We start from the raw sequence: 1,137,327 nt of genomic DNA, 5'->3' as shown, positions 1-1,137,327 counted from the left end.
AAAAATTTGCATCAGTAGAATACAAATGGGGTGGAATTACAGTAGGGAGGAGCGGGGACAAACGTAACGGCGTCATGAAAGTAACACGCCTTCTGCCCCCTTCCACAAACATTTCCAAAAGTTTGCTTTACACAGTTACATGTGTATAGTGTCTCTTTTATTGTACTGAGTGAGCAGTAACACGAATCGTATACCCTGGGCAAGCTAAACTTGTTATTTAGATCATTCAGATAAGTTTCTCCTATTTTGTTTGTTTTTTGTTAATATTTAGAGTTAAACTACAGATATTAAACCAATTATTTGCTACAGCGTTCTTAGATAATGTCTTTGTAAGTTCCTGCATTTGATTTTAACAAGTCTTGTACAGTTTGTATGTTATAATAGTTCTATTCTGAAAACCATGGCTGGGGACAAAAGTAACAGGACCACGAAACATAGTATCTTAAGGCACAATTTTCATTTTTATATCTGTAAAAGATAATTGTAGGCTAGGCCAAATGTAAAAAGTGTTACTTTTGTTCCCGCTCTCCCCTAGGTATCGTACCAGCGACGAATCCTCCCAATATCAGGCAAAAACCGCAATGGACGGTGGTCGTAATGAAGTGCATCCAGTGCAGGAAAGAATTACGCAGAATCGATAGCGGCGATGTGTGCCAGCGGCAAAGTATTGCGATAGCTTACTTCCTGGCTCTCAACCGCGACGGGAATTTGCCATTCCGTTAGCGACGATGTCATGCAAACCGCGTTACATTATCCGCGACAGGAAATGTGTCAGCAAGTTTTCTTGGTCCCTGGCCAAGATGTTTGTCTTCGTGCAGAAGGAAGACGTCGAGGAGTCGTGACAACCGCGTAGAATCCGCGGCAATTGATCCCCCCCCCTCAAAAAGGAAGAAATATTTAATCGATATTGGACGACCCTAAGAACAGCCTGCTGCAATTTTCCTCCACGAGGAATATTTTGTTACAAATCTGCCTGCCTTCGAATCGACGACTAAGCCTTTCGAAAAAATTCCATTTCCAGTTTCGTTACTGAACAAAAAAAAAAATGCGCACACGAGCAGGCAACTTGTGAAATTGAACAATAGAAAAGGACGGGGAATTTGACACCGAAAATCTGCGGGGATTTTGTTTCAGAATCTAGTTTGCTGTGTTTCGAGATGGAAGGATCGAGCCGGCAAAACTCGTGGCCATCGGAAGGCCGTTAAAGGATATTCGTAAGCTCCTTTCATGGAAGATGAAACGAAATAGACTGGCCATCGACTGCCCAGCCTGGTCAGGCTTTTCAATTCGTTTGGAGGCCACTGGAAAAGCTGAGCCAGTCGGCGCACACTGGGATCGTTGATCTTTGTTTCTTCGCGACTCCACGAATCCCATGCCGCGGTGACAAATGCATCGTGGCAGATTTGTCTTTGTCCCTGTAACTTCTGGGAGGGAACCAGCCATTCAGCGATCTGTCATCCAGTCAGGAATTTCGAAATCGCCAAGGGACCGGCTCGGAAATGTCAACGGAGGTTTAAAAACTGAAAATGGATGTGGTGGGGATGAAATAGTTGCGCGACGAAGTCGTGACGGCAAATCGCCCTGGCGAATGGAACGCACCGACAGCTTAGCGTGAATTTTTCAGCATAGGATAACTGCATCGAGGGAGGATTCGTATATACATATAAAGAGTCTCTCTGTGATCCATCGCGGGTTACAAAATTTCAAAGTTACCAGGAACAAGAAGGACTCGACGATCGTAAAGAAAGCAACTCCCTGAAGAGGTTGGAAGCTCGTTCAAGGGAAACTCGGCGGTGGGAGCCAGCCCGAGAAAAAGCAGAGCGCTCGAAGCGGCGGAATCCTCTCCAATTCAAGTGCAATCTCCATCTTGTTTTCATCGCGAGTGCCCGACAAAAAGGAGCTACACTCAATTTAATTAATGCCGGCCACCATTCACGGTGCCCGATCAGGCGGCAGAAGAAAAACCCGACGGCAGAGCCTCGTACCTAGCGCTTCCGCGAGCAAAAAGTTAATCAGTCGGGCGGATTCGGCCCGATTTTCGGCAGGCAGCGAGGGAAACTTTATCGCCGCGGAAGTTATTCGCGGAAGTTCCGCCGCGATAGCCAGGAGGAGAGATATTCCCGGGGTCCAGCCGTGACGTATTAAAAATGAAGCTAGCAGGTAGGTCCTGGCTGCTCGCTCCGCCACCGAGGCGTTACGTAAGAGCGGAACGCTTGATAAATGCGAGTTTATTTCAATCCTCTTTGCGTAGGAAGTGGTCAGGGTCGACGTCCACTAACCCAGATAAAGCGACTTTGGTTCTCTGTATGGTATCCTCGGTTCTCCAGGGAGTGTCGGAAAGAGGCGACGACTCGTGCTCGCGTTCTCTCTTCCTCATCGAGCATCCCCCTATATCCATCCTCCCCTCTCGCCTTCTCGTTTTCTTGCTCTGCTGGCTGGACGCCCTACTCGTCTCTTTTGCCTGGCTTCGCGGCTCCGCTCCGATCGAACTCTCCACCGTTCTTGTGTTGCTCGTTGCTCTTTCATTAATTCCGCGGGTTCCTTTGACTGTAAAATGTTTGCGTGGCGTATAATGTCTATATTGTGACTTTTGGTTACACGTGAGAAATACACGACAACATGTCAAATTTAATTTAAAGATTAGCAGGATTTGAGGGGGCTGTATTTTGTTAAAGTAATCCAGCTTTTATGATACTTCTTTGAGGAACTGACAGGAATAGACGCGCAGAAGTGAAACGTTGGTCAGGGCCGAGGAAAGTACTTTGCTTTCTTGATAAGATGTCCCGTCCCGAGTGAAAGATTGGCTTAATGCCTTTAGATTACCGTTAGTTTACCTTTGCTTCCATCAACCTTTGAGCACTGTCGACTGTGTCGTGGCAAAGGACGCCCAGAAGAGAGTAAATCCCGTTTTTACAAGCGCGACTTTCATTGGGAAGCGAAGTCGTGACATGGTCGAGTAAGCCGAGTAATTTGGATGAAACGCGACTTCGGCGGCTCAATAAGGCGTCTAATGTATTTTCAATGTAAGAAGTTATTGAATGCCTTACCAGCGCTGGAAAGACCCTCTTTTTCTGCTGCTGGACAGTTCCCTTCTTTGCAGAGTGTTCGCTGTGTGCTCGCGAAACTGTTCAGGATAAAACGCAGTCTGTTTTCGTCGCAATCTTTACCTCGACTCTTTAAAATGTTCTGAATATAAGAAGTAATTCACTTAAGGTCCTTAAACCCCCTGGACACGACATACATTTAGTCGACTCGGATGAATGAGTAGCTCAAAAAAGGATTCTGCTATAACGTAGCCAAACATTTGCCTTGTATAGGCACTGGTAGATGGAGTAATTAATTTATTACTAGCAATTCTGTTCTACAGTTTTCGCTTTTACACACCGCGTAAATCGTGTTGACAAGTCTCCTTACATGGAATGCTATAAAAATGATACATTCCCCGTTGCAGTTCTCAACTGAGCTATGTAGTAAAGAAGAAAAAGATGGAACAGAGAATAGAACATGGAAAAAAGAAAACTCTCCTGTTCTACCCCCAACTGTTCCCCCTCAAAAGGAAACTGCAACTACACCAGAATATGTCAGCAAGCATACCCTTCTATTGACAAAATATGGGAAACTGCAACTAATGCTGGCACTCCTGATTTAAAAGCTAAATATTAAGAAGTACAAGCGTAGAAAATACTTTTGTACAATTTCTTATTTTTCTTTCACTATTACACTGCAAAGCCCAGTAGTTGAACTACACATTTTACACCAGGCAATACCACAAAGTGCGACAAAGGGCTGAGATTTAGGCGTTTTTCTAAGATTTTGATAAGGGGTAGGCAAATATATTTTGTCGCTTTATAATTAAGAAATGGATTGAAATACAGATTTACTAAGCGTTGTGAGTATTTAATAGTGAATGAAATAGTCTGTTTAAAACTTAGTTTTTAGCTACATACGTTTTTCTATATAACCTAAAATTTTAGGGTGCCAATGATTGTACTTTTATGCCTATTTTTGTTTTATTTTCATGAGAAATCTATAATCATTTATAATAACTAAAAATTAAGACCATATAAAAACTTCACACAAAAATATAGACATTCCAATTGCGATTTCCGCTTAGGGTGCCAATCATTGCACAGTTTACCCTATGTTACACTACTTCCTAGCGCTAAACCTGCCATCTGAATTGTCTGTTTACGTCCACGAGTATATTTACCCGCCTGTACCATCTCACCCATTCATCCCGTGGTCTCAGACGATACCTACAACTGCAGCAATCGAGCTGCCCTCTCCACGATCAGTTAGTCTCGCAATCGAATTCCATCTGACCAGTCTGCCGTTAAAATACACCGAGGCATGACGGGGTTTAATTTGCGGCGTGGTCAGGGTCGACAGAGGGAGAGTCCAGTAACCCAGATACCGGTCGACTTGGGGCTGTTCGTCGGTGGTGTCTTTCCCAAAAAGGGAGACACCGTTCGGAGATTCCATGCGTGGCGTGCGCGCCAGTCGAACCCATTCCCTCCACCTCGCGTATCCACCCCCGTAGTCTCTCTTTCTTGCGCCTGCCACCCCTCGAAAGCCATCCGCCGCCACCCCCTCGGCGGCACCGGTCCGCGCACTCGTCCGGGGGTGGCAGATCGTCCTGGCGCAGCCAGTGCCCGCGCGTCTTTCGCGATCGTCGGACCGCGCGTACGAAAAACGGGAAGGTGCTCTTCGTCGCGTGCCCGCTGGCCCTCGCGGACCGGAAGCCCTGACCCAACGAACCCGCTCCTTCGCGAGAAAAGCAACCGATCCATGTCGCCCCACAACATCAAGTGATTGCGAAGTGTCCACTGCCAGGGTTAATGGTGTGTGAGGGTTGAACCGGCTCCAAGACACCCCAACCATATCTCAGCTGCACTGTACCACCGTGTTGTCCCCGGTACTCGAGGGATGTTCACGCGGAAGGGATTAACGAAATTCGCTACCCGATTCGCGGAGAGGAAGCAACGACAGGATCGGATTATTAGGACGGTTGTAAATTGTTATTATTGATGCATGGAGGATAGTGAACGGTGATCATGCGGACCCAGTGATGTTTGATGAACGACGAGCTTGGGTGCGGGGATAATAGTTCACGTTGTAGTTAAACAGAATTTTCCAGTTGCACGACGCTGTGCATGGGTCCCACGTGTACACGAAAGGCTCCAGTGTTCTCCATGAAAGTCTGCATACCGTTGGACCGTTAATGAAAGTTCGGTGATCGGGCGCGAGAGAGTTTCCGCCAGTGCTGCACCAGGATGTCTGGGGTAACGAGAACTTGGCCGAGATAATGCGGTGTAATGGTTATGGGGATGAATATTCGCAGTGATTATATTCGACTAGGGCGATAACCAGTGGCGTTAGTAGCCCGTTCGAGTGGATTGACGGGATTCGATGGGAACGAGCCGTGGTTCGATTACTTCCCTCCCCCCCGGTTCAGGTGAAAGAACTGGCAAGGTATAACGCGTAAGGATCCTAGCGGTGAAACTTGGCTCGGCCGAACGGGTACCATCATGAACGACCGTCGTTCGAGGGGAAGCGTTTCGCTGAAACCCGCTCGATCTCGTCGGCAAGCATGCCACGCAGGGCAAAGCTCGTGAACGTGGTGGTCGGTGTCGAATGAGACGCGAGTGTCTGGTGTTCTCGTCGACGACAGGGTGGTTCCATCGAGGGAGACGGACGCAAGTGCATCAGGAGTGACTTGTCCCTTTGATAGAACCCGTTTTTATCGCCCGGCCCATGGATGTTCGACGGTATCCCCCGGATACACGAAGAAATGTGAGTACCCGCGCGCACGTAGCTGCTCGAAGAGGACAGCCTCGCTACATGGGAGACTCTTGGTGGTTTTCGAGTGCCCTACGAGAATCTACGATGCTCCGTCTGGCCTGCTTCCAAAAACGGTTCGTTAGACCAGAGTGCCCGGTGTTCTTTCGTGCCGCGCGTAATTTCTAACACAGGCGCCCGAACGACCGATCCGGGGGCAACGTGGTGCGCTTCCATCGAGATCATCGATAGATCTCGACGCCGTGATTCGAGGTATCGGCGGTTCGCGTGTAGTCCAGGCCTGAAGCGCCGAGATACGCGTGAATCCCGAACCGTTTCCAATCGGCTGACGATTAATGGCCATCGAACCATACCGCGGCCCCCGCCTCGCCCTTCCCGCCGTTCCACTGTCGTTTTCATACGCGCACACGCCGAGCTCAATGCAGCCCCTGAACATTCGCGAGCAATAAGTTTCTTGGGAAACGAGTTCGGGAGAGAATCGAATGGAAGTTTGAGAAAGCTCAGTCGCAAGAGACATTAATATTGATTGCTCTCTGGTAAACATTTTACGCATTCCTGTGCAGCCTGAGTCACCCAGCGCAGAAGCTGAAATTACCGTCGTCGCGTTCGATGGCACGAGTAGATCTCTGCGGGAAACTGGGCTTTGTTTCGATGGGGTGAATGATACAAAAGAGCATGCTGAAGAAGGGTACCGAAGAGGAATATTGTGAACTATTCTCTGCCTTGTCATTTCCCATTCCGCTTCTACATTCGACAGAGAATCAAATCCCCGAGCGAAAGCCGCAATTACAATTCCACCTCCGTACAATCCACTTGCGTTCAAATCGATAACACAGAAATCACCGGCTCAAGCAAATATCCACTTAACTCCGTAATGGCTAGCCTTTTATCCGCGAAACTTTGGTATGAATCGCGCAACTTTCAGCGCTCGGCAGCCGGGAAACTATAATTCGGGAATAATACGAATAAACGTGACTAGGCTTCTCGAACCCCGCGCGTATCAGCCCAGTCCTGTCCCCCGAGTGACGCGGAACTCTGTCCGTGAGCAATCACTGTCAATCGATTTAATTAAACGCAAATTTGGGGGGAAATTCCTGCGCCTCGAACCCGAAACCGCAGACAGGAGGAGGCGCGAGGATTCTATTTTGCTCGACGCGTCGACTCGCATGCACGGGGAACGAGCCTGACCCAGCCACGCGATGAAGACGTGGCCTTTTCAGCGTGCCTGACTACGCGCGGGCAGGCTCGTCGACGATTTCTCGGGCTTCCACGCGAGCGAAGTGGGTTTCGTCTGTGAAGCAGGCACCCAGGGGAATAACTACGATCACGATGCAACGATAATGACGTTTCCAACTTCCCTGTCACTCGCGAACGCTTTCGACCTTTCGGGCTGCCTCCGCGCTACAACTCTTATACGTAATTACCGCGGCGATACCGTAAACGTTTCCAGCGGCAGCTTTCCTAGCAGAGAGCACCGAGACATCCCCCGCTACTTCTTCTTGCCGCCAAGTACTTAAACGTTTCGCCCCGCTCGGCCCAATGCTCCTTTCACCGCCGACGAAAGCTCATTTTTTCGCTTGTAAATAAGAAGGAAGGGGCGGCAGGAGGATGCGAGAGAATAATGGACGGACCACTGGTGAAAAATTATTATTCTTAAGCACACCAATTCCGCGGTGAGCTTCTCCTCAAATTCTCCCTCGCTGCGTGTATAATGAAACAGTTAATTAATGGCGTTGAAATATCGGGCATGGAGAGAGGCTGGCTTTGCGTTCCATTTTTAACTTCACGGGGAATGAATTATGGCCCTCCCATCTACCTCCTCTATCAGCTTTTTTAGATCCCTGGGTCCTGCATCTTCGAGTGACACGCGGTATACAATAGTTGAAATTTATTCCGGGCTGATTAGAGACAGAATAATGTATCGGGATCGCGACTCGACGAGACGCGAGGCCGCTGAGATGAGAACATAAAGGTTTGGGTAACTTTGTTACGCTGACATGCCCTTGTACGTGCTAATTAACTGAAGTCCTTTTTAGCCGGCTGAACTTCACATTTTGAAGCTTGCATTTTCTGCCCTCCTTTGACTGAACGTAATAACTGTCAGAATGGTGTGCCTACCGCGTATATTTCCAAGCGCGCGGCGCAGACTCGCGAGCCGAAAATTCGAAAATTCTTCGGCTGAAATGTGCCCCGGGGTCGTCGCACTCATGAAATAATGATTCCTCGTTAACGTTCAGTGATTGCATTCGATCATTACACCGACCAGCGTGAATTTCCCGAAGAAGGGAGAAACTTGGGGCCAACGAGGGAGCGGCGAAACGAAAACAGTAATCGTCGGGTTGAATGATGATTAATCACGATTGGCCGGGTCATGTGTTTATGTTGACACGTGCTACTGTTTATATTGTAAGTTTACGCCGGATGCATCGCAAGCTCGCGCTGATAATCCTACTTCTCCATCCCCGTCCGATCTAGCCGTTCGATCTGAATTTGATGAGACCTTTGGCATTCTCCGCTTGGTCACGTTAAAACGAATCGATGGGCAATTATTATCCGAGAAACAGCGGTCGTCCCTCGACCACCGCTTTAATTAACTGAAAATTAATTCTCCCCGTAACAAGTCCACTCGTTGTACACACGGAAGCCCGCCATCCCCCCGGGGAAGTAGATTCTTTATTTCACCATCGAGAATACCACAAGCCGGAGGCTGCTAATAAAATACGGAACAGTGAGATTCATTAAGCCACTCCATCCTTCACTGGGATACATTTAATAACCTCCGGTGCGCTTGGTCCTCTCGTTTGTGCCCCCTTTCTTTACTGTTTTTAATTTTACGCGCCACGCGAGACAGAAAGGGGATTAACTATCAGGACGCAACGTCCGAGTTCGCTGTCCGACTTTCGTTTTACGACTCACGAGCCGCTCCACCGGCTTAATTCTATTCGGAGCTGTAAAACCTTCCCTAAGGGGTGACGTAGCGCAACTCCCTCCCCTTCTATCATCGATAAACCTGCCTCTCGCCGTTGTTTTTATTCATCATCGCGAGCAATGAATTCGGAGCACGGCGGAACTGTTATCCGGATCCTAAACGAAAGAATGCCCGCCCCCTGCATGGGCACACTTTACGATCTTCAGCTTGATGTCTCGTTAGCGTTGTTTGACTTTAAGGCAGATTAGAAAAAAAGTTTCCCTGTAAACAGAACTGCGCTTTGCGTCGGCAACGTTCTCTCCCAGCAACAGAGTCGCCAGGTACCTGGCAATGAATTAAAAGATAGACTTCCGTCGTGGGGTATCAGCGTCGTCGTGGAAGTTGCAAAATTTTAACGAACCGTAAGCCTGCACACGGAGAAACAACCCCCGGTTACGTAACTCTGCGGGGAACGTAATATGTTTCCATTTCGCCGAGATTGTGTACTTGAAATTGCGCGGAAAAGTGTCCCGCTGAAGTGGAACAGCGACAAGGGGACAGCGGGGCTGAAATATCCACATGAATTTCGGGGGAATTCAATCTCCAGCTCCCCTGTTTAGCCCTCGTTTCCGACTATTCTCTGTAACGAGGCTTGAAAGGGCGGAGATTTTGTAAATCACGTTCAACAATGCTTACCAATAATGCTTGAAATATGGAAGCGACAGATTCCTAGATGTAACAAAGGGACCAACAGATGACCAACAGGCTTATTCCTTTATTTGCCGTGGAAAGAAGCCGGAGGAAATGAAACGGACCGGCTGCTGGACATTGAAACCAACCAGACAGGAACGAAAGTGCAGTAAATAATCTATTGCCTCGTTCACGTCGACCATCAACGTCGTTCAACTTCCTCGACGGTCTTATATCGTCTTAGGGAACGATATTCGCCGGAACACGCTATGAAAGATCACCGAGAAGGGAGGAATCGGTCGGATCGATTTTGGCTGTGGATTGCGTAGCCCGTGACAGTTCGTGGCGGCCAGGAACGACCGAGGGGAACGAAAGGAATCGAATGGTCGGAAGCGAAGGTCGGAGGGAGCAGATGGGAAAAGAAGGACGATTCGGACAGCATTGGTACGCCTACGTAATCAAGCTGGCCGCTTAAGGCCGGCCGTGAAGAAACGGCAAACAAACACGGCTGGGGGGCGGTGGCTAAGTTACCCCTCGGTAAATTGGGTTAGCTTAAATCCGTTTACGTTAACTCTAATAGCGGAAGCGTGAGCTGCATGTGGCATCGACACCGAACTCGTACGTTGCTTGAGAACCCCCGCTTTATACTAGCACGGGGTTCGCTATTGATCAACGGGGATCGTGACGACGCCGAGCGCTCGAAAGATTTCATCGGTGGATAGTGCGCGTAAAATATACATCGCTACTTTGTAATTGGAAACACGCGGGAAACGATGGACCTCCCAGAACTCGTTGTTGACGGAACTTTAACCTTTCTGGAGTAATCGATTTTGATTTGGGGAGGGGGTCTCATTCACGTTGGTAAAATCAGCTATCAGGATGAGGTATATGTGAAATTAGGAATTGTCTTAGTTGGTTATTTGGTATATGGAGGAGCTCTGGAGCTCCCTGTGAGGGAGTGTTACGCTATTGGGGCATTGTTCTTAATTTCCTTAGTTGAATTACATTGATCAAGCGTTCACATTGTTAAATGGTTCTTTGGGATGTGGTTTATACTTCTTCGAAACGTTTCTCGCATTCATCGCGCGTTAGGAATCACAGTTCATAGAGCGTGCGACGTGGTCTGACTATATACGGTCCTCTATCACTTGCGCGCTCCGCTTCTCGACTTCTACGCCGTTATCCTTCTATCTCTTTATCTCCTTTTGCTCGTGTGTCATTTAAAACGATATTTCGGATATAAATTTCCTAATTTAGCGGGGATTTTGCAATCGGGACAAGCCCACCAACAAGTGGACTGAATATTAACCCTGAAAGATACTCTGCTCGTTAAAATCTTGTCTCCCCATGAAAATTTAACAAAAGCATTCGCTGTAAATCCACGAATGTATGTCAGCGAAGCAACCTAGATCGCCCAAGTCACACATTCGCCACAAATAATCGATGGAGGAGGGACACATAGCGACAAACAGACGTGTAGGCGAGAAACCCTGAAACAGCCACCACGTTCGATCAGCTTCGAATCGTATGGCTACTCTCCATCGACCCTTTACAGCTCCCAGGGGGCGAGAAAGACTGCACCCCCGGCGCAGGTACCTCGTGACTCAACCGAAACAGTCGGATGGAACGATAAGGGGATGAAGCGTCGGTGGCTCGCCGAAAATAAAGAGGCGACACTCCCGCACCTTTCAGGAAATAAACTGGGAGGGTTGGACAAAGGCTAGGGGCTCCTACTTCGTATATTTTTCTTCTCCCTTGTTTAACCCCGAGAAATGCACCCACGGGGAATGGGGTTGAAAGCTCACTCGACTTGCCTCGAAAGGGGCTTACTTCTTTCTCGAGATTTTAACGACGAATTAGCCTAACGTTAATTCATGTCTCGAGCTGGCTCATAGTGTTATTGTTCCTGGAGCGCCCGATTCAGCGTTTTGTTTATGGAAACAAGTAACTATTAACATTAATGTAGCTGAGCGTCTCTTTACTCCCGATCATTGCATTTCACTGCTACAGTCGCGAAAGCGTTTGTAAGCGGATAATGAATCCTATAAGTACTCCAGCAACGATATAATGACGAGTATTCGTTGTAGTTGCGTTAAAACGGCTTTAATTACTTGAGACAGGCACTTTCCATAATTACAGGGCAGTCGATATTAAGTGAATTATACTGCTCTTGTTTTTTTTTTTATTATTTCGAGCAGCTGCTCTATAGAAATGTAATTATACGTCCATTGATGTGTCAGCACGGGTTTCATTTCGCTGGAACGTTATTTTCATCAATAACAGTACCTATCCTGTGCCGGCAAATTGCGCGCGTAATCGTATCGACGTTTCTGTTGGCCGCGTGTAAATGGGACACCGAGCCATCGCCAGACTTTTACATCGTGCGCTCGGCGAGAGGTTTTACAGCGAGCTCTACAGCTGCGATCCCAGCCGACAATTAAACGAATTAAGTCACGTACGGAAAAAGTGGGAACTCGTTGAACGTGTTGTTTCGTTCGAGGGTGATATACGGATTATGGGAGCTGCATCTCTGAGAGGGAAGGATTCAATTGTAAATTAATTATACTTTTTAGAAGCCCCGAAGCACTTTTGTTGGATATGCAATTCATGATACGTAATCCCTCTGTTACAGACTAGGCAATTTTCAAATCAGATCATTTCCTCGATAAAACAGAGTAATCACTGTCAGAAATTAATCCTATTTCCTTCGCAATAGCATCCAGATACCTCTTCCGTCTAATCTGAGAACGGCCCTATAAATCACGTCGCTCCCCATCCACAGAAGTCGATGCAGATCGATGATCGAAGACGGTTTCGGGATTCATGCTGCGCAAGCAACCGTACGTGCAGGCTTTCCATTAAACTGATGGCGTCCATTAGGTATCATAGGGAACTTGTGCATACGCGGAAGATAGACGTAAAGTCCGTACACGATGTCCACGAAATTATAGCCGACAGGCGATGATATCCATTCGCTCTGGCTACCGCTCATCCGTCTGTGTAACCAGCCAACGTAATGGCGATTCGTGTGTACCCACGAGTGTATGCCCCATTGACCATAACGTGTCTGCTCGTCGATTCCAAAGAGCCCCTCCCGCATGTTCCCAGGAATTGCAATTTAATAAGAATGACGGACGTCTGGGCCTGCCTTTCGCCTTTCATATTTCGCGAAATTCCACGCGCCGCCCTTCGTCGCGAAAATGTACCAAGTACGTCCCAAGTTGCAGTGCCTTACAGCGTCACCACTTCTCTTTTATCCTTCTCCCCAGTGTCTAACATGGTCGTCGTAATTCTTCCAGGTGTGGACGATGACGGTGCCCCCGAGGATCCTCGCCGACGTGCCCCTGAAAATGTGCTGTTCTGTGTTAAAGTGTCGGTGAACGAGATCCAGTATCGCGTTTATGTATCCGTTGTTCACGAGCACCGTGGTTCGCTCGCGACGAAACACGCGGGAACGATGTCATAGTCAGGTGTGAATCGAAGTCACGTCGGACACAATGGCACTGTTGTTCGCCATCATCGTCATCCTGGTCACCACCGCCATGTCGCTGCCGCCGGTCATCAGGATCGGTGAGTAAACGCTGCCCGGCCACCTCCCCTCACTTTCAGTTTTCCCATTCCTCCAGCGCAAGTGGATATGAAAAAGTTGGGGATTATACTCGCACGCGAACACCGGAATCACCGTAGTCTTGTTGCGCTCCAAACGCGTTAACGTTCCGTTAAAATTAAATTCGGGGAAATCCCCCGGTGAACGTGAAATAATTTCCCCCGGTTATGATATATATGTACGCGACCGGCAGAAACACGTCCCCGACGGTTAATCGCGAAATTAGGACGAATTTTATACGATTTACCCGACGCATTGCGCGCATTTGTGCGACCGGGGATGCTTAAGCGCGTAATTAAATTTATCTACGCGGCAGCTGCGAAGCTTTTTCACCCCGGCTTCTCGCTCGCAGGGGGAAGGGAAGTGCCCAGGCGAAATAAATGTCGGCCCCCAGCCCGCGGGGCACTTATCGAATGTAGCCAAGTTAATCTTTGACAGGTGGGTCGGGAGTAACCGAGTTTTAATTACTTGAACGACTAATTAACGCCGACGGAATTCTTTTACCGCGTTCGCCACGATATATATAAGACACCTCCCCTGCGGGAAGTAGTTACCGCGCGAACTTCTGCAGCTGATAAATTGAATTTAACAGTCCGTCTAATTAAACGTCGCGCGACTTAATTTGTCGTCCCTCGACTGATTGCCACGTTCACGTGTGGCAGTGGAGGTTCGTCGTTCCGAGGGTTGTTTGATGGGCAAATAGGTTTTCGAACGTGTCTTGCAAGCAGCAACGAATCGGCAATTGTTCAGTGGTGAACGTAAAGCTCGAAGATGCTGATGAGGCGAGTTAAAATTACCATTAGTTTTGAAGTTTCCGAGCACACACGAATCGAGTCAGCGTCCAGCTGGCTCTAACATTTCACGCTCCAGATACTGTATATCGGTAACACAGGTTGGTTGGTCAGAAGCAGGCCCGCTTGGAAAGTTAGATAATCTTCACATTCATTTCTTAGGATACCCTATAGTCCACATTGAGTCAACTCGCGAAAACCCATCGATCTTCTTCACAACCGCCACTGTACTAAGAAACTGTCACAAAAATACATCTCTCCGTCGCGATATGACTGGTCTACGAGTTTGTCGTTCGTGATCCAGGGCCACGGACCGATTACCGTTCACCACTTAAGCCACTTCGGCGAGATCTCCGACGTAAGACCTCGTACACGACGGTGGGCGTAATTCCCTCGAAACAGGACACTGAAAAATTGAACTTCCCTCCCACGGTAGCCAGTACGTGACCGCACTCGGAAGTCGCGACGCGAAAGGGACACCATGGAAGCCCGCAAAGTGGCTACGTCGGATCGAATCTTCACCTGTTAGCGGGCGACTTCATCAGCCAGGCCTCTTTGCTATTCCGTTCGCGTGTCCACGAGGAGACGCGACCTGCGCATCCACAATCCTCTCGCGTCTGTACGCGCGTACGTACGCCGCGAACACGCGCGAGGGTGGCCTCTGATCGCCTCGCGGTCGAACCGCGAGGCTGGAAACTTTCGTCGACGTAATTGCTCGAATTTCAACGCGGCGAACCCCTGCGGGCGGAATTTAACCGCAATGGGAATCTCGTTGTTGGCCAAGGGGGTAGAGAACGGTGGGGTGTAGGCTGAGGGAGTCGGGTGACTATAATTGCTGGAGAAATGGAGCAATGGGTGTCGAGCCATTGAAGAGGGATAGGTACATTGTTGTTTAGGGGGTTAAATTAGGAATAAAAGAAGGCGATTACAGAAGTGAGATCAGTGGTGTTCACTGGGCACTTGTCATTTCTCTTACTCCTATTTAATGTCCTCTGATTATAGATAAATCAGGATATTTGATTGGTGTGATAACACTTTCGATGCACGACCTCTTGGAGACTGTTCTCTCTATAACGCTGGAGGCGACATCAATCTTCGGGTGCATTGTCATTCCCCTACCGACCACGGGAATCGTATTTGCCCCCGTTCGGTGGCAGGGGGAGTAGATCTTATTCAGGATCTCATCGAAGAACTGCGTGATGCTGTCGTATCGATGTCACGAGAGCCTGTCTCCGAGTAGAATCCGCGTGAAAACCTCATCGCGATTCAGCGCTCGGAGACTAGTCGGGGTCGAACTCGATTCCTGTGATAGCCGGCGAACTATTCGATTCGTTGGCGGCATGCGGATATCTGGGGAATCTTTGATACGTCCATTCATTACTTGACAATGCAGCGGCGCTTCCAGTGGATTTCAGACGTTGGTTGGTAATAAACACGTTCGTTCACCGAGAGGGCAGCCATTCCCCATTGATAGCAATATGCCGAGGCAGCCTGGATTGCTAAGTAGCCAAAAATGAAAAAGAAATAGTTCCTTCATATATGAAATTACCCTGAGAAATAAGATTTTAGAATTCAGAGGAACATAGGTTTCAGTGAGAGGGATCAGTGTAGCGTAGTGTTTTCTGGGGGACGCCACGTTTTTTTTTTTGGTATTAGTAGGTTAGAATTATATTCTGAAATACCTATTTTTAACGTGTTTTCTTTACCTTACTAAATTTACCTTGCCTTATATAGTGTCGCAGGTTATTTGAACATTATAAAAGGGGATTTCAAAAAAGATTGAAAAACACTCAGATAGATCCCTTCCTGTAAACCTTTCAGTAGAATGCTCCTTCTTTAGACAGCCCAATAGTACACGAATTCAAATACTCGAGACAACTCGTTAGTGCCTTAGTCTAAGTATGATAAATAATCCGATAGCACTCCACGACTGAATAACTGAATGTTGGGGTTCATAAACCTCCAGCTAATCACTGTAATAACGGGCTATGTAATAAGCACGATGCACATGTTTGTAAATCTACTACGCGATAGCTGATAAATCACCCTACAGTATACCCTACAGTATTATTTAGTATTATGATCGTTGACAGTTTGTAGCATTAACATCGTGACGCGAGGCTATCAAAGTTACCAATAACGTAGTAAAATGTTTCGAGGCAATGTGGAAATTACCATGAATCTGTGGAACCGTGTCACTCCACATTCCTCCGTTCACCATTCGTTAAAAATCAGCTTCAATGAACTCGGAACGGAAGGGAATCGCCATGGTGCTAACAGTATTAAAGAATTATAACTCGACCACCGGCTACCCGAGATGTCTAATATGCTTAGAAGCTCTAGGAAGGTGTGGTTGGTCAGTGTTAGACCGGGAACCGACGTTCCAGAGATCTTCGCCATGTTTCATGTGAAACGGGATTAAGTATTTCATGGGGCAATGAGCTCTCGATTAACAGTTCCGCAATTCAAGCTCTTCTGACGTTTAGAATCCGATGCTGAGGGTAACGATACGTTTAGTGCTATGGAAGATGATAAAACTCTTCATCGTCTCCTGCGTGAAAGTGAACCAATTGAATACTAAGTAGTTATCTCAGCTCCCCGGAAACTGTGAATTGCTTAGCCATTTTAAAGGAGGATCTGTTTCGTCCGCTGTTTCGTATCTGTTTTTAATTCGCGCGAAGAGCAAAGCGATTACGCGAGCGCTCGATTAATCATCGTTATCTCCGGCAGACTCTTCTATTAAGATCTCGCGAGAATTACACGGAGCGAGTTTAGTCGGATTTCATTGGCCAGTTAAACAGTTTTCTCATACCTTTGAAACTTTGTTCCCCTTTCCACCGTTGTTCCCCTCGATTTCTCTTTCACTGGCTCTCGCGGCCACTCGATAATTCCTGTAATCCTCGACGATGATATCGAACGATTATTCACGAGTGTTTGCTCCGTTTTTACGACCCCACCAAACGGAAATCGAGGGAGTAGAGAATGATTCCCTGGGCACCGTGGATGCTGGAAAATAATCCATCCCTCTTTTCAAGCTTCAGACAAAGCTTGACCCTTCGGTACGTTTTTCTTTCGAATATTCACAGTCTACCTAGAGGAACAGAAGCTTCAAGGTACAGACAGTTGTGAAATGATCTAGAGTTTACTCCACTCGGAGCGTTCCATTTGCCACTTCTGAGCGCGCATACGCGATGTCCAACGTTATCGTGTTACTTATCCCAGTTGGACGTTAATTGGGCGTCCATTACACCGCTGGACTTTTGCGGCATTACAAGGAACAGATAAAATCGATTTGTTATACGCGCCCGACTGCGAAACGCGTTGCGTGTACCTCGCAAGCGATGGAAATTATTCGTAATAACACCTTTCACCGGCACTTGCCAAGCAACGCTCGAGCGCCATTCCTGTGCGCCTGAAGGATATCTTATTTTCTTGACGGTCGCTGGAATACCACCAGCGCCGAGGGAAATAATAATAAATGTCACGGGAAAAGTCTCAGGCCTGGAAAACGATCGGGCTGATTACACCGCTCCTCGTGATGTTTATCGCGTTTAGAAACGCTGATCCGTTTCTTCCGCTGTATTACGAGTGCTGGTCGTAACTCGAAGAATAATCAACGAGTGGATTGAAGTTTACAACGGGCGTATAGAGTGCAGCGAAAATGTGAAGGAAATTTTTGCAAGATTCTCTTGAGATCTTAATCCACAAAATTATATCCATATATTCTACTATACACTCTATAGACTCTGCTAACACTCGAAGTAGTTAAGGTCTATCAATAATGAAAAGTGAAAGGAGTTCGGTATATCTGATACTGCGGAATTTCGAGAAGAATGGCTAGCTTCCAGAGTTCAACCTCTTCGTAATTCTTAAAGTACTCCTGCAACTGAGATGCTCGGGAAACCATCGATTAACGAGGTATAAAAATTATTTACTCCCTCTATCAAGAAGCTCCCCCTGTTCCTGCCCTCGCACGACACCGTGGAGAAGCCAACTGCGCGATAAGCAGTCACTTGCACTTCCACGAAGCCACTTAATTCGCTTCAAGAGCTCGAGACAATGCGACGCCACTCCCCAGGCATTCGCAGCTTCAAAGACCCGCTGTTCGTTTCGCGGCGAACGAGATAATTCATCTTACGAGATTACGATCATCGTTCGAACGCCGGTCCCTTCTAGAAGTGCCCGTGATTGCAACTGCAGTCGCGGTTCTGCTCGATTTATGCGACCCGTTGGGATGCCCATTGCAGGGGCACGAGCGACGACGTTTCATTCCGTACGTTTACCGCGCGACGATGGGCCACGACGTCGATTTCAAAATGGCGTGGCGGGGCTGCCAAGATAATACAGGCGTCCCGGTTTCTGGGCTTCTTCGCCGACTTTTTGCCCAAAGGGGTTGCGTCGCATATTGAGAGACTGGCGTCGGAGAAACGAGCCGGATGTTTCGAGGACGCGTTCTTGGGAGGCTGAACGCCCTATTTTCCGTCCTTGAAGACAAATCGCGAAAGAACCGAGCTTTATCTCCGGAGGAAACTGGGAGTCGATGATGCTGTCGCTTCTGTGTGGATGTTTTTATGAAAGAAACGCCTAGATTGGATTTACGCCTTGTTTTGATGGATTGCTCAATTTTATTTCTTACCACTCGAAGAACACGTTTGGGGAGAAGGTAATTGAAGCTTTCAGCGATAGACGAATCATCGAAAGCGGTTCACGATCCACGCTCATTTCTAAGCTTAAATGAAGCCATCAACCTTAGAACTCTCGAATCGCCCCATTTACCCCCTTGTGCCCCAGAACCAATTAATATCCAGCGAACACCAAGTACTTACACGAAACTAATCACGGCAGCGATAGCATCAACGTTCATTCGTTTTTAGAATCGTGGCTCAAAAGATAACAACCCTGCCAGCGCAGCAGTGCTGTTCGGGGTGGAACGCCTTTAGGCACCATGCCAGATGGTGGTCGGAGAATAAAGGGTGAACCGTTCTTTCGAATCATTCACCGACGTTGTCTTCAGATGATTCGGATCGGAATTTTCTCCGACTAGGTATCAGCTATCCACCGCTCTCCGCCGCTCTCCCAGCCGATTCGACGAGGCTAAACACCGACATTAGCTTTCGGCATGAATAATTCAGTTTTTAACCCAGAATCGGCTAATCGAGCGCGATGCTTTTCATGCAAATGCCTCGCCTCCCGTTCGCCGCGTCTCCTCGATCTTTCGCCAGCGGGTCTGTCAAACTTGCTGGCGACAAGCTCGCTCCCCGCCGGGCGCTCGCGCGCTCGAGGGCACGTGCACCGATGAGGCCGGTGGGGCGCGCGTGCAACCGCGCGCAGTGCATAGGTGCAAACGTTCACCAACACACCGTCCACGGTTAGGTCAGAGGCGCGAAACGCTGAGTTGCAATATCGGAATTCCTAGTAGGTAAGCATCGACGCGGGCCTTGATCCAGATTGCGCGCACACAGGCGCGTTCTCGTATCGGTGCCCGCCGGCACTGGCGACTACGAAGAGAGATCGTGTCGAGCCTGCTTTTCGAACGGCCGCCCGTATTTTTCGAGAGCTTTCCGATTCGACGTGCAGAAGCTTCGCACGAGACCCGAAGCTCGTCGCGCTCCTGTCGAATGCCGTCGATCGACGGTTTTGCGGCTGCCTCCTACACCCTTTGTCTTCCGGAATCAACGTGCTTTGCTTTGGACGTACGAAAGCGCGCTATGAAACATAGAATATCGATGGACGCTGGACTTGTCCGCTTTGATTTTAGAGGGAGCGCGGTGAGAATATCGATTACTATCGTATTGGGTCGACAGTGGAGTCCCATGGAGAGAAAGACACGGAAACATTCCGTTCTAGACGGATTTCACAATTTCTCATAGCAAATTCGCGAGAAGCGTGCTCCCATCCTGTTTATTCAGCATATTAATTCTTGAAAACAGCACTGCGGGCGTTTTCCACGTCCTTAACGTCAAAGCTCGCTGGCATAAATCGAGCGCCGATGGTAGGGCGGAAAAAGCACGGTTCCAACGCGACGACGTGTCCGTTTATCAACGAACAGGGTGCTCGTGTGTAAAAGCTCACCGCTGCGGCACCGTGACGATTTATTTGTTTCAAAAAAATATTCGGCCGCGGTCCACGGCGTATATTTGACCGCGTAAATAACGCATGTTGCGCTCTGTGTAACGTATAGAGAACACAGCGATTTATTTACGCCCCGATTCTCCTATTTACGTGGAAAATCGCTCGGGCCGTAACACGCCCTGGTTAGATAGCGTTTATCGTAATAAATACCGCGACACGCGCGCCCCAACGAAAGCTCCTAGCGCCGTGAGCCAACGATCCCACGATCCAGTCGTCGACAACTGTTCGCTCGATAGCGCGGGCTCCTCCTGACTCGAATCCTCCGAGGAACTCGAGATTACTCGCGCCAAGTCGTATGTAAGAACAGAGGGGGAGAATGGCCGGAGGAACTCGACGAAGAATTCTCATATCGACAAAAAGACGGGACGAGGGAATTTTTCGAATTGATGGTCGCGCGACCAGGAATCCTGGGAACCTCGAGTTATTCGTCTGGCTCGGTTCGTTAGGCGGGGTAATAAGGACGAAGATAATCAAGCTGTGTCTCCTTTGAAAATTTCTGCGTGAACAGAATCCAGTATTACTTGGGGCAAAGGGGAGGGGCCATGTCTGCTAGGACTCCATTTCAGGGAATCCTTCATGTACCTTTAAACAGGATTTTATTTCGAAAAATGTGATGGTTTTAGAGAAAACCCGAATTTTAGGCGTTAAATGTGCTTCGCTTATCTATACACCTAAATGGAAAGCACCATCGCAGATTTGTCATTTCCCTGGAGCTAAGTGTAACTGCGAAAAGATGATAATGTAATATGACAGGCCCATCAGGAGCTCCTCAACGCTAGGAGACTTTAATTGCAGCAAACAGGAGCAGGAACGGAGGCCCGGCTGAGATTACATTATTTACAGTTCACTCCCAGCATTGTTCAAAGCGGGGCGTTAATTAAATTTATTTAAACGAGCCAGGAGGGGTCCCTAGCCCTCCTCTACAGAATAAATTTGAAATTACGCCGCATCTACATGAAGCTCAGCTTGGACATGGCGCAGGAGACGGCGGGTGAGCAAATATTTGCAGGGAAATGTGTAATACAGAGGGGAAGGCGATATTTTTGCCCGTATAAATGGCGATAATTTATATTCTCACGAAATTTCCACGTGTGTACGTGCAGCACATACCTGGGACGCGTTATGACAAGGAGGGATGCCGTATTTTCATATACCGCGGTAAACAGGAAAGCAGTTTATTCGAGACCCCCGCGGAGCTGCGCCGCCGCGAAATTTCGATGACTTTTATTTCGCATGGAAATCCGATAAGGGGAGCTTTCGTGTATCCGAGGGGTCTAGAAACGGTTACATGATCCATTTAAAGGGTATCTACCCTGAATCTCGTTCGATTCACCGCCGACTGAGACGTTTTTCCCCATGCCCCGTCGCCATTGAATAAAACTTCCAGTGCTATTCGGGATCGACATTACGCACCCTATTTACCGAAATATACATAAGACATAATTATGTAAACTACGGTTACTTAAAAACCACCAAATTTCATATATGTAAATTCGACTATTTTTTAGCGAATTTAGCATTTCATTATGCTAACAAATTTTTCCCTTTATTTCGTTAGTTATAGCTTGAGTTATGCTAAATTCTTTCTCCAAGCTAGAGCGTTGTACCTTTGACTGCTCAAAGGTACAATGGTTACTGGTGGTCAAAGGTGCAACACATTGACTTGTTTACGCACACGGCAATGTATAATTTTTAGGTCAGACCGACCGACTTCAAACTTTGCATGCTTCTTTGTCACAGGGTTTTCTACAGCTTAGTAAAACAAAACTAAAAAAATATAAACTTGCTAAAATTTTATGAGGTTGCGTAGAAATGAAAGAATACTTACTTTTTACTTATGAAATTGAATAATATTTTTCAGTGACCACATGAACTGCGATGTCCTTACAGTACGTCATTAAATTACAAATCTGATGGCTAATAAATACACTCAAATTTTTATTTTCACATACATTTAACAGATGGCTCCGTAACACATGGTGGTCGAAGGTACAGCGGGTCAAAGGAACAACACCTTTCTAAGCATAGAAGGAAAATACAATCGCATATTTGTGTAAGAGTGAAGCGCCACTTTCATCGATGTACATTCCCTGTTGCCTCTATTTACAGTTTCAAGAGTCTTCGAGCCTATGTTTCCTACAGAATGTTTGCTATAACCCCATCGTCGCATCGCAAATAGAATCCCTGTTTCTGTAGAGTGTAGACAAATCCCGTAGCCTATGCTCCAGAGGAACATAGATACGTTTGTTCGCAAAAAAGCTTTGGCAACGTTCGAACAAAAAAAAAAGAATCCCCGAGCCACCAAATATTTGCCCGCGTTATCGAGCAATATTTTCTCACGGTAAACCTGAGAATCTCGGCTGATCGATCGGCCACCCCTATTTCGAGCGCGCGTGAACGTTCCTCCGTTTGACACGCGTGTCTGCTCGGAATTGATCGAACGGCGAAGCCCATTAGCGGGAGAGGAGCGATGAAAACGGCGCGGCGATAAAATATCAGCGAGAAAATGTGGAAGGGTGGCGGGGATCCTGGCTAACGTGCTTATCCAGATGCGGGTGAACATAATCCGCCCGCGAGACAGGCGAGATCCTGCTGGGGGAGATTTTCGCAAGCCTGGCACTCCAAAAGCGGAGTTCCATATCTTCGTTTCAGGGATATTATTTGGGAGCGGTAATCGTTCACACACGGGGATCGATCTTGCGGCAATTTAAGGGTCGTGGACCTGCGGTAATATCCCATTCTCCAGATCCAATGGAACAGCCGGTAGAATCCCAAGTACACGTTCTTCTATTTGCAAATACCCGGCGAGTGGAATCACAGCCTGTCGCTACAAGCTCTATTCTCATTGTCGTGTGAAAAGCAACACGCGCCCCCGGAATCTGCAAATCTCTCGTCTCCCTAATTGATTCGTTCCTGTTGATTCATTCTACGCAGAGAGTGCAAATAAATTTGCAGGCTAAAGAGAATGCGCCCTTAAAAGGGGGCTAGGGTTAGAGCGCGAGCGGTGGAAATGCCTTAATTGGGTTATTTTTCCGAATTAACTGCGGGCTTTCGGGAATTATTCCCGACGGCGGTGGGCCCACGGTAACTCCGAGCCGGCCAAGTTTATCTATTGTCCGTGTAATTGACGTACTTCGCGCGCAATTAGAGGTGGCTATAGTTTGCATTTCGGTGCGCGAACGCCCGGCCGGGGAGGAACTCCTCGAAACGACCAAGTTGCTCCGAGTTCTCCGCTCGAGGAGCGGCCTGATAAAGAAAACAGAACGTCGTCGAGGCTTTTCTTTGGAATCTGCAATTCCTCCAGACGTTCACCGGCCCTTGTCGCTTGAATTCAGTAACTTCTTTGTTATAAAAATGGCGGCTGCGTAAAAGTTTGATCCGAGGATGCCGAGACAATGGAGGAATTTGAATGTCGAGCCTGGCCAATCGAGAGTGAAGTAATATCATACTCTGTAGAAAGAAACGTTGTCGACAATTGGAATATAATTATTCAGCATCCCTGTTACACGGGACTCCGACGTTGAATCGATAGCCGGTCCCCTCGAATCATCCCCGTTTCCCGGAATGCAAGCGAAAGGCTGGACAACGGGATATCGCGTTTCATCGGAAGCGAATGGGACCAGCAATGCGCTCGGGAAGAACGGAAGCTGGGATTTCGCCGAAAAGGGTAGGGTTAGCAGGCTGATATTGTCGGGCGGGGTGTGGAAAGAGTAGTCATTTCGGCGATGAGATCAGCCTGTCGAACCCTGCACCGTATTTTATTTGCTCGATCGCTCGAGTGTCCTGCGAGGGAATCCTTTCCCCCTGTGTTCCATTCAACTGCGGGAGATCCTGCTACCCAAAGGACCAAATATTACGATGCTGCTAAATCCTGAATAGTGGCAGTGTAACTCGGCCATTAAGCAATCGCATTAAATATCATTACAAGCGAGGCTTTTCACGAGCTTCGATTCCTCTATCACTTGGTGATCAAACCTGCAAGGCTCACATTCGCTGAATTCAGCCTCTTCGAGCAGAGCATCATTCTCTGCACCCTCCACTGTCAGACAATGTTCCATTCCACTCGCAAGTACAAAGAAGCCATTCAGGGCCATTCATGGGCGGACGATAACTCGGCTTGCGAATTCTTCAATCATACATGCACCGATAAAAATCCTTTCAAAGGGAACGCAACGCGCTAACGGCATTCCGCTGCGTGCCTTATGGATTTCGCTCAAGTGTACGAAGGAGTCGCGAGTACGGGTGAGTACCATTCCCTTCGGTATCCTCAGCCGGAGATGCGTTCCTCCGCGTTCCGAGCGATTAACCCTGCTTCCACCCCCAGCTATTTCCGTTCCCTGAGTTAACGTCTCCGCGGATTCACCGTGATTTTCTTCCGTGATCGCAAAACCGGCTGAACATCGCGATTGCGAAACTAAACGGGGCACGGGCCCGCGTTATCTCGCCACCCCCCGCGGTCGCTCCAAGACGATTCACCGTTGTTTGGCGTTGTTGTGGCAAGAAGTTTCTCTAGAACGTCGTCGTGGCCGCGTGGGGAGGCAAGCCGGGGGGTTCGCTGTCGTCATTATGCGAGATTAGAAGTCAATTGCAGAGTTGGTGGCTGCCCGTTCGACCAGCAAGAACCACGGCAAACGTTCCGTGCGAGCGATAAGCGTTTCGCCTCGCGTTTCGGATGCTACGCTGTCAGCTGCAAACTTCGAAGGTAGCGAGTTCTCGCGAGAGCCTTGTATCCTCTCCTTCGGATTATCGAGCTATCTTCTCCCCAAATTACTTGTATCTTTATAATTTGTCGATCGATCGAGGGTTCGAGGTTACTTTCGTCGTGCCAGCAGCGAGGAGTTTGAAGTATCTTCGGAAACTCTTCAGTGTAAGGTTCCACGCTTTAGTTACCAGGTATTCGATACCTTCTAATAGTGCTTCGTTATCTTGAACTTCTTTCGTCTCAATTTTCCGACAAATCCCAGATCTACGCATCATCAAAATCCAACACGCGAAGCAAACATTCGGGCGACTAGCAGCTTCGGAGCGTCGCGAACGGGAAAGTGAACGCATTTAGCGTTACCCTGTCCCCAAAACAGATACAACAGGGGACGACGATAAAGGAGACGCGGTATCTCAGTCGTGCCATTATGCACCGTTTCAGCTGTCACCGTGAAACTTCTTGTTTAATCCATTAATTAGTGCCTTCGGCGAACACCTCGCGGCACTCGTGAACGCAACGCCGATTGAGGATTAACCTTTGAGTCGATTCTGCTTGAGCGAATTATGTCTAGCGCTCGAATGACGGGGAACAACAGGGGGCGGGGCGTGGAAAGGTTCAAGGAATCGATTAGGGGCAATCGATAACATCGTGACACGAATTAGAAGATCAATTAAGTTAGTCGAGCTTGTCATCTGCTGGTGCCTCGGGGAAATAACGATGAGCTCAGAGAATGCAACTTTGTTGCCTCGTCTTCCTCTTCTTTCCCTTCTCCTTCCTTTCTTCGCTATGGAATCTCCTCTGTTTGTTTTCCCGAACTGCAAATCACTCGGGCCTCGTAATCGATACCTCGTCGAAGTTGCGTCCGATACTTTTTAATTGGAAACACCGCTGCTATTTAAATTGTGAGTATCGATGCTCGGAGGGTGGACGTAATGAAAGTGGAGAGGCACGCCCACCCTCGCCCCAGTCCGCCACCGTGAAATTAATTGACGCTTAATTGCTGCTTTTCTAAGCAATCCGACCAAGTGTCCTCTTCGATCCACTGATTTGTCGTCGCGATTTCACGATTGAAGACACTCGACACGTGGATGCAAACAGGGTAAAAACAATGGGCACGTTAATTATGGACGTCCACGAGGGACGACTCGGTAATTACGCATGGTTAATTACAATTTGCCATGGGTCGGGGATGGAAGTACCAGTTACATATTTCCTACACTTCAGTAATGCATACTGACATATCGCGGGCATTGCTGATTTTACATACCGAGAATGTACACCCCATGCCATTATCAAGTTTTCACCGTACAAAAGTTTATTAATTACCGTCAACGATTGTAACATCAACAAAGTTACGAGCGGCTAATAATCGACCCTGATAAATTTCTGTGGTTAATAATTCAAACGTAAAGTTAATTAATGGCAGCACGCATACAATTATCGTATTGTTATGTGAACGGAAGCCGATATTTAAAACAGCACAGTATTTGAAGTGTCCGTGACGCATGCAACAGGGAGGTGCTCATGTCGAAAAGCTTGTATGGGAATGCGGCATACAAATGATTGTTAAAATGCTACATTGTGGAAGGAAAACTTGTAACGCCTGTGAATAAGGGAAACGTTTCCGTAATGTTTCACCTGCGTCAGAATAAACTCTGAGTCGTACTACTAGCAACTAGTACCTACTGTACTACGCAGTAATACACAGTATAATTATACCACGCCGTTTTCACCGGGAAGGAAATTTTCCCAGTAAGAAAAGCGATCATATTTCTTGGCAGGGAACAGCGTGCATCTGTCTTAATAGGTGGAGCGATAATTGAACGTTCTCATTATGAAATCAAACTTCTTTAGCAGTGACTAAATCGAGGAAGTAATTCTCTCAGAACTTTGACTAATCCTCGCAAACGATTAACCCATTTCCCAAAATGGCGCAGTCTCACGTTTCCACTGGAATTTTAGCCAATTAACTTTTGTACAACCCTCGCTTAATTTTAATATCCCCAACAGAGCTTGCTGAAATCTGTCGAAACGTCTGCGGAATTTCGAGGCTCCGTGACTTTTCGTATGCACTAACAGCACTACCGATAGTGCTTAAAGTATGGAGGCATCTGAGACTGGGAAAGTTGACGAACACCACTGAGAAACGATTGTTTCCCAACACGAGGAACACTTCGTTCATACAGTGATTTGCCTGCAGCGAGAAAACGGAGAGGGCGAAGCAACGCGTTGAATATTTTATGCAGCCCCTGCACTGTTCGCCGTTGAAGGCATAATAAAGCGCTACATCGTGGAAGTAATAGCATTTTATATATTTGAAGCTGAGAGAACGGAGAGAATGTCAGAGAATCGCGAGGTAACGAAATTCTGCGAGCAAGATTAGACGTTGCAGTGAAATTTCAAATATTTCATATTCAGCGAACTTCGCGATTGCCAATGGGGGATAGTCGAAAAATTTCTTAGACGTCTCGAGTTTCAACGCTCGAAATATGTAGAGCCCGTGAAAGAAGGCGAGATGTGCGACATTTCTCATCACTATATTCTAGGGCGGAGCGATACCATAATAGGGGAAAATTTAAATTTGAATTTTCAGTTGGCCCGGGTGCGGGACAGTTGTCTTTCGATTCGAATTCGAGTTTAAATTTTTGCTAATTTTGTGTAAAAATTCACAACGTGAATCTTATTTTTTTATATTTTTAAGAGGAAAAGGAACTTGCAGAAATGAATATTTTTCCAAATTTTTTTTTACAGTTGCGTTTGGTTAATCGAAATACAACTATCCCGCACCCCGGGATGTACCTTTCTCTCTGCACCGTCCCCCATACACGTCCCAAGGAACTTTTCATCCACCCCCGGCAACTTTTTCCCTCTGTCCTGGGTATTGTCAAAATGCGCACGTCTTTCCTCCCCCTCGGTCCCGCGGTACGTAAAGTAATTACGCGGAACAAGGGCAGATTGGTCGGAAAGCAACGAATAGTCTTCCAGCGAGACTTGTCCAGAGAAAAAGTCCAACTGGCCGGCACCCCTGAGACCCTCAAGTGAACGAGGATTGCAGCAGGGAAGACGGAACCCAAGAGTTCAACAGGCTTTTTCTTCCTGTTAATTGGATCGAAACTACAATTTCATTAATTTTCCTTGCCTTTGCAATTCTTCTTTCTGCGGCTCGCCACCAAACCTTTCCTCCTTGCTCTCCGCTGGCAGATTGTAATTACTTCTCCAAGCCTGTGCTATGATTACATATTCTCAGATATGAGTGTCTCTGTTTTTATTTCCCCTTGACTCGGCTAGATTGAACAAGCATCTCCGCGAACGTTAGTTATTATTTCTCTGAAAATTATGTTTGGAGGATCTCTGGGAAGGAACCGTGGAATGAAAATGCAATTGCTATTCGGCCATTTTAGACTCGCCCTCCATCAACCCTTGGCTTTTCATCTTCATTTGCGAAAGGACTAATTTGCTCCAGTCTCTATAATCATCCTACAGCTCCCTCCTCCTTTCATAAGTGCTTCAACTGCGCGCTTAGGGTCCGGGGGTTCCCCAGCTGGAACACGAGAAATTACCTGAAGCGAGGAACACGGGGGGAACTTTTGTCTCGGCCTGATACATGCGCGTAACAAGCCGCTTTTCAAGAATTCTCATCGGGCGTGCAAACGACGCTCTCCAGGGCGGCCCAAGGTAAACGGCTGACGTTAATGAAGGCGGCAAAGATCCACGACAGTGAGTGTACCTTGAAAACCCCGCTTCTGCCTCCACGTGCGCGTCCAAGGGCTTTCTAATTAGTCAGCGGGTAATCCTCACCGCCGAGCGTTTTTCGGCCCCGGCGGTTCGTCGCGCGCTGGGTCCGTTCAATTACGGGGCAATTTCATGGACGTCCCGGACGATGGCCTACACATGGCGCTTAAATTGAAGGAGAGGATCGGCTTGAAACGTCGCGAGCGCTCGCCCGCGAGATCTCGGGGATCGATCGAAAGGGAGGCTCGAGACTCGACGAAAAGTTCAGCGGAATCTATTGTGCGGTCGGTGGAACGAACGGATCGAACCCAGTTTCGTGTTCAAGTGTCTAACGATGGAGGGACGAGTCCTCGAAGGTCGAGAGATTGGTCTCGAAACAGGCTGAAGCGACTTCGGACCCGACAAGAGGTCCTTCCAAGCTGGCAGAAGAAGGTTGCGCTGTTACAAACGCGGCAACGGCCACTTTGTTCCGCTACCGAATACGCTTTCGCTGTACGCTGGCGGTTTTCAGCTATTTGGGAGAGAGAATTATAATCCCAATAGTTCTCTGCATCGTTTCAATTATGCGAGATTAATGTGGGATCGTTTTTATAAACGTCGCTCTATAACTGAAGAAAAAGGTCGCGCGAAATTTGTCGATAAAGCAAATTAAATTTCAACTTCTCGCCCTTTCCTTGACCGTCCTCCCACGTCCACACCCAGAAGATCCAATCAGTCTCGTTTTTACGCCGGCTACGAAGTTAAACCGAAAAGTTTCCCGATTCGAGGCAAGAGATCGTGAAGAGAATCTGGGACAGTCCTTTGTGTGAAGCGGTGCATTCTTCTTCGGACGGATTACGACGGGAAGAATCCTCGCCCCAGCGCCGAAATCGTCGATAGAGATAGCGAGAAGCGAAATGTACGGGTTCTAAGCCCTCGAATATCCCGGGGATATCGCGCGAATCGGAGTCATTTAGATAAGGGCTGGCGGGCTTTATTAAATTTACACCGGTCAGCTGTGAGCGAGGGGGCGAAGATCGTGGAGAACGACGAGGGAATGGGGCTCGGCGAAATTATCGACGAAGTTGGAGGAGATCCGCGCTTTTCCCTTCGCGTTGCCAGCTCTCGATAATGAACCGTGTCGAAATTCATCGAAGTAAGGGGCGAAGAGACTGTTTGAACAACGATTGCGAGTGGAACCTTGATTCCAAGGAAAATACGAGACGAATTCCACGAACTCTCCCTGATTGTTTCCAGTCCTTTAAGAAACGATTTGCTGCTCGCGGAAACTTCAGAATTTATTCAGCAATGTGTGCCATGGGACTTCGGAATCTTCAAGAATCTACAAACCGGCAGAAATTCTATTTTTTATTTTCTCTTTATTCCATTCTTCTATAAGAGAGGCTTGCAGAAGACGACTAGCGTGAACGGCGCGTGAAAACATCGAAACTGCAAAAGGTTTAGCCCAGCGCGTTGATCTAAATGTCTCGGATTAATGTTGCGGGCGATTTAAATCGAGGGCTGCTAGAGTGGCCGTCGCAATTGCAGGATTGCATGCGTTTAAAGTATATTCACGTTGCGACCGCGACACGTTCGCTGCGAATGGCAACAACGGCGTATTAATTCCGGCAATAAACGTAACATATTCCTACAAAGCAGCAGACCGCGCTCTAATACCGTTCCTCGTGCAAGCGGAATAATCAGAGGAGCAGATTTCGGCCGATGCCAAGTGGATTTACGACGGTCCACTCGAACGGAAGAACGACGGCCATCGTGAAAAACCGGCGGGGTCCTCGGCTATTTTTTAACCGGCACTCGTGCTCGTCGACGCTCCACGGGTACGTTGAAACGGAAACAAGCCTTATAATTTGAATTGTGCTCCATAAAGTTTCGACGAAACAAAAGGGGAACGTTTATACCTCGGGCTGCGATGTCGGTGAAAAAATCCGCGTACACGAGGCCACTGGGGAAAAATTGTCTGTGAAAAGATTTTTAGAATTATGCGCTGAAGTTATTACCTCATTTAGAGGACTTTAAGCCTATTTCACTGCCCTGCGCTAGAACGCAAGGATCGCGGTAATTGAAAGAACTGAAATGTTCCAGGCGCTAATTTGAAAGATAACGACATCGGTCGCGTGATGCTTGCACAGCTTTCGGATGTTCCTTGATCCTCCGCGCAACAGTGCCCCGCGCGAAAGTGTTGTAAACATCACGAAAGCCCGATAATGAACGAATACCGTTAATGACAGCCCTATCTGCGCCCCCGCCCGGGCGAACGCTGTACAGGTGGCTTCATAATTCACCCGTTATCTGCGAGCGTTCGACGCGCTCCCTTTTCACTCAGGTGATTCCCAGCGATCCCCCTGTCTGCTCGTAAAACAGCTTCGTCCGTTCCCTCGGCGGTGCTGGCGGAGCGTGGCAGTGATTGGCCCCGTGAAAAGTTACACACGCTGCCCGTGGGAAAGGGTGAAACGGGACTGTTCTCCTGGAATCGACGTATCGGCGAGCACCTGTGTCGATGCGAACACGCGACGAGTTGCAACGGATTCCGTGATTTGTCTGCTCCCCCGGATGCTTCCTCGGCACGGGGAGAATGGAAACGCGGGTAATCCTTCGTAGCGAGGGGATGAAACGTATACGCGTAGAAAAATGGAATCTTCTTAGGCTTTCGAGTATTCGATTCCATTCGAAGTGAGGGGGCAGTGAACTCGAGTCGCCATCTGCCAATGGAAGACTTGGATCGTGCACAGGTAGCACATTGATTAAAACCTTCACGAAATTGCCAAGTTCGTGTGCTGCAGTTATTATGAGAGAAAAGTGCCGCGGATGAAGGAGTGGCGGGAATTGCACGTGAAACAGAACTAGCACTGGATAACACGGGGCTGAGGATGAACGAGGACGATACAGCGAAATATAGTTGAACTCTGGACGAGAACGAAATTGGTAAATTATCCCCAGAGACTGATTTGCATCCGAAGAGGCCGTGGAATGGGGATGAGAGGGAATGGACTAATCCGGCCGCTGGCAGAGAGGCGAAAACATTACGTATGAATGAAACGGCGAATTTGCATAAGTTTCGCTAGCCTTTGCCTGCCGTTTTTCAGTAGCGCAGCCCTGCTCCGTCAGGCCTTCGTTTCAGGGCAGAGAAAAAAAAGGGAAACTTACGTCTGCCTCTCGGCTGATTTTATCCTGTAAAGATGGCAGGCAACTAATGGACCATCCTGGTCTCCGTCTCGCTCCTCGAAACTTTCAGACACCGGTTGTTTGCCAGTAACGCGCGGCTTTTATTTACCCCCGCGAACCATGCTATCTGAAATCTTAATCTCACGGGATCCAGTAATTTTCGTCAGTGTCTTTCGCTATAGCGATACGAAACGAATATTTGAAGTTTCAGCGAGGCCGCTCCTTTCTGTTGCCTTCCGAGTTTTATCTTAATACTCGAACTGTAGAAAACTGAAATGGGCAACACTCCGAAGGGATGGATTTCTTGTTCTCGTTACAAAACCAATTCCACTCTGCTCGTTGGAATTAAATTCCAGGTTACTGTAGCCCCGCCAACGACACGCTGGGGACTGGGGAAATTTTCGCTGCGAATCAATGAGCGAGTTGCGCAGGTGATTTCCATTAATGATGAGAAGAATAATCGGGAAGCGCGATGTGCGCGGACCCCCTCACGCGGATTATCGTCCCTGTGCTCGTTCTGCTCGTAACAAGCGCGCCAGGGGTCTCAAACGCGGGAGCCCATTAAAAATGCGATTAATCACGCAACTACACGAATCGATGACAAATACATGTCGTATTTATGTAAGCTCTCTGAATCGCGAGCTGCAGCATAACTTTCATGCTGCGCAGCGCGAAATGAAAGCAGATTACCGGGACGCAGACGGGGAACAGGATAAAAACCAGGGTCCAGCACCTAATTCAAATTATCTAGAGGACGTTCACCCTGGGACGCGGGAGGGGTGGAAGAGGGAATCACGTTGCTGCAGCGGTGTACGCGCAACAGCGAAAAGAGCTATGGGGTCGTGTTGAATATTCCGGGAACGCTACAAAGGGTGTCATCCCTCACGCGGCCAAACGAAGCGCGGATTCTTACGTTTGGCAGAGTTCCATTTCTGAGCGTCGCCTGAGATGAAAGGGCCGGGAGGAACAGAAACGTCTGACGAAAAAATGGCCCTGTCTGTCTTCTCCTCTCGTAACGCAGCCGCCACCCAACCATTCCCCGAGCTCGACCCCGATGATCGTGCTTGCAATTAATTATCGACGAAAGTTCAATCGCCTCATTTCGTGGTCCCGCAGAATCAGCGATTACTCGGTTCGTTTCATGCGGATTGATTCGCCCGATTGAGTAGGAAACCGAGGGGGTGACAGCTTATCGTGGGGCTGTAAAAACTCCCTCCCCCGTGGGAATTCTTGGAGACTAAAAGTTTGTAGAAAGAAGTCTTTGCATGTCGGGTCCCTCTGGGAGGAGCTGTGTACTGAAATGGTTCCTTGGAAGTTTCTTGGGCGATTTGGGGTGGAAATGCGAACGCAAAGTGGAGAGTCATTAAATATGTAGTGCCTGTGAAGTTTCCTGGACGGTCTGGTACAAAGATCCCGAGGGAAAGAATTACGAACGTCATATTTTAGCTTGAAGTAGTCGAATTTCTAACCATCCAGTTTCGGGAGCACTCGTCTGGATGTGAAGAGATTTATACCCATGCAGACACGATGATTAGGAGTGCACGTTCGAGGAAAGGGTGGTCGAGGGTGGATCTCGTAGAGGACAGCTTGGAAAGCTTGCAATAAATCGACGCGCAACTGCTCTGTACCAGAACTCTGCATCCAAAGATACCTCAATCGCAAGAATGTTGTCTGCTACATTTTCATATAAATCGGCGCCTTTGAAACAAACGAACCCTTTGCAATCAAATATAGGTACGAAGTGCATGCTCTCGCGACGTGATTGCAACGATTTATAAACCCAATTACAAAGTATACACGCTCGTGGCTTAATTGCACGCTACATCGGCACGGCGGGTCAGCTCGTCGTGTCGTGCAATCAAAGTAGCAATAAAATCCAGTGGTAACCTGGAAGTTCCTTCGTAAACAGAAATTTATATGAACCTGTAGGAGGAAGGAATGCACGAGGTAGCGAAAATAATTCGAACCAAGTAGGGGTGGTTCGATAACGGCGGGCCTGCTCGATTTAATTAAGAATTTAGTCGGTGTCGGAATGACACGAAAATGAATGTTCATAGACCCGATTTAGCTCAGTCGGGATTTACAATCGGTTTGATTAAACTTCATACTAACCCCCCGTTGGGAACGGGTACAACGTGAAAGGAATTATTTGCAATTCCCAAGGAGATCCTCTCCAGGCCTCGATTTAATCTCATCACCAGCCGCAGCGGGGGACACCCAGAAACTGATCGATTTAAATTATGCACCAGGCTACAGTAATCGACCGAAATATTGTTTAACCTGCAATATTAACACCATCGATGGTGAATACCCGCGAAATGACTGTAGCCCTATCTTTCCCTGGCTTTCCCAACTACTTTGCTGCGTCAATTTCGTATTTCCTTGCCATGCAATCAATGACCCCCTTCTGCATCGTGTAATCACTATCCTTGACACTTCCAGCCGTCTATTATAATCGATGAGTTACGGAAAGCTGGTAATTATCGCGAACCGGGGTCAATCAATGATTGACCGTGGCCGATACGTCGCATTAGTGGGGTTCTCGATAACAGACAACGCAAATCGGATCATGGAAATCGAGACAACGATTCCAAGTTAAGCGCTGCGATTCTGCGAGAAATTATAGCGAATCGATGGTGTGGGCTACTTTCCCGCGGGTGGAAGAAATGCTTGATATAGAACGCGCTAGCAGGAATAGGTCATCCTCTTAATTAATCTTAATCGAGGATTAACAAAGTCCCTTGGAGCAACTGTGCGGGGCACGCCTTTCCCTATTAAATCGGAATTAATGCCAGTGTTCCTCTAAACCACATGCACCAGTAACTTCAAATTAGATGTGAGATCGCCTAATTCCAATAAGAAAGTCAATCATCTGTAGGGATTAGCGAAGTGTATGGAATCCCGGAAGGCCTGTTTCCTGAAGCGATGTTCCATGTCCTTGGGAATATTCCACGTTATCTTGCTCCATCTAAATTTGCGCCGTTACCTGGCTGCTCTGCTAAATCAATCTTGATTAATCCTCTCACGGCAATTCCGCCGGGTCATTAAAGCGTTCTGAAAGGCGGGGAACGATGGTTAAGGGTCGGGCCCGTTAAAGGGATTTTCACTCGGGGGGATTGCTGGCGGACGTTAATGGGACTGTGGGCGAGTGTGCCTGATATTTCATTTGCATACGACGGACGACTGGTATTAGCCGGTTACAAGGACCTAGGGAGCGTTCATCGTCGTCTGCGTTGCACTCGAGCTCCCAGCGTCAAGTAGTCGCGGTCTGCGCCAGGTCAGACGCAGTCTCGGCGCGCTCCTCCCGCAGCAAGTTTCGAATATGTAGTTTCCTGGCCGCTGGTCCACAGGAAGATTCGCGACTGTTGTAGCGGAGACTGGGCCACCAGATTCGTATATAAAAACAAGACAAGCTTCATTAATGGCGTTTCCGCGAGACACGATTATTCATTCCATTTTCAGCTGCAGCTCGCATTTTAAGTAGGAAGCGTTAAAACTTCTCGAGAGGATGATTCATGAGACGTTTTTACCCCCATGGACAAAGTAAATCCAGAGGTAGGTTGAGTTACGAAATCGCATTCGAGGGATAACAGAGCACCGCGTCGCATTGGAAATAGGAGTTCCGTCGTGTAACTGAATTTTTTTTCACAGCGGATTATGTAAATACTAGGTAACTCAGGGCGGTGAACGTGGAATATAGTTTGCCGCTGTAATTCACCGTCGTAATTAAAACGCGTAACCTTATCTAACTGCGTGTAACGCGGAAATTACGGGGACCACCGCGAGCGTATGATAATTATACACTTTAACTTTGCGGTGTCATTCGTCGAGACCATGCACTCATCCTAGCGCGACGATCTCGCCTGGCTTCGCCGACAAACGGGTCCTCGCGTGGAGCCAAGATAAACTCGGCCCCATTAAAGCTGTAGAAACACTATTAATGTTAATGAAGGATGCTAATCGGCTGGGTGGTGGAGGTTTCTAAGCACGCCAAAAATTGGTTGGAAAGTGAAGCATAGTTTAAGCCGAATTAGCATAGATCAACGCTTCGTTCCTGTCCTTTGTTTCACCAGCACAACCTCTCCCAGTCTGAAGTTAATTAAAACTCGGTGGTGTGTTTGTCGAACGAGTAGTTGACTGGCAACAGTGAATGCCAGGTGCATACAGATTCGACTAGTTGATGGAATGAGCTCGATGAATTATTGCACATGTACGCGGCGCTGTAACATAACTCCCTATCTTCATTAATTCCGCGCAATTCATTAGTTCATTATTTGTATAATCTATGCTATCGAATTTTCGATTTCATACACTGGTCCCGATGAGATTCCTTTGGCATCCACTGGGCGTTAAATACAGGGCACTGCTTTTCAAATTACTTATTAATTGGGCGAACTCTTTGCGCCGAACGCAGTTATCGCCTCACTGCAGTTCCAGGCGAACGAACGCGGAGATAATGCGACACGATACGCGGAATGAACGCGCGAGGAGTGGAGACGAAACCTGCAGCGCGTAAATCACGATCCTCGTTAGCCCGATTCGAGCCGATTACCGTTAGCCACGAGAGATTTAACGCTAGTGCCGTTATAATCCGCTGCGATGTAACTGCGACTGATCAAGACTTATACGATTCCGTTGCACTTGATTTATATAGGAGCTCTCAGGAGGAACGTGGAAAACATTAGATACCTGTAGTTTCACTCGCGGATCTAGAGTATATCGTTCGAATTGGAATCCATCAAATTAATCAGTTTTACACAATTATCCAGTCTTTATTGTGGCAATAATTACCACGCTACCTATTCGTACTACGCTATTGGAAATTCGATTAGGTCTTGCACGATGTATTCTGCCGCGAGCCCCTACTTTTCGCTGGAAGCAAGCTTCTCCGTTAACACGAGTCCTCCCATTGTTCGCCAAGTGCGAAATAAATCCCGAGTTTCAACAGTAATCGAGATTCGTCGGGCGCTGAATCGCCTGGGTTGAATTATCGTTTAATTAAATCGCCGTATTAAATTAGCTTCTACTGTCTGGAGCGGCGGATTACGTCTAGTTTACGTGTCGCTTCATTGTTAAGCAGAAATTTCATTGTCGTTCATTTAAATTGCCCAAAGGCGCGTTATTCTCTCGTTATCTGCGCGCTGTTTAAAGCAAGCACGCCTCTTAATGAATTTACGCCGGCTATGAGTCGGATCCGCGGAAGAATCAGGCCTGCCTGCGGTGGCAAATCTCTTCGCGGCGTTCCTCGGGCTCTCGACATCCGGAAGCTGTGCTGGCTGATATACTTCCGACTGCCACAGGTGTGTAGTCGCCGCAGAGCGCAGGGTAAACGGTGTCTCCGGTTGCTGGAGCGCCTCAAGCATTCTCAGCGACGAGCTCTCGCCGTATTTATTATTTAAACACCACTAGGAGCACACTGGGAGCTCGCTGGCTTCCCATGGCAAATCTGCCGGGCCGATGATCCACTCGGTGCACAAATTTAATTTGGATTAATTTAATTTGAATTTGGATTGAATTTGGAACAATGGAAAATTTCAGTGCACAGTATGCCTTAGAGTCAACACTGCACGGCGCGCGACTCGGAATCAATTTCCAAGCTGCTGGAATCATATGAATGGCCACCGACGCGATTTAATTCATCACCGCGAATTTATGGAAATTCCCGTTGTCATCCCTGCGTGAATTCGCGAGGGATTTACAATGATATTGTAGTCGAGGGAGTACGAAGCATTCCTTGCTTTGGATCCTATGGAAATCCAACTTGTCGCGCTGATGCTGTGGGAAGGAAGGATTTCCCGAGACGATTAACAGCACGGGTTTTTGTCACGGTTTGCCACTCAGTTTCGGTAGGATGTACCGGAAGATGTTGGTACGTTGCGCGCAGGCGAAGGGTTGCGAGCAGATCGCGGACTCGTTTCAGCGAGCGATTATCGACGAACACGCGGCGTATCGGGTCGCGGAGGCGTCAGCTGGCTGGAACCTGCCGATTCGACCGCGCATTAACCGTGAAATATAGTCGCGCCGCGACAAGCACGTATTTAGACCATTACCAGGGTTATTATTTTCATAAATAATGATACAGCGCTCGGTGGGCGTGATTACCCCGACGCCATGCCGGATGTACCCGCGACGAGACGCGTCGCGAGGCGACCGAATAACTGAACCGAGATATACATAGATCTTCAATTAAACAGGCGCAACTCGGTTCTGTAGCGCGGCGGATTATTCCGCACGCGTCGCGATCGAAAGAAGATATTGGAATCGATCGAGCGGGACGGCGAGAGTGATCAGCCATCAGAATGCATCGCTGCTCCTCACTTGCATAGAAATCTACCGCAATTTAAATGCGACCAGGAACGCCAGGCAATTCTTCAGTTACGCGCGGAGGAAGCGGAGGAAATGGAAAATTCAGAGGGTCAGTCGCAGGTTCCTGTGTCGTTTTATAACAGCAGCGGAGAGGACAAGAAGCCAGCTGCCATTAACGAGAACTGAACGCGTGGATCTCGTGTCTGCCAAAAAGCAAGGTACGCCGCAGCGCGCGAAACAGAAACGCGATTTCTCCAGCCTAACGAGCCGCCAGGCGAAAAACCATGGTCTACACGGAACCGTATGTACATCCGCGAATAGGACAAGAAATATGAGGATCCGGACAGAAAACACGCGTGATTACTGGCCACCGTAATAGATCAGTGTCTGGCAACAATAATTACAGACCTGCAAGAACACTCTCACCTGCTCGTTACCCTGAGCTTCCAGACACGGCACAGATTCCCGTGGCACGAAGTCCAGCGGAATAATTGTCGACTAATGGAGAACTCACTCCAGGGGGTGTAGACTCCGGTTAAGTAAACGATAAGTGGAGTGTTTATCTTGGCGCGTTGCAGACAGTCTCGCCGTGGATTTAGGCGAGGTAATGCTCAATTTGGAGGAAAGGTGCCTTTTATAAATCACGTAGCCTTGAAGTTCAGCGGAGATATGTGCGAGTGTGTATAATGTTGCAGCGCGAGATGCTGGAGAGGAAAGGGTCCAATAGACGCGGAAATGCAGTGGCTGCGTTGATTGTAAATTGAAGAAAGTAATTAGAGTTGCGGAAGGAACGAAAGCAGGAATATCGAAGTATTAATTGGCAAGAGTCTTTAGTGAAGGATTAAGCGAGAAAGTTTGAGAATCTTAATGAAGGAATAAGGCAGAATATTAATTTCCATCGTAACTTCATTACTCATTGGCGGAATGCTTCGCTCCATCTTCGTTCTGATCTTCCTTATTACGAAATAAACGAAGCCAGATTAATTCTGAGGATCGATACCATTCGCAATATGCAGAATACATAGTCTTCCAAAAAACTGGCTTAAACCGTCAGAAGAAACGCGAAATAGTGGTTCAGCGGGGGACGAACATGCGTTCGTGGAGGAAACGAGGTGAAACTCGATGTAACGAGAGAAACAGTACCCTGCCGGGCGAATTTCGAGGTGGAACCTGTAAAAGGCCAAGCTCGTATTGTCCACCAGCTAAATTAAGGGACGCAGGCGCACGTCAAGGTGTATCAACGCTTGGGACAACAGTAATTACACGACTGAAAGAGCAGGGACGAGATTGTTCACGCATGTAGCTGACCTTATGGTTACGAAGACGCGTGCTCCGCCCCGACAGCTTTCAAATTTCCGTCCACGCATCCAATCCAGTTAAAGCCCCGTGGAATTTTATGGCGAGCAGGATGTAAAGCAGCCGCCAGCAAGAAGCGGCGTCGAGGAAACAACGCCCTGCTCGATTATGCTCCTTCTCTTATTATATACTTTCACCGGTTACGTCAGCGCGAAGCGAAATATACGTAGAAACGAGGAAAGCGCCGGCACGGTACGTAATGCGAGAAGCATTACGCGATAGCCAGGCAAAAATGAAACGACTGCGCTCGGGGAAACGTGAGTTACTTAATGTCACGCGTGCCTGACCACGTTGAACAGCACCGTTTAATCACCGCGCGTCGAATATGCTGCAAAATACTGGTCTATTACTGTCTCTGCGCACCGGGCTCGCGTTTCCTGCGATTACCGAAGCTGTGCGAACGTAGCCGAGTGCCTCGCAATTTCTGGAGGAGACGGGGCCATAGAGGATGGTAAGAGGAAAAGGAACGATCGACCTTGGCCTTCCTTGGAAGGCGACCTCGGAGCAGCGATTTCTGAAGAGCTTGGCGCAGAGGCTTGCCCAAGATCATGGTAGACGTGTAACAAGAAAAGCGACGGTTGACCTTGGCTCTCTTAAAACAGGCCCGCGAGTATCGTGCCCAGGGGGGTGATCTTTAATTTACAACCTCCTCACCGTCCCGGCCAATAAGCGTTATCACGCCGAGCGTCGAACGAAGATAGCATCGCGTCTGGGAAGCAACGGAGACCTTGAAATCTCCGGCAGCCAGAGGGAGCCTATTTCCACCCGCGTATAATATCTACCTCGGGAACACGCTCCCCTCGGCGGGTAATCCCATTTTCTTCGTTCTCATTTAGAGAGACGCCTCCTTCAACGCCCTCGGTCGAGTCGAGAGAGATCAGCGGTCGACAAAAGCGGGGCGATACGCTGCGCAGACAAAAGAACTGCCACTAGGTACTTGGCATTCACTCGATTCGAGCGGGCACACCGGGATCGAATAAGCGATTGCTGCCGGTGGGACGATGCCTCGTTTCGGGGCAACGTGCGTTTTCAAACCGAAGTATACAGGGAAGGTGTACAAAGCGTTCCCTTGGTCACGGGACCCGTTGTTTCGAGCGGAGACACTCCGGCAGGAACGATTCATTAGTCACCCTTGCTCCTCAGAGGAGGCCGCCCTCGAAAGTGCTTTGTGTCCGAGGCGTGAATCGTGGCTCGAGATGTTACGGCCGGCGCGGTAATCAGGCCAATCGAATCCCCACAGGCGCAGCCGGTTTCTGCAATTAGATCAACGTACCGTGAACAGATACCGATCCATTTGCCAGGTGGATCGATGCGAACGCCTGGCTTGCCGCCTGATAAGCGGAGCTTCGAGAACCCGAGCAGCGAGCGGGTGCTATCCACCCGTTTCGGGTGACTAGGTGAAACAGTGTCGCGAATATTTCCGATCGGTTATGAACATTTAAGCCGATAACTACGCGGCTGATAGTCAATTTTCTCGACGCTCAAACGAATCCAATGCACCGAAACCAATGACGCAGGCCGTCGCAGGCAGACGCAGAAGCCTTTGCTCGATCGCACGTTGCATTATATTCCACGAAATTAAAGCGCCGCGGGATATCGAGGCCCGTATTGCCAGCAGTTGTATCGGAGACGTTTGTGAAACCTGGAGCTGTCTGTGCTTCCCAAAAGGGCTTCCAACCATCGCCGCGTTTCGATAACTAAATTCGCTGACAGGTATTGTACCAAGTACAACGTGATATTAATACCACTTAGCGGTCCCTCGTATTTAGCTGCCCGTGATGGATGTTTCATTCAGTCCGTTCCGCAGTCAACTTGCCATGCGACGCGCGTGAAACTGGCGAGCTCGCGAAAGCTCTCAAAACTCGTCAAGGCTTCCGGCGTCTTTGGTGTTCGAGTAATTTTCGAAGTACACAGGTACCTACCGTGGAACGTTGCGTGGCACGTTCGAAGTGGCGCGATGCACCTCGAGGCCCGTCGCTAATTAGCCGTGTTCCACGAATACGCCAGCAATTTTCCGGGGGAGGGACAATGCGGCCCCGGATATTAAGCACGGTGTCAAGTAAGTTTAATCCGACCCGTCTCTTGACTCTGTTTCCGATGGCAGCGCGTGAAAGGGCCCCGTTTCGACCGAGCTCACGTGAATCCCTTTCATCATCCTAATGCTCGGCCGTCTTTTTTTTCTTCTTTCCTTTCCCTGTTTCGTCGCGAGCACGCCTTTGTGCGTCGCGTCACCCGGCGCGGTCGTACAAAAGGATAGCTCGAGGCGAGCTGCCTGGTTCCTTCGTCTTGGGTTAAATGCACGAATGGGCGAGCTTGATGAAACTACGAGGGCGCGCGAAGCGCGGCAACACAATTACGGAGGCACACCTCTCGTTCTCCCCCGTTCACCCTGCTTAGCCGCGTAATTAATCCGAAGATCGGTCTGATCGGGAGGGGATCCGTCCTCCAGGAAATAAAAGTCTATGGATCGTCATTTCGAGGATGCCGGCGTAACTGGAACGAACATTCGGGTCTCGGGAAAGTTCTCCAAGCGTGCAACTGCTGCCGGTGGCTCTGTGACATCCCTGTGTGAGAATTTTTAATTAAAAGGAGACACCTGGGAGAGGATTATTCTTCTAACGACTCTGGTATGCCTTTACTGGCTATTGTATTTAAAGAAGAGGTCTCCGTTAGTTGTTCAACATGTTCTTTTGTGCCAAGAACTTTCTTTTCCAGATCGCTGTTCAATCAGTGTTCGACAGGAAACTTTCATAACCTCTTTGAAGAATAGGTCAGTAAATCGTTACTATTCCCTAGAGAGCAATCCAGCTGCGTTGCGAACAGCCGTGCTGAGTCTGACCGGGCACGTTCATAATCTAGAAGCTTCTCGAGTAGAGTATCCACATCAGGCCGAGAAAGCATTGATCAACGTCACTGACAGAAACCCTCTCCCAACGGTTCACTGAACCCCCCACTGTTCCCAGGGACAACATCGTCCTCCAAGAGACGCTCGAAACTTCGAAACACCCTTTTCTCTGGAAGCTCACCCGCAACCCTCGCGACAAGACAATAATTCGCGCTGGGTCCGACCATGAGCGAATCGAAACAGAAGTTTCCAGACCGTGAAAGATCGAAAGGCGCGTTTTCGAGGGGGGTAATGGGGGTGTCGTTTTCCGAACACGTTGCCAACGATTGTGTCGCTTCTCCACTCAACGATTCCGCTTCATCGAGCTCGCTCGAAGAGTGGCTTTCTTTCATGCTCCTTTTTGTCGAAATAGATATGTGCCCTTTTGTGATTAACTTGGGGCGAACTACACTTTCGAAGCCGAATAGAAGACACAGCTATTTGTCTCTCGCGCGTAAACAGAATTCCATTATATTTTATGAAGCAAATAAACTACTAGGCTGGATGTGTGCAGCTTTGTTACGCACAGAGGCAAAGTGCAAGCGAGGTGACAGTTCCAACTGCTGGACTTTCTTTATCTGAGGGATGAAAGAGCAATGTGGAGTCTCGTTCTTTGTTAATCCCATTTACATTCGCGCGTTACAAAGGCCACGACCTTCTTCTCCCACGTATTTGTGGAAATTTAGCGTGGCCACAAGTACTGCTTTCAGGGACGCTGAAGCAGAACCTGTCGTTGACAGAGTATATCAAGCTACGCAAAGGTCTCCAGACCTCTTTGTGACATAATGCATGAAACTGCCCTGTATTAAATTAGATTTTTCAGACACTGTCTGATATTACAGAAAGAAAGCTGCGCTACGAAATGTGTGAAAAGTACCCTTTCCAAGAAAAAAGCCATTCCCCGCGATAGAACTGCGCTCTACTCTCCCATCAATACCAAATTCGGCACACAGGCGGCTACAATCTCCCAATATCCCTCAAGCAAGAAAGCATACCTCCTCTTCTTGACCACAATCTTCACCGTTGCATTTTTCCCTCTGCGCGACCCCGATGGGAAACTGAACATTGGAGGGTGACGGTGTATGTATCTCGAGCTCGCGCGAGCTATCGCGAGCTGGGGATCTCTCGATCCAGTCCAGTTCCGTGCAGGAGCCAGGATCGTAAGTCATTTAGAGGCGATAACCGTCGTGTTCCACGGGAGCGCGGTTACACGGAGCGTGCAACGGCAGTTGGTAGCGAGCCAGTATCGCGCGGAACGCGAAAATAGAGGGACAAAACGGGGATAGCTGGACAAGCTGGTCGGGTGAAAAGGGGACAAAGCCAGGGATCGACGGAATGGATTGCAGGGGGAGAATTGTCTCTGTCCAGTGGGGAGGAAGCTGGAGCCACTCTCTCTCCCCTGGGGCGAGCTTTCCACTAATGGCTCTATTGGTACCTTCCACGCTTTCTTCCGCGCGATCGAGCCGGCCTCGGGATTCATAACAAGAATTGACCACGCGTCGTGGCTCGTTTCATCCTTAATTGTCGACGCGGCGGCTCTTTTCGTGGCAGAAAGGAGGCAATTCGCGTGAATTTCGACGATTGCGTCAGAATTCGTGGTAGGGTGTAAACGGGGTGCATTCTGAGTACTAACCAGGATGCTTGGGTTGTCGAGGATATTCAACGACGCACAGTTCGGGACGAAAATCTTAACTTCTGAACTAATCAGTTTTCGACGTATATATACCATAATACTTTTTTTTAATGAGAATATAAAGTTGCATCGACTGGTGTAGAAAAAAATATACAGCTGCATTAAAAAAAAATCGAGGTGATCTCGATTTTTTATTGAATTTAACGTTTTTATCAATATTTACTTTTGTAATTTGTTGTCAGCTGAATACTGACTAACTTTTGATCGAAACATTTTTTTATCAAATTATTTTTATCACGTCAATTGCGTTTGACAGTTATTTTAAAACTGAAAAAGCAGACCGAAACATATAATTCAGCAATTTATGGGATCTGTAACTTTGAGACAATAAAACTGAATTTAATTCTAATGATCTAATGAAAGTTATTTTTATTTATGCGTAAAGTTGGTAATTTTTAGGTGGCCCTGAGGTATAACACAGAACTGAATACATCAAAGAAAAGCGTTAAATAGATTCTCCCAATACTAACGTGCTTTCTGAGTGTTGGGGAGCTTTCATTTTGTTCCCTTTCGAGTGTGCATATACAAATAAAGAGTCTGGATTACGGTGATGTTAAAAGTCATCGCAAAAAAATATTGATTTTTGTCCATTGAGCAACGCACTATGGGGCGCGGGAACTCAAATCTGTGAGACGCGTATTTGTTAAGATTTGAGTTACGCGAGTTGGGAGAGTCGTGAGGTGTTCGTAAAGATAAAGGAGGCTGCTTTCGGAGCGAGTGGAAATTATTCTTCCTTGCACGCGCGTTTTCCAACCGCTCAGTGATAAATCTGTCCGCGGGGGTGTAGAATGAACCGCGGTGAACATACGCGACATAACAAGCGCGGATGGAACTACGTGTTCCAGGGAAGAGGTATTCATTCCCTCGCACAAACTCCCGAAGCAGCCGTGGACGAGTCTGAATTAACAGCTTCTCAGCTTGAAACTTCCCTGGCATTCGAAGCGTTCCGCCGTTTGCGCGTCACAGTGCGCGCGGAGCTCGGCGATCGTGATTATGAAACGCGCAAGCTAAAATCGACGACGTACAGCGAGGGAAGGAAAACTGTGACGCCGACGCTCAGAGGGGGCTGAAAGAGAGCACTGGACAAAAGAGAGTATCTTCCGCGCGGGACAATTAAAAACAATTAATTGGTGTGAAATGGATTTCACGGAAGACAATGAGCGGGCGAGGTGACGTGACAATGGAAAAAGAAATTAAGGAACAAAGCAGCGACGAGGCTGCGCTACTGGAGGATTCCCAAAGAAAGGAGCTTTGGGGTTGGCGAAATAGACGAAGTTCAGGGGAAAGTTGCTTGGTAACGGGCGACTACGACAACGTAGACACTCGGTTAACACGTACACAGATGCAGATGATCGTGTTGAACGTGTTTGCTTTAGTCCCGAATCCGCTTGCCGCGGACGAAACGGGACAAAAGGACGGGGTTGTCTCTCCGCCGGAAGCGCGTTAAAGAAGACTAAAGGGATAGAAGCTACCAACTGCATCGCGCAGTAATTCGTTACGTCAATGAAGTCGTGCCCCTTTATACTACCGTGTAGCATAAACGATGGCTTGGCCGTGAGACAAATACGCGGACCGTGCGCGTCAGCCAGGCGGACCAGCTTCGAATCCCACTGTGAGGACATTATTCTTCTCGAGAAAATACAGTCTTCATTTGGTCGATGGATTCCCAGTGCTCCTCGCGTGACGACGCATCGCATCGCGTGAAACACTTAACATCCGCGCGGCAAAGTACTCGCGATTAATCGACGCATCCATGATCCACGATCCAACGAACGTTCCAGGCACGCAACGAAATCTCCGACAATTATTCATCGCGCTGGCGATTGCGATTGCCGTGGGCGCGTGGTTACATTAATCACCGTGTCACCAATGAACTACGCACAAACTACGCAATTATAGCAGGGCACTGGACCCTGAGGAGGCGGAGAGGTGCGCGCAGCCGTGTCCTTGTTGCGTTAGCCGTTGTTTAGTGGCCGTAGTTAGTTCATTATTGTGCTCCCGGGAGAGCAGAGGGCAGGTAGCCGTGGGAAGGGACGTCGGCAGGGCGTCTGCGAGGGCGGGCGCCCTCCGAGGAGAATGCAGATCACGTAGCTAATTGGTCGGACGACCGAAGTGGCGAACAGCCGTCGGTGACGCCGCTGGGCACGCTCTGCTTGGGACGCTCCCCGAATTTGTCCTCCGCCAAAATTGCATCGTTCCTTTAATTAAATTGCGTGACCGGTCGACCGTGCACCCTTAAAATATCACGAACGGGAGATCGCCCCGAGGACACCTGTAGCCGGAAGTTGGAGCACGATTGCGCCATCCAGGGCGCCCCGCAGTGGCCTCTGTTTCTAAAACTCGCGGCACGTCGGATCCCCCGATTCCAATGATTAATCGTCCCGGGTGTAACTTCATCCAGCCAGCCCGTGGATAACGAATCCTATCTTTCCCGGGGAAAGAAGATATATACCATGGAATTAATCGCAGCAGATTCTGCGAGAAAGTTTCCCAGCTTCGCGAGATTAATCAGATTAATCGGGCCCGGGAGCTCGGTGGAGGAACGCGGCTGGCCGTTGCAACGTTTGGTCGACTCGCGTTTAGACACACTGTACCTGAGTTCCAGCCGGCAGTCGTGGATATTCCGAATGTGTGTCGGGGTGGGCGTCCGAAGTTGCGGGGATCAGGGCGATCGTCGGAGGGCGGCGAGGAACTCGGGGACGGCGGCTAGCTTAGACAAGCACTTTGGTCGCGTCAACAGAAATACTCTTAACTAGCGGCGCGCAGTCGAATCGCGTCTTGTTCGAATCTTGGATCCACGCCCACGACCCGGTTCCGAGCTTTTCAACAAATTGAAAGGTGTCTTCCGCGGAGCTACCCGTCACTTCCATTAGACCGAGTCGCGAGCCGGGAAGCTTTTACGCCGTATTAACGCGAGACTCGATGCTGCTCGCTATACATCGAAGTCTCATGGCGCACTCCTCTCACCTGCTAGGGCGAGTCGAACCGAGCCCAACACCCTGCTCAGAAAGAGGACTTTGTAATTTCGCTAGACGTGTCTGGTGGGAAGAAGATTCTTACCCATTTGTCAGTACTCTGGATTGTTCTCCTGTAATTAAGCTGATCTCGCCGTGATTTCAGGTATGGCATCGATGGGAAGATTCTTCAACGATAGAAATGCCCAATGACGAGTGATCGCAACGCGAAAGTCTTGGTTAAACACGAAAAGGTTGTAATCGAGGCAACCGATTCACAGCGCGAAACATGCAAATAATAAATAGACTCGTTTGATTATTAATACCTTCAGATAACCGGATAACCTTCGAGATTTTACCCTACGTTTATAATAAAATTTAATTCCTAGCCCCAGGAATCGATTCCCTCAGATTAATTCCAGGGAATTTACCGTAGCAAGTTGAAGCAACTTCGAGCGAAACTTCAAAGTGAAATTGAAGTTTGCTTCGCGGTAGACAAGTATTTACCGAGGAAACGATTGAACTACTGTGCAGTCGTCTGAGCAAGACCTAAACGAATTTAAGAAGGCGCAAGGAAAACGTCATTTACACAAAGCTCTCTTAAAGACACTACCCTCGGTTCCGAAGATTTCCCGATCGAATAGATTCCCAGTTACGAGGCATTCGGATAAAATAAATCTTCACTCCTTTAATTAAACACAAACTCTCCAACCCCTCGCTACGCACACTTTCGGACGAGATAAAAAACAGCTGAACCATCGGAAAACACGATCTGCCCAATAATCGTTCAACCCACCGTCGAAACGCTCCCCGCGGCTTGTCGCGGCTGCAACAGTCACGAACAAAGCCGGCGGAGTTCGCCTCGCGGCGGAAAATCCCTAGACTGGGTTCGTTCGGTGTCCTGGAAGCTGTGACGGCGGAACTTGCAAGTTGGATGGCGAACAGTTCTTAAATAACTGATGCGAGCACCGAATCGCGTCAGATGTCGAGCTCTGGTGGATTTTATCCGCCGACCCTGTACCCTCGAGCAACTTCCAGTTTCGATGTATATAAGATCGACCGACTACTTTTGGCGCCGAACTATCGCTACACCTTACAGCCTCTCCCTCGTGTGCACACCTACCGCCAACTGGCCTCCATGCATGCATTATTCATCGCAGCTCGTGACTGATACGGGCGACGTGGCATTTTTATCGCGGTTTCGCTTGCGTCTCACGACTCGCCGATCCTCGATTTAGGAATGGTCAGCTTCCTTAGAGCCCACCGTCCTTTAGCGTTCCGTGCGAGCATTCACGACCGTTTCTGTGTGATTCGAGGAAGATAAATGACAGAGTAGTACAGATTACGAGGCACAGTTTGAAAGGTTTTGTTATTGCGTGTGTGTGTTGCTATGCATTCTGTTGCAAATGTTACAATATCGCTCTGTCCATATTTAGTGGAAAGGAAGCGTATGTAGAGTGGGACGACAAAACCTTGATTATCAGGTCGGATAGATGCATTGTATTATAGGAACACGTAGCTATCAAACATAATTCGAGGACAGACTGAAACAGGCGTGATACCAGCGAGCAGCAGTGAATAGTTTACACCCATGCCTGGAAGTCGAGCTTGAGGAACGTCAGTTGAATAGTATTTCGTTCTACTGAAACGATAAGCCAGTCTGGTTTCCGTTTTCGAGGTGGCTGCATGCGAGGCAGGTAATCCCACGTCGCGGAAACCGACACGGTGAAATCAGACGCCATTGAAAGTTGATCCTGGTGCCGCGCTGTTTCCCATAAGTAGAATTTCAATGCGATTTGCCAGTGGTAGACAGGTCGCAATAAATCAATCCGCTGAATAAGGAAATTCCTCTAAATTGAATTCAAACGGATTAGCGTGCCGAAAGAATCGAGCGGGCGAGTTATGGGCGAATGTATCGCAGGCACGAAAGGAAATCGCATCAGACTCTGCTCGAGCGTGCTGGAATCCTTTCTAGGAAATATCCTGCCCGTTGTGGCCGCGGAGAACGCGATACCACAATGCAATTCCCCGTTGATGGACTGCCTGTCGAATGATTCGTCATTATGGGGCGTCGAGTACTCGTTACAGAGTTACATTTTATTTCCTCGTCTCCGGCCTGCACCTGCTCCACTTCTGAGCGCCTTGTACTTGTTATTCCAATATTCTGCTAATGTTGTCTTACGACTTAACAGCTGCTTTCACGATGCAAGATTGAAGATAACAGAGGAAGTGTTGCTTTTAAATCTCTGAAAGACGGTCGCGTGCCCATTTTTCTGCTATAGGCGAAACACAGTCAGCTGTTAAATTTGAGAGACCCCTCGGTGTTGGAAATTCGAGACTAACAAGTGCTCGGGTGAGCAACGCGAGGAAGTCTAGCTTCCCTGGAGCGCGTAAAAAGATTCGATTACCCCAATTAGCGTGCGAAGTGTACGAACATGCCACTCGAGCGACGATGAGCCGCGGAAAAACCTTGAACCAATGCCTTTCAGGTGAAGTGTTAATTAAAACAGCGGGCTAAATATAGGGCTATTAGCGCCTGAGTGATCGTTTTAAGCGCATCAAGTTCAAACCGAAATCCCTGTACACTCTTACTCGTGTCGTACAATAAAGTTCCCAAACCTAACTCAAACCTAATGAATTAACTTGTACACTCAATTGCTTCTGCCCTCAGGCGTTCATCACCCCTCGTTTACTCCCCATGATCACTTCATCTCTCACAATCTGCTCCTCCATTCCCACCAACGATTCTCCCACCGTCCCTCCATGAAGATAGAAACCCTCGGTGGAACACAATCCATGATTGTTCGATAAAATGGATGGTATAGCGAGCAAGACGCTGTTTCGGATAAAAAGCTGACGCGCCGGCGAACGGCTCACTCTGACGTGGGACTCTAAGTGATTATGAGAGATCGGGGAATAAACGCGAAGCTGCCCAGCCACGGGGAGATAAACGACCGCCTGCGCCTCAGGATCCGCGCGATAAAAAGCTGATTTATGGGAGACGCGACGGGAAGGGACGGGACGAAATCAGTTTCGCAGTCGGTTCGAGCGGTCGCATAATCGGAGGGGGTTCCAGAGGGCTACGTGACCTATCCAGACACGTCCCATTCGTGGCGCGTCCGTATTGTACCTCCGCGGCATTTCGATTTACCAGGCGAAGGCTCTAGTACCCGTGGAACCGCAAATTTACAAGTACTCGTGGGCTGCCAGCCGCCTCCTCAGCCACCTCTGTTTGCGTCCGTCCGAATGCCTCGCGAACTGCGAGTGACGGTTATCTGGGTTACGATTACCGATGGTGTTTCCGCTAAACTTGTCGGACATGCACTTCTCCGCGCTGTCTTTGGAGTTTCGAGTCTGGAGAGCCTGGCCCTTATTCGATTTAATAGAGCTTCACGCCGTGGATGTCTTCCTCGAGGATCTTGACGTCGCGGAATGTGATCAAATAGTAAATTGGAATCCTTGGGCAACCGGGGAAGGAGAATTGTACTTGTCAATGTTACCAAACGTTTGCATCCTCTCGTTACTCCATCCCTGGTGGTGAGCTTCTTTCGAAGGCAAACGTACGGGTACTCGCGAACTCTCTGAATTATTGACGCGTGCAGTTCCACTCGTCTGTGCCGAGTAAGCAAACGAGACTTGCGGGGGATATATTGGACAAGTTGTAATTGCGTCTGTTGGCCGAAGGGGTGAACTTCAAATTCGACAGGGATTAAGTTGTAATCGCGATATCCGTCGAGCTCGCATTACAAAATACCGAACCCTCGATCCCGGTAGCGAATGGTATCGTTGCCAACGATATTTCTACGATGATGTCGCGGCGGAGTACACGGAGCGTTTCCTTTTCATTTCTCCCTGTCTCGTGCCACGTCGTTTACTTCACCAAGAAGACAAATTAGCGATCGCGAGGACGGGATAAGATATCCCTGCGACAAATCTCTCAGAGGATCCCAGTGACGTGGCACGGAACCACGTAAATAACCGCCGGAGCGACTCGGGAGCGGCGTCTAGCCGCGTCTGACTAGAGACTGCGAGCATTTTCCACTGCGAGAATCCCTCCCGGTGCCCCGTGACGGCGATAACCGTCGAGCAGCGGTTTCCGGCTCATGAATTATTCCACGCATACGTGGCGTTTGCTTCATAAACCTTCGGCCGGCGATCCCGATCCAGCGCGATGCGTTTGATTCTCTGCGATCGCAGAGTCTCACGGGGAACGCTTATGCGTATTCCGTTCACGATATTCATCTGTTTGCCTCGCTTCTTTGGATGGCCGGGCGAGATCCTTGTTGCCGCAAGGATTTCTGCCTTGGACGTCGCTTAGGAGTCCTGAATATCGAATGTTTCTAAAAAGGAATTCAATTCCAAGCCTCAGATTTCCTGTCCGATTCAATTGAGATGTACGCGTCTGGCCAATAGCCGGCTCATTCTACTTGCCAGTAGCAAACGCCGCATACCTACGCGAATTCGTATTTCGAAGGTAATCTGCGGTAACTCGAGCACGGTTTCAAGTGGTCAGCAAAGAGTAACGAGGACAAGATGGAGAATTCCGCGGTAAAGGCAGGCAGAAGTGGGCTACGGATAAAACGACGATAAAGTGGAGTTTCCTTTATGGGTTACTGGTGGAGTCGTTCGTGGCAGTGCGCTTTTTTTTATTATTTTCAAGTGCCCCCGGGGGTCCCGGGTTCTCAGAAATATCGGGATCCCTGTAGGAATCGTAAAATGCTCAGTTATTCCACTCAGTATTTCGTAAAACCTCGTCCTGTGATTACTCCTTTCCGCGAGCATTCATATAAACCGCGCGGCGGTATGCAAAGGCCCTCGCGGGCGTCTTGAAAGTTTCCCAATACTTCGCTTTTCGGGAACGGCCAGCGAGTGGCTTGAAAAATGTCGAGTGGCGAGGCGCCGAGCTATCCAGCCGTCCGCTCAATAAAATCCAATACTTTCCGGACGGGGTCGTCAATTTAGAGGGCTTCGATTAGCAATCGCAGAGGGTCGACGCACTCCAGCGGGGGAAAAGTCGGACAGTTATAAATATGGTGGACCATTCCCGTCGATTGCAAGTCTTTTTTGACCGTCAACGCTCAGGAGATATCCCAAGAACCCACTGGCCTTAAATCGCTATCCGACCGTAACTTGAGGGACTCGACTCGAGAGGGTGCTTACGTCATCAACAGCGCGGTTCCAGCGCGCATCCATAGATTTTACGGAAAGGTGGACCGCCTTTTCGGGGGCTATAAACCCTCGCGCTGGGTGTTCACTCGATTCGTAAACAATTATAGTGGTAGAATAATTAAAGTGGTAACTTGCGCAATCGCGAGATCGTCCATGGATCTGTATTTCATTCTAAACGTAAGGTGAAACAGCAGTTTCTGAAATGTACTGTAAAGAGAGAGGCTGCCTTAGTGAATTCTGCTGTTGAAAGCAAAAGTGGCATCTCCATCTATCGATCCCAACATCTTCGGTAACCTTCCCTTCGTCTCGGCGAGAAGTTTGACACACCAACGCATCGTGTTTAAAAGGGACACCTTGTATAATGGTTCATATAGCCGGCCGTCGACTTAAGTAATCGCGCCGGAGAAGGGCTTCCCCGGCTTCGCTCGCGTCTGACCCCACGTTGGCTCGTACTCGCGCCTGCAAGGTGCACGCCATTCCATCTAACCACGTCGTATTTATTAACACTCGCCGACAGGTTTGCGCCTCGTGCTCCCACGTGCCGCTCTTAATGGCACCGACAGAGGAAAGCGTAATTTCCTGGTCGAAACGAGGACACGTGGACTCGAGCTTACCTCGCCCACCGATGGCCCTCTGACGAAACTAAGGCTGCATGTTCTTTCGGCCACGACACGTGGAAATTACGAATTTCTCTGCTGCAAGCAACCCCGGCGGCTTCAGTTCCATTCGTTTTGACGGCAGAACAAAAGCGAGGCGGAAGTGGCGTGGTAATAGAGTCCGAGCCACGGAAAGGCACAAACGAGATTAATCTCGCCGAATGGATAGGGAGGGAAGGAGATATTAATGAAGCTGCAATCGTTACTGTTTGGAGATTCTTTATCGATCGTTTATAGTGGTCGCTGGATTCTTAAAGCTTCATCCATGAAATAAATGCTCCGTACCCTGAAAAGCGACTCAGCTAAACTCAGCTAATGGGGCGAGCTATTAAATTCCCCCGAATCGATTCGATAGAATTGGCCGTTTCAGGCGCGATCGCGCGGAGACAACAGGCGGGAACCGTGTCACCGTCGGGCTTCGTAACTTCGTTGGGCGGACGCAATATTTTTGTGGCTGCGTGGCTGCAACGGGTGAACACCGAACGAAATTGCGATGACAATAACCGAGTCGACCCGAATTACCGGCATAATCGAATGACAAATCGGCGCACGGCCGTGCCTTCGAATTCCTGCCGAGAATACCAGTTTCAGTCGATAACTGCATTATTTCCGGCCACCCAGCGCCCTCCACCAACCTGCGGCACAATGAAATCAGTTTTTCCGTCGACGTGCTCGAATTACTTTCGACGACGATAACAAAAGAACGCCCCTCCCATTGACCGCGCGAAGTCAGATCAGTTATTTCGGCTTACCGCGGGGTAATACTGAAATAATCAGCTTAACGAATTCGGCTGCCCATACAAAATGTAGAACACGCCAGCGGAGATGAAATTTCCCCGACGTATTCTCGATATACATGTCTATATCCGATCATTCTTAATAGATCAATTATCAGAATAGAAACTCTTTGCTAACTTCCTCCACCAAAGACGCTGGTAAAGCTCCCATTCCCAGCCGAAAAGTTTCCTCAAATATTCAGGAATATCGACGTCCTTCCAATGAATTTGCAATATTACTTGGAACACCCTCAAAGCTCAGCTGTTCTGCACACCTTAGTGGCTACCTCTGCGAGCAGTCCCCTCTGATCGCGTCAGATTACGTATCCGTGACTGGAAGCTTCGTTGCTGTTAGTATTCCGTGCTAAAGACCTGTATGAATGGCAGAGTCCTTGCAATCAAGAGGTCATCCCACGGGGTCGTCGTCAAAGGGCGGAAAGATGGAGGAAACAGACCTGAGGGACGTTTGGATTCTGGTCAGAGAGGCCAGTCACGTAAGCAACGTTACCGAAAGCGTCAAGAGGTCCTTCTAACCGGAAAGTTGCGCCCCGAGTGGCTCCTCGCCATATCTCAGGACGTAATTCCACGGGCGACGACGCGACAGACGGAGCGGACGAAAGTGTCGGGGAAAAAAGAGTGCGAGGGTGCGCGAGTCGGCGTTTCCACGATTATGCTGAGCCCTAGATCCCCGTGGCTCGTATTTTTCGTCCTTTAAAGCCAGCACGAGGACACCAACGGGTCCCGTAACGCGCGGAACGAACGGGCGGAACGCTCCCGTTTCGTCGGAGGCCGTGGCCCTTGCGCCCTCGCGAAATGCGACATCCTAACTTACTTTAGGTGAAATCTCCTCTCCTGCTCGCGTGCCACAGGTTAAAGAGAAGCTACAGCGGCTCCGCGGGGCTGGGGGCTGGATCAAGTCTCGGATTTCCTTCGCACTGTGTTGAAGAAGTGTTCTAAATTCGACGGATTTAGAACACTGCTGCAGCACGGAAGCTGTGGTATTCTGGGCTGTCTGTTTATAATTTGTAAACTCAGTATAGGCAAGATCGAACACGCAAACTGAAGTGTTATGAATTGGAAGCTTTGCAATAGCGATCGCAGAGGGAGTGCCTATCTGGAGTCTGGAGAATATCATCGAGTAAAATATCTGAAAATAAACGATTTTCATAAAAATTAACTTGAAAACAACGTTTATACCAGTGATATTAGATCCGCCATTTGGTTTTTTGCAATTTTAACTTCAGATTCGTAATCAGTGACCTCGAATACTGTAGAATACAATTGTTTTAAACTTTTTCAATTTCAGATTCGTAATCAGCGACCCCAAAATCCCCCGAGCACCGATTTCTGACAAAATTGAAGTACGTTTTGAGGGGTTCGCCGCTTTTTAGCGCTTTGGAACCAGTGTGCATCATCTGCTCGTACCACTGTTTCGACGAGTTCTAGTCGTCCCGGCGCGTTTTTCTATCGGCCACTGTGCCAGGTAGCATCATCTGTTACCATCCATCATCTCACTAAAAAGTGGTTTTGACAACGTGGCTACCTAATAAACGTGGCGATAATTCAATTAAACTGACGCCGCTAATGGCTACTTCGTTGATTATGCGTAATTACGAGGCGCGTCGATCTACAGAGCCGCCATTACGGCCGACGAGAGTGTTTGCGTTAAAGTAGCAACCTCTGGTTCTCAAACTCGAACAGACGGGCCTGCATCTCCGTAAATGCGGCTCCAGCCTCTCTGGCTTTCCTCTTTCTCTTTCTCTTGCTCTCATTACGGATGCGCCGCGGCGCGAGCACACTTGCCAGGCCACGGTGCCTCCTTTCATGGCTGTAATTTAGAGATTCAATAACGGCACGGCTTTAGAAGCACATGTTACGATCGCTCGCGAATGGCCCCCGGGAAAACGACACGCGAGAATGTAACGCGTCGGCGTGTGCATCACATCGGACCCGGGCCTTAACGTGCAATTGGCGCCGGCAAAGTGGCAACGTTAGTGGATTGATCGCTGCGAATGTGGGCCAAACGGGAATCCCCTGTCTACGGTTGGAAACGATCTAATTAGCTGTTCGAGGCAGTTAATGGGTGCTTAGAGCTGCTAAGGGACATTTGGAAGAGTGTCATCCTATCAATTCACATCCGCCGTCGCGTTAAACCGAAATCGGGTTGCGCAGTCAAGAGCGTCGCGCGCTGACAACTTTAACTCTCGGGGCGATAATAATACACCTGTTCCCTAAGATTACAAGAAACGCTTTGATAATCGCTTGGAATTAGCAATTCCGAGCCGCGCAATTCTCCCCCGACAAATATCGTCGCGCTGGTGGCGGCAGAGCTGCAATACTGAACCCTGGAAATTTTCCCATGCAAAAATCGGTACGTTTAATCTTGCCTCGCAAGAACCATCCTGGTCCACGGTCGAGGCATCGATTCCGTCGGTGCCCCACATCCGAGTACACAGGCCCCTCCCTCTCGCTCGCGACTCGCAGACAGCGGGGTGCGTCATTCCGCGACGGTATTAAGAGATTCCCGTCGCGAGCAGATCATAAAAGTCCCCAGGGGCGCATAACGCGTCCACCCGTGGACGTTTCTCATCCGATAGACTGGCTTTAACGTGCACTACTTTCCGCGCCATTTCTTGGCAACGATCCCTGCCAAGCGCCCTCGAGACTAAACCGCGCGTCGTTCGACGTACCCCCATCGTCCTCACTCCCCTCGATGCGAGTTCCTAGGCGGAGACGACGGCGACTTGTCTCGAAATCGTCTGCTGGGATAACAAGGTATTTATTGAGAGGGGCCAACAGCGAGGTACCAGGGAACTTTCCAGCTTGCTGTGTACGTGGAACTACACCTAGGACCCGGGGATCGTCCTCGGGAATAGCGGAACCTGGATGCTTCGAGCAATCCCGTGAGTTGTCTGTTACCGTGGACTGTACTGAGGACACTCAGCGTTGGGGTTGATAGGGGCGTTCCTAGTTTCTTGTAGGGGGTTGAATGCATTTGAAATTCTGTTCTTTATGAAAGAGGAGAGAGCTGTCTCTCAGGCAACAGTCTCGTCTGGAGGAACGGAAGTATCGCAGGTTCTTCTCTGTTTCGCTGTTCATCGAGCTCGAGGCGGGGCCTCTTCAACCCCCCGGAGCTGACTCTGCTACCTGTACTGAAAACCACGCGGAATAAGCCTCGGTCTCTCGGCCAGGGTTGAGGCAATCAGCCAATTAGCAACGTCTCGTTCCTCTACGATTTGTTCTTCTTTCGTAAGAGGCTATAGAGCAACAGAGTGTATGGAAGAATGGGTAGCTCTTCTGCCCCAACTAATTCAGATTATTCAGATCCTCTGCCAAGCAAGACTATGTTCAATCTATTCCACAGCGTCGTGGCTTCCTAGCTGCAATTCGTACTCATGTTCCTTACTTGTCCACATTCAGAAAGCAGCTGAAATCCAGCGTAAGGGCGTCAGGCTACCAGGAACCTACAATTTCCAAAGATCGAAACGCTTCTGCCCCATTTCTCTCTGCAGCCCCCACGTACGTCTCGGGCAGTCCGATCGCTCTTAAATTTCTATTCGAGCACTTTATTTCCCCGCACGAATTGGGAGAAGGGCTTAAAACGACGCACCGGCGACCAGAGCGAACGATCCACGCACGATTTCACGGAGAAGAACGATCCCGGTGCCCCATGACTCCTCCCAGCCGCGTGGTTTACGGCGATGCAGCAGCGTTCGCTGGCACGGACGCGACCCGTGCCGAGAGACGAAGCTGCTCAGCCTCTACTTCTTCGTTAAGTTGCGACTGGCCTCGGGCATTTTATCTTCCGCCTCTGCGCTGGACTTTACCAGCCCGTTGGTGTAATTTACCGTGACGTAAAAAGGTCTTACGTCTGAGACCGTGCCACGATACCGCTGGCAGGGCACGCGAAATGGCCAGTAGAGTCGTGTTAACGGGGCGGAGGGATGAAGGACGGGGCGAGCGTATCGATAAATGGAGGTGCGGTCTGCAAACTCCGAAGTCTGCGTGCAGAAACTGCCAGGGATCCTCGCGGTGGGATGCAGCGTGCCCCCTAAGACGTGTGACAAAACGTGGGATCATCTCCAATCGGGGCCAGCTTGCGCGAAGTTCCGAAGAATCTCTCGTGCAGTACGTCAGCCCCCCCTTGGAGCGAGGGCTGCAGATGCAGTTTTAGCGACTGGCCGGAGTTCGAGAAAGTTTTAGAACAGAAGCGGGCGAGGGAACTGAGGAGATAGAGAGAAGTGCAACCTCTTGGATCTAGTGGACACGTCAGTTACAGTTTCGCGTGGTAGATTTTGTGGTAGGTGCAGAGACATCCGACGTTAGGTTACAGGATTAAAGGCTAGAAGTTTCTTTGATTCTTGAAAGAATTGCGCAGGTTCCAGTTAGGTGGAAGAGTTAACCTCGCAGTCAACTGAATCGCGAGGTGTCGAGAATAACGGCGCGCTTTGGCCACCATGGTTTTTCTTGATTTAATGCCAGCGCATGGTTCGTGCCGCCGAAACTGTCGATGGTAAAACTTCCTCGCCGTTACGGCAGACTTTAAAGGGAGAGGAATGCAGAGGGGAGTGCTCTGAAAGTGGGACTTGCAGCTGGTTTCGGCTTTAGTTCAGGGAAACGGATTACCGCGGTGTTTCGAAACGTTGTTGCACGATGAAGCTGTTGGAAAGTTTCGCAGGAAGTCTGATGCTATGACCTCCATAAATCGGGACAAGTGTTTAGGAAAGATTTAAAAGAATCTGTGCTCCAAGTCCGAGTCGAATTGTCTGTTGCACCGTCTTCCTTAAAGTAAGTGCAGGGATTCCAAGTGTTTAGAGGAAACGTGGAAGCAGGCAAATTAATTAACGCTCTTCGCCTGTCCCACGAATGTGAAGCTCCTTTCGAACCAATTCGGAGGGCCAATAAACTCTCGTCGGTGGTAGTTTCCCCTCGAGGGAGGAGTGGATGCTCGGGGCGGAAATTCGAGTTTCGCAGTGTGGCGAATGCGGAAGGAAGCGTAAAAAGCCTGGGCTGCGTCTGAGGTATGAATTCCAAAGAGGGTTGCGGCACGATGAAGCCCGATAAAGCGTTGGTTCGCGCTACTTGCGCGCGATATTATCTTATTCCCCCGGCTGTGCCGAGCTACTTTGAAGGTTGAAGATGCGTTTTCGCGTGCACGCGCCTTTTCCGCCGCTCCTCGCCCCGGTTTATCTCGTTTCCTTGCCGCAGCCGCGTCGTTTGAAGGGTTAAAGCCGCGTCCGCGGGGACCTCTTTGCGCTGTTTCGCCGGCTTCGAGCGAGAAACGCCGTCGACGAATCGATACGCCCCGCGTCGCGAGTACGGGGATCGTGTTATCTCGACATCGAAACCAAATAAATAATCAAAATTAATGAAACTCGTCGGTGGAACGTAATCCAGGCACAATGGAGGTTTCGTTGTATTCACGCGATATTATTCATAATCGCGTGAAAATCCGCTGCAGGGAGCGTTAGCGTTTCATCGCGCTGCAAAGTAGTATTTATTCTGGTTAGTCAGAATACAGGGAGTGGTAAAATCAAATTAGCCTAAGCACATCCGCTTTCATTTATTTCAGGAGCCCCAGAATTAATTATACCATCACGGTATACTTCGTTTCTGACTACTTTTACCCAGTGGCCCATGCTTTACCAGGCTCGTCCAATATGTCGGGGCTCCTTGAATAAAGCGAATCCTTGCGGAATACCGCGTTAATTACGCATCGGGGAGAAAAACGAGGGAATGCTCATTGAAGATTCATTGGTCCACGTATAATATCCGGCACGCTACCGGCGAAACGTGTATTTATATACGGATCTTTCTACGGACGTACGAAGAGCAGGAGGATAATAATCAGGCGGGTGCTGAAACGGGCTAAACAGGTGGAGGGAGAAATAAAACGATACACCGATGTTCCAAGAACGATGTTATAGACGAAATAACATCGGAACGAAATGGTCCCTATGACAACGTCCGTTCTAGCGCGCAGATATCCGCCGAGTGCACAGCGTCGCGCATAAACCCACCCACATAATTGCTTTTCGGGGCACCCACGGGGAAACTGTTAAGGAAGCTCTGAGCTCTCTCGATACCAGTAGCCGTGCAATCCAACAGAGGATCTCTGGGATCCACCGAGGGCGTCCTGTTTCATTGCAATGCTCTTTTTCGAATATGACGCGCAGGCGGGTGGGTGTTTGATGTACCAAATCGAAAACGCCTGTGAAACACGTTCGCTGATATTACTTCTGGTATAAGTAAACAGGATCCAGCCTCTGAAGTCGTCGATAGCTACGGAATCTACAGCAGAGGGGTCCCTGGCGATTTGGGGTGATTTGAGTGACGAAGTAGGTAATAAATTAAAGTGCATCGGGGGCTGCGCTCATTATGCATTAGCGAAGGCTGAACGGCGAGGGCGAAAAGTGCCCGTCCCGAATACTTTTTGGAGCGCGTGCGCCCTGAACAGCTGTACATCTCTGTCTGGCACGGGGCGAAAGAACGTACGATGATGAATACACCCCGTTAGCCACTCGCACGTATCGACTAGAAGAAGAATTCTGGTGCGCGCGTGTAGCCAGGGCTACATTGGCTGCCCGCCGTCCGCTGCCCTACAGGAAACTGCCAGCCATCGCAATATCGGGGCAGCAGTTACGCGAAAAGCCGGTCAGCGAGATCGAGATTTATTCGTGAAATTGAGAATTCGGTTGTGCAGCAACGCCCGGCCTGCCAGGAGTGCATATTTCACCGGCGTTTCGACTTTCCCAACCAGCCTCTGCTCATCTCTCCCTCATAAAGGACTCGTGCTTTTTTCCAGCGTCTCCCAATTTGTTCCGCTCACGGAGAAAGCGGATTGTATCGGGAAGGATGGACGAACCGTCCGGCAAAGTTCCGTCGAATTTCCTCGGCGATCTGCCCTGAAATTGTTCCGTTGAAAGGGGGAAATAGCAATAGAAAGTAATAGAAAGCGAGCTCACCTTCGCGCAGAGTATTAACAGACGTCGCGTCTCCATTCTGTTCCAATTTCCCCTTAGCTCTAGTGGATCGGGGAGGATCGTGGTATCGCTTAGAAAGAACGAATTCCGCGATTCTAATGAATAACCTGAGCTACCGGCGGAACACGATTCCGCGTTCCCAGAAGGACGTCGGCGGAACTTTAGTGATTTATGCCATTGAATTATTTCGCGCATGCATTAATCCAACGCCCCGCCGGAACTTCCGGCTAATCCCTGCTCCTGGACATGGCCAGTGCATCGGCCAACTTTTTCCGCGAGTTTTCGTTTGCTCGCTGGAAAATGCCGCGCCGTCTACATCGAAGCTGCTTCCTGTTTTTCAAATAAATAAATCGAAGTGGGGGGATGGGGCGATGCCTCGCCGAGAAGAATGGCCATTGCTATCGAAACAGTTTTGGCTGTGGCCGAACCATATCGATCTCGGTGGACAAGAACAGCAGGCGAAGTTTGAGGAAAAGTTTCGCGGATAGAATTCTAGCGGCGTGGCGCCTTAAGAACGGGGCAAGCTACGGCTGGGAATAAAGGCGGGGACGAGAATTAAGGACAATGACTATTTGAACTCGTAATTAGCGAAGTTGCAGGTTCACAGCGGTTCCGGAGGATCTTCGAGGGCCCTCCTTTTGTCTGTTGACAGGCGAGGCTGGACCTGAAGGAACCGCGGCAATTCGAGCACTTCTTCTATCCGCAAATATTTTACCTTCGATTAGCCAGTTGTCCTTGCTCGCGGTGCGTGTTTTCGTTGCAGAACGATTGGGCCAAGTGTTCTTTTGCTGAAGGGCTTGTAAGGACGATGAAACAAGAGAGACGGTAAGAGATCGATGGAAATTTCCACGGCACACGGGCTGGACGTTAATTGCATTTCATCGAAATTGGCCAGGGATACCGTCGAAGCTTGACAAGATTGAAATTGACAAGTTCGCGCGAGGTCGCAGCGGTCGAGTTTGTCAGAGGTATATCCAGTTTAATTTGTCAAAAGCAAAGTTCCCCTGGGGCTGGAGCACGCCAAAACCAAATGGCATGTCACCCTGCCAGGTGTAATTCGTCATTACTCGTTGAAGTTTAACTGGTTTAATTCCGCGTTATTGCTGATCCCCGATCCGCGCTCAGGTTTGCTGGGGGGTCGCAGCAAGCCTGAACAATCGGGGAACAATTTGTGGGATGGAAACGTTTCCTGTAGCTTCTAAGAATGTCTGGCGAAATTGAATCTCCCTCTGAAGTCCGTCGAACATCCTGCCCCGTCCATTGTCTTAGATAAGAAGCAGACAACCACGATTTACATGACAAGAGCCAGCGGAGCTCAGACATCGATTTCACCAGCTCGTAACGAGCACGCAGTCAAAAGAAACGACCAGAGTCCCAGGCAGCCGACATCGCAAGTACGGATGACGTTGCGGAAGAAAAAGTTTCGGTGTGTGCGGCACGGGCGTAATCAAGGATGAGAAAGTTACGCGACACAGGCTCGGGCCTGAAGAAGCGAGGTAGGTGGGCTGGATTACGGACAATGATAAGTCGAACTCGTAATTAGCGGAGTTGCTGAAGTTGCGCGGCTGTCTGAAGGAAACCAGGAGCATGTTAGAGTTTCTTCTTCTTTTTGAGGACGTCCGCCGCGACATCCCACTGCAGAGGTGCAGAAAATTCACGAATTTTTTAAAGTTCTGTAACTTTGCGATGCGTTAATACATTGTTCGAAGTAACAAGACGCGGCTGTCCCTTCCTTTCTCCAGCTCTCGAAATACAAAACACCGTAGCCGTAGAATTGTTGACGTGTCACTTTGAAGTATGCGGCCACTTCATAAATATGGATGCATTCTACGGACTAACATCCGGAAGAACGTCGACGCGGTTCTATTAAAAAGTGTCGGCTGAGCAACTAATTAGCCTCTAAAGAGTCTGGACGAGGTCGGGGATGAATTATCCGCCACCAAGGGGTGGAATAGTTAAAGCGATAAGAAGTTCCTCGCGGAGATCTCGAAACGTGTTATTATGGTTTCGCGGCGAACCGTGTAATTACGGCCCCCGCTCGTTGCGATTATCGCGTCGGTGTACCTGGATTTTAAGCTAATTATCCCCTCTCGCGATACTTTATTAACGCTTCCCTATGATAACGTCCGCTGCAGTTGGTTCACACGCGGTTTTCTGCTTTTGTTTCGTTCGGGTATCGCGATATCAGAGATCCAGCCGCTCATTAACTCTTAATACGTCCCATTATCTCCGTGGCGACGCAAGACTTGAAATACACCTGAAAATAGGGCAGAATCTTATCGCGTTTCAATTGATAAATTACAGAAGAATATCCATCCGAACAAAATTCACTTCGGAATGCTTCGGTGCCAGTGATTCACAAGAGATGTCATATAATCAATCTATGAACACATCTGCAACGATGGCTAAACGCGGAGGACATTTGACTGGACCTACGAGCGCCAGTAAATAATTGAAATCATCAATTTACCTGGCCCGCCGTGTCCACCACCGGTTATTATTCCATCGATGAGTGTCGTTCCTAGCAAAACAGCACCTCGCTGGCCCATAGAATTAGCATTGGCCAGTATGACGTTATAACGCAATTAGTTATTTATCCCTCGCACAATACAGCGACGGCTGATGAATCCGCCAGATTGCCCATTCCCCCTCATTTACAGTATACCGCATTATCGGGCCTGGTCGTATTCAGTGTTCGTATTTCCCTCGAGTGTTGCCCCGTGATCGCGATAACTCGAGCACCAGCACTTTCATCGTCGCGCAACTGCATCCATCGACGCGTCGACGTCGATTTTCGACGCTTACGGCGTCGTCCCGGCAGATTATAGGTTGCGAGGACAGGGGTAAGTGGCTCTCGGTGTAGAACTCGGTCAAGAAGCAGGAAATCGATCGATTCAGGTGAATGCCTATTGAAACGAATTTCGCATTAGAGGGAAAGAACATCGTGAAACCTTGGACAAGTCGATTGATTAGAGTAATCTCTCGGGAAATGAACTCTTCACCTGAACATCCACATTATCCTCCTTGCAATAGCCCCGCGACATCGTCAGAACATACATTGATAAATATAATTTTCTTTCAGCTTTTCTCGACAGCTGAATTTGGAATAATGCTCATATCTTAAGGGAACAATATTCGATCTCCTTGAAAAGAAAAACAACTGTCAACTGAACACAATTTTCACTTTCATTTATCTCGACTCCCCTGTTCAACTAAAAGCACGATAGACGCCGCAGAAGCGAAATTGAATACCTAACTCTATGTACACCAACCAATGGCAAAAGCAATTTCGTATCCTCTTGCACGGGAACATATTGTAATTCCATCCACTGCGAGAGCATTGTTGAAGGAGCGGTGGAGTTCGCGTTGCCTTTTTGTCCCAGCGTCCATTCTTCACGGAATCCATCTATATGCGCATTCTCGTAACCGAGACGTTCTCGCGACTTCTCGAGCAACGATGGGAGCCGCGAAGGCGGTCTTTGCTCGCGGAAATCCCGGACTCGCTAATGGCGAGGCCGCGATCGCGCTGGAAAGCCGGGCGGCCGGCGATTAAGGGCTGAATTCTTCGCCAGCCCTCCAGACGATATTCTTAGGGCGAAGCGACTTCGTCGGTGGCCCCGACCGGAACGAATTTAATACAAATTCAATGGGACGTCTCGGGTCGTTTATGAATTTTATACGTTCCACGCCTCGGCGAAGAAAATGGACGCTTCCACGTTCATTCTTCCCCCGGAATAAAGGACTCCTCCGTCCTTGTTTAAAGATTCGAAGGGGTTCCCCGTCGTCGGCGCGCGTTGCACGCTATCGGAGGAATCACGGTTTGAACTCGCGGGGCTCGGTCGAAGGGTGGTGGCTCGAAGGAAATTTGAATAATACGAGGAATAAGGAGCTTTATTACCGGCCAAGGCTCCTTTCTTCCCCTCGGCTTCTTTCTTTTCCACGGCCAGGCCGGGGCCGCATTCAAACCGACGCGAGAGGGATATTCCAAGAAAGTGTTTAATGGAAAATTCAATGGGACGGCTGGGGAAATGCTTATACATTTTACATGCCGAGGAATGGCCAAGAGAACGCCACGGCTTGGGTGGGAAAAGAAAGACGTTCGGATCGAAGAGTTTTCTTTGCGGGGACTGGGCGAACTCTTTCGATCTTCGCCATTCGCCGCGGCTAACGACGGATAAATCGACAATGGCCGCACCTTTCAGCCGTGTTTCAATGCCCGAACGAGGCACTAAACGATTGTTTCAGCCTCGAAGCGTTTTAACCCAGATTCCAGGGGAAACGGGCGGCGCAGTTAAGACGTCCGAGCGGAGACTTGTTGGATAATTGCGGAACTTCTTAATCCGATTAAAAAACGGAATACGCTCCCCTACTCGGGCCCATGAAAGTTGTTCCGGTCGTCTTGAAACTCCCGGCTTGTATAATTTCTCTTAATCCGCAGGAGTTTGAGTCCTGACCGAGGAAATACGATACTTGGCACTCTTCCGTAGAGAGAAAACGAATCGAGCTTTTATACGGAGCACCTTCTTTAAAACCCTATCTTCTTTACTGAATCGCTTTTGTGGGGACAGGGATAATCCGCTATTGACCGGATGCTCGGGCCATCTTTCAGAAGTTGGCCCACATTCCCATCGGGAAAGTCGGACGCGAAACAACAGCGATGCATTTTCGTCGAATGCATTCGATAAGTAAAGCTCTTCCACCTTCTTTAGCAAGTTTCCGCGTAGAAGGGTCGACGAGAGTCGCGTGGAGCGTGGCAGAGGGTAAGCGGACGCAGAGGCTGCGAATTTAATCAAATTATTTGGCAGCGATCGCGTTAAGCGGATGCGTGAGCCCCTTTGTCGGCTTCCGGAGTTCGATTCGCGATCGCCTTTCGCCGGAAGCGATGGCGAGACTGAGGACACTCTCGAGCGCCAACGATCCCACGTGAACAAGTTGCCAGAGTCGGTAAAGTTTATTGGTCCGAATGATCGAGTTATCAGTGGCGAGACATAATGGCGCGATTTCGCGGTAGCCTTTGCCCTCTGCTCGGATCCGGCCGAGAATTGTAGATTCGAAAAGTGCGATTGCGAGATCATTGTGTGCTCCAATGTTTTATTATTAAACGCCAGAAGTAATGCATCGTGAATTTTTAGCAGAATATATCCACTCAAAGTATTTCTAGCAAATTCAGTCCCCCTTTGCAGTGACAAAATATAAATATTCCGGGGGAATCGCAAAGTATTTCCCTCGCCCATTGTGCTCGTTCATTGCGGTGGCCACTGTATCCGTTTCCGTGCGATACATTGGCTGGGCGTAACGGATATCCGCGTTTGTTTGCGCGACCATGAATCGGGACGCGTGCATCCAGGATCACAGATTCTCACGATAATGTGTCATCGGTAGCCCGTTCGTTCAACAAATTACTCATGAAAAATAGGGACGAAATGGTGGAATGACAGCGGGCCGAGATATATCTGCATACGGGCGCATTTGGTTAACTTTCCACATTTATACAGTATCAGTTTTTCAGTTGATTACCCCTGTGAAATTCACAGTTCACATTCGTCATTGGCTTTGGTCATATCGATTGCGAATAATAATTTTGTCAGCGCTGCTGCTAAATTAATTTCTGTTTCGCCTTGATTGAGCAAAACTTTCTGGGGTTCTGCACTTGAATCTTTACTTACCGAAGCCCGTTATCTTCCTTTCCATGCCGTAAAGGCGACGCCAAAGGGTAATCGTGGTATTCTCCACCTCCGCGAATCGCGACACTCAATTTCAATAAAACTTCTTTCTTACGTGCCTTCGAGGGAATATCTCATAGCTTGCACCGCAAAACGATTTAGAAAGCATGCAAGTAGGTGGCTTTAGGTAACACGTGCCTTCTTTCGACGGTTCCCTGAGGGATAGACCCGAGGCGCGATTCACACCGAGGAAGTGGAACGATGCCGTATTAGTCAGACGCGGGATATGAACCTGTGACACGGCGTCGAAGGAAATCCCTGTAACTTTTATCTCTGAACAATGATCCTCCCTACAGACTGGCACGTCAATACTGAAGCCAGGAGCCATCAATCAAGCAAATGATAAATAAAAAGTAGCGGCAAACCTTCAGAAAAAAAGGAACAATAGTTCATTCGACCAGAATCATCGAAAAACTCCATGTACTCGAATGTCCCGTGGAGAAACGATTATTTAAAGATCCTTCGTGACTCAAAGCGTCATGCAAAGCGGAGAACCATGTCAGATGATTCGGAAGCTCGATGTGGACAGGGCTTTACGCGAAAAACACAGAATGCACAGACGTTTGCTAGGCACGTGCAAGAAGGAGGGCGCGCGAGGTCTCTGGGACCTTTATCGAGTCGTCGGAATCCCGATATACCCGATGCCAGCATTCTCGGCATCCTCGACGACTCCCTAATGCGACTTTGAACGGCAACCGCCACGGAACACAGAAGGAAAACGTGGACCCGGGGACAAGAGTGCCTCCCGATGGCTGTCGCTATCGTTAACGATAGTTACTGCGTCATCGAGGGGAACGATCTTCCAGGACAAAGTTTGAGCTCTATAAAAGGAAATTGACTCGTTCCCCATCCCTTTGGGAACGATGCACTCCATTCATGTCTAATTTTTACCACCCCGAAGCAGGATATTTCACCACCTGCCTAGAAACCATTCGCAACGTTTCGATAGCTCTCGTTCTCCTTTTGCTATTGCTGAAAGGCAACGAATGCATCGCGGGAATGTATTAATCATTTCAACACCGATAATTAGACGAGAAAAGGGTGTACAGTGGCCCAAGGATCATTTGGGAACAATTAATTCGGTTTAGCCAATTATCGTTGGCGTCGTTTTGGCAGAGTGATGGAGATTGATTCGTCCCAGAAAGAACTTTCCTTCTGTGGGGTGGCGGAACGAACTTTCAGCCGTGACGTGGATAAATTTGCCTTTCCCCGACCACGTTTCGGCGGACAATTTTATCGTGTAAATTAATATTCGGCTGGGCTTTCCTCGAGTTTACGTGCACCGTGGAATATTTCGTCGTGCAATGTATCATCAGTCAGCAGAGGGCGAACGGAGGAAACAAAAGCAAGAGGAATCGGGGGAGGGTAGTTTCTTTCGAGTTGCACGGAAACTCGCGGGAACGATGAAACTTCATGAGACGCGACTAGCCGGAATCGAGGAAAAAGGATTAAATCGCCCTGGCTCCGGGATTGACCGTTCCAAGATGGATTACTCTTAATAAACTCCCCGACACGCGCCGCGCGACAGATTAAAAAATGAAAGCAGAAGAAAGAAGGAGGGAAATGAATGGCAGACTGAGGCACCCGCGACTAGATATAATAACGAATCCTGCGGAATAAAATTGATTATTAAAGTTACGAAAGTTATGAGTTGGGCGCAGCTGAATGCATAAAAATACGAGAGAATGACGACTGCATTGCTAGACGTTCAATTGACTTCGTCCTTTCTCCTCCCCTTTGCCGATTTTAATCTCCTGGAAATCTTTTTCTCCCTTGTATTCCAGGATTAATAATCTTCCGTAATTTAATAATGAAAGGCTAACGAGGAAAACTTGGTAGCTGGCCTCGTGACTTTATAAGTTGCATGATGAGCTCTTTCATGAGGATGTTTCCACTCGCAGTTGATATTAACGCCTTTTTATTAAACTCGGAGAACACAAGTCCTCGGACGGTTGAGTTTCTTAACTTTTCCTTCCACTAAAGACGGCTCGATGTTCCTATTTGCAGCCACTGTCGATGATTTAAAATTAACGCAAATTAATCGACTTCACTCCATAGACATCTTCTTTCCGTTTCTTCTTCACGCTTAAAAAAAAAAACCGCCGGGCGTTCATCGCCCAGATTTTAAAGTCTATGCAAATGACTAGCCCTTCGAGGGAGACGTTCCCATTCACGGTCGACTTTAATCCCAAAGAGATCTACGACCAATCTTTCTGCCTTATTCCAAAGGAAATTTATAATTACCCTTTGGCGAGGCATCAAGAGTTGCATAAATCGAATGGATCACGCGAGAACGTTTCCATTCACGTTCGCTCTATTATGCTCTTCCGTTACGCTCTCAGTAGCCGATCCACTCGGATTAGGGAAGGGGATTATAAGCGCCCGTCCGTTGCAGAACGGCATCGACGGCCTGTAATTACATTCGCCCAAGTTGTCAGTCGCCTAATTAGTGCCGCGCAATTAAAAGGACGAGGGCGAGGCGACGGTAGCCAGAGGAACGTTCGAACTGTGCAACGGTCGCGATCAAATCAGTCGTGGCACTCTGTTTTCTTGAGAGAGGTGACAACGTTTCGAATTGCACGAGTGCCTCTGTCGAGCCGCGTTCTTACGAGCTGCCATTTTTCGTGCGACGACCTTGGTACCAGCAATCATTTCGATTTAATTAAAAGCCATTCGCGCTGGCTGCAGTGTCGAGTGCTCGTCACGTTCACATAAAACCGGGGGCTAATGGGAAAATCGTCGCGTGCGTGAATGCGCGCGGGTGTGTGGCGGTTGCCGCTCAAGTTGAAAGGTATAAAAATAATCCTGAGGGCCAGCACGTTTAATATTACCGAGGATGTTGACTGCATTCAACGTACACAGAAGTCGAGGGTTGTAAACTCGTTAGTAGCAGGGCCATCGAGTTTCCCCAGCACCGGCTTCGATGGTTTATTAAAATTTCGATTTTCGGTGGTGTTACAGGTGCCATCTTCACGGAGGATCAGAAAGACAGTCCTTCGGAGCTCGCGTTCAAATATGCCATCTACAAGATCAACAAGGACAAGACTCTTCTGGCGAACACCACGCTGGTCTACGATATACAGTACGTGCCTAAGGACGACTCTTTCAGGACATCCAAGAAAGGTGAATCGCGAAACGTCCCTCTGCCATTCAACACGCTGAACGCGAGCTTAATACAAATTGAACAAGTATGAACGAGCTTCGGGGTGAATTAGAGGAAAGATTATCACGCTCGTTCGTTCAGATTACTCTCGGCGTAATTATTCGGATTATATTCATGAGAATGACGCGTTCAGTCCGTTGCGAATGTAGAGAATGAGGCGAATATGGCCGGAGAGCAGCTTTCACAATGACTTATTCGTCTAAATTTGTCAGCGTTCCGGCGCACAACGAAAATTACACTCGTCGCGGCACATGTAACAGAATTTTATAGTTCCTGGACCACGTTGACCCACATCGCATCCGAAACAGCGTCAAAAAGCTCGCTGGGAAATTGCAGCGAGAGCAACTGCGCTTTCCCTGCACGACTTCTTCTTCTATTACATCTTCTCCCGCCAACAAGCGCCTCGTTTTTCTCTCACTCTCCCGAGGCAACCCCTGCAGATTCCCCCGTCTTCAACCCCCGGCGCCAACGCAGGAGCGAAACGTATTTAAACGCCTCGAAACATCCAGAATCTAGAGCGAGCATCTCGACACAGGAACGTTACGGCGCCGATAAGGCACGAATTCCCGTATCTGATAAGACCAAGGCGCGCTCGAGCCCCGACACTTTCTATTACCAAGCTTAATAAACGCCAAAGTCGGAGCAATCGGTCAGACTCGCTCCCTTACATCTCCTGTTGCCACTCTCGAATATTATTCCTACGTCGCGCAACGGATTCCCGTTCTTGCTACGCCTCGATGATAAAACTTACGCGCCTCGGGTGCTCGTAGCTTTCAGCGCTCGCAATGGATCCATTATTCCTCCTGCCAGCGCTACTTTGAAAGTTGCAACGTAAAACCGCGTCCCTGCTTCTTCTCGTGACAATAATATCGATCGAGGAAATGTTGTCAGCTCGTCGAGATGTGCTTTCAAAGTGATGTGAACTGTTGTGGGTTCGACGAACCTTTTCCGAGGCTTCCCGTGGGAAAAGGGAGTAAGATGTCCTTTCAATTATGTTTCCTGATGGTTTAATTATGATACACGGTGTCATGCAGGCGTGAGATTTATCAGTGCTCGTTTTGAGAAACAGAAGGCGATACTTGTAGATTTCAAGTTTATTCAGTATTCTGTTCGAGTACATCAATGTTAAATAATCCACGTGGTGTGCTGTTTACTGAATCCTTTATAACACTTTGGGGAATGCTTTTCCGCGGCGCTATGTTTCTTTACCACAATTCTTGCCGATTCCCAACTTTTGCTTCGCCCTTTTCACATTACTATTACAATCTTCGAGTTCCCCCAATGGGTTTCCGCGTGCCTGAGATCAGTGCTTCGCGATAGTCACCTGAAAACCATTCCGTGAATGTTGCAAAATGACCACCTCGTTCTCCATTAACGTAACGAATGGCCACCGATATCCTCTCGCAATACGTTCTACTTACGCGAATTCTATTTGCGCGCCGCGTAAATCTCGGGGCTCGCAGGGTGCCTGGAGGCATCCCCTTTAAAGGCCTCCACCCCTTTCGAAACGTTCGCCCCGCGGCTGAAATCATGTTACACATTGGAACGAGGAATCGTGAATTAGCGAGGCAGGGGTTCCACGCTCCACTAGTGGAATTAAATCGTCGCATTAGCGAGCAAGTCGACAAGTGGAGTGACGACAATTCAATCCTCTTTATTCAATTCTGCAGGGGGATTCAGGGAGAACCTATCCTCTCTTGATCTTCTACCCAATCCTCATCCGACAATTACAGCCTCCTTGAGGATTCGTCTTCCGGGGCGTTGCGGCGCCGCAGCGTTGCGTCGCTAGAAAGCTCGAGCCCGTTTGCCGTCGATGAAGAGTGGAAAAGTGTGCTGGAAGGTGGACGCGGCGAGCCGCAGGCCAGAATTTATGCAAAACAATTCCACGGCCGAGTCAGCCACCGCGATACCATTGCAATGTTTCTTGCCATTCGATCGTGTACGGCGAGCGCGAATTGCGAGCCGTAAATCCGAACGGGCGTCGATAAATTTACAACAAAGTTCCAGCCTGCCGCGGATATCTGTTCCGTCCTGAACGCCGAATGAAATTATTGGTGCCCGAAGACACTTAATTTCCCGGCGTCGCGTGTTCCCCGTAGGCGTATACTACTCGGGATGGTGCAGCTGCATTTCCCAAACTGCGGAACGTTGCGCCTTCGATCAACTTAGATAAGCGCAACTTCGTGTGCCCGAGCTGCTTCGCAAGTAAAATAGGGATTTACCATAACCGTTGCGCGTACCGAAGGTGGCAAATTTTTCAAATCGCCACCTATTTTAAAGAGAATATCCGAGCCATCCAAGATCCGTCCGAACAATCTACTCGAAAACGCGAAGACCGCGGAGTAAAGAGTAGTTTTACTGCAGAAACCATCCGTCGACAATACTGAAGCGGCGATCTTGCATTTTATAATCCACTTAGGTTAATCCAGAGGAATTAGACCCGCAAACCTGGCCAGCTAGACGAGCGGGTTCCAAAATAGCAGACCGCAGTGTGGTCACCAACGTCCCCCAGGATCTCCATTTCACGAAGACGATTCCCCTCGCGGCATAAATATGCTCCGGGCGTCCTCCCAATGGCTGACATACCGCATCCACCTAGACCTCCCGCGTTTAAAGATATTCGAGGCTCGCCTGAAAGGATTTCCCATTTCCAGAGGCTTCGACTCTTCTTCCTCCTCTGGAGAAGGAAGCCGCGGGACCTCCTTCACGGCTCTTCTCGCCCACTTTTCCTGCTTTCCCTTCCCACCTCGCTTCCCGGGGTCTTCCATCGCAATAAATCTTACAGGGACCGCGAGTCTGTACACATTTTTTCTTCTTTCCTGTCGGGATCCCCGCGACGCGAACTTAATGTCGCGTGCCGGCACGTCCAACCCCCTCGTGGAACCTAATGTTCCGTTGTAGATTTAAAGGGGACAGGCCCTGGATTCGGCAAGCGTGACGTCTCACTCGGACTAAGATGCCAGCTGATGTTTTCCTCGTTGTCACTGAACAGGTGCACTCGTTCGTAGGATCCTTCTTTGGTTAACTATTGTACGGTCACTTCTTGAACATCCAACCTCCTCGTTTTCGTGGATTTTATTTCCTTTGGTGCTGAGGTGGCCTTCGCCTATCGAGGATTGATTCTGAAGTTTACTGGATGATTAGACTCTTAGTCGAGGCATTAGTCAGCGCAAAACGCCAAATCGTCGCCGTTTTCAATGCACATTAATTTCCACATGATTTTTGGCACACCGCAGCGAGCCTTTTGTTGTGCTCGATAGTAGCCTCGCCACAATGATGTCACCACGCCGTGGAAAATATAATTTCCATGAAATTACGAGCATTGATATTCTCAGCGGCGCATGGCAGTGTAACAACGCAGGCCGCAGCGCGAAATTTCTGCCACGTTTGTTCGGATTTATTCACCGTTAAACGTCGACTCCTGATCGTCACTTCGACGAGCGTGCTCGGCGTGGCAGCGACAGCATGAGAGAAATACGCTGACACGACATTTTTGAAACATTTTCCCATGGAAAAATTCCTATTTACGCGCGATGCTTCTTTGCTCCTCGGACCCTTTCGTTTTTTTTTCAGTTTCGCGCAGCTGGCAGAGGTTGGGGATAAAGTAACCGCGGAAATTTGAATTCGAGCGGAGGATATCCACTCGGGAAAGGGTGCTCGATGAATTTCTGAGGGCTCCCGGTAGGATTACACACCGCTGAAACAGGAAAATTAAATTTAGGAACGCGATTCAGCATGATTGTAAATCAACCTTCAATTGGATACAAGTTGCATAATACGATATCGTAGTAGAAAGTTTTCTTACAACCGTCGAAGATTTCAGGTATCGATTGTCGACAATAGACCCTACTATTCTACAGATTCCCCATTAATAAGGCTTCTCTCGGTGCTTTTATTAATGTCTAGAGGGTTCCGCCAACTTCAATTCGAGGGGCTCGACTCCCGCTCGAATTGCCACCGCAAGCAGAACCAGAGGACACAGGGAGCGAAGGGATGGAAAGGAATTCTCAAAATTCATCGACCTACCAGCAGAGTTACTTTGATCTATCGAGGCGGAACATTATAATGGAAGTTGTCGTTTATTACTGGCAAAGTTTCCGTAATCACTTCTTTGAGTCCAAACTCTTGCTTACCAGGATCTCCAATTTGTTAGAAAATCTCATTCCCCCCCAGGGGTTCAACTTTTTGCTCGATTTTCCGCGAGATTTCTGGATCGCCGAGGACGAATTAATTTCCGATCGCCAAGATTGGATATACAAGAAGAGGAGAAGGCTGAAGCCGATTGAAAAGTTTCAAGGGGCTGGAAATATCAGGACGGATAGCTCGATGGAGCGTAGAAGTCGCGAAACGAGGAAGGAACATCGCGATTAGCCTGCAGCCGGCGATAATTTCGACGCGGAGAAGCGGAGAGGAAGACGCAGCCGCTGAAACCGTGTAATTTAGTTAAATGGAGGTCGAGGTAAAGCGCTGATGGAGAAATTTTTTCCCACGTAGCCCGGACGGCGAGGTCTAAAATCCGACACAGCGATTTCCTCTTGTCGGGCTCTTGATATATTTTTAATTCACTCCACTCTGGCGAACACCTCTGCCCGTTTCCTGTAGCGTATCAAAGCTAAAGAACAAAACTTTCACACCCTTATTCTAACTTTCGCGCCGCGGCAAACGCTGGGTTATCTTTGTGAAGAATTTAGGTCGACTGTAGTCTAAGAATTTCAACAGTTCACACGGTTCCCCTCGTTCTTTCTTCCCTTAAATCAGTAGGGAAGCTAGGAAAAATCCCACTATTTATTTATGTCGCAAGGAAAGTAGTAACCCGACAATTTTAAAAGACTGTTTGCTGTAGGTTCCAAAGGGCCTTCGTTAACATTTCAGTACTCCATCGATTCTCCATTAAAACTATCCACCCCGACGGCTTCTAACCACGCGAGGAATGAGAAAATCGTAGTTTGAAGGGCTTTCGAATGAAAAATATCCTGCAGGGTTATTTCGCAAGCGTTCCGCGCAGCGACGATGAACGGCTGCACGGTTTTCGCGTGAATTCGCGCACAGTTCAGTGTACGAAGGACGGCTGGAATGTAGACCTGCCGCGGAAATTAGTGACGAAGCCATTTCTCGATGTCATCGTACTCGGTGACGAGCCCGGGCACGCGTAACGATGTCTCGATCGTTGAACGAGATCTCGATAGACGCTTGCACCTCTCTGCGAAGTAGAATTTCGTAAAAACAAATGTTCGTCACTTCGTAAGCTGGGTCGAGATTAATTCCCAGTGTTTAATATAACTTAATTTATAGTAGAAAGGTGGAGGACCTTTAAACCACTTATAGTCTTCATTAATATCCGATACGAAGTGCCCACTTTTAATTTGAATTTTACATTTAGAAATATTTAAAAGTGAAAAATAGTGTGCCGAGTGGAAACGTGGACCTGTACCGCTTGAGTTGCTATTTCAGTTTCGTCGTGACGTGAGAAATGAATAAATTCCTCGGGGTGAAGGCTCGACCTCTTTCTCTCGACCCAGGGCCACTCTTTAATTCAAATAAAACACAGACAAGGATAAGATTAGGTAATGCTGAAGACAAATACGTTCTCTTATAACGATGATAGGAATAATAAAGAGAAATGTACGCGCACTCTCCACTTCGTACAAGATCGTGACAGACTACACAATCCGTCGCAAAATTTATTACAGCTCTTTATATCCATTTAAAGCCATTTTTAGTATTCCCGCGAGAGTTCGAGGAGACGCGAGAGACACGTGAGAACCCCGCGGGGGCGAGTATAAATGATAGCGCGCGAAATTCAGCAGGTGCTCGCACGAACGCCGTGGCAGTCGTTTGATCTACGGCGAGGAGGAGTGTCATCGGTTCGTTAAACGCCGCAGCAGTGTGCATCCCGGCGAAGTAACGAAGCTTATTTACCCTGAGCAGCGAGTAAAACGTTCGATTTAATCGCGAGGGGAGTTAGGAGAAATCTCGACGCGATACTCTGCAGTTTGAACGTCGCGATGGAAGCAGTGGAAGGCTGACTGGCTCGAGCATGCTTGGCGACGGTCGTCTTTATGAGCCGATTCTCGGAATTTTCATCGTGCACCCGGCGGTGTGGAAAGGAACGACTTTAAACGGGATTACGATCGCTCGGCGGGTCTAGAATTCAGTGCCGAGGATCTTTCTTCGTAGAATCGGCGAAATATCGGGTCACCTCGTCCTTGAACGCAACGAACCATATACCTGCGCTTGAGTTTCTTGCGTGAAAAATAAGTGGAGGCCGATTGGATTAGCGAATTAAAGTATAAGGGACGTTTAAGAACATAGGTGGGGTTAGAGAACAGCGAATCCAGTATAATAGTGGATACTTATAACTCAGCTAATCCATCGAGTATCGCGTGCAAAGCACGAAACTGTAGCAAAGTCGTAAACGCACGAGACCTCCCATCCCTGGTAACCGTAGAAAGAGAAAGGAGCAGTCGAGGCCCGTTTGGTAGACATTCTGATTCCTTCTTTATCGGATAACTGCCCTATTGAACTGTCGAGCCATTCAGATTCCTCCCCACGAGTCTAATGTTCCAGATGCCTACCACTCCGAATCGATTGAATCTTACAACCCCCATTGCGAGGAACAGGCGCAGAATTCTTAACGAAAGTTCCAGCCAGCTTTAAGTGAAACCGGCAACGTAAATGCAGAAACGATGAGTCAGACGATCTGCCCCGGCGATCGTAAGGCAAAGAAGGTCTCGTGAATAATTCAACGCCCGCGGACAAAGTGTAGAATACTTAGATACCCCGAAATCCCACTTACGAAATCGAACCCATCCATTCTCGTCCCGAGCAGGGCCTTTGCACGCGTGCCAGGAATCATTCCCGGCGGCTGGAGAAGGATTCTGGGCGTGTGCTGATCCTATGGTGTATCGTGGCTGAAAGGATAATGGATCAGGAAGCCTGGACGCTTTCGATAACGTATCAATTTCCTGTCCGTCTTCCGCGGTGTTCACGGCGGACGCGCTCGCGGGCGCACTGCACTCGTAAATCATACGTTACCACAGGTTTTTCATTGCCGTCGAATGCTCCATTAGCACGCTGCTCCGCGAGGCCATGTGTCGGGCGTTTAGGCAGCAGGAAAGCGTTTAGAAACTGAGGACAGACACGTGCGAATTCCCCCGTGCAGTTGAGTATCCCTCGGGAAATGGAAGAGGGAAGTATATGTCGGCGGAGAGAGTCATAAAGGATAAACTCAGCGTGGAATAGGCCTGTAAACGAAGGGAATGTGTCTTTAGGAAGTACCTAACGACTTGTTTACGGGCGATAAGGTAAAAAGGAGGGACGTCGAAAAGTTTCACGTCAATCTCCCTCGGATTCGCCGTGCACGCCGGAAGTTTATGAGAAGATTACTGAGGGATGGCATAGCGAGGTTGACACGGGGTGAAATCTTCTGCAAAAATGTCTGATATAGTTTCTGCCGATAGCGGGGGTATCCGTGCGTTTCATCTGAAAATGAAACAGATATGAAAATAAAATTGGCCTGTCAGAGGTAGCGATCCTCGTATCTCCATTTCCACTTATGCATGCCTCTTACTTCACGATTTTCGCTCCTAATTTTTGTTTCTACTCCCTCTCTGCTTCAAAGCCCAAAGGAGTTAAAGGCTTCTTCTTCCTCCTTTCATCGCAAATCGCGACCATGTGAATATTGAGAGGCTTCGAGCGATTTCCACGCGAGTCTGACGCGAATTTTTAACCGATCGAATTGATGCTCCTTTTACAGCCTGCAAGCAGCTGTCCAGGTCAGTCCAAGGGATCTTCGGTCCGTCTGATCCTCTTCTGGGCGCCCATATACAGAGCATATGCGAGGCTCTGGACGTACCGCATTTAGAAGCTAGAGTCGACTTCGAACCGACGTTCAAGGAGTTCAGCATAAACCTCTATCCCTCGCAGGACCACTTGAACAAGGCGTTCAAGGATCTCATGTCCTTCTTGAACTGGACCAGAGTGGCCATCATCTACGAAGAGGACTACGGTGAGTGACGAGTATTTCTTTCGCGCCCCGGCTTATTCGGCAAACAGAATTGTTGACACCCACAGCGTCCCCAGTGCTTTTATACACACGCGACGCTTTTAACATTTATATTCGAGCCACCGCCGCTACAAAAAATGTCATCAGGCCTGTGCGCAACACCCCCGAATTCGCGCCGAGCGTGTCGCTTCAGATAAAAGCACACGGCGGTGACGAGCGCGACGCGAACAACAAAGCCGACTTCCCGGGCGCAGCCAGATTTGCAAGTATATGAGTAGCGGTCTCCAAGGAGTCACGGAACACCGTTCTCGGATGGTGTAGCGTGTCATACAGGCTAGTCATTACACGCTTTTTTTTCCCCCCTTTTTCGACGGCGAACTCTGCGTCCCTATGCAAATAGTACGTCGGAATCAGACGGCGGAAGTGGATGCTGGCGTTGAAATGTCGACCTGTCAGCCGCACGCAAACGAAACTGAGCTATCCCCGCGTAAAATCGCGCAAGATTTGATAATACAGTCGCTGATCCTCTTTTTTTTTCATACAAAGAAGTTTGCATCCCGAACGGAGCTTAAGATCCGGGTATTTGTGCTCTGAGCTTTTAAGGGTTGAGCTCTTTCGCTCCCTACTCTGACGATCAGAATTTTATATTGCGAAACAGACATTTCATTACTTTCCTTGAATTTTATTGCTTTACAAATAACTTGTTCGCCAGGCAGATGGAACGATCTTGCTTTGGAATTACTTTCCCTGATTAGACGATTCTATTCTGACAAAAATACCAGTGGAGAGCGTGACCTTTTCCGCAGGAACGACGGAAGCAACTCCGAAGAATGCCCCTTTTATATTTCCTTGATGGTTATGGCGATCATAAACTCTCCACCAAAGGGGAGACATTTCGAAATTTTTCCCTTACTCCGCTCTCCCTTGAAATCACGAATCCTAAAGTCAGTAATTCAATTTCCAGTGGCATCATTTATAATGATGGTCATCAGAGCAGATTTAGACAGATGTTCACTGTCCTCGCAATTAAGAATCTCAAAAAATTAAAAGCCCGAAGCGCTAGACAGCGTCTATGGAGCCGTACTACGCAACAAGCTCAGCAAACTTGTCGCTGAAAGCTGCCCCAGATAGCGCAGCGAGATTAAAAGGGCAAGAACGAGGGTGAATCTTTCCCTAGATTCTTCCTCATCTCGTGTACTCTCTGTATCGTGCGAAACAGTCGTAAATTTTCAGCCACAACAACCCCCACCGCCCGAGAGGGCGAACCAGACTCCCCCCCTCCGATACGTTGTACCTCGTTTCCTTCCTCCCCCCTGCCAACCACCTTGCTGCTGCTCCAAATATATGTATATACGAGCACAAAGGGCCACTTGATATATACCCGCGTTTGCAGAAAGCTGGCGCGATAATTGGAAACCGCGTCTAAGAGGCGGTTTGTTATCTTTCAATTTCGGGTTTTTGGCGCAAACAGCCCGTTTGAATTATTCCACGAGGAAAACCATTACTTCCCGCCTGATCCTCTCCTGCTCTTTCTACGCTTCGGCCCTTATTAACCGCGACATTTTTCATCGACGCCATGGAGTTTAGAAACCCGCAAACTGACCCCCTTGAAATTCCACGAAGGTGAAGTCGCTTGACAGTTTGATGAATATTTTGGACAGTGTATCGGTTTTGAAAAAAAAAACTGTTTGATCGAGGTCAGCTTTTGTTAAAATTCCATTTCGTGCCATTTGAAATATTCGAAACGCACGGGGAACTCCGATGAGAGAACAATATTCTGAAAAAAATTCCAACCGAGTGGGAAGCTGAGAATAATTGAAATTGTGACAGTTCCGTTTGAACTTCAGGTATTTTCGCGCACTCGCATCCGAATGGAAAGCACTTTCTTCCCCATTTTTGCAACTCATGACCGTTTTACAAACGCTGTTAAGACAGATTACCAAGTTCCCATACAATTTTGATTGATGCCCGGCATCCTGTCGGGCGCTATAAATCTGCGACATACCATGGCGCTTTTCTAAATGAAAATCACTTCAAGCGTATATCCACCTCGCCGGATGTTAACAGGGCCCGAGCCGGGCGAATTCCATGAGCGAACCAGAATTACTTCACCAGAGATCGCAAGTTTATTGCTTTTCGATCGAAACACTTTGCATTCTCGTTCCTGTGGTTTGCTGTTCAGCAGCGATGCGATCGAGACGGTGAGACGGTGGAAGAGGAAAGGAGAACCGGAACGGAATGAAGCCCGACACGCAATAAAACTGCTGTACCCGATTAAATAAAGTTTCGTGCTCGGCGCCACGGGAGCTAGCGCGATTTTTAGCGAATTTCGTTTCGGGCTATGGTCCGGCGTGACAATTACGAGGACTGGCTATAGAATTCCCGGGATCCCACGGAATTCGATCCCTCTCGAATGTAAAATAAATATGGGATGATTGGATGTCCACCGACCAAGGCTCTGCACGTGTAGCAGAAACGCAATGAAATTCTGAAAATTAGAAAATTTTCATGTTCCCTGGTGGGAAGCATGGATTAACTGAGTCTCTCGTGGTTCACAGGTCTCTTCAAACTACAGGACCTCGTTAAATCGCCACCTTCCGCGAGAACGGAGATGTACATCCGCCAGGCGGGGCCTGGATCCTACAGGCAGGTCCTTCGAGAGGTGAGACACAAGGAGATCTACAAGCTGATCGTGGACACCGATCCTGCGCACATGCAGCAATTTTTTCGGGCGGTGAGTTTGATCATTACACTAGGAACCGGGGGACAAGAATCGGCAAGAAGCTTCTAAAGGAGAATGAGGAGTTCGATGTCAGACACAACTCTAAATCAGATCTCACTAGTCCCATAAATTCCCTGTACAGGAACGTGCAAGGGAATCGGGGAAGGTTAATAAAACGCAGACGTGTCGTTCGTTCGGCTAGTTAGCAACAACTAGTTTATTCGGCGAGTCGGCTGCGGACTTTACAAATATGTAATTCTGTTCTTACAAACGTTTATTATATTTTACTATAAATAAATAGTATCTTTTGTAAATTCTTTTTTTTTTAATTTTCCTGCATTCTGCAGTAAAAGCCATTGAATTTTCCTACTTCCTACCTCCTTGTCGTTTAAACGACTCTCATGGAAAACAGCGCGGAACTTATACTGCAATTAAGGCCAGAACACTTGCCGAACGAACGCTGTGCAATCGCTTAAAGTATCCCCTTTGATACATCGATCCGAAACTGGGCGAAGCTAGCGAGAAGAATTCGAAAGTTCGAATTCCCGTGCCGGATACTTCCTTTATCGTAGCTGGAGGCTTTCCCCTGTAGCATCGGTTGAAATATTATACGGTTACGTGCTGCATCGGAGAGCTCGTCTGCAGATCTCGTACGCGCTGCGAACCCATAGAAGCTTACATCCTCATTCAGAGGACCGGAAAAAGGGAACGCCAGGAGGGTGGGGGAGGGTGTTCTGTGGATCGATACCGCGAGTACAATATGTATAGCTTCGGGATAGACACAGACCGAAGACCCATAATACTTGCTCGTGCGGCATTTAATCTCCAAAGTCTCCGTAATGCTATCGGTAGGGAGATACATTGGGGAAAGACGATCTATAACTCCCGTACGGAGGAAAAAAATACCGTGGAACTACAAACCATCCGGCGCAATGATGGTCTCTAATTCTTCGAAAAGATAGCTTGAAGATTTCTAATCTGCATAAGTATTCGTTGGATCGCACACTCCACTGATAGAGGCGTAATCCTTCGGCACAGAGGCGTGAGTTTTAGGTCCATGCAATTTCGAAAGTTCTAGATAAACTTCACGACAGATTAGCCAGGATTTTAACAGGGGAGACAACCGGCCCGCGAAAGTGAATTTGCCTTGCTACCCGCGGCGTTGTCCAATCCGAATCTTCTTTGCGTTACTCATTCCGTTCGCAATTTCCGCGGGAAATAATAAGATAACAGAGCTCAGAAGGGGTATCGGAGGTGGAGAGGCGAGGAAGAGAAGCGTAATTCGCCGGGAGTGTTGTTGCAATTAGATTCAGCGATAGCAGCAGCGTGTTTCTCGCGGAACTTTGAATTTCAGCCGGCTCCGGCGAGCGCCAGTAGTACAGGTCAACCATTCGCGGCCCATCTTCGCCTTTTCGCTTACGCGAAGCAACAGGAACTCCCTTTGGTACTAAAATAGACTTATCAAATTGTCGTAACAGTTTCTCGCGTATTCTAGTGTGTTCAGCTAAGAATATGTATTAAAATTCAGTCTCAGTTTAGACTTCAGAAAGTGTAAGAAATTAATCACAGTGTCACTGAAGTTAGGGTAATACTCCATTGACCTTTTGTGAATTGGTAAACTGCTGAACCCATCTAGGAGCCTGGCAAAGTTAAGAAGACGATTTCTCAAAGAACGAATCCTCGCTTTTTTCGAGAATTCAAGTTTTTGCGGTTCTGACAGTCTTGAAGAACCGCGGACGAAGTATACGAAGTTTGAAGCAGAGGAACTGCGATAATCGATCACGTAACTCGCGTTCGAGAAGTGTACGCCACTTTGAGCGCAGGGCACAAGTTTACTGTTGATATTGTAGGTGTGTGAGAGAGTTTGTGGAGTGTCAAGTGGGACTAAGACATTTGGAGGCAAGTATTCGAGGAATGCGCGGGGGTTCCATACTGGCCGAATGGCGACAATGGTGTGAGTTTACGCGTGTGTAGGGCGAGGGTTTCTGAAAGATGTCAGGACGTTGGTGGAGCGTAGTTTGGAGACAGCAGAGACCCATGCTTCTATCCAAAGTGTCTGCATCAAGCACTCACAGAGAGCTTTTAGCCAGAGAGTCTACAGAGAAACTGTTGCACTTATTTCACGGAATTAACCATTAAAATTTTCAATTACCTACTTCGACACCCTTAACGGGGGGGATTACTGCAGTACCTTCTGCAATATTTCACTGTAATAACCCCCTACTTCACCAAAGTATCTTCCACTATACGCAGAGCATAGCGTAAGGGATGTAACCTTAAATCTTCGTCTAAACTTTAGCCCCGGGGCACAAGATGCAGTAAAATATTTGCTTACTAAAGCATGGGCGGATAAAACCTCAAAATCCTCGATAAAATCGATTCAGGGGCTCCCCAAAGGCCAAAGCTGCTTAAGGATAATAGATAGAAACGGTAGATGAATAGTCAAAGCTCTGCCCCGCAACCTTTTCAGGCCGTGTGATGCCTGTTCGACGCAGCCTGGACGAGTTTCGTTTGTGCGAGTGGCTCGCAAGCCAGGAGGAAAACGTGAAAGTATAAACGGCCATCTACACGTTGTAAAATCGTCGCTCGTTGATAAAATCGTTGACAACTTTCAGCCCGAAGAAAACAAAAGGGCGCTCGAATAAAGAGCGTTATTTATTCGAAATAACGCTCGGTTTGAGCGCGACACGCGCTCAGATTCTGGCGACGGATTCCGCTGTCGCTGGAGGAGCGGCGGCACCGTGCAAACACGGGAAATTAGATAGAAATTGGCCCAAGCCGCGGCCGATAAATCGAGTTGACACTGTAATGGCGGCTTGGTCGCTTTAAACTTTCAAACGCGACACGACGCGCCGAAAAAAGTGACGTGAAAAGTGTCACGCGCCACTTCCCAAGCGTCGTTCGCGCTTAAATATTCCACACCGTCCAGCGAGTTTAACGCTGCGATTTTTCCGAGGGAAACGCGAGCAGGGTGCAGGCGAGAGCGAAAAATTGGACGGAACTGCAACGTTTGCAAAGAGAAATTCGTCTTTCCTGAAATTTATTATCGTGTTTAATGCACCTGCATTCAACGGCGGGACGTTCTCTTCCGTTCTCTTTGTTTCTGCCCACCCCCCCCCCTTTTTTGGTCTTTTTCTGACGCACCTGACGATAATTCGTTAGCACAGTTCTTTTGCGTGGGAACGTTTAGTTGTTTCAGAGTTGATGGAATTTTTTATCGCCACGGAAAGGCTGGGACTGCCGGAAGGCTTCCGTCGGGATCTTCAATTTTTCAACGAATACGGTAGAGCAATTTAGCAGGAAGGGATACCTTCCTCCCGTGGAATTCCGTTTACCCGGTTTTAAAAAGCTATTATTCCCCAGGTAACTTACTGCACAGCCTCGCACCAGCCAGGCGAAAGAAATTCGTCGGGGCATTGTTTTTTTTTTTTAATAGTGGGCGAAGAATTTCTTGTTAGAAAAGCACCGTAGGAATTTTAATTCGCACGATTCATTCGCAGTTATTATCGTATTTCCTGCGGAAAAAGAAGACCGCCGTTTTCGTTCCATTCACGCGGAGGCTTAAAGATTACAAGATTGTGTTAATATAACGAAATTAGCACGGTACTGTTTGTTCTCAACTTAGAATAATCCGTTGCCAAGGTATAGAAATGGCTAGGGACACGTTCACTTTTCCCTCTTATCAAATTTTTATATTTTTCTGATCTTTCACTTCCTCAACTCCACTTCTGGCCACTAATATACAATATTTCCTTGAAACTATCCAGCAAACACGAGAGAGATTGACATGCACGTGTATTTCCCAGCGCACCAAAGCCTCGACGAAATTGAATGCGTTCAACAATACCGCTAACAAAAACTGAAATAAAAAGATTTTTAAAGAACGCAGTTGATCGATCAAAGCAACAACGGCACACGTGTTTAACAAGCGACCAACCGTCGGAAACACTGAAATTCCCGTTCGATTCCATAGCCGTGCAATGAAAATCCTATAAACCGAAATCGTCGGCGTTAACAGCCAACGGCAAAACCCTATTAATCGCTTGTTTCTGCTTTCTCGTTTTACCGTTTCGACGCGATGACGAATATCGGTCGTTTCGCCTTTGATTTCGAGACACGGGGGTGGCCGCAACGCGAAATCACTCGAATCTGTCGTGGAAATTTTAGAAAACAGTCGACTGAACGATGAGATTCCCGCGGAACTCCCATTGGTTCCAGTGCCAGGATCGAGTAGACGGTGTTTTCCGCGATTTCCGACCCTTTTATCCGAGGACCCGCGCGTGTTCAGCGCACAGAGGAATTTGCATAATTCGGCGAGCCATCGCCGCGGCGGAAATTGCACCGCACCGCCGACCGATCTCCGTTGAAACGGCCGTTAAGCCGACGTTTTTCGGATCTCCATCGGAGCCGCTGGAGAATATCCCGCGATCGCGCGCGAAATTGGCACAAATCCACGGTGTCATCGGCAGAATTAATCGGTTCGCGGTCCGCGAACGCAAATACTTAGGCACCCTTTAACGAGTAGTAACGCAGAGTTTCTGCGAAATGCAGGCGGCAGGGCTTGGAAAATCATTTGCCATTAAAACGCTTGGGAACGTCTGTATGGCTGTTCGATTTTTCGGACCTGTGGAGCACAAGGGATTGAGTTGGTGTGCAACGAACCTTCAGAGGAATTGAGAGGATTATTAAAATCTGCCCTTCTATATTCGATACTTTTTAGAGAGTTCGTAATAAAATCGAATGCAATACGTTAGAGATATCGTGAACAATGGACTGGAGATATTTACAAATATGTTACAGGAAATGAGATAGAGTGAGGAATTTAAAATCGCAGTTCGTTAAAATAATTGGCAGGCTAGAAGGTGCAACAGATTGAAAATAACGAGACTCCGATATGATCTCAACGATACAAAAGGGAGATACATCCAATAGGGTAAAACTATCACAGTTCATCTCGCATCCATAACTAATTAAATTTCTAGTTCTAATTTTGGTTCGCGTGCTCGGTTATCGTAATCGATAAATGATGGAAACGAGAAAGCTAGATCGCCAGGTAGCTTCTCGAGGGAAAAAGTGCCTCTTTCTCGAGGACTCATTCAGCTCCGCTGTTGCAAATATTAAATTCGTGGATTATTCGGCTAAAGAGAACCCTTTTGCGTCTCTACTTCACGGATAAATGAAAATGAAAAGGAATCGAACTCGATACCGGAGGGACAGGATAAAGAGCCCTCGGATCGTTTCATATCCGCCGTCGGATTATCGGAGCTTCTCTTCGGAGCATGAAAGTTTTTTCAATTTTAATTGCACCCCCTCCCAAGGCCTTTATTACAGAGGATGTCGCGGGATATGGAGGGTGAGACGTTTCAGGGTTGAATTCCCTGCTCGATTCTTCAGATCGGCCTTCTTGCCCGCGCGAGTGGCAATCTTGCTTCAGACGTGGTAGAAGGAAACCCGTTATTTGCATGCCCTGTCTCTGGAGGATTCCCGAGGACATCCCTTCGTTGCTCGAGTAATCAAAAAACTTCCTCCGAGTTTCTTTGCGCCTCGGATACTCGAACCTCCTCGTTCTACTTCCTCATGCCTGATTCTTTACTCTGCCCGCCAAGAAATCCATGCGCTTTCCCCTTCTGTCCTCGAAACACATTGCGGTCGATCAATGAGTAGAACGAACTGTGGTACAACCATCCAGAACCTGAAACATGTAGCTGTAGATGAGGCTGGAGGGAAGAAAAAGGCTGAAGTTCCATCGAGGGAATAGAGAACATGCAACTGCGTTTTAATGACTCCGTGAGGCGGAGGTTTAAGAATGATTGGCACTTACAATGGGCGGAGAGCGTAGAGGACAGTGATTTACCAAATGGAATTGCTCAGGCGAGTACTCTAACAGATTGAGCTATTTAGGGTGTCGAAGGTTTTCTCCTCTTTTAGTCTAATACCCAAATGGTCTCGCTCTACAAATGCAGTTTCATGTTAGATTACGTAGTCGAACGTGTTGCGGGGCCTTATAAACCCTATTACGAAAGTAGGCGTAGGCAAGGAATAAATAAAGGGATAATTCAGATTTATACCCAATTTGCGTCAAACGTAGAGTGGATTCGCCGATTCAGTGACAAATTCAGGATACACGAGTAATAAAAATCCCAGGGGGATTAAATTTGACATGCCTCCGACATTTTCTCGGAAGCACCCACATAAACACTTGTCCTGAACTCTCAGATTATTTCGAGAGGAATAAATAGGCCTGCTTTCATGAACGCCCCGCGTAAAATCATCGACCTAAAATTTCAGCAGCCTGAAAACATCAATTTCCCATAGGTGCGTCCATTTAATCCTCTAGCCATACTATCCTGATTCGTCGCACAAACGAGAGGATCTTCTTTGGCTGCGGCCGCATTACGCGAGGCAGTGAGATTTGCGCCGACATTCATCCAACACGTAATCTGTTCTTTCCTCTGTGTTACAGATACTGCAGCTGCAGATGAACGATTACAGATACCACTACATGTTCACCACATTCGTAAGTACACGTTCAGTCGATTTGTTATCGCGTGTCCGCGGGCGCGGAAGGAATTGTGACGGAAATTAGAGTTGAGAAAGGGATGTGGGGGATGAAGGACCCAGGCTTTAATGAAGCTCGCTTTAATATAGCCCCGCGAAAGTTGGCCGACTCGTGGAAAACGCATGGCCCTTTGACGCCCGCGTTACCTTTTGAGCCACTGGCGAATTTCAATTTCTACTTCCGATGCTTTCGTGCCCGCTCTGTGAATGAAACGTTCGGCGATCAAAGGAAAATCCGCCAGTAAAACCCTGCTTTACGATCAATATATAATGTTGCGTTGACAGACGTGGCCAGAAACGCTTGGCATTGCTAAACATCCTTTGAAAGCTCCTTTCATTATTGAACAATTATTAATTGGTAATGGACAGGAGATCCTGACTTATTCATGATATCGATTCGATCTGCCGAATAAGACGCGTTACGATCGCAGCCTTTGCGACTCGTATAGGTCGCGGTGGAAATGAATCGTTGGTAGTTTCGCATTTTATTGGCAGAGTGATGCGATCCAACCAAGTGAAACTGGCATTAAAGGTACACACCGGAGATAATTATGGTGGCGAAATGTACCCAATAATGTTTATTATAATGCAAATAAAGGCCGCGGAAATTATTCGCGATCAAATATGGTCGCGTTTGCATTGCATCGAGTAACACAGACGCGGTGACATTTAAAGCCACTTGTGAAGCAGTAATTCCTCTCTTTCCTGTCCCCCACCGAGCGGGGCAGAGCAAAAATAATTCGCGAATTCACGATCGACCTGGCTGGGTTGCAGGATGCACCCTTTGATCCTCAATTGTTAATATGCTGCAGTATTCTCAGAGTACGATACCTCTGGTGAAAAATTTGAGGCATGATAAGCTATTCAATGCTCTCTGAAACCTCGACACCACTCTCCTAGAGCCTTCGAACCTTGTACAACGATAATGCCTGAGACTGGCTGAACTACTACATAGACAATTCCTATCCAGATTCCCTCGAGGGAAAGAAACTTTCTGAGAAGTAAGATGCAGTCCATTGCGTTCCGAAGAAAATTCAGCCTCGTGCATCCTCCTCGCATTCGTCCAAGTCTCATAGACGATTTGATCGCATGCTACATAAACATAACCTCCAGGCCGCGAATAAATCACTTCTTCCGGAACAGGATGCGACTTCCTGCCAGGTTCGCCCCGACGATACCGCGATTCGAGTGGGAAATAACACCGAGAGAGGAAAAGGCCGTGGAAGAGAGCGCAGGGGCGAGTGGGGGTTGATGTGGCGAGGCAGGGGATAGCTCCTCCGAAGCGGAAGTCAGCTTTATCTGTCGCCCTGACTTCGCGACGCAGTGCAACGGGTCGACGACCCCGCTGAAATTCACATTATTTAGCTTAACGATCCCGCCCAGGCGATGCATCACCCTGCAATAATTCTAAATCATATCTGACTCGACTCTAGGAACCCGGGGTGTCATTCGGAGGGTTGGAAAAGGGGTGGGCCACCTCGGTCAAACGGAAATTGCGTCGGTGGCAGCGAATCTACCGAGTTCTTTAAATTAAAGGGCCTTCTTTCCGGTCCGTGTTCGGACACTAGTAGATCGCGAATTTTTTAACAGGAGAATATCCGTACTGATATCGGCGCAATAGTTCGCAGAACATTTTTCCTGGGAAATTGACAGGATTTCGCTGAAACATCCCGCGCAGACTGAACCACCCTCTATTTCACGCAATGTGCCATCGATTTTCACGATTTTTACCAAAACTCAGTTAAAATACCGAATAATACAGTAGGCTGAATAGCAGCCCTTCGACAGAGTGTACTTTACGCGAATTTAAGCCGTGCGAATATCGTAGGACAATATTCTGGTAACGATACGCTCCGATGGAGTAACAGGCTATCGGTACTGAATTGAGTGTCGGTTCGATACCTGGAGCACAATGCCGTGCCATCAAATGGAATGTTAACGCGTGAAAAATCGCGCAAAACAGAATTTTCATTCGCCCGGCAAATGGAACGGTGTGGATTTCGTCAGACGTGAATTGGTCGGTGGCTGCGCGGGATTTTTATTCAGCCCTGCTTCACGCGCGATACATTGGGCGGGAAATTCTGCTTCCAGGACATCGAGACGTTCGATCTCGAGGACTTCAAGTACAACAGCGTGAACATGACTGCGTTCCGTCTGGTGGACCTCGAGGAGCCAAAGGTGGCCGAAGTTCTCCGGCAGATGGAGCGCTTCCAGCCGATTGGCCACGCGATCCTCAACAAAACCGGGGTTATACAGGTTGGTGGGAAGTTCGAGTAACTTCTTAGGTATGTCCAGGCACCGGAAGTCGAGGTTATCGGGCGACGTGAAACGACCCTGCTCCTTCCACTCCTTCCCACCCGCTTGTCGCAACGGAAAAGGGTTTTCACTGTGCTTCCATGAACGATTGCGCGGAGTTTCCAGTCGCGAAAACGATCCGCGCTCGATGCACTTTCCCAGATCCGCTCCACGGAAACCGCGTGTGATCTTGAAACCCTGTGGCCCAGCTGAACTTCGAATCGGCGCTCCCAGGTTGCATAGAATGTAGCATAATTCTGGATGTAATCGAGATCGTAGTATCTCTCGAATATATTTTCAATGCCGGAGAATCTCGTTACCAGCTGAATTGATTAGGATTCGTTAAAGTATCTTCAAGGAGTGCCAGTGTAACGTTTACTTTGAGTGAAGAATGCGTGTGGAAAAGCGGGGATTTTTTAATGAAAGGCGAAAAGCATGGAAAATGAACTTTCTTTCATATCGATATGCTTAATGGTTGCTCAGATATAGGGCTCGAACGTAGAGCGTTCTAAATGCATGTGGATGGCCTAAAACTGGCCCACTGACCTACATTCCCACCAGGAAATGCAAACGCTGTGTTTACTAATCGTAAAAAACCGCTGACTTAGCAGCCTTGTCTAGGTCACTGGCGCGACGTTAAATGTAGGTCAGTGGGACAAGGGAGAGAAAGAGAAAGAGCGCGAGAGAGAGAGAGAGAGAGAGAGAGAGAGAGAGAGAGGTCCAACTGTGCGTGCAAGACGGACATAGTAAAATGTTAAAAGTTAAAGTTCTCTTTGGACGACGATATCTCAAGAGCGGACTGTTGTATCGACGTGAAACAAAGACAATTTTAACTAATACACCCTCCCGTTCTTTTCTGTGCAAACAGCGACCTCTGGAGCTAGGCGCAGACATGTTATACTATGTCAAAGTTAATGTACTGTAAAAGACTTCTTTCCCATTCAAATAGTTGGTAAAGCGAATGGAAAGCATCGATGGCATTCGTAATTGAATTACGATATGTGTAATTCTGTTAAATTTTGAATATTTCGAGAGAAAAAAAGCGAAGATGTTGATGTTACCGGAAGTTGAAGATTTCCAGAAAAAGATCTCGTGCGAGTTGATTGAAATTCCGTGGCGATTTGCGATCTTTCTGACTTCTGGGAATTAGTGACAATCCGTGCAGCATTGTACCAGAGGCCCTGTCTAAATCGTTTGTCACACGAATGCAACGGTATGTTTCAGGCAGAACCAGCTCTGGTGTATGACAGCGTGCAGGTTTTTGCACACGGTTTGGCAGCCCTGGATCGTAGCCACGACCTAAGACCTGCTAATTTGTCCTGCGAAAAGGAGGAGCCCTGGGATGACGGTCTCTCCCTCTACAACTACATTAACGCCGTACGTACGTTCTATAACTTCTCATTATGAACAGGAGCCTCTTAAACGGGAGCACGCGGTGCATTGAAAGTGCACATCGAAGAAGAGCCCGGGCTGGAAGAGATATTAACGAAAATATGAATCACTAAATGTCTGAAAATATCGAAAAAATATAAGGGATGTGGAGAATATAGAAAATGGGCATCTGTGGCGAAGATTTTCCATCGTTCAATCCTCTGCGCATTCGGAATCGTCAGAGCAATTTCTCGAAGGCAGAATAAAATCGACTGAAAGCCTTTCGCCGCGAGATAATAAAAATTAAGTGCCTGCGAGGCTTTCAGAACGAGATGCTAGGGTAATACTTGCGCGACCGCGAGTTGACTTTGAAAAAGATGCGCGCAAGAAGCCCGATGAAAAGATGCAGGGGAAACTTTTATTCCTGGAACTTTCCGCGGGTAATTAAAAGAAAACACCCGCGGCCCCGATACTTTTCCGAATTATTTGCCTTCCGCGAAACTTTCAATTCGCTTCTCCGCGAGCGATCCTTCTTGGTCGAACGACGTTTTCAATTTTGCTTCAATTAACAGATTGAAAAGCGACGGACCAGCCTGAGAGTGCTGATTTCCTTTTGCCCTCTCCTTCGATCATCGCAGTAAAACGGAAGTTAAAAGCATAAATCGAGTCGCGATGCAAATGGCGCTTGAAACTGACTATCGATCCGTTGCTACTTTTATTCCTTCATTATACTTGCTCTTTTATCTGCCAGGACTCTTGTTCAGCATCCATTAATCAACTGCCTCGCAATTTCTGCGTATCGATTGTTAGACAAGGATACTTTAAACGTTGCATCGAATCGGATCTGACAGAAAAATTGTCACACATTCATTAACCAGCCTCAGGACTGGTGAATTAACTCGGGTGCCCCGGTATCGCCAGTTCCCGCGCTGGGCCAAGCTTCTGGGTATAACCACCTGTGAAACAAGCCCAAGACCCGAGGGACTTACCTAAATTCTTCTACAAATCTACAGAAATCGTTGTCGCAAACGTCCAATCGATTTCTGCGAGCTTTCATCCAACGCTCGTCGCACGTATCCGAAAACAATTCGTTCGCCGTCGAAACAAACTCGAAATATAATTCTCTTCCGCCCGGAAAAGCGACGATGCGTCCAGGCACGTTCCGCACGGACCCTGTTATTGGCAATTTTCGCTATTTCCCGATCGCAGTGATTCGACTGTCAAAGCAATAGCAATGAAACAGAGTGCATGCCGTAAATTCTTCAATTAAGGAGAAGAAATGAGTAAATTCCACTAAATTCTCTGAAAACTCTGAACGGTGTAACCCGTGGCATTTCGTACTTCATTGCACGTAGGTACTACACGATAATGATAATCGAAATTCGAGCCAAATCGCAAGTCCAAATCTCGCGCAATCCTCTCGTGCGTCGTTGCACTCGAAAAGCTGATTTTACGATTCAGTTATTAGTGGTGGAGCCACCCAAGAAGAAGATTAAACCGCCACTTCAAGCCGAATTATTCATCGCGGGGTATTTTTCGACCGAAGTAGATTACCCTGGAATGATTTACGATCTTCTTGCGTCCCTCAACCAGAACTGGAAGCAGACTCGATCCCAGTCGCCTCGTTTCTTTAACAGTCCCAATCTTCTTAATTGCGTTCTACTGCATAAACAAGAAACAGATATAAGATCGTGGTTTCGTGGGAAAAAAACAGCGAGACGGTGAAGAAGCCTGAAACTCCGCGGCACTTCTGTAGGGAAGCTCGGTTCGGGGCGTTGCGCAAAAAGCGCGGAGCGCAATCGGCGAATAAATATCGCCTGCTACTTGCACTCGGTGCACGGCACGAAGAAGCTGGTGCATCAACCAAGGAAGTTAAGAGCCCGTATCCGTCTCTTGTTTACCAGATTGCCGAGTGAACGTGATGTTTACCGCTTTCCCAGACAGATAGAACTGCCCCTCAACTGGGATTTGATCGATACGAGCGTCACGAGCACGTTTTCCAGCGTGGAAAAAATAATCGCATCTGTCAGCGGACGTCCAAACACACAGTGGATATACGTAGGCATCGAGCACTTGGACGTTACTTCCGTTTTATATCTTCCACATTGATCGAACGTTCCGGACGAGTTGTCTTTTAAAACTTGACGATTATTGCCACAGTTGCCTGCGTCATCAGCGCTTGATTTCTTGAGAAGGAGCTTGACAGGATACAGCTCCCTCTTTCTCGACCCGCAACTAGCCTTTCATAACATCCGTGCAAAAATTTCCAATTTCAAGCAAGGCGAACTGAAGGAGTCAACGTTTCCAGACCTCGAGATTACGCGCAATCAACGTTTGATCTATTCTTCAGCATCGCATGGAGATCCAACAGAAAATAAGCGGTTAATGCAAATGCTGCGTTACTTCGAAAGATAACGCAGAAAGGCGGAGGATTTCCTTGTTGCGGAAAGGGGGAAGAGGGTGCGCCGGCGTGCCTGAGGGTTATAGAGGAAGAAAATCGTGAATATCCCTGAAAGCAGCCACGGGTATTTTACCTGGAAGCAGTCAGATCGGTAGGCATCCAGCGATCAGTCGCGAACACGAACATAAAACACCGGAGAGGCTCAGGACAGTTGATACATGAATAATTGAACCAGAGTATTTAGAAAATAGCCACGGAGAATGGACCGTCCCCGTCCGCCACGGCTCCTGTCCGTCTTCCCTTCGTAGTTTCACCGCTTTTCCGCTTCTCAGGGCTATCATATACATACTGTAGGAATAGATGTAGTAATTAATTGCTACGTGTTCGGGAACCACGGAAAAAGAGAGTCACAGGGCGTCGGGGATCGAACCCGAGCCGCCCGCGTGCAGCTCAGTCGCGTTTGCCACCACGGCTACGCCGACTCTCCCTGGTGTCTTCGTCCGGGCTCCCTTTTATTCTATGGGGGTTCCTGATCTCACAATTCCTACATACATTTCCATTCGTCCCTTTCCTATCTGAATTTTGTTGCGCGGATAGCCCACCCACGGCTTCCACTATTCTTCTTCTGGCTGTTGGCATTCTTACTTTTCGTCGAACTGTATTCCTGGCAGTAAAGCGTAAACGTTACGTAGTATGCTGCGGAGAAATCTGGAATAAAAGGGAAGATATTTTTGGCTACGTTCCGTGAGTAACTACAGTCCTATGCACCCTTTTTGCTTGGCAAATCCTTGCACAATTGAAAGTAATTCTTTTTAGATACCCCTACAATCTTTAGAGATTCTTTCTTGAATGCTCCGTGACAGATTACCTCGCTTGTCGATATATTCGCTTGACCATGTTCTCTGAATGCCTATTTTTCCATTTCCCGCCTCTTTCGGGGGAAATTCGACCTGCCCGCTACCCCGTCACCTTCTTCGCCTCCTTTTCCGAGAATTCTATATTCCCGCCCCCCTCGGCACGTCCCCGAACTCGCGACGAGCTCGGACGCACGTTCTGCTCGTGCACAAGGTCCGTAGACAGCATTATTAACTGAATATTACAGTGACAGTCAAACTTTCCGGGCGGTTCTACTTGCTCGTAACTCGCGAACTTCCGGTTAGAAGACTGGAATTCGGGCTGGTGACTTGAATCACTGATGTCGAGGCTGAATTGGATTAGAAACTTAGGGTTACCCTATAAACAAATGCTGCAAACCTCGGTGGACGCCTATTGATTGCATTTATATCGTACAAGCAATTGTATTATGAAATTGGATATTACGACCTTTCTGGTTGGAAAACGGGACGAGAATTTACTCCCTCCATTCTTACGGCCACCCTCGCCTAAAGTTGCATTTTAAAGTTGCTAAAGATTCTGTCCCCAGAACCGTAGGACTCGAAATGCCCCGATGTGTTCCGGAACTCTGGGACGCTATCGGGAGTCCCACGTCCAACGATCTATGGAGAGTACATTATGTTTCCCTGGCATCTGTGTTCTGAAAAGCGCTACGTAAATGCGCGACAAGGACCAGAGCTGCAGACACGACGCATGATGTATCGGCAGGATTACAAAACGAGAGACATTTCACTATGAAGCACCTATTATCGATCAATGAACTGCGACACAAATATGCCACGTGTATTAAACAGTTTCCTCGATAAATGGACAGGGAGTACACAGTACTTGCGGACACACGGAAATAACTTGCGTCCTGCAGGTGTAGTTCGTGCATTGCTGAAACTTTGTGAAGGGAAAGGTCGATTGTCTCCGTAACCATACGACAAATAATGTTTAACGTTTAACGATGTATAATTACTTATAACGACGTGAGTTCACCATCGTGCAGTGCTTGCTTGGGGCAAATATTAAACATCTCGAGTAAAAGATTTAATGAATCATCCTCCGAGCGTTCCATTTTCCATCCTCGCGAGTTTCTTACCAATATGGGCCGAGTAAAATTTCCAAGGAATTAAAACAGAAGCGACACAGATGCAATCAAAGACGCAACAATCTCCGAAACAACTCGAATGCATTAACGGAGGAGATGTCGTGAAAACTTCCCAGGCGATGCAATGGTGGTTTCCTGTGAATTATTCCAGAGTCTATCACTTACTTCGTCCAACCATTATAAAGTTTCCCCTTTTCCGACTTCAGATGGAACAGAGAATTGGACGCGAGCTCAGAGACAACTTTGCTCGTGTTCCTGGAATAACCGAACACACCCTGGCTCGTGTGGGGGGGGGCGGCACAATTTTGTACAATTTATCGTTTATAGGAAGACATTTTCGAACGATGTATTACATTGTGTGGCGATGCACCAGCTTGATTCTCCATTGCCAGCAGTGTTGTGCACGTAAATGCTCATACGTAATTGCAGAACCGTTGACGTACAGATATAAATGAATGGATTCACGTTCATGCGGAATGGTAACGAAATAAATGACTCAGAAGAAGAACACTAAATACAACTAACTATATTACGAAGTGTAACTTGTACAATGAGAGTTTGACTGTTGTTGTCTCTTGGAGAGATCGTTCGGAAGTGCCATAGCGTCATCCGTTTATCCGCACGAAGCGCCGAAAAACGGACGCTTGAACTGGCCATCTGCTTGGTCCTTTAGACTTGCCGAAAAATCGCGCGGGAGAAGCAGCCGAGAACGGGCGCTTAGGTTTCCCCAAAGTCGCGGCCTAGCCGCCCGCCACGTACCCCTCTCGACGTGCTTTATAGCCCTTTACCAGGCCTGCGAAGCGGTCATCTGGTCGATAATCGACCAGTGCCGTTACAGAAAAAATCTATCCCTGAGCATCTACACGGTGTACAAGAATCTCATACATTTCCGTCACTCACTCTTCACTCATGCTTCAACAAACAGAAAGCAGAGTCAAATTTCAAATATGGTTCTGATAGATCAAATGATACCCGTGTACCACAGTCACAGTGCACTTTCATGTTAAACAATACGCGACAGAAGAACTGTATACGATAGGACGTGCAAAAGGATCGCGTGCGAACGTCACCGCTGCCGACAACATCAAAATACGAGATACCAATAAGTACTCCACCACGTTTCAATATCATTGATGATTTACTGCGACTAAGACTAATGCGTTCGTAGTTCTGTGCGCAGTAAGAGGACAACAGGATGCATCCATCCCTATCGATCTGTTATAATGCTCGAGCAGTGGTTCAGGAATCATGAAGGCTTGAATTCAGGAGTATATAAACACCTACCCACGTAATCAGCAGTGAAATCAGCTTTGAAATTGACGAGGAAATTTGGTGCATCGGACCTGTTACAAAGTTAAATAGCTACTCAGTAAAATTGGATCCGCTTCGCATAATCTATAAATTACCTCAAATCGCTAAATTCGTGGTTTCTAGCGCCATATCAAAGAAACGATGTCAAGCATCACCTCGCGTTTGTCATTGCAAGCAAGCCCCATGTGTCACGGTTCAGAGACGACTACGTGATTCCATCGTTTCTCGGTGTTTTAACATTTCCCGAGGTTACTGTCACGATCGACTATTTTTCAGGCAACTTCGAATTCAGCGGAAGGTACGCTTCTGTTCGCAGGCAGGCTTACACGGCTTGACCGGACATATCGAATTCAATGAAGGGAAGCGGAACAACTTTAAGCTGGACCTCCTCAAGCTGAAGAAGGAGGAGCTGGTGAAGGTCGGTGAGTGGAAACCCGGGTCTGGCGTTAACGTGACCGACGTGGGAGCTTTTTACGAGACATCAGCCACCAATATCACTTTGGTCGTCATGACGAGAGAGGTAATTCTCGATTTCAATCTACGTTACATTTATATAGCGAACCATTGGCTATGCAACATTCAGTGTGTGAATAATAACTCGCCGGTTTTGTGGAGCCAAAATTGAGGCACGTGTAAAGTTTCATGCCCCGAATTTCTGTGCTCATTAAACCATGTCGTCCATGAATGGGGGTTTTACCTTTCCTAGGAGAAGCCGTACGTCATGGTGAAGGAAGACAAGAATCTGACGGGGAACGCCAGGTTCGAGGGGTTCTGCATCGATCTGCTGAAGTGGATCGCCGGCCAGGTTGGCTTCCAATACGCCATCAGATTGGTGCCCGATCACATGTACGGCGTTTACGATCCGGAGACTAAGGAATGGAACGGCATCGTGCGGGAGCTCATGGAGAAGGTATGCTTTCAATCGTTGTGATCTGCTTTCGTGGAAAGCTTCCATGACATTCCTGCCAATCGAAAATTGCGTTCTTGTCGTAGGCCGATTGTTCTTTTCGATAGTTAAAATATCACAATTCAGCTGCGTATAGGATTGTCGACTGCAGACCAAATGTATATTGACGAGAGACCGTTGGATTACAAAGTCGGGCAGGGAAATTGCATATTTCCGACGGAGTAAATAATAAACTCGGGAATAAGTGGCACCGAAGGGACAGGAGGGTGGATAATTTTATATGCAAAGCAGTCCCCCGACGAGGCTGTCGCAATAAATCCATCCCCGGCAGAATTTCATTATGCATGCCCTGGTCTGCGACGAGCATCTAATTTAACGTTTTCTAACGGAGTTACAACGTATCGGATATTCTGATTCATAGACCCCGTCACGCAGATGTTGCCAGGTGACATCTGCATTGTAAAAACACGCCCACGTTATTAAATCAGGCCACGATGCGTTGGGGCAGTGACGGCTAATTTATGAGCGTCCCTTTCCTCAGCCGCGTCACTCGATCCTTGAACGATTTCGTGAATTTATGTTAACGATTGCAGGAAATGCAAAGGGTATGAAATGCATGCGATTCTACGAGTAATTTTGAGGGGCAGTTGTTGCAATCTCAAAAGCAAGCAGGGAAATTGAAAGCTAAAGATCATTCTGGTAATGGTCAATTGGAAGAAGCATTTATTTTCAAGTTTTAGTTGGAAATAACAAAGAAAAATGCTGAAATACCCTTATTAGCCATTCTATGTCATCTACCTAGACTCAGAGCTCGGTAGAAACACTGTGCAGAGAAGAGTGGTACTTCCCTCGGGAGACAAGATTAGTTTTACGATCAGGACTAGGTTAAGTGATCATTACCGGTTCGTATTGTCTAGAAAATCGAACGAGACAAGACTTTGCGAGTGGAGGAAGTTCGTTGGGTCCCTCGGATCTTCATCACAATTCCAACGGTACCCGCGCGCTGACAAAGGAGGGTAAATGTTGTCTTTCCCCCGCTGACGGAGTAATTCTCCGTTCGCGCTACGTTTCCACCCGGAAATGTAACTGTATTCGGAATGCAGATACCAAACATAACAGGTGCATTTGGAATTTTCCACGTGAGAACACCCTAACGTGATGCACCCGCCAGAGAAATTAATACGCCTGCATAATGAATAAATAAACCGGGGTAAACAAATATCAGAGGAGGAGTAATGAAAACACAGATGTATAAAGGAACCACGGCATCGGTGAAATAAATGCGAAGCGGGGAAACAGAAAAGGGGATGTTGGTGAAAAAATTGATGAAAGTAATATCATCCGTGGGGCGGCGCGGAAAATCGCAAAGGAGTGTGCGTGGATAAAATAATGAATACGAAAATAAATCCCCCACGTTTCGCCCAGTCGACACTTTTCCCCTTGTCTCATTAAATATTCTCCGTTATTTCACCCTCGTGCAGTTCGTCCTATCCTACCACCATTAGTGGAGCATCTATATATTTATGAAGCATGAGCAAACAGATGAAGTGATAATTTCCCAAGTTACAACCAACACACTTTGTCAGGACTCGTTTCCGGAGCTCGTCACTTCTGAGTGGAATGAGGACACAGTGTGCGCAAACGTGCCGCAACTGGAATGCAACGTAGAGAGAATGAAAATGGACGAAGTGCAAAATTTCTGCAAATATTCTCGCAGCCCAGCTGATACACATTCGCGGGTGAATCAATGATATTGCAGTATTATTTATGTAGGCAAAATATAAATCGAGGCTATCAATTTATATGAATAAATACGCGCGGCAGACACGGACAAAGTGGAGAGAGCGCGTATCTCTTTGCTTTGAAACTAAGTAGACGTTCGGGTAATGTAGCCGAATATGACGACCTCTCCTAATACGAGACCCCAGCTTATCTCCGCCACAGAACTCTTGAATATCATAGCGATACTATTTCTTTACTAAGAATGGTGAAAGTGATTAAGAAAGAAAATTACGATACAGAATGCTTGTTTTGCACAGGTCTTTATTCTTCAGATGTGCTACATGAACAATGGTTAATTGTCTTAGTAATCAAAATTATGATGGGCATGAGGGGTCCATGAAGACTTCGTTGGTGGGCCCACGAAGACTGCAGTAGTGAAGAAATAGATTTCACATGCCGACTTTATGAAAAAAGAAAGAAAAACTAAGTTTCAGGAAAAAACAAACTGTGTCTCATATTAGGAACCCATTTTTTTTATCTGCTTATTTGAATGACTTTTTTTTATTTTATTATAAAGAAACCGAATCTTTGTTACAGTACTTTTGAGTAGGTTGCTAAAGAATACATATTCTACTTTTAAAACGTGTATCGAATTTTAATAAAACTGTTCTTAGTCAGGGGGTTGTAATGTTTTTAAGAAAGGGGTCTCATATTCGGCTACTTTACCCTAATACAGAATGCTGGAGATGCGAAAATCTTCGACGAATCAAGGGGCAGAAACGAAATTTCATGGGAAAAGAGGGCACATCGGAGCACTCGGGGTGCAAAGTACACAGCTGGCCTCCTGCTCGCTCGCGTTTCGCGCGACTAACCGTAACGTCGACATAGATACCAGCAGTGTTCCGAAGATCAGCGGTTTATAAAAGATGCAAAGCAATCTGTCCTCCGTGAAAGGGTGGGCTGCCTTAACCCAGAAACCGGCAAAACCGTAAGCGGATCGTCCCGAAGGGGAGACGTCATTGGGGTGACCTACCGTTACGCCCTAGGTCCGCTTATAAAAAATGCATTCGCTATTTTGCAAGGCAAACATTTTCCCCGAGTCTCGCAGTGAACGCTTAGACGACCAGCCCGCCCGTTTCGATAATGATTTTCATAACACGACAAACGCCGTTGCCCCTGTCACACTTCTTGTTGCAATTATAATAGAAGAAACAGTCAAGCACGGGAAAGCTTGTCGGCGAAAGGCTGTTGGATTCGAAATTTTCGTCCAATTGCGTTCAGCAAAATAAACACGCAACGCTGATATCTTCAGATTGCCAACTGTAAACCTCCTTTTTCTTCCCACAGAGAGCAGACTTAGCTGTCGCGTCTATGACGATAAACTACGCTCGGGAGAGCGTGATAGATTTCACGAAACCGTTCATGAATCTCGGCATCGGCATTCTGTTTAAGGTAAGTTGTTGCTGTCGTTCGAGGTCTTCTTTCTCATTATTCATTAAAGATCTACGCACGATCTATTTCTTCCCCACGATCTTGCTACGGAGCCGGAGAACGCAACGATTTCGCAAGGGAACCCGTGCCCATAACGAAAACTTTCGTATATTCATCGGGAATCTCGTACCAGACTCTCCTGAACAATTCTTCCTCGCAGATTCAGTCTTCAACTGATCCACGTTTCTCTCCGAGTTGACAGAAACTCATCCATTCGGTTCGTCCAATCGAAGACCTCCGTATGCGACAATAGGACACTGAGAAGGTGAAGTGGTGAGGGATAAGTTGGATGGTACGTGGTTCTCGATGGAACCGATCTAGCGGCGTTAGAACGGCTCACGCGAAGGTACCCGGCCGATGGCAGGCGAGCGGTACGGGATCCGTTTTAATTAAAATCGTAGCGTAACGTAATTTAGGTGCCATCCAGCCAGCCAACGCGGTTGTTCTCCTTCATGAACCCACTGGCCGTGGAGATCTGGCTGTACGTGCTGGCCGCGTACATGCTGGTGAGCTTCACCCTGTTCGTAATGGCCCGGTTCAGCCCGTACGAGTGGAACAACCCTCACCCATGCCTCGCGGAGAGCGACGTCGTCGAGAACCAATTCAGCGTCAGCAACAGCTTCTGGTTCATCACTGGAACGTTCCTCAGGCAGGGCAGCGGGCTGAACCCGAAGGTACACTCACCCGGCTATACAGAGCCATCAGGATGAAAAGTCCACTCGCTCGGATCGTTCGCTACAGCCGAGAAGCTAGTAAACTCCACCGTTCCTCCAAGAATCTTTGAAATGGATAAATGGAGAGGCCCAGTGCTGGGAGAAAGAGAAATCAGAAGCTGTGACGTCTGGAAGCACCGATTATAGTCGCCGTTGTTCAAACCACTTCGTATATTCGGAACAGCCCGCGCGAAACGAAACCCGCCCCAGATCTGTTTACACCTCTAACCCAAATCGCGACGAGTCGCGCCCCGCTTTCGGCGCAGGCCCGACCAAGGGGGAAAAAATAGGGAGAAACTAAAGGATAAAGGAACTGGTATAACGGTTGAACTCGCGCCGCGTTCTGGCTCCCTATTGTGCCGCGTCTGACGGGCCGAAGAATAGCGCGGAGCCGTGATTTCAGGGGGATAAAAGATCGTCTTGCGCGGCATTCAGAGACGGCAGGAGAGCGACGCGGGCCACGGTGATACCGCTGGCTTCTGAATTATTTTGCGCGAGAAAACGGTGAATGAACAATACGGGGGAGGCAAGGAGGATCGCCCGGAGATAGCGTAACGATGCGAGAATCGATTCGCGGGCTGGGAGGGTACCGTGGATTAGACCGTAAACTGGGCTCGACGGAAAGTAGCAGATATTTGGGGGATCAGTAACGCGGAAATACGTATAATTGCTTCAGGTTTCCGGGCGAATACCGTCAAGGTTGTTCTCGTTCATGAATCCCCTGGCCGTGGAGATCTGGTTATCCATGCTGGGCGCTTACGTGATGGTCTCCGTGGCGATCTGGATAGTGGCGAGGTTCTCCCCTTACGAGTGGGTGGAGCCCACCCCATGCCCCAGCTGCAAATGTCCTCTGCAGGTAGGCTCCCGTCGAGTGGCGCGTACGGTGCTTCGTAATTGCTTCCATACGAAGATTCCGCGCCAACTAAGGGTTGTGGGGAAACTGAGGAATTACCCTTTAGTTACCCGTAACTAAACTTAACCTTACCTCATGCTGGGTCTCGACAATGTTGCTCGCGGTAATTACTAACATAATAATACAGTATCATGTTCGATACCTTGGTACCTTAATTCCAAGCCCGTAGTACACTGAATCCTCACGACTCTTGGAGGGCAGCACAGAACAGAAGGTATCGGAGAATATCTCGTGTAATTGTCCTTGAAATTTCGCACCACTTGGCGGGGGCCACGATGCAATCAGGGTGGTCACGTGAGCGCCTTGGACCCCGACAGCGACGACATCCCCCTGCCGAGAACCGTCAACGAGTTCACCCTGGCCAACAGCTTCTGGTTTACGGTCGGCACGCTTATGCAACAGGGCAGCGACCTCAACCCCAAGGTAAACGTGCCACCACAGAGTCGGCAATACAGGGCAATCGCGCGTAACTTCGCACGCGTGGAGGCTTGTTGGATTGCGGGGCAATATGTCGTGAGCATCGATTCGATCGATCCCAATGATTTCGAGCTTTCGGTCGCGACCACCTAAAAGTCAGGCGGGCCAGTTAATAAAAAACAATCCCCTGCACGCGGGACAGCCGCAGGATTATCGAGGATGAATCTCGTGTCCGACACGCAGTTCGCCGAGTACACATAAATCAGGCTCGCTGAAAGGGCGCGGTGATTGATATAAATCTCGATTAACAGCCCGGGGTTGCATGATTTAATGTCGAATGAAACGTCACGCCAGGATCGCGGAGGGAAGGAGGGGCTGGTCAACAACGGCGAGCGCCAAACTGTAAAGTAACTTATACCTACCTTGTAACGATATTATCTGCCGTAATGGGGGCTGTTTAAAACGAGCTTGCGGAATTTCTGTGCACTCGAAAAGCTCTATATACCTGCATTCTCGTTAACTGCGTGCTTAGACCGGGCTCGGGCCGGCTACGAAAAGCCTGGCTCGTTCTATTCGCCAAACAATTACCGGGACAACAGTCTTCCTCTTTGCCCCTTTTGCCCCCATCGCCGTTTTTTCCTCCCGTTGCTTTCGCGCTGGTCCTTCTTTCCGTCCGCCATTCGGTGTTTCCTTCTGCGTGTTCGAGGGAACGAGCTTTAATTGCTTTTAATCATTTGGAGGGTCACGTGCAGGAACTTGCCCTCTTTGTCTGTGATCTACGCGTAAGGTGGTGGAAATAAAGGGTAGAAAAGTCACATCTACTGATACAAGAGGTTGTCGTAGTTCTGGACACTCTGCGACGCCAGTTTCAACTATTGATCTTTACCGCATAATGTTTCTCCTTATCGAAAATTGAAAATCGTGACTGTAAAAGGCAGGGAGACGACATCCAACAAGCTTCCTTGTTTCATGAAGAAAAAGACGAAGTATGAACGGAGGAAATGTTTCAAGCACCATATGAGTACATCGTGGCACTCCTACGACAAAGACGATAGCATGATGCGTGTTAAAATTCGTATGTTAGCCAGTGGAAAATTTAGTTTGCTGGCGAAACTTTCCAATTTCGTTGCACCAGTTAACGCGATAGACATCCTCGAGAGAAACGGTACAATTAACGCATTGAGAGGACGCATGTCACCCCTGCATGCACATAGCAGCCAAGCACCTTATATTTAGTTAACCGCATTTTCATTGCGTCGGTTCGTCTACCGTTTTTCTTCCGCCACGTCATTCAAACTTGTACCGCGTTTCAATTAGAACTATACCCAAATTTTCATTTCCCTTCGTTACGTCACTTCGTTATTCGATAAAGAATATTGGTAGTTCCTAACGTTTCATGCATGAAGACTGTTTTCTGTCGATCGAGAGTTACATAATGTTCACACCGCAAAGCAAGAGAACGCGCACAGAACCCGTGGATAATCGCGTGAGCAAAGAACGTCCACTTTCGACTACCTTCAGACAAGGTGCTTCGTGTAATTGAGTGCTCTATGATGTTTAAAGTGAAAACGAAGTACTCCGCCGGAGTACTTCGTTTCCTAGTTACTGTTCCTTCCAACTGGCTGCTACACACAACCTACTCGCCTCAGCGAACACAATTATTCTCCTCGTGCAATTACCAAGTTGCTAATGTGACGCGACATGAGAAAGAACTAACGATACTTCTGATCACTGATTTGCTAATTCGTGACTCCAGCATCCGAAGCCTTGACTTTTCATTGACTAAGTGGCTGCCCCGACTATCTGATCTATGCATGCCGCAGACAAATTCCATTCCCCGAGTTTAATATTCAAAGTAGCTGGAGACGACGTTCAATATAGCTTAAATTGGTTTACAACGAGACAAGGGAGCACCTGTACAACATATGGTGCTAGCCGGCTCTGGTGGCATGTATGTACATGCGGGGTTGTCGTTGCGACTCTGCGAAAATCGCGAGAAGTCTACGTGATCTCGGAGCCTCGTGGTTCCGCGTAGCAACGAGCTCGCGAAGATACCAAAGCTCTCCGCTAAAATCTTGGACGAACGAATGTATATGCAATTATATGTCTTGCAGCGTAGGAATCCTGTGTATCACGTGCGCGCAGAATTCACCCCGAAACTTCATTATCTCATATCGCCAGCAGTGCACGCGACGGAGCCGGAAAGAATGAATGATCTAGCAAGGACTTACGCGCAGAGGATACTCGGTGACACTGCTGGTGATATGAATAAATATCAGCCCCCGTCCAGGAGGCAAGCAATTCCTTTCTCTGCCACGGTTGATGGAGTGAAACGAGCTCTTCCCATTCTATTTCCGACATTTTTCTAAAAACGACCCGGCCACCTCTGTCTTCCGCGCCTTCTGCTCACGATTTCGCGCCACCTGTACCGAGGGAGCGCGTTCTTAGCTCTCGTGTCCGATTTGGAGGACGATCGAACGTAATTTCTCAGCGAGGTACTCGATTGGCGTTTCGCGCGGCGTCCTTTGTGCGACCAAGAGACTGGCGGAGAACAGGCACGGATGGACTTATGCGGAATTGTCTTGCGCTCTGTAATCGCTTCCGCGATCGACGAGCCGCCGTTAATGGCCCGAAGTATGCCATTAGCGGCCTCCCCGGGCATAAATGAGACCGCATATTGCATTCCTTCGATGATAGAACGGAATGTAGCGTCGACGAGTGCCTCAAGGTCTTAAATCTCCTCGGCATCGGCGCTCCCTCGGCGCGGTTTCGATTGATCGTTGGAGGCTCTTTAAGGGCTTCCGGCTGTGCGGGGTGGAGCGGGGGAGGGGGCGAAATTGAAGCAATACTTGGGTTAGATTGCCTGGCGAGCGCCGTGCCAACTGTTTACGGGGCTCCGGCAAGTCAAAGGAGCTGAAGTCATCCAAACGCGTCGGCCTGTCATAAAAATTCATCAAAGTGAACGTCTAGTTTTTCCCTGTTTCGTTTCCGCGCCGTTCGAATGCACGGTGTACAATGGTACCGCCAAAGGATTGCAATGCCGGTGGAATGGAGAGAGCCTCGTAGAGCCAGCAGAAAGGAATTGCCAGCAGGCTTGCCTTCTTGTAAGTAAGGAGAGTATCGATCGTCGTTATCAGGCAACTAGCACCAGAATAGTGGGCGGGATCTGGTGGTTCTTCACGTTGATCATCATCTCCTCTTATACCGCCAACCTGGCCGCCTTCTTGACAGTGGAGAGAATGATAACGCCAATCGAGAACGCTGCCGACCTTGCGGAACAAACGGAGATCTCCTACGGCACCCTGGAGGGAGGAAGCACGATGACGTTTTTCAGAGTGAGTACTAGAAATTAACGTGGCGACTGCGGGGATGGTACTGGTAGTTGTACCTGCAGTCCTATCGCGTAAACATAAGACACGGCCCGATAGTACTGGGTATCAAGCCTCCAAGAGTAATAGCAACAATCAAGTACCAACTCGAAACGAAAATTGCATAGTACGAGAGGTGATAATATCAAATGGAACGAAAGCTGCCTGGCAATTTGCATCCTTTATCTGTGATCGCCAGGAATGAATCGCGTTACCCAAACCACGGCGGAAAAGCACCGCCAATTACGCGACGTCGCGTCGCTTGTAACGCGACGTTTAATATTTCACAGGTCGTTGAAAGCGCCGACGGTAGGGACGCTTCCCTAGCGATATTTTTCCCTCGAATGAACCGCGCGATAATGTTTATGCCAAATTGCCGCGCTTTTCATAAATATTCGCCGCGAGTGTCTTAGCGAACATTTTAGCGAGAGCGACGGGAATGGCTCGCGACTCATCCCCCGGGGATATTGAAACCATAAACTTACCGGTTGTAATCGCTCGGTGAACTAATTTGACTAATTATTCGGCGGGACGCGGGCAGCAATTCTGGCGTGACGCACGGCGGGAAATCAGGAGATGCATTCGGAGAGCGCGTTGCTAAATTTCCGCCTTTTAGCTGGGGAACTCTTAACGTTATTAAATTCGAAACGCCATTTCGCCGAGCGCACCTACCGCTAATTACGTTATATAGGCTGGTCTGTCACGTGATTCGTGTTTAGCGCAAGTATTATGTTTGGAACGAGTATTGAATTGTCACTAGATTATATTTAGAAGAAGGAAAAAGGATCGTCGGAAGATTCTCTAAAATAGGCGCATATCGAGGAAGGAATTTACTCACCCTAGGAATTAGTCTTATGAAATGATGACGAAACATCTCGCTGTCCTCTACCAGGGACAGAGGGTTCCCAGGAATCATTCAGCGGTCAATATTCGATTGATCGGTCGATTATTCCGTCGGTTTGTTCTCTGTTGAAATAATAGGATTCGAAAATCGGTATCTACCAGAAGATGTGGCGGTTCATGGAGTCCAAGTCACCGGCGGTGTTCGTCAAGAGCTACGAGGATGGGGTGAAGAGGGTGCTGGAGGGTGATTATGCCTTCTTGATGGAATCTACTATGCTCGATTATGCGGTGCAACGGGATTGCAATCTCACGCAAATCGGCGGTCTGTTGGACAGCAAAGGCTACGGAATTGCCACACCAAAAGGTAATACTGTACAATAATCGATGGAGAGCTGACTGACGGTCCGCGATGAATAATGGATGTACATCGAATTAATCGCATTGGAATTAACTGAATGCTCAAAGTTGGCTCGCAAGGCCATACACGCTAGCTGGTATTAAAAAAAAACACTGAAACAGTTTCCAACTGCACAGATACATATGCGTAACTGTTAGGACGAGTGTTTGCGTCTGACCACCGCTTGCTAATGTTTACTGTTCGGTGCCTGCGCGCGTTTACTTATCATCCCAAGCTGTTTGGAGAACAGTTTATTGTTATTAACGTCCACTTTCAAGTCCAATAAAAGTATATTTGAACGCGCAGAGTTGAGTCGTTTCTATACAGAAAAGTGCGGCGCAAAGTAAAAGTGTAAACACCGTTTGTTTTCAATTTTCCTGGAAAGTTGCACGGTGAAATACGTTTCTGCAATGTGGTACTGAGCTGCTCAACAACTGTTCGCGGAAAACATCGTAAAGTAGCCAGATTTGTGGCCCGTGCACTCGTGCCGCGCGTGTCGCTCGCCCCCAGGACGGAAAGAAGCGTAAAACGCCGGCGGTTTTAACATAAATTCGGCGAACTTCAGCTGTTCGCTCGGCGGGGCGAGGTAGGGACGCCTTAATTAACGACTTGAAACACACCGCGGGATGCTTCAGATCCGTGCAACTTCGCTTTCGCGATGGAAAAAGCGCGAAGTGTCGTGTGTAACGTCCTCCTGCTCGCAAAGACCCGACAGTTTCCTTAATTGGGGCAAGTTTTCCACATTTTTGATCATTTTTGTCAGCGTCGTCTTGCTCCAGCTTAATAACGAATCGCTGGCAGTGTGCTACAATTACGTTTAGGCGCGTTAAGAATTCACGGGAGCTCCTCGCCGACTTTCTCGAAGGAAACGCGGCACTCACTGAGACGCTTACAGCCCTTAGGGAAAGATTCGAAAGACCGAGTCCTCGTTTTTTTTTCTCTCAACGGTCTATCTTTCCCGTTTCTTTGTTGCCGCGAAAAGGGAACGAGGGGGCGAGCAATCTCGGCCCCGTATCAAAGCGAAATCACGGGAGATCCTTGACCGACCAGCCTAACGAAGCCGTTTTATATGCAGGCTCGCCCTGGAGGGACAAAATATCTCTGGCGATTCTCGAGCTGCAGGAGAAGGGAGTGATACAGATCCTGTATGATAAATGGTGGAAGAACACCGGTGACGTGTGCAACAGGGACGAGAAGAGCAAGGAGAGCAAAGCCAACGCTCTCGGAGTCGAAAATATCGGTGAGCTCGCGAAATTAAATTTCTCCACAGGGTTGGGTCAACGGCAGGTTAAGGGGCGGAAACGAAACGCTGGGGCGAATTTACCGCCGGCGAGGAAAAGGGGTAACTTTATCCGACGTCGCTTAGAGCCGCTACTCGCGCGAAGGGTTGAATTTTTTATTCGAACTTATCAGCGGTTTCGCTTGAGGAACAGCCCAGAGGTTCCTTCCACGTTTTTTTTTTCTTTCTCTAATTCAGGAGCTGGTGAGAGCACGTAATCGTGAGAGATACTGCGGGCTGGTCGGGAAAATTCATTAGTGTAGCGCATAGTCAAGCCGGCTTGGAATTTTAACGGCTGACGCTGGAAACATAATATTTTATCCTGCCCCCAGGAACAAAGTGTTTATTGAACAATCTGGAAATAATGAGATCCAAGCGTGATATTTAGCTGGAATTTTTGGTGAGCAAAGCTGAGTGTATCAGGTAATTCTCGCGAGCACAGAGATGCTTATGATGTCATAACGGCATTTGATCGTAATTAAAGCAATAATTAGGATAACGTGGATTTAATTGAAAACGTCTATCAAGGTGATTGAGTATCTTTTATCTGACCCCTCATAATTAAGCTACCCTAGAATTTTCGTAGTATAATGAATTCAGCGTGGATACCGAATACGCTCGTGGAACGTAGGCAATGAAATCCCGTGCAACGTGTAACGAAATCCATTTGGGAGCTTTGGAGCAGTGTCGAGTTACATAATCAACCACAGATGAATTTCACTTTGTTACAGGGTTGCGCAACAAACCGTCCCCTCCAAGGGTGAAAGGTTCGAACGAGATTAATGGAAATTCATTAAATTATCACGATACCCTTACGTACTTGTAAAGGAACCCGAAACTGTGCGCACGAATATAGTTCATTACCCTAACATCTCACTCAATAAGCGTTCGTTGCAAAGAGAAGGGTCGGGAATGGTGTGAAAGAGAAACGGGGAAGCTTTCAGGCGCAGAGAAATCTCGCGGAAAGTCCTCGAGAAATTTTTCTTCCGAGTCTTCGGGACTCGGCCCGGATTTTATGGAAGTCACAACAAGTTCTCCCTTTCTGTCTTCCCCCACCCTGCGACTTGTATCCCCCGGTTCCTCTTTCTCCGCGCGGAGAATCCCTGGCAATTCTTTCTCCCTTTTTTTTTCTCGCCCTCCATCCCACTGGCTAGCCTGTAACTTAGGTAAGTGCCCACTTTGCCGGCAGCGCGAATGTACTCGGCCGAGACAGGAAGAAGGACGAACGGCCCTCGGGTGGCTCGTGAAATTTCAGTTCGGCTCGCTAATCGCCTTTTCACCGTCGACGTGTCGATTATTTGCGAGGAGGGAGAAAGGAACGTGCTCCCACTCGACGCTTCTCCCCGGCAAGTCGGAATAAATCGAACACTCCCTGCAATTTCGTGCCCCGAAAGGCTCCACAAATTTCGCCCCAACTTTCTTGCGTTTCCGTTCGATTCGAACACTTCTGGTCCCTTGTTTCTTTCGCGGACAGGGAGATTTAAAGGGCAGCGAGGATACTTACCGCGTTGACTCGATGCCAAACGGATGGCCGTCTTGAATTCGGGGAAAGAGCACGCTGTCGCGTCAAATTGGGGGTGTCGTTTTGCTTCGGGCTCCTCTGTTGCCGCGTGGAAACCGTGGTACCCGCGACAGCATCTCGCGGAAGTTGTCTTTCAAGCCGAAACTCAAGGATGTCGCGGCACAGAAACAAAGTCAGAACTTTCCCGCCGTGAAACGCGAATCGTCCCCATAGGCGCGCGGTAGTTGCACGCCGCGCGACGTTCTTCCTCGCCTTGCCGCGGAATTAGCGTGGACTAGGGGTGAAATAGACCGGCGTCCATGCGAGAAACTTTGTTCCTTCCGGAGACACGCCTTGGACGTCGCTTAAATCACGACGTCAGCGCAGTTATGCAAATCCGGCCGGTGCAATGAGCCCTGTTCCGCGCCTCACCTGGCCCTTGCGAAGGATCCTGGCCGGAGCACGCGTTCCGTTTAGCATACAGATGAAGTTACACCATCGGCATTGGGTAGAATTATTTTAAAACGCCGCCGTTTCCGTGCACCGGACGGTCTGTGACGTTTGTCATGGTCTCGGTGCCATTTCTGGCGAGCTAGCTACCCCCTCGGAGCTGGGGAATCTTCTGGGGATAGCCAGAGGTATTCTTCGTGACGGATGAAGGAAAATATCCACGAATGCTGATGCAGGCAGTAGGGAAAGATGTATATACAAGGTCTTAAGTCTTGAGGTGAATATTGCCGTCGCGGGAAACTCGGACGGAGTAATTTCTCGCGAATAAGTCAGTAGGGGATAATAGAAAACATGTTTTCGTGTAGAGCTACTCTTTGATGCAATGCCAGTAGCGGTAGCTAAGTCAAACAGCAACATTTCAGTGTATACACCAGTTGAACTGCACTCGACAAAGCGGAACGAAAAAATCCGCTATTCGGGGCCGAAGCAAACACGAAGTTAGCTCTACTGAAAGGTAAGCAGACGTGTAAGGGGGGTAGAGCTCGAGGCGTATACGGAGCTCGGAAAAAGTTTTAGCGAAGCGTCGAGCCTACAAACGATGCCGAACTTCGCTGATCACGTTTCGCGAGCGGGGAAATGAGAACTGGGGCGGACCCAAGCTGCAGGTTTCGGCTGCGCGAATATCGAGAGCCTTTGGGGAAAGGAAGCTCGCCGGCGATTCGATGAAATTATCATCGGCGCGATACTATTAGGAAGATGGAGAACTGGGGCTGGCCTTCGATTCACTTCTTCGCGAGCAATTATTCTCGTCTATCCCGTTTCAAGCCACGAGCGAACTCGTAATAATCGAAAAACTTCCCTGTTGCCTCATCCCCCCGTTTAATTGAAGGCCGATGAATCCTCGAGGCCTTTGATCGAGTGACTTCCTCCGAGCATCGCGAGCTCTTCGCGCTGATTTTGCGCGATCTATCTCGCGGTAGAGAAGTTTCTTTCCTCGACGCCCGTCAATCCTCTTCTTCGGGGCGAACTTTCCAGCTGGAGGAGAACGAAACGACAGACTCCGGACGGGGTAGGGAAAGGCTCCGAGGCGGATAGACGCAAACAAGCGTAAACGGCGACGGAAGAGTATAGGCGAGAAGCTAGACGGATGGATAGATATAAATGGACAAACAGACGGACGGAGAAGAGAGGACAGGGGCGGGGAAAGGGTTAGACGGTGGAAGGACAGATTCAGGGAACAGTCCTTGGTGGCAGCTACATTAACTCCGGAGCGGCGCGACATCAGAAAAGAAAACGGAGACAGCCTGGGGCTGTAAAATAATGAGCTTCCGGTTTTCTCGTTGCAGGTGGTGTCTTTGTCGTGCTGCTCTGCGGCCTGGCGCTAGCGATCCTGGTGGCGATCCTCGAGTTCTGTTGGAACTCCAAGAAGAACACCCAATCGGAGAGGGTAAGCGGGCGAAGCACCGAGATAATTCCGTACAATTTCGTGCTTCGCGTGTCACGTGCTGCATGAGTGTACTCTTTCTCCTCCGTAGCGTGAGGGGCCGTTTCTCCCGCGGGCTCGTTCGCATCTTTTTATCAATATTTCTTCCGGCAACACTTTCAGAATCCAATTTCCGAATTTATTAACAGTTTCAAACAAAATTTAATTACCACTTTTCTCAGACAGAAGAGCAAAGTTGGAAAACGCTCCATCTCTGCCCGATTCCGTTTTCCCGACTAATCGTTGACCTATACTACTTGTCTGACCAGACCTCGGCACAGTCTGACCACGCACGCCTTCCTTCCACTTGCCGGACCGCGCACTGGCCATTCCTACTACATACTGCAATTAAATGCAGCCCTACCCCACTTGTTAATAATATCATCTTCAAACTAATGGCACGAGAGTGCAGCCGATGCCCGCGAACGAAATGGCCGTGCACGCTGGAGGGTATCGCATGGTATCGAGCTCGTACCGCGATCGTCTTGTGTATGTATCATTTATTGGTATTGTTGTGCCTGCTGTGCCTGGTCTCCGTCCACGCCTCGATGGGACGATGCGAAACGCCACACACTTGGATCGGCTGTGCGCGGTGTTCGGCAGTCCTTATGCGCCGAGATGGCCTCGGAATTGCGGTTCGCGGTTCGCTGTGGCTCGCGACAAAGGCCAGCGGCAAAAGCGCGCAATTCCGACGCCGCGGTGCCCTGCGGCCGTTGCAGCCCGCGAGCCAGCAGAAGGAGAAGGCGGTATTGTTCTACTGGCCACGAGGAGACTACCTACATACCGAGCATCGAGATACCGCGGTTAAATGGTGTAAGTCCTGTCCCTCACGACGGGCTCGCGACCACTCTCGATGGCGCCTCTTCTGGGACCTACGGGTGCGCGCGGCTTCTTTCTTACTTCGGGAGACAGTGGCGGTACCGCGATTGCCCTGCTATCTTGGGCCAACTACGTCTGAACACACCCTCGAGAGCACTATGGAAATTCCCACTTTTGGAATCGCGAGCACTTTCGCGAACGGCAAACTCTTTCTTCTTCCTTTGTCTCGCGCTGCAGCCTGACTCTTAGTCGGTAGACTCGATGGATCCTATCTTTATTATCTTGAAGATAGAAAATGAATCAAGCAAGGTCCTGCAAGAAAAGCCATCGTTGGTCGCGGAGCTGTGCCGACTTCACGTTAATGGAATCTCTAGAAAGTTAATGTTCGAGTGAATTCGCGGAAGTTACTCTTTGCGAACGGCCTCTCTACGAAGTCGATGTAGCAGCGTTAATGTTGGAACGTTCAATTATCGTGATCGAGGCACAGGCTCCACGCAGCCCAACAACAATCTGCGCGTTTCCTTCATCAGCACCGAAACGCGAGTACGGAAGGGAAGAGAATAGGAACCACCGTCGAATGACGAGAGGAAAGGGAGTATCGCAAATTGGAGATGCCTTGCGCGCAAAAATTATCTCTTCACTGTCTTTATTTGTACTTTGTATCTCAGTCTCTTCGTGTGTCTCTGATACCATTTCGTTCCTAACTAGATTGGACGCTGTTGCTACGTTACACGTTGATAAAAACTTTCCTTTTTTTTTTTTACTTTCTGTTCGTATTGTACAAAGAAACGAACACGTATACGTATGTGTGTCCTGCATTTTGGCACGGTCCAGTATCTTGCTACTAGCGAATCGACCGCTCTGTGCGTTTAATCACGATTGGCGCAGAGTGCAGTCACACACGCTTACATTCGCAGTACCCGACACAAACACGCAGACACAGCAGTCAGTATATTATACACGGACGTATTCGATTGCATGCCTCGAATTGTTGTTGAACAATCGTAATACGATTCCTCCCACGACGTCGCAGCAAATTCGTCGTCGCCGTGACGGACACCTCGGGTGGTGTTCATTGCTGGCCTCGTTGGGATCGATCGTACTCGAAGGAGCCCACCTAAACTAGCACCAGGACTCAGAAAAATATACACAGTCTTTCTAAGCTCGAAATAAAAAGCAAACGGGCGTACTTTAGAGCGCGAACTTAGTCGAGCAAGTTCCAATAAAAATATATCGGCAAACTTCTCATTTCTCAGATTCAGATCAAGTTTTCATGCTCTTTACATAATTCCCTAGCCTTGCAGCTCTGAAATAAGCCTGTTGGAGTACATTTCGCGCATATAGGGTCCTCCAAGGGACAGGCCAACCGAAAAGGACTTCTACTTTCGATATTCTCTTACGACTCCGACACGATATCGCGGCGTAAAGTAACCCATAACATTTGATTCTATCGGGTCGTAGGGGTGGCTACTTGTCGTTACACCCCCCGCAAATATCGGCTCTGTCGGTTACGTAGCGAGAGAATAGAGTGTTCGTTAAACAAGGCTGGAAAAGCAAGCGCTGTCGACCCGAAACGACTCGCCTATCGTCGAAACTCGCGTGAATGGTGCTTCTGATTGTGGCGGAAGTGATTCTTCCAGGCTGCGTCACATTTCCGTGCCGTGTTCCCCTATAGCGATCCTCCAGATCCTGGAAAATTCCTAGCTGCATGGTCAGGATTGTGAAAGAAAAGGATCGGCTCGCTTCGATACCCTTTCTGAGCCAGATCCTCATCCATATTCAATCGCCGCGCAATATCATCTCTTGGATAGAGAAAATTAAATGGAAATTTTGATACCCATCTCGTCTTAACAATGCCGTTACCGTTTAATAGAAAAATATCCATCGTTTCGCTTTTCTAATTACTTCGTGAACGAGACGAGGAATTCCCGAATACGGCGATATTTAATTAAGCCCAACTCTAATTAAACTCCATCGTGATACATGAATCGACGATTTCGCGGAATCCTTACCTGGGAAATGAAGTTTTTCGTTATTACGTACCGCTTCAATCTAATAATGTAGGTACATTCATTTTTTAACTCGCAGCGCGGCTAACCTGCCTTGATTACATCCACCAAAACAGAGCCACGGAATTCCGCGAATTTTGTAGCTTCGAAAATATAAAGCAACGCGGACTCGAATTCCCGTGGAGAGAGGCGGTAACGCGAGCCTCCCTTCATCCCTCTGTATCCTCCCATCCGGAGCCAAGCGAGTAGCTCTCACTTTAGCCGGTGAAAGTTAAATTACTCTTCTACCGAGCCAGATTTCGTAACCGAATCCAGTTTTATCGGCAAGTCCACTCGCAAAACTATACCCGAATCTCCGATCGTCGCGCCTAGTTTATTGAAAACCAAAGGGGAAGAAACGGGAGGAACGTATTCACCACTGTAAAACCTGTTTACCAACCCTTTTGTTGCCATGGCCCCAATGCCAAACGGTTGTACACCGTTACACCCCCTTCATCTCGATACATATATTCTTTTTTCTCTACAAATAATAGATCCGATTACACATCGCGACTCCCGGAAAGCCTCTTTCGTTTTCCCAAGCATTTTTCGATACTTTATCGAAATTCAATCCCCTCGCGCGTATACGGACATATTTTCATCGCAAATAAGTTTCCTTTTTTGTCAAGTGGCGCAGCTGGACGGACGTAAATCGATATACCGGATTTCCTAAATCCCGAGCGAAAAAAAAAGCCGCGAATATACCCGTAGATCCTCGCGCGAATAGAAGAAAAACGCGCAGGTGTGCGCGCACAGATGACAAATCGGCGGCACTCCATTCTGGAAATTCCGTCGGGTGAGATAACGATCCCTATTTCCGAAACTCCTCGCCGCCTAGATACGGATCCGCTCCCGTCCTCGAAATTCCTTGGGGCCAATCAATGGCCGGGAAGCAACGGGTTCGATACATAGGGGCTACGTGACCCGGTGTAAACTCCTTTACGAGCTTTTATAAAGTTTCGACAAGTTTTAACGACCGCCTCGCAACTTTTAATAACTCGCTCGCCCGCGGCTACGTCGCGTCGCGACGACGGGCCCCGGCGAGTCGTTCGCCGCAGACGGCCGCCCCGATATAGCTAACACCAGCGGTTTGCTTCCATCAGCAGGAGGGTGGTGCGTTGTCGATGACGGAGATGAAGAAATCATTGAGCTTCGATCAAGTGGCAGCGGCCCGTGGCGGGAGCACCTAGCACAGGCCTCATCCTCATCTTCATCATCAGCCGCAGCAGCAGCAACAACAGCAACCGCCACAGTGCAAAGCCACACCCACGCGCACACGTCACATACACTGCCACTCACATTCACACAGCCACAGTCACAGTCATACGCACAAGCACCAACCACCCCCACCGAGGCAGAGACGGGGCTCATCAAGCATCGTGTTGGGTCAAGGTTAGCCAATTTATAACGCAATGTCTCGTTTCATTGCCATTTCTATATACAGCAATATTAATACAATGCAGCAGAGTAATTCATAATGATGCCTACTTAAGGGGTCTCCCTATCTTGACGGCCCGAAAAGAATCCAATACGCGGGATTTTTTTTTTAGAAATCCTCGAATTATATTAATTAAAAACTTTATATTTGCACATATTTAGACAACATTTTAAAAAAATCAATTAAAAGAATTGATTAGCATGATATCTCAAAAACCAAATACCCAATTTACTTCATTCTTGGCATATATCTTCAGCAGATGTCCCATTCTCACCGGTATTAAAACTAAATCGGTTTCTGCAAAAATAGACTTTTACGACTTAAAAAAACAGCGAATTTTTTGCAGAAATCGATGTCGATTTTAGACGCTGCCATTTTTTTTAGTTTTCGGTATTTCTCATTTAATCTAGTTGAAGCGCTAGCCACATTCATACAGATTACATAAATTTTTAAATTTTCTATTTCAGACAATTACAAAGGCTGATTTTCTGCTAACAAAGCGCATATGATTTTTGTAAGGCCCTCTATTTGAAGCACTATAACTCCGGATATAACCCCTATTTTTGCATACCATTTTTTTTCATATTCTCTAAAGATTCACAAATGAAGCCACAAAGCAATTTCCGAAAGGATTAGCGCATTGGTATCTTTGCAAAAAATTCCTAAAAATTGATACAGAAATAAGCCGTTTAATCGGTCTTCTCCCATTAAATTGGTTGTATTACGAAAACGAAAGGTTTGCAGATCCATTATCCGAGTGTACAAGTAACACGTGTAAAGCATATATTCCTTTGATGTCCAGGAGGTGACCACCCTGAGAGTATTCTCTGGAGATTCGACTGCGACCTGGCGGGTGAGCCAGACGTGGTGATATCACCTCCGCCGCCACCACCCCCGCCCTCGGCGGCCGTGTCGAGGACCACGACCCTTTGACCCATACTGGAGGAGGTGCCGACAGGTGTGCCTGTCCAGAAGGAGCTGCCCACCCAAGCGTCCGTGGTCGTGAACGTGGTCGACCAGAAGGAGACCTGCTTATAGCATATGTAGTCGCCGAGGCGGGTGGGTGGACCGCAACGCGGCCTGGCTGGCGCCATCGGCGACCTCGGATCATCGATCGAACCGTCGTCCACGTGACCAAGTCGATCGAGTGGCATTCATTTAGAGGGGTACAGCGGTGAATGAGCTCCGCGCTGCAGCGTGTGCCAAAAAACGGGGGTCCCATCGGACTATCAGGAGTCGCGCGAGTGGGATCGAGGACCGCGTTACAATCGAACGAGACGACCGTCGACCCGGAGATCGCGGAAAGGAGCCGGGAGCCGTGAAGCCTGACAAGCGATACTCAGGCCGGCGTCGCGAACGAAATCTGATCACGATAGAATCGATCGTAGAACGTGACGCTTCTGCTGCAAAGAAGCTTTCTACTTTCTACCCAGAGAGCAGCGGCGGGACGCTCGTTGCCGATGCTGATCGAATAATGAAACGGGATCGATCGCGACCGAAAGGCGTCACGGTGAAAAGGGCCGAGCTCCATGTGGTCGAGCGGTAAATGGAATGCCGTGGGCGATTTCGATCGATCAGGGGCAGGTTTCGTGCCCCAGCATTTCCCGGGGCAAGAACTTTCGGGGCAATCGAGGGTTCGACCAATGGCTAAACGTTCAATTGAATTGCGCCTACACAGCCCAGCGCGATGAACCATGCCCCTGCGAGCCGCGGGACACGCGGGGCCGCAGTTCAAGTTAAACATATCGAAACAGGCTTAAAGTGGGGCTCGAATGGTGCGTGTCTGACGGGGAATGGTCATCGAAGACAATAACCTCCATCCATCACCACGAAGGAAGATTTCTAGCGCGAGGTACTGATGGTGCCGTGTCCCTGGATTCTGATCGAATACTCGGTTCTCCGCGAACAGGAGGCGAAATCCAAGGTATAAACTGTGAATGTCGACGAGATTAGATGAAGCGGAAGAGTCGAGGACGATGCTGGATCGATCGACGACCATTAACACGGTGTGATTAGCCTCGGACCAAACTTATAGTGATCACTGCCAAGAGCTAGCCTAAAACATAGTCAAACGGTCTAGTACATACGACATCGACCAAGTAGAGAATCATCCTGCAACCGGTCGGTCCTCAGAATTTTCGAGGTCGAAGGCTTTTCAAGTGAAAATTCAAGCTCGATCAGGAACGTTGCACGGAACATGCACAACGAAGTAAATAAAGGACGTAGAGAGGAGCGAAGGCCTGGAAGTGGTGCGTATCGCGTCGAAGAAAGGGGCGAAAACGCAAAGGCACAAAGGATCGTCTCACGTGCACCGTCATCGACCGTAAAGCGTGAACTGCAGCCGTATAACGATCGCGGGAAACGCACCAATCTAACCGAAAACACAGAACGCTGAGCGAAAGGCAAGCCTGTGCGCGGCGCGATATCACGGAGCAGATTAACCAAGCGAAATTTGTATCGTCCCAAGCGTGCGTGGGCCCAGAACGATGAAGTTACTTGGAGAAAGTAGAGTCGACCGCGTTAGATCGACTTCTTGGATACCGAGTTCATCGTCGAGCGGGAAACGAGATCTCACGAGCCTCCCGGGGCAAGTTTCAACTGTTTTCAGAGGGTGACAAGACGTGGGGACCGTTCAGCTCGTTCAGCTTTCGATTGGGTAAAGTACAAAATTCCTGGATGTCACGATTTCGCGCCCTTACCTTCACTTCCACGTCGCTTCTCGCTGACGATCACGGTGGAAGATGAATACGAGTCTCGCTGCACCGCGGACCACGATCTTTCAAGCATTTTATACGAAGGACGGAGGGGCACGCTCATAGTAGAGGAAATCGAGGCCTCGGGAGATCGATCACACCAGAACACCGTCACTTGGATCAGAAGAGGAGCGAAAGCAAGAGGATCCCGCGACTTATTTTAAGGGATAGCGTGCCGAGTCGACGGAGTGGTGTACCGCAGACACGGTCGTACACGATAATCGAACTGTTGGACGATTGGTGATCGACAGACACAATTCACCGGGAGATCGTGCTAGATACGTGCACGGTGCGCGTACAGGAACACACGTTAGTTGAGACTTAATGCTATAGAGGAGTGCGTAGCCGCGTAAGAGACCCAGTCGTATTTTGACACGATCGACAAATTTATTATTACTAACGGTAACGTTGTACAGCGAGTGTTTTTCACGAATTTCGAGGCGGTGGTCGCGTGCTGCGCGACTACCCTGCAAAGCGTCGTATTGATATGCATATACACATGTATGTACACGTAAAGGAGGGACGATTGTCGGAGGCGTCATTCCGTTGCGACGGGTATTTGTTGAGGCGTTGTTTAGCGAGTCTGCGGTGGGAGAATGATGATGCGGGTGATCCGTGAGTGATTGAGCGTGTATGATGAGAAAAAGGGAGAACGAATCGTGCCAAAGGAACGAGTAATCTGTGCTGCCGTCAGAGAACTGACAAGCAGTCACGACGCTTTTGATGTTCGACGCGTTTATCTGCCAACGTCGACCGCGCCTCGTATGACAGCGACGCCTCCGGAAGGAGGTCGAAACGAAGTTGTGCACGGTATGCGTGAAGTATTGACACGTGACGAGGTGTCAGCTACAACAAAACGTTGAACGCGATTGCCTAGCAAGATCGATAGAGATTCCCAGGCTTTATTTATCTCGGTTGGCGCATTGGATCCAGCAGAAGGTAATTTAAATGACCCGGGGAAACAATTTATTTCACTGCCCGGGGATGAGAACCCCCTTGTCACGAGAGTGGCGGAGAAAGGCATTAGGAGAAATTGACAGCTCCCGTGGCAATCGAGAGCTAACGTAATTACACCGGGGAGATCGATACTTCCACCTGTAACAAATGAATTCTTCATCCTTCCTGGATTAATTGATTGTCTTTTTTCCCGCGTCGCGATCGAGCCACGATTCATTTTTCTCCCCGCCTACTTTCGCGGTATTAATCAGAACTGTATCCTCGTTCGGCCTGGGAACGCATAAATCGTAACGACGGTGGCACGATTCGTTTCTACGGGCGGCTCCGCGTCGCCGCGGCCGCATATTTCCTTGAAATGCATTCGAGGGATGAGGCAGGCGGGCATCGACGATAATAGGATTGCCTGCGAATAGAAAGAAATGATGGCGTTTGAACGCGGAGTGCTGGTCAACAGCGTTCAAAGGTTCATGACTACTTGTCGCGTCATCACTGGTGTGCCACTATTCAATAAATAAATTTTATTTACTTAATCGACCTAGACATTTCTACACTTGGCGTAGCAGTCGGACACACGTTGACTTCCTTTTGCGATCGGGGGGCCTGGGAACTCGCGGGAACAGAGCCGCTCCACGGGATCCGCTGCCCGGCATCCCGTCAGAGCCTCGGTTCGAAGCGTCGCGGTAACCAGCTTCCGATTCTCGGCCCTCCGATCGAGTGATTGTGATACGCAGTGAAATCGTCAACTTGAACATATCTCTCCGAAATAACAGACAATTAAATGTTGTTATATACATGTTTTACTGAATCTCTTCGAGACACTTTTTCTACTCCATGCGAAAATCATCCAGAAAGATAAGTCGCGCCAGAACAATCCCATTCCACCCCTCCTCGCCAGCGAAGAATGGAATTCAATGCGACGAACTCATAGAACGCTAAACCATTTGTCCTCCCTCCGCAAGCTTCTCCTTTTGCAGCGATTCGACGAGCACAATAAATGGTTCTAGCAATTCACGGTGATTTTGTTTCTGTGCGGAGCGAATTCGTCGTCGTTATGGATCGGTCCAGGTAGGACGCTGTAGAGACGACACGGACCCCATTGTGGACAGGACGACGACTCAATGCGTCGCTTCATCAATCACATCCGTGATCCCTCGATACATATTCAGGGCCAGCGGCTTCCCTTCCTCTACGTCGACGTGATTTCGTTTACCACGGCCGTTACATCATTTATGCAAACCTCATTTCCTAGCCGGACCTATCGGCCCGCTGTCCCTCTTTCCGAGTCGATTTCAGTTTCCTCTGTTACGTCCTGACTATCGACAAGTAGAAATTGACGACGTACTCCAACCGGGCTCGAGCAAAACGTCGATAATTCCTCTGGATATTGTACTCTTTCGTTCTTTTTTTATTCACAGTACACGCTGGACGTACGCGAACGTTGAAAAAGCGGCTGAAAGTTACTGCCCCCCGGCGCATTCAGCGTTAATGGTATCGACAGAGCATGTCGCAGCATACACTAGTCGCGGGAAGTTAGAAATCGAAATTTCGCGTTGATTTTCGTTCTTGGGGCAGCTTCTGGGGGCGAGAACAGTGGAGAAGTACTTGAAAACGAACGCATTGTTTCTTAGATTCCTCTGGCGCCGCTGCTGCGAAGTGGCCGTTATTGACGAAGGGAACAAAACTTTCTCCCCTGGAAGCGCGCCTGGCCGATACGTACAGCAATTACGCGAAACGATCGGAAACACGTCGATGGCGGACGCCTAGTTTCCGCTCCTATATTACGATGATGAAGTGCCACTTCCAGTAAGCGAAGGGGAATAATTTTTGCAGGATAATGCGCCACGTCCCTGGAATCGGGGAGTGAAATTGCTCGTCGACGGTATCGCGTCTCTATTTATAGGGGTTTCACGCGTCGCTCGGGCATTTCCTTCCGACTGGCTCGAGTGGACTGGATTGTCAGCCAAGTGGCTGAGCTTCCACATTGAAAATTGCATTCATTTGACGGCGCCGCGTCAAAGGGAGCCCGTTAAAATCTGGGCCAGTCGTCGTCATCGTAGCTCGCTGAAGACGAAAAGATGAAAGGGAGGTCGGTAATGGGGAGGGTTGAGCAGAGCTGGCGCGGAATAAGAATCCCCCTCGGTTATTCGAAGCTTTACTGGCTTCCGATCGTGTCGCACTCGTTAATTCTTGCGACATCGCCGGGCGATTCAATGAATTCTCCGTCGTTAATGGGGATTCGAGCGGGGCCTCCGAGTGCCGCACTCGTTCGCAGGGGGGAAGCCTTGGAAACGTTTTCGTCGGCCACGGCGGCGGAGGAGGACTTCATTCGGACATTCTTCTGCGCAAAGTTATGCAGCCTTCTTTGTATTTTTAATAAAAGCAAATTTTCGCAAAGTGGCGGGAAGTTAGGGTGTCGGAGTTTGGAAAGAAACTGGAACAGGATCCTTCGTTTCCTTTTTAAAGGATCGCCATTTCCCTTTGACCTGCCTCGAGCACGTTCGGAGGCGCCCAGACAAATTGCGAGCTTCGCAATACCTCGATACTTCAAAGCAGATGTCACCCACCTCCTCTCTGTTGGAACGAACCCCTCGTTTCCGACGTTTAGGCCGTTCGTTAGCGAATTACAGAGGTATACGCGTGATTTGGCCTCGTGAATCTATCGCCATCCTGTCCACGGACGATAAAATCGGCATCTGATCAAAGAGGAAAGATTCTTCATCAAGAAAGAAGTTCCGTAATTGCGCAGTTAATAGATCGAAACGAAATGTGTCAAGTGCAGGGCCGGTGCGAGGATGGTTGGCGCCCTTATGCAAGAAAATTTTTGGCGCTCCTAAATTTTTGCACCTGTTTTCTATTTAATATGTTTTGCCTTTACGAGGTACAATAAGAAAGAATTACATTTACATTTTGTTTATATGGGATTCCTTTATTATTAAGTCCTCGATATAGTTTTTAGCACCCCCTTCGGCTGGCGCCGTTATGCGGCGCATTACTTTGCATAATGGGTTCCGCCGGCCCTGGTCAAGTGTATTTCTTTTGTCTGTGCAGAGTATATATCTCCAGGTGGCTAAATAATTAATTTTAAATAATTGATCTTCGTAACGCATGGTAATTTAATATAGCCCTGCGTTCGACGAACGAACGGCGGATAGGAAGAGCAGAAGAATAACGGCAAAGAGGAAGATACTGGAAAATGGTAAGAAGCGAACGATCCACCCCCGTCAAGTTCGGGCCATTCCTTCTCCTCAGTCTTCCCTGTCCATCATTTTTTACAATTAGATACCGACTGATGATTTATCGCCGAACGACGCGAGTGTATTCGTTGGTGCACGCTGGTGGGTACGAGTGTGCCGAGGCTTCGAGTTGGATATCCTTCATACCTGTCCAATCTTCGTAAGTTGGACAGGATTACGTCATGTTGTACCGAAATCCGCCACCTATTTTCTCATTTTGCCAGATTATGGAAGAAGAACGAATACGGTGCTGTACGAGAATCGTGGCGGTGGATCTTCTTGCGTAGAAGTTCTATCCGAGTACAGCTAGGGAAAACTTAAAATCTCACTTGAAATCTCATCGTGGATTCGCACCTTTACACTTCAGTAACTTTACCGTGCTTGGCGTCTTCGTAATCATTAAAATACGAAAGTAACGTGTGTGGGATCTGAAACAGAGTAGGCAACACTGGATGCCCCGAATCATCAGCGTTTTAATTAACCAATTAAATACGCCCACTGTCGGCGAAGCGGCGGCTTGTAAGCTCGTGAAACGCGGAGAGGGATTTCTGTTGCTCGCGTCGGATCGGGAAGCTTCCGTTGACAGTTCAATCGGTGCGATTCGCGGGATGAATGCGAAAAAATGCGGGAACAGATCGCTGATTGATAGAACAATCGAGAAAAGTGACAGGGGTTCAGAAGGGGCGACGCTACCATCTACCATTGCCTTTTGTCTGGGAAATCAATGAGCACTAGAAGCTAGAATCCGTTCCCGATATTCCACATTTCAGCCGAGCGTTCTTGCGATGCTAAAAGCACAGTAACTACGAAAATCCCCCTACGATATAATAGCAAAGAGTGTAACGATTTAACTTTCTGCGCTTAAAACGGAAATTTCTTTTAATGAAATTTTAATTACACCCGGTTCGCTAACTTCCCTTGTCGAATCATTGCCCTGCTCCATTAGCTCGGCCCTCACTCCTAATTGCTTCTAAATTGCTCGAACTTCGTTACCGCTTCGCCGAGGAACACTCCGTAATGCAAAGAAAAACTGCATTTGACAGCCAGGCCAGCCCGAAACAAAACGATAATGAGCCTCGGAACGGGAAATGATGATTTTCAAGGTAACGCTGCACCCAGCCCCAATCATCATTCATCCCCGCTTTCGCAGATAGTCCCGCTACTACCACCCTTATCTCTGCTGGCGGTGGTTCCGCGTGAACTGTAAAAAGCACCCGGGTCTCTCTGGAACCCGGTCTGCCTACCGTAGATCAAATAAATCGAGCGTAACGTATCGCCCGGACTTTTTACGCGGTCAGTTATCTGGCTGACATTTACCCGGTGGGTACATCTACCTTTTTTTAAGGACAGCAGAAAGGAAAGCATTCGTAAAGAAGCCCCAATCGTACGAAACGAGAGGCACGTGTAGGTGTAGAGGTGGAACGAGGCTTTCCACTATCTGCACCACCTTGGATCGTCGTGTTTCGAGACGCTTTCGCGGCTTTAATCTTTCCGAGGGATAAGTGGTAGCCAACGAAATTCGTCGTAATGCCCTCGGTGGGGGAGTAATAGCGGTTTTCTGGGAGACTAGCGTTATCTCACGATGAAATACGAGCAACGGCGGGGACGACTGCTCTGAAATGGCGCGCGCTCGTTGGAGGTGTATTCTTTGCGAATCCTTGATGAAGACTGGAGGTGGACTTGAAGTTAATCCAGTCCGGAGTCAAGTGTATGCTTCCCGAATTGTGTGCCGGAGATATGAAGATCGAAGGAAGTGGCGGTGGCTCTAATCAGATAAGTTAAATCCCAATTCCGATAAGTTTTATTATTAGAAATTTTATTAAATTCTCGTAATCAGAGGAGCCCTTTCGGCAACTCTACGTTTGCTTTTGAAAAATGCTTCTCCGCTTCGTCGCGGGCGAATTTCTTCCCGTCTCTGAGCGACGATGATTTCGCCGAAACATTTCGTCACGCCGGGGACGCAATCCGCTCGGCGGGTAACGAGTGGAAATCCTCTTCGGCGACAAATGCATAGAAGAGTTTCCTAAGCGACTACTGAATATTCCATTATCGGCACGTAGGATTCGAGGCAGAGCTCGAGCGTTGTATTCGAGTCGCGGAATCGCGACGGGAACCATCGATATTTCTCGGGATTCGAAGTTCTCCTGTCGGAAGCCAGTAATGAGACATCAACGTCACGAACAGTCGGCGCTTCCTTAAAAGTTCCTGCAGCAACTCTCGCTGCAGTCCAGTTTCTTTTATATTCATGAATTCTGCAGCATCCAGGTGTAGCTGAGATTTGCAACAAAATTTCAACGAGATTCTATGAGTACACTCCTCAAGGCACAAACTTTCATAATCGTCGATGGGCACCCATCCATCTGGCCATCTTTTAAAGTGGAGGCTTGAATCCGTCCGATAGATAATCAGAGATAAGGAACGCCGGTTTCATTACTACGATGAGATTTACCGAGCGTCTTGGAGACGAGCGTATGTACTCAAGTGCATGACCAACAAGGTGGGACATAAATCAATGTGCCCCCAAGGTACGGAATGGAGGATATCCTGGGGTTAATTACAAGGATGGTCATTGGGCTCTGTTTGCAGCTATGTATATACGACGTTGCTCTCGGACGTTACATATTAATAGAACAAACGTTAATAACAAAGGAGGGTATATCGACCAGGCGCTGTGTATCCAATAATGGTAAAATAACTTCTGAGGAATCCTCGTATCTACCTTTGAAGAACAAGGTCCCGCGGTTATACTTACCGTTCGACGATATTAAATAATGAATTTTGAAAATATCATTTCGATCAATAACTCGATATATTTCCCACAAACGCCTGGTGTGTGAAATCTCTGTACAACAGTATGTACACAAAGATACTTTGAAAATTATCGCGATTAAAAGTTCTATAATTAATATCCTTCAATCGTTCACCAAATGCAGAACGCTGTCCCTGGTGATGCCGATATCTCTTAGGCTCGTTCCTAGTTGCTCCAGTCTCCTCGGTGAATAACTGAAGTAACAAGAAAGTGGATGCTTCTGGGTTAGTTTGAACGACGTAAGAAAATGTAGGACTGTCAGGGTAAAACTGCGAGCTTACCCACTGAGGACCACTTTGTACCCCCGAGGAACAGTCCTCGCCATAGAATTGTCTAACAATTGGTAGAGCCGAGCGATTGGTTCGTCAGCGGATACGTGAACCAAGTATATAGTACCACCGTTCAATGATCTGACTTTCAATCGGAGTTCACCCGGCTTTCCCGTCGGTTCGTTAATTTGGTGCAGAATCGGGGGCTGTAACGACGAAGAAACTTAGAAATGACGTTCCATTTCTCCATCCGAAAGCAGTCTAGTCTTCTTACTGCGCTCTTTCTGACTGGTATCACTGATTTGGTGGCCCGTTGATTCTTCTTCGTCGCACTATAATTACACGGAGCGTTAGGAAATTGAGAAACATCGGCGTTAGTGAAGTCCGCGGGTGTTTTCGTCCTCGTCGCAGACTTTCCCTGAATGGACATGCGAGAGTTTGGCAAGCTGGCGGATCTGGATCGATGTCGAAGGCGGTATTCGGCGCTCTCCAATCGACTGAAGGCAGAATTACTTTGAAATTCTACGTAAACATTGCCGAAGCTCAACAAAGAATAGAAATTCGAGGAACGTGTTACCTGGGGGATAGCCTGGATGATCTATCGGTCGAACTATGGTAACACCTACCAGAACTTGGGAACCTGAACGTACCTCTGGACTTGAGGCTTCCTTCTCGCACAGAAACGTCGTATTCTGCAGGTTTTGCGGCCAAATCTCGCTTGCAAAAGGCAATTCAAAGCGAGCATTATATCGTGCTTGGAATAAATTCACTTGGTTCCAGAAACGGTGCATTATCGATATCTACCTTCTCTTTCCGGCTACTCAAACCCAGCTCAGCGTTAATGTGCGACTGCAAGTGCGTGTCAGAACAGATGTTATTGTGCGATGCCAGTATTTGTGAGCGCAGGACGTACATTTCGATGGGAGGAGGCTCAGAAACAGTTTTCTGTTTCAACGATCTGTCGGCAAGCGTCAGATCCATAAAGCTCGTAACAAAGTGAACATTCAAGATAACAAAAGCTAAGTGAAGGGTAACAGGGAAAGTCATGGAACAGCTTTATCGAGAAACTTAAGGGGTCATGCCTAGTTGGCAGACGAAAAAGGACGTCATTTTCGGGAATTTTTTGTGAAAAATGTGATGTATGTTTCTTATAACTATTTCCCTATTTTAAAAGTACATATATTCAGCAACCCTCAGTAATTTTGTTATAGGAAAATATTAAATAATGAAGGAATAACAGCCAATCTCGCGGAAGCTGTTTTTATAATGGCGCTGCGCGGTGAGCACGATTTCTCCGAGCTGGATCATCTGAAATCAGAAAGTCAAGAAGATTCTGTTAATATGTGAGTTTATCTGGTTCGTGAACGAAGGATTTTTCAGAAAAATGATTTCAGACAAAATGGCGGACGTTTAACGCAAAGTCATGATTTTTCGATGTCTGGATTGTTCGTTTTTAGTGAATTAAAAATAGAGTTTTCATCAAAAACAAAAATCCTTCCTTCACGAACCAGATAAATTCATATTTTAACAGAATCTTCTTCACTTTTCGGTTTGAGATGATCCAGCTCGGAGAAATCGTGCTCACCGCTAAAAAAAAATAGCTTCCGGGGGAGTGGCTGTAATTCGATAATTTCTTAATATTTTCCTATAACAAAATTACTGAGTGTTGCTAAGTATGTGTACTTCTAAAATAAGGAAATAGTTGCAAGAAAGATGCATCACATTTTTCACAAAAAATTCCCGAAAATGACGTTCTTTTTGGCCTGCCAACTAGGCATGACCCCTTAAGTTTCTCTATAAAGCTGTTTTATGACTTTTCCTTTTACCCTTCACTTAGTTTTTGTTATCTTACGGGGGCATTTGAAATTTATAACCCTTTGGGATTCGACAGTTCTGTAGTCCCAGTTGTCACCAAGAAAATCTTTAATATATAAAGCAGAAAGTTCTTGCGTGTTTGTCTATCGCCTAAAAACTTTCGAGCGGTAAACTGTGGCGTGACGAAATGTGTCCCAGTTCATTATGCCTAGCTAATCCAGACGAATGTGACTATTTTCGCAAAAAAAGAAAATAAATAAAAACCATTTATTTTCATAAAATCAGAATCTAAATTCCGCGCGAAGCCGAGTGGTGAAGCTAGTATGCCATAAATCGCAAAATCACGAAAAATGGACATTCCTCGGTTTTTCCCCTTATCCTTCGAGCGTTCTACTTATAATAACTAAGTTTTCGATGCTTGTACCTGGATGTCACAGGAACCAAGCTCGCAGAAAAATCGCTGCTAGATAGATTATCTTTCGGTTGCGAGCTACGACGAGTTGACTTTTGGGAGGTGGTGCTAGGCCTGTGGCCTTTGATCGATGAGAGTGTGTTATCAGCGGGAGATTGCTTTCCCAGCCGATAACCCTGGCCGGGAAACTCGGCCGTGTTGCGCAAGTACATTTGGTGTCTGTGATCCACCACCTAATAGAAGACGGTGTGAGATAACGATCCGTTGTTTCCTCCGGATCAAGAACTAAAAGGTCGCTTGAGCCCAGGGTGGACGGCCTGGACTCGGACTCGAAGCTTCACCTTGAAAGGCACTCCGTTCGGATAAGCCTGTTGCAACTCAGATGGGAAATAACCGTCCAGAATGTCGCGGAGGAACGACACCGTCGCTGGATGGTCGAAAGGGCGCAACGGGCCGTCTTGAACTGTCATTCCGTTTTTGTAGAATTTTAGAGACATGCAAGAAGGGGTCTTCAAACGATCGTTAAATAACACTCAATTAATCGTAGTAACGCTCAATTACTCATCGGCGAGCGGCCGTGTTACATCAACGTTAGGGAAATAAAGAAACGAATACGGACGTTAAAAAGCGCGATGCAAAGTGACGTTGCCGGTGCATGCCCGTGAATCATGCACGTCCTTCCTATTCGCTTGTAACCGGCGGCAGGCGATTAACGTCAGCATTCTGCGTTTCATTAGAATGCACCGAGGCCGAAGGATTGGCGTCGAAAATCGACACCGGTGTCGCGCGACGATCGGCGCCGTATAAAATTAAACGGGGGAAAAAGAGGAGCGGAAGAAACGTGCACGCGAGAACGCGTAACGATGATTAACGCGCGGATCGATCGGATTGTACGTGCGATATTTTGAGTATGCTATTTCTTTCGCGGCTGTTACAAGAACACGTATCAGGAAGCATTGAACGCCAACGCTCTGTGGGTATTTAACTGAGCACTTTACTTTGAACGTGGCCCCGTTCCCTTTCTCGTTGTGCTGCACGTGAACTTCGCCCTTCCCCGCGGCCAGGTTCAGCTGGTCGATGTTCGCGATTATCTGCTTGTAACAAGTCTCGATGTAATTACTGAAAGACATCAGAGGTAACTGACAGTTAATTCGATCGTGCGTCAGGCGTGTGCGGATAGTAGAGTATACTCGATTTACTTGGGGACCATCTCTGGGCACTTGGGGCTGCTCGTATCGCCGACCCAGATCAGACCGTAATCGGCCAAGAACTTCTGCAACAACAGGAACACGGTAATTTCGCCGGCGCGATATCACAGTTACAAGACGCGAGTATCGTAATCCGATTAAATATCTCGCTTTCCACCGTATGATACTACGAATACGTCAAAGCTGGGGAAACGTTCAACCTCCATCTCGACGATTCTGTTCTCGAGCATCAGGCATCTCTTGTAAAGGCACTCGGATTGATCCGCCTGGAGTCGCCGCCGCTGCTGCTCCTCCTTTCGCAGGCTCTCCTGATTCTTGCTCTTGGTCTCCCATTCCTTCACCTGCGACCATTCGAAAGCCGAGCGATTATAAATGATGGAGAACGGGGGTGGCCGATCGACGAATGATAACCGGCCCCGAACCTTCCGCTTCAGGCGATTGATCTCCTGATTCTTCGACGCCAACTGCTCCTCGTTTCTCTTCAAATCGGTCTGCACCTTTTGCATCTGAGACTCGACCTGGTGCAGCTGCTTCGTCAACGCGCTGATCAGCTCGCTCTCTGCCACAGATTTCGGGTTTCAGAAAGGAGGGGAACGATGGTTAGTACAGCTTCGCATTCGAGGTAGAGACTACTTCTCCGATCTACGAAGCTAACAACTTTCGTCGCGAGTCTCTGTCTGACGGACACTGGCACGCGCAACAGGTTACGTCGTTGCCGAGTAAGATTAACGCGCCCGGTACCTTCTTCGATCACAGCGTTGTTTGGCAGGTAGATGCTGGATGGCTTCGTGTTGCAGTGGTTCCAAAACTTTCTACCGCTGTTGTACATCGTGGAGCAAGTCTGAGGAAAAAGCTGGCGACATATTCTTCCTCATGGCGGTCGCACGACGATGGACGTTAACGTAAATGAATTATTATGCAACTACCGTTTTATCAACCCTCTTGATAACGCGGTTGATGTCGTTCTTCAGATCGGAAACCACACTCGGGATATCTAATGTCGGATTTTTGGCGCGCTCACGACCATCGTCGCTGTCCACTATATAAGTCGACGTAGAGGAGATTCTTTTCAGTCTACGAGTGCACGAAACATGTGAAATTATAACCTACGGGGTCGTAAATTCACGGCACGGGCTATTGCTACATTTATTCACAATCTTCTTGAAATGGTCAGTAAAATGTTCGTGCAATTCGGTCGATTCGACGGGGGTATGGGAAAACTTTGAGATACTTGTGATTGCTATTTCGAGTCGAAGTCGAAGCCGAAGAGCACTTTGCAAGTTTCTTCCGCGGTTGGGAGGGGTTGCTCGGCTGACTCATCGTGCATATGATAGCATTGATCAGCAAATGTGACAGCATTTACGTTGGGAATTTTTGCTGGATTTTCCGAAAGTGTTCCCGAGTAACGACGTTGTGTTCGAAGCACACGAGTCGAACGGAAGGATTGATCGTGAACTCCGCAGTTAGTGAGAGTATACGTGGTCGAACGAACGATCGACGCGAAGTAGGTGTCGATTATATTATTAGAAATATTACAACTGGATTGCTTTCTGCCGCAAATATCGCGGCACTAGATGGCCTCGACGAAGGAATCTTAATAAACGCAAATGGCATTGCTCCTTGCCGCGCGATATCCCAAGAATCTCCTGCCAGAGAAATATCCTATTAAGAAAAAAGAAAGAAAACCGCAGAACCGGCGACAAACCTCAAATAGTTCGAAGCAGTGAAAGTACGAGACCTTCGTGTCGACCAGGTTTTGACCTATTTCAAGTGAATGCGCGAGTGAATTATGCATCCGCCTAACAGAATCAAATTAACATATGTATCTACCATGGGTTACCCCAACATTGTAAAACAATTTAATCTCACCGTTTGTAAACAATCTACTGCTTAACCAGAACGCTAAAAGATTAACATTAACGCTAAAAGATTAACACAGCTTAATCAAAATCGTTAAATAAATCTCCAAGCTACAACCGTTGGTATTTCGAAAAAAAGAACATAGCATAAAGTTACTTAAACCTCGTGTAAGTATAATTCAGTAGAAACTATATCAAACGTAACTCCTGACAAAAACTAGCAGACTTAAAAATCTGTTGCAAGTCAGACCTGTGAATCCACTCTCTGTCTCCATACTTTTAGAATCTTCTAAAACCCTAAAGCGTGTATTTGAACACACATCGCTAAACAAAACGCTAAGGAATTAGGCTAAGAATGTATTGGAATATCGGCCCTATCCGCTAATGACGGCGCGTGACATCGTCACGCATTTCAATCGATCGGTGGTTTCGCGCGTGCTCGTTCGCGCGTCACGTGACCAGAACGCCTCGTCGCGCCGCGAGGCGCCCTTGCGCCGTTGAATCGCGGTGGTACTGTGCGCTCGCGTTTTCGTGTTTGACGTGCCTGGTCTCGCGTCGTGTGTTTACGCGTGTGACAAGCGAATCTCTGCTCCCCGGGATACTGCTCTGTCGTGGAAGGATGTCTGCGTCCGATTGAAGCCGTCGTTGGACGCCAGTCCCTTGGAAAGATGCTAGCGGAAAGGCGACGCAGCGTGCTTAAGGTCGCCGTAGGAAGTAAAGACAGACCGAACGTGAGTCCACTATCACGATCGATCGCTTCTACCTCCCCTGTTCTCCCTAGTTCGAAACCAAGGCCACGACCAGCTGTTATTCACTGTTGAAAAGCACCTTCTCCAGCGGACATAACCTCAAAGTTTAAGCGAAGCGTCCCGCGATTGAGGTTAGGATTCGCAGACCCCGTGGGCATTATCGTTATATTAGGCGCATATCTTCTGTCGCGACATACGAAGGGGAAGTCGTGTCTGTACATCGATTAAATTCATTCGCGATGATGTAACGACTGGCAGCCTCGTGATCGACGAATTAAGTGGTGTCAAGTCGTCAGTATCGCCGCGTTGGTTATCTCGATCGCCGGCGTACGTGCGGTTCGAACGGTCGAACCGTCTCCGCGAGCACTTCGCTGCTTCCGCTGCGTTTATCATTATTCGTATCCGAAACAGGATACTCGTTGCTCGATCTTAACGCAGCGCCGGTTTCATGTCGGCAACCATGTAGATTGCAGATAGAATTATCATGATCGTTTTGTTCTGATTTATTCCTTGCAGCGTCGAGACAGATTCCAGTTATTAGAGGAGGGAAGTGGATGTCCAGAAGGATCTCTGAAACTGTTTAGCTATTCCGAGAGGCTCGGCAGACGTATCGTTCTAGTGGGCAGAGTCAACACGATGGAAGTGGATAGGATGGAGAGGAGTTGTCAATTATTTATCTCGAGGTTCACGCTTCCGAGGTTCACGCTTCCGAGGTTTAGGCAGGACCCTGGGGGGGGATAGATTTGTTTCACCGGAAGCCGAAGAATCGAGGACAGACTATAGCGTCACGAGGGCCTGGCCACGTTGCCAATCGAGCGAATCGCCTAACTCGATTCGCGTTTTCAGCTCAATAGGGTCAACTACGAAATAATTAAGATTAATGCAACTCATGGAAAAAATTCAAGGGACAAGCATTTCTTCCGCGTGACCGCGACTCGTCTCTCGAGCCGGGAGATGAGTCAATTGCTCGCTCGTGTGCTATCGACTGGCGTCAAGCCTTCTTTCCTTTCGTTGCAGAATAAAGAAGATAGGCGACGAAGAAACCATACATTCAGTGTAGAAAATAAGCAAGACTTCCCATACAATTGTACGCGGACCTTTCCCTAAATATCGAAGATGGAGCAAAGGTGCTTTTCAGTACCAGAAACACCGAAAATGGAGGGTCGGATGACTAAGCCTATAACATATAGCGAACATGAATTCAGCGTAGGAAAATGTGCGAGGGGAACTTGAGCTGGTGGCAACGTTAATCGATCAGCGGAAATTGACCCGTCGCGCTTCGTCGCCATGACCTTGCGATTTCACGGCTAACGATATTCGTTGGAGGCGTTAAACGATGAAGGAAGAACAACGAAATTGCCGGAGAAGTTACTGGAAGGGCCTTACGATCGTCTTGATCGTTCTAAATTATTCTACATTCCCTAATAGTTGGATAGTCCACCCCTTTCACCACGCATTTGCGTTCGTCGACGAGTCTTGTCCAATGCTACACGTGTAAGTTTCGGTATACCCGGGAATTTCTTTTGCCCTTGGCGTTCGGCTCGCTCGCCGCAAACTATTTAATTGCCCCGTGCAGTTTACAAGAATCCATAGAAAAACGTTAAACTTACAAGCACAAGAGTACTTAGCGTCATAAGTTTTTCATGGATCGAAAGAGTCATGCGCGCCAACCGAATTCGATCGGAATCAGAGGTACCTATGAGCTGGCCCGTTCCAGTCTTCGCGTGTCGCCATAACGGGGGCAGAATTTCAATTTCAAGTCACTCGAAGCTCTTCGTTCAGCTGTGCCGATCGTCCGAGATCGTTGTCTATACCTGCGGACCCTTTCGAACTCGACGAACCGAGTGGAAACTTTTAACGAACGCCGCGAAGTAAAAGCTTAAGCAGATTCAAACGAGGACCGCGCGACCAACCGGCGCGTTTGTTTTAAAACTCAATTGGCGGAACGTGACCTATCACGATGTCGGTACCAGCCGAAGACTTCGCTGCACAGTGTTTGAAATGAGAAGTACTAAGCAGAATCGATCCGCTGGGCGGCATCAGACTCCAATCAGCACCCATTATCCGGTGTCATTCTTTCTGCCACTGTTTACCCGGTCACGAGGCACGCCGGCCACGTTAACGCATTCAACATTCCTCGAGAAGAACGACCGGCATCGACGCCTATCTACACGTCGCAGCTACGTAACGCGCCGGGGGACCGTGGACGCGTGTACAGCACCGTCATCGTTACGTTTCCTCGTTTCATCGTTTCCACGCGACCGTGCCCGCGATCCTTGGGCGGATTTCCTACGCGCCAAACGGACGATTGAAAAGCTGCGGTGGTGGGGCCTGCAAGATAGTCAATGCCTCGTGGTCCGGTCGCCTTTCAGTGTCGCCTGTTCTCCTCATTCGGGATGATGTTTCGTCCCCTCTTCACCTGCTGCTGTCTTCCGTTCATCGCTGGAACGTCCGCGCGAGCCGAGCACTGATCGACCAGGATTTCGGCGAAGAGGCTTCTCTGTGTCTCGACGAGGGACCACGTTTACTTCCACCACCGACAACTTGATGCTTTTGGTCCCCCCGCGCTTATGTTTCGCTGTGCGAAGCTTGGATGACACCGGGCGCCAGGCAGCTGTACTGATAAACGAAGAGCACGGAGGCATCGGATCTGATACTCCCCGCGGAAGCTTATCTATTTCGTAACGCCGCCGTGCGATATAAATATTGTGAATTGGAAACTAACTAGGAAGAATTCGATTGGAAACGGTGAGTCAATGGCGTTGGTCACGTGCTTCGCCGCCTATATCTCATTCTTCGTTACTTTCATTTATTGAGAGCTGCGAGTGTGGAGGCAAAGTGTTGGGTAACGTGCCATGTGGTATTTGCAATTAATGGTCAAAGTATCCGATGATAACGCGGCTGCATATGTTCCTCTCTGTCTGTTCGTTTTCGACGATACGATACAAAGATGAAGTAAAAGTCGAGCGCAAAAAATATATCGCTGAGACCACTGCGATACGAATACCGAGCAGAGATACCCCGCGGCCAACATTTTCATCCTGTGTTTGTAAACGTCGCGGTTTACTGCTTACCATAATATGTATACACGTTTTTTTTGCACCATCATCGTTTCGCTCTGTGCGGTGTGTGTGCACAAGTGGCCTCAGTTTTTTACGTTCAGAATGAGTTAGGCACACGTAATGGTCAATTTCTTCTGATAACATTCGTGCGAGCAGCTATGGGGGCGGCGTTTTGTAGATTTCAATTTTGCCCAAGTCGCGAGACGTTGCAGCAGTGGTAACGCGCTGTTCGCTCGTCGAGGATCGTGCTTATGGAACAGATGTGCAGTGAGAGATCGCTTTACCCTATCGAGGAAGGGAGAATTCAGGGGTCGAAGCTACCCTCGAACGATTCATTTGCCCGATACAACTGAAACATCCAAGGTCTGCATTCCCTCGAAGTTCTGTGCGAATTACCGTAGGCTCTTCTAGGGAATTTGAAACATGACTCGCATAAGATCGAAATATCGATCATCGATCCATTATAAAGTCTGACGGCAGAGACGTTCGTCAAACTCAACAACTCGCACTCGAGTTACACCGCGAAGCTCCCATTGTTCCAGCTTTAAACGTAATGTATAACTGAGATTGCGACCAACACTGTTCGATTACACAATATCGATGCAAATGGCGGGAAAGAGGCGGCTAGGCGATAGAACTGTGTCATTCGAGCACGTGCCGATTGAAAGAGGAAACGAAGCGCCGTGAAAACTCATAGCAATCTCCTAATCACTAACGACACCGCACAGTTGTTACATACGAGTAATTGCAGAAAAGGACAAGTTACAACGGCTGCGTTATAAATTATTAGTTACACGGAACAACAGCCGCGAGAATTTCTTATAGCAACTCCAATACACACGAACTCGTGCAACGAGCGTTTACTTTGCGAAGGATTTTGCATTATTCAATCGCCTTTAAGTAGATAAATCGTTACTTCAGTCCCTAATCACTAGAGATACTGTACAATATTGCAATATAAGTTACCAGGAAATAAATTACGAGTTATATAGAAGAATAATCGCGAGAATTTCGCTAACGTTAAACGCGATCGATCGTCTTGGAAATATTGGAAGCGTTTAACGTGGGCGATTCTAATTTTAGCGTTGTCCTTTTTCAACGCGGTTCTCGTACACGTGAGTAAATAAAAAAATACATAATCATGCGTTTTAATGCCTGTACACGCGGAACAAATGTCGAATACTCATTACGCTTTGTCCAATGCCTAGAACAATATTCACATTAGTGTAATATACCTGCCTATCATTTCGTAATTAAATTAGTGTCGCGTTTCCTCTGAAGTAATGCAGCTAATGAGATTATTCTTCATTTTTATATGCAAAGGTACGTCGTAACGTAAATAAAAGGTAGATAGAAAGTATGTATCCGAATGGAGGAAAGTGAAGCCGCGTGACTTCCGCGAAAGAAGGTGATTCTTTTGTGGAAGCGTCTCCCTGGCCTCCCACGCAATTATGGTCGCAACCTTTGAGACCCGATGAATTTTCAACGACGCTGGTCGAATGCCGCGTATATGAGCTCCGTGTCGGAATTTCATCGCGCCCCCGCGATTCGTTCACACGCTATTAAATTCTAGATATTTCATTCCCCCGACCTTATCGACTCCAGGGCACTAATAAAGACGCATTGCTAACATTGCTCGCACCATTATGCTGTGAGAGAGTTCACGCGAAATCAATGCATTCTGTCCTTGGAGCCTTTTCAAGTTGTACAATTCGTGTCGTCATCAGCCCCTATTCATAGTGTCTGCTTTTTCAATAGAACAGCGTTGAAGACTGACGAGGCTACTCTCAATAGCAACATTGTACACTTTTTCTGACCGTTGAAATAGGAAATATGCCTTTAATTAGGGCAATTAACGGCCGGTATACCTCGCGGCAGTGAGCACACGTAAGTGTCTAATGACCGTCGATAAGACAAAAGCAGCTCGCGATCGCGTCGCCTCGAGGAAGTTACATAAAAGTGTAATGAATCTGTACCCGTAATTCGTTGCGTGAAATTGCGCCACCGCGTCGCGATCAGTTTACGACTTGCTTGTGAAAAAAAAATACGGGGAACTTGAGTTACCTTGGATCTGGAGATCCTCGGTTGTGTTTTTCATGCGAATCGATTTCGCGCGGTAACCGATGCACCGGCGCTCCCCTGTGGCGATAATGATGCAGATAGGATGCGGTTAATAATTAAATCATCGAAGCAATTTAAGTGTCGCTTACCCGCTATCATCATCCATTGATTCTTATTACCATCGCGACGAGGCACGGCAGTTGCGCTGTCGGTGTGCGATTCAATTAAAAGACGATTCGTCATCGTCTAGGTAAATGAATGAGGCGCGATTAGAGTTTGTGACTCGTAGAAGAGTAAAAGCACTTCTCTTTAATGAATCGGGGATTCTTTGTGTTGCAGAATCCCAGGTGATCCTCGATCACTCCCTCTTACCGTTCGGGCAGCGAGGAATCAGCGGGAAAATGGAAGACACACAGAGGTGAGAAAGTCGATCTAAGATCGCCGATACTACGTTAAGCTCAGCCGCGAGACCATCGCCAGGATGCGTGCAACACTGTAATTACGTGAATTGTTAATCAAATCCGTGATAATTTAACCCGCCAATGGCGTTTCGCGACTTATCTTTCCGTATCATTGAAAATTATCGACCAGCAACGGCGAGGATAAGAAGAAACTAATCGCGAGTGTGCCGCTAACCACCATGTGACTCGGTGTCTCTACTTTTTCTCCTTTCCATCTTTCTATAACCACTGATACCTTGGTTTATGTAAAAACACCAATTGTATCTATTACGCAGATACGAAGAGCATACCATATATAAGACACGATCGCCCTGCAGCCTGCGCAAACTGAGAGGTAAAGGAGTTCTCTTCAAGCTATAAATCGTAAAATAAGCAGAACGGTAAAGACATAAATAAAGTGCAGTTGCAAGAGCGAGCGTCGGGAATGTTGAATAGCTTTTTGATTCCGACTCGTTGGACCGATGAGCCTTATGGATCACAGAACGCCTTCGCGTTTCCAGACATGGTGCCAGCTCGGGTGGTTCTGTACATGCTGTCGTTCTCGGGCTTCACCGTCTCCTTCATGATGAGGAACGACATCAACATCGCCATGGTGGCGATGGTGAAACCATCTCCGAACTCGTCCAACGACGACGCGATAACATCTCAGCATTGTTACGCAACGCCGAACTCGTCCTACTATAACAACAATACGGTGGCGAGGAATGAGGTAGAGTGGCCACGGATTCACGATAAATTGCCTATAATGTGAAGTCCCATCTTGCTTGAACGTCCCGGCGAACGCCGAAACCGCAAACTCGCGATGTACCTTTCCTGGAACGCGCACTGTTCCCTATGCTGTCTGGTTGAAACAGAGATTCTTCCATAAAACAGTCAAGCCGCTTATTATTTAGTGGAAGGATTTGAAAAGAACGTAAAAGACAAAGGAAGCTTCTACGAAGGTTGGAACCTTGAATGCCGGAAGCCGCAACGTTCTATCATCTCGAATTTTAAATGTCTGAATACCTAAGTCGGGGGATCTTGCGAAAAGAGGCTGGCGATTTACAGAGTTCCCTGTTCAACTGTTCACGTGTATATTTCCCTTTGTACTTTGTACCAATGCTAAAGTGTCTTGCAACCTGTCTTTCTTTATTTCCCTGTCGACGAAGTCAATTTCGGAGACGTTGCTACGCTCGTATGTAAGTACTCAGTGTCTATTCAATCGCAGAGATCGCTCCGATTGCGACCCAACCTAGCCGGACAGGAGTTAGGAAATGCGTCCACGTAACATCACGTGCATGGTCGTTGCAGTATTGGCATGAAAATCGTATTACAGAATCTTAATAATTATCACCGCCCCGGCGGTTAGATAATTGACCGCGCCGAGGAAATTGATAGAACGATTAACGTTACGATCGCGTTACGTTCCCCTTCGCGATAATCGGGGACGAAGACGAGAATCGCGTTCGGCAGACTCTTACGCAACGCGGCTTTGCTTAGCAAAAATTAGTCACCAAAATCCCCATTCGCGATAGAGCACCGGGAAACTTTAATCAACCCCACGAGGACCGCGATTAATTGCCACTCGATTTTAATTCTCAACCTTTGCACATGGTGTTTCGTAACTGTCGTTCCTGATAAGCGTTTGGATCGATATCGCGTTCCCACGTGTTTCTTTCAACGAAAACAGGGGACACGGAAAAAGGCAAGTGCGATTTGCTTTCTATGCAGGATCAAGGGGAGTTCGATTGGAGTCCGACCGTCCAGTCTGCCATCAGCAGCTCGTTCTACTGGTCCTACATACTGTCGCAAGTGGTCGGCGGCGTTCTCACGCAGTACTTCGGGACTAAAACGGTTTTCGGTGGCTCGCAGCTCGTCACGGCGATCTGCAGCTTACTGATGCCGTCCGCTGCTGGGATTCATTATGGCGCGATGATCGCTCTGCGCAGTATACAGGGCATTGCCAGTGTAAGTTTCTTCGGGGAATCGGTCCCTAAGGGGAGCCTCGAAGACGTTACATTATCCATTTCGAGATTCAAGAAATTATGGACAAAAGAAATCGTTATTGCAATCACAGTTTCTGTGGGGTTTCAAAGTTGGAACTCTTGAATTCCTTGGATTTCAGTTAGAGTATTGAAAAATTAGTGAATTGATTAAACAAAAATGGTCTTTGCTCAGGGACTCACGTGGCCCGCAATGTACGCCATCGTCGGCCACTGGATTCCACCCGTGGAACGTTCGCGCTTCATGTCTTCCTTCCAAGGTAAGTCCCACCAGGAGCAAACGTCGGATGCTTTCTCTTCTGCGATATAGAGAAACTTGGATATGTACGGCGCCGCATTATCCGACAATGTCCTCTCTCGCAATTCTCTCTATCGCTCCTTTTTTTTTTTCTTTCGAATTCCGTTCAGAGTACAGCGATCCTGTTGATACTAACGCACGCTTCTTTCAGACACGAGAATGAGGGAAGTTTAAAATGAGAAGCTTCTCGACTCTGCTTCGAACAGTTTTGCTTTTTGCCGTCAAAATTCTCGGTTCCAGATCTGGAGAAACACGTACTGTCAGTCGATCGGCGAAAAATTACGGTTTCACTTTTCTTTCGATTGGTTCAAGCTCCACGTGGCTGCATTCGACGGGCCGAGGGGGTATACTCAAACAGCGACCGCTCAACAGCATGAGAACGGCCGAGTATACTTCCAGCTGATAGAATCAGCCGTGCTCGAGGAACACCTTCTCCTTCGTCGTTCTCTATATGTGTCTGCCTCTACGGAAAATAACCTAACATCCCTTCCGTTCACGCTCTCCCTCAGGCGGACCACGATCGATAACACTTTTGGAGAGAAGCATCACGATGCATAATTATCCTCTCCCCATTTTCTTCCGTTTCGATGCGTAGAATTCACGTCGGCTAGCCTTGGTGCGTGTAAAGTCCCTCTGCCGCCGTCGGGAGCGCTGAAGATTGGTAGACGGCGTCCTTTAGCCGATACAGGGCTTTCGAATCAGTTGATCCTTCCGCGCTACTAGATGCAGCGGCAAAGGGACCAAATTCTCATATCGACTCGCCATGAAACGCTGTACCATGTTAATAGTCAAGGCTGGATCGTGTCGGTGTCTAATCGCCTCGACGGTTAGAATCTTTCTTCCCCGCTCTTGATATATTTTCAGGTATAGAAGTTTCACTGTCACCCGCCGCTAGGCAGCATCGCCCGCGCGTACATCTCTCACCCCCCCTCGTACTAAGTCTCTACTTGAATCGCTTTACAGGGTGAATTATAGCTCCACTGCTGAAGAGCGATCGTCGCCACGCATGAATCGTACACGAGCCAAGGCGAAGCCATTCGACAAGCATCATGTTTCACCTTCCTTCCGGGTCGTGGGGTGCGCCACTCCTAACATCTAGATTATCTATATTCAGGGTTCAGCTTCGGCATCGGGATCACCTATCCACTGTGCGGCTTTATAATCGCCCACTTCGGATGGAGGGTGGTATTCTACACCACAGGCAGCATCGGTATCCTGTGGTGCCTGTTCTGGTATATCTACGCCTTCGATACACCGGCGGCGCACCCGAGGATATCACAGCAGGAGCTCCGGTACATTCAAGGAAGCGTTGGCAACCAAGTGCACGGGACTAACGAGGTACCGCGGGCAAAGGCCGCTACTGTCTCTTGAATATCGGTTCACCACCTTCTCGGACTGACTTTCCAATCGGGTTCCATCTTTCGTTTTAATCCATCGGGCTATTCTTTGCCACCAAGTCTGAGCACTCGAAAAGAGTTACAGTAAAGACACTCTTTTTAGTCCCTCCATCCATTCCCATCCTGGGCATGCTGTTCTTTATCGGCAATCGTTTGCATTACCTTCACGCTGCCAATCTCAGTAACAAGTACCGTGCATTGCGAGTCGCGGGTGATGATTGTGTTCTCTTTGCTGTCACGAAGAGCATGCCAGTTCCGTGGAGGTCCATTCTCACGTCGTGGCCAGCCTGGTCGATCGGACTCACCACCTTCGGAAGGATATGGGTGCACTACATCTTCATCATTTCCGGGCCGATGTACATGAAGAAGGTGCTGGGATTCAGTATTCAAGCGGTACGTACTTCGCGTGTCCTTTCCTCCTCTCTAGCGTTCCTGTGAAAACCGGTTGATGTCTTTGCAGAACGGAGTTCTCTCAGGATTGCCGTTCATCTGCAGTTACTTCAGCTCTGTTGCGTTTTGCTACATGGCCGACGTCCTCGTCACACGGCAGATCATGTCCCTGACAAATGTTCGCAAGGTGTTTACTGCCTCCTGTAAGTTTCTGCAATTGAAATCATTGAATTCAAAGCATCCCTGCTTCTGTAGAAACGCGCGCGGCAGCTGAAACATGTGATTCCTTCTTGCAGCACAAGTAGTTCCTGGTTTAATGTTAGTGCTGATCGGCTATTTGGGCTGCAACATCATTCTGGTTTTAGTCGTGTGGTTCACAGCCGTCACCCTTATTACCGCTGCCTATGCCGGAGCAATGGCAAACATCGTTGACATCGCGCCAAATTTCGCTGGTAAGCTAGAGGCGAGACGTCGATCTCGCCAGCGATCCATCTTGGCACGCAAATCTCTCAATCGATCACTTTTTCGCAGGTCCGATATTGGCGTTTGCGCAGACAATTCACATGTCCGCGAGTTTCCTGTCTCCGATCGTGGCTGGTTTGCTCACCCAGAAGAGTGTGAGTGAAGGATATTATTCAATTTTAATCCGATTAGAATATTATTAGAAAGCCAGATGAATGTGTTCACGATAAGTCTCACTTGTGTTAGAGAATCTAAGATTTCTGCGGCTGCGGTGCTGTGGGCTTGAATTTTAGTTCTATTTAGAGTACATTCGATCCTCAGATTTACAAATAATAGGATCTACTCACCCAACCTGCCGATTTGAACATTTTGAAGCACTCGTTTCTCTGATCTCTAAATGTCTATCTTCGGCGTGATTTGGTTCAGGCATCAAAAATTCAATAGCTTACGGCCTCCGCGGCGAAAAATAACGTATAATTCATTTCACAGCAAGCCCTCGATGCCTGGAGGCAAGTGTTTGGAGTCACTGCATGCGTGGCATGCGGCACCTACGTGATCTTCCAAATTTTCGGCACCGCTGACATCCAAGCGTGGAACTATCCCGATCAAAAGTATCCGCAGTCGGTGCAGGAGGACTCGCAGCCCTTGAACGAATCACCTCAGAAGAACGGGAAGATCGTTAAGAACCGATTGACCGTTCACGAGGAAGCGTAACACGTACGAATTACAATGTGGTACATTTGTAATTCGTATCATACAACACATTGCAAACGCTTCTCGTTTAGTCTCGCTAAGGGACGAGCGAACGAAACGTCTATATTTTCGTAACGTCCTTGTATCCGTGTAAATAGCACCCGTAGATCATGTGGGAGGAACGATGTACACGTCAGAGTAATTTACACTGTAACGTTCAAAGAATAGTTTCGTCAAGGTGTCTCGAATAACGCTTTTCGGTTTCTCCCTTCTTGTGTCACTTCTCAAAACAGCCCTATCGAGGCGAAAGCACAAAAGCTCGCAGCGTTCATCAACGGTTGCCTAACATTTCAGCACCTGAAGCGACCACCTGCGTATATTCTCTGTGATCTATACTGAATTTTCGTATCGAGACCTTCATCGTTGCCAGACCTGTAGAGAGTTAGCAAGCTAGTAGTTTCTTTGTCTAAAACGGTTTTTTTGCTTACAAGATGTCATATTACCAGGAATCAGAAATGTATGACGTTTTTCGAACGGAAGACGCTGATTTCTTTTTTAGCGGGAAATAAGCTTGTGGGGAGATTTGAGAATCGATGCTCTTAATTAGTATTCTCTTTGCTTGAGAGGCAAAAAGGCGGCTTAACTAGGGATTTTGTCTTTATTAACTACGGAATTACACAATCTAGGGAGTTTATTTAGGAGATTGTTATATATTTTTTTAAATTAAAGTACCACGGTAGCAATATCCCTCCAGATTATTGTCGTTGATATTCGTCATGCGAGAAAGGAGATTTGTGAACATTTCCCGCGATCTTTATATGCTTAGGTCTATTTGCAAAAACACACGGTCCCATGACCGTCGAATACGCAATAGAATGGACAGTACAATATACAGAAAAGATAGAGATCCTATACTATATATACTGATCAGTGTCTTGGATCGAACACCATTCTCAGTTTCTTTTTTTTTTTCCAAAAGAGGTCTGATATGAAGATTTCGAAACACCCCTAGCTTACTTATTTAGTACTTACGTTTTCATTACGGTCATTCTTAGTTTGATTTTGATACTTACTAGTCACTATTCATCAAATAGAACGATTAAAATAGGAAAATTCATTCATTTCTCTTCGGGAATTTTTCGTTTTAGCTTGATACTTAATGATTCCATTTGTAAGGTACACAATACACATAGTTAGGAGAATGAAACTTACAAGTATTGTAACTTTAATTATTTTTATATTGGCCCCGTTTAAATACTATAACAATAAGTCACGCGGTTCTGTTCGTTATTTATAAGCGAGTACTTCACAGTACACTGGAATACTTAATAGCCTGTAATGAACGAACGGAAGCAACTTGAATGGAAACAGCCCCTCGTATTAACACGGGTACAAAATGCACACGAATTGTACACGTAGAGAAGATCCAGTTTCCTTCGACAATTTTCATTCAGGACCTGCGTGGTTGGCCGTACAATTAATTTTAGTTGGCGCGATAAGCGTCTACGTGTACAGTTCTGTGCCTTTCGTGTGTCATGTGAAACCACACACGTGTCTTTTGGTCATTGGTATCGTTTGAAATTGTAATTCGGAACCATTTTCTGTAACCGAGGATTCGGTTCACAGGCTCCGGTCAGATTAATGCAGATCGAATAAGCTCATGTCTGGGTAATCATTTTTTATGGATAACTTGGAATAATATCGATGGACCACGAGTGTCGCTCAAAAGAAGAACTGCACCCACTTTGTAACGAAATCGATTTAACGCCGAGAAATCCGTGGCACTGACTGTGATGTCCGGATGGATTGGTACAGTTATACTTTATATATATATACACATATATATGTGCGATTATATATATATATGTATATATAAGTAAATAAAAAATATATAATTTCGCTCAACACTGCGTTCTCACTTGTCAATATATTTCTTCATCTCTTCCAACAAATGAATCCTCTGGACTTCGTTGAAGGAGCACCATTTTCAAGAGAAGCAAAGGATTGACGACGTGGCTTTCAATTCTTTGTACGTTCTTTATGCGAAATTCTTTCGATAAATCAATCTATACGAACGATTGCATCATGCAATCTTATTCAGTTTTTGATTACACGATAACTGAGTCGACGCGGTGGGACACGTGTTAAAATATTACAGGTGAACGAATTCCCTCGGACTCGCGGAACAATCGGAAGATAAACCGTGGGAATGACCTGGCGTTTGCGAGATAAAGAATTCCGAAGAAAACAATCAGTTTGCGCATTCGATTTATCTTCTCAAGGTGTCACCGTGATATTTGTTGCGAGTTTCCGCCAAGGATAGATATCGGATCGCGAGATAACAGATGCACCGAACGTTCACGAAATTCATAATGCGCAATTAAAGGAATGCGATGATTAAATCCCCCAAACGTTAAAAAAAACCAAGCCTGCGATTTCTGTATAAGATGTATTTTAAAAATCGCTATCAACTTTGATAATGTCCACGTCAGTCGATAAAAATAAGACATTCCACTTTACTGTGACAGAAAAAATCGTCCAAGCGTCCGACTTCCAGCGCCTGTCCTTCGGATTCTCAAAAATAACACGTTACAAGGCGAGGAGACCGCCGGAGAAGCACCCACGCATACGAATTCGTGAGAAATTCACCAAGAATAGCGTTCTTCAGTGCGGTGCACAACGATTTCCGGAATCGAGACTCTCCTGAGTATTCTCAGCGGCCGCGGTTCAATCAATTCCCCGCGAATTTGTTTGCGGTGCCGGCCGCGAAAACAATCACGCGATCAAACCGACGGACGGCGAGACGCAAGAGTCCCCCGTTCCGAAACGACGTCGCTCGGCAACCCTTTCTACAAAAATGCCGTCCGATCCGCGTGTCGGATCAAGGGTAACGATCGGCGGCGCGATACAGCGCCGTAATCTCGATCGTTCCCCGTGGGAAAGACGTCAATGGGACACGTTTTCGCGCAAGTATTCTGGAAATTACCTGCGGGCTGATCGTTTGTTTGTTACACTATAATACTCAATTGAGTGGCTGTTGACGTCAAAGGCAGCAAGTACGCAGATTAGATATGAGCCGACCTAAATATCTCGCCTCGAAGTTAGTCGAATGATGGAACTCGCAGACGGAAACGACGGAACAGAAGGGAAAACCAAAAATAAAGGAGATGAGAAGAAATGTCGAAGGAAGCCTCGCGAGGAGGTGGGTGGAGCGGGGATGGTTTGCTATTTGCGGAGCGGATTCGACGGCGTTGTAGGTCAAGTACGAGAGCGGAGAAAAAGGACCGATCGCATGCTCGAACTTCGTACTTTGCGCGTTGCGAAGTCGGATCGCTAGCTCGGCTGCGTATTGCCGGTCGATCCCGAGGCGATATCGGGTGCCGATATCGCGGGAACCCGCTGGCGAGGTGACGTGTACGCTGAAACGGAAGGCAGGCGTGTTTATCGCAATATCAACGGGAGACACGTATAAGATATAAGGAGGGCAGCGAACGGAGCTCAGTGTTGTGCTGGATCTTCGTTTCGATCGTACCTATCTCGAGGTGTGATAATATATCCATCGACAAGTGAATTAGAAGCGAGACGATATGCGGTGAGGAAAATATTACGGTTTCCGTCGTTCGTTGCGGCGCTCTGGTTTCCCTATCGCCAGCCGCGGCTACTTAATCTTTCGTGTTATTCCCAGGATCTGGGTGCTGTTTACCATCCTCCTGTTCGTCACGGTGCTGGCGTCCGAGGGGTTCGCGAAGAAGCCTGGCAAGGATGTCGAGTCCAAAGGCGGCCACGAGAAGAAGAAGAGAGACGTGGCGTATTCAAAGTAAGTCCCGCGATTCTGAATTATCCGAGTGCATCGGATAGCTGAATGGGGCGACAGTTGCGCAACTGTTTTGCAGTCGGTCGAGTCTTATCTCAGAGCGTGTCGATGGACTTTGCTTTCGAATCGATTTCCTACTGTAGATAGCAGGGATTAATCGCGCTTGATTTGGACATTTTAGGGAAGGGAAGCTGAAGGAAAGTGAGAGTAAGAAAGTCCAATCGAAGAAGAGGAAGAGCAGCGCGTCCGAGGAGAAGAATGTCGAGGCTCCAGCTGAGGGGGACGTGCAAAGCGAAGAATCTGGGAAGGCGAACAAGTCGAAGAACAAGAAACTGAAGGGCAAGGAGAATGCCGACCCCGAAGGCAAGAACAACAACGCGCTGAAGGACAAGTCGAAGAAGAAGCAATCGAAATATTCGGGGGATGCGCAAGAGGGTTCGCAGAAAAATTCCAAGAAGTCGGGGAAGGACAAGAAGGTGAAGAGGAATGCGAAATTGGAAGAGCAGGGCAACTTGGAGAAGAATAAGAAGTCGAAGCAGAAAGTGGAAGGCAAGACGGCCGAGAAGACCGGAAAAGTGACGAAGGAGAACAAGAAGAAGAAGGTTCAGGAGGAAAAGGAGACTGTGCCCGAAGTGGAGGAGGAACCGGTGGAAGCGGAGGAGGTGAAGAAGCCGCAAACGAAGAAGGACAAGAAGAAGAAGGTTCAGGAGGAAAAGGAGACTGTGCCCGAAGTGGAGGAGGAACCGGTGGAAGCGGAGGAGGCGAAGAAGCCGCAAACGAAGAAGGACAAGAAGAAGGCTGAGAAGAGTCAGCCGCAGAAAGGTAAAAAGAAACGATCGGTCGTGCAGGAGGAAGAGGCAGTAGAAGAGGAAACCGCCGCAGAAGAACAGGAAGCTGAAGTTGCGGAAGATGTTCAAGCGGAGGAGCAAAAGGAAGGAGCAGCATGCTCTCAGCAGTCGGACGAAGTTGACAGCAATGAAGAATTGAGCGAAGAAAGCGCAGAGGGGTGCAACAGCGCGTGATGTTTGAATATTTTTTGAACGTCATGTTTCGTCATTCATGCATCATCGATAGGAAGACATCGAGTTCACGATTTCCCATTTTCGTAATTTTAAGTTCTTTCTGATGAGTCAGGGATGAGATGTGGATTCAAGGATGTAGTAGTCAATCAGAGCATCACGCGTTTTATTAAATCTCATTTATTTAATCTCTATCTACATCGACTCGTAAACACAGACGTAACATTGCTACATTACTTATTTACAAATAATAATTTTCTAACGATTAATCGTCCGGGTTTTTAACATTACCAGCCTTTCGCACCTCTGCGGGGTGTACTGTAAAAAAAGAAGAAGCAACATAAAAAATCCACGAAATGTATATATACTTTGAAAAATAAATGTTTATATAAATCTACGTTCAGATACCTTGGAGACTCTGTTAAGGAGTTTGTGCCTTAAACGTCGCAAGCCAACCGGTCCCAACGTTATTCATCGACGAAGTGTAGGTGACGATAATTCGGCGATTAGTCGATTGAAATGGTGCCGGTTCGTCCTGAATAGAAAAGAATCTCGTGATTAATTCCCATTCACGACAAGAGAAAGAGTTGGGAGAAATTTCAGCGTGGAGGAAAAGCCTTTAAAAATAGAACCTTACGAATTCCCCATATAGAAATGTCGCTCACTTGCTTACTGTTTAAGTTGCACGGCTTCGATTTATTTTTAACATTATATGAAATTACCCCTCTGCAATAAGTGTTGCTTATAATCTGGTCTCCGGTAGACGTCACTTCGAAAATCTTTACGGTGTTGGACTCGCAGTGGTTACTGGCACCAATGTCGAACACAGTGAACTCCAGGGAGATTACCAAGCCATTCGGCACGCTGATATCCCACGAGCAAACCGTATCGTTGCGATATTCGTTCGGGTAAAGGGGTGACGAGAACGATCCGCCATAATTGTACAATCGACCTCCGCAGCCGCGACCTGCGAAATCCCAAACATGAACACCTCATGAACTCGCAACACACCGACACCAAACAGACTATTTTTTCTCGTTTCCCGTACCTTCATCCGTGGTCGTATACGTGATGTCGTAGTAATCGAAGACACTGTGCCACTCGGACCAGGAACGTAAGCTCAGCTTGTTGCCGGTACTGAAAATAGGATTCGGTGTCGCCGTGCCGCACAAAGTTGCCAGAAGCTTGGTGTTGAAGTCACCTTCATAAACCTTAATGAAAGTGTCGATGTAAAGCAGAGAAGTTTGAATGGGAACTGCACAGGGGTAGGGTCGAGACACTTGCCTGCAAGGAGGACTTCGTGCACTCGCTGGGGTCGTAGAGCATGAACCTGTTGAAGTACAAAGAAATGGTGTGATTCTTCGGCGCTGTGATCGTGACCCAGCAATTCTCGATGCTTTCGTGCACGATTTGACCCTGCTCCGCGGTATAATTTCGATCGCAGGACGCGCTGGTATATTCGAGCTTGAAGCCCTTCTTTCCGGCACTATTCCCTTGGAACGTCAACTCGATTTCGGTACTGTAACTGTATGAAAAGAAGGAAATGAGCACTCCGTAGTTGCCATCGAAATTGATGGGGAATCGATATAGCCTACCTGTAGAAATCGTGAGGCAGTTCGTGGCCACAGTACGTGTAAGTCGTCATGAGTGCCGAGCTGTCCTACAGGAGATTCATTGGAAATTATTTAATTGTTTGAAATATTAAGTAGAAAGAATTTCAATCACTAGAATTATAAAATATTCACGATTTAATTACCATGTACTGCATATTCTGATCGCTGCCACCCCAAACGAAGCTCTGACCAAAGCCCTGGTCGATGTACTTCCGGTTCTAGGGGAGAAACATCGTGCGAACATTAGAAAGCTACTTTCTTGAACTTAACTTCTAGGGGCTCGCTGGTTTACCTGTGTATCTGTAATTTGGAGATAGTCCTTGTTGCACCTCTCTGACTCGGCCAAGTCGAAGTCCACGAACTGTATCCTCAGTCTCCCGATGTGGGACGCGTTCGATTGTAATAACCATCGGCACCTCGTGCCCGGTCCGAAAGGGTTGGGGTAATTCGGGGAAGTGAGTACGTGCTTCGTGTTGTTCGTTATTCCGGGAGCAATACCGCATAATCCTGCAACCATAGAAACGTCCCCTTGGGCGAGTGCTGCATATCGAATCGAATGGAGTAATTACTCTGCAGGAATGTCAGTATTTTACCATCCACGGTTTCCAACGTTCCACTGACTCCAGCACCTTCCACTGTGCCGTCGCTGAAGAATCGTATCCACAGTGTGTTCGTAGAAGACATTATAGAGGGTGGTGTTTGCATACCGCAATATCTGCCAAGAAGTTCAGTGAAGGGGCCAGCACCGTCGCGAACCTGACAATAAATGAAGGAAATTAGGCGATTCTTAGATTTTAAATGAAAAACTATTCAAGTAACGGATGAAATAAAAGTTACTTTAACTTTAGATTATGTTAACTTTATTAATAAAATAAATTGATTCGCACGAATGTTTTGAGCCCAGAGATAGCGAGAATAAGGAATGGATATGGAAGGCGGAGTTAATATTGGAATGATTGATTTATTAAGATAAGGACTTACCTCTAGATAATCACCGGTACACTTATCATCGCTGCCTGTCTTATTAGTAGCATTCCTAATGTCCATGCTGTTGATAGTGAACTTGATGTTCTTCCCTGGCGATCCCAGTACGGTCCAGTGGCAGTCCTCCAGGCTGTCGTAAGTGGAGCCTATCTGTGTCCTGAATGGTTGAGGCATGGCTGAGGACAATTTAATGTCGCCCCCGCAACCTGCCTCGACGCTCTTTACGAACAGTACCTACGATATTTTTGAACGCTTGAGAATAATCAATGCACGATACAATTCTGTCAATTTCGTGCTTCGACTTTGACCACGGGTTTCACCTTCGCTTTAAAGCCGTCATAGTGGCGACTGTCGTCCGCGTGAAAGTGAAGCACCATGGAATTGTTCCGGGACTTGAAGACAGGCAAGTGCTCCGTCAGGTTTCCACACAACATGGCCAGCCTATTTTCATCTTGGATGCTTCCACCATCGTAAACCTCGACGTTATCGAACATGCAGCTGTAAACAAACACACGATGCGTGTAATTGTTGAATATCGCTCGGTTTCGGATTCGTTCTAGTCGGCAACGCTGATCCGGTTACCTGGAGCTGTACTCCAGTACGAAATAGTCGAAACGAATGACGACGGTTTTATCCGAAGGTGCTCGGAGGATCCAAGTGCAGGTCATGCCTCCGAAATACTTGTCTTCGCTCATCGGTGGCTGGATCTCTCCGGGGGATGTAATCGTTCCACCGCAGTCTATCGAACAGGGAACAAGTTTAGAAACGAACTGTTCACTTTCTATGGTGACAATTAGAAGGGACGTACTGGTAAGATGGTATTTGAACACGAAGCCGCTTCGCTGGATGTACTTGTCGGTTTTGAAGATTATCTCCACCTTGCTCAATGACTTCAGCATGGGCGGCTTGTTTTCACCGCAATACGTGTTCTCTTCTGTTCCGTATATGTTTCCCGCCACGATCGTTAGGTTGTCGAAGCTGCAGTCTCTGCGACCTGAGAACACCGTAAACGCACCGATCACATTCTTTTCCCCCATCACTAACACCGCGACCGAACGGTGAAAGTTCTCCCTTACTTCGTTCAAGCTGGAACGTCATGAACTCAACGATAATGTCCTGCTCGGGGGCGATTATGGTGTAGTTGCAGAATAAGTTGGCTCGATACAGATTCGGGTACGACGGTGACTGTATGACCTTCTGGTTTTTGGTTGCCTCGAAGATGCCGCCACAGTTCTCGTTCCACAGGGCCTTGAAACCCTCCGCCTGGATCGCCTCGTTAGAGCGGAAGATTACCTTCATGCGATTGCTGGTCGAATTAAACGGTTTCGGCGTAATCCTACCGCAGACCTTGCCGAGACTCTGCCACCTATAACCTTCCGTTTCGTTCATCCAATCGAACACCTATTTCGAAACATCACTCTCAGCTTCAAGATGACTTTACACCCCCACTTCGAACGCGCTGCGTAAATATCACTACAACGAAAGCTTATGGCCGTACCTGCACGTAATCGTTCTTACACTCCGCGCTAGTTTCCAAGTTGAAACGATCAACGAAGATCAGCCCCACGTGAAAACCGTTGTCCGCAGTTATTTCCCAGGAGCATTCCGAGTTGTTGGGATACATGCCGGGGAACCTGTTAATGCCAGCGAATTACTTTCAATTCTACAAATGTCTACCCTGTATGATTTATATAGCCTCTTTTTCTGGCAATTTCAATTACTGGGGCGAGGAGATCTCCCTGCTGTTTCCGCGCAGAGCGCCCCCGCAGCCGTGGTTCGCAGGCTCTATGACGAACTCGAAATCGTTCGGATCTTCGGCGAAGTACTCGACCCATAGTACATTCGAGAAGGTGGTGATGTTGGAGGGCTTCGAGCTTTCACAAAATTTGTGTAACTGCAGCTGCATTAGACTGCCACGTCTAAAGAAAATGAGAAACTTTACTGCACACCTTTTGCTCCTCCTGTTACGACAAACGCCTCGTGCACCGATGGAAAACGTAAAAGGTATTAGGAAAAAATAGGTGAGCAAGTACTTGATGGTGATGTAGTTCCTGTCGCAGCTGCTCATATTCATCTTGGTGAAGTACAATGTTATCTCCTCAGTGTCTGGGTAATTGATACGCCAGATGCAGTTCATCGGGTAGGATATGTTCTTCGGCGCACTTATGACGTGCGACAATCCTTCGAGGATACCTCCGCAGGGTTGCCATTGGTACTCGATTTTGAAGTTCATCAATTTCCCGTATGTGCCGTTCACAACCTGCGAATGTTCAATAGCGATGGAACATCGTTCATCCCGATCGCCTGCAATCACTTACCGTTAATTCGTTGACGGGTTTCGAACTCCTCAGGTACGTCGGCTCCGTGAAGTTTCCGCAGAGCGGTGTAGTGTCTACGAATTAAAATACCCCGTATAAGCATCGCTGATTGGCGTCTAAGAGACTTGTGTGCCATACCCTTACCTGTCAGGGAAATGTATTGGTAACTGTAGCAGAACCTGGAGAAAGAGTACTTCGCTGTTCCACCCACGTTACCAATCACCCTTATCGACAACGTCACTCCGGTGCTGTTCTCATTGTTCGTCATACTTTCGGGCGCTTCCATGCTCCACGAGCAGAAGTAGGACGACTCGTTGAAAGGTCGGGCTGTTGGTGCCGACAGGTTACCCCTAACTTCCCTTATGATCCCTCCGCAAGCTAGAATATTCAAAACGATCAGGAAACTGCGATTCAGGCTTTCTAGTATTATATCCTGTGTCTATATCAGAAGATTGTAGGAACGTACGAGCTGGTGCAACAGCGCTGTAGCGCAGTTTGAAGCCATGGAACCCAGGTGCCGACGAGTAGCCGATCATCATGGTGTTACTGGAGCTTCTAACTTGCTGTATGGTGTCGTTGTGCCGTATCAGTTTTATTCTCGATTTGAAACGGAAATCGTTATAGAACTGAATGAAAAAGAAAGTTAGCGGAGGGCGCAGATAGCCGGGAAAGAAGGTAACATTTAGGAAGATCGAGTTTCACCAACCGATAGAGAGTAGCTCAATCGCGTGGGTTCCGCGTAGGATGCGATATCCAAGTCTAATATATCCACGACCACCTGGAAGCCCCTGGGCAATTTGATTCTCCAATCGCAATATCTACAAGATTACACGTGTGTAGAGCATGATATATTATGCCTAATCATATGATATATGGTCATTAACGCGAGTTCGTCTACCTAGCACGTGTCGCGATGTTCGGATATCCGTTTGACTTGATTGTACCGTACAACGCAGTCAGTTCACCTCCACAAACTGCAACAGACACGTTCATTTATCTATAAGCCCCTCCCTCGAGAGGAAATCAAATTTCCATCTAGGAATTCGCAGCTTCACCTTCTATGCTAGACGTGTAGTTCAAACTGAATCCCCTGTAGGTGGTGTAGTCGAAGTTGTCGCTCTTGAACGTCACTACAGCCTCATTGGACAATGTCTCGATGATTTCGGGTTTCATTAGCCCACAGTAGACCCCAATATCGATACCTGTAGGGCGAAATACAGTTTTAGAAGCTGAGATGCTCACTTGCACGAGTATGAGACCGTGTCTTGGTTTACGTGTGTCGTTCTCTGGAGTCTTCTCGCTGATTTGCACATGATCTGTGTTCCTGCAGACCCTGAAGCCAGGCAGGTGTATGTCGCGGAACTCGATCTTCAACGTGTGATCCGTCGGCGCAATTATCCACCAGACGCAGGTCTGATTCTTCGGGTAAAAGAACGGGTAATTTGGCGAACTTATAACTCCGCTGTAGCCTCTTAGGATTCCACCGCAGACTTCTGTGAACGAGACAAGACACTTCTAGTTATCCGCAGGCAATCGGGGGCGAAGTCTTTTGAAATCTTATCGAAACGAACCTCCGACAGTCAGCTTAGCTTTGAAGCCATTTTGCGGCTCGGAAAGGTCTGTGTAGAAGTTGACGTACATCATGCTCCCAGTACTCGCCATGCTGCTGGGTGCGACGTCCCTGCAGAATCTTCCCAGCAGCTTCGAGCTGGACGTTCCGCCGTCCCTTACTTCCACATATTCCCTTTCGCAACTGAAATTCATATTACCCTTTTACCGATCACGCAACTATCAACTGGAAAATATCAATCGAGGGCTCGCAAGGTACCGACTTGACAGAGGAACTCAGGTCGAATCTCTCGACGAAGTGGATGGATATCCTCTCCTTGCTCGCGGCCATTATTTTCCACGTGCACTCGGTGAAAGGTGGTGGTATGTTCGGATAATTTGGCGAGCTTATCTCCAGTTCCTTGCCTGTCAGCACGTAGTCGCCCCCGCACTTCATGCTCACCTCCCTGAAATGAATTTAGCAGAAACTTCATTCGACCCGCTGGTCCCATAGAAATACGCGACGCGCTGGAACCCGCCGTCACCTGTATTCCAATTTTATATCGATGCTGGGTTTAACACCAGACAGCTTCACGTAAAGACGATTTCCAGTGGTTTTTAAGGGCGCGGGCAGCTCTTGCCCGCAGTACTTTCCATTGCCGAGTAAAGGAGATTCCACGTCACCACCATTCTTCAGCTATAAGAGATTTCCACGTGGGATCAAGTGGTTGTCGCAAATTGCTCTGGTAAAATAGTTACTCCATGACGAGGTTTACCATCAAGTAGTTCTTAGTGCACGTTCCAAGCGGACCCTGCTGTATCGATAGTTGCAAGAACGTCACCTCTATCGTTCGTCCAGGCTTTACCTCGATGGTCCATTCGCAAGAATACTGCCAGGAGGGTACAGCTCTGATCGTGGTCGAGTTGTTGATCTCGATCACACCGTTCGGACCTCCCAGCTTACCGCCGCAATCTATATTGACAGGGAATGGTCAATGGACAAATTTTCCATCGATCTTATTCTCTACTATGTACGAAACGCATTCGTGGCGACTGTTGTCGAAGGCAAACTGTTACCTCGAAAGACATAAGCGCTGAAGCCGGTCTTGTTCAGATAGCTGTCCGTTTCGAACTTCACCGTCATCACGTTGCTAGCCTTCACCCAAGTCGACGTGCTGTTCGCTAAACACAGCTTCTCCAGCAGTTTGGCGTTGTTGGTGGACTGGAGAGCGTTGCCATCGTAGACGGTAAGAGAATCCGCGAAGCAGCCAGTGGTCTCTTCCAAATCCATGACGAGTATTCGCAGGACCAGGTGAGTTCCTGGCGTGGAGGTGAAAACCCAGGTGCACTTAAGATTGTCCCCGTAACCGTGTGGCCAGCCAGGTGAAGTGAAGTCGTGCGTGTACTGGCGACCGCTCGTCAGGCTCACTTCTTCAACGCAGTCCGACACTGGGACATTTGAAAGTTCGACGTATGAAGAATTTCACGCTTCGTGGGAACGTGGAGAATAATTACACCCAACAGCAGAACCTACATTTCTCGTCGACATCAATGCCCCCCACGTCCCTGGGTACTTGAAGCCACGTGAGGTCGAACCAGCTACCCTGTCGGAGGATCTCATTCGCGAATTCGATGTAAGCCACGTTGCCGGTGGTTGTAACGGGCTCAGGATTATCCAGGTTGCAGGCCTCTAGTAAACGCGGACCCTCGTTGTTGTAACCATCGTATATCTAATGAAAATGGCGCGGGGATTAATTGATCGTAGCTTCGATATCAACGGACAGGCATAGATCTTAATTGTTCCGCTTAAAGCGCGATACGCTGAATCGAATCGATAGCGTTACTCACACTCAAGCTGGAGAAACACACTGGGCTGGAATTCTCTACAAACATGTCCGTAATATCGATTCGAATCAGCCATCGGAAGTCCACGGTGATACGCCACGAGGTGGTGTCCCTTCGCCTGTAGGGCAGTGGATAAAGGGGGGAAGTGATTCGCCCGGTGGGCCCGGTAAGCTCGTTCCCACCCTCGAAGGTGTACTGGCCGACGAAGCCTTTCGCCACCCCGTGACCGTCGCTCTTGAACTTGATCCACAATTTCGACGAGGATCTGACGGGCTCGACGCTGGTCCCGCAAGAGACGCTGATCAATTTCCCGATCCCGCTGTCCTCGCGTATCTCCAGGTAATCGAGATCGCAGTTATCGCTCTGCTGGATGTCGAACTCGGAGAATGTCAGCCGCAGCTTGTTCCCCGGCGAGTTGTTCAATATCCAAACGCACTCGGCGTTTAACGGGTAACTGTTCGGGTAGCCCGGGGAGGCGATCTTCCCCTGATACGACGTGTAGGTCCCTCCGCACGCTGAAACACAGCCCATCGTTTTCAGAGGAGCAGCCTTCGGAGGGGGGCCGAACATTTAGATAGTGTCTGGCGCGAATGGTTTATCAAGTTGCCAGGAATATGTGGAGCATTGAGGTGCTCGTCAGATTGCCGCAAATGGAGGACGATAAAAAGGAACGAGTGGGTCGTTTACCTGAATTTAGGACGGAATATGTGATGGCGAAGTGCCCTTGGAAGTCCCACTGTGCGTACAAATGCACCGTGAGTGCATTTCCGGTACTCGTTACCGGCAGCGGTACAACGTTATCGCACCATTTCCCAAGAGAGGGGCCATCCAAGCTCTGCCCTTCGTGCACCTCTAAATAGCTCCAACTGCAGTCATCTTCGTCGAAACTGTTATACTCGTCAACGTTCACTTCCATGTGAGTGAAAGTCGCGGTAATGTGATCCGCTGTAACGACAGAGAGGGAATATACGTCGATCAATATCTCGCAGTCCTTGTTGCTCCTTTTAACGAGCCTTCTCAGCCGAAATCTTCCTGATTAGCTTAGCCTGTATTATCAGTCGACACTGTCAGACGTCGAGATAGCCGTGGGGACACCTACCTGGATCCTCCGCGATCAATATCCACGTGCAGTTCACATCGTCGTCCATCGAGTCCGAAGTGTAGCTCGTGACTGGGGTCACGTACCCTTGATCCTTCACGATTATACGAGCGCCACAGCTTTTATAGTACCTTGCCTTGAATCCTTTCGCTGACAGTATACCGTCGGTCCTCATCACGATCAGCATCTGGTTGCCGGTGGAAAGGTAGGAAGGTGGCAACACGTTTCCACAACGTGTCGCTATCAATGGCGAGTCCGTCGTTGGTCCATCGTATATCTGTGGAATCGTTCAATTTAAGGCTGCGCCCGATTTCGATGTAAAGCTTTGCACTTACGAGGACACGATCGTCGGTGCAATTTTCGGTGTTCTCCACGTCGAAGTCCAAGAAGGTGATGTTCACGACGAAGTTCTTGTCCACCTGCAGCAGCCACTCGCAGGCCTGCTTGTGCGGATAATTCTGAGGATAGTTGGGCGAATGGATGATCCCGCTGTCGGACGTGAATAGACCGCCGCAAGTGATAGGGACGCTTCTGTAGCTGATGTTGAAGCCGCGCGCCGCGTACGATAAGTCCGAATGGAATTTCAGGAACATCTTGTTCCCGAAGCTGGTGTACACCACTGGCCTCTCCGAGTAGCAAATGTCCACCAATTTCAACGCGTCCTCGTCCTCGCCGTTGAAGATTTGTAGCTTGTCGAAGTAGCAGCCCTTCTGCTTCTCCGTATTGATCTGAAAACAGAATTGCCAGTCTCTCTCACGGAGCAAATTAATCTCGTACGATTAATTGGTAACAGGTTGGCACGCGAAACATCCCTCTCTTCGGAATTACTAACGTCGTGAATGGTCAGCTCGATGCTGTGCGTGTAATCGATCTCGATCAGCCATTCGCACTCGATGTCCGTTGGATACGCGGACGGATATCCGGGCGACGTGAACGAGTCGAAGGGCCTCGTCAGGTGGCCGCCGCAACCGTCGACCAGCCACTCCAACCGGAAGCCAGTGGAAGCGACCATAGTGTCCGTGACGAATTTCACGAACACTTGGTGCTGCGAGGAATGAATCTTGGGCGGAAGCGTGTCAGAGCTGCAAAGCCTCGCGAGCTCCGTGTTCGAAGCGTCGTCCTCGCCCTCCTTCACCTCCAGGTAATCGTACACGCATCTGTTTTGCGAGTTGGTCCCCTCCATATCGAAGTGCGAGAACGTCAAGTTGATCTTGTTACCGAGGGGCGCTTCGATTTTCCAGCTGCAGTTCAGATTGTGCTCGTACTTATTAGGGAAATTCGGCGACTCGAGCACCCCGTAGAAACCGTGGAGAGTGTTCTGGCATACTGCGAAAAGAGAATTGTAGCTCTCGAGTCGGGATCTATAGTCGGAGATGAAGTTCTAACGTTGTTGCATGCCCCGATAGGAAGTGTGCTCGGTTGGGTGAGTTGATGGCGCACCGGTAGCACGATGCAAATGGGTCAATATCGGATTCATTTGAGGGCCAAAGTTTAATGTAGCCCCGCTAGGGAAATCGACTCACGTGTTTCATACTTGAGATGGAAGCCGCGCCCGGAATTCGTAAAGTCGCTGCGGAACTGAACAGTCACCATATTAGCCTTCGCCTCGATGACTTTAGGGTAAGGGCTGCTGCAGTATCTGTTTCTGTTCCTGCGATGGATCCCCTCGGATATCTCGATGTAGTCGAACCTGCACGTGGAGTGTTGCTCGAGATCGAGGTCGACTATTAGCAATCGTATCAAGCTACCCTCCGCTACCGTGATCTTCCAATAACAGTCCGATTGATGCATGTACGGCTGCGGGTAATTCGGCGACATTATATCGCCATTAACACCGTTCAGAATTCCGCCGCAGCCTAAAGGAGATTAATCTCTTAAACGGATTCTACTTAGCGCGTACTAATTGTAAATACACTTCAACGCTACCTGACGTCGTGCTGTCCCAATCTATGTCGAACCCAGTATACGATCTCGTGTGATCAGAGACGAACTTCACGTAGAGCATATTGGTCTCGCTTATAATTTCAGTAGGGATTTCCGTTCCGCAGAACTTGCCGATCAAGGGGGATATCTCGTAGCCACCGTTTCTGCGTAGAAAGCAGATAATCAAGTCATTCGCGATTTCTCTGAAAGAATCGGCCAGGTTTGCGTCCTTATATTACCTAATCTCCAAGTAGTCGAATGTGCAAGAATGGTGGGACTCCATTTCGAAATGCTTCACGTTGAGGACGACCCTCTGTCTATTGGGCGCCTCGATCACCCACACGCACTCCCTTCTACCTGGGTAACGAGCTGGATAACCAGGCGACCTGATAACTCCGTTTAATTTCACGAAATGGCCACCGCACACCTTCGAGGCGTCGATGAACAGATAGGAAGCGATGAATCCAGCACGGACTATCGACGAGTCCGTGTGGAAAGCGATGGACATCGTACGCCCTTCTGTCATTAATATCGGCGGAAGCTTCGTGCCGCAGAAGCTGCAAGTTTCGCGTGAACCAATTCAAGGTGCATCAGATATTTCCAATCGGTTGAGTATGTTGTAAAGCAAACGTTTCGCACGTACCTGCCTAGCAGGTCCGAACTGGACGACGTGTAGTTCTCGTAGACTTTGAGCTGGTCGTGGCGACAATTAGTGCTATGCTCCAAGTCGAACGTCATGAAGGCGAGTTGCACCACGTATCCTGGTTGCGCCTGTATCGTCCACAGACAGTTCAGGTCGTTGTCGTAGGTTCCATCTACGCTGGGAGATTGAATCGTCCCAGTGGGCGTCTTGTACAGGCCACCGCACTCTGAAACGAAGGCAAATCACCCTTATTTCCTTAGCTTAAAGCTGCACAAGTGTTCCCGTCAATATTCTTACATCCGCCGTGATCTAAATCTCGTAACAAGGTAGTACGCACTGTTCTGCATCGTCGTGTAGTTCGCCTTGAAGCCCCTGCCCTGGAAGGACATGTCTGACGTGAATTTCAGGAACATGTAATTGTAGGTCGAGTAGAATGGCTCTATGGGCATGAAGGAGACGTCGCCGCAAAGTGTCGCGAGTTTGGTTGCATTCTCGCTGTCCCCGTCGAAGATCTCTAGGTGGTCGAAGAAGCAATTAGATATGTCCAGTCCCTCGATATCCATGTCCATCATGTTCAACACGATCCTTTTTCCTACAGGTTGCGCTATCTCGTATATGCACGTTCTGTAGTTCTGGTACAGGTTCGGGTACATCGGCGAATGGAAAATAGCCGAATCCTCGGTGAATGTACCACCACAGAGAATGTTGTAACGGAGGGTGAAACCGTCCAACTGGACTGTGAAGTCGGTCTTGAAGATCACCAGCAACACGTTCGTATTCGATTTGATCGTGGGTGGGATCGTTGAGCCGCAGTACCTTCCCAGCAGTGGGGAGTCCATGGTACCGCCGTCGTAAATCTGTGGAAAAGCACAGCGTTCGGATACAGATTTCGCATGGGATTAGAGGGTGATATGTTTATCAGTCGGCGAGCCAGGCATAGGAAGTACCGCGACGAAATCGCGTCGACAGTTAGAAGCTTCCTCGAGCTCGAACTGCGACCAGCTTATCTGTATCCGTTCCCCTATGGGCATTTGTATCCTCCATTCGCACTCCATGTTTGGGCGATACGAAGTCGACTGCATCGGTGGCCTGATTGTACCAGAAGAAGCGGTGAACACTCCGCTGCAGCCCGGTGTCCCTGGAGGAACAATTCCTTGCTCAAGACTGTTCCTTTCCACGCAATTAAGTGACCGGAGACGCTTACCCTCGATCACAGAATAGTGAATATTGAAGCCAGCATCCTGGCCAGCGCTGTCGGAATGGAAATGGAGCACCGCTCCTGAGCCTGGGACGATGAGAGGTGCTGGGCGTGTGTGATTGCAGTAGAGGCCCAATCTTTCGTGGTCTTCGCCAGTGATCTGCAGAAAATTGTGATAAATACCCATCAGTTTCCTGGGACAAGTCCCTTAAGGGGAGGTTCCGGTCTAAAAATCGATTTTTTTTATTTCATTTTTCGAATGTTCGACCTTTTAGGAATACGTGTTTAAAAGGATTTGTGGAAATTCGTAAAATTCCTGCAGTTATAGACATTTGAGTAGCGGCAAATGCATGCGTAACAACCGGCCACTCGGCGCTCAAGTAAAACTTTAAATGCGTTTTTCTCGAAATCACGTTTTCCGAAGCGATGCACGCTGTAATTTGAGTAAAACTCTATAGATTTTTATACAGTTTTGCACAGATGTTCTTAAATGTATTCTCTACCGTCCAACCGTGAATTTTTTCGATTGGTAGAAAATTAACAAAATAGCTACACTTTGAAGCTAAAAGCTCATTTTCGTGTGTAAGAAAATGGACTTTATTTACGCATAAGTCAGGTAAAAATTAAAATACAAACAAAATTGACGGTCGGACGCTAGAGAATACATTTAAGAACATCTGTGTAAAATTGTATAAAAATCCACAGAGTTTTATTCAAATTACAGCGTTTTTGTCACTTAGAAATAAATTCCCGAAGATGCGATATTTCTTGACCTGGCGAACTCCTGGTGGTTTAACCCCTTAAACCTTATCTACGATAAATATCGCAAGTTTCATTGGACTGGTATTGAACTTCCCGGGACGATTACCTCGAGGTAGTCGCTCTCGCACGTGGGATGCTCCTCGATCATCAGCTGGCCAAAGTGGAACTGTATTCTTTTCGTGCGTCGAACCGTGATCGTCCAATAGCAATCTCTGTTGGGTGGATATCGCCCGGGCGATCCGGGGGAGCTGATCGTGCCGTAATCGTCCGTCAGGGTACCTCCGCAGATGGGTTCCACGCTTTCCCACTGGAAAGCGAACCCGTCGTGGGATATGCTGCTATCCGAATGGAACCACAAGTACAGAGCATTATGTGAGGATACGATGCTTCCGTTCTGGGGCAGAGTGTTGCCACAGAATCTGCCTAGCATTTGGCTACCAGCGTTCCTGCCATCGTGTATCTGAAACGTAGCGAATCGTGTGAGCTTTCGTTTAATATTCAAAGGACACCGTGCCCCTTATTTGCTCTCGTACCTGCAGGAAATCGTATTTACAATCGGTCGACTGTTCGAGATTGAAACGAGTGAAGTTGACGTGCAAGACGAGCGAGCTGTTTGTAATCAGAAGCCACGCGCAGGAGAGCCCGTGTTGATAGACGTTCCCGCCGATGGGGAACTCGAGATGTCCCACGGCATTTCGGGACACACCGCCGCAAACTTGTCGGGGTGTCTCACATCTGCTACCGGTGAACGTCGGCCGGCAATCGCAAGTCGCGGCTCCGTTTGAGACCACACAGAAACCGTTGTTCCTGCACGGATTCGGATAGCACGGATCGATCGGAACGTTGCACGTAGGCCCTAGAACAATTTCCGACACGCGCGTAGCGGGGTTGTGCGAAGAGAAATTATATCGGAAGTCACGATAGTGAATCGTTGCGTCCAGCAGGACCTCTACCTGTGTATCCTGGAAAGCATTCGCAAGTGTAGCCCTGCGTGGTTGTTCCGGGGACACAGGTACCCTGGACACAGGGATTGCGGGTGCAAGGAGAGCTAACGGACACATCGGTGATCCGCTGACAACCATTTGGACCAATTCCATTGCCCGTGAAGCCAGCTGGGCAACGGCACAGCGTGTAGGCGCTCGTAAGTGCCGCATTCTCGATGCAGGTCGCCATCGTGTGGCAACCGCCGTTGTTGATCGCGCAACTGCCAACATAGCTGCAGGTAACGCCGTCACCGCTGTACCCCGTGGGACAGGACCCGCAGGTTCTCGAACCCTGTTCATCATTCGCGTGTAATGCAATCGAAAAGTTCATCACTTGGCAGCGGAGTGTGAATCGGTTACCATGGTGTTGATACAGGAGACTTTGGGCGATGTGCTGCAGCCTCCATTGTCCATCAGACACTCGTCGATGTCCTTGCAATAGTGGCCATTCCCGACGTAACCAGCGGGGCACGAGTCACAGAAGAACGTGCCAGGGGCATTGCGACAGTCGACCCAGGGGTTCACGGAGCAGGGTCGTTGGCTTCCCCGGCACTCGTTCACGTCTTTCACGCAGGCTGGATTGCTGCCATCGGCCTCCCAACCCTGGGGGAATAGGGACTCTTAGTTAGAAACGGGGATTGATCGAAAGGGGCAGTTGCTGCCGTTCATTGCCGCGTACCTGGTTGCAAAGGCAGGTATAACCGAGAGGTGAGCTGGCTTTGTTTATGCAGATCCCGTGACCGCACAGCTCGTCGGAGTTCTGGGCGCTGCAGGCAAGAGATTTGGTCATGCAGTGGAGGCCGTGCCAGCCTGGAGCACAGTCGCACCTATAAAGCACGGAACGAAGTCAGTAAAAGTAGTGTATCAGTGGTAACGCTTCGCGAAACAGGGAGGAACCTGTATGATCCTGGAAGGTTGATACACGTGGCCCCGTTTTGGCATCCAAGATCCGTCCCTAACAATCGCACGCACTCGTTCACGTCAGCCATACAATTCGGACCCTGCAATTATAGAGCGCGATCGAAACGGCCATAAAAGATTGCTATCGCGTCCCAGATGTCATTATTCACCTCCCAGTTGGACGGACAATGGCACTGGTACCCTTCGTAAAGGTCCTGACACGTGCCACCGTTTTGGCAAGGATTGCTGCTGCACTCGTTCTCTTTCAACTTCTTCTCCATCGATCTCACTTTGTCCTCCAGCCGTCGTATCTAAGAAAAATGTCATAAATATCCGTGAATCCCGTCACGGGGGATTGCAGGGACTTCTTTATCATTATTTCCATACGTACTCGTTGGGCGAACAGTCGTAGCTTCGTGTTAACAGCCGTGGAGGACTGAAAATAGTAAAACACTCAATATTTTGGCAATCCCTTTAAATGATTCATTAGGCACACAATTTCTTTCGAGGTTTACTTGATTCTGCACTGCCATCCCGGGTTGAGAAGTGCTGTCGTCCCCAATTCCTCTCAACATAGCCATTCTCTTCTCCAAACCTTCAGGTCCCTCGACGACCTGCGTGAGCCGTTGCAAATTCGACTCCACCTCGGCCAGATATCCCGTTTTCCATCTTTCGATCAAGCGCGTGGCGTTTTGTGCCTAAAACGGGGTCGATTATTCCACTTCGATCCTTTAGCGTTGCACATTCGTGCGCTTGAAAATTTTATCCCATACCGCGGACGCGACATGAAGCAAATTAATCTCGTTGACGTTCACGTAGCCGTCTCCCAGAATCTTCAGGGTGATGTTCCTGTCCCTCGCGGCGGAAATGAAGAGGTTTCCGTCTCGGGACTCCAGCACGGGCCTGCGAGTTAATGTATATTCAAGTTACTTTATAAAACATTTCGAACTTTCCTTCGTTTTTTTTTGCGTCGTAAGATGGGATCAACGGAAATGGCGTTCCCTCCAAAGTGTCGCACCTTTCGTCCATCCATGCGACGCAGAATCCCAGGTAAATCAGTAACAACCATTGTGATCTCGCAGCCATCGCAACGGCAGTTTGAAAACTCAAAGAGCTTTATTGTAACATCTCTTGTTGAAGAAGCTGCAGGGGAACCTTTCGTGCACAGTGTTCGTCGTGGACTACATCAAATGATCAGAAACGCAGCGTATCTCCGTTTGAAAGTGGGCGTATTTGGGGACTTATCGAGGTACACCCAATATCAATTACACCCGTTACGTCGCACGCAACACGGCGCCTTTAATAATAATATCGTTGGTTTCATTTTGATTTAAACGTAGAACAATTTTCCCTTTATCTGCGCCTTTCCATCCACTCTTCTTTTCCCGGGGGTTTACTTTCCTTCGATATCTCTCCTGTCTTGAAAAATTGGGATAGCTACATTCCAAACCAGCGAATAATCTATCAAAATCATTACACCCACAAAAGGAATCCCACAGAAGATATTTCCACGGTTCCCATCACTCATTTGCGAATATTCCCCCATCGCTAATAATTCTATTCTCCCCTGCTGCTTCTTTTCCACCTGTGCGAATACGTTCCCGCAGAAATTAAAATCTCCTCTAAAATTCCCAACTTAGTATTCACGAACAGTTCCTGATTACATTCTCGTGCGTCTGAAACGTGAAAGGAGAAGGGTGGAAGATAGGGGCATCCGTCGCTTTGAGCCTGCCCAAACGGATCCGAACGTGAAGGATACGTTTCATCCTGTTATCTTGCCTGTTATCCATATGTTCCAAGTGCCAGATGCAGTTGGAGCGCGTTAAATCGATACGAAAAGCCGCGCGTGCCGTCGAGCCGTTTCGAAATTCGGCGCCAGTCCGGCCAATGGGCGTCGCAGGTAGCGCGCGCAGCGCCTCCCGGCGGCGGGGTTCGAAAGCGGTGGCGCGTCAGCGTAGCCGCCGTTCCCCCCGAGGCTGAGCAGTATGGCTTCGGCTGCCGGTACGCTCGCGTTGGTGGTGTCGTGTCACGGTGTTGCAGTGCGCTGTAGACCGCGGGTGTGCGTGCTCCGTTTTCTGGGAACGAGGAGCAGCTCGTGGGGCAGGATCCTGACAGAGGGAGAGGAGCTGGCGTTTACGATCAGTCGAGGGGGCGAGGGTGGCGAGTAGCACCGGCCGAGATGCGACGAAATGTGAAAATTGTGCTGCTCCTGTCATGCGCGTGGATGTTCGCCTTTGTTTACTACTACCACACGTCGCGGGACAACAAGGTGAGTAAATCACGCGACAGTCGGAGGGTCGCATGGCGATCAGCCAGGCTGAAAAAAAGTAGAATCGACCGTACATCCCTTTGAGGAATCATCCTTTTGGAACATCGTCGAAATCGATCGACCTTGACACGCACGGCTCCAGTGCCCCTCGTGATTTTACTCGTGGTCGTCTCGCTCGGCAATTTTTAACCGTAGACGTCGCGACAAACTTCGCCCCGATTCACCACGCGTTCTGCTTTCTACTTTTTGGCGGGCAGCCGCCATGTTGATTATTGAGAGGGGCTCGATCCGTCCTATATGTCACTGTCAGGGCAATTACTTTCTCGCGCGGATGTTCCTTTTTGATCGACGCGAGCAGCGTACTCTCGCCGCGTCGGGAGCCCGCATCGGCGTGGTTCGAGCTAGATGCTCAGTGACGGGTGGAACCAATTCCGTTTTCTCGGTCGTGCCGCGTTTGAATCTGGAACGGGCGATCACGTGACTGGTTCACGTGTCCCGCGGAGGCAGGAACGAACAGGTTCACGGTAAATGTAACGCGAGGCATATAATATGGTAAACGGTTTTCGCGACGCGAATAACGGCGGATGAATTCCGGTTCGAGCGTTTCTGCCCTTATTAGCGGCATGTAGAACGTCGATGATAGCGATCCTTTCTTCTTTCCATTCTTTTTTTCACGCCCGGACCGTTAACCGTTAGATCGTCTCGCCGAACCGGATGTCCGCGAGTTGATCTGTTAACTGGGTCAGTTTTCAACCACAGAGCTCCTCTAAAATTCTTCGACCTTTTTCGCATTATCGGATATTTATGGGGTATACGTAGGCTTGTGCCATTTCCTACTTAGCTCCATTTTACCACATTTCGAATGCGTTTTCAATTAACTCGAGATGAATTATTGCATCCTGCCTGGCTTCTTTGATCTCGCGTTTTCCTCCGTGATTGCGTTAAGCGCAGACGAAAATTAACTTCCCTCCCTGCCTTTTCAATTATTTCCCTCTGCACGTGCATCGAGCCGCCCTCCCCTCGCAAGTAAACCGTGCCCACGGTTTACCTAGTTTTCATAGCTCGGTTGCAACGTTTTTATTAAACCTTCGCGCAGGCCTGATAATTAAAGGGGGTAATGTAGCGAGCCGCGCGAAGAATGTGAAAGTGATTGAAGAATGTTATATAAATCGCGCAAAATTAACCGTCACGATCTGCTGGCGCTCCGAGAGCCATTGGGGGTCCGGTGCGCGCATAAATCTGCAGCAAATTATCAGTGGAATCCTGGCAATGGGGTAACAGTTTACGGCGCGAAAATCTTGCAGGACATTTGTTGCAGCGTGCCAGCATATTTACGAGCGTTACGCTTGTCGATATTCGCACACGTGCTCGTAATCGATTCGACGTATTCGCGAGAGCACAACTGTATCGAACTTGAATTATTTAGAGGAACGTCGCGTTTCCCGGGCGTTTTAAAGGGAGGCCGAGTTCTTTGAGCGGCCCTCGTGCAAAAATCAGCGCCCCGAAGTGGAATGGGAAATTGATCGGGTATAGAATTCTCCGGGAAATTTCGTTATGACAGACTTTGTACCGTAAATCGGACCGAGTTCGATATGCGTCCCATTACGGGGATTATTACTTAGCGCAGTTCCATCGTTCCTACGTATTTCAAGAGAAAGCCGGGCCCTTTGCCGCGACAAATTGATATTTGAAGTAATCGAGCACCACCGAGGGTTCGAACCGATTGGAAACGGATTGCGAACGGGATTCGCAAAGAAAGCTCGCGGTGGACGAACGTTGCGTCGTAAACTGCAGGGAATTCAATATCCCTGTGTTCCTTTCGAAATTTCCATGTGACGAATTCGTGGACAACGGCTCTCCGTTTAGTCGCGCGGATAGGCAGCATATCCGTGAATATTTGGGCAGCAGAAATGCGAAACTACTGTTCTTAGCGTAATCGTTACGTGTATATACCGCTGGTTCAGTAACAACGCTTGGTTTTGACCAATAATATTTATTATAAATGACCGTTACTATGGTCGAAAGATATGTGAAATGTATTAAAGAATATGTATTACAAATGTTTATTACAAAACGTGTATGGCCGTTTCCAAGGCCGACAAGAGCCGAGAACCTTTTTTGATTTTGCTGGTCTGAGTTCTGCTCTTCCTTCGCCGCGTACCCTCTAACGAAACCTCGGTTTTCCCCACCACCTGGTCTGCTACGGAGGTCCGTTCAGGGTGGAAATATTCGCTTTCCAATCAGTGTCCTTAAGGGGGTATACCCGTTTGAACCCTCGGAAAATGTATACATTTTGTGGATTTTTTTACAAGTCAACGGTTTGATGCAGATTTCCCGTTTTTTAACTATGTTTACATAGTATTATGAACTACTTATAAAAAAAGTTTCAGTTAAAAAACTATTGTTTTTCGGAAGTTACGGATACATGTCCGAAATTCTCTCGATTTTAGACGGCTAAACGGTGGCCCTAAAAACTCGCGCTACGTTCAACCAATTTACTTCAAATTTTGCATGCAGAATCATAATAAGATTCCACATCGTCCAACGAAGGCGATTTTGAAAATTTTGAAAAATAAAGAAATGGTGAGAGATCAAAGGTAAAGTTAAATTTTTCTAAGAGAAAAATCCACCTTTTTCCTTTATAAATAATAAACGGGGAATCGAAATAAAAAAAGCCTTCGTTGGACGATGTGGAATCTTATTATGATTCTGCATGCAAAATTTGAAGTAAATTGGTTGAACGTAGCGCGAGTTTTTAGGGCCACCGTTTAGCCGTCTAAAATCGAGAGACTTTCGGACATGTATCCGTAACTTCCGAAAAACAATAGTTTTTTAACTGAAACTTTTTTTATAAGTAGTTCATAATACTATGTAAACATAGTTAAAAAACGGGAAATCTGCATCAAACCGTTGACTTGTAAAAAAATCCACAGAATGTATACATTTTCCGAGGGTTCAAACGGGTATACCCCCTTAAGGTGACACGTTGGGCGTTTTCCTGGATTTTACCAATACTCCGCCCACCTTTCCAAATGAACAAAATGCAGTGGGAGACACCGTACCGAGACCCTGAGACAGGGCCCAAGGTCCCGCGGCAGAAACGACCCTCACGTGCGCGACCTGTCCAGGGGGTTTATGATGCGGCAATCGCTATTGAGTGCCAGGAGAAACTCCAAGACCCGGCATACCTGTGATTTGGAGCTTTCCCCTGTTTATGATGCCAGATGTTTAACAACTGCAAAAGTCGCGCTGTTGAAAATTTAAGTTAAAAAATAGCGAAGAGAGCACGTCCGCGTCATAAACCCCGTCGCCTTTCGAATCCTTAACAACTACAATTGGAAAAAGTGGCTCTCCTCGAAGTTTACTTGTTCCATTTATTTCGGCCGCCGCTTCAAGTTTTTAATACTCGAAGCCGCGCGGTATTACATTCACCACCGATGAATAAACCATGGAAATCTCGCGCGAACTTATATCTGACGCGTCTGGACGCCACGTGGGGCCGCTGCAATTTGCTGCAGTTGACTCCCCGAGTTCTCGTTGCGTGATTTGCTACTTGTGTGTGTAACTTTAGGTGTAGATTGCTCGTTTGATGCGACTTCTCTGGCTAGATTCATTTCGTTTAGGAGCTCGCGGTTTAATGGCAGGGAAAGAGTAGACTTACACGAACAGTTTCATTCATTTATGCCTCTGAATAATTGAGGAGGCTTAGCCGAGGCTTAGATTCAGTTCAAAGTAACATTTACCTCGGGAATCTTTAAAGAAATTCGAACTTTTATTCTGTCGGTTTTTTCTTGGGCGTGTTCGCACGATGGACGCTCTCGCTACAAGATTTTTTTGTATTTTGTGGTTCGACCATTCTCGTCAAATTATTTGAAGAAGATCGACAGGCTATCGAGTGACCAGTGTTTTTTTTACAGAAAAAGTTGATGCTCGTATTTTTGCAGGTATATTAAAACTGCTCTTTGCGCATCGACGATTGGCGGTTTTTTCAATTTTTTCTGATTTACAACCCCGTGGTTTTCCCGTTTCCTTTGATGTGGGACGTGGACCGTTACGATTGTATAAATACGAATGTTTTTCGCTGAATAAAATACCCAGACGTTATTGTGCTGTGTTTCGTAAACATCCGAACACGTGCGCCTACGTAGATTCATCTGGATACCAAGAAACCATTATATTTCTCCCAACTCCTATCGATCAATGCCGCGCTCTTGATCATCGACAACTTAATTTGACCTCCCATTACCATAGGATGATCGATCAGAGTCCAGAATGATTTGCATCGATCGCTGTGAAAAAAATCGAGCCTGATCGCTCGACCGTTACATCTTGGGCAGCAAAGTGAAAGCTATTCCTGCGGTAAGAGCTCCGGAAGAGCAGGAAATTAGAGTGATCGTTATCGAAACTGTCTCTCGATTCACGGGTCGCCGAGAGCGCCGTTTGTTTTCGCCATAACGAGTGTCGTTAGTGGGCAACATGTAACGGAACAACAATTTGTTACACTCCTGTCATGTTGCATTTTCAATTTCCTGTGTCGTCGAGATATCATCCACCAACTCGTCAGTCTAGAGTCTCCGCGAATGATATTCAACTGTAATTTCGGATAAACACGCCAAAATGTTCATTCATTCACGTTTTAAATGAAACCAAAGGGCGATTGTTATTATTCTGCTCCGAAAACAAAAGTTCCTCGCAGGCTGTTTGCTTGCCTGAAATCAAAATGAATATTATTGAAATAATATCTCTTATTCGACTTTGAATTGGCTCATTACCTTGTAAATACCAGTTTAATTTCAACTCTCCCTTCACATTTGCATTCGAACCGAAATTTACGTTGTTAAATCCAACTGGTGGTAGGAACACATACTTTAAAATTCATATCGAAATTAAAGTATATAGAACACGGATGGTATCGAAGCCCTTTCCTATTCTGCTCTCTGTTTAACCGTTTGTGGTTACACCTTGTTCTAATCACAAATTGGTCGCATGGGGTTCGCTGCACCCCAGCGTCAATTTTTAGTTACCATTTTCATATTTTTATCATACAATCATGCTCTAAGCTCTAATAGTTATTTCCCAGAAATGACAATTTTGATATGATGAAATTTGTAGTTTAAAAAATAGTTATGGAAAAAACGGTTTTTGGTTAATGTTCACGAAATTTTTAAATTCTAATATCAAGGTCTAAAAATTTATAGAAATATTGGCAAAGGCATACTTCTGGAAAAAAAATTACCTGGGGTGCGATACATCCCGCGTGGCCACGAAGGGTTAATATTGAATTGCTTATTATTGAATCGATAAAAGTACCAATACATCTCGACGCAGCTAGCTCCCGAATAACGACATTTTTTCCTTCTCGAGCTGAAAACCGCCCCTACTCGATCCGCCTCTGGAACTCCCGCGATAGAGAAACAATCCCTAGGTTCGGCCGCGATTTTCCATCGCCGCTGACGCGAAGTTAATCGCTGACTCTCTAATGGAGCGAACTAATCGCGCTCCTGCAGGAAACGATTCGCCCATTAAATTCGAGAGCCGCGATCGGGGCGTTTCCGGGCGTCGTTGTCTAGTTACGGCGATCGTTGCGTCATCGAGCGATAAATTTGCAAAATCCTCGTCCGATTTACCCTTTCAGAAGTCGTCTTCCTTGGACGTCGAAAACGATCGGACTGGCGGCTCGTTGAATGTCTGCTTCTTCTTAACGTTGCGGTAGCGGGAGGGCAGCATTTTATCAGAAAATGTCAAGTAGAATGCAAATCATTTCTTCATTAATGTCGCAACCCAGGTGAATAATGATTTGACGGGTGTTTAGCGCGATACCTATTCCACTTTCGTCGAAACGAAGCTGAAGTAGAAAGGGGGCGGAATTTGCATGGTAACGAGAATACCGTTGCAACGACGGACCCGAGGAACGTGTCCGAAATGTGAATTTTTCGATTCGTCCGGACGCGACGAGGAATCCGCACGAGAGCAACCGATATCGTTTCGTTAGACGTGGAAATAAACGGCGAACTGGGATCGACCCAATTACGATACACTTTCGCGTTTAACATGGAGATACCGAGGGAACAAACTCCATTCTCGATAAGTGTTGCGTGCGAATATTCGAGCAACCGATCGCAACGATCGCACGATCATTAGCGCGACGGTGGAGCGGAACGTAACAATTAGGCGCGAGGCTTTTACCACATTCGCGTTATTTTCTTCTTGCTTTTACTGCTGGATTTAAATCACGCATTCGCTTATTAGGCCACCCGAAATTTCTCCCCGCCAATCTCTAATTCGAACTCCTTCGAGCTCCACACTGCACTTTACAAAATGCACCCGAGTGCAACGTGCACGTGTAAACCAGGCGCCCCGCGTGCAGCATGCTGTAAAATATTAAGCACGGGTCGCCGATATCCTACCGAATATTGCACGATCCGAAGGAAGGCGGCCGCCAGTAAACATTTTTACGGCAAAGTAATGCCGTTACACGCGGACGCTCGTAAAACGGCCGACAAGTTGATGGGTACACGCAATGTCGATACACCCTGGGCGTGGAGGGTCCAATTCTGAAGGGCTTTCCCTCCGCCGTGGGACAAAATCGCCGATAAAAATGGGAGGCCCTGGTAGCCCCGTGTTGCCGCGTGACGGGCGTAAAATACGCGATGTTAACAAATGGCAGCGCGATATTTTCGCGCGCTTCCCCGCAAGCTTAACGACCACTGCCGCCCCCGTTTATTCGGTTACACCTGCAAATCTCGCGGTTGAATTTTAAAACCCCGCTGCATTCCCCCAGATTTTCTTCGCCTCCTGTTACGCATAGTTCGTTCTTATCGTCCTGCACCCTCATTTCCATGTTGATCCTGTTCTCCGCGAGAGAAAATTGTGAAAGTTTTACACGAGTTTTGCTGCCAAGGCTGCGTGGATAGTCGGTAACCCCGATCGAGTTGTTTGAAGCTTTTATAATCGATTTAATAGACAACGGCAGCGAAAACACGGCTGTGCAGATAGAATCTGTTGGAGAAATGGTTGAATAATGTTTGTCCTGCTCCGTTTCTCGTGTATCGTTTTTTATCCCCTCGTCCTGGGCAGACTTTAATTTCCGTTCATCGTTTCCATCTATCCCGCGTTTTCGGGCGATAGTGGCTATATCTTTTTTAAAGCGTAGCCCTTATTGGAGGCACAGCCGACGATTGGCTTCTGATACTATCTGTCTGGCGGGAGCGAAATATGCGGCCGAGCGAACTCTCGAACGGAACTCCGGTATTCTTTTAATCGTGCTGGATAGTTTCGTCTAATCGGCAGTTTTGCTCCATCTGCTAGTAAAAACTTCGCATTCGGTATGCGCCGACAGATTCTGGAAAACAGGAGCAGCTCCCGTTTCAGAGTTCCACACGCGTGCCACGCGAGTACGGCGTGCACGCATACCATCCCATTGTCAGGCACGTCAGCTATTCGCGTTCCGCGGAATGACAATCGCGTTTCTCGATGAAAAAATAGACGACCCTCCCGATTGTGTATCCGTTAGCTCGTTAAAAAACATGGGGATGCTTTTAATTATTCAACTGGATTATTGCGGGGGGACACCTGTCGCTTTGTCGGGAACTGATCCTCCTCGTGGCCTCTATTTCTGTCCAGCGAATATCCTTGCGCGTATGGAAACAGAATGGTTACAGCGAGCATTCCGATTCTGTCCTGTTATCAGCTTAAAAGATTTCTATTTCAGGGATGCTTTATCCCCAGAAATTGCAACCCGAAGATCGTGGTGAATGATTGTTTGTTTGTGAAACAGGGGCCATGGAAACTTCATCTCGCGCCGTTGATAGCCTTTCGATTAGGTTGCCTTAACGAATCGCCAAGTTGCGATAAACACTCGATCGGTGTGTTTGTTCGTTTGTATCGGCTCCGTTAAACCGACCGCAGCTTCATCTCGATCATGCTTCGGGGTAGTTGCTGGTCGGCGGTTCGGTGTAAATATTTAGTTGCTATCTATAGTCGAGTCGATGCCCCGATGGGGGTAGCGCAAGACGTTTGTCCTCGACGTCGCGTAAATTTGCATATGCATGCAACCGTGGCCCTGTAACTTTCACCCAGACATCCTTCTATGGAAACGAAGCTTGCCCTTTCGTTTCAGCGTCGGAATCACGCCGCGCGTGATGATTCCACACGTTCGAGCTTGAAAATGATTTTTAAACTCTCACATTTTTAAAAACTTTAAAAAACACGCTCGTATATTTTTTATCGGTCGAGAATGAAAATGTGCACTATCTGGTGTGGATTTTGTTATATTTTTTTCAATGACAATTAAATTCCAATCGTTCCGCTTTTTTTTTTAAAGGTACTGCATCGGAGCGAATTGGCTTGAAAACGGTGTCGATGAATTATCGCGCGGCTCCGTTCATCCCACGCATGCAGATTTTTCGAAATGTTCCGGCGTGCGCGCGTCGAGCGCAATTTACTAGATAATAACCGCGCGGAGAGTGGAAAATCCTTTTTGGGCCTCGAATAATCTCGCAACTTCGCCGTAATCGCGATGCGAATTGCGAGAATTACGACGCGGTTACAAGACAATGGTGTCGCGCTCGCAAATTCATCTCTGCGTGGCTACGAATGAACCGTGATTCGCTTTTTCAACCTCTCGACGTGCGCAGGTGGACGTGCTTTTATGTGCTATAATTCTGGTGCGCTGGTAAGAACAAGTATGACGCGAATGAACAGAAGCATAACATTGTCCTCGATGAGTACTGTCCTCCTCTTACACTCTCCGTTGTAAATACACCAAATATTAGACTCGCGATTAGTGATTTTTGCTAGGAATAAACACAAGGGACTATTTCTCGCTCCTACGTCCTTCCAAAGTTGGTGTCTAAACGTCTCCAAAAATTGGAGCAGAACCGCGTGACAATGCTCTCAAGAGTAGTTGTAAATCTCTGAATTTTGGCAAAGCGGACGTCCGTCCCGTGGTTTGCATATATCCCTTACTTCGCTCTCCACTGTGCCCTCCTTCGTGTAAAGCCGGCGGATTCAAAGCTCTGCGCAAGAATAACCGTGATTAATATCTCGAGGCCCGCTGGTAACAAGTAATAGCACGCTCGTAGTCCTGCGCGCGTACAGTCGTGCTCGTACGCGTGTTTACATAAAGCTGTGCATTTCGGTCGGAACATCCAGCCCCAGCTACGGGTTAGGTCCCCTGTGGAACATATTCGCGTTCCTGTGCGCCAGACTAGACTCGTCCGTGATGAAATTGCGTGTGCCCGTTCATCGGGAATCGGCACTACAGCGAAACGGGATTTCGCGAGAGAGCTGAGTCTGCATTGGTACGCGGGTGATTTCGCTGGCCGTGCCAGAGATTGCACAGCGGTTCATTAAAACAGTTCCGTCAATGTCCGAGGCAACCTGGTGATTAATTCGACTTTGCACCGTAGCGGCCGGGGTAATTAGAAAATCTCCCCGCCGATGGTAGTAAGACTTCCCTATTTCGCAGCTCCGATGGTCACAATTTGTACTCCCTTTTGATCAGTTCCCTGCACGTGCCTCCGCAGTAAGCTCTGTAATACTGCCTGTGAAAGGAGATCTAACTCACGGCCTCGTCGATCTTTAATCACCGGTGTTATCCAAGACCTCGGTGGATCCTTGATTTCCAAGTTTAATTCCTCACAGAGAATCGCCTCCTCTGCCTCATCTGCAAGACGATACATTTCACTGAGAAACTTTCTGTGAAGTAAGATTACGCGAGTAGAACAGCCGCGGCTCATTGGAAGCTACCGCGAGGCTGGACTCGCAGTTACCTTTCAACGCGTTTGCAAACGACGTTGCGGAAATTGGGTTCGAGACTATTCCATTCGCGCCTTAGCTCTTTATTCGGCCCAGGTCTCCATCCGCAAAGGATTACATCGCGGCAAAGGGTCGCGCCGGGGACAAAGGGGGTCGGATAAAAGAAAAGGAAATATCAGCTCGCTGGTTCTTTCCTCTCGCGCCGCGCGTTCTGAATATGTCCCCGCGAATTAAATGATTTCACGCCCGATAGGTGGGTGGCTCTCTCCCGCGAGCCTTTACCTTCGTGGATAGCCAGTGTCGGCTGATTATAAAACGCCGGATACCGTTTCGCGGGCGTTCACCCGCTTCCAAGTACATACTCCTGATTGTAGATCAGGTCGTTAGACCTCCTAGTGACTTGCACGCCCGCGGAATCACCGCCAATTATCAGTCCCGTGCTTTTTTACCGTGACGCAGCGCCCGGGGAGAACCGGGACACCGAGGTGCTTGACCTTTGTTCCGTTCGTGTACTCTTTAATGGGTTCGTTCGTCCGGAACGACACGGTACGGAAGGTAGGAGAAGTGGAGGAGAAATGGTCTAGTTGTTTCACTGTTTTCGGAGTGACTTCCTTCGATACCGCCACTGGTACACCCTCTTGAAAATCTACCCGGGCATTCAGATGAGTAGAATTCTAAAAATCAACGTCGGTGGAAAATTCAGACGACGTTAGCAAAGATCCCGCGCCACCTTTTAACCAGACAGATCAGCGTTTCGTTCCTGGAGGTCCCACCCTGCCCGAGATGGAGGCTGATTCCTGAGGAGGGCGGGAACTCCGGGGAAAGGATGGACGTGCCGAGGACTTTATTAGGTCGACAGACAGGCGGCCGGGGTTCAGGCAAGTTCGGTATTCTTCGTAGTCCAAGAGGAATCTGGACTAATTAAGGCGCGGCGTGCACGGCAGCGCGCAGTTTAATCGTACTTTTCTCTCGCCGCCTCGCCATCTGCCGTAGGTACTCCCGGCTCCTCACTCGCTGTTAATGGCGTTAATTCTTCCCGGGGGTACATATGAATCAGGTGCCACCCATTAATCCCCGTCCCGGAATTGTCTGGCACCGTGGAGTCCGCGGGGACTGCCGAACTTGCGCTGCGAAAAAGAAACAGGGGTTACGGGAAGGTGCTCGCGCCTGACCCGGGGTTTCATCGCGAACGGACAGCTTTTAATTAAACGTAATTAACTTGGGACATTCGCGAGCAGTCCTTCGAGCACAGGGAAACGGAGCGAGGGAAGACTTGGGGGATAAGAAGCGCAGAAGAACGGTGACAGTGGAAGAAATATGATTTCGTGTTTCTCTTCGTGTCTCCGCTTGGCCTGGATTCGCGTGGGCAAGCTTCTGGATCTTCGTTAATCAGCCTGCCTCGCTCCGCGAATCATTACTTCGAATCACGCTTTGAAGACGCGTCTTTTTCTCATCTTATCTCCCGGCCGACCCTCGCAGACCTTCGACCGACTGAAACCTTCCTTTACACCGGCTCTCTCGTTTTCTCTTCGCTCGCATTGGCTCGCGGATCTTTTAGTTCGCCGCTGTATTTGTGCAGGCGTTGCAGGCGCGTCTAGGAAATCGAGAAGGCGAGTCTGAACCTCGCGAGCTTCAATATTCACTGTCGTAATTAATGAGTACGGATACTGGGTTCTTGGTGAGGCGGGTTTGGGCCCTGTTAAGGCCTTCGATTTCCTCTGAACGACTGAGTGCATTTTCAATTAGTGAAATAGATCGATGTTCACGGGAACGCAGAATATTGCATTTGAAAGCATCTACTGAAGCGGCTAATGTCAATTTCTTTCCCGAGAAGTGGTGTTCCATTGTTTTCGCGTATATACGTTTCGAGGATTTGGAAAGGTCTAGGAAGATTTCCTTCGTTAAATTCTCTTCATTGGCTCTCTATGATCCCTCCCACTGCATCGTCGACACTCAGAACCACTTCGAGTTCCTCAGAGCCGGCTTAAATGGTTTATTACATCGGGCAAATATCATCGGGGAATGCTTGCGGTGATACGGAACGGAGATGCCTCAGGAAGACGATTACTATTTTAAGCTACCTCCGCAAAGCCGATTCGCATCCATTTTTCTACAAATTGAAGTTTTCGAACGGATATTCGAGGCATGGAGTTTCCAGGAAGCGAATATATCCTTTTTACGTCGTATCTGTTTTGTTGGAACATTTTGAATCTTGAAAGTCCGCGATGGATGTGGGTGTAGAAAGGAATGGAAACTAACGACCACGTATTTATCTTTTATATTCTTCGAGAATACAGACCCTTATTTCCATGAAGCACACTGTGTCAGAGAACAATCAGGCGTATTATTTTCACTGCCAATTAAACGGGGCTCACTATAAAGTTTCATTCAGTTGCATGGTAATTCTACGCTTCGTTCACCCACGCTAAAATGGCCTCATACTGTATCCGATACCCGTTATAATTTGGCCCATGGTGTTCGAGGTTACATGCTTCCTAGCGTAGAATTATGCGGTAACGTTCCGGCGTAATTGACTCTGCAATAAGAGAGAGTATCGTTCGCGATACTCCCTCGATCACCCCACAGGGCAAAGGAGCAAGTTCATCGTTTATTCGCGAACCCCTGACTCTCCCACGTTTTTTCTTCTGCCGTCTACCGTCGTTCGAGGCTTAGCCGTGCCTCGAACACTGAGGCTGAACGTGGTAAAACGGTGTTAAAAATCTCAAACGATCCTGCCGTGATTCGCGCACGCGACGTTCCCTTCCGCCTTCTTGATAGCTTCGCCGAAGTGTTCGCCTTTGTTCTACGGTGAAAACGGAGCTGGTTCCCAAGAACCCTTGAGCTATCGATCGACTTTGACTCGATCGGCGGAGGAACTTGTAACTGTTCTGGCTCTTGTGCAGAGTAACTTCCGAGCTACTAAAATTTAATAAAATTGATGAGCGAGCATGGAAGCTGCTCTCAGAATTCATCGAGTTAGTATGCACCCTTTAGCGTGCCTCGGAGGTAGGTACAAAAGAAATTAAATTCTTCTCCTTAAAACGATTAATCTCAGTAGCACCAATAGTCATCGTCTACCAAGAAACTTAGAGCGAGGGAACCTCATCCTCTGAATTTCCTTAAGCCTCGATGTAGCGTCGATGTACTACGAGTGGTATCAGCTTGGAGGGGTGGCAGCGACATTTAACTACTGCGTAGCCAGCTTGTTGCTCCGGCGTTCGGGGCATTCGTAGCATTAGCGGGGTCCTCGTAGGGAAATATTTTGCTCGCTCGATATCCCCGCGGCCGTCAACCGCGACGACGAGGGGTGCGTTCGTCATACGAAAATGTGCGGAAGAGCTTCCCGTCATTGTACAGGGGCTCGAACGCACGGCGGAATGTCCCGAGGAGGACGAGCCTGGGCTAGAAAGAGATAGGGGGACGGAAGGGGTGGTTTCGCGGCGCGCGAAGTGGCTTGAAGAGGGGTGCACGGTGACGGCGTGTGTGCAACCACCTCTGGGAACGTGGCGAATACCGCACTGCGCACTATTTATCCGTTTTAATTTTATTTCGTCGGGCTGTAGCTCCTCCATGCGCGTTAATCACGATTAAATAGGGTCCTCCGTCCTGCGTCTGAGGAGAAGCAAAACGGGTGAACTTTTGCGCGCCGCTTTCCTGGTATTTGCGTTAGCCGCCGGAACTTTCCTAGAGAAATATTCGCCGGGACTTAACCGTCCTCAATCTGAATCCTGAAAGGCCAAAGTGTAACTTTCTCCCACCCCCGTTGTACGTTTATTAGACGATACGCGAAGCGCAGCTGTCGGCGGGATATGAAAACTAACGCATTCGCGAGAAACCCTCCGACTGTATCCCGCGATCTACATCCCGCGTTCCATTAAAATGCGAATTTTCAAATGAATTTAAAATTGCCAACGGCGATCGCTTCCTGGATTTCGCGCACAGGCTCTGCCCTCCCCCTCCCTTTCTCGAGCTTCGAGACCGATAACGAAATACAGCGAGTGAGAAATTTGTCCGCGACGAACTATCAGCTTGCTGTACCGGCGCGCCTCCTGCAGGAAACATTTTTTTTTTTCGAACACCGAAAGTGCAGGATATATTTCAAACGATAAAGTTAGCGGGGGCACCCCGTGTATCGGTGCGAGAGCCACCCTTTAAAACACGTCGATGCCCGCGCACCGGCCAGCTCGATAAATAAATGTTTTTTTTTTTCTCATCGAGGCGTGATATTTTCACGACGCTTTCGTCCAGCGGCACGTGTTCCCCTTCACCCCGTTAGGGTGGAATTTTCTTCACGGGGAAATTCCCTTCGAACAATAAAGCGTAGATCATGATAAATAACCAAGGCTACAGGGGCGAAGGGGCGAGAAGGGTGGCAGAGGGTCGGGGAAGCATCACCCGGGTTAATTTTTAACCCCCTCGCAGGCCAAGAGATTTATCGCGGCGCCCTTTTGTTAAGCCGACGCGGCGTGTACGTGTGCACGCGTGCACGGCGTGCACGCTCGGATATACGCGCCTGCATCCGCGGCAAAAAATGGCTATATTTCCATGGAAAGCCCCTTTATCTGCCCGTTCTAGCTCCCGCCGTCGTTCGATCTCGCAAATTGAACGATTGTTATCTTGCTGCCGTTTCCGCGTATTCTTTCGGCGCTGCGCCATCGAGCAACGTTTATCGCATATTATTCGTGCTCGCCTCGCGTTACGATACACCTTTGGCGATTCTGCCTCGAGATTATCTCCCTCCGCGGGAGTTTCCTTGGCCAGCGAATGTTTAATTTGAACGGAAGGAATCGCTCCAAGTCCACCCTGTAGTGAATTAATAAACCGTTGAACAAAGAGATCCTTTTCACGAGTCGTTCGTTGGAACTGTACGGTTTCGTTGACAATCGATGTTTTAAAGATGAACGGAGTACGCGTGGCATCCCGGCGAAAGTGTTGATATCGCGCGTATCATTTTCCAAACCCGCAGGACTCGTGATAATGGGATTTTCTATAGCCATCCCAGCGAAGTCGCGGGGGAAGGGAAACACACGGTCGCTGGTGAATTTCGCGGGGAATTTAAAAACGAGAACGAACGACGAACGGCCGGGAGTTGGCCTCCTCCCGTCGAGTTTTGTTTAATTAAAGCCGAGACCGGTTGGACGTGGACTGCCGGCTCTCCGCTAATTTTTCTGCTCCCGCGTTGCTCGTATTTCGCTGCTATGAGACAGTCGCGTTTACCTCCGTATCAGGGAATCGACGTTATTCAAATTTATGCTAATCGTTCCTTCGGTTCCGTCTCTCTGTCCACTGGAATTAAACCGATGGAGCTTTGCGATGGCTATGGGATAATAATGACCGTCGATGCTGTTTTATGCACCTAGTGATACTTCGATCCAGCCGTGCAACATAGAATGTACCGTTAAGCAGAATATTAGCTGACTGCTTTAGATCAGGCCTGCGAAATGTTTCACTAATTCTAGCGCGATAGCTGTTTAGTATAATGCAGGGATAATAAGAGAATGTCTGTATTAGCACTCAGCATGCCGCATTCTCTCATTGCTTTCTCTGTAAATGCTTGCTTGAAAGCTCCGACTATGCTAGTTGAATTTTGAATATTTACTACATACAGGTATACTCTGCTCTGAGAATACACTGATCGCGCTTCACAGTGCGTAATAATGATGCCAGTATCTGTGTATTCTCAGAGCCCTATTGACGCTGTCTGTGTGTTTATTGTGTGAAAATATATATTTCAACTAGTGTTCTCTTTTCAATGTCACGATTAGCGGGGCATTTTAAAAACTGGATGCACCCCACGCGCTCGGACAGTCGCGCTTGTCCAGCACCCACTGCTAGGAGGGTCGAACAATGGGCGACAAGTGTCATCTGGGTCCTCTAAATCATAACACTACGTGGGGTGTCTTTTTACGCTCGGTTTACAGGGGTCGGCTTTTTAGCAGGGGTGGAAACGTTTGGCGGACTGGCTGCACAGGAGGTGACCCCAATTTTGGATCGATCGAATTTCAAGTTCAGCATTCTGTTTATGCGTTGTTGAGGGTAATTAAATAGGTGTCGCTCGTGTCAGATAAGTGGCAAGAAAAACAGAATTTACTCGTACGCCGGGCAGTTTTGCATTCACAAGCTAATTTGACCGAAGTCGTTTGCTGCTTCAACATTTTCTACCCTCTTCGAAATGCTCCGCGCAAGAAATTTCATCGAGGACTAATTACGGCGGGCGCCGCTTTTTTCCCGCGCTTGTTCCGCAGCTCGCGAGACAGGGACACAGCCGACTCGGCTTTTACTCGCACGAATAGTCCTCGTTAATTAGAACAAAATTACTAATTACGCTGCAGTCACGCCACAATTAATTTTCGGCCTATACCGCGGAGAGCTCGCGGCGATTTCCCCGCTGTTCCTTTCCCTCCTCGCTGGCCGTATTGTCGAGCGAAGCGACTAGGGCCAATCTCTGTCAGCTTTTTCTCCTTGCTTCTTCGAGCAATTTGTACAGGACTTGTTTCATTGAGCCCCGTTTTCTTTCCTCGGTGTCTCGTTGCCTCGTTGCGTGTACTCGCGGTTTTTAAATGCATCGGTCGGACATTACCGGGTAAATTGCATTCCTGCTGCGAGAAGAGCGTGCTCGTAATTGCTTGACATCGTGAGAGCCGCGAAGAAGGGGATAAGAGTGTAGCACTCTTGAGGGATTGTACAGTAGAAGTCTCTGCACTTAATATAAAGCCTTTGCTAATCACTATAATATTTCTCCAGGGCGTAGGGATTGGTGTAACAATTTACTTGAGCTGGTACACTTCTCTTGAACTCCCTTCGATCTCCCATTAGATAGAAGATCGTGAGCCGAAGTTCGACGCAAATTCACGGAGCCACCGCTCGGGTCATCGCGCCCAATTCACTCGTAGAAACAGTTAAGTACTTGCTCCACTCGACACTTTCGCGAGTATCCTCTCGTTTAATCGCCCGATATCCATAACGCGCTACAAACACCCAGCCACCACGCGGCACCTGATACTCGAAGCGATGAAAGTTCGCTCGATCGCCAGAAGTGCTTTCGACCTCCATCGTCCTGGCAGCAACAATGGCCGAGAACAGTTTTATATCCACCTCTATAGCGACTGTTGGTGATGTCCTCATAACGTGGCCCGGCGTTATCGTCGAGTTTGCACTCAACGAAATGACAGATCGTAGCGATTTCCTGCGTGCGGCAGGCTGGCCAGCGGAAAACGCGGCCAAAAGTTGCTCGACGCTCCCCACACGCAGACCTTAACTCGCTCCTCGACCTGCCGGCTGGAATAGCCGCCTCTCCCTCGCGCCACCCCCTTGTCTTCCTCGGCTTTCTTTCCGCCAGTCGACGCCACTTTATTCACCGTGAAATTCATCGCGACGCGCCGGAACAGCCGCGTAGTTTCGTGTTTCACGCGACGACGATTTACTCTTCTTCTGGCTTCGCGAGGAGCACCATGTCGCGGGGAGCCGGCAGAGACCGCCGCTTGAAACCGATCTCTTTCTCTTCGCGGACTTTTTGCGGCTCTTGCCAGTCGCGGCTCGTAGGACGGCGGCGGGCGACGGTGCAATTTTTCTGGTAATCACCGGGTACCTCCCGAGGAGCGTGGAGCACGCTAATTGCCCTCCGGTTTCGCCGCTGCCCGCGGATTTCAACCGTCCGCGACGAATTCCGCCGAGATGAAGAGTCACAATTGCACTTTGCAAACTCCAGCGTTGCTGGGAGCAACGTCAATTTACTCCGCCGCGAAGTACAGCGAGTTGGCGTCATCCAAGATCCTTATTGTAGAAGCTGTTGCGTGGCCGGCTGATTAAAACACCCTTTTTTTCCTCTGGCGATTGCGTAGTGGCTTAGGAGAACAGGTGGAGTGACCTGTGATCGAGACTTAACGAGCGGCAACTACTCAGTCCGACGTCGCCGAGACTACTTGCAAATACAGGAATAATGTGCCGGGCTTTGAGAGGTTGTCGATTTAGAGTGGAAGCTGGCTAGAAAGGCAGAATCGTTGGCGCGAAATCGTCCCAGCTGTGTCACAACAGGCACAGCATCTTCGCGGCAGTCGCGTAAGTCCGTCGAGTTAATTAAAAGCAGCGGACATCTCTCACGGTTTCTACTCCCCCGCTGTTAATGACACTTTGTTCGCTCGCGGAATTTCGTCACGATGTGACGTCGGAACGGGAATACCGATTTACTTCCCTCGCCTCCGGTGGCACGTGTGAGAACGTAAGACATTAAAACGCTAAACAATCAAGCCACGAAGCGATTTCTACTCTTTCTCTTATTCCCCATTCGTCGCGGCGCTTTCATTATAATCTACATGCGACCCTGGCATCGGAGATCCTCGCCGCGTTCTCGAAAAGCGAAATTGTACGCCTGCGGAATGCAATTACTCAGACGTTTCCTTATTTCTGAATTCGAAAGGTATTCGAAATTAGTCGTGTTGGCGACATTGTGGGCGCAGCGCGAGGCAGACGTTAACGTGCCGTAATAAAATACAATCGAAAATGAGGAAACCGTACGCCGGCTTCGCTCGACACCTACCTTTCTTCATCCACCTTCGAAGGTGCTCGCAGGAATTCCCCCTCTCTCCGAGCTAAGCCATGAATATTCTATTCGCGTGCCTTGGCAGGCACGATTGCGCAACGGAGACCGTCGGCGGCAGCACGAAGCCGAGTTAAACGTTGCAAACGTCCGAATCACTTTCGTTCTCGGTTCCCATTCGGGGTCGTGGTCGAGTCGTGTCAGGGTCACGAGCCTTCGAGACGCGCCGTCCATGAACCTCCGTTTCCACGTTTCTTTTTAACGACGTTGATATCGCTATCCACTGTACCCATCTCCATTCTCTCTGCCACCATTCACCTGCCAAATGCTCACAAGAAGCTTGGCCTCCTCCTCGCTTCGGCCTGGAACTCTTCGTCACTGCTGCTCTCCTCTTTCGATCATCACGATATTCCACACGATACACGTCTGTCTTCTCGCCCAGCCTCATTAGCAACGCAACAACCTGTCACTTCGCGTTACGCTCGCCTCGATAAACTTGCTCATCGGCTATGTACTCGCCGATCGACTCCAACTTGCGCGGGCATTCGAGTTTTTCCTATTGCGGCGCGATCGATGAAGTCACCGAGTTGCACGGGAAAAGCAAAGTCCAGTTAGACTTCTTGCGACGATTTCACTTGGCCCCAGGCCGGTTTAATTAAACGCGCTGCCTATCGATCCGCTCGTATACGGGATCGCGCGAGTGGAAACGACAGAGTTAACCGGAATGCGAACACGGTGAAACCGCAGGCTACTCGGCTTAAGTTGCCCGCGGCTGATGCACGGGTACGCGGCGGGGTGGTCAACCCAATGCGTCATTGCGCGTTCAAGTTTCTAACGTGCACGGATACGCGGCAGGAGCAAGGGAAAACCAGGAGACCGTTCGCGAAGAGCATCTATCCGGTCGCTTGCCCGTCACGGAGTATCGCGCCACGGTTTTTTCGACGCGGTTTACCGGCTATCGCTCAACCGCGACGCCCGGCGCATCGTCTTAATCGTCGAGTTAATGTTGTTAAGCCGCCGCGAACGATGCGACTTAATAGCGGGAACGAGCGAGGATTTAATGCCGCGGTAATACGGCCGCGTGAAACTCAATCGAAAACAATCGGTGCCGAGTGGAACGGGAACGCGAAGAAACGAGATCCCCGCCGTTCCGTGATTGCTGGCTGAAGATAGAGGCTCGAGGAGATGCTTACCTCCTCTAAACGGAAGCGCATCGGGCGCTATTTTCGATTCGATCTCGTCGAGCAACTGTACGTGCCGCTTTTAACGCCTCGGATTTAGGGAATCGAGTAATTGGAGAAGTTCGCACTAATTTCGAGGTATTCTTGTCTCTGTCTCGGAGCCCGGAGATATCGATTGGTCCGAGAGAGCAAAGGGGACTGAAGATTCTGAAAAATGGATGCGGAATCCTTCGACGCAGCTCGATATGAATCCACTAAGGAACTCGCCACTTGAGCGTCCGAGATGAATGGATTGGATCGACTTTCATCGATTCTGTCCGCGGAGGAGAGTCGTCACGTGCAGACGTTGAGGGATAATGCCGTTCTCTGTATGCGGAATCTATACCAGCGGGTCCGGTACTCGTGGGTTCGAGCGTCGGTGCTCGAATTTGCTCGAGATTCTTTGATTTCAGGAAATTGAAGTCGAGTCACCTCGCTCGGGTTGCACGAGACTTTGTGCGGGCGGGATGGGAGAGATTGGTTGTAAGAAGAAAGTTGGACTGGATCAGCCTTTAGATCGTAAAGAAACGGGGGTCGCTGCGTTTGATCGATTCTGTTCGTGAAAGCATTCCGGATCAAGCATGACCCTCCAGTCAAGATGATAAAAGGATCTTGTAACGACCATTACATCGCGCTATAGATTACCGTGGAGGAGTGTGGAAAGACAACCACCCTCTGGCTTCGATCTGATCGTTTCTTTTGTATCCTTACTACGAACTGCAGGGAAATTAATAGACTCGCACGATACGTGGTTACGGCAGTTTATTGCGAGCAATTGCGAGTGAGTTTTCAGGAACGCACACAAGATGAAACACTGCGTGCTCCATAGGCGACTCCTACCGGCACACCGCGAAATCTCGAAAACAGTGCTGCCACTAGTACGTTAAGAACATACACAACAGTTTCGTTAGATTATTTCTCTCTGTAATATTTACGATTCTTTGTTTAAAAAACCAGATGCCAATGAATCCCTTGGGAGGAAGTAGATTGTGATTTAAGTGCTGGAAATTAAAGTAGGGTTTTGAGTGGCTCCCTTTGGAAAAGTGCCCTGCTTTCCGTCCGAGTTCGTTCACATTCGGCGAGCTCCTCGATACCGTTTTACCCCAGGGTGACTTAGCGAGAAATTATGTGCGATTTTATGAAACGATCATAGAGCATGCTCGCGCTAACTTTATGCCCGGCATAAAGAAGACCGAGGCGAGCTTATTAAACCGTTATTCGGTACCGTAAAGTGAAATGTCACGTTGGGTGGAGAGAAAAGGCCGGGAGGGCGGAAGCTATTATATATCGCGGTGATCTCGTGCAAATGTCAAGAACCCTGTGATTTACCCTTTCGTCAATGCATAGCGACGTCTCCCCGCGTCACGAAATCGATAGAACGTGCTTCCAAGGAAACACAGCTGATTTCCTTCGATCTGGATCCCGCCGGAGACGCAGCAGTTTCAACTGCACGGCGATAAGAAGTTGCAAGAAGGCAAGAGCGCTTCGATGAAGTCGCCGGAATATAAATTGAAGCACCATTAGCATATTTAGAGACAGTTTAAGCTCCGTTGAAGGCTGACTGGGGAAAAAGGCAGGGGGGGTGGTTATTTCGCGAGCAAAGTTAGCGCACGAAAGATAGACAGACAGTGAATTATCCAGGCGTGTGCTCGCTTTTGACTGGCATTTTAAGGGGAGAAATTCCAGCCCCCTTTCGCTGCTGGTCGGTTGCGCACGTTTCACTCTCGAGACTACCCCAAATAAACGTCTCAGATTCTGAAGCTCCTGAAGTCTCGTTTGAGAATTACGGTCGCTACTCGCTCCGGGATCGCGCCGAAGCGAGATCGTGGAAGTACTTTTTCCTGTATCCTCCGCTGAAAGGAAGATGATCTTCCTTTTGAGGCTTCTTGTAACGTTTGCTGCTGGCTTTCGTCGCGTGCTTCCGACCACGGGCGAGCGCCGCAAAACGAGAACTTAATAATACACCGGCCGTGTGCGCGGAGTCGAATATTCCTGTGGCGATAATTCCTATTCTTGCCCGTCCATCGTGGAAACCGAAATTTCACGAAATTATCGCCTAAAATTAGCCGCAACGTACCGGCCGCGCTACACGCCACGGTTTTCTAATCGCCTACCATGGCACGGGACCTAATTCCAGCGTTGGTTTTAACAAAGCTCGCGGTCCCGGGGAAGTCCGTAATTCACGGCCGGCCGCGAAGGGCTTTAATCGTCCCGCCACGAGTCATTAATTACGCGATCGCGACACGCGGTATATAATCGATCTCCACGCTGTCCGCGCGGATCGATGCCGCCGCGACGCGCCGGTTAATTGATTTTGTCGGGCGCGTCGAACGGGCCAACGGCGATAATTATCGAGTCCGCCCTGTCGTAGCACGGGAGCGGACATCGCCGAGGAAACAGGGCTCGGGCGGATTTTTCCCCGGCGGTGATACGCGTCCGTTTCCGGCCCCGCTGAAAAATGATTGATCCCTCGCCGTCCGCGCGATCGCGACTCGCGTTTAATCGCGCGCGATCGATTTCGCCCACCGCTTTAATTGAATATTCCCAGCGAAACCGCCGAGTAAGCGGATTTCATAATTCTCCGTAGCGAGTCATTTCCAATTTTCCCTGCAGCCTGGCCGGGGGGGATTGATTTTTTATCGGGTTTTCGCGGGCCACCTAGTCGAATAGCCAATAGGGCGATCGCACTTGATATTTCTTTTGATAGCTCCCAGTCTAGCTTGCTTTCGCTTCCGATCTGGGATCAGTCAGCGGCGGGAGTTCAATCTGATGCTATCGTAGTATTCATTCGAACCGCACGTTCGGAAACCAGTTTCTATTTCGTGGCAACGTTTTACGATTCCGCGACTATTTAGAGTTCCGGCTCACGCCGGTGTCGGTGCGCTGTGGCTCGTCGTTCCGCAACGGAAACCGACGCGCGGAAAATGGATTCGCCGACTCGAACTTAATGCGTTTTCACAGTCAGCCGACCGGCCCTTACAGTCGACTAACTTGAATTAACGGAGCAACGATTACCCAGCGACCCCGTGTGTGCGCGCGCTCGTCGAATGTACACACGTATCTGTCCGCGAAATTCATCGCGTCCGCCTCTAAACTGACCGCAGCGTATCATATGCAGCCTCTTAATGAATTTCCGTCCCGTGGTCGTGCTAAACGGGCCGAGTCGAGCATTGGAATTGCCACGGGAGAAGATGCGCGTGTAAACGAGGGGCAGAGGAAAGCGGCTGTGTTTCATTTGGAATGGAGAAATTTATTTCTACAGCGACTCGCATATATGTTTACAAAGCGGAAGGAATTAACACTGGCTTCCTGTTTCCAAAGACTCCATAATTTTATCCGTCGTAAGATTTCAAGTCTTCTTCGCCTCAGCTTTGTAAAGTATTTTAAGTACCAACTGTCCCACGTGCTCCAGCAGCCAACGATAAAAGATTGCCAATATGGACGGAAGGGCCAAGGAGCTGCCCGTTTCCTCCGCCGTCAGTCAGCTCCAGAGATCCGTTGCGCGGAACGAGCCGCAGCATCTGCAGCGCGTCGTTTCGACAGCTTCTCCTGGCACGACCCTCCGCGCTGAGGAAGGCGCCCAGCGATCGCTGATGCCTAAATAAAGAGAAATCTCGAGCGATACTCGAGGGGATCCTTTTATTGGTAGCCGCGGCCCTGAGAGCTCTGGCCGTTCCCCGATGTCGGGATACGGCCGCATTGCCGTGCGGGCGTCGAATGCATAGTGATCGCCTTATTTCGGCACATCTAGCCGAACCTTGTCCATTACTGTCCCGTTTTCCCCGTCCGCGGACCCGTATACCCGGGCAAAAATGGGAATACCCGGTGCCCGAAGAAGCCGTGCCCGCGGACAACGAGCGCCGCCATATGGCGGATCACGTATGCTCGGTCTGCTCCTGAAAATACAAACGTTTCGCATTTTTACTGTCCTCCTTTTCGGAGATTGCTACCAGAAACGAGATCGCATGGTGGAAGCATAAATGTGTCATGCCGGGCGATGCTTTCCACTTTGGGGTGGCCAAATCTGCGAGCTACTGGACGTGGGACGTTTCCGCTGACAGATTCGCCGATGGGCGTCTTGTTGAAGGCTCGAGGATTCGAGAGAAAGGGACGAGGGCCAGGGATATTAGTTCTAAATATTTCTGTGCGTAGTGGACGGTGAAGCTTTCACCTGCAATTCTGAAACACCCGGTGAATCTTCTAAAGATACACGCTTTTTTCGCGGCCGTACGTCTTCCGTACACAAAATGAAACGTCACCACGGATTTATGTCCTCCCTCCCGCGGAGCCCTAATTTTCCATCGCGATTTTTCGCGACTCCGCGCCGTGCACGACACACAAAAGCTCCTTTGTGCTCCTCCCACGCGTCGTGAAACTTTATTCTACATTTTTTGCCCTCTATGCCCTTGATATCGGGCGCGGGCGAGGGTCGCGTGAAATACGACAGAAGCGAGCTTCTTCATTCGTGGCCGGCGAAGCGGGAAGAACGACGCGGGGGAATCGAATCGATTTCATTGACGCGGCAGAACGTTCTGTACCGAATAACCAGAGGCGTCGCGAACCTGTTCGCGTTCCGGGATCACGATCGGGAGGAAACGTCCCGTAACGCGGTTATAGTCGATCACAGGAATCCCAGAGTACAGTTACGCGTGTTTAGACACGCAACCACGACCGTGGTAGACGCTTGCTTCTGAAAAATACAGGCATTACACCGCGTATACCGTTGCACCGGTCCGCGAAGGTAGGCGTGCTGTTCCTCTATGCGTCGCTGAACAAATCGGTGTCACGCAACCTGTAATTTCGAAGATTGCAGAGCGCTTAAGTCTCCAAGCAACGTGTAACGAAGTGCGGAAGCTTTGCAGTGTACGCCAGATATTCCCCAATGTAATTTAATCGCCTGCTTAGAGGCAATCGGTGACGCGAGTTTCACTTACGTAAGATGGAAGTCAAATTCTTCAATTGTTCGACTTGGAAAGAGTTAAGGGATTGATAAATGCAGCGAGAACGAGGCCAGCGTCGAGCGCAGTAGAAATGCCCCGTCGCTGGTCAGACACTGTTGAGCTCTCGTTTCCTATCATTCTTCGTAAACTAGGCTCTGAAATTTCGCCCACGAGCATACGCGGGCCAGCACACAGCGCGCGTTCGATTTACGACCGATTGATCACGCCAGCGATAAATTTACGCGCGGATTCGCAAATTGCCTAATCGTTGTAGCATACTTTTGACATCACCGGTACCCGCGTGGCCAAATTATCGTGCGGCAGTGAATTAATCCGCCGCTATCGGGAGAGTTCGATAAACCGCTGTAAATTCATTGTGCAGTTATTTCGTTCGTATTTTTTCCCATCTCGCTCAGCCTGTCTCTCTCTTTTACCTGCAGTCCCGACGGAAATCGCTTTCAATAAATTCCTGGCGGCCTCGTATATGAAATTATTCGCCCCTCGACGCTCGACAGAGCGTTTCCGGCGGGAATTGTTTGCAAATTTTCCGAAATATTATGCTACCCGTGTTTTCAATTCTTCATTATCGCTTCGTGTCGCGCATATTGAAAAATCGCTGCGCCGAGCTGCCCAAAGGAAGTTTCATCAGAAGCGAAAGGGTTGGTAGCAATAAATCACGCGCGTTTGACACATCTGATCGCTCAGGGTGTAATACACTTGTTACAGAATAATAACAAAAACTTCTTCCAGCCTGCAATCTCCAGTGTCTCGAAGGCTCTCCCACATCGTCGTCGAAGGTTTCTTCGCGAATGCCTCTGGAACGCGCGCAATATAATCGAAACGGGTTTTCATCAGGGCTGCAGGATAGAATCGTCGATCGAAGGAATGGCGCTCGACGGATGCGAGTCAATAAAGAGGAGAAAAAATCTTGGGGCGTCGAGGGTTGGATAGTCATCAAGTACCGGGGGTTGGCGGAGATGCTAGTGGGTTCACCGCGAAACCGAAGCTTCCGGGGAGGTTGACGGGAAGGGTAGAATCTCTCGAGCGGAGCACAGCTTATTGAATACGATATTGGATTTTTGCCGACATTATGACCCTCCATCTGATACCCAACCGCGAAACGACAAGGGAAATTTAAAACTCGTCGTGTCACGGTCAACCTTCTTCTCCCCTGCTCGTTTCTTCTCGCTGCTCGACTCGAAACCCTTGCTCGAACGTTGCGTACAAGCCTTCCGATGGATCCTTCGTCTGGGATTGGACTTTTACGACGATACACCCAGCGTTCTCGTCTCATTTTCATCCACCATCCCCGATGTAATCCGCGACTTTATTCACTTGTATTCGCCGACTGCCAGGTGGATTGGGTTTACGATTATCTCCGCGCAGCCAATCGCAGGATTCGTCTTGGCGCTTTCGGTTCAGTTTCGTCTGCAAATCAATCGGGATGCCGCCTCTGCCCGGCACGGACAGGTTTTTATTAAAACCTACGAATTACGGTGGGAAAGCTTATCCCAGTAGTGGTGAGATAACAGGTTTGCAGAACGATATTCCCTCGCACCCTCGCGCCGGATTGTATTTAAATGCCCCGCCACGTTTACCCCGATATGATTAATAACGGACCATTCACGTGCACGAGGTGACTTCTCCCGCCCCCTTGTCTGCATATAAATGATTATACAGGCGCGTTGAAGCCTGCATACGCACGCAGACGGACGTACGGAAAGGGAGATCGAACACTGTCAGATTGGCTGCCATTGACGAGACGGTGAATGCATTATCGAGTGACAGTAGTGGCAGATCGTCAACTCTGGAGAAAGGGCAGGACGCGGGTAACGTTGGGTGGCAGATTCTGCGAAGTCAGCCGATGAGTTATGCTCCAGCGTTGATGCAGACACATAGGCAAACAGGGAGATCAGCATTTAGTACTTAACCCAGCAGTGCGCACGTGGGGGTCTACTAGAAAATCTTATCGCCGACTGTTGTTCCTTTAGCACTAGGGTTGACGTTCTAGTCCAGCTTCCAGATACATTGTTAGAATTCAGTATACATATACAATTGTTTATTAATATCTCTCGTCGCATCCTGCGGAGTACTGTTAATGTTCGTTTAGTTCTATATTGTTTGAGTTTTAATGAAGAGTCGTAAACACACAGAGTTTTCTATATCGTGGTCAATCAACGTTACTTTTTACTGGGGGTTCATGAGCACCCCAGGTGGATATATACGTACTTGTGTTTCAAAAGTTAAACAGTGAGGAGTGGGTTAAGCAAATACTATTTTAACTGTCCATAAAGAGAGGTTGAATAAGCATATGAGTGCCAAGGGGTACTCAATATTCCAATGTGTCATCAAGCTACGGTGCTCATTAAGCGACGTCAAAATTAATCATAGGAACCGTTGCCCAAATCGAAATCATGACGTACCCTATTAACGTTAATACACGTTCGATTAATCCCGCCGTATTTGCCTAGCAAATCACGATGGAGCGCGATACGAAGCAGCGGGGGGCAATAGTTGCAGTTCCGCGCGAGCTATCTCCAGCGGATCGGACGCCAAAATCCACCGGAGGACCATCGCTGATGACTCCGCGGAATTTAGAATCGCGCCGGGTCCAGTGCATCCGAGCGGGGCTATGATAATTCGAACTGGCCCGATAAGCCTGCCGCATACATCTCGCCGCGGGCCATTTAGATAACACGAAAGCGTCGAAGTTCTCCAAGGTAACGTCCGCGCAGGCCTGTTTCGGGCTCACCGGAGCGAACCGTGACCAGCTGAAGTTCTTGGACGCTTTCGCCAAACGTGCGCTTCCTTCTAACCACGTTCCGTCAAAATCAACTTATTAATCGATCCAAGATACGTAAATCTCGTTGCTCGAAATGAAGTGTCGGGAGAGATAGCTCGCGAGAGGCGCGTGAACTCGATGGGCATCGGGGGGTGGATTTGTGGGCGTTTGGAAATTGCCGGATGAAAACGGGAACACTGCCGCAATATTGCCCCCGGATCACGTTTTCTACTCGGGACGAGTGGGCGATTGATCATGTCGAGCATTGACGCCGGCACCGTATTACGGGGACGTGTGCCATCTTTCTTCGCCCCCTCAGCTATCTGTCTGTCTGTCCGTCCGTCTGCTCCAGTCGCTATCTTCGCGCCACCCCCGACCGTGCACGTCGACTCGCGTGTTTGGTTTTGTCAACGAGCGTTCCCCGCGTTATATATCGCCCACGCTTATCTATGCGGGACGCGAATTTTTAGAGGGCGGGCCCTCGCGGCGGGAATACAAATGCGAGCAACGTGGCCGATTAGAGCGACGGGGTGACTCTGAGAAATTGACCGAGTCGGTTCGATCGAAGAACAGCGCGGAGGACAGTCCTCGAGGAAATGGGTGTTAGCAGACGGGAGCGTGGCTGCGAAATCTCCGGCAGCGTTTAAGTTTGGAGTTGCTGTTAGGTAGTTCTTTATGAAGATCGCGGAGGTAGTAAAGGAGACTGCCATCAGCTTCTGCACACTGCTCAGAGACTCCTGTTTCGTGAGTTACGCGGGGGAGAAGCTGCAGCTTTACGACACCTACAGCTATATCTCCAGCGCGCGCTTGCAGTGTCCACAGAGAGCGGCGCGGTGACGAGGGTGCCGTTGTGTTACGAACAGTGAATAAAAAACGTGGTCTGGTTTGTTAACGCGGGTCGAGGTGCTGGAAACTGAGGGACTACGGGGTAGAAGTTCCACTCGTGCCTCGCTAGATTTCTTGAAGATGAGTTAAAAGACATCGGGTTGCGTTAAAGTTTATCGAATCTTAGGAAATTCGAAGAATAAGTATCCCCGCGAGAGAAAGGCTAGTATTCTTGCGGGGGCTGGGCGAAAAATTTATCGCGTTCATCCCCGCCGCGAAAACCCGATTAGGGAGCCGCTTCCGGTCGACTTTAAGTTTTAACTAGATCAGAGGTAAACGCTGCGTGACGAACACCATAAACGGCGATGAAGAGAGCGTGTCGGGTACAGTTTGGCGCCCCCTCGTTCCTTTTCCTCTTTTGAAAGATTCCATGGGCCTCGAGAGAACGCTTCAGGCCAGTGGTGCTCACAGTATACCGCTCCTCTTTGAATGCTCGTGTAACTTCCGTGTGGGAGCGTTGAAATTTTGTAGCATCGCCGGAGAAAATTGAAAACTTTATTCGTCCGTAGGAGGAATTCCGTTCTTTGTAGTCGCTTTAGACGGTTGCCCCGTTTCCGTGAAATTTCTTCGCGTTCAAAGGTGTTCCCACTGTCCGTTTGAGGAGAACTGTCTCAGGCAGACGTGCACGCGTGGATAATTTTCCCCGTCCTGTTCTGCATCGTGAGAAAAACGTGGCACGCCTGCCCTCGTTTTCACCTTCGCGCTGTTTGCTTTTAACGGCACCATTGTAACGGAGACACACACGGGCGGCAACGTTATCGTGGAACAAAAGTAGCGGGGCTTTCGTGCAACCTGAAGAGTAAAATCAAAGGCCGCCTGGAAAAGGTAAACATGAATCGCGTCGTTCTTCGCGTAAACTTTAATGGCTCGTCAGAATCATTTCTGTTCGAAGCGTGCGTGATATCGAGCTGGGTAATGTTGAGGAACATGGAACGTGATGCCACCGGTGGTCGCGATTGATTTTCTCGTTCCTACTGAAATGTCCACGCAAACCATGGTAAACTGTGCATTGAATTTCTCTCGACTGATTAACGTCGTATTACAGTTGTCAGAGAGTACTACTAACAACGAAACATATCCAAACAGCACACGTAGAATTTCACGAGACTCTGCAGATTTGCAGGATAGCGACATATATTTCACACGTATTTTTTCTTATCGGCAATCGTCCATGTTGACGGGGTGAAAACAGCCCCTGAAGTTGGGGTCGATAACATATTTTCTAGAAAATCTCGAGAACTATTAGGCGTAGGACAACACTTTTCTTTTAAGGTGTGAGTTTTTTTAAAAACGAAACCCCCTGCTCAGTTTTTAGAAAATTTCAGAAAAAAACTTCCAAAATTCAAATAATAGACCAGTTTAGAATTAGATATCCCAGTGACGAACCCAGTCTTCGCATCCTTATCTGAGCCCCGATTATCTTTTCATCCCGTTTTCGCGAGAGCTTGAAGTTGCGCGAACTCCAGGACAGTCGTTAGAATTGTGTGGATAAAATTGCCTCGACGAACAGCCGTCGAAAAGTGGGAAGAAGCGAAGGAAATGCGCGATTAGCGCGCAACGTTGACTGCCCCATCAGCTCGTTACGATACGCTGATAAAGCAGCGTGTAACGTTGTGGTTGGTGTCGCGTGACTATCCGGTCCCGAGGAGGATAAATTTACACGCGGCTTCTCGTGTCCATTCATAAAGCGGCCTCCAGGTGCGCGCGTTACTACCACCGTCGCCAGCGTTACTACTGCCGTCGGAGCGGCGGAAGCGGCGCTAATAGTAGTAAAACGAAACGCCTTTGGCAGCGTGAATGAAAGACGTGTGTTTAACTCTAATCACTCTTGGCAAACTCTGCCCAGCTAATCCGCTGTGTACACAGGCTGCTGATGTTCGTGTCGTTGGGCGATTGTTCGAGCGTTTCGATTCCCCCCACCGGCGTGTGCACGCGCGTTCCAAACATGTGTGTGAACGTTAATGGCGACATTGTTCGGAGATTGATGGCAGCGAAACGTCGGGGCAGGCGAATTGATTGCTGTTATCTTAACAGGAACGGAGCCGCCCCGTTCAATTCCTATTGCTTTCCAATTTTCTCGAAGATAAACGTTCTAATCTACGGCGCCCGCAGAGAAATCGCATAAGTTTTTTGGTATTCGATGAGCGATAAGCTGGTAAGGCTCTCGATATCTTCGCGAACGTTTGAAGAGCTTCACCATTCAATTACACTCGCCGTGCCGCCTTATCAACCGATTTTACGGGCCTGCCAGTTTTTACGGACGGGGAGCACGATACCCTCGACCCGTTTTCCATCTTTCCCAACGATCGGCTGCTGATGAGATGCCGTAAACGACGGAAATGGGACTTTGTCGCGGAGAGCATTGTAACATTGGCGTTAGCTTTACGGCCGAGATGATGTCGCTTCTCGCGCGATGGAGTTTTATAGATTCGACGTCCGTCTGCGGATTGGAGCGTGTCATCGACGCTGTTTCCTCCGCTGAGGATGATCGCAGAGAAAAATCGATTCCGAGTACCCCGACTGCGCCGTGTCAGCTTGCATATCTTCATCCGCCAATCGCCGATTCTAGGAACTGCCTGGATATGTTGGCCCAATGGTCGTAATGGGATGAAGCTTGTACGTTTTCCCGTCGGTTCTGATCTGTTGCTGATTCCTGGATATTCCACCAGCACGAAGCCCTGCTAATCTATCGACGGGGATTTCGAGTTCTAGAGAAGACGGTTTTTCGGTGGATCTGCGTGTGGCTCGAGACAGTAGTTCAGTCACCTTTCAACTAGATGTTCGTTTCTCCTATTACGCTTCCTCGATTCATTGCGCGTCAACAGAATTCTTTGAGGCTGAAGGCGAACGAAAGATTCTCTAAGCTTCTCCGGCGCACCAGACGTCGTTTCGCCTTTGGAAACTGTAACAACTAAGTAGGAATCCGGATTTTAAATCAACGTTGGCCAAGGGGAACTTGTATCCCAGACTCCGTCGAATATGCGCATGATAAAAGATTAATGTATACACCATACGGATGCGGGGAAAACTCTGTCGAGCGGTATCTCGCAAACGTGTCACGCCTCGCGGAGAAAAATGTGTACGTAAGTCGCGGGGCCAAGCGTCTGAACTTTACATATTTACCTGCGCGGGGGAAGTTCGCGTGTCGAGAGGTCGTTCGACTCCATTCAATCCTCCCTTCCTCGAATCTACTATCATTTGTCAAACATCACCGTCAGTTTGGACGTTGGAAACTTGTTCAGTATGGTCCAGCGTCTGTTAGCACTTTGGATCTTTGTGAAACCAACGAAAATTATCAAATAGTATCAAAGGAAAGTGGAAAACTGAACACACTTCTAGTGTCTACTTTTGACATTCATTGAATCTTTCTCCTCCTTCATTTTCCCTTCGAGCAAAGACTCTCCTTCGCATCTCCCACGCCACGTATTATCTCTGTCTCTAAACCACAACAACAGACTCCAGAGCCCTTGGAGATCATCATCTAACCCTCCGAAGCTAGTTTATAGAGCTCTATAAGAAAACAACGACCTCCGCAGTGATCTAGCGAGTCCAGGACCAGCCTGCACCTCGCGCGCGTGTACACGCGTCTACATACGCTTCCTGTGTGCTCGTTTAACCGTGTCGCGGCCCGCTCGAGAGATATGCACGGAAGGATGCATTTGCATGGAGCAGTGCACCCGTCCCTCCGTCCACGTTCACGTGGCTGACCCTGTGTACACACCCCGGCCCGGCCGTTGAATATATTTCGACACGCTCCACTCGCACATAACGCGCGGCCAACGCTCTCGATAGCCCCGTTTGTCACTTTCGTTTTGCCTGGCCCTGTGTGCCGCGAGATAGCGCGAAACTCTACGCCCGTATCGTACCTTAACGCGTCGCGTTAACGCCATTCGACGAGGCGGCCGCGAATTTCCCGACATCCCACCCCCGCGCTCCAAATACTCGTATTACCTTTTATAATTTCCAGATCCACCGAAATTCCCGGCACTAGCCACTGTCTGCCTAGCGCGAGGAAACTTTACTCCCCGGGGAATTAATCGTTAAATTAATCCCGGAACGGGCGAGTCGACGAGCTACTGTCGCGTAATCGAATCACAGAAATCGTACACAGAAGTTCGCGCAGATTCCTCTTCGTTATTATCCCGTGCCCAATTCCCTCTGAAGCTGTGCCTGTCGGCGAGAGAACGCCCCGTGTAATACTAGATTCTAGTATTCTAGAATTTTCGTGACGGCATTCGACACGAAAGAACTTTCTGTACGATGGTTAACGCGGTCAGGGGCAATAGAGGTGAACAGCATCCACGACTCGCGAGCGAGTCCGCCGTTTGCTGTCTCCCCAGCGCGTCCACGCTTGCCTACGACACCTTGCACCCTCGTCTGTTTGATCTTTCGCCCGTGCAATTATTTATTCTGACTCGCGGGCCAGTAGAAACGACGAGCGCGTGCAACGCGGCGAACCTTGCCTCGCTGGAAGAGTAAGGGTCGTGCTTCCTTCGGCTCGGACATTAACTTCCGGCGTAAACGGCGGAGAGAGAGAGAGAGAGCGAGGACTCGAGGACAATTACCGCGTTCGTCTCAACGAGCTTCCTCGAGACGCGAGCTTCTCTCGTTGCGGAAGCTGCTTGGAAAACGTTACACGAAACATTCCCGCTGCGAAGTTGCCCCAGGACGCGGGATTCAGTGCGGCTGCGCGTTACACTTCACTTGCAAATTCCTTGCGATTTACTGGGGCACAGGGTGGGGCAAATATTTCGAGTCTTGTAAGCTGCGAAATTCTGCAAACGTTTCTTGGGAACCGTGGAATACATTGGTCGATTTCATTTCTCAATTAAGTTTATTGCGAAGCTTGGTGTACAATTTGAAATTGGGTACAACATATTTCAGTCAGCATTCACGGACACGCTAAAAGCATCCCCCCTTCTCAACTCTGCAGCTGAGGGAAAGACAGCTGAAGCTCGTTCGCGGGTGCAAATAATAAGGTTCGGTGTTTTTTGGTAACCAGAAGGCAGGAAACTCGCCGCGTACTCGTTAAGGCTTTTAAAAGAAAGAAAGCATCGCCGTTGAAACTTTACAGACCTCTCCCGCCGGAGAAGACGACGGAGGAGGTTCATCGAGCTCTCTTCCTCCGCTTCACGGACCTCGTTATGATATTATGAGGGAAACGTGCATTTAAAGAGGCGGAGGGGTGAGTGGAGGAGCCGTGGGCAGACGGGGTGGGAAAAGGCGAGATGGAAAAAGGAAGGGAAAAAATCCGGAGGACCCTCGACCGAGCGCCAGCTTGCCCGTCTAAGTGCCGCCGGCGCAAAGCGCGTGAAATAAAGATTTTTATCGCGGCGTCAGTCGTCGAACTTTAAAGGTTGTGCTTCGATCAGCCGTCGCCTGTTTCCCTCTGGCCCCCGTGTCGGGCTTGAAGTTCACCCCTCGAGTAATTCCGGAGAAATACTGTGGCGTCGATGCGCAGGAATCTCGAATGAAATCGGAAGCACTGAGGGAATGTTTAAGCAGTTGTTAAATTTTTCACAAATTCCCCTCTTTGTCTCTATCATACGATGAATGGACCATTCTCTACCAGACAGGATTTTTGCCGAAAGGAGCTGTCGACTATTCTAGTAACCTGTTAACGTGGTGCATCGGGGACGCGTCGAAGGAACATGAATCAATGGCCGTTGATTCCAGTAGAATTATCAGGGTCCCCGGAGAGTGTGCTACTCGCTGGGTAGCCCCGAGAACTAACCAACCACGAATTGAAACTGTAACGGCTCCATCTAATCGCCTTCCCCAGAGTGGCATTAAGCGCGATTGCTTGTAGAAACACGCGGAAGCGCGGCTGAAAAATGGATGCGATAAAGCAACTTGCCTCGTAAAACGATCCCTCAGCGAAGGGAAAGGGGAGCCGAGTGTTTTCTTTTAACAAACTGCACGTGGATATTTCGCCTGGCGTTTTTGTTTAAGGGACACGGCGCTCTCTAATTGCGTCACCTGTTTCATAGAAAATTTCCGAGTGACACCGGGGCGCCGTATCGAAGGCAGTAATTGAAAGTTCGCTTGCAATTTTGCCCGCTAAAGCTCTGGCCCTTTTGACTCGCTGAAAATTGGTGTTCGTTAAACCGTCATTTGCACCCTTTGACCGAGGCTCCAGCTGGGAACGCCCCCGATCGATTCATTATCGAAAAATAGATTACAACCGGGACACACCCATGGAAGTTCGTTGTACGGATATGCGCCGAATCGCAGGGGAAATTTCAAGAAAAGCGTTGTATCGCTCTGGGGTTTGACTCGTTCGGTCCTATACTACTAGCTGCCGAATTCGGGTCGCAGTTTAATCTCAGAGAATCTTACCGAGTTTTCCGAAATTCAACCCTCTGAAAAGCAGGGATAAAATTGTGTCAAGTGCAATAGGGGCTCGTCCACGTCGTACCGAGACTGGGAGCACGATTCCTCCATTCGACACTGGTTCATCTACGTCGCCACTATCTCTTTTTATTCATACGGTGAAGAGTGAAATGCAAATTTCTCTGAAATTGCACGATTTTATAGCGAGTGCTGACGTTGCCTCTGTTTCGTTATCGTTATTGCTGCGTCACTTATTATACACCTCCCTCCCACAGTTCTGATCGAAGTCCGTTTCGTCATGCGTCGTTCAAAATAATTTTCCACACGTTTGATGTCACCCTGTTTGCAACTACCACGGCAGAAAGTGGCGCGATTCGCTCGACATTGTCGACGCAACGTGCGAAGTGTTTAATCGCGTTATCGCCGTTTGTTCGACGTCCGCCTACAGATATTCTCTCCTCTATGATCTGCACTATATCCGTTCGCGTGTACGCGCGTGTGTTTACTGGTAACGCAGCCCCGAGGCTTACGTAGGGTCGGGTTCAAACCAGCGTTGCAGCTAATTGCACCTGTCAGTTTGACATAATCGATCCCCGGGCAAAGAGGAGAACGGAACGACAGGAGGAGACGAGCTGAAGCCTTGGACACCCTGCGCATGAAGGACGAAGACGTTGATCCTGACGAAAGGGAACCGTCTGGCTCTCCGCTCCGCGCGGAGAGGGATATATTTTGGTGAATATCGCGGAAGTGGAAGCGGCCATTCGAGGGTTGAAGATGGTGGAGGAAATGTTTAAAATCCACGGAAAAGGCTAATGAACTGTTACACCATTTTATTCCTATCCGAGGTGCGCAGAATCTTGAGAGAGCTAAATTGAATACTCGCAGAATTTTACAGTTCGTAGCATCCGAATACCCGCCTCTTTGATAGGTTTAGCGTCTAAAAATATATGAAGAAGGGATGTCGGTGTTACGAAAGGATTCCTAAGTCGCTTCGGTATTTGGTTCGAAATTCTCGCTCCTGAAGTTCGGTCAATATCGAAGCAAAGTGGTTTTTTTTTCAGAATCGCCGACAGTATTGACGGGGATCCCGGGGAAAAATTGAAGTTTGCAGTTGTACTCGTATCGGCAAATCCTCGGATCCCGAGGACGTTCCCCTCGAATGGCGGTCGCTTTTGCCCGGCGAGGTGACTCCTGCGCCGTACGAGGACGTAATCGGGCAGAAAATATCGGAGAACTTTCGAATAGAGGGGTTACCGATGTATTTTAAACTTTATACCATTTTTACAGTCGGCTATTTTGCTTGCTCAACGATAGCCATGCCGTACGCAAACTTTGCAATCTCGCGAGCGACGGAACTTTCGCCCGGGTATTCTCAAAAATTCAAACCGCTCTCTTTCTCCGCAGGACGTACGTCCGTGCAAAATTCATTTCCTACGTCCGAACAACCTTCGTATTCCGCCGGAGCAACTGAACTTCGATAAAGACGAAGTAGCGAGACCCAGGTCGATTTCCGTTCTGAAGATTTACATTTCCCGAATCTTCGCGTGTCAGAATCAGTTTCATGTAGTTCCTCCGACTCTGACTGCACTCCTTGTTCACTCTTAGACTTCCAATTACCACTCCACGCAATTAGACCCAGCGTCCACGCAAAAACAGACGCGTTTGTCGCGGAAATGGAGCCTGAAGTTCAGTGAACCTCTGCGAACAGTCGCTCGATTCACTCTGGCCTCTCTCGTAAACATTTATTCCACTTCGCGGCGCACCAGAAGCATTCTTCGCTCTTCATCCGTATCGCGAAACATGCTGCTGTATTTTCCATCATTCGCGAGAAGGAGATTTTCTTCTCCCCGCAGTATCCCTGTCTCGTCCACAAGTTTTCCTCCACGAATCGTACAGTGGCGAAGGGGAACTGGTAGCTGCAGTTCGGAGGAGAAATCCCCGGAATTTTCGTAGTCGAAATGCGGATCATTAGGAACTAATGCACCGGCCGGGACACGTGTTCTGAACGCGAGGGCAGAACGGCCGTAGTAAAGGCGCCGGGTAAACTGTAATATTGAGTGAGTTATTCCGTAATGGGTATTTACTACCCGGAGCCCGTACACTGACCGTCCGGCCGATGCAGCATGTATGACGTTATGTGTATCGATAAGGGCACATGCTCGCCCGTGCTATGCACGCGCAGTTTGCAAAGACAACGTGGCGAAGGCTTGCTCGGTGGATACGCCGTTGAATCGCTCGCGATAACTAATTCGTCTTCTTCTTCTTCTTCGCCACATATTTCACGCGCATCCCGAGTGACGTGCCCGCGCGCAGTTTGATAAAACGCTCATACCCTTCTCACTCTTGGACAAATCGCGTGCTATTCGTCGCGGCTACTGAAACGAAGCTCCGGGAATTCTTCTCGAGATGGTTCCAGGAAGAAATGGTCGGATGCTTGTTGCGGCATATCGATTGGAACGTCGGTTTCTCGCATTCATCCCTTGTTCCGCGTACGCTTCCTCCCGTGGCTGGCTGTTCGCGAATGAATTATCGAAGGGCTTCTCCGCGGGCCGATTACACAGCGCGTTGCGCGGAATCAGGCTTGAGGGATGCGAAGAAATTCTGGCTCGAAAGAGGTCTGCCGCCTGTGACCGACGCGGAGGAATGGCGTGCAGTTGCAGCTGCAGTTGCAAATCGACGAACGTTTCTTCGTATTACTTATTTACCGGTGACTAATGGCGGGCGTTTTGCTACGGGAATAAGACCGGGCTGTGGCGGATATTTATTTTCCAGCCGAGCTACACCCGCCCGTGCCAATCCGGCGGGCTTGCGAATGTTTCATCGGGAAGGCGAGCTTTGTCCGTTATTTCTCGTTAGCCGGCGAAATGTTTCCGCTCGTTTGCCAGTCAAAAATGCTCACCTCACCCGTGTGTCATGAAATTAGCGAATATTCCGCGCGGAACCACGGCACACTGGCCCGGTGTGACGTTAACAATGGGTCCGACAGCGGCAACAGCAACGACGGTTACAAGCAGCGAAACAACCGGCGGGAGCTCGTTCTACCGAACGAAAACAAGCGTACAAGGTATTAGTTACATGGAAGTTCGACTTCCTACGGCGAGCCGCGCTCCAGTTTAATGACTGGCGCGGTTATGCCGCTGGAAATAACAGCCTGTACCAGTAATAACCGTAACTGATAGAAACCCGGACCCGGGGGTATGTCGTGCATTCGCGCCATTTCATTCTTCCCGTACGGCGATACAGCGAAACTGTCGAATCCCCCATCGTTCCTCTGCGCCCTTCGGTGGAAACGTACGCGTGCTTCCTCCGTCGCGTCTCGAATTCAGCCGGCTCCCAGCATCTGCTCATTGGGCTCCGTGCCGCCTGACTAGCGGCGGACTTGTACCACTGCGCGCCACTGCAACTCCGCGCCTTGTGCTTGAACGCGGAATTTCGGGTGTTAGTTTGGGACGGTTGCTGTACAAACAGACTCTGCTTCCAGACAATCGTGAACTCGGTAATTATACAGGGTGTACCGTAAGATAACGCGCGATCATTTTATAAGCGAGCTAGAAACAGAGAGCGTATACCAAAGCCTTTTCCTCCATACGCAGCCGACTCTTGGCAGTAGAATCACGAGCCCCGGTTTTGCGATATCAAGCGTTCCACGTGGCAGGAACCCAGCACGCATGACCGAAAGAGATACGTATCGTCGAGATAGGTACGTTTTGCTGCTCGCGTGCTGCTTTTTTCCCCCGTCGGGCTTTTGTGCGCGACAACTCGTGACTCTTTTTTTTAATTCCATCGAGTGCACCGCGCTGCACCCGTTGCCCTTGCAATAGGGAATCATCGTTCGCTAAAACTGAAACACGTCAACCCTGCACGAGCCAGCGATTCCACTTTTCGCGCGTCAATGAAAATCGTCGCGCTTTTCGCTCGGTATGGTGCAGCTCGAACTGCCACGTGCTATCGAATCGAGCAGGGACGGGGATTTTTTCGGGAATAGAAAGTGACCCCGTGGATGAAACTCCACGTCCGTCGGCCATGGAATTCTGAGGATAGTGGAAGACAACTTTTGATTCCAAGGATAGACGCGGGTTTGCTTAGAGATGTAGACGCGCGAGCAGAATGCATCGGAGTTCGTAATAGCGCGGAAGCTCGAGTGGTTACGAACTATCTAATTTGTCGATATAGCTCGACAATTCGGAGTCGCGTGTAAACCTCCTTCCTACCTCCGTGGCATCCACTTCCGTTGCACAGTGTTGCCCAGGAATCTTGGCTGATTAATTCTCGCCGTGGAAAAATTCGATTCCAATGACGGAGCGGACGCGTCCTCTGCGCGATGCTTTTTCGGTGTCGCCCCGCGAAAGCTTCAAACACCGGCGACCCTTAATTGATCGAATTCTCTTCTGTCGACTCGCCGAGCCGTCACGGAACGCAATTTCCCCTCTCGACTCAGCCAGAGACCTATAAAACCCGCAGCTGGAAACTGCATTTCCTCATCTGCATTGAAGAAGCTCGAGGGCGCGGTGTCCGTAAATCAATAATACAGGATGCCTCTCCTCGGTGTGCGATAAGTACCGCAGCGATGGATTCGTCACTCCAGAAGGGGAATAATGATGTGTTGGGAGTTGAAGTAATTTTGGTGATCCGAGGTTCGCGGTAGGAGAGCCTGGAGATATACTTGCGGGAGCTTCGACTCGGTGCCGCACTCGATATGGGACTTACGTTCCGCGCAACACGTTTCAGGGAAATTTTTGTGAAATATACCGCTCGCCGGCAGCAACAAGTTGGTAACTATTTCAAAAGGAAGGATCAACGGGGAAATACGACACGTCCCGCGAGTTCAATAGCCCCTCAAGAGTTAATGGATCAGGAAGATTCTATTTACTCGGCTGTCTGCGGGAGAGGCAGAAATTCGTCGAGCGCGAATGGTCCCGGCCACAATTTCGCCGGTGACTAGACGAATCTGTCCTCTAGGCAATAAAACCTGACTCAGCTTAACGAATGCGGTGACTAATAGCCGCCGGCGCCAGAAATGAGTTACTCCGCGAGCGAGCCACGGTTATTGAAGATTCCGTTTCCCGTCGAAAGTAATTCGTCTTCTTAACGACGCTGTCGCTCGCTTCAGGCTAGCTTCCGCTAAGTCCGCTGAAGCATATTTAGACAACTGTCCCGTGGTTCGAACACTCTGTATCCTCGAGGAAGCGAGGAAATAAATTGACTTGGGCTCTGATGAAAGTTGAGCAGGTTCTATAACCCGAGCAAAACTTGTTGGCTACTTTGCGTGCAATTCTAAAGACACACCCCCATTCTCTGGCAATTGGTTTTAATTGATGCGTAACTCGTTTCCCATGGCGATGGTTCATCGGCTTTTCTTCCCTCGCTACTTCTCTCTGTCCTGAGTACTTTCTTCTCCCGACACAGGTTTCGTCCGCCCCAATGGGAGCGACGGGAATTAAAATGGAAGTATAATTAAATGTTCTTAGGGAAGGTAAATTAGAGCAGTGCAGGTAGTTTTATTTAGCGTGTCGTAAGAAGAAACTTGACTCGCCCAGCATCGAGTGAAACGCCCCGTGAAACGCGGTTGAAGTGAAATATTTGTTGAAAGCAGCTTCGAGTATCAGTCTAAGTCCTAATGAGACTTCCAAAGTTTTGGGATCGCGATGCGCATCTTTATTCCTGGTCGCGAGACTCGCAGTTAAGTAGATTTTAATTCCTGGCGCAGGAAATAAGCGTCGGTTGCAGGAGGCAGCGAAATCTCCGCGTCGCAGCCTCAACTTGGTCCCCGGTAAGTAAAACTTGCCGGCTGTAACACGCGAATCCACTCGCAATCACCTAATTACCACCGAACGCATACGAACGAGTAACTTCCGCGTCGTTGCAGAGAGCGTATGCACGATTCGCAGTGAATCCCCGTATTGCCACTCCGCAAGACTTGTTCGATAATTAGCAATTGAAATCTCCCAGCGATAATCGCGTGTAACGCGTATTAATTATCACCTGCGTCGGCCGACGGCGGCAGGGAAAGTCTCGGCCGAGGCGGTAATTGAGTTGACCCTGGTAATCCGTCGAATTTGAATTTCCACAGCCCAGATAACGTACTACTTACCTCTGTCGCGCACTAAATGTAGTTTGATGAAGATGAATTTTTAGGAGTAAAAACGCTGAAAAGTAGACACCCCGTGGTGAGTGAATATTAGAAACGTCCTGAATGTCTGATGACGCAAACTTTCACGACTATCAAATATTAGAATCTCCACGAGCACTAAATACCAGAAATTTCGAAATCACCGAGAAGCGGAAACTTCCGGAGCACCAAAAATTTCTCAAGTGCTAGGTAGGGTAGACTGGGAGCGGTAGTAACACTTTGACTTTGAAATACTCTTACGCAAAAACTATTACAGTTACAACAATAGTGTTTTCTACGAAAATGTTACTTACTTTTCTGACATTATTTGAGCCACAACAGTTTCGCTGTATATCAAGTAGTATTCCGGTTATTAATAAAAAATGAGAAGCGGAGAAAGTGTTACAACCGTCCCTGACCAGGTTCTTGAACTTAAATTATAAATTTTTATTAACCAGGCACTTAAAAGTGATAAGTAACGATCAGTATTACTTTAAAAATGGCCAGATTAAATATTAAAAAATAGTGAAAACACGTACTTGCAAAGGGAGTATTTATATTACAATTTTAAATCAGTAAGGAAAAGTTACTTTAGGGTATCGAAAAGTTATTTTCTTCACTATGCATGTCTATTGTGTATCTATACTGCTAGGACATGGATGTGTGTATTCGAAATGCTATTCTTCGTCATATATCCAAAATTTGTGTTAATATCTATCATATGTTTCGAGATATTTAACGTGTTACAATCGCCCCCTGTTACTGTCGCCCCCGGTCTACCCTATTACAGGAGATCAGCCTAAGAGCTTCCACGTCCGAAACACCGACAGACTCCTTCGCCCTGAGCCTAATATCCAAATAGCTACCGTGTAAGTTCCCCGACGTGGCATCGCGATCGATGCGAAGGGTCCAAAATGAACTTATCACTGTGCTTGATTGACGACATGCTGGCTTCTTCCTCCATCAGCTGGCAGCCCGAAATATCGCGTTTGTTGCTCTATCGCGGCGCACGGAGGATCCGCAACTGTTGGAAACTGCAGCGGCGAGTGCGGTAACCCGGAGCCAAGATGCAGCGAACATTTGCTCCCCGGAAGGCTTTTCGCGGTGGAGTTTCGATTCCGTGCAACAGTCGCCGGATGTTACGCGAATCATCAAGCAACTTTCCGGCCGTGTGCCTCACAGTTATCGAACATCTGCAACGTATCCGTTTCGTGCGGACGAGCACGCTGTTTCCACGCTACATTATCCCCCATTTCCCTGTGCATTCGGTCTGGAAACGTTTCAATGACCCGGCACGAAGAGGCGAATGATTATTTTAACGAGGCTATCGCGATAGATTTACCGTGGACTCGCTAATTGCCGGTGCTGGCCGGCTAGTCGGAATCCCCGGCTGAATTATCGAAAGATTTAGCATGCAAATTAAGGGACGAGCGGGCCGTGTACATCGACTGGCGAAAAATCGATGCGCGATGGGGTGTGGAAAGGGAGATGAAAGTTTTCGTTTTTGTTACCCGGGGGAGAAGTGGAAGTTTCAGGGTGTTTCCCCTTTCTTGGCCCCCCCCTCTCTCCCCTTGGACTTGGGGTTTGAAAAATTCCAAAGGGCCGTGTGGTTGCCGCAATCTGAACGGGAGAATTTTAAATTCCGCATTATTTTGCATACTTACTGGGGGCTGCCGGTGCCTCCGCTGCCATAATCTTTATGCATAAGGCGCCCCGTAGTCGATTGATAGGAACGTTAAGAGCAGAATTATTGTTCGGAATCCTTAGAGGGGGGAGAGGGATTATTAAACCCCATATCGGAAGTTCCATCCTGCGGTTAATATTCGTGTAAAGTGCGCCATTGTCTGACGAAAGTATCAAGCGGTACGATTTTTTTAGTATCGCTCACTTTTATTCAGATTAAGTTTCATCGAAGTGAATCAAAGTCGAATGGCGTCCAAGGCCGATTAAAATCGATTACGATTCCAGAGGAATTGAATCACGATTTCTTTTCTATTTCTATTCATACTCATGTAGGTAGGTATTACGAGGCAGCACAGTTCGTTTACAATTGGCGATTCAGAAAGGAATAAATTGCTTTTGTCTAGAAGATCGTGTAAGCCGCGGAATTCAGTTCAGACACCCTAGAATGGAGAAGCGGGTGGTTCCAAAGGGGGTGGATTATTCGCGGAAACGGTATCTTAAATTCAGCGAACGCGACGGGGTCCACCGAGTGCAGAGCGCAATGAATGACTGGTGATTGTCGACCACGGGACAGAGTTCACGAAAACTTTTTCCAGCGGATCGACCGCTTGGAAGTTTTCCACGACCCTCCAGCCATTCTCGTGCGTTCGTTCTTCCGTGGCCCTCTTCCTTTATTCTGCGGCCCGCCACCACGGAAGAAGTCGGTAATGATGTTTAAAGCCTCTTCAATGGGTCAACTTAACGAGCGGTTTCTTCTTTCGCGTCCCGCGACGTTCGAGCGTCTCTTTCACCCTCGAATCGCGAGCTCGGAAGATCGAGGGAAGAGCGTTCGCGCATCCACCCCAGAGACGGAAAATAATTTCCCTCTGCCTTCGGAATCTGCCCCCTTTGTTCGTCTCTTCGAGTGCCTACCTGACCCCGAAAACGGAAAACAAATAAGGGTGGCAGTGTCATTATTACATCGTATAAAAATTTACTTAGTATAGAAGGACCGCAAGGGTCGTTGCCATTAAGCCTAACCAACATACAACCGAGTGAACGAAGCGTAATCTTGATCAGATACCATTTCACGTGCCTCAGCAATCGATACCACCCTCCTCCCATGCAATAACGCCTACAGCGACGTACCTACACTAATCTTGAAATGCATCTTTCGCCAATCGAGCCACGGAACGGAGAACAATAAAAGCCCAGCCATTCGAAAAGACTGCAACAAGTTTTATCGTGCAGAACGCGCTCGCTGATGGGCGCAGTTTGGCGGCGTCGGTTGCCCCGGGAAATTTATTATCAGCATCGCCACGAGCAACGACGATCGTCGGAACGCGTTTTATCGCGTTCGCGTCGGCGGCGGGAGAATCGTTGCGGAGGCGCACGAAATGTAAAAGAAACGCCGAGGGGAAGTAGCCGAGCGGAAGAGCAGCCGTAAACCACGGGTACGCGCGATTGCCAAGCGAGAAATCTGCGATTCAATAACGGGTGCTTCGGTTCTCTCCGTTCACCTCTGGCACGGTAGTGGTCGCAGGGGCGGCGAACGAGTTTTCGGCCGGTCCGATGTTGCTCGACGTCGAGTAGGGTTGTAAAACTGGTCAAGACGAGTCCACCAGCCAGGCAGGGGCTTACAGGAATCTCTCGTTTGTCCCTCTTCCCGTGGCTCGCCTCGTAAAGAACGGATTTCCTTCGTAGCGACGAGACTCGAGCCGCTCGAAGAACCGAGCCCGTAAGTCTGGGCCTGTTTCGACTTTGTTCCTCCGCCACCGAGGGGCTTCCCGTTAATCCCTGGTCTCGTAAATCCTCCGCCGGCCTCAAATTCCTTCAAATAGATCCTTCATCCTAATACCGAATGTCTGAGATCCTGGTAAGTCTTATCGACGAAACAGGCTATCGGGTCCAGGTCGAAGGATTCCTTTCTTCTCAAACTTTCCTCCTGGTAATCCATTTCTCTGCTACCAGGAGGATCTCAATGTCCGTTGTCGTCAGCAAGTTCTATTATTTCTTGCCGGCGACTTGCAACGCGCGATGACTGCTGGATAAGAGAGCCTCCGCGGTTTAGTTTCTCTTGGAAAGAGCAGAATCCCGTGCCGACGTTTCATTAATCAATCGCAGGAAGGCAAATCGACTCCTGTCGCGAGCAGGAGTGTTTAAGTTCGCGCAATCGGCTCCTTTCAGATAGCCGATGTCTGTATCAGCGTTCGATTCATCCGGGGCGAGAATATCGCTGGGAAGTGCCAGGGTACTGTGCACCTTTAAGAACGTCTAAATTTAGGCCGCTTAATGTTCGACGTGGCTTCTATTTCTCGACTCTCCTGCTTGGTTCTTTTCTTCTCAATTCCCTTCCCACCACTTTTCTTCCTTTCTTTTGTTTTCTTTTCCTCGTCTTCTAGTGGCTTGCTTCCACCTCTCGTCTGCTCACTTCTCCGCTGCTCTCTTTCCTTTTCAACGCGTGCCTTTTCTCCTCACTTTTCCCTTTGCCTCTGTTCCCTCCTGCGTTCATTCGCTTCTCGTTTCCCGATTTCCCCACACGGACCGATCTCTTTGAAAGAGCAATCTTCCCTGTTAAAACAACGGAGATCAACAAACCGGCTCGCGGAGCCAGTAAACATTCCCAGGCCGCCAAGCGGAGTGCGTAATTTTTCGCCAAATCGTTTCGTGATGCGCGAAAAACAAACGAACTGCCCGCTGTAGTCGAGCGAAACGGGAGCGCTCAATACATGTAACACTTGCTGACAATCGTTTTTTCCTCGATTCGATCACCTGATTCAAACGTTTTTACGACTACACAAACGACAGGATCGTATTTCGATCGTCCCTCTCCCTTACCAGTCACGCCCTTCGCCATCTCCCTTTTTTCACTTCTATCTTGTCCGGCGTTCACTTCGCTCTCGGAAATTTTCGAAACGACGATCCACCACGACGACAGGGATCCATTTTCAGACGAGTAGCTGGCTTCTCTCGATCCCCGTCGAACTGAAATTAATCAGCGATAGATTTCCCAAGCGCCGATCGTTTACAGCGCAACGCGTAGATCGCTTCCGCCGCCCCTGATCTCACCCCCTTCGTTTCGAATATTCGACAACGAAAAGCGAACAGCTAACTTGCACGTTCCCCCTCGGTTGCCAAATAATCGCCGGCGAACGATCGCGTGGATTAAAATTGCAGATTTTTTCACGCAGCCCCGATCGGTCGGCCGCCAGAATTCATCCGTGACATTGCCCTAAGTTCGACGTGATTGCGAACAGTTCCCCGCAACAGGACTGCGGGGTTTTGCCGGGATGCAAGAATCGAAGGAGATTTATCAGGAGTCGACACGGTACTTTTAGTTCTCTCGCGCCCGCTCTTGGCCCGCGAATATGCATAATGGTGAACGGTGTAAATCACGCGGAGTCGTAAGTGCACTCGGCGAATATTCACGACTCGTCGAACTTCGGGCGACGGCCGTTAAAGGGGGCGAAGGGCGACGGGGGCCTCGCCGAGGGAGCGTCGAAGTAATTTTTACCGGCAGTTGGATAAATTATTTAGCCAGGGGGGAGAAACCCCGCGCGACGGCTGCCCGATCGATAAATTATTTATCGCGAGTTTTCTGGCCGTCGCTCGGACTTTCTCCCGTTCGGCTTCTGAGATTTTCTGGCACGAGCCTCTTCCGCCTCGCGAACGCGGAACCACAGCGATGCGCGCCGCATGCGATGTATTTGCGAGTGCACTGCGCCGATGACGTAACGCCGCCACGTTCGAGAAAGTCCTTTCGCTCGTGAGAAATGTGCCGAGCATTTCGAAATTGTTGCAGGGTCGTTTCTAAACGCGTTCCCGCCAAGTTATTGCAACAGAATTTCGGGAAATTGCGTCTGATGGTATCGGTGCGTTGTTCCACCGGTCGACAAGAAAAACAATTTTATGCGATTGCACGTTAGCGTAGCTGCGAGCGTTTGTTTCGCGAGTATTTCGAATTGGCCACGCGGAATCGAGGCTGGTCGGTGAATCGCGATAATAAATCAAGAGGAACTTCTGCGATGTCCGTTCGGAATGGGAAATCTACGACGCTGAGGCCACCGCATGCACGCCGAATATGCAATTCGACACGTACAGCTGGAGACGCACGTACGCGACAGCCTGCTAACTGTTCTAAATAGCTCTAAAAGCGTCGCGCGTCGCGCTATCCTGTTGTCCAACCACTTGTTTCCTAAACAATACATTGAACGTGTATTAGAATTGCGGAAATCGGCTGTCCTCGGCTTGCTCGCCGCGGAAAGCCGGTCAACAATACTTTCCTCGATTTAACAGTTCCTGGTCACGGTACGGTAACACGAGATTCATTCGTGATTGAAAAAGTAGCATACCCGCTTCCGTACATTTCCCAAACCGCGCCGAAGTCCCAGGCACGGCAGACATACAAATACTCCAATTCTGCTTTTATTCCCCGAGCGGCGATAATTTCACGATGGGAGAAGCACGCGTTGTAAATTGTTTAGAAGTCGTAGAAAAATTCGTGTAAAACGATCCCGGGTGGCGGGCGCGCGGGTCGCTATATTTGCTCGCGGTATTTGAACTTTGTTCGAATGGAAAGCCGATGCCGCGCGTACTGTGAGCCACTCGCGACGAATCCCGGCTCTTCCCCAAAGTCGTGGGCGTCGTTTGAAGCTCGCGAAGGCAAAGCGCGAGGCGGCAGGGTGGGAAACGAAGACGTGGAATCGAGACGCGACGGGGTCGAGCGAGAACGCCCCGAGAAACATGAGATCGTCGTTCCTATGATGCGGCCGCTCTCGTGTCGAATTTCCCTCGATCCAAGGCGTATGAAATCTAAATGCGCGATGGGCTGACGGTAGCTATTTGATTTCGTCGTGCGTATTAACTTCGTCGCGTGAGGCAATCGCGGAATCGTTTACTCGGCTTTTAAAATCCTTCGGTTACTACCTTGGTCTTTTTAGCTAGCGTCGTACAGCGATGATTAGAAGGAAGTTTTAGCGTGTGCTAATCTTACAGGATATTCAAGTGCGATATTATATTTCCCCTTGGAGAGAAATAAGTTTCGTACCTTCGAAGATTTAAGAAAGAATTATGTATCTTCGTACCGTCCTTTCACTGGTGCGAGCTCGAATTTTCGACTGGATTATCGATTGTCAGTTTGTTAATCATAGCGAAGGGAACGACTGCGGTATGATGAATGCCTGTCGCGTGCAAATAGCTCGATCCACATTGCGAAACAGCCGTAATTCTCTCCAGTGGCGCGCGCCAGTGGAATACACCAGCGCGCGGTCAGACACCGAGCCTCGAGGACCGACGAATATTATACGGCAGAGTGGACGGAAGTTCGTCGATCGAAATTAATAATTTCAAGCGCGAACCGCTAGCCTGCCGTTCCCTCGAGCTCCGAGGCACTCCCTCGTTCTTGTCGTTTCGTTTTCTTTGCCCGCTCGAGGAGGTATTCCAAGGTGAGAACTGCAAGACCGTCGGGATTCCCTTGAATCTTCTTCGGCACGCGCTCGGTCGAGAGTCAGGAGAGAATAGACACGAGCCGGGGGAGTCGAGAGGGTCGAATGAAAAAAAGAAGACGAAGAAGGGCGGAGGACGGGAGGCGGAGGAAACGGAAGATGGGTCGAGGAACGGGGATTCGTTATTTTCTTCCAAGCTGTAGCATCTCGACAGGAGAAATAAGTTGCGCCTGGAGAGCTGGATGTTATCGCGGCGACGTTTCGGATCGTGATAAAGCGGCCCATCCATGATAAATTGCATGGAAATCGCGTTAGGTGTGTATTTAACGAAAAATATGGAGTCTGGCGGCGTGGAATTTCAAATGAATCGGCTGCAGTCGCGATGAACTTTGGGGGAGAAGTTTTAATGGCCAGGAATTTCTGACTTATCGAGAATTCTTCGGTCGAGGGACACTCTTAAAGTGGAATAACAATCGCCAATGATTTGCATGTTGATAAAAGGAAATTCGAAAGCTTTCGTTCGAAAGCTGTTCTCCATCCAATCGACTTCGACTGCAGCTTGTGCGGAAGGATTTAAGGAGATTTTCAGAAAGATTCGAACTTAATAGGAGGTGAAATATCGTGCATTGATTGCCTTACGCGGATTTCTATGGGCAGGCTGTAGATCGAGGTCTAGCTGGCAATAACGTTTCAGTTATCTTGCCGTACGACGACAATAGAATGAATGCCTGCAACCGAGGCGATCATCCTTCTATTCATAAGGGTGTGAACTCCTTCCGGGCCATGTAACTGTGGTCTGGATCATCAGAGGACACTCGGCTGACAAGGGAATAAAAGTCCATCCACGGTAAATCGTCCTTTCAAGGGAAATCCGATTATGCTTCGTAATTACTGATGAATGTCGAACTATTGGAGATCGAACTGCGTGCAGCATCGAAGCTGAGACTCCATCGCTTTTGTAACACCCTTTAAGGCATAGAGAAATATCTATTTCAGAGTAAGAGTAGTCAACTTGCTTTGCATCCTAAGACCCCCCCAAAATATCTTGAGACTTGAAGATCTCGTTATAACAGTAGTTCTCGAAATATCATAGAATGTCCGTAGAATCTTGAAGCTTTTACGTAACGAGGAGGCGATTGCGAAAGCAGTTTCAAGCCGCCCAAGATTCGCATCGACACCGCGACATCTCCATGCCGCGATATCGCTAGCACGAGCCTCGAGTTCCAAGAACATTGAGAAAAGAAAAGATTGCCAAGTAGCCTTCCGTGGAGCAGACGTTTCCCTCCAACCAACGGACCACTTCCATCATTTTTCTCGCGTGAGAACAGCCGGGCTATCGATTTATTACAGTCTAACCTTCCTGCGTAATCGTCAGTCTGATAAACCAGCGGTCAGTGCAACGTGGAGGCGATCTTTCTCAGGCGAACCACGCGCGAGACCGCAGTTAACACTTATCGCGCCACGAGCGTCTTGAAAATCCTACGATTTAACGATAATGGCCTGTTGCAGCCACGCCAGGGAGGAAGAACACGGTGTATTCTACAAAATACTCTTTGCACTTTAAGGCGACGCAAGCCCCTCGAGGAGGTCGTGGCTCGTTCTCGAAGAATATCAAAAGGCTGACGATTTTTAGAAGTTTCCAGCAACACGATTCTTCCATACCACCTCTGTCGCACCAAATTCCGATGGAGACCTAAGAGAACTCCACGAGCACAAACTTCAACAAGATGCTTCCATCCACGTTAACCCAAATCGAACCTGGTCAATTTTATTAAAGTCCCATCGGCTTTCCTCGTTCGAAGTCGCAGCTCCGAAAGTCCACCCCGAAAGAAGCCCCTCGCAGAAGACCAGGCAGAAGTTGCTAAGCACGGTTGCACAAATCGAGCACGCTTAAGGCAAATTAAACAGCTTTAAGAGCGGAGGTGGTCTTAAGTATTTCCTTGCCTCAGAATTTACGTAAAGTTCGTCTAAGCTCCTGGAAGAATGGAAGTCTGGTTGAACTGGTCCGCGATCGCTGCGGAGCTCGCGCGGCGCACAGAGAATGGCAATCCGATAGGATATCGTTCGATGGGAGGAAAGTTTGAGTAGCTCTCGCCCGACGGAACAGGAAGTTACCCAGGATTTCTGATCCAGCGGGGATCCTTGACCTGTTTCGGGTGTTTCATCGAAACGCGGCACGAAACGTTCCGCCGGGCGGAGTACAAGGTTCAGCGGATTCCCGTTGTCGGGCAACAGCTTGAAAAATTCCAACATCTGGTCCGATTGCTGTTGTCGGGAGTTCCTGTTGGTTCCTGTTGGGCGATCGAGGCCACTATTGCGCCAGGGGATGACTATCGCCGGGGAAACGGGCAGGGCTCGGGCGCGTTATGAAATTTTCGAAGGAGCCGTCGCCTCGTAAACTAGTAATCATCTCTTCTTTTTCTGCGGCGCCTGCGAGACCCGTTTGGAAAATTTTCACCGCGTTTGTCTCCGAGCGGATTATGGCATGGGGCTACGACGACCTCAGCGATCCAGAATTACGTCATAAACTGGGATCTTGTACAGCTGTACCGTACGTTCGCCTGCGTCTGGCCAAGAGTACTTAATCCCCTTACTCTTTTCACGCTGACCTACGCGAATCCTGGCGTAATTCACAAAGGGAAAAGTGGCGACTTTCCAATGTTTGTAAAGTGATCGAATGTGGGAGTACATACTCACTGCGTCACAGATTACGTAACGATATTTGGCGGATTTATGGTGACTTGCTGTCGAGCTATTAGGAAGAAGTGATGCAGGAGAACGTAGGCAAATATCATGCGGAAGATACTCGAGCTGCAAGCACAGGTTGGTGGCGTCAAGGGAGACCGATGAAACCCTACTCGACAAGAAAGGCCCTCGATGAATCTTCATCGATGGCAGGCTCGGTCGAGGGTGAATTCGTTTGCGAACAGAGCAAGTGCTCTCGCGTCCAATCTTTCATTTCAGCCAGTCGTAAAACGCAGAGGATTTTAAATCGCCCTCAGTGTCTCATCGCTGCGCGATTCTTGAACAAAGATTTATTATCGACGGCGTAATCGCACTAGGATCTCATGAACGACTTCGGTCGCCGGTGGTTTCGTCCACCTTCACCGTGAAAAAGTCCACTCGTGGTCACGCGCGATAAAATGCTGAACAAAAAACGCAGAAAAATTGTGGGAGCTATTGTCGCGGGGTGGCTAGAATTCCTCGAACAATTGGAATACTTTGGACCAGGGGGGCAGGTCTGGAAGCTTGCTGTGTTAAATGTTAGAATAATTTAAGGACACTTGGGTAAATTCGTAGAAAATCAAGCTAGAGATACGCGGTGGTTATCGTTGGCTATATAAAAATTCCGTGCGTCCAGAGGCAATTCACTGCGTTCGTTCGTTTTGGCTGGGTCTCGTATGCATGCCAAGTTCCATGCGCGCGATGCAGTGCCACTAGTGCAGTGTACGCGAACGTGTGGACGGAGGAACACATAAGATCGCGGTCATAAGACAGAATACGAGCTTCGAAGTCTGAATGCACGCTATTGCGCTTGGGAGGCTGCATTCCACAGGCGAAATTCTGGAACTGAACGGCCATTCCAGAATCGATCACGCTTCGCGTGGTAAGAATGCTTTTTAAGGGGCAGCGGCTCGAATTATTTCTTGAAAAATCGTCGTGTATCGATGCCGTAGAATCTATCTGCGGATTGTACATATATTTTTCAAACGCATCTTCGAAGAAAAGGGGAGTAGGGAACGCAAAGCTCACTGTAACTATTGAAACTCCGGAAAAACTTTCGAAAGAGCCGAGCATCCATGTTGATTTTCTCCACGCAACATTACACATGTATGTGCACGAGGACCGGTCCCGTTTCGAGGACGAGCACTCCTCGTTACTGTCTCTGGTGCAGAGACGGGCCAAGATACGCTGATTGGTTCCACCGTAATCGTCCGTGCCACGAATCTCCGGGCAGCGTTCAGGAAAATCACGGGACTAACAAGATTCAGGCTCGAACCGGTCCTCCTGTATCTCTGATTGTACAGGATGATTTTCTCCGAGCGTACGTGTTCGATTGAAAATACGATGGGTGCTCGTGATTTCTCTTCGCCTGGGGAACGTTTCGTTCCGACCTGGCAACGAGGATTCAGAGTTCCACTCTGAAAATGGTAAAGAGCGCTGAACGTGTCTCTGGTAATCCTTGCGTACTAATTTTTGCGAGGCTTCTAAATCGGGGCAATGAGATCATGCATTTCCTTGGTTTTTTATATGTATTGTATAGGGTACGGCGAAAACCCGGCTACAAGTTGGGACGAAAGCAGAGTTCCCCGCGGAGCCGAGAACACGATCGTGAACGGCGATTGAGTTAAAAAATTAGAATATTAAAAGTTTAATTAAAGGGGGCGGCGTAGCAGGAACTTCGTTGCCGGGAGACGGGAGACCGAATAATTATTTAAACGGGGAGCACGGTTGAGCGACGTGATTACGGCTCTAACTACCGACAAACTCCCGTTGCGACGTTTCAGGAACGATTTTCTGTCAGGCTTATGAAAGTTTACGAGGTCTCTAAACGAAAAAGATAACTTGCGTGCCTTTCGAGTGTCCAGGCCGTGGCCATCATAAGCGACAGTGGCTGTCGGATCAAAAACCGACGGTCACGGGTTCGTTCAATTACGAGCCGAGCAATTTTCTCCCTGCTGCAGTCAAAATCGGCGAAACCTCCGTGGGCCGTTTTGCAACGTGGCCTCGCAACCCCCGAAAATCTCTGAGGGGCGTGTTATCGACTGGATCGACCTCGATTATCGCGAATTCTTCGCACTTCGACTCATTCTCCAATTTTCTGCTGCCACCTAGGTGATCCCCCATTAGTTTTAATTCATTCGGTTCAAGATATCCGTACACGGCTGCCTAACAAGTTTCTCCGGCATTCTGCAGTGCTTTCGTTTCGCGAAGCCTTTCGGCTACGTTTCCCTCGTTCCCTGCGCCTGGGAAAGGCGTGAGGTGATCTGTCCTCGGTGTAGCGCAACCTGGAGCGAAAGTAATCTAACTTTCGATGGGCAGAACTTTGCACGTCCAGCATTCCGTTTACTCGGCTTCCGCGGGTCACTCGAGGAGGTTCATACACCATGTAGACGGAGGTGTACATCGATTTCTCTTCTCGGAGAAGGCCCGAGACTCCGGTCCGAAAGTGAGCCGATCGCGAGCTCACGCGACCTTAATGCTGCACGATCTCCCGTTCCCACTGCGTGTCATTAACTTTCTAAAAAGATCAAACGATCTTCATGGGATGGCCGTGGGGATCGCGGGGAGAGATGATGAATGGGACCGAGATTTTGACGACGATTCTTTTCTTTCATCAGCGTCGATCATATCTTAGCGGGCCATTCAGCGCGTGGCTGGATTAAAATATCTCTTGGTTGCTTCTCCATGCGTTCTACCGAAGTTCCTATGTCAACTGTGATCAGAATACCACCCCCCTGAAATTTATCTAGAGCAAATCTATCCTCAACAATATTCCCCTATCTCTGACAGCAACGGGGATGCTCAGATTCAACGGTTTTTAACATCGCAGCCCGTGATTCCTTCTCCGACCATTCCGCTCTGGAAATAAACCCCTCGGAATACTCAAGATGTGGGAAAGTCACGAAACATGGATCGCACCTTGAAGGTACGGGCCCCGAACTTGGAAACAGATCTCCGGGCTTGTCTCGGGCCATGGTAGAACACGTGTTCCGTGCAGTAGCACTAATTTCGTTGAAAGAGCTTAAGAGAGCGGGCTGGTCTGGCTCGATCGAAGGTTCGATCAAGGGGCCAGCCGTCTGGGCGGCCCTCCTCCCGCTCAGGACCGTCGGAAGTTTCGGCGAGGCTGGCTAGGAACGAGATACAGAAGACTTCCCCCGTGACACCTCAAAGCTTTACTCGTGGCGAGAGTAGCTCGTTTCCCGGGGGATGTTAGAGAGACAGAGATGAAGTGGAGTTATTCGCGCGGCCTGATCCCCGTGTACAGAGGCTTTCTCGTCTAACGAGTCCGCCTCCGGTTACAGTCCTTTCCAGAGCCCCGAGAGCAGCGAAGGGCCTTTTACTCGGACCCTCCCATGAAATAGCTGTAATGGATGTTTGTACAGAGTTTGTCGGCACGCCTTGCATACGCCCAGGAAGATCGATCGGCTGGGAATCGAAGAAATCCTCTCAGATTCCAAGCAACTGGACACTGCTCTTTCAGACTGACACGATGCAACATGAGTAGGTGTATTTGCACTATAAGTAAGCTTACGCCCTGTGTTTTTACTTCTGCGCGAATTGTGTTGAAATTTAGCAATGAACTCGTGGGTCTTATCCCTTGATACATAACCCTCGCAACTCCACTAATCTTCGCCCCTTTCACTCGGACGGATGTGCAGTTGATGAAGATACATTGCTAGAGTTCGCGTGCAAGGCGATCTTACATCATCAACACCGAACCGCGCCGATATAATGCCCCCCGAGGCTCTGCGGAATTGCCATAATGGCGTCATCACGCGAAATTGACCATTTCCAGGGTAATTGCAGTCACACTTAACACCTGGCCATCTTCTCGCCTCGAATCTGCCGGGAAGATGTCTGCGTTGATTCGGAGAGGACAGTGCCTCCGATCCAATGCTCTGTCTGTCAGAGACGCGGGCTGCTAGCGTGCTGGATCGTGAATAATTAACGCGCACCTCAAGAGGAATACATTAGCATACATCAATCTAAAATAAACGGCATATCCGCGGACGGGATGCGTCGACGTTTCCCCGAGACCCTTTGTCTTTCCGCTTAGCTCCTGCTGCTTAGTGTTCTCTGGTCACAGTCTCTGTTCTAAGTAGCGCCTCTAAGTAAGCACGCTCCGGTAACGTTATTACACCCTAATCGTTTAATCGAATCGCTGCATCCTCTTGCTAGAATTTGGACGATGATAGAATAGCCTCCTAAATTTTCGTTAGCCTCATTTCGCAACATCGCAGGTAGTACACGATACCTCTGGTCAACTACGCCGATTCACTATCGACGAGGTAGTCTGAAGCAACATTTCCAATTAATTCCCTCACCCTCTATCCCTCCGAAGCTTGCGCAACGCTGCTCGCAAAGTACCAAGCAAAACTACACTCTTCCAAAGCCTATACACTCAGTAACGGCCCCTTAATCCATTGCAGACGGTCCAACTAAAAGGAAGCAACCGGCCAAAGGCTGCCCCCCACCGTTTCTGAAGCGTCTGATGCCAGGCGCAGGGGGGTGGCGCAAAGAGAGAAGCCCCCTGCACCTAGCAACGAAACTTTTCGGAGACTTCTCGCGTTTCAGCGTAAGGAAGCTCAGGGGAGAAGCACGAACAGCAGAAAGGTGGCCGGGCGGTGGGGTTGGCCGAAGGGCGGAGGGTGTCGCGACTCTTTTTCCAGCAGCGCACTCAATTTTCCACGGCTTAACCGACCCACTGTTTCTTCTCTTTGGCCCGATCGAGTCGTGGGCCTCAGAGACCGCTCGTTTCCCTCGTTTAGTTCGCGCGCCACGGATTTCCCGGCGACGCCGATGGAAAGGGACGCCAGCCTCGTGGAATGAGAGCGGCGGGGGGTCGAAGCAACGCTCCAATTCGTTTTATCCGGTCGCACCATCGATTACGCGGTATTTTCTGCGGATTAGTTTCCGGGGCTGCGTTCCTCTTCCACGAGCCCTTTTCCCTCGCGAAAATCATCCCTCTGGCGCGCTTGACAAATTCGAGACTGTCCCAGGGGTGAATTACGAGGGGGAATATAGGGCCATTTAGCAGACGCTGGGCTTCTTTCATTTCGATTATTCCTCAGTACAGGGTGGCTTCTAGAAATTGTGCGGGAAAGAAAGTAGATCTGCGAACTGCTTATTTCAAAGTTATACCCATTTTTTCAACCCCGTTGTTGCAGCACTGTGACACTATATTTGCATCGCGAATTGTTTCTTGAATAGAATCCTCCACTTAGCAGTTCTACGGGGAGGACGTCGTGTCTTTCCGTCGAATCCCGTTTAATCTGAGCCGGGCCGTTCCACGGCGGAAACTGTGTTTAATCCTGGCAAGGAAGTCGGGCGGTTCGCGTTTACTTCTGGCGCGGCTCGAGTGTCTTACAATCACCGCGTAGAGAATAGCTCTCCTGCGAGAAGAGGCCGCTGCCGGAAGCTCGAGTACGTTCCAGACATCGGTGGGATCGATTAAATGACACCCCAGAGGGACGGGATTTAGGAGGCGAAACTTTCTTCCCCGGGATTTCTCCGACCACGGGGAATGCTTTTCCCAGCGTCAAGGTTACACGTTTTAAATAAAAGTTGCCCGCACTGGCACGGAGCGTCGGGGCACGCGGCGAGCTATTCCACGTCAAAACGGATAGGTGAAAAATTTAGTTTCACCGATTCTCTTCAAAATTACAGCATTTGTCGATAACCTTGCAAAAACAAAGTATACTAAATTTCAACGGCCTATGTCAAATAGTTTCCGAAATATTTAATCTTAAAATTTCGAAAATTCAAACAAAATCGGATGACGCGTCATCACTTAAACTGTAATATCTCGGTCATTTTTAAAGGTAATACCACCGTCCTGGGCTCATTTTAAAACTAAAGGAATGCTTTCTCAACCCGTGTATAAAATATTTGGTTTATTGTTAATAAACTTAACATTATCTTTAAAAATGACCGAGATAGTACAGTTTAAGTGATGACGCGTCGGCCGATTTTGTTTGAATTTTCGAAACTTTAACATTAAATATTTCGAAAAGTATTTGGCATAGGCCGTTGAAATTTAGGTGAAACTAAATTTTTCACCTATTCGTTTTGACGTGGAATAGCTCACGCGCGAGCGCGGACACGCGAGAAGCAACGCGAGACTCTTCATATCTAATCGAACTTTGCAATTTAAACGTGAACCGGTCAAGTGTTTGCGACCCGACGGAATCGTTAGCGAAGCCTTTGATGTGCCACGGGTTCCGTTCGCCGACTCGACGAGGCCCCTTCAAACCCTTCAGACCTTTGTCCGCGGCTCAACTCAAAGACCTCGGCGCGGTGTTTATTTCGCTGCGTCTTTAACTGCTTCTGCAAACTCCGCGGCGAACTTCCGCGCGTCCCTTTACGCCGGTATAAAACGATTAACGTTCCGCGGTGCCTTGGAGCGCCTGCTTACAGGAAGTTAATCCTTCTACTCGAAGGAATCAGTAAAGTCTACTCGGGGAGCACAAAGCTGCGGTAATTGGTAAACGTTCATGCGCCAAGAAACAGTAGTTATTCAGGGCGACATGTCGCGCATACAGTAGCGAACAAATTGTAGCATAGGGTAACAAAAGACTCGAAATCCCTTCCACCTGATAATCCTCCTTTTCCTCAAGTTCCTGTGCGATCGAAAACTTTCTCCAGCTACGCAAGCTGAGCTGAAAGATACTCCAAAGTAACACCCCCTTATGGGGTACGAAATTCTCGTTTGAGCCCATTAACCTTAAGCCCCAAATCGCCCTGCAAGGAGCTTCACAATACTCCGCCTAATTTCACGTCCAACTTTTCTTCTCAGAATGTTCATCAACCACCTATCCTCCCCTATTATAAAACTTTACACTGCATCTTCCCCGAAAGGCGTACCGGTCATCCAAGCTGCCTCCAGCATCCGTTAAATCATCCCCCGGATCTCGTGGAGCAAATAACTCCTCCGAGAGTGGCGTTTTTTTCGAATAAAGCTGCGGTACGCCCGTGGAATTGGCTATTCGCCGGCTCGCGGGAGCACCGGCCGTAAGATTCTCTCCAGGACGGCCCAGCGTGTGCGCCACCCCCTGGGAAGGGTGGATTAGGTCGGTTTAACGTGCGATCCGGGGGCAAGAGGGGAACGGGGCCGTCTCAATCGCAGACGCGTCAAGGGGGATCTCCGCGTTGAACGTTGCTCCTGAAGGCCCGTTCAGATGGAAGCCACGATTAATCGAGACGCCAAGAGACTGGCTCCAGGCCACCCCCCGCCGCGAATCTCCTTGCTCCCTCGAGCATCTTCCTCCCCTTTCGCCCTCATAACTCCCAGTCATTCTTCTTACACCGTGCTGTGTCGATTCCGAATCTTTGGGATTAGTTTCTTGGTGCCTCGGGGTGGACTTTAAAGAGGAAACTGGTCAGGGACTTTGGGAATCACCTCCTCAAGGAATGTGGGCACTTCAGAGCATTTTTTCTGTAAGTTTCAGTGCATAAATCGTTTTTATTTCCGCTTGACCGTTAACGCGGAATATTCCACGAGTATTTGCGGAATGCGTTACAAAGGATCGATCACCGAATTTCCATTTTCGATCAGCTGGAACACGATTCCGCGATTAACCGTTTGCTCGTTTGCTTGCAGGTGAGTGCATTACATTCTGTCCACCGGAACGTTTCACCGTGATCAGCGATCAACGTGGCCGTAAGTGATTCCATGATACTCGCTTTATACGATAATACATTAATTATCGCCCGATCCCGCTGTTTACCTGCCGTTGATTTTATTTACGCGCTTAATGGCCGCCGCCCAGCTCGCACTCATTAATACGGCCGATTTATGACAGTTAAAAGCGAGCCAGCCGGCGGAACCAGCGGGCTGACGTTAACCGGAGCGTCGATTTTCCAGCGCTAATTACGTGCACGCGCGGGACGCCTCGGTTCCGCGTCTTGTCGCGGCGACGCCTGGCTGGAGGCATCGAGCCTGGAGCCCCGCCAATTTTTCACCTCGCGGCTTTGTTGCGTGTAGCCAATTACGCGGGCATCACCCGCCCCCCCGGTCGCTTTGTCCCCGTGACTTTTCCTCGTGCAGGTATAATACGTCAGTGGCGGCACGATAGCCCGTCGCCAGCGATTCTCCTTTGTTCGTTTCGCCGGGCCAACATATTTCTCGATAACGCTCCACCCTTCGTGTCGAAAGGAGCGCCGTGCACGTGGAAACGGTCGAGGCGCGAGCCATTACGGTGTCACGACAGATTCGAGCTCGTTGGCACGTTGCACCGAGTCCCCCGCTTCCCAGAAATTGCCAATTATCGAGGTGTTGCTATATCCTAGGCGCTAACTAACCTTCTGTACACGGGGGACGCACTCGTATCCTTGCGACGCCTAAGGCCGGGGCCACACTATGCGTTTTCGCCGCTGCGGTTATGACGGATGCGGTCACCCGATTTGTGACGTTGCATAGGTTCAAATGTAAGAAATAATTGAACGTTCGTCGAGTCCGTTTCGAATACGCCGTCTATGGTAGGAATGGGAAGAAGTTATTCTGCGTTCATAAAGGGAGGCTGCAAAGAAATACCTGCAGGACAAGGATCCTTGGCCGAGGTATCGCTCGAGGACGAGGGTGGCTCGTTACACGAGGACGACGCCGTGGGCGAGCCCGTATCGAGCCGCGAATTGGAGACGCGCCAGTTTTTCCATTCCCCGGTATATTTTTCACCTGCCCGTTACCGGGCTTTTGTTCCCAGCCAGGCAATTACGCCTGTGTGCATCGTCCGTGGCTGGAAAATCCCGAGCCGAGCCGACGGGGCCAGGTTTTGTTTCGACTCGCACACGCACGCCCTGAAATTCCGCATGCGGACGGAGCTGCTCGTTTCAGGCCCCTTTGTGCGCGCAGTTTCGAAAAAGGACCGCCGATATATTCTTCCCGCGTCACCCTGCCAGACAGGGAATTTTTTTTCCACCCACCCTCCTCCTGCATTCATCTCATCGCCCTATCATCCGAATTTCTGCTTCCCACCCTCGGGCGCGTCTTTGTCGCGCGCTCGTGACCCGATACTCGTGAATTTTCTCTGTTCCATCCGCCAAACGGGTGTGCTCCTTTTCTCCCTTTGAAACGGGGTTTGTTCACCCGAGGAATTTATCGCTCGAGCACCGGCGTTCATCAGCCCCGGCCATCGAAGAAAGTGTATTGTAAATCAATGCGATGGAATGCTGGTGGGGATCGGTTAGTTACGGGAACACGAGCTGTCTACACCGTGGAAGGGCTCGTTTAAGGGAAGACGGGAAGGCGACGGTCGTCGCGGCACAGTGTTCGTGGTTTTACGTAAGCGGCGTTCACCGGTGCCTTCCATTTAGCTTGCGAAAGTCTCGTCGCGATAGGCTGCGCCCACATAAATCCGACGCTCCGCGGCTGCGCCCGCAGATTGCGATCTGCATTTCACTTTCAGCCGGTCTCGCGGCCGCCGCGCCGTCACCCCATCCCGCTCCGGAACGGATTAGAACGCATTAAACCACGGTGATTAATGCGAGCCGTCAATGGATCGCGCACCGTATTACTCGGGTAATTGCACTTCACGATATTTCATCGTTCTCGCGCGAATAAAGGACTGGCTGCCTCTGGGCCAACCGATGGGCGCCGAATGTCAGAGGTCGGGACAACGCTGGGAATCGATCATGTTGTCGAGGCTGCTTTCAACGAGGCTCGATCACGCTGTTGCTGGAAGAAGGACGAACAGACGGCACAGAGAAAGATAAATGTCCTTAATTCGAGAGGCGATGGAAATTCCGACCATTTAAGGGACCAACGTCCTTTGTCACGAGTCACCAGGCGTCCTCTAGCCCTCTGCCTACCCTCGGGCGGACTCACCCCTCGCGACGGTAGAACGTGGCTCTTTTAGAGTCGGAGTAAATCTTATCGGAAATTGTTAAGACTCCGATGCAACGTAATGCCTACTGATTAGGCTCCATCCCCCAGCCATCGTCTGGATGCGACGTCTCCGATAAAAGGAGAGACCACCTCCAGACGATCAGGCGGGGCGGAAGGTAGGGGATGGCTCATGAACCAATAATCTCGCGAAAATCCTCGACCGCTCTCGATGCTGCTCTCGGGGATGAAACGAGGCTCGCTGAACCCGGACGAAGAGAGGGAAAAGCAGATGCGGAAAATACGGGGAAAGGGAGCTTAATGAAAGAGAGACGCATTAAGACACTTCGTTGGGGGGTGCGCGTGCTTGGCGAAACCTTACCGTTTGAAAGATCTCTCGAGGAGCTGGCATAGTTAATTCAGTCGTCAGTGTCGATGGTTTCGGCAAATGATTGCGTAACTGCGAGGGAATATGTATCGTGTTTCGGAAAATCGATTTAATAGGGGCTACTCTTTGTACCATGCATGCAGTGGGTGCTAATTGAGTGCTAATTTGTTGGATATTGGCGTGGTATTTTGACGATATTAAGAACGAATGGGGGTAGTTCGTGGATCATTAATTTTCACTTTAGTTTCACATCGGGAGTGAAATTTTATTTGAAATGCCTCCCGTAATTGGTGAGCGAATGTTATATTGTATTTATAGAGGGGAGTTCGATCGGTGGCAATGCAAAGCCAAAGGTTCCACTTGAAAATTTAAACGAATCGTTCGTGCCATCGTAAATTCAAGGATATCCTATACAGGACAAAGGGAATTCGGTGCTTTCTCGAGGGAAACCGTTCACGGAATTCAATTCGAGCCGCTCAGACTCGCGTCGTTTAAGGACGAAACCGTATTTCATTATCCCCCCAACACGGAGTTTCACTTTAAATTAGTCTCTTTGTGTACGCCTGCATAAACAGAACTGCTTCTTCCGGTTTGGAATTAGCGTCAGTGCCGTTTTTCCGGATCCACCTAATTTCTCGCAGGAATCGTAGCATTCAATCGATAGAATTCTTCCCGAGCTATCATTTTCATCGAGTCTTTAATACCCTGCCCCTTGGAAACCTTCAACCCTTGCCGTTCGTCTCCTAGCGGCTAAAGTGTCCGGGACAGGCTTTAACTTTCTTAATTACGTACGTATATTAAGCTGGCGTATCCATTTGAAATGGCCAACGCAAAATTAATACGATATTTTTTACCTATTTATTTGCTAATTATTTGCTCTCAATCCACCGAATATTAATTTTTTTACTGCAATTATTTTTAACAAAGATATCATCGCTTTTCGCAAATGACTGCAGCAAAAAAAATTAATATTCGGTGGATTAAGAGCAATAAATTAGCAAAAAATATGCTGCAAGAATGGGATTGATATCTTTCTTAGGTACAGTGATACAATAAGTGGCTAGGCCAGCTTAATATTACGGTGGCGTAGCCATTGTTTCTCGAAAACGGCTGGAGCAAAGCAATTAATTCTTTTGGCAAATAATTAGCAAATAAATAGGTAAAAAATATCGTATTAATTTTGCGATGGCCTTTTCAAATGGCTACGCCAGCTTAATATACGTTAATTACGTCACTGATCGGCGGTCGAAGAGGAATAATCGCGCGGCACGGTGAATAATTACAAGTGGCAATCGACGATTCCCCGCGTGTTTCGCCCATTACAGCCTTCCTGTCGCGGTAAGCGTTGCAACTAATTAGGAAACTCCCCGGCGTGTTATAATTAATATTTATCGCGGCATCTCCGTCCCGACGTTACGCGGGATCGTTCAATTTACCACTGATTAATGTCAGTGGGTCGAAGAAGTTGCGGGCGCCACGCGGCGAAAATCGCATTAATTACCGTCGAGTTTCAAATTACCCAAGTCGCTAAGTTCGAAACGCATCGACGTCTCGGCGAGATTCTTCCTCCCATCGGTGGCTCCGAACAGGCGCCGGATGAAATTATCTGAAACTTTCGCTGATTGCCTAGCAGCCCAAATAGACGATCCCGTCGATTATAAAGTTGCCAGGAAAAGGAGAAGCACAAAAAGTATCCGTCTATAGACACGACCTGCAGAACGTCCTATCTTAATCGATCAGCGGCGTAGTATCGTCGGAACTCTCCCTGATACCGAAAGAAAATATTTCCCATCAAAAGAAACGTGACTTCAACTTTTTAATCTACCTTATCGACTCTGTTTCGTATTCAGTGAATTAATTTCCTTCGACCACAGAGAACTTGCCAAGACAGGAAGATGGGGTGTCTGAAAATTTGTATTCCAAGGGATAGGTATTTCCGAGCGTACGTCGAAAAGTTTACAAAACCGAGAAGGAAATAAGTAACGTAAGGGGTAGAAGGGGTAGATTCCTGGTCCCAATCACGAACCCCCGTTCTCCACCGTCGCTATCGTCGTTCGCGAATTCTAGTACCGCGTCGTTAACGTCGGAATTAATTTATACGATCTCGTTTTCCGCTGTGAAGCACCTGTTAAAACAATCTTCCAGGCCATCGACGTTTATATTCCCCAGCGTTAAGTCGTGTTATTATTAAACAGTTTGCGTTGCGGGCGCGGGACGGCCGGGCGGGTTACGTTTCCTCGCGAAGTTTGACAAAGGCGAGACGACTAATCCGCGATAATCCAGATTGCCGTTGACGAAAGAACGGAACGGTAAATATTAACAGGCAGCGGATCGGCGGGGGAATAACTCGTTTCGATGGAATTCGGACGGTGGTTCCTTGAGGGAAGAGGATTCCCTGGCGTTGATCCGTGCGACGTCTGTCATCGCGGGACGATCGTGGTCGATCCGTACGACAGGGATTAAATTAATTCAGTTGATCAAATTGATTCGAACGGCGGGGTTGATTCAGCTGGTTCAACACTTCAGGGTGCATTAGCGGAATCGAGAAAGCAAACGGGACATATTTGCTGACCCTGACTGGTTGAAATTCCACGATCGTTGACGGATGATTTGACGTTTGTACTTGCGACAGTCAATGCCGAATACTGAGCGCTGTTCCGGCAAGTTTCCTTAATATCAAGCCCAAACTTACGAGTCCTTCTTGATGGATTAAAGATGGAATAATTGAAGGGTAAAGCATTAGCAAGTTGCATGGTCCAACGTGATTTTATTCGTTCTTAATCGACTAAGCACTACGAATGTAGTTATCAGAGTCGTGCATATTGCCCTTATCTCAATACCCATAACTAAGGCGGCTAAACCAACTCGGTGCCATTTCGCCCAGTTCCATTTCACTGGCCGACGACTGCATCAGTTTCATCCACCTTCCATTCTACCTAATGATCCGTAAACAGAATCTCTCGCGAAAGAGATTCATGCACATGGGCGATGTGATTGCTGCACGTAATCTCTGTTCCCATTACCGTGCTTAGAGTCCAGGAATCATTCAGCGTTTCGGCATTTCCAAAAATAGTAGCCGGTACAGAAGGAGGGAGGAAATCTACTTCATTTCTTTAAATGAATTATCTGTTACTGCGACACAGTTAGCGATGATACCTGGCGTCTATCGCGAAGGAAAGAGCGCAGTGTTTCTAAAGTACCTACCAGCGTCTCGAGTGCCATTTTTCTGTTTCACTCTCAACAGAGCCATTCTGCCAAGGAAACTCAAACTTGTTGCGGAGTAAAGGCAATTCCACGGCCAGAAGGGGTTCTCGAGGAGACCGAAATTCGGGCCGTTCTCGGCGAAGCTTTTTCCTCGCCAAGCTCGCGGTGTCAGCCGCGACAGGGTACAGGTGCGACCAATTATCGTTCCGAGTGTAATTATCGCGCCTCGTCTCGCCCTGGCGTGCCACGTGGTAACGGCGCGTTACGAATGAATCGCGATAATTAGAGAAAGCGTGGCCACCACCTTGTTTCGCTGTTCGTGTGTAGCTAGCAGACATAGCCCGCGACTTGGCCGAGGATCCGCAAGCCGGAAGAGAGCGGACGGGGGAACGAGGCGACAGTGTCTTTTATATTCATCGGGTCTCGTGCAATCTTAATGAACACCGACTTTTCATTTCACTCTATATTTCCCTTTTTGTTTCGCCCGACCCCTTGCTCCTTCCACGCTCGCCTTGGCAACGGAATTCTTTAATCCGGAAGAAAAGAAAGTTTCTTGAAGCCGACGGAATTCCGAAGAGAGTCGGGGCCGCCCCCGAGGAAATTATTATTACCGCGCCACGCGGCCCAGTGTCATTTAATTTTAATTTAATCGAGGGACGAGGAGGTCGGCGGGAGGGTGGCGTCGCCCTGTAAGAATTCATTAAACGTTCAGCGCGGAAAATTTTGTTAGCCGCCCGGTCTCTTAATTTGCGAACCTAATGCAATTTAACTTCGGCCCCGTCGGGTTAGAATTTAAACGGCCTGATTAGGATCTATTCTACCAGCGACGCCCGTTTTTTAATCCCCGTTTCTCGAACTCTCGCGAGGTTCGCTGGAACGATCTACCGAAGAAAAGGAACGGAAGCATCGAAGCGGGCCGCTTTTTCGCGACGAATCTCTCGGCACGGCGGTAACTACATAAGTAGAGCATAACATTTCCGTTCGACGTAATTGCGCCTCCGTGTAGAATCGTTTGATGTAAAATGAATGTGCGTAAGCGTGGAGAAGCGGTGCAGAGATTCCCACAATTTTCCAAGCCTCTCGAGTGCTTTCTCACGGAGAACCGCGGGCCGCTACTATCTCTTCATCGTCGATGGAAACTTCTGTGTCGGCTCCATTCGTAATTTCTTTTCTACTAATTTAAAATGGCAGAAGTGGATAGTCCAGTGTCGCCTAAACTTCTCACACCGTTAAGCGAACTTCCATTTTCCGCAGTGCAGCTGCTCGCTCGAGGCCTCGTCGAAACCTTTCCGAAAGCTCACGCACGCGCTCGCTGTTGCTTATCGCGGCCTTAATCGTGCGCGTTGATCAGACCTTCTTGCATGGCAAATATTCTGGATATGTTTTTTTCAAAGCACAGTGGTATTTAACGCAACGAGCAAGCCTTCCGATTATACCCGGCTGGGGATTAATCGTCACCTGAACTGGCCACCTTCGACTTTCAAGACCCCCCGTGGCTTTACACGCGCACCGCTCGCCTCTGCCTCGCAATTACGCTCGCAATTCGCCTCGGGACGACGGCGGAGCTATATTCAACCGCATAATGGTTAGCAAAATGCCGTTGAATTATGCGACACGTTAAGGTTCCGTTGAATTTCGCGTTTGCGGAGGCCTGCACGCGCGGCCGGCAATTTTCGAGTCGTTTCGTTGCGTTAATCTGACGGGTCGGGCAATTTTTTAGGAGGCACAGAGCGGTTATACAAATTTCGCGGGGAAATAAAAGCGCGATTTCGCGGATTCGCGGCAGCTCGTTATCCAGCGCTCGCGCCACCCAGAGCCCTCTTTTACGATGCTGTTTTACGTTACGCGAATCGTGCCGCTTTGACGATGTTTAATCGCCGATAAAAAGAGCGACCGAGCCCGGGGGGCGGAAGTAAATTGTAATGCAATTCGCGTGTCCGCGGCCACGTGACGGCATTTCTCGCGGTGACGGGGAGAGCAATTCGCGCAACCATTTTCATCATTCCGAATGGACGATTTTCTCGCGAAAACGCCCCGCGCGATTTGTCTTTACTTATTATTATTTTTTTTTCATCTTTTTCTGTCTGTTTTTCTGGGGAATGCAGTTCATCATCCCGTTGTCGACGCGCCCGTGGCACGCGCGGCCAGTGCGTTCGACAGTTGCCAGAGCGGAGGATTGAAAATTTCACGCGCGATCGGCCGCGTTTCGGCGCGGCGCTCGAAAAGAGAGTAAACCTCGGTGCGGGCGATTTTTCGCTCGCGGAATGGCACGGTCGAGTCGGGGTGTTCGAAACGTTCGAACGTCAAGATATCGAGACATTGAAGCGGCCGCGATAATTGGAATCTATGCGCGTGCCAGTGGAGAGATCCTCGAGAATGGTCTGCGCATAATTAAGAGGCTTAATTATTCAACCCTCGATCGGCTCTTTGTGCGGCTTGGCGGCGACGTAGCGCGGACTTGCGGGCTCTTTTTCACGTTTCCGTGCCGCGATCGACGTTTCAAAAGTGGAAGACCGGCAAAATTCTGGGGAAACGCGTTGTACCCTCGTGTCAGTTTTATTAAAAAAAAAACAAGTTCTCCTACTTTTGACAAGCTTTTGAAATCAGATGTTCCATATTACCTGCCTATACCCTATACTACTTAATATAAAGTACACCATTATTAGTAAATTATGTATAAAGCTTCAGTGCCTGCTGATATCCCCATCGTGGTCGAGCATTTTAGATTCCCTCGATGTCCCCGATCCAAGATGTGTTCGAGCAAGTTTACCGAAAGTGTTGTGCACAGGCTCGGCCGACAATCTGACACGCGCGTGCACTCCGAGGTCCCACGCCATCGAGCCGCATATTTATGCGCATTACTCATGTAACCTTGTTCATATCAGAGCGGGCGTGAGCAGCGGCGGGTGCGCTTTAAGCGCAACATATTTTCCTGGTTTCTGATTAATGGTCCCGCGGGCGTACGAGCGAGCTAGAGGGCCATTAGCGTCCTCGAAAGCTGGCAAAAGCCTTCTAAGGTACGCTGGTCACGCCCAAGATGATTATGCGTTTGTTGCGCCGAACTTTGGGCGCGAAATTGCAAGAAGCTGGTCACGATCGCGTCTACGCGTCCTCGGGGCTTCGCTCTGTCGAGCAACCCACTGGGATTCGGGTGTATAGCGCACAAAGAGAGAGAGAGAGAGAGAGAGAGAGAGAGAGGAATTTCGTTTGGCAGTGTCACGAGTAGATAGTGCATTCACGTTTCCATTAATAGATGATTCAATTAAGATGGGATAGCAGTCATTAGAGCGTTGAAATTTCTCGCGGAAAGTTAAGCCACGTTCCCACGTGTGCAGTATGTGGCACGGAAGGCACTTGGGACACTGAAACGGGGTTGCTTTTTGAGAGTAGTGCGCATCGAGCGGGCGGAAGCTTAGGAGGAATGTCAGGTGCGTTCTGCTCGACACGTTGCACACTTGAGGACGATGATTTAAGTTCCCTGAGTTCGATATTATGCTCCGCTCTTGAAATTCTCTTCGAATCGCATTTAGAAAGAAGGGTCCGCAGGCATAGCTCTTTCCCGCAGTAGTTTGTCTCAATGATAAGTCAGCCGAGTGATTATTCGCAGGGATAGGAGTGAAATTTGTAGATGGATAGCCTGGTAAAGGATTCTCAGGCTACAGAGAACTCTATTCGTATTTTTGCAGCACTTTTCAGGAGCAATCATTACTCCTTTTAAATAACCTCGCTCAAATTGCACGCGAGCTGCTACGTTTTCATTACAAGTGCCGGGGCGGGGGTTGATTTATTGTAAAACAGCCATCGAATCCCGCGATAAATCCCCGCGTTACTGTAACTTTCCCAACGGTACAGTTTACAGCGATTTATGCTTCTTATCTCCTGGCCGTAGCTCGCTTTAACTGGGGGGCCTGAATGGCTATTCGCGTGGGTATGAATGGTGTAATACTTTTCTCCGCGAAAACATCGCCGGGAGAGAAAAGTTGCGGTGAAATCAGAAACGTCCAAACACGAGGCACGGGGATTTGCATGTAATTCTTCGAATGAATTATCGCGTGACCGTCGCGGACCGGATCGAGTCATCGGTAGCCGAACCTATATTCTACATTAACATAATATTTTCGCGCCCTTCCGCCCGAAAGCGTAATATCGGGACGCGGCTCGTTGAGCCGCGCAGTCTGCACACTTAATTTCCCTTAAAATCGATAACTCATCGATTGCGGTGGTTTCGACGATTGTTCCTCATTCAATGCCCCCGCGCACCGCTCCCAGGAATGTCAATGGCGGCGCCGACCACCGTTTCGTAACAGCGCTCTTCCCGCGGAAGGTGTTTGTTTTTTCACGGGCCCAGAATCGAACTCGATTATACGGCTGATTAATTCATCCCCGCCGTGGCCATGCATTATTAATAGGCCATCTAGTGGAGTGATAAATTGTTTACGACGTCTGCTCGCTTTCACGCCCATCGCCAGCGACTCGTGACCGAGCCGATTCCTCGATAACGCTCCCAATCTATTTTTCAACGAGCAATTAACCCTTGTTCGAGCGATTGCGACACTGGCTGGCCTCGCGCGACCGCGGCCGGCGAAAGGCCGAAGAAGCGACCGGCAATTGTTTACGGTGGCTTCGCCCGGCTCCGCGCGGTGTTTCCCTCCGCGCATTCCGTTCCGACGCCCTCGTAATGTTCGCTTTACGAGCGTCGAGGCGCGGTCACCGCCTCGTTGCAGCAAAGCGTGCGCGAGCGCGGGCGCGGCGTCGCGCCTCAAGGACGTCGGGTCCAGAACAAGGCCATGAACGTAATCGGGCCGGCTATTAACAGTCGGCGCACCGTCATGCATCGCTCTCGCACTCCCCCGCAATTCCTCCGCAGGACAGAAAGATTTCCCTGCCGCTCGTTGCCGATGGTAATTAACCGCACTTTACACCGCTCCCGTGTAGTTACTTTCGTCCGGCTGCTATGCCGCGTGAGAAGTTGCATTATTATATTCGAGTTCGCGGCAGCGGGCGAACGTGTTAATAGAGTAGCAGCGTTGATCGCGGCGTTGAGCCGGTCCATTGGCCGACGTGAATCGTTTAACGAATTCCCTCGATCCTCGCCTCGACGCACTTCGATTTCCGCCCGCGCGAGAAGCATCGCGCTTGCATTTCGCGAATTCACGGGAGAGCGAGCCGGGCGCTTGCGAACGCAGGCTACGTGATCGTCGAGACGAATCCATTGTACCAAATTAAGGACGCGGGCTATTTAACTTGCTCCGGAGATAATTCGCGACAGCATCCACGAGAGTGAACATCCACGGAGTTCTTATTGTGAGTAAGACGGCCATTGTGCCGCGATCTTTTCGACGACGAATGTTTTCGATGCAACGCTGCTGTTTGCAGAAAAGTTATTCTCCAAAAATGCCCGGAAGCTCGCCTAACGTGGCCCGCAGTGCTCCCGTTGTGCGAGTTGCTGTCTTTTTAGAAGACCGAAAACATTTAATGGTCAAAGCTCTGCTTTCGATTCGCGTAATTTATATTCATGGACATCGTCCGTCGTTCTCAAACACCAGCTGATAAAATCAGAGTCGCGCCGGTATGCACACGGTCGGGGTGAAAAATTTAGACGTTTCCGGACCAGACGTCCGGATCGACGTAATTCGATTATCGCGCCTCTCGATCGCGCGTCGCCTGACATGTCGATTACCATTGTGATGGAACACAAAAGATGGACGATAACTGGCGGCTCTTATTCACCTTCTATTGATAGAAGGATCGTCGAGGCGAATCGGAAGAAGAGATGAAGAAAAGAGGCTCCGAGGAACCGCGTAGATATTCTGCTGCTCGCTGGAAAAGCGCCGTTGGATCGGCTGTAATCGGAAATATAATTACACTCGACTTCATTGCCCATCTTCTCCAGCTGGAAAACCTTTCGCCCGAGTCTCATTTCTCAGCATTCTCTCTGATTTATATAATCCAGTAGTACGTTCCTCATACTTTCCATGGGAGCAAACAAACTCGCGGGAGATCATCAAGGAAGACCATTAGGAGGGACATTAGATGGTTGCGAACTTTCAAATCACGTTCTCGCTGCGCGCCTTCGCGGAACGTGTTCCACATACAAAAACCTTCTCACAGACCATCGTTTGCCCTCGGTTATGTAATTCCTCTGCGCCAATTAATATCCAAGAACTGTTCAGGTTCATCTGGCCTGGCTCGTCCTTCTCGCCCCTCCCGCCGTCTTCTATTTTCTCGCTCGATATTCCGCGCGCTACTTTCTCTTCCCCTTTCCAACGAAGCGGCTCGATCGTCCGCGAGGAAGCGAGCAGAAGCTAGATAAGTAGCTTCATCGATTGTTTCGTGCACAATACCCGTCCGACCGAAGGATGGATCGTGGAAACGGTGTACCCACCGTGAGATTACTTGTGTTCTTCCACCCTCGTGGCCACCAGGGCCGTTTACCCTCTAGCTCGCAACCCTCGATCTTCGAACAGCCACAGCGGCCGGGTGTCGCCTGTTTGAATCAATATTTTTGCCGAGACAGAAAGTTCGTCTGCCCTCGTTGCGAATGAAGGGAGCTTCGCGCGGGAGACGATTAAGCGACAAGGGATCCCTATCGATATCTGAAATATCTGGACTGCAAGCGGCGGCTTCTGTTCACCGTGTATTTCGCTTTCTTTTCAACGGCAACGGGAAACGAAGCCACTCGAACGCCCGACATTCCGCGCCGTCGGTGCATCCCGCGGATAAATTACGATCGCTTTTTCTCCCGAGGTACTTTCACCGACGAGGAGGCTTCCTTTCCTCGATCGAGACACCTTTTCAGTTGCACTCGCATTAGCGAGCCAGAATGGGATGAAAGTTTCTTCGGCGCCGCAGCGAAAATACCTAATTCTTGCGAAAATTGACGCTCGCGCCGTTCTTGCGCAAACGAACCGGTCTCGGGGTACACGCCGCTAGTAGCTTAACAGTTCACCGAAGCGGAAATGATTATTCATTTCGCGGTTACAGCCTGATTATCCCACGCGTCATCGTCCGAATAGCATTACCGGGATTTCCTTGACGCGGAGGAGAAATATGAGCCCACTTTCTCCGCGCAGCACCGAATTATCGCTTAGCCAGGGTCGATCCCAGCGGGACCGTGGAAAAAAGGTACCAGCCAGCTCGGGTGCTCGCGTCATTACCTTTCACCGTAGGTGTTCGGTTACAATGCGACCGAGCTTTCGGGTGAGTCGCCGCGTTAGAGGCATCCTTTCACTGGACTAGCCTCTCGAGAACCGTTGCTATGTCGATTAATGGTTGCACAATGCTGCGAGCAGCGGATTCCTGCCCACCCGCAGTTCATTTCGATCTGGCAAGCGTGTAATTCTCCGTGTTTAATGGTACACGCATTTGGATACCGTTGTTATCAATTTCCTCTATGAATTACCTCAAAACGATTCCCCTTTACTCACACATTGCGACACACTGCTCATCCAACTGCTGCCGATGAAAAGACAGCGAGAAGTTTCGGTCGCCGGGACTCGTTGCATTGCATTTATCGTTCCCGACTCGCGGAATGTACACGAAGGAGTCCACGGAGCGTAACTCGTAAGCACGCGATTAATCCAATTTTAATAATTACGGAATAAACGAGGAAAGGGAGCATCCATCGAAGAGAGCCATTTGGATTCCTGCCAAATTTCGCGTCTCTCGTACGGGCGAACGGGGTTTTAAGTTCGATTGCCAGCGCGCCTAGCCGAGGGCGTCGATAATGACAACGTGACGGCGTTACCGAACCGGAACGTCGTTAGTACTTCGGCAGATAGCCGGATAGGTGTGATGAAAACATTTCAACTGGCTGGCGAAGGAGCGTGGCTGAAGTAACATGGTATATAGGCGAGATACCGGCTGTATAAGGGTTGTAAAGTCAAATATCTTTTATACATAGGGCTGCGAAGATTTCCAGGAGGTAAAGTGTCTGCCGAAACTTATGATTAGTCGAAGCCAAACTTCCGATCTAGACTCGAACTTTCCCTTTGACAGCTCCTCCCGTGACACTTAAGAGCAAAGTATGCGAGCTTATAACAACGCTAATTACAATAACGCGACGCGTACCTGGGGTAAATGAATACTGTTCGCTGCAGAGTTCAAGGGGCGGCTCGCTCGATACTGCGATGCAGTAAATATTTGCCGCGAATGTCGAGGAACATTGAAAGTTCGTCGGGGGATAAAAGCTCGTTTCCGCGAAGTAACGGTTACGTGACCTTGCCGGGTCAAGTCGATAACGACGTCGTGACGAGGGGTCGTTGAATGTCGGCGTCGTTAGTATTTCCATGAATACGCGAGTTTCGTCAAACTCGCTAATTCCAGACGGCGGAATTCCCGAGCTTGACATAGTTCGCGTAATGACTGGCCATGCAACGCGATAAGAAACATTTAAACCCCCTCATCCCCATTCGAAGGAGAACCGTATTGTATTATCGCTTCGTGCAACATTCCAGCGATATTCAACTTGTATTCCAAGTTAGAACGACGTGAACCCGGTCGGCCTGAAGTAATCCTCGAATGCTTAAAATTACATGCGCATTTAAATCTTTAGATGTTGAAATCTCGAGGCACTTAAAGCCCGCGAAAGGAAAGACAGAAGGCCATACAATTTTAGAAAGTATCGGAAGATAAAAGGAAAGTACTGGGAGGTGACCGAAGATTTAGTCTAGATCAGCATCCGCTCGGGCCTGCAGCGGAATCGTCACCGCTCGAACGTGGCCAACGATCGTTCCAGGAAACCCGTGAACTCGATTCAAGCCGCATTCCCGAATTCCCCCCCGGTCGACGGGCGATCGCGGTTTCCAGTGCAAACGAGGACGCGAGGATGATTCGTGAAAGGTAGCCGGCGATTCGGATCCGTTCCCTTTCTAGGTTACTTAACGAGTTGAACGTTGCGAAACACATTTCTGGTATCTGCTGCAACGCTCACCGTCCCCGACGATCGCGTCGCCGGGAAACTGGCCAGGTATTCGCGAAACGTTTGATCTACAATCTGGAATCCAGCGTTCATTTGCCTCGTGATACTGGACCTGCGATCGAGCAACCTTTCCAAACTATTTCTCGCGTTTATTGTTGCCGTAAGCTTTAAACATTCTATCGTAAAGGATCAAAGGTACGTCGGGTGAAAATTAACATCCTTATCTCGCGAATTCTTTCCGTTACGCTTTCATTAAAATGAATCCTGTTTGCCGGTTGAAATCTGTGCCCACGTTCTCGTTACGAAACAAAAGGCACGACAGTCCCTTTCAAACATTTTCGCGTAACAAAGTGAGCGAACTCCCAAAGGATATTACTGAAACTCGGCATCCAGATAATTCACTATGTATGGAGGCTGAAGCGACGAGACTCGTGTATCGAAAGCCAGTCTTCTTTCACCGGCTGCTAAGTGAAACTCATTAACGCACAGACCCGCGACGGGGCAATAATATCATCGTTCCGAGCTCGAATGTAACTCGACGTTTAATTAAAGTGGAGCCTCTCGCTGCTGCTGTTTGCACAGCGATCGCACCGTCTTCTGGAACATCCACGAATTCTTTGCCCAAACAGACCGGGGGATATTAATTCCGATCGTGTCGTGGAATTTCATTACAAGAACGCGCGCGTTTGTCGCCACTCGAATCGCGCGGACAATCATCGACTGCACGGTTCAGTCTCGATCGCGTGCCATACCATTCCCCCTTTTCAGTATTACTCGATAGCTCGACCAGTTAGTTTTGCAAATCACCATTTCACCCCATACACTTTTCGTTTCATCGTTATCTTAGAAACTACTGTAGATTATCTTCTACCACACAGGGGCTTGAAGTAGGAGTTAGTAAAGGCATGTTCTCCATTAGGGACAAGCATATTACCTACACCATCTCCGTCACCGCGGAAAAACTGTCCTCCCATGGAAATGGGGGCTAACTCGCAAGTTTCACGCGGACTTAGCCCTCAACAATTTGCATGACGCATTACGTATGTCAAGATGCGTCCCCCGCTGATGTATAATGCATGCCCTCTTTAGCATTTTATCGCGGAGCACTCGCGTCCGCAATTTACGTTCAAAGGCCCCGCGGCCAAAGGACGAGCCCTCGCCGTCCCATCGATTTACATATCGCGTAATTAAATTTGCTCCGGCGCAATCTCGGTTAAGAGCGAATCGTCAAACCTGACGCGAGGCGGCACTTGAAAATGTCGCGGCGAGGAAGGCCGCCCTCGACGATTCTTATGGCGTACACGGGAAATTCCAGACGAGCGTGACGCGACGATTCTTTCCGCGATAAGATTACGTCTCTGTTTGCCACTCTGTTTCCCCCCGTTTTCTCGTACAAATAAAACGAGCTACTTTTCCTCCGCGTCACGGAAAACCCCTCGTCCCTTTTGCCACTTTATTAGAAGCCCCATTTCCGCGTTTCCCCGCTCGCTCTCTTACCGCCAGCGCTCTTTCTTTTCCACTGGCTAGAAATTCACGGCACACGCTGGTGTTTGCGGTGCTTTACGGTCGCGTGCCCAAGCATGATTCGTAATTGCTGCAAAATGTGAGGTACATCGATTGACTACTCGTGTGTATGAGCGATAAGGGCATGGGAAATGTTCAGGCAATTGATACTCTGCGTTTTTAAATAATCGCAAATCCTAGAGGGGCTCGATGGGGAGCAGAATGCTTGTCCGCGTGGATGCAACGCGCGAGCAGTAGAAACGGACGATTATCGCGCGTTTGTCCACGGTAACTACCGAATACGCGCAGTAGAAAGGGACGGTCGGTGCACAGCCACAGCGGGATCGAGCGACCCAGCGTGCGTTTGCGTTTCACTACAGTTGACAAATCATTATCGTGGTTCGGTTAGACTGTACACGCCGCAGTTTACCGATGCCTGTCCCCTGGGACCGGTGCTTATCTCTCGGGAATAAAAAAGTCCCTCAAGTTTACCGTTACACTAAGAATGTCTAAGAAAATCCTAACCCTTTTGAACATGGTCGGAAGATTCGTTTGGAAAAAATGTAACTACATAGTGGCAACCCGTAGCATACACTTCTCCACAAGAACCAAACGACTTTATCATCCCTTGCTCGGAAACGAGGCACGCTCCTTCGCGTCGTGTCCCTGGGAACGCAAGCTGTAAAATTCGACGCTGCACCAGCAAGAGTTTCTTCAACTTTTACACCCGCTGTAAAATTCTTGTCTGCTCGCGGAAGCATGCAAACTTTTTTTTACGTCGTCTCCTGGAGCATGTTAGAAGTCCGTGGGACAAATTGTCGCGACGAGATCGCCGCATAATCGAGTAATCGGCGAAAATAATTTTCGAGGAGCAACCAGAAGAGGAGTAACCAGAGTCCGATTTGCATCGACCTGCGGGCGGAGGATATCTTCTGGAGGAGATCGATGAAGTGGCTGGGAGAAGGGCACGTGAAAGGAGATGCTCCGAAAGTCTCGCAAGGATCTTCAGGTCCAGCAACTGGAGTGAAAGGATCGCCGGCGGTACTAGCGCCTCCCATTATTCGCCGTTTATACGTGCTCGTTAACGATTTTGCAATCTTTAATGCCTCCTCGCGTAGAATTTAGTACGACGGTTACGCTCGCGTAGAATTCGATACCTCGTCCGGCGGGGAATTTATTAATTGCCAATGAGGATTCAATTGTGGGAACGTAACGCGGACGACCGTTCACCGAGGCGAGCCGTCCCAGCTCCTTTCTAATTTTTCCTAACTTTTCCTCTTCTACCTTTCACCGTTGCCCGAGCCCCCTCCTTCAGAAACGAATGGACCACTGAACTTTTCAATCATCGCCCAACGGAGGAAATTCGTTGCGATTAAGTTTGAAAGTGGCCCTCCCTCTTCTGGCCTAATGAAGTGTCGTCGATATTCTCTCGCTAATTTAATCGTTTCCGTGTCCTTTGCGAGAGAAGGGCCCCTAAACGGTTTCCTCTCGATGCGACGCGGCGATCTATCGGCAAGGAGAGGGCGGACTGGAGCGACCGATTTCCTGCACCCGGATTCGAATATAAGAGGCACAATCCAGGTAGCCGATGGAGTTATTTTTAAGGCTGGTGTTCCGAGTGGCTGTCGGGGAGGAAAGTCTAGATTTAGAATAGTACGAAAATGAAATATGGATAAGACACGAGGGTGAATCTTATTTTTAGGCGCTGAAGAAACGAAAGAGTGGAACTGAGACTTGGATGCGTTGTCTCTTTGGCTGGACTTTTCTCCGAAGCCTTGTACACTTCTGCTCTAACACTCTAGTTTAGTAAGCGACCCAGACCTATAAAATATCGCTCCGAAAGCTATTATTCCTCGGATACCTCGAAGAACATCGTCGTAATTACCAAAACTCAGCCATAAAGGAGACTCTCCTGGCCCGTTGGGGGGATTACCTAGGCTTCATTCGCGATCGATTTCGTCGCGGCCTGCACAGAATCTAAATTACGACGACTCCCGGGCGGGGGAGGAATACACAAGCTTATAAATCATAGGAGGTGCACCGTCGTCGAGCCATTTAGAATTTCCACGTGGAATTTCGCTAACGTGTCCCGGCGCGGTGCAGCGTGTATCATCGTCGCGATAACGGCGCGCAGGCTTGGCCTGCCTCAGAATTTCATAAAGTCGCGATCGCGACGCAAGAACCTCGGCTGGATATACGGATGACGATGGTTTTCGCAATTTCTCACCGTCGAACGCACGATCCTTCGAGTTTATCTGCCTCCAAGGTGGAGTCAACAGATTCGCGAGATATTTGAAAAGAAACAGACCGCAGGGGCCACGAAGCCGAAGCAAAGAAATTTACGGCAACTCGAGTAACCTCGGTTCATCGAACTCGTCTCCAAGATTTCACTTTATTACGACGATGATAAAGATTCTGATACTCTGGGTTTAAATTCTAGGAATACGTTCGGTCGGAGTTGTTCATGGATGGCTAGGCATACATTTAACTAAGTTGAAAGTGAAGATACTCCTCGGTGTAACTTCCTCTTCTGGTTGTGGAGAATAGTTTCGCAAGATGTAGAATTCGAAAGGTACACGAAGAAAGGCGTAGAAGTAAAGGGGGCAGCTCGAACTGCATTTGCGTAACTGATGACTAACAGCATCGTTGTTTTTCCGTGGACGAGGCAGAGAAGCGCAGTCGATATTATACGGGCCTCGGCGTCAACCTGCCCCTCGTAATTTATGTCCCTAAGAATGTTCCACATTCCCTATCTCTCTGTTCGAAAGCAACATTTTATTACGCGCGAGACGCTGGCATAATGTAATACTGCATTTCAGGCAGCCCGTCCGCCACGCTGGATTTATAGAGCCGCCGCGAAGAAACTCGGGGAGAAAGAAATATTCTGTTTACCTAGGAGTCGCTGTCGCTTCCATCGGGCTACCTAGTAATTTCCTTCCCTTCCAGGGAGATTTTTCAGAACAATGGGAATACTATTCGTTCGGGATGTCGGCGTGGAGAAACGAAGTTATTTCGAAGAAAGGGGTTTCAAATATCCCGCCATGTGCTTCAGAAAGGAGGGAAGCTAATCAACCCGCGATATTTTAAATTTTTGCAATACCTACAAAGATCGCCACTATTTTTATTCGAAGGGGGTACTAAGTATCATTGTACCGAATGTTAGCTATTCCGAAGCATACTCATCCCCGTTTCCGAGGGGGTCGTAAAAGGAAATTCGCTGGCACTAAAAAATTCTATAGCTCCGGAGGAAAGTGGTCGCAAAAGTTTATTTCCCTCGCGCAGACGTCAGTCATGCCCCGGTAAAACCCACTGCCGCTCGATACTGTTAAAACAATCAGCCGTTTGGCAAAATAATTAAGCCCGGCGTCGGTAATAAATCATTGGAGACAACAAAGCGGCTCCCTTATACCGCTCATTAACAACTGTGAAACTATTCCACGAGGTTCGAGACTTGTCACCCCCTGCACCGCTTCCCAAGCTATCCGAACAATGTTTCGACTCGGTTTCAACCCTCGTCCCGAGTTGCCTGGACACGTCGTGTGCATCGAGCCCGATGTTCCTGCGGGCGCGTGTAGTCATTAGGAGGCATGGTCATCGCTGGCGTCTAATTATACGCCACTATGATCGATGCTGCGTCGGCCCCGGCACGTGTAACTATCACAGAAACTTTTTTGGTCAAGAGTCTCTTCCCTCCCCGTTCCTTCCAACTCCCTGGTGGCTGTTAAAATGACGCGGCGGTTGAGCAACTTTTTTCTTAGACGACAAAATTGAAGAATCCTAAAAGCTTCTTGCCTACCACGGACTTTCCCGGAGCTTACTACACTTTTAACGCAAGCAAGAGCACGGCTCCTCAAAAGGCATTTATTAGTCGAAGACTTAACGAATCGAATGGTATTTTTTTCAAGCCGGACCGTGGGAGGGAACGACGTCGAATCGCGATTTGAAACTTTCACATCGATTACTGTTAAGTTTATTAATAATAAATAAAATATTCTATATACGGTTTGAGAAAGCATTCCTTCAGCTTTAAAATGAACCCAAGACGGTGGCATTATCTTTAAAAATGACCGAGATATTACAGTTTAAGTGATGACGCGTCAGCCGATTTTGTTTGAATTTTCGAAACATTAACATTAAATATTTCGAAAAATATTTGAGATAGGCCGTTGAAATTCCATATACTTTGTTTTTGCAAGGTTGTCGATAAATGCTGTAATTTTGAAGAGAATTGGTGGAACTAAATTTTGACGTGGAATAGCTCGTACGCGAAATCTCGTTCCCGAAGTTCCATTCATCGGAACGAGTTCTTCGAGGCCACCGCGAAGCATCGCTCGTCCCGAAGAAGCTAGAAATTACGCCTCCTCTCTCTCCCCTCTGATCCATATTAATTCGCGAAAGTCAACGCCGACGCCTGCTGGTTTTCTCGTCGTTCCACAGAAAATGGCCCTCCTGGGTCACCACGAGCGATCGTCCGAGTCCAATTATCCATCTGGGCTGCCCCTTCGTCTTCCGTCGGTTGGCAAATTTGCCGCCACCCTCTGTCAATTAATTGGAACTCGGTTAACGAACCCTCCAACCGTCTCCCTATCTCCCCGCGCTTTCCGTTATCACCGTGCGTGCCCCCTTGCGTTGATTGTTCCCATTATCGAATAAACGGGTGGGCAAGCCTTCGCTTTCACGGCCAGCGAGTCGTGACAACGTTGCGCGCGAAGGAATTACCGTGTTCACGTGAGCGGGGCCGTTGTCGGTCCGCGGGATTACGCGCCTGCGACAAATGGACGCTCGAAATTGTTTCGCGAACGGAACCCCCGGTCCGCTGTCCACTCGGGACGGAACGAAAACAGCCGGGCACTCCTTTGTTGGAATTATCCAGCATCGACGCGGGAGAATCATCGTTGATCCCACGTTTCGAGGGACGTGGATCAGCATCCCGTCAGCAACCGAGATGAAAGGACACTGGTTTGCGCGGGAGGCGGTCTCTTGGAAATACTGGAAATCTGGGGCCAAACGTTTCTTCACTCCGCGAGTGTGGAAAAGCAGTGATAAATCTGGTGTAGATTTCAATGGGTAAAGACTGGCGTGAAGATTTATTTGCAGAACCGAATTTATTATTAGGTAGATAGAATACCTTGTCTCTCCGCGTGTAACCACCCAAATACATCTACTTTGTGTCCCCAATAGCCTATTGAAGCGGGACAGCATAATAGTGAAATTCCTTTGCACGTGAACAGTCCGAAGCTCCCGAATCTGATGTGATTCAATGCGACTGTAAGAATACTGATAACCATCCTGTTTCTTTGCACTTGTTCGCTGTGGGAAGCCCCCCGATTTCAATTCAGAGCGCATTATCTTTGGATTGTTCTGGCAGAGATAATTGGACGCGCCGATCCTTCGTTAGAGCCGGATATTTAATTAAATGCATGACTGAAATGGCTGGCTGCGTTGACCTCGCGAAATATCCGGTGTCTGATTACGATGAACGACGCGCAGGTAATCAGATTAACTAAATAATAATTGCGCGCCCGTGTATCCGGATCGCAGCAATTAATCGCCGGGTTTTGCGCCACGGAATCCACTTACTTTCTAATCCGCTGCAACGCGATTTCATCCGGCTGATGCACCCGCGATTAATTACACACAGCCGCGGCTGAGAAATCGCTGGCGCTCCCTTCGAAACCCCTCCCTGATCCTGACGATTCCCTCGTTATTAAACGCACGTGTACTGCAATCGAAGACAGACAGAGGATTCCGCGCTGACGAACAGTGTCACTCGTTTATCGCTGCCTGAGCTACCCGAAAGTTCGAATCGAGAGTTCCTGTTGTTGTTTGCCAGTCACAACCGAAAAGCCACAGGCGTGGAGGAAACGGCAAGTGAACTAAAAACCACGACGGACCGACCGCGTCCTGGGCGTAATTTCGTTAAAGCCGGATTGAGAATTATCCGTCCAGCCGGCGGAGCTTTTCCGAGCCACCTCTTCGCGCCGGGGAATCGAAAGCTTCTACGGAAATTGCGTAGATCCGTGGACGAGAAGTATCGAGGGGAAAAAAAGTCAAAGAGCTCCCGCGGGAGTAAATCTCTGTTACACTTCCGAAGAATCCCGAGCAACGCTTTCTTTGTGATTTTCGACGAACGAGATTCTGCATTTCGTTCGTTGCGGTCGTTATTAGGAGAGTGATTGGCGAAATCGAGGTTCGAATACAGAGATAGGAACTACTTAGGAGCGAAGGATTCGAAAGCGAAATTTTGAGATATCCACTGTGAGCTTTCGGCTGATACCTTCTACTTCTTCTGGGAAGAGTAATTTGTGCCAAAGGGAGCAGGTTTCGGTGGAAATTCCCAGGGGCAACGAGTTCGAATTTTAAATGACGAGCGAGGAGTAACAATCGCGAAAACGAGGCAGCAGATTCGAGGACGGGGGAAGGAGGATCCTTTCTCGGTTACGGCAGAATTTTTAATTAAAAGCCCCGACTTCTTGCAGCATCCACTCGTGGCGCACTTGGCCCATGGCGCCCAAGTGGTTCAGAAGCTGGCGATCAGAAAGCTTCTGGCACTCGGTGAAAACACCGAGTCACGGATGTAATTTGATTAAAGTTGGATCCAGAGTTATCCGAGCGTCGAATGCAACCGTTCACATCCGTCCGGGGGATCTAGTGGGCGTTCAATTAACAAAATTCCTGCCGTGTCCCGGCTGACACGTTCCCGTCGTCCTCGTTTCTCCGTCTTCGTCGTTCCTTCCCTGATCTGGCCCCTGATCTCGGGGATCTCTTTTATTACACCCGTTCCATCGTTGCCCCTTACATCTATCTGTTTCTTTATTCACTTTGCCTCTTCCCTTGTCACTCGCCCTATTTTTATTCAATTCAGTGTACACGTATACAACGTTTCCCTTAGAACTGGATACAGTAGCCGCGCGTCTGAAGAATACAAAGAGCCACCACCGCCCCAGGAGCCTGCCGCCAGGACTCTCCACCCCACGAATCGGAAGGGCGCCGAATTTTAAATCCACATATCTCCGTGCTTATGAATATTTCACTGTTATCCCTACTGCGCCCGGGTTCTTGCCACGTTCAGTTTCCAATGCCATATCTCCAGTCCCCCGATACCGTGCGCCTGCATTTTTAATGACCACGCTCCCCGCCATTACGAGCCACCCTTTCCCCCCGAAACTCGAGCTCGATACCTTTCACACAAAGGGGCGTCTGCTAAAAACACCCCCCAAGATAATAACGAAGGTCTCGCCAGAGAAAACCCGTGCCACCCTCGCGCCTGTCGCAATTCTCGCTCGCGTGATCTTCAAAGTCCGCGCTTCCGTCGTTCCCCTTTCCCAAAAACACACCCACGAACCCGTAGCCTCAAGTTGGTTTCGTTAAAATCGCCCACGGAAGACGCGTACGGAAAGCTAGCGACCCGACGCGTAGAACAACGTCAGGACGCTCGACTCCCAATGACGTCCGTTTTCGTGGGGACGATTTCCGAGCGATTTACCCAACTGCGCGGGCCTTGGCTTCCTTTTCACCCCCTGTCTAGCTTTTCCCGGCAGCCTCGAGGAAAGCTGGTGGTTGGTTTAAGCCATAACGGGACGGCGCGCGAATACGGCCATTGTCTCGTGTCGAGGGCTACATGCTGCAGATAGAAGGGTGGAAAAAAGGGTCGAAGAGGAGCGGGGGGAGAGAGTGCAGGGTTGAGGGTGGGAAAACTATGAGGGAGCCTCCTTCTCCCACAGCTTCCAGAATAACTTCGTTAAGCTAGTGGCGGCCACGGAGCTTTATTAACGGCCGTGAAAGCAACTTTTTCAAAGGGGCGCCGAAGCGCAGGCTTCATGAAAACCTCCAACAACAACGCCCTGTTCGGCTGCTCGTTTTGGCTACCCTTTAAGCTGCGCGGATAACGCGCATCTACTGCTCTCGTTCATGGGTAAAATGATCGCTAGGTATGATAACAACAGGACACTCTTTTCTCCCCTTTTTTAAAACAATAGATAATATTTAGTGGAGCCTTTTGCCGCGTTCTCTGTTTGAAGATTCAACGGACCGTCGAGCCAGATTCTTCGTTCGGTTCATAATTTCGGGGACTTAATTTCAAGCGCAAATTAATTTTCGATATCCTATCAGGGACGAGCAAGCACGTCGATGGAGACCGTCGCAATCTCGCTGTCATCGACCAGCAAACGGCATTAGGAACGAGCATCGCGGCATCGCGCGCATGTATCATTGCCCTGTCATCGTTCTGACCGATTGGATCTCGAATTGGAAGGCAGATAATCCGCGGGAAAATGGAACCGATCGAACGAATCCGTGCCACCGTCGGGTTTCGCCTCTCTCGTCGAATCGCAATTCTGGATCGATCTTCAGCCTGCTCAGTTTCGTTTCTACTTAGTATCGTAGCCAAGCTGAATTTGATTTTTCTAATTTTGAGCTACCGCGGCCGAGAAGGGATCTCGAAAATTATCATCTTTACACGTGGCCTCGGTTCTGTGACTGCGCGAGCTGTAAGTAGGAATCATTTGTCGGGATTCAACCTGGGGCAAAGGGATAGTGTCGAATAGGAATTGCTCGTGGTTCAATTGATAGATCAATCACCCAGGGAACGAAAGATCCATGTGGAAACCTTGATCCCAATCGGCCCATTCCTTCTTCGTCCCACACGTTCACGCTGGAAGCATCTGAAAAGATGATGATCTATCGAAAGAGATCTCATTGTCAGTCGACCCAGTTTTCCAGCGTTTGCGAAACCACGCGATAGAGCCAGACGCGTTCACCGACGAAGGTCTGCTACAGAGAGGTGTACGACTAATTAGCGATCGCTCCAAGATTTCTCGATGGAGCAACGTAGTCAGCGCACCGTCGGGAGTTCGTCGGAACGTTAAAACGATTCCACGATCGGGGAACGGTCAATGCGTGCGAATAAATCGCCGAACAGATCCTTCCTATTGGTTCGACTCGCTCGGCAAGACCGCAGTAGCCACTTTCTTTTCGAGCACTGAAGGTACTTGTTTAATTGCATGACGCTGATGAATTAATTGATTATTCCTGGTTAGTAATGATCGACGCGATTACAACCGCGTATTAAGTCAAAGTTGATTTTATGAGATGCTGTAAAGCTGTCTCGCGTTATTTGCGCGGTGATGGGTGCAAGAAAGGTAGATTTATTCAGGCGGAGTGTAATTGATACTTTCACTATTCTACCTGTTGATCGGAGTGGGGTCCTTGCGTGCTTTGCGAGTGAATTTCCGACTACTTCTTTGACAGTACATTCTGCCGGGAGATAGCAACATTCTACAACCATTTAAGTACCTAGAAATAATCAATATATGTGTTGTCGAAGGGGAAATTGTATCATTGTTCAATAATTGTCTGTTATCACGTGATACTGAAGTTGATTTCACAACCATTTCTTATAGAAATATCTAAGTTAATATTTTAAGCACGAATTAATTGTGCAGTACAGAAAGTATCGGTGCATCTCTAACGAGAGAGTGTGCCTTTTAAAATCAGAACCTGACTACAATATCTAAGGTACCACCCTCGGGGTATGAATTTTAAATAGCACATGCAACCATCGCGCACTGTAAGCGTTCAAAATTTCCCCACGTGGAACGTGTTTCCGGGTGTTTAACCCCGCTGTTTTCCGGTTGCACTTGCCTACGTCAATAACATGCAGGCGGATAAGCCGCTGACATGGCAAACAGCCTCGATCACGCTCCTCGATGTACACAAACGCGTGTGTATTTCGCGGACGTGTGCGCGCGGACTGACAGTTTGATGAAGCGAAGCGGATCGTTTTAAGCGATCGAGTACACAGAATCACTTTTATCCTTTCGCTGGTGCGACCGAGGACGGGCCCGATCTCGAGCTGCGGACGAATCTGCACGGATCGCGAGACGACGATGGACAGGAATCATGTGGTAACTCTTTAATGCGCGCGATACAGTCAGCTGATCGTGAGCGATTAATTGGGGACACGTGGTGGCTGGGAGAAGTTATATTGCGAGATTTCATGGTGGGTGTGTTTCTGCTGATGGTATACATTCTTGAATCGTTCGATGCTGGATGCTCCCCATAATCTCGTTGACAGGAAGGATTTGTCTTATCAAGACAAACACATCCGTGACACAGTGAAAAACTGTGAAACCTTGTTGTCTCTGGTATGAAGTCCAAACGCCTCCGGTGGACCTATCAAGAAAACTATTATATTAGTCAATATAATTCATTCTCTTCATTTTATAATTAATGTAAGATTAACCCCATGGTATAATGAATGCAACGTTGCATTACGAATTCATGCGTTCAGTTTCTTCTCACAAGTAAAACCGCGGAAAGAGCCGGCGCCGAAAATGAAATTTCCCGGTGCGCGCAGTCCGCGATTCATCGTGTGCAGAGAAAGCAACGAGAATCGCGCGACAAATCGCGTATCGAAGCTCGAAACAAACGCGAGCCTAGGAACGAGTTCGTCAGCGGTGCGACAAAGTCGATTGTCCGCCGGCGGCGTAATTCGAATCGTCGATTGAACGGCGACCAGCGCGGCCATGTAGGTTAAAAACACGCCTCTTCAGCTTCGAGCTCGCGAATAAAAAGAAAAAAGGAAAAAAAAGAACGCCTGCTCGGGAGAGAAGGGAAAACAAGGGAGCGAGAAAAAGGGACGGGGACGGGTCGACTGGTTCTGCCAATTGAAAACTTTCGCGAGCGTCGAAATCCCATTCCCCTTACCGTGTGTTTCCCCTGGTTGCACTCGTTTTTCTTCGGGATGAGGCGCACGCTCGTCCACCGTGGATTATCTGGGTGTGCAGCCCTTCCAGGGACTCGTCAGGGGATTGCTGAAGACTGTTGGGGCGGAGGAAATTGCTGTTTATGAACACGTCGCGCTCTGTTATAGGTAGGCACGATCATCATTACAGGGGATGAATTTTGTATTTCCATATAGGATACTTTGAGATGCTTGTACGGAGAGCTAGTAAGCAACCTAGTAAAATAACAATTATCAAATGCTAGATAAAACCATTACCACTAAACCGCGCTAATAGTTGAAGGGATATTAGAGGGTGGACGTGGCAAAACAAAACTGCAATTTTTCTATCGCACACGCTGCCTCCCCGCTCGTTGTCCCCACCCGGCGACACAATGGACAACCGTTGTCCGTTCTGTCCACCGTCCAACCCTTGTCCATTCTCCACCCTTCGGCGTGTTTCACACCGGCGGACAGGACCCTCAACAGTGACCACCAAATGCCGGGCCACCCCTGTCTCGTTTGACATCGCCACCGCGACATCGCGAAGAAGGGTTAGCTGTGTGAAAAGTTTCCGCCCCGTGGATTGACGTGACGGGGGTTCTGTCGCAGGGGAGACACCGGGCTTTAATTAATGGAAATTGATCGCAGCTCCGGAACGCAGCGAGATCGACGTGGCCCGCCCTCCCTGGACCCGTGGCGATCCCCATGATTGGTGGTCGATTTGCCTCGTAGCTTTTCAATTATCCCTCGGATCGTAGCGCGAATTCTGATAATTGTGTGTGGTTTACAAACGGTTCATTCAATCACTGCGCAGCGAGGTATGTACCTCGTAAAAGAATGTCACTCATGTTTGCAACGATGTTCAACGCGCAGTAATCTGAGAAACTGTTAACCCTTAGTATCACAGTGGGTCATTCCACGCGAAGTCAGACACTTTTCGGAGTAACATTTCGGATTTTGGTGCAACTTGGATATGTTGTAGTCTTTAGGGGTATATAAACATATCTCGAAGGATTTTTCGAAATGTCAAAAATTGTGGATGTTACAGCTCTTTGAAATATAGTGTTTACTATTTTTCCAAAAATTATAACTGTCGAACTAATAAACTGATAAAAATGACCTTTTGGGTGCTTACAGTGCAGATATAAGAGTACCTAATAAAAATTATTTCACTTAATAAAAACGAATATTTGACCATTTATTTAGTAATTGTTCTAAACAAATGCAATTTTATAGTTGAAGTGGACGTTTTAAAATCGGCCAATTTTTCTGAATAAAATAAAAAAATCATGATACTAAGGGTTAAAGAATTTCTCAATCACACCGCGAACCTATACAGTGACATTTCACAGAAAGCTTGACCACTCATCGAACCCAAGTTTCATCCCTCTTCGGTTCAATACACCACCGTCGTTCATTTAATATCCCGTGGGAGTCCTGCCCCAACCTCCTGGCTACTTTCATCGGTGATTTGCATTTTTCCGCCCTCGTGGCAGCAGAATTTACTCGAATTAGCCAGACTATCCACCGGGATGGCTGCCCCGCGGTGTTCACGTGCCGATAAGGCCTGCGAGGCTAAATTTCAACGATTGTCTCCGCAGAATGGAATTGGCGGGACATGCGAAGAGCCTCTTGAGAAATTGAATTACTCCGTCCAGGATCGTATCGCGTTGCACGAGAGGTATATACACGAACGGGGCCTCGTGCAGCCGACCATAATGTATCACGGACAGGGCATGTGCTCATAAAAATTTTCGTCGTCGCTCGCCCCAGCGGTTCGTCGCCCTCGTTAATTCTTACCTCGGCTCACTTAAAAACGCCGCGATTTGCCGCCCTCCAAGATTACCCGCGTGATTCAATGCGCCCGGGGAAATTCTTATGACGCCCCTCGCGTGTCAGACTCGCCAAACACTTTTTTCCCCGTTGCAGTGATCTACGGGCGTGCCTAGCGAGTTTCATTAAATCCGGATGAATCTTCTCGCTGTATTAATGAGAAGGCTCCCCCCAGAGATCAGGCGGCGAGGCACGGCCACGCGTTACCATGAAATATTTTCATTTGCGTTCGCGGCTTAGCAGCCGCGATTTGTATAATGCAGCAGTCGTTAGCAGCACGCGTGCGCCGCTATCTGGCAAGTTACGGGGAGCCTTCGAGCCAGCAGAGACGAGCCACGGTATGCTGAGACTTTCGAGTTGCCGAGATAAGGGCGCTAACGACATCGTCCCGTGTTCCTTGGTGTTTCACTCGTGTTCGCGCTGGCGCGAATGTCTCGCCCCTCGCGTGTAATACCGTATTTATACGCGGGGTAACACACGAGGCATTATGTCCCGACGGTTCATTTGCTGCGACCCCAGCTCCGAGATGATATTCGGGAGTGGCAATCCGCTCGTTAAAAACTTGATTAACACGCTCGTAATGGGAACACCGGGGATGAATTATAACAACGTCGGGGAAGCCTCGTACGAAGATGTGAAGTTTGGCACTTCTTTGGCAGTTTAAAGGACCGCGCGCATTTTGGCGCAGCGCGGCGACACGAAGGGAAAAGTTTATAAACAATTGATTCTCATGGAGCAGCAGACGAAGAGAAAAAAGATCGTAGAGGGGAGGGTGGAGGCCGAAGAAACTGTTTGGTTTTTAAAACGGGCAGCATATCGCGTCGATCGATTCGAAAGGAAAATACTTCTGGCGCGTAGAACGTTTGGGAAAGTCGTCGCGAGAGATTTACCGCGAGCTAATTTGCTGGCTGGGTTTCCGTCTCAGGCGTGGTTAATCGTCGGAATGCTCGTCGCACCGAGACCAAGACTGCATGGAAAAACGGACGACCTTGCTTCTTGCGGTCTCCCGTCGTGCTCGTTTCACCCAGGATATAAAGCTGCCTCTTTAATCTCTGTTATACCGAAACCAGAGAGAGGCAGAGGGAGAGAAGCAGAGAGGTAGGGAGCTTCTTCAGCCGTTTATTGCCGAGAGTCGTTCGTTCTTCCGCCGCCGCGTGCAACGTCTTCGTCCTCGCGATTACGCTCCGCGAATGTTACCGCCAAACGGCGTCTCTGCGATCTGACAGCTTCCGAATGACGCGCTTTAAGCGACCGGGCTTTACGATCGTTCAAACGTTACCGCGAAGTGCGTTTCGCCGCGCGTTTTCTTTATGGAGTCGCCAGGTGTTACGCGTTACAATCGCGTAGGTATAAGAGAGTCTCCATCGGCACCGTAATCAGCCTAAGGGCATACGCAGTAAATCCGTGTTGATCGCAAGTACCTCGGAAAAGGATCCGAAGGAAAGCAGTCCTCTAATTTATGTTTAGGGTTCCGCGTAATTCCCGGTGTCGGCAGATCCGTAGCGGGGCCTTACAAACCCCGGTGACCCGTTTCAGCTTAGTCGGGTTTCATCGAGGTTACGCGCGAAACACCAGGCACTTGCAACTTCGCGGGTGAAACGATTCCCCCGTTTGCGTGGCAGCAGTGTCTTTAACGCTTCCCGCAGCTGTCGTTTTTCTTGAGACTCTGTGGAGCCAAGCAGCTGATGACTGAACGTATTAGAAATTTCATGATTTTTTGTTTTAAATATTTGTGAATGTCCATCTCCGCGCAAGATGGTTCCGGGATGTGCTTTAATCTTCCATAAGATTATTCCATAATTACCTTACTCCACTTCTTCTTGCTGACCGTCTGTTCAAAGGACTCGAAATACACGGCCCTCATTCAAGCACTCAAGCAACGCGACTCGAGACGTTAATGCCATTTGGATTTGATGAAAATTAGATTTCCTTCGCGAGAAAACTTTCGCGCGGGAAGAAAAAGGGGATAATCCAATCGCGCTTACGTTCTCGCGCGCGCCGGGGGCAGTTTTAAATTTACCCAGCGCGCGCGATCGTGAAAGCCACCGAGGGATTTTATCCCCCCCCTCCGTCAGGCAAATCCTATCAGCGGTATTTTCTTAAACATTTCTTAATCTCCATTAAAGCGGCAAACTTGTCCCCGTCCCTGCCTTCGCGAGTGGCAGAGGGGACTTTAATTCCCCGCGGTTCAAACGGTTTTAAATTTGGAAGCTCAGCGACTACAAAGAAATCGATGAGCTCGGGTTCCTCCTTGTTTATTAAATATCAAAGAAAATTGTTGAAAATTCCTAGACACGCAATCTAGATACCTCCGTGCACAGTTCCTTGGAACGTGGAGAACACGAGAGCTGGAGCCACTTACTCCACCACGAATTCATTAATACACACCGTCTGCACTGGATAACATTTTTAATACACAGGAAGGACTTTCGAGCCGGCTCGACGACAACTCGAACGCCCAGAGATTTTTATTACCCCGAGTCGGGGATCAAAGGAAACGACTCGAAGCGGAGATCCATAAGGAGCGACAGGAGATGGTAGAGGAGCGGGGACTTCCGGCACGACGCGAACTCCTCGCCCCTTTACCAATTTCACGTCTAAAAACCAAGAGTCTCGGAAGTGGTCCTTTGGAACGCTCCGTGTTGCCAGCAGGAACGCGAACGGAAATCGCAGGCACAAAGGGCGAAACGCTTGCTAGGCTGTACCACGGAATATGTATTCGATGGCGCGTCGTCTATTTTTCTTTTGTTTCTTTGCTTTCGGCGGTGGTCTGCTCGAAGCGGTCCATGCAAGGCGATGGATGCAAGTCGACAGAGACTGGTGAATGGCTCTGGAGCCGAGGAACCGCTTCAAAGGTTTCCAAGGACGTATTCCCGGTCGTAAACTAGGAGAGGCCGTAGTTTTACGATCCGCATGCGTATTTTTCCCCCGGTTCCTGGCTCGCAGACTGCAAAATTTTTATTTAATTAAAATCTCGAATAACGAATAAAAGTTAAAAAATTATTCGTAAATGTGTAACGAACAAAGTTAATTTTTTTATTCGACGAGAATTTATTCGACGAATAAAGTTAATTTTTTATTCGTCGAGAGTTTCAACTTCAGCGTTGAATAATTTTTTTAACTTTAACTGTAACTGTAACTTTATTCGACGGTGTATTCGGCGTCGAATAATTTTCTAGCGCGTGATCGAGCCGCTGAGGACCGCGGCATTTTGAGGCGTTAAGGGGGTAGGTTACCCTCAACAACCCGAAATCAGGCCCTTGCTCAAACGCATATTGCGAAGTAATAAATGAATATAGAGATAATTTCTGTTTTAATTTTTAACCGTCATTTCGTTGACTTTAATGCGCAAAAAGAAAATTTTAAATGTATTTATGGGAAAAAGAGTTATAAATATAAATCTGAGAGCGTGCACGCGATGCACCGTTTGATGGTGAACACGATTCCCGACAGGTGAATTACCGAGAACACAAAGTAAAGGCATTTTTATAATCTGTAAGACAGTCTCTATCTTGTGCAAGAAGCAAAACTTTGATAAACAAATTAATACAATTTTTATATTGATATTTCTGATTTTATCCTTTTTTTGCAGGAAAAATATTTTTTCTTTTTTTTAAGAATTTATATTTAAAATGTGCTCCCAATACATGGAGGGGAACAGTTTCCTGCAGCTCCCTGTAAATTTTCATTCAAATCGTTGGAGTGGTTTTCGAGATTTTATGTTATCCGATCGCATGTGCAAGCTCGTACATTTTTTACTGTAATTCCTACAATTTTTGGAGTTTCGCGGCCTGGTTGCGCTTAAAGTACGTAGAAAAGATGTAGCCAGCGGAATATGCAAACATCCTAAAAAAGAACCAATGGATTGTTGAAGTCTTCCTGGCGAAAGTAAACCTAAGCACGACCTATGTAATCGAACTAGTTGTAAAACAATAATATGTACCACTTTTCAGGATAGTATATTAAATTTGGATACTGTTAAAACTAGTGCCATTTACGTCGTGCTTATGCTTATTTTCGCCAGGAAGACTTCAACAATCATTCATTGGTACTATTTGCAAAAAGGTAGAATAAAAATAATGAAGATTTAAGCTTTCATCATCGGGCGATACCTACTACATTGTAACGCGAGCGCCAGGCCTTAACGCCTCAATGCCGCGGTCCTCGGCGGCTCTACCCCTCGCCAAAAAATTATTCAACGCTGAATACACCTTCGAATAAAGTTAAAGTTACAGTTACAGTTAAAGTTAAAAAAATTTTATTCCACGCTGAAGTTGAAACTCTTGACGAATTAAAAAATTAACTTCATTCGTCGAATAAATTTTCTTTAAATAAAAAAATTAACTTTGTTAATTGAATAAATTCTCATCGAATAAAAAAATTAACTTTATTCGTCGAATAATCTAAAATGAAAGTAACTTTTATTTTATCCTTATTTGAATAATTTTTTATTTAGTTAATGCCGAACTCTGCTGGCCCGATCACGCGGGATGGTAAGGATGGTCCGGCGAGCTCTTTTCAGCCCTTCGAAGAATTAAGCGTGGGGCAGAGGGCAAGAAGAGGGCCGCGGTAACGTTGTTATCGATCTTCTGTCGCGGTGAACTCGTTCGACCAAAACCTGGTGTAGCGCATCGCAATGCCCAGGGACTTGGGGAGAATTGAATAACGCCCGAGCGATCTCGTGACTACCCATATTCGTAGGATTTTTAATCAAATCCTCTCTCTGTTTATCGAGCCGCTCGAAAATACCACGGGCATGTTTTTGAAATTGGAACTGCACTTATGCGTGGCCTTCGATGATGTTTACCCGACGAAGAGCGTTTCGCTGTTTTAATTCACTTGAAAAGCTGTGGGAGTGTCTCGAATGTAGCGTTCCATCGGAAATTTGGAGAGCTGCGTAGGTCAGAATACCTCGCGAAGGAAAGAATAACTGAGATCAGAGGGGTTGCGCGACTACCCTGAAAGAAGAATCGTTCTCCAGCTTTTTCTCCTATTTCCTCTCCTGATCTCTCTCCTTTCCGTGCTCGATCTTCGAGGCGCAGCATAAATCGGGGCTTCGACGGCACGTGGAAATCTTGGGGATTCGTTAAGACATCAAAGCTACTACCTTGCCCACCATTTCCGAATTAGCGGATTTCCCCGACGGTCGTTCGCGATACAAAAGACTCGTTAGCGATTACGCTCAACTGTTATTCTTTCCTCTCTTCGTGTCCTTTAATCCCGCGCTGAGAAATTCCTTTTGCTGTGAATGAAGATTCATGAGTGGACGTTACTTCTTCGAGGATCCTTCCATCGAAGCGGAAACCACTTGGCAAACTCAATTCCCTTTGTCAGCTGTACCTTAACAAATTTTTCCGAGCGAGGCGAAGAAGCGTGTCGAATAAAATCGGTTGAGAAATAGAAGTCAACTCATCAGCCAGTAATAGGCTCACCAATCACCGCGCTCGAACAGAAAACATCCCTGATACAAAGCCCGAGAGTTCTCAGGAACTCGGCCAACAAGTCTCGGTAATTCGCGCAGCGAAACTGTGTGTTGGGGAGGCATTCGGGCAGGACGGGCACGCGTAATTAATTCGGTTCAGTTGCCAGGAAGCTGGTAACTCAAAGCAGGAGCTGTAGGACTCGTATTTATTTGTCGTTGTGCGCCGAGCGACAAAAGGGGACACTCGCGGGGAAGATCCGCCTCGTTCCCAGCGAGCTTTTTAATATCCTTGCGGCAATTATTCCGCGGAGGCGCACAAGGAACCAAGGCGCGGACGTTCACCGGGGTTAATTAAACCCCGGCGGCGCGCGGCTCCTCAAATTTGAGTAGTTCCGCGGCGCTCCTTGTTCCCCAGTTTCGTTTAAACGCCGCCGCAAGCGTCGCTCTGACAGAAATCCGCGTTGAAACGCGTCGCCTTCTCCACGAGAGTTACGACACCGATTCCATCCAGCTGCGGGGGAATGCGAAAGCCGGAACTTGCCTCAGCGACCGATTCCCTGGTGCTCCCGCCAGTTACCATTTACAGCGGGAAACTTCACTTTGAGTATCCGCGTGGGCCAATCTCGGCGGAACTTTGGAAAAATCCTGGCCACCCTGAACGCTAATAATACCTATTCGACTTCGATCCTTTCTGCGGATGGCACGAGAGTGGAGGGAAACTTTTATCGCTCAGGAGGAACCTAAATTTCCATGAATTTAACTATCGACCATCGACTAGGAACGAGCCAATGAACCTAACCCACGTTTCGACCGCCGCGAGCGAGCCGCCGATTGGCGATTTAACCCAGACGACCCAGAATTTCCGCCGATCGTAAGTAACTAATTAACGAGGCATTAGCTCTGACGGGGATGGGTCTGGATTCCCGCGGCGTTAGATAAGAGGCGCCCGCCTCGACACCCCGTTATCCGTTCGGAAACTTCCGATCTCTGGCGACCATTTCTTAAGGGGGTCGAGCACCGTTCTCGCCGTTTAATCGAGCATTATCCTCCGGGCGATAAAAGGTGGCAGGGGTTTCAGGGAAGAACGAAGAATTTCGATCGCTGGGACGCGATGTCATCGAGGTTTCAGAACTTCCGCGTTCACCGCGGTGCAGTTTCTCGATTCGGGGTTAATTAAGCTTGGGGAACGATAGAAAGGAAATCGTGGAAGATTGGCAACGGTCTAGGAGGATGGGGAGGAGGGTGGTGCGGGGTGAAGGATAGTCTGTCGCCCTCCACGGTCCGCGACGAATAATTAATAATCCCCTCGGACTCTCCCTCGAGACGCGCGCGGTTCCTGGAGCTTCGTCCTTCCTTTCTTCCCCCGCTGAAGCGCTTTCGTGTGTTTCCCCCGTTGGAGTCAGGCGAAAGGAGTTGCAGAGGCTATTCTGATCGGACGGTGGCCTCGTTTCCGCCGCCTAATTGGCCCAACAGCCGTGGCGGAAGTAGACTCGCGGGGAGGCAAAGTTTCCGCGAAGGCAAATGTTGCGCCGACGACGAGGTAAATATTGGCACGTGATTTACGGATACAAATATTGGCGCTTGTTAGCGTCCGTCGCACAGTGGGGAAATTTTGCGATTTTATGGCCAAAACCACAAAAATGAAATTTTCGAATTTGACGGACAGAATTTTCGATTATGTGAGGAGAATGAATTAAAATTTTGTGTACAGTAGTAGGCATCATGTACCAAGGATATATTTTAAATTTTTTAACATCTACTGCGTAACCACTTGATATTACTTGTAAAATAACATGAAATCTATTAATACAAACAATCAGACAGAGGATCAAAGCTGAATTAAATCGTTTAAAAAAGAATAAAAAGGTTGATAATCAATAATGTGTAAACCAGTCTCGGTCACGTTATGCCGTATGCTATACAAGACACACTAGATCGTGTTTAAAAAAATGCATATAATTACCAGATTAGCAACTATTAGCAATTAATAATTGCATTTATAGAATCAAAATAGTTCAACGTAAAATAGGAATGAAAATCATTGCAGGAAATTATGGGATTTATAATTATTTTATGTAATGAAAATTGATTCTTATATGAAAAGGTTATTTCTAAAACACTGCTGTAAAAATTGTATAAATTGCTTACTAAAAACCGAAACATAATTATTTTGAGGACAAAAAGATATCTTACGCACCACCAGGAATTGAAGCCATGCCTTGAAATTATTTTCGAAACTTTGGATAATACAATATAAATGTTTGAAGTAACTCGAAAATCTAGATTAATTCTTTGCGATCGTTCTAACCTCGCATCGACATAAATATTTGAGTCTACACGAGCTTTGTATTAAAACATTTAAAAGTAAAATTGGAGGCATTTGATGATCATATTAGTTCTTCAATTGACATTTGCATTTATTTTGTCGAATTCAAAAATTTATTTTTGTGGTTTTGGTCATAAAATCGCAAAATTTCCCTACTGTGCGTCGGAACGAATTGTCGCTGTCGAAATCACTGGGGCGGACGTGAGGCGTTCTTTTTTCTGCCACCTCCCCCGCAACGTTCTTAGCCCGCTTCCGCCTTTACGAGTCAATCGGAAAGGCTACTCTTTCCTCCTCCGGATTTTATATCGCTCGAGCTCTTAAGCTTAAGGGGGTATACCCGTTTGAACCCTCGGAAAATGTGTACATGTTGTGGATTTTTTTACAAGTCAACGGCTTGATGAAGATTTCCCGTTTTTTTACAATCTTTACATAGTATTATGAACTTCTTAAAAAAAAAGTTTCAGTTAAAAAACTATTGTTGTTCGGAAGTTATGCATACATATCCGAAAGTCTCTCGATTTTAGACGGCTAAAGGGTGGGCCTAAAAACTCGCGCTACGTTCAACCAATTCACTTCCAATTTTGCATGCAGGATCGTAATAAGATTCCACATCGTCCAACGAGGATTTTTTTTATTCCGATTCCCCGTTTATTATTTATAAAGAAAAAAGCTGGCCTTTCTCTTAGAAAAATATAACTTTACCTTTGATCTCTCACCATTTCTTTATTTTTCAAAATTTTCAAAATCGGCCCCGCTGGACGATAGCTATTGAATTACTTTATAAGAAAATTTTATTGTTTTCGATTTCAGACACGGCATATAGCTGTTTTCAGGCCCACCGTTTAGCCGTCTAAAATCGGGAGACTTTCGGATATGTATGCATAACTTCCGAAAGACAATAGTTTTTTAACCGAAACTTTTTTTTTAAGTAGTTCATAATACTATGCAAAGATAGTAAAAAAACAGGAAATCTTCATCAAGCCGTTGACTCGTAAAAAAATCCCCAAAATGTAGACATTTTCTTAGGGTTCGAACGGGTATAACCCCTTAAAAGGAAAGCCACGGAAATCTCTCGGGAGGTGTCTACCATCGCCAGCCGCGGTGGAACACAGACTTAGAGTAAGAGGATTTAGGAAGCGTTCTCCGTGGAAATAAGTTACTCTCAGAATCTTCCTCAGCCTAAAGAGCTGGCTACACCGACCTGCGCGTGTGTACAATGGAAGCGCACGCGTCGCGTAAAAATTGGCACGATCAACTCGATGCTGAATCCACAGCGCCCGCTGTTTAGCGGGTCTAATTAATCATTAATATCAGCGCGCGCTGTGTTGGGCGTGGTATTTCCCTCCCCGGTTAAGTAATAACATAATTTGCAGCTGCATAAACAAGGCTTAGCGTGATTTAGTCGCGCGAGCCCGCGGTTTCGCGGCCGTGCCGCAACACTCGAGCGCCCGCTACTTCGCCTCGCACTCGCTTTGTCGCTTCGAGCGTCTGCCTCCGAACTGTAAAACGCGTAAGCCCCTCTTAATTCTGCGCCAACGAAACGGCACCCACCCACCATCTCCTCCCGAAAGCCCCGAGAGACCTCTATTTATTAACGCGATCCTTATTGCGGGCTTTGCGCGACGAAACGGGCGGCAATTAAAAAGTTTCGCGATAACCGTGCTGGTATCGGCGATCCAAAGCATTGGTCACACTACGTCGCTGTCTGGCCCCCTCCTTCCAGCCCGTGGAATTTAGGAAATGGGAATGCACGAAATGCTGAAAAATTCCCCAACGGAATACCGTGCTGACTGGATGTTCCCACTGTTCCGCGGATACCGTTGCCAGCGGGCGCAGACGCTATTTAATTGTGTTTCAAGGGGGCCGGGGGCAGATGGTGGTTCCAGGCGAGATAACAGACAAATGAAGGGAATAAATAAGATGGGACATTTAAAATTCGTCAGACTACCAAATGAGACTTTTAAGTACACCGCGCTGGCAATTGCAGGAAGAAGGGGGTTCCGTTTTAATCGCGCTGGTAATGTTCCCCCCTAATCAGACCACGGGGATCGTAACTATCAAGGGAAACGCCGCGGCAGAGCCGTGGAAACACGCCGCGCCGGAACAGATTTTAATTCAGCTTTAATTTTACCGCGCGCCGCACCGACTGACAAATAATTGCCGCATAAATTCCGTGGCACGTTCTTGATAAAATGAATCTTAATTCTCCAGCCAGGGGTGGCAGGGTGGCGGGTAGGGAATCGTAATCGCTGGGGATCGAGGGAATCCGAAACTGAAATTCCATTTTCCTTCGGAGGGAAAGCCCCGCCACTTAAGCTCACCTTCTTCTTCAGTCCCTTTTCACTGTCCTACACGGTCCGAAGCACGCTTTGATTAATCTTAGGCGGCCCTGCGGAGGAGCATTTAAAAATGATCTCCCTCGTAATTCTGCTCTCAGCTCTGTTACCCCAAGGTACCGCGTCAAAACTTTCCCAATTCTGGTATATAGAGAACGGACACAACTTCCCGTTCAAAACGTGCGCGAGAATGGTCGGAGACGGTGTATCTATTAACTCCCGCGCCGATTGATAGACAATCCGGGAACAAGAGCGTTCATACACAGGTTCACGGTTCGCGGGCGTTCGAATTCCAGCGTTGGGACCTGAATCTAGAGACGCGGTAGCGTCTCGACGCCAAGTTTAGAACCTACTACTAAGTGTCAAACCAACATAACCTGCCAAGTGTCAAATAATGTAAATTGTCTAACTTTGAAATGTCAAGAGTTTTTACACTAAATAGGAGACTGAATTATTGTCTCAATTAACAAGGTAAGTCGCCAATTTTTTTTAATAGATTTCTTATGTAGAGTCGCGGATTTTGAAGTTGTCCGGAGAAGGTTCGATTCGACAGAGAAGCATTTTCTTTCGCATTCTTCTTTTATAAATTGGAAAAATATTGGTCGACAGAATCGGGTAGAAGATGGTGTATTGTTTTGCCATAATACATCTCCATTTTCATCATTTTTAATTTATTAATAATCCCCGATCCATATATATGGATGTATATATATGGAAATCAACATGAAGGGACTCTTGAAGTCCCATTGTTAAAAAGAGCGACGAGAAAAAAAAGTATTATTGTATTTATTATACAATATATTACCTGTAATCTTAGATTATAATCATTAAATGATGTAATATGTAAGAAATGAACTGAATGCCTACCTAAACGTCGATCCGTCCCACTGTGCGTCGTTGCATGTCCTGTTTCGTTGGAGCGTGGGCACACGCGTTCACAGCTCCGTCTTCCATTCCCAGGGAGTCTTGCCCACGAAGTAGGAGAACCGGATTGTCTGGAAGGCATAATGGAACTTCCTGACATTCGGCCCAGGCCACGGTGTACCCGTCCTTTGTTCCAGACGTAAGAGAATGTCATCCCTTATTGCAACCACCCCTCGCCACTCCGGGACGGAGGGGGGGACCAAAGACGAGGGTGTGGTGTGCAACGTCTCTTCGATTGGACGACCACCCCTTGCTACAACCGCCCCGCGTTTCGATCGTTCGTGGAATGCGAGAATTTATTCCCGGACCGTACCGTCGACTGCTAGCCGGCCGCTTTCCACCCTCCAACGATCCGCGAATATTCCCCGATCCTATTCTTTTTTCCCTCCTTTGGCGCCCCGACACCTTCGACAACGCTCGTCGATTTGCCCTCGCGAATTTTTCACCCCGCAGCCCCAACGTTTTGCCACGCTTCCTGCCATCCCTTTCCCTTCCGGCAACACTGTACATTGTACACGTGTTTATGCATGTCCCGCCGGAGGATTTCTATTTCGCACTCCTTCCTGCACCAAGAATTTCCACGGAATCAGAAGACTTTTACAACCCCGTTCTCGCGCCTCTCATTGTTCGCGAGTTTAATAATAAAACGTTTCACTCCTCTCGCGGAGATAAATCCAGCGGACAAGTGACATCGCAGTCGCCCCATTCTTTCCTTTCGTTAAGCAAGAAAATTTCCAGCGACGCCTGCATCCTGGACACCGTGTAAAGCACCGCAGGAAACGCCAAAGGAATCCTCGGCAATTCCGTAAAAGTGCAGAATCCAGCGATTCCCCGCCGGGAGGTAACAAAGAATTAGCTGGAATTACGGCAGGCTGGCTCGCCATTCAGATTGCAACGATTTTTCGTGCCAGGGGATTACTCACGGCTCGCTCGGCAAACGTGTGAAGCTACAGCAGCCGAACTTTCCGGTTCGCTGTACCGTGAATACCCCGGCGAAATTCCCGGCCCGGGCGACTTTTTCCCCGGGCTGCTTCGGTTTTTCCATCGACGGGCATCACCCCCGAACGGCCAGGCAATCTTTGGTTACGATAATATCTAAGGGGTGACGGAGGAAGCAAGTTCGAGCGTTCCTCACACCTGACCCCTTCACCCCTTCCAGCTTGCGGTTCGCAGACATTTGTCAGCCGATCCAGCTCCTCTGTCGCTCTGTCCTATTTTCCCACCCCCCTTCTTACTCGTTTTTCACAGCCGAGGCGAACAGCGGGGAACTCGACGACGACGAAAAATCTGGTGTTGAAGGGACTCCTTGATCGGGTGTTACGCGGGATTACAACGAATTACACGTTGATAGAAATTATTCTACTTCTGAGAGATCACGGTAGCTTAATATCGACCGAGTTCTTAATGCAGTCGAATCGTTCAACCTGCCGCGGCGTGAGCATCTCTCAGAGTCGATACAAACTTCCCCGCCTCGCAAAACACCCCGAGCAAGGCGGGACATTTGTCTGCGCGTGAAATCGCCGAAGGGCCCCTTTCCCTAGCTTTCTCTTCGCTGGACATCGTATGCTCCGCTATCGCCGTTTCTCAAACTCCAGCCACCGAGTCGAGCCAGTTAAGTGCGCAAAAAGTCCACTTCCAAGGGGTGAGCGGCTTGCGTGCGAGCCCCACAGGAGAGAAAGCTCAGAAAGCTTTCGATCGTCGCCACAGAATACCGAACTTGAATCGGTTCAGCGCTAGTACCTTCGAAACTATGGTATCGAACATTCCCCGGTATTCGCGTGAGTTGATTTAAACCGTGCACCCTGTACATCCAACAGAGGAAGCTTTAGTTGCCGCCTCTCCGTGGCTGAAAGCTCGAATGCGCTTGATTCGCCGAGGAAGGTGTTAAACGGTGGCACTGTACGATTGATAGCCTGTTCATTTGGAACGGGCTAAGGCGAGGGAATTCGATGGACGACATAGGTCTGGTGACTAGTTTGGCAATGAGTTAAGCGTTCCCAGCTATGAGGGAGGAATATGAAACGAGGGTGGATGCAGGTGGATGTCGCGAGATTACCAGGACCGAGGGTGTAATTCGATTTTATCTGGAAGCGGCTCGTGTTCGCGACTTTCAGCGCGTGTTAATCGGGTGTAATTGGCGAAGGACGATTAGGTACGTGATTACTATGATCATTCCGTTGATTGCCGCGGGGTATTAAGAGGGTTGTTAAGAGAAAAGTGATTCCGGGCAACTTCGCCCGCAAGTTTCGTTGCTCTGACGTTGATTTTCTTGGAATGGCATCGCGCAATGTATGCTGGGTTCCAAGAAGCCATTTAACACGGGGATGCAGGTTACTCGTTTCATCTTTTTCGCGCTACACGACCTCCGCGTGGCCACTGGAAGAACGCTCCAAGTTTCCGCTGAATACAATTGCTTTATAAAATTTTGAACTTACTCCTCCAAAGAAGGAGTTTCCTTCATAACATTGTGTTTACGAAAGGGACGCGAGAACTGAAGTGCAATACCTTCGTTTGTCGTAGGAAGTCTCAGACGGGAGTCCGGGAAACTGCTAGCGCGCATATCTTTTCAACCTTTCTCGCTAAGAATTGCATATTTCTGCTTATATCAAGACCATTCCACCTTTCTCCAAGGAACTCTTTCGCGCTTTCTAATCGAAAAAAAAGAAACGAAATTGGTCAGACATTTAATAGAATTGTGCGCTTCCGTCTGGTTTAAAACGTCGGAACGAGAGGTTTAGTATTTCATTGCGTAAGAGGCCAACAGCTGCGCGATTTTCGTCGATCGTACATCATCGAGGCGTGCGATTCTTTTGTCGAGGAGCACGCGAGAAACCCAGCGGGAAGAGCGCAGGGGGAAAGGAAGGAACGGCAAGCTAAAAATTTACTGTCGCAACTTCCTTCCGCGAGCGCGGCAGCCTATATTTACTGGCGACTGTAGGTAGAACTTCAATTATTTTCCCAGCCGCAATAGTCATGCGTCTTACAGAAATTCCACGCGGAGAACCACGCTGACTGAGAAGAATTCTACTCGTGGCAAAAGCAACGCGGCGTTACCTTCCCCCCGGAAGAGAGATCCCGTCTCGCCTCGTTCCGTGGCCCGAATCATTTCTTATCCCGGACCTGCTTCAATTTCCCAGTTTATGAATATAACCGACTTCTCTGTTAAAATGAATGTCCCAATTTCTGCTCATTTAAGAGGTTACTCGTCGGAATGAAGGTGTAAAAAATTTGTTTGTGATGAAAATTTGCAAAGTAATTGATTAATTCTTTAATAATAAATCAACCAGTCGAAAACTATTTAAGAAAGATACTTCGAGATGTTTAACTACTAGTAATTTGTAATTAAATTTCTGCCCAATTATCGTTATACCAATAGTGACCCTGTTCCTTACCACAACCAGCTAAAACACGGTCGAAAAATCGTGAGTCCCTCATTTTAAAAGTTTTTCGTTGCTAATGCTGCACTTTGATTAGCCCCAAGCTCGTGCAACACTCGCGTAAATGTTCAAAGAATTTAGAATTGTTTTGTTGCAACTACAGTACAAACGTGACGCTTATAATGATAAGAAAAATACGAGATGAGCAGAAGTGGAGACATGAGCAGAAATTGGGACATTCACCTTATCTCGAGACAACCGCGGCTGACGGCGAAGTCTGTGGAAAAATTCATCACAGTCCAATTGTGGGGATGTAACGACTCGAAAGCTGCGTTAGAATACCCCTTGCCGACCTTGCGAACCGCCACTGCTTCCACCGGAATTACTCCGTCGCCAGAGAAATTGCTTTATTTCCATAAATTGGGATGCTTCAGCAGGCTCGGCTCGCATTCCCTCGAAGACAGATCAAGTGATCCTCAGACCCTAGAACGTCACCCGCCTCAGGACCTCGTAGAATTCCAGTGTTTAATTCTCCATCCCGAAATTCATCGAATTCATTCCCTGGAATCCTTGATTCTACAGAGACTCTATATCGAAAAATTCTGGAGACTCGTTTCATTCCGATCGTATGGCGTCTATTTCACCTCCCGCGACGGCTGCATAAAATAGCGGCGAGCTACCAATCCCCCGCGTAGATCATCGATCTTCCCAGGTGGAGAGAGCGTGGAAGGAAAAAGGGAGAAGTTGAAACGGTGGGAGACGCGCGAGAACGAATGGAGGAACGGCAGATTGGGAATTTAGCTAGTTGCAAACTCTCGCGGGGGCGCATATTTACAGCCGAAAGGCGAGTTTCAATTATTCCCTCCGCCCTCCGCGTCGCAACGCCTCGCGAGTCGGTTGTGTATTAAGAAAATGCCGGGGCGCGCGAGCCATGAATCGGCTCGGGTCCTCGTTTCTTCCGCGTCTCGCATATTTCTCGCTGCACGCTTTTCTTGGGAACAGAGCATCGGGAGAATTCATTCCACGTTTTCGACGCGCTCACTCGAACGAGGGAATCTTTTGATACTCCCTCGACGCTTGCCACCTGAATTTCCGAGCCACGCGAAATTCGAGCGACGCACCTTTGGCATGTGTCGATCGCCCTGGAAGTTCTCTTCAGTGTCAGTCACAAAACTCCATTCGCACCGGCACAGGCGGAAGGCAGTGGAAGGGAGAAGCGGGGAGGAGGAGCTTTCGTTTCGCGGAACCGAATTTATCTTCCCCGAGGAAATTAGAAAAGGCATCCTTCGTGACGTCTCTCGCCAACTGTTCGCTCCTCTTTCTATCCTCCCTTCTTCTTCCCCCCTTGATTCTTCGCCCCTGCAACTGTATTCGGAAGCAATATATCAGACGCGAAAGAGCCGGCAGAAAAATATCGCGTGGGAGTAATGGACGGTTTAATATGGTGCGGGGTGAGTTAATAGCGCTGGACCGACGTGGAGAGCGACTGGAAGATGTGAAATACTGTAAGGCCATTGTACAATTGTGTGGAATGTATCTTGCACTTGATATGCAGCTGATGAGAGCAGTTAAGGGCTTGCTTAAAATGGCTCGGAATTGTGAGTGGCGAGTAGATCGAGATAATGTGACAGACATGGAAGAGGATCCAGTAGAAATTACAGTTTAATATACCTTCGATAACTCAATAACGCAGAATCAATGATACGAACGCAGATCCAGGGCGGAAGTAATATCCAGGGTCAGAGATATACCGCGGCGGGTAGAAATTACGTGTGAAAGAGGGAGAGAGAACGTGCCATCCATAGTAGCACACATTCGTCGAAATTTTCATTTTTATAACACGCCCTTCCTATCCTAGCTTGCACGAGGGAGTAACCCTGTAACTTAAGGGTTCTGAATATTGCTAAAATGGCAAGCATTTCGTTCAGGACTTTAGGTATCCGCGGCTTCTCTCATAATCTCTGCCCCATCCCTTTGCACTGGCGATGCTCTTCATCTACGTGTCGATTACATCGCTCTCTTCCAAGCGCCGAGCGAGAGAGTAATCGGAATGTCCTCTTAAGTTACTGTAGGAGGGCGAGTCCGATAAATAAAGAGAGATTTTTCACTCAATCTTTTTAATACTTACAAGAAATATGAAAAACAGCAAGCGCACGCTAGGGAATGCCAGCCAGTCATTAGTCACCGACAATTAGGCTGCAGGATTAATCAAGGGCGGAGGCGACAGGGCCGTGGCGATCTTCCAAACGCGTCCTGCAGACGGACACAGGTACCTTGGTCCAAGATGAATCTCCTCTCACGTGCAAATAAGACGTCCCGTGGTGACTCGCCAGGGTATTCATGGGTCCTCGGGAAGGATCTAGACTGCACGTCCACGTCACACTGTAAGAGAACGGTGGTCCTTCCTGTTCTCCGGTCGACGTTACTCTCCGCCGTCTTCGCCATCCTGTGTCGCTCTGCACTGTCCACGAAACTTGATAAACTTGATAAAGAGACGAAGTTTATTCGCTATTCCACTTACTACAGACGAGCCACCCTAGCCCCATTCCCTGAGGTCTGACCAGCGGCGGGCTGATACTACTTGCAAACGCTTGTAGCTGGCAAATGTACGTATTAAAGTTATTGTAGAAAACAGAACGTCGTTTTGCAGGAGGTTGTAGATCTCCTCGACACAATGTCACTATCTCTTGCGACGTCTTACGGTCACAAAAGCTCACTGGACGGTAATTACCAAAAGGTGTGCCGTTCAATAAATGTAGGCACCCGTTTAAAAGTTAACAATGGATATAGATTTATTGGTCTATGAGAAAGCCCTGTTTGATACACGTGTACAAGAAATTAACAGTGCGACTGCGTTCGAGTTGTTTTGGCTTCTGACGCGGAGGAGCCTGGCTTCACACAGGAAGACTTTGGAACCTCCTTTCGAGGGTGTGTTTTGGGAAAAAGGGTGGTCGAAAGTCTAGCTATTGGTGACGCTATATGGAAATGGTTCCTGGAAAGTGCAGCGGAAAGGGAAATCTTAATGAGTAGTTTGCTGCATGAGCCGAGCGTCGCGCGGCCAGCTGTTTATTGTCCCGGCTGTCTGGAAACCCTCGGCCGTGACTCGGGTCGCTTGCCTGAATTTTCGTGACAAGTACGGTGTTTACAATCCTCGTATCAGATTTTCGGGCGCGGACTGACAGGCCGAATGTCTGACAGGTGTGGCGTCGAAAAAGGACAAGACACCTTTGTGCGTTCTTGGTGGTCGGGGAAGCTGACGCTCAACAGTTATAAAAGCTAGCTGTTAGTGGTGTGCGAATATAGAATACGAAGAAGGAAAATCAAACTACGGAGTATCGGGGGTTAAATATCAAAGATTCCTCCCGTAACGATTGCCGCGGTAATTCTAATTAAAACATCACGCGTCGCGTCGCAGCAATTCATTGAAATGCCTGTCCAGTTCTCTTCAAAGAACTCCCCAGGCCCTTCCGCCCCTTTTGGAAAGCCGGCACTCGTGTCGGCCTGGCATCGCGAAGTGGCCGCGCAATGAGGGAAAAATCAAACATCGATATAAATTCCACTCGAATCGACGAGTACCTTCAGGCAAATACTTCTGATCGAACCCCTCGTCCCGACAGCGTCACTGGCCGACCTCCCCAGGTTGTTGAATATTTGATAACGTCCTGCGTCCCGGAAGTGCACTCCATATCAGTGCATATACGGGCAGATACGTATCGATGCTGTCTACATCGACCGACGGTGATACGCGTATGCGCCGTGACGCGCATTCGGATGCACCGAACGTGTCCCTGCGGGGAATCAGCTACAACGGACAAGACATTCCGCCCGGAATCACGCGCAATTCCAATTCTAATTAGCCCATCCAGAGAAGCCGGCATCCAACGACCCATTCGACCTTTTTAACGAGCGCCTTTCACCGAGCGCTGTCGCAAAAAAAGTGCCCCTTCTTCGGGGGATCGCGATCCCATGCATCGCGATGAGCCTGAATCGCGATCCGGCATATCGGATGCACTCCGAAGAATCTTAATTCATTCGCAGGATGGTCGTGTCACTTCTGAATCAGCAATTTTCGACGGTAGTGCTGACGCAGTAGGCATCACTGTTTTGCGAACCGCTAGTATCTCTGAATGTGAGCACTGAATGGGCTCTGAATGTTTATTTCAGACGTACCTTAATTTTTAACGTCCTCGCGGTCCGAGAGACCGACTTCTCGGTCGAGGGAAACGAGCGTTGCAGAATACATAAGACACGACTGGCACCACTCGTGGCACCTGCTTAGAGCCGCGGCGCGGCGGCCCGAGAGAAATTGAATTTTAAAAATTCACTCGGGAATTCAGACGTTTCCTTTGCCGCGGCGCGTGACTCAAGGAATTACCACACTAATAAAAAATTAAAAAGAAGAGGCAGCCTCTGCGCACCGAAAGGATTCCATTGGGGTTACGAAACTGATTTCCTCTCGGCCGCTACCCACCGACTAGCCACGCCTAACAAAATCCATACTCCGTCCAAAGACAATCATCGACAAGAATACAGAATCCCCTCGACGCCTGTCTTCGGCCCCGCGTTCGTTTGCCTGACGTGCAGAATCGATGCCAAAACCCAGTCGCTTCCATAAATCAGGGTGCAGCTCCTCGCGGCCCAGTAGCCTCCGACCCTCTTGATCTTCCCTCTCGATCCTCGTGCTCGTTCCGCCGAGCGGCGCATCGTCGCTATCGCGTGCAACGCGACGGAATAATTGACACGAAAGGAAGCAGGCTTTCCAGGCCCGTGATGTTTAGCGGGACGGGTGAAACATGAATGAACTATGCCCGGCGGAGAGCACTCGAGCCTGTCGACATTCTTTTCGATAACTGAATATTCATCCCTCTGCTCCGATTAGCACGGCCCGTCCTCCTCGTTGCTGGCCGCGTTATTAATGCAGCCAGCGAGCGAAGAACGGACCAAGGAACGGGGATGAAGAAACAGAGAGACTCGGCGATGGCCGGGTTAGGGTAATTCCGGGTGTGAAATGGCTTTGCGGGTGAGATGGCTCGATCACACTTATGTTCAGTTGTTTTTAGTGGTATATCGCGCGTCGCTCACACGCCGCATTAATCGTGCTTTCTGTTTGATTTCAACTGTGAAATCAGGTATGTTATTTGTAATGTAAAAATTGACTATTCTAGAAATTTTTCTACGTGTTCTTTAAATGCTTATTTACTGACATTTTGCGAAAAAGTAATGACTCTTTTTTAATGCAGTGCGTTAATATAATGTTTAGGGGTTATATTTACGTTCTTATGGTGAGATATTGTCGTAGCATTACTGAAAAAACAAGTCAGCGCTTCTCGACTCTCGGGTTAGTTGGCCCATGCCATTAGTTAGAACATGCCAACGGAATACAAACGAAGATATAATCAGCGTAGGAAGTTATGGACAAACGAGGCATTGTTGAAAGCCGTAGAAACAGTCCAAAGTGGCAAAATGGGTGGGTTGATGACCGGGTTTAAAATAAATAATTTTTCGTCTTATTAACCTCATAACACGTATTTTTCACATGGGTCATCTCATCCGGATTGTCCAGATGAGATGGCCTTTCGCATAGACTGCAGTTTTATTTCATTTTTTTTTAATATACGATAATTTTTTTAATTCAATTTTATATAATTTATCTAAATGTATTCCCTCTTGCAAATATATTTTTGTCCTTTATAAAACTACTAAATTCACGGTGTACTGATTGTTTTAAAGAAAGTGGGCCATCTCTCCCCGACTTACCGTACTGAAATTGATTATACTCGCGCCCTATAGAGCGTTAGGTTCCTCAGCGTTCCGCCTCGCCTCGCCCCGCTTCAAAGAAACGAAGAGTGTATACCGCGCCACTTGTTATAGCAGCGCGGGATAAAGTGCCTCGACATAACAATCTCATCTGGGTAATTTATCGGGTACTCGCCGCGGGCAAAGATAAAGGACGGAACTCGGTTATCTGCGCGAGGCTTTTCCCATCGATCCAGCCTCTTCTCCGAAGGCTCGCGCGAATATATGGCCCTGTCAGCCCCTGCACACGTAACGATGAAGATATGACGGGGATATTTATTCATTAGCGGCCTTTCTTCTGGTAAATGCCACTTTCGCGGCAAAGTGCTGCCTGGGCTTTTCTGTAGCCTTCAGCGCTCCACGCCACCGCCATTCACGGATTTTACTATTTCGGAATTGCAGATACGGCACACGCTGTTAGAATTCTGCAGAGGGCGCATTCTGGCTCTCTACAGTTCCGTGATTCCAACAGGCGTGGATTTCTCTAACGGGATTCTGGATCCTCGGTTCTACATTTACAACCACCCCACGCTGCAATTCTACAGCACCGGGTTACCGTAACATCAGGAGCCTGTACCTTTGCAATTCCAAAACCGTGATGATCCGGGTGAGATCTGCGATATGGAGAAGTCTCTGATTTTAAGACAGTAGAAGCTCGAATTCCACGGTCGCGGTTCCCAAAATTTCCCCCAGCGAGAACTCCCTCGCAATTAGATGCCTCTTTCTACCACTGTCTCTAACTTCCGGCGGAGTTGCCCGACGGCATTCGGGAGATGAAACTTACCACTCGCGACAAGGTTCCTCGTCGACATTCAACAGTTCACCGATTTACGGAAAGACTCGAGTCGAGCCGTCCTTCTGAACAGGGATACCGGAAGAGTTATTTATTCAAAGTGGCTGGGGAAATGAATGCAAACGAAATGCATTCAACGACACTTTGCGGGTTCATCGATATACAAGACGGTGTTCCTCGAGTTAAGTCACTCTCTGCCAGCCTCTCGGCGCTTCAGACGCGTAACTCGAGCAACACTTCGGGATGAATGGATCGCTGGAAGAGTCCTGAGTGGCCAACGGAGACGAGAAAATGCCGAAGACCGCTGGCTCTTGGCTGATTGAGAATTATCGTCGCAGCTTCGAATCCCTCCGCTTGTCGTTTATATCGCTTACCGAGCGAACAATCTTCCGAAGCCATCGATGCTTCCCAGCTTATCGCCGCGCCGCCTCCACGTCCGATCGATCGTCGGGATATCGACGCTGACGCGTTAAACGATTCCCTCCGAGGGCGGGAGAAAATCCCATCTGCGACGTAATTGTGAAAATAATCGCGGCGAATGGAGGAATATTTGGGCTTCTAATACCCCTGGAGGTTAGTAAAAATTCAATGTCCGTGGAGCGCGGAGGTTACGGGGGCCTGTGAGATATTGGAGCTTTAGGGGTTTCAGGGGCATGGGATTCTAATACCGTAGGGCAGCGTGGAATACCGAGGCTATAACATCGCGGAATACTAGGGTCACAGGATTCCCGAATCCCAGCACTTCGGCGTCATAGGACTTACTGTACGTACACCGTAAGACCTGGCACTATGGGAACCACTGAATTACTAATATAATGTAGCACAGTGAAACGCGTGACTGTATTACCGATAGATTTGTCTGACAATTAAGTTCGCCTATATAGCTTCTGAATAAGTATCCTGTACTTACAGAAAAGCATTTGCTTGGAATCATCGCGTCCAAATATCCTCGTAAGCTTCCCCCAACGACGCCTCGTCGTTGCACCCAGCGCGACTGTCTCGCGACATGGAAGGCAACGCTCCGATTGCCCAAGTTTCTTGGCACAGGGTCGCGCGATCAGATTCAAAATCGCCGCGGACTCGCCGGAAACGACCGTGCCGCAGTACGTTCTCGTTAAACGACGTCGGAAGCCTTAGGGAGTGGGGGCCGCGAAACGGAAGACATTCGAAGGCGATACGAGAGGGCGAGCCACTCCACGAGCAACTTTCGCGCCCGGCAAGTCGGCTTCGAACTCGCGAAAAACTAGTTGCAAACTTGCCTGCCGTCAGCCCCCGAACGGTTTGTTGGTCCGCGCAACTTCCCAATTCTTTTACCAGAGGGATTCGAATGTGTAGAATTTATCGATGCCACGATAAAGTACCTAGTCGGGGAAGTTTAACGTCTTACCGACTTTACGGGCAACGACTGAACGCCTCGCGTCTCGTCTGCCTTCCCGTTCTACTTCCGCGAGACGCTTGGTGCCTGAGGGCAGTGTTCGGATCTCTCGAGGCGTTTTTATCAGAGGAAATGGTAGTTATCAGAGAGAAGTATCCTCGGAAGTGAATGTCAATGGTCACTGTGGTCTGCTATGCTTATCAAGAAGCTAGAAAAATAATCGTTTATTAAACTGCGGAAAGGAAACGATGCGTCAGCTTGTAATAAGGATAAAGGTGGAGGATCGAGGGTAGAAGCCCGCAGAAGTCCCTTCCAGGAGGCAACGTGTGCCGATATTCGTGGCCATCTGCACGTTTCTGCAAATCCCGCTAAATATTTCTATCGGTTTCCTGCCCGCTCCGACAAAGAGGATTTCGCCGTTTCGCTGGCGTGTTTCGCATCGAAATGTCCTGCTGCGTCGCCTTTGCAGCCGCCGATAGAATCGAACGGGGCCGATTAGCACTCTTGCGCCGTGCAATGCGATTGCCTCATTAGGGGTCTCGATACGACACCGATATGCTTATACCGCGGCATCCGTTCGCCGCCACCAACCCCGACAATCGATCCTGCCAAGCTTCCGACTCTAAGAGTGACGTTTCGTTTACTAATCGTCAAAGGAAACTTCCCGTTCCTAAAGCTAAGCAATTCCAGCGTCGAAGTATCTTCTGTTGGCGTATACGGTGGAACAGCGATACGAGCTGTAACCAGAGGACTGAGGCCTGGACTCTGTCGGTGTCACATTTATGGCCCTATGCACCGCTGGGCCTCTTTGGGACTTGTCAAGCACCGAGGACCGTGGTTGTCCCAGTCAGTTCTTCTCCGGACGCGGTAGACGCTACACGCGATCCTTTGCAGTTTACACGAACAGTATTCCATTATTTCTTATGATCATCATTTAATACTATTGACTCCATTGTATCAATGAAGTGATTCTATTGTATTTGCTCTATTGAGTTACTGCTCACTCTACCGGGTAACCCAATATGTTCCTGGAAGAACCATTCCACCATCTCGGGCGAAGCTACATATTTAAAATTATTAGCGACAGACTGATTCACCGCTTCCCCAATCTCCTCGTAATTGCACGTCGAGGGGGTGGTTTCTGGCGGACGTAACGCCAGGTAGTCCGGGCTGTACACAAATCCGAGTTAGAAATGTTCCCAGGAAGCGGTCGTAACTTGGAATCAGATCGAAAGTTACGAATCTCGGGGCTTGCCTCTGTCTTTAACTACCCCGAAAGTCGGCGCGTTTCCAAGCCACCCCCCGCCGGTGGCTGCGCTTCGTCCGCAGTTTCCGTCGGCGGATAGCTGATAGCGGGCCGAAAATACCGCGAGGAAGCGAAACCTCGTCCATCGTCGACCGTCCCTGGTTCCCGCCCATCGAGCAACCTCGCAAACTCCTCTTCCGTCCTCCTCCCTCCGACTGTCCCCGTAATTGCGCGTTCCACTAATTAAGGATGCAGGAAATTGCGCCAGTTAATTATTTTCCAATTAACGCCGAGGAAGATAACGGGGGCCGACTGGCGTGACACTTTTGGTAACGTTACGTGGGTCGCCAGCGCTGTCTCCAGTCCCATCCCGTTTTCCAGCAATCGAACGAACACCTTCGTCCCTCGAAATCGATCATATCGCGTCCAACGAGACTTAAGGATCACCGATAACCCAGGCACAGGCGTATTATTATTCTAACCGGCCCAATGCCTGTCCGGAAATCCACGAGTAAAGCGAGCAATTCCACCGAAGCATACTGAAATTCCATCTATCGCGGGCACTGCGCCGCCAAGCAATTCAGCCCAATAGTTACACAATATCGTTCAATCGTTCGATTCCCCTTCGATAGATTCCGAATCGCACCGATGTCCCGAGAACAATGCTCGCTTCTCTGCCCCCTGGGGGTTTTCTCCGTCCATAGTTCAGAGAAGTGTCGACAAGACGGTCCCTCCAGCAGCCTGTCCGCCGGCCCGGCATTGAGAAGGGCAGCGGGAGCAGAGGCGCTGTGGCAGGCGCCAGTGTGCGGACTCGCATGGATGATCGGTCCAACGATGTACAGTCGGCAACACCTGGGGCCGCCGAGCAAGTGCTCCGCCGTGCTGGTGTGTACGGCGGTTCGATTCGGCTCCTTGGAGCCTGACAAATGCACGGATTCAGGGAAGAGACGCGAGGGGAGCGTGGTGCGTCTGTTTAGCAACCGGCAGATGCACGCGTGCTGGAGCGAGCGTGAATGGCGCCAGGGGAGGAAGACGCATATGGCGGGCCGTAGATATGTACCGGTGTCTAGCGGCGATTAAACGTTTGGAGTAATTAGTAAGCTCGCGAGATTCATATGGCGCCGCGTGCTCGTTCCCTGCCGTATTTAGAACTCGTGAACTGCGTATGAAAGAGCCGCGCCGCTTTGACGGAAATCATTAGCTGGAACAGGGGGCTCCCTTCCATTGCACGTCGGCTAAATCTTCGTTTGTATTGCACTTCAATTGGCTGATGCATTTCGTGTGCGTACAATTAGGTGCTTACTGCATTCCGCTCTAGAATCACTTTACAGCTGCGTGATACTTTGAACCGTGCCGTACCGTCAGACTCACTGAATTTAGAAGCTTGAATACACGGAACTGTTATTGCCTCGCTGGCAGTGCCATCTCGTCAACTCTAGTTGCCAGAAATCGCTCTTAATTTCAACGAGCAGGGAACTGAACGCGCGCCAGTAGAATAGGTCCACACATAGCGAGACATCGCGCGCAGTAGTACGAGACCGCGCGCGATCAGACAGGCGACGAAGTGGAATAGGATCGTGTACAATACGGTGCGTTTTAAAAGTAGAGTAACCAAGCTCGGGTCATTTCCCGTGCGGAATATTTCACGGTTATTTTATTGTCAAATAATGCTCCCTTTCGCTACCTTTCTGACTAAATCGGTGCTTACAGCCTCGCGGAAGACTTTCCTCGCTGCCCCACGTTAATGTCCCGTGAACGTCGAGCTGGCTGGAAAAATTCAATAAATCATTAGGCGTCCAGACGAATCGACGTTCCCAGCCGTCTCGGGGCTCTAATCCTCCATGAAAATCCTCCGTGGCGCGCCATTATTTCTCTAATGGAAGGCATTCCCGGGAGCTAGTGCCGCAATCACCATTCACATTGTTCAACGTGACACTGTCCAAGTCGCTTATCGACCGCGCCTTCTAATTCCTACCAATCCCTGCCGCCACGAATTCCCCGTGAACGAGGCGACACGTGCGTCGCGACCCTCCCCCGCGACAGTCCCCCAGGAGAATGTAAATCGACGTAAAGCAAACTTACTGGCACGTCCGACACTCTTTCTGCTCCTGGGACGAGTACACAGAATTATTGAACGCAACGTCTGGCAACGTCATTATTCCGGCTCGCGCGGTTCTTCAAATATTTCCTTACAGCTCCAGGCTGCTCCGTGCCTTTCTCCGTTCCAGGAAAATAGAGCCCGGCAACCAGCAGTCGAGCATCCGCGAAAGCACGAAAGCTAACGAACGTAAAATCGAGCATTAACGCACAGCCTGGCATCCCGCTGACATAAAAGGTTCCGACGATTCGCAGAGCGTGACTCGGAAGCGCCGTGCACCGTCCGACTGCTTCCCATATTTTCTATTTCCTTATTTGAATGTGTATTCTGGCGGTATCGGGCGGGGCCGCGCTCGCCTGAAAATCAGGGGCAGCCTTTCGCGGCGGTACATTTTTCCAGAAATAGGAAATGCACATATTTCAATGCGCCGGGCCCAGGGAGCATCCGCGTGCTCGGAAAATAGAGATAAAACGCCCGAGAACACCGTTCCTTTCGATTCACGGGACCAACCACTATGAATCTATTAATATTTCCTCGTCCGGATTATCTGTCACTTGGTTATTTATGCGCGTCGGGGTTTCGCCGATGACAGGTTGTTTTGAATCGGCGGAATCGCGGAGAAGACGCGTACTTCGAAGGGCGGGTAGTTCGTATCAGTGAACTGCGATCGGTTCTCCTGTTCGCTTATCGTGAACAAAGAGATTTCGGTATTCTGCAAAGGTTTCTTCTCCGAAACTATTAATTGCCTTCCCTGAATAAAAACGTATTCCTCGGTGATCGAATGTCTCCAGGCGTGGAAGCGATACGCGGAATTTATGAACACTTTATGGCCGAGTAAAACGAGCAGAGCGTAATGGTAAATTGTGAAAAAAAAAACATTCTGGCGGACCGCGCACGAACAGCGATACGTATCCTTCGGGGGCGAGGACCGCTCGTTGAGGGAAAAATGGCGCTCTATATGTGGGGACTCGTGAAATTTTCATTGGTAGAAATATCGCGCTCCTCCGTAGTTCTCTGGCGATGCACTCCGTGGCGGTGGCAGTTGGTTGTTCTTTTTCGATTAATTAAAACGGACAGGTGACTCCATTAAAAACGCGAAGAAAATAGAAACGCGCGGACACGACGGTGTTTTACCTGCGCGAAACCGTTGTGCCTTATGAAATTTTTCTTCCTTGTACTCTAGCATCTTCAATAAACGCGATAAGTGTCTTGTATGTAGACAGTATCGGTACGATATTAGCTACCCCTTGGTAACTCTGACTCCAGACCTCTTCTTCCAATTAAAGTTCCAGCTTTAATTGCTCGTTATTTACCAAGACGATCCACGTCTCTGAAATTCCCTCGTCAGCAAGCATCCGCCAGCTTCAGACAGCGTTTCCGTCGACGTACGACGTTTCCTCCATCACGGACGCCAAGGAAAACCCGCAATCACATCTCATAGATCATAGCCCCGACGCGTCTAACTGGATCCGAGGCCCTCGAAGATTCGAATCTCTCCCAGCTGGGAGTATCAAAACCACCGACGGGATCTTCGTCGGCTATGCACATCTCATTGACCCAGCTGCCTGCCTCCATCAACCGCACTCCTCCTCCCTCGCTCCCGGGGGCAAGCTGCCGCGGATCATCGGGAAGAATTAAAACGAAGAAACCGCGCTCATCCAGTCTTCATCCATCAAAATCAACCTAGAACTCGCTAGTTCTCTCTAGCCGCATGCCATTCGGTTGCTCTTCCACCGCTAACGTGCACCGAGAAAACGTACGCTTCAAGGCACCGAAGATCAAACCGATCCTGACGATCGGTCATCCCGTTGAAAGGAAGACGGTGCCGTCGAAGCTGCGGGCCTTGCGCCCACAGGGCGACGAAGCCCTGCGGCTTCCAGCGCGGCTAGGGGCTGGCTATTATTTCTCATAACTCGGCTGGTTCGATTAATTCGATCCCGATCCTGGATTAAGGGAATCCAATTGGACGGCGAACGAGCCGGCCTTCCTCGAGGGCTTCGATCTTTGAGAAGTGGGACTGGCGGATTTCGGATGTTACGCTGTTCGAGGTAATTGGGGATTACGTGATCGAGTTCGGTAATTAATAGTTGGAGAGCTACGTGGAGCGGTTCAATTGTAGATACAGGATTTAGATACTCCGTTTTGAAACTGAGTTTTATAACAATGGTGCACGGTGCGACGTCCCTGACGGGACATAAATTCTGTCGCAATCTGGACTTTCTTTTCGAAAAAAAGTGCGTTCAGACGGCCGCGTGGGTGCAGTTTAGCGGGGAGAATCGGGGCAGGGTAACGCGGACCGACAGTAAATTTACATTAGGGTCCGAGCCGAGGGGACACGAGAAAGCTCTTCTCGTTTCGAGCGGTTCGCGCTTCGCTGTATTGATTTACATAGCGATCCTTCCTCAGCTATATCATATACCCCCCCCCCTCCCCGATCGCTGATTCTTTCCCCGTACTTTGTCCGCTCGCGATGTCAAAGTTTTCCTCCCGGATGGTACCGAGTTCAGGAACATCTCAGCTACGCGGAACGAGAAAGTATTCTTGGGAATCTTCTTGGGAACGAGAAATATGGGAGGCATGGAAAGCTCGCCAACGCTGCAGCTATGCACAATGTTGCGGAATAAACAAGGGAAATGGCCAGTGAAGTAAATTTCTGGGAGGGAACAGCCGTGAGTTCAATTTAACTCTACGATTTCGTAAGGAGAATAAGTAAAATTATTTCTAACTCGGCTGTCCCTTGAATGCCCTTAGCTTTGGAATTGTGTAATAACCAGCTATAATAAACAGAAATTTTCAAAGTGAAATGCTGCCGGTTTTTAAAGTGGAATTGGGTCGTTGGCAGACAAACCCTCGGTTCACTGATCCTTTTCCAAGCGGCACGGGCGCGGTGGCGGAGAAAAATAGATCCGTTTTTACGCGGTGCGCAGGTGTGACGCGTTTTAATAAAGTTGGCCGTTTAATTGTCAAGCTTTTTTATCGCGTCTGCATCTCGCGGAAGGAACGAGGGGGAGGACTGGCTCGGCGCCAGCGTACGTTCCGAACGAATGCTAAGAAGAAGCTGAAACATCGTCGGCGGCTTCGGTTTCGCGAACGAAATTTTCCAAATTTTATTATCAATACGAATTATTTAAAAAATTAATTTTATTTTTTTATAATTCTTTCATATGTTTCTTATTAATTTGTGTTTAAGTGTATTTAAAAAATTATATATTTTATTTGTTTTACAAAAGTATGCACGATATGATTAAATAATAAAAATTATGTTCAAAAATATATTTTAATGAATTAGTTTATGTTAAAAATTATTATTTTTTGTGTACAAATATGATTAACATATCAATTACATGTAAGTTACTGTATCTTAATGGAAAATTAGTTTTTTATTTTTTTCTTATATACTCGTTACACTGTGCGACAGCCGACCAGCGCGAAATCTTCGGGCCAATAAAGCGAGGGAATTCCATTAAGCACGCTGCCCAAGTTACACAACCAACTCCTCTCAGCAGCGATGGAAGTTAATAATATTGACATACGCGATGTTTTTTAAAACGCGCGCAAACTTCACGAGGAAAGTTTAACGAGGGAATGAGCTTGTCAAGCAAATAATTAACTGATGTTCACAAGCTGCGCTCTCCCCCGTGTCTGAAAAAACGAAACGAAGAAAAGTTGGAAAATCAATTTCAGAGGGAAGTTCGAACTCTTGTAAGGAAGTTTAAGAAAATCTACTTTGGGGGAAGGAAAGTCTCTTACACCCTGGTTCTTCGTTTTGTAAGGATCTACCCTCGAACATTTGCACTATGCTCCCGTTTAGTTCGTTCACTGACCACGCTGGCTGGAGGGGCGAGTTTACCATAGAACGTATTTCACGACTGTGTCAAGACCCTTGTCGTAAGGGATCAAAGGATATACATACCTCCGCCTAATACCGATCGAAAGAAAAGCGCGGGAGGAAAAGTTACCTCGGCGGCAAGCTGCCCGGTGGAAAAAGGGGCGAAAACACCCCCTCGTCGGCAGACTTGCCTCCCTTATTTACACCGTATCGTCGGTGCGCGTAGTCGAGGCCATCTTCGGCAGATCCTCGCGGTATCGTTTCACAAAAGGGGCGAGCAGCTGCTGGCATCTGGGCTCGAGACATCTCCCAGAGGGTTCTTTCACGGACCAGCTCTGGCCCCGACGTCCGATTTCAACGGCAGCAATACGTCCCGACGGAGGCGCTCTGGCAATGGTAGACTTCTCGAGGATCGAAGGAGACTGGCTATTGTTGCCGGTTAATTAAGGGAATTGATGAGAGATTAAGGAGCCCGACGTCGTCACCAAGGCATCCACCGTTCGACGTACATCCACCGCGTCTTCTCTCTTTATACTCTGGAGAAGCTGAAGCTTGATCGGCGACGCATTGTGCTCCGGATAACGGATCCCTATCTCTCTCTCTCTCTCTTTCTCTCCTTCTGTATGTGTAGCATCTATACACATATATATATATATAAAGCGTGGCGCAACGTCGACAGATTGAAAGCTCGCTTCAGGGGGTAAGAGCCATCGAGGAAGCGCGGTGATCTTGTCTCGGGATAAAAATTTCATCATCCTATCGTCTGGGGCCGTGCAGATTCCCGTCCTCGGGTAATTAATTACAGACAGCTTCCTCGTCTCGGGGACGATCCAGGAAGGGGGCGGAAAAAAACTTTCCCTCCAAGACGGGGTCGTGTTTCATTCACCCACCCGTGATCCGTTTTTCGTTTTTTTTATCGATGGGGGTTAATTGAGTCGGGCGAATTAATCTTGTTTAGTTGGCTACGGGCACCATCTGGGTTACCTCCGATCAAATTTATATTCCGCTCGCGGGGAGGGGCGGGGCAGAAAGAAGGCTTTCAATTCGTAAATCGATTCTAATTCCGGGGAACATGCTCGGCAGCATTTCCGTGGCCACGAGTCGCGGCTTCTTAACTTCCTGGCGCCGCTACCACCTCGTTTAACCTTAAACCCGCAATTTCTGATAACCGCAACTTACACAGCACCATCCGAACTCCATTAAACCCGTTAGAGCCTGCGAGCCCTTAACCACGTCGATACTAGCCTTCGATTTGCAACTCGATCCAGCCTTTGGTGCGGCGGATAAAACGTCACGTGCACTTCACAACTGAATTACTTACTTGTGTCCATTCAGCTGCCATCCCGCACAAGATACGTCCAGCGTACGAACGTATTATATCATTCGAGTTACATGTAAACTGCAAGAAAACACGGAAAGGGATCTCCGTATAATCCCTCAGCCACCGTTCGCGAAACCTCGCTCAAAATGTAGTTTCCAGGTACCTACAGGGTATCGTGTACATATAGGTGCATACATACTTATGATAAAGATAGGCAAGCCGAACTTAGTTCCACCAGTACCCGTGTTAGGATGCTAAGTGTATTGCCGTGGAAACATTAAATTACCCGAAAGCCCGCGGTGCGGCTTGCAATCGTCCGAAACCGCCACGAGTAACGCTGGACGAGGCCAGCCATTAACCGCAAGAGTCCTGTGTATACAGGACGATAGCAGCTCGCGTTCTGCAAGTCCATTGGCTAACTGGGTTTACGGGTCCAGCTCGAATTAGCCCCGCGATTAATCCTTCGTTACAATAAGGACTGGGCGCAGACCTCCCTTTAATTAACCAGCGGGAAGGGTTAGTGTCGCTGCTGTTATTATCCGCCCTGTTATTTTCGCCCTCCTTTTTTCCCGCGTTTGTGGCGAGTTTCGCATACATCGGAGTTTCATAGCCGCGACGATTGTTTCCTCGATGATTGTACGTACCAAGGCGGTCGGCGGGACAAAGAAGCGCGGCGGCGCAGCGAATAATGGAAATATACCATTAATTTTAATTGCGCTTCACAATTCGTAGCGGAGCCACGTTAATTACGCGACCCCGGAAATGTAATAAGCGTTTCATTCCATTGGTTTATCGAATTATTCAGGATGTAATTTAATGGTTAATTGGACCGGCAGAGGGTCGCGTCGTTCGAGAGATTCGCGGGGGGGTCACAGCGATGTTTTCAGTTAGAAATATACCGAGGCTTTGACGGGAATTTGACTAACGAATGCGCGCAACAACTAAACACATTATCAGCCTCGCTCGTTCGTCGATGCCCGATTTATTTCAATTTGTTTTAAGGGGGTAGGTTGCCATCAACGGCCCAAAATCAGGCCCTTCTTCAAACGCGTATTCTGAAGTAATATATGAATATAGAGATAATTTTTCTTTTAATTTTTAAGCGTCATTTCGTTGACTTTAATGCGCAAAAAGAAAATTTTAAATTTTATGTTGATGTATATGATTTCATCCTTTTTCGTAGGAAAAATATTTTTTATCTTTTTTTTTAAGAATTTATATGGAAAATGTGCTCCCGAGACATGGAGGAGAATAGTTTCCTGCAGCTCTCTGTCAATTTTCATTCAAATCGTTGGAGCGGTTACCGAGATTTTATGTTCACCGTTATGGAAAACGTAGTTTCTGGGAAATCGCGTTTAAAGTTGGACATCGTTATCCGATGTCATGTGCAGGCTCGTACATTTTGTACTGTAATTTCTTCAATTTTTGGAATTTCGGGGCCCGGTTGCGCTTAAAATGCGTAGAAAAGATGTAGCTAGCGGAATATGCAAACATCCTAAAAACCAATTTCCAAAAATTTGGAGGGTGACCTACCCCCTTAAAGCTCATGAAGAAATATATTTCTAAGTATGCATACTGTATGCAATTACCTAGGTTTCTACACAATTCCCCTATTTCTAACATCCTAATACATGCATCTTTATAGCCTGCTCACACACGATTGAAATCCACCCACTAATCAATCACATCCAAGTGTATTCCACGTAGAACCAACTCCCAAAACCGAGCCCTGGTTTTAACCACACTTCCGAACTAACATCAATCACATCCCGAAGCGTAACCGAGTTTTGTCCCAAAATCCGTCAACTACCATCCCAAGGAGCCAAGGCTCGCCATTAACGCGTTAACTGCTTTAGCCGCCGCCACTACCAGCAACAGTGGCAATACTTCATCATTATGCGGACCAGTAACAGCGTTACTTGCGTCAGTGAACATCGCCCATCGCCCCGTTTACCGAATCGGACGAGCACACTTTTGCAGCGTTCTCCGGGCACTGGAACGAAGTGACGAGTCGCGGTAATCGCGTGACAGACGCGGAATTCGACAAAGAGCCGTAGCCCGCGGGAGCCCAGGTGGCTGAAACCGCCTCGATCCTCAGGATCACTCATTGGACGATCAATCGTGTCCTTGCCAGCGATATTTAATCCGGAATGGACGGGACAGCGGGAATTTAATGCCCACGCGTCGCGCACGAGTGTCAGCTGTCTACTTTGCCCGCCGTCCACATCCTGGCGAATCCGCGCGCAGTTTCTATATGCAAATCTACTCATAACTCACCAGGAACACATCGGACGGTCTTCCAGCTCCTCCCGTGCATTCCAGGCGGATCCGTGGCTACCCTCGAAATGTAAATCGCCGGGAGCTCCGCCGCGGCCGAAGAACCGGGAAAACTACTGGCAGCGGAAAAACTGGCTTGAATGCGCCACTTCACGGTGGAGATTCCGACGAGTGCGTCTCGTACGGTTCCACTAGCAGTGGCCTACGGCATGAACGAGCAAATTTTTCTTCCCTTCGCCAAATAATCCGCGTGAATTTTAATGTTAATTGAATTTCTTGCACGAGTCAAATTGAAATGGACGTTTAAGAAGCAAGTTAGCCGTGCGTCGCATCCGCGGCGACGCGCAGTGGGGAAATTTTGCGATTATATGGCCAAAACTACAGAACTGAAATTTTTGAATTTTGCAAATTTAATACAAATGTCAATTGAAGAACTATATCCATTTTCGTGGTCAAAACCTATAAACTTATTTTTAATATATAAAATTAGGCACTTTTACGTATTAAAAACCGAAACATAATTATTTTGAGGTCAAAAAGATATCTTGCGCACCACCAGGAATTGAATCCATGCCTTGAAATTATTATCAGATCTTTGGATAACACAATATAAGTGTTTGAAGCAACTTGAAAATCTGGATTTATTCTTTGCGATCGGTCTAACCTCGCATGAACATAAACATTTGCGAGTCTATACGAGCTTTGTATTAAAACATTTAACAGTAAAATTGGTGGCATTTGATACTCATATTAGTTCTTCAACTGACGTTTGTATTTATTTTGTGGAATTGAAATTTTTTTTGTGGTTTCGGCCATAAAATCGCGAAATTTCCCCTACTTGCGTGACGATTCCATTCGTCTCGTGGCAGAAACGCTCCCGTATGACGGATGGCAGCGTCATCATAATTTACTCGTGAAAATGTATTCCCACGCGGCAATATCGAAACGGGCCAATATCGTTAACTCTAATTCGCTTACGTTTGCGCACGCATTGTCGGCCGTGCAATAACGAGATTAATAATGCGACCCTCGTCGATAATAATCGCGGAATCACGTACCACGGCAATATCGGCCCGCTCGATTTCGGTTACCCGCTGCGAAACCAAGAAATACGGAATTACGCGGGCGCGGTACGCGCGTACGATTAATCCACGTCCAATTGTTATCAATTCTTCCGTTGAATATTTCTCGTCGAGCCCACGCCCGCTAACGAGTTATTCCATCGACCGCCAGCCACGTCCGATCGCCCAATCCACCCTCGTTCAAAACTCTCGAACCGAGCGCCGTTGGATGATCGATAATTGACAACGCTCCGTAGATTCATGCCCCACCGTTATCTCGTAATTAACGTCGCGAGGAGAGACCGGTTCGTTAAACACCATCGATCCATGCAAGAAGAAAGCGCCCTGACAACGACAAATTGACGTAGTTTCTGGATGACGGCGCTTTAATCCGACGCGACGATCCCCCGCGCGAGAATCGTCGATCCACGTCATCCACGATTCTTACCGACGATTCCGAGGGACGCCCCGGTTTAATGGCGCAAGGGTAGCGCACTCGAAGGGAGCGCAGGATTGTTCCAAGAACCGAGAAGATAACGATGAGCATCGGCTGCGTCTCCGAACCCGTCTGCACGCAACCACCGCGGCGACCGGACACCTTTTATGCGCCCTTCCGTTTTCGTATCGCGGGGGCACGATCCACGAGGTCGGGGACCACGGTCATTGTTCAAGTCTATCGCGATAAAGCCGCGCCGCTGCATTTCCGAGTTTCGCGTAATCGTTGCACGCGCAATGAATTTTATGACGGATACGTGCGGTGAATTTGTCAAGCGAAAAGAGATAACGCAGCTGGGCCCGTGAACCCGTCGTCGGCGTACGCGCGATGGAGTTTCACAGGGTGGTGGATATTAGGGTCGCGAAGGAATCGACAGCGTGGAGAACGGAGGAAGACACTTTCAGGCCCAGTGTTCGCACTTTCTTAGGCCACGCTATCAGGCGCTGTTGCGATTGAGCTACAGCTGGGCCGCAAAGTGTTCGATCGACGGTGGCGGAAGGCTTCCATCGCGGAGCAGAGTTCTCGGTTGACGCAGCAGCGGTTGGAAAGAAAGTAAAGAGCGGTGTGTCACGGTGCATTGCGATAAGAGAAAGAAACTGGGGGGTCGTTCATCGATCCATGGAACAAAGGGGGACCAACGAAGAATCTCGGCGTCCCGGGAGTAAGCTGTAAATGGCAATATTTTCCAGGGTGTGCGGTAAATGGCGTGGCTCGGATTCACGGTCAAAGACACCCATTCGTTGGGGGAGAGGGAAGTAAATGACTCGAACGGGAACAAAGAACGGTACGATGGAGAACGAACCGTGAAAGCTGTGCAGAAGGAGAGGAGGGTGGGTGGTTGAAATGCGACAGAACGTGGCTACGGTGAAATATTAATTCACGGGTCAGGGGCTGCGTTAGGCCGGAAGTGCAGTCGGCTAGACGGCGCGGGCAAGCTGTTGCATCCGGTTTCATCCGTGGGCCACGTGACGTCGAAACGAGACGTCCAGTCGGCTGAAATAAAGCCTGACGAACTCTGAAGCGGTACCATAAATATGGCACGACAGTGTCGTCGATGAAAGTCCGCAGGACCTGGAAAAGGGATGCTGCGATTTGTGGGCGTGTAGTATCGAACGTGTTCAGTAGAGAACGATCATTAGGCCCTTTGTTAGATAGTGGTGAGGATCGAGGGCTCCTTAGATGATCCGTTTTCCTCGGACACCAGTCTGTTACGAGCATGGGATTGAATCCTCTCGGCCAAAGCAAACCTGGCTGTCCAAATGTCTTGATGTACTCTAACACGATGAAGCAAATCAACGACCATTGTATTCCCATCAAGCTCCCAGCTTCTGGTTCATCGACACACCTAGGCTCCCATCATTTCGTCAAGACCCACGTTCCTGATGCTGGCGTATCTGTACGTCGCGAACAGACAGCCAGAGATCCGTCCAGTGGGGAGAGGCCGATGAGCAAAATTCGATGACCTATATACCCGATGCACAATGCCTGCTGCTGCACAAAGACCAGCGGGAGATACGAAGTGCCTCGCGACTCCGTATCGATTCAAAATCAATACGCCGTATCTCGTTGATGTGTCAATACAAAGAGCCCCGGCGTGCAACGAGCTCGCCGAGCCTTACAATTGGTTCTTGTACCGAAGCCAACTAAAGGCCCCGGGAGCTGCGAAGGACGAGGGTTCTTGCATCGATTCCCTGCGCCGCTGAAAACTGCAGCCACGGGGCATCCGCTGGCTGCAATTGGCTGACAAGTCGGAGTCAAACACTTGATGGATGTTACATCAACTTTGCCAGCGCTGAATGTCCAACGTTATCGAATCGAGGAGGCCAGGTTCTCGTATTTGGAGAGTTTTGTATTCGTTCTGTTGCGCCCCTCTTCGGTTTCGGGGGTCAGATTGGTCCTGTCAGACCTAGCTGCGTAAGTTTCGCATGGAGATGCCTCAGCCGAGACACTCTCGGTGACAACTGACGTATCGCAAACCCGCAAGAACACCAGATGATGGCCAAGAACTGAATTTAATTTATGAGGCGGTTTCCTGCAAGTGGAGGACATGCACGCGATAATACGAGACACGTGCAAAACTCCTCGGGCTCGGGATTCTCGTTGGTGTTCCTCTTCTTTTATACCCAGACCGCACCGAACACGTCCCGAAGAGAAAAAGGTACCCTCGATTAGTCTTAGAATATAGGACACTCTAACTTTTCGGACTACCGGCTGGTGAAACTTTCGACCGAAGTTAATCAGACTTTGAAGGTACTTGAAATCTGGGAACTTTCGAGCTAATCTGCTCCAACTTCAAAGTTCTCTAACATTTGAACGTTGGACTGCAGCTCGCCGACTAGGATCCAATGAAAATTGTTGCCCCCCACTGGGAACCTTCGAGAAACGTTGACCTTTTGAGCGTTTCTGTCTTTCGCACGATACACAACGGAATGTACGCTGTTTACCTTCGGATCGGTTCGATAGTGTGCTTTTTGCGGGGGTTGGGGGGATGTTATTTTAAAGCGATGCGATAAACGGTTTCGTACAGTCTTTGCCCTTTGAGCCGGGTGTTTGCTCGACGCTAGCGAATTCCGGTAGAAAATTTAATAACGCTCCTTCAAGAAGACCTCTGTTTGCTTGCAGAACGAAAACAGAGCCCTGCGACTCAAGGAACCAGCAACGTTGGCCCTTTCTGCCGGAAATTCCGGCAGCTACGTGGACCCAGATGGCACCGCCATTGTGATGTCTTCCGAGCTTCTGCCTGCACCCACCCCTGATCCAAGAGTCACGTGGAACTACTTCGACGAGCAAGGGTAAACATAGATAATAATAATACTTAACACGCCGTTCCAAAGGAATCAAAAAATCGAAAGACCAATTAGACTCAAAGTGGAAACAGAAAAATAAGTGTTTAGCACAGAGAACTTGCTTTTCTATACCAGAATTCAGTCCCCCATTGTAATTCACGTTAAACTAGAACCTCGACGACGTAGTACCTAACAGAAAGTATTTCGAAAGTACTTAGAATGCAGCCCCGTTCCTCGGCTCAAGTACTGAATACTATATAATATCCCCGACGGTGGAGTGCAATATTAAACTATCGAAAAACCGTTTTAACATACATTATTAATTGGTCTTCAGCGAGAACGGAGGATTTCAGCTGGAAGCTAGCGCATCGATATTAATATTATTAATTATTCCTACGTTTCCCGAACGTGTTAACTGGTATCTAGTATTAAAAAGATATGTCTCAGTTCCTGTACAGCATTCACTGAATAAATGTATTTTACATCACGACACGCTTATCTCGGTTTTAAGGTACGTTTCGAGAGGAGGACTCAGAGCAGGGGAAGATCCATACGCGAGGAACAAGTTCAACCAGGAAGCCTCCGACGGGCTTCCGAGCAATCGCGACATCCCAGACACCCGCAGCGCCATGTGAGTAGCATTTACGTGTATTTAATCAGAACACCCTATGAAGCAGGAAACAAGCAAATCGTATGAATCGAGAGTCGGTGAACTCGATGATTCGACAAGCTTCGATCCAGTCACAGTACCCAAGTGACAGCCGCGGGGAACGTCGATATCAAATGATTCTAACGCGAGAAATTCGTCGGTAAATGTGCTTGCAAGCAAGGAATCCGTCGTATCAGTGTTTCGCGATAATTACATAAATCAGAAGGATGCATTTAATTGGACAATTGGCGGACGGTGTCCCAACGAAGAGAACGAAAAGGAAGTCGGGCTTCTCCTGCCGGTCGATCAATCCTTTCATACATTACTATTGGGAGCTACGGCAGCAACAGAGGGGAAATTATTCCTCGCAGATGATAGCGAGAATCGCTGCCCGCCGTTGGGAAGCCATGGAGTTGCCTGAGAAACGTCGCTACATTTCCGCCGCGATGCAACAACGAAAACGAAGAAGGGTCGCTCCGTGGATGAATTAGGGTTAGCTTAGAAATGTCGTCACCCCTAAAACTAACAATCGCCGTATTTCCGGGCCGTCTAACGTTCTGACAGTACATTTCGTCGCTCCACTTAGATTCTTCCTGGACGCACGAGAGGATATAGGAAAGGCAGACTTCGACGGTGTAAATTAGCAAGGAGAGCTGGTTTCCAAGTTCCGACGACCCTGCGCTCTCTCTCTCGTTCTCCAGGGGGTTGCGTTCGAAATTCCCCAGTGTAAGGGAACGTTCATTTTTTCGGGGCAAACAAAATTCTGACACGTATATTGGAAACTCATCGATCAACGTGGTAATGGTCGTGATATTTATGCCTGAGAGGAATGGAATTTTTTTATAGCACCGTGTACCGTACAATTGTTTGTTGCGTTTTATACTCCCTTGTTACTTTATTGTACCCTGGGGCCAGGTATCGTAAAATATTATCGAATTTCCATGGCACCGGTTATTACTGTCTATTGAAATACTGTGGCGTCGATTGTTCCGGGCGCGGGCGAAACAATCGGGTCTGTCGATTGAAGACAATGGTCCTGGTATAGAATATTAATTACGAATTACAGCGGGAAGGAAAAGAACTCGTGGCCAGCTATACGAGCAGACATCAGAGTGACGACGACGAGGGGTGACAGAGACTTTACGCTTATCGATGCTCGCAACGGAAGTTAGGCCACCCGGAATTTCTGAATCTCTGGGTTGCCTAACTTCCCTTGTCAGTTTTTTACCTTCATATCGGAATTCAGTTTCCAAGGTAAAGCCACAGGCCTGCAGCGCGAAGCGGGCGATTTTCGGCGAATAAGGTAGCGTTCCATTTCGCTGGAACGAGCCCAAGCACCAGGCCCGATCTGGCGCTGTAAACTCCAAACAGACTCGAAAATCACGATTCCGCCGAGCGATGGGATCGAGTTGGCCAACTTTTTCGGGGGGTTTCCCTGCTTAATGGTATTGCTCTCGTTTCCACACCTTGCCCGCAGTCTAGCCTAATAAAAACGGCGGCCTTCGAGCGGCCTCTTTCTCGCGTCGCCCGTGAATATCGCAATCCAAACACGCGAGTTCTCAATTTCCTGCCGCGGGCGAGACAGGGTGACAAGAGGGTGGGATGGAGAGTCAGAAAGGGGAACGTGATTCGCGAAACTCCGACGCCTACAGAGAGGGAAACGAATTAATTATCGAGCGACGTTGGAATAAATTCTGGCCGAGTCGCTGTCCATTCAACTCCGGGTAATCAATGGTTAATGGAACCGATCTAATTCCGGAGTGCTGGCCAGTTTTATGGACTCGTAATTTATTCACCGGTCGCCCGGGAACGGAGCTTCCGTACCGCCGTTTATACAGCTCTCCTGCCGTTCCAAATTTACGAGGCTACATTTTATTAATTGAAATCGCAGAAATTCGTAATGCGAGCCCCGTCTAGGCGAGCCGCCTCTGGTTCCAAGTGGCCGAGTGTTTCCCTTGGCGCGCCGGCTTGCCGATCGATACACCACTTCGAAATCGAAAGGCTCGCCTTCTCCAAGTACGGAATTGCATTTCTCGCCCCCCCCCCCCTCCCGCTCTTCCGACTGTCTCCGTGGGGCTGGAGGGAGGCCCTTCAATCCTCCGCGGTGATCTAATTTCCTGGGTACTCTACCAACCCCTTCAACTGTATCCTGTTTCACGTGAACCAGACGCGTTCAACAAGTACCAGAGTCGCACTGCTGGGGAATCTTGCGTGCTGCGGCGTGCCAATTTATATTAGAAAATAGAAATATTCCTGCGAGAGGAGTTCTCGCCGAGGGCGCTGTGCTGTGGACAGTTTAAATACGAGGAGGGGGGATTGTTTGTGGCGGGAGAGATTTGAACGTCGCCTTTTTGAATTCATAGGACGGAACTCGGATGTGGGTTAAGCCACGGCGCCTCTGCCCCCTATGCTTCAGCTCGATGGTGCATTCTCGCCGAGCAATCGACGATATTTCGGGGTCGGGTGAGATGGCTTTCGGAACGGGAGGGTGTCTCGATAACCGACCTGACCGCGAGATTATAAAGTCAGGTTCGAGAGGTCGATAACAGGAAGCAGGAAAGCCAACGGGGTCCACTTGCCGAGATCGCGGACCACCGTTCAATGGAGTCGTTCAACATTTACATAACATTCGGGGTATCGGGTTTTCAGCAATCGACGTTTGCTAAACGTTATAAACGAGCGTGACCATGCAAATTACGTTCAAACAACAATTTACCCGGTTGTTTGCGTTGCAATGAATATTAATGGGGGCTTGAAAATTTCGCGGTCCGCATTCTGGCATTCTTTACGAGGTCGTTTCGTTGCAAGCACTCTATCCCTGAGCGAAGCTAATCTCCTTCGTGCGATATACGGACCTGGTCACTGGCGATTCAGTTTGCGCACGGATCCGTGAGATATTTGACCGGTGAATTCCTTAGAAACATGTGGAATTGGTACTTATATGGTCAGAAGCTTTTCTATTCTTGGAGCAAGATGTTTCAAGTAGATTCTCCCAGCCCGCTCCATCTTAATCATATTCTTCTTACGCTTAACGAACATAATATTCCATCCAATCCCTTTCCTCCGCCTCCTCCCCCAGAAATCCCATTATTCTTTCATCATATCTTCGTCCATTTCTGCCGTCGAGTATAATGAAAGAAGCAATGCTATTAAAGTAACATCCCCGCACGTTAAAAAGTACTTGGTCCCTCGTGAATTATTCACACCCCCGCGGTTTCATCTTCCTCGATCGATTCCTGTGCAAATGTTTCTCTGCTCCCGATAATGCCACGGTTCTGTCACTTATACGCAACAGAGAAAGCTCAAATATTTATGCACCGCGCTCGGATGCACCATTCGTTGCATTAAACATGCCCATGCGACCCGTTTCCGAGCCTCGAGTCGTGGGAGAAACTTCACGCGGCTTTCCGATCGCTTCTGACTTCGTCCCTTCTATCTGCACTCTGAAAGATTCATCCGCCTCTGATTCCCCGCCAATCTACTCCGCGAGTCGCTAACAAGAAAACAGGGGAGTCAGAAAAGTAAGAAACAGGCAACGATTTACATAGAATGGAGATTTCGTTGGTCAAACATCGACGCGACTCGAGTTAATTGCGCCGCAAGAGTGATTAATCGAGTGTAGAACGGTGATATAAAAAAAGGATGCATTTCGTGCATTACATTTTCGACAGGTCTTCCTCCCACCCAGCAACCATGTATTAATCTTTAATTCCCCCCTGACGAAGGGAATCCAAGCGAATGGATTCGATCGACTGATCAAGCTAATTAACGATCCTCCTCAGAAATGCTAAAGAACCGAACAAAGGAAGATAAATGAAAGGCTGTGGAAAGGGAGGAAGGGGGGTCGCGGTCGATCGAGATTTCCGTAATTCGTCGCAATCGAGTTAGCAGAGCTCGTTTCCTCGCTTCCGTCTTCGTCGGGGACCTCGTCTCCTTTCGTTTGTCTTCTCTTCGCGATAACCTTATGTAACGCGATGAAATATTCAAGCATCGATGAAAAGTTACTTCACAGTCGTCTCGGAGAAGCGAGGGGAGAATCGGGGGGAGCGTTGCCTGGAATTCGAGCGTCCGCTTTTACGACAATCCGGAAGAATAACTCGTAAAAGGGATCCTGGGATATTTTTGGAAAAACGAGCAAGAACTTTGGGACCAGAGCGAGTCAACATTCGCTGCAAGAGTTTCCCTGTTGGTTCAACTATGTTGCGTGCGACGTTAAAGTTTGCGGAACGTCGTTTCTCCGCGGCACGTGTGTTTATTTCCGTCATCGTTTCTCGTTTCTTCGTTTCCAGATTGATTTCTGCTCCTTTTTGTCTCGAATATTGGCGAGAACAATAGCGAGCTGAATCTCAGAGGAGTGAAGCACGAAAATTCGAAGAAACATAGCGGTTTGTTTGGCTTGTCTGACCAAAGTCGACTCGTACTACTTGCACCGGGGATCTAGCCTTCGCGTAACACAATTTCTAGTAATCCCTGATTCTGGATGACAGTGGATACTTTTTCCGGTGCCTTGGATGCTCCAGTATGCTGATCAACTAATTTTTGCAAGTGCTTTTGAATCTTATAAGCCACGTTTTCTCATTGAAAATTAGATTTAACTTTAATAAGTTCAGCATTATAAATCTGCTACTCTAGTTTACAAAAGGAGGGAGAGCCTTTAGCTTTTATATAGAGCATTCGCAAAGTGGTTAACGGGTCCTTTTTCCCTGGTCGCGAGAGTGAATCGTGCCACAAGTGCACCAAGCCTCTCAAAGACGTGATCAAGGACGACATCTTGTCCGACACACTCGACCGACAGAACGGCACCTGGCCATGATCTGTTCATACTCCGAAGTCACTGCTCGGGACAGTGGATAATCGCTGAAGCAAACAAAACAATGAAGATCCAAGTAACTTCTACGAACTTTAACCACGTCCTCCATTTTGCCAAAAACTGATATCGAACGGCGATAAGTCTGGCATCTATGAAACAGTAAACCCCATTGCGCTTCAAGCATAGGTTTCGTTGATTTTTCTGAAAGAAACAAGTCGTTTTAAAAGCAGCTGTCTTATCTGGCGCACATGATGTTCGTAATGCTCCACGAGGATCGTTTAAACGAGCACGTTCGCGTTTAAAACGTTTCTGCCTGTTCCTCAGTGTCCGTTCCTGCTTGCGAGGCTCTCGGAAGGGCGCACATTCTCGAGTACGTCGAGCGATAAGGCTGGATCGCGAGTAAACTGATTTCCCTCGGTCGGCGAGCGCGACAGATCCCAGGAAAGCTGCTCGTTCCGCGATATCGGCCACGATGGTGGCTTGAACGGCGATTCTCCCCGTCGCGAATCCTCTGCCCCGCCGATCTTCTCCACCCTCTGTTCGATTCCATCCACTTTCCTACACCCCAACCATTATTTTCGTCCCCTTTGCTCCCCAGACCGGTACAGGGCACGGTTATTGCGAAATATAATGGGCACAATACCGACGGAACACGGTCACGGATTCCGCGATTGTTGACGGTTCGAGCGGCGCGGATTTAGGATATCGAATTGGACGCCGTCCGAAGAGGCGATCGATGCACGCTGAAGAGGTGGGCGCGGACCGAATTCCGAGCATACACGGGCATCGTCGGGCTTTTTAATTGGGGATTATTGGAAATTGATGAATCCGCGATGGTTTCGAAAACCGCGGGCGAAGTGTGGAGATGCATGGCGGTGGTCAAAGGAAAGTTTCGACAGTGAACGATACCGAAAGAGTAGCTACCACTGTGCCACGAGAAGCAAGTGTACTCCTAAGGGATCAAAGGTGAATGGATCCCTCTGATTGTCGATTCTACAATTGCAGCCCAATGTTACAGTTAATTGTACACACGCATAACGATATGATTGTTAAGCTTCCCTTTGACCACCACTGCGTGCATCACAGGAGAGTATCGAGAATATAACAGTGAACATGGGAATGTAAAAAAAATGAAAACGAAATGCCGATTCTCGCGAAAATAGCCTGGGAAACGAGCAACAACCTTCGATCGTTTTACCGTTTGTTACAAGCCAGAGACGCTCGACGAAAGCCAACCCGTGGACGTTATTTTTACAATCGATTATGCGTGGACGTTTCCTGCCTGCAGCACTTAGTAGACGCCATCCGTGCGAGTAAACTTACACCGAGCTGGCCACGGTCGCTTTATCGCGCCATAAAATGCGGCAGAACTTTATTAGTCCAATGACCCGGCCTCTCGAACGAATCAATCTCCGATAAACTACACCGACGAAAGAGATATTCCAACTCGAGGAGTCCTGGACAATCGACCGTGGTCAGGAGGCTCGTTGAATTTTCGGGAGAATAATCAACAAGAGTCGCAGGCTTCGAGGGTAACGGGGAAAAGCGGCGGGCACTGCATCGTAAAGTTTATTAACCACTAAAAACGGATCCCGCTGTACACCAGCGAGCAACGCTTCTTCTTTGGCCAGGATTCTTTTTTTTTTATCGTTCCACCTGCTGACGCGAAATTACCCTCTTTTGTCGCGGCAGAGGGACTTCTTCCCCGAGCATCGACGCTCGTTTCCTCCCCTCTGAAGCGCGGCGGAAAGTTAATTTCGTTCGCCCGGCGCGTTCAAAGGTTCCCATTGTTTCGAACCCCGACATATATACGGATTCGTATTGACTTCGGGGTAATAAAATTTACAGGGGTGCGCGTGGTGTCTGGTATCGCTGGTGGCGGAAAGATTCAGGGAGATTAAAACGAAGTAATTCGCGATTCCATATCCTAGGGGTAACTTCAGCTTTGTGCACTCAGAATCGAAAAGAGTTTCTAAATGTTTCTTGCAAGCAAACTCGGACAATTCGTAGAAGGGCTATGCACACCTATTTGCCGAGCAAACACCTCTGGAATATAATAACGCGTTATTAACGATCGTGCGTAATCCAGGGAATCCGTCAATTAACGGCGGTGATTCTGTTTAATTAATAAAACCAACGTAAATGGCAATACTAAGCACGCTCGAGTGGCTGCCATTTCGAGTCAAATCCATTCGCGGTGGGGGGCTGTTAAAGTGTTTGCTCGGAAGATTAATTGAAACGAGCCACCGGACAGTTCGTTCGAAACGTTATCAGGGCGTATCTAAAACCTCGAAAAACCTAATCCACGCGGAGAAGACCGAGTCGTTAGAGCGCTAGGCTCTTTGTTAGCTAGCTGGAAAGTGCGGGTAATTAGGGAGCTGCTCGCAAACAGTCCCGTCCACTCGTTCGATCGAGCAAACGGCACGGATAAAAAGGGGGAGGTTGAGGGCAAAGCAAAAGGACTCTGTAAATCCGTTGTGCTAACCGACTGTCGCCTTTTTTTTATCTCGTCGAAAGGGCTCTTTTAACCGAGACATCCGCCGATGTGGCATCTTCGAGAGGGAAGAGGCTCGAGATAAGAAGAAGCAGTCGAGTTTTCGCGAATTTCTACTCGGTCAAGCAGCGTCGCGATATTTCCAGTAGTTACGCGGAAAGGCAGGCCGCACTGTTCTCGAATTTCTTGAATTTCCATCGGAGGAAATGCATTAATATTCTCTGCAGCCACGGCGAAAGGTAGGAGAAGGGAGCATGGTGGGGTAGCGAGGTAAGATGGGGTATCGTAACAAAACGATAATAGAAAAATACCAGACATTTGATGAAAGTACCAAACGGAAACCATTGTATTGTTAGGTCGTTGATAGAAATGAGTGAGGGAGCACGCGTCTTTGATTTACAAATAACATCCGTCTCTGCAAACGGTAGACGAGGGTAGGAAGACAATAATTTAGAAGAAATTCATATTTACATCAATTGTGGAAATATTTAGGGGATACTTTTTCATTACTTTTTTTAAAAGTTTAATAACTTCAAATTTTTATTTAAATGGTGCTCAAACTATGTACCAAGGGTTAAAGTATTAACTTATAATTACATATTAATTCATAAGAACTTAAATAAACGTTAAAATTATAAATTTTTCTGCATTTTTGCGTAGCTACTCCACCATGCCCTCCTTCCTCTAGACCTTCGATAGGAATCTTCTCTTACATTCGCCTCGAGTGGCGCGACGAAGAGGTAGCGCGGAGAAGATCGCAATTAATTAATCGAAACTCTGATGCCCTTCAGCTAACTGTGTATTTGAAATTCCGCTTCGGGGAAAGAGAAAAGCGGCGCACCGTTGCAAACGGTGAACAAGAGCTTCGACTTGTCCTTGCGAATACAAGCCTCGTCTAAACACTCCGGGTCTAAGCACACTTGCAAGCGCTTCCTAGTAGCTTACCTGTAAATTCGCCTCCAGGGGCATGTTCTGCATCGAGGGCTCCTTCCAGCGGAAGTATTTTATTTCCTTGTCCTTTGTGCCGCGTTTCAGGAACGCTGCGCGAAAATTGAAAACTGTCGTTTGCCGTCTCCGGTTCGGGGAAAGACGCGCACTACGAATGGTAACAACGGACCACTGATAAAACGACAGGAGCCAAGCGCACACCGATCCCTTCTGGTACGCGGAGCGGCGGTGCGTAAAGCCAGCTTCGCGAATTAAAATATTGCGGAACGCGCGATACGCCATCGGCTGCGCATTCACTGGTCGAATCGGCAACGCGAGGCGAGCAGAAATATTAATGAGAGTAACGAGACGTGAACGCGGAGACGAGGGAAATACCAGCGCGCTCGGGGAATGTGAGAGAAGCAATTAATGCGTGCCGGGCGTTTCTCCCCAGCCGTTGTCGCTTTCCATGACGCGTCCAACGAGCCAGGGGGGCAGAGATGTGGCTTGAAAGAGTTGGAGCACGAAACACCGTCGCTTCTTACTTGCAGCGGATCTCGATTGCCATGCACACGCGTCGCGTCGCGAGCTGCAAAATAAATTCCCGCGTCACTCGAATGCAGTGGTTCGCACCTGGAAAACTAATCCCCCGGCTTACCGGCGACAGTATAATTGTGTTTGCTTTCCATTTAAGTTGTTTGCGCTTCTGTTTACGCCCATAGTCGCTGGCGGCGGCTCCCTCCCCCGAGCAAGACGCGTCTGCGAGCTCAACTTTCCATCGCTTAGTTGCTAGCTGTTTCGCCGTTCTTCAACGCCTCCTCCTTCGCGCCCCTCGAGCTGCCCTGTTTTTCAGCCCCTGGCGCTGGCCCGCAGCGACGGAGTATCGTGGCCAGTGTTAATTACGCGATTGAATTTCATTCGGCTCCTTATCGGGCCTCTGCGACGCCACGCGCCCCGCTTAAACACCCCCCTTTCGCGACGAGAACGGCAGGTGCTCGTGGGATATTGCGGGCGTGTTGCTGATTCCTTAAGCCGCGGCTAATTAGAAATTTTATCGCCACGATGGAAAAGCTGGGGCGTGCAGAATCTTGGAGCTTGTCGTACCTCGGAAAAGAAATTATACGTATCACTCGCGTGCAGGAGAAATGCGCGACGAATAAGCGAAGCCTGTTCTTCGTGGATTAGTGCATTCGCTGCCACCGACTTCACTGTTCCACCGAGAAGCTGTTATCGCGACATTTGCAATGATAATAAGCATCTTCAACCTGCGCTTTCTTCTTCCCGACACACCAGACCCACCTTCGCAATCGCTGCAGATTGCAGGCTCTCCGGTCGGTCCGATCGAGAAACCTGTCCGTTCCCCTTAATCCTGCGGCAGTAAATCTCGGTAACGTGCATTCTTTCGGCTTACTCCTGCCACAAGTGAATCGCGCGAGACGCCCACAAGCATTCAGCGGGATCGGGATGAACTTTCCTTCGATCCGATCGCCTCGGACGCGACTTTCTCTGCTGTGTATTCGGAATTGAGGCTTCCAAGCGGAGATCGGCGGGAACTTGGAAGGGACGACTTCCTTCGGGCACTTGCGAGCTCGTAATCGCGATAACTGCGGCTGTTGGCTATGTTAAGATCGTCCAATTGCGGAAACACAGCCGCGTAACTCGTGGGCGTACATAGTTAGGCCGAGAATTGAATCGCCCGCGATCCTCGTCAGATTAGAGACGCGAATTGTCCACGCTAAAGCAAATTCGGAAACAGGGGAGCAGCGATGATGGGCGTTGCAGGCTAGCGAACGACGTGGGTCCAATGGAAATTGGAAATAGCGTAGCAGTAGACGCGGACCGCGCGTATTTCCTCGATGATGGCACACCGGAAATCGTCCCTCTGCGTATCGGGGCTGGCTTGTCAGCTATTTAATCGTCGAATATATCGCTTGTTTCGACGAGGCCCGGTGCAACGGCGTTGCGGTGGTTGGCCAGCGAGGGCTGATCATCGGAAACGCTGCGAACTCGTTGCGACCATTAATCACGACGTCCCGTTGCAACATTGTTGCCGGAGACAATAACGACGATCACGATAACGTTTTAGAGGCAATATTCTTCCACCCGAGTGGCTACGTCAGCCATTCAATTACAGAGTCATCACTGTAATTAGTTTTCATACACGAACGTCAACTTGCCTATGAAACACAGAATTCTTTTCCCGATACTGGGCTACAAAAATGATTCTCTCTCTCTCTCTCTCTCTCTCTCTCTCTCTCTCTCTCTCTCTCTCTCTCTCTCTCTGCGCGTGAGAGAAGTATAAGAGACAAAAGCACAGCGCGGAAACGCAGTTTGAAAACCGCGTTATTTCACTTTTCCTCAACATCCTTTTCCTACCCTGTGCGTTGCTTTTTTCCACGCGCGTGGAACAGAGTGCCCCGCTGTTACTTGGAGCCGCCGCTAATCCACGCGAGAGAACGCGAAGCGGTTTTAGTTTTTCGCTGAATAATACATAAACCGCTTTTTAAAATCAAAAAGTTGCGGCCCGCAGCTTTTTCTCCCTCCGCGGGTCGCGTTTTCTTTTTTTTCACCCTCTCGAAGCGGACCGGTCGCGTGAATGCTTAAACGCGCGCAGCTGCCGCTTCGTGTCCCAACATCCGCCTCTTCCAGGACATCATCCCGCGCAGCCTTTTTCCTCGTTTTGCATTCTAGTTCCCCCGTAACGAGCAAGCTCGCTCGCTTTGGCGTTTACCCCCGTCGCGGAAACTCGATTGTTTCGGATTCGTTCAGCGGAGTAGCTGCTTTTTCGTCGGTAATAAGCGCCGAGGAAACACGGGAAATAATTCTGTTTAAAAACCACGATGTTTCTACTCGGCGCGGCAGCAGCTCCGTGCCGTCGCATCTACGTATCAGCGCCCATTGACTTCGATGACTACGGCCTTGTGCACCCGAAATTATCATAAACGTCGACGTGGCTCTCTCATCGGGCCGGTATTCACATCCAGCAATTTGCAATCACGAGGGCCACGCCGGCGCGAGGTTCGTCTCGAGTCATGGACGATCGCGAGCAGCGTGGAGATAGTTTTCGTTAATCGATCCACTTGGTTCGATAGTTGGCGCGTCATATATCGCGGTTAGGGATTCCTGACGGCCGATTAAGAGCAACGATCGACGGAGGATCTCTCGCGTGGGTCCAAGGGAAAGTCCTCTACCCCGTCCCCTTTCCTGCGGGGACTCGTTTATTTCGATCTCTCTTCACGTTCCAGACGTGATCCAATCTTTCCACCGCTCGAGAGATTTCTTCCGAGTCCTTCCCTGCCCCTTTGTGCCCTTTATCCGATTGGCTGCTGTGATATCGAGTAACGCCCATCAGGATTCATTCTCGACGGCGTAGAGCGAGTTGTAACGCGAGAAATGGCAATTCGAGAACTGACCACAACGCGGGGATGAAGCTACTTGCTTACTGTAATATTCCTCTTTGAACGAGAAAGGGGAAACGGGTTGGCGAGACCGTCAGCCTCGCGTTTGATACCATGGATGTAGGTACTTCTATAGTGCTATTCGCAGTACTGTCGATTTTCAAACGACTCGACTTGCCGCAAAAATTAACTCAACGATTTCACGCCGCGGTAGAAGTTTCCCGCTGAAAAAAAGCACCCCGCCAGGCGGGAGAACGTGGAAGCTAAAGAGCGGAGCACGAAGGAGCCCGAGATAGCGGCAGAAAAAGGAGGCGAGAGTAGGAAGGAAGGCAATTGCGGCAGCTTGCGAGAAATTACAGGCGTTACTAAGGCGAACCAAGATGTTGAAGAGCAGCGGCGGGGCCGAGCGGAGGGTGTGATCTTCTAAAAACTTATGCGAAATTAGATTTTAAATTCCTCGGGTGCTCGCGTTGCCACCATCCGCCGCACATTCTGCCTCGGCCTGAATTACAGGGAAAATAGAAAGCCGAGGCCGTGGCGCGCCTTAAGCAGATGCAATTCTCCGAGGCGTTATGGCAGCTCGACGTCGGTCAGAGCCGAGCACGACGGAGGGTGGAAACAAGAAGAGAGAGAAGAAATCCGAGGGTAAGAGCAAATCGACCGTGGGCCCCTCCACTTTATTTCAAGGATATATTATTCGATTTCCTGCGTGCTGGATTCGTAATGCTTGCAAATAGAAATCAGCGGAGTCACCATTCTGATGGAAATCACTCTTTTCCTAATCGACAGCCAGAAACCTTCTATTGATCCACGGCAAGGCGATCGAGCAGCGCTAAAATTAACGCCTACGTCACACTTAATCGACCAATCCACGATTACGCAAAGGTCTGCGCATCCATTTACCAGCCGCTCCATGTCCCAATATGAAATCAACGTTCCAGGTGGTGCGGCGCGCGCGATAACGCGTCCAAGCTGCAAATTAGACGGGGGCCCCGAACCTGGCGCCAACCAATTCGTTTCGTAACGCCGCGAATCCCGCGCAATTTCACGAATTCTGCCGGCCTGTGAATCCAGCTTAACGAGATTACCGGCCCGGTGCAAATTCGACGCTGGACGACAACCTCGGCCCCGCCGATATAAAACGCGCGTCGGCCGCGAAAACGAAATTTTCCATTTCCAAAACCCGCCGATTGGCTCGCTGCAACGAGCACGCGCGACTCCAGGGCCGGGCTGACGTGTGAACGGGCCATAATTGTCGCGACCAGACAGAGGAACGTCCGTAATGCGCGCGACCACCGATCCACGCGCCACTGCCGCCGCAAAATCGTTTGCCTGCCATTTGCATAATTCGCCGGGACGGGCCTGCGCGCACCGCCTATTGTATTTCGTAACCGACGGCCGTGCGATCCTCCTTCCTCCACCTTGCAATTCGAATATCAAAAGGATTTAAAAAAATGATTCGGAGCCACTTGAAAGCCATCCCTACTGATTCGATACCGTCCTCCTCCTGCCAGCGTGTACGCTCGGAATTATGCTCGCGCATAGACCAGCCCCTCGCGAACCTGCAGCCAGTTCCTGCGAGCAGGTTGAATTACGATCCTCTAAGGAATTTATGGGCTGAACGGAGGTTCGCGATTCGCGGTGAATGCTGGGCACGGGGCGCTGTTTCTCCTTTTTCCACGCCGCTTTCCCTTTCGAGGGTGGGTGAAAAATTCCGGCGAGACGCCAGGAAAAGTGGTGGCGGAGTTAGCGTGGACTCAAGTTATCGCCGGTGTAAATCAACGGGTGCAGGAAAGTTCGCAGGTAAATCTGGGAATGCGAGGGCGAGAAGAATGGAAAGGGTGTGTCGAAATTTAAGAACCGAAAGGACAAAATGTTCGTTCTCGTCGATTACTCCACCTCGATCGAGTCAATTACTAAGTAGTAAACTGTACACAGAGGTGATGTAATTTCATTATTTTTCCAACGTCAGCAGAGGAGCGAAAAGCGTACTGTATGACCTGCCTTTGGGGCCACCGTTTATCCAAGACCGTCAAATATTGAAGCTCGCCCAAGGGTTTGCACTTATTTCGCGCAAAACGCGCGGGGAATTATGCTCCTCACCTCGAAGCACACCTCGCACCGACGTCTGCGATAAAATGGGCCCGAAGCAGATTGCTCCGAACAAACAAAACTGCCTGACCTGCCTCGGCTGGCTCCACGTTGCCAACTCAAATGTTTGCCACCTGGGGCCACTACCACGAACCCGAGTCGTCCCTGCGTCCTATGAAATGTTACATCCACGCCCTGCTCGCGCTCATAACCAACTCACAATCGCGCCCAACGCTCGCATCGCGTAAGACCGTGTGTTCATCCCCTAACGACCGATTCAACCCAATTAATTGGCTCTCTGGCGATCACAGTCAGCGAGAACTTCCTTCGTACATCATACACGAGGATTATAGATCATCTAGAGTAAAGGCAGGTAATATGGAACATTTGATTTCAAAAGCTTGTCAAAAGTAGGGAAATTTATTTGTTTCTTTTAATGAAACTGTCATGAGGGGGCGAAGGAACTAATGCATAATCATATTTACATCGTCAAATGTAAAAAAATCCAATTGTTTTGCAATTATAGTAAAAAAAAACTGAAAAGAGTGAAAATCGGCCGTTCGAAAAATGGGTCCTAATAAGGAACACCTAGGAAATTTGTAAAGAAAAATATAACTATAATTTAAAGATCGCCCGTTCTTCTAGATCTTAGATACATTAGCTGAAGATGTCTATCGGTGAAAGATCTGCCCACTTGTAATCGTTTAATTCCACTCTCGCGATTTCTTCCGAACTCGCGAAAGATAAGAGTTCCAAGTTCCACCCACGTGGAACGAGGGGGAAGTAGCCGCGCGACAACGGGATCGCGGGAAGAGAACGGAATCAGGAAGTTACGCTGTCGGATCGCGGTTACTTTCGCGGGTCATAATGCTGATATACCACCGTGGATTTATGCGCACAGCTTTCGGTATTTTTATTGCTCGTACGAGCCCGACGAATGGCCGTATAAGTCAAGTATTACGAGACAGCCGTAGCATAATCTGCGACGAGACAAAATGCAGGACGATCCGTGACAAACGGCAGCCTCCGTCGCGCGGTCCACCCATTAGCGACGCGAACGTCGCCGTGATTAATGCGGCGATTAATAAAAACCGAGGGAATGTTAAAAGTCTATCAGAATTATAAATACCGTTTACGTGAATTCGCAAGTGGAGCGCCTAGCATTTCCGGTATATTTTTCGCCATTCTCTTGGCCGGCAGGGGTAGAGGATTCATTATGCGGAAGTTACGTATGTACATAAATTGCGCGGGTCAGTTGGCCACGATCCCCTAGTCGTTCTCATCGTTTTGACGAAGTGGTTCTACGGCATTCCTGACAAGGTCGTTTACCGAAGAGTGGCTAGATTAAATCTCCGACACTCGGAATCACGGCTCCGCGCTGGAATTCCAACGAATTCCAGCCGTCGCGGCCTTTCGAATTAACTGTTTCTTCGATTTCGACCCGCATTCCCCGGCTGCGATGTAATCGGGCCTCTCGCAAAATCGCGGAGCAAGGAAATATAATAATCATTGAAATATCATTCGAATGCATTGGTATAACCCGACCCCGCGATTCTAACCCAAGGATCCATTGCACCACGGAAATTCCAAGTCTCCAACTTCCAACGAAGAGCAAGGGGTGCAGGCAATGTAATCAGGGAAAGCCGCTTGAAACGCGGTGGAAATGAAATTCACCCCCGAGTTCGCAGTGCCGCGGCAACTTTCCGCGGCGACCGGTTAATCAATTTAATTTCCGGCCGCGATCGCTCGTTACGCGCGAAAGAAATTGCGATACGCAATTTCGAAGTTCCCGAAGGCGCGTCCATGCCGCGCGACGTCGCGCGATTTATCTTTCTTTCGGCGGCGAGCAATTTCAAGCGGAGAAAGCCGGCGATAGTTACGACCCCCGCGCGTAAAACGGGAGGGGCGCGGATGTGGGCGTCCCGTTGTAGTTGCACGCGGCGATAAACAAAAGAATCGCCCTCGCAGCGACAGCGTCTACGAAATATACGCTGAGAATAAGAGGAGCTAGGCGGGGCGCGTCGGGGGGAAGGAAAAGGGTAGCCTTCGGTGGTGCTATCAGGAAAATAATGCGTCTACAACTTATGTACGTGGGCAGCGGTTTTCGCATTCATGGCGCGGCCCAGGCTGCCACCGAAATCGGCTTCCTCTTCGTCTTCTTTTTCAACCTCCACTTTTCTCCGCCTTCTTTTTCACTCGCCCGGCTTTCGTATCGATTCCGCGAGACCATTCTGCGGTCGAATTCCAAGCTCCGAAGAGGAGAAACTACCGACCTTGTAAATCAGGGCACGCGTGTCGAACGACGCGAAACAGTGCCGAATGACAATTGTAAAGCGGGGGATGGGGGCGGACAAGGGTTAAGTAGAAGAGGAGCGCTGGCAAGTGGTCCCCGGGAGTTCGTCGAGAGGGTTCGACAATTTGCATAACATCGTGAATATATAGAGGATAATCCGCGGTAACTTCTCCTTTAAAGGGCTCTGCTTATCGCCGAGTAATAACGCGATAAGACAGCGTGGCGTCGCGGCGCAGATGTTGATGGGGAAATAATCCCGGCCCGTGGTTCCCAGCGCCCCATCAACGCCATTTTTCCGTCTACAAACTTCGCGAAAAACCGCCGCGAACGGGGTAATGCAAGAACGCCGACGCGAAATTCTAAGTAAACCTCCGGGGAGAGTGCATTCGAAAACATTCGACGAAGAGGAAGCGCCGGTCGAGCATCGAACAGTCCAGGCAACTTCCCCTCAGGAAACTTGGAGTTCCAAATTTCCCCAAAAGATACGAGCTCCCTTCGCTCAAACACAGCCCGCGTGGCTGCTACATTTTTCACGGCGCGGAAACGAGCGTGGCATTCTCGCTCGCCGCGGCGTCGGGCAACTCTTTCCGCGAGTAGACGGCGGCGAAGAGGGAAGCAGCGAGTATCTGATTCACTTGCGAGGCCTGCAAGCTGCACTTACCGCTGGAGTTCTTGTTTCGAAGGCGTTTATGCGGCGGGAGAGAAACGACTATGCATCTGCCACGAGGACACGGGTTCGGTCGATGCACCCTGCGCCGAGACATAAGAGAAAAGTTTCCTGGGCATCGACGCGTCCTGGGAAGGGGGTAGGGCGGAAACTTCGAGGGATACCGGTTAGACAGACTCGCGAGCTCGTAATTTCGCCAAAGGGCTAAAGAAGGAGTTGCCGTGGCAAGTCTCGGCGACGCTGGCGGGCGTTCGATTTTAATGAATCCGATGTGAGCGGATGCTAAAGCGATCCGGCGAAGCAAATGAGAATTTATCGCGACCAGCTCCCACCGACTTGGGTTTTTCGCTTCAGAGAGCTGCAGAACAGATATTTCTTTGTCGTTCCTATTGGTCGTAGACTAACGTCGAAGCTTCAGCGTTGATAAAATCCTCTGCCGGTAGTAAAAGTAAAGGAAAAAGATAGCAAGGTCCTCTGTTTCGGTCCATTGCCGTTTCCTTTCCTTTGGCGCTTCGTAATCCGTCGAAAAGCGGATGGGAAATGCGCGGGACAGTCTGGCAGGGTGGTATCGACATCGTTTCCGGTTTTCCTTCACGCGTCCGCCGCGGACTTCCGTCGGCGACAATGCGGTTGCACCGGCCTTTTGTCGCTCCCTCATTATTTTCCTACACGCTAGCGAACGCGGCGCAACAAAGACACTTAGAAATAAAATAACACATCCACCGACGTCTTAATTAATTTCGAAACCCAATTGGCGTTTCACTCGGCTATTCGCGCTTTCGTCGATTCCCGATCCGGTGCGAAGTTCCTGGTACATCGATGAATAGACAAGGGTACCTATTACGGACGATTAATTCTTGGGCGTTGATTCAGGCTTTAAAATCTTCGTAGGTCTCTATTTTATTTCCTCGAGTGATTCAGGCGCTGCTCCTTAATTGATTCCCTTACCGAAGCCAATTAATCGCAAGAAGAAAGTGGGACAGGTCGCAGTGGAAAATATCAATAATCTTCCCACAATCCCAATCGTTATATTAAATCCCGCAATTTATCGCGGCTTTCATCGCCTAGAATTACCCACGTGCCGTATATGAAAGAGATCTCTAATTGACGCGGCATCAACGAGCAGAATCTCAACGACGCTCGCCAAAGACGGTTAATCCGTCTTCTACGCTAAGTCGCAGGGACGCGGTAATTAGAAGGGAATAACCAGAAAGGAGAGAAACGTGCCCCCGCGATTGGAGAGAAAGGAGCAGGAGGAGAAACGAAGATTCGAACGAGGTATCTGGTAGCGACGTCGTGCACGAGTCGACCTTAATCCATCGATTTGTCGCGCCGCTAATGCCCCGGCTTCGATTGCTCCTCCACTGGTGTAAGAAATACAAACGGCGGTGTCCCTCGGCGTGGAAAAAAACAGCGAGGGTGCCAAGGAGCGGATCGAAAACAGTGTTTGCGTCCGACGATACATCACCCACGTCCAATTATTATTTCTATCGCTCTGCGACGAACGAGCGGGCGTACTTGTCGCTCGAGGCATACTCGTGAATGGCGCGGCGATTGAAATTCCATCGATTGCCTAATTTTTGCGATCTCTACCATCCCGCAGAGGACGACCATCATGTACGCCGTGGCAAAGTTCAACGAGAAGTTTATAATAATACTAGCGTCCCACAGTGGGCCGGATTTAAAATTTCCCACCTTTCGGGTCTTCCTTTTAAGATATCGGAATGAAATTTACGCCTAAAAATAGGACAAAATTATTCCTTTCTAATGATGCATAATTTAATATCTTTTACATTTATTTATATTTTAATATTTTTAACTTATTTGTGTTAAAAAAAATTTAACTCTGTTTATTTGGTACCTTATTTAAAGCCCTTTACAGTGGTTTAAGCAAAATGTTTGGAAAACTTTTCGTTTCCAAGTTATAAGGAAAATTCGAATAATAAAGAAAAGTAGCAACAAATCGGTTTAAATTAAAGACCAGACTTTTGCGATAAATATTTTCTTTTATTAGTAACTAATAACAACAACCTATTAAAAAATATTTTTATATGCATTAAAGAAAATAGCGATATTTTTCAATTTTGATTAGGAATATCTTCCGAACGCCAAAAAGTTCCACTTTCGGACCAATTGCAATATTTTCAGCACTCTCCTCTAAATAATGACGTAACGATCATTTCCCCCCTCGTCCCACTACTCAAATTATTAGCGTTTTAAAAGTATTTTAAAAAAAAAGGTTAATTTCTTCATAATATTTTGGAAAAGATAACATTCTCTCCTTTGGGAGATTTACTTTTCCCCCAGCGTAACATATACCAGGCGCTTCTTTTTTTCCATATTAATAACGCGTTTTTGAGGCATGCTACATAGCCTATGTCCGTCCTAGAGTATCCAGGAATAACGTGTAAAAATTTGAGGAATATCGGTTCAATAGGTCTTGAGTTTTGCGCGAACATACAAATCGGCTCTCTCTTTATATAATAGTATAGATATAGATAGACACGGTACGCTGTTATGCATGTGAAACGTGTGTTCAGCGCACAGCTCTTCGCGGAGCAATCCTTCGTGCACCGACGCAAAGTGGCTTGTCCTTACAGTGACGAGCTTCCCGGCCGAGGGAAGTTCGTCGCGTAATCGAGTAACCGAAGTTGAGCCTGCCGAAGCAAAGATTCTCGAAACGTACCACCGATATCGTCGTATCGCGATGACGACCTCAGCTTCCATGGTATAATGCAGCAAGACGGAAACGGCACTCGGTTCTGTTCGGAAAATTGGATCGCGTTGATCCTCCGCGGATCGTCCGGTTGAGCCCCGCGTTAGCTTAAGTGGCTGTTTCCGAGACGGTCGGAACAAGAGAAATTCCCAGTTCGTTTCGGCAGAACAAATGCAGAACGACGTCCGACAACCGCGCACTTCTGTCTGTTTCCCACTCCACCCCTCGGTTCGTACTTCGTTTCGTGCTACACTTCTCGCTTCCCTCGTCCTTCCTCCCCTTGCTTGTCCCATGCATGGAGAAGAAATTTGTGGCTCCCTTCGAAAGCGATCAGAGGCAATCCGTGCGCTCCTATATTTGGATATTCCTGGAACAAGTTCTGTGCCCGTATCCTGCGCACAGGTAAATCAACTCCGCCGTTACGTGCGAAGGAAATATGAAGCGGACCTTACGGAACGCGCCTGGTTCTTCGTGATTCGCGTAACGGGAAATTCGTGTCTCTGGCCGCCGAGTTAAAAATAATTTCGCCCCGGCGGCGAGCGTGGTTTTAACGCGGCACGCTTCAACGTATTAGCGCGCGGTGTCCGTCGGCTGGAAGACGAGAGGGGCGAGGGTAAAAATCTGTAAAACTCTGTACGCGTTGCTTGGCCCCGGTTGAAACGCGGGAAAAGGCATTCTGGCGCGCTGCCGACCGCGAGATTGCATTTTATGAAACCGGAGTGGACGCGTGGATGAGTTTCGCGGAAAAGGTCGCGGCGAAAAGTTTCAGACGACACCCTCGTCGGCTTTGTCTGATTCACCGCCCGGCGTTTCGAGTTCCGGATCAGGGGAAGCGAGCTTTCGAGGGCGAGGCGAAGCGCGTCACCACGTAAATTCCACCCCGTCTATGAAGCTGCGAACGTAGACTCGGATCGCGCCACCGGCGGATGCATGGGAGATTCTCTTTTTCGACAGGGGTCAAAGCTTCGAACGCGATTCACACGCGCAAGCTCGAATAGCGCCTCGTGTACGTTCCACTCGTTATCGCGCGTGATATGCGCTAACTACGTGCAAAAACTGAGCCAAATTGATGCTCCCAATCTCGCGCGGCGCTCTTGTGAATTCAAAAGGGTGAGATATCCTAACGAATAACATTTGCAGCTTTTATTTCACTGTAACGAAAGCGTTGAATGGAAGGCGAGAATCCGATAGCAGTTTGGGCTCAAAGGGCTTGCAATGGGAAGGTACGAAGTGGATTATCGTTCGTTTTGCGGACGTCCACTTCAATTTCAATTTTCATTTTCGCTACATCGAGGATTCCAGTCACAGACCAATCTCGCTACCGCGGAAGCTCAGTGGATTTGTTTTCCGCGACCAGCGAGCGTAAATTCCGCCCCGTGTCGCGAATATTACGGAGAAATTTGTGAAATTTCCGTCGCAAGGGGACGGTTGGTCATTTTTTAATTCCTAAATTGGACAGTGGAGACTTCGTTTATCCGCTAAGAGAGAACAGCAGAATTTCACGACAACCTCGTCGACGAATACGGAGGGGAAATTAAGGGAGCGCGGAGCTAGAAAGTAGGTAATCCAGCAAACAAGTGGACGATATTACGATAGCACGAAGTTCAAACCCCTGTGTCCGCCAAATAAACTTCGTCATCTCGTTTCTGGTACAAGTACAGTCCCAGAATTGTTCGATTCGCGAAGCGACGAAATCAGGCCCTTCGACGTTTCGCCGTAGTTTCTTCATCGCCCTGTCGCCATTATATCGCGACACGTCGCCAGAATATCGCAACTTCTCCCCGACAAATTTCAACCCTCTCGTATTTATCCCCTTTTCCACCGCGCGTCTGTCCTTTTTCCCCAGAAGTCACGCATTCCGAGGCAACGGTGCACTCTCGCCGCAAACGAGCAACGTGATGGCCATTTCTCGTTCGCTTCTTCTACCTTTCACCGGTTCCATTTTCAATGGAGCATTATCTCGCGATCGAGACGGTGGAAAGCTCGATATTGCGGGGTATCGTCTACCCTGTCGCAACTAAAGAATAGAAGCCTCTTCGAGAGCAATACTTCTCTCCAAGGACACGAAATAATGCTACTCCGCGCTGTATTCCCGAGGCCGAGGAGCGCTGAAGTCTGGAGGTAGAAGCCGATTCAAAGGTTATCGTATCCTATTGGATTTATAGGAACTTTCGTTAACGATACTCGCGATGTCTCTCGCGATATCACCAGGTAATCGGTCGTCTCGATTAATGGCGCACAGCGCTGCGAACAGTCCCGTAATAATAATTATTATTATTATTATAATTGACGCGAACCGATCAGATCCATTTGGATTTAACCCGGCCGATCGTTTCCACACACGTGTCGCGTCGTCAGCGAATAAACACGGTCGCGAACGATAATCGAATATTTAATTAATCGCACAGAGAGGCGCGTTGCACGGCCCATCGAGTCCTGGCTCGGGCAATCGGCTTTGTTTCGCTAATTATGAAAAACGCAGGTTACTCAGGTGATTCGCTGGCCCAGTAAGCAGAGAAACGACAATGTAACTCCGATTTCCACTTATCAGTAGCAAACTCGTTACGATGTTTCTCAGCTACGTCGCTGGAATGGCTTCTGAAGTCGTTAATTCGTGCGACGTGTTTAAATGTACGAACGGTAAGATGAACGAGACTGCGACCAGTATTGTCTCTACATACTTGAGTCCCACACTACTCGGAAGAGAAAGGAATACGTCTGGACAGTACTTATGCGCGACGAGCATCACGGTGCCGTTACAACGAGCGGCGAATCCAGGCCGAACTCGCGGTGGAATCGAGGGCGAATTTCCGGGGATATTGGAATCGAGATGTCTTCTTGATAACGCCCGCGTTGGATGAGGTCGTCATTGACAACAATACCGAAACAGGTCGATACCGCAATCGACAGCGTCCCTGTCCCTTTGATTGTTCCTTGTCGAATCAGCGCTACCGTGCCCCACTAAAAATCATTCTCCATCTGCGGATTAGGCTCCTGTCCCGCCAACGATATGCCGTCAACGCGGCGCGTTACTCAAAATCACGATGATTTTTTTTACACGGAATTCCGCAGACCGATGCAGGAGAAAGCTGATAAACGCACAATTTATACAGATTTACGATCGAAATCGCGGGTCCTTCCGATTCCTCCGCTTTCGTTATTTCGGTCGTCCGTGCGCGCGCTCACGGACTCGCGTTGCAGCTTTCAATAAAGTGAAACTGTATAAAATGCGACAATGTCTCGTCCAGGAATCGTCTCCCTTTCCACACGGATCTTTCGCGAGCGAGCACTTTTTAATTACGCGAGAAACGAACTGTCGCGAGAGCACCGAAGAATTTTAATATCCCGCGTGCGAATGTGTGTTTCTCGATGCTTTTCATCGATTTCGTTGGGCCACTTTCTCTGTATTGGCGCAGAGGGAGAGAAGGGGGAGTGACACTTTTTCGCGAAATAAAAGTGTGGCAGGTGCTTTAGCCCGGGCAAGGCGGTAAATTTCCAGGATTTTATCGGCGAAAATTTAGAGACACCATAAAACCGCGCGTCGAACGAAGACGCATGTTTATGTGTATGGATATTCCCGGATATTCTCCAACGGCCGGGGTGAAATACGCGAATGCCGGCGTTGTCGTTAGTTGAAGATTTTACGGCGGTATAAAGAGAATGAAGAACTGAGTCAATCCGAATAGCAGAAACTTTCGAGACTCTTAAAGGCTGACTTAGGAATTAAACACTTTCGCGCTTAATCGTGGCAAAGCATTCTGAGTTCTAGCTTAGATCACAACTCACTTGCAATTTCTACTCGTTCCTTGGTAAGCAAAGCTTTAGAAAACATTAATCAGAGACGTTAGTTTGCTCGAAAGAGTGTCATAAAGGATTTAATTCAGACGTCAGAATCTTCCACCATCCACGAATCTATGTATCCATATTTCCATTCCTCAACAAGTTAAGGGAGCAGATCTATCGTCGTGCTGAAGCCCCAAGGTTCTAACATTAACGCCTCGCCGGGCAATTAAAATAGCGCACAGACTTCGTTGCCAGAAAATCAGCAGGAATTGGTCAAACCTGCCAGTTCGCCGAGAACCAATCCACTCAAGCCACCCCATCAAAAATTCAGTATCGAGGTTTTCTGCGGTCTTGGATCCTGGGGCCACTAATTCCTGCGAATCGATCGCTCCGGCAATCCGGACCCGACTACCGTACCAACGGTGGCAAGCCGGATGTATCGGCGATCCGCGTGCTTTAATTAATTTCTCCCTTTGCGCCCGCGGGCCGAGCGCAAACGACGTCGGCGTGACTATTTCAATTTACATCGGTCAGCCCCGTAATTATTTCATTGGCGAGCGACCGACGATTCGCGTGGAAGTCCACTGGCTGGACACCGCGTAACTCAATGGCAGCCCCTTGATCAGGCTCTGAGAGCGACTCCCAGCGAGAACCTCGACGCACCCGCCAGCGACAGCCACGAAACACGCGGCAAACGACGCTTCTTTGCAAGTAAATCCCAGCCTGAATGGAACGGACTCCGGTATCTCGTGCCCGTTACTTTATCGCGTCCTCCGCAAAGCGGTCAACACATTCATCTCCCATCCATTTGCGGTTACCCGATGCTTTGGGGGGACGGTATTACCGTCCGCTGCGCGAGATACGCTTTAGGAGGTGGAGGAGTGATTCTTCCAGGACGATAGCTTAATGAGTTAAGCTCGAGCCAAAGGAATCTGTACCGACGATCTGGATAGCCGAGTAGGTAGTACCCTGCCTCGGCTTGCGCTCGTGCACCGTGCAGAGTCTATCTTACGGTGAAACTCGATCGATTTTCGCCCACCCGTATGCATCGCGACTGGTGCAGGGGGAAGGAATCGCGTTCGTCGGGCCCCGAATAACGCGGCGCTTCGGAAACAATAACCGACTCATTATCCCAAGCATGACAATAAAACATCCCCGTACGCGCGCGCGCGCGCGGAGAAGCTGGGAAGGGTGACCGTACGACTCGCGCTGATCCGTAGGACTAATGCAATTTTCGAGGGCACCAGTACCGTTGCATAAAACAAGCGAGCGCCGACGAGAGCATTGTGCCCGAGCAGATGACTAATTAACGAAGGGGTTAAAACAAGAGGGCGCACAGCCGGCCAGACGGGGGTGGTTCGGGTAATGAACCCGCGGTGAGGCATCGAGCTCACTCGGTTCACCGAATTGGCCGGCGAAACTATGCGAGTCATCCCTAAAGCTGTCCATTAGCTCGCCCCGGAATCATTATTCAAGCGCTCTTCTACCGCGAGACGAAGGATCCGGCCGCGAGGAAACACGAGTGGTTATTGGAGTGGACAGCTGCCGGGGAGGATGAGGACCGCGGCGGTGGACGGAGGGGCTCGGGTGAGAAATGACAACAAAGCCGGCGCGACTAGGATAGACGGGCAAGAATGCGAATGAGATACGGAGGGATGAAAAGAACGAGAGGCGACGGCAACAGATGGATCTTTATTACGCGGCGCGAGACTCCGCGTCTATACCTATGTTGCGTGGGTTAGACACGGTCGAAGTAGATCGAGGATGCCGCGCCACCGAACGGGCGGCGAAATGAATGAAAGCTGCAGGGATGAAACCGCGGGGATGGATGAAACGCTGTAGCAAACGGATTCAGCTGTTCATTAGCAATTCGTCTGTATTTCCGAGTGCAACCAGAAGTGGCACTTTTTAGGAAATACAGCTTGTGCACTTTCTTGTAGGAGTAGAGCACGAAAGAGTTCTCGGTGCTAGAGCCTAGCTGTACGCGGTGCTCTTCAAACGAGGAATCATAATGCCATGATTGATCGAGAGATTCCCGACGGATCCTCCTTTTCCCAGGGAGAGGGATAATGGATGGAGAGGATCTACGTGTAACGTTTGTGTAATAGTTCAGACAGGTGCATGGATCTCCTAAGGATTGTCGAATAGTTACGGGAGGAATCGTTAGAGAGGCGGGATGGGCGGACTTGCGTTGCTCCGAATTGATTTTCCGCGTCATAGTCCGTGGTAACCACTTGGCCGAATTCGCGAGTGCATTTCGATGTGAGATCGGACGCAGATTCCGCGCCGGATTAATCCCAGACTCGTTCAGATTTCAGCTCCCATATGGAGCACGACCGTTCCATCTTGCGCGCGTGTTGCTCGCCCGTATTTCCCTGCATGCGATCCTCCCGGGCGCACGTGAATTTATACGCCCGTTCCTACCCGTCCCAATTTACTTTATTTTCCTTTATTCCGGCTCCGGGGTGTGCAATCGTTTTTTCATTTCCTTTAGCAAAACACAGTGCAATTCTCCACCGACGTCTGACAATTAAACGCGCGTATGTCGCGTCGTTTGTTCGATCCAACTTCTACATATTCTAGCCACACAGGATTGTTTTTATTATTATTATTATCTACGGGAAAACCCTTTAGGATACAAAAAAGTATACACAGATAAGTGCAGTACCTAAAATAATAGAAATACAAAAAAGAACAAGACCATATCAAACAGAAGAAACAAAACAAAGCGGTCAGCAAACAACGATAAGAATTCGCACACTTTTACTGCACTTCGTTGCTCACTCGCATCTAGAGGCTAGACTCAACCCCCCAATTAATCACATATTCTATGTGCAAAGTACTCTATGAAAAAGATCCTTCTCTATTTTTAACTAACAGACAGAACCTCTCCCCCGCGGTACGCAATTTTGCAAAAGAAACAGGCCGCAGTCTTGAACGCCTCGCGCTGTACACTGGCGTAAATGCTTCCGATCGTTACGTTCGTATAAAAGTCCCCGGATTTGCATACCGATTTCCACCGGCGCAGGGGGACAACCGCGATTCCCCCGTTCCGCGTGTCACGGGCGCGCACGATTTCGCCGGGCACGCATTGTCGCGTGTAAACGGGCACGTGCACGTGTCCGAGAATTCCAATCGGACCGCGTTATCCACTTTAACGCCGGGGCCAAAGCCGAAATTGAAGTTTCGAATTAAACGGTCCGGATGATTCGCCCCGTCTGGCTCGCTTTAAGTCTCGTTTGCAATTTCGTCGCCGACAAATATGTGCCCGGTCCCGACTACATTAATCCCCAAATTATAGCCTCCGCGCAACCATTTCTCCAATCCGCCCTCTCAGCTTCGATAAAACAAAGACAGCGGGGTCGGTTTCGCGTGCACCAGCCATTCCCTTATCGAATCGGAAATATATGAACCCTCCCGAAGACTTTCGACCCGCAATGTGGTAAACACCTTTCCCCGTCCTCCTCGCGCAAGCGACCGCCGTTTTATTGCACTTTAAAGTGATTCCCCTCGTACCCTCCCCTTTGTACATTATCAGTTTAACGTCGCCTCGACGTAATACTGGTCGGTGTAAAGTGGTGGCGTGTCGCGGGCGAAAGTACAGCTGCAGGTTCAAACTATGTACTAATATCGCGAGGAACCGAGGGGTGGAGGCGTGTAGTTGTACGCGACGGACTGTGAGTGGCAAATTTTCCGTGTCGGTGCTCTCTCGGGCGGTAATAATTCCCGCGATCGATAATCTCGTCAGTGAAGTTTTACAATCTCGACGGGGGGCAGGGGGTGTGTCAGCGAGGAGGCAGAGAGAGAGTGGACCGCGCGAAAGCGCAACGCGGATGCATTCCGTACACGTTCCGCGAGTTTATCTCGGGGAAAGTGGGACTGACATATTGGGGATCGTTCTGGCCGTCTAGTCGCATTTATGTACCCTTCGTGTCGGCCTGCCGCGCCAAAATGATCGTCCTCCTTTTTCTTGCCCTCCTCCTGTTTGGTTTCCGCCGCCGGTTTCGCGCCCCGGCTCGACCTGCCCACCTTTGCCCTGCTTTTTTACCCCGCCAACGTTCCACGGACGTGAGGTACGTAAAATAGAAGCTCGATGGGATTTCCGACGATGCTGTGCACCGGTGATATTCAAAGGGTGGGGGAGACCGGGGCTGGTTGTCCCAAGGGGTAGGTTGACTAATTGTTAATAACTTTGCACCGACATGTGCTCCACTGCCGAACGATTTACTGTAGAAAGAAGTCGCTTCTACTGTGCCACGCACTTGTGTCCGGCCTCGCGATCGCACGTTCTTTAAAAATTATTAGTGTTTGTCGCAAAATTGACTACGTAAGGAAATATCTTTTCTTCAAGATTTTATGTTTTCACGCTCTATATAGTTACGATAGAATAAATTTTAAGGGACTATTTTTAAGTTTGTTTAGTAGACGACCTATTGACATAGTATTTTTGTTTATACATAAATAATTGAAGGTTGTATAGATTATTGAAGCCAAAATGATCGATCGGAGTTGATTGAGTAATAACGTTAATAAGGTTTAGACTGTTATTTTGTTATTCAGAAAGCGATTTATACTTTTGTTTTAAATTTCACTATGTTATGAATACATTATAATTTATGTTTAAGTTGAAAAAAAAATCAGTTTATTATTAAAATTTGAGCGAGAAATAATTAATATTTTATAATGAAACAGCTCTTGTGACATTGTGTTATTGTATTACCACTGCGATAAGTTGCTAATCGCATTTCTTTAACTGATTGTACCCACCCCATACTTTAAGTCTACCAACCTAGATCATGGGGCTGGTTGACGAGCTTGGAAGGTATTAGAAAACCATTAAAATACTTTAATTGCTGTCACATTGAGTCAACGTTAATAATTTAACCAGATAGCCAAATGTGTGCCCTATCAAATATACTAACCGGTTATAATTTATTAAAAATCAAACATTGAAAAACTGGCCTAGCAGCCCCGGTCTCCCTTACGTTGATTCCCAGCCCCAATAATCGAGGGAGCGATATTTAATCATTAACGAAGCGACAGGTGTTGCGTACCGCTGGGCCCTGGCAGTCCTCTCGGGATGAAACGATAAGCAAATTAACGGACGTTACGATAGATAACGCCAGGAAGAAACCCGATGAGGCGCCTATCGATCCTATAGGCGAGTTGATGACCCAATTACGTGTCGCCTAATGTTTCAGTGGGAAGCTCATTACGCGAATCCCGAGTCCAAGTTCCCCTTACCTAATTAACCTATCGGATCTTCCACCCTTTTCCTCCTGAAAGAGACCCTTTTTCTTCGGCCCTTTATCAACCCGGATATCCATCCATTGATTCTTAACTCCGAGGCACTTTAACTTCGCCATTGTCCGTTTTATTCAGGGGATCCGATAACCCTGCTAATCGTTTAAGGAGAATCGGTTGGTAGAAGAATATAATGACCTTAAAATTTACTCAGGATTCCGGAGCAAGAGATTTCGAATTGCGACTGTTTCTGTTTCAGGTGTCGAATGAAGCAGTGGAGAAGAGACCTCCCTCCAACGTCGGTTATAATCACATTCCACAACGAGGCTCGATCGACGCTGCTCAGAACCGTCGTTAGGTACTCATTTGCATATATTTGCCAATAAATTTCTAGGCAATAGCAGCGTTGCTATTTCAACAACTTCCACCACGCAACATTACCGCGAAGTTACGGCAATGAATACAAAGTAACGCCTGGGGAAGATCGCGCAACTTTCGCGGTGCAAATGGAGAAACGTCGGATTAATCGGAACGAGATTAATATTTCCTCGGCAGAGGGAGGGTAAATTCCCGCGCGTACGTGCAACGAGGGGTTGCTTCGAACTGGCAGATGCAGCAGCTCCGACGACGCAGCGGAAACGCGAGAAAATTCTCGATGGGGGTTAGAAAGGAGGAGGCGACGACCGATGGAATTTTCTAATCGTCGTTCCATCGTTCCGCTTTTCCGCGTCCATTACTCGCCCCCGCGCATTATGCTCGCGGGGGTGGTAGATGGTGATAAATCACGCGTGAAATATGAAGGGTTGCGTGGACGGTAAAGGGTTTAGAAAAGCGTCGACGATACCCGCGCCTGAGATAATGATATTCCCGTGGAAAAAATCTGATCCCCCTGGTCGTAAATTACGGCGGAATGTTTGCAACCCTCCGAACGCGTTACTATACCGAGCTGGGTTTTAATATCGACACGAAACTCCAAGGGTGTAACTGTACGTACTCGGCTGCAATTATTAAGCGTTCACTTTCGAGATTTCTGTAATAGCGGCAATTAGAATATCTTCTTGAGAATACTGCATATCTACATGCATGAGCTGTCAAGATAAATCTCAAAACCACTGAACGACGGTCTCCAACATTATTATCAATTTATTCAAGACTTTCGCATAGCCCGGGGGGTCACATTTATCAAATCCCACTCGACGGGCAAAGTGTTAAAAGGCACGCAACGTCGTGTAACGCATTAGCATAACTTTACACGGTTAATACCTCATCAGCGAGATATAAGATTAAAAAACACATTTATAACTTTCACGCCGATCTCAGCAACGCTTCGATAGCTTCGCGGTTTAAGACACACGTAAACTCGTTCGATATGCTCTCCCATTTTTCACGACGCAACAACACACATCAGAGATTTCCCCCGCGAACGGCCGTCTCTTAATTCATACGATTTTCCGTGGCGGTACAGCGTCGTGCGACCTAAACGAGATTAAGAGCTACGTTCACTACTTCGGGGATCGAATTTTTCCTGCCGACGGAAAACGAATTTAAGGGATTATGTCCACCTGTGAGGTTTGAAAAAAACATGTATATTCGGGAATTTTTGGGGGAAAAACTTGCAGGCTTTTTTAATCAAACCTTTATGCATTCGAAAGTGTACGCGTTAAACTACTTGTAGTAATTTCTGCGATGGAAAATATAAATAAATAAAAGAAATATCAGCGACCTCCCAGCAGCGATCGTTTTTTCAGTAGTTTGCGGCAACCACTCTAATTTTGCTCTGGTTCATCGAAAAATAAAAATTCGCGGAAATTTAGTTAGTATATTAGATTATCTAGTCCTTAATCGTTCATTATCCCGAAAAATTATTTTGCTACAAAATGGCGTTTTCGTCACAGAGTCGCTCTCATTTTTCATCATTTTTCATCTGTAAAATAAAAACTACACAACGGAAATGAAAAAGCCACGATTCAGAACTACATAACCTAATATACTAACTAAATATGGTCGAATTTTTTATTTCTGATGAACCAGATCAAAGCTACAGTGCTCACCGTAAAGTGCTTAAATAAAAAAAACGCTGCCGAGGGATCGCCAATAATTCCAATATTTATTTAGATATCGCATTGTAAAAAACTACAAGGACTATAAAATATATATTCTCAAATATACAACCGTTTATTTAAAAGAGTCTTCAAGTTTAAAAAAAAAAATCCCGAAAATACTTGTGTTTTCAGACCTTGCAGGTAGACATAATCCCTTAAGGCACCGTTGCCATTTTAAAAGGACACCTCAACACGCGGACTATTTTTGCTTACAGCGTGCTGAACAGAAGCCCCGAGCACCTGATCAAGGAAATCATCCTGGTGGATGACTTCAGTGATCACCGTAAGCTTCGATCTTCCTATTTCTTTTCGCGTACAACATTATCTCGTACATATAAATCTCAATTCCAAATATACAAAGTTACGCAAGCCACGGCGACGGACGTTCAGCTTTGTCTCCACAATTTGCATATTCTATTGTTCTTCCAGCCGAGGACGGTGAAGAGCTGTCGAGGATACACAAGGTTCGCGTGATACGCAACGAGAAAAGGGAGGGTTTGATGAGATCGAGGGTGCGAGGCGCGGACGCAGCCACCGCGAGCGTACTGACGTTCCTGGATTCCCATTGCGAGTGCAACGCCGACTGGCTGGAGCCACTTTTGGAAAGGGTGGCCGAGGACCCTACGAGGGTTGTGTGCCCCGTGATCGACGTGATAAGCATGGACACCTTTCAATATATCGGTACCGTTCTTACTAAAAAGTACTTCGTTCCCTATCGATTCCTACCACTTCAACTTTTCAGCATAAATAAAATGATACAGCATATCAGAGTTACTTGAATAAGTTTCTGACGCAACTGTGTATTCAGGAGCATCTGCGGACCTCAGGGGTGGCTTCGACTGGAGCCTGGTGTTCAAATGGGAATATCTGAGCCAAGCGGAAAGGCAAGCACGTCAGAAGGATCCCACGCAAGCGATCAGAACCCCGATGATCGCTGGCGGTTTGTTCGTCATCAACAAAGCGTACTTCGAGAAGCTCGGGAAATACGACACCCAGATGGACGTCTGGGGCGGGGAGAACCTCGGTGAGCATTCCATTTCTTCGCACAAGACTGACAATTACAGTGTCTCGGATTCGAAGAGTTCGAACGAGCGTGACACGATTTACAGAGATCTCGTTCCGCGTGTGGCAATGCGGCGGCAACTTGGAGATCATCCCCTGCTCTCGGGTGGGCCACGTGTTCCGAAAGCGCCACCCCTACTCGTTCCCCGGTGGCAGTGGAAACGTTTTCGCCCGGAACACCAGGCGAGCGGCCGAGGTGTGGATGGACGATTACAAACAATTCTATTACAACGCTGTACCTCTGGCCCGTAACATCCCCTATGGGAAGTGAGTACACTTGAAACGATCGTGCTCCCGAAACGCAGCACCGAATCGACTAAAATCGATCGCGGCTCCACGGAGGAACGAGGAGACCCTCGTTCCCCGCGTAGAAGCGTTCGTCGCGAGCTACGCAGAGTCCTCTGGACCGTCTTATTTCGCGAGGGAGGTCGATTTACGGTGTCGAGAACGGGGCGAAATACCGATAGTCGATTTCATTAAAACGCGTCAGCGCACGTGAGCCGTATTAATAAAACGACCGTCGTTTCGCTTTAGTATTCAGGACAGGATGGAGCTGAAGCGGAAATTGCACTGCAAGCCCTTCAGCTGGTATCTGAAAAACGTGTATCCCGAATTAGTTATACCGACGAGCGAGGGCGGGCCCGGTGGATCCCTGAAGCAGGGAACCGCGTGCTTGGATAGCATGGGCCATCTACTAGACGGGAACGTCGGACTTTATCCGTGTCACGACACCGGCGGTAACCAAGTAAGTACGCTGGTTCATTATTCAAGCAGCCCCTGTACGTATGTGGCCCTGTGTCTGTGTGCTCTAAGTAAACCCGACCGTGTCGGATAAGTCCTGCTCGGTTGGTTGTTTTACCGAAATAACTCTTCCTTCCGGTCCGCCGGCATTAATCCGTGTATTCAATTCTGCGTTTCAATTATCGCGCCAAGGATTTCACACGCGGGCAGAGAATTAAGGGATAAGTGGGGAACGATCTTCCCTTCCATAAAAGGTTCCATGTGCGAGTGGAAATTCTGATTGGCTCGCGGGGATGGACTGTTGAAATCTTTGAGGGGCGCCAGAATGCTTCGCGATCGCTTTCGAACGCGCCTTTAAAGTTCAAACCTTTTCTAGGAATGGGGCCTGACGAAGGACGGCCTGATAAAGCACCACGATCTCTGCCTAACTCTGCCGATGTACGCGAAGGGCACGACGCTGCTGATGCAGATCTGCGACGGAAGCGAGAACCAGAAGTGGAGGCACCTCGAAGGGGGATTAATTCGGCATTCGAGGATCCCAGTGTGCGTGGACTCGAGACTGCACGCGCAGAGGGGCATCACCGCTGAGAAATGCGACTCGAAGGCCGAGACGCAGAGGTGGCACCTCTACAATCACAATCACTAGCTCGCGACGAGGATCACCGGCTCGTGAAGATCGCGGTGTCGTCGTCACTCGCGGAGGACTCAAGGGGTGCGATATCTCATCAGGAGGAGCAGGATCGATCTGATTCGGGCGACCGATCTCGTCGACCCGAGAGCCAACCTCCTCGATCGACGAGCCGGTCGATGAGGCAGACACGCGATTTCACGTTTGCGTCGCGGCGAACGGACCTTCTCGATCAAACGTGAACGCATTCAGGGTGACTGTTTTTCAACAGATTCGAGTAACTACGATCATGAAGGATCGGGGGTGAGATGCGCTGGCGAGACTAAGCAACGCTTGGAATTGAACCGCCGGTTTAAAAAGCCACTTCTCAAGCAGGACTACCGGGAAACGGTGTTCCAACTAACTACAGTCAGAAACGTTGGAAGCAGAGGCGAACTTCTACGGGTTTTCCAGATTGGTATCTTTTATCGTTCAAGGCGTGCGAATTTTATAACGGACGGACAGGTTGCTACGCTTTTTATTTGACGTTTTGGAAGAGGGGAGGTTCAAGAAACGGGGCTGAAGAGAATCGAAGAACTACCCCCATTGCAGACGGAATTGATTCAGGCAAATCGATTGTAAATTTCGGAAGGGCTACTTAAAAGGTGCTCGAGTGTACCTTCTGCAACGCATTTACGTTAATTTCGATGATCTCAAAGGATTCTCCTGCCCAATCCCAATCCAGTTACTTTTATGTCACAGGATGAGAACGAAGGAGGCACCAAATCGAAATACTTTGGGGTCCATAATATTAAGTGAACTTTGTCACCATTATCATTCGTTAATCATCGAAACGTTCAATCATAGAACCACTTCGCGAGCAGTTGAAACGAAATCCCTCTCGAGGATCTCGGCTAATCGACAGCGGGCGAAATATCGGACTCGTTTGTCCGGGAAAATGCTTCTTATCGATCCCCCTATTTTCTCACGGCCTCGCGCGAGGTGCTGGGAGAAGCCGTTCCCGGTTTGACGCCGTAGGCGACTCTTGTTTTTAGCAGACCCTTATTGTTAACGCGTACACGTAGCGTGCAGCGTCGGAGAATTCGATCGCCCTCGGATCGAACGACTTGCTCGATCGAAAGCGGCGCGCTGCGACTCTCGACAAAGAGATTTATTTTTGTATAAACGAATTGTATACTGACTTGGTTGTGCGAGTAGCTGGGAATTGTGGGTGCGCTCCGCTCGAGGGCTCGACGCGTTGGCGCCAGTGTTGCCAGAATCGTGGAACGTTGAACAAACGCTCAACCCCACTTTGCTCCCATCGCACTGCACACACAGGTATATCCCTACTCCTGCCCGTGCGCGTTGCCTCTTCCGCTCTCTTCGCCGACAACTCACATTGCCGGAACCCAACTGTGCGATTCGCAATCAGAAGATCGGGCGTTCAAATCTCAGTGCGGCTGTTTTACTTTTTTTTATTTTAATTATTCTCTAATTTCACTTTGTAGCTTCTCAGTAGAATAAAAACTTGAAAATTATTATTTTGCAAAGCATTTCTTTTGCTAACGATGCAGTTCGCGTTACCGAAATGCGATGCAGCTGGCCGGCGTACGATGTTAGTCTTCCACCGTTCTACGTATACATAAACAGAGATAAACGCATAATTGAAATCATAATTGTAATTATAATTGTACATGATCAAATATAACTATTACTATAAGCTTATCATTTTTCGTTGAAAAGCAATAATTCCACCGACAGAAATGCACTGGAAAGTGAAAGAAACATGCATTCCCAAAATGTGCTATCAAAACGTGTACCGCGGTACCGTTCGTTCCACGTTCCACGATTCTGGCACCACTGGTTGGCGCGATGGCGGACGCGTTCCGCTTCGGTATATCTTCTTCTCTTATACCCTGCTGATAAACCTCGCGTCTTATTAAACGGGACCTTTCCCTCCTTTTTCGGTGAGATTATGATTAAGTGGATCTACGGTTGTGCACAATTAAGGCGCGTCCGCAACGCGTCGAGTCGATCGAACGCAGGAAACGGCGCGACTAACGCGGTAATAGGCAACCGAGAACGACGATCTTTTGTACACTTCAACTTCCCCGACGACAATGATCCACTGCCGTCAATTTCGCAGAGCAAACTGCATACTTATACATATACATGTACACATAACACAAGAATTATGCTATGGAATATTGTAAGCTTTTGTATGATACTACAAGCGCGCTCTAATCGCCTCGACTATTCGCAGCCCTATCAATGTATCCCCGAAAATTCTTTTTACCCCGACATCGACTGCACCGAGATGGATCGATAGCGTAGCCGAGACGAAATCGACTAGTTGACGCTGATGGTAGTCCCGCGAACATCGGACTCGTTCGATTTAGAATTAGTCCACTGCAAAATTACGTGAAACACCCGATTGGCCGACATTAATCGATTGCTACCCGGTCGTCCGGGGTTCAACGGCTTGTTTTCTCCAAAGTGATTCGCAAATCGATGCGCTGTAAATACTCTAACGTATTCGATTAATTCTCTATCTCCCGTCCTGAGGCGTCTCTCATTAGCACTCTCTTCGCCTTCAACGCGAACACGCTGCTGTTCAACGCTTTCGTCGCGCGCTTCGCGAGTAACGAGGCGACCGTAATCGCGTATTAAATAATTGTACATAATAACGTCTGCGGATAATAATTATAAGCTAACGAAAACGTCGTACTTCCATGGATCTGTAAGCTGTAATATAAGGAGCGACTCGAACCTAACGTTTAAGATAGCAGATTGAAATCGGTCGATGTTGAGTACGCGCGTACAAGGGTGGGGAGGCGAGCCTGTGCTCCACGCGAATAGAATAAGAAACACGCTGTACAGTGAAACGAATGTTTCCACTCCCTCTTATACGATGGGTTCTTGATTAATTTTGTATTCATTAAGGCGAGGCCTCGTATTCAAAGCGTGACCATCGAGCGCTGCAGCATTCAAAGTGTATTCTATGGACGCCGGAATACTTGGGAGCGCGGTTTGGAAACGAGGCGAAGTGATCCTCGGCATTGAACGCCGTTTAATGCCGGCTGCTTTTTAAATTATCGCCCGATATTTGTTCAAACGGATTATATTAATATATCGAAGACTTCGTTGCAATATCTGCTAATAAAATAACCCTGTGAAATACATGGACCTTCGTTTTCGAGTCTGAATGCCTGTCTTCGAAGCGTACACACTGAATTTCTACAGCTCTGTATTTTGCAAATGTACAATAATATCCAACCCTAAGTAAATATACATAAATGTACGCAACAAGTGTATGTTTATATATATTTATTGCATTTCTGTTAAGAATGTGACATTATAGTACTTATAGAACCAAGGTTTTCTAATAAAACAATGGAATTACTCCAGAAGCTTGCGCGTGAATGTTTCTCTAAAAAACAAGCTCCATAAATTAACAAATACTCTATTTTATTAAAAACTTCATGTACAAAGGATTTAGTTAACAAATCGCATTCACTCCTGAAAACTAAGTCTTATGCAACTACTAGAACTGCGGACGTTTTTTCAAACCCTTTTTAACTTTCTTCTTAAATTCATCCAGGTTTATGCTATCATCATCCTGTTTTTTGCTCTCTTTTGGCTTCTCTTCGGGGGGTATAAATGCTTGAGCCCTGCGTTCCTGCCTCTTCTTCTCAGCCTCCTCGTGCTTCGTATCCTGTTCCTTCTTCCTCTTGGCCCTCTTTTGCTCCTCCTTCAAGAAGTATTCACCGGATGCTATCATCTTATCCACCTTGCTCTCCTGCTGCGGCGGAGGGAATGGAGTATACGGTTTCTTTTCCTTCTTCTTCATAGGCTGCTTCCGTTTGCTGATATTCTTGCTGTTGAACTTCGGAAGGAACCTCTCCCAGTTTTCATTCTTCAATTTCGGATCTTTCGCTAACTCCCTCTTGATCATCAACGCTTTAATATTATAAATCGGATGAATGTTCTTCATAGTGTCTTCCGCTATGCGTCTGACTTGACGAAGACCTTTGTAAGGGCCCACAGCGGCCACCGTTTGTCCTTGTACCAGCACGTAACAATTTGTCAGCAGTTCAATGGATTTCAAGGTACAGCCGTTGGGCCCGATCAGCCTCTGTCGCCTCTTGACAAATTTTTCTCTGTTCCTGACAAACGAGGAGATCTTTATGATGTCGCAGCCAATTTCATCTTCCAGTACCTTGATCGCTTGTTCGAACGGGACGGATCGAGACAACAACTTGATCATGTCCCGTGCTTTGATAATTATATATGGGTCCCATGTTTTCCTTGTGGTTTTTACCGACATACTACCTTCGACCAGATCCAGCTCCGCCTTGACAGCATGCTCCTCTAGAGCTTTCTGCACCAGTGACCAGTGTTCCTTCAAATACGGCTCCCTGTACTTCGGGAACAGAGTCGCGAACGAACTTTCTTCCAATAGACGATTAGGATTATCTTCCGGCTTAAAAGCCGGGACTTTCAGGGACCACGCATTGTCCACTGGTCCGGTCACTTTTGGACCGTCTTCTTTATCAGAATCACTCATTCTTTCAACTTGGTTCTACCCTTTGACCATTGCGCTAAATACTCGGGGCAACTGTAGAACCTCGCGTGTAAATGTGTTCGACAAGATACGGTCACCGAACAAAACGGAAATTGGTGTCCTCCGATTCGATAATACCGCTTTTAAATGATATTCGTGGTAAAAGTTGTAGTAATAGTTTGTTCAGCAATCACACGTGGATTCTTAGAGGCATAAAGTTTATTCTTGGGTTATGTTATTGATTACTATACTATGTATACGCATACACGCTGAGTGGAATGCAAGATGGAGTCGGATAACCGGGTATTCAAATGGAAGCAGGAAAAAGATAGAAAATATTCATTTATCTTGAAATGATAATTGTTTTCTATATGTTGCGTTGAACGATGGGCATTCGGTGTATAATATTCACATAAAGGAACACGAAATTGTTTGCAAAATGTGAAATAATATTGGAAACTTAAGCTACGATGCACAGCACTCGATATGAACTACGCGGAGGAACCAACAGACTGCTGCCCTCTGCTGGAGTTATGCTCAACTACTTTGCTCAATCGTGAGCGGCGCGCGAAAAGAAATATTTAAAAAATGAGGCAGGTTAAGGGGATAGACACGGGTAATGCAGCGCGCTGTATACCGACACAATCGTGCCCGAAACATGGGTTCGGGATTTTTCGTTATTCGTCCTTATATGAGCAAGGTCTCATTCGAAAGAGGAAGGTTCAATGACAGTGACTGTTCTGAAATTTAGTATACCTCTTTCCACTTCACGTTCTCCTGATATATTGGCCAAAATCTGGCGAAAATTTTCAGAATGCACAAAATTGGGCTTTGTAACAGGAGAACATGATGTCGAAAGAGGTGGCACTAAGTAATGTCTTCGGAGAGAGAATCGAGGATGCCTTCGAAGCTGAAATTCAGAATACCTCTTTTCGCTTCATGTTCTCCTGATACATGGGCCAAAATCTGGCAAAAATTTTCAGAATGCACAAAATTGGGCTTTGTAACAGGAGAACATGATGTCGAAAGAGGTGGCACTAAGTAATGTCTTCGGAGAGAGAATCGAGGATGCCTTCGAAGCTGAAATTCAGAATACTTCTTTTCGCTTCATGTTCTCCTGATACCTGGGCCAAAATCTGGCAAAAATTTTCAGAATGCACAAAATTGGGCTTTGTAACAGGAGAACATGATGTCGAAAGAGGTGGCACTAAGTAATGTCTTCGGAGAGAGAATCGAGGATGCCTTCGAAGCTGAAATTCAGAATACTTCTTTTCGCTTCATGTTCTCCTGATACCTGGGCCAAAATCTGGCAAAAATTTTCAGAATGCACAAAATTGGGCTTTGTAACAGGAGAACATGATGTCGAAAGAGGTGGCACTAAGTAATGTCTTCGGAGAGACAATCGAGGATGCCTTCGAAGCTGAAATTCAGGGTACCTCCTTTCGCTTCGTGTTCTCCTTATACCTGGGCCAAAATCTGGCAAAAATTTTGAGAACGCCCAAAAATTCGGCTATGTACTAGGAGAACATGATGTCGAAAGAAGTGGCACTAAGTAACGTCTTCGGAGAGAGAATCGAGGATGCCTTCGAAGCTGAAATTCAGAATACCTCTTTTCGCTTCATGTTCTCCTGATACCTGGGCCAAAATCTGGCAAAAATTTTCAGAATGCACAAAATTGGGCTTTGTAACAGGAGAACATGATGTCGAAAAAGGTGGCACTAGGTAATGTCTTCGGAGAGAGAATCGAGGATGCCTTCGAAGCTGAAATTCAGAATACCTCTTTTCGCTTCATGTTCTCCTGATACCTGGGCCAAAATCTGGCAAAAATTTTCAGAATGCACAAAATTGGGCTTTGTAACAGGAGTATATGCCGTCGAAAGAGATGGCACAAAGTAACGTCCCCGGAGAGCAAATCAAAGAGCGAGAAGTGGCGCAGATGTTTCGAGACAGTGACTGTTTAACGAAGAGACGCAGAATTTTCGAACGCCTCTTGGAAGGCCTGCGCCTTGTACCTGTGGTCCCGGAGCCTCTGTTCACAAGACGGGGTTGTAATTGACGAAGACAACCGGGATATCTATGACGCAGTTTATTATACAATTACAATATCCTTACTAGTCATATTGTGATAATGATCGTAGTAATAGCGTATCCTAGATAACATGAACTATTCCAGATTGATATGACTTTATTTATACAACGCCACAGCCACACGCACACGCACACTGCCTTTCTCACCCCTTCATTCGCTCGAACTTCTGGTGAATCCCCCGCGGGTCATCGAGGGCGGACGTCCTAAACGCGCGTCGCAATTGATTAATTATGCCTAACCGTGCTTGGATCCGCGACAGGAGCGCTGGGCTACCGCGGGTCCACTCTTAAAAACGTCGCAAGTCTCGCGGCCGCGCCACTAATTCTTGGTACAAAATAGTTTAGACGACTTTGTCATCGAAAGGGGGATCCTCCGCCCCGCGATCTCTATAGTTATCTCGTTACTCTCCTTAAGAACTGTCATACCGTGCTCTCCCTTTTCGCCCTCTACTTCCACCTAACTTCTTTCACCTTCCTCGTATCTTCATAATTATGTTTATCGTTAATGGTATTCCTTCCTTAAATGATTAACGTTTACTCCTAGGCGATCAAGTCGAACGACGCGCGCGCATCCCATTTAATTACCAGTTACACATCGAATCGTTAGTAGGCTCCTATAATAACGCTAGACTCCACTCAGAAGACAATTATACACCTCTACTGATTGATTAATCGTCTATAACTCGGTATACCGGCCGCGTTAGCTCCCTTCCCCTCGGAAAGGGTTCCTCTGCCGCGTCTTCCCGTCGTGGCTTCCTTACATTATTCGCAGACGTATTTACAGAATGAACGCGATAGGACGGTAGGAGCAAAATCTCGCGCGTTCCCGCGTTAAGCGGGAAAACTCGACCATTTGGATGCTCGAAAGGTCTAATTAACTTTCGCGGTCTGTCTGCTTCATTTGCTTCTACTAGTAAGGCGAAGAAATGATCGAAGGAAATTAGCGAGGTACACGCATCGTCTAACAAACTTCGCGGGCAGATAGTTTGCGAGATTCTCGTCCAGATAGCCATCGAACTTCGAAGACAGACTTAAGGGGGGGTTGCGCCTTGTTGGGCCGAAAAATAGATAAATTTTTTGTACAAAAACGGTTCGACAAATTAATTTGAGGTTTGGCAGGCTATTTCATTGTTACTTGAACTATTGTGCTGAATTTTTGTGTAACAGTGAAAAAAGTATGGCAGATAAAAAATAATCGGGTGGCCCTGGCGTTATCCGAAACACAAAAAGGAAAAGAGATTCTTAAACTATATGAACGTGGCTATGGGTGGTAGTAGATTTACTGCCGTATCTGTTACCGTTCCTTTTTTATTTAAATAAGTTTTCCCGATTTTGTAGCAAAACATTTCTCAGACATAATCAAGGCGCTTCATCTTCTTCAAAAGGCTGCTATTTCAACATTTCTTTATTGTTCTTAATGCATCTACTACCACCCATAGCCACGTTCATATAGTTTAAGAATCCCTTTTCCTTTTTATGTTTCGGATAACACTTTACAGTACTTTCCGTCAACGCCAGGGCCACCCGATTATTTTTCCACGCGCTCTCTCTGTATCTGCCATGTTTTTTTCCACTGTCACACAAAAATTCAGAACAATAGTCCGAGATACAATAGAACAGCCTGCCAAACCTCAAATTAATTTGTCAAACCATTTTTGTATAAAAAAATCATAAAGAATTACCTATTTTTCGGCCCAACAAGACGCAATCCCCCCTTAAGGCAAAGTATGGAAAATTTCAAGTATCACGAGTATTACAGTCAATCGAGTAGGTACACCACTGTGAAATCTCGCCCTACCAGTGTGACGAATAAATCTCCACGAATTTCGCTACATAGCTAAATTATCTATATAGAATTTCACTGATTAAACAAGAAAATCATAAAGAAAGCATAATCGAAAAAAAGGGAACGAAGGATCGGCTGTACGCACAAAAAAAGAAATCAAAGGAACGAAAGTAACTGAAGTCTGTCTAGCACTTTTATTTTCAAATAATAAAAGTTAAAATATAATGAAATAATAATAATAATAATAATAATAATAATAATAATATAATAATAATTAATAATAATAATTAATAATAATAATAATAATAATAATAATAATAATAATAATATTAATAATAATAATCACTGCAATAATGTGTCTATTCGCTCGCGAAACGCGAAGGCCCATCGAGGCTCACGAGGAAAATGAACCAATGACACGTCGATCAGAGGGGGGTGGGGGCGGGGGGATCGATACTAATTTCTCTTCTTTTATCTACAACATTACACATCTTCGGCGAACGAAAAGAGAAAACGAAGGATGGTAAGGAAAACGGAAAATTGTCCCTCTCTCACTCACTGTCTCTCCCTCTCCATCTTCTGTACACGTTCTCCTCTCCCTGTCCGTCGATTTTTCCCCTTGCTATCGTTCGCACCCGTTCTCCACTAAATTTATAAAACCGTCTAACGCACTCGTGACGGGTGCTCTAGGAACATCATTTTGTATCTCGTTTCTCGTTTTACTCGTCAAATTCTCTCACTCTCTCACGCATTTTCTCTCACTTTCTCTCAGTCGCGCTTTTGTGTCTCGCTACAGCTTGGTCCACGACTCTGGAAGTTAACGTTCGACGTAAAACGAAGTACAACGGGGGGGTTTGGGTGGTGCAAGGATTCGTTGGGGGGGTTGCGGGATCGGTAGTTTCGGGGGAATGATAACGCGTATCGGGGGTTGTGATTTAGAACAGAAGGACGCGCGTGATCGATATGAGATCTCGCCTCGTACGCGTTTACGTACATACATACACTGTATTATATTATATATAATATCGCGCGAGCAGAATATATTAGAATACCGAAAATATATTGTAATATATCGTGTCGCGTCGACGTGGCTCTCGTAGAAAATTACATATAATATAATATCAAATATATATATATACATAGGTCGGTGGAGATACGCGCCAAACGCTTGCGATTAACGCACGCTCGACGCCATACGCATATATAAAAGAAAGGAAACTTCCCGAACAAATGTACAGGGGTGATGTACGCTGATCTTTGCGGAGCGATAAAATCGAGGGGTTGAGAAGCCACGCGGCTCGAAATAATCAGAAATCCAACCGAAACACCGACGACTTTGCTTAAGCGGGCTCGGTAGGCCCTGTGTTAAGTGATAAAAGAATAGAGCGAAGAACAGAGGACCGGAGGGTGTCGTAGGAGGCAGAGATATCACGCTGGATGCCAGAGGAGAGAGATAATGTTAGCGGACCTCGTGGAAATAGATCGGAGAACACCTGAACGTTGAAGATTAAATAGCGATACACAGAAATGAGCATCTCGACCCCTCGACTCACGACTTCGATGTGGCAGCTTCGCCTAACGATACTTACGCTTAAGGATGCTTAATAATAATCGTCGCAATTATAAGAAACGATCGCTACGGTCGATAAATCCGTCGCAAATTCTCCCTAGTATTTACAGACACGTTTACTTTATACATTTATGTATATATTTATACATGCATATGTGTATCCCAATGCACGGCGCTCGCCCCCTGCGCATTTCCTATGTGTTCCATTCCGTCCATGTACGCACACATCAACGCACACACACCCACACACACACATATATATATATTATATAATATATTTATACGTATATCCACGATTCTTAGCATACGACGAATACGACTGAATTTCTATGTATATCTCCCTCGCGAATTTCTTTCTGCCGCTCATCCGCTGTTTATCGCCTAAGATCATAGCCCTTAATTAGTCACCGGGAGTTCACCACCTCAGGAGGTGTCGATTTCTTGCGCTCCAGGGTGAGAGTTCGCACCTCCAAGTACTCGGAAGATGTCTTCTGACTCGTCTCATCTTTCAACCCCAAGATCGATGGTATTCGAACGAAGAAATTATTGAAACATAAGGGGAACGTGAACTCTCGTGCCTCAAGCGCCTCCAATCGACTCGTATAAACGTATATGCGCTATATATATATATATGTATAATAATTTCCGTGTAGCGAGTGTATATATATATACCGTATGTACACGCACGTACGTATCTACAAGGGCTAACCCTCGTGCCCTGTCCAAAGACTCCTCAAGAATACGAACGCGCACTCGTTCACCCGTTTAGAGTCACTTTCAATAGTCTAGATCTCTTTCTTTATTTAGAAATCTTTATTTCTAAATAAATAATTCTTTAATTATACTTTGGCTTGGGGATAATAATAATAGTAGGTGAAAATCGATCATCGAAGACTCAATCGAATGCTTCCTCCGCGTGGATTGAAAGGAGGAACGAGCCCACCACTCGTATTCTCGTTATATTCGACAGTGTCACGCTCGTATATTCCACCTATGTACAGATTCGGGACACGGATATGTATGACGCTGCGACAGACACGCAAAACGTATGCGTAATTATGTACAAACGTATTGTCGGACCTCGCCGCACTTTCTACCACCTACGAGGGAGCTTGGAGCTCGAAGATCGGAAGCTCGTCCGATGGGTGATTCAAGTTTCATGGTACTTAGGGGTCAGGATGTTCGCTAGGTACCGCGAAGCGAAGGGACTGCCTCCCTGCAAAACCGCAACCGCAGGTTTTCGCTAAAAATGCCTGGACAACTGTGGCAGTGTATAGTCAAGATTAGACTAATTCGCTCAGGTGTCTGTGTCAAGTAACGATGAATAAGATTCTGCAGGAACACTCGCCGCCATTCTCTTTTGGGGTAGACGAACTTTCGATCCTGAAGAGGTGAACACTCCCTCGCAGGTGGTGCTTAAACCCTGCTTACCACAGAGAGGCGATTACCTCTGGAGAACGTTCGTTCTCCTCGAAGGAACCGTCCCGTTTTCGACACGATGAACTCTGCGAAACGCGTAGAAGGTCCCTCATACCTCTAGCGTGCTCTTATCGTTCGCCATTGTGTTATTCAGAATGGTTCGAGGAGCTCACACGAATGTGAACACGAATGCAAAGAATCCCTCTCGTCCCTTTCTTCTATGAAGTTGCTTCGCGATTTCGAGATTCGCGCGGTCACCGTCAAAGGATATTTCGAGATCGCGAAAGCCTGGATTATACGATCGGTGCAATAATAAATGTATGTCCCAGGAGCAAAAAGGAAGATCAAAGGAACGGCGGAGGGAAACCAGTCGATAATTACATGTATCGTCGAACGGTTCCCCTCTTGATAAATATTTCATGATAATTCAAATGATAACTCGGAGAAGCCGATTAAGGGCCTGCTTTATGGCGGATCGTGGCCGGCTGCATTCGTGTCATTAATTGCATAGGTGAATGTTCAACGACCGCATGATCCTGTGTCGTCGAGTGTACCAGCATGAAAGCTTCAAAATCGATTCAGAAACTGCACGCGGATGACATAGATTTTTTGATAAAGTTTTTAAATAAAATTTCAATTTAACCCACGATTAATATCGTAAGCTGTTTCTCACTGTGTTAAGCCACGCGATGAAAGTATTCTGTTAAAGTGATTGACAACGTTAATGAGATTAATCGTAATGACGTTGAATCAACAATTGTAATAACCAGGGCAGTAACCGCTGCACCTTGATCTTCCTCATGTAATTCAAATTGTACGAGATCTTGATCTCCTTCGACGAAACATACTCCGCCGATCCTGTCAGCAATTTTTTGTTGGCTAATTTAACGAAAACCACAGTCTCGCAAAAAATCAGTGAATGCGCATGTACGACGAGTGAAAATTGAAAGTCAATTTTCGATACCGCCGTAATTTCGCGCTAACCTACCAGAGACTTTGGAACCTTCGCGAGCTGTTTACGCCCCACTTGCCGAAGTAAATGCTGAATATCGGAATGACTAATACTGAGAGAAACGTGAAGCTTAACGGAATACCTTGTCTAACAACGCTCTGTCCTCTGCATGCGTCTTTGGGCGTTCACCGTACTGAATTTCCTAAGTCGAACTAAACAATTGTCTAAGAGTCTTTCGTCGACGATCTACTGTGCCTCCTCGCCTCTTCGCAACGCGCTTCGTATACTCTTCTTGGGACAGTTACACCGTCGCCCGGATAATACAGAAGAAAGCCCCACGACACCGGGCTCCTTCCGCATGTACTCCTCCTTTCCAAGGCGTAGACTTCGCTCCACCGTGGCAGTGGCGTTCCCGACTGAAACCCTCGTCACCAGGATATGTTTCGAATCGTATCGCAATCGTGTCATTTGGTACACCTCGCCGATGCTTCGTCCACTCCTAAAGCTGTCTATTGCTTCACCTCTCCCGCGACGACCCCTTCTGTTCCGCCCGCTTCGCGCCAAATTCCATTCGGCGTGGAAACACTTGGGTCATCACCAGTGACATCATTGTCATCTGCAGACAGATCGCCTGGCCAGGATTAGTGATAGAATTCAGGTAGATTGCACAAACGTCGTTGCTGTTGCTGCTGATGCGGTTGCTGGTGATGGTGCTGATGAAAAAGTACGTCCCCCTGGTGGGTCGGCTGCTGGTGTCACTCGTGGGACTTGCCGCTTAGCGGGTGATAGTTGCCACCTGCCGATGCCACCAGGGCCAGGGGCAGCGGAGACCCCAGAGGCGTTGGATGGGGGTGAGAGTGGCCCATGCCCGAGGAATGCGTGGTGAGGGCCAGAGGACTAGCGGACATCGAGCTAGCAAGTGATGCAAAGACGGAGGGCGCGGGAGACGCCATCGTCGGGCTGCCCATCGCTGATGTTGGTGGATTGATCCTCTTTTCCTTCTGCCTTCTGCGAGGGGAGAAAGTGTGGTCTTTAGATCCTTCAATGGGAGTTAGAGCAGAAGCTTTATTAACCCCTTGCACGGCAACGATTTGCTATGCAAGGTGTTGAATACGGAAGATGAAGAATGGTAAGATTGAAGGGGTACAGTACAGAGAATCGAGAACTTACCTATTGCAAAACCACACTCGAACGACTTCCTTCTCCATCGCCAAACTGTCAGCTAATATGGTGATTTCCTCCGAGGTGGGTTTCGGGTTCTGCATGAAAGCCTTTTCCAGCGCCACCCTCACGCTGGTTTCTATCGAGGTCCTCTTCTTCCGCCGCCTACCGATGGCTTCCGGGGTGGTGAGTGGGTTTGAAAGGGAATTCGGGTTATTCAGGGAATTATCTGCATCCTCCAGCCACTTCTGCAGGAGAGGCTTCAGTTTGCACATGTTTTTGAAGGAAAGATTCAGCGCCTCGAACCTAGGAAACGAAGCGGAACGTTTTCGGGATGAATCTTGAAGAACATCGTCCGGGTGAACGTAGAAAGAATTCGATCTACTGTCCGCAGTTTAAATACTAACCTGGAGATCGTTGTCTGGGAGAAATCGTTGCCATAAAGCTTCCCCATGGCGAGGCCGACGTCACCTTGAGTGAAACCGAGCTTGATCCGCCTCTGTTTGAACGTCTTGGCGAACTGCTCGAGCTCCTCGAGGTCCGTCGTCTCCTCTGGCGATGGTTCCAGCCTGGTCGGCGGTGGTTTTACCGCTGGCGGTGTGCCAGGTGGCGGTGGTGACCTTTGTTGCGCCAAACTTCGACCCACCAACCCACCGCCACCCTGAAGGGCCTGCTGCTTCTGCAGAGCTTGCAGTTGCTGGGCTGCCTGCGCCACAGCTTGCTGCACCTGATAACAAAGATGCCTCCGTGTCATCTTTGTTGCGCATTTTCCCTAATTCACTAGCTGTTGCATCGTGATGTCTACTTTTCAAGATTTTACGCAGAAATATAGGTTCTCTTAAGTGAGGCGCGAGGAAGGCTAGTAGACATGTTGCGGATAAGCAACGGCCTATCGGTAAGACAATACCTGCATGGACTGTGAGCGCGGATGACTGGGTCTTGAAGGGTAGCCACCGCTCTGCAACAGCCCCTGCAAGACGACCATTCATCAAGGCATCGACAATGGTCTTGTTCATTTTTTTTTTAAATATTTATTACAGTTAGTATCGTTCGAAAGTCTCTGACATTTCTCTTGCACTGCAACTAGCTCCATCAGGACTCTGACGGCGCGCTACCGCAGACACACGTTCCTCGGTTCTCTAGTTAGGCTATTTGAATGGGATCGAGCGATTTCCATTCAGGACCATCGAAAGGTGACGCGTGTCGCGCTCGTGGACAGGTAAGGAAGGAGTTGCTCGAGGGGTGCTCCGATGGATCGATTATCTTCACCCTTTTCTTAACCAGATGCTCGATTAGGAGAGCAAGGGCCTCGTGCGAAACGTGGCAGCGCCTGAGGAGGAAAAGGGTTTCGGACGGGTCGCGTGTCGATAGGGTCACGGGATCTTATTTATGCTTATTGTTGGCTGCGAAGACACCCTTCGCGGGGATGCTTTGAATACGCACACGTGCCGCGACAGGTCCCGTCAAAGAATTACCACTCACCTGCGCGCGTATCCCTTCCGAGCAAGTGACTCTTAAACCACCGCAAATATTCCAACATCGCAATTAGAAAGCATGACTGCTTTATCTATTTCTGTATCTCTCTAAATACCGGATTCCGCGATTTCACGAAATCCAAGTGGTGAAAGTGATATAATAATACAACAACAAATCTGTATTCTAATTTCCGCGCTAACGACGATATAATGCTAATCGGGCCGATCACGAGTAACGATAACGTTGCAAAAAATAATAACTGAAATGAATATTTGAAATCTACGAACATAAAAATTCCATTAACCGCAAGATAGAAATTACTTGCAAAAGATATCCTCGGAAGACGAATAATTTCTCTACAAATAGGAACACCAACGCCGGGGGATCCTTTCGACTTTAACCGCTACTGCCACGTGTCTGTACACGCAAGAAAAATTAAATACTATCTGTTACGCATGCAGACCTCGGGGATGCTCTTACGCCACGCGTGTAACCATTGAAAAGGGTTGAGGGCAGGTTGCAACTCACTCGGCGAAGGGTTGCGCGATCGAGGAGGTCGTGTGCCCTCCCTAATCCCGAAACTGTTCTCAAAGAAAACCGAGAGGGTGCCCCGAGCGAGGAAGACGACGAACGAGGGCGGGGGGCTGCGGGAGACACGGAAGGAAAAAAAGAAACAGCCTGGCCACGTGTGAGGGAACAAAGGGCACCCCGTGGCAAGGTGCCGAAGGGGCCCTTGGATCTCCTTGTTGCACCTTTCAAAAGAGACACGGAAGACCCAGCTTTAATGCTCGCAGAGATACGCTCGCGTATACAGAGAACACGGACCGGCCATTAAATCTGCTCAAGTTCGAAGTCGTTTTGTTAGTTTTTCCAGAAGGTTACGTAGCCGTGCACGCGCTCCTCGCGACGGAATCTATAGAATTTTTTTCGTAAACGCACAAGGCCCCGGGCCCCCATTCAAGATTCTCGCTTCGGGGAAGAATAAGGGAAGGGAGGGGGTGGATTCGTACGGTATCCAGGAAAGGAGGATCGTTTTTCATCGCGTCTCCGGATATATCGTGAATCGATTTCTCTCGTTTCGATCCGCAGGGTCTCGTCACAAAACGTCCTGCTGGATGACCGGGGAAAGCCGGCGCGCAAACGCGACGCCGCACAGTGGTTCCAAAGTGCCTTTTTGTAGAAAAAATTCCGTATCTCCGTCAATTCTCAACCGATTTTTGATTTTTTTGCTCGTTTTGTCGGGGATTAAATTTGCTACAATATCAAATACCTGAATTGTGGCCAAACATGTTTTTTCTATCTTTTTTTTTTGACAAAGTTGGATGAAAACTTTAGTAAAACAATCTTTGGCGGCCAAGTTTTCGTAAGAAAACTAAAAAAAGAATTCAGTTAATGTTTAAACGAAAGGAACGTAAGAAAACTAAAAAAAAAAGAATTCAGTTGATACTTAAACGAAAACTTGGTATAATGCATAATTTATTAATATCATCGGATCCTTTAATTTCGATTTTGAGGTCCCAATGGCCAACTCCGTCCGTTGCACTTGAAAAAGACGCAACATATCTTTTGTTTAATTATAAAGAAGATGTAGAATATATGGAAGAAGACTAACTAAATGAAAAAAACAGGTTAATAAGCTCGTTGTTTCGGAACCAAGAGTTCAGTATTTTTTTTTAATCCCTAAAGAAAATTTTGGAAAACTACTGTTTGACATTTCAGCAAATTTAATTCCCGACAAAACGAGCAGAAAAAAAATCAAAAATCGGTTGAGAATTGACGGAGATACGGAATTTTGTCCAGAAAAAAGCACTTTGGAACCACTGTGCGCCGGCGATAAATATCTGTCTCCTCTTTTTCTTTGCGCGTTCTGGGGGCCTGATATTTTACTTCTAAAACGCGCTGCCGCCAGGTGAACCGACTGCCGTCGAAAAGTTTCGGTGGCAGTCCCCTTTCAGAATCTAATACCGATATTCGTCCCAGTCGTTTGCCTATCCCGTGGACCGAGGCATGACGAAGTAATCACGGATAGATACAGGGTACAGCAGGTTTTCTGGAGGCACGTTGCGGAAGAAAACGCGACGGCAAACGGAGTAGAAACCCCGGCCCTTTGTGACATCGCCAGGCTGCTATCTCAGCGTCAAATCAAACGGACCGTCTTCGAAGAATAAGACGTCTACTTCTTTCGGGCGCCCGATCAGATACCGGGAGGAACGTCGTCTTTGGATTCTCGCTGATCCACCCCTCCCTCCCGAGGTCCCCCCGTCCCTGTGATTCGAATCGAATTCGTATCGAGTAGGTAATTCGGCGGAGTACCCGGTGCCGGGAGAACAATGGCAGGAATTCGAGTGTACGGGGAGCGCATTTGTTCGCGCTCCGAGCGTAATTCCTTTTCTAGCGATACGGGACGCGTACCAAGCAGCTTTTGTTTCTTCGAGGTGAAAGAAGATTCTGTTACCGAAATTTCGTGCCGCGGTATGATATTCAACACAGAATTGCTTTGTCCTCCGTGTCGGACCTCTCGTCTACGTTGGCCCACAATTAGTGGTACGAGACATTGGTTTTGGGAAATGATAGATAATTATACTTATGAGGGCGATGGATTTACTTGCAATGAGATTGTGAGGCCCAAAATCGGTAGAGTTCTTGCGACGATGGAGGGCAGTGTGCATTACCAAGAGAAACGCGGTTGAGGAATTAATTAGCGGAAACCTCGAGGGAGCCAGAATTTTCGTTTCACTGTTCAACGGAGTCCGAGGATGTCGCGAAGGCTTCACGAACCTGATTCTGCAAGAAGAACTGCGCCTGTGCTGGGAGCTGGCCCGCCGCGGCAGGATTCGCCTGCTGGAACATCGCGAACTGCTGCAACTGTTGCTGCAACGACTGCTGCTGTTGCTGAAAAGTCGAAGCCAGCGCCTGGATCTCTTGCGGCCCGAGTGCACCAAGAGAGCCATGCATCAGCAATTGCTGGCCAACCAGCTGAGCGGCGAGCGCAGCTTGCGAGTTGCTGCTGTTCTGCTGGTTGGCCGAGTGCTGCTGTTGCTGGTGACTTCCGGTTATCTGGCTGCTCACCCCGGAGCTGGGAGAAGAGGCGCTGCCGCTGGTACCGCTGCTGCTGTTGCGATGCGACACGTCCGTGACCTGAAACTCATTTTCAACCATCAATTGAATACGTTCGAAGATGGGCAAGCTGTGGAGGATTTAAGGTTCTCGAGGCTTAAATTAATCTGGCGACTGGGAAGTTGACTCGGCAGCAGGCCGAGAACTTCGAGTCAAAGATTTTTAGTCGCAGGTACCTAAGAGCGCGATAATTACATGGGTCACAGTGGCTCGGAAACATTGATTTCTACAGGATGAAAGATACAAACGTCACGCTGTAACGTGGGACCAGAGACTCGAAGGATCGGAGAGGAACCGCGCGAGCCACCCTCCCTAATATTACAGAGTAAACGGCGCCGAACAAAGCGGTGTTTACACTCGGCCAGGTCAGGATATTGGTCACTACGGTCCATCCTGTGCTTTTGTGTTTTATAAAACCCACACACCCCTCCCCCCGTGACCTCGTCCCTTCCTGTCGTCCATCTTGCTAGTGGCTTCCTTTATTTATTTGCCAAATATTGAACGGGAGCATTTCTTGCGCCCCTCAAGAGTGACTGCAAAAAGCTTGCACCCGCTAAGGACCGTTTCCTTCCAGAATATTGCCGGAAGTTGCTGCCTCGACCATTACCAATACCATTTTTAAAGGAGCAGGACGGTCGGTTGTATGAATTTCTAATTCACTTGGCGGAAGTGTCTAAAGTATCTAAGTAAATTCTAAGTCAGAAAATGTTTGCTCACCAGATTGAGGGCTTCCCTGTCCGAATCCATGGAGTCATGGTCGAGATTCGCCTCGGTGGCATCCTGGATGTCACTGGCGATACTTCTGTCATCGCCGCTGAGTTCTGGTCCGTCCACCTCGCCATGGAGATCCGCGTCTGTAAAAATGAAGAGGAACGAATGTTACAATCACCGCTCCCTCCAGACTTCTAAATCTGTCCAGTGGATTTAGACAAATCTTGGGAAACTCTCGCGTGAAATGGAGTTCGGTATGTCTGTGAAAGTTCGTACAATCATTGTTGTTCTGGGGTCTGTATTTCTGGTGGCGGTGATGGTGGTAGCGGGTTGGGGTGGACGTCGGCGTGCTGGTCGCATGGAGTCGCATATCCGCAAAGATCATCCTCGGGTCTTCGAGGAAGACCATCTTAGCCCCGTTTGTTCTCGAGGATCCGCGTGGCCCGTTGCTCGTGGTCACATGGGGGTGGTTTCCAAGATCCAGCACGACGGTCAGTGACCGTGAATCGCGGAACGGGCCTCGAGGATCAACGATCGTCCGGCATCCCTCCGAGCGCCCTTCTGTTCCGCATCGCGGGATAAGGGTCACCGCACTGTTCACAGTTTTAATTTTGCCTCAACGAGTCGCGAGCAGAATCGGTACCGTAGAAGAAAACGTAAGTCACTCTCGATAGAACACGGGGATGCAAATATCAACGACTGATATTTGCATTAGGCGCATGAATAATTAATAACGCGTACACCGGCTACCGAGCGGGCTGAATATTCAAACGAAGGGAAACAGCCTTGAAGGGCAGTCACTGGGCGACTCGGAAGGTCGAGCGAGGCCCACCGGTCTTCGTCCAAGGACCGATACAGAACGAATGTCAGAATGACGCAACGGAATCGTGCCCCTAAGGACGAACCAACCCTCCCCACCACCACGTGGCCCGGAAGGGCCATCGATGATTGGTCGTAGGCATTCCAACTTCGCGCACGATTGGCCGTCGGGGAACCCTTTGGCCCTTTCCGCGTGCCCTGCTCCCCTACCCGCGTAACAACCCCTCGTGCATCCATCATCGTATCTTATGACTAGCCTCCCTCGCCACCCTTTCCTTCGTCTTTCGCTACTGCGGCACTCCCCCCCCGACAAAGGGGTACGTGCGACGGATAATGGCACGGAACCGATTCGCTCGGTTCGAGAAAACGAGCTTACGAGCTGCCGTTCACGTTCCGCTCGGGCACAACGGTTTTTAATAATAATTACTTCGATACGCCGGGGAGGGGAAGCCGATTGCTGTCGGAAGGGGGATTTGCGGAATGGCGGATGGTACGTGGAGCTTCACGGATTGAATTCATTTAAAATTCTTGCAGAATTTTTACCTTCAATTGCAATACTTTGATAGTTTTATTCGAATCGGAAGGGTTTCGTTGCAGAAGACCGGTGCAATTTTCATGTCCTTAGGGTACACTTAACGACCGCAAAGGGCGCGATAGCGGGAGGGGTCAGTGAACCGAGGAAAGGAAGAAAGGAAGTCGCTTAGCCATTTGGACCAAGCTCGAACTTTCCCATCGAGTCTCGGTGGCGGCACAAAAGCCTGGAATGGAGATAAACGCTCGCGAAAAAAAAGGCCGAGTCGCAGGTGGGGATGTACTACTGTGGGACGAAACCGATAGTCGAAGGGAGAACGGAGGGACAAGGAAAAAAATTTCAAAATCCTGTGAATTCTACGCAAGTTTCTCGGTCCCGAATCGCCCCGATTTTCGCTCCTCCGCATCTGTGCGCCTCCCCTTCATACCTGACGTGGATTCCCCCGAAACGGCGAGAAAAAAAAAGAGAAGAGAGACGACAGGTCAGGTAGGAACAGCTTCAGACAGCGAGCGAAGCCTCGGTATTGGTGGATTCCTATAAAAATTTCAGTTACTCGTCCTTCCATCGTTCTTTGCGCGGCCGATTACACCCTGCCCTCGATCTTTCCAACCCTCGAGCGTCCGCGACGCAAAAGGCAGGTACCAGCGCGCTCACACGCATCACTTTCCCTCCTCGACCCTGAATTTGCATCATCGTTCCCCTCTTTTCATCGAAAATTACGCTTTTTTTCTCCCGTGAGAAGCTCCCTGGGGCTGCCTGCATCCACCGACAAGAAGCCGAGGGAGGGGAGAAAGGATTTTTGGGGTGAATTCCGTCGGTTCCCACTTTTTCCACCCTTTCTCAGCCGCACCTATACACTCTTGCCTCGTTCGAAATAAATAACGTTTATCGTCGTCTACTGTGCCGCCAGGTGCGAAATCGTCTACCAACGTACGTTCACCTTAGATAACGCAACCGTCGTTCTTTTTTTCATATTTTCTTCCCCGCTGCCACCGCCGGAGCGCCGCCATTGGCCCGTTCTCTTCCCTGGTTCCGTTCGAATCGGAAGATTCTGCGAGCACAGGTCGCTGTTGGTTTAAAAAAGTGCAACGGCCGTTTGGTGACGCTTCTAATGGAACGGAGATAAAACTGCAGACGAAGAGGGTCGAAGCGTTTCTGGCAACGGTTTTTTAACGTATCTCTGGGTGAAAAACGGTCCGTGGCGATCGGGCTGGCGACCTATCGCGGAACCGTGCAATTAAACGATTATCTTCGATCGGAATCAGCTGGAAGGAGGACAGAACTTCATTGGGAGGACGATCGTATCTCACGGCGCGCCTTGGATGTCTCTTTGTCCCGCATCTGCATACACCGACGCGGTTAGGTGGCATTATAAATGGGCCGGGGGGCACAATGCCCGTTGCCCATGCAATTTCCAGCCATTGATGCACGTTTAACGTTCGCACGAGTGACACGGTGACCGTCTATCCATCACCTACCCACATTTCCACGCGGATCGGCTTGCACGCGCACAGGCGCACGCAACAGAATCCATTCTGCGAGGGGGCTGCAGCTGGACGATGCCGAGCATCTACTGCCATCGTCCTTCGGCCAGCCATCGGACTCTCCCTCGTTCCTTTTTCACGGATCGAGGGAAAACTTAGCGACGACCTGACCTTACTGCCAGCAACTGCGGAATCCCGGGGACCGTAGGCCACGTCACGTACGCGTCAGGTGATAAAACGGGACAACGATTCTAAGAGGTGTTGTGGCGGGCTCCCGATCAATGGGTCCACTTTAAGGAGGTGTTCGAGTCCATTAGAGGATGGTCGGTACAGCGATAGTACATCTGTGAACTTACTTGAGCAGCTTATAATGATAAGCGAGAAACGTGACTTTCACCCCCAGCTTTCAGTCCGTTCAAGAACCAAGACTAAGAACGTGTATGCTTTACTTTAAATAAAGTTACGCTGATCCGAAAGCACCGCAGATACACGCGTTTGTTAAAGTTCTGTACCTGCTCGTTCCTTTCCGTCCACTTAAACTGCAATAAGTTGCAACTGAGGCGCAAATGGCGTGGCGTTACGCGCATAAAATAGCAACACCGTTCCATTCACACCGGCAGACGGTGAATACATATTTCTATCTAATTCAACGGAATGCACCGGTGAATAGCCGCGGTAGCTTTCACCGGCCACGACGCAACAATCGCTACGAAGAAGTTCCATTTTCTGGATGAATTCTGCCGTGCAACAATGCCTTCTGCCGTGTCTCCACTTTCTCTCTCTCTCTCTCTCTCTTCCGTCTTCCCTTTCCCTCGGCTCTGGTTCGTCTCTTGCGTGGGATCAGCCGATGTTTTTGTTCGTCCAGGCGAGAATAGCCACCGACGATGAACGGGCACGTTGCCCTTTTCTCGCGATCTACATAAAATATCGATTCCTTCGGCTTTCAGGGAAAATATCGGCGAGTCACGAATACTCGCGTAGGAGCCACCCCCTCCACTTCTATCTCTCTTCAGCCATTGGCATTCGTGAAACCGGCTCGTCTCGGTTTAACGAACGGCACCACAAAGGAGAAATCGTTATTTTCACGGCTCTGCCCGATTTCGCGGTTGCATCCCTCGTTCCCTTACGCTTCCTCCCCCCTCAGCTCCGCCCTCGAGGTGGCCCTGTCTGAATCGCGGCCTCTCCTTTTGCTCAATTTACTCTGCGCCCTTCCTCCCCGTCGCTTTCTTACTTCTTATTTCCTCGGATCTGAACCCGCGTCCGCCAGCTTCCCGCGATCGATCTTCCTTCGGTATTCGCGGCACAGGCTCCTGCACCGAACGCGAGCTAACGGTCTCGCAATTACGGGGCCCAGTCCTCGATTCTCCTTCGCTTCTCTTCGAGTTGCTACGCTGTCTTCCCCGTGTTCTACCCTTCGATCGAGTCCGGCGTTGGTCGTACCTACTCCGAGATCCAACCTGAGTCGTTAGCTGGGAAGTTAAGGGGCGATAGAGTCGTCAGCTACGCGAGAAGAAGTTTCGTTTGCAGCAGCCGAAGATTCGAAGAAACTCCACGTTCGAATTCCCTCGACCCTCCACTCACACACGTCCAGTCGTATCGTTTGGAAAAGAAATCTGCTCCCGATTTACCTGGCTGCGAGTGAGGCGGGCCGATTTCTTCCGCAGCCAGATCGCGTTAAGTCTCTCTCTTCCCTCGTCTCGATCCGGCGCTCGTTCTCGGTGTATCAAGGCGGCAGAATGTCTGAACGGCATCTGCCTCCGCGCCGTTTTCTTCGTCGCCATTCTTACGTAAGGGAACGACAATGCGACCAACCCCCGTGGTACGGGGGAGGAATGTCTGGCCCATTATTCCGGGCTACGTGCACCGCCTGTCAACCGACTTACGATTTTATTAGGGCCTTACATCATTCGATTATGCTTGCCGGGTCCGTTTTCACGCATCGAGGGGCCCGGCAGACGTCATCTAGCTGCGATGGATCGAGATCCTTCCGTTTTGTGATCGCTCGCTTAGGAAATATTCGATGCTGGGAACAGGAGAGCGCGTCGCTCTATCCTCTTCTTTTTGTGCGATAGATTTCAGTGTAGAGAGACACGAAGGACAAGATGAGGTAATGGGTCCAAACACTACTTACGCAATCAGTGAACTCTGAATGCCCCGTAGCCATCGAATGGCGACTTAGCGTGAGTTTCATAACAAACTCACTCCAAGCCACCAGAAACCTTCAAAGCCTCAACCCTCCAATTTACCTGCCTCCAACATTTTGCTCTCCCAAAATTTTCCTAACGCTGGTAGAGAAAAGTTTCTGGACCGTTGGCGGGAAACAACGGGGTAAGTATTGTCCCGGTGGCAGGGAAACCGAGGCAGCTAAGGCGAATCTGACTGTAGCCGCGGATCCCATAGAAAAGGGGGAAGACACGAAGGGGATAGAGATCCACGAGCCAATAGAATAACAGTTTCCTCTGGTGTGTTTTGGAGCGGCGGTGCCGGCGGCTTGGCAAGGGTGACGAGAGAAGGGGTGGACTGGTTTTCGAGCAGCGTGTGGGGTGAGTCTAAAACCGTTAGGTTGGTCGCGTGCTACCAGAGGCACGTGGCCTTCCTCTCCTCTCTTTCTCGCTTTCTCTCTATCTCGTGTACGCACGCGCGCGTTCACGCGTGCACCTCTCTTTCTCTCACTCTTCGACCTTTCTGTACTCACGGCCCTAAGGATTTGCAAGCGATAATGTCGCTACTGGCTTGCAATACTTTCAACGACGAGACAGGGTGGGGTCATTCCTTAGGATAGCTCCGAAAGTACACCCTACAAAATGTCGAAAAAGATTTCCACTAAGGTAAAGAAGAGCCAATGTGAGGAGCAAAGCGCAAACGCTCACGCAAGAGTACGCCAACTTGAAGAACTGTGACCTAGAGATACTATAATGACGAGTATATCCATGTAGGATCTTCGTTGTCGGGATCCCGCACGGAAATTTCGGAAAACAGTTTCCTAATTAAAGTCGACGGAGCATCGGCCGTCCAATTTATTCCGCCCAGGACGAGCACAAAAGGAGACTCGTAGGGTCAGAGGCGATCGATCTAGGAAATTCGATGATCGGCCTAACCCGAAATTAAGCGGCAGGTAAGCAACGAGATTCTCTCTTTCTCCGTGGACACATGGTGCCATTAGCCGCGGTGGCACCGGTGAAAACGAGATATTCCAGGACAGCGTGGCGTGGGTCGAGGCAGATGCCGGATCGGTAAATAGTCGGCTGGATAACAGCCTGAACCCCTCCAGGCCGTGATCGTCATCCTCCTCATCGACAGCTACCGTTATAATGAAATCGAACGCGCGCGCCTACGTAAGTATACGCGACAGGCCCTTTGGCACGTGCTCCTGGAACAAACACGGGAGTCTGTTCCTCGGATGCGCGCGATATCTGGACGGTGCATAACGGTGCAAGGAAGGTGCAGTCTGCGGTTGCAGATGGCCCCGAGAGAACTCCAGCACCTTGTGGCAATAAAAAATTGCTGCGCAGAGGGAATACCAGTGTCGTATTTTAGGAAGTAACATCGACGATCTGTAACCTGAGAAGTAATTAGAAGTAGGACGCAATAAAGGCGAGTCGTAGAGTCGCGTGGAGAGTTCACGAAGGGGAATTATCGGAGGATCGACGAAGAGCAATTAAGGGCTCGGAGGAGTCCATCGCGTCGGTCCGGGGCGATAAGAAAAATGGTGCGGCGAAACGAAGGCGAGCGGAACGCAGCCACGTTCGCCGTAAATTTCCGATAAGGAAATGAGACTATGCATATAAAAGAGGGGGTTTCCGCGAGGGAGTTCCACGTTGGCACTCCGGGTACATTTGGCGCTGGCAACTCCCCCGCTGCTCACTGGCAGTGATGTATGGTATGGTAGACCTGCATGCTGACCACTATCCACGATCGTCTACGTTTTCTCCTCTTCGAACCTGCCGCCACTCAATTTTTAAACAACCCCGCTTAACTCGCTGAAAATGCCACGCAGAATAATTCCGGGCCCACTGCAGCGATATTGTGAGGAAAATAGGTTGCAGATTCAGATGACCATGAGGTGAATGTCCCAATATCTGCTCATTTAAGAGGTAACTCGTCATAAAGAACGTGTAAAAAATTCGTTTGTGATCAAAATTCGCAGAGTAATTGATTAATTCTTTAATAACAAATCAACCAATTCAAAAACTATTTAAGAAAGATGCAACACTCGCGTAAATGTTTCAATAATTTAGTACAAACGTGACGCATATAATAATAAGAAAAATACGAAATGAGCAGAAACGGGGACATGAGCAGAAATTGGGGCATTCACCTTATGCCAAGAGACGAAGTCAGGCACGGATGCCAGTTCACGGAAATATGCATGCGCGTCAAAAATTGCTTTCCAGCATCCCCCAGCCCTCCCATCGTCTCAATCTGACAAACTCAAACTCGCGGGGCCACACAGGGGCAAAAGTAAGCAAGTGACCGACGGGAAGGGGGCGGGTAGAGGCGAAGGGAGAGAAGTGGCGAGATTATTTGAATATCCCATATTTAAGATTCGTCCGGCGTAGTCCGGGGCAGTGATTGCCGACTTGGCAGGCCGGTCACGTGGCCGGCACGTCATACACGTCAAACCGACCCCCATGGAAACCGCCCCTATTGCGCCTAAGGCCGCCGGCCAGTCCTGCGAGCGCTTTACATTCTATTTTCACGCTGTACCGACCCCGATGTATGCGACTTTCTTAACATATTCGCCAGATATTGGCTGCCGGCACGTGCTCGATATTCATTCTCGATGCGAGAACGTCGATTTCTGCTAGTGCTTAAAGAGGCGCGGACCGTTAGTCTGCAAGAAGGAACCTCGGGAGACGAAGGGGCGCGCTGCAGTTGCTTTCAATTAAATAGAAGGTAGATTCTCCAAGCGGAGAGGGAAGAACATAAGTTCCACGACAATCACGACACCCCGATGTTCAACTGTAAAATTATCGGTCGACAATGAAGAAGCCAGCTCGATTATCCCCCTCAGCTCGCCATGCAAAGCTTCCCTCCCCGAGTTATGACGAGCACCTGACGTTCGAAATGGGGTTGGCTGCTATTTTATGCGTGTCACCGCCCCCACAGTGTTTTCACGGGACGACGAGCACCCCCGGATTTTTGCTGGGGCTGCGCCGCGAGGCCAGCCGCTCTCGCTAGGCGAAGGGGATGCCACCTAACCGAGTTAAATAACGCTACATTAGCGTCCTTCGTCGATACAAGGGCTGTCCGAGTGTGAAATACCCTCAGGCTTATCAGCCAGCCGCAGAGCTTTTTTTTATTAGCCTCTGGCCGATCGTTCTACAACCACCTCGGCCCTCTCTCGCTCTAGCGCGCCTCTGCTAGGAGGTCATTCTGCAGGGAATATGGGAAGCCATACTTTCTCGCGAGGACACGTTTAATCGAGCTTGGAATTCGTCGTGCAACGAGGAAGGTGAAGTGGATCTGCGTACCTCCTGTCGTTTATCTTTTACAGCTTCCGGGGTGGACGATCGATTCGACGTTGAAAGAGAGAATAGGTTCATCTCCCACCTTACGGCGGTCAGGTCGCTTTCAGACCCGTCCCAGATGCATCGAAGCGATATTCTGCTGTATGACAAGATTGACTGCGCTCGAGGAGTTCGTATATCAAGCAGAGAGGGACGTTTTACTATTTTATAATTGCGATCCAGTCCACGGTTCAGAGCTAGCAGAATCGACGAAATGAACGATAAATTTCAGCGAGCTCCGGGATGATCGAGGTGGAGCCCGATAATAGATTTAATTACTCCCTTGGAGTGGCCGGTCGCTCCGTGAGTATAGCCATTCTTCCCTGCACAACTCCATATCCCGGTGAGCACGTAACGGCGCCGTTTACCTGGCCGCGTCGTCCTTTGTCCTTTTGCCACAATTACCGTCGTCTAGACGCAGCCTCTGTTTCTCTGCGAAATGACAATTACATAGCGCCGAGATCGCCTCGTCGACCGTTTCTTCCCCTCGAAACGACCCGGTCGTTCTCCGAGGAACGCCTCTGCCAAAAGCTTCTTCTCCTTCCTCGGCCGACCGCTTCTCCGCGAGATAGCGAGGCCTGTGTGCTTCTGAATAAATTGATTACGCGATCTCGAGGAAGCTTCCTATCGACTGCGAGCCTCAACGATCTCGACGTCTACGCGAGACGGCCCACGAGCCGAAAGAAGCCGAGCTCCTTTTTCCTTCTAGCTGTTGAACACCGTCTGCCTAAACCACCCTTCGCGGCAGCACCCTTTTTCTTCCTCGACGTGCGCACGAAAAATCCTCTCTGTCCATTGTTACCTGCTCTCTCTCGCCCCTCGGCCCTCCCTTTCACAGCTCTGGTTTAATGGCTGACGCGGCTATCGGGTTTCTGCAGAAGCGTAAAAGATCTTCGAGGAAAGCCGCGAGAAGAACGATATATCTAGCTTCTTTCTCATTCTCTCGCTTCCACAAGCCGCTACTACGAAATAAGCGTAGCTCCTTACATGCGAACTGACGCGCAGGAATCCGTGTTTCTGAAAAATCTAGGGAGCTGTAGTCATGATCGAAGTTCACGTCGGGGTTACAACGATAAAACAGTCCTGCAAGGATCTGACTACTCATCAGCCTGTTGCGGGGCCACCCCCTCGGAGCTGGTACAGGCTGGTGTATAAAAAATCAGGAGGGTTGCACCCCTAGAGCGAGACGTTCCATGCAGTCCGTCGATGGCGGATAACCGGTCGCTAATTGATTATAATAAGTGATCAGGAAGCGCAGCCGGAAGCAGGGAGACGGTTTAAACGATTGCTCGACAAAACGTCGAAATTATACTCTACCTACCCCCAGACTTTGAACTCATAAAGAAGCTACACCCAAGATTTATTCGTAACGCCGCTGCAGATACAACAGAGGGGAACCCAGATCTGCTGAAAAACAGTTTCACGTGCGTCAGGAGATTCGTCAGATGGCCGAGAGGACGCGAGATCAAGGAGAATAGGGATACGAAGAGAGAGAGAAGTAGAAGGAAGGAGGGAGAGCAGGGCGAGACGCACCGACAGCGGGGGCGTTCGACAATTTATCGTCTTCATTTGGCCACGTCCATATTTATTGCGTCGTTACGAACAATATGGCGCCTATTAAGCGAAATACGAGCCCCACCGTGGACGCGGAATCGAATTAATACCGGGCTTGCGCCGCCGCCGTGTCCGATAATAAGCTTAATAAATATTGATCGGTTAATTAATGTATAATCGACGCGTGGGACACCGCGCACTATCGTCAGTCCATTGGGCCGCCCACTCGCTTGCCACGAATTTATTAACGGCTCGCTGTCAGCGTGGATCGTAGCTGGGGCTCACGTTTTTGCGCGCAGCTTTCGACGTTTTTAATTGCCCCTCCGGAAGCAGGGCCCTTTGAAGCTCGGCGGACGACGACGCGTGGGCGCTAGCAACCCTTTCTTTCCACTTTTCGGTAAACGGTTATAAATTTCCCGACCAGCAATCGACTCGGGAGGTTCCGGAACCTCTCCTTTAAGCAGGCATCGACATTTTTCCATTGTCACTCCGATGTTTCATTCCGTTCCATGAAAGACTCGAAAGAACCGATCGGGAACATTCCATGTGAATTCGGACAGATTTCGGAGTAAGTTTTCGTAGATTGCTGAAATTTCAATATGTCGTAGTCTTTAGTGATATTTAAACGAACCTCACAGGGTTTTTCGAAATTTTGAAAAATGCCGATTTTACAGCTGTTTGAAATTAAATGCTAACTTTTTTTCAATATATTATAGCTATGGAAGTAGTAAACGGATGGAGATGAGCTTTACGGTGCTTATAGAGAAGACATTGAAGTTTTAAGAAAAAATTATTTTAGTTTAAAAAAAAAAATTTTTAACTATTTTTGTGCAATTATTTTAAACAAATGCAGGTTTTTAACATCGGGCGCAATTTTAAATATCTGAAAGAAAAGGAGAATATAGTTCTATCCTTCCCCTTGATGGACAAATTTTCAAAAATATGTACACTTTAAAATTGGCTTTGTAAAAATTGTCGAAAGTTGACGCTGCGTCGCCCAGCACCGCGGTACTCGCAGCGGCCAAGCGGCTATACCTGATATTCTTATACAGGATTCTCGAAAATGGTAAGTGATTTGAAAAAAATTAAAGGAGGAAAACTCTTACTGTTTTTTATACCCAACATAATACGGTATCTCAATTTTTGGTGTTCGCAATATTTTCCTTGAAACGAGGGTGACTTTTAGTTTTTTAAATGGAATGCTATATATTTGATTATCCAATATGAAAGCGACTGTCAAGACAAATTCAACCATATGATACACTATCACCATCAAGGCCACCCAAGGTTAGGAATGAAGTAAATATATTGAACTATCTATCTACTAGATTGAGTTTCTTTCTTTCATTCCTAACCTTGTGTGGCCTTGAAGGTCATAGTATACCATATGGTTGAATTTGTCTTGACAGTTGCTTCTCTATAAGCACCGTAAAGCTCATCTCCATCCGTTTATAACTTCTATAGCTATAATGTATTGAAAAAAAGTTAGCACATAACTTCAAACATCTGTAAAATCGACATTTCTCAAAATTTCGAAAAATCCTTTGATGTACGTTTAAATATCACTAAAGACTACAACATATTGAAATTTCAGCAATCTACGAAAACTTACTCCGAAATCTGTCCGAGTTCGCATGGAATGTCCCATCGGCAAGTGTCAACGCAGCCGGGAGTAACTGCGAGCGCTCGTTGACGGGCTAATTATACGTTCTCGAAGCAACTGGAGATCATGGGGCGAGAGGAACGGCGAAAAACTGTTCGCCTTCTGTGGGAACGTTCGTCCCATTAATGGAATCACCAATTGCAGACTTATTGGTTTAATTGCTAATTGCTAGGCCTTCTGTCTCTCTCCTTCGCTCCGTGCCGCGAAGCGAGGGATAATGGCGCCGACACCCACCAGTCGATGGATGCCATTTTCATAAACAGTTGGTCGCCCATCCAGCGTGGATGCGCGAGCTTCTTGCACGTGCCCCCCAGTTTCAATTTTCGTGGGGGCGAGAGAATTAATCTCCTTTAATCGAACCATTGGATCTCCTCGCGGACGTCCTCCCTTTCTTTTGGCGCGAGCGGGGGGAGGACGGCGGCAAGAAAGAGGAACGGAAGTCGCCCTCGGGGGCCCGTGAGAAATATGTCGAAGAAAGAAAACGTCTTCCAGCTCGTTCCGAGTAGGCCCCGCTCTCCCTTCTCGCTCGCGATGCTCCTCTTCTTCTCCTCTGGCCGGGCTGCCTCCTCGTTCTCCATCATTCCGAGAAACGACCGCTATACTCGTTTTCATTTCCCCTTACGCGATTTGCGGGCCCCCGCTCGTCCACGAGGTGTCTTCTGCACGCGCAACTAGCTCGCGTGCAAACACAGGCGACGCGGTGTCTTTTGTTTTTGGTACGCGGCAGAGAACCGGCGATCGTCGCCGACCAATTTGCGCGATCGTTAGTAAGGGATGATCTCGCGGCGCAATTAAAGGCAATTTTTCTAGAACTGCCTCGACGACATCGAGGACTGAATTGAATTTTAATAGACCGAATGAACTTGAACTTTGTTCAATCGTTCGAGAATTTTATGAGCCCCAATAGGACCGCTAAGCGCCCGATCAGAATTTCTCGATTTCCATTCGGCGGGGTGGAAGAAGGAAGAAGGGAAAACCACGGTCAGCACTCGGGCGGATCAGCATATTCCGTTTACGGGACATTCGATCGGCGGAGGGCGACGATAAAAATCTGAAAATCCCCGGGAAAGCGGTGCCACGGAATTTGAATTTGCTCCGGCTAGCTCGGACCGCGGGCAGTGGATCCTTGGACGTAGGTCGCCGCCAGCCTCGTCAACATTCAAAACGAGTCTCCGTTGTCACCCTCGATCCGAATAACAAAGTGAGGCTGCCTGCAACTGCCGGTGGAAATGCTCGTTAACGGGCTGCGAACGTTCCCGTTCGCCTAACCCGTTTTTATCGAATCGCTTGAACAGGCTGATCGCCGTTCTGGGAAATGAGCATCGCGGAATGAGTCGTTCGCGATTGCGAGCAGTACGATTAAGATACTCGATATTTAATTTGGAGAGGTCAATCTCTGGTGCTAAATGAGACGAAATTGACGTATGAACATCGGTGGAATAGGCTTTAATCGTTGAGTTATGGAGGATCGAAGAATTCTCTAGATTCGATCACCCTGTGGAATCTCTGAAGTGTTTCTTCGAGTAGCCCAGCGACGGAAAGGCACATCGCAGCCCGCGAGAATAGTAAAATAATAGGAAATCGAAGGGTTAGGTGCGCAGCTCGGTGGAAACGTCGCGAGATGGACGTTTAAGCTTAACGGGAATCGAACGATACGCGGTAAGGCTTTTTGCGACTAAGCGACTAAGCGAGAGGCTTTTCCAGGGACGGCGCTACAAGAACCGGAGGTTCTGGATTGCCAGGCGTGAATGGAAGTCCTCGCGGGAGGGTTCGGGAAGCCGTTTCGGCATTCAATAGCGGTTTTCCACGGTCACCACGGCCCTGGCGGGTATTTGAATAACAAAATCAGCAGGAAGACGTATTATCGCGGCGACGGTGGCCGTGCGACCGTGGCGACTTCGCGCCAGTTTATCGCGCGGAGTCTTTTGCATTCCAAGCGAAACCGATCCCTCGGGTCACGCCATTCAGGATTTCCATCCTCGTAGATCTCGTCCTTCGCTCGCGATTCTCAATCTCTAGCCATCGAGACGTCGCCGGCCAAAGACGTCCGCGGTGCTCCAATTCGTGGAAACGAGTCTGCGCTCGCGACGACCGTTCGCAATTTGCATGCCGCTTTTCGGACGCTACTCCACGCCACTGTTGGTCCATTCGATAAATGCCAGACACTTGTTGAGGCTCCTGAAATTTCGATTCAGTGCCCATATACTTGTGGAAGCGTGGAATTATTCCAGCTGGGAATTCAACGGAGCGATCCACCCGATGAATATCTGCACCCCCGACTCGTCGCTTCGGCACGGCCTCGCCAAATCAGTCAGTGATCGCCGAGGAGTCAGGATTTTTCGATCGCCGCCGCCGTTCGTTATTAAACGACGATGGACGACGATGATTGAAGGGTGAGAAAAAAAGGAACGAAGAAAATATCGTCGTGAGTTCACATTACAAAGTATGATGAGGGACTTGGCCGTTCTCCGTTCGAGAGATCTCCATGAAGCCCGCGTTAAAAGAATCTCTGGTCTGACCATATCGGTCGAACAGGTGTGCCTGTACGACGCAGGAATAAACGATTAGCGATTCGATTAGCATCCGCGGATCATATCGATCGCGGCTACTTGCATTCCCAATGATACGGTCGTTCTTTCAGCAGCGATTTCGCAATCGACCTGCATCGTCGTCGGCCAGCGTCGCCGATTCGCGCGCGTCCCCCCGACAGCGCCTCGATATCGGCTTAATTATCGACGATCCGTTCGGGAGAACATGAAAGTCAATTAACGACGTGTCTCGCTGCCGCACGTTCGTACAATGTTGTATCCTACGGACCTATGCGTTTCAATTGACCGTTTCGATTTTCCATGGCCGACGCGGAGAAACCTTTTCCCAGCTTCTCGAAACGACACAGGAACGATGTACCTGAAGTTCCACGTAATCAACGAAAAGGGGAACGAACCACGAGAGAAAGAATAGGGCCAGAAGGACGGAGGCGGGTTTAAGAACGGTGGACGAGGAGAAAAATGCAGCGGGTGGAGGTGGTGGCGCTAGACGATCGGAAGTGTGTCAAATTACAGAGGTTCGTGATATTAATGACTCCTAATGACATGCCCCCTTTCCACCTGCGGGCCCCTTCTCCATCCTGACCACTCGATAATCCCCACCAATTCGCCCCCTGATTTTCTCCTACCGTCTTCCCTCGAACTACCAAGGCCCCTCTCTGTGGCCACCTCCTTTGCTCGAGAAGGCGGTCGTGCACCGGACCCGATTCACGGAATCGGCATTAAAAATGCAATTACTAATTGACGGAGGCTAATGGCAATAAGACAAACAATGGGGCTAAATGCTATAAAGTAAAACACAGGTTGGCAACGACGTCCCTTCCCTGTTCCTCCCTCTTTTGGCCCCCCTCGCCGATCGTTTGCTCCTTCTCGGTTTCGCCCCATCGCCTCGTCGCGATCCCCGAGACAGATGCAGACAGGCTGGGACTCGCGGCACAGTCTCGTTGGCCGAGGATCCTCCGGAGTGTCTGTTAGTTACGACCGGTTCAACATTTCCGAGAGTCCGGTCCAAGCGTCGATTTTTTGCCACCGTTCCCGAGCTTTGTTAGCGTCCCGCCTCCTGATGCTTATTTTTCATCGGGGGGGCCGCGCTTTTGATGCGCCCTGCACCGAACGTTCTCGCGAATCGAATCGACGCCCAAGGTCGGAACAGGTACCATCGAGCTGCCTCTAGTTACCCTGGTCAACGGTCTCGAGATACTCGTAATCAAAGAAGTTGGAACATTCTTATCGTTATCGTCGACATTCAAAGATCCGTCTCTCCGACGTGAAAAACAGAGAGCAACCCAAGATGGATTTGAAACGTGCCACCAATCCGCTCGTTAAAGTCCAGTGTCTCCATTATAACAGCCTCCCTGAAGAGACATGATTCCCAGCGTGTTAAATCCCGCGACAGGTGACAGCCTCGAGAAGTGCGCGCAGCGTTTTCCAGACAGCGCGTAGTTGTCAGCAGAATCGCGCAAAGGGTGGACACTTCTCACGCGAGCCTAAATTATCGGACTCCCGTCCTTCCCACTGTCGCGTGTCTAGTTCCACTCGCGTCGGGCGCATCGAAGCCGAACATCGCCTCGATTCTTGCCTCCCTCGGCGATAAAGTCCGCTGGAATTCTCCTCGATTGTCAGACACTCCTCAGAGCTTCTCCTAAGAAACCACGGTCCAGCCTGCGGGGTTCAACGTCTTCATCGGGGAAGGGGAGGATTCCGCACCCTTTTACGATCTCGGCGAAAAGTCCCTGGCCCGTAGTGGGGCAAGGCCGGCGAATAATGCTCCAAGTTAAAAGGCCGGTTACACCACCGCGAGAATTCTTCGAGGCAAATGACAAACCGCTGCAGAGCTGAGTGGGCGGTGCTCCCGCCAAGTGTAATTGGTTTTATGACATATTTTACGTGGAAAAGGATTAGCCGAAGGAAGGGAGCCCAAGCGGAACGCTCTGGGATGCAGCCGTTCCTCCGCTGCATTTTACGACGGAATATTTTAGTCTTCCTGACGAATTTCCAGAAATCTCTCTGCCAGGAGGCTTTCCATTCAGTTTATCGTGGATGGAAGTACCTACAGTGACAGTCTGTGCCGTTTAAGGATGTATCGGACGTAGAATATTAGACAAAAGTATATGGAACTTGAAATACTAAAACGGTGTAGTGAAAACAATTGAAACTTGTCAGATATTTTCATCTACCCGTATACTACATGTATAAAAAAAATGAAAACATTGGTATTACTTCTTCAACATTTTTTCAGCTGTTTTATCTGTAAAGGTCGTTCCATAAGAGTACGTGTAAAATCAGTGAAAATTAAAACCGTTATACCTCAGCAATCATTTAGAGAATTCGTTTAAAATTTTTGCAGCACATCAGGAAGATTAGAAAGAACAATCTCACAAATTTTCGTCAACTTGGTACTATTTTGAAGACAGGTCCAATACACCCTTAAATGGAACGCTTCTAGGGGTGGATTAGCGGCACAGAGGAACAGGAGTCATGCACACGGAGATGCTTGGACGAGGGACTGGTTTCGACTCCTCGAACCCGTTCCACGGCGCCCGATTAATAAGAGCCCCATCGGTGGCGCGCGTCCCCTCGGTTTCTTTGGCGTCTGAAAATTTCTCAATCAGTCGGTTTCCTTTCCCGACGATTTTCAGCGGGCTCCGTCGCGGAGCAAGCTCATCGTTGCAATTAAACGTCGCATTGGGCGCGCCGGCAAAAAGGCGGCCACGAAGAAATAACGACGCGGGATTTATAATGCCGATACTTGGCCTTTCGCTCAGACCCGCCGTGTCGTATTATTCGTTTGCGAAATTTATGTTCCTGCCATCGGCGAAGGTTAAACCCTTCGGTACGTTAATCGTATTGCGGCGAAGGGGGGACGGTGGGGGTGGAGCGGTAGGCAGAGAGGAGAGAGAGAGAGAGAGAGAGAAAGAGAGAGAGAGAGAGAGGAGGAGAGATACGGACGACAGACGGACGATGAAACTCTGTGCAAACTCACCTTGTATGGATTCCGGCGAGGCTGGCTCCTTATCGATTCGGCCGAGCGCGTCGCTGGCTGCAACAAAAAGTGCAACGGGGCCTCGTTAGTGACGTCGCGTTATAAAACCGACCGGGAAACTCGGCCTTTTTCTCGTAAAAATGATAGACGCGGCTCCGAAACCGACGTCCTTCCCCCCTTCGTCCTCCACCGCGCCTCGTCCATAAAGATCGACCGCGGCAATTAATAAACGATGCAGCTTCCCCGATCATTTGTGAGTCAAAGCGTGCATCTTGGACGTCGATCTTGCAACAAGCCGACATACATACATATCGCGTACAAAGGACGCGCCGCGACGCATCGAAACTGACCCGCCGAGTGCCCAACAGACGCGAGATCGTTTCCGTTGCAGTTTCGTCTCACGGATTACCGCGAGGCCAAATGTTCCGCGCTCATTTCTGGCGATTAATCGTCACGATTAAACGCCAGGGATTCCACGAATCCTTCGAGCCCCCATGATTTCGAGAAGCTCGGCACCCACATCCTGATTAAACTGGGGGCGCGCGAGACCGATCGCTGAGATAGCGTCGAGGCACTCCATCCTGTTATCAATCAGCCAGAATTATGCTAAAACGCTAGCAATCATCGTGACACATGGCGGGACACTTTCCCCTACGCAATCGCGATTCCCAGAAATAGGGTGAAACCGAGTGCTAGCCGTGGACCACTCGGTCGATATTCAAATAATCTATTTGAACCCTCGTAGTGGATGGACCAGGCTTGTGGAAAGAAGATGGTGGTAATTCGGTGCGAAGATGACCACTATACGTCACGCGGGGGGTCGAAGACCGTTGCAGGGAGGCCGAGGGCGGCCACCTAGTACCCCCTGGGGGGTCGCAACTCACCCCTGAAACGACTGTATTCAGATAATCCCGCCTCTCCTTTCCTTTCGCCTCCGTTCTCCTCGGACACCGCACACGACATTTCAATACCGGCCACCAGTGGATAACCCGCCGCAAATACGAGCGGATCTGCGCATTCCCCGGCCGTGGAAAATAACGGTGGTCCTAACGATGACATATCGACGGAACGGGGGGAAGCGGTGATTTTCGTGTTTCGTGAGTTCCTTGGGAGATGGGATTCGACGCGGGGGCGAATGGCGTATCAGTGGTACTAAATCCCACGGAAGCAGCGCGTATTATTTGATACACAGAATTTTGGATACTAGGCCGGTCGGATGAGGACGCTTTTCGAAGGTTTAATGATGGGATTTTTAATAATGCGATATGACTTCTCGACGACGGGGAAGAGAAACGTGACCGCGGCGATTACAACGAGTTTCTTGGAATTCGTTAACAGTGGCTGGTGTATTCGACCAGCGGCCGTCTAAAAAAGGAAACGGTGCCGGGAATGCGAGTACCGCGGTGTCTAACGATCATTGTGCGCCTCTTGAAAAACGAACAATGCAAGATCCTTGATGCGCTCGTTTTCATTATTAAACGAAGGACTGGCCGTCGGAAACTGGCACACTGGCTTACATTAAATATGAACACCGACCTCGTTCGTGTGTATCCCACTGGCGGATCGACTTTTTCCACTGTGCATTAGTCACAATCGCAATAACGCCCCGAGCGAAATATATATATATATATATATATATATACGTATATACATGTCCCTTTACTGCGATTCAACTGAGAAAAAAAAATCGATTAAAGCATCGTCGCGGTATGATCCATAAATGCCGATCGCGGACTAGCCTCATCGATCTCAGTGCCGTCCGAATCGTTAAGATGATAATGGGATTGAGGTGACCGAGAGGAACGCTTCGAATTAACCTGAAATATGTGCCTCGTTGCGAGCCCCATCGCAATTAATCGACGCCGCAGCGTGTTAAGCGAGGACGACGGTATCGAACAGGTGCCGGTCGCATTGAAAAAGGGAACGAACTTGGATAAACACGATCCACCCTCCTGTGAAAAGCCTCCGGAGGATCATAAAATAACTGGTTCACGCTCCTCTCGTATTCGCGTCGTGAACTGGGCTACTAAACACGTCCTCTCATCTCCTTCGCGTCAATAAATCGGCAGGACAGACGAACACTATGTTGCCAGCGTCTCAAATTTTCTAGATCGAGTACCTGCGAATTTTCTACCGAGAAATTCGAACGTCAAGAAAGTTGATGCTCCTCGGCATCATTGAGATTCTCGTGTTCGGCGAAGACGGCTATCAATCCCTCGATGTTCCACGGTTCGCTGTTCCTTATTAATTCGGCACGACCGCCTTCTGACAGGTCAGAATCGCGTGTCTTCGGAAGCAACCCCTTTTCCCTTAGTATTCATAAAGGTCAGCTGTATGCCGCTCGCAAGTGGCACCTCTCGTGCACGTATTCCCCATTCACCCGGTTACGTAGACGAGACACCTGTACAACTACGCGACAGGTGAACTCGATGGGCTTGAAGTGGCTGGCGAGGAAAGCCCATGGCAGAAGCCATCCCAGAACCTCGCGATTACGAACTACACACGCGCCTACTATAACAAAACCGCGGCGAAAAGGCTGATTTTTACTCTACCCTCTTTTTTTTTCTTCGCGTGTCCTTAACAGAAGTAAAGTTGCACAGTAATATCCATTTGCTGCTGTTCCAAACCAGCGACAAAATAGGAGCACGCGTTCCTACATTATATCGACGTGCGTTACGAAAAGTAGCACAATTCATTTGTCTCACAAAGAGCAGCACATTTCAATCTACCACGGGAACAAGCACGATTTACATTTCGCCACGAGCAAGTAGCGTAGTGGACGCCGTGATACACGTGTGGCTATGATACGAAAATTCAATTAGCATTGAAAAAAAAAAGATTTGTCGGCAATGCTGTCTAAAGGTCTTATACCGAAAGAATGTATTTAATTTTATAATGATATTTTAACTGAATAAAGTTTAACTTATTTAAATAAAGACGTTTCTCATTCAATTAAAAAACCTTCACCTCTTTATTTTTGCAGTAGGATCCTGGGCAATCTATGAAACCGACGCGCGTTACGAAAAGTAGCACGTTTCATTTTTTCTACATGCAGTTGTCCGTAAGAAAAAAATCAAACGTGCTACTCTTCGTAACGCGCGTCGATATGACTCAACGATCTTGAATCTACAAACGAGAAAAAGCAACCTCGAGCAAAGACAAAGGAACCGCGAAGCATTATCCTCGACGAAGTTCTGACATTTTTAAAAATCTCGCAAGTCAGGTGTTCCCCTTTTGAATGACTAGGTAATCCCATAAAAAGTCGGCGAACGATTTCTTCCGCAGCGCGATACAATGACTCCGCCGATCCTAAGCGCGAAACCTCGAAGAATTCGCCTCCGTTTCGAGCACAAATTTCCCGCCTGCTCCAATGTCCTCGAGGTGGGAAAAGTTATGAGAACGCGGCGGTCGGCGTGGATAGCAGTCGTCCCCGAAATCGGATCGATCCGCCTTCCGGCACCGCGCCGCGCGTTCTTCCGTGGTCTCGGGTCAGCGGAAAACGAGATTTTAATATTTAAACCACGCCACGATACAATAAGTGTAATAAGCATAGAGGCGACCGTTGGCCGGCGCACAAGAGACGCCTGAAATATTAATGCTGACATTTCGTTGCTTTTGCGGGTAGTTTAACCGCACCATCCCCTCCAGCGCTGGCCGCGGCCTTTCAAGGCTGCGGTTACCGGGGAACGATATTGCGCCACGCCATTCCCGTCGCGATATATTCTAATCGCGCTGAATTCGCAGTAAGTACGCGTTTCCCGACTTTCACGTCCTTTTCCCTCCCGGTCTTGTTGGGTCACGCCACCAGCGATCTCACCCGTTCTCCTTCGCCCGCTCGCGCCCAAGAAGCACCATGAATACGAGATGCCGCATCTGGATACATCTACTTTGCGCGTGGCTATCCCTCTCATCAATTTTTAACCACCGCCTTGTAACACGTATGCAGCGCCGCTGGCCAGCCGATATGGAAAGCGCGTGCCTCCGCCACCGACGCTCCTGTTACCGGGGGGTGGAAAATCGTGGCGCTACAACGGGCATGAATAGCGATGAGAAATCGGCGAGAATCGTACCGCAGGATTGCTCGAGGAAAGGATCGCGTCGGATCTTCGCCGTGATTCGTTCGATTGTTGGTCGGCGAGCTTAAAACCGCGTCGCGAGTGAACGAAGGGTTATCGTTCGCGGAACAGCCCCCGCTGACGAGCGGCCCAGCAAGTTTAAACGTTGCAGTAAAGTTTCACGATTACGGAGGGGACGGTCGAAGGAGCCGGTCGAGATAAAAATTGATGAAGATTTCCATTCGCGCTGCGGTCCTTCGTTCCTAAAGATAACCGAGCGAATAAACGTTTCCCCTGACGCGAGAGAGAAATCCTAATCCGGTGGACAGCGTAGCTTGGAAACTTCACGAGTCCAGCACGGACGGAGGGGTGGGGGGCGGGGGTAAGAGGGGAAAGGGGCAGGGACCGAGGAAGAAATGCAGCCGCTGGAAGCGGCGTTCTTGCACGTGAGCCGAGACTTTTTCCAATTACAAACGGCGCCATTCGCGAGCCGGCTGGCGGCGATTATTTTTAAAACAAGAATATTCCCTTCCGCCCCGGGACATAATGAGGAGGAGGAGGCACGGTCGGAGGGCGCGATAATGGCGGCCGTTATGAAGAAATCAACCCACCCCTTGTCCTGCCACCCCCACGGCCCGCCATGCCGCCCCCTCTGCCCACTTGATCTTCCGTTACCATAGCGACCGCCTTGTCCAACGGACCCCTGCCCCGATCCGGCACGGGGGTGGTTGCGAGCATTCTCTCTTATTATGAGAGTTGCTCCACCCGCGAAAGGGTTGCAACCTCGCTTCCTCGGCTACGTGGCTTCCCAATGACTTTCGAAGCTATTGCAGCCGCGAGGTGATTCGTGGAAAACATTTCTTCCACCTTGTGGACGCCAGTCGAGTATTTTCGGGATGCTGGGGTTAGTAGCCAGGGTAAATTTAGTGCTGCGATAATTTCTGTCGCGAAAGAAACCACGAGTCGCGCGATCACATTTTAAACTGTATACAGCAATAAAAGATATTTGTAAAGAAGTCTGAGCTGTGAAATGTAAATCCACAAACACTAAAAACTGCAAAATAAAAAATATATAAAAAAAAATTATGTTAAACGATTTTATTAAAAATGTAGTAAAAACTAAATTAAAATCCACTAAAAATTAAAAAATATTTCTTTTCTTGTACTTCAATTTTGATGGTGTTAATATCACATCGCATCCTGGATTTCGCGAAGCGTAACGAGCGTCATACGAGCGGAAACACGGTGCCGAACTGCGTTCCATCCAATTAGACAGTCTCGGTGACGCGAGGCGTCTGCCGATCGATCGATCATCATCCGGCCGGCTGATAATCGCTCCCGAAACGCTTAATCCCGCGGCGGGACTGATGGATTCCGAAATAATTGCACCGTGATTCGGGAGAGACAAGGGTGCCTTTTCCGTCAAATCCCGCGCACACGCGCGACGAAACGCGCGAGGCACGCCATTCAAGGGGTGGTGTGCAGCGGAGGAAAAACGAACGGACACCGATGGACAAGCTAGTAGTGAAGGGACAAAAAATGGTGTGGCGTCGGAGAGAGAAATTATTTGAAATTGATGAGGAGGACGATGGACGGGGAAGGGTTGGGGTCGCGTGCCGCGCATCTGATGCATAAAAGAGCCTTGGCACCCCCTTTTATTGGTTTCCATTCTGTGACACGCGCTCTCGCGACCTTACACCCCTTCTGCAGACACCGGCAGTCCCCGCCTCGTCGGCTCTTTCTCAATTCGAAAATGGCGTCGTAATTTACAGCGAGTTAATTCGTCGCGACTTGCGGGGAGGCTCGGCCGGACCACGGGAACGATAATGCAGTTGCAGCTGGCTATCATATCGCACTATATGTATCGATGTCCTGAACAGCGATTTATTGGCTCCAGTGTCATTCAAAAACCACTTTTGCTGATGAAGCTCGGGACCCTTACAGCTGCCGTACCCCTTACGGAGTGTCGGGGCGCGTTAAGATGCGACGTACAGGGGTGGTAGTTGAAATTAGAAGGAACACGGAGCAGGGACATGTTAGCGAGAGCTGCCGGAGCTCGTAAATCGGTGGCTTGTCACCGGTGACAGAGGGACGATCGTCGATTCGAGGCCTGGGGGATGAAACGACGTGGCCGTACAGTTTCGCACGTACCTTATTACGGTATTTTCGTTCGAATTACCGTGAAACTGTGCAGACACGTACAACCGGGTCGTAGCGCGAGGACGTTACGTTGCACGTACAGCAGAGAAAACGAGGGGCCATTAACGGCCTCGCAGGGACGCGCACACGGGTGCCTAGCCCGGGCGGGGGTGGTTTTCCGGGCGACTCCGCGACTGGACGGAGGTGGTAGCGTCCAGAAGAGGTGCGGGAGGTGTGGGGGCGAGCGTAAGTGCTTCACGCGGCGAGGTACTGGAGTCGACTTATTCGTTAGGGAAACGCCTCGGCCGGGAGCAATTGAGACGGAACTACGGCCGAGCTAGGAGAAAAGGAAAGGAGCCGCGGCTCCAGACGACGCTCGGAGCGGATTCACGCGAACGGACCGTGGAGACGCGGTGGATTACGTCCGATTGTGATTAACGAGCTTTTGATTAAGGAGGAGGACGTTGACGTTACTCGGCGGAACGTTGATATGCAAAAGTCAAGTGTGGCCACGGAGCACGCTTTGCCGAGTCCTACTCTCCGTCGCTGACGGTTACTCGGAGATGCTGCGACGTAGAATTCACGACCTCCATTAACCCTTTTTGGTGCTGCGACCCTGTATATGGGTCAGGCGAATGTGTGTAGATGTGTGCTAAAATTCTACGCTAGAATAAGTGCGTTTCCAGGTGAACGATTATAGGAGCAGCATCCCTTCTTACTGTCTGTTACAGTGTCAAACGTCAGAATCCAGGATAGACGAGACTGCTGGACGGTTTTCGATGCTGCCCCGGTAGCGATCGCCACCGACCAGCTGAGCACCAGATGAATCGAGGTCGAGTGCACCGCGAATGTATCCACCGCGTTCGATTAATTAGTAGAATTTCCGGTTTGTACCGGCACCATCGGTCGACGAGCAGGGGGTCAATGAAATATTCATCGAATGCAAATGGGTCGGGGCGCGTGTATGATCCATTAAAAAATAATAACGACAGAAATTCGCGTTAATTGGCACAATAGCAGCGCCGACATGCCAGCGGCTCGGACTCCGTAGTCCTGACAATTAAGCACGACCATGCCCGGAGATCCTGTGCGCGTTACAAGCGAGGCCTCCGAGAGGCCGGTGTTCGCGGGCTGACGCTCATAATTACGCGGTAATTAGAGAGGTTTGTCGGCAATCAACGTCTTGAATATCACCGCGTCGTCAAGCTCTATCGGCCGGTATCGCAGCTCCTCGTCCAACCGCTTCGTGCAGCGACATCGACGCGCTCCCTTGTCGCCAGACAGCCCGGCCTCCCTGCTGCGTGCTTTATTGGTCGATTCTAATTTTACGGCCGATCGAATGGAAATTTCGATCAATCGAATTATGCATCAGCTGGCCGCGCCAACGCGCCGCGGATATTGGGATAATCGAGGCACCGACCTTGGCTCGTCCCGCTCTCGCTTGTCTCCGGCTTGGACATCTCGAGTCCAACTTGCGTTTCGACTCGAATGGAACTGCATAGGGGACCATACTTCGCTCCTTGTTTGACCTCCGTGCTTACGGTAAAATATTAATATCCGACCAGAGAGTATCGGTTGTCAGGAGTCGTTACAACATCATGTGAAAATCGATTCGCTCCCAGCGAGCTCCGCCTCGTTTCCCTCTCCAGCGCTCCTCGGGATATAATTTCCCGGCGCAAGAAGTTTCTAATGACGGGAAATCTAATATATATCGCTTCGAGGCAGCCGGCCGAGCAGCTTTTCTTGTAATTAAGTTATAACTAAGGACGCGGGTGGAGAAGGAAAGGCGAGGATACGGTTCGAACGGGGTGGCTAGGGGGGGTTGGTGGGGATCTTCGCAAGAGTGGAAAACAATAAGAGGGCGCCGCTAATCCGGACGATATATTATATCCAACGGGAGTGCTTCTGGCACTGGTGAGGCAGCTGTATATATACAGACACAGAAAGAGAGAGAGAGAGAGAGAGAGAGAGATGGGGAGGAGATGGGAGGAGAAGAGCGAGCGGGGAGTCCAACAAATAAAGAGCAACAAGATATAAGGACATAGTTTCCGGTGGATACGCGTGTAGGTACGTCTAACGTGCCTTTTTATGGGGACAGTTAACTCCTGCTTAACAATTATAGCGCTTGCACGCGGGGATATCTAGCTGGTGCAGAGATGCAGGTGTTTTTATCTGCAACTGAGGTTAGCAGGGGAAGCTGGATTTGCATTCGAAGACACTTTTGCGAATAATAAGTGGGGAACCGTAGGGAAAAGATTTGGTAGCCGTTGGACACATTTGTGAGAGCTTGAACGTGACTCACGTGTGTTATATGTGTACGTGTACAACTAAGCGCTAGTGTCCTGATTTCAAGTTATCGCAATTTCATGACTAACGCGCAACGTATTCCCCTGAATTTCTACAAACCTGGGGGTACGATGGTTTCATTAAACATACGATAAACGAATCAGCTCGCAGTTGATACTATCGACGCGACCCGCAGGCAGCCGTGAAGAAAAAGAGGAAGGCGATGCAGCAATAAGAGAACGAGAGATCTCGAAGCCCGATAATTATCGTAGCGTGCAAATATCGATAATACGTCCGACTTGGAAGAGGGAAACGGGAGGGCGAAGGAACGTCGGTGGGCACCCGCCTCGGAACGAACAACTCAATTGCGCGAAATCGAGTTAGGTACCAGCACGGGCCAACATGTAATTAATTAATTCGAGCGCCATTTTGCTACTGACGGCCACCGAGCGAGAAATATTATTTCCTAGACGAGGGGCGAAAGGGGAGCTCGCTAGAGTGGCCGCGCAGCTCTTTCTCGATTTGCACTTCTCTGCACACTGTCAGACCTCCTTTTCTCAAAAGCGTCCAGTCGATTAGTTTTCGCTTTCGTTTCGCTACGAACTGCACGAAACTGAGGTAAAACTTGGATCAGGCTCTGTTTCACTATTATTTCGAATTAATAAGTAAGAATGCACGAAGCTACGTGAACTTTTTTCGCCTCTGTTTTGCTGGAAATTTGTAGGGAACCCCGCGAGGATCCGCTCGTGCGCGCCACGAAGTGGGCAACGTGTTCGCTTAACAAGGAATTCAAGTCATAACGCTTAATTAAGGTGCTGTACGAAGTAAGGCCCGCATCCAGCCGAGAGGAAGGAGGGTGGGAAGGTATGAGGGCCATTGGGCCCCGATCGTGACCAACCCAGAAGCGGGAACGCGGTCAGATCGGTTGATAACGATCTGATAAGGTGCCCTCCCAAGATTACGAGCGGAGTTTCGTTGGAAGCTCCGCGCGATCCAGGGAGCCACACTTTCTGCGGGCCGAGCTTAATTAGATTTTCCAAGGGATTTATCGACACTTGCCTCCTCCCTCCGCTTCGTCCTCGAAAAGCGCAAAGACCTCGCTAAAGCTTAATATCCGTGCACTTTATACAATAATGATAGAACGGTTCCCGCTAGCGCGGTGCACTCCGAGCATCCCCTTTATTTGTGGGACAGCGGGAGCGTCCCTTCGTGCGATCGCTCCACTCGCGGAAAATCGATGGGCGCGCGAGAAATCCAGCGATAATGCAAAGCGTGACTGACATTCGACTTATCGCGATATAATCCTATTAAACTATCGTTTATAAGCTTAGGAAGGAAACACCGCAAGTGCTCGCCAATATTTCATGAAAATTTATGAATTAGCAGGCCGATTAGCATACGAGATCGCGGCCCTTCCTCGGTGCTCCCGTACCCTACAAAACTTGATCAAGAGACATCGATTCCTCGTGTTACAGCCCCGACCAAACGGTGTACTCTCTTGGGGCACGAAGATATAAGGGCGGAAGGGGTGAATATCCTGTAAAAGAGGATACAACGAGATCACGGGAAGGGACGAGTGGAGTTCGAGTGCGTCTACAGATAATCTGGAGCGTATGGGGTGCGCAGAGACTGATGCTAACACAAACGAAGAGGGTGGGGACTTTAAAATGGCGAGGGCATCCCTCCACGGCCTAAAAGCAACCCCAATCGTTGCACGCTGGTCTAATCACAGAAAGGGGGTTGGTTTTGCATTTCGAACCCTAACGGAGCTCGTATTGACTCTGCACAACACCGTCACCATCTTCTGCGTTTCCTTTAACGCGTATTTATTCACACGAAACGCGCAAAAGCGATGTAACACAAATTTAAACGAACCTAATGAACTGTTCCCTGGTTAGTAACACTAATTAGTGCATGAGAAATCGAATGTGTAATTTTTTAAGCGACAGGTAATTGAGAAGCATAAACAAGAGGATGAGGGGTGGGAAACGGTGAAAATGCGTTAGAATTGAGAAAGCGGAGGGTCGCTAATTTAAAGGGACCCCTTAGTCCATGCGGGAGGCAACGTTTTTCTATACAAATTCTTGAAGCCTGCTTGACGTATGCTGGTATTATCGTTCACGGAATTTCATGGTAATTGAAGGATTCCAGCGGGGAGATGATTCATTAATTCGATGCTAATAAAATTCAGCCCCCATGGAAACCTCGTAAGTCTCCACAAGATTGTCCCTGCCTATTCGATGCAACAGAAATGTAATGACCCTGCTTACGTATCCGAAACGTCGGCTTCGCGTCCGCGTGCATCTTCCTCTTGATCCCGAAGTGACAGATTCCGACCACCATTAGAAAGCCTTTGTAACAGTCCCTTCAGCAAACCTAGTCCTCCCTGTGCCTTGATATCAAGCGTCTCTTGACCACGCTTCGTTCGAGCCTCGTGGCGTCATCAGATGTATCGAGAGTCTTGGAGCACTTTTATCTTGGTGCGAGAACTAGCACGCCACGTGACACAGTAAACTATTGCGATCTAACGATACTGGATCACCTCGAATGCAATCGGTTCGACCCGCACGGAGCTCATTAGCCACTGACTGACGAAGAGGAACCTTATCGCGGGACGACGAGCGCGCAACTTGCCTCCCGATTCGAGCCCGTGGATTTCGAAAAACCGAGGGTGCCCCAAGTTGGCCTGTCGGGGGCGACTTGTCTACTGGTGAGCCAAGAGCTGTCCGTTCGCGTTGGTCAGCGCTGCCCCTCTTCTCAGCTGGCCTGTGGGGGTGCACCCCCGCAAACCCTCCGCAAGGCCAGAGCGAGACAGAGGCGAGAGGCGAGAGACACGAGTCCCTACGTGCTTCTCCGCTGCTCTCTTCTCTCTCCACGCTCGACAGAGGGTACATACATTATCCTACCCTGATCCTCGATCCCGAACGATCGACGTTTCGGTAGGCACCGCACTGAATTATAGAAACGTTTCTCCCTCTGCCACCCCCAACAACGCCTCGCTGCCTTTTAATTTCGCGGCTCGCGAGAGAGATTGTTAGTGGCGTGCGCGGAGCTAGATTTCATCCACGTTCCACGGTAAGTCGGACAGAATTTTATGCCAGCCTGTGTGCTAATGAAGGTAATCGAGTACGCGTGCTTCAAAACAGAAGTGGAAGTTGACGAAACGTCTTTGAACGTATAGGCTACACGGAGGTATCGAAGATCAACGCTTAACCCTTGTCGGAACGGAAAAACCGAATCGAGTCATAAAAGCAATGGTTGGACGCTCCTTGGTATCGCAGTAAATTCCTTCCTCGATTGTTCTCAGCCCTTTCGTTCGGCGCAGAGCGAGGGGTGCATCGGGAAAAAAAAGGAAACAACTGCGTTCGGGCACAGTTCGTCGGAATTTCGGAATGCCTCGTCGGCTGGAGGAGTCATTAAGTCGTAAAACTAGAGGGAGAGTAACCACTGGAAGAAGAGGCGAAAAAAAATATTTGCGTCCCCGGGAGGACCGTGGCAGGGGTGCTGTAAATTTTTTTCCATCGATAGGAACAGATTTTACACGGCACACCGAAAATTCCAAATGGGCTTTCCGTGTCTTGCGAAAATCTACATTTCCGCTCTCTCGAGACTGTAAATCTTAGTGACGGCTGGGTTGCAGGAGCCTCGAGGCTCGAAACTTGTTGAGAGAAATCCTGCGTTTAAATAATAACGATATTTTCGATTATACGGAATTAATTAATATTTTTAAACATTCGAGTGTACACTCGAGTTTCTCGCCCTGTAAAAGACGATCAGGCATCGTTACCCAGAAATCGAATCGAGGGAAATATTCTTGAGCGAGATCGGGCGCAGAGCTCGTAGTTCGTATAAATTCCTTGATCAGTAATGTCCGCGTTAATCTATGGCTCATCTCATCTGCCGGCTGGTAATCGTTATTGTAAATGTTGATTGGGCAATTGCGACGGAATTAGCCTTCCCACGGCCCCTATATAAATAAGCGCGTTGCCAGCCAGAATCAGCCAATAACGTTTAAATTATTTCTCCACCACGGACCATCGATCCACGAATTACCTAATTCGGTTAATTAGCCCATTGGCTTAATTACCCCTGCCGACTGCTCGATAACAGCTACTTCCAGCCATCAGCGTATTGTTCAACGGTGTTTTAACACGATCCACTTTCTTTCCTCCGAGCTTCCTTGATACAGTAATCATTGCACGCTGCTTCGCGCTCTAACCTCGTGATAAATCAAATAAAGAGGCGCTTCGTACTTCTAATTCTTCATCAACCTCATTCCCGGACGCTCATCTACTCAACGCCTCCTTTTCAGACGTAAGTCGAGGCACGAAAATCAGCAGGGGTGTTAAAAATCACCCAGAAACCGTCCAGCTGAGGGAACCACCCGCATCACGGCCGTCCCGTCCCGTCCCGTTCCGCATTCCTGCCCCTCTTTACAGCACACATATATCATTCCACGCGAGCCGCCTTTCTCTGTGCATCGACGAGAGAACCGAGCAAATTTTCAGAGAGCTTCTCGGAAGAAAATGCGAGCGGCTCCGCGTGAAAGGCCGCTCTCTGACCCCACCCACGCTTTCAGCGGGGGGACGCGACGCGAGGGTCCGTCCGGCGCCCCTATTTTGCAACCACCCCCTCTGTCATTCGCCGATAGTGCATTTGACCAGAGCATTGTCCAGCGGAACGGTCCATTGTCGGATTGAATCATCGGCCTGCCTCGGAATATTCAGGGATGGCCGATGGTCAGTGGCCATCATTGTTACCTTCGTGTGTGGAAACAGGAACGGTGCCATCTCTCTCTCGCTGCCGGTCGCCACCGTTTGCCTCGACTCCGTCGAGAATGGACACACTTGAAAATCTGGAGCGTGGACACTCGGTCCTTTCATACGTTCGACCCGTGCCGACTCGTGCCTCGCGCTACCCTCGCCCTTGTGAATTATTGGCTTTAATTGTGCTCACGTTAATGGCCGGACTGGGACAAATTTCCGGGCGGGAACACAACGGACCGTGGAGGGCTGATTTTCAGCGACGGGAGTCTCGTAGTTGACCGACGAATATATGTGCAAAGCCGGAGCTTCTTTTCCAATCGATGAGACTTCATCAGAATTGTTGGACTTCAAAGATGCGTGTAGCATCCAGAATGTATCTTCTACGAACTTTTCAATCGATCGAGGTAAGTTCGATCGCAGAGAAACAGGTAACACACTTTCCACTGGGATCCTCGCATTGTCCGGGCGAAGAGGGGTCAAGCGAGCTTAGGGTGCAGCGGGCTGCGTTATTATATAACGACATTGCTCGTATATCGCCCGTGTCCTGCCTGCTGTAGGTCAGAGGGCAGATTTTCGGCGATTTCAACGGGGTGGTTTATACCCTTATTACGGCATAAGCGCGTCAAGGGTCACGTTCGTGTTTTCCATGGAACCGGGGAAACATGGGACGATCGCCGAAATAAGTAACAAGCGAACGCAACTGTTGAGTCAACGATCGATCAAAGCAGCGAAACTCACGCTCCCCGTTCCACTTCGAGCGCTGTTATCGAGGGCGAAATTTTATCCAAGTGCAACTAATGGACGTACCCTGGGGACAGAAGCGGAAGTGCGTGGAATTTTTCCTCGAAAAGCCAACAGTTCGCGGAACATATATTTTAAGGAGTCGAAAGCCAACGACGACGGAAGATCGTAAAGTCCATCAACGCACCGATCGCTCAAAAGTGTACTCGACGGCAATGGTGCCTTAATGAGTCCATAACGCTACCTGAGAGAAGGTCGGAGGCGATTTCGATCTTCCATTCTTAAACGGTGCAGCCGGTAGATCGGTGCGTCGAGACCTCCTTGGACATGCTAATGCGAGGGGACGTCCGTGGGACCCCTAAGACTCTCATTACTGTCGGGCCCACGTTCCCGATACGTGCCTCTGTCAGCGCGAAAATCTTTCCCGAAATTTTTCAACGGTCGAGCCCCACTGAACCCGCAAAAAGTACATTTACATGTCTATGCGTTTGGCTAGCTGAGGAGGGGGGAGCTACGAAATAGGCCAGGTAGACCTGCCCATATTCTAGAATTTTTAATATTCACCGGCGGCCCATCGCTTTGAACTCCCCCAAGAAGATTCCTCGCGCTTTGTAAAGCCTCTAGCGGTACAGTGATTGCGGCACTTCCCGCGGAGCTGTGAAAATTGGGAAAGAATACCGTAGGATCCGTTAATTATCTCGTCGAGGTTCTGAGAGCATCGTGGAATGACTGGTCAGGGATTCCAGCTTGAAATCAGTCGATTCTTTCTTCCGAATTTCATGAAATTTCGTTAATAATTATTCTAACAAGTACCACGAAATGTCCGGGCAAAGTAGAGGGAAAGCGGTTCCGGAAGAGGAAAACGGAGAGCGCGGTTCTAATTAACGTGCGGGGCGATTTTGGTCGAAGAAACCCGATAGGCTGTCCATAACCGCATTCCATATGCCCAGGGCCGAGGGTAAGCGGCCGCTGCCTGGGCCCGCGACCCAGGAAGTAGGTAGTAATTTTGGGCACAAGGCCCGGAGGAATTAGCAGGCACAGAGCCGAGAGATGATTTTCCAAAATAACACGTCCCGATACAAAGGCCAGGCAATTTCCCGAGCACCAGCTGCTGCCACCTATCTGATTTATCATCTCGCCTCCTCCAAGGCCCTGACCACATCCCCTTCTATCTTCGCCATCGAAGAGAAGCGGCCTTTCCAAACCGACGGACCCACACCTCCGACGAAAACTTGCCGGTTAATTGCGTAGAATCATCAAACTTCTTCGGCAAGTCCTTTGGAGAGAATTTCCATAAATCTTGGGTGGTCTTCCGCGTGATCCACGAGTTGTGCGCTTGGATCGGCTGTCAGTGATTCCTGCAAATGGTGCTGGTTGCTTCGCGAGTCTCGCTGGGAACGATAAGAGCAACGCAGAACCCTGGAACGCGGTATTGTTTGGCCGTTTGCTTGGAGGAATGCGACTGGAGAGCAGATGGGGGTCGAGAGGGGGTTGTTCAATCGGTTATTGATTGGAAATGTAAGCTGGAGCGCGTGCAGAGCGAGGGGGTGAGTGGTGAAGAGTAAGGGGGTATGGGGGACAGGGACCACTGCAGGAGCGACCCGACAGATGGCCATTGGTCAGCGGGACCTCGTGGCAAAGTTTGCCAATTGGGGAAACAACTTCGACCGTTCTCTCGAAATTATTCGATTCTCTAAACTGAAGAATCATAGCTCGTCCCTTCGACACCTGTCGCTAGCTCGATTCTAGTTTCCATATTCTGCAGTTCACTCGAAATAATCAGACTCCACTCAAACTTTACTCAAAATTATCCAGACCCTCTGCTAATTGGCCACTCTCTTCAACTCTCTCTCTCTCTCACTCCCAAATTTGTTTTCACCGGGTCGAGGATTCATCCTCGACTAGCCGACCAGAGAATGGAACGCTCATGGCAGCGTATCGCGGCTCGATCGAGAAATTCCTAAACCGGAGTGGATAGGACCATCTGGCAGCGCGAAGTTACAGGCTCGGCGAAAGGACTTTCCGCTGTATCGCTCGCGAAGGTAGCGATTCCCGCTAATCGGTATCAGTTGAATGGGGTGCGAGTGATGGGAGAGGCGGGCGGCGGTGCAAAGGTCGTTTGGCTAGGCGTTTAACGCGGTTGTAGGCGGAATATCGACGCCGCTGATCGTTTACTCGAGGTGGAACCTCCGCGAGATCGCGTCGTCGTGTGTTTTCCCGCGGCATCCGGCGTGAACGCGCGAGAACGAGCGAGATGAATCTCCCCACCGTGGATCCGCCTCATCCTCCGCCGGGCTGGGGCCGCGCCAGCATCACCGCTGCCGCCTCCGTCGCTGGCACGATAGTCAGCCTGGCTCCCTCGCATCCCCCGGGCAATCTTTTCAATTTAAAGTCAAGTATTATGGCTTAAATTGCATTATGGTTTCCTTCCCCACGAAGAAGGTAGGACCGAGAAGAGCAACGAAGGGCGGCTCCTTGTAAGCAAGACTCAATCACGCCGCTTAACCCCTGACCCCTCGGAGCCCAGGCGCACACGCACGAGGTACCACCACCGACACGCACCGCGTTCAATTCATCTCGGTGTTGACCGCAGCCGATGCGGCTCATGCACCGGGGATTCGTGCACGACACGTGTGTGCGTCGTGGACGAGGCTGCATCACGGCGCAGGGCCCGCGAAATTAATCGCAAGGTCCGCCTGGGCCCACTTACCCTCCACCGAGGACACTCCTGCGTGATTCAGGGATGCCCGAGGAGTTCACTCACTAGGGACACCGGAGCCGCGGCGAATAGCAATCCAAGACCGATGAACGTCTCTTCCCAGCCAGCTATCAGACGCGGATTCTTCCTTTTCCACCGCATTATGGTAAAGCAGACCACCGTAAGACCGCGTCCGCGGGAACGCGATAAATAAACGCTCGACCGAAGAGCATAATAGCGCCGTCACGCATGCGGTATCGCGATCTCGCCGCGAAAAACCGAATCAAGATACAAGACACCGACGGCTGGCTACCAGCCCACGTACGTACGTAAATATCCGCGCGAGGTGCGAGCACGAGTTTTCTCGGCGGTCGGCGGGCAACCACACGCGTACACATTTCACACGAATGAATGAAACGACCCAGCCCAACCGCGGACCTTGAACTTGCTCGCCGGGGAAAAAAGTCACGAGCTCCACTCGTGCACCACCTCTCGCGGCTGTAATAACGCGTTCCGTGCTGTCCATAAGGCATGTAACAGATACCTTAGATCGAGCTGGTGTGCGCGGGCCTCTTGCTTTTCCCTTTTCCCGTATTACGTTATCGGTTACCCGCCGCAGGTTCCCTGCTCGCGGGGCTCGCTCGCCGCTGCGTGCATTTATCACGTCGCTGCAACCCCGGCCCCGATAAGTATCGATAATTTTCATAGATCACCCGGCAACGGGCGCCCCCCTCGTCGAGGAACAATGTGGTTAATTGCACGATAACGAGAGGAAAACGCAACTTTGGGAAATTACCTCCGGGCCGGCGTTTATAGCTGTAAGAACGAAACGTGGGGGTGTGTGACAGGTGGATTTTGTCTTCGGAAATGAGTGCAGAGGTAATGATAGTCTGACAAGGAGAGTATTTTAGGTGTCCGCCTCCGATCATTTTGATTTTTGGATATGTTATAGAGGAGCGAAAAATAAGAAATACGTGTTTTTTTTACTTTTCCCCGTTTTCATATTTGGGGGGTGAAAAAGTTAGGGTTGAAAGTTAGGGTTGAAAAATCATTTTTGTGGAATATCTCGAGAACTATTAGAGATAGGGGAATAGTGTTAATGAACGAATTTTGTGTCTTTGAATGCGAAATATGACTGACTCACCAGATTTTCAAAAAGTCCATTTGTTTAAATAATACATAAAAATTGTTATTTTTTGTTAATAATTCTTGTAAATCTTCATCTATTTTCATGGAAATTTATTTTCTTATACTTCACAGCCGAACCGAAAATACGGATAAATCAGAATTTGTATTTCCTACAAATTAGCAAATATAATTATTATTGAAGTTTACTTATAGTAAGGTGTCCTCCTACAGGGAAGTGTAGTTCTCAAGTTATCTAGAAATAAAATTCTAAACAAAACATATCTAATACGCATATAATTTCCTTTTGTATACTAGATATTACTTCTAGCGTGAACAAAATTGCCATTTCGAGTACGAGGTGTCTCTAGCGCTACGTCCTCAAATGAAGTATCTCTAATAGTTCTCGAGATATTCCACAAAAATGATTTTTCAACCCTAACTTTGAACGCAGTTTTCACCCCCCAAATATGAAAACGGGGAAAAATAAAAAAACACGTATTTCTTATTTTTCGCTCCTCTATAACATATTCAAAAATCAAAATGATCGGAGGCGGACACCTAAAATACTCTCCTTGTGAGTTTTCTGAGATCTAAATACAGGGCGCGGGCTGGAGCTCCCATCGGTATAGAAAGTTCCAGTGAACTGAGGTCCCGAGACGTGGACAGTTGGACGTGACCACGTTCAACCCCTAACTCTACGAAACACCCTACTAGCTACTTGCACTCACTGCGGCTCGTAAAGCAGCACGGAATGGAACGAACGATCCAGAGACACCTCGACGAACGCTACACCCAATCTACCCCAGGAAGATCAGCGCCAAGATCACGTTAAGACTCCATTAAATTGCCGATCGGAAGGAGAAGTCCAAATAAGCATCCGCGAGAGTCGCCGACGAGGTTCACGCGCAGGACCCTGATCGCCGGACGTGGAAGCATCCTTATCGTCCTTAACGTTCATAGCGAGCGATCCTTAAGTAATATATTTCTCCGGGGGTAATTGCAGGCAGCGATTTCGTGCGGCTCGTTCGAGATCCGCCCGATACGTCGGACTGTACACCACGGAGCGTGTATTGCACGTGCAAGTGTGGACTCGGAGAGAGTGCCAGGCCGAGCGGGTACGTACGGTAGGTTACACGCGTAGGTAGGTACTTATACGTGCCTATCAGACGTAGGTACCTATATAGACGCTCGCGTTGCCGTTCGATGGGAGCGAGAGGCTCCGACGGCGGTGAGAGCGAGAGAATGGGCCGGGGACTGGATAAGAGAAAAACGGGGGAAAGGAGAGAGGCAGGGAAGCGAGAGAGCGAGCACTGATAGAGCGTAACTGACTTCTTGGCCGGTGCATATTACCGGGCTGTTAGAGGGCGGAGCTGGCTGATGAGTTAGCAACGTATTGACTTTATAATAATCACGTTAGCCGGTCCACCGTGATCCCTTGGTATTACGCGGTGGTTCGCGCGGATTCACGTACCGGGTGATTCCGACCGTTCCTCATTCTCGCGAAGCCACGGGCTATCCGCCCGATCGCGCTAAAAGTAAGATGGGAAACGATCCTACGATCGAATCGACCGCCGTAATGGGGATCCGCGGTTATTTGTATAGCCCTTCCGTTTAACTTTGTTGCTCACCGTGGCGTGCACGGGGGGGTTGCGTTTCGCCAGTCCGCGGCGCCGATAAATCTCGAGTGGCGAGCGTTACAGGGCTGCTATAAAACCGCGGCCCCATAAATCAACGCTCGCGGGAAGAAAACGAATCCAGGAATGGCCGGGACGTCGCTGAGCCCGATCATTAATATTAACGCCGTCTGTTCGGCCAGGTTATCGCGGAATCGCGCGTTCGTCGATTCGGGAGAGAGGCCGTTGCAACTGGGAATTCGTTGCTCGTACATCGACTTTCGGAGAGCGGACGACCCGCCTCTGCGCGAAGCCAAGACGCTTCCCTTGGAACCTTCCGAGATATAGTGGGTGGAAGAAATATAGCGAGGTGCTTGAAGTACGCTCGAATGGCAGAAATGGCCCCCTCGGGAACACTAACCGCCGAAATCCTTTGATATCGGGGATCATCCGGCCAGACGTACCTCGACGGGCTCCACTGAGCGGCTAATCAAGAGAAGGCCGCGCGAGCGCTTGAAAACATCGCTGTCGCCAGCGGTCGCTCTGATTTTTCGGACGCTGCGCTACAGAGTATCCAGAGATGCAGATTAGCGAAGTAGTAAGAAACACGCGTTATCCAGCGGTGCTATTAAGATCGACGCTGGCAACGGGGTATTAATAGCTGACCGATAAAAAGGCCCAGCGGAGGATCAATTATTTTCTTGCCTCACTTAACGCCGACGTTATTTAAGCGGTATCGCGGGCATACATGCATAATGACTCTATTTCAGCAAGGTCGCGAGTTTTTACCGCGGCCGCCGATGGCCCGAAGAAGCCCTCGCGAGCCGTGCAATTAACGGGCGAAAGCTCGGAAAAGTGGCGGCCGGGCATGAAAAGACGCGGCAGTGCCTTGGCCGAGGCAAAGAGAGGAAAACGGCTGGCTCGGGGAACAAATAAATCGCGGCGGGAAGCTTATTGCTCTATTTGAGCTTCCTGTCCTACCGGCGGATGCGCGTGAATACGTAACAACCTCGGAGCCTCATTCTCGCGTGCTTCCTTCGCTCCTGACAGCGGCCAAAGAGAAGCCGTGAAGGATCAACCGAACTGCTAATTAAGCAGCACAGCCTGGCAGAGGAACTTTAGCCGTGATCTAAGTTGCATAGTGGATGGAAGGAATACAGTCAGATCGTAAAAGCGAGCGGTCGAGGGTGAAGGTGGTAGCGCATTCGTGCGCCAAGTGGAGTAGTTCAACTTTTATCAGCTGGGATGAAGGTGCTTCCTAAATTACAACAGCTGCTGATGGATTGCTGCTCGAAGAGTATCGCTCGATCGTTCTCTAGGTATCTTAATCTAGTTTCTTCACCCGCTACGTTCATAAGCAAAACGCGCGCTTCATGGGAAGATACCGTCAAGTCTTGGCTGCTTATAGTTAACAGAGTTTAGTAGCAGGAGGCGAAGTCGCAAATTGCTTTCGTATCGCCCGGTACACTCGCGTCTCGGAGCGGGTAACGGTCGGGCGATGGAGTGCTGGCTGACCTCCAATCTCACCTCAATTTGCCTACACGCCGCCATTTGCGTCAGCGAGAACGCCGACCAGCCGCCTATCTAAAATTATGATCTCAAAAAATGCCCACGTTGCGCGCGAGCCGACCAACAACAGCACGTCCCGCCGACGTAATCGATTAATTATGGTAAATCGCGGGTTATTATAAATTTTAGAGGTAATTGGTACCTCCTCGGATCCGCGAGATCTCGCGAATCTGAAACCGGCCGTGTTCGAACGCGGCCGTTGTTGCCAGACGCGAAGATGCCTGGCACGGGAACCTCGCAACACTTTCCAGCCGATCGTTTATTAATTTTTAATGCAAACGGTGACCTCGATGTTTCCGCGAGAATGCAAGTAAGGCGATCGACGATTCCTCGAGTCACTGCGAGAAAATCCGATGAAACGCGGATGGAGAAATGTGCAATCCTCTCGTGAACGATGGAGGACAATGAATGTTCGCTACGCTTTTTTAGGTTCTGAAAGCAAAGCGTCGATACTCTGAATATTTTCCATCGAATTTGCTTACGTATTCTTGCAACGGATGTATCAACGCTGGAATTAGACGTATTGACTAATCATCGACAGATTTTGATTGAATTGCCCGACTGTGGCACGAACTAATTAACCCTTCAATTAACTCGCCGCTTCCTGAAAGCAGCTCGCGAACTGTCGAAACCTGCTAGCGCTTTATAGCCTGATGCTAATTTGCAGCGAGCAGCTGCTTTCGGCGAGCCAGTCCACGCGACCGCCCCGAGCTTTTTGCGACCGCACGCTACAGCGTCTCTTTGCTTATTAAAGCGGCTCATCAATTATGAGAGCGTATCTTGTTTTTTCTCGCTGCGAATTGTAGCTTCCTTCTAAAAAATTCTTGAGATCAAAGTTTGATCTGAATTGGGAGATTTTATTGCAATTCAGGTTTGACCCGCAGCGCAGAGGAGACAAAATTGTCACACAAATGCACGAAGGCAAATTTTCAATAGTTAGATTAGAATTACCTTCGCGCAATTCCTTCCTCCTCGAAGAGAGCACGATACGAGTGACCCCATAATCGTACCCCCTTAACGTGCTCACCACTAAAGCTCGCGCAACCTACGTAACGCTTTTTTCCTCCTCCATACTCCAGATTTACCGCCCGAAGTATTACCATTAAATGGAAAACCTTGTTCCGCTCTTAATTGAATTTTCGAGCGCGGCTCGCGAATGCACGCTCGGAGCGAGAGCTTTTCGCAGTTCGAAACAATTCGTTCGGCCATAAAACTTGAGCGCGACTTCAGTCACTATAAATCTGAACGGTTAACTGCGTGACGATAAATCACACAACTTATATGAGAGCGCGGCTATAGATCGGGAAACTGCGAAACTCGTCGCGTACATCTTTTCCCCTCGATCCGCCGACAAAATTCCCGCGAAAGAATCGACCCAGGCGCAAAACTGGCGTCTTCATCGCCCGGCCACCGACACCGCGCGAGGATATTTCTGCGCTTGGCAAGAGGCAGGCGGTTAAATCAGAATTCAATTTGAACGACGTTCGAACAGGGAGATCCCCATAGAAGATACGAAATATTCATGGCGAGAATACTTTATCGCTGTTATTCTTAGACCCCGGCATACGGCCTTCCACAAACACGTTGCACGCTACAACCGCCGTTCACGCTGCTTGATTGCAGTTGCTTGCCAACTGGCAGTACGTCCTAGAACATTTCTTTCAGCTCCCCTCCGTCCTGTCCTCTTTCCGCTTTCCTTTTCATTTAGACAATTTGGACGCCGTCCTTGAGAAGAGGACGCCGAGGCGGAGGCTTGCTCACGTATGGATCAGTTGCTTCGTGTATGGATCAGTTGCTGAACCTACCCGAGTTAATAATCGTTCGCAAGGCGTGCTCGGGGCCCGCAAACAAGCCCTATCCCTCGCGAAAGGAGCATTGACACGCCGCGAGGCAACGCGCCCTGATCGATTTAGCGCCAAATGTCGCCGTGTTTTACACGCGGCAATAATGGTCGAAATCTATGTAGCCAATATTTCAAGCCACCCTTTTCTCGCCCCGTCCGCCTCCCCTGCCGGCGTATATATGAAACGTTCGTGTACACCAGCCTAGCCCCGGTTATTGGCTCGCATATGGCCGCTCCTCGATATTTCAAACTGCACGGTAAAATGGAAGCACGCTATAGCACGAACGACGTCGTAGGGACTGCGAATAATTTCGGGGAAATCTAAGAGGGTCGCGGAAAGATCAGCCGCGGAGGTGGTACAAATGTCGGGGAATTAATCAGCGCCGAAGTCATCGTTCATGGTCTGCATTTCTGGCTGCAAACGTCCGGCCAGTCGGGGCACGTTCGGCATGCGAAATAATTTGCCCCAGGGTTGGCCGAATAAACGGAATTTAAATACCTCGGAGGGAAGAGGGCGATCCTGGCGAGAAAAATGATACTCCCAGGGGAGAGATACATCCGAGAACGGCAAGAAAGGATCCTTCCGTAACCGGGCGGCGTAATTTACACGCGACGGGACTACGTTACACAGTTCACTGACTTCGAAGATTACTTTTTAAGAGGCGCTTGCCCGCGATCCTTCTTCCTCCGTACAACGTTCCCTCGCCTCTCGCGAGAGAGCCGTTACTCAACCACGCGTGGACGTTATTTCGCAGTGCTCCACCAGGTGAGCACACGACGAGAAATTAGTTCGCTTGTCTCGGTATAAGGGGTATACCGAAAGAAGAGAGGATTCTCGAATGTCTAGTCCCGTGGGGGTAGGGTGCACCGAAGTTATTAATAGTATGCGATCCGCCCTCGATATTGTTTTAATCATTCGAGTGATTTATCGTTCGACCTTCGTCGATTATAGTCGAGCAATACAGGTCCATTTAAAAGCTGGTGCGCAGCCCCCGAAAGGATCATCGCGTCGACACATGTCCACGGAGCCCGTGGGTCTGAGATATTTTAGGGTGATATCCCTCATTCTTCAAAAACCGGCCAGTGCATATGTCGGCGCAAAGAAACATAATGTTATCAGGCTGTCCAGGCGAGTGGCGGTGGTCAGACAAGGACGAAGTCCCCCAGGACCTCGCCCCCGTTCTCGTCCACTTCGTCCTTATTGATATACCGAATAAACACACTTGGCAGCTAGGCGGGATAGCTTTGCGAGGCAAATAGACTCAGAAGGGCCGCGCACTTCGACGTGTATCCTCTCTTAAAGTAGAGACGTCCAGCCGAGCTCCTTTCCGAAACGATTTTTTTTTCGACAACGATATTTCGAAAATCCAGAAGAAACTTTAATCTCAAACGATAATAACACGTGACACTGACAGACCGAAAAAAGAGGATCCTGAAAAAAAATGACTACTTAGCTCGAGTTTATCTTCCCCTCCCCCCGAAATATTACCAAGCAATTAAGAATCAGCCACCATAAACAAGTCACCTACCCCCGAGGTACTTGAAAGTCGGAATCCAAGTCGAAGGGAGACGTTACTTTGAGAATCGTCTACGGCTCGCGTTTCAACTGGCTTTCAACTTTCGACCCTTATCGATCGACTGTGTCTTAGCGCACCTTGACCAGCGGTGGCTCAGCGGTAAATAAAGATGGGTGGTTTTCCCATCAGCGTGCACACACGCACCCCCTGTGTCGCGCGGGTCTGTGTGTGTCTGCGAGCTCAGACGGTTTTAAATTCCGCGAGTCAAAGCGATGTTTGACATGGAAATGTTGAACGATGCATTAAACATGCCGCGCGGAGTGCTTCCTCTCTTTTCCACGGGAAAAGAGCAAGAGAAATCCACCCCCGCCGCCCCTTCGATCGTATTGCCAGCGAAAGAGGCCTGATCGCCCCTCCCCCCCGCGCTATTGTTCGAGCAATGTTTATTTAAGCAAACGAAAGGAGCCGTTCTATGGACCGAATCCACCTTCCTGGACGCTGCTGGACCGTCTTCCGGTTTGGATCGATAGTCGGCCGGTGGCTCGCACTCTTCGCGAACCAACGCCTTGGACGACGCAGCGGTTCCTAGCAATGTGTCTGTATCGAAAGTTTTAATTAATCATCCGAGTCTGACTCGGTTATCGAGAAATTTGATCGATCTCTTGGCGACAAGGTTGAAATCACGACCAGATAAAAACGTAGATCTCTGAGTACGATTATCTATAGCGACATCTGGGCACATTTGAGGAACTTCGGTTCTTTAATCGAATACTGAGAAGGATCGGGAGATTTCCCGAGAAATTTTGCAAGGCAGGTGCCCTGGCGTAAGTACTACAAAGCGTGGCAGTGTCTCGCGAAATCATCAATCGTTATCAGTTGCGCAGGGAGAAAACGACGAGACGGGACAGAAGCGCCGCGAATCAGAGGATCGTGATTGTCGGAGGCCACGTTTCGCCGAGGGTCGGAAGCACGCACCTGCTAGGGGCAATTTCGCTGGACCTTTCCGTAAAAGGAGCACCCCTCCATTGTCCGGCAAATGACATCAAGCTTATTGCATTATTTAAAGAGGCTCGCCTTCGGGCAGCTCTAAGTCGCTGACCCTCCGGTTTCACGGAGTGTCGCCGCTGCTCTTTCGCAAAGTGACGTTCGCAATCTCCTCGTGCATCGTAACGGCTCAATCTTATCATAAATTTGCAAGGATAATAGAGGGGAGCAGAATGTAGATCCCACTTCAACCGTGCATTGGAATTGCGCTTTGACTTCCTTAGAACCTTGGTTCGTTCATTTGCGTAGACTTTGTTATCTTATGCTGACGACAGAGAGATTTAGCAAGCTAGGATCGAGGGACTCACCGGGTGAAATGCCGAGTTTCACGTGGAGGCTGCTTGGGCTCCTGTGGTCGGGGGTGGTCACGGGGGCGGCAATGGGTGGTGACAGGTGGGGGTGTGCCGGTGTTCCGCCACCTGTCGTCGTCGTGGTAGTCGTGGTGGTGCAGGGATTTGGGGGTGAGGTCCTCTTGAAAGACTGCTCGGTCCGCCACGCGACCTCGTTATCGCCTATCCAAACTTTACCTGCGGAAGAAAAAGATGGTTGGTATTAATATGCCAATATTAATATTTTAAATAGCGATCGATAGACTTCCCGGGGCAAAGGGAAATCTGGCAGTGCTCCGCGTGCGTGATGTTCCTGAATGAAAAGAACGGGGAATTATTCGTGCGCGCGCACCGCTATCGACGTCAGGATCAAATTGCAAAAGAGGTTCCCGAAACAAATTCCCCATCCCTCTTCTGTATTAATATAAGGCGCGCTGGGGTCTTTGTGTCCGTGCAGAAAATGGCTTCGCCGCCCTTCACGAGCCCGCGTAATTAGCAACCCTCCGAATCCCCTATTCCTGCCAGTTTTCCCGGCTTTCCCTCGTTTCCCTTAATTTCTGGGAACAATGTCTGCTCTCTGGATGTTGTTCCACGATGCAGTGTCTAATTACATCGGGGTGCAGAACGCTTCTGAGCCCATCTACGGGGTGTATCGAATTCTTCTGGCTACAGACGCGTTTGCCATTAACGAAGAACGCTAATAACATCCCCCCAACAGGCAATCAAGTTTATCGTATAAAATTTCATTCATAATTGTACAATGTTTATTTCCACTATTATCGCTGCTGCACAACTTTGACAACGTTGGAAATTCTTGGCGTGTTTTAAGGGGTTACACCTAGTCAGGCGCCCGAAAAGAGGCCAATATTTGTGAATTTTTTTTGAAGAAACGGAAGCGTATATTTTTACAACACTTTTTGCGCTTAAAGGAGCAACATTTAAAGAACATTTGGTAATTTTTTCGTAGAAACTAGGTATAACCCCTTAAGGACGCTTTGCGGAACGAATTCTTTCTTCAATGTGCAAGTAACGAACCTCGGCTAGGAGAGTCCGAATTTCCCCGACACCCCGTACGTGACACAGCGAGACCACAGAACACGCAAATACCGTATCACCCCCGCATACGTAGGACGTGAGTCAGAATCGGTATTATTTGCTTGATGAATGATTTAGTCGGAGAGACTTAGCTCGGGTGCGTCTCGCACCCCATCTCCTCTTTCCCTCGCTAACGAGGGTGAGAAAGAGGAGCTCCATGGACGAGACAAGAGAAGCGAAGAGAGAGAGGGAGAGAGGGAGAGAGGGAGAGGGAGAGAGAGAGAGAGAGAGAAAGGAACGTTCGAAGAGCGAAACGAAGGGAAATACGGAGAGGGTGGAAACCAAAGTCCTCGGTCGCGATTCAGACGCGGTGGGAGGATGGAGAGAGCGAGAGGAAACGTTTACACAGAGGAACGAGAGCAGGAGGAAAAGCGGCGGGGCCGAAGAAAGTGTAGCTGGCGCTAACTAAGGGCGTCGGCTAATCAATATCATCAGAGAATGGCCGCTGACCTCCGTGGACCCTCCATTGTTCCGTATGCCAACTTCGCCCAGGCTTACCAGGGTGAAACGAACGACTCCATCTTAGTGTTCGCGTGTAGCGCGGATCTCGATACCTTCGTCTCCGAAGTTAATATTGATCCGGGCCCCTAATTAACACTCCCCTTCCCATACAGCACACTCCGTTGCCCGAAGCTTGCAGGAAGGTTCCACGGGGGTTGCCGTGGAATGTTCCCCCGGTGCGGACGTAGGAACCTTCCTGGAACATTCCAACAATGTTGCTGGAACGTTCCGGTGCCGCACCGGAACCTTCCTGCAATGGAGTGTGCTGTATGGGTTTCTCCATCGAACCATAGCAACGACCGAATACCTATCGCCGTTGCATTACCACGCTTTGTCGCTGGTAGTATCGAAACTGCAATATTGGATGTTGGCTGGATTGCATTTCTACGATAGCAAGTGGCCTGCGGCGTGTCTCCAGGCCACGATTCGAGCGAGACCCACGGCACGGAACAACGGTTCCTTTAATCTCGCGGTGTTTGCATGCTCCCCCAGTTCCTTTATACCCCACGGAGACAAACGGAACCACCCCTCGAGGGGCGGCGAAAGCGACGTGCCTTCGCGTGCACGGCCTGGAAAATTCAATTACATTTCGCCTCGCGAAAATCGCGTCACGCGCCTGCTCGTTCGCGATCGCGAGCTGCCGCTTTATTGGTGGATGCCTGGGTACCTGGAGCTAATCGATTGAATCGCTATTCTCGCCAGCGGTCGCGGTTATTAGGCTCGTGAAGTCGTGCTCGGTGGAGGGACAACTGAACGATGGTTATTGTATTAGCGTTCCTCGCGTGGAAAGGTAGGCAATAGTGGCCGTGTCATGAGCATGAGCTCGCTCGCGAGAGTGAAAGCGTTTCCGGTCTCGGGGGATTTTATTCGCGCGAGTTAACGACGGTGTAACGCTGCTGCACGATTCGATCCAGCGAGCCTCACGATCCAACGTTGACTGAAGTGCAGGACAGATATTTCGGCGCGGCACCCCGTGGGATGTTATTTGAGACCCTGAATCGAATTATCGGAGGATAAGGGGGTAAATTTCTGTAAAGACAGCATCTCTTCTCAATAAAATGTCCCAAGAATATGGACTCTCGAAATGCTAGCGAGGCGAGACCAGTTCGCATAAACAGAGCCATCCATTTCATGATCGTGCCCCCCAGCGACGAGGGGTGGTTTCTCCCTTTGCATTCCCCTCGCTCATTCGTCCAGGCGGGCGCGAACTCCATTCACGGGTTTATCACTGTCCAGATAACAACGATTTACCTATGGACGCCTGTGTCCAGTATTTCCCAGGTTCCAACGGGGGAACACGGGAATAAAGTAAGGAACAGGGACAGAGAATAAGGAGAGCAGAAGAGGGGCGATCGAAAGGGGGTGAGAGACGGCCCAGCCACCTTGCATTCAGAAGTATTTCACTTTAACGGCCCTCCGGGGGATTGGCTGACCCTGGACGAAGACCCTTCACCGTTTCAGCATAATGGACCTCTACATTACTTATTCGTCCTGGCCAATGTCCTGCCAGAAGAGTCCGGCGACCGCGCTCGTTTCCACGTCCTTCCATTTCCGTGCGCGATTAATCGCGGGGTGGCATGAGCCTGTATCGCTCCACGATTCCCAGTAGCCGTTCCTCGTTGGGCGACGGCGAGGCGGGAGTGGTATATCACTAGGGCTGCAATTAGCAATGTCGTGGTTGGAATAGCTGTACGCCTTCGTGAATCAAATTACCGTAAGCTAAATGAATCCACGGATTCCCGAGAACCCAGGCAACCCCATGCTCCTGGAATCGAGCTAAATTCTATTCAGCATCGATCTGAACGCCTTTTAACAGCTCCCCGAGCAATTTTAATTCCATCTCCGACCTTTTTCGGTGGCCGAAATTCCCAGCTAATTGCAGGTGGCGGGTGCGACGGCCCTGGTGACATTGCCACTGTCACGTACCACGCAATTTCACCCGAAGGCGGAATCGCTGCAGAGGAAGGCTTCCGGTCGACGTGAGATTTCGTTCGGCTGCGTCCCGCGCGACGACAGCCCCGGGCAATCCGCTTTCCCGCGGTACTCGAAAGAATTGAAAATTCCTGCTCGTCCAAGGGTTGAAGAGGTCGACGAGGGGTGGTCGGCCGTGGCGGGGCGGGGGAAAGCCGTGGGAGGAAGGAAACGGACGCGGATAAAGCGTTCGATATAAGATTAATAGTGGAGGCCGGTGACCGAGCCTGTACACGTCGACGAGGGCGGGCTCCGGGGCTATATACGATGGTGATTCCTCTTTGAAGGTGGAATTGTGGGCAGTGGCCAAATTGAATCCTGCTTAGGACAGGCGAAGGACGAGAGGCCGGGCCCTCGAGCACTTTCTCCAATAAATAAATTGCTCGACGCTCCTTCCGATTCGCGCGTCCGCGCGAATTAAAATCGTCTCCCCGATTCCCTCGCACGCAGCTAACCGTTAATTCCGATGGTTCCTTGCCCGAAACAGAGGTGCACCGTAGAAGCAGACGTTACAAAGTGTGAAAAATTCCTACGGCTCAGTGTCTGTCGTTCGATACTCGAACCTCTGATCCACCTGTCGACGGTGTCTCGAGATAATTTCGTCGGCCACGTGCCGTTGGGGCCAAGGAACCGATAAGAGGAATCACGAAAATGCAAGGAGATAAGAGGGCGACGCGACGGGAGAAGACGACGACTTCCCTTATTCCTATGCACGTGCATACACGTAATATGTGTCTCCGAATGTGAACGAACTTTAATCGGTCGTCGGTCTTCTCTCGGGGCGAACCCAGGTAGAGGATACATCACCGAAACGGTGGTGTCGTCGTTCGACACCGATCTGTATTTGCTGTTTCGTAATTTCAATAATAGTGAAGATAAAGCACGCCGGGCGACCGCGTCACGTAGATGCTCGAGAGACGGTTAATCGTAGGCGAGATCGGCGCGAAGCTCCGGGAACGAAACAGAGAAGGCATCGCGTGAAACTGTTATCGTTATCCGGGGCATCGGGCTTTACCAAACAACGAGGAACCGTCTCGAGACACGCGTTTATCGCGTTAATTGCTATTTCATTCAAACGGAATTACTGAACTGAGCGAAACGGATCGCGGCGCTCGAGCATCGTCGAGATAGAGCCGGAGGAAGAGCGATGCCGGCCGGGGAAGGAATTTCTTTTATCGATAACGATGTAAGTTAATTGTGCCGGGGTAATTAAATTACACCGAAAGATTCATTAAGATGACGCATTATAGTGGAAAATTTATGCTGTTTACTCTGGAACTAATAAAGTGGCTTTATCTAGAAAAAGAATCCGATTATCAAGCGCGTTACTCCTTCGGTCAGATAATAAACACTAATACGCATCTGCGGGATTATTAGGGGGGGGGGGGAGACGAAGTCGAAGACGCGCGCACGGAAACGTGGTCACATTTTATTATCGTCCGTCACGGTGATACGGTGAAGTTTTAAAAACGTCGATAGGCAGATAAGGCCGATTAGAATCGGAGCCCGGCGTAATCTGCGCGTCATCCTCAATTTCGAAACAGAATTCGTGTAGCGTGTCTCGGCCGACCTCGCCACGGAAATAATATTTACAAGACAGATTATACGACGCCGCACGGCCGCCGGCTCCCCTAGCCTTTATCCGCGTTCCCTTGAATTCCAAAAGGGAACTCATTTCGCTGGAAGGAGAAAGACAAAGGATCGGCATTCATCGCGAGAGAACGGTTTCCCTATTTCTTGCCGGTTGCCCTTGTCAGAGGGGCGATCGATAAAGCCAACCCCCTCCCGTCGCTCCCTGCTCCTAGCTACCTTAACGCTCGTCCACCCTCCCCGTGTGTACACTTTTCCGTACGTCCACGAAAACGTACTCGCTGTGAACTCCGAAATGCACTGTCCCTCGGCGATCTCCCTTTCGCCCTGCTGGGAATAGTCTGGTCGAACGATGCCGCGACGTATGCAAACGATCGTGTCAATCTCGCGAGGGACTTGCAACGATCGTGGATTAGACATCGAATGGGATAGTTTAAATGCTGGATATGGATGTAATTGGTACGAAGTGCGCGCCATTATGTAAATGCCAGCTACCTGGCTCGGTCGCAACGGCCAATAAAAACCGTGAATAATAAAATAGTGTTCCGTGCCGGGGGCTGTGCGAGGGGATCAAACTGGACGGGAAGGGTTGTGAGCGCAAGCGCGAAACCGCCCTCCGCGGAGGGGTTGCGAGAAACCACCCTTCGGCATAACTCCTTTCGACCGACACCTAGCCAATCTGCATGTAACTCGCGTCCCCGACGCCATTTTGAGAGAAGTTTAAAGCGAAAGGGGAGGTACTTTACAACCCTACCCAGTCATCCCCTAGATCAACTCTATGGAGAACGGATACGCCGCAGAAAAAAGTCGTATTTCCTGTTCTCGTTCAGGATATAAAAGACTGTTTCTCAACTGTATCAAATATTTTCGAACATACTATCGCGTCTGCGGCTGGAGGGACACTGGGACTCGTCGCGAATGCCACACAATTTTTTCAGGGAGAATAGATACAGGGATACGCTCGATTCTCTTGTGAGTACAGCTGAATGTTTATGCCTGCGGGTCGGAGTCGACGTACCGTGTCGAGCATCCCTGCGGGGCCGAAATAGTCCGAACGCGGGTACAAAAGTAGAATTCTGGAAAGCATGTACAGCACCCTTTACGCGCTTCCACCCAGCTGGTTCCAGGGAAGGGACAATTAAACCTCCAGCCGCGGTCTGTGATCTCTGAATACAAAACCAGGATCCCCGAACATCGTCTAGACTCCGCAACCTCGGTACAGATTAACCCTCTTGTGCATACGCCTGCCTTAAGGCGGGCACCTGTTTAATACAGGAGTTGGGCGCCTATAATTTTTTTTCTTCAGAATTCTCAGTTGCCAGCCTTAAAAGTATTGCCACACCGCCCATATTAGCCTAAGAAACATGTCAATCTGACAAAAATCTAGTTTGAAATGCATTTTTGAGCTAAGCATGCTGCGAAAATTATTTGTGAAAGTAAAAAAATCAAATAAAATACTTCCCGACACCGTGAAGCTGAAAAAAAATTATTGGTAAGTAGTTTGTATAGTGATCTATCGAATGGAATAAGGATTTCAAAGCAAAAAATAATTTACAGCTGTGAAGTGAGGCATGGCCGATTAAAAATCTATGCACTAGAGGGTTAAAGGTCCGACAGTTTCGAAGGTATACATAATTTCCGTGGACGCAACTGGAAGGGGCTAATCGACCACCGTGAACAATTCACATCCGCAAACAGCCCGGGAAACAGGGGAGGCAGGACACGAGCGAACGTTTTCCATTAAGATGAAAGATCCACTCGAGGACCAGAATCTACGCTGGCGACGCAACTTCAAAGGGGTGGAAAACGCGGAGGGCTGAGGTGGCGAGGGGGGTGTGTGACGGTAACGAGGGAAAGGGGAGTAGACTGGTCGGGTAGCCGATTTTAAAATCACAATGGCAGACACACGTCGACGGCGTCTAAACCATCCGCTTGCCTCTCCTCACCCCAAAAAGCCGGCTGGCTCCGTCTGTTCGCTCCCTGTCCAAGCATCTGCGTCTATTCCGCTCCTAAACGCTTCTTCCTGCGCGCGTACCGGCGCACACGGTCTAGCGGTGTACGTGTGACGGCACACAGCCAGGGAAACAGCGTGTAGAAAGGTGCGTGGCACGAACCCAGCACGCGTTTCGATGGCCCCACATCGGTCCTGTGCAAGGATTCCGCAGGAATACAACCCCTACCGGCACCTCTCGTGTCGAGCATCGCGAGAGAGAGAGAAGGGGGATGGCCGCCCCTTCCTCAAACATTTTAAACTTTTTTTTTCCCCAGCCCCCTTCTCCTCTCGCGTGGCGAGGCTGCACTTTAACGACGCCACGACTTTCGATCGGGAAAAAGGGTCGCGGCGCAATGGGGTGGCTGCTGTCTGCCGTTACGGGATTTTTTATTTTTCATTCGGTTCCGGAGGGAGGGGAGAGCCCGTGGAGCTGGGAAGCGCAATCGCTCGACTTCGATGCGATGCGAGAAATCTAAGTACTTACAAGGAACACTATTCAATTGATGATGGAATAGCGCAGATTTTTTTTATACAGATCGAAAGTATATGTCACAAAGGTCACAAAAGTGTAAACTAAAGATACTCCCAAAAGCTGGTCTGACCTCGAAAAATCGACAAAGGTGAAACCGGGGAAAGAAGAAAAATGAGGGAAAGAGAATGACAAATCCGTGTGTTCAGATTTAATTATCTCTATTATATGAAAATACATTATAGCAAATGAATGATAATAGATTAATGATAGATAGTAATTAGAAAAAATTAATGATAATAAATGATAATACTAATGAAATCACAACAGTGGGTAATATTAACCATTACATTTATGATAATCATGTCGACATGAATGTTTAAAAAAGTGATTGAAGCAATAATAAATTTCACAATGACTGCAATGAGCGAACACTGTTTCTTTCATACCTTGATCAACGAGACAGTCTAAACATGTCACTGACATCATTAGTATTATCATTTATTATTATTACATTTTTCTAATTACTATCTATCATTAATGAATTATCATTCATTTACTGTAATGTATTTTCATGTAATAGAGATATTTAAATTTGAACAGACAGATTTATCATTCTCTTTCCCTCATTTTCCTTTTTTCCCCTGTTCCACCTTTGTTGATTTTTCAAGGTCCGACCAGCTGTTGAGAGCATCTTTAATTTACATTTCTGTGACCTTTGTGACAAATATATTTCGATCTATATAAAGAAATCTGCGTGATTCCAGCATCAATTGAATAGTGTTCCTTGTTAGTAAAGTAGATTCCAGTCGCCGACGGTGTCAAGAATCACAAGTGAGCAAGCAACGAGGAAGAAAAAGAAAAGGAGAAAGGAACAATGTATGTATCGTTTCCTTCTGCTTCTCCCTAAAGAGGCGAAAACAGGAACAAACGAGGTTTCTAGAAAATCGCGCCCGTTTAGCAATTGCCGGTTTAATTGGCATGCGAGAGGATGCGTGGCCTATGTGCACGCACGATGCACCAGAAAATGATCGTTTAATGACGAGGCAGAGGGAAGGGGAGAGGTTCTGCCGCTTAATTATGATAATTCGTGGGTGTTTGGGGCCAGTCGATTCGCATTAATCGCGAAACCACCGACAATTCCGCAGGGTATCGCGCGGCCGCGCGCGAGCGTATACAGCGGCGAGATCGAATTCGCGATGCATTTATGCGCTCGCCGCGGATGCACGTGGGAACAGCCGATAGATAAGGCCGGCGGGCGGACTGCTTATTAAATTCCTGCTGGCTTCCCGGCCAATCGCCGGCAATCATCTCGCGTACCTCCCAGTTTCTCTTTTTCACTTAGTACCTAATTAATCTCCCGGTGGCTTCGCGACTCGCGCCTCGTTACTTTTCCGTCGACGTTTCCTCGCGGAGCCGCGATCCTCTTATCAATCTCCCACCACGATATATTCATCATCCGGCCTCGTCCAAACTCCTGGCACCCTTCTAGCGTCGATAGAATAGAAAATCAACGAACACGAAACCCTTACCTTGCACCGCGCAATTACACGTACCTATGTGCTTTTAATATATGTATTATTCGCGATGAAAATGTGCCGTGAATTCTTAATACCGTCGCTGCCTTTCCCATTGTTTCCCCCCGGCACGGCCGACTCCGCGAATAAAAGGGGAAATATCGCGTGCTCGCCCCTAGCCTATCGATACCGCGCGTAATTATACGGAAACCGAGATGGGCGCTCGTTACAGTGATTATATGTCTTTATTTAGATTAATCGCGATTGCCCGTCGGCGCAGCTGTGCATAACATAACGCTGCTAAAGGATGAATTAAACCATCATGGAACGAGACGAAGTTAGACAAGCGTTACGCGGGCTGCCGCGTCCGCGGCGCGGTCTGCACGCGTCAGCTCCTCTCGGTCACGCTGGCCCGTGAATAAAAAACGCGAAGGAGACTGAAACGTGGCAGAAAATCATTTCTTATTCCGCCTCGCCGGTCGTGGCCTTTCCTCGCGTCCTGCCCGCGTGCTTCATAAATATGACTCGGGCATTTTATTTCACCGGCCGTTTCGTGGCTTAATTAAGGCGTCCACACTCGCGCGAGGTGTTGTTATATAGCTCGCGTGGTCTCGCGTCTGGCCTCGATGCGCCGTTTTCCCTGTAGAAAACGAGCGCTCCGAGGATCCCCTTGCTCGCCCCGGCCAGCATTCATATTCAAATGGAAACGTTAATAACCGTTTTTGCTTTGCATTCCTTGTTATGGCGGTACGTTACGATGCCCGCGGAGAGTAATGATTCCCCGTCTTGCCCACGGCACGATGAAAGGCACACGGTAGCAGAGATTTACGATCGTCTGAATAGATCGTGTAAAACAGCTGGAATCCCACGTCGGAAACAAATGTCGGGCTAATACTTCGGTTTTCCACTTCGGTTCTTTCGAAACGTTGGGAATCAGAAGTACGGTTTAAGGCGCCGCTCGTCGTTGGATTGCGAACAGATATCCGCGTGATTTTTAGTTGCTCGCTTAGCCGACGCTTTCCTGGTCACGACTCTTTCGCGTTTCCAAAGATCAATTCTCTAAACACATCGGACGCTGAAATCCAAGCCGAAGTCGTTCGGGAGAAGCTCCGAAGCCGCGACGCGAAGCGACGGGAGAGAAGGAGCGCGCGAGCAGCAGGGACGAATCCAGATGAAGAAAGTATCAGAAGAAGAAGAGGAAGAAGAGCCGCGCAATAAATAAAAAAAAAAAGGACAAGGGGATCTCGGAGATCCTTAAAGCAAACTGCCCGCCTCGGAGCTCGGCTGAGCGGGGCCTGGAGGGGTGAATTCGTCGCCCGATAACCCGATTGGCTGGCCTCGCCGCCAATGCAACCGCGCTCTCCGCGAATGCAATCGGCTGATGCACTTCTGCCGCCGCGTGGATGCGTGCGCGCGAGTGCGTGCCCGCGATCCGCCGAGTCCCTCGTGCATGCGTAATGCATCGGGTGAACGTAGTTGCGCGCCGGTGCACGCCTGTGTGCGCATTCTGCCGCATAGAATGGATCCCCGTGCGCGCAGGCTCCTCTCCGGCGAGTGCATCCGACGCAGCATGCGTCCCGTGCCTTCGTATAAATGAGTTTGTCGCATTCGAGGGAGTATATTCCCCGTGGCTGTGTGCGTGCCCCGTCGGCCGTCGAATACGTAGGGGCACGCCGGGGGTGTGTACGTGAGAGGAGACACTAGTGTGCGAGAAACCCCGTAGGACAGCGGCAAAAACTGGTAGCCCTGCGGACCGGTCGCCCGTATTGCCATTGCGGGTAGCTCCTCTCTGCAGACGAGACTTCTCTCTTGATCGTTCTGTTGCGCCTCTGCAACCGTGCAGAGGGGGAGGGTAATGCCGGACGATCGAGGGAGGACTTTTCTCACGGAGCGACGCGCCGGCGACGGGGAGAAAGAAGAAACGGCCGAGGAACGAGCTCGAGACGCTTCAAAGGATTCGGTAAGGATTCGAAACGTTCTCGTATGACTTTCGCGGTTTCGGCTGATAACTACTACGTCTCGCGGTTTCTTCGGGATCTAGCCGCGATCGGGAGGTTCGATAGGCCTGCTCGCGAAATTTCGGGACAGGGGTGGCCGTTTCGAGGCTGATAGACCTCCGTAAGACAGCAATTGAACTTGTCGCTTTAACTTGAGAATATTCCTCTGATTCCGTTTGAATTTGCAGGTACCTCGACGGGCTCCCTCTGAAGCTCGAACGCGAGAAGTGAACTTGGCGATGGAAATCACTCCGGCGGTCGACATTCGGTTAATTACCGGCAGCCAGGACTGCGAGTTTGCAACACGCGAGCTCTTTGTCGTCCTGCGAGCGACGGGAGTTAATTGGCGTGACGTCGCGTTATGTCACGGAAAGTAAAGGCTTACCGGGTACACCTTCGCCAATTTCCCTTCTGCACTGAGTCAACGGATCCTGCCCTGCGATCGATATTTGCACTGGGATCCGACATGGACAGGCAATCGTTTAAAGGAATTTGAAGTTGTAGCGTCGCCTGGAAACGCGCGAGTTCCACGAACGATTTGAATTCTTATCGGGCATTCCTTCGCAGGAACTCCCGATAATGCTATCGTTACAGAGTCGTCTTTAAAAATGGTTTCTTTGAGGAGGCACCTGAAATTCCACGGCGTACCTGACGATCTCGAGGCCGACTCGAGTCGAAGTCCCATGGCCCATTCTCAAAGGGCCCGCGTAACCTGTAATCCGTATCGACGGGCGCGATGATAAGGACCGCGTAACCGTATGCGTGCATGCGCGCTCGAGAGAGAGCCCCGATAACGAGCCGTGTCGAGGGCGCACCTTGGTTTTACATGTTTTAACAGTCAACAAGATTATCGCTGAGTAAGTGTCGAATAAATCAAACACCGTTGCGCGAGCAAACTCGCGCCGTATCGATAACCTCGATGAGACGTAGAACGCGCGTCTCGTTGGTCCGATTTCGAAACGCTCTTAAAATGCATGATCAGAAGAGTTTCTGGCACCGAATTCAACGCCCTTCTATTTATTCGACTCATCTGTCTATTCATGGGGTAGATTACTAACGGCAGTTTCTTTAAGGGGTCATGCTCAGTCAGGAGGTCGAAAAAAGGGTGGTCTTTGGAAATTTTTTACTATTTGGGAAAAAATGGCTAATGTTTAAAGTAAAAGTTTTAATTTTTATCATAAATCATGCCTGATTTTCGTCAATTAAAAGAAAACTAAGCATCGGATAAAAAAATCCTTCGTTCAAGTGCTAGATAATATAATATAATAAGTAACTTCTTTAGAATTTTTTATTTCAGATGATCGACTTTGGCGCAGCAGTGGTCACCGCAGAAGCCTTTTTTTAGAGAACCTTCGAGTAATGGACAATAACTTAGTTATTGATAAATATTTTTAAATGAAAAAATTACGATGCACGGTACTAGATGCAATCCTTGAAAGGAAAAAAGATTTTCTGAGAAATGTATTATAGCTTTTGGGTAAAAAATTTCCAAAGACCACCCTTTTTTCGGCCTCCTGACTGAGCATGACCCCTTAACTCGGCAGGAGGCGATTCTGGGTAAAATTTACCACAGAGGCGCTAGTTACGAAGATATGAAGACTGTTTAAGTTTTTGTTACAGTTTTTTAAAGAACTTTAATAAAGATTTTAAGATATTTCATAAATTTTGTTTGATTCTTAAAACACTGTACTTTAACATAAAAATTACAAGTTAAAAAAGATATATTCTGAAACCGTGGTTACTTACGTTTCAATTTTGGGTATTTTTGACCCGGCAGCGACAACCTGTATTACAATATGGGGTGCGCCTCCCGCCGGGTTAATTGGTTACACAAGAATTTCACTGTGTCTCATTGAATTTCGCTTATCAGCCAGCGACGGATCTAAGCGTTATTGGCTCTCCAAGCTGAGCTCCGACCACAACGCTCGCCTTGTAATCCCTTAATCTGGAAACGATCGTTTAATAGCGTTATCGGGCAGCAACGATCGTCCATCACTATCAAGGGATCCCCGATTCTCGAATTTCAATCAAATCGCTAATTCCGCCGTTGAGGCCTCGGCTCAAACCGCAATCGGTCGATATCGATCAAGTTTTAAAGCTTTCCCCGCCGGTTCGAATCTACTTTCATCTTTGTCACTGTGTCATCGCTAGATGAGTATCGGCGGTGGCACTTTTTTTCTCCCTCTCCCATTCTCCACGGAGAGTATTCTGCTCGTGGGGCTATCGATTAATCGAAGGGCGGTTTTACTGGTCGGAGTAAGTTTCGTTCGATGATCGTACGGTGGCCAGGCCGTGGAACAAAAGGAACCGGAGAAGAAACGTCCCTGGGGAGATTGGTACTCCTACCTGGCAGAAAAGTGGATGATTCTCGTTTCGAATTGCGACCCGTGTTTTGGGAGACCTTCCTTTTATTAGGATATCGTCTTTTCGGTCATTCATAGTTGGTACCACATTTCTGCGTAGCGTCTGTTTTCACAGCAGAAATCCCGCGAGGTCTGAGCAGCGTAGAAAGAATATCATCCTCGCAGTACATCCCATCCCTAAACTTTTGCACACCGAATCAAGCTAATCGACCTGCGGGACCGACCTTTTTCCCTGGACCACCGTGATTTATCATTCACAAATACAAAATACACGGAACATCGGCCGCCAGTCGAGGAGCATGAGAATTTTCGTTGGAATCCACAGAGAACTTACTATCTACCGGCTTCCAAATCGTAAACGACCCCCCTTCGCAGCGATCGAGCCCCCCGCTCGGCGAAAACGCGTAAAAACTGTGTGAAAAAGCGTTATTTTAGGGTGAAATCCGACGCTGCACGGGTGTTTTTTTTCGTTTAAAAAGGAGGCCCGTTTCGAGAACGATCGGGAGAGAGAGGGGAAATCGAAGTGACGGGGTGCGCAGGTAAATTTTTACCCGATTTCGGAAGATCATCTCGCACGAACACAAACGCATCGACGTTGGGGGGTGAAATCAAAGGGGGACGGGGATGATGCATATCCTGCATATTCACTGAATTTTTGTAAAACCGAGGGAACCCCGTGGAAGAGGAGAGAAAAAAAAACCGAAAAGTGGCGGAGAAGAAGCCATTCAGGCTAGAAAAAACGTTGCAGGGGGAGGGGGATGGATGCTAAGGACGGTCGCAACGGGTGAAACCGTCTGTTTTTTGAACGCAAATCCTCCGCTCTTTAGAATTCCCGATTTCTGGGTCATGGGAAGGTAGCCCGAGGATGAATGCGCCGCGTTGCCCCGATCTTGGAAACTGATTTTTTTTTTCCATCCCCCTTTTCAACGTCACTCCGATGCACGATCCCTCTAGTTTCTCGCTGCGCAGCGTCCCTTAACTACATTCAACTCGTTCGATTTCTACCCTCGGAAGGAGTTCTTTTCTCGGAAAATGGGGCAGAGTTTGCTTGGGAACGGAAATGGTTAATTAAAATCCATGTTTCTAAAAGGAAAGTGTTGAGCTGAATGGTACGGGATGCAGCCTAGCAAGTTTAGTAACCCACATATATAAAAGGGACTCGAGGGCCGGTTGAACATTGCGACAGAAATATTCTAATTATGGCTACGATTATTGGGCTCCTCGGATCGGAAGGGAGAAATCAAATCTCCCTCGTAACAATTAGGCGAATCGAATCGAAGGACGAGGGATCGCCGTGGAAATCGAGCATCCGGAGTAACTAATCAAAGCGACTCAGCCGCCGGGACCAGAAATCACATGCGATCGTTTTCATCGCGGCACGAATGTAAATGAATCGCCCCCTTTTCATGGAGAACTGCTCCGAAGACGGCGGAGCACGCGAGAAACTCGAGATTCTAGAGATCCCGATGCATTGAGAATGCAACCGAGCGGCCCGCTCCCTCTCCGCGGTTATATTGAATCGTCATAAAGCATTTGCGTGCATCAGACCGGGCTCATTGTCCTGTCATTCACTCGTCATCCCCCGCCCATTTTTCCGTGTGCGTGCGCGCACGCACACGGCCTCGCCTCGCCGGGAAGAAAGGGAAATAAACCACCCCTAATTCACGTTTTCCTCCCTCGCGCGATTACGTGAAACGCCGCGCGGTCCTAAGCCAGGATCAACGATCCCGAAGATTTTTCTCTTCCTTCTCCGTCTGCTCGCCCCCGAGGCCCGTTTCTTCTTCGTTTTATGCGAAACTGTTTCGTTTACCGCGCGATGGGATTAACCCATCGGCGGATTTGAAATCGAGATTCAGCGCCGTGTGTGTTGTAAAGGCTGAATGATCTGATTGCTGAGAGCATGGGGAACAGGTAAGTCTTTGCATTTTATTATTACGTCATTCGTTGATAGATCAGATGGCAATTGTTTTTTTTTATTGCCAATCAAAGAAATTAGAGATCGCTCGTCTATTAATCACCCTTCGGAGGAATTATAAAGTTTCAAGTATCATATCCTCCATCTTCGCGAAGTGAAAGTTCATTTCATTGGGAAACTAATAGTAAATAGTTGAATTTCGAGAGTGACACGTGGCAAGGTACTCGGAGGCGGATATGAAAAACGATCGACTGTGCGATGATAATGAGAGAACGTTCTCCCCGATGGTGTGGGCTAAAAAATCAGTGAAATCGACGGGCAGCACGTGCGCGGGTACGTCGAACGTAAATGTGACTTTTCAAAATTCAGCTAGGGTGAATTCAGAACGAACAATGATGCACAGCCGTGCAGCTGTCCCATCATTACCAGCCTCGTCACCATAACTCTTGCTGTTCAACCGTACGTTCGGGTTCCAATGGAACGGCTGCGTGCGACAGAATACTCCGTTTCCAATTCAAAACGTTCCGAATCATTCCGCAATCTCGATCGACTAATAAATTCTCTCCTATAACAAGCTTCATAAAACAGTTATCCATACGGTAGAGTTCGTTGGCAAACTTATCGAACCGCCCTTTTCACCCGCAAAGTTGGAGAAGTTAAACAACCTCCCTCCGTTAATAAAGGCTACCCACTCACGCTATTAGCCCTGGAACTCTGATAATTCATTGTCGCCCACCGCGAAAAGGACAATCACGATCGTTTGGCCCCCCTGCCCTTCCGCAAACCGAAGCAGCCACGAGGGCAGGCCGTTTCACCGTTGGCGAAATCAATTCCAAGCCAATTTGCAGAGTCTTTGAGCGCGACTCGACTGGCGCCTTAAAAGTGCGTAAATAAATAGATTCGGACGTGGGCGTAGCACGAGGTTGTGGGGCGAGGGTGGAGCTGTGGAAACGAGACAATAAGCCCCGGAGGGTCCTCGGCCAGAGAACTCAAAGAGTGCCCATGCTGCGACACTCGTCCTGTAATCTAATAAAGGGGTTGCCTCCACTTTCCTCGCCACCCCCTTCAAGGCCTACTCCACACACCGCCGCGACGCGTCGCCGCCGTTCGCGTTCCTCTTATTTCTTCGTCTTTTCCTGGATGCTCGTCGACGTTTTCCTCGATGATTCGAAGGTAAATATTACCCCAGAAGATTTCAACGACCCCCGGAAAATGGGCAATTTCAGCTTCTTAAGAACGCTGCCCTCTGAAAGGGAACGATCACTATTCTCTCCCAGATGCGCATGCATTCGATCATATTTGCCCATAGTATATCTAGAGTTTCGAGGGATGTGACTGTCCACTTCATTAGATTAAATCTAGAGACGCGGCAGCGTCTCGACGCCAAGTACAGGAAAGAAAGTACAGGAAAGACACCCTGTATATGTCGACTGTCGCTACCGCTATCATTTACTCGTCGCCGGGCTATTCCAACCTAAAATGAAACTTATTTCATTACTATCTCATCACGCCTGCAATATTTCCTAAATTTAAAGGCATTTTTCTTATTAAAATATTTTCGTATTAAAATATTTATTTGTATTTATCATTACCTTTATGTACGTGCAGCTCATTTTGATTTCACATCTTTTTTTATTTTATAATTATTATAATCTTCTATTTTTTTGTGATTTATTTGATTTCACGTACTTGGCGTAATTTTTTTACTTTTCTCAAGTTTTTGATGGTCTCTACTACACAGTGTTAATTAGTAGCGTCGATTAATAAACAGCGACTGGGATCAAGTTTCTCCGCTCTCCTCCCTTTCTATTTTCTCCGATACCACCGAACACGTGCTACTCTCCCCCGGAACATCTCTTTTGGCAGCCGGTCCCACTGGTCATTGGCAGTGTTTCGTACATACGTGTTGCTCGGGTCTGGTGCCGTTCACCGACTGCAAAAGTTCCCAAAGAATTCCTGTATGCCCCTCTGACCTACCCCGCTCTGACTACGCCAACCCTCCCAAGCGCACAATCGCGGTGTGTAATTGAATCCGACTAGAGAATACTTTCCTTCTGTCTTCCGCTGACGTGGACTTTGAACGGAATACTTCGTTACCGTTGCACTCGAATATTACGATGCTGTTGCGCGAGAGCACTGAAAGATGTCCGGAAAGACGAGCCACCCAATGATCGCTCGACCACAATAGCCAGGCCGTGTTTTCCACGATAAACTTTATTGCGTTTCAATCCGCCTGGTGAACCGAAGAAATTTTGCAAGGTGCACGGACTGCCAGTGTACGCGGGGAACGTAGAAGGAGAAAACGTGGACGGGGGAGGTCTTTCAGAAAACGGCAGCTATTTAGGAGACTGAATGGAAGAGGGTCCTCGAAGGGGGCAAGGCACCCACGGTCACCCCTCATTCCGCCCCTCAACACCGCTATATCGACCAGCTCCATTCGGCCATCCCGCATTTTAAAGGGAAAATTTCGGTTTCTTCGAGCCGACTTTTTTCTCTCCGGGATAATTCGACGAGCTCGCCTCGCGGACAGCAGCTCAGATGGAAAATAACGCGACCTTTTGCTCCTGGCAGCTCTCCCCCGAGGAACGTGAGGCCATTCCTGGACCAGCGGTTCTCCTCGTTCTCTCCATTCTTCTCTCATTTCCGTTGGAAATTTTCGTTTATCTTCGCTGGCCGGCCTGGGGAAGATGGGTGGAAGGAGCTCACACTGTCGCCTCGTCATCAGGCTGCCCATTCTTTCGTTTCGATCTGTATCCCTGGAAACTCCACGCTGCAGCTCGTCCCCGCATCCACGGTGCTCTTCTTGCGCTTCCTAAGATCCACGGAGTTGCCATTCGCGATTTTAAGCGCAATGCCACCGATGGATTTTGGGAGAACGACAACGGCACCGCAACCCAGAGTTCCAGAATCGGAGAACGAAGGAACGTCGGAGGGCAGGGTCTAAACAAACGGGTCCTCCTCATCAGGCAGTGAATTCCGACGTTGTTTGCTCCGGTTGAAGCTGGTGCACGGGCGCAGAGGGTGGATGCGCGGCCAAAAGACAAGGGAAAAGGATTCGGACCAAGGGAGAAAGCGGCAGTCAGAGGTCCCGCACGTGACGTCCCTTCCTGCCTCGTCCTGCGTCCTCCGTCTCCTTCCGGCACCGCCTCGACTGCTGTTTGTTTTAGTTATTTTATCACACGCCCGAGAAATCGGGACACCTTGCAAACTTCCGTTCCTTCGTCACGGATGTTCCGGTGGACGGACAAGAATTTCGGTCTCAAACGCGTGGACAGGATGAAGCACAATTAACAAGAAAAATATTGTAATACACGAAACGTGGAGAGAATGGCTTCATCGCGCATGGGTACACTTTCACTGGCCGCTATTTAGCATATCGAACGATTGACGATCCATTAATCCAGCTAATTCGTGGCTTCCAGTTCCATTACACTTTACTGCCGTGTTAATTTATCACCGCGCTAGACGCGTTCCGCGCGGAATGTTTCTTGTCCCAATTAGCATGCGGTTACCAGCCGACTATCAACGTAACGGCGTTGCACAACCATTTCTGCATCGCGCGCACTCGCTGCATGTGCCGAACCTACCGGCGAGGTGATAATTATCCACGGATAATTACCGCTTAGGGACTGGCGCGATTCTGGGATCAGGAAATCCAGAGTCGCGCGAGACGCCGGCGAATGAGAAATGCTAAATTGATGTTAAACACTCGGATCATGAAGATCGGAAGGGCGCTGTTATAGAGATACGAGTAGAAGGATTGTTTCTGAGCACGATCCACGGGAGAACAAAATGAAATAGTCAAAGGGAAAAACATTAATAATCCATCGGTGTATTTTTGCGAGGGACAGTCGAGCAAGAGCCACAGGACATCGGCTGATTTACTTTCGCCGATCGGGTCGGCGTATTTCCTTCAAAAGTAATGCTTCACGTACGGAGATGTAGCATCACCATCTACCGATAAATAAAACACGCGATCGCAAAGACATCGTCGATCTAGGGGCGACTCTGCCCACCCACGTGCAGCAATTCGTCCAACTGCACGCACGTGAGCACGCCTACGGAACATAAAACTCGACGTCCATCGAGATCACTGTCGGCTATCATCTACACTCTACGGACAATCAACCATCTTCCATGAAAATCGAACTCATCATCAAATCCGCCAGCTCTACCTTTGTACATTCTGTACAAATTTGTATTTCCAGTAAAGACCATTTAGTTTACAGATCATGGGTCCGTGGGTTTGCGACAGAAGGCTGGACCGTGCGAACAATCGGCGTATGAACGTATCCGAGCTTTCGTCCGAGTTGCAGCACGCAGGAACCACGTCGGCGATCGAACGTTAGGCGAGTCTCATCGTCGCGTCGTAACCGTGCACCGAATTCCTCGGAACGGAAATTGTTTGGGGGTGTGGATGTATATAGAACAGCTGGCAACGATGCCCCGTTCCCTCGAACAGTAAACCGAACTCGTAAGAAACACCGTCCACGGAGGGAATAGCCGCGGAGATCAGCTCGCATTCGGTGAAACGGACGATAAAGCGAAGCGGAAGAGGACGGATTACGGGGTGGCGGGCGGGCAAGGATCCGTATGGGTGCTTCTCGTGCTGCTTTACGGTCGGCCAATCGCCGCGGCGTCATATCTCTGCAGGACCATCCATCAATCCACCGGCAAAGAGCAACCTCTGTTCTCGACCTCGTCTGTCCTCCTACGAGTGTCATAACCTCCGCGAGCTCCACGACCTCTCGTCAACAATGCCTCTGCAGGAACCTGCGCCCCGAATGGCCCCCTAGCTCCTCCATCGACCTGCGTTTCATCATATTCCTCGAGGACACGGCGTTCGATCGTAGGGAGCCTCCAGTCCTCCACGAGAACCCTGCCTTCCTCTGTATCGTGAGATTTGTTAATTCCGTGGTGGTGCAGCGTGCAGAAGATGTGGGGCCCAAGAGCTACTTGGGTCTCCACGGTTTCTTACGTGGAAGGGGTTGAGATGTTAGAGATGGACACTGTGACCCAGAAGACTGTTTTGCGTCAATTGGTGTTAGAACCTCTTCCTAATGAGTCCGAAGTCGATTGCTTCAACGACCTCGGGAAAGTGGTTAAGATTGCGCACTAGGTCCACAGTCTTCGCGTTCAATTTGCTGGACGATAAACCGTGTATAGAAAAAGTAAATTCATCCGACTGACAATGAGAATCGAGAAATTGATTAACTTTAAGATGAACGTTCTATCGAAGGGGAGCGCGTTTGCATTAAGCAACGACTGACTACAGCATCGCTGCCAACTAATGAATCCCCGAAAGCTCCATTGCGAGATAGCAATGAACATTAAACCCGCGTTAAACCCCTACTCGACTTCTCTTAATGAGACGCGCGTTAATGACATTTTATGCGCGGAATTATCTGGAGTGGCGCGTAACGAGTAATCGGGAGAACATTATATTCAACCTGCTCGAAGATATGGCCTCGAAAATACCTTTTGAATCCACGGTATTCCCAAAGAAGAGTCTCAAATTAACCTTATAGCTCCTGCACAGGCGAATGGCAAGTACAGCCAAAGCAAGAATGGCGAAAGACCGTAAAGTGAATTAAGTATTGAGAATGTGACTCGAAGAAGATCGCCCATTTTTCCCTTCTGTCTCCTGCCAGGCAAGGGACGTCTCAATACAGGTACCGAAGAGCGAATGGCACACCGCTGGTGCCAGGGACCCGTAATATATGGCTCTTAAATCATCAGGGAAGAGTGGATGTAGTGTTGCTACGTCTGAGCAGCGTAACAACTCCGTAAACATACCAATTAGCGCAGTGTCCAACCGCACTAAAAGTCCACAGAAGTGTTTGCATACGGTAGTTCATAGCATGCAAGTATTCTATAGCAGCACACCGTTCTAACCTTGGGGAAGAGATTCCATAGAAATGAAATTGTCATAAACTACGAGAATTTTTATATAAAGAGTGGACATGAATGAAAACTCACGAAGCAGAGGGTTGGCGAAGGTGGTAGGAGAGGAAGAAGCCGGAATCTTCGTATCGAGAACGATTCGCGACCGAAGGTGTGCAGAACGACGCGGCAGAAGAGCAAACAATGAAGAAATAGACAACGAGCGAACCGAGACGCACGCAATGCCCATGTTGCACCAGCGGCTCGCCGCTGATTCTGATGCGCCGTGATCGCGTGCATTCGGTTAATTTCCTCGGGGCCATAAATAAACGGATGAAAATAATTTGTAGTGTTTTCCGATTCCCCTCGCGTTAGTGGGAAATATCAATCGCCGCCAGTGCCAGCCACAAATCGTGTTCGTTGCGTTTATCGACGTGATCGCGATTAATCATCGCCGAAGAAAACGAAGGGCCCGCGTTTCGATGGAATTTCCCGCCGAAAAAGCATCGCGCACAGCCCTGCGCGTGAGAGGCACTGATAATTTCGTATACAGGAACGAAGCCTATTCCCGACGATTATCACGGTAATCAGACGGTACTGACAGGGCCCGTGAGTGGTAGCACCGTGGCGTCGCTCGCAGATGAAGTTGTAGCAGGCGAGCGGGTAACAATGAGCGCAGTGATAATGCGTCTCGCGCTTGGTGAATGGACGGAGAGGATGTGAAAAGAAACGGAGGCTGAAGAAGAGGGACGAGGATGCTGGAGAGCGGTTGCCCAAGGAGATCATTAGTCCAGCTGGCCGTGGCCCCGGGTAACGCTTAACCGCTTGACAAGCGTTGCGGGGCCGTTATCGGTTTGTCCCTAATTATGCACACGTGACCAGGTCCACGGGGCCTCGTGGCTATCCGCCGTGTCTTCCTTTTTCTCGAGGGCGGCTGGGATGAAGGGCGGTGCTCGAAATTAGTCGCATTGTCTTCGCTGACTCGTTCGATCAACCAGTGTATACGTCAAAGAAGACACCAACGGATGAGGATGAGGATGAGGATGCGGCAGCTGCTCCACCGCCACCTGTGCCTCCTCCGAATTCCTTCTCCCTCTTGTCCGGTGCGATACCTAAGCCTTCGCCATGCGATTCCAAGCGAAACAGCGATGGGTGCTTCTAACGTTCGCGGCAGAATTTGGTAGCGGCGTTTGGCGATTCAGTGTCTGGCACGGTTGGACACCTTTGTCCTAAGACAAATTGTTCAGCGGTGCAGGTAGTAGTTTCTTTTTGACGGGAGCGCGTGTTGATTAAAATAGAGCAGTCGCTGACGTCCTCGTCGGGCAGGTTTTTCTCATATTTTTAGACGATATATGCGCCTCAGGGGCGCTTCGGTTCCAGCAGAGAAGAACGACGGGAGAAATGATTCGGCGTGCCGTTCGAAATGACGGGAGACGCCGAAAAAACGAAATAGTGCACGAAAATGGCGGAACGGGGAACGGTCGGCGGAGGGCTCGTGACGAGCCACGAATGTTTAGGCGGCACGATTAAAACGTCTCCCATCGTGGACCTCTGAGAATCGTATCGCGGAACGAATGCCGATCGATCCACGGCCACGCTGAGAATGCGGGTGCACCGCGTTTGATTTATGCCGCGAGCCACTTTTACGGGTGCGCGTGTGCACCTCGTCAGAGTCCGCGCAACAGAGAAAATGGGACTCGCGATCAGCAACATCTCCCTAACGCACCACCATTGGTTCTATTATCTTGAAACAATCGGGCTGCTTGTGTACGAGCAGTTACGAGTGGCCAAGGGCCCTGAGCCTAAGCACTGGAATTCGTGAATTTTGTTTGCAGTCGGTTGCATTCATAGCTCATTGAGAACTGGCGAGAGTAGAAGGAGGATAGTGGAAAGAGCTCCCTGAAAGTGCACGGATGCAGCGTGCACGCAGACACCGAGACGCCTCGGAATCGGCTTAATCGTGATTAATATCGCGGGCTCATGCCGCATGTCGGTAATTATCTACACGTGTTTTACCGAGTCGAACGATCGCCGATCGTGGGGCCCCCGTACGTGTGGGAACACGATCCAGGCCGCGCTTGTTCGCTACCATCGACGTCTCTCTCCTCTCCTCTTCCACCCACGCGGTTCTTTCATCGCGATCTCTCATTCCGCTACTCGCTGCGTCTCCCCTCTCGATCGATGCATCGAGATTCATTCCGGGGCAACGAACACCCTCGATGCTATCGATAGACGCCGACAGAAACCGGAGGATCGTTTCAGAGCGCAAGAAGGGGGGCTACCGCTTCATCGCGAGGTCAGATACGCGCTTGATATTTAAATGTACATCCTGGGATCGGGAAATGGCTGGCTGAGAGCCGCTGCAACGCGGCCAGGAATCGCTCGAAACTGGCCTTTCCATTTTTACGCGGTCCATTACTGGCTGGAACGACCCGTGGCTCGGCAAATAAGCCGCGTAATAAGCACCCTCTCGCGCTGTAATTAGAACGATATTAACAACGGAGCCTCGCGCGGCCGTAACAGCCGCCTAATCGATTCGCGTTACACCAGGATGTTCCATCATTCGGCTACAACAGCTCTAAACGCGCTACAAACTTATCGGGACCGATCGGTGCGTATTGCGGGTGAAAGAGGCGCACCGCGAAGGCAGCGAATTCTAATATTAATTGTTCGTATCCGTGCGAGGACCGATCTGCAGGGTCTCTAGACACCTGAGACACCACTGTACACCTTGACAAGGGATGGCTGGCTATGAAATAAAAATAATCGGAGAGAGGGAGGCAAGATGGCCAGGGCGCGCATTACCATATAGCAGCGTGACTCCGCGAGCGTCCGCGGGGCCTCATCTGAATAAATATCGTATTATAATTAAAGGAATCGTTCGTCCCATAAATCAATGAGGTCGGTTTATATATCAGGCCTCAGCTATAGTAATGTGTAGCGGTGCAGCGGCCTGTGTGCATCGGGCCCTGCACTCGCCGTGGGGGGTCCCCCTATGCTAATGGCGCCCTCTCACGAAGCGTGCAAGGGCTGACAGAGCCGCGGAACAGGGATAGAGATATGCACCGATGGCCCAGCCGCGATCGTGTCCGGCCCTGACCTGCGAGAGGGCCTCCTCTCTCCCTCTCCTTCCCTCTCGCGAGCTTATACATCCCTCAGCGTAAGATCGGCTCGCGGCCTCTGATCTTCGCCGCCCGCGACCGCTTATCAATTTGTTAGCGAGCGCTGTTTGTTAAATCAAATCAAGGGCTCGCACGCCGTGCCAATAAATAATCCTGCTTAATATGTGCCTCGGCTCCCCTCCTCCACACCCTGCTCCCTCTGTCTACACATTACACCCACGTGCAAGGGAGCCCAGAGGAGGCCTGGGGGGTTGGGAGTGAGAGTACACGCGTTCCCATCCACGTGGTTTATTGATCCATCGATCGATCGGCGGGGATCGCCGCCGCCGTGCCGCGCGGCCGGGACCCGGCGCGCTCTGTCGGCGCGGAGCGGCTTGTCAGTGCACGATCGAGCTATCGACTCGGAGTGATTGAGCCTGATTTGCGGGTTGACCGCTGGCTGATTTATCGTCGAGCTAGGAGGGTGGGTTTCTTTCATACTGCATCCACGCGTGGAGGATCCGTGTCTTTCCATTTTAGCACGTCGCAAGCGTGCTGATTCGAGGGGCCGAATTGGAGCAAGTGTGGGCTAATCTAAAGGGCCATGTCGGGGCGACGAGGTCCCCGACGCTAAATTTCTTGGACGATGCTTGTGTGCGCCCATCCTGGGCGTTTATTATGACGAGTCTGGACGCAGCGTGGACGCACGGTAGTTTATTTGGTCGAGGACGGGTCTCGGATTTGCGGCCCCGTACGAATTAACGGCGCGGCCGCGATTAACAAAGGGCGATACAAATTAGATTAAATCGCCGTAGGGGGCGGCATCACGGTGGAGAAAGGCGAATGATGATACCGCTTGATAAATAGACGAACGTCATGCGATGGCTAAACGGAGTCTGCGTCCCTTCTGCCAGAGGAATGCCGCAGCAACTTTTGCTACCCCCTGCGCATGCATGACCGACGATCCTGCACCATCCTCCGAACGGTGAATAGGTACCATTTCCTCGCGAGCTCGCGAGTCAACTATCGCCCTCGTTTCACGTAAAGAGATAACAGCTAGCAATAAGCAGCAATTACGCCAGCCCCGATTACGCGAGATTCCAGGATGTCCGCTGATTAATCGATCGGTGAATATTGAAACACACTCTCAATTACACGAGTAAGATTGCGGAATATTACGTACTGTATCCTCGTCGTTACAGCCGATTAATTCTACGGACTATCGGTGTATCGAGTACGAAGCTGAGGTTGGAAAGCTTTAACAGGATAATCGGAAATAGATCGAAGAAAAGAAGTAGAAAAGTTCAGATGCTACTTAGGAACCTACACGTCCATTTTAATGCACCAAGTATCCAGAGCATTTTCCGTGAAGAAGATCGGCTGTGTCGTAATGCACAGTGCGGAATCCTAATAAATGTACAGCGAGGGAGCGACGCACGCGCGAAATTGCCTGAAAACCTGGCCAAAAGTCCAAATACAAAGATTTCTATTTGCCAAATCTAATTAGTGCAATTCGTTTATAACCTATCTGTGCACAATTTCCCGTTAATTGAAAATTTTTAACTGCAGCCCTCTTGAAGATATATCAGTTCAAAGTTGACGATCGAAATTTAACGCGCTACTTTAAAATTTATTTTCAGATTATCTAGTATACCTATCAAAGTAAGTAGTATATATTATCCCCATAAAAAAAACTTTTAAAAAAAGTAAAAAAATTACGCCAAGTACATGAAATCAAATAGTTAGTTATGGTTTTTAATGTTGTAATGGTATGTCTATAACGTGCAATATATGTAATATACATATATATATATATATATATATATATATATATATATATATATGTGTGTGTGTGTGTATAAATATATAATAATGTTAAAAAATTTATACACACATATAAATGTTATAGTAATGATTCTGTAATTATTTGACTGATAAATATAAATCACAAAATTTGTAATATTTTTAAGAATTATAATTTTAATCAGGACAACAAATTAAATATTTGACGTTAAAAAATTACATATTTATCATCTTAGAGCCATATTACAATAAAATATTTCAACAATTTACCCTACAAATGGAAATATGACTTTTGGCCAGGTTTTCGGACATTTTCGCCAGTGTGCGGCGGGGAGAGAGAGAGAGAGAGAGAGAGAGGGGCGAGACGAAGAAGAAGAAAGCAAAAGCGCGAGTCAAGAAATCCAACGAACACACCCCTCGAAACGTTCGGTGGAGCTGGGCCCAACGGCCGGGCGGCTGGCCAATATTTAATTACAGATAATTACCGGTTATAATGCGCGGCAGATCGGCGGCCTGCCGTTTAATTGATCGGCTTTACGGCCTGATTTGTGTATCTGCCGTTCGTGCGATCCGCCGTTAAACCCCGAGCCGATTTTTAATACTCGTCTTTCGTGGCTCCGAAAGCGTATGCCTGCCGGTGCATCCTCCTATACCACCATTATTTAAGCGGCATTACGCAATCCACCCACCTCGTTGCGGCGCGGTTTATTGCTCGTGTCGTGCGTGTGCAAGGGGGAAAAATCGCCGCTGAATGTCCTACGGTATTTTCTGCGCGGATATTCTACTAGGGAAAGGAAAATGTGAGTTGCATTTTATTGTGATTAGATGTCATGTCTATAGGAGGGCAGTGAATGCACAGCGTGGAAGTTTGAGAATCCCTGATCCAGTAAATAGGGAACGGATCAGGCGAAGGTGGAGCGGTATCGTTTTAAGACTCGGAGGAAAAGAGAGGGAGCAGAGCGCGAGGTAAAGGGTCGAGGGAGTCTGTTCGATCGTCTATTGCATTATTACCCCGTGACCCTTCCTCCCCTTCAGGATCTGCCTCGTCTCGGTGGCCGCGGTACATTTAAAAGTTTCCCCGGCGAAACACGAAAGTTCGGCACGGTCGGCTCCCTTTGCTAGAGTCGAGGCATGCAGATCCGACACGAAATATCATTAATAGTCGTTTGCCGGATGACCGAGCCCGGTAATCGTCCGTTCTGCGGTTCAAGATCGGATCGCCCCGAAAACCGCAACACGCCGACGATATCCAACTGATGCGCGGCGAGGCCCCTTTCGACTCGTTATTTATGTTCATGAACTCCGGCTCGCCGATTGCGCGCACTGACTACGAGGAAGCAGAGATTTGGGTAAGACTTCCGATGGTAGGATTTCCGATGCAACGCATCGATCCTGTTCGCCTTTAAAGCTCCTAACGACTTTCCGATACAGGGCCCCGTCGTTTTCCCTTTCATTTCGACCCGATACCTGGCGAGACGCAGAGCAGACGGAAAGCAATCCCACGCACAATGTCCACCACGGTGCGACGCATGAAGAGGCCTCGCGACGGTGTCATTGTTCGTTTGATTGCTCCTGGCCAGCTCCCGACCGCTCGCACGCGGGCCCGCCTTTTATTAGTCGCCGATTAGCCTCGCTGTACGAGGTCCACGCGAAGGGAGCTTTAGCCACCGTGAACCTCGTCCCGAGATCGCTATGGTTCCCGATAAAAAAGTCCTCCGAATCGGTTGTCGACTCAATTTCAGAACCTTCCGAGGCCCTCGAGGAACATGGGGCCCCGATGGATGCTCTCGAAGATTCTCAGCGAGATGACCCGATAAGTAGTTTAGAAAGTCGACTATTCTCTCCGGGTCACCGCGGCGTCCAATTTAATTGAATGAACGTTCAGGGGCCCAGCGCGGAGCGGCGCAGGTCCGATAACAATAATAAAGCGTGCCAGTGGAAAAGAGCCAGCGTCCATTAGATACGTCGAGGAGAACCCCCCGATGGAACGAACCTGCTCCAGATATTCCCGTCTGGCCGTGCACCGTCATCGTCGTTCGTCCTGATACAAAGACAACGCCGCCATGACGGACGGACGGCGGCCAGAAAAAGTGGCTATGCTAAATAATAGTCCCGGCGGCGGTTCGTTGCTCGGCTCTCGCATAGTTCATTCATGAATCCGGATTCAGTGCTCCTTTAGTGGCGGGGCCTGCAACTGCATCTCCAATCTCCGCAGGAATATCGTGCGGGAGAGGGAACGTTGAAAAACGAAACGCAGAAACATTACTGATCGACCGTCTATGCTTTGCATCCCCTTCGTCCGACCGTCGACACTAAATCGTTTATTAATCGTTGATTCAGAATTCAATTGCTACTGAGAATAAAAGTAAACCGAGTCGAAGGATATTTCTTGTGAATATGAAAACGCGTTTTAAGACCGATCCGTTCGGTTTACGTCTCTCTTTCGGAGAACAGAAGATGTGCTACCGGACGTGGATACCTGTCCTACGGTCCCTCGTCACAGAAACATCAACGGAACCCACGAATTTGCGTAGGACATCGGGAATTATTATGATGAGATTGCCCGACGAACCGAACTGCAGCAGGGACCTCGTGCTTTTTACAGTGTCCTCTTTCAGGAGGACCTAGGGGCCTTCTGGGGTCTCTTAATGGGGGCCAAAGGACTGCCTGAATGACACCATCGTCTGGTAGTTGTGCTACTAAAATGACGGGGACTGTCGACATGGTTCCCGGGTACGCCAGGTAGTCCCCAGGAGCGTCGCGATACGCTTTTGACATTAGGTGACGAAGGTGAACAGATATTGGGCCTGTTGCCCGAGATCCTGCGGATAAGGCGAATACAGACGTTCCTCCTTCCCCGGCAAGTGTTAACAAGATCCAAGAACTTTTCGTCTCCACTGAGGATCACTTTATCCTTCGGGAAGACTGGACTCGGCCATTCAAGTTCCCCGAGGCTAGCAATCGAGACATCAGAGATCCCAATCTGCAAGGATTTCGCGATTCGCGTGGAATAGAGTCCCCGAATTGGAGGACGATGCAAAGCTATTGTAACGGAAATTAGAAGCCCCTTGTTGGAGATTCATTCAACGAGTTCGCCTGATAATGCATAGGCGAACCGATGCGCCAGCCTCCAGACCAGTTGAACCCCCTTGACCATTCCCGACTAGTCAAAGGAGTCGCGAGATGCTACCAAGACGACTCGGACGTTTTTCTTGCTCACCTATCAAACGAGTTTGACGCAGACCGGGGTCGGTGTGTTAGTCGAGGAGAAAGAAAGGGTCTGCTAACGGGATAAACCAGCGATCCAGCAGCCACCGTACAGTACATTCCGATACGTAACGGAGAAAAGTGTGTACATCGTTCTCTCCTGCCAGCGAGCGATCGTACGCAACCCGGTGTAAAAAGTTTCCTGGAAACGTTCGCCAGTAACGTGCATATAAAATTCGAGAAATTTCAACCGGGTAGCTGGTTGGACGGTTCGGAGAACTGCTGTTCGCGGAAACAGTAATATCCTCGCATCGCGTCAAGGGAGATGCGTTTGAGAAGGAGCAGTGCGATCTGTATCATTCGTGGATCTTCGATTCGACAGGACAATGAGAAATGGCGAATGTTCCTCGAGTTTCCTATGGTCAATTGGAGCACAGCGCAACCCCTAGTTGTTCAGGGACCTTGAATCTCTTTTCTTTTGTATAATTTTAGGAAGACCCTGGACTCTGGCGGGAGTCAAAGGGAAGCATCGTCGAAAGACCACCACCGTTCGAAAAATTTCACCTTCTACCCCTACCATCTGCCAGCGCCATTTCCTGCTCGGAGAGTGCCTCCCGTAATCATTATTATTCGCAGCCAAATAGCCGGTGGCTCTCTCTCGCCACTGATTGGTCTCCCTGTCTCGAAAATACCAATCCTGCCGAGCCATACTGGTGCATTAAAGCTCGTTCGGCGCACTCGGGGTAACCATTCGCGTTTATATTTGTTCGAGGGCATCAAAGAAGCCTAGACTCCATAGAAAAGGGAAGATGCGAGAGTACTACGTTCCTACAGCTCGTCCTAATTCCTACAGTTACCCTCTGCACTCCACACTGAAAACACCGGTTAATCTGATTTCAACCCCCTGCTAGCCTCCACGGGATTAGCCCCGGTTGCGCACCGTCGCCCCAGTCGGAAGGATTAAAACGTCAGACGACATTCCGTGGCTGTTTCACGCGCAGCACGCCCGCATGCAACTTCCGCCAATTACCAGCAACAGAGGAGGGAGGGTCGGGAAAAAGAGGAAGAGGGTGGTCGGCGACGAGGCGCGGTTGATGCACGGCGAATGCAAAGCACCAGCAAGGTCGCGGATTCGGAATGAACCGAGTCGCTGCTGCCCCGTCACTTTCCTCGCAGGTAGTCGAGCGCGTTGGAGGAAGAGGAGAGGATTTTCGAGAGGCGGACGGAGAGAAAGAGACGAGCAGGAAGGCGGACAGCAGCCACGCGGGGAGAAGAGAAGGTGGGACAGGGACGGCGAAGAGGAGAGTAAAGGCCCCGGGCGAGGTCACCCACCGCCCCCGCCCCCTCACTCCCCCGCACACCCTGATTACCCGCAGCCGGGGGCGGGACACACTGTAATGAGCATCGAAGAGGTGCTCAACCTCGGCCCGCTGAATTTTCCCCAGCCGAATCGGAGGAAACCGAAGGAGATTGGCCAAACAGGAACTTCCGTGGGCTCATCAGTCCCCGCCTCTGCACCCTCGTTACAATCGAATTTTTCTCGCTATTAACTACACTCGTGTAAGAAAGACAAATGTGATATCGCGTCACAGAGTGATGCAAAAAGGCCTCCTGAAAGTGGGCCAAGTGGAAGGGTCAGCGTTCAAATTCGACCCCCCTGGATCTGCTCCACTGTAAAGGTGCTGCTGCTGGTAGTGGTGGTTAAGTTCGAGCATCTCCAGAGCGGAAGAGAACAAGATGATCCTAAAGACAGATCGGCCGTAATACGACCTCGATCAGATGGTGCCCGCTGAGAAGGTCGCAGGGCGCGTGAACAAGACGGGGCGCAGAGCGGACAGGCTGAATACAAGAGTAGCCTAGTTGCCTGTCGGCGAAGACACCCGGATGATCGAGCGATGTTATTTTAAGTTTTCCGTGGGGGCTCTCCCATCTTGCCCTAATCGGCTGTCAGCCACCCCCGTCTGGGGTCGCAGGCCACCCCCAGGACACGACGTGCCGACGCTTCTCTCCGTGCGCGACACAGAAAGGGAAGGAGATGCACGACGAGCTGACGGAGAACCAACACGGACCCCCCGCGGACCAGATTCGCCCCTTTTTGTACGAGATTCACGCGGAGGAATCATACCCCTCGAGGGGTTGTGGGATTCAAAACGCTTTACACTCTCATAACCGGGGACCTGTTGATTCGACCGAGTCGAAGATCGTCCGCCACCCCTGCCGGCCACGCTCGGGAATGTTTTACCACGTGCTTCGTCATCGTGATTGACTCCGGGCCGATCAGCGTTAGCCGGGCCAGACCCTGACGACCTCGAAGCAACGTTTTAGTGGCTGATAAATTCCGATACAGGAGAAGGCGAATCTCCGCCGCACGCTAATGTCTTTCTCCCGGCGAACCTTTAATACGAGGAGCGTTCATAAATGCAGTTTAATCGGCTGCCCCGCGGCCAAATATCACGAATATTATTGCGCTGCTTAACAGGATGTTCCGCGGACAAATTAGTTATCAGCGCGTAACGTTCGAGTGACGATCGGGGGCATTGCGAGGTTTGTTACATCGGCGTCGACCCGCTCGCGGCCCCGATAAGACGCGAGTAAAGCGGCGGTATCAGCCTATAAATATTCCGCGGGTAGGCCGCGGAACCGACGAATAAAACGCATAATAAAAATTATCGCAGAGTCGGGCTACGATACCGCGGCGACTCCTGAAATTCCTCGGGCCCCCCGACTCGGGAACAGACCGTGGAAGATGAAGTCGCTCCAGGAAAGTTGGGATGACCTCGCCCAGCCTCTTCAGCGGCTCGTTTGATGGACCTCCTCTCTGTCTCTCTTCCCATCCGCCACCCTTTCCACCCGCCCAACGTAGTCGTGGCGTATTTCCACCGGATACCCGTTTACACCGTCGTGTTCGGTGGCACATATTATATACCTGCGGAAAGGAGGCAGGAACAGGACGAAACCGAGGGGGCAAGCGCTTTCTCGACGGCAGCGTGCTTATTGCGTGATATTAGCCACGGTGGCTGCCAGGGTAATCATAATCTCGAAAGACGGACAAAACACAGGCCCCGAATCGCATAACGCTGAATTTTACGACTCCTGGCATAGAGGACGGGGGACCGGATGCAACGTGACTTTTTACCGCCTCCCTCGGACGTCAGTTACGGCTTTGATGTCAACAAGAAGGTGCTCGGTACCCGGGGTGTCTACACCCCCGCCGAAATACAATGGAAACGCTGCGAAAGCAATTTCTCGGATCGGATGAAATAGACGAAGGGAGTTCATCTGCATCACGGGTGCGCGACAAATTGGAGGGGGGCTTTGTCGGGATTCGGCATGCGGTGTGCACTATCGTAAGTTTTATTTTTTTGTTAACTCTTCCCAAAATCTCTCCACTTTTTTGAAAAAGGCATTTATTAGTTGAAGACTTAACGAATCGAATGGTATTTTTTTTCAAGCCGGACCGTGGGTGGGAACGATGTCGAATCGCGATTTGAAACTTTCACATCGATTACTGTTAAGTTTATTAACAATAAACAAAATATTTTATATACGGTTTGAGAAAGCATTCCTTCAGCTTTAAAATGAACTCAAGACGGTGGCATTATCTTTAAACATGACCGAGATATCACAGTTTAAGGGATGACGCGTCAGCCGATTTTGTTTGAATTTTCGAAACTTTAACATTAAATATTTCGAAAACTATTTGCAATAGGCCGTTGAAATTCAGTATACTTTGTTTTTGCAAGGCTATCGACAAATGCTGTAATTTTGAAGAGAATCGGTGAAACTAAATGTTTCACCTATTCGTTTTTACGTAAAATAGCTCGTCTGTGGAGCCGAGAATTGCGGGCAGCTTCGAGTCGAAAGCGACAGGACGTAAAATAAATCGTTGGTCGCGCTTTCTATCTGAAACGGTCGTTCCGAGAATTCGATCTAATTTACGCGTTTGCATAAACTGCAACCTGGGCACAGCTATTTCCAGGCGATAAAGAGAAAGAGGGGAAATTGCAGGGCGGGGAGGAGAAGAAACCCGGGGATATCGGGGCTGTTTCCCAGTTACATCGCGGATTTCGCAATCGCGGCTCGTAATGAACGGCGAGCAGCGCGAGCCGTTGAATGGAAAACGGACTTCCAATCGCCGGCCTGTGTAATGGGCGCGAGCATTTTTTTCACGGCAGACGCTGGATAGGAAGGCTTCCGCGATACTATTCCGCGGGCGTAAGTACGGTCGTGCAATTTCTAGGAGATTGAGATCGTGAGTCACTCACCGTAAGGTCGATCCGCGATGGGCTCGCACGAGTCTGCAACAGAGAAGGAGAACACTGATAAGAATTGTATGCCACGGTGGCGTGCGCCGAATTCCTCGGTTAGGCCGCTACATGCAATTAAACCGCGGGATTCTCGGGTAATCGAGGGACCCCGACCCGAGGAGAATCGTACAGCGGAGTCTTCCGCGTGATAAAATCGAATTCTACGAGAATGCTTCTCTGCAGCCTTTCTCCGTTTCATGTCTCCTACGACTTTATTTACATTCTTTGCCAGAAGGACGAGCTGTCATTACGCAGCCGTTCGAATCGTTTATCCACAATTCGAAAACGACCGTGATACTCCGCCGTGAAATAATGACTTCGCCGCAATCACTGGCCGATCGAAATGACACTCGCGTACGCGGGCCATTATCTTTTTCCATTTGCATACGATGAACGTCGCGGCGATAATTTATCCGCCACGGCGGAGGCAACGGTTAATAAAGGCCTTCGGCTCTCTCGTCCTAAGTAATTTCAAGCTGGCCGCGAAATTGCGAACAATTTGCGCTTCGACGGGGACAATTGCGCGTCAAAGAGTTCGTTCGATTACGTTGCGATGTCTTTATTTAATACTTAACAACTGAACGATGCGACGAACTATTTATAGCATTTCAATACCAGGCACACCGTGGTGGAAAGGGGAACGCAAGCAGTTAGGAATGCTCAAAGCTTGGCGAACGATTTTCAAAATTGGAGCAATGCGATTTCATTGTAAACGCGGGGACGTGATACAGAGGTATCGAAACGCGTGGCGCGAGCTGGAACCCGTGCAAAAACCAGGAAGTTTTAATGATACACCTGTGGACAGTAGACGCTAGGCCGACGGGGATCGGCTTAGCAGGAGCTGGTAAATGTCTCACTCAAGGCGTTCGTACACGGCTCTAATAGAAGCCGCTAGGTAGGTCATCGGATGTCATAAACGCTCAACGAAGTTTCTTCGGCGGTGCACCGCGTGTTAATAGCCTCATTAGATATCACGGCACAGTGACGTATACGACCACGAGTGGACCACCGACCCAACCGTGTACGATCCCAGGAAATCAAGAGTCCTATACCCTTTCCATTTTGAGTAGAATATTTACTACCAAAACTTCATACTAAAATACCTTTGAATTCCAACGATCCCTGAAACTTGTGTCGCATTAAATCCGTGTTAAGAGCAGGAAATGTTACTGCTTTTCAACAAAGTCCCATGCCGACCTTAGTCATTACGTCCCGCGCAGCACTTTCCAGCAGAAGAAGCAATCATCGTACCCGGTTGAAAATGGAAAAGCAGCAGGGCGTACGACATATCGTCGGCCAGTAATCACGGCTCAGCGGCGTCGTATTCTAATATTTCCCGTGAACATCGTGGCGCGCCATCACGAATTCTAATTCAGTCGTCCCGGGCCCGGGAGGTGCCAACGGGGTCGCACGCGATAGTCGATAAATATTAAACGACTTTCCACCTGGCCGCGGTGGTGGTGGGCCTGGGCAGCTCGCTTGCGTTTCCAGAGGTGGGAGGAGAGCGGGAGACTTCCGAGAGGGAGATGACTGAATGTTAATTAGCGAGGCGTGACAAGTGTTAAGTAATCCATCCATCTAGCAGCGCGCAAAGAGGGGGCAGCCCGCCCTAACGCTCGGGCTAATTAACGCGACGCACACCATCGGCCAGGCTCGTCCCGTGCCGGTCGCAATTAGCCGTCGATTTAACTGTTAACCCCGGCCGAGTGGAAAGTGAAACGGAATTTCGTGAGGCCCCCCGCTCGTGTCCCCCGGAAGTCACGGCTTCGCTTTCGCGGGACGTAACCGTGCGTCTTCGGGCGATCCATCACTCGATGACAAGCCTATTCGTTTGTTGCTGCGTTTGAAAACGCCACGATATATCCCTTTCCGTATTGGAACTCTTACTTTCTTTCGGGATTCTTGGGTGTAAACGGTTGCGGGGTGTTTTGAGAAGCTCGGTCGAGACACGGATGTCGGAGGAGCGATACGTTGCTATGAGCTCGTAATTTAGCAACGGTGACGGAGTAGCAGGACGTGACGCGCGATCAGCAAGCATAGAGACAGCAGGTAATTCGTAAGAAAAAGCGATGCACGACGCTCTCGATTCAATTTACGTTGTTTTTCTCTTTCACTGCAACGGGGGAGAGCTAGAGAGAGACGGAGGAGCTTCCTTGACGCGCGTCAAAAGTTAGATTCAAATCCCCTGGGAGATCGAACGGACGACGGGTGGTCGAGTTGCCGAATCACAGTCAACCGGGCCCCGTCTGCTCGAATAGATGTATCAGTGTAATTAACAACAAACAATGGCCGTGAGACGCGCACGCTCGATATCGTGTATTAATCGATTAGCCAGCTCGTCGAGGCCCCGGAGATATGCGCCGGGACTGGTTGTTAATCATCACCGCGGGTGCGTTTGTACTTCTGACATTCTTTTTCATCGTCAAACAGAGAGAGAGAGAGGTAGAGAGAGGTAGAGAGAGAGAGAGAGAGAGAGAGAGAGAGAGAGAGAGAGAAACACGACCGATCGGAGGAGCCACGTACAATTCGCCTAAAGGTTCTCTCCTCAGGTCTAACTACCTTTGTGACGCGTCGTTTCACCGCTCGCGTATCACGGCCACCGTGACTACAGAATTTCCAGTCTAAATTGTAGCCCCTTTCGTGACTGATCGCGTTTCGATTAATTTTTTGCACTTCGAATAGTGGACTGTTGGAACGAGACTGTGGGGTTCATGCCTGCGCACCTTATCAGAGGTACCCGGGGATGCAGTAGACCGTTTGTACAATTTGGTACTGAGTCTAATACGAGGATATTCGCTCATCCATGTCGTCTTTATCCGCTTCACGGGGTGTAGTTTGTATTTCCAGGAGATGCACAGGCTGTCCGCGTGAAACTTTGTTTCCGTGCCCCTCGGGTGTATCTATACGCGAAAGATTCGAATCATTAGCGATTATCGATGACCGTCAATGTGGAACAACCCACAAGCCATCATCAATTAGAGTTAAATAATAGCTCGCGTTGTCCATCCGTTAGCTGGCTCGTCCAACTCGCTTCCGGGATCTTACTTCTATCGACCATTCTATTCCCTTTAATTCATTATCGGAGCGACATGTCGGGACGGGGAGCATCGCGGCAAGAGAACCCTATTGAGTTTCATAATTTCATGAAGAACGATCTATGGTTATCGATTCTAGTCTCACGCTTCTCAGTGCGCCCTTCTTTCTCCGTTCCTAGACGACTGCCACCTCTTAAGGGAAGAGAGGCGTTTCGCGATACCTACCATGCAGCTTCCTAATCCCAGGTATACTCCATAAAAGATACAAAGTCTTCGCCACGCAGGCGCTCGATAGACACGTTTCGACAATAACCAAGTACGCGCGCCTGCCTTTGCAGCCTGCAGACAACTGTCAACGCGAGAATCACACGGGACAACTTGCCGCGAGGTGCTCGATGCCTTGCGATTCCATTCACGGTCCCGCTTTGCACCGCGAATCGACGAGACGACACTCGATTGGTCACGTACGATTCTACGATTAGCCACGCGAGTTCCGAGAGCTCCGTTTCATCGGCGAACAGTCGAACGAACACCCTGGTCCACTTCGACCGAAGGATTTCACGTAACTCGCCTATGAAGCGCGACGATCTGCCGCGAGACCTTTCGAGATTCTGGATTCTATTAATTAAACGGGAGAAACTTTCGCTGGATAAGCCTCTCTGCCGATTCATCTGCCTGTCAGTCGGATGATGGCTGAGGTGGCCGGTTCGATGAGTCGACGCATCGGTTAATCAGACGGCAGTGCTCGTCGCTGGGCATTCAGTAATCAAGAGATCGTAATTTCTTTTCTCGCGCAGTGAAAGGCCCGTATACAAGGCAGCATCGCTGACGATCGCTAATTATAAAGATAGTCCCGGACAATTTTGTATCCGCGTTGAACGGAGGGGACCTGAATCACCTCAAGTCCCAGTGTACGCTCGCGGTTCCATCGTGGCTCGTTTTACTTTCATTCGACCAACGGGATTATGAGAGGCAATTTCATTACGAGCTCTGTTTAAGTCGGCGGACACGGTTTGTATCGTCGTAAAACGATCAGTTGAAACGATCAGTCCTCGAGAGTGTCATTTAGTTCTAGTCTGGAAACCAAGCAAGTGCTCCCGAAGACTCACACTTTCGCGCCAAAGGAAATCCCAAACATTAGCTACATTGCGAGGCGACGATACTACAACCCGGTAAATCTGTGGCAAGTCCCCCTAAGGGCAATCTCCAAAGGCCACTCAAATCACGCACCTGCTCCGAAAGATCGCGCTCATCTGGGAAGTGCAGCAGACTTCTTCTTCCCGCCGAAATTCAGCGACATTCGTCTCGGGAGTGTAAAATCGCGAGCCCAGGGGCCTCCAAGTTGGCCAGGGGCCCCGAGGGCAGAAGATCAGGCCCGCCCCCGGCTAACAATCCGTCACCGTGCCGCGTTGCGTCGAGTGGCGAGCCCGGACGTCACGGAAGCTTAACTGCGAGGCGAACGGTGTGAGTCAGTGGGCCCCGATGGAAGGAGTACGTGGGACGGAAGATAGGATTTAATGTATGCGTACGGGTGCACACGGAGTGAAGGGAGCGATATAGAGAGAGAGAGAGAGAGAGAGAGAGAGGGGGGCGAGGAGGATAATCAGCGAAAGAAAGGGACAGAGAAAGGCCCCGTGAGACGACGAAGAGAAGGAGGAGGAGGAAGAGGCGGTGGAGTCGAGATGAGGTAGTAAAGTCAACGGTTGCCGCCCCGGCAAAAAACTCAAATTGATCAAAATGAGAGTTACGTGGTGGCAAAAAAGTAAGCGACCGCGGTGGTAGGCACGCATTTCGTGCCAGGAGAGAGTTTAGGTAGCGACGGCTCTGAGAGAACCGCGACCGACAATAGACCTCGCCCGTAAACATCCAGCGATCTGAGCTCGTGGGATCCGGATCGATCGTTTCTCCGAGAATCTCGACGGGCGTTTTGCGTGCGACTGCTCCGAACCAATTAGGCCGCTCAGCGGCTGGGATTGTTGGCAAGCAGGCACCAACTGCCACGACAAATGCACGTAACAGGGATATCAGTAGGAAAACAGATGTTTTAATACCGTAGGTGGGACCCGGGTAAATTTTCACGCCGACCGCGGCAGCGGTAAGTACAGAGCGCATCAATTTCAGCAAGGCTTATGTGAAATCATCCCTCTTCTCTTCCCTAGACTCATAAACAGCGCCAGAGCGCGTGTGCAACAGCGTTCCTCGGCTGTTCCTGGGTAAGTAGAATATTAACATACCTAAGTGATGCAAATTACGCTCAGGTCGAACGCTCTTAGAGCTCAAAGCGAGCCGTGCGTTCGTCCCGGCAAAGGAACCCGATTCTCAGGATTAATTTTCCGTCTATTACGCGCGAAACATCTGTAATTTCAGCGGTAATGATGACGAATCCGCAGAAAAAAAAACACGAGCCTTTACGCAGAAGAGTATCGTTAATGGTAATTTCGGGTAGTTAAACGGTAAAGCAACATCCGGTAACGACGTTTCAGCCTCTGAACTGGATTTAGAATAAAGCCTGCATCGCGAGCATCCTACAAGCCCTACGTCACACTATTTCTACACCCGGCAAATGAGGAATAATAGAAATTCACTCGCTAGCCTCCAATTACCACCACGACCCATTCAATTCATCCCCCTTTAATGTAATATCCGCGCGAATGTCCATGCTCTGCGGTACAGTCCAAGTGCCCTGGATCTCCGCCCTCTTGCTACTCTGCACGCAGAATGGAATCGCGCGTGCACGCGGCTAGACGATGAATCATATGCTCGGAATGCAAACATTCCCATAGAATTGAAATCCTGGCCACGACAGCCCGTGGCCGTCGAAGGAATCAGTGTCGCGAGGGGAAAGCGGGGTGAGCCCGGCGACGAAATGAAGTCGTTGGATTGATTAAGATAGCCGCGACGAGACACGTGCAACTGGGCCTTAAAATATGGCCGCTCGCGAGCCACAGGGTTAATTACCTCTGTCTCTTCGAACGGCCGGTACAGTAATGTATTAGCGCGTTTAGGCACGGTCAGTTAATCCGAGGGAACTGCTCAACGCACCGTCAAGCGCGCTTAACTCGTTAAGTCGCCTAATACGCGCCAGCGTATTACGTACGAACGATATTATCCCAAAGATGATAGCCAACTGGGCCGGAGTGACCGTGTTTGGGCACTCTAATTGCCGGGTCCTTTGTGCGACCACGGCTTTCTGAATATAATTATCGGAACGTCCACGGGCAGGCTTGAAAGCGTTACCGTAGGCGTTCGCTCGCGTGTACGGTGAAAAGGTTTCGTACACGGCGGAGTTATTGCGGAGATCGCGAGGTTCCTTAATCCTAATCCCCTCAGCCAACGATTTGGCCCATTAGCGCATCACCGTCGTAAACCGTAGAAACTTCGTTTGGTATCTAACGGAGGCGGGAGAAATCACTGCTCCAACTTTCCCAGTATCCGAGCCGAACGAAATCTGATTACTCCGATCGGTATGCAAAATTCACGCTTAGGAAACCTCCTGTACATTCCCCCCTCGAGGATCTCCGAGAGATCGTAAGAGAAATTTCTCGCGAAACCGAGTGCGCTTTAACGTATTCATATCCATTGGAAGTAGATGGAACCTCCGTCGAAGCTTCCCTACCATCAACATTGAACGACTAAATCGAACGGCTCGCAGCAGGCTCCCCGTGCTCTCCCGCCCCTGCGAGTCTTCGTGGAGTCGAAGGGAAAATTGCAAAGCGATGGGGTGGACGAGCAGGAGGGGGGAATGAAAAACGCGGGGTCCTTAGTCACGCGTGCTCGCGTTTATCGTCCGCCGAGATCGTGCCGGAAGCATAACTCGATTCGCCTTTTCGTCGGCATTTGCATGCGCGGAAATAATTCCCATGATTCGCCGGAAACGTATCAGATAAGGGCCCGCGGCTATATCCCGGTCGCATTAACGGGCTAATTAAAGCGGCGTAAACAATGGCGGGCCTGGGGGAGCCAGGCAGCAGCATCGGCACGTCAGAAAAATCCGGGATACGTGTATGTAACGCGTAATCCTCGGCCCGACGCATTATGCGGCCGACGTCTGTAAGGTAATGCACGAACACGACCGACTAATCAGCTGCCATCTACATCGTTCGACTTATGTTTATGCATGATACATGTGCTTACAAGCGCAACACCCGCAATAACGATTATGAAACAGAACTATTTCGGCCATGTCTCCACTATCTCTGGCCCAGGCTTCTTTCGTCCTGAGTAACACTCGCGCACACTTGTCCAGAGCTGACGGTTTTCATTGAAGAACAGACATATTGGTGCAGATGAGTCTAGGCTTGGAAAAATTCGCTTTTGTTTTTAAGGACGTGCTGTGAAGATTAAATGGGTGTAGGCAAGGAACGAGGAACGAAGATACAATAATAACGTTTTTATTACACCATCGGATTATGTTAGGTTAATACACAATAGGGCGGAGAGGGAAATTTAAATTTGAATGTTCAGTTGGCCTGGGTGCGGGATAGTTGTGTTTTGATTAACAACTGTAAACAAATTTTGGAAAAATATTCATGTCTGCAGGTTCCTTTTTCTCCTAAAAATGATTACATGAATGTATGATCATTTTTAGGAGGATAAGGAAAAAGGAAGGAAAAAGGAACTTGAGAAAAAGGACCCTGAAGATTATATAATTATATGATCATTTTTAGGAGAAAAAAGAACCTGCAGACATGAATATTTTCTAATTTTTTTTTACAGTTGTGATTGGTTAATTAAAAGACAACTGTCCCGCACCCAGGGCAACTGAAAATTCAAATTTAAATTTTCGCCTATACAGTATCGTTCCGCCCTAATACATAATCAGTTGTTGTATTCTCTTTTTTTGTGTAATGGCCGAAAATCATCAAAATGCCGTTTTAAAATCTTACCCTGGGGGTAACGGTTATGGAGGGATGGTTCATTGGAGTCTGGAGGAACGCCCTTAGCAGGATGGGAGATAGAAAATGTACACGGAGTTAGTTAAATTGAAAGATACAGTGCTGCGGGAATGTGTTAGGTACACGAGGCAAAACACAGCAGTGGTACACGGTGTAGATTAATGCACGAACACGGCTGCGTAATCAACGACCATCTAGATCATTAGACCGATGTTTATGCACGATACGCGCTCGGCTACATGCATAAGAGATTTAATAACAGAGGCGTCATTTGTACGGGCACACAGTTTCCATTGTGCTCCGCAGGGTGCGTTACGTAAAGAAAAAAAGGTAAGGAAAAATTGGACCACCGTGAATGACGCTGCGGTCTGTCGCTAATTAATAAGCCTGCCCTCGCGCGGGGTCGGCGATTAGCGCTTGCATCTCGATAACGGCGAACAAGGGTGCAAGGATCGATCGCGTATCATCGCTTTCTCGTAGGCGCGAATTTAGCAAGGTAATTTTCAGCCACGGCCTCGTCGAGATTAGCCGAACGACGGCAGATGATTTATTAGCCGCTGACGTACGAGGAAGCGACGATGAAAGTTATGAGACAGCGCGGGAAGGAAATAGAAATTCGAGGAAGAAAGAGAAAAGCAGGGCTGAAAAAAGCGGTCCGCGCGCTAGTCGACATTCCTTTAACGATATTCGCCACGTTGCTCCGTGACACACCGTGGAATCCTGGGGCTCTATCCTTGAAAGGAGAATAGATCTCGCCTGAGAATCTTTTTCAATGATATTTAGAAACGCCGGTACTCGAGCAAAAACTGAAGGTCTCCGTACACCAGGAACAGCCATAAAAGTATTTGAATAATCATATGCAGAGAGGATGGACGCCGACACGTCGATGATGCCCGAGCACAAGATCCGGAGGAATCCTCGATATGTGCTAATCGATCCAACTTAGCTCTCACTTACGGCCGGGCTCGACACAAAAAGAAATTGAACACCTTTCGAATCTCATTATCGCCTCTTTCTCCTGATTTCGCAGCTCGGACAAACGCGCCTTCTAAAAAACTCGATCCCCCCCCCCCCCCCCGATACCGTGGCATACATATTACGGAGCATCGTATCGTTCTAAGTTCAGGCGAAAGAAAAAAAAAGCGCGGAAAGTGAAGCGCGCAATTAGCCACGGGGGGAAAAAAGGAGAGGGACGAGAGGCGAGGAAATGAAATAACGTCCGTGTGCGCCGGCTGATTATTCATGATTTCGGGAATGCTCGATGCGCTTATGGCCTCGTCGGATTAGCATACCTCGCATAAACTGCGAAATAACATGCTTGTGCACGCAGCCACGCACGCAGCTCACGCAACCACGCGAGAGGAAGGAGAAAAAAGAGAGGACGTCGAGGTGGAAATAAAAAAGATCCTTGGGAGGGGGATGAAGAAACGGCGAGACGGTGCGATTCTCTCTAAGCCGAGGCATTAACATTGTACCGCTTTATCGAGGCCGCTCATCGTGGCACATCCGGATTCAAATTACGCCTCGCTTACGCTTATGTTTATTTAACCAGTTATTAAAATTACATTAAGAGTCGTTCCTAATTATGTCGCTGCGGGTAACGTCCTCGGCCCCGAAGGGGTCACCTGTAATGCCGGAAGGAATTGCACGGCTGCGAGCATGAAAGGGACGAAGAGGGTAAGGTGCGTTTCGAAGGACTCCAGTACAGATTAACGTGTATGCACAGGTGTACGTACAGGTCAACGAACCCGACTCCATTTTATTCACCAGGTCCCCTTCATATCGGCGTATTAAAGCCTCCGATTGCGCAACCGCTCTGAAAGAACTGTCATCGAGTGGCAAGAGCGATGGAGACAGTTCGCCTTACCGGGGGAAGAATTCCTTTCGTTTTTGGTGGGGCCAGCGCGCGAAGTAAGGCGCACGATGCTGCGAATCTTTTCACGTGGAAATATCTGGCCAGGTGGACTGAAATATTTGACCGTGTATCGGAGCTGTCGAGCCTTACCGCAGCCGCGAAGAATGTGGGCGAATTCCACTTACTCCCAAATCGCCCGCGATTTTCATTAACGTAGGTTTTCCTATACGCGACTGCAGTAAACGTCAAGAATTTCAAAGTTGATTCTCTCGAAAATGAAGCGCAATATCAAAAAAATTTATTCCTCTTTCTCGACTTATTTACTTGTTACGAGTCGAAAAGAAACAGTAACATTTTTTCATATTCCGCTTCATTTTCCAGAAAATCGACTTTGAAATTCTTCACGTTGCGTCCAGTCGCGTGTAGGAGAACCTACCTTGAAAATCACGGGCGTTGCGGGGGATTTAGGCGTGAGTGGAATTCGGCCTGTGTAATTCCTTTGACAGTCTGACTCTAAACGGTCTATTTCACTGGTGGCCTAGTGCCACCGCGCATTCCGCTCCGAATATTCACGAGCGATGTACAATACGTCGCTTCATATATCGGCACCGATGAACAAGTTGTCCCACCTGTCTTTCCGAAAGAAATTTCTCCGCCGAGCTTCGAGGCCCACTTGCTCTCCGGTCACGAATATCCCGACGATTATTACGAGAATTTATGCACGCGAAAAACGGCCGTTAATAACATAATTACATCGTACGGTGTGGTCGGGTAACCGGTTACAAATTGCTAGGAAATTTCGCATTAGCCCGACGAAGCGTCACCGGCCCCGCAACGAAGCTGCTGCACCGTCATCGGACGGTCAGATGACGCCGCGACGAGGAGATACGGATAGGAATAGTGACAGTGGAAGAAGGCGTCCATGGGTCTCGTTTACCATCATCATTACCATTACGCACCGGCTCCATGACGGCGTTACGTGCTTTAATTTGAATACATGAGGCAGGAAGCGGCGCAGGGCATTAGCCACGCGCGTTTCTCCGTACGCTCGCATTATCTTTCCTTCAAAGCGATCTCCTACGTTTCTCCGCCCGTTTGCTGACTCACATAATGCCGCGAAATTCGAAGCGACCACCGACGTCGCGGTTTTTGCCGATTACACAAGGCAGCGATATTTTCTCGACGGTTCGTTACGATCTACGATAATGGCTCGATCAGTAGACAGCCGAGCGCCGCGATCTACGCGACATTCGTCATGATGCTTTCGTCTGCGCGCTGCGCTCCCCATAATCAAGGCGTCTCCCCTGTATTCCGAGGCCGCGGCTATTACAGTTTCGGCGTGCAAGTTCGAGAGATCGACTGTTTCAGATCGCAGTTGGTGCGAAGTTCTCGATCTCTGGGATCAAGCTGATTCGAAATCGTCCCACGGGAGAGTGACGCAATTGAAACGCCCCCGGCGCCGCGTTAGATGGTTAAGAGGCGATTAATATAAGCGCGCATTTTTCGACGCACTTAATCCCTTAATTAACCGACGTGACGTGGAGAAACGTCGAAGGATCCGCGGAGGGAATCCGCGACGCGCCGGCAGCAGAGGCACTGGACCTTTCCGATTGGAATCGCTCATTAACGCGAGCGATCCGAATCAAGCTTTACACGAAACAATATAATTAAATGTACATCAGCGCCGGTACACGTCCAGCCAGCGAAACAGGGGAGAGAATAATAAACCGACCATGTGTAATAAAGCGTTCGGGCCCAGATATTATCGCGAGGCCGTGAACAAACACGCGGGACACATTGTGCTGCCGCTTTTAAATATCATTTGCGCCGTGCGACCGGAATAATGAACGTCAGGTACGTTTAAGGAGCCAAGGATTAATCGATCAGTCGCTTCATTGAATTTCTGCCCACCGTTTTGGAGTGCTATCTATCGTGGCCTGCCACACGTCGCGGGTCCTTGTATTAACCGGAATACGTCGAGGATCAGCCTCTGGGAAGAGTGACTGCTAAAGTTCTCCCCGTGTGAGATTATTAATGTCAAAGTATCGCAGGATATCGAACGCAGAAGCGGGCATTTATGGCCGTAACTGCTACGGACGAGGAAGAAGGGAAAATTTGCATACGAGCAGATGGCACGCGTATTCCGTGAACTTCGAAATGACGTGCGCCCGTTGAAATTCGCGACAGAATGCGGCGACCGCAACTGGCTCGGACGATGAAAGTCTGCCCCGTGTTCTATCCCTGGCGGCGCATTTTTTAAAGTTAAAACCGTCTAGCGATTTCTCTAAACCCCGAGACCGATTATCGGGCGGCAAAAAAAGCGGCGAATTTTGAGCGAGCGTATCCATCGCGCACGGAGCAAAAAGCGAGCCGCTATCTCGCGATCGACCGCGGCTACCGTTGCGAGAGATTTTAATTGAATTGCATGGTAAAGTGGCAGCGCGCGCGCTGCGTTTCTCGATATTTCATTCTCCCGGAAAGATAAATACTCGCGGACAACGATTTATCAGAAAATTATGGTAATCACCGCGGGAAACTGCTCGCAGCAGAGCCGAGGCGCCGATCAATCATCGTAAATCGGCCCTCGACCGCTCGATCGATTTTTTTCACCAACCCGTTGCGCATCGTGGAAAACGAGCGTGATGCGGGAGTAGGTTATCATCAGCACGCACGCTGTACCCGCGAGCGACAGCGCGTTTTCGAGTTACGCAACACCGCGCGAAATTAATAAAAGCCGGGGAAACTTCCAGGAACGCCGCGCGCTCCCGACGATCGACCTTCGTTTTCCATAAAGATCACCAGCGAATTCCGTCGGATGATAATTGCATCCATTCCGCGACTGTCGCGGTATTCAGCGATTCCTGTTTCCTGTGTTTCGCCTCGTCCTTACATTCCTAGTCGATGATCCAGAATCGAGGATCGCTTCCCACAGGATCTAGCGCGCGGCCCGTCAGCTTCGCGTTGATTCACGCGTCCCCCCTGCGCGTATTTATCAAGCCTCGAATGCCACTAACGAGATGTAACGCGATGGAAGAGGCGAGTCATCGGTAAGCGTGAGAAACCTGCCCGTCCTCTTCTCTGTCCTCCTCTCTATCCTACATCCGACACGTACGAGTCAGCGATCGATTAGCATCGCGAGTTTCATTGCTCGGACGAAGGTGAATTACCATTCCCCAGCATATTGGCTGCGAGATTTAAATTATTGGACGGTGTTGACGGTTTCTGCGATCCCTCTTCGCTCGGAGGAGACTCGAACACCGCGCGTATACTCATCAAAAATTCATTTGTCTTTGCGCAACGATACTTGCGGCCGGTCTATTGAATAACGACAGACTCGCAGCAGATTAGGGTAAGCAGGCCAGTAGATGGACGAATCGTTGGTTAATCGTTAATATTGAAAGAACTAGAGTTTTTACTTTGTGCCACTACGAAAATGATAAAAAGGTTACATGTCAAATCGGGACAGTCCTACACGATCCAGAACGTCTGATCACTTTAGGATAGATGTAACCTCATTTTATTTGCACTCTGTGGCCATAACCTGTTGCACAGTTTTCGGACAATGAAGACTGCATACGTTTTTACTTTTGATGAAATAAACTATATTTTAACAAAAAATACCTCAATCTAGGTCACTACTGTAGCTTATAAGCCTTTTATACGTCTAGCCAGACACCCGTCCATCTATTGGTTCTAAACTGTCCATCTACTAGTGATACGGGGTGTGAGTAGAATTTTCATCATTTTATGCTTAAATACATTAATTTTTTTACTTACAGTAATTTTTTTCTTTAAATTTATACAGTTTTACGCGCAAAGCTTTTGATTTTTTTCTATTACAACAGATATTTCTAAGAAACACCTTGACGTAAACCTCTGAATCCGCCAAACCGTCCATCTACTGGCCTGCTTACCCTATCCTGGTTAACTTGGCACCTGTTTCCATTCCCCATAAGCCAGTAGCTTGCAGGAGGAAGATCACGCTTATTTTTCTTTTCGACGAACCAACGTATCTTAAATAGGAATTCGTCACCGGGCTACGGAATATCCCCGCGAACATCCATCACCGATAGAAAACGGAGCATCGCGGTTGCGTGTCATTGGTCGTGACAAAAAGTTCGGTATTTCCGAAGCTCGAGTCGGAAGAAAGACGACAAGGGAAATCTCGTACGAGCAATTGCGACAATCGAGCGAAGAAGCTTGAGAAGCGACGGACGAGGTGGCTTCGCGGCGACATCGTTTACCTCCTCGTCAGGAATAATTCACTGCGGGTCCGGGTGAACAGGATTGCAGGATTATGCGCGCGTTGTCCTTTCAGCTGGACGCTCGCGGCCGCGGCCTACGCTGCCAATCCGCGCCGCCGCCGGAATTAGCATACCGCGAGCGCCAAATACGGCGAGCGGCTCACCTGTGCGCACCGCCGCCGACAAATGCGATGAATATGGTGATTTCCATCATTTATCCGGCTGGCTAGGCGCAAACGTACCCGGTCCTTGAAGCGAGATGTGCCTCGAGCAAGCGAGCGAGCGAGCAAGTGACCGCGCGCGCTGCATACTGAACGGACCGGTATCATTGAGAAATATTAGCGATTTCCATTTACACAGGGGCCGCAGGAAAGAAAAGGCCAGTCGGAGAGAGAGAGAGAAGGGGGAGGGAATCAGGGATAACGACGGGCAACGATTCAATTTCAAGCCCGGGATTAATAAGTCCTGCTGAAATGCAATAAAACGCGCGGCTCGCGGAGTACCACGCTTCGGCAGAAGCAGGATAAGGTTCTATTTTTATAGTGATGCAAGCCCCTCTCGTCTCCCTGAGTGCGCGGTAATGCCCCGTCGATGAATATGGAACGAGAAGAGGCAACGAGACGCTGGATGAAAGATTACCATTAAAATGCTGGAAAACGTTGTTTAAAAATATGCCGCTTGGTTATCAACGAGATCAACGCGGGATGAATATGCATGACGCTATCCACAGCTATCGATGCCGCGCGACGCTCAACGTGCTACCGCAGATGCGATAAGCCGGCAACCTAGGTGAAAAGCGAACTCGAATCGCATGCGAAAAAACCGCTCTGCGCTTTAGGGGACTGTCCACGAAAGGGAGCGGCGAGAACCCCTCGCGATCTACGTGCCCGCGCTGTCCCCTCGTATTATCCTACTAGTACCTACGCGGAATTATAGGCTTCATTACGAGAAGTGCATTCCCTTTTCCGAACCGCAGTGAACGCTGCAAGGTCGTCCGTGCGCCTCTTCTTCCTGCGCGAGCCACTCGTCCGAGTCGCGGCGGCACCGACGACGCATTCGTCATAGACGCGAGAGAGATCGTATCGATCCGAGTCGCAGGTACGGGATAACGACGCGTCTCATAATTTGCATGTCTCGGCCGATGCCACGGCTAACGAAGAGTTATGGGCGCGAGCCAGTCGAGGCTTTTCGAAGGAAAAACACCAGGGACTGGCGGAGATTGCGATCGGGGATGGAGAACGCGGCGCGGAGGTGTCTCGAGATCCGATAGACCGCATGCGATCTGCGCCACGAAGCATTTCAGAGGATAGGTGTCGAAGATGCAGGCGCAGACTGTCTTCGCCCTCTACATACGCCTGGCACCACCTCGCTACATTTCTTCCATGGAGAATGTAACACGAGATGCTCTCCGAGATGTAAAATGGAAGGCTACAGGATGGACCAAACACGGCTGTCCGAGCACGTGCTTAAAGGAGGAAGCGTGAAAAGCCGAGGCACGTGGCCGCAGACCCTTTAGCTGAATGTTTAAAGAAAGGCGCAGGAAAGTCGATCGCGTGTCGCGGCAGGACGGTGATTTGTCGAGAACCCTCTGTTACATCATCAGGTGTGTCTACGTGAACGAGCGCACACATGCATCGCACGCGAAAACGTGGCCCCGTGAGCTAGGGCGGCAAGGGTTGAAGCGGCGTGTACCTGATCGTGCGGGACTACTCGGGATAAAAGGAGTACGCGGGAAGATAAAGGAGAAAAAAGGGGAAGGGCGGAGAAAGAGAAAAGAGAACCGCCACGTGACCCCTGCACGGTCTCCTCCATTCCTTATTGGAATCCTCTCCTGGCCCAACCTGACCTATCCAAGGTGAGATTTATCCGGCGGCTTTACCTGCCACCAGCTATACATAGGCGCGCTCGGTGTATACCTTCCCTTGCTGTCTCTGCCTACCTACCGGGAATCCCCGCATTCCCATTCTCATTCCCCATTCCCGTGAACCGTCCTCCCGTCCACCCAACGCGCCGGGTCACGTATCCTAGGCCTCCTCTTACGGATCGAGCATGTCCTGGCTACGTAACAGGTGAGATTTTCGAGGCACCAGGGGTCTAGCGGTCATTCTATCCTTACGAGATACCTTCCACTACTCCACTCCAGCTATTCTAACCTGTTAACTGGATCACTTCTCCGCCAGACCACTTCCAGGAACCGTGAGCGCATTCTTTCCGCGAGAATGTCATTATTGAATCCCAGCGACCAGCCATTCCCTTCAGTTAACGGGGTTGAAATCCCGCAATCGCTCAGTGCAGACGGGCCTTTCAATCGAGGAAGTACTCCGCGCTCATTTCGCCAGCGGGCCGGCTAAGAATCGCGCGAGAAGAGTGAAAGGTCCTAAGAGACCTGACGGAGCCGTCGCGTTAATTTCGCATTGTTTCGGTTTCGAGACACGTCCCACGACGAGCTTCAATTTCCGAATGCAAATCCGCCGCCGTTGCCCCGGCTATTTCCATCGGACCCACCGTCCGACCGCCACCTACGAGTCACGTGCCCACGAGCTTCTGGCCAGAGAAACCAACATGTGTGCCCCGGCGTGTAATAGGCGGGATTCGGTGTACTAGCCCGAAGCGTTCCGAGCAGGTTCCGGCCGGCCTTAATTCGAAAGCCGAGTAGGCTATAATCGGAAACCCGCTGGACGATGCAAATGAGGCGGAATTACGCGGTCCCGGCGTGACGTAACAGAAAAATGGCCAACCGCTTCCGGCTCGATCGAGCCCAAACATTTTCGACGGAGACTATCGCGGGTTCATTATGCGCCAGCGTTTTCGGAAGTGATCCGAACGGCGGATAATTACCGGTGAAAACCAGCAAACTACGCGAATACCTGATTATAATTAATTCGTAGAATTTTCAACCAACAAATGCGTTAGGTGTAGCGAAATGGAGATGCGTTCGTTAGGGACAAAAGCCAGGTAAAATTTATCTATGCAATAAATCCGCGGGATGCGTTAGGCGTCTACCTTATTATTATTTTATTATTATTTATTTATTTCACCAGCAATATTGAAAGGCAAAGAGCCGTTCGTTGTTTTGCCGAGAAAAAGGGCAAACGCCCGTGCACTTTCGCAATCTCCATTCAATTAATCCGAGGAATTCGCGAGCACGCGTGAACGGGCTCGCGTCAAATCGCTCGTATCCGTTCGGAGCGGTTCGGTGTTTCCTCGATTTCGAGGCATAATCTCGACAGGCCATCCCCGGAAACAGCCAAATAGAGGCCGGTACATTATTCATTCGAGAGTTTGCGTTAGCCTACGAAATTTACACGAACGTGAAATGCGTGTTAGTCGAGCCGGGACGCGCGTTTCCGGTGGTCTCTCTCTCTCACGCGCACACACACTTGTGGTCGTCTTTTTATCTTGGAGCCGAAGCCAAGCCTTCATTTCTCAAGTGACGCGCGAGATTGCCGATCGATAAAAGGCCGTTTCACTCGGCTCGATAGCGACGCAAATCGCAAAAATAAATATATTATTCAGTCAGGATTAATCGAGCGAGGCACCATGTCAACAAGCGCGATTTTGTGTCACTAGATGGATGGTCACCGGAACGCGGTCCAGGTACCCTCCTAACTCCAATTCAATTCGTCTATTTCCACTGCTATTTAGTATACATTGTAACGGACTCTGGACAATTATTATTATTATTAAACGTCTTTATTGCATAACAAGCAGAAAACAACGAAAAGAAAGCAAACAAAGCCGAAAGCAAAGGCGAAATTCAGTCAGGGACTGTTTTTCAACTTAACCTAAGACGGTAATTTAACCTAGTCAAGTTAATGATCATTTCTATTGCACAAGTGTCCGTGTAGAGCACTCGAAAGAGCAATAAGGAGCAAAGAAGCGATCTTCCAAATTTATTTCGAGCAGGACTTAAAACTGAAGTGGCGTAGGTAACCGAAAGGTGTGGTAGGGGTAGTTCGCTGAATTGCACGCGCGTAGCGGATTTAAAGAATTCGTCAGTGAAACTGAATCCCTGGAACGTAAAATCATAGAAGCAACTGGGCTGCGAGGGATGAAGAACCATGAAAAGGTTGAGTGTACGAAGAAGAGAGAAGGAAAGCGGCGGAGGGGTCCGAAGTTCGTTAAGGAGGAACGACTTCGCGGAACTGTCGTCGACACACGAAGCTCGAAGATCATTGAAGATCATCGGTCCGAGGCAGAAAAAAGAACGAGAATACCGAGAGCACCCTCACGAGTCGAGAGGGGGCCGTCTAATTTTCCGCACGCGAGTGATCCGACGGCGCGGCGCTCGGGAGACCTCCAATGATTCCGTTTCTTGCAAGATTTCGCTAACGAACCGACAAGTACCTACAGTTCCACCGCCCTTTCCTAATAATTACACCACTGAAGCAGCTGCATCCTTCCCGCAACACGAATTAAATTCGAGCACTCATATTCAAAGCGAAAGAACTCTGAAAAGCACCAACCAGATCCCGCTTCGAAGTTCCAGGTCGTTCGAAATGCAAATACCGATAGAGGGTTAAAGTACAAATATCAGACAATCGGTAATTAAATCGTTAAAGGGCACAAGAACTTCCAGCGACATGATTTACGTGGCGCTGAACATTATCATAATTAATTACACGCGGCTGAAGCAGCCGGGCGTATAATTAGCAGAAATGGTAAAATTACCGATCGATCAATGGATCGTTATCTCATAACGAGCCCCACGCCGCTCGCTGTGCAGAAAGAGAGCGTCTATACGTGCTCGTCTCCTAGAAAAAAATTCAACTATCTTTTACTGACTCGTTGAAAAGAAAACCTGCGGTTGAAAACACGTCGCGGGAATCCTCGAAACAAAGGGCGCATAGGTAGGCCAGAAGGAATGCCTAGGGTTTAGATGAAACAAAGAAGGGAAGGCAGACACGTACGGGACAGCATCGCGGACGAAATCAATATGGAGAGCGTATCCAGAGGAAAATTATTGTTATTGAGGCGTCCAGCGTGAAACGTCATCTCCAGCTCCGGCACGTCTAGGCTCGTGGTTTGCTGACGCGCGATAGAGATTGCTCGGGCATAGAATCTAATTATGTGATAAACATTGTTGCGCGGTACACCTGCTCGTAAATAACATAGAATCAAACGCGTATCACGTTACACCGTAATACACCGAGAGGCCCTCGGGAGAGAACAGGTCCCCGGGCCCCCGGCTGAACCGCAATCGGCTATCTCCGATATAAGGTACTCGGCCCTGCGCGTGTTCCTTGCCAGGATTAATTATATTCTCCCATATTGAACGTGCATTAGCACGACGAAAAGAAGGAGGCTCGCCACGAAGTAATTATACTCCGCTCGCCGCGGAGCAATCCGGGTAACGTGACAACGAACGGCTGCGGGCCGTGCGTGCTCTCCTCCACTCCTCTCGTGGCTTTTGCTCTTCCAAAAAATTACGAGAAAAGGACAAAGAGAGCCGGAGAAACGGAGCGAATAGGAGCGCGAGGACGTTGGACGGTGCCGGCGTGAAAGAGGGAAGAGCCGCGCGTTTCGAAGATAACAACGTGACAGGTAAATAAAAACCGCGACGCGGCGCGGAGCGGCGACGGGCGGGCAGGGGATCATTGCTTGGAACTTTATAAACGAAGTCGGGCATTATGACGTTATATAAGGCGGGCATTATCTGGAGCACTCTACGATTTCACTTCGAAAAATGGATTTTTCGTGGTATCGCGTTGCTCATCGAAAATAACCGCGCGATCACGCGCTTACGTGGAATATTTATTCAAACAAGCCTTAGAGCCTGAGACCTTATCGACAGATACGATATCGGGCAGCATTTTTCCCACCGCGGCCTGGCTGCGCGCAGTTTACTTGCCGCTGTGTACTCTTGAATATTAGTGCAATTACGACACGGTGCGCGTATATTTATGCACAATTAAAGGCCCTTCCCGTGTATCGAGGCGCACGGCCGACGCGGGGGCTATAATCGACCGCGGATTAATTGTAATATACTCGGGCTCTTATCGATAATGCGAAATCAGAGATAACCCTTTCGCTCGTCTGTTCTCGGATTCGCGATTATCGTATTTATTGGGCGGCGGTACATCGCTGGACACCTAGATCTTCGGTCCATTTCTTGTGCATTTGCCTTGGCAACGATGCTTCATAATTATTATTCTTTATCACGCTAGAGCGCATTACGCGCGAGCGAGAACTTATCGCGCTATTCCGCGGCCGTGTTTACATTGCATTTTATTGAAACTAATAAAGATCCGGCTGTTTAGAATCAGATAATGCCAGCGTATCGTTTTAATTACGATCATTCTTATTTTCGCGGTAAAGCGGCTCGCGACGCCCGGCGCATTACGCCGCGATAATAGACACGAAAGATAACTGGAGAACCATCGGCAGGTATAAATACAATAATATTTAGTTTTTTTTCGCGGGATAATCAGCGAATCGATATCGTCGGCAAACCAACGAGATACTCGGCCATTTTTCCGACTTCTTTCAGCGTTCGTTGCTTCATCGATTAACGGGAGGATTTAACTATTACGAGCTACAGCTAATGACTATGTGACCGTCCACGTGCTCAAGCTTCCAGGCACGCGCGATTAGTAGCGAAGAGAAAAATTCTGAAGCTTATCCAACGCATGATACCTATCGCTCCAGCATGAAACGCACCCCGCGATAATTAATTAACCTCAGCATAGATAACGTTGCATCTAAGTCGCGATATCGAGAGATAGTTGGTGCCACGATCTCACCGTTGATCCACTGAAATACAGACAGCATTAACCCGAGAAGTCCCTACCGAAATCCACTCGCAAGGATGACTCACGCCGCCAATAACGCGCAAATTAGTGACACACTTCGATCGGCTTAGACGTCTATGCGATAGGGGTCGATTTTTTAGATAAGTCAATGGAGAGCGGCGCTCAATTAACGGATAACCACTGTTCGTTTCCACTAAATAATGCCGTTATCGTTCGTAGTGCCGATAAGAATGGGACACGTTAGTTATTCGCCGGAAAATGGGTCCGTGACTCACGCAGCAACTTTTTCCAGATTAATTCCCCTTTGCGTGGCTACGATTTCCCCTCTCCTCCCCCCCCCTCCCCTCCCCTAGTCCAGACTAATTCCTTTCCCTCCCATGTACTAATTTCTCTGGCGCGCAGCCGCGAAACGAAACGTTACGCGAATTCATCCGACGAGGAATTCTCTTATCGCGAAGGGAATCGTGCACTGGATGGAGCGAGGAACGCGCAACGAAACGAACCGTCGTTCTAAAAGGGAATTCGCCTTCCCGTCGTAAAATGCCGCAATCGGCATGCGCTTTGCGTATGGAAACGCTGGCACGGTGGCGCAAACACGGTCGTTTCAGGTAAATCGAGGGCTGCATCTCGCTTTTACTCCGATAATGGGGAACGAATGCACAATACGGCCGTCCCCGGGGGCAACAAAGCCTTCACGAAGATCGCGCGGGGGTGTAGAACGTGCGAAGGGAGGCTGCATTGACAGCTGACGGATCGAACTCTCGCCAGCGTTTTTCCCCCCAAAATGCGCGCGGGATCGTTTCGTGTTTCGTGCCTCTCCCCCGAGCAAATAGCGCCTAGCGTGACGCACACGTTTGTTTGTTTTCGATTCTCTGGTTTCGCTGGAGAGCCAACTTTTTGGTAAACCGAAGGAGGTAGCTCGGAAACGGTTGTAAAATTGGGGTGGCTTAACCCTTGGCGGCTGCGAGCGGATACAGTTGTAGGAACTGCTGCGAGCAGTTACAGTTTTAAAAGCTTGCGGGGGAGGATAATATTCTGCTCCGAAACTGTTAGGAGTGTAAAGATTGAAAGTAGAGAGCAGACTAAAGAAGTAAATAGAACCTGAGTAGAGACTGCAGCGGGTGATAGAACTTATTGCAGGAAAACATATGGGCTCGTTAAACACAAGCCTGGAAACTAATACTTTTAAAGATAATTAATTTCTTTACGTGTATTCTTGTAATAAGTTTTAGTTTAGTGGCTGGTATCTCGAGAGCTATCTTTAGAGATATCAGAATCAGATAATTGCTAGAAAGTGGAGGAAAACAAGAAATTCATCAGGAAACTATCATTGCAACTTCACTTCCCTGAAAATATTACGATCAAGACACCAATTTACTAAAGCTTCCTAACTTCTTGCAACGACTTCTAGCAACCCCTGAGATTTCTAACCATTGTTTATTTACATTCTGCGTGGTATGCTCGACGTGCTAACGCTTCTAAATAGACATTCTCGAATCTAATAGCCATAACATACTCCTAAGGACAAGATAGCCAAGTTCCAACTAACACGCCGTGTGATTAACTGATTTCGCAAACGCATGCAAAATTGGCAACGTTAAATCAGAATTCCACCTGACTCCCTCTTAATCCGTATACGATTGTATAATAGATTACGTCATCCTAACTTATCATTGTTCGTGCTCGTCACGGTGATACGTGGCGGACCGCGAATGAATAACACCGACGATAAAAATAGAATTAGCATGTTGCCAGACTCACCGTTCTCGGCGCCTCGAAGGGGTCCGGAAGGGCTGCCGCCGGTGGATACACCCTCGTCCTCGCTGCTGATGCTGCTACCCTCGCTGGGGCTGTAACTCCTCCTGCTACCAGTCCCTCTGATCATCTTTTGTACAACGGAAGCACCATTGTTGTTATCGTGCATCCTACCGTGCAGCCTCTCGTGCATAGTCCTCATGCGCGAGTGCAGCCTCTGCTGCTGCAGCGAACCGACCGAAAAGTCCAGCGGCTGATCGATCTCCGACTGGATCTGCGACTGTCTCTGCCCGCATACCGAGCCGACAACCAAACTCTGGGTCTGGGCGACCTGTGCGATAGGCGACGCCTGCTGTTGCTCCTGATGGATGCTGCTAGGAGGACTCCACCACTGGTGCCCACCCTGGATGGACCTCCAGGCCTCTATGGTGTTGTTGTTCGTCGGGCTGGTCTGCTTCTGCTTCTGCTTCTGCTGCTGCTGCATCTGCTGTTGCGACTGTTGCTGCTGCTGGGCCATGGCAACCTCCACCAGGTTGTTGTTCTCCAGCAGATGCATGCTGGGGGTCTGCGTCATCGATGATGGCAACGCGAAAGGGGAGGCTCCCACCGAGGGTGGGCTAGACTCCTGACGCTGTCGATGGCTGGAGTGATGCTGCTGCTGTCGATGCACCTGCTGCTGCTGCTGATGATGATGATGTTGCTGCTGCTGCTGCTGCTGGGAATTGGACGGTACGAGAACCGGAGGCGGAATTTGCCGGACGGTCCGCGCGGCCTCGGCGACCCACCGGCGCACCGCCTCGCTGTCGAGGCCCGCCAGCCCTGCGGACTTTCCTTTCGACTGACCTCCGGGCGATGATAAACCCTTGTCGGGTATCAGGCCGGGCAGCGCGAGGACCCCGGTGCCCGCCACCGCGACCCTGGGTCCCGAGACGCCCCCGTAAGCAGCCAACGCCGCGAGATCCAACGTGGTCACCTGCTCGGTCCCCTTGTCGCACAAGCCTCGCTGTTCTCCGCCGTAGGATAACGAAAAGAATCCCCGCTCGGCTGCCAGGCAACGTCGAGCAACGTCGGATCACTCTCGTCGCGTTGCACTTTCGACTGCGCTGGGCGGTAATGGCGGTTGCGTCTAACCCTTCGGCATCGACGTGCCAGCTACGACCAAAGAGAAACGTCTTTACATGAGAACTGCTATCCTCCGGTATCACGGTATATTACGTACAACACTGCACTGACAACGCGCACAGATACGTTCCCCCGGCACCACGAGAATGGTCCACGGTTCTGTCTACCACCGGCCACCGGTCATCCAGTCACTCGACGCACGGATCGGCCGGGTCCGTCGAAGAATACTCCTCGTCGCGTACAGCTGTTCGACGGAGCAGTTCGACGGGCGTGCGGTTGCACAGTCGCTGGCTTCTTCCCCCGTGGAATTCGCCTGACATCGGGCAGGGATAGCTGGACGCGAGCTGTCAGTCACTCCCGCGCTTTTCCCTCAGAACCGAACGCTACGCGAACCCCGCGAAAATTTGAAGATCCTTTCAGCGGCCCTCTCACCTGTCAACGACGCGTCAGGCGCAGCGTCATCCATCGGCGAACTCGCGAACAGTCCCCGTAATCCCTTCCACGGTCCGCGCAGTGTGCATGCCCGGTAATGTGTCTGCGTTAATATCCGTCGACTCCCATTGGGAATGGTCACGAGGGTCACTCACTGCCGATGCTCGCGATTATCACCGGAGTAACCACCGAGCGACGCGCGCGGTACCGCTTCGTTTCGTCATGGGGCTCGCGTGGTGCGTCAGCGTTGCCAGTCCACCGAAATCGAGCTGGCCGAGTAGGGAGAACGTGTCGTATCGTGTCGTGTCGTATTATCGCTGGCGCACGAGCATCCGCGACGAGCTACGACGGTGGCAGCTCACGGCTGCGACGGCGGCGGCTGTTACGGCGGTCAGATGCTGTCGCGTGCATGTGTGCAGCTACACTAGAGGGCCCACGTACGCCCGGTCGGCCGCCTACCGGCCACGGGGAACGCGGACGCGTACGCGGATCGTGGAACACCAAGTGGGGGAGTCGCTCCAAGGAACGACAGAGACGATCGGATACGTTCCACGGTCGGGAGTGCAGCAAGTGCGACGAGGACGGCAACCGTAGAACGGAGAGCGGCGGACGAGCGCCTGGACGCTTATCCTGGTGGGGAAACGACCGGCGTCGGTGGGGAACCAAGCCTCCAATCGCGAAGGAACGCGGATCACGCGGGACTCCGCCCGGCGAGGAAAGGCGAGTTCTCTGGTCGCGGGCGCGAGCGCGCCTTTTTACCTCGCGTGTACCGGCTACTAACCCGCTGCAACGATACCACAGCACAGAGGGAGAGGAGGTGAGTTTGCATTTGCATATGCGAGAAAACCGGCCAATCGGCGGGCCCCGTTGCCTCCTCTATCCATATATCGTACGTCGTGCCCGGTGATCACGGCGAGCAACAAAATCACGATGACCAGATGTCGGTATATCCGATATTTCGAAACTACTCTTTACGAACGACACTGGCATCGATAATGCAAACGCACCTCGGGTGTGAAGCGCCACTTTCCTAGGACTTACATGCAAACGAGCAGCGCCACTGCACGCGAATTAATACGAACGTTCTCCAGAGTGGGCGCTTCGGTCGTAAGTGCACTAGAACGTCATGTAGATTTTCAATCTTGTGAAACGATTTCGGTTTTAAGACATCTATTTCCCATCGGTAATTTCGTCGGAAAGTCGCTTGGAATTGATGATTTACCAGTCACGGACGTACATCTGTCGTTTGGGAAATACATTTTGTGTATTATAGATTATAGGTGCTTTTCTTTGGGTGTTTGGGGGGAGGGGGCGCTCCACTGCGATCGCATCTTCCCGCCTAATTGTTCTCTGATCGTGGTTACATTAGTGAGGCTGAATTTCGCGTACGTTGATGGAAATGGTTGAAATAGAGTGTTTTATACCTTTTGAAACGTGTCTCGATTAGCATAGCGTGTGTAGTAACAGTGTTGGAAAACAGTAGTGAGATATTTGACAGAAATTAGTGTGCAAGGAAACTATGAGACTCTCGCCGGGCCACCTAACCTGTTCAATCATGAACGGTCGGCCGTCGGTACCTAGTTGGACTTTTCTCGTTACGCATTGGATTTACGGTGTTTGGAAATCATGGATGGAAGATACGAGCCATTCGATCCCGACCCTGCGCATCGATACACTCTTGGTGTACCTTAAAGATCGAGATACCTGCCTGATGCTTTGCACGGTCCGATGAACCTCCGGCGAACAGCAGGTGGGTACTTTTGCAGGTTAATACCGCTCGGTTGAATGATCTCTCGAACAATGGGTCCGTTGTCAATGCGATCCGCTCGCATTGGCAATTTCATTCAAACTTAATCAATGACGGGGAATGATTTGGGCTGTTTCTAAACATATCGCGGACAACCTTTAACGGTTTCGTAACGACTCGATAACGAACAGTCGGAGGCGGACATGTTTGACGAATACAATGATTATACTGTAAGTAGAATAGAGTTACGGTGTTTTCGAAAAGAAGCGATAGTGGTATATACCTATATCATCGCGATAAGCTATTCCTATGTAGGCACACATACGGGAACACCGTTTTCAAGCCTTCGTTCGACGATCACTGTAGTTATCACCGAGTGGGAGAGGAATGTCTAGGAATCCATCTCGGACGCCATTGTTGCTGCTATCACGAGCTCATGAAACGTAAAAATATTCCCCAAGCCCCGAGCCAGGACGCCATTCGTTCGAAGGCACGTTCGTCTCACCTATCATATTTCCATACACACGTACATATACACCCCCGGGCCACCACTCCCAGCATTTGAATGCGGCATGCGCAGTAGCGATGCAAAAAAATGAGCCGCTTTAAACTGGGCCTTTATTGGTCGTAGCAGCCGTGCAGTATCCCCGCCCGCGCATTCACCCTCGCGTACACAAGCATCCCTGCCCGTTCTTCCTCTTTTTATCGCGCTATCATATTTCCATACAGCCACCACCACCCTTCGCCGCCGTCCCCCACCATCGCCACTCGATACTCGGCTCAAGCCAGATTTGAATCCGGCATGCGCAGTTCCGCGCGCAAAAAGGGTGCTTTAAAGAGGTTCTTATTGGCCATGGGAACGCCACCCCCCCACTCCTTATCGCGTGTACCGGCTACCTAACCTTGCGAACAGGGCACCCTTCCTCTTATCGCGTGCCCTCCCCTCACCCGAGACGCCTTACCGTCTTCCTCGTGCTCGTTCCTATTTTTTCGCGCGTTTCACTCCCTCTTCAGCCTCCTCCGTGAGCAACCCCACCAGGCGTCGCGCGACTCCCACAACTGGAAACGCGAGCATCCCCCTCGTCTGTTTCCCTACCACCCTCGCTCGCATACACCGGCGTGCGACGAGGATGAATAGCGGCCGGGGGATGAAGACGAAAGCAGGAGGGAACGGGGACGGAGCAGAGAGCGAGCCGGTATTGATTTTAATGACGCCCCTACCGACGCGAATTCACGAAAGAGGCGCGAATAATATCTACGCGCTCTGATTCCGGGAGTCGGGCTCCAGCGAGGGTTTATGGCCACGCGTGGGCATTCCGCGGATTCTTAGCCCACGGTGCTGAATATTTCTTCCTGCTTTTCTTCGTCGTTTCTATCGAGATGGTCGATAACGCGTCAGACCCTCAACGTGTCGGTTAACTTTCCGGTACCCGTGCGTGTGCACGGAGGTCAGTTTTTGGCTGAAAAAAAAACCGTTTTATCGTGATCTATTCTACCCAGCATCCCTATGTATTCTTCCAGCGGACATTTTTGCATAATGCTACGTAACTTGTCAGGTTCAAATTCAGTTTGGAAGTGTCTCTGATTAAATGAAAACGAAAGTATGCCGCCTCCGATTGCATTGATTTTTGGATACGTTTTAGAGGACCGATAAATAAAGAAAATGGTGTCTTTCTATTTTGGCCTGTTTGCATGTTTATGGGGTGAAACCACCCCTTAAATTTCATAAGAATTTAATCATCTTTCTTAAGATTTTTTTCAGGAATAATTTGCAGTTTTCATAGAAAAAATTTATTAACTACCTTTAGTACACTGTCTTAAGAGACTATACAAAAAAATAGAAAAACATCCATAAATTTGAATATATTAATTAATCTTCTAGACCCCCCACGCGAGCTGATCGAAGGTGTAACTATGGACCAGCAAGTCCGAAATCAAATTTCATTTTTTTTTTATAAACTATATGAGTGTAGTTCTCGTTGTACGTACGGATTCTTTGATTGAGAGCAAATTTTTTTAAATACATTCCAAAAACTGTCCATCTTATTCGCGGATTTTAGAAACTTTTCTTCTAAAGCGTACCATTTTTACAGAAATAATTTATTTAAGAAATCGGCACGTACAACGGAAACTACACTCATATAGTTTATAAAAAAAAAATCAAATTTGATTTCGGACCTGCTGTTCCATAGTTACACCCTCGAACAGCTCGCGTGGGGAGGCGTAGAAGATTAATTAATATATTATAATTTATGGATGTTTTCCTATTTATTTTTTTTTGTATAGTCTCTTAAGGCAACGTACTAAAAGTAGGTAATAAAATTTTTCTATGAAACTGTAGATTATCCCTGAAAAAAATTCTTAAAAATGGCTTACTTTTCCGGCCGTCACAGCGGTGTTTCCCCTTAATAATACGTCACCGTGCACTCAGTGCACGACGCAAGTGCTCGCGAGACGGAAATAGATGCGAGTACCGAAAGGTGAATAGAGACGTTTATTTTATTCGTGGCCCAGGATAGGGGACTTCTTCTCCCATAGACACAGGTACCTATTTACATACCTCATCCTACCTACAGGTGCATAAAGGGTTGGTAAAAAAATGTCTGCTCGTATTTATGTACGACACGCGTGCCAGAGGGTAAAGGCACTTGCCGAAAATCGAGAGGCTCGAGTGGCATTACGGGAAGGGGTGATCGAACACCGTATAACCCGACGCAAACGCCCTAATCTGAATAAAGCGAACCCTTTCACCGGGGCGCGGGACCCCTCCGTTTTTTATTCATCGCGTGCAGGTATTTGCATGACCCGACTTTCGATCGCAGGTGCCTCCCAGCTCCCCTCCCTCCTCTCTTCGCGTTGAATGAAAGGAACCTTGTGAGCTAAAGGGGTAGCCGTGTGTATGGAAATGGGTGGCGGATGGCTGCGTGATGGCGTGCCATTTGCTCTCGAGGGCCGGTGATAGATCCTTAACGCGGCTTCGTCATATGTTGATTCAGTAAAAAGCCGCACCTGAGTGTGAACCCGTCGGTTACAGGTGAAATCATTTCTGCGCCGTTTAATCCCTCCCCTCGCGTGCTGCGTGGCCGATAATTTGCGCTCGTAAAATTATGCCCCGCGTCTTTGTATTTTAAACATCGCTCGCCTCGAAGAAATATATCCTCGCGGACGTTCCGAGGAAATTTTAGCGTTTATCGAGACCTGCCTATTGACCCATTTAACCGATTAAATCGCATCTTCTGCCGTGCCTCGCCCTGCTTTCCGCCGTCTCTGCTCGGTGTCGCTTTCAAGAGCACGGCCCCGCTTCGACACCCGGTATAGAACTGGCGGAGTCTGTGTCTCCTGACCCCATGACCCTTTCACAAACCCGACGACCTGTCCATACCCTGTACACGTGAATTGCAGGCTACCATTCGGCCACCTGCGGCTTCTAACATCTCAAGCAGCGTCGGTAGTGACCGACCGAAACGCCTCTCTTTGCACGCGTGAACACACTCCTTGACAAAGGTGCATTATCCCTCGCCCTCGGCTTTCCTCAAAACCTGTTTGCAAACGCGCCGTGCGCGACCCTGTTGTCGCCCCCCGCGCGACAAGTCACAACATCATCAAAATCGACCAGAATGAAATAATCTCGCCACGCTAATGGCTTTCCATCCGACTAGCCACTTTGATGTTTCATTAGCCCTGTACTTTCCTTACTATACCTACAGTAGCCGCATTAATAGCCGGACACAGTGGTACTTGGAAATATATTGTTGTGTATCTGTAGTAATTCTGGAAATAACGGATTCGTTGTTTTTTATGATATAGTACACTTATTCTGGTTGCTAATAACGTAAGATATTAATTTATACAGTTTTTTTGTTAATCAATGGTAAACGAAATAATTCTGACGTCGCAAAAATATTCGGACACTCTGCAAACCATAATGCTTTTATGAAAAATATACTTATACTTTAAGAAAATTACATCAATTTTAATATTTTGTTGGAATGCCCTTTTGTTTAAGTGCATGGTTTAAACGTTTGGGCATATTAGAAATAATTTTATTTAAGTATTTTAACGGAATACGTGAGCATTCTTCCGTTAATCGTGATTTTAATTCGTCTTTCGACTTTATGGGTGTTATTCTGATTCGACGATTTAAGTAATCCTATAAATTTGTAATCGGATTTAAGTCTGGTGACTGTGGAGGTGGGTGCAATACCTTTGGGCAATTATACAGTAAATATTCTTGAACTATACGTGATTTGTGTTTGCGGTCATTATCCTGATAAAATTTAAAACTGTTACGAATGTTCATATTAATAGCACTTTTATGTAAGGTTTGTTTTAGAGTATTTAAATATTTATTTTTATCTACAATTCCATCAATGAAAACTAATTCGCCCATTCCAGCAGCCGAAATATAACCCCAAACCATCACACTTCCTCCACGTTTCTTCTTTAGAAATGTATTCTTTGGCGAAGAGTAATCTTTTCTTTCGATTCACATCGTTAATGTATGGCTTCTTTCGGGAAACTCTACCGTTGTATCCACTTTCATTTAGCATTCGACGAACTGTGTCACAATGAACTTTCTTTCTAGTCTCTTCAAACAATTCTGCCGCCAACCTTGGTGCACTTCATTATTTAATTAGGATCTTTATTCACTTTTCTAATAATTTTACGTTTGTCACGAATACGTGCGGTATGAATGAACGCTGAATTGAAACTAAGTCTACAAGGTAGTGCTTACATCTTGTGTATATAAACATTGCCACCGTGCAACCTAACTGGCTTAACAGGACGACCAAACTGCAAAGCATACGTGATGTCCGAATATTTTTGCGACGTCAAAATTAGGCATTATGTCGTTTATCATCGATTAACAAGAAGGTGTATAAATTAAATAAAAAAAATCTTGCGTTATTAGCAACTAGAATAAGTCTACTAAATCATAAAAAAAATCAACGAATACATTACTTCCAAAATTACTACAGATACACAGCAGTATATTTCTAAGTACCACTGTCTCCGAATATTAATGCGGCTCACTGTAAGTACTTCTGAAACATTCCCCGTGGCGCTCACTTTATACTTGCCTCGACATTCTTCGCAATTAAGTCGCAGAAGAATTATGAATCCCCATATTCGGCGAGCAACGTGCCCCTCTGATCTTCGATAGTGCGCCATCAGGTCTCTGACCTATATTTCCTAACTGTACCACTCGTTAATCGATTCCACGATGCGAGGGAAACGTTTTTTCCACGACGCTCCGGAAGGAGCTGCACAATGGTGAAATTCGAACGATACAGAACCCGGCGATTCAAGTGGACCTTCTTCGTCCGAGGCAGTTACCGTTACGGCAATTGCGATTTTCGAAAAAGGGGAAAAAAAAATAGAATGAAACGACACACGAGACTCTTCGCGCGCACCCTGCCAGAATCGCTTCACCCCCCGAGGAGGAGGTTTTTTTCGTGCTCCTCGGTGGACCGCCACCCTCCGGGAATAATAAAGACGTCCCATTAAGCGCGAAATTAGAGGTTTTGATTCTATGGGGCATGGCGTGTATGCAGGAGGAAAGCAGTTTATTTCTGCCCGGGAACGTTTTAACCACCGCTCGTCGATACTCGTCGGCGGTCTCTGGGGGGCCAGGTGCGCCAAAACATTATTTTCCTCCGATGATTTGTTGGAACGTGGAAACTGGGCCAACCGCGATGGGGTACTCGAGCAACTTGTAAATCAAAGCTTTTTTTAACTGGCTCGAGTGCTGTGCGCGCAGGATGCAGGTATAATATAAAAAAAATTACATCGTCCAAGTGCTCTTCCCTGGTAAGCGTGTAAATTTGTTTCCCTTTGTGCTCACCTCGTCCACTTGGCATCGAGTACGCAGCATTTATGCCCCTTTGTTTACTTCCTCACCGATCCTAGACCAATTTCGCAGCCCCCCTCCGCGAGACCAAATTTTTTTCACCGGATCCACAGTATTCTCTCCCCCTTCGGCTTCTTCTCCTTTTCCCTTTATTTTGAATTTCTCACCCACTTGCGGAAACTCGAGACGCGCTCGCCCGGCGATTGAGTTCCCCTCCCTACACTTTTTCGCGCGGAAAACTTCTTAAGAGCCGAGGTGAACTTTACTGGCTTGCTATTCTCGCCGAAAGAGAGGATCCCTTTTTCTCTGTCCCTCATCTTCCACTGCCCTCTCTAATTCAGGTCGAACGGTTCGCAGCGGCGGGTCGTAACGTTCGACGGAACGGTAATTCGACAAAAAACAGGGAGGAGAGGAGAAAAAAAAAATTAAACAAAGTGAATATAACGTTGAGGCCATGGGGCATTTTACAGTTTTCCCGGCCCGTTCCACTATTTACTGTACCTTCATTTACGGTCGCACCGAAATTCTCGCCCTCCCCCGTCCGAACCGCCCCAGGTAGCGCGGTATCGATCGGACGCGTATCACTTATTAGTCCACTAATTGCTTTACAACCCGATGCCCCAAGGGAGCCTTGCAGGAAACGCGAATTTTTTTTACACCTCTTTACGACGCCTATATATTTCTTCTCTGGAACGGTCCTATGGCGATTACAGCGCGCCTTTTTAGCAGAGAAGTTTCTTCCTTCGGCAGTGCTATGCCCGTACCCTTGGCACCTTTATAAAATCATCGTGGTCTATTGTAGCCGGGATGGAAAAAAGTATCCTCGTAATATACCTACAAAGATCCAGGAAATCCTCCAAGAACTGTGCCCTCCGAGCGCCAAGAAGCTACGGGAAATATTCATTGGACAATTAGGGTAAATTAGTTACGCAAATCCTTGGAAGGTAGGCCTCCGCTTTGAAGGGACCCGCCTCTCGTAGGTCAGGAACAGAATTTCCGTGGAGTCACTACGAGTAGCCGGGCTTGAGGCTTCGACCAGGGAGAAGTTCCGACGGGGCGGTTTTTCGAAAAGCGATTAATTCGAGGAGCGTGAAATCGAAAGGTCAATTTCGAGACACCCAGGTATTCCCGTGCACGAACAAATATATCTCGCAGCGGATTTTCGGCCCGCGGGGATAATAATGAGGTTTCGGTTTTTTGGGGGAAGGTGTGTACGCGCGCCGTGGATCAAAGGAAGCCGACCCGTTGCCTCCCCTATCGCCTTTCGCAATTTCAAGGCCTTTTTCGGACACCTCCGGCCGACTTCCATTTTCCGGACGGTTCTTTTCTCATACCACCACAGGCCACCCTTCCTGGACCGATGGAAGCGTTCCTCTTTGCGCGCGGGGGACGATAAACAAAGTCGTTCCCCCGATTGCAGAACCGCGCGTTCTGATCTGCTTTATCGGTCTCTCGCTTCGGAATAAGTCGCTCGAATATCCTCGTTCCTCGAGAATCGTGTTTCACCCCCGCTCTCCATTAATTTCAGAGGAGTTCTCGTTTGGTGTAAGCGAAGACAATTTGTTTTATGTACAGACACGTGCAAATAGATAAATCATATGCGGTGCTATGTTACTGGCACACGTTCTGCATCAGTGGAAGGCAGCTCGGTTTCGCGGAAGTTTTGAATTAAAAGAAACGGAACTCTCAATTCCCGGCCGTGCACTGGCGCGATATCGTGGCACGCGTGACAGAGCGCGGGCAAGCTCGGTAATTTTCCTGGCGTTACGCATGTGGGGATCGTAACGTGTGATTATAAAATAAGCGGTTCCTTTTGTGGTAATTAGCGGATCAAGGTCGGCCACCAATGAATTCGGAAGAATTGCGTCGTGGCTTTGCCTTCAAGAGTCTAGAATCTGTAACGAATATTCGAATAATCTAAGTATTCGAATACTCGAATATTGGAATACCAGAAAATTCGAATAATTTCTTCGAACATTCGAATGTTCGAATACCAGTGAATTCGAATAATTTCTTCTAATATTCGGAGTGATCAAAGACTGATCCTAAAATAGCCTCTTTTTGGTCCCACGATTTTGGAACTGAATTTTATGCGAAACGATATCTTATGATGAGACATCAATCACACGAAATTTTCAAGTTGAGGTGACAATTAGTTTCTGAAATATGGGAGGAAAACTTACATTTTCAAAATTCACATTGACCGATTCAATATAGCGAATCGTATATAAAAAATATTCCAATTTTCATAAAACTTTGGTCTAATATTGGTAACGTAAAAAATTAGAAAATGAATTTTCGAAACTAAAGTAATATTTGTGGTTTTAACAATAATTAATTTCAATTTTGTGGAAGCTGTGTATTCTGGTTGATAGATAATAGGGTAAGTCAGGTCATACGGGAGAGGTGGGCAATGACACTTCTTTTCATTTGTAAAATTTGTATATTAAATAATAATTTTTCGTTTATTGATATTAACGAATATGTAGACAAAGGATTTTGTTCTACATCATTTTCGTTGCTTTATTTCAAATGCGTTGGCTGTAGGAAGTTCCAAACGAAACAATGACCATCTCCCCCGGACTTACCCTACATGTTTAGGGGAGACCGGGACAAAGTGACGCGAAAAAAGTTTGAAGTCGAATAAAAATTTTCCCTTTCAATAAAAATGTGTGGAAATATATTTATAATATAATTTGAGCATTACTATTGATGAATGACGAATAACAATACTTAAAGTAAACTTAAAGTATATTAAAATTCGACTTGAAAAGAAAATGCCAAAACGACCATTTTACCCCGTATATGAGGTAAAGTGAACTGAAATAAAAGACGAGTTTTAATTAAAGATATAGGTAATTATTAACCCCTTACGCTTTTAATGACGTGTGTAGTACGTCAGTTTCTGTTTTTTTTAACCTTGGTTGTCAAAATCTGTGGCAGATTTTTCATTTTTTTGAGGTTAGATTCTGTTCCCTCACGCCGCGTGGTTTCCCAGCTAGCTGATAGGTTAAGTTATTGCGCACATCACTCGCGCATCTCTTCTTTGCAGCTCAGTTTACCCCGGTCACTTTGCCCCGAATGTGCACTCAGTGGAAAACTAATTATTTAATACTGTTAGGATTAATGTTTTCTCAAACGCGTGTGCATGTATGTTTATAAGCTTGTTATAAACACGCAGACAAAATTTGGAGTTAAAATAACACAATTAAGACTCATTTATCGAAGAAGCTAAATTGAAAAGAAAACCAATTGGAAGTCTCTAAAACTTCATTTTTAATTTTTTCAAAATATGAATCTGAACATGCAATATTTCTTCACAATTTATCGTGAAATCCTTTTCATATTGGCCTTTACCATAATTGTTTGTTTTTCAAAAGAGAAATTTAGAACTTTATTCATCTTTGGTAGCTCTATCCTAGACTTCTCGCATCACTCGTTTCAGATAACTTCATATTGCGAAAAAATTCTTTTTTCACACGAAAATTTGTGCCTTTCCCAATACTCTTAATTAAGGTACTGCCACTCCTCGCGAGCACCGCGTGGTGTTATTCTTCTACTATCGCACTGCTTCGGTACGGAATTCTTTAATTCCTTCGGTGACTACACTTCTGAAAGTCCCACGATAGTTTACCAAAGTTTCTTAGAAGACGAATGATAACGGCATCGAATGATGCAGCCCTCGCTTGACTCCGTGCAGTCCTAGAGATTGGCGAAGAAAAAGTAGGCGCATTCTTAGCATTCGCGATATTTCGCGGACGCGAGCACACAGTGACCTCCGGCTCGTTGACGTTGCATCTCGCGATTTGTCAATTGTCTAATGCTTCCCCCCTCCCATGGAATTCCATCCACGGTCTCCTTGCAGCGGCCGCTGCTTTTTCCCCCGGCCCTTTTATGCCACGGAATATTCACCGGATTAAGGTAATTGCTCGTTCGCAGTGGCGCGCACGACTAAGCGCCGGCTCTTGGCACGCTCGCGTGGGCGCGTACGCGCGTTCATACACGCGTGCACTGCGCGTACGTGCAGGCGTGAGACTCGATCGACGTTAATGCCGGCTTATGTAACTCTGTTTGGCCGTGCGCTGGACGATGGAAGCAGACCGGAGTCGTCCAACTTGCGGGCATTATGCAGAAATTGATTCGTGCGACTTGCAACTTCCCCGAATTTCATTAATGATTAGGAACTTCGCAGTCAAAGTCGTGGACACCGTGGAAATATCGAGCGCGCATCTTTCTTCCGCGGAGGACCTTCTGTGGCGTATGGAAACGCGAGAACTGAACCCGCGGACACGTAACGCAGCTGTAATTGCTTAAAGAGGGACCTTGACTCTCGAATCGTTGTGGCAGTGACACAAGATACACGAAGATGAAGGAAACTGAGGAAAGGGGAAGAGGAGGAACTTGTCCCTTGATCGATGGAGGATCGCCTTGAAGCGCGTTCCGTCAGGCTGAGATGGCGAAATCGAAGACCACGTTGCGCGTAACGCCGGTATTTGGTGGCAGGATATACTGTTTCGTAGGTGGTAATAGGGGCAAGGCAAAGGCAGAGTAGCGCCAGCAGTGGTAGCGGCTCGTGGGGTCGAGGTCTAAGCCGGCGGTGTTGGGTTTCACAGCGATATCAAGCGTAATATAGCACGCGCCTCAATTCAATCCAGCTGCCAGCCACTGTCACACTTAACCGGTTGGACTTTAACGACCGGAAGGATTAATTCCTATCCCCAAATTTGTTTGTCGAAACACGCCGGCTGGGAATCAGGTGTCTCGCGATCAGCTGGTCACCGATGCAAACGAAATCGGCAGAAACGAGTCCACGGGGTCCCATATCTCTGGAGCATCGATCGATTAAGTTCTTGGACAGGCCCACCGTTCCCTGCACTTCAAAATTGTCGATGAAAACGGTGACGGTGTAAGAAAGGCCAGTAGAATTATCAAACATAAAGGATCCTGCCCATCGAAGAATCATTGAATTCAGCAGCGAGTGGCCTGCGCTGGAAGCCCAAACGCGCATTTACCTCTTTACTAACAAAGTAGAGGTAATTAAACGGGCAACCCCGCGCGGTTCTTGTTCGTCATGGTAACAAGGTTCGTGGAAGAGATGCTAATTGTAAGTGGCCAGAAAGAAGAAGAGGAGGAGGCAGAAGTGATCCCTGCCGCGGAGCCCGTTGCGTGCATACGCGAGAAGGAAAGAAGCAGCTGGAGGGAGGAAGATAGGATGATGGCGAAGAAGGGAGGGAAGATTCGTTGTTGTCGGTTGGAGGCACGATAATACGAGCCGACCGCGGTGGAATCGCATGGTAGCGTTACGCAGTTGCGTCGCGTGAGCGTGTACGCACTAGTGGGCGGTAAACATCAAAGACACGTTGGCTAGTTGAGCCACTTAACGTCCTCGAGTTTTCACATTAGCGAGGCAAAAGACTCGGGCAGAGGAAAGGAAGACGAGGGGGTGTCTCGGAGGGACTGCGATATGTTCGCGAAAGTTTGTATGATAATAGGATGCGTGGCCGTTAGCCAACTGCCATGGGAAAAGGGTCGAAGGGTGAAGGTTGCATTCCATGAACTGCCAACGGTGCCATCGACTCCTTTAATTTCCTTTAATGCGCTTACTAGTGTGGCTCTTATTTACTATTGGTGAATTGTTTTTGAAGATTTTCTTTGCAGCAGCCCCCCAGAATAGTTCCAAATAATAAAACAGAAATCTGTGTAAAGTTTGAGCCCGATCGGATAATAGGAAAATGTGCCCCTGAGCACTTAAACATTTAAATAATTATTTAATAGCTCACAAAGTCGATTTTATATAATATCCTCCAAGTTATTGATTACCTACATCAAAGATGTGTCAAACAAAAGTTGCAGATCCAGACAACGACCATCTTTTATGTTCTATTACTTTTTCTCGTGCGACAAACGGTTTTTGTAAGAAGTCAGAAGAACTAAAAAAAAAACATTGTTATTCTTCAAATTTTGAAGGTTTAAATCCTTCTCGAATACTTTTTATTTATGAAGACGAAGAAAAAATTTTTAATTTTTATTTTCGAGGAATATTTCTTAAACATTTAAGGCGGAGCATATATCGAGATATGCCAAACAGATACAAAAAATTACGTCATGAATGTTTCCTGAAAATTAGAGACCGAAATTCACAAAACTATCGAAGATATAGACATCAGAAGTGAGGTATTCAAAGTATTTTATAAAATCGAGTTTGTGAGCTGTTAAATAATTATTTCAATGTTCACGGGCCCAGGGGTACCTTTTCCCGTTATCCGATCGGGCTCAAACTTTACACAGATTTTTGTTTTATTATTTGGAACTATTCTGGGGGGGAGTGCCGCGAAGAAAATTAAAAAATCGAAAATAAGAGCCACCTTAATGCTCAGGCGGAATACGGATAGCTTCTTCTGCCCCAATCTCTTTCGAATTTACATCCGTAGGTATCTTATATCTAAATAGTAGCTGGATTTTTCGATTAGCGTCTCGTACTGTCTGGAGCACAAATATGAAACGAGTCGATACCCGTTGCTCAAGATTTCCATGGGATCCGCGATGAAAAGGAACGTAGCGTTACGGACAAGCCGCTGAGCGTTGCGTGTCGCGCACGCATTAACAGCGAAATATAAACCGTCGTCGAGACTCGAGATACGACCGATTCTCCACGATCCGAGTGAAATAGGAATTGGATTCTTTTCAGACACGCCCGGGGGTGTTGCATTCGCTTTGAAAATGTTTATTGCCGCGCGATGCAAACTGGAAGGTCTAGAAAAAACGCGGCCATTCGTCGGTCTTTACGATAGACATTAATGAAACGATAACTGGCGCGGATTTTTTGCGACAAAGTATATCGACTCGGAAAGAATACCATGGGGCTATTTGGGGCAATGACTTATACCGGAATCAACGAACCTTGGCGCGCAGTATGCACACGTAAACACAGCTGAAAAAAAAAACGACGAAGCGTAATAAATCAAAGGGGGTTAAATACCCCGTGAAAGAAGAATGATAGTTCGCGCCCTTGATCTTCCCCTTCGGAAGATCATCGAATGCAAACGAATCGCGATCTCTCCCAACGATTCGTCACGGATCCTTGACCAGCGCTTATGCAAATATCGATCCTCGCCCCATCGAGCTGGCAAAAAACAGTTCGGGCCGTTTAAGCACCGAGCACAAAGCGTCAGCACAGGAGAAACAATTTTTTCCCCTATTTCATCCCCTATCCTTCCTCCTTTTTCTCTTTACCGTACTCCCATCTCTCTTCTATCAGTCGGAGCTGACAGTTGGTCGGTCGCATTTGGCTCGTAATTTCCAAAAAGTCGAGTAAAACAGAGCCACGCTGACCGTTCGATTCCACAGTCTCTGGGAATTACACGGGGCAGGATCGTCTCTCATCCGTTCTTTTAACAGCGAGTCCCAAAGTCAGCTGGGTGTGAAATCACGCGTCGAAGCAGCAGCTACCACCTGGGGGATCGAGGAAGTGGTGCACGGAGGAAAAATCCACTCGGTGGGTGTAACGCACGGGAACGACAGCGTTCTCGCGGTTCTATGAATGGCAAATCAGGGGGGCAGCGCATCGACCATCCCTTTTCCTCGTGCACCTATCGAGCCCACGGCATCTGAATACAATGAGCTGGCCCGGGGCATAATGCGCTCCTTAATGGCATTGCGACTCCTCGCGACCTCTGCGCGAGCAGAAGCCCCTTTGAGCGACCGGCTGCCGCGTATGTACAGCTCGCGATGAGCTCCGGCGCGGAGCTCCAGCGTCGTTTTATTAGATAATTAGCCGACGAGATGCGTGGGCGGGTCGCGCGGCACGCTTTGCGTAATGCATCCGAGCCGGTGGATCGATCAATTGGAGTTTTTGCGCCGCGTGGCCGAGGTGGTCGATGGCGTTAATGGGCTCTCGTTGAGGGAAACTCGCGTGAAAATGGTCAGGTTTTTCGGCCAACGTAGGTACGTCGATGTTCCCTGAAAATTTACTATCATTTAATCGCCATCCGTCGGTAATTTCGGGGACGACGCTAATGGGTGAATTACAGGAGATAGTTGTATCTCTATGTCCTCTGTTTCCATCAGCGTAAATTGACCTATTAATTTCTTTCGGGCAACGTTATCGTCTCCCCCTGCACTTTCGGCTATCGTTTCCATCGGTCGATCCTCTTTTTCCGATAACTTCTGTCGCCTGGGTATGATTAATACCCAAATTAGGAAAAAATTGCCGGGCGGCGGGTAAACTCTGTCGCAGAGGGTGGCGGGTGCGGTGCAGCCGTGTCCAGGCTGCTGGCCAGTGCCAGAGGGTGGCCAACTTTCGCCCATAAAGACTCGCCTGTCAATTCATCTTTCCTATATATATATATATATATTTCACGTCAAAATATTGCAATAAATCATCGGAACGGCGACGAATAGGAGAAGAGGGGATGAGGGATGGAAGGGGGAGCAGGAGGACGCGATTTCGCAGTGAGTTAAGGGGCTGATGGACGTGGGAGCGTTCTATCGCAAAGAGGAATATTAATCTCTACGTTGATAATACTTTGGAGAAAGTATTTCTGGTATTTACGCAGACTTCGGTAGTGAATAAACGAGAAAGTAAACTTCTTGATGAAGATTTATGGCTTCATCTGGTTCATCATCTGCGGTTAGATATTCGAGCAGTCGAAAGGTTTATGATTCGATTTCAAAGGATATTATAACCTCCAACATTCAGGTCCTCGATATTTACATTGCACGGGGAAGAAAACTCCTGTTGCTCCAATTTCGATGATTACGCGATCGAAGCTCCTTTCAACGCTCCCACTTTTCCCCTGCTCTGTGAAAACTCGAGACATATAATTATCGCCGCAGCAGCCTCCCCATGCTTCCTCTCCGCGGCAATTCCAAAGCGTTGAAACGCTTCCAACGTCCAATGCAATAACGCGCAAGGATATTTCCATTCACCGCGAGAAGCGATGGGAAACGAAATGGGAGATTCCAGCTGTGAGAAAGTTGAAAGTGTGGAGAGGACTCGGGGGACAGCGCCGGGAGACAACGTTCCCTCCGCGCTGAGAGAAAAACTCGCGGAACGAGGATGGTATTGAGAAGAGAGGGCGGTGGGGGTCGTTGATGGAGAAAAGACGAGGCGGTAAAGAGAGGAGGACGGGGCAGGGGGGCTATTAGCTGGCAGATTAGCAGTTAAAATTGAAATTTGCACGGACAGTTCGATGCGCGGCGGCAACGTCTGTGAAGGGGCCGAAAGTGCTCCTCGACCGAAGATTGGAGAAACGAATCTGCCACGCATCGAGTTCGACTCGAGCCACTCGGCTCCTCGTCCTTCTCGCCCTCCTCGCCTCTTGCCGTCGTCCACCTTCTTCTACGCTCGCTTCTCAGGTATGAAATGAGCTATGGTTACGAGGGCCCCATATACCACGCGGCAACGATCAGGGGTATTCATTTGCCGTGGTATTCACAATGAGATGCGATTGTCTTCTCGCCTCTCGGTTTGCATTCGGTGGTCGCATTAACCGACTCCCCGTGAACGCGGCGCGGCGGGGCGGGTGGGGATTGCCTCTCGTTAATGAATTCTCGCGTGATTTGTATCCCTTAATGAACGTGAATCGCAGCGGAATTAACTTTCTTATCGTGCCTACTACGTATTCTCCTAATTAATATGAAATAATCGCAATCGCCCGACGATCTCCTCTAATTGATATTTTGATCGGAGCTGATCCCCGGTAATTGCTTTTTTGTTGCTGTTTGCTGGTGTTTGCTGTTGGAATTCTTGAGAGTTCTTTCTGTGCTGAGTTCATAAATTAACCAACGCTCGGGTGTAGTTCAGGTGTGATCTAGTAAACGTTACAGCTGGTAGCGCGAGGCGGATCCAAGGGTAGGATGGTATCGTAGTAACCCTTAGGAGTGGACCGTGCTTGGCTCTAGTTAAAATGGATGGTTCCTCGAGAATAACGTGTATCCATGTGAACATGATTCAGGCTTCCACCCTTTTCGACTCGGGCCGCATTCTTCTCTCAAAGAAGTTCTATTTTCATTTTGACACGAGCCGATCTTCACCGTCATCCTGCCTTGAAACGACGCGCAGAAGCGCGTGGGACCGTTTACCATTTACTAGCACCACGAATTTGCAAGTTATACCGCGGTTGAGGGTTTTATTAGCGGCTACCACGAACCGTGACTAAAAGGGGCTAACGCGATACTCGGTAGTCGATCGTGCAACGAGTTTAGCCACCGTTCTTTATTGCCAGCGGTGGTTTTAATTGCGAGCCCCCCTTGAAAATTGTCCCTCTCTCTTTCTCGCTCCCTCTCGTTCGCCAGTGACCAGCCGGCGAGGGTCGCTTTTTCTTTTACCCAGGGGCCCGTGACGAAAGGGGGCAACGCGAATCCGGTATCGGCGTTTGGAAGTCGATCGCTCGGTGTTTAACAACTTGGCCCGCTGGTTCCTCATTCCTGAATTAATCGCGGGTAATACGGAGGTAATTCGTGGCTGATCTCGCGACCCAGGTTGATTAAATTAAATCTCTAATGCAACCCGTTGCTCGTTCCTGGGGCGCACCTGATAAAAGATTAAAGGGACTCGATACGAATGTCAGAAAAGTGAATTTTTTAAAGAACTTTGCTAGCTCAAAACACTCCGAATCGTCTCCATAATTGCAACTTCGTCCCGTTGCAATACTACAGTATGTAGCAAGTACAAATCAGCTGGCAGTTGAATGAAACAAAGTGAAACCAGTTTCCACGACTGCGTTACGTTATACACGAGGCCGCAGCAATGCGACCTATTCCGAATTCAGCCAAGTCATCAACGAAAATTGAGCCTCGTCTTAAATGCTGCTTGAATTAAGCTGTGCAAGAGATGTGGAAACTCGGCATACGAGATCAGCCGCACTAGCGCAAACGAGCTGATCTCTTGGTGTGAACGAGGAACACCCACGGAGAATTCTTAAGTCCGTGCACGATTTGCCATCTCCCAGTCATTGTCCGACCGCGGTGCACGTGTCTGTGTTTTTAGGGTACCGAGTCAGGGCCTATGGGAACCGAGAATGGAAGCGGTGACTCCGAAGGTTGACTTTCCTTCAACTGGTTCGTATCACGGGAAACGTGTCCGTGCACTATGCGTGACGATGCAAGGACACGCGTACATGCCCCGTTCTCCCAACTCCCTGCTGTCTAAAATTGACTAAATCTCTGACTCGCAGCCGAGTTAAATAAGATAGATGTTTATCACTGTAACCGGCGAGATATCGGGGCTAGAAATAGCGCTTCCTCTTCCGATAGCGCAGAAATAGATAAATCAATGTAGCATGCAAGGGATTAAGACGGCAATAACACTCTGGACTCGGTTCACCTCCAATTCCACTTCCAGTTCGATTTTCAATGGTGATCCTGATCAATCGGCCCCGAGAGAGTGCGCGTATTCGTAAAGTGGAAAAATCGCGGCATCACATTTGGAGAAAATAATACATAACGAGCCGCCCGATATTGCTGACTGAGGAGAATCAGAACAGAACGAGCGAGCGAGCGGCTCCGGGCTCGGTGGAACAATAGTTATGCTCGAGGATCGACGTGCACACCACGTTTCGTTCGTTGTGTGTCTCCGTGACCGAGGAAAGGCAGAGCGTCATTAGGAAGTCGACTTGACTAATTAAGCTTTAATTGAATGCAAAGCCGCGGAGTGGCGCGGCCAAAGGAAGCCAGAGAGCAACGGTGGAAGAGAGACGGACGGAGGCGACGGAGGAAGGAGGCGAACGAAAGAGCGTGGAAGAACGAGCGTTCGGTTGCACGCACCGGGCACACGTACGACGTTCATAGGTGTACGTACACACGCGCAGGATCGGTGCCGGGCTTGGGTTTCCGCGCGCGGAAACAAGACGAATGGCAATTTTCTTAATTACCATGCTAATTGTCATAATTACCGGCCGCATTATGGTAATGAGATGTGACAGGAAGGAACGCACACCGGCGCACCGTCGGGGCCGTCTTCCTTCGTGCCTGCGCCACGATTCGTTCGATACGACTTCTGCCCGCGCGATACGGGCACAGGCAACATCCACGAAATTGCTCGTGCACATGCATGCTCTTGCACGCTCCCTGGCGAACTTCCTGTTATCGTGGCTGACCGCAGCGACGGGACGCGCCGATAGATCAGACCTCGCAGATTGCCCGTCGCGTCGGGACGCCTCGTTATCGACACCCTTCAACGTTCCGTTGGAAATTCACACCGAGCGTATTCCTCGCAACCCCTCGAACCCATCGTCGGCGATTAAAATCATGGTTAATAAGAGGATTTCGACGGCTCGTGGGCAGCGAAGGTTTCCTCGACGAGAAATCGCAACATCCTGCGCGACGGCAGGAAGGTGTACGACGCGTACGTGGCGAGTGCACGCGTAGGAACCTGCCTGCCAGAGCTTCTATCGCGTTGGTCAGCCAGGTGTACGAGGTCAGCGAGCAGCGGCCGATCGTTTATGCACAGTGGCTTCTTTCCCGACAATAAAATCGCGGCAAGTGTGCCCGTGGTTGCGCGTTGTGTGGGCCGAGGGGCCGTATATTCAGCGCGACACTTCGCCATTAAGCGTACGGCTCAATACGCATTTATATGATGCGTTTGACGCGGAGGAAACGCCGACGTACGCCTCCCTGCTTCGCTCGGACCGTCTTCGCGGTTTCCCGCTCGTAGCGATACCTGTTCCGTCCTCCGCACTCGACTCGGATGAAGAGACCGGGGAACCCCAGATGCAACGTCCACGGAAGCGGAATTCAGGATACTTACCGAAGCCTGGTTGCCAGGGCGTTATGAAGTCACGTGTGGCTGGTATACGCGACAGCCGCTCTTGCACGCTTTCGATGACAGCAGGGGGCGAGGTATTGTCCTCTGTTGGTCCTTTTTGCGCGGGTGAAATTGGCCGTGCGGAACTCGGAAGCAAAGGCAAAGAGAAGGCGGCACGACTCGAGGCCAGGCGATGCGGGCCTGGGCCAAACCGACTTCGTTCCACATTCCATGGACGTAGCAACCCCTAAATTACCCTATTCTGTCTCGGTGCGGCTGCACTCTGATTCTGCAAAGCATTTCGTCGCCGCGCGTCTTCTTTAAAAACGTGCACGCCGACCCGGGCAACGTGCCACCCACACGGAAGCAGGGCTAAGCAAATCTATCCCCACGCTGTGGCGTCTGTGGACCCCAACGGTGCGGCACAACTCGCGATTGGAATTCGTGGGATTATCGCGGTTGGGTTAGATTCTATTGGGAATCGCGTTACGTGAAATTCACTTGACACCGCGGAGTATTCCTGGCATTAGCATGGGGGCATCCAGACGGTCCTGTGATTGGGTACGTGGTACGTGTCAGGTAACGACTCCGCCAGGTGAATACACTCTGTTATACCTACGCGTGTACCTGTCTCTCGTAGGAAGCCACGACCAGAGATTTCGTTGCCGATATACAGGCGTACATGGAAACTTACACATCGCCTTACACGTGTACTGACGATGCGAGAAATTCTCAGAATGTTTGCTAGCATGCAAACGAGGCATTGCCCCCTCTTCCTTACTTCTCCCTGGTTCTGTTAAGTACGAGCCTACGCGAGGCCTCGTCGATGGTGGTCGGCAACCCGTACGCAATATTCTTGTCCTTCCGTTACAGATTTTCCAGCTGTGAGCCTAGTTTTCGAAGCGATATTTCTGAGCCTTCCTCGCCATCACGCCGCGCTTACGTAAAAGAGGAGAGCTCGCGGTTACTTCAATCGCCCCGGCTTTGTTAAACAGCCTCGCCATGGTTTTTATTATTGCTGCAATTAGCGATATAATTAAGTCAATTCGTTTAATTTGTCGGGTTGTTTCCAGAAATGAGGGGGGCGGGGAGGGCAATGATTCGTTGCTCGCACGGTGGCGGCACCGCCAGTAGAAAGGATAGCCAATTTGTGTTTAATTATTTAAATAAATGTATGCCGTGACGGTGGACGTTCGTTACCAGGCAAATGAGCGAAACGGTAACACGCAATGCCTCGGCCTGGCGATTCTTTGTAACCACTGCGCGCCGCTTGCGAACCGCCGTCCTATTAGCATTGCTCATGATCTTACCGATAGTATGAGGGTTTTCTTGGAAATATCTTAGCCACCCATCCCTCCTTCCCCGTCACAATTTCCTCCGTCCATATTTCGTGCGAGCCGAGGAGCAGCCTGTACACACGAACGCAACCGTCGGCTGACGCATCATCTCCGTCCAGAAGCTCGATTGCCTGGCAGTAGTATCTCGGTATTATGCAAACCCCTTCAAATTAGATTTCTACTACATTAAGCGTCATTAACACCCAATTAATCGGGTATATCTGCAGAACCGATCTCGTAATGAGTGGAGAATTCAGAAACCGTGAAGGGTAAGCGATAGGACAGACTCTTTGCAATCCATGATCGCCGATTACCGCCGAGCAGACACGCATTTGTACAGGGTCCTGGTTGCGTGTCAGGAGGATCGTTTGGCCCGCGACAGTGGCTCGCGCTTTTCGAGGAGCCGTTCCATAACATGGTTGCAAATTGCACCGGGTCTCCAGCGAAGAAAACGAAACCGTGAAGCACGATTCTTGGAAGACGTGTACGTAGAAGTTACGATGCGGGGGCGATGATCTTCAAGACCTTGTTCAGTTATTGAGCAAATTACACGGAAGCACAATTCGAATCGTTAAATCATTCTCGATTCTACTACCCACGTTCTATGATAGACAACATAGGCGTATTCTGCAAAATTTCGGCCAATCGACGGTACGCTTTGCATATTTTCATAAGCTCTGTACGGTACTTTGAAATTTCACCAATGTTTCGAACGAGAAGGAAAGCTGGCGCGGCGGACATCGCTTCAAGGGGATCTGATAAGGTTGCTTTATCGCGTGCGCGCATCGGTTCGCCGTGGCCGCCACGAAAAAGATCACGCCACGCCGCTCGGTGTCGCGAGCCGCGAGAAAGTTTTTACGGTCTGACAAACGACGGAATTCCAGTTGGTGTCACCTGGGAACGCATCCGGAGGCACTAATGCTTCGATTGGTCTAAATGCAGGCTCGATTATGCGAGCTCGGAGCGGCGGGGGCGCGTGTGCGTATGCATCGTGTGACGCGCGGGCCGCGATCAATATGCGTAATATAAACCGCCTCGGTCGATCTAGAAACGCCGGCCGGCGTACGTATGATGCAAATGAAAGCTGAAAGTCGTTTCCTAATGTTCGCGCGTGGCATGCCAGGCACGAAGGTGTCGCGTACGGTAATCGGCGACGGTATTCCTCGAGGTGGGATCGAGGTAAATACAGCGTGGATACCTGGCTTCGAAGAAACGCGGCATACGCGACGAAACTTTAGCAGTCGGTTCTGGAGTTGTTGATGTACTTGACGCGATGCTCCAGGTGGCCGAGGCCTGAGATAAACGAGCGTAACGTGTACGAGCGTTCGAAAGCAAGAAGGATCCTTTGTCTCTCCCCTTCTCGTGTCTCCGTTTTATTTGCTCTTCTCATTACTACCCGGGGAGAGTTAATTTAAATTTAATTTTCCGCCAGGGATATAATTAATATAATTAATATAATTCTTCTCTATTAGATCACGGACAGATAGGGCGGCAGCGTTCATGAATAAAAGTGTTCCTATAATTTCTGTTTCATAAATACAAATTAGACGAGAGAAATGAGAATCAGCTACGCGCCCATACCCCGTGATGCTCATTAAAATATCTTCGGCACAATGTTCGTCTCTCCGTTAGCACGATTCCCGGGGCACAGGGGTTATTATACAATTATAAGCCGTACGAAACAAACTATGACTCGTATACGCCGCCGTACGCCGCTTAAGTGGCAGTCATTTTGTTGCAACCCCCCGATGCATATCGCGCGCGCACCGTCTCATGAGAATCGCGTAAAAGGAACGGAAAGACTTATTAAGTGTGAAAAAGGCGGAAGTCGGTGTCGTTGGAGGAAAAATAAACCGATTACTCCCCCGCGCTGCCCCCGATCCTGCATCTCGCCTCGCGGTACGGTGCCCCAACAATGCCCCGTCCATGCGTGGGGACACGAGTGCTCGCGTCCTCGTTAATAAACAAAGATGCAATTACCTGTCAGAGGCGGACGCAGTACGCCTTCTGATAATTCGCCTCATCTAAATTCTCCCGGGCCGCAATAAGACATACATTCTCCCGTTCCTTTCCCCCGTTTCTAATTACCAGCGGCACGGCGGCGCTCTGCGTGGTACAGGCACAACGCGGCCACGGACTCGCGATATATTCAATTTGCTAAATTAACCGTGCGAAGAGGCAAGCCGCGGTGCGCGCCTCCTACGGTCGCGTGATACGGAATAAAATTAGTAAATATACATTTTAATTCGTGCCGACAATCGAGGGAAAGAGGCGCGAGGAGGCGAAGAGGGGTGCGTGTACACGCGCGGTCGCGTATTCGAGATCGCGAGGCTAATAAAATCCAAGCAGAGATCGCGAGGATCCATACGATAATTATTATATTATTATCGTCCGCGTTACAATCTCGCGGCGATTCAATGCCCGCTTCGCACCGTCATTATCCGCATGAACCGAACGAGACAAACGGTATCGCGCCTCCCCCCCCAGTGGTTTGCGTGTCGCATAACGAATCACGCTTTTCCGGGCTGTACGCAAACACCCGTTTATCAGTTGTTTGCATAATTAGACCCGCGTGGCCACCGTGTGAAATTTAATGACGCGTGTAAGCAACGTTTGCGGCCGTCCCTCGTAATCGTTCGAAGGATCGAGGGGGGTGGTCGAAGGAGGATTTCAGGACGGTACTTTTCCGCGGGAGGTGCTCGGTAATTGTAAAATTACCAATATCAAAAACAACGAATACAGAAATTCTTATATCCGACTAGAATATTTGACAATCGCAGCTATCGGCTCGGTTCTCACCGATTACCAGGTCTCACCGCGAGGAGGTTGCTGCGTTTCGAGACCCGTAGGGAGATAGATGGAATCAAAGTTCCATCGATCTCCCTGTACATTAAGCCAACTAAACCAAAGAGATGGATGGAAACAAAGTTCCATCGGTCTCTTTGGTTTAGATGTAGAATCTAGGGAACTGCCAAGCAATCACGCGATTAAAAGAAATTCAGGAAAGAAGGAAAGACTACCGGTGAGCATGAAAGGAGTATAGGGTGGCGCAGTTCCTACCACCCTGCTCTCCGAGTCGAAAGGGAAAAGCGCTCGGCGCCTCCCAGACGATTCCTGTTGCTCCGATGCGACTCGTCAGGAGCAAACACTTGACCTGACTCAAGCCGTCCAACACGGAGATTGGGTAATCGAACCGGGTGACTTACGCAGGCAGTGTACCAAAAAGTACACCCCCTACGCCCGAAACTTTTCCCTTTGGACAAGAACACCAGGGGATGAAACTGATCCACCCATACCGATTCCATGCTCAGTCGCTTGCTCCCGAAAACGGAACCAGCGGCGACCTCCTCATCGGAGATGAGGAGCCAACAAAAGAGCAACAAAGTTGATGATTTAGTGACTACTTCGCAATTTTACATGGGGCCTTAAATACTTCATGCTATGATAAATTAACCTAGACTTACTTAGATATCTTCTTCCACTATCACTTTGCACCAACACTTTTCACTACCACTTTTCTTTTTAAATATATTATTTTATTACCTCTCTTCCCCGCGAACGGATGAACCTGGAAACCGAAACAATCAAGTACGTTGTGTTGTCAATGGTGTGGTCAGCCTGAAAGGAAACTAAGAAAAAACTTAATTAGTTGGTGCCGATCGAGATAATTTCGACTAATAGCAGAGCACGCACGAGCATGCAAAACCATCGTAGAGATACACGAAGAAGAGCCTGGAATGACGACACATCGACGAGACGCGCGATAGAGTGACAAAAGTCATACAAAGCCATCGAAGAAATCCATGAAAAGAAATAAATCATGAAAACCCATCGAAGTAATCCATGAAATAGAATAAATCATGTAAACCCATCGTAGAGATACATACATCAAAGAGAGCAGGGAAAGGAAACACATCAGTGATATGCGTGCCAGGAAAGAAGTCTTGCAAAATCATCGAAGAGATCCATGAAAAGAAAAAAATTATGCCAAACCATCGAAGAAATGCATGAAATAGAATAAATCATGCAAAACCATCGTTGAGATACATGAAGGAGAGTAGGGAATGTAGACCCCCCGAAGAGATGCAGGAAAGAGTAACAGAAATCATGAAAACCCATCGAAGAAATGCATGAAATAAAATAAATCATGTAAATCCATCGAAGAAATGTATGAAATAGGACAGATCATGCAAACCCATCGAAGAAATACACGAAATAGAACGACTCGTTCAAAAATCCTGGAAGGAATGCATGAAATCGGACAGATGATGAAAATCAATCGAAGAAAGCAATTAGATAGAGAGGGAAATCAGTTTTGACTTTGGCAGAATAATAAAATTTTAAATGGCTTAACGAACCCCAAAATTTCATCGGCACCAACCGAATAAGGTAACCCAGGCCAGGGGGGCGAGGGGCCGCAGGAAGAACCAAGGTTGAAACCCTGACCAGGTCTCCAGCATGTCCAGCAAGTCCAGTAGGTCCCAATGGTCCAGGGGGCTCGGGAGCTCCGGGGGTGGAGGAAGGACCAGGTCCCCAGCCAGTCCAGGAAGTCCAGGAAGTCGAGAAGGTCCAGGTGGCTCGGCAGCTCCAGGGTCCCCGGAGGTCCTCCAGGCCAGGAGGACCGACGCGCGACTAAGTACATGGAGCTCTGCGAGCTCCTTATCTAGCCTTTGAGAAACAATGTCCCCCGATCAAAACAAGGTCGACGGTTAATTACAACTGCGAAATCCACCGAATTCTTTGGCAAAAATGGATTTTCTGCTAAAATATCCATTCCAGTGGCTATTGCAATGACAAATAATGTTAACAACATTTACACTAACCGCCCAGTATAATTTATTATTAATTATGATCGATAGAACTCGAGATATCGAGCAATTAGTAACATTTGCTCTTGGATTTGCAAATGATTTTCTACGCCCAATGATTTCTTCTCATTGTGTTTTCAGCTTCGGTTTTAAGGAATTAGCGGGCGTTGTATAAGAAAAAACTATGAAGTCGACTTAAAACAAACTGTTTCATATCACTAGTGCAGGTTGGCGAATGTGCTATTAATCTATTACCGACTTTGATTCGTTTAAATTAGTCTCTACCAAGTTTTTATTATTTTCCATCGTAAAACGATTTTCATACGACATTTTTAACAGAGGATGTCCCTCTTATAAAGGTTTTTGTGTCAAATACAGGCATCGTCCGCTAATTCCTTAAAACCGAAGCTGAAAATCTGAGCACTGAATCGATTTGTGGCCAATAAAGGAATGTCAAGTATAAAAAGTGACAGAGGAATCAGTGTTCGAACGGAGAACGAGAATACAATTGGAATTAGCAAAGTTCATTTCACAATCTTTGCGTGAGAATGTTTTTAATGTTTTTCGTGAATTAAAGGTACAATTCGAATTAGCAAAGATTGGAATTAGCAAAGATGATTTCACAATCTCTGCGTGAGAACTTTTTTCGTGAATTAAAGGGAATTAGCTTCTTTCATACATGAGTCATGTTTATGGGGGGGGGGGGGATTTATACATTATATATAATACTATGTAATATGTATAAGCATTAACATTAATGTATCGAACGATTAAACACTGACAATGAGAATAAAAGAGAAATCATTCGGCGTAGAAAATCATTTGCAAATCCAAGAGCAAATGTTACTAATTGCTCGATATCTCGAGTTCTATCGATCATAATTAATAATAAATTATACTGGGCGGTTAGTGTAAATGTTGTTAACATTATTTGTCATTGCAATAGCCACTGGAATGGATATTTTAGCAGAAAATCCATTTTTGCCAAAGAATTCGGTGGATTTCGCAATTGTAATTAACCGTCGACCTTGTTTTGATCGGGGGGACATCGTTTCCCAAAGTTAGAATTTCAGGGACGAATTCTTCTTTTAACCAGCGCCGTGGGTGTTTCATTTCTCTAGACGTTCCAAGGGAAATTGCTTTGTTAGAAAGAATAGCCAAGTCCGCCAATTTTCCGCAGCCGTAGCAACGGAGTAGAGATCCATCGAGATTATCCTTATTATAGCTGTTAGGATGCTTAGATTCGTTATTATCCGCGTGAAAATCGGCTAGGCGTTAGTCAGATGCTCGCCACGAACAAGTAATTCGTGATAAAGAAAAAGGCCGGGACGAGCTCGAAATCACGGTCGGCCACTTAAAACTGCGATCCCGTGTACGAGGACGGCGAAATATCGCGGGCGTTCGTACTTTCGCGCCTCTAAAGTCAATTTATTTATTTATTCCGGCTCACGACCGCGAATATAGTCGACGCGGCCGTGCAGCGGGGAAAAACGTTTTCGAGGCACTCTCATTTTTTCCGCCGCTTTCCCCGCTTGGGAAAGTCTCATTGGGTCCCTACCATCTCGCCTTCTCTTCCTCCCCCCTGTTTCTCTCTTTTCCATGTAATATTGTTGCTATTCAATTCCAAGCCTGTCTTCCCATGTTTTGTGCTCAGTCTGTCTTCGAGAGATTTTCATGCACCGACTATTTTATTAACCATCTTGTCTCTCGGGCAAGTAAGACTGGAATCAAAATGGAGACTTTCCACGGCTAATCTCGTAACATCGCTTTGCCTTTTGTCGTTCCACTTTATTCACCGTAACTTTCCGACACCGTTACACCGCGTTGTCGTTTATTTCAAAGATTGTTTTCCCGATTAGCTCCTCCTTCTAGCTCTTCCATTCGATTTATTTCTTTCGCGCAATTATGAGTTAAAAGCAACAGGGTCTACCCTCTCGGGGATTAAAAAAGGGAACCTTTATCCTTGGAAGCTAGTGGTGTAACACCTCGTTCCTTATTGTACTTCCGGGCTTCTCTCTTTGCAACAATTTTCTCTCCCTTCCCACCTTTATCGCCCTTTGATAGCCCCTAATTGAGACATAAACGTGGCGCAAGCAGGGCTGCGTATTTGAGAGAGAAATGGTAATGCTTCGTTCTATAATGAGCGTCAGTTTCGTTTGGGAACGTTGCGGGAAGGGATAGAAGCTCGAAGCGTTAAATTAACACGCGATGGGGCCTGAAATTGCATTGGAAGTTTCCTGTCGACACCAAAAATACACCATCGAAGGACCAGGCAGGAGAGAAACAGAAAGAGAGAGAGTGAGGTGGGAGGAAGAGAGAGGAGGGTTGCATCGATCGTGCGTGAATGCGTGATCGATCGGCAGGCCATCGATCGCAGTCACCAGGCGCGATGATCGCTCCTCCCGGTTTTCAACGAATTACGCCTTGAATGCATAATAATATATTCGCGCGCGCGCGCGCGCGGCTTCCAGCGAAACCGCTCATTTCCATTCAGGCGCCGCGAAGACATTTAGGCGGATTTGCATGCACAACGGCCGGTTTCGACGGGGACTAAAATAAACGCCGCGGGATGCTTGGCTGTCGATGGAATCGCGAAACTTTCATCGGCAGGGGGAAAAAGAACATTGTCCTGTCGCCACTCGTTCGCTACATTATAATTGGCCCGCTTTGAACGCGATACAGGGAACAGGAAAATTCTGAACCTTTCACGCGACCTCGTTTCGCGCATTTCCATAACTATGCAAAGAAACGAGCCGACGATTAGGGTAGGATCGCCAGGTACTTACCTCTTCCCCAGGGGCTATCCTTGCAAACCTCGAGCTCTGATGAATTCACGTGGATTTTCTATCTGAACGTTCTGCCATCCAACTTTCCCTCGGACGTCGGACTAAGAGCGTTACAATTTCGCTCGTCCTTGATGGAAGCAACGATCGCTTTATCGCTCGCAACACGGCAGGACGCCCGGTTCGGGGGACTAGGACGCGGTTCCTTGAAACAGAGGCACCGTCGAGAATGAAGGGAAAGGAGGACTAGGAAGCTGAGGGACTCGCAACGTGGTCAAGATCGCCGGAGGCGTCGCGATACCGGCGTCGGAAGCCTCGACGAATAAAACCGTATTATTAGAGGCCTCGGTGGAGCAGCGGGGTACCACCCGCAACCGGCTTCCAGGGACTCCGATTAATCGAGATCCACATCCTCGTATCTCTCTCTCTTCCTCTCCCTCGTCTTCGCCGCGCCGCTATTTCTAAGGCTCCCATAAACATCCTAGAGAAGCGTCTCTCGCGGCGCCGGATCTGTTATTAAACGCATATCAATCAGATGGTGCGAGCGAGAACGAGAGATGTAACAGAGGCTCCCAAGGGTTGGGGGTGAAGGGAGATTTTGATGCGCTTTTAAATGCGCCCCGGTTGATTTATCGACCTCTTCCTTCGATTTCGTGCGCAGACAGCCGTCCTTGGACATCGAAATCCCTCCATTAATTCGCTCGGGGAGGTGTACATAGTTAACCCACTCGAGAGAATTTTCGCGGATTATGTTTGACATTTTAATGGTGCAAATTGTTACAAATGAGTGGAGGTTAATCGTAAATGTAGGTACGCTTGCTCTTGCCACGTGTGCGGAAGGGATGAAAAGGAAAATGTAATGAATTTTACCCTTTAAGAACGCTTGGATTCGCCGTGTGGGTGAGACTCGATGGTGTTTACGAAATACTCGGAGATTTCGAAGAGCGATCGCAGGCGAAACGAAATAAAGAGTCGGTTACCTTGTAATTGCCCAATCGTTCGGTCGCCATCCTATCGTGCACGTACATCTCGTCACGAAACACGAGTTGCGCGCGGTCAACGATCGTGTAGTAAGTCGTTTGCATGGGCAACGCGGTAATTAAGTGCAGCCGCTAATTACCGTTTCTCTTCCTTTTATCCACCGAGAATTTCCACGCGGCCAGCGATGTCCACGGCGACGTGTTTACCAAACCGGCGTCTCGCCGGGAACCGGGTTGTCACCGGGAATTATTGCTCGCGGCTGGAGTCGATAGTCGCATAGCGACATAGGTACCTACATAATTAGCCCAGGTAAGTAGTAGGTATTTCTGCATCCACTCGGGGCGTACGCAATTTGCTACATTGTAGTAACCTTTGAATCGATTAGCGATTACTTTGGCGATCGGATTCATTACTAAGGGGAGTTGGATCGTTCAGGCCCAGTGCTTGAGTTTGTTCGGGTGTACAGGCAAGCTGGAGGTAATCGAAGGTTTCATAACTCTGAGACTTATTGGGTGGAAAGTTTATCTTCTAAAGAAGAACCTATGTGGGATTTCATATGAAAGTCGCGGTAGGTATCGAGTCTCCATTGGCACCAGAAACCTCCGCATCGCGCCGCTGTTCCTACGCCGCCGCAGACTGTTAATCAGGCTATTAACCTACCTAGTGCGAAGTGTTCCACTCCGCGAGGCCTACTTAAAATTCCTCCTACGCGATACACAAATTCCCAGCGAAGAAGATGTTTCGACACGCGGATTCCCACCCAGGGTTCGCGACGCGGCGCCTGACGGTATCCCTGAAAAGGAATTTCGGGGCCACCATCTGGCCAGCGGCTGGCGGTAGGACGAACAGATCCTTTAGGACGAAGGTGCGCGCGGCCGGTGTCCCATCAGGGACAGAGAAAGGCGCGTCGTGTGGCAGGGATCGTTATCAGATTCGATCCAGCTTCCTGATAGTTAATTAACGAGTTCATTATGCACCCTTGCCCTCCGCCGGGGCCCTCTTCTTTTCAGGGTACCGTGCAAGCCCAGGCCGTGGATCTGGCCGAAGTGAGGCATTACGGAGATCCTTGGTAGATAGCGACGGGCCCGGTGGGTGGCGCTATTTTATTGCATCACGACTCCAACCGGGGACCGCGGTACTGCACCGGGCCCGGGAGGATGCACCTTCGGAACCTTCGGAGAGGCTCGTGAATCTTCGCGGGCCTCAGCTCTGCGCTCGCGGTAAAACAGCCATATCCGCTGAAGAAATTAGTGTCGGATACATTCATTCCTCGTAGGGTGATCCGAGCAAGTGCAACGATGCACTGTCAGATGCTTCGGAGTCTTTTGCGAACCTTCTACGCGCATGTATTTCCATTATACCTGCGTGACGTACCACACACTGCCTCCTATACAATGCGAAACTACTGCCGTAAAGCCTGTCAGTCGTAAGATTTACTCGGCGATCCTCGGAAAGGGTAAAACGGTGCCATTAGCGCCCTGTTTGCGCATAGCTAATAGCCCAAAGCCGAGGCTGGTAATCACTTTGCGTTAAAGACTCGCTAAAGCCCCAGCCTCGAATTTCTGACGCTCTGCATCGGTCTATCGGTCCCTATGTTCCTTCGGGCGACCGCTGATCTTCCGCCTCTATTTAATTTCCAGGAAAACGACGCAGCGGTTTCTGGGTGCAGAGGCATCAATCAACCCAGCTGACATGGAAGCTGTAATTTGGCTAACCTGGTACCTAGCCCCCCTTTCGCCCTTTTACCGACGCCCTTCGCACCCTGCGAGCACGATCCACGAAACGTTCGAGCCGCTCCAATTGTTTACGGTCTGTTGTCCAGAACTTTCTACACTCCATAGCAAGCTTAACTATTTAGTATTCGGCCGATAGATTGATACGATGAACCAAAGATGCCGTGATCTCCCAAGTGTCACTTTTCAGTAGATAAAGAAAAAGAATGGTTTCCTAAAGAAACGCGTTGCGTTCACAGCCAATTTCGTCTAATATCAGTTTATCAACGGAGGAACTGCTCAGAGGAGAGATCGTACTTCTTTCTGACAATAGCCTAAGACCACACATGTCTCGGGGTCCAATCTCGTAACTGCTAGAGCAGTTTGTCGGCGCAAATTTCTCCGCGCTGGATTCCCGGTCAAGGAAGCGGCACAGTCAGGTTCCAGTGATTATAGGGGTGGCGCTAGAGAACTCCGAATGATTTACATCCTGACTCGGCCCTGGCCCGACTCGGCCTAGTCCAGTTCTAAATCTCCCGTCCTAAATATCGCTGGCCGAGAACGGCTAGACGCGAGCCGTCCCTCCTGGCAACATTCAAATATATCCCGCCATTCATAAATTCGTCAGCATACACACGCCGAAATTAGCCGACGCGCCGAAGGAGCCACGTCAGGGAGCCTCTTCTCACGCGTCCTGGCCCACGAACAAAAGAGTAGGTACCTCGGGGAGGACTCGAAAACGCGCCTGGTCGGAGCGGCGAAACGATTTACTTCGCAAATACGGCTCTATAGCCTTCCGATCTAGAAAATATGAAGAAACATCCGAAAGATGAAAGATAGCACGACCTAGATTTGCAACTTAGCGCGGCATTGACTCATCAGCTTGCCTGGAAACTTATACATGCATCTCTGAGGCAGTAATCGCGGCGATGAGTTTCGCCTGCTCGATGTTTGGTCGCAAGAGATAAAGTAAAAGTAGAGGTAGTATTGTTGAAGGAGCGTGTTATCTGAACACTTTCTGGCGAAGGCCAAGGCTGACCCAAATAATTCCAGCGGAGGCTAAAGAGAGATCCCGTGGATGATGCCGGAGTCGCGTCAGCGATCTCGGAAGAAAACGGTCACGCCATGACTTACGTGGCTCGTAAAAGCTGCTGGAAGTTCCACGAACACCTGGACGGGGTCGAGGAACGTTTTTTTAGGAGGTGCACGAGGTGGAACAGTTCGCAATGGAAATGATTCGGTCACGTGAATATCGTTCGAAGCGGTGCCTTGCTTCAGGCACTAATTCAGATTCACTTGGAATCTACACGCCCGTTTTAACCATCGATTGTTCGGCGTGTAATGAAACCGGAGCTCAGTTGGAGCAACCAGGGACTGTTATCTATGGAGATAGCAGGCAGGGGTTAGTTACTCGGGGAGAAACAAGAGTTTGACAGAGCATTTCTCACGGTTCTACCAGTTGTCATTTTATTTGCGAGCAGCGGCATTCCGGGAGCAACAGATTTGATTGATAAACACGCAACCGTAAGTGGAGGAGCCCCAAGGTCTGATTGCATTATGGTAGCAGTCTGGAGGAATCGAAATGGGCGAAGCATTGTTTGCGCCGCGAGCATGCAACCGTGCGAGTCGATCTTACGCACGACGATGACCGATCTGATCGCGACCCTGTCCATGGGAGCGTGATATCTTGAATCTGGTGAACGCGAAACCGATGGTCCCCGGATCGAGGCTATTATCGAGCTGAGACTCGGACGCGCCGGATAAAATCACGCGGTTCGTGTCGAGATAACGCATCATCGGTAACTTCTGGCCCGCAACAGGCCCTGTACCTACTCCGGCCAACAAATATAAAGGACAGCAGAAGCGGGAGGAACGGAAACGGGGTTGAAGCAATTGGCTTAACAATTTCTCCCTTCATCTAGGAAAAGAAGCATTGCCGGCGAAACAGAACCGCGCTATTCTCGAGGGCCTTAATTGCTCGAGGTTCAGGGGTCGTTACGTGGGACGTTTCCGTTCTCCACACAATTGGTTTTCTATCGACCGTTCTCGACAGGGGCCTGGTTCGCGACTTTATGAAGAGATTAAGATCGATGGAAATGGGATTTGCATAATGATGCGTATCTGCGCGCGAGCTGGGCCGTTTACACGTGTAGCCGCGCGTACACGCCATTATCTCTGATTCACATGATTCACGAATTTAAATCGTCTCCTGGCGAGGGAGCGGAAATGCCTCGGTGAAACGGGAGAGTGCAACGAACAGAGGTCGGGCGCAGGACGCCAGCCGGCATACGCAATTTGCACCTAATAAAGCGTTGTTTGCCTGAGCCGCTAACGAGAGAGGGAAGGGAAGAAGCCCCGCTGATTGCCTCCCTTTTCGGGAGGCCCGTGCACTCGTTGACTTTCCATGGAACGCCATATCCGCAGCGTGAAATTAATTCGTAAAAGGAGGATCGCCGGTGAATTCACGCCGACGTAACACGCTCCTCCGAGTTCTCCGCCGTTCGCGGCCTGCTGCATGGAAATTACGTTGAACCTGACCGATGGAAGTCCCCGTGCAACCTCTTGGCGTGTACGTGCACGTCTACTGAGAGACATGTCCCGTGAGATGAATATTTCCCATGTTATCGCGGCTGTCGGTGGGGCCGTGACTTTTCTAGGAATGATTCATGAGCAGAAATAACGTTGACGCGAACGATTGGCTGCGAATCCACCAAGTTTCTAATACGCTCACAGGTGGACGACATTGCCACGTTGGCTCTCGGATCATCTTAAATCGCGCAGCTCGGATCGTCAGAGTCACCTTGACATCGATAAGCACATTCTTAGCTTCTACAAGACAGCCCACCGTCCATAATCGACTTATCGCTTCTAACAGCTTAAACTCCTCCGCGTCACCGATGCAGACAAGTCAGTAACGACGTGCTTCCAAGCTCGCGAGCGTACGACGAGTGAAGGGGCCTATGGAAATCGATCGTCGACGCTGCGTAGCGGACGGAAAGCTCTCGCGTTAAGAGAAGGAGTACAGAGATAGGATCGTACGAGATCGCTCATCCCCCCGAGTTGCTGGCGAGAAAGAGGGAGGGTCCGGTTTTTCGCGCGGCTAAGGGTCATCGTCCACCCGGTATACACACATCTCGTTGTAATACCGTGGCCGCATGCTGGATACGTTGGATGGTTCGGGCCACGGAGTAATGCAATAATAGGCGTATACTAATGATACAGGGGGGGAAGCTGGCGGCGGCGCGGGGCAGCCGGCCACAGGATTCAGTCACGTAGTTGCATTAAACTTAATATAAATAATAGCGGTTTGTGGAGCGTTCGAGAGAGCCACGGAGCTGGCGTGTACCCACCTATCTCCATCTTCTCATCCGGCACTACGCGGGACCATAATACACCGGCCTCCACGTCCCTGGACTCGCCTCCACTTAATAAGCGGGATCGTCCTGAATCACCACCACGGCAGCCGGCCAGCTCACCTCGTCTCCTCTCCCGATGGATCGTTACCGTTCCACCTCGATCCACGTACACGTTCACGGTGTATTATTGCTTTTGGATAGGGCATATGTAGCTCGAATCTGGAGCCAACCCGTTCCTTCCTTGGATACTTCGCGTCTATTCAATCATAGAAGCGCGACTGTTTGCATAATCATTTATTTTTCACGCGTTGGAAACGAATTCCCGCCCGTTTCCTCGCGCTCCCCTGTCGCTTCTGCGTAAGATTGCCGCGGTCAGAGTATCGCGGGTAATAAGACTGCATTAAACATGAACGTAATAGGAGTCGGTGTAATATAAAACCGGTTAATAATCCGTTCTGGCGCGATTGTTTGGAATTGAAAGGCGAGAGAGATCGCGATGCGATGAAGGAAACGGTCGATGAAAATTGGCTGCTCCGTTATTCGATGAATTAGACATTCCCGTGCCTCCTTTGCCGCTGCACGGATGCACGCCCTATGCACCGAGGAATCTTTCTGCCGATCTTCATTCCAGATCACAGGCATGCGAGCTTCGATCGATGAATCGCTTTGCTGTCTATGCTTTGTGGTACTCGAAGGGACAAATGGTTTGGAATTTCAAGTACTGTTCGTATCAAACGTAACGTAACGTATCCAAACAGTGTCCCCATTAATTTAGACAACAGGGGTTCTACCTAGTTGCCTCTTCGGTGCAATAACTCTCGCGAGAGAAGTCAGCCGGGTTCCGTTGTAATACACTCGATAGCGCGCCGTCTACCGGGAACAAACATAATTCCTCTCTCATTGTAGTTGCTACACGTCTTGACTTAATAACAAGCTCCCTCTGGCTCGCGCGGAGAGGCCACTGGACTGCCTCGTAGCCACTCCTCTTCCGAGGGACCGGCGACTTTTATCGTTTCCCTGACGGCCGCCTCAAAAACTACAGGCCGCCGGAATGATTTGTATACTCGTTGCGACCGTGACGAGACGCTCCTCCATAAGTATACGCTCGGAGGAGGAATGATTTGTATAGGCAGGCCCGACGATTTCCGAAATATCCAGAACGGGGACGCGCGTAGATGAAGCTAGAGCTCGGATATTTCTCGATCTCTCCCCGGCTGGACCTAACCCAGAACAGCTCGAAGCGACCGTCCGTCATAATTGCCGGCGTTGCGTACAAGGTAACACGATAATTATGACGAGACAACGACGTGAAACACCGCGCGCCTAATCGGCCCTCCCCCTTTTTCTCCCAGAAATTTGTTTGGGGAAACCATTTTTCACGGACGGACAGTAATAACAGCGCCGATCCCGATTGCGACCCGTGATTATATCCGACCAAAGCGGGGGCCCTTCTATAGTCTCCTCCTCGCCCCTTACTCCCTCTCTTTCCCTTCCCACAAGCTCGAACTGTTGCGTGGATTATTTTATTCCGAGGAATCCAAAGTGTTTTACAACCCCTGGCAATAAGTTTGGAACCAAACGCAAAAATACGAAATTAACGAGAAACACCAATATTTTTTATGTATAATATGCAACGGTATATATATATATATATATATATATATATATATATATATATATATATATATGAAACGCGTGGTAATGTTAAATTGGTCTATTTTAAAGTAAAGTGTTTCCTGTCTCAAAAGAGTATTGAAAAGAGAATAATGAAATGAAAACCATGAAGTAACTAACTAATGTGCATGTACAAATGTCAGAAAATACTAGGTAATATAAATACTGAAAAAAATTATTGTTAATCTCTTTGCAAATTCATAATGTTACATACTTTTTTCCAGAACATCGGTCCGTTTCATACTTATTTCCCAGACACATTTTGTTTCTTCCGCATTTTGTATTATATAATAAACAAAATTCTTAATTATTTTTGGTGCTTTTACTTTAAAATAGACCAATTTAACATTACCACGCGTTTCATATATATATACCGTTGCATATTATACATAAAAAATATTGGTGCTTCTTGTTAATTTCGTATTTTTGCGTTTGGTTCGAAACTTATTGCCAGGGGTTGTACCATTTCACAGTGTTGGGATCCCTTCGCTCCCATCCGATTCCGCTGGTCCATTCCGCGTTCCGTCGATGTTTCGTACATTTGAAGAGAGTCATTCCAGTTAGACACTAGCATAGATACCTACCAATAGAAGGGATTCTAGTTCTAATCTATTATAATCGCAGCCATTATCCTCCAGTTGCTCTGTGAACGCCGCGTTCTCGAGGACCAGCTTGCCGTTGCAACCGCGGATAGGTACATGCCTTCGCCATCGATTATTCCTTTATTCCTCTCCGCCTCTATCGGTAATTAAGTTACGTACATTATCTCTTGGTGGCTATTCGTTTCTGTCCCGCGCTCTCTTCCTCCCTCTCCTTCCATCTCCCCGCCCCCTCGGGCAGCCGATAAGGGCACGTCGGCGGATGCGGCCCAAGTTAATGAATCGGAAGGAATAACGGCAATCAGCGAAATATAAATGAGGGAGAGTGGAAGCGATCCTTTGGCTTGCGCGTCACGCACGCACCGTGACTCATGCCGCACCACACCGCCGAGCCGCGGCACAGGCGAGAAATGGGGGCTTAATTATGGGAATCGCTGGCCAGGAGACGATCCCCAGACCGAGGGAATCCTTTTTGGAATTCGCTGTACAACGGCGGCAAGTGTCCTGCGCTGATAATCGAGGTGACCTTCTTTTAGTTGTTCTCTGTTTGTGTTGTGCAATAAAGACGTTTAATAATAATAATAATAATAATAATAATAATAATAATAATATTAATAATCTATTATCAAAGGGAAAGACAGAAGGAAGTACACCTGAGATCTAGTGACATTATTGAGCCAGCTGTGGACGTCTTTGCGACGTCAATGGATGCTCCTTGATACTTGAGACAGTGTCGCACGGTTTCCAAGATTTCTAAATAAAGTACACCTCGAAGGTCGATCTATTAATTAATAAGCTACTTCGCATGGTACCCCCCTGTATTCACCCCAGCCACTTGGAAACAAGATACAACGAGTAGAGAGCCATCTCGTACGATATGTTTCGATGCGCCAGAAAATCCGTCTCCCGTGCAATCTGCTACCACCCACGCGTCGTCCGCCCCTCTAATTACGCGTCACAATGGTGCGGGAGACTGAAAAGGGTGGCACTCGGAGCGGAGGTGGCCGGAGGAGACAAAAAGGGATCGCGGCTGGTTCTTAGCCAGGCGAATGGCGGCGATTAATAAAAGCGGGAAAGCACGGCGCGAAGCTGCGAAGGATTTTCCAGTCACGTCCGCCACGGCCGGGAGTTAATTTACGAAATAAATAATATCTTCTTCTTGCGCCGCTCCGCACGGACGGGGCGGGGGAGGGGGTGTCGGAGGAGCACGTCGGCAAAGACACGGCGCGAGGGTTGAACGTTGAGGAAGAGGGGAGAGACTCATAAAGCTGCCTACGTGTCGAGCGTAATGAGAACCGGTGATTTTTCTTTTCGCGCTCGCGAATGTAAAAGAAAAATGAACGTGCCCCCCGCTCCTCCCTGCCCAGCTACCACTGTGTCCGTGCCCTCTTACACGGCACACGCGTGGGTGGCACGTAGGCAGGTGGAGTCGCCACCGATGCTGGAAATCCTCCTGATGCCTGAATGTTAGCGATGCGATGATCGGGATCAACGGGTTTTTGGAGACGTAACCGGGACATGGAAGACTACGATCCGGGGTGAATTTCTTTGATGGTCCACGAGGAGCTTCCATTGATAATATTCTATTTTCATCTTTAGGGAACATTGAAATATCGCGTAACAAAGGTGTCACCTGAAAGAGCGTGTCCCTGAAAATCAGAAAATCAATTTTGATCAAGGGATGTGCGGTGCATCGGTCGAAAGAGTGGATCCCGAAGGGGAACCGTATACCAGCGGACTTTCCGGCTACCTAATACCCGGGGCATATACACGGGCATCATTTTTATAGCGGCAATTTCATTTGAGCCTCGACTCATGCAGTGGTTTCTGATGAGCGAACTAAAGCAACCCTCTGCCACCATGCTCCACCGCCGGCGTCGGTATCTCGCTTCCTCGCACCCTCTTCCTTCGTTCCACCCCCGTCGCGGCGCCATCTTTTCATTAAAACGGTTCATCTGTGAGCCGCGTCGAGGCGCTGCCCTTCTTCTTCTTTCTGGGGGAGGGTCCGGGGGGGGGGGGGCGAAGGAACGCGAGGGAGACGTGTGGAGGAAGGAACGAGGAAAGAAGAGACCCCCGACACCCTGAGGAACGAGCAGAGAGGGGAGGTGGCTTCGCTAAGTTTTCCTTCGTTTCATATCTCAACTCGGCTCCCTCCTTCTTCGGCTTTTCCCTCTACACCCCTCGCCCCTTCTCCTCTCTTCTCTTCTTGTTCGTTTTCTCGCTGCCCGCCACCGAGCTCCTCTCCTCCATCTAGACCGGCTAGGCGTGCTCTGATTAATGCTCCCGCTAATAACGTCTTCTCCCCCGGGGGAGAACCCACCCACACCACCCGCCGCCCCCGTCACGGCGGACCGTGCAGACTTATGCGGAATTAAAAACACATCTCGCAGCTAGGGCGAGTTATTGCGGCCAGGCATTGTCCCCAGTTTTCCGCGTCGGTGCACGGTTTTTCGACGAGAATGCTCGCGATCTCCTTCGCGGGACGAGGGGGTGAAGAAAACGATATTCGTCTCTTTCCTCAGCTCAGTGCTCAATGACGAACAGATTGAATTAGGTAATACGAAATGAAATCGATATTCTAAGCTATCAGTTAGTGCAAGGTTCCCCGGGAAGAAACCAAGGATTAATCGTCTTTCGACAACGATTTACGTTACACCCCGCCAGAGCGGGGCGACAGTTTTATATCTGCTCGGGGTTCGGAGGATATCTCGCGGCGACACAATGCCACAGCCGTTTCTTCTCGACATTTCCTTCTTCTTCTTCCTTTTTTTTTTCTTTTTTGAGAATCCGCCTCTTTCACGGAACACGTGGAATTCCTTGCAAAGTGCAGCGACCAGCCAGCCAGTCGGGGCTGCAAGGTATCCGGGCTGCGAGGCAAAATCCAGAGGCGAGTGGAGCAGAAAAGAACTGTCAGACTGTCGTCACCTCTGCGGCGGTCTGTCGTTGATTAATGGCCGTAATATTCCGCCGTATACGGTGACCCAGGCATCGGTGACACCCAGCACATGCCTCTTTATATACATGTATAACTGGCGCAGGTGTGTGCGTGCGGGGGATAATGCACAGCGTATCCGCTTTTGCAGCCTCCGGAACCGACCACGCAAGAAACGGGCTTCCTATTGTAAAATTAGCGCAAATCTTTGCTCCTCCTGCAAATCGTCTCCCATAACCAATCATTTATGTTTCTACGAGTCCCCAGTATCTCCCTTTTAAAACAAATCGATTCATACTCCAAAATCGAATACAGTTGGAAGTGTGCAGGGTAAGCAAATGTTTAGAGTTGCCTCCAGTTTTACAGAATATATTAATCCATGCGTACATAACGGGCGTTTCACAGCGCTCTAAACGAGCTTCATACTTCCCGCTCCGTTAACAAGACGTCCCTCTGTAAAGGGCGAGGTTAGACGGTTTTTCATTGAAGTACAGTAGTTGCTCGTCAGGCAACACGCGTCGAATACAAATCACCCGTGCTGTCCCTGCGACACCGTGGATTCGCGAGCAAAACCGAGGCCCCGCGAGGCTCAAGGACATCCGAATCGACTCTTAAATAAATTCTCGGGGCTGTTTTATTTTTGTTGCAGGTATATGGACGCGTAGCGCAAGTAACGTTATGAAGCGTGTCCGGGCTTAGTTGCTTGGACGCCGGCCGTTGGCAAAACCTGGGCTCGCGACGCGGCAAAACATCGCTCGCTTCCATTTAAGCCCGCGTTCCCTGGAACATCGAAAGGAGCAGCCATCCGCCGTCCTTCCTATTTCCCTCGAGCCAGTCGGTTCAGTCGGTTGACGTGCACTTATGCGAAACGCTCGCTCGTCCAATTTGACGGCGTCTCGCCGTGTCGCTATCCCTTTGCCCCGTGATACGCGACGCGGGCACGAGAGGAGGACACCCCATCCAATCAGCGGGGTCCAGGATGGTGTGCAGCAGGGTGAGAGACGATGGAATCCTACCTAGCGATGGAATCCACCGGCCAATAAGCGATGCAATCATGTCACCTGGCCTGCCACGACCAGTCTCGCCGGTCAGACACGAAGAAGGGATTAAAGCGGAGGATCGGCGGCTCCGAGGAAGGTGGTGCCAAGGACTATTCCCACGTCGTTAAGCCGGCAGGGTCATCCCGCCTCCGCCTCGCGATCTTCTCGCTCCTGGATACTCTCACGGGTGAGTCCGCCACTTTTTTGCATGTCGCCCGAGGACGCGCGTGGATCACTGTGATCACGGTGAAACGATTGCGTCCGCTGGCTCCTCTGAAGGGATCATTGATTTCCTCCTCCTTGCTTGGGGTTGCGGTGATCGCGTTGGCACGCTGTCTGCCGAAACTTTGCGTGTAGACGGTATCGAAGGCGGCAATTGGAACTAGATAATGGAACGAGAGCTCTTCTTTTTCATCAAGGTTCTTCTACGCTCGGTTATAGTTATAGATAATCCGCTGACACGCGGTTAAATCTCGATGTCTCGTGGTAAATTAATTGTCAAGGAAACGAGGGACCGCGCGATCGAAGATCGTTATCGTTACGAACTGGTAGCATAAATTTCCCCCTTGTCAAATAGCAGTGAAAACCGCGAGGTTAGGCGTGGACGATCTAAGGTGAAGGATCTCGTTGCCGAGGGAAAAGGATGATTTCAACATCGTGTTCAGGCAGGCGTGACAGCTCGTTAGCCATAATATTCGATTGGATCTCGATCGATTAGGTATCGGCATCGACATCGTACCCGGCTCTTAGATATACTCTCCCTCTGCGCAACCCCTCCCCGTCCCTTCTGCTTCCACTCCCGAGCCCCGATAAGTGTGGTATAGAACGTCTCTCGATTATTTCATACCTTTATCGCGAAATAATGATAATAAGCCGGAGTTCTCGGGAGCAGGCTGGCTGCAGAGATGGAAAGGGGAGGGAAAAAGGGACTTAGCTATCGGCTTGCAGGCTGGCTCGAGGGAGGGAGAGATGGGTGATCGTCGGTGAAACAACAGATCGTAACGAACTCCGTTTAATTTTAGTAAAAAACCTTTATTACGCCTACGTACCTTCTAGCGGTGACCGTCGACCGGCGAAATTGCATCTTCTTCTTCCGACGATCAAATTCCTTTTCATAAAAACCAACGTAAAACGCGATAACGTTCAATTACGGAGCCCCCTGGCAAAACTAGCTGTGGATATACGAACGTTTTTTGGCATTCTTTCCATCGACCGTGCGTAGGGGGGTTGAGACAGGTTTATGAAATTTTTAACGGTAGACGCTTTGCTCCCCGTCACTTGGAACTGCGTTTCTTTTTTCCACGCGCCTCGACCACCTCGCGCAGGGTGGCAGGGTAGGGTAGTTTCGAGCCAGCGCGGAAAGAGACTCGCGGCAACTCTAGCTCGATGGACAGCCTCGTTCCAGCTGATCAATTAGCAATCATCGCCGAAGACAGTATCGTTTACTCCGCCGTTACCAATTGACCGTAAATTCGATTGCGCATCGGGGCTCGTTACGCGATCACCTCGATTCGATTAACGGACAATACCAGTGTCTAACGATCCGAAGACGAGGGGGGAAGCACGATCCTCTTCGCGAAACCATAGTCCGTACCGCGCGAAGCATAATTATACATCGAACCTCCTCTTATCTCTTATCGGCGCCGACATCGACGCGCTGCACGCGCGATCTTAACGAACAACACCGCTCGAGGGACGAAGGGTGGCTTGGCTGATCGATGGATCGGGAAGATTCCCTTCTTGCCGGCTGAAAAATTCTGCTGCACACCCTTCGTCGTTATTACCATTACTTTGAGTTACTCCAAAGCCAAACAGTGCTGCAGCAACACACCGAGCGATCAGTACTTGACGCTTAATTGAACTGGCCGATAGCGTTGCCGAGCTGGTAGCACCGTTATGCCACTGCGGAGCAACGAAACGCGAAACGTGAGAACGGAGATGCCTTCGACTGTCATCGGCGACGAGATGTAGGAACGTTCGCCGGACGCGTCGAAAATAAACGACCGGCGAAATGAATATTCCCCGCCGAGGCGCGCGGCACCGCGCGGTAAAGGGTACTTTTTCCCCGGGGGTGACGCGACCCTGGCACGGAATATTACACATGTAGAGAGGCAGCGGAGTGACGCGATCTCTATTAACCCCGCGTCGCGGCTACTCTCGCCGTTGCTCAAGGCTGATAGGCTTCAATTCTCTCGTCTGCCGGCTACCGGTCGCTACTGCCAGGAGACCCGACGTCATTACGCGCACGTGTAATCCATTCGATCCTCGTTACGACGTACTCGCTTGCGTTAACACCCGCGCCAAGTGCTCGACCCTTTACCTCCGACGAATGGATCCTGGCTCCACCATTCGCGCAACCGTACGCTCTTGGAAGGTTCGCTGATAATTGTCCTTTGCTATTTAGGACTTCGCCTGTGGATCCTTTCGTTTATAATGCTCTCCTCGCGCGACGTGGGAGAACGTCCACAGGGTCCAAGTGAGTTCAGCGTTTATCTATTCTTTGACGTAGTTGGATAGATCATTGGAAGACTGTCGCTATCGAATCAGTCTTCTTTCATACAGACTTCTGGTAATGCTCGCAGAGCCTAGTCCTTCTCAAGCTTCGGACAAGCAACTTACATAGAATCTCTTAGGATTTCTACGCAAAATCAATTCTCCCTGTCGCGAAACTCGTTGGCCATCGTTAAGGAAGAGCTCGCAGCCAGACGCGTCGTTCTCTCCGTTTTTTCGTGGCCTTTTCTTCGTCAGCGTGGCGAGAGCCACGAGAGCCTCCAGGGAGACGCTACTTCCGAGGCAGGCGAGGTGTAATCCGGTACATAAAACAAGAAGGAGCTCCTAGCATTGAACTTTGCCCGCGGGAGAGGCTTGTCAGCGGAACACCAGGCCAGGTAGACGCGTGTGCGTGCACCTGCACAGATGCAAGTGCATGCACGATGGAATTCTTTTCCACCGTGGCCTGCTTCTCTTCCGTGGCCCTTGGTCGCCGTATCGAAGGGCCGAACCCTGTATAACGCCAGATGCGACGCTCGCACTAAATCACGGGCCCCCGCATTTATGAAGGTTATAAAACGAGCTACGTTCTACCTCGAGCTGCTACGGGGGTGTCACGCGATCGCGGAGCCCGGAGAAACAGTGTTTTCCTCTCGAAACTTAGAACTCTGCTTGCCAAATGTAGTCTAGATCTGGCCACGACGAAAATTCTCTGTGTGTAGGAAACTCGTGGGGACCCGAAGGTATCTCGCGATTCAGCATGTAGCGATGGTCTTCGGACAGGAAGCAACTCGTCGATTTGCCTCCCGTGCAACGTTCAGTGGTTCTAAAAGAAAGAAAAAAGTCGGTGGGGGAAATTTGCGTGCAGCAGCAAGGTCTAACAATTGTAAGAGGGAGTCGTAAAATCGTCGATGCACGGCTGTCCGCCTCGAAACGACAAGATTGAATCGATTAGTCGCGAGCTTGTATGCCAAACAGCTGGTCGTCTCGAAAGCAGATCTATCAAGAAGTTTACGGTCGACTTACACGAACGCGAGGTCTCGCTAGACACGAAGACGTCCTCCTCCACATAAATTTGAATACGCTTAAGCCCGCGAGACACCCAGGCCCCTAGGGGCCGATCGTAATTTGAAAGTTGCCGCGATTATTGGATCCGTCTGTTCGCCACCCGCCAGCGGGAAATTAGACGCGCGTATAGTAAACTGATACCGCGATACATCGCGAGCCGTTAATATGAATGGGAAATAAACTCGATACGTGTAAAATTAAATTAAATTAATTAGCAGGCACCCAGCGATGCATCGGACATTAAAGTTCATGAAGGTGCATCGCAAATTAAAGTTCATTCGAGTGCATAACACTTCCTCTTAGCACCACGTTAGCGAGATATTTATCGGGTGTTCATCTGGCGCATATAAATACCGCCTATCTTGATATCCTTCTAGGCTCGGTTAAAGCAATAACGCGTTGTTATTGTGATAGCATTGCTTGCTAGATTCGCGTCTACTTTTATCATCTCCCTCAATATTTAAATGGGAACTGAGCGCGCTTCGTATCACTCTGAGCATTTCTAAATGTGGCCACTCAGATGGTAGGAGTTGGACCAGAATTATCGATGAAAATTTCGCGAATTTGGAGCAAGCAGTGCTCGACTTCTCGCGGACCATGAGCCTCGCTCTCAGGATCTCGAGTTGCACGACACACGAGGCACGAGCTGTAGCCTAAGAATCGAATGATGGTCGGTAGTAGCGGAGGATCCGCGACATTTATTTCTGCCGGGGATAAAGTTCGATATCGTAAATCGAGGTGGGTGAAACGAGCCGTCATCGTGTGGCAAACTCCGCACGGGATCCGCGAATCGCTGTTTAAAATCGGTGTGAACCGAAACGCGCGCGTCTCGTCCCCGTATAAACAGGCTGGCGCAGCGTAGCAGGGGCAGAAATCGTGTGAGATCGGGGAGAACGATAAATCGCTCTCTTACCAATAAAGTTCGTTACCTCGGAACACGCAGGCCCCGTGTAACGAAGGAGAAACGTCAAATTAAGTGAATTACGTGCATAATTACGATGCGTGCGTTTATCGCGCATCGACAAACATTCGTAATATGGGGTTGCGACTACGGTCGCGGTACACCGACGGTGAGACCAGCACGAACTCTCGGGATCCCTCCTCCAGACGGGCTGCATGGAAGCGTGGAACACCAGGATCCGTGTAACAGCTGCGTGTGAAACTTTTCTGATGCTCGAATCGCCCGCCTCGATCCAATTGTCACCGGACTTTTACAAATTTCTGATCCTCCCCAGTCTCGTCTCGCGGCAGCTCAGTCTGCGCTCAGTGGACGATCGATGACCGTCGTATCGCGCATTTCCTTTTTTACGTAAGGTCCTACTCGAGATTTAAGGTAGTTACGCGTCGAGCTCGAAAGTCATTGGTGCTTGCCTGCTCGGCCGACCGAATCGTAGGACGATCATGTGGGAAAGCCGCAGAAGAAGCGCAGCTTGTTTCTCGTTATTTCATAATGCCGCATATAGCGGCGCGTTGCCCGCGCGATCTTGCGCATATCGATTGGGTTTCCATTTATAAACCCGAGTGTTTCCTGAGTTTCACCGGTTGCGATCGGCAGAGTGGCTCGGCCACGGCTACGCTCGCTGCGCACGGCCGGCCGGCCGAGCGATGAATATCTATGGGGTATGCAAAGTATTTCGTGTTCCCCATAACAAGCACCTCATTGACCCATTGCACGCTCGGTATTACTATTGTCTACACGCCGGTGCATGGTATCGGTTTACCTGGTGGGTGGCATCGGAATCTGAGACGGTTACGACTTTCCCCGCTCGAATGCTTCTGATCGATTCCACCATACAGATGTGCTTTCTGTTAATCCGTCGGACGAAAGGAAATTCCCTTTCTTCGCATAAACGGGACGCTTCCGAACGACGCAAATTTAGAACGTCCTCTGCTAGTAGCTCGCGACGTTGAACGCTTCGTCGTGCAATCTCCGCAGAACTGGAAGAAAAAAGGCAGACGGTGCGGATTCCAATAGTCGACCGCGTCTATTCGCGGCCGCGCGTACCGGGTGCGGTCGTGCGATCGTCCGGCGTGTGTGTAGAGTCGCGGGTGCGAGGATCTCGATTCAGGGCCCCGATAGGATCTCTCTTGGCCTCGGCCAATTACACCCGCCAGCCCGCGGAGGCATCGAGGAATCGAGAGTCTGCCTGCTCGGGTTAACGTTGGGGCCTTACGTTGTTCCTGCATACGTTTCGCCTCCACCGTGACCCACCTCCTCCCTCCTCTCTCTCCCCCTCGACTGTTCCTCCTCCTCTTCTTCTTATTCTTCTTCTTCTTCCTCTGGTTCACGGAGGATCTTATCTACGCGTTACGTTAGTCGTTCGCTCCTCGTGTGCAGGTCGTACGTGTACCTTAAGCAGACCGTTTACTCCCGCTGCGAAACGGTAAGCACCTCGTTGACTGCAATAGCGATTTTAGATCTACTCGCGCATGCGCCCCGGTGGCGGGCAAGTTTCCCAGCGGAGCGGCTGATGCATCTGGTAACGTATAATGCGGCGAATGACAGGTAGACACCAGGTATCCACGCGGTATTGTCGTGCGTGGCCTGCACGAGATGCGGGGCAGATAGAGGCCGAGAATTCGAAGGGAGCCGCGATCGCGAGGAGCAGGCGGACTCCCGTGCTGCCTGCGTCGATCGTGCAACCAGCGTAGGGGAGAGCGGGGACAAAAGTAACACTCTTTACATTTGGCCTGGCCTACAATTATCTTTTATAGATATAAAAATGAAAATTGTGCCTTAAGATACTATGTTTCGTGGTCTATCATTTGAGCTGAGATTCAGCCTTAAGTGATAAGTAGTTAAAAAGTTATGGCAATTTTCCGCAGTGACTGTCACTGGTATTTTTGTCCCGCAGGGGTAGGACGAAAGTAACATTAATTATTTTGAGGAGAATTAGGTAAAAACACTTCGTCCAACGCAAAAAAGGATTTTTTATTATAAAAAAAAACAACAGAAAGAAACATTTAAATAAATATATTTTAAGTAACGATGAAAACAAATAAATTTTAAATAGCGAAAGGTGGAAAGCATAACCAGCTTCGAACACTTCTTTGATGTTGTGTATTTAGTTAAATGATAGGTATTAAATTTCATTTAATCCGAATTAAAATTATGAGACATGTAGCGAAGATCACCCATGCTGCAGTCTTCGTGGGTCTAACCCTTAAGATCTAGACATTTGGGATGATTCTCTTTCGAACAGCTTTCACTGAAAGGGTACGATCAAACCAGACATAGACGATCATTATCACCTGAAGAATTCCTATCCTGTATGCTATTTTGCTCGCCCAAGTAACATGTTACTTTCGTCCCCGTAGCGACGTGTTACTTTTGTCCTCAGCCATGCTTTTCAGAATAGAACTGTTATAACATACAAACTATACAAGACTTGTTAAAATCAAATACAGGATCTTGTAAAGGCATTATCTAAGAACGCTCTAGCAAATAATTGGTTTAATATCTATAGTTTAACTACGAATATTAACAAAAAAACCCAAATAGGAGAAACTTACCTGAATGATCTAAATAACAAGTTTAGCTTGCGCAGGGTATACGATTCGTGTTACTGCTCAGCGTCACTCATTGTCAGTACAATAAAAGAGACACTGTACACATGTAACTGTGTAAAGCAAACGTTTTGGAAATGTTTGTGGAAGGGGTCAGAAGGCGTGTTACTTTCATGACGCCGTTACGTTTGTCCCCGCTCTCCCCTAGTACCTACTTAACGTTAAACATTCCTTCTAACTGCGGACAATTCGTCCTCGAAATTCTGAAAGCGACGAGTGGGAGATTCAAAGAAACTCCCTCGACCCGTTCGCGGCTGGGTTGCAGCGGCTCCGGGCAGCACTCACCGTCGAGTTAATGAGCGACGTACAGTTACACTCATCAACGGGAACGCTCCTCCTCTGCATACGTCATAAATATTTACAGCGCGTTCATACGTAATAATTACACACTTACGCGTTCATACAAAATAATTACAGCGACGCTTCCGCGCGCGCGCATATCCAAGCGGCTTAACCCATGACGGCCGAGAGAGTTACGTTTTCTATCCATAAAAGCGGAACCGGGTGAGATACCGGTCCACCGATTGCGAACCGCCCTTTCTTGCCGGCGCGCAAGCTGTTTAAGTATGCCCACAGGGCTCGCGTGCGCCACGAAAATTGCGCTTCCTCCTTCATCGATGCAGTCCAACCGATGGAACCTCTTCCTCGCCTCCTCGCTTCCCTTGATTGCTTTCTTCGATACACGCGCTCCTTGGTCCTCGACAATCAATCTTCGACCACCGAGCAGTCCGCGCAAAAGTCCTCCCAGTGAAAACGTCACCTTGAACCTTCCTCTCGTTAGACTATCTCCCATCTATCTTTCTCCCTCGCCTCACGAGTTATCCGTATGCAGATTTCGGAACCGTTTAATCCAGAAAAGGTAGAGCAGGTCGCGATCTCCCGTCCGATAAGCACAATAATTATATACATTTATATACAATCTATATAATTGCAGAGGGCACTCGCGTGCGCCGCGAAATTCGTGCTTCCCCGCTATGCTAACGAACATAAAGATTATGTGCGTTTCGCTCGTTACGGGTAAGCTCTATTGTCTGCGGGCGAGCGCGCGCGGAATTATTCGGCAGGTATCCTTGTTTTTCGTACGCACACCATCGCGTCAATGGGCCCCCGTGCCTAGGTGATTTGAATATTTAATCGCATCCCCGCGGATGCTAATTGCGCCGGCGCATGCAAGATCGCGTTACGTGCGCATTTAAAGCGCGAGTGTTCACAGACGGTTCTAGGAATTCATCGGAGAAGCATCGCGAATTAACTCCTTCGCTTCGGTACGCACATGACTGACAGTGTATACATTGTACGGTAGGAGAGCTATGCCAGCGGAGCTTATCTTCTTGAATGCGTATCTACTTACGTAGAACGCGTATGCTCGCCTCTGGCATCGAAATGGTTAACTTCCAATTAAGCAGACCGTTGGACTGCGGCCCGGCCGTTAGCGCGTCGCGACGTTAGAATCGCGATGCTCGCTCGCGTGCGCCGCGAAAATTGCGCTTCCTGCCTCTATAGGTACTCTATGCTAATGGTGGCACGGCATTATCCTTCCTTCTCCCCTTCGGTTAACCTTTCCCTGTGGCTCGTCCAGCGACGTGGCTCCACGAGTCGAGGGGGGAACATATGGAGCATCGGGCGGGTTAGCGTGCCCGTTCGCAATGTATCATGAGAAAGGGTGGCAGAGGGAGGAAAGGGAGGCCGTAACCGCTCGTGTGGCGTCTTCTCTCGTTCGGTGGGGCCCGGGCTCGCTTCCTATCGGTCCCAGAATCGACTCGCGTAATTGGCCGCCTAAGAACGTACGATATTGCACCATGCAAATGCACCGTGCTTCGCATCCCCCATCGGGAAAATAAAACGCCAAGACACCGGAGCCCCCTCCTCCCTGACCCGGGAACAACGCACCGGGCACAATGCGTCTCTGGACACTGGGCCTGTTGCGTGCGGAAAGGATGCGTGGGCCCATTCGCGTTGCTCTCCGATGCTCCTGCGGAGAGTTTGGGACGGCGGAATGGTAGGTCTCGCGGGATACAATGTTGTGGGTTTGAAGAAGCACACACTTAAGCGACAACGATAGGGCCCCTCGCTTCCGAGACGCCAAAATCTGCGGCACGGGGCCAGCACCGAGGGAGCAGCGAAGAATCGCAGGCAAAAACCGAGGGTCCGGCATGAAGTCGCACATTTTTACGATCGTGAAATTTAACGAAGCCTGGGCAGAGCGCGGCTCATTAGCGGCTCGTAACTAAGCCGAGGGACGGGCGCAGGAAATAGGTGACGTTAACGCGGCGTGACAGAATAATTCGCGAACGGAGGCATCCCCGTTGGTCGTCGGCCTCGTTAAAAATCGCTGTCCCGTCACCGGGCCACGCACCTGTCTAAACCCGCCACTGGCAGACGTATATAAAGGGCGATCTACGTAGAAAACGTTTTGTCGCCGCCGCCATGGTGCACCGTTGCGCGGTGCTCGATGTACCACGGAGTTTCTCTTAATTGGTCGCTTTTTGTCTAGTAGCCGGCTACAAATTGTCCGCGGTGTAGGCATGCGGTTCAACCCTGTCTCTGTCTTCGGACGAGGAACGACGGCGGGAGCACGTGGAACAAGGAACACACCCGGTGATGGACGAGGGGAAATCGCGGCTATTTTTCTTCTCGCCTCGGCTATCGTAACCGCCGGCGAGCCGATTATACCGTTTCCGGGAAAAATCTTAATGCTCGGCTGTCCCGACCAGTGTCATGAATCCATCGCGGCGACGGCTACGCCCGGCTGTCGCTGCCTCGCATGCCCGCCGATGCACCTTTTAGGCGAGACACTTTCAGTGGAAGAGCACGATTGCGATAAACAACGGCCTATATTCTTCTTCTCCCCTGGCGATTCCTGGGATTCTTCCCACCCTGGTCCCGTTTGCTAACCGCTACGCTAAGCCGCTTTTTGAGGTGGCCGTGCTTTAAGGAAGTGCACGCTGCGGTGTGCCGCTTAGGGTGCTCAACACAAGTGCTTCAGCTGTGAGAGTAGATTCCTCAGAGGATGGTTTCAGTCTAACGTTCACGATAGTGGATATTAATTAACGATATTCCGAGCATCTTCGAAACCTTCGATAGAATTCATCTACTGTACCTAGGGTGAAGGCAGGTAATATGGAACATCGGATTTCAAAAGCTTGTCAAAAGTAAAGGAATTTGTTTTTTTTATTAACCTAACATGAGGGGACGAAGGAACGAATGCATAATCAGATTTAGATCGTCAAATGTAAAAAAATCCAATTGTTTTGCAATTATAGTAAAAGAAACTGAAAAGGGTGACAATCAGCTGTTCGAAGAAATGGGTCCTAATATGGAACACCTAGGAAATTTGTAAAGAAAACTAAAAAATCTTTACTTTTTTGATTAAAAATGAAGATTTATTTAGTAGAAGATACAAATAAATAAATATACATCATTTTTGGAATTTATTCCTGCATATTACCTGCCTTTACCCTATACACAGAAATTGAGCGTTCCGAGGCTGCAAGTATTCCACGACCGCGCTCAGTTTTTTCTCCCTCATAAAAATGTATCAGTGATTGAAAAACACTGCAATTCGGACCTCGGCAGTGAAAGAAGGAAGCCCCTGTATCCTCGAATCGGCGTTCCGAGTACGAATCCCGCGCTCGTCAATTAGCCAGGAAATATCGACGGGGACCGGCGGAGTTCGCCGACGCGGCGTCAATTTGCGAAAGTCATTAATAAAAATCGGCGTTCGCCGAGCGTACCCGTAGAAAAACGTACGCAAGAATGGGTTGCCGGACGGATGCTACTTACGCCCTGGGACCGGAATCGCATTACCGCGGCGGATCCCTGTCCCTCCCTGGCTGGTCCTTATGTATCGGGCCCTGTCTGGATGAGCAGGCCCACGGAGGGAGCAGGAGGGAGGGGAGAGAGTGGTTGTCGGGAATCGGCCGAAAAGCAGCGATTCGAGCGACAATTTCGCCTCGCGATGCAGCGTGGTCGTTTGCCGATGGCGCGGAGGCCGCATTATTCCGCGCACTTTTTCCACGGCTGGGATTTACTAAAGCAAGATCGGATTCCACGAATGGATTGGACTGCATTCCGTTCGCACCTGGGTTTCTGGGCTCGTTGCTTCTTCTGCCCGCTTCTGGGGGCCTTTCTTCCCGAGACAGCGCCGCCTCGGCCATCACGCCCGCCCCTCCCTCCGCGTGCAACTAGGTGCCCGCTGACGATTTTACCCCGCGCCCGATGTATATCGAGATATATCGGCGGAGCCCTGTCGGCGTCGGCGACTCGGGGAATTACGATCGAAGGGATCCTATAACTTTCCGGGGAATCTATCGATGGATCGGCAGCCATAACGCCCGGCTGGGGAGGACGATGATCCGGCTGCGGGATAGAAGAAATTGATGTACATTTCAAGCAGCCTCGATGTCGCGACGATGGCCGGCGAGCGGGCGGGAGAGGGGAGAAAATCGGAGATTGCAAGGGCGAAGAGGTGGACATTCGTGGGGCGATTTACGTCATTGCGGATCAACGAAATTGTGGCGTTACAGGATCGCGCGTGGATCGATCCCGGAGAGGAGTATAATTCGCCGTGGCCGCGCGCGGATAACAGTCCTCCGGGAGAAGAATCGAATCGTAATAATAATAATATCGGTTTTATTACACCGCGTACAATGACGGATGGGAAAGGGAAGCGTACACGCGAGTTCTGAGTACAGTCGAATCTGAAAGTCGAATCGAATGAAATGTTAATAAAGAGCCGGCTACGGGGTAGCCGTGGAGGATCTCACGAGGATCCCTGTTCGCGGATGATACGATGGATGGATCGGTTTTGGAATCGTGCTAGACGACGCCGCGGGGCGGAGATCAAAGTGGAGGGTATAGGGACATTACGTAGCGCGCATAAATATGTGAATGCAATTCAAGAAGACAACGAAGCACTCAAAGTTGTCCGGCCGCGGAGCGGCAGCTGCGTTCCCGCCAACTCGTCTTCAGTGGTTCACATAGCGGCAAGCCTTTATCTTGATACCAAAGGAAACGCCCATTATATTTCTGAACCTTCGAATCTTTTAAAACACTCGACACCTCCGCATCCGATCGACTCTTTTCACCGTCTCGACGCAAACGATCAAACTAATTCGCTCAACGTACAGTCAACGAGCCTCCGCTTTAATTAGCACAGGTTAATGAACATTAGTGACTCGATCGATCTACCTTCGTTCTAGATCCAAGCGTGCGAACATAAACCGTGTAACACGGAATTGGTGAGCGTTGCGAATCGACGGATTGGACGGCGAACACGACGGTATTTAAATGCCGAGGAGGACAGTGAGTGTCACTGCCGAAGGACAGTTTCTTGCTTACTGGGTGCGCCCGTAAAAACAATCGTATCAACTCAACTCACTCATGGCTGGCCGGTCCAGGCCGGTGCAGGGAACCGAGTGCAGTTGCAACGAGCCACTGCATCCTGGGACGCGCTGGGCCCGCGATGCTAGCAGCAGCGAGTGGAAGCCCTCGAGGAGGACACACGCTCACGGTCGCCAGCGGTGTGTAGCTCTTCAACGACGGCCGCGTCCGTGGATTCGTCGCTATGCCTGGTATTTTCACGAGAAGTCTTTGATTCAGTAGCGGCAGAAATGCCCGTATCGGGTTTGCGACGCGTATGTTTTGCCGTCGCTGCTTCTTTCAGCGTCAACGCGACGTCAACATAGTCCTGCCTCGTCGAATCTTCGTTTCCCACTTGGCCATGCCACGCTCGCGCTCCCGTTCTGATAGAACCTCGAGTCAACCTCGTTCGTGACTCTTAGAAGCTAACTCATAGAGAAAAGGAAAATCTCACGATCCACTGTAGTCGAGTCTGACCATCTCTTCCGAGTCCACTTAATTCCACCTCCCCTCCACTGTACCGATCAGACGCAAGAAGCATCTTTCAAGTTTCCATCACTTTCGCCTACCCAGCGACCAATATTTTAACGAACGGAGCTCCTCCTCGGATCCTCTCTCCCCTCGTCCCAAGAAGGATCGTCCACGCGAGTCACAATCAAAGGAATCGCTCAGCTACCCTCCCGTCCCTCCCGTCCGAGCCGAGTCCTGTTCTTTCGAGAGTCGAATCGGGGTCCGGTGCGTATGAATACGTATCAGGTGCACGTTGTTGCGCGGCGTTGCGCGGCCGTACGTGACCACGCATGTGCCCGGTTTTTGTGGCCGTGGAATGCCGCGACGGCGGTTCGTTTGAATCGGCGGCTATCCCATGATCATGGGTCCGGCCGATTGTTACCAGCCGCCATCGGGAATCGGGTCCATCCGCCTGATTTCGTATGAGACGCAGCGCGACCGGTTGATCACCGTGGAATTTGTAGCTCAATTATACTGGCAGCCATTGCGCCGACTCAGGGACCGGACCGCGCAACCGTCAGCGCAAGTTTTGCCCTCGAAAAGGGCCCTCGTTCGGGAAACCTACGAGGGCCCCGGTACTGCCGGCCCGCCGATGGATCGTTTCTTTGGCCACGGTGCCCAGGACGAGAGCGAATTGCACTCGTTACCAGGAAACTCGGGCGTGCCTTCGACGGGCCCGAGCCCTTAGTCTCACGGTCCCCCGATTCGAGTAGCTACTGTTTTTCTCAGCCGAGCCTTTGGGGCAAGTGTAGGGTCATTTACAAGTCGGGCGCTGCATATCCTTCCTCCTCATATGCGGCGTATCGGGGCACACTCGTCGCGAGCGAACGATACGATAGCAACGCAGAATAATACTACCCCGAGTTTGCACCAGCCAGAATTCTATTGACACCGAAACGCTTAGCATTCGCGACGTATTCCCTCGCGAGCTGCTCGATAGGCTTCGAGCAACTCGCGACTGGAGTTAACTCGGCTTCATTATGTAAGGACTGTTGGCAACTCTGCTCGCGCTACCAGACAAATTGCCAATATTTATGGAGCCGCGGCGCTGGTTAAATCCTCGGGCGAATCGGAGTTAGAAATTCAAACGAGCAGGAAGAGATGGGCGGCGTCCAGTCTGAAGAGGAAGAACATCGAAACCGTTCTAGTCAATTCATACTCATCCACCGACGATGACAAGTGCAAACTATAGATGATCTTCCACGGAGCACCTAGGAATCTGCCTCTGAGTCAGTAAAACGCCAACACCGTTAACCGTTCAGAAAGACTGCGAATAGCCGCGAGACGAAGCGGGGGGGCGATCGAATCGCGGCGTGATCTGTCTATTAGGGCCCTGGTGGTGGCTAGCCAGCGTGTTTCGAAAGAAACCAGGCCGCGGCGTCCTTAGTATTTGCACGGACGGTAGCCGAACGGAGCGCCTCAAATGCTCGCGGTTCCTGCCGGGTGGCGACTTGATTTATCATTGCCGAGAATGCAGATACTTCATAAATTATATACATCGGACATCGGACACATCGGACGTGCATGCGTTTCGAGTCGACGAGACGTCGGCTGGCACGCCAGGCACGAGGCCAACCGAATGCCGCCCCCTCTTCCATGTTCTGGCTCGGTCTCGCGCCGATCCGCTCGGCTCCTCTTCCCTGGTGCACCTTAATCCGCCGACCAGCCGCAAGATCGCAGATAATCCGCCAGCCTCCGCGGTGACGTCCGGCCAATTTTTCTATTCGATGCTAATTAATTGGCACCCCCGACTCGCCGATCGCGAAGCCCATGAATGCGCGACTTCCTCCCCTTGCTATTCAGTTTGTTAGGGCATAGGCAAAGTGGTGGTACTGGCGAAGGGGTAGTTTATACCACGGACGCGTGATAATCTTGCACCAGGGTGGTAGCAGAAGGCTCGTTAAATAAGAGTTGCTTGGACCAAGGCTGAAGGACCGCGATGTTGCAATTAAGAAGATCGACACTGGATGATCGAAGGAGTTGCATTCAAATATGCTGCACGCACCGTGCACGCGATGCAAGGCGGGATGGCAAGAAATCCGTGGTGCACATATAGAATCCGGTAGCATGAGTAGCGGCCGCCATCTTTAATAACCCGCGAGCGCCATACTGCTGGGTTAGCTTCTCTTTTTGTCATAAATGAGAGGCGACCGCGAGGTTAAACGGGTTGTCAGGTGTCCCCTCCGCCCGACGGTAGCTGCTGCATAATTTTACGATCCCGGTTGCTCGTATGGGTTTAAACTCCGGGCATCCGTGTCGTATCGCCGTTCACGTTCGCGTGTATGCTGTACGCTAGCCGATCGAGAATAATCTCGTCTCGGCCGCGCTGAACGGCGGAGTTTATCGTGGCGATCGGTTCATGGAACTCGGCTCGATTCCGTGCCTGTAATGTGTATTCTATGGAGGCCGCGGCTGATGGCCGGCCACCCTCCGTTCCGAACATTTTAATTAGATTCCGATGGATTCTAGCGCGGTGCACCGCCAGCAGGCCACACACGCGCCCTGTCGGTAAAGGATAGGACGCTGGAGCGCCGAGCTGGGAACGTTAGATTATCCTAACAAGTGTAACCGCGTCCCGACGAGTTGCTCTCGGGTAATCCAACCTCTGTTACGGAGCGCTTCATGGAACTGCCGCAGAAGGAGGCTTTTTAACCTTCCAGAAAAACGATTTTATGCCGCGATTGCGGAAGCGTAACGGTCAGAGGAGCAGCGAGAAATGCTCCGCAGGAGGACGGGAGCGGTCGATCGCGAAACCATACGTCATCCTTGACGCAAGGAGTCAGCTGCTCCGCAATCCCCGTCGTCCTTCTTGCGCGAAGAAATCGGTCCTTCTTGCCCCATCGGCGGGCCGGACACATCTTTTAGCTTGTACCGGCGACACCATCCGCCCCGGCGACGCTCTGAAATCGCGTTCTCTCATCGATATGTATGGATGGACACGCCACTGGAATTTTAGTTGGTGTCGCCACTCTCCCCGAGGCACGCACACGACAAACAAATAAGCAGATCGACAGTAGGACGTGAAATAAGAGCGACAGGATCGGAGGATCGATGAATGGCTCGAACTGGACCCCGGAGATCGATTTCGGTTTCACATGGGAGGGGAGGTCATCGTCGCCGCAATCAGACGGGAATTTCTTACCACGATAGCACGTAAAATCGCTGGATTACCGTTTAGAGTTCTTTAAGTTTTTTAGAGGCAGGGTGGATCGAGTGATTTAAAAATTTGTGGTGATTTTTAACTCCTTTTCGTCTTCGGGCCGCAAGGCAGAATAGTCGCGGGAGCCGGCTGTCTCGGATTTAACAATATCATCGATGTTGCTGGGGAAGCAATGGCCGGCGTAATAAAAGCTACAGAAACCGAGGCAACCGTCCACGTGAACGACGATGGTTCTCCTTGGAAACGGTCTGATTTATGAACCCCTGCCACTCTGATCCCAGCTGAATATAATCCCGTGGCATACTGTAGCATTCATAAAGCCAAACTGCGCCAAATCCCGCTGTTGTCACCGCGAATTCCCCGTTGAAGCCCTGATATAGAGCGGAGATATACGTTTCTCGTGACATTTAAAACCACTGCACGCAAAAACCGTCGAAACTGCATCGTTATTTATACCGCTTTCCTAATAAACCACGCTCGATTTCTGTGCTGATAAAGGTCACGATAAAGCTTCCATTGCTCTGTATCGCGGCCGAAGATTTCATCTCGGACACAATGGCTCCACCCAGTTCCCGGTACGTTTAAGAATGATCGTTTCCGTGATCATAATTTTAATGGTACTTTCGAATCTTTAAGTCCGTGTAACTAAAATAGTAGTAAGGAAATGGAGCATCTACTCCTGAAGTACCGTAGTAGCTTTATGTTTTGTAAGGAGGAACACGTGCTTGATTTTTCATGTCATATACACAAAAACTAATGTGTCTATTACAACTATAACCATCCAAAAAAAACCTCAAGTTGTTCCACATTTTCAGCCCAGTTTTACCTCCAAAACCACCCCCTTTCAATTGCACCACGAATTACGCGCCATCGCGTATTAAAGAAGGATGCGCACCACGAGGGAGCGAAGTTTCCGTTGGACGGATCTTGGAGCAAAAATTCTGTCGTATACCTAAGCGTCACCGTTTTTCCGTGATTAAAGCATTTGCATTCTGGCCGTCCGAGGCGATGCTTATCTACCTGATGGAAGTTAAATTACGAGCGTATCATCGGATCAGATGCATTTATTCCGGGGGTCAACGGCCGCTCGGTGGAGACTCTCTCCGTCTTTCTCGTTCGACTTCGTAATTCTCCAGGAATAAGACGAACGGACGAAAAAAGAGATACTGGGGAGGAACGAGGAGGATAGGGGTAGGGTGAGGAGGAAGAGAGAGTGACACGAGAAAGGGGTACGGGGGAAGCCCTCGGCGAGGCGGTGGGGAGGACCGATAGGCGAAAAAAGGACCCGGCTGCTGGGGCCCTTTGCCTTACAATTAGGAAGACCCGCGAGTCTACGGCCTACGGGACATATTAAATAATTTATAATTGTTTTGCCCCGGTCGGTGATACACGTCGGCGAATCGTTTACACAGCGAGCTACAGCCGGGCTTTTTGCCCGCCCCGTCGCTCAGAGAGCCTTGACAATGACGGATAGTTCGATCCGCGATTATGAAGTCACGATCGCGTTATCACGGACAGAATGACCCATGGGAGGCGCTCGAACCCTTCCTTGACTCGCGAGGACTTCCGTCGATGCTCCCCGATGACGACTGTTGGCTCGCTGTTAGGAAATCGATCGAGATTCGCTCCTCGTAGAGGAAGAATTTCTTGAACATGAGTTTTTCCCCTGTTTCTCACTGATGTGCCAAAAAACAGTGACCTGAGCTGCACTCTGTTGCAAGGGAAAGCGATCGATTCTAAAAGGTTTGGTCCTCGACTTTACTGTATAACAGCAGCTTCGAATACAGTCTGCAATCGAGTCTGATCACTTTAGTCACTATCTACTTTCGCCTACGTCTGCGCTCTATGATTCTTCCGCTTAAGGGGTTATACCTAAATAGTCAGGCGGCCGAAATGAAGCGAATATTTGTGAATTTTTTTTGAAGAAGCGGAAGCATATATTTTTACAAAACTTTTTGCGCTTAAAAGAGCAACATTTAAAGAACATTTGGTAATTTTTTCGTAGAAAAATATTTATGTTTATAATAAAGTAACAACCGTCGTATTTCCTATACCGCCCGGGAAAACAGTGGAGGTTTTCGTTCCGAGGGCCCGGGCCTCACGGTCAGTTTTTCGTTTCAGGGGTCGGTGGTTGAGGGGTTAAGGGGTTATAACTACCTGTGGTGATGAAAAAACATGTATATTCGGAATTTTAAGGGGGAAACTTGAAGGCTTTTTTAATTAAACCTTCATGTATTCGAAAGTGTACATGTTAAGCTATTTGTAGTAATTTTTGTAAAGGAAAATATAAATAAATAAAAGAAATACCAGCGATCTTCCGGCAGCGATTTTTTTTTGCAGTAGTTCGCGGTGATCACTCTAATTTTGACTTGGTTCATCAGAAATAAAAAAATCGGGAGAAGTTATTTAGTATATTAGATTATCTAGCCCTTAATCGTTCATTATCTAAAAAAATTAATTTGCTACAAACTGGCGACTTCTCATGGCAAAAATACCGATTTTTGCCACAGAATCGCTTTCTCGCGAAATGAAAAAGCCACGATTGAACCAGGTCAAAGCTACAATGGTCACCGTAAAGTGCTTAAATAAAAAAAAACACTGCCAGGAGACCGCCTATAATTCCATTATTTATTTAGATATCGCATTGCAAAAACAACTACAAGTTCTTTAAAATATATGCTTTCGAATATACAACCGTTTATTTAAACAAGTCTCCAAGTTTAAAAAAAAACGAAAATACTTGTGTTTTCAGATCTTACAGGTAGGCATAACTCCTTAAACACCGATTAGCATTTCGACGCTCCGTTAGCAATTCATCCCGTTCATTTGCTTGACGAAGCAAGCTGTACACTCGAGTCTCGCCTCTTGTATCCAGACACAAAGGAATTCGAAGATGTCAGAAGACAAGTCCTCCCCCGCGTGAACTGTGACTGGCAATTAGGGGGGAGTTACGGGATGGTCCCGAGCATATCGAAATCCACCTGGATCCCCGGTGCCGGTCCCGAATTTCTCTCTGCGTCGAAGATCGCCCCCGACGGCCTAGCGCGGAAAACGTCTCGCGGTTTGCACGATGGAATGCGCCGCTGCAATCGCAGAAGCTGCGGACGACGAGGACCAGAACCGTGGGAAGCAAAAAGTAGCTTGAGAACCCGTACGAGCTACGATAGGTCGGTGTATATACGGGGCTATTCCGACTCTAAGGAGGTGTCGTTCTATCCCTGCCTCGAGCCCGCCTACGGACCGGCCAGTTTATCATCGATTTCGTATTTATCCCGGTATCCCGCCTTCTCCACGCTCGGCTCGTTTCGATGACATGTTATCCGACCAGCCGTCGCGACGGCTACGAACCGTTCACGAGTAATAATTTGTCTTATTGCACGTGGTACATTGAGAGCGTAGACGCGAGGCAGATGACGGCTGAGATCAAAATTGGACTCGAAGAGGAGGGAATGTGAAATGGTCGTAGCAATTCTGAATTGAATCGCCGTGGTGTCTTGAAAGTGGCGTGAAGCAGACGATGTCTGGAAACAAAATTGAATTTCATTGACTTACTAATTCTAGGATGAAAAACCAGACACTGGGAATGTGTAATTGTATGTAAAAGGTTAGCTCGAGATCTGTAGCTCACAAGGTAGGTGTGGGAGGAAGAAAGTATAAGAAATACATGGAGAAGGATCATGGAAGTATCAGCACGGGATGCGTAAGTCCGTTGCACGTGGTGCTGCCATCCGAAAGTAGCTTAAACCCGTCGCTAGCCAGACGGTGAGTCGCGAGTGCGCTGAACTACGACGGCGAGATGCATCGAAAGGGGGAGGAGAGGTAGTGGGAGAGAAAGAGAACGAGAAGAGAGAAGTAGGGAGATGCAGCGAGATGTTTCTGGACCAATGGAGAGGCTGCACCACCGTAACCGTATGCAAACTGCATCACCGCCTCCACCTCGAGAGTGCTCATCGAGTATGCAAAGTCCTTGCTACGTGCTCCGCCCATCTCTGGCCGCTTGGTACAGATTTCTACGTGCACTGCTACGTCCACTCGAATGGCGTGCCATTTTATTGCGAGCACGGATCCCCCTGCACCGTACATACCTCCCTGGACACCGAATCCATACACCCGCATGCAGAATCTATGCTCCCATTGCACGAGATTCGACCATTCCTCGACATTTCCAAGTAAATCAGGACGTTGAAGTAGGTACTCCTTTCAGAGCGATGGTTACCAATTTCTACACACTCAACCAATCTTTTCTCGTCGACATCGCTTGACAACGCGGGACTTAAGCTGCATAGAGGACGGCCGTCCGCGGCACTTATCTACTAGATATTCTACAAATACGCTGGATTATTACCATACAAAGGTGAGCGGCAGCGATAGCGCGATCTTTCATCCGAGGAACAGCGTCCACGTAAATCTGCACCCTCCGCGCATTTAGGGAAACTAATGGCAAAAACCGGCATAATAATTCCGAATCGGTCTCGTGATCGGCAGCCCTTATCCCGCATGTATGTATACAGCAGGTTGGCATCGCGATCGCGGAGGTTCTCGTAAAGGTAAGGACGGGTTGAAAATCCATTATTAACCCGGCCGAAGGTATCCGTAATAAACGTAGCTGCCTTTTCAACTGGGATCGAACGGAAGCTCGGCAAGTTGGAAACTGCGGCAGAGGAGAAAAGGAGAAACGCGGGTGGAAAATTCAAGCTCGCGGGATGGAAGATCGCAGGCCAGGCTGCAGAAACGGTAATTTAACATCGAAGTACCAGGTCCGCGTCTCGGGTCGACGCAGCCTCGTGTATCGGCCCGGTGATAATTAGTTACTGGCCGGAAGGTCGGGGCTGTCACTTGCCCCGCGGATCTGTCACGCGTTTATACGACGGGTCCCGGGGATCGTAAAGCGCGACGGAGCCGAGAATTTTTCCTCCGGAGTCGCAGGGCCCGCTATCGACGCGCGTGCAGGGCGCTCGTAAAGAAACCGCAGCCTTGCGTAAACTTGCGTGAAACGAGGGAGCGAGATCCGCGGCATTTCTGATATGAAACGGCCCGCTTTATTTCGTGGCGGCGGTTTTAGTGGGCCTCTCTCGCCTCGCGATATTAAGTAACGACGCCGTGCAATTTACTAATATTCTCGGTTTTATGATCGCGGGGGGGGGGAACAGTGGGAGGGTAGAACTGCTGTGTTCCATCGCGCGCGGGTGCTGCGGACACCGTTTCCTTCGTTTCGTCGGGAGAAATCGAGCACACGTTGAAGCACATCCCGTGAAAAAGCGGGACCGAACGAAACTGCGCGCAGAGCGACTGGAGCCTGGGGTTCGCGAGGAATTCACAGACCAGGGAGGAATACTCGCGCGAGGGTGTATTTTCTGGAGTGAAAGACCGAGGGTTTATGGTGGTCGGTCGGCCGTTATCGGAGTTATACGGGCTGCGGGGTGGCTGGTCACCGGTCCTCTCGCAGATATCAACCACCCTCCAGACCTGCTCTTCTTACCCCAGTGCCTCGGCCTGACGATACCACCACGTTCACGCGGCAACGCCGGTGCAGCCACGAGGAACCTCGGATAGGTACGCATACAGAGGGAAGAAGAGACGTGATCTCCAGTCTTGGTGACCATTGATTACCAAACGTCTCTCGCAGATTCTAACCACCCCCCTCCTCGACGACCTTGCTTACCTATGGAGACGGTGATGCGCACCGAAAGCTTCCTCTGCTTTCCCTCCGTGTACCCGGGGCGAGGTCGAGGGAGTTCCGAGGCAGAGGACTGGGAGAGCGAGGAAGAGAGAGATTGGCGTTATGCCTGCTCGTTAGAGCGGCGAGATCGGTGTCGCGATTCCGGCGATCGAGCAGATTAATGGTCATCGCTGTCACTTAAGCCCTGAAAATCGAGATTTATCTCGTTACGTTGCTGCCCGTCTAATTGCTTAAGCCGAACGCGCTCTCGCTGGCCGTGAAACGCCTGCCATACGAGCTTCCCGATACGCTTTGTTACGCCCTCGCCACGCGAGACGTCGCTTCCCTGTTCCGCGGATCGGCGATTAGCTTAATCGCGGAGCGAAAGCGAGAGTTGTCGCGGTCAATCGGGATGCTGATCGAAAGTGTTGGAAGAGAAGGGTTCCTCTTCGATCTGCCGAGTATCGTTGGATGAGGTTTGTCTACGATCTCTTTGCATATCTCGGATCTTACGCTTCCTCTGGTACGAATTCTCACATCCACGGGCTGGTACCAAGGATCGAAGCGGCGGTGAGGATCAAAAGACGCCCCCACGCGCGGCTGATGGTCGCAGAAATGCTACCGCCTCGTTTTAGCCGGCTCGTCGGGCTGCACGCGTGCACGCACGTCTTCGTTCGACCGTGCACGCGCGTCCACGTCCGTCATTGGATTGATTATGCATTTGCTTCGTCGTACCGGACTGTTACTCGCTGGAATTATCGATAATTCGCACCTGCGTGGCATGTGCGCCGCGAAGGTGCACGGATGCACCGGTGCAGCGGGAACAAAAGACTCGCTGTATAATGAAAACACAGGCATTACCAAGGCCTTGTTCAAAGGTCAATTACGGAGGGTTCGCGGTAACCTTTCCTCGATTTAACATAGGATGAAATGTGTGACACCTCCACTATCCCTTTGGCCTACTTTCTCGTCATTCCCTATTCAGTCCTGTTCAAAAGTTAGTCATGCTTCTGTCTTCGTAGAATTCTCCGCAGAGGTAACACCTTCTTTGAAAAAGAAAGCAGGAAACGGACCAGAGTCTTTATTAAGGGGTTATACCTAGTCAGGCGGCCGAAAGGAGGCGAATATTTGTGAATTTTTCTTTGAAGAATTAATATTTCGGAAAATTCTCTCCGTCAACCTGAGGATAAATTAATATACTAACGAAATCTTTTTTGTTTCTTGATTTTAGATAATCTGGTTCCGAATGGCAAAACCAAATTTTTAAAAATGCTTGTTGGATGTCGGTTATTATTTTATTATAAACGTAAATATTTTTCTACGAAAAAAATTACCAAATGTTCTTTAAATGTTGCTCTTTTAAGCGCAAAAAGTTTTGTAAAAATTTACGATTCCGCTTCTTCAAAAAAAAAATCACAAATATTCGGCTTCTTTTCAGCCGCCTGACTAGGTATAACCCCTTAAAAGAGTCCATGCGACACGGTGTCGTCGGCCAACGCTCGTCCGCCGCGGTTGCACAGTTGCACGGGAATGGCGCGAGTCGTTGAAAGCCGGGGGAGAGATCTACGATCGAAATTCGCGGTAAAAGATGCCCAAAGATAAATGTACGTGCCCGCACGTGCGCCGCGTGCAAACGCGAAAATCGCCGTGGCCGCATGAGCGCAGGCGTGCGTGAGCCTACGTACGAGATGATGCTCGTACACTCGTATGCATCGGGGGGCCCCCGGCTGAGTGACCTGCCGCTGCATCCGCGTAATTCGCGGCACGTGCATCTCCGGCGCATTTATACGGAGGCGAGCGCTAATCGTGGAACCAGCGTCGAGGAGCTCGTTGCCGATGGAACGGGAATCGGAATCGTCCGATTTACACTCGCCAGACAACCGCCGCGACGCGTGTCAAACGATGATTATCGAGGGTGCTCCGCGTTGATCGCACATATGCAATTGGACACGTATCTGGGGCTGTCTGGGTAATTAGAGGATCCGAATCCTACGGCTGTGTGAATCGTACGCTTACCTCCCTTCGGTGAGTATCGCAAAAAAATTTTGAATCGCTACAGTCAAGGACCCAGTTCCTGATCACTTAAGAGTAACTACCGCAGGTTTTTAAACGTGCAAAGGGAAAACTTGACCAAATTTAAAAGATTTTTGTTATTTCAGTAAATCTATGTATTATCTTTAATTTGGTATTAAAAAAGTGCGCACATAATAATAATTATTTTATAATTTAACTTTGAAAGTGAAAGATGCACAGGAAGCAGTTTCTGACCTCCTTCACACGTTTTACTATGAGCTATTAAATTTTGCGTATAAATTTCAAAGTACTTCATAATTATTTAGTAATTTGTTAGAATAAATTTTTATCACAATAAGCTTATTATTTGGTTTATTTCCCTAAACTGATCAGGAATTGGGTTCTGATCAGGAACTGGGTCCTTGACGGTAGGTGCGCTTGCTCCTCGTGGGTTGCGAGGGACGTCAACCGCGAGAGACAGTTTGTCTGGCATTGTTTCCGTCGCTGGAAACAGAGGACAGCACGCGGAAGGAGGAAACCGCTAATGGGAGAATTATAAATGCTCCTCTAATTGATGAGAATTTGCTAAAGCGTTGAAGCGGGAGAATTATGCAACGAAACGGTACGATGTAATTCGCTCATTGTGCGCCGGTAGGAAATATAATATTATATGCCGCGGCAGGCACGTTTCCCATGCTGGGCATGCATAACCAGCCTAGAGATAACTTTATTACGAACGGCGATGTCAGCCCGATAGCTTCTTCGATCCGATAAGATCGCGGTATCTCATCCGGATGTTTATTTCAAAGGCGGAATTACGAGTCTGGAGCGACGCCAGCCGTCGTAAATTTCACGAAGCGAGAAAAATGGCGTGAATTTCACCTCGTCGCTGCTCCTCCAACCCCCTCCTGCCTCCCCCGCTTTGCGTCCCGTTCACGACACGACTGCCAAACAATTCGATAATGGAAAGCAGGCCAGCGTTTTCGGATGGGAGTCGTCGTTCGATAATCAAAATGCTCCATGCTCGTCCCGACATCGCCAGCCAGCTCGCAGTTTCGCGATCACGCGGGGCAAATTGCGCTTCATTGTCGTATTAGCTGGGATGAAAAATGAGGGAACTCCACTTCTTGTCGTTATCGTCGCGATATCTGCTTCGCGGTGTCGCGTCTGAAACATAACTTGGCATGGTTGACTTGTCCCCGTGCACGGTTCGGTGACTTGTCCTTTATCCTACGAAATACGGAAGCCGCTTCAATTCCTTTCCCGCCTATTAGCAACGATTCCCTCGGCGTTGTAAAGAACGAACGATTAGAAACGGAGCCAGTAGGGTTTCCCTGCCGATATCCAATAATTTCCCTGCCGACATCCAATAAATACGTGACCACTAATTCTTTATTTCTATATGTAACATGGTTTTCATAGCACGAGTTAAAATTTGTTAGACAGGAAAGAATAAGAAGTATTCCGCAATGGGAGGTGAAGCTCGTAGGGGTGGAAGGCAAAGCGAGTAAGTAGTATGTACTTCTTATTCGAGGGAGCGCGAAGAGTGACGCGGCAGCGTTGTAAGGGTGGCAAGAGGGCGAAAGGGGGTTACTGGCGAGGTGGGGTGTTGTACACCTCCGCGATCCATATTTTACAATATGGCCGGGGGGTGGCTGGCAGGTTAGGGGTGGCCTATAGGCGGCACGCTGATGTACGCAGGTCTGCCAACGATTGGTCGATAGTAACGCGACGATTCTCTCTGGCTTTCTCTCCCTTTCCCTCCGTCTCTTTCTCCTCTCCTTCTCGCAAGCGTGATTTACACGCGCCCCGTGCGTGCGCGCGGTAGTATGCAGATCCTCCGAGGAACAGCCGACCCCACCAGCAACCTCGTCTCATCCCTCCGCGGGTGAACCCTTCGAAACTCGGCCGACCTATCGCTCCTCTTCTCCTTCGCCGCTGGCTCTTCAAGGGTGGATCTTTTTACATTCACATGGAAAAATGGCGGACACCGTTTGCTCCGTTGGAGGAAGAATTCTAGACCATTCATCGGACGATAGTCGGGAGGAATTGGAGGACATTAGAACGGGAAAGTTGCCATTGGAAAACTTGGAATACTATGTAGCACAAATACCAAAGGACAACTAAGTGTTTCGAGGACGTACAATCGCTTCCTCGGAACCCAGAGCAAAAGCCAATCCAAGATTTTTATTCAAACTCGTAACACTGGTAGTAAAAGAGGAAGAAGACGCGAGGGTATCAATAAATAAACTCGCCCAAAACTCGCAAGCACGTTTTCTCCAATAACCCGGAGAAGCAAGAAGGAGATGCTGTGAAAGTGAGGCAAATTTTCGAAAATCCAGCCCCGCTGCACGCGATCGTAAACACGCTGGGTGTCCCAGACCACCCCCACGAAACAGGGGGGATGAAGCAAGGGAGCGCGGAAAGTTTGCTGGCCCTCCCACGGTTAGGCGGCTCGAAGGATCTCCTCGGGAAACAATGAGAACGGCAAACAAAGGACTCCCGACTAGGTGCATTATGTCCTCTCGAACTCATAAGAAAACGAGACTTCGAAATAGTAATGATATTATGTTTGCGTCGCTTCCGTTCCGCCGGCAACGTGGAAGAAAGGGGGCACGGGAAAACGACCGTTGGAGCTGTTAGGTGGACGAGCGAGGAAGAGGGAAAAGAGTCATGCAGAGAGGCAAAAGCGGGATGGTGGAAAGGGCGGGTAAGGGTGGCCAGTGCTGGGTAGACGGGGGTGGACGAGGAGAGAGTGGAATCCTCCGACGTTACGGGAGGGTGAGGCGTAATATCCCGAGTAAAACTTTTCACTCAACGCGAGAATAGGGCTGGCTGGTCGCCGGGTGGGGGTTGGGAAGGGGGTTGGACGTACGGTGGGAAGAAAGGAGGCAGCGGCCAACTAAGTACAAAGAATGTAATGTCCTCCTTCTACCGGCCGCGCTATACCTTTCACCGGATTTCACCGGAGATGTCCCGCGGAATAATAAGGATAAGAATGCCGGGGAAAAAGGCTGGATGGCCGGCAGATAGCTTCAGCTCGCTCGGTTTACGCGCCGGACTCCGCGACGGAGGAGACTCGTTAGAATTTCGGGGGATGTTAAGGAAGAGCGTAGCTGCGGCTTCTTTGGAGAATCTGTTTCAAGCTAATCTTGGGGGATAACGAGGGTGGAATGACACTGTCCGTTCGTGAAACCCAAATGAGACTCCGAGAGGAGCCCGGCGAGTCGCTCGTTCCCGAGGACGAGGAATCCTCCCGCTCGGGGTAAAAAGGATTCGTGAATAAGCGAACGGCGCAAAAACGACCGGTCTAATCTGCCGCGCGCATTTCTGCAACACCCTGTACGCAGTGTGTCTCACGCAGCGGAGCCCGCGCGCGCGTGCTTACGCGGTATAATGGTTGCGCGGTACGGGCGGTACGGGCGGCCGGTCGCGGCCATTTACGGCGATTTTAACCATTATATTACGATGCCGGTAGCATAATGAAGGTGAGTTTTTCTCGTGGCTAGCCTAGTCGAGAGAGCTCCTCGGGCCCGTTGTCGCCGTGGCGCATACGCAGTTCCAATTCTCACGGTGTCCCTTATGGAGCCCGCGCGCGCACTCCCACCATCACGCGAACGCGCTTCAATCTCCCGCTTTTCTTTTCGCCTTTTTCTTCTCCGAGTCGTTTCGCTCCCTCCCTGCGGCAGGCGGCAAAAACGAGCAGCGCGCGACGGCCAAACGGTTAAATAATTACCGTCGTTTGTTGCAAGGCGGCCTGGGCTCATAAACGGCCGCGGAAAACTTTGGCTTTCCACGCTTCGACCTCTCGCGGCGATCATTTCCTATTAATATATCGTCCCCGCCGCCTTTCCCCCGTTGCTGGTTTCTTGCCGGTTGCTGCGAACGCGGTCGCTGGGCGAATTTATGGGCAACGATGAGAGCGGACGCGACGCGATGAAAGTGCGTTTCTCGTTTTTCCTCTAGCGGCTCGACGCAGATCTGAGGGGCTTTGAGATGCTGCTGCATCCGAGGTGCTTTCCCTTGAATAATAGGGGTAATATGCCACTCCTCAATAATCTTTTAAATAATGAGTTTACACTTGGACTAATTCCGTTGAATTTAGTGTAACTGCTAAGACGACAATAGATTTTCGCTTTTACCTCATTTATTTGCAGTAAATCCTGGTAAGTTGTAACAGTATTGTGTTGATCTAATTTCACACTGTAACTAGAATGCAGATTATACATTTTTCCGAACAGTTCTACAAAAATTCAATAGATTATGATAAAGTATACTAACAAACAAATTTTATAACCTCTCACACATCCGTTAAAACTATGTACTTTGTGGTGAGATTTTCAACCCTTCTTTTTATGGCCGTCTGGATTAATATGCCACATGTTTGTCGGTATAATATGCCACTTGTGACATATCTTTATAACTCTTTCCATTTAATGCCATCGAGTTTTTTTTCGTATTAGAACCATGTCTAAGAAGTATGTATGAACTTCAAACCGTGCTGCTTGGTCAGACAAAAGTTTAAAGGAAGCCATTCGAATGGTGGAGGAGTTTCGTACTACGATATAAAACAAATTTTGAGAATGTAGATATTTCTTGTGACCATTCGACTGATGCAGAAAATGTGCAACTACTGTGCAATATGTGAACTATGTCATTACGATATAAAACGTACCTAAATGTGACTGGGTAAAAACTACTTGTTGCAAAAAGTGGATCCATGAAGACTGCGTAGAGATTGGACAGTGTTTAGTTTGTAATAAATAGCAATTTTTTCAAATATATATTTTACGTTTTATTGGGTTCAAATATTTGTTATTAGTTACTAATAGTTTGAACAGTTTAAAATATTGTTGATTCTGAAAAATTTGAGTGATTAGTTCTCACTTCATAGCTTGTGGCATATTTACCCACCACTTGAGGACTTTTGTATCTGTACGCTTCTTATTGAACTATAAAATTTACATATCTCTACTTATTAGTCGATACACAGAATTAGTTACACTTTCATATGGGTTCATCTTTTTCCCTGCATTTACTTATACTTGCGAGTTATCGCGTTTCAAATTTAACTGTAGCATACTACCACGAGTTACCCTAGGTACTCTCAATCCGAGGATCGCCACAGGCAAATTCAGCGTAGGTACACAGGCGTCGATGACAAACCATCGCGATGCAAGTTTGGCGTAAACCGTGCGGCGCAATGCAAACCGGCGGTCGTTGCGAAGCGGGGAAAGTTACCCGCGCCAACAACAATCGCATTGGCTCTGCCTCTGAAACGTTAAATCATCCTCGCGTTGCACCACAAGACGAATCGGCTTGCATGTTTTCCATCGAAATCCTCAACAATACCGATCGCGAATTTGTCCGTTCCTGCGCGGTCTATTACGCGGACAGTCATCTATCTTCCACACCCTCCGATCACTCCTCCGATACCACGAATCCTGTCCCTTATTAGTATTCCACGGGACAGGTATGTCCTCGATTCTAAAACCCCCAGAAACCGAGCGCAGCTTTGCACAAGAGTGGAAGAAACGGTCACGAGGCGAGATAAAAGTTGCTCATTGTTACCTGGCGATACCGTAACTCACCGCGTTTCAAATCCCCCTTCGTAAATGGGCACGAGAGCGTTGCACGCGTCTCACGTCCGCGCGCATAACCGCAGAAACGAATCGGTGCCGATAGATCGAATGACAAATGGAGGCAGAGCCGGCGGCCGAGCGACATGTAAACGAAATGCAAACGGCCTGCGCGCGGCGCGGTTTCGCAAGCCCTGCGGAATTGCGGAATCGCGAAAGCACCGGGCGATCACGGCGCAGCCATTGGCTCCCGTTGGCCGCCGCTAATGTGGGAGAGCTATGTCAGAACCGCCGGCGTGCCAGATCCCGACCGTCAAAGTCGCACAATCCTGCCTATCCGGATCATAAGCAGGTGGTTTGCCAGGAATGCCTGGGCAGGCTCGACTAATAATCGAACAGCGGCTCGCGATACCTCTTTTTCGTTTAAATAAGGCACGCCGGCACGGTTTTCGAGGGCGTTCACGTGAAAACAGAGTCGGTTTTTTACGGCGTCGAAAGGCGGCGAGGGAAAATGCCGGGCAATTTATTTGACAGCCGGCCGATTGTTTCGACCCGGGTGTAAAGCGCAATTTTACCCGCCATGACGTAACTCTGAAATACTTGGACAATAGGTCGGCTCTGTTTATTTTATTCGCGGGGACTAACGAGCAGTCCCCCCCCTGCGATCTTTCCCCGCGTCTCTGGTCAATAATTTTAGTTGTTAGAAAGGGAATAATTACGATTCCTCGAAACACTTTCTAACGTGCTTAGGTGGATTACGATAGAAGTGCAGGCTGAACTGGCGTGGAGTTTCAGCGAGTTCTCGGCACAGTGGAATCACGTTGCATCGCTGTGGTTCGCTATTTTGGCTACGTGGGCGTTAAATGCGCGCGGAAGTTGTCCCGAAGTTAACAATCGTTCCACTGAATATTCCGAGTCGCTGGCACACCGAAACTTTCCCATTGATTCGGCATACCGCGAACCTTCGATCAGCTCGGTTTCGCGATTAGCATTCGTTAGACAAGCCACGCGCGACCGTTTTCCCCTTCGAAATCCAATTTCCCCGCGGAGAACGGGCTGACAAAGGCTGCCGCCGCGTATATCGCGGCAACGTGCGCGAGTATCGATGGCCTCGCGATAGTTCGCGGCACGATAAGGGATCGAGCTGGGCACGGGCATACGAAACGACGTATGCACGCACGCGCACACTCCCCCGGCTAATGGCGAGTGAGCATCCGCGTGGCAAGTAATTGAATAAGCCATTGCGAAGCGTGAAATGCTCAATCGTAAGTAAATTACAGGGTCTGGCTTATTGAATAACATGGTACATAAACGTAATGAATAATTACCAGGCAATTATGCATGGTGCGCGTACCAGCTTCGCTCCCGAGCTTCCTAACACGCGTACCGCAACCTGCACCCGCGTCTGCGGCTTCGCTCACCGTCAGTTCAACCTCCGGACTTGCGCGATTTTTACGATACCGACGAATCGTGTCCGCTAACCAGAAAGCGGAATTTCGTGGGTGTTCAGTCATGCATTTGGGTTCTGATCGAGGCAAATTGGTCACTGTGATCCCGAGTTCGGCATTATTCGAATTTCTACAAATTTATTCAACTCTGCTGTGATCTCTGTACTAAGTGGTGGTTGGTGATTGAATTTGGGACTTACATTGGGTATTTTTATTCCGAGCTGTATTTCAATGAACGAACATGGAATTCGCAGTTCAGCTTTGATTGAATCGAGTGTAGACATCCACTACGTTAGGTCAGAAGCGAGGTTGTCTAAGATCGCCATTCCGCCCCCTCTCACGGTGTTACTGATGCACCTGTGCAGGTGAACCAGGTGACGCGAGCCAACAAGGCTCTCAAGAGTGGCCACCTACGTCGACGATGATACCACGTGTCACGCTTCCCGCAGGAAATGACGTCACTGTGTCACGAAGCACGATGGAATGCGCGGCACGATAGCACGTCGCCGATAACCAACGGCGATGCCATCATCGATAATCAGAACGGTCGATATCGCGATTGTTGGAGATTCACGAACCTTGGGTCGAGTCGAGATCTTGAGAGGGAAAGGTAACTTGGAGCGATGAACGCTCAGAAAGAGGAAGAGACTTCGCTAGATGTAAAAGAGAAGGGCTAATTACTCGAAGTTTGCAGAGGATTAGCCACTTTCGCCATAGCGGTAATTATTGAAATTTCCTAGACCAATGTTTGTGCATTAATTAGAATCTCGACAACTATCCCGGGGCACATTGATTGTATCATAGATACGGATCTACAAGCTGCATTTAAAAAAAGGAAGGAAGGGTTGAGCATTCTCCTTGTTTTCAACTTTCAAATATTTCATTCGATACGTAAAGTAGGCAAGTAAAAGTTGAAGGAGGTTATCAGGGTGCTCCCTACAAGCGAGGAGAAGCACCAAGTAAGTATCCTCAGTTCCCCAACTAGCCAGCTGGTGAGCGCTCTTTCTAATAGTTGGAAGCAAATGGGAAACATTCCTCAAGGCTAATTCGTCTGCGGAACAATTCCATCTGATTTGGCCCGGGGGTTGATTCGTTTGGGGGCAGCTCGCGAACGGGGGATGAATCGATCATCGTCACGTGTTGCATCGACGTGTGGCGGTTCGATGGAAAAGGAAGCACCCTTCCTGCCATCTCCTGGAAAATGCCCGTACCTGCCGCTTGAGTTCCACGACGGCGGAAAATCAATGTGCCCCGACGAAGTAGCGGACTGGGAAATTTATACGGTTCCACGTTTATGAGCAAATGCGGCACGAGAGAATACCATTAAATCGGGAAGAGAATCTTTATGGAATGAGCCGCGGATCAGGCGATCTACGATCGTATCCGCCACTAGTAATGCAACGACCACTCAAGCAACCGCGCTCACGCGTTACTTAAGACGCGTGCACACGCTGCGATTTTATTAAAAAAAAAAAAAAACCGACCGACGCTTTTCATACGCGCGCGGGACGCGTCGGACTGTTCCTGCCGGAAGGCGGGATCAAGACTTCAACGAGGAATCCCCGCGGCTGAAAGATTGGAACAACGGATCCCACGATCGGCCGACGTGGACGACACTGGCCGTGCAACTTCTTCGCGCAAGCCACGTCGAAAAAGAAATCGGCCCCGGGGCTGCATAAAGAATGCAATTAAGCGAATCGTGTATTGTAATTAACGGCCATTCTCTTCTTCCGACGGATTCCCTCCTCGTCAGGTGTGTGTGCAAACGTGCTCAGCTGAGTGGACGTAATCCCTTCTCCTCCTCCGCCTCCTCCTCCGCTTCTTCTTCTTCTTCTCCTCTCTTCTTTTCTTTTGTCGTCCACCTACCTCGATTAGTCTCTAGAATTAGCGGCTACCGCACGAACGTGACGAACAAATTAACAAATTGAACGGGACGCGACCTTCGAAATTGCTGTGAACTATGGGGGATGAAATCTGTGCGTCCTCGATCGACGCAAAATATCCACGAAGCCTCTTACGAACACTTTCCTTCCATGCTCATTCCGAAGTGCGCAAGGTGTGCGAACGCAGCCGCGCAATTAATTATGCAATCTCTCTAAGTCTAATGATTGATAAGTATTAGAGAAACACGAGGGGAGAGTCGGTGCCGCGTTAGAAATTCGTTAGTAATTGAAATCAACCCAATTACAAACGCCATTCACGTCTACTGCACTTCCGCCGCGCTGTGTGAGTCACTCACATTGCATAAACGCTACCGTTTACGCTAAATTCCATGTTATCTCCTCTGCGCGCAGGAAGGCTGTCGAGCTATGCCAGCTGGGCCCAGGACGGCCAGGGGAATCGGCACCGACGGAGACGGGCAAAAAGGGGCAGCCCGAAGAAATCTGGAGGTCCGCGATTCTCTAGGTGAGTAATCGACGAGGACGTCTGGCAATCAGTTAGGAGGCGAACGAGCTGAAAGTTGATTCGTGCCGGTCGCAAATTCAATTAAAAGTTGCGGTTATTATGTCGGACAATGAGTCCCGGGAGAGTCGAGGGGTGGAAAGAAAGAGACGGGGCTCTGTCTGCGGGGTAGAAGGAGAGAATAAAAAAGGAGAAAACGTAAAACTAATGGGGTCCTTGCTGATTCCGCTCGGCTGCCACCTTGATTAAGCTCCTCGCGACGCTTCGAGAAAATATAATGACTTCTTTGCTCTGCAAACGCCGTCGAATTCCCGGCTGCCTTCTTTGCTACCCTCTCCAACAGTAGCCGGCTCCTTCCTCCCTGTTTCTCTTCCCTCCCCTCCCACGACTCTCCGTCCATCTCCGAACCCTCCCTGAAAACGGACAGCCTCTCGCGCAACGGCAGATATAGCCCGCCGATAAGCCGGCGAAGTCTGATTTCAAAGATTAATTAACGGCGCGGATCGCACGCGGGGGAGAATCCGGCCCGCGTCTAATAAACAGTCACGCGTCAAAGCGATCGCGCCGCGCGGAAAATGTAAATATGCCACTCGGCAGGTATTTTAGCATTGCATTAGCCGCGCTATCGCGAACACTAAATCGCGCTGCCCATTAAAATTGAAGAAATAACCGCTCCCGCGTACGCAATTAACGCGGATACCGACGAATATTAACCGGGAATAACGAGCCCTTTTCGCGTGCAACGCCAATCGAGTTATATTAGGGAAGGGGTGCGGGGGCGGGAGTTTGCGAGCGGGAGACGATTTATTATGAGAGAAAGGAAGCGGGCGAGTCTCTGAGGCTGATGGCCTGTGGTCGGTGTAACCGATACAGTTGATCCCTGGAACGCGTCAAGATGTGAAAACATCGAAAATCAGGAGGCATCAATCATGTCGAAGTACAGTGAAAGGAAGGTGGGTTTCCCCGTGATCGGGTGAACTTATTATGATAATCCGGGGAGGCTTAATTAAGACCTTGCGGTATAGAAGTGGCTGGATAAGAGGCAGCCACAATGGCTGCACGGTCTGAGCAACAGCGAGGAGAGAATAGCCTCGCCCCGAATTGGTCGTGGTCCGCAATCTCGTCCCGGGGCTGAGATTAAAGGAATAAATATCCAGGCCCGATAATTGTATTGGTAGTTTCAGTAACTAATGATCTAAAAGTCGTTAGTGCCGCCGACCGATCGAACAGGGTGTTAGCAGCCTTATACTTTGGCTCCGGCACGACCGTGGTCGGCGAACGGTAAGAGGGAAAGAGGGAAATTGGGGTGGTTGTGGCTCGGAGCTGGCGCCCAAAATGAAACTACGACCTACCTAGCTCGACGCACGACCAATTCGAGGTTTGTGCACGATGGTAATTCACGATCGAGCCTGCGAGCTGGCCGAATTGGAGGAAACGAAATCGGGATGTATCGCCGTTCGAGGTGTGCCCGCGTGATGAGTGGGTGGCCCCATCCCTTTGGGACGGAGGACGGTCGTTTCGATGAGGATCGCGTGTACTTGGGGAATAGTGGTGTCGACTTCATTCTCGTCGTATACTCTAACCGAATCCTTCCCCGACCCGTTCCCCGGTCGCTCGTATATTTCAACTCCTTTCTTCGCATGCAAAGAGATCCACCCTCTTCGAAGATCTAGAACGCTGCTTTCCTACGTTCCGCGCGGAGGTTAGGGATCGATAATATCCCAGGAATATTCTGTGGGTTGGAATCGCGAGAGGAGTCGAGGCGCTCGCACCACAATCGGCCACACTCGTCGGTATAAAGACCGTACGCACGCGTGACTCGACGCGTCCATACGTTCTCCCCGTGGCGAACGAGCATCAGAGAGGCTGCTGCCGTTGGAACGCATTGTCCCGCGTCGATTCGAGCGTTTTCGAGAGAAATATCGATGCCCGGCGCGGGAAGAAAGGGTGTCAAGAAGCCGCCGACTGCGCGGGATGTCGGGTGCTAACCTCTTGATCCTCGAACGGCCAAGAGACATAGCGCGTCCGTGCGCGCCACGCTCGAAACGCGAGTATTCGTGGCCGTGGCTGGCAATAAATAACGGCGAACTGGTTCTGCATATATCTGCGTATATATAATCGGGCGACAGGGCTTTATGCAACGCGTACGAACGTCCCGGCCACGAGTTTGCTGGACGTTCTGCTGCTGGATCCTTCGCTCAGCATGGTATCGACCTTCTGCGAGTCGCTGGCGTGCCTGAAAGACGACATGCTGCATACGAAATGCTGCGACTGAGTGGACACCGCCGAAAGTATTGGAGGACAATCATAATTGGCCGATCAGGATTCGAAACTACTGCAGCCATCTAGCGCTGCGTCGTCCGGGTGGATTTTCTTTAAAGACAGCTCCCGGGCTAGTCTATTGCCAACGAAAAAGAAACGCGCAGGTGCAGCAAGCTACCACCTCGAGGGGCGTGAAAGATGTATTTATCTGGATGTTTCCAGGGGGCAGACGCTTGCACAGCGGCCCAGGACAAAGCATAGATCTCCGATGCACTTTTAATACCCGGCGATCCGTTCGCGCCAGACAGATTTGATGCATCGGCGGATAAGTAGCCGCGAGTTCTCACTTCATTTATCAAGGAAGTGGGGCCCACCTGTCGTCACCTCGCAGCCTCCTCCATTCACCCGTTCACCGTTCGCCGTGGAGACGGTGCATCGCGCGCGTCCGCTCGCATCTGACCCGCTGCACAACACGTGCATTAGATACTTACGGATTGTACATCGGGCTGCACGGAAGGGGTTACGGTAAAATACGAGCCGACGATCTGATGGATGATCCCGCGAGGAACGCGGCTGATAAGATTTCTGATATTTTTCATTGCCTCGCGAGGAAATTGATCGCCGCGAGGATCCCAACGGCTGCTCAAACGTTCTTCGGCTTATCTTTACAAACTGATTTGTACTAATTGTGGAAATCGTATTGGCCGCGCTTATCTCCTCCCGATTAAATCTACTCCTTTCTGTAGACTCTTTTCGGTCTGATAGGTCCGGCAAGAATGAATCTGTTAGTATCCGTGGAATAGAGGACTAATCGCAGCACCCATTCTGCGACGAGTGAGAACGTGACAGAATTCAAAGCAGCACAGTCGATTGAAGGAACCTTACCTCGAAAATTGTAAATTAAGGGAGTATTCTACCCAAAAATTCTATTTTTTTTGTTTGATTTTCAAAAATTTTAGGGTTTCGAAAATATGTCTCTAAAATATTAAGGTGAAATTCGAAAAACTCCCAGAGTTCTAGGGGCTTAAGGCCTTTAAACAGCTGTGATTTCGGTAACAATGTCCGGACTTGGTTACATCTAGTTCGGGCGATAACTACACTCATATAGATTAAAGAAATCATTGGTACTTTCGTTTCAGATGACTAAGACGACCCAAAATTCGTGCGCCCCATGGGGCCGGATTTTGAAGACATGACCTGCGCTTGGGCGTGTAACTTGTACAAATTTCAATATAATGCGTTCCAAAAATTTGTGTCGATAGTTGAAACACTACTAAATATGTGTGCAAAACCCCTGCCCTGTAGGTGCGATAGGTTTTCCAGAATTAATTTCCAAATATCACCTTCAAAAACGAGTGTCTAGACTAGAATACCCCCTTAAGCAGAAGGGAAACCTCGGCCCTTCCTTCCGCTCTTCAGCCTTGAATCAGGCCCGCTGCTCACCCATAATTATCTCAAGGTGTCGGTAAACATTCCTCTCGTTACGCCGGGACAAATAGCCGCGGCGTAAGGAAAGGGGAGCGTCTTCTGGACGGGCATACATCGCTCGTAATATATTGCTAATATTTCTCCCATTCTCTCCGGCTGCGGCTGGCAAGAATTATCGGCGTATCAACGTCCGTGTAACGTAACGATCGTATAACGAGGCGACCTGACAGGGCCCTCGCCTTCCGGGACAGTTGGATCCCGAAGTGGACGTGGCTCCAAAAACTATCTGCCTCGGATAAAGAGGAGGGGTGCAAGCGAAGGAGAAAGAGGGGCAGCGGGAGCGGCGCACGGGTTAGAGAGCGAGAGGAAACAGCGCCAATGCACGGCTGCGTAAATTATCTCCGCAGTGTGTATTTACCCGGAGATTTACAAGCGGGCAGCGCACGTTTGATTTACACGCCCGTGCGCCCGTAGCCCCGCTGAAACCGGCTAAAAGGGTTCTGCGGGTGAAATATGCAACAGGATGCGCTGCGCTGGGATCCTCGGACTGCATCCACCGGAATCGTCCTCCGTAGGAGCTGGCCTCTCGCGATTCCGCGCACCTGCGCTCTGGCCCTCGATACCGAGCTCTCTTTCGGCCAATTACGATCGAAAGGGACCACGGCCTGCTCTGGGTGGCAAGCTAATGGGTGCTTTCGATGATCTGTTGACGGCAGATGATGATCTTGCGAGGGAGTCATTCCACGCGAACTCGGACAGACTTCGGAGTTAGTTTTCGTAGATTGCTGAAATTCGAATATGGTGTAGTCTTTAGTGATACTTAAACGTACCTCGAATGATTTTTCAAAATTTTGAAAAATGTCGATTTTACAGCTGTTCGAAGTTAAGTGCTAACTTTTTTTCAATACATTATAGCTGTGGAAGTAGTAAACGGATGGAGATGAGCTTTACGGTGCTTATAGAGAAGACATTGAAGTTTTAAGAAAAAATTATTTCAGTTTAAAAAGAAAATTTGAACCATTTTTGTGCAATTATTTTAAACAAATGCAGGATTTCAGCAATCTGCAAAAACTTACTCCGAAATCTGTCCGAGTTCGCATGGAATGTCGATCGGGATATTAATGTTTGGATTAAAATCTTCGGACGTTTCTTGACCGCCACCATATGCTCGCAATTTGTAATCGTCCCATGCAGCGTACAGGTAAGACGGCTGGCACTATCGAGAGCAGAGCTTCGGTTTACCTATCCTCGTGAATGGTAGACAACGAACGCCAATCCCTTCTGATGATCCATCAATCGTCAATCCAGCAGCGGTGATATGGGCATGGGCCAGACGGAGCAGAACCAAAAGGCATGATAGCGGGAAGGGATGAGGGTTGGCTCGGGGATACCAGTAAACGGCGACCGTTCATACACCGCCCGGCTATGAATCGTCCGAGCGTGAGATCGTAAAGTCCTCCTTATCATCGCCTGCATCTTAATGCAGGGTAGGTACATACCTTACGTACTGCTGTTTGCCGTGCACACACGTGCGTCCGCGCGAGCATATAGTAATCGTACGCGTACGTTATGACGTTCCACGGGGCGGCGGAGTGGACGATAGAGAAAGCGGAGGAGGAAGGACGAGGAAGGTGGCCGAGGACGAGGAGAGAGCGGCCCGCGAAAAGGAGAGAGACGAGGGAGGAGCACTCCCTATGCAGAGCCAGCAGGCCTTGCACAGGTGTCCGACGCCTCAAACAACATCTTTATACCCCGCTCTTAAGCCCTAACCAGCTCGCAAACGCGAGCCTTAATATATTTCCCCGCGTGCTTTGATGTGTTACTCGCTGTTGACCCGGAGAAGCTGCAGGTACCAGTGGCGAGCTACTTGGTGTGATTTATTATAGACTCGTCATAGATTACCTGTACTAACGGCCATCGACTGCTACGGTCATCAGTCACCGACTTACTGATACTATTGTAATACAAAGAAACCATGTCGGATTCCCGAAGACCGATGCTCGAGCCCCTTGAAATCCTCGAAACGGTTCGCAAACGTCTAATCGCGAGCGTAGAACGCAACGAAGGGGCTCGTTCGGCATTCCGAGTGCTCCCAATTCCACGGAACGGTCCCGGCCGTTTGGCGACCGATCGACGTTCCGCGCCGCCTTACCCCGAGACACACGTATCATCCCCCTGGCCCCGGGACCGCGTTCCACAGGCCGTCCAAAAAACCGTCCTCGTCATCGTCGCGTATCCCCCGAAGATAGCGCATTCAAATAAAGGCGAGGCACTCGTGGCTGGTGACAAGGCCTGACGCTAGCCTCTTTTGATGTCGCCGCCTCGGTCGGCATCTGATTAGCATCCGCCGTACCCCCCTCTGTTCCTCCACCCCCGCAGCCAGCCGAGAAGCCTGCTCCTCGAGGCTGCTTCCTCCTGCGCGACAAAGTGGTAGAACGGAGAGCACGGCCGGGATTCGAGGTCGTGACGGCGGCAAAGAGACGTCGGAGAAAGAGAGAGGAGAGTCGAAAGCCCGCGATGTCACCGCGCGACTGTTGACTGAGCCGTGTCTCCTCGCCCGTCCATCTAGCCGCGTCTCTAACCTTCCGTCCCGACCGGCCGAGGGACGAAGAAGAGGAAGAGTCGGTGAAGGAAGCTAGCGGCTGAGTTATTCTTGCCGTGGTCGCTCTCCTTCTCTCTTTCCCCTGTGCACGGAGCCTCGGCGACATCATTTAAATGTCCCTTTGCGGATCGTCCGCGGCTTTTTCGTCCCTCATCTCCGAGAAGGCCACGGCCCCCGCTGGCGGGTATACGAGCGGAGGCCTAGAGATTCAGCTGGCGTGCGATGAACAGCAGCATAGGTAGTTAGAGGTCGTGGCTTTTCACGTGTACACGTGTCCCGTGTAACGCGTATTAAGGAATTAAAAGTCCGTGCTCTTAATACACGTGTAGGTACACGGATTATAAGTACACGTGTACTTCTGTTCACGGATACCCGCGTAGTTCTGTTCACGGATGCCCGTGTAGTATTTCTATTATACGTGTGCACGTGTATTTAAATTGGTTCGTCGCGATTAATTTTGCGATTGCTTAGTTGGTATAGGGTCAACCATCCAGTAATTCACCGCATACCAGTGAATGACCATTAGGCAAAGAAATGTCAATTATAAATTTAAACATTATTATATGTTTATAAATGGAGTTTAGTTGCACTTTTAATATCCTATATTTTTAGTTATGCGTATTAAGCAAACATTAATAAGTACAATTCTTATTAAAAGTATGCGGTCATTTACTGGGCTTCTACACGTTTTGCATTTTATAATTTTTTTTTTTAAATTACGATAAGAATACTTAATTACGGGTATCCGTGTATTAAAAATTACACGGATTGAAGTTCGGATACGTTTACTACACGTGTATGTAAATACACGTGAAACAGGGACCTCTAGGTAGTACACAGCGGTGGCGAGGTTTTCCTTGATCCCTCGAAAGTGTTCGCACGATCCGTCATCCTCTGCGAGACGTGCCCCAGTAACTAGCACGCGTGCTGCTGCACTACTCGCGTCTTCGTTGACGAATCGCGCGGCGGAGTGTTTACGCTGCAAGACATCCCGATAGGCTTCTCGGAAATATCCGCACTCCGGCAAGAGAGGCACCAGCTCGTGCATCTGTTCAAGGAGGATTTGATTTGGGTTCGATTTGTCGGCCGGGCATTCTAGCTCCTTTTTCCGGTTCCGACGAAAAAGGAGGCCGGTCGAAAAAGACGCCGATGCGTTGCCGGGGTCCGGTGTGTACGAGTCGCGGATGCCGCGCGCTCGCTCCTCGCGTTCCAAGTAGGGTGTAATTGCCGCCGTTGACGGAACGACCGCGTTCAGAGCTTGTCCCAACATTGCGGCGTGCGCTTGTCAACGTTCATAAGTTATGAAACGGCGGATAAGGGCCTGCCGAGTCCCTCCGCGGGAGAGGACGCACGAAAAGGGACGGCGACAAAGCGGAGGAACGAGGAGCAACGAGTGGAGAGGGAACAGGCCGGCCGACAAGGGGTACGAGAGGGAGGGAGGACAGGGAGGACATAATTGCTGGTGGATTAATGAGACGGCATAATTGCACGATAATCGACGATCGTTTTATTAGGCGACCGGGGACCACGGACTGGAACTGCACAGAAGACACCGCTCCGCCGTGGTCGCATATTATTATACGGAGACGCGGTGCTCCTCTGCTCGGAGTAGGTATGTCTGGCTGGTCAGAAATGACAATTACCGAAGATCCTGCTAAACGCGCGCTCCCTCCCCCTCGGACCTCTGCAACCCCCCTGTTTCGAGCGGCCATCCTTGGAATGCGATGTCGTTCCTCCGCGCAACGAGCGTCGTTGTACCCGCTTGTAAAATCTGGTGGTCCCCTGTCTTCCTCGTGGCAGTTCCCATCGAGAAAGTGTCCCCCGGATGAAATCCAGGGCGCTCGTCAACGCATCTTATCCTTCTTTTACGGCCGAGGGCGGTGCTCTGAAAGAACGCCTGATATTCCAGCCCGAGCCTTTTCTTCCCGCGAGACGTCCACCTCTGGGATCATCAACCGCTGCCTGGATCTTCCTAGGGAAAAAATCTCCTCGACACCGCTTCTCTGGCACCTCCAGGTTCCCCGAGAAAATGGAAATTTAAAGAGCAGCGAGAAAGTGAGCGGCACCGGGACACAGGTCCCTCGACAAATCGTCGATCCACTTAGGATCGCCCGATGTCCAGTTTGCGGCCCTGGGAGACGTTCGCCGTGGGAGGAACAGACAAGATCTCTCGCGATCGAGACGCATCGCGGAGGGAAGAGGAAAGGAATAAGGAATAAGGATCAGCGGGTGCCTTCGCGGCGGGCTTGGATGATTGAAAAAAATATCCGGCAGGCTGTCGTTGAGTCGTCCGGTGGCGGAGGTTTCGTTGGACCACTGGATCTCGGCCGCTAGCGGGATAACGTGGTCGGGTTCTCTGTGAACGCGCGCGACGTGGTCGGCGGCGCTTTTGCCACGATGTAGATTTGTTTGCATTTAAAAATCAAATCGACCGCGGCGTCCACGTTCCCCGTCCCTGCCCCTCGTCCGTTGCCACGGCCCTCCTTACCATTCCCGTAGCTGCAGGCCCAGGCTCCGTTCTCTTCTTTTCTCGGTAGGATCGGCGATGCTGCCGGGAAGGTTGGTATGCATGGATCCACCGTTGGAACATAGCTTCCTCCCGGTTCTCGTCGCCGCCTCTCCGTTCCTCTCGCGGCCGCAGCTCCGTTGCCTCTCAGTCGGGGACAATGCACGCCAGTTTTTGCGTCGTTTGCTTCCACCGAGCCCGCCGAGGACGATGGATCTGCTTGGACTCCGGCTACCATCTCGTTTTCTTCCTCCCTCTTCTTCGTCCTCTTCTTCTTCGTCCTTCTCCTCTCGCGACCACCTCCACCTCCCCGCCTTTTTCATCCTCCCGTCCTCGTCCGGCGTTCTACGAGCGCGAGCGGTCGCTCTCCCTCTCGCCCTTCTCCGCGGCTCCCCTTTTTCTTACCAAGCCGTCGATCGCCCGCTCTCTAACCCACCCTCGCGTACAATGAAACCGAAAATCTTCTCCGGCACCCGGGGAATGCGGCGCATGATTACCTACATCGAACCGGGGGCCGACTTGGAAGAAGGGCCGCGCGTAGCCTCTCTCCTCGCCAACACACCGCGCGCCACTCTTCCGCTCCGAGGACCAGCGACGATTCTTCGTGGCTGTCGCGCCGCGAGACGAGACCACGATCGATCGTCGGATGCTGGACGCGTTAGGTGCCTCGATATTTGATATGTAAACGAGGAGCCCGCTGGTACCACGGATCGCCAGGAATTCGGAGTCGCTGAATGTCTAGCTGAAACATCGAGGACACGCAGAGTCGCAAGAGAGCTGAGAGCAAATTCGAGCTTCCAAAGAATAGTTCAGAAGAGTAGACACCGCACAGTCACGAAAGAACGCTTGGACATTTGTACCCACACGAGATCAAAGTACAGGTGTCTGTCGTCCCTTACACCCTTCATCGAAGGAATTAAGCGCACTTCCATGAACATTCCGCTCCTCTGTCTCCGGATGTTCTTCGAACCTTGGCAGAAGCTCATCGAATTGAATCAGCCAGCATTAAGTCGGTTTATACCTAAACGTTCGAGATGAAACGTATCGGGAACAGATATATTAAGCCTGTCAAGGCTGGGCGGAAAGGCTGCACGATCATCGGGACTGGGAACAAACGCCAGACGCGAGACGGGACCGCTCGTAGTCTTCTTTCATTCACGACGTCGTTGGGTGCGGCGATGAAGCACGCGACAGCTCTCCTGTCTCGTGACCGTGAACCGTTAACGTCTCAAGGAACTCAGTCCGCGAACAGTCGCATCCTGCCCGCCGAAGTCTAGGATCGTCGGTCGATAGACAGGGCTCGAGCCGGTTCCGCTCGTGAAAAACCGTTCGTTATGCCGCAGAGTGCTTTGTTAGCGGCGAAACGTACACATCCACTCTCTGAGATCGAGAGACTAGGTGAAATCAGTGGTGCACCCAGAGGAGGAGGGCCGAGGCCCTCTGACACCCCCATAGAAAAAGGAAAAAGGTGATTAAGGGGTTATACCTAGTCAGACGGCCGAAAAGAGGCGAATATATGTGAATTTTTTTTGAAGAAGCGGAAGCGTATATTTTTACAAAACTTTTTGTGCTTAAAAGAGCAACATTTAAAGAACGTTTGGTAATTTTTTCGTAGAAAAATATTTACGTTTATAATAAAGTAACAACCGACATCCAAGAAGCTTTTTTAAAAATTTGTTTTTTCGTGCAAAAATCACGCGAAAAAATCATGATTTCAACTATAAATAACCGCCATTTTGTTTTAAATTAATATTTCGGAAAATTCTCTCCGTCAATTGGAGGATACATTAATATACTAACGAAATCTTTTTTGTTTTTAGATTTTAGATAATCTGGTTCCCAATGGCAGTGCTCACCGCAAAAGCAAATTTTTAAAAATGCATCTTGGTTGTCTATTGTTACTTTATTCTAAACTTAAATATTTTTCTACGAAAAAATTACCAAATGTTCTTCAAATATTGCTCTTTTAAACGCAGAAAGTTCTGTAAGAATATATGCTTCCGCTTTTTAAAAAAAAAATCACAAACATTCCTCTCTTTTCGGCCGCCTGCCTAGGTATAACCCCTTAATGTAACCGCGACTGAGGTAATTCAAGAGCTTTGTAAGAATAAAAGGAAACTCGATTTTCTTCGTTAAACAAATTCGTACAATAATTTAATGAACAATATTTTTATTCTTCCAACTCGGCTCCCTCCAAGATTAAATCCTGAGTGTGCCACTGGGTGAAATAAAAGTGAGGAAAGGAAGGAAATCGGTTGCATGGAGAAGGAACTATTTCAAAGAGTAGAATATCTCTACCCTTCGATATCTCCGCAAGTACTAACTCGAATTTTACATCGGCGGTCCTCAATGCTCAAAGCCACCTTCCGCTGATCCCGAGTCCCTCTATCAACGATGACGCAACGAGGCATGAAGCCGGTTGATAAAGCCTCCCTCGACCCCCGTCGTCCAGGCGCAATGACATCGGCCATCGGGCAGTGGATGCGGACGCGGTTTATGCAGCCGAGTGCAATTATGCGCGTCCCCGGGACGGCAGAAAAAGATGACGGATGCGGTTGGCGCGAGCGACGCACCCTCTCGCGCAGCCGGAAAATATGAAATTCAGATTCGCAGCCGCGGCGCTGGGATTTTTGCCGGGATTTCGTTGACTTAATTTCATATCCAATTAGATCGCGCTGGCTGGCGGGAAAAAGCCGACGACCGGCTTCTCTCCTCGCCCCGGCCACCTAAATTTATCGTTGTTCGATCGTTTCATCTTACGCTCGCTTACGGAGGAAGTCGCCGCGGAGTAGATCGTTAAAGCAACGTCAGATTATCAACGACGATCCTCTCAGTGGCGGTTTAATGGCTTGTACCGTGGTACACTTTGTAACGCTTTTTAACGAGCGCCTGCGAGTCTCGCTTTTAGTCAGCCTAGCCACGGCATAAACAGCGTAAAGCGTTCTTGGGGGATTCTTATAATTAATGAGAATTAATAATAACGTCCCTCCCCCCGTTGCGATCTTAATTGCAATGAATTCCTGATTCGCCTGTCTACCAGCGGTGCACGTGAATATACCCCTCTCCCCCACCGCGGGATTACCCGGCTGGTACCCATTTTCTTCCCTCTATTATGAATTAAATGCGCGTTAACTTTAGACGTTGTTAACGATTAGGATCAAGGGTCGCGCTAATTAAAGGCATAACCGCCGGGTCGCTCGTCGTATAATTCCGACGTATATTCTAGTAAATAAGACGTATCGCGGTAATACCCGCTCCTCCTGTTACGTGTTCGATCAATTTTATACGGCGTTAGCTTCGAACACCGGAATATTTACCGCAACCCCCCCAAACACCCCGATCCGAGGATTTCGTGGGCGCGATAAAATCGCCTCGGAAGTGGCGGTGCTTCTCGCCCATTTGTATCATTATTATGGATATCCTGTTATTAAATACTGATTACAAGCTGCGGTCGTTGAGCAGCGTCAATATCGCAGATTCAATGGTCGACGATAATTTGATATTACACGTGTACTACATACAGTTTGATATTAGAATGCCGCGATCGCCCACCCCCCGTCTGATTGTTGCACAGTGCCGAGGAAATTCCACGACGCGGCGGGAAACTTGCATAATGGAAGAATTTGCCTAATGCAATAACGGGACCGTCCGCGGAAGAAGAGAGGGGCGGCTGGGAGAATGGGGCACGTAGCTCGATTTCGGCTTCACGGGTCGCCGATTAACCAGAAGAGGCGATGAAAGAGTTCGATGAAATAATGACGGGACCGGGTTGATAAATAGTACGCCTCTGCCTGTGCTTCAGGGGCGGAGTGAGGCAGGTGGAAGGGGGCTGTTGGGGCCCTACGGGGCCCTCGCTAATGCCAGCCAAGGGTAGACAGCTATCAAAAGCCCGTATTTAAATATTATCAATGAAATTACAGTGCTCAATGCTCGCGAGGGCTGCTCGGTCATTACCGGCTGGCAATTCGGCCTCTTTAATCGCCGTTGTCAATACTAATCGACATCGTCGTTATTTAATATTCCTCCGCGCGTTTTTTCCTTTTTTCGTTGGCCAGCCGCCCTCTGCCTCGTCCACCAGGAGGGCTGCTTGAATTTATCGGACATTAGCCCGTCGTACGTGCTTCGTAATTCTTCGTTGTGTTCCCACGGGATCAGAGGATCCGGCGAGCTCACCTACATTTCGTAGCTCCTTCTACAGGGCCGTAGGAAGATAGCTTCCCCATTTCTATCTGTAATTTCGCAAGTAGAGCACGTCAAAGCCGCTGTCTGTTTCTATTCAAAAAACAGCAAACGTGGAAAAAGGAGGAGCGATCGGCGAGGAGAGAGACACTCGAAGCTCCCTGCAACTTTCCACGTGGAAAGGAGTACATCGTAATTACAGAATACAACGAAACATCCAGCGGATTAGCCGAGGCAGTTGGCCGTTTTCATCGCGGCAGAGCCGTCATAATAACCGCGCGTTCGCAATTAGAAACCAGCCGCGGTTAAATAGTACGTATCTGGTATCTGCTTGCCGTTCCTCGGTCATTAGCATACACCGTCGAATAGAGCAGCGATAGTGGGCGAGAATAATTAAAGCCGCCCGATCGCTATCTGCATAATGAAATGTTGCCGTGACTAGACGTTAGGCAGATCGCAGACCCGTCGGGCATAATTAGGCGAGAATTATGGGGGCGAAATGCCGCGTGTGTATTAAAATCGCGTGGCCCCGAAGCGTCGCGTCAAAACCGTGCCGCGGATAGGTTTTTCCACCGGCCTGGCGAATTGCGCGCTTCCTACTCGCGCCTCTGTGACTCACCTCCGGCGAAATTGCAAGGTTTGCCGCACTTTCGACACCTTTACGTAACCCCTTTATGAATATTATTGCTACAAGACCGCGAAACGTTCGAGCGAGCCACGTCGAAGGCTGCGCGTGAATATGCAGGAGCCTCGAATTTCCAACGGAGAAGCGCGGAACAAGTTGCCTTTCAGTTTTAACCGGGATTATGTAAATCGCGGGCAGATTTCTTGCTACGGATTCGATTGGAGTGTCTCTAGCTACCAACTGCACGGGACGCATCGTGAATTCGTGAATAGAGATGGAAAAACGTGGCCGGGAGGCGACATGCGCGGCGGCATCGTCAAAGAGTTGCACGCGGAGGCTCGCGAATCACAGATGCAATCAGATAAAGGACGGTTCCTCTCGGATTACCGTATGCGAGCCCCTGCTGTGTCCGCGCACCTTAAAGTACCATTCTCACGTGCGGCGACACAAGCGGAGCCCACGTGCTCGAGATACAGTTGAGGCCGACGGGCAACCTGGGCCCCGTATTATCAGAATCAAATTATATAATGTACCCTCGGCGAGGATTCCACGGGGACAGGTACCCTCGTTTAGCGGCGGGGACCATGGGAGCCTCGACAGTGAGAGGATGAAATTATATTTGCTGGGAAATGGATATCTCAATGCGATATCGACTTGAAGGGTAAGTAAAAAGAACGGGGAATGTCGCAAAGCAGCTTTGCGCGAGAAAATTAAATGTTTTGTTCCAGTGCAGAGTGGATATTACTTGTTTTTAACCAGTATACCAAAACTTTAACGTTATCTTATTTGAACTTTATAACCCTTTGTGATTTGACAGTTGCGTAGTCCCACTTGCCAGCAATAAAATATGCTACTAATCGCAAAATCACGAATAATGGACATTCCTCGTTTTTTCCCCTTACCCTTCGAGTGGAAATCTAAAGATGCTGCCTAGGTACTTACGACAGACAGCTACAGCCGACTATTCTACTTAATTTCTAAAAGCGCATTCTCAGTTGAAGATGGTACCGCTATGGGAGCGTCGATTTGTCCACGTAGCTTCGATTAAAACAATCACCCCCGAAGGGCGTCACGCAAACGAATTCGTCCAGCAATCACGAGCAGTCACGTTCGAGCAATACCGAACAACCACTGTGATTATATACGAGGCAGCCTGACGACGAACCTATGTAAGATGAGCTTAGCTCCGTAAGCCAGCTGGCCGCGTCGCGTACAAAAGCAATCCGAATCGAGGCAGTCCAGCCTGGAATTAATCGGGCTTTTGTTCCGCGGCAGGGTGCTTATTAAGGCGCAGTCCTTATTAAGCTCCATAGGCATGCAAACACGGGCGAGATCCACGCGAATGGATCAATCGAACGGGAAAATCCAACCACTTCAAAATCGCGATCGTAATTATGAACTCTATTAAAGGCGAACGTGACTGGCCGGTGAGCTGGGATTTTCGTCGGAAATTGTTTAACTTCAGGTGTCCGCGACGTAATTTATGATTTCTCGCCAACGAGCCTTTCAAAGAAACGAAACATCAAGGAGGCTGCAACTCTTTTATGACAAATATCACAGGTGTCCCTTGAAACACTGGCTTCACAGATCTCTTCCCTGGCAAATGCGAATTAGACTCGAGAGACAGAGGTTGTAATTGATTAGCATTCAGGTGCCACGCAATCAGGAATTCTTGGTAGCAGAGTTGAACGAGAAGTTGGAGGATCTCGGTCGGAAGAACACGATCTGAGTGATCGAATCTGAGAATCTACCCTCGATCCTCGTCCTTGGCGTATTTCGAATGGCCGTGGAGCACTTGTGGGCCCTTAGCTGGTACCGTTCGCCGTACTGGCGTCCGCAGCAGTCACACTTGTAGGGCTTCTCGCCGATGTGGCCGTAGATATGCTTGGCCAGCTTCGTCTTCACGCTGAACCGTAACTTGCACAGGTCGCACTCGAACCGTTTCACGCCCGTATGACGGTACCTGTGGACCTTGAGGCCCCACGATCTTCTGTAGCACTTGCCACAGTCCTCGCACTTGTACGGCCTCACTCCTGCAAGCCAGAAAGAGAACGGTAATCAGTATCTTCCTAATAAACTTCGCAACGAAGGCTATAAAAGCTAGAGCTTGCGTTTCAATTAATTTCGATCCACCTATAACAGTACCCAACGCCGATTCACGCCAAAGAACAGCGACAAAGCCTGATAATAAATGCAAAGGTTCCGCTGCCGGCTTTACAACGAAACGCTCCATATAACACGCAATACGAATATCAAGGTTATCTTTATTGTATCCACGTGTTCATGAAACAAGGATCCCTTTAGTACCCGTCAGCCACCGAGAACGGGCTACTGCGAAGGCCGAGGGCGCCAGGGATGTTAATTGGCAGCCGTGTAACACTCTTAAGCTCCACGTTGCTGGATTTTCTAATTAAGGATACTGGGCAATCGTTCCTGTTTGAAATGAAGCATTTCTGTTTCAATTAATTGCAAAGAATCAAATTGAAACTGAGTCTTGTTCTTTGGCATGGAGTTTATTATCATCAAAAGCTTTAAAAAACTTGTTTGTTTAGTCAAAAATATGTATTATACATGACGCTACAGATGGATCATTAAAGAGGCTTTTTAAAAAATGTTTCTTTTGTTTTGCAGTGATAACTCAGAAACGGAGGTTCCAATCGATTCAAAACAAATTCGAGCATCTTCTCAAAATGAGTAGTTTCTGACCTCACCTAAATTAAAGTTAATGAAAACTCTTATTCTTTGTGAAAAGAAGCTGAAACCCCATTGAGACCCCATTGATGAGGTTTTATCATCCCCCAAGGCCCAAAAGGTGAGGTCTCAGTTTCTTTTCGTAAAGAATAATAGCTTTCATTAACTTTAATTTAGGTCTGGTCCAAAACTACACATTTTGTGAAGATGCTCAAATTTCTTTTGAATCGATCGGAACCTCCGTTTTTTAGTTATCACTGCAAAACAAAGGAAACATTTTTTTAAAAAGCCTCTTTAATGATCCTTCTGTAGTGTCATATATAATGCATATTTTTGACTAAACAAACAAGTGTTTTGAAGCTTAGGATATTAATAAACTTCGTGCCAAAGAACAAATCGCAGTTTCAATTGGGTTCTTTGTAATTAATTGAAACAGAAGTGCTTCATTTTAGACAGGAACGACTGCCTAGTACCCTTAATACAACCGCCAGTTAAGCGTAGCTGGAGGAGAGGCGTGTAACGGCCCCGCCGCCTCTTATCTGCGATTTTTATGTCTCAATACTGGCTCGAATTTATATGAGAAAGCAAAAACCGCGACGGAGGGGCCGCGGGGCCCACCAGTCAGTCTCGTGTTAAGGAGCAGTTCTCCCCGCGTCTGGGAGCCGCGTTTTCCGCGCCTCGTGTGAGAATATTCACATTGGACACGGTCTCACCGTAGTGCGAGAGTATGTGGTGCTTGAGGGCGCCTTTCAGGTGGAAACGTCTCTTGCAGATGTCGCACTCGAACCTTCTGACGCCCGTGTGCGTGAGTTTGTGGGTCTTCAGCACGGAGGAGCGTTTGAACTTGGCGGGGCAAAGGTCGCACTCGAACGGCAGGTCCGCGGTGTGGACGATCATGTGCGCCCGGAGGCTGCTGGGCCTCAGGAACCTCTTCTTGCAGATGGAGCACTCGAACGGCTTCACGTTCGTGTGCATCAGCTTGTGGTCGCGGAGGCTCTGCCGATGGAGCAGCTTCTTCTTGCACACCGTGCACTCGAACGGCTTGCGCTTCGAGTGAGCTTCCGACCGGTGCTGCTTCAACTGCTCCTTCTCCTGCAATCCCAGGCGAGATCTCGCGAATACTTGGCATATGTTCTTTAACAAAGTTATAGATTTATTCCACGCGTATGTTTACCTGAAATCGTAGCTGACAGTGTCTGCACGCGAAGGCTTTCAACGTCTCGTGCACCTGCAGGTGATCCTTGAGCGCCGATGACCTAGAAGCATGGTTCACCCTCAGTTAGAATTAAAGCGCGACCGCGATCAGTGAATTGTGTTTCAAGTTTCTTTCGTTTAAGGGGTCATTCCTGTTAGCGCGCCGATAAATTCAGCGATTTTCAGGGATTTATTGCGACGAAAATAATTATAGTAATGGAATAAAACTCTTTTCTATTTATTAAACTACATTTCTACAGTAAACAGAAAATATAAAAGTAATACAATTATTGCTTTTCAAATGCTTTTGAAAGCGGTCTTGATGACATGTTTAAAAATTCGCGACTTCAGCTGTTAGACTTATCTGAACCCAAAAATCTAAACAGATTCTTGATCAGTATGTCTGTCGCTATCGCTCGGAATATAATTAGTGATTCATCTTCAAAATTAGCAAAAGGGCGGGCAAAATGCAAAAAAAAATGTTTTTTCGGCTTTCTTCTTTTGCTGTTTTCAATTTTAAAAGTAGGTTAGACTCAATGGAAATACTTGGTTGTGGTCCCTGCGAGAGTCGCAGGTGTGCAGAATAAGCAGTAAAATTTATAAAGCAATCGGTTGGCTGAATTTTGAGATTTTATCTTCACGACGTGGACAAATAACTTTTAAAAAAAAAACGCGTTCAAAGTTTTCATCTATAGAAGCCGAGTCTCTGTGCTCCCTACAAAATGCTTCTGCAGAAGCCAAAATAATCGGACTTTTTCCATGAAAATTTAACAGTACATTCTTGAGGATATGTACTTTCGAGAAATGTATTAAAAAAATCGATTTCTTCAACCGGTCTATCCGGAATGACCCTTTACAACAACTGTGTAACTGTGCCTGAAACTCTCTGCCACGAGAAATTCGAGATTCCAGAAATTCGCCGGAGTCTAGACCACGGCGCACCGTTCCGTCCATAATTCTCGGCGGTGAAATTAAGAACTCGTTAATTCCCGGCGAGCGCAGAGAAAGAGCTGTTGAGGCGCATTAACGCGGTGGGCCGCGTTGACGATGATTAATACACCGTCTGGGTAATACCGTTCGCTTCGTAATTAAATAAACGAGCAATTACTTCCGTACATTCGTACGAATTCCCGATAAAAAGGCGCACGTCCACCTACCGTGAAAACTGTTTCCTACAAACGCCGCACTGGAAGAGCTTGCCGTGGCTGTGCCCGACCATGTGCGTCTTGAACTCGGCCTCGTCGGGGAACTCGATCCTGCAGACGCTGCACAGCAAGCGTTTCCCGCTCGTCACCGCCCGCACGTACTCCTCGAAGTCGACGTATTCGTCGAGCGAGACGATTTCTGCCTTCAGCGACGCCAGGCATCCGCTGTTCGCCCCGAGTCTCCGTGGTGCCGCGGCAGCTTCCTCCGCGCGCAGCTTCCACTTGGAGCCCGCCTCGAAGGTCTCCTCCACGTGCAGCTCGTCGTTCGCCGAGAACTCCTCGATCTCGTCCAGCACCTCCGTTTTGATTTTCACCTGGGCGTAATTTCTTTTCGTGCGATTTCTGCCCTTTCGCGCTCACCGTGCGTGCTCGCGATGGCAATCGCGCGCCGCGATCTCCGCGGCCGTTTCGCGGACACGTAATGTATGCAGGATATTAGATAATTTCGCGCGCGGCGCGCTCGCGCTTCCGCGAGAAATGGCGGGGCCAGGGGAGGAGGGTACCGCGAGGAGGATAACGAAGTGTTACGTAAAAAAATGCGTTCGCGGGCTGCAACGGTGGAAACGCGTTTATATAATCAATTATGCAATTAGGCGGCGGGAGGAGATTTTTACGACGAAATAATAACCGCCCCGCGGTGCCTTAAGAGTTTTTTTATCGCCAGCTGCGCGCCGGCATAACCTATTCGCGGGGCTTGGCCATTGGCTATAACGTACTTCTTTGCATCGCTTGCAACGCTTCTGCGTCCCTATTATGTTCACCTCGCCGCGCTCCCCATCCTCCGTGCAATCGTTCCCATTCAGGTCGCTGTATCCCATGATTCCGTCGATAGATCGCCTGTTGGCGCTCTCGCGATCCAGCGAGAGGAAAATAGACGCGAGCGGAGAGCGAGAAACAATGGAGCAGCGGCAAAGGAGCTAGCTGAATCGCGTATGGCAGGGTCGAAGGAGGAATCGACTCGGGAAACCTTTTCCCACCGCTCGCTCTTGGGAGGCAATTACGGTACAGCTCCATTTCTGACAGTTTTTGAGTTACGACGTGTAATATATGTAAAAAAAAAGAATCTACATCGTGTGGTGCACGTCTGATGCAAATCCGATAACATATGAACGATTCATTGCATATTTTAGATCTGCACCCATTACTGGTTCGCGCGATGCGAATGCTTCAGATTTAAAAAATTAGCCCAAAATAGAAAGAAAAATCTTATCAGCTCAATGACTTCCAATTAGTGTTCTCCTTTTAATGTTAAGTGAAAACAGTAATTTTAAAAACAGTTTTTTCTAATTTACTTGAAGTTGATAAAGACGCAGCTGCACCCCTCTTCTTGCAATGTCCTCGATTCTTTCTCTCCCGTGTGATTTCCCTCGTCAATGACTTGGATGCTGCGGGTGAGGCCTGATTCATTGGAGGCGTTGATCCGAGGATATTTAATTAATTATTAAAATCGCAAAATCTGCTGGACGCTTTGCGCAAAGTGTCCCACGTAACGAAGAGAGCTGAGCTGCCGTTCGTAACTTTCCTCTGGCTATCAAGATCGCCCAAAGTCTTCGACCCGACCGCGCCATGACGAAAACGCTCGGATCCTGCAGCTTCATCGGCGGCGTTCGAGTGCAACAGTAATGTAACCGCGGCGCGGTGGCTTAATTACACAATCAGTGATCAGTTATGCCGTCCGCGAGACAAAGCGGAGCGAGGGGTGGGTCGGAGCGAGGAGGGAGGGGCGGGGGATCGCGTGTAAAGCAGATTTGTATCCCTTAATTACGAGACTTGTTACCGAAGCGGCGCAAAAGTATCTTTATTGCCCCGTAAAAGGCGAATAAAAGCTACAATGAGACATAACAACCACGCACGAAAATTGAGGAAGCTTAAGCTAATACAAGTAATTAGCGTGGAGTGACGTGGAGTGCGGAGTACCAGCCGGGGTATAATAATCAGAGCGATGCGCAGATACATAGGTATTGTGGCCAAAAGTGCGCCGGCGCTCGCTCGTCTGTAAACTCATAAATAATTATCTCAATATTCGTGAAACGATCTACCAGACGAACTGGCTAATTAATTAGAATAACGCGGAACGTGTGTATGGTTCGCGTCGGTTGTGCCGCAACAGCGGTTCCCAAATATTCCTTCGTGCCTTCCTCGGCCGAGAAGTCGCCCTGCCTCGCCCTCCCGATTTCCTAATTTCCCTCCATTCTTCGATCTTAACAAGCCGCAGCTCGGCTCCGACTTGCTGCAGATACACCAGACACTCGAGGCACCCCTGCAACCTCCGCGAGACTCGAGGGAGCAGAGTCCGGGCGCGGCTAGTCGCCAAAATTCAGGCGCTCCTCGATTGGGAAACTATCGAAGACCGGAGGAGGGGGAGCGCACCGTTCGACCAGGATTTCCCCGTGACCAGAGACCACGGGTGGTTCGTGGCGGACGTTTCGAGGTCGCTGGACAGCCCGGCAATGGACGTCTAGGTGGACGAGGCAGGACAGGTACAGCGATAACGACAAACTGGCCCGAGAAAAACACCGGCCGAGCGATAAATCAGGCCTATTGCATTCCTAAGATAGCGGGCTGGCTGAAAGTCATTACGCTGGCAAAAGTAATTCCCAACTAAGTAAGTAAAGCAATAAATACATAATGCATCCGGCGAGTTTCCCACACGCGCTAGCGCGCGCTGCCCTCGCGGCAGCAGTTCCATGAAATCATGCATCAACGGGGACCACGCTGCGTGTCGCGGATTTATTTGCGCCGATCGACGCCGATCCGCGGATTTCTTTCGCAACCAGGTGGCCGGCGGGGTGCGCGCGGGGCCGCGGACCCGAGGGAGCGAGACGAGATGGTATCGAGGGAAATACCGATATCCAACGGGAGGATCGGGGCGGTGTGGGATCGAACGGTTTGGATTTCAATTAGCCGGGCAGCAACGCGCCGTTTTTACGATTAATTTCTCCCGGGCAACGCGGAACGATGGAATTTCGACGATCGCCAGAGGAGGAAGCGACTCCCGGCTAATTTATACAAACTGATATTATTTCTATTCTAAGTGGCGAACAAATCAAAACCTGGGAATCTCGATTTCCCTAATTAAGATTCCCCGGGAATCCCAATTAACCGATCCCTTTTTAATATTTCATGAGCTGCTCTCCGAGGAAAACCGGGCATTTGCATACAGCTCGAAATTTCAGCCGGTTTCTCACGCCGACGTAACGCGCGCAACCTTCTCCGCTCGGGCCGAAAGCGTCGGCGTTGCGCGTCTCATCGCTGCCTCGCTACGATCCTACTGAAATTCTCATTCTCCCTCGCCTTCCACTGCGGTGGTCCAATGGTAATCGAGCAGTGTTGTCGGGGAGCTTTGAAGAATCTCTAACAGCGGACGATCGCATGATCGATTCGCGCGAACCGGCTACCGATAACCGTCGCGCAAAGTCCTCCCGCCGAAAACTCGGGAGGAGACGCAGGCAGAGCGGTGTAGAAAGTAAACGAATGTTGCTCGTGGAAGGTGGAGCTGAAATGACCATCGAGCTCTCGCAGCAGCGAACGAGCGCGATGGAACTCGCGTAGTTTATCCGCGAGGCTGAGCCCCGCCTCGGCCGAATAATCGGGAAATTGAATAGGATGGAATGAATCTGGGCATTAACCAACTAATTATTGCGCGTGTGGATAGGATCGGTCGACGTCTGGAGTGCTTTCAGCGAGACGACGCCGCGAGTGGAACACGGGCCAGTGAATCGCGGCGAACGAATCGCACGTATTTTTTCTCTCCTTTTTCATGCAATAATTTCGCTAATTGCCCCGGGATAGACCGGCGGATGAGCATGAGAGTACGCAATAAATATTCGTGATTAATTAACGATGCCAGATGCCGCGATGCCGTTTTAGAATGGAAAAACGAGGAAAGGAAAGAAAGAACGGTGCGCGTCGGTGGCTGTTCTTGGGAGCAGTTTTAATTGGACGTCGTATCGTTTCTCCGGTCTTACACTTCGGACAGTTTTGTAGGCACGCGTCCTTATCGCGCCGATTATCTCCCGTAATATCTGGAACGATAATTTGTCGGGAATATTTATCCTTTCCTGCTTAAGACCGCGCTGAAGGAAAAGCGCTGCTTTGTCGAGCACGCCTAGATACGCGGTAGGATTTTTCTTCTGCTCCTCATTTTTTCCCCCCACACTTTCGCGGTGTACTCCTCGATCGAGCGATAAGCCGGCGATAAATGGACGAGCCGTATCAACGAGCGAGGAAAAAATCGTGAAATTAAATTGACGTTACATATACAAATGTTTTCCTTATCCGTTGATCCGACCGCGGGCTTATCGAGCGAAAGAAAGCGCGCTAAAAAATCCACGAGCAGGCGTTATCTTTCGCCTTATCGCGAAAGGGAAATAATCGGTTTGAATACCCAGCAATATTCATATCTTTGCACTACGAGAACACACGTAAGATATCTCCATTTTTCTCAAGGTGGACTACTTAGTCATCGGGCGATGGCGCATCATCCACGGGTTGTTATCGTTAAATAGTGACCCAAGAATTAGCCTCTTTTTGGTCCCACGATTTTGCAACTGAATTTTCTGTCAAATGATACCTTCAAATGAGACATCATTCACAGCAAATTTTCAAGTTGAAGCGGCAATTAGTTTCTGTGATATGGGAGGTGAAAGAAGTGAAAATTCATTAACGCATCAGCTGATACGCTTCGATATAGGGACTTTTATGTCAGTCCGATAATTTAAAGAATTGTTCCCAGGGTTTTTGCTAACTGCTAACAACGAATTTGAACTTACATTTTCAAGATTCACAATGACCGATTCAATGTAGCGAATCGTATGTCAAAAAATATTCCAATTTTCATAAAACTTTGGTCTAATATTGGTAACGTAAAAAATTAGAAAATGAATTTTCGAAACTAAAGTAATATTTGTGGTTTTAACAATAGTTAATTTCAATTTTGTGGAAACCGTGTATTCTGATTGATAGAATGTCAATATAGGGGAGAGTCGTGCAGTACCGATCGCTCTAAGTTTTTTTTTTATATATCTTGGGGTAGAGTCGATAAAAATCAGAAATTCAAAAACGTGTTTGTAGTATAGATGGAACTTAATAAGAGGAGGGAGATTATTTTTGTGAAATTTAATAAGAATTGATAATTCGCAAAAGTAAAAAAGTTGTAGTTTCTAGGAAACAAAAAATTGTCGTCCAGTACCGACTAACTATTATTAAATTAGTAGATTTTTAGGTCTAACTAATTACCAATGTTAATAAAAAGGCATTTAATTGGTACAATACAAGATTCTTTTCAAATTTTATTTGTACAAACATCGCAAGTATAATACTTAAGTAATATTCTCCTGATCTGTGCATTCGACGGGTGCTCAACCTTCGCATTCGGTACACTGCACCCAAGACCAAAAAGAGGGAAAACAGGCCTGATTTTTGGGTCACTCTTTAGTCCATTCCAAGTACCGCCTCAGCATTTACATTAGTGTGAATAAGTCTGAAGCCTGCAACGAGTGAGTATGCCTACTCCCTGGGGTATCTGCACAGATTCAACCACGATCGTTCTCTAAAGGAAGCACCTGGCAATCTCTTTGGATCGCGGATCCAAAAACCTCCAGCGCAAAGCACCCTTCGGTCCATCCTCAACCCCTTTCTCCACTCCACAAAACCACCGATCACGCTAAAGACAGCTTCGGAACCGCTGGATCTAGACGCGACTCCTAGATGCACCCGTGGATCCTGTTCGCCGAAGAACGACGTTAACCCACGCAGGCAGATATACGTGGAAAAGGCTGGCATCCGGCCGTAGAGATCCGCGAGGCGCGCGGAATTTCCCTGGCGGCGCCGATAAATCAGCCCCGTCCGGCCGCTTAACGACAATACCAGCCGAGAAAACTGTTCCGCGCCATGACAGCCTGTGTCATTACTGTGTTACTTATAAGCTCCTTCGCGGCCACGTCGCCTGCATACGAATGAGCAAACGGGTCTGCGCCCCTCTCCCACCCCTCCCTGCCCCACCCCGTTGGTGGTGGACACACGTCGATTACAAAACCTCTGTAAGTGAAAAACAGAGCTGGCCACGGCACGCCGTGTATGCGAGGAGGACACGAGCGCTCGCGTCCAGCCGGACCGCGGGACTATTAATTACCGATTAACATGCACGTTGAATATTGATCGGCCGATCGGTACGTGGAAACGGCGCAGTTTCTTTCGCCGGTCCACGACCGACCAACCTGGCCGACCTTTGCGTTCCATCGCTAGACCAGCGTCCCGCTTCTCGCCGTGCCCAAGGTCCGTGATCCCCGTGACTCGCGGACGGTTTTAATAGTTATGGAAGGCGGCTCGGAGCTGCCGTCGCACCGGATGCCACCGGGACCAGGTTTTACGCGCGCCGGCGACCGAGCGCCGATGAAGGCCTGTAATCGTGAAACGGGGTAAAATGGGGTGGTAAAAAAGGGACTGGTGGTTCGTGCGACTGGGTAGTTTGGCAGGAATGGCGACGCAAGTGAGCTGCACTCTGTCCTGGGAGGCAGTGCTTCGCTGAGTGTTGGGGGTTAGTCTTTAGCTGTTGAAGATTTACCATCGGCGTTAGCTGTTTCGCTTGATACCGCCTCAGCGAGGGGTTGAATTCTTCGCGGAGCTAGCTGCAATGCTAATGAAATATTTAACACTTCGTCTAAGGGAGGTTTATACGCGGAGGATCCAAGTGGTATCGTCTTCGAGTTTCATTCTCACGTTGATCGAGCACTCGCGATCGCCTGGCAACCTTCACCCCTTCTTCCGTCCCCTGTCCCCTGATTTTTTTCCCCACCAGCATCGAAAAAAGCAGCACATACCTCTGACTTAACGCGCCGCCCTAAAAAGAGCCCCATCAGAAATCGAGCTCGTCTCCAGGGCGAACGCTCCGGGTCCCATAAATAATCCCGGCCTCGAAATCCGTTTGACGGATCCATCGATCGGCCACGAGTTTTTTCCCTCCGCGCGGGGTGTCATTTCTCGGTGGTGGTGCGTGCCTCGGTGGTGGCTTCGTAGTATATCTGTCGAGGCGGTGGCAAGCGGTCGGACAGGTTATGGGCTCCCTTCGACAAACACGTCATTTCTTAAGCGAACAGAAAACCCGAGCCACGCGGACGATCCCGTCCCCGCGATGCCTCCGCTCTCGCGCTGGCTCCGACCAAGCCCTTCCTCCGCCGACTGCCAGGGGGTTGAAGCTCCGCCAAAAAAGGAACAGAACGGACAACGAGAAAACAACTCGCGCCGGCCAGGGGGTTGGAGACGGGTTAAACGGGCTATCATGCCGCTGTTTCCGCCGACAAACACGTATAAACCACCGGCAACCGTCTCCAACCCCCTGCGATCCGCTGCACGGACCTTTTTTAGCTGCGTAAACAGTGCTGGGGTGACGTGCTTGGGAAGTAATCCGAAACATTTCACGACAAAGTAATGAGTACTTGCGTGATTCTATACGATAGTTTGACCAAACGATTGGTTCACCATGTACACCTCGTGTTCTCAACTGATCAGTGGGTCTTCTTTCCCATGGACGATCAAAGTGGGGCACTCCGAAGGAATTCCTTGCTCAAATTGCCCTGGTTATTGTGACACATCTCCGTCGTGAACTGAATCCAGGCCTCCCATGCAACTCGGAAATATTCTTCTCCGTAGATGTCGATTATTGCGCGCTTTTCTTAAGGGGTTAGGCCACCTTGGATGCAGCAAAATTGCAGGCACTGTCGGCAGCGATAGAGGCTGTGAAACTTGGACGAAAAAAATATGTAGAAGATTTTCACTAAACTGATCCGAGGCGAGATCGCTCGTTGCTGCTGTTGAAAAGCTAGCAGCACGGGACCGGAAGGGTTTGTTGTTCCCCAAGTGGAGGAAAAAGGCACGACGATAGCATCGAGATCGCTCGCGATCCCGGATAGGTAATTAGTAATTATAATGGGCGTGGATAAACAGAAGATTATTAGTCGACAATGTGCACTGGCTTAAAACGTGTACCACGCTATCTCGGAGAAACGCCGCAACATTACTAGCACTACAGAACCCATGCTTCCTCCTGTCCTCGAGTATACGAAGTACTTTCTGTACCAGAGTACTGACTTCGGTAGAATCGATTTAAACGAGAATAGAGTGAGTGTCAAGTTGCCAACTTTTTCGCAATACTTGCAAAACTTGTTTTTGTAAGAACAGAATTATTTACAAAACGCGCCAAGCGACATGGCGTTCGCCGTGGAGGGTCTGGCTGAAAACAGAGGACGATCGAGGTGGGCCTCCGTCCGCAGCCGACTCGTCAAATAAAGCAGTTGTTGCTAACCAGCCGAACGAACGACACGTCTGTCTTTTATTAACTTTTCCCGATTCCCTTACACTTTTCCTTTCGAAATAACATTTCGAAACATATAATGTACCTAATTACTTGAGTTACTACTAAGCAGCTGCCCCTACCTCTACGCTCGAATCGATATCGACCTACAAATTCCAATCCCCTCGTTTTGCATCGTTACAAGGTGCTCCGAATCGCGCTCACGGCACGCCGAGGAAAAAATGATATAGGACAGCGTTCGTTCCAGTATGCGATGGATAAGAGCCTCGCGCGTTTACGCGTCACGCAATGGGAACGCTTGTTAAGCTCGCGGAGAGGACGGTCACGTCGACAATGAGAAACCAATCCGCTTGCTCACCGCCTTACGCCGTTCCGTGAGGATGAAAGAATGCCACAAAACCGGCCGTAAATCCACCTCCTCGAGTGCGTTCGCCGGCGTGAAATTAAGAGAGCAATGGCGAGAGATGAGCCTCCTATGCGTCAGCGTGTAAACCATCGCCTTTCGCGGTGCCAGTCGCGAGGAACACGGAGGAAATCAGTTAAAACCAGACGTCACCTGCCTAGGGGAGACAATTGGGGGCCAATTTCGAAGGTTTGGAAGTAAGCTTGATCCTCCAGAATCATGCAGCCTCGCAGAATACAAGATCTCCGATCCTAAAAGCCACTTTTCTATGGATACAACGTTTCACCTAGCAATGGTCATTCTTCAAAGTACAAGACAACATTTAGAATCGTCAACTCGTAGTGCTGTTTGTTGAGGCGCGTGGGTGTGCGATGACTAATTAACGCTGCTTACTTTTACGCGATAACAGTGGAATTTGCGGGGAACGATCGCGCGGAGGAACACCGAAGCGTAGAAAGAGGATAACGAACGTTTAATTCTTGAGAATTGGTTTCCTGCAATTCGGTGGAATCGCTTTCTCGGCCACTTTTACTCGAGCTTCCGGATAGCCGGCGCGATACGAGCGTTAAATAATTTCCAGCAGAATGACGGGAAGTACTTTAAGCCAGTGCTATCGTCGCGTCGCGGCAACGAGGACGTACGAGAAGAATCGTTCGACAAGAAACCGATGAAGGGTTTATCTTAATCCACGGTTCACCGAGCAGACGAGCTCCTCGCCAATCCCCATTCACCACCCCTTCGATCGACCGCACCCACACCCTTTGCCATAACCGATCACACTTGGCTTGTTTTACTAGCTACTTTTTACCCGCGGCTTGAAAAACCCGCGTCTAACTAGAATCCCCGTCGCTATCGTCGCCGTCACGAAAAGGAAAGAGGGAAAAGCAGCTGTCCCTCCCCTAAATAGATTCGTTAAATACTTTTTGCTCGTGTCGCGCCAATCGCCGCTACCTGCCTGCATAATTCCTACGTTTAACATCAAATCCTCGAGCACAGAGCCACTCCGCTCGCTTGTGTCTCAGCGCAGAGACACTTAACCAAGTTACGACTCCTTTGACGACCCTGGAGCATGAAAAACGACTGGAAAAACGGTTGGAAAGAATCGAAGAGGCAGGATACAGTTGCCCAACGCGTCGGGATCGACGGGAAGAAGAAAGAAACGGTTGGCAGGAATTCGTGCAGCCGAGAGGAATTGAATAAAAAATGAGTCACCATGGCTGTCAGCGGAGGCTCCGAGGCGGCTAGGCACGGCTCGCGTTAATAGACCGGAGTCGGAGGGGGACGTAAAAGAATTCTTGGGACCGTGGATAGATGGGCAAACACCTGTAACACCGTGTTCCTGGCCTCACGTGCCCGGGCGTGGCCGTGACGAAGGCGGCGATGATCGCGCAAAAAGCAGCCACGGGCAAAAAGCCGATCAGCTCGTGCTGATCGAAAACTCGGAATATCAGCGTCGCTGGAACCGCCCGGCGGAAGCGTTAAACCTGGAACCTCGCTCGCCCGTCGAGTGGGAACACCTAAGAGCTTGCCCCGGACCGCTGGATTACGCAACGACGCGCCAGGCTGTGGGAAACTGGAGACACTTCTCCCCTGACGTTCCACGTCGACGCACATCCAACTTCCGACGAGATTTGATTAACTGGAAGAGCCTACCCGCGATCCTCTTAACGAAGGAGCGCTCCGATTCGCGCGGTTGCATAAAAGGATACTGAAAGAATGCTAGGATGAGCTTGCAGGGTGCGAGTAGCGTCACCGAGTGTTTCAGAAATTGTTTCTTAGGAGCAACAGCAATTATTGAGAAAGATAAATCTTTATTGCTAGCCATTTACAAACTCATCGCCTCGAAATCTATCTTGAGTTTCTGTGAACGTGTGGAGGGAGCATCTACAGGGCCGTGCCGAAGCGTGGAGAGCTAGCAAGGCGTCGTTCGATGCTGTTGCGTGTTTCTCTCCCCTAGCCGACGGAAAATAGCCGAGCGTGTTGGCAGGTTGTCGCCCGCGTTACAACGCTTTCCCGCGTGCGTGGAATAGGCTCGCGCGGACGAGATCCAACAGTCAGCATGACTCCGCGATCCGCGCCCTCGATCACGGTGCCCCGCTGACTATTTATCTTGTCACATCGAGCCGATTTGATTTTAACTGGAGATCAATGACGAGCTGCTCGGCCTCCGCCGCTTTCCAGCTTCTAGTCCCGCGAAACCGTGAGAGTCGCTTGGTGGTCGCTGGATGGATCCTCTGTTCAAAATCGACTTCTTCATGGTTCGTTGGGGCCGATTTCTCGTGGAAAAGTTGATACAGTTTCGTGGATTCTCGCCGTGGGAGCCGTGCTACATCGCCTGCAACAATTCGTTACCAAGTTTAGTTCCTTGTAAATGGTAGAGTCGGCTCGAGAAGCAGAATGGGAGGAAAACGATCTTTCGACGAATGGCGCGACAGGGCTTCGCACGTGAAAACTTAAGGGGGAGCCTGGTGTAGCGGATCGAAGAAATCGATTTTTTTTTTGCATAAATCAATAGTTGAACATCACGACAATATGTTCCCAAAGCCGCAAAACGAAATTCGAAAAATTAAAGCGGATATAGCCGGTTTTGCTACGGAGCGCCAGGCTACCACAAAACTTGAAATGTGTTTTTCTCGAAACGACAGTTTTATACTTTGCGGGCAATGTAACTAAAAAAATATTCAACCAATCGACTTGGCCTTGTGCACGGATATTTGTGAACATTTTCTTCATAGTACTAAGTTATTAGTATAATGATATTGTTTAAATAAATAACTTTTTTTTAGACATTTAAGGCAAAATTTCGTTGGAAACAGTGAACCTTTTATTCAAGAGGCCGCCATTTGTTCATTTTGCATCTTTTAAGTTTCAAATTACTTCATTCTGTGCGTACACTCATAAACTAAAAGAAAATTGTTCGATTTTTGGTTTCAGACGAAACCAAAAGACGCTACGTTGCCCGCAGTGCAATAATTGCGTCGCCAACGGACTGGGCATAACTTTGTTATTTGCCGCTCTTTTTTAATAATTTTTTTTTTGTTATATACCTTAACCTGTTAATACAATATCCTGAAAGTTTCAGAAAGATCTATCAAATACTTTCTTTAAAAAAAATTCCCGAAAAATGCCTCGATTTTCATTTAGTTACACCAGGCTCCCCCCTTAAGGATCTCTGTGTACTTCGTTGTGGTTTGGGATAGTTGATCTCCCATTTTCAGCAAGAATCGGCCAGATCAGTCGAGCAATCCCGATGAATCGATAATGCAACCAGGAATGGCGGTATAACGTGCAAGCGAACACTTTGTTGAAACGATAGAGGCACGTCTGCCCGCGCCATGTGTTAACCTAATGGCGGCGTTCGACAGTGGGCCAACAAATATTTATCGCTGCTCACTGAGGAATGTAAACGATCCAGTCTGCTCTAATGGACGACACCTAATTCCACCTACGCGAGTCGTCGATCTTCCTTTCCCCGAAATTAATTTGCCCACCGAATGATAACTGGTACCATTTGCAACTAACGCGCACCTCCAGGTCCAGCAGCAAACACGCAGATATTTAGCTAATCAAAGAGCACGTCGGAAGAACGTGAACTGTACGCGAAAACAGCGGGAGCAAACAACGGGGGCGGACGGGGACCGGAACGCGCGTCAACTCGTCACTGCGGCCGAAATGTCGTCAGATGTGTTTGCACAGGTCGCTAATGTAATATCGTTTGTCCACGGAGTATCGAATGTTGCTGACAAGGCGGAACTTGCCAGGAATGCTTAAACGATCTGATATACGAGCAGAACGCCCCGAACCTTGCTTCTCGATTTAAAAAGCTGACTAACGTAATTAATCTTCCAGAATGAAAAGAAACTCCGAGACCCTTGAATTTCTATTGACATTCGTCTATAGAGGAGTAGTTCCAAGCATCGTGCGGTGAAATTTTATGAGCACTTGCGCGATTCAAGGCCGCAACGACAGTGGAAGTAACTAGCCAGGCCATTAGGGGATCGTTTCCCGCCTAGACATCCAATTTACGCGAAGGGGGCGCGGTCAAATTAATCGCGAGCTCAGACACACCGGTGCTAATTAACTTATCACACCCGCGGCGCGATACGGCTGGATTCAGCTCCGCGTGGAGCATCGCGAGTCCGCGGAAATAATAATAAATTTGACAGGGAGGATGGAATAATAAATATCAGGCGGGTGGGTCGTAAATCGCTTTCCTATTAGCGCGAGGATGCACGCGTACGCATCGACAGCATCCCCCCGAGCGTGCGTTTCCACCGATTTCCCGTGCTTGCAACTTGTTTATCGCGGATTGCTCGGGCGATCGCCGAGACCCGTTCGGCCGGGTCGTGCCACGCAACTTTATTGTGGCGTTTTTCAGAATAATATTGCGATTTACGAGCCGGAAAACTGCGATCGTTCTTGCTCTACCTTCTGGTTAATCCTCGCGTAAACGCAGTGAGATGCAGAATAACTTTCATCGGGCTTTTAAGTTGGAAACGAAGAGCTTTAAGGCTGGATCAGGCTTCCACGTTATCCTCTGCAATTCCGTCGGAATCGTGCGAGGGGTCCGATCTTCGGCTTCCGAGGACAGGCAGCTCCGGTTTCTAAAGTCCAAAACAGATCAGATCTTGTGATTGTAAGTGTCCGTTCAGCCAGCAGTAGATACATATCTCGTATATGGCAGAAGTTGTACCTCTAGCGAAGTTCAGCCAACAATTCCACCGTTTAAGGCAGCAACGGCAGTAATGTTGTTCCGCCGAGCTATAAACCACGAATCGCATTATTTTCGCGCGGCCGCAAGCCACCGGCTTCCTGCCGCGCTCGCGGGCCGCTCCGCAGTGTCGTAACTCCCGCCGATCGATGACCATTTGCGTTGATTATCCCACGAAAATGTCCCTCGAAGACTGCCCGACGATTGCACGGGAATGGCGCGATGACAGAAGTGATTCAGACATCGTTCGGTCCTCTGTAATTTAACGGTGCGCCGAATGGCGGCGACGTTCCTCCACGACTTTACGACTTGGCCTTCTCCAGCGCCACTCTGGAAACAAAGTTTTCGCGTTAATCCAAAGTTTCCGGGCTTCGAACGTGGGAAAAAAAAAGGAGACAAATTATACTTCCCAATACCTGCGGGTAATCGAAGGCGAGGACTCCGAGACTCCGTCCGCATTCGTTTAATTCAGCTTCAATTTCACCCTGGAGGAACAAACGTATCGTAAAGCTATTAAAGAGTACTCTGGTATTCGTGATTGAAATCGAACGAACCATGCATATCTGTCAGCTCGGGACCCCTGGATCTCTCGCAACAACATAATTGAGTTTATCACAATATTTCGTTTACCAGGCTCATAGAGATATCGTGACACACGTTTAGCAATTACTCCGCGGTGAACAGTGGACAGGTGTTTGCCTTGGATCGGAGAATTAATCGAGAAGTTAAACGAGTCCCCGTGTCCCGATACCGCGATATCATCGGGCACGGTAATATTTTACGCGGTAGCCTCGAGTAATTTAGTAAAATGCTCGGCGGAGCGTGGAAGAGGGGAACGAGCCGATCCAGCGGGCAGCGACCGGTAAAAATTGAATTACAACGTATTTTAATCACGCCTGGCAATCGATTGGTCACGATCGTAGATCACCGACCGCCCACGCAGACGGTTGCGCTATAAATACCGAGGAATTCTATTCCCGATCCCGTGTCCCTTAAATTAGTCACATTGCCCTCCGCAGCGTCGACTGTCTCGCCACCATTCTCGAGTGGCACCGTCGTTGACGGCCTGCATTCCCCGCAGCTCCAATTCGTTCAGCAATTTGAAAGCTGTATTTTCCACGATCCGAGACTCGTTGATTTACCCTCGATCTTACCTTTTCTCTTCTATATGTCTGTTAGATCGAGCTCTAGGCCCTTGTTCCCCATCCGTAATCAGGTCGCGCGTAATCGCGACGAATATGAAGTCCCCGAGAAATCGTGGAAACGTGAACGCGGAGACGTGTTCGTGGAAAGGAGCGTTTTCCCTTCTGGCACGTATTCTCGGAATGGGCATCGAACCTCTGGTTCGTCCGGACTGATCGGGAATTAGATAGATCGAACACGGCGGAGAAGTGGACGAGCGAACTCGATCCCCGTTGCTCGGGTCCGTGTCTCCGGCCGTCATGGGAAGATTTTCCCGTCCGCGGCGGGAAAAACCGCTGTAACGCGAATAGTCCGGGTCGGAACTGGTATTTCGAGATCAATATTCATCCGACTTCTTACCTCGCTGTCATTACTATTTGTTTCTACGCTCGTCCCTCCTATTTTCCGCGTTCCGCGGATCCTCTTCTTCCAAGCCTTCTTACTCCACCCGGCATTCTTCGACCTGGCCCTTCTTCCGTCGATCACTCCGCTCGTCCAGCTCGCCCGGCATCGATAGACACGCGCAGCCTGCAAAAAAGAAACGCGATATTCGTGAGCCTCTACGATATGAAAGTCTGCTTACAGGGGAAATTCGAAAAATTATAGAGGATACGTAGATAAGTATGCATTACGCAATTGTTTTTTCCTGCCCCGATTCACCCTAATAACTCGCGAACTGTGAGAACTGTAAGTTGCCAAATGATAGTCCTAATTAAATGAAGTAACCTTCGCCTGAAAACTCTTTTTCCAGCTCTTAGTGCGTGTAATATCACAAAATCGGAAAATAGCTGGATTTTCATCTCCTCGGAGTGAATTTGGACCCCCTGATCATCCCTTGAAAAAATTCGAATTAAGAATTGGTGGTGGGGGTAACTTGAAAAGTATGAATTTTTCGGTAATTATTTTCACGCAGTTTTGTAGATATAAAACAAAGATGCAAATTTTGTTTAAGCTTCTTTTCGATGTCTCTCAGCGTTCTCGAGATATTCCACGAGAAAGAAAATTCCGCCTTTTTTCCAGGGGTGACTTCATCCTCTAAAAGCGCGCTATGGCACCAAAAAAAAATTAGCTTTGTGTTGCGGATGAACTAAGTACTCTCCTTGCACGGGAACTTGCATAATTTTCTGCTTTTCCGGGTTGCCTGACTTCCCATGCGAGGTATTTCTAAAGTCAGATTGTGAGGATTCTGGAGGAGCTGGTCAGAAAGAATAGTGTAACGCGTCGAAACCAGCGAAACTTTCGATCGTACAATGTTAGAGGCTAATTGGCCTTATCTCGAATGAACAGCGGCAGTTGCACCGAAAACGTGCTCCTATTAATAAAGCCAGCCGCCACGGTGCTCGTTTAATTTTCCCGGCAATTATTCAGATGGCTGTGTGAATAATTACTTGCTGTTCGGCCCGGTTGCCGCGCTAAGTGGGCCGGCCGATCGCTATCTTAATGGGGCCAACCGTTTGATTAACCGTTGATTATTCAATTAGGGGGAAATATTTCGTCACGGTCAATTGAGCCACCGCGTGCAGGTATAACGAAGGCGGTACAATGCGGGGCAGACCGTCTATGATACTTGTCAATCAATCGGCCCACTGTTAAACTGTTAAAATACATTACAGCTGCGCGCTGAAGCCCGGCTGACCGACGCGCGATCCACGAAATTGGATGGTAAAAAAGTCGAGCTGGGGTAATATCCCGGGTTATGAACTAATTCCGTTCGATTAAAACAACAAAGTCGGGGGAACGGCAAGAACTCTGGGACCGTCTCGACAGACTTGTTCACGTGGCGGGAACTCATGCTTGCTTCGTCACCCTCGAAGCCACAATTTCTTCACACTAATTACCGATCCGTCCCGCCCACCTGACAAGGGAGAAAGTGCGCAGCACTCGGCAGGCTTCGCTCCTTCAGCCCGGAAATTTAAGGGTATGAAAATAGTGGGATGCGCTGCTTAGGTGGATGGAGACATTGGGGGAACTGCTGGATTTAGTTATTTAGGCAAGTGGACATACGGAAGACTGTTAATATTAGAAACCTAGGTAGAAGTGTTGAAATTATTAATTAAGATAATTGTATCTGGGTACGAAGAAGCATGGTGATTAATCGAAGGAGATGGAGATTTGAGAAGTCAGCGAAATCGGTAAACTAAAAGCTCGCTTCAAGTTTGCAGCGAGCCCGGATTCCATCGGGCGAGGATTTATCTGGAGCAATTCGTTCGGCACGAAGGTCGGGATAGAGAGATCGATTTACCTGAATAATGAGACGAAGAAGAAACTTCCTCGTCGATAAATTTAACGCGTTACGGAGCCGGGACCGGCACTTTGCCGAAGAACAAGAGTGTTCCACGTCGTTAGACGCCGAGGTTACGTCCGGGGTTCGAGAGTCCCATGGTGGTCCCCCTCGACCAGGTGGGCAGCCCCCACCGATGCTAACTAATTAAATCATGAAAAAGGCGGTGAACGTGCGTCCTACAGTTTTTACGAAATTAATAAACCGGAACCACCAGTGGTTCTCAAGGGCTCCCGCGTTACTCCACGATCGCTAACAAAATTTCCGGGGAAACGTGCAACTCGAATAATTACAAGTAACGCTCGGCACGAGAGAAACTGTAGGGTATGAAAAATCGTTTGACAATCACTTTCTAAGGTAGTTCCGCGAGTGCAGCTGGTTTTTTTTCTAAATTCTCCAAAGTTCGATCGATCGCCAAATGGTGCCAAGAAGTTCGCTGAACGCAGCGCACCTATATTTTAAACGTTGTTAGACCCGTGACAAATACATTTAACACCTACTTTCAAATTACTCAGCATGACGCTACAGAAAGACAGGGTGCCCCGCAAAAACCTCCAATTCCTTCGTTCGACGCTCATCCGTCTGGTCGTTTGCATCTTCACAAAGACGGTTTTTGCCTGAGTCGCCTCGCGCCGCGTCGAATCGATAAAGTATTAATCGAGGTGACCATGGGTTCCCCGGGTTTCTTGCGCGACACCGTTCGACGAACCAGCTTTCAACGCCTAACTCATTCGCGTTACGATTTTCTGCTCTCGCCGCGTGTTATTCCTAACAGTAATACAACAGCCCAGCATCCCCGAAACTTCGATCGGAGAGATCCGATCGAGAAGTGAGCGCGCGCGATCTCCAGCAGCGTCCGGCGACATACAAATATCATCGTGATGCAATAAACAGCGATCCAAGCGTTCTACGGCGACCCTCGTGCAGCGCGCCCAGGGTGGAAAGATGATTGCCGAGCGGCGGGGATGAAACGAGTTTATCCTTCCCCGGCCATGCTGCTCGAGTTGTCGAACGCGCGATGGGAATAAAATGTGAAACTGTAAATTGTGCGTGGGAAGAATCGGTCCCTGGGCGGTCGTGGCGGTCGAGCTGCGCCACTCGTCCGCTGGAAAGGTGGAACTGCCCCAGACCCAACCCTCTGACGCGAGGGTTGATCTTGCACAGGGTCCGAGCGGGACGACGAGGAGGAGAGAAGACGCTGAACGATTTAAATGCGCGTTCGACGTCTGGAGGGGCCTCGGAGGAACCTGAGGAAATTTGTTACGTTATGTCGGACTATCACTCCCCAGTGTATATGAAGAAAGATTTCTCTGGTCGGAGGAGGAGGAACGGGACGCTCCGAAGCTTTTCGGGAGAGGGTTGGCGCGGTCCATCCCGCGAGGAAGCTCGAGACGACGCCTGGAGGGGATGGAGCACGGTGCCAGGAATATAAAGCGAGGGATAAAAGAGACGCCGGTCACATATGCGACTCGTAAAAGCTCTCGTGAAAAGCTGCATCCGTCCCCATCGAAGGCTGCCAGGCGTACTCGGCCTCTCGTACATTTCAATGACGCGGATCTGGCTAGCGGGGGGACCCTCCACGCCTCTGTCTGAACGGAATCGAAATTCTCGCGTGAGGGGCTTCGCAAGTTACATCGTCGGCCGTCTGATTTAAAATTTTAATAGCTTCTCTGTGATTAACTTCTGTTTCTGGTCACTAAGTAGCTCCTGATTTTAAAGCTGACCGCGCTTCGAGCTCCCTCCCACGACGATTTCATCGATCATCGGCGTCGAGCGCACTCGCGATCAGCCGAAAACAGCCGCAGGATCGTCCAGGATCCGCGGCGACATCGGGTTTCTATGGAAACGCACAAAGGGCACGTTCCGCCCCCAAGGGATCTAGCGATATCGGCGAATATTAAGAAATAGCTCTCGACCGGCATTTCCGTACATTTGCGGGCAGAAAACGAGCCATTCGTTTGCTGGCGAGAACGAGGTGCTGTCTATGCATGGCACGCCGGCACCACCGTCCGACCGTCCCATAAATAATATCTCCTCCCCTTCCCACCTTCCGTTCTCCACCTTCTTCCCTCCGGCGGCTTCGTCCGGGAGCTCCGTATCTCTTTTCGGATATCGCGAGCAGCGCGCCATATTCCGCGCGAGAGCCACCGTAATTCAGCACTCGAAATTGAGGGACGATCTCCCCGATCGAAGGAGTATTTCTACCCGCCACCCATGTATTCTAATTTCACCGCGTCATCTTCTGACAGCCTCTCGGCCGGGCGTCGATCCTCGCCGTTCTCAAGCACAGTTTTTCGGCGACCAGCCTCCGCGGCTGGTAGCACTTCGAAACAATCCCTGGCGGGATTGTCGGCCGCTTAATCGTCCATTTCCACCTGTCAATCTATTCCCCGGGACTCACAATGGCGATTTCTACCCTCGAAGAGAGAAACTTCGCGGCAAAGATGACGAGGGGGCGACGCGCGGAAGGATGACGCGGGCAAAAAGAATATTCGACGATGGAGGATTATGAAGCGCATACCGTGCCAAATAAGAATCGCTTCCGCGACAGTGGGGAGCCCGGAAAAACTGAGACGTTGCTCGTCGTGCCGAGGGATTACCGGAAGATGTCCCTTGGATGGTGGAATGGAGGGGCTGTCTGACAGTGAACGGTCCGTGGCCACTGCACCTTGCATGTGCACAGACGATGCAGTCCCCCTCGCTTGGAACGGGACGAAATTCGTGGACGAAAACCTCGATAACGCCTCGTACCTAGACCAGGGTATTCGTCATTCAATGTTTAACCCGTTCGAGGAGCTGAAAATGGGATAACACGCTGGGCAGAAATTCAGCACGAGGTCTACCGGAGGTCTTGGCAAAACAGCGATTAGAAGCGCGGGAAGAGGGAACGTAGGGGTGGGAAAGAGTGACAGGCCGAGGGAAGGGTGAGCTTCTTGCTCGATGGACGCCTTTTCTTGCGGCGGGTACTCGCCGCGACACAAATAGCGTATGATTGAGTGAGCGCCGCGAGGGATTTCCAGACGTGGAAACGGAATAGCGCGCGAGGGTGGAGAAGAATGGCGGAGAGAAAACGTCGACGTTTAGTCGCAGGGAGGGAAAGACGCCCTGTAGCGCCTCGCGGGAGCATAACTGCCACCCCCTCGAAAATCGACGAGCCTCGAATTTACTTCTGCCGACCCTTCCAGCGTCTCTCCAGATTTCTGCAACGCCACTCGTATTTGCGTTCCTCTTACATACAGGTTCCCTAGATCAGTGACGAGCAACTGGCGGCCCGCGGGCCACATTTGGCCCGCCAGCAGCAGACCTGTGGCCCACCTGAACATCGCCATATCTGTTTTTCATGAACGAGCTTGACAATATTAGGCGCGATATTTGATACTGCTACTCTAAGACAATTATTTAATCGTTTGTCATCGAGTCGATTACGACGATCATTCTTTTAAATTTTCATTCAGTAGTTGCTCACACGCATACGTACTGCCAAATGAGCTCATTATTTGCCTGGAGTGGGTAGCTAGCAATGGAAATTTATTAGCCGGAAAATAACGCTTATAAAACTCAATAAGACTAGCATTCTGAAATTTATTCCTTAATTCTGTGTCGTTTTGTAAATCGATTAATTCCATTTGAAAGTCTTCGGGAATTCTTTCAACATTTATATTAAAATTAAAGAGTGATGAGAAAATATTAAGTACCACATTGAATGGCTTGAAGTTGTTGGTTCTCTGGTCGCTAGGCAATTTACTTTATAGTTTATACCTCATTTAGTTTCAGTTACTGAAACAAACGTGAAGGTTAACAATCTTAAGATTGATTTTCACTAGAAATCAAGGTATTTTTAAAGCAGGTATTTTGTTTATTTCACCATGAGTTCAAATTCTAGTAGAAAACGCAAAGTTGAAAATGAAAGTGGACAGTTTCACAAAAGTTGGATATATGATTATTTTTTTACTTACATAAAGGACAGTGCTGTTTGAAGAATTTGCATCTTTAATTCCGTTAAAAGGAACTACTACTGGATTCGATATATACAAGGACCTGAAAACTATTCTTAATTCATTAAATATCCCAATAGAAAAAATTGTTGGAGTAACTACAGATGGAGCTGGAGCTATGTGCAGTCCGAATGTTGGTCTGCCGGGATTATTATCCAAAGATATAAAAGAATTAGCAGGACGTGAAATAATTATTACTCACTGCATTTTGCATCAAGAAAATTTGAGTGCAAAAGTTTTAAAAATGTCTAATGTTATTCCACCTATTATTAAAATATTCTTGAATTAGTTATATTTATGTATTTAATATTGCGGCCCGCGTAGAGTAGTAGGTTTCCACTTGTGGCCCACTTCTGGCAAAAGGTTGCTCGCCACTGCCCTAGATTCGTGAACACTGGCGAGGGAAACCACCCCTTGAACCTTGGTGCCTCAAAACATTTAATTTCCGATTTTTTCTTCGCTGCGTCACTCGAATATTCGTCGAACTAAAGTTACCAGTGAAAGTATGAAGTACTAGTTGATCGGTCCATCTATCCAGAAAAGGGGGTGACATTTTACGGCACAAGCTCGCCTGTCGCTCGTGCGGGAACGTAATTTTAAGTAAATGTCACCCCTGGGAATTCAAGTGTTCATTGTCTCAAGCAATTCGGTTTTTTGCCCGGTTTCTGGGGTAAACGAAATCATGGATAGTTGGGGCAGAAGGAAGAGAGGGGTCGATCAGCTAGACGTAACCTCTGATCTCGGTTGCTTCCGTCCTCGTCGCTCATACGGGCGCTGTGGATCGACAGGAAGGCAGGGAAGGGTGGCCTGAGCGATCCTGGTTTATCCGACTGGCGTTTCCGGCAGCGTATCGCGGTCCTATCGTATCGATATGACGGCCCTGAGGGTCGCCCGAAGTAAAATCATTAGTAATGCGATTGTGCCGCCCTCCATCCACCATTTCTCCGCCCCCGCGGACAAACGTTTCCGAGTGTATCTGCAGGCCTTTTGCAAAATTCCAGGGGAACGCCTGGCTCCTCTCCTTCGCTTTGATTTTCAACAATAACGATAATCAGTCCTCAGAATTTCCCTAAAATTCTAAATAACTAGAAACGTTGCGCCTAAAACACAAGCTCTTAGAAACTCATGGCTTTGCATCAGTGTCGCCTGAAATATCTAAAAAAAACTGCCCCCCGTTACCGGATCGATAGAGTACAAGGGCGTCTTTCCTCGAGACGTAGTACCAAACAGCCGACCAATTAACAAACAAATAATTTAATTACCCGATCGCCATCGGCTTGGAGTCACCGGCACGGAAGAAGGTATCGGCGGCCCCTAATTTCCTTTCCCTCCTCCCCGGCCCCTCCCCGCTGCTCGCAGAGAGCGAGGAAAAAAGGAAACTTTATCAGGAAACTCGATAAAGGGAGTCCGCGAATTTTCTGCGAAACCGGAGAGATTCTGACTGGACCGCCGCCGTATCTTATCGTGAAGCAGACGTCTACCCCAGAACCCTGGCTCTCGGCTTCCATATAGGTACGTACCTGTATTATATCCGTCGCCGTTCACGTATCTGGATATACCGCATCATATTCTTCCCCATATCCACCCTCTGTCGCGATATTATATACATGGTATGTACACCGGCCGGAGCGGTACGTGTATCAATATTATATCTCGCGAAATATCGAATCGAACGGTCGAGTTTCTCTATTATTCCGCGACGGGCACGCCGGCTTCAACGGGTTCTCCTCTCTGTTTTGTATAGACCCATGCTCGGCTCGCATCTGCTCCTTGTTTGTTCTCTGCGTCTCCACGGAATCCTGACTCGCCATCGATTTTCATAGACATCTTACAGATCGAGGAGCCTCGTTTGTTTCGCGATGTAGAATTTTCTTTCCACATATATTACGCATCTAAAACTGAAAGAATGTTAAAAATGGCGCTGCACCCCCTCCTGCTACAAGGTCCTCAATTGTTCGACAAATAGTCGCGTTAACATGGAACAAAGGAACGCGGACCAGCGCTGCCTCGGCTCTCTGTTCATCTTCGTTCTTCAGCTGCAGCTTGCGCCAGCTCGTTTGTAACGCGCGTCCACGCGTGTGCCTGTATCGCTGAATACGCAGCGGCCTGTGTACATCAGCAACGTGCCTATTACCGGCATTCGAGTCGGTATTAATCTGGCCGGGCTAATTGCATGTCGATTACAGTGATCGTAACGAGCGCCGATAAATACTGCAATCGAAGTGAAAAGTTCTCGGGGCGGACTTCCACCCCGACTTCTCGAAGTTTTACGAGCCAAAAACTGTGTTGCCACAAGGCGCCCCATAGACCTGGGCCACATCGCGTGGTTTTATGGCAATGAGCGCGGCAATTTCGCGGCGTTATCGAGCGATAATTGCACCGTGCGAGCCGCATGTTCCCTCGAATCGTTCGGCGAATCGCGTCGCGCGTGTTCTCACGTTCGTCGGCCGTTTTACCAGCTGACAGCTCGCTAATCGGCGAGGCGTGTTTAGCATTCCATCGCTTTCGCCGTTCATAACGAGTCACGCGGTTCGAGAGATCGTTAAAAGGACAGATATTAACAGCCCCGATCGACTAGGACCTCGGTGGATTGATATTCCACATCCTCCTGCCGGGAGAAGCCTCCAAGTCCGAGGGAACTTGCATCCGATGGATCGGTCGCTCCGTTAGGAAAACAGTCAGCCCGATTACAGGGGATTTCGGAGGCCCAGGGTCCTGACAAAGTCCTCGAAAGGGTACGAGCTGCATCGCAAGGCTCGACGATCGGATTCTCCGCCAGCCACGCCGAACAAAACAGCAATCAATAAAGACGAAGTTAGGATCCGTACCGGCGGATTCCTTCAATCAAATTAGGAACATCAAAGTAGCCAGCAAAGCGAAGGAAAGAGGACGAAAGGACAGAAAGGTGGACGAGAGAAGCTCGTGCAGGCTGGACCTCGACATTCCTCGAGGGGTGGAAGCTGGGAATTAGCCTCTATCTCCAGAATCCGAACCCTCGAGACAAAGAACCACCCCACCCACCTCTCTCTCCCGTTTCTTCTCCGCTGATACCCTTCGTCATCTTCCAGTAGTCGCAGCCCTGGACTCTTTTCTGCTTTCTGATACTGTCTTTGTTAAGGAATCGTCCTGGGCGTGGCCTTCGGGGGGCGAGCTTCGATAATTTGTCTTTGTATCACTAAACTACCCCCTTGACCCACCACCTCGCACGTGGAAGCACCCCCCGCTTTCCTTTGCCAGGAACTTCTTTGGAGCAACGGGCTCAAGAGGAATACGAATGCTACGGCGATCGGTGTATTTAAAAGGCACTGGTATAAAAGTAGACGCAGGTAGTTGATGGGGAAGAAGTAGGTCTCGATTTTTGAGCCTTCGTTGGTCGTATGAGTGGCTGGGTGGCGACATCGTTTTCTCGGAATCCGCGATCTCGTTCAAACCGAAACGACCATGGCCGATGCTATCTCGTAATTGCCCGCCGCGGAGTAATTAGAATGAAAAACTCCCGGTCTGTTTGATCTTCTTCCACGCGCATGTCCGCTTGATGAGCCTGGCCGGCTAGACATGGAAACGCCGACGCGAATTCGCGATTGCGTGAGGTATGTGGTGCGTGCCGTCATTGCTTATTTATTTATTTATTTATTACCGCCGCGCAATTTCGCAGAGGCGTTCGAGCTGTTTCCGCGGATACCGGCGCGCTCCTTCGGTCGGGGAATTGTAAATCGGACAGAAATGAATGGCCCGCCATGGCCGCGCCGATGCTTTGCATATAATACCGCGAGCGCGCGCGCCAGCAATGAAAGGAATCCTCCTCGCAGCACCTGCGTGACGGCAGAGATCCGTTCTGCTTTTCTGACCCTGGAATTGCCGGGATACTTGCGCCTCCGAGTTCATATAATATATCAAACTCGCGCGAATCAAATCGCTCAACCACCCAGCCGAAACTCTCCCGGTACTACTAATTGGCAGCGTTTATATCATTACACTTTGGAATTACATATCACGTATGTATCTCAACCTCTCGACGTATAAAGAACTGTAAAGAAACTCGAGTCCAGCATCTTTGCCCATTCAATCCATCAGACGAATAGAAAGCCGCCAGTTAACAGTCATCGCGGGTTCACCTAGGATCTCTACTCGAAAACTTCACCGTCCCAAAATTCCGAAAGCACGTTCAGCTAACAACAAGGATGCCGCGAGTAAAGGTCGTCGTTCCAACGAGCGAGTTGAGATTTGACGCGTAGACAATGGCTGGTTGCATCGGGGCGAGAGTCTGACCGAAGGGAAGACGGAAGAAAGACGAGGAAGAAGTGGCCTGGGGGTTGGATCGGGGGTGGGGAGGCGACTGAAAATTGCGAAGGGTGGGTTTGTACGCGAGGCTGAAGGGACGGAGACGCAGGAGGGTGGCTGCGCAAGCGCCCCCAGGAAAGTGGCGGCATAAGCGTCCGCACGGGAGAAACCACCCTCGATGGTGGCTGGACCGTGCGCAAGAAAGAAAGGGATGATCGTAGGAAGGACAGGGAAGAGGGCACGGGATAGACGGAGGGGCCGGGTGGGCACGGCGGGGATGTAAATGCCCCCGTGATGTATCGGATCGATGCGGCAGCATCCAGACACCCCCCTCCTGCTTACTACGCGACCTAAAAACGTTCCCTGTCCGGGGCGGGGGATGAATTACGAGTGTCCTTTTCCTTTCATCGTAATCTCGCCGTCGGCTTTACGGTGGTGCGCCCTGAAAAATTTTCCACCCCCCGAGCAGGACGCCTCCGAGGGCAGGCCGCGACTCTGCGTATCCTGTCCGGGATTTACGGGGGTGGCCGGCGCGGTAAAAAGTTTACGACGGAGGTGCCCGTCACCGGGGATGGCCTCCGAGGCGCTTCCACTCGCTGGGAACGTATGACGCCCAGCCTCGAGTCACATCGAGCATTATTCCGCTCTTAGAAACGATGAATCCCTATGAATCGTCTGTTCCTTGTGCGCTATGTGCCAAATTGGCGATGAGGGAAAATCGTGGTGCACTCTTGGAAACCAAAGGACGTGTGTCGCACGTTCGTTCAAATACTAGACAATATAATATAATAAGTAAATTCTTTTGAATTTTTTATTTCAGATGATCGACTTTCGAGCAGCAGTGGTCACCGCAGAAGCCTTTTTTTAGAGAACCTTCGAGTGATGGACCATAACTTAGTTACTGATAAATATTTTTAAATAAAAAAATTACGATGCACGGTACTAGATGCAATCCTTAAAAGGAAAAAAGATTTTTTGGGAAATGTGTTATAGCTTTTGAGTAAAAAATTTCCAAAGACCACCCTTTTTTCGGCCTCCTGACTGAGCATGACCCCTTAAGACAAGGAGATTAAAAGTATTTCCACGGTCTGCGCGAATAATCGATTTAATTTCTGAAGCCAACGTTTTAGAGTCGACGTCTCCAGCTAGGAAGCGCGTATACATATAGTATCCTAGCCTACGAGCCATACGATCCTTAATAACGACGTTTAAGGCGTAAGAGGACCAGTGTCTGGCCTCGTAGAGAAAAGTTGGCCGCGGTCAGCCGCGAAGATTTCCTCGTTTCCACTTCTTTTTTCCCCTCGAATCTCCACAACTACCAGGGGCAACTCGCTGCCAGTACATATCCTGTGAACGCCCACGTACGTCCACGTATAGATACGCTACCAGACGACGCGAGCTGGCAGCAAGTTACTCTGGGAATTGCGGGGAGGCCGGCGATGTTCGTACTTTGTACTCGATAGCAACTTTTTCGAAAAGACACGGGTGCTGGTAGACAGCATCCCCGTCATACGGTGAAAACTGCCTCCCTCTGTTAATGCGCACATGTAGGCTCCCATCTCTCGCGTCCTTGCCACCCTCCGAGCCCTGGACTACCCCTCTAGTCTCCAATTTGCTTCCTCTGTGGTTCTTCCATTCAATTTTAACAATGTAGCAATCGTTCGAATTGAGGCATCTATAATTGCGTGCTTGCGAACGCAGAATCGGAATTTTAGAGAAGTTTAAAGATCGGGGGTTGCAATCTTTGAAAGTTAAGAGTCTGCAGAACGATAGATTTAATATATTCTGTGGCTCGATTCAGCCACGATTCGTTGTCGGTATTAAGAGACTTGTATTTGTTGTGTTGAGGGAAGAATTCGGTCCTTGTTCGTGCTCTGTGCAAATATATGGCGGTTTCTCCCCGGCAGGGTGAAACTGTCGCGCGAAGAGGGACATTGCGGGCGAACAATTAGAATGATCTTCTAAGCCTGGTATGAACAGATCTGCGTGGAGTGATAACGTTGACGTTAAGCGTAATAAAGCAGCGGTAATTGCCGACGTAAAGTTATGGCTGCGCCTACTCATTAGTACCCGGCGAGGCTACTGCCTTAATTAGTAAACCAAAGGAGGGCCCCTAAGCGCACGTTCCGTATAAAAGTCTGGCTTAATGGACGTCCGCGATACTATTTAACAGATGAATTTTCATATGGCTGCCGGCTATGACGTGACGCGCACACGCATATACCCGGAGGAGAAAGTATTGGTCGAGTGGCAGAACTTTTGACCGAAGTCGCGATTTCATTCGGCGCGGTCATTTCTCAGCTTTAGTTGAATGACAGGTGAGGAGCTTCCTGCGCAGGGATAGCTTTCAAGGGCGCTTAGGGCGGAAATTTTGTATTCGAGAGAAGCGTCGCTGCGGGAGCAAAGAACCTCTGGAATTTATGTAGTGGAAATAGTTGATAGCGCTGATTATGAAACTGCTAATTTCTTAATAGTATTCTAAGAGCTTGGACTCCGAACCGTAGAGACTGGAGAAGGCTGTTGCGTCTCCCAGGTCTGTAATATCTACTTTATCTTTCCAGCAGGATAGAATTCTACGGTGTTCAACAACTGCTAACAGATTTAACAATATTCTGCTTCGTTGATATGCACTTGGGGAAAAAATCCGCGTAAAAGGAAGCGAACAGCGCGGTTAACCCGATCGAAATTGCAACCGCCTTATCGCCGATCGCTGTACTCACCGCGGCAAAACGTGTGCTTACGGAAAATTAAAGAGCACGAAGATGAAAAAAATTTTCCTTCCCGCTGTTAATTACCCCCGGCGGGATCGGGTGATTTAGATTCGCTGTCTAATCGGAGCGCATAAGAACAGTAATTAATGGCGTTCCTGCTTACGCTTTGATAAAGTTCGCGGCGATGATGTGTTCATCGCTAACTAGGAAGACAAAAGAAGGAAAACGGTGTGGCGTGAACACGGGATAAAATTAAACCTCATTAACGAAGGGCGACCAATGTAACTTTGTTTATACCTTACACATTCGCCGATCACAATTTATAAGTTACAAATCTGCAAATCCACTCTCGGATAGATTATTTTCTTCCCCCTGCACCCGCGATATACACGCTTATTTGGCGACCAATCTCGTTCAATTAATTTTTAACACACTCTTCCCTGACCAAATTCTTCGCAAGATCTCGTTTCACTCGCGAGTCTGCCCCACGGAGGTCAGAGTTACTCCCCAGAAATAACGATAATCGAAAGCGTGGTGTATCTCATAAGCCCACTTAGTTCGCAATGGCCACCATCATCTAGGCTAGGCGAATCGCGACCAGAGGCCGCGAATAGTTGAGACGTTTTCACCGTTGCATCGATGAATTACGACAATGCCATATTCCACGCTCCGGAGAAAACGCGGCTGCACGGGAAACGGAAACGAAAAGCGTACCGCGGAAAACAAACTACGGGATACGTAAAAGGCTGGGCGTTCCGAGAGAGTTCGGAACGGGCGGGCATAGATCTCTCGGGCCGGGTAGCCTTCATTACGAAATCGCGTAATTTCTTTTAATATCCATGCCCCGGAGGCGTTTAACGCTCGGGCATCAATTACGACGTCGCGGCCGCGTAAAATTGCTGCGAAATATCGCGAGAGCCACGAAACTGGCTCTCCACCTCGACAGGCAGGCATGTATATTCATGGGGCGAGGCAGTAGGGTACGCGAGGAAAAGCAGGCCGCGTGATTCTATCCTGGCCAAGCGTTCCCCTTATCATGCACTGTGGCATAGTGATCTGTGCTGACCGTGAAGCTGAAACGCGAGCCTGCGTGCCATTTCGCGAGGCGCACCGAATTCTGCTTCTGTTTGCCGCGATCGTCCGGGAGGAGCAACGTTTGCCAAGTTTCTTCCGCCTTAATTCCCGCCCCTCTGTCTACTCTCTATGGAGATTCTTCCCACACAGTCCCAGAAACGGAGAAGCTCGGAAGCAACGCAGATTTATAGACAGACAGCGTGAACGCAGTTAGAAACGATCGCAGCGACAGGACGCGCGATAATTACACGCGCGTATCCTGCTCCTCGCACCCCTTATCTCGCGTTTCCATGTAGCCAGCTTTATGTACACGCGGGTACACGCCCGATACCCGTTAAAAAAAAACCCACTAAAGATAAAAGAACCGCTGCTTCGTGTCTAGTTGAAGTCGAACGACCGCTCGAAACGAGGCCGCGTGGTGATCTTAACGAGTCTCGCAGGAAGACGCCCCTGCGCGCAGATCCGCCGCGGATAACGATAATCATTTTACAGCGTCGGGAATAATGGTGATCGTTACACGGTGTCGTGGTAATGATAATTTATCGCGGCGCTGCGCAGAGGAAAATCGGCACGGGGTGGCGCGTGTTCGCGCGTGGCTAGGCTCGGCGGCTCGCAAAAATTACGACGATTCCGCGGCACGCGATCTTTCGGTTACCGAAGCCCACCCCCTCCCGTTGCTCGTGGAAATCGACCAGCCACCCCTGGATGGCACGCGAGTCTCCGATCGCTTGGTTTCTGGGGCGCTCGGACCTGCAAGTCGAGAATTTCAACCCCCATGCTTTCCCAACTGGAGGGAAACGTGGAACGCTATAATACACTGATGGAAAGTAGTTTAGCTTAGAGGACCCTGTGGTCTAGAGTAGGTATAAATATATTGTGTAATTTTGAGATAGGGGTGGGACTCGTATTTATACGAGGGAATCTTACGACTTCCCTGATTTCTTTCTGAATTATATCCTATCAGAACTCTGTCATTCATTTAGTAGGAATTGCGAAGATACGGGAAAGGGGAGGTTTGTTGAAGCAATGTAAATTTTGCGAATGTGTGGGGGTTGAGATCCGAGAGAATCCTGGGGCAAACAGTTTTTCTAGGCAAGAGCAACGCGTTATCCCAATGCAAGCGGTCTAACGAACCCCGGCCGTCCCTTTCGTTTCTCCCGCAGCATTCATCGTAAACGGATTTGGCTTCATTAACCACCCGCAGACTCACCCCCGCGGCCGCCCTCGCTGCTCTCCCCGACACGCTCGTAGCTTTCTCTCGCATGGTAACTATGGCAACAATGGCAAAGGCAATCAAGCACCGCATGGAATTAACGCCGCGCAGACGATGGATATTCCGGCCAGAGAGAGCAGGGTCGATTTGAGTCGGGTATTACTCCCAAACGACTTGGAGGAATCATTTGCGGAGAATATTTCGTAATAACAGGGCGTGCTTCGGCGTAGAGAAGTCTATGGTGTCGCCATGTTGGGTGTAAAAGGAGAGACCTTCATTTTTGAAGACCACTTTTTAAGATTCGGAAGGGTGAAACGCACCCCTGTCGAAGGGTTCCTTTGCGCACATGCGCCAGACGTATGCAAAGCGATAGGGTTCGCTGGCAACCAATGGTGAGCCTTTAAAGCACCATTCTACTGTTCGACCCTCCGTTTTAGTATCCCCACCCCTTATTCTAGTAACCAGATTGCCTAACAAGGGAAGATCCCGAACCCGAAAATTCAAAAAATTCTGAAACTTCGTGGATGTGTAGGGAATTTTTGTTATTGGATTGTCGAGGAGCATGTTTCCCCAATACAACAAAAGTTGAAATTGTATGGAAAAAATATGGATTATGCTGTTTCATAATTATTAAAACATCCAGTTCAGATTTCACGTGAAACCACGATTTTTAGAAAACATTATTAATATTTTTGTTTGTAACTTTTTTCTAATTGTTTAAACAATTGATAAAACACTTACCATTTAATAGATCTAATTAAAAGAAGTAACTTTTGTCTGGAAATTTCTTTTCTATCTCTTACAGATTGCGAGTTAGAAAATAAAATCGAAAAATAGCCGAATCTTCAGGGGTTAATTTCACCCTCTTAGTGTGGATTTGGGAAGCAAACAAAAATTGCGTTGTAATCAGGAGAAAAATCTCTACATACCCACAAAGTTTCAGAACTTTTTGAATTTTCGGGTTCGGGATCATCCCTTGTAAGTTTGGTTTGTTTTTACTGCTTGACACTATTTTTTGCCGATCGGTCAGGCGAAAAGTTAAACGTAATTCAGGTAACAAAGTAAATAGATGGCATTGTTTTAAATTATCAATTACTAGTTAGAAGAAGATGGCGTATTGTTTAAAATTTAAGAATTAATAAACAAGAGACTATTCAGGCGACAAACTTTATCGTCCAAAAAATGTGTCCGAATAAATTAGCCCTCTTTATAAGTTTTCTAAAATTGTATGAAAATTTTGTGTATCCAATTTTTTTTCTCTCTTACATGATTTTTAAGAAAATTATATATATGTATACCTTTTCTTGGGCATTTATGTTTCAATTAATGTATACATAATCATATACATACTCGGCAAAAAATCGTGTCGAGCAAAATACGAAGTGGTATTGTTAACTTTAAAACACCATTCGCAGGTTTCAATTTTTTGATGCATCAGAATATATAATAAATAATACGATAATGTAACTAAAAGATAAGCTACTGTAACGATATACCAAGGACAGGAACTGCGTTGGACCAATGAAAGCGACCGAGCCCTTCGAAGGCGTCCTTCGGCCAATAAACACTCAGCCACCCTTTTTAAACCGGAAAGGGGAGCAGCTACCCTTCCCAAGAAGGGTTGGACGCGCACATGCGCAGCGCTGGTATGCAAAACTTGGGGTTCCACTGGTGGCCAATGACGCTTGTTTTAAAGTTGATGCACAGACCGACCCCTCGAGCCGGCCCTGGAATAAGTAGAATGAGAGTATCCCCGGCGGTTGCCGCGCCCTTATCGGGAGGGAGCAGGCAGCGGGACTTAAAAAATGATCTATCGCCGCCACCAATCACACCGTGGGTGGTAGCGAGTCCCTCTCTGATTGAGACGAGCCTCCAGCGCCTCTGGAAAACGATACACCCCTTGGATCCGCGGGTGGAAAAGTGTTAGCCATAAAACACGACGATATATCAGGAAGCAGAATACCCAGGGGAATCGATACTGTATTCTTCCGGGGGAATTCTTACGAATTTCTACGAGTAGGAAGATCATCGTATCACTCTCCTCGTTGATAATTCGAAATTAATCGGGGGATGAGGTGCGTCCAGAATTGTTATAAAATCTACGCACGGTTGAATTCTATTTTCCATCGTTCGTTTGATTAGAAATCCTTGACTGGACGAATTCTAAGTATTTCGCCTCTATTAGCATTCTTCAGAAGTCCGTGAAGAGAAATATTGGAAATCCAGAGGCGATAGTATCGCCAATAACGGGGTCGCTTTGTATGTGACAGAAACCGACGTAACTACGCGCCCACCGGAAGATTAAGCAACCGATGAAACGGGAGCGGTTCTAGAGCGTTGTTACAGACATTCCAGGGGTATTGTGCCACCTCACCCCCTTGAGTCACGGCTTGCCGCGGGGGCTGAGGGCGACGGGGGTGGAGGTCTGCGTCCATTTCTTCTTTCTTTTAATCTTACTTTTCCCGCAAACGGGCAGCCAGGCGTTAATTCAACGGCATTGATTGCCACACGAACCCCCCCCCCCTCCCTCTCCCACCAAGGGGTGGAAGACCCCTCCTCGCGCCTCCGATCCCCCCCAAGATCCAACGGTTTTTCCACCCTTCTTCTTCGCGTCTTTGACCCTACTGGCTCGTTTCCTCGGCTACGTTCCTCGCCTACCCTCTTACCTCCGCCGGGGAATGATTATTTCTCGAGCGTAACGCTTCGGCTAACTCGCTCGCGAGAGCCCAGTAATATTAAATGATCAAACGAACTTACCTGTAAGTGAAGTTCGATCATAATTGTATGAAGCGTCTCTTCCGAAATGATCAACGTGTAGTCCTTCCGACTCCATACCGATGTCGCCACAAATTTTAACGCTTCTAAGGAGCGATACGAAAAAAAAAGAAAAAAAAACAAGGGAATAGCGGCGCATCGCGCGTCGCTGCCTCCTCCGTGCCCGCGCTACCTCATTTCTTTAAAGCTACGCCGTAACCTATAATTAGGGGTCTCAAGGTTGCTCTTGAAAAATGGAAAAGTTACCGATAAGATTCCGGCAATTTAATACCAGAAACTGTTCGAGGTTTTCGACAAATGAGGATATAATGCATAATTTATTAATATCATCGGATCCTTTAATTTCGATTTTGAGGTACCAATAGCTAACTCCGTCTGTTGCTCTTCAAAAAGACGCAAAATATCTTTTGTCTAATTATAAAGAAGGTGTAGAATATATGGAAGAAGACTAACTAAATGAAAAAAACTGGTTAATAAACTCGTTTCGGAACCAAGAGTTCAGAATTTTTTTTTTTAATCCCTAAATAAAATTTTGCAAAACTACTGTTTGACATTTTAGCAAATTTAATCCTCGACAAAACGAGCAGAAAAAGATAAAAATCGGTTAAGAATTCACTGATATACGGAATTTTCTCCACAAAAAGGCACTTTGGAACCACTGTGCACCAGGGCAACCTTGTCCCAAAAACGATCTAGTTCCCTGTTAGAACAAAGAAAGTTGTTTTTAGCTGTTAAAACTAAACGATTCGACGATAACATTTCGCAGAACAGCGGGTACCGTGGTTGTGAAGGCCATTCCGGTACGACCATTATACCCTCTGCTCGTTCATCTCGTATCTTTTGTAAGGTTCTTAGAATAACCGAACATGGGGAGAATGCATAAAAAAATACTCTTCCCACCTTAGAGTGAAAGCATCAATCGCGAATGACTCTGGATCTCTTTTCCAAGATACGAGGCGCCGTTATTCCCTTGTTTTCTTTTTTTTTTTCGTATCGCTCCTTAGAAGCGTTAAAATTTGTGGCGATGTCGGTATGGAGTCGGAAGGACAACATGCTGATCATGAGGAAGAGGCGCACAGTACAATTAAACGCTCGATAAGTGATATAACAGGGATGATTCGAATTTTCAGAGGAATAGCGAGTGGGTTTCATGAAATGATAGCGTCAGTCAGTGCCTTCGGTGTCCCCGAAGAATGATTAAAGACAGAACAGTTCGACGAGAGAGTTTTGTTTGTAAAGTGGGTGGATCTTCTATCGTTAGACCGGAGAAGACTGTCCGAGGGAGGCCAAGGGTCGAGCCTCCCGGTTCGATGCAAACGATCGAGATAAATGGTCCAAAGGGTGTGGACTGTCCGGGACGGGCGAGAGAATCCTCGGGATTGGAGGCAGAGAGACAAAACGGAGCGAAAGGGAGAGGAAGGCGAAGCGAGGGGTCGAGTGCGGGGGTCAATCTATAATAAAGCTCGCGTTATCTGGACTCGGGTAGCGTGAACGAAAGCTGGGGCCTCGTAAAAAAGAGGGGGGCGGGCGGATGCTGCTTAAGAACGGATTACGAGAATGAAATCGGCCGTCTGATACTTAACCCTCGAGATCGTCGGATCCTCGCGCGCTTTTATCTCGCTACGTATTTTGATTATAGAACCGGCCAACACGGGGGTCGAAAGCTTCTGCTTGCTCTCCCTCTGCCCGTCTCGCCCTCGAAATCGTTGCGCTTCGGTGGAATCGAAGAAGCCGCGTAGAAGAACAGCGGAGTCCGGAATATTCGACGGATAATCGACGTTGAGGATTAATTCGAGCGGCGGCGTGTGTCGGCAGGGACGGAGGCGGCCGTGAAAGAGGCAGGAAATGAATTATTTTCCTCGGCGTCGTGACGAATGATTCGTACGTGCTGACCCTTTTCCACGGGCCCTGGTCATCGTTATTCCGAACGATTGAACGCAGTTGTTGGCAATTGGTAATTCAGTACAATCGCCAGAGGTTGCGGACAACCGAGGGAACCAGCACGTAGGCGCTTGACGAAAAGATGACCGCTGGTAAATCTGAGCTTCGAACGAGCCTTCTATCGATCCATCGCAAGCAAAAAGAAGAAATGATTTATGGTTAAAAAATTTCCTACGAAACGAACATCATTTCCTGCAGAAGGTCCTCCAACCCTTCGCAGGAAGGGTACCGGCGTGCGAGCACCTGACGCATTATTACGTCACGGCTCGGACTCGCCTATCTACCTGTTACCCGAGGCACCAGCCGTGAAACACATTGTAATTCATAAGAGGCGATTCTAACCCTTTATGCTAATGCCAGAAGGTGCGCAGGGGTGAGCGTCGTGCAAGGGTGATTTTTATCGACCACTTTAAAGCCCATTTGCTTAATGAGGCGCGATACAAGCCTCGCTTATGAAGTTACCAGGGCACTTGAAGCGTGGCCGGTTCCCTCTGACCGTGAAGGAACTATCAGAAAATTAACTCGTTACGCGTCGCTCGTCGTACTTCTGCCTGTTTCAATAAAACCATTATACAGATCCCATTGCCTCCTCGCTTGTTTCCTTGGTCGGATTCTTCCATATTCCTAATTGAAACCTTGCTCGTTTCACGCGTGCCTGGCAACCCGAACGCGCCTTCCCCTTCAAAAGAACAGTTACTTCGATCTTGATATTAGGAGGATACAGAAAACGCGAATACGCTAGTCGTTAAGTTGGAACGAAGGCATGAATAATTCCATTTCTGAATGTAAGACAGTGTGGGCGACGGAGAGCAGACTTTGCACGGAATTGTTCCCCGAGGAAGCTTCCTCGAGGCGCATTATTACTCTCGAACGGCAATAACCTCGTCGCGAAATGCAAAGCTGCCCCTGACAATCCCACGGAGGACGTAACTTCTATCGCAAAGGAACGACGGGTTGCTGGCGATCCCCGCAAATCATCCCTAAATCGAGAAAGTTGCCGCGCGTACCCTTGCCATGTATCATCGCGAGCCCCTTTCCGCCGACGTGCACGAATATACGTTACGGTGTAAAGCTCGTCATGTGTCCTGAATAAACGGCGAACTCCGCGGTGAAACTACGGCGGGAAGATCGGCGAAACTCCCAGCGAACTCTCGTGAACATAATTTTTGTATTGTTTGCGGCGAGCGACCGGCCATTATGGATTCTGCAAGGAAACACCGGCAAGGCTTCAGGACCCTGTACACGATGAGGCGGAACTGTGATAACCGGAACGATGGCCCGTTCTCACGGAGAAAACTCGGTGGAATCAAACTCTTAAGATCTTAAATCCTTAAATCCTTCCGCTCGCTAGGCTTCACTGTCTTATTTAAAATAGCACAGCAGTGCCATAAACTTTCCTCAGTCTTATTATTCCTGATTCGTTACAAAATCTGTAAAGAAAGAAGGATTTGAAACCTCAAACCAGAGATCATCGTTGTTCGAATGGGGGTGTCAGGGCGGGCTTTAACGCGCCAAGTAACGCGCTATTGCTTAATAATCTGGAGAGGCCATTAGGCCTATCTCGCGGGCGCAGATGTATCGTGGACAGGCCAGGGGTGGTTCCGTCATAAAGGCCGCCGCCAACCCCCGGTGTTACTGGAGTTCCAGCGATCCTCGCGCCGGTCGAACGACGAGGTTTCTTTTAATTAAACTGCCCCCACCCTGGCCTGGTCCTCCTTTCTTTCCCTCCGCGCCCGTTCTCCACCGAAAACCGGACTCCCCTGGACATAACAGCCGACAGGCACGCGTTATCAGCGTTCGCCAGCAGTCCAACCCCCCGGTCGGTTAGCCGTTTCCGCCGCCCCTACAGCGCTGATCCGATCCTGGCCTCTGGCAGACCTGGTGGCTGACATCGGCGTTGCGATGTCAATGCTGGTCGGTTAAAATAGAAACGCTTGTAACGTTGTCCCGGGAAGACTGCTACCAGCCTCCCTTAACGGTGGCGTGATAGCAAGTTCCCATTTAATGGACAGTTCGTTATCTTTTGCGCGTTCCGCTGCCAGCAATTCAGCTACTGATGGAAATATCAGCGCGTCCAACGTTCGCAGTCCCTCGTTCGCGGTAAACGCGTCAATTTCGCAGTTGTTCGCTTTATGGAGGCAGGTGAGCCGGCGAAGAAATAAAAAAGAGCACGTCGAAGCGTGGACGAGGGAGGAAGTTACGGGTCCTGGTGACACGTTGGACGCTCGTAACGTCAGAGTGTCCTCCTCGGCCCGGTAGGTACCTCCCGCCATTGTCCCTCTCCATTCTCAGCGAAATTACTTATAATATCTGTCAGCGGACAGACACAGCCCGGTAGCGCTACAATCCCTCGGAGAAATGCCCTCTTTATTATCTATCAGAAGCAATCTACCGAACACTTTCCTCCCTTCCTGCCTCGGCCTCCTCCACCCGTTCGTTTCTTCTTCTTCTTCTGCTAGTTTTCCCCGCTGTCGTTGAAGGCTTACGTCCGAGACTAATTCCAGGACACGCGTGTTCCTCTGCTTGGAACTGGTTCCTTGGCGACTGGGCCGAGGCCACCGCTCGGATCAAACGTTTTCGACTCGAAGATCTAGCCATTCTAAGGCAGCCAAGAAGCATTACTGGAACATCGATCCACCGAACGGCTCGATGACTCCTCACCCAGCTCCCGGTATAAACAAATTGTAGATCAGTGAACGAACGAATTCAAGGCGAAACGTCGCTCTTAGTTTTGAATAAAAAGGACGAACTCCTCGTCGATGCTGAGGGGAGCGTTCTCAATGAGGAACGAGCGAAGAAATTTGAACGCACGATTTAAGCGAGCAGGGCTCGGTTGACGGGTTTTCAGGTCCGCTAAAAATGCGTCGGACGTCGCCGCGTATAAACTGGCCGGCTAATTTAGACTGACTGTTCCGTGAAATTACCGGGGCTCGCCGAGTAATGAGAGGGTGGACGGGGAGGGTATCCAACCCTTGGACAGTGGCCGGCTAATCACGGCCGCTCGTTAGCGAATTGAATGCGCCTCGAATCGCATCCGATCGTGTCCGTGGCGGCCGGAGAGTCAAAGGACCGATTTCCACCTTGAAAAGGAACCTGTCTGTTGCTGAAAAATTTTGCACGGATCCCGCCCCGAACAACGGCTCGCTCTTCCCTACACGCTCGTTCGAATTGCTCTCGCGTCGGGACCGCGTCGTGGCTCATTTTCCCAAAATCGAATCCTCCCTTTTCCCGAACGATCGTGCCTCGAAGACCGGGGAGCTCGTTAGAACATTTGGTGAATCGAGGAAGTTACGAACGCTGCAGGATGGCAGCTTCTTAAACGCCTCCGCAGAGTTTCGAGGGAAGAAGAATGGCTGGCTGGTGGAACCAGCCGCGCAAAGATTGTCGACGACTTAATGGACACCCTATATTTGCTCATTAACGGACCCTCTGTCGCGAATCCCGAGCACTTCCACAAACTCTCGACGGAGGAACGGCCGGGAGGAGAAGGACGCACAAAAGGACGGGCAGACACGGCTTCGGGAGGGAAGGGAGAATCGAAGGATGAAGAGGATGTAGAAGGTAGGCGAGGAGGAGGAGGAAGGAGTCCCCTCGTTACGAGTTTTGCGAGAGGAAAAGCGATATGCGTTGGAACCACGGGAATTATACTTTTGTATAAGTGTTCAACGGGATGACTTTTAGCGCCGGGCACTGTGGGATAAAAGCCACCGCTTTTGCCAACTTTTATTCCCGTTTCTGCGAAGATTCTGCAGGACATACGTGAATTCTTAGAATTATATAGTCAGCTTTCTAAAGTTCACTTGCACTTCAGAAGATCCCATCTTTCCCCTTTTTCTTTCGTCACGGAAAACTGTGTCCAGGAGCTGAGCATCTATCGCAGCACAGCTGGCAATCGTTCTTAGCGCAGAGATCGCGAAAATTGTCGAGGTTCCGCGAACATATTAACGCTACCGGTTCACGGTGAAACGTCTCGCGATTAAATACGACGATCCATCGGATCCGAGCCGTTCACTTCTTCCCACAAAGCGAGCGAAGAAAATCGTTCCAGTTCCCCCCTTTTTTCCTGGCCCCTTTCGCCGCTTGAAACCGCCGTCGCGACGCATTAGCGGCAATTAATATACAGGCCGTGATTTCAAGCGATACTTAGAGGCCACATTAGATTTCATATCCACGCGCGCCGATTAAATCTCGGTCTCTCTCTCTCTCTCCCCGGAACGATCTTGGTCATTGTTCCCTTCGTGGAATTATTATCACCAGGGTAATATCGTTTTTAGCCAATTCGCGGCCGCATCGGCTGGCTCGTTAAGAGAACGAGGACGGAGAGAGATGATGGAGCGAGCGACTGGCGTTCGCATTTCTCCTCGTACAGCTCGTGGAATCTGGCTGATCGACTTGGCTAATAAATGCGACGATTAACATTCAAATTTCGTGGTCGTGATGGGACTTGATAAATGCGTAATCCACGGGTTACTTTAACGTGGGAATAATGCTACGAAACAGTCACTGGAGACGTCGCCGCGATTTGCGCGATCGATGAAATTACCGCGCGCTCCCTCTAGCCGGGGAAAACGTATGGCCCCGCCCGAAATGGGGGACGCGTTAATCCCTTGATCAGCCGAATATGTTACACGTGGAAACGATCGCGGACGCTGGTAAAAGCTGCTCTTACCTGGACAGACACGCTTTAACGACCGAACCAAGCGTGCAAGCGAATTCCATAAATCGCGACGCACGCTGCCCCGCGATTGTTCCACGACCAGCGTCGTAACCGCGGCGACGAGGACGGAGAAGGTGGCGAAAGAGAGAGGCGCGAAATTTTTCAGCGCTGTATTTATCTCCTTTCTCATCATTAAATTCACCGTATTTTACGTAACGTGGGAATCGACGGAACGGGCGAAACAATGCCGCGGTACCAAGTGTTGCGCTGGTACAGGAATCGATCGGTGAATTATTCATCCGCGTGAACGGTTCGTCACCGCGCTCTCCATTAATTACCGATGCGCTACGGCCTGCGGGGCTTCGTTTATGTAAGCCGCGCTGGAAAAAATGTCGGCGATAATGAAGCTACGTCGCGCGGATCCTCTTAGAAACTCTGGCTGCCTCTTTCTCCTCCTCCCTCGTTCATCCCCGCGCACAGCTGAGTGATTGCCAATGGAAACAGGGGAAAAAAGGGAAGCGCGTGTACGGGCTCGCTCGGTAATTCTTCGCGCAAGAGTTCTCCGGAAGACGAAAGAATTGAAAGCGTTCCACGGATTCCAGCAGCGCCGATCAAGGATCCGTCGTTGGATTCCATGTTACCCGGTCGATCGTCATTTGCCTCGCGATCGTCGAACGTGAAATTCTTGACAGCTATTAAAACGATCGGGATCCTCTCGCGCGACCGCGGAGCATGGGCCCGGGCCCGGGGATCGGCGAAAGAAATCGAAAGCTCGCGATCCGATTTCTTCGTGGAGGATTCCGCTGGCTGCGGTCCATCATGAATATTCATGTCGTTCAGGACTTATGCAGAACGGAAGACGTTCTCTCCCGTCGACTCGTGGCTGGCGAGGTTGGAGGGGTTGCAGTGAGGAACAGAGAGGGTAGAATGATCCCTGGGTTCGATCTCGTTCGTCTTTTTCCCCGATCGCGGGAGTTTCTTGTTCCTCGATCGATTCCCCGTATCCGCTCCCCTGCTCCCCCGGGCTGCGACAGCTACGAGCGCACGTTCCTACGAGCCTTTAATTAACAAGGAATCAATCAATGGCGGTCTTCATGGAATTCCGAGGGTAAAGAGAGGCAACGAGCTGGAGGGAACGCTGGGTACGTGGGAGTCGTGGGAGGAACACGATGGTTGCTGGTTTGCGAAAGTACGATCGACTTCCGATTGCCTACACGGTGGGGGAGGATAGAAACTTGCGGTGGAAATTTTGAAAGAGCATTCGAGGGTTGAAGGTGAAGATTCGTGGAGTAAACGATAATCTCGGGACTTCTTCCGCGATCCACAACGGCTGGAGCAACCGACTTTGTGATCAAGGAATCATGAGTGGAGGTTGTTTGCTAGCAGAGATTTCGAAACCCAAGTTGAAATTGACAAACCCCGAAGAGTCTAGCTTTGATCCTTGAGCTTCGATAACTCCAAATCGAAGGACCCCTCGCGTATTTTTTACCCACCCCTCCCCCCACGCAATTACAGAAATTAAAGAATCCAGGGGGTGACACTGCGTCATCCCCAGCGGCCGATCTCCTTCCGCGATAGTCTCCATTTGATACAAAAGAGTTTGAAGACAGACCCTCCCTCTCCCGAACCAGCAGAGGGTCACAGGGTTGCGTTTAAAGCTGGGGACACCGCCCCCTCTCTGAGAGGGTCAGCAAGGACCTCGGCAAATATTTGGTTAGTCTTTGATGGGCTTCGAGAAAGTACAAGGAGAGGATACCGACGCTGCCTCGGACGAAGAAGCCCTCGACGGGGTGGAAGAGTGGTTCGAGGTCTCGAAGGGGAGGAAAACCGTAGGTGGAGAAGTTCCTGGGCGCGTGCTAGGGTCCAGTTGCCAGTAGACGAGCCACGGACCGGGGAATGTCGAGCATTTTTATTGGTTCCAGCTCTCTCCTTGGAAATTCGACGAGCCGATCAACTGGACGGAAGGATCCACGAATCTGATCTCGTATGTAGCTGCGTGCTCCTTTCCTCCCCTTAATCGAACGAACCCGCTAATTTCCAGAACGGGCAATCCACTTGTCCTTCAATTTTTCAGACTTGCGGGGAAGAAAATTTTAGTTTCGAATGAAGATCTTAGAAGCAAATATTTAAATTCTCCGCTTATGTCTAATCGTCAAGAATCTCTCCTGAATTTATACGGTATATTAACAAGTAGTATAATCAACGAAAGCCACCCCGTTGCATATCAAACGCGGCCAGCGCCGCACACTTTTGGGTCTTTATTTTATGATATCGGAATAAAATTTGCGGCAAAAAAAGGGAAAAAATTATTCCTTTCTAATGATGTATAATTTAATATTTCTACATTTATTTATTTATTTATTTTTCAATTTATCACGTAGAGGAGGGTGTACTGAAATTTTTCCAATTGATTAGAAGTTGGGACTCGTTGGGACTTGAAAGATATTCCTTGTCAATTTTAAAAAATATCGGAAATTTCCTCACTATATTCATAATTATTTTTCAACACATCATTTACATTAATTACTAATAGACGATGATGTTTAGCGCAAAAAATTGGTCTTTAATTTAAACAAAACGATATTCGGCTGCATTAATTTATTATTCGACTTTTCCTTATTACTTGGAAACGAAATATTTCCCGAACATTCCATTTAAACTACTGAAAAAGGACATTAAATAAGGTACCAAATAAACAGAATTAATTTTTTTCTATCACAAATAAGTTAAAAAAATTGAAAAATAAATAAATAAATGTAAGAAATATTAAATTATACATCATTAGAAAGGAATAATTTTTTCCTATTTTTTGGCACAAATTTTGTTCCGATATCTTAAAAAAAAAGACCCAAAAGGCGCCAAATTTTAAATCCGGCCCACTGTGCGCCGGTGTCCTGTTTCCCCGCGAGGAATCGATTTTATCGCGAAGAAATATAATAAACATTTTAGCGTAATCGCGGAAATAGGGTCGTCCAGTGTCGTCTTAGCGGTTCGAGGATCCTCATTATCCTTATAGCGACAGAGGCGCAGAGACGACGATAGGGTGGCCGTGCCCCGACACGCTCCAGAATTCTCGAATCAAATTACCTTCTCTTTCCACTCGATGGTGCTCTCTCGCCCTGGGCTATATTGGATTCCTAAACGCTGTCATTTTGGTCAAAAGTGCCACGACCGAGCGCCCCGCGAAATTTCCCTGATGCCGCGTAGCTCTCCGTCGAATCTTACACGCTGTCCTCTCAATTACCCTTATCTCAATTTGCATATGTTGTCGAGTTACGAACAAGCCGTGTTCGATGAAACGGTGACATTTCCGCGTTACGTAGGAACACCGGGGAATATTCTTTTGAGACTGTTCCTGTTGCAAATGGCAAAAGGGGGTGGATGCTGCAAGATGCAGAGTAAATCGGTAAATTTCGAGACGTCGAAGGGAGGAGCGGGGGAATGCTGGAACTCGCTGTATGAAAAGGAACAGAGCCGGAAGTCCATCCGCGATACACGCTCCTACAATATTCATCCTCGCGGACGTAAAAGTCGGGCGCAATCCTGTAAAAATACAAGGTTTTACCTCGGAGGTATATCGAAGCCCTCCGCAGGCGGACCCACCCTCCCCGCCCCCTCGCCGTACAATAACACTCCTCTCCATCCGCTTTTGTACTTTGTAAGTCAATTCGATACATGAATCGTATAATAATTCAACGAAGCTAAGGAAAACACGCTGGATATTATTCGTCCCACCTAGAAGCCACCCTTAAACCGGACTCCATATTTATGGGAACGGGGCTTAATAGGAAATGATACATCCCGAGCAAACTCCTGTGTTTCTCTGGAGAAAGGACGAAAACGAATCCTCCACTATTTTCATCCCAACCATTTTGCAAGAGCCATCAAAACTGGTGGTTGAAAAATCACGAGTAAAGTGTTTTGCGAGGACGTTGGCAAGCGTCGGCAGGGATTTTCCAAAGCTGACTTCCTCGACGTACGAAATTACCAGCTTCGTCATCCCCGCGCTGCGTTTGCGTAAAATTATACCGGGTGAGAGGGGAATAATGTATGTAGTTCGCGACGGAAGCCGGCTACTCGCAATTCCGATGAGAAAACTGAGTGCTAGGTGAGGTTCACTCGCATCTCGACGGATTTCTGTCTTCTCGCCTCTCATACATATTGTGATTACTTGTAAGGGAGGACTGCGGAGAAAGATGGCAGCCAGCTTGGTCAATGGGAAAAGAAAGCTCGGCTCTTTTCTCCAGCCACGGTGCGCGGAGAGATATTCGGGGTTGCTTTCTGGAGTCGAATTCGCAAAACGTAAAGCTTCGCCAGTCCTTCTAATAACTCCATGCGAGAAACATTTTTGAAACGTGCACAGATATAGGCCGTGAGACTTATTGCGTCGGAACTTTTTAGCGCCCCGGTTTAACATCCCGCAGAAGAGGGGATCGGCTTATTCGGTGTGGTTGAAACGATTCCCGTGGATCAGGAGGATCCCGTTAATTAGAAAAATTTCGGCGCGCCCGAGAATTCGAGCGGTGCAAAACGAAGAGTTGCTCGGGATGAATGCAAGCTCGGCTCGCAGCGCGAGATTAGAGTCGATTTCGGAAAGCGAGCCAGTGGATGGTCGGTGATCGATCGTTGACGGTAACGAATCGTTCCTCGGCGCTAGAAGAACGATCTTATCGGCGAAGTTTCCATTTCCGTTCGCTCTATCGTTCTCCTGGAGCCGATTCTCGGCGTGCCTTCTTCCACGACCCCCGCCGCGATCACCCGTTTCACTCTCCGATTTTCGACGGCACGTGAATTGCTCGCCCCAGTCGATGCTAAATAGCAGAAACATAATTCCGTGAGTGCAGGGGAATTGCTTTATCGCGCGGAATAATGGCCCCGTATTCACGGGCCCGGACCTCATAACTCTCTTCTTCCTATTGCACTTTTCGAAGATTGCACGTGGCTCTCGAGGCTCGATCGACGAGCGATCGGCCACCGTGCTGCTTTGCATCGATCGCCCATGATAGGGGCTAAGCTTGGGAAGCGAACGTTCGCGAGTGTTCCATTTTTCGATTCGTCCAGTGACGTGAAAAGTGATGCTCTGCGTGGGTGGATTATTTAGTAGCAGCTTAGCAGAAGCTGCACCACGCGCCTTGAGAAGCCACTTAATTAAGCGACAAAGAGGAAGCGACGAGACAATCGACGTACCTGATACGTCCAGCAACTCTGAGTCGTTATTTAATTAGCGGGGAAAGCCCTGGGATTCGCGTCGCTTCGACTGCACGACGCTGTATCGAATATCCATAAAAAAACTTGAGAAAGGTAAAGAAATTACGCCAAGTACGTGAAATCAAATAAATCACAAAAATAGAAGGTAATGATAATTATAAAATAAAAAAAGATGTGAAATCAAAATGAGCTGCAAGTACATAAAGGTAATGGTAAATACAAATAAATATTTTAATACGAATAAACATTTTATTCAAAATACTTGGCGCTGCGAAACAGAAAAAATGTTAATTGTCCTCGTATTAATAATTTAAAATAACTCCCTTATAATCTAAAATACATATACATATATATATATTGGAAACGCAGTCAGATTTATTCTACATCAAAATTTGGAGTAGATTGCATAGCGAAGATAGCGATTGACGAACGAAACGTGTGTTAGTTCCGTTTTGGCTGAAGGAGTGCGTGTAACGCGTATACGTATTATGTTGACGAAAAAATTTCTTGGAGAAGACGAGGAAAAATCTTAAAATTTCCGAGTGATCCATGAGACGATATTACGATATCTCTGTTATGCGCGGACCGATTTTATTGAAATTGGTCTTATTCGAAAGCTTATACGCGGTTTACATAAGAAAAATGCCTTTAAATTTAGGAAATATCGCAGGCGTGATGAGATATTAATAAAATAAGTTTCAGGTTAGGTTGGAATAGCCCGGCGACGAGTAAATGATAGCGGTAGCGACAGTCGACATATACAGGGTGTCTTTCCTGTACTTGGCGTCGCGACGCTACCGCGTCTCTAGATTTGCTCGACGACGCAACTGTTTTACAGTGGATAACTTCGGATCGATGAACGTTTCGGGTTCAAGGAACAGCGCTGCTAAAGAATCGATCCCCGCTAGCGTCACGTACCTCCGTTTCGAAGGATTCGAAATTTGAACGTCGCGCCGCGCTAATGACAGAGGTGTCTACACTCGCGGAGGGAGCGGCGAGTGTGAGAAAAATTGTTAAGAGAAATTCTCTTGACTCTAAGTGACGTTGATGGACGAGCGCGAGTGCCGGGGAACGCTTGTAATAATATCAGCTCTATTCTTCATCCGAGCACTTGAAAAACAAACCCTCCACCCCTGCGCGCCGGTGACCTCCGAAATTCCCATGGAAATCGCCGATGGCTCGTAATCGATACGCGGACGATAATGGCGAGTAATTTGTAACTAATTAACACGCCACGTCTAATCACCGTCAGTCGTCCGAGCAATTAGGGCCGATTACGCGCCACGCGATCAGGAATATTTTATCGAGGCAATTACGCCTCGTAATAAAGTCTCATCCGGCGGGCACCAATCAGCGAAACGATCCAGTCTCCAGACCCGGATCGTTCGTTCGGCCGCGGAACGGGTAATTAAAAGCATTGTCCGGGCACAAAAGCCTTGAATACGGGGGCGCAGGAAGGGACGAGAAAGAGGAGAGAGCAAACGCTGCCCCCCCCCCCCCCCCCGTCCATGCCAAAGGCCGGATTGGTAATTATAAAGTGCGATCTAAATCAATCTTGATTACACGGGAGACGCTGCGTCCACGATTTACGTAATACAAAAAGACGGGATTGCGTGCTATCGCGGAGCGATTACGCCTAATCGTTAAATAATTGTACAGGTGGTACGAATGTCGATTAGACTCTTTCGTTAATTAGCCCGAGAAATGCCCGTGCATATGTACAACTACCTGCGTCTTCTAATACCGAGTATAAGAAAACATTGCGCGACTCGGTGGGGAGAACGTAGTTCCGAACTTGAATTTCCTGGGAGACGCGAGCGCTCGGCTTCATTTTTCACCCCTCGCGCGCCCAGAGCTTTCTAGGAGAGGACTCGGGTTTTATTCGCTCGCCGATGGCGGCTGGCGCAAATTGCCGGGGTATCGACTCGCAGCGAACGATACAATCGCTCTAACGTACGGGCGTTTCATTTGTATTCGGCCGGAGGGAATGGCACGGACTTTGATGTTTCTTGCTGACGCGCCTCGGAACCTTTTCCTTCCCCGAGACCTCCCTTTCACGTTCTCCTCGTGAGACTGATCTGAATGCGAGCTACGTATCCGCCGATCCCCTGCTCTCTCCTTGGCCAAAATAGCCGTCGACAGCCACAGCCGCCCCTTGACGCGCCTTTCCAACCGACTCGGATAAAAACTCGCGCCCTGGATACGAGCAACCCTCCGCGATAGCCTCTTGCTAGCGGAGGATCTATCTCGTCCTCGCTGAATCCTCGTGCCTTGTCGGGTAACATTTTATCAACTGATATTACCGACAGTATTTTTAACTTGCACGTCGCTGGATTCGGAAGGTGCGCTTGCTAGCTGCTGCCTCGGAAAGGAGCGTCCGTTCCAGCTGCTGTCCCCCGCTCCATCGAAGCAGTCGATGCAAATCAGTCAGCGCTGAGGATCGACGGTGGCATTGTGGCTACCCAGCCCGTTCCTCTTTCTCCTTATTTATGCACTCGCCTCGGGAGTAATTGTTTCCCTCGGAGACGATAGCCTGATGCGCCGCCGCGGAGCAGGCCCTGAAAGCCACGGATCCGCGCGCGTGTCACCGCGGAAGCCTCTCCGTCGTCAACTTCTTCTGCCCCCCTTCCACTCCGGATTCCGCCGGCGCGGCTTTTAATTGCCCGTTTCGGCTGGATTCAATCGACGCTCGGGCATCTTGCCTGGGATCGCGGCCCAGGAATCCAAGGGGCGCAGCTCGCCCGTCTCGCTGGGATATGACGACCGGGGAGCCACTGTTAATAACTCCGGAGCGTCTCGTTCATCCCTTTCGTCGCTGTTAATTAAAGCGACGCGACCGATGGCGGAATCGAAGCATCGGAGTGGTGGGTTTATCGCGGTGTTCGTAGGAGTACCCGACGAAGAAGCGCGCGTGGTTTACGATTATACGCGATCAGGGAGATCCCTCCGTCGAGCACCGACAGCCGCACATATAAAATAAATATCGACGGTCCGGAAAGGGAGCGGCGCATGTAAACGACGGTGCCGAGGAATCGCGAGATACACCGGCCATGATACGCGGAACGGAAAATAGCGGCAATACCGTTGAGTGGCTGGAATGGTGGCCCGAGAGGGGGGATCCTCTCTGAGCCTAGGATAAGGATTTACTCCATGGGGAAACGCTCGTGCGAGTGGCACATGCGGGAATGCATATGCAGGGAACAGCGATGGCAGGTGCGTCGTTTTCTGGCGCCTAGTCGGGCACCGTTCGTAGAAGCTCACCCCTCGGAGGCTTGGACGCTCTTGTCCTGCACAGCGAACGCTCCACGCGGTGGCATTTCCCAGAAGTTTCGAGATTTTCCAGAACCGAAGGAGCGTCCACGCAATTACGTTCACACCGCCATGCTTGAGGTTGCTTCCCCAAAGGGGAATGGGTCTCCGTCATCTCCGTTAGATGCTTGACGATGGAGTGTTTAAAGGAGAATTGCGCAAGCTTCGAAGAAGCGGATAGAGACGGTGGATGAATGAAAATACATCCGAATCTCTGCAGAGTAATTCTTTCGATATTCCCGTGGACAAGGGTGCCAGGATGGTCGCGACACGCTGCTGAGAGTTCGAGGGGCTCCACAGACCACCCCCTCCCCCACCACCCCTGCCCAGATCAATAATACCATCCCCATTCGGCGCATGTGCGACGGGACATCCCCCGAGCTGGTTTCCACCCCCGATGAACTATGCTCCGAACGCGCTGCACCCCTCCATGCAACATTCATAGCGCCATCAATATTATACGCGCGAAATAATAACCTGTGCATTTATTATGAGGGGGTGGCGAGCATCCACCCTGCCGTTCTGGCTCGAGAGCTTTGTAAAAAAGAAAGAAGAAGAGGCACAGGCGACGGGGGACGATCAATTATGCGTGTAAACTGTTATGCAAATCGATTGGTCCGAAGCGAGAGGTCGCTGAAAGTGATGGATCGCCGAACAGAAGTTTCGTGAACGCGGAACGTCGACGTTGACGCGGGGTTAACTGTGCAAATCGCAGGGAACTTGCTTTCTTCAAGTTCTATCTCGCTCGATCGTGTTTACTTTCGGTGTCCAGGGACAAGCTTGCCGAATTCTCATCGGAAGATCAAGCATCGCGTCCCGAAGTATTTCAAGAACCATCGAAAGCACCGTAAACGCCTATTCAGCGAAGAGACGGGGGATTATTTGGCGGAGTAATCGTTACAATCGAGCAGCGCTAACGTGAACGTGGAAACGGGGGAACGACGTTAATCTTGCCCGCGTCGTTTTCCGAGCACGATGTTTGCATTAGAACAGAGATGATGAGGGAAGAGGAGAGAACTAGTTACGTAATAAAATCTTTATCGCCGGCCAGGCATCCACGAAAACGATCCTGTCACGCTTGTAATCTCGAATCCTCGAATTCCCTCGTACATATCTGGACGTCCTTCCTTTCCTTCTCTTTTTTTACGATCGTCGATGAAAACGAGATACATGGCTCCCACCTATCCGCGCGGCCTCGACGGCCCTCGCTCCTATGTGGCACACCGTGCACCGTTTATCATCGAGGAACGGGACTAATTTATGGACGAACGGACTACTTTTTAAAGCACGCACTTCTGGGGACCGATGGCCGACTGGATGATACCCGTGGCGGCCATATCCGACACGCGAAAGCATCCGAGAATCATTAGCGGCAAAATGACTCCGTCTGCGCCGAACGACGCGGCGGACCTTTCGGGGAATTCGTTCGCCGTTCATATAATAATCACGTATCGCGATGGAAAAGGGGCACGAGGGCGAGGGGCCAGCCGGGCGGGCGGGGGTCAGGAGAGAAAAGGTAGAAAGGGCCCAGTGAAATAATTGCCGCCGGAGAACGGCGAATGACCGTTTATTTCTTAATGAGCTGGCCGCGACGCCTCGTTCTCTCCTCGTGGATAAGTCGCCGGATGAAAACTGGTCCCCCCGAGGGGATGAAATGTCCCGGGGTAATTGTAAAATTCGAATCGGTGGCTGGCTTTTTGATGCCGCGTCCGCAAGATAAGCGATTCGCGCTCCATCCTTCCGAGGGGAATGAATTTTGGTGGTTGCTGGGCCTGAGACTCCCCAGACTCCTTTCTCTTTCCTTTTCTGCTGATAACTCTGTCCAACGGTGTCGTTAAACGGCCCGTTTTTAGCGAAATCATTTTACAGAGGAACTCGGGCGCGTTGGAGAAGGTTTCTTGATTGAATATATTGCGCGAATGGAGTCTTGTTAAGGGGCTATGCCTAAGTAGTCAACTTTCGAAAAAGAACGCAATTTTCGGGAATTTTATTGTCGAATATTTGCGCTATATTTATTTTATAACTATTCGCTTATTTTAATAGTACGTATATGCAACAACTCTCTGTAATTTTGTTATAGAAAAACATTAAAAATGGCCATTCGAACCTAGCATTACAAAATTAGCTTCCTCCTGCATTACTTTTTTTTCCACTAAATGGGCAATAAACGCCAATGTACAAAATTTAAGATAGTGAGTCTGATAGACATATATTTTGAAAATATAGAATAGAAATAATATTTTCTATTAACTTTAAATAAATAGTTGTATAAACAACTTGATACCAAACACAAAAAATAAATAAATCAATACACAAGAAACTTCTTTCAACATATATGCATTAATTCATCACACCGTATACGTGGCATAACTCCACGAATTCAAATAATAAAAAAAATATGAAATATTCAAACATAAATCTTAATCTAAACAAACTGAATCCTATAAATATTAATGAAATTAAAAATCTTATGAAAATAATTCTTAAATACTCAGCTATAAAAATCAACGAAATATGCTACTTACTCGTGGCGAAATGTAAATCGCGCTTGTTCTCGTGGTATATTCGAAACATGCTTATTATCATCAGAAACATTGAAACGTGCTTCTTCTCGTGATAGATTGAAATGTGCTGCTCTTTGTAAGACGAATGAAATGTGCTACTTTTCGTAACGCACGTCGGTATATACTTTTAAAATAAGCGAATAGTTGTAAAAAAATATACAGTAGATATTCCACAAAAAATTCTTTCTCGAGAGCTGATTAGGCATAACCCCTTAATGACGAGGGAAAAATGGTAAAAACTTGTTGTATTCTCATACTTCTTAGAAAGTACGAGAACTTTAGATGATAACAAGGTGAGAGCTTAATTTGAAGGCTTACCCGAAGGTGGACATGACTGAAATTACGGGATAAAGTGGGCCCTGCGTCCGAGGGGTAAAATAATATAAAGTCTCGTAGCAAATGGTTTCAGTGAGAACCGTATGATAAGTTCCAACGAGGATAAAGCTCGAATAAGTACAGAGAGGATAAACCGACAGCTGAGATTGCAGCACAAGCGACTCGATCCCGCCCCCGCCGAACCCCCGTCCCCTTGAGCGCATTTATTTCGTCGTTACTCTGCCCTGGACCTTATAAATCAGCAGGACCGTTCGCGAGATGTTTTCCCGGACTTTCATGAAAATGTAAAGCGATTGGACGTGAAACCAGCCGATACTCGAGCAACCTCCCCCTTGCGAATATTTTCCTTTTCTCTCGTCGCCCCTTTCCCTGCCCCCTCCGCCTCGCGAAACCGAAAGGGCACCGGTTTACTCGCCCTGGCCCCAATTCGATGGACGAATGTATAAGGAGAGGAATAATTTTCTAGGGTCGCCTGTTTCTCTCTTCTCTCTCCCGTACGATCAGCAACGGCCCCGAGGAGGGGCACTCGATCGTGCTTGGGGTCATTTTATGGGATCTGGCACGGATCAGAGGCACGAATCTATCCCCGCATTCCGGTTTTTCCGAAACGCCTAAGCCCGCACGCTGTCCGTCCCATTTCCACTCTTTGCATCCGTCCTCTCCGAGGAGACTCGAGCTCCAGGGGACGCTCTCGAGTCCGCCCTCGCGCCGCTGAATAAATATATATGGGCTGATTAGCCCTGCTTGGCTTCGATCATGCGTTTCGTCCTCCCTCGGTCGGATTCGTTTGCATTTGGAGAAGCGCGGTGACGTCAACCGGGCCTCGGGCCACGTTCTGTCACGCCAGCTAGGAGCTTCTCAGCTAGTGGGCACTCTCAGTGATTCAGACCTGTTGTGGCGTGGAAGATCAAGTCGCATATGATCAACGACCAGTCTGAATTTGCCACACTCTTATGACGGGTTAAAATCGCAAGAGCTCGCTGAATTTTTATTGCAATTGACGCGTAATAGATTTGTTGTCAATAGTTACAAATGTACTGTGAATACTATTGAAGCGTACAATTCTTAAGGTTTTGCTGAGTTCTTGAATCGCGTGATTCTGCTTACACGTGATCGAGTTCTCGAATTGCGTGACTCTGATCAAGCGATATTGAATTCTGACATTCTGGTGTCGCGGTCGCTCGCAGGAAAACTAAAATTTCCCTCTCCAAGGAATTCGGCGAAATAGTGGTGGTTCCAGGAGGAGGGTTGAAACCGACTGATTGGCGTACGCGTATCGTGAAGAAACTTTCCAAATTGGCTGCGCTAACAGCCACACTCAGTAGGCTTTACAATTGAGTTTTAATAAAAGTCCCGAGTTTATGGACGAGGACAGAAAGCCAAGTGTCCGCCAGATGACGAACGCTGCTTCAGGGAAAAGCCCTGACCATCGGCTAGATTATAACACAGCTTCTCTCAACAAGACCTTTCCATTTCTTGTTTCTCCTATGAAATACCAAATGGTAAATCGCGATCCGCTTTGCACAGGGATCAGCCACCACCAAAAATCTGGCATCCGATCCCGTCCGTTGGACCATCAAATCCCCGCAGCTGGCCGGTTAATTTGAATTTAACGCGGGGATCCAGGCGCTCTGATTAATGCCCGAACGTCACCGGGGCCCGAGATCGCGTCGCGTACCGCCGATGGATCGGTCCCGGGCGAGCCGCAGCGATCGCGGCCGATTCGGCTGTCGTTGACGCACAGTCAACTCCTCTTCTAGAGGAAAAAGGAGGCAGCTACGTAGGCATGTGGCAAATTGCCGCCACTGCCAGTTCGAAGGGACCTCTTTCCCTTTCCCTCTTCCGCTGTGCGCGCGAAGGAGGTGGAGGCGCTGCCGTTGGAGAGAGGCGGAGAGGGGAAGAGAAGGACGAGCGGCGGTGAGGAGAAGGTGCACCCGCAGCCGCAGGCCGAGGTGGAAGGAAGGCGGGCGGGTAATCTGTGATTCAAAGAGAGCGATCCATCTTGCGACATGCCAACATTCAATCGTCGGCATTTGTTTGTGAAATCAGTCCCGAAGGACTCATCCCTCGGCCTTGTCCAGCCTCTCCGTGCCTGTTCGCTCCGTCTGCGGAGACACGCAGCGCTCGCCTCGCGAAAATTGCGCGGACTGCCAGGAAATTGGAGGCAGAGGATAAGGAACCGTTCTTTCATAATAATTACAGAGGAATGCTTTCGGCTGCCGAAGACTCGGTGCGATGGGGGCTCTACCGCAATCCACTGTAAATATTAAGAAGGGGTTTCCGCGAGACGCGGGAGCAAGGGGTGGAAAAGCGGCGGGAACAGTGAAATGAACTGTAAAGCGGAATGCACGGACTGTAAAGCTCGCTCCCGCGGAAGACCATGAACCCAAGGTGAGGGGAAAGCCGGGACTGGGGTCGGGACCACCCTCGACTTTTCGTCGGTCGATGATCTTTAAATTAAGTGAGCCGGCTTATGACGCCCGTGTAAAGTCCTTCGGGGGTGGATTTTCACTCGCGAGCAACGGGAGGAAAACGGGTCGTGAAACGCGTGGCGAATGCGGCCTGACGAGCCACCCCCTCCTCAAATGAATCAAACGCACCCTCGCCGTTGCAGGACATACATTAGGCTGACACGCCGCTCGGAATGCTGACTATTCCCTCGGAAACAGAGAAATAAGAACGTTTCTTAGGGGAAGGAAAAAAACTGGGAAAAATGTTCCCACTCTCCCCGGGTGAAGCGGGGAAACCATTCCTCCGCGTGACTACGAACTCTGGGTATCGCAAGCCCGGGCATAAGCCAGTTCTGTGCGTCCACTCCGCTGGGGTGAATTTTATTTCGTCGTTTCTATCGAAATCGTAAATGTGGGTCGAATGAAACTCGATTAGAATTCTAGCGGAGGAAGGCCAGCACTGTCGGGTGAGGAATGAAACGTTGATGCGCGCGTAAGGGAGAGGAATATTCCTGGTGGATTCGTAAAAAAGAAAAAGAAAGTGCTCGAGTCACCCCTGAAAAATAACACGAAACCGGGACACGGGCGTGCGACATACGGCCGTGAAAGCGTGCGGCGTTAAAAAATCATAAGGGTGCCGTTTTCCTCGTGGTCACACCCTCCTCTTCAACCATTTCGAACGGTGGACTTTCGAGTTCCTCGTAGACATCGTTTCCAATCCAGTAGACTTTCTTCTTTCTCTAGCCACCCCCAAACTAAGCATCCTTTGATTTTCCATTCGTAAAATTAGAGGTGGTTTAAGGGGAGGTTCCGGTCTAAAAGTCGATTTTTTTTATTTCATTTTTCGAATGCTCAACATTTTAGGAATAAGTGTTTTAAAGGATTTGTTGAAATTTGTAAAATTCACGATTAATTATAAAACAAAAAACATATTTCTCTAACTTAAGACATCCTTAATACAATGCAAAAAGTCCCATTAAATTATATTTAGTAGTTTTCCTTTAATTAATTCCTAAAGATCGCCTATTTTTGGGGCTCTAGACCGCAAGGTCCCCTTAAGGGAAAGACTTTGGAAGGCTACAGTTAAGGAAATTGTGTCCTGAGTATCTAACGGGGGATGGACGATAAATTTCAATTTAGACTACTTGGAAAGTAACCGTCAATAGTGACGTTCGTGTTTAAAGGTGGATATGTCCGCGAGGTTATAAAAAACTGGAGATTCACCAGCAGCGGGCATGAAAGTGCAAAAGGTTAAGGGATTCCGACTGGTTGGGGTAGTTCGTCGCGATGTTTTCGTTCGGGGGGGGAGGGATGCGCCATCGTGGATGGCAACATAATCCTCGATAGAGGGCTGTGACACATGGGAACATGGGGGATGTCTTATCTTCATATTACATACACGCGATGGTTCTCAACTTGGAGCACGCCTCGCGTATTCTTCATCGAATTATAGCTCGCGCAATCTTCCTCGAGCCTCCTGGCTTCCCTCAGCGAGGATCACGCCTTGGAGACGGCGCGCAGGAATTACCTAAAGAGCTTCGTCCGTCGCAAACAAAGTCCTGGAAGTAGGAGATCCGACGCGAGAAGAGATCCCTCGCTTTAATCTCTAAATGAAAGTTCTCGCGACACCGTCCGATCGAAGGATAACGCCGTCGGGCCTGTCGGTTCGCGAAATCGGGATTCTATCACTCTAAAAGTACAGGAGAGCCGGTAAACAAGCTCGTGAAAGGGGGTGGATCCGCGTGGATCGCACGTGCTACGACGCGCAACCGGAACACGCGCGCGCGAACACGCATTCGAGACGATTTCAGTGACTCGGAGGATGGTTTATGAGCCGTAACCTTCCTGCCCACCACCCACCCCCGTGGAGGACCACCCTTTGGACAGAGTAACGTGACTCCATCCCCCTCTAAACTCGATCCAATATATTAGGGCTGGCTTCCGCGAGAGGAGACCATCCACGCCTGCATCCTGGCTCGACGTGTTCCAGAAACTTTCCTGGACTTTGTTGGGTTGGACAGTTCGGGCTCAGAAGGCGATCCATTTCGCGAAAATCTGCGCTGCACGAGCCGTCGTTTTTACCTGAATCCGAATGGGACTAAGGGGATGATAATCCGTGAAAGCGAATCAAGGAGAGCGGAGGGGCAAATGCTTTCGTGCGCCGTGAATTTAACAGTCAAACGACTCGTGATAAAGAAATTAGGGTGGCAGCGGGGCAGGCGATAACGCACGATCCCCTTTTTCGTCCGGCTTCCACTTTCCCCAGTATATTCAGGGTTCCACGTATTCCCCTGGATTGATCGGGCCAAGGGGTTTCGCCTCGGCTCGTCCAGACGCTTGGGTTGGCAACTTTGAAGGATATTTTTTATTCATGTGACGTGTTTGAGGGCGCGGAAAAAACACATTCTCCCGATCCGAAGCCGAGATCGAACCGAGGGAACCGTACGTATGTCCTTCCATCCCCGCAAGACCTTCAATTTTAAAATTCCCTTCGGTCGAGGCCTCCGTATTCCTCCGCCTTTCCATCCCCTCGACCTCCGCCGAGAATTTTGATGAATTAAGAATTTCCAAGTTCTGCCGAGGAAGACGGTACGTGCAACTCTCCGTGAATTACGGAGCCGGGAACAGGAACGGAAGGGAAGTCGAGATTCTCCGATCACCCTGCTCTCCTCTGTGAAATGTTACCGTTGCTAAATCTCCCTTACCGTGCCGTCTACGAAAACTGAGAATAATCTCGCACCGTGAAAACCATGGGAGAGTACTTGGAAAGCGGAAGGTACGGTGGAAGGGTTTTATCCACCTCGGAGGGTGGAGTGTCAGCGAGTGTCTCTCGCAGGTGCTCCGTCAAGTTCCGTCGAAAAAAGCTCTCTTGCTAATTGGTCACTCAAAATCGAAGGGAAAGGAGATCCGGGAAAGTTGCGAGACGCGGCCGCTAGTCCCGCGGGATATCAACGAAATTCTACGGATCGGGGCTCTTTCAAATATTTAACGGCAATATCCAATTTCGCCTTGCGCAGCCCCGTGTCTGCTCACGGGGTAGACACGACCTCGTCATTCGGCTAAAAGCTGTTCTTTATCGTCGCGAATACTTCGGAACACTTAGGCAATCGATTACCCTTCGCGAAGGGAGATTAAAGATCTTAGGCAAAATTAACTATGCGCGAACTGAGTTTCGTTTAAAGGGAAGAAGGAAAGTGAACACCCCGTGGCCACCTGCTTCTCCGTTTAGATGTATCAACCGAGACTGTAAGTTTTGTCGTTTCAGAATGGCTTCTCCGCTTCTTCGTGGTGCCGCGCGGGTACACATCGGCGCAAGTTCACGGATAGCCGAGGATATCAGTGAGAAGACGCATTATGGCACGTCGGTTGACGAGTGAGGAGCCTACCAGCCGCGTTCGGGTTGGAAGAGGAAGCCGAGTGGAACTTCTAAATGGGTAAGATGTAAGAGTTAAGGTTCGGGCAGGAAGGAAGAATTAGGTGTCTGATGTATGAGACGCCGTCATCTGGTCGCCTTCCGGCGAGGCATGCCCGGCTTAAATGAAAGAGACATTTCCCTCGCATCGCTTTGGAAAACACGATTAATCTTGACTGATGATAGGCGAGGCTGAATTTTCCACGTAACTAATTATTGCCTCCGCAAGCGGAATTCAAAATTCTCCCTTCCTTCCAAAGTTCGCGATCTTTCAATCCCCCTTGAAATTTCTCTGTTTGAGAGACCCATATTGTGGAATGCAATGATTTGGCCCTTTCCACGATCATTTAACGGTTTTCTACGCCCCATTATGCTCTAAAAGTATTAAATGAACATAAAATACTTTTCGAAATGTTTGAAGATTATAAATCTTTGTACTCGCCATACGAAAATGTTCAAAAAATTCCACTGACAAAAGTATTTTTTAAACATTTCACCGTGAACTTAAGATTGTTTCGTATCCTATACACGATAATTTTCTGTACGTTTCCTAAAGAAGTACGTCTTTACACTAACGCTTGTGATATTCGAGTGACTGCTTACATAGTGTGTAGGGCAGAATTCTAGAAATAAACACAGCAAACCAGCCGACGCGGATAGTGAACCTATGATTGTTTCGGTGACTGTAGATAATTACAATCGCTGTTAACGTAAAACGCGAGACTCGACGAGAGAGAGGAATGCGACCTCCACTGTTATTAAATCTAACCCCGAAATTCCCCCGGCAAGAGGACGTCAAGAACTAGTTGATGGCCTCCCCACACCCCCGTACCCGTTCCCATTATCCCCCGAGAAAGAAAAGTCATCATATCTCTTGTTCAGCCGCGCTAACTTTGCAGATTCGATCTCGCGATGTCGACAAGCAAACGCTCGAGCCTGGGCGAACGTGGGGTGGATGGGGCAGGGTGATGCATGTCCCGTGTACCATTGGGTGGGCGCAGACTGGGGAAGGAAGGGGGCGAGGGGTGCCGAGAACGTGATCCTGTGACTGATCCGTGAAAGCGTGAAAGGGTTTCCACTCCTTTTTCCACCCCTTTATCCACTCTACGAGAACACGGGGGTGTCGCGAGGCGACGATCAATCACCCTGTACCACCATCCACCGATGCACCCCTTTCCTGCCGACTAACGTTAGTCCCCCCGTCCCCCCTTCTGGCCATCAGGGTATTCACACAGAGGCTTTCCACTGATATGGCCGAGCGTACATCCCACCTCTTCCGCAAATACACCCCTCGCTGCACCTCATCTGTCTACATCATAAGTTCGTTGCTTCCATCAGTTTTCTGTAATACGGAAGGAGGAGGCCTAATTCTTGGAGAATTCGTTGCATCCCCTTCGCTCGCTCGAGGACACAAAATCACCACCCCCGTGGTCAAAATTCATTCTAAGAAAACGTTAAACGAACGAAAGCCTCCGAGGGAACACCCGCATTTTCTTTCGAGGTGGTGTTAATGTCGACGCGGGCGAAAGAGAGGAGGAGGGGAGAAAGGATTAAACGAACGATCAAAGGATCGTAGGCAAGTGAGCACGCACTGGAAATCGTGGCTGAAAGATACCCAATGCCGGTTTTACGGTCCGTGTCCGTGTCCGTGGGATACTAAAACTAATGTATTCATGAGATAATTATTTCTTGCATTCATTACGGGGCTGTAAAGTTTTTATTGGCCCCGGGGAGGCCGGGCTGGCGAAGCACGAGGCACCCTTACAAAGTAGAGAGAGGTGAAGCTCGGCCCACCGCCTCTCCTCGTGTCTTCCCCTCCTCTCTCTCTCTCTCACCCCTCCTTTCTTCGTTTACGACACATTTAAGGACAGTCCTTAGACTCGAATCACGCGGTCGTATCGATAACCCGAAGCTCCCGCCGTCCAGGCGCGATATCTCGAATGCTAAAAGCATTCTTTAATAATATTTAACGAGGGATCGTGGAAAATTTAATGCCCCGAAATGGAACGGTCGGCTCGCGGTCCGGTATAAAAGCTCTTCCTCTGATTGTTCGGGCTTTATAGCGGCCACGTCGGATGCAAAACGGTGGCTAATCGAATAAGCGGGCACGGTGCCCGGAGGCTATTCGCGAGACGGCAGCTTCTCGCGCCTTTTCCTCGACGTGTGCGCGAGCACGTTGGGAAAAGAGAAAAGTGAAGGAAAAGAGGGCGGCGAGGGTGTCCCAGAAGGACGGCGACAAGGGCGGAATATCAACTAGGACGCCAGCGTCCAGGACAAAGGGCGTTATTCCTTCCGGTAGCTCTCCCCGAAAAGGGGAAGATACATCAACTCCTGTGTCATATAAAAATGTGTTTATGCGCTGTGCACGGGGAATGAAAACCGCCGGAGAACCTTCCGAGACCTGGTCCGCGAGCAGAAGTGCTCCGGAAGGAGTATCCTCTGCGCTGACACAGAGCATACCCACGAATTGCTCACTCGTTTCCTCGTGGGAAGGTGCGAGTATCAAATTTGCATAACTTAAGAGTACTAGCAAAAGAAACTTTTTTAAAAACCTCTTTAATAATCCATCTGCTGCGTTATATATATAATCTATTTTTTTTTTAATAAACAGTCATGTTTTTTTAAAACTTATGATGTTAACAAACTCTGTGTAAAACAACAAGTCTCAGCTTCGATTTGTTTCTTTGTAATTAAATGAAAAAGAAATGCGCAGTAACTACCCCTAAGAGGTGTAGATGAGATCGCTGGATGAAGTTTGGTAAAAAGTTATTGAAAACCATGAATGTTGAGCACTCGCAACTCGAAAGCGAAGGACGAGTACGATTGTTGTATAACGAAAGGTGTAACGAGGGGATCTTCGAAGCGAGGAGTGGCGAAGAAGTCTCGCAAATACGATTCCCGAGGCATCAGTTTCGAGAATCGGCACAAAGGCGCGGAGAATCTAGCGACGAGCAGAATAGGGTGGAAAAGGGACGCGACGGCAGCGCGCGGAAGAATGGAATCGACGGGGCGAAAATCATGAAGGCCGGAACCGGAAACGAAGCTCATCGTTATACACCACCGTGACGTCACCCTCGGCGAAGACCATTCTACCGAAAACGCTTCTTTGGCTGCAACCAATGGCGGAGCAGATGTACGGAGGAGTAATTTTTTAAATGGCGCTGGCGGAGATTTTTCAAACTTTGCAAGTCGAAGGCACAGGGCACCACTGGTAATATCGCGATCATAGGCAAAGAAACGTGAAGGGGGGGAAAGGAAGCGATAAGAAGGGTAAAGAAGGAGGATCGATACAAAGGGCAGAGACGTCAGGATTTGGGATTTTCGCACGTGTTTCTAGCCCCGTCCACGCGATTCCCGTAATCCCGGGGCGGCCGTTCTCCACCCCTCTTCGTCGCGGAGGCCCGACCACTCGAGATTTCTTTCTCCCGTGTAAAAAGGAACGGAATTGAAATCGGCTTTTCGAAATTGCACAGCAAACCCCCGTATCCAGCTCCCCGGAGAGGGAAATGCAAACACGGCTTTGCTGAGCGGGCAACTCGAGACGAGAAGGGCGGGCGAATCGTGGGACCGTGGATTTACAAGGACCCCGAGGGGAGCTGGAGGGTATCGTGGATATCCGGATTCTCGACCCCACGATTTCGAGTCCAAAGCGAACCGAAGAACGGGCGATCTCTTTGAACCCTTACGGATCCCTTTAACCGGGTGTATTACAGAAGCAACGCATGCCTTGCGCACAAGCAATTTAAGCGGACAATTTCCGAGGGAGAAACCGTGTTTAGGTGACTTAAACTGAATTTCATATTTTTTTATTGCTGGTTCACATTCTTTGAGGAGGAACTTTACGAAAAACTGGAACTTGGTTACGAAGTTGGCAGAGTAAGCGACGGGAATGAGTTCGAATCATCTCAACTTAGAAAAAGGGGAAGCTATATCTTGGGGATCAATTTTGGTCAACTCTGATAATATTAAATGAGATTTAAGTGTTAAACTTAAAAATGCCCGCGTGATTAACTAGAAATGTGAATTTCGCGGGTAAAACGAAAGGAAAACGGCGGTGGCGCCCTCTCGTTCATGTTCCTTGAACTCTACCCACAATACTTGCGATTCGATTGGCTTTAAATCTCCGTCGTTAAAACAGGGATCTAGTTGGAATTGTAAAAATAGTTTTATGTTTAAAATTTTGCAAACTTACCTTTTTTACTATGTCCGTTTGTATCCTTGCACATCAGTGATACTTATTTGTAATAGTCAACTTTCCTACTTTTCCGAAGATATGTTTCTCACTGTTTCTGGCACACAATCCACACAGATTAAAATAGTTAAGAGGAGGAGCAAAGAATAAGTAATAACACTTTGTAGTATAAAAGTGAAAAAAAATGTAATTGAACATTGTGAAGTTTTATATTGATACAAATAAAACAAATTTCACTTTGGTTTTGAAAATTATTTATATAACGTTTAATAGAAATAATATCCATATATTTGGATATATTAATAAATCTCTTCACAAACATTTCACATCACATAACATTTCTCTTCGACACTTCATACCATTGTTGAAGCAACACAGCCTGAAGTAGATTCAACGACAGCCTCTGTCGAACTGATCTTCCCTTCCTGGCTTTCTGCGGAGGATATCTACGTCGGGGTATACCCAATACATTCCTGACCAATCGTAGGGAAGTATCAGCCACTCCCTAGGTCCGTGTCCTCCGTCACAAATGTTAGAAGGGGTAGCAGCTTTTATAAAACACACTGTATGGTGGCTTTGAAACGGAGCATGCTCCATTGGCATATTCTAAATCCGAAGCTGAAAGGGGTGTGCCCTACCGAGTCTGCCTGGAGCGAAGGGAAGGGAGCGTATCTTCCATCAACGACACTAGGGAGGGAGGATAGGTTTTATAAAACAGACTGAGATGCTAGGAAGACGGAGCATGCTCCGTTAGAATATTCTAAAGCCCACATCCAAAAGGGGTGTGCCCCATAAATTCTGACTGTGCGTAAGGGAAAGAATTGACCGAAATGCATCTGCATTCTAAAAATCAACTTCATTTCCTTGTACGTGGAAAATTCTGTATTGCCTTAATTAAAAATATATTGTCACAGTTCCATGTAATCCTAAAGCAGCATACATTAATTCATCCAAAACTAAACACTGATAAAAATGATGGAAAGTAAAAACAGATGGTCAACTCTTTCCCAACTGCAACTCCCTTTTTTAACAGCTACCCCTTTTTTGGGATCAAAGGGGTGATTGGTACCCCTTTCAAAGGGGTTAAAGAATCAGGGGAAAAGGGCAACTCAATGTAGCAGAAAAAGTTGTAGTATGTGGGGTCCCAGCTATACATCGCATATAGCGCAAAAGCGACAATTTTTTGCAGATATAACAAAACAATTTAAACATTTACAAGTACTGTAATACAAATGGCATAATTTTTTTTTCAGCATAGATCGCGTTTAAAAAGAATTATTAATCTGCAGCGTAAGTTAGTTTCTTCTTGAATAAAGTCTGTGGGAAATGTAATATAATAATGATGATTTATAATAATGAAACACCAAATGATAACCTCAATTAACAAAACCGAAACATAACCTCAAAGATCAGAATGGTTGAAATAATGAATGATACTGAATAATATTTCCCACAAATGTTAAGTCGTTTATTAGCAGAGATCGCGTAATGTATAATAATAACATTTCGTTCGAAAAATACTTATTAATTACCATATATTTGTACATGTATGTACAAATCCACTTTCAGTCACAGATCTTAAAATTGAAGGATACGTAAAAACTTTCTGTAACTAAACATTACCAGTCATTATTTCCTTTAACATTGTAAAATAGTAATTTAAAAAATAGTAGTATACGTTTTACTCTGTAAAATATTATTTGATACAACGAGAAGTAGAAACTTTCTTTATCGATAGACCCACTGGCAGCAAGCAGGGCCAGCAGGCACTATGCATGAACTTTTACGCGTATATGTATAGTCTTCATCCTTCATGTGCCACTGCAAGTTGTCTGCTAGGAAACAGTGGATGATAATGCAAATTAATTAAACTGACATAATACTACCGAAAAAATGACGCTATATCACTTCGGGAATTGTTTGGCATTGGTCTATGTTCCCTATTACCTGACCTACAAATATTCAGGCTTGTAAGTATGTTTCATTAGTATCTAACCTAAAACTCTAGCTGTAGCTATAATTTCCATCTAATCTTTACCTCACCCTAAAGTCTTTCTCTCACAATAATTCGTAAAGATATTAAACGATCATAAACACAAGCTTTTAAGCACACCATACGTACTTTCAGATCCGAGTACGGTGCATTCTGGAAATGTATCCAAGCCGGGGGTATTTATATCTTCACGCAGCTAATTAAAATGCTAGCGCTTGCCACATTCTTTCCCACAGCTGATAATGTGGGAGACGAAGGCTTCGACATAGTCGGCGTACGTGCTTACAAAGTTAAATCATCCTACCGCAATGTTTGTTTGCCAAGATAACATGAAATTTCACTTTTCAGGAATTCTTAAAATCTTCCATAGACTTAGCTGATTTAGTAGGAATATTGTTAGTATTGAACAGTATACCTGGTAAAGGGCACGCCAAGGTTTTAACTGCCGGAATCGGATGGGCAGGAGCGGAAGTGCTTCTCACTAGATTCCTTTTGCTGTGGGTGGGAGCAAGGGGCGCAGAATTTGATTGGAAGTACATACAAAAGAGTCTCGAATCCAACATTAATTTAGTAAGTATCGTAGCTTTGTCTGTAGCGTGTAAAAGCAGCTGTGTTTTAAACATGTTTTGTTTTTAATATGTCCAGGTGCAACATATTACCACAGCAACGCTTGTATGGTTGTGGTCGCGACACGACTTGAAACGGGGTTTAGTTCCTGTAGTAGTTGGCATGCTTGTGCTTACCGTCTACAGACCGCTTATCTTAGATTTTCTCACAACACTGTTTTTAACCGGCCCATGGTCGACTCTCGTTGTTAAAGCTATTACTACTTTCGTCATGGGGGCTACGACGTTACACATATACGCAGGACTCGCTCATTCAATTGGCATCTTTTAAAGAATAGCGTGCGTGTAAATCTTTTTTAGCAGTAAGATTTTCATCGTAAGTCCTCTTCCCGATTTCATGCTGCAACATCGTATGCATGAGAAAGTAAATTGTTATTGGTGTTGTACGACACAAACTCGTCAGTATAAACAACCCTTTATTAAGTTACATGTTACATTCTGATACTTAAATTTAACTTCCTTTTTAAACCAAATCAATTTCCTCTGTACGTACGGTCATCTACGTGTAATCATAAAAACCTAAGAGGAGAATGTACGAATAAACATTTACATTAACTCAACACGCATGTTAAATAAATATTTTAATATATTACAACGTTGAAGGTATGGCTTTTCGATTCCCTGATATAAGTACCCAACGTGTTTTCTGTGTACCTACACTTGACCGACGTACAATTGGCGAATTTATAATCGATTAATATTTGCGAAATCTTTCAGGAAATATCACATTTGTGTGAACGCAATGCCATATTTATTTCGCAGAAATCTTGAAAATATTGTCTTAAACCATCGCAGTTGAATTTAGAAGAACAGAAACGTGAACATAGATTTGAATACCATTATTCATCGATTACAATAATAGATGGTTGCTTCGTTATGAACGGTGGTTCTCTTTAAGTTTTTCTTTTTTTTTTTGGAGTGTAATACAACGTTTCTAGAAATGGAGCTGTCGTACTTCTTATTATCATCTAATATTGTACATATTCTTAGCAACAGTCTTTATACATACGCACTGCACACTGAACTCCTTATGACTACAATAATACGAAACGATGTATCGGGTTGGTGAATATGAAATTGCCGATCGCTGATAGCGTAAAAGTTCCACCGTTTATGGTGGGTATACAAGAACAACTCCTAACGCTGGCTTACGACTCGAGAAATGTCACAGAAACTGAAAAAAATAATAAAATAAATAAAATAGTTGAGCAAAAAATATTTTCGATCAAGCTTCTTTACACGCAGCGACAATTTCATATGCGCGAGTTAATGCATCGCTTGTATTAGTATTATTATTATTAAGCACCATCTATATTAATTTATGGGGCACGAAACGATTTATTTCAATACCTCTAAGATGGAGGACAGGGCAATATTCTCGATTCATCGTCCTCTGACTCGGTATCGCTATAATCGGAAGAATCATCGTCATCATCGTCGTCATCGTCCCTATTCCGATCGCCAGACCCTCTATGCACATTCATATTCTGTATTGCAATATGAAAAATGTAAGTAACTTTACATACATACAATCCTGAATACTTGTTACGTCAATTCATACTTATCAATTAATACATACCGTCACAGATCGCCCATGAGAAATTTGTCTTATTAATACCCAAAGCAGTTCCCTGCGATCTATAGTGAAATCGGTAGTAATAAGATCTCGGAGTCTGTCTCTACAATTAGAGTTCACGCACTAGAAAAGGGAAAGAATATGAGTACTTGATTTCTGTTTCGATTATAAATTAGATTTAATATACATACACTTTCTAACTTTGTCCTGGTTGGCTGTTGCTCACAAGAAGGCACCCATATCTTTACATCGAAGTCGAGACCACTTGTTGCAAGGATGGGAACATGTGGATGAGGTTCTATACAATTCACCTGTACAGCAAAGCATTAAATTTCATCAAATAAATCGATTACGCGCGTCGCGCAAGCGATCTATCTGAATTACTTACCACCCCCTGCTCATCCGCAGGCATCCAATTTACAATAGCTTCGGTATTTTTGTCCCAAATAAATATATTCCCGCAATCAGATCCGGATACAATGAATTCACTCTTTGGTCCGAAGAAATTCACGCCTTTCACTGTAAATTTCAGAAAGCCGATGTTAATACAGACAGACGTAAATCAGTACAATCCATGAATTGTACGTACAAGTAGCATTATTTCTATGACCCTGATATTTATGAGCAAAGTCCATGTCTTGAGGTGACACTGTATCAAACAAATATATATTGTCATCATTGTACGATGCAAGAACTTCGGTTCCATTATAGTTATATACAGCAGAAGTTACGTGCACACGTTTTTTAATTGCCTATAATTCGTTAAAAAAAACGTAATGAAATGTGAATAACAAAGGAAACAGTATGATCCGTAATGTTTTAAAGCTCAGTTAAACATATTACCATATTTTTATGTTTGGGGCCTAATTTATATAAAGGCGTGGTCACTTTTCGTCGATCGTATATTCTAACTGTTTTAGACCGACCGGCAACGCAGAATTCGTTGCTATTCAGAGGATTAGAATTAACGCTGTACAATTCCACAAAGGAGGAGCCGTCTTTTACCATTAACAACCTACACAATCGAATCGTTTTTCTTTATGTACACTGCGAGGCAATATGAATTCAATAATAGCTGCTTAAAAAACCTGACGTACTTTGTTGGCTTCTCTTGTCTAATGTCTATGGAAAGCACGTTCGCATCTTCTCCAACAGAGATAATCACATGTGGCGTATCCGGATGAATCGCAAGTTTATGAGTTGGCGCATGGTGTTTTGCTATTTTCCGCGATATACCGCGTGTAATATCTAATAGACGTACTTGCCCATCGTGAGCACACGTGGCCATTAAATATTCTGTATTCAATGGCAACCACTTGGCCTAGAAATTTCCAATTAGAAATGCACGTGTTTATTTAGCAACTGATATAATACGCCGATGTAAAACGGTATTCTTACATACCTGAAACACATTGCTTCTATGACCACTGTCGAAAGAGTGATTTTTCTTCCCTATCGCCCAATCCCATATAACCACAGAGATGTCGTCCGAACTACTGGCTAATAAATTTCCTTTTTGATTAAAATTTAAGGTGTTAACGCAACCCTACAAAAACAGTATAAAAATATGTATTTCTGCCAGTGATATTTGAAATTAACCGAGTAATGTATATGTACCTGGTGCTCTTCAAGTTTGTACATAAGTTCAAAATGTTCCACAACGTGTAAGGAACCGTAGTATCTATATTGAAATAATGGATTGCTGCCCACTTCGCGGCGGAGAATCTCTGGCACTACAAACCAGTTAGGCTTTGGTTTCTTTTTTCTCAAACAAGCAGGAATAAGAAAGTCTTCTACCTCTAGTTCTCTTTCGCTAGTTGTTGTTGATTCCATCGAATCATTTTCACCTTTAAACATGAATAGCCATACACTTGGTCAGTAAGAATTATCGATTGGATCGATGGCAATTGTACATAGTAGAGCTGTTCGGGTACTCGAATAAAGCGACGGCCTGAAACGATTCGGACTACCCGGGTTTTTCAAGTCGCCCGAAAAAATTCGAGCTACCCGGATTTTTCGGGCCGTCCAGATTTTACGGGTACCCGGCTCGGCTCGAAAGCCGAGTCCTGGCTCGTTCTGAATTTCAAGCCGCCCGAATATTCGAGCACTCTAACAGCCCTAGTACATAGACACTTGCAATACGATGTGCATTTAGTTGCATATACCTGCTTCCTCTGCATCAGGGCCATCGCTATTAATTTCCACTCCTTGGTCACAATTTTCCGTTTCTCTAGATACTGTGGCCTCCTCTGATTCTACGTTCAAAGGCAATATAATATTGGAATACCTCGCGCATTATGTATTTTCTTCTACCAAATTACCTTGTCCCATTTCAACATCTTCGGTATCTCCCGCATTGCAACCCTCTCCAGCCTCCGTTGTCGAAGACTCCTTGCTCCGATAATTACGTTCCTTAACTTTAGACTTCAGTTTACGAAACTTTGATGCGTTCCCTACGCAATCATCCTCGGATTTCGATTTATTAGGCGAGCGCTCCTTCGAACAGTGACCAGATTCATTCGTTGAAATACCAGCATCGTCGTTTCTTTCACCTGGAAACTAAAATTAATAAGTACAAAACCTAGGATTGTGTAATACACGAACCGATGTCTCGGGAATTTCTAACAAATATATATCCAGATCGTGACCATACCTTTGGAAATACTTCCTCCCACTTTATTTTCATCGTTAAACGGGTCCGCCCCTACGTCATTCGAAGAACTCGGAGTATTGTCCTGCGAGGTAGTGGATTCTGACAGTTCAATGGAGCTACCACTAGCGAACGATGCTTCGTTAAGGGTGTTCTTATTTTTATTGAGCTCAGCTATGCTCTGCTTATTAAGTATGTCGCATTCGTTATCGACTAAAGGCTCAAGAAATTGCTGGATCACATTGTTTTCAGTCTCAATTTCGTTTACCGTTTCTGCCGTATCAATTTCCATGTTCATTTCGTTTATACCAGCTTCCCTATCTTTCGCATTATCGTTTGTTTCTTCTACCGCATTGTCTACGATGTCCTTGGACGTAGATGGTGCAACATTATCTACCACCTCGTAGACACTACAATAATCTTTAGACTCCATCTTTTACTACCACCAAAAACGGTACTTCGTAACAAATCGTTGGCTCATGCCGTTTTGGCTGTCAGCATCTGCAATCTACTTTATACCCACCTATAATACAATCTTACATGAACGTGAGGCATAACTTACGCACTAGAAGTTAATACTGGAGATAAGTAGCATCTCGATACTTTTCGATAAATATCCAGGGCATAGGTACGCCAGGGAATCGCGAGACGCGGGGAAATAGTAACGAGTATCAGGACTTCGATTTAGTACATATTTATTACGTTCGTGACCATCCCAATTTGCGCGGTTCCATGTATTTAGAGACGCTATTACTTCAGTTTGTAGTCTTTTGTCGTGCACACGATCGTACGTACGCGCGGAGGGTGTATATAGGAAATATCTAAGATTTATAAAACGTTAACGTAAAGCTAAATAGTCTTATGAATCGTCGCGCGCCCCGCGAAACGTATCTGCGATATAATCATCGGCAAGTGACACCAGCCGAAATAATCAATATACTGATCTCGCCTCTTACGAAATACGATATTTATTTTAATGATAACCAGAGGCACGTATAGAAATGTATAGAAACGTCACGCATTTACGCCTTACCACAGACAAGGTGTAGGATAGACGGGATGGGCCATGATGTAAGGATATAAGGTGTGCTCGCTAAGCGGCTCATTTTTGCCTTCTACTGCGTATACCTAGTGATCCTCTAGGGAGTGATCGGAACAACGTGTATCGTCGCTGATTAGTTGCCGCGATTTTGGAGCAAAACCGGAAGTAGACAGAGAAATAAACTGTAAAAAAGAAAGAGACAGAAATACTGTAGAAAGAGATAGAAATACTGACAGAAAGAGAGAGAGAAATACTGATAAGAAGAGATAAATATGTTTATTTCCGGTTTTGCTCCAAGATGGCTGCGGTTATACCGATCACTCCCTACAGGATCACTACGCATACCCAATTTCCGCCATATTAAAATATGTATGGTATAAATGCGTTTGCAAGTGTACGGATGCGTTATCCTTTCCCAGGTAGCACACAGAGGTCTGAAGACGCCCAAAAGACGTCCTAAAACGTCTATGACGTCTTTAAAACGTCTGTGCTATGTGGATATTTTCCGTATTTTTACATATATGTATGTTCCTGTTTTCGAGTAGCAATTTATTTTGAGAAACCTGTATTTTCCGATAATAGCTCTTTCATAGATTTCTGTTTTATATTTCAGGAGATTTTCATAAATTTGGAAACGAAAACCACAGGCGTTGCGGGCGATTTGAGCGTAAGTGGAACGCATCCGAGGGATGTATTAAATCTTTGAAAAGGCGCCTTTCTTATTAATGTAAACTGCCGCCATGATAGCCTGTGTGAAATGGCGACGCTGTATCACATAGTATGACACGGTATTATATTTGTTAAACATCGTTGCATTATGAGTTATGAGGAATATATAAACTGTGTGTAATAATTACGTGAATAAAACGACAGTAACTAACATGCCTACGCAAGAAGTATCAATTGCGCAACCATCGGCACCAGAGGGTGAAGAAAATAATGCACCCTCGTCCCAACCGATCGTGGGCATTATTTATCCTCCACCGGAGGTTAGAAGTATCCTTTGACAATATTTCGTTATTTAATCAGTAAAGTATAATCATTATTTTCAGGTAATTTATTAGTAATATTGAAATTAGCGATATCGGTGTCTGCGACAACCATATATTTAAATGTATATAGTAAATTCTTTGGAAAGTACCATTTCGTTTTATTATTATCATCGTTGTTTAAACTTCGTGTAATTAATATTGTAGATTGTGTGTAATTTGTACATTTATTTCTATGAGAACATTGGCATTTATATGTTGTACCTTATTTAAAAAATATAGATATTGTTGACAAGACTGCCAGTTTTGTGGCTAGAAATGGCCCTGAATTCGAGTCAAGGATCAGGCAAAACGAGCTTGGAAATCCAAAATTTAATTTCTTGAATTTTGGCGACCCGTATCACGCGTATTATCAGCATAAAGTAAAAGAATTTAAGGAAGGAAAGGGTCAAGAGCCAACTCTAGGAGCTGGACCTGGAAAGACAGTTAATCTCACAGCCCATCAGAAACAGCAAGAAATTTTGAAACAGGTTGAGCAGCCATTCGTCCCGAAAGATCCGCCCACGGAATTTGAATTTATTGCAGATCCGCCATCTATCTCCGCTTTAGACCTGTGTGTATTAATCACCTTGTTCTTTATTGTACAATTACGCAATTTTCGATGTAACATTTCGTTTTATTCCAGGGATATTGTAAAGCTGACGGCGCAATTCGTAGCTCGCAACGGTCGTCAGTTTCTAACTAATCTGATGAATCGAGAGCAGAGGAACTTCCAGTTCGATTTCTTACGTCCGCAGCATTCTTTGTTTCAATACTTCACAAAACTCTTGGAACAATATACAAAGGTGAAACGAAGTTTCTTCATAAATAATCTCGTATTATTCCCAGGGTTACTGACAAACAGTTATCAATTTGCAGGTATTAATTTCACCAAAAGATTTATTACCACGTCTTCGCGATGAAGGGTCTAACATGGACAAAATTCTGGAGCAAGTTAAATATCGCGCCGAGTGGTTGAAGTATCAAGAAGCTCAGAGACGTAAGGAAGAAGAAGAATTGGAGCGCGAGAGAGTTGCTTACGCACAAATTGATTGGCACGATTTTGTCGTGGTGGAGACTGTCGATTACCAACAGTTCGAAGTTGGTAATTTCCCAGCACCGACAACTCCGGACGAAGTTGGTGCCCGTGTGCTCATGCAGGTAACTAAGCGTGATTGAAATTGCACTTTCATTTGCTGATCTATTTTCTGAATGTTTAGGAGAGGATAGAAGAAGGCGAGGATGTTGAGATGCAGATCGACAGCGACGGGGACGACGACATGCAGAATCGCACGGACGGTGAGAAGGATCGCGCCAAAGACAACAATCAAGTAAGCATAAAGTTTAATGAAACAAACGAGACAAATATTCTCCCGTACCTGCAACGTGGTGCTCATTTTAAGGTACAAGACATGGAGGAGGATTCAAGCGACGAAGACGACGTGTCGCCCCCCGGTGACTCTCACAAGTCGAAAGAATCGAAACCGCGCGATAGTAATAGCATGCAGCCTCCGCCGTTGCCTCCTACGCCTGGAAATGTTGTAGTGAAGAAGGGATACGATCCTAAGCAGCATGGTAAGTAAAAGTAACTCAAATAATCTACGAACAAATAATAATAAATTACTGTACTATCTTGTTAGCTGCTAACAAAACTGTGCGCCCTGTTGCTCCCGACGAGTACTTGATCTCTCCGATCACTGGAGAGCGTATACCCGCGAGTAAAGTCCAAGAGCACATGCGGATCGGGTTATTGGATCCACGTTGGGTGGAACAGAGAGATAAGCATCTAGACAAGCTAGCCCAGGAGACAGTGTTTGCGCCTGGCACAGCAATCGAGGCTAGCTTGAAGCAACTTGCCGAGAGGCGTACCGATATCTTCGGTGTCGGTGACGAAGAAACCGCGATCGGTAAAAAGATCGGCGAAGAAGACAAGAAGAAGGACGACAAGGTCACGTGGGACGGGCATACATCCAGTGTAGAAGCTGCGACCAGAGCTGCCAGAGCGAACATCACTTTGGAGGATCAGATTCACCAGATACACAAGGTCAAAGGGCTTCTTCCTGACGAAGAGAAAGAGAAGATCGGTCCCAAGCCCGCCAATCGTGCGGCAGAATTGTCGCACATGGCTGCAGTTGCCTCGAAGCCTCAAGCTACGCTGAAAGCACCGCCTAAACCACCAGCTCCAAAACCAGTGCCGGTTCCAACGCAGCCACCACCGCCGCCGACCATGAGTATGCCCACTATGGGCATCCCTCAGCCGATGATGCCGCAGCCACCGATGATGATGATGGCTCCTATGCCTCCCATTCGACCACCGCCACTAATGAGTAAGTAAAATCGCCAACTAAAAAATTGCACCTTGAACGGGAAGGAGTTACTACGTCGCGCTTCACGTTTCTGTTCTGTTTTCCGCTTTAGCGCCAGCAATGTCGCCATTTATGCCAACGCCGCCACCTATGCAACCGCCAATGGCGTCTGCTGTGAGTATTTATGAATGTAAAACGATAATTGATAATTGTGTCTTTAATTATGCTGTTTGATAATTTCTATGACGCGCTCTGTCTCAGATTGGAATGAAGCATCCTTCTGAACCGATGGAAGAGGAACCTCAGGCGAAGAAACTGAGAACGGAGGATTCGCTGATACCCGAGCAACAGTTCTTGGCTAGGAATAAGGTACTGGCACAAATGGATATATGGCTGCGAGCATGTAAACTCATGTGTTCTATGTTTTTATAGGGTCCTGTACAGTTGAATATAGCCGTGCCGATGATGACTGAGAAGGCAGAATGGAAGCTGAACGGCCAGACGCTGAATATTACTTTGCAAGCGAGCGACACCGTGGCGACGATGAAGGCTCTTCTTCACGAGCAAACGGGCATGCCACCTGGTAAACAGAAGCTGCAATATGAGGTACGCGATAAAGTACATCTCTAAAAAAGTAAAAAAATTTATTTGTAAACTTTTGTCTAACAATAATTATTATTCTTTTCCAGGGAATGTTCTTTAAGGATAGCAACAGTCTTGCATATTATAATTTGACATCTGGTAACGTAATTAACCTTCTACCGAAGGAAAGAGGTGGTAGGAAGAAGTAAAAGAAACATCTAATTAACAGCAGTTTGAAAAGTTTACATTATCATGACGTAAAAATGAATGGATTCTTTCTTGAGGAATTGAATGAATTTATATATTAATTAACGGCATCCAACTAATCCAATGTTGCCGCAGTCATTGAAGGTAAATAAAATACACCATTAATTAAATCCAATTTAATTTTTTATTATCACCGTTCGCTTTATTCTACAACCATAATAAATTATCATTCAATAAATTAATAATATATTATAGCAAAATTTATAAATATGCACGTATAAAATCATTTCACTCGGAAGCGTGGCTTTCGATTTAAAAAATTGCACTTAGCTTTACCTTGTACTCTTATCAGTAAGCCATTAGCGATTCGTGGTTAATTAGATTATTCAATAAAACGGTAAAAAGAGCACTTGCAAAATATATAAAATATTTATTTATAGCTTCTTTTCTATCGTAACGCTTATCGCGAAGATTCTTAATAACTTCCTCCTAGACGCCGCTATTTTCTCTCTATCAGAGATTCTCGAGGACATTCATAAACGTTTTTAATATCTTCGAGTGGATTAGCTTAAAATCAGAGTTACTCGAGGCTTCTGATATACCCAGTGCAAAAGCAGTCTCCTAAAAATTGCTTTAAAAATATCGTATAAAAATCTATCACGCAACAGAATGGAATCCTTCGTTTGTCACTATTATAAAATATGTTAAATGCTAAAACGCTTTGCTACCCTCTCCTAATATTATGCAATATGAAGGCCCCTTCGTGTTAATAATTTCTCCCGACTGTTACACCCTTTGCATCCTTCAATTTGTACTTGTCTTGTTTCTAATCTGCTCCACGATTTTTCGATAACGCGCAACCATCGATTTATATATCTAAAAGAAAAAGACAATGTGCACATAGAAGAACATAAATTATTTAATATAACATAAAATCCATCTGCAACTTACTGACTCCGCATCATCGTAAGGACGACACACGAGCTTCGGTTCTGGCAAACAGCGTGTTATCTCGTCAAAGGTACATTCGCTTTTTGATAAAACGTGTTTTGCTTGATAAGCTGCGCCCATCATCGCTGAATTCGCTACTTCCTGTGAAATTTGATCAATAACACACCGTGTAAGAATAGGTTCTTGAAATTTTCTCGCTTTATCGGGCAGCCAGAAAATTACAAATCATTTTAACTGTGTCTAGAATTTTGTAACTGAAAAATCTCCAATTACCGATATGTACACTGGTGAATTGAATACGTCGGAGAGCACTTGCAATATAGCTTTATTCGCAGATGCACCTCCCGTTGCAATGATGCGTGTATTTGGCCCTGTAATCATTTAAAGAACCGCGATAGTTGATGATTTCACAGCGCAGGATCTCTCCCAATGGGAACTGCTGAAATTTCTCGTCTTTCCCTTTTCTACTTACCGATAACGAAACCGAAGTCCTCGGAGTGCGCTCTTTTCGCGACGAATTGGCCCTCGATCAGAGCTCTCACCTCCACTTCCTTCGAGCTGTATCGCGATATCTCGTCGTTGGCTTTGTTGAATCTATGATCGCCGATGATGGGCGGCAGAATTTCTTGCGCGTCGAAATATATAGCCAAATTCCCAAAATTACCCCGCGGCGTGCTTTCTAGCAATTCGTTAAAAATTTGCCAAGAGCCTTGCGCTGCGCTGTCGCGAATCCGTTCGCGAGTTAAAGATCCATTTTTGAAGCTGAAAACTTGCAGTCGCTGTATCCTAACGTTTCAGCCAGTAACATATTTCTAATACCATTTTAATCGATTAATTCTCAGTTCTCAATACTTTGCAGCGTATCCGCAGATATTTGAAATTTCTATGACACAGTGTTTGTGAAAATATTTCAATATTGGTGATGCTTTTTTGGTGCGTTATTTGTTGCCTGCGAATATTCTATCTTAAAGGACCACTTCATGTGAAAAAATTACGCACTACTGCAAATATTTTGGTACTAATGCAAAAGCAGAGAAGGTTCCTTTAGGTTTTTCATTTGAAATAAGAGGAATTGCAAAAGAAGATTCACAATACATTTTCAATTTTCGTGGAAGATTGTCCAGTAGGTATCTACTAAATAATTGAAAGTAGCCTGTTATTTACCAAAGCAGCGCCATGTAAGCATCGTCATCGATAGGGTTGCAAAAAATGTGGCCCTCCAGAGCAGTTTTCGGTTTGTTCAGCCACAAGAACAAAGTGTCGCTGGTTCCTAAGCTGCAGGCGATATCTCCTTCCTTCAATCTCATGCCTGTACAAATCGAGAGTTCTTTCATTATTTACAATTTCCAAATTGAAAGAATATGACGATCGACATCTTCAGCCACAATTTCGAAAGTCCATGACGAAGATTCTACTCGAAGATACAGTATTAATGCCTCATTGGATCTCTGAAGCTAGCAGCTGCAATGCTGACGAAATATTGGAATAAAATGCCAAGAAGCCATGGCTAACAACGCCAAACCATCGCAGGTTTAAAATCGCATACCCACAACTCAATTACCACAAAAAAAGTAATAACATTGCTACATCACTATCAGCACAAATGCCATGGAGTTTAAAAACTCCACTACTGCAAGATCAAATCCAAGCAACATTCCACTCCGAGTAACATTCTTCGAGTTCACCTTACGAAAACTGGGCGCACATGGATCACCTAAAATACCAAACGGCTCTCGAAAAATCATTCACCGGCTCTGCCAGCGGTAAATTATAGTTTGCGTGAAAAATCTCATTAATCATTTCTCGCGAGAGCGAAAGTCCCGCTTGTCCGTGCTCGGCAATTGGAAACGTATTTGCAAGTTAGCATGAATATTCATGAGCGATCGAGCACGAGCAAAATCAAGACTCGTCGTCAGAGGAGGAAGTGGTGCGTAGAAATTAATACCGTCGGTGGAAGGGAAGGAAGAAAAAATATAGAAGGAAAATTCGTAGCCGCGTGCGCTTACCTATTAGAGAACCTGAATTGTCCCCCGTGAACGCAGTTATCCTGCATGCCTCGTCGAAGCCGAATCTCTCCACGAAATAGGACGAAATTGGGCCGATATCGCTGCACGAGGAAACAGGTTTACCTAGTTTTTCTCTCAGACCCGGACCACAGGCCTGAATGAACAGCAATGCAGAAGTGAATAATAAAAAGAAAACGAGGATACGTGGCGCCTTATTATTATTATCTAAAGCACTGGCTCTTTTAAGTGACTAGTGCCGTAGTAGTACCGTGAATTAATTTTGTGGGCGCAGGTGGACGTCGAGTTCAGACGTTCGCGATAATTATCTTTTAACACAGTTCTAACAAGGGAAGTTAGGCAACACGAAGATTCAGAGAATTATGCAACCTTGTGTGCAAGTAGAATAGTTCGTCCCCACTAGAAATCGATTCGTTTTTAGTACCATGATGATGGGGTTTTAGAGGTCGAAATCACACCTTGAAAAAAATGCAGAATTTCTTTGGCGTGGTATATTTTGAGAAAAGTGAGAGATGTCGAAAAGAAGTTTAAACAAAAGTAATATCTTTTTTCAATATCTACAGAACTGCGTAAAAATAATTATCTATTTCAGGATTGGTGGTGGGGGTAACTTGAAAAGTATGGATTTTTTATAGTTATTTTTACGCAGTTGTGTAGGTATAAAAAGCAAACGCCACTTTTGTTTAAACTTTTTGTCGATATCTCTCACCGTTCTCGAGATATTACACGAAAAAGAAAGTTGTGCATTTTTCTCAAGGGGTGATTTCAACCCCTAAAATCGCAATATGGTACCAAAAATCAATAACTTTCTGTTACGGATGGACTACTGTACTTGCACATCAAGTTGCATAATTTTCTGAATTTTCGGGTTGTAAGTTAATGTATTAGTTAGGGGAGTGTCTCATGTGAACAGCCTTTTATCGTTAGAATGATGATATAATACACTATTATATAATACGTGCTACTAAATATACTAAATGGGACCGTTTGGATTATTTAATGAAAAATTCAACAAAAATGGATGACAATTTACCTCTAATAGCACGTCGTCCCAATCTTTCGTACGAATATTGAGCAAATTCATGCCAGACCCATCGGACAAATCGATGGGTGCAATATCCCCCAGGAACAGGGAAGCAAGAAAGCTGCTGATCAAAGAAATCCTCTGAAAACACATGCGAGCATATTAATTCTGCAAACTTGTGTGTACATACTATTTTAAATGCTTCATTGCAAAGAATGCGTATTAGTAATCAGTATACAGCCACAAATTCACATATCACACAACTACATATTAGATATTTCTTCGAACAGAAATTGCATAAAACACTGTGCGTTAAAAAATGGAAGATTCAAACAGAAGATTATTCATTAATCAGAACACGTTAACTCGAGCACTTCTGTTATATTTCAGCTGTCTCCATTGGGGTTACTGCTCACGAAGATTAACATTTATTAGAGCAGTGTTTCCAACCTTTATTGAGTCGCGACCCCCTTTTAAGGCGAGGTAAGTTTAATCAGGTAAAGAAAACACATAAAAAATAGGTATTTTAGAATATAATTCTAACTTATTAATATTAAAAAAAATAATAAAACTGTGAGAACTCCCTAGAAAACACTTCGCGACCCATCGGTTGGGATTCACTGTATTAAAGCGTTTCAATCAGAAAGAATTGGTTTATGAAAAATTGTATAACTCTTCTAAAAACTTTTACGACATGCGAGTAGTTGGTACTCCGAAGTTAATGCTCCTCACTCGAAAAGAGATCACAGGCGGTAGCAGTGGAAAGCTGCAGCAAAATTTATGCATCTGAACCAGTAGGATCGCACGCACCGAATATCTCGATCGTTTTTCCGTTCTCTCATTTTTTGTCAACGAAGCCGGGAGTTTTTGTTAGTATACCTCAGTGTTGCTGTAAGCCTCCGACCTCCTGCGTGCTATTTTCGCTATCTGAGGTCCTGAGAATCTCTCGTACGCCCGTGATCCCGTTATCTCTGCCAATTTCTGCAATCATATTCGTGAACCTCGTACCGGGGCTAATTGATTAGCGTATTAATCGGTGTGGCGATTAATTATGAATCTTAGCCGGATGGTATTGGCTGCTCCTTCGGCAGGTATCGTTTGACTCCGTAATTTATAACATTACCACGGAATACAGGAAGCCGAGATGTGACATTCGTCGGCGCCAATTGCGAGCAACTTTATCGTCGATCGGGAGCAATAAAAACGGTGAAATATTTGATTAATTGCATAAAGGTCAGGAGAAGTCGACGTCCAGATGCGTCTAAAAATAACGGACTGGGTAACGGACCGCTGCCCTTTTACCCTTTTCCCCGACTATCATTCTGGTCGTCGACGCTTTGAAAAAAAAGAAAAAATGTAGATGGGTATAATATATAGTATTTCGAGCCGATACGATCTCGGATTTTGAATGAGAGATAAGGAAGACTATTGACGGCGATTGCGACGAATGTAAATTGCGAATTAATTCTTTGGCGCCGATGAATATTCATAGGAGTTACGGTTAAAAATTTCTGCGGAATGGCTCGAGTCTATTTTTAGGATCCTCTTCAATTCGGTCGTTGAAATTCGGCTGTACGACATTTTGAAGCGGGATGGTATGGGGGCCTCGTGCCTTTCGGTAGTGTTGGTGCACTTCTGGTTAGGGAAGAGGGTTGAGCATTGAAATTTAAGAGAAGCTTGCATACTTGAGGACCACCCACGATCTCCTCCAAAATATTGCACTCCTTGGTCGTGCTGGAGTCCATCCACACAGGCGACGGGGTCACCGAAAATGATGTGATGAGCTGCTCGTGCAAGAATTTCCCGGGATCCAGTTGCCGCAAGTGATTTCGACTGCTCTTGCCCCAGTAAACTGTGCCATGTTGCTATGCAATTATGGGCAAAGATAACGTTATCGACGGTTTCGTTTTTCTCTCGAGAGCACAGCAAAATCGTCGGGGCCTGTAAGGGTCGAGCGTTGCGAAATTTCTTTCGACGCTGACCCGAACGAAAGGGGCACTTGCGATCGAATTTCACTTTTACCGTGCGATCAAATAAACATTTCGGTGAAAAGGATATTAAAGTATATAGATTCTAATAAAATATATGGGTTTTCATCCGAGTTAAATTGTTTGGTGCCGTTTAATTTCGCTGGCTATAGTTTAGCATAAAATGCATTTTCAATGAAGAATATGCAGGTAGAAAAAGAATTCGAAAAGGTGGATTTTCGTTTATCAGTCGTGGTATCAGCGTGCGTTAGTTTCCATGGGAAAATAATTTTTTTACCTGTGCGCATCCAGAAATGGCGGCCACTTTGCTAAAATCCACGCCACAGACACGTAGTTTATCGAGAATCATGTCCAGAGCCTTCACCCACATCAGAGTGGGTACCACCACCAGGTGTGGCTCTTCCTTTTTTTGAATAACTCCTCCATATGTTCTAAAACATCAAATTCACTCGAGGAAAGCTGTGCGAATAATTTTAGAACGAACATATTCCTCAGACAAACTTAAAACTTTAGAAATTTAATTAATCATTTTAATTTCTAAACTGCAAATCATAGAGTAATCAGGCACTCGGTGCGATTCTAAAAAAGCTAAAATTGCATTACGCTCTGGTTGCCATTTGGGTATTAACCGCTCCGTTAGAAGACTCAGAAATTCATTTACTTCTGAAATTTCGGTAACACATTAATGCTCTGTCTTCATATTTTATTCAAACACTCAGCTATATAACTTAGAAATACATCTAAAGTTCAGATATTCTTCTACCATGATAAAAGTGCTTGTAATTTGTAATCTTCCTTTGCAACTTTTTCTTTCCAATAAACCAACTTCAAACCTGAAATTTCTAAGGGTGCGTGAGAATGTAAGAAACGTACCTAAATTCAGGCAGATCATTGTCGAATTGGACGCTGGTCTCGCAGAGGACCCCAAGATTATTATTAACGACCACAGCTTTCAACTGGAACGGTGAAACGTGGCTAAGTTAGTTCGCATTTCGGTTCATTAAATTCGTATTACAGGCTCCGTTCGATTTATTGCACACGACGCGGTATAAATACCGCCCAACAAGGTTGCTCGAAAGGAGAAACGAAGCTGCACGGAGTGGCCCATTAGACACGCTACCCGTAACGTATTCGAAATATCACTGCGAGAGCTGAAATTCGAAAAGTAATATTCCGGCCAGGCCGAATGAATATGCGAACGATCGTTTCGCGACGGGTAAACATGCAGTTTTACACGTGCCGTTTGCCGTGCAGAAACGTTTACACGTTTAGCTGGGAATAAGAAGCGTGAAATATTTCGACGCTCGCGCTCGTCGTTATGCAAAATCGCCGTCAGTTCTTAACGGGTGAATTACGCTGGATTCGAGCGAGGATTAACGGGCAGATAAAAATCGTGTCCCATGAGTATCGATTACGCCGATAGCGGCGTGCTTTTCCCCTGCTGCGCGCGAGAATTTCGCAATTTTTTCTTTTTTTATCTACTCGCCTGTTTTTCGCCTCGCAGGCCCTCGCGAGCGCGTATTTGCCAATTTCAATTATCTTCTCGTCCGCCTCTACTGTTCCGCATTTTTTCTCGTTAACGAGATACACTTCTCTTTCGCGCATCGTATCGCTCCGCCGCTCGGTGTTATCGCGGCATTAGATAATTGTGACCCAGCGTGCGCGCGCGAGTCGCCTCGTGAACACTTGTATCAATCGATGAAGATGTGTTGCCCCTATTGCCTCGTCGAAATACATATCTACTCCTCGAAGACAAAAGTACACTGCGGTTCGTTGCAATATACCGACCGTCAGGCGTTTAATGAAAAATTTTATTTCAATTACATCAATGCCCGCTGCGTTTACGTAATTTATTGTTTCCCGAAGTTTTCCGACGATTAATTTCGTCAGACCTTTATAAACGATAGATTAGGTAAGTAGCCAACCGCAGCGTGTAAGCGGAAAACGTCACGAAATGATTACTAATATTTGCTAGTGGAGATAAGGCACTGTACACCGTACGAAACATTTAGAAATCTGAAATATAAATTCTCCCCGCGAGCCAAGATAATATTTAGCCTGCATTTAAAAACACACATTCGGGACTACCGCATTAAGGGGTACGATAAGTAAACGGCCCTGTTTACTCGCACTATTCTACGATAATAAATACAATATTCAATGGCAATCTGCGTTCGCACGAAAACGAGCAGAAACTCAGCGTAATTACGAGCACATTTAATTGTAATATCCCAGTCTAAGATCGCTTCCAGGAACACGCGGTTCTAGTCGATTCGAATAAAACGCGCGTAACCGTGCGCATGCGCGTGCAACGATGCGCGATGGAAAGCAGTGACCGAGCATCGGTGGGACGCAAAAGAAAGAACTACAGGAAGGACCAACTAATGTCGACTTGCTGCGCGTTACCGTCCATATGACCGCGCAGGCTGTTACCGCGTGGTAAGTGAAGCGAGAAAGCCTGGGTGCAAAATCGAGGACAGGAATGAACGATAAAAGAGGAACGGGTGAGACGAGGCTTGAACGCACAGTACAGTCTGTCAGCCGTGGCTAGCGTCGACGATATGGTTTTTGCACGGCGAGCAAGGGTGCCGAAACGTCACAAAGATTACTCACTACAGGCTATTCGATCAGTGGCGAGAAACGGTTCGCCAAGTCGCAAGGTTTTCAGAGGATTTACCTGCTGTGTGCTGAGATCTAGCCCTAAATATGTCGCGTTCGATGCAGCGCCCATATTTCGACCGTACACTGACACGCGACGCGACGGAACCGTGAAACGAGCACTGTGCAGCGAGGACGCAGCGGGACCAGTCGGGTTTCGAGCAAAATCGAAGCACGATTGGCCGTGCGAGCGGCTTTGATAGTCGGGAAACTAATGTACGAATGATCTAGGCTGGTGTGTGGCCTACGCCGGCCCTCGGTACGATCCGAGGCATCGTTACGCGCTGTTTCGCCCACGTTACGGCGCAACGTGACTGAGACGGGAGTAATCTTATCGTTATTATTAAAAATATAATGACGGCAGTTGCGCAAGGCTGATTAACGAGCGACGAAAGACATTCGCGCTGGCATTATTCGTATCTCAATACGTTCCCATGATAATTCTATGCACGGCTGGCTTTCATCGTCCTCGAAGAGAGAGGTTAAGTTCCAGTCGATACTGCTTCTGCAGAGAGCGCTGGAATTTCTTTACCGGCGGATGTGGCGCGTAGGTACCCCGTGGGCGCGTTACCTGCCCTACACCTGCTGCGCAAACTTCCCATCGGATAGAAGTAGGTATGGGTGTTGAGGATCGCGAGTTAACGCGATCTGAGATGCTTTTGGGACAAGATGCATCTTGTATGCTATGTACCTATCTCTCAGGAAGGAATTTAAAATTTGTAACGATTTTTTAGGAACGACACTGGGCTGTGGTAGGAGGTCCTGTAACGAGGGGAAGCCATAACTTGAATTGGACTTAAATTGTGGGAGCTGATGAATCCCCGCGGCTCCTTCAATATTAACTGTTACTGAGTAAGCCGGGAATCCACCTAGAAGCTAAGCTATGCTATGCGATGTTATGCTATGCCATGCTACGTTTTAAAAAAAGTAGATTTAATACATTCTTATGGAACTGTTTCCACCAAAAGCTAAGCTAAAACATAGCATAGCATCCAGGTGGATTCCCGGCTTTACTCCAAACGTTTTTAAATTTCGAATTACTTAAAACACCCTATCAAGCAATCAATTAAAAAATGCTCCCTCCGCGAAGCAAGGGAACACAAAATCACCAACTCCTTCGGGAACCGTAACCACTAAACCGTTCTGTCGGAGTGTATTTACAACCCAAGCCGCAGCGAAGACCCGCGAAGTCGCGTCCCAGAAAGTCGAAAGTATCGTAGAAGTAAAACGCCCCGGGAACCTTGGCCATTACACGGGGTCCAGACGTACATAAAGCTCCGCCCGAAAAACAATTATCAAGAACTACAGCGCGGGACCATAATAATCTCCGAGGAAGTATCGTCCCTGTAATGTGTGGCATCGTTTTTCTGCGAAAGGCGAAAACGAGGAGCCCGAAGGCGATCGTACAGTTCTCTCGCGCTGGCCGACACTGGGTGGTAGGTCTGGTGCATCGCGTTGCAGTCGGTTGTAGCAACAATAACTGGAGTGTAGAGGTGGGCTGCATCGTGGAGGGGCAGAAGTATGACTTGGCGCGGAGGGGCCGGGGGGACCGGAGGGAGAAGGAAGATTGTTAAGTTATGTTAGTCGATGCACGGGTTTGTTTGCGTAGTCGTTGACGGCGGGTACACCATGAGGGAAACCGTGGTTGGAGAGAAACGGCGATTGAGGGAGAAAGGAGAGTGGGAGAGGTTGCCGACGAGGGTGCCAGGGGGTCTGGCCCAAGCCTGTTTGTCGGTCCCGTTGCCCTATAATCGTGGTATACGGATAATGGTTTGGGTTAAGGGACGCCAGGATGGACCGTGGCGGCTGCCGCGACGGCGGGGGGACGGCGAGGAAGGAGATCAGAGGGAAGGAAGTATAGGAGCCGCCAGCAGCGGCGTCGAGACGGAGCAGTTTCGGACGCCCAGGCTCTTCTTCGGTGAGAAGGGTCGGCTGATCACGACCAATCGAGCGAAACTTTCGCTGGCTCGGCTCGCCCGCAGTTTGGCAGAGCTTTTCTTTCAATCTTTCCCTCGCGTGCCCTACCCCGCGCGATGATTTCTGACTCTACGACCAGAGCCTGAAACGTAATTACCGAGAAAGCCTGCTGGAGGACGATCCGCCGACGCTGAGACCGATGCACTTTAAAAAATGGGCATTGGAAAGCTTAAGGGGTCGTGCTCAGTCAGGAGGCCGAAAAAAGGGTGGTCTTTGGAAATTTTTTACTCAAAAGCTATAACACATTTCTCAAAAAATCTTTTTTTTTTATTTTAAGCATTGCATCCAGTACAGTGCATGGTAATTTTTTTATTTAAAAATATTTATCAATAACTAAGTTATTGTCCATCACTCGAAGGTTCTCTAAATAAAAAGGCTTCTGCGGTGACCACTGCTGCTCGAAAGTCGATCATTTAAAATAAAAAATTCCAAAGATTTTACTTATATTATAATTTACTTATATTATAATTTACTTATATTATAATTTACTTATATTATAATTTACTTATATTATAATTTACTTATATTATAAGTAAATTCTTTTGAATTTTTTATTTTAGATGATCGACTTTCGAGCAGCAGTGGTCACCGCAGAAGCCTTTATTTTTAGAGAACCTTCGAATAATGGACAATAACTTAGTTATTGCTACATATTTTTAAATAAAAAAATTACGATGCACGGTACTAGATGCAATGCTTAAAAGGAAAAAAGATTTTTTCAGAAATGTGTTATAGCTTTTGAGTAAAAAATTTCCAAAGACCACCCTTTTTTTCGGCCTCCTGACTGAGCATGACCCCTTAAGTGTACTATCCAATTTCCCTACGGCCTACTTACACTCCAGAACAGTGTTGCTTGTTAAAATGTGTGCAATCAACCGTTATCTACTGGTGGACCTGGAACACCTCTCCTCATCACTATAAGAAAACGATCTAAGCCATCACACCCACCGAACCTCCGACCAACTCAGGAAACGCAACAAAAGACGATTGTCTCTCCAAAAACCAATACAACAACGAATCCCTGCATACCTACCAAACCCCGCTATTTGCATTATAAACGACAAGGAAAGTCTCACCGTTCACCTGTGAAACAGTGAGTTGAATGCGTGTTTAACGCGTACGTCGCGTCACGGCACGTGGAGGCGCCGCGGCGAGGGGGTTCGGGGCCGATATTTTGTATGTTCGACAAACAAGGGGTTTGGGAGAGTGGTTGGCCAACGGACTACAAATTTTTTGGAAGGAGCGTGGGGTTTCATTATCTAAACACATGGTCGTCGGGGGCATGTACGTGTATACGTATATCGGGAAGGGTGGCGGAGAAAAAAAGGAGGGGCACAGGGGTGGTGCAGGAGCGGCGGATGGCGTCGGCGACAGGCAGCAGAGCCGCGTCGTCGCCGTCGAACGGACGACGACGAAACGACGGCCCATGGAATGAGACGGAAAGGGAGAAAGAGACAGCCGGGCGCCGATTCCAGCGACCGGCCGGCGCTAACCTCGACGCCAAGCCGTGGAGCGTCGCCGACGTCGCCGACACTGTCGCCGCTACTGGCCGAGCGACGACACGACGAAGACGACGGCGACGTCGTCCACGACCACGACGTCCACCAATGCAGGAATACTTCTTCTGTTGGCATCGTGGCACCGTCACGACGGGGGTGGGACGTTGCTCATCGGTCGCCAAGCCGGAGGGCGCCCAGCCCTACTCAACCCCCATCCCACCAGCGCGGACCAACACACGCTCGCCCGGTACTATCAGCTGAAATTCTCGATCCTAGATACGTCAATAGCGTCATGTTTTGTCCAGGAATAATTATGGATCTACAGCCGCCGATATATCCGGTGCCAGTGCGTCTTTGCTTCAGCCACCCTCCCCGTTACAAATACCAACAACCACCCATTTCATCGTCGAACCTTCGTCCCCGGAGAATGGTGGTCGGTTTTATGGTTTCCATTCAGATTCCGCCGATATCGATCACACCCGGGGGGTGGTTTTCAAATCTACCCGCTTGGGAATGTTTTCGCGTCGTATCATCAGCGAGTCTTTTGATACGGGGAGAGGTCTGGTTGCGCGAAATGGGCGAACGTCGGTTTATAGCCTGCGCGTCTGTGTTTGTTGATTGTATAAGTTATAAGGGGACGTAGCTACAAGTGAATGTAATATTTATAGCTAGCGCTATTCAAAGTTTATCGCCCGATAATTATGTAAGCCTACGCAAGTAAGTAGGTTCGTTTAGAAGATTGAACGTCGCAACGTGACGGATGTGCGTATGTGCGAGGGTGGGCGAGCACCCGTTGATCAATCCCCGGAAAACATTTCGATGCCGATTCCACGGTGACTCGATAGCATCGGGAGTCACCGCGCCTCTGGTTCCAGAACGATAACTCATTTTTTCGGCGGATAGAGCCTGGCGCCTGTGTGTATAGAGACGCTCCCTCTCCTGGTACCCATGTTTTAACCCATGCCAGCGCCTACCACCCCCTGCGTATCCACGAAAAGTAGAGGCGACCATTGGGGCGGAAGATGGCTACGACGGCTCCAGCGTGGGGCGCCAAGTGTTTTGATGCTTGTTATGCGAAGGGGAGCTTGATAAACAACGAGTTGGAGAACGGAGCCGGACCTGGATCGTCACCTACCACCCACACTTGAAACCGACATCCGACTGACTGGCTACGATCGTGTCATTACAGGAGAATTGATATCCCGATGCTGTAACGTCGCTTCTTCCTTTGCTCGGTACAACGTCGCCGGCGGGGTGGACGACGGTGCTCGTAAAAATGGAATCGCTAACGCGCGTTGATTGCCCGGCGACAAATTGAAATCGGCGGCATTGTTGTACACGCGATAACAGGAAACATGTAAATGTATCAGGGCTTCAACGATCTTGCTCATTTATCATGCTTTGCTTGATGATGCGGCATTGAAGGGAATTGTGGGGAACGAAACGTTAGTAAGGGAGCTTCGTACGGGAAGGTAATTTGCTCATTAGATTCTGCATACAGAATCAACATCAGACTAATAAGTCAGAGATTGTTAGCTCGCAGGCAGATTCTGTGGAAGCTTTGGTAACTGTAGATGTTTTCCTCGCCGGCTCTAGCAAATGGTAGAAGGTAGTTAGATTTTGGATCGCCGAGGCTCGTTGGATAAATTATAATGTTGCATTCCAGCGGGACGGAATTAGACGCACTAATGATCCTTCGCATTTCGTTTCACCCCGTCGCTATCATTATCCGCGTTCCGCTCTTGCGAACCGCCCAAAAGGAACACATTTAAACGCATGTGTCCGACAGAAATAGTATTCGACTTTTAACGAAACGAGCAAGCGCACGCTTCGTATTTATCTACGTATTTGCCAGCGGCGCGAGGGTGAGTAGCGCGTAAAATTATTTGCAAATATTTGGCTTTCAATGTACGGAATGGGGTACCAGGAAAAGGTCTCCCAATCACACAGCTCTAAGTACTATAATTAGACAATGTAGCAATAAAATTGTGATATTTTTCTAAAATCTCAAAGAAAGATTCAAAAGACGCGTTTGTCATTTAATAGCCACGAGAGATATGTATATAGCGGCGAAACAATTTTTAAATAGCTAGACTTTTCGGAAAATATAACAGTAACCATGATTCTACTGAAAATACTGAAGAAATTACGGGTCCTCAAAATGAAGAATTAGCATTGAGAAAACAATTAGAGATAGCAATCGCAGAGAGCCTCAAAGAAATTAGTATCAACCGAGAACACGATAAATTCCGGACTTTAACAAAGGAATTTCATATTTTTTAGTCCACTGGAAGGACACCTAATTTACCACAACTTTTGGATCTGCTACATAGGATCAAGTCAACATTCACTCAAATCGGAAGAATGTTTTCTACAGCTACAGATTTTATCACAAAAAAAAAACAGATTAAAAAACTATTTTAAAATAAAAAGAGTAATGTTTCGCTTTGCACAAATGTTGTATTAAATAAAAAAAATATATCAATTATATTTAATATCTGTTTTCCCATTTATACATGGTTTGTGCAAATTAGACAGGAATGAACAATTAGTTAAATGTTTCTTGTGTTTTTGATAAATACTATCAACATCATTCCAAAAATATAAACTTCTTAATATTTTTTTCATTTTCTCGAGAATTCTCAAGAATACTCAAGAACTATGATCTGATTTCTGATTTCTCGAGAAACAAAGAACATCGAGAAATCAGGAACACTACTCCCCAGGCACGAATTCCTCTAACTACTTTCAGTAGTGCATCTCGCTGACTATAAAACTATCCGGGCAAGTATTAAACTTGATTAATTTCCCATGATAAATGATCCGCTTGGCAAGGGTAGTAAACGAAGGCAAACAAGACAACGCTCCACATATTACCCATCAAAATCATACACAACCTGCACACATACCTATACATGACGTCCGGATCGATGCTGGAATTCGTAATCGGCCTGCCCGATACCGCCGAAATTTCTCATCCGACCAGAAAGTCATAAACAGTCCAAGAGAAGGAAATCCGCCGTGTTTACGGCAATGAGGACTGTCGATTATACCGTGCTTTACGTCCGCGGGGGGAAAGAACCCCGATTCCGCGCGAGCTGAGCCACGGAGGGAGGGTGGAGGATGCCGCTGGCACAAATGACATTGTTTATCTGCAACTCGGCTGGCGAGCGGGGGATGGAGAGCAAGAAAAGTCTCCCGTATACGGTTAGTCGTTCGACTTCACTCGGTCAAGCACCTTGGTGTGTACGATTCCTGGCGTGTTCCTCCTCGTTGGCCATGCATGAACGTACATCCACCCTCCCTCTTTCTCTCTCGCTCGCCCCGTCTCCCTCGGGCCACCGCCAACCCCCGCCGATGCACGGGTACAGCGGGTCTCGCACACACGCGCACGCAAACAGGGCGAGCCGGGGACCAAGGGGGTAGCACACGTACAGGGGCGCGTACGTGTGTCGCGGAATGGCGTCAAGATCCGCGTCGCCACGTTACTGGCGCGCCGCTGCTGTGTCGCCGCGAATTCGCGCCGGACGAGGCCGCCCTTAGGCAACAGACAAGCACAGGGGTGAGCAGCAGCAGACAGGCTCCAGTCGTCCTCTCAAACTACGCTACATATTGCGTGGTCGTCGGGCTCGCGGCCAGTCGACGCTCGACGATCGACGGAGCCGGTCTTCGATTTGTTTATTCCGATTCCGCGCGTCTGCCCAAACACGTCGACGGAGTTCGATACGCTCCGTTTACCCATTGGTAATTCTCCGTGCACGCGAGAAGGATCGTGAGACACGACCGGGACGCAGCGGCCTCGGTGGTCCCTCGCGCTGCGCGCCGTTCGAATTTCCCGCCCCGGGCGAGAACACTGTGCCGTGGTTTGAAGTGCCCGGTGCGCGGCCAGTTTATTCTACTTAAGCACCTTTGAGCACGGGGTCCGGGGAGTTCACGTGGCGGCTTTGAAGATGACGATGCTGCGGAACTGCGGAGGCAGGATCAAGGTATATACCTATGTTTTGTTTCGGAGGCTTTTGAGGGAATCTAGGAGTCTAATTTTATATTTTGTAACTTGAGTGTAACAGGGCAGAAGGAAAGGGAGTATGTGGCTATATAATATTGTTAGTAGATGAATTCTGATTGGTTTTGAAAGTGGTAGTAAGTTGTGCGATTAATTCAGTTCGTAGGTGATTAGTTTTAAGACTTTGGTGACTGGGAATTTTGACACATTCTGTAGGGTTCAATGTGATTACTGAAATTTGGGAATGTACGGTTCCTATGGGATATTATTGTGTTGCACTTGGTTGATATGTGTTGAGCACGACGGGACGGAGAATTGTTACTAACTTTCACCTTGTTTTATGTTTAGTGCATTGAACTGTAGATCACGGGAGACGTTGCTGTATGTTCTACCTCGCATTCCGGCACGGCGCATGTGCGACAGTTGACCAATAGCGGAAGGTCGTCGTTGCAACAGGTAAGAAATGATGTGAGTTCAGTGATACCGTGTGAGTAAGAACCACGTGGGTAGAAGGGAAAAATATGCCGAGTATTTCTGTCCAGTTCTATCGTTATGAAACTCGGGCTTTAATTTGAGAAACAAATATTTCCATAAGTCCCGATACGACTCTTATCTCTATTTTTCGCGATCATACTCAACGCGCTGCAAAAACTCGACTCAAATCACTGACTCAAACCTCGTTAATTTAGTCCAGACCACGATAAATTTAGTATATTAAATTTGTATAATCGCCTAGAATTCTACCACCTTTCAATTCTTTTTGTGTTTTTATGAAACATTTATTTCTTATCATAATATAACAGAATATAACTTGTTCGGATAAATATTAATTTGGCTCTGCATACTCTCAGAGCTCCTTCAGTCTACAATTTTTCCATACTTTTGCGATACTGCGTTTCCATGGTTTTCTTTGACACGAGGCAATATCTCGAGCCAACTTTCCATTTAATCGCGATGACTTTACGCGTCAGGCGTCAGGATTAATGAGGTTTTATAGCGAAATGATAAAACTCGATTGCGTAACGATAGCTTTTCTTTCCTCCGTTTTAAAATTACGTTATTTACGTTCCGCGTTACGTTATTTATATCCGTGATCTCCACGTGAATGCACGTAGATACGCATCGGAACCTTCGACATTATCGTGACTGTAACATTGACATTGCGTTCCGTTCATCTTATGCATACAAGGCGCATTCTGATAAATGACGTTGAAGGAGAGCGATCCACCGTGCAGGAATCAATAGTCTCTTGGAATCGACGAGTCAGAGGGCTCGTCTTCCCAAGATCCATTCGTACTCGGCATTACCTTCGTATTTGTCATTAGCCGTTCCTGTTCAACTGGACTAGCCCACGTTCCCTTGACCTTCAATAGTCAAAAGTACATTGAAATTCTTGGAATCTCTCCACCACAAACAAGTTAATCCCGTTACATCCCCCTCATAAAACACCAACCTATATTTCGCGTGTAGTAAACAAAGCAGGATTAGAATCGTCAAACAGCGCGAAAGTATTTAACAGCTAGAAACAGCGCACGGAGCATCAAGCGGCGATATTAACTCCTAAGCCCAAGTGTTTTACACCACCGGAGCCCGCGGAGGGCACCTCGCAGCGATCCTGAACGCGGCACTGTCACCGCGGATGAACACGCGAATATAAGATTCCAAAAGAGCATGACCGCTCCCCGGGCAACATCAAATACAGCCGATGAGGCCCCCTCTGAAATATTAAATTCCCCGTCGCCGATGCGCACGATTTCGTATGCACGCACCTCGGGCATACGTGCCTCTCCGCGGCATCTCGCCTCTCGTCAACTACCCAGTGTGCATGAATAAAGATGGTGCTGGTTTTGCTAGCTGCATCGTACGCGGGCTTGAGAAGCGACAGAGGACACGTAAGAGGAGTGGAATATAGCGATGGGGACCGATCCTGCGCGCAAGCGCGTCTCTCGAGCCACCCTTGCCTTAGGCAACCCGTTGGATCAGAATCTTGTGAAAAAGGAAGCGAAGCAAAGAGCTCTAGTGGAGCTAGAGTGACCATCGAGGGATTTCTTCCTGTGTAGAAATTAATGGAAACTAGTGGGAACTGTTTCCGAGTGTGTCGCGTGTTGGTCCCATCGCTAGCGGAGGGTATTCATACGCGTTATGGCCAAAGAGAAATGATGAGCGAACGGAGGAGAGAGAGAGAAGAGAGAGAAGAGGAACAGAGAGAGGGTGGTAGAGAGTAAGTGAGATAGAGGAAGAAGCCGGGGGAGACAGGAGAGTGCACCGAGTTTCGGTGGGGGGGGCAGGGGTGGAACGGGACGGACAGGCGCCTACGGCGGGGATCCGAGTGGCGCCACCGCTAACGTAAGCGTCAGCGTTAGCGCCGGTCGCGCGTCCGGACCGGCCCGATATTATCCAGGAAGTTACGAGCCGCACCTGTCCCATCATACCTCTCCCACCCATCGGGCCACGTCGTCCTCGTCGCCGCTTTTACGCAGGGCCGTCGCAACGCGCGTCCTCAGGTGCTCCCCGTCGGCTGCGCTTGGCGGCTTTTCGCGTCCGCCCCGGTGTGGAATCTTCCGGTCGACCTGGTCTCCTGGCTGGCATACAAAAACCGCCGGATATAGGGTTGACGGAGCAGAATTCGGTGATTCCCCGACGGGTGGAAACGGGACGGTGATCGGAATAATTGGCCATGGTACGGTCACCGCGGTCGTTTTTAGTAGAGCGTCATCACCGGGATCGGAGCTGAACAGTTCCGTCGGATGTCTTCGTTCGAAGATCGGGTTGTACGGTTCGAAGTTTGAAGGGCGAATCGCCTCGGTAGGAATTGGGTAAAGGCAGGTAATATGGAAGTTCATAAAATTTCGATAAAGAAATAACGAACTCTTCAGGCAATCGTGTGTACTAGATCCCTAGACACAATAGACGATGGTACTGACAACTGAGCATCAGTCGGGCATCCATCATTGAAAGAGAACCGTTTATATTTTTCGCGGGGTGTAAAAGTTTCTGAAAAGTGCGTCAGACAGTTAAATATTGTAGCGAAGGTATGTTAGAAAGTATTATTTTGACATAATTTATCATTAAATATGTGTGTTCTTGATTAGTCAACAATAGTTTACCAATACAGTTACTTTCTTCTTAGTATAATTCTTAATTTCTTGTCGGAACATGCGTGTACGTAATATGGAACATACCGAGTAGCATAGATAAAGTTGATAATGACGATGACGACGATGATGAGAAATGCATATTTTCCGATGGTAATTATAAAAATAACGACAATGAAAAGTAGCCCCATTGTATTCGCTGCTTTCAGCGGGCACACGAGGAATGTGTGGCTTCCGACGTATTATTCACGTGCCCGACGTGTAGGAGACGCAGAAAGCAGAAATAAATTCCAAAAATGATGTATATTTATTTGTTTGTATATTCTACTTAATAAACCTTCATTTTTAGTAAAAAAAAAGTGAAGATTTTTTAGTTTTCTTCACAAATTTCCTAGGTGTTCCAAATTAGGACCCTTTTTTCGAACAGCCGATTTTCACTCTTCAGTTTTTTTACTATAATTGCAAAACAATTGGATCTTTTTACATTTGCCTATGTAAATATGATTATGCATTAGTTCCATCGTCCCCTCGTGTCAGTTTTATTAAAAAAACAACAAATTCCCCTACTATTGACAAGCCTTTGAAATCAGATGTTCCATATTACCTGCCTTCACCCTATCTGTTCGCCATACTCGCCCGGAGGTTCGAAAGTGCAGAACCGGTGGCCGCGCCGCGGCATGTAGAGAAGTGTCTAAAAGCGGCGCAGACCGGAAAAATAAATGTCCCGCCTTGTTTTACGACAAAGAATTAAGTAGGGACAGGCGCCAGCGGCCGTAGACGATCGCGCACGGTCCGGTGAACATGCTACGCCGTCGCCGAACACGGTGCAACCGGGTTTTTCCATTTGCAAACGGATGTCGTTTAATGCCCTCCGGTGTCCACGAATGCGCGGAAACGGTGGCCGAAGCGACAGGTGGCTAGACCGGGTCTCGAGAAAGTGGATCGAAATATCGGCTGCGCGAATTTCGCGATGGCTCCTCGTCCTCTAATGCCCCCGCTAATATCGCGCTAATGGAATAAACGTGTTTCCATCGATAATGTACGCCCGCTCGGCTCGTCATTACGCGAAGCCGACTGACGCAGCCACGTAACCGAGGGTTGTAAATAGCCCGGCGGGCACGGATGCACGGGAATACGATTTCGAAGTTCGGCGGCCGAGGGGCGAGGGTGTAGAAATTTTGATGATCGGTCATTTTGACACGAGCCTCAAAGCATCCGTGCCGGTTCATCGGGGGGCCGAACGGGAGACAACCTTCCGCCGGCACCGAGAATAGCCCGAAACGTCTCCGTGGTTCGCGGAAGATGAATTATAGCGGAATCGTGAGTAGCCGCTTCGAAGAACGACGGCGATCGCTCTCGTCGACGCGGTCGGAATTTGGAGCGTTGACAGCGGCGCCGTCGGACTTCGGAGCGCCGCGTCCAAAGAAAAGTATCGGCGACCCGTCGCTCGCCTCTTTGCACGCGCGAAAAAGTTCAACCGGAGGCGCATACGCGTGTTCCGGCCTGCGCGCGCACGTCACGGAGACTTCAACGCGTCGATCATTCTCATCCGCTTATTTTCCAACACTTCGGGAGACTGACACGTCGATGCTCGGGCGAGAAGTATTGTAACATCTTCTTAGGGGTTAGGCCACCTTGGTCAAGAAATATCGCATCTTTGGCAATTTATTTCTAAGTGACAAAAACATTTTTATCGATAAAAATTTTTCAATGAAGATAGAGACATCTTTGAATTATATATACAATTTTTTTTTCAAATATCAAAACATTGCGGGAACTTTAAATGTGTTTCTCATGAAACCACGTTTTCCGAAACTGTGCCTACGCTGTAATTTCAGTAAAACTCTATGGATTTTTATACAATTTTGCACAGATGTTCTTAACTGTATTCTCTATCGTCCGACCGTCTATTTTTTCGATTGGTTAAAAAATAACAAAATAGCTATACCGAAGCAAAAAGCTCATTTTTGTGTGCAAGAAAATGGACTTTATTTACGCATAAGTCAGGTAAAAATTAATATATCGAAAAGATTGACGGTCGGACGATAAAGAATACATTTAAGAACATCTGTGCAAAATTGTTTAAAAATCCATAGAGTTTTACTCAAATTACAGCGAACACCGTTTCGAAAAACGTGGTTTCGAGAAAAACGCGTTTAAAGTTTTCGGAATGTTTTGATATTTGAAAAAATAATTGTATGTATTATTCAAAGATGTCTCTATCTTCATTGAACAATTCTATCGACAAAAGTGTTTTTGTCACTTAGGAATAAATTGCCAAAGATGCGATACTTCTTCACCTGGCCAAGGTGGTCTAACCCCTCAAGCAAACTTATAGCTATTTACTATATTTTCGTACTTTCACCTGTTTTCTGCTATTGGTTTCGGTTGCGCAGTGAACATTTCTATAACCAATGCAGTAACTAACACTTAGGCCGGTATTCACAGTCGCTACTTATTCTTAAGCAAATGCTTAAGCATGCGGCATCCTCTACTAACCTAGTAGCTAGTAAAGGATACCGCATTCTTAAGCATTTGCTCAACCCTTAACTAGTATCCTGGGGTCAGTCATGACCCCAAGCATGCAAGGTTCGCTGCAAAATATTTGGTTGTCTAAGTTTGTACACTGAATTTCTAATTAATTTGATCATAATAGTTTAACATTCTACGTATCTATTATTTTATACATTACTTACGAACAAAATAGGTATTCATAGAGGTTGATCTAATGTCGACTTTACAAATTTCTGTGTCCTTTTTTATTTGGGGTCTGCCACGACCCCAGTATACCAGCCACGTTTGCCAAAAACAGTATACCAGTTAAGGGTTAAGAATAAGTAGCGACTATGAATACCGGCCCTAGGTACAGCTTTGAGTACAAGGTCTTTTTTTTTAAATTTCCCTAAATCTACTTAGTTCCCAGATCGAAGCCGCTCCGCAACGACCGTAAAGCGGAAACGTCGGGAAGCTGAATATTTCTGTTCCCCTCGTGATGCATCGATAGGGCCAAATATATTCACCAAGGGCGTCTTTGGGCCGCGGTCTGGCGAATATCTCGATCTCTCACGAGATGTCAACCGATATGCATTCTGCTCCCTCGTTCGCGGCGCGTTCCTTTCTGCATTGTTCCAACTGGGCGCCGGTGTTTATGTTAGGCCGTCAGCGGCCGCCTGTTCTAGCGATCGTTCGCCGCGCATTTCTACGGTCGGTTCCGACGGGCCACCGGTACCATCGGCGCGATATGTCAAGAATGGCGCCATGCACCGCGTAGTAGCGCAAGGGAACGCGAATAATTTTCGTGTTTGGAAATAGAACGAAGCAAAAGTACGCCGCGCGGCCGCGCGACCTGTTCCGCTCCCCTAAGCGGGCCGTTACGAAATGGGCGTTCCCCGCGGCTTATAATTTTGGGCCCTAACTCCGCCGAAGACGAACGTGTAATCTCCGGCGGGCCGTTCGGGCGCGTATATCCCCCGCCCGCGCATTTTTCTTTGTTTAGGAATGTTAATAACAAAGCGTCGTCGCGCACGGAGCGAGCAACAGTCACGCGGAGCTCTTCCCTCTTTTTCATTCTCTTTCGCGATGTCTTCATACGACGGTATAATGCGCGCAAACTACCTGGTGCGGTATCTTAATGGGCTGCGAATAGATTTCGCGAAATTGGCCAGTGAAATTCCGCTTTCCGCGAGCACTTGCGGCATGCAGGGCGAGTTAACGATGATGCATCCGTAATAGATGGGCAGAGGGGTGTTCTGCGAGCAGATAATGGAGATCGGCAGGATAGAAGAGGTCCGCGTAATTTCAGGGACCGAGGATAAGGGTTTTCGAAGAGCAACTGCTCGACGATTTGAACTGTGAAAAGAATTTCATTTATTTTTCCAATGCTGGAGCGAGACGAGTCTAAGACACTATTAATAGAGATTAAAGCGAACATGACGTACAGTAGAATTAATTCCATTCACGAAATCTGCTCAAAAAAAATTTTTAATTTGAAATAAAAATAAAATCGAGATGCTACGAAGATCTGGCCAAACGGAACCCCTCTTTCTCCCCACAGACAAGACCACTGGTATCCGCCGTTACGTGGCGTCATGGTACCAAGCTACCATGCTAGAAGCATCTTTGTCTGTACCGTGAAAGAAGAGCGAAGGGCACCTTGACGAGCACTTAATTGGGCCGAGAAGCCGAGGCACCGAGAACGCGGACGGCCCTGAAGAATTCACCGGGCTTTACCGAATGGACGAACGATGGAAGGAGACGAAATCAAAGCAGGATGGAAGGAGAGTAAGAGGGAAACAGACAGCGAGCGCAGGACGGGGGAGGGGCTGGGGAAGAGGGGAAGGAACGACGGACAGTTTGCGGAGGCCAGGCGCCTGATTACTAGCCAGCTCAGGACGCCAGACATACATAACTAAATAACTTCCTAAATTCTATATCATTTCGGATCGGGTTCCAACGGTGAAATAACGCGTCTAGACGTCGCTGAAGAAAACGAACACCGGGCGGACGGCGAAAAAACAGCGAGCTTTAACGCGTCGAGACGCTGATTTATCCGCCGTAGTCATTTCCAATATGGGCACCGTGGAAATGAATTAACGGCGTCCCCCTTAGCTTGCAGAGCGCGTGATATCGATTCAAATTTCCTTATCTTCCCGGAGGCGGGGTGACAAATGGCCAGATAATCCCGACCGGGCGAAATATTTCTATGTCGTGGATAATCTGCGCTCCTCCTTATTCTTTTTTTCTTTTTGTTATCTTCTCCCCGGCGGAAAGTTTCACTTTGGGTTCCCAGAGGCGCAGGAAATTCGCGAAGGGAATAGAGCGCGAGTTCTCGGGGCTCACGGATGAGAAATTGAACTCGGAATTTATACCGCGACATTCCTGATTCCTCGTAGTCTTTCGAGTATCTCCCTTCGCTATTTATACCTGTCCGTCGAAGGTGTGGTTCCGCTTGAACGTGCGTCGATCTCTGTACGTGAGTAAATGGAGGATGGAGTATTATAACCAGGTCTGAAGGGGGTGAATTTTGTTGCAGAACCACCGATGACCACCGAAGCGGACTCCCCCGTGGATTCGACCTGAAATCGTGTAAGTACCTAGCAGGAGCGCAACGCTGCCGCTTGAAACGCGGGAGCGTAATCTGTAGAACGACAGGCAATGTCTTTCTCCTTCCCTCGCGTTATTTTCTAGCATTCCATTGTCATGCGGCGACGGCGGCACGGCGCTCGGGCATTTCCTTTCCTCGAGAGATATCGCGGCTGAAATTCGTCTTGGAATGTTGACCCTCCGGGTTGGAATAGTTGGTGGCTGGCGCTGGCGCTACGCAAAGGCGCTGGCGTCAGTCTGCTCGGCCGCTCGAGTAACCGCGACCGACCGGCTGACGCCCCCGTCTTCAGACGAGTCCACCTTGCGCTCTGCCCCCCTCCTCCCCTCCCTTCTGGCCTGGACTAACCTCCCCTCGTACGCTTCTTTCCCCTAACCCCCTGTCATCGCTAGCCTCCCCTCTCCGCCGCTTGTTCTACCGCGCAACGTGTTCCAGTTGCACGGGTGGCAAACGCGGATAGATCCACGATCGCGATCGATCCGCGGCTACGAGGCTTTGTGGAAGACCTTTAATCGCTCGTGCGCTCTATTATCAACAGGAAACGAACTATCTGATTGTCTGGAGATCGCCCATCTCGTCCGCTGTAACGCCTTAGGATTTAATGTTTGGTTGCTCGGTTCCTCCGGCATTCATTAACCCTTCAGAGCAGCTTCGGATTGTTTGGTTTCGTAGTTTGGGTTGTATGTTTGGAATATGAAAAGGCGGGCACGTTTTGTTTGGTAGACTAACTTACATACTAGAAGAAATGTAAATGAATTCTTCTTGTTTGTTTATAATCAATTTCAGTAGTTCGAATTTCCTTTAAAATACAAATACAACCTATGTCACCTGATAAATGCCTCTGTGCATGCCCAGAATCACAGTAACTAATGCATACATTGCAATACTTGAACTGTACCATCGGAACAGTCGCGCTGTGCGACTGGAATAATATTTATACGCCACCACTGATCAATTGCAATTCTCAGTTATTACTTAGAAACTCGAATCTCGAAATGTGGCGGCGTAGTTGCGTGTCAGGAGCGGGATAGTAATACAAAATATATAAAAAATATTTCATGTTAAACGATTTAATTAAAAATGTAGTAAAAACTAAATTAAACGCACTAAAAACTAAAATATTATTCTTTTCTTGTACTTCAATTTTGAGGGTGTTAATTTCACTTTAAATAAAATCGCGAGGCACTATGTGCAACCAGAAGTTGAAGTATTAAAGTGATTCATCTCCTGTTATGAAATATCGTGACCCACGATTTTATTTAAAGTGATATTAACACCATACAAATTGAAGTACAAGAAAATAATTATTTTCTAGTTTTTAGTGCTTTCAATTTAGTTTTTACATTTTTAATAAAATCGTTTAACATAAATTTTTTTATATATTTTTCATTTTCTAGTTTTTAGTGTTTGTGGGTTTACATTTCACAGCTCAGACTTATTTACAAATATCTGTTATTGCTGTATACAGTTTAACAGTTTGCTTAAACGTTGTAGTGCTACAGTCACTAAATAACAATTCTTCTCTTGTACTACAATTTCGATGATGATATACTACGAACGCCTGCAAAGTTTTAGTTTTACTATTCCTACATACGTGACGGATCATTTCTCGATAAATTGTATATTTTCGGTAACCGCAAGAAGTCGTTTGGATTTGTGGTTATCGGTTATATTTATTAATGACTGAGTAATTTTTTCTCCCGCTCGGGGTTAATTTTTTTTTTTAAATATTGTATTGTCATCCAAACTACGCACGCCTGCAAAGTTTCAAGACAATTGGACACCTGGAAGTGGGTTAAATTTGAGTTGCCAGATTCGAACCATACAGACATGTAAACAACCATACAAACAGAGGATCGTATCTGAATAAAATCGATTAATATAATAACGCGTGGCTTGAAATAATATTTCAAAAGCGCCCAGGGCGTGCTCGCGAGCGGCAGCGCCTCTCGCGGCGTACGTCGCGAACCTCGTCGCGGCGGCTGCGGCTGCGGCGGCCATGTTTAACAATCTCCCTTGTGTGTTTAGTATGCTGCGGTCAGTGTATCGGCGCGCCGAGACGAGACGGACGGGACGGGACGAGCGACGGCGGCGACGCGGTGGTGGAGGAAGAGGCGGTGGGAATCGGTGTGTGCGCTCATGACGGAGACCTCGTGTGTACCAGTCGCGTCGTCGAGCGGAGCCGAGTCGAGTCGTGTTACGGCCGTGGTCGCGATTTCTGTTCCTCGCAACAATTCGCTCCGGTGACGACGTCAAGTAATACCGCCTGTCTGTTTCTCTCTGTGCGCGCGTAAGCCAACGCGAGCGAAGACCATCGGCAAAGAGAAGCCCGCCGAAGCCCCAGAATCGGAGTGTATCGTCGCGGCGAAAACTGAATGGAGCCCCGATCCTCTGGCCGCGCCACTTAACTTTTTCATTATCGGCCGCCCTCCCCCTCCCTCCCTCTCTCTGTGTCTCTCTCTCTCTCTCTCCTCCCTCCAAGTACGTATCGGAGTTTGAAACTTGCTACCGAAGCGCTACTCTCGTACGACCTCTCTCGCCCTCCGCGAGCTATATATCCGATCGGAGCGGCGTTCGCTCTGGTAGCCCTCCCTGCTCTCTCTTTTCTTGTCTTTTTCTTTTCATTCTCTCGTCTCCGTGCATTCTGCCCTGCCCGTCTCTCTCTCCACCTCTGTTTGCCCCTTTCGTTGCACCGAAACCTCCCCCTCCCCGCGGCCCCTCCATCGCCGTTCAGTGTATTCCCGCGAGTTCTCTCGCTCGCTCTCTGGGCAGCGATTTCAAGAATGTGACAGTGCGCGTCCTCGCGGTCGCCTCGCGCGAATAAGCCCGCAGGCCGGCGACGGCGATGGGTGACGAGCGACAAGTGTGTTACGGTGAACAGTGAGGAGCAAGAACAGCGAGGGCGTGAAGGAATAGAGAACGAAAAGAGATAGAGAGTGATAGAGGAGGGACAGAGTGACGGACGATGCGAGCGGAAAATGTCACTCGGTGATACGCGTACACGGATGACGGGGAGTGATCGGCGCGACAATCTCGGCTTTGAGGTTAAAGTGTCGCCGTCGTTCCTGTTGTTGTTGTTGTTGTTATGCGGTGCCGGGGCGCCGGCATTGGCCACGGCACGGGCAAAAGAGTACCAAGAACGAGAACGGCACTACCGTACTCTACAGGGCACAGAGGTCCGCGATCCGAGGGACATTGATCAAGCGGCCTGGTACACCGTCGAGTACAGTGCCGCCGAGTAGAGGCCGGCCGTGTGCGGTTCACGCGCAAGAGGACAATCATTTTCATTACGGGCGATCGGCGGCCGATGTTTCGCGTTCCTGTAGTCGCGGGCGCGCGCGTGTGTCTGTGCTGGTGTGCCGCCGGGTCGCGGGGTTAAGGCACCGCATCGCTCTCGATATACACAGAGCCGTCGAGGAAAGTCAAGAACCGGTGTCCGTGGTACGTGCGCGCCACCGATTCGTGCTGCTGCTCGCCGCTGCTACATCCCACCGGATAAGAAGTGTATCGCGATATACTAATAGCAGCCGCGTCCATAACCTCCCCTGCGACCGTTGCACTGCCCGAAGCCATCCAGAACCTTTCGTGCCTTGCCACCTGATCGCTCCGCACGCTGTTTCATCGTCGACCAGCTTTCGCCTACCGACGGCCAGCACGCTGGGAAACTGATACGCGTGTTTCCGCTGTGCCACCTGGTAGCCGTCTATAGGATCCAGCCGCGACATTCAGCGAGGAGTCTTCTCTGAAAGGTACTCCGATTGAAACCCCTCCCAATTGGAGCGTAGCTGTTCTCGCATGAAAATTTCTGCGAGCACGCTCTTCGAGCAATCGGCCTGCGACCACCGTTTGTGTATACAGCGGCGCATTGGTAAATGAAAGAGAGAGAGAGAGTTCAAGGTCAGCGGACGATACTCGACCTAACCTCAGTCGCGCTGCTCCGAAAAAGTGTTGGCGAAAAGGGGCCCGCGGGGGGCGTAGGCACCAACCGTTGAGTCCAACGGTGATCCTGGCTGATTGGGAGCGCGGCGCGGTTTGAGAATATTCTCGCCGCCGCGAAAGAAAGGGAAGGAGCGCCGAGCTGACGAAAACGGGACGGTATATCGTGGCGCGTTTAACGGCTGCGGGCGGCTCTAGCGAGAAACGGAGCCGGCGTTCTGCCACGGGGTGTACTGTCACACTATTTCGGGACCGTGCTCCAAAGTGCACGAGATACGCGGAGAGCATAAATAAATATACGCGCGTGTGCTGCCGGCCCCCGTCAGAAGCCGCTGGGGACCGTCATTCGTCTGTGATTCGTTCGGCCGTATGTGTGTCGGCGCGGGAGCAGTGTTTGTTTCTTTCCTGACAGTGTATAACCGACGGTGTATATACTTCTCGCGTTCCGTTTCTCGGCCTCGGTAGTCGTCGCGTTGGCGAAAGACGAACAGAGGGAGGAGCCGGAGGTAGACCGGGTGGCGAAGCAGGGTGAAAAAGGAGACGCTGCCAGAGGTGGTGAAGGAAGGGGGGCGAGAGGCGGTGGCGGAGGAGGAGGAGGAGGAGGAGGAGGTGGTGGAGAAGGTGGAGAAGGTGGAGGAGAGTTCGTCCACCGGTTTGCGGTGTGGTGTGAGGGGTGCCGCGCCGGGCACCGATCCCCAAACATTTCCACATTTTCCGCGCGGCTACGTTGAAAAGTACTGGCCCCCAAATGCGCGTACCGCAAATCCTGTTTCATGTTCATGTTCTGGAGCAAACGGACGGCGCTCACTAGACGTCTCCTAAAGGCCAAGGTCCGTGGAGAGCATGAAACCGAGTGTGAAGCTCAAGAGGATTCGTCACGTATTCATCGCGCAAACAACACGAGCGGCACCGACAACGACACGAGCAACGTGACGGCAACGACGGGCCAAACAACCAGAGGAGCGCGTGGAGCGTCGTCAGGAGGTGCAGTAGGCGGCGGAGGGGGAGGAGGAGGAGGAGGAGGAGGAGGAGGAGGTGGTAGCCGTATCTCGGCGAGCAGACTACACCAAGGTTGCTGCGGCGGTGATCAGAGCCAGGACGATGACGAGGATCCCGTTCGTCTGTTGAGGTGCAAGGAGCTCCTCAAGTCGCTCAAGGAGAATCAGCTAGAGATGTTGCTCACCGCCGTGGAGAGCTGCGGTGCCGATCTCAGCTCGTGCGTCCTCCTGCCGCGCCAGCATCCCGAGGACAGCTACGACACCGAGCAACAGCAGCAATACTATCGTCCCCATCGCTACAATTACCATCACCATCACCACCACTATCATCACTCGCATCACCACCACTACCATCATCGGCACCATCGCAGTAGACACCATCGGTCCTCGTCCCTGGAGAACGACGACGATCAGAACTCGGGATCAGAGGACTCGTGCACGTCCCCGATGAGGCCTGAACGGTGCAGGGCACCTATCCGCGGCACCCTGGACAACGCGCCCATCGACCCTCACCTGCTCTGCTGCCAGATCTGGCGATGGCCGGATCTCGCACACTCGTCCGAGCTCAAGAGACTTCCTGTCTGTCATTCCGCTAAAGACCCTGTATACATATGCTGCAACCCTTACCACTGGAGCCGGCTCTGCAAACCCGGTGAGTCCTCTTTACTCTAGCCTTTCTGGCCTCTCGCACGGCTCACTGCCGCCTGATCGTTCCACGGTTTCTGATCGCACACCGAAGGATAACTTTTTCATAGTTCACTGATGCAATTCATATTCTATACGGTTTTTAAGAAGGTTGGTAGGTATGTACAAACTATAGGAATGTGGGTTCGAAGTTTGGAAAGCTGGGTGATTAGTTGTTGCAAGCATTTGAAGGAAAAATTATAAGTTTTAACCCTTCGGTGACACTCTGGGTGTGAGCCACCCATAAGCTGATTTTGACGCTCTGCACCTTCTATATGTAAAATGCATACCTTTTCTCCAAAGCTTACTTACAAAGTATTTTTTTCTCTCAAAATATTATATCCGAGCAACAACTCTGCAGATTTTTAGCTTCTAATATTGAAATTTGTAAAAGTTACAATTATTTTAAGATTTTCTCCACTTTTTTCTCGACATGTGGTAGTCTAGATTTTTTTTATAAAGACTGTGATTCAATTTTAATCAAAAAATTATTGGAATATATTCTAGAGACCTTAAAACTGATCCATGATTTTTTTTATGACGATTGGATTCTTTAGATGATAATGGCAGTTATTCAAAAATTGATCTGGGTGTGAGCCACCCTGGTATGTCAAAGTGGATCGAAAAAGGTGATTTTTAGGAATTAATTAAAGGAAAACTACTACATATAATTTAATGCGATTTTTTGCATTTATTGAGGATGTCTTAAACTGTAGAAATACATTTTTTGTTTTATAATTAATCATTGCAGATGACACTGGGATGTCATTAAAGTCGAGTGTCATTCAAAAATTCATCTAAAACGGTGGAAACTGTAGCACCCAAATCATTGGTGTGAAATAAAAAACAATGCCGGATTATTAAAGGTCACGAAACTCGCTCGTGGATTGACCAGTAAATATGACAAAAGATGACATTTTTTGAGAAAATAACATAACTTGAAGTTTGAAATCACCTTTTCCCTAGATTTTTCGTCCTTTCAACGCCTTTGCGTATTACAAATTTTCAATTTTGTTTTAAATCTTGCTGATTTCTCACGAGCCAGAAGTATATTCTACAAAATACAAAAAGTTTCAGTCGAATCGGATAATAACTTTTCGAGATACAGGCTCCGCCGACTTTAAGAACACTGTTTCGAGAAAAACGTGTTTAAAGTTTTACGAGGGCGCTGAGTGGCCGGGTGTTGCTACCCATACATTTGCCGCTACTCAAATGTCTATAACTTCGGGAATTTTATGAATTTAAAAAAAATCCTTTTAAACACATATTCCTAAACGGTTGAACATTCGAAAACTGAAATAAAAAAAATCGATATTTAACCTGAATCTGAACCTCCGCTTAACGCGTTAAGCTTGTCGATTGGAAGGGACTAGCCCTTTCCAAATGCGGGGAAAAGTTTTAACATCGAAGGCGACAGGAACTGGGAATATCCAGGGAAACGATTTTAGTTCATATTCTGTATATTAAGAGAAATACGCGGCTGTTTAATTTGCGATCCGATTATTTTAAAGAACAGGAGAATTGGGAGAATTACATCGTGCAATGTATAGAAAACGAACGCTATTAGCAGATCTAAGATCTACATTTCAACTCAGCGTTATTTACAATAACAGCATTCAGTTACAATCGAAGGGATTGTTTGAGAGAATATTATTCTGCACTCGGAGTCGATCGATGGTAGACCTCCCAAGTCGATAGCTCCCCTCGCTCGGTCGTATCTTTTGTTCCTTCACTTCCGATTTCACTCTTATCTCAAACAGCACACTATTTGGCAGCGCAAATACCACGCACAGATAAGGCGCGATCCGCAAACATCTTCAAAAAAAAAAAAAAAAGAAACCCGAATACCAGACACAGACGCGTGCGTACATTTTTCCCGTGATTCGCGAGCGTGACGCGTTCGCTCGAGAGCATTAAACACTTCCCGAGCGAGTTCCACGCAGAAGCGTAACATTTCATTTAACCACCGGTCGATCCCCGATAACGCGACGAATTTCACGGCGGAGTGCGAGATGGAATTCGCTTTCATTAAGAAAATTAGCGCGGGGAGCGTGCGCAGCGACGCGGCTTTCACGTAACAGTCAATGGACACGCGAGTGCCCCCTGTAAAACCTCGAAACACCTGTATAATACCTGGAGGCAGCCGCATCGGGGGCCCATTAAGGCGGCTCGGGCAGTCAGGTGTCGCCGTCGTAAATTCCCCGGAATAGCAGATCCGTAGATGTCAGCGGCGCGTAAATCGCCTCGTCGGATGCATCATAAATACAGCATTGCCGCGAAACAATGACGGCGTTTATCGTCCCTGGTTGGCCCGTTACGTGTATCGTAAATCGTCAGCTGGCAGGGAGACTGGCCGGGATCGAAGTGTACCAGGGTTCACGCGGAATCGTGCAAACACGTGGACGGGGCGGTGGGGCGCCCTCTCCCTCCACCCCGTGGTTAAATCACAGGTCGTTCGCTCGTCGAGGTGTCGAACCACCGGCGTCGATTCGGAGACGAGGGAATAATTCAGCGACGTGAAAGGCTGTGGGCATTGTAACGGCAGCCAGCCCGCAAACCAAATGCTAATCGTCACCTGCACGCACCGCCGGCTAACGAGCCCCGAGGCCTCGGGTCACTGTAAAACCGTAATTTATCACCGATAGCCAGGAGGATTAGAGCCCGGTGTCCAGCTGGTTGGGCAGCTAGGTAAATGGCCTGTACACGCGTGCGTCCGTGGACTGAATAAACCCCGGGCGGATTGCGTTCCCGATGCGGTGCACTCGTTCTAAGCGGGTTCCCCGTCGCTGCAACAAATGGAACAAGAACGGAATAGCGAATGCGGTATCGATACGTGTAAACGTTCGTGATTAGCCGCGGTGGCAGTTGCAGCGAGCTGCGTGGCGGTGATAAATTTTGATGGAAGTGGACGTTTCGCTGCGCCGTGGGAATTGGGAATGAGCCGGGGGATTTTGCGCTTCTGGTGTTTCCACCGTGCTGGACTCTGTCGACGTAGTTTGTATCTGGGAGAATTTAGGTAGAGGGGATCGAATATGGAGGGTGTAGAGAAGACCGGGGGCGATTGTAACACGTTAAATATATCAAAACATATGATAGATATTAACACAAATTTTGGATATATGACGAAGAATGACATTTCGAATACACACGTATACTAGCAGTATAGATACACAATAGACATGCATAGTGAAGAAAATAACTTTTCGATACCCTAAAGTAGCTTTTCCTTACTGATTTAAAATTTTAATATAAATACTCCCTTTGCAAGCAAGTGTTTTCTCTATTTTTTAATATTTAATCTGGTCATTTTTAAAGTAATACTGATCGTTACTTATCACTTTTAAGTGTCTTGTTAATAAAAATTTATAATTTAAGTTCAAAAACCTGGTCGAGGGCGATTGTAACATCGGCAGTCGGGGTCGGTTGTGCCGCGACAGAATCGAATAGTGACAAAGAAGATTAATAATATTGTCTTGTTTGCATGGATTCCTATAGCGCAGCACAAGCAAATCAAATAAAAAATGGGTGCAACGCACTGAATGTAAGAATTCATCACACGAAGAATGCACCAGCCAAAATGTTTTCTATTTCTGCCACAATGGCGACTCCGCATAATTGGTTACAAATTTTACTTTCTTTCATTTATTATTACAATTAAAATCAATAAATATTTTAATTTTATAAAGTTGAATTTGTGCTACTATCGCCTCCATGCAGTGTTACAACCGACCCGGGGTCAGGGACGATTGTAACACTTTCTCCGCTTCTCATTTTTTATTAATAACCGGAATATTACTTGACACACAGCGAAACTGTTGTGACTCAAATAATGTCAGATAAGTAAGTAACATTTTCGTAAAAAACTGTTGTTGTAACTGTAAAAGTTTTTGCGTAATCGTATTGCAAAGTCAAAGTGTTACTACCGCCCCCATTCTACCCTACATGCGTTTAACACTGGGTCGCGTAAGCTTTTGAGAAATGCCCGTTTAAGTCGATCAGGTCTTTCTGAACGGTCGCTTCAAAGTGTATACAGGAGTAAACATTAGCAGACTCTCGAACAATACTCGCGATGCTTTCGAAAGAATATTCCCTAAGCGTGAAAACACGCCGACGCCAGTCGAAGTTTAATATAGAAATGATTTTGGCTAGGTGGAGGGTTTTAGAAGGTTTAGTATTTATTTTGGATAGCCTCCATCTTAGAATTAACAGACTTGAATACGAGGGAGTAGTGGTGTAGATGTTGGGAAAGGCTCTGTCACTTAAGTTATATTATCGAAGGATTGAGATGTCCTGTTAGAATTGGAGTACACTGGTCGAACTTTTCCCCATTGGAATGGAGTAGTTGTCGGACAGGTAGGCTGTACCTGTTATCCCATCAACGCGACACCTTTTATAGCTTCGAATGGTGTTCGACGGTAAACTCATAGCAGGTATAATTATCTTCCAATTCGGAGACCGACCTGGCCCACCACATCTATTTAACCCTCTTTCCCTTCAACATTTCTTAGTTTCCTCGTTCAGGGAAGGGTTCGTTCGTGATCGATCGACGTTGGCACTAGGGACGCAGAAACATTCTCACTTTACCTTTCTTGATAATACAAACACGTTTTCTGTGTCCCATATTTTGACAAATTGATAGGCGAAACTGCTATGGGGTGTATAAAATCTGTTACATCCGCGCCACACAGGTTTCTACTTATATTTGTGTAAAGTAAAATATTGTTAAGAAATATTTATCGAATACAATTTAATTTGATGCAAAGAATAAAACAACCCCTTCTTTGGGGGTGGCAGGGCCCTTGGCCTCTCTCTGGGCGCGCCGCTGATAGGGACTATAAAATGCCATTTGGTCCGTACGTTTCCTGACGTTAACCGAAATCGCAAACAGCCATAAAACATATTAATTACACCGAGCCTCGTGGCCAACGACCCAGTCTGCCCTAGTACTGTCTCAGTCTGTTCACTTGGCGACGTGAATTCAACCACAAAAAACTGTCGCGTCCTATCGACGGAAGGAGAGAACTGGGAGAGAGAGAGAGAGAGAGAGAGCGAACGAGAGGCGCCAGTAAAACGCGTCTTTACGTAACCCTGGCGACCATTTAACCTAATGCTGTCCAACTTGAGTGGAGTTCAGGTCCCCTTGGGTTCATAACTTGGGGCTCGTACAGAGGGGAGAAATCACTCTTGCAACGTGGTTAGAAACTTGGCTAATTCTGGCTTGGATAGCGTGGAAGATAGACTAATTGCGATAGTAAATGCAAATCTAGGTTTTGGAGTAGTTCTGTGTAAGAGAAGCTCAGGTTGATTCGAGTACGATATCGTGCAAGAAATTTGAATTCTCACGAAAGTAATTCCCATTCATCTCTCTGCAAAAAGTGCGAATACTAGTGTGTGACTTTAACCACGTTACGCTGTTATATAATACTATCGTTACAAATTTCTATTAATGTACCTGGAGATTAAAATACGAGGCGCAGCAAGAAAAAGCCACAAAGTTCACTGGTACGACGTAAGCGAGCACGTGTCCATTGAACAAGAAATCTATTTGTCGCTTATCTGAATTAAATCGACGTAGACTGATGTATACGCGGCAGCGCGCGTCGAGCATGAGGGAAAAAACACGGGTGTTTTTAAAAGATTGTGGTGACATTTAGGCGTGAAGCAATAGGAAAGACGTTGACGCAGCAGTGGCGATAAATCGAGTTCACAAGATTGGACGAAAGACCGGAGAAAAGCATCGCTCTAATCGTTTCTTTTTTTTTTTTCCTGGGCCTGCCTACCGAGCGTAGACTGCCTACGTGAATAGTCGTGGGATCGATATGTCGACGGACCATTACTCAGTATTAATACAAGGAACCAAAAACGTGATGCCCAATCTCGCGACGCCGATTCGTCATAGCTCATCGCGTCGTATGTGATCTATCTGATAATCTTGATCGTTCGAAATCTCGCGCGTAAACACCGACCTGTGCCAGAGAAACTTTGGTGGGAACATACATAAAAAAAAAAGAGTGAAGACAGTGGTAGACTAGAGTGTCAAAAGCCAAAAGCTCAGAGTTCAATTTTCCATAATTTGGACACTAAGTATCAAGCACCTAGACTCGCCGAAGCGGCCAGATACTTCTAGCCTGTGCGATTCTGTAATGAGTGGGTGAAAATGCATTTAGGAACTTGTACCCCCGAAGGGTATCATTCGACATCAATCGACTGTGCCCCAATTACCTCGTTACATTCATACATCTGCAATAGGGTTTTCGAACAGAAGTGAAGGTTATAGGTTAGGTCAGAGGTTTAACAGCGCCGGAGTAGAGTCTAGAGTATCGCAGAAAACGGAGAAGCACGTAGCAAACCTATGCAGGCAACGAAATACCTCTAGGAGGCTTGCGGTATCCTACCCGCGGCGTCAGAATCGCGTGGGGAATTCGGTAAAACGAAAATCTCCCATATAGGAAAATAACGAGATCCTTCGGATTCCACGCTGAGGTTTCCACGTCTAATAATAGCGCGCGGCCGGTCGCCGCCGTTCCGCGCCGCGCCAGCGCGCGGAGCAGCACGATCAGGAGGAAGGACGAAGGGGGGGGGGGAGGGGCGGCCGACGACGCATTTGGGGAAAGAGAATGAGAAATAACGCGAGAAGAATGTCGTCCGTGGAACGACTGAATAGACGACGCGTCAAGGAAAGAGAGTGAACAGGGAGCGACGGGTGGACCGGGAGAAAGGGGTACCGGAGTAGGAGCGGTGGGGAGGGATTGAAGCACGGCGAAAAAGCCGACGGGGCAGACAGCGGACGTCGGGGAAGGAGTGGACGCCGGCGAGACCGGCATTTACCAATAAGCCGCACAATCAAAGTTATGGCCAGAAGGAAATGAATCTAAAAATAAAGCGTATATTGGGCGAGTCGCGGCCTGCCAAGGAGGAGGAAAGGGAGCAAGGGAAGAAAAGAGGTGGGCGAGCAGGGGGGGGGGGAAGTAGCGAAGAGAGAAGAAAGAGGCAGTCGCGAGGGGCACAGGGGCAGAAAAGAAAGATCAAGCAGATCGTCAGCTACCGGGGCACCGGAGGGGAAGACGCCGGAGCGCATTGGCGCGGGAGAGAGGGGACAGCCGAGCGTCGCTGGCGGGAGAGTGGATGCCTGGCGCGGCGGAGGGTGGAGAGCGACGGTCGGACGGGGAGAGGGGAGAACGGCCCGGCGCCGCTGCGTGTCATTGCTGGCGCCAGCTAATTGTCGAGGCCAGTCGGCATTAGCCGACGAGCTGACCGAACCGAGCCGAACCGAATACACCGCGAACGCACGGCACACCGACTTCTCCACGGCTGTCTGTCCCGACTGCGCCGGCTAGTGCCGCGTTCACGATCACGCGCGCCGGAATCGGCTCTCGCTTGCACTTTGGGCCTCGCCACACGAGCTTCCCGCGGCGCCCTAGGGCCCCAGAACGGGGCATGCTTCTCAGAAATGGCGGAGGATGCCGGCCCCCGCGGGCCACCATCCACAGGTAGTTTTCAGGAACTCGACGGTACGCTCGAGCGAGGTTCTATTGTTTGCTGCCTTCCCTGAAATCAAGATAACAGTTTCCACGAGCTTTCTCGCTAGGAGGGAAATGTGGGATCGCTGGGGATGGGATCGATCATTGTTGGGAGATAGTGGTGCAGTTTAGGGAGGAGACGATGAGAATAGAAATGTCTGGGAGATTGAACGATATCGTTGAGGGTGTTTTAGAGTTGCTGGTGGGAGGCTGAGGGGTGTTTGGTGGTTGTAAGTGGATTTGGAATTTTGGAATCGGTTAGTACTAATATGTTCTAGGATACTGATCGCTAATAGTTTTGTGAAAAATTGTTTTCTTTAATATTATTTTTATAATAATTTTTGGAAAAATTATTTTCTTTTAATGGAAGTTTTCTGCGCTCTATTTCAAAATTTAGGACTTATAGCATGGCAGAGGGAGAAGTAATGTTGTTACGTAGAAGAACGGGAAACGATAGCAGTAGGGGAATGATATCCGTCGATATGGAATACAGTAGAATAGCTGAATAGGCGAGGCCCTTGAAAAAGTGTAAGAAGTCGAAACGACGAGACTGGTTTGCCGAGGGGATTAAATTATTTATTAATGCCACGTGGATCGGCGCTCGCTGCGCGCAAGTTTTTGCACTTTCGCGGCATTTTATGGACGTGTTTCACGGGAACCGAATACGATTTTCTATCGTAAACATTACCGTCGGGCATTTTATGGCCGTTGAAACGCGGCTGTAGCGTTCGTCGACATTTATCGAAGGTGAATCGTATTCGCGGTGGCGCCTTGTTTTCGCAACGCGACACAGACGTGTTGCCTTTATCTGTTTTTGCGTCCGACAGTGTTCGAATGTTGCGCGGCGCTGTTAATAATTCACACCGACAAATCGATTATCATCGAGCAGACGACGACGGTGTGTCGTTACGCAAATTTGTCGCACTTGTACTACGCTCCTTATCGCCGCCAGTTCATTTCGCGCTTTATAATAAGTTTCTTTTATTCCCCGCCAATTTTTTCTCTCTCTCCCATTACGATCGCGTTTCTTATCGCCTCGCGAATACAATTGACACATTTCCTTCTTTATTCGACTCACTCCTCAAGGATATCGCTGGGAACTTTAACTTCAGAATTTACGATCTTCCCCTTTATATGTCTCCAAAAATAATTTTCCACGAAGCACGACGAGGGACGTCACCTTTACTTATACCGTGCCGTAGTGCCTACCTGTCCGCGATCGAAAATTACAATATTCATTTGGGCAAGAATGTCGGCTTAAATTATCTATCGCACGTGCTACAATGTTTCTATTAATATCGGATAGGTGACTACAATTTCGACACTTTGGCACTGCACTAATTCTTCATACCGGCATCAAAATTAATGGAGGAAGGGATATTATTTCAGGAAAGAGAAATGATCATTCCATCCAAATAACACTGTTCTGCATATTTCTCTGGCATCATAATACTATGTTACTAAAACAGTAGGTACACCTTACAATTATAAACACAGGCCAGTCTTAAAGTATTCACACGTGCTCTCCACGATCACCTCGTTACAAAATCATCGACGTCGCAACTATTCTCAAGAATCTACAAAATATCCAATTCAATGTTTTCATATATATATCATCCGTACTTCAGCAATCAAAGGTAGTAGGGCAAAATTGATAAGCAATAGAATTAATAACATTTCCGTTTATTACGCCATCGTTGACTTACATCATCGCGTTCTGACGAACGCCAATCCCTTGCGAATCCCGAAGTGTGTTGGTTCAAAGGTGGAGGTCGCGCAAGGCTCGCGAAGCAGCGGCGATCGAAGATCGCTAACAGCTCGTTCTCTGCGCCGTGTGCACCGCAACCTGCGCGAGCACGGTGCCCGGCCATTGCCGTAGGACTTGAAGCCTACCATTCATACCTCACGCGACTGAGCAAGGCGAGGCAATGGCAGGCAAGGTCACCGTGTTTTGGCAAACTAGAGGAGCGCCGGCGCACCGTGCGGAATTTCAAACGCGGGCAGCGTGAGTCAGAAATTTAATTTTAATTGATACGTCGCCTCCGCGGCCGGCTGTCGCGTACGAGAGCCGCCGTGTCCTCCCTTTGCCCCGAATATTATTTACCGCGGCACGTTACCGAACCCGTCGACCCGCAGTTTCAGGGTACGCGGACAAGGAAAACTTTCTCGTGAGTATACGTAAATACATATAAAAGCACTATTTTGAGGACTGTCCTCGTTCTTACGTAATTTGCCTTAGTACACGGTGCATCTATCTCTTCCAAGCCACTTGTGCCTTTTTCTTAGTGCGCCACGTTATTTTAATTGCTAGACACAATCGACGAGAGACTTTCTGCGCATTCCACCATCATTCCTCGTTTTGTACAAACACATAGGGTTAATTAAATGTGCCATGGGTAGTGTTTAGTGTGTCGCCGTCTTAGCAAGCAGACACACATTGGGTAAGTCGGGGAGAGATGGCCCACTTTTTTTAAAACAATCTGTACACCGTGAATTTAGTAGTTTTGTAAAGGACAAAAATATATTTGCAAGAGGAAATACATTTAGATAAATAATATAAAATTGAATTAAAAAAATAATCATACATTAAAAAAAAATAAAATAAAATTGCAGACTATGCGAAGGGCCATCTCACCCGGAGAATCTCCGGGTGAGATGACCCATATGGAGAGTACATGTTATGAGGTTAATAAGACGAAAAATTATTTATTTTTCTTGCACAGAACTTTTCCACACTTATTGCATAAGTTCGCAAATTTTGAGAACCATTTTTTACAGCTCATACAGCAAACCCGGTCATCAACCCACCCATTTTACAAATTTGGACTGTTTCTACGGCTTTCAACAATGCCTCGTTTGTCCATAACTTCCTACGCTGATTATATCTTCGTTTGTATTCCGTTGGCATGTTCCACAAAAACATTTACCAAGTAGCTATTATGCGTGATTTTACGATGGGCCAACTAACCCGAGAGTCGAGAAGCGCTGACTCCCTTTTTTTTTTCAATAATGCTGCGACAATATCTCATCGTAAGAACGTAAATATAACCCCTAAACATTATATTAACGCACTGCATTAAAAGTCATTACTTTCTCGCAAAATGTCAGTAAACAATCATTTAAAGAACGCGTAGAAAATTTTCGAGAATAGTCAATTTTTACATTACAAATAACTCAACTGATTTCACAGTTGAAAGCAAACAGAGAGCACGATTAATGCGGCTTGCGAGCGACGCGCAATATACCACTAAAAACAACTGAAAATCGCAATGCTCCAGAACATAAATGCGATCTAGCCATCTCACCCGTAAGACCATCTCCCCCGGAATTACCTTAGTAATTCAAGTTGCTCCGCGAATGTTTTCGTAGGAAAATTAATTAACTCGTTACTCGTCGATCACCCCATGGATTTCGCTGTCCCTTGGGAAAACCTCGGCAGACCCGACGAACGGGGCATGCCTGTTCTTTTGAGCGTCGCGCGTGTCACCTTGACGTACGCGATATTCGTGGCACAATTTGTCCTCTATGCTTTCAGGGCGATACGTAAAAGGATGGAAAACGACATACCGGTTTCGCTGGGCTCGCCAATAATAGAATCCTCCGCTTTTGGAGTACGGGGCCTCTCCTAACGGGCACCGTTTGCCAGCTATGTTTCGTTTCGACCGTCCGCTCTGACTGCCCCCCTTCCCCACCCCCCCACCCCTCGTTTAGTGCCAGGCTTAATCGAAAACAGAGCCTTGAGTCGGATTCCCGTTTCCCTTCGCGGCCGTCACCAGTCCGTTTTCGATCAAATTGGAATCGGGACGCGAGCCTGTAACGAGATTCCCACAAAAATAGATTTATCGCGGCTACGCGCTGGCGCCGTTAATAAATACCTTCGATTCGCCTGAACGTTAACGGTCTCTGTGTTGGTGGCGATTAGGAAAGTACTGGTCGACTTTGAAACAAACAGCGCATCCAACGTTTCCGTAGCTGCGGTGTGCTCCGAGAACTCGGTGCAAATGTTACTGGTAGATACGCTCTGAATAATCGTTTCACCGTTCACCGAAGTATCGAATACTCGAGAAGCTTTTAAAGCGTTGAATAATGTGCACGATAAAATTATGGGGGTACGGGACAGCGATGTCGAGCAACACAGTTCCTCTTCTATTTCCATATTTTTTATAAAACGAGGAAAATGGGGTAGCTAGTCTTAGTCGAAGAATAATTGAGTGAATTTTCAAAAGGGGATATTTCCATTTTTGATCTTGAGGGAAATTTTGATGGCTCGCCTTAACCCTTAACTGGTATACTGTTTTTGGCAAACGTGACTGGTACAATGGGGTCGTGGCAGACCCCAAATAAAAAAGGACATAGAAATTTGTAAAGTCGACACTAGAGCAACCACTATGAATATTTTCTTCTTAGGGAATGTAGAAAATAATAGAAGCGTAGAAAGTTAAACTATTATTTTAAAATTAATTAGAAATTCAGTTTACCAAGTTAGACAACCGAAAATTGTACATCGAACTTTGGGTGCTTGGGGTCATGAGCGACCCCAGGGTACCAGTTAAGGGTTAATAATGTTAAATTACATCCCCCAGTGGTAGGAAACGCTACAAAATAGGTTGATTTCCTTTTTGAAAAATCGAAGTGAAAATACGTGTTTGATAAAAAAGTGAACACAGACATAGTGAAATAATTTTTTAGTCTCGAACAGAACGGATATATTTCCTATTCTCATCTAGGAAATTGTAATCGATACAAAAGGAACTTAATCATCTTAATTCATTAATAAACATGGCAAAACAAAGCAACCATAAACATTATATTATATTTTGAAAATGACTTATTTTTTATAGTTTCCACCAAAAGGGCTTATATTTCCAAAACTTTTTTTTTTAAATAACCTTTAAAACAATTTCGCTAAATTTAAGACATTGTCGCTATCAGACGGAAGAATATAATGCACGTGTAATAATAAAAATGCAATGATTTCTTTTCATAAACGAAGGTACCACAGTTTTTTGCGGTTGTCGAAATTGTTTTCTATGTGGAATTGTGCCCTTTTGGAAAATCACTGCTCAATTACGAAGTAGGGCTATTAATTCCTATTGTAGTCTATGATTACAACTGAGAGTTATGTTTCTACTTCTATTTCTGAATTGGGGATAAAAATTCAGCTAAACTTTTGAGAAAAAAAAACATTCCCAGCGATGACATCGACGAATCGGATCAAGAAACACGCGGTGCGAGTGTGTGTAGCCGATTTAATTAAAACTTTAAAAATATTCCCCTTTTTAGTATAAACTTAACGAAGATAAGTTTCTTAAAAATAAGCAAAGTTCCCTCCGGACGCGCATGACGTCTTTCAACCCCCAAATTCCACATTACTAACATATTCCTGTTTTCTCGTTTCAGAGTCGCCGCCACCCCCGTATTGCCTCATCGCCGACAGGCTGAGACCCGAAGGTGAGCGTTTCCTTCGTCTTGCACGTTTGTACCGCGAAAAGGGGGTTCGTGGGCGCGCGCTGCACGCCTGTCGTTACTCGAACACGCGGAACGTATCCGCGCAGGCCGTCGGCGCGATAACTCATATTTATTGCTCGTGAATCCGCTTACCGTGCGTGCCCCGGGGAGCATCCTTCCACGCGTGTCACAATCTCACGACCTAGCCTAAAGCAAGGTTAGGAATAATACACGATAATCGCGTCCGAGGGACGTCTGCCGCGCGTACGAGCCGAAGATGCGAGCGCAATCGCGCGCCGCTGGCATAAAACTGTTGTTTGGTCTAGATTAGATAAACGCAGAAATTTTTGGGAGCAAACAATCCCTAATCGAGGAATACGTGTTCCGACAGTGTTGCGTGCCCTCCGTTGTGGAATTATCCCAGACTACCGACGCCACTTTTATCGGCGTCGCAGGTGCGTCGAACCGAGCAATCGATGTCGCGATATTCCTCGTTAAAGAGTCAGGGTACCGCGAGAAGCGTTACCAGCGGCCAAGGGCCGACTTCCTTCGGCCTGCGAGTCAATCGATTTTTTGGAGCAGGGTATGGTAATCTTGGGGAGAGGCGGGGGAGTGTAGCTTTTCATTTTTGGTGGCCGATGTTCACGATCTACTTGCACGCGTGGATTGATCATCTCAGAACGACAACGGACGTGTTGTAAGCTGATCTTATTGATTGCGACGAACCATATGGCTATAGGTTTCAGGGTATCGCCGTTTCCGTGGTCGCCGGAGACATGCTAGCAAACATTGATCCGCTTGATGGAAGTCGATCGGTCTTATCGCGCGTGTATCGCGAAAATTTCTGGCCTGCATTTTCATTCGCCCGTTGGACGTAGTAAGCGCAGCTCGATTTACTCGGGGAATTCTTTGCTCGAAATCTTGCAGCGTTGCAGAGCGTCTTGTATTAAGAAAAATTGCTGCGCCACACTGTTTACATGTACGAGTCTTCCAAAATATCGCTACTATGCAGTAGACCCAATTGATAGAGCGTTGATCGTAGCCAACGAAATCTTTAGCGACGTTGACCCTTTTTTGGGGTCCCTAAAACAAAACTGGGTATCAACAGCAGCTGTGTTGCCTGTGATGCCTAGGTGTTCCTCAAATGCTTACTGACTAATCCTATTCACACTCAATACTGTATAAATATTAGTGCTCGGACTCTGTAATTTCACTGTATAGAAATTTGTAAACTATGGGTTTTCCCGTATATTAATAATAATAATAATAATAATAATAATAATAATAATAATAATAATAATAATAATAATAATAATAATAATAATAATAATAATAATCATAATCATAATAATAATCATAATAATAATAATAATCATAATAATCATAATCATAATAATAATAATAATAATAATAATAATAATAATAATATATCTACATGAAAAATAGAATTTTGGAACGAAATTGAAATCACTCAAAACGAGGGACTATTATTATTATTATGATTATTATTATTATTATTATTATTATTATTATTATTATTATTATTATTATTATTATTATAATATATATGTGATAAAGTCCCATTAGTGTACAAGAGCAAAAACAGAGAAAAATACAAAAAGAAGAAAGAAATAGCAATACACAGCGCATACAAAAAAGCATACAACACTTAAAGTAGGTAAATGGTTCACACACTATAAACTCACACACAACGAGGTTACATAAGTTTACATAAGTTTATCAAGAGCCTTTATTATGGAATTATCTATGGTATAAAAATGAAGTTACTTAAATAGCTATCCTAGGTATAAATCTTCAATTTTTGTAGGCGAGCAAAATTTCGCGCCAAACCTGTTGATAGCCTGTTCTCCGAAGCTGGTCCAGAAATTTGTAGTTCTGCTATTTTTACGGTTAGGTACTTCTACAATGCTCGGTTCTGTGGCTGGTTTCGACTGTCTGCTCTCCCTGTTCGTTCCTTTTTCTCTTCTCTGCCTCATCCTAAACTGGTTCTCGGGATCGATGCGAGCACGAGCTCAGGCAGTTCCCTCAGCCATCGATAGATTCGTCTCGTGTTCATCGAGGGACGTGTTCGATCTTTCGCGGACTGCTTGCGTAATAACTTTGAATGCAGCGAGAGAGCATCTTCATCCTGTCTTCGGTGCAACTTCTAATTGAATCGAATATCAAATGTGGTTCTTAACGAGGCGTTGTAGGTACTGAATCAAACCGTGATACAGTAAGTAGGTTCTCGAACCTCCCATTTCATTCTTTCAGTAGCAATAATTTTTTTCCAATAGAGAAACAGATTTTTCATACAAAGCTTCTTCTTCCAAGAAATTCCCTCTGAAATCTGTTACCTACTCGTATTCCAAAGTAGCAAATCGTGCAAATAAAAATGAATTGCGCAAACCGAAGGAAAGTAGAGTAAGACCAATTAGATTGAATCGGAATTACCCCTCTTTTCTGGAATTACCCAGTGCTTATTGAGCTGTTGCACAGCCTACAGATAAAAGTATCGCTGACAAACGTGAAACCGTTCCGCGAGAAGACGCGCTGGCGCGCGCGAGGCCTCGCCGTGCCGATATTAGCATGATAAAATCAGATTGTTAGGAGCGTTCGTCACCCGTGTAAACTCTGCAAGAGGGGGAGAAAAAAAAATGGTTCTCGGAAGAAAGAAATTCATTACGGGAGTTTGTCTCGAGCCAGCAGATGCAGCCCGCGTAGATTTATGCTCGGGGAAGGAAACTGGGCCACCGCGATGGAGCAGAGGAGATAAAAGGCTGCGCATCGCCACTTGTTGCATTCACCCGGGAAATAGGAGAAATTTCTTCATTCATGAAACACGAACCAGCATTCCGCCAACTAGCGGACTATGAACCGAGAGGGCAATTAAAAGAGTACAGCAGCCTCTGGAACGTCGAGCATCACCTACAGAGGCGCAACAAAATTTTTGTAGCAACGTCTCCCAGTCTTCAAACTATCATCGTAATTAAAATAGGGGAATATACGTTCAGTTATAAAAATGGAGTACACTTCACGTGAAAAACAATTGGACCTCTCATCTTTCCTCGACGCAAAATTAAAAAATTAAAGTATCCATAGTAATTACCTAAATTGTTTATTGCTGCATTTAGAGTAGTCACGCATTGCAGTCCTTCAACCACGATATCGGCCATTAAAATAGAAATTCTATGCCTCTTCACAGTTCCACAAGACTCAGTAGCTTCATCGTCCTCTGCGATAACAAGCAGAAAATAAAAAATCGAATAGATAGTCGGTTTTCATAGTAATTACCTAAATTGTTTATTGCTGCATTTAGAGTAGTCACGCATTGCAGTCCTTCAACCACGATATCGGCCATTAAAATAGAAATTCTATGCCTCTTCACAGTTCCACAAGACTCAGTAGCTTCATCGTCCTCTGCGATAACAAGGAGAAAATAAAAAATCGAAGAGATAGTCGGTTTTCATAGTAATTACCTAAATTGTTTATTGCTGCATTTAGAGTAGTCACGCATTGCAGTCCTTCAACCACGATATCGGCCATTAAAATAGAAATTCTATGCCTCTTCACAGTTCCACAAGACTCAGTAGCTTCATCGTCCTCTGCGATAACAAGGAGAAAATAAAAAATCGAAGAGATAGTCGGTTTTCATAGTAATTACCTAAATTGTTTATTGCTGCATTTAGAGTAGTCACACATTGCAGTTCTTCAACCACGATATCAGCCATTAAAATAGAAATTCTATGCCTCTTGATACTTCCACAAGACTCAGTAGCTTCATCGTCCTCTGCGATAACAAGGAGAAAATAAAAAATCGAAGAGATAGTCGGTATTCCATTCCTCATGCGCGTACGTAGCGTTCGTGGGCGAAAGGGTTGAATAATTCTATCGAATCCACAATTCGTATATAAAAGCGGAGGTATCAGAGACCCTAGAATCCCTAGACAGAGCTTGTACAGCATTCTTCGACTTTGGGATTCGGTGTGTCGTTAAGAAACCTACGGTTCGAAAAGGGAATCGAGAAGTGGCCGAAGAATTTCTGCGGCGGTACGATTTATTTCCGCACGTGCCGTTGTCAGCGACCAGAGTCCCACCGGCGGTGTTGCGCAAATTTCAACGAATCCGACGAAGGACATGGCACAACGCTCCGCGCAGCGAGTCCCTTTCAAACGCACGAGGACAAATCTTGCTCGTATTGCGTTACGCCGGCTGCGTTTTTAAGCTTCCTGCCTCTCGATCCAAGTCCGTCCTGAATCACGGTATTGTTCTCGCTGGGACGTCACGCTGGCGACATTTCGCTGCCCCGCGACGCGAAGTCGGCATCAAAATTCCGGGCCTTTTGTCGTGTAATATCTCCTGTCCACCACTCCGGCTTCCGTCCCTGATTCTTGCTACTTCTGGAGATCGATGGCAATCGCAGATCGATTTCCCGTGTAACGGTTTGTAGCGACAGCTACCTAGCCACTGTAGTTCAACCGAGCGTACTGCCAGCGAATCTTTAACGCTGTACGCGTTATTTACAGCTCACTAAGAAGTGAGAATAGACAGTGAGAATAAACAACGCAATTACCTGAATATAAGAATAATCAGTGTCCTCTGCGATCTCCGTTTGGCGAAATCGTTCGAACAGTGGAAGGCAGAATTTTCTTCCCTGCCGAGGGTGCTGAAACTGAAATCGTAGGCTCGGTCACGTGTCAGCGACCTAAAGGAGTCGCGCAACCTTGAAAAAAGGGAAGAGTGAAGCAAGGCGCTGCGAGCCGAGACGCGGTTAAGGGCAAGTACAGCGCAGGGCGCCTAGCGCCAGCCAAAGGGAGGGGCCCGGTGCCAGTAATACGAAGCTTCGATGCACAAGGGAACGCGGTGGGCGCCTGTCGCCTGGCTTGTATACTTCTCCGCCCGTTTCGCCGTCCTTGATACGCTTCTCTTTCCCTCCCTCGTTCTTCGTTCTCCACTCTACCCACACCGCCTCTCTCTGTTCGTCTTCCCCGTTCCATTCTCGAGCTGACTCTCTTCAGCTCACGGTGTCTCTCCGTGCCCCTCGGGCCTCCTCCGTCGCTCTCCAACTCGCGCGTACCCTCTTCGCGTCCTCCTCTTTTCGCTGCTCCTCTCTATAGCTTCCCGCCTCGAGATCGTCCTCTCTGCCGCTGGGACCAGAGGAACGAGCTCGAAAGCATGCGTTCTCCTCTGTCTGGTCTCCCTCGCGCCCGTTTTCCCCTCTCGCTCGCGACGTTCCTCTCTCGGTCTCTCTCGCGAGAGCTCCTTTCTCTGCCTTCGTCGCTCAGCCTCCCCGTAGGCGCTACGCGGCCGACCCGATAGGCGGGAGTGGCTCTCTCGCATTCCGCTGCCTCCTTCACCGTCCCGATTGCAACGCGACCCGCGCCGTTTTCGGATTAACCGGGAAACAGGCGGGTTGCCTGCCGTAGCGGCGTCGCGACCGACCCGAGGATCGTATGAACGAGATCGAGGTGCGGAGGCAATGAGTTTGAACATAGTGCGGGGTATTAACCCTTTTCGGTTCAGTGCTACTCTACTTGCAGCGTTCCTGGGCCCATTTTCTGCGGGACAGAAGAAGGTTATGGTGGTAGCCCAACTGCCGTCCATAGTAAATCGTTATAAGCTCATTTCGACTATGGATTGTGTGCTCGGGTGCTTTTCTCACCATCTCTTGGATTCCTTCGGTCGAGATCGAGCGAGAGGAGACTCGGAATAGTCCACGCTATGCGTTGTAAGCTCGCCGCCAGCCTCTAGCGTGAGCCTATAACGAGAATTTTCCGTAGCTCCAAAACTTTCTGATCGAGTTCCTCATAGAATAGTCAGTATTGCGCTCTATGCGTTTAACCCTTTATTGTACACAGCATAGATGAGCTACATACAAGATTTCAGCCAAATCGGTGATCCTAATTTTGAACACCCCCATTGTGGGAGCCGCCTACAAAGTCCTATTCCACGGATTCGCGCACCTTTTAATAAGGCGAACAGGAACTGAACGAGGGACATGGTGGTGCGCACTCTGTACGACCCTAACCCTAGCAGCGTGTTTATTTTCCCACGCTTTTTTCAAGCTCCGCGTTACGGGCCCTAGAAACATGGTTGCTTGGCGTCTGGATGGACCCGACCCACTTCCCTATTTCTCTTCCACCCGCTCTGCACGCGTGGTCATCGAGATCCGAGAAGTCGGTCAAATCAGGCAGGCGTTAAAACAAACACGTCTCAGGGGCCCGGACAATCGGCTTGAAGAAGAGAGAAAAAAACGTGGGAAAATAAACAGGTTGCCACGCTTAGGGTCGTACTGAGCGGGTATCTCACCTCTCACTCAGTTCCCATTGATGGGTGCACGGAAGCCCAAAGTGCGGACACCCTGAACGGCTCTGTGCATGATCCTTACTGCCCCAATCCACCAGCTACTGAATTTGTCACTTCAATGTACGCGAAACTACGTTTACTTTGCCGAGTAACTGATTCCACGTTACTGTACCTAGCTCCCTTTAGAGTTCCAGTAGAGTGCAGAGGTTGTACGTAAAGTGTAAAAGGGTTAAACGCGGCTGACTAGTTGCAGTGGTAGAAACTAACGGTGGAGATGGTGCAGGGGCTGGGACGTTCACTGTTTGGACGCTGCAGCGTGCAAGTTTGGGCACATCTGTTTCAGAGTAAACGTTTACTTAGTTGCGCCTTGAAAAAGAGATTAGGGTTTGGGTTCTTCTATTTAGGAGAGTAGCACACCCTTGAGACATCTTTGTCACAATCCCCGAAAAGGGAATTCTAAATTCACCGCGAATATCTATCCTCCAAGATCTCAGTGCTCAGTATTCCGCAGCGGTGTGAATTGAAGCTACGACTCCCGCCTGTTTGAAGATGTTTGATCGCGTTTGAATGACATAATTGCTGGTACAAGCGTCTCCAATGCAACGACGTGTGGGGTTGTGTTCTGCTCGCGAATGGAAGAGTGTGTTACGGTACATGGGCTGGGGGAATATGCTGATGGGCTAATAATTCAAGTGTTCGTTCACCTTGAGGCTACTCCCAACGGTGTTTCTTCAACGATCGCTGCACGTTCTTACGAATTTAGCGATGACATTATCGCGTTCAGCGGGCACGCACGGCGGTTAATGATTTAGGGCGACAGGCATCGTTCTTCAACCGAACTCGTCCACCTCTCACAGGCGCGCCAAACTGCAAGCCGATCGAACAGTTTGTACAAATATCTGGACGCGTAGAAGGCGCTCGGTAAGCGCGCGACCGAACGGTGGTAATGGGTTGCCGAGTTTGCGTGTCAATTTATTTCCTTATCGACGAGTAAATATTTGCACGCTGATTGCCCTCGATCCCATCGTCGCGTTTTCTAACACGTGAACGTCTCGAGAAGAGATCCGCGCGACCGAAGAACAAACAGGAACCCCTCCGTCTAGCGTGTATTTCGCTGGTTCGTTGATCTTGTTGCCGATGAATTCGATATCCTTCGAACGGACTTTTATCATCGCCAAAAGTCCCCAGCTTCGCTGCACGTCTGAGGAAATGGTCCAGGCCCCCTGCGAATCCTATGTTCGAGTCGTTCAATGAAATAAGCGGGGCGGATAATGAAATTAGTAGATGAGGGGATCACGATTTTTGATTCACACTCGGCTCCAGTTTTCCATATTTAGATCCGCAGTTAACTCCAACGTCCCGTCATCTTCTCTTTGTTCACCGTCCCCTCTGCTTAGCAGATCCCGACAGCACATTATGTAAAACTACAAGGAAAGGGGCCCGTTCGGAATTCGTCGCGCAGGAATTAACTATAAAGCCGACTTCGTGGTCGGCCGTGACGCATATCGGGACGAGGGGACATTTCCACGAAATCCCTCCTAAAAATACTTGACGGATGTTGAATCCCGCGGCTACGTTTCTCCTTTTGCTCCTGTTACTGCCTCCTAGCCTGCTGGTTAAGGCTTAGCAGCAGGAAATGCTTCTCTCCCGTAGGAACGAGCCGCTGGAATTCGACAAGAATGCCGCCGCCCTCTCGTCCCAGACTTGTTGCCCTCTGACGTCATCCTCTCTTTTAGTCAATGAGTCCCGTCCTCCGTGCTCGCTGTCCCTAAAACGATTAGTCCTTCGGCGGTTCCCGCGGCGAGGAATCGGCCGGGCTGGCCCAAAGATGGCCGCGACCCCGAGACAGCGAGCTCTCCTTTCTTTTTCGCTGGCAGCAAAAACTGGTCGCGTGGTCTGGCTCATTCTATCGATGTAGAATTATACATCGCAACTAGGTCTGGGTAGTGGCATGACGATCTTCGAGGCGAAATTTGTTGGCTATGTTCTGTGTACGAAAGCATTTGAGCAGGGAGAATTAAGGGGCGAGTGTGTTGATAAAAGTTATATTTGGTTGGTAAAGATTAGAGCGTTCATTAGTGCTGGATTAATCAATCGGCAAAATAAGCATGTGCTTAGGGCGTCAGGAGAAACGGGGCCAGCATACAAATTTTCTGAATTTTAAAATCTAATTTTTGTTAGAAACACTTTTCAGTCAAATTATTGGAAATTCCGCTGAAGTGGTAGCACTCTGTATAAGGGAGCCTCGAAATCTTTTAAGTGCTTAGGGCGTCTAAGGGTCTTAATCCAGGCCTGCCATTGGTACATGTGTTATTAATGTTGGATCAGAAATTGTGATTTCTTCAATTTTCATCATGAAATTTTATGTGTTAGTAACTATTGCAGGAGCGCACTCAGGATTTAATCTTGGTGGGCGCAGAGTTGAACGGATACAAATATTTATATTGCAAATGGAATAAAATTTATTAGGTATTTACAAATTTCTTTAAAGAATACAATTTTTTTGCAAGGAACGTTTTTTTATTAGCATTTCAAGCCTCAGGGCTTATATCTGCTTTACAATAAGGGTAGTACTTGACAGAAATTAATTCTTATAATACATTTAGAACAGTTCGATGAGAACATACATAGGTGTAGCTTATGTTAAACCGATTTATTACATTTTTTTAGATAAATAAATATATGCCTGCAAGCTGGCGTGTTTCGGTTGGTAATGAAGCTCTCCATTTGCAAGGGTAGTTGATATTTGAGATCAATCAGCTTCTTGATTAAAACTTCCCTCTGCCTGTTGTACAGGGGTCACTGCCACAATATGTGGTTTAAATCTTCTAGTCCTGCAATACTGGTATTCTGTTTGTACTTTGAATTTTTGTTTTCGGGGTTTGATGGTTTATTTCTCGTATGCGGTAATGTTTGCTTTGTTATTTTTTTCACTTTGTAAATAATGGGGTCTTCCCGTAAAAAGTAATAAAATAAATACATAAGTAAAATCCAGTTTGCTTTTTTTTTCACAAAGTTCTTGCATTATTGCAGTCGTGGATACATTAATCTCCGTTTTTCCTTTTCTTTGGGGGTTGCCAGACGGGTGCGTCCCTAAACTATTGAATATCCTAGTGGATGCATATCCAGTCGAACATCCAGCTCGAAACTCCTCGTAGAACATTAATATCAGTAACACGTGTCGATTACCTTGCTCTATATTTAAAATTAAATAAAAAAAAATAATAAAATCTGTAAATAACTAAAATATTTAATACCAACGATCCAGCTATAATTTAGGATCTTATTTCATATATATTCACAGAGCTAGTGTCACTTTAAAAATCATAACAGATGTGTGAATTTCCCCAAAATATCTCCCAGTGAGTGTCAAAATTCAGCCACAGAAGTGACTCGTGCGAAAAGGCTCTTCCAGATCCAGAGACCGAATGGTGATGTAAGATAGCGTTCTTAGGTGGGATCAGTTGCTCGTTCCGAACGTTAAACGAGAAGTTTCCCGCAATGCCGAGGATAAATGACCTGCCCGCGGCGAATCATTATTTCGGACGATTCTGTCACCTCCTTTGTGGCCCGCAACGGGATGAACCAGACGGTCGAATTTCCACGAGCTCCATGATTCACCCAGCCGCAAATTCGCATCTTCCATCCTCATCCACGAGTACGGCAGGGATCGTCAGGTTAATCGTTCCAGTGTCGTATTCGCGATCGCGGATCCTTGCAATCTACTCGCGCCATTAATCACAACCAGTACCTGGTAGTAACTCGCGACGCGTCACGGTAAATCGTAAAACGCTTTTTCGCAACTAACAACGCGCCCTCGTCTAATAGTAGTTTTCAGAGAGCGTAACAGGCATTAAAACTTTCCGCTACCGCGCTATAGCAGGGTCGATAAACAGTAGGTACATACGGGTCGTGGGTCACTGGCGACCCGCGGTGCAAGTGCTTTTCACTCGATATTGAAAGACGCTTTATAAAACACTGTTCGATATATGATGCTATCAGCGCAATAGCGGCCTAACGCACCATTTTAGGTGGACCGACGTTTCAGCCTAAACATCCTCTTATACAGCAAAATTTGAATGCTACAGTGGCCTTCCAAAAACCTCCACAAAATAGCAGCACAATGACGTCTCTTTGCACCGAGCATTTCGTTGATTTACGTCGCGCAATACTGGCCCGCAGCTTTGGTGATTATTCTATTAACAATATACACCTTAGCAATTGTATTTTTCAACAAATCCTATCTATGCTCCTAAAAATGGAAATTAAAGCAACGACATTAGAACGTCAATAAATTCATCAGCCGTGAAAAGTTTCGGGCGCACGCCACTATTTGCACCACTCGAAGTGGGGTTTAATTAGCGAAAAAACGACGCTGAAAATTCCCGAAGAAAAATAGCGACGTTTTCTACGGAAGCCGTTAAAGCGGGAAGGGAAACGGTCGAAGATGGGAGGAGGGAGCAAAAAAAAAAAAAAAAACGTAACGAAGCGCACGAGGGAAGTTTCTAAAGGGGTTTGCCGTTTATTTTCAGATCGCGCGCCCAGCGAAGGGGATCAACGTCGGTGCAAAAACAGCACACCCCTGCCACTTCCCGGCTCCCTTACCACCAACGGAGAAGGTAACTATGTCCTCAAGGTTATACATACCCTTTCTCGCGTCTATCACTGCTGTCCGAGACGTACTACGCGCGAGAGAAAACGCGGCGCGCGCGTAGAAAGGGAAGCCGAATGTCCCACTTCGTTTCCAGCTCGTTGGTCTTAACCCTTTGAGCCGCGGTGCCCGTTGTCCAGGTCGTTTCGCCCATGGAGCGCCCATCGATACCCCGCCTCGAGGATCCTCGCCCAAGAATAGATTCGGCGTTCCTCGCGCGCTTGGACCAGCCTCGCGAACAGCCGACCGCTGATATTCTGATTCGTTTCTGTCGTTGATCGCTGATCGCGTCCGTTTCGTGCAAGGAAATTAGTACGGAGATACCTCCGATTGGGGCGTTTCGAGGCGGAGAACGTTCTTGGACCGCGACGCTGGCGCTTCATGGCTTCGTAAACGAGGCTCCTTGGAGTTGAGAGGAATATTTGAAGGGTAAGGATAAAACCGAGGAACGTCAATTTTTTCGTTATTTTGCGATTTATGGAATATTTTGTTGATGACAACCGGAACCACAGGACTGTCGAATCGCAAAGGGTTATACGGTTCAACTGGCCCCGTAAGATAGTACTGTACTGGTTGAAAACATGTGTCCACTCTGAACTCGGACAAAACACTGAATTTTCTCCATAAAACTATTTCGTGACATTTCCTGTTTTTCCGTTCGCCGTTCGTTCAGTCTTCGAAGGATTGAATTATTCACTTACTCGCAATTAGTAAGACATCCTCTTAACTCCAAGTACTTACGTATGTAGTTAGAAAGTTAAAGGCAACCAGAAATCTAAGCCGGCTCCTCAGTGGCGCCCTCTACGTGGCGCAAACTGCTGCTTCCTTCCCTAGATAATGCTGCCCACCTTGAGGAACTAAATAAATCTGTTATACTCGTCTGAATTATTAAGACTCAAGCTTCTTAACCTACTACTAAGTCACTACTACGAACCTTTCTGCCCACCGCCGCTGAGTGAAACATAATAATACAACTTTCAAGTTTATCAAAGTCACCCGTTCCGCGGTTTTACGAAACGTGTCCGCCGTCACGTTTTACCGTTTCGTGTACGCGAACGGGGCCGCTCGACGAAACATTTAAACAGAGAGAGTGGACGGAGTCTCTGCTGCTAATAGTCGCACACCGAGGGGGGGGGGGGGAATAAAAAATTGTACACCGTGTAAATGCCGTTCATTAGGCTTAACGGTTGTTCCGTGGGTAGATCGATCCTCCGGCTACGCCATTGGTCGGCGGCTACGCCTATATCCACGTGGTTGACCTTGAACGATGCTACGAACGATTTCTTCTCTTCGTCTTTCGCCGCGTTTTTCACTTCCGTGTCCACGAGAACAGACCGTCGGAAAGATTCCCGGCTGAACTGGTTTGCAGGTCCGCCAGGACTTTCCGAGAGGTCTTTAAAGAATTTATACCGGCCGGGACCAGGCAAAAATATACCGCAGGGAAGATCGTCATCTTTCTCTTCAGCATCTTGCTCAGTGATTCCTCTGGATGGCCTGTTCGAAATAATTAGGGGAGGGGCCGCCTGCACGAAAATGTTTCTGTTGCCCAGCTAGGGGTCCCATACTGCGGACGCCCCATGCGGTACGTAGGGTAGGCGGTCGGTAAAAATGGTAAATTAAATTTGCAATGATAGTCTAAGTGCAAGTGATTTTCTCCTCCGCGGTATTCGTTCCATTCGGAATCGCCTGAAAAGTAGAGATCCCTATTTCACGTATATTTAAATACACGTGTACACGTATATTTAAATACACGTGTACACGTATATTAACGTATCCGTACTTTGATTCGTCTGATTTTTAATATCTATAGATATCCCAGAACTCTGAGGGATTGCGAAATTCATAAAAGAATTAATGTATTTAAATATATTTACTAGAATAATATGCGGAAAGTATGGTTTTACAAATTTTCAGATTGTAACTAATAACACAATTATAAAATTAACAAGATTTATTTAATCGATTACCTATTTTGATACAAAAAATTAAGGCATTACTGGTAATAAGCGAGTTTCTTTTTAGACGCAACGATAATCCTTAAAATTGAAAAACATCACTCGGTTTTATTACACTTATTGCTTAAGTGACCGCCATTGCCCATTCTCCCGTAGTTAATGCCCAATTCTGATCAAAATAAACAAATACGTTGATACACGTGTATTTAAATACACGTGAAATAGTGCACGGGTACCCGTGTATTAAAAGTTATACGGATCGAGGTACGGATATATGTAATACACGTGTACCCGTGTACACGTGTCTTTTTGCTACACGTACCATACCGTGGTCTCTAGTACATGGGGTAGGCGGTCGGTAAAAATGGTAAATTAAATTTGCAGTGATATTCTAAGTGCAAGTGATTTTCTCCTCTGCGATATTCGTTTCACTCGGAATCGCCTGAAAAGCAGTTTCTCAATTCAAGTGTAGCCTAATCATTTTAGTCTTGATGACTCGAACAGTGTCGTATGGATCACTGCTGACTTATCGAGTTCATCAGAAGCTAAAGTTTCATGTACCTCGGCAAGAAGACTTTGTAATTTGATACTGAATAGGAACAGCTGAAACTATGAATAATTCTGAATGTATAGGTACTCTTTCCTCTCCTGGTCTCAACTTTTGTTTGAATCGCGCGGTGCAGGGCGCAGTGAAAAGCGCGCCAATTTCAAATCTCGTCGTCCCGCTCTATCGGCAAGCGTCGATGGCGAATTACGATTACGCAGGACGAACGGGATCAAGGTCGGAGATCGGCATTCCTGTCGAAGATTTAACGCCCGTGGCGGCTGCATAATTCCACGCGTTATCCGTCGCCCCAAAAATAAGCCGCCGTCTGGTAAAGAGAGGCGCGCGACAAGCTGGACGGGACGTTAAATACGAAGCACGAATACGGGCGAAAGCGGGCCCGCAAGAAATTTCCTCAGCGCGCGCGTTCCAGCGGGCTGACGCGCGCGCAGGTTTTCACGCGTGACGCGGCCCAACATTCGCTAACTCCTTGTTTTTTCCCTGCTACCTCGGGCTTTTCTTGTTGCTTCGCGGAACGCTCGAAACGCTTTCGGCCTCAGCCGCGGCGGGAAGCACCGGTTCTCGTTAGATCAGCGAAATTCAGCTGCGCTGAGGACGGTCAGTGCTTAGGCCGCGTTTCCACTTGTCGAATCCATTGCGCGGGACACTTTTCGAATGGTTAAAATGAGTCGTTTTTTGAAAGATGGAATTTACGAATGAGACATACGTTTTTAAAGAAGATATTTATGTGGACTCTTCAGATTTTTATGTTGAAAATAACTAAAAATAAATAAGAATAGAAATATTATCAACATTAATACTATTAATATTATCAGTATTATCGCCATTAATATTATTAATATTATCAATATTAATGTTATTAGTATTATTGATAGTAATATTAATTAGTAACAGTAATATTATTAATATGATTATTAATATTAATATTAATGTTTCTATTACAGATTTTTTTTGCCAAAAATAGAAATAAAAGCTTATCAACTCAATAACTACTATATACTTATTTCGTGAAGATACATATTTTTCAATTTGTGTTCTCTTTTTAATGTTAAGTCAAAGCAATAATTTTATAAACAGTTTTTTCCACTTCACTCGAAGTTGGTAAAGATAAAGCTGCATCCCTCTTGCTGCTAGGTCTTCAATTCAAGTAGATGATATACGTAGAACTGATCTAATGTTAACTAAGTTCGTACCAAACTCGACTGTCTTCGAATAAGACTACTTCACTAGTAAATTATTATAGGGAAGAGTAATAACAAGGACTGGCTAATATTATGATTTCCTTCAGCGTCGAAATCACTGTTAATTAAACGGGCAGAGCGGAAAACGATGGATGTAACGTGTTGCGAAAAGAAAACGAGGAGAATCACTCACTGAAATCATTAATTACGTCAAGCAGAAACACTTGTGCGCATCCACAGGGTAGAAGAATGCAGGCTGCAACGCGTGCACGGAAAAAAAAGGAGCGTATAATACCGAATGGAGGAGACTCGACGCGTCCGCAAATTGCTCAATACCCGAGACGCTCGGTGAGATAATTTTTAACGCCTCTTTTGATTGCGGTTATCTGACGATGTTGCATACTTTATTTTTATCTCCGTCGGAGGAGAGAGATACGTACGCACAAATTTATGAATCGTGCGAACCGTTGCGTTGCCGATGCACTGCAGGAAAGCGTAGCTCGGTTCAATCGGTGCCAACGAAAGAAGCCTGCTTAAAACGAAGGACCAAGTTGCCCGACGACAGCAGGTGCCCCAATGTCCACGGATATTGGAGCTGCCTTTCATGCTCAGGGGCCCTTGAATCAAAACAGACTCGCCGCGTCCGACGCAACCAGCTTGTATTGTTTTCCTCTTCAGAGACGATTACACGCGCTTGCGTAAGAAAAAGACGCCGAACGCGTCGATTCAATATGCACTCGGACCAAACAACGATCATCTATCTCGCGAGGCGTTCGTCGAAGCCCTTGGCAGCCGCTCAAACAACATTCCATAAACAAAACACCGCGTATCTAGCATACCAAGGAAAGCCAGCCCACCGAGCACGCCATCTTAAATCGAATTCCAGAAGGACACCAGGTGAACCCCGTCGAAACGATCTCCACAGTTCTAAAATCATACCCAGAGCTTAAGGATGAACTTCGGTAACATTCAAAATAAGCGAAGATCTTTGAAAATTGGAGGAATGAATTTTTCTGCAATAGTAAAACCCCTCGCAAATTTTTAGAAAAATTGATTCGGTAGCCCTTGAATTATTTAACTTTTAATTTAACGTGTATTCTCATGGGAAACGCAATATTGAGAAAAATAACTACAAAATTAAGAGTGAAACATTAGGCCAAAGTTTTTGAAATTTCGTGTATAGAAAGATCAAGCGCCGAACTATATTGTCGCAAGAATCCCGGACGATTGATTAATATCTTGGAAATTGATTAACTTTTGGCTAAGATTGTCACTGAAATTCATCCTTAAAAACTCAAGCACCATCTCCCAAAGACTTACAAACCTAAGCCACAGCTGAGAATCTACCGCAGGACCTCTGAAGGTACGCTTTCCACTTCAACGCCGATTATCTCGAAAACGAAGCGCAATATGAAAAAATTGTATTCTTTCTCCTCGACTAATTTACTTATTACAAGTAAAAAAGAAACAGTAACTTTTTTCGATATCGCGCTTCATTTTCGAGAAAATCGGCTTTGGAATTTCTCGACGTCTCGCTTCTAGTCGCATATAGGAAAGCTTACCTTAAAACGATCAGCCACGTGACGACCAGGTTCCTCCGAATCGTGGAAGGCGGTCGTGGAGCGGGGGCGCGGTCTCGTTGCAGGTTCCGGGGCGCCAGCACGAGATACGCGCCACGAGACAAAGGGCATTAATAACGAATAATGACGTCAAATGTCTGTCCAGTGGCGGCGGAGAGGAGCGGCAGGTCCTGACGCAGGACGAGCAGGTCGCGTCCACTCCCGGCGACGGGCAGGAAGGAGAGCGAACGAGAGTGAAAGAGAGGGAAAGCAGGCTCCCGGGATGCAGGTTTCAGAATGGCACAATAGGTCGGCTAAGGTGGGTGGCATTCGGCGCGACTGCTTGAGGGAACAGGGGGACCCTGGCGCCAGACAGCTGCCGCGTGTCTCGACCTCGCTCGCTCGCCTCTCGTCTCGTCTCGTCTCGTCTCGTCTCCTCGCCACGGCTCTCCTGTCCCTCTCCTCTCTGCCGGTTTGTGCCTGGTCGTTCTCCTCTCTCTGTGCGTCTCTCTCTCTGCCCGTATATCCGCGCGCGTACGTGCCCGCGGCCCAGCTGTGTGGGTGTAATATAAGCACCACACGCTCGCGCGGGTGCGTGCACGTACACACACGCGAGCACCGGCTCGGCTCGACTCAGCTCGCTATTTTATTGATTTATTTCGGCGCTAGGCCTCTCTGTCGCGCTCCGCCGCCGACGACGGCGACGATCGATCGAAACGTGGCGGGTCGTCTCCAGGCGGAGAATCGCGGGGGCTAGAGCGGGAAGAAAGGGTCGATTCATGGCGTCGCCGTGGAGGAACCATGCCCTTAGAGGGATTTGTCCCTTCGACGAGAGAGTTGCGGGTCCTAGAGTCCCGAGGAGCTCGGTGTCGAGCGGGTGAAGGGATCCAAGGGGATCGGAATGCCGGAAAGCGGGCGAACGGCCGGTGGTCGAGGGTTTTGGTGGAAAAGGTGCTCGGGGGTAGGTTGATCGAGGATTTTTCCCGGCGAGATATTGGCGTCCCTCTTTTAGATTCCGAGCGGCGCGGTGAAGCTACCTTGGAAATCCTCGTTAAAGTCGATCGAAAGCCCGATCACGTTCGAGAATCTCGCTTGCGCTCGTCTCTTTTGGCCATCCCGAATAACGCGCGCCGGTGTCTACGAAAATAGCTTCATTTATTTGCCACGCGAACCGTGGGATATGAATCGAACGATACTGAGGGATTCGGTTTCTGGGCGTTCGTTTGTGCGAGTTTTGGGGCGAATGGTTGGATCTTGCGGGTGGAGAAGGGGTGGAAATATTAGTGTGCTTGCAACCTGGTGGCTCTATAACAGATATAGTGAAAGGGCTGCGTGATTTTCGCTGGAAATATCCTGCGAGGAGATTGCTATCTGGTTTAATATTCTTGTGATTGGAATGTCTGACTTTCTGGAACGAACACTACTAGTACGTAGTAAGTAGTATAAATAGGTAGACAGGGTGTCTAAATAAACCCTGTATGCGCTAACATGTGTAGCAATGTCTGATATATTAAGTTGCTCGAATAGTAGAATCTGTGAACACAAGAATAGGAGTTTAATAAATTTTAATGACAAATTGTGGCATTGAGAGCAAACACCGACCGAGCCATATTTCTTTGCGAAATTGAGTTAGTAGCAATGATGTATTCCAATCGGCTGTACTAATCGCATAAAATAGGACAAAATTAATTTGTTTTGAACCTGCGTTAGTCCGTTCTTCCGTAGAACCAGCAAGATCCACTTTCAGAACCAAGAATTTCATAATTATTTTATTTTATGTTATTATTTTATATATATATATTTTATTTCTTTCTCTTATTTTTATCTTTCTATGTAATAATGGTAATAATTTTGTGTCTCTGTACACTAAAGGGATTCCCGTTAATATAATAATAATTCGGTATTCATTGACCAAGTCCATCAGTAAAAAACGGAGGATATCTCCCGCAGCCCTTAAATATTTTCCTTAATAAAATGAAAACATTACGCTTCTATTTCTTACGAATTCTCCTCACTCTGACTCGCACCCACACGCAAGACTCCGCGAAAGTAATTAAGCGCCGCGTGGGGTAAAAGCCGGCAGCTCAGCCGGGGATCTAAGAACATAAATAATTGAACCGTTCTCCCTAGCGCCTCCATTACTTCAAGTATCCCGACGCGTTGGCAATCAAGCATATTTACAACGCTGTTTACCGCGCGATCCTCGGAATTCCGTTGCGGTGCCGAATCTCGCCAACGACCGCGGTCGTTTCGTCCCGACTGCGTTCCGTTCATGTGCGTTAGAAAAGAGGAGGAGAGGAGCGATGGTAGTCCCGCGTTCTGCCAGGGCGATAAATCTTGCCGGCGGTATCTGATGCAAGTTCGCGGCATAATATTTCGTACGAATCTCTGCGGAAGTGTTGAGCGCCGCCGGGGGGCGAGTCGCTACGTGTTGCGCGGCGTGAGACCATCGCGGAGGAGGGACCAGATATCACCCCCGTAGCATTCGAGAGCAACAGGTTGCCCGTGTCAGCTCCTTTCTTCCGCGCGAGATACCCTGATCTAGGACACCCTCATCCTCCGCCTGGGAAAGCCCTGTCGCCGGCGTTACCCCTCGTTCCAAATGGCCCTGGCTCTCTCTTTCCGCTCGGTTTCACCCTCCATCGACTCCTCTTTTTACCCCGGCATCCGCCAGATCGCTGGTGCGCTCTCTTTCATCGTAATCGTTCCCAGTGTCTCGCCCTCCTTTTGTCTGCCCCTGTTCAGCTTCTTTTCTCTGCGGCCTCGGTCTCTTTGTTCCACGATGACGAGCCGCGGTTTCATTCACCCAGCTCCGCGGGCGAACGGGAAAATGTATGTAATCGCTGGATCAGTGGCGTTCGCCCGGCGGTGTGAATAGTTGAGGAAGATCGTCACGGTTCTTATTGTTCTAGGACGTGGGTCCTGGGACGCGAGGGTGCAGGGAATATGGTTTTGAATATTCTTGGTTGAGATATTCGTGTTTTATTAGCGCGAAGGTGGAAGATTTTTTTTATGGAAAGTGAAGGGGTCTTCTGTGATTTAATAGAAATATTTGATCGCCATCCACGTTCTCGGATTTCCGCAGATTTTTCATTTGAAAATACGATGTCAGGAGCATTCTATTTTCCAGCCACGCTTTTATTACTTCAAACGTTAATGGCTTTTAGGGCTCAGACTCCGAGATGCTTAAATTCATGTTTTATTAGCGCGAAGGTGGAAGATTTTTTTTTATAGAAAGTGAAGGGGTCTTCTGTGATTTAATAGAAATATTTGATCGCCATCCACGTTCTCGGATTTCCGCAGATTTTTCATTTGAAAATACGATGTCAGGAGCATTCTATTTTGCAGCCACGCTTTTATTACTTCAAACGTTAATGGCTTTTAGGGCTCAGACTCCGAGATGCTTAATATTCTGCGTCGAACGATCCAGGAGCTGGTCAGACTACCCAGTAGCAAGCCGGAGACAATTCCTTATTGAGTCCTCTTCGATTTATCTCCGCGCGGATCTCAGTTTCAATTTCGCCACGACACTCCCGGTAGGGTATCTTCGCAAGAAGGTCAAGGGTACTGCGGTGAACTCCGATCGAAGTCCTTAAAGGGGAGAGAGTTCTCCCCCGTAAATGGAAAAGCAAATATCAGCGCGCCGATAGACGATTTATCTTTTAACCAGAATACACGATCGTTTCTAACAACGCGTTGCTCCCGCATTTCTTGTTAATTGATACATTATCAATATTCCTCGCTGTCCTGTATAAATTAATGAAAAGTATAGTAAATCAGAAGAGATATTACGACGATAGAAGACAAACAGTGTTGCCTCCGAAAATAGGGTAATGTTATAAGAAATTGATCATTCAACGATTCAACAAATAATTCAACCAACGGGGTTGAACATTTTTCCCCCTCCACTTATTTTCGTTCACCGAAGGAGTTGCACGTTTTGGTGTCAGAGGTCTTTTGTGAGCGCTGACACGCGGCATTGCGCAGCGATACGAGAACATCGCGCAAATGGTTTATTTGCAGTAACAAGTTTCCTCGAACGAATTATCCTAAGTACCACGCGGAACTAACGATGTAAAAGAAGGTTCTTTAAAATCGCGGAATGAAAGCATTGGACGTGTCCACAGCGTTTATCCCGCTGCCAGCGTCTCGTTACGAAACCCGCGAACAATGCCCTTTGAAGCGGGCTGAAAAATTAACAGATCGTTAAACATGGAAACAGCTTGACGTTAAAACGGTGCAATTAGTCCCGCGGCTCTCTCTCTCTCTAGCGAGGTCTATCATTTCAAGCGCTCGCCTTCCCTGTGATTCATCTAATTCGCCGATCCCAACTCTGTCGCTCGTTATTGGGGTAATTGCACAGTTTCCCCTGAAAACTCCCTTCTTCTAATCGCTGTCTGCTGTTCCTGACGTTTGCTCATGCTGATCGATCACGTCTGCTTCTGAAGTCTCGCCGGCCAACCGCTCTTTTCTGACGGAACCTGAAGGCTTCTTTCCGCGTGTGAAACGCGTTGCGCGAGACACAGTTGGTACACTGGGAAAGGTTTGACGTTTAGAGCAACGGACATCGAGAAGCAGGACTTTTTCGAATAGAACTTCTCACCTAGAGTCATTGGCACTTTGATTGTGAAAAATGCTGTATCGTAAGGCACTAAATAGAGTATAATAACGAGGTCTCTAAGTCGTCGCTTTGCATCGTGGATCACCGGTAATCAAAATTGGCGGATATCTTTACTTTCAAGATTTTAGTATGTAAAGCAGAAAGTTGACGTTCGTGTGTTTGTCTGTCGCTTAAAAACTTTCGAACGACAAACTGTTGGATCACGAAAGGTTCCTCAGCTCGTACCTAGTTAATCCAGACTAATCTGTTTTCACAAAACAAATATACTTTTTTATAAAATCAAAATCTAAGTGCCGGGCGAAACCGAGTAGTGAAGACAGTTATTAAATATTACACACTAACATGTATTTTCACGTGTCTGCCGAGTACACTAAAAATATTAAGCATTGAAAATCGAGTATTAAAAAATATTGCATTGAAAATATTTTGAACCGCTCGAGACTCGGCTTCCCCAAGATTAAATCCCGAGTGTGCCACTGCTCATAAGTACCCACACATATGCAGAATGATCGACAGAACAGGGATCAGAATAGGCAACGGTCTCCAGAAGCCGCTTTTGACGATCTCTCGAATTACCATCAGCCGCTATATTAATAACTCGATAATAAGTGTTTTTATCGTACGGAGAAAGAAGAGGAAGAAACAGGCGGAGATCCATGACGGTTCTCAAAAATTTCCACGTCAAAACCGCGCGCTTTATTCGTGGAAGGGAGGACAGGTCGCGGTTCCACGTGCTGCGACCGGTTTCTTTGGCGCTGGGGGGCTGAAACGAACGTCAGGGGACCGGGTAGAAAAATGCGCTTTATCTCGATAGGCCGGGGAATGCGAGGATCGACTCCGCGCGAGGCCTCTCGTCAATGGAAAAGAGCGGTGGCATGGGGAGGGGGGCGCCATGAAATCGAATTGGATCAGCCCACTTCAGCCGGAATGAAATCGCGGCGCGAATAAGCCTCTTAATAAAATGAGGGATTGATTGCCCGTTGCCGTCCCCGTCGGCGGCGTTGACGTCGTCGACGTCCTCCCCGTCGATCCTCCTCGGGAGTGCTGCCCGCCAAATGCGGGCAGGGAGCGGATACTGACCGCGGTTGGTCGTTACTAAGATAACTTCTATCCAAACGATTATCTGGATGATTCTATCCGTCACTTGCATTATTGCTGCTTAAATAGTGCGGCTGAAAATACATTCGGGGAAATATTATTTACAGAAGAATACAGTTTAGTGAATTTTTGGCTCAATTTAAGAATCCATTTTCACTTGTTGCTTGCTGGTTACAATTTAAAAATGGCTTCAGGGGGATTCTTGTCTAACAGCCCCAAGAGTAACTGAGGTTTATAATTTTTTTTTTAAAAACTGTTGGTCGTATTGGATTAAACTATTTGGGATATAAAGAGGCATCTTTAAACTTGCAGAAAATATTTTTTTCATGTCGATCCTTCTTATTATTTATCCTATTATTTATTAGTTATTTTGGAATCTTGTCCACCTCTTCGACGATGTAACTCCTGTTGGCGGGATGTGTAGCACCTATCGCAGTCATCTGATTACAAAATAAATAGAAGTTTCTTAGAGCTAGCTAGTTTACGCTGGGATTGGTCCACTTTAAAAAAAAAATGAAAAATTGGAAGAGTTACAGCGTTTGAAAGAAAAAGTAAGTTTTTTTCCTTAGCCAAATTTTGCATATTATTCTTTATATCGACGAAAAAAGTATTATAAATAAAAAATTATTTAACTTTAACCCGGTGGGAGGCGCACCCCATATTGTAACCATATTGTAAGTACAGTGTTTTAAGAATCAAACAAAATTTATGAGATATCTTAAAATCTTTATGAAAGTTCTTTAAAAAATTGTAACAAAAACTCAGACAGCCTTCATATTTTCGCAACTAGCGCCTCTGTGGTAAATTTTACCCAGTTAACGCCTCCCGCCGAGTTAAAAAAATTGTCTTCTTTTCGCAATCAGATGACTGTGACAGGTGCTATAACTGACGCCAACATCGTAAAAAAAATATTTTCTGCAAGTTTAAAGACGCTTCCTTACATCCCAACAGAGTTTACTGCAATATTAACAATACTTTTTTAAAAAAAAAATCGTAAATTTTGGGGGCTGTTTCACAAGAAAGCCCACTACCTTGGCCCATCAATGCTCGAAGAAATAAGAGATGATTGACTGTTCAACAGTATAAAATTTCATTTGCACGAAAACTAATTCATTTAAGTAATTTTAGCTTTACTGGAGGAACAGTCTACTCATCTTTGTTATTTTATTTCGATATCTATCTCTCCCTTTTTTTTTAGCCCCGAATTATGGTCTATAAGCCAGTGTCCTTTATCAACCCCCTTCGAGGTTTTCCTTTCACCCTCAGCCTCCTTCCCGAGATTCTTTCGACACCCCTTCTCTCTCCATTTCTCTTTCTCTGAATCCCTCGTTTCTCTCCCCCTCTCCGCCTCTCGTCTCTCTCTGCCTGTTTCTCTCGCCGAGTTCCTCCTAGCCGCTACCGGCTTTCTCTCTCGCTCCCCTCGCCCGAGAGATCCGTTTAGGTCGACGGCCTCAATCTTTCGATCGAGCGAAAATAGATCCAGAAGTGCTCTTCGTCAACTGTATATCGCCACGACATCGGTACTCGCTCCTCCTCCTCCGCCTCCTCCACGTTCGGATAAACGTGAAAAGAAATAGGTGGTCGCACGTTTCCGATCGCGATACGGAATCCAGGCCGATCGTTCTGGAAACTGCTTCCCTCGTTCGCTGAACACAATTAGCCATCCATCGCGCCGGCGCAATTACGCGATTATCAGGAAGATATGACACTCTTCACCCAGAAATACATTGCAAGCGTGGAATAAATTAAATTTACCGAAAACGAGGGTAACTTTCCCCCTCGGACGAAGGAATTCCCGATGGCTTCGGTAAATCAAGAAATAATTCGAGCGCATCCCGCGCAAGACGCGCGATAAATGTATCAGGCGAAAGCGCAGCGACGAAACAACCGTTTGAATGTAATCCAACTGCATTCGTTAGGGGTGCGGGTTTATTGCCCGGGGCAGAGGATCGGGCTATGTCGCGCGGCGGAATTATTTCTGATGCGGCCGGATCACGAGGAATTTCCGTGTTTCAGTTAATTCCGACGAATTTATGAATTCGAAGGCGTACGCGCGCGCCACGGCGAAGAAACGCCCCTCGCGACCGTCTGAAAATAATAAAGTGGAGGCTGCTCGAAGCGCCGCGCAAGATGGGCGCGCTCCTTTTCGCGATCTTCCGCGGCTGCTTTCGTAATAATCCATTCCTCCGGCCTTCGGGCGCAGGGAATAAGAGAAACCTGGCGAGTTCCAAGCGATAGTTCAAATAAACCACCATTAGAAGCCAAAGAGCACTGAAATCGCGCCAGCAACTCGGCATCTTCGGTTTACACTCCTATGCAACGCGCACCTCAGGAATGTCCGTTGAAATTCGATAATCGAGAGGGAAAGGATTTCTTGGAAACGAGCAGTAGAGTGTCTCAGATCCTTCCACTATATTGTTTTAATATACCGTCCTCAACAGTTTAAGCTACAGACTTAAGGGGGGAGCCTGGTGTAACTAAATGAAAATCCAGGCATTTTTCGGGAATTTTTTTTAAAGAAAGTATTTGATAGATCTTTCTGAAACTTTCAGGATATTGTATTAACAGGTTAAGGTATATAAGAAAAAAAAATTATTAAAAAAGAGCGGCAAATAACAAAGTTATGCCCAGTCCGTTGGCGACGCAATTATTGCACTGCGGGCAACGTAGCGTCTTTTGGTTTCGTCTGAAACCAAAAATCGAACAATTTTCTTTTAGTTTATGAGTGTACGCACAGAATGAAGAAATTTGCAACTTAAAAGATGCAAAATGAACAAATGGCGGCCTCTTGAATAAAAAGTTCACTGTTTCCAACGAAATTTTGCCTTAATTGTCTAAAAAAAAGTTATTTATTTAAACAATATCATTATACTAATAACTTAGTACTATGAAGAAAATATTCACAAATATCCGTGCACAAGGCCAAGTCGATTGGTTGAATATTTTTTTAGTTACATTGCCCGCAAAGTGTGAAACTGTCGTTTCGAGAAAAACACATTTCAAGTTTTGTGGTAGCCTGGCGCTCCGTAGCAAAATCGGCTATATCCGCTTTAATTTTTCGAATTTCGTTTTGCTGCTTTGGGAGCATATTATCGTGATGTTTAACTATTGATTTCTGCAAAAAAAAAAATTGATTTCTTCGACCCCCAACACTAGACTCTCCCCCTTAAATGTGTAAAAAAAGTTATTTATTTAAACAATATCATTATACCAATAATATAGCTCTGTGAAGAAAATGTTCACAAATATCCGTGCACAAGGCCAAGTCGATTGGTTGAATATTTTTGGAGTAATATTGCCCGCAAAGTGTGAAACTGTCGTTTCGAGAAAAACGCATTTAAAGTTTTGTGGTAGCCTGGCGCTCCGTAGCAAAACCGGCTATATCCGCTTTAATTTTTCGAATTTCGTTTTGCGGCTTTGGGAACATATTGTCGTGATGTTCAACTATTGATTTATGCAAAAAAAAGAAAATCGATTTCTTCGATCCGCTACACCAGGCTCCCCCCTTAACAACTCGCTAAATAGTTTATGTAATTCTTCGGGGAACAATCGTAGAATGTTATCTGCCTCGATAAGCGTTCTCAGATGCAGCTGATCGCTCGCCACAGTTTCCCTGGTTTATGGGCCGTCCATCAATCGCACGTTACCGATGTCGTGGAATATCGGCGGCCAGGCAGGCGTCGGGCTGGCGCTCGAAAAGTTTTCCAACGAGTTCTGGCCTTCTACGTCCGCGTAACGCCGGCGCGTTTATCGCGCTGAATCCAAGTGGAACGAGCATCAGGTTTTACGGCATTTATGCACAGCCGATTGGCGCCGCGTTCTATCGACGCCGATTGAAACACTCGAGCTGCCTCGATACCGAGGAGGCGTGAGAGCGGGCTTCTCGGAAGAGCGTGGCAAAGTTTGACAGATGGCCTCGTATATCTCTCGTCGCTGATGCTTCGGGGAACGGTTATTTTGTAACCGACCGGATTGCATTGGGTTATCTCAGAAGCAAAACGCGGCTTTCGTGCGCGTGCAAGGTGCGAATAAACAACTGTCCGAGCCGATAGTGGCGAGAAACTGGCGGAGCGGTGGCTCGAACGTTTCTCTGCTTTCCCAAAAAGCGTGGAGAAGTATTAAAAAAATCATTGAACAATTAGTACCGGTAGGTGGTTCGTTGCCATCTGAACCCTACTTAGAGAACTCTGCGTTCAGTTTTTTTTTTAATTAACAATAGAAATCAGTCATCCCCTGCATTTTAGATCCTCGCGTTCTTGCATCTTTGAAAGGAGATAGTAGGAAGATAGATCTACGTTGCGTTGAGTTTTATCATTTGTTTCCAAGGTTCCTGGGAAGACTGCATTAAGATTTCATTACTCTCCTTAGTCTCCACCGCCAATGGAGTGAACAATGCTTCGTTAAGTCGTCTTGGTACAATAGGGTGGGAAGCGGAGGGTCTTCTGCGTAACAGCGAGGGAATATGGTGATTACACGAGAAATCGCTAATGCTGTTGTCGATTGATAGGATAACGAAAAGCACTTCCCCCGTGCGTTATCGTCCGGCCAGACAGCAGGCTGTCTTTATTTCAATAAATACATCTCTCCAAACAGAAGACCTCTTTTCTGCGCGAATCAGGAGAACGGAGTATCGAGCTCGTGTAATCGAATTTCCTAGAGCTGTTTACGCTCGCAATCCAGTTCGCTTGAAATTAATTGATTCGATAAGTCGATTGGTCCGCCGGAACGGAGCCAGCCTGGGAATCGCGGCGATCTGCGTACAGTTACCCGATCGCATAAACAGATATATCTGCTCGGTGTCTTACAGCAGCAAGAGGGTTGAGTGTTGTAACGCTGGTAGTAATCGTCCGTTGGGTATCTAATCGATTAGTGGGAAATTAGTGATAAGGATAGAACGGATTGCCTCGCTACCCGCAAACAAGCAGTCATTAAACGCGCCGCTTCTGTAAGCCATGCAAATCTGTGTCCTTACGAGCCGCAGGAGCTACTTCCGCGACACTTTTCTGTTTTATCACCGTGTACCGCGTTGATCGCCTCTCGCGACGAGATCGCGCAGCTCTTTTAAATAAGGCGCCTGTCGCTGCACAATGGCGCGTGACTGGACGCTGCCAACTGGCGCCCGGCAAACCACCAAACGTCGCGCGGAGCGCTCCCAACAGGGATCGAGTGCAAAATCACAAAATCACTCGCAGAATCACGATCACGATTTTGATTTAATTTCATTCACGACCGTGATCGTGACTTTTTTAACTCGAGTGAATTTGCTTACCGTCAACGACCCAGTTCCTGATCAGAACCCAATTCCTGATCAGTTTAGGAAAATAAGTCAAATAATAAGCTTATTATGATACAAATTTATTCTAAAAAATTATTAAATAATTATCAAGTATTTTGAAATTTATACGCAAAATTTGATAGCTCATAGTAAAACGTGCGAATGTGATCAGAAACTGCTCCCTTTGCATTTTTCACTTTCAAAGTTAAATTATAAAATAAATATTATTCCGTCTGCACTTTTCTTTAAATGCCAAATTAAAGATAAAACATAGATTTGCTGAAATAACAAAAAATCTTTTAAATTTGGTGAAGTTTTCCCTTTACACGTTTAAAAACCCGCTGTAGTTGCTCTTAAGTGATCAGGAACTGGGTCCTTGACGGTACTGTGATCGTAATTCTTGATCCTGATTGAATTATGTTTTATAAAATACTTCAATATAGTCTGCGTTACAGTAAAAACGTGTTAATTCAGCGAACACATCTCTTCGTAAATAGTCAAAGTATCCACATACTGATTTGATTGGCCAAAGTATTCACATGTACATTATATTTATCTAAACTGAAGAAATATTCGTTAATTTAAATAGATCAATAACGATTGCATTCGTTCAAAATATACAGCTGAAATTTTATAAAAACAGTGAGGACTTGAGAATGTTTTGAGAGAAATTAGAAATTGGGGTTACGCGACGCGTGAAAAGATCAGTCATGCTCTCCATCAATCAGAAGCGATCACGAAAAATCGCGAATCACTGTGAAAAATCACCGCGATCGAGAGCGAACGCGATCGAGTCACAAGTGATTGACAAATAACAGTCCCAGCCACCGACACTAGTTCCCAAGCCTCCGACGCCGAGACCTGTTCTCCGAACGGACCGAATGCCTGGCTATGGGTGTGCCGTCGAGCGGCAGATCCGCGAGGCGCTCGCATGGGGGATGCAGGGGCGAGATTGCGCGCTTCCTTTAAATAGCGCGCCTTTTCCGTGGCGAGTCGCGTGGGAGCCTGCGCCGCGTATTTGGACTCTAGTAGGCAGGCATTGCGTATCGTGTTTATGCTGGGCCGACGTGTGTGGGGTAGAAGCGCGCAGATAGGGGGAACGAGTGGGAGTATTTGAGAGAGCGACTGGCGGAACAGACGACGGCAGTGAGAGCGCGTATTTAGGGACGGGGGCGCGGCGGGGCCGAGGGGGCGATTAGATAGAGACCGTAGGTAAAAAGACTTGGGAATTAAGCCGCGCACGCGTAACCGACAGCCTCGTATGCTTATGCGTGCTAATTGCCCCGGCAAATTTTACCCGCGCATACCACATTTCCCGCGATTCGCGACGCTCCTGCGCGGGGAAAAACCTCCGCCAGGAATTCCGCGGCCGGGTCTCTCGGATGAATGCTAAGGGAGTTCATCTGGGTCTAGGGACTTTCCGCCTCGCTATCTGAGGTATTCTGGGGCTGGGCTTGGGAAAGAATCTTGCTGCTTTATTTTTGTTTGACTCGGTGGAATGCTTGGCTCGGGAAAGGGGGAGTTTTTAGTTGGAATATTATAGAAAAAAAGTAAGAGCTTAGGTGATTATAGCTATGGTGATATTTGCGGGGGAAAGTTTGCCTATTCGCGTCCCTTCGGCGTTTCGCTGTAATTTCGGGTGTGAGTGAAAATGAAAGGAAAATGGGAACGGGCAGAAGCCCGAGCAGAGACGACAATCTGACATAACGAGCAGGCCGCTGTCTGCGGCTAGGCATTACCATAATGCAAATGCAATTCGCAATAATACACGTCGCATAAATTTCAGTTTTTATCCCCTGTTGTTCGTGGCTCCGCCGTCAGCTGGCCTAGTCCGGCGAGACGATCGGGGAAGAGGGAGAAGAAAGGGAGCCGTATTAATTATCGTGGTAAAAATAATCGCCGCGTCCGATGCTAGGCGATATTATCGCGGTATGATAATAACCGAGGAGTAAAAGTTCCAACGGTAGTGGCTCTCGCGTGAATTATGCCGCGCGATGCCTATCTCGATCTATTATTCCCGCTTCTTAATGACCCGCGGACTTTTATTATTTTATTATGCAGCCCTGGGTCTTACTAGATTCCTATCGCTTATTAAGTCGCTTAAACGGCCGATCTGCTGGATCGTTTCGTGCATCGGCATGCCCGTTCGACGATCGGCGCTGCCCACGCGCAACGATCCGCGGAATGCTGCGCGTGCTGGCGCTTCGCGGATTCACCGATGCTCGCTCCGCTGGCGATAATCGGGCACACGTGTTCACCAACGTGGACGCACCGTTTGCAGAGTTCGTAGAGCCCCTGAGACTCCTCTCTAGAGCTCTTGCGATGAAAAGAAACCAAGCCGTCGTCCTAAGAACGAAGCTCAAGCTTTTCATCCGAGAGTTCAGAAGTTACAGAGGAGGTCTATTCCTCCCAGCTCGGCGGGGAGTTAGCGAATGATGGAGCTGGTCCAGGGGGAGGACTCGCGCGAGTCATAACAGCCCCCCGGTCTCGGACATAGGTTCTTTACCATAAACGACGTGGTTAGAAGGCACGGTTTAGAATTCACGATCACGTCGCCGTGATACGGTTCTTTTTTCGCGTGGCTCCGACCGAAATAGAAGGGAATTCCTACTGGTCGCGGGGCGATACGCGATGCGCGATCCATAACGTTGCTATTGCGTTACGCGCGTCGCACGCGAATACGGGCGAGACGAAAGAAGGGAAGGAAAAATGTATACGCGCGTGTGTGTATACATACGAAGGTCGCTGGCGGGAATTCCGACGGTGCAACGACACTGCGACGAGGACTGGCCCCCGGAGGATCGATAGCTTTGTTTTGAATGCCCGCGGATCGCGCGACCAATGAACTATAACGCGTGGACAATCTTCGACTTCCCCGGCTTGTTAACCGGAGTTTATGGCCCACGGCGGACAATACCGGTGAAAAATGCGTCCGCGGGGTTTCGCCGAAGCTTTATTTAGTTGACGATGTAATGGACGTCCGATAGAGGCATTCAGCTAGCGCTTGTTTATGGCTCTCCGGTTGGAGCGAAGTCGTAGACGCTGGATGATAAACGGTACACCGGTGCGAGCGGAGTTCTTGAGCTGCTGGGTGATATCTTGTCCCAGGTTTGATGGATTCTCATCTGATTGGTCTTGACTCATTCTGGAATGGAGGCGCTTTAAATACCGCAGGTGTTTTAGTCAAATATTTTACGAGATGGGTGAAAATGTGCCTCGCTGTGCGAAAAGTGTTGCGCTAAGCTAATATAGTTGGCCAGCGTTCGACCAGATGGCGCTGTATGTAGCAAGCTCGCGCGATTTTATTCTTCATAATGTTCCCCGACTTGTGCTAGCGCTCTTTTAACGTTTATGCCCAATTATTTTATTAGTCTCCGGCTTATCGGATTCTCGATTAAAATCATGACTTGCAGGGATTTCTTTAAAGCATAACAGTGTCGCGGTCGGGTCGATACAGTACGTGGGACGCGAACGATCATCGCTGGGATCTCAAGACGCCGAAAGTTCCCGGGGAAGTTTTGTCGTTGAAGAAGTGGCGCTGAATTAATCAGCCCGTTCTAAATCGCTCGGGCCAGAAACTCCGGATACATTCGCTTCTTCCAAAGCGAACTTTCGCCGCTTCGAAAGTCGTTACGAGTTAACATTCCTTTTCCAATAAATCTGCGCCCGGTCCGGCGCCAATGGTCCGCTGTATCGTAAAGTGCACCTTGCAGGAGAACGAACTCGTTATACCTTCTAACGTAATACCGCGTTGCGCCGAGTAGCGAGAAACCGGGAAAATTTATACCTCGTATAGGGGGAGAGTCGTGCAGTACCGACCGCTCTAGGTTTTTTTTGGTATATCTTGGGGTAGAGTCGATAAAAATCAGAAATTCAAAAACGTGTTTGTAGTGTAGATGGAACTTAATAAGAGGAGGGAAAGTATTTATGTGAAATTTAATAATAAGAATTGATAATTCGCAAAAATAAAAAAGGTGTAATTTCTAGGAAACGAAAAATTGTCGTCCAGTACCGACCAACTATTAAATTAGTAGATTTTTAGGTCTAAATGATTAACAGTGTTAATAAAAAGGCATTTAATTGGTACAATACAAGATTCTTTTCAAATTTTATTTGTACAAACATCGCAAGTATAATACTTAATTAATATTCTTGCAAACAGAAATGGGCAAAATTTTTATTTAAATAAAATTTCGAATAACGAATAAAAAATTGACTTTATTCGTCGAATAAATTCTCGTCGAATAAAAAAGTTAACTTTGTCCGTCGAATAATGTAAAGTTAAAGTAACTTTTGTTTGACCCTTATTTAAATAATTTTGTATTTTGTTAATTCCCAACTGTGCTTGCAAATAACACATTTGGGAAACATTTTAGATCATGATATATTATGTACAAAAAAATATTGCAAAATTAGGGCGTTTTAGTAAACTTAATAGTCTAGAGATAGTATACATAATAGAACAAAATTATTTACTAACATGGGAAACAAAAGATTAGCTTTAGAAAATAACTTTTAACCCACTGAATATCAACATATACGTTTAATGCCTCAGAACGTCGAGAGCAATGGAGTAAACAAAATAACCCCGAAATAGGTTATAGAGAATTGTGATTTTCATTTGTTAATACATATAAAGTGCTAATATCTGGTCGAAGAAGCGAGAACTAGCTTTGGTCGGTACTGTACGACTCTCCCCTACTTCACTCCGAAATAAAACATACACCCACAAAAAAAAACAATTCGACTAAAACCACTCCTCAATTTAACTGGGGGTTAAAAGAGGATTTACCCCACCTCCTACCCTTTTCCCCAGAATGCACTTAACAATACTTTCCACCGCCTTTCCATCAATAAGCGATCCCCGACGAATCCTCAAAAAACTTCGATCCCTCAGTTTCTACTCTCCTGCGTGCGCCACGCGACATCCGACTCCCGATCGGCGAGAACGGCGATCGCCGCGGCGGAATCCACCTCCGCGCGAATAGCTCGGCTCCGTTTCCTCCCGGAGAAAAGGCAAGCAACTGCGGTCCCTATTGTCGGTGCGTGGAGGCACGCACGTGTGCGTGCGTGTACGCACCGGTGCAGCGTGTTTGCATAGGGTCAGAGAAGAATCGAGGGGGGCGGAGGGGCAGAGTAGGTAGACGCGGGAGGTCGTAGAAGGACGTGAAGGTAGAGCATGAAATGAAGCGGCGCGGAGAGGAAAGGTAGGTAGCTCATAGGTGGGTACGGTCGGGTAGCCGCGAGGGGAGAGGGAACAGAGAGCGAGGAGGAGAGAAGGACCGCGCGTCGAGCGTGGGGGAAGGATAGAGGGAGACGGCCGCGGAAGATCGAGGGGAGGGCGAGACACGGCGGCGTGGGTGGGGGTGCGAGAGGGGAAAAAGAAAGAGAAAGAGGATGCAGACTGGCGTGGCGGCGGACTGAGCAAGGAAAGAGTGACGTAGCCAGCCTCGGCGAGGAAAAGAGACGGAGGGAAAGAGAGGTTAGGCGGCGCCTGGTATGTGGCGCCTTCACTGGCGTCGGGCCATCTTTTATTCTGCCATTACAAAGCGTCAACACGTATCTTATATAGGCAAGACACGGTTGGAGAACCTCAGAAACATTTGCGCCTGTGTGTACGCTCAGTTTGGCACACACGCCTCCGTATGCACGCAAAGGCGCGCGCGCGCGCGCACACGATTGTCTCTCCGCCGTGTGTGCAAAGCGTTACACGCAATACCTGCATAAGCATTGTTGTGTGTACAGGCACGCCTCTACACCGAAGTCCCTGTTTCCGGATGATGCTGACAGCGAGGCTGATTGCAGTTAAGCACGCTCGCGTGTTCTCGGGTCGTTCGGACGTTTTTCCTTCATTTTTCCCCCGACGAATTTGTACGAGTTCACCGCAGCTTTCGTGTTACCCCATTCTTATTTCTTTCTTTTAATTATTCGCTAATCTCGCCTCTGTGCTTTCTCCCATTCTCGAGGAACGATCGTTCTTCCTTGCAAGGGAGCACCGCGAACCCGGACTCACCGATTCGAACGCAACTTTGTGGGATTTTAGAGTGACTCAAGACGAGTACAACGGTGTGCTTCATTTGGGCCCTGTCGCCCTTTAACGGGGTGAAAACTAACCGCAAAGTCAAAGTGGCACTTGCACTTTTTCGCGTATAACTCTCAAAGTACAGCAGACAGAAGAAAATGTTTCAAACAAAAGTTTAATGGCGCGATAAGCGCTACAGACTTGCGTTAACAAAATTTTTAAAACAGTTTTTTTCGTCAGTTATATATATTTTTTTAACTGTTTTCAAAATTTTTATTAACGGAAGTTTGTAGCGCTTATTGCACCATTAAACTTTTGTTTCAAACATTTCTTTCTGTCTGTTGTACTTTCAGAGTTATACGCGAAGAAGTGGAAGTGCCAGTTTGACTTTGAGGTTAGTTTTCACCCCGTTAAAGGGCGATAGGGCCCAAATGAAAGACACCATTATTCTTGTTTTGAATCACTCTAAAAACCCACAAAGTTGCGTTCCACTCAGTGATCCCGGGTTCGCGGTGTTCCCCTGTTAGCCCACTGTATAGAAATATACGCCGCTCTGTGGGACTTAAATTTAATCCCTTATTTTCGTTCTTTAATTTCTGTTAATCGCTCGCGCCTCGTTGCTTCGCGGCGTCTCCTTATGTCTAAGATTATCCTTGCCCACCGGATCCGTGCGCGGTTCATTCTGCGATGTAAGTCTCCCGCACCTGTTGTGAATCTATCTCAAACGCATTAAATCCTACCCGAGCGAATCAACAGCAATTTCCGTCGTACAGTCTTAACGGAGCGTGTTTCTCGGTAAAGCAGTCTCTGAATGATGATTGTATATTTCACGCGACGTCGGCCGGTGTGAATGGTGCTCGCATAATTTTGCAACTCTTAACATGCGCGATCTTGGAGGTGCGCCTTGGCTGCGTTAAAAAAATACAAACCCGTCGTTTGTCATTGAAGAAAAGCCACCGAAACTTGGGACGGACCAACGCGAACACTTACTCAGACTTAATCCCAAGAGCAGGCGCGCATTCGTCTGCACGGAAAGATTTCGCGCGCCCGGCGCCGCGCTTTGTCCCGCAGCACAATGGCACGCAGAAAGTGCGTGCGGAGCCGAGGGAAAAGAACCGAGCCATAGGAAGAAGAGACTCGTCGCGCATCTCGCGAGGACTGGCCGCGCGTTGCGTAACGTTTACGCAGAATCCGCTTCCTCTTCCGCGTTTATTTCCATGCTAATTATATTAAACGGGATGGCGCACCGTGAACGTGGCCAATACGAAAGGTAACGGCGATTATTAACCGTCCGCGGTGGCGCGGCCGCGTCTCGCTGCTACCGCGGTGGTCCGTGTGAAAGGGGCCATTATGTCCCCGCGAAACGCGGACGCACGGGGCCCCGGAGAGCCGATCGACGTCTGAAACCGATGGGTCTTATGGGAGCTGACATTATAGGGACGGCCGGTGGCCGTGCCGCGCGCAGAGACCGCCGATTCTCAGCCGATCGATTAACTTTCCACCGGGGCCAACAGTCCGGCTGGCTTGATGACCGTGCAGAAACCGTCTGCCGACGGGATTGCCGGGCTCGGGTACGCTTCAGAGCCACGGGCGCCACGGCTAATGGGCCGAAACGGCGCACGATACCGATTAACACCGAAAACCACCAGCCGGGCCGTTAGAATCGCCGTGAAAGTCGCCGCCGCGGGCGGCTATCCTTTCCCGCGACTCTCGTTTAAGGCGTTCGTCCTCGACTCGGCGACTCGCTGACGCGGTCACCTGTCGCCTGTGACGCGCGTCCACGCGATCGCCCCGCGATTCGCACAAACTTTTTCGCCTTTACAGCTGTTCCCATCGGTTTATGCAAGCTTTTTATCGATCCCAGAGCCAGCCGCGCTGCAATACAGCGGCCGCTCTGTGTATGCGCGCGAACGTTTTCACGCGATCGCCCCGCGCTTTTTCCCCTCGCCCAGGCTATCGAGAATCGTTCGCGGCCCTGTAGCACGGTCCAGGGTCGATACTGTACGTGGGAAACGGAGGTCTTTTTTCATCGAGAGGCTGAAGATCGAATATAAAGCGAGTCGTCTGGCCTCTTGCTGCTCGAGCTTCGGTGGGATCGCGGTCGTTGGAAATATTAGTTAGCGATGGGTTGGTGATGGGTGAATATCGGTAGCTCTTGAGTGGCGCTGGTCGGTATTTCTGGGTAACTATCCTGGGGAAAAGTAGTTCTGTTTTTACAGATGGAAGGAATTTTTGTTAGACTTAGTCACGGGATAGTAGGGTGACTGTACTTAATATCGCCCAGCAAAAGTTAAACCGCTGTCGATTGAATAGTAATTGATATTTTTGCATGGAATTCGTTTTAAAGTAAAGAGAAATTATTCATCTTCCATGGAGCAGAAGTTGGAATCGTTGAAATCTACTAATTTTTAATTAGGAATTAAAAAACGTAAGACATGCAACAAATTCGGTCCTGAAAAAGTGTACCTGATATCGCCTACTCAAGAAATATTGATTAATTCGTGTATATATGAGTTTTTAAAGTCACTTTCACATGTGCTTTTGTTATTTCTTGCTGTATAAATAATTTTTTTTATCAATCTTTGGTTTTATTTTTATTACAAAAATATTGAAATAGAATTTTTTAAATATTTTATTTTCTACGTTCGGGTGTACATATTGGACAGATAAAGTTCATTTCGGTTGCTCTGTAAATTTCGTGACCCCCCCTGTAACAAACAGTACATCGAAACCATCGTTCTCCTGTAGGCGTCATTGAGAACACGCATACTGCTAAAAGAAAAACGCTATTTTCATTACTGAAAATATTTGAATCGATTTCGTTCCTTAAGTACATCATTAATTAGGTATTTCAAATAGATATTCTTGCATTCACAGAATTATTAGACTTACCTTCTCCGAATGTGATGTAAAATTGAGGCAGTCCAATCAATTAAAACACTATTAACATTCTCTAAAATACTTCCCTTTCTCTAATTGTTCATCATGACGCTGCATTTGCAGTATGTCTTCCTACATATTTTTAGGTGCTAATTCAGTGCATAACCGATAAATTTTAGTGTTTACTTTGGGACATATAGCGAGTGGCAATATTAGGAACATGGGCGATATTAAGTACGGTTATCCTAGTTAATTAGAATCAGTGGTGCACTCAGGACTTAATCTTGGAGGGAGCCGAGTTGAACGCATGAAAATATTTTTAAAAAGAATTTATTCAACATAAATTCAACAAAATTCACGAGGTGACTATAAAAATGTATTTAAAGAAGAAAATCCACTTTTCTTTTGTTTCTATAAAGCCCCTTCCTTTGGGGGGACGGACTGGTCAAAATAGAGGGTAATTAAAACTTTGAAAGTTTTCTTACATTGAGATTACACGACAGTGTGCTAAATTCGAGGAAATCATTTGGCTTCGTCTATCTAGATACAATTTTCGCTGATAATTATTTTAGTATACTTTGGGATGCTATTGTGGTCTAGTAGGTATCTGGCCAGATCTGTTTCTGGCGATCTCGATAACAACGCGCAGAACTGGGAAGAATGTGTCCTGGAAAAATACCATCGACGGAAAGTAAAAACGTCCGTGGCCGGAGATGTTGGTCCCTTGAGGACTCGCCTCAAGGTAAGCTACTAGTTTCATATTTTACTCCAGCGTCGTCTAGTTTCCCTCAGTTTCCGATTACACGTAAGATCACGCTGAAAACGATTCTTGGTTTCCCACGCGTAGCGATGCAGCCGGCGGAGATTGATTGATTTATGAATCGTAAATAACTGCGACACTTTATTATTTAACCCGCCGCCATTATTGGCACGCGCGTCGTGGGAACTGCATTAACAGGAAGCTGTTGAATAACATTATTGGTACGCGAAGAATTGTTTATTATCTCAAATTCGCAACGAAGTACCATTTCAAAACAAATTCGCCTCTGTACACTTCTGCATAGTATTTCCATTGTAAAACTCGAGCAGAATTGAAGATCAATCTTCCGGCGACTGAGGAATGAAAATGTTTTATTCATTACATAAATTTTACGCGCCAGTTGCCTTTTAATCGCCCATTGTAACTGAAGGCACAGAAATGGGAGAAACCCTGCGAGTTAACGACTTGAGAGAATTACTTCAGTGCAAGTTACTTACTTACTCTTTTAACAGAATTCAAGATCGTAGGATGTGCTGGTAGCATTAATTTGTCCGAGTAATTATGTTGGGAGCTCGTTATGCCTATACACTTCATGCAATTCGATCGTATCATTCCGCTGGTTATGAATCATTTCCGCGCAGGAATCTCAGTTACGTTATTATTCCACGCGTTAGTCGTTAAACTAGTCCATCGCGATCGATCGCGAGTTTAAACGAAATATTAAACGCTGCTCCGGTACGTTTCGATCTCTGTCATAATTGTGGATAATCGTCCATTAACCGCGCTCTATAATTACAGGCGAAAGGTACGCGAAATAATTATGCGTAGGTACGTTTAGCATTGGGTGCTCGAGCAGGGTGTAATTACTACGAATCTCTTCCTAGTGCTTTCCTCAAAACACTTGCCCAAAAGGTCGCTCTAGAGTGCAATTTAAAGCGCCCCAAATAATCGAAATATTAGAAACGAAAGTAAGCGAACGCCGAAGTGATTCGACTGCTAATATGTAGGTGATCCTGCAGGTAATTGCTACGAGCAGCATATCTATCTTCACGCTCATTAATCCTATGCCAAACGATATTACATACTACTTCACTTTCTCTTCTACACCTTCGAATATCCATTTTCATTACACACTGCTCAAAGCGACTGGCTAATCGCCTTTCTAAACAATTCAGAGGAATCAAGCGAATACCAGGAAGGGGAAATTGAAAAACCTTTTTCGTTAATTATTTCCTTTATTCCATATCACTTTGCGCTTCGCATTAAGACAGCACCTGTTTAGTTGCTATACCTATGTATAAGTCCAACCACGCTGCGCCCAGAACTCGCAAATAAAGCAGAATGTACTTCTACTGACAAGGGAAGATCCTGAACTCGAAAATCCGAAAAATTCTGAAACTTTCTGCATATATATAGGGGATTTCCTCCTGATTACAAAGCAATTTTTTTTTGCCGCTCAAATTCACTCTAAGCGGGTGGAATTAACCCCTGAAAATTCGGCTATTTTTCGATTTTATTTCGTAACTCGCAATCTGTAAGAGATAGAAAAAAAGTTTCAAGAGAAAAGTTACTTCTTTTAATCAGATCTATCATTTGGTGAGAAAAATATTTTACAGCTCACGAGTTATAACACAAAATCGGAAAATAACCGGATTTTCAGCGGTCAATTACACCCCCTTAGAGTGAATTTGGGCAGCAAACAAAAATTGCGTTGTAATCAGGAGGAAATTCCCTATATATCCACAAAGTTTCAGAGCTTTTCGAATTCCCGGGTTCGGGATGTTCCCTCGTGAGTCCCGAGGGGCCAGGAAAATTGCCGCGGACGGTTCGCTCGTGGTTTTATTTGCACAGCGAGATGCTGCGGAAACAAATACGCCCCGGGGTCCACGACAGCCTGAACGGGGGCGCTGTTCGTCGGAATAGGCAGCCCTCTAATTATTTCGAGCGGCGTACACGCGCAGATTCTACGGCAGATTTCCAATAACCACACGTAACGACGGCAGAATCCGTTGCTCTCGGTGTTCGTGGAACAGTGTTTCGCGGTAGCCCGAAACTGTACTCGGAAACAAGCCGCATATATCCGCGGCCATTTCACTGGGAGATTCCTACCAGATAGTATATCACCGCGGTGCTCTTATTTCCCCGACCATCTTACATCGGCAACGACAGACAGGATCGCCCGGAGGAACGCGGTGCCTCTGCCGACGCTGCCTTTAGCTGGTAATTATACGCAGCAACGTCCGAGGGAATGTTAATTTTAGAAACCCGCGGCCAAACAAACCAGGAATGGTGTTGCATGGCAGCGTGCCCTCTTTGATCCGTCATTGGCTGCGGCATAGGCGCCACTTCGCCGCGTGCATCTCTGTTATCGCGGCTGAACACCGCTTTGCTCGAAACCCTCTCTCTCTCCCTCTGTCCGCGCGGCTCGGCTATCGCCCGGTCTCGCCTCCTCGATCGGACGCACCTACGTCGGTGCCCACTGTACGTGTTGGGCGCACGAACACCGCGCGATGACTCGGAGGAAATCTCCCTTGCAAGGTGACCGATCCGTTTTCCTGGTATCGGAAATATGAGGTGTCCGTGGAAGTCGGTTTCTCCATTCCACTGACCGCTGCGTGGACATTCGCATTGTGCGTTCAGTGAGTCCTTAATTCTTTTGGAGGACGTGTTTTCTCAGGAGAGAAGTGTAGTAAGGGAGATTTATCAGTAGCGAGGGTAGGCACTAAGAAGAAGCAAATGGGTTATTGTATTTTAGCAGCGAAGGGATGATACAGGATTATTGTAGTTAATACTGTGTCAGAAGTGGTGGATCTATAGATTCCCAATAGAGCCTGTGAGCAATAGGGATTTGGTTAATTGGTCATTTATGAATATTAAATTTTTATAAGACAAAAGGCTTTTGTGATTCAACAAATACTTATAAAAAATCTCACTCACTGTCATAAATTATATTTTAAAATTATTATTCGTAATGTATATATATCAAAGAAGTCCTGAGTGACTGACTGACTCATCAACGCCCAGTTCGAACCGTTTAACCTAGGAACGTGATATTTGAAAGGTACATTGTTTTCATGACGTAGGCACCCACTAAGAAAGGATTTTTGGAAATTCCATCCCCAAGAGGGTGAAAAGCGGTAAAATGTATTTTCCCGGAATCCCTAATATCTCTTAGGCCCGATTAGATATCAATTTGGTTCTTACTCACAAAGATTACCCACGCAAATGCCTAAAAACCAATTTCCAAATTCTGACATAATCGACCCTTAAAGTGTCAAATCTGAATCTGGTAACAGAACTTTTTGTAACGTGTCGTATTAATAAGTGTACATTGAATTGGGGCGTCTTAATTTTTGAATAGTAGGTATGAACGAACAGATACATATATAAATGTTCGTTATACAAAGATTACTTTACAGAAATTACATGGAAAATTACTTAAAACAACAGATACGTGTAAAAGTAATTTTTTTAAATTATTCTACCGCAGCGAAACACGGGTAGTATTTTGCTAGTTAAATAAAACAGGCGGTAAAAATTATTTTGCCCAGAGTAGCGGAAGTTGCAAGTTGGACTCCTTTTCCTTAAGGGGAGGTTCTGGTCTAGAGCCCCAAAAAATAGGCGATCTTTAGGAATTAATTAAAGGAAAACTACTATATATAATTTAATGGGACTTTTTGCATTGTATTAAGGATGTCTTAAGTTATAGAAATATATTTTTTGTTTTATAATTAATCATTACAGACAGCACTGGGGAGTCGTTAAAGTCAAGGCGTCAAAAAATTGATCCAAATCTGTGAGACCTGTATCCCCAAAAGTTATTCTCCGATTCGACTGAAACTTTTTTTATTTTGAAGAACATACTTCTGGCTAGGGGGGAAACCAGAGCAAATTACAAAAATACCATGTTTTTAAGAAAATAACGACACTTGAAGTTTGAAATCACTTTTCCCAATATTTTTCACCCTTTCAACGCCTTTGAAAATTATAAATTTTCAATTTTTGTATTTTTTTTTCTAGTATCCCTCCTAGCCCGAAGTATATTCTTCCAAGTAAAAAAAGTTTCAGTCGAATCGGATAATAACTTTCGCAGATACAGGTCCCACCGTTTTGAGAACACTGTTTCGAGAAAAACGCGTTTAAAGTTTTACGTGAGTGCCGAGTGGCCGGGTGTTACGCATGCATTTGCCGCTACTCAAATGCCTATAACTTCGTGAATTTTACGAATTTCAACAACTCCTTTTAACCAAATATTCCTAAAACCTTGAACATTCGAAAAATGAAATAAAAAAAAACCGTCTTTCAGACCGAAACCTCCCCTTAACAACATGTCTCATCCAGAAGGTGTAGATGAACATGTATAAGATCCCTACGTAATATCGCAGGACCAACTGCAAGCAGTTGCCTCTCATTTACCAGAAGGAAGCACTCGTTGCCACTCAACGTTGGAATGGCGTTAGGAGAGAAGCTACCAATTTCAACGCACGTCCTCCAGCGAATGGATCGGGAAAACAGTGAAATCAGGCGTCTCTTAACGCGGCACAAGCGTGCAAAGGTGGCAAACTGGCAGCAGTACATACATCGGAGCGCAAACAATCAGAGGTTTACCGGCGATGGCTGGCTTTCTCGCGGGGCTGCGCGTGTCGTTAGGTATGCGACACGTATCGTATACCTACACCGAGCCCGTACGGTCGTAGAAAGGCCGTTTGAAGGACAAGGGTCATGTCTGACGCCGATATACATACATGCATGTGTATACACATACACGACGCTGCCTCTGCTACTTACCTTTACCGTGCAGCTGCCGCCACATGTGGGTGCGCCTTTCTGACCTCCGTCACGCTTTCGTTCAGTCCGCGCTGGCAATAGGAACGTTCGTTCCAATTTTTCCATCGAAATCATAGTAAAACGAACGGCTCCTCTTACGAAGAAGAAGAGCCCGCGGCTTTCGCGCGTCTTCGTACTCGCATTCGCAAGGGGACAGCCGCGAACAATTTCTATACACACATCCAAGCAGCGTTCCGTCCATTTGCATGCAGCGAAAATGACAGATAAGTCTCGGTCGCAGCGAGCCCGGCGATTTCGAATTCCTCCGGAATGGATGGCGCGAAATTCAGCAACGCCGTGCGTGCACGGCTTCCACCGGCGTATATTTACGATACGTTATCGCGCGAAACAGCAACGCCACTATTAATAACAATTATATATCGCGGCAGACCGCCACGCCATTTTCTTCGCATTCTTGCGATTCTTTTAATCCCGATAGCGGCGCGTGTACCCGGCGGTGCGCGCACGCCTCCACCGACGCACGCAACCCATTCTGCGTGCGTGCGCGCGCGCGCGCGCGTGCGGACAAGCGAGTGTGCGGTAGGTGCACCTACGTTACGTAGTTACAGTCGGCTCGGCCGTGCCAAGGTTGGGAACCTTATCTAAGCTCAGGGTGTTTGACCCAACTGGGAAAAGACATTGGCACTCTCGGCACTTTGCGTCGCCACGGTTGCTCGGCCGATCCGCATGAGGCCGCGTTCACAATCACCGCGCACCGCGATTGGCAGAGATCCGATTAGACGCTGGCTCGATCGCTGAAAGCCGTTGCACTCGCAGCGTCCGTTCGATTAAACATGCTGCTGACGGGGCACCGATAATTGGGGTGGGTTGCTTCCTTGCCGATTCATCTTGCTCAGGCTTTTGAGGTTTTGAGTAGTTTTGGGGGATCTTTGGGGGAGTGAAATTGAAAGAAACTGGGGTGGTGATTGTGGAGGAAGTTCTATCGGAGTGTGTGCCTACTGTTTCAGTGTGATAATTAGGATTATTGTTAATGAAACAGCATAATAGTTATAGTTTATACTAAATAACACTAGATATCTCTAGATTGTTGGTACTAAATTTTACATAGGTTTGTACGAAAAACGGGACTTTTAGCTCCACCCTGCTCTACTGTGGAATATACAACCACTTATTTAAAAAAGGGTTCAATTTTTTAAAAATAAAATCCCGAAACTACTTGTGATTTCAGACCTTACAGGTAGGCATAACCCCTCAAGGATACCCTCCGGTCAGAGCGCTTGAAAAGTTAAGGGGAGGTTCTGGTCTAAATGTCGATTTTTTTTTTATTTCATTTTTCGAATGTTCAACCTTTTAGGAAAACGGGTTTGAAAGGATTTGTTGAAATTCGTAAAATTCCCGAAGTTATAGGCATTTGAGTCGCGGCAAATACATGGGTCACAACCGGCTACTCGGCGCTCACGTAAAACTTTAAGGGGAGGTTCTGGTCTAAATGTCGATTTTTTTTATATCATTTTTCGAATGTTCAATCTTTTAGGAATACGGGTTTAAAAGGATTTGTTGAAATTCGTAAAATTCCCCAAGTTGTAGGCATTTGAGTCGCGGCAAATACATGGGTCACAACCGGCTACTCGGCGCTCACGTAAAACTTCAAATGCGTTTTTCTCGAAACAGTGTTCTCAAAACGGTGGGACCTGTATCTTCAAAAGTTATTATCCGATTCGACTGAAACTTGTTTTATTTTGAAGATTATTCCTTTGGCTAGGGGGGGGGGACTAAAAAAAATTACAAAAAGTTGAAAATTTATAATTTTTAAAGGCGTTGAAAGGACGAAAAATACAGGGAAAAGTGATTTCAAACGTGAAGTGTCGTTATTTTCTAAAAAAAAATGTAATTTTTGTATTTTTTTTAGTCCCCCCCCCCTAGAAAAAAGAATAATCTTCAAAATAAAAAAGGTTTCAGTCGAATCGGATAATAACTTTTAGAGATACAGGTCCCACCGATTTGGATCAATTTTTTGACGCCTTAACTTTAACGACTCCCCAGGGCTGTTTGCACTGATTAATTATAAAACAAAAAATATATTTCTATAACATAAGACATCCTTAATACAATGCAACAAGTCCCATTAAATTATATATAGTAGTTTTCCTTTAATTAATTCCTAAATATCACCTATTTTTTGGGGCTCTAGACCAGAACCTCCCCTTAAGTGACGATCGCATGAATTTACTTGTCTACCCACAGAGCAATCCTGTTTTGCTCAGAAGCAGATTGGGCCCCCAAAATAGCCCTCCACGGATAAAAGACTTGAAATAGTAGTAATATCTTGATCGCAACGTTTCGAAACGCAGATACGTGGACGCGCCGTCAAGGTTGTCCCTGTAGGTCGTGAGAAATTTCGAAATATTCCATTGATAACATTGGCGATGCACTATCTCGGGCGGCAGCGGTCGGCATTATCGTCTGAAAACATCTGGAAATCTGTGATCTCAGAAGGAGGACGGCGGACGTCGATCGATACAAGCAGATAACCATTAATCGCGGACAACTGAGAGCCAACCTCTGTTTCTTCGCAAGCGCTCCTAAGTGCAAGCTAATCACGGCCGATGCTTGAAATTTTCTGAGAATTCCATTAATTACAGATAAGTGGCTGCCTAATACCTGAGCGGACTCCCGCACTCCCTTGCCCGCTCGTATCTCAGCCCCCTAACCTCCTACTGGGAAAGGAAGCTCCTAAAAAGCCCGGCGTATCGACAAGTAATCGCGTTGAATTTATCACGCGACCCTCCACCCGCTCTGGCAACGATCTCGAGATGGATCAAACTAATTCCGCCGTTCCACGCATGTTTCTTCTCCCCTGCGCTCTTTTCTTCGTCGCTGCAGAATTTATTAGCAGCGATCATTTACCCCCCGCGGATCTTCCGCCCGGCACGGGGAATGATTTAGAGGCGGCGATTTCTGCGAATACACGCGCGAACCCGTGCTTTTTATACCGTTTGAATTTACTCCCGCCGCGCGACACCCTCGAATCGGAAGCCGCCGGGCAGACGGGGGGTGTTGGCCGCGCGGCGACGATTTTTAATCGCGCTAAAAGGCGCCCGCCCTCTCCTCGCTCCCTGTCTCAACGTCCCCGGGAGACACGGCCGTGTTGAATGCGCCTCCGACGCCGTACCCTTCCCACGTGTTATCGATAGGACGTGTGTCTTCTGCAAAAGTGCCGGCTGCGCCAGCGTGTTAGTTATCAAGCCGCCACGAGGAGGCGCGATGCAGTATCGGGGCGGAGAACGAAGAGCGGTGTGTATCTCTCTTTGCAAAATGCGCTCACCTACCGCACCTCCGATCGTATCGCATTCCGTGCAAGACTCCCAGACACTTTGCGCGGCGCTGTCGTGTGTCTCGGGCCGCGTTATTTTTCCCTCTCATCCGTGTTTGCACACGCTCTCGCGCAAACACCTTGCTGTATATCGCCGGTGCGCGGCAATTGGTATGCGACAGAGGAAGGTCGGCCCGAGAGATCTGTGAACGGTGAATATCTATCTATACCCATCGCCTGTGAACCGTTACAGCAGAATTTCTGGACGACCGGGCGGCTGGCGGGTCGCGGACAAACATTCGAGGGTGGTCCAGGAGCACCGGCACCCAATTCGGCGAGCGTTCGCGTTTGGGTGCTTCTCATTAGACTTGCCAGTTGCAAGGAACGGAATCCTAAACAGTTGCTACTATTTCCTGTCTCGCGATTCGACGAGCAATGTCGCACGCACAGGCGAGCGTCCTCGCGCTGAGGAGGAGGATGGTCCTTCGAATGATATCGCTAGACGTATAATCTGCTCCGCGGACGGTATAAAATAATACGCCGGGGCGTACGAACGGGGACAGTTAACCGCGGCGGATTCCGCAATTGCTCCTTTATCGCGATGCCCCGCTCAGCCCCGGACGGAATTGCTTTATTACAGGGCTCGATTCGCTTTCAATTCACCGTGGCGTGGTAGCGCGGACGCACGCTCGCGGTGTCGTCGTCGGGCTCATTACCCTTGCAATTTGTCAGGCTCGGCTGACAACCACGCGAATTGCGAAAAAGATGAGGGAAAAGGGGGGCCCATTATTCAGTGTCCGCGCCGGGCCGACTCGCGGGAACGTTGAGGTAGCCGCGCGGCGGCAAGTTACGGCCTTAAGGTAGCCCCTGTATCTTTGCGAGACGTCGGGGTTCAAGTGTCCAGTCATCACCCAGAAGGATACAGCTTTATTGCGAGCGGGACGAACGGAGGCTTGAAGGGGTCGGAGTAGTTTACTGCGCGGGGTTATCGCGGGCCGGATCAACACGTAGCTGGAACCATCGCGATTATTGCAACTCCCCCTCGGGGCCGTTATTTATGGGCAATGTTCCTCGATGCGGAGATACCGATTCAATCGGCTCCCCGTTTCGTCCGGCCACTTCTGGGCTCGTCCTTTATTTTTCGCGGAAGCCTACGCTTCAACGATGATCGATAAACCCAGTCTAGGCGCTATTGGATCATTGCGGGCAGCATTAGAGGCTCCGTTGCTGAGTTAGCGGTGTTTGCAGGCACATTTTTTTAAAGTATTACAAGATTCATGACCACGCTAGATCTTCACGATGTGGTATTTAAAAAAATATCTAACAGGTACTGCCATCCGTCCGGGCTTCCCCGGATTTGTCCTCTTTTTCAGGGCCTCCGGGGGGATTTTCTGTAGTGATCCGGGTTTTTCGATACTGCTCGCCTAAAAAGTCATAAATATTTTATCTTTATTCCTTGACTCCAGTTACAGTCTATAATTTACAGGAATTGTTGTCGTGGGATATCATACTTAACCCTTAACTGGTACCTTGGGGTCGCTCGTGACCCCAGGCCCGCAAAGTTCGCTGCAAAATTTTTGGTTGTCTAAGCTTGTAAACTGTTTTTCTAATTAATTTTATAATAATAGTTTAACTTTCTAGGTTCCTATTATTTTACACATTACCTAAGAACAAAATATTCATAGAGGTTGATTCAGGGTCGACTTTACAAATTTCTGTGTCCTTTTTTATTTGGGGTCTGCCACGACCCCAGTATACCAGCCACGTTTGCCAAAAACAGTATACCAGTTAAGGGTTAATATAAGAAACAGTTGAATGTGTCCGGGTTTCAAGCGCAAATGTGCGGGATTTTAATGCTCTCTGCCCTAGATTAGTGATTCTACAGATGGCAGCCCTACTAACAGAGATAGCTAGAAAATTCTTTTTGGACACTGGATCACACCAAAGTACAAGGATTCAGAAGCGTATTATTTAATCAGGTAGTGCTACTCGAGTGGCACTGCCCTCGATAAGACCACGCGAGTCATTGACCTTCTAAACGAACTCTAACCTAAATGGTGATATCGAGTATGTTCTAAGCTTTGGCAAAAAGAGTTGCACGAGTAGATTCGTGCCAGTGCCGATGCACCGAATCGAAGCACAGGGGAGCGAATCTCATCGAGAAACGCGAATAATACGAGTGGACTTTCGCGAAACGGCGGCACGCGCCAATTCTGAACGGCGCCCCATGATTCAATGGGGCGAGCCTAGGGATTTATCGGAGGCGGCTGAGAGCCGGCTGCGGGGACGATCGTAGATAGACACGAAAATTCGTGGTTCGTCACGACGCCGACAACGGCGACGGCAGCGGCGGGCGACGCGACAAGCGTCCTTGCTCCAACCACTCGCGCTACTACCGATGACGTAATCGTCGCGATACCCCGCAATCTTGGCGCCTCGGTAAACTCGTAATATCTATTTTTATCTAGTGGAAGCAGGGGCTCCGCTCCGTCCCGCCTCGTTCCCCGCCGCGGCACGGCGCGCGTACTTCGACACACCCGTATTTCCAACGCCTCTTCTCCCCGACTCATAACCTCTAAATTCAGTCCGCAGTCGAGGCGATCGTTCTCTCTCGAACGGACAATAATCACCCGAACTCCCGTTTCTCGTCCGCCGCGAAGAATTTCCTTTCAACCTTTCGATTGGAGAAAGTACGCTCCCTTCGCGGCCGAAGCATACTTCTCGCGCGTAGGCATTTCTGTCTCAATGTTTTTCAAGTCCAGTGGCAATTGAGGGGATTACCCGCCGCTGGGAAGTCAAGGATAAGTTCGCGGATCCGTTGCGAGATGGCGCGTACGTGTTTCCGCCGGGAACAGGTTAGGATAGGTTCGGGGCAGCCGCGGCGATGCGGCGACACGTTAATTATAGTAAAATGCATTGCGATCGATTTATTATCGGCCGGGCTGGCTGTCCCCGACGGTGTTTTGCATATTTAAAAGCACGTACGGTGTTCCTTTTTGAGGATGCTCGATAAAGAGGCGCCAGCCAGCTCTATCTGCGGTACACTTCCTTTTATCGACTGGGTAGGGCTGCCACCTCTCCGGTTTTCGGCCGGTGATTCCGGTTTTAGCTTCCTATCTCAGGTTTCTGCTTGGGGCTGGTGAATTTTTTTAAACCGAGCACGGTATTCCCGCACGTATCCGCGAATTGCCTCGTATTATGCACGAAGAACCTTCCCTTTTGGCTAATGTTTAGCAATGTTTCATGCTTCCCTTGATCGTCCACGCCATTAGCCCTGTAGCCCCTGATTATTAGGGGAAATATGGGTAAAACCGGGACGCTAAGGATGAAAGCTCATAACTTTGACATTATTAATGTAAAAAAGAAATTGAAAGTAGGGTTCATTAGACTAAACTCTTTATTAATTAATAGTATAAATCCATTTGATTTAAAACAATAAGAAATACAAAAAAATTATGATTTAAAATTTGGTCCGTTTTTACGGTTTTACCCCATGGCCTGGGTAAAACCGGGTACCATACTAAAAACTGGCCCTAGCACCTATAGCAACGTAATTCGTCCAATTCTTCAGTCCCCCAACCAGTGCAGCCTTCGTGAGCCCACTTACAACAAGCTGTACACTGCACCCACCCTTCATTCAATTTGGATGAACCATATGATTCTTGGACATAAATGCAAATGTCTTCGTCACCACTGTTCTCATTATCTTTCGGTATTTTATTTAATTTTCTGGCTTTCTTCCTCTTTAGTCGTAGCCCTTTATTAAGATTAGTTCAATTTTGATAACTTCCTCTCTTTCGTTTCTTTGTTATACACATTTTGTCCAAAATCGGGTACCCGATATTACCCCGTACGGTTTTACCCCAGCATACAATTTTGTAAATATTACGGATTATCAACAATACCATGGCGAAATACAAACAAACTGTCTTAGTTATTTACACTTTAATATGCAACAATTAACTTAATTCACACAAGAAAGTACTTACCTGAACACTGTCAAAAGTATTGTAGGTTCTTTAAGTATCGAAAATTAGATCATAGCCTTCCAAAACACACCAGACGATATAACCTCACTATGCACGATTGTAAGACGATCGTCTTTTGTTGATGGAACAATGCACATCGTGACAATATGTGGCTGCAACGACGCGGGAAAATTTAAGGCCATTTTAAAAATAATAGCACGTCCCGGTTTTACCCAGGTACCCGGTTTTGTCCATATTTCCCCTACACGTGGAAAGGGTGGTAACACTGGGTGCGAGAATTATACGATATTCCATGAATAATTAGCTGACGTATTAATAAAAGAAACACTGTGAAAGACGAACGTAAACACAATTTGGAGGGTTTTGATGTGATTTTACTCGAAAACAAGGGTGTGGGAAAGAAGTGCAACTAAAAACTTCTTCATCTGACATCTATTTCTGTTTATTCTGAAGCAGACTTGCAAGCGATTCTAAATTAAAACTATGATCAACTTACTTTCTCCTGCAAGTTTCCTTTTTACGAATCAAATTCCAGATTAATATCACGTAGCGCTGTTAGCCTGGATTTGAATGCAAACCACACAGCATACTTGTGAAACACCATCCGTCGATTTAAGAATACCACTGTGCGTGTTTATCGTTTCCTATAACTGCGTCCACTTTCCGCCTTTCCGCGCGGCGGCGGATTCTTTTTCCTTTCTCCGTCTACTCTCTTGTCTACTCTCGAATCTGGCGCCGTCGTTGTCTCCGCGACGGCCGGCGAGACGCGTGGGACTTCCCGGCGACGACTCCTTTATGATACCGCCTGTACGCCCGCAGCCTCTCGCCGAGCCACCGGGCACTTTTAACAGGGAAGAAAGATCTCCCCGTTAATGACAGATCTCGTCCCGTCCCGAGGCATGCCCCTATCGCGTTTCGTGGAAGTTGTTCATAAAAACCACCGATTAAATCCACCGATGCCCACACGCTATCGAGGAATTTCAATTAACGAACTCCCCGGGCCGGCGCATCCGTGTTCCTTCGGCTCGCCGAGTGAGAAATAACAGACGCGACCGTTACTCTACTTTTCCCCTTATTACCATAAACGAGTCCTCGTCTCGCGAATTTCAGCGGCGCTGATCGCGCCGCCGCGATCGCCGACGCCTTTCCGGCGCGAGTGCGCGCCGGTTATGACGCGACTAATTAATTACGCCGCTGTTAAATGGAAGTGCGCGGCGAGGTGGGATGGCCAGTACACGGAACGATGGGAATGAATAAATCATTTGGTTTGTCGCAGGTGAGACGGGACAGAAGGAATGGTGTACATTAGCATATTGGGAACTGGGTGGTCGAGTGGGCCGACTTTATCCTGTGGAGCCTTCGACGGTAAACGTCTTCGATTCCCTCCACGACGGCGACGGCCTCTGCTTGGCGACGCTAGCTGAAAATCACGTTGCACCGCCTGCGGTCCAAAGGACACGAAGCAAAATTGGTCTTGGTAAGGTCCATTCTCGTCCTTTCATCTCTTCATTGTTTCTTCATTTACAATCTATGGATACACCTACTCCGCTCACTAATACGATCTCAAAATTTCTCAAACAAGTCAAGAAACATCCTCATTAATTATAACACAATTCTAAAGCTCAGCACTTTAAGGGGGAACACCACTGTGATGGCTGGAAAAGTAAGGCATATCTAAAAAATTTTTTCAGGAATAATTTACAGTTTTCATAGAAAATTTGTATTACCTACCTTTAGTACGCTGTCTTAAGAGACTATGCAAAAAAAATAAATGGAAAATATCCATAAATTATAGTATATTCATTAATCATCTAGAACCCCCTCCCCCGAGCTGGTTGAATGTGTAACTATGGAACAGCAGGTCCGAAATCAAATTTCATTTTTTTTTTATATACTATATGAGCGTAGTTTCCGTTGTACGTACGGATTCTTTGATCGAAAACAAATTTTTTGATGCATGGTCGAAAAACTGTCCACCTTATTTGGGGATTCTTTAAACTTTTCTTCTAAAGCCCACCATTTTTACAAAAATAATTTGTTTAAGAAATCGGCACGTACAACGGAAACTACACTCGTATAGTTTATAAAAAAAAAATGAAATTTCATTCGGACCTGCTGTTCCATAGTTACACATTCGACCAGCTCGCGTGGGGGTGTCTAGAAGATTAATTAATATATATTAAAATTTATGGATGTTTTTCTATTTATTTTTTTTACATAGTCATTAAGACAGCGTACTAAAGGTAGGTAATACAAATTTTTCTATGAAAACTGTAAATTATTCTTTAAAATTTTTTTTAAAAATGGCTTACCTTTCCTATTCATAAATGCTCCTTCAACTCGGTTTAATCATCAAGGCGTTAGGCCAGGGTTTCGGCATTTTTTTTAGGGAGATAATGAAGTAAATGGAATATTCAATGTGGACCTGTTATTGTACAACTGTCGACGGAAAAAGTCGATTTTTTTTCGTACAAAATAGCGGCTGCTCTTGCGCAGCCTTCCAGATTAACTAGTAATACATTCATTTACGAAAATAATTGAGATTTATAATATTTTTTCTAGACTTAAGTTTCTCGAGAAATTATAGTATTTCTCGAGAAATAAGAAATAAGCAATTACAAGATTTCCCGAGAAATTCTCGAGAAAGCATTCTCGAGAAGGAACACTAGCCGCGAGGTGAAACACCGTAGAAACACAGCCTCTATTTTGTACGAAAAAAAGATACGTCTTTTTTTCCGTCGAGAGTTATACAATAAGAGGTTCCTATTGAATTTCCCATATATTTCATTATCTCTCTAAAAAAAAAATTGGCGAAAATGGCTACAGGTAACTTTGCTTCGTCCAAGGTGGCCTAACCCCTTAAAGACTTCATCAGGCACTGGAAAGGTGTTGCTTAACTTCAAAGACACTCGGACAATACTTTGAATACTTCCTAAGAAACATGCAAAGACGCGATTTGACGCCGGCGCAAGTGTTAAGCTCCTAATAACCCTAAACTTATCTGCCCCCCTCATCCGATTCTAAACGACACCATCCCAGCGAGTCTCTACGAAACAAACTGCCCTCTGTCCACAGGTTTAATGCTTAGTCAAGAAGCAGATGGTGTCTGGGCGTACAACAGATCTGAGAGCCCGATCTTCGTGAACTCGCCGACTCTGGATGACCCAGAGTCGAGAACGCTGCTCGTCTATCGCGTGCCGCCCGGCTTCTGTCTGAACATCTTCGACCGGACCAAAGTTCTCCAGCTTCCGTACGGCGGCGTGTCCGCCAGGGCGACCAGCCAGGGCACCGGCTTCGCCTCCGGCCCCGTCGATATCAACTCCGTCCGCATCAGCTTCGCCAAAGGCTGGGGACCCAAGTACTCGAGGCAGGAGGTCACGTCTTGCCCCTGCTGGCTCGAAGTGCTCCTGGCGCCGTGCAGGTGATCCCTGCGACGCGTCGCGAAGGTATTCAGTCTCGTCCGTTTGCGCCTCCTCTTCCTCCTCTTCGCCCTCGAAGGGGGCCGATCTGTGAAACTGGCGCGGCAACGACGAACCTCCGTCCCAGTGGCCGCCAGCGGAACGTCCAGCGACGGGGATCGCCGCGTGCAGTCTTACCAAAGTGCGCCGTCGTACGTCCGGGGAACAGTGTCGTCCCGCTAGCGCGGGAAATGCGAGAAGTCACTCGGTCAAGAGCGTTTTTTTTCTTCTTTTTGTTCTCCTCTCTTTTTTGTCTCCCCCTGACTTTTATATAAATAAGAACGATATTCTCCTGTGCCTGCGAACGGAGGGCGCACAGTGTCTGCGTGGTACTTGACCCGTCGCACGCGCGCGTTCGCCCGACCGAGCGGTTCGACGACGCTGTCGCACTTTTCTCCGCTACCTCGAAACGCGATTTCACGATGAGAAGCGAGACGGAGGCATCCGCCAGGTCTAGTCAGTGGTATTTAATATTCGCGTGCCTGAGGTCCATGCGCGACGAACGGCGCCCGGTAAACAAACGCTATCCGAAATCACGGGGAGTAAGAGAGTGGAATCGACGCAGCCGGGTACACCGCGGTCGATAGTTTTACGACGCTCGGTCGGGGCGAGCCTCGGCGTCCCATGCTGTCTGGCCATGTCCTCGTTTGTGATTTCTTTTCTTAATCATTGCACTGCAAGGAAGCAGAAGCTCGGGCTTCCGATTACGGTCTAGTCAATGGTGTTTCTTTGTTCTTCGTCGAGAGCGCGAAAGCTCGTCGGGCCAGCGGACTTCGGGTCCGTTTCTTTTTTTTTAATATCGTCAGGAAACGAGAACACTGCCAACAGAATCGAAGGAAGTACTTACAGCGTCTCGCGTTCGCCTTTCCGGAGGAGACACTTCTATTCCTTGCTACGGTTCGCAGTGACGACACTCGTGGCTGCAAACCTGTCCCCTTCGTTCGGTGATGTCGAGCTTGCTTAGGACGCGAGAAAAGCTTCGTTACTTTTTAATCTTGACTCTATCTTCTGCTTTTCATCCCCCACCCCCCGATCTTTTTAGCGCTTAAAGTCAGCTGGGCTCAACGATCGCAGGGTGCGTTGCCAGCCAGGACGGGGGCTGACAGAGCTTTTCTCACGCGTCGATGTTAGGAGCGCTCCGTTCGTACGAATCCCGCGGCTACAGTGCTACGTCGGCGTGAACGCGTCGCGTACCACGAGCACTGCGAGCGTCCGCCGATCGTCGTTCGGTGCTGTACATACGTTTCTATTAGAGACCACGGTATGGTACGTGTAGTAAAAAGACACGGGTACACGTGTATTACATATATCCGTACCTCGATCCGTGTAGCTTTTAGTACACGGGTACCCGTGCACTATTTCACGTGTATTTAAATACACGTGTATCAACGTATTTGTGTATTTTGATCAGAACTGGGCATTAACTGCGGGAGAATGGGCAACGGCGGTCACTTAAGCAATAAGTGTAATAAAACCGAGCGATGTTTCTCAATTTTAAGGATTATCGTTGCGTCTAAAAAGAAGCTCGCTTATTACCAGTAATGCCTTAATTTTTTGTATCGAAATAGGTAATCGATTAAATAAATCTTGTTAGTTTTATAATTGTGCTATTAGTTACAATCTGAAAATTTGTAAAACCATACTCTCCGCATATTATTCTAGTAAATATATTTAAATACATTAATTCTTTTATGAATTTCGCAATCCCCCAGAGTGCTGGGATATCTGTAGATATTAAAAATCAGACGAATCAAAATACGGATACGTTAATATACGTGTATTTATAAATACACGAGTATCTAAATTCACGTGTATTTAAATGCACGTGAAATAGTGCACGGGTACCCGTGCACTAAAAGACACACGGATTCAGGGACAGATACGTTTAATACACGTGTACGCGTGTATTTAAATACACGTGAAATAGGGATCTCTAGTTTCTATGTACGTACACTGTGCCTTCCCAGCTTCACTCGCGGTGCGACGCGCGACAGAACGAGCGAGCGAGTGCGTGTATACGTGGGATGCGTGTGCATCGGTAAGAACGAGAGACGAGGTTCGTGCGCTGTAAACGTTTCGCACCAAACACTAAACACGCAAAAAAAAAGCGAAGAAAAAAAAGGAAAAAAAGCGGAGCTTCGTACTACAGTAATACGGTACTGTGATAAAAGCTCGACCCAGGTCTCTTTTTCTTCTCTCCTCCCGTAATCGCGGGGGCGCGCGTTCGCGGAGCGCCGACGAAAAGCAATCAGTCTGTTTAAAAAGCGAAGAAGCAGAGAAGCGAACAAACGTGTGTATATGTACGCAATGAAACGAACGTATGCTTAAATAAAAGAAACTCGGCGAGGGGGAGAGAGCGCGTGTGTGCGTGTGAGAAAGAGAAGGGAAGGAAGAGAAGAAGAAGAAGGGAAGAAAACGAATCCGCAGTTCGAGTGTTGAATTTATAGACGGTACCGTCTTTTCTCGAAATAATTTTCTACCGTCGTTGAGTAATAACGTGATTAGCGTGTAAGCGGAGCGGGAGTTTCTACATATTTTACCGCGAGTGTTTGTTCAATCGAGACTCGCCTACGAGCCGACGGGTATGAGGCGTGTACGGGGATCGGCCGTTTCAACGCGACGCGAGAACCGGCGAGCGAGCCGCTGCGCGAGCAGCTCGGGGCGACGATGTCAAGTACGTGCGCACGATGCAACGTGTACCACCAGTCATACGTATTCATTCATAACGCGACACGAGCACGCGCGATACCGCAATCGACTGATCGAGTAGTCTGTTCTTTTTTTTCCGTTCTTTCTCTTCTTCGCCCCTCGCGAGCCGTTGTCGTTGGCTCTGCAATTTCGTACGAGCCGCCGTTGTCGGCGCAGGGGCGGGTTCTGGTCGCGTGGAGCACCGCGGTCGCTCGTGGCACGCCGAACGATATATTGTGATGCGTATATTGTCGCTTAAATGTTGTATATTAAATAATGTGTACGCACGTATGCAGAAATGTTCATAGGTAGCTAGCTATGTCTGCGGCAACGGGGCGACCCCTGTATGCGAAGGGATTGCAAAGCTCGGGACACTTTGCAGCACCCAGAACCCTCTTTACAGTGGTACACTCGACATGCCCGCGAAGGAAAGAGGCTTTGCTCGCGACAGAACGTTTTAAAGGACTGCTAACGCGGGAAGGTGTGCCCGGAGACATCCTGCCGGGTTGCCTCGCATACAGGGGCAAGAGAATCGTCGATTCAAATCGGCGGAGATCGTAGCGACGAGGAAGATCTCCGTCGGATAGTCGAGCGTCAATTTCGGACAGCCTGTGCGTTGCTTTTTATAGTCCCTTTTCTTTTTCACGGCTCCAACCCGCTGTTATAGTCCGGATTGGCTGATCGCTTGAAACGAACCAAACGCGTGCGGTCAAAGAGTTTGCAATCCTTTCGTCGAGAATGATCCTACCGGGCAATACGCGGAGCGCAATCACGGCGAACCCATATTAATTTGTACAAAAATATTCTATTTTCTTTCGTAAAGATTCGATTAAAACGTAAGTTTACTTATTTCTGTGAATTATGTCACCCCCATTCGCAAGCGGTCGCGCGGCTGAGAGGCCTGCCACGCGTGATCCCTGAAACTTCTCGTCGCGTTCAGTGGCAAGCTTTCGTCGCTTTGGTCATTCGATATGCCGTTGAATTAAACGGCACTCGCGGGAATCTGGATTCAGTTAATCCCAGCCAGTAATCCATCGGAGAATCGTCGTAGGAAGCTCGTTAAACGAACATATTTATTCGTACCTATTCTCTTTTCGTAGAATAAATAAAACGACTACTTTGTATATACATAAAGAAATCGAGAAGGAAATTGGTGGCTCCCTTTGAAACCTACATTTTCGATAAACTAAACAAAGGTCTCTTGATCGTTTATTTCAAACGAACTTCCATTCTGACTCACAAGGGAAGATCGCGAACCCGAAAATTCAAAAAATTCTGAAACTTTCTGCATATATATAGGGGATTTTCTCCTGATTACAACGCAATTTTTGTTTGCTGCCCAAATTCACTCTAAGCGGGTGGAATTAACCCCTGAAAATTCAGCTATTTTCCGATTTTATTTTGTAACTCGCAATCTGTAAGAGATAGGAAAAAAGTTTCAAGACAAAAGTTACTTCTTTTAATTATATCTTTCATTTGGTAAAAAATTATTTTACAGTTTACGAGTTGTAACAGAGAATCGGAAAATAACCGGATTTTCAAGGGTCAATTACACCCTCTTAGAGTGAATTTGGGCAGCAAACAAAAATTGCGTTGTAATCAGGGGGAAATTCCCTACATATTCACGAGGTTTCAGAATTTTTTGAATTTCCGGGTTCGGGATGTTCCCTTGTCAGTGTTCTCTTGGTCGAAACTTCGTTGTAACATATTGTTGAGGATTTCTCCCATAAAACAGCTTTAAAAGAAATTGAAAACTATTGTAACTTTCGCCAAGAGTAGAGGTGGGTTCGAACTAAAATTTTAAATTCTCGAAAAGCTTCGAAACCCTCGACAGGGGGTAGATGTACCGTTTGTGGCCATTGCACTGTTTTTGGCTATGAGCTTCATTACCTCATATTTAAATTGCTCGCAGATCATTATTATGTGGAGAATTTCACATAATAAATATTTTGTTTAGTATACCACCAGAAATATAAGGTTACATTTATTGCTTACACGGAAAAATACTATATTTTTTAAGAGGTCGCCAAAACTGGCACAATACCTTAAAGTGGCCACAAATGGTGCGTCCACCCTTCTTAAAGTGCTCGTTCTCTTTTGTCAGTGGAATATCTTGGTTTAAGAACCGAAGTGAACAAAATTTCCGCATAAATCTCTATTGACCAAAGCTCAACGAAACACAAACAAAAATATAAGAATATAGAAATTCTCCAGGCACCTTTCGAACGATTCTTGATTCGTTGATTTCATACTCTTTCTTATCTAGCTTCGAGGTTTTTTTTTTTCAAAATTGCAACAGTGGAAAATTTCCAGTTCTCGAAATTCTGAAACTTTCTTGCGTTTCGAGGGGTTCTGAGGTTTCGACGCCTCGAGAAACCCACCCTTAATCGAGAGTTTAGTTGTGTAATTGCATTTTTGCGTCAGCCACGTGTATGTGACTCGTGTGTGCGATTTTGGGCTCGTTGGTGGTTGACACGCTGCGCGGAGGGAATTATGCGTGCGGTGATCTTCGAGGGGAGAGGGGGTAGGATGAACGATGGGGGTTTGCCGACAGTAGTGTTTGGGACGTTCTTGCGTAGAGGCGGTCGAGTTGTAACGCTCGCTGCGTAATTCTGCACCGCGTTAATCCTTGCTTTCTATCGCGTTCACTCTGCTCCCTTACACACCTACCCGATAGAGTTTCTCCGCGGCGTTTCGTTTTCTCACATACATTAAACTTGCCCCCGCGTTTTTACTCCCTCGCGTGCATTACATTTGCGCGTCAAAATGGAACGCAATAGCGCAATGATCTACGGTACTGCTGATCGTTAAAACGTCAGTGCCTTGAAAGTTACGTTTGGTCGTCCATCATCCATAGAGCTGAGAGGTATGAGCGAGCTCGGTCAATTTCGTAAGTACCCTTATGAGATTTTAAGTGTACACGCGTACGTTTTACTGTTCCACGTACTCGGGCACGGAATTTCGTAGTTTTTGCTTTAATTTATAATTTATATTCCTGTTGCCGAGTTCGGACGAAAAAAATGGATGCTGGGGTCACTTCGGTGCGAACGCTTACTAATTCACAAAACTGTTGGTGTTCTAAAGCTATCGGCGCAAAATTATGGGGGTAATATATTTGAGAATTAGGAAATTCCTTTAATTTACTGCCGACGCCTCGTTAGCCTCGTCGAAGGCACAACTTAACTTATTTTTAGCGCTAAACTGAGATTAGTCAGTTTACTGGGTCGCAGAGAAATTAATAGAGGAGATCCTTCTTTTCCAATTTTCGAACATCAAATCGCTTACTTTCCAATTCTACTGCGAATTAAGTCGCACCGCTCGGACATCTACATGTTTTCACAGAAAATAAGCTGACTTAATGATTTTCATTTGATCCGTTAATTGGAAGCTTTTTACAATCACCGAAGCTGTGAAAACCATTGCCTAAATGGAAGCAAAAATTAACCGTCGCCATAAACTGTCTAAAAACCGTTTGGTTCTGCCAGACACGTGTTCCTCATAGCTTCGTAGTTAACGCAAAGCAATACAGTCCTCGAGAACAGAATGAAATTACTAAATCTGCGAACACCCGCGGAGAGAATGGCAAGAAGTCAGTGGAACTTTAAAAGATTGTAGAAACTTGCGAGTTCGATTGGCTTTCCCGCAGGAAGCGCGTGTCTCTGCGAAACATAGTGCCTTTATAGCCATTTAGAGCGAGGAACAATAAAAGATATGCTACGTCTAGCGCAACGACTATTATTAAAAAAACGAAATTGCGCTTTGTCGACGTTGACGTGATATTAATTTACGAAACTTCTAATCGCTCTCGGTGAAGCAAAAAATTCTCAACGGCACCTTCGAAATCTGTTCCCTCTTTTCCCTCGGCTATACAAATTCCCTTCGAGGCGCTTATCACTTGGATTTAAACTAAAGACTAGGTAACATCCCTCTCTCTCGTCAATGTCGACGCTCCTGTCGCGCCGATCACAATAATTTTCAGTGCCTTACCACGAAAAGTGTTTCGTTCTGCACAAGTGTGTAGCTATAGGGTCCACCTTCTCTGCCTTAAGCGGCGGCCGTTGCATCGCTAGGTAATAGAACCGCTAGAAACTCTGTTTCCGTTAGCCAAATAGTAAAACGACGCTATGCGAGTCACGGAGAAGTCACCCCCAAGTGGAGCGTGTTAGGAGAATCTGCCGTGTCGATCAAATAAGAGTAGCTCGCTTCGACCGGTTTCAAGAGCTTTCGGGGGGAAGTTTCGCGAGTAGAGGGTGCATAAGTGGCAAGTGGCAGTTCCCTTGTACATTTACGAAATAGCGTATTTCTAGTCATTCACCACGAATCGAAAGCAGACGGGAAAACAGATCCACGACTCTCGTGGGCCATCGTAGTGCGCGTGACTTATAACGTTGACTTGTATGAATTTACTCTTGACTTTATTACAAGATTTATATAAAGCTGTCCCACGACAAGTGGCACGACCGAGGCGCAAGTGATTCTACCTGTAAAAACGAATCGAGGATGTGGAATAAAATTTTCTTCTTCGAGCCCTCGTTTTCGAGGAAATCGACATTGAAAATTCTGTCGCTACGTGTACTAACTTTTAACTTCGTTAATTTGTCAGAGTAAATACAGGCATGAATAGAAATCTTTGAAGAATTTCTGCTCCAAGAATTTTCCAACTCAATTGTCTTATAAGAAGATTCGTGTCAAAGAATTTTTGAAATATAATATTTTAATAAAAAAGGGCTTGTACCCAGAAGCCTGTAATTCATAAAAAGCTTGTTTATTTTACATTTTCATTTTTGCATATAGAATCGTCTCGTCTGTGGTACCATTCGTCATAGGACACACTGTAGAACATATTTGTACATAAGCTTATGGCGTTACAGGGTGTAAAGTGCTTCACAAATGTTAGGCTGCAACATTCGTTCTTTTACATTGGAATAAAAATTATTTCGAACTGCACGCTCGATACGTACACCCTCAGTTCTCTAAATTTCTCGGGGAACTCCAAAAGCATTTCTGAACTTTCCGAATTTATTAATCGTGAGAATGTCGGTGGGGAATAATTTTACAAATATGTTCTTCTATTTACCTTAGAGAGTCTTCGATTCACTTGTTATACGTTATAAACTGCACTTCTTGCATACCAGAGATTTTCAGAAAATAGTATACAAATAGGGTAAATGGTATCGCGAGTAGGGTTTAACAATTCGTCTAACTTGACTGGTTACTCATCTAAAAGTCTACCAATTAGGAACACTGGGGAAGGTAAATTGTATAGTGGAAGATGTGGGCGAGGATAATTTAATTTTATTTCAAAATGCTCGCTGCTATCCATTTTTGAAGGATCATTCTGCAGTGGAAAAGTTAGACGAATTTGGTTACTGGTTTCAAGAAATTCTCTCGAGCTACCGACCACCACATTTACTCCCTTGGTCCATTTAGTTTCAACCGTAGTAACAGAAGGGTAGACAGCGAATTTTTACGATGTACATATTGTATATAGATGGAAACTTGCGTTTCGAATATGCGTGCGATAAAGAAATATAAATACATATGTATATATTACACGATCACGCCAATGATACCATCAATGTTAATATTAACGTTATTGTAATTACTAATAATGAGTATAAACTGCGATTAAGGGGTAGTGATGACAATTAAAATTAGGATACTGTACGATAACAAATAATACGATACCGAGTAAGAGCGATAGCGTAGAGAAATAACGATATTATTAGATAGAGAACTTATAATATTATTTTCAATATAATTATATTCAACGATAGGGTAATGATACTTATGCGACAATTGCGTGCTGAACTGCAAGGAAGTTCTCTCGTTTCATTTTTACGGAAGAAAGAAATATACGAAGCTGCAAATTTGTACTCGATTTCCTTCATTTACCCCCTTCAATCGTCGAATGGCTGTGTTCCGCACAAAACACGTCACGTCTGTGATTTATAAGATTTAAGCACTCCGAGTGTAATCGAATTAGAATTCTACGCTTTCCCTATCGATATAATTGAATAATTATTAATTATTTCACGAATTCGTAGCCCCCTGATTCGTAACAATTTTAAGGCCCTGTAAATTCTGAATTGCAAATTTGAAATAGGGACCAAATTTGAAATGCAGTGAATCGTTGGAGATATCGGTTGGTTTGTTTCGTAGGGTGTAGTGTTTGATTATTAACGATCTGTTTTGTCTAAAAAAATGTATCGTTTATTTCTAAGCGTCCTATACACATATTTGCTTGCATCCTCACACGACACTCACATTCACATTGTCGCAATCGATCTGCACACCCTATTTTTTATAAATACAGTACATCGTGTCCGCATACATACAAAATTAACAATACGCGTCGAGTTGAAGACGGATGGTTCAAAGGAGGTAGTCGAGAAGCAAGTCATAAATTGTCTTCGACCCTTTGAGTTTCGAAGTGTGTCTCGATCTGATAAAGGGTTCAGTTTAAATGACTTGTGAAACGAACGACGTGCTTGTGATGTGTGGTGAAAATAATATGGAATGATCGAACGTCGCACGTTGCAGTAAGCACAATATCCTTTTTTCTGCTTCTTCTTTCGTTGCGTCGAAGCTTCAGCTTTTCTTCCTTGGAAGCACTAGTGCTAGTAGTCCTCCAACTGGAAATGATTAAAAAATTGGCACCGATTAATTATTTAACATGTAGTTTATACGTAGCTTCTACAAGATATTCTTATATATTTTTGTTTATTATTTGCAAATAATTCAGTTAAATAGAGATTGTTACAGTTATCTATTATTCGGTCGTGGTCCATTCAGAATTTCTAATCAAAATGGGTGGTATTTTGTATGAAGAACGATAAAAGATGATTTGAATAAGTACAAGTCTATTAATCTTGACAGTAAGTACCATTTCATTTTGTATTAGAGCTGTAAATATTCGAATAATTCGAATAATAAATAGAAGTATTCAAATATTCGATGACATTATTCGAATTCTCTGATATTCGAATATTCGAAGAAATTATTCGAATTCTCTGATATTCGAATATTCGAAGAAATTATTCGAATTCTCTGATATTCGAATTCTCTGATATTCGAATATTCGAAAAAATTATTTGAATTTTCTGAAATTCGAATATTCGGAGAAATTATTCCAATTCTCTGATATTCATTCGAAGGAGTTATTCAAATTCTGTGATATTCAAATACTCGAAGAAATTATTTGAATTCTCTGATATTCAAAGAAATTATTCGAATTCTCTGATATTCGAATATTCGGAGAAATTATTCGAATACTCGAAGAAATTATTTGAATTCTTTGATATTCAAATATTCAAAGAAATTATTCGAATTCTCTGATATTCGAATATTCGGAGAAGTTATTCGAATACTCGAAGAAATCATTTGAATTCTCTGATATTCATATATTCAAAGAAATTATTCGAATTCTCTGATATTCGAATATTCGAAGAAATTATATGAATTCTCTGATATTCGAATATTCGATAAAAGTATTCGAATTCTCTGATATTCGAATACTTGTTACATTCCTATTTCGGATGGTTTAAATTGAAAAATTACTAGAAAATTTAGGGAACGCGTGATATATTGATGAACTCCGTATGGAGCATAAATGAATAAGTTACTCGAATAAACGCGACTGAATTTTAATAGAGTAACGTATTAATAAGATTTTCCACCTACCGATCACTACGCTGCCGACCAAGAAAATGGGTACCCCGCAGTTGATGTCAAGGAGCATTCCAAAAACCAAATTGCTAGCGATGGCACCGAGTCTACCGAAAAAGGTCATCATGCAAATGGCCACGGCGCCTACATGCGTTGGGAATATGTCGACCACGACACTCCCGATCACGAAATTCGCCGTGACTATCGTCAACGAGAACACGCAGGTCACCATAAGAATTTGTAAAGAGGACCTGACAAAGTAAATGCCGAAACCACAGACGCCAGCCAACAGCATGGTTGTCACTGAAAAATAAAAAGTCGACGATTAGAAATTAGATCCTTCGACTCATTTGAAAAAATTAATATAAATTTTCCAAAGATTAATATTTTCGTCTAGTAAGGTGGTGGTAATTTTTCAGAAATATTTAGAAACTCTATTCTTCGTTAAACGCACCTTCCAATCAGTTATACTGAGTTGATCAAAAAATTGATAATTTCTTTTTCGGTGCACTTAAAAATCGTATTGAATTTTTTGGATTTAGAATTTCCGCTTTCTACTATTCCAACGAATTACGGTGTAATTCTATGGTAATTTAACAAATGCCACTTCACGGTAGTTTCATTAACTGCTAATTGATTTATCTTTAGCTTGAACTTTCCTTTTTAATTTATTCCTATTTCGGCATTTTTACCTGGTATCGTTCGTCGACCAACACGATTCGCCAAGTAACCAGACGCGATGTTGCCAAGAAGGCAAAATGCATTGATAGTCAATGAATTGATGAACACCATCTCGTCCATGTTGGGGTTGCATTCCTTCACCACGCTGGACGAATCGATTAAAAATTTCTGCGACGATGCGATGGCGTTTTGCAGTTTAGTTTCGCGCATCAGTCTGCAGACGCTTACTGTCCTATTAGGGTGTAGGTTGTGGTAGGTCTCGAATCGATTGAACAACTCTGGCAACCACAAACCGAAACCGTAATACCTGTAAAGAGATTCATTCGATTAAAGAATCAACATACTTTGCAGAAAGGCATTAAATCGAGGCAAAGTATTAGGCAATCACTTTGCAAGCATTAAGTAAAAAATGAAATTTAAATAATAATAACAGAATGCAATTTTATAAAAGCAAAATATTAAGCGACGAGCACATCTCAAGCCGCAGATATTATTTGCAATAACTTCTGATACTTATAACAATTACACGCACGCGCTTGCCTCGCAAGTGTTTGTAAAACAAAGTCACTCCGATCTATGACAAAGTCGCCACGTGGAGCAGCAAAATGCCAGTTACGAGGAACTTACCCAAACATGTTTGCGAAATAAATGGTCCAACAGAGGAGCGCGTATTTCAAAAGCGGCGGTGACGCAAGGGAACGCATTTGTTGCCAAATATTTTTCAGTAATTCCGTTAGTACGCCCGATGCTGAGAAGTTTCTTTTACCGCTATTAATATTTGCCGTGTCGTCACATAACAGGATTTTTACCTGCACAAAGAAATGGGCGCTCGTTAATAATCGTATTTTCATATTTTGCAATCAGTAGGCTTCTCGAATCCCCTCGTTTGTAAATAAAAAATCGATCTACCCCATAATTATTCATTTCACAATTCGACGATGTCAAATATAAAGTAAATATCATTTTATTTTTACAAATTAGTCCGCTTCCTTAAATAAACAGCTATACAAGCGAAATTCTGTAAAATTGCCACTAAGAGGACGTTGCAGGTATAAAAAAAATCACGAATCACGAAGTGATCGATACTTACGGGATACTCGTCCTCGTTGCGGCCCGTGTTTATTGCATAGATCTTTCGTAGAATCGCCAGCGCTTCTTCCGTTCTGCCTTGCGAGGCCAGGAACTTGGGGCTCTCAGGGTACCTGGTGGCTAGAACAGTGACCAGTAATGTCGGTACTCCAATGACGGCCAAGAAAAGCCGCCAAGAATTAAACATCATGCCGTTGAACTGAAGGGATATCGGCAGCGGTATAATTATCCAAGCTAAACCTGAAACACGAAGCAATAACATCTAATAAATATTCCCACAACTATGGAGAAAGCAATGCTATTAATTGCTGAATTACTTGAATAAATTAAGACATTTTCCATAAATAGTTTTCACATAAAAAAAAATATATCAAGTCTTACCAGGCAATATTAACCAGGAAATGGTCCAAAAGAATCCTACGTAGCAGATGGCTTTCACCCTTTGCCTTTCTGCGTGGAATTCGCCGAGGTACGTGTAGACTAGCGAGCCAGGAGCACCGATACTGCCGGAAGGTAAGGTTTAATAATGTGGCAATCGTAAAAGTTGGTAATTCAAAGGAATTAGGAATTAAAATAGTTTTTTAATGTGTTTTTTTGTGATAAAATCTGTAGCTGTAGAAAACACACAGATCCAAAAATTATGGTAAATTAGGTGTCCTTCCAGTGGACTAAAAAATATGAAATTCCTTTGTTAAAGTCCGGAATTTATCGTGTTCTCGGTTGATACTAATTTCTTGGAGGCTCTCTGCGATTGCTATCTCTAATTGTTTTCTTAATGGTAATTCTTCATTTTGAGGACCCGTAATTTTTTCAGTATTTTCCGAAAAGTCTAGCTATTTAAAAATTGTTTTGCCGCTACATACATATCTCTCGTGGATATTAAATGACAAACGCGTCTTTTGAATCTTTTTGAAGAGATTCTCCATTACCTATGCAACAATTTTATAAGGGATACAATAGTTTTGTCTCTTCTTCTCGATATTTCTTCTTTAATAGCCACAAGAAACTCATTACTTAATTCAGTAGGTATACCATTTTTCTAAATTGTTGAATAAGAATTTAAGGACACTAAGATGGTTCTAAGATTTATTATAAATTGTACGTGTGTTTATACGTTCGCGATTAACTAGTAATATACAATGTGAACTAACTGAAAATTCAATTCAGAAAATAAATGAGATTTTTAATAATGTTCGTAAACTTAACTTTCTCGAGAAAAATAGTATTTCTTGAGAAATAAGAAATAAGCATTTATAAAATTTCTTGAGAAGGAACACTACTGTATAGTAGTATATAAAAAGAAAAATAGTGTGCATAAAATCGTAATTTTCTTTGGAGGGGAGAAGGGCCCAGGTGGCAACTGTTCATCTGCTATTAAATTCGCAACTGGATGACTGATACGAGTACTCACAAAAATCCACTCAGGCCTCGGAAGAGAAGCAGAACTTTAAAGCTTTGGGACAGACTTCCTCCAAACGACAGAATACTGTCGCACATCAGTGTAAGGAGGAGGATGTACCTTCTGCCATAAGCGTCCGCGAATACTCCCCAGAGAAGGGCGCTGATAACTCCTCCTAAACGGAGACAATAGGAATAGTTATAAACGTAACGCAAAATATATACAGTTACAACAGCGTACAGTAACTAGTAGAAGTATAATTTTACATTAAATAAGGGCTGGGATCTTCAGGTAACACCGTGAATTATTCAATCGGCAAATACTTCGCCGACGATTTAATAACACTCAGGGCAGGCGGAACCCATCATGCAAATTACGCGCCGCATAAGGGCGCCAGCCGAAGGGGGCGCTAAAAAACTATATCGCACACTTAATAATAAAGGAATCCAACTCCCACGTAATCAAAATGTAAATCCTTTTTTTCTGTATATCTTTTTGCAATCTTAACAATGCAAGTTCTGATGGCGACTATCTCTGGTCTTGACGGCGAAGTTAATCGGCTTTAATCGCTGGAGCGGTCGAGTGGGACGTTATATAAAAACTGCTCTTTAATTTTGCTAATGACATAAGTGATACCGTAAAGAAAATGAAGTCCGTCGAAACCTTTACCAATTATGCTTTTTCTGCCCTCTGCGGAGCGTGATTTTTAGAATTTCGAATTCGAAGTCGTGCCAGAATTTAATTACTCTTTTACTGCGAAATCTGATATATTTTCAGGGATAGAAACTGTGAGATATATTCTCCAAGAAACGTTATAATTTTTTCACCAAAGGTCTCGCAGGAATGTTTAAAAATGCCACCACTGTGCATCGTTTACTTATTTCGACTTGGCAAGTTATTTTATGACTTCCGCGATTAAGCGAGATATTTTCGAAAGAAACTTATCGAGAGGGACATTGCACCCGGAAGACTCGGAGCATTCGAACTACGGCGCTGGCCACTAGAGTTTTGTAATCTTCGTACGTTTGATCTGCGTCCGCATGTTACTTTAATCGCAGGGTTTACCACGTGTGTTTGCTCACCTACGAGAAAGGAGACGTTCAGAAGACCCTTCTGCTCCGATGTCAATTTCAGGTCGCATTCTGCGGATGGCAGAATGTACGCGTTTATACCGTTCTGGCAACCAACGCACAGGAACATCGATCCACACAGAAACAGGAAGCCGTATTGAAACCTTCCATACCCTGAGAAATTACAAATTAAATCAGTCGTGCGTTTCATAATAAAAATCGAAGAAATTAATAAGGGATTATTTTAAACAACCACTAAGCACGGCGTGTAACGCAAGGAGGGAAATGAAATTCCTTTAAAAATTACAGCTTGAAACTCTTGGGAGCCAAGTCGACGCTGATAAGTTGGTGAATTATTAATTAGTCGAAAATTAATTTAGGGAACGTAGGAAATTGAACGAGGTAAAATAACACTTACCGCAAAGTTTGATAGCTTTCTCGAAGTCTGCGGTTGCTTCCTTGCAGCCGTTGCCATTTTCTGAAAGAATACGCCAACTTTATTTTTTATGCGCACAGTAGAGAGTCCCGTGGACCGGGGATCTTAGTGTTGGTTGTTTTTAATTACTATTAGCACGATCAAGATAGTGGCACCGGCAATTGGTGGTAAATGCACAGTAAGTGAAGTCCATTAAATTTGTCTTTACCAGAGGTCGAAATAACTGTGGAGAACACCGATGCGGATAGAAAAGTGTCGAACGTAATCCTGCAAATGTGGCACGGTATAATTAAAATCGCTGATTCAATATGAATGAGTTCTTTCCTTCATTAAACTATCTACTGAATTAGTCTATAAGTTCACTCAAACTGGTCAACGGTGCAAAAATTTGTTGCTTAAAGAAAACTAAGCTCGCAAAATGTAAACTTACTCGGCACAATTAGCTTCACAAGATCACCGATCGTTAAAAATAAAAAAAAATTAGAAAACTTAAATTATTTGTGGCTTATAGATTTTTTGAGAAGATTCGATTTATTATGTTTTACATGAATCTCCAGTGCATTGCGCACTTGTTAAAATAAAAATGCACGCATAATGTGAGAGTGAAATATTTCCAAGTGGGAAATAAATGTTGGAGGGGGAGATCAATGCAAATGAATTGATTATAGATGGAACGAGGAGCGGTAGAATTTTTCAAGCAAAGGACGATTATTAAGTTTAGCAGAGCAGCGTCGGGTGTGTCGTCGTCGACGGCGCGTGCTTTTCCATTCACCTAAGCTCCGTTTACTAGTGCTTTTCCATTCGCCTGAAATCGCGACACGTTGGTACCGAGCAACACCTCGCTACCTGAACTCCCATTTCGCCAGCGGCTAATTTCAACCGCGGAAGGTGCCATTGCGTCGATACTGCCTCGCTCTAGGAGATCCCTTAATTGCTCGACCTGATAACAATATTTGGTCACGTTATAACAGCCGCTCTAGTTCTCGCGACAATACTATCTCTGCATCGATTGCTGGACGCTGTGGAAATGCATTTAAGTTTCTTAATCTGTTGCTTATCGAATTCTGTCGGAAGCAATTGTCTCGAAATAGTTGCTGATTAACTCAGATTAATAACGCTGGACCTTTGCGAGCCTATTCTGCCCTGCTTAGTTAAACTGTACTATCTAGCATTTTTTCATTTTTTGAGATACGTTGAAATACTTGAAGTTCCACGCGCCTTTTACCTTTTAATTAAAGGTAGAAAACTCTACGTGCTTCGTAAAGATTTGTAAATAGTATAACGTATTTAACTTAACTTCTTTCCAAATGGTTATAATATCCTATCTAAAACAATTAATTGATTTTTACGTTAATAATACATCACCTATCGGGTACACCTATTACAAGAAATTATATTAGACTGTTACGAAATAATGACATGTTTTAATTTGAATGAAGGAAAATAAGGACGGTGCAAAGTAAATGATAAAACTTCAGTTTTCTCGGTTGTTTCAAAATGTTAGATAGGAGATTTTAACTAAAGGGGGTAGAGTGCCTCTCCCAAAATAAAATTCTAAAGAGAAATGGGTAACGAATTCATCGCGCGATGCTTCAACTTGATTAATTATTATTGACATGCGATTGTAAAAGCAGGGCTTGATCAGAATGAAAGCTCGGCACCCGATAAACAATACAGGCTCGATAACGTGCAAAGATTAGCAGAGGACTCTAATTGTCGCGCAACAGCCTCAATTATAAAGGTGTAAACCGCGAATTCGTCCATTTCAACATTCCGCGCAAAGAAGCGCACTGTAGCGGACTGTAGGCCGGGAGAAAGTTTTATTTATTTCTTAGGCTTAAAACGGTCGGTTGCTCGAGTGCCTACTGCGGGTGGTCGAGCTCGAGGGCTAGGGCAATAAAATGATGGTTGCCAGAGCCCTGGCGAAGTGTTAAGGACAGCGTGTCCTCTTCCGCAACCTTGGGGCGCGTGGGAAATTTGTTTTCCCCGTCCGGGAATTTTCGGGCGTTCGTTAAAACGCCAAGGAGAAGACACAGAACCTCACGGGACTCCGTACCGAACGCTTCGTGTCCGTTAAACTTCTTATTCTGTATTCACTTTGGTTAATTGTTGAATATACGTTGTTATTGTTATGTATATATGTTGACTCGTTTTTTACATTCACACCCCGGTATCCAAAGCACCTATATTATTTTTCCAGTAACTTCACAGTTAACTTGAATAGTTGTTAGTTTAGTAATTAAGCACCTGCGTTACGTTTAGAATTCATGAGTTTAGGAATTAGTACGAAGGAAACGGCACTTATCGACTAATCGCGTATTCCGTACACGCGAAATGGCAGGCTGAGGGGCAATTAGATGAATAATTATCCCGACATTTCGGCTGTGAGTTCCTTTGTGCATCTGTACGCGCGTCTAGTCCGCACGGTGCAGCTGCGGATCGATCCTACGTGTTTTTCCGTTTTGTCGCGGGTGAATCGAATTGCCGAAGGGAATTACGGCGACGACGACGGCGCGGAGTAATTATTCCGACTTCGGTAATAATTATGTTGGCAGCGTTTCGCTTTGACGTGCGGGGACACGCGGCGACAGGTGTCCTCTGTGAAATTTCAATGGGAACCATATCTGTTTGCCGAGAACGCACACGATCAACTGCAAATCACGTTTCGCATTATGAAAAAAACCTCTGTCGCATTTTGATCGAGCAACGATGGATAATTGCCACCTTAAAAGTGTGCCACGAAAAGTCCACAAAGTGGCGCGATATAAAATTCAAACGAAAATATCGTCATGTGGATTAATCCTGATCCGTGCCTCGTGTCAATTTCACGCAGCTCTCCCTAATATGTTATACAGTTCTATTATTTCTGATTCTTGTAAACAAGCAGTATGTCCTGCGCATCGTTTTATTTGCGAATAATCTAAGATGCAAACGTTAACTCATCAATTTCGATAAAAAAAATATCGAAGAATAATTGTTTACGTTGTTATTTCGTGGAGCTTATGCCACTGTGCCAATTTGACACCGAGGGAGAGACTCGCAAGGGGAGGACTCCATGTAGTAGATTACGATTTTGACGAGTAAATAAAATATAAGTAAATAGGTATCCGAGCGTTTCTGCCAATGGGCCTTAATAATAGAGATATTTTATTTTATTTTTATATTACATGGAAATTATTAAAAATTTCATAGTGTCCGTGGGGTTTTAGTGGGTAAAAATCCCACACTACCCTGGTGCCCCAGTGGATTCCCCTCTGAAGGAGTCGGGGTGCCTTTTGAAGATTTCCCCAAGTTGAAAAAAAATTTATAAAAAAAATTATAAAGTTTTGTTTTAACGCGGAGACATCTTCAAAAGGCACCCCGACGCCTCCAGAAGGGAATCTCCCGCAGGCGCCAGGGTAGTGTGGGATTTTTACCCACTAACACCCCAGAACCACTATGAAATTTTTAATAATTTCCATGTAAATATCTCTATTATTAAGGCCTATTGGCTGAAACGCTCGGACACCTATTTACTTATTTCCGAAATCGGTGTCTACCACATGGTGTCCTCCCCTTGTCAGTTTGTGAAATCAGGAACGGATCAGGGTTGAAGCGAGTATTTTGCAAAATTATCGGTGCTTCTATATTTTCGTACTGCATTGATGCATTTGCTTTTCTATGCCGAAGCGGCGCAGTGTTCGTGATATTAAACACTCAGCTATTTAATTTCCATGCGGTGTGGCTAAGTGAATTTTCACGCTTTTAACAGCTTCGTTTTACAACGTCTATGAAACGATTGCAGTGCCACGTGCAACGCCGCGAGGAAGATATTCGATAATTTTCAGCAATGCTGGATGGGGCACGTTCGGAAGTCGGTCATTGACGTAAATGATGGGATATCGCGCAGGTTGATAGTCTGGGACATGCAACAACTCCAGTCGGTTTACGTAAACGTGATTCGAATTTGGATTGTTGAAATTGTTTTAGTTTCGCCGTCGCACTGTTTAGCGGCCGCTCGCAATTGCGATCAGTGACGCAAGAAGATGCCTGGCGAAGCACGTTCACGCATATTCCATGGCATAATGTAGGCGAATTCGCTGAGACGCGAACTTTCTGCTTCTCCGCGAGCATTGTACGAAGCGGTTTCAAAACATTCGGAGCAAATTCATTTCTCCCCGATTTAATTTCCACTTCGTTATTAGCGCGCGCGTAATTAGAACGATAAATATTCTCTAAAATTTTAAGGGAGAGCAATCTTTCTCATAGAAATTGAAACTATACGGCAGTTACTTCGCCACTTGTGGCGCGGCAGAGTATAAAAATAAATGTGTCGAAATGTCGAGTGGCATTAAGAATTCATGGCATTTTAAGATGATTAAGATTACGACTAATTAGACCAAATCGTAAATAGCGCCAGGTGGCAAGTGACCGCGAACTGTTTTCGGGGGAAGTTAATTAGCCCGTACTCTTGCGTTAATTATTATTCAATGTTATCTTAGTGTTAAGACCGTCGAGTGATCGAGATCGAAATGCCAATTTTTCTGTGGTCTTTGGTGTAATCAATCGAGCTGTAAGTTAATTGCACGGTAGATATTGTTTTGGTATTCCGTAGATATAGGCATTGCTAACAGCTGACAGCTTATTTTACGAGCTCCTAGTTGCCTCGTGTCTCCTGGCGGAAGTATTTGAACAGAACTGCATGCGTTCACAACCAGCTAAATACTATTCTTTATTACAATAAATAATAACATTATTACAATATTATTATTTATTACAATAAATAATAACATTATTACAATATTATTATTTATTACAATAAATAATAACATTATTAGAATATTATTATTTATGAAATAAATAATAACATTATTAGAATATTATTATTTATGAAATAAATAATAACATTATTAGAATATTATTATTTATTACAATAAATAATAATATTTAGCTGGTTGCGAACGCATGCGGTTCTGTTCAAATTCTTCCGCCAGGAGACACGAGGCAACTAGGAGCTCGTAAAATAAGCTGTCAGCTGTTAGCAATGCCTATATCTACGGAATACCAAAACAATATCTAGGTACATCCACTTCTCGTTTGACTCTAACGCTTCGTCTTACTGCAAGTTCATTGGACTCGATCCAATAGTGCAATTTCAACCAGAATGAAATCTGAAGTCCAATGAAAATCTTGCGGAGCCTGACGTGCAATTCTCAAAGTGTTCCACAGCGAAACGAAATGATAAAGGGGGACCGAACGGTGACTACCTGACGCGCGCAAAGTATCTCGTGCTTTTATTGTTTGCGCGAGGTGGTTATGTGAAATAAGCCCAATAATAGCGACCACTGGCGTTGCGCGGAAATAAAATCGCAGAAATAATAATACGCTTACGTTCTGTTCGGATCGTGACGATAGTGAATCACGTTAAGTGACACTAAAACGTTACGTAGAATTAATAAATGTTTAATGATAATGGATAGTAAAATAGGGGTACTAACTTCTACCACACACGGGAATGGTGAAAGTACTAATTTTCATTGCACGTGACGATAGCTCAGGTACTAATGTAATTGTATCGGCTACTTGCGCTTCTATAAATCAAGTACTTACGAAACAACATAACAGATTTGAATCAAGAATGCATCAGCTATTTTTAAAATCGGCGAATATTCGTAGACTATTCAATATTTTGAAATCCTCTTTGTACTTTGCGAATTAGATATCCGGTACCACTGTTGCAGTAATTCAAAGAATATTAAGTAAAGCATACGACAATCGACTGTTTGCGTAGAAATCTCGACACCAGATTGCCATCACGCTGGGAGATAGTGAGCCACGAAATAATTATTAAGAGGTCGATTATCACTCGTTTCTGTCATTCACAGAAAAGGTAACTGCATTTACTATATATGGATGCAATATATTTATTTCATGCTCTGAATAACTGTTAATTCACAATTAAAGTTCACAGTGGAGGGTGGAGATCAAGCACACCGTGGGTTTATTTTTGGCAACAGCCACATCGAGGCTACAGCATCAACATAATATGTAATTCGCCTATATATTATTTTAAGAATAAAAAATGCACCACGTGGTGTCAAATAAAATATATGTTTCCTCCACTTAAGAAATGTGTTGCATGTTTCTATATAGTTTATGTTATAATAGAGGTCTTAAAGTGTTTAAATAAATGTAAAATTAATGTTTATTTAAATGCTGTTCAAGTGTTTACACAATATTGGCTGAATATTCAAATCACATTTTTTAAATATTAATTTCACAATTTCAATTCTGAATATTTATTTCACATTTTCTGAATATTTATTTCACATTTTCTGAATAATTACTTTACATTTTTTAAATATTAATTTTACATTTCCTGAATATTTATTTCACATTTCCTCAATATTTACTTCACATTTCCTATATATTTATTTTGGAATCCTGAATATTATTTTCATTTCCAGAATATTTGCTTTATATTTTCTCAATATCTCTTTTATGTTCCACGAATATGTAGTTCGTACGTTCTAAACATTTATTTCACACTTTCAGTACGTGTATATAATATTTGAAATCAACATTTTTTTCATACGAAAAAGTGCGGCTAAAAAAATATTTTTTAATATTTGGAAAAATATTTAACCAATACTTTCTGCTACTTGATAGGGTAGATGTACCGTTTGTGGCCATTGCACTGTTTTTAGCCACGTGCTTAATCACCTCATTTTTAAATTGCTCGCAGATCATTATTTTGTCTAGAATTTCACATCATAAATATATTGTTTAGTATACCGCCAGAAATATAAGATATTACATTTATCGCTTACACAGAAAAATATTATATTTTTCAAGAACCGACCAAAACTAGTACAATACCTTAAAGTGGCCACAAACGGTGCATCCACCCTATCAATCGATCACCGAAGAATTTCAATATTCCACTACTAACGCTGGTTTCACTTTTCAGATCCCCGATCGTTCCACCACTTTCCCCCCGCCAGGATCAATTGCCTCGAACAAAACACCACCGCGCCAACGAAATCCGAGTTCACCCTCCGAAATAAAATTGCCAAAAAGGCACCGCGCGTGCCATCGAGAACCCACCTACTACTTTCCCCAATAAAAAGCGCGAATTACTGACCTACTGAGAAGGACAGGGAGGCGATCTGGTTAACCATGGCGTCTCTCCTTGAGCGGGGTGCGAGCTACCGGAGCGCGCCGTCTTCTTTCCGTCAAAGCCCCAGCAAAGACTGTCCCTCCACGGAAAGCGGGCAGGATCGACGGTTTTGCTCGACGTCGCGATCAAGACGGAAACGTCCACGCGATCCACGGCCGCGCGTCGCTTTTAAATATTGTCGCGCGCCTCCACAATCGGCCGGCGGCGAACCAGGGATCGCGATTCGCGGCACCGAAAATCGCCTCCCCCTTGCCAGCTTGCCACACCTTAGCGCTCGTTAAAATCCATGTGCAAAGGCGATTCCCTTTGTTCCGCGGTGCACGCGCGTCCTATCGCTCGCGCGCGAACGACAGTGACGCACTAAAAATTGTTCCGGTTTTCGAGATCCCCCCCCGACAGCGACGCGTTACCCGCATTTGACGCAATGGGAGTTCGCGATTCCACGGAGCTGAATCCTTTGGATCTACGCGGAATCGCAGAGTGACGCTTGGTCGAGCGCGTGGTGGCGTTCGATTGGGGTGCGTTGGGTTTCAGGGCTTTGGTGTTGTTTTTGGAATTAATCGAGCTTGAGGGTTTCAGGGTGAATTTGAGAAGTGGAGTTGTATGAGAGTGGCTTCAGTTTTCGTACACTTTTTCCCGCTGTTTTGAAATTTCTCTTGTTGAAAGTTTATGTTGTTTTTTTTTTGTTTTTGTACAGTGTTTGTAGAATTGATTCTAGATTGTAGATCGGTTGCTTTAAGGGCTGACACCACTGTAATCGCCCGAAAAGGAAAGGTACCTTAGGAAATTTATTAAAAGCAAACTACGTGATGAATCTTTTTTAAACTTTCAGGACTTTTTATTGGATATTTAAGTTACGCGAATTTGTTTTTTTTAATTCGTTTAAAGCAGATTTACAAGCTGTACGGGATCAGTAACTTTGCGCTGCGAAAAAATCTGGTTGGTTACGTGGGAGAACTATGTCAGCGGAAATTTTTTGCAGCCCTAAGTTACTGGTTCTGTGCAGCTTATAAATCTGCTTTAAGTAAATTTTAAAAAAGATATTCGTGTAACATAAATATCCAATAAAAAGTCCTGAATGATTAAAAAAGATTCATTAGGTAGTTTGCTTTTAATAAATTTCCAAATATATCGTTACTTTTCGGACCATTACGGTGGTGTCCCCCCTTAACTTAAGGGTTTGAATACTGTTCGAAGGCAACTGTTACCGATGTATGATAGTGCTACTGTCTGAGAAGACCTTGGCTTTTAGGCAGAATGTCCCTAAAAATACCTCGAACGGTAGACGCAGGTAAGGGTAAAGCAAATACGCAATATTTCTGTGGTACAAGCGGCTAGAATTGGATTAGCATTAATAAACTTCTTTCTGCCATCGCACTTTCTATAATGACCGAAGAGACTGGTAAGAAATGGAGAATTTTCAATTGGTCAATTGGTTGTTCCTTTAAAATTATAAAGTTTGCATAAAAGATTAAAAGCCAATATATAAATCGTATATAAAACAGAAATGCGTTTCTCCTATGTACAGTTAATTATCTAATCTGAGTTTTTAAGTGTATATAGGTAAAGGGGTCAGAACAGTCATAAATATCTGGAATCAATAAAGACGATTTTACTTTCCACTTTTTACTCCGTTACTCGCGCACAATTTATAATTCTCGGCTTGAAGTAACATGAAATTTGAATTCCAGCATGAATATTTACAATATACATATAGAAATATGTAAATTAGACAAATTGGTTAATTACAGCGTCCAATTTCACTTCGAGGATGGGCAAGTATATTACGTGCAGAAAAGATATTCAAATCTATACGTATATTGGAAAATGATTTTGACGTACAGTGTGTGCGTTGAAGCAACGGTATCAAGCAACCATTGGATTTATCATCTTGTATTTCCAGATTAATTCGGTAGAATCAACATCTTGTGATTCTTGATTCCACCGAATTAATCTGGAAATATATACATATATATATACACACAGAATATTCCCTTTAACGCGAAAGTAAGCATTGTTAATAGTATTTGCTGTAGGCGCGGTCATTTTGTAATTAGGCTCGTTGACCCGAAGAATTAGGAACGAATCGATAGCTATTCTATAGAGCAATCATTCCTTTTCTTATATAATCCTTACAAGAGACTTGCGTGTGGCCAGGCGATACATCCCTTCGGTGATTAAAATACATAGTTTGGGGAAAGATCTGCTTTATGTTGAAGGTGAGACAGTGTCTGTTCATTATTACAACACTAACTTGTTATTTAGATAAAGGATCCTGTACAGGAAAGTGTAAAGACGACAGTAGAAAGTCTGTAAAATAAAAGGTTGGCTTTCAACAGAGAGAGTAAGCTACAAAATTAATAAAATCATTAAAGGAATCTTGATTTCACTGGACCGTAGTAAAATTCAATATCCAATGCAGGAGTTAATCAAACCGAAACCTAATCAAAATCGACAAACCATTTGAATTCGATAAATACTGTTCAATCTATTGGTGGTAAAACAGCAGGCGGTAAAACCACAGGCGAGACGTAGGATAGACCAGCGGTGACCAGCGGTGGGGCCCCTCACGCGCCTGCTTCCCCCTCCAAGCTTTCTTTCGCACAGCGTGCCTTCCGTTGTCAAGGAGACCGCGCGACGCTAAGGTCTGGGTTAGTCTCTCCGAAGACCCCCAGGGAAGTCCCCGAGTCCTCGGGGAATGGGTGCGGAGTATGCACCAACATCATGCGCGTGAGGGGGGGGCAAGCGGACGAATCGCTAGTTTGCCCCCGCATCAAGTCCTCCTCCTCAGGCGCGCTACTCCGCACCCGAGGACGACCACCGTGGAGTTTTAGTGGGTGCGAGCCCCACATAACCCCTGACCCACCTCCGAGGGTTAGGGGTATCCGTTAGGGATTTCTCCACGTCAAAAAAAAAAAAAAAAAAAAAAGTCTCTCCGAAGACGTTGCTTTGTGCCATCTCTTTCGACGGCATGTTCTCCTGTTACAAAGCCCAATTTTGTGCGTTCTGAAAATTTTCGCCAGATTTTGGCCAATATATCAGGAGAACATGAAATGGAAAGAGGTATACTAAATTTCAGCTTCGAAGGCATCGCTCTTATGGGATGTTTCCACTCTATCTTTTCCTCTTTGCCACATACAAGCTCTTACGCATTTCGTGATACGCATGGTAATGTATAGATGTCACTGGATGTCACTTTCCTGCATGCAGCATGAACCATAGATGCTGATAGATGCGCTAATGTGTACTAATGTGGGCTTGACGAGAAACACCGGCGAAGTTTATTCGAGTTTATTCTTCTAGTTTTACCAAACATTACTCTAGGAAGGACATAAATTCGCACCGTCAAAATGACTGCATTCGACGGTAAAAGTTTCTCTATTCAAAGTATTTTTCATCAGAAATACATTATTCTGGATGATACTCTTGGTAAGGTTGTCAAACATATTTTATCTATTAATAATACTTTGTTGTAGAAATGGGTGTTTTACCAGAGATCGCAAAGGCGGTCGATGAAATGGAATGGACGTAAGTGTCGCGGAATGATGCCAGGCAAAGCTGCGGTCTGTCGCCAAACGAGAACTTACACGCTCGCTTAAATTCCAGATTGCCAACGGATGTCCAAGCCGAAGCTATTCCGTTAATTTTGGGTGGTGGAGATGTATTGATGGCTGCAGAAACTGGTAGCGGGAAAACCGGAGCCTTTTGCTTACCGGTTTTACAGATCGTGTGGGAAACATTACAGGATATAGGAGCTGGCAAAACAAGTAGCTCCGCAGTACAGCATCAGCATCGTTCGTATTTTCTCAGCTTAAGAATAATTTATTTCCCTACGGAGAATACGATCGTTATTACTATTTGCAGCTACGCAGTGGTTGTTAAGTTTATTCGACAGAGGCTCAGCTTTAGCTGTAACTCCCGATGGTTTGAGGTGTCAAAGCCGTGAGCCGAAAGAGTGGCACGGTTGTCGAGCGAACAAAGGAGTTCAAGGGAATGAAAAATTCTTCTTCGAAGCAATAGTAACTGACGAAGGATTGTGCCGCGTAGGCTGGTCGACGAATCAAGTAGCTATCTTAACTCTCTTTCCCTCTCCTTGTAAGCGATAAGCTAGAAAAATTCTAATCAATGTTCAATTTATGGAACAGGCATCGTTGGATTTAGGAACAGATAAATTTGGTTTTGGTTTCGGCGGGACTGGCAAGAAATCCAATGATAAACAGTTTGATAGTTACGGAGAATCTTTCGGAATGCACGATGTGATTGGATGCTACTTGAATTTGTCCAAGGGTGAAATTAGTTTCTCAAAGAATGGTGCAAATTTGGGAGTAGCATTTACTTTGAACGCGCAGCAAAAGTCGCAAACCTATTACCCAGCTGTTGTGCTAAAGAACGCGGAAATGTCCTTTAATTTCGGACCGCAGCCCTTTAAGCATCCACCTTCGAATGATTACATAGCTGTTGCTTCAGCGTCGAAAGAATGTACAAAGGAAAATCCCATAAACAGCAGTCAATCTCAGAGCAAAGAAGACAGCAAACCAAAGTCCAACGCACCTCAAGCCATCATCATAGAACCGTCTCGAGAACTTGCTGAACAAACCTATAATCAAATTCAAAAAGTAAGCCATCAATAATAATACAATCAATACCAAAGTATTCCGTATCTTTTTAAAAATACGCATCAAATATTCTTACTTAGTTCAAAAAACATTTGAAAGATCCTGTCATCAAAGAGTTGTTGGTCATCGGTGGAGTCAGCGTAAAGGATCAAATCTCTACATTGAATTCTGGTGTGGATATAGTGGTTGGAACACCAGGACGTTTAGAAGACCTAATACAAGGCGGATATCTGTTGTTAACGCATTGCAGGTATCTTGCAACTCGCCGCGTACTCAATCCGGTGTAACGATTACTCTTATCGCGCGACGCTTTCAGATTCTTCATCCTAGACGAAGCTGATGGTCTGTTGAAGCAAGGATACACGGAGCTAATCGATCGTTTACATAGACAGATACCTAAAATTACATCAGATGGAAAGAGATTACAGATGATAGTGTGTTCAGCCACGTTACATGCGTTCGAGGTCAAAAAAATGGCTGTACGTATTTATAACTAGCTTTACTACTCGGCTTCCCGCGAAACTTAGTCTGATTTTATGAGAAAAGAATTTTTTATTTATTTTTTTTGTGAAAATAGTCACATTTATCTGGATTAGCTGGGGATAATGAGCTGGGACGCATTTCGTGACCTCAGAGATTACCGTTCGAAAGTTTTTAGGCGACAAACACTTTTTGCTTTATATATTAGGATTACAAGCTGCAGTTCTAACATTTTATAGAAGAACTATATAAAATGTCTTTACGTAGGAGCGATTGATGCATTTCCCAACCTGGGTAGATTTGAAGGGCGAAGATGCCGTGCCCGAAACCGTGCACCACGTTGTTGTAATGGTAGATCCACAGAAAGACAAGTCTTGGCACAATTTAAGGAGACACATAGAAACTGATGCTGTACACAGCAGGGATAACGTAAGGCCTGGAAGCAACAGCCCTGGTACGTCACAAGCTAGACAACGTATTTTTTACATCCGTTCCGTTTAATTGTGTAGCTGACTTACTTTTTAGAGACACTGTCGGAGGCTGTGAAAATACTGAAGGGTGAATATTGCATTCAAGCCCTCAAGGAGCACAACATGGACAGAGCCCTTATCTTCTGCAGAACCAAGCTGGACTGCGATAATTTGGAACGGTACTTGAAGCAGGCTGGGAATCAGTTTTCGTGCGTGTGCTTGCACGGCGATCGGAAACCTGCGGAGCGTAAAGCCAACCTGGAGAAGTTTAAGCGACAGGAAGTGAAGTACTTGATCTGCACCGACGTTGCAGCTAGAGGATTAGATATCACTGGGTTACCTTTCAGTACGCACTATTTCGATCTACCAAATGTACGCGTGATATTCTGGTAGAATTAATTCCACGACTTCCGCTGCAGTGATCAATATAACTCTGCCCGACGAGAAATCCAACTACGTGCATCGCATAGGCAGAGTCGGCAGAGCTGAGAGAATGGGCCTGGCTATTTCTTTGGTCAGCAAAGTCCCCGAGAAAGTGTGGTACCATGGCGAGTGGTGTCCCTCTCGAGGAAAAAAGTGTCAGAACACTAATCTCACTGACCAGGCTGGTTGTTGCGTGTGGTACAACGAACCGAACGTGAGTGTTAATGTAATTTTTATAACTTGTTCGTTTCTCTCTGTTGATCAATCGCCAGTTTGTTTTCACGCTCTTACAGTATTTAGCCGAGATCGAAGATCATCTAAACGTCACGATCCAGCAAGTCGACGCGAGCATGAAAGTGCCGCTGAACGACTTCGATGGAAAGGTGACGTACGGGCAAAAGAGATCGAACATGGGTACGCATTTCATGCATTTCCGCGACGCAGCGAGCAGTGCTCTCATACCTGTCTACTTTCAGGCTCGAACTATCAAAATCATGTTCAGCAAATGGCGCCTTACGTGAAACAGTTGTCCTCGTTGGAATCGAAAACGCAACTTCTGTACTTAAAACGGCACATGACTACCGCGGCGAATTAGAATGCTTCTATTAGATCTGCCCGGGACGTTTCGCGAATTAATCACTCGTGTTTCAGATATCGTATTCCAGCATGTTGGTCTAGGATCTGTATAATCTCTCGATAATTTATAAACATAGTGTACTTTCAGATATAATGTATAAATTTGTTACAAAGGATATAAAATCTTGATACACGAAACTTGGCGTCCAATTATTCATAGAGACCGCTCGATATGAATCGACCCGTAATGGAAATTTGCCTGACGGTTCTCTCGTGGAAAGAAAATATTCGTGACCTGTGTGAACGGCATCTGCATGTGTGTATATAAGACATACGGCAAGTGTTTATTGTATCGCTATAATCTTCATAATTGTACCATCGCTATTTCAATTACACAAACGTATGATACAGCGGCCTTGCAGCGTTTGGTTTTGTAATTCTCACAATATCTTCCTTTCCCTCTTCGCGTATGTGCATGTGCGCGCACGCGCAAGTGTTGCGATCTGAATTTTCGTACGGTACGCGTGTGTATATACATATAATATATATCATATACACTTAGAATTTACTAAATGACTTCTGTTTAATTACACATAATAATTTATACACATCTTTCAAAACGAAATCGTAAACGGCTAGAGTTACACAGTATACAAATCATACCGTTTCTTCTCCGCATTTCGGATATATTAGTGTACGTATCTCGCTTTTTGTTTCCGAATAGTATGTACTGTCCTCTTCGCGTCCAATGGTATTCTCTTCGCGCAGTGTCGGCGCCCAGCGGGAGTCGAGCTTTTATTATAGTCGCTAGTTCAATCAGCATAGACTCGCGATACCATTTCCCATCCCCCCCCCCCAACCCCCAACCCGATATTCAGACAGTCATCACAGAATGAGAATGAAATATTTTCTTTTCCTTCCACTTGTAATCTAAAAACATTTACAGTCGTACGTGCCATTCTCTGCGTTCATCGACGCACGCTCGGCTAAACACACACACACTCGCGACCGCATTAACTCGATGAATTATAATTTATATATAATATATATAACATATATATAATATATATATTCATTCATGTATTTATATGTATATATCAGTTTTATCATGTACACTACATGCCCGCCCCAAGATCCTCGCTTAAATAGCTTCGACAACTAAACGACTCGGGCCGATCAATACCCGTTCGCAGTATTTCATACGGTGGCCGTGTCATTACGTTTGATTGCATCGTACGCAGCATGTCGGCTTGCATTTTCATTGTGCAGTCTCGTCACGAATGTTCATTAGCCTAGATCTTCTTCGGGAAAGAAAGAAAGAGAATGTCACTCGCCAGCGACGAGGGACCGCGGGGCGGGCAAGATTAATTTCAATTTCCTAGCGATTTTCCCGAGTTATTAATCATTTACATCGCGTGTATTTGCAGTCCTCCCTTCAACGCGCTCTCGTCCATACGCTCGCATAATCGGCGCTGATCGAACGCGTCGCCGTTCGATCCCCGCCGCACTTTCAGCCGTCGGCCAAACATATTTCCTATGAGACACGCAATAACGAATTCATTTAAGAGTGATTAGATTGAAAACGGTCTTCTGGGCGAGGGACGTATATAATTAACGATCCAGTAACTCTCTCCCTCTTAGCACTCCGACTTCCCTTCCGCTACCACGCGAATACAGCGCGATCCGTCGTCCCCTCTGTTCCTAGGATCAATCCTGAATCCCATCCTCCTGAATTCACTTCGGATCACAGCGAACAGGATCTGAAGACTAGAAAAAAATGCTAAATCTCGGGCAGCACTGACGTTTTCTATAGTAATTGCTTCGACAGAATACGCGGCTACTTCTTTTTTCCCTCCAATCGCCGAACGAATAGGACAGTTGACGCGCTCGAGGCACAAATAGTTCCGTTCTGCTAACTCTCGCCATTCGTCGAAATGGACGAAGCGATCTTACGTCGGATCGAGCACGAACGAAAGATCGCGACACGTGGCGCCCCGATCGATGCAACGTGAGATCGCTTCCGGCACCCGCTAAGAACCAACGAAACGATGCAGAGAAGCGTAGAAAGGCACGATCCGCGATTAGGAAACGTTCAGAACCACCATTGCAGACTGAGGACATAATAGAGCATTTTTACTGCCTGTTCGAGAGGCGTAGGAAAGACTGTCACGTTAAAGGGAACTTCGCCGAACCTTGAGGGCAGTGGCGTACCCAGAGGGGGGCCAAGGGGCTTTGTAAAAAAAAGAAAACTGGATTTGATTGCTTTAAATAAATTTTTATAATCACCTAATGACTTTTATTGGATTTGAATTAAAAATATTTTCATCCGCTCGACTCGGCTCCCCCAAGATTAAATCCTGACTACGCCACTGCTCGGAGGCTTCGTTTTCCTTCGCGTCTCGAGACACCTTCGGCGCCCAATAAAACGTTACGTTATCGATTCACACGCCGAGCGACGGCCAGCCGAATTGCAGGAGAATTGTAATCGAGGTTTTAAAGAAATTACGACGAGTCGACTCGCGTCTTCGACTTACCGAGAGAACAGGGATGGGCGCCTCGCGTGGAAAGTGCATCGGTCAACATCGAGGACGATTATCCGGTCTCTGTGCATAGACGCGGCAGAGTTCCTCTTTCTAGAAACTTCCGTTTCCGGCTGAACAAAGAAACTAGCGCGAGACCACGATCCAGGGCTCCGAAGTTTTCTGAAAGCGGAGATCTTTGTTTCAGCATGAACGACTACGTTTACGAAAGACGAACACTTCTATTATTTCTCTGTGGGGCGACCCACAGTCGAGATACAATGTTACAATGGTCTCACGTTGGTTTCGCATCCGCGCTGATCGTGGTCATTCAAATAAATACGTCACAGGTCTAAATCGTATAGACGAATCTAATCTTTCCCGACACGTAGCTTCCTCTTCTTCTTTATCCCCCTCTCTTTTCATTCTTTTAACAACGATTTGCAGCAGTAATCGCTAATCACAATGACAATGATAATATTAATAATAACGACGATAATGACGGGATGAGATTGATGAGTATGATGACGAGATGACGATGACAATTAATAATATAACTACATTATCCGCATCAATAAAATCTGACTGTGTAAAGACAATTTTTTTTCTTTTATCGAATAACAGTTGTAACGATAAGACGATCACAATAAATGACTCTGTACTCCTTAACATAAACGCGAACATTTTAGCGCGAAACGCGTATCATTATCTACGAGCAGACGCTTCCTGGCTTCGTCAGAAAGCCGCGTAACGGATCGATCTTCGCGCAGCTCCGAATCCGTTCGATCTCCGATCTTGTACCTAGAACGATCGCTCCGCGACTGCCCATTCGTTCGCGCGTCGATCGAAATCTTCCGCATCCACGGATTCCATTAATCGCGCTTTTCTGTTCTCCGTCACGCAGATTCCAACCAAGCCCAGCCGGCTACTTTGACTCTTCGCTTCTTTCTTTCTTTTAAGGCAATGCTTTCAGCAATGTGATCCACGAGGGGAGACCATCCCCTCGCGCACGACGATGCTGCAACCGCGTCTTCCTACGGAGGATTACACAGATCACGGCCGGGCCGCCTGGAATCTGTCGCGGCGTCCGGGAGAACGTTACGTCCTTTCTCTTTCTTCGGTACAATTTTCACGACGCGTCTGAACGATCGACGGCAGCCCTCGAAGATTTAAATGCAAAATTTCCTACCGCGCCGCCTCGCTCCCGAGCGGCATACGCCGAAAAACGATAAACGTGCCTGGATCGTGTCACGTTCGCACGATCAATTCGACTCGCGAGACGCACAAAATTTCGAGTGAGCTTCGTCAAAGTGTCGATACGTCATTGCTTTGTGTTCGCACGAACCTGCCGTTACTGTATTTACAAATAATAGTAAACATAATAATAGTAATATAATAATAATAATTACTTGCACCGCTTATCCTTACATGTACATATTCACATGCCCGGTACATTGTACGTACGGTAAAAGAAAAGAAAAAACTTGTGCGATCGGCGTATGTATACAATATATATATATATATATATCTGTGTATATATCGGTATAATCGTGGCCACGTAAAATTGTTTCGTTTAATTCGGTATCCTCCGCTTGTTCCGCTTGCGTACGCGCACACAACACCTCGATTAATAATTACACTTACGAATTTCGTTTACATTCAACAAGTAATAGATAGCAAGTATCGTTCCACATTATTTTTTTTTTTCGTACGTTAGCGTTAAAACGTGTATCCGTTTGCGTATGCGTGGATGAGGGTGTACGTGTGTGTTATTGCATCACAGCCCGGTGAAAAACGGACAATCGATTACGTGACTCTGACATTTTATTCGCTTTCTTTTCCTGCTCCGGCGCCGCTGGACAGAGCGCTCGTAATTAGGGCGAGCGCCATTCGTGTCTATTCAGAAGAGAGAGAAAAACGAGAAGAAAAATAAAGGGAGAGAAAAGAAAACGGTATGGGAATACTCGCGACGATACTAATTACACGATATTACTCGTTCACACGTGCTGGCATACACGACAATGATGGCTCGCGTCTGTTTGTGCTGGTTGAACATTAATGTTTCACGGAAGTTTCATCGACAGCTTTAAATACACTCGCTCAAGAAGACACGCTCGCGCGCTACCTTTCTCTCCCTCGCATCCATTGGTCTCCTTCTCTCCCTCACACTCTCACGTCTGTCATCAGTTTTACAAGTAAAAATAACACCTCGTAAAGTTATAAATACCGTTTTACAAACTATGGCTTGTCAGTTATGTAATTAGTACGATAGGTATACATATATATGTACGCACACGGGCCCATACACTGATATTACACGAGAGAGTTACATTTACGAGGGTGTGGCGGGCTCGTGTTTAGCATGGTAATGGAGCAACCGTTATGCAATGTCCGGAATTTCTATCCTCATCGTTTCAACGGCCAGAGTATGCACTGATTTGCACGATCGGATGGAGCATCGTTCGGTGAACTTAAAGGCGAACATTATTACCCAACGTTACCGGATGAAAGTTTCGCGAGAGACACGATAAAGAAGGGGGCGCGTTCCGTTAATACGTATAAGATACCTCCAAAGAAGCGTTACGAGACGAGTACGCGGGGCGGTGTAAAGTAAGTTCGAGTGACGCGCCTGTCGTTAATTTCACAGCTTTTCCTTTCTTATCCGAAGAAATGTTCGCGAGAGATGGAGCAAGTGAACGCGATCAGATTTATTGCAAGATGTCTAGAGAAGTATGATAATAAGGATAGTAACACCGGATGCTCCCAATAGCAATACAGTCGCGTTACATAAACCTTCGCGGAACGTGGCTTAATTCGTATCCTTACTTTACACGGTTTAATTTGACGTTAAACTCTCGTTACCTATATAAAAGTAGACGTACGTTACACAGATCAGTTAATCCGCGGTTAATCCAGCAACACGAGAGTGCATGTACGTGGATGAACGCGCTGCGAGGAAGAAGATCGTGTTGTGTTAGAGATCAAATTTTTTTTTCATTCTTTTTCATCGTTTTTTCCCCCGTTAACACGTATTAATTCATTAATTTACGTATGTATAGTAGCGTGTACACACACACGCACGCGCACACAGATTCCTGTAGTTTCTTTTTCTTTTCTCTTTTTTTTTTTTGTTTCTTTGAAGCAGTTCGCACACGCGTACAAGCACTTTGTCCTCTGGATACGGTGTACCGAATGACAAACAGAAATTATACGTAGTAGTTAAGATACAAGGAAAATGATTAGGAAATTTACCATATACAGGGTGTCCAAATAGGGCGTCGTCGTAAAGGAATTGAATCGTAAATACACGCGAGAACAAGAAATTCGCACATCGCACTTTGGTTCAAGACGATTATCCTAACAAGTTCCCGATGACAGATAACTGATTACTGGATGCTCGGACCGAAAAGTTTGTACACGTTATGTCGCCTGTATATATGTATGTATATATCTCCCCCCCAGGACATGAAAGCATCATTTCGTAAACGAGACGCGGGACTTTACGTTACGATGTCGAATAATAAATGTAAGCAACGTATTATACCTCTGGTACGCTTAACAACGTTACATTGACATACTTTGATTGTAAAGTTCTTTTGTTTCGGAGCCTAAACACGCTAGTCAAAAAAGTGTACGTGTAAAAACGAATTTCTCAACGTGGCACATCTCTGTTGCACAGTATCAGGATTTCACGTGTAGACGCTAGCTACGAGAATGACAACGTGTGCCTAAGTACACGAACAATTAAAGTATTTTTCCCGGATGGAAAAGACCGAAATCAAAGAACCAGTAAAAACGATATCAAGTGAGAGGAATCTCGATCCATAGGAAACGCACATAAAAACATGAATCCGTGGACGGTCACCCTGTACATATTCGATACATAGTTATTATAATTAAAACGCTCTTCGAAATACTGTAAAATCTCACAAAATACTCTTCTTGTAAAAAGGTGCGGCTGAGACTTCTACGGGTCGGGCCATACGTGATTAAAAACGTCGAGATTCGGAAGTCGAAGGGAAATTATAATTTGCGAAAACGGACACGGAGATCGTAATTAAATTGTAAAAGGGCGGGGGAGGGCGAGGGGCACGGGCGGCGGGGTGGGGGTCAGGGTTGCCGAGGGAAAATGTAGAGATTCGAAAAAATGAGTAAAGAAACGTTCAACGATAAAGGGACGTTATCGGAGAAATCACCTAAGTCTTAGGAAACGTTCTTAACGCTAGATCCGAACGATAATTATTAACGCGACGAGTGTGCCGGAAGAGACAGCTGTTACAACGCGAAGTCGCCGCGCGTTACCTCGTAACGCCGCGGGGCAAAACAAACGTTCGTCAGGACTATTCGTTCGCTCTCTTATCAACGAATTGATGCGTAATAAGAATAAAAATTAACGAGGTAATCGGTAAAATTGCACGTGTTTCTATCAACGAACATCACTCCCTCCTGCCAGCCGAGGGCGTTCAAGCACACTCTCTCGTCCGAGAACGTAAAAAAAGGGTAGTGTCGAATGATCGAGATGCCCGAAAGATTATATTCCGATCGAGAACGATTTTTCTTACAGAGTATAGAACGCGCAAGGGCATAAAATTTTCTTGTACACACCAATGACATAGTAAGCGATTCTGTGCAAAAAGAGATACTTATTCTCCGTAGCGAGACAGAATATCCGGTGACCGTCGACCACCGGCTCCGCGCTGGATCGTCATCGGCGTTCCCTCCTCTCGCCGCGGATGGAGAAACGATCGGCGCGGCGGGTGGTCGCCGATACATATCTCACGCGTGGGTCTCCTCGCACACACGGGATCCATCGACGCGTCGCGTTTACCTCTGAATATCCCGATCGATTTCAGACACGCGAGGAAGAGTTCCACGCGCTCCGTCGCCGTGCGCCCGCGATCCATCTTTCAGATCGCCCACGGTACGACACGCTCGGCCCGCGTCGGCCCGAGCTGGAGCGCTATCGTGATTCTTATACGAACGGATGACAGGACACTTTGGCAGGAACGAAGTCACAAGAGCTCGTACTGGCGCAAGTGCATCCGTTGAATGATGTCCCGACAATCGTTGAACACTCTCTTGATGTTCTCCGTATCGACGGCGCATGTGAAGTGCGGATAACAATAGTGCTTGCCGTCGCCGCTCGCTGTACTTATACGCTGAAAACATTGCACATTGAAATCACCGTGGCTGGAGCGAGGGGGTGAATTTCTGTAGGCAGGATTCCACGCAAGGTGTCGTGGACGGAAGAAACGTAGCGACAGACGAGTGCCGCAGAGAGCGGACTCCTTCTCTACGCGTCTTCCATCCGCCACACGCGCGAGATGTTCACTTACGAGAAACTCGTCCCTAATGAAGTACTTGGCCCTTATAACGTCAGGAGGTTCCGAGGGATCCGCGACAACGCCAGGCTCAACCGGTGTCTGGTATCTTGCGAACTCTGGAAAATAGTCCTCTAATTTGTGCTTCCCTGCCTTTATCTTTTCCGCCAATAGATCCTGTTTGTTTAAAAATAAGATTACGGAAATTGTGCGGAGCCACCTAAAAGGAAACCAGTCATGTATGCCAATCGGTTCGTTTTATCACGGACAGGAGAGAAGAACCACCGGGATAGAGACAACGTGCCGGATCGTACCGATTGTTCCAAATGCTTTTGAAGAGATCGAGGCTCTCTCGGAGCCGGAGCTTCGTCGGGTCCTCCCTGAGTACCATGTTGTAACTACTACATGCCGTTACGAATATGATCGCCGTTACATCGTTAAAGCACTGTATCCATTTTCTCCTCTCGTCCCGTTGACCGCCGACGTCGAACATGCTGCAAAAGTGAACCGACAAATTTGCCTTACGACGCTGCCCCCGTTGCCCGGCAGTCGGCTGCCTGTCGGAACCGATGGCCGGGCGTTTTACGCAACGCCCGCCGACCGCGGGGGACGATTCGGATTACCTCCGAAATAATAGAATCGACCCGCAACTTATTCACAGCCGGATGAAAATTCTACGACGGGGCTCGACGAGATCGGGGTGGCGGGGGAGGTCTCGGCTGGGACCAATAAATAAACGTCCCAAGACAATGTGGGGCGCGGACGCGAAACGAGGGGAAATATAATAAAGCCGCGGAGGCGTTAACGCGGCTAACGGATTTCGCTGGGCGTATTATAATAACGTAAGTCGGCTTGTTTCTGTAATACACACGCCGGGACGGGATGCGCGTCGCCGCTTTGCGTTATATTTACCGTCGGCCGATGTTACTGTAATACGTCGGCTATATATAGTTAGACGACACTGGAGCAAAAGCGAGAGAGGAGGCTATCGGGCACGGGGACTTACTGAAAGTTTACTTTGTCGACTTGAAACCGCGTCTCGAAGATGCCGGACGTGAGGACTCGACACCTGAGGATGTCCTGGAACAGAACAGAATTACTCGTTGAGGGATGATCCGGCGATACGTGTTCTGGGCCCGCCAGGGACACAGATGGAGATAATTTCTACCTGCTCTGTGGGGGTGTAATCCGGTTGCTTAACAATGGCTACCTTATCTAGAAAACTGAAACAGACAAGACAGAGGAAATCATTACTTTGTGCCTTACACGTTCTGTCAAAAAAGTACCGGGAATATGATCATTTAAAAAGCTCGCTTAAAGGGATTGCTGAAATTCTTTTTCATCGCTAAGTTCGCACAACTGTCCTCTATACTCGCGCGGAGTTTGAGCGTCACTTGTCATTTAGTTTGTTTACAGTGCGCCATTGTGTCGGTTCATCTCAAGTGTGTTTTGCGATTTTTACAAGGGATGAAAATATCGAACAGAGAGTCTGTCTGAAATTTTGCATCGCAAATGGAATTTCGTGCGCCGAAGCGCTGAGAATGTTACATAAGGCTTACGGTGAATCGACTTTATCCAAAAACACGCGCGTATGAGTGGTACAGTGCGTTTAAAAGCGGTCGAGATGTGGTGGAAGATTTGCCTCGCTCTGGTCGGCCATCGACGTCTTCGACTGAACTTCGCATCGCTAAAGTAAAGGAAACGGTGGCTGGAAATCGTCGTTTAAGTCCGAGAGAGATAGCCACCGAAATTTCTGTGTCTCAAGAATCAATTCGTACCATTTTAAACGATTGTCTCGGCATGAAACGCGTTGCCGCTCGACTAGTGCCGAAAGACCTGAATTTTGAACGCTGAAGACATGTTAGCGCGAGTCAATTCCAATCCCACATTCATAAAACGCATTGTAACTGGTGATGAGACATGGGTTTACGAGTTCCACATGCAAACCAGTCAACAAGCTTCGGAATGGCGCCTTCCAATTCAGCCGAAACCGAAAAAAGCACGTCAAAGTCGATCAAAAGTGAAGGTGATGTTGACAATTTTTTTTTTCGATTACCGCGGTGTTGCGCACTCGGAATTCTTGCCGCAAGGTAAGACAGTAAATAAAGAGTATTATCTGAGCGTTATGCGGCGTTTGAGAGAGCAAATTCGTCGAAAAAGACCAGATCTGTGGAACGAAAACTCATGGATTTCGCACCACGATAACGCACCATCTCGCAAGGCTATTACTGCGAACGAATTTCTGGCCGAAAACTCAAGAAATCTTATCGAGCAGCCACCGTATTCCCCTGATATGGCTCCGGCCGACTTTATTCTCTTTCCAAAACTGAAATTACCACTTCGAGGCACCCGTTTTCAGTCGATAGATGACATAAAAGAGAACTCGCGGCGAGTACTGAAGTGGATTCCAAAAAATGCGTTCAAAAAATGTTTTGATGATTGGGTTCTTCGTTGGCACAAGTGTATCATTTCGAAAGGGGCCTACTTTGAAGGCGACGCAATAAATTTGGACGAATAATACATACTTTGTGTTTCATTGGCCAATTCCCGGTACTTTTTTGACAGAATGTATGTCAAGGCCTCGACGGGTGCGAGGGGAAGGGCCATGAATTTTCATAAGGCGCGCCACATTTTATGCAAACGAGACATTTTTCCCACATTAGACAACACCATGGCGCGCTGCGCCTTCATCGAGCTGGACTACTTTCGATCGATGCACCTTGGCCCACGATAAGGATCATCGGTCAGACGCATCGCTGTCGCGAGCTCCATATTTCGAAGTTCCAGAGGCGCGATGCGCGCCGGGTTTATTTGCCCCATCGATATACGAAAGATCAACATAGCCGCGATTCGTCGAGGCGCCGTTAAACGTTACAACGAACGTGCCCATAATTCGAGCAAACACGAGCCTGTCGTAGCATCGGGGTGGTATCGCAGCGGACAGAGGGATCCTCTCTTTTCGAAATCTCGGTCCAGGAGGAGAGCCGCGGGACCCGAAGACGACGTAGCCGTCGAAAGCGGCGCGATAACACGCGCGATGGAGAGCGGAAGTGGCTGCTAGCAAAGGGTGGGCCGGCGAGGGCGACGAAGGGATGGAAACTCTCTCTCTCTCTCTCCTCGCCAACCCCCGCGGCCACCTTCCCTCTGCCCTCGGCTCCTTTCTCTCGCTCCCTCAAAAGACCCTCCCCGGCCGGTGTCTAGGGTGGATAGAGCGCACGAAGAGGGAAAATCGATTCTCGGCGGTGTCCTATCCTAACCCCAACTCTCGCCCTCTCGGCCTCGCCGGGTATGCCTCTCTGACACCCAGTTTCCAATCCGGGTCATGGGTCACTGCCACCGCTCGCCTCGCCATCAATCGTACGTGCAGACGTTAGCTGCACGGGTACCCGTGCATGTAGATCGGGGCACAGGTGTGCTGGTGTAGGTGCGAGGGTCTGCCAGGGGTGGGTCTCTCTCTCCTACTCGCTTTGACACCGTCCTGCAACCTTCCACAGTCGGTTGACGGCGATAATATATTTACCGACGGGCACAAGGATTGTTCGGGCCGGATATTAAACGGGCAGAAAGCCGGCGACAGTTTTTCACCGGGGAATATTCGCCGATGTTTTCTCGCCGCGAGGAGGCGCGATTTCGTTACCCTGGATGCGTAGGATTCCTCCTGGCGTTTCCGATGTCTCTTCTATTTTAGAGCGCAAATGCTTTAGCAGCGTGGAAAGATCGAGGCTCTAACAGCGCGTGTGCTCGGTAGATCGTTAGCAGTTTAGGCTACCTGCGCTGTACGCGACCCTTGGAGGGTTGGTTCTCGCCACTATAAGCGGCCGGCTTTATTCTAGTATCGGAACCCTTTTGAACGGCGGCAAAGGAGGCGCGGGTCACGAGGAGCTCGACGAACTATCAGCTCTCAATTCACGCGTTGCCGCTCAAAGACATTTCCCTTGAGGAACGTAAAAATAGTTGAAACGACCGAGCGGAATTTTCTCGGGGACAAAGCGAGGTGGCTACAATCGAGGGAGCAATTAAGCCCCCGTTCGCTGGCCCCGACGGGAGGCAGGCATAAGTAACCGCAAATTGGCTCCTCGAGTAAATTCGAGAAACCACCGCGTGTATCGGCGAAATTGATTTTCGGCAAAGCGCTTCGCCTGGGCGCCACACCAGCGAATCACACTGGCATGTGCGTGCCGGAGTGTGCGTGTGTGTGTGTGTGCAGGCTCGTGAGAAGGTAGGTCATGAAATTGGCGCGCTCAGACAGAAATGAGGTTATCGACCTCCGGAGAATTGAAAGAGGAAGGAGGTCGTGACCCACTGTCGCTACAGCAGAACGATTTTCTCGTTATCGCGGCCTGTAACTCCACCGACCTTGAGGTCAACTGTAACAATGTTATTTCTAACGACACGGTGCACGCGCGTGACACTCTTCATCCACGGCGAGCCGGCTGCCGCGTTCTCCAAAACCTATCAGCGACAGCTATAAGCGGGATCAAGAAATTCAAGTGGCGCAAAACAATCACCAGCCGATTGCATAAGTAACGAATCGGAGCAGGACCGAATCGAGCGCGCCTCGAGGATCCATTACCGCGTCCTTCGCGTCGATCTCCACGGTCCCTTCTCAAGAGTCTGTGCCTTAAGGACTACTTAGGCAGTCAGATCGCTCGAATAATCAAGTATTTTTTGAGAATTAATTACAAGGAGATGAATACAAATTGTGACTAGTACTTTTGGGTAATGTTTGTTAATACTATAAACAGTAAAAAAAAAATTATTTGAATAATATGTACATATGTATGACAGCGCTACAGTTGCCTGATATATAGGTGTTTTTTTCTGGAGCCGCTGTAATTTTGCAGTGATTCTGGCCGTAAGAAATTGAATTGTGAAATATTCTCTGAAATTGATACTTTGCCAGGACCCCCATTCTACCCTGAACCTATTAAAAAAGAAAAAAAAATCAAAATTATAAAAATGGCGGCTGTAAAACGGCAAATTTTAAAGAAACTTGATTTTTCCCCAGGGAAAAGAGGCATTTTATTTTTTTTTGTCAAAACAGAAGTTTTCACAGACTTACGCGTAGGTTCAGGTCGTAACTAGACATGTTTCACATATGCTGAATTTTTTTCAAATTCACTTGTACCTCCGTTTTTTCGCAATCACTGCAAAACGAAGAGGAAATATGATTCCGAGAAAAACGCGTTTAAAGTTTCGACAGAGGAATTAGTCTACCTGCGTGCGCGCAGAAACGGTTTATGACGCACTCGACCTTTTCGGTTGTAAAATCCTTAATTTTGCGAATTTTAACATCAACCAAACGGCATTTTAATCGGGAAGGGTGGTAGGGTAAACCAACCGGTAATTGACCGCAAACCAGTGAATGACCATTAGGCAAAGAAATGTAAATTATAAATTTAAACATTATTATATGTTTATAAATGGAGTGTAGTTGCACTTTTAATATCCTATATTGTTAGTTACGCGTATTAAGCAAACATTAATAAGTACAATTCTGATTAAAAGTATGCAGTCATTTACTGGCTTTCTACAGGTTTTGCATTTTATAATTGTATTTTTTTTTAAATTGCGATAAGAATAAGTAATTACTTTTATAGAAATTTAAAAATAAATAAATTTAAATGCAATTTCAAGTTGTTTTGTTGTTATACATAAATATATTCCAGTATTAATCTCAAAGCTGCATAGATTCAACAAATCGGTCATTCCCTGGTTGGTTTACCCTACTTTCGAAAAATACAACAACGACAAAAAATCCAGTTTCTGACTGCCTAGTCCCCTGAAGCCTTAAACGAAGGCACCGGCGACCGATCGCAAATACTTGAAGAGTCTGACGATTCCGCTCGGTCCGTAAAGCCTGGTCGGTTAACGACGACTTGCTATCGCTACCGATCGTTTCCCTTCTTCTCTGGAAACCTCGATGCAACGTTAAGATTCTACAACGCTCGAATTCCGTACACAGGTACCTGCTAAAGAAGTGTTCCACGTAACGCAAAGTCAAGGACTTTCAGAAAGGCCACAGGGGCTCTCTAAACGATCTCATTGATTTCCCCCGCGCTTTATATTTAGACCCGCGTCGAAAGTTAGCAGCGACGACAAAAAAGCGCGCGCCTTTATCTGACGCCGCGGAAGAAGATTGTTATCGACTTAAACATTGAAGGAGCACGGTGCGCCAGCATCAAGTGATCCCCGGCGCACAGACCTACGTCTATATATAGCGACACGTGTTTCCTTTTTTAAGGTGTGCCGAGGTATTCCATCGTGTAATCGCGTAATTCCAGCGCGTTACTCGATTCAGCCCGTCGCACGGAGCTGTGCCCTTCTTTTCATCCAGCCGCCGTCGATTCGAAACCGCTGAATCCTCCGTTGCTGCCAGATTTCGGGCGGGCAGAGGGTGCGCGAGGTGCATCGACGACGTTATCGTCGCGATACACCTCACCCGAGCTTTATCGCGTGAAATACAACGATTGTTCGACCCAGGAAATGACTCCGACTGAACCAACAATCAATAATCGGCCGTTGTTACGCAGCGATCTCTTATTCTCTGGCCGAGCAAATATTTATTCGCCGCGCGCGCTCGCAGACGCAAGGTGTCTCTCGGATTGCCGATCTGTCAGCCCTACATTCCTCCGGATATTCCCATCTTCGTCAACGAAACAAGAATTTCCACGTCGGTGGTCCAAATCGCCCCGTCGTTGCGCGCCCTCGACTATTATTCACCGCGATCGCGTGCAGCGTGTTCAACAAACAGCAGGGATTACAAGAATCCCGCGTCCCTGCGAATGCCTGCGTTATAACCGAAACTCGGTGGCTCCCTAAAAATACGACGCGCTATTTTTGTCGGGCGGTTCCTCGGTGCACAGTAGAACGGCAGCGAAGCGCGTAGGAGAAAGGGGTGGCAGGCGCGGTGTTAAAAATTTACAGGAACCTGTCGACGAGGTGCAGTAACCGGGCGTTAAATATTTTTACCCGCGGGAGAACGGTTCCGCCGTGATCCTGGGTCGTCGCCGGCCGGGGAGAGAGCTGGTCGAAGTCGTTCGCCACGGGGCCGGGAGGAACGATCGCCGTTCCAACATCCACGACCGTCGTCGACCACTGTGCAACGGCATCGCGGGCAATTGCAACGGCGGAGCAAGGTTGCGGCCAAATATAAAAGCCGGCTCCGTCTAATTAAAGTGTTTGACGAATTGACGGACGGCAAGCGGAGTCACATGTTCCGGCTTGTTGGCTTAGCGGGCCGAGTTTCGCGTTTACACTGGAGATTCACGCCCCTTTGCCCACGGATCCAGTGCAACAACCTGTGCCTCGCCTATGTAATTCTCAAAGGGGACACGTTTCAAGCGAGCTGCTGGACCGGCGGGGACCACGAGGCCGTCGACGAGCCAGCTTTTCGCTGATTTATATAAATTTATCGGCTCGGGCGCCGCCGGTGCTCTAAACTTACGCGAGGAAAGAGGAACGGCGCGGGGCACCGTGGAAAATCGCCGCCGACTTTCGGGCCAGCGTGCTCGATCAATTTTGCGCCGTTCCAGCTTCCCCGATAACCGCCGTCGTGAAGCGTTTGCGCGATAAACGGTAGGTATCAGCTAACGAGGATCGCGTTCAGACGCTTCTTTTAAAATAACGCTGGACACTAAGTGCCCCTCGTCGGACGCAGCAGTTGAAGAGGAGCACGCAGAACTAACGGCGATAATTCGTGGACCGCTATTGTAAATACGTATTGCCGGGCGAGATTTTCAGGCGCGACTTTTACAAAGAGCGCGGAGTGAAAAAGTTCGAGGATGGGCCAGTTGATCGAGAACCCCTGGACGAACGAATGGCCCCTATTAAAGCGATTACCTCGTTAAGGCATTGTCTCCATTGGCATTAAATCGGTGTCACAGGCCCATGAATATACACAGATGTATCGTATGCATCGCGGTCATGAGAACGCTTCCGAAATTCATCCGACGAGCGTGCTTATTTAAATGCGCGCGGAGTTTTTCTGCTCTGTCCGGCTGGGGGTTCTACGCCGTCACCGGCTTGGCGAGAATCGCCGAGAACTATGGTAAACCGAGCGGCTCGCGGTCCCATTATCGTCGCACGAACGTTATCGTCCGTGACTCTTATCGCGATATCAGAGCCCCTCCACCCCCGGGGGCAGATTAGAATAGCCGTGGCTCGCGGCTCGGGCACAGGAGCATCTAACGCGACCAAGGTAGGCGGTTGCTTTACCCTCTTATTTTTATCAAAGACCCCAGCCGTCAACTCCTGTCCCGTTACTTTCCAGCGGGGTATTCTTGGTCGCACTTAACGTTATAATAATTTCCAAGTCACCCCGCTCGTCGATTTCCAGCCGAGTCTGTGTCAGATCCATGCGCGCGCCATCGCTCGTGAAGCGTTCACCGTCCGCGGAAGAAACATCCGGAGCTGCGGTAGGTGAACGCCAGTCGGGCCTGCTTAGTCGAAAGCGGGCAATTTCGTGGCAGGGAGGCTAGAGTCAGGGACGCACGGCAATTTGGCTGGGCGAGCGGTCAGGAGCAATAACGGAAGCGGCGAAAATGCCACGACACTTACTATTTGGCGCAGTCGATTAGTTGGTACTCGTTACTCCTCTCGAAACTCTGCTGAACGCCCCGGTCCTTCCAGAGGGTCTCCACGATTTCGTAGAACTCCTGGAAAGAAGAAACGACGAACCGGTTAGTCGATCGGACAACTGCCACAGCGTAGGTAAAATGGGATCGCACGTACGATGGTTAAATACGTGCGAAATCGGAGCGGGAGAAATTAATATTCGTGAGTGCCCCGGGGGAATTTATATCGGGCCTCGTTAATTATCTAAAAAAAAAAACGTGAGGCTCTGACGAAACGGAAAATTTGGCCGGTGACAACGGAATCTACCGCGTCACGGATCGAGCCGTCGATGAGACGCTTTCGCGTGTACGTCGCGGGATGCTAAACGGAGCACGTCTCGCTATCACCGAAAATGTTTCCTCGTCTTAAGGATACCCTGCGGTCAAAACGCTTAGAAAATTAAAAAAAAAAGAAACTGAACAACACACAGTAAAAAAGCTTTTTGGACTTTAGTACTATATATTTGAAGAACAAACAAAAAAATTATTGTTTGAATTGTACCAATTTTTGCCTTAGATGTACAGCATTCATTGTACCGCTCTAGAAATTAGAGCGCTCGACGGACGAAACTGTAAAAAACTCAATTACAGACCAATTTCAAAAACTCTTACGGCATTCTATTCATAATTAGATTCGCTATCGCCTTATCCACGGAGAGTAATTTTGGATCACCCTTTTTTTATTCACAGATTTATGCGTAGAAAAACTGCTTTTTAAAGGGTTACATCCACCTAGCGGTCCGGGAAAAGCATACAAGTTCAGGAATTTTTGGGGCAAACAGTATAAGTGAAAATCGTGCATAATGTTTTTCTACTAAAAGATACATCTTTTAACTATATTATTCTAAAATTTCATGAGATATTATTATTAGCTAAAGGAGATATCGGCTTGGATATAGTTATACGATGTACCTTCTAGTAGAAAAACTGCGTACGATTTTCACTTATACTTTTCCGCCAAAAAATTCGTGAACTTGTATGCTTTTTGCGGACCTCTAGGTGGATGTAACCCCTTAACCACGTTGCTACTTGGCTACTACTGGGGCTACTAAAGAATCGCGTTAACCTACGAGCAGAGTTGCACAGAATTCCGTTTCTCTTGCTGTCGTCGGCGGGCAGCTTTCTAGGAAAATCAATTATACCGTTGTCGCTCGCGTCAAAGCGCGACTCTATCGAGTCCCCGCGCTGCACAACTTGCACGGAGCGCGGAGGATTTTTGTTTGCCAAGGGTAGAGCCTCCGAACGCTTCCGCGGTCAAAGCGAATCGGACCAACTTCCCGAACTTTCAAGACGCTACGCGAACTCTTTGGTGTTGCAATCTCCTCGAAGTGGGAGTATAGCACGGGAAATAAACGCGACAAGTTTCTTAATAGGATTTCGTCTCGCGACGATCGCAAGCGAGGCTCTCCCCGCCGGGGAATGGTTCGCTGAACGCATCGCACCCTTTCCCACGTAATTGGAAACGAACGTTCGATTGCCAATTTTATTATCTCGAATAGAATCGGCCTTCGGCGCGCCCCAGCTTGCGAGCGCGGCTCGCGACGGTGCCCGCGGTCGAATTCGGCGCGAAGATTCGCTCGAAATAAACTTCCGTATCCTCGACAACTGCCTGCCGGAGATATGCAAAACGCCGAACGACAGTGACAAATTGCACGCAGGCCGTCGAACGCCGCGACGGAACGAACGAGGTGGAGGCGAGTCGCGGTTTCATCCTGCAAGAGCCGAGCGCTCCCACCGGGCGCGATCGCGCAACGCGGGAGGCTAAAATTTCCGTCCATCCTCTTGGCGGGAGGATGGAGAGCCATCTTCGCCGCGTTCATCGTTAAAAATATTTCGGCAAACGGCGGCCAAAGATCCGCAGTGCCGAGGGATGTCCAGCGAGCGACGTGGCTGGCGATCTTGCCGTTTCTGCGGCTCGATTCGATTAATTCAGGTGCATCGTTCCGGATCGATCGCGGGCGCAGCGCGTGCAACAAACAAGCAGTGACGATAATTCGCGCACGCTCCGGCCAGGCATATATAATAAAAGGTACATAGACGCTGGCGTGTTGAATGACGCAAAGCAGGCGGATTATTTTGTCGCGACGACTTTATTTCGAGCCGCGCCGGCGGCCGCAACACCGAAACGTTCGTTTTCGCTTTCGGGCTCTCGAAATCTCGGATGTTCCTCTTGGCACACGGCGAATCATCATTCTCTCGCTGTGACACAAGCTTCTGTAACACCGACGTCCGTGAGCGGAGTCAGCCGGCCTCGGGAAAGGAAAATGTCAATGCCTCTTTAACCCCCAATTTTTTTCTGTTCCCCCCCGGTTTTCTCCGTAAATTAGCGATACAGTTTTGGCCGGCGCCTCGTTAGCGGGAAAGCGCGAGGCACGGCAACGGCCGCTGATGGGCAAATCGTGGAAGGAGAGCGGGGAGCGTTGCGCGGCTCCGTCCTCTTATATTCCGCGCGTCACTGTCTCGCTGCGCGCCGCTCTCTTTATTTTGGAAAGATAAAAGCCGCGCCGTGTCGTTGATCCAAGTTACGTAAGCCGATTCGGCCGGCCGGAGAGAGCGTACCACCTAATGCACAACAAATCGCGAGATCCCCGGTGGGATAAAATCGCGCCGGCGACTTCGGCGCACGTTCTACAGAGGCGCGGCGGCATTGTTGCCCTGAATACAAAATGACTAAACGGGTTAAATAACGAGCATCGCGTTTGCGAGCGCGCTCGTGTCGTAATATTTTAATGGTGCACGCTCCCCCCGTTTCCTCCAACTAAGTAGTTTCACTATACGATTCATCGTAGCTGGTTATGAAATTACGGGATCCGTACCGGAGCGGTTCCAATGCGAGGGCATGTGACACGAGGGCGCCTCCGCCGAGGCACCCCCTTGATTAAAATTATTATAATAATTACGATAATAAGGTTCGAGGAGCAAGCGGCGAGGAATCCGCTAGCTTCCTACGACGCTCCGCCGGGGCGAGAGCGATTCTTTCGCGCCCCAGCTAGGCGACAGAAGCGAGAAACGTAATGAAAACTTTCGATTGGATACGTTCACCCGGCAAGAAGCTGCCTCCTAACCCAGACCTAACCCAACCGAGCCTTGACCTAATCTAAGCTCCCGCGGATCCCTGAACGTCCCGCCAGAGTCGCCCGCGGAGGTTTACAGTTACGATCGTTCGGCTAGGCCCCCGCGGAATCGCCGGGGATATCGTATCTGCCCGTCGAGTGGAGGTACTTTCACCGCAGCCGTGTCCAAATTGACTCAGAAAACCACCGCTTGCGCGTCGATCGAGCGAGAGATACGCGTCTGCGGGTACACACGCCGCGCGACGAGTTTCTCTCTCCGCGTGGCGACACGACGAGCCGGAACGCGTGCACGTACACGCGCGAGGAATGGCGCAGCGCATGATAGCCAGCAGCGCTATATAGCGCAGCGCGACATGTGCGATGGCTGTGTAAACATTGTAAACACTGATCATGCCATGCAGTGGCTCTCACACGCGGGGCGACATTCCCGTGCGGCGCATCGACGTCGCAAAGTTCAGGGAAACCTCGCCGTATCGACGAGCGCAACTCGCTTACAGAAATACTGGGGACGGATTAAGTTCGCCGTGGTAAAAAGAAGAGAACAGAGAGAGAGAGATAGGGAGAGACGGTAATCCGGTGCAATTGGTCTGCGTCGTCGTTTCTGCAGTCTCCTTTGACTCACGCTGCAGCCGGGCTTTCGCGGGAGCGCGTTAAATCGTTTATACGAGCATAAAGTCCCCCGGCGGCGTTCGTGGCCGCCCTCCATTCAGAATCCTCTCCGAGGGCGCGTCCCAGACGGGCGCGGACTTTTCGTCGTATCGGCGTTAAGGTGGTACAGGACGGACTATTCAGATCTCGATGATTCGATTTTGTTTCTAATTATTAATTCTGAAAGTGGCATCCTCTGTGAACATTTACAACAAAGCTTCATGACGAAATTCGAACAATTGCGGAAATTATAGCGCTGAATGTAACTGAGTGCACCGCCGAGCAACGGCCTCGCAGCGCGGTATTGGCGTAGGGGACTCAACTTTGCAGCGGTTCATCTCGAAACTGCATTTTTAAACACCGTACATTAAGGTGTACATCGTAACTTTTGAACGAACGAATATTTTCAGTTGAAATTCTAACTGGAGGTGTGGAATTCCTTTCTCCAAAACATGGAATTTTCGCATCGACATTGGACGTTCGTAAAGAATTTTATAAACGTTTAAAGACGGTTTTCTTCCGTAAAAGTGTGAGTAGAAACACTGATTCGTGTGTAGCTTTCACAATTCTCGTTTAAATTCGCCAATTAAATTCCAAGTTTTAGATTTTGGTGGAGAAATTACTCACCTCAAAGCGTTTTGCTTTCAGACGATCGCTTCACCTGATATTACGTACACCGACTACAGCTGCGCACCACGCAGGAGCATCTTCAGCGCTTAATAATGTCAACAAATTTGAGCATTCCGACAATTTACTTTTTTTGGTAATTAACTCGGAAACGCGTCCAGAATAAACTATGAAAATTACGGGTATAGTGATTGCTTGGTACCTAAGCAATCCGACACAAACGAAACCATCGATTTTACGTGTCCAATAGTCCTGTACCCCCTTAAGGCGGCGGACCAGCGGGTGCGAATGGCTTGGCTGACTCACCGAGGGATAATCGAAGTCCGGGGAGGACGAGACATCCAGGATATAGTCGACTTTGCTCTGATTCGCCGAGTCCTCCAGAGAGACGGGCGGCGTTAGCGTGCTCATCGCGCTGGTTATCGTCTGGAAAAATGATGCACCGGTAAAGGTCGCGCATTCCACGCGGAAACTTTCGAAAAGAGAAAAGCCGCGGGACGGGCGTGAAAAAAGAACCGCGCCGCGATCGCGATGGATTCGTCGCTGCAGCGATGCCCCCGGGACGAAAGAGAAATCTGTTAACGGGCACGTCAGCTCGCGGCAGCTTCGAAATTTATTCGCCTGCTCCGCGCGCAGATAGTGTCATTCGTAATCCCCGATCGTCGCGAGGAAACTTGTCCATTATGCTCACCTGACACGCGGAAGCGATCGCAAGGTTACGCGCGACGCGCGCTGTCCAAACGCGGCCTCGAACGACAAATTGACGAGGAGACGCCTCCCCGACGCGGCGCAACGTCGCGAATTTAACGACCGCAGCCCGTACGGATGAACGTTAGCATGCTTCTCACGGTGCGGCCTGGAGTAAGATCCTCCGCGGCGAGGATTCCCAACATGGTTTCGAAGGGAAACGCGTGTACCGATTCGGCGATAAATTACTCTGTTAAAACACGTTCCGGGAGCGTCCCGTTCGCGCGCGAATTATTCGATGCGGCTCGTCGCTGCCGCTTCGAAACGGCAACTTTCGGGGTACTCGCTGACGAGGAGAGATCCCGCATTCGGGAATTCAAAAAAATCTGAGACCGCGACTATGTAGCAGGGCTGCTCGAGTACTCGAATATTCGAGTAGGTTGAAAGTCGGGCCGAGCCGAGCCGAGTATTCGAAAAAAGCGAGCGGCTCGAATAGAACCGAGAACTCGAATAGAACCGAGAACTCGAATTTTTTTACCGAGAACTCGAATTTTTTACCGAGAACTCGAATTTTTTTTACCAAGAACTCGATTTCTTTTTTACCGAGAACTCGAATTTTTTACCGAGAACTCGAATTTTTTACCGAGAACGCGAATTTTTTACCGAGAACTCGATTTTTTTTACCGAGAACTCGAATTTTTTACCGAGAGCTCGAATTTTTTACCGAGAACTCGAATTTTTTCGAGCGGCTCGAAGAAAACCGAGTGAGCCGAAATTACCGAGTGGCCCGAAAGTACCAAACAGTCGGGTGTGTCGAGTAGTTTGAAGCTTGAATGTTTCGAATATTTTAGAATATGTTTATATACTGGATAATTGTTTGTAATTATATTTTGTATTATTATTAGTATTTCGACTTTATTTATTTTCAATAGAGAATACTTTCATTTGCAGTTTACATTTTAATTACCCACATTATTACTGCGGCCGCGCCTTTACTCGTATCTTACTTTCTCCTTATGTACTATATTTTCTGTTTAACGAGTAATAAAGTCGAAATAATAATAATAATAATAATAATAATTACGAACCATTATCCAGTATATAAACATATTATTATTATTTATTTAAACCGGACTAGCCCTTGGTATACACTGCAGAGTTAATATAAATGTTGTGTGAGGTATTACGTGGATACTAAATTACAAAATTAACGATGAAACCGCTTATTCTTGAATTCGTAGTTTATTCCCCATGTACCTACCTGGAAATCTATGTCCATGACTAGCGCTTCTTTTCTCATTTTTTATTTTATTATTCTGTAACTTACTGTAATTATCTTTTACTATAAGTACTCTTGTTCTTAATGGGCTTGTCCCGTGAATAAATAAATAAATAAATAAATTATTGCTATTCTATAGGAATAATTTTGCGCACCGCTGTTAGAAAGGACGCTAGAGCCTTATTAAAGAAGCCCAACTCAGAGCAATATTTGTTCGCCAGGTTGGATATCGTGTTGGATATTCTAAAATATTCGAAACATTCAAACTTCAAACTACCGCACTGTTCGGTACTTTCGGCCCGCTCGCTTTTTTCGAGTACTCGAACAGCTCTACTATGTAAAGTACTTCTTCCTGACTACAACGTAATTTTTGTTTGCTGCCCAAATTCAGTATAAATTGGTGAAATTGTCTCTATAAATACCGGCTACATTTTGCGATTTTGCGTCACAACTAGCGAAGTGTAAGTTACCAAATGATAGTCCTAATTAAAAGAACTAGCTTTTGTCTTGAAACCTCCTTTCTATCTCTTACAAATTGCAAGTTACAAAGTAAAATCAGAAAACAGCTGAATTTTCAGGGTTTAATTTCACCCCCTTAGAGTGCATTTGGGTAGCAAACAAAAATTGCGTTGTAATCAGGAGGAAATCCCCTACACACTCACAAAGTTTCAGATTTTTCTGTCGAATTACAAGAAGCTCCAAGAATTAGCACAAGAAGCTCCGTTTCAATTCCGCGAGGCTATCAGATCGCGACTAACGTCCCCGCGAGAAACGAACAAAGAGACCCAAGCACCCTGTTCTTTGGTACACGAATTACGTCGCGCCTAGAAGAACGGACCTCGTTGATCGCGGGAGCAAGGCAAATATCTGTACCCGCGACTACCAAGGAATATAACGTCGCCTAAATAAATCTCCAAGGGGGGGCATCCTCACCAGTATCGCATCTCTGATGTTCTTCTTGATGTCCTCGATCTTCTGCCGCTTTTCCCTGCGCAGAAAGCAAATAGTGAAAGACAGGCGAATCGCGATCGACGTCCACGGATCGCTCGCGGCGTTCGGGGCTGCTTGGAAGCGACGCGTCTGAGATTCGATCGCGCCCGATCGACTGACGGGACAAGATAATCTATACCCTGCCATTATTAGTGGCTGCCGAGTCAGTCAGTAATTTTAGAACCGACGGCGTCGCGCCAATTTTAGGTGCACACCGATTTCGTCCGTTTGGAGACACTGGAGGCTTCGAAGCGCGTGGGCCCTCGGCTCCATGGGCGACACCTGTGCCAGGCCTCTGTCGTCGTTCACGGACGAGCTGTTAAGCCGCGTATTCACCTGCGCATTCGCCCCGAATGTGCATTCGGCGCGCACCGATTTTTTGCTCGTCCGGTGTTCGGCGCGCATTCGGGCCGATCCGCTTGTTGGCGGTCCATCAAAGCGCGCATTCGGGTCCGAACAATACCATGAAATGGACGCCGCAAATTTCACTCAACCCCTAACGCGCGCCGAATGCGCGGCGAACGCGCGCTCAGCTCCGAACGAGCAAAAAATCGGTGCGCGCCGAATGCACATTCGGGGCGAATGCGCAGGTGAATACGCGGCTTTACTCCGCGTACCTCGTATGCGCGCGTATAAGTGGACCACAGAAGGACGACAGTCGCGATCTAATACAGGTTGCTCCAATTCCTTCTTTTTTTTCCCGCGCCGCCTTAATATTCCGAACGGGTGTTCTGCGGATGAAACGGGTGGCGCTTGGCATCGGTCTCTATGGTCCGCGCGCGGCAATTAAGAATCCATTGTCTCCAACGCACACTCTTAACCGCCGCGCGTCCCGTCGACGCGAGCGATTACTTCATCTCGATTCTCAAAGGGTGCACACAAAACCGCGAGCTAACCCGCCCCCTCTCAGCGAGGTATTCCCGCTAAGGCGGTATCGAGTACATTGTCCAGAATAATTGGAGGATCATCCATTGAAACGGGAGCTCCAAGCAACGCAATACAACCCCGGTAAAAATAGAACTACAAATTTGCTTGCTCCGAGTGAACGGTCCAAAAACGTGATCCCTCTGTTGCCCCGAACACTCCCGGGCCCGGCCACCCAGCTAATTCCAGTTTAGCGGGCGAAATTATCGAGAATCGAATTCGCCCTTCCGCGTGCTGGCGCCCCCTTTCCGTCGAGTGTACGTTAGACGCGGTGCAAATACAAAGATTGCAAACAGAGACGTTGAAAAAGGCACGAGACGGCGCGGCTATTTTCGGCTTCCCTTGTTTATATTTTACGCGCGACCCCGGGCGCGAGGGGTGGCGATATCGAGAATCAAACGGAACGACACGATTCGTCATCGACGCGCGAGATGCAACGGGCGGAGAGAGAGAGAAAAAAAAAATTCTAAAAATAGCGGAGTCCTACGGGTGCGCCTCCATAGTCAACAAGGCGGGATCTGCATCGGGAGCGTCGAGCACGTAACCGCTTCTTCGAATCTCGCGCGGCCGAAGGGGACGCTTAAGGTTCAACGATGCGGACGGACTCTCCATTGTTCCCTTGTCGAAAAAAATTCCGCCCGCGAGACGATCTCGGAGATAAAAGGGAGAGGAGGACAAAGACAGACGTGGAGGCGGGCGGGGAGAAGAAATCACCGCGAAACGTAGCAATAAGCCGCGTTTTAGGCCCCTGTTATCAGCGCCGGAGGCAGAGAGGATTTACGACGCCGACCCGTCTGTTTGCACGTCGTTCTCATCCTATATCTGCGCCGCTCCTGATTTTCCACGTATAGGTGTACCGACCATCTTTTTACGATAACGACTCGAGAGCCTGCGCCCGCCCCTCTGCCGCGCGGCGCCTTTCTTTCCCGCGTCTGTAGCAATGGGTTCGTCGCGCCGGATGAGAAAAAGTTCGAGCTACGCGAGAACGCCGGGGCACGGGAAAGTGTATCGAGAGTTCCGCGGGTATAACGCGCTGCTGAATGAGCGGCGAGAATGTCCCAGGGGACCTGAAACGAGCCCCCCTTCGAACGCGTGACGACATCGCGATCGCGCAATGGACCGGATTGCTCGCAGGCTGAATCATTCACGGAGTGCGTATTAACGAGCGCCGGGGAAAAAAGGACACGAGGTTATGCGCGGCTACTACACGTCGCGCGTTCACGTGGATCCGACTAGACGCTGCGCGACGAGACGCCGAGCCTCGGGCCAACGCCGTGTCAAAACAACTTCTACGAAAACACTTACGCCTCGCTGAAGCCGTTAACGTGCAATATCCTCATCTGTTTGACGATCGTGCTTTTCCCGGATTCTCCCGCTCCTGCAACAAAAAGTACGACGCTCGTCAGCGAGGCGGGTTACGCAATTTCGCTCGTTTAAGTTCGAAACGAGGCGAGCGAACGCCGCCCGCCGCGGGGAACGACTCCCGAGTCCGTAGCGACGAGTCAAAAGACAGAGCCGCTCTCGCTCTCGCCTCGAAGGATTCCCCTCCGGGTCGAGAATCGGTTTCGACATGCACCGGCCCCCGTCCATTCTGCGCGAGGGAAATCGAACGAAAATAGGTGTCCGTGGGCGCAGCGAACGGACCCGACCTTTTTTTTTTTCCCCTCGTCTTCTTCTCCGCGGCCCCGCGAAAGTGGCGTGTTTTTGTAATTTTTTTCTCCAAGCTCCTCTTTCTCTCTGCTCGGGATCGTAATTGCATACGGCAGGGAGACAATACAGGCAGCAACAGCTGTTGCTTCGTTAGAGCTGTAGGCTACGAGTCTCCGGTACGCAACGCGCGCGCATACATGCACGGACCAGCCAACATGCACGAGCGGCCAACGTGCACACGCGGGCGCGCGCGCGCGCACACATCTCCTCGCGTCGAATTAGAACGACGACCTACATAAACGGAAGAATAGGAAGGTAATGGCTAGGTGTTGGGTTAAGTATCGCAATAAGCGGACGGTGTGCGTGCGTGTGCGGCGAGGGCGCACGCGCGCGCCCACGTTGCCCGCTCCGTGTGAAAAAGAGCCCGGTGTGGTGTCGGTAGAAGGAGAAGAAGGAGACGGGGGGAGAGAGAGAGAGAGAGGGCACACGAAAAGGGTACAACACGAGCGGCCGCCTCTCGCTGGATATTCGTGGGTGCCGCCGCCGGCTCATACGATAATCGATAAAATTGAATTACGCGCTGCTGAGCATCGCGATAATGCTCTCTCCGTGGCCTGTCCTCGCCGAAATTCCAGATCGACGTCGACATCCACGGGTCTTTACCGCTGGATATTCTCCCCACCGTCGCCGCACTCGCGATTCGAAAGCCACGGATGCTAGCGCGGAACGGGCGCCGATAAATTCCCCTGCATTTACGAAAAGGGAATCGTGATTTCTATAATAGTCCACCACGGAAATAGCTCCGGGGCAAACGGTGGACCCCGGGGGTAGGTGCTTTCACCGGGGAAAAATGAATCGAAACTGTGGAATGAGTTTTCCCCGCTCGAGGCTTCGCTTCCGAGGAAATTAATTTTGAAAACGCGCGCAGCGCTCTCGCCCTGTTCAGTACTCGCTAACGGTATTCCCGTGTTTACGCGCGGTACGAGAAGTTACGGGTTAGGATGCAACTCGATCGTCGATGTTTTATGCGGAGGAAGTAGCTTGCGGCTGAGTTACAAACGAACGCTTTCGTTGTATTTTCGGAAATTCAGTGAACCGGGTTCTAGCGAAGTATGCGCGCATTCCGCGCGCTTTCAGGATCGATTTCCCGCGAGAAAGGAATCCACAGGGGAAACTCTATCCGGCAGTTTTTATTAACTTTTCTTCAGCGAGTCTTAGTCCCCTGGCCTGTCGATCTAGGAATGATCCCTTTTTAGTCGAGTATCGCTTGGAACAGAACGACTCATATTTATCTTAGTACCGTGGTTATATACAGTACCCATGTTACGGCTCTATTAATAGAATTATCCTTGTAATCGAGTGGCATAAGGAAACGTGTATTAAGAACTGCATTACATGGAACTGACTGTCGTAACCACAATTCAATAACGTGTCGCGATAAGAACCAGGAGTGAAACGGGTAATGAGCATCTTTTACGCGTCGCGAGTTGAGGTTAAGTAACGCGTACACTTTGTTGAAGCTAGAGAAAAAAGCGGCGGTACGGCGATTAAGGAGACGTCACCCGTTGTCAGTCATTGTGTTCTTTAAAATATACCGAAACTTTCCTCTGCTCTATTGTTTCCTTACGTCATTCATTTACGAGAAAAATGCCGGGCAATAATAACGCGAGCGACCAGAGGGGCACGGGTGCAGGGGAGGGGATAGGACATGTTGCATCGCGAGACGCGGTGATTATCGACGGAGGGGGAGAGGGAGGGGAGAGAGAGGGAGAGAGAGAGAGAGAGAGAGAGAGAGAAAGAGAGGAAAAAGCGTTGGCTTTCGCCGGTCACTTACCGAGCAAAAGGAGCCTGTGAGTGGCCCGGTAAACCTGCTTGTCCTTTTGCAATTGCCTGGTGATGGCATCCGAGCGCCTCTTCTGGTTCTTGCTGTCATCCTGGCTGGCCTTGCTGCTCTGGCTGCCGAAACACCCCATGACACACCACGAGAGAGACACGCGCGGCTCGCCCTCTTCGCTCTTCCCTTCCACTTCTGTTGGTTCTCTGTTGTTCTCGCTTCAAAGAAAGATCACCACTAAACTCCCCCCGTAGAGAGGCCCGACGACAGCTCGCGGTTTACGAGCACTACCGGCGCGCGTTCTGTTTATCTCGCGTGCGAATGCGACCAACGCTCGATATAACACCCTCTCCAGCGCGGTTCGCGGAGATTCACTCCGTTTCCACGTCTACCTGGCGAGGTTCGTTCCTTCGTTCCGACCGGCTGTCTGTCACTCGATACTTAATCTATCACCGTCGCGCTTACACTCGAGCCCCAGTCCTTCTATCGACGTCTCTCTCTCTCTCTCTCTCTCTCTCTCTCTCTCTTGCTCGCGCTCTCTCGCTCTCCCTGTCACCCCCTCTCTCTCTCTTGCTCGCGCTCTCTCGCTCTTTCCCTCTCCACTTCTCTCTTTCCTCTTCCACCCGCCGTCTATCGTTACGGCGATCGGTCTCGTCGCGACCTTATACTCTTTATCTATCTCCGTTCCTCCCTCGTTCGCCCGTTTTCTCCTCCAAACCTCCGTTTTCGTAGACCGCGGCTACGGGTACGCGTATCTCGGCTCTCGGCTCTCGGCTCGCACCTCGCACGTTCACTTCACGGCTTCTTTCACTGCCCGCGAAACCATAGCTACACACCGTGTGCCGCGACGGTGCTGCTGGTCCAACGCCGACTTCTCTCGTGTAACGTGTTAAATGTACGATGTCGTACAGAGGCACGATGAGACGCGCTCTCGTTGTACGAAAGTCAGGCAGCCCCGTTCCCTAGGGCCGACGTTTACACGTTCACGGTGACACCTGGCCCCAATGACGGCGGTGACGAATTGATCCGCTCCGGATGAAGAGCAAGTGGAGTTACGTGGCTGTCGAGCGTAAGCGCGACCAAAGGCTGGTGCGCGACGTGAAAATACCAGCGGCGGGGTATACAGGCGGCCGAACCACTTCCGAATCTTCCGTTTTAACACTGGGCGAAACCGGCCGCGAGACACTCGCGGCAGGTTGCGATAGAGGGAGTACGCACGAGGCACGGCCAACAGCGACTCGAGAGAGTGGGAGCAAGACCGGGACTGGGATAATAAAGTTGACGTGCACTGTCGTCCGATGCGCCTCCTGTGATGGCCCGCGAACACGAGACACACGCGAAATCGTTTCAGGAGGAAGGGACTCGACGCGTGTACGCGACAGCTCGGCCTGGCCTCGCCTCACCTCCCAGCCCCCCTACCCTTCCAGACAGAACAACGAGAAGTTAAAATAGATCGGCTCCGGGTGCGCTGCTTAGCTCGTTATTCGGGCAAATCGAAGAGATTCGTGGAATCGACAGCTACCCGTACATAGGGAGGACGACGGTGCGTGACTGACCAGTTTTTCTTCAATTTCCTGTGGCTTTCACCCAATCCTTTCCCGGTGATCTCGCCCCGTGCAGCTTCAACCGCGAGGAACACCCTCCACGACCGTCCGCGGCTTTTTCTTCTTTCTCTCCACTTTTCGTTCCTCGACTCCTCGATTTTTCGAGGGCTCGTCCGGGTTCCCCTTCCCCGCCCCCTCGCTGGCCTCCTCTCCACCCCCTCGCCGCAAGCTTCTCGTTGACGACCACGGTACCCACGTACAACCACCACTCGGGGAACCCAACCGTGTGCCCTCTCTCGCACACACCCTCGAGTGGCCTCTTACTCTCTCCCTCTCTTCTTCTCGGCACCTCGCTTTCACCACGTTCGCTCGCTTCCCTCACTCAAGAATCCCTGAGGAAATTCGCGGCCGAAACATCCGAGACGAGGTGCTCCCTGCAGCCAACATGTCGTCTGCTAGGCCCACCAGCGCGGCGGACCACCGCGCTTCGGATGGATCAGGCTCGTATCCTCCGTTCTCGGCGCCCTGATCCTCCACTCGTCGCCCGTTGTCACTACTCCACCGTGAAGAAACAGACTCCCGTCCACGATAATTCTTTCGCGTTCAACCCTATCGCCCGTACTTCTTCGATAGTTTCGCTCCGGGGCCAACAATCTGTCGTGTTGAGTGCTAATGCGTCGACTGTAGCGCTACCTACGATATCTCGCGAAACTAAATCCTTATATGTGTGAGGCGCTCGCGCGTCCTTTCGTGCGAGTAAAATTCAGCCTTACTATATGTCGCTTATAAACACTTGTTAAGTACCACGGATACGATAGATTGCACTGCAATGAATTCGTATACGTATGCATAAATGTAACAATTCGCGCAAACCACACTACTGCAAGGAATGCTATATTTTGTTCGAATTTATGGGAGAAATACAAATGGGTGGATACCTCATTACATGTAAAATTATGATAAGTAGTTCTATCTACCCAACATGGTACCAACATGCACGAACTTAATTTACTAATGTCAATAAACAACTCCAACTCTTAAACCGCGAAAGTTATATAAACTGAAAATTTATGTACTGAACTCAATGATAAGTGCGAAAATTGAAGCTTTGTATTCAACAGTATTCGACATCAAATAAATCACAGATGTTATGTAAATTACATTTGTAATTATTGCTATTGTTATTTTTCTTTATTATCATAGTATTTTGGACCAAAATTGTGTTGCTTATAAAGTAAGAACTAGGTATATGTTCGTTTAATGCATGGTCACGTGTTTGTCGAGGAGAAAACTTAAATGTAAGATAATAATTTCCTTTAATGTAGACAACGTAACAAATGTAAGATACCATCGCATACTTGGTATTGGTGATATTACTGATTTACAGTCGGAAGTGTTACTTTATGCAAGAAGCTTGTATTTATGCAGTAAGTTCCTTTATCGTAAAGTTACACTCTACTAGAAACATATTAAAACAATGCCGCGACTACAATAGCACGATTTTATAATGAAAAAGTGATTCGTGACCGAAAAGGCAACTGCTTTCGGTCGAAATTTATATCCTATATATAAACGAGACTTTGAACGGTTCTTCTGAACGCAGATGATGTACAACGAATACGCCATTAAAACGAGCTGTACGGTTAAATAACGTATTTCTAATACATAAAAAGAGAACGAACAGCATGGTTTCCTTAATGTCAAAGGAACTTGGTGACAAGAAAATGTCATGCGCACAGCTATGCACAAATACAGATATTCCCGTTTTTAATGAATAGCAATAAGACCAGACTCCAAGAGCTTCTGCAACTTTGCTGCTATATCCGGATTCCTTAAGTGACTGTAAATAGAAATGTGCGCGTATTAGTATAAAATTTCAAACGTCCATCTGGCTGAACAATTATTGTTACTTACTCCTGTAAGGCTCTGGGATCGCTTTGCATCTGCTCTAAGATAAGTCTCATAGCGGGATCCCGTAATATACTTTGAACTTCTGGATCAGCCATTGCTCTTTTCCTCACCTCCTCGGGATTAGAAGAGGCCGAAACAGCACACGACCGATATCCTTCTAACGCCTCGCTATTCGAAGGATCTAACTCCAATGCTTTTTGATAAGCGTTAAGAGCTTTTCCCTGCTGTTGCATACCTTGCAATATCTTCCCTTTCCTTATCCAACCTTTGATGAACTTCGGATCGATCTCAACGCATTTCTCGCAGTCCTTTAATCCGAGATTGAATGCCGCTAATTTGGTATAACAGGCGGCTCTGTTGCTATAGTATTTTGGATCATCGGGATTCCTCTTCACAGCTTCTGTATAATGCTTTATCGCCGCTGGATAGTCTCCTTCTTTAAATTTCTTGTTCCCAAGCTCCTTTTCCTCTTCCGCTTTCTCTGGATCGATATATGCTTTCTTCTCCGCCTCTTTAATGATTTTATCAATGTCTGAAAGAAGGGTTTTGATTTCTGGCGTTCTATGTTCCGACATAGACTTCTCGTAGGCCACCTTCGCTTGCTTCCAGTTCTCCATCTTCTTGTACACATGCCCGATTCTAGTGAACGCCTTCGCTATTAGCTTAAAGTCCGCTCTATTTTCTCTTCCAATTTCAATCGCCTTCTCGCACTGACTAATACATTTATCGTACTCTTTTTGTTCAAAGTACACCGCTGCTATATTCAGTAGGTAAATAATCTCCGTAGGATCCAATTCTACAGCTTTGTTATAGTGTTCTAGCGCCTCTTCGAAGCTCCTCTTTTTATAAGCATCGTTACCCAATTGTTTCTCCTTCAGCGCTTCTCTTTTCTCAGTAGGGAGATCATCCTCTGGTTTATTCTGAGGCTCAGGTGGCTCTTGTTTGGGTTTCGGAGGGGACGGCGGTTGTAGCAGGTCCGTTTCCATAGCGTCATCCTTATCCGTGTCAACGCCTAACACTACGCTAAGAGTCGTCAGCACTCTCGTGTCTTGCAATTTCGTATCGAGCGCCTGTGGATTTCTTTGCAGCTCTTGGAGAAGCTTCAGATATTCTGGATCCTGTAGGTAGCCCTTGGTTCTGGGGTCGTTCGCCAGCAGGATATAAAGATTGGGCATATTAAAGGGATTGGAAAAAGCTTCCATTTTTTGATCTATGACCTTGACCAAACCGCTTTTAAGTTGGGCATTATTGGGATCCAACTGCAAGCCAGTTTCGTAAGCTTTCATAGACGCGTCAAATTTGCCCAAATAAGCAAGGGTGCTGCCCTTGCGCGAATAACCTTTCGCCCAATCGGGTTTCAAGCTCACGGTCTTTTCTGCGTCTTCCAATGCTTGTTCGTACTTTCCTGCCTTAGCGTAAGCCGCGGACCTATTGCTGTACAGGACATGATTGTTTTCGTCTAAAGCGATTGCCTCTGTATAATGTTTGATAGCCTCCTCGAAGCGTCCCCCTTCCAAAGCAGAATTACCTTTTTCTTTTAAGACTAATACCTGTAAACGTTCGATAATACAGGATTATTAAGCCGACCTCTAAAGGGGATACCTAAAATTCCGAAAGATCGCGTGCTTCTTATAAAATCGTGTAAGGTTAACGTCGCATTGAAAAAGACGGGAGAAACGGCGATAGGACTTATTGATTTCGGTCACGGACGATCTTAAAGCGAAACTTCCAATTAAAAGCAGGATCGGCGTCTTATGAAACGATCCACCAGAACACGCGAGAAAAGTGTCGCAGAAAACGACGAACGGGGGGAGCACGTTAATTCTTTCGAACAAAGCGTGCTCCGTCGATGGAACCGTGAATGGACACAGTGCCTCTCGAAATTACGATTCCCGAGGTCTACTAGAGGCGTAACGACGATCGGGTTAGCGTGAATGTTTACCTGGTCCATAACGCTTGACCTTAGAGGAATGGTACTTTCGTTCTATTTTTCGCAATTCGTTCTTTTCTGCCCGCAATGGTGCGTGATGACTCGTGTGAATACTCAGCTCTCGAGCCGGCGCAGATTTTCAGAAAGCTCCAGAAATGGACAACTAGCGCCTCGCCGTTGATTGTCGCGAAACTAGTTGTACGTCATGCCTTCCCGCGATTATGTTCCACGGTTTTCTAGTACCTTCGAAAACGCACCCTCCTCTTTTTCTACAGCAAGCAAAGAATCTTGGCCCACCTTCAGGCTTCGTTCAATGGTTGAACTTCAACCGTTGCTGCACCGTACTTATAATCCGCTCCGTTTCGTAATCACATTAGACCGTTGGTACGTCGCATTTTATAATTACCTCCTACGTGTCACGTTTTCCCCCCTCGGCTTACTGTATAGTAAATAGGTATACTATTCTCATTATTCTTTGCTTCGGAGAAACGTCGAGTGATTTAATATATTTGAATAAAAGGGATTCCTTAAAATAGTTTTTATCGACGAATGTTTTACCGATACAACCTAATTAGACCACGCAGCATTAAGATTAAGAATGAAAAATATACGTGTTGACAAGTTGCAAAGATCGGATGTGAAGGTTTACTGTGTCAAAACCCGACGAGTAATTACTGATTCGCGAACGTGGGTGCGTTTTCGAGAATGAATGGATCTCGGGCCACGGAGACGTCGATGCCGTCGTCTCAAGGTTGCTCGGTCCCACAGCACTTTCGTTGTCATGGAACTTGGTATTTCCATCATGAAACTGGAGTTAGCCGGGGAATCCCAGCTGTCTGTCGTGTCACATTCTTTTAGCCGACAACCGTTACGTTATCTTTAAAACTGTGTTGTTCTGGAAAAACGAATATTTGGCCAAGCTGATCGAATCGAGGCGATACTTTTACGATAGAACGCGATCAGATATGGATCCCGTTGATTTCGAATCGCGTGAAATTCAGGTGGCAACGTAAACCAACGTCTACTTGCCGGCGAAACTATTAGACCATCGGTACCGCTGGTACCCCCTCTTCTCCAAGATCCAAATATATCCCGGAACTCGTGCGCTCCGCAGACCGAACTCCCCCAAAAAGGAATAAGTCTGCAGGCTTCTTGGAATGCCTAGACCATTACACGTTCCTCGACTCGAAATAACCAGCGGCCGGTCCTTGCTCCACATTTTTACGTCGGCTCTCGCAAAATTAGCCGCCGTCTCGGTTCGTTTTCCTCCGCGGTTCCCGCGAATCTCGCGCCGTGTCGCTGGATAAACCTGATCGAGGATCGCGAATAGTTGCCGCTGGACGTGTTAGTAAGGTCGTGGAATCTTTCCTCGATCATGCTGATCTACGATTGAATACGCTGGGAGCTTTACGGGCAAAATTTCCAAGGCCTTTTATTACTAAAAAAATAATTATAGACGTTACGCAACAACGTTAATGTTACCGTTCTATTATCTTTATATTCACGTTTAGAACAGTAACGAAATCACGATTATGTACAACAGGGGCGGGGCGAGGGAATTTATGGACGTTCACGGCGGAAATAGTACCGTAGTACTTGGTTAAGCAGTACCCGAGGCGAACCATTTTGAACGCTCCCTCGATAAATATTCTATGCAAAAGTGTTATTTCGGTCTCTTAAATTCGACTAATATAAATATACCTATGTACGTATGTACAGCTTAAAAAGAACGAGCAGATAACGAATGTTCGATTACACATATATATAGGATATATCTATACATACAGTATATCGATATACTTTTTATCGTTTCGGCATACTCTCTCTCTCTCTCTCTCTCTCTCTCTCTCTCTCTCTCTCTCTCTCTTTCTCTCTTTCTCTCTTTCTCTCACCTCAAAACGCTTCGAAGCGTTCGAGTGTCACTATACATTCTCACAAAAAAACGCGGAACAAACTGGATATTCTTCGTTTCTTATATTTACATGGCGAGATCTCGCGGTCTCCTTAAGCGTAAATTGATTTTTCTTCTATTTCTTTTGCAGTCGTATGTACGTTTATAAAAATCGTACTCGTTGATTTCACTCGTTAACGAAGTATCTGGGGGCTCCTCACAGAGGCACGTTCTACATATGAGACTCTCGATTACCCTCCTCCTCTAATCCCGTTCGCTCTACATTTACACCGTCCCTGTTCGTCTGTCGTTTCTACGTACATTCCACGCCTGGCTTCGAGGGAGTGAAAACGCCCTCTCGATACAGAAACAGTGTAATTACTTTGTACTCAACGGAGTGCCGAATCTTTCCCGCTGCCCGTAACCGCGCCGCGAGCGACGCGCGTACGCCAATCGCTTTCTACCCTTCGAAGTCAGCCGAATCACGCGCCCATGCCGCGTCTCGTTTACCGTGCTGCCCTCGGCGATGCTCGATCCGTTACGTAACGCCGCGCGTATCGATCGGTCGGAGAGGAAAGAAAATTGTGAAACAGGACTGACGCGCGAAAGCCAGGGAGACAAAGTCGGCGCTCCCTTTTACACTCTGACGCCGACGACGTTCTGCCTGAGTCTCGCGATCGCTGGCAGGTAGTTGATCGCCGGGCTGTCGTCTTCGTCGCTGGTGTCGGAGTCGGACTCGGGGAGCGGCTCCGGGGTGGCGCCCAGTCTCACCAGCTCCCTGGCCAGCTGACTATCCAGGCAGATGGCTATCTGGTAGGCGGTGATGCCCGCGTACGTCGGCGTGTCCAGGCACGGCCTGCATTCTTGGAGGAGGAACGCGACAACCGGCCGGCACCCACGTTCCACGGCCAGGTGAAGGGCCGTTTTTCCCGCCAGCGCTTCCTTGGCCTCGAGGTCGGCGCCGAGGCGCAGCAGGAGCCGCACAAGCTCCACCTGGCCGGAAGCCGCCGCTATGTGCAGGCACATCTCCCCTGGAACGAGATAAGGCGCAATGTTAGGAGGCCTCTTTACACGATAAGACGCATGGCACGTGACTCGGGCGATAGGATCGAAGTGCTCGTGTTGATAATATTATCTCTTATAATACATCCGGGAATGGTATCTACACTGGGGTGGCTCTTATTTTTGACTTTTCAATTTTCTTCGGGGCACCCTCCAGAATAGTTCTAAATAATTAAAAAAAAATTAGTGTAAGGTTTGAGCTCGATCTGATAAGGGAAAAGGTGCCCCTGGGCCCTTAAACATTTAAATCATTATTTAACAGCGAGCGAAGTCGATTTCATATAATATCCTCCAAGTTATTGATTAAATAAAAAAATATGTCAAACAAAAGTTGTAGATCCGGACAAGGAGCATCTTTTATGTTCTATTACTTTTTCTCGGGCGACAAACGGTTTTCGAAAAAAGTCCGAAAAACTAAATACAAAAAATTTTCCAGAAATTTTGAAAGTTTAAATGCTTCTGGAATACTTTTTATTTATGAAAACGAACAAAAAAAGAGTTTTTATTTTCGAGGACTATTTTTTAAATATTTAAGGACGGAGGGCATATATCGAAATATGCGAAAGGATAAAAAAATCCTTATTTTCAGTGTTTGATATGTCGTGAATGTTTATTCTGGAGGGTGCCCCGAAGAAAATCTTCAAAATTTTTTTACCAAGCATAAATAAGAGCCACCCTAATCTACACCTTCGGCTCTCTAGACGCATGGTAACCCGTAAAATTAGAAGGGGAGCCTGCATCGCTGCGCTCGAATTTAGACGCGATTTCTATTTCTTAATTGAACGAATTTAATGAGTGGGGGGAGCTCGAGAATGATGCGACCGAGTCACATGCTTCTAGGAGATATACATAGAACTAGGAAGACGCGGTGAATCATTGTCGTCGGAGGTTTGGCCGGCGTCCCGCGGTCCAAACTAGGTTCGTACCGATCAAACTAACCGCTAAATTTAACCCTCCCTCGTTACCGCCGGCAGCATGCACATTGGCGGAATTTAATTGCCGACTTTTGCCGCCGATGGAACCGTCCCCAAAACCGCGGTTCCCGGCGTGCAAATATTTACGGTTCTATTCTTATCGCGCGGGAGGCAAGCACGCCGGTGAGCGCTGCGCACCCGAGGCTCGTGGAAAAATTGATCGCGTCGTGGAATTTCCCGCGTCACTCGATCGGACCGCGCGCAATCGGTAATTGGTAACAGCGATTGCCTACGGGTGGAGTTGAACGGACCTCGCTGGCGATTTCGTAGGCAGAACGTAGGCGGGCGGGCGGATAGGCCTGCCGACCGAATGTTCCGAGGGGTGAAGGCGGCGGATCGAGAGCCCACCGGCTGCCGCGCCGCTGTGGGGTTTCCCGAGTCGAATCGAGCCGAGGCGAGGCGAGAATATCACGACACGCAAATAGTCGCCCCAGGTATTTTTAAATATCAAAAACATCTGCTTCGGGAGCTTCTGTCTCATCGCCCGCCGCCCGTGATGTAACGTGCGCACGCACAGACGACGCGCCGAAATTCCGTCGCGCGCGTATTCCGGGCCTTGCGACTTGCGACCATTCCCTTCGCGCTTTCTTCTACCCCTCTACTCCCGCCGCTGCGCCGGTTTTCTCATGAAATTCTCTAGCGCCGCCTCATCGGCCAGCCTTCTGCCGGCGTGCTTCTTCGCGCGGGCGGTCTAGCCGCGAAAAGAACGCCGCTGCCGCTTTCTAATTTAAGCTTTCTACGAGTCCTCGGCCGCATCGATAAAATTACACGCGATTGTTTACGTTTCCCCCGACGATCGATAACCGCGCGCCGCGTACGTCACGGGCATGTAAGTACGTGCACGCCAGTAGCGCTAAGTGCATCGAGCACGCGAGCTTGCGAGCAATCGAGAGCGATTCCAGCGTACGAGGCGCAAAGGTTACGCCGAGGCAGCGGACGTTGGTACGTCAAATTCAGAGCTAGAGAAATCAGCTCGAGGTGCGCTTCACGCGCATCGACCTAATACATTTCGTCATGGTCCAAAAGCAGCCATTACGCCAGCTGCCCAGCCTCCCGTATGCGTACGCGCCGTAAAGCCCGGCATGGAGTACGGGCATGACGTTATGCGGGAATTCCGGAACTTCGAAAAAGAATGAACGTTCGTCGCTCGGCTTCCCCCGCGGCGCAATTCGAACGACTGATTGTGGGAGTAAGAGAAATTCCGCGACGAAAGGGCGAACAAAGTGAGAGGGGCGGTTTAAGGGGGTATCCCACTGTGAACGGTCGAAAAATCAAGCTGTTTTTAAAGATTTTCCTACTCAGTAAATACAATATATACTGAAAGAAATCTTTTTGGTTTTTGTTAAGCTACTCTTATATTATACCAAATTTTTTTTTAAATATTTGTAATTTGTTTTACTTGTTTTTTTTTTACAAAACGTCAATATGGCAGCTAAATAAAAACAGTATGTTCGTGGTGCAGGTGTTTTCCTGGCTTTGGCTTATCTGAAACAAAAAATTTGAAAGGATTCTTAATCTGTATGAGTGTCGCTACCGCCTGTAGCTCAATTAACAATTTTTGTCGAGAAATAACGAAATGGCGCCGGGTTGAAAGAAAAGTTCCCCAAAATGGTCTTTTCTCGAATGTTCCCCGAGAAAACTCTCGGTTATTTTTCGACAAAAATTGTTAATTGAGCTGCGGGCGATAGCGACACTCGTGCAGATTAAGAATCTTTTCGAATTTTTTGTTTCAGATAAACCTGAGCCGGGAAATCACCTGCACCACGAACATACCGTTTTTGATTAGATGCCATATTGACGCTTTGTAAAAAACAAGTAAAACAAATTAAAAATATTCTTTTTAATTTTTTTTGTATAATATAAGAGTAGCTTAATAAAAACCAGAAGAATTTATTTCGTTATATGTAGTATTTACTGAGAAAAAAATCTTTAAACACAGCTTGATTTTTCGACCGTTCACAGTGGAATACCCCCTTAAGTTCGAGGCGTGAAAGAAGATGCAAGGGGCCGCGCGAGGCACAATGGGGAAGCCTTCTGACTAAATCGTTCCGCGAAAGCCTTTTTGGAAGGAGGCCGGGAATGCGTGGTCGGAACGTGCCCAAAGTCACTTTCGGAGGAAAGTTCGCGAGGGACGAGTGACTCCTCCCGAGAGACATTGTCCTTTTGCCGATTGTTCGCGGTCGAAGTTCGGTTAATGGGGGATTCCCAGAGGCACGAGTGGCGCGCGGCGCGGATTACTCGCGATCTACGATGAAATCATGGGAAACCCGCGCGTAATCGCGGTCGAAGGATTGTTTCTGCGCGTGGCGCGCTACACCAATGACTGTTGCTTTGTGCGGTGAAGCTGTTAGGATTTTCCGCCGCTTCGCTGCCCTCCGCGGGCGATGCTACGTGCGCATCAACGCGCGCTTCCTTCCTGAACCTCCTCGCTCTCTAGGTCATTCTTTATTGCCCATCAATGGGGTCCGGCTAATTGCCGCGGTTCTGTTTCTCCTCATTGTCCGTCGATAGGACCATTCAATTCTAAGTACCGCGCGCATCATCCTCCAATACTGTACCCGAGGTTGCGCCTACAATAGAACGTACAGAAACTTAACCTGTTGAAGGCTTCGACACGCGCTGCAATCTTGGTTTGAAACACCAAAGACGCGTTACTATTACCGCGACTATTACACAGAATACCGTGTAGAGACTTCTATTCTGAAGCTAGTCCAAAGAGTTCCAAGGAGTTTTACAGCTTTAACGCCCTAGTTCTAAACGCCCCGTTCTTCACTGCTATTTTAATGTGGATCTATTTATTACAAATCCAAAACAATGTTTCGGGGATGCCTCTGATGAGTCAGGTTGTTTAACAACCTCGATCCTGAGCATAAAAGCGAGAGGTTGGAAGGATGCACCCAATCGGCCGAGCACCTTTAAAGAATCGCCGACGAAAGGAAGAAGCAATAAACGCATAAATCCTTCGCCTACCGTCGTAATTCCGTTGCTCGAGATTCTGCGGCAGGGCAGGTATCTTCTTGCCGGGCATCAGGTAATTCCTCTCGACGGGTGACAGAGGATCGGTGAGGGCCCTGGCCGAGGCCAGATCGCCGGTGGCGCACGTCAGGTGAAGCGCGGTGTTTCCACGGAAATTTCTCAATGCTGGACTGGCACCTGCCAGGATCAGCCGCCTGACTATCCTCGGCTGTCGCGTCAGTACGGCCAGGTGCAGGGGGGACTGGCCGTCGTCGTTCAGGATGTTGAAGAGGCACGGGTGCGGTGCCATTCTTATCAAGCTGAACGCAGCCTCCAGGAAGCCTTGAACTATCGCTATGTGCAGTTGCCTGTAAACAGAAACGGAACGGTGAAACCCGCTGCCTCGTTATCCTTCGTAGTAACGCAGGTAGTTCATCCCGTCGATTAATTACACGGCGATTATATATTACCGCGCGTATTCCTCGCATTTGGCAAACATTATTCTTTCCTCCGCGAATTCATTAGTTGCCTGATAATCGAGCACGTGCTTACGCTATAGTTCAATATCGCCTTCGATACCACCACCCCCCCCCTCTATCCCTCTTTGTGCATTATACATTTTTTCCTGTTCAAAGGTCAACGTTTCGTCATTCCCGCGCGGTAATGATAAACCCACCCGATCGCCGGATCGACGTCCCGGAGAAGCACGCATGCGAACATGTGATGCCAGCGCTGTGCTACCGCTGGAATTCGCGGTTCGGCAATTAAAAGGTCGATCTGGAAGCGATGGATCCTTGCGTCAGCGAGGGTCCCATCGGTCAAGGAGCTTACTGATACGAAACGAATGCGATGCGTTTGATTCATATGGATGCGATGACGTGTTACGATACTCGCCGAGATCAACATGTTCCCTATGTAGTCATAGGAACGGTAATTGCACGTGATTAATGGCATTTATCTCGAAACGCCGCGCGTAACATCGCTCGTTCGAGTGACGAAACGCTAGTGACCTCTTGCATCCGATTTGGGCGACGCATGCGTGCCGATCTACGCTGATTCTTGCGTGGTGTCTTAACGTAACAAGATTCGCGATCTATTTCATCGTGAATTTCAATTAGGAAGATTATTATCCAGTACGACTAGACAGGCAAAGAAAGAAGAGCGACGTACGCGTGCGTCGAAATTAAACGTAAAAAATTCGCTCGTGTCTGACCTTGCGCGACCTTGAATATTATCAAGCCACGTGTTACGCGAGTTACACATTTACACGAGGAAAAGGTTGAGCGGTGATATCAGCGGGCACGTGCGCGCGCTCGCCGCAGGATGAATGGAAACGGAGAGCGAAATTTTTCTATGCTTCTCCATCGGCTACGTGGAAAACGGTTAGGTGTTCGTTATACGTAAACGATCGAGTCATTGTTTCCGTCGTTACAAAGAATCGCGTCCCATTCAACGGGAGGCGCTATTATTACCTCAGCTCCGATCGATACACTCGAGAGACGGTTGAACGCAGTTTCGAAGCGTCGCGGGCTACAGGTTGCAACGGCACCGCGCATGCGCTGCCCGCGATTAATTACAATCTATCAAATAATCCCCGGATTTATTTTCCGCGTAAACAGCTGCGAGACCACGTCGGGGATACGTTCGCGAAGGTTACGACGGCTTTCGAGAAAGTCGACTAGGAAATTGCGCGGCGTCGCGATAGGTCGAACACGCCGAACATAAACACACCACTGAACGCACGGATGCGAGACCCCAGCGTGTAATTAATAAACCTGTACCTAATTGGAGGGTAAATATTTTCGACCGTTCCCCATTGTTCCCTTACAGCCGTGATCCCTTAAGGCCTTAAGCCAGCGGGGCCCCGTGGGATCCGGGGGTTGACAGGTGAAGGTAATAAAAGCAGCAATAAAGAGGTTACTTACGTGTCGCCGTCGTCGTCCTGCGTGTAGTAGAGCTGCCAAGGCTCCTCATTCAGCTGTTTCTCCGGCGATCGTTGGGATTCGCAGTGTCGGAACGTCGTCTCCTGTTGCTGCTCGATCTTGTGGCAGCTGACGGGAGCGAGCTCCACGGTGGGCTCGGCCTGAACCTTGCCGCTCGCCAGAGGATTCAATGTGACTTGCTTCAACGTGAGCTGGCTCAGGCTCTCGCTGAGCCCGAGGTCCACGCCGCTGTCCGCTCTCATTGGTTCCGGTGCTACGGGCACGGCTGTCGGATCGTCGACATTCGGCAATTCGGTGTCGCACAATTCAGAGGTGAGCTGAAGGTTCCCGCTGGATAGGAAGCCGGAGTCTGCGTGGCCCGTGTCCCGATGCTCCTCGCCTTTCCCCTCGCTGCAGCACTCTGGAACATTCCTCTCCATCGGTGTCTTTCTCGACGGATGCCACATTTTCGAATCGACCCGATCGGATAGACCAGAGAGGATATATCCCGGTGGCGCAAGCAAGGATTACTCTAGCCGCGATTCGCGTACGTAGATAAACGCGCGCGCGCCGCCGCGATTCCTTCTACGTAACTTCTCGAGCGATCGGTGTTCAGTAGCCTGTCACGATATATTCGTCGATCCTCCGATCGAGTGTCAGACTCTCGTTTCGTTCGTTCGCTCGCGAGCGACGCCACTGCTACGTTTACTCGGGCTCAATCGTTCGATCGTCGTTCCTCGTCCAACACAGCAGCTGTGCCTTCTTTCCTTCTCTCTCCTCTCTCTCTCTCTCTCTCTTTGTATCTCTGTTTACGTGTGTTCGTTTCCTCGATGCCGTCGCATTCTCGTTTCGACTTTGTTCGTAGGCAATGTCCGGCGGGGGAGGGGCAGGTTCACTTCGTTCCACTAAAGCTTGCCGCGTTTATTGGTAACTAACGCGGTGTTGTTGTCGGTGTACGGAAGGCCGAAGGATCGTTTACGGAAGCGAGAACGGATATCGCGGCAGGGAGGGAGAGGAAAACGGAGATAGATGCGTGTGCTAGGTAGTCGCGATGGATTCGTGCCGTCGTGAACGCCACTCAACGCGCCGCCTAAAAACGAACTGATCGTGTGGCGTTGGCCGACGCGCGGACTAACTTCCGCGATGGCCGCCGCGAGCACAGTGGAGCCTCTGGCGGCCGCCAGATGCCTGCGCTTTTGCGCGCATGGTAGGGGTGGGAAAACCCATCGTCCTCTGGCAGAGTCGACAGCTGCACGTATACACCGTGTACTCGATTTAACTTTGCATTCTTTAGATAACCAGTTTTAGAAAAAGAAAGCCGAAACGGAAACCCCGTCGAAAATTTCCCGTGCCCGCGTTCACTGGGTCAGGCGAGATTTCTCGGAGGCTAACAGACGATCGTACGTTCAGCAGTCATCTGAAAATTCCATTGTGATTGCGTTCAAACGTGACGATCTGCATTTGGAAAATTCGAAGGATAATTGATAACTTGTACCTATCGTGCTTACGAAATAGCTGTCGCTTAGCGCACGCAGTCACCCCTCAGAGATGAATGAAATCACCGAGTTTCTATATACACAACAGTTTTTAATGAGCCCCGGAGATAGCTAAACTTGCCTCGGTGTCTTTTACCTATTGCGACCACCGGGGTATCAGGACTTTGCGGTACACCGTAGATGCAACCGCGAGCATTCGCAGTCATTTACCTGTTCGCAGTTTATCTCCTTGCCTCTCCTCCATTCATCTTCCTCTTTTCTAGGCCGGCAATCTTTCGAAATGTCCTTGCTGTCGAATTTAAACGGTTTATCAAGATCCCGGCTCGATAACCGATCGCGGAGGCCATCAAACTGCACGCGCCGGTTCCATTCATCGAGAAACTCCAATCTAACGTCCACGAATCTCTGGCACGCGTTGCGAAAGTGTCCATTCGCCGTGAATCGTTGTTCCAGGCGCGTAGTTTCTAGATATGGTTTTCACTGTTCTACTTTCTTTTCGGGCAGGACTTAAGCCACGCGAGGCAAACTCACCGGAAATCCCGTCGGCATTTCCGATCTGGAGGAGCTTTACCAATATTTGCGATACTATCGACCGTGTGTTGCCGCATTACCATTACCGGGAAGATCTACGAGCTACACCCGCTAAGCCAACAACAGCGGTTTTCGGTCTCCTCGCGGCCGTTTAAATACGGTTTTCCCCAAAGATGGTCACTGACACCTGGCCTTAAAGCAAAAGGAACATCTACCTGTTATCGTTCGTTACACAAAGCAGATAATAACGGGCCATTGTCTGTCGCGATGTGTGCTCTTTTAGTGCCCGACGGCCGTTAGTTACATCGGCCCGGGCTGTATAATGGCTATTGCCAGCCGGGTCGCATAAATACAGGAGTGGCCATAAACGCGCGGGATATGGCCGTAAAGGCATTTGTAAGCGATAGCCTTAATCCTTACGCCCTCAATGACAAAACGAATTATATAATTTTACGTAATTGTTCGTCGCCGGTGGACGTCGCCTCTATTTCTCGTCCGCGGAGATTCCGCGACGCTTACGGATGATCCTCTGAAATTTCCGAACAAAACTGATGATTAATGCTTTGCGAAACATTAATCGATAGAAAAAACTGGGAAACTGTAATTAGGCGTACCTTAAGATAAACGAATATTTTGTTTCGGCGAGGATACACCGCCCGTGTCCTTGATCGCAAGGCCGCGAGCAAATTCTTTTTCGTTAGAGCGGGTGTGCGGGCACCAATGTCCAAGCTATCTGGGGAAAACCTGATTGAGATAAGCTCAGGAAATGTATTATCTTTGCATCGTTTACGAGAACCAATTTACTTGTAGATATACCATACATTATCAGCAAGTTTGTCGTTGCACCTTGAGTTACACACTATTTAACCGTTGGACCTGCATATCTTAGTCCGGTACGCTTAAAAAGGTGCCCACTTGCATAGCCTAATCGCGATGGTGCCATTCTAGCTCGACTTGAACGATGCAGGACATATTTCGGGATGTCACCGAAGAAATTTCGGTCTATAAAAATCGGGTACCCGTTGCTTCCACTTAATTGCTTCTTCTCTTTCTATCCGGCGATGGACACACTGAGGATAATTTGACTGAGCGGGATGTGGGAAAGTACCATGACTCAAATGTGGCGCGAAATGGTACCATCCTCCTGGTACGTTTTCCTCGCGATAGCCTCGATACATAAAATTTCCTGCCTCTGAAATATGTGTCGATACGGGAGCTTCTTTGCTCAGAAAGAAGCCCGATTGTGAACGAGAGATACAGTACAGAAATAGCTGTAACGATAAGTATACATTGGACAAGGAAATAACAGGAAACTTTGGGGATGATGTAAGTAGAGAAGTACGCACCGACGAGTACACGAAAAGCATATAGTTGTTTATAGAGCCATCGATAATGTTGAAGAGGAAAGTGAAATTAGAGGAAAACCAGCCTGCAATAAGATCGATACCGTGGGACCGAAACGATTTCGAACAATGAGGATTCTCTAAATCTGAATCAATGATCGTATCGCGTATGAGAGACTCAATCAATTACTTTTCGAAGTGTCTGCTTACCTGTTACACGGAAGCACCTCCGCGAGCGCGGCAAACAGCATGCTGGACGGCGTACTGATTTTATCGATGTTAAACGAGTTGTTTGTGTCGTCCTCGATTAGAAGGAAGAACTATAAAGCGGTATCACTTTGTCTACGGAGATAATGGATCGACCGCGCGGATTCTATCGCAGGCAGAGAAGCAATTCTTTCGTATCGCCGGGCGTTCTGCAGCGCGCGCAGACTAGCTTCGAACGTTTATAATCGACGGCGCACTGGCGAGAGGAATTTAAGTTCATCCGGGAAATTCCAAATGAAATCAAGTATGCATATGCGGGCTGGTGAATTTTTTTTAAACGGAATTATTGATAAGAGCCGATCCTCGGCGACATTACAGGGTGGGTCCTAGTGAACGCAGACTTGAAAGAATGCAGGAAAAAATTGAAAGATATATTTGATTTTTACTTTAATAAAATCTAAGAGGAACCTGTTACGTCCTGTTGTGTTCGAGTATACCTTGTCGTATAAGAGGCTCGCACACAGCTCTTGGCAACAAGTGGTACGTATTTTTTTTTAGCAGAATAACTTGCCCATCTTCAAGCTCCAGCTTTCCAAAATCCTTTACACATTTTACCTGAAATGAAAGGACTTAAGTGACATCGTCAGGAACAAGGATGATCTCCATGCTCATTTACCTCTACGTAAGGAGCTTTGGGAGGCAACATATTGAGGGTTAAATTGAATCCCTGATCTTCCCCTAATGACCTCATGTAAGTAGCTAAAGATTTGTTATATGACTGGAACCACTGAACTTCTGCATTTAGCAGGTTGGAATTTACTTCTGGTGGTAGAATACTTCCCAGTTCCCATCGCAAGTCTCTTAACATTCTCATTCTGTTATATATGTATGCCAAGACACACCTCTTGTTCCTGTTTAAAGCTACGTGCCTCAGCTGAATAGACGGCAATAGTGCCATGTTGTCGTCATTTCGAATGGCATTGCTGAAATAAATATCAACAGTTGACTGTGCCTCAGTTTCACAACTACGACTTATAGCTGCATACAAACCTATCCAACATATTTGCATCATAGAGGGAATGCATTTCCTCCAGAACTTCCTTAACTGCTACCTCCTATGAATGAGACATAATTTGTTAAATAGGTGCATAAGCTTTTTCTCCTAACACAATATCAAGTAACCTACATTGAAAGGCTGTAAAGCACTGCATAGATCTAACTCTGTTATAAGCTTGACAGCTTTCCTTCCATACATTCTTTTAAGTAATTTAAAACTACAGTATACAAAGTACAATCACTCTTGTGTCTATTTACGAAACACGTTCCTTTCGCGATTGATACGAAATGTACTAAAATATCCTTGTGCTACTCGAATTTCACAAGATTACGAGCAGAAGGAAACAAGTAGAAGTAGAAGAATGAGAAATGTTTTAAAATCACTTGTTGATACACAAAGTAAACAAACTGTTCGTAGTCGACAGTAGCGACATCTACAGAATCTTTCCTTCTAGCGACATCTTACTTGCACCCGAGCGTTGTACAGTGTTGTGGTTGAAGCGGGTAAAGAGATTCACGCTTAGGTTATCCGTTTAATCATGCTTGCCGCCTGAATACACAACAAGCAAGTTTCATTGTAAAAATGTCGATGATTCTTAGAAACGTTGCCACAAGACTACAGACATGCTCGTACCAGGCGCTAAGGTACTGCACGGCAGTCGTGAATGAACAGACAAGTAGCGAAGAAGTCGCACCAATTATTTCTAAGAGAAGTTACGCGGACGAGAAGTTCTTTTACCAAAAGCCGCGGGAAGTATGGCTAGAAAACCTAGACACAGTTGAAAGCAAGAAGGTAGGGCTCGTGACCCTGCATCCTGACGTTTACGGAGCATCCCCACGGATAGATATTATTCATCAGAATGTTCGGTGGCAACAGTTGTACCGTTTTGTGGTAATTTCTGTCCCTTGTTAACTACGTCCAGGGATTGTCAACTTCAAGAATCATAAGGCACAAAAATTAACATTTCATTTCAGTCCTACGCACATACGAAAACCCGTGCGGAAGTGAGGGGCGGTGGCAAAAAGCCTTGGGCGCAGAAGGGTCTAGGGCGTGCGCGTCATGGAAGTATACGGTCACCGCTATGGAGGGGAGGCGGTATCGCGCATGGTCCCAGATCGCCTACTCCTCATTTCTACATGCTTCCCTTCTATACCCGGGTCGCAGGCCTTACATCTGCGCTGTCTATAAAACTTGCACAGGATGATCTATATATTATTACCGACTTGGAGCTCCCATCATCAGATCCTGCTTATATGGAAGAATTAATCGAAGCCAGATATTGGGGTCCCTCTGTACTTTTTGTCGATACCGATGATATTATGCCCTTGAACATAACAAAGGCTACAGACCTGATGAAGCACGTAAATTTAATGCCTGCGTATGGTAAGTTCTGAGCTAAAAGATTCCAATGTTACTGTGCCTAAATCATATTTATTTTTCACGTGTTTTCTAGGTCTAAATGTATATAGTATGTTAAAGCATAATACTTTAGTTCTAACCGAAAGAGCCGCACGTTTGATCGAAGAGAAGATATTGTATCAGTTACATAGACCAGATAACACGTTATTGTCACAGAAATTTAAACTTAATCAGTAGTAAAGGCAATAAAAGGAGGAATTAAATCAGTTTCCCTCTGTCAATTTGTATTTATTTTCAACCACAGTAAATAATTTCCCTACCTTATATGATCCGATGGAACACCACCACCACCAAAATCATTTTCCTTATCAGTATTTATTCCTAATAAAAAATTGAATTCCTAGTATAATAGGCGTCATTTCTTCTTTAATATAGGCATGCTAGCCGACTTTCTAGGCAGAGGCTGAAAGTGAAAACATTGCGAGTTACAGAGAAAATATAAGTACCGATTATGAGTCCTATCTCTACAAAGTTCTTACCATGGGACGAGGATCCCCACCTAACATTTTCTCGCGGACAGCCCACCTTAGACTCGCGTGTTTAGCTTCTCCAGGGAAGGACATTTGTTTCCATTCCTGCTGGTATTTCTGATAAAGCGTGACTGGGTCAGATCTGTTAACGCTTAACGCTCTCTGAGTTTCAGGTTGCAATCTCCATGGTCTAATAACTGCAAATACCAATATAAACTAAAGCTATTGGTTCTTATTACAATATTGTAGAATATGTGGGATTAGGGTGGCTCTTGTTTTCGACTTTTGAATTTTCTTCGGGGCACCCTCCAGAATAGTTCCAAATAAGTAAAAACTATTGTTTAAATATATAAGGAGGGGGGCATATACCGAAATATGCGAAAAAGATAAAAAAAAATTTCTTATTTTCCGTGTTTGATATAGCATGAATGTTTCCTGAAAATTTGGGACCGAATTTTTAAAATCTTGAAAATAAATTTTTACCAAGAGTAAATAAGAGCCACCCTAATGTGGGATATATTGAAACCTTACACGACTTAGTTCCAGACTGAGAGTTTCTCGTGGACGATGTACTCTTCGTCTGACCACTTCCAATACGATCTGACCCATGCTCCAAAATATTCGGAGCACTCATAGGCCGGACAGGTTGAGAGACCGTCGGCTTTTCCTGCTGCATTATCTTATTACCGTCTGGTCTGGGCTTCTCCTTCTTTGTCATATAAGACTCTTGCTTTGGACATTCGACGTATCTGTCTCTACTCTTAAACCGATCTTTAATAGTTTCATCATCGCAGGGCACGCCGATAGATCTAACAGTAGAACGATCAGATGCTTTCTTAGGCATTGATTTTAAGATATCTGATTTTTGGCTTGCACCTATGCGACTTCCATCGGAATTAGTAGATTCCTTGTTCTCCCTGTCGCTCGATACACACTTTACTTTTACCCTGACAAGGGAATGGTCGGTGTAAGAGTTAGAGGAGTCAGTGGACACTGTGTTCTCAGTGTAACAAAACTCTCTTCTCTGCTCTTTGAGAACTTCTTTGATCACATTTTGCTGCTTCTCTATTATTCTCCTCCTGATTTCTTCTTTCCTCTGCTGCTTCTCGCGATCTTTCACTTTCCTGTACAACTTCAAATCTGATCGCAGAAAAAGAATTTAAGTTAGAATGGGTACGCAAAAGCGGTTAAAAAGAAAGACGTGGATTGTGAACGGCATCACCTTTCATAAAACCTTTCAGCTGTTGAGCCGTAATTCCAACGAAGCCCAAGGAATTGAGGAGAGCGAGAACCTCTCTCGGATCGTCATTCATTGTTAACGCGATAGCAGTGATTTACAACAATACGAGGCAGCGACAACAAATTCCACCGCTTGTTTTCGTTCGCAACATTTAAATGACAAGGACGTTGAAGTCAGTTGCACACCGGCAACCATGAGTTATATAGTCATATAGGTGGTCGCAGGATCCGTCATATGTTTCGTTTAAGAAGAAGTTAATACGAGACACTAAATCCTTTTTCTATTTTGAATAATTCATTCGCGTTATTAGTGGCTCGAAGTTTGTGCATAGAAATTTACACCGCGAGTTTTAACTTCTATTATAATGTTTAGAATTTTGAATGAAGAACACAACAGCCAAATGAGTTTCACTCTATAAAACGGATGCGCGCAGGTCGAACCCGCAATTGAAATTTAACGGGAGCATTGACGCCATCTGTTGGCCACAGCGTGAACCAAGAAGACCGTCTGTGAGAATTTAAAGAATTGCGGAAGGTATTAAAATCGATGATGAAAGTGGAATAACATTTTGCTCGATAAAATCTTACGTAACTACAGGATTGGCAAAAGCATTATTTGCAATTTTTACGAAAATTAAATGCCCTCCTAAATATTTCCTCAGTGCGCGACCCTATTTTCTCATTACGGGAATCTTCGACATGTAAATGTTTATTCAGGGAGCGATGCGACTCGGTGGCTGCGCAGAATCTTTCGCCTGCGCTTGATTTAAGTTTAACGAAGCATGTTTAATTGTGCATCAGTCTGAAAACAGAGGTTCGTGGAAAATGTCGCCGACGCACACGGTTTTCCTGCTCGCCGCTGCAATATCAAATCCTTTCGCAGGTAAAGCTGCTCTTACTATTTCCCGCGAGAATTGGTCTCGCTGCATAACACTTAGGACAAAGCACTCCCTCACTCTCGCTTTAATGGAGCAATTTAAATTTCTTTCATCCCGAATAAATTGTTCTAGAACTCTAGAGGACCTAACGATAGTGTCGCACTACACTCCCTTGAGTTATCTTCTTGTTTTTACGTTCGCAAGATCACCTTCAATTCCTTTGCTCGAGACTAACAGTAAGAACGTTTCCCAGTCATTCACGCTTCAAAGATCGACGCATTGGACATCCCGCTCGTAGTGCGTAATGGTACCGGGCCGATCGATCTATCCTGCATTTACAACGTCCGGCCAGAGGAGAACGGCCTCGTGATAAAATGGTACCACAACATGGACCAGATATACCAATGGATACCGCCAAGTAATTTTAGCCGCGATCGAATTTTTTAAAGGGGCTGTATCGTTGCGACATGACCTGTTTCCATTTTATTCGTAACTCTAGTGCCGCCCCAAGACGTGGGCGCGATAAACGGATTCGCCGAATACCCCGAGCAAAACTTGAAGCACCCCAACTCGCGGTCCATCATTCACTTGACAGTGGTCACCGTGGAGATGAGCGGGGAGTATACGTGCACGATCAGCACCTTTCAGGAAGAGGACCTGCGAAGGACAAGAATGATCGTTTACGGTAATATCTAGGTAGACAACAGAGACGTACAGTTGCGAATCTCGGTGTTGCCTTAGCAGAACCCGAAACCGACGCGAGGATCCACGTCTCTCCCTTCAACGAGACGCACTTGAACCTGACGTGCGAGGTGAGCGGAGCACACCCGCGACCGGTGTTAAAATTCTATGTCGAGGGATTCGAGGTGGACAGTTACTACGGCGGGGCCGAGAATAAGGAATGGCACAAGAGACATCCTTTCGGGAGGCGCAGCGCGCTTGTCAGGAACGCTATGGAGCCGATGCTACTCGACTGCGAGATTTCTATTCCGTACACGGATTACAAGCGCAGAGAGAGGATCGTCTACTATCCCAGTTCGCATGCTTTTCAATTACATTCTTAAAGTGGAAATCCACGATGGGACAAAAATATCGTGTCTCGCGTGAAACTTTTATCTCACGAGACAATTATTTCATTACTTTTATTTTTAAACAAGTTTCGCGATATATTTTCAAAAATCTCATCGCTCGCGACTATTTACATTTAGTTGCTGCTGAGATCTCATCGTGGATTCGCACCTTTGTAATCGAAGGGTCGGGTGCAATAAGGGGACTAGCGCTCGAAAATGGGAAAAATTATTGTCCAAACGCTAAGAAGGATTGGAAAATTAAATGTTGTTAAACTGTATTTTAAAAAATATAGTGATGTAAAGCTCGTCACGACACACATTCTATTTAAAGTTTATTTAACCAATCATTAAATACTATTCGAGCTAAAAATTATAAACAAAAATTTTTCATCCCCCAAAGTCAATATTTGTTTGTTTGTTTATATTGTTTTTCCTGCGTTTTGAACAGGATGGCGTTCCAAGCTTATTGCTTATATTGCCCAACGAAGTATAGTCACATCTTTTCCCTCCTCTTTTTCCTTCGGGTCCCAATTGCAAGCGGCGCACTGCGAGAAAGGTCCCATCTAAATCCCGTGCGGCACCAACAGTCAACGCGAGACTGCTAATCGCAAGTAGCCCATTATACGCGGCTGCTGATGATGGCGCGCGAGATTTATATATATCGGCATATCTTCTACAATTATTTATTAATCAGTGTGAAAATTTGTGAAAATCTGGCTTGTATATTAAGTAAAAAATTTGTCGCTGCAAGTTACATGTACCTCAAAATTGCCTCGATACTTTTTACTTGCAAACGTTGAAAAATATGGGTTATATCCAGTATTAATTTTAAATGAAATATAATTACATTTTTCAACATAAGGGTTTTGTGCATACATTTGACGGCTTCGCTAGAGTTTTCTGAAAGTATGTTTTAAGTTTTATAACCATCCATTAATATTTACTCAAGTTATCGCAATTTATGTTTAAAGAAATAATGATTTTGGACGATGAAAAATTTTTTGTTTATAATTTTTAGCTCGAATAGTAATGATTGGATAAACAAACTGCAAATAGAAAAAATGTGTGTCGCGATGAGCTTTACAACACTATATTTTTTAAAATTCAGTTTAACAACATTTAATTTTCATTTTTTTTTTAGCGTTTGGACAATAATTTTTCCCAGTTTCAAGCGCTAGTCCCCTTATTGCATCTGACCCTTGAATTGTACACGCGTGCCCGTGTATGCGATTGATTCTCCCTTCCGTACATTTCAGCTCAGTCGCTATTGCAAACGAGTGCTACAACTGGAAGACATCAAAGTGCAACCCTCAACACCCAAGTGGTCATCGGCGTCTTGTGCATATTAACGTTATTCTCGATATACTAACACGCAATTGGTGCCCGTTCTACGCTTCTTCCGTTTAAATCTGACCTGTTTATTGTAAGATCCCTCGTCGTTTTCATTCAGTAATAGAATGGACTTTGTTCACCATTCTCCGTAGGCGACTAATTATAAGGCCCGTCTAATAATAGCAGCGTTTCGATTCATAAGTTCTAAATACCAAATCGAAGCTGAAAATGCGATTGCGTGTGCGTTAAGGATGAAGGAGGCGATAGGAGCTGGTGGGGCGCTAGATGCTGAGGTGGAGGTCCTCGGCAGGATTATCATTTGGTCTTCAACGCTCATCCGCGGAGGGTTGGTGAGTTCATCCCCTTAACGTTGCTGCTGCACTTCTCGTTACGCATATCGCACGGGACACAAGTTCTATCGCGCGAGTCTCGTTACGCTATTAGACTTCTTTTATTCTCCTAACGACCGAAAGTAACGCATATCCTCCAGAAAAGAAGGTCTTCTTTGTTCAAGGCAATTATCCTACACGGACACTTGTTGCACTCGACGCTAGATCGCCAGACATGAAGATGAACTGCACTTGTCTGATACTGTTTCTTGTAGGTGAGTGATGTACTGCATTTTTTAAATTAAAATTCCGGTGTCCTTTCGGCGATTCAGCTTGATCTTCATATTTCTGCACGAAGCTTTGAAAAGAACTTGTATGTAGCAGCTTGAATGACAGTCATAGTCAATGTTTCATAATATTTGAAGAAATAAAAAACAATGGAATACATCAAAGGATTCTGTAGTAGAGGAAATCCTCAGCCCAGTCTGTAATCTCTTCCTTAAGGAGATAATCCCATCAAACAGAGTACTCCTCGTAGCAGTCGCTACGGTATTGCTAAATTTATCGTCGATCTTCTCGTTAATTAATACAGAAGCGAGCTAAAAGAAACTGCGATTAAATTTAATCCTATAAATTCTATTATCCTCGATAAGATTTTTTACCGCTGAATTCCTCCGAAAAATACGTATTTACACTCTACTTCGCATCTCCTCCGCCGGAAGATTCGAAAAGTTGAAGAAAGTTTGATCGAGTTATGCATTACCTCGCGCGTCCCATGTAAATGCGTCAACTTGTAATTACTTGCTTAACATTCATTACTGAACCTCACGGGGGTGTCGATATGCCATCCATAAATGCATCTCTTCCCTTTATGTCTTGGAAAAACTGAGCGAGAACTCTGTGTTACAGTGTCCGCGCTGTGGACTTTCGGGGAGGCATTGTCCTGCGACCAATGCGGCAGAGAGTGTGCCGATATTTGCGGCACCAGACAGTTTCGAGCCTGCTGCTTCAACAATATGAAGAAGAGGCAGTTCGAGGGCGGATTTAAATCATGGATGAGGCCACGTCCGCATGTGGTACGCTCGCACCGGTACATACCAGGATATCCAATAAGCATCTGACGCAAGTGGTGAACGCACAGGATCCATCTTACAAAGTTGCGCGACATTTATCAAACTCCTACGTCGACGGGCTTCGCTATGTGTACTCGGGGATGATTTACAATTTGTAGTTCTAGTTACACGACGAGTTTCATTTTTGCGAATAGCGTTTAACATGCTACACGTTTGCTCGAAGTTACAGTGATTAAATACATAGAACATTTTCAAACCAAGCTGAAACTGTTATTGTCGTTGTCTTCTCAATGCGTTTAAGCGATAGCAGAGAAATACGCGAGGAAATAAAATACTTTTCATAACAAATATAAAATTATTATTACATTCTTGCTTTCTTATTTGGCTTCTACATGCAGTCGGTGTTATGAAAGTTTTACTGTAGACATACAGCAGGTCCAAGTGGATCTGTATTTAGGCGATCCAACGTTGTATACGTTTAACCGCTCGTTCGAGCGAAATTAATTGCTCTGTTTCATCGGAAATCGCGTCCAGCTTGTTCAGTAGTCTTTTACTTTTATTCCTGATCATGTTCCATTGTAATTTATCCAAACCAGGGCACGACTCTTTATTCAGAAGCGCTACCAAGTCTGACTTCCTTTTAACATTGTCAAATGTTAATAGTTTCTTTCTGGATAACTTTCCTGCTTTCTCCACAATATTTTTATCTCGTTTCACGCTCACACCTTCATCTTCTATTTCTATGACCTCTTTATGTTTCTCATCTATAGTAATTACTGGTACTGTTTTACAATTGTCAGTAAATGTATGGCTTTTATCTTTAGTACGTCGCAAATTGAAACTACACCGATCTATAATTTCTATAAAGAAAAGAGACTAGTTTGTTATTCCTATATATATTTGCTGCAAAGTCAAATATTTAGCGATTGATGTTTGTACCTCCTGTATCATTAATAGAAGCAATATTTTTGCCTTTGTTCTCTGGTATCGCATCAGAAGGAACACTTCTTTTCTGCGGATATGGTGCTGGATTCTCCGAACTTTCGTCAGAATCATATCCATGAGGAATGATCAATTTAAACATTGTACTTTGCAACCCATGACTACTAGGAACACTGTACAAATATATATTATTTAACTATGAAGATTTTATACGATAGACCCTACTGTATTTGCTTTTGTTATACATGCCTTGGTGTAGGTTCATGTATCCATGGCAGCGACAGCCATGTATGTAAATTACTAGGAAGTTCGTAGCCTTCGGGAAGCCAGCCTAATCCCGAGGCTTTGAAGAATTTTAAGTACTCGTATAATCGATTATACCATGTGCATGCCATTTTAATCAGATGCCTCGATAAGATCCTACATAGAAATATGCCTCTAAGTTGCAGATATAATTGACGAATTATCACTGTATAGAGAAATAGGAAACCACGTACCATATTCTACTAACAACGGCATACGCGATAATAGTAGTGCCCCAGGCATGACCCAAAGTTATTCTACTCCTAAGGAAATGCGCGGAATGCCTCGACACTTCCTCCACGCGCGAGACGAGCTTCGCGAAGCCTTGAGTTCTAACCAAGACATATTCTACCATTTGCTTAGTCGGCAGTTCAATATATTTTCCTTCCACCTCGACAAAACCTTTCAGATTTTCATATTCTTTGTCAAGAGATAACAATAGGTAATTGAGTAATGCCTTATTCACTTTCGACATGGTCTTAACACCTTTATCATTCCGAAATTTACTTTTCATGCGATAGATTAGCCTACTTAAAATTGCCGCTTCTTTGTGCAACAAATTTTGGGAACGTAAATCCTGTATAACTTTTTCTAGGAACGACAGTAACGCTGTGGCATCTGGCAGTAGTGAGAAACATATAAACATTATTTACAAATTTGTCGTGAAACATGATAAACCGTACTTTAGAATGTCTACGCTCAAAGTTATTATAAAAACTGATTCGCGCCTCGTCACGTATTTACATGATCTGCAAAGCTAGGTTAGAACGGAGCTTACCAAGTTTTTCACGTTCGACGTAACAAGTTGCATTTGGCGGTCGTTCCAAATGCACCTGATTCCATATAGCTTCCATACTGATCGTATATTTCAGACGCGTTTACGTACTTAACTTTTAATCCTGTTTCAACTATATGCGTCAAAACATAACCATATTTTTCTATATGCTAAGTAACACTCATCGGTACTTTACAAGTCTCACTTTTTATTCAATAGCGACACGCGCGTTGCATTCCATACTTTGGAATTATTTTGGATTTGTTTGAAATTATACGTAATACGGATTTATACGAATGTGTCACGTGCTTGTTCGCACGTGTACGAGATTAAAGTTCAGGGGCAGGGTAGACTACCAAATCCGGAGGATCGGTTGGTTTAACAGCGACAACTCGAGCCAATATTGGAGAACTTGGCGGAGGGCAAAGGGGCACTAATTTTTGTACTCCAAAATACCTGAATCCTCCCTGTATAACTGGATGATAGGTTAGATTTGTCCACGGGCCGTAACCCTTGGGCACATTCACCGGTTGCCTAAATCTGTGGCATAAAATTCAACTACTTCAGTGAACGAACATCAAACTCTATATTCTACCATCATGCCGCAAACGTGCATGAAACTCTTACTTGACCGCCTTTATCGGTTGAATCTTAGGGCAATACGGTTGGCACGTTTTGTGTCGTTCGCTACTAAATAAGGGCCCCATGCATGTCGTTATCGTGCAACTGGACCTGTCCACGTGGCCTCGTGCTCGCGGGCAGAGGGTGCAAAGTTGTCTGTCCCATGTGTCCGGGTGATTCATGATGCTTATGAAATATATACCCCTGATTTTGCAGAAGTATCGAAATAAAGTATTATAAAAAAGTTATCCTAAAAAATTGAACGTTGCGAGAATAATAGCAACGTCTTATAAGTACAGAATGCAGGTACACAAATGATGGGAGACTGCCGAGGAGTTTACGAGGGGGCATGCTCAATTTATTTCACTTTTACAGCGGGTTGTTAAAATTCTGACAGAATTACGAGCAGCGGGAGGTCGCCTGGGAATTGGGGTGCTAAGCAGGTAAAGGGGTCAACAGACAGGTGGCAAACAAGGGTAGTAGCACCTGATGGTCCCGGTATAGAAAAGTCCTCCGGTAGTGATAGGCGTCCTTTGGACAGGTCCAAAGTCGCAAGGAGCAGGCACCGGCTGAGGCAGGGATGCGAAGGTTATACAGGGATAACCCAGGCAAGGAGGGCGTGGGGGGCAGAGTAAAGTGCAGGGTTGAGGGGAGCAGGGTATTCGCGGGGGACAGGGCGGGCATGGCATGCAGGATTGAGGCCGAGGGCAGCATGGCGCGGGCGGACAACATATTATGCTCGACTCTGGAGGACACGAGGTGCATATCGGTGGACACTGCGGCTCCATTGGAGGGCAACAACCGCAACTAAAACAACCACTCGTCCAGCAAAGTGTTACGCACACAGGCTCAAGGATAATTGTACCTTTCAATAATTTTCTTTAGATCCGATTTACCGTAATTCCGTACACACCCAACCTTCACCGACATTCTATAGTTTCGTCGATGGAATTATGTACACATTTACCAATTTTGATGGGATTTCCAAATGAAGAAGACGGTACCTGAATGAAGTATAGCGTTAAAATAATAGAATGGTGTTCCGATAAATAACCGAATATAGGCAAGTTCAATTGACACTCTAGGAAAGACCTCTCCGCGTCGTACGCGCCTGCTATCAACGATAATTAGGTATCAACGTGCATAATCAAAGTTGGTGGCACGATATTACCTTTATCCTTAGTGCACACCTAAATACCTCCACGGCTTCCTGCATCCCTGTTATCTCGTGCTCTTAGTTCATACGTAAATTAAACTGTCAAACACAAAAATGGATAGCTCGTTAGCGTTACGTGACTGTACCGTTCACTGGAAAAGGCTGTTATGTAGAAAAATATACAAATTTGTTTATTAATGCGTAATACTTTCTCTGCAGCAATGGGAGGACCCCAATGGAGGCTTCTGTTGCGAAACGCGTCGTTATCCAAGGATTAATACATTTTATTCATATAATTGCTGTATAAATTGATCAAGGAGGGCGGAGTTCGAGGAGTGATTATTGCCAGGGCTGCCTTAAAATGCTCTTTGGTGATCGTAGCGGCGTTCAAATCCTCTTCGAGTGCCTTCATTGCGGCCTCGTGACATATCGCCTGGATTTCCGCTCCGGAATATCCCTCCGTGAGTTCGACTAGATCAATAACGTTCACATCTTTGGCTATCGGCATGTTTCTCAACTTTATATCGAAAATTTCTTGTCTGGTTTCGTCGTCGGGCAATGGCACGTATATGATGCGATCTAAACGACCCGGCCGAAGGAGTGCCTAAGGAAAGAATAACAACGTTTCTAGTCACTAGGAAATGATTTAGCAGATGTAACAGTTTACTAAAATTCAACTGACTTTGTCGATTTTATCCGGTCGATTAGTCGCTGCTACTAGCGTCACGCTTCCTAACGCGGTGACTCCGTCGAGTTCCGTTAACAATTGCGCTAAGACTCGTTCCTGCACGTTACTTCCGGCGTTAGAGGATGAACCTCTCTCACTCCCCAGAGCGTCGATTTCATCGATGAACACTATGGACGGCGAAACTTGCCTGGCTTTTCTAAACACCTCCCTTACCGCTTTCTCAGACTCACCGACCCATTTCGAGAACAATTCTGGACCCTGCAAATAATCTTATTGAATACTGCGAAGCGTAAATTCAGACGCTAATGTCTCACCTTTATGTTCAGGAAGTTCACTTTGCTCTCCGTAGCGAGAGCTTTCGCGATCATCGTTTTAGAGCAGCCAGGTGGTCCAAACATCAGCACACCTCTGGGTGGAGTTATGCCCATTCTCTGAAATACCTCAGGATGACGCAGCGGCCATTCCACCGCTTGTTTCAATTTCAACTTCAAATCTTTCTGCCCTCCTATGTCCGACCACCGAACGTTGGGCACTTCTATCAGAACTTCTTTCATGGCTGATGGCTTTGTTACCGTCAGAGCGTAAGTGAAGTCTGACAATGTCACTTTCGACGAAGTCTCGGAAGCTGAAGTTCCTTTCTGCTGGCGCTTCACGGCGTGTAAAACTGCTTGGGAGCACAGGCCGTACAAGTCTGCGCCCACGAATCCATGAGTGACGAACGCGATATTCGCCGTGTCTTCTGCAGATAGAGTGCTCGGGATCTTTGACAACAGTTTCTCAAGTATCTCGGCGCGCATCGTTGGAGTAGGCACGAAAATTTCGAATTCTTTGTCGATTCTACCGGGCCGCCTTAGAGAACTGTCCACTAGATCGAGTTTCGATGTTGTGGCTAGTATTACGACCTTATCGTTCGTGTTTTGTATATCGTCGAAAAGCGCTACCAGCTGCGCGAGAACCCTCCTCTCCTGATCCGTGCTCGAAGTGCTTCTTTTGGGGCACAGACTATCGATCTCTTCTACTAGAATAATACTTGGAGCTCTGGCTTTTGCTTCCATGAAGATATCTTTCAATTTCCTTTCCGTTTCGCCGAGGGACTTGCTGTAGATGTCTGAGCTATAAATGGTGTAGGAATTGAAGTCGTATTCGGATATCAACGCACTGGCGATGATAGATTTACCAACGCCGGCGGTACCGTACAATAATATTCCTTTACTAATATAAAAATCCCCGATACTTTCGCATCTACCAAGGCCAACATCCAGAACATCTTTGATGTCCTCTATTAAGCCTCCGTATCCTCCGATATCTTGTATTTTATATTTACTTTTTTTATGTTCCTTCTGCTTGTCTTGTTCGTCACTTAAAACAGTCCACTTTGTGTTATAAAGTGCTTTATAAAATTTAACGCCGGACCCTTGATCAACATTCAATTCTTTGAATTCCTCAGACAAATCCTTGTCCGTGCACTTAGTAGCTACAACGTTTACAATCTTATAAATTAATAGTTTCCCATAAAAAGGCACGCTAAGTTTATCGCCCTTGGAAAATATCTTCTGCTCGTTGTGATTCTTCAATACTATATTCAGTTCCGTGCTTGCTTCCGCCAATGAGTGTCTTCCAACGCTAGAGATAATGAATTCTTTGGCAATGCTAACAGGACAGTTGAATTTCTGAACCTTAACCGGACCTCGAAGGCTGTTCAATTCTATCGCTGTAAGAAACACGCAGGTAGAGAAACCTTCACGTTTATTGTTCGACAAGATTCGACGCGATACTTACCATGTTTCGTTAAGGAAACGCTCGTTAGAGTTTTGTCTCTCGTGGGCCATGCTGTCTTAACAACGGCGCTTTCTTGGGTAGTGACGAGCACAGGATCCGCTAGCGCGATCTCGCACAGCTGTAAAGCGGACTGCGATACAAACACCATGTCGTCCAATGCTCTTCCAGGAATATTCTTTGGCTGTTCTACGCAAGAATTATACATGTGACGGAATGTAGAAACAGTAGCGAATATAACGGCGCACATACCCTGTGATTTGTACGTTTCTAGAGTACTATGCAAAGTGCCATTAAGAATGAAATCATGATTCCACTTTTGTAGGTTAGGCGGACAGTTAGCATCATGCTCGGCTACATCCTTCAGCGTTACAGTGCACTGACATTTATCGCATGTCATCCAAGGGGAAAGGCTCTTCCTGCCGCCTTCTTTCGATTTCGAAGCCATTCTGAAAGAATATCGATTCGCACTTATGCTTTGAAAACCTAACCTACGATTGACTCAAGTGTTTCATACGAAACGCGTAGGAAAAGGAGACGTACATTTTTGGGGAATACGCGAAAATGTGTGTAAACGTTTCTAGGTTACTTCTCTTACTACTAGAATTTACATAGAACGTATAATTTCGTAAAAAATTGAAATCAAACGCCACGGTTCGGAGGACGAATGCGTGTTCCACGTAGCATAGTACGTATGCGCGGCGGGAATCTTACAGATTATAGAAGATGATAAGCCGCCTGTATCTTATCAGTTGTCGAGAATGTTTGATAAATAATCTGGAAGTACAACAGGGAACAGGAAATTCTGATGATCATTCCACTCATACGAGGACTCCACCTATGTACTTATGCAGCGGTTGGTCGAATACTAACTAAACTATAGAGAAACTACATCTTTTAAAGTTGAACACAATTTGAATTAAATAGTTTACCCTCACAGAGAATTACCTCTACGAGCTGAAATATTAAAAATTATGCATGCATTTTGGCCTCCGCGAGCTGGAATAAGTTCGAGTTGGACCGAATCTCCAGTGAGGTCCACAAACTTTCGAGGAATTCAACGTAATTCGCAAGTATCATAAATCAATACTCTAAAAGTATCCGCGAGATGTTATAGGGTGGATGTACCAGTAAATGAACACGTACCAGTGAATGGACATTTTTTATTAAAATGAGTAAAATAAGTTATTAAAAGAAGCAACTAATTAATCAGAGACTTCTTGTAATTTCTTGCTTCAGATCCAAACAATTTTTGCAGCACGTGGAGTCAATCGCGCTGCAAACATAATTTTATAATAGCGTTCATTCATTAGCCTTAAGTGTTCATTTATTGGTGCGTTTACCCTACTACGTTAACAAGATTCTTTCCTAAGAACCGACTACCCAATTCGAAATTGCTAAAAGACCGAGGCAGCGCGCTCCGATAATGACCCTTGGAGAATGGAACCGTGGCGGCACGGCGGTGTAGAAGTGACAACGGTCATCAGGGGCTCGCGGCAGACGTTGCGATGCAATGAAAAAACGACGATGCGGTCCGACGAGCCTTTAGAGACGAAGAATGATCTGCATCGCGGTAAAGGAGCTGGTCGAGGAGGAGGGGGGGGGGGTGGGGGAGGGGAAAGGGTGAAGGGAATATGGAGATTTTAGTGATTCGAATCGGATAGCGGAGTGTATACGTAGGTATATACCTGGCCGCCACCCTTCCCTTCGCTCGCCGGGCATTTCGCGCGAAGGGCACCGGACAGGAGCGCGCCGAACGTGCGGAATTCCGAGGGTACCGCGAGAAAGAGGTCGTTAAAGGAAGGTCATCGCTTGCGCCTGGAAAATAATTAGCCCGCGGGATTGCTATCGGTGACGCGTGATTGATGAGGCGGGCAGCGGTCATTAGGTAATATAATTGATCGGAAAGAGCCGAGGGGAAGGCTGTTGGGGAGATGAAAGTATCGGGCGGTGTGGAATGTTGACGTTCGCATACAGCCGAGATGAATCAGGTTCGGCCGGGCATTAAATGAGGAATATCGGCCGGGGCGGGCGCTTGGAGCGATCGGTTGGGCAGGCAAAGAGGCAAAAGGCCGATGGATGGACGGGCCAGCCGTGACGGAGCGGGCCGACGTTCCCGTACCGAACGAGATTAATAGAGATCCGCCTGTCAGCCGGACGCCTCTCCGTCTGAGCGAGATCCAGCGGCTTCCAGACGGCCAGTCTTCCCGCAGATCGCAACCTGCGTGGGCAACAACCGATCGTGATCGATCGCACGGTGCGCTCGTCTCTGGGGCTACCGCGTTCCCATGCGTCCAGTTCGTGCGAGTTAATCGCGTCTGCCACGGGGTCTGCTAGTCATCCGGGCGCGCATAGAGTTCAATGAGATAACCGCCGCTGTGAGAGAATTAGCACGACACGTCCTCGCGGTTCCGTTCGCGACTCGTACGGCCGACAGAGATCGCGGGGCGACGTCCGTTTCGCCAACCGGGGCGCCGTGCCTGTCTGGATCGCGCACAGCTCGTTCTACGTGCCGTAAATCGCGCTCGACAGGTCCGCGGTTATTCGTACCGATGCGAATACGAGTGGCGCGAGGTCGGTGGGCCGTATTCGGTGGCTTCACCTTAGTTTGCCTGGTCAATTTCCGATTAGGTAGGCACCGTCGCTCATTTTACCACTCATTATCCTCCACAGATCAGCCGGGCCGCGGCGACCGATAAGCTCCGCGTCCCCCGTGAACCATGTCAGACCCGTCACGAGGGGACAATGCCTGAATAGAGAGGCAGCCTCGTCCGTTATTGTCATCGGGGCACATCTTCTGTTTCAGCCGTCGGCTCCAAGGGCTCGGCGAACGAGGCGAGGGTACGCAGGGAAGAGCTCCGCCAACATGTCTGCTGCGCGAGGCACGAAAAGATGATCGACGTTGGATACGGTAAGCGAACCATAGCAAGTATTAATGGGACACGGCTGGGAAGCGTCTCGCGGCTCTTCGGAATAGAATTTGCGCCGGGAGTTGCGTAATTTTAGAGGCCGGTTACACGCGAATTGCGTCCCTCCGTGTCGGTTTCGCCGCCCCCATGCTCGTCAGCGGTAAACGCCGGCTGCCTTGCCGCTAGATCCGATCCGGCGAATTAATAATCGGCTGTTCAATCAATTGACGCCGATCGAGAGGATGGAGCATCCGGCGGCCGTGCGGCGCTCCTGCGGTTAAAAAGATTCGACCGAATTGCCATTGGGAGCGAGCTTTTCGGCTGGGAAAGCGCCGCCGAGGTCCGTCGGGGCTCGCGGGCGCGGTGGCGGTTCGGTGGCTCGTTACGATTCCGTTTGTCGGCTCGTAGAGATCAATTAGCGTTTATATATCGCGGCCGACGCCGCGCAGCAACGATTAATGTTTCGCCGAACCCCCGTTCCGCGAAACGGCCGAAATAGCAGCCGCCCTTTGGAACCAATTGTCAATTAGGCGGCTGGGTTTAATCAGCGGTGCCTGGTTATCCGAGGATCCCGCCCCGGAACCTGATTCCGGTGGATTCCTTGCCGAGCGCCGAGCGACTAATAGATCTCGAGATAACGCGGTTCACAGGGGGAAACGCGGAAAGGTGCGAGGGAGAGCTCGAAAGCCCGGGGTAGGAGTGATTCACAGAGGAATCCTCGCATTCCGCCTGTCCCACGCGCTCGCGCCAAAAATAGCTACGTTACGCTATAGACGATTCCACCCTCTCTCTTCTTATATCTTGTCAACGTTCCTCAACGCGATACAAGCCGTAAATTCCCGCGAGACATTACCAGGCGGCGCCATCCGATTTACACGCGTCTCATTTCTCGCACGCGGCCCGGCGCAGTCAACAACACCGCCCGCGGTCTACGCGAATTTCATTGAACCTGGAGCCCCGCGGTACCCATCCAGCTCCCGCATCGGTGTTTCTCTCCACCGTTTGTTTCCAGGCATATCCGGCGAGATAATACAGATCGACGCTGGCCACTGTCGCAAACTGTGCCCGCGACACGTGCTGGACGATCCCGGGGACGCTAGCCGGCCCGTCGTGCAGGTAAACGCGCTCTCTTTTTCACTAGCTACCCGTCTAAGGCGGCGGGACCGCCGATGGCGGCCGATGCTCGCGGGATGGCACCTGGTGCGGAGAGGCGCTTGTGGGTTGACGTTTATCGAACCGGTTGCGAGAACCGCAGCCTCTTCCGTCCGTGTGTCCCGGGTAAAAAGCAAGTAGGTGCTCGCACGGGGACGGGATGGGGGATGATCGTTGGGAAAGGATGGCTCTCGGACGCGTCCGTGGCGACGGAACGAAGGCCAACGCCGAAGAATTCCACCGGGCGCTCCAGCGACAAGGTAAAAAGGAAAACGAGGGGACTCCGAATTCGCAAATAAAAAAGGATACCGCGGCGCACGTTGCCACGGGCGGGCCACGCATGCCAAGGGCTATGCGAAGGGCGAAAAAGGCAGGACCGTCATATAGATTTATGACGCATGGGATCGACCAATCCGCCAGCTGGAATGCGGCCACGCCAGCATCACGCGATCGTACGATCTTCGCGACTTTTACGGCGAGTGCAGTAGCGCACCCCACACCGCATCGAGGCGCGCCTGATCGTCATGCACATTTTACGGGCCCTGCGCATCACAGCCACTGGAAAGTAGATGCCGCAACAAGTAGACGAGCCCAGATCCACCGAGACCTGCCGTTACTCGTTGCTAGCCTCTCCGGAGTGTTCCTCTAAACTCGCGATCGTTATCTCACACCTACGGGCGAGCAGCCGACGAACGTTAAGCCGGGTCCAGACCTCAATACGCTGAGCAGACTGAGCGCGCACGAATGACGCACGCGGAAGGGTCGAAAGCTCCATTGTGGCTTTCTTCGCCAACTTCTGTGCTTAGCCCACTTCGCAGTCGTAAATATGGTGCGATTAGCTAAATAAACGTACAGCTCAACCCTCCGAGTCATCCTGTTTACCAATACAGGGTGATTCTACAGCGACGCCTGTCGAAGAGGTGCCACCTGGTACCCCGTGGCGAGGACAACCCCCCGCAGAGTGCTTCACCGAATTTTATCGGTTTCGACCCTCGAAACGGTTGGAATACCAGTAAAAAGTCAGAAATGTCCGAGAGTTCCGCATTTCTCGTCGGATCTTTGCGAAAACGACGCCAATTGATTCCTTGTGTTTCGCCGAGGAAACTAACACCAAGAACGACGTAATTCGGAACATAATGAAGGGGATTTTGTGAAAAATTGATTTATATCATTTCAAGCTGAATTCGTTAAAAATAGTCTCGTGTGATTTTTTAACACAACAGCGAGTCGATCAGGCTGTATGAATTAAGAACAATGCAGGGTGCAGTGAAGAAAAGAGAGACAAATTATTCAGTAAAATTGAGCTTTAAAGTCTATCATATGATAATTGCATTATATTGTTGAAAATGTCATTTTTAGATTTTTGATTAACTGTTTACGGCAATATTAGCAATATTAAATTCATTCACATAGATCCATCCTTCACGATTAAACAAAAAAAAGACGCGAGTCCATACCTTCAATAATTCAGGTCATTAAAATTAATTTCCGTAGGCGGGTTTCGTAAAAATCACCGAGAGCAGGTAACTTTGAAGATTTGTATTATTTAAACAATTTCGAATCTGCAAAAATGAGGACTCAACCCTCCCTAATATCATACGGACTACCATATATTTCAATATCATGAAAATCCGAGACATCGAGGATTTTAGAAAAGTATCACATCTGCTTCTATCTTCCACGCTGAACGCAATGCGCTCCAAATTCCCTTTGACGTGCGTAAGAAAACCGACAACGGTCGGCTCAGGCCGTGTGCCGAGTCACCGCGAATGACAACGTCCACACTAGCATATGCGTTCACGCTCACCCTTCCTGACGCACAACCATGCGACCCTGGCTACCGTTTCACCCGTCCACAACAAAATATTCGTGCGCGCTCAGCCTGCTCAGCGTATACCCATCGAGGTCTGGACCCGGCTTTAGCTATGCAGATACGGCTCGTTGATGAGGGAATTGCTAGCGAGACAATTCGCTCTGGAGCGACCCCTCGCGCGCCCCCCGTCCTGGGGACGAAAGCTATTTTCGTCACGTGATGCAACCCGATCGGTGGTTTACGATCTTGCGGCACCCACGCCGCGGGAGAGGAACAAGCTCCGAGAAGGAGCTCCGTTGCAACGCGATCTGCAGAAGGAGAGGACGTGTGTTTGCGTCCTTGGAAGGTCGAATCGTGCCGGGTCACCGATCCGGCGCCGGCCTGGCCGGCTACTAAATCCTCGATTCGTGTTCCTGGGATCTCGAGGATCGATGCACCGGGGAGCGGAATTTATTAGAAAATATCCCTGCGAGTTGTTAGCCAGAAATATCGCAGCCGGCGGGGCGGAGGGGTCGAAGGGAGGAGGAAGGACGGGTAGAAATGCTCGGCCGCTTGCACGGACAAAGATAACGGTCGGTTATCCCGCGGCGAGGATAATTAAATGGCCCGCGTGTTCAGAAAGAAATCGAGTACCGAAGAGGGACCGTCCGAGCCGGAGATAACGAGCCGCGCGGATATTATAAATCCGACACTGCCTGGCTGGCGGACGTACGGCGCGAATAAAGTACGAATTCCGTGAAGCCCGCAACCTCAAGCTGCCCGCCGCCGGCGAAGTGCGAGATGCAGGGCCCGAGATCCCAGAAAACACCGTCGATCCCATTTTTCCTCCGCTGCCACCTCGAGTAGCCGCGAATCTCTATTCTCAATTCCTAGAAATGCTTCCCGGAGTCGCACTGCCGTCCGAGGGCTGCGAAGCTGGACAGGGTGTCGACGATCCAAGGTGTCCGCGTCATAGAAGTCATAGAGGCGTGCGAGTGCACCGCGGACTCGTCCTGCAGACGGGAATCCTTGTCGCATCTTGTCCACTCGGGCACTCCTCACCAAGCAATGATGGACGTTGGAGTATGCATGGGCCACTGTGCCAAAGGTACCCCTCTATCGTTTCCAGCCTGGCGCGATCCTCTCCGATCTACACCGATAACGTTGCTGTGCTTCTCGACAGATCTAGGATGCAAGCCAGTGAGGAACAGCACGATCAGCATCAAGGGGCCGAATGGTACGTGGAAGACGAAAGCTACGCAGTGGCTGGGAATGACTCGCAATATGTTTCCAGGGGACGAAGTTTACCAGGTGATCGAGAAGTGTGGCTGCGCTGGAACCTGCCACAAAATGGACCACATGGAGACCGTTCTGGACTTCAGTGAAGTCGAAATCAAGGACGGCACGAACACGACGGACGTGAGGCCGGTCGTTCGGGTGAGTTTGCCGTTTTAAGGGGTTACCTACCGTCGGGGGCTAGAAAAAGAATCGAGTCTTTGGGAATTTATTTCAGAAAGTAGATGCATGCTTTTATGTAATGGTTTTTGTATTCAGATGAAGGGCACTTTAACGGGTTATTATATTATGTTTTGGTATAAAAATATTTAGTTATTGCACAATTACAACTGATTTCCCGGAAGCTGTTTTTAGAAACGCGTTTTGCGGTGACCAACATTATTCGGGACTGAGTTATCTGAAATAAGAAAACGAAGAAGATTTAGTTGGTATAATAGTTTATGTAGTATTTAATCGTTCCGTTTCATAAAATATTAATCTGGGACAAAATGGCAGATGTTTAAAGTGAAATGATCGATTTTCGTAGAAAGAAACACTTATTTTTCCTCCATAAAATAAAAACTATGCATTGGAAAAACAAATGCTTCGATTAAAGATTAGATTTGAATGTCTAGAAGAAACCTACGAAGTTTCGGAAAGATTGGTGACGCGGTTTTGGAGAAATCGTGGTCACCGGTCTAAAAACAGCTTCCGGGAAATCAGTTGTGATTTTGCAATAACTAAATATTTTTATACCAAAATATATTGTAATAACCTGTTAAAGTGTCCCTCATCTGAATACAAAAACCATTGTATAAAAAGATGCGTGTACTTTCTGAAATAAATTCCCAAAGTATCGATTCTTTTTCTAACTCCTGACGGTAGGTAACCCCTTAAGGGGTTATAGCTAGTAGGGTGTGTAAGTTTTAAGGGTAAATTTAAAATTTTTCAAAAATTTAGAACGACTAGTGAGTACTTAATGCTGTTTTTAATCCTGAATCTGAAACTATCTTCAGAAATTCAATTGAGTAAGGTTTAGATAGTTCAAATCACAGTTGAAAAAAGTGAAAATTAAGTAAGATTTAACTACAAACTACATATTCATATACTGCTTAAAGTAAGTCTTGCTTACATAAAAGCATGAAAATGAAAATAAAAATATGTGGAAATTAGTGTTTATTACATTCACATGAAAATTTATGGAAATGTGTATTTATTATAAAATGAAAATATATGTAACTTTGGCAACAGATCTAGCCATATGTCATTTATGTAGTAAATTTAATGCCATTTAACAAAGTCCACCAAAGAAGCAACATCTTGTTTGCTTCTGTTGCGGTTTATAAGCTCAACTATTCAATTTTTTTATAATTGTAATAATTTTTGTATTTTTCTATAATTTCAAATGAAATTCCAACTAGGTAAATAATGTATTACACAAAATTTAAAGGTAGTGATTAATTTTAAACCTGAAATTGTACCGTTTTCTCACTAGTCGTTTTTAAAATTGAAACATTCAAACAATTGACTCACCCTAATACCTAGTCAGGCGGCCGAAAAGAAGCGAATGTTTGTGAATTTTTTTTGAAAAAGCAGAAGCATATATTTTTACAAAACTTTTTGCGCTTAAAAGAGCAACATTTAAGGAACATTTGGTAATTTTTTCGTAGAAAAATATTTACGTTTATAATAAAATAGCAAGCGACATCCAAGAAGCCTTTTTCAAAATTTGATTATGCGGTGAATCACTGGCATTCGGAACCAGATTATCTAAAATCAAAAAACAAAAAAGATTTCGTTAGTATATTAATGTATCCTCAGGTTGACGAATAAAATTTTCCGAAATATTAATTTAAAACAAAATGGCGGCTATTTAAAGTTGAAATCCTGATTTGTTTCGCGTGATTTTTGCACGAAAAAATCAGGATTTCAACTTTAAATAGCCGCCATTTTGTTTTAAATTAACATTTCGGAAAATTCTCTCCGTGAACCTGAGGATGCATTAATATACTAACGAAATCTTTTTTGTTTTTTGATTTTAGATAATCTGGTTCCGAATGGCAGTGCTCACCGCAAAAGCAAATTTTTAAAAAGGCTTCTTGGATGTCGCTTGCTACTTTATAATAAACTTAAATATTTTTCCACGAAAAAATTACCAAATGTTCTTCAAATATTGCTCTTTTAAGCGCAAAAAGTTTCGTAAAAATATACGCTTCCGCTTCTCCAAAAAAAATTCACAAACATTCGCCTCTTTTCGGCTGCCAGACTAGGTATAACCCCTTAAGTGCCCCCGCAAGGTACTTTTAACACACCTTTTGCAAACCGTGTCCGTGCTCGTTTCCAGCAAATTAACGTCGGACAGTGTGTCGGTACGTGTCCAGGGAACGAAACGGAAATGTGCTTCCTGCGAGATAAAAAGGAGCCGTCGACGTGCTTGTCCGGCTTATACTCGAAGCAACACACCTGCACGCCGGCCAGATTCAAAGTTCACGAGTACAGGTAAACGCGCACTTGGTCGATCACCGACGATCCTCCCGACGGGACCGTTCACCCGCGTGGTCGCCCGTTTTGTTTCAGGACCCGTCGCGGCTCCAAGAGGGAGATCATTCAAATCACTCAGTGTGCCTGCGTCTGAATAGGGTAGAGAGAATCGGGAGGCCTGGCTCGGTCCAGCGGAACATTGCGATTTAAACTATTTCATGCGTCGCGTAACGGCGGAGTACCGTTTCGATGTTCCTACATGCAACCGTGTATTGGTATGATTAATAAACGTACGATGACTTTGTAGAAAACACCGGCGGCCACCTAGCCCGGCTTCAGCTTAATTCAGCTTCTCTATTACCGTCGCGTTTAACGGCAATGGAGGCAATCGTCCAAAAAGAATCCGTAACAAGCGGAACGGCGGTTTAGGATTGGTTCCACCTCTTTCGCTGATCCGTGGTTACGACGCAGTCGACCGACTTCCAAGCGCGATATGAACCAAGATTAGACTTGGCAAGCGGGCCGCGTTCGATCGCGGGAACGGCGGCCTGGGCGATCGGCAAGATGCTTCGACGAATTCGACGAGTCCTCTCTGCGATCGGCGTTATCCCAGGCTCGCTCTCATTCCGCGCCCCGTGCCCGCTCGAATAATGCAGCAAAAAGAACGAGGTCGGCGTTGGCGCTGGATCTTGTAGGCCGTGGGCGTGGAACCGCGATCCGTCATCGTCCTCGTAGGAAAACAACCGATTATTCGCGACATCTAAATATCGCCACGGGGCCACATGACTCGCCACTCACGAATCTACGGAATTTAGGAAGCGTGAGCTTTTTTTAATAGCCCCGCGGTGTCATCATCCCGCTCCTCGCTTCTCCCCGTCCGTTTCGTTCGCCTCCAAAAGGTATCGTATCCCTGCGTGGACCACGCCGATCCCTGCCCCCTCCCCCGCACCGCTTGCTTTTCGTCTCGCAATCTGTCGGCGCTCTTCTCGGAATACCTGTTTCTCTCCGGACGGGTTGGCGGACGGGCACAGGACGGAACTAGTGCAACTGATAGGCGAAAAGCGGCCGCGGAGGCGGAGGGCGGCGGAATCGTCAACCCGCCGCGATGTTGAGCCGCGTCGATTCGCGCTGAATCGCGTCGCGCCGCGTCGGTGTCCCGTGAGAGAAGCCGATGTCGCTGCGGGGAGCAACGCGGGGGAGGCAACTCCCGGCATAGCATAAAGGTGACTCCTCGCAGCCAAGACCTCCCATATGCTACTTAGCGTCCCGTTCGGTTCGGCAAACCTCCTCCACCGCTGGCAGAGAAGGTTCCGTCCTCCACGGAACACCGCGGTTTCCATCGCCTCGTCGCCTCTTCGCAGCAACTTCTCCTCGCCGTTCAGCGAGCTGCTCGCCGGGAACTCGGTCGATGCTCGACGCCGTCCTCGGGGTATTCTTGAAACCGAATCGGAGATCGCCGTGAAACGTTGGCCGCGCGTGTCGAGCTCGCGTACCGGAGGACACGGAGAAGTCTAGCAGAACGGCGTTCCCTCGCGGCCCGCACGGACGAAGGGTGATGGCGAGAAGCGCACCGTTCCTTTTGCTGGCGTTGCTGCTGCTGTCGGGCACCCTCCAGGCAGCCGCGCACCCGACGGACTTCCAGGGGGATCCGGATGACGACGGGAGGCAAGCGGAGAGCTCCTGGTCCCTGGCTGACCTGGACGAGGGGACCGAGCACGACGCACGCAGGGACGAGGCTCTGGCGAAGCTGCAACAGGTCCGTGTCGAAGTAAACTGTGTAAATTGTCGCGAGGCTCAGTGAACGAACGTCGACGCGCGGCTGCTGGAGCTTGGAGCGTGCTGGACGTCGAGGAACGAGACTGTTAACCGGTCGATGCGAAATCGTTGCAGGTCCTCGGTATCCGGAGCCACGGCGAGAGAACGGGACGTCGCAACGTACCCCCGCAATTTATGGTGGAACTGTACAACAACGTGGCCGATCCCAGCGGTGTGACGCGAGGGAGAAACCCGTACAACGCCAAGGTTGTCCGCAGCTTCATCGAGAGAGGTAAAATCCGCCTCGTCCGCCACCAGCCTTCCGTTCCAACGCGACATTTCCCACTAAAGTAGCAAGCTTCCCACGTACGCAGATACGTCCATGTCGCGCTTCTACTTCTTCAACATCACCGGCCTGGAAGTGAACGAGTCGGTGCTGGAGGCGGAGCTTCACCTCTACCGCAAGAGAACCCCGCTGAAGGCCATGCACCCCTCGACCCTCGCTTCTCCCTATTACTTGGTGAGTTACCCGCGAGAATTTATCATCGCTTGCCGAGGATTCTGGCTGGACGAGTGTTTCAGATAAGAGTGTACCAAGTCCTGGACGAGAGAAGCCTGGACGTTCCGGATCTGCACAAGCTGCTGAACGTGAGGTACGTCGGGGCTCACGCGTCCGGCTGGCAGGTAAGCTCCCACCGTTGTCTAGTTCATCTTCAATGCCCGGAGTCTGTTAACCGCGTCGATTAATCCTTCTGTCAGATATTCAACGTGAAGCAAGCGGTCCTCGGTTGGCTGACCGGCGAGCAGAACCTCGGACTTCTAGTAACGGCATCCACCCTGTTCGAGGACCAGGTGAACGTGGAGTTCTCGCGACGGAACGAGTACCATCACAGCAAGCAGCCGATCCTGGTGCTGTTCGACGACGACGGGAAGGGCTTGCACCGGGGGAGCAAGAAGATGGCCCCTCGTTACTACGTTTACGGCAGCAACAACGAGATCGAGGGGGAAGTGTCCTACGACGACGAGGAGGAGAAGATCGATCTGAAGAACGAGTACAGTGACAAGAGCCTAGGGAGGCACGGCAGACGGGAGGGTCAGCTGGAGGAGGCTCGCTGGGAGAGCGGGGGCAAGTCCGAGTTCTTTCAAAGGCAGAAGAGAACGCAGAAGGGAGACGCGGACTTGGGGGCGGCTGGAGGGAACCAGGGCGTAGCCGATGGAGCGTCTAAACGTAGGCGCAGAGAAGCCGCGTCCTCCTCGAGGAAGCTACGCGAGAATGTACCCTACAACTATCCGTCGGCGTTCACGAGTACGCCGACATCGATGGACATATACAAGAGAGCGATGCGTCGCGAGAGATTGGGGGAGAGGGTCCACGAAAGATGGACGTCCAGCTGGTTGGCGGAGGAGCGCCGCGAGAAACGGTCGACCAAGAGCCACGCGTCCGTGCAGCAGAACGTGACAGAATGCTCGAGGCACGAGCTCTACGTGGACTTCAAGGAGATCGGCCTCTCGTCCACCATCATCGCGCCGCTCGGCTACTCGGCTTATCACTGCAAAGGCATCTGCGAGTCACCCCTGAGCCAGGACCAACAGCCGACGAACCACGCGACCATCCAGGGTATCGTGCACAAGATGGGGCTGGGCAACGGGGTCGAGAGACCCTGCTGCGTGCCCACCAAGCTCCTCGGCACCACCATCCTCTTCTTCGACGACAACGAGAACGTCGTCCTGAAAGTCTACCAGGACATGATCGCCGACCGCTGTGGATGCCGTTAAACCACCCCCGGCCGCTCGTGCTCTCTCTCTCGCAGAAGGAGAGCGGAAGCAACGCCACCGTTTCGTCCTTCTCCCCTTTTCGCTGGAAGCAGCTGGAGGAAGCCACGGTACCAGGGCTTGAGTAGGTTTCGAAAATTACTGTTTCAAACTGTTATATGAAGGTTCTGACTGAAAGAGTTGTGAAGAACCTTTATTCGGAATAACCGTTATAAAGAACCTAAATATCAGACTATGTAAGTATAAGTTACGGTTCCTATATAGCTCTAGAAGTTTTATTTTTTAGGGTCTGTATAAGTTACAAAGCGGTTATGGAACCGATTCTTGTAACGATTGTACAGAATTTTACAGTAAATGTAATCACAGCATCTTACAACTATAGATTACTATGTGTAACCAAATTGTTTAAAAATTATTATAAATAAGTAAGCAAATATATATTACACAGAGTAATGTATAGTTGTAATATGTTGTGATTACATTTACTGTAAAATTCTGTACAATCGTTACAATAATCGGTTTTATAACCGCTTTGTAACTTATATAGAACCTAAAAAATAAAAGTTATAGAACCTAAAAAATAAAAGTTATAGAGCCTAAAAAATAAAAGTTATAGAGCCTAAAAAATAAAAGGTATAGAACCTAAAAAATAAAAGTTATAGAACCTAAAAAATAAATGTTATAGAGCTATATAGGAACCGTAACTTATACTTATATAGTCTGATATTTTGGTTCTTTATAACGGTTATTCCGAATTAAGGTTCTTCGTAACTCTTTCAAGAACCGAAATCTTTATAATAACGGTTTCAAGCCCTGCACGGTACGCAGGTGATAACGAGGGGGTCCGCAGAATGAGTGAATGTGTGCGTGTGAGAGGGGAGGATGTAAGAAGGGGAAGATGGTGCGTGTACGTGACGTAAGAATGGGTGTTAGTACGCATTAGTACGAGAGTCATTCCTAGAGATTCGCCTCGTGATCGCTGTTTTAGTTTACGTCCTCCGACTTTGTACATAAGAACATTCCTGAACACGCGCCAAAGCACGTGTCCGTATCGTATCTTTGTATCGCCGTTAAATTATTACTATAATCACACGTAGACCGTTAGTCGAGACCCCAACACTGTATATAATGCTGTATCTTATACGTTAGGATTATTTATATTTTAATTACGAGCAAATAAAGCGAGCATATTTAAGCGATCCTATGGGCGCCTGTGCTTATACCACCCCCCTTACTCCCGGTTCATCAAAGTCGCGCGAGCACCGCGGGTTCCACGCTCGTAGGGGCGGGCGCGTTCCTTCGCTTCGCGGGAGATCTTGTCCAGTGAAATTAGGATCTGCCTTCGGAATAAATCCAAGCAAGCTAAATTTTTGGCCTTTATTTGGTCGTTTTAAACAATATGTCAAAAGTCCCCATCGATCCGTACGCCGCTTAAAATTTTACAGAGGGTTGAGAAAAAACAGTTTTTCGCGAATATCTCGTTATCTAGCAGTTTTGCGACAAAAATAGTTATTATACAATTTATAGCCTAGGAAATTCTTCACAAAAAAGATGATATGAGTTTTTTTCGTAGGAGTAATGAGAACGTCAGCATCGTCTCGAGCGTGTTTCACGTTGACGTTGGCAGCTTCCAATTTTTGAGACAGCATAGCAATAAACCTACTCTTGTTCTTTCTATTCGCTCTACACGTGCTACTTCTATTGACGCTGACGTTCTCATTACTCCTACGAAAAAAACTCATAGCACCTTTTTTGTAGAGAATTTCCTAAGCTATAAGTTGTATAATAATAAGCCCATACCATGATTTATCTTAGTAGTAATTATCCCGTAGATTGGGCAGATTTCCGTCTAATTTCACTGGACTAATCGTTGCTATTTCAAACAGACCGATAAGGCTCGACTAAACGAAGCCGGGAAAGCGGATCGAGACCGGTGAATGGCTAAGCCGGAGGAGCGGTATTTTGGCGATGGCTTGGAGCGGCGAGAGGATCGAGGCGTAAATTTCGCGAGCGAACCAATAAAGTCAGCGTGACGGTAACAGTGCCCGAAACGATGACTTTGGCGCCGCTGGATGCAGAAATGGCAGTCGTGGAATGTCAGCGCTACCGGTGTTAAATACTACCACTTTCACCCTCCCCCCCCGGGCCGCCCTGCCCCCGTGGACGGTCAACCGGTAAATAAGCGAAGCCGAGTCGGAATCGAGGGTCCCGGCCATAAAGAGTCCCTCGCGGTGATGGTACACGCGTGGCTCCGAATCTCTTCTCCCCGGCCGCGTCCTCCGCTTCCTTTTTGCAGCCGGATGACATTACCAGCGCTGATTTTATCCCATTGCCGGGAGACTCGGCCGAGAAGAAGGTAAACAGATTAGTTTAATGACCCCGCTGGGCTCCCTCTGCGCCCGTGCCGGATCGATCCGCCTCGGCTTTCATACGGCGGCCAGGTATCGCGGCGCGGTATGGAAGAATCGAGCAGCGGAATTACGCTCGATTAGGCGGCGTCGGCCGTCACGGCGTCTTCTTCCTGTTTTCTTGTTAGCCCCCTATTTGGAATCGTTGCGCGCGCGTAGATCTCCGCCCACGCCTCGGAGTGAGTAATTTTAGGCTGCCGATCGTCGCTGCTCTAGCCGTCCCTGGTCCACGGAGAGAGGTGATCCCGGCGAAAATACGCGGACGGTAAGTAAAGGCGAATCCGGGACGAAGGGGGAGGAAAGCCGCCCGTAGCCGTGGCTGTTCCCGATACGGGGATTCGCGTGTTTGCGAGCGACCGATCGTTCGCGTGCCGTCGCACTGCATTCCGCGCGCGTGCATCTCCGGTTATATTTAATCCGCGGTGGGTGTATTTTCGAATCCGCCCCGCTAAGAATAGCCGGTGCGCGTCCCATTGCATTCCACCGCTGTATTTAGGTAGACGGTGGTATCGTAATACGCGTCGCCTTATTCCCTCCCGTTTACATAATTACCCGCGCCGCGGCGGGTTGGACGCCACCGGGGCTTCCCGCGGGACCAGGCGACCTCGATGTCCCGACCTGGAGCCTTCGGACGGGGCACAAAGGAAGCGGGGCTATTAGCTCCGTTCCGGGATAAGCGCCGCGACAAACACCCCATTACGAGTTACTAGATACCACGGGCTTTTAGCGGCGCACGCAAGGCGCGTTACCCCCCCGTCCTCTATTATGCCGAGGTCGGATGGACTCTATTATCTACCTGTCGTGATCTGTACGGAGCATCCCGTGTGAATCAGTCCGCAGGAAAGAATGGGGAGAAACTCGAGCGGAGGCGAGTACACGCCACGCGGGCCTGCCTGTTGGAAGGGTTAAGGATGTCGAAGGCTGGAAGGATGATCAGGGTAGAAGGAGGGAGGCTAGGCCGGCGTAGAGCAAAGGGGAATAGAGAGAGGGGTGGAGGAAAACGGAGCGGCGTGAAAGGGAAAGAGAGACAGGATGGGCAGCCCCGTCGATCCGCTAACAAGGAGAGTATTTTAGGTGTCCGCCTCCGATCATTTTGATTTTTCGAAAGTGGGTATATAGACGAGAAAGCAGGAGATTTTGAGAACCCTCTGTACTTCGCTTTTGACCAGGATACACAAACGAAATGTGCACTATGCGATCAGACAGCTGTAATTGGATGCTCGTGGTGTCAGAAATCATTTTGTTTAAAACACCTCTTTCATGAATACCATTTTTGGGATCAATATGAACCACAAGGTCTGCGATAATGTAAACACATTCATTTGAGGGTGTAGGGATACAGACACCTCGTGCTCGGAATGGCAATTTTGTTCACGCTAGAAGTTATATCTAGTATACAAAAGGAAATTATATGCGTATTAGATACGTTTCGTTTAGAATTTTGTTTCTAGATAACTTGAGAACTACATTTCCCTGTAGGAGGACACCTTACTATAAGTAAACTTCAATAATAATTATATTTGTTAATTTGTAGGAAATACAAATTCTGATTTATCCGTATTTTCGGTTCGGCTGTGAAGTATAAGAAAATAAATTTCCATGAGAATAGATGAAGATTTACAAGAATTATTAACGAAAAATAACAATTATTTATGTATTATTTAAACAAATGGACTTTTTGAAATTCTGGTGAGTCAGTCATATTTCGCATTCAAAGACACAAAATTCGTCCATTGACACTATTTCCCTATCTCTAATAGTTCTCGAGATATTCCACAAAAATGATTTTTCAACCCTAACTTTTTCACCCCCCAAATATGAAAACGGGGCAAAATAAAAAAAAAACACGTATTTCTTATTTTTCGGTCCTCTATAACGTATCCAAAAATCAAAATGATCGGAGGCGGACACCTAAAATGCTCTCCTTGTAAGTGAGAAACCCTAAGCCGTGAACTGCACCGGCCGTACAATGACGTAGTGTTCTGTCATCCGGCGCGCTACCTCTCCAGTCTCTCCGCTACCACCGGCTGGCCATTATAGTGGGACAGAGACTTCACCGGTTCGCAACTATACATATAGTGGCAGGCGTTTGAACGGTGCGCGCCTCGTGGCACCTTTCGTCCTCCCGCGTCCCTTTGCGAGCCTTATCTCCCTTCCGTCGCGCTATCGGCCTCACCCGCGCGGACCAGCCCACTGTACAGGCGGTCCAGGCGATACTGACGTCGCAAAGAAAGGGGCCCTCGACGTCCTCGTGCCATCCGAGAATAAACGATCCAGCGAGATGAGACGTCGATCGAGCGTATCGGCGAAGGAACCGTAGCTGCGTCCAGGCTTGGGCGTTCGTCAAGGATCCATTATGACTGGTCGATGACAAACATGAGAGCCCTGGTCTTCATTTGCTGGATATTCGTCTGCAGACCGATCCTGGCTGCCTCCCTCGTGTACGCAGAAAGCCGACAGGTAAGTAGCCTTATTTCCTTAAGGTGAACGTCCCAATCTCTGCTCATTTAAAAGATAACTCGTCACAAAGAAGGTGTAAAAATTTAGTTTGTGATGAAAATTTGCAGAGTAATCGATCGATTCATTAATAATAAATCAACCAATTCAAAAACTATTTAAGAAAGATATTTCAAGATTCTTAACTATTAGTAATTTCTAATTAAATATATAATTGTCTAAATGTCCGTATTCCTGTTCATGAAAAAAGCTCGTGCAACACTCCCGTAAATGTTTAAATAGTTTGAAATTATTTTGTTGCAACCACAGTGCAAACGTAACGCATATAATAATAAGAAAAATACGAAATGATCAGAAATGGGGACACGAGCAGGAATTGGGACGTTCAGCTTAGTTGTCCGTTGCCTCGAAGGCAAAATTTCGCAGCCCGGCTGCTACGCCATTGAACGGGAAACGATCCTGCAACGCACGCTTCCGAGAAGTAGAAACGTTCTGTCTCTCGGATCTCGCCGAGCGCATCCCATTCCAGCGTACCGATGCGTCCCTTTTCCCTGCACCATCCCCGTGTCTCATCCACCAGCCAAACACGGCCCCTTTTGATCTTCTGCCGACCGCTGCCCTCCTCTGTTGCGAACGTCGTAACCGCCGACGCAGCCGCCAGCCTGCGACTCCGCCGCTTTCGACCGGTTGGTCCAGCGAGCTCCACCTTCCTTGGTATACCTACGAACGGTTTGTTTGCGAGACTAGGCAGGCGACGACGAGGCCACTAGGAGTTTAGAAGGAACCTCGGCTAACGGATTGACACCTGAAAACGTCCCTCCCTCTTGGCTGAGCAATCCGATCAGGAGCAAACGAAACGACGAAGCACTCGAGGAGAGATTTCCGACGAGGCACGCGAAACACCGGAAGCGACGTCGCTGCAAGAACAGAGCGACGTGCCTCAGGGGCACATTGCCTCCGGTAACAGATGGAACGAAGGACGATCGGGACGCTGCCAACACAGTTTTGGAAATCGAGGAGGAAGCAAGAGAACGATCGGTGCTCGGAGCGAGTCGTCACGCGCAGGTGACTTTGATACTTTATAACGAGGGTCGAGTAGGGTGGCAACTAAAGAGGACGATTGTGATTTTAAGGAAGACACCAAGGAAGGCGTCGACGCGAGAATTTCCGTCGCAGAGCAGGATGCCTCTGTCACTGACGATCCATCCGGATCCGAGCTGACGGACTCCTACGACGAGCGGCTCCTTCCCGACGAAATTGAGCTCGAGGATGCAAACGTGCCATCCTGGGTGGAGGCTGGATCGAAGAAGAACGACGGGGGCGATGATTACCCGGACGATGCTCGCCCTTCGGCTATTTACGCGGCCGCCGACGATCAAGTGGTCTTCCAAAGCTTGGGCGGACTCCTGAGCAAGCTGTTCCAGGGTACGCGGAACGCCACGGAGGGTCGGGACATTTTCAAGCAGCTGAATTTCGTAAACGCGACGAACGAGGATCCCTGCCAGAAGTGGCTGAACAGCAGGGACGAGCTGGAGAAGATCTTCCTAGGTAGGTGGGCCCGGAGGGACCTATTGTCACTCGGCTGTTCCTTGAACTCGCCGATTCGGTTGCAGGTGGCCTGGCTACGCTGCCCGCCTGCCAGTGTCAATACCCCAGTAACATCTTTTACGACGACAAAATTTGGGACGAGCGGCTGAAGAGGTATTTCAGGTGGCGGGACGTGAGCGGCGGCTCACAAAGGCTCGACGTCTATAAACCAGGGGCAGCCTACTGCGTGCGGTCGTTGCTGACGCAAGGAAGCGGAAGCGCGGCCGCCCAGCACTGCTGCTACGATCGCGGGAGGAAACTCCTGACCCGTGGCTCCGGCGCGGGCACCCCGAACTTCGTCAGTCCGGAAATATCGCCCGTACTGCACGAGAGGATCGACGTGCTGCCTTGGAGACTCTGCAAAGGCGACTTCTCCAGGTACTTGAAGTGGAATCGCGGCGGGTTCTGTGCCAATTGCGACGCGGACTGTCTTCTACTCCTTCCAGGTACAACGGAGTGAGGCCACCGAACAACGAGAACGCCTGCGAGGCGAATCCCGACGACGAGGAGTACCAACGGCAGATAGACGACACCAAGTACTACTAGGGATTACAATACTTAAATTATTCTTCTCGATACGGGCTATCTGTGGGAGGTAGCCGCGACGGGACTGTGTTTATCTTAAGAGAGCTTTGTACGATGCGATGTAGGGAGCAAATATAATACTGTTAAGTCTGACTCGCCTGTATACATTCCACCAGCTTCGGGGCCCTTCGGCTGACCCTCGCCAGGGCAGCTTTCAAAAAGACGCGCCCTCGGCGAACAGCGGCGGAAGTCCGAAACCGGTTCCGAGCACGGTGCTCGTGCGAGGTTTCCAGTCACGTTCCTCGCACTGCTTCCCGAGCGAAAGAGGGGAGCAGGCGAGTACGGGGCGAAGCGGAGTCAACGGCGCGTGTCAGTTGTTATGGTTACTGCACGCAAACACCAGTTCCCTCGACCGCTCGCGCGCACGTAATTGGGGAACTCAATGGCCAGGCATGGACTGGGCCGCGGACTTGGAAATTACCTCGAAGAAGGTAACTCCTCGGACATTTACTGTCTTTTGTTTCCGTCGCCCATACCGCGAGCAACCAGTCCGCGCCGCTGCCACGCTTGTCCTCACGGGCGACTGACTTTCAGCTTCTGCCTCGCCTCGGCAGACGGTCAACGCAGAGCACTATACAGGAGGATCCAAAGTCGGACGATGACCTCCTGGACAGCCCTGTATCGCTGTCGTCCGGGAAGTCGGCGCAACCACCTGTAGCGCCACCGCGAACTAGGAAAACGGGATGGGGCGACGAGCTGAAGAGCGGGAAGTAAGACACCTTTAATGCTCTGCCTTTCCAGGAAGAAGCACGCACACTCACCTTCTCCTCCTCTGTTTTTTAGATCGCGTGGGGCTTCGAGTCTTATCGAACAGTAAGTATGGTAAACGGAACGAAGGAGTCGGCTGACCGTAATCACTGATAGACTGTTTCTTAGGGAACGTTCCCGGGGGATAGAGAAGGAGGATTCGGTAGACGGTGAGAATATTTTCGTAGTTGCTTGAAATCGCGCGGGAGAGATAATATTTGGCAACGTGAGAAATATAACCTCCCTCTTGCAGATATTCCAGTTATACCAGACTTGGATGAAATTCAGGAGGACAACGCATTGGCTGACATAAACACACTAATGTACGAATCCCAATGCGTTTACATTGGCAATGTCCGCTGAGGATTCTCGATTTGTAGTGCTCTAATGACTTACCTCGTAGGGTGAACGTGAACAGGGTCGCCGCGTACAAGGAGCTCGACACGGACTTGGTGAAAAACGCTGCCTTCACATCTTTCAATGGCGTGAATCTGTCCCTCCTCGCGGAGAAGCTGTACAGCGAGAATCTCACGAAAGAACCGGACGAAGTGTGGAACTGGAATCTTCTTTTCACTCAAGTCGCCTCTGAAATTAATAGCGAGGCTCAGAAAAAGGAATCCTACGTGAACGTTGCCCGTTAATTTCAAGACCAACCGATATTTCACTTATGTAATAGAAAAATAAAGTTGAAAAACATCGATAAGCAAGCAATGTGTATGCGCGATTTGTCCTGTAATTCATTGAAAAATGGAGGTTAAGTTAACAAAAAAAATGGCATACTGCTTTATTATTATCTGCAGTGCCTGTATATGGAAGCGACAAATTACAACCTCGTCGACCTATTCGATTTACCCCCCAATTTGGAAATCGCGGTAGTTCGAGGAGCGACGTGAAGACTCAAACCGTGCAGGCGTGCAAATCCGAGGTTAATTCAAACCACGAACTTGAACGCGCAATCGGGAGCCGAACACAAGCTACTTGAAGCGACCACGTGACAACACCCACTGAGCAGATCTGCCACAATTTCTACGTTAGCGATCAATGTTCAGCTGTGCCATCACTAGCACACACTTCCAACAGCGTTGCTTCGGTTCTCCTATATAAAGGAAAGTTAAGCTTACCGAGTACTAGCGAGAAACACGGCGCCTACGATACGCTTGATATTAAATATTTTAAGGGACAGCGGGACTTGCGTCGTTCCTAGAAAACTCTCAAATGAATAATTTACGCATCGAAATCTAACAATTAACCGTTAATATTGGTAAAACATTTAAACGTTCTGGCTGGAATCCATCTAGCGGTGAGCATGGGTACTACGGGCGCATCGATTGTCGACTTTTCGATTATCGAGTACACCGTTCGACTATCGAGCGGGTGATCCAACTTTGAAATTGCCAGAAGCATGAAATGTTAACCCGTCTAATATGAATTATATCCCGTCCGTATGTCCGCGCAGAGTATAAAATTAACGAGCGCGCGAAGAGGAAAGCCTTCGGATTCTGATCGAACAGAGACTGATGCATTACAATGGGCATGGTGCACACGTCGGAGAAGAAAGTGAAAGAACCGAGTGTAGTATCGAACGAGGAAGATGATTGTGTAAGGTGCGTGGAACCGCAGGACAGGGGGCCAGGGAATCCGGGGAGTTTTGAGGATCTGCACAAGAGGGTGAAGGACCTGTATCCGCAGAACTTCGAGGGCGCCAGGCTGACAATCAAGAAAGTACTCAGCGAGCACTTCAACGTAACCCATTCTATCACGTTAAGCTCCGTCAGCCCTTCCGGTTACAAATTCGGCGCGAAATACGTGGGAACGAAGATGGTGGGCTTGAACGAACGGTACCCGGTGGCGATGGGCGAGGTGACGCCAAACGGGAACTTGACGGCGTCGTTCGTGCACGCGCTAGGCTGTCGATTCAGGTACAAACTGGCAGCGCAGATCGCCAACAATAAGTGTAAAGCGTCGAGTTCGAGTTTGGAGTATCGCGCGAACGATTACACCATCGCGGTCACCCTGGCGAATCCGATGGTCACCAAGCAGCAAGGGACGCTGGTGTTGCACTACCTGCAATCGGTCACGTCGAGGATCGCGCTGGGAGCGGAAGTGGCTTGTCTACGCGGCTCCAAAATACCAGGCGGCATACAAACGGTCATGTGCGTGGCACTGAGGTACAGCACGGGCCCTACCACGTTGTCCGGCACACTGGGCGAAGCGGGCCTGCACGTATGCTACCATCGAAGGGCCAGCCCGCAATTGGAGCTCGGCGTCGAGCTAGAGACGAACACGCGAACCCATCACTCGATCGCCACTATAGTTTATCAGGTGAACGTCCCGTACGCGGACCTAGTTTTCCGCGGAATCGTTAATTCGGAAGTCAGCGTCGGCGGTATGTTCGAGAAGAAATTGTACCCGATCCCGGAATCCTCGCTGGTGATCAGCGGCCTCTTGAACCACAAGAAACAGCAATTTCGCGTAGGTGTCGGTCTCAACATCGGACAATGACGATTTGTCGACGCGAGTTACAATTCTTGTCTCGCGCGCGATACCGTCGTTGTCTGCGCTATCGATAAATAGAAATTAACATAGGACAAGTTTTATTGTTATTCTTTCGAAAGCCTACAGGGTGAAGAAACACCTTCGTTATTGTTTACAACCATTGTGATACAATAGTTGCGAGCGATGCGCGGTTCCGCCCTGTGCGCGTGCAAACGCTGAACTGTGACAAGCTCGTGCATAGATGCAAGTTGAATTTCACGGGGCGAAATCTTTATCTAACGAACTTAGATTAAATGCAAGCGCCCCAGCACCCCGATGCTGTCACTGTTTCCTTAGGAAAACGTTTAATCGAACAATTTGCTAGTCGTCCCCGTTCGCTATTCTCTCGTCCAAATCGTCGTACTCGTGGAAGGCGGTGGTCTTCAATTTGTCGAAGTTTACTTCAAACTTCTCGCTAAGCAGTCCGTTTTCATCGGCGTATTCTAAGATATCGCATATCAATGGTGACTCGACCCCCAGAACGTACTCGCACGTTTTTGGTTCAAGTAGAAACAGAGAGACCCTGGACGGGCTCGCCGCGTGACTTTCGACGCACTTTAATTTCACCTGAAAATCGAACGCTGGGTTAATAAGATTTAAAAGAGTCTTTTGCCATCGGAAACGATCGTCTACGTTTGTACCTCGGTTTGCCTTGGATTATCAGTTTTGTCACACATAGATCCGTCGCTATAAAAATGAGAGAGTTGCTTCCGTAGCTCCGGGGACTTTGGCTTCTTGTGTGGATGAGCGGCGATCCACTCCAAATGCTTTTGTTTATCAAATTTACCGAGATTCACCACTGTCTTCGTACCGTCTCGTTCTATGTGATACTGGACAACAGAGCGGCCATAGCAGAACTCATATTTCCACCAGCCATTGCCCTATTTACGTTAATCACGTGTTACTTGCTTAAATGTATTTTAGAATACGCGATGAAAGGGAGAGGCTTACCCCGTGCAAACAATTTTTCCCGCTCAGAAAGCTTTTCACGGGACTAACTTCGGCTGGACTAATGCCTTGATCCGCTAACGAATTTATAGAATCTTCGATATTGTTATGCTTGTCGATTACATCGACAGGGTGTATTTCAACTCTAACGCTTGCTTCTCCATCCTGAAATAGATGCAAAGTCAATTAAATTTCCATTTCAAATACGTGTCGGCACATTAATATGTTAATGATGAGATTATTAAAAACATGAACACACTAAGTACTGTCACTCTTTTCGGCTAACAATACGAGTAAAAAGAATGACATTTTACGTTACATCGAGCAATGACTTTACAAACTCTCCCTTACAAACGGGTCAACTCTCATCTTCAATGCAAAAATAGCGGTTCTATAAATTTAACAGCTGTTCGTATCTGATAATTGTTGTAAGCAACGTGAAAAGCGTCCGTGATGAGCATTGGAAATGCGGTAAGATTGGCTGGGAGAATATAAAGCAGAGGACACTGCGATACAAAAGATGTAATCGTAGTACATGAATAGCGTTTGTGTTATCGTATCATTATTTCAGGAAATATGTGGCTTCAAAGGGAATATATGTAGAGAAGGGAGGGGCAGAATGAGATACATATTAATGACAACAAATGACAAGAACCACCAAGCGCTTTAGCCTGTTCCCAAAAATACAAAGTATCCTGACCTGGCCCTCCTTATCTATTACATGGAGGATCGCATAGGCTTTCTGCGGCTTGTCATCCTGTGCAACAAATAATTAATTCAGTATATAGATGATAAATAAATGAAAGTAACAGAATGGAAATTAATTATTTAACATTAAATTAGAGACGCCTTAAGATGGCTCTGCTACTCAAGTTCAACAAGTTGCATTTAAAGGAAAATAAGATTTAATGGAACTGAAATATTTTAGTTCGCAAAGAAAAGAATTCTGACAGAAGCGGCTCTCTACCATTGCGTAAGGCAGTGTTTCGTGTTGACAAAGTGCATCGCACGATATTAGGACCTACTTTTGAAAATATTCTGCATATGTTTTACGCAAATCATTATCGAAAATGATGACTACCATACACAGAAAATATGGAAGACAACGTAGTTTATTTAAAATAACATTATATACATATGGCACAAGCATAGTCAGAAATAAATAACTGAATACAAAGAGTGCACTGGAGGTTGCTTTACCGTCACTTTCTGGTGTCGCAGTTTCAAACTTTCTATCTCCATCGCGATAAGAGATCTTGGCTTCTTCGGCGAGTTATCAACCGGCAGGCAATTAATTTCATTTTCTCCGGTGTCCTGCGGCTTGTAGTCGGGGTGACTACATAGCAAAGGAGAAAGGACAACGATCTCGTATTCACAGGTGGAGGTCTCCTCTAATGAAAATAACTCATGTTTACCGTGCTGATAACAAACATATAGAACTTTGACTTTTCGCGGCTTGTTATTCAAGTTGCAAACAGTGCCATCTCCCATTTCGATTTCAACATATGGCATGTTAATTCCATCGACCTTCTTAACCGGTATATCTGCCTTCTTAGATGTTTTATCTCGCAGCTCGTATTCTGCGAAAAGGTGGAATTCTTCCACTTTTTGAAACGTGCCCAAATAATACTCCTGCGTCTTCACCCTTTTCCCATCTCTATCTTCGTGATACTGACGCACAAATCGTCCATGGCATAACTCGTACGTCCAATAAGGTTCGAGCTATGCAAATAGCGTCTCACATAAAAAAGGATGCTTTTGCGTAACTTTGATACCGATACATTTAATAATACATACCCTGTAGGAACAAGTGTTTTGACTAAACAACGGTGACAAAAGTTCAATCGGGTTTGATCCATAATACGGCCCATTATAATCCTGCTCCTTATCCGCGTTGTCAACAATCAAGCACTGGTATCGTTCATTATTCGCAGTTGTAATGAAATAAGGTTCTACATTCGTTTGAGACTCCTGCAAGAAATGTACAGGCTAGGTTGATCTGTCGAGGATTAAAATACTATCGCATCTTCCTGTACCAATACTCACTAATAAATCCGAGCTGGCTTTCCCCGGCCAATTAATCTTGAAGAGGACCGTGTCATCGAAACTTTTGAATTCGTGACCGTAAACAATGGTGACGATGATACAAAACACATTGCAAATACCACAGTGTTTCCACATTTTTGTAACGCCGCGATTATTTTGTCATAGTTTTAGTTGACGCGTACATTCGCGATATCGACGAGCTCGTGACGACAGCAAAATCAGCAAAATACCAGCTCGTACGTTTCTCCTACGAATAATATCTCACGAGACTGCCACTATACACATACAATTTTCAATTCCCTCTCTAACCCTAGCTGCATCCAAATACCAGTAATATTTCACCACGTGAACAGTATACGTGGTCGATGCTCCGCGTAATATTGTACATAAAGACGAGCGCAATACAATTATTCGCCAGCGTGCTTATGGCTGGTTTATGCCAAATTCTTTTTACAAATCCATGCAACAGAAGAATTCTGTTCTCAAGATCAGTGTACCAGGGATTTGGAAAAAGGTTATACGGTCCTGTTTAGCAAAACATCAGGCACAGGGCACAAGCATGTATAAAACCGTATGTATATGTAACACAGTAGACCGAAAAGTTCGCAGGTGGCGTTTAAAACGCATAAAAATTCGAATTCCCGCGGCAACCAATTGAATCCTATTTTATCTTTTCCACAGACTAACGAGCAATTGCCCTTTTTATTTATGACTTCCGACTTACAAGAATACGAAGCCGCTGAAAACTATCCAGCGGAGCAGCTTGAATTCATCAGTGTAACCGGTGCTGCGCGCTCCAGAGGAACGAACGGGACTGGTGCCTGAAAGTTTATAGAACCGCCATTGCTAGCGAGCAGTAATCTGACAGCGATCCGACGTGATCGTCCCTGCTGTGAAAATTTCGTGAACCTGGTGTGCCTTCTCTATAGCCTGATACAGCCTATAGTCCGTGATTTGTGGCCGAGAATCGTGATCGTGGGCCTCGACGAAGTAGAAACAGGCATCGCCAGGCATAAACTGGTTCGACCTTAAAAGTCATCCACCGTTCATCGTTTCGTTCACGTTCTGGCGAGAGAAAAGCCGAGATAATTCGGGAACGCGTGCTTTCAGCTGGAGCAATCATGTCGGACGTTAGACGACGGCGGAAATCTGATCAGTCGTGCGGTTCCGACGACCTCTCGGACTCTTGCGAGGACTTGAACGCAACGAAGGAGACCCAGGTTAGCTGCTGCGAGACTCTTCCCAGGCGAAATATACCCCGAGACTTTCGCGCGGACAGTTTCGGTCCTCTTCTCTCTCTCTCGTCTTTTTCCATCGCCATTCTTAACATCTTATTATTCATCGGACTTTCTATTTTCTCGCTGAACTGGATCGAAAGTTCGGCGGAAGACCCGATTAAGCGGATTAAGTAGACTGTTGTAATACTTCGGAATATGATCGTAAACTGAGGAGACTTTCCTTTGTGTTCGATTTACCGGCAAGTGGCCTCGTGGACGTTGCGTTATCCACGCTCGCAAGATGATTAAAATCAGGGATTATTCTGTGCATTGAATTTACGAGTAACGGGAGATTTCATTAAATATTTCTTGATTTAGTAAAGTACAGTTTTTTACGAGTTTGCGAAGCTACACTTTTAGAATAACAGAGTGTATAAACAGAGGTTGTTTCTTCGTTCTCTTGTACTTACTCTTTATGTTTCTTTTATAGAGCAGCGAGCAAACCGATGGCCATCAGGATTCGGAGTGTGATATTTATGTATCCGACTCTGACGCCGAATCGCAAGATGGTGCGTTACGAGAGAGCGGGGATGGTCAGGAGGAAGAGAAGCCTCAGAAGAAATTGGATGATGACGAGGATAGGCGAAATCCGCAGTACATTCCTAAGAGAGGAACATTTTACGAACACGATGATCGAACGACTGACGAAGTGACGGACAATAATGCGGAGCCGCCGAGCGAGAGGGATCCCAAAGAGAAAAAGGTGTGGAAAGATAAAGAGGATAGATGGGATCACGATCGCTATAATGACGATGAACAGGCGCCAAAGAGCCACGAAGAGCTGATAGCAGTTTATGGTTACGATATAAGAAACGAAGAAGGTCCGCCTAGAGCTAGGAGAAGAAGAAGATACGGGTAGGTTTGGTGTTACGGGCGGTGGTGTTTCTGCGGTGCTTTATTTTACATAGTTTATATCCTACAGTCGTGGCCCCAATAAATATACGCGCAATTGGGAAGATGAAGATGCGTATGGGAAACCAGGAACTAACGTGCCTGTTAGAAACAAAAAATTCAACAAAACTGGTGAAGATTTCCCAGCTCTAGGAACTGAGAAAAACGCTCCTTCCCCACCAGTAAAAGAACCAGTAATTTCGTCGGCTTGGTACAGTAGTAAAAATAAATCGCAGACCAAAGTACAAAATTTCCCACCTCTGCAACCTCAAGGCGATAGTCCGAAAACGAAATTTAGCGGTACTTCTAATGCTAACACGTGCGTAACGCTTTTCGAAATATTGTATGTAAATATCTACCCGACTTCATCGACGATAATTGCTTTAATGTTCTGAATTTACAGAAATGAAAGCAAAGCTACCGCGATGAATGAGCCCACGAATCCAGCTTGGAAAAAGGACACTAAGCATTTGTCCCAAAGTAGCAATGGAAACAATGGGGCTGGCGGTGATGCAGATAAATTGACTAACGCGAAAACATCTCCGAAAGATAGCAACAAGAGGAACGTCCAAGAGTCTGTAAGCTTGGCAGCGAGTAGAACTCGTGGGCGAGGATTCAGGACAAATGCTAATAACAATATGGTCACTAATAGAACAGTTGAGACTAAACCAAAGGGACACGGAGCAGGTCCGATCAGTTCCGAGAATAAGAGAAATAGTACTATACAGAACGATGATGAACAACAAATTACTCATGACATGAAACATGTTAGTGTCAACGACGGTACGCAGTATCAGCAAACTGGAAGACACAACAGTAAGTGGCTAATATGAGTAGACGTGTCAGACGTATGATGGTGCATCGTGTATCATTCTTTTTCAGAGAACTTTTACGGACAGTCTCCTAATCAGCAGAGATCAAGTACAGTGCCTCCAAGAATGCAACAGCAGCAGTCTCATGCACAGCAACAGCAGCAGCAGCAGCAGTCGGTTCAGCAGCAACAAGATGGTTCTGCTAATAGACCGAAACGATACTCCAGTTTACGACAACGTCCTGCCGCTCCTGAAAACCCGGTGCCACCGAATTTCCCACCGAAGCACGGGCAACACAGTCCACACAATCAGCATAACCAGCATAGTCAACATAATCAGCACAGCCAACACAATCAACACAGTCAGCCGCACAGTCAACACAACCAACATGGATATTTCCCTCCGCAAGGTAATAGATAAGCACACCTTTATGTCCACAACTTGGAAACGTATCTCCACGTTTCTACCGATAAAATTTATTTTGCTTCGATCAATTATAAGCACATTACACATTTCGTATTAATATGTGACTTGTATGTACATGTTCCTAGCTGGCAATTCAAGAGGTGTATTAGAAACACAAGGTAAGACACAGTGGTTTGCTCTACCACGTGACTAATTTTCGTTCAACCTATTTATTCGCTTCGTTTTCTCAAACTAAATTTCCGAGTATTTATATAACGCGATTTGCGCGAGCGTGCACGTGAGTGCGTGTTATTACCCGTATAACGGCATGTACATATTTTATTATAATAGGATATCCGCAAGGTCACTTTGAACAAACCACGCCCGTGGCCGCCGCAGCCGCACCAATGGCTGGACAGCCTGTTATCCCATTGCCACCTAATGGTCAACCTGCTAGCTACGCTCCACCAGCGTTTTTGGTGCCGCCGCCGCAATTTATTCCTCCGCAGACCGCTCCGCCTAGTATAATTAACTACGTTCCCGGACCGAACGGGCCAGCGTTTCAACCGAATTTCCAAGGTTATCAAGGATACAGTCCACCAGTGCAGGTACAATCATTGCCGCAGAGGTCCTCAAAACTTTCACACCTTTGTATCTTCACAAATGCATTTTGCATCTGTTTCTAGCCACAGCGTCCACCGCCACCGCAAGAACTCTTCCAGCCGCAAGGTTGTACTTACTACAGCCCAGCGCAGCAGCAGCAGCAGCAACAACAGACCGCGCCGATGAGACGACCGAAGGCAGCTATTCCGATTCTCCCGCCACCGGAAAATCAACATCAGAGTAGCAGAGGGAGAGGTCGAATTACGCAGCAGCAGCAAGCGAGTCTGCCGGGTGGCACGCTACACACTGACATGGAGCTCAAATCTAACTTGCTGGAAGGCGATGAGAAGCCTGTACCAGGGCAGTTTGATAACACGCAAGACGAGCAGATCGGGCAAGAAGAGACCGAGGAGATCGACGAGTCGAGTGTAGTAACAGACATCGTGGTCGATGACGATGAAAAGCTTGTTAAGAACATTGAAATCGACGCACCATTAGATTCGCAAGTTGTCGCGACGCAGCAAACAGAGGAAATCAGTGCCAACGACACCTCGAAGCTTGTTATAGACGATGAAATCATTATTCCACTTAAATCCCAGCAGACACTTGTAGAAAAGACTGAGATCGATTTGGAGAAAATCGAGATTGCCGCGCCTGAGAGTACGGTCGTCGAGGAAGCAGCGGCTTGAGAGAATGTCGCACAGTCTTTGACATTGTTTTTGCAAGCGACGTAATTGTGAATTACCGTGAGAACGAGTATACTCTATATTATAAGGATGCCGTGTAATATTAAATTAATGCAGTTAATACACAGTATGTATAGCGAATTGGTATTCACAAGCAACTTGTGAGAGTACCGTAGGAATTGGATGTGTGTGTTGTGTAATGCATACTCTGAATGATTTTATCTATTTCAGCATATTGTTGTATATTTCGTAGTTGACATTTGTAACAATGTTCCGCTACGAATTTCCATCGGGCTGCTGATACTATTATAAATTGCATCCTTCAATATTGTTAAAATTACTTTCATATATCAGATCTACTAATAATCGATTATTAGTAGAAGGGACTAGTGTTAAATGTATTATCGTGTATCGAGTATTAACGCGCGCAGCATCGGCTGGCAAAGTGGTTAATAAATCGATATATCTTTTTAATACAAAGGCTATTGTAAATAGAATATAGTCAGGTCAGTAACCTCGGCATGTATTATGTCTGTCGTGTACAAACGTGTTTGTACCGCGATTCATTGAGTAAAACAGTGGATGAATGAAGAACGTTTATTTGATGAATAATCACTACTTAATGCTTTACTTTTACTTACACTACGATGGTGAAACAAATTTCTGATCTGCAAGTATCGCGAGAAGAGAACGATCTTTATCATAATTCAGCTTAGCATCGCAAAGGCCTAGTTAAGGCGAAAATAACATTCACTACTAATCTTGTCGCTGATCTATATCTGTTGGACTTATGGTACAGTTGCGAGACGTCGAATCCGTGATAATTTCTTATATTTTTCTTTTTTTTTTCTTAAATACGCTTACAATATGCTTTGTTATTGACAAGGTGAAATGGAAAGATAATATATATATTGATAAGAAATTTTTTCTCACACGCGGCTAAGTTTATTTTTCCTCATTTCAATTCGTCGTGTTTCAAGGGATCTTCGAGCGTGAAAGCTTCACAGATTGAGATTAAAACCAGAATAAAATCTTTCGTCGAGCGGATGGGCGATGAGATCGCGCAAGCAGCGACGTCGATCTTCGCCTTGCTAAATACGATCCTCGTGCACGATAGAAATGCTAGTTTGGCGAATTCAAGATCAAGTTCCATCGAGATTTATGCGAAATATTAGGAATAGTGTACAGAGTACGAGATTTTACATCTCATTATATTTATAACCTACTATTAGACTTTTTTATATAAGCTTGTATCCGGCACGTCCGGCGTATCGTTTGAAAATGATAGATTACAGTAACAGCCACAAACACGGCTATTTGATTATAAAGAATGGCGCGCAGATGCGCACGTGTGACTATATTGTTTCAGTTCACGCTCAGCGGGAACAAACATCGAGCTTTCCCTCCCCTCCCCGTAATTCTTTCTTATCGTCGTATAAGGTACAGTTGGAAAAGTGACTCGATGTTTCGTTATATCAAGGGACTAGAATTTTCGAGTGGAGTTTCTCAGTGTCTACCAATTTTTATGAAAGTAGGAACTAAATACAGTCGCTTTTACAAATCCCCTCTGTTATTTATACATTATCCAGTAAAACATAGCGCTCCTCCTTCTATCTGTTATGTACCGTTTATGTCATACCGTTAAGGTCCAAATGGCATATAAATAAATTGCCTGTAAACCTTATTGCGCGTCTGACAGTCACAGATGCACGTACATACTCACGCACACGCGCGATACAACCGGTGTGTACTTACGATCACTCGTGTTTCTCGTTTTGCTGAACGCTTGTTACAGCGCTGAGAGGTATACTTTCGGTGTTTCGTTGAACGTTGTTATTGTGCTTGAACGTTGTTCGTATTGTCGTGGTCCGGGACTTTGTTCTAGGTTGATTAGAAGAGCTCGCGAGATATCCGCGATGAATATGAGAGCCGCTTCTTCCAGCGCAACGAAAGCTACGCTTAAACTCCTTCCGAAATTTCCCTGCAATGAAAGGTTTCGTTGTATCGTCGCCACTCTTCTTCCAACTCACTTCACACATTAAGCAACGTTCTACGGCGCGATCCGCCTCGCTCGATATTCGCGGTAATTTCATTGTAATCTCAACTGTAAGTGCAACGGCCGGACGTTACGAAACTCGATTAGATATCGGCGCCACTGTCGATCGACCTCAATTTTCGTCGCGATTCTCACGAAAAGGGCAAGCCATACAATATTTCGTTCTCGACTTACATTTTAATCCTCCAAAGCGAATAAACTCAGAATTAGCGCGATTAAAGTTTCATAAACCCGAGGAGGGCTCAGATAAGTAATTTACCAACGTAGGAACACCTGCACGCTGTTTTAACATTATCGATCGATGCATCGATTATCCGGTATTATTGCGATTCTCGAAACCGCCCGTTAGTACGTTACACCGGTGCGCGCGGCGTGCTGTGGTATCGCGTCGTAACGCCGTAACCTGTTAATTTTGTGATAAACTACCGTCGCTCGATCGACTTCGACTACGACCGATTGAGTATGAAATATAATACAGCTCACCCTGAGCGTGATCGAGTTCGGGGCGTGCAATGTCCAAGAGTACATCGCTGCTGGGGAAATTCGTTCCCGGCGGCGTGAGGTCCTTCCGCGACGGTATTAGGAGCTTTTCTCGCCCAACAGACTCTCATATCCGCGTGTCAGAAATGCTCACGACGGCTCTGCGGAGCGGAGCGGTATCCGGTCGCCGTGCGAGCGTGGCTGTGCTGCTGATTCGGCCTGCGATCGTTCGAGTGTTTCGAGGGCGTGCATTCTCGGATCGTACGGCGAAACTCCTGCTGGAACTTACCTGCAAACCACACGCTGAATATCTCCGTTCGCATTCACCTACTCCGCCGTCCCCGTGACCTCCCCTCCCGCGGAAATATCGGGTACGTAGACACGCTTTTCCCTCCCTTCCCTGCACACGAATCTTTAACGGGAGAAGTTTCGAGGAGATGCATTCAGATCGCGGTAAACTGACGGCGAGCGTTACGGACCTGGACTCTTCGAATGGAACCGGAATAGCGGTTATCGGTCCAACGTCTGTACATGCCCGAAATTATGCGGCGCCGCTGGTTGCTTACCGTGGCCGACGGAACGCACGGAATCGTATTAGCTTGCGACTGAATTACGCCAAGGATTCTCCCTTGATTTCGTTTGAAACGCGAATGCCTGAAACGGCGAGGTTGTTATTTAATTACACGGTTTCTTAAGGCGGAAGAGATAGGAACGCCCGTGGAAAGGAATCTTAATCACGGCAGGACGACAGCTTTCCGATAAGTTTTGCATTCTATAATGAATCAGCGAAATGCCCAGCGATCACTGGCGACCCTTTTCGGGTATACCTGGTGACTCATTCTCAGTTTCTAGAATCTATATGGACGTGCCGCGGAGGGAATGTATGTCGAATAAAAAGACTCGATACTTGGGGATTAATCGTAATATCGCTCCCACTATCGAGGGTGTTGTAACGTGAAGAACTGAGTTTCAATTGTCCTTGACCTTGTCCCTTCGTCTATATCAAGGATTGCCAACTGTACTATAATACATAGTATTGTACTATATTTTTGTCTAGTGTAGGGTAATTCCGGGGGAGATGACCACAGTTTCCTTGGGAGTCTCCTATAGCCAATCTATTTGAAAAAAGCAACGAGCATAGAAGAAAACTTTGATCTTTTGTCTACATATCCCTTAATAACAATAAACGACAAAGACACTAAATTAATTAATAATGCAAAATACGCGAAAAATATACATTTGAAAAATAAGATGTTTTTATGCAGTTTGACTTCGTACTACTTTCCTCTGAAAAGTACTACATATATTTTTTCCCAATGTACTAAATTTTAATCACATTTGGCCGTCGAGTATATTTCCTCGAGAAAAATTTGGCAACCCTATCTATATCCCTAGTTTTTCGAATCTCCCCTTCGCCCTCATATAGATCCATTTATAGATTAATCTGAGTCCCCGTGCGTACAAGAGACACAAATTACGCTACAAGCAGATTTCGAGCCTGTTATCGCGTCCATAAAACTGGTCAATAAAAACAGTGCTCAGGTGGGAGCAACCTCTTCCCTCGTCGCTATTCATTCCATTAGTCGGGGTGAGATAGATGACACGCGGCATTGCTTTCATGAAAGATTTATCGATTCTAATGGTGTCGTTTTCGCAGGAACTCCGCGGCGCTGGCACCCTCGTCAAGAAATAATACGCGCCGATTATTTCCTAGGGACTGAGACACGACCGAGCGTTTTAACGAGGCAGATGCTCCATAGAAAACGGGCCCGACAGCGATCGTCGATAAGGGCCGAGACAATGGAGGCTCGACCGCAAGATCGGATAAGCTTTCGCCCGAAAAGTCGCGTAGTACCGAGGTGCGACGGGCGCGGCGCGAGGGTGTCGCGGTAGGCGGACCGAGAGTTAGAAAGGTAGGGGCCATTTACCGCTCATGAAGTTGTAGATCAGCGGATTAACCGCGCTATTGAAGTAACAGAGGCCGTGCGCGATTAAAGTCATGGAGTTTATCAACTTGCTCGACGGTATCATGATGGTATACCTGGAACAGTAAATAACAGCGTGCACAAACATCCATTTCACCCGCGCCACAGCGGCTACTGTTTCCCTATGCAACGTGGTGGCCAGCACGCGGCGCGTTGCATCGCGAATGAGCGTGCCGCGTCTTTTTGCCTGTTGCACTTCTTTCGGCTCGATATTAGCAGGCTGCCGCCTGGAGCCCCGAAGCACAGGGTAAGTTGGGGAGTACCTTAAGAGCAAGTGCAAATGCACCGGGAAATAGCAGACGGCAAAAGTGACGACCACCGTGACCAACATCTTGGCGGCTTTCCTCCGGTATCTCAGCTGCGCCTCGGGGATCTCTCCGCAGGAAGGGTGGAGCTGGCTCGTCTGGGAGTCCCGCGCGGGCACTGCAAAATCCGTGCAATAATTATTCGCCGGCTGAAACCATTTGCTCCCATGGTTACTGGGATCGCTGGGTGGACATTAAAGATTACACGCGGGCTTGCAGGGATGTAAACGTTTCCACCGCGGGTCGTAAGGTTAAATGTCGCGTTAAACGCGATCGTTTCGGTCCGCAGGCACCAGCAGCAGAAACATTGATAAGAAAAGGTGTCGAAGGTGACGGGACACCCCTGACGGCTCGCAGTGGTCCGTAAATTTAAGGAAGCTTACAAATGTTTTACGACCATCGCGCGATTTTTGTATCCCGTCCCGGGGATGAAGAGTAGGGGAGACCGGGGCTGATTGTCCCAAGGGGTAGGTTGACCAATTGTTAATAACTTTGCACCGACATATGCTCTACTGCGGAGAGATTTACTGTAGAAAGACGTCACTGCTACTATGCCATGCATTTATGCCTGACCCCGCGATCGCAGGTTTTTTTTACAGTTACCAGCGTTTGTCGAAAAATTGATTAGGTAAGTAAATATTTTTTCTTAAAGATTTTATTTTTTCACGCTCTATATAGTTGCGATAGAATAAATGTTAAGGGACTATTTTTAAGTTTGTTTATTAGACGATCTATTGACATAGTATTGTTGTTTATACATAAATAATTGCAGGTTATATAGATTATTAAAGTCAAAATAACATTAATAAGGTTTAAATTGTTATTCGGAAAGCGATTTTTATTTTTAATTTAAATTTCATTATGCTATGAATACATATAATTTATGATAAAGTTGAAAAAATATTGAGTTTATTATTAAAAAATGAACAACAGATAATTAACATTTTATAATGAAACAACTCTTGTGACATCGTGTGAGTTTATTGCAACTGAGATAAGTTGCTAATAACATTTTCTTAACTGATTGTACCTATTGTCAACCTACCCCATGCTGTAAGTCTACCAATCCCGATCATGGGGTCGGTTGACCAGCATGGAGGGTGTTAGAAAAACATTAAAATACCTTAATTGTTGTCGCATTAAGTCAACTTTAATAATTTACTCAGCTAGCCAAATGTATGCCTTATCAAATATACTAACCGGTTTAATGATATTTCGTCCACACGATTTATTAAAAATCAAACACTGAAGAACTGGCCTACCAGCCCCGGTCTCCCCTAATCGTTTGCTTACCGCTGTGGCCCGGGATGTGGGTCCTCCAGAGGACTTGCACGATCTGCCAGTAAGCCACGGTCATGAAGATCAGCGGGCCGGTGTAGAGGAAGATTATCCTGACGATGGTGATGGTCACCTGGATATCCTTGCTCCCGGATATGTCGCACCGCGTGAACAGGATCGTCACGACCTTTGTGGTGGCCGGGAACGTCTCCAGCACCACCAGGTCCGGTATGTCTGCGGGAATGGAGAGTGCTGTTGCACGCGTTCTCTCATAATTTCGCGGTGGCCGGGAATGGGCGACCCAGCCCTGCTAATCTGGAAACGAGTGGCTACGCGGCGTTCCGTAAACGCGGGCTCGGGTAAGTAGGGAAAAGGATTACCAAAGAGTAGAGCCATCGTCCAGATCAAGATGATGGCCGTTTTAGCCCGGCCCGTGGTCGACTTGAACGTCAGAGGGAAGCATATCGCGTACCATCGGTCTACCGATATAAAAGTCAGGGTGAGTATGCTCACGGTCACCGATACCGTCTGAAACAGAAGGGAAGACAGATGAACGATGGGACGTTTATCGGCTCGCGTTGTACTTAACTTCCTCCTCGATACTCCGAGAATAAACTTCTATTTCGAGGCGGGCGCGTTACGTCGCTGTGGTTACCTACGCGCGAAAGCTGCGATTAGGGAAAATTGGGGCGCCGTTGGTCGCCCGACAAGTGGATATCAGAGACCTCCCCCGCTGTTTCAAGTATTACAACGGAAAAGAATTGATCGTCTTCATTTGCGATTCTGATTCTTCCATTCGTGAAATTTCCATAACTTCCGCCTGCTAGGGAATTTACATGTTGCATCGCAGATCAGATGTATCCCCTGATAAAGGCGCGGTACCCATGGAACGTGGCACCAGCAAAGCTGTCGTCGCAGACATAATTGATCAGCGGACTTTCTACCGTCTGCGCTTCCTTCAGCAGCTCCGCTGTATCGCGACGCTTTAAGAAAAACTGTACTCCCCTAAGTTCCTACGAGCCCTCTGACCTACTCGAGCCAGTACCCACCGCTGCGAGGCACAGCCGCGCCTTTATACACATTCACGGGCGCGCGGTATCCTGCGTTTTGACTTTCCATCCGATAACACGGGCCACGGCGCAGGGACACGTCATGAATATAAAACGAGGGCCTAGGAAATACGAGCGAAAGGCTCCTAGGAGTCCCGTCTCCCGGAAAATTGATAAAACTGTTGCCCCGGCTCAGACAGCTGTTTTTTTCCCCTCCCTCCACGGGCAATTTACTGGCTCTCGTGCTTTCGGGCTTCGTGGGGGGGCTCTTTTTGTTCGGGCCGGCGGCGAGTCGTGGAATTAATAAAATGACTCGTGCAATAAACGGGCTTGACCCACTTCTCCGCCGTCCGCGGTGGCCGTACGCACGTCCGTCGGACAGGCTGGCTAAATAATTCATCGAAAGTCGGCTCATTAGGGGCTCGATTTGATCGTTAAGAGAATTGCGCTGGAGATAAACGCCCCGGGCAGGCCTTTGCTATTGTTTCCCGATACAACGCCGCTCGGACGTTAGTCGCGTGACGCCTGCTCGCACGGTGCACGGGCTAACGCGTTTAAGGGGCCCGCTGTGTCGCTGTCGATTGAATTTCCGAATTGTCGTCAAAGAGCTTGTTACAGGCCTCGGTTGCACGTCGCTGTGCATTTCGAGCTATCGACGGAAACTGACCAGCAACATAACTGCTCTCAGCCACCCTCCATGACGGAGGGAGGCATTCTGCTGCGGCACAGCTTTTCATCCGCCCCCTACGACAGCCCGTCGTCTGATCCTTTACGCTAGTTTACGCGATGACTGGCACTTTACGATGGAAATTCATCCGGATCCGTGACTCCGCCGCGACGATCGTCCTTGTTCCGAGGAACCCTCGCAAAGGTTAAAAGAGAACGCGTGGGCGTTATCCGCGCGAGATTCGAGCGGGGGCGTTTTATGTAAATGGAAGCAGCGGCTCGTTTCTTTTCGCCGTGTGATCTGGACGTAGGGAATTGTATAGTTAGGTATCTAGGAGCAGTTTATTCCGAAGTAGATACCAGCCGATCTGCATACCGAAATCCTCGGGGCGTTTTAATTCCGGGGGCGAGAGTCGGGGCCGAAGAAGCTCCTCGGAGCAATCGTTATCGCGACTCGGAGGCGGTCTGCTGATAGAAGGGATTACGCGGACGTTGTAGCTTCCCCGGCGAGGACGATTTATCATTCCTCGTCGCGAATAAAAACTGCGAATGGATGATACGATTGCAGCGCACGACGGCCGCCGTTCTGGGATATTACTCATCAAGCAGCTTCCACTCTCGATATTAACTTACCTGGCGCGCGTAATTCCGCGATGCACCTTGGGTCTCGTTTTTCACGGCTGTGCTTACAGCGCCGTCGATACAGTTAGCTTTTAAAGTCGAAGCTTCCCCGTGGAGACGCGACAGCCCCCGGCCCGTTTTCTTTTCCCTGGAAAGTTCTCGCCGTTGACACTTTCCCCGTGCTCCCTCGTGCACGTAGCGAACTTAGAGTCCCCTGGATGCGACAAACTCGCCCCCGCTCGTTTATACGAGGGTGAAAGGTCAATCGTTAGCGACTGCAGCCGCGGTAATTAGAGCCGGCCAAGGATCTCGAGGAGGAGATATCCAAGGTGCGATGCAAATCGATCGCGGGAACACGGAGAGCTTCACGTGCCCGTGGGCGTATCGTTCCGCGGCGAAACGCTCGGTGCGTTCTCGCCGGTCATTATTGTATATCCACCACGGTTTCCGGGCAATTAAGCAGCGGGGGATACGCTCTAATTTATTCGTCGCTATGTAAGCGGCGAAATCCTGAATGCACGGAGAAGTGGCGTGGGAAAGTACACAGCTCGCGTGTTGGGTCGGGTCTTGAGGCGCGGATGGGAAAGGAAACATGGGATTGGATCCGAGTAGCTCCGCTATCTCCGATCATCGGCGGGTCGCATTGTTTTTTCAACGTTCTATCCGACACGAAGGGATTTCGCGATTGTTTGCTCCGGTGGGCAGCGGGCAGCACGTTTTAATTAAATCTCACAGCTATCTGCCGGCCCCACTCACAACTGCATCCGTCACGCCAGCGCGCGCCTAACTTGTGTCGGCGATAACGACAATGCCGGCGCGGACTTTGACTCTCGTTCATCCATTAAATCGACAGGACGCTAGGCCGGCGACGATAACTGGCGGATCAACCCCGAAATCCCTTTTTCCCGGTCACGCCCTTCGCTCCCGGCGTTCGCTTGCCCTCGTTGGGATCGAGGATCGATCGATCCCGCTATTATCTAATTGCAAGATCTCAGTCTTCGAAACTCTCACCAGGGGTAGGGCATTAGCGTGCGGCGCTGAAAAATTCATGAGATGCGGCAGGGTCACGAGAAAGAGTTGTCCCAGGTGAAATATCAGCCAGCGGGGGGGTGGTCTGGCGGGTACCGGCGGCCGTTTTACCCTCACGATAGAGCACGCGGCACGCGAACTTCATATCATTAGCTGCGCCCTGTCTTTCTGCTCGTGCGCCGACGTCCTGGGTCTTCGAAGCGATTCGTTCTATCCTTTCGAGCATCAAGCCTGTCTCGTAACTCATGCGACTCTCTTGGCACATGCTCAACACGGAAACCAGCTATTCCCGTAATGTTTGTCGTGAAAACAGAATCAATTGCCTAATAGACCCTCTATACGCCTCGCGTAAGCTTCTTCGCGGAAGAGACATTTCCGAGCATCCCTGGAGTTCGCTTGGCATTCGACAGACACCGATGTTTACGCCGATCCCTCGAAACCCGCGGGAAATTCGCAGCTCGCCCGAAGAGCCACGGGTCCTTTGGAAAAACGAAGGCCAGGCCGCGACAGAACGAGCGCCCGCTGGCTGCCAATCTAATCGCTTTTAGCTGCCGCTCGAGGTGTTGACGAGCAATTATGGACTCGCGAGTGCGGGCCAAAGTTCTCTTCCGGCTCGCGAAACTTGCGGAAACGTATGGAAATTCCGACCCACCCCCTGAATATCTCAACGATCCTCCCACGACGACGGGAAAGTGTGCCGTGATCTCGACGAGGTCGTAATTCTTACGTCGCCGCGTGCTCCTCCCCCATCTGGCCCCCGGGGCCGAATATCTTTGGAGACAAGCTGGAGAGCTGGACGGTGACTGGCGTAGCAGCGAGTTATTGTTCGTTACGACCTGTATCTGCGTCAATCCGACAGCGGATATCCAGCTTTACGGCCCTGCAGAACTACAGACTCGCGGGCCGTATAATGCGACGGCTTGAGCTTTTGTCCGCCACCACCCCCTTCGTAAACGTGTTCCGCCGCGAGGGTGCGGGTGCTTTAGTGCTCGCGGCTCTTTTTCTTATGCAGCTACCCCTCCCTGGGAATCTCGAGCGTTCTGGAGGAAGTGGAACGACGCTCGTTACTCGTTCCCTTCGTCCCCGCGCAGAATGCAGATGTTTCTTTTCGACGATCGACCGTATCGTTAAACCGTAGCGCACGCTCGTGTCCACCTAATCAGAGATCTCCGGAGACGCCCGCCGGTCGCGTAAAGTGCACGCGATTTCATCTGAAACGGGCATCGATCTGTCCCAGCGACGTACAACTTATTCTTTATTCCATAAGCGGGTGCCTGAGAACTTCCGCAGAGGGCCTGTGCTCTCACTGAGGCACAAACATTGCGATTTAAATTCACACATTTGTAATTATATTTTGGAAGTATGAAAAATACAATTCTGTACAGCAAGGAATAGTGAACATTTTCAGTTGTTCGACAAATTTAAAGACCATTATTTCGCTCCACCTAATCACCTCAAAACGATGCTCCTGGGCCACTTTAACCCTCGAACAGCGGACAGTTTGAGTGATCACACAGGAGCCGGTGATGGCGTCCGTTCCAACAAATAGGTATTGCGTGCAATGCTCTTACGTTTGGGTCCTTAAAGACCCAGACGAAGTTAACCCTCGTTCGAAGGGTCCTGACTGGCACTGCTACCCTGTTGCGCCTGGTGTCCTGCTATTTACTTCCGTGGCCGGACCCTTCATCCCTGCTTCCAATTACGAGGATCGATTATACGAGTAATTAATTGCAACGGGCTCCTGTTCTCTACCTAGTGTCGTGCTACCGTCTTTGCTATTGAACGCGGTGCGCGTAATGATTAAAAGGTTGATGTTATAGTCCCAACAGTTTCCTTAGGGTACACTGCAGTTTGGTTGTAATTACCAGGACTTACATCTCCCTGTTGCGAATATTTCCAATCACCATCGAGAGCTTCTCCTAGCACCGCTTCGATCTCCCTTTAAAACCCGCTGGATAATTTCCCAAACAGTCTCCACTTCCGTAGCACGCTCGAGCCGAGTCCTGACGACGAATTTGCCAAGCAGATTGAGCTCGCGTCGAAAGGTAGCGCGCAAGCAGCGCGAGGGCGAACTGCCGGGTTTCCCTCGTTATGCATCCGCTACGACCTCTTTGGTTGCCACCGTACTTCCGGCGGGGTTGCATTCACGTACACGCGACCCCCGAGCGTGTTCAGCCTCGCGACACTTTTTCCCTCTCGCCTCTACAATATTCGCCCGAGGTATCTCTTCTTTCTCGGCGAGGGAGTTTCACTCGGCGAGGGCGGCCTTTCCGCTCGCGGCAATTTCTCCGGAAAAACAACGTTACCTAGCCGCGTCGGATTTCCTCCGCGGCGAAGCTTGATGCAAACTGCGACGGTTGTCATCGACGCGGCCGATGGAAGCGTCCCATCAGCGTTTCCCATCGGCAAGGGGAAATGGGATTACATCGGCAAATTAAGGATACGTCTAACGATGTCTTCGCGCCCGGAGCGGCGATTCGGTTGCAGCTCGGGAAACCCAGCCCCCGGTGTTCAGCGCGGGGTTGAGAACCCGGGAATAAGTTATCGGGGGCCAGGAGCGCCGTGCAACAACACGTTGTAAGATAATGCGATTTGGACGCCGGCTGAGAGCTACCTTGGTCGCGCAACCGTGCACAGGTACATCGGTTCGGCGTGGGACGGGGGAGTTGCGCGGAACGCGAGTTTGCACACGCGTGCATATTCAGGGGGCCATGATTAACGAGCCGAGCCGATATTTCCGCGCAACTGTGCTCCCGGCATGTACGTACGCGAGCCCGCCGCGAGCTCTGCAGCACAGCCGATCGAGTTTTAAGTAGATGGACAGAAAGCGCACGTGCTTGCGGGCCGCGCTGCTTCATCGCTTAATGGCTCGCGCAACTGTGGAACCGCACCGTGCCCTTGTTAATTATCTTGGACCGGGAACGGCGGTTCATTTGCATACGCTGCTCACAGGGGCTATTGTCTGTAGCCGCCACTGCTTTCGGCACCGAGTGATATTAGATCCGATGGTTAGCGATCGGCGTCGCGCAAACACGATAACAGTGTTCGAACGCGCAATATGCATGTGTTTAGTACGTACTCCTTGTATGTGGATTGGATGTGATACGGACGCAACCGCGAGTCCTCTGTTCTTTAACCAAACGGGATGGAAGAACGGAAAGTGGGTTGGATGTCTTCTAAAATTGCTTTTCATTCAAAAAGAAAGAAGAGAGTCCTGGAGGCTGGATTGCCGGGCGATCCAATTATGATTACACTTAATATCGTTACGCTCTCCTTCCTCCCGGCATTACGTTTGTCCCGGCGACTGGCCTTTCTCCGCGTTATCGTATTACGCTCATAACCAGCCGGGAGTAATCCCTCTCCTAAATAAATGAATCTGATATCGGTGGAGTGGCGAGGTCGCAGGTCCAAGGAGTAACTCTCTCGTGGTTACGTTTTAACGAGAGCGAATATGATTCGTCGTTAACGGTGTTCCGCGATGAATCGCGAAGGCGTCGAGGATTACGCGAGTCTATGGATCCTCCCGTGCATTCCCCTCGCCTGCCCTCACGCCTTGGAGGGCACCGATGCCTGAAACAATACACCCCCCACAATAGCCTATAAAGCAAGTTCATGTAACGCTCCTTTCGACTCCGATGCGAGAGATACGGTCTTTGTTCTTCATCTCTTTATACAGGGACATTCCAAGCGAGCTCGGGCAGATTTCGGAATTAATTTTCGTAGATTGCTGAAATTTGAATATGTAGCAGTCTTTAGTGGTATTTAAACGTACATCAAAGGATTTTTCGAAATTTTGAAAAATGTCGATTTTACAGCTGTTTGAAACTAAGTGCTAAGTTTTTTTTCAATACATTATAGCTATGGAAGTAGTAAACGGATAGAGATGAGCTTTACGATACTTATAGAGAAGACATTGAAGTTTTAAGAAAAAATTATTTCAGTTTAAACAAAAAAATTTAACCATTTTTGTACAATTATTTTAAACAAATGCAGGTATTGAAAAGAAGTTAGCACTTAAATTCAAACGGCTGTAAAATCGACATTTTTCAAAATTTCGAAAAATCCTTTGAGGTACGTTGAAATATCACTAAAGACTACAACATGTTCAAATTTCAGTAATCTACGAAAATTTACTCGGAAATCTGTCCGAGTTCGCATGGAATGTCCCTACAGCATCGCACCGTGTTAAATCCTCTCTTCCTCCCCCATTCGGTGGCGCTGTTTTATTAAATCTCACCGCGCGAAATATGCGATTACCCCGGATCCTTTGATACCCCTCCAAGGCCCCGCCGCCACCAAGGTGTTATTGTTTCGCGGGGCCGACTCCCCGCGTCCAGTCGACTATCGACGGATCGATGATCCACGGAGGCTCGTCGCACCCTTTCCCAACCGCCCTCGAAATTCGTATTTCGGGCTCGTCGAGCAGAATAACGCCGAATTACCAAGTTCGTTTGTTCCGGCCGCGACGCCTTCGCGGTGTTTATTCCAGTCGGATGCGCCGTGCGACAATCCACCGCGAGGAAAATCGTGCTTCCCGGTGGTCGACCTCCGCGCTGCAATCTGATTTTCGAGCACCGACACGACCCGCCTGGCGCACTTACCTTTTTCGCCTTTTTCCGATGCGCGACACGCGGCCACAAATTCGGCGACATTTTGCATCGCGCTGGGAAAAACGAAAGAAATGTACGCGTTCCAGGCGTCACATCGGGCGTCGCTTGGAATAATGCATTCCCTGGGAAATCGCGCGCCGGGCTAGCGAGCAAGTAGCTTTCAAACACGGGCACCTTCGTGTCGCGAATAAGAGTGCGTCTGCAGCGATCTCCGTGGAATAATTCCCGCGGAGATATCTGCTAAGGAGGAGCGCGACTGGTTTCGTTGATTAAATAAATCTGACGCATTGCCCCGCTTTAACCTTCCTTCGCGAATTCCATCGCAGAAGCCCGTTACGCTGTTTTAAAATAGTTAATGAATTTTTACTTTTTGCGCAGGCCCCTTTGTATGCTAATTCCCCCTCGCCCGCGGCTTTGATCAACATTTATATTTCAAAACGCGGTAACCGGACCGGATACGGACTTAATTAAGTTTGCTAACACCCTCGTCTGTTACCCGTTTGCATGTGAACTACGGCGCAATATTTAAATGCACTTTTCAAGCTGCACGCGTGGCCAATTGCATTCGTCACGGTGGCTTTTCGAATTAGCGACGATATGACACATCCGTGTTTAATGAAGGGATTATTATATACATGTTCGTCGTGCGTTCTCGATGTTTTAGTAACGTTCAACAGCTCGAGAGTACGACGCGGGATTTCTGTCGTTTACGCTTGACGTTCGGCGAACTGGAGGCGTCGGTGCATAATTGGCAGCCAACAGCCTCGCGTTTACAAAAATTATGTACTGGGTATGTCTTGATAGCCATACCCCGCCACTACGACGTTCACATCGCACTGGCGCGCTATCAAAGTAGCGAGCACCCTTTTTAAGCGTGGCGTTGCCGCGGCAGGTCTTAAGTCACGCCTCAGCGCATTATCAGACGCGAGAATCGTCTCAACCACCGAGCCATCTGTTGCGCCATCACAGAACTATAGCGGCGCGGCTGATGGGCAGCGGAAAAGTTTTCGATCGATTCCGAGGCGTTCGTGCGAGAGAGAGGAAAAATTGCGATCGAGCCGTGCGTGAGGAGGGAAAATAGGGGGGCGGAGGCTGGCATGAACAATTTCGGGAGTCGTTCGACAGCCTGCGCTCGGTCACGCTCGATAAGACGTTAATTATAAAATTTCAGCATCGATGCCGCAATCGATAATTCGTTTCACGCTCGGGTCTCCAATTCTCCCCGAGGAATTGGAGAAAATTTCTGGACGAATACGATATCGGCTCGGTCAGAGGGGAGGGGGTGTCGTTCGTTATCCACGCCAAGGGATATTGTAATCGAGTTAATTAAAAGTTGAATAAAGATATCCCGTGTCCGCGAGGGGGTTCTATTATTCGAAACTGGTCCGAAGCCGTCTTCGACGTAGGTGGCTACCCACACAGAGGCGACGGGCGCCAACGATTCGATAATTAAAAAGAAAACCAATCCTCACCTCGCCGCGAATTAAAACGCGCGACTTTCCGCTCGCGATTTTCCTGTTTCCCCGTTGAATCGCCGGCTACGCGCGAACAAGTAACCGGGCTGCGAATACGAGCGCGGCTGGGATACCGCTTCAGCAATTACCCATTTAATTTGCGAATTTGTCTCGCCTTCTGTGCCCGCTTCCGCGGGATAATTTCTGTCCTCCAACGAATTTCTCCGATGCCGTGGATTTTCGATGGGCAAAAGGCACGTAGCACTCCGATAATAAGGATTCTCCACTTTCGTTCTGATTGCGCAAAAATCTCAGACGAATTTCAGTCACGACCGCGGCTGTTTGACTTCCAGCGGCCCCGATGAAAGCGTAGCGGCGGGCGCTCGCTGAAATTTACACGGCGAGCGAGCCGAAAGAGTACGACTCGCTGGGAATTGTTTGACAGGGGTTGGGGAGGCTTCCTGCCGTGTATTAAATCAGGGGATTGTCACCCGACTGCGAATTCACCGGGTGTCTGAGTCCCAGCGAAAGTGCGTCCCAGGTTCCGCAATTAAGAACACCGTCGCGTTTCGACGTTCCGCAATCTTGTTCCGTTGCCTCCGGTTCCGCTGAAAAGCTCCACTCTCCTGGCTCGTGTCCTCGACATAAACTACCCGCCGGGCGCCTTAGCTCCTGGCTCGAGCTTCTAAATTCTAAACCCTCGAAGTGCGGATGCAATAGCGCGAGAGGTACGGGTACTTTTTCCGCGAGAATCCGTAGGACGTGCGCGGAATTCTGATTCCCCTGTGCTGGCCGGCTGCGAAAGACTGGTTGCGAGTATACAGGGACAAATTGCCAGGAGGTTAGCAGCGTGTAGCTGGCGGAGGATTTTTCATTGTTTCCCGGCGGCGTTCTTTCAATTACGCTCCCGCGGGAAGAGGAAGATAACGAAGATCGACTTACCTGAAGGTACGGCACTGCTTTGCACAGCGCCAGGCCAAAGAACCACGTCTCGGTGATGTCCCAGAGCACGGTGAACGGCTGGCACAGCAGCAGCACCAGGAAGTCCGCCACTGCCAGGTTAACGATAAAGTAATTGGTGACGGTCCTCATCGAATGGTTCCTGTAGACTGCTATGCAGACGAGCGCGTTCCCGACCAGGCCCACCAGGAAGACGATGCTGTGGGTGGCGATCAGCACCCAGTCCCAGAACTTGGGGAATATGTACTCGAACATGCAGTTCACGTAATCCTCGGTCGTGGTGCAGTTATCGTTAGTGCAGTTGTCGGCGTAATCCGGAGAAATGTAATCCTCCGGACAATCATCGGTGGCTTCGTCCAGCGTGGACACCACCGATGCCAGCCAACCGACGATTATCGGCCCGACGCGTAACATTTTTCTTTGCCCTCGTCCCTCGCTATCAGCAACCTCGAAACTTGCCACTCTCGCCCCAGCAAAAAGTTCTCCGCTCGCCAATATCTCACGGGCTAGCTCTCGCTTCCCATTCCGAGTGTCCTCCAGCGGCCTCGATCTTCCTCCGAGGAAACCTCCCAGCGGACGCCTGCCACTAGCCGTTTAAACGTTAGAAGAACGAACAAGAAGATATTCAGCGAGAAAGTTGTCCTCCGTGTCGCTCGGCACCACCTTTGCTTCTTCCCTCGCCACCTTCGCCTTCGCTCGGTGACGTTTACCTCGCTCCAATTTCCATGGCATTAACGGCAATTCTCGTCTTTTTCCCGACCCTTCTCCATCCTCGGTAACGCGACCAGCGCCCAAGGATCATCCCCGCGCGGCGCTCCCTATCCGATTAGCGCGGCGCGCCGCCGAAAGCGCTCGATTTTCTCGGATCTCCCGGTTGGAAGTTTCTGTTCCGCTGGCCGCGATAACGTCACCGGCCAAGTGTCGAGGACTTGGTCACGTGGACCTCGGACGAGGGGGAAAAAAGTTCGCCTTGGGACAGTTTCGGTGGGCGCGACTGGTTGTGATTTCCTAAGTGTCGCCGCGGTTAAGGAACTTCGTTCTTTGATGCGAGGTCACGAGGCGAGGGCCGCTGAGAAATTATTCAGGATTTCGATGGGGAACCGCTTTCCCTCCCTTCTACATCAGGCACCCTCTGTTATATGATCGTCGACAAGTAGCCTGTGGGCACCGGGATAAATCCTCTGTGGGATCAATAGCCCGCAAAGTTTCCGCGAATCTTTGGCCCCTGGTCGCGCGTGAAAGGGAATCGATGTCCGCATGACTCGGGAGAAGCCCGCAACAAACTTTTGTCCCGGCGGTTCTCCGTTCTTTCTCGCCGATTTTACTTTCCACCTGTTCGCCCCTTATTCTATCTTCGCTCTCGAACTCGGCCGGGCCAGTTGGAACGAGAACTCGATCAGGGGAGAGCGCGGAGAAATTGTCGGCAGCGGCTAAAGCGAATTTTCTCGAAGAAACTTGCTATCAGGAACGAACGACCAACAGCGAGGATTTATATTCGAGCGGGCAGGGAGAGAAACGTATCGCGTCTCCGACGTCTCGTTAACCATCCGGACCCTCTGTCGTACGCGAAGCCGGGGATTCTTGTTATCTAAATGTCCTATCAATAGACCGATATATCGTAAGAAGCAATTCGCGATCCCGAACAAGGGGAGTCGCTCCAAATTACGTACACCCACGGGAGCAGCGAATATTGCAGTCGAGCTTAACAGAGCATCCCGCGGGATTTATAATCCAATTGAAATTTTAATTGTACTTGCTAGGAAGTTGCCGCAGCGTCGCGACGGGAAGCGACGCGGCAGAGTTTACAGAACCGACTCGCGGCGTAATTGCGCGGCGACTATTAATTGATCGTATCGTCGTTCCGCTCTGAAAAATCCTTAACCGACGTTGATGAACTTTGCGTACGCGTTTCGGCGTCTGCACCGGCGATTGCGCGAGGCTGCAGCCAGCAAATCTCTCTCTATCTTCGAGCGAAAATCCTCAATGACGTTCCTCGATCGTTCCCTCGGTCGGTGTAATAAAAAACACCTCGATTGTTCTATTAATCTCCCGCGTTTTCGAGCTCGCCCGTGCCACCAACGGCAAAAGCCAATTAATCAGAAAGCTGCCAGAACCGTTTCCACTCGGCGTTTTACGATTATAACTTGCATTCAACGCTTGGGGGATAAACAAAAAAAATCATACGTGCCGGCGATGACCGCAGTGAATCGACTGGGAGGTGTCCGCCTCCGTTTCCTTCGCGGACAGAGTTATTCCTCCGTTGTGATTTATAGATTCGATTTACGGGGTCGATTCGACGGAAAGTGGTGGATATCCGAAATATTTCTGACGCTGTAAACCGAGCACGGTGTTTCCGATGTTCCCATTCGTTTCGGTCGCGGCGTATCGTAAATCTGTCGGGCTCGCGTCAACTCTGGCGACGACTGCCACAGAAACGTGGAATTCAATCTGCACCGCGGGGGATGACGGAGGGAAAGTTTAACGCGCTCCTTAGCGATTTTTCCTCTTGCCACTCGTCATTTCCGGACGGCGAAGAGCGAACGGTGGGAGTCTCGGAGGGCACGCGCGGCAGGATCGTTCATCGAAGGGTCCTCCAAAGAGCGCGTCACGAGTTTTCTATTAGATGAACATTATGGTGATTACCTAATCGAGACTTTGAATGCTCAGATGAATGCCGCGTCGGATGCAATAACGCGCGCGTAAGCGTCGCTGAATACCCCACGAGATGAAAATATTTTACAACCGCGTTGGGGGTCTACTGTTTCACTTCTCGCCAGATATTAAAACAGTAAACTATTCCCTAAGCGAGCAACGTTCTTCCTTCGAATTATCGCTGCACATATTTACCACCAGCCTTCACAGATTCCTTCGGGTCGCTGTCAATCCTCGCTTATTAGTCAAACTCGACGCAACTTTCCCTTTGTCACTGTTCCCGCAGCTATCGTTGGCACCATAGCGTGGCCTTCGTTCACTCCAGATCCTCTCATCGAGTTATCGTTTCCCCCATGATATTTAAACACCTAGTTGCCCGACTTCCGAACCCTCTGCGAGTCGTTTCTCCTTCATTCTCAGAAGCACTGTTCCGCGTGGACAAAACGCCCACCCTTGCTCGTCGATCGACCGTGATCGAAGGCGATCCCCGAGACGGTTTCCCCGAGAGTTTCGCGGCGCGGCGACGGGAGGCCAAGGGTCCTGGTTCGGGAAAGGGATGTGAACGCGGCGACGGACTCTGCGAAACTGAGGTATGTACGTCGTTTTAACGAGCGCGTAGGTGCAGCGGCACGCTGAAGCCGACCACCGAGCCACGCTTCGTTTCCAACTACCTCGATCCTCGTGGGTACCCTGGGTACTTCTTTCCAGCAATTTCACAACACCCCACTATTAAACAGAGGAAAGAAAAGATTCCCTGCGCGAGTCGTTCGCCCTACCACCGACGCGAATTAACGTTTCGTTTCCAGTGCCCATCTGCTGCTATTTTCCTCCCGTTTAAGCAAACCACACAGAAATCTACCCAAGTCTCGAATAGCAACTCTTTCTTCCCTACACGATACAGTCCTTCGAAGTTCCAACTCGAGTCCCGCCGTGATGCGCGTGCCAGTGTTCTTCGGTAAATTCCTTTGCCCGGCCGGAATTAAATTCCAATCCCCTTTTTTACGAGCTGTCTTGGGCTTACGGCGAGAGAAACGGCCCGCGGCAAGATCGTAGCCGTTGCTCCTTTAGAAACGTGACTTGTGTCCACCGAAAGTGAACGAAATGGGAGATGATGTTTTCATTGAGCGACGAGTAGCCCCGGCCCGCCATAGAGGGACCGTTAACGGGATTTTTATGTACCGGATCGATAGGAGATTGTAAGCTCGCCCAGTGGGCAACTGACAGGGCCGTTGCCGGCTACCGACATCCTTGGAAAATAAAAGATATCCGCGGAGGTATTAAATTCCGGCTGTGGAATAGCTTCCAGCGATCCCGTGGTTTCCCACGCGTCTCCCCGTAACGATGGAAATTCTGGGCTTTCACGGGGTCGCGGAAATCTCGCCCTCTTACGATTCTTCACGCGTCCATCCGATCCCGCCCTCGTATATCATCGCCGGGCACGATGAACCGTTTTTAGAGCCGGCTTTTCTGCCGTGTCCACCTGTTTATCTTGCCAACGACAGTTCGCGAAAAAAACTGCAATTTATTCCCCTGACCTTTCACTGGACATATACAAATGGATCATTCTAGGTGTTGATCGTGCTGCTTTTTCCCCGTCATCCAGTTACGTGGAGTCGAAAGAACGGCCTGCGATGTAAAAAGGAGCAGGTCTTATCTTAGCGTTGCCACGAGGAAAGTGAATAGCGGGAATCGGATATAAGTAGGTGTGTGATGGCACAGAGGTGAACAAGCGTTTTCTTCATCAGCTCCACGGGACCATTCTGTGTCGCTCTTTTGTAGAGCGAGATCAATTCAGCGCGCGCACTTTCGTCAGGCTGTTAGGGGTGGTCCTTAAAGGGCGATTGTCCTAAAAGTAACTGATATTTGAGATTCTTTTTAAGAAACTGTTGGTCATATTGGATTAAATTCATTTGGGACATCAGGAGGCATCTTTAAACTTGCAGAAAATATATTTGTTCGATCCTTCTTTTTAAATCCTAGTTTTTTTTAAAAAAAATTATAAATTTAAGGGGCTGTTCGCCAGAATCCCCTCTTAAATTACGTAAGGCTCTTTTAGAGGGGAAGGGGTTAGAGACCGCCCAAATTACCCTTGCGTAATTTAAGAACGGCCCCGTGCCATCGATCTAGGGATCCTGTTTGCAGGAAACTGACGCTCGTCGTCGTGATTATAAATGCCCAGCAGCGAAATAAATGCAAACGGAGGGGAGGATCGATGGTCGCTTCTCCGCAGAAGTGGACGCGATGGTTTAGAATGTTTAGATTGCCGTACGCGCGACGCGCCACAGGAAACGTCCAAGGCGTGCTCATGATTAATGGGACCAAAGCAAACGGCTGTCGTCTAATGTGTGCCTGCTTTGTGTGAACACGCGACGGCCAGCCAGAGCCTGCAACAAATTCCAGCCATTCGATGTGCAATATTTTTCTTCGCCTGGATCATCCCTTTGTATATACATACGTACCTCCGCGACGTTTCGCGCGGCGGCTCGATAAAAAAATATACGCTTCCATGCCCTCGTTCCGCGAAAGAATAATACGTTGTATTCGAGGGCGGAGGAGGAAAAGAGGTATCAACAGGAGATGGTCTATCCTTGAGTGTACTTGTTTTATTTTTAAGCGCCCGCCTCTACGTAACAGAAATCGGTTAACGACCGACCGATGAAGGATTTTTGGTGTGCAGATCCGAAATACTTTTTCTTTTCAGTCGGCACAGTCGCTTTGGGCGCTTTGATTCGCGGGAAAGGTGGGCTAGTGCTACAGGCAAATATAGGTCAGAGCGTAATTGGAGCGGTTGTGTCTTGAAAGGACTGCGAAGCTTCTTTTACGAGAACTTTGAGCGACGGTAAATTTACGGGGTCTCGAGGATTCGCGTGCTCACCGCGAATTTCACGAGCAAATTTCATCCACTTCTACCTCCGCCGTCAATTGAAGGGGAAACATTTGACGAAAGCGTGGAAATCCAACAATCCGCTGTAAAAGCAAGTGTGGTGGACTTTGCAATAGACAGAGGTAATTTTTTTTCAATTACGCGATCGATCGTTGTAACCACAGACGAGGTATAGGAAATACCTATCACCTTATGGATGTTCGTGTCGCCACCCAAACTGTGTTACCGACCCATATTTCAGGACTGAATGTAGCGACATCTGTTCATGTACAGCGTCCAACTCAGCAACTACTCTGAAATGTGTTGAAATCAGGATTGTGGGGAAACCGCTCAGGATTGTTTTCAGTGGGGGAAGTTACGCACGTCCACGCATGCGCGTGATGACGCTGCGACGTCGAAGCAATCAACGCCAAGATGGAAAACGATGGGAAACGAAACGGCGCCACTGTCAAGTCAAATCAACTAGCCAAGGGAATCGGTTGTCGACGCTGGTTGGCTGCGGCCTCAGTTGACTTGGCTAGTTATCTTGGCTTAGCGCTGCCGTCGTTTCGTTTCCCAACGTTTTCCGAGGAGTTGATTGGTTTGAAGTTGCGGCGCCTCACGCGCATGCGTGGACGTGCATAACTTCCCCCACTGAAAACAAGCCTGACCGGTTTCCCCATACGGTGATAGGTCTATCCTATACTTTGTCGATGGTTAAATAAACTCGAAACGGACAGGAAGGTTAAAAGGCGTATGTGTCCTTGTTTTGTTGTGATCCTTCTTTCTCGATCGTTGCACGGAATACGTAAATTGTTACTCTAACAGAATCATTTGTAAATCGCGGGTTTCGAATGACCTAGTTTTACATGTGTTGAATTCTAATTGTTACCACGCGTAGCGTTACAATCTGTTTCGAGACTTCACCGGCAACGTTGCATGCGACACTAAAATGGTAAGGTGGTCCTAGGACCCCCAAACCGGTGACAGAAAAATGCATTGGTTGATAGGTCTATCCTATACCTCGTCTGCGTTTTGGACGATAAGTCTATCCTAAACTTCGTTGATGGTATAATCACAGACCAGGTATAGAATCTGTGTGATATAATTATTAACTATATAGTAAATTTAAGGAGCTAATTACCTGCATTCGGTGACGTTTAGTTTATCGTAAGAGTAGGGTGCTCGTAGGGAATCTTCTATACCGTGTGAAGTTAGGGGTTGCCATCTCGTCGGTCAGCATTTGAAATTTCTGAATTATTTTGAGTAGTTGTGTAAGCTCTTTATCTACTAGACTCATTGTTACGTATTACAAGTATAAAATATAAAGATTTGGAATTGGAAATTGATTGGGACAGGCTGATTATTGATGGAGGACATTGTAGCCTCGAGTATTAGCCTATTTTTTGTCTGATAGATGCTGCCACTTGTACCTTCACAGTGAAGTAGCGCGGTGTAAAATATGAAAGGGTAGATTCATCTTGGGTATATTTTCAGATAAGATATTTCCCTCGGTCTATCGATCTTCCTGTCATTGAACAAGCATGCTGTATAAATAGTATGACATTAGAAACATCAAGTTTTTATGGAATAAATATGTCTGTTAAAACCGCTTGAAACTCAGGAATCAGTTGTTCGAGGCAGATCAAAATGGGAATAGGTAAAAGTCAGTTTACTGATGACGAACTGCAAGATTACCAGGTAGTTAATCGAAGTGTAGTGTGGTACATTTCAACTTTATTTAATGGTATTGTATGTTATAGGATTTAACATACTTTACAAAGAAGGAAGTTTTGCAGTAAGCATATTCAAAATAGTTCGTAGCTCGTGTAGGAGCCCGCTTTACTTTAGTATCATTTTCTTTTCATAATTAGATGTGACAATTAAGGTTCTTTTTTTTGGATTCACTTGTATGTAAAAGAGATTGCTTGTGTCTGACAGCGCGCATCAGAAATTTAAGGTTCTCGCGCCAGAAAAAGTTGGTCACAATAGAAACGCAAAGCTTCCGATGTCCAAAATCTTACAGTATCCTGAACTGAGGGTGAATCCTTTCGGAGATAGGATTTGCAAAGTCTTTAGCTCTAGCCAAGACGGGGATTGTACATTCGAGGATTTCTTGGATATGATGTCCGTCTTTAGCGACGCAGCGCCCAAAGCTGTCAAGGCAGAGCACGCTTTTAGAATATTTGGTAATACTTCCTGTGTAATTGTACGCGCTGCTCGTTCGCCGTTCTGCGAGCCTCCCCTACCGACTGATGTACATTCTGTACAGATTTCGACGGCGACGATATGCTTGGCATAGGAGACTTGAGGCAAGTGGTAGATAGACTCACTGCTCCTCAAAGATTGAACGAAACAGATATGCAGCAAGTCTTGCAATACATACTCGACGAGGCGGACTTAGACGACGACGGTGCGCTAAGTTTCGCAGAATTTGAACATATTATTGAGAAGAGCAGTGATTTCTCAAAGTAAGAATCGCTTTAATCCTATGGCTCCTTGATTCATTACGATAGAATTCTACATGTACTTTAATATATCTAATACTTGTTCGTAGGAGTTTTCGTATACGTTTATGAAACAGAGAATGTTCTATTCGATATTAAATAACGAACATAAGACTGAGTGTTACATTAACGTTAAAAGATCTTAGTATAATCAACGGGCCTAATGCTTCTTAGTATTAAGTGAAAACTGAAGTCTAGGAAATGTATGCTGATAGTTGTACGAGGCCTATTAATAATATCGACTGGAATTATCATATTTAAACTTATATATACTGAAACAGATAATAAAATAAATAAATGAAAAGTAAATCGTAATTTCTGTGTGGTCCAAATGTCGAAACAGATCTTGTCCCCCTGCACGTTCTTTAATTTTTAACTTGCATTCTCGAATTGTTGATATCATTTAATAAAACACCGTTAAGCGTTCATGCAAGTTTAATATATCGGATGTCACGAATGCATTTAAAAGTCTTTTTATTTCTAGCCGCTAGCGCGCGTTGTTCACATTTTGGGCAGCCGAACGGTCTATAGTCTATGTATTTGCATGCGAGAAATACATATTCAACAATAGCTAATTAACAATTAGCAATTAAACAATAGAATGATGTGGGAAATGAGTTATTAAACAAGACTATATATTTATATACTTTTCCAATTTATTGAATGTCAAATTATTAGTAGTCGCGACTCTGAACTATAACTTATCAAATACTCGGTACTTATCCTAATTATTGATTTCGCCGAGGACTTAAATATTATTCACATTTCCTTGCTTCGAAACAAATAGAATTCTTCGAACGATCCTAGTACTATGAAAATATTATCTTTTGATAGTAATAGTCGGAGTAAAGGACATGTCTCTGCTCCTGAATTTTTCATTCATGAAATAGAGCAGTCTCGGATTATAGTGAGGCGTTAACTTTCTTTACAGTTACTATATTTCGTCATTATTAATACTTTAATCTTTCATTAGTAATACAATTCATATAATGTAATAATTTAAAAACAAAATTTGATGGATACATGAACAGAAAGCATGTTTAATGTATGTACAAGGTGATTCCTGTAATTTTATCACATGAAATATATTTTCTATTTTTAGAGTAGTAAAGAAGAGGGGTACCATTTGACGAAAACAGTTGCATCTTAAGTACCGTCGAGCAGATATGAAGTTGTCTTTGGAAATGAGAAAATGTATTGCTTTTCCTAATAGTACTATATTACAGATTAACAATTAAACGATATATAACAACAACTAACGCGAATAATAATAGAACGTTAAATAAGGAGAGGCGTAGAAGGAGTAATATAAAATTGCCAAATCTCAGTGAGATTAAAGCGTTAGATGGCATAGTCCATTAAATATCATTAAATACGAAACTCCTAAATTTGTCAAATCATTACAGATGCGCCAACGGAAAGTTATCGTTCAAATAGTATAATTCAATTCCAAAGTGACTAGCTACAGTTCTCGATTGCAAATGGGCATTTTGTTTGAATCCCCGGTGGCACGTTCGAAGCAACGTTTCCTCCGAGCTTCCATCCGTATAAAGTCTCTGCCGCTTAATCTTAGCTGAAGGAGAATGTAGTTCGGGGAGCGATAAAGAAACGAATAAGAAATAGTGAAAATCATAGAGAATCGGGGCGATGAGAGCAACGTTTAATTATTTTTGTTGGTATTCAGTGTGACGTCCAGAGGCTCGTCCACATTTTGCGAGGGACTGAGTTCTTGTTGAGGCAGCTGATGGAACAAGGTAGAGATTGGTGTGTGCCGAGGTGGACCCTTGATGGTGAGGTCCATCTCAGCCTCCTGAGGCCTGTCCCTGACCGTTAAATTCGTATCTCTTTCTATTGGGCTGCCGCATATCCTTGGTGGAGAGCCGCAACCGCATTTCATTCTATCTGGGGACTTCTCACAGGACAGCGAATACCTGTAACACAGTATTCGCCTTTAACTTCTCACTTTACTACTTCCACCTCCACATGAAACATCTCAGAATCGTGGATCGCTCGCGTGTAGGCGCGCGCGAGACTGGACTCTAATGCGATTGGATTAACAAGCTGGGGCGTTAATTACCCGTGAGGGGGTGGAAGAATCCTGTAATCTCGGCAAAGGGGTAGGACAGGGGTGCCATGTATTTTGTCGGTGGCGGCCGACGAGAGGGGTGGTCCGTTACTAGTGGCCGCGGTCGATGGGGGTTGCGGTGGTGGCGGCGGTGGTGGTGTGGCCGTGTCAGGTCGCTCCAAGGATGCCGTTGGCGGTGGCCTTAGAAGTAAGGGTGCCGCGCTTCCCAACCCCAAACACCGCATCCTCCATGCGTCCTGTAGCAGTTGCAGTCGGGTCTGCTTCCGCCATTTTGCTCGGCGATTTTGAAACCATACCTGAAATGATTAGCGATGAAGCTTCACCCCTGCTGACTAAATGCAATCGGCGCAGGCGAGCAGCTTGAACATAAGAGCGAAGTCTTCGCTCGAGTTACGGAGATTTAACGGAGGGATGCAGGAAGCTAAGTGCCGCTTTTCGTAGTAGCGTTCTTTATTATCCACTTTGCGTGTAATATTAACATTGCTTGTGAAGATTACTGTTTAAGAGAGGTAGATTGATTTTCTTGAAATTCCAACATTTGGGAATTGAGTTTCTTAAGCCTCTGAGCCACTGGGGTGTTCTTATTTGAAAGGAGGCGAAGGTTCTGTTTTAAAAGAGTACCAACTTCTGTAGTTTGAAAGGAAATGACTGTTTAAACAATTTCGAGGGGGATAGTTTAAGAAATGTGTGTATATTAACCTGAACACGAGCCTCGGAGAGAGAGATTCTAAGGGCGACTTCCTCCCTTAGGAAAACGTCCGGGTAGTGGGTCTTCTGGAAGAGGGACTCCAATTCTTGAAGCTGTTGCGGAGTGAAAGTTGTCCGATTGCGTCTCTGCTCAAACGTGATTGATAATAATTAATAACCACTCGTTGACTGGCAATTATCTTTAACAATGCTAAGCTTATCGTGGATTGATTTAACTACGATATAATTTGGAAAGAATCAATTCTCTTGTATGTAAGACGCGAGGCAGATATCGTTAAATAGTTAATCAGAGTTAGATGTCTATTGTGAAAAGTTAATATAATATTTAGTCACGTCATCAGCGTATTCCACTAACCGGCATTCCATTCGCTGGGGAATGGTATTCCACTGTTTGACGAAAGAATATGATGAAAATGTAGGTCGACAAATGCAGTCCTTCCAAGTTAGAATTATTTAAAATGACGGTCTAATATTCTTTAGTTTCCTATTTACTTACAAACTTTCATTAAGGTAGACATTTGATACTCCTTATAGTTTAGCATTTAACTATGGTGGTTCAAATTATTTCACAGTAGATCATGCATGACAGTTTACTCGAGTGGTAGAAAACTCCGCCTATGTGCAGTTTGCAATATTTCTAACTCTGAGAAGATTTAAAGGCTTGCGTTTGCATGACATTCTTTCGTCGGGCGCGATCAGTAGAATAGACTTATTATGGCCAGTCGAACATTTTAGGAACACTCGTATACAGTTTCTTAAAAAGTTATTGTAGATAAAATGCACAAAGTGTAGATGTGTGAGTATAAACTTTAGGGGTTGCTAGGAGTTATTAGAAAAGAAACCAGAAAGTAGCAACCTAGTTTTCTGGAAGCATTCAACTCATTAATCCTTAAATTGTATAGTAAGGACTGAAGTTAATGGTCGTTCATTTTAATATACAGACTTATACTCGATTTTCTACTCGATTTTTTCATTGATTTACATTTCTACTAGGTCAGAAACTGCCCACCGTTTCACTTGGCTACACGACTAATAAATCAGAATAATATTCTGTCTATTTCATGGATTTCTATCACCTCTTAAACTTTGAACTCGTAATTTATATACACCCTGTATGCTTTGCAACGAATGCAGAAAGAGTAGAATAACAATAAACAGACTACGTATATCGCCTGTTCAAGTCATTTAAGTAGAAGAAGTCGGTCTCGGTCATAAGTCTGACTCTCGCAAGTACGCACTACTTACAGAAACATCTATCTTTCCTTCCAATACTTTTTCCAAATAATTATCGCTTCTAAATCATTAACAATGCGAACTTTAATGTTTCTGAAACTCTAGAATCACATCCCTTAACAACGATCTTAGCAAATCGAGTTACAATTATTTCCCAACGAGTACATTTTTCATTCCGATCTTTAAGATTGCAAGTGAAGAACAGTCAGATACATCAGTCCCCATAAAATTTATTCCCAACGACACATATCACAATTTACAATACAATTTATACAAAAGCAATGCAAAGTAATCTGCCGTTAAGCGTATTCATCGCCAATCACACCGTCAAGTGCACCCTATCGAGTCGCTGAAGAATATCGTCGGGGGGGTGGTTGATTTTGAATGAAATTCGAAAGTTCATGGTGCGGTGGGAGCGTGCACAGGGGAGGGCAGCAAAATGCGAGGGAAAAAAGACGTACAGGTTGCACGTTGCCGGTTCCGCGTCGTTCTTCGACTTGTAAGAATTTTTACTGGTTACTCTGAAAGGGTTCGGACGCGACGGTGGCGAGAAGAAGTCGGGGAAGCAAAGAAACGAAGCGGAAAAGTAACGTACACTGACCTGACGACGTCTTCCGAACATGTACTCTGTGAGCAAGTCTGCCTGAGGCCCCAATGGTGATAGATACGGGCCTGCCATCCCTTCGAAGGCCGAGAAACGGAAATCAGGGTTGTCCGCCAAAACTACGAGGATATATACGAATTTCGGTCTTCCTTTCCTCCCCCCTGATGGCCCTCACTGCGAGAAGAGAGTCGCTTTATCGTTCTCGATAGACGACGCCGAGGAAACTGAAGTCTCCTTTCGAGAATTCACCCTCGATCAAGTCCCGTGTTACGCGGCGGAACGGGGGTTGGTTTGTAGCCGACGGGATTGGTCCGTCCCTCTCGGGGGGCGGTGCCACTTCCATGGAGATAAGTACACACCCCTCTTGTGGAAAATTCACTAAATCGTACCGCGCAGAATTTTTCCTCGGGAGAGAGAGAGCGACGGACGGGTATTTAATTTTCGGTTTTCCAAGATTTCCCCGCGACTTTTTTTCGAGCACGCGTTCCCCGAACTTATTATCCTTTCCCCTGATAACTAATTCGCTTCTTCGCCATTGTACACTGTGATTGTCCCTGTGCTGCGACGGTATGTTGCCTCTTTTCATCTGTTATTAGTTTGAAAAATTCAGGGGGAATCGTGGACAGCGTGTTTGGGAATCTTTCAATCTTCGCGTGAGTATTTGCGCGCGTTGGTTGATGGAAATTGATATTTTAAGAGGTATTTGATTTGTGAGAGGAGGTAAAAGTGTGTGGAAAATTTGTCTTCTGTTTGTTAGTATGCTTATTCAATTGATGCATGGTCTCGTAGAGGGGATGTATATCAACTTCTTGGGTTAAGCATTTTTACAAGCTAATGTTTCATCCACTTTCATACACTGCCGATTCGATTAATGAGTCTTCAGTTGCGTCGCGGATTAAAGCGCGCCTGAATTACTCCGGCGCTCGCTGGTCAGAGTGAAATACGATTTTCATTTCTTATTCGATGGTTAAGAAAGTAGTTCTCCATTCTTATGCTCCTGATAGAGGAGAAATAGAAGAGAAGCGTGGTCGAAGAGGGTGGAATCAAGTTCAACAAGTACCACTGGCATCCAGCTTGGAAACTGACAATCTAACACTAAAATAAACACTGGATTCTCGACGCGTCGGAATAACGAAGAGAAATTAGGCCAGCGAAAGAATGTTCGAAAAGCTACCCCAAATGGAAACTGCAGTAGCAACACGTGAATTCTGGCATAATGGCCCGCACCTCTTGCCTCCGAGAAGCAAGATGGCAGCGGAGGAAGCCAACAATGTGCATAGAGCCCCATCCATCCTTACCATTCCAATACCTAATAGATCAATTTCATATTAATACCGTAAAATCGCGAGAGCCTGCTCGCTCCGTGGACGCGCGAAAGGGGCTCGGGGAGGGCGACGGAAGACGTGGATCCAGACGTCGCGGAAGAAAAAGATGACGTCGTAGGAGAAGAAACCCGAAGATGAAAATGACGAAGTGGAAGAAGAAGGGAAGGCGGGACATGAAGAAGTAGACGGGGGCTGGTGGTGTAGGAGCCGTGTAACGTAGGCCAGAAAGTGATGCTCGGTATTCGTATAGCGCATCAGACAGAGGCACATACCCCGAAGCCATGTAATTCATTACTAAAGCAATCTCACCCTGCCCTATCTCTGCCCCTCTCCTGAACCCTATCCAGAGCCCTGCACCGTCGCCCACCCCCTGGCTTCGACGGCGAGCGAGCGGGCGCGCGCGCGCGCGCGCTGGCGTACGGGCGCGGGCGCTCGCGTTATAATATAAAAAAAAAGGAAGAGGCAGCCGGATGAGGAAGGAGAAGGGCCCCCGAATAGAATAGCGCCCCTGACGACAAAACAAAATGAAACACAAAGCCGTGTTTTCATAATTAAAAAGATTGCATGCACTGAGTACAGTTCTCTCCTCTTGCTCTCGCTTTTTCTCCCGTTGCCGTTCTATGCTCGCCTCCTGCACGGAGCCTTTCTGCTCGCTACGCTGTATTTCTCTTTTTCCCTTTCCATCTGATTTTCTCTGTGATTGTCCGACGAGCCTTTCTTCCTGGACGACGCGCGCTCTCTCTCTCTCTCTCTCTCTCTTTCTCTCTTACTCTTTATCTCTCACCCTGTGTATCTCTTCCTCCCCCACCCGTCGCCAACCCCCGCCCCACCCCACCCCCCCTCTTCTATTCGCTCTCGCTGTGTTTTTAATGATCCAGATATTAACGAAGCATCTTCGCGTTACTTTTATTGCGATTAATCGAGATCGTTCTGCGGCTCCCGACGAGTTTAGAGGCGGCGGATGATCGCGGAATGCGAGGGGGAGGAGGGTTGTGGCGTATGCATAATACGGGGGTCGGGGGGGGGCTTATGGTTAGAATGTTGTTTGGAAATTGGGGATGTTGATTTTGGTCGGGACCGGCGATGCGATACTGTATCAGGTTTCCGTACCGGGGATTTAGTATGCGGAGGATATCGTAATGAATGGGGAGGAGGAAATTGGGAGACGCACGAGGGAGACGCATTAGAAAAGTGGGTTAATTGTTGCCAAAGACTCGTGCATTCTCATTTGCCGTTCACCCTTTGATCCATTTCTTTTTGTTTTTTCTTTTTGTTTGTTTTTTTCCCCCTCGTTTTTTACTTTGTGCGGCCGCAAGATACGTTTGCATTCCCCGGGAATATAGTTGCACGCGAAATTATGCTTCTGATCCATCCACTTATCATCCCCCGATCACGTGCACCAAGAGCGTGCGCATGTGGTGCGTGCACGCACACTGGCCCGTGCACCTGTACGTGTTATCCCGTTCCTAAATTTCGCTGGGTGGTGCCTTTTTAAAAAAACCGGCGCAGCCACCGTGGATTCCGAAATAGCACCGCCGCTTTGGAAGTTCTCGAGTCGCGCTCTTAACGAACTCGGAAGTATGTTTCGACGTTTATCCGAACGATCGCGCCAGTCGATGTATGTAAATTCTATTCAAACGCTGTACGAACGAAGATTCGATAATTTCACCTTTCGACGGAAGCTTCTGTTAAAAATGAGAAAGAACGATGTAAATTTCGGGAGTAACAGGGATCTGTAATATTGCAATGATTTTCTGGCAATCGAATTAAATTTCAACAAAGACTAATATGTTTGCAACACTTGCGCACGTAAAACGTCATATGGTTTCAATGAGAAATAATTACAGTTGTATTTACAAGTGCATCGTTGCTTCTTACAATTAGTAAAAAGTCCTAAATAGATTGATCTTATTGTATCGTGCAAAATAGTCCTCCTATCAATTGCTGCTAGTATATTTACTTAAAAAAGGCTCGCACACCTTCGACAATTCCTCGAATTCCATCTTGCGAGCACGCGCGCGTGCGCTTATTGTTATCTAAATGATTGACTCGAAGAAAATTAAATTCAGCGGCGAAGAGATTGTGAATAGATCGAGTAGTGAGAAGAATCAAATAATAGGATTGTGGGATCCATTCATTGGGTAGAATGTTACCGCCCAGGACCGCCCCTACTATACAACCATTACCCTTTATTAATTCGCTACCCCTGCCGAAATCACCACGCCATCGTTCAGTTTTCTTCTTTCCACCCTCGCCGTGGGTACAGCCCCCATTTCCCTTCGTTTCCCCTTTGATTCTTTTCATTCCTTTTAATCTGTTTATTAGATGCTTTTTGTTCCATGCTACGCCAAGTTACAATCTACTGTATGCTGGTATTATTTTCACTAGTTCGTCCGTCAATAAATAGCGGTTCGTTTTTTTTTCCCCGAAAATTATTATTCAGTTTTTGATTGAATGCCAATCATTGCTTTCCGCCCGTGTATCGTGTGTTGGGAATGATTCGTATACTCTCTTTTGTAGAGAATTCCAACTTAAGTTTGATGAATAGAATATGAAATATCGACCCGTATTATTGCAATCGAAAAGTTTGGCTGGTATTTGATTATTTGGTCCAGCGGGTGACCTGTAGATTTCAACCCTCCCCCTTCCCGTGCTGTCCGATGCCCTTGTCATGACGGTTTCCTAAGCCAGACGATTACTCATCATCCCCCGACTAGTTGTACAACAGAACGACTACACTGACGAGGTTATTTTAATCAACGAAACCACGTCCTCCCGCCACCGCCGCCTCCGCCCCACCCCCCCCCCCCCAACCTCTTACAACAAGGGTGCACATGAAACCATACTGCTACCAGGCAGATCAACAGAGAACGAGCCAGACAACCGGATGTTATCATTTCTACAACATTTCCATTGTATTCATCATCTCATCCCCGGAATCCAGCCTTTATGTCTTTTTCCTTTTTGCACCCTCTTTTGATTTTCACTCCCCTCCTACTTCTACACACGCTTGAAAATCCCGTGCATCCATCCCCTCGTTGTTTCTAATGGAGCTTTCTTTAAAATCCATATTCGGAGATCCTCCGGGTCTCCTGCCCCTCCAATAATAATACGCAAAGAGAATCGAAGCGAACAGAGGAACATACCGGTGGAGAATTGCGAAATTGACGATGCTTCTATAAAGGCTCCGCCACACTTTGAAGACTCCGAGTCCCCGGCGCGGTTCTTTCGAGATCCACGCGTCAAAGATTCTCCATTCAACCGCAGTCACCTATGTCAATCCTGTTAATGCACTGCCAATCAGGGGAGCCGACCGTTCGAACTCTGCATTTTTACATAATTACGTTGCCCCGCGATTTGCAGCGATTTTAGTTAACTTTGCACGTCGTGCCTGCGTGTTATTAATATTTGCTCGGGCTTATAATTTTTATAAGGTAAAAGGGGACAGAAGAGCGGCGGGAAGGGGGGAGGGGTGGTAAGTCCTGCGGAGGCTCATCCAATCTTTGTCAGCAAAATCACAAAGGTTTTTTTAACTCGTCCCTCTCGTGCTGCACCCCTTCTGTATGCTACCAGTAGCAGCACCACCGCTGCCACCAGTACCACCACCACCGTCGCCACCACCTCTACTACCGCCGCCACCACCATCAGCACCACCCTCTGTAACAGTAAGAAGAGGGTAGTAGAGGGAGTAGCAGCACCGGTACTCTGTACTCTATTCATTTATACATTAACGTAGAGCCCTCTGCAGAAGGGCTGCGCAGGCTCGGCGGGAGAGGATGGTGGGCAGACTCGGGCCTCTTCTCGAGGTTCCCTTGAATATAATGCAGCCCCGGTCCGCCGTTTTTATGAAATGCATAAATAAACGAAGGCGAGGGACGATTCTTCGTTTTCACGGCGAAAGGAGATTAAAAATCTCCGCTTTTGTCCTTGGGCCTCGGCCCTCCCCCAACGCCACCCCATCCCTCCCCGACTTCTCTCTACCCCTCGCTATTCCGTGGCCAAGAAATCCCCTTGTTCCTGCGAATAAAGCGAAACGACGATATTAGAATGCCCGACGTCGCGAATTTTTCTGCCGGTGACCTTTGGTTTATTGAATGTTGCATAACGCGGGTGGAGTTCCTTAAGTCATGGAAGCTTCGTTGCGTTGAGGCTCTAGAGGCGCAGAGGGAGTCAGCAATTGGGGTAATTAAGGGTGTTTGAAGATCGCGCTTTAATTCGAAGTGATCAGCCCGCCGGGGTTAGAGGAAGAATTCTAAGCGATCTTTGTTGAATTTTTTAGCTAGGAATTAGTTTACGGGGACGTCTGCTTGTTCTTTTATCTTCGTTGCGTTTCAACGGGACTCAACGACTACATCGGATTAGAGAGTAGAGGAAGATTGACAGATGTGAGCCGAGGCTCTCGAGTAGAGCGAAGATAAAAGTGCTCGATTCTTCCGTCCACCCTTCGCGATAACATCGGAAAGTTGAACGCCAATCTCTCGGTGCCGTTTAGACACTCTGTATTGAATTCGATCGCGATCGCCACGCGCGAGCGATCAATGGGAAGTTAATTGTGAATGGTGATTAAAGCAGAAGGAGGATGTCAATTGAAACGAGTGCGTCGCCTGTTATTGATGAAAGATGGAGGAATGAAAGATTGAGACACGGGACAGGAAGGAGAGAAAGACGCGGGGACAAGTGTACCCATAAAGACAATGGCGCTGGAGAATGATTTCAAAGCTATCCCTCGATGAGAACGAAGGACCCCGTTTGCGTGGCTACATATCGTTCCTACCCTATCGGTGTGATTGAGTCTACTCACTAATGAAACTGTTTTATTCATGCGACTGCTAGATAATTGTGTCGTTAGATCGACTGTTCGTCTTGGCATTTCTTCAAGCGAAAAATCTCCAAACTCTTCGATAAAAGTAACAAGGATGCATACAATGCCTGAAAATTTGTAAAACTGTATAATAGCGTTGATAATATAAGTGATAAAAGTTGCATCTTTTATCGCCTCTAACCTTTCGCCGTTAAGGGGTCATTCCACTGTGACGGTTTGAAGAGAAGCCTTTTGTTTTTCATTTTTCCAAAGTACATACATCTAAGAATGCGCTGGTAAAGTTTCATGGTTTGGTTCGCTTTAGTTTGGCTGCTATAGCCGAAAGTTGCAGAGGAGTCGGTGCACTAAGCGAAGCGCGCTGACAACTTTAAACGCGATTATCTAAAAACAACATTTTTTCAACTGCTGCAGGTGATTGCAAGACGACTATTTGACCAATCAGTCTGAAATTTTCACACGTTATTCAGCACACCAGTGGGTGTCGCAGGGACCTCGGAAAGCTTTTTTGATCAACAATTTTATACTTTTTACAAGACAAAATGATTGACAAATGCGCCGTATTTCGACACTTGAACTTCAAACCTCCGCCGTTTTGTTAATATTTTATCAGTCAAAGTAATTCTGCTTTCAACGATAACCACTGTAATAACGATTACAACACACTTTGAATTTTTTGTTTACAATGCTTCGTTCTCCTGGAATCACCCTCAACAGCATTACATCGCCTTTTCAAGCCGCTCACTTCAGTGCGATATATATTATAAAACTGTTAAAAACTTAAAACAGATTTTTTGTATACTGTCAATAAGTGTATTAATAAATAGGCAAAGCATTATTTACGTTGGACATTTCGTTTACTAAAAAATAATTCCTAAAAAATGACAATTTTTCACGACTTCACAGTGGAATGATCCCTTAAGGTGAACTGCTTAGAATTCACTTGAAACGATATCAGCCACTGGGGCACATTTTGTGCCTCAATTCAGCTTCCTAAAATCTTCCTGCAAAGGATACAGTGAAGGAATATTTAGAAAATTGGTAACAGCTTCAGAAAAGTGCCCAGTTAGCAGTTCTTCTTCGTATCTTGATATCTTCGTTTATTCTTTCCGAAGTTGGCGTCTTGATCGTCTATTTTATTCGAATCCCAATTTTAGGAGCGTTCTATCGTTTCATATTTCTTCAGAATTTGCGATTGTGGAATCATTGCACTAGGATATTGCCACCTTTGAGGACCTGTTCCTCGAATTAACACATATTCTGAACGGCGTTGCCAGCAAATAGGGCAGGCGAGTCCGTCGATCCTCGATTCTTATCGTTAAGGAAATTACTTTCCCTTATTCGAAATCTGCCAGGAGGAAACCATTTCCATTAAGCGCGCTTTTGTGACGGAGTGGCTGATAAAAAAAAAAGGAGGATTGGAAAGAGAGGAGGTCGAGGGAAAAGGACAGCAACCCTTTTTCTTCGCGATGCGACAATGCGGGCCCGTTTATCGAGTCTCCTTTTAACGTCATCGAGGCGATCCCGAGATGCATCCACGGGGGTGCCGATGCGAAAATCCACGCATGGACACCTCTGGCGCTCTCTCTGCCTCTTTCTTCCTCTCGTTTTGCATTAAAAAAAAAAAAACAGCGAAAAAAGGGAAAGCAGAGAAGGACCGGCAGGTCGAGAAGAAGAAAGGACACGGCGGTGTGCTGCATGCGTCACGAAGAAGAATCGGGTGGCCATTGTTGTACGGCGGAAGTGGAAAATATACATCGAGGGGCTGGCATAACTGTCGCGGTCTTCCGACATTTCAATACCGTATTATTGAAACTGTACACGCGCCTGTTATCTGTCTCCATGATGAGCCAAAAGCGGCGAATAGGATCAGCGAATTGATAACAAGACAAGCGAAGGCTTTCTCAAAATTTCTAAACCCTTCATTTACGATGGCCTCCATTTAGTTTGCAGCCTTCCAATGGAACCTCGACTGCGAGTCTCTTTAAACCGAGAGAATCATCTTCGCACGCGAATAAGCAGAACAAAGTATAATTCTCTAATCTGTCGTCTCGAAGGATCGAGCACTCGCGGTCCTTTAATCATCCATGTCGGCAAACAGATTAACCACCCCCTCCTCCCCCACCGGTCTTCGTACCAAGTCGAGGAAATTTTCTCGTTATTCCCGATGTGTATTAATCTTGCCCGTCGTATTTCTCACCCGCGCGCATGTAGAGGCACGTATATAAACGGGCTGGCACACGAACACGCGCGATAGTGCGATATGCAAAACAAAGATACGCGCGCATCTGTGTACGCGTATAAACGTGTAGAAATGATGTAAACTCGTACATGAAGAAGGTATGTAAATATACAGGGGCGGGGGGTGGAGAGAAAGAGAAAATACACACATAAGTATATATCTTTAGTTGCGAAAGATAGAGGAGGAGGGAGTGGAGAACGAGAGGGTAGGAGGGACAGAGAGAGAGAGAGAGGGAGGAAGAGAGAGAGAGAGAGAGAGAGGTGGAAAGGGGTTGACGTCGAAACGAACATTGTGCGCACGCCATAACGTAGCAATAACAGTGTTCCATTATATGTAGGTAGACCGGTGGAGAGGTAGGAGGGCGGGAGGGCGGGAGGGAGGTGGTGGTGAGATTGCAAAACATGCCTAGATTAATGTTTTCTCATTCCACGGACCGCTTGTACAACGGGTACACCTCCATTCCCCCTCGCTACTGTGATTCGTTCGCCAACCGCTACCCTCCCTAAGCCACGTTTCCACCCCAGAATTACGGTAGCTCTGTCGCGTGACAATGAAAACTACGAATTGCATTGCGTTTCTACCTTCCCATAACTACACCCCACCCACCCCCCCAGCCCCTCTCGTATAACCCTTTTCTTGCCCCTCCCAAAGTTACTCCGACATATCTTCGCCGCCTCGACACTATCTCCAACCCCCTCTCCCTTCCTGGTATATTTCTTCGTTGCCTGACGCGTGTGCCTGATCATCGGTGGACTCTTACTACTGTCGGATCATCCGGTTCCAGTGGAATTCCGTACATTTACGTGGCCCTTGCGTTAGGGTGCCTCGCGATGTCCTGATCTCTTTTTGTATCAATAATCACGAAGAGTCGGGAATCTTGCGTTAATTATGACGGCTTCAGAAGCTCTGGATCGATGCCCTGGCATTCCTTTAGCTTACATTATCAGCCTTGGATGGCGACTTAACGTTGTCGGCCTCGATTCAATGTTTATACAGCGTCACGTCGAGCACCACTGTAGACCGTGGCAGAAGGCAGCGCAACACAGTCCGTTCTTTATGATAGAGCGAATAAATATAAACAGAAAGAAAGGGGGCGGGCTATTTTTTCCATCGCTACGGCGGGCATAGCTCAGCTAGAAAAAATCTATTCATTAGTGCCATCCTCCTTCCGGGGCTGAAGGTGAACGGGCGGGAAGCGAAGGAAGGGTAGTCTGGACTCCGAGAATTCTCTTTTATTCGCATTATTATGGTAATGACACTGAAAAGCTGAAAAATGTCAGGCTTTTGTAACAGAAGGATTGTCCGCCTGGTCCATTCATTGATTACACCCCCCCCCTCTCCCCCTAGACGGAGGCTTGTATTCGTCCGGCAACTCTCTCTCCGGAGAAAAGTTAGCGGCTATTCGTACCTTCGAACAATGTTTCTGCCAGTTTGTGCTCACCGACGCCAAATAACGAAAATACATATCCTATCGCTCGCTCCCCCGCCCCTCCCGACACTAATCCTAATGCTACTTCCATCCGCGAACGTTCTTAGGGAAACACCTCTGGCCCACCGATGGTCAATTCTTTTCATTAACTGACCTCTCTTCGTGTCCATTTATTTTTACACCCAGGTCTCCTGCTTCGCTATTTTTCGATCGTAGAGAAGTTGAACTAAAACTAAATAGTAAGCTAGTTTATTAAAGTCTTAAAGTAACCTATCTTCTAAAAGAGCGACGGTGCTCTCGTATTAGGGAGGGTGCTAAGCTTTTCATTAAACGAGTGACGAGGAATTTTGCTCTCCAAGCAAACAAGAATTTTATTGATCGCAGTTATTCATCATTTTAAGAATGCACCTCGCGAACGTCTAATTTGCAATCTCTTATTCAATCAATACTTTCTGCCGGTCGTGAGCGCCAGCCGTTACGCCCACCTCCGCGAAATGAGCGTAGGTGGTGCAGCCAAAAATGATTGGTAATTAAAGTTTCGAATCACTCTCGGAACGTAGGAAAATATCGACTAATTACGGGGAAGAATGAAGCGCGGGAGACAATGAGATGGTTGTTTCATCGAAACCGAGAAGATATATTGGGGGATGTTCGCGGTACAATTAGAGGTGGTGCGGCAAAGGACAGAACGTCTCGAGGGAGGCGAATAAGCGTGTCGACTCGATCGTATGAGCCAGGTAAATGAATTACCGATAATTAGAGGATGGTTTCATGAAGAATGGGGAAATTGGATGCGCGCCTTTCTGAATCTTTGTTAATCAGTTCCATTTTGCAAAGCATCACTGCCGCAGTTCCCTCGACGACCGGATCGAGAATTCCAGGGCCGCCAGCCTTCCTAGAATTTCCCGTCATCGGAGCGCGTACATCGGTCCTTCGTTATTTAACCGAGCTCTGCCGTTTAATCTGCAAATTATTAGTACATCAATTACGTGAAAAGCAACACTAACAAGGAAACATCTCGAATCCGGAAATTAAAAAAAATTCCGAAACTTTGTGAATATGTACGGAATTTCCTCCTGATTACAACGGAATTTTTTTTGCTGCCCAAATTCACTCAAAGGGGGTGAAATTAATCCCTGAAAATCCGGTTATTTTACGATTTTGTGTTATAACTCGTGAACTGTAAAATAATTTTTTTTACCAAATGATAGATCTAATTAAAAGAAGTAACTTTTGTCTTGAAACTTTTTTTCTATCTCTTACAGTTCCCGAGTTATAACACAAAATCGGAAAATAACTGAATTTTCAGGAGTTAATTTCACGCCTTTCGAGTGAATTTGGGCAGCAAACAAAAATTGCGTTGTAATCAGGAGGAAATTCCCTACATATTCACAAAGTTTCAACATTTTTTGAATTCTCGGATTTGAGATCTTCCCTTATAAGAAGACGAAACATTATCCACGAATATACCTAACACCCCCAGCACTGCGACTCGATCATTTTCGACTTCGAATTCGGAGTGACTTTTGGGTTTTTTTAAAACGTAGATACTTATTTACTCCTACTTTAAATTCTTCGTTATATTTCTAAGCGAATCGCTTGATATTTCCCCGCCTCGTTGCTTTTCTTTTCATTGAAATTTGAACACCTAGAAGAGCGGCTTTTGCAGAATTGAATTTTAAGTACAAAATGATTCAAGAGTGGTGGTTTCTCTGGAAAAATGAGTGACGTAAAACATCGTGTTTGCGTTGCGCACGAAGGCGGGTGCCCGAAATGCGTCAGAAATTAATTAGACCAGAGGGGCGAGGAGATTAAGCAAACCAGGCTCTATCGCTAAATAATTTTAGTTTATCGTGGGATTGCGGCCCTGGAGAGTAGATCTAGCTCGGTCCGCATCCGCAGAAGGGTGGTTTTAATTACCCCTTCCATTACTGCAAAACCAACCCCGTTAGTGGATTCATTTAGTCACATTACCAGACCTCCCTTTCCCTCCCTCTCCCTCCTCCTCCTCCCCCCCACCCTTTCTCCTTCCCTGGCTCTTTCTCTTTCGTTCATTCAGCAGCGGTCGGTGCATGTTTCAAACCAATATTCTGTTTCTCTTTTCGACTCCTTAATGCAGCTCGCATGTCTTCGTGCACGTTGAATGCTGCGCGTAATGCAATATTTCAGTTTACCATCGGTTTCATTACTTTCGTTAGCTGCTTCCTCCTTCTTTTTTTTTTCCTGCGCCGTCCAATGCACTTGGAATTTCTGATGAAATCTCATCCCTTTCGAGAAACCTCGTGCCCGACGGTATTTTCAAATTACGATCTCTGTCTTTCCGGGAGTAATCGAAGTAATTGGAAAGTTATGGGCCGTTGAATGGAAGATTGATAGATTTCGTTAATTAAGGGTAGGTATGCATACTTTTCAGGTATCAGTATTTCACAGCAAAATTAACGCGGGGGTGTGGAATTCGGGGGCGGCGAATGGGTCGTGAAATTCGTCATTATTTTAGACGAGTGGTGCCCCTAGCGTGAAACAACATTTTACAATACATTTTACATTTATTTTCTGTAATTTCGAAGTCCATCGCGAATCTTTATTTCGAGTAAAATCAATTTAGCGAGGAGGTGGAAGGTGGCTCACGGGCAGCGACGAAAGTCGCAAATGTGTGTGAATTTTCGGTTTTCAGCGGGGGATGAGCGAGGGGCGGAGGGGGCGGGTAGGTTGGAAAAGGAAAAGAGAGATGACGGGAGTAAGATAGACGGGAAGCTGGCAATAGAGCGGTTTCTTGGAGGGTAAAGGGTGCATACAAAATGCGGTTTCCTCGAGCAGTACCGTCTTCGAACTTCTGAAGCCGAAGGCCTTTAGCAGCCCACCCCTTCAGCTAGATTGGATGCGTTTAATTACCCCTGAAATATCGTTAATTACTCGGCCTCGGAGCAACTTCGAGCACGGTCGGAAGTTCGAAACACACGAATTTGGTTGTTCCTTGCACAGACTCGTCCTTTTCTATCTCGGTTTCGCCGATCTACTGATCCGTCGATCTGCCGATCCACCGATCCACCGGCCGGCCCTCCCTCTCCCCGACGATCCACCGAGCGAGGATTCTCCTTGCCCCTTTGTCCCCATTATTTCAATGGATACGCTTTTCATCTTCCTCCCTTCTTCCTACGGCTCCCTTCGATCTTCTCCGGGCTACTTTATGCATTTTCCGCGAAAAGCAGCGCCGTTGCTCGCGGCTCGCGAATGCACTTCTGCTTATTCGCTTTTGCGGACGATCGCTGCGAATGCGCTCCAAAATGTTTCACGGGATATCGGCTCAAAGCGAACGTGAAAATATAATTGTTACGCGAGACTGGATTCTCTGGCGATCGCGGAAGAAAAGAATCTGGTCCGGTCGTTGCTGGTGGGAGGGTGGAAGTTGGAAGTAGGGAATCGTGGTTTTTAATTTAAATAATATCGTGCGACACCCTTCCTGTTTGGATCGGAACGGATGCTAGCCTTACACGACTCTGACGAACTGTTTCCATGTCTCTTTTCAGCTTTCAATCACTCGTTATTTCGTCTTTTAATCTCACATCCGTCGCGCATTAAACGGTCAGACGAGCAGGTTGATTCGTACAAAGGGATCATCCTTAGCCGCGTGTAAATGGTAAACGGTGGTGTGCTCCGAGACGGCGGTTAAACGAAGGTTAACGAGGCCGTAAATGGAACAACGCAATGTACAGAGGCTTGATTAAAATATTAATTGAGATGGAAATAATGATTCGTCGCGGTTCGATGACTGCGCCGCGCCCCACTCTGCCCTCGCATCTTTGATTTTTTTAATAGAAACCCGTTGAATGGATATTCAATAGCGATCAATCTAACCGGTGGATCGTCGGTTACGGCGCGTTTCGTTCGTTCGCGGTGGATCACGGTCCACGAAGACGCCCGTAATGAAACGCAGGGCGCGGGGAATGTTATGACAAAATTAAATGTACAACTGTAACAAAGGATTCCCAATACGCCCCCACCGGCGGTATTGTTTTTTGCGTGCAGGTAATCTCTGCGCGAAAGTTTCGGGGCTGGTTTCTTTTTTTGTCTCGCTTGACGTCCAGTAATTTCACCCTGCGCCGCCGTTGTGAAAAGAGACATCGCGAATTGATTCGTATTGATTTTTAATGGATTGACCGCAATTAATCGCGGCGCTCCATTTTTGACCGGCGAACAAAAGGACGAACGAAAACACGATTTGAATGGTAATCTTCTCATGTAATCTATGATCTATTGTAGAGAGGCCGGTGGGGTCGGTGGCGGAGGGTAAACAATTGAAAAGGGAGTCATTGACATAGGGGCTGTTGAAAACTCGGGGGAACAGTTGGGCTTCCATTAAAATCACCTTTTATGAAAACTAATCGTATAGGCTGCACATGCTCTGTTGACTTGCAGGGTGCATCATCGCGTTGGGCGTTTTTTGTTCACCGTTATTTCGTATTTCGTAATCGTGATCGAGATCGCGTTCGTCGTTTAACGTTCCGTCGCGTTTCGTGTACTTCTCGCGTCGAGTTCTCTTCGCACAGTTTCTTTATAACGAAATTAGAATAAAATTATAAAAGTGATAACAAATATGCTTTCGACGTATACGAAGCGACATAATTTTTTATGAAAGCACGAGGAAAATTAAGTTGAAGGGTGTAGCTGAAAAGGGGGGATTCTCGCTAACAGCCCCCGAAATTTATGAATTTTTTTGAAAAATAACTATTGTTAATATTGCATTAAACTCTTTTGGAATATAAGGAGGCAACTTTAAACTTGTAGATTTTTTTATGTCGATCCTTCTTATTATTTATTAATTATTGTGGAATCTTCGACGATGTTGGCATTAGGCGTATCACCTGTCACAGTCATCTGACTGCAAACAGAAGAAAATTTTCTTAAAGTTAAATAATTTACGCTGGGACTGGACCTGAAATTTTAATTTTAGTTTTTATTTATGATACTTCTTTTCAAACGCTACAATTCTTTGAATTTTTCATTTTCTTCTCTTTAAAGTGGACCAATCCCAGCGTAAACTATCTAACTTTAAGAAACTTCTATTTCTTGTGCAATCAGATGACTGCGATAGGCGCTACACGTGCCGCCAACAGGAGTTACATCGTCGAAGAGGTGGCCAAGATTCCACAATAATTAATAAATAATAAAAAGGATCGACATAAAAAAAATTATTTTCTGAAAGTTTAAAGACGCCTCCTTATATCCCAAAAGAGTTTACTCCAAAATGACTAACAGATTTTACAAAAAAAAATCTTAAATATCAGTTACTTTTGGGACTGTCAGACGAAAATCACCCCTAAGTGAATGAATCGTGCCATGGCGACGGCAACTGTCTGATTGTTCCCTGCATTAAAATAGAGCGATCATATGCTTTTGATCCGCACTTACAAAGTGGAACGTCATTGGATCGACACCATTTTAAATTATCTTATGGCTCCTCTCCCTTCTGCGATATTCCATTCAATTTCCTCATTTGCGATGCGAAATAGATTCTTCGCCGTTTCACGCGGGTTTGGGAATAATTAGGAAACTTATGGTTACTAGTGATAATTGCCCGATACTTGATCAAGCCCTTTAGCGCCCCGCACGTCGAGTATCGCGGTGAGCCGGTTGTACAAAGGGCCAATTAACTAATGCAAACGAGACGCGAAGAGATGGAAGGGAGAAACGGGGGATGCTAGAATAAGGAAAATTCCTATTGGACTGTCGTTTTCTGGAAGAACGATTCGCGAATCTCAGTTTCTCGACGAGCATCCGCCGATCCCCAGCATCCAGAGACGAAAAGCAACGGATGGTGGGAGGGCAGACGTGGCGATCGGTTCGAACAATACCCATTGTCCGGCATATCATTTTCACGATTTTCCATCGGTCGACTTTCAACCGAGGAAGACTTCGTTCGGAGCCACCGATGAATATCGTTCCTCGATTTTCACTACCGCTGCGATACCAGCACCTTCTCGTTTCTCTTTGGTAGACCGCTCGAGCGGATAAAACGAACACAATGCCTTTTGTTTCTCATCCTCAACGCCTATCGACGCGGAGATTCGTCATCCTCGAAGAATGGATTTTTTTATCAGGTTTTCAATCTTCCTTCTCCGTTGACAAAAATGAATTTTTCCGCCCCCCCATCTCTCTAGCTTCCTACTCCACTAGCCCGATCCGTGCTCCATCAGCGAAAGACTTCTTAAAAACCGTTCCTTCTCGATCGCCGCGCAAAAATGAAATCCAAATTGATCCGGAGACGTCGACGTGGATCTTCGCGATGCTCTCCCAGCGATACCTCCTTTGCCTTTTCGATCCGCGTTTGCGCCAAATTGATTGTCAGCATCCGCCGTTGTGGGTGCGTGTGTACGCGGTTCTGAAAGAATGAAGCCTCGTCGGTAGTACCCAGGATCAAGGGGAATGGAAATGTGTTTTGGGCGGGCAGGTGTGCGAAGGGAGGGAGGAAAAAGAATGCAAGGAAACGAAACAGGGAAGGGTTTCGCTCTCCCTGCCACCCTCCTTCCCCGCCGGAACTCGGGAGTGACGGGTAATCATAATTTCGACAGAGTCGGTAGTATTCAGAGATTGAGATATATAATAAGCCCGAGGCTGCGTTCACATCACAGAGAGACAGTCCGATACGAGTGAGTAGGTACATTATACAAACGGAATACCTACCCCAACCTATGCCAACCTACTCGTTCATTGGCATCAAACCAACTACCACTACTAGCACCGCCACCGCCACTACTCACCCTCTTATTGCGTGACTCTATCCTTGAGAGGTATTCCCACTATCTACTGGGTGGTTTTCTCGAACTATTCGCATGATACAGGCCGATCGGGGGTAGATTTCTTAACTGCCCTGCTGGATAATGTTCCTTCGTGGGTACCGGAGGGGTTCCTCTTTGGAACCCTTTGGTACTTCTGCCCTCGTCGACTCCAGGGGCTCTTAATCTTCTTACACACCCTTCCAATAAAAATTCGAAATTCTTCCTCCGGTCGGCATCGATATTTTGTGCGATATTTGTATTTCGCACTTTTCGCTTTGATTAAGAGAAATGAATTTTACCATCGGATTCTTCAATTTTTTAAGACAAAATTTAATCCTTTATTGCGATCTTTTGGTACGTTTTAGAAAGATATTGGATCAAGTAAGAGGAACATTCTGGACCTTGGGATGTCCTTCGATCTTGTTAGTTACCCCCTAGAATTTTATCGAATTTTGTCCTTTGGTTGGATGTGGCGTCCAAAGTGCATTTGTAGATGTAGAATGCTTTGTAGTTATGAATTATTGATTTGACGGCATTTTTTTTATCCACGACGGGGAGCTGATTTCGAGGCACGTCACCCGTTAGATAAGCCTACAGATATACTGATACGACAAAGAATTGATACGTTCCTTTCGTAAACGTCTCTCTTTTTTTCCTTCTCTTTCTCCTTTTCGAGCAAGAGTACCGATGGACCGACAATGGAGCACATCTGTAGGTACCACGAAACAATGGCTACCGAGATTGTGGAACCTATTGCGGATAGTATTCCATAATATACCCTGTTGTTTCCGCTCCCTCGGATAGAACTAGCAGCACGCTCGATGAAAATATATGGCCCCCTTCCGAAGGTCTATCCAGACTGACACTAGCCAACGCTCGTTATTCACAGAATTTTTCTTGCCTCTTTCTTTTAATTACGCTGCCACCTCCATTTCGCTATAATTTACTATTTCCTATTATTCGCGCTTTCGTATCAACGCGCAAATTAAAACCGTCGGAAGTCTATGAAAATTGGCATTAGCCGTGATCGTAAATTGTTTCAATGAAACTTTAATGGTTCCGTTGTTTTAATAGTTTATTATATACAAAATACAAGTGCACGCGTTAACGAAAGTTTGAGTATAAGATCTTGCTGGGATGTATAATTTATGAGGGGCTTGTTACATTAAGTATGGTTCAATTATGTTGTCGACGAACCAACTCTGCGTGAATTGCAAATGGTTCCCGGGCACGGAGAGGAAATGAATTTTCCCTGCTTCGTGCAGTGCTTTTAGTCCCAGGCGATCCTTAAAAGTGGCATGTCGTTAATTGATTTATGCGAGATCGGTAAGTGGTATCGCGATATCGGTTTAGTTTTCTCTCAAGTAATTTTTGTACCTTGCGGTATATGTCGCTTTCCTCGAGGCTCTGAACTTCCCTTTCCTGCCCTGATTTATAGAAACCGAACCATTCCGTTTCTCTTGGCCGAACTATAGTGTCATTCGCAAATTTTACCAATACCATTGCGCGTAGCTTTTGGAGATTGTCTTTATACGTCTGGAAAAGAATTTGAATATCTCTACTCCTCGAAATTAAATTTCGCTACAAATAGTAATACGATTGACACAATGTACCTGATTAATGCGCAGTTCGTTATTAATATCGGACATAAATATACTACTCTTCTTATATTCATCTTCTTGATAGGGGTCGTGCCAGTATGTAGCTTGAACAAGCTTCTTTTGAATGAATCTATCACGAAGCACAGAAACGTTATAATAGTATAACATAGAATAAAAAAAAAGAAACATACTATAATGGATAAAGGTACATACTTTAAGTATGCTGCATATTTGATCATGTGAATCATATGGGTACAAACTGTGGGCCCTAAAATTCCACAATTCGGGAATCCAAAAACACCTTGGTGCTGGCCACCCAGAGAAATAAAATTCAAAACCGGGGGATTAGGGCATCTTTGAATCACTGCCCTCCTGCAATGCGTATATATATTTTTTTAAAAATCCTTTCTACTGAAGCTGAATTTCGTGGCACGTTGCAAATCATAGTTAAATAATTTTATCAGTAATCTTAAGAACAATATGTACATAAACTGAGCACCCTGTGAGAACCCTACAGCGTTATAACCATCTTTAAGGCGTACGTCCTTTGATAGTAGCTGACAAACTTCTGATATCTGTTCATTGATGTTACCCAAGTAACTGTGTTCAACGTCCTAAAAATTATCATGTTATTGTAATCAATCCTCGTTGAAGAATTTCGTGTGCGCGTGCGAGAGGCAATTTTCGGGGGATTATCAGCCGCCGTGCGTACGAAACTGTTACCGAAGTGAACAACCGGATACATGCGTGAAACAGGTGAATATGCGAGCGAGAGGTGCATGCAATTAGGGCAGGCGATCAAGGTGGACCGGTGGGCGCGCGAATCTCCACTTTGCCCACTATTGGGCAGAAGAATTCGTGTGTGCTACACTTCCAGTGCAGGAAAAGCTTTCTCTGTTACTGTGAAAGTAGTTAGTATGGAATATCACATTGCAAACCTAGTATTGCATATGTTAAATATTTATTAGCAAAGCTTCACGTCCTATGAAAGTCCCTGATAAATAGAATTCAGATCAATTACTTCAATCTTTCTCTGAACCATCTTATCTAGATAAGAAATTTAATTGCTGTATCAAATGCTGTGCAATTCTGGCACTACAGACTTAATGCACTGCAATGATTTAATCGCAGAGTTCGTAGGAGAAGAATATTGAAACGATTACCTCTATCGTATCGCTTCCCAAGCGAATGGAATGCACATAGACGCTTGGTAAGGTCGCCTCCAATAGCTTTTTTATTGCTCCTAAGCTAAATGCAAAGCAGCAGCTATCTCCTGAAATATTATGTTCTATTTTATCCACGATAATAACGAAAGGAGCATAAAATTTTGTTTCATAATATACTATAAGAGTTATTGTAACACTCTGCAAGATATATTAAAAAACAATTCATATGCTGCTTAATAGAAATAAAGAACATTACCCATCCCATGCCATAGAACAATTGGAGTAGCATGGCTTTCGACGATACCAAGTTTACAGATGCATAAGAGGAAGGGTAGCAATAAGGTATATTTCTTCAACATAATCATCATGCAATCCCTACGAAAAGAAAAGCAATGAATTAACTATCGCTGAGTCGATAACATGCTCCAATATACATTGTCTTTCAATATAAAAAGACGTTCTTGAAGCAGTTTGTAATAGAAGATGCTATACAGTGTATACACCCTATATCTTCGTGCATTCATAATTATATATTTCCATTCGCTATGTCTGAGTGTCTAAGGAATTTATTTCTTAAACATTATTTTTAGTTAACATGCTCATAGCCGGAGCCTGTAAGTGTTGGTCCACTCGCGCGTTCAACGGGGTGATAAATTTCTTCCAACAGCAGACATACTGCCTTGCTTTTTAAATATTCATCATCATATATATGATCATAGACTTCGTTATATAATGATTAATTACATTAATAGAATTCCTTATATGTCATCATAGACAGTCATATATGTATAGCATATGATGACACGCAGTAAACTGTGTTCAAAAAGGAAAATAACAGTACTGTAGTCTGAGGGGGAAATACAGGAATCGGAAGATGTGTGAGTGAAAACCGCCCTGACCCCTATATGGGTCAGGGGATTGTGAACATGTTAACCTACAATTGCGTACACATATGTACCAATTCATAAGCATCGTACACCGATGCATAAAATATATAATCTCCTACATAAACTATTAATAATCTGCCGTTTTTGCTATTCTAAGGTACTCTTATGTTACTACCACTGTTACCGTTATTGGTATTATATTTAAAATTGCCCTGGTGTACTATCTTCTCGGTAACTTCACAGAAGCAAACAAACGGCATGAATCTACTATAAAACGAAATAAATATTCATCTCCACGGTACCCAACATCATAAATTGTTGCTCTCTATACTTTACAAGGTTTTCCGTGATAGTTTACAACATTTTTGTAGCAACATATGTTCCACAGTGTGAAACTAGTACTACCATACAAATTTGATATACGCCGCAAAAGATTTGGAGATGCTTAATTTTAAAAAAAAAAATACTTCTTTTGTTCAGCTTAAGTTGATCTTTAAAGTGACTATGCTTCGTAATAAGACACGATACTACCATCGTGAACTATACCTATTCTAATTTATCTAAAAAAAAATTTTTTTTCGATTCGTACGTTCGTAATAATTATACCACGAGACGGTTACATTACTTTCGTCGTTTTAGGGACATGATGAGCAAGAAATTGTACGCAATTAAGAGTTTTCGACAAAGCTGAAAGACGCACGATTGTATATGGCCTATGTGAATCTCATTGATCTGGAAGATTTGTTAATATTCATCGACTAGAAACTCTTCGGTTTAACATGTATATATATTTATGACAGTTACTAATGTATACCGTGCGGTAGCACTTTTCGGGAGTTAATATAAATATAAAAAGGGGGTTGCATATATACCGTTCGAAAGTAAAAATAATAATAGACTCTATTTACTTATGGTACCAAAAAATTGAGACGTGTTTTGCATTTTTTAAGGGACCCCACTTGCGTGAGTTTCTGATTTGAAATAGTGTGCCGTTTTCCTTGAATTTTTGGCGGAATCTTCGGCCGTACGCGTGCGAAAAGGGGGTGCATAGCGTTGGGAAAACATTGGTTCGCGATTGAAAATTCGCGTGACATTTCAATAACGTCACTCGTGATTAGAGTAAACGCGCATAAGATAGTTGGTATGGCACATAACCTAGAAACGTTCAACTTTCAAAACGAATTGTGGAAAACGTTCTGATGTCGTTATTAAGGCACAGGAAATATCGGCGCGAACGATCGCAATTGGTATCGGTGCAACGGTAATTTCTTGCAATTTGTCGCGCGGCCTGGAGCGTTGTGTCAATTTTCTAAAAAGACAACTATTTATTTCATAACTTCCTGCGTTTACGGGAAGGCTTACGAACAATTTAAACGAGCATGTGTCTAATCGTGCGTGCCCGAAAAGCACGTTTTTAGGAGAATAATTGTGAACAGTGTAAATATATGTGAACACATCGTCCTCCTCGAAACTCGAGTTTGGTGCTTCTACCAAATGATAACCTTGAAAAGTTCGAAACAAAGATCCTATTGAGAGAATTCGCATTGAAATCAGCTCTCTTTAGTAAGAGGTAATCAAATAGTTTCCATCGGTTCTACTGTCTTGTACCAGTATACAAGTATGGATAGGTAGGCAATAATTGATTTTATGGGTTTGTAGGATGTTTTTGCGAAATAGTTGGTTTAAAGATTATTATTTGGATGAAGCTATTACTAACAGAAAGTAACAAAAGCATAATTGTAAAATAGATGTGAGATACTTGAGAGGGATTATTTCAATGCCATGTGAAGAACCCCTTTGTTGTTTAAAGTTGGTACATCTACTTGTTCTGTGAAATTTATAGCGTTGTCCGAGTTCTTTTTTTTTTATAAATAGTTGTATACTTTTGCTCTTAGATAGCCATGGACGAAAGGAGGGTAGCGGATTACTTTGTCATTGCTGGTTTACCAGGTCAGGACAATGACGCTACAAATGAAAATGAAGCTCAAGAGAAGTTGGAAGATTGGCATCAAGAAGGAACACACGTTAAAGACATACACATGAAACCTCCGATCACTGATCTTGCCATTATATTTCCGGCGTTGGGCGAGCAGTGCCCGGAAGGATATACGTGGTTGGAACAAACAGTTTCTGGCTTGCCGGCCGATTTAAACCATGGAAGCTTAAGAACAAATGAATGTTATTTATGTTACCGAAGGGGACGAGACAAACCTCCTTTAGTTGACATAGGTGAGTTCAGATTCAGGAGATCCTGCGCGTAGACGCTGTTTTTAATGGAGCGTGTTTACTAAGTAGCATAAATTTCAGGTGTGATATACGATGGCAAAGAACGTATAATGCAAGACGCAGAAATGGTATTGGAGACTCCTAACGGACACGTAGCGAATGTGAACAATTCGACGTCGAGAATATATGTCACGTACAGACGCGCGAGTCCTAAAATGCCGTGCAATTCTTTAGTCGTGACAGACATATGCATCATCTTGGCAAACAAAGGAGAAACTGCTCCGCATGCGTTTTGTGTTATCAATAAGAATTTGAACAAAGGCATGTTGGGCAGCGATGTGTTTTTATGTTACAAGAAGTCCATGAATCGTGCAAATTTAATATCGTTTAAGCCTGCTATACTATACAAATACCCAATGGGCGATTACAGTAGTTTTGTCTTCCCGAATTCAGTTGCAATGTTCTGTTTACCCATGGGAGCGACAATAGAATGTTGGCCTAAAGTGGCGTGCAAACCTAAACCAGTGTTTTCGACGTTTGTTTTGACGGTTGCTGACGCAGCCCAAAAGATATACGGCTCTGCAATAACGTTTTACGAAGAACTTGAATTAGAAGTAACAAACGAACAACCTGCTGACATACTCGCGGAGAAGATGAAGAATTCTGGTATGGAAAAATGCATAATTCCCTTAAGATTACAAGAAGAACTTCTTTCGTGCTCCAATTTCCTGTAGCTTGTGGAATATTTGTTCTACACTTTCCTCTTTTTTTTTTCCAGTTGAACATGAGGAAACCAATGATCTGCAGTTAAAGCTGAACACGTTTAAACAGTCTGGAATACTTAAGAGGCTTACTCAATCGCAGTTAGAGAAATTTCAGTACATAGATCCTGCCACTCAGTCTTTGAACATCAGCAAATCCATATGCATCTTATCTCACTGGCCATTTTTCGACACGTTCGAAAAGTTTTTAGTTTTTCTACATAGCATGGCTAATAACACGCCGCAGAACGTTCCTATCGAAAAGTATATAGCATATTTTTTGTACGATATACCGTTTCCGAGTCCACAGAGACCAAGAATCCTCGTGCAATTAAGTACTAAGGACAGGTTGATCTTAACTCAGCCGGAAGATTTAGCGCTACCTAGGTCTGGTGCCAGTTTTCGACAGTTACTTACCAATTTAGGGCCCGACAATTGTTTACTTATACTGTTGTTAATCTTAACTGAACAGAAAATACTTGTACATTCACTACGTCCTGATGTACTTACATCAGTAAGCGAAGCTATCGCTATGATATTATTTCCGTTTAAATGGCAATGCCCGTACATACCTTTGTGCCCCCTGGGTTTAGCCGAGGTAATATATCTTTTTATTGTGATACAAGCTTGTTGTGTATAATGCAAAATGCACTTTATAATTTTAGGTCCTACATGCTCCGTTGCCATTTCTAATAGGCGTGGATTCCAGATTTTTCGATTTATACGACCCTCCCGGCGACGTTAATTGCGTAAATCTGGACACAAATAATATTGCGATTTGCGACGATAAGAAGTATTTGAGTGTGAAACTGTTGCCTAAAAAAGCAGCCAGACAGCTTAGAAATTGGTTGGAGCATCTCTACTCGAAGCTGATCTCTTTAGGAAAGAGTTATTCATCTATGAAAGGTGAGTTCAACGTAGTTGCTAACTTTCTTCTGCTAACATGCTCTAACAGCTATTTTATTTCTAGATATGGACGATGAAGAGTTCAGTGTCGATAAAGAGTTCCAACAGAAACGAAAAGAGCAAGCTTTGGAGCTGGAAATACAGGATGCTTTTTTGAGATTTACCGCCACTATATTGAAAGGATATCGTGGCTACTTATTACCAATTACGAAAGCCCCGACAGTTGGTTCGACAGATCCAACCAGCCTGTTCAATATACAAGCGTTCCTTAGAAGTCGAGATAAGACCCATGCGAAATTTTATAGTATGTTAGTAAAGACACAAATGTTCATAAGGTATGGCATTCTTAGATTTGAAATAAACATGCAGATTCATTCGCGACCGAAGCATTCTCTAACCTGAAGCTTCGAATTTGAAATGCTTACATAAAACTCCATTTATCTGTGCTCGCAGTTTCTACAGTGTACCACTGCAGTTTGTATTTTCAGGTTTATAGAAGAAAGAAGTTTTGTATCTGATATGGACATGGCAGGTTTAGCATTTTTTGACGAATGCACCGAGCGCATTGAAGATGAAAATGGTAAGGGTAGAAATACTCTCTGGTATAGTAACGTGTTTCTCAATCACTATATCCACGATGTAGTACCACTTTTGGAATTGGACGAATCTCAGCACAGCGAACGAACAGTATTTATACCCCCGCCTGAAGCTGGAGCGAACCAGTCACCGATAATATATCGCACATTTAAATTAAACCCCGACCTGATAAGACCACAGAAGAATTTCAGCATAAGAAACCCGAATTTAAGTGCCTTTGGAATAGTACCAGGGAGTCCTATGGCACGCAGGACCAAGCACGAGATCAAGGTGGCGCAAAGGATGGCCCGTAAACAAGTACGAGTACTCTAATTAACCGTTGATTTTATAGCTCGCGATAAATTCTTGCTATTAGTACATCGTTTTTTTTTCAGGCAGCGATGCCAGACAGATGGGGTAGATGCCTACTCGGAACCTGCTACAGTCTTTGGTTCTTGCATTTGCCGGCTATGCTGCAAGTGTCAAGCCAACCAGCCGCGATTTTACATCAGGCATACGATCTACTAGTTAAAATGCCTAAGCTTCATCTAGATCCTATCGAAGAAGTAAGACTTTCTCTTCTGCTCTAATAACTTGCTACCCTCGTTATTTCTTTAACTTCTTCCTGTAGAAGGTGTCGATTTTAGGTTTGTTACAGAGCTATGATGCAGCTGTGCGGTGTATATGGGCAGCCTGTTTTAGCTGTAAAGTTATTATTTCACATGAAACGCAGTGGCGTTCAGCCAAATGCTCTTACTTATGGATTTTATAACAAGGTTCGTCTCTCTTCGCTTTTATCTCCGATTTTATTCAAGGTAAAATGACGTTTCCGTGTAATCTCCAGGCTGTACTGGAAGCGACCTGGCCGTCCGACATGACCAACTCCAGTCAACTAATGTGGAATAAGTTAAGAAACGCCATAGTCGGGGCAGCGCTGTTTAAAAGAGCTGGTAAAAGAAGCGCTAGGAGAAGATTAAGTTCGACTGCTGATTTCTCAACTGTTGACGGCAAAACTGCGAGTATGGAACATGCATTTTCTAGATCCAGTCTTGACAGCTCTCATTCTCAAGACACAGAAGCAGCACACAGCGATTGTAAATATCAGTTTAGTCTGTCCCACTGCTTCTCTTTCCAAGATCGATCTACTATTTTATTTACCTCTTTGTTCGTAGCTACTAAAGCAAGCTCCACGTCAGATTTGCCAGAATATGGACCTTTTGAGATAAAAAAACTTCCCCGACAAAATAGTATTGTGAAGGACACAATAGCGCTGCTCGCAATGCATTCAGAGGAAATAGATAATTTAGCTTTGAATCAGAGGTAATACTGTCGCTTGTACTATTCCAGCCACGATCAGAAACGTGGTACAAATATCGTTCTACGCTTTTACACTTTCAGACTGACTCAAAACTTGGAGTCGCCGTTGAAAAGTCCCATACGCACGCCAGTTACAGAAAACGATCCTCTGGGTGCTCTGATCAACGACGAAACACCAATCGTGTCGCCTTCCGAGGAGAATGATTCAAACTGCTCGACGTGTACTTTAACAGTGTTTAATAATGTCGAGGAGAGGCCGGGAGGACCGCTTCTGTTCAGAAAGTATATTTTTCTCCGATTAATATTCGTTCAGATTGTCGCTTCCTAGTAGCATGCTAGAATTCGTAACACAGCAGCGTCGCAATTCTCTTCACGGCCGTCCTATAACTTTTTCCAGCAATATCTTGCCCCGTAGCGCGACATTTCATCAAACCATAGATGAAAGCGGTGTAGCGATAGGCGGTCATTTGCAAAGAAGCGAAACGATGCCGCATTCTGTGGCGCAGCAGGGCGAGCAAGACAAAGAGAGAGAGCGGCTAGAGCTGAGCAGTCTTTGGCCCCAGAAAGACAGCGTTACCTCGAGTCTGTCTAGTCTGGGCTCTAGTTTGAAGCTAAGCTTTGCGTAAGGCAAAATTCTGCATTAACAAACACGAATGTGCAAAGTTTCTTTATTACTTTTCATCACTTAAGTGGCATTCCCGATGCTTACCGTATACTTCTCTACGTTGTGTTGAATCTAAATGTCTCTTTCAGCCCCACTAGTTTGACGGGGAAGAAGTCCAACGAAATAATACTCGGCGGCTTGAACAGCTTAAAGTCAGCCGCCACAACGGTGGTAAAAAAATTTGACGAGATTAAGGAAGCTATTTCCGCGACTAGTACACCCGTGAAACTTAAGGAACGCGATCATAGATTGGTACACGGAGGATCGCACGAATCGCTGGACTCCATGACTGACGGATCTCTGCAAGATCGAAACGAAGCCCTTAGAATGACCGGTTCGTAATATGGGAAGCCTCAATTTAACAACGAATGAAATGCTAATTATCTATGACGTTATTTCCTTGGCACAGGAGACGGGAACTTGGATCCTTATACGTTATATGATTTGGCGGAATCTTTGTATCCCAAGGGGTCCAGAGAACTGGACGAACGCATTGCCATTGAACTCGTACTCGCTAGTGCTAGTAGGTGTCATCATTGCGCCTCCATACTTTATGACGAAGAAATAATGGCTGGTTGGCAACCAGAGGACTCAAATTTAAATACAGTCTGCCAATATTGCGATAAAGCGACTGTACCTCTGCTTACTATAACAATATTAGATTACAGGTAATGCGAAATATATATGATTTTAATGTAAGTGGTGTCCACAGTATTCACGTTCTTTTATGTTCACAAAGATGCGAAGAAAACGAACGGAAGAGTGATCCCCTAATGGGCGCGCTAGTTGAACTTTTGGATAAACCAAGAGAGTTGTTAGAACCAATCACAGTGCCATATTTGAATCCTCTGGTTCTAAGGAAGGAGCTGGAAAGTGTTTTGAGCCAAGAAGGCGACACATGCCTTACCAAGCACAGATTTATCGAGGAACATCCGATAGTGTATTGGAATCTTATATGGTACTTTGAAAGGATTAACTTAACCAGCCATCTCCCCGATCTCTGGCTGAACAACGACAAGTTAAAGGAACAAATAAGCTATGGTGCGGTAGGTGTGAAAACCATGTGGGACAACGAAAGACTTCATATGGACCGTTTGCCTATGTACCTCCAGTGGAAGCTCAGTGTCGCAGATGATAAGACGTAAATGGGCATGACATTACTTTACATGATAAAAGACCGATGTATAATAAAAGGAAGCCGAATGACTTTCAGGTTGATGCAGTCAGTGCTTACAAATGTTCGTTGTAATAATTTGACGGAACCTATAAAAAGAGTGGCCTTAGAAAGAAGCAGAATCCAAGCACTTGACCAACCTCTATTTTCTATATATCGAGATATCTTGTTTCTGGCATTTACTGCTTTGGGTAGAGGGAATATCGATCAAGGTACGTTGCACGCTGTTAAACAAAGGTGCTATCCGTTATTCTAAAGTCACGCCTGATATCGCTGTGCTTGGTCCTTCGTAATTCTTTAAAATCTCTAGTTAGCTGATTGATGTTTCAGGTGTTTTCGACAGAGAGTATAATTTATCATTAGAAAGATTAACGGAAAGAGAAGAGAAGCTGTTGTGTAAAATTGACGCTCCGCCCTCAATGATGTCACTGTTCTGCAGACATTATTTTAAGCAACTAAGCGTGTAAAAATAAAGCAAAAGGTATTGTAAGGTGTAATATATTGTGAAGAAAATGAATAGAACATTCACAAGAGGCATCATAGATTTATATGTTCGAGCAAGTCTGATTTTCGGACGCGGAAGCCGATTGCGTATCTTTTGGAAATCAGTAGTGAATCGATTCTGTTTTTTTAGACAAACGTGTGCGATTATTCCGTTTGAACGGCGATTGGCAATTTAACGCTGTCGACAAGGACCTCGGCAATTTTTTTTGTTCCCCCGTGAAATTCTCCGCGAAGACAAGTAGATGTCGTAAGTTTAATTATGGAACAATATACTTCTTTTCATATTTAAAATATGCAATTACTATAAATAATTTTTTTTATTTAGAAAGTAGGTTGCGCATATACTTAATTTGTTATTGCAATGTGAATATTCATAGTTACATCTATGAGCGTGATATCGAGGATCGTTCAGTACCAAAGAAACTGACCTGATCGTAAAACTTATAAAATTCAATTGCTTTCATAGGAATTTGCGCGCTATTCGAGCGGCGCGACCGGAAAAACCGGTGCGATTCTTTCCAATGCACGAACTCTGTAATTGGTATATTTCTAACGACGTTTCGATCGGCGAACGTACTGATTAAATGACCACGATTGTGTTTTTAAACGAAGAGAGGGGGGGGGGGGGGTTAGAGCAAAACATTTTCACGTCCGTATAATATCGCAAAGGGCAATATTAATTTTTCTTATACTCTGGCGGGACAGTTGAATAATGCACGACCAATAATTCAATTACTAACTTACACGTTCACAATGAAAAGTGCTGTATATGCTCGTGGCGTTGACTTTGACTTGCTAAGTAGATTTACATGTTTTGTAAGATCAATTGCATTAAAGAACACGAAAGTTTCCTGCTTACAAAATTCTTGCATTATTTGCAATTAAAAATGGACACAGCAGATCGTAAGATTCTCATGTACATAATACGGAAGCTTCGATGTTTACAAAATTTTCAACTATTTTCATACGTTTCCGTTTATGTTAATAGAGAACGTGTATGAATCGTTAAAAATGATTATTAAATATCTTGGAAGTACGAATATTCGCTGCATCATGATTTGAATATAATCAATAATTGTGGGGTATTATAAGAAAAATTTGACACGTCCAGTTTTAATTGTACATGAGTTTAACGCATGATTTGCAAAATATCGCTCTCGGAGAACTTAATACAACATATTGCGTACCTGATATTTGTACATAAAACCATTTCTTCGCGAAGATGGATTGTACAGTAGATTGGTGTTTTGGGAAATCATAGTAACAAAAAATGCATAAATAATTTAACGTGACAATGCTATGCACTTTTCACTATGAACTCTGTAAAGAAGTACTACTGTATATTCGTTCATTATTATATTATGAATACAAGACATAAATAAAAGCCTGTCATGGTATTTTACATAAATGAGTTCTTTTATCTTCTGGACTGGTCGGTGACGCACGGAATTGGCTACTACTAATGAAGCACACCAGTTTCGCTATTCACGGGTAGTTTATTCTCACTTAACAAAACAAAGAGGATATATAATTTCAATTTGAGAGACTTCAAATTGTATCGTTTTAATAAAACTACGCCAATCAGGTACTTGGGTATTTATTGTTCCAAAAGCCGATGGAGAAGCAAAGTAGATGATCTGCTCAGGTAAAACTTTGACAATTTTTCTATAAGTAAAACGCAATTTCTCTTTTCGAATTATTAGAACAAAATAAACCCAAGTCAGACCTAATAAATTATTATTAAATGAATAGTACGTAATAACAACTTTGCATTAAATCCTTCTCTTTCTCGGTTTTAAATGGAAATTTTAATCTGTATAGAAACGATATACTTTACTTTTGTGGTGCATATATTTGTCAGAGAAAAAGTAGCAAAAAATAATTTCTTTTCACTTTAAAACAAAATAATATGATTACTTTGTATGTACATTATCTCCTACATTCATAGATTTAATACAAAGAATTTTCTTTTCTGCATGAGACACGTAAAGAACTTTTGTCGTATCATACACCGTTACGCTAACTGTTTTCCTAGAGCTTTGATTTTCGTATGTTAAAAGTAGCTCCTAAACAGAAATGATCACTGCCCACCGCGAAATTTGGTATCGTGGGCAAACCGGTGCACTCTTGGGCCGTTGGTAATCTGTAGCTTTCAACAGGCTCCAGGTCGCTATAGAAAATGTAGTCAACCGTAATCCATTCTCCCTGATTAGTGGTAGCTTCTGCTTTGCCCTGGTGATTTTGGTGTTTATATACACTGTAGAAATGGAACGGATGCGTGAGAGTGCCAGACGAGAACAGTGCGCGACATCCGCGGGTAACTTCTATTTTCTGAAGGTCCGTCGTGTCTGTATTTACTTCGCACTCTACTGGCGAAGCATTGTCCGACGAAATTTCTTTGAAGCTGAGATTCTCGCTACTCTCTAGCTGTAAACCATGTCCAAAATTCCATTAAAATGAAACTGTGGAAAATCACTTTCGCCGAGGAAGTACAAATTCAAAACTTTTCCACATACGTGTAATCTTTTACTAAAGTCAAGAAAATTCTATTACCATTACAGTGTCGATCCCTTCACCGCGCAACCTTTTCTTCAGTACATTAAAATGTTGACAATTGTCCGTGATACAAAGACGAGGTGGAATTAGGGAATTTGACAGAGATCGATATTCCGTAGGTTCAAGGTTCCTTCCCTTTCCTTGGTACTTGAACATTCCTTCCGTAATGAATTTGTAAACTCCAGAATACGGTTCTAAATTGAAGTCTCCGGACAGTATGATAGGTAAATATTTTGGGCCCGATCTATTTAATATTTACACGTAAAAGATTAGACAATGTTCGAAATTGTACAAGGTTTCATTAGAACAGGCCTACCCTTTAGGGTGCAAATACCTCCTCAAGTTATAGGACCCGGGCAACTGCCGAGCGCGGAACTGTTACGTTGCTAACCACAGCATGGGCCGCGGAAGAACTGCAAGACTCTGCGTGCGTCCATACTGGCTCGTACCACGAGTCGATATAGCTGGGCCTCATGCGCGTAGGCACACACACTCTTACAGTACTCCCAAAACCCACGCAACGGTTAACAAGGTAACATTGCAGCCCTCGGCTCTTGTCCCGGGTCCCAGAACTTGAGGTGGTACTTGCACCCTAAAGGGCAGGCCTGCATTAGAAGAATGGAGTACTTACAGTGTGTTCTCCACAAAAGCAACTCTTTCAATTTCTGCTAGGAGAAGTTGCGTTTGCCCCAGTCTCACGTCATTCCGTTTAGGATTGTACAGTAAATGTGTCGTAGCGATCACTAACTCTATTTCGGGGCTCTCTTTAATTGCTAGCTTTACAATGATTCCAACATTGTCTCTACTCAGGAGTTCTATACCTGATTGATAAAGTTCCACTTTTACATAATCCTTAAGAATAAACTGATCGGAACGGTACAGAAAGAGCAAACCATCCTTCTTATCGTTTGTTCTTTTCTTATATAAGTAACTATAACCCAACTCTCTGAACGGAACCACAAAGTCTAGCAAATGGTCTTCTTGCATTTCTTGGAGACATATTACCTACGAATCGCAGAAACTTATTAACTAATTCCAGCTATTATTCGTGTAACGCAATTACTCCGAGCAGGGAGCAAAACGTTGAAATCGCAAATTCTCACGAGATAAGGGATAATGCCACTGTAGAGCCCGATAGAGCAGCCTGATTTTTAGATTTATTTATGCGAGAATAGTGAATGGAATACAAAATCTGTTTGAAGGCCTTTATTGTACATACCTTGAAGTATGATCACAATTTTTTAAAAAAATTTTAAACAAAACGTTTCAACAATTTTTCACGTCGCTTTTTGTTCAATCACGCAGCATTCTTACAAAAAACAGTATTTTTTCATTTCCTCGTGTACTTCCCGAGATAATCTTTTATAAAACTCAAAAATGTTTGGTTCTTTGTTCCGGGTCAAAAATTGAAGGAGAAATCTTTTCGGCCCTCGGAACCCTGTTTTTCAGAAGAAGCTTCATTTGTTGAGCTGTGGCACCGTCATTTTATATTTAAAATTTTTTTAAAAAATTATGATCATACTTCAAGGTATGTACAACAAAGGCCTCCAAACAGATTTTGTATTCTATTCCCTATGCTCGCATAAAAAATTCTCAAAATCAGGCTGCCTTTCCGGACTCTACAGTGGCATTACCCCTTAAGCAAATTAATATTTCCTCGTAACATCGTTCTAAATATTCTGAGAATAAGCGAAACGGATTATTCATTCAGGAAACTAACATTAGCTTGTGCTTCTATAATTTCTTGCAAGAGAAGCTGCCTCCTAATGTTCCAATATAGCGCCCATTTGTCATGTTCCTTGTATAGAAATGGATAAGTCTCCAGTAGGTATTGCGCCAAAATGTTGAAGGACACTAGTCTCAGAATAAAAGATTCTTCAGAATTAGAGGCTAGCTTCTCTGGAAAAATTGTATAATGAGTACGAACTGCTTTCCAAGCACGACGACGATGATTTTACCTTTCTTGACACGCTTCCACTGCCTCATTGCTTTATATCTCTGTTTATCCACCACAGACTTATCGCTCGAACAGATCGGCGTTTCAGCACATGGATTTGTCTCGGAGTTACTTTCGCACTGTAAACTTTCTGGTGGAAATGTTAATGAAATATCGCAACTGTTGTTGGACGGGTAATAGGTTTTCACGAAGGACTCCATTGCTTGATTATATTTCTGCTGCGCAGCAGAATTTGCCATGAATTCCATCAAATTATTAGAGGACGATGTTAATGTTTGTGATGTCGACGCACTTTTATAAAAATTCCTCAAAAACACTTGCTTCGCTGCTAATCTTGACATATAAGCAGTTGGAGATGGAATAGTACCATAATAACAACACTGTAAAAAGCAAAATTATAAATAAGCCACGAGCTTCGAGACCCCTACTTAAACATTCTAACACGACTTAATTATTCTCTTGCTATGTTCTCATACGAATTACTTTCATACACATTTACATAAAGTTATCCAGAAAATCTATGCAGACTTCGACCAAAACACACTGGAATACATTTCTCATTTGCAGCTGTAAAAACCACAGCCGCCTTTGCACAGATCATAAATCTTTTTCCAAGTCTGTCCGACTTTTTATCTCGGTTTATTGCGCAGAACTTTTATATTCCTACAAAATACTGTCCTCAGTAATACGTATCTTAAATTGGCATAGACTTTCTGAAAGACCCGGCATATAATAGCCATGACGTACCGTTGTCCTTTGTTATTTAAATTATTAATAATTTGCAGAATTGTACAATTCTTTGGTTACATAACATGTCGCGTAAAAGAAAGTGAAAATTGTTTTAGTTTAAAGCGCGTTACTTAAAGCGGTCATTTTTCGAAATTCTTTGACTTCAAAGACACTCGGAATCAACGATAAATATTAATGTAAAACCACCCTTATTCTCAATTTTATACTAATGCTTAAACACAGAAATACATCAGTAACTATGAGAAAGAAATTCTCCACCCTTCCATCGAAACTGTTGTAATTCTCATTTAAAATATCACAGCGAAAATATTGAAACTTTGCACCTACATAACTCCATTACCTTTGCAACATTCGATTTTATAGCTCAGTTGTTTACCAGAACAGTTTCGCGCTAGTATTGAACTTCATATTCTATCTGTACAGTCCCAGTGTCATTTCTATTGCAATTCAAAGTCTTGCTTGCATTGTGTAATATGGAAAGAGGCCTGGTAAAATGTCAAGAAATCATGACAAAGACGGAATTGCCACGATAGAAAGATAAGAACTGCGTGTATACACGTGTAAACATAGGTGTATATATAGATCGCAGATTTACAAAATCATGCGCCCCATAAAAGAATCAAAAGTGCATGGCTGTTCGAATTAAAACGAGAAACGTGAAGCCACAGGCTTCGAACTCTTATCCACGATATTTACAATGAAATTTCGCAGATTTACAACAGCGTTTCAACGAAAGGGAGCATCGGTCTTGTTGCGCAATATGAAATTACCCACGGTAAATAAAATAGGGGGAAAAAAAAAGAATCATACAACTAATCATTACCTTAAGTCCACGACGGTAGAGTTTGAAAGAGATGTCAAGACTCGTAGTGTGAATTTTCCGTGGCAACCTGCTTGCTGTATTCATTTATTTACAAAGTAGTGGGGATATTAATGCATGATTGCAAGCAGGTGCATAGGTTAGGTTATGTCACCCGTTGTCAGTAAAGGTAGGACCATCCCTGTAGACAGGTTCGGATAACGTCGTCACGGTGCACAATAGGCGACTGATACAATGATCCGTTTGTAAAGGCTACAATCATTTGCTCGGATAGAACGTTTATATTTTCACGGCGCCCCTTAACAAACAGGGGAGCGATCTTGCGAATAACGTACTTGAAATATTCATTTGAAATATGGGATTATTTTAGCGAGAAATTTCATCGTATAACGAGCCCATTCGTTAGATATGTTTAACCAAACACACGCACGTACGGTCCATCGCAGTTCATCGCGTCCTTATGGCAAAGGAACTTTCATTCCTCTTCCATCCAATTCATTTGTTTATTTTTTTTATCAATATTTCCCAGCGACAGTCGAAATTCGCGAGGAGCTATACACTTTCTCCGCTGATTAGGCAATGGATTCAATGGAAGAGGGATTTGAAACGCATGGGCTGAACTGCAGGCAAATCCAGAACTATTATTTATTGTTTCCGCGTGTATTCGACGGTCCGAAGTATAAATTGCTTATGGGCTTTATTCAAATATATGTTAATGACGATATTAATAGAGTATTTCAAAACGTTTCAATGACGTGTATGTCAACAGCCATTATTATATAGGGTGTCTCTGTAAAACATACACTAGCAACAGCACAACGGGTACACCTAAATATATTTACAAGGTCATGGCGGGGTCACCGACTTAAAGGAACTCTTTTTCAGCGGACGCGTGTTACTTCGTAAACTTTCGTTAATTCGTTCAGGCGACTTGGACTAAACCGATAATATGTCACAGGGGATTATAAGGTTTAAGGATTGGAGAGTGATAAGAAAGATCGTGAACGATATGTTATTTTTTAAATATATAGTATTTTTATTAGCAACCAAGCTTTTCGTTCGTAAAGACAGGCTTATACTTAAAAACCTGATGGTACTTTATAATATAACATTCTTTTTCACTAGAATTATTGACATTATTACTGTTGAAGGTGTAATATATAATATACATATTTATGACAAACAAAGAACGTAATTTCATAGAAAAAACTGAATTCTTAAAAGCTAATTTCTTTCGGAAGTAAATAATCTGATACTCTTTTGAAGCCATTAGATTCCCATTAAATTATTATCACAGTAAAACGTACGTATTTTATTCATCATATACTGTATCAATTAGTTCCCTTGTGTTTCAAATTTGAGTCTATCATTCGAGCAAGTAAACCAACGAATTTTACCACCCAAGAACTGCATTAATCCTTCGTGCGCGTTCAAAATAACGCATAGCTTGCCGCTTCTATTACGGCACGCCCATAATTCGAAGCTTCGAGTAATAATTTTCTATTCCGTAAAAATATCTTTTGTGACGCCCAGTGAGACATTGCATCGGATGAGAACTCATCTTTTTAATAACAATCGTGAAATGATCGAAGTGGAAAGAGTATCTAAGAATTCAAAGGGTAATTATTACGAGATTCCCTTTAGCCGTAGCGAACTAAGGGGGACACAATTCTTAAAGAAACAATCGATGATATACACTGAATTTTTATAATTCATCGTATCAGAGTAGACAGGAAAAGAGGCAGAGATCTAATCGGAAACATTCGTTGGTATCGCGATCTTTCGAGATTAAGAACAAAAGCAGCAATAACCTTCTGGCATTAACGTGGAGTACATAAAAATGGAATATCGACTTAATTATTCAAAAAAAAAAAAAAAGGAAATGAAAATATCCATGTAACAATTACATGCTAAGATAGCCATGGGCTTGGTTTCGTCGGCGGGCAATCAAATATGAGATTAAAACTACGATCACTAATCCTGTCAGCGTACAGCCTACTGCTATTGGTACCACGTCTGGTGTGTCAAAAGCACAGTCCTTGGCTGAAAGTTAATAACAATTTGAGGCAATTAGTATTCATATTAGTAATACGAAACGCGTGGCTGAATTTCATTTTCTTTAGAACTTACCTAACCCGAAAACAGTGGAATTATCTGCTTTGAATGCTTGAAACTGTAAGCCCGACACTGATAAGTAGCCGGCCGCCTCCTTGGTGTCATTTCGTTTCAAGTCCAGCTTCTGCTGTTTTAAGCACCGGTAGGAATTGGTTACTCCAACGATGAAATTGGATTCGTTATGCACCAAGACTATAGGTTGCTCTGTTAACAATTACACAATTCTGAATTAGACTTTGAGTGGTGCAAGGTTCGGCGAGACAGTACCAACAGCAATGAAACTTTAAATTTCCATCTTCGTTGCTTTTCAGGTAATATTGATGTGACAAAACACCCCAATGCCATTCAAGTTGTATCGAATAGAAATAAATCCTTACTGAAAGTTGCATTAGGAAAATCTGCCGGCGAAAGGATGATCTCTAAATGGTGAAGGGAGTAGTGCTTCGTAGTGTCGTTTTTAACAAAATGTAACGTCATACTGCCATTATTTATATTTTTGGCGGACCATGTCAGTGTTAATTCATCTTCTAAGCTGCCACAGCTGCCGTTCGCAGTTGTGGTCACATTGTCTATTGGCATATCGAACGTCTTGTGGAATATCTGGAAAATTGACATTTATCGTGAGAAATACAGAATGCAATTCAAATTATCGTATCTCATGAGTTTAATACAAACCGTATGATTGACGTCATAGGAAACATTGAACGATACGGCCATCTGTAACACGACACAGACTTTGGTTGTCCCATTGACTACCCATTTTCCAGGCGTACCAGGAGGTACCACTGGAGTGCTGGGTGTAGTGGATACAATGTCTGGACTAGATGTAGTAGTTGGAGCTGGTTTGGTAGTCGATTTGGGTGTAGCTGTTGTAACATTTGTAGGAATTGAAACGATTGTAGAAGCTGGAACTGTTGTAGAAGTTGGAACTGATTTAGAAGTTGGAACTGTTTTAGAATTTGGTGGTACAGTGGTAGAAGTAGCTGGAGTATCCGTAAGACTCTGAGTATTATTTGAACTTTCTTCTGATTTTGTTATAGTCTCGTCTGTTTCCACAGGAACTGGCACAGGTTCCACGGACTTTACTTCTTTAGTAGACACTGTATCTGCCTCTGAGTGCTGTACAGGCTGATTTTGTTGAGGCATTGGAGCACCGGGTTGCAGTTCATTGTTTGTAGAGGATACCTGGTTACCTGTTTCAAAAAGGATACAACAGTAGATCGTTTTGCTATCGACTTTGTAACGCAAGTTAATAATGACTTGTTGAGAAATTTATATAGACCACCAACAGAGTATTAAAAATGAACTTGAGAAACAATTTGTAAAATCAAAAGTAACATCTAACCGAAGTATAAAAGATCTCGCAGAAATCTCGTAAATTTTTTTTAACATTTTTCGAAAATTATTACAGAATTAAATTAATATTGGAGTAATGGCTCCAATTTTAATAATTATATTGGTAATAAATGCGCTGTGTGGAATGTATTGAATACATAAGGATTCGTGACATAATGTAGGGACAAGATAAAGAGACTATAAATAAACGATGAATAAGGAAAAAAGAAAAGAAAAAAAAATAGGTTTTAAGGAAAGAAAGCTTCCGCGAATGACCACTTTTGTACATTCTAAGGTGAAATAATAACGAAGATTGATTTGGCACTGCGTTACATCAGAAGCTACTATCTGTCATTTATAAGATAGATAAGAAATGTGAGCGTCCGAAGATTCATACCCAAAACGTGGAGCGTTGCAAAGCAAAAGAGTAGCAAAAACCTGGACATCATTGTGAATTACGATTTACTGGGAATAAGCAGAAATCACTAACAGTCCGAACGTCCGTAACTGCTTAGAAAATGAAACCTTGGTCGTGAGTTGGGAAAATATGCATGAATACGTCGCGTAAGATATAAAACGTAAGAAAGACCAGTGCAACTCCGTGATACTCGCAAAATGTGCGTTCACAAACGCACTAATCGAATGCCAACTCGGATTTCCTTTAAGTTTGATTCACATTGACCCGAGATCAGTGCGTACCCACATAGCATTGTGAATTTGTAGTCTAGTATTCTATTTATGGCCGTACGCAATGGAACGCGTTAAGAGTAGAATAAGGATGCGCCCATGGAAAGTTGAGATTCCAATCCTGTATACTTTTTGGTCATCTACATAAGTTCTGTGAAAGTGTGTATGTGTGTGTATACTATCAGCATACATTGTTTATAAACCACGATTACTTGTTCATTCGACTTTTGTAGTAAAAAGACAAAAGTAAGTAATGCTTATTGAAGAATACTATGAAGTTATTTGTGATTTAAAATAATTAAGGTTCTCATACAGTGATTGGCGTGGTAAATTATTTTTGCACATTATAACCTAACCAAATCGTATGATGTTTATGTAAAATGAGTTGTTAGTTTGTTGACGTTTGTAGTTCATACTACCTGTTCAAATATTCCCCTCGATAATATCGCTGTGATCCTATAAATTCCATCCTTAGAACTTAAAGATACGATATGTTAGAGTACGTGGCAAATATTAAGAAACAGAGGGACTTTGTCATTTAATCTTCATCTTACCAATTGTCATAAAAACATGAGAAACTGAACAGCCTTCGTAATATAACTTGTGTAACCTTTATACATACTTTGTTCCTAAGCTATGGTTATTTGTAGGAGTCGGATAGGATGGAGTCGGATTACGATGAAAATCATGGTGGTTGGACGGATGAAATGGCGAGAACCAGTGAAGATTGCGGGGGAGACGATAACTTTGAAAATCCACAAGAAATATTAAATGAATGTTTGGATAAATTTAAAACGCCTGATTACATCATGGAACCTGGTATCTTTATGCAACTAAAGAGGTGCGATATATTTCCTAAATAATAATTTAACAATGACATTAATTCTCTAAACCATTTATTTGTATTACACTAATCCATCTTTCTAATCGTTCTTTATTATTTTCCAGATATTTCCAAGCTGGTGGGAATCCTGAGCAAGTAATAGAACTGTTGTCTAAAAATTACACTGCTTGCGCTCAGATGGCCAATCTCCTCGCAGAATGGCTTATTCTGGCTGGCGTGAAAGTCTCAGATGTCCAAGCAATGGTGGAAAATAATTTAAAAGACATGATACTTAAAACGTTCGACCCTAAAAAAGCAGATAAAATCTTTACAGAGGAGGGTGAAGTATGTTCTTTAACATTGAATACTAACACTTACAATTCAATGTATGTGCTCAAAGTTCAATGCGTTTTCGTGCTAGACCCCTGCCTGGTTGACAGAAATGATCCAACACCCCACATGGAGGTCTCTCATTTATAGACTCGCAGAAGAATACCCGGACTGTCTAATGTTGAATTTTACCATAAAGGTAAATACATATTTAAATGCATTTGAAATAACAGACATATTTCAGCATTTCATTTCCATCTATCTGCTTTACAGCTTATATCCGACGCTGGATTTCAAGGAGAAATCACAAGCATCTCGACAGCAGCCCAACAAATCGAAGTATTCTCACGAGTTTTAAAAACTGCAATTGCTGGCTTCTTACAAAATACGGAAGACTGGCAGTCGAGTATACAAGAGTGCGCGGTTTGTATGCAAATTTTATTTCAACTATTGTGCAGCATTAGAATATCATTTCTTTATGTATTCTGCATAAGTGTTTCTGTTAGTAGAAAATGGTATGCCATGGACAGCACACTTATGTCTACAGTCAAGTGTTACTGCAAATCCTTGCTCAGGAACCTCGCGGTGGGTTTATGATGAAGAGACTGTCTCAAGAAATCACAAAATGCGCCCAACAAAAGTGAGAAGGCAACTCAGTGTGCTAATCGATATAATGCATTTGACTTGCGTTTGAATATTACATTCTCTTTTAGTCACCACGATGTCACTCCAATAACAATGGCACTTAATGGAGCCTCAAGTAGCCCCAGCGCCTGCCAAGCGTTGGCATCCATGTTATCACGAAATACCTTAAATCCTGCCGATATCAGTGTACTATTTCGAAATTATTCTACGATGGAACCGCCTCCTATAGAATTGCTCCGCAATCCACAGTTTTTAGGTAATGATCTACATGTATTTGTAAGAATATAGGCTGTATTATTACTCCCAGAAACGTGACGTACACGTATCTACAAATTTGTAATCTCTCTAATTGATTCCAGAGCTATTAGTCGACGCACTCTTCAAACCAGCTGTAAAAATTAATCCTGAACACAAGTCGAAATATATATATCTACTGGCTTATGCAGCCAGTGTGTGCGACGTTCCAGCTAAAAAAGGACATCCACGTAAATTGAATAAAGATGATTTGAAAACGACTGTTCAAGCTATAGAGAAAGTTCACAGTATTTGTAACATTAACAAAGGATCCACTGAGTTGATAGCTGAATTACACACTTTGTATCAGTGTATAAGGTATGATTCAGTATTGCTCTACATTATTATTACTTTATTATAATGTAAGAGATACTGTACAATTCAATATCTTTATATAGGTTTCCCGTTGTGAGCGTTGGCGTAATTAGATGGGTAGTATGTACAGTAACAGAACCCTCGTACTTCAAACTGTGCACGGAACATTGTCCCGTGCATCTTGCGTTACTCGACGAGGTTGTTGTTTGTCATCCATTGTTGCATCCGAAAGTGCTACAACTTCTTGTACAGTTATTTGAGAGCAAGCAAGACGAGCTAGAGATACTTGTGCAGGTAGGAGCGGTCGAGAACTTTTAAATGAAAGAGGAAAACTGACGAGCACCGTAATTTAAGTTTTCGATGGCAAAATTTTTTAGCTACGTGTCTTATGCAGTTTGGTAGTTGCTGAGGATAATTAATGTGAGCTAATTGCATGTTTTTGTGGTGCACAGTTAGAAATGAAGAAGATGTTAATTGATAGAATGGTCAATTTATTGAGCCGAGGTTGCGTGGTGCCTGTGGTGTGTTACATTAAACAATGTTGGCAACGCGGAGATACAGACGTATCTTTAATCAGATACTTCGTCACGGAGGTATCGCAAGATTATTTCAATTAATACGAACATATTAAATAATTTTTATTACAGAAATGTATTTATGCTAGGTTTTAGAAGCAATTGCTCCACCATATACAACCGAATTTGTTCACTTATTTCTACCTATGGTAGAGCACGAAGAGATCACTGGAACAATGCGCGGTGATAGCGATAACGATCTCGTTTCAGAATTTATTGGTAAGCTTGTAAAATGGTTTAGACAGAAGTAACACGTAACGCTGATATTATATTCTCCTTTTCAGTACATTGTAAAGCCCACTGTCCTACTATAAGATGATGTAAAGCGATGAAGGTAGGTTAATTCAAGAGGAAACTTGTGTTGTTGTAAAAGGTGTCTTTACTTTACATGAACGTGTTGAGGAATTGCCATACATAAATTACTACATTATTAGACTTCTCTCCCTTCTTTCATACATAGCGTGTACAGACATGTATGTCTACAAAAAAGGATGACATCTCCATCCATCTGTGATACCATGGCTTAGGATTTTTCTGCAACAAAAGCAGGTACCATCAACACGATGCAATTTGCATAAAACGCCGGATTTGTTAAATTTGTTAATAAATAAAGAGAAATAAACCAATCCAATCTGTTAGTTTCGTTAGACTTCAGAAAATATATCGAACATTATAATGATTTACGTGTATGTATCTATAATAATTTGAAAAGTAAATGTAACTACTGTCCTTTCGTAGTTCATTTAACTTCAAATTTTGCATTGTTTCAGTTTCATGGCAAACAGGAAGAAATTCACGCTCACTCGCTTAGCAAAAACAAAGTTCAAATTTCCTTATATATATATAATCGTTAACCCATGCATTGTTACAAGAAACAGACAATTCTGCAAAAACCTCAAACTATCACACCCGATTATGAACTTACAAATTCTTGTCACTATTGCTTTTCAGCTGTAATAAAAACATTTGTACGTATAAGAATTTTTCGTGGGCAGATCGTTATCGACTCGTTTGCATCTCAAACGGTAAAATTCTCCAGTAAAATTTAAAACTCTGTTAAGTATATATTTTCCACCCGGCGATAACTCGAATAAAATAATATTCCTGAATTTACTCACTTGGTTTGCCATCTTTCCACTGGGTAAATCTAACGTTCACATCATCGCGCTTTAGGGCTTCCGGCCGGAGTTCAGATTTCAATGCTTGTCTGACTAGCCTGGCAGCTATTTGCGAATAATTGATGTAACTGAAACAGGGAATATCTGATTAGACGAGTAGGTCAAACATTATTATCCAAAATGTGTACAAGTTATATAACATCTTTCTGCTAATATTAATATGTAATCCTGGCAGGGTGGCCTGAGAGAATTGTCTTACTTCAGTCCTGCTTGTCTCCACGCAGCCATCTCTCAATTTTACTTTTACTTCGACTAGAAGGAAACTGAGCTTAATCTCGGCTAGATCGAAACTTGATCGAACCACTTCACTGGACCCCTAAGAAATGTGAAGAAATGCTTCACGTTTGAAAAGTATGGACTGGACATAGGCTCTCCGTTAACAAGATAGGCAACGCTGTGAAATTACTTTCAGAACTGGCAACCCTTTATTTTCAAATAAATCACATTCGAATGAAGCAAACGTTCAATTCATGTGGCCATGGTAGAAAATGTCCATGCATATTTTTGAGAATAAAGAAAGGGTATCGTATGAAAGCGGAGATATAAATTTGAAAGTCTGCTAGAGACATTTGTCGTATACTTGATTATTACATTTCCAAATAGATTGGTCAACCTTTCTGGCACGATCGCGTCGGGCAAATTATAATTCCGTTCTAAATGCTAAATTAACGTATACCGATCATCGAGAATTACGGGGAAAGTGTGACGATGGAGGTTGCCGACGGAATGGAGAAGAATGTTGCCGGACTAGGGAAGTTGCAAGTAAGTCGATATAAAACTAGACGATGTGCATCTGCAAAACCGTAAATACATTTATGGAATATCTGTAGCAGCTGATTACCGACTTCTAGGAAGTTTCTCACAAGATGTCGGGGGGTATTTTGCGTGACAAGCCGCTGGTATGCTTTCGGACGATATGACTTGCTCATTGTTGTGCATGTCTGCAAAATTCCGGCCTACATTAAATCCTAGAGTGTTGTAACGCCGCCGACGTTAATATTCACGATCCTCGGCTATCCTTATCAGCGTGGAAGAAAGGGAGACTAGGACTATTTGCGAGAAAACTGTGTCAGTGCGTGTACCACTGCCAAGACTAATATTTGGAATACTGATTTTTCTTGTGATTACCAGCCAGAACATTCATATTCTGACCGGAAAGACTTTCAGCGAAATTGTAGAACTATTGCTTGAAATTGGGATGGGAGGTAAAGCGAGCACTGTGGCACAATCAGCTGGAGGCAATGGGCAATCCTCTGGCGGAGCGAATGAGGATAGGTGGCTAGGTTTCTCGATGCTCCGCTCTCCACCCGAAGGTGTTAGCTTGCTACAACATCAACAAGGGAACCAATCGCAGGCATCCAGAGTGTCAGGGGACAGTAGGCAACGCGCTCGCTCCTTGAGCTCGGTACCGGACCTATCCTCCGGGGAACAGAGCAGTCTAGCCTCGTCCGTTGGAGTCGGCATGGGTCAGGCGCTTGGTCTGCCCCAGCTGGACTCAGACGACGCGGACGAAGACAGTGGAAGGGTTTACGCTGCCCACAGCTTGCCTTCTCATATTTGGTCCCTCAACGGTGAGTTTATTGGTTCGTAGCCAGTATATTACAAGGCGCGAACCTATTTCTAATCTGATACATGTGTGTACACACACCCGCACTAAATTAACGGTGTGTGTATGTATTAAAAATAATACTTATAGACGTAGAATAAAGGGTACGCACTATTACATACAAACATACATACGACTTTATCGCGACATACATAAATGTATGTTACTAGCAATCAATGCAACAATATAATGAATTTTATCGCTGATTACGTAACGGTGTGTGCGTACGTGCGTCGCGTGGCACGCGAGTGTGTCAGTGCAAATAGGTGGAGAGATTCGTTATTTTCAATGCTTTCTCTGCCGATAATAATAAACGGTCTATTAAACGCTTGTCACTCGTTTCGAACGGTACGAGGCGTTTCTGATTTAATAGTTGTCATCGCGCGCGTTCAAATGATTCGCGCGGGGACACGGCGCTACGTGACGTTTACTTCGTAAATCGTCACCCCGATCGAGCTTCGAGAGAACGTCAGCAAGGTTATGTCACGATCGCGACGTTTCATGGAAATGACTTAAGTTAATCACGGGCGAAACGGCGGGCATTTGTTCGGCGCATGTTGTCGAGGTAGTTGGCCCGGTAACCACATGTAAATCGATTGTGATCTAACGTAGTTGCGTAAATTTTAAATTGTCGACCACGAAAAGAGCGTGACTCGAGGGAATGAAGTTCTCATAATCTCGAGGATTATGATCTGGGATGGGTGGGTTAAAGTTGCGCCGATTTCTATTATGGGAATTATAATTAGTTCATGTTTGAACGAGTCGGAGGCTGAGGTTGTTCCGGTGACTCAAGTGAGAAGAATCTTTTATGGTACAGTTCTTGCTGGCTCGATGACTTTCTTATGCCTCGTCAGGTCTGATCTTTGCGCCGTTGGATAATTTACTTACTTTCACTTCAAGGTCTAAAGTGTCCTGTTTGCTCCAAATTCATTTTACCGGATGATATAGAATGTCACCTGGTCATGTGCCTGACCAAACCACGTCTTAGTTACAATGGTGAGTTTCTGTTTTGTACTGTCTTCTTGATTAGATCTTTTGTTCACAGTCGTTCCTCGAACGTCGGAAAGCTATGCTCTTGAATTCAATTATTGGGAAATTATGAAAATTATAAAGTTAGACGATTCGTCTTGTGTTTTGATTTTATACACGAAAAAGTGGAAACAGCGTATACGCATATATTCCATTAGTTGTTAATGTGGTATTTTCTCTGTTGTACTATAGAAGATGTATTATCTGACGAGAAAGGGGAATGTGTTATCTGTCTTGAAGAGTTACAACCTGGTGATGTTATAGCCCGTTTACCTTGCCTTTGTATATATCACAAAAAGTAAGTTTTTACGCAGCGAAATCTGAAAATATTGGCTTTCACATATATCGCGCGTATTACCGGGGATCTATTTTCTCGGCGTATTAACTGCACGATTATAAGCGAAAATGACAGAGCTTGTGATTAATGGATTTCAGTTGCATTGATAAGTGGTTTCAAGTGAACCGTAGTTGCCCCGAACATCCCGGGGATTGATTTATACCCATTGAATATGAAAGAGCACAATGTAACTTGCTGCTGGCCCAGAAGACTCTCAGCTTAATGGGAACGAAATAGGAGGAAACGGCAAAAATTTGAAGAAAAAAAAAGCTAGTCAAGATGGCTGCTAGTCCACAGTGGTGGTTGGTGCGTGCGGTTGTTCGACTGAATGAGACATACTCAATTTGAATACGAGAACAGACATTTAATTAAATCCTTGAATATATTAATTGTAAGCAGGGGACTTCAAAAAATCGCCATAAGATTCAACGACACAATGCTATTACCTATATGTATCTGTAATTAATCTATTACCGCTCTATAGCTTATTATCAATTGTACCATATTTATAAATTTTACTTAGTTTTACATCTTGGAGTCGAATTAGAGTTAAGCAAGATGATCTGTATTGTTATCGGTTATTACATCTTTTCGGGAGAGGGGGTAAAGTGAATCTTAGTCGAAAGGGCCTGTACAGTAATCTGGCAACCTCTATTTTAGATAAGTTGATTATATTTTAAATGATTTCATTATAAATCTAATGTTTCGTTTTTGTTGTCTGTTGGGGAATGAATACTAGAAAGGATATTTTTGATACTTTCATAAAAGGAAGAGTCGGATATATAAAAGTTTTAAGAAACGGACTTTTACTAGTAAAGATGTTGATGCTGTAACAACAATAAAAGCTTAGATTTAAATTTCTTTATTAGAATTTAAACTTTGTGATAAATTTCTTTTACTTTTTTAGAAAAAAAAATCGACGTTCTCCAATCATGGAATGTAATTTACTATTAGTTAAAGTTAGTTCTTTTATAATTAATATCTTTTTTATATGATAAGCATTAACGTAACTCGTAGTAGTTTTTGTAACAGAAATAAACATGGTCTGTCAATTTTCCAGTAATATACGCGTTGTATATATCTGGATTAGACTTGTATTACATAAGGTAAAAAGTCTAATAAAGTGAAGATTTCAAACCAAATACAACTACAAAAATGAATCAAGCATTCGATATATTAGATATAACGATATTATGAAACGAAGATATAGATTCTGTATAAATAAGAGGAAAGGAAGAATGAGATTTACTACTGTTTTTAAAATTATCAATAGCGTGTGACATTGTTATACTTTTGCTTACAAACGACTTCGTCTAAGAATTATAATTTATACAGAATAAATGAAGAACAGTTTCCTTTTAGAAGATTAAATACAATTTACTAATATCATTAAAAAATCGGAAATATATTCTCGTTGCTTTATATTACAATTAGTTACGAGACAAGTGGACGAAGTCTCTTGTGAAATTGTACATCGTTTAAGTCGGCTCTTTTATAAACAATCTGATTCATTTCGTATATTTGCTTTTAGAATAAACTGAGGTGACATGTTATGAAATTATGTAGGGAAATATGTATGTACATATGTTTTAAAACTAAATGAATTTAACATTTTATAAAATCTTTTTTATCTTATAATAAATCCCATCTACATGGGTGTCTCCACGGACACGTGTTTGGAAATACAGAATAATTGCGACGAGAGTCCTTTATATGGAAAGAATTTGTAAGAAATTGTTTGTAAAAGTTTGTTACTTTATGAATTCCATGTAGCAGCAGAAACATCTTAGTTGAAAGTGTTAAGTTATAGTATAGTATAATTAAGGAAACAATGAAGAATATTTTTAACTAGAAAGATTTTCAAAGGGCTGTGAGGCACTTGAAAACCACTGTGTGAGCCTCGTTAGATCTCCGAAGTGAAACTGTGTTGCTCAGTGCTTTGGATAGATCATTGAAGAGCATTCTTGCACTGTTGGTTCCCTTTGGTGGTTTAAAATGCTCCTAAAATTGTATGGGTTCTTTCCTGATGGCCAATAATGGTTACTATTACTTAATATCGACAACAAGAACCAATATATAAAGTAAAATCAATTTTATTATATACTTGAAATGGCATACATGTGTTGCGAACATTTATAAATTTTGTAAAAAAGATTATAAGCTCACATATGCTTTAAAATTTTATTTCATGATACACGAAACACTTGGAATTGGAGTCGTTTCTTTATCCGAAGGATCTAATAGACTCGCTGCACGTAGATCTTGTTGATTAATCACTGTACGTATTAATTGCACATCAAATTATTTCAGCGCCAAAGTAACGAAGTCCATGTATGCACTGACTAGTGTAGACGCAAGGTGCCCTAGGTTTCTCACTGCCTGTAATTCCGTAAGATACAAAGCCGATTTGATAGAACCCTGAAGCAATTGGCAATAGTTAAAGCGAAGAAACTAATATGGCTGGTGTTTATCAAACCATAGTAACTTGAGCAAATTTGCTGAAGAGAGGATAATGTTTGGAAAGAATAAAAGAAACAAGGTAACAAGGAGAGTGCATTTCACGTAGTTCTGTTAGTGGACTCGTCAATAAATCTTGCCTTAGGTACAGGGAACTATTTGTTTGAATACGAATTGAAAGAATTGGAGACTGGGGCATTCGTAACACATCTACAATGTACTTATCGACTCCTCACCAGCATTTATGCTTGCAACACAAAGCACACGATTGTCAATCACTATATTATTGTATGACGAATAAGCTTCTCGGCAGGTTTCATCGCTGTCTACTCGCACCTGCACTTCCACGAGAACAACACTGTACGATAGAACTGTAAGCGCCAACAGGAAACGGCACAATGGTTCAATAAGAAAGTGAATTCTGAAGATGTTAGTACAACAAATGAAAGTGATTACGCACAGTCTGCGAAAGATCCCCATCCAGCGGCGTAAGATCCAGAGAGATTTTTACTTTGAAGGGCATTTGTCAATGGTAAACAATTGGGGCGTACGTGATCTGAAAGCATTTAAAATAATATGGCGGTATGAAATGAATACACAGAAGAATCTACAAAATATAATACCATATTTCAAGTGTGTAATCACACTGTAGAGAGTTAATGAAGTATTAATGCTCCAAGCTACGTCAAGCCCGAAAACGGCACCTCTTTCGCCAATTTAAGAACCGCTATGTTATTCTTGAAGCCAATCGAATTGTATCCAGGATGCACAAATTTTTTTTTCGATTTCAACATCAATTGGCTGCGCACCGTCGTCGTCGCCACCCAGGTTTAAAGCACCAATGCGAGCGACTTTTAAGTCAGGGTGAGACGCGCGCACAGCACCAGTCAAAACGTGTCTGGAGGATATCAGGGTGGCTGTGCAACGCCACTTTAATCCCGACATTTCAACGCTGCTATTGTATCCTAAGGCGACTGCCCAGGGCCAGGCATCTAAAGCATAACGGATGTTGGTAGAGTATACCACTTCAGTAGAAACTAAATGCAATGCGAATAAGATGGAATTTCGTGTACCTCGTTTAGCTGGCACATCACTGTGCACTTCAGCGTGACTAACATTGCTGTAGCCACATTGTGGTGGTTGCAGCGGTCCATACTGGCCTGAAACATTTCGGGGTAACTTGCTTTTAGTACTCCCTCCAGAAGCATGGAACGAAGTAGCGGAAACGATAAGACAGTCTAAAGTGCAAATCTTCAGTGGACGCTATGTAAACCAGTGGATGCAGCAGACCAATTAATGGCTAAACATGTAGATATGTTAGGTTTCAACAGTGTGATCGGTTGAGAAGTGCAGGAACGATGCAACACAAGTAGAATCTTATACACTTAACACCTGGCTTGTTTTCTCAAAAATACTCACGCCCTAAAATCGACGTAGAAACAATCGAAGTTACTTTCATAATAAATTTAGTCTATATCTTCTAAAGCCAAGGACGGTACACTTTTGTACCCGAACGACTCGAAATATTTTAGTGTTTCCCGCATGTTTTATTGTGATGCGTTCAACCGACTGAGTGCCGCGCATCAGCAGCCGGGCTTGTAATACCGGATCCATGAACACGTTTTATTTAATTTATTGCCTCTGACATTGATATCGCAGACAGAAATTCAATGTCGTAAGAGAAATTGCAGGAGAAAGGGATGTAGGGAAGGAAATGCATGCGTATTTGTGTTGGTCATTTTCTAGGAATTGAATGAGCATATGAATTCGAAGAAATTAAGGATTACGTACGACACCATGATATGAGAGTAAAAGAAATTGACTATTCTCACCCGTGACATCTTTATGCGGTAGTCAACCTTCGAAACCTGTTTTACCAGAAGCGCAGGGATACGAATATCTTCAACGATATCCGCCCACGAGGCTGTACAGGATTGAATTGTTTAAAAAGTCCATACAGAACTTATTGTGATACGCGTGAGCGTGAGAAAATTTTCAATTTGTTTCCTGGAATTCGCTCAATTTTACAACGTTTATATAAATAGTCACGGTCATCTTTAATATACTTGTTAAGTATCGTTAATGAATTATGGATTTTTTTTAAAAACGATTCGTGCACTTTTGCAGTTGCATTTTAGTATGTAGATACCCGAATGTTTTTCTGTATGATATTTGTAGGTAGTTTGTTTATAATTAGTTAGTTATTAGCAGCTTTTGAACGTAGGATAATTCGATTTTAGTAAGTGTTCGTATCATTTTTGAAAAAATATATTAAAGGAGTTGGTAGATTGAATACAAATTATTTCTAAATGTTCACAAAGGACTGTAGTTTTATGTGCAACTGTAAAAATGTATAAATTAGTTGTGAAAAAAATTATAATTTACTGAAGAAGCCGAGTATTAACTTCAACCCTAGTCCAATATATCTGTTAATAATTAATAAATTATAACAAAGATAATTATAAATAGTATGTAGAAAAGTAGTCGAGGGTCCATATTTTAAGATTCAACTGCAGAAGTCCATGAATTATTTCTAATCTATAATTTGTTGAATAAAGTACGTATTTCATAACGGTGTAAACTTTATTGCAGTCCCGTCCAAAACCCTATTAATAACTATTTAATTAGAGACGAGATAGTTTCGAATATATAGAACGGTAGTTAAGGATCTACATTTTGAGATGCAACTCCAAAAGTGTACGAATCTCTTTGAGAAACTCGATAATTAATTTTCGGTAACAGTTACATTCACCGAAAAGGGAGGTTATGGGGAGTTTGCCAGAATTTCTTTATTCCGTTATTTATGTACAGTCCGGGGGGTTGCGGTAGAAGCTCTACAAATTATTACGTAATCATTGTTAACAAGAAAATTGTTTATTGCTGGAAAAAATCTTTTGAAAATTTAATCAGTTGATGGCAAATGCTAGCGGCACGTAGCGGCGAAGGACACGAGACAGGGTAAACGATTTAAAGCTCTCGTTGAAATCAGATGAGTTTATTGTATTGCATGTGACGTAACAAATACTGGGAAGAAAGTACATTCACTTTCATGTAGAATATCCTCTTCCAGGATATTTATGGGAAGGTGTACCACAACCATTAACAAGAGTATATTCGTTACCTTGTGTACGTTATGACTATGTACATTACAGTACAGGAACAAGATTTGACATGTAGCTTCAACCATACCGAATAAACTTCGCTCGCATCTTTCCAATCTCATGATCTACAGATATCTTTTCCTCTAAGGGTACTATGTTAAAATAAATAATAAGATATAAGTAGAGTTGAGCTATTGTCTCGTTTCTCAGTGTGTGTAAGTGAAGGTCGCTTGTTTCGGTACCGCAAGCACATACTGTGATATTTAAATATTATCTGTGGGTATCGATCGTATCAAAAACTTATGATGAAGCAACTTGTGGGTAGGATACATGGGGTATTTCCATTATGTGCCAGCAAAACAAGCAAGTGTGCGCAGACCTCGAGAAATGTAACTGACGTGAGAGCAGCCCCTTTATTCTCACTTAAGATGTACGTAATGCCACTTATCAGCTGAAATCAAACAACACAGAATTCTCATAACAATTATATTTAATACTAAAATAAACAATAGCAGAGGAACAATGGGAGTAGGTTTGTACGGTTAACATCTTTGTGAAACTTCTAACTTTTCACGCAGTTCCGGAATTAATTGAAATTTGTTAACTGAAGGGAAATCGCAAAAATTATATCAACGGAACTTGCTCGAGAGCTAAATGTAAAAGCAGGGGTTTATTTAAATATGTTTGTATCGTCTCTGACATTTTAACTTACCAATTGGATCCGCTGTTTGAGGCTCCAATGGCTCCGGAGCCTTCTCTAGTACCTCTTCAGCAGACTCTGTGCTGATTTTGAAGGGACTACCCGTGACAGATACATTAGAGCTGCAAGTAAATTTACTTTTAAACAATTTCATATTCCAGGGAATCGTCTCCTTTGAATGAAACATGAACGATTCTACGAACCATGCAATTCCACCAGCGGGTGCTTCTCGTTTGATAAGATTCTCCCAGTGCTGATGCACTTCGTCCACAATATGTAACGCGAACTCTCTCGATTTTGCCTCTCCATTAAATGCAAATTGATTTTCTGGCTTGCCATCCGGTATCTTGTAAATTTTGAACCACTCGATGGTAGCTTTCATCAATCCTGGATAATGCTTCTCAATATCAGCTACATCTGCAATATTAAAAGTAATCGTATGAATCATTCTTCAGATTATAGCTGTGATTAGCGTGGCTTCATCACATCGAGGAAATTTAATGAACGAGGCGGAAATTCTCGCCCATACAAGCTTCGTTAGCAGAACTATTCTTCATAGTTAAGCACTTCCCCTAAAAGATTATGTTATAGATTGTCATCCCCTGATCTAGTAAAATCATTCTCCATAAATAATCCTAAAGCTTCATTGGACGTACAATTTATATATCAGACATGAATATATCAGGATCCCTACCATTCATTTGATCCGCCAAAGGATCATTAACATCGATGACGATGATCTTCCAGTCGGTTTCACCTGAAACCACCAAGATTGAATTCAAATAAAATATTTGCAACGTGAGAAAGTATTCACGACGAATATTACGTACCTTCGTCGATAAGCGCAACAGCACCGAGAACTTTCACTTTCAAAATTTCACCCCTCTTCGCAACCTATTAAAAGAACTTCTCATTAAGTACAAGTTAAAAGTTCTCCGTCGACTAATTTCAAAGCGAAAAATCTCTTACTCTGTATCCTATTTCAAGAACATCGATGGGGTCGTTGTCCCCTTTGCACCCCGTTGCTTCGTCCAGCACATCTGGATTTTCCCATGTCTGTTAATGAGAAACGTTAGTTATTAACAATAAACGAAATCCGAGTGATTAATTTATATTACGAGCGGAATTTGTAAAATTGTTACGGAGTGCTTATGTAAAAGGGAAGTAAGTAGGAGTCGGAGATTTTGTAACAGATCAGGCTATAGAGATGACACAGAGGTACCCTTGAACTACAACCAAGGCTTTACATAAGCTGTGATAAGGCATTGTTCCCACACTTTGATAGAACGTCCAGATACACCAGGCTTATACGTATCTGTATCATACAGTTACTCGTGTTCTCTGATCGGTTGTACCAATAAGACAGATGATATCATTCTTCCTGGATCTTGTCTTATCTCGAGAATCTATTAATGTACTGGTAATTGTCCCGCCGAGGAATCGCAATGAATTGTACCTGTGGCAGTGCACCATAATTCCAGATGTATCCATGGTGTGGGAAACAGTTTGCGACGTATCTCAGCTTGCCCTTCTTAACGTCCTGCTTGATGGGATTCAGGGTTTCTTTAAGATTGATCTCCATCTTCGCGTTCGTCCATCTTGGTATCTCGACGATCATGTTCATTGTTTTATTGGCTTCATCGGCGTAAAGTGGAATATCGTGCATGGGCGAAATTGGGCTTATATCATTTCCTACGAAATACATAATTTATGGCACATACGAAAAGGATATATGCTTCTATAAAATGATACCGAGTACGTTCGAGTCTTTGAAAGGTCGACATATTTATTAACATATTCTTTAATACTAATTGATCATTATAGAATCCATATATAGGTCGCATCAGTTTCCAAAATAACAAGACTCGGGTAATTCAAGTAAGCATAAATGTACAGGACGTAGCTAGAAGTGGAAGTCAAAGGTAAACATATGTGAAGGGTCAGAGATCATTTTTTTGTTCCACCTGAGTTATTCGAATACTTTCACTGCATGCAAATGTCGTGCTGACATTACAGGAACCTTGTTCCATGTAAGATAAGGAATCCTGAATAATCGAAATATTACGCGAACCCGCGGGAATTTCAATATTTTTATAGGTACAACAGATTGTGAAAGATGCTAGAAAAAATAATATGTACCAAGAGCGGAGGGAAATGGGGAAATTATCATGTAAAGAAACAAGATAGTCTAATCCCGATTCTGGTTACGTCAACATCGTAGAGGTAGTGGGGTCGCGTTTAGAGAAACGGAAGGCTGCATTGTTATACGCCTAGGAAGTATAATTAAGCGTAGTATAAGGCCGACATACTTGTCGACAGTTGGGGAAGCTGATCAAAGGTTAAGGTTATGTAGCTGAATACTTACTGAAATACAGCCTGTAATCGGTGGTGTTCAATGCGCCCCTCTCGATCGTTGTGTACGACATGTTTCTAACGAATTCTTTCAACACAGGTCTCAGTCGCGATCTAACAAGATTGCCGGTCACTGCCACTCTAAGCGGAATAGCCAATTTATTTAAACCCTGGCAACGTAACACGTGCAACGTTATCAACGACATTCTGACATCTAACGTCTTCTATACATACTAAAGTTCGCGTAGAAGAAACGGGGCTTTGATAACTAGTTCTCGGCAGTGCTAACGTCCGCTTGTCTAATTAGTTCAAGGTAACGACACTCGCCTGTGGTAACGGCACAATCTCACGCGATGAGTGTGGAAGGAGCATCTCCGTTCATGAATCAAAGAGATCCTTATTGATATTGTGGGGCGATACAGCATCACGATTTCAAGCCGAGATCACAATGTTAACGTATTGACTGATGATCACTAGTGATAAGTATTGTCACGGTAAGGTATAGAATAGGCTTTACATCCAATGTAAATTTTTGTCACGTGGATCGAGAGCTCTAGAATCTCCTTATCAGTTCTGTGTCGCATGCAAAGTTATGAACTCAGAGTGGAATTTGATCGGAATATTCACCATATTTAGTTTCAATTCGTACCGCTAGGTGGATTACGATCGAATTCCACCCTGAATCGATAACGTCGCATGCGACATGGAAATGGGGCTAAACTTCCGAAAATTCGCATGCTCCAAATTGGTTGAAATTGTGGAAACAGATTCATTTTGCATAGAAATAATGTTTGCTAGAAGGACTTTTGCCGACTTGAATTTTTTTTACCATTTTGATGTCATGTCATTCCCTACCTTACCGATGCAATGTATAATATATAAAGCAGGAAGCTTCTATATGTTTGTGTGTGTTTGTTTGTCACCTAAAAACTTTCGAACGATAAACTCGGGGATCACGAAATGTGCCTCAGCTCATTAAGTATGCCTGACTAATCCAGATGAATGTGACCATTTTCATAAAAAAATTAAATTTTTTTTTTATAAAATCAGAATTTAAATTTCGGGCGAAGCCGAGTAGTCAAGCTAGTAATGTATAATTGTGAAAAGTTTCAAAACAAATAATTCCGGAACTGTCATCGGTTTGCTACCATGCTTTACGCCCCCCCTTCACCCGTGCTAATCTAACCCCAAATAAACTAATATTCGGAACAAGTTGGAAAATGGAATGTGTTGTGTCGGAATAAATCTAGTGCATTCGGAAGTACAGCATAACTCTGATTTATATTGGGTCGGAATGCTAAAATAAAATATAAAACATCTCCCAGGCGGCAGGATTAGGTTTTTATAACAGCTTTATTAATCGGCAGGATATACATATAAAATAAATTTATAGGATTCATTTTTACGCAAAGACTTAGACTTACTAGCAACGACGAACCACAACCAACTGAACCACATGTTACATAGGAAATGACACTTAAATGATGAAAAAAGAATTTTAAGTCGCCAAAAATTCTCCTCGCAAACATTATTTCTATGCAAAATGAAACTGTTTCCAAAATTTCAACCAATTCGGAGCTTGGGAGTTTTCGGAAAACTCAATACTGTACGAGATGTTCCACAAAATATGTCAAGAAATTAATTGAATTTTTTCCCACGAGGGGGCGTCACTTTTATTCACTTCCGACAGATGGCGCGTACAATCAAATTTAAATGGTGAGCGCGATTCTTTAATACTCCTTTCAATCAACGAATTGTGGATTTTCTAGAAACAATTTATGTACTTCTGCAGTTGGATATTAAAATATAGACCGTCAGTTATCTTCCTAAATATTCATATTTCAAGATCCACTTAAAAACGTGCATTAATTATTTTTCACAAATCCATAAATCAATTATTTACTAACGATCGCACCAAGCATATTTTAATCATATCCAATACCTGTAAACAACTAATCATAAAAATAACAATCCCAAATACCATACAGAGTATTATTCAACAATATAAATTTCAACATCCAATTATTACTAAATCGTAAAACTAATTCCTTAAAAACATGTGTATTCTCTATTCACCCTAAGCGATCAGTCTCATGCACAGCAAAAATCCGACATCCCCCAAATTTCGTTACACAAACCCCTAAAGCCTCCTCCATAAATCTTCCAAAAAGATCCGTAAACCAACCCCAACGATACCACACAACTCTCCCTCGCTCCTCTTCAACAATAAAACCCCAGTACCCACCAGCCTCGGCATATTTACGCCAAGTTAACAAACAATCTATTCCAAAGCTCTGAATGCACGTGCAACCGTAACCCTGCGCCCCTGAGTGAAATCCCCTGGACGCTCAGCCACACCACCAGCACCAATCTTTACCCTAATCCACCAGACCACCAACTCCCCAACAAACACAACAAGCACCAGCAAATAGCCGTACAACAAAGCCGTCACCATTCTCCGCTGAGCGCTGGGACTATCCACAACCCCCTGCTCGTCATCCCGGTACCCAGTACCCTTAGTGTTCCAGGAGTTGGCATGTCCCCTGAACCCGTACTGGTTGATCCTCAGCAGTAAATCGTCAACGGGATCCTTGTACGGCCACTTGGGGGGCACCATGTGTACCACGGACACGCTGCCAAAGCAGAGGTTAGTCCTCTTGTTCCTAGAATACTTGTACAGCTGTTGCTGAAATATCTCCAGCACTTGCATGGAGAAGTAGCCGACGTTATCATCGTTCTCCTGCGGGTACTGTTCCAGTTGGAACATCGGCATCAAGTCAGCGGGAACGATACTATTATTCTCGTCCCCGAAGAATCTGTACAAGGACCTGCTCACCCTGATCGTCAGATTCAGCCCGTACAGATCCTCGAACTCGTTGATCTTCACCTCCCTCTGCCCCATGGCCGTCTCGCTGAACATCTCCGTGTACAGCATGGTCGTGTACCTGGTGGCCACCTGCACCAGGCACAGGTAAAGCACCTTCTCAGCCCCGGTGGGCAGTCTCAAGCTGTCCAAGCACACGCCCAGGATCACGGCGATCACGTTGAAAGGCCGCCCGAACGTGGCGGCGTCGATCAGCCTGGAGAAGCCCAGGACGATGCCCACTATCAGCACGCCCACGAGGAACGCCACGGTCAGGCCCCAGGACATGGTCTCGGACGCCCTCTGCACCATCGTCGGCGCGAACAGGCAGAACCTGTCCATGTATATCGGCGCGGTGTGGTCCCTGCCCGTGTTGTAGAACCTGTTGTGGAGCAGGTAGAACAGATTGTACGTCATGTCGCAGCGGGCCTTTATCCCGTTCATGTACACTATCGCGAACGAGGCGTTCAGCTTCTCCTTCAGCACCAGCAACTGCGTCTCCAGCAGCTCGCTCTGCGCCTTGCTGGTGCTGTTGAACCGGCACAGCTTCAGCTCCAGGCCGCCCAGCTGCTGGTCCACGTACCAGTTGGAAACGTCCCCGTTGTAGGTGGATCGCGTGTAATTCGAAGGGACGAAGGGGTTGTAACGGTGGACGATGACCGGTGGCAGTGGCTTGTTGCCCGCTGAGGTCGATGGGACCTGTACGCCGACCACGCGGCGGTAGCCTACCTCCCACAGCCCCTTCAAGCACAGCTTTATGCTCGACTTGTTGTTGTCCAGGGCCAGTATCAGGAGGATCCTTGGCACGTGCTTAGTGTGGCTCACGTGGACCACGCTCTGCACTATCTTCGCGGCTTCCTTCGCGGTTGGTGCCACGCGGGCGCCGTATATGAAGAGGACGAGGCTCCTCGAAGTGGCGGCCGCGTGGCCGTTGACTTTCAGGCTGGACAGGTTTGCCGTTTGGTAGCAGCAGGTTGGGTAGAGAGGCGATACGGTTTGAGAGATCGTGTCGGCGATTTGGGCAACTCTGCTGTCGGAACGGTTGTCGTGGGAGATGACGGTCACGTCGTGGGTGGGCCAGGTTTCTGCGACTGTTGCGATTACTTGTTTCAAGGTGGAGTCTAGCTGCTGGTCGTTCCGGTTGAGCTCGTTTTGGAGGATGGAGGCGAGGATGGTAGTGGCGAGGTGGGCGGTGAGGAGAAGCTTCAGTTCCATGGTGGATACGGTGGGGAAGGGAAGTTACGTCGAAGTGAAACCGCTCGGTGGATGATGCTTCCTTTTTATATCCTGGAATTGCATGGGTGCATTAGGAATTCGTGTTCTCGTGCAGCTGCGACCTGTCGTTTCGCACGGAAGCGTTTCGTCCATGGAGATTGTGATTCTAGATTGCCTTTGAAACACCGTCAGGGTTTAAAAATTCAGCTGAAAAGCGCGGGGTGTAACTAGCGTCATGATTTACGAATGAGGAACACGGGTCTTCTGGTATATCGATAGACAGCTCCCATTTCGATGTATTATAGATCTGATGTGACGCGGAATATCCTCGCGCTATCCGTTGGAGAAGAATAAACATCATGGAAGAAGGGGTGGATTTGTACATCGGCTAAGTAGGCTGCAGCCTAGGGTGGCAAATTTTGGGCGAAACGAATTAAAAGAGGTTTAAACATAGAGGCTTGAGACAATTCTAAAAACAATTTACTTCGTTTTTATCTAGCAAATTAGTCAATAGTCATACTGAATTACTTTTAAAATTCTGTGGAATTTCCAAATCCGCCACTGATGCAAGTGAACGTAGTAATGAATATTATTCTTGTTTATTCATCGACGGCTTAAGGGGTTGTTCCGGTTTAGCGCCCATAAAAATAGGTGATCTTTAGGAACTAATTAAAGGAAAACTACTACATATAATTTAATGGGGCGTCTTGCATTGTATTAAGGATGTCTTAAACTACAGAAATATAGTTTTCGTTTCATAATTAAGTAAAATAAAGAATGAAATGAGCCCTGAAAATAAGAAAGTTTAAACGACCCTTGTACTTTGGTAATACAGTATTCCCAATATTTCTCGATTAAAACAATCCCCTATCGATGCAATCATCCCTCTCTCTCTCTGCTCACGAGCTTCCCCATTGCAACAACATTCCACAGACATTCCAATCGCCTTAAAATTCACAGATACCCGAGCCTGCGAGTCCGAGTCGATAAATTGCCCGAGGATTGAACTCAGAGCATCTTGAATGGCTACTTCAGAGCGCCGAGCGTGTTCATCCGGTTAAATCCACCGAGGTTCATTCCATTTGCTGCTCGCGCCTTGAGGAAACGTTATCAAAGACGAGGACGGCCTGACCTCTTACGCAAGTCGAACGAATAATCGCGCGTTACGCCTGGTGCGCGTCGTTTAGCCAATGGAGCCTTGGAAAACAATGTGCAATTTGCGTATCGATCCACGATTTCGCTCGGCCGAGGCCGCGGCGGTGCGCAGCAGGCGCCAGGCTTTCGAGCAATAAACAGCGATCTTCGACTGGCATTACCAAACCTGGGGTCAACGAACTCTTAATTCTAATCTACCGACAGGGGAGGAAGGAAAGCACAGGAGCGAGAAGAGGGAGAGAGTGGAATCGATCCTTATCCTTCGCCCTTAGAATAATTCGACGAACCCGACCATTCTCTTCCCCCTCATCTACTCTGGATGCTTCAACAATTATTACTTAATTACGACGTGGAATGCGATCCGTGTACTTTGCACAGCTTCAGCTGTTTATCGACAGTTCAAAGTTTCGAATTCTTACGTATCGTTCGCGTCGTTCTATCTTCGACTGGGAGATCCGCTCGTTACGCCCCCGACTTGGGGTGGATTTTATAAGAACAGTTGCACCGTATCGAGCCGCGGTCGGGTTCTTCGTCCGGCGCAGTTAGTCGACGAAGGATCGATAACGTTGATCAAGGGATTAGCCGTTTCTAATTCGACACCCGCTGAAATTCCCAAGTCCCTGTCCATGAGCGAAAGGAGCACGTGTTAGTGTACACAATGGGACTGGCTGGAGACGTATCGACAATAGATTATCACCGCCGCGATAGTGGCTATCACGTGCGTATCACTATCGCCCACGTGCGGCACGTGTCGCCCAACATGTTTTCCTCCGTGTCCCATTGTCGCATCGCGACTCGATGTTTGCCCCGGTCGGTGATCTGCACGAATCTGACCAAGGCACGTCGATATTTGTCGCGGGCAAACGGAGACGAACCTTTCCCGCTGCATCCGAACGGGGCAATCGACATCGTCCTCGCGAAACAACAGAGGTACCCTCGACGGAAGTCGGACGCCCCTCTAGAGCTGAACCTTCGAATCACGAACATCCCCATCGACCTCCGCCAATCTTATTCATCGCTTTTACTACCGATTGGACAAGTGTCCTCGACGATTCCTTCGAGTCCTCGCAGGGAAGCTCCTCGAAGGAGTTCACAGCCCCGCTCGGGGATCCGCGAATTTCAATAAGCTTCATTAAGAACCTCAGCCTCGGCCAGCTGCACAAAGTCTCCCATAGATAAGCCGGTCGAATAACGAACGATAAAACGCGTGTGATGGAAAATTTCCGAGGGTCGCCGGCGCGAGATGCACCTCGTTGACATGCAACCGTGCGGATCGCTAATGAAGATCGTCGGAGGATAGAACGCGGCGCGCATTCTCATTGCCCTCGCGTTTTTCCATCGCCCGGATTGCGTTGCGCGGTGCTCTTCCTCGGGCTCTTACGCTCGCGCTCAAAGCCAGGCGAAATTCCGCGGCTGCACGCGCGATCGATCCCTGAGATCGCCCATGTTAATTCGCCACGATAATCTATCAATAACGATAACGAGGAAGGAGGTCGAGAAACTTTCCACTAGGAGCGCCATTCAGTTTTGCATTCACGATTCCTAAGCTCTGAGATCAGCAATCGAGAAAGAATTATGTATATCCTTCGGAAGCAAAGAATTAGTAGGCCACAGGCTGGTTAAGGATTGGTTATACTGTAGTCGGGGTGTTAATTATTATTATTATTATTATTATTATTATTCGTTTTTATTACTTGACACATCCAGAGAAGAAAATAATACATAAAGACAATACTGTTAGAAGCCTAAGCGTAACTAAATAACTAACTAAATGACTAAAAACTAATTAACATTAAGAAAGTAGAAAGTTATTGTGACGCATAATGTAACCATATATATCGCCGAGCTTTACATTTAAAATCAGGAGACGAATTTAAATCTCGACTATCAAGTGGGAGGGAATTATAGTAATGAGCCGAAATATAAGCAAAGGATGATTGAAATTTAGATGTCAAGTGTGTCGGTATAGAAAGCAGACTTTGGTGTCGAGTAGAAAGAGAATTAGGCCCATGGTAAGAAAGATTATTGCGAAGAATATTATAGAGATAAGGCGGGACATGAGACGAGAGTATTTTGTGAACGATACAACATGAATGGAAAATCCAGCGCTGAGGCATACGTAACCAAGACGTTTTGACATACAGGTGAGAGGTATGATCATACGATCTACTACAAAAAAAGAAAAACGCAAACAGGAGTTTCGAACTCGCTGGATAAGGTGAGAAAGATGATAGGATAAACCTGGACTTATCCTAAAAAAATAATCAAAGACTGAGATAATAACAGTTTTTGTGCCGATGAGAGAATACGACGGGCGGGGTAAAGTAGACGCAAACGCGAATAGGCTTGACGACACAGCGAGGAAACATGGTTAGCATAATCATGAACGGCGTTGTTAATTGGGGGATAATGATCGAGGAGCGGACAGAGCGGAAGAAGGCGTCGCGGATCGCCACGCGCGAGAAAAACGCGCGGTCAAGTGGCTGCAGCCTGGTGTGTCAGTCACGGTGCCAATGTCAGGCGATTATTATACACGAGGTCGCCCTGCTTTGCATGTAACTATCAATAGCCGTGCGAGTTTCAGTGACTCCCGCTGCGACAGTGTTCTTTCGAGTTGGCCACGAGGTGACCAATCGTGCACGGATGTCAATCGAGAAGACACCCGGCCTCCATCGATGACTGACGATTTCCCGTTCTTCTACCGTTCAAGCTGAAAGGTATTCCACTGCACGCGCTGTAAATATTGACAGGCGAGCGGGATCGAGGGCATCGCAGGAGCATTAGGGTTGTTTCCCCTCCCCTCGAAGCCAGCAGCCCAGGGATTCATTCGTGAAACGTGTTTTTCATAATCCCAGCGAGATATCTGATCGCAGATACGGTTTAGTGGTAAATATCGTCGGATTGTTGCTAATACCAGTAGAGAAGTGTGTTCGTTCGGCTCCTAGCACTTGTGCGGCACGATAAGAGAGGGAAAAGTGGGGAGGACGAAGAGGGAGGAGTGTGCAAAGTCAGAATTTTAATTCCTCTCGAACACCAAGGAAAGCTACAGATCGAGAGGCGGTAGAATGATAAAGAAATTGTAGACTATTTGTCGGTACATTGAACTCGCCAACCCTTCCTTTCAACGCGGAGGATTCACAGGGATATTCTTCTGCAGACAGCTGTCAAAAACCTGTATCTCGAAACTTGAGATTCCCGGTATACAATCTCTCAATGCGTAAGGGGACTAGGCAGTGGAAAAATCGAGTTTTTTAAACGTCTTTGCCGAAAGTACTATCTTTTCTGAATAAAACGCTCCTTGGTTTATACTAAAATTCGCAAAATTGTAGATTTGGCAGCTAAAAACGTTAAGCGGCAACCTATAGCGTCACCTTTGCCCAGAAACTTTAAACGCGTTTTTCCCGGATCCTTTTTTCTTTTGGTTTTTTCCCCGATTGCGAACGAACGGAGGTTCAGATCGACTTGAAAAAATTACAGGATGTGTAAAACATGGGCCATTCCACGTGGAACCTCTGATATAGTCCATAAAAATTCGAGATTTTTGATAAGAAAAATTGAAAAGTCACCGGTTTTTAGTAGCGCACAAACAAGAACAAATTTTTCTCAGTCGCTGTTTCTCAGCCACCAATTGCATAATTTTTATTTAATTATTGTTTTTATAGGCTCCACTTGAAACTATGAATCCAACAAATAAGAATCACGCCTTTGAAATCGGATTACGTCACATTTTAAGATCGATAATAAAGCAAAACCACAGAAAAACTTTAAAATGTTTACCAGTCTGCAGCGTCATTTTTAAGACACATATATATTTCATATCAATTATTTTTCAATCTGTATGGTAATAAAAGGATACATCTGGATTTTCTTTAATTTTTTTTACAAATAAATAATGCACAGAGTCTCATTCTCGCGAAAAACGACTAAGTAGTCCCCTTAGTATTCTCGTCCAGAGGGATGCGATCCTCTATTCTCTTTAGGGACGACCCACAAAAAAACTACGCAATTTTTTACCGATAAGCATTACCACATGTATTTACTAACATTTCAGTAAGTTGTAAAAAAAAATTCAGTCATATATAATAATAATTAATGGAGATATGGATTTTCATGACGGTACACACGATACCTGAACTTCTATTGGGCCAATCTGGTCCATCTTTTTCGTACGCCTTCAGAAAACATATAATTCTAGCCGGTAGCAGAATCAAGGCGAAATACTTTCCCCCACAAGTTTAAGGCCGTTTGAAGACGGACAAAACACGAAAAAGATGAGTTTAAATTCAAAGTCCCGCCATTTTGTGAATTTTTAATTTTTTTTCATACAACTACTACCGGCTATAGCCACACTCTTACTGAGTAAGAATCATTTTGGTTTTTTCGTTTTGGATCAGCGGAACAGCCGGAATTGTATGTAGCATGAAGCAACTTTTTTTGCACACGCTTTACTGGATGACCCATGTATCCATTAATTATAATTATACATGGCTGAAATTTGTTGTGTAACTAATTGAAATGTTAATAAATACGTGTGGATAATACTCACCGTGAAAACTGTGTAGTTCTTTCGTGCATCGTCCCTAAAGAAAGGCAAAGAATTGGCCTTCAAGAGGAGAATACCCTCTTAATCAGGAATTCTTCCGATCTCTCGTAGAACAGACTCGAGCGAGCCTGCGAGGCTTTGTTTCTTCCAAAGGCGTGTAGAACCGAGAGCATTATCATCGTCGTTCATAAACGCGGTCATAAACATGTCACGGGTCTGGAGGCGTCGTCACTCGAGGCGCGAACGTAAATTTCGTCGGATAAGAGCGAGATTAAATTGCGTACTTACGGGGAAATCAATCACGCTCCCGGCGACGTATTCCTGATTGATAGCCGCGCGGCGAAAAACGGCGCGGCCGTGGCTTTATCGTGCGGGAGCGTAATTGTCCATGCTAATTGGCCAATGCAATCACGATGCACGTGGAATGCGCAAACAACCATCGATCGATACTATAACCGATAGTAAAATTGAATAACCGAGATTCTACGCGCGAAGTTTTCAGGAACTCCTCGCCCCTGCCTTGTACCTACCGATCATCGGTGCCTGTTTCGTCGATCTGTTTTGTCGATTCTGGGTCATGCGTTATCGTTATCGCGGGATTTCGGAAAAAATTCGCTGTGCCAGAGGAGCCGGGGCTTGATAGTTGGTAGATTGTGGAGTATAAAAATACTCGACGCCCCAGGGGGAGACAGAGATTAGGTACAATGATTTTGCCGGACGATAAACCTGATCCCGGTGAGCGGTGTTGAAGTAGCCCGACGACGAAATCCGATCTGCAATTTTATGCAACACGATAATCGCGACACGTGCTTGGCGTAACACGATAAGGACACGATAATGGCAATGCCGCTCGATCCCGAGAAACGGAAGTCGCTGCCGGTGAAATTGACTCTACTCAGTGGGAAGTAGACCTCCTTCGGTAGAACCACCTTCTCCACGGGGTTCAGAATTCCGCCGCGATCGAGACGTACTTATTTAGGGTGCGCGAGGACTCCGCTCATCGCGATTCAGCCTTGCCGGTGCATCTACGTTCTTATTCTACTGTGCCTCTATGCCTGGCGGCGGCCGGGACTGTTCTACTTCAGGCCGACCGCTCGTTGCAGCGTTTCACAGCCTGCCATCGTTCCCTGCATAATTAAAGCCGGGAATCCACCGGGAAGCTAAGCTATGATACGCGATGCTACGCTATGATACGTTTTAAAAAAATTAGCTTCAATACATGCTTACGGAACCGTTTCCACCAAAAGCCACGTTCAAACAGCTTCGTACAGCATAGCTTAGCTTAGCTTAGCTTCACCGTGGATTCCCGGCTTAAGAGTCGCGACTGTGCCACAGTTTTATCGGCACCGCGCGAACGGCTCATAGCGAACGTCTATCTGAAGCAACGCCTACGACGTTAACTGCGCTTCCACGTTCCACAGTCGTCAGATACATTCTATTTCAGTGTTTCTCCTCGTTATACTGCTCGCAGGCGCTTGCACGATCTTGCTACACTTCTGTGTTGCTTCTAATTTCATTTTATTTCACGATCGCAGAAAGGGGGTGGGCCTGGGGATGGATCTATCGAAGAAACCCCTTGTTCCTCATTTTATTCGTACAGTTCCTCCAAGCTCTGCTCTGTCTGGCGAACGATCGCGCCTCTACTGCGTCTCCTTTTATTATCTAGTTTAGTAATACTTATGTAACTCTTCCTCCTCTCAATGACTCTGCGCCGCGTCTCGCCGACGGAGCGAGACGGGGGAGGGCAGAAGTGCATTAGTGACACGGTAATGCATCAAATTCTCGCGCACGTCCGTTGCGTTGGTGTCAAGTGGCGCGTGATGATAGAGCAAACGGGGCGACAGCGACGGACGCGGCCAGAAAAATTAATCTTTTCAGAGACGGTGCAAGCGCCACGCTGCAGCCGAGGCTCCTGGATATTTGACTCGTCGAACTTCGGGTGAAGAACCCAATTACTGACAGCTGACCAATTACTGTCAACTTAAGCTATTTTACTTGAAACAACGAATAAATAAACGTTGTAAAGTCATGCACAAAAAGAATTGTGTAATTCAACCTATAATCTATACTATAGATTATATACTATAGTTTATTTATTCGTTATTTTAAGTAAAATAGCTTAAGGTGACAGTGATTCGTTAGCTGTCAGTAATTGGGTCCTTTACCTTACTTGTTGACACTCGGCATTCGCATTTTGTCCTCCCCTTGTCGATGATAATTTTCAGAACTCGCCTGTCGAAATGTTTCGGTATCGGTTATGAAAGCCTCTGTACACGTATCTGGGCAGAAAAAGAGCGGCAGATAGTGACGAGAGTGAAAAATCACGGTCGATCGGGTTGCCGAGCTTCTGCTTGTGTAAGTGTCGATTGCGAGCTCGATGACGGCATGGCGAGGGCGGGGTGGGAGTCGAATCGTTCTAATATCAGTTTAGGGCAAAGAGGACAATGCGCGCGCAGCCCCCCGCCTTTTCTTCCCCACAATCGGCAAGCTCTATATATGACGTCACCAGAGTAGGTCGCGGCACTCAGCTGACGGCTGCATTCAGAAGTCGAGGAACCGTGACTTACGATTACTACGAGTTCAGGTACGATCCCACTGACTCTCCTCTTCCGTCAGGTACGTCGGCGTGCGTGCGCGCGCGCGCGCGCGCGCCCGCATCGACGCGCTTCTTCGGTGTTTCGCGGTGACGAAACATTTTCGCGGCCACCTTTCCTCGTTTCATAGTACATACGTGGTTCTTGGTAGTTAACATTAGACTAGGTATCTGTTTGCTAATCCACTTATTTATTTACCGATTTACCGTTTATTACGTATTTCACGATATCTATGTATTTTCTGGATTAATTTTAATTTTGATTTTAATTTTCTGTATAATGTTTCAATGATTCGGTTGAAGAGGGATCTATTGCATGGGAAGTAGTCTCTTTAGGAAGTTTGTGAAATGGAATTCTATGTAAGATCAAGCTTCTGCTTGGGATTTTTCTTAGGAGGAATGTAGTGATAGGGAGACGGTGATATTTCAAGTTTTAGATTCGGTAGAGTTGCAGTAATTCTCTCGCAATTAATGTTCCGCAAAATTGGGGATTGGGTTTCTCTGAGATGTGTGCTTCTGGATTGAACATTGCAAAGGTTTGTTATCTTGTACATAAACAAGTATTTATCGTGATACGTGTACTCGAGACTTTTGCAACTTGTTTTCATGGATGCTTACGTTTACTTCTGCTTTCCATCGGGCGACATCAGTATTATCTGTACATACTCGTTATCGCGAATTTAAGTTATACGTACTAAATAAAAAGACAGGGAAACACTGTCAAGGGATATTTATTGCGTTATTTCGTTTGCCGCCCCTTTCTTGACCCTTCGATCTTTGTTACGCTTTCGAGTTTCTGTAGGCAGGGAAGTTACATAGAAGTAGACTCGATTAAATATTTGCGAGATAACCGCGAAGCGATTTGTTTTCTTCTAAAACACGATTTATCTCGTGGTATGGGGGACTAGCGTATGGAAGTACCACATACTACTACTTCCACGTAGTAACCACGTGCAGTTATCAGCCGCTGGAAAATTACTTGTCCCATAAGGAGCGCGCGATATCCGCCTTTCTACGGAAAGATTATCGTTCACAGTTTATTCGCTTCTGATAAATTTCCCTACATTCGCGCGAATCATTCGGAGCTGCGTGGCTGACGGGATTGAGGCCAATTGGAGTTTAACTCGCGGTGTACTTTACCAATTGCTGCAATTAATATTTGCATCTTCGTAGGCCCGATCCCCCCAGCACCATGGCGGAGTCTTTGGAACAGATGTCGAAGTCAGAGACGATCAGGCTTCGAGAGCGTCATATCGGGTAAATATTGGATCAATCCCATCCACTGTTTGTCCCCATTCACTATTATCACGCGGAACAATATTGGCTTGAAGTGACGCAAACGCGGATGCGAGTGGATAACAGATATGGCGTTAATCTCTTTGCAGGCAAGCATGCAAATTGTTCTACAAGTCGAATCCGTTGAAGATCGTGAGAGCCGAAGGACAGTACATGTACGACGAGAGAGGGAATCGCTACTTGGATTGCATCAATAATGTCGCCCACGGTATGCAAAAATGTTGATCGCGGGAGATTAAGATTTCTTTGCGATTTAACTGTGATTTGTTTTTCAACGGTGTCTGTGCCAATTTCGCGCGGATCTCATTATCGATGCATACTTCTCGATTGCCAATTCCCAAGTCCTAATTCCGAATTTCTCAATTCCTAATTCGCCGATTCCTAATTACCAATTCCCAAGTTCCTATATTCCTAATTACCAATTCCCGAGTCCCTATATTCCTAATTACCAATTCCCGAGTCCCTATATTCCTAATTACCAATTCCCGAGTCCCTATATTCCTAATTACCAATTCCCAAGTCCCTATATTCCTAATTACCAATTCCCAAGTCCCTATATTCCTAATTACCAATTCCCGAGTCCCTATATTCCTAATTACCAATTCCCAAGTCCCTATATTCCTAATTACCAATTCCCGAGTCCCTATATTCCTAATTACCAATTCCCAAGTCCCTATATTCCTAATTACCAATTCCCAAGTCCCTATATTCCTAATTACCAATTCCCGAGTCCCTATATTCCTAATTACCAATTCCCAAGTCCCTATATTCCTAATTACCAATTCCCGAGTCCCTATATTCCTAATTACCAATTCCCGAGTCCCTATATTCCTAATTACCAATTCCCAAGTCCCTATATTCCTAATTACCAATTCCCAAGTCCCTATATTCCTAATTACCAATTCCCAAGTCCCTATATTCCTAATTACCAATTCCCAAGTCCCTATATTCCTAATCACCAATTCCCAAGTCTCTATATTCCTAATTACCAATTCCCAAGTCCCTATAATCCTAATTACCAATTTCCATTCCCCACTTCTCGGCGTCCAAGTCCAGATTTCAAGTTCCCAATTCTGAATTACCGAGCTCCGAATTCCCGACGAGTTCTCAATCAACGAAACTGATAGCAATTAACGGAGCTACCGTCACTTCCAGTGGGCCACTGTCATCCGGCGGTGGTGCGCGCCGGCCAGGAACAAATGGCCCTGCTCTCCACCAACAACCGCTTCCTCCACGACGATCTGGTAATCTGCGCGCGTCGCCTGACCTCGCTCCTTCCGGAACCACTTTCCGTCTGTTTCCTGGTGAACTCTGGCAGCGAGGCCAACGATCTGGCCCTCCGTCTCGCGCAGACCCACACCCACAACAAGGACGTCATCACCCTCGATCAGTAAGTCATCGTACAGAGGGAGCAGTGACACGATTCAGAAATCAGAACCAAAAAGAGAGAATCCACGGGTAAAAGGCAGAAACGATTTTGCTCCTGGATCGTTCCGCGCGCATTCCATCGACCCTAATCAATGAGCACATTCATAAAAGTAGTTGGACGCCGCCGAAGGACAAGGAAACAAAATCCTCGCTGCCTTGAACACGGTCGACTAGAGCTGCATCCGAGCAGGGCCTGGCAGCTTCTCGCTTTCCTGGCTAAATGTTTCACGCGCCCGCATAGCTTTCATCGTGATAGCGGAGAGTCGAATTGAAAGATCCTCCTCGATATCTGACAGGGGAGCGAGGCGAATCTGCGCGATTCACGAGGGAACCGATTCGACCGTCTCCCCCGTCACGCCCGCCTTCCGATATCCCCCGACAATCCTGCCCGACGTCCAGTCGTGAGCTCTGCGTGTAGCCCATGCAAAGTAGCGCAGCAGCGAACACGACGTTTCAGGCTACGTTTCAGCTTCACCAGACTACCATGACAGCCGAACTAATCGCGTGGGTGTCTTTTTTGACTGTTTACAGCCGTCGATTCGGCGTTATGACGGCTGGATGTGGGGACCGAGGAAGGACAAGGGACTCGACCGTGCCACCGCGAATCGAGTCTCCAGCATAAAGTCGCCAACATAAAGCTATTGTCGTTTTAGGTGACACGAACGTGCCACGTACGCGACATGATAAGAAGCGATGGACAGTGAACAAAGCGGTTCTATGTTCAGCCAGAAAGGAGTACCCTGCCCAGGAGATGAATGTTGGCAATTGAAGAGGAGCGAATCGAGGGGTGTGTTGTGCGCGAGGGGCGAAGGGGGCCTCGCCAAGCTCGAAATTCTAATTCCATTGTTCCGATGAGTGAGATTACGTTGTTAATTTCGCGGACGCTTTCGTAATACTGTCACAAGGGAATATCAAACGGGATCAAGTGGGGTGGGGACTTCTATCAGTGTTGGCGCGCAAGTTCGAAGCAGAATTTCACTTTTGGGACGCGAGCGTTCCACGGGAAGCTTATTCGAGATGCCAAGCCTCCGGAATTCAGAATTTCCGCGAGGAGTACGAGATTTGTGACAGTATTCTTCGTCGAGCCCCATCGCATTATTAATAATCATGTTCGTTCCTACCCCCTCGACGCTTTCCACTCGTTTTCTCGCTCACGCTGTTTCGCTTGCAACATCAAGTCGCCCTACACGCGAACGATCATCGCTGGGGACGACCGTGTCCCAGCCCATCGCACGAAATTAGGTCCGTTGATAACGTAATCTTACGTGTCTCGAGACAGCTGCGCTCCCCTTTGCCTTGCTACTTGCTACCGATACGGAAGCTGACGGTGTGAAGTGTACGTGCTCGGTTGTCGAACAGTTCGATGTCGGTTCGCTTCGTTTTTTTCTTCTCCTTCTTACGTCCAAGAGCGTCTAAGAGCGACCAGCAAGAGGAGGGAATAACATTTTCAGGGAGCCTCGGCCTGTCGTCGAAGACGGGAGTCCTCTCAGGTGCAACCTAGGAGTACTGAAACGACGCTTAGCGTTAATGACAAGCTTAAAAAGAACGAACGAAAGGACCGGAGGACGGTTGCGTTCAATGTTGTCCTTTCTGGTTTTAGCGCTTATCATGGCCATTTGACCTCGATGATCGATATATCGCCGTACAAGTTCAACAAGCCAAATGGACCTGGCAAGAAGGATTGGGTGCACGTGGTAAGGGCACGTTTCTTATTCTAAGGGAAACTGTTCTAAGTGAATCGAAGATTTCATCATGACAGAACTTCAAACTGATCTAAATTCTACTAATACAGCGCTGGACAAAAGTATTGGGACAGTTTCTAAACAGAATAACTTTTTAAAAATTGGTTCAAATGGCTTGAGTTTTTTTTAGAAGCTAGAAGGATTACTTTACTATTTGACGTGTTTTGACGTTTCGAAAAAACAAAATTGCAGTTGGTTGGAATAGCGAAGAAAATAGTGAGGGTCGCTTTTTCAACTTTTTTATCTCACAAGGGGACCTTCAGGTTTGGCAATTTCAGGCGCTTGAGGGGCACGCTTGAAGGTTACGCGCCTACGATGCACGCGTGTTTAAGTGAAATTCGAAGTCAATTTTCTCGAAAATGAAGCCATTACCGCAATTTCATCACTTTGGATTTACGTCTCATTTCTGCCTGTATAATCACCCCTTAGAGTATTGACCGTAGGAACACCCTGTAGGTACATAAGGGACCTCAGAATTTTTCTGCTAAAAAGCGCGCCTTACTGCTTTCAGAAATTAATGTCCGAGTGAAGATCTTCAAGTACACTAAGTCTCAAAATTTTCCGAAATTGCCGAACCTGAAGGCCCCCTTGTCAGCCTGTAATGAAAATCCTGCTTGTAGATTTAAATAACTCGTATACATGCTGAAAATTTCAAGTTGAAAAAGCGACTTTCGCTATTTTCTTCGCTATACCGACCAATTGCAATTTATTTTTTCAAAACGCCGAAACACGTCAACTGGTAAACTAATCCTTCCAGTTTTCCAAAAAAACTCAAATCATTTGGGCCAATTTTAAAAAAGAGTTCTACTGTTTTAAAAGTGTCCCAATACTTTTCTCCGGCACTGTATAAATTCAGAGTTGATTGATACCTGTTTATCGATTTAAGTAAAGTAAAATATCTCGAATTGAGAAGAGGACGTTCCGCGTGAATGAACTCGAACCGATTACTTTCTAGGCACCCTGTCCAGACGTCTATCGAGGGAAGTACCGCGAAACCGACCACCCTGGCGAAGACCTAGGCGCGATGTACGCGAACGATGTGAAGAACATTTGCCAGAATCTGAAGGCAGAGGGGCGCGGGGTCAGCGCTTATATCGCGGAGAGCTTGATGTCCGTTGGCGGGCAAATTCTACCCCCGGAGAATTACTTTAGGAACGCATACAGGTATAGGAATCGTCCACAGACTCTTCTGTCTCACATGCACTGATACAATACCATGCCAGCGGCGGTGGCCGCGATGGAAACACCGGTTCTCGTTCGATCACCGAAGTTAAGCATCGTGGGGCGCGTACTGTGGAAAGATGGGTGACCGTTTTTCTCCTGGTACGTCGCTTGCTGCTGGCAACCTTACGGGTAGAGGTTTCTCCGATTGCGAATGTAATATTATAATTCGTGACCGGTTATGGCCCCTGCCCAATAGCAAAAATTCCTTACGGTGATCCCATCGAATCCAAGACACGTGGTCTTTCAGACCTCACTCTGCTTTCCGTCCACCCTGTGGCCTGCACGGTGGTGGTCTCCTAGAGAAGGAGATTAAATTGCCACTCCATCTTGCTTGGTTTCAATTCAATGCTGCTATAGAGGAAATTCTGAGGCGCAGCGCCGTCAGTTGGGCCTTGAATAAACCGACACTATCTGATAATACAATACCATGAACTGTGTGACGTTAATAAATCATTGACAGGTACGTGCGCGAAGCTGGAGGTGTCTGCATCGCAGACGAGGTCCAAGTTGGCTTTGGTAGAGTAGGCAGCCACGCGTGGGCCTTCCAATTGTACGGCGAGGACGTAATCCCAGATATCGTCACTGTGGGGAAACCCATGGGCAATGGCCACCCAGTGGCGGCCGTCATCACAACCCCTGCAATAGCAGGAAGCTTCAAGGACACAGGAATTGAGTACTTCAACACGGTAATTACAGGATAGAGTCTACGAATTTACTATTTACCCTGTTTATCATTTACGAAAGAAGAGCTTCGGAAATCTTTAACGAGAATTGCATTGAAACGAAGCCAAAGGAATTTCGACGTCACAAGTTTCAGTTCAATGTCTAATTATTCCACAGTAATGACGATAGTCTTTGATCAGCTTTAAAACGTTTTATACGAATTTTATGGCATATTGCTAAAAACACTTACCCCAATCGTCTTCCGTCCATTCCCTCTTCAGTACGGTGGCAACCCAGTGTCCTGCGCGATAGCCAACGCCGTGATGGAGGTGATAGAACGCGAGAATCTCCAAGAAAACGCCCTGATAGTGGGCAAATACCTGATGGCGGAGCTGAGGAAGCTCGCCAAACGGCGACGGATCATCGGAGACGTGAGGGGCGTAGGATTGTTCGTGGGCATCGAGCTCGTGCGCGACAGGGTCGAGAGGATACCAGCGACCGCGGAAGCCAAGCACGTTGTCTCCAGGATGAAGGACAAGAAGATCCTCATCAGCAGCGACGGCCCGGACGACAACATCCTGAAGCTGAAGCCCCCGATGGTGTTCACGATAGACAATGTGAACCATTTGGTGTCGGTCCTCGACGAGGTCCTTCAGGAAGTCGACATCGAAGAGGTAATATTTATATTTCTCTATTCCTCGCCTGGAACAGTTGAACAGTTCTTTTAAGACAGCCGTGTCGCGGGAGAATGGTATCGACGGGAGAGGCAGGGAGTTGCTCGATCGTTCATTCAATGTTACATTGCCGCGGGGCAGAGCGAAAGTATTACAAAGTAGCGAAACCAACGACCGGATGTCTGCTATCGAAGCTTCTCGAGATTAGTTTATAAAAGTCTAATCTGCACATTGCTGAGTGCAACAATCATGACTCTGCAACGAGATTACGAGAGTGTTGCAGCACTCTGATTAGCACGTGTGCCATTTTTATCGGGGGCGCGCACGTGTCCGGTAGACCAGTGCCCTGATGTCACTCAATGTACTTGATCGCACGAAGCACTTACTTTTTATTGGAAATTACTCGATTGGGATGCGGGAATTATTTCTTAAATGCTGGTTTCCTTTTACAATTATCGTTACGTTTTAAGAGACATACATTTTCAGAGCGTCCATTAAGAGTTAGAGTATTTGAGTCCGTGGCAGCTATTTTTTATTAATCGTTCCGTATGGTCGGTTAGAGGTGCGATAAAAGTTAACACGCGAATTTTATTGCATTTTAGAAATACGAGCCAATGACGACGATCATAAAGGCGACGATCTCGCAAATGGACGTGGAAACGGACAATGCCACGTGCCCCGCTGGGAAACCACTCCTTGTCCGCGCTAATTAATGTTTAAACGAGATATATTTATAAAACGCCGCACATCCGTACTATATTTATGAAGTATTATTAACTGGTGACGTGAATGCTCATTGTTATACGATTTTGTTGTGTATGCTGCCGGAGTGAAGGACGGTGTATGTGCACGGGCAAAAAAAGCTGCAAACTAACGAAAGAGACATGTAATTAAAATTAATGTTCGTTGACAGTTAACGAGTGAAAGATGAGAATACGACGATGTAAAATATATTTTGAAGAATATTATTTTTCCGTAATCATCGGGACCGACAATTTATTCATTTTTCAATCCCTCTCGCCGCTGTTCAGAGCGCGCGCGAATATTGCTGTGTTATTCGATAAAATATGGACAGAGATTGAAACAACAAAACGCTACAATTGTTTAGAAGTTTGAATACTTTCTTGCTGAATCATTCAACTCTAAAGTCCTCTAGATGGCATCATTGAGTCAATAAAGTGAGATTTAAAAAACGAAGAGTAAAAAATTGACGATTGAAAGAAAACATTTCTAGCGCATTCTAGAATGCAACGGAAGTTTACACGTCCGCAAAATATTATCGGTGCGAACTCGTGACCCCACGTGCAGTCTATTTTACATTGCTTACGTTTCGCTCGTGTCTCTTTATATCGACCAACTTATAATATTCTAGTGAAATATAATAAGATTGACCTAAATTCATTACACACGAATCAACGTAATCTGAAAAAGAATCGGCACGATTGTTTAATAGGGTGAACGCACCGATAAATGAACACTTAAGGCTAATGAATGAACACTTTTATAAAATTATGTTTGCAGCGCGATTGATTCTACGTGCTGCAAAAATTGTTTGGATACGAAGCAAGGAATTAAAAGAAGTCTCTAATTAATTACTTGCTTATTTTAATAACTTATTTTACTCATTTTATTTCATTTACTGGCACATCCACCCTACCTAAAAACTTTCTGTGGCAAAATTACAGAACTCGAAGTATACGACTCATAAGATTCAGTGAGCAATGAATTTAAGACATTCGCATATCCGAATTTCACGCGTAATTACTTCGTGTTTTGCATCGCGTTATGAGGTATTTAACCCTTCGTTGACACACCTCTTTTTTCGATTAACTTTGACATACTTGGGTGGCTCACACCCAGAGCAATTTTTGAACAACTGCCATTCTCATCTAAAGAATTCAATCGTTATGAAAAAAATAATGGGTAATTTTCAAGGTCTCTAGAATGTATTCCAATAGTTTTTTTATTGAAATTTTATCACAGTTTTTGTGGAAAAATTCTAGATTACCATATGTCGAGAAAAACGAAGAAAATCTTTAAAAAATTGTAAGTTTTACAAATTTCAATATTAGAAGCTAAAAAATTACAGGGTTGTTGTTCAGATTTAATATTTTGAGAGAAAAAATAGTTTATTAGTCGTGTTTGGAGAAAACGAAATTTATTTGGCATATAGAAGGTACAGAAGGTAAAAATCTGCTTATGAGTGGCTCCCACCCACAGTGTCAACGAAGGGTTAAAAATAAATAAAACAGATAGTTTGGGGAGTGTCGTGGGATTTCGTGTAAAACAGTGGCATCTGATTGTTTGAGTTGACCTGCTTGATCCGATTGCCGTTTATCAGTAAGACGAATAGTTCAAGACCTTAAAACAGGGTGACACACGATTCTGTCGCTATAACAAGCTTATGAAAGCACTCTATTGATAATTGATTTCGCTGATTTGACACAATGTAGCGTATAAATACTGGACAGTCGATGAGGTCCAGTGTCACTTTCTGGTTGTCTACGGCTTTCAACATGTGGCTACCTCTGACCCTCTTAGTGCTTGGTAAGTAGACATTGACAATTCTGGTCAGACTGGACGTATCCACTCGCATCAGACCTTAATTTTAATATTTCCCAAAAGACACTTGAATTCAAAATTAAGCTTCCTTAAGTCAGAAAAGCATTAGACCCTAAGTACTTCAGTAATATTTTAATACCACCAATTAAATACAGAAGCATTACTAATTGTAAATTGCGGTGTCTTTGCAGCGGGCACAGTCTCAGCCAACGACTTCCAACATGGTTGGAAAGTCGGCAGCGAATACACCTACCTGGTACGCAGTCGCACCTTGACCAGCTTGGACAAGCTATCCGACCAGTACAGCGGTATCGTGTTGAAGGGGTTGTTGACAGTGCAAGCGAAGGATCCCAGCACGTTGGTGGCGAAAGTGTCGAAGGGCGAGTACGCCAAGATACACATGAAGCTGCCCAACGGCTGGGACTCGCAGATCTCCGATCAGATGCTGGAGCTCCGCGAGCTGCCGATCACTGAGAAGCCGTTCGAGATAAAGGTAAAACACGGAGTAATCCGGGACCTGATCGTCGACAAGAGCATCCCCACCTGGGAGGTGAACTTGCTGAAGAGCATCGTCAGTCAGCTGCAAGTGGACACCCAGGGCGAGAACGCCATCAGGGACAGGAGTGTTCAAGTTCCAGACGATGACGAGTCTTACGGCACGTTCAAGGCCATGGAAGACTCCGTGGGCGGAAAGTGCGAGGTCCTTTACGACATCACACCTCTGCCAGACCATATGGTCCACGCCAAGCCCGAATTGGTGCCCATGCCTCACTTGAAGGGCGAGGGACAGCACCTCGACATCATCAAGACGAAGAACTTCAACAAGTGTGACCAGAGGATGGCCTACCACTTCGGTATCACCGGCCACACTGACTGGGAAGCTCGCACCAAGGAGAACGGCAAATTGCTATCGGTTAGTGACGCTCGGTGTACCGAAGCATCAGATAGAAATTAATAGGATCACACTAATAACGTCATCTTAATTGTCATTGTTTCAGAAATCCTCCTCCAGCAGGATCATCATCTCAGGAAAGCTGAAACATTTCGCCATCCAATCGTCAGTGACCACCACCCACATGTTCGTCACCCCCAGGTTCTACGAATACCAGAACGGCATCGTGATCAGCAAAATGAACCTGACCCTGCAAAACATGCACAGGATCTCGAATTCTCTGTCCTCGCCAAGGAACCCTGAATCCACTGGAAATCTGGTCTACATCTACAACAACCCGTTCTCTGACAATGAGGAACGCAGAGTTTCCAGGCCTATCGAAGCCCTGAACTCCAACGAAGTTCGCACCTCTGACTGCTCGGGTTCCAGCAAGGGTTGCTCTAGCTCCGACAGCGCTTCCAACAGCGAGGAGAACACGTTCTGGCAACCAAAACCCACGTTGGAGGACCCCCCTCAGAATCCTCTGCTGCCAAACTTCATCGGCTACAAAGGCAAATTCATCGGCAAGTCTGGTCAGGTCGATCTGGTCAAAGCCACCAAGCAGCTGGTCTCCGAAATGTCCAATGAGATCGAGGACCCCAGCAACATGCCCGCCCAAGAGACGCTCGAGAAGTTCACCATCCTGAGCAGCTTGATCCGCATCATGAGCAGGAGGCAGATTATGGAGGTCGAGAAGAACATACGCATCGGGCACAACGACTTGAAATCGAACGACAGGGCCCAGGCCGCCAAGCAGAACGCTTGGGCAGTGTTCAGAGACGCCATCACCGAGGCTGGCACTGGACCGGCTCTGTTAACCATCAAGGACTGGATCGAGAAGAACGACGTCGTGGGCTTGGAGGCGGCTGACATCGTCTCGAGGATCCCGAAGAACGCACGCACACCTACCGCCGAATACATCAGGGCGCTCTTCGTAAGTGTCATTTAGAATTTGGGTCCTATGAAGCTTATTTCAGTTTCTTCGCCAACTATAATTGAAGCATTTAAATGTATCCTGCTCACACTGACGAATTGTGTTTCACAGGACCTGGCAACCGACCGTAAAGTGATGAACGAGCCGTTCCTGAACAGCACTGCGATCCTGTCGTTCACCGAGTTGACACGTCTCGCGCAGATCAACAGGAATACGCGCCACAACCGTTACCCCGTGCACACTTTCGGCCGCATGGTCTCGAAAGACGACACAGCCATCACCGAAGAGTACATCCCATATCTAGCGCGAGAGCTGAGGAACGCGATCAAGGACGGCAACAGCCCACGGATCCAAACATACATCCTGGCGCTCGGTAACACCGGCCACCCCAAGATCCTGGCTGTGTTCGAGCCTTACCTGGAAGGAAAGGAGCAAGTGTCCGTATTCCAGAGAACGATGATGGTGGCTTCCCTGGGTAAGCTAGTCGACACAAACCCGCAACTGGTCCGCTCTGTCCTCTACAAGATCTACATGAACACCATGGAGGCTCACGAAGTGCGATGCACCGCTGTCTTCCTTCTGATGAGGACCAACCCGCCTCTGAGCATGCTGCAGAGAATTGCAGACTTCACCAACTACGATACCAACAAGCAGGTCAACTCCGCTGTCAAGTCCAGCATCCGGAGCATGGCTGAGCTGACCAACCCCGACTCCATGGACTTGGCTAGGAAAGCCCGTGCCGCCATGCACCTGTTGAGCCCCGCCGATTACAGCTACTACTACTCTCACGGCACCGCCTACGACATGATCATCGAGAAGCAGAACCTGATGCGGCGATTGATCTTCAACTACATCGGCAGCGACGACAGCCTGTTCCCTCGTGCTCTGTACCTTGGATTGTTCGCCTCCTACGGCGACTTCAAGACACCACCGACCGAGATCAAGGCCATGCTCTCTAACGTGAAGCCTGTGCTCGACATGCTCCTCAAGAGCAGCAACAACAAAGAGCGGTCTGGGCGAACGGCAACGGAGAAGATCGCCGAGGAATTGAACATCATTCCGGACGAGCCTATTCCATTCGAAGGAAATCTTCTGTGGAACTCTAAATTCACCTCGCGCTTCTGGCCTTTCGATAACCAAGCCCTCCAGAAGATTCCAACGCGTGAGTATTGATAATGATTAATGATTAATTAATTCCTGCTGCAACGCAGGGAAAGAATGGTGTACGATTTTCTCTGAATCGTTTCAGTGTTGGCGAATCACGCGATGGCCCTGAAGAACGGTGGCTATGTCAACTTGAACAAGCTGATGTCCTACGAGATCACTGTGAGCTTCCCTACTGAGACTGGTCTGCCATTCGTCTACACTTTCAAGGAGCCCATTTTGTACAAGATCAGCGGTAACAGCCAGCTCCAATTCGATCGTGACTTGAACGTGAACGCGAAGGCGGACGTGCGTCTGCTCTACTCGAAGAAGATCCAAGGAAGAGTCGGTTTCGTCGCTCCGTTCGACAACCAGCACTTCGTCGCTGGCATCGACATGAATTTCCAGGCCTTCGCACCGGTCAGGCTCGCCCTGGACATAAACCGCGTGAAGAGCAACGTGCAGCTGAAGGTTTGGCCCCTGAAGGGCGCGGAAAAGGCGAAGCTGATCCACTACAGCGTCGTTCCCTACACTTCCAGCCACAACATCCTGAACATGCGCCCTCTGCTCACGGAGAAGAGCACGCAGAAGGTGGAGATCGATGAAGTCCAGAGCCAATCCACTGTGCTTCCAATGAGGGATATTGCAACCTTCAAACTAGATATAGAATCTGACAAGTCGAACGATAAGTTCCTGAATTTGAACTCCGAGAACGGGTGGATGAACTTCGTGTCCCCGTGGTCCGTGGACAACGACAAGTACCGCAAGGCCGACCTATTCATGAACCTCGAGAAGGAACAGAAGGAACCAATCACCTTCTCCGTCTTCTACGACTCCATGATCGCTAAACCTGGCTCAGAGAATTCTGAAGAATGGACCCCAACCGCGAGAGCTGTTGCACCGTCTAATAACGATGTAAACAGTGAGGAACGCAGGAATCAATTCATGGAGGAGGCAATCAAGGGCATAAGGTCGGCTGAATCGGATGTAGTGGAGTTGCAGCTTCAAGTGCCTGGTGAATACCAGAGCCGCAGCGCGCTGACCCTCGCCTGGTCCAGCAGCAACGTCGAGAACAAAGGACGACTGCTCGCCCACTGGCTTATACAGATGCCCAAAAAAGACATTAAGCTCGAAATGTGCGCAGCCTCTCAAGCCGCGTCTAATTTGAATCCCATTCTACGCTACGACCAGGTGAGCCAGTCTGAACCCAAGACGGAGTTCGACATCGACGTTCGTTATGGAAAGTCCTGCAGCGAAAGCGATCAGATTAACATCAAGGGACAAGCCGTGCAGAGCGATAATATGAAGGAAAAGATCAGAGGCTCCAAGTTGGTGAAGGCGTGCAAGGAACAGATGAAGCAGGGCAACAAGATCGTTCAAGCCTGCCAGAACGCTGCAGATCTTGCCGCGACTACGGACGTACTGGAGTTCTCCATGGACACTGAGGCTAACTACGTACAAAAACTGCTCGAGGCAGGTGTTCACATGCTTGACGACACGGAGTTCCTGAGCGCGCAGATAAACATCCTGAAGCCAAAGAACGCCGGTAAACGCAAGGTCGACTTCGAGGCTAAGCTTTCCGAGGATCTGGAATCGGGTCAGGTGACTCTGCACACTGCGAGCATGGACGCCACGTTCAAGGACTTGGACTTGGTTAAGGTTGGGTTAGCTCAAATCACCGCTGACGATATTGTAGGCACCACTGAGGAAAGAACACCCGACGACATAGCGCGTGAGTATTCTGGATGATGGATAAAGCATAGGGAGGAGCACTGGACTTGTAAGCCTGACTGGTCGCCATTTCTCAGTTTCAGGTACTTGCGTACTGGACAAGACGCGAGCTGAGACCTTCGATGGCAAGAGCTACCCTCTGAGACTCGGCAATTGCTGGCACGTCGTCATGACTACCTATCCGAAGTTGAATCCCGAGAACCGCGATGAGAAGCTTAGGATCCCCGAGGACGAGAGGTTGAGTATCGTCAGCCGAGAGACCGAGAGCGGAGAGAAGGAGGTGAAGATCCTGATTGGCAACCAAGAGATCAAGCTTCTGCCAACTGATTCTCAGCCCGAGGTCAGATTGGATGGCAAGAAGGTTGACTTGTCCCAAGTCGTGAGCCACTATGAGGAGCATGCCGGCGAGGTGGTCTTCCAGATCAACAGGCTTCCAGACAACACCATTAGCGTAGTATCTGAGAAATACGACTTGGAACTTGTCTACGATGGAGCGCGCATTCTGATCCAGGTAAGAGGATAGCTTATGAACTAAACCTCCGAAACTATTCACTTCCCCTTCTCCCTAATTCGCTAGAGCATTGAAGGCTATTGTTTCGTGATAACCATAAAATGAAACCCGTTCACAGACAACCGACCAGTACCGCAGCTCGATCCGCGGTCTCTGTGGAAACTTCGACGGGGACGCGACCAACGACTTCGTGGGACCCAGGAGCTGCTTCCTCAACAAGCCCGAGCTCTTCATCGGCTCTTACGCGCTCATCAACGAGCAGTGCGAAGGAGAGGCCCTGGAGAACGCCGAGCAAGCCAACCGCAAAGACTGCTCTGGCCAGCAAAGGTTCCGTCAGGGCAACGTGATCAGTGACGTCGATGCCGGCCGACTGAATGCTGCGGAGCAGAAGTGGGGCTACCATCAAGGTGAAAAGCAGGGCGAGAGACACGGCATGTTCCACAGGACCAAAGTGATCGAGGTCGACGACAAGATCTGCTTCTCCATGCGCCCAGTGGTGTCCTGCGCGTCTAGTCACACCGCCACCGAGACGAGGGACAAGAACTACCAGTTCCACTGTATGGATAGGAACGCGGCGTCGCTGAACATGAAGAAGAGGATCGAGAAGGGCGCCAACCCTGACCTTAGCCAGAAGACCGTCTCCATGTCGCGAACCATCAGCGTACCTGTGGCTTGCCAAGCGTAATTTCCGCGTACCTGATAGTAATTAATGTAGTCATTACGTAGTTTACCCCTTCCTTTTATATGTTAGCACCTGACGCAATGTGTATTAATAAAGTACACCGTTTTCAATACTCCTGTGTGGTGGTACACTTTATCTGAATCCCCTGCCTAATCCTTCAGCGAATGGCTTTACTTTCCTCTTAGGGGGTCATGCACAGTCAGGAGGCCGAAAAAGGGTGGATTTGGAAATTTTTTACTCAAAAGCTATAACACATTTCTCAAAAAATCTTTTTTCCTCTTAAGGATTGCATCTAGTACCGTGCATCGTAATTTTTTTATTTAAAAATATTTATCAATAACTAAGTTATGGTCCATCACTCGAAGGTTCTCTAAAAAAAAGGCTTCTGCGGTGACCACTGCTGCTCGAAAGTCGATCATCTGAAATAAAAAATTCAAAAGAATTTACTTATTATATTATATTATCTAGTATTTGAACGAAGGATTTTTCGAAATACTGATTTGGGAAAAAATGGCTGATGTTTAAAATAAAAGATCAATTTTATCTAATCAATTTTCCATTTTTATCATAAATCGTGCCTGATTGTCGTCAATTAAAAGAAAACTAAGCATCGGATAAAGAAATCCTTCGTTCAAATACTAGATAATATAATATAATAAGTAAATTCTTTGAATTTTTTATTTCAGATGATCGATTTTCGAGCAGCAGTGGTCACCGCAGAAGCCTTTTTATTGAGAGAGCCTCCGAGTGATGGACAATAACTTAGTTATTGATAAATATTTTTAAATGAAAAAAATACGATGCACGGTACTAAATGCAATCCTTGAAAGGAAAAAAGATTTTTTGAGAAATGTGTTATAGCTTTTGAGTAAAAAATTTCCAAAGACCACCCTTTTTTTCGGCCTCCTGACTGAGCATGACCCCCTAAATTTTATACCTTTCTGGTGACAGTAGGGAAAAGGTGGCAATCATATTGAAACTGTAATATCGTGAACAGGGCATTTCAGGTGAAGCTGATGTAGGTAACAATCCATCGTTTTTATTTCGTCGTAAAGTTGGTTGGCTCGAAGTGTCGGACAATTGCAAGTCTGTATTTCCTGGCCCTGTTTTGTTAACGCATCGGGTGGACAGGTTGCTTCGTAGCTGTGATGTAGAGATGCTTCTTGGTAGACTTGGTTAAATTTGCGTATCATTTTCTCGTGCTCCTCGAACGGTTCGCCTAGATATTTTAGAATTTTAGACCTTATAAAGTTTTCCTATTACATGCTGACACGAAGGAAGAATAGCGTTTTGTTATAAGAGGATCATACTTCTAAATATCGACGCAACACCAGCCTCCAAACTCCTCTCGATCTCTCGAATTTCTCTCTCGCATCTCTCGTAGCAGGTACCGCGGAAGATTAACGAAGGCTTGGGGTCTATTTCGCAATCCTCGCAAGTGATCTTGTCGCGCGCGTAATATCTGTACTTGAGACACCTCAGCATGTCTTCGATGAAGGTGAAGCGGGTCTTATCAATTCTAGTGATCACGCCTGGTCGCTGTTTCGTTCTCAGCAAGTGATGCAGCTACGACGATAAAATTCGAATCAACTTTCGATTTGCAGGGCACACAAGATTCCGAGGCATAGACGCACTTTAAACAGAATAAATAGTATCCACTGCATCGATTCGTGCTCCAAAACAGCTGCGGCATACTCCATCTCGTACTGCCTGAACCTAAGCCCACAAAGAATACATGTAAATGACATGATCCGAGGCCTCCACACTAGGAAACACTCACTTCTTCATATCCTTCACAGTCTCTTCGTTCTTCGCATAAACAGTCTCCAACCACCGCCTCATCTTCGGCAGATCAAGGACAGTCTTCCTGAACCAGTAACCGCGCCACAACGCCTGGATCCTCGTCGCCATTCGATCGTAATAATCCTGCCACATCTGATGAACACGCTCCACTAGGTACAGATCAATATTGATCCTCACCCAGTAGCCACGCCAATGACGCTGAATGGTGGTGGCGGATTCGCGCAGCAGCCGAAAATGATTTCTAGTGAGGATACCCCTGATCCATGCCTAAAACCGGCAACCAAAATACCAACTACACGGTGCGGCAAGAAAATAATGAGGCTGTTAAAGAATAGAAAATGCTAACACACAAGAAGCAAACTTCTTATTTGTTTCCTTTAAAATAATTTCCAAGGGACTCGATACGACGTTTACATCGGCCACATAATCGTTTGAAAGAGTTTGGAAATTTGTCTGCTTTAATTCGGTTCAATTGCCCTGTACCTAACACTCTACTGAACATCAGGTCGGGCTGAGGAGTTCTCTTTTTAAGCTAGACGCGTTGTTACGGTTACAGATGTGTGCGCAGATGAAAGCTAAGGACTATTCGCCTAAATTCAGAGAAATAGACCTCTACGAAAAACGAATCCACAATAATTCCTACAAAAATTGGAGTTCATGCGAGAAGTAGAGTCGAGGGCAGCGCGCCGAAGCCTATTAAAATCGAAGCTTGGTAAAATTATTAGCATCCGACTGAATCTTGACCCCGAAGCTTCGAGTTGAGCACTTAAAAGAGTGAGGTGAAGTCGGACCCGTCGGGATTTGGCCGAACCTCGAGCGCGAGGATCGATCTCGCCAAGGGTTTAGCGAGCGAGTGCGAGAGTCAAGAGGATAATTGAAGTTCATCAAAACTGAAGTCCACTAAAACTGCTGGAGCCAGATCCAGCGCGAGGATGTGCCTGCAGGTTGAACAGGCGAACGGGCTTCTCCAGCGGTGCCATCGGAGAGTTTAACCGAATCTCGACCGTGAGAATTGGCCCCGCGAACGATCCACCCTCTGCGAAATGACGGGGTGCGCCGGTGGAGTGGCGATTGATCAGAATCGATGGCTCGTCTGTCTGGGCGTGAGAATTGGATTGGCAGGGTGAAAGGGGGCGGTTGCTCGCGCGCGAAATTCGAAGTCCGGTGGGAGGAAGACGCGAGGGTAGCTGGGGCGAATCGCGAGCGAGCTATTGTGTCACGATCTTGACCTCAAACAATCGATATCGCCGCGAAACGGTTCTACCGTTACGACACTCGAGCCTCTATCATTAGCTGCCGCTATCGAGAGCTCGCGGGGTTATCATTCGCGTGTTCGCCGCGCACTCGAAATCTCGTGGAAAAACTCGGCTCTTTTCTCGCGACATCATATCCAGGTTATCGATAGGCGGCCTTGTTAACCTGTATTCTCCGAGCCACGACGAAACGCTCGCGTCTAATCGATTCCGCGAGGTCGTCCCTGCGCTTGATCTCCTCTTGAAGATCCAGGGGGTCCGCTATAAATCTCATCACCGACGCCATCGCCGCGGATACTTTTGCGCCTGGGTATTATTATTCTTATCCAAAATCGTTGTGCGAATGTTGACGCGAAGCTTCCGCCGAATGAATCGATACTTCAGCGAACAGCGTTGTACACGCGGCCTAGTGCACGATTTATTGAATCCAGTGCTGTTGTTTCTTTCAACGGCAGCTTCGCAGGGAACGGGCAGCGGTCCCAGCGAGACAAGGAGTTCAAAGGGAGGGGCAATAAATAATTTATTCGATCGTACATTTCTGCGCAAACGACGCCACGATCAGAGGACCCCAACGTACAGCAGGAAGACGAAGAGGGACGTGGAGATGCACATGAAGGCCGCCGCCAACGTCGCCATCACCACGTTCTTCTTCTTCTGAGACGTCCTCGCCGCCACGTGGAAGTCCTTTCGGGACTGCACAGAGTAAGCACTGAGTCAGTCTTTCGCTGAAAACCGTGGGACGGAATGGGTAGGACCAAGTGCATCCTTGATTCTCTGCTGAAATCACTTTCCAGAAGGTGGCTAGAAGTCTTCAGCGGCTTCGGAGCCGGGAATCATTAAGGATTCGGTTTAGAGCGCAGCGGAAAGTTCCATACGATGCTCGCGAATTCTCTTCGTAGAATTCGGAGCGAATCGACATCGAAACAATGAAGCGCTATAGCCCACACACCAGTGTGTTTTATTAGTAAAAAATACGCTACTCGTTAATCGCGCCACGATACCGGCATAATTAATGGCGACCGTATCTTCTTCAGGGTTTATAAATAAAAGAGCGCAATCTCCACGCGTTACCCTCGCGGGAAATAAATGATTTGGACGCCGCTGGGCTGGGGTCGTATTTGCAAGACGGGCGGCTACGAATCCCTGGCAGTTGAATGGAGATTCTTTTCACTCGCGATTTCACTGCAAGCCTGCGTTGCATTCAACATGAGTGACTAAACAGTTTGATTTACCGCCACTTCCAGATTGTCCAGTCCTAGGAAAGGGACGTGCAAATTGATTCGGGGATCCATTTACCATGATCTGAAGGCTCTGAGTCTTTCGCACCAGCTCGTCCAGCCTCTGGCCCCTGTCGATCAGCTTCTGCACTCCATCCATCAGCGCCTTCCGAATCTCCGCCAACTCGCCCTCCAACCGCGGGATCGCCTCGCTCTCCTGCTGATTGTACTCCTCCTGAAATCGCAATCGTTTAAATCTCCGTCGCAGCCGGCGGTGTGGATTCGAAGACCGTCGAACGTACGACCATCTTCCTCAGCGGCTTGGAGAGGTCTATGACGGCCAGATTGCGCAGATCCCGCGACAGATCGGCCAGGATTGGTAGCTCTCTGTAAATGTTTCGCAGCCGTTCCAGGAACACCTGGGAACAGGACTCCAGCCTGGTTGCCAACGAGGGGCAGTCCGATTTTGTGGTCAGACAGACGTAGTGGAGCTCGCCGATCAGCACGTGTACGGTGTACCTGAGGAGGAGCAACGTCTCTAGACAATAAAATTCAGAAGGAGTCGCTCTCCAATGGGCATTGTGTACGTTGTCCTAGAGTTAGTGGGTATCTTGGAGAAGTAGAGAGACTTTGTACGAACTTTAAATTCTTGCAATACCTCTCTGTTCCACTAGAATACACAGGGGCACGTGGGACAGCTCGTGAAAATAGTTAAATAATTAATTTCCCATTGGTTACCACTTCGAGCTGAATTTCAAAGGGTTCGAAAATAAGGAACGTCATCCCGTATCATTTAAAAACAAAATCGTAGGAGAATTTGGCACCGATAACGAAACCGTTATCAACACCAGCAAACATAGGTACAGTGACTCGCATTCAGATTCGAACACTCTTTAAAATCGCATAACTTTTTTAGAATTGGTCCAAACGACTTGAGTTTTTTTGAGAAGCTAGAAGGATTAGTTTGCTAACTGACGCGTTTCGTCGTTTTGAAAAAAAATGTATTTGGTCGGAATAGCGAAAAAAATAGTAAAGGTCGATTTTTAAACTTTTTTTGTGAGCTTGTAATGAAAATTCAGACAAACCCGTTTGTAGAATCGCGAAAATTCCCGAAATCAGCAATTTTTAAACGTTTTTTTTTAATTTTCATTACAAGCTCACAAAAAAAGTTTAAAAATCGACCTTTACTATTCTTTTCGCTATTCCAACCAAATACATTTTTTTTCAAAACGACGAAACGCATCAGTTAGCAAACTAATCCTTCTAGCTTCTCAAAAAAACTCAAGTTGTTTGGACCAATTCTAAAAAAGTTATGCGATTTTAAAAAGTGTCCAAATATTAATGCGAGTCACTGTATACGCGAAATTGGAATGCCACGATAACAGCGGCAAGCCCGAAGCGTTTACCTCAAGGGAAAAATTACTCCCCAAAGCGTGGAGATTCGGAAATCGTTCGGATCAATGATCCATCTAACGATCTAATAGGAACTCTTGCAGTTTCATAATCTCTTCTCTTAAATCAAGCCACAATCAATGTGCACGCTCTTACTTGCCCCGATCGAGGCTGATCTTATCGTTCTCCACCGACTTCAGTCCATCCACCGTGCTCAACGCGATCGCCCTGTGCGCTGGATCCTGCTTCGCTGGATAATCAGCCACGATCTTGCATCCCGACCTCTCCCAGAAGGCCACCAACGCGTAATGCACCACCGTGCTCATATTCGACACTGGACACGCTCACTGGAATCCAGAGAGGAGCGGCGCGTAAATGTCGCACGGATCTGCTATCCCTCGAGACGATCGATCCCTTCTGAGAAGCACAGCGACGCGGATGGGAATGGGATCGATGGAACGGAGAAAGCCATCGATCTTCTTGTCTCCTTACCTTCCTAGGCTGGGTCAGGGTCGATTCAGCTGCCGCGAGCTCGCGACGGGTCCCTGGTGCCGCGGACGCTGCCAAAAATCGACGCGCGTCGACTTTGGTGAACGCTGGAGCACTTTCGCCGCGGGACAAGGAGGACCATTCGCGAACGGATGACGTATCGTCTGTATCGGTTGGACAGACGGGCGCGGGCAAGCACAGTGGTCCCGGAGCTGTTTACCAGGGCCGGTTGGCGGTGTATCGTTAGTGAGTAATGAAAGAAATTTCGATAAACCCGATAAAGAGTTGCGGCGTCGCGGCTGTGGCACGAACGCTCGCGGATCGACGCTTTCCGTGACGACCACGTCCCGTCTCGACGCCTCCTCATTGTCTGCCCGCCGATTTCTTCCTCTGCCCGTTTCGTGGAGAGCGAGCCGCCACCGCGATTAGATAGATCGACGGTAACGCGCGTCGACGTATTTGGCCAACGTGCATCGAGATTTAATCGCGCGCTTCGAGTGGCGGCTTTAGATAGCGCGCGCGCGGTTAATCCGAAGCCCACGGAATCTCGAGGTCCCGCTTTTAGCCGGGAACGCGCTCGATCGCGATTCCTTTCCGAGATTTCGATTGAACTTAGGAGTGACTTCGAGGGAAGGTTTTTAGTGAAATTCGTTTTCAGTTCGACGAAGCTTGAGAAATTCTGCAAACTCCATCGTGGCTCCAAGGATCGTTTAAGAATCATTATAAATAACCCCGCGCTGTCTGCGGAATGTTTGCTAAGACACGCTGTTATTCGAATCGCTCACGTGAAGATATCGAGCGCGTATCATGACAGAAGTGCGAAGACTTTAATCTGAATTCTCTATCTGTGCTGGCCACTGTCTGGATTAATCGTGGGCGATAATAGACGCCAAAATATGTACGCTCCAGCTTTTTTTTTTAAGTCAATAGCTCCCGAGTTCAATTGAAACCATGGGCCGTCAGCCATTCTTCGATAGTCTGCCTATTCGCATCCAGCCAATTGATGCTGTTTTCTATCTCCTCCAAGGCGTTCCTCTTCGCCCCTTCTGTCACCCTAAGCTCAGGGTGCTCCAGGAAGAAGCTCCTAGCCTGCAAAAGAAATCCTTGCCAATTGCTCTTGTAACGTTGAAAGCTGGGGCGATTACCTCCTGCATCTTTTGGTGGTCTTTAAACAGCGAGACGATCACGACGACAGCCTTCCCCAGAGTGTAAGCACTCGCCGCGTACTTTCCGACCAGACTGTCCCACCGAGATCTACGAGGCGATTAATTATTCACCACGGTATTCCGGCGATCGCGACGATTGCGAGAATCGTTATCTTTTATTTCAGGTGTACCGAGAAAATTCCCCTAGAATTACTACCGTACGAAATTCCAGGCGATGTCCAGCCCCGAGGGATTCATGGCGATCTTGATCAGCACGTCAGCGAAGTCCTGCTTGCGGACGAAATTCTCGTCGATCGCTCGCTCGAGGTATCTAAGCCGTGAAACAGAAACAAGGGGAGTACGTAATTGAACGAGGGGAGGGGGAGAGAAGTTTGAATTTGCGTGTGGCCGCGGCGCAATCTCCAAATGAGACGCAAGTCTGCGCCGGTCCCCCGTCGCGACAATGGGCGACACGCTTGCTACGTAGTAAATTAGATTCTGATAAATTGGAGAGCGGCACGCGGTCGGATAACACGAGAGATAACGGCGCCGCCGAAGAAGAACGCTCGGTGGCCGGCGGGGCAATTAGTCGGCGATTGAATTGCGCATCGACGAACCGATTAAGGGTGTCCTTATCTTGCACGGCAGTCAGCCCAATGATGAGACGTTCCCTTTCCTGCGCGTCGGCCTCCCCCGCGAGTAGCCGCGACATATTTTCAAATATTGATCCAACGTCGTCCGACTGCGTGACAAGGCCTATTGCGGTATTCTATCGTGAATAATAAAGGCGCACGGGCGGAAAATATTTATGAAGCTTTTCCCCTCACCGAACGGATAGACGATAGACCGAATATCGGCGGGCAGTGCTTCCTCGCTCCGGAGGAAATTCCTCAGCTTCCGGCTCGCGGTATCCAAGCAGTGCCTGTGGCCGACGTTGCAAGCTGCGCTCAGTATCAGCACGCCGAATTCTCTTCGGGCGAATCGAGATACCTTTTTCTCAGTTAACGCTCCGTATCCTTCACAAATATCCTACTCTCATAGACTTCTACTCCCCGAGGTTAACGTTCTAATCGCTCACCAATTATATACAGGCAAGACTACTAAGACTCGATTAGTCGAGATTTACGACGGATTGTGTAGAATTGATACGTTGATTAGAGGCACGGGTAATTGCTAAAGGTGGACTGACCTGCTGGCGAACGACTCCTCCGCGCCTACGCGCCATCCGACTTGGTGGTATGCCCTGCCGATAAGACTTTGCGCGTAGGTCTGGATATTTGGAACAGGGGAGCAGATATCGAGGCTTATTGGACTCGGTGCGATTAGGAACCTATCAATGAGGCGAATTACATACTTGGAAACGCCGGTACGCGCTCGTCCCGTCCAGCAGTCTGTTCATCTGCCCGAACCATTCGGTGGCCACAGCCCACGGCTGATAAGCGGTCTCGTTCGCCAGATAAGACGTTAGATTCATTACCACGCAGTAGCACAAGTCAGCGGCTTCCGCTAGAAGAAAAGCGTCGTGCAACAAGTCTGCCCTGTCCGCCGCGCTCAACGCCTGTGGCAATTATAAACGGTGATAATTGGACGATGGGAAGGTGATTTGTAAGATCCACTTTGAAATTCGCAATGTATACTTGATAGTCGCGAGACAGTAGCGTGCCGAAGGTGTACCAAGCCTCCCGCGTGTAATTCACGATGTAATAGCCGTTCGACTTGTGGTTCAGTTTGATCCAATCCACTGGCCTCTTCAGCGACAGTTCCACTGCAAGTAGGTTAGCGGTTTCGATTAAGGGGTTATATCTAGTCAGGAGGCCGAAGAGAGGCGAATATTTGTGAATTTTTTTTGAAAAAAGGGAAGCATATATTTTTACGAAACTTTTCGCAGGTGAAAGAGCAACATTTAAAGAACATTTGATAATTTTTTGGTAGAAAAATATTTAGGTTTATAATAAAATTACAACAGACATCCAAGAAGCCTCTTTGAAAAGTTGTGTTTTTGGGGGAGCACTGCGTGAAAAAATCAGGACTTCAGGTTTTAAATTAATATTTCGGAAATTCCCTCCGTGGTTCAGAGGATACATTAATATACTAACGAAATCTTGTCTGTTCTTTAATTTTAGATAATCTGGTTCCGAATGGCAGTGCTCGCCCCGAAACAACGTTTTAAAAAGGCTTCTTGGATTGCGAATGTAATTTTATTATAAACGTAAATATTTCTCAACAAGAAAATTACCAAATGTTCTTTAAATGTTGCTCTTTTAACTGCAAAAAGTTCTGTAAAAATATATGCTCCCGCTTCTACAAAAAAAATTCACAAACATCCGCCTCTTTTCGGCCTCCTGACTAGGTATAACACCTTAACCCTCGGTTGTCACACTGGGTCAAATTGGCCCTGCAATTTTTTTTAAGCATGATGATACTTTAAATGTCAACTTTCAATATATTCTACAATGTTCAAACTTTATCTCAGAATTTCTGCGACTTAATTTAACGAATAGTTTTTACATAACAACTGATTGCAAATTAGCGGGGTTAAATTAACCCAGTGTGACAACGGCGTTCGAAAAAGTAGGTGTGATTTCCGAGGGTTTTACGACCAGGATGTATGCATTTCCCTGTATTTTTACGCGTCGCAATTATTACCGCAGGAGAAGTTCGCGAGGAACCAGTCGAGCTTCACGCTGTCACTTCTGCTGGTCACGTATTTTATGGGGATGGTCCAGCTCCCGCCACTGCAATCGAAAACGATACTTCCCCGTGGAACCTGTGCGTTCCATATCTACAGTATTCATATTTATACATACTCCAGCGTTTCGTGGAATCTCTTGCTGATCGCGAATCGCCGCTGGGAGAGTCGGAACGCCGTCTTGTCTTGGCGGACGGTGATCACTGGGAATCCGGGGAGCCTCGTCCAGCAGTTCATGAAATCGATGACGTCGATATTGCCGCTGGTACCGTTCCCAAGAATCTCGAACAGGTCGCGTGATTCAGCGTTACGGAACTGGTATCTGTCCAAGTAGCTTCGGACACCTCGGAGGAACCTGGGCCTGCCAATCGCATCCTCCAGCATTCTGATCACTGCTGCGGCCTGGTGTTCGGGGAACATCGATCTTTGAGTTTAACAGGCAATTTTCATGCGTCTATTGGAAATTTCAGGCCGACCCAATCAGCTCGAGGACCATACTTTCTGATAGGAGATGCGATCGAACATTTCCTCGATCTCCTCGGGATCCTGGACGCGCTTGACGATGGGACGTGCGCGCATCTTGCTGTCGTGCCTCATGGAGATGTGCTTGGTGTACAGAGGGAAGTTCTCCATCTGGAGCGCGAAACGAAAGAAACTTGCCGCGGACGGTGACAACTTGTTGTTCGGGGCCGATCGATCGTAAGTTCAAGATTGACAGACCTGATTCCACTGGGGGAAAACAAAGTCCACCGCCGCGTGCTCCATGTACGTGGCGAACCCCTCGTTCAGCCACAGATCGTTCCACCACTTCATGGTTACCAGATTGCCGAACCACATGTGCGCCAATTCATGGGCCACCGTCAAGCTGACGCTCCTCATATTGCGGCAAGAACTGTCGCTCTCACTGCGCAGCAGTTCTGTCTCGCGGAACGCGATCAAACCCCAGTTCTCCATGGCTCCGGCAGCGAAGTCCGGTACGGCGACCAGATCTAATCACCAGCGAAGGATTTCCCCAGTAAACCCGAGGTTCGCCAGAGACGCAGGGTAGGAATAAAGTTAAACAGCTCGAGTTTCAACTACCGAGCTTCGGCAAGGGATAATCGATCTTGAAGATGTCCAAGTAGAATTCCATCATCTGGACCGCCACGTTCAGCGCGAATTTCGTATTATTCGCGTACATGGGCCTCGCGCAAATCTTCACCGGGACCTGCCTTCCGTTTAGAAGCTTCACAGTGGAGCCGGTGCACCCCAAGTTGCTGACGATGAAGGCGACGAGGTACGTGGACATTGGTGGCGAAGAATCGAAGTAGGCGACCCTTGAATCGCTGACGTCCTTCGTGGTATCCACTTTCTGCGGTAAACTACCCTTAGAATACCTTCGGCAGCAGTTTATTCTCCGCGTGTACCGACTTACCGTCACTGGCATGTTTGACAGTGCGTGGTACAAAGATTGCCCCGAGTAAAGTATCCGAATATTGAATGTAGCTTTGAAGATCGGTTCGTCGAAGCAGGGGAACGCATTCCTCGCGTAAAGTGGCTCGAATTGCGTCGCAGCTAGCTTCCTACGCGACGTGACGAATTGTTCTACCACTGTCGGAATGTCCGAGGGGTAGAAGTTGGGGATTAGTTACCTGACAGAGTGGCTGAGGTCGACGTAACTGCTCAAATAGAATCCAGTCATTTTCCCCGTCAAGACACCGCTGAAGTTCATCTTTAAAACGTACTCCCCCGAGGGGATGACTCTAGACGCTCTAACGACTAACATCTCGCGTTTGGCCACGTGGGTCACGGACTTTATTCGAACGTCCGCCTGCGGTTTCCGGGAGTATAGCTTCGTGGACGAGATTGACAGGTTCTTCGAGTGGAGAACGATGTAATTTCTGTCCTTTAATTAAATTCCATACTGTCGCACTTCGATGGCATTGGACAAACGGTGAATTAGGTTCGAATACGATGCTGCGTTGGAATCACTAACCGCGAGTACGTTGATGTCGATGCGAATGGACCCGTGGAATATGTCGCTTTGGAAATCTGGTGAAATCGCAATCACGTAGTTACTCGGGACTACATCCTCGGGCAGACGTTTCTCGATCTTCATCGACTGGTCGCGACGTCGGAGCAAATTATTCTTGGAAAGATTTCCAGCGATCGCGCGGAAGCCCCTGATCTCCATTAAGAGCGTTGTAATTAAGATAAATCGCCAGTCGAGCATTTTACTTTGGAGACAAAGGCTCCTTGGTCTAGAGACGAGGCTCCTTATCGTGTCGCCAGGGTTGGATTGAAAAATGACTTATTTATTTAAGCTTCTTCGATTAAGCTCCTCCACGTGGTATTTGACGATCAGAGCCTTGAGTAAATTCTTACTGACCAAGCATTACAGCGAACCGTTCGGTTAGCCACATCATGGACGGAATTATTTTGCCTCGTGAGGGACATTCTGCTTACTTCGTGGATGGTGAAATCATTTTATCGCGATAGAGGTGCGGCGAACGGGATTATCGATAGTTATCGCGTGACTGTTCATGGTGAAGGGAGAATTGGAGACTTTGCAGCAAGGGGGGTGCAACTCCACTTTTGATAGTTTTTGAGCTATGAAGCGTGATATTCGTACAAAAAAGTCTGCATCGTTTGGCACAAGTTTCATGCAAATTCGGTAATAAATGAGCGATTTATTGCAAATTTTGGACCTGCACCCATTACTGTTTTGTGCAATACGAACGCCCACCTTATAAACAGCCTTTTTAGAAGGCTCTGAAATGTACCTGTTGACTAAATAACGTTATTTTTTATGTCTACAACAAGTGTCGACGTATTTCTTCCACATTTGATTAATAAAGCAACAATAAATTAATGAAATGTGTTTCTTATTGCGCGCAGTTGTCAAAAAGTGACCGATTTTTTTACTCTTTGGTGCAAGACAGGCGCAGCTCCAGACTTGAAAAATTCGCCAAAAATAGAAATAAAAAGTTATCAACTCAATAACCACTACTTGTTCTGTGAAAGTGTATATTTTTCAATTACTGTTCTCCTTTTACTGTTACGTCATCGTAATAATTTTATAAACACTTTTTTGCAGTTTAATCGAAAGTGGTAAAGATGGAGTTGTACCCCTGTTGCTGCAAGGTCTTCAAATAAGCGAAGCAGGTCGAAATCATTGGAGATTCTGTGGATGAATCCGAGGTTTCGAATTATCCTGAATGACTAAAGAACGTTTTATAAATAGGTAGATTCCGTGCATGAACAATTGGAGGCTTTCAACAGTCAACGTCTGCTTCAGAGGTGAAAGTAGCGAGGAGAGTGGGCATGGAGCAACTTCCTCCGAAGTGAATGACCAATAGGAGCCTTCAAAGCACCTTGCAGACAAAGAAAGTCTTTCAGATAAGATAGAGACGGGGGGGATCGAGCAGACGAGGAGGGGGCGTATATAATTCTTACATAATCTTGAGAACCGGTTAGTCTTGGGTGAATTATCCTCTACTACACTGGTTTGTGCGGCAAGTTCCACTTGTACACTCTTTAGAAAGCACCAGCAGGCTGAAATATTATATAGTACGTCCGGTTGAAATGTGCGCGAAGATTGTGGTTTCTACTGTGTCTTCAGTGGTTCAAGAATTCGTTTATTCCCGAGTTACAATTGAGTAAACATCGTCGACTATACTTTATCCCTTACACTTTTCAGATCAGCGAGGATGACAGAGTACAAGCTAATATATTTCAACGTTATGGGATTGGGAGAGCCCATAAGGTACCTTCTGAGTTACGGCGGCGTTCAGTTTGAAGATGTCCGGTTGGATCACGGTTCCAGCGAGTGGACCAAGTTGAAACCAAGTGTGTACCTACTGATAACGAGCCCTTGAATATTCTACTTGACTCGACCACCAGTTTGCGACACGAACAGTGATTGGACCGTTTTTTGCAGCGACACCTTTCGGCCAGATGCCCGTTCTGGAAATCGACGGCAAGCCTTACTCGCAAACATTGCCTATTTGCCGTTACCTCGCCAAACAGTTTAATCTGCTTGGCAATACGGATTTGGATACCTTGCAGATCGACGCCATCGCGAACGCTCTTCACGACTTCCGGAAGCGTAAATATTGATCCCTTCGCCTAGGCAAAATTGGTTCCTTTCTATTCCGCGTACTTTCGGAAATAACGTTAAATCCCGCCGTGACTCTGCGCCGCTGTCGGTGATAAGACTGATAAGCCTCCCCCTTTTCTTTTGCAGAGGCGGTGTCCTATTATTATAGGGAACCAGATCCAGTTTTGAAGGCGAAGAAAAGGGAGGAAGTATTCACGAGCGTGATACCATATTATTTGGGAAAGCTCGAGGAACTGGCTAAGAACAATGGCGGGTATTTGCACGGTGGTCAAGTGAGTGTATGTTATTTGTTGAAGTGCGTTTGTTTAAAATTGATTTCGACTGTTTTAAAACTTCTTGTTTAGTTGAATTACGCGGACCTCTTCTTCGTCGCCATTTCGGATTCATTGAGCACGGCCTACGAATCTGATATTACGAACGATAAACCGCATTTGAAGGCTCTGAAAGAGAAGGTCTTAGCGATTCCAAGTATCAAGGCTTGGGTGGAGAAGAGACCCAAGCTGACCTTTTAATACTTCACGAACTTCGCTCAAGTTTTCGTAAAATTAATGTTAAGCGAGCATTTTTATACGCGTACTGTAAAAATATAGCGATATTAAGCCTGAAGCTTTGAATTTTGCTTGTCAGTATCACAGTCACCCATAATTTTGCTCGAAGGTAATTTGAATCTGCCGCCGCTCGCCGAGATTCCGAGTTCTACCTTATCGACTGTCGCGCAAGTCGTGGTCAAACATTTTATCAAAACAATGTCCATTAATTTGTAACTGCTAGGTCCGCCCTTTTAATAACAAAATTCAATAAGTCCCTTGAAAAATTTTAAATTCCAAGGCACGCAATGGTCAAATTCCTTCGAATCTGGAGAACGTGACCCGTTGACCCATTTAAATCGATCAATGTTCGCGCGAACCTCTTCGCACATTCTTCGCCTCTTTTCTAAGAAGTTTCAAACAAAAAGGTACAGACACGCGTCTATTAATTAACGCCCGAGGACTGGAATAGCGAATTAAAAGCCGCTAGCGAAAGAGAGCCGGTTGAAAAGTGCGTGAAATGGCGCGTTTGGCCGTGGCGGCAACTGGCGGCGGGGAGGCCAATCAGCGGTCTCGAATGATCGCTGCGCGAGTGGGGATGCGCGAGCGTTGTCGTAGCCGCGGAGCCGTCAGTGTGCGCGCCGCGGAGAGCCAGATAGACAGACATCTTGTAGTAGAATTTAGCGGCGTGGTGTTTTCGACCGTGAGTGTCGGTGTCACGGTATCGCGTAGCGGTGCTCGTCATTACGGTGTCGTCGCCGTCGCCGTTGTCGTGCTGGTCATCGTCGCGTTCGCCGTCATCATTGTCGTTGCCCTTGTCGTTGTCGTCGCCGTCGTCGTTGTCGTCGTCGTGCCGTGCTCGCCGTCGTGCCGTGGTCGTTCTCCCTGTGCTCACACGCCGTCGCGATCGTTGTCGCCGTTGCCCTCCGCCACCTCTACGTATTCATCGAGAGTCCTCGTTCGGCGGCTGTTGTTTCCTCGGAAGGCACGGGAAGATCGTGCAACTGCTCCGTGTGGTGGTACCGTGGTCGCGAGGCCCCGTCGGTGCTGGCCGTGCAGCTCGCGTGGTCCAGCGATCCAGTTACTCGCCCCGCAAAAGGCGTTGGTGGTACCTTACGTCCGGCAGAGGGAGAGAGAGATAGAGAGAGATAGAGATATATAGAGAGAGAGAGAGTGAGGGGGAGAGAGAGAGAGAGTGAGAGAGAGAGAGAGAGAGAGAGAGAGGAAGAGAGAGGTAGAGCGAGAGCGTGAGGGAGAAAGCGAGACAGCAGAGGCAGAAGGATAGTGGAAGAAGGAGGACAGAGGAGTACTTGGTCGGACGGTGTGTCGTAAACACACCGGGGGGAGCGAGAAGGACACGGTGCGCAATAATTTCTCTCGCTCTGCGAACGCCCAGTGAAGAACGGTTCGGAGCCACCGATGTGCCGCACCGTGCGATAACTTCCGTCACCTCTCCGATCCCCGTCTCTCCTCCCTCTCCAACTCCGCGCGTGTGTATGTGTGTGTGCCGCGCCGGGCTCTCGAGGTGAAAATACCGCCCTCTCCTTCCACCCAACCCCCCCGTTTGTGAGAGGAAGGTGCTACATCCTCCTGCGAGTGACTACGGCCAGAGGAACAAGAAGAAGACGAGGGAGAAAAAAAAATTACACCGAGCGCAAGTGTGACACCGCCGACCGCACGTAGAAGAGAGAGAGAGAGGCCGATCCTGCGGATCAGGGCTGCGAACGAGTGTAATAGGAGACGAGAGAAAGAGAGAGAGAGAGAGAGAGAGAGAGAGAGAGTGAGCGAGAGGCCGGTGCCCACCCGTCAACCATCCTGATACAGCATGACCTCGAACAACTCGCAACAGAAGCTCTCCACGACGGAACGGGTGATCAAAAGTAAGCGATACGGAATATTTTTCATACAACTCGATCGCGACCGGTGGCCGAGCGTTTCGCTGCGTGCAATCCGTATGCGCTCCGGCCACCTTCGCTCGCACCGTGTATATACGTGTATAACGCGCGATCTCTCTCGCGTCGCGTGCGTGTGTGTGTGTGTGTGTGCGTGGCCCTGCGGCCCCGTCTCTTTTCCGGCCACCTCGGTCGGTACGTCAGTTCCCTCCGCGTTTCACGCTCATCGTTACGTTCCCTCCCCCGTCCCGACTCTTTCTCGCATTCAAAATAATCGCGACACCACCCCGGGCACCATTTAAAACGCTGTCCAGCTCGATCGGAGCGTGGCACAGTGTGACGTCACGTACGCTTGCGAGAAAGAAGGTAGGCGCGTCAAAACACGTCGCGTGTCGTACAAGATTGATTTTCTTCGTGGCTTCGCGGCGCCATTGCTATCGACCTGCCACGGCATTCTCACTGACCCTCCGAACCACGCTTTGCCACCCATAATTCTCCCTTGTACGCTTCCTACGTACACCGGGAATTTGCGCTCGTAAAACGTCGGGACGCTCGTCCTTCGGCACCCGACCGCCCGACATCCCGGTTTCTCTCTCCCTCCCCCCCTACCTTGCAACCTAACCTAATTCGCGTTTCGCCCGTCAACCCCGCCTCCCCCGCCATCTTCTCGTCCGCAGAGCGGTGCGTCTCGCGCGGCTAGCCCCGTTTCCACGAGGTCGAGGAACGGAATCGTCTCGAGGACGCGGCACGCCGACGATTTCGCCGTCTGGACGCTCGTAGAGCTGTCTTCGTCGCCGTCGAACAGCTGACCGGCCCCGCTCCGCGTGTACATACGCGCGCTAATGCGTGGCTGTTGTAAATACGCGTCCCGCTCGGGGAGCCGGCCATTGGCGTCCGCGTAGAATGCATAGATCTTCCCCGCAGCGGGGGTGTCGAAAATGAGACTCGTTTTCTTTTTTGGCATTCGGCGTCCCCTACGTCCCCCTCTCCGCCGCGACGCTTTTTCGAGCGACCTCCTTTCCATTCTCGCGGAATAATTAATATCTCGGCTTCTTCTCGCCGGGGGAGCCCGAAAAATGCGGTCAGAAATGCCAGCCGCGAATTTCGTCGATGCTTCTCGTTAGAAGGGGGTCTATCGCGATGACCCAGATCCGCGGTAAACTTAATATTCATCGGTTTCAGCGGCGCCTTTCCGTTTTAGAGCGTACAGTGTTTCCGGTCGCTGACCCTGGCCGACCGGTTGGCGGTTCTAGCGTGCACTATTGACGGCACATCTCGCTGCACGCACAATAGGCGACCCCTCCGAGTATTTTTACTTCCATTTTACGCGGGGGCACGCGCCGGAGCATTGTCTGCCTCCTTCCCGGTGCAGGCGTGCCCTTTTTAGCCGAGGAGGCGTGCTGACCCACATTGCTGCCGAAAAGGGGAACTGGTTAAGGACGTACAGGTGGCAGGCACTCGGGGTCGTCGACCTTTATTGCGTGGCGCCCTCCGCGTGTTTTTCTTTCCCCCTCCCAGCACGGTGGATCCTTTTTCTCCTCGCGTTTAAAAGCTGCTTTACTTCTACTTAGTTCGCAGTCTCTTCTTCATGTTAAGTTTCGCTCTATTTTCATGCTAATACAGTTCTTGTCGATAGCACACAGGGTGTCAATGTACATCTACAGTGGCTCACAGCCATAATCGTGCACTCTTTAAAATCGCATAACTTTTTTAAAATTAATCCAAACGACTTGAGTTTTTTTTAGAAGCTAGGGGGATTAGTTTGCTAAGCGACGTGATTCGTCGTTTTGAAAAAAATGCAGTTGGTCGGCAAAATAAATAAATAAATAGCAAAAAAAATAGAAAAGTTCGTTTTTTTCAACTTTTCTCTGTGAGCCTGTATTGAAAATTCAAGAAAACCCGTTTGTAGATCGAAGCAAGTTGTATACGTGTCTAAAATTTCATGAAAATCGGTTAACGTTGCTCTGAGCTACAAACGCTTAAAGATCGCAGAATAAGGTCGAGAATCGCTGATTTTCGGAATTTTCGGACCTTATTCTGCGATCTTTTCTGCGTGAAATTCGGAAGGTAGATTGTTTTCATGACGTAGACACCCACTAAGGAAGGATTTTTGGAAATTCCATCTCCAAGAGGATGAAAAGCGGTAATATGTATTTTCTCCAACTCTCTAATATCTCCTAGGCCCGATTAGATATCAACTTGGTTCTTGCTCACAAATATTACCCACACAAATGCCTAAACACCAATTTCAGGATTTTGCCCTAATCAGCCTCTAAGAGGGTGGTGAAAAGGGGTGAATTGTGTTTTCATGGAGTCCTTAAGCGGGGATTCTCGTCTAACAGCCCCAAAAATAACTGACACTTAAGAATTTTTTTTTAAAAAACTGTTGGTCATATTGGATTAAACTCTTTCGGGATATAATGAGGCATCTTTAAACTTGCAGAAAATATTTTTGTAATGTTCATCCTTCTTATTATTTATGAATCATTATCTGATTGCAAAAAAATAGAAGTTTCGTAGTTAGATAGTTTACGCTGAGATTGGTCCACTTTAAAGAAAAAAAATGAAAAATTGAAAGAGTTATAGCGTTTGAAGGAAAAAGTAAGTTTTTTCCTTAGACAAAGTTCTCATATTATTCTTTATATCGACGAAAAAAGTATTATAAATAAAAACTAAAACTAAAATTTTAGGTCCAGTACGCTATAACCGATGACAACATCGTCGAAGAGCTTAACACGATGCCACAATAGTTAATAAATAACAAAAAGGAAGGACATAAAAAAAATCTACAAGTTTAAAGATGCCTCCTTATATCCCAAAAGAGTTTAATGCAATATTAACAATAGTTTTTTTTTTAAAAATTCATAAATTTCAGGGGCTATTACACGAGAAGCCTCTCTTAATATCTCTCAGGCCCAAAGCGAAGCGCGGGGGTATTTTGCTAGTTGTGTATATTTACGTCTGACCTACAGCCACTGATCGTTTAAAGTTTTCGATTCGTCATCACCCCGCAGCTTAGATAATCGATCCAGCTCGAATTCCAATCGAGCCCCCAGACGCCAAGGAACACAATCCCAGTCGTCGAAGCTGAATCACGAGCAGCTCCGCATAAAACGAAATTAAATGCGAATAGTCATCGCGTCGGTCACGCGTGCGACCGCGAACCATCAACCACCGAATATAACTCATTGTCGTGACGCGAAAATATCGTAATTTGGAGTGTCTCCAAGCGCGGCTGATGATTAATGATTTTTAACAAGCCCCTCGCTAGCCTACCACATGTTAATCAGACTCAATGGCGCGGTCAATGGAGACAGGCAAGCCCATTTGTCCCTCGACACGCTTCTCGCGCTTCTTTTATCTCCTCGCACCCTCTAATGAAGGATTCGAGACGCGACCGCCTCGAATTAGTTAGCTCGGCTCCCATTCGACGTCGTTACTTCGATTCCGCTTATTCAGCGCAACGGTGGATCTCGTAATAATTCCGTGTCGCTGAAAGAGTCTGAGGTCACGCTCCGAAACTGGAGCTAGGCTCCTCTGCTCCCTCGGATCGGAGTCGTTGGATCGGTAACGGGGAAAGAGAGTAAACGGCGTGGATCTAGAGACGCGGTAGCGTCTCGACGCCAAGTACAGGAAAGAAAATACAGAAAAGACACCCTGTATCATTTACTCGTCGCCGGGCTATGCCAATCTAACCTGAAACTTATTTCATTAATAACTCATCACGCCTGCAATATTTCCTAAATTTAAAGGCACTTTTCTGATGTAAACCGCATATAAGCTTTCGAATAAGACCAATTTCAATAATATCCATAAAAAACTTGAAAAAAGTAAAAAAATTACGCCAAGTACATGGAATCAAATAAATCACAAAGAATAGAAGGTAATAATAATTACAAAATAAAAAAATATATGAAATCAAAATGAGCTGCGAGTACATAAAGGTAAAGATAAATACAAATAAATATTTTAATACGAATAAATATTTTATTCAAAATACTTGGCGCTGCGTCCCGAATTGGTGTCGCTAAACTGAATAAATATGTGTAAATTGCATTAATCTTTTTCTTTCTTTCTTGCGTGTGCGTTCATGAATGTGTGCGTGCGCATATGCTACGTATGACATTAGAATTAAATAAATGTTGAATAAATCTGACTGCGTTTCTAATATGTATATGTTTATGTATTTTAGATTATAAGGGAGTTATTTTAAATTATTAATACGAGGACAATTAACATTTCTTCTGTTTCGCAGCGCCAAGTATTTTGAATAAAATCTTTATTCGTATTAAAATATTTATTTGTATTTATCTTTACCTTTATGTACGTGCAGCTCATTTTGATTTCACATCTTCTTTTATTTTATAATTATTATTATCTTCTATTTTTTGTGATTTATTTGATTTCATGTACTTGGCGTAATTTTTTTACTTTTTCGAATTATTTTAGACCGCGACGACAGGGTGCGCGACGCATTTCACTTTCCCCCACGTCCCCTTCGAAAGGGTGGTTGGCCAATTACCGAATTTAAAAGGCATCGCGTTACAACGGCTCTTGCGTTACCGAGTTAATGTTTCTCCAGTCTAATTGAGTGCTCGGACGGGTCGTCCTCTACGATGTCTCTGCGCCCTGGAGAAACTTAAGCGCGCCAGCACGCCTCGACCTGCGATTTGATCCGCGAGCCGGCCACCTTGCCAGCCCGGACACGTGCCCGAACGATTGCCCCGATAATTGCCTGTTGACTGAATTACACTGGCAAATTATGGGCGTGCCGTCGATTATCGAAGGGGATATTGTCTCCCTGAAGCCGCTTTTCGGCGCCCGGACCCTCGGTCTTTTATTTATCATGTTCCCCTTTCCATTTTTTTTTTATTTATTTATTCCATCGCGGCCCCACTTGCCACCAGGCAACCTCGAATTAAATATAGAATTCTGATTGTTCCGGGGCTTGATGGACAGAGGGTGGCACCTTTCCTTTTTCCGATGCGGGTGGAAGTTGGATTGCCGATATTGTTCCTTTCAACCTGATACAGCTCTCCGTTGGACGAAGTGGGCCAGCTTCCTCTGAATTTATACAAACACACCTCTGAACCGTCGTAGGCTGTCAAGGAGGCAATAAATATTAAGCGTGGTAGGTCGATATAAAATTGATCGAGCTGGTAATGGGGGGGACTGCGACAGCGGGGCGGTTAATCCCGCGATTTCAAAACAGATGCCTGTCCTGGGGTTGGATCACTCGGGGTAGGAATATTTCGCGTTGAATATTGGAACGCGCCGCGGCACAGGGGCGCATTAATCTAGGAATCTGCATCATTCGACTCGTAACTACCTAGAGAGCGGGGCTAACGTTGTTGCGTTATTTATTAAACGCGAGACTATTCCGCTCCGCGACGATCCTGCATGTGTGCGTGCGTGTCATTATTTGCCAACCAGTGGCGGTCTATAAATATTTTCATAGCTTCATAATGCCTGCCTTCGTAAGCTATTTTCGTTGCTCGAGCCGCTTGCCGATCGTTTCCCGACATCCAAGCGAATAAACGATAGCCACCGACTCCACCTGAACGTCCGCGATCCCGTTGCTCCTCGGTAGACACGTGCTTGCGCAAAGATTTTTTCGCTGGGGTTCATCTGGGGGTGCAGGCTCGACCCTTTCTTCTCCTGGAACTGAAAAAGGAGACGAAGGTGCTAGGGAGGCTGACGGGTTTCTGGAGTTCGAAGGTGTTTTCGCTGGTGTAATTCGGTATCTCGAATTTGTAATTTGTAATTGATTACATTGCTTTGAAAATTTATTTGCGAAGAGTAAGGATGCTGGCAGTCTCGAGCCTCTATTTTATATTTCATATAAAATATAAATTATACACACGGGGGGGTTTCAGTTTCACGACTCAATAGCTATCCCGTGTTTTTGCCGATTCGATCGTTGAGGGATCGAACGAGCTGCGACGGAAGAATTTCTGGCGAATGTTAATCGCACGCAGCGCCGGCACGTGTTCGCCATTCACACGGCGTCTGATAAGATCGCAGGTAGCCGGGGAAACAGTAATCACGATAATAATATCGGAACGTGTTTCAGCATCTGTGACCTCGTTCCCTCTGAATAAACGTTGTTTTTCTCGCCGCCGTGCCGTGCCAGTTGTTTCAATTAGCTCGCGAATAAAATCTCGCGGGTAGGAAATCGATGCGCCCGCGGGGCGAACGGTAGGCGATCAGAGGGAAAGTGCCATTGAGAAGGCCGAATGCTAATCGCGATCACCGCGACCAGATACGGTGCAGCGTCTGTGACCCAGAATTCGGGGCAGAAACGAATATTGATGTCCGTTCCCCGGGTAACACCGGGCCGAAGAATAAAAGTCGCGGTGACTCTGGGACCCGAGGGAATTCTTGGCAGCGTATTCAAAACAACGCCTTCGAGCCTGCTCGATACGCTGATTTAGGAAAGCTACACTCCGCTCCGATCGGCCTCGTTGAATTTCTGATCGACCCACGCGAGCAAAATGCCGCGTCTATTAACACACTCAACATCATCCGCGCTATTCTTTGTCAAAAGACACCTGCTCCCGTCCCAGAATATATTCACTTTGGAATAAAGAGAAAAAAAAAGACCACCTCCGAATACTTAAACTCTCCTCAAGCTGCCAGTAACAACTCCTCCAAGATCCTATTAATTACCTCCACACGTCCCACTATTACACCCCCACACTTCCGCACCAATTCAACAGCAGAGCATTTTCAATGGGTGAGTTACAAAGCCGAATTCTCCCCGCGCAGCCCGAAAGTATGAGAGATTCTATGCCGAGGGTAACTCGTTCCCCCCGAATTTAATTACCCTCGCAAACGTCACAATGAACGGAGCCGCGAGGAAGAAAAATAGGGGAGCAGAGTTCGCGGAGGTTTCGAGGGGGCAGGGTTGCTATAGTCGCTATAGTGGCCGGGTATAGTGAGCGGAGAGGATAACCCGGGGGCCCCGTGTGGCTCACGGCTGGGTGGAGTGTAATAATAGACACAAACTCATTTGGCTGGTCGGCCAACTACATTTGGCTCGGCCGTCGTCCACTGTTCCGCCCGTTCCTGTTCGCCGCTCGTGCCTTACCGGCGAAATTTTTGTTGACTTTACGAAAGAACAAATAAACACGGTGGGGGCTCTTCCTTGTTCTCCTTGGGTCTTTCAAACCACGCCACCTTTTGCGCGCCGCGACTTTCGGCGGGGGAGGATCGTCCCGAGCTCCGTTCCCTGTTCAGAGCATTCTCCACTGCGGGGTGGTTGCAAGGCAGAGGCTTGGAAAACTCCGCCGAGCCGTTCCGAGTTTGGCAGCTGGGCTGTTTGTTTACAATAAGCTGCTGCGAACGATCACTTCGCGAAGCGTTGTAGAATTGGGTGGTTGAAGTCGTTGGGGGAGGGTGGAGCTTTGATTTCGGGTGAATCGTTGGTATCGATAAGTGTGGATACTTGTCGTTTTTGCAACTCCACTTTGTAGTTTAGCCACAGTGTTGTGGTAGATTAGGGACGTTTTTAAGCGTCATTGCGAATCCTTCTCGAGTCCCAGGGCACGCGTCGATTTCACCCTAGCCTCCGCGCGTTCCTCGACCTCCCCTCTTCAACGTGAGCGACACGTCGCGTCGGATCGAGCTTCTATTTTCGTGGACAAACGATCGGTCGATGCCGGCCTCTCAAGGGCCATCTCTCGCGGCACAAAGGAGTCGGTCGGTTCAAGAGATTCGGTAAAATCGCCAAAGGTCGACGGCAGCGTGAAGAAAAGGGGTGGGGAGGAATCGGAGGCACCCCCCACGGGGGTTGGATGTCGCTGGAAATTCGCGGAATCGCCTCGAGTGCCCTCCCCCGCACGCGGGGATGAAGAATGCGCTTGGCATTTGAGTGGTTTTTCGTTGGAGAGTCTCACCAGCGATTAAGATTAACCCTCGGGGTTGAAGATTCTTGTTTCTGTATTGGCAGGTGAGCTAGCTCCCTTTCCGCTCCACTAAGGGACGAAGGAAATGCTTGACACACCCAGCGTGGACCATGGAATGTTTCGTATTTCTAGCTGTGTTCGATATTTTCTGCGTCAACTCAATTCTAATTGTCGCAACTACTTAGCAAGTGTTTAATGTTGATACAATGGGATATTATGAGAAATTACTGTGGGATTCGCAGGGAGGGAATTGGTTTTTAGAAATCGCTGCTGTTACTCAAGCTCGTGGAGCTTCTCTGTAGATCCGGGGTGTTTAATCGAACGTGAGATGTTGAATAAGACGTACCATTAGATTCCTTGCACGTTGCAAGCAGTTGATCGTTGCCGAGTCTATGAACGTCTTTACAAGGGATTTTGTCTTTCAGTTTGCAGAGATGTGTCTGATTGTAGCTCGTAATCGTTGCCTTCGACTCGAGGACTCGTTACGCGTTTAATCCATTGACACTGGGCGCATTGTTCGCTACAATTCACAGCCGTTTAGCGCCTCCCGCATTTCACACGGCCACGATGCGTCCTCGCATTATCGAGCTGCCGATTAAATAGTCTTCGCAGAAGTCCTAGAAATTCCCATTGGAACGCGAATCACCGCGATGTTCCCTAAGTCACTTAAAAGTTGCGACCGTTCATCCTCCACGCTACAAAATTCTCCATTCAAGTGGGTGAAGGTTGGAAGTTTATATGCGTAGGGATATTAGAAATCTGCGTTATGAGAGCAGAAAACAGAAGGATAACTTTTAATTTACCTATAATTAACGATATCGTGCTCCAGGTTCTCCTAAAAAAGTTTCAACAGGATCTCTCATGGTTCACAAGTTTCTCGACATATCAGTGGCTTTCAAAACTCCTTGAGACACTCGTAATCGTTAAACCTAATTAAGTCTTGCAAGATTTCTTGAGATTACCAAGACCTCTTGATTTCGAATTACTTGCTTCGGGAACTCTGGAAGTCTGCAGCTTTAGGACTCTGGGGCACTAGGACTTTAGAATTTTAGAGTTCTGAGATTTTAGTTCTGGGGGGCTCTGGGATACGAGCACCAAAGAATCTAAAAATTTAAGAATCTAGGAATCTAAGAATCCAAAAATTTAAGAATCTAAAAATTTAAGAATCAAAGAATTTAAGAATTTAAGAATTTAAGAATCTAAGAATTTAAGAATCTAAGAATTTAAGAATCTAAGAAACTAAGAATCCAAGAATTTAAGAATCTAAAAATTTAAGAATCAAAGAATTTAAGAATCTAAGAATTTAAGAATCTAAGAATTTAAGAATCTAAGAATTTAAGAATCTAAGAATTTAAGAATCTAAGAATTTAAGAATCTAAGAATTTAAGAATCTAAGAATTTGAGAATCTAAGAATTTAAGAATCTAAGAATTTAAGAATCTAAGAATTTAAGAATTTAAGAATTTAAGAATTTAAGAATTTAAGAATTTAAGAATTTAAGAATTTAAGAATTTAAGAATTTAAGAATTTAAGAATTTAAGAATTTAAGAATTTAAGAATTTAAGAATTTAAGAATCTAAGAATTTAAGAATCTAAGAATCTAAGAATTTAAGAATCTAAAAATTTAAGAATCTAAGAATTTAAGAATCTAAGAATTTAAGAATCTAAGATTCTAAGAATCTAAGAATCTAAGAATTTAAGAATTTAAGAATTTAAGAATTTAAGAATTTAAGAATCTAAGAATCTAAGAATTTAAGAATCTAAAAATTTACGAATCAAAGAATTTAAGAATTTAAGAATTTAAGAATTTAAGAATTTAAGAATTTAAGAATTTAAGAATTTAAGAATTTAAGAATCTAAGAATCTAAGAATCTAAGAATCTAAGAATTTAAGAATCTAAGAATTTTTAAATTTTAAAATTTAACATAAGAATCCAAATACTCGAGATATATAGGCCACCCGGACCTGAAACCCCTAGAAATCTAGAAATTTAGAAATTTAGCCCTCGACGACTGTAGACTCCCACAACTTGAGCACCCTTGAACTTACGAGCCCTAGAATTTTAGGACATTAGTACTCTAGCTCAGCAGAGAACTGGAGGGTGTCGATCTCAAGTTTCTCGTATTCGTTTCGATTCCAAGACGTCAGAAATTCTTATCACGTCCATTGTCTTTGGCGGTACGAAAGAAAAGGGGTTCGCGTGTGTAGTACGGTCGGCGCGCACACACGGACAAATCGGCTGGTTCTGGTGGGCGGGCAGGAAATTAAAACCCTCAATTAGTGCAACCTTGTAACCTTGTCAGCGAGTGTTCCTTCTCCTACAAGAATCGATACGACCCCTATAGACGCCCAAGTGGCGCGTTCGCCTTGTCAGATCCCGTTAGCAGCGCCCCAGAGAGAATCGACTTTTCGATTTAATCGCATTGCATCGGTGTCTTCCGTTCCGCGGGAAGACAATTATTTAACGCCTCGTGCCACGAAGAGAAACGTTTCACCCTCTCGTCATCCAGCGGTTCCAATTGCGCCTATCGATTCGAGCGACCTGAAATTTCTTCAAACAATTGCACCGACCTTTGCACCATGATGTAATGATATAAGGTGTGCTCGCTGACCGGCTCACTTTCGTCTTTTACTGCGCATTCCCAATTTCCGCAATTTTAAAATATGTATATATATGAATGCATATGCAAGTGTACAGACGCGTATCGAAATGTTGACAAATTCATTCTATCATATTGATTAACAATCCAATATAAAGGATCCTGGAAAGAGCACGTTATTGGCTAATTTGAAAAGGATGCGCAAGAGCACACCTTATATCCTTCCATCATGCTTCGCACCAAAAATCCCCACTCGTTCAAAAACTGAGCAAGGAATCTAAAGCTTCTCATAACCGAAGATTCATCAATCACTATCGCGAAATATCGGGAGATCTTGCCCAAGTTTTAATTAAAATTCCGTAGTTCCCCCGGTTCCCATGAGGCTAAGCCAACACCAACACCCGAAGCTGCATCGAATTTCTAAATCCCCGAAATAACGCAGGAATCACGCATGCACCTTAAATCCCACGAGCAACAGCCGATGGTATCAGAAAATCAAAATCCATGGATGTCTTACCGATAACCATCGACAGCACTCCCGCTTCACGTTCTATTATTCTGTTCGCAAAGGAGCGCTGCCTTTGCCTCGCACAGCGGCGTTTTTCCACCCCCGTCTTCGCTTAATTGGGAGACAGAAATAGGCGCGTGCTGCGTCGATACTCTTCTTCGTCCTGCGTCGATAGGATTCCCCGAACTGCTGGGCCCGAATGTTAGGATAACGGGGCCTTCAGTCGCGTGGGACTTAAGGTCTCTGGAAGCCTCTTAAGATCATCAGTGACCGTGGGGCCATTCTGATAGATCCTTAGACTGGCGGATTGAAGTTTGCGAAGGAGCGCCGACTAATCTTCCGCGACCTCGCACGACCCTCGCCGCGGAAGGTCGTACCTTCATTTAGCATAGCGTCGCTCGCAATGGAACCAGGTCATCGACGAAGGGCGCACGAATTCATTACGTGGCCCGTTTCTCGAACCCCACACGAAACACGTATATCTGATCGAGGCGAACAGCTTTCTCGTTTTCTCGAATTTAATCTGGCCCCTCGGCGCGATACCGTCCCCTTTCCCCCCCCCCCCTCCTCCCTCCCTGTGTAAAATGTTTTGGTTCCAACGAGTGGTGGGAGTGGTCGATCCCCAATGGGATCTGTGCGAGTGGTAACAGACTCGAAGCTATGCAAATTCCTTTTCTGATTAGCTCTCGCGTCATGGTCCATGAGCTGGAAATGGTCCATGGCAAAGTGCAGGGTCTTGAGTAGAATCTCTTTCTTACTCCCACGCACAGTGCTTGAATACCAGCCCATTCATATCCCCTGAATAATGTATGAGTTCCTTTTATTCTGTATCATCGTCGCTTAGTTTTCTGATTCCAACTCAACCTCCCCAGCTCCCAATAACAGATCAATCACGATCCATTCATACTTAAGGGGGTATTCTAGTCTAGACACTCGTTTTTGAACGTGATATTTGGAAATTAATTCTGGAAAACCTATCGCACCTACAGGGCAGGGGTTTTGCACGCGTATTTAGTAGTGTTTGAAGTATCAACACAAATTTTTGGAACGCATTATATTGAAATTTGTACAAGTTACACGCCGAAGCGCAGGTCATGCCATCAAAAACCGGCCCCATCGGGCGCGCGAATTGCGGCCGTCATAGTCATCTGAAACGAAAGTACCAAAGATTTTTTTAATCTATACGAGTGTAGTTATCGCCTGAACTAGATGTAACCAAGTCCGGATATTGTTACCGAAATCGCAGCTGTTTAAAAATTTATATTTGATTTTTCGACTTTTCTTGAGCTAAAACAAGGTGTGGGGGAGGTTGTATTAAAACTGTTGATATAATTCTAGTTCCGGCTATAGGTACAGATTCACTTTGAATGTGTGTGAAATTTTAGCTCAATCGGTCCAGTAGTTTTCGAGAAAAATGTGCGCCCGATCTAAAAAAATTGTTTCGAGAAAAACGCGATTAAAGTTTTTCATGCAGTGCGACCTATACGACTGAAGTTGCGGTAGATAACAACTAATTCCTGTAACTTATCCCTAATCTGGTATACCAGGACCGTAGAGGAAACCTTCCTGAGCTTCAAAAAAATTATGTTGGGCAGCTCTCTCTTCTCTGTTGGCAGTTACAGCCTCTTTAGATACAAGGGTCGAGGGAACGACTGCCGGCCACGCTGTGGCCTTGAGCCCCTAAAACTCTGGGAGTTTTTCGAATTTCACCTCAATATTTTAGAGACATATTTTCGAAACCCTAAAATATTTGAAAATCAAACAAAAAAAAATATAATTTTTTAGTAGAATACCCCTTAAAGGGAACCCTTCGCCCTATTCACGCATTCCCAAGCGACAGCAAAAGCCATCCCCCTCGGCATCGGCAGAATATCCGACGGAATCGTGTGGCTTCCTTCAAGCCCGTGAAACTCGTGCACGCCCCAGGAAGAGGCTTCGGACGAGCGGTTTCCAGGACACCGGTCCCGTTAATCGTCCTCCCGACTACGCAGGGATCGAGGTCACGCTAGGACACCAGCCCTTCGCATTCACGCATCAACAGGTGAACGATCGTCCTCGAGTTCTCAGCGCGTCCCTTGGAGGGATCCCTCTCCCTCTCGCTGCCGCTTCACGGGCGGCGAGGAAGTCCAGCCCGTGGCTAGCTGCTCGGGGTGGCCGTGCTTCCTCGACGAAGAAAGGGAGAAGTTGAAAGTTGTTGGGGAAAAGGGGGTCGGGGCAGAGGCCTGGCCACGAGGAGAGCGAGGGGCTGGGGTGAAAGGAGAGAGAAAGAGAGAGGCGGGGCACCGTGGCCAGATCAATACACACGGCCAACCCCGTAGTAACGCATAGAATACCTTATTCATAACATACCGCTGTTTTCTTTCAACCACCCCCACGCCACCCCCTCGGCCGTTGTGGTTAGCCTGTATTTACGTCGCGGTTGAAAAAGACGGAGGGGTCGGAGGGCCGGTCAAAGGAGAATCCACCCGAGAGCCTACGGGGATTACGAGCGAGACCTGGCCGTTTTCTTCTCGCTCGCTCGCTCGCCTCTGCGAGACGTTTAAGGCTCGGCTTAGCCCCGCGATCTGGGGAAACGGGGGTGCCATTGCTGCTGGAAGCCTGCACCAGTATCGGTTATACAGAGATCAACGGGCAAGGAAGATGCTTCGGTGCATCTGTGCTGATTCTTGCCTAGGTTCCCGGGTATTCTACACGATTTCGCCTGATTCGATCGTTCGCGGATTGTGCTTGTGGGTATGGAGGAGGATTGCAAGTGTCTGAATATTCACGTGGACTTGATTGAGGGAAAATTCTTATAGAGTACCTAAGTCGAGGACAGTCGGCTCACCTAATATAAAATAGCTATTAAAATTAATACTGGTGTTATTTATTTTATCAGAATAAAGCTAATATGTTCAGAATTATATGTTGATTCAGAAAAACTGGGCGATATTTGCTTTAAGGGGCCTCCCTACCTGAAAGGGAGCGCGATATTGGGGATTTTTTTTTAAGAGAAACCCTCAGATGATATTAATTGAAAACTTTATGCCTGTGTTTGTACATATTTAGGCAACATTAAAAAAAAAAATTAAAAAGAAGGGTGCCTAAGACGCGTTTTTCTCAAAACTATGTTTTTCGAATTGGTTAGCACGATATCTCAAAAACCAATCACCCCATTTACTTCAAACTTGGCGTATATCTTCAGTAGATGTCCCATTCTCGTTGGTACTAAAACTGAGTCGGTTTTTGCGAAATTAGACATTTGCGACTTAAAAAAACTGAATTTTTTGCAGAAATTGATGTCTATTTTACACGCTGCCATTTTTTTTTAATTTTCAGTATTTCTCATTTAATCTAGTTCAGGCGATAGCCGCACTCATACAGATTACACAAACTTCTAAATTTTCTATTTCAAACCACTACAACGGCTGATTTCATGCCATCAATACGCATATGTTATTTGTAAGGCGCTCCATTTGAAGCACTATAACTCCGGATGCAACCACTATTTTTGCATACAATTTTTTTTCCACATTCTCTAAGGATTGACAAATAAAGCCACAAAGCTGGGAGTAAAAAGATTGAATAGTTTTGTTTTAAAAAATTCCGAAAGTTCGCATCATTTTTCTTCCGTCAATGTAGGGAGATCCCTTAAGACAATATTTGCTGAGAATCGGTTTGAAAACTGAAGTTATGGCATCTGACCATCTCTCAAGGTGCTAGGACTTACCTAGATTTACCTTATATAAAATTCCGTTTATACTGGATGGATGTCCTTTCTCCACAAGTGTTAAAATCGAAGATGGACTGCGAAGAACTTTGCGGCTACTCCAGTGCATCTAGTATCTTCGTACCAATACAAAAGACTTGCGTCAAGCAGTCGTCAAGGTTCAAGATCCAGTCCACAAGTAGAGTACGCGTTTGCTGGGAAAGTGAGAGGAACGATGATGGAAGCGCAAGGTGTTTCACCTTATGGATCAAGCCCAAAGGTTGCTAATTGTTTAACCGTTCACCGGGCGCGTGGTCGTGGAATGAAAGGACGGTTCGTCACGCTTAATACGCGCTGTTAAATAATATTTCCCTGAATGAGGATCGCTGGAGCGATTAATCGCTCGAGGTTACGCGACGAGTCGTGGCGACGGTTCTAATGATTTTCACGCCGCCGCAACCGTTACGAAACTTTTAATTATATGAACTTCTCCGACCAGAATGACAGCTGGAACGCTGGCCTAACGTTACCGCGCGCATATACGTTCGCTGCTCTGTCTTATGACGCTCCCACGTTTGTTTGTAAATTACTGTCACTCTGCGACCCTGAAGCATCCATGCTCGGACTTGCTACAAGTAATCGAAAAGAAATCAAACGCGTCTCAAACCCATCATCATCTTCTTTCGAGTAGGTACTTAGCAGATTCTACGGACTTGAATGAATTTCCCCGAGACTTCTGCTTTAGGCGAACCGACACTTTAAGGATGTCGATGAAATCGACTCCCCCACTTAGCATCGAGACAAGCGCGATTCCTTTTATCCTTACCCGAGCCTCGAATCAGGATCTCCGCGCCAAGGTTATCGCAATTAACACGCTAAATATAAAACGGCCACGAAATCCCAGCGATTTTAAAATGCAAATTCACTGGTCGAGACGGAGGAAGAATCCGAACGTTCGCGTTTGGTAAACATGTGGTTTCGCATTTTTACGCACGGTGCCTCGCCGACATCATGAATTATTAACAATCGGGCGTCGAGTGTTTAATATTCAAGGGGCGGGAGGGCGGAGGGTAGGAGATCGGAGCAGCGGCATTATCGGGAAGTTCACCGCGTTAAAGTCGGATTCGCGTGGATGGTAATGCCGCCGATTTGCCTAATTCTTGTATTTCCCGCGGGCGCGCGAGCTGCTGGCCTCTTTATTTATGCGGCAGCCGCCCCCTCTTATGCGGACATTTATGCAGAAACGGGGCTCCCACGGTGCCGTGTGTAATACACCGTACGAGGCTTCCTCCATTTCCTGCCGGGTATCGCCCTAAGAACGTCCAGGGAACACATCATCCTTATCCTTGCGCGGATTTCTCCCGCCCCTCGCCGTTCGCCTCGTTACTCTCCGACGCGCTCCGAGTCGAGTGGATTCCCGGCAAGGAAATTTATCCCCCAGCGATGATCGTCTATCGCCATAACCGTTACCGCCGTTCACTATCCTCTTTGGTCACTTAACAGACGATCTTATTCGCCGGCAAGAAGGAGCTTTTTTTTGGGGGTACGTTCGTGGCACGAGGGTGAGAGGGGCTCATTGGCTCTCGCGACCGAGGACGTCTCCCTCTTTTACTCGTAAACGTTTCTTGCCATCAGGATCGAGGGCAGAACTCTGCTGACCTCGTTGCTTCTCTCAGCGTCCAAGATCCTTGCGGTTTTATTTTTTTTTCCAGAAGCGATGATGCTTCTTGACGCGACGAGGGGCCATCGAACGCGCCACGATATCGTTATTACAGTCATCATCATTATCATCGGCCTCGTCACTTTTTACACCCCCTAATAACCATTTACTGCGCGGTGTCGGTGCCCTCTTTTAAAGTCACCCCTCGTCGTTCTCCGGTGTCTCTCGTCGTCGTCCCGTTTCTCTCGGGACCGCGTTTCTACGGGGAAATATCGTTCGCCATAAATTCGCGCCGCCGTATTCTGCGACGTCGTTAAAATTGCGCCGCTTCTTTATCGGGTCCTCGTTATATCTGTTATCGGGGGGGCTCCGTCGCGCGAACCGCATCAGCAGATACCAAATGGCGGGCGCTTCTCGTTCCGCCAGCTGGGAAACGTGGGCTTAGCTTCCGCCCTGCAGATTTCCGCGCCGCGTGGGAAGCTGGCTTAATCGGGTGATTAATATCTTTCCGGGACACTTCAGTGGGATCTGCTAGCAGAACTGTGCCTGATGGTATTGCATTATTATTAGCAAAGGGAGTGTTGTGACCCAACGGTAGTCACGTGTGCGAGCAGAGAATTAAGGGCAGGCACTGCAGGAAATAGGAATTCCATGATGGCGATAGAGCCTTCGACGATCAATGCAGAATGCACCGATGCGCGCGTGTATTCAGATCAAGTGGTTGAGCTCGGCGCTTGGTCAGCCATAGAGTTCCTAGTGACCTTACGCCCTGCGATTCTAGTCTTTCAAATCTTCTAGCTGCTCGCTGCTTCTTGGGTGCACACACCTGCGCCCCACATCCATAATAAACGCGAGGCGAGAATTGAATTCCTCGGCTCGCACGCAATTAGAGACACATGGATCAATGAACTGGCGCGCGCTTAAGAACGACAGCTACGAAAGCTCGGTAGTCCCGTTCGGTTCTCCCCAAGGATACTCCAGCGTCTCCGTCGGCATGGATAGCTCAGGTTTCCGGTATCCCTTCTCGCACCTTCGATCTCATAAACTCTTCCATCCCCATTGAAGGAAATTCCAGCCCCCGACGCGGCGTCACGTTCCAGAACGAAACGCGGAGTATCCATCGGGATGTAATTGCTACTCAGCTTCTGATGCGACGCAGGAACTTGCGCGTCGCCGGGGTCTGGTGCCGCCCGGAGCAGCGTGTCCCCTTTCAAAGATGCCCGACCTTCTATTCCCCGCTTCATTATTCTTCAACGTTCGTGCGTCACGAGCGCGGAAGCGAGGCCCGCGGACGCGCAGGAGTTCTCGGGATGGAGGGGCTCCTGTTCCGTGGAATTTCAGCGTCGCTGAGGGGACGCCCGGCCTGTTATTATCGTCGTCGTCGGCGTCTTTATCGCGGCGGGTCTCTCCCTCGATCAGCCGCTCGTTATCAACGGGACGAATCTTGCGCGGCGCCTCCAGAGGGGCTTCCGGCCCGTGGTATCGAGCGAAAAATTTATAGCGGCGCCCTTTCCGGTCGAATTTCCTCGGACGAGCTTAACCGAGCGACGGGGAAGGGAAAAAAGGTCGAGTGCCGATCGTTTGTGGCGAACGGCGCCCGATCGATACGGAGCATTGCATTCATTACGCACGGGCTGCGGTGCATCGATGCACTTTTGCGCGCCGCGGCCTCGCGATGCCTCGAGATAAATATAACGCGCCCCTCGTAACGATTAGAGAAAATCCCTGTCCTTCCAACGGCCGCGCTTTAGGGCCCTTTGACACGAGACACTTGCCGCGGGCTTCGAGCTACTATTTCGGACCGGTTCACGCGCTTTTTTACAGAGCCCTACTGTCTTCGTGATTACGGAAGCGTCTCGTGCAAAAAGGATATTTGTTTTTTTTTCTTTTTCAAATGATTAATTCTCAGTCGTTAGATGAGTATGTGAGTTCGAACCACTAACTGAGGGTGAATCCGATACGTTTCATTGGTTTTACATGCTTTCAAGTACGTAGTTTCTGTTCTGTTAATTGCGTCGGGTGATCTTCAGGTTAAATCTTGGGTAATCAGCGGCAGCCACCCCCTCGTCAAATGAAGAGAAACGCAAGTTGGTAAATCAAATTCCACTTTAACGAGGAGTTATGCCGTGTAAAGGAGGATTAAAGGGAGTGTACGTGCTTTTAACGGTGAAGTGGCTGACCAGCTCCTCGTCGGAAGGGAAAGAATCGCGGCTTCGTTATACGCGTGGATTAAATACGAACTTCAATTGTTTCTTACAAGCACAGATTCCTACTCCCACAATAATTGAATGCCATCTGGATACCCCAATTTCCCACGTGGAAATTGAACATCTAAACTTGACCTGCGAAAACACAGAAAATGCGCATTAAGGTGTCATGCTCAGTCAGGAGGCCGAAAAAAGGGGTGGTCTTTGGAAATTTTTTACTCAAAAGCTATAACACATTTCTCAAAAAATCTTTTTTCCTTTTAAGGATTGCAGGTAGTACCGTTGCATCGTATTTTTTTTATTTAAAAATATTTATCAGTAACTGAGTTATTGTCTATCACTCGAAGGTTCGCTAAAAAAAAGGCTTCTGCGGTGAGCACTGCTGATCGAAAGTCGATCATCTAAAATAAAAAATTCAAAAGAATTTACTTATTATATTGTATTGTCTAGTATTTGAACGAAGGTTTTTTCGAAATATTGATTTGGGAAAGAATGGCTGATGTTTAAAGTAAAAGTTTCCATTTTTATCATAAATCTTGCCTGATTTTCGTCAATTAAAAGAAAACTAAGCATCGGATAAAAAAATCCCTCGTTCAAATACTAGATAATATAATAAGTAAATTCCTTTTGAATTTTTTATTTTAGATGATCAACTTTCGAGCTGCAGTGGTCACCGCAGAAGCCTTTTTTTAGAGAACCTTCGAGTGATGGACAATAACTCAGTTATTGATAAATATTTTTAAATAAAAAAAATACGATGTACGGTACTAGATGCAATCCTTAAAAGGAAAAAAGATTTTTTGAGAAATGTGTTTTAGCTTTTGAGTAAAAAATTTCCAAAGACCACCCTTTTTCGGCCTCCTGACTGAGCATGACCTCTTAAACATCCTTTCATAGAGACTACATTCTGAAGCCATCTTCAGCGAAGCAGCAAGAACCCATTCTTTATATTTCCACAGAAACAGAGGATCTCCAATAGCAGGAAAGTTTAAATATCACCCTTAAAACCATCAAGACCCTCGCCTTCTTTAATTAATTCTCCAAGAAAGCTCAACATCTAATCATCTCTCAAAAATGAATTTCAATTAGAACAATCACCCCTCGATCGGAGGACTCGCCTCTCCACCCGTTAAACATTATCCACGCGTCATATCCTAAGAAGATTCTCATCTCCATTCAATTTTCCCAAGCATCAAATCCCACCACCGTCGCCCAGAAGGTAGTCCAGTCACTTCGCTCTTCCGCTCTTGGAGTCAGCCCGCACACTCGAATCGCCGCCTCCACAGGAACAGTGTCAGCCTGGGTGGTTTTCGCGCGAAACGATCGACCGTCCCTCGGGGTCCCTGGGGGGGTGGAAGCGCGGCCAGGTGGACGGAAGGCCCTCGAGGGCCTCCTCCTAGTCTGGAAGCTATTTTTCTTCATCCCAGCCGTGTCTTCCCCGTCTCGGTTACGTGTCACTGCCCTCGCGACGACTGCCACCCTCTTCAGCCTCCGGCTCGGTCGGACCGTCGCGCTCTTTGTGTCGCGGAGAGTTCCCGAAATTGCGAGAGTATCAAGGCGCTAGTTATGCACGTAGAAAGCTCCCAGTGAAATTCCCCAAACGAACTCTCCCTCTCCTCTCATCCCCGTGGAACTTGAGCGAATTCCGTGACGGAGTAGGCGGTGAATATTTTCCAGCTCCCCGGGTGCACTCTTCGGGCCGAGAATTTTCATCTCGTACGCGACGACGATGCCGCGCGGTTGTTTGGAGAATTATGTCTCGCGGAATTTATGGGATTAGCTGCTGAACTTTATCGCCCCTGTGAAGTCTGCAGTTTCTTTAAGATCTTCAGGGTCTCAGGGAGCTGAGTTTTCAGCACGTTTATCGGCGCTGGACGAGTGGGAATTGGCCGTCGCTCGCGAACGGGCGCGCGGGGACACGCGTGTTTCGCGAAATTACAACCGGCTGGCTGGGCCACGTGTATGCCGTATCGCGAAATTAGCGACATAACGCGGGGCTGAACGCCATTACGCGGAGCGGGCACGTGCCGCGCCCAGGCTGCCGAGTACGCGACAAAGTTACGCGGACGTGTTACAGATGCTGCGGCACGTCTGAATTAGCGCTTTTACTGCCGGCACATTTTTCTCCGGGCACGTAACCGGTCGCTGGGAACGTCTTCGTTACGGCTCGCCTCGTGATCGACGAAGCGTTTCGCGAGGCGCTGGATTTACTCGCTCGTTCGTTGGTAGTGTCTTATCCGAGCGCAGTCGAGGTTTAATTGGTTGATTGGTGTATAATTGGGAAAAAAGCGAAAATTACGTGGGGGAACTTTCGGGGGGGCAGTGGAATAAGAAGCTACGTAGTCAGACACGGCAATTGCTTTATTTCGCCGTTGCTTTTATCTCTATCGTTTGCTTACCTATAGTGTACATTCAGGTAATCGATTAGTTAATAACTGAAAGAGGGGGGATGATTTGAAGCGTGGGAGATTGGAGATCCTTCTGTAACGAATCAGTGGAATAAGAGGCTCAGTGGTCGGAATTACTATTTAGTTTACTTGCTTGTTACTCGCTGCTTGTTACTTGTTAGTATTACTTATCATCTTGTGGGCGATGTCTGCGCTTTAATTAATAGGTAGCGGAGGGTAAATAAAGTTTTCTCAAGTAAGGAGGATCGCAGACGGATTCTAAAGGAATCAGTAGAATGGGAACTCTTGTGGTCAGACGTGCGTGAAAAATGAAGCTATTTTCAAAGATTTTTTTCTCAATAAATACAACATATAATGAAACAAATCTTTTGCGAATGTATTAAGCTACTCTTATTTTATACAAAAAAAATTAAAAAGATTTTTTTTCAACTTGTTTCACATTTTTTTCATAGCGTCAACGTGACCTCTACGAAAAACAGGTATGTTCATGGCGCAGGTGATTTCCCAGCTCAGGCTTATCTGAAATAAAAAAAATCGAATAATTCTTAATCTGTGTGAATGTCGCTATCGCCCGTAGCTCAATTAAAAAATTTTGGTGAGAAATAACAATATGGCGCTGGTTTAAAAAAAAAGTTCCCCTAAAAGGTATTTTCTCGAATGATCCCCGAGAAAAATTTCGGTTATTTTTCGACAAAAATTGTTAATTCAGCTACGGGTGATAGCGACACTCATACAGATTAAGAATCTTTTCAAATTTTTTGTTTCAAATAAGCCTGAGCACGGAAATCACCTGTGCGACGAATATACCTCCTTTTTTGTGTTCAAATAAAAAAACTCAATTTAATTTTTTTTTCTATAATATAAGAGTAGCTTAATAAATTCCAAAAAGATTTATTTCATTATATGTTGCATTTATTCAGAAAAAATTTTTACAAATAGCTTCATTTTTCGGCCGATCAAAGTAGAATGACTACTTAAACAAACGTTACTGAATTATTAGCGTAAGATAATTTAGTTATATCGTTTCGTTTGGCACACCGGGTGTGCGAGGTGATCCGAATTTTTGCTGTCTGATCCTGTATTAGGAAGAATTTGAGGTACATAGAAGAGTAAGAAGCTATGTGGTCAGACATAACTCATTTATTTCCTAGAAATCTAACGACGCAATTTTTCTGGAATTTCGTATAATCAAAAGAGTTTTCTGCAGTTCAATATATTTACTATGAAGTATTTTGATATTATCCCCTCCCCCGTTGAACCGTGCGACTCTTCCTGCCCGCGAACTGTGCAGCTTCGCCGTCGCCCAAGTTTCGTTTGCGCCTCCTCCCGTTTTTTTATCCGGAAAGTTCGGTTCCACGAGGAGAAACGTCATGAAAATTGAATCGACAACTCCCTGGCACGACCGCGTTTCTCCATTTCCGACGTTCGCCCCGTGTCCAGGCGAATTAATGCCTCGGAAAACAAGATCCACCCCGAGCCACCTTGAGGCTCTCCTTCCCTTCTCCATCGAGACGAACTTCCGCCGCCAATGGCCGATTTCCGCTTCTCAATTTTTCCTCCCCCTTCGGGCACGTCTTCTTCCTGATCCCTCGGCCTACGCCTCGTTTCTTCCCTCCTTTTTAACGTTTCTTTCCTCCCTCTTAACGTTTCCGGTCACTTAGGGTCGATGGCAATATCCTGAAGAATATTTCACTGTTAACACTCCTCCTAATTTCTACGCGTTATACTATAGGCAGCACAAGAAAGCAGTCGCTTCCCCCCCAAAACAGATTCCCCGATCTTTGGCGAAGTGGATTGCGCGGTCACTTTTAGTCTGAAGCTCCTCCGCCTCGTGTTGCTTGCCCATTTAATGATCAAACCACCTGGAATACTCGGAATGAACGCCGGCGAACTTTCACTGTGAGAGCTCATCAGCAAATGACAAGATATGGGCAAGGCTGATTAAACGGCGACGCGTGCGGAGAGTGCAATTCGATCGGTGGCGAAATAGTTAGCAGGGAAAATTCTACAGCCGCAGAAGGATTCCGCGGCGATCCCCGGCTAGCTGAATAGATAAACCCTGGTGCGGAATCGATCGCACTGTACACGCGTGTGCGGATGCTGTACACGCAAGCGACGTGGATCCACGGCGCGAAGCATTCGCAGAATTTGGCAACAGCGATCTGCGATTCCGTGTGCCAAGCTCTCGACCTATTTAGCCGGTCACGAGAGCCACTCTCGGACACCCTCCATATCGGGACGAACCAATCCGATCGATCTTAATCGCGCAGCCCGCCCGAGGAACAAATATCGATCCCGAAACGGTCCCGCGGATCTTCCATCGTCCATTAGATCAGAAACCGCGATCACGAACCTGGGGGGTAGCGCGTTTCTAATTGCAATTTTAATTCGCTCGCGCCGAGGTAACTGGGACGCACGTCCGCGGGCTGGTAAACATATTCGCGGCTAAAATTAGTGAATAAATACTAGTTAATCGTCGCTGTTTGCCTCGATCGAGGAAGAGTCGCTGCAATTGTGGCCTGATTAAACTGTGCGTAGTTTGGGAACAAACAACGCGCGATCGATAGGAAAGCGCAGAACCTACACGGTAACAGCGAAACCAGAAGATTTCTGCACCGCAGAGATTCGGAATATAGGATACGATGGAAATTCCTCTTAATCTCGGAGCCGGGCCTAGAATTTTAATTAAATCCACCTCGAGGCAGGCAATAAACTTCCCCTTGACTCGTATCGTACTCGGCGATGGATCATCTTCTGCTACATGGGGAAAGGGCTCTGCGAGTCGATGTTTCATCTTCGATAGCTTGATACAAAGGTTGCCGAGTGTTTGATCTATCCTGGACCCCCGGCTGATCGATCGTCGCTGGTGCTCGATCATCATAGATCAGCGGAGGCGGTGTTGTCGCGAGGGTGGTTCTGGTGGAAGCACGATGGCTCGACTAAGCCGCGGATACAGCGGTTCTTCATCCTGCAACGCTGTCTTCCCAGCGGCGATCGATAGGTTCGCGCCAGCGTACTGAAACACCCCCATCCGTCTTTCTCTACCGCCCCTCCCCGCCGGCCTTTCCCACTTTTCCCTCCACCGTACTTTTTCCACCCTCCGCTTTTCCACGCTACCCTTAAGCCCGTGTCGCACGGTCACCGGTTGGGAGCACAGGTTACACGCGCTGGATGCACTTTCCAGGGATCGATTCGAGCGTTGCCCATGAATTTATTCGAACCGCGAATCCCCCATTCTCGTTCGCGGTATGAATGATTGATGAGGGACACACGGGGTGTGTCCGGGCACTAGTGTCCACCCAGAACGCCAATTTCATGCGGGACTTTACGGCCTCGCATCTACAGGGTGGGCCTAATATTTCTCGCCGAAGATATCCGTTTCAGAAATCTACCCGCGCCGATCAATCAAGCCTTTCGAATGCTATCAGGGCCGTCGATAAAACCATCCGGAGCCACGGTACTCCCTCCGCTCGAGCACGACCACTCGCCCGTTCGTCAACACGCGTCGGGCGCCGTTAATTAGCGACAAAGTCGCCCCTAATGAACGCTTCATCGTTCTTAAATTCGGTGCCGGATCCAGCCGGCGTCGAAACACACCCGGCGGTAATTTCTTTCCGCGCGTGACACCGCCGCAGCTTGCTCGGCCTCGCCGAGTGTCTCGCAATTAAGCGTTTGTTCCGGGGGAATATTCACGTTCGAAATTTCATTACCAGCTCCCCGGTCACTCGTCACCCATCGCGTTCGAAACGTGGAGCAGATATTATCCCCCCTGTGTCGGCGATAAATCTCCGCAGTTGCCGCGGTGCCGAGCCCTCGAACAAATGTCTGGCCCCGGCGAGGTAAGAGTCACTTTAAACTCCATTTCGCTGGCTCCTCGCAGATGGGCGCTCTTCATCGACGGTTCCCGTGTGAGAAACGCGGGGGAAAGAGGGGCGGCGTAATTTCTACCCAGCCAGCAGCGACCTCGTAACGCTTTGTTCGCCTCTTTTCATGCATTTCTCTGTGTCTTAGTTTTATTTTTATTCCCGCGAGTGCACGCTCGCCCCCCGCTCCTACCGCGCGTTTGCAAAACGGGATATTTCACTTTTAACATGTACTCACCCCCGACTCGCGCTTCCACCCCCCGGGCTCCTCTGGCCCCACCCCGGCCGCTTTTTTTTTGTTCACGGTATTCCGTTCCGCTTGCAGTGGATGCACCGGGTATGCACGATCGAGCGTGCATCCGCGGCCGCGATCCCTTTGTCGCGACGGACGCACGGAATGCTTTTGAGGCGTGTACCGCTGGATACGAATGAGAATTCGTCCTTCTGGCCGGCATGCGAGAGACGGATCGTTTCGGTGAACCGTCCCCGTGATCGCCGCCGTGGAAACGCTGGGAAAAGGCCCTTTCATTCGCGTCGATAGCCGTCACACGGGCCATTGAAGCCTGGAGATTTGTCGCTTCGGGAGGATTTTTATCACACCTTGCACCTGTGGCTTATCTAGTCACCGTTTGATTACGTATGGATCGTATGATTTTAATTAGTCGCGTGTCTTAGCGGAGTTTCAATTTACCGGCAATTCTGATTCCCCATTTCGGATTCAGGATTTTAATTGCTTTAATTGCGTTATTGCGCGGCGTTAAACGATATAAATTCCACGGGGTTCGCTATGGTTGTCAAGATAGGTTTCCAAGGGGATCGATCGTCGACGACTCGCCGCTCGCAACAGATACCGAGCTGATTAAGATTGCGTGAGATGAGGAAATAAATCAGCGGGGCCGCGGGCAAAGAAGCCCGCCAAAATTGCGCAATAAATTCGGGTTATAAAGCTGTTCGCGGCGACAAGCTGCTCCCCGTCGGCTGAGAAGAAAATTCTTCATTATCCGTTTCATTTTCCCTCCGATTCGAACACACTCTGTCACGTTGCAACTGCACCCTTCGCTGATAGCCTGTTGCAAACCAGCTGTTCAGGAAGAAACTCCTCGATTTACCCTAAACCTGACCCATTCTTCCATATTCCAATCATTCCACAAACTAATGTAGGGGAAGGTGGGGTAAAACGGAACGCTTGACTTTGGAGGGTGATAACTTAAAATCGGGAGAAGGAAAAGACACGAGACTTCAACAGGAGTCTTCAGTGGACCTTAGACTATGAGAAAATCAAAGTCATTGTTAAGAAAAATCTTTGGGAACGACGGGAAATGAAATTTACCGGAGGTAGTGAAATCTTCACTCGAAGACCGTGTAAACGTACAAAATCTTTATTTTTATGATTTAAAATGTATTCATTTGTGTTAAAATCTATAAATATATGTTTCAGGTGTAACTATTGCAAATAAAATATAACAAAAATATATATTATACATATAAGAGAAAATATTTTAACATGAAAATTACGGAAAATAATCAAATATAAATATAATATCGTAAAAGAAGGATAGATCAATACGGTTTGTTTATTATTTTATGAACAAAAATCACATACAAATGTATCATCTTCCTTTTCAGCGCTGGTGCAGGCCTCATGGGCTCACTCTTTACATGCAGTCATTTAGTAAACATTTAATATTTACACTTCAGCGTGTGGTAAAGAACTTTTTATATACGTCAAAATATAGCGTAAGGACTATAGAATCCAACGATGTACTTGCCGTTATTAATTTTCCAAATCCAAGTACGGAAAATTGGTCGAAAGTTCAACGCAACATTGAAACGTCGATACCGGAAATTTTCCCAACTCTCTTAATGGAAAAATAACGCGTGCAGGGGTCTGTGGTCTATCACAAAATGCTACGAGGACCCTTTGGTTCCACGTCACGCGATACCAACTCATTCGCAGCTCTTATCTAACAGAAACATTGCTGTTCCGTTTTACCCCACTTTCCCCTATACTCGAACGCATGTTTCTCCGTTTATCCAACTTTGGTCTACCTCGGTAAATTCCACTTCAAGCATCCATTGTATGCGCTCCTTAAAACACGTAAGTCATTCTGCCTCGAGCATTGCGCGTGCTACTATTTTGCATAGAGACTGCAGCCGCGGACTGGTTTATCAGTCGGAAAAGCGCGACGTAGCGCCGGAATTGATAAGACTGTATGTACGCAAGTGACACGGCCGCGTGTCACGTGTCTCATTAAGAATTCACGGTCTAACCTGTGTAAACTTCTTTCTGTTCCAGGTAAGTGTCTTCCGCACGAGCCACGTCGACCGCAGGATCGGTGAGAATTTTCCAATCAGTCCAACTCGCTCGTCCTCTTTTTTTTTTTTTTTTAATGCCCATGGCGAAATTCAATTCCCCGTTGGCCGGCGCCGCGGGAGCTTTCCCTCTGAACCGCGATGCATACTGGAATAATGGGAAGCTAGCATCTGCTCGAATTAATATCGCTGTGCCGTCGGAGCCGCCGCGTTATCAATATATCCCGACAGTGGCGCGGCAACAATATCGGCAAGAATTATTATCGCGGCGCGTAGTGAACGGCTGACTCGTTGTTATCGCTGGTAATCGGGCTACTGAATTGGATTGTGGTCAAGCTTGGAGGGGAATTCTCGCGGGAACAATGGCGCATTGTCTCGCCGAGGCCCGGAAAATCGTTGCGAAAGATTTACTCGGACTTGCCAGGGGCCAGGATTTTTGGTGGCGGGCCAGGAGCAGGCTGCCGCTGGACTGGCTGTTCAGCCTCTTAATAGAAAATATGCTTAATTTCCGTGGCTCGTTATTTGCGGTAATTAGAGCGTAACCCGAACCGCTATTAACCATCTGGCCGTCACGTGACGGCGGGCAATGTCAACGGAGGATGCGTCGTCACGTGAACGCGATTGAATTTTCCTCGTTCGAGCACGTTTGCTCGGGTGAAGGTGAAACCTTGCGACAGCGCGGACAGTGTAGATCATTGTCAACTTGCAATTCTTGCACGGGTTGCTGGAGGGAGAGGTGATGGGAAGCTTCCTTCGTACTTGGCGTACGTATTGCAAGAGTTCTACGTAGATTCTAGACTACCGATAGATTAGCTGTTCCTAAAAGAATTGACTTCTTCTGATGCGAAGTTTGTCTTTGTATTCAGATGCTCGAGACTTTTGCTCACCTTTCTTTATAGACATCGGAATAAGTCTTCCCCGCGCAACTCGGCAAACAGCCTCCTTGATACCTCGTTAAGATTCCTCGGTAGATGGTGCGCAGCGATGCAAATTCTCCTTTCGATTCAAGGTAGCATGGATATTCATGACACCTGGTTACCTTCTCCATACCTCGAGACCAACTGGTGTCCCTTTCCAAGTCTACCTCGAAAACGTCGGCGGACAAACACCAAACAATCCAGACCAAGTTTGCCCACCGATTCGACTGGTCTTCCTTGGCAAAGCCACCAAGATCCATCGGGTCGTAATAACTCCTTTCAGAATCAATCGATGTAAACCGGCTGGGCAAGCTGCGCTGAATAGTGGCCATTATCGGGGGGTAGAAGCGAGGGGTTGCGGCGAGGTAGCTGTAGACGGAGATTTTGCGGCGGCTTCGGGGGTCCTTTTCTGAAGATCAGAGTTGGCGAAGGACGTCACGAGATCGACACGCAACGGAGCAGTGGCCTTTGACGCGCACGGTGAAGAGGTGTCGAAAGGGGTGGGTGCGTGGACGGGGATAGGGGTGTTACAAACCCGAACAAGCTCTCTCCGACGCCTCTAAATTTAGCGTGGCCGGTTATGAATGGACCCGGACGCTGATACACGCCACGACGATGATCCCTGTGCATCTATTTAAGCTAAAAGCTCGCTGATAGGAGCTGCGTGCGAGCGATCGCGGCATGTTCGATTACTCGGTAGTCGAGCACGCCTGTGAATCGGTGGTTGGTCAGTGTGAAAAGGTGGGATCCCCTCTTTAACGCTGAAAAATTGGGGAATGATGTTCTACTTATTTTAGTTGGCAGGGTGTGTTGGAGAACTCGAGAATAGGGCATTTCGAATTTTATCGATGTTTGTAAAAGTTGCCTGGAGGGGGAGGAAGAATAGATTAGCTATTTAATACCACAACTTAATTATGTAGGGTAAATTAGCCGCATATGACGACCTCTCCTAATATTATACCCCAGCTTATCTCCGCTACGGAACTCTTGAATGTCATAGCGGTGCTATTTCTTCACTAACTAACCGTGTATTAGTTGTTTTATCCGCACAGTGGCATTGCAATCAATTAAGCGTCTCGAGCAAGCACATGTTTCTGAAATACGTTGCAGACAGTTTTTGAAGTGGTTCGATTACATTACAAATACCTCTAAAGTGATGCATAATGATTTTCACAAATACTGTTGTGAGGAAGAAATTGTTCTGAATGATGAAAGTGATTAAGAAAGAAAATTATGATACAGAATGCCTGTTTTGCACAGATCTTTATTCTTCAGACGTGCTAGGTGAACAATGGGTTAAGTGTACCCTCCTTTTAAATTGTATGATGGGCATTGTGGGCCCACGAAGACTGCGGTAGAGAAGAAATAGATTTCACACGCCGACTTTATAAAAAAAGAACGAAAAAATGTTTCAGGAAAAAACAAACTGGATCTTGTATTAATGAGATTCGTGTGATATTGACATTCGTTTTTATTTTAATATTTATTTAAACGGAAGCCCTTTGATAAATCAATATACAGCAGTGTATACACTGAGAAGTGAAGCACAGATTAGAAAATTACGTACATAATACGCAATATGGTGGCAGAATAAATCACATAGAGATAAGCGCATAAAAGCCAATATATTATGAAGAAACCGAATCCTTGTTCCAGTAGGTCGCTAAAGAATACATATTCTACTTTTAAAACGTGCATCGAATTTTAATAAAAGTATTCTTAGTCAAGAGTTATGATGTTTTTAAAAAATGGATCTCATATTCGGCTACTTTACCCTATAATAGGTGCGAGCAGTATTAATAAAAGCGTGATTCATCGTTATATGGAACTAACTTATGGGATGAAGTGACTTTTCAAAAACAAACACCCAAAAGACCAGAGCAATCCCGAAGATTGAAATGCAAAATGGATTTGATCAGGGGGTCTGGCGAATTGACCCGAGCAACAAATTCGCGCAGTCCCACCGCGAAATAATTCATGTCCCCGCAGACCCGCGCTCTCAAATCGCTCGCTCTCGAGCGATCGATCAAAACGAGGAGGCACAGTCGGCTGCCTGCAAGCTGAAAGCATCGCGTGCGTGCGTCTTCTGTGCGTAAATAGAGCGTGAGATTCAGCCTGAGATGCTCGTAGCCGCTGAAAGATCGATCAGTCATTTCCCGGTCTCTTTGGACCCGTTCCATTCGTCATACACCACTCCGAACCTCGTACATTATCCTCCAATGTTCTTCGATGATCTTTCACGATCCCCTACGATCCATTTCGCCAATTCCACGCCACCCCTCCATAAAACTCCAACAACTTTACGATCACCTCACCCCTGACCTCTAACAGCTACGCGAGCTCAAATTCTCCTCAACGCGACGCCGAAAATTAGAAGAAAAAAAACCCTCGTTCCTGTCTTACCCCAGGGAATACCTCCAACCACTTCTCCCCACCGAACGAAGCCGCGTTAATCATTCCTCGTCATTCGAGCGTCCCCGCGAACCCACCCCGCAAAAGTCATCACGACGGTTTCCATTGGTTGCGTTGTAATCGGCCCCACGCGGCTTTGTGCTCTATAATCGCGGGCAAATAGTAGCGGAGCCCCTTTGCGCCGCCAAATCGGCGTGTAAGGCCCGGCGCACACGAGCGGCATGCGTCACTTTGCAGTCGCATCAATACGACAATACTCTCGCAAAATATACATATATATTTTATATATCTCTCCACATACGTACATCTACTGCTGGCACACAACGTTACATCGATGCGGCTGTAAAATGACGCATGCCGCTGGTTTGCACCGGGGCTAACGGGGATCGGGCGGATCGGCCGAGCGTGTAAAGGTGCGTCTCCACCAGCGCGCGCAAACTGCTCGCGAACAGTGCGGGAATTGAGTTTCCCAGAAATCGTATTATCGCGTACCTGCTCGCATGCTGCTCCTGCTCGTAATGTAAAGTTAAAAGGGACGCACTCCGCGGCGAACGTTTCGCAAACACTGTTCGCAGACATTTTATAACCGCCCCGCGATCTCTTCGCAAACACTTAACAAAATTGATCCCCCAAGAAACCGTCAGACTGCGGTAACGGAATATTTATAACCGTTCGGGAACTGTTCGCGAATTTGTTACAGGAGTGACGTTGGCGAAGAGATCGAGCAGTGGTAATGAAAAAATTCGCCAACTGCTAGCGAGCATAGTTTGCGAGCAGCGTTTATGAACTTGTAGCGTTTAATTGCTAGTGTTAATAGTCACTAGAGTTTTCCCCTAAAGCATAGACGATTATTGGCAAGGAAGACTTAATTAAGAGTAACATCAGTTCCTTATTTACTAAATAATGTTATTCTAATATTTTGCAAATTGAGCTCACTGTAACTAAAGTAATACTGAAGATCGGAATCACAACAGCCGAAAACTGCTCGCCAGTGAGTACGCACCTTAACGCGATCACCGTGCCACGCGGCTTTCACGCCGGGGCGAGGACGGAAATTCGAACGGATAAACGCGGCCGATGCACGCCCGTTCGTTGTGCAATTACCGTGGCCGTTGATGTCCCGCCGTAAATATACGTGCCGGTGTAAATGCACCGTTTCCGCGAGTGGCGTGGTTTGCGAGGAGGGTGGGGGCGCGAAGGGGCGCGAGAGTAGGGGCATGGGAATGGATAAACAGGGAAAGTCAAAGGGTGCTGGGCAGAGGGGTGGAATGAAAGATGCTTGGCGGAGGTACGGGGGAGAGTTAAAAATGGAAAGGCAAACAGACGGTGAAAAGAAGGGAGGCTGGAGGGCTAGACGAGGAGGGCACCGTAGCTGGAAGAGTTGCCACGTGAAAAGCGCGGAGACGGACGGAGAGGCAGCCAGCTGAAAAGCGGATGCATTTTCACTGTCCGCTGGTAAACGTGCAGCGGCCGGGCGCATGTGTACGATTAGCGTGGAACGTTGCAGCTGATGGTTCCCGTGTAATCCGTGTCCACTGGTGACGCTGCACGAAAGTAATTACGGGGAACAATTGGACGCTGTTGCTGGCTAATGCCGTTTATCTTGCGGCGCCTGGTCGTTGATTAAATCGCCGTCTACCTTCTCGCCTTTTTCGGACGCGCAACGTATTCATCGGGAGCTCTCAATCCGCCCGCTCTGCGTCTCCTCGTGCTCCACTCGAGGCGCGGGACTAGTTAGACCGTTGGACTTAAAACAGACGCTTTTAGTCGCGCGCACGTCTCGGGGAGTAAAAACTTGGCTATATTTCAAACGTAGCTTCGGATAGAATATCCAATCCTTCGCGCGTCAAAGTCTCCTGCAGCTTTTTGCCCGCCCTGTTCTTCCGCCTGTTGCGAGGGAGCAAGGGGAATTACGCGGGACGTAAACGTCAGTCACTTGGAGCATCGAATGCCCGCCGCGATTATTATTATTTGCATTTAGCGGCCCGTTGCTCGGGACCGCCTGTAATTCAGCGCCAGCTCGCGATCCCGTTACCAAGAAACAAATGTGCAGCTCGCAGGTAGCTAACTCCGACTGCGAAATGTTTTCGCGCCCGCATAAATTATCCTCCCCGTTGTTCGCGGGTTCGCCAAGTTTATGCAACGGCTTCGCGCGCCGGGATATATTCTGCGGCTGCAGGTGTGGACGCACCTTGCGCCGACGGTAAATTCGCGAGATTACGAGCGGGAGTCGCGTCTCGTCGTTCAGCAGCCACGCCAAACAAGAGTTGCGCGGAGACTGACGGCTTCCTAAACTGCCTTCTGTGTGTCATCGTTGCAATTGACCGGTCACAGCAGGGAAATAACTCGTTGGGCCGAACGCGACGCGTGCAGGTCGTTCGGTAATTCGTAGATCTCGCGATACCTACTCAAAGAAACGTCCTTTTAGCTTCGTAACTTTTTCTCTTGGAAGTGGAAATTAGGTTCTATGGAATTGGGTGTTGTTGGGATTTAGTAATAGGACCATTCTAGTTGCACGATTCTGAGGCGCTACGGTAGCTGTGTTTTTGCACTAGGTATGGGTGTTGTAGCAACAGAGCTACAAGAATTTTTGGTACCACACTGAATAATTCAGTTCCAGCAGAGTATCATAGTAACCGAGTTACAGCATTCTTAGGTATGGCATTTTATAAGTTTTATTACTCTTGGGTGGAACGCTACCGAGTTACTCCACCTCGGACTCATCGCAATCGTAGCCTTAAGGGGTTACCTACCCTCAGGAGGTAGAAAAAGAATCGATTGTTTGGGAATTTATTTCAGAAAGTGCATGCATATGTTTATGCAAAGTTCTTTGTATTCAGACGAGGGGCACTTTAACAGGTTATTATACTATGTTTTGGTATAAAAATATTTGAAAATCTCTGAATAAAATCGTTTAAAAATGAGTGTTTTTTCTACGAAAATCGATCTGCTATTTTGTCCCAGATTAATATTTTATGAAAGGGATCGATTAAAGACTAGAGTAAATATTGTACAAACTAAATCTTCTTCGTTTTTTTTTTATTTCAGATAACTCAGTTTCGAATAATGTTGACCACCGCAAAACGTGTTTCTAAAAACAGCTTCCGGGAAATCAGTTGTAATTGTGCAATAACTAAATATTTGTATACCAAAACATAATATAATAACCTGTTAAAGGGTCCCTCATCTGAATACAAAAATAATTGCATAAAAATATGCGTGTGCTTTCTGAAATAAATTCCCAAAGAATCGATTATTTTTCTACTTCCTGACGGTAGGTAACCCGTTAAGAGGGGTATCCTATTTTTTTAGCCAATTTTATGCATAAATACCACTTAGAAAGTAAATGATTGCCGTGGCCGGTACTCCGCGTCCGTTCTGTTTGTTGTAATTAAATATTTGCCAGGAAATATTCCCGTGCACCGATACAAACAATCTCGTTTTTCCCCGTGTCGAAACAAACTTTTCACGCCCCCGTCTCGTTTCAACAGTTAAGCGCTTCTGAACGGTATAGTCGCGTGGGAATACCGCTGCCCGTATAGAAATTGAACGAAATAGATATTTTTCGGGCGAAACGAGTATCGTTATCGTGGCGATCCGTTCTCTTTTTTCGGCTTTAATAGAATCTGTATCGCTTCCTGTCACGATTCGATAGAAAACCCGAACCTGCACACCCAGTACGTGCCTCGAATGCTGCAGTCAAATACTGCGCTTCGCCCCCGTGTCTATTTGTACCAGAACCTTTGAACGTACGAGAGGTGAACATTCTCTGGATTAAATTATCGTCTCTATCAATCAGTAGGGGAGGCCGGGGCTAGTTGATACGTTATCCAGTTTTCAATTTTTTTTTTCATTTTTGTTTGAATTAATTACTCAGTAACAAACATGCTAAAATATACTTTGGCCCTTCCTCTTTAATATATAGTAAGTGAAAACTTGAGAAAATACTTACAAAATGAAAGAAAAAATGTTATTTGGACGAAGGCAAAATGTGTCAATTTACTTCACTGCGGAGCAAGTTGATACTGCTCTGGGGCATGTTGATACATTTCTAACATATCCATTTAGTGAATAACTAATGAATTTGAAAAAATATGATTTTAATGTAGATACCTTTCGAACAAGATATGTAGACCAAAAATGAACCAATATGTATTCTGAAAACCAAACAGATTTTTGAACAAACATAGAAAAACATTATTATTTATTATTTATTTTCATGCCTGGAATGTCCCACTTTAACACGAGGTGTTTTCCTCTTTTTGTTAATATATTTTAATAAACTCATTTTGTCAGTATTGTATATTTTCGCGCTTTCCCTTATGGGAATATCATTAAGTAATGATATTGAGTATTTTTTTTATTGCGGCACACGCTTTTTAAAAAATATCTTGTGATATTTCGCTACGACTTGTCTTTTTGATATAATTTGGACCATTTTTCTATAACTAAAAGAACCGAATTCAATTAAAAGTATTCGGTGAAAATTGATGCGCTGTATCAACGTGCACCAGAGAAGACATATCAACTTACCCCACAGGAAGTCATTATGTACAAGCATGTCCATAAAAAAATGTAGAGCATATAAACAAAATAACAAAACGTAATTACCTTACCTTCAAAAGACTCAATGCGATGCCAAATTAATTCCGGTTATAAAATTACCTGTACCGTCTAAAGACGGTTTGGAAAGTGAGCACAACTATGTATTTACTTTTTCTCTATATGAACGAAAGCAGTTAAGAAATGATTGCTAACGTTAAGGTACACATACGTAAGTATATACGGAGTCGAGATAATTTGTATCAACCTGCCCTTGTATCATTTAACCGCTGTCTCCCCTACCTTTATTTTACAATTAAATAGATTCTACCACAGTATAAATAAATTACATTGACAAAATTGCAAATCAGGACACCAGGCTCGAAGATTACAATACAGAAACCATGGATCTTCTCAAGAATTCCATGCCTATCATTATCCCTAGCGAAGGACTAGTGATCAATCGACTTCGATGCAAGCGCATCCCCGTTATCTCAGCCCGCACACGCGTCCGCGCCAGCGCGACGCGTGACAGAGCGACGTCGTCGAGCAAAAGCGCTAAAAGTTCGACGCAGCGTTCCGCGGCGCTACGACTAGCGCGGGAAAGCTCTTTGAAGCCGTATACGCCGCGGTCGGCTTTCACTCCTGAACTTTAGAAGCTTTCAAGCTCGAGCTCGGGAGGGGGGTGGGGAGCGCGTGTGTATGACCAGAGGAGGGTGAAAGGGAAGAAAGGAGCGGAAGACGAGGGCGATAAAACGCGTCCAGGGTCTGTGTAGCATTTTGCAGAAGGACAGAGCGTATGAAATGGATTGCTCGATACGCCAGGCTTCCTTTCGTGCTGGAAATTAAGGGTGCTCTGATGGTAGCCTCTCGCCTCCCGAGATTCATCGACCGTTCCCGAATTGTCTTTCCCTCGCGCCACCTCTCCCTTCTACCCCTTCGAGTCCACGATCGCGCGGTGTTCCTGAATAATTTCCAGTAAGCAGTAAGATCTATTCCGTCGTGACAGGGAAAGCGAACGGGGGATACCAAGCTGCGGGCGGAGGCACAGGGAGCTTCGAGTAGAATAGGTAGCGTAACCAGTCAGGCATCGTTCATTTCGACACCGCCCGATCTGTTAGGGGTTCGTAGCAATTGAATTCGCGAGGATTAAGCGACGGGAATCAATCCCCCGGGGATTGAACGATTAGGCTACCCTGGACACGGGTATCGGGGCCAATAATTCTCTCTATCGAAAAACTGTCCACCTGCGAAGTTCAGGCATGGCGGTTGAAACTTAGAGGCCAATGGTGGGAGTGTTCTGAAGTTAATTCTGACGAAAGTTCTAAATTAATTGCTTCCGATAATCCGTACTCGATCGTTCGTGAACATTAAGTTCTTATCTCCCATTTGAATTCCCCACGGGGGATTGAATCCTTCGCAGAGTGGAACCTTCAATCTAGATGCTTCAGGGACGTTCCATTGACGGCACAAGTGATCGGAACGACGAGCGTTTCGTTCCATTTAATTATGTTAATTTCTTTTTAATGCGATCGTAGCCTCCATAAGCTAAGTGCTCGTTTTTATTTCTCCGAGGAGGCGGGGGACCGTCGCGGGCCACCCTGTATTGGCGAACGCTTTCTATTCGTCTCTGAGTACGCCGTTGTGCAAGCGGAGGTAACGTCTGTTATAGTCGATCGATAGCCGGCGCGGCATTCTCGAGGGGAATTCCATTAGCTTTACGACGCACGATTTCGGGCGGTGTTGATGGGAACGCGGGGTTTTAGCCGGCGAAACGGAACGCCGCTCCAAGGTGTTGGCTTTGATCTTCGTGATCGATCCTCGTCCCGCGGCTAGCCATCTCGCTTCCGCTAACTTCGCCCCAATAGCAGCGGAACGAATAGCGCAGAACATCTTCGGCATCAACGTGCTGTGGATATTCCGTGCCCGCTATAGTCCGAACAAAGTCAACTGTCCCTCTCTCTGGGAGCGCTAAAACGGCGGGGCTAGCCCCTGTTAGCGGCCTTGAGCGAGGAATTGATTTTGTTCCAACTATACCGAGGGATGTCCAGAAGAGAGCACTCTAGCTTCACAAGGGAAATTAGGCAACCCGAAAATTCAGAAAATTATGCAACTTTGTGTGCAAGTAGAGTAATTCGTCCGTAACACAAACCTATTTGTTGTTGGTGCCAAACATAACTAAAGAATAATCTTAATATATAAAGCAGAAAGTGTTTGTGCTTGTCTGTCGCTTAAAAATTTTCGAAAGGTAAACTCTGGAGTCGCGAAATGTGTTCCAGCTCATTATGCCTGACTAATCCAGATGAATGTGACTATTTTCACAAATAAATAAATAATTTTTTTTTTATAAAATCAGTATCTAAATTTTGGGCGAAGCTGAGTAGTAAAGCTAGTTAAAAATAATTATCGAATTAAGGTGGTGGAGGTGACTTGAAAAGTATGGACCTTCCGAGAATTATTTTTACACAGTTCTGTTTTTATAATAAAGAGATGCAATTTTTATTCAAACTTCTTTTCGACACCTCTCACGGTTCTTCAGATATTCCACGAAAAAGAAAAGTCTACACTCTTCTCAAGCTTTGATTTCACCCCCCTAAAACTGCACTACGTCACCAACAAAAGTTAAATTCGTCTTACGCCTGAACTACTCTACTTGCGCGCCAAGTTGCACAATTTTCTGAATTTTCGGGTGCCTAACTTCCGTTGTCAGAGCCGATCGAACACCTGATGGAGAAATTTTTCCAGTGGATACCAGTTTCTCTGTATTCCTTCAGCTGCTATCTCGGAGATTTCCAACTGTTTTCGAATGTCCGAGAAACGATTCTGTTTCGTGCGAGCTGCTTCGGCTCCATTCGTTTCGAGAATGTTCGAGCATGGACGCGGTTAGATCACTGCCGCAAAGGGTATCCGAGCAAATCAGAGGAGTGGAAGCTAATAAATCAGCCCGCTGCGCGATTGTTGATAGAGACAGAATAAATGGCCGGGGACGGTTTGATTATTTGCTTTGCCCGCGTAACTCGATTGCTTTCGGGTCGCCGGCGATTAGGAGGAGTTCATTCCTTGGCGACCCGGTGCTGGCTGGACGGTGAACGAGTGCGCGTCGAGGGACGAGCGTCATCGGTTGACGTCGAACGATGACACGGCAATTATCCCCGCTGAATTACGCAGCCGACTAATCCTGGCTTATCTAATTACGCTCGCCGGCTCCGAGCCGCGACGCGCGTAAACGAGATGAATTGATCGCGATTCTCTCGCTTGCGTCTTCCACCCAGCGCCGTGATTCTTCGCCCGACGTCGTTTAATCATTGCCGCTCTGTCGCGGGCAACCCATGAATCTTTGTGTAACGAGCACTCCCGCAGGTGGATTTTCTAAAGAAGACAAATGATTCGCAAGCGACGGAATTCGATATTCCGTTGAATTGCGATCGAGGGGACGGCGGATAGAGTCGCCGAAGGATTTTAGCGCGGGTTTAGGGAGGCGAATCGGCACCGGTGCCTCGGCGGTTAGCATCGAAGCCATCGAATATTCCCGAGGGTGGATCGCGTGTTCGTATTTTTACAGAGTTGCCCCGATTCGCCCCAAGCCGGACGAGAATCATTCGGACACGAGCTAAGAGGCCTAGTTCTCCTTGGATAAATAATTATTCTATTTTCGCCAATTGTTTACTACTCCCGCACGTTTCGCCGGCATCGTCCCAGTAGTTGCTCGCCGGCAAGTGTTCCCGGCACTTTGCTTATCAATTTGGGTCGCGGCTGCCTTTGTTTTCAGAGCCCCGCTGTTTAGCGTCACGCCTCTGTCGCAATGAAATACAATATCGACAAATATTTTCGGATACGTGAAAAGGACCTCCTGCTTTTGTCCGAGCACCTCGAGACTTCTACTTTATCGTCAGTTAAGGTACCAGAAATCCCGAAGGAAGTGTATCGTTGCATAGAAGAATTCGCGAGGCGAGTCAAAGAAATCGGGTAATTAAGGCCGCTGGTCCACGCAGTCATAGACGCGTACGCGTAGAGAAACAATCGTACGACGCATCTGTCGATCATCGATCTGCATTTGTCAAGATGCCTGACGATCTGTCTCTGACGCGACGCTTCGTGGACAGACGGTCTAAGATTTCGTTTTATTACAATTAATCGAAATTCGAACGCTCTCCCCCTTCGATCCACACACGCACAGGGCCCACCGATGCCCCCAGTGGGCGCGCGCCACCGCATTCGGTCACTGTGAATGAGTTCCGTGTGTTACACCGCGTACAAGTCATGAATGGGGAGAGAATGCACCGTATTGATTTCAGTGTTTCGCAACTACGCCCATGCACCGTGAACCGCGGCCGCGTTCATCTCTGCCACGTGACCATAATCGCTCGATGTAACGCGCCCCGAGGCGCCACGAATGCCTATCGAGATATCAAAATCACCAATTCCGAGTGGATCGCATCCCTTAGACTCCCGCGTCTCGCCCTTCGGCGATATCACGGAAAAGTAAGTTATAATAGATCGATGCACAAAGGGTTAATATCCCAAAGTGGCCGGCGTCTACGAGTCCCAGTATCCGCTGCCATTGAAGTGATAAAGGAGCATCGGCCTGCCCCGCCCGGAGGGTCGGGGCGAGCGATCGATCAGGCGTACCGAATTGCATCCCGAAGGAAACGAAATTTCGGAGGCTTCCGGGTGCACGCGCCGCGGGTTGCCTGTCGCAGGGGGGACGTATCGCTGGTTACGAGTATCGTGGCGCACTGTGTACGGCAGAAGTTGGACGGCTGCCCGCCTCGGAGCTCGAAAGTTCAAAGGGACGATTCCACGGGCGGACTGGCCAAGTTCGTCGAGCTTCCGACGCGTCCAATCAAGGTTCGTCGAACCGGGCAGCCTTATCAGCGAGCGGGCTCGATAAAGGTCTCCGATAATCGATCGGTGGAAAAGGTTCTCGGTCACCGGGGGAAGCTCGAGGCTCGAAGTGCCTCGAATCGCGCTTGCGGGACTTCGCCAAGGAATAGCTGGTGTTTTCTGAAATTCCTTGACGCGACGCTCCTCCTAGTAACAGCGTCGCAGAAAGCGCCATTGATAATAGAGGGCAGTGGGACGCCTCGAGCTGCCTCGCGGACTTCACCTTCGGTTTAGAGTAAAATAATAACCAGCTGCAATCGAGTTAACGATTAGCTGCAAGAGGAACGTGTGGACTTGTCACGCGCTGCCAGAATAATGGCAAAATTAACCCGTTATCGTCGCGAAGACCGCGACATGTGCGAGCGAGGCTCCGCACAAGTGCACGCCTCTGTGTACCTCTGTACCTGTGTTGACACGTACTTATCTCCGGGCGGCGAGTACACGTGTCTTTCCGCCGTCGGCGACGTCGGTTTGTTTGAATTTCAGGCGTTCGACACGGTGGGCCCGGCCCGTCCGACGAATATCGGGCACACCGAGCTGATAATGCGAATCCACCAGCGATCTCGCGCGTTGCGTAAGCTCCGTTGCGCAGTCGTTGCTTTCTGCGGGATTTCTCAAGAATATCGATCGATCGAGTTAAGGATTCGTCGTATTACATTGTGTGTGGAACGTGACTCGACCAACAAGGGGCGACTGAAGGAGTCGGATGAGGTCCTCCATAAAATTGGCGGGGCTGGTTCTTAGAGGGACTGGTAATTTCCGATGCAAATGCTCGCTACGGAGTCTAGCCTCTAGCCGCGCAACCCTGTCTGGTGTCTAGGAGCCGTTTTAGGGCCATTCCCGGCTAATGGAATCCTGCTTTCGGGCTTGACAGATATGCGCGAGAGTAGAGTCTCGATATCGAGCTGACTTCCCTATTTATGCACTCTCACGAGCATATATCCCAGAAGTGGGTCAGCGCTCTTTAGATTTGTGCCTTCGGCGGGATAAGCGATCTGTCAGGGTTGCAGCCTTCCCACGTGCCAATTTATCGATGCCGAGAACCGTGTAGGAGCTTACGTGGAAGCTTTAACAAGATCCGACTCGTCCTTTTCTTTCTTCTCGAAGGTCTGGGTTAAGTCTCTCGGAGGAACGGTCTCCTCCGCGTATCCAATCACGAGGATCCCCTGCGTAGAATCGTCTCGCGTGTCTTTTGACGCCCGTTCTGTGTTCTCAGTAGCGCGTAATTGGAAGGTGCCCCTGTGATTTGCGGGAGGAGCGAAAGTATTATTCGGGACTGAACTAGGCAGCTCGTTTCTGTTAAGAAGAATTTCTAAATTAACCGACTCCTGCGGCCACACTCGAAGGGCATCCGCCAACAACCCTCCGCGTAGTATTTCGCAAAGGGGTGCCGTCCTTTCCCTTCGTCCGGCGCAGGTGTATGACTTAAAACTGCAAGAGCTCGCGGAGCAGAGCGGCTAAGGTAAACTGTAAGGGTCTTCAGCGCTGTGTATCCACTTTTCAGGGGTGGGACTGGGGGCGAAGGAGGGCGCGTGGGAGAGAGAGAAAGGGAGAGGAAACATGGCAGAGCGTAGCGCAACACAGGCAACTATCGTGAGGTGGTCGGATCAATATTCCGCCCGGTCCATCCTCTGACCCATATCTCTCTTTCTCTCCAACTTACCTGTTCCCTCGTTCCCACCCCCTCCTTCTCCATCCCCCACGGCGGTGGCCTCTCTCGTTGTCTTTGACCACTTCCGAGCACCGAGTTGGATTTGTTCAATTAGCTTTCGGGGCTTGTCGTTCGTTTGCAGACTTTTTAGGATCGTTGATCTTCGCCGCCGCTGCGAGTTGAAAGAGGGACGGACGGCTCGTAATGCGCGAGGCTGAACGAGCGAAATTCATTTCAACCTCCCGGGGAATTTCAGACGCTCCCGCTTCCCTGTCGATTCGTTCCTGGCTCGTGGGACACCCCCGCGAATTTTGGAGTAGAATTTTTAGATTTCACGCGAAAAGATCCAGGCTCCTGGGGGTTTTCGAATAGAAAGCCTGGCCGTTATCCTCCCCGCAGCCACCCCCACGGTTGCCAGATGAACTCTCTTCAGGTGGAGGAGGCAAGGAACTCGAGTTTTCACGAAGAATAACGTTGCCGCTGCTCTTAACGCGCCGCCTTTTTTTTTATTTTTCCCTGCTCCGACCCATTTTCTCCCTACTCGCCCGGCCCTCCACGGTCCACAGTGTTTTCTCTTCCCCCTTTCCGCGCCAGTTCTCGTCCCGTTTTCTTCCCTCCGTGGCCCCGTTGTCTCCTCGCTTTTGTCCGGCGTTTCTTACCTCCGCCTCGGCGCGAGCCTCCGCCGAGATCCACCGTTCGGTTCCTTCATTCATTCACGTCCGTCCAGTCACCGTCGACTCGTTACTTTTCATTCCATGACCTACATATCCTCGTCGCCTTTTATTTACTCGTCCTTTCTTCATTCCTGCGGCGCCCCTGTCCCCCGACAAACGCGTGGACCGCGGCTGCATCTCAGGCTAGTCAGTTTCGGAGCTTCCAGGCCCCCGTAATCACTTCTCATCTGGTCGAAGGAAACCTTCTTCAGAGCGGAAACCCGCTCGAAGTCTGCTCGCGCGCCGACAACATTCTCAATTATTGATATTCGCGAACGGCGGGGGCAGAGTCCCATCAGCTCCCTCAAATAGGTCACTAGACTGGTTTTGGCGCTCTTATGTTATTTATCGCGCCGCCATCGACCACGCGCTCGAAGGACTACCGCGGAAATGTCAGCAGGAAGGAAAGCAGGCCTAAAAACGCCGAGACCCCCCGTTTCCCTCGATCGAAATCTCCACGTTCATCCACGTAACTGAGCCTCTGTATTACAGTGTTTGACCTTCCAGTTACCGCGGATCCGAGAATCGCCAACGCAATCAACTCCAGGCGACCGTTTCCCTTTTTCCCTCTACTTCGTGAGCGCGCGATGTGTGGGTCGCTCGAACGAGGAGCGCGTTTCCTTTACATATCGCCAGCATTACGCATCTGGTTGTAGCGTGCGTAGCATCGAATTTTCGAGCGGAGTAGAAGGCGACCAGGTAAGGTCCTAAAGTTCAACTGAAGGTTTCGCGACTGTTGGATTTGCCTGGCGACGAAACCTCCCTTGTTCTCAGGGCCCGGGGTTTTCCCAAATTTGTGCACGCGTTTCCTGCGATTCTAGAAGGAACGCGACGGTGGTGGCATTCGGTTAGAAGGACTCGTGTAGAGCGGTTGTTTGTTCGTCCGCTCGATATTTTCTCCAAAGTAGTTTTGGTGTTAAAATAAACCATATTTCTCTGTTGAGTTTATTAAGAAGTGTAGTTTATTACCACCCTCGCGTCTCACACCTCATGGTGTGAGACTCGTTCGATGTGGAAGGCGTCTAAAAGTCTTCGGAGGTGGAGAATCCTTCGTGGATGCTGGAAGAAACGCGAACGACCACGTCCGACTCCGAGGCTCCGCGCAGAAATTCGCTAAGCTCTTCAACTCTTCAGGGTCTGTCTGCCACCTGTCGGGCTGTCTGTCAAGCCAACGACAATCCACTCGAGTCGATTTACTACACGATCTTACGTACCGCGCAACAGTAACAAAGATTCGTCGATTGGCGCCGCGCCAATCTCTGCGGAGAGAGGTTCCCTTTCCCATTTCGGCAACGGGAGCGTTCCCCGAATCTCGTTCCCGAGGACACGTAACGCCGCTGATTGGCGTCCGTAACTCTCCGCGGCAAGCCAGATTCGAGCTAATGAACCTGAATCTTGCACGGTGATTTATCTGGGCCCGGTTCCGAAGCTGCCGCTTCGAATTCCGCGATCGATGCGGGAGCCCCTCCGAACGTCACTCGGAGGACATTGGAATTACCACTTGTAATTTCCTTTTTTGTCGCCTTGCCGCACTTAGAGAAAGTAACTAGGCTTCCGCTGCAATTCTATTAATACACTTCGATTCGATAGATCTTCTGTGTTTGGCGAGTGGACCAGAGAGCGTCGGTGAACGAGGCGAACAAAGTTGTCCACCCTTAAGGGGCGTAGTACTTTTTTTTGCCCGAAAATTAAGCATTCTTTATGAATTTTTCTTCTATGAAATTGAAAAGCTAGAAAGATTGGGTTCGTTGCAAATAAAAGATCACTGTTTGTAAGTTTTAAAAGAATTTTTATTTAAAAGAGCACACTCCCTCCCCTTGCTATAGTTGTGCAATAATTGCCGCGCCATAAATTCCGCCTTCTATTCTTATTTGAAACATAAGAACAAATCAAGACGTTAAAATTTATTACATTTTTCTAGCTTTTCCATCTTTCTAGCTTTTCAATTTCATATAGAAAAAAATCATAAATAATGCTTAAATTTCGGGCAAAAAAATTACCATGCCCCCTTAAGGTGCAAATCCACGATGAGACAATTGTTTCATTATTTTATTACTTTTTAATAATTTTGTCATTGGTTTCATGAAATTAGAGTCTCAAGAGACAAGTTTCATGATGTATTTATATTTCGATAGCAAGCTACGTTTTCTTGCGCTTCGTAATATCGATTAATATAAATTCACTTGTTCCTCTTAGTATTTTAAGCATTATGTAGGTACGCAGGACATTGGGGTATGCAGCAGCGCACTCAGGATTTAATCTAGGGAGGAGGCGAGTTGAACGGATAAAAACATTTGTAAGGCAGATTAAAAAAACTATTATAAAAATTAATGTAAAGAATAAAATCCATTTTTTTTTACAAAACACTTGAATTACTTCAGTCATGGTTACATTAATCTTCTTTTTCCTTTCTCTTTGAGGGTGCTAGGTCTGCTTGGCCCTCCTCAGGGTGCGCGCCTGGGGGTAGATTGGGGTCAGATATGCGAAAGAATTCACAGGAAATCGCTAATTTTCTCTTCGATTTCGTAGTCCCTCGAACTACTCGGCGATTAAAATTCAATTAACGGTTATTGTATGTATTTCTGCGTGTATAGTATCTGCCTGTCCGTAATTCTGTATATGTAAATCTGTATGGCCAGCGTGGTGGGTATTGATGTTGTCGTTCGAGTCAATGACGAGGGCACCAAGCACCATGGCGCAAAAACCAAGGTGATGTAACACTGACACCTCTGGCAGGCCATAACAACGAGCATCGTAATATAAATAGTAAGCCGCGAAGGAGATGAAGTAGGAGAATCTGGACGAGGCACACGTACCATGGAACGACGGGGCAAAATTCGACGGACTGCACCGAAGCTGGCCGCAGTATCGAACCGTAGATTTCAATCTACGAAGATTGTCTGCCGTAATTGGTAGATTTCTCGTTTCCGTCTCGCCAGTTGTAAACGCGCCACACGGGCAGCAAAGCTGACGGACACGGTGGTAACAAAATGCCTCGCGTTAACGATGTTTTCCTTTTGTAGAACGGATCAGTCGCTTTTGATTGCCTCGATGGGACACAGAACGTTTCCTCCCCTCCACTTTCGTTCGCTAATAGAATCCGAGCTCCCGGTTCTGTTTTCCTTATCCTTTTGTATTAAAACGTATTCTCCTGGCACGCTTTTCTCTTTGGCGCGACAGGATTCTCTGTCAACGAAAGCGCGGTGTTTTTAAATGCCTCGAGTACGCGTCAGGAATTTCAGAAGCAGAGGTCCAGCGTTGTTTGAGCATTCCAATAATAATTACAAGCGAAACGTTCGCGCGGGAGGCGGCGTTATTAATTTCGGCGAGAATTTTAATTGGAGAAACGCAATTAGTACGATGATTTTCAAGCCGGCGGAATTTTTATAGCTTTTATTAGAGGGCGATTTCGCTGCTTCGGAGTTTATCGCAATTATCACTTATAAACGTCAGTTTGCGAGCGAATCCGCGGCGGGTGAATTAACGAAGATCGACATCGGCCGGTGTGACAATTGCGCGCTGATCGTGTGTCATAACGGAATTTAAAAGGATTACAAATTTCATCCCTCCCCGTCGCCCCGCCCTCTCGTAATTTACTTTCGACAGTTGCGATTGCGTTGTTATGCTTGGCGAATTTCGTTGCTCGTCGCAGCTGGAATCGACAGTAAAGCGGTCCGTGGTGTTTCACTCCGTCCCGGGGTCAAATGAACGCCGATGAATCCCGAAAATACTGATTGTCCGTCGAATTGGGAGAAAGTTACGTTTGAAAATCAGACCTGCTTTTCCGTTAAACGTGAAATTCACGATATTCAGCAGAAGGAAATGTAAAGCTCTCTTTGAACTGTAACGTTACTTGATCGAAGGAGAGATAAGAAGGGCTAGCAATGAAATTAAAAGAAAGACAGAGTGAATATTTAAGGAGTACTAAGCTTACGTTATGTTTAGCACGATTTGAGTTTGCAGGATTTTGAGAATTTTCTCGCTTGAAAGATTTTATTCGAGTATTCTTACTTGGTATATATATATATATATCAAAGTAAGAATACTCGAATAAAATCTGTATATATATATCAAAGTAAGAATACTCGAATAAAATCTGTATATATATATCAAAGTAAGAATATATATATCAAACTAAGAATACTCGAATAAAATCTATATCTATATATATATATATATATATATATATCAAAGTAAGAATACTCGAATAAAATCTTTCATGCGAGAAAATTCTCAAAATGCTACAAACTCAAATCGTGCTAAACATAACGTAAGCTTAGTACTCCTTAAATATTCACTGTGTCTTTCTTTTAATTTCATTGCGAGCCCTTCTTATCTCTCCTTTAATCAAGCATCGTTCCAGTTCATTATATATATATATTCGGAAGACTGATCACATTCGCAGTTTGAATTTCGCGCGGACGATCTCCCACTTTCAGAAATCGGCGATCCTCGGTGGGCAGGCACGGTTTCTTGTTCGGCTTCCGCTTGAGTCGCGATCAGGACAGCATGAGGTAAACACGTACCTGTACAATAATCGCGGAAGAAATGTTCGATCGAAGGAAGATTTACTAAGACCTTGCGATCCTCTGGCGATGGCTTTGCATCGATGATTTTTGGCGAACGACACTAGAATTCCACGAAACATCGGCCAGGCGACTCGACGGAAAATCAATGGCAGATCTTGGTGAGAAATTTTTCCAATTACCGCGCTTGGGCGTGAATTTTGAAAGAAATATTTCGAGTACGTCGCGCTTAAATGAATACGAAAGAATACGTATTTCTAAATCTCCTGCGTTTCCGAATATTCGATATTGCCGGATTTCTACACTTGCAAATTCATTTATTCATGACTGTATTTCTGTATTCATCCGCTATAAAAAATTCTACGACGCCAAGTATCGCTGTCGCTCAATTTCCCGTATTTCCATGTAACTATTTATGTATAATTATTTCGGAGCGCCACTCGAATTCGCTTGAGATCGTTGATACACGATGCGAAGACTCTGGCACCCATCTTGCCCCCGTTCCTCGCCCCTAAAGGTGCCGTTTTTGCAGATTAGTGAGAGACTCTTCGAGATCCTTCGATGTAACTCACGAAGGCACCTTAACGTTCGTTCCGTTTGAATATCGAAATTCCTACGGCGAGCTGATAGGGGGAATCCAAAGAAATCTGATCGTTGCACAAAATGCCATCGTATCCGGCGCATATCATTGCGCAATATTTCAAGCTGTATTGCAAACTGTTTGAACATACGTATAGGTAAGAGAAAATTTTACTCTTTTATTCTCACCATTGCGCAATTCTCAAGCAAAAAATCGCGCGTCCACTTTACCCAAAATTGTCTCTCGGAGTTGCAAATATTGGGTGGTCGCGAAGGCTCGCGGGAATAAAAGTCGAAATCCGAGTCGCCGGTGGTCATAAATAATTCAATGGAATTGCGTCCATTAGCTCCACGAGGAATTGCAAAACAGTAGAAAATCGACTGATCCTCGCGTGTTCGGGCGAAATACGAGCGAGGAGAAACCGCGAGCACATGTTAAGCATGCGTCGGGGCGATTAAAAACTTAATGTCCATGCGACACGTCGCCTCGGCTTGTTTTTGTCAGCCAGCCTATTTATACGCGCCTTTTGGCAGAGCTGCGCGAGAAACTTCGTCACGTTGATCACGCCCTCCGTCACGTTGCTCTTTCTCATCTGGCAAAAATTCGTCTCAAGCTCTAACGTCTCTGTTTGCATCCGCGCGCATCGTCTCGGTAGATATCGACCGAAGATACTGCGTAATTCTCAGCCCGAAAAGTCACAGAATACAGTGCCCGCTAACTTAACAAATTACGTAACTACCAAGAACGATTAATCTTCCACGCGGCTTTCACTAAAATTCTCATTAAGTTTGATTCGAAAGCCAAGGAGAGTCGTAATAATTCCAGCGCGAAACCACTTTGACTTATCGAAACTATCCAGTGATCATCCGCGAGCCTTCCAACCCAAAAACGGCAAACCTAAAGGGCTAAAAAAAAACAAAACACCTATCTCGCCATTAGTCGAAAGCGCCGATTTTCTCGCAGAGATCAAATGGATGGTCGAGGCTTCGGGACCAGCAATTCGTTCAGTGCCACCTCGTCGAAGCAACGCGAAGCACGATGGTGACGTGCAGCTTTCTCGATCTGAACGGGCGAGTTACTGGATTATTCCAAAAACGCTTTCCCCGAGGTGGAAATCGCGGGAAACCCGACCATGCCCCAAAGGAAATGTCGTCGAGGAAAAGACGCCTCGAAAGGAAGAAAAACAACCGAAGCAGCACCGAAAATTGAACGTCGAATCAGTTTAGCTACCCTCGAACTCCCGTCTGTGAGCGGGAGCGACGAGAATCGATCCAGGATCGTGGAAATCGGATCGCATCCTGCATTAAAGATCGAAGAATTCTTTGCCAAGGATCTCCGATTTTTACCGCGGCCCGGGCCGGATCTTCTTCGATCTCTCGATCGATTCTCGTCCGTCGAGGCACGTCGACGGAGGGGGTGTTTCTTGGATCTTCGATCTTCCGATGGCGTCGCTTAGTAGATCTTTTTTCTCTCATGGGTGTCGCGAGTTATCGCGATCATATCGAAATTTGCATATTCTCAGCGCCTTGTTTGGTAGTTTTAAGGGAATTAGTTTGTAAGTACACGCGATGGTAGTAGCGATTCAAGCTGTAGGGCGTTTCAGCTGCAGGCGTAAATATTGCAGGGCGTAATTATCATTGGACACGGGGGGTCCTTGGCCAATGCTAATTACGAGTTTAGAAACCTGATAGCGTTTACGCGGTGCGGCTGCAGTTTTTGAAGCGCTGAAAATTCTTGGCCCACCACGTAAATCGCCTTGGTTCGTTATGTCATAATGGGGGAGGATTCGGCCACAAAGATCGCGCGAAAATGTGTACGTAAAATGCTGGTGTTTCACAGTCGTCGTTAGTTTTAGGCACATTTTAGCATCGTAAAAAGCAATTAAGCGAGGCAGGCAAATGAAAAATTCGATCAACTCTGCTTAACCACATTCCTCGAATTTATATTTCTTGCCCGTTCGGCGGCGAGGTAGTTGTAACTTGATGTGTATTGTGCAAATTTCGATACTCGTTCGGGGAAGATTCGCGATTTGAATGTTAATAGGCAAACGCATTATTCGCCTTTGCGCGGCGACAGCTCGCGTTTAATTTCGTGGATGGAAGTAAACAATGGTAGAAAGAATTTTAAATCGGGATTCAATCGCATTTTATATATCCATCGCGCTAGTTCTTTTTATTGCATTAACAATTTTAAGCTTCCCAACAGTCGATGGACTCAAATGTTTGGTACTTTTATAGAACGACCGTTTTGCTTTTAGCCGCGGAAAAGGTCGACTATTTTTATACATTTTACCTATATTTGCAACCAAAACCATTATTTGCTTCTTTTCTTCATTTCAATTTTTCATTGCATAGAGATGCCAATTTTACATTTATTTCAAGCGAGCTGAATTAAATTATTTTATAGATTCCTTCGTAGTGGTAAGAAAATATTTTTTGTAGGAAAAATCTCTCGATCGATCATTTCTTTCGTCGGAACATACTAATAATAATAATAATAATAATCATTGAACTTTGAGAATCGAGTAGAATTTGCAAGAATGAGGAGTTATGTGTTTACAGAAAAAATGCGACCACTAATAAACCTTAGATACAAAGAAACAGAATGTGAATTAGAAGTATTTAATAAGGATCGGTGGATCTAGTCGTAGCTGTTAGCGATTATTTATAACGAGCGTAGTGATAAGTGCACAGTAAGATAGCATTAATATTGTAATATGTTTCCTTAAAAGACCCAATCAGTATTGGTAGCACAATGATTACGCACGAATATGATTAGTTATGAACAATATTTACGCGATTTACTGTATTTTCTTCTGTACATTGCAGCGTTATATTATAATAATGTGATCGTTAGTATTATATTATTACAGATATCTATTGTAAGAAATCTGATAATTAACCAAGTTGTACAAAATATACTCAAGCACGATACTTACGGTCCGATCGCTACCTACCCATCCCACTGCAGCCCCTGCAGTTGCAATTTTGTCGCAGTTCATTGCAAAGGGAGGGCTGCGAAGTTTAGCGTGGTATTAAAAATGCCAACGTGGAATTTTAAGTGAAATAAACCAACGAAATTCTGAACGTCACATCTCATAGAGTTATTCGCTTCGAAACTCCCCCCGGAGGTTTCAATTTAATAGAAAACCTTGACCGAGCAGCTGCAGAAGGGTTCGCACACCTTTCCTTAATTTCTGAACATTCCAACCCCGACCCTCGCAAGGGGAATCCTCGAGCACGGCGACTCGATCGAAATTCCACGCGTCTAATCTAATAGCGATGTTCCCGTATGGGTGTATTTTAAACTTTGACACCAGATTCCAATTTCACGGTGGATTCAACGCGCCCGACAAGCCGCGTTCCTCGACTCGACAATTCCGACGCGACTCCCGTCGCAGCCATGCCCCGTGCTTCGGGAAAGAGCGAGTCCCCAATAGCGCAAGACATTCGCGTTCTATCGAAACTAGCCTAGAGCCTGATCTTGACGGAACCAATCCTCGCGGCCCTCGGCGTCAACATCAGACCAAGCTAGGAAACCTGCAAGGATCCCCCATACACAGCGACCAATAGCAATTCGATCCAAGCACCCATCGCGAGCTCCATTCGCCCAATAACAACACAGACCCACCGCTATAAATCCCTAAACAAATCGCTCATCCTTGATCCTAGCGATCAACCGCCGCTGTTCGCGCGAACCGTGGCAGCACCGACGAGCGACCCTCGCTGATCGATCGTGATGCTGGCAGCCGAGCGCCGACATGTCGTCCGAGAATGACTGGAAATCGGGAAAGCAGCGAGCGGAGGAAAAGCCTAGCGACGACGGCGAGGCAGGGGTGGAAGAGGAGCGGCTGGACTGTCGAAGGTTGTGGAAAACTTTGGACGAGCGGCTGGCGGGCGTCGATAGCAACGCGAGCCTCTACGTCGCTGTTCGCCAGAGCCTGCACAAGGTTAATCGGGTCTCGAGAGGTTCGTTGTCCCCGGCGAGGAGCCCGCGCCCCGCGGCGGACAGAGGCGGCGTGTCGCAGGAGTCTGGGGTCGGTCGATTCGCCGCGATCAAGGCGCTGTTCGACCTGAACGGTGGCAACGAGGAAAGAACGGGGACGATCAGAAGCGAGATGGGCATCATGGGCAGGCTGGCCAGGTCGCTGGGCTGGAAGAGGCGCGACCCGCTCTCCTTGGACTTAACCCTCGCTCGTGAGCCGTTCACATTCACCGTTTACGTGGGAAGATAAGTAGGCGCATTCGGCAGGCCCGAGGCATTCATACGATCGTGTATCTGTTTCCCGCAGAACCTTCGGAGAACCGTCTCGACGCGAACGACAACGTGGTGGCGAAGTAGCGGGACATGGAAGCGGGCAACATTTGCGACCAGTGTCTAACGAAGAAAAGAACGAACGAGGAAGAAACAGAGGAACGGATGCGTCCTCGAGTCGCGGAGCTCTCTGCGAAAGTAGGACGAGCTGTTTCGTTTCCTTTAAGATCGTTCTCTGCTTTTTAATTAACAAACGACTGTTTCGCCGTTGCTCGGTACTGTGCACACGCGCCGGGAATGCGCCGAATAAAATGGCCCGGCGCACGCGGGGATCCGTCGTCCGTTTGTCGCCGGCGCGGGAATATAATCGGCCGCGAGATATACAAAAACGATAGTCGCGGCTGGGCTGTTCTCTATACTTATTTGCACGGTGCCATCTGCGCGGCTGTTTGTCAGGCATCCGAGCGTATTTGTTCGCGGCGATTGTTATTAGCCGACCTCGGGCCCGTCTGGCCGTTTCGCGCTAACAAACCCGTCGCAAACGACGGGCAAACGGCGCGGGATAATGAAACGAAGCGGGGCCTCGGGAGCGCGGCTTTCTGCCGGGGGAATCTGCGAACGTGGGGGGGGGGGGGGGGCGTAGGAAACGTAGAATGGTGCTTGCTACTTTCTGTCCAGCAGAGTATAAAACACTGGTCGTTCAGGGGACAAGGAAATACGGCTGAACGTGCACCCCTCGAGACGTAGGGAATTATTTATTTTACGAATGTAACTTACCTAACAGTAAGGTGTACAGTATTATATCCAGCAGCGAATAAAACATTCACATTGTTCTACACAAACACGAATCTCTGTTAATCAGGAAAATTGCATTTTGATCTGTTCCTCTGGATAAATAAAGGGGCGTTTGTAATTCTGTTAATTCGTTAATACGGTTTTGGAAAGCTTCTCACAATTAGAAGAATGGGACAATTTGCAATATCTCAGCAGCACGAACCTGCCACCCGCATCCTCTTTTTACAGTAGGGTAATTGTGGGACAGTCGCCGCACCTTACGCAAAATTGTCACCGTGTCTGAATTTTGCAATGATAATTTGTTCCAAGGATACGTGCTATTAGTTGAACATCTTGTGCTACTACTAGATTAAAGAAAAGCAATGTTTTAATATTTGTTAACCTTAAAAAATTCAAACTAAAATCATCTATTTTTTAGGAAAGACGCATTTCGAAAAACGTTTAAGTTTCTATTTAAACTTGTTAATTTTAACTTTTTCTTTAAAAAAAAAAATAGTAAAAGCAAAGTAAAATCTTTTTAATTTATACAGTTATAAAAATAAAATGTGAAAAAAGAGTAAGCAGCCCACAAATATGTTTGGATTATCAGATTTGTCATTAAAAAATAAATAATTTGCCTCGAGATATCACGGTATCTATTTTGAGACACTTTTTTTGTATTTTTAACATTAAAAACATCATTTAGTCGACTTAGCTTCCGATACAGTGCGCATAAAAGTGCGGCATCTATCCCAAATGCCCGGAAGAGACGCCGCACTTTCGCATTTCCAAGTGCTATGTCGAATATAACTTATTCTGGCCGACAAATATTCCACAGAGTTCCCCTAACGCATTAGAGAAGTTATATCACGAAAAACAATGAACTTTTAACTACTACGATAGCAAAAATAAACTCAACGTATAACTATTGAGGCGAAGTGCGGTAGGCTTACCTCGAAAAACAGCAAAATCTTTAAAAGTAATAATGGAAACACGTTCTCGCTTCTAACCTAAACGAACAGCCTAAAGCAAATAAAATCGACAGTGTTGTATTTTACTACCGATAACCCTGAAATACCGAAGGTGCGGCGTCTCTCCCAGTGCGGCATATCTCCCGCAATTACCCTAAATAGTTTGAATAAGGAAAAATAGTCTCTTCTCTTATTTACTAGGTTATACATTTTTCAATCCGTAAATACGCTTTCGGGAGCGAAGAATTTCTGCTGTCCCACCCAAAGTCGACTCCTCAGTGGCTTAATTATCAACACGTACAATTGATCGCTCCCTAGACGGTACTGGCAATGTTTACATAGGCTTCAGTCGTCGTTTCGTCCTCGCCGCGTTCGCGTAACGTGAATATCTGTGTCCTGCGTATTTCTCAACTGTATTCTCTCTCGTACCTCGTGTATTCGCAACATTTTCGCTGCCATTTCTGGTGCACAGTAGTGTTGCTAATTCGCGTTACCAGCGAAACTATCTAGCATTGTTCTAGAGGCTTCAATCAAACTCTTACTAAAATATTACCCTCGATTCAACCGACTAATTTTTAATACTTACTGCATATTTTTTACCGTGCACAAACTGTGGTGCATTTGGTCTCAGAGACCAGACACCTTTACCCTACTGCGTTCCATACGTGGTCCACGAATCACTATAATCCAACAGCATAAAAATACCATCGGCAATCGTCGCGTTAGCACAGAGCCTAGTGCAAACGAGACAGTGTTGTTGTCTCCGCGTGAGCGCGAAGGTCGCCAACGGTTCTTTTGAACGAGGAATCACAGTTGCCCATCGAAGTCGTGAATAACGATTAAGCTTTGAGAGAGGCTGTAGATATCAGCTGCGGAGACTTCGCCACCGAAGAGCAGAAGCGGATCATCTACACCAGCCACATGGATGCCGTCGTCAACTTTGATCAGAGGGACGCGAGTGTGCTCTCTCCCGCGGTCAAGATCGTCGTTGGCAAGGAGGAGGTCGAGGAGGATCTTCGCGAGTGCAACAATAACGATATCAGTAAAATGTCCATGGAGAAGCTCGATAAGCATGGCCTGGGATCTGAAAAATCAATCGGCGATAGGTGCGTGGACACCACTGAGGCATCGGGGGAGTTGATGCACTCGGAGGAGGATCTAGATAGCAGCGACGTGGCGGAATCTATTTCGAGATTGTACCACCAAGATAGCGAACTGTCGACGTCCACTGACCAGAGTAGTTCGGAGGAAAAGAAGGGTGTACGCGATTGCGGCGTTTCCATATCGAGCACCCTAAGCGAGGTCGAAGGCGACAGTCTGTCCTGCGAGGATAGCCTGGAGAAGCTCAACAGGCATATTTACAGCTCTTCCAACGGTCGGGGCGTATCTGAGGACTACGTGGACGCTGCAGACTCGTCGCTGCCGAGAAACGTAGTGGACTCATCGTTCGGCGAAGAGGACGACGTCTTCGAGGACGCGGACTCGGACGCGTCGTATCAGGGGAGCGCCAACACCAACAAGTTCCGCTCGTTCCTGCGCCGCTTGTCTTCGAAGGTAACGAAGTTCTCGCGGGGTGACTCAGCGAAGATGTCCTTTTCGCCACTCGACAGGCAGTCGACGGAGAAGCTGGCAAAGGCTGCGTCACCTGTGTCGACGCGAAGGAACCAAGCCTGCAGCTTAATGAATGAGAGAACGTTTGCTGAAAGCACGTGCGCCAAGACGGACGTGGCGATGCCTCGCAGGAGCGGGCCAGGTAATCGATTATGAATTGTACAGGCTGGAATTGCGGGATCCACTGTGGAAAACAACGAAGACGGTCCCCAGTTTCGTTTCTTCGAGTGCCCCTTACCGATAGAGAAGCAGGATTACTCGCGCTCCTCGCGATCCAACGCCGTTTGCCTTTCGCCCATGGGCAAACAGCAATTTGCAACGGGTCGCGATAAAGTATTATAAATCATCCACGAGAAATGGGGGCTCGAGACGTTACGTTCTGCAAATGTGTACGGTGCATTAATTGAGGAGATAGGAGGAGATGACTCGCGATAACATTGTCGCAAGTAGCTCGATCAATATTTGCCGGACTCGGCTAATTGCAGGGAATCGTGCCGCCAAGTCCGCCCGAAATACGCGTGCCCGCACGGGTCCGCTGCGACCGGGGTCCGAGCGGGAACGTGCCCAGACTTTTGCGCGCTGGTAATCTCTGCAAACGTTTGCTCGATACTGGCAGGCACTCTGAGATAATAGAATACGTGGTCGTTCGTTGCTTGCAGATTTTCCGTGCAGTGGTTCTCCGGAGGAAATTGTGCAGGATGTGTTTTAATAATTGGGGCTATTTTTTGGGGCGCTTTGGGCAAACAGTTCAGGACTTGAATCTGTTTGATCCTCTTAGAGGGTTTAGGGCTACTTTTTAACCGACTTCAAAAATGGGGAGGTTATAGATTCGACCCGTATGTTTTTTTTTTATACGTTTGCCCTCGCATAACTCCTCAGCATATGGGCCGATTTTGATGATCTCTTTTTTATTCAAACGAGGGCGGTGGTCCCATCCTACACTGCATCAACATTCGCCCAATATTTTCCCAGTTCTGGTTAATAATAAAGACTACTGTCGCCTAATTATTATCATTTTATGTACGTACGTGCATATCTCCTCAGCATGTTGTGTCAATATACGTAGGGGAGACCGTGGTAAAGTGAGCCCGAAAAAGTTTGAAGTCGAATACAATTTTTTCCTTTTAATAAAAATGCGTGGAAAAAAAATTTATAATGTAGTTTAAACATTACTGTTGATAATTGACGAGTAGCAATACTTAAAATAAAGTATATTAAAATTCAACTTGAAAGAAATGATGCAAGTGGTATCATTTTACCCCATGTATGGGGTAAAATGAACTCCTATCCGGGGTAAAGTGAGATGCAACAAAATAAGAGCTTTAATTAAGGATATAGGTAAATATTAACCCCTTGCGCTGGAATGACATATTTAGCGCGGTAGCTTCTGGCTTTTTTGCAACTGTGGTTGTCAGAAACTGACACATTTTTCATTTTTTTGGGTTAGTTTCTGTTCCACCACGCCGTGTGGTTTTCTAGTCAGCTGACAGGTTAGGATATTGCGCACATCACTTGCGCATCGGTTCTTAGAAGCCATTTTCAGCTCAGTTTACCCCGGTCACTTTACCCCGAATACGTACCCAGTGGAAAATTAATTATTTAATAATGTTAGGATTAATGTTTTCGCAAACCTTAAAATAACACATTTATGATTGATTTATCCGAAAAGCTAAATGGAAAAGGAAACCAATCGGAAGTCTCTAAAAATTAATTTCTAATTTTTTAAATGAATTTACATTTTTCGATATCTGAAAGTGCATAATTATCTTCTTATTCTTCCTATTCTTCTGTTAAAGAACAAATTAAGGAAGCTCATTTTGCCCCGAGGTTCACTTTACCCCGGTCTCCCCTATACAAAACTGAAAAGTTAAAAATAAACAAATTTAAGAAAAGACTAAAACCTACTTCAAAAAAATAAAATCGCACTAGAAAGAGAAAAATATTTTTCTCCCTTATTTAATCTACGAACTCTCACATTTTAAGTCAGTGCCTCATCATTTGCACTGTGTAAGTCTGGCGCCGACATACAAGAATTGAGAGCCGTAGAATAAACCAGGGAAAACATTAATTTTTTACTTTTTAGTGCAATTTTATCCGAGAATGATTTCAGTAAATCCTAGTCGATTGCTCGATGACGGAGAGTGTTAATTTAAACGCAACCCACAATAAAGTACCATTTCCCTTGTTACAGATGTGCTCTTTCCGCCGTCGCACAAATTAACAGTCGCAGAGGTGTTCGACGCGCGGACGGATCGGCCGCGACCGGAGGTGCTGAAACAGCACTTTATCCTCGAAGGTAGGATCGACGAGGCGGCGGCCCTTCGTATAGTCAACGATGGAGCCGCCCTGCTGCGCTCGGAGAAGACTATGATCGACATCGAAGCACCAGTGACTGGTGAGTCCATCAGCTCTCGTCTTCTTCAACTACGCCCGTTCTCATTCACTTCGACCACCCCAAATTACCGCGTTTCGACTAGCGCGGGAGTACTTGCGCTTGTCCAGTGAATTCTGCGTGGTCAGAAACGCGCTGAAAGGCAAGGACAAGCTGCCGCTCAGCTGGACGCATTATATCGGGACACGTTAGAGGGAAAAATACGTGGAAAAGCTCTTGACACAGTTTCCACGTATAGCAAAGGGTGTAGGCGCGGGGCGAAGGCGGGATTCCTCGCCTTCGGTGTGCGTTTACGTTTACATGAACGATCGCGCGAACGCAGAAAGTATATATCGGACACGTCGCCGTGTGAACACGGATCCACGGTTGAGCGGCTCGTCTCGCCTGATCCAATAAGGGAGCTTAGGTCGATTCCGCTCGTGTGGACCGGCCTTAAACCCTCGGCCAGGTAGAAAAGTCGAGGCCTCGAAACGGCACGCCGCGTTTCCATCTTTCAACGCGACTACGTTCCTCTCTATATCTGTCTATCGACCCCCTTTCACCCCCGGGACCGCGTTTTCGTATCTGCCTTTCATTATCCCTCCACCACCCCTTTCAGTCTCCTTCTAGTCGGTCTCTGTCGCCTCCCCCCGCCTTTCAATCTTCAGCTTCTGCTTCTAAATTCTCGTTACGAGCAAGATTCCTTCTATTCTTCCCTCTCGCGATTTTCTTGCACTGACGCAACTCCAGCGCATCACGCACGTGGGGTGATTTTCACGAGTGCTCAGGGAAGCGTTCCTCTTGTCCTCTTTTTTCCGCTTCTTAGCCTGGCTTGTTCCACGTGTCGATGGATAATACTGCACTAATTGGAGCGAACGGCAAAAAGCGGAGTTCCACGAATTACTCCGCCGCCTGAGGGGGAGGCGAACAGCCCGGAGCAAAAAGTCCATCCGCGGTGTTCATATTTTTCATCGTTCGCGTATTTTCTGCCGCGCGAGCAGCTGTTCCGTCGCGCAAACACCGCGCCAGAGGATCGCGTTGCAACGTAATTTCGACCGACCGTCGAATAGCTGACGACGCGGAGCAGCATGTCGGCATTGTTCTCGCGAGAGGATTGTTTCCCCCTTTCTCGCTGCGAATTCGGACGTCGATGGGAGCTCCGAAAGTACGAGCGTATTCTTTCTCCGCGGGAATTCACCGCGAGGAGGAGGGCCGTGAGTCGCGGGGTCTCGGAATCTGGGGTCTACGAATTTATAAAGTCTGATTTTAATCTGTTGGAATGTGTACAACGATGGACTGTTCCTGGAGTTGAAGTGTCAGGGACTTTGGGGACCCGGTGACTTGTGAGTTTTCCTTTCAGTCGCTACAGGAGACCCAAAAGAGGGGAAAACGGTCTTCTCGACCCCTGCGCTTCTCAGTCCGAGAAAACCCTCCAAACGGTTAACTTGCATCGCGCTAAAGACTATTCTTTCCATTACTTTTAGTTTAAGTATTACGCAGTTCTTATTATTATTATACTGACGATCGACTGTGTAACTTTTATTTTCTTAAATAAATAAACATTATATTCTAACATAATCATCCGTGGAATGCGAAAGATGCCGCGAGAGATCAATCCGTACTACTCGGAACTCGTGGAGCTCGAGGTTCGAAGCGTGAGTGGAATCAGCGCCACGCGTTTATCAACGACTCAATTATTTATCGGAGACCGTGGGGAGCGGTTCAGCTTCCGCGGGAATCTCCATCATTGCGATTCAGTATCGACGAGAGCGACGCCGCGCTGCCGAAGGCCTCGGCGTTTGGAAACGAAAGCGGTGGCCCTGACGCGGCGACACACCCTTCCATCCACCGCGAATCCTCAATTACGCGCGTCAATTAGTTCCATCACGGTCGTCTTCACGGTGTCTGCGATTGTTCTCCGTGCACAATACACAGCAGAACACAATAACTCGGATCGATTCGATCCCGTCCTTCATCCCCGCCTTTCGCCACCCTGCACGAGGCTCCACGTCGTCCGCGAGCCAGGGCGTAGTTATTACCCTTCGTCGACGGTGAGACGCAACTTTTATTGGCAAGGATTAATCCCCTTTCCACGCGCTCACCTCCTCGATCTCCTCTTCTAACTACTTTTCCTCGAAACACTCGATACCACCTCGCAGCTCACACCCAGCGATTTCCCCTTTCTGCCCTTGCGTTCTGTCAGTGTTTCCAAGGGAATTCACTTAGGGTTAAATAATTAATTCACGCAATTCTGCGTAATCTGTGCCGCAAGAATTCAGCCGCCAATATTTTTTCCGCAGTTAAATCGATCGGACTTCCTATGAAGAAGTCCCCGGAGAATCTTTCGGGAGGAATCGACACGAGGGATTCGCCTGATATCTGGAATCGCTCATTCTACCAGCTTTACCCCCTTCGATCCCGTCTTTCTCGCCCGACCTCGCTCGTACCACCGGCTGCTGCATCCGTTTTGCTCGTAATTCATCCCACCCACCTCGCCGTCGCCCTGACTTCGCCCCTTTCGACACAGATCCCCGTCCGTCGACTAGACCGCCCCCGCGGAGCACGCAATTTCCCTCGTCAGTCGCCTGTTGTTCGCCCTTTCTTCGTTCCCCGCCACGTGCGCGCCGAAGCGTGCCCGCGAACGCTCGCAAACGCACTTACTTTCACCGTTTCTGTGTGCAACCTCGCGCTGTTATCGATAGCAATCTCGCGATTCTTCACTCGCCGAGGATCCTTCGATGTGAAAAGCGTTGGTTGGGAGAAGTGGCGAGCCCGAGGCACCGTTAAAATTTCCCAACCGATCCGAGGGAATTGCCAGACACAGCGCTCTGCCGTCGACAGTTTTACCGTCGACCCTCTTTATTATCCCATTTCCTTTCTATCATGAAAATTGTTATCCACCGTGAAGCTGGTCGACCGTGGCGACCGTAAAGCGGCGCTCGTAAAATTATCCTTGGGACCGGGCGTCTTTCGAATAAAATTCTTTGCTCGCGGGACCGATTTCCCTGCTTCGCTCGTTGCCCGCGCGGATCCAGCAGCGTGGCTTCCCGGTGATCGATGCTTGCGCTGGGAACGTTGGAAAATAGGGCACGCTGCGCGGAGGACATTTTCCCAACGCGTGCTTCTCTTCCCTACCCCGCATCTTTTATCCTTTCATATTTACCTTCCGCGCGCCACTCTCAATAATTCACGCAGTCTTCGGAGCACTGGGATCAAGTGCGCCGTTCAGAGAATCGGTATAAATTAACGTTCAAAAGCTAGCAGCTACTGGCCAGGAATAGAAGAAACTCTGCTACCCACTCCGCGACAGGGAAATCGAGAATTTGATCGTTAAAATTCCTTAACCGATCCACCTGGGACGTGGGAGCAACGATTTTCACGGTGTCCTGTATTTCTGCCGCAATTCCAAGGGTCTCCGGCCCCCTGCTAGTCGAGAGGTGTTATCTTAATGCACTTGCTTGGAAAATTGATACCCCGAAGGCTGCGGGCCGGACTGGTAAAAGCCTGGTGGACCGAACCGAGAACGGCGCGGGGTCGCGGCCGCCGAGGCTGAATTATTCAGAAAATTCCCGCGGGATAGCCCGAGGGGGAAGTTTCCGGCCCAACTCTCGTCGAACATTAATTGAGCCTCGCCGAGCCCGATGCCGCATAAGCGCGGCCGGTTAATGCATAACGATCCTGTTTAGAGCACTCTCAGTGAGGTCCATCTCGCGTGATTCGTATCCCTCGTTCTCTGCATCTGGGTGTTGCCCCGACTCGGGCTAATATCGAAGGGCAAACGCTCGGGTGAATGCTCGATCCGGAACTGTTTTCTTTGGTCCCTTGTTGGGCTTATTTTTATTTATCTTTTTTTTTATATTAAGATAATTAAATATTATTAAATTAGAATTATTTAATGCGTTTTCATTGCACTATTAGATTTACATTATAGGGATAGGGGGGCGCAGGTTGTTTGAATATTATAAAGGAGAGTCACGACTCGAAAAAGGTGGCGAAACTCTGGGTTAGAACTTTGGTGTGATTAGTAATCTGTCGGATGGTTTGTTGCTTAGAATCGTTTATTTTTACACGCTTCTTATCTTCCAAATTTAAGTGGGTGGTAGGATGGACTTGTAACCGAGGAGATCCATGAAACAGCTATCATCGAAGGTATCCGATGTTGCTCCATCATGGATGAGAACAGACCCCTAATGGAATCGCAATTATACACGCGTAGCTATTACATCGGCGCTCGCGTTAGCTCCAACAGCTGCGGAGTCGTTAATTATCTTATTAGACGCTAACGAGACAAAGTCGATGCTCGGTTGATACACTCCGTGACTCGAACCGCAGCGTGTCGATGCGGACGTGTCGCAACAGAATTGCGTCGCGCTCTCGCGTGGAAATTGAGGTATCACTTATTGAAACTCCTGGCAGGGGGAAATCGCGGGTCCTGTTACCACTGCAATTTATACTTGGAGGGATTAGAAGGTAGTCTCGCTAACGCTCAGTGAAACGGGTCAATAATTGGGGCGATCAGGTGAAGGAACTGTGGTCTAGGGAAAGGAGCACGTATGGTTGGTTTCCTCTTTTATAAAGATCACCAGAAGATTCCTCGGAAAATAAACTCTCGTGCCTATTACTCGACTAAATTCGCTCTCTAACCGCGATCTCATCCTTCAAGCATGCAGTGACATTACTTTTTGCTAATAAGCAATAGCTATTAATTCTTAACATTTGCTCTTGCTATTTCTCAACGTCACACATGTGACGTTAGCCCTCACTCTAGATTGGCTATCTACATTTATTTCCCGTATACCCTGTTAGTGTTTTAAGGGGTCATGCTCAGTCAGGAGGCCGAAAAAGTGATGGGCAATAACTTAGTTATTGATAAATATTTTTAAACAAAAAAAACTACGATGCACGGTACTAGATGCAATCTTTAAAAGGGAAAAAGATTTTCTGAGAAATGTGTTATAGCTTTTGAGTAAAAAATTTCCAAAGACCACCCTTTTTTCGGCCTCCTCACTGAGCATGACCCCTTAAGTAGCTTTAAGTGGTACAGTACACAGCTGTACCTCGTCTTTTCCACGACTTTCTCGTTTTCTTATTTCTTTTCTTTTGTAATGTCTATGCGCAGTAAAGAATTATTATTAAGCATCCAAAGGCTGTGAAAGCTGTAGAACCTCGTCGAAGCACCCGAAATCTCCAAAGACCTCTCACAATCTTCCAAGCTTAAAGCAGAGAGTGCATGATCCACGATGCCACTCGTAAATCCACGAATGTGAAAGGCCGCCATAAGGGCCCCGGAAAAACGCCCCCCGCGATTATACGCCGATACCAGAACAGCTCCGGGATACGGGCGAGCCATAAGGAAGCCTTAGAAAGGGGGAGGATAGCATAGCAACGATTCCCCTGTTGGCACTGCTCGGAATACAAATTTCCCTCTTATCGCGATATATGAAACAATGTGCTCGCGTCTACCATCCCCGGGGACGGTGGAAAGCTCAAAGAGAACTCGATATCGAACGGGGAGAGGGGGAGGGGGAGGGGGGGAACGGGCTTGGTATGGGGGCGAAGCTGTCGGCGAGCCTCAAAGGTTTATCGTTCCTTTTCGCTGTCATTTCAGGGTAATACGCGATACTTGATACCGGAATACGTAGAGCCACGTTTATTGGATTTTTTTAAAGTGCCTCCTTGCTCTGTAAAGGAATCGAGCACCCTTCCCCCGTCGGCCGGACCGTGGAAAATTGTTTTGCTCGACCGTTTAGGACTTTTTCTACCATTTGTCATGCTCCACCACTCGGCGATCTTCGGTCGACCGCAGAACCTTTGTGCTCGGTTTATTCTAATTCGCGAGTCGCCTGTGTAGTCGCTGCGAAACGGATCCCACGGTGGCGGAAATTGTTTGTAGAAGCCACGAGGCTGTGGGCGCGGGCGGTGTTCTAATGCGCGCGATTCATCGGGATCACGAGCGAGGAACAATTACGCGAATAGCGACAAGCTCTAATTCCCCGTCGATGCCTGGGTACTACCTGTTCCACCCTGGAGGCACCATTAAGGGCCGCCTATCTGCAGATGCAAGCTCGCTTCCGAGCGCGCTCGGTGTCGTTATGGCGGCTGGACCGAGACACCAGCGTGAAGAGGAAATTATTTCGCGGGTCGGTAATGGCTCGTGTCCTCCTTCTGCGCCGCGCTCTCCTTAACGGCATTGGGATCTCCAATTAGAGTGCGATTCCGAGGATTTTTCTCCCACGGAAGGAACCTTTTACCCTCTTCGCGATAGGTGTCTGGAAATGGGATGCAATTCTATCCTACTACTGTATCTCCTTCTGATAATTCGCGTGATTTATAAGTTTCGAGTCACAGGCATATAATAAGATCTCACAAGGCAAGATCCCGAACCCGAAGATTCAAAAAATTCTGAAACTTTGTGAATATATAGGGGATTTCCTCCTGATTACACCGCAATTTTTGTTTGCTGCCCCGAATTCACTCTAAGCGGGTGGAATTAACCACTGAAAATTCGGCTGTATTTATAAAAATAATAATTTAAAAAATTTTATAAAGTTTTTTTTAACTTGAGGAAATCTTCAAAAGGTACCCCGACTCCTTCAGACGGGAATCCTCCGGGGCCCCAGGGTTTTATGGGATTTTCACTCATTAAAACCCCACGGCCACTGTGAAATTTTTAATAATTTACATGTAAATATCTTTATTATTAAAGCCCATTGGCAGAAACGCTCGGACACCTATTTACTTATTTTCGACATAGATCCAGCGTGCCAAAGCTCATCAAAATCGGTGTCTACCTCATGGTGTCCTCCCCTTGTAAGTTTCAGAAATTTTCGAATTCCCGGGTTCGGGATGTTCCCTTGTCAGTCGACCACAATAAATTCTATTAAAACTTCCACGTTCAGAATTGATTCCAACAGATTTCGTTTAATCTGCTTTCCCTTGGGGCCGCGGTAGTTATTCTTCTAAACTCAAAGGAATATGTAATCCAATTCTCCGCCCCTTTTCAAACCCACCACCTTTCACTCCACTGGCTGCCACGTTTGCTTGATTTTTCTTGGAAAATTCCTTTGCGCAGCGCCTATTTGTCTTGGCTCCCTGTGCCCCGTTTCGACACGATCACAATGCTTCCTTGCTCCCCGGGACGATGATTTCGCCGGCTCTTTCTGGCAGGGGTGGTCCCGGCGTTGCGCAACGCCTCGATGCTTCATTCCCGCACGGCCCGCAGTGACGCAACGCTCCCTACATCGCGAGAGAAATCCCGCAGCCAGCTCCCCGTCCATCCGAAAGCAAAACACGCTTCCGCGTAGCTTGCGGATATTCGCAAGCCAGCCATAAACAATTGGAAAGCTCGCTGACCTACTTCGAGAGCCTCGCCGCTGCTCAGACGCGGCGGCTGCTGCAAGATCTCCCTAACGACGCTCCTTTAACGGCCCGGCATGCGTTCGCGATTAATTCCAGATGGGGTAATGAGCATCCTCGGCCGATAAAACGCGTTCGGAGATCGACACTGCCGCGGCGCGTCTCATTGGACCCGGGGCCCTGCCGCGTTTTACGTTCTGTCGCGCAACTAACCGTTCGCCGGGGCTGTCGTTAATTTTTAACGATCGCGCGGTAAAGCATAACGTCCGCGGGACGAAACGAGAGGGCGAATAAAAGTTGGACGATTTACAGCTCGTACGGTGACTGTAAATTTATCCCCGCGGAAACTGCGGGCGGATTCGACGGCCTCGAGCACCCCGCGAACGCGATACATTCCTGGGCGAGGGGTTCGCTCGATCGCGCTTCGAAATCGAGTAGGAGGGAATTTTATTACAGGCGGCGTTAAAATTTCTGCGTGAACAGAAACTGCGCGCGATCTGCGTGAGATCGGCAGGTTGGTAGTCGTGATTGCAGTGCTGCTAGCATTTATGGTCCTCTGTGCTGTAGGTGTTAACCACCCCCGATTATCCAGGCATTACCCAGCGAAATAATAAAGTCTAATCGGGGTAGAGTTATCCACGGGCGCACTCGTAGGCTAATTAAGCGCGAGCGATTAAGTCGATCGGAGGAAATCAAGGAGATACAATCCGAAGGCTTCTGGTTTCTTGGTTCGTGACTCGAGGTTGAGCTCCCCTCGTCACGTGGCCTAATCCTGCGGCCTCGCTCCTGCGCGAGGATCAAGGACGGGGCGGAAGGGAATCGTGGAAGTAGATGAAATGTGTCGAATCGATTCCAAGGATTCTCCTTGGAACAATCGTCTCCGAGATTTCAGAGACCCCTGAATTTCCCCGGCAGGGTCAAGCATTTTCTATTTACACGCCAGGCTCGCTGACGGAGATCTCTCTGAACGGACGTAGCCTACATATTTCCGCCGGAATATTCGGTACGCTGTATGTTAAGTATTGCCGCGCAATCGGATTGGATCCGAGCAGCGGGGGACCGTTCGGAAAGTACAACAACAAAGTTGATATTGCCAGTCTGCCTGTTCCGCTTGCCGGTGGCGTTTTCACGGTTCAAAAATCCGAGATTTCGTCTCCCTTTCCAGCAATTTCATTTCGGCGCGTCCCGGCCGCGGATTATCCAAAGGAGATTTCGAATTTTCAATCTCTCGCTCCACAATGTGGATTGTATTCCCCGAGCCCTTCCTCCGAGGCTTTCCCGCCGCGAACGCGGACGATGACGATTTAAAGAAACGTCATCCCATCACGTGGCACGCGTGACTGACTCTGTGGGGCGGAGAAATCTCGGCGATCGCACGGAAGTTCCGCGTGTATCGATCTCGGCGGGCTCTTTTATCGCGGAGGACGCGTGTAACGTGGAAGGGCCTACAGTGAGTCGCATTAATATTCGGACACTTTTTAAAATCGCATAACTTTTTTAGAATTGGTCCAAACGACTTGAGTTTTTTTGAGAAGCTGGAAAGATTAGTTTGCTAACTGACGCGTTTCGTCGTTTTGAAAAAAAAATGTATTTGGTCGGAATAGCGAAAAGAATAGTAAAGGTCGATTTTTAAACTTTTTTTTGTGTGCTTGTAATGAAAATTAAAAAAAAAACCGTTTGTAGTAAGTTGTATACGTGCCTAAAATTTTATCAAAATCGGTTGACGTTGCTCCGAGCTACAAACCTTTAGAGATCGCAGAATAAGGTCGAGAATCGCGAAAATTCCCGAAATCAGCCTACAAACGGTTTTTTTTTAATTTTCATTACAAGCTCACAAAAAAAGTTTAAAAATCGACCTTTACTATTCTTTTCGCTATTCCAACCAAATACATTTTTTTCCAAAACGACCAAATACGTCATTTAGCAAACTAATCCTTCTAGCTTCTCAAAAAAAAAAAACTCAAGTCGTTTGGACCAATTCTAAAAAAGTTACGCGATTTTAAAAAGTGTCCGAATATTAATGCGAGTCACTGTATGTCTCGGAAGTCGGAGTACTGGCAATATGCCACGGACTTTTAGCGCGAGTCCCTTCCGTGCCAATCCAATTCGAGAACCAACGCCCCTTGTCGCGATTCCCTTTCGATTCCTCCTCTCGATCGGCCGTGCGAACGACCGATGCGCTAACCCCCGCATCCCATCCCCGTAAGAATATATTTACAGGATTTCGTTTACTTCGTTCGCTTGAGCGCGGGTCCAGTTACAGTAGGAGGGACCTGTTCGCGGAAACTTTGGGTAAGCGTTTCCGCGCGGATGCGAATTATGATTTTCTGGAGAATTGTCTCAAGTATTGCTGCGGATTATGGTAATCGTTTCGGAGCTGTTTCTGGAGCCTCGGTGGTAAACGATATAACGCAGCGGAGGATTCGCCTGCCCGAAGCAACGACTGCAAAATGCCAGCACATGTGCCGCCAAGCGTACCGAGCGACCTTCTGTTTTTCGGGCCCAAGCACCCGGCGGCATGAAACGCGTTGATGGACGCTTTAAAATACGCGCACAAAGCGCTCGAGTCGCGAACAGCAGCGGCAGCACATTTATCGGCGAATTTCCCCTCGCTATTACCAGTTATTTATTAAACAGCCCGGCTCCAGTCGTTACAGTGGCTTTCTAGCCCGACAGAAATAGGACGGGGCCTGTGTTCTTTTATGAGTTGCAAAAACAGGGGGATTCAGATTAACGTCCCCCGTAACGAGTCTAAGAGCGTTACACCGTGGAAGCTTGGAGTTTCAGAAGATTCCCGGAGCATGTTCCTTCTAGCCGCAGCGGAGAAGCGCGCGAAGCGTTAACAGCCTAGATTCCCCCGTCGATTGCGCGATGATCCGCCGAGAGCGCCCCTGGTCGAACTTCATTTCCTGCGTGTATCCTTATTTACGATCCTCGGCTTAAGGAGGCGATAAATCTTGGCCCGATGGTGGACGAACTTCTCTCAGACAACTTGGCTATCCGGCTTTAGCCTCGGAGCTCCTCGCGGCCTTAATAAACAGAGCTGTTTCTGTTGTGCCCGACCACTTCAGTCCCCGCCTATCATCCCGCGAGCTCACCACGAAGGGAAACGGAGATTTTCGCGGGTGCATCGTGTGTGGGTGATCGTGGAGATCTTCGCAGAGTATTCTTCGGAAACTGAAGCGTATCCTTCGGGGTGTGTTGCACCGGCTCGGGCGAGGTTGCAATTGGAATTGCGTGCGCCTGGAACGGTGCATCTGATATCGCGAGTTGAAGTGTGCTCCGCGCAAAGTGTCCTCAGCAGCGACTATGACGGAACGAGCGTTCGTGTCGTACGGTATCTACGTGCGGGGCGGGTAATCTTCCGTGGTTGAGGTAATCATCCACGAGGACCCAATTTTCTTCCAGCAGGATCCAAGTTTCAAGGTGTCTCCGATGGATCTACGAGTGCTCAGGCAGCGTAGATAACGATGGCACCGTAGAACGGTAGAAGCTTCCCCACGCGGGTCTAGTTATTTAAGCAGATGCCGCCTCTCGAACTAGGTCATAGTTTTATTATTATTAATAATAGCTTCTTGCTTCTGCAGCTGACAGCGCTTCTATCGGCCCCCATTCCTATTCCGATAATCGCCCGAAGCTCGTGAATTTCCATTGAAATTCACGGAGCACGGGCGAGGAACTTGCTCCATCTTGATCCGCCCAGAGGTCGTTAAAGAGCGTTCGTGCGGATCTTATTTCACGGCGGTCGGTTGTTTCTGCGTTGCACTTTTGTCGCGCGGTTATTAAATCACGCGTTTCAGCTGCCTCCGTACGATTCCCCGTACACGATAGCGAGCTGCTCGCACGGAGGGCATTAAGACTAACGATTAAGAATAATTGCCGCGAGCCGGTGTTCCGTTAATGGCTGCCGCGATCATTTCGCTCGATTACCATTAAACTCGTTAGTTTTAATTCCCCCGGCTCGGCCGAAGGACGGGGGCAAAAGCGAGCCTCGCGTTTACAGACTCCTCGCGTTTCGCTGCGTCGAACGCGCGCGGCATTGACATTTCCCTCCGCGTTTTCTCTTCCCGCCCGCGACCTCTGCTATTTAACGCGCAAGCTCTCTTATCGGGGCCTATATCGCTGCCTGCGCCAGCCTCTGTGCGTTGAGAAATTATCACAATGCTCGCAGCTTGAATGTAAGGTGCTCAGCCCTTTCACCCTGATTTAATTACAAACATAGGGGGTGACCGGATTTTTAGACGGGAAGCTCACCTTAACCCTTCGTTGACACACCTCTTTTTTCGATCAACTTTTACGTACCTGGGTGGCTCACACCCTGAACAATATTCGAACGACTGCCATTCTTATCTGAAGAATGCAATCGTTATGAGAAAAATCATGGGTCAACTTTAAGATCTGTAGAATGTATTCCAATAGTTTTTTTATTGAAATTTCATCACAGTTTTTGTAAAAAAAAATCTAGATTACCATGTGTCGAGAAAACACGAAGAAAATCTTCAAACAATTTTAACTTTTACAAATTCCAATATTAGAAGCTAATAATCTACAGAGTTATTGTTCAGATATGATGTTTTGAGAGAAAAAATAGTTTGTAAGTCGGCTTTGGAAAAAAGGTATTTATTTTACATATAAAAGGTACAGAGCGCCAAAATCAGCTTATGGGTGTGGACGCACAAACGACAAAAGTGTCGTTCTGTCGTTCTGAAAGTCAGTAGGTCTGCGACGTTGAAGAGAAGTAGACATGGACCACGTTTCTCTAGCCGCGTTCTGTGCGCTTGTTATTCGACTGAAAATCACAAGGAAGAAAAAAATAAAACGAAGATACTGGATTCATCCACTATACAGTAAAAGACTTGAAAAAGGAAAATTTTATACTATGTCCGAAACATTAAAAAAATATTCAGACAAATTCTTTGCTTACTTCAGAATGAGCGTACAAAGTTAGGACAAACTTCTGAGTTTGTTATTTGTCAAAACACAGAAATGAAACTCGCAATCCCTTCAGAAGAAAGATTAGCAACGATAGAATGTCGGCTGTCTGCGCGCACCCAGCGACAAAACACAGTTGAGTCGCAATGTCGGGCCGACTGTCACAGGATTTGTGCAGGACTGTCCTACGACTTGCAGTCGTAGCCTAGCCCTTAGATTTCTAAGAATAGAAACGAAAAACCTGAAATTCTACGATAGCATTGAACAGGTCAACGGAGAACGGGGCACCAGCAAGAGTAAAGGAGCGATTACGTCGGCCGATGCTATCCCTCGGAGTGTCTTTTTAATTTGAACAACAACCCCCTTCTCAGTCTCGAAGCCCCCCCCCGGATGACTCGTCCCCGCGGGAGGAATAAATTCCTTCCGCCCGGACTGGAAAGCAGGCCGGTAGTCCGCGAGAGTCTCTCGTTGCCGTGATAATGTATTTGATCCCCCTGCTCCGCGGGCTGTCGCCCCTTTTTAACCGGCCACGGCGAATGGAGGAGAGGTTTTACGTTGTACGAGGGTAACACGACACGCGAGGGTGCATGTATTCCATCGTTCGCCGAGATACGGCCCGACGGAGATAAGCTTTCGCGATGGCTGGGTCGGGGGTGGGCGAAAGAACGAAAGAAAGAAAGAAAGAAAAGCACGAAGCAGCTCTCCTCTCGCCTGTTCTCGCAGCGTTACGTGCGCCGAGAATTAAAGGCCCTAGGCTATCGCGGGGGCGCGCTATGCAGATATCCACGGGGCGAATGAGACTCGGTGGGAAATAGGGATCGGCCTGGGAAAAATTGGCCGGAACAAATAAATATCTCCTAACGAACGTGACCCCACGGACCTCTCCGCGCTCGCGTTTTACCCCGTTTCACCCCGTTTCTGGGTCAGCGACGGGAGGGGGATGGAAACTCCGCGATGGCCGCTGGAGTTCCCACTGATTCGTTCCGCCGACTCACGCTTCAAGTTCCGCGCTCCTCCGGTGGCTACGTACGGCTGGACACTTTTGCTTGCATCGATCTTCGGCTTCTTCGATTCCTTCCACCGCGAGGAGAGTCGTTCTGCTGGAAGTTACAGGATTAACGGGGGGTCGTGCAGCTTGGAGACTCTTTTATTAGCAAGGAGGAGAATTATATGTAATACCTGCAGCATCCGTGTCCTGTTACAATAATATTCCATCCCGAAAATCGTCTCTTCGTGGATGCGACAACCGCCGCACAGTGGGACGAGAATGCCTTATTTATTTGGACATCGGCCAAAATTTGAAGTGGCGAAATTCTTCGTTAAATCTTTATTAAGTGTTCGTAGCATTAGAAAACACAAGGAAATAAACTTTATATTCACATTAGGGTTGATCCAATCGTATATGAATCCGACCTTTATGAAAATTACGGTCTTTTTGTCTTTCAGTTGCATCATCTTACACAATTATTCCCTAAATACTTCGTAAGTTCTCAATATTTTACATATTACTGAGTATCTTATTATTAATGATTTTGTACGAAAAATATTCTGAATTAACTTGGATTTCGTCGCTAAACGACTGTATGGAATTAAACTCCGTCGCACTCAATACTGTAATAATACAACTAATGATCTAAAGTTTTGCTCAAAGTCGCCCAAGGTCTAAAGTACCTGAATTTAATCCTTTAATGGTGAGGCTTTAAAAAGTAGAAAAATCAGCTGCTGCTAGCTGCGAGCAATAAAATAAATCTAGTGTAAACAGTTCAGTTTATACGTATTTAGTCTCGGTCAGTAAACATTAATAGATAATTAATTTTTAAACTGGAAGGAGGTAAAGCGTTTTAGTTTTCCCGTGAAACTTTGGTTTCGTGTCCAGCTGCGAGCTTCGGCAATAGATACGAGAATCGAGGAAGGCTTCTTTACTGCGGGCGGTATTTTAATACACCCTCAGTTATTGGATGGAATTTATTTAAAATACAAGTTCTCGAGGATCTTTCTGTTGCTGGCGCTGGAAATGCCGGAAAACCATCGATTATTAATATCGAAAGCAAATCCCTGCGAGATTCAAAAGTTTCGCGGGGGAAAGATTGCGGGTGGGTTCACCTTGCGAAGCTAAACCTAGATCGCTTGAACGCCGTTTTTCCATATTTTTCCGCTTTCACTGGTGACGCCCAGAGGCATCAAGCGTTTCCCTTCCCATTCAACTGAATTGGCTTCGTTCGATCTCGCGGATCGAATGCGCCGTCTAATAACGAGAACCCCCGCGAAGAATATCGGATAACGATCCGCTGGATGCAGTTTATCGTTTAAATAATATCTCACGCTCGCCGGGCCACCGGCGAAGGAGCAGTCGATCGTTGCATCGAGCGGAGTTCGTAATTATGCAGCGAGTTAGACGGGTACGTCCATCAGTTTGCCGTTCTAGGTAAAGCATCCTCCTTCGCTTGTTAATTAAACCAGGGGCTTCATATTGGCGCGTGTTGACTTTCAGTGCCGCAGAGTATCGTTTGGGAATGGGTAATCCGTTGGTTCTCGGGTTGCCAGTTCCCGAGGATACCAGAGAAATTGCGAAAAGGGTCCAGAGATTCGAATAAAACCTCCAAGATCTCCCAACCACTTCCGCGCAACTCCCGCGTTTTTGCTAGCTTCAATTAGCAATCGCAGCGCGGCACAGACTATAAAAGGCGCGACGTCGATCTTCCACGGAAAGATCCACCAAGTTCCCGACCGCTTCTCGCCTCGGGAATTCGAGTGGACAAAACGAAGCTCCGGGAAACTTCCAACGCGATCCTTTTTGCTCCCCTTCGAGAGAAGAGATACCTTTTTTACATCCGTCGTCGGAATTTCTTTCCTCGTGCCGCTGCCTCCGTCTGGCCAACCGATCTCGTTCCGTTCCCCACGATTTTCCTAGCGTCTGCATTTTCCACGAGCGGCGGCTCGTCCCCGCTCCCCTCATCCAGCTTCATTTTCCGTTTATCAAAAATTGATCCCCTCGCGTCGAGGGGTTCGCCACGAGAGCGACTTCGCCCGGCTTCTGTTTGAAATTCAAAACGGGAACTCCTCCCTCCGCTTCGCTCGTATTTTGTTTGCGGTACTCGCGGGCGCGGAGCCCTTTCAGCGGCGAGAATGCTAGAATAATACGAGTCGCTCCCGCGAGCTGTAATTAAATTAGAATCCGAGGGACCGCGCGGAAGTTCGCATCGATGGGAAGCTCCGGGTATATGATAGGGGGGAATTCCAGTAAAAACGAGCACCCGGCTAGATTCTAGTCGGGGAGAATGTTGGGGAATTGTCGCCGTGGGCATGGAGATCGGAGCGCAATCGTGTGGATTGCCAGGCGTTCGATAGTTGCTCAAGTTGTCGCGGCTGGCGCAGCCATACGACAAAGAACACAAAGTCCGCGGCCATTTAATTAAAAGCCACCCGCAGGCCGCTCCAATTTCATTACCACGGATGCTCGATCCTTCGGCGCCCGCTCAACTTCAGCGCACCGACTGTACGTTTCTCGGGGATGGGGGGGAAGTCATCGGTGGACCGCGATTTGTTATCGAGCGGTCGACGTGCCCTCCAAACTGCGACCGGTAATTTGATTTTCCCGCGCAACGCTCCGGCGAAAAATCGCCTCGAACCCGAACCGTCCACCCTCCAATACGACGGAGCTTCAGAGGCCAGTGTAATGTTAGTGCGTCTTTGTAAATTAAATGGTATCATGATTGCGCGGCGTATTCCGCGGATGGAAGTAAAGAGGATCCCTAGAGGGCGCTGCGATTCCCAATGGGATTTCTCTGATATTCGAGGGAAGACAAATTGCCTGGAACTGTGACCGAACATGAACCGTTTCTCGCCGCTTAGTAGCGAAGGGTAGCTGCGAGAAGCTCGACGTCCATTCGCGTTTTTTTTATAATCGATAAAGAATTACGCGGCGGCCGCTGCGTAGGCGGAGGAAAAGTGAAACGGGAGACTGCGAGTAATTATTTATGGGCGCCAGGGGACGTCTCGTCCACCGAGTCATTTGTATTCGTGCCTCGAAGACGTTCCTCCACTCCCTGGGAGAGAGCCATCGAGTTCAACCCTCGCGTGGAATCTCGGGCGAGAGATAAATCACCGTTCCCAGTCCCCACCCCATCAGTAGCATAACAGTCGTGTAATGATCCATAATAAGAAACGCATTTCGTCCTCAAAGAGCTCCCACCCCCGCGCTGAAATGGAGACGCGAAACGTTCTCCGCTCGTCGTTACGTCCTCGCGTTTAAACGCGAATACCTCCGGAAAATTTCGCGGCAGAAACATCTGCTTCGATCTTCCCTTGCGCGCTACCTGAATTTCTCTTCGGGGCGAGAAAAATTCATCAGAAAGTTAATCCCCCTGTTGATAGCAGCGCCAGGTTAATTAACAAGTTCCAAGGGAACCGTAAGCGATATTCCACTCGCCTTTCGATCCTCCATCGCGATAATCAGAGGCAATCTAGTTTATTAGCCAGATCGCGCGCGTTCCCCCTTTGCCACGCCACCGTTCACCTGCCGAAAAGTCCTCGATAATCTCCCTGGAAGGACATTTGGGAGCCGATACGCGGCCCTCGCGTGCTCCCCGATTAATCGACAGGGCACGTGCGGCCGCTGGATGATAACGTGATATTTCAAGGCCTCGGCGGAGGGGCGCAGGCCTGGCGAGAGAAGGAAAAGGGAAAAGGGATTGCGAGCGCCTCGAGGGTCGCGTTCACCCGCTATCAAATGGCAATGGCGTCGTTTCCGGCTCCCTGGGACGGCGTTCTTTTTGATGGAGGAAATCCAAGAACACGGTGGATCTCAGCTCTCCGGCGCACGTCTATTCCGGAGCTCCTGTTACCCCTTCACCCTTCGCGTGCTAAATTGGTGTGCCTGTTTCTGTACTATCCTTGCGATCGAAATAACGTTCGGCGGATACTTATTATAGAAATCATTCGAATTTAACGCACATCTACGGGAATAGGATCGCGCGGTCTGTCAGGCGGCTATTTCGAGAAAGGTTGACAGCTGAAAGAGTGACCCAAAAATTAGCCTCTCTTTGTCCCACGATTTTGGTACGGAATTTTATCCGAAACAATACCTTATGAGGAGACATAAATCACACGAATTTGTCAAGTTCAGGTGGCAATTAGTGTCTGAGATATGGGAGGTCAAAAAAGTGAAAATTCGTTAACGCGTTCAGCCGATACGCTTCGATGTACGGACTTTTATGTCAGTCCGATAATTTAAAAAATTGCTTCCAGAGGTTTTGCTGACTGCTAACAACGAATTTGAACTTATATTTTCAAAATTCACGAAAAAAAAAATAAATAAAAATCTAGAAATATAAATGACTATAGTGGGTGCTTTTTTAATATCGTCCACCATATTGAATCGGCTATTGTGAGCTTTGCTGACTGCTAACAATGAATTTGAACTTAGATTTTGATAGTTCACAATGGCCGATTCAACATGGTGGACGATATATTAAAAAAAGATATATTTATTTCTTTTTTCGTGAATTTTGAAAAATCTAAGTTCAAATTCGTTGTTAGCAGTCAGCGAAACCTCTGGAAATAACTGTTTAAATTATCGGACTGACATAAAAGTCCGTACATCGAAGCGTATCGGCTGACGCGTTAACGAATTTTCACTTCTTTCACCTCCCATATCTCAGAAACTAATTGTCACCTCAACTTGCAAATTTCGTTTTTTTTTTTAATTGATGTCTCATCATAAGGTACCGGTTGACAGAAAATTCCGTTCGAAAATCGTGGGACCAATAAAGAGGCTAAAAAAGGCCTCATTTTTGGGTGACTCTTTAGAATCTCGCCACGTGGACGCGGGCCACGTGGACACGCGAACAGCTGGCGTCCTCGGTGAGCCCGATCCGCGGCGATTTTCAGCCGCTCCTCGTGAATTCTTAAACGGCCGACGATCGACGAACCCGACCACGCCGCGCGTTACGTAGGTACACTTTCGATCGATCTATTTATATCGCAGACAATCGCGCCTTCTCTTTGATGTTCTCTAGCAATGGCCACGCGTTTTCCTGCTATCTTTAGACGGCGCGCCCCGTTACCTTGCCACTCGTCGCCCGCTCCCGCGACTTCTTACCCCCGGCGACGACTCGCGCGGGGTCTTGGAGTCGTGGAGCTGCTCGACGGGGGCGGCTTGGATCTTGTTGCGTTCGAAACGGCTGGATTTGTATAAGGAGATTCATGGGAGGGAAGTAGACGCGGAAGTTTACGCGAATTCGCGGGTGTTCCTCTGGAAAAGGCAATTCCAAGTTTAAAAGAAGCTTGCAAGGGTGTCGCAGCGTCGGGTTAACTTTGGCTTCCCGTATCTCTGGTTGTACTCGACGCGTCGCAGGAGCTGTTCATTTGACGCGTGTAAGGGGAAGATTCGATTTAACCAACGGTTACATCGATGCCGTTGCACACGGGGATCGTCTCATCAGAGACAGACAATCTTGTAATCTGCGCCAGGACAGCTGCAGCTCGTGTTTCCCACAAGCTCCGGTTACAACCCCCTAATCTTCTCGTTCGTGTGCAACGCTCGAACGCACTTCCATCAGGCTATTCGATCCGCGGGATAGATTTCGTGATCCATTCTTTTGCATCCAGACTGTCACCGTGTTATGAGTGAAACTATTCCATTAATCGTAGCGTAAGGGAATTTAAAAGGTAAGTCGTGTCCGCGACACGCCATGGATCCATCACAATTTGATATCTCAGCGTCACTAAGGTACTAGTTACGTTTGAAAACTCCCAGAGAGTTGCAGGATATATTGGCAGAGGTACACAAAGTAGTTACTGGGTGGCTGTGCTTAAGATGTTCCTTAATTTCTGCGTGACAACCCCTCGATCATCGCCATGTCGACCATCTCGAGGAAAAATAAACTCAGTGCACATTGGCGTTCATAAATATTGGGACACCTGCTGTGTTTGCAGAAAGTGGTATTTGGTACAGATTGAATGTTCTCCAGTGCTGGTGTTTAATAAATTTCTAAGGATTTTTACGATTATTCCACGCAGTACAGGTGTTCTAGGGACGGATTTGGGTATAGGTTAAGTAGGCTGCAAGTTAGGGGGCAAATTTTACGGAACGGCAGATTTGGGGGAGTGGTAAATTTCAGGGAACGATCAATTTTGGGGAGTTGAAAATTTTGGGGAACGAAAAGTTTTGGGAAGCGTCAAATTGGGGAGCGACAAATTTCGGGGAATGGTAAATTATTTAGGAAGCGAAAAATCTTGGAAGCGAAAAATCTTGGAAGCGATAAATTTTGGGAAGCAGAAAATTTTGTACAGTGTTAAATTTGGAAAGCGGAAAATTTGGAAGAGTGGCAAAATTAGGGGAGCGGCAAATTTTGAGCGAAATAAATTGGAAAAAATATAAACACAGGGACTTAAGCCAGCTTAAAGAGCATTTTTTTTAAATCTAGCAAAATAGCACTGACTCAGATGCGAGTTGCTATATTGAATTAATTTCGAAATTGTCTCGAGCCCAGCGGCGCCAAATCTTCAAACCTGAGGTGCCCGAATGCTAATTAACGGCAGTGCACATAATGGTCCAGCGATCCACGGGAATCGATGAATAATTCCACGGACCTGGAGGAACGACGAGCAGCTCAGGCGTCTCGAAAGTTACCCCTTTGATCCCACCCCACCGGAAAGTCATTCTCGGTAATCTACGTCGGATTACCCGTGCAGCTCGGCTGATCCGTTCTACCCATTTTCCATCCGGAATGCGCGCGACAAACAGGCCTGCACGCGCTCAAACGCATATCCAAACAGCTTTGACACGCGTGCCGATGACGTGAAGACGCAGCGCCTGTGATCCTGGCTTTATCCTGCGCCATTAATCCACGGGTCAGTGGACGTGCACGCTGCGCGATATCAATCACACGTCCGTCCATTTGTCTGTCCATTAACAATGGCCGAGTGCAGTCCGGCACTTCGCGGTGTTCGGTGGGTGGACGCGCCTCGAAAGGCTGCTGGGAAAAAGTGCATTGCTCGAGCACACCGAGTAACCCGAACAACGTGCTTATTTTCTATCAGAAGCACCCTGCGAAAACTACTTTAAACCTTCACCGACGTCGATGTGTATTTCTCGAAATTATCGCACCAGTGTCGCTAAATGTCTGATCCAGGCGGGTTAAGCGCGAAGCTTCCTCGGGAAAACCGATCCCCAGGAAAGGCCTGAGCATTTCCCGAAACCACGCGCCACTCGAACTGTTAACTGTAGATCGGCGCATGAAAATCCCCCGATGGAGTAGTACGCGACACAGGGCAACACGGCCACGCTCCCAACGCTAATCAATACTTTAACCAGACGAAGCCGTCCCTCCGCGAGGCGGCAGAGATTCCTGAGCCAGGGTACCAGGGAAATGAGTGCAGGCGTGGCCAGAGAATCCCCTGGAAGATCCCGCTCGCGGGGTGCGATACGAAAATATTCCCCTGGTAATTTACGACGGTGCTCGAACGACACCGGCGTATCATCCGGATTTATGGTGCTCGTTAAAATTGCCCATAAAAGCCGGTTGCGAGCCGGAGCGCGGATTGCTTTTTCGGATTAAACGGGAGCCGGGCGCGAGATGCACCGTCGCGCGTTCTATTCTCGGCGGAACATCGCTGCGCCGCCGCTGCTTCCGCGCGTAATAATGCACCCGAAGATGCATTCCCGCGCAACGAGCAACATTTGTCCCCGGGAAAATGGGCTCCTTCTCGCCCCTCCCCGGGAGCCTCTCGGGAATAAAAGTCGGACGTAACTCGCTCCGTGTGGAAGGACGGAGGAAATAGCCGTAGCTCCTTACCGTCTCCGCGCGAGGCTCGTCGTCGGAGGTGGCTCGATGGAAAGACGAGGCTGGGGGACGAAGAGGCACGCGCGATTTCTTCTGGAGAGCTGATCGCGAGCTTCTGATAGCGGACCTAATCGTTGTCACTCGAGATATCCCGTGTGTTTTAAGGCGCTCCACGACGACGGCCCCCGTGGGCGGCGGAGCGATGGTAATCAGGGCGGATTAACCGTAATGGATGGGTTATCGGAGCCGCTATTGATGATAGATCGCGTGGGTGCTCGGTTTCGTAGGCACAGGGATCTCTTGTTGGAATTCAGAATGGAAGCAGGTGTAATTAGAACTGGATTAGTTGGCCGAATCTAGCGGGCCCTGGTTTCAACGAGCCGTGACCAGTCGCGTGCGTGTGCACGCGTCCGCTTCTGTCACGTGACGAACGCCTCGCGGAGGGACATGGTGTAATGTAACAGCTCGGCACGCGATAGCGGCCGGTGCGTGTACGTTTAATTGAAACGGGGTCGCGAACCGACCGAAGCAACGAGCTAGGCCGGGTTAAAAAGGGTCCCTGTACCTACGCGCTCCCTTTTCCATGGCGCGCGGTCTTCGAGACACGCCAGAGACGTATATTAAGCTGGCGTAGCCATTTGAAAAGGCCATCGCAAAATTAGTACGATATTTTTATCTATTTATTTGCTAATTATTTGCCCAAGAATTAATTTCTTTGCTGCAGCCGTTTTCGAGAAACAATGCCTACGCTACCGTAATATTAAGCTGGCACTTATTGTGTCGCTGTACCTAAGAAAGATATCAATCCCATTCTTGCAGCGTATTTGTTGCTAATTTATTGCTCTTAATCCACTGAATATTAATTCTTTTGCCGCAGCCGTTTTCGAAAAACTGTGGCTATGCTTCCGTAATATTAAGCTAACTTAGCCAGATGTTGTATCACAGTACACATCAAAGATATCGAAGCTGTCTTTCCGGCATATTTTTTTGCTAATTATTTGCTCTTAATCCACCGAATATTAATTTTTGCTGCAGTAATTTTCGAGAAGCGATGACCGCGCTAGAACAGCGTTAATCTAGCATAGCCACTTGTCGTGCCTTTGTACCTAACAAAGATATCATCGCTTCTCGCAAGTGACTGCAGCAAAAAAATTAATATTCGGTGGATTGAGAGGAAATAATTAGCAAAAAAATATGCTGCAAGAATGGGATTGATATCTTTCTTAGGTACAGTGATACAATAAGTGGCTACGCCAGCTTAATATTACGGTAGCGTAGCCATTGTTTCTCGAAAACGGCTGGAACAAAAAAAAAATTAATTCTTTGGCAAATAATTAGCAAATAAATAGGTAAAAAATATCGTATTAATTTTGCGTTGGCCTTTTCAAATGGCTACGCCAGCTTAATATACGTCACGCCAGGACAGAGGTCTCGAACCTAACGAGATACGGATGACGGTGTTTGTTCCTCCTTTCTCGTCCAAAGACTGCCGGGGAAAAGTGGCGTCCTAGCTCATCCGTTCCTTTCAGGTACCCCTTGCGAGGTTTGGGAAGGTTGGAAGAATTGTGGGGCTCAGCAGCTGTGGCTTCTAAACGAGTATAGTAGAACAGAGAACAAAGCGACGCCGCGGTGACGGCGATGATTAGACGCGAGGTTTGACAAATTACCTATGCAGTTTAGGAGCATCACTGTTGGGTGGCGGCCAGGGACATTCTATGGATTCCGTTGCTTCTGAACCCTCTTCTTCGCTCTTTCTAACAAGCCGAAGCTATGTGGGTTCTAGCCTCCGTCTATTTCTACCGGGCTCCGGAAATACACCGATAGGGAAAACTAGACTGAGTCTGCTTGGAATGAAAGTGATCGTAGGGTCGAAATCGTTGGAAGTATTCCAGCTGGATCTCCCAAGCAGATATTCACCGCTCAGGAACACTTATCAGTGTACACGGAAGTTCTCGCTGGAAATCGGTCGCGGAATCTGTTCGAGAAGCTGCCTTTCCTTAGGAGTCGCGGATCCTGCGGAGGCGCCAGGAGGAAGAAGTAACTCCCGCGACCGACGTGAGGGAAATCCGGCAGCGTGTACTTACGTCCGAGGTCTCCTCGGGCAGCAGTCATTGTGCTTGGAAGTTGCTTAAGCTAATTGCGAGGTCCGCCCTGGGAATTTCTCTTGCGCGGCTAATAGCGGAGCCGGAGTGGCTCTTCGCGACGCTATCGTGCTCGAGCTGATTAAGTGCGCCCGTGGACCGATGTCAGACGACGATAATTTGCATCTGGATTATGTCGCCGCGGCGCTCACCGACGGACCTGCCCCTTCGACGCCGGTAAACGTGACCACTCGATAGATCGACTCGAGGAGAATAAACCAGCAACCACGTTACAGCCTATTTCCCACTTTTCGGCTGCCTCGTCTCTCCGCTCCTATCTCTTTCCACAGTGGAACCTAGTTACCCCTTTGATCTGATCTAAACTTACCGCTGGGAGCAAAACGAACGATTCCTCGACACTCTTCCGCGCCACTGATGGATGAGTGTCTCCAAAGTTCATACCGCGAGTGGACTACATAGAAAGCCCTCTGTCTACGTTGCTATAGAAATGACGCATTGTTCGGAGGACGCAGAGAAACTTTACCAATGGAATTATACAAGTGTGCGTTTCCGGAGAAACTTCTTAGGCAGCAAAAACTACCAGCATACCCACAGACCCCTGTTCGCTATTCGAATTCTGCGAGAGCGGTTCCACACTTCTATAAATCATCGAATCCCTCGTCTCCCGGCCCTCCTCGTCGACGATTCCACCGTCAACGTGTCGCGGAACGGACTCGACCGGGTACACAGGTTAGCAGGGCTATCGTGACCTGGATGTTTAGAGCGTTGCGATGCACCGTTACGGTGGTACGTGTTCGGAATGGGTTCCTCTGTGACGTCGGCGACGGAGAGAGTCGGAGAGAGCCAGCGAACTTGGTCCCGAACAACCAGAGACCGGCGATGAATCGCAATTATTGACGGGATAAACGCGACCGAGTCTGATTAGGGACGGACGCGGGGCTCGTTCTTGGGAAATGAAGTCCTCGGCGCGAGCGGGGATGCTGGGGGATGCCAGGCTGGTGAAATGGAAATTTCGGCAGGCGGAACTAACCTGCCAAGGGTTAGAGCCGGGGTGGTGGTACCTAGGTTGCAGATTAGCGGGGGTTTGGCTCGCGGAGAGCGAGACGAATTTGATGAGCGTTAAGATTTCTTTAATAAACGCACAGTAATTGGCAAGCCCGTGGCTGCGCGATTAGTTTTGGGAGGGTGGACATGGTTTGGGAACGATGGAAATTGTTTGGTCAAAGGATATTGATCCAGGTGACATTAAGTGAACTGAATTCTAAGTTTGAAAAGGTTCAGTTTATATTTGGGGATTGATTCAGTCTTTTTTTAGGCGCTAGTGAAAATAGCGCTTCGCTCAGGTAGCGTCTGTCAAAGTATTTCACTGCAATCAATGCTGAATTTTACCTGCTCGCTCATCGTCTAGGCTGCTTCTGCTGATGATGCGGTTTATTATTGCTGCCTGTTCCTCGCTACAAGATTAACTCTGTATACTATTGCCAGATGAGAAGAAGACCGACTACCCACAAGCTGAAATGTCACAGGGGCAAGGGGAATCGCCCGCTCGCTCCACCCAATTCCTTGAAACAAATCGCGACAGCCCGCGGACATGGACAACCGCTAAGAACCGAAAAGTAGGACTTTCTTGGAGGGCATAGGGTGGAGCGAGCAGGCGATTCCCCTTGCCTCTGTGACAATTCAGCTTGTGGGTAGTCGGTCTTCTTCTCATCTGGCAACAGTACTACCGAAGCCTGTAGAATCCGAGATTTCGCGCGACTGGGAATCGCGCGATGCTGCAAACTTCCGTCGTGATTTGCCGTAACGGGACAGTGAATTCGTCGTGAGGTGTGCTTCCTTTCTTCTCAATTTTCCGGACTTGTCAGTCACTCGAAGTAGCTTGTAAATATTTGAGGAAGCTCGCGGGGGTGCTTACCAATTTCATTCTTCTTGACTCGGATTCCGTTTCGCTCCTCGCCGACTGGAATAAAAGAAATTCGACTACAGATACTTCCGACAGTGGAGAAAGAGATATTGCGAGGAAACCCGGTAGCGAAGCATTCAAAAATTACATCAGAGTCGAAAGACTCCTCTTCGCTCCTTTCCTCCTCGTCCAATGTTCGTTGAAACCATCAGACTTCTTTAAACGTGCATAGAAATCCTTTTCTTCTAACGACCAATGCACAGAGCTTCGCACAATTTATTGAATTCGAAATTGTACGTCCTAGATTCCAGATTTGCCAAAAATTTCCCGTAAATCGCGGTTCAACTTGCAAGGGAAGGCATCTCGAGCAATCTTGCATCCGAAACGTAATAATAATACGAGCTTATCGCACACCATGCGCATGTGGACGGAGAGAATTTCTGCCAGCTTTCAATTGCCGTGGAAAAAGAGTTACCCAGAAGCCGGGGAGTACTCTGCGAGCGAGGGATCGTCGCGATGTTGGCCGTTGATTAGCGATAAATCGCAAGAATCGGCCCTCCCATTCGCGCGGTTCTCGCCGTTCTCGTTTTAAACCGCGGCGAGCCGACCGTTTAAAACCGGCCATTCGTATTAATTATTCCCACGTCGGTCTGATTAACGAGCTCGCCCGTGCAATTTGTAGTCACGCTCGTGGCCGCCCTAATGATAATAAAGCAGGGAAAAAAGGCGAGCGCGACGACTCGGTCGGCGCCCAGACGCTATCGATCTCTCCGACTCCGGCTTGGCCGATGTTTCGATGGATGAGGCGCGCTTCGAACCCCCCCGCGCCACCTTTATTCCATTACACACTCCGTTCCATTAAATGCCCTCGTGAAATTAACGAAATTGGCCCGTTTAACTGGCTCGGTGTACGTCGACAGATCAAATGCGGAAAATAGGGGATGGAACGTCGAGCCGTCATCGTAGCTTCCAAGCTAGCTGGCAACGGTTCAGCCTCCCTCGACCTTCCGAAAGCTTTTGTTTGTTTTTTTTCCACCGGCTGTGCTGGAAAACAAAGCAGGTTGAATTGCGTAAATTCTCGGCTTTGGTAAAAATGTACACGCCGGCGAACGTGCGACGCAAAATGGTCCGGAAAATGCACCAGGAATGCCTCTCCGACATATAACAGGCCTGGAGAGGGTGACTACTTTAAAGCCATCAAAGTTTCATCGTCCCCTACATGTATTATTCGCGGAAATAACACGGACAGGTACACCCGAATTATTAAACTTTACGAAACGAGCTCCTCATACGCGGAGCAAAGAATCAACTGGCTAGATGCATGTTTCATGTTCGCTGTAAATTCAGCACTCCCTTGTACTCGTTACGAATTCACCGTGGGTATCTCGGGTCCTTGGGAAGGAGAAATAAGTGCATAAATAGGCCCTGCTTACGCTTTACGAAAATCACAGAAATATTCTTATAAAGCCTCGCGGATCTGTTTAAATTATTACAAATTTCGTAACAGCGACAGATTTGCCATCTTTCGTCACCCTTAACTCTACGTTTCTGCTCGTCAAAAATTTCATTCGTTCGCACCTGGGAATAAGCTTTCGCCATAGTTACCGACGTTGCCCCGAGTTAAAATTCTTATCTAGAAATAATATTAATAATATTTAAGACGAGGGTTAACGTCTACGCCTGACTAATGTACCCAGTAGCTTCTAATTGCAACGACCCTTGAGCAGATTTATAAGCCAGCGCGTATACGTGTCACTCGCACGTCGCAAGACGCTCCGGTGTTTTGCAAAGTTCGCGCCCGAACGATTATTTAAAACAGGCCGAGGAGTAGCGAGGAAGAGAGTGTTCCCTCGCGAGAAAATCTTTCACGCCCCCCGGCGCGTACACGGCGTCGTATTTTCCTTCCAGGGACATTACTTACCATCCTCACTGCGAGGGGGAGGGTGGCTCGGAGGAGGGTGGGTTTATATACCGCTATGTAGCGGTGTAAACATACCGGGGCGGATCGATTTATGCGGCTAAGTAAGTGCATTTTTATGCACCGTTTCACAGCCGAGACGAGCAGCCTTGCAACGAGCCACTTCGTTTAACGAACGACCCATATAGACGCGTCTGTTCTGACCCCAAACGCCCTGTACCACAGGGTACATTGTGGATTCGTCCTTTCGTACGTCCACGGTGATCAACCTCGTAGCATTATAAAGAAAAAAAATCGTCTAATTTGGCGCCGTTTTGAGCGTCCCAAGGTGGCGGGGTACCCTTTAAGGGGTGAGGCCACCTTGGACAGAGAAAAATTGCAGTCATTTTCGGAATTTTTTTCAGGAAGATAATGAAATAAGCAGAAAATTTAATATGAAGCCTGTTATTGTACAACTCTCGCCGGAAAAAATCGTATTTCTTTCCCTACAAAATGGCGGCGGTAGAGCCGTGATACGCTAGATCTTGAAGAGCGACGTTAAAACTAGAGAAGTACGTAGGGAAATCCAGAAACATTAATCCGTATCGAAATGGTGACCATGGGGAGAAAAAGTGCATATTTTTTATTTTATAAAAGTGTCAATTGCAAAGAATATATTCAAGACATCGCAAAACCTCTACGTACTTCTCTAGATTTAGTCATGCAGAAAATAAAACTTTTTGGTTTTTTGTTCGAGGTCAAACGGTACAGCTGTGAGATTGATCACCGTGGAAATCGTCGCTCTTCAAGATCTTGCGCATCACGGCTCTATGGCCGCCATTTTTAGGAAAAAAAAAGATTTTTCCAGGCGAGAGTTGTACAATAACAGGCTTCATCTTAAATTGTCTGTCTATTTCATTATTTTCCTAAAAAAAAAAATCCCAAAATGACTGTAATTTTGCTCCGTCCAAGGTGGCCTAACCCCTTAAAGTACATACTCGAGGAGTGAATCACTTCGGGGGGTTTGAACAATCTCGGCTGCGAGCAGAGTTCCCGATGGATCGGCTTGTTAAATGGGATCCTATACCTGAGAATGTACGCGGGAGAAAGGAAGTCGGCTGAAAAATTGAGGCTGCCATTATTCTTGAGGGAGGTATGCGAGCTGGCATTAATAAGAGACGGTTTGACTACGGGAGCTGGATTTATCGCGTCCGCCTGCGGCTCGGCAATGCTGCATCCCGAAAACCAATTAGCAACAGTATGCACGGTGGAATATTAATTATTAGCCACTCGGCTTAAAAAAATTCGACGGTCCGCATCGTCGATCGAATTGCCCGAAAGCTGACTGCTCGGAGATGGAATAAGCCAAGTGTAATGACGCGAGATTTTAGTGTATACGCGGAGAGCGAGTAATTCCCAGGGCCCGTTTAATGGTAATCCGTAATATTCCATGCGCCGTTCCATTTCGCGTGCTACGTAATGCATTATGGAGTCCCGTGGCTGGGAAGCTGGACATGTTTGCCTCCCCTCCGCTCAAGTTGCTCGTCCAAGAAATTCGTGCCGCGCGGCCCTCCCTTGAATCTCTGAGCATCCCCTCGATTCGAGCGGATTTCGCTGCCCTTTTCTGCTGCCCGTATCCCGGCTCTGCGCACACGCGCAACGTTAATTCGCACTCGCTTAGTGGGGGTATAGCCGATCGGCTGCCACTTCCGCTTAAACGGCTTTGTCGGCCGCAAATCGCCCTCCCCGTCTCCACCTCGAACTTGCAGAAACGCGGCTGACGGCCCTTGCACCCTCTCCAGCCATTCCCCATTACGTTCCGAGTGTTGTCCTAAAGGAACAGGCGGACGGCAGTGGAACTCGGAGAGGTCCCTTTGCTGGCATGTATCCGTTTGAAATTAACCCTTCGTGGCCACACGGGGTGTATCGCACCCCAGGCAATTTTTTTCCAGAAGTATATGCCTTCGCCAATATCTCTGTAAAATGTTGGGCCGTAATATTAAAATTTAAAAATGTGCCGAATTTTAACGAAAACATCCTCTTTTTCTACAGTTATTGTTTGTACTACAAATTTCATTATATTAAATTTACATTTCTAGGGAAAGGCATTACGAATATATAATTGTCATTCAAAAGTTAAAAGATTCAAAAATACGAAAATGGTAAATCGAAAATGACGCTGGGTTGCTGTGAGCCCAATTTGTCGTTATAAGGTGCGACCACGAGGGGTTAATAAAAGTTGCGTTGGAAACACCATTATATGTTCGGGTAAAGAAGAATATTCTTTACTTTCATAAAATTTCTACAGAGAAATTGGCGTTGCGTGGTCAGTTCCTTTATTCCCCAGCATCTCTGCACCAAGCACGCCCGTAAACCGTGAATCGTAATACCGGGAGGCAATCTTGTTGCCGGGCGTGGAAGAATTCGCAACAGGGAGGCCCGTGCGCGCACCCTCGCGTGTGTGTGCAGCAATTTTGTGTTCGACAAAAGACGCGACAGCGAACGAGGCTGAGCCGAGCACGAGGCACGGCGTGTAACGTGTATCGGGGCTCGACGTTCGCCTGTGTGCGTGATAATTACTGCGTTCTTGCTTTACGCGGCCCTCCTGGGATCAGCAGCACGCATAATTAACAGGACGCACTGCGCGAACCTCTCTGTATACGGAATACTGTGGGAATCACTTGAAATATTCACGTGCTGGCTGTTGGGTACCGTGGACACCGCAACCGTCATGCAATTAGTCAGACTGTAATCTCGTCTCGTCCACTGCAAGAGAATTCGCATCGATTTTGCACCCCCTCCCGCCCCCCCCCCCCCCCATGTTTGCTCGGATCTGTAACTTAAGGGTCCATTCTACTTTGCCGATCGAAAGGGAGGCCTATTTTCATGATTTTTTTTCTCAAAAACTAATGTACCGATTTTAATGCTGTTTTTTGTTAAATGTTTACTATTCCTTGCTGTATAGAATCGTATTTTTCATGTTTCCAAAATATAATTACAAATGTGTGGATTTAAATCGCATTGTTTGCGCCTCAGTGAGGACACAGGCCCTCTGCGGAAGTCCTGCTCAGCCTTAAAGTGGTCCTAAAATAATAACAATAGAATGATTATGTCCTGTAGGGGTGTATGCGTAAAGTGGACTAGAATTATTGATTTATCAACAATGGTTACAAAATAGCTGCCTTGTAAAAAAAAAGTTCTGAATTTTCTGTCTATTTTTCGACGCTTTTTGTGGATGGAGCAGAAACTACTTTTGATATCTGGTTGATTCTAGTCCACTTTATGCGTACACCCCTATAGGACACAATCATTCCATTTTTATCATTTCAGTACCACTTTAACGCCGAGGAGGATTGTCGCAGTATCCTCACTGAGCCACAAACATTCCGACTGAAACCCACACATTTGTAATTATATTTAGGAAATATGAAAAATATAATTCTATACAGCAAGAAATGATAAATAATTACCAAAAGAAAACGTTAAAATCCGTAAAATCGTTACTAAAAAAAAAAAATCATGAAAATAGGTTTCTTGTTCGATCGCCAAAGTAGAATGGAGCCTTAAGGCGATCTACTATCACCACACCGCGAAAAGTTACCTTCGTGAATAATGAAACGAAATAACCACCTCGCGCTTGATTTTCCCGAATAGTTGCGGTTCAAGTTGGGAGAAGATTAATCTAACGGCTACCTTTCTCTTTGTGTTTCAGTGTGCGGCGATATTCACGGTCAGTTCTACGACCTGATGAAGTTATTCGAGGTGGGCGGCCCACCCTCCTCGACAAAGTATCTCTTCCTCGGCGATTACGTAGACAGGGGTTATTTCAGTATCGAGGTGAGTTTCAGAAATCATTTTTACACGGCTGTAGCGAGTAACCGTGTTTCTTCGTAATCTTACAAATCGTTCGACCGTTGGATCTTGTTGCTCGGTAATCAACCACCGTCCCGAGGGTAGAGAAGAATGCTCCGGACGAATTTTCGCTACCTTTGTACGAAACTCTTTTTTCTCGCATTTAAATTCTAATTTCCTCGTTAAAATTCAGTCGCTCGTTAATTAGAGACTCGAACGCCCCCTCGGCGTTCGCCGAGGAAAGGGAAAGAAATTGCGAAACTTGGACTTCTGTCTCGTTAACGGTCCCCGTTGTTTCTTGCATTATAAATGCCGGGCCACTTTTACGGCTCGTTGGAACTCCACCCGTCCGTTGCGCGATTCTATGGAATTACTCGTGGATTACGCATCGCTGGTGGAGCGCGCGGTGGTCATTTTAAATCAATTTGCGGATTGCTGGCTTGAAATCTCGCGCTTCTGGGGCAAGCTCCGAAGTGGAATTATACTCGAACCGGCATTATAGGGTTTCTTGGTCGATTAGTCCACGTCTTGGGATTGGAATACCTTCCGATGCTCCTTTCTCCTAGAATTTAACAGGAATATCGTTTCAGCCCCGGTCATCATCCAACTCAGAAAGGGAATTTGGAAATTAACGAGTCACAAAGTGGCAATTCAGTGTTTTCTCCTTAACTCTGTGTTCACGTTAAAGTTCCACGAAAAACTTTCATTTCATCGCTCGAGAAAGCTTTGTCAAACGGAGTTGATTTCTCTCTGGACGAAACTAGACACCGCCATTTAATAATCCTCTTCTTTCAAAGCCGCCCCTATTTTTCTTCTTACCATATCATTTACTTTTCCCACGAACTTGTATTCAGAGAAATCCACGAAAGTGGAACTTTTAGATTCGTCTAACCTTTCTAAATTTCACGAATACTGGCAAAAGAATCTCGTAGCTTTCTGAGTCCACTCCGAGTGCGAAGGAAAATTCTATTTCACCCGAAAATAGCCCATGCTCCCTCTGGGAACGACTATTCGCGTCGTCCGAAGGAATTTAACGAAGCTGAAAATTTCGAAGAATCCCCCAAAAAGACAGCAACCAATATCTTCGCCCTCGTTCCTACAGCCTCCGCCTGAGGGTTTTCTGTTGCCTCACTCGTCAGGGTAAGACTCTCCGTAGGCCTGTTTAACGCGGCGTGAAAGGGTGTCCTCGCGATTGAACACCCCCGAAAGGATCCCGGCTGGTGGACGGATCAAGGACGAAGCCCGGGGGGGGGGGTTGAAAGAGGGGCGAGTTTGCCGCGCGTTTTAAGAGGATACGACCGCAGAAGCTCGTTTCTGCGTGAGCTTCTTGCACACGCGAGGGAACCTGCCGCGGGGATCGATACTCTCTGTCCGCAGTATGCTTCGTTGGATCCTTGGTGGGAGCCAGGACGAGATGGAGGACGGAGGAAGAGGGAAGGATGCCCTGGGATCTTGGAACGCAAGGCGGGTTCGGCGAGGACTCTCGTTCAGCGGATAAAACAGGAAAGGCACGATCGGGAAAATGAAGAGACAAAGCGAACGGAATGGGACGAAGGTGGGGGACAAAGGGCTGGGGAAGAAGAATAGAATATTTCATTTCCTGCAAGGAAGGCACGGCGAGCGCGAGGACAAGGTGAAAGGGAATTAATTAGAAGCACAATGAGAGAAATGAGGACTAAAAGGGGGAAAAATGTACAGAAGAGCCATGGGTTTTTAAAGAGCAAGGTGAAGGTAACGCGTTCCAATAAGGGCTTCGTTTAAGTGGCGAAAGGAAAGTGGAATGTTCTGTGCCCAAAAGGAGCACAGCGGAGGAAGGGGAAGGAAATAAAAGGGATACATTAAAAGGAGTTAGAAGAAGAGCCACTGCAACGAATGAAAAGGGAATTGACGAGAAAATTGGCCGCGGCGGAAGTAGGTCGAGGGGGAACGAGGCACGGAGTGAATCAGGACCACTTTGTTAGTAGTATAGGAAAAAGTTAGGGAGATTAAGGAAAGTATCGCGGAGATGGTTATGGCACGTGTAAAGAGGAAACACATCAAGGGGTAGGGAATTTCTTGTATAGGTCGAATCGTTCGAGGAAGCCCTACTACTGGCCCTAGTTCGCTCCAACTGGACCCTGGAGAAATAACGTTGTTCCTGGCTCGTTTTTCCGCGATATTCGACCGCGAGGATTATACTATCTCGAGGAAGGGTGACGCGATTATCAGAGACACGGCGGCCTGTTTTATTCGTCCCCTCGGAAGGACAACCATTCAGGGGAAAGGAACGGTACCTAGCCGTGTATTTGCATTTGTATGCTAATTTTTGCGACAAGCTGACCGACACTCGGTGGTGGTTGCTAACAGATCGAAACAACGTGCGCGGGGAACGCAATCAGTTGTCGAGAGGAGCACACGCCGACTGTCACGTAGAGCACACACTGGCAGCACTCATCGCAAACACACTTCGGGACACAGTATTTCGCAACGAACTTGCCCATGCGCGATTAGCTGCTCACGATTATACGAGCCGCGCTCAGTAACCCTCGTGCCGAGCATCGCTGCTGTAATAGATCCTCCTGAAGGCATTAGGCACTCAGATATTAACGTATCAGTGCATTGCCACGGAAGGAACTGCAATATGTCTGCCTATGGAGGGACTGTTCTACTTGCTGGCAAGATGTCTCGCCCAGAGAATCTCTAGGCTGCAACTGTCCCGTTAAGGGGAGGTTCTGGTCTAAAAGTCGATTTTTTTTATTTCATTTTCCGAATTTTCAACCTTTTAGGAATACGTGTTTAAAAGGATTTGTTGAAAATCGTAAAATTCCCGAAGTTATAGGCATTCGAGTAGTCTTCTCAAAACGATGGGACCTGTATCTCCAAAAGTTGTTATCCGATTCGACTGAAACTTTTTTTACTTTGAAGAATATACTTCTGGCTAGGAGGGAAACCAGAAAACATACAAAAATTTGAAAATTTATAATTTTCAAAGGCGTTGAAAGGATGAAAAATATAGGGAAAAAGTGATTTCAAACTTCGTGTCGTTATTTTCTAAAAAAATGTTATTTTTGTAATTTTTCTGGTTTCCCCTCTAGCCAGAAGTATATTCTTCAAAATAAAAATAGTTTCAGTCGAATCGGATAATAACTTTTAGGTATACAGGTCCCACCAATTTTAATCAATTTTTTGACGCCTTGACTTTAACGACTCCCCAGTGCCGTCTGTAATGATTAATTATAAAACAAAAAATATATTTCTATGACTTAAGACATCCTTAATACAATGCAAAAAGTTCCACTAAATTATATATAGTAGTTTTCCTGTAATTAATTCCTAAAGATCACCTATTCTTTTGAGCTCTAGACCGGAACCTCCCCTTAAGTCAGTAGCAACTGCCTCCTCCCCTCAGTCCGAGGATGATTAGTGTCGATAATATGTCTACGTCGATTCTTTGAGAACAGAAAGAGAATCGAGCGTTAACTTGAAAGTAGGCAATGTTAACGTTTTAATTGCGATGTAAAGGTCGATAAAACGAAGGCCAGGGGAGAAAACTTTGCAGCCCTGAAAACAATGGCGGGGAAAATGATTTCGTCGCCGTGGGAAGGGTGGAGGAGGAAAGAGGGCTCGCGTGTAATTATAGGAGGCGCGGAGCAAAAGGGAGCGTCGCTCCACTGGCTCCGCAAAGGGACCGCCGAAGGACTGCCAGGCCAAAAGGGATCTCAGGGAACGCAGACAGTCGAATGGATTAACAAAGTGAAATTAGTTGACTTCAAGGCTCCTCGCTGGGAGCGGAAGAATTTTCGCCCCGCGGAAAATTCCGCGTTGCCTGCCGCGTTCGCTCGCCTCTCGTAGTCCTTTGGTGCGCTCTAATTGAATTGCTATTCGAATTCCAAGGCATTCGAAATCCAGCCGGAACAACCGTACTCGCTAACCAGAATTTTCATGTCTAAAGTAATCCGCCTTTGAAAGCTGGCTCGAAGCTGACCTAAGCTCCCACCTATTACATCCGTCACGAGACGCGGCAAACGACGGAGTTTTCCGCGTCGAGAGTCACGGGGCGATTTTTTAATTGAGATACACAAAGCCAGAGCAGACGGAGACGAGGGAATCTGGCGCGATGACTAACACCACCCACGACGCTCGTCTGGATGAGTGACACCGCGCTGCGCGACCGTTTGCCAAGTGAATAAATCAGTCGCGCTGTTAAGTGGTATTAATGCCGCCTGTTCCCGGGAATTGTCTTAAACCTTCCGTCACCGTGGATCCTCGGGACAAAAGAGTCTACGTGCGCACCTTGGTTTTCCTCTGTTCCAGAAGCACGCAATTCTGCGAGCAGATTCTGCTAATGCATAGTTAAGCCTGACAAAGGAATTCCACACTTTGTCAGCGGGAAGAGATTCCACGTGCGTTTCCAATATTTCCCAACGCCCGCGCGCCTCGAAATTATGCGCAGCGGCCGAGGCGCGTCGAAGCAATCGGCCTCGCCGTTTTCCGCGAGCGTTAATGTCATTCTTGCTGCGATGTTTTACGAGCGCTGGGGCGGGCGCGCGAAATAACGCGGCCGACGAAACGGAAACGGGCTCCTGCGGAGGCGTTTGGCCAGAGCAGCGTGACAATCGGGTGAACGGGGGACGATAACGCGCAATAGAGGCCTAGATAACCCGTTCGCTCGTCCATAATCCTGGAACGGGAACAAAAGCGGCCGCTCATCGATCTGTCTCCGAATTTCTATTAATCAGCCGGCCGCCGTGAGATAGGGAGCCAGGTAATTAGCTGATACTCCCATTGTTCTCGCAACGAACAAAAGGCGGGTCCGTTTCGCTAAATGATTCGGCGAATTGTTGTTATTGTTGTCGTTAATTATTGACGTTTCGGTCGATGGGAGCGGAATGGTCAGCACGTTGAACCTTTAAGGTTCGATGAGTTACTTGAAAGACTCAAGTCGCTCTGTGTTTTTATAAAAAAAGGAGCCAAGATAGGGTCAAGATTAGTGGATTTATTTGGACTTTGATCAGAGGTGTCAAGATTCTGACTGAGGGGTGTAAATGAAACGAGATGAATGTCTGTACACCACTCCTTTTTAATAGACGTGAGTAGGCGGTTCTCGCTGGATTAACAAAGTTCGAGAATCGCGTAACACTTGTAAATTGCAACAACACGAGACGCTAACTCAAAGGCCTGGTACGAGGGTTAAAATCGATTAACGTTGCTCCGAGCTACAAACCTTTAGAGATCGCAGAATAAGGTCGAGAATCGCGGAAATTCACGAAATCAGCGATTTTCGACCTTATTCTGCGATCTTAAAGGTTTGTAACTCACAACAACGTTAATCGATTTTAATGAAATTTTAGGCCTGTATACAACTTACTTCAATCTACAAACGGGGTTCTTGAATTTTCATTACAGGCTCAAAAAAAAAGTTTAAAAACAACCTTTACTATTTCTGTTGCTATTCCGACCAACTGCATTTTTTTTCAAAACGACGAAACACGTCACTTAGCAAACTAATCCTTCTAGCTTCTCGAAAAAACTCATGTCGTTTGGACCAATTCTAAAAAAGTTATGCGATTTTAAAAGTTTTAAACTCTCTTTCGTCCGCCACTGTATAACGTGACCTGACTCACCCAGGCCCACGGGGGAAAACCGAAGCGTAAATACCCCTAACAGTAACCGCGTCCCTTACACACGAAGGCGGTTTAGCGACCAAGCCGCCACATTACAATTTGGGGGCTTAGAAAATCAGGGCCTACTACTTAAACGTATGTCTGAGATATGGCGTGCACTACTACTGAAATCAGGCTCAACACCTCGGGGGTTGCATAAATCCCGCCCGCCCGGCTTTCCGCGCTGCAAACACTCCATTCTGTTACTTTGGAATTATCAGTAAATCCTGTCAGCCAATTCATAAATCATCCCCCAACGAGCTTCATCCCCAAACTTGTCCCATCGAGTACCACGCCCCGCAAGTGATCAAAGCTGTGCATTACGTAGCCGTACACCTCTCCATTACATATTCAAGCGCGAAAAGCTCGTTGCGTTGACTTGCAGCACCATCCGCCCGTCTCTGCCAAAATACAACGATACGCCCCGCTGCCTCGTGGCCGCGACAAAGAACAATAACAAAAGCGCACGCCCGCGCGAATTAACAGGCGCTCCTGCGAGTGTTCGCGGACTGGGTTAGGCGCGTAGAACGTGCATTAATACCCGCGTTCGAAACAAACGGTTAATGTATACCCGCTGAATAAAAGATGGCCCGCCCCTTCCCTCATACGATATCGATTTCACGAGCGTCGCCAAGTTTTAACGATTGTTTACCTACGCAAGCATGCATCGCGGCTGCGCTTCGTTTTTTTTCTAAATAAATTATCGACCAGCGCCGCTCTGCCGTTAGTTGTGCCTTTATGGCGTGTGGTCAAGCTTTTTCGGTGGCGAGGGTATTACAGCTGGCAATTACATCGCGATCCTCTGTCATGAGCGCATTTTATTTATTTTATTAATCGAAACCAGCTGGGTAGGAATATTCATACGAATATCGTGTACTCTTTTTTTCTTTTTTAAGTAGGATTACACTCCTGCAATTAGTCACGAGGCTGGGGAATGCCAACGGAGGAACCTCAACCATTTCTCTGCCAAGATTCTCACCTTCGTCGGGTCAGCTTCGCCGACGAGCGCTCCTCGCGCTTTTCGAGAGCAGCTCCGTGTGATTAATTACGCGCTGGCCAATCGCGTTGAAACGTAACCGACGGTTTCACGTGGGCGCCTTTGTTCCGCGACGGATGCCAGTCCCGTTTAATTCCGTCGTCCCGCGGCGATTAATTGACCGCCGCCTGAAATAAAGCGCGAACAATGCCTCTTTTCGTCGGTGCGCACGATTTTCGGCGGAGGGGGCTGGGACGCGAGGTTGGAACAGGCGATTCTACGTCTTGGCGCGCTAATTAGTCCGGGGGGAAGCGAATGCGCGATTCTCATCTCGGGGAAAATTGGGAAAACTGGGAAAATTGCGGACTCGAGTGATAGGGGCGAGGCTGGGTAAATTGTTATAGATTTAGCTTGCTCTGTACTTTCGGATGAAATATTGCTACGTTTATTATGTAACTCGAGCGCTTCGCGCGAATATGGAACGGTACCGCAGAATTTAGAAGCAATTAGAAACGATCCCTCCTCAAAGTCGGGCGCTTATATTTCACACTGTTTCGCCGACCGCCAAGATACGCTAGGAGGAACAATAGAGCTGGCATTCAGATTTTTCGCTGGGTACGTCTGCCAAGAAGCCGAAACACGGTCACGAGTGTGACTCGCCGCGTTTCACAGCCGTAACGCTAGTGCCGAGCGTGGCTGCTCCGACGGGGCGAATTTCACTCGCGAGACGTTATAAATTATAGAGGCAGGGAATGGGAGAAACGGGAGACGAGCAACGCGGATGTTGGTACACGGTTCGACGAGACGGCAACTCACGTGTTCGGTTCCCAGACCGAGGCGCCTATAAAAAGCGAATTTCCCGGGAAAAACAAAGCAGCTGCTGTGGTTATCTTTGTCGTAGAAATTTCCACTTCGAGAGAGAAAATATTGTACTTCACCGCAGGAAACACAGAAAATTATGGTCATTGCGTAAATACAGACAGTTCTCCCAATGAATCTCCTGGGTTGCTGGACTACTCATAACAGAGATCTATTAATCTGTTGTGTACATGATACCCTTTGGGTTGAGTTTTAAGGTTTTAATTAAATAGGGCATTTGTTCTATCTGTGCAACGCGCAAAGTGTTAAGGAGGTTTTCTAGTTTAAAACGCGCTTTTTTACACAATTTTTGGTATTTCTTTTACAGAGCATTTATTCAATTGGTTTCGTCAAACTTCATCGTCAACTTCGTTCAAACACCTGTAACTTTATTAATTTTAAAAATTCAGATATACAGCTTTGCACACGCATTTTTGAAAAAATATTCTTTAAGGGGTGTCTCTACTTTGACCGCCTGAAATGGAGCACGATATTTGGGATTTTTTTTAAGAGAAAGCCTCCAATTATATTAATTGAAAACTTTATGCCTGCATTTGTGTATATTTAGGCGACATTTTAAAAAAGTTTAATTAGAAAATAATAATACCTAAAACTTTGAACGCGTCTTTCTCAAAACGATGTTTTTTTAATTAGTTAGCACGATATCTCAAAAACCAATCACCCGATTTACTTCAAACTTGGCATATATCTTCAGTAGATGTCCCATTTTCATTGATACTAAAGTTAAGTCGGTTTTTGCAAAATTAGACTTTTGCGACTTAAGACACCAGTGAATTTTTTGCAGAAATCGATTTCTGTTTCAGACGCTGTCATTTTTGTTTAATTTTCAGTATTTCTCATTTAATCTAGTTCAGGCGATAGCCACACTCATACAGATTACAATTAAATTTTTAATTTTTTATTTCAGACAACTACAGCGGCTGATTTTATGTTAACAATGCACATATGATTTTTGTAAGCCACTCCATTTGAAGCACTATAACTCCGGATATAACCACTATTTTAGCATACAAATTTTGTTTCCACATTCTCTAAAGATTGACATATGAAGCCACAAAGCCGGAAGTAAATACATTTAATAGTTTCGTTTTAAAAAATTTCCAAAATTCGTATCATTTTTCGTCCGTCAAGAAAGGGAGACCCTTTAAGAAAATGTAAAAAAATATGGAATTTTAACGTAGAATACCCGCTTAATTCCTTGATACTCGCTGTTGCTGATCTGTTACTTGTCGCGAGTCTAAGAATTGAACTTAGAATTACACAAGAAATAATGAGAAAGATCGCTGGACACTAACCAAAGAATGTTGATTTTTTTTCTGTTGCAGTGCGTATTGTACCTGTGGGCACTGAAACTTTGCCATCCAAACACACTGTTCCTCCTCAGAGGTAACCACGAGTGCCGTCATCTCACGGAATACTTCACATTTAAGCAAGAATGTAAGTAATCTCTCGGCTGACAGCGATATACATACTCGGCTGGATCCACGGGGCCGTGGAGACTTTGCGCGAGACTCCTTTCTCGAGAACTCCACAGACGGTCCGTAATATCCGCGTCTCACGGTCCGCCGTCCGCGATCCCGCCCGATTTTCCGAATTGAAACGCGCCCCGATGCGACTCCAATTCATTTCCAGCGAAATCCCCGAAGCCGAACCCGGCCGACCTTTTTACAACTTTTCGGGGGCAAACAATGAACTCCGATCGATATTCGATGGGCCCTGGGTGTGTTTTCCCTCGGCTCCATTTCCCGCGCTCGCGTTCACCAAATTTTCAGAAAATCCAACGCCAACACACTCGCCCCCTGGTCAAACTAAAAGCCAACCTCTAACACGCGGAATTTCGCAGATATTCTTTATCTCCTCGCCAACACACGTGCACGTATGTACACTTAGCTGATCCCTATGCTCGCCAGGTACATCCTAGGGTACACCCCCATTTTCCATCGACAAACATACTTCCCCCGCGTTGTTTTCTTTCCGCAAGAAAAACCAGCATCGCGAATTCCCTTTCCTCTTCGCGTTACCACAGTTAAAACGCTCCTTTGTCTGTTTACGCTCGCGCACAACGTTGGTCGCCGATCGTTTCCTCTGGGAAAGTCGTTTATCCGGCAACAGCACGGATGCCCGGACCCTTGATCGAGTTTACGAGGCGTTCTCCCCCTCGAATCGTAAAGCGCCGCGGCTTTTACGGCGGCAGAGATGAGGTGTGTGGCTGGAAGATTGAGGATAAATCAGGGGCATATAGGCGATATCGATGAGGGCGGAGTGAGTTGTACAGGTGGGCACAGCTGACGCGAGACGCGGCTTCGATCTTGGGATCGGAATCGACGGTCAGAGACGGGAGCGGTTCGTCCTAAGACCATCTCTGGGGGTTGGAAAGTCGAAGCTAACGAAATCGCGAACGCGACGCGGCAGGTTAATCCGAGTCGCGTAAATACACGCAGCTTGACCCAGTATCGGGCAATTTTCCCGGATCGATACGGTTTTCCCCGAACCAGCTCCGCTGCGCCACGCAGTCCCCGAGATATCGCTGATATCCGCGCGGAGGCCATTCGCGAGCATGGGGTCCGATGGAATTTCTGTTTGAATGGCCTCCGCGCGGTAGGGGTTAAATCTGCTTGCTGCGTGGAAGAGATCTCTGTGGACGCGTCGCGCGAGAAACCTGAGTCGAGAGTTAACACTCTGAGTGGCGGCCGTCACTGCGAATCCTGCGCTTTCGTATCGACGCGTTCTGGAAAGCGTCGAAAGCATTGTCCGCGTTTAAAACTTTCCGGGCGGAAGCTCGGAAAGGCCTGACTTCAATAGGCATCCCTCAAAAGCTCGCGCCACTCAAAGTGTTTACATTATCTTAGTTTTGTATAGGACGCATATTTCCATTTTTTTTCTGATGGTCGCTTTATCCTCGTCGGTCTCTTTCAACCTGGCGACCGTCGAGCGGGTTGCCGGTGCTGCAGAGGTTTAATAATTAAGACGGTTCGTTTCGTTAATTGCACCGTCCAGACGTCTTTCGCGTTCTACGCGCTGCCAGCCGATGGATTCGGCCCCCTTTCCCGTTGTGTTAACGAGGATCGGCCGCCAACCCCTTGACTTCTTTTTCACCTCGGTCGGGCGCGAGTCCCAACAACCCGGGGACACTCCAGAAAGCCCATTTGCGAGCTTTCGACCCGAATAAATAAGTGAAGAACCGCGAAACGATCGCGAGCGATTCCGTCGCGTGCGATTGGGAGCACGAGGGACGCGGTGAGTTTTGGCTTGAAAGAAGGCTCTGAGGAGGATTAATCCGAATAGATTGAAACAGGGGTTGCTGAACGTGTTCGGCTGTGATCTCCTGCTGTCTCGTGCAGCCCCTCTTTGAAGTGAAATTTCTGTAACAGGTATATTACAGCTCGACCACCGGGGAATTCATTAGTTTGATTAGCGATGGAATTCCTGGGTTCTTCCAGCGATACGAAGCGTAAAGGCTGCATCGCTCCCGGCAAATCCAGACTGTGATAATGTAACGCGTGTACACACGTAACAAAGCGCAATAACGAACAGCCGCTTATCGACGACAACCAGTATTATCAGCGCTATTCAACGCAGCATCAAACGCAGAAAGATTTTCACCGCAGCCGCGAAGTATTATCTATTAATCGGCCGGCGTGCACGTACGCCCGGGAGTTATACGCGAATTAATTAATCGATTGCCCCCACCCACCCTCCCCCCGCGCGTAACAGCGATCGAAAGTTAAACAACCATAAGCGAAAATCTGGAACTTCGACGGCTCGTTATTGTGCAAGTTGATCGCGCCGCCGTGCCCGCAATCGACGGATTAATTAACCGAGTATTTAAAGTAAAGTAATTACGCGTCATTTATATCGTTGAATAAATCACCGTGAATTACCAACTCTTTCGGCGAGCGTGTCGAGAGCGGCGATGCAGATCGATGATTTCGATTCTTTTATTCGATCGGAAAATTCGAGGGAAATCGCGAAGCAGGTGTTCTGTTTTTAAATTCGACTCTTTTCATATTCCTGTCAGAAGTCTCTTCAAGTATGTTATATTGGAGCGTCTAAGGGTGCGGGGAGATAATTTCGAATGAACCGTGCTCGGAATAGGAGGGTAATTGGGGTCTCGGCTCGTGTAAAGACCTCTGACTATTACTGCCTTTTCGACTAGCGCTTTGCTCGCTTTCGCAGCTGGTTTATCCCTTCTGCGTGGCTGGCGAGGGACTTCGAGATGCCTTCGAGGTCCGTTCCCCGCGTAGCCGCGACAAATTGAACGCGACGAGCTCAGCGGAGGAAGCTTTTAACCTGGTTCCACGCGTGCTTAATAACCGCGATAATCACGAAAATGCACGGGCCCCGCAGCTTCGGTCATTATTTTAGCACCAGTTCCGGTGCATTCGCCTGGAAATTTCATCCCCTTGCCCCTCTCCCCCCGCCCAATGTCGCCCGTTAAAACCACCGCCGATTTACACGTCCCAGTTGTCCCCGATTCAGAGAATTTCTGATCGCCCAAAGAGATTCCCTCATTAGCCGCTGATTAATTCGGATTGGGCGATGTTAATTCCAGTTGACTTTCGGGCGATGCACGCTGCTCGTAATCCCGGCCCGCGAGCAATTTTAATTCATTCAATTAGGGAGCCTCGATGACCGCCAGATTCATTTTCATCCGAAATCAATTTCACCGTTTCCAGTGTCCGAAGTTCTTCTCATTCTTCTGCTTGTCATCGAGTTTCTTCCAATTTCGGGCGAAAGCCATTGTTCCTTTATTTTTTAGAGCCTCCGCAAGTTCAGATTAGTCTGCGTTTCAAGGAACAGCGCACCGATTATTGTATCTCGTTTTCCTTTTCTGGTACGCTCTCGCTTTGGAATCGTTTCTGGCGGACCAGGTCCATTTCGAAACGACACGCTGACCCTCTGGCCAGCTGCCAGGGGCTTTTTGCTCGCGCTAGCGACAAGCCCCGCGAATAATGCGTTCCTGGTGCTTGATGCACGCGGGGTGACTAGCTAAGATCCAAAACTGGTATCGCTCGAAACGGGAGAACCGTGGTGAACGCGCTCCTAAGGCCGCGTGTTCACCTGCGCATTCGCCCCGAATGTGCATTCGGCGCGCACCGATTTTTTGCTCGTCCGGGGTGTTCGGCGCGCATTCGGGCCGATCCGCTTGTTGGATTTCGCAACCCCAGAACCACTGTAGGGATGTTAGGTGATCAGGGCAGCAGTAAACTGCACACTCGTGGAAAAGTAAAAAAGGCTTATTTATTGTAAAGAATAGATTCAGGGGATGATGCCTCTCGTTCGACGGACTCTGCAGGACTGACTTCGTTCATTCTTATCTTGCGCTCCCCGAGATTCACACTTACAACACGCACTCTTGACACGCACTCGGGTCACCCAAACTCTCCGCATGCATACGACGAAACCATTCAAACCTCACACCCCTGACGCATTCGATACTCTACTATAAACATCCGCTCTCGATCCCAATCGCTCCGGCCCAAACATACTTTGTCAATCGAACAGTCTTCGCACTCCCACACCACTTACACACACCAACGTATTGTTGTATTCCGTATTTTTCGTATTACTTTTATTTTATTAAATAACTTTATACAAATAACGGAAACTAAGACGATTACAGATAAATACTAGATTATAGATTCAGAACTAGATTCTCGTGTCCAGACTATTCGGACTGAAGTGCTCGAGTGCTTCTCACTGGAAGAATTGCGTGTAATATATATATATATATGTACGGTTTTCGGTAAGCTGAAAAGTGGGGGTTGTCCTGAGTTTAACGGTCGTTAAGGGATGAGGCATAGAGATCGAGGTTCAAGGATGAGTAATAGGGTACGGATAAGGTCATAAAAGAAGGACTTCAGGATGCTTACTATTGCTATCTGGAAAACTAACGCGCTGACTAATACTTTACATAGATTTAAATGACGTTGGTATACAACAGTATAATCCTGTGTATTTGGTATACTAGAATTGCCCCAATTTCTTACCGCGATGGACATCCATCGGCACCCGACAGGCTCGCATAGAGAGAAAGGGGCGAAGCATTGTATTTTCCGTGCCCAGCGTGCTAGCCTCCGCGATTACAAGAGCAGCGCATTTTTACCAGCTGACAGGACCGTCTTATCGCCGAAGGATATCAGAGAAGGTGGCTGGGCGCCCCCGAAGAGATATGCAAATCCAGGGAGAGTGGAAGAGGGAGCCGGCAGATTGGACACGGATAAAGGAAAATTAAATGGCAGGGAAAAACCGAACACACTCGCGTGTCACTGGGAACGCGGTTAACCTTAATTGCCTTGCAGCCAGTGCGTTTGCCCGCCTTTCGCTTAATTGCCGAGTTACCCGCGTTTTCCACGGGACAAGGATGCTCCCTTTGTTCCCTTCGAGCCCTGATAGAATCCTCCGTTCCAGGCACCTTTTCACTCGCCGCACAAGCGAGCGCCGACTAATCGTTCCGAAGGCACTTGCGCCGGAAGATTCCTCCAGAAATCGAATTTCTCTAGCCTCTCCTCGCACATCTCAGCTCTGTATTCCTTTCTGAACGCCGCGTAGATCTCGCGCTCATTTATAACGGCATAGTCGAGGTGAACGCAATTACCTTTAATTCGACTCTCGCGAAATTCTCACGCTCTCCGCCACGTTCCAGGCAAAGAGTTTACCTTTTCAAGAAATTCAAGCCTCCGTGTTGTCCATTAAATTCCAGCGAATAATTCTCCGCGAGAAATGTGCCGATCAAAAAGGTCCATCAGTGTTCACTCGAACTCCTCGATCGATCGATCAGACGAACCTCCAGGTTCGCGCATACGTGGTTTTTTAAACGTTCCTTTAACCAGGCGACTAATTCCCACCGCTAGGAGATTCTCAGTTAACCCCAGCACTCGTCAGAGCGTATCAAAGGGGGCTAGGATTTTAATTGCGTCCCCGGGGCGATCCAAATTTACAATCGAGTTTACACTCAGCCCGCTCCGCGCTCGAGCGTGCAGAGAGGACGAGTTGTGACGCGGACAAGCGGCTGCTTAATTAGGCTCCTCTTTATCGTCAATTAGCGCGCGGCGATACATTCCGAACGGGGATGAAGGGGAAAAGAAATAGAAAGCAAGGAACCAAATGATCCTTCCCTTTAACTTCGCGAATGCCGAGAACGAGGGTGGGCAAACATTGAACCAACCGATGACTGCGTAACTAAATCAGAGGGATGGAAAGGGTTGGCCAGAAGTGCCGCGTCGAACTGGAAGGCACGGTTCGCAGGTTGCGCACGTGCCCGTTCACCTTGTTTCTCACCCTTATTTAGCGTAACTTTCCCTGCGAGGGAAAATTCAAGTTCGGTGGTGATTTATCGCGGCGAAGTTCCGAGTGTTGTTCCAAAGTCATGAAGTTCCACCGGGGTTGGAGCTCGCTCCTCCAGATTTCCCTGCCACAGTTGCTCCTCGACCTTCATCCTCCCGGCGGACGAAATTCTCTTGGCTCCCTCGGATCGCGGCGATGATAACTCGTTTTCGAATCGCCAGGCCGCCGTCGGGCGATCTCCGATCCCCGATAGGGATGTTCATTCGCGAGATCTCGATGCCCGGAGGTCCTCGAGTGACAGGCTCGACCAGCAATCTGTCCGCTCCCACCGCCAACAAATCTTCAGGCTGTCCAGCGCCGAGATACCAGGGTGCTCGTTTTATTGACAGGAAATCCTTCTTGTTCGTCAGCCGGCAAGTCCAGGGGAGACCCTCGACGGCCCCTTCCTGCCGACTCGACAACAACGCTTCGTCATTCCACCTGTCCACTCGACAATCTGCAAGATAAGGTCCCTCCCTATGCTGTTTCGGCGGACCGTTCTCATTGAAAGACATTGAATGCCTTCGCCTCTGTCCCCGAGTATATTGGAAGAATCCCAGGCAGGAAATAAAACAGGCGGGTTCGTTTTGGGTCGAGGGAAATGGCCACGCTTTCCACACGCACGGCTGAAGGGTTCGCCCTACTAGGAAGTGATTTTTAGCGAGAGTTTTAGCGAGATGCTTCAGCTTCTCAGTGCCTGTTTGCAGAAATTGCGGATTCGTTCCTTAGCCGAGCTATTCCACGTCAAAACGAATAGGGGAAAAATTTAGTTTCACCGATTCTCTTAAAAATTACAGCATTTGTCGATAACCTTGCAAAGTATACTCAATTTCAACGGCCCATGTCAAATAGTTTCCGAAATATTTAATCTTGAAGTTTCGAAAATTCAAACAAAATCGGCTGACGCGTCATCACTTAAACTGTAATATCTCGGTCATTTTTAAAGATAATGCACCTGGTCCTGGGTTCATTTTAAAGCTGAAGGAATGATTTCTCGACCCGTGTGTAAAATATTTTGTTTATTGTTAATAATCTTAACAGTAATCGATGTCAAAGTTTCAAATCGCGATTTGACGTCGTTCCCACCCACGGTCCGGCTTGAAAAAAAATACCATTCGATTCGTTAAGTCTTCGACTAATAAATGCCTTTTTCCAAAAAGTGGAGAGCTTTTGGGAACAGTTAATAAAAAAATAAAACTTGCGATAGTGCACGATTTGAAACTTTGACATCGATTACTGTTAAGATTATTAACAATAAACAAAATATTTTACACACTGGTTGAGAAAGCATTCCTTCAGCTTTAAAATGAATCCAAGACGGTGGCATTATCTTTAAAAATGACCGAGATATCACAATTTAAGTGATGACGCGTCAGCCGATTTTGTTTGACTTTTCGAAACTTTAAGATTAAATATTTCGGAAACTATTTGACATGGGCCGTTGAAATTGAGTATACTTTGTTGTTGCAAGGTTATCGACAAAAGCTGTAATTTTGAAGAGAATCGGTGAAACTAAATTTTTCACCTATTCGTTTTGACGTGGAATAGCTCAGCCGTCTGTGATATTCTCGAATCAGAACGATTAGGAAGCAGCTGGTGATAATATATTTAAAAAAATACTGCTTCGTGTGTTACTTTTCAGTCGTCCGACCAGAATCCCCTCCATCTTAAGCTTCCTCGATTTCCCTCAGACTCAAAGATGGAGTAAGCCCGTCAGGCTCGATTTTTCGCTCCCGCGGTTTCCATACCGTCGTCCCGAATATTCCATGCATAGAATCCTACTGGTCAATTTTTACAACGTCGTCCGCAAGATATACCACCGTCCTTTCTACCCATTCGAGGAGAAATTCTCCTTCTCCTCCGTCCCTTGTGAAAAATCGAACGTACGATCTCGATTTTCTTCCCTGGCCCGTTCGGACGACCACGGAAAAGATCCGACGATTTTTCTCGTTGTCCATGACAATACCTCGGGCTGGAAGGAAGCCCACGGATTTCTCCTCCGCTGCAACAGCAGCCGGGGTGTCGTTCTTTACCGCGGGAAGTCCACTGCTGTTTCTTCATTCAGATTATTTATTGGGGAACTGGGTAACGAAAATTCAAACGCTCCTACCAGGTCGCCGCGTACGTATTCCCTGCCTTTATTATTCCATACATATTACAGCGATATTATTATTATTTCATTGGCGCGGGGGAGTGGGCATTCCTCGATGGAGGAATTTATTATTCTCGGCGGACACGCGAAATGATCCCCGCATTCGTCGTTTTCTTTACGACGCTCGCTCTCCCATACACCGACACAGACACATCTATCTACCCCGCAGCCTTTCTTCATTGCTCTCCAGAGTCCTCTCCCCCTTTATCTACTTGCCGCCTTTCCTTCCTGGATAGCGCCGAGTGGGAGGCCATTCTCCGAGTTTCTTTGTACGGCTGGCAAGCACACTTCCACGTACGGTCATTAAAAAAGTGTCAGGCCATGGCAGAGTTCGGTGCACGAGGCTCCCTCCCTTGAAATAATAATTGATGGCGCGGGATATCCTCTCGCCTCTCCCGTGCATCGCGGCTGGCTATCCCTAGTCTCTTCCACTTGGCGAGTATACGTCTCTGTGCATCTCTGCGGAGGCCCTGTGAAAATCAAAGTGTCGCCATTCGTTTCCTCTCGTCGAGGGCTCTCCAAACGCGCGTAGCAAGGTGGCATGCACTTGGCCCCGGAACCACCCTCACCTCTACCTCTGTTCTCAAATTCCCGAACAGCCCGGTCCCGCGAGCCACCTACTCGAACCAACTATTTCGCCGATTGGCAGATGAAACAATCTACGCGCGACTCTGCTTACCTCTCCAATGGAGCACGGTAGTCTGCTCGGGGTCGCGTTACCTTTAAACTCCGCCGGAGCGGAGCGAGGAGGCGATCGCCGGCCCCGTTTAACGCTGGGCACAGTCGACTCGAATCTCCAGTCGCCTGTCCCGGCCACGTCAAAACTAAATTGCCTCGCGGAAAGTCGTAGCCAGCGACTCCGGGGGGTCGGGCCGAGTATCAAAAGCGAATAAAACCCCGAAAGATTCTTCCCTCGGCGAGCAATAACCCTGCGAACGACAGCTCGCCTGGCGGAGGCCCCGATAGAGAAAACAAAGCGGGGAAGGAGTTGATTTGAACCCGACGACCAACTTTTCCCGATCCAACGTTCGCGTTCTCCTCTCGGTTCTCCACCGCCCCGCTCGTCGGTTCGCTTCCTTTTGTCTCCATCCCTCTTCGTAGAATGGCCGGCCATCGGAGAATGCCATCGGAAGATTCGCCCGCCGCGGATCAACCTTGTTTCCATGCGCGTCGCCGAGTTGCCGCGCGTCTGCCGGCGACACTCACCCGTCTTTCATTCTGTTGCAGGTAAAATAAAATACTCGGAGAGGGTGTACGACGCGTGCATGGACGCCTTCGACTGTCTGCCGCTCGCCGCCCTCATGAACCAACAGTTCCTCTGTGTGCACGGCGGCCTCTCGCCGGAAATCCACAATTTAGAAGACATACGCAAAGTAAGTAGCACGATCGTTCCGTTGTCCAGGAGCGAGCTTGTGTAGAGATGAGGGACTTCGCTTTCGGCGAGATTTCGGGAGGGTTCGTGGAAGTGCGTGGGAAGTAGAATCAGGGCCGGGCTTCTGTATAAAGGGGCCTGGATGTCAGGAATATTTTGTGGTCCCAAAGAATTTCTAAGCGGTAAAGAAGCATAACATCTTTTCGTGAAAAAAGGATAATAATAAGAATAATAAAGAAAATAAAGGAAATAAACAAATATGCATCAGCATATTTATATATATGTAAGCTTTGCGTATGTTTCGGTGAGCCGGAGATGCTCGACAGAGGTCGGGACTTGACAAGTTGCATGGGATACCCATATAGTTATACGGAGAGACAGTTGGACTCATAAATATATAGTTGACTGCACTAACGGTTCGTGAGTGGACTACTAATTGGGGATCTTTAGATATAAAAACTACAAGTGCAGATCTTCTGTAGGAAGCTGTATTAAGATAATGTACGGAAGCACGAACGTCTAATTGTTGATTCCCTATGTTTATGTTAGTGTAGCACGTGGGGAGGATGCAATAATTACTTATGTAAATAATAATTAAACCCCTATTTTTAGACGAATCAACCTGGTGTTTTTGCTAAGGAAGGGAACCCCTTTTTAAACATATTATATAAATAACATTTTTATTGCCGTGTCATTAATAATATTAGAGTATTATATTGGAAATTAAGAAATTAAGATTATTATATTATAATTAAATAATAAAGAAAGTAAAATAAAAGAATAAAAGTAATAAGTAAATAAACATTAACATATTTAAATATGACATTTTCATTGGCATATCATTGATAATATTAGAGTATTATATTTAAAATTAAGAAATTAAGATTATTATATTATAATTAAATAATAAAGAAAGTAAAATAAAAGAATAAAAGTAATAAGTAAATAAACATTAACATATTTAAATACGACATTTTTATTGGCATATCATTGATAATATTAGACTATTTTATTACAAACTAAGAAATTAAGATTATTCTATTATAACTAAATAATAAAGAAAGTAATATAAAAGCAAATAAACATTAACATATTTAAATATATGCACCCCCTCCATGGTCGACCCTGAATAGAATTACAGGGTACATAGTCAGACGAGGAAGATTATCTTTCAGGGTTTGGAAATTCTGTTACTAGCTTTCTGAATATTCAATATCGCTGAATATTCCTTGAAGCTTCCAAGCGTAACGCATGTAGTGTCTTACCTTCAGTGTCTGGAATCTGGTACTCTTCCTTAGCCAGGCTATTCGTTAATCTCCCAACAAATACGCGCATCAAGAAGTTTCGCGATCAAATTACCAGAACTCTCCAACGTCCCCGACACTTGCAACAGTTCGTTGGTGACCCCTGGCTCCCATATTTTCTCGGGCATCCTCAGGGAATCTGATCGACACGGGAATGGTGGAAAACGTCGAACTCGCTTGTCAATCGAGTGGCACGAGTGTCATTGGGCCAGGCTGGTCTATAGAATGGCGGGAAACACGGCAGGGAACCGATGTTACCGCCAGCTGCTCTATCGATTGTTCACCTGAACCGTGTCCAGGTTGACGTAGCGCGATTCACGCCCCCTGCACACACCCCTTGCCCCCTTCGCGCACTCTGCAGGATAATCTAGTCTGAATTTTTCAGGAATAATAAATTTAGAATCAAATATACTTCCATTTCATCCCTTATAAATCGCGCAACCGTTCCCTAATTTCGTCAGAAAGGAAAAGAATCACTGCCTTTTTACATATATCTACTTCTCAAATACCGTGTTTACAAAACTCTACCAATTCCGAGGGTTGGCAAAGGAAGGGAGTAGTCAAGTTTCCTCGCAACCTCCACGAAACGCGTTCCTCCCCTCGCAAGCGTAAAAGCCGTCAGTTTCGCAATGGATTCGAGCGAGGAACTCGCGAACCAGCGTGCCCCGTCGTCCTCCCACAGGCTCTCCAGGCATTCCATCTCGAAACTCGTGCATTCTTATTTCCACGACAGTCGTAAAGATACGCTAGAGCCGGAGGACCACTCGGGATGGGATTCCATCGAAAACGGCGGACGCGTTCGTAGTTTCAGCGAAGCGAGCATCCGAGAATCTTGTTTGCACCGTTGCAAGCTCGATGGCTAGATGGGAGCGTTCGATTCAACCCAACCGAGCTTATCGTCCCGAATACTCTGCACTTAAACCCCTGCGTCTCTTCTTAGGAACACCTGGTCCGATCTGTCCAATCTAACGTATCAGAGAATTCAAAGAACATTTCCTACGCTTTACCACCCCCTGGGCGATATTTTCCGCCCCCGCAGGATCACGCATGAGCTGTGGATTAAACACTCTCAGGCTGAGGAATATAAAAAGATAACTCGGCCAGATATCGTGAAGCGAATCGCTCGCAATTTCCACGGCGCATCGTGCATCGACGGGCCCTCGGACCACGGAACACCTGGCTGCATTTTATCAGCCGCTGCGCGGCGGTTCGTGCTTTAAATAGCGCCGGGACCCGCGCCCTATCGCCTTGTTGCTATTAACTTAATCGCCGTGCATGCACTCTCGCGTGCACCTGTGCGTGCCGCGTGACGCGGCCCGGGAAATTCGCCGTAATAATCGAGGCGCAAAGGAGACTCCGGCCGCGGGAAAAACTGGCGGGGAGGAACGGAGAGGGTGCGCGTTGGATCCTCTCGACAGGTTTACGATACGTCCTCGCGATATATGCACGACAGATTTTGAATTTATAGTTAGAACCAGGGTAGTGAATCGCGGGGATAATTAATAAACTCTAAACTGTGAGGGTTGATTGACTATTGATCGACGAGACGAGGAGGTGCACTTTGGAGCCGACTCGACCGAAGCCGAATAACTTTGTCGATTACAAGAATTCTAGTGCAATATTTTGGGAGTATATACCAAAGGCTCTGTGCTCCAAGAAAACGCCTGGATTCAAAAGTTCGTTTATCAGAAAGAGAAAGAAAGGGACTCGGATTGTCTCCACAATCTCAGACTCTCAGCTTTCACCTCAAATTCACCCCAGTCACGTGCCACCGGTAAGATAAAAAAAAATAGGGGGGCACGTCCATTCCCCAGGATTCGGTACACGAGCACACGTTTTACAAGCCCGGCAGAAAACTTGCTCCACCTGGGTCTAACGAACTTTCCCCCTCCAGGGGTCGTGCTTCTCGCTTGGAAATTTCTCAGACGGCTAACGAACTCCCTCCTCGAAACGCCCACTACCCCCTGAGCTTTTACCTGCTTTCGGGGGGGGTGTGGGGATTAATGGAGCCTTGGAGGCCGAAGCACGGCGGGGGTGGGGGCAATTTTATGATAAACGGGGAGGTAATCCGTCCGGTAGTCGCTTTCAATTTCCACTTTTTTTTCGGTCGACGATGAAATAAAGCGGGGGAAAGGCTCTCGAAGGCGAAAAGCGGACTGCGGAGCGAGGTGGTACCGTCGCCGGGAGGGGATGAACCGCGGCGAAGAGGGAAATAGAACGGTGGTGCATCTGTTCGGGCAGATTACGAGGTATTTCTCGTGGGAGAACGAGGGGTGGTTAACCCTCTTCTTCCAGCTCGTTCCCGTTCATCGCGCTCCTCTTTCAGCTGCAACAATCGCGGAAAATACGGCAGCGGAGGGCGGTGAGGGAGTGAGGGGAGGGAGAGAGAGAGAGACGGAAGGGTGGAAGATATCTGAAGAGAATGAAAGGCTGAAACTGGGTGAAGTTCGACGGATCGGAAATGCGCTGCAGAGTATTCGTGATAATTTGCATCGACGTTATCGGCTATCCCTCTATCGATTCTATCGCACGGCCTCGATATTTTAATCGTTCGGCCGGGGAGGACTTGAATCGTGCTTGTAGCGGAGTTCTTGCTTTTCGGAGAGGGACGGCGGGGAAGCGAAGTTATTCGGGCTTGTTTTATTAGGATTCTTCGCTACCGTACTCTTTATTTTCCTCATTCACTCCCGCGTTCGTTCGCTCTCTTTTTATCCGCTCGACGCATTCGTTTCATTCGTTTACTCGTTCCATTACGCGGTCCAATGGACGGTATATTTTTCGCTTGAAAATAATACACTTGACACGCCGGTTGGGTAGATTTCATTATTCGAAATTTCTGTTATTTTCGTTGAATCGATATTGCGTTCGATTGCAAACAACAATCTCGTAAAAGGAATATTGGAACACTGTTCCAGATTGTTATTCGTTATTTTGCTTCAAATAATGCACCCCCCAATTCTGCACGGTAGTGACATCAATAACTAAATATTGCCTCGATGGCAAATATTTCACGATCTTCCAACCGTGAAATCCCTCAAAGCAGCTCTCCGAACAGTAGAAAAAAAAAAATACGAACACCAACAATTCAGGGCTGGCTCCCGATGATTACCGTGCGGGGATCGAATTGTTCTCGCTGTTCCACGAATATATAAAAAGGAAAACAGGGTAGAGCGGTGGGCCGGTTTCGAAGATCGCCATGCAAATTTGGAAGGAGAGGCCGTCGCCTATTCCCTGGTGGCCATTTGGTATTCATATCGGTCGCTCGCGGCCGCGAGACCCGTCTTTTGCACAGCAGCATGTGGAATAATACATAACAGACGACCAGAGAACGTATCCACGGGGCTGCTTCGATAAATATTGCATAGTTGCCTCCCCCCTCTCGAATTTCAAGCATACGCTGCGCAAATCCCACCCGCCGTAAACAAGGAACACGAAAACCTTTCCCGGCCGAATCTGCGTAAACATAATCGCGCGGCCCCCTTCCCTGCAATCGCACACATCCACCGGGTTAATATCCGGAAGATTTCCGCGATGACTTCAGGGAACCAGGGCTTGGAGCAGTCGTCGAAACTTGAGCGGCCTAATTAGCTGAACGAGTTAGCATAACAAGCACGGTCGGTCGACTAAATTAAGTCAACTCACCCGTTCCCCGGACCCCACGTACATATCCCCGCGTTTCACAGAATTCAGACCGCTCCCTCTCCATATTGAAACGTGGCCTTTAAGGGGGTATACCTGTTTGAACCCTCGGAAAATGTGTACATTTTGTGGATTTTTTAACAAGGCAACGGCTTGACGAAGATTTCCCGTTTTTTTACCATCTTTGCATAGTATTATGAACTACTTAAAAAAAAAGTTTCAGTTAAAAAACTATTGTTTTTCGGAAGTTATGCGTTTATATATCCGAAAGTCTCTCGATTTTATACGGCTAAACGGTGGGCTTGAAAACAGCTGTATGTCGTGTGTGAAATAAAAAACAATAAAATCCTCTTATAAAGTATGTCAATAGCTATCGTCCAACAGGCGCGAATTGAAAATTTTGAAAAATAAAGAAATGGTGAGAGATCAAAGGTACAGTTGCATTTTTCTAAGAGAAAAAAGCACCTTTTTCTTTATAAATTATAAACGAGGAATCGGAATGAAAAAAGCCCTCGTTGGACGATGTGGAATCTTATTACGATCCTGCATGCAAAATTGGAAGTGAATTGGTTGAACGTAGCGCGACTTTTTAGGCCCACCGTTTAGCCGTCTAAAATCGAGAGACTTTTGGATATATATGCATAACTTCCGAAAAACAATAATTTTGTAACTGAAACTTTTTTTTTAAGTAGTTCATAATACTATGCAAAGATAGTAAAAAAACGCGAAATCTTCATCAACCCGTTGACTTGTAAAAAAATCCACAAAATGTACACAGTTTCCGAGGGTTCAAACGGGTATACCCCCTTAAATTCGTATTAAAGGATTCGAGGTCGCGCGGCAGAGGGGGTGGCAGACGTCCCCGCCTAAGCTTGCCTCGTAATAATTCCATTTGCGACACGTCCTTCCTCGTTTGAGGATCCAGAACACGGAATATCCTGGCCAGCTGAGCGGGAGGTATTATTTAATGGTAGAACTTCAGCTGGTCGAAAGGAAATTAGCCTTAAGCGAGCCGCGTTGTTAGAAACGAGGGGGCAAGGGCGCTGGAGGATCTTTCATTTATGCAGTGGAGGCTGTATGAATAGACGAACAAAGGAGGGAGAAAAATAAAAATAACAGGAGCTCTTTGCCTCCGTCAATATCGTATTCTCGAAATGTCTCGCCACCAACGTTCCGCCACTCGAAAGTAATTCCCCGTGAGCATCGAAAAACTATCGCGCGGCGGGGTGTCCAGCCGCAGAATGGATCGTCCGGTTTAAAATTCTCCGGGGCATGTGGACGCGAGCTGGTCCACCGGAGCAGCCGCGAGGAGGAGGCTGCTCGACGAAGCGGGCCGTAATCGCGCCGCCATCGGAAACGGAGAATGCGGTTGACATTGCTTCCGTGATAAGGCTCGTACGTTCTTGGCACGGCTGCGTGCAGCCTCCGTTTAACAGTACGTGTGCCGTTATTGGGAGGCAACTGCTCGTTACACGGTAACTGACTCGATGTCAGCACACTGGCGCCCACAGGGGCAGGCCCGCACGGGAGGCACGCGTTAAAGGAGCACGCTGCTATTCCACGCAATTAACATGCTATTACTACTTAGTGCGCTGTGTCATTCGCGGCGCCAACTGGCCTGCAGCGACGAGAACGCGACAATTCTACCGAGTTCTATGAATAATAACAGCAAACACTGCAACTACTGCGAACGTCTGCCGTTACAGTTGCGAGGGACTCTGGCGGGAAAATGGTCGTTTAGTGAGCGAGCTGGTAAAAGTGAGAGAATCGGCTGGGGCGAAATTGTAGTAATAAAGTGGCCTTGATTGGGCAATTGATTTTGTTGAAAATTTAACGGAATAATATATCTCTGACCATTGAAAGGTTAAAGCTACCCTGGTCCAGTAACTCGATTCTTCTTTCACCCCAGCGTGCTCCGAGTATTATTATTATTATTATTATTATTAACGGGAATCCCTTTGGTGTACAGAAATACACAATTATTACCATTATTACATAGAATAATATAAATTATATAATAATATTTTTACATAAAAATAAGAGAAATAAATAAATTATAAATTTTATTAATAATATAAATTTAATAATAATATTTTTACATAAAAATAAGAGAAAGAAATAAAATATATACATATATATATATATATATATATATATATATATATATAAAATAATAACATAAAATAAAATAAAATAACAAAGATAAAAATGCCTAATCACGGAGCAAGAGAAAATTTACGATAGAAGATGCCTAAATAAATGCGTTCGGAACCGGTCAAGCGAACCTGTAAACAGGTCAATGGCATCACAGCACCGATTCCACTCATCCATCGCACGGTTTATTAATGGCGGAGTATCGTATCAGTTTATTCCGAACAGAATGGACGATAAAGACAGCGCAGGCGATCGTTCCCCGCAGGTCGCGAGATTCGAACGGGGCTTCGTGCCGGATCCACTGGCGAAGCTGGATTCCCCCGTCGCGACGGGCAAAGTTAATTAAGTCGGGCGACAACCAGGACACCCTCCTCCACCGTACGTGTTTCTTTGCGTCGCGGGATTGCTCGGCGGCGACCGCGGGCTCAGTTAACGAGCAATTAATACACCGTTAAATGCGATCTACTAAAATGATAAGATCGTAAAAGGCGCGCTGCTCTCCCGCGGGTGTGTTGTCAGAATTTCGTTACCCTGCGCGCGGAATGTAATAACGTACGCGAAGGGGATTTGCAACGTCGTTGTAAAGGGAGATAATTACCGCGTAGCGTGGACGTGGCGCAGAATTTCTTACTGAATAAGACACTTTGGAGAAGCAGTTGTTGGCGGGGTGCGATATTAGCCTCGGAGGATCTTCGAGGACCGATAGACAGCTGGTAGAACTCGTTGGGAAGGTTGCTTCCTAGAGATACGCTGCGCGCAAGTAGTAGCGGTCCGTCGTTAGTCAGCCGCAGGCACTGGACTACCACTGATGCGCTTTTACTACGCAATTTCTGGTGATTCTCTGGTGTATGGGAATTGCTGGAGTTTCGTGGCAGTATTGTTGAACACCGTGGTATGATAATTCGTGTATAAAATGGCCGCTCAAGGGGGATGAAGCAGTAAACGCAAACTCGTTTGTAAATCTGTAGAGTGGAATCAGGACTGACCCTGGCCGTTCCGATTGATCGTTCCGATCTGAGTGCGGATTTAGAGGCCGAAAACGAGACAGCTACTTTGCCAAGGGCAGTAATGCCAATGGCATTACGTCTGCCGTTATTAGGTGCAAACTGCTCGTTACAGTGTAAACTTCATTCCCGGTCTACCGTGTTTGGGACGTACACTTACCAGCGCGTATCATCTGCGCACGTGTGTGAGCAGGGAACTAATACCATTCAACATAATTAGCGTTACCCATTATGATCAAAACTTGCAGTCCACGGGGCCGGGGTCTCTGTCGTGTGATAAACAGGGCGAACGTCGATACGTCAGCGTTAAGTCAATAGTTGGGTAATTACGACGCGGTAATTATTGGAAACGTTTGAGTGCCGCGGACTTGCCGGGGACCCTTTCTGTTTTTAATTATTCCTCCCCCTCGGGACGGCTAGGATGTTTTTCCTCTTTAATTTCGAGCACGAAGTACTTCGATAATCTCGCCACGTTCGAAGAGCAGATGCGCAAGCAGCAAAATCTGGTCTCTGTACAGAATATCCCTGCGTTTCGATCGACGTAAGTTGCGAAATTCGTTTCGTCCGGGGAATTCTCTTTGACCGGGGTGCTCTCGCCACGGAACGAAAATTTTTCCACGAAAATTCAAGGTTGACTGATCTATCAGGATCTTCGGGAATAAAGGATGCGTTGAAAATAAACGTCTTTGCCCGAGTTCCCTCGAGTTTCCGAATTCCTCGAAGCCCCGGCTACTCTGATCCAGACTAGACTGCTGAAATATTTAAATCCGTCCCACCGAAACGTATCTTTGGCAGGAGGGAAGGGTGAACCGTCCACCGCGAGCCCCTCAGGTTTTCTTTAATTCCGCATACTGGCTCGATATCCAGAGTTCGTGAATGGTTTATGCCTTGGGGGCGCAGTTCCGACGAGCGAACCTAGTTTGTGTGTCTTCTGAGTAAATAAGTAGCTCGGCTACCCAGTTTTGTCGCCTAGAAAACTTGGATATTTCGTAGCAGTGGTTCTCCATGCAGCGGAGACACCATTCCACCTTCAACGATCCACCATAACTTCTTCTTATAATAATTTTGTCAGAAGATCGTTACGAACTACTGCCTCGAAGGGTGCCGTGAAAAAATCCCCCCGTACCCGAGGCCATGCGTTGATCGAAGGGGATCAGTAATTAGGAAACGAGTGGTAATTACTGATAAGCAGCTAGCTAGCTCCTGGAATCGTAGATGGAGTCACGTAGACGCCTAAACAGGCTCGCGTTAATTGGAAACCGCGATACGTTGGAGGTCCCTTGGATGTTCCGCGCCCCAACGTTTAGGTAATTAGGTGGGCGCCATGTTTGCACGGCTCTCCGCTGTTGCGATGCGCCGTCAGACAAGTTCCTTCGACTAATACGATCGATGTTTACTTTGCTGTTACAGTTGGACAGGTTCAAAGAGCCGCCGGCGTTCGGGCCCATGTGCGATCTCCTTTGGTCGGACCCTCTGGAGGACTTTGGCAACGAGAAGAACGCGGACCACTTCTCTCACAACAGCGTCAGGGGTTGTTCGTACTTTTACAGGTGAGAAACAGCCGTTCCGCCACCGAACTTCACCGGCCCCTTCGATTTCCACAGGAAAGTTCCACTCGAAGCTCCATCGCCTGAGAGTGTTTCATTCCCAATCGCTACCAGCGCGCAACCTAAATTCTACGACGGCGAATCATTAATCTATACCAGTTTGAAGGAGACCCTGCGGTTTTCACGCAACTTTTTCCACCCCTCTTCCGTTCCATCCAGAAACTTCTCGCGCCAGCGTTCTCTACGTGCTCGTTTCACTCGTCCTCATCTTCCCGCGCGCGTCTCCCTTTTTCCCTTTTTCCCTCGGTCGTTATCCCATTCGCCGAGTAATTACCCGGTCGTTTGTTCCGGCCGCGATCGCGCGGCGCGAATGCAGCCAACTTCGGGGCAAGTTCCGGCCGGAAGTTCCTCTTCTATCTGCGCCCCCGGCCGCACTCCCCTTCCCCGCTGTCCGGGGAAATTAATAACAATCGTCGGAGCCACGTGCGTCCCGTCCTGTCAACGAAACAGCCCCGGCTAGAGACACGGCGAGTTTCTTTCTGCTGGGACGATTTCGAATGTCCTCGATAAAAGTTTCAAACGCCGGCCACCTCCGTCGCCGCACTTCTTCTTCCGTTCGAAGGTCTGTCGAGGAAACTTGGTAATTTCATTGCCGCGTAAAGAAAGGAACTTTTAAGTCGTCGCTTCGTGCGTGTTGCGACGAAACTACTGTGCAACACTTTTGGAAAACAGCTTCGGGCTACTACGTCGGCGAGTGAGATAATCTTTGGTTCAGAGGAAGAGTTTGTTAATGTATTAGATAATAATCGCTTTAACCCTCTAGTGCAGAAATTTTTAATTCACTTGGAAATTTAGACTAGTCTAATTCGGGGATGAAAAGACCGAATCCGATGTGCTGTTTTCAATTTGGAGGACGTCGTCTGGGCTCCCCAGGGCAGCTTTCTGTGTCACCGCCTTAAGGCGGGATCATGTAGCAAGTACAACAAATGTAGTGTTCTTTTTATAAAATAAATACTTTATTTTTAATGAAAAACTTTGAAAAATGTTCAAAGAAATATAAATTTATGATATATAATGTTATTGGGCCGGAATAATCATGTATATATATATACCACATTTCATGAACAGCGAAAAGAGCGAAGAGGTGCACAAGTAAAATTTTCACGCATCAATTATTAGGGTGATAAACTAACACTCTGACTAACTTAGGATGATCCACTAATATAATACCGCCTTAAGGCGGCTACCGGCCTCACTTCACAGGTGTAAATTATTTTCTGCTTTCAAATCTTTATTCCATTCGATAGATCACTACACAAACTACTTACCAATAATTTTCTTTTAGCTGCACAGTGTCGGGAAGTATTTTATTCAATTTTTTTACTTTCACAAATAATTTTCGCAGCATGCTTAGCTCAAAAGTGCACTTCAAACTAGATTTCTGTCAAATCGAAACGTCAGATTGACGTGTTTCTTAGGCTAATATATGCGGTGTGGCAATACTGTTAAGGCTGGCAACTGAGAATTCTGAAAAAAAATTATAGGCGCCCAGCTCCTGGATTAAACAAGTGCCCGCCTTAAGACAGGCGTATGCACTAGAGGGTTAAAGAGTATGCACCGTGCGAAGCGAGAGGTGCAAGTGGTCGCAGCGTAGATTCCTCGCGGCCGTCCGACCAGTCACGCGCCTTTTCTACTTGGAATCCCTGCAGGCACGCCGCGACTGGGCTCCGTTTAAATTCATTCGCGCTACTTACGAGTTACTTTCGTCTCAATCGTCCACGCCTGACGTTATATTGATCTGCGCTACTGAAGCCGCGTAACACTTTAATAACGAGGTTAATTAACCTGAAATTCGAGCGGCTCGTTTATCGCGGAATATTGAAAGGGAGGATTCTATATGGTCGTCGTGTTTTATTAGTTCTGTTAAAGTGGGGAAGTCTTCTGGAAAGGAGACGGCTCGCCAAGTCTCGAGAGACAAACGAACCCCTCGACCCGAATCACCCGGAAGTTCGCTTCATTTCGCCAGTAACAGAGTAGCCTGTCCCTCGTAGGCCAGCGGGGGGGCGAATCTTGCGGGTCCGGCGCACGTCTGTCCAGCCTTTCGAAAACTCTCCCGTCTGTTAACCGCTTCATTAATCATTGTCCCGGTGTGAACGACGTCTAACGGTCGTTAGCGACCTTGCTGCTCGCCTGGAGCGTTTCTAGCGGCCCTTGGCCAGGTCAGTTATAGGCGAGCGAAAAAGGTCAGTCGTCTGACGTCTGCCGCTTAATTTGTTTACACGAGCCCGCTCCGTGGACGCCGCGACGACCTTCGGGGCCAGGGTTTATCACCGTCGAACTCGCAAGTTCGAAAAAGGGAGATCGAAGGAACCTCTGCCGTGACTACTCTAGAGAATATCAAAGAAACAAGTGCACTCTGCCTCCGCTCGCGATCGCCAATCAATTTCGCGGATCCTCCAAAGAGAGCTTCGTTTAATAGCGGTGTGCTAGTATGCTCGGTCGTTATTCGGGCGCCTGTCGTCGTTCGATTTCCTTTGGTACACCGAACCGTTTCCAGCAGGATCGATTGGCGGGACGACCCCCGTCACACGACGATGATTTATCGGCCGCATTATAATTTACAAATGCTCGAGGACCGTGGCTCCGTTATCGCGTTCGATCGCCGGATAAAATTACTCCTTGAGAGAGTTATCACGGATTTTCGCGTGCAACCTCGCGTGCGGCAGCGCCGGCGAAATTGTCGGGGGGAGCGTTTCAGGCCTCCGTTGCGCCCGACTTCCGGCCAACCTTCTAACGAATTTCACGTACGGCTCGTACGTGGGCCTATGGTTTAATTTAACCGTCCAGTTATCTTTTACCAGGGCAGTCTTTTTTTATAGGGAATCTAAGTCGAATTCGCGAAATGGCGTGGCAAATTGAAATGGTCCCCGACCCCTCAGCTGGATAGTCGGTGTCGCAAGAAGGGAGGGCTAATTTCGACGCGGAATCGTGAGGGGATCGTGGAAAAGATGCTCGATCCCTCGAGCAGACCCGCGCGTTTCTTGTCGCCCCTCTCGAATGGGGGTTACCGCGTTTACGAGGGTGGAATAAAACGTCGCGGAGCCACATAAGGCAGTCAGTTCTGGGGCGAGGTTTTACGAGGGTCCATCTCCCGGTATCCCATGACGAGAAGGTGGCAGGCACCTCGAACGGTTTCTTTATAGCGCCGCGACCATTACGGAATTGCCACTGGAGCCGCGTTCGCGAAGCGTCCCTCGTATATTACCACCCCGGTGGACCGGGAGCCTGTCTCGCCATTTTGCGATTGCACTTTCCCCCGTCCGGCTGACACCGAGTAATTCCGCGTCGACCTTCGCGCCTCCGCGACGCTTCAAGTTTCTCTGCCGGACAGACGAGTTGTTTTAATGAAAACGAGGAGCCATCCAGGGGCGCCGTAATTCTCCCGTGCAAGTTTAATCTCGCTCGCGTATTCTTCCGCGGCGCTTTTCCGCCCGGCGTTCCGCCTTCCTCCCTTTCCCCGTGCTTAATTCTTCCGCCGCAGAATTACCAATTAGCAGGCGAAACGTTTAGGGCGCGTGTTCGGAATAGGAGAAAGGCTGCTTCCTCTGTTCATACTCCGAGGAGCGAAGGGTTCCCCGTGTGTGCGCACCGACGATCAGTGATGTAGCACCGTGGTTGGCGCGGCGATCTACCGGGCGGACCGTCTCGCAGTGGTTCCAAAGTGCCTCAACCGATTTTTGATTTTTTTCTGCTCGTTATGTCGGGGATTAAATTTGCTAAAAACAGTAGTTTTCCAAAATTTTCTTCAGCGATTAAAAAACAATCCTGAACTCTTGGTTCCGAAACAACGAGTTTATTAACCAGTATTTTTCATTTAGTTAGTCTTCTTCCATATATTCTACATCTTCTTTATAATTAAACAAAAGATATTTTGCGTCTTTTTCAAGTGCAACGGACGGAGTTGGCCATTGGGACCTCAAAATCGAAATTAAAGGATCCGATGAAATTAATAAATTATGCATTATACCAAGTTTTCTTTTAAGTACCAACTGAATTAGCAATTAAAGATTTTACTTAAAAAAAACTACTTAGATAAGCAAAATCTTATCAAATTAACCCCAAAGATTGTTCTACTAAGGTTTTCATCCAACTTTGTCAGAAAAAAGATAGAAAAAACATGTTCTGGTGGCAATTCAGGTATTTGATATCGTAGCAAATTTAATCCCCGACAAAACGAGCAAAAAAAAAATAAAAAATCGGTTGAGAATTGACGGAGACACGGAATGTTGTCCACAAAAAGGCAGTTTGTAACCACTGTGCGTCTGACCCTTGACGATTGTGTTTGCAGTTACGCGGCGTGCTGCGACTTCCTGCAGAACAACAACCTCCTCAGCATCATAAGGGCACACGAGGCGCAGGACGCTGGCTACCGTATGTACCGGAAGTCCCAGACGACGGGCTTCCCGTCGCTAATCACCATCTTCAGCGCGCCCAACTACCTCGACGTTTACAACAACAAGGTGAGCAACCGCCCCGGGGGATCTTTAATTCCGTCAGACGAATCTATGTGTTAATTCGCCTTTTGATCATGTTCTAAGTCCACAGAGGGTGTTACTGGCCGAAAAGTGGCCCCACTTAACAGGTTAATTGCCCCTATATTGATATCGCTCCTCTCCTACGTCGAACACCTTCCAGATTCTCATTCGCAGAATAGGCGAGCTCCTCTTGTCTCGAATACTATCACGCGCCGGTGTTGCATTTACAGGCGGCCGTCCTGAAGTACGAGAACAACGTGATGAACATCAGGCAGTTCAACTGCTCGCCGCACCCCTACTGGCTTCCCAATTTCATGGACGTATTCACGTGGTCCCTGCCGTTCGTAGGTGAGAAAGGTGAGGGTGTCGTTCTTTCTATTGTCGCTTGGCAGCTGCGCTTAGAACCCCGCTGCCGCGGAGCTGGTTAATCGGGAGTGACTGATCCGTGCGTTCCTCGTTTCGTTCCCGCAGTGACAGAGATGCTGGTGAACGTGCTGAACATCTGTTCGGACGACGAGCTGATGAGCGACGGCGACGACGGGCTGGAAGAAGGTAATGTCCACTATCACCGTTCACCTCTGCCCCCCCTCTTTAATTACGATCATATTTCTTGCAGAGACTCGTCTTTCGTTCTTTCCAATTTTCTTTCTCCTCTTTTTGATATTCGGCGTTTACTGGTCCCTCTTACATCGTGATCAGAGTGTTCTTTCCTGTGCACCTCGTTTGCCGTTTAAACGATTAACAGATTGAAAGGGTCGCCTCGTTTCGGACACTTCTTCAGCGCCGTCGCGGCTTTCTGTTTCGCGTGAAGATATTCAGACGTGTTCCTCCTTCCCCTCAGAGGAGTTAGATATTTCTGAAACAGCGGTTTGAAGCCGCTTCGTGGCGCCCGTTGGAGAAGTACCCGAAGGCTATTCTTTTCCGACCTGTTCCTTCCGAAGCGATCTACCAATGTTTCTCTGTCGAATTAAAGCCACCCAAAGGGGCGCAAGCTTCGGCTAAATCGTCGAGCGAGTCTCGGCGCTCTAAGCACGATTTAAGAGAGGCCACGTTGTAGTCTTCGGGAACGCGAGGATTCATTCTCCCGTGGTGGTGCGTCGGAACGCGAGATGCCGGGGACGCTTTTACCAATGAAAAACGATGCAACCGTCGTTCCCCTTCGCCGTCGGTTTTTGAATCGTCGCGTTCGCCCCGAAAGGAGGATCGATCGCGTGACTGCAAAGATTCGATAACGCCGAGCTTCCAGTTCGCTGGAGAGAGCGCCCCTTCTCCCGGTAATGTCTCGCCGACTCGCTCTGTTCTTTCCCTTCTTGATTCGTTTTGCGACACGGCCAACGAACCGAGCGTCTTTTTCTTCCAATCAAACGACGCGTTCTTTCCTACTGGGTAGCCCGATGGGAAGATAAATGGCCCCGGATTCGGGAATTAAAAAATCACCGTGGAGGAATGTGGGGGTGTAAGTTCGAACGTAATAAGAAATTCCACTAGCGATAGTCTTTCGCTGAACACTGCCTGGAAATTGATTACTACGCGACTGCAGTCCGAATCTTGGAAGAAAAGTACGTTTGGCGTTCAAAAAGTAATTTCTCTTTGCGGTCACGCCTCGATGCTCCTCAGACGCAGAAGATTAAGAAGAAAAAAGAGTGTAATACATACATGTATATATATATATCTGAGGACCTGCATCCGCGACTTTCCGGAATTTGCCTCGATTACTCGATTTCTCTACGCCCTTCGTTACGAGCCACCTGCTACGGCCGCACCTCTTTCAAAATTTCACCCCCTCCCGGGAGACGAACAATCGAACCGTTTGTCCTTTCCGCGCGCGCATACGTTCTTTTGAGAAACCCGTCACGGCGAATTTCGAGACTCTGTACCGCCCCCACCCTGGCCCCCCTAAACCCTCCACCGAATAGATTTGTACGCGGGACCCGCGCCCCCCTCACCGCCCACGCGCGAAAGAAAAGAAACGAAATCGAGAAAAAGAACGCCCCACCCTCTCCCCCCCCCCCACGCGAAATACGCCCCCGCCCGGTGTTCGATTGCTCGGAGGAAGATCTTTGAATTTTCTTTCTGTTTCCATTTTTCACCCGCTGCACCGGACAGATGGTAAGAAGCGCCACTCGACTCTTCTAATCGTCACATTGTTAAGAGCTTCATTGATTATCATTGATTTTTTCCTTTAGCGATTTTTTACATAGATAGTGTCAGTGTGTCGAGTTTTCTCTCTATTTGTACATACCTTTTTTCTTTCTGTCTCTGTCTGTCTCTTGTTCCCCGAACGAATTTTTTCTTTTCATCACGCATTCTTTCTCACCGTTTTGTCGCCGCCTGTCGCGTCGCCGTTTCTGCCCGCTCGTCTTTCTCCAGCCCTGTCGGCGGGCGGCGGAAAGAGGGGAGGAGAACGGCCACGGCACACGCGTCTTGTTTTACGGCTGCCCAACCACCGGGTACCGTTTTTGTGTTTTTTCATTTCAATTTTTCATCGCCATCGATCGCATCGCGCCCGCGCCATTTGTACGTACGATTCACCCTGTTTTTTTCTCTCTCTCTCACATTTCTCTCTGCTCTGTCTGTCTCTGTCTTCTCTTCACATTTCTTGGTTCGTGCATCTCCTCGCATCAAGGTACGAGAGATTTTTTCTACTTTTTTCCCCCTGACTCTCTCTCTATCTCTCTATCTCTCTCTCTCTCTATCTCTATTTCTCTATCTATCTCTATTTCTCTATCTATCTCTCTATCTCTCTATCTCTCTCTCTTTCTCTATTTCCATCTATCTCTTCTGACTGTCTTTATCTATCTGTCTTTCCGTGTTTATATCTATCTTTCTATATCCCGATATAAAGATACATATAAATCTACATGTGTGTGTGTACGTATCCTACGTACTTCGAGTGGCACACGGCCTGAGCTCTCGACGTCGTCACCGGTAGACTCTCATTTTCTGCATCGTTGCGATCATAGATCCATAGAAGAGATACCCTGTCACCGTGGCTCGGCCGCGTCCATTCCAGATGGTGCCGTTTTTTTTCCGCGAGAGCCGTCTAATCTCTCAGCAGAGAAAGTCCAAAGCCTGGAGCAGCATCCAAGAGTTCGGAATTTAACCAAAGAAAGAGACACGTAGTATAGACAGTTGCGCACCATCTTGGACGCCGCAGCCACGTGAACCACGGATGCAGCGATCGGCCGGGAGCCGATCCCCGCTACGTTCGAGCGTACGTCCGGGCCGAGGGTGGTTAACATACTTACTTTCGGCGTCGCTCGGGACACGATATCTCTGCGTGGCCCCCTTTCGTTTCTCTGATTTATTCCGCTCGTCTCTGTGTACCATTGTCCGAGTTTCCGTAGTCGATTTTACTTTCTCTCGTGTCACGTCCATCCCCCAGCCCGCTGGCCCACTTCTACCCCCCCCCTGCACTGTACGTTCTTCTTCTTCTTCTTCTTTTTTTTCTTTTTTAATCCGTCCTCGTCGAGTACACGGTGCACAGATCGCTCCCCACCCTGGACCCCGGTCGATGGCGTTGCTCGAGCTGCCGAAACTCTGAGGAACATGGCGCGAAATATTCAAGCGAAGCGGGAGGACGATCGAGAAACGATCCATCCCCCGGAGTCCACGGAGACGATACTGGATGGAGCCCCGCGAACCAGCGATGTCCCCCCGGGAAAGTTAGGCTGTCACGTCGCGAAAGAAACAGAGAACGAAAGATCCAGTTTCCCAGGGCGGCTCGATCGTCGATATGAATCGTCGTGGAAACGTAGCATCCTCCCCCGCCCCGCCCCCAAGGTCCCCAGCCCCAAACCCCCTGCCCGAAAAAAAAAAACCCACGAAGTTGCACTGATTGTCTTTTATCGTACTCCTTCTCTATTATATTTGTATCAATCACACTGGCCTTGGACTCCTCCTATCTCGGCACGACACTATGCTACTACTACCTTCTACTACTTCTACTACTACTACTTCTACTACTACTTCTACTACTACTACTACTACCACTCAAAACTCCGTTGTTCGGCATACGCAACCCCCGTAAAGTCGCAGCCAAAGTCGTTGTCCAAAAAAAGAACGGTAAGTCCCCGTGAGAGCCGACGACTTACTTGACAGCAAAAGTTTTGTTTTTCGTTTTCTTCTTCATTTTTTTTCTCTCTCTCTCTCTCTCTGTTCTTTGAACAAGCCACCAAGTAACCCATCAGACTCTAATCTCATTCGCTGTGCATCGTACACGCGGGCGATATAAATGTACAGCGCAGGATTATATATTTATATCGCGCCCGTTGTAACTTGAACTCCGTTTTCGCCAGTGTCCTTGTTGAGTCTCTTCGTTAGCCGCGGTCGGGTCTCTCGGCGCGTTCTGCTGGGGAGCAGGGGCGGGTGGGAGCAGGAAGCGTTTCTGGGCCGGTGATTAGCGATAATTCCGCGATAGGGTGTTATCTCGAGCCGCGGCGGAGGAACGTTATCGATGTCGTTGGAGCGGGATCGCGCGAGCTCCCGGCGTGCAGCTTACTCTGCGCCGTCGGAGCGTGGCCGCTCGATCGGGAGCCGATACGCGAGGATCCTCGAGAAGTTGCTGAAACGCGGGTTACTCGGGGCGAGGCTGTTAAGGATAAGATCCCGCTTGTCGTTTATTATTCGGGGGAGCGTTCCTCCTGGAGGATCGAGCACGAGTCGTTCTTTTAACGACCCGGACGGAGGAACTCGTTAGGGAGGTCCGAAGTTCCCGGGATGAAAGTTTAGGGGGACGCGGAGGACACCAGCAGAACCGCTTCGTGACGAGGCTCCCGCGCAGGGCCGATCGTTTTCTCACTTGTTTCCGTTCTCTTTGCTCCCGTGTTATAACTTGCGCAATCCCGTGTCATATGGTAACAGTCTCTACCTCGTTGTTCTTTCTTTCCTTTTTGCGCCCGCGCTCTGCAACCAGTTCGAGCCTCTCGACTCGAGGTCGCGGATTAATCAGATTTCATCTCCCCCCCGTTTCTCGTTACTTTGGTTCTTTCTTTCGCCTTCTCTTTTGCATTTCGTTCGACCACCGCCTGTTTTATCCACCCACCCCCTTCTTTACCCCTCTGTATCTACTTTGACACGCTCCGCGTTAACACGATCGCAACTCACAGTCACCAATCGTCTGTTTCGCCGCATCCTCGATCCCCGTCTCGCGCCAGTGATCCACCCACGCCTGGGCTTTCTTAGCCCATCGCCTGCCGCGACTCCTATTTCGGATCCGGGGGAGGGGTTTCCCCCGTAGCGATTGCCAGTGGCAGCTACGCGGTTGCATCTGACAGCTAAAGTTACATCGGGCTTCTACCGAAATCTTCAGTGCTCGAACGAGAGACGGGAGGCTGTGGGCCGTGTAGCTGTCGCTGTAAACGCTAGAATCTTATCCCCCATTCGATGGCGAGTGATGGGCTAGCGAAAGCCGATAGCCGATTCACCGAGTTGGCCCTAGCTAGATCGACTAACTTGTAGCGAAGGCATTCAGACAGAAAGCGTTTCCGCGCGGCGTCCTGTGGTGACCGAGATCCGACGAGGAACGAAACGATCGCAGGACCTTTTAGCCGAGAATTAGGACGCTTATATTAAGCAGAGGCGTGCTGAAAAGAGATGGCCACCGGATACTTCGGATGAAATCGGGACGATCGGGTTCAGAGGTAGCGCGGGAATAATTAGGAGCAGAATCCTCCTGGGGTAGCTTTGAAGATCGTTAAATGTTAATGTAGCAGCATAGGTTAACCGTGGCCTTATTGTTAATCCCTCTCTCGGAGCTGGTTCACGCTGGCCGCGCCGCGAGTCTAATTGCCACCGGTAGAAATAGCGCGCGTAAACCAGACCGAATGAAAATTTAACGCCGTTGCGTAAAACGGGACGTTACGTCTACTGCAGGAACACCCTCGAATCGCATGTTCGGTCGTTATCCCCGAAATCCCGAGGATGAGCCGGACTATACGCGGAAATTTTACGGCCGACCGCTAGATCACCTGGGGAGACCGTTAACGTGTTCTCGGAATAACCATTACCGAACGTGTTGATAGTTCCTCGAAATCCGCGGAACGTGACCCCGCCGGAAAATTAGATACACCTTCGGAGCAGCCGGATTCGTTCCACGGTCCCTCCGACCTCTGCAGTACGCAACCTTAGAAATGGCAACGAGCCGAAGCGTCCCCCGTTTTCTTCTTCAATCGCGCCTGCCCGCGCCCCTCCAGTTCAGGTTAAACGGATTTCCACTCGAGTTTTACAGCTCCTGGGCAGTATTCGAAGCGCGGAACCGTCGATATCGGGCTAGTGTCTCAGTTTCGACTGCAGCGAGCTTTATTCCCGCGTTTTACAGCCTCGCCGTAGAACGCCGCGGCTGCAACCGGCCCCGACGCGTCGTAACAGCGGCCCGAACGATTTCCAGCGGCCTTCCTGCACCCACTCTCCCGGCTTTACGAGCGGGATTCGCGTTCACTGCCTCGAATATCGCGAGAGAGAAAGAGGAGTCGCTTCGGCGGAGCCATTGTCTTATTTGAAAGTCCAAGCTCGCGTACAGGAAGGCTCGCCAAGATTTCGATATTAGGTAGCGAATCGGCGAAGCCCTGTGTCAGTTTCATCGTACAATTTTCACGCGAGCTATAGTTCGAGCGATATCAGATGGCCGCTCAGGATCGCGCTGAACGTGGCTCTTAGTACTTGAATTCTGGCTTCCCATCCTGCTCGCCGTTTAAGAGCGATTGTAGTCGAACGACGTGACGGAGGGCATGCCGTTCGGCGAGTCTAAGCGGCCAATTGATTCTGCCCCGGCTGTAGTAAAAGCACGGAGGGCTTTCCCAGCGTAAGTGCAGCTAGAGTAGCAAAGAAAACAGCCATCGCCTCGGGCCGCTTTCCTCCACTTTCAGTCGCCACGTACTCTACTATACCTCCCTCTCTCTCTCCACGTGTATTTCTATTATTTACTTTTTTCGTTTACCACGGCAAATAGACTGCGACGTCACGAGGACACCCCCGGTACCATCGCTCGGAGCTCCCTTTGCCGCCTCTTCTACCGAACTTTTTTCACTCCCCCCTCGCGCCCCGCTACTCGCGCGGCTACGCGACGCGTCTCCGGGCAGAGCGACGTCTCGACAGGACTCGAACCAACGATCCCTCTCGATCCGCCTCTGTGTAGCTGCTCCTACTCACCCTTTAGAACATCCTGCACGCTATTCTGATCTTTCTATGGCTGCGTTCCCGTGAAAGGAGGCGAGCGACTAAAAGCATGCCCGGGCGGAAACACCCTCGCGCATCTATTTCCAACGGAGCTGCACAGATCTATCGTGAATTTCATAAGTAAAACGGCTCTTGGATTACGTTCCCTGCGACCTGATCAAGCCTCTCTCTCTCTCTCTCCTGCCACCCGAACGCCTCCAGATCTTCAACTATCTTCGAGAGAGACCTCATCTAGTTGCCCAACCTCGATGTAGGTGAACATACATCGGCACGTCGTACCTTCATATATGTTAAATAGACGTTCGATATCAGCCTTGAGAACAGATCGTGTCACTCGACATCCGACATCACGATCATCATCATCTTCATCATCATCATCTCTCTCTCTCTCTCTCTCTCTCACCCAACCGTGTCTTGCTCCTAGATGTTTCTGTTACCGACTACTCTTTCTTTCCCCAACTTTTTCGTTTGCTCGTTTCTCTTACCCGTTTTACGTTCCCCTCACTACTGTTCTTTTTCTTACTTTAACCCGTTCGCAAATTCGAGAAAGTGTCGCCGGGCATCGCTAACTAGCCGAGCCTTGCGGCGGCGCTTTTTCCTCGTTTTCTTTTCGCGCATGCTAGCGTCAAGTAGATTATAGGTTATCGAGAGAATTGAATTAACCGACTAGTCTTTTCTTTCGTTCGCGATCGGCGCGAGGATTCACGATCTGATCTGTCTCCCTCGGTGTTGTCCCGGGATTCAACGTGATACGTTCCGCAGAGTAGCGGAGAAGAATCGGCGTAGATCCTCGCGCGGTTCATGATTAATTAATTAATTTCTATTAATCAAAGTTTTCTTCCTTAATCAGTTTTTGCAGGTAGCTTCTATGTAGCTGGTGTGTGTTGTTAACCACGCACAGAATATTTTGTCTGACGTGTAACGATGTATTGTTTCGTCGTCGAGATTACTTTCCTCGGCGGTTATTTCAGTTGATGGAACGAGGCGGGAGGAGAAACGTCCGCCACAGTGGAAAGTAATCGCGAAGTTTTGGAGCACGGACGGTCTGCGTCCCTTTTACAAATCGAAACAAAGGGATCCCTTTGCAATCCTAGATTCAAGTACAAAGAGCCTTCTAATCTTGTACGTTAAATTTAGAATTAATTTCTGCGAAGTTTGCGGGGGATTCGCGAACTCTTTTCGTTAGCCTCGTTTAGTCGATTGCAGCGTAGAGGGCACGAAAAGAATATATATTTTTTAAGAATTCATATTGAAAATGTGCTCCCGACACATTGTGAGGAATAGTTTCCTGCACCTCCCTGTAAATTTTCATTGAAATCGTTGAAGCGGTTTTCGAGATTTTACGTTCATCCTTTTGGAAAACGTAGTTTCTGGGAAATCGCGTTTAAAGTTGGACATGCAGTTTTGACGTTATCCCATCTCATGTGCAGGCTCGTACATTTTATACTGTAATTCCTTCAATTTTTGGAATTACGGGGGTCTGTTGCGCTTAAAAAACCTAGAAAAGATGTAGCTAGCGAAATATGTAAAAATCCTAAAAACCAATTATCTAAAATTTTTAGGGTAACCTACCCCCTTCAGAAGTTTGATATTTAAGGCTTTCAAGGCTTCAAAATTCACCGGGGAATATATATCAAACGCAAACCGTCCGTGTTCCCCACTAATGAATCACCTTCTTACGCTTTCAGTACTCACCATTTGATAATATAACTCATGTAATCGAGCGTTTATTTTATCCTCCTTGACTCCGAATCGAGGATCCCCCACGGAATCAACGGATCTCCGATCTTTTCTGCAAAATCGTCAGACGCAGAGACGCTAATTGAATATCGAGTAACTGAAATATCCCCGCGACAATTATTCATCGGTGATGAAGACGTCGGGCGTCCTCGACTGCGGACGATATACATATACAGAATTCTTGATTGCGTGTCAAAACTTCGAGAGATGAATCTACAGTCAGAATTAAAACGACAATGTCATACGAAGCTACTCTGTAAGCTTTAATATCCAAAGTTGAGGTCCCCAACATGGGCAATTAGCCAACGCGCAAAGCTTCGCTGCAGCTCGCAAAACGGAGCTTGAAAAGCCTGCGACTGCAAAACGTTTCTTTCATATTCTACAGGATAGATTATCTCTGAAGAATTCACACGCAATTGGGTATCACCCCTGCACGCACAGAGTGGGCTGAAAAGGGGTGGTAGTCCGTCTCGATAGGAATGAAGATTATGAAACAGTCAGTCCCAATGGAAAGAAAGTCTTCCACCAAGAAACAATTTATTTTGTCGATCACACCCTGCGGTATCGTAGCTCCTAGCCCACTCTGTTCGAAAAAGGAATGAAAGTGATACAAGGTGTTCCTTGGTACACGAGAAGCACCACAGCAAAGTGTGTGTTAAATTGTAAATGCTACCCAAATCGATTCCAATAATTAAGCTGATCCTCCCTCCACCTTCCACGTACCAAGGAACACCCTGCGCAACGATTTTCAACCCTATCTAACGCACAACGCTTGACTGAATGCCCACTTACGCTGTGCACTCTTCTTCTTCGTCTGTTCTATGTGTTCTTTTCTTTACCACCCTGTTCGCCAACTACCAACCGCCAACGATCAACCGTGAAACGAAAACTGCCAAACCGAATCTGTATTGCGTTCTACTCGGCTATCTCCTTCGTCGGACTGTCCGGACCGAATGAAAATCGCAAAAATGTTCAAAAAAAAAAAAAAAAACACCTGTCTGTGTCTGTCTGTCTGTCTGTCTATCTATCTCTCCGGCCGCATTGACGCTGCTCTCACATTGTTGGTTACTTCTGTCCTTTTATTCACGTCCACGCTCACCATCGGTAAACCGACCATGGGCACACCATGGCCGCCATTGGTGACCCGATGGTAACCCCGATGGTAATCCGACGGTCTGGTCCGAAAACGACCCTACCTACCATCGCGTACGGTGAGTTCTTTTCTGTTGAAAGTGCGCCATAGATCTTCGACACCGTGGAGGATCTAGACACCCCAGGAGGCTTAACGTCACCCCGCATTGCCCCCAGACTCTCGAGCTTTGCACTCCGCGTTCGATTACCATTCCCTCCCCCTTGGAAGGGTTCGAGCAACTTAGAATCAGAACAGGACGTGGATGGATGCGTCGGTAGTCGAAGGCTGGGGGCCAGAATCTTTCACCTCGGCTGATGGGCGTGAATGAACCGCACCGTAAAGACAACAGACGATTAGACACGTCTGATTTTCTCCTCCGTTGACAAGCTTCTGCTAAACAGCCGTTCCCCGGGGCAGTTAGGCCTCCTTGTTCTAATCCTCCACGAATCGATCACGCAGAATGAAATAGGAACACGTCTAGCACCCAATGGCTCGAGGACTCGGTACGCTCGCGCTTCACCATGTGAAGAGAACGAATTGACAGATTTCTCGCAATGGAAAACGAGGGTACCATTGGGTACACGAAGCTTCCTATTGTCGATAAGCGGTGGAGCGAAGTGCGTGAGAGGCATCGAAGGAGTGTGCATAGGCGTCGCGCAGACGGACCCTCCTGAAACTTGCCCTGGGGTTCCACTCGCGCGGGTCACACTGCTGCGGCGCCTATGGATCGGGAGGGACGGAGATCCATCCGGAGATTGCGACGCGGGCGTCGGACCTGTGTTTGAAAACGATCGCTCGAATTCGAAGTATCACTTTTTTCCCCATCAAATTCGACAGTTTCCATCATACTTTTTCCTGCGCTCCTAAATTACACCCTCCGCGCTGACTCGAAGCGCGGACTGCGCCTCTTAGAAACGCTTCTGAAACACAGCGATAGAGCACGTCTTGAGCACAGATCCGCAGGGAGGCTTCGAAGGGTTCTGCTCGCACAATGGCCCGTTCCATCGAGATCTCTCGTGTTAATTGTCCACCAACGCTCCATTCGAACGACGGATCTCCGTTTCTGGGACTCGGTGCCACGCTCCACCACCTTATGATAAATGTTAGCTGGGTAGAAGACTGTCGCAATGGCCGATCGCCGGACTATTCTTCCGAATCCCCTTGGGACCCGCGAAACAGCCTTTACAAGTAGAAAAATGCACACTGACTCGCGGGGGTGTCGCTTCAACTTCGCGAAGCGACCCAGGGGTCGAGGGTACCGCGGAGAATTCGAGAGAAAGGGTGAGGCGAGTGTTGTCTCTCTCGCTGAAATTCGCGAAAGTTCGGGGCACTGGATGCTGCGGAGATCGATCGGTTCTCGAGCAGAACGCCATTGCGACAGGCAACGAGTGCGTAATCATGCGCTGACACGTAAATGTCTAGAGAGCAAAGGCTTGATCTGTTGTATAAATTAGTAGTGACGTGCGTCGTTGTATATGTGCCGCATCGTCCTTCTCGTGAGTACCGCAGGATGCGAAAGGATGATCGATAATGATTGTGTGTACGCATCCTACCCCCCGACCAGCAGGTCGAAGTCCCGAGATCTCGTCACGCGTTTCGCAACAAGAACCGTGCGGAGGAAGCAATTCGCTTTCCGAAGTACCTTTTCAAACCACCGTTTCTCTAACGCACGATGATCTTACAGATCTATCGTTTTCCACCGCCCCGGTTAATTTCTCGATTAAAAACGTTTAATATCGTCCAAGGAAGGATTCGGTAGCTCGTAAAGGTCCCTTCGAATAAACTGTGAGAGGAGATTTTTCGATTGAGAGAAAAGAGGCGTCGCAGGATATTGCAGAAGGGTTTTCTCCCCATCAGCTCGGCAAAAGCTCTCTCTCCCCGCAGGGTCGCGAGAAATTACGAAACGCGATGAATTCTCACGGACTCGGGAGCTTCACTCCCCACAGCACCGCGGGATCGTGATTCTTTGTTTCTAACGAGGGAACATATCGAACCCGAAATTCTGACTGTAATGAAACTCCGTACGATTGTAGAGCATGTCGGAGTATGTAAGAGACGATTTTTTGTTTCTGCGAAAAAACAGTCCGAGGGGGTGAAATCAGCCCCCAAATTTCAGCGATTTTTCGTTTCTCGAGTGTAACTTTGTAACGGTGCGAGGTAGAAGAAAACCGTAAATGGACAAAATGTTCAGTGTTTGATGCCGAATAACGCGCTGCAAAAGAAATGTTTGTACGTCCAACAATTTATAAATAAATTAAAATTTTCGTTATTTTCGTTATTTTACATATAATTTCTAACCGTGAGGGTTGGGGACGATCTTTTTCCGTGTAAAAGTTATAATTCGCGATGGTTTACTAAACTGTAAAAGGAAAAAATTTTGGTTCATTTGTTTATTTGTTTACAAAAATTTCCAGCCTTTGTCCATATTACTACCATCTGCCACTTGACAATCGAGGATTTTTTTTTATTTATAAATTTTTTATAAAGTTTTCTTCTACCTCGCACCGTTACAAAGTTATACTCGAAAAACGAAAAATCGCTGAAAATTTGGGGGCTGATTTCACCCCCTCGGAGTGTTTTTCCGCAGAAACAAAAAATCGTTTCTTACATACTCCGACATGCTCTACAATCGTGCGGAGTTTCATTACGATCAGAATTCTCGGGTTCGACATGTTTCCTTGTAAGTAGCAGGCATTCCGTTTCATTTAGCGTCGTTGAGCGCGGTAGAGGCAACCCCCGCGTTCTAAATACTTTCTAGCCTCATCCCCGAGCAACAAACCTCCATCAAGTGACGAATTGTCCGATTTTCCGTAGCGTCTCAGCCACTGACGTCCGCGAATTTAACCCCCGAACAGTTAGCGAAGCGGAAAGCCAGCGACGCCGGGACGATATTTTCACGTACGTCGAGTAATGCGAGGTGTACTTGCAAAAGAGCCAGCTAGAAATTGTGAGATCTCCCCACCCCGCTCTGCAAAAAGAGACCCGACTAATAACGAACGAGAGTTGCTGCCCCCTTCAGCGTTCCCAGTGAGGTCGAATAGAAAATCGAATAGTACAGGAAACCCGTGCCTTCCGCAGCGAACGGTTGAACGGCGTGTGTTTTAATTTGTCCGCTTTCGGTGGCGCTCGATCATTGCCTCGAAGATAGTTGAGAAGCTCTGAGAGATCGCGATGAAAAATTGCAAGTATGAAACTCACAAGAGAAATCAAGACGTCGCCCCCTGTTAGTCCGCGGAGTATCTACTTTAGTTAACTTCGCTTCTTAACCCGTAACTATGCGCCGACAATTTCCCACGTACATCTTTACTCTCCGCTGCTCAAACTAACGAGCCTGCTGGCTAACGAGGCTTCTAATAATTCCGTTCGCATCGCCGCGATTATCGGCAGGGTCCGAGCGTATTCTAAACTAAAATGAAAAAGCGAAACAAGTACCTAACAGGGGACATAAAGTACCACCTCCCTCATTTCCCCGACGCGTGCGCGCGCCAGAAGTTGCAGCGCGTAGGTACGGGTTAAAGAAGCCGAAGCGCGGGGGAAAGAAGCGAATGAGAAAATAGGGCAGGTAACGATGAATATTAGACCAACGAGGACCTGTGGTTGAAACACACCCGGTATATAGTGACCGATGGTGCGTACGGTTTCTCGCGCTCACGTAGCCTGCTGCATGTGCATGCGACCTCTTTCTCTTGCATCCCGTGTTTTTGCATAACAAAACACACCCCCTGGCTACGCCAGCCACCGGCATGTAGATGCATATTACAAACACGCACGTTTACACACGGCTTCGCGTTAACGCGCGCGCGCGCGGCCAGCTGCGTGCATTTAATATGCAATGAGCTTGTGCTATTATCCTCGTGCACTATCTCTCTCTCTCTCTTTCTCTCTCTCTGTACATACATGTATACACACGCGGATGTATATATACGAGATTTATTGTACATACGGGGGAGGCCTTGCTCCCGCATCTTTTCGCCTCTCCGTGACGCTGCGTTGATTTCCGCTGGAGCCGGAGGCGAGAGCAGCCCCCGGAGCTTCCGCGCAACCGCGGCTCTACCGAATGTTCGGACGAACGCATCGCTCGAGAGGCGATCGTGTACACGCGATACTTTCAATTGCCTGGTTTCTTTTAATCGAATCCTTGCGTCTTCACCGTCGAATTTATCCGTCGCGATCGCTCCGTTACTGTTCGCCTCGCTGGCAGAGGAGGACAGCTCACCGTAGACACCGGTCCGGATTCGGTAACGAGACGTTTCCCGCTCGGCTGGTGCCGCGAACGACGCACAATTAGTAGCGACCACAGTACATGGCCGCCCGCTGTACATCGAGAGATTAATAAGCACACGCTCGTCGCGTGCACCGAGTTCTTTGGCTGTAGTTTGCCGTTGTTGTTTGCCGTGAGACCCAAGAGTGATGTGTGACGTGTTCCCTTTTCTTTGTCTTTTTTTTTTTGTCTCTTAAATAACACAATCGTCGGGTAAGCTGTGGTATGAATAACGTAGTGACGCCAAAGTCGGTTCGTCCTGCGACGAGGATCGCGGGACGAACCTGTGATCACGATCTCGCGAAGACACTTCGGTTTTGTAACGTTTTATCCGAGGCTTGCAGTGTCCTCGCGGGTAATTGGAACAGTCGCTAGAGCCAGCGATTAGAAGAGTGACTTAACGTTGGTTTTTATGCTATTAAGCGCTGCATCTTCGCGATCTCGTTGATCACGGGACGTACGCATGGAGCATCGTTCAAAGGCGAATCGTTCTAACTCGATCTTCCCGGGCTTCTAGGTGCAGCAGCCAATTTACGCAAGGAGGTGATCAGGAACAAGATCAGAGCCATTGGCAAGATGGCACGTGTCTTCTCCGTCCTGAGGTGAGTCGGAAATTTTGTCGATGCTAGAACTCGGCTCGGTATACGCGGACAGAGCTGCGAAGCAACCGAAGTAGAGGCACGCGCGAAATTAATCGGAGCTACCGCACAAAGCGTCCCACGAAAATGATCCGCGCTGCTTTGTCGGAAGTTATTCGAACGGGGTATTAATCTCGCTTACGAATGGAGAATTGGCGGGCGATTATTAAACCCTTCGTTCGGCCGTCCCGGCTGATGAAAACGGCGCGTGCATTGTTAAGCGCCGCGCTGGTATCGAAACGAATTAATTCGAGGTAATCGGTGCCGCGTTAAACGCTGGGATCGATTACCGTTTTGCACTGGGGCCCAGGGGAGCACAAAAGACGATTCGATGGTCATTTTCTTATGTTGCTTTTACAGGGAGGAGAGCGAGAGCGTGTTGCAGCTGAAGGGCTTGACGCCGACTGGTGCTTTGCCGCTTGGTGCGTTATCGGGTGGCAAAACGTCTCTAAAAAACGGTACGTCTGGCTAGATAAGGAGTTACGACTAGCCTAATTATCAGTTACAAGGGGAGGACACCGTGTGGTAGACACCGATTTTTATGAGCCTTGCCACGATGGATCTATGTCGAAAATAAGTAAATAGGTGTCCGAGCGTTTCTGGCAATGAGCCTTAAGGGGGAACACCACTGTGGCGGCCGAAAAAGTAAACTATTTTTAAGAATTTTTTTCAGGAATAATTTACAGTTTTCATAGAAAATTTTTATTACCTACCTTTAGTACGCTGTCTTAAGAGAATATATACAAAAAGAATAAATAGAAAAACATCTATAAATTTTAATATATTAATTAATCTTCTAGATCCCCCACGCAAGCTGGTCGAATCTGTAACAATGGAACAGCAGGTCCGAAATCTAATTTCATTCCTTTTTATAAACTATATGAGTGTAGTTTCCGTTGTACGTACCGATTTCTGAAAGGAATTATTTTTCTACAAATGGTGCGCATTAGAAGAAAAGTTTCGAAAATCCGCGAATAAGATTGACATTTTTTCGAGCGTATTTAAAAAAAAAATGTTTTCAATCAAATAATCCGTACGTACAACGGAAACTACACTAATATAGTTTATAAAAAAAAAATGAAATTTGATTTCGGAACTGCTGTTCCATAGTTACAGATTCGACCAGCTTGCGTGGGGGATCTAGAAGATTAATTAATATATTAAAATTTATAGATGCTTTTTTATTTTTTTTGTATATATTCTCTTAAGACAGCGTACTAAAGGTAGGTAATAAAAATTTTCTATGAAAACTGTAAATTATTCCTGAAAAAAATTCTTAAAAATAGCTTACTTTTTCGGCCGCCACAGTGGTGTTCCCCCTTAAGGCTCATTGGCAGAAACGCTCGGACACCTATTTAATTATTTTCGACATAGATCCATCGTGCCAAGGCTCATCAAAATCGGTGTCTACCACATGGTGTCCTCCCCTTAGCAGTATCTATGACGAATACTCTCTGTTGGTCATATTTTACCCTCTTTTGTAGCTTCAAGGAGGGGTAGCACGTAGAACGGGGAGTTGTCCGGACTCGATTGACATTTGCAAATAATACTGAAGTGTATTCTGCTTTCAGCTCTCCAAGGCTTCTCGCCGAACCACAAAATCACGTCGTTCGCCGAGGCGAAGGGGCTGGACGCCATAAACGAAAGGATGCCGCCAAGAAAGGACGCCCCACCCACGCCGGTAAACGAGGAGAAGCCCGTGATAAAGCCGCCGACTCCTGCGGGAGACAAGCGAGACCACAACACACCGCAACCGCAATCGTGAGCCTCACACTCGTCCAATCAAGGTACACATCACATCCACGTGGACGATCCTGACAGGGAGAATATATTCCTCTATCTATATCTCCCTCCTGCTCCGTCGCGGGATCAGGATGTTCCGAGTCCCGCGTGTATCCTGCCGTCGGGATTCACGGATCGGTGGGCACGATTGTCGCGCGGTGAAACACGGGGCGACAATCGTTTTCCCCGAGTGGACCGGCTCGCGTCGAGTAGATTTAACAGAAACAGCATCCCTTCTCTTAGTCAAGGAATTTCAAGGATCGATTGGATCCGATCAGGCTTCCGAATGGAAAAGCTTCCACGGGTGATCGTGTATCGATGAAACTTTAAAGAACAAGCTCGAGTCAACGCTTAACTTATTCCATGCACGAGATATCACTGTTGGGGGTGTAATTGTTAACCCTGCATCTACGTCACCGACTAACTCGGTATAGAGAGCACACACCTGGATTCACGGCTTCGTGTTGTGTTGCACGTTGACCAGCGGGACCACTTTGTCGACCGGCATCCAGTGCTGTTGAACGTCGATCGTTCGTCGTTGACGATTGCCACGATGGATGGTGGACGCTTCGATCCTTTCGCTAGCGATAAGTATCCTGTGAATCCGTCGAGCCACTTCTTTTGTAACGAGATTTAGCTGCGCGCGTTACTTGATGCTCGGAAAGCTGGAGGGAAGCCGTGTAGGCGTTATCAGTGCGGAATAGTTGCGCGCGGAGCCTCTGCTCTCGCCGTAAACTCGGCGAGTGTCTGTCACAACTTGCTAGCGTTCATCAAAGTTTGAACGATATTGTCTCCACGGTAACTGTCCGCGCGGCTCGATGGAATTAGAGGCAAAGTAGTTGCGGCCGTTTATTGTCAGACCTCGGGCCACTGGAAACAATCGGAGACACTTGAGGGCCATTAGCAGCCATGGCTGATACATATCGCGGAATAGAGGAGCGCGGCAGCGAAGGGATTAAAGCGACCCACGTTCCAAAGGAGCCAGGGATGTGTCCAGTATTTCCTTCTCTAAAGACATTAGTGGTGAAAGGAAAGTGGAAAAATGAACGGTAAAGTCAGGTTTGAAACTTCTAAGCTTTCCTTTGACTGTATTTATCCTTCTCCTTCGAAAAAACTTGCACACTTTTAAACACGAAAGGATGGTAGAATTGGAGACAGGTAGCTAACAAAGACACACCGTGCGATATAGAATCAATAGCCTCTTAGAACTTCGCGTGGACTTGTTTCCCACGGCTCCCCAGAGGAGACCTCAGACATCACCGACGCTTTTCCACTGCGTAATTGCTGCTAAGTCCCTGACGACGCCAACTCTGAATTGCTCATTCCCAGGAATTAGAAGTTCTTCGGGGAAAGCTCAGGCGTCAAACCACCCTGAAACTCCCTTAGTCCCTATGACTCGCCGAACTTGAAGCGCCACAAACTACGACCCCACAAATCCACCTGCGTGGAACAGTGGTACGACGGGACAGAATTTGTGCGAAAGGATACACTACGTTTACCAAACAGTAGGGTAGACCGGGGGCGGTAGTAACACTTTGACTTTGGAATACGCTTACGCAAAAACTATTACAGTTACAACAACAGTTTTTTTTTACCAAAATCTTACTTATCTTACATTATTTGAGCCACAATAGTTTCTCTGTATATCAAGTAATATTCCGGTTATTAATAAAAAATGAGAAGCGGAGCAACGCTGCATGGAGTCGATAGTAGCACGAATTTAACTTTACAAAATTAAAATATTTATTGATTTTAATTATAATAATAAATGAAAAAGTAAAATTTAAATTTAAATTTCTTCATGTGATATATCTTTACATTCAGTATATTACACAGCATTTTTTATTTGGTTTGCTTGTGCTGTGCTATAGGATTCCATGCAAACAAGACAATATTATCAATCTTCTCTGTCACTATACGGTTCTGTCCCGATACACCCCGACTGCTGATGTTACAATCGCCCCGACCAGGTTTTTGAACTTGAATTATAAATTTTTATTAACGAGACACTTAAAAGTGATAAGTAACGATCAGTATTACTTTAAAAATGGCCAGATTAAATATTAATAAATAGAGAAAACACGTACTTGCAAAGGGAGTGTTGATATTACAATTTTAAATCAGTAAGGAAAAATTACTTCAGGGTATCGAAAAGTTATTTTCTTCACTATGCATGTCTATCGTGTATCTGTACTGCTAGGATATGGATGCGTGTATTCGAAATGTCATTCTTCATCATATATCCAAAATTTGTGTTAATATCTATCACATGTTTTGAGATATTTAACGTGTTACAATCGTCCCCCTGTTACTCTCGCCCCCGGTCTACCCTACATTCGAAACAGGACTACCACACTGTCATTCCGTTGCGCATATTTAATCCTCCCATTTCCTACTACTCAAAGCAATCCAGCCTCATGGCTGCTAGCTACTCCCGAGGAGGCCTCCAACCAACTCCATCGCATCCATCAGCGTGAACGACGAGCGAAGAACGTTTCTGTCGGTCGACAAAGTGGTGGCCCCAAAAAGACGACCGTCCGTTCGATGTTTCAGGTGGCAAGGATGGGTCGTAAGGTCCCAGTGCTGTCGCCGCCACCACCGAAACATCCAAACCATTGCTCGTCTCTCCCCCCCGGTTGTTATCGCTAGCGCGCTGTTCGTCGAGCCAAGAAGAAGTAGTCACCGCGACGGAGAACGGAAGCTCGCAGAAGAGGGCCGCACCGGTCGCCGAGGGAGCCACGTGAACGGGTGCCGTCGCGCTGGCACCCGCGGCTCGCGACTCAGGGCGACCAGGTCCTGCGACCGGTGTCCTGGCCGACGATGGATGCGGCCCGCTCGTCCGGGCCCGCTTTGCGCGCGTGCCCCGCGCCCGAAACGGGGGCTGCTCGCCCCGAGGGAGTGCGCGCCCGCTCCACGCTCTCTGGTCTCTTGTGTCCTGTTCGTCCCGTCAGACGACGACCCGCTACACCTCGTCCCGCCGCTCTCTGCCGCGAGCGCGCGCTGGATCACCACCTAGGGAACGCCGGCCGCGGGAACAACGATAACAGACGGCGAGAAAATGGGAAGGAAGTCGTAGTACACGCGCTACGCGACCGAGGTCCTCCGCGTGCACGCGCGTTCGACTCGAAGGACGGAGGATTGGGGAGGATCGTGGAGCAGTAAGGGGCGGGCGTTGATGTTTGGGCTCCTTCGATCCTGAGAAGCACGCGCACTAGGAGGATACTCTCTTTAGGTGGCAGGCGTCGGTAACAGGTTGATTATCCCTGTCCGTGTCACGGGGAAAGAGAGAAGGGTAGGATGTCGTACGGCGTCACCCTCCGCATTCTAGGCTCTCTCTTTGGGCGCCGAGGAAGGGTCGATTATCGTCCTCGGGTCGGGAATAGACAGGGGGCACGATACTCTCGCGTCTTTCGAGCAAACCATCTTGGGTCGAGCGAAGAGAAGGGAAACGTACGGGGTACGAGTAAACGACGAAACGCTACCCCAATCCCCTGAAACACACCCCCTGACCGTGAAGCAACGCGGGCGCGAATAATAATCGAGACAGAGAGAACAGGGCGAGCGGTCTCCGCGAAAGGAGCACGGGAGAGAGAGAGAGAAAGAGAGAAGCGCGAGGGAAGAGGCGAAGCGAGGGAGGAAATGGAGGCGAAGTGAAATAAACGGGGGAATAAAGAAGAAAAAATGAAGTAAAAAGGCAGCTGGCCTGTCGGTACGGCGGAGCTTCCGGTTTTAGGATTCACTAGGGTTCTTAAGGTGTCCCCGCCCCTGGTGTCGGTGCGACCGGCATCACCCGCGAACACAGGGGCGGGATTTACTTAAATCTTAAGTCGAGAGCTAAGCTTTAGGGTTAAGCCGTAAGTTATATCGGAGAATTTATTTAATATACGCATACATTATAAATATATTATTGATTAATTGATTAATAATTATTATTACTATTATTATTACTATTCTTATTATAATTATTATTATTATTATTAATACTATTAATATTGTACGAACACGGTGTTTAACGCCGCGCGTGTCAGCGCGTCACGCGTCGCGAGCGTTCGCACGGATGCACGTTGAGCGCGTCGTTTTTCTCTTCATGGATGGCGCGACTTCTCACGGTGAACCCGGTCACTCTGGCCGAATTCATCGTCTAACGGGGCGAGGGAAGTGCTCGAGGAAACGCGTCCCCGCGCGTCGCTCCTTTTCTCCGCCGATCGCGGCGGGAAACAAGGCGTGGTTCGATCGATACGGTGACCAAAGGTTTTAGAGAAATTCCACGGGGACGAGCGACAGTTATGAAAAGAATCCTCTTGGCCCAGCTGGGCCCGCGACAGCGGGCAAGACGGATCACGCTTAGATCGTCCATTGGGACTCCGAAGGAATACAGACTACACGTGATTCCTCCGACCCCTGGATGCTCAGCGAGAATCAGTCAAATTGAAATTGCCCATGGAAAAATGGTGTCATCCTCTTTTTAAAGTCAGTCTTTTTTAAACCTATCTCTTCCATCGATTTTAACGCCTCTCCCAGCGCCGCCCAGCCGCTGGGAGTGTTTTAGACTCATCGACCGGTAGCTTCGCCCAATTCTGTACCCACGAACGACCGTCGCGTCCTAAGGCGACGCGTGGTCGCGGTTTCCTCGAGACGCGGGGGAAAAGCGGACGGAGAACTTCGCGCTCGACGAGGCGCAAGGAATCTCTCTCGCGCATGGAACGAAGGATCTATAACGCATATTATACATATATCGGTAAACCATGACACGTGTGCTCCTTTTAGACGCGCGATGCGTCCGCCCTTGCCTCCAATCGCGGCGGTTTCTCCGCGGAACAGCTCGACCGATCCCCTCTCGCGGGGGTGACTCAGGCGACCGGGAAGATACGCGGACTCGTTCCGCGTGGCTATCCGGACGCGACAGAGGGAGAAACCGAGGAGTCTGTAAAGGGGGGGATAATTCAGTAGACTGTCCAGGCCCTCGGATCCTGGACGATCTCTGACAGGCTCGATGTAGACCAAAATAACGAGGAAAAAGGGGAGCCGAGCGGACAGCCACTTGCATGACACGTCTAATAGCGTTGATCTTCTATGATTTTAATGTGTGTTCTTGCTACTATCCGACGTAAGTCTGGGCCACAGCCGCACGCCGATCTCGTAACTGGTTGCGGAACGGCCTTTGGTACCCTGAAACGGGAACGGAACGGGGAGGACGCGATGGCTGACGCGACGGAGGATTTCTTAGCGCCCCACCTAAGAATTACTAGCAGGGCCAGGCGTGCGTAGGGTCCCGAGACGGAATCGAAGCACTTCGAACTGATCGTTACTCGACGTGCCATATGGGAACGGTTCCCTCTGCTGCTAGGCGACATTACGTATCGATAGTATGTATCTCGACGGCGAGCGCGCGCGTGGACCTTTTGGCGCGACTTCTCCCTCGGTTCCGCGGGCGTGTCGAGCTCGAGCTGACGAGCATCAGTGCCAAACCACGATTCCTTTTCACGTTTCGCAGCGTTGCTTATCATCCTCCTTTTTAAATCGCCCTTGTAAGCGAACTTCTAGTCTACAGCGTCCGACTTAGCGCCATCGGCATCTGACCGCGTTCCCAGCATCCGATGTGGCACTCTCGACTGCAAACTTCGAGCACCTACGTTTCTTCTGATTATTAGAGCGCCTCGCTTTAGTGGCGCGCTGCGCGATTAACTTCATTTCCAGGCGCAAGCCCCTGAGATTCTTTAACATACGTAGAATCTCTGCTTCTTATTTTCTTTCTTTAGACAACTCTGTTCCAACGAAGCGTCCTCGCTTCTGATCGCGTTCTTCTGCCCCGTGCCGCAGAAATGCCGCCCTTAGAGCACTCCCCATCGCTTTTCGTCGCGTTTTAGTAATCGACCGCTTCTGAAAAGCCCACCCTACTCCCCCCCCCTCCCCCCTTTGAATCCCCACGTTCACTTCGCCGCGCGAAGATCGATTCTTCGAGATGCTCCCGGGACGCGTTTCATCGCGCCCTCGTGCCGCGCCGATTTCTCCAGCCGTGGCGCGCCTCGAAAATTGACCGATATACCTCGAGGACCCGCCACGTCCTTTCGTATAATATTTCTAGTAATAAAAAATGGCGCCGTGATCGCGTTTCGCGGGCCTTTCTCGTCGTTTTCGCTGTTTTTTCTACCTCCTCTCTTTAAGGATCGATGAAAGGACGCGGGAGAGGGCGCGCCGAGGATCGCGATGAAACGGGGCTAATTATCTTGTCGTTGAGGACGCGCCAAGGGAAGTCCACGTAACGAGGCCGGAGAGGCTCGAGAACGGAAACAAACAAAAAAAAAAGAGAGAGAGAGAGAGAGAAAGTACCGAGCAAACGCAAAAAAGATAAGAACGGAATTTTAAAGAGGAGAAAGAGAAAGATGGCCAAGGGCTGCTTCCGCCAGCCAATCGTCGTCGGCCAGTGTAAGAATTACGGTCTGAAACATAATAAAGATAAATGAAAGAATATTATTATATATATAATGAAATGAAACAAGATATATATATACACAAAAAAAATTATTATATATATATATACATATATATATATATATAAATATATATATATATATATATCTCTCTTCTCACTACGGATAAAGATATACAGTGAAAATAATAATTCTATCTCTCTTTGCTACCAAGTTGTACTTATTCTTAATTGATTTACTTGTACAAAAGAATGTGTTAAATAATAATGAAATACATTATATAATATACAACTATAAATAATACATATTATAAATATATAAATATATTATATAAATAATATAGTGTTAATTAACTATTATTATTATTACTACGGTCACCAAGAGACACCGGTTAATCCTTACTTATTTGATTGTTGTCATTCTGATTATGGTTCTTATTATCATTATTCCTACTGATTACGATCGTTACCATCGACGGCGTTTACCGATGCTATTTAATGTTTGTCACATCGTCACTACCGAACCGCGAGAAAGAAACACAGGCAAAAGTTAAAGAGAACGGAGTAGGTAAAGGCGTGAGCGAGCTTTTCGCCGAGTAAGGTTAATATACGCGTGTATATTATCTGTTACTACTGTTCACTATTGCGACGGTCGTTTTCAAGCTGCGTTGCGACCACGGCAGCACGATCAGCCACGCGTTCAGGACGCAATCGGGAATTCGTTGCTTCGAGTCCCTCGCCTTCCGCTGGAGCGATGATAGGATTTATACATTATTCGTTCGATCACGATCCGTACAATCGATTCGAAGGGTGACATCACGGGTCTCCCTGATTCCTCCCCTCTCTGTGTTCAAATTTCAAACATCGCCATGCGACTATTTCACCGTTCTCCATTCGTCACTTCTGGCGTTCGAGTTCCCGAGGCTCGTCTTCTTCGAAACGAATCGTCTTGCTCCCGGCCGGAGCTCTCGGCTACTTAAAGTCAGAGAATAAGAACTATCTATCATAAACCCTTGCAGTTATGTATACACCGCGGCTACTTCTAATCCACTTTCACCGGAGAGTACCATCGTTTACAGTTGCACAGCAGAGTACTTAATCCTTGCCCACCGTTAAATCCCCACCAGGTCGAGTGCCCCTTGTTTAACAGAGCGAGAGAGTAATGGAATAGCAGAGCGGAGGGTGAAGGGATGACACGAAGAACAGACACCGGCGCGATTCCTGAACGCGCGTCCGTGTCCCCGCGTGCGTTTTTTAAACGCAGCCGCCTCTTCACATTGTACATATTTGTGCGAGTGTCTCGATCCTAACATTGTATCGTGTCCGTAGAATCTTTTTAGATAGGTGAAACGAAAGAAGAAAAGAAATGATGATCGATCGTCGGTAGGTCCGTTGAGAACCGCTTATCGACTCGGCTCGGATCACCGGTGGATCGTTAACGATCCCACTTCGCTGCTGGATCGTTAGCGATCCTCGCGAAGGATCGATCCTGTGGCGAAATATATATATATATATACACACATCAGTGCTAGTCGTTTGTTTCGATCTTTCCAGGGCGAAGTGCAATTCTAGCCTTCATCGCGGCAGCAAAAATGAGCGCGACACATAATTGTAATTACGATCGGCTAGAGTTCGTTCGCGATCAGTCTTTTTCTTTCGTTACCGACAGAGAGAAAGGAAGCACGTCTCGTTAAATGGTACAGGATCATCCTAGACGATCGTAGCTTTTCCTATGTCGAGGCAGGTCAGACGATCTACGATCGATGCCCAGGAAAGGATACGATCGTCGCTCGTTACATCCGAACCGTCCTCGTCTTCGTAACGACAGATCCGCCTGTTCTTTGCCGACACGATCGACGCGTTCCCTTCGGCGAAAACTTTCGAGCTCCATCGAGCAAAGAGCGCGCGCATTCAACGAATTTCTGCCACCCACGCTCGGCATCACCCGTACCCCGAGGAATTCTGCGAACCTTGGAGAGCCGACTGCGAGCGAGTAGAGAAGCGGCGCGCGCGTGTCCCGGGGTCGGGAAGAGTCGCTCGGAGGAATCGAGAACTGTATTATATTTGTAGAAGCGGTGTACATCGTTAAGCTTACGATCCGGGTGAACACCCGAAGCCTTTCTCTTAGACTTACGCGCCGCGTCCACCGATGCTCTCCTCTCGACTGTCCCAGCTCGATCCCCTTCCCGTGCGTTTCGAGCGTGCTCGTCGCGCGTGCGAAAGAAAGTACAGGCATTGATAAGCGACTTTAAACACGAGGCCCGACGCCCGCAATTGCGTTGCGCCGGTACGCGCGTACGTTGCGCGGTACTAGGACAATTGGCGACCAGGGTGGAGCAGAGGGAGCGAGCGATTGCTCCCTCTTCTTCCTCCTCTCTTCGTAACATCACCGACCGCGGTGCGATGTAACGGCGGGCGTCCCCGGAGGCACGTGACTATACGACTGGAACCCGATCGAACTCGGGAGATCGAGCAGCGAGGGGTGGACCGGCGGTCTCTTTAGATTGTTACGAGCTCGTTCGAGACACTTTGTCCCTCCTACGACGCGAGCGAGAAGAACGGCCGATACGAGGAGATTTTACCATTTTATCTACATTTTTCAGACACGCACCCCCCCTTTTCTCTATCTCTCTTTGTATCTCTTTCTATTTCCACCCCCCGACGCCCGCACCCCCGGCGAGTCGTCGCGCCACCCCGCGAGTCGCACGCCTTCCAGTGATCTAGTGTCTAAGATCCAAGTTCGCTTCGCCCTCGATTCTTCTCCACTCTCACGCGACCATTCCGACAGTAAGTATTACAGAAATTGTCCGCGTCGAGTACGCTCTGGAAGTAGACGAATAATCCGACGATCGCCGAGGCAGCGATGCTTCTCGGACGGGAATTCTCGTACATCCGAATCACCAACGATCGTTCGGTCGCTCCCCTCCTCAGCGGACCGAGGTAATTACGCCCGGAACGCCCCACGAAAGTCACTGTGCCCCTACGACTGGTTTTCCCCTTAATTTATTTATCGACGAGAGCAATACGATAGCCTCATTGGCGCGTACGACTCGGCGGCGAGGGCGCGGCGTTCACCGGGTCGCGGGACATCGCGGGTGACTTTATAGGACGGTTATATACATGTATATACGCATATAGTAGGTACTAGGTATACCGTGTTAAGTTGCGTGCATTCTCATCTCTTTATTATACGTATATACACACACGTGCGCAGGGGTAGGGGGAAGCGGATATGCGGAGTGGCGCGTACGCGAGACCATAAACTAACGTATACATATGACACGCGGTATAATGTACGTACGCGCACGTGGCCGGACGACCCGTGCGGACGGGAGCATTTTCCCGCGCGATATTTTGAAAGTATCTTCTTCTCCCGAGGGGAGCAGGCCGCCGTCGTCGAGCCGATCCGTTCGGAGGAAGGAGAAGGAGAGGGGAAAGGAATGGATCCGATCGGTCACCGCGACTTTTGCGCTCTGAAAACTGATAGACGATGTCGGAGGATGCTCGGCTGCTTTGCCCGCGAGCGCTCGTCGCGATCCACCCGGCGAGCTCGGCGCGACCGAACGAGCTCGCCCGGCAAGAGCACACTTATATGTACCTGTTGCGACTGATTACACGCGCATTATCACCGCGAGCAGTAAACGTATACATATTAATGTACGTACGTGTGTGTATATATCTATATATATATATTATATATATATATACATACATATATCATACTGTCAGCATTGTTTTGTAATTATCGTTAAATGTCATTGACTGCTTGCTATCCGCGGTTTGTGATCCACTATACTTTACGTCGGTGACTACCGGCACGATTCGTATGTACATATCGAATTATAAAGCAGAGGGCGAAGAAGGCGAGAGGAATGAGCGCGCCTACCGCGATGCGACCAGACTTACGGGGACCTCCTAACCTCCTATCTCGAAAGAGGGGCGACGGAATTAATGGTACTGTGCATGGCGTCGATCGTTGGTGTCTCGTAGAAATCTCTTTCCCTCGCGTGTACGCGCCCAACTGCCAAATATTGAGAATCCCCGGGGAACGATTAACGCGGGAGGGGGGTCGGCCACGGTCTGGTCACGTCGGCCGTGAACGAAGGCGCCGGTCGGGTGACACGGTGGCAGCGAACGATCGAAATCTAACGGAACGGAGGTGAATCTATCGCGAGCGAGGAGGACGCACGTGGTGGCGATTTTAACAAATCTTTTCCAGGGATATCGTAGCCTTAGACTTCCGTTTCTCTCGTCAGTTTTATGGGACGATAGCTCGACGGATCCACCTGTTCGCGGTGCTCGAATCGGAAAATAGCAGAACGATGTCTGTGCGCGAAGCGATCGACGCTTCGATCCCGTTAATGCGACGGAGAGAAAGTTGCCGTAGCAGCTGGGACAAAAGGTTCTGACCCCTAGCGGCTGATTGGTCGACTTACCCTCGATCGTAACATCGATCTCTACACCCGGTCGACGTCGCGTTTCGGAGAGGAAGTGGAGAAACCTCCTCCCGCCATGGTCGAAACATTTTGCCCCGGCTGTGTGTAAGTGTTTCGAGCGAAGTCCCCTTTCGTTCTCGTGCCTCCTTTCATTCACGGATTCTCGCTGTGCTCCTTCCATCGACCGTTACTGGAATGTCTGTCTGTGTGGCGTGACGCGAGCCGAGGACCGCAGCGTGTAGATCGTGGTTATGGCGGTTATTATAGACGAGCGATCGCGGAGCACTGGTTGCGTTAACGTGTGCATCCGTCGGGCATTGCAGGAAACGCTGCACGATGAACTTACATTCGCGGCATTCGAAGAATGGCATTCAACGATAAAACTGTACATACGCACGTTTACTATTGTCTATTTACTATTACGAGAAATCTTACTCCTAAGATCTTCGACTGTACGACATTATCGAAACGAGAATCACTCTGGTGAAGGAAACGACGACACAGAAACAAAAGCGAGCCGCATTGCATACAATTGTTTAGCGCCATTGTGAACTCTATCCCTTCTTACGAGATAAGCATAATTATATTTGTTTATATATACATATACATGACAAACATACGTATAGAAACATTACGACTATTATTATCATCATTCATTCATTCATTCATTCATTATCATCGTCATTATTATTACCATTACGGTTATTATAATTATTATTAAATATGGCCACCGCTATTATTATTACGATTATTATTATTATCAGTAAAAACGATGAAGGTACGATGGATAATTGCTAAAATTAAATAAAAGATCTTACTTATACATAATTATAAATACGTCGTGATGACATATTCATAACAATTAATTATTACGATAACGTAACAACATTATTATTATTATTACTATTATAAATAACACCCTATTCCCATTTGTTGTGAATGTTTACGTTGTTTTATGATATTCAGAGTATTCTAAAAATAAAGTCTATAATTTCCACGAAACACTTGTGCTTCCTTTCCTCATTGTCCCACTACGTTACAGTAGAATTTAATTAAAATGAGTTATTTCCTAGAGCTTTTATATTTAAGATCCGTTGAAACTCTGTTGCTGATCGAGTTACAGCCATTCCCGAAATTGCAAAACACCATTCCTACTTACCTACGCTATTCCCACTCGGTTCCTACACTAATTCTACGCCATTCCAGCGATATATGTACGTACTTTACTCACCATTTCCGTATCCCACTTACAACATTTCCACCCCACTTGAACATAATTTTCATACCACATCACATTGCACATTTCAAATTTCGCCCTTCATACCTTCCATTTCACTCTATATAAGCTTTGCACTTCACGCTATATAGTTCACACTTCAAAATATCCATGCACTGCTCTCAACTTAGAAACTACGTAATCGTCTTAGGATCGTGCACAATGTGGTAAGTATTCATGTAAGTTATTCAGCGCCAAAGTTACAAAGGACAAATATTGTTTGAACAATGTTGCAAATGAAATTTCGGTGTTCATGAAATAAAATCCCATCTCGGTCCATTTTTTGTAGCAATTTTCACCACATTTAGTTCCAATTCTAACCGCTAGTAGGATTGCGATTGAATTCCACCCGAATCGATAACGTTGCATGCGACTTGGAAATGGTAAGGGGCACTAGCCGTTTCAGATTTTAAATGTTTCCGATAAGATTTAATTTTAATTCCTACCAATCGTAGCATTGTAATCTTATTTCAGACTGAATCGATAACGTTGGGTGTGACACGGAAATGGTAAAAGAGCCCACCGAGCTTGACACAAAATTACATAGTGTGATAGGTCTACCCTATACCTAGTTTGTGGTCTATCCTATACCTCGTCTGTGATGCCAGTAATCGGGCAATTATCGTCGTTATCGTCGTTATCGTCATTACCGCCGCTATCGTCGTTACCTTCGTTACCGAATATCTTGCTTGAAGAACTGAAGTGAACAAAATTTTTGTATAAGTCTCTTTTGACGGCAATTAAAGTTTCAAATTCTCGAAACTCAAAACTTTCTTGGATTTCGGCGCTTCGAGAAACCCATCCCTACTCCTCACAAAAGCACCTAATATTTATTTACGTTTACATGAAATATGCGCAAAACAGCGTTACTGCAGATTTTTAAAGACCTCTATATTCTCGAATGCAGCTCTAAAAATACATAAATAATTTCTATAAAATTTCTTATTCATTGAAATATGCGAGTACGATTAACGATGACTTTGCATTGCGTGCATGCGTGTCAGAGAGCTGTCATTAACTAATTAATTATAAACAGAGTAATTACAAGTACTATATATGGGAAAATAGCCGAAGGCCTGTACTTTAAGTTGCAATTACAGAAGTCTATTAATTATTCACTACATCTGCTTTTTTCAAGTTTTTCCTAACAATATACCCAGAAGTAATATTAGGGAAGTGTACTAGGATAAACGAGTTTAAAGCGTGTGTAATAATTCCTATTCTTTATTAACATCTGTCGGACGAGAATCATTTTTCAAGAAGTATAAGGATTTTAATTTCTCTAACACAGAAGTTAGTTCCGCTTGTATATTCGCTGCTCTGACAGCAAGGTAGACGGATTCTTGAAAACGTTTCTGAGCAGTTCTCAAACTTTGCGGAACTAGTACTCCGAACCATTTTATAGGATCTTGAATCTCATCTTCACCTTTGCCCGACTGTTTCAAGCTTATATCAAAGTTTGGAATTATCTTGCCGGTTTCCCCTGCTAATGTTGTCTCCAATTCGAACAAAGTAGCTACTTTCTCGTCGTCCTCAGGAACCTGCAAGACACTTATGCTTTCTTTGCCACGTATATATTTGGCTTTTGCCAATTCGATATGACCATCTCTCAATATGTTTTCTATCCGAACATTAATATCGATCTTCTCTTCCATCAATTCCAAACTGCGCAATAAATTCTCATCAATAGCTTCGCACACGTCGTCTATGCTTTCATGCATCTTGTACTTTCCAGGTATTCCAGCGAATTATTTATTGCGATCTGTAAGAACTTACATGGATTACTCAATACATGGAACACATACTAAAGATAATTCTTCTCGTCGAACTATCAAATTTACATTTTTTACACACATACCAAATTTTTTTTCTGCCGTATTTGTGCAGCCTAAATGATAAGAAATCTCTCTGTACTATCCCTGGAAGTTGTCATTCTTACGTTCTCAATAACAAATATATTCCTTTCATATATAATTGCTATCGCGACATATTTTACGCGAAACTCTTATCGGGGGACGTAGCCTCACATACACACCTTCCTCTGATCGTGAACGTTGTCAGTGTCACACTGTCACATTTGGCAATACTGCTTCCGTAGCGCTCCTCACTGTTCGAAGTATAAGATTCCGTGAATTTTAATAATGGCAGTGAAAGAGAAACAAACAGAAGGTTCCACCGATGAAATAGAATGGAACGTTGAGAATGAAATTCAGCTGTTCTTTGCTATGAACGGACATAAGCCTGTTGGTAAGACTCGAATGAATTGCTACAGGTTATGTTTACGTTGTTTTGACATAAGAGCAATAATTAGCAACGATACTGTATAAAATATGCATCGCCGTACGGCCGGATTCTAACAGCCAGTTTTTTTTTTTCGTTTAAAGGCGTTAATAAGTATTTCCACATGGTCTGCATATGGGAGAAGTTTCGTACTGCTATTCACAAGGAGGTGTCGTTGAAAACAATTTGGGATCACTTGGAATCAATGTATGATCTCATGGCTCTGGTACTTATTATTGTGACAAACGACTAATCGGAATAACTTAAAGTAAATCTGACGGTGCATTTAAATTCTTCCAGGACGATATGGAGGATTTACCATTTCCTAGTCAAGAAACAGACTTCACTCTGCCTGAGCAGGAGTTTCTGGGTCCGCTCAAGTCCAGAAAGAGAGAGGAGCCGGATCTGAAATTAAAGGAACAAAGGGACAAATATAAAGAAATGAAGAAAGAGAGAGATATCAAAGATTCTATGAAGAAGGACACTGTTCTCCGTGATCTCAAAGGGGGCAAAGATGTTGACAAGAAGAAGGAGGAGTTTAAGAAGTATATCAAGGATATAGAGATAAAGAAAGAGAAGCTTAGAGATATTAAAGACGTTAGGAAAGATCACAAGTCTTCCAAGGGAAGGTCGAAGGGGAAAGATGACTCCGAAGAGACGGGTATGTATAGTTTTACCCTCGGTACATTCTTAAACCAGCTTTCCGACGACTAATGATCTATTCCGTTAGCATCGAATGGAAAGAAGGAGCGCAAGGATTCCGACTCCGGGCGCGAAGCTCTGAAAAGAGGCCCGAAACGACCAACCAGGCAAAGTATGGACAGTACGTCCAAAGCGTCGTCAAGCCCACGCGACACACCTCCACCGAAACGAAGAAGAATATAACAATTTCTTTAAACCTACACTCGCTACCTTTATTTTATATTATAAGTAAATATGGTTTGCATCTTAAAGTGCATGCAATACGACTCGTGTATTTTCGAATACATGAAACATGTAAAGACTTGTATGAAAGACTATGTATCTCTATAAATTCAATTTTATAACAAGCTTCGCGTTGATTCATCGTACCCATAATATGCTCCGCAGTGAGATCTTGGAAAGAGCATCGAACAGTTGTGCGCGTAGATGCGTGTAAGGCATGTAAAACTATGATCCAAGAAGCTAGGTAATGAAACTTAAGATATAAGATCGATAGAAGCGCAGAACGAAGAGGCGAGAATAGGATAAAATAAGAAGAACAAGTAGTTTGTAGTTTCTTAGATATTAGCCAGTATTTATTACAGAAGTCGCAGGTATCGTGATTGACATGGATGTTTCGTTTTGAATGTGCTCGTGGTAACGGAATAGTTCTGTGATCCCCATTTCAGTCGGTGGAATGAATTATACGGCCAGAGTCCAGACATTGCTGACAATCCCAATGTGCCGCCAATATATCGTTTTATCGAAGCCTTCTTGCTTCGCGCTCCGACTCCAGTAAGGTTAGGAGATCACCTTCTCGCACCGGTCCTTTTACGTTCCGGATAATTTGTCGATTTTGTTCGCCCAGGAACTCGACCTTAACTTGCGTACATTGCCCTTGGGAGCCAGTTCGACCCAGGACCTTTATAACACGAGCCAAAACTACTGGTTTATCCATGATCGTTTCACGTGGCTTCGATCACCTTTGATGCGACAACGAAAAGATACATAAAGGAAGTGGAGGAACAGTCCTCGCGGCGCGATCCAGTAACAAAGATGGCGACTTCCGGCGATATTCTCCAGCCGTGCCTACTGGCGGGCAATTCCTTGGTATTATTTAAACTTGTAAGTGAAAGCGTGCGAGTGCGTTTACCACTGGCGACACGAGACCTGTACTTTAGTCAAGGAAAGAAGTATTCTCTCAATTTAAACATAAATATTTCAATTTATTCATCGTAATTCATCTGTTACCGTATAGTAGATGGCGTTTACGTATATATATATATAAATTTAAACGTACGGGACATTGAAAATGTAATCGGCCTTATAACTCGCGATGCCTTGAAATTTCAACTGTTTATTTGAACCTTGAATTTTAACAAAATTTTTAGTTATTTCGTTTGATAAGGAGACAAAACACAAACGAAGCCAGCAGTTCCACTCGTCTCGCTAAACAGTGGAGTTCAGTTTCGAATACATTTCAATAACATGGATTTGTAGTTTGTACTCGTAGGAATTTTACAATATGTTAGATTCTCTCAAGGCAACAGTAAGTTACAAGGTCTAAAGTCGTCCTTCACCTCTGCGTCGTAAATTACGTGATTGTGGATGATTATTTATAAGAATATGTGAAAGAGTCTTTCCAACGTGTTCGCATAATGGGTTTTACATTCGGTGGCATTGTGATCTATTTCGTGTCACTTGGCAAGAGCCAAAATTTAATAAAGTAAAGCAACAGGGTATGTCCGGAACTTATTGTCAGGTTTCAATAGTTATCTCGTTACGCGGCGATAAATCGTACAACCACGTAACATGGAAACACACGTAACTCTGTTTCAAGCATAACTTTAATTAATCATCGACAATTACAAGTAAAATACTCCTTCGAATGCAGGGGCTCGCAAGCCATAAGTTTTCACTGTATTTCGTATACGAATCGAGGATCAGTGTACTGGCAATGTTTGGTTCGCTAAGTCTCTGCCATTAGATATTAACAAAAAAGAAAAACTTGTAAATGCAATTCAGTTCTATAACGAGTAATGATAATAATACTTGCTGAAAAATATTAAGGTCTAAAGTGTTTTCTAATGCGTAATCAACGTGGCGATTCAGCGCTCTAAGCAACACACTACTTACAGTACAAACGATAGTATTACTAACTTTTCAAACACAAGACACTGTCTTTTCAGTCGTTGAATAAGTCGATATTAATAGTACGTGAAAACAGCAAACCGAATTTTTGAAAAATATTCAAATACATTTCGATCGCATACAAACATCGCAGCGTCATGCTAGAAAACGAGCCTACAGTTTTAAAATCGTTTAAGTCACTTTCCTTTAAGTAAAGTGGCCCTCTATATATAATTTTTCTGACGTTTTCTCGTGATTTATGAAAACTATTACGTGCTCTGTTTCACATTCGTATTTTTTTGAGGGGTTGGGGGGCGGGCGGGGGGGGGGGGGGTGGGAGGGTAAAAATGAATCGTGCCGTAAAGCACGCTTATTATACTAAAGATACTTGTACTTGTTTTAAGTATAAGGAAATATTTTTTTTTCTGCCATAATGAAAGTGGACCCTGACATACATTAGTCGTGGTTACAAAAGCACCCATATTTCAGCAAATAATGTAAATTACTTGATCGAGTACATGTATACTGTTTCTCACGAACAACTCTTTACAATCAGTCAAAAATTCATTTTATTCGTAGTCCCCACTTTTTTTCTTTCCAACAATAACGTTGAAAGCTGGCAAAGCTTTATAGAAGAAAAATATTTTCCGACTCGAAATACTGTGCACACTCGCGAATGACTTTCTCGTAAATGGCAGGCGTCCGAGCGCGTTTTCTGTTCGTGTCTCAGTTGCGTTATACCCCGGACCAATTTCCAAGCTAGTTATGGAAACGTGAATCGCGCTGGGCAACGAACGCTCGACACTAGTGTACAACACTGAATGGAATAATCAATCGACTAACAATATCCGCAAGACTTTTACTGCCACAAATTAGTGGAGAGCGTTTGCCCGGGGAGTGCGGCGGGAGCGGGATTTCCAGGTGCGCCTACGAAACTCGCACCAGCTAAAGATAGCTGCGACATTTGCTGCGGTAACTGCAACGAGGAAACAGGCTCGATTATTATTACGTATTCGAGGAACTCGCAGAATGCCGTGCAATTTACATACCTGAGTACCAAAGGCGATAGGTTGCTGCTGCTGCGATGTTAAGTTGAAGAAAGGATTGCTGCCGGGAGCTGGTTGAAGATTCTGTGTTAACATCCCACTCCATCCATTATTACTACTAATGTTGGACTGTCCTGGTTGCATCATCTGCGGATATATAGGAAAAATGAATCTACCCATCGATGTATAGGTTCACATTTTTCTGTTACGCAATACAGAACGTTTATATACCATTTGAGATTGCATCGCAATGGCAGGATTAGGCACGCCGTTCATTTGATTTATCTGGCCTATGTGCATGCAGTTTCCTAAGGAACTTGTTGCCACTGGTCCTAGCGAGGTAGGGTTCACCGCCATTTGATTCTGATTTACGGGTAACTGATTAGTTGTAACAGACATCTGAGCAGGAAGGTGATTCAGTTGAGTCAAGGAACTTTGCTGATTTGGAAAACTACTCTGCTGGCCGAACGCTACCATGTTCGGTACTTGTTTATATTGAACAGTAGATTGTTGAGCATACATTCCACCTGAGACATAACAGAGGGAAAGGTAATACACTGTTCCGAGTACACGGAGCGTACATGAAGTAGTACACCTACTGGGAACTCCGAACATCGCTGACTGTTGATGGCTCGGTGTACCGTACAAGGCCAGAATACTATCTTTAGTCATTTTACTTTTTTCTTGAGGCGACGGTGCTGGTTGATCGAAGAAACTCTCCTCTTCGCTTTTACCCACGGTCGTCGATGAGTCCGTGGTTAGGCTGGAAGTACTACTACTGGTAGAACTTACCGAAGCTGGGGGTGCGGATAAAAAGGAAGAGAATATATCATCACCGGAGCCATTTATGTTGGATTGACTTGCTGCTGGAGCATCTGTTGCAAAAATTAAGCATCTTACAAGTAGAAATTTGTCTACCATCTCTTAAACGAAAAGTGGACGTAATAGAAATAGAATACCTAGGCCCAGCAAGTCTAAAGTTGCAGTATTATTCGCTCTATTTGGCTTAGGACTGATAGAGCTCTTAGGTTTCGGCAACTGAGGCACTACCTCCGGCTTTTTTACAGGAGGAAATATAGCTTGATTGCTAGAAGTTTTAGAGCTCTCCTTTTTTCGTCTACGCTGTCTTTCTGCTTCCTCGTCGAGTTCCTTATCCCAGTTCACCTGCGTGATTCGTCCAAAAATTCTTGAATTATTCAACCGCTTGCGTAGCTCTTTTTAGCGAGGTATCGATTATACCTTTGGTAAAATTGGTGGCACCCATTCTCTAGCTATATACTTTTTGTGCTCATATTTCGCACGAATGAAGCTTTCAAGGCTGCAGTCTGTTTGAGGTCTTCGGAAACTGTCCGGTAGGTTCGCTTCGTACACCGCTCTCGCTCGCGAATTGCCCATTTGCTGTAAACTCTGAAAGCAACAGAAGCAACATGTAGCCCCGGAGTGTATGCTCGCAAGAAATAGGTGAAGAATCTAGAGCAGAGAGATAGAAGCCACAGTGATTGGAAACATACCACTACTTGCTCCGGTGTCCATGTATCTAAGTTAACAGACTTAACTTTGCTTATATGAACTCCAAGATTTCTATGTATTCCAGCACAACGTATGCATAGGAATATACCTAGATTCCAACTAGCCCACCTTGGTCCTAACAAGCATATAAAAGTAGAACTAATACGTATAACAAACAAGCATATTTATATCAGATCTTTCAGTGGTGTTTAATGAAGAATATAAAGAGATGTACCGTTAAGAAATTTTATTTGCATCCAGCTAGTTGATATCGATAGCAAGAAAGTTAAATAAAAAAATTGGCAATCGACAGGAGGCTAAACGATATTTAAACAATTCGGGTTACATGTACGAATTTTCGTTGATAAGCGAAATGTATCGAAGAAGGAAATGAAAGAACGCCGTTTTCGTGTGAAATCGTTTATTGAAGACTGAGAAGAAAGGGGAAGCGTGTACACGATCATCGATTAACCCGCGGATGCGCGACTAATGAGAAACGGTCGAGAGCACGAAACATCACGGGTGAACGTCACCCGTGATCGCTGTCATTTGACGTTTGTCACGGGAGGAATTAAAAATCTATACCGTTTCACCGGACGAAACTGGGTCGTTTTGAAATCGATATCAACGGGCCTCGTGCATCCTAGGTTCCGGAGGGAGGAGATTGAATTTTCCAGCGTTCGAAGGGAGTGGACAGGGTAACGCGAGGTTGATCGCCGCGATGCCAGGTGTTAGGGAAGATCGTTGGAATATTCACGATTGACTCACGAACCTTTCGCATCGCAGTCGACACAATACTTGTTGTCTTCGTCCCGTAGCATCTGTGTCAGTAGATTCTGACACTTCTCTTGGATCTGTTTGGCACGTTCCTTTTCCATTCGGGACGTCATCTTTTCTGCACGGCGACGAGGACTAACCCGTGAACAGCTCCAAAACAATGTTTCCTTCAGTTTCCTTCTCGCTACGGTGGGCACGCACGAGAGAGCCGTCAAGTACTATGTGCACCAGCAATGGTCACCGAACGCCCCCAATAGTCTAACTCGTTACTCACCGGAACGTCATGCAGTTGGAGGAATTCTATTGGATCGTTCTCATCGATACCTTGAACAAAACAATGAGTAGATTCATCAATGATGCGAACATCTTTTTTAGCGTTACTGTCTGACGAGAACTTCGTGAATCGTGTGGTCGTGGTCGATGGTACTTCGGGGATGCCTTTGTGGTTGCTCAGTCGATAAGGTATGTTATCATTGTCGAAGTATATGATAGACCCATCGAACTCTGTACTAACTGGAGTGAACTGGAGTGTGGAGTCCAGGAAGACAAATATTGTGGATTGCTTTCTCTGTCTTACTACAAACTACAGATGTGTAGTGCATGCCATTGTGATAAAGAGCTGTACTTCCGAAAACCGGTCAAACCCGATTGGGCTGAAAATTTTAAAATAGCTTCATTTTGCATAAAAATAACGTTTGCGAGAAGGATTTTTGGCGACTCGAATTTTTTTTACCATTTCAATGTCGTTCCCTACCTTACCGACATAGCGGAGAATCGGATACAACAGTTATTCAATACATTCTCCTTATTATTCTCCTAAAATCTATAAAACAGAGATCAACTTAGAAAGAGATAATAACTTGATACTGATCGGTCGTTCAGGGGGATGTTTTATTATTGTTGGAGTCTACCTAGAAGAGAGATCAGTCGCGGTCGGTAAGGTAGGGAACGACATTGAAACAGTAAAAAAAAATTTCGGGTCGCCAAAAATCCTTTTCGCAAACGTTATTTTTATGCAAAATAAAGCTATTTTCAAAATTTCAGCCCAATCGGGTTTAACCGGTTTTCGGAAGTATCGCCTCGACGAAGTATAAGATAGACTTATCGTCTTATACGATAAATAAACCCCTCGACCGCAGACCAGGTATGAATTGTTAGTGTTTCGTGAATAAAAGTGACCGTTTCCGTTCAAAATTAATTTAGGTTACTGATTCATCACTAATTGAAGATCACTGATTAATTCATTTATCGATTATTTATCGAACATCTATTTCACCTACAGAAATTGGTTATATATACTTTCGCTAGGTGGCGATAGGCGTCTTGGTTCAACCGATACCACTTTTTGCTTATATAGATATCTGACAAGGGAAGATTCCGAATCCGAAAATTCAAAAAATTCTAAAACTTTGTGAACATGTAGGCGATTTCCTCTTGATTACAACGCAATTCTTGTTTGCTGCCCAAATTCACTCGAAGGGGGTGAAATTAACCCCCGAAAATTCGGCTATTTTCCGATTTTGTGTTATAACTTGCGAACTGTAAGAGATAGGAAAAAAGTTTCGACATAATCAGTCAGTAATAGAAAAAATTACTGTATCTAAGCCAGGTCAATGTTTCATTGAATATAACCACAGGCGAGGTATATGACCAAAACTGAAAATGTTTTAAAATAGTAAAAAAAATGTATCCTTCACCCCGAAAAAAAAAAACATTTCTCTACGCATTTGCATATAATGTCCACCACAGTATATTACTCGTTAACTTCAATCATTGCTTCGTCAAACACCATAACTTCTAACATTAACTGCTGTTAAAGTTATATTTCGAAGCCCTCATTTCATTGACTGCCCGTAGCCTCCGGTATTAAAACAAAAATCGCGAGAAAGATTATTATGACACGTGTCAGGCAACATATTTACCTTGTTACCTTGGAAAATGTTCGCTATCGATTTAATTTGGCCTCGCGCAGCAGTTGCCCACCTGCTTGCTAAGAAAGTTCATTCAGTTGTTGGACGTTTCTCACTTTTCCACCATTCCTCAATTCGGTGTTCAGTTTCCTGCGCACACAAAGGTATATTTTCTTAATTCACTCTTTCTTTTACTAAATTCCTCAGTTGGTACATAGCGTTTGAAGCTTTCAGGTTCCGAATCATGCTTCTTTTCAAAATTCTGTCCTGTTGCTTCATTTAGGGTCAGCTTCAGCAGAAGTGTGATAACGCAAAGATATCGCGTATGAGCATTTCCCATGGAAAACATTTTCCAAAATCAGTCCTCGAGCCTAGACACCTCTAATAGGTTTAAAAAAAATCATTCCACTTATAACTTAAGGGTACTCCCCGATCAAATCATCAAATTTTTTTTTTAATATTTTCATCGCACAACATCTTGATAATGACCAGGTAAAATTTTAGAACGAAATCCCTAACGGTACAGATTTTACGGGCAGTTCAGGGGGTCAACAGTGTGACGGCCTTAAAAATAGGGGTTTTTTGGAGATGGATTGAGACGCAGGTATAATAGATAGAAATGTAATTCTTCTTTTAATTAATAATACATTTATTGATCTAAAAAAGAACACCAATTTTCGATTTAATCGAACAAACGCATGGAAAATAGGGCGCTCCCGGGCAAGTCCCCGTCACTAGACAAACGCGCTGGCGTCAAACTTTAAATTCGTTTTTCTCGAAACAGTGTTCTCAAAACGGTGGGACTTGTATTTCGAAAAGTTATTATCCGATTCGACTGAAACTTTTTTTAATTTGAAGAATATACTTCTGGCTAGGGGGGATACGAGAAAAAAATACAAAAATTGAAAATTTATAATTTTCAAAGACGTTGAAAGGGTGAAAAATATAGGGAAAAAGTGATTTCAAACTTCAAATGTCGTTGTTTTTTAAAAAAATGTTATTTTTGTATTGTTTTCTGGTTTCCTCCCCTAGGTTGAAAGATGTTCTTCAAAATAAGGAAAGTTTCAGTCGAATCAGATAATAACTTTTAGGGATACAGATCCCACCAATTTTGATCAATTTTTTGACGCCTTGACTTTAACAACTCCCCAGTGCCGTCTGCAATGATTAATTATAAAACAAAAAATATATTTCTATAACTTAAGACATCCTTAATACAATGCAAAAAGTCCCATTAAATTATATACAGTAGTTTCCCTTTAATTAATTCCTAAAGATCACCTATTTTTTGGGCTCTAGACCGGAAGGTTCCCTTAAACAGGTAGCAGGACCTAAATCCCTCCTAAATTCATTTAATAACGATAAGTAAACCCGTACTTGGTAATGACGATGAAAGGAAAACTGATACTTCAAATTCATAGCTTGACATCACTGGTCCATTATGAGAAATCCCTTAATTCCATGTGACGTAGGCCGCGAGATATACTTCCTTCTAATTAACACGTTCACTACCACCGTCCACTTTAAAAACCATCCACCACAAACCCCGTCGCCTTCTCTATAATATATTTAGTGTTCTGACTGACCCCAGGCTATCTACCTGCAACATTAAAGAAATGGCCCCTTCGTTATTTAATTAGTGTAAATATAAAAGACCAAATTAACTGCCAAGAGAAGTCGAGATATCACAAATATCTAAAGCGTGGTGGGGAACGCATAGAAATACATTGCCTTCCTTACTGTTCGTCTTTCGAACTCTCTTTTCGCTGTTACACTCGCAAACTACCAACGCCCATTTCCCGATGCATGCCACTGTCGTTTCGTTAGGGACAAGATATTCGATACGTCTGCTTGTTCTCTGTTTCCGCGGGCGTGCACGCAGCGTAATCACGGAGGCGAATGGGGGACCTATCGCGGTAATAATATTCACGAGGAGAAACAAGTCCCACAGGTGGAATGATCAAAGTTTGCTGTTCTCGTTGCTGCCGGTGGCTGTCGCCGCCAATTCCCACCTAATATGTCACGTAGAAGCTGCGGAATTGCCCGCAGGGCGTCTTTGATCTCGCAACCCCCGGAAGCGTGCTTGTCCACCTTCCGAAAACTCACCCTTCGAGTCGCACGCCACGTACGCGCCCGAGGGTTGCTAAATCCAATTTTATTGTTTGCACGCTCAGGAAATCCGGAATTACACGCTACGATTCCGACCGTGTAAACGTAAATCGTTCCCTCGGCTCGACTTCGGCGATTTTAAACGTGTAATTATTTAAAGAAATCCTCGACACGCCGCGTCGATTCTTGCCCATTGAATGCTCGGCCCTGATAAGAGTTTCGTCGAAAGATAAAATCAGAGGACTGTCTCCAGCGATTCCTTCTGGGAGACGATTATTCCCAATAGCATCCCCTAGCACCATCCCCTGCAGCAGCGCGATTCGTTAGACAGTTGTACAAAGGGGGCCATGGTAGATTAAGGTCGATGAGGTTGGAGATACAAAGTTCACTTTCACGTTTCCGAATAATCTCGCAAGATAGAATCTTTAATTACAACAGGTAGTGAAGTACCCCACGTAATGGGCCTGATGAATAAAAACTAAGCAATTCCTAATAAGCCAAATCAATTGCTTAAAAAGCAATTACTTAAACAAAAAAGGAATTTCTTATTTTCATATCAACAAAAATCATAAGGAATTGCTGGTTTTGCTAGATCGTATAAGTAAAAGGTAGCTGTGACTGCCGGTAACGTTCTCACTGTCTTTCGAGCTACCCCTGCTCGCTCGCGTTCAGTGCCCTTGACTCGCGGCCGCCTTTGCAGATATAATTTTCGTTAAGTTATCACCCTCCAAAGTTAAGCGTTCCGTTTTACCCCACCTTCCCCTATAAAACTTCCCTTGTTCTTTATGGGGGATGCAATGACAATTACTAACGCTGGCTCGTGACTCGAGAGATGTCACGTGAACTGGGAGAAAAGAATATTTAAAAAGGGAGAAATATTTTCATTCAAACTTCCCCGCGGGAAATGGCAGTTTCGCATGCCTCAGCCTAATTACCAAAGGACGCCTAATTATTCTACGCAGGATTTTTATACGCAGCCTAGAAATAAACGTACCTACCAGCAGACAGCAGCGAAGGAACGTTCGGGGTGTCGCAAATGGCAAGGAGGAGAGAGAGAGAAAAAAAAGAGCGGCCAGAAGGGCGGAAAGATTGACTTGGCGATCTATGTTCGGCACGATCATAGATCATTCTATTGTTGCAAAGGGGGTGTGTATACACATTATAACGGGGGCATAATGGCGCGCCGATGTGTACACACAACGGGGATACCGAGCGACACATTCTGTGTGCGGTGTTTGGTCTCCATTAATATCGGATCGACTGGATGGTTACTGCAGGCCATCTCTTGTATCTCTGGCGCTTTTTTTTTATAGGGCCATATGTCTCCTGTGTATCGCGTCCCGACGCGGGACGCTCATTTGTCAGCACGCAATCTGCCATTGCCGCGATTTGATGCCTGGCAGTCAAAACACGTATGCCCGCAATATTTTCGAGCGACTGCTAGCTTATTTTTCACGCCTCGAACTGCGGCTGTACCGCGCGATTACCGGCGTAAAATTGCTGACAAATCGCCGCTTCGAATGAAGCGTAGTGGAGCTTGATGGGATCGGCAATGAAGTCTGTATCGTTCGATAGAATTTTCTGCAGACTGGCAGGGAAACTGTTGGATGGTTATTATCGTTGCAAGACGGCCGTAATATCGGCGAAGCAGGAAATTATTGAAGTTACTACGAGTACATGGTGCAATGAGGGAAGAGGGTGCCTCTGGGAGCAGTCGAAGAGACTTATGGGGACTGTTGCGATGACAAAGTATGTCGGGTGCAACGGTTGCGAACGAATTCGTCTCTGGAGGAGTATTTGTACCGCAAGACGTACCGCGTCAGGGTTTTTCGGTGTACGTCACGTTTCCATTGCCGAGGGGGTAGACAGTAGTGACGCTGAACGCACTTGCGAAGGGGGTAATCGAAATTGAAGTAAACTCGATTGAGTTTGCGTTTCGCGATTTCGATGCAAAAGTGACTACCTTGGAAACGTGGAATACGGCAGGTTGGAGGGTAAATATCGCATTTGGGCGGTGTGGAGTAAATTGGCTACTCAGTGGTGGATAACTACGCGTAGCCTTCGTCCCACGTTACAACTTTCCAAAAGCTGCACGTCCCTCGGAAAGGTGGGCGTAAGCTATTACACAAAGAAACTTTGCCACCGAGAAAGTCGTCCAGCAATAAGAAGAAGAATAGAAGTTAGATCGCCGGAGGATGGCGAAAGGCTAAGGGTAGAAGGGGGAAGGATCCCTGCGGTGTACAATATCAATGGACGATGGCTGGGTGGCGATGATCGCATCACATTAGCAGTGGAGCGTTCTATGAGCGACCACCACCGCTGCGGCCTCGCTTATACGCGCTTAGAACCCCGTCGCGTATATATTATAAGCTGGAAGTGTCACCCTAACTGCGGTGCCTCGGTGTAAAATAAACGATACCTAATTATACGCATCCCGCCTGTGTGAAAGCCGAACGAAGGCCCCCGCAGCAAGTGCGGGAGAAGGTGGCCTCCTGCTTAATGGGATTACGAAATTACAATTTAGATTGATTGCCCGTGCACGGCTGCCCTCCGCGCGACTATCGCCTCCTTTCGATGCATTTTAGACAGGGGAATGAAATAATTACATACTAGCCGAAAGAAAGAAGACGGTTCTTGTGGTATATTTTGTTAGCGACAGGGAACTTGAGAACTCACAAGGTACATTTCGTTCCAAACGATATCTGTGGAGTACTTGTGAATAAAAAATATTAGTCAGGAGATCACAATTCACAAATCAGAACAAATTTTCTATTTTCCGTCAACAAGTAAGCAGAAATTATTGCAGAATCTTCTTGAAAGTGTATAGTAGTTGTCTTTAGCAAACATGAGGTTCGACACAATTTTTCACGGCTCTCCTACAGGACTGCTTCTGCTAGGGATCTCCTCCTAAGCGTTTTATCGCTTTCTTCATAAATCTCAATCGGTAATTGATCCTCGAGCCGGCTTTATTAGCAAGCACGCGTCCCAAGTTGCGCAATTAAATAATTCCTCGGTTTTGCAAAGCCGCGGCACAGGAACGGGAATTTCGCCCTTGATGATCCAGCCGCGCAATTCCGCCCGTAATCCGAGTAGGCGCGATGGCGCGCGACATAAATTTTTGTTACTCACCGCGATCGTTTTCGGTGTTGTCAATTCCATTTAAAAATCTCGCCGCTGCCGGCTTCGACATCTGGATGTATACCTCGTAATATATAGAGGTGTCTGCCTCGCGGATTTCCTATTTTTCCCCCCGCCCCTCCCACCTCCACCCCCCACCCCCCCTCACCCCCCCCGGGTCCGCCGCGCTGCCAAGAGGGTGGCTTGCAATGGGTGTGCCTGGCGATGATTAATTAGCGTTTGATGAATATGTATGAGAGAAAGGCAACCGACTCTGGCTGCACGTACACACAGAGGCAACACGGCACATCCCCTGCGTTACAATAACGTCCGACCCCCTTCTCGTATACCTCGTTTCCAACCCTGCCGCCTCTCCAGCCTTCGCCTCGACGGATTCTGCGACTCCTCCGTGAGCTGTATAACAATGCCTGCTCGGACAAAAATGGTGTGCCACGGGGCGACGTTGCTTCCTCATCTTGATTATGATTTACGTTCTACCCTGCGAAGTCTAGTCCGGACACGCGAACAGTTTCGTTAAAATATTCCGCGGAATGACGAGCACGTCGTAACTCGGGGCACGCTGCTTGCTGCACGCTGCGCCGCGCATCCCTCGATATGGAGAAGTACAAAGAGACTTCTTCCAAACTGCCTGTTTCGTCGTAATTCTTTAGAGACACGAAGACATATTTCTAAGCCCACGCGTTATAGGTGAACCTTTGTGGTCACAAATCGCAACCCAGTGGCATTTTTGAGTTACCGTTTTCGTATTTTTTAATCTTTTAACTTTGCATACTTTTAATTGTACATTCCTAATGCTCTAATAGTCTTTTTATAGAAATGCAAAGTTTGATTTTGTGGTTGAAAAAAAATACAGTTGTGGAGGAAAGTGATTTTTTCGGTGAAAATTCGTAAAGTTGTTAAATTGTTTTACTAAGGGCTAAACATTTACAGAAATATTAGCAAAGAAAGAAAATTGTATGACCACCAAGGGTTAAGATTTGATGCATCCTTAACCCTTCGCACCTCTTTTTTCGATTACCGACTGCCATTCTCATCTAAAGAATCCAATCGTTATGAAAAAAAATATGGATCAATTTTAAGGTCTCCGGAATGTATTCCAATAGTTCTTTTTATTGAAATTGTATCACAGTTTTTGTAAAAAAATTCTAGATTACCATATGTCGAGAAAAGACAAAGTGAACCTTAAAAAAATTGTAACTTTTTCAAATTTTAATATTAGAAGCTAAAAATCTACAGAGTTGTTGTTCAGATATAATATTTCCAGAAAAAAAATAGATCGTAAGTGGGCTTTGGAAAAAGGGTATTTATTTTGCATATAGAAGCTAGGCTATTTCGGTAACTGAAAAAAAAAACAGAGATATTCCACGAATATCCACGATATTCTTTGTAGAATCTGCATATTGAAAAAGGTACAGCGCGTCAAAATCGACTTATGGGTGGCTCACACCCAGAGTCTCAAAGTGAAGGGTTCAAGTAAACTTCAGCTCAACATCTCCGCGCGAAAGTGCCATTTAGAAAGATCCTTGTACCATCCCTGGCGTGCTTCTTTGATCTTTAACTCGAATTAAGTGTCGGAGAATGAACCGCTGGAGCTAATAGAAGCTGGGAATATTTAATGCCGGTGTTAATTCAGATCGTGCTTGACAGTCTCTAAGGTTAAGCCTGAAATAGTGCGCGATAGTTGGAATAACGTTGAGCGATGTCCTGGAGCGTTACGCAGGCGATATATCGGCCATCCATATCGCTCGATTCAGACGTCGAACGTTTTTCACCGATATCCATCAGCGTCGCATAAACTGGCGTTGTATCATGATAAAATATCATCTCGGTAGGCGGGCGAGGGGTTTAGATTCCGCCGAAACGCGAGGCTGAAAGGCTGCCGCGCGGATTGTTCGCGCTGCGAGGAGAACAATGCAAACAATGGCGGGGACGAAGCGCTGCGGTGAGACCCGGGGCTTACGCGGTGAATACAATTACATTATGAACTCGATTACCATTTAAATGGAAACAAACGTGAAATGCTAAAATACACCGACGACTCTCTCTCTCCGCCACCGGCAGCCTCGACCCGCGCCCGTGCCGCTGGCAACACACGCGAAAATCTGCAACCGCCTCCCGAGTCCTCGGTCATCGGTATGCAAATCGGTCGCACGCTCGCAGGGGTGTGCCGCGTTGCGTTTGCCGTCGAAAAGAATCGCCTTCCTCGGCTGGATTTTGACCGCTGGAAAGCCAGGATCCTTCAGAAGCAGGTACTCATCGGGTGAAAGGTCCCATGATCGTTGCGAACTGAGTCTTCACACTGGAACATGAAAATATTTGCGAGTGGGTTAGAGAGAACCTCGGCCCCTTCGGTGCGTAAACTAGTTTTAATTGATTTAGCAGTGGATGCAATCAACTTCTTTAGCTCCCTCTGGTAGAGCACTCTCCCTTCGCAGAGAACCCCCTCCGCTCTGTTAATTTAGACAAAAGTACCTTCGCTTGAAAATCGCGATCTTTTAAGGAATCGAGGACTTTTTGATTCAAACTAAAACGTCCCCATAGCACTGTTCGCGAAGCTAGAATATTTTGTTTCAGCAGAATTGTTCCACCGATAAAGGCAGAAGTATTAAAAGTCCATCCCGTTCTCGTCCCCATTTGTCTCACCGCGAAAACGACGCTGCCTTGCACTTATTTATATCCATACTGCGTTTCTTTTCGTTGACGACGAAGGATATTTATATCCCCGGTGGAGACGTTCTCACGTGAGATTTGTGTCGCCGAATTTGTGTCGGCGAATCCCCCTGGCCGATTTTTGGGCGCCGATGGAGAGGGAAGGGGCTCCGTTTAACGTGTCCCATCGGCACCCCAATTCTAATTATTATACACTTAATTTCCTAATGAACCGTATCGAACGCCAGGGCCGATGAAACGGCGTACTCGTGCACTGATTTCACGGGCCACCTGTCGCACTGCTGTCGTACCCTCCCCATTGGTTTCGTCGAATTGGACACGCAGGGTGTAAGACATTATTCGGCGCGAAGGGTCGCGGGAGGTCGACGAAGACACTAGTATTTCTCGGGCCATATCCCTTGATCGCGAATTAGTCCTTTAGCGGGAGCTCCTTATTCCGTGCGATCGGCTGTGAAATTTTCTGACGACGAACGCGACTTTAGAAGGCAAATTGTTGGACGGGTGATAGGGGTGAAGAGTACAGTGGTTCGCCACCTGGCAGTGATTGGCCTTATTTTGAGAAATTAAAAAACATAAAGAAATATCAATGTTATGCTTTTTTTTTAATGAACTTGTACTTTTTTGCTTCGAATGTAATCAATATTTCTCCACTCATTATATACTGTGATTGTATTTAAAAGCAGATAGGAGACTCGGCTTTACAGCTGGAAATTTACAGCGATTCAATTAAAAAATCATAAGAGTACAGTTGAAAGTTTTCGAGTATTTTAATGTATTTGTGATATCTATATCTCTCATATTCTGTATATATTGATAAATAACGGTGAAAACTGTATACAAAATTATTTATTTGCTAAAATTATATGTATATTATGAAAATTACAGGAGGCCAACAATTGTCATATGATACTTTAAATAAGGAGAAATGGTTTCACGAAATCTTGGAGTATTAATGTATACGAAGATAGAAGTAATTAATAATATAACTGTGCAAGCAAATGTAGACTCCTGAACAACCCTCTTAGTTTGAACAAGATGAAAAAAATTCTAAGTGTAATATAATTGAATTGTGTTTAAAGGTAAATATTATGCATAAAGAGTTTTTGTCTTAATTTCAAGAGAAAAGTTATTTTTTGAAGCTTTCAACGACATACCTGTTGTAACTGGACCAGTTTTTCATATTCGACGAGCAAGGGCGTTATTTGCATAGGTGTTGCGTTTCTGATGGACCACCCTGCATAAATTCGAGAATACCAAAGCTTGAAGACGTAACTGTTTTCGAGGGAAAGCAGCCGTTTCGGATCCTACACGGGTTCTACGCTACGCCCAGTGTCACCCGATATTCAGTGACCCCGTGTAGAATGTTCCTCGTTGTTGGATTTACAAAGGAACGAAAACCAGGGGCGTGACGCTTGCGCCTTTCTGTTTGGACGTTTTCGAACAAAGCTGTATCAATATTTCTTTCGTTTCTGTGGTCATATGGCGCGATGCATTGCATTCTCCGTCTCCTTCAAATATGACACGTTTGAAAGGAACATGTGTACACCGCCTTCGACATATATTTCTCATCCTCACAAAGCAGCGTGCTTTTCAATAGCGGTTTCTTAAGAGTAATATCGAATTTTATTTCGACTTCTCATTGGTAGCCACTTGCAGTTATTCAGAACATCATTGCGCCTCTTTGAAATCTTTCTCACTTCGATATTACGTACTTGCGAAACCTCTGATTAATTAAAAGAAGGATACACCTTAACCGAGTTCACCTTGATCTCTTCAAATGTTTAAAGTGAAAAGGAAACTACTGATATTCAGAAAAATGAATTAGAGAAAACTAACATTTCCCTCTGCACCCCCGACTGAAATCCAAAAAGCTTCACAATTTTACATATACATACATATTATTTCAATAAAAATCCCTTGAATTTCATTAGAAGATGTCAATCGTTCATATTCAAGCTCAAATATGATCGAAATAATCAGGGTAAGATGGGACAAACTGCAATAGTACAGGAAAAGAAGTGGAGAAGGAAATGTGAATTGGGGTGCAGTTAAAGTCGCTTGTCGTTCGGGGCTGAAGGACTACCGACGGACATACGGCGGCAAGAAAAACGAAAGAAAAGGGAGAATGGGGCCCCTTGTAGATAGATAGGTGCGGTCACTGTCAGGAGGGTTGACAAAGGCTGACCAGGGGTAGGAACATTCAAATGGTAATCGACGCGCGTCTAACATACACCGACCCACCGACCCCCGTGCTCGTGCTTAAGGGGGTGCGAGCACACCCTCGGTATACACCCTGCACATTCGCACCAGAATCCAACCAAATATTGGCAATATCATCCCCGGCATTGCTCTCCGCGACCTGCCTCCTACACTCGGTGGGAAACGATGTCCATTTGAATGCACGATTCCATTACCGGTGCCGATATATCGACTGGAGGATATTATGGGATTAGGATATTCAAGGGAAATCTGAAAGAATACCGCGAAGCCTGGTCACGATAGCGTGTACTAACTTGTGCGAAATTCATGTTCCAAAGGGAGCGTTTAGCTACTTGGAACGTAGTCTTAATAAGTTTACTAAATAGTTTTCTTGAGAAACGTCACTGCTTGATGGTTTGTGCTACTAGCTTTCAGATATTTTTCGTCTATTTTAATTGCTAGTTATTTGGCTTATAGTTCTGATAAAACTTGTATTTAGTGCCTTTCGATGTACAGATTTTCAAATTTTCAGTTCAACCAAAGCTTCAAATCAAAAAAATTAAACTAAATCAATTAAATTACTAAATTTGATCACCCCCACTTTAGAGAATAAACTAAATTTTAGAAAGCCTAGGAATCCGCTACCCTCCAGAAATCGGATTCCAGATTTTCAAATTTTTTAATTTTATTATTAATTTTTAATCCATGCTTATAATTAGAGTACATTTTATATTGTATTAAAACACTCAGAAAAGCTATATATTTGTATTAAATCTATCTAACATTCTTTTTAGATTATAATAAAGGAGTTTTTTTTATTGTAATAATAATTAAAATTATATAACTAATATAAATTATTATTACAGTAAATAATTTATATAATGAGATTATCTATATAGTATTACATAGATAATCTATAGGTATATAAATTATTTATATACCTATATATATATATTTATATTACACTATATAAATAATCTATAGGATGATTTAAGTCACTGTTGCACTGCAGTGCCATTTTTTCAAGTATAAAATGTAGGTTTTCCCCAAGGTTGCTTTAGTTCCAAACATACTAACTAGCACCTGTGCAAAATTTGAGCCCAATCGAACAATATTTGGAGGTCGCTAGGATTAGTCGTTTTTAGGGACATGGGAAAGAGTTGCTGTCTGTTTTCCAATTAACAACTCTCCAACTGACGTCCCTGTAGATTTGGGGATACTATAGTGGAAGCCATTTTTAGCCCCGACACAAAAGCCAACATTTCTTTACGCTATTAAGGAATAATATACACTTAATTATATAAAATAAATTCTTTTGGTTTAAGGAATAAAAACAGGCTTGTGCAGGGCAACAAAGAATACAAAAAAATTTCCCACGAGACCGGGGACCACCCTATTACACTCGTTAACACCTTGTCCTGTGATTGCTTCCACTATTCTTTGAAATTATCACTTCTACACCTTCTTGAGAATTCTTCCCAAGAAAGACTTCAAAGTCCAATCACTAATTTGAATCTTGCATCTGCCTCCCTTTTAATTTTTCTACGTCCCTTATAATTCGCATAGCAGTGCTGTGTTATATCTACTATCACTCTTCAACACTCCCCAGAACTTCACTCGTTAAGCAGCATTCTTCCACCCGCAAGTGTCTACTTACATCCCTTATAATAGTGATCCACTTGCCAGTGCTCTGCGACATCAACTATCGCCCTTGAAGCTTCCCTACTCTCTCCTAGCTTGTCCAGCACTCTTCCATTTTGCAAACGGCCACTTACGTCGCTGGTCGTCATTACGGGAGATCAAATCGTCGCGGCAATTACCTCGCAAAACGCTTTGGCAAGGGTTTGCCGTCCGTGTTCGGTGTAGGTATAGGTTCACGGATAGGTCCGCGATTCGCGATTGGTGTTGATTCAGTAGCGCTCTACGTCGCACGTGCGCCGATGTAGACGTACGCAAAGCTCCCGCAACCCGAACTTCAGCACGCGCCACGATTATGCGATTACGCGATTACGCGTGTCGCCTCCTGCATCCTGGCCAGGGCGCCAAAGAAAAGGTCCGTGGATGATGCCCGTGCGCGACCAGTGACACGGAAGATTCCGTCGTTGCTAAACGCCCTCCCTTCCTGCCCCATTCGACAACCAGCGCGCATCTGTCGCGGAAAGGCAATTCCTCAACTTTGCTATCCACCGGCCTTTCATGAAACTTGAGATCGCTTGGATGCTACCAGGCCGACCAGGTCGGCCAATTGGAGTCAGAAATCGGATCGAAATTCCCCTAAATCGTAAAGAGACTGCACCAAAGAGGTGATTAGACAAGGAAGGTGCACACATGTGGCTGGAGAATCCTTGACTCTGCTTTGGACGATAAAAAGTGTGTTCAGAGAAATCTGTGGTCACTAATTCTCTAACCTGAAGCTGGAACGTAGTTCAAGGGGTTGATATAACACCCGCGACTTCTGTTAGTTGCTCCTAGAAATAAAAATACCCACGTGGTTGGTCAGATGTTTTAATAAGTACAGCACAATCAGAAACTGAGTAAATTGCAAAGTAAGTGCGATGTAATAGTGTACCAGGGAAGGCAGCTCAGCGGGGCCACACTTTAAAAAGATATAAATCACAGTGGATGTTACGGAGCAACGCATCTCTCGCACAGAATCGAGGGACATTTAAAATCGTAGTAACGTTTCTATGCAGGGCCACGTATATCGCCTGTGAACCGAGTAACAGTAAGAATTAAGGGAGGTAGGAGTGATACGCAACGCTGGCACGAGCCGACACGTGGCAGTGTCGCTTTATACAAACAGCATTATGCACGCTCGTGCTAACATAAATTACTGCGGGTTTAATATTGGACGTCGACGTTGGCCATAGCCGACCACCTCCTGAGCAAAACATGTTAAATGCGGGGAACCGAACGCATTCGGCCGTAATGCGCTCTTCCTTCGATTCTTCTTACTGGGGGTGCTACCCCCTCTTGACACTGTGGTATCGTGTCTTGTTCATTTTGTACATAAATGTTCAGTCGAGGATCTTGTGGCAGGTATAGTACAAAAATGCATTAATTTCTCTTATTACGAGGAATCAGGTTCTCTCGAAGCAAGTAGTATTGGATGGTCAGAGTTCCGGCAGCCTTGCAGCATCATAGTGTTTGGCCGATAAGATTTTCGTAGCAGCGTTGTATATTTTCTAATGTAATATTTATCACTGGATTTTCAACGTCTGATAGTCATCAAATTCTGAGATGTGATTGGCCTCTCTTTCTTAAGCACTAAGTATCATGTTTCTAGACTCAAACACGTGCCGAGGTAAATATTAGATGTAATTACAGTGGCAGTCACTGCTTAGTCGTTACTCTACTGTTACTCTGCAATAGGGTGCAGCTTATTTTTCAACTATGATAATATATTACCGCCTGAATTTGTTTCTTTTTGTAAAAAATAAAATCGAGCAGAATATGAGCACAATTGATTTATATTTAGGGGTGGCTCAATGATGGTGAAATTTTCAGTGTACGTGGTAATTTTGTGGAAGGGCGTGGAACACTCGAAATTTTTTCAAATGCATTCATTTGTTCGTTAAGAAAACTATAAACTGAGAGAAGGTACCATTGAGCCCCTACATAGAATTAAGTAAAACAATTAGTAGATTATACCCTCACAGCAGAAAACAGACAGCCTGATGTCTGAGCCTCTGTGACCAATAAATTTAGCAAATTATGAAATATAAATGTAAATGCAATCTAATATAACGTAAATGCAAATGTATGAATTAAAATACGGCCATTATATGTTGAATTTTCATAATTTCTATAATCTTTGACTCACTTAAGCTACCCCTAACATAATAATGTATTGTCCAAAGTTTTTAGACACTCTAGAGACGGTTAAACACGTTTTATATAGTGTTTATACATCTAAAGAAATAAATCAGGGTGGTAAGACTTATAAAAAGATATTTAACTATTTTTAGCTTTTAAGCTCCACCTTACTCTATGAGTAGCTAATTTCATCGAGTGTGGTTCTCCATTTATGTGCTGGAAGAAAGAGAAAGATTGCTTTTTGTCACGCACTAGCTTTACTACTCGGGTTCGCCCGAAATTTAGATTCTGATTTTATAAAACAAAATTTGTTTTAGTGTTTTATTATTGTGAAAATGGTCACATTCACCTGGATTAGTCAGACACAATGAGACTGATGCACGTTTCGTGATCCAAGAGTTTATCTTTCGAAGGTTTTTAGGCGACAGACAAGCACGCAAACATATAGAAGCTTTCTGCTTTATATATTTGCACGTACAAACTCTCCAGCTTGAATTTTTTAAGGATTAAGCACATCACTAAGCCACCCCTTTTCTCCTACGGGCAAGAACTGGGTAAAAGATTGCAACAGGCTGAAATAACCTCGCCTGGTCGGGCCCTCTCCATCTCAAGGCTCCATTTCCTCAAGTGCACGCTGACGTAACATCTCAGCGAAGTATCGCGTGTCCAGCGGGAGGAAGAATTTTAATCGCTGCACCAAGGACAGGGTAGAAACAGTTGGCCACTGAAACGTGAACGAAGACAGAAAGGCGGTCATGTATGAATGGCGGCATTCGAGGAAAGTCTCGGTTAAATTTCACAATAAGCCCTTTCACGGCTACTAAACGTGAAAGCGCTTGTAAGCGACTTTGGGGAGCCTTACGAGACGCCCTTGGAAAGTAGCCTGAGCGACTGTAAAGCCGAGAATGAACGGAAGGAGGGAATGAAACGGGCTCGATAAGTGGACACCCCGCGGGGCATGACGGGACGCAGACCGCCTGCACGAATTAAAGGCGTCCGTTTATGAATGGATGCGGATCGGAATCGAAATTCCTCAAAGTAAACGTTCTGGAGTGCGGCCACGCTTCCTGCCAGCAGGCCGCGTCTTAATCTTCGGGAAAAGGGCGGCCCGACCGGATGTTAACCCTTGAATTCAGAAATTAGAGACCATTCGGGGGGAAGCTGAGAGGAAAGGGGTGCAGAGACTCTAGAAATCTTTGGACGCTTTTACTGACCAGCAAGGTGTTGCGGAATTATAAATATCAATTTGCACGTATTCCAAGATTAGATTTATTAATGATTTTCAACGATGAAATTATGTGGGAAGTTAATGAAGATTTTTTTAGTTAATATTAGGGGTGGAAAATGTCCGATGGACCTAAAATTCTGTTTTCATTGCACGAGCTGTACCTGTCTAGTGAAATTGTATGCATTCGAAGACTCTCCAATCGATTGTATCCGAACTCTCCGGCAGAGTTCATACTGTTTCTTCTTACAAATTTTTTTTTATGCAACATCTTCTATCGTACTCATGTCCAGTATCGTTGGTGCGCTTCGTCTGGGAGATATTCGAAGGTATCTGCAGTTGCAGGTGGAACGATGGAAGTGATTACTACCCGAAATCCTTACCCCTTGCCGGATCTATCCAGCGAGGGGGTGTGGATCCGACGACCTGTGCTGGGTAGTAAAGTTTCGGCGAAGGATAAAGGCTGGAGCAACAAGGTGAAACCTCACGAGCGTCTGTTCGCGCATCATACGCTAAATAGTATACGGAAAGACAGCAGGCTCGTGAGATTACAGGTAACAAGGCGCGCGTTAACCTAGATCTCCTGCTATCATTTAATCCTCGTGGATCTAAATTACTCTGCGTAAGCAGAGAAACAATTTTCTGTCGAAGCAAAGCTGTAACTATTGATCGCAATGTGACGGGACTTATAAAACAGGGGATGCATTGCGTAAACCATGGAATTCCAGTTCGAAGTTCATTTAACAAAATTGTGCCCCTTAAGGGGAGGTTCCGGTCTAAAAGTCGATTTTTTTTTATTTCATTTTTTTCATTATTTACGAAATTTCATTCGTTTTGGTTGCTAAATATGCTTAAGTATACAATAACCCAAATGCATCGCAAAATTTTCTATTTTTTGTTAATACAGTCCAAATTCATGAAAAAAGAATTGTATTTGTAGAAAACACTGTACGTGCCACGTCTTAGTTAATTTTTTACAGTGTTTTCTACAATGACCCTTCAGCTGCATTTATTTCGGTGAAATAGGCATTGCAAATGCAGCTTCTATTATTACACGATATTCTTTATACTTGTGTTTGTTCTAGGTACCCAATGATGCCCTCGACCTGGCGCTCACGACTGTCTATGTCCACAGCCAGGACACGTTGGTGCCCAAAGTGTACGTCCCTATGCAGCCGGAAGCGTTGGGAAAGAAGACTTGGCGTGTTTTAAAAAATGTGATTCAGGTAACATCTAAGTATCAGCTTTCACTTTCGGTCTGATAATATAATCACTTGGCCACTGCAAGACAACCGATGAGGGTGCGATGTATTACTCATGAAACGTTCTTCAAGTACGATTCTCTCAGAGGACTCTGTGCGAAATTGTATTAATTTTTAATACATTAAGGTTCACCAGAAGTCAGCGTTTCCTGGAATGGAGGATGACCCGGTGTCATCGTTGCTGAAGGATGCGGAATGCTATCGTGGCCCAGTGCCCGAGAGGAGAAACCATCCGAGTAACGTGAAATTAAATATCACCGGCCCACACTCGGTTCAATCTAATCCCGGGTACAGCCGTAAAATAGACGGAACTTTTTACGGTATTTAAACAGTATTCAAACACGGATCTGCACGGTGTTTGAAATGAAAGCTCGGAGAGCAGCGCTGAGCTAACGATCGTATTTGAGAAAATTAAGCCAACGATTTTACGATTATCATCGCTACCGTCGATGCTCTCTATGTGTTTACGGATACACGTTTGGCATGAGTTAATCGACGAGCCTGTAATCTGCCGTTTAATTGGCGTGACGCTTTAATTGCCGCATTTTTTGTACATGTTTCTTTGACAGATTCAGATGATTGTACTAGATATTTAGAATATCTTAGGTATTGAAATGTATATGATGGAATTAAAGGCAGAATGGGTATCGTATAATTTGCATTTGCAGTCTTATATTGGTAGTTTATAGTAACTATTTATGCGTCTGTATGGGATGTTTGGAATCTGCGAATAGGAAAATACAATGGACAATGCATTTCGCTCCAAAACATTAGCTTGGGATCGTTTTGCGTAAGATGTAACTCTCGTGCGTGATGATAAATGAATAATAATAATTGCACTATCTGGGTTAGGCTTGTTAACAGCGCTTACACTGAGCTATACATTGATTGTGACTATATTCTCTTTGAATAATAAAGACGACTACTACTAATCCTCCTATCCTACTAGTTCTACTAATATAATAAATGCGAAAGTGTGTTTGGATGTTTGTTACTCAATCACGTCGCAACTACGCGACGGATCTTTCTGAAATTTTGTATAAACGTAGTCTAGGACCAGGTACAAAACATAGGATACTTTTTATCCCGATTTTTTTAACCGATCTGAACCAAATTTTGTATAATCACTCTTTAAACACTTTGGAACATATATGCTACCATGACTCGTGGACATTTCTCCCCTTACCCCTTACTTCACCTCCTTGACACTCTGTGACAACCAAAGTTTTACTTCAAATGAAGTAAGACAACGTAGTTACAACTAGATGAACCTAATCTTGAATATAACAGACATTGATGTGTAAAAATTAAGGAAGAAAAGGCGAAGGAAGAGAAAGAAGAAGAAGCTGAAGAAGAGTAAAATAACAGTAAAAATGTCAGCTACTGTATCACCAGGGAACAAAGCTCTTCAAGAAAAGCAGCAGGAAGCCACGAATAATAATTATAATCCGAAGTGAATCTCTCTTATCCCTCCATACCATTGGAGCACCTAGAATTACCGAATCTCAGACATTTCTCTCGAACAGTTTCCCGAACCAGGCCGAGGACAAGCTAGTCAGTTGGCGGCACATTAAAAAGTTCCCGTCTATCTTGTCGCGCAAACATGTCGGTCGTCCCATCTGCATACACCGCTCCTCAAAGCAGATCGTATCTGCCCCGATCGTGTTGACAAATTTGTTCGGCCGATATCGCGATATCATAACGCGGTCCCTTTGGAATCTAGGCGGCGATCTCCCCGCCCAGCCTCGGCTTTCGCCCCCCATCGGCCGGCGGGGGCACCCCGACGAGGAGCCGGGCGAGAGCGTGAGTCAGTGCACAGGACGTTCTCACTGGCGAACAGCCGAAGGGACAGAATGTCCCATTACCCGGGTAATCCTTGTTTGTAATAAACCAGCACCCCGCTGCCAGGGGGCTGGCGGCCACCCTCGCCGCACAACGTCGCGGAGGTGGAGCCATCTCCGCACGCATATGCTCCTCATGGAATATCATTTACGTTTCACCCCGTGCCAGACGTCTATCTTGCCCCCGTTTGACCTGCTCAACCCCTCCTGGCACCCTCTTCCAGTAGGCACCTACGATCCTTACACATACGCCTAATCCGACCATGATTGCCGCGGCCACCGCCTCGTCACGAAAACCTCCTCCTCGCCTCGTGGCCTGATCAAACTTTTCCCTTTTTTTTTTTTTTTCTTTCCGCCACTGCTCTAGCCTTATCTTTTTAACGACACCGGGAGGAGAGCCGAGGGGAAGATCCTGGGCGAGTCGAGAGATTGTTGTTTGGTTTTGGTGGGCGGGTTTGAATGGTGAGGGAAAAATTTGTAGAATTATGGAGGAATTATTTTTAGCAGGGGACGAAGCGATTTCAATTTTCACCTTGCAGAACAAAATTCAAGGTAATATCTTCCTGCGTAGATAAGAAGATAAAACCCTGGAGTCCTGCAAGAAATTTTGCGTATGAATCGTTGAATATTTGCGAAAGAATTTATTCTCAATTACAAATGATCGGGGGAACGAGGAGAGGGTATTAATTACGCGGTGGAAAGTACGAAGCTCTTCTCACACACGTTACATAAATTCCCTTGCGTTTCGTTACGCGGCCCCGTAACTTGCATTGTTAAGTAAACGTCGCTCGTGGCAGCGGAGCAAATAATTCCTCGGTGGATTACGTCGCGTCGAATGCCTATCGACGTGGACACTTTTTCCTCGCCCGGACGGGGGAGGGTGTACAGAAAGCGCTGGAAATAAGGGTAGAGCGATCTGAGACCGCGGTGGGTAACGAGCGAAGTAACCAGCCAATTACTTGGCTGAGCAATTTTATTTGTATTTAATTCTCATTTAATTTACTTTTTACGGCCGCCTTCGTCGCGGCTCCGTTAACGAAACGGCAGATTTCTACGCCGTTGCAAATTCACAGAGTCGTAGCTCGCTGCGTCACTTGTAATTAATTGAAGCGAACGAAGCAAATTTTCTCCACATCCCCGCGATGGTTTTGCAGCAGTTGAAAGTAAACTGTGAGCGAAGGAGCGCTGTGAAAATCGTCGGGGGTAAAAATGCATTGGGGTGACTGTTATAATTTTTATTATCACAGTGCTGTGCGAAGGATAAAATATAGAATCGAACACGTTTTACGAGTAGAAGGTAGCAGGGACGATGATCGATTTGCCATCTTTTCGATTCCCGCGCGCATACGTTTACTCCGAAGGAAATTCTGCGTAAAAGTCGCGGCAAAGTCTCATTGATCCCTCCGGGATGAAGTTGTTATTCCAGTGAACTTGTTACGTTATATTTATCAGCGTGGTGCACACCGCCACCACCCGTCGAGCTTTATCGTTCCTTTCGGTCCCATTTTTGCTCCCTCGACTTTATTCACCTACGTACTGTCGAGACAAAGCCGCAAACGACGTTATAAAGGACAGCCGGGGATAGGCTGTATTAAACGAATGATGCGAGTGATTTTTCTCGACGTTCAGCATCCACGGAATGAAATGCGTGGAGCTCGGCGCGCGATAAATCCTTGGGGATGTAAATCCCGCGGAAACTTATCAATTTAATTTGGAAGATTATGCGCGCGTAAGTCGCGTAGAATTCCATTCAATTGGCCGGATAGGTAATTTCGTATTTCAGCATGAAACTCTTCTTCCTTTGAATATTTTAATATTTAAGGGGCAGATTCTCGCGTAGCAGCTGATTCAATTATCGCGGAAGAGGTGATTCATTATTGCAAAAATTTAATCAATTTCGAATTGTGTTGTTTGTCGGAGCAGAAAACCAGCCGGAAAGGTACGTGCTTAATCAAATAGTAGAAGGTTTGCGGTCGGAAATTTACCCCTCCCTGTTCCACTCGATCTGGTCTCTCAGCCCCTATAATACAGAGGGAAAGCCACCCGCTTCCTACGAGGTCAGATCTATACGAGTGGTAGCTTACGAAGCTTATTTTTTAATTTCTGCTCAATATGTTGCCGCGCGGCTCGAGTGTTTGTCCAACGTTTTAAAGTTATTTCAAAGCAACTCGACACCAGCCTGCCGGAGGGGTTTCCACCTCGATTGTCTTTTCTATTAGACCATGGGGAGGGTGGAAAATCACGGTCGCGTGCTCGTCGATCTTGCGAGAACGCGCCACTCCTCTGTCTCCTTTATTATTTAAATAAATACACCGCACACTTTCTCACGAGTCACTTTGCACTTCGTTCTTGTCCCGAAGCTGCGGTACAAATTTCTAAATTCTCTGTTTCATTCGAATCACTGTTCGATGAGAAGTAACCGCTGTTGCTATTCAAGCGACAATTATTTAAATTAATTTCCCCGTCTTTCCCTCAGCACGCGACCGAGCATCTAAATAAATGCGTTCACCAGCGTCCTGCCACCCCACTGTCATTCCCGTTCTATTTCCGTGGCGCGGGAGAGCCCGATGGCGACGTTACTTCCTTCCCGCTCGCAGGCGGCCTGTTTTTTCCCTTCTGGTCGAAAGGGAATCGGATTAAAAAGTGAAACGTTGGGGGGAAAAAGCGAACGGCAGTTTCTAAACGACGGCGGAAGGTCAAGCCCGAGATTACCAAAGGCTCGTGCGACGTTTGCTCGTTAATTAGGGAGTTCTAATTATAGTAAATGCGTGAGCGGGAGGCAAGGTACGCGGGAGATCGTGCCACGGCAGAAGCTCCGGGGATCAAAATGCAACCCTCCGCGAACGAGCCAAGATTACGTTCGAGGGTCCTCCGCCTCCCTCCTTACTAAGGCCGGGCCCAACCTGCGACGAGTCCTCCACGAGCTATTCCGTTCCCTATGGCTCAGCCACTCTCAGATATCACCTAAAATAACATCATCCTGGAACCGCCTCGCCAGGATAGATTTTACTGCCCCGGGCTGTATAACAAATGGATTAGTATTTCGGTGGGACGCGTCTAATCCTCTATCGTTACGACCCACCCAACATCATTCCGATCACCTCCATTTCTACCAATCAACGCCTCCTGCAGCTATTTGTGTGAAGAGCTTTCGGATAAGAATTATGACGCCTCTTTTTAAATAGTGCTGGGCTGGTGTTGCGTTTAACCTGGGGTTGGTATGCAGTGCGACGTGTACTTTCGTGGAGTTTAAGGAGCTCTCGATTATAATTGAGCAGCTTGCAGCAAGAGGCTTGCAGCTCCACTTTTAATAGTTTTTGAGTTATGACGTGGAATATATGTAATACAATTCTAAATGAAAGATTTATTGCAAATAAATATTAATATTGATTAACGTAATCAATTAAGTTAAAAAATCGAAGTTAATTTCAACTAAATTTACTAAAATTTACCTGTTCCAGCTAAAAATTTTGACTTAATCAATTCAAATCGAAAGTAATTTCAGCTAAATTTACTCAAATTTAGCTTCTCCAACTAAAAATTTGGATGTAATCATTTACAATCGAAGTTAATTTCAACTAAATTTACTAAAATTTAGCTCTTCCAACTAAAAATTTGGATGTAATCATTTACAATGGAAGTTAATTTCAACTAAATTTACTAAAATTTAGCTCCTCCAACTATTAATATTAATGTTAATATTAATGATAATATTTTGCCAAATAATATTATAATATTTTTGGCAAAAAAAGATTCTATAATAAATATGTTAATATTAATATTAATATTACAGTAGTAAATTAATATTAATATTAATATTACAGTAGTAAATTAATATTAATATTAATATTACAGTAGTAAATTAATATTAATATTAATATTACAGTAGTAAATTAATATTAATATTAACATTTTTATTATAGACTATTTTTTTGCCAAAAATAGAAATAAGATCTTATCAACTTAATAACTACAACTTATTGTCTGAAAATATATATTTCTCAATTAGTGTCCTCTTTTTCTAATTTACTCGAAGCTGGTAAAGGTAGAGCTGCACCCCTCTTGCTGCAAGATCCCAAATTGGAATATCTGAAGTCGCAATCGAGCAGACTCCACCTTTAATATCGCACTGGATGTTGGATTTTTCCAGAACAATCGATATAGGTGTTACCTATTCAGAACCCATCGGAGCATCACGAATTATTAACATATCATAAATTAAAATACGTAATATCCAAGCCGAGGAGCGAACCTAAATAAACACCTTGGAAAAGCTTCTTGAGACACGTAGCACCCATTACTTATCTACTTGTACCTCTAAGATTCTCCCTAATTGCAGAAGAAACACGACTGTGTACAGATCAGAGTCTTTACACAAACATCAGGATATATGTCGCTGCATGGGGACGGTATTTGCGGAAAATTTCGGGAATCTCCTTTTATCTGGGCCATCCACTTACGGCTGCGAAGTGCGCAAATATATGTTCTGCATCTGTACGAGTGGAAAGTGTGACAGCGCGAGGACGGCATAGGGGTGCACGCGACCCCCCGTGCGAAGATTCTGCAACGTCGCCACGTGGGAATTCGGACACGCGTTCTACTCCCCGACGTCCACCCCCTTCGCGCCCCTGCTGTCGTAACTCAGCCCCGTGTGTTAGCTTTTTTGCTCTTGTTGACAGTCGCGAGACACCGCGGTACCGTCTGAACACTGCTTTGCACGCGACGTCTACTTCGGAGGATCAGCAACCCCAGAATCTACGCTATCACGAGATCCCTTATAAATTCTAAACAAATATTTTCCGCTGGGGGGGGGGGGGGGGAAATATCAAAAAGTGACGGTGCACGGCGAAATATAATATTCGAGAGTATTCAAATTTCCGAAATGTCAAACGCGAGATATACGATCATCCGTTGAACGTGTAAACCAGCACCTGCTTGTTTTTCAGTTAACAGAAGGATAACAGTTGACCTTTTGTGTAACGGGGAAAACACGAACGTTGTCGCGTGTTCAGTGATTCCTCCGTGTCAAGTGGGAATGAGTATTTTGACGTACGTATCGCTACGCCCACATTTCAACCCCCTCGACGCGTTAGCCCCGGAACTTTTCCTCCTACGGTTCCCCGAGTTTGACGTGCGCGTCGACTCAGACACGTGGAAAATTCAAGGATCGCGGGCACGCAGCGCACATAATAGAGCTGTAAGTTAGGAATTTCGCTCGGCAGCATGCACGTAACAATTACCAGCGCGAAAGTGACTGACGTTCGTGTCAGGCCAGCCTGTTTATCCGTAGGGGCTGGCGGCAGCTCCTTATCTGACGATTTCGTGCTCCGCGGAACAAATCGGGCGGACGTTGATACGCGCTCCTACATCAGCCGGAAAATACGAGGGGGTGTGGATTGGGAGATATAATTGTCCATGGGATTCGTATTGAATCTGAGGGGGATATCTACGCAATGAATTTTTTATTAACAAGATTCTGCTGTGTTTAGCACTTTTTGTCATAAGCTTCGGGTAATTCTAGAATCATGCTGAACACTTTGATGGCCGCTGTCACTTAAGGGTGAATCCTATTCTTTGGGCTAAGAGCATAGCAAAATTGGGGATTTCTTCTTAAGAAACTAGCGATTTGATTCATCTGAAATGGGGAACATATTTTGACGGATCTTTGAGGAAGCAATAGTTTTTTTTTATTAATTTTTATTAACAAATATAGGAGTTATACCTGATCGGACAACACGCCGTGCGAAATTTGTCGTC

The 1,137,327-nt window shown here is 47.4% G+C and overlaps 59 protein-coding genes, 6 long non-coding RNA genes, 1 other non-coding gene and 1 pseudogene across 130 annotated transcripts; 33 read left to right on the top strand and 34 right to left on the bottom strand.

The window, feature by feature from the left end:
- The first annotated feature begins 4,670 nt into the window (after positions 1–4,670).
- Positions 4,671–119,865, top strand: LOC143371105 (glutamate receptor ionotropic, kainate 2). 6 transcript variants are annotated; one of them, XM_076815971.1, is made up of 19 exons: positions 4,671–5,793; positions 12,697–12,967; positions 68,985–69,146; positions 76,943–77,194; positions 79,750–79,925; positions 86,377–86,430; positions 88,563–88,727; positions 89,991–90,143; positions 96,153–96,356; positions 96,543–96,746; positions 99,813–99,917; positions 100,373–100,630; positions 105,137–105,334; positions 106,349–106,574; positions 107,683–107,847; positions 111,184–111,284; positions 111,924–112,131; positions 115,291–115,579; positions 116,428–119,865. In XM_076815971.1, the coding sequence occupies exons 2-19, from the start codon at positions 12,895–12,897 to the stop codon at positions 116,432–116,434; spliced, it is 3,000 nt and encodes a 999-aa protein (XP_076672086.1). In that variant the 5' UTR covers positions 4,671–5,793; positions 12,697–12,894; the 3' UTR covers positions 116,435–119,865. The 6 variants fall into 6 exon arrangements, with proteins under 6 accessions (XP_076672086.1, XP_076672087.1, XP_076672090.1 ...); XM_076815972.1 differs by having other exon boundaries at positions 4,671–5,915; XM_076815975.1 differs by lacking the exon at positions 116,428–119,865 and having other exon boundaries at positions 111,924–112,133; positions 115,294–115,517.
- Positions 119,866–125,364: 5,499 nt separating this feature from the next.
- LOC143371425 (uncharacterized) lies at positions 125,365–130,967 on the bottom strand. Its single transcript, XM_076816581.1, has 14 exons — positions 130,313–130,967; positions 130,008–130,155; positions 129,823–129,922; positions 129,504–129,640; positions 129,282–129,422; positions 129,073–129,146; positions 128,872–128,992; positions 128,215–128,382; positions 127,886–128,106; positions 126,451–126,604; positions 126,224–126,363; positions 125,921–126,143; positions 125,659–125,852; positions 125,365–125,571 (listed from the first exon to the last, which is right to left on the bottom strand). The coding sequence occupies exons 1-14, from the start codon at positions 130,438–130,440 to the stop codon at positions 125,481–125,483; spliced, it is 2,040 nt and encodes a 679-aa protein (XP_076672696.1). The 5' UTR covers positions 130,441–130,967; the 3' UTR covers positions 125,365–125,480.
- Positions 130,968–131,449: 482 nt separating this feature from the next.
- Positions 131,450–144,400, top strand: LOC143371422 (vesicular glutamate transporter 2). Of its 5 annotated transcripts, none has more exons than XM_076816575.1 (12): positions 131,450–131,641; positions 137,152–137,230; positions 137,549–137,607; positions 137,774–137,982; positions 138,984–139,220; positions 139,431–139,515; positions 140,668–140,891; positions 141,194–141,343; positions 141,411–141,543; positions 141,637–141,792; positions 141,872–141,957; positions 142,292–144,400. In XM_076816575.1, exons 2-12 carry the CDS (start codon positions 137,214–137,216, stop codon positions 142,514–142,516), a joined length of 1,581 nt encoding a protein of 526 aa, XP_076672690.1. In that variant the 5' UTR covers positions 131,450–131,641; positions 137,152–137,213; the 3' UTR covers positions 142,517–144,400. The 5 variants fall into 5 exon arrangements, with proteins under 5 accessions (XP_076672690.1, XP_076672689.1, XP_076672688.1 ...); XM_076816574.1 differs by having other exon boundaries at positions 131,450–131,671; XM_076816573.1 differs by lacking the exon at positions 131,450–131,641 and adding an exon at positions 133,629–134,437.
- Positions 144,401–145,922: 1,522 nt separating this feature from the next.
- LOC143371424 (uncharacterized) lies at positions 145,923–147,723 on the top strand. The gene is made up of 3 exons (XM_076816580.1): positions 145,923–146,087; positions 146,181–146,312; positions 146,491–147,723. The coding sequence occupies exons 1-3, from the start codon at positions 146,083–146,085 to the stop codon at positions 147,329–147,331; spliced, it is 978 nt and encodes a 325-aa protein (XP_076672695.1). The 5' UTR covers positions 145,923–146,082; the 3' UTR covers positions 147,332–147,723.
- Cubn (Cubilin) lies at positions 147,363–164,317 on the bottom strand. The gene is made up of 53 exons (XM_076816571.1): positions 164,163–164,317; positions 163,918–164,047; positions 163,660–163,842; positions 163,536–163,580; positions 163,315–163,455; positions 163,142–163,245; positions 162,924–163,071; positions 162,605–162,847; positions 162,215–162,536; positions 161,795–162,117; positions 161,368–161,721; positions 160,506–160,659; positions 160,249–160,439; positions 159,639–160,158; positions 159,302–159,527; positions 158,898–159,215; positions 158,662–158,822; positions 158,259–158,591; positions 157,568–158,061; positions 157,071–157,463; positions 156,736–157,012; positions 156,324–156,581; positions 155,640–156,151; positions 155,326–155,521; positions 154,869–155,240; positions 154,568–154,764; positions 154,337–154,488; positions 154,076–154,258; positions 153,815–153,996; positions 153,518–153,736; positions 153,299–153,445; positions 153,142–153,217; positions 152,950–153,061; positions 152,710–152,869; positions 152,388–152,621; positions 152,244–152,317; positions 151,959–152,185; positions 151,647–151,844; positions 151,424–151,559; positions 151,002–151,326; positions 150,734–150,919; positions 150,508–150,664; positions 150,246–150,423; positions 149,923–150,159; positions 149,535–149,697; positions 149,234–149,448; positions 149,085–149,159; positions 148,924–148,988; positions 148,613–148,853; positions 148,377–148,539; positions 148,051–148,295; positions 147,737–147,863; positions 147,363–147,646 (listed from the first exon to the last, which is right to left on the bottom strand). Exons 1-52 carry the CDS (start codon positions 164,228–164,230, stop codon positions 147,750–147,752), a joined length of 11,127 nt encoding a protein of 3,708 aa, XP_076672686.1. The 5' UTR covers positions 164,231–164,317; the 3' UTR covers positions 147,363–147,646; positions 147,737–147,749.
- Positions 164,318–165,033: 716 nt separating this feature from the next.
- Pgant2 (polypeptide N-acetylgalactosaminyltransferase 2) lies at positions 165,034–325,231 on the top strand. Its single transcript, XM_076816572.1, has 10 exons — positions 165,034–165,413; positions 289,501–289,670; positions 290,176–290,295; positions 318,996–319,094; positions 321,054–321,121; positions 321,268–321,519; positions 321,647–321,862; positions 321,948–322,167; positions 322,435–322,645; positions 323,018–325,231. Exons 1-10 carry the CDS (start codon positions 165,324–165,326, stop codon positions 323,285–323,287), a joined length of 1,716 nt encoding a protein of 571 aa, XP_076672687.1. The 5' UTR covers positions 165,034–165,323; the 3' UTR covers positions 323,288–325,231.
- Positions 325,232–326,701: 1,470 nt separating this feature from the next.
- On the bottom strand, positions 326,702–328,237 carry Dbe (KRR1 small subunit processome component homolog dbe). Its single transcript, XM_076816579.1, has one exon. The coding sequence runs from the start codon at positions 327,813–327,815 to the stop codon at positions 326,793–326,795; it is 1,023 nt and encodes a 340-aa protein (XP_076672694.1). The 5' UTR covers positions 327,816–328,237; the 3' UTR covers positions 326,702–326,792.
- A 3,624-nt stretch (positions 328,238–331,861) lies between these two features.
- On the bottom strand, positions 331,862–443,200 carry LOC143371393 (uncharacterized). 3 transcript variants are annotated; one of them, XM_076816519.1, is made up of 10 exons: positions 441,166–443,198; positions 418,582–418,614; positions 384,891–385,109; positions 359,184–359,240; positions 342,099–342,235; positions 341,043–341,402; positions 337,696–337,758; positions 337,196–337,515; positions 336,798–337,094; positions 331,862–336,635 (listed from the first exon to the last, which is right to left on the bottom strand). In XM_076816519.1, exons 1-10 carry the CDS (start codon positions 441,731–441,733, stop codon positions 336,383–336,385), a joined length of 2,307 nt encoding a protein of 768 aa, XP_076672634.1. In that variant the 5' UTR covers positions 441,734–443,198; the 3' UTR covers positions 331,862–336,382. The 3 variants fall into 3 exon arrangements, with proteins under 3 accessions (XP_076672634.1, XP_076672635.1, XP_076672636.1); XM_076816520.1 differs by lacking the exon at positions 418,582–418,614 and having other exon boundaries at positions 441,166–443,200; XM_076816521.1 differs by lacking the exon at positions 337,696–337,758 and having other exon boundaries at positions 441,166–443,197.
- An 878-nt stretch (positions 443,201–444,078) lies between these two features.
- Positions 444,079–593,251, top strand: LOC143371400 (uncharacterized). The gene is made up of 4 exons (XM_076816538.1): positions 444,079–444,463; positions 483,888–484,465; positions 517,428–517,539; positions 592,896–593,251. Exons 2-4 carry the CDS (start codon positions 484,285–484,287, stop codon positions 593,005–593,007), a joined length of 405 nt encoding a protein of 134 aa, XP_076672653.1. The 5' UTR covers positions 444,079–444,463; positions 483,888–484,284; the 3' UTR covers positions 593,008–593,251.
- Positions 532,324–537,046, bottom strand: LOC143371196 (uncharacterized). The gene is made up of 5 exons (XM_076816146.1): positions 536,945–537,046; positions 536,181–536,542; positions 535,004–535,085; positions 534,543–534,921; positions 532,324–533,171 (listed from the first exon to the last, which is right to left on the bottom strand). Exons 1-5 carry the CDS (start codon positions 537,044–537,046, stop codon positions 532,801–532,803), a joined length of 1,296 nt encoding a protein of 431 aa, XP_076672261.1. The 3' UTR covers positions 532,324–532,800.
- On the bottom strand, positions 546,740–598,388 carry LOC143371401 (uncharacterized). Of its 2 annotated transcripts, XR_013086014.1 has the most exons (8): positions 597,594–598,388; positions 597,235–597,325; positions 551,196–551,363; positions 550,808–551,131; positions 550,070–550,760; positions 549,636–549,983; positions 549,371–549,546; positions 546,740–547,277 (listed from the first exon to the last, which is right to left on the bottom strand). It is a non-coding gene; the product is annotated as an uncharacterized LOC143371401 (long non-coding RNA). The 2 variants fall into 2 exon arrangements; XR_013086013.1 differs by having other exon boundaries at positions 550,070–551,131.
- A 629-nt stretch (positions 598,389–599,017) lies between these two features.
- LOC143371399 (BOS complex subunit TMEM147) lies at positions 599,018–600,459 on the top strand. The gene is made up of 4 exons (XM_076816537.1): positions 599,018–599,204; positions 599,363–599,501; positions 599,576–599,797; positions 599,873–600,459. Exons 1-4 carry the CDS (start codon positions 599,128–599,130, stop codon positions 600,122–600,124), a joined length of 690 nt encoding a protein of 229 aa, XP_076672652.1. The 5' UTR covers positions 599,018–599,127; the 3' UTR covers positions 600,125–600,459.
- LOC143371395 (DDB1- and CUL4-associated factor 8) lies at positions 600,253–605,198 on the bottom strand. Of its 8 annotated transcripts, none has more exons than XM_076816526.1 (14): positions 605,113–605,198; positions 604,083–604,602; positions 603,751–603,981; positions 603,595–603,684; positions 603,047–603,276; positions 602,832–602,975; positions 602,527–602,750; positions 602,273–602,444; positions 602,019–602,181; positions 601,818–601,948; positions 601,621–601,740; positions 601,433–601,552; positions 601,204–601,340; positions 600,253–601,027 (listed from the first exon to the last, which is right to left on the bottom strand). In XM_076816526.1, the coding sequence occupies exons 2-13, from the start codon at positions 604,510–604,512 to the stop codon at positions 601,206–601,208; spliced, it is 2,190 nt and encodes a 729-aa protein (XP_076672641.1). In that variant the 5' UTR covers positions 604,513–604,602; positions 605,113–605,198; the 3' UTR covers positions 600,253–601,027; positions 601,204–601,205. The 8 variants fall into 8 exon arrangements, with proteins under 8 accessions (XP_076672641.1, XP_076672645.1, XP_076672640.1 ...); XM_076816530.1 differs by lacking the exon at positions 605,113–605,198 and having other exon boundaries at positions 604,083–604,260; positions 604,348–605,106; XM_076816525.1 differs by lacking the exon at positions 605,113–605,198 and adding an exon at positions 604,683–605,106 and having other exon boundaries at positions 604,083–604,614.
- A 692-nt stretch (positions 605,199–605,890) lies between these two features.
- On the top strand, positions 605,891–609,419 carry Sf3a1 (splicing factor 3A subunit 1). Its single transcript, XM_076816522.1, has 11 exons — positions 605,891–606,117; positions 606,393–606,723; positions 606,796–606,955; positions 607,029–607,310; positions 607,370–607,480; positions 607,553–607,724; positions 607,790–608,476; positions 608,568–608,629; positions 608,717–608,824; positions 608,888–609,061; positions 609,145–609,419. The coding sequence occupies exons 1-11, from the start codon at positions 606,003–606,005 to the stop codon at positions 609,244–609,246; spliced, it is 2,304 nt and encodes a 767-aa protein (XP_076672637.1). The 5' UTR covers positions 605,891–606,002; the 3' UTR covers positions 609,247–609,419.
- On the bottom strand, positions 609,410–618,142 carry LOC143371396 (xylulose kinase). Its single transcript, XM_076816532.1, has 12 exons — positions 617,909–618,142; positions 616,105–616,187; positions 615,509–615,662; positions 614,929–615,108; positions 614,123–614,224; positions 613,253–613,384; positions 612,202–612,355; positions 611,360–611,504; positions 610,668–610,957; positions 610,469–610,566; positions 610,196–610,336; positions 609,410–610,120 (listed from the first exon to the last, which is right to left on the bottom strand). The coding sequence occupies exons 1-12, from the start codon at positions 617,960–617,962 to the stop codon at positions 610,049–610,051; spliced, it is 1,605 nt and encodes a 534-aa protein (XP_076672647.1). The 5' UTR covers positions 617,963–618,142; the 3' UTR covers positions 609,410–610,048.
- A 7,594-nt stretch (positions 618,143–625,736) lies between these two features.
- Positions 625,737–713,135, top strand: Dad (Daughters against dpp). Of its 4 annotated transcripts, none has more exons than XM_076816536.1 (6): positions 625,737–625,824; positions 633,496–633,548; positions 635,593–639,150; positions 652,103–652,153; positions 702,390–702,590; positions 704,189–713,135. In XM_076816536.1, the coding sequence occupies exons 3-6, from the start codon at positions 638,274–638,276 to the stop codon at positions 704,536–704,538; spliced, it is 1,479 nt and encodes a 492-aa protein (XP_076672651.1). In that variant the 5' UTR covers positions 625,737–625,824; positions 633,496–633,548; positions 635,593–638,273; the 3' UTR covers positions 704,539–713,135. The 4 variants fall into 4 exon arrangements, 2 of the variants coding, with proteins under 2 accessions (XP_076672651.1, XP_076672649.1); XR_013086012.1 differs by lacking the exons at positions 625,737–625,824; positions 633,496–633,548 and adding an exon at positions 662,989–663,075 and having other exon boundaries at positions 704,189–707,661; positions 707,693–713,135; XR_013086011.1 differs by lacking the exons at positions 625,737–625,824; positions 633,496–633,548 and adding an exon at positions 662,989–663,075 and having other exon boundaries at positions 704,189–708,169; positions 708,273–713,135.
- A 323-nt stretch (positions 713,136–713,458) lies between these two features.
- On the bottom strand, positions 713,459–726,979 carry LOC143371397 (synaptic vesicle glycoprotein 2C). The gene is made up of 10 exons (XM_076816533.1): positions 726,726–726,979; positions 719,585–719,644; positions 719,179–719,340; positions 718,109–718,271; positions 717,079–717,200; positions 716,699–716,937; positions 716,236–716,417; positions 715,620–715,915; positions 714,943–715,230; positions 713,459–713,894 (listed from the first exon to the last, which is right to left on the bottom strand). Exons 1-10 carry the CDS (start codon positions 726,760–726,762, stop codon positions 713,851–713,853), a joined length of 1,593 nt encoding a protein of 530 aa, XP_076672648.1. The 5' UTR covers positions 726,763–726,979; the 3' UTR covers positions 713,459–713,850.
- Positions 726,980–729,973: 2,994 nt separating this feature from the next.
- On the top strand, positions 729,974–733,524 carry Ddx1 (ATP-dependent RNA helicase Ddx1). The gene is made up of 12 exons (XM_076816498.1): positions 729,974–730,127; positions 730,238–730,289; positions 730,368–730,555; positions 730,626–730,825; positions 730,907–731,377; positions 731,458–731,627; positions 731,694–731,856; positions 732,125–732,311; positions 732,383–732,673; positions 732,747–732,964; positions 733,044–733,164; positions 733,227–733,524. Exons 1-12 carry the CDS (start codon positions 730,112–730,114, stop codon positions 733,343–733,345), a joined length of 2,196 nt encoding a protein of 731 aa, XP_076672613.1. The 5' UTR covers positions 729,974–730,111; the 3' UTR covers positions 733,346–733,524.
- A 366-nt stretch (positions 733,525–733,890) lies between these two features.
- Positions 733,891–736,287, bottom strand: LOC143371390 (uncharacterized). The gene is made up of 3 exons (XM_076816515.1): positions 736,145–736,287; positions 735,861–736,028; positions 733,891–735,093 (listed from the first exon to the last, which is right to left on the bottom strand). The coding sequence occupies exons 1-3, from the start codon at positions 736,174–736,176 to the stop codon at positions 734,964–734,966; spliced, it is 330 nt and encodes a 109-aa protein (XP_076672630.1). The 5' UTR covers positions 736,177–736,287; the 3' UTR covers positions 733,891–734,963.
- Positions 736,288–738,980: 2,693 nt separating this feature from the next.
- Positions 738,981–763,747, bottom strand: Galphas (G protein alpha s subunit). 2 transcript variants are annotated; one of them, XM_076816504.1, is made up of 10 exons: positions 761,495–763,741; positions 759,316–759,388; positions 757,030–757,084; positions 754,437–754,556; positions 749,726–749,823; positions 742,335–742,389; positions 742,173–742,246; positions 741,481–741,660; positions 741,182–741,386; positions 738,981–741,004 (listed from the first exon to the last, which is right to left on the bottom strand). In XM_076816504.1, exons 1-10 carry the CDS (start codon positions 761,631–761,633, stop codon positions 740,858–740,860), a joined length of 1,146 nt encoding a protein of 381 aa, XP_076672619.1. In that variant the 5' UTR covers positions 761,634–763,741; the 3' UTR covers positions 738,981–740,857. The 2 variants fall into 2 exon arrangements, with proteins under 2 accessions (XP_076672619.1, XP_076672620.1); XM_076816505.1 differs by lacking the exon at positions 738,981–741,004 and having other exon boundaries at positions 741,188–741,343; positions 761,495–763,747.
- Positions 742,634–747,215, top strand: LOC143371195 (uncharacterized; annotated as a pseudogene).
- Positions 763,748–764,200: 453 nt separating the features above from the next.
- Positions 764,201–767,211, bottom strand: Stip1 (Stress-induced phosphoprotein 1). The gene is made up of 3 exons (XM_076816499.1): positions 766,892–767,211; positions 764,953–766,499; positions 764,201–764,878 (listed from the first exon to the last, which is right to left on the bottom strand). The coding sequence occupies exons 1-3, from the start codon at positions 766,898–766,900 to the stop codon at positions 764,806–764,808; spliced, it is 1,629 nt and encodes a 542-aa protein (XP_076672614.1). The 5' UTR covers positions 766,901–767,211; the 3' UTR covers positions 764,201–764,805.
- Positions 767,212–768,285: 1,074 nt separating this feature from the next.
- Positions 768,286–776,841, bottom strand: Cact (NF-kappa-B inhibitor cactus). The gene is made up of 3 exons (XM_076816503.1): positions 775,687–776,841; positions 773,777–774,129; positions 768,286–769,801 (listed from the first exon to the last, which is right to left on the bottom strand). The coding sequence occupies exons 1-3, from the start codon at positions 776,148–776,150 to the stop codon at positions 769,407–769,409; spliced, it is 1,212 nt and encodes a 403-aa protein (XP_076672618.1). The 5' UTR covers positions 776,151–776,841; the 3' UTR covers positions 768,286–769,406.
- A 2,829-nt stretch (positions 776,842–779,670) lies between these two features.
- LOC143371388 (DNA replication complex GINS protein PSF1) lies at positions 779,671–780,696 on the bottom strand. The gene is made up of 4 exons (XM_076816514.1): positions 780,447–780,696; positions 780,311–780,375; positions 779,937–780,243; positions 779,671–779,875 (listed from the first exon to the last, which is right to left on the bottom strand). The coding sequence occupies exons 1-4, from the start codon at positions 780,513–780,515 to the stop codon at positions 779,732–779,734; spliced, it is 585 nt and encodes a 194-aa protein (XP_076672629.1). The 5' UTR covers positions 780,516–780,696; the 3' UTR covers positions 779,671–779,731.
- Positions 780,697–780,899: 203 nt separating this feature from the next.
- Mrpl4 (mitochondrial ribosomal protein L4) lies at positions 780,900–781,957 on the top strand. The gene is made up of 3 exons (XM_076816509.1): positions 780,900–781,208; positions 781,292–781,700; positions 781,771–781,957. Exons 1-3 carry the CDS (start codon positions 780,900–780,902, stop codon positions 781,911–781,913), a joined length of 861 nt encoding a protein of 286 aa, XP_076672624.1. The 3' UTR covers positions 781,914–781,957.
- Positions 781,944–783,848, bottom strand: LOC143371384 (uncharacterized). The gene is made up of 4 exons (XM_076816508.1): positions 783,429–783,848; positions 782,738–783,346; positions 782,216–782,403; positions 781,944–782,139 (listed from the first exon to the last, which is right to left on the bottom strand). The coding sequence occupies exons 1-4, from the start codon at positions 783,517–783,519 to the stop codon at positions 782,092–782,094; spliced, it is 936 nt and encodes a 311-aa protein (XP_076672623.1). The 5' UTR covers positions 783,520–783,848; the 3' UTR covers positions 781,944–782,091.
- A 307-nt stretch (positions 783,849–784,155) lies between these two features.
- LOC143371386 (uncharacterized) lies at positions 784,156–786,786 on the top strand. The gene is made up of 5 exons (XM_076816511.1): positions 784,156–784,328; positions 784,577–784,741; positions 784,823–785,008; positions 785,068–785,358; positions 786,650–786,786. Exons 1-5 carry the CDS (start codon positions 784,271–784,273, stop codon positions 786,760–786,762), a joined length of 813 nt encoding a protein of 270 aa, XP_076672626.1. The 5' UTR covers positions 784,156–784,270; the 3' UTR covers positions 786,763–786,786.
- Positions 786,787–786,936: 150 nt separating this feature from the next.
- Positions 786,937–788,383, top strand: LOC143371391 (trissin-like). Of its 2 annotated transcripts, none has more exons than XM_076816516.1 (3): positions 786,937–787,075; positions 787,240–787,329; positions 787,964–788,383. In XM_076816516.1, exons 2-3 carry the CDS (start codon positions 787,290–787,292, stop codon positions 788,173–788,175), a joined length of 252 nt encoding a protein of 83 aa, XP_076672631.1. In that variant the 5' UTR covers positions 786,937–787,075; positions 787,240–787,289; the 3' UTR covers positions 788,176–788,383. The 2 variants fall into 2 exon arrangements, with proteins under 2 accessions (XP_076672631.1, XP_076672632.1); XM_076816517.1 differs by having other exon boundaries at positions 786,949–787,075; positions 787,216–787,329.
- Positions 788,384–788,468: 85 nt separating this feature from the next.
- On the bottom strand, positions 788,469–790,475 carry LOC143371380 (nucleolus and neural progenitor protein). Its single transcript, XM_076816502.1, has 5 exons — positions 790,151–790,475; positions 789,567–789,990; positions 789,319–789,489; positions 789,067–789,242; positions 788,469–788,987 (listed from the first exon to the last, which is right to left on the bottom strand). The coding sequence occupies exons 1-5, from the start codon at positions 790,224–790,226 to the stop codon at positions 788,581–788,583; spliced, it is 1,254 nt and encodes a 417-aa protein (XP_076672617.1). The 5' UTR covers positions 790,227–790,475; the 3' UTR covers positions 788,469–788,580.
- Positions 790,476–792,089: 1,614 nt separating this feature from the next.
- Positions 792,090–795,074, bottom strand: LOC143371376 (ATPase family gene 2 protein homolog A). 4 transcript variants are annotated; one of them, XM_076816495.1, is made up of 5 exons: positions 794,932–795,074; positions 794,392–794,837; positions 792,927–794,323; positions 792,607–792,870; positions 792,188–792,528 (listed from the first exon to the last, which is right to left on the bottom strand). In XM_076816495.1, the coding sequence occupies exons 2-5, from the start codon at positions 794,834–794,836 to the stop codon at positions 792,199–792,201; spliced, it is 2,436 nt and encodes an 811-aa protein (XP_076672610.1). In that variant the 5' UTR covers position 794,837; positions 794,932–795,074; the 3' UTR covers positions 792,188–792,198. The 4 variants fall into 4 exon arrangements, with proteins under 4 accessions (XP_076672609.1, XP_076672610.1, XP_076672611.1 ...); XM_076816496.1 differs by lacking the exon at positions 794,932–795,074 and having other exon boundaries at positions 794,392–794,577; positions 794,641–794,924; XM_076816497.1 differs by lacking the exon at positions 794,932–795,074 and having other exon boundaries at positions 794,392–794,572; positions 794,641–794,782.
- Positions 795,075–796,375: 1,301 nt separating this feature from the next.
- On the top strand, positions 796,376–804,308 carry LOC143371383 (uncharacterized). Of its 2 annotated transcripts, none has more exons than XM_076816506.1 (8): positions 796,376–796,645; positions 797,195–797,299; positions 798,310–798,413; positions 801,136–801,349; positions 801,425–801,478; positions 801,536–801,678; positions 803,861–804,015; positions 804,094–804,308. In XM_076816506.1, the coding sequence occupies exons 1-8, from the start codon at positions 796,468–796,470 to the stop codon at positions 804,149–804,151; spliced, it is 1,011 nt and encodes a 336-aa protein (XP_076672621.1). In that variant the 5' UTR covers positions 796,376–796,467; the 3' UTR covers positions 804,152–804,308. The 2 variants fall into 2 exon arrangements, with proteins under 2 accessions (XP_076672621.1, XP_076672622.1); XM_076816507.1 differs by having other exon boundaries at positions 796,548–797,019.
- Positions 804,309–805,027: 719 nt separating this feature from the next.
- Positions 805,028–808,724, top strand: LOC143371255 (bone morphogenetic protein 2). The gene is made up of 5 exons (XM_076816213.1): positions 805,028–805,753; positions 805,888–806,044; positions 806,127–806,272; positions 806,335–806,436; positions 806,512–808,724. The coding sequence occupies exons 1-5, from the start codon at positions 805,553–805,555 to the stop codon at positions 807,526–807,528; spliced, it is 1,623 nt and encodes a 540-aa protein (XP_076672328.1). The 5' UTR covers positions 805,028–805,552; the 3' UTR covers positions 807,529–808,724.
- Positions 808,725–811,865: 3,141 nt separating this feature from the next.
- LOC143371379 (uncharacterized) lies at positions 811,866–814,657 on the top strand. The gene is made up of 5 exons (XM_076816500.1): positions 811,866–812,393; positions 813,138–813,455; positions 813,524–813,938; positions 814,004–814,355; positions 814,424–814,657. The coding sequence occupies exons 1-5, from the start codon at positions 812,301–812,303 to the stop codon at positions 814,521–814,523; spliced, it is 1,278 nt and encodes a 425-aa protein (XP_076672615.1). The 5' UTR covers positions 811,866–812,300; the 3' UTR covers positions 814,524–814,657.
- An 80-nt stretch (positions 814,658–814,737) lies between these two features.
- Positions 814,738–816,036, top strand: Ift43 (intraflagellar transport 43). 2 transcript variants are annotated; one of them, XM_076816512.1, is made up of 6 exons: positions 814,738–814,993; positions 815,097–815,272; positions 815,346–815,375; positions 815,427–815,479; positions 815,563–815,632; positions 815,713–816,036. In XM_076816512.1, exons 1-6 carry the CDS (start codon positions 814,955–814,957, stop codon positions 815,948–815,950), a joined length of 606 nt encoding a protein of 201 aa, XP_076672627.1. In that variant the 5' UTR covers positions 814,738–814,954; the 3' UTR covers positions 815,951–816,036. The 2 variants fall into 2 exon arrangements, with proteins under 2 accessions (XP_076672627.1, XP_076672628.1); XM_076816513.1 differs by having other exon boundaries at positions 814,748–814,993; positions 815,439–815,479; positions 815,713–816,034.
- A 586-nt stretch (positions 816,037–816,622) lies between these two features.
- LOC143371580 (mitochondrial import receptor subunit TOM40 homolog 1) lies at positions 816,623–818,386 on the top strand. The gene has a single exon (XM_076816883.1). The coding sequence runs from the start codon at positions 816,837–816,839 to the stop codon at positions 817,809–817,811; it is 975 nt and encodes a 324-aa protein (XP_076672998.1). The 5' UTR covers positions 816,623–816,836; the 3' UTR covers positions 817,812–818,386.
- Positions 817,887–821,246, bottom strand: LOC143371578 (endoplasmic reticulum lectin 1). 2 transcript variants are annotated; one of them, XM_076816876.1, is made up of 7 exons: positions 820,839–821,246; positions 820,590–820,763; positions 819,993–820,514; positions 819,493–819,549; positions 818,796–818,957; positions 818,486–818,725; positions 817,887–818,411 (listed from the first exon to the last, which is right to left on the bottom strand). In XM_076816876.1, the coding sequence occupies exons 1-7, from the start codon at positions 820,971–820,973 to the stop codon at positions 818,166–818,168; spliced, it is 1,536 nt and encodes a 511-aa protein (XP_076672991.1). In that variant the 5' UTR covers positions 820,974–821,246; the 3' UTR covers positions 817,887–818,165. The 2 variants fall into 2 exon arrangements, with proteins under 2 accessions (XP_076672991.1, XP_076672992.1); XM_076816877.1 differs by lacking the exon at positions 819,493–819,549.
- A 23-nt stretch (positions 821,247–821,269) lies between these two features.
- Positions 821,270–827,073, top strand: Btz (CASC3 exon junction complex subunit). Of its 2 annotated transcripts, XM_076816874.1 has the most exons (9): positions 821,270–821,409; positions 821,520–822,058; positions 822,546–822,970; positions 823,038–823,325; positions 823,410–823,822; positions 823,889–824,227; positions 824,370–824,402; positions 824,575–824,831; positions 824,910–827,073. In XM_076816874.1, exons 2-9 carry the CDS (start codon positions 821,960–821,962, stop codon positions 825,513–825,515), a joined length of 2,460 nt encoding a protein of 819 aa, XP_076672989.1. In that variant the 5' UTR covers positions 821,270–821,409; positions 821,520–821,959; the 3' UTR covers positions 825,516–827,073. The 2 variants fall into 2 exon arrangements, with proteins under 2 accessions (XP_076672989.1, XP_076672990.1); XM_076816875.1 differs by lacking the exon at positions 824,370–824,402.
- LOC143371579 (orexin receptor type 2) lies at positions 826,096–845,415 on the bottom strand. 4 transcript variants are annotated; one of them, XM_076816880.1, is made up of 7 exons: positions 844,853–845,408; positions 841,988–843,163; positions 831,997–832,144; positions 831,632–831,850; positions 830,297–830,456; positions 829,977–830,089; positions 826,096–827,493 (listed from the first exon to the last, which is right to left on the bottom strand). In XM_076816880.1, the coding sequence occupies exons 2-7, from the start codon at positions 842,417–842,419 to the stop codon at positions 827,270–827,272; spliced, it is 1,296 nt and encodes a 431-aa protein (XP_076672995.1). In that variant the 5' UTR covers positions 842,420–843,163; positions 844,853–845,408; the 3' UTR covers positions 826,096–827,269. The 4 variants fall into 4 exon arrangements, with proteins under 4 accessions (XP_076672995.1, XP_076672996.1, XP_076672993.1 ...); XM_076816881.1 differs by having other exon boundaries at positions 841,988–843,118; XM_076816878.1 differs by having other exon boundaries at positions 841,988–845,408.
- On the bottom strand, positions 840,322–840,461 carry LOC143371851 (U11 spliceosomal RNA). Its single transcript, XR_013086135.1, has one exon. It is a non-coding gene; the product is annotated as a U11 spliceosomal RNA (small nuclear RNA).
- Positions 845,416–848,729: 3,314 nt separating the features above from the next.
- Positions 848,730–850,342, top strand: LOC143371581 (calcium and integrin-binding protein 1). Of its 2 annotated transcripts, none has more exons than XM_076816884.1 (5): positions 848,730–849,221; positions 849,284–849,318; positions 849,462–849,709; positions 849,793–849,991; positions 850,174–850,342. In XM_076816884.1, exons 1-5 carry the CDS (start codon positions 849,171–849,173, stop codon positions 850,199–850,201), a joined length of 561 nt encoding a protein of 186 aa, XP_076672999.1. In that variant the 5' UTR covers positions 848,730–849,170; the 3' UTR covers positions 850,202–850,342. The 2 variants fall into 2 exon arrangements, with proteins under 2 accessions (XP_076672999.1, XP_076673000.1); XM_076816885.1 differs by having other exon boundaries at positions 848,739–849,221; positions 850,078–850,342.
- A 361-nt stretch (positions 850,343–850,703) lies between these two features.
- On the bottom strand, positions 850,704–854,864 carry LOC143371114 (uncharacterized). Of its 2 annotated transcripts, none has more exons than XM_076815994.1 (4): positions 854,650–854,864; positions 852,813–852,947; positions 852,105–852,409; positions 850,704–851,958 (listed from the first exon to the last, which is right to left on the bottom strand). In XM_076815994.1, the coding sequence occupies exons 1-4, from the start codon at positions 854,731–854,733 to the stop codon at positions 851,688–851,690; spliced, it is 795 nt and encodes a 264-aa protein (XP_076672109.1). In that variant the 5' UTR covers positions 854,734–854,864; the 3' UTR covers positions 850,704–851,687. The 2 variants fall into 2 exon arrangements, with proteins under 2 accessions (XP_076672109.1, XP_076672111.1); XM_076815996.1 differs by having other exon boundaries at positions 854,656–854,864.
- Positions 854,865–872,331: 17,467 nt separating this feature from the next.
- Ppt1 (Palmitoyl-protein thioesterase 1) lies at positions 872,332–875,224 on the bottom strand. 4 transcript variants are annotated; one of them, XM_076816850.1, is made up of 8 exons: positions 874,518–874,733; positions 874,273–874,391; positions 874,014–874,123; positions 873,337–873,464; positions 873,064–873,222; positions 872,863–872,980; positions 872,627–872,785; positions 872,332–872,535 (listed from the first exon to the last, which is right to left on the bottom strand). In XM_076816850.1, the coding sequence occupies exons 1-8, from the start codon at positions 874,538–874,540 to the stop codon at positions 872,410–872,412; spliced, it is 942 nt and encodes a 313-aa protein (XP_076672965.1). In that variant the 5' UTR covers positions 874,541–874,733; the 3' UTR covers positions 872,332–872,409. The 4 variants fall into 4 exon arrangements, with proteins under 4 accessions (XP_076672965.1, XP_076672966.1, XP_076672968.1 ...); XM_076816851.1 differs by having other exon boundaries at positions 874,612–874,634; XM_076816853.1 differs by lacking the exon at positions 874,518–874,733 and adding an exon at positions 875,088–875,224 and having other exon boundaries at positions 872,333–872,535.
- Positions 875,225–875,872: 648 nt separating this feature from the next.
- Positions 875,873–883,064, top strand: Crag (DENN domain-containing protein Crag). Of its 2 annotated transcripts, XM_076816795.1 has the most exons (20): positions 875,873–876,473; positions 876,563–876,712; positions 876,799–877,132; positions 877,211–877,795; positions 877,908–878,488; positions 878,556–878,796; positions 878,861–879,131; positions 879,285–879,376; positions 879,440–879,690; positions 879,768–879,938; positions 880,020–880,148; positions 880,217–880,466; positions 880,545–880,692; positions 880,771–880,971; positions 881,087–881,311; positions 881,443–881,687; positions 881,763–882,021; positions 882,093–882,494; positions 882,567–882,739; positions 882,858–883,064. In XM_076816795.1, exons 3-20 carry the CDS (start codon positions 876,805–876,807, stop codon positions 882,992–882,994), a joined length of 4,689 nt encoding a protein of 1,562 aa, XP_076672910.1. In that variant the 5' UTR covers positions 875,873–876,473; positions 876,563–876,712; positions 876,799–876,804; the 3' UTR covers positions 882,995–883,064. The 2 variants fall into 2 exon arrangements, with proteins under 2 accessions (XP_076672910.1, XP_076672911.1); XM_076816796.1 differs by lacking the exon at positions 881,087–881,311.
- A 1,212-nt stretch (positions 883,065–884,276) lies between these two features.
- On the bottom strand, positions 884,277–889,699 carry Angel (protein angel). 3 transcript variants are annotated; one of them, XM_076816835.1, is made up of 7 exons: positions 889,450–889,699; positions 889,118–889,366; positions 887,546–887,924; positions 887,308–887,486; positions 886,219–886,592; positions 885,585–885,831; positions 884,277–885,458 (listed from the first exon to the last, which is right to left on the bottom strand). In XM_076816835.1, exons 2-7 carry the CDS (start codon positions 889,199–889,201, stop codon positions 885,063–885,065), a joined length of 1,659 nt encoding a protein of 552 aa, XP_076672950.1. In that variant the 5' UTR covers positions 889,202–889,366; positions 889,450–889,699; the 3' UTR covers positions 884,277–885,062. The 3 variants fall into 3 exon arrangements, with proteins under 3 accessions (XP_076672950.1, XP_076672951.1, XP_076672949.1); XM_076816836.1 differs by adding an exon at positions 888,635–888,779 and having other exon boundaries at positions 889,118–889,696; XM_076816834.1 differs by having other exon boundaries at positions 889,118–889,699.
- Positions 889,700–890,126: 427 nt separating this feature from the next.
- On the bottom strand, positions 890,127–893,194 carry Lamp1 (lysosome-associated membrane glycoprotein 1). Its single transcript, XM_076816846.1, has 5 exons — positions 892,962–893,194; positions 891,905–892,422; positions 891,607–891,829; positions 891,245–891,433; positions 890,127–891,157 (listed from the first exon to the last, which is right to left on the bottom strand). Exons 1-5 carry the CDS (start codon positions 893,011–893,013, stop codon positions 891,018–891,020), a joined length of 1,122 nt encoding a protein of 373 aa, XP_076672961.1. The 5' UTR covers positions 893,014–893,194; the 3' UTR covers positions 890,127–891,017.
- A 168-nt stretch (positions 893,195–893,362) lies between these two features.
- Positions 893,363–897,214, top strand: Th1 (negative elongation factor complex member TH1). 5 transcript variants are annotated; one of them, XR_013086038.1, is made up of 13 exons: positions 893,363–893,497; positions 893,902–894,092; positions 894,200–894,419; positions 894,496–894,603; positions 894,678–894,827; positions 894,914–895,044; positions 895,118–895,305; positions 895,409–895,661; positions 895,742–895,952; positions 896,111–896,251; positions 896,323–896,452; positions 896,518–896,919; positions 897,004–897,214. XR_013086038.1 is itself a non-coding variant. In XM_076816830.1 (12 exons), exons 2-12 carry the CDS (start codon positions 893,914–893,916, stop codon positions 896,550–896,552), a joined length of 1,746 nt encoding a protein of 581 aa, XP_076672945.1. In that variant the 5' UTR covers positions 893,363–893,497; positions 893,902–893,913; the 3' UTR covers positions 896,553–897,214. The 5 variants fall into 5 exon arrangements, 4 of the variants coding, with proteins under 4 accessions (XP_076672945.1, XP_076672946.1, XP_076672947.1 ...); XM_076816830.1 differs by having other exon boundaries at positions 896,518–897,214; XM_076816831.1 differs by having other exon boundaries at positions 893,376–893,497; positions 893,905–894,092; positions 896,518–897,214.
- Positions 896,590–899,474, bottom strand: LOC143371561 (protein stunted). 4 transcript variants are annotated; one of them, XM_076816861.1, is made up of 5 exons: positions 899,464–899,474; positions 897,611–897,701; positions 897,352–897,479; positions 897,159–897,184; positions 896,590–896,767 (listed from the first exon to the last, which is right to left on the bottom strand). In XM_076816861.1, the coding sequence occupies exons 2-4, from the start codon at positions 897,637–897,639 to the stop codon at positions 897,171–897,173; spliced, it is 171 nt and encodes a 56-aa protein (XP_076672976.1). In that variant the 5' UTR covers positions 897,640–897,701; positions 899,464–899,474; the 3' UTR covers positions 896,590–896,767; positions 897,159–897,170. The 4 variants fall into 4 exon arrangements, with proteins under 4 accessions (XP_076672976.1, XP_076672974.1, XP_076672977.1 ...); XM_076816859.1 differs by lacking the exon at positions 899,464–899,474 and having other exon boundaries at positions 897,611–897,799; XM_076816862.1 differs by lacking the exons at positions 897,159–897,184; positions 899,464–899,474 and having other exon boundaries at positions 897,611–897,792.
- LOC143371555 (uncharacterized) lies at positions 897,892–901,243 on the top strand. 2 transcript variants are annotated; one of them, XM_076816854.1, is made up of 5 exons: positions 897,892–898,173; positions 898,263–898,982; positions 899,918–900,013; positions 900,239–900,344; positions 900,482–901,243. In XM_076816854.1, exons 2-5 carry the CDS (start codon positions 898,610–898,612, stop codon positions 900,537–900,539), a joined length of 633 nt encoding a protein of 210 aa, XP_076672969.1. In that variant the 5' UTR covers positions 897,892–898,173; positions 898,263–898,609; the 3' UTR covers positions 900,540–901,243. The 2 variants fall into 2 exon arrangements, with proteins under 2 accessions (XP_076672969.1, XP_076672970.1); XM_076816855.1 differs by having other exon boundaries at positions 898,242–898,982.
- A 1,217-nt stretch (positions 901,244–902,460) lies between these two features.
- LOC143371565 (uncharacterized) lies at positions 902,461–905,347 on the bottom strand. Its single transcript, XR_013086042.1, has 2 exons — positions 903,532–905,347; positions 902,461–903,396 (listed from the first exon to the last, which is right to left on the bottom strand). It is a non-coding gene; the product is annotated as an uncharacterized LOC143371565 (long non-coding RNA).
- Positions 905,294–906,304, top strand: LOC143371567 (uncharacterized). Its single transcript, XR_013086044.1, has 2 exons — positions 905,294–905,397; positions 905,433–906,304. It is a non-coding gene; the product is annotated as an uncharacterized LOC143371567 (long non-coding RNA).
- Nurf-38 (Inorganic pyrophosphatase Nurf-38) lies at positions 905,820–909,345 on the bottom strand. 2 transcript variants are annotated; one of them, XM_076816849.1, is made up of 8 exons: positions 909,007–909,329; positions 908,098–908,333; positions 907,611–907,697; positions 907,472–907,535; positions 907,336–907,398; positions 906,845–907,058; positions 906,654–906,763; positions 905,820–906,392 (listed from the first exon to the last, which is right to left on the bottom strand). In XM_076816849.1, the coding sequence occupies exons 1-8, from the start codon at positions 909,197–909,199 to the stop codon at positions 906,361–906,363; spliced, it is 999 nt and encodes a 332-aa protein (XP_076672964.1). In that variant the 5' UTR covers positions 909,200–909,329; the 3' UTR covers positions 905,820–906,360. The 2 variants fall into 2 exon arrangements, with proteins under 2 accessions (XP_076672964.1, XP_076672963.1); XM_076816848.1 differs by lacking the exon at positions 905,820–906,392 and adding an exon at positions 906,445–906,545 and having other exon boundaries at positions 909,007–909,345.
- A 127-nt stretch (positions 909,346–909,472) lies between these two features.
- LOC143371545 (uncharacterized) lies at positions 909,473–915,800 on the bottom strand. Of its 2 annotated transcripts, XM_076816829.1 has the most exons (3): positions 914,279–915,800; positions 913,975–914,203; positions 909,473–913,143 (listed from the first exon to the last, which is right to left on the bottom strand). In XM_076816829.1, exon 3 carries the CDS (start codon positions 913,069–913,071, stop codon positions 911,275–911,277), a length of 1,797 nt encoding a protein of 598 aa, XP_076672944.1. In that variant the 5' UTR covers positions 913,072–913,143; positions 913,975–914,203; positions 914,279–915,800; the 3' UTR covers positions 909,473–911,274. The 2 variants fall into 2 exon arrangements, with proteins under 2 accessions (XP_076672944.1, XP_076672943.1); XM_076816828.1 differs by having other exon boundaries at positions 913,975–915,800.
- A 975-nt stretch (positions 915,801–916,775) lies between these two features.
- Positions 916,776–929,377, top strand: LOC143371548 (alanine--glyoxylate aminotransferase 2-like). Of its 3 annotated transcripts, none has more exons than XM_076816838.1 (9): positions 916,776–916,943; positions 922,536–922,619; positions 922,748–922,866; positions 923,814–924,048; positions 925,687–925,780; positions 926,784–926,992; positions 927,513–927,738; positions 927,997–928,389; positions 928,992–929,377. In XM_076816838.1, the coding sequence occupies exons 2-9, from the start codon at positions 922,555–922,557 to the stop codon at positions 929,100–929,102; spliced, it is 1,452 nt and encodes a 483-aa protein (XP_076672953.1). In that variant the 5' UTR covers positions 916,776–916,943; positions 922,536–922,554; the 3' UTR covers positions 929,103–929,377. The 3 variants fall into 3 exon arrangements, with proteins under 3 accessions (XP_076672953.1, XP_076672952.1, XP_076672954.1); XM_076816837.1 differs by lacking the exon at positions 916,776–916,943 and adding an exon at positions 921,214–921,353; XM_076816839.1 differs by lacking the exon at positions 916,776–916,943 and adding an exon at positions 921,287–921,370 and having other exon boundaries at positions 922,554–922,619.
- On the bottom strand, positions 919,869–923,930 carry LOC143371564 (uncharacterized). Of its 2 annotated transcripts, XR_013086041.1 has the most exons (4): positions 923,794–923,930; positions 922,554–922,644; positions 920,935–921,370; positions 919,873–920,702 (listed from the first exon to the last, which is right to left on the bottom strand). It is a non-coding gene; the product is annotated as an uncharacterized LOC143371564 (long non-coding RNA). The 2 variants fall into 2 exon arrangements; XR_013086040.1 differs by lacking the exon at positions 923,794–923,930 and having other exon boundaries at positions 919,869–920,702; positions 922,554–922,753.
- Positions 929,378–930,776: 1,399 nt separating the features above from the next.
- Vgn (vitellogenin) lies at positions 930,777–936,995 on the top strand. The gene is made up of 7 exons (XM_076816794.1): positions 930,777–930,936; positions 931,143–931,864; positions 931,950–932,816; positions 932,928–933,978; positions 934,066–935,691; positions 935,768–936,201; positions 936,320–936,995. Exons 1-7 carry the CDS (start codon positions 930,864–930,866, stop codon positions 936,884–936,886), a joined length of 5,340 nt encoding a protein of 1,779 aa, XP_076672909.1. The 5' UTR covers positions 930,777–930,863; the 3' UTR covers positions 936,887–936,995.
- Positions 936,332–943,575, bottom strand: LOC143371551 (uncharacterized). Of its 3 annotated transcripts, XM_076816843.1 has the most exons (9): positions 943,041–943,575; positions 942,705–942,895; positions 941,459–941,675; positions 941,236–941,391; positions 938,664–938,953; positions 938,518–938,599; positions 938,194–938,449; positions 937,805–938,102; positions 936,332–937,061 (listed from the first exon to the last, which is right to left on the bottom strand). In XM_076816843.1, exons 2-8 carry the CDS (start codon positions 942,872–942,874, stop codon positions 937,852–937,854), a joined length of 1,422 nt encoding a protein of 473 aa, XP_076672958.1. In that variant the 5' UTR covers positions 942,875–942,895; positions 943,041–943,575; the 3' UTR covers positions 936,332–937,061; positions 937,805–937,851. The 3 variants fall into 3 exon arrangements, with proteins under 3 accessions (XP_076672958.1, XP_076672960.1, XP_076672959.1); XM_076816845.1 differs by lacking the exons at positions 936,332–937,061; positions 937,805–938,102; positions 938,194–938,449; positions 938,518–938,599 and adding an exon at positions 940,474–940,632 and having other exon boundaries at positions 938,858–938,953; XM_076816844.1 differs by lacking the exons at positions 936,332–937,061; positions 937,805–938,102; positions 938,194–938,449; positions 938,518–938,599; positions 938,664–938,953 and adding an exon at positions 940,443–940,632.
- On the top strand, positions 940,508–941,242 carry LOC143371566 (uncharacterized). Its single transcript, XR_013086043.1, has 3 exons — positions 940,508–940,641; positions 940,734–940,890; positions 940,974–941,242. It is a non-coding gene; the product is annotated as an uncharacterized LOC143371566 (long non-coding RNA).
- A 401-nt stretch (positions 943,576–943,976) lies between the features above and the next one.
- LOC143371562 (glutamyl aminopeptidase) lies at positions 943,977–949,130 on the bottom strand. The gene is made up of 16 exons (XM_076816864.1): positions 948,847–949,130; positions 948,503–948,756; positions 948,286–948,433; positions 947,952–948,222; positions 947,592–947,860; positions 947,370–947,504; positions 946,990–947,273; positions 946,829–946,917; positions 945,820–945,947; positions 945,537–945,740; positions 945,372–945,451; positions 945,010–945,152; positions 944,800–944,938; positions 944,400–944,513; positions 944,183–944,291; positions 943,977–944,126 (listed from the first exon to the last, which is right to left on the bottom strand). Exons 1-16 carry the CDS (start codon positions 949,081–949,083, stop codon positions 943,977–943,979), a joined length of 2,754 nt encoding a protein of 917 aa, XP_076672979.1. The 5' UTR covers positions 949,084–949,130.
- Positions 949,131–950,523: 1,393 nt separating this feature from the next.
- On the top strand, positions 950,524–951,576 carry Gsts4 (glutathione S-transferase S4). Its single transcript, XM_076816856.1, has 4 exons — positions 950,524–950,699; positions 950,791–950,958; positions 951,097–951,242; positions 951,315–951,576. Exons 1-4 carry the CDS (start codon positions 950,561–950,563, stop codon positions 951,480–951,482), a joined length of 621 nt encoding a protein of 206 aa, XP_076672971.1. The 5' UTR covers positions 950,524–950,560; the 3' UTR covers positions 951,483–951,576.
- A 536-nt stretch (positions 951,577–952,112) lies between these two features.
- Positions 952,113–1,101,577, top strand: LOC143371542 (serine/threonine-protein phosphatase 2B catalytic subunit 2). 7 transcript variants are annotated; one of them, XM_076816824.1, is made up of 14 exons: positions 952,113–953,377; positions 1,010,569–1,010,772; positions 1,041,437–1,041,561; positions 1,050,399–1,050,510; positions 1,059,779–1,059,924; positions 1,069,435–1,069,574; positions 1,073,920–1,074,091; positions 1,074,337–1,074,463; positions 1,074,578–1,074,658; positions 1,086,977–1,087,052; positions 1,088,933–1,089,017; positions 1,089,414–1,089,511; positions 1,090,625–1,090,840; positions 1,093,389–1,101,577. In XM_076816824.1, exons 1-14 carry the CDS (start codon positions 953,323–953,325, stop codon positions 1,093,849–1,093,851), a joined length of 2,100 nt encoding a protein of 699 aa, XP_076672939.1. In that variant the 5' UTR covers positions 952,113–953,322; the 3' UTR covers positions 1,093,852–1,101,577. The 7 variants fall into 7 exon arrangements, with proteins under 7 accessions (XP_076672939.1, XP_076672933.1, XP_076672934.1 ...); XM_076816818.1 differs by lacking the exon at positions 952,113–953,377 and adding an exon at positions 1,007,229–1,008,519 and having other exon boundaries at positions 1,086,969–1,087,052; positions 1,093,389–1,093,511; XM_076816819.1 differs by lacking the exons at positions 952,113–953,377; positions 1,086,977–1,087,052 and adding exons at positions 1,007,230–1,008,519; positions 1,078,139–1,078,171 and having other exon boundaries at positions 1,093,389–1,093,511.
- On the top strand, positions 1,000,136–1,003,700 carry LOC143371563 (uncharacterized). The gene is made up of 3 exons (XR_013086039.1): positions 1,000,136–1,000,348; positions 1,000,720–1,000,924; positions 1,001,707–1,003,700. It is a non-coding gene; the product is annotated as an uncharacterized LOC143371563 (long non-coding RNA).
- LOC143371559 (uncharacterized) lies at positions 1,004,487–1,005,863 on the top strand. Its single transcript, XM_076816857.1, has 2 exons — positions 1,004,487–1,004,963; positions 1,005,059–1,005,863. The coding sequence occupies exons 1-2, from the start codon at positions 1,004,528–1,004,530 to the stop codon at positions 1,005,106–1,005,108; spliced, it is 486 nt and encodes a 161-aa protein (XP_076672972.1). The 5' UTR covers positions 1,004,487–1,004,527; the 3' UTR covers positions 1,005,109–1,005,863.
- A 2,608-nt stretch (positions 1,101,578–1,104,185) lies between the features above and the next one.
- Positions 1,104,186–1,104,974, bottom strand: LOC143371815 (vacuolar ATPase assembly protein VMA22). 2 transcript variants are annotated; one of them, XM_076817447.1, is made up of 2 exons: positions 1,104,836–1,104,974; positions 1,104,186–1,104,739 (listed from the first exon to the last, which is right to left on the bottom strand). In XM_076817447.1, exon 2 carries the CDS (start codon positions 1,104,696–1,104,698, stop codon positions 1,104,195–1,104,197), a length of 504 nt encoding a protein of 167 aa, XP_076673562.1. In that variant the 5' UTR covers positions 1,104,699–1,104,739; positions 1,104,836–1,104,974; the 3' UTR covers positions 1,104,186–1,104,194. The 2 variants fall into 2 exon arrangements, with proteins under 2 accessions (XP_076673562.1, XP_076673563.1); XM_076817448.1 differs by having other exon boundaries at positions 1,104,819–1,104,906.
- Positions 1,104,975–1,105,083: 109 nt separating this feature from the next.
- On the top strand, positions 1,105,084–1,106,306 carry Mrgbp (MRG/MORF4L binding protein). Its single transcript, XM_076817446.1, has 4 exons — positions 1,105,084–1,105,224; positions 1,105,362–1,105,483; positions 1,105,558–1,105,918; positions 1,105,988–1,106,306. The coding sequence occupies exons 1-4, from the start codon at positions 1,105,119–1,105,121 to the stop codon at positions 1,106,140–1,106,142; spliced, it is 744 nt and encodes a 247-aa protein (XP_076673561.1). The 5' UTR covers positions 1,105,084–1,105,118; the 3' UTR covers positions 1,106,143–1,106,306.
- A 199-nt stretch (positions 1,106,307–1,106,505) lies between these two features.
- Positions 1,106,506–1,106,960, bottom strand: LOC143371816 (small ribosomal subunit protein eS28). Its single transcript, XM_076817450.1, has one exon. It carries the CDS (start codon positions 1,106,894–1,106,896, stop codon positions 1,106,699–1,106,701), a length of 198 nt encoding a protein of 65 aa, XP_076673565.1. The 5' UTR covers positions 1,106,897–1,106,960; the 3' UTR covers positions 1,106,506–1,106,698.
- Positions 1,106,961–1,107,767: 807 nt separating this feature from the next.
- Positions 1,107,768–1,111,672, bottom strand: LOC143371813 (stromal membrane-associated protein 1). The gene is made up of 8 exons (XM_076817445.1): positions 1,111,396–1,111,672; positions 1,110,626–1,110,759; positions 1,110,354–1,110,521; positions 1,110,074–1,110,278; positions 1,109,714–1,109,989; positions 1,109,346–1,109,641; positions 1,109,118–1,109,261; positions 1,107,768–1,109,044 (listed from the first exon to the last, which is right to left on the bottom strand). Exons 1-8 carry the CDS (start codon positions 1,111,511–1,111,513, stop codon positions 1,108,928–1,108,930), a joined length of 1,458 nt encoding a protein of 485 aa, XP_076673560.1. The 5' UTR covers positions 1,111,514–1,111,672; the 3' UTR covers positions 1,107,768–1,108,927.
- Positions 1,111,673–1,128,728: 17,056 nt separating this feature from the next.
- On the top strand, positions 1,128,729–1,130,451 carry LOC143371426 (cilia- and flagella-associated protein 276). Its single transcript, XM_076816582.1, has 3 exons — positions 1,128,729–1,129,021; positions 1,129,553–1,129,693; positions 1,129,857–1,130,451. The coding sequence occupies exons 1-3, from the start codon at positions 1,128,821–1,128,823 to the stop codon at positions 1,130,055–1,130,057; spliced, it is 543 nt and encodes a 180-aa protein (XP_076672697.1). The 5' UTR covers positions 1,128,729–1,128,820; the 3' UTR covers positions 1,130,058–1,130,451.
- Positions 1,130,452–1,137,327: the final 6,876 nt, after the last annotated feature.

The sequence above is a fragment of the Andrena cerasifolii genome, chromosome 7, assembly GCF_050908995.1.
Source record: "Andrena cerasifolii isolate SP2316 chromosome 7, iyAndCera1_principal, whole genome shotgun sequence".
Taxonomy (NCBI): domain Eukaryota; kingdom Metazoa; phylum Arthropoda; class Insecta; order Hymenoptera; family Andrenidae; genus Andrena; species Andrena cerasifolii.
The sequence above is the reverse complement of the archived record's forward strand: the minus strand, read 5'-3'. Positions and strand labels throughout refer to the sequence as shown.

What these genes read in the sequence shown, in the direction of transcription:
- LOC143371393 (XM_076816519.1), bottom strand. Translation starts at nt 441,733, where the DNA reads ATGACGCAGACCCCCAGCATGCATCTGCTGGAGAACAACAACCTGGTG. An exon ending in CCTTCGAGGCGCCGAGAACG is followed by an intron (nt 418,615 to 441,165) that starts GTGAGTCTGGCA and finishes TCTCTGTTGCAG; the next exon opens with ACTCGTGCGAGCCCATCGCG. An exon ending in CGCGCTCACAGTCCATGCAG is followed by an intron (nt 337,516 to 337,695) that starts GTATTGTCTTAC and finishes CTTTGTTATCAG; the next exon opens with GTGCAGCAAGCTGTGGCGCA.
- Mrpl4 (XM_076816509.1), top strand. Translation starts at nt 780,900, where the DNA reads ATGTCGATGATTCTTAGAAACGTTGCCACAAGACTACAGACATGCTCG. An exon ending in AACAGTTGTACCGTTTTGTG is followed by an intron (nt 781,209 to 781,291) that starts GTAATTTCTGTC and finishes ATTTCATTTCAG; the next exon opens with TCCTACGCACATACGAAAAC. An exon ending in AAATTTAATGCCTGCGTATG is followed by an intron (nt 781,701 to 781,770) that starts GTAAGTTCTGAG and finishes CGTGTTTTCTAG; the next exon opens with GTCTAAATGTATATAGTATG.
- Dad (XM_076816534.1), top strand. Translation starts at nt 638,274, where the DNA reads ATGTTCATGTTCTGGAGCAAACGGACGGCGCTCACTAGACGTCTCCTA. An exon ending in CGACAGGCTGAGACCCGAAG is followed by an intron (nt 652,154 to 662,988) that starts GTGAGCGTTTCC and finishes GTTTATTTTCAG; the next exon opens with ATCGCGCGCCCAGCGAAGGG. An exon ending in CCTTACCACCAACGGAGAAG is followed by an intron (nt 663,076 to 702,389) that starts GTAACTATGTCC and finishes GGTTTGTCGCAG; the next exon opens with GTGAGACGGGACAGAAGGAA.
- LOC143371383 (XM_076816506.1), top strand. Translation starts at nt 796,468, where the DNA reads ATGGACGGGCCAGCCGTGACGGAGCGGGCCGACGTTCCCGTACCGAAC. An exon ending in CATGGGCCACTGTGCCAAAG is followed by an intron (nt 801,350 to 801,424) that starts GTACCCCTCTAT and finishes GCTTCTCGACAG; the next exon opens with ATCTAGGATGCAAGCCAGTG. An exon ending in ACGTGAGGCCGGTCGTTCGG is followed by an intron (nt 801,679 to 803,860) that starts GTGAGTTTGCCG and finishes GCTCGTTTCCAG; the next exon opens with CAAATTAACGTCGGACAGTG.
- Mrgbp (XM_076817446.1), top strand. Translation starts at nt 1,105,119, where the DNA reads ATGGCAGTGAAAGAGAAACAAACAGAAGGTTCCACCGATGAAATAGAA. An exon ending in TGTATGATCTCATGGCTCTG is followed by an intron (nt 1,105,484 to 1,105,557) that starts GTACTTATTATT and finishes AAATTCTTCCAG; the next exon opens with GACGATATGGAGGATTTACC. An exon ending in AGATGACTCCGAAGAGACGG is followed by an intron (nt 1,105,919 to 1,105,987) that starts GTATGTATAGTT and finishes CTATTCCGTTAG; the next exon opens with CATCGAATGGAAAGAAGGAG.
- LOC143371578 (XM_076816876.1), bottom strand. Translation starts at nt 820,973, where the DNA reads ATGTGGAAACACTGTGGTATTTGCAATGTGTTTTGTATCATCGTCACC. An exon ending in AAAACACTTGTTCCTACAGG is followed by an intron (nt 820,515 to 820,589) that starts GTATGTATTATT and finishes CTATTTGCATAG; the next exon opens with CTCGAACCTTATTGGACGTA. An exon ending in GGAAAAATTGTTTGCACGGG is followed by an intron (nt 818,726 to 818,795) that starts GTAAGCCTCTCC and finishes TAACGTAAATAG; the next exon opens with GGCAATGGCTGGTGGAAATA.
- LOC143371559 (XM_076816857.1), top strand. Translation starts at nt 1,004,528, where the DNA reads ATGTCGTCCGAGAATGACTGGAAATCGGGAAAGCAGCGAGCGGAGGAA. An exon ending in CTTGGACTTAACCCTCGCTC is followed by an intron (nt 1,004,964 to 1,005,058) that starts GTGAGCCGTTCA and finishes TGTTTCCCGCAG; the next exon opens with AACCTTCGGAGAACCGTCTC.
- LOC143371548 (XM_076816837.1), top strand. Translation starts at nt 921,214, where the DNA reads ATGCGCGCGCAGCCCCCCGCCTTTTCTTCCCCACAATCGGCAAGCTCT. An exon ending in GACGTCATCACCCTCGATCA is followed by an intron (nt 924,049 to 925,686) that starts GTAAGTCATCGT and finishes TTCTGGTTTTAG; the next exon opens with CGCTTATCATGGCCATTTGA. An exon ending in AGGAAGTCGACATCGAAGAG is followed by an intron (nt 928,390 to 928,991) that starts GTAATATTTATA and finishes ATTGCATTTTAG; the next exon opens with AAATACGAGCCAATGACGAC.
- Angel (XM_076816834.1), bottom strand. Translation starts at nt 889,201, where the DNA reads ATGAATACAGCAAGCAGGTTGCCACGGAAAATTCACACTACGAGTCTT. An exon ending in TCTACCGTCGTGGACTTAAG is followed by an intron (nt 887,925 to 889,117) that starts GTAATGATTAGT and finishes TGCTTTTTACAG; the next exon opens with TGTTGTTATTATGGTACTAT. An exon ending in TTATAGAAGCACAAGCTAAT is followed by an intron (nt 886,593 to 887,307) that starts GTTAGTTTCCTG and finishes TGCGATTCGTAG; the next exon opens with GTAATATGTCTCCAAGAAAT.
- LOC143371196 (XM_076816146.1), bottom strand. Translation starts at nt 537,046, where the DNA reads ATGGGATACAGCGACCTGAATGGGAACGATTGCACGGAGGATGGGGAG. An exon ending in GTTGCAAGCGATGCAAAGAA is followed by an intron (nt 536,543 to 536,944) that starts GTACGTTATAGC and finishes AATTACGCCCAG; the next exon opens with GTGAAAATCAAAACGGAGGT. An exon ending in ACTGTCAGCTACGATTTCAG is followed by an intron (nt 534,922 to 535,003) that starts GTAAACATACGC and finishes CTGGGATTGCAG; the next exon opens with GAGAAGGAGCAGTTGAAGCA.
- Crag (XM_076816795.1), top strand. Translation starts at nt 876,805, where the DNA reads ATGGACGAAAGGAGGGTAGCGGATTACTTTGTCATTGCTGGTTTACCA. An exon ending in AATTTAGCTTTGAATCAGAG is followed by an intron (nt 880,693 to 880,770) that starts GTAATACTGTCG and finishes TTACACTTTCAG; the next exon opens with ACTGACTCAAAACTTGGAGT. An exon ending in GGACCGCTTCTGTTCAGAAA is followed by an intron (nt 880,972 to 881,086) that starts GTATATTTTTCT and finishes AACTTTTTCCAG; the next exon opens with CAATATCTTGCCCCGTAGCG.
- LOC143371580 (XM_076816883.1), top strand. Translation starts at nt 816,837, where the DNA reads ATGGGCATGGTGCACACGTCGGAGAAGAAAGTGAAAGAACCGAGTGTA.
- LOC143371384 (XM_076816508.1), bottom strand. Translation starts at nt 783,519, where the DNA reads ATGAATGACGATCCGAGAGAGGTTCTCGCTCTCCTCAATTCCTTGGGC. An exon ending in GCTGAAAGGTTTTATGAAAG is followed by an intron (nt 783,347 to 783,428) that starts GTGATGCCGTTC and finishes TTCTGCGATCAG; the next exon opens with ATTTGAAGTTGTACAGGAAA. An exon ending in TCAGTCTGGAACTAAGTCGT is followed by an intron (nt 782,404 to 782,737) that starts GTAAGGTTTCAA and finishes TGGTATTTGCAG; the next exon opens with TTATTAGACCATGGAGATTG.
- Lamp1 (XM_076816846.1), bottom strand. Translation starts at nt 893,013, where the DNA reads ATGATGTCCAGGTTTTTGCTACTCTTTTGCTTTGCAACGCTCCACGTT. An exon ending in TGCAACGCTCCACGTTTTGG is followed by an intron (nt 892,423 to 892,961) that starts GTATGAATCTTC and finishes TTTTTGAAACAG; the next exon opens with GTAACCAGGTATCCTCTACA. An exon ending in TTCCACTGTTTTCGGGTTAG is followed by an intron (nt 891,158 to 891,244) that starts GTAAGTTCTAAA and finishes ATTAACTTTCAG; the next exon opens with CCAAGGACTGTGCTTTTGAC.
- LOC143371551 (XM_076816843.1), bottom strand. Translation starts at nt 942,874, where the DNA reads ATGAGCACGGTGGTGCATTACGCGTTGGTGGCCTTCTGGGAGAGGTCG. An exon ending in ATCAGCCTCGATCGGGGCAA is followed by an intron (nt 941,676 to 942,704) that starts GTAAGAGCGTGC and finishes GCTCCTCCTCAG; the next exon opens with GTACACCGTACACGTGCTGA. An exon ending in TGTTGCGTCGATATTTAGAA is followed by an intron (nt 938,103 to 938,193) that starts GTATGATCCTCT and finishes TAAAATATCTAG; the next exon opens with GCGAACCGTTCGAGGAGCAC.
- LOC143371397 (XM_076816533.1), bottom strand. Translation starts at nt 726,762, where the DNA reads ATGGTTAACCAGATCGCCTCCCTGTCCTTCTCAGTAG. An exon ending in CGAGGCCTGAGTGGATTTTT is followed by an intron (nt 717,201 to 718,108) that starts GTGAGTACTCGT and finishes ACCTTCCGGCAG; the next exon opens with TATCGGTGCTCCTGGCTCGC. An exon ending in TTCCTGGTTAATATTGCCTG is followed by an intron (nt 716,938 to 717,078) that starts GTAAGACTTGAT and finishes TTCGTGTTTCAG; the next exon opens with GTTTAGCTTGGATAATTATA.
- LOC143371391 (XM_076816516.1), top strand. Translation starts at nt 787,290, where the DNA reads ATGAAGATGAACTGCACTTGTCTGATACTGTTTCTTGTAG. An exon ending in TCTGATACTGTTTCTTGTAG is followed by an intron (nt 787,330 to 787,963) that starts GTGAGTGATGTA and finishes TCTGTGTTACAG; the next exon opens with TGTCCGCGCTGTGGACTTTC.
- LOC143371545 (XM_076816828.1), bottom strand. Translation starts at nt 913,071, where the DNA reads ATGGAACTGAAGCTTCTCCTCACCGCCCACCTCGCCACTACCATCCTC.
- Galphas (XM_076816504.1), bottom strand. Translation starts at nt 761,633, where the DNA reads ATGGGGTGTTTCGGCAGCCAGAGCAGCAAGGCCAGCCAGGATGACAGC. An exon ending in GTTAACGGCTTCAGCGAGGC is followed by an intron (nt 757,085 to 759,315) that starts GTAAGTGTTTTC and finishes CTTTCTGCGCAG; the next exon opens with GGAAAAGCGGCAGAAGATCG. An exon ending in AAAAGCATTTGGAACAATCG is followed by an intron (nt 741,387 to 741,480) that starts GTACGATCCGGC and finishes GTTTCCTTTTAG; the next exon opens with GTGGCTCCGCACAATTTCCG.
- LOC143371396 (XM_076816532.1), bottom strand. Translation starts at nt 617,962, where the DNA reads ATGGGCGCTGCATCGAACGCGACATATTTAGGGCTAGATCTCAGCACA. An exon ending in AATGATCTGCCTGAATTTAG is followed by an intron (nt 615,663 to 616,104) that starts GTACGTTTCTTA and finishes TTGATGTTTTAG; the next exon opens with AACATATGGAGGAGTTATTC. An exon ending in ATTCACCAGTGTACATATCG is followed by an intron (nt 610,337 to 610,468) that starts GTAATTGGAGAT and finishes CAAATTTCACAG; the next exon opens with GAAGTAGCGAATTCAGCGAT.
- Sf3a1 (XM_076816522.1), top strand. Translation starts at nt 606,003, where the DNA reads ATGCCTACGCAAGAAGTATCAATTGCGCAACCATCGGCACCAGAGGGT. An exon ending in AACCGCCAATGGCGTCTGCT is followed by an intron (nt 608,630 to 608,716) that starts GTGAGTATTTAT and finishes GCTCTGTCTCAG; the next exon opens with ATTGGAATGAAGCATCCTTC. An exon ending in AACAGAAGCTGCAATATGAG is followed by an intron (nt 609,062 to 609,144) that starts GTACGCGATAAA and finishes ATTCTTTTCCAG; the next exon opens with GGAATGTTCTTTAAGGATAG.
- LOC143371379 (XM_076816500.1), top strand. Translation starts at nt 812,301, where the DNA reads ATGACAAACATGAGAGCCCTGGTCTTCATTTGCTGGATATTCGTCTGC. An exon ending in TGTACGCAGAAAGCCGACAG is followed by an intron (nt 812,394 to 813,137) that starts GTAAGTAGCCTT and finishes TTGCGAGACTAG; the next exon opens with GCAGGCGACGACGAGGCCAC. An exon ending in TGCAAAGGCGACTTCTCCAG is followed by an intron (nt 814,356 to 814,423) that starts GTACTTGAAGTG and finishes TACTCCTTCCAG; the next exon opens with GTACAACGGAGTGAGGCCAC.
- LOC143371114 (XM_076815994.1), bottom strand. Translation starts at nt 854,733, where the DNA reads ATGGCAGGCCCGTATCTATCACCATTGGGGCCTCAGGCAGACTTGCTC. An exon ending in GAAGACGTCGTCAGGTCAGT is followed by an intron (nt 852,948 to 854,649) that starts GTACGTTACTTT and finishes ACGTTTGAGCAG; the next exon opens with AGACGCAATCGGACAACTTT. An exon ending in TCTCCGAGGCTCGTGTTCAG is followed by an intron (nt 852,410 to 852,812) that starts GTTAATATACAC and finishes TAATCATTTCAG; the next exon opens with GTATGGTTTCAAAATCGCCG.
- Ppt1 (XM_076816850.1), bottom strand. Translation starts at nt 874,540, where the DNA reads ATGAATGCACGAAGATATAGGGT. An exon ending in AAATATGCAGCATACTTAAA is followed by an intron (nt 872,981 to 873,063) that starts GTATGTACCTTT and finishes GCTTCGTGATAG; the next exon opens with ATTCATTCAAAAGAAGCTTG. An exon ending in ACGAACTGCGCATTAATCAG is followed by an intron (nt 872,786 to 872,862) that starts GTACATTGTGTC and finishes ATTCTTTTCCAG; the next exon opens with ACGTATAAAGACAATCTCCA.
- LOC143371390 (XM_076816515.1), bottom strand. Translation starts at nt 736,176, where the DNA reads ATGACCACGATCAGCGCGGATGCGAAACCAAC. An exon ending in AGCGCGGATGCGAAACCAAC is followed by an intron (nt 736,029 to 736,144) that starts GTGAGACCATTG and finishes CTCCGCTTTCAG; the next exon opens with AAAACTTCGGAGCCCTGGAT. An exon ending in CGCCCATCCCTGTTCTCTCG is followed by an intron (nt 735,094 to 735,860) that starts GTAAGTCGAAGA and finishes ATTTTTTTCTAG; the next exon opens with TCTTCAGATCCTGTTCGCTG.
- LOC143371380 (XM_076816502.1), bottom strand. Translation starts at nt 790,226, where the DNA reads ATGGAAGCTATATGGAATCAGGTGCATTTGGAACGACCGCCAAATGCA. An exon ending in GCCGTTGTTAGTAGAATATG is followed by an intron (nt 789,490 to 789,566) that starts GTACGTGGTTTC and finishes ATTTCTATGTAG; the next exon opens with GATCTTATCGAGGCATCTGA. An exon ending in ATACATGAACCTACACCAAG is followed by an intron (nt 789,243 to 789,318) that starts GCATGTATAACA and finishes ATATTTGTACAG; the next exon opens with TGTTCCTAGTAGTCATGGGT.
- Vgn (XM_076816794.1), top strand. Translation starts at nt 930,864, where the DNA reads ATGAGGTCCAGTGTCACTTTCTGGTTGTCTACGGCTTTCAACATGTGG. An exon ending in AATACATCAGGGCGCTCTTC is followed by an intron (nt 932,817 to 932,927) that starts GTAAGTGTCATT and finishes TGTGTTTCACAG; the next exon opens with GACCTGGCAACCGACCGTAA. An exon ending in CCTCCAGAAGATTCCAACGC is followed by an intron (nt 933,979 to 934,065) that starts GTGAGTATTGAT and finishes GAATCGTTTCAG; the next exon opens with TGTTGGCGAATCACGCGATG.
- LOC143371386 (XM_076816511.1), top strand. Translation starts at nt 784,271, where the DNA reads ATGTCGCCGACGCACACGGTTTTCCTGCTCGCCGCTGCAATATCAAAT. An exon ending in ATACCAATGGATACCGCCAA is followed by an intron (nt 784,742 to 784,822) that starts GTAATTTTAGCC and finishes TCGTAACTCTAG; the next exon opens with TGCCGCCCCAAGACGTGGGC. An exon ending in GACAAGAATGATCGTTTACG is followed by an intron (nt 785,009 to 785,067) that starts GTAATATCTAGG and finishes TTGCCTTAGCAG; the next exon opens with AACCCGAAACCGACGCGAGG.
- LOC143371425 (XM_076816581.1), bottom strand. Translation starts at nt 130,440, where the DNA reads ATGCTGTCACATTTGCTGATCAATGCTATCATATGCACGATGAGTCAG. An exon ending in ACAGAATCGTCGAGATGGAG is followed by an intron (nt 129,147 to 129,281) that starts GTTGAACGTTTC and finishes CTGTTGTTGCAG; the next exon opens with AAGTTCTTGGCCGATTACGG. An exon ending in TACCAGTCAGAAAGAGCGCA is followed by an intron (nt 125,853 to 125,920) that starts GTAAGAAGACTA and finishes TCGTCGTTACAG; the next exon opens with CCCCCGATTCTGCACCAAAT.
- LOC143371399 (XM_076816537.1), top strand. Translation starts at nt 599,128, where the DNA reads ATGACGCTATATCACTTCGGGAATTGTTTGGCATTGGTCTATGTTCCC. An exon ending in ACCTACAAATATTCAGGCTT is followed by an intron (nt 599,205 to 599,362) that starts GTAAGTATGTTT and finishes ACGTACTTTCAG; the next exon opens with ATCCGAGTACGGTGCATTCT. An exon ending in TCGAATCCAACATTAATTTA is followed by an intron (nt 599,798 to 599,872) that starts GTAAGTATCGTA and finishes TAATATGTCCAG; the next exon opens with GTGCAACATATTACCACAGC.
- LOC143371816 (XM_076817450.1), bottom strand. Translation starts at nt 1,106,896, where the DNA reads ATGGATAAACCAGTAGTTTTGGCTCGTGTTATAAAGGTCCTGGGTCGA.
- LOC143371422 (XM_076816575.1), top strand. An exon ending in AAGTGCACGGGACTAACGAG is followed by an intron (nt 140,892 to 141,193) that starts GTACCGCGGGCA and finishes GCTGTCACGAAG; the next exon opens with AGCATGCCAGTTCCGTGGAG. An exon ending in GTTTGCTCACCCAGAAGAGT is followed by an intron (nt 141,958 to 142,291) that starts GTGAGTGAAGGA and finishes TTCATTTCACAG; the next exon opens with CAAGCCCTCGATGCCTGGAG.
- Th1 (XM_076816830.1), top strand. Translation starts at nt 893,914, where the DNA reads ATGGAGTCGGATTACGATGAAAATCATGGTGGTTGGACGGATGAAATG. An exon ending in ACAAAATGCGCCCAACAAAA is followed by an intron (nt 895,045 to 895,117) that starts GTGAGAAGGCAA and finishes ATTCTCTTTTAG; the next exon opens with TCACCACGATGTCACTCCAA. An exon ending in TCAGATACTTCGTCACGGAG is followed by an intron (nt 896,252 to 896,322) that starts GTATCGCAAGAT and finishes TATTTATGCTAG; the next exon opens with GTTTTAGAAGCAATTGCTCC.
- Ddx1 (XM_076816498.1), top strand. An exon ending in GCCTGGAAGCAACAGCCCTG is followed by an intron (nt 732,312 to 732,382) that starts GTACGTCACAAG and finishes CTTACTTTTTAG; the next exon opens with AGACACTGTCGGAGGCTGTG. An exon ending in TGTGGTACAACGAACCGAAC is followed by an intron (nt 732,965 to 733,043) that starts GTGAGTGTTAAT and finishes ACGCTCTTACAG; the next exon opens with TATTTAGCCGAGATCGAAGA.
- LOC143371581 (XM_076816884.1), top strand. Translation starts at nt 849,171, where the DNA reads ATGGGAATAGGTAAAAGTCAGTTTACTGATGACGAACTGCAAGATTAC. An exon ending in ACGAACTGCAAGATTACCAG is followed by an intron (nt 849,222 to 849,283) that starts GTAGTTAATCGA and finishes TGTATGTTATAG; the next exon opens with GATTTAACATACTTTACAAA. An exon ending in GCACGCTTTTAGAATATTTG is followed by an intron (nt 849,710 to 849,792) that starts GTAATACTTCCT and finishes CATTCTGTACAG; the next exon opens with ATTTCGACGGCGACGATATG.
- Stip1 (XM_076816499.1), bottom strand. An exon ending in GATCCCAGAGCCTTACAGGA is followed by an intron (nt 764,879 to 764,952) that starts GTAAGTAACAAT and finishes TTCTATTTACAG; the next exon opens with TCACTTAAGGAATCCGGATA.
- LOC143371255 (XM_076816213.1), top strand. Translation starts at nt 805,553, where the DNA reads ATGGCGAGAAGCGCACCGTTCCTTTTGCTGGCGTTGCTGCTGCTGTCG. An exon ending in CCGCAGCTTCATCGAGAGAG is followed by an intron (nt 806,045 to 806,126) that starts GTAAAATCCGCC and finishes CCACGTACGCAG; the next exon opens with ATACGTCCATGTCGCGCTTC. An exon ending in CTCACGCGTCCGGCTGGCAG is followed by an intron (nt 806,437 to 806,511) that starts GTAAGCTCCCAC and finishes TCCTTCTGTCAG; the next exon opens with ATATTCAACGTGAAGCAAGC.
- Cubn (XM_076816571.1), bottom strand. Translation starts at nt 164,230, where the DNA reads ATGGCTGCGAGATCACAATGGTTGTTACTGATTTACCTGGGATTCTGC. An exon ending in CATTGATGTCGACGAGAAAT is followed by an intron (nt 155,241 to 155,325) that starts GTAGGTTCTGCT and finishes CAAATGTCCCAG; the next exon opens with TGTCGGACTGCGTTGAAGAA. An exon ending in GTACTGGAGTACAGCTCCAG is followed by an intron (nt 150,424 to 150,507) that starts GTAACCGGATCA and finishes GTTTGTTTACAG; the next exon opens with CTGCATGTTCGATAACGTCG.
- LOC143371579 (XM_076816878.1), bottom strand. Translation starts at nt 842,419, where the DNA reads ATGTTACGCGTCGGGCCGATAATCGTCGGTTGGCTGGCATCGGTGGTG. An exon ending in GACGATGGCTCTACTCTTTG is followed by an intron (nt 831,851 to 831,996) that starts GTAATCCTTTTC and finishes CCATTCCCGCAG; the next exon opens with ACATACCGGACCTGGTGGTG. An exon ending in GATCTACAACTTCATGAGCG is followed by an intron (nt 827,494 to 829,976) that starts GTAAATGGCCCC and finishes CTTTCATTGCAG; the next exon opens with GGAAATTTCGGAAGGAGTTT.
- Btz (XM_076816874.1), top strand. Translation starts at nt 821,960, where the DNA reads ATGTCGGACGTTAGACGACGGCGGAAATCTGATCAGTCGTGCGGTTCC. An exon ending in TGGATATTTCCCTCCGCAAG is followed by an intron (nt 824,228 to 824,369) that starts GTAATAGATAAG and finishes ACATGTTCCTAG; the next exon opens with CTGGCAATTCAAGAGGTGTA. An exon ending in AGGTGTATTAGAAACACAAG is followed by an intron (nt 824,403 to 824,574) that starts GTAAGACACAGT and finishes TTATTATAATAG; the next exon opens with GATATCCGCAAGGTCACTTT.
- LOC143371395 (XM_076816526.1), bottom strand. Translation starts at nt 604,512, where the DNA reads ATGGAGTCTAAAGATTATTGTAGTGTCTACGAGGTGGTAGATAATGTT. An exon ending in ACAAACTTGAAGAGCACCAG is followed by an intron (nt 602,976 to 603,046) that starts GTACATATACAT and finishes CTGTTTTTGTAG; the next exon opens with GGTTGCGTTAACACCTTAAA. An exon ending in CCAGGACAAAGTTAGAAAGT is followed by an intron (nt 601,553 to 601,620) that starts GTATGTATATTA and finishes TCCCTTTTCTAG; the next exon opens with TGCGTGAACTCTAATTGTAG.
- LOC143371105 (XM_076815971.1), top strand. Translation starts at nt 12,895, where the DNA reads ATGGCACTGTTGTTCGCCATCATCGTCATCCTGGTCACCACCGCCATG. An exon ending in GCCGCCGGTCATCAGGATCG is followed by an intron (nt 12,968 to 68,984) that starts GTGAGTAAACGC and finishes GTGGTGTTACAG; the next exon opens with GTGCCATCTTCACGGAGGAT. An exon ending in GCATCGGCATTCTGTTTAAG is followed by an intron (nt 99,918 to 100,372) that starts GTAAGTTGTTGC and finishes AACGTAATTTAG; the next exon opens with GTGCCATCCAGCCAGCCAAC.
- Nurf-38 (XM_076816848.1), bottom strand. Translation starts at nt 909,199, where the DNA reads ATGTCGTTGATAACGTTGCACGTGTTACGTTGCCAGGGTTTAAATAAA. An exon ending in TTCTTGAAATAGGATACAGA is followed by an intron (nt 907,536 to 907,610) that starts GTAAGAGATTTT and finishes TTCTTTTAATAG; the next exon opens with GTTGCGAAGAGGGGTGAAAT. An exon ending in TCAAACAGCGGATCCAATTG is followed by an intron (nt 906,546 to 906,653) that starts GTAAGTTAAAAT and finishes ATTTCCCTTCAG; the next exon opens with TTAACAAATTTCAATTAATT.
- LOC143371815 (XM_076817447.1), bottom strand. Translation starts at nt 1,104,698, where the DNA reads ATGCATGAAAGCATAGACGACGTGTGCGAAGCTATTGATGAGAATTTA.
- Ift43 (XM_076816512.1), top strand. Translation starts at nt 814,955, where the DNA reads ATGGACTGGGCCGCGGACTTGGAAATTACCTCGAAGAAG. An exon ending in GACGAGCTGAAGAGCGGGAA is followed by an intron (nt 815,273 to 815,345) that starts GTAAGACACCTT and finishes TCTGTTTTTTAG; the next exon opens with ATCGCGTGGGGCTTCGAGTC. An exon ending in GAAGGAGGATTCGGTAGACG is followed by an intron (nt 815,480 to 815,562) that starts GTGAGAATATTT and finishes TCCCTCTTGCAG; the next exon opens with ATATTCCAGTTATACCAGAC.
- Dbe (XM_076816579.1), bottom strand. Translation starts at nt 327,815, where the DNA reads ATGAGTGATTCTGATAAAGAAGACGGTCCAAAAGTGACCGGACCAGTG.
- LOC143371813 (XM_076817445.1), bottom strand. Translation starts at nt 1,111,513, where the DNA reads ATGACGTCCCGAATGGAAAAGGAACGTGCCAAACAGATCCAAGAGAAG. An exon ending in TGTCGACTGCGATGCGAAAG is followed by an intron (nt 1,110,760 to 1,111,395) that starts GTTCGTGAGTCA and finishes TATGCTTGTTAG; the next exon opens with GACCAAGGTGGGCTAGTTGG. An exon ending in CTATCGCCTTTGGTACTCAG is followed by an intron (nt 1,109,045 to 1,109,117) that starts GTATGTAAATTG and finishes TCCTCGTTGCAG; the next exon opens with TTACCGCAGCAAATGTCGCA.
- LOC143371400 (XM_076816538.1), top strand. Translation starts at nt 484,285, where the DNA reads ATGCAATCATGTCACCTGGCCTGCCACGACCAGTCTCGCCGGTCAGAC. An exon ending in GCTCCTGGATACTCTCACGG is followed by an intron (nt 484,466 to 517,427) that starts GTGAGTCCGCCA and finishes CTCTGCGCGCAG; the next exon opens with GAAGGCTGTCGAGCTATGCC. An exon ending in GGAGGTCCGCGATTCTCTAG is followed by an intron (nt 517,540 to 592,895) that starts GTGAGTAATCGA and finishes TTGTCGTTTCAG; the next exon opens with AATGGCTTCTCCGCTTCTTC.
- LOC143371376 (XM_076816495.1), bottom strand. Translation starts at nt 794,836, where the DNA reads ATGGCTTCGAAATCGAAAGAAGGCGGCAGGAAGAGCCTTTCCCCTTGG. An exon ending in CGTTTCCTTAACGAAACATG is followed by an intron (nt 794,324 to 794,391) that starts GTAAGTATCGCG and finishes TGTTTCTTACAG; the next exon opens with CGATAGAATTGAACAGCCTT. An exon ending in TGAACTTCCTGAACATAAAG is followed by an intron (nt 792,871 to 792,926) that starts GTGAGACATTAG and finishes GATTATTTGCAG; the next exon opens with GGTCCAGAATTGTTCTCGAA.
- LOC143371561 (XM_076816861.1), bottom strand. Translation starts at nt 897,639, where the DNA reads ATGGCTGCGTGGAGACAAGCAGGACTGAA. An exon ending in TGGAGACAAGCAGGACTGAA is followed by an intron (nt 897,480 to 897,610) that starts GTAAGACAATTC and finishes TCCCTGTTTCAG; the next exon opens with TTACATCAATTATTCGCAAA.
- LOC143371542 (XM_076816817.1), top strand. Translation starts at nt 1,007,688, where the DNA reads ATGGATGCCGTCGTCAACTTTGATCAGAGGGACGCGAGTGTGCTCTCT. An exon ending in CGACGACGGGCTGGAAGAAG is followed by an intron (nt 1,074,659 to 1,086,976) that starts GTAATGTCCACT and finishes GTAGCGTCTCAG; the next exon opens with CCACTGACGTCCGCGAATTT. An exon ending in CGTGTCTTCTCCGTCCTGAG is followed by an intron (nt 1,089,018 to 1,089,413) that starts GTGAGTCGGAAA and finishes TTGCTTTTACAG; the next exon opens with GGAGGAGAGCGAGAGCGTGT.
- Gsts4 (XM_076816856.1), top strand. Translation starts at nt 950,561, where the DNA reads ATGACAGAGTACAAGCTAATATATTTCAACGTTATGGGATTGGGAGAG. An exon ending in TCTTCACGACTTCCGGAAGC is followed by an intron (nt 950,959 to 951,096) that starts GTAAATATTGAT and finishes TTTCTTTTGCAG; the next exon opens with AGGCGGTGTCCTATTATTAT. An exon ending in GGTATTTGCACGGTGGTCAA is followed by an intron (nt 951,243 to 951,314) that starts GTGAGTGTATGT and finishes CTTCTTGTTTAG; the next exon opens with TTGAATTACGCGGACCTCTT.
- LOC143371388 (XM_076816514.1), bottom strand. Translation starts at nt 780,515, where the DNA reads ATGTATGGAAGGAAAGCTGTCAAGCTTATAACAGAGTTAGATCTATGC. An exon ending in GTGCTTTACAGCCTTTCAAT is followed by an intron (nt 780,376 to 780,446) that starts GTAGGTTACTTG and finishes TCTCATTCATAG; the next exon opens with GAGGTAGCAGTTAAGGAAGT. An exon ending in CCAAAGCTCCTTACGTAGAG is followed by an intron (nt 779,876 to 779,936) that starts GTAAATGAGCAT and finishes CTTTCATTTCAG; the next exon opens with GTAAAATGTGTAAAGGATTT.
- LOC143371562 (XM_076816864.1), bottom strand. Translation starts at nt 949,083, where the DNA reads ATGCTCGACTGGCGATTTATCTTAATTACAACGCTCTTAATGGAGATC. An exon ending in TGTCAAACATGCCAGTGACG is followed by an intron (nt 948,223 to 948,285) that starts GTAAGTCGGTAC and finishes AGTTTACCGCAG; the next exon opens with AAAGTGGATACCACGAAGGA. An exon ending in TTTTCCCCCAGTGGAATCAG is followed by an intron (nt 947,505 to 947,591) that starts GTCTGTCAATCT and finishes TTCGCGCTCCAG; the next exon opens with ATGGAGAACTTCCCTCTGTA.
- LOC143371424 (XM_076816580.1), top strand. An exon ending in AGAGACGTGGCGTATTCAAA is followed by an intron (nt 146,313 to 146,490) that starts GTAAGTCCCGCG and finishes TGGACATTTTAG; the next exon opens with GGAAGGGAAGCTGAAGGAAA.
- Cact (XM_076816503.1), bottom strand. Translation starts at nt 776,150, where the DNA reads ATGTGGCATCCGTCGAGAAAGACACCGATGGAGAGGAATGTTCCAGAG. An exon ending in CAGGACGACGACGGCGACAC is followed by an intron (nt 774,130 to 775,686) that starts GTAAGTAACCTC and finishes TTCTGTTTACAG; the next exon opens with GCAACTGCACATAGCGATAG. An exon ending in CGAGCAACGGAATTACGACG is followed by an intron (nt 769,802 to 773,776) that starts GTAGGCGAAGGA and finishes ATCTCGTTCCAG; the next exon opens with GGGAGATGTGCCTGCACATA.
- Pgant2 (XM_076816572.1), top strand. Translation starts at nt 165,324, where the DNA reads ATGCGACGAAATGTGAAAATTGTGCTGCTCCTGTCATGCGCGTGGATG. An exon ending in CTGGGGCGGGGAGAACCTCG is followed by an intron (nt 321,863 to 321,947) that starts GTGAGCATTCCA and finishes CACGATTTACAG; the next exon opens with AGATCTCGTTCCGCGTGTGG. An exon ending in CGTAACATCCCCTATGGGAA is followed by an intron (nt 322,168 to 322,434) that starts GTGAGTACACTT and finishes GTTTCGCTTTAG; the next exon opens with TATTCAGGACAGGATGGAGC.
- LOC143371426 (XM_076816582.1), top strand. Translation starts at nt 1,128,821, where the DNA reads ATGGAAGTGATTACTACCCGAAATCCTTACCCCTTGCCGGATCTATCC. An exon ending in GCAGGCTCGTGAGATTACAG is followed by an intron (nt 1,129,022 to 1,129,552) that starts GTAACAAGGCGC and finishes TGTTTGTTCTAG; the next exon opens with GTACCCAATGATGCCCTCGA. An exon ending in TTTTAAAAAATGTGATTCAG is followed by an intron (nt 1,129,694 to 1,129,856) that starts GTAACATCTAAG and finishes TAATACATTAAG; the next exon opens with GTTCACCAGAAGTCAGCGTT.
- LOC143371555 (XM_076816854.1), top strand. Translation starts at nt 898,610, where the DNA reads ATGGGAGGTAAAGCGAGCACTGTGGCACAATCAGCTGGAGGCAATGGG. An exon ending in TCATATTTGGTCCCTCAACG is followed by an intron (nt 898,983 to 899,917) that starts GTGAGTTTATTG and finishes TTTCACTTCAAG; the next exon opens with GTCTAAAGTGTCCTGTTTGC. An exon ending in CTTTGTATATATCACAAAAA is followed by an intron (nt 900,345 to 900,481) that starts GTAAGTTTTTAC and finishes AATGGATTTCAG; the next exon opens with TTGCATTGATAAGTGGTTTC.